We start from the raw sequence: 1,153,433 nt of genomic DNA, 5'->3' as shown, positions 1-1,153,433 counted from the left end.
GGAGGCCACGATACCGGTCCTGTTCAAGGAGCTGGATGACTTCGGGGCGCGAGCAGGCCATACCATAAATTGGCATAAATCGATCCTATACGACCCTCACGGCCGAGAGCGGAGGGAGTGCCTGCCGGAACTTCTCATCCACACCACTGAGGGATTCCAGTATCTGGGGGTCTTCATAACACTAGACGAAACACTCTCCTTCACTAAAAATGTGGCACGCGTCGTGGCGAGTGCTAAACTAGACATGGACCGGTGGAAGCAGCTTCCGCTCACTATACTGGGACGAGCAGCACTATATAAGATGGTCCTGCTACCAAAGTTCCTCTATGCACTGCAGAATGAATACTATCCCCTCCCGCCCGCAACCTTGTCAGCTATACACGGGGATCTGCGAACATTCCTATGGTTGGGGAAACACCCAAGAGTGGCTTTAACCACACTGCAACGCCACCAGTACAACGGTGGGATCTCCCTTCCCAACCTCGAGACATACTATTGGGCAGAACACCTCGCTCCGATAAATGAATGGTTTCACGCAGCAATGGACCACCCCACATACGCGCTCGAACGTTCGAAATGGTCCCACACGAACCTTCTGTACTACCTATACGGTGGTCCAGCTGGGAGACATTTTTTACCGGCCACCAAGATCACGCTGGCGGCGTGGAACAGGGCAATTAAACGCATGGGATGGGACAAACGTCTCACCCGGCAGACCCCGCTATGGCACTGTAGGTGGCTGGGTGAGCTCCACAAACTGACAGGCTTTAAACAGTGGGACACCATCGGCATCTCAACTATTGGGGACGTGATTGCCGGGGGAGAACTGAAAACATTCCGCGCCCTACAGGAGGAATTTAGCTTGCACGATGCTCAGCGCTATAGGTATTCCCAGCTTAGGCACGCCTGGAGGGCGCAGAACATAGATCCGACAGACATCCCAGAATACGCCCCTTTAGAGGGCAGGTTACTACAGGAGCATATTGGGAGGGGCGCGGTGTCCCTAACATACAGAACACTGACCAACAATACACTAGGCACACTACAGGCCCTGCAAAATAGATGGGAGACAGATGTGGGGGACATGGAAGACCTGGACTGGGAGCTGGTCCTCATGCACCCTCGCGAGGTTGCGATTAAGTCCAGACTCCGTCTCATTCAGCTGAAAGTACTCCATAGAGTATACTACGATAGGGTACGACTGTTCAAAATGGGGAAGATCATTGATATGACATGCCTTAGGTGCCACCACCCAGAGGGAACTTTCTACCACACACTCTGGAGCTGTGTAGTCATACAAAGGTACTGGCGGGGTATACTTGGAGAATTGGAAGAGGTCCTGGAAACCACTTTACCACATGACCCCAAGCTAGCACTATTGGGGTTGACGACCGAGGTCGACTTGGCTCGCCCTCTGACCATATTTCTACTACTGGCACTAGTGGTGGCCAAGAGGGACATCGCTAGGCGCTGGGGTGCGGCCGAGCCACCAGAACTAGAGGAGTGGAGGAGGGGGCTCGACCTCTACATGGCGGCGGAGAGAGTAACATACAAGGCTAGAGGGTGCCCAAAGAAGTTCAGGAGAGTATGGACAAAGTGGAGGCTCTACCACGGACTAGAGTGAACTCACAAGCGTTCTAAAGGAGAGCGCAACTACACCTGGGGATAGATGCATACACGCTTTTCAAGGGGGAAGAGTCTGGGCCTGTTAAACAATACCAAGGAGGTGCCCTGAGTTTGGTTCGAGGAGGTTCACTCCATTGAGAAGGGATGGAGGAATTATGGGGTGGGGGTGGGGGGCGGGCTAGCAGGAGCTGTTGTTGGGGGGTTGTTTTTCTCACTGAGTTGCAGTTATAACATGCTTTGGTCTGATTTGCACTGTTCTGAGGGGTGGGGGGGGGGTACTCCGCATAGGCAAATGAAAAGTTGCGGTCCGTACGGATACTGGCTGAATGTTGAAGCCAGCCCGTGTCACTATCTTTGATGTGCTTAATACAACAATAAAAATGTATTTGAAAAACAAAAACAAAAAAAACAATCCGGTCGGGCGCTATTCCGTTTTAATCAATATCCACCAAAGTGTCCTGCTTCGGAATGCGCTCTTTGCACAGCTGGTGCGCGTGTCGAGGTAGGACAAACCTCGTATTCAATCCTTCACCAAAACGCCAAAAATTACCCGCACACTCTCACAGACCTTCGATTTAACGATTTATTTTGTTTGTAGCAGTGCCATTATCCCCCTTCACCAATGCGTTTCACCCGTCAGGGCTTGATCACGGTGTGAGATATCATCAGTCCCTTTTCTGTTTCACAGTTAAATACCTGTTCACCACTGTTGCAATTTAAGATGCATTGTGGGAGAGGTCGTTTATAAAATATATATATATATATAAAAAAAAACGTTTGTGCAAAAAAAAAAAAAAAGAATCCTTATGCATAGTAAAGAAGGCTAGTTTTCAGAGAAAACCACACAGCATTCATTTGGCACGTAACTAGGTAAATGTTCAATGCCAGACCCGTTATGTAGAGCCAGGTAGGACAAATGTAGGTAAAAGGTCGTGCAGCTACCTAGGCCTTTTTTGGGATACCTTGGGGCTCATAACACCTGCTCCTCATCCGATGGCAGATGAGTAACTAATGCTAAAATATGCATGTTGTAAAAGCATAAAATCATTGTTATAAAAACGAAAGTAAAAACATCTAAAAACATGGTGTATGTCAAAACAATGCAAAAGTTAAAAAAGAAGAGCTCTATAAGATCTCTAAATAGTCAATATACTGTAAGACCAACCGAGCACTCCAAAAGCCATGGTACCCAGTGAGAGCAGGAGAGAAGTATAAAACAAAAATTATTTTTTCAAATTCCGATTTGGCTTGTTTAGAAAAAAGGCTGAATTGTTCCCATCACACACAGAGCCAAATGTTTGTGTCCTGTGTGGGAGACACAACATCACTGTCGCTTGCATTCGCAGACGACGTTCCCTGTAACACCTCCTAGATCAGGTCAGTGAAGCAAAGATGTTCATCTGCAGTTCCTGCAGCAGAGGCTGAGGAAACACTTGTGTGCTGGTTGTAGAGCCGGTGTCCGTTCCTAAAAGAGCTGAAGCATCCCATGGAGGCTCTAAGAATGCTGCCATAAAGCTGGGAATACGCTGAGGGCACAGTTACAGGTGGGCCTTTAAGGGGACCAGTAGTACATCAACGTCCAGTGGAACAATAGATGGAAGGGTCGGACATATATCCAACAATCCTTTTTATCCGCAGAATAGTCAGCGGATCGCAGGCAAGATACAGTCAACCCAGAATGATCTGAACTATAGTAGCCAATGCTCACTTAGTTCCCGAAGCTGAGGTGCACTCAGATGGAGTACCGTGTGTTCATGGCAACGTCCCACAAGGAGTGCTTTTTCCATCTCTTTGGAAATTGGACCATCCATTGCGTAGCAGGAAAATTAAAATGAGGATACCCACTACAAGTAGTAGGACCAGTGGAAGCCCTCCAAAAACGCTTCCCAGTACGGAGTGTATTAATGATGGAATTACTCTTTAGATTGTCTGAAAGGTGCTCAATAGTCTGTAACCTATGCTGTTAAATAGGTGTACTATCCGTCTCATATCAGGCATGTTAAAGATACGATGTACCATTTCTCTTAAATGGAGCAGGAAGTTCATTTGAACTGATGCCTGTATCTCAGCCGAAGACCTTGCAAACTGGAAATCAAAAGTCTCTCAGGCTGAGGGTAAGGCCACATCCTTCTGTAACAGCATGTCTTTCAGTCTGCTCGGAGAATCAAACCTTATAAGGGAAATATCTAGTGGGCCATAGGGTCGCCTCCCAAACTTTATAGGTCGGTGGCAACAATACCTGCATACAACAAGTAACCCTGGAACTTACTGTGTCGAGATCTGTGATGCCCGGTACCATCCCACAACAACCTTGATCATTCAACATCAAATAGCTTCCGTTCGAGAGCAGTTTAAACACCGAATGGATCACAGCAGCTGGGGATCCGTTCAAGTGACACAATAGGTTTGCAACCAAAGCATTACAGGCTCCCTGAAGCAAAATATCCTGACAATTAGAGACCCACTTAAAGAACTCTCACAGTCTGAACCGCTGAGAAAAACGTCAGTGTCCCCATTCTTGAACCTAAATCGGTACAGTAATTCCCAAGATTAATGTATGTAGCCCTCTCCGAGCGCTTCACACATGCCAACCTGGTAATACTGTCGACAGTATTGAAATTGGAATGTCATGTCTGGCAGTGTAATATGGTCATGGACTAACCATTCTGTGGAAGGTGACTCAGCCACAGTAAAAAGTAATTGGTCCAATTTTTCAATGTGCAGCATTGTATATTTTGCATCTCTTCGTGCCATTGTCTGTCTTTCTGTTAAATTGTATGCAGAAAACAGAGAGGTACTGTTGATATACTGCCAGGGCACGTGATCAGAGCGCTACGAGTGTAGCGTCTAGCTCAATATTAGAATGGATCGCAATTGTGATTGTCCATGTTGAAGAATAGACAAATCCTGTTCTATTACATCTATTGCGGAAGACACAATGTTGCCCAATGAATAAATCCTCAATGTCAGTGTGGTCATACCTTTGTCGACCACTGCCAAAGCCTTTTTTAGGTTAACCCTATCAATCTCACGCAATCTCTCAGCAGCCTCCTGCTGGGAGATTTTCCATACTTCATTGTAAATAGCTGTAGCGACAGGGTAATTTTATTCTATTCTTAGACTGGTGGTGACTATAATCCACTACCATCTCAGTCCTAGTTGCATTTGCGTTCATTTGTAGGGCTTACCTATGTGCTTTGACAGGGTTTAGTGCCTTTTATCGTTTCCGTGGGCCTATAGGCCCGCAAGCTAGAGAGAAGCCATTTTGTAATTCTGCCTCGACTGTCCGAAGCGCTTGCAGGGTAAAGGTAATGTTTAGAGTTTAGCCTGTTATTCGCTAGTAAGGAACCGGTCAAGACTGGCCCTTATCAAAGGAGTGTGTTTGTCTCCCCGGCTCTAGACGCAATACGCAGGTGGCCACTGTGGAAGGCGAAGGGAGCCGAGGACTGGTACAGGAATTTGGTGGGAGTCGGCCTAATACCGGAATTTTCCATAGAGAAAGAGAGCTCTATATTATCAAGGAGCGAGCAGTAAGATGGAGAGAAAGTAACGTGTGGAGTGGACAGAAGAAGTTGGTCCGAAGGCTGGTGCAGAGAGACTGATACCATCAGCTAATTGAAATCCTGAAACGAGGAAGGAAGGTGATCAAGGGTCCCGTAGTGACATCATATAGGAGTGGCAGACACTGATGGGCCGTTTCACAGAACTAACTTAAGACAAAATCCTAAACGTACTACTTTTGGTATTTACAGAAGGCATTTAGTAGTAGTAAAGTTAGGATTTTTTCTTATGGTTGACTTAAGATAAACTTAGGCCAACTTAAGACAGACTTAAGACAGACTTAAGACAAACTTAAGACAAAATCCTAACTTAAGTCTGTCTTAAGTCTGCCATAAATCTGTCTTAAGTTTGTCTTAAGTCAAACTTAAGACAAAATCTTAACTTTACTACTACTAATGCCTTCTGTGAATACCAAAAGTAGTAAGTTTAGGATTTTGTCTTAAGTTAGTTCTGTGAATCGGGCCCTGAGTTCAGAAGAGGGTTCGAGTATTTCGGAACCATGGCAGCGTAGACGGACGAGGCGTAGCGGTGCAGACCTGCATTCGTGAGCCATAGAGGGAGAGCAGAGTCCCGAGCATATTGAAGACAAAGCGAGAGAGAGAGGGATCAGCTCCGCTGCTGAGATGGAAAGACACACGTCTAAGGTGAGGCGTTCTGAGTTAGTGTAGAATACATCTAATCATTTATTTTGCCCCCTTTTAGGTTATAGGTAGCAACTAAGCCAAATCATGTTTCTTTTGCTCATTCTGTCATGTTTAATTGTAGAATAAAGACTTAATGATAAATATCTTTGAATGTTGTTTTTATGAATGCGATTGACCTTTCCTTTTAACCAGGTGCTGACATACAGAAGGATGGGATATGCCCTTCTGAAAAGGTAACTGATGATGGGGGGAGAGTGTGAATTTCATTTGGAAAATAACTTTTAAAGGTGAACCCCCATTAGTGTAGATCGTCGGGTGACGTTAAAGGTAACAGTCGGGAGACTATAAAGAATTGTCGGGTGACGTTAAAGATAACAGTCGGGAGACTATAAAGAATCGTCGGGTGACGTTAAAGAATATAAGAGGAGGTAATTATAGGATAAGGCATGGAATCCATTAGATGTTAGTGGTATCTTTGATTGTACAGGCTTGTAAATAGCTTCTTTTCACCTTCTCAGGTGAGTATTCTAGATATCATGTAAATAGTGGCCTGAGAAGAGTGTGGTTACGTGACGACTGGGTTAGTTACGGTTGGTAGTCTGCTTGGTCTGAGAATCCGGTCATTACAATAGCGTAAAGGAAGTGCTCCTGACGAGGCTTCTGGGTACCTAACCAAAAATCCCTAAGATGCATTTAATCTAAGGACAAGTGTTGTTTCACTTGGTAGAGTGTTGAGGTTTCCAGCCACTCTAGGCATAAATTCCCAAAACTGTAGGACGTCATTACCCCGGAGTGTTCTCGCTATTCAGTATCGGCCACATAGTGTGGTTTGATCAGATCAATTGAGACAAATCTCTTTTCTTTCTTTCTTATCGGCAAGGGGTGGTAGAAGTACGGTCTGCTAGTACGCCGGACACACGCTTGACCCCGTCTTCTCCTCCAGCAAGGACGTCTCCTTCAGCCACTCCACCGGACTCCACTGGACAGACCACAGCTGCGTCCACTTCAGCTTCAGAAGGACCACGACCCACCACCACCCGCAACAGGTTCCCCGAAGGAGCTGGAACAAGATCACCTCCGACCAGCTCTCCACATCCCTGAACCTGAATCCTCCCGCCAGCTCAACGGACCCCAACCAGGCAGCCAACAACCTCACACAGTGGATCACCAACTTCACTGACGACCTCGCACCCCTATAAAACCATCCCAGCAGACCCGGCAGCAAGAGGGCCTCCTGGTTCAACGACGATCTCAAGAACTCCAAGAAGAACTGCCGCACCCTCGAGAAAGCCTGGCGCAAAGACCCGACTACAGACAACATGACGGCCCTCAAGCAGGCCACCCGCAAACACCACCAGCTGATCCACGCCACCAAGAAAACAGCATTCAAGGAACGACTAGACAACAACGCACACAACAGCAAAGAACTCTTCAACATCGTCAAAGAGCTCTCGAACCCCAGCGCCGGAACCAACGAAATCACCCCCTCGCAAGAACTCTGCTACTCACTCGCCTCGTTCTTCCACAACAAGATCGCCGACATACACAACAGCTTCGGAACACAGACCACGCACCCAACCACCGAACCGACGCCACCCACCACCACCACCCTCCGCGCCTGGACCCCGGTCAGCACCGAAGACACCATCCACACGAACACCATCCACTCCGGATCACCAACCGACCCATGCCCCCACCACGTCTTCACAAGGCCGTCTCCGTCATCGCACCCCAACTCCGAGACGTCATCAACTGCTCCTTCAACACCGCAACCTTCCCGGAGAGCTGGAAGCATGCCGAACTCAGCGCCCTCCTGAAGAAACCATCAGCAGACCCCACCAACCTCAAGAACTACCGCCCCATCTCGCTCCTCCCGTTTCCTGCCAAAGTCATCGAGCAGACCGTCAACAGACAGCTTGCCGCCTTCCTCGAGACGAACGGATCCCTCGACCCCCTCGCAGTCCGGCTTCCAAGCCAACCACAGCACCGAGACCGCCCTCATCGCAGCCACTGACGACATCCGAGCCCTGCTCGACAACGGGGAAACAGCCGCCCTCATCCTCCTGGACCTCTCAGCTGCGTTCGACACTGTCTGCCACCGCACCCTACTACAACGCCTCAGCAACACCGGAATCCAAGAGAGAGCTCTGGAGTGGATCACCTCGTTCCTCGCCGGAAGAACCCAGAGAGTCCGCCTCCCCCCGTTCAGATCCGAGGCCACCGAAGTCATCTGCGGAGTACCACAAGGATCAGCACTCAGCCCCACCCTCTTCAACATCTACATGAGCCCCCTCGCGGCCATCGCACGCCAACACAACCTCAACATCATCTCCTACGCCGACGACATTCAGCTGATCCTCTCCCTCACCAACGACCCAGCCACCGCCAGAACCAACCTACACAAAGGGATGAAAGAAGTAGCCGAGTGGATGAAGAACAGCCGCCTGAAACTCAACTCAGACAAGACGGAAGTCCTCATCCTGGGAACATCTTCCTCCGCCTGGGACGACTCCTGGTGGCCCCCTGCCCTGGGCAGCGCACCCAAACCAACGGACCACGCACGCAACCTAGGCTTCATCCTGGACTCCTCCCTCTCGATGACCAGACAAGTCAACGCAGTCTCGTCCTCGTGCTTCAACATCCTACGCATGCTCCGGAAGATCTTCCGATGGATCCCCACCGAAACCAGGAAGACGGTCACCCAGGCACTCGTCACCAGCCGACTGGACTACGGAAACACCCTCTACACCGGTACCACAGCCAAACTGCAGAAGAGACTCCAACGCATCCAGAACGCCTCTGCACGACTCATCCTGGACATCCCCCGTCACAGCCACATCTCCAGACACCTGAGAGACCTGCACTGGCTCCCTGTCAACAAGAGAATCACGTTCCGACTCCTCACCCACGCACACAAGGCCCTCCACGACGTGGGCCCCAGGTACCTCAACAACCGCCTGACCTTCTACACTCCTACCCACCAGCTTCGTTCGACCAGCCACGCCCTCGCAGCCGTTCCCCGCATCTGAAGGACGACCTTGGGAGGAAGATCCTTCTCCTACCTGGCAGCCAAGACGTGGAACCCTCTCCCCATCCACCTCCGTCAGACCCAAGACCACCTCTCCTTCAGGAAGCAACTCAAGACCTGGCTGTTTGAGCAGCAGCAGACCCCCCCCCCTCCTAAAGCGCCTTGAGACCCTCCGGGTGAGTAGCGCGCTATATAAATTTCTTGATTGATTGATTGATATGTCTCACTTCAGGACAAAGCCCTTGGTCTGCTTCGTAAGACCTGGCCACCAATAACGCTGTTTCAGTAGTGAAACTATTGCAGTAATACTTGCATGTCCTGAACCTAGACCCTCGTGTGCAGCTAGAAGTCAACCTAATCTGCGATCTACATTTGGTATTCCTCTAACCCCCACTCATAGACTTTGAACGTACAGAATATTTTGTGCATCTAACTTGTAGGAGTACTTGAGTGGAAAACCTTTTGGAAAGCTGAGCTGTTGGTACGCTTCGCATTCACAGCTATCATCTGTCTGTTTATTCTCGTACTAGAATGAGTGATTGCATCAACGGCAGCAGTTCTCACGGTCGCCTTGGCGGTTTCATCCGTGTTAGACCTGACACCCTTGGCGTGGTTTTTCCCCCATCTTTTTGCCTCTGACTCATGTATTTTTGATGCTGTGCTGGATTTCGTTTTTGCTGGTTCAGATGTTTTGGACACTCTGCCACTGCTGATCAGTGCCAGAGTGTACGTGCTCCCTCTGTAAATTGCCTTATTGATTAAATATACCTGATTGGCATATTTGCATCACCATGAAGTCCCTAGTAAAGTGCACTATGTGTGCCAGGGCTGGTGATGACAGATGCTACTAGTGGGCCTGCAGCGCAGATTGCGCCACCCACATGAGTAGCCCTAAAAAGGTGACTCAGGCCTGCCAGCGCAGGGCCTGTGTGCAGTCAGTGGACTGCCCTGTCCCCCTGGCCAGTGTCTCCACTGGCTGGGCCTAACCCTTCCCTGTCTGTGCACATCAGTCACCCCTATGGAAGGCTCAAGGTACCCCCCTGGGCAGGGTGCAGTGTATGGATAAGGTAGAGCATGTACTAGTGCAGGTCACATGCTCTGGCAGTGGGCAGCAGCCATTTTGTGCGCTCACCGCTGTAAGGCTATCTTGCTCCATAGAATAACATGGGGGAGGCTGGTCCCAATGGATGCCAGCCTATCTCCTCAGAGGAACAAGATGGGACATAACTGAAAGATATCCCTGAACTCAGAATTTAATAACACATCTTTTAGTGAAGGTTGTTCTTAAATCCTGTGTTTGAGAATAGTACTTGTAGAAAGTGGCTGTTCTCTTGTCTAAACCTTTCTGTGTGCCTGGGTCTGTTTGTGGAATGCCTGTCTGGTCTGAGGGTGACAGGGGCTGCAGAGCCCCCGGAGGGAGGGGGTCGGAGTCAACCCGTGGATGAAAGGCCACATCTGCTGCCGGGGAGGCGGGAGGAGATAGCGCCTGGTAGTGAAGGGCTGTGCCTGCCTGACCACCATGCTGGCTCCCCCTCCTGCCGGCCAACTGTCACCTCTGACCCTGAAGCTGTCAGGAAGAAGAAAACCAGAAACACCCAGCGCTCCGCAACCCCCAGAACTGGTTTAGACCGGGCTCAGGGCCCCCTTGCACAAGAGACTTCAAAGGACTTCAAAGACTTTTAGGAGTATAAGGGAAGGATCCCTGACTACAGAAGATTAGATTCTAAGATTCTGCAATCAAGAAGGAACCTCTGCTGGAAGAAGGACTGCTGCAGGACTGAAGGAAGATTGCCTTGCTGTGTGCTCTAAGGGCTGACCTGATCTGCTGTCTAACTGGAAGCTGAGGAGGAGAAAGGGACTTTGCTGTGTGCTGTGACCCTGCCTGCTTGAAACAGCCAAGACTTTGCTGTGTGCTGTGTCTGCAATTTGAATCTCCAAGGGCCTGAGAAGAGCTGGCCTCCTGTTTGGAACCCAGGGTTAAAGGTTCCTAAAGCTTTGCCAACTTGCCGTGAAGATCGCGCTGTGTCTGACTCTCAGCGCGTGTTTGTTTAACTGCTGGCCGGGGGAGACGATCGATGTGCTCATCGGCACATGTTTAAGGGTGACCGGAGGATCGTGGTACCACCCTGCGGCGAAAATCATCTCCAGCGAACTGGTGGCCTTTTTGGGAGGTCTAGACACGACCTGTTGCCCTAAAGTGCTCGCCGCCTTGTCATCGCCGCTGCCCGGGGCCAGCAATACACCAAGAAGTTTGCCGTTCTTTGCCGGGACCGCGGCGACGGAGATCGAAGCCGCCGCCCTCCCATTGGCTAAGGAGATCGAGCCCCCTTGCTAACGCCGCGACGGGATTGGCCCGTGCGCCGTAGCGTCATCGCCGAAGCTGTGCAGGGATTGGCCGCCCAGGATTCATCATCACAGCCTAGCCCCGGGAGCCGCACTGCCGTTGGCTGACTCCCGGGTACTGAAGGAGGCTCGACCGAAGGGCCGCAACCGGATTGGCCCGCAGCCTTGGAGCCACCGAGAGCCGTGATCGGAGCAACCCCCAGCGAGGAGCCGACAGCCGAGTGAGCCGTCCGACCCGTCCTCGCCGAGGGAGTTCAGGAGAGTCCCGCATCCCTGGCCGGTCGTCCCCCGAGGTGTGCTGCCCCCGCTGCTCGTTGGATTGTCGAGAGCAGGCGGGAGAGCAGAGGGGACCGGCCGGGGCAAGGAGCGAAGTGTGCTCAGGTGGGCGCCGGGCGCCTGAGGCCATCAGGTGCACGAGAGAGTGCCGAACGAGGGAAAAGGAGTCCCCCCTGCATTCCGGTGAGGCGCGCTTGTAGCGCGAAGGGCCCCTGGCGTTAGGGGCTGATTCTTTTGGCCAATTTAACAGCTGGCATTGTTTTTACAGCTCGTTTTTTGAGCTAATATAAAGCAACTCACTATTACTCGTTTTTAATATTGAGGGACGAGAGACTTGAGACTATCTTTTATTAAGAGACTTCCTACATAAATGCAACCATTAAGATTAAGTGCAACCTTTACCTGAAGAAGTGATTATCGTGTATTACTGTTTTTTTACTGCCTGCAACTAGATAAAGTTATATTTTTATAAAATATACTTACCTGTGTGGTCTCAGTTTGTGGTGGATGGGGGATTATTGTTGTGTTAAGTGCAAATATTATAAACATTGCCTTTGATTAGCCTAGACTGCTCGTGCCATGCTACCTAGAGGGTGAGCAGGGGTTATCTCAGAGGGTTATTCCTTCACCCTGACTAGAAGCAAGGGTCCCTATTTGGTCTAAGGTACTTACCTCTGCCAACTAGAGACCCCCAGATCTAACATTGTTGGACAGCGGTGCGGATTTTGAACTAATAATTGCACTTGACCTGCAGTGATTTCTTGTACATCACTAGTCTAGTTTAGCAGAACAGGTTGCGCAAGATTTTTTTCTTTTTGGTGAAACCTTTTAGTTGAAAAGGTTAGGAAGCATCATGTCTCAGAAAGCGCTAAGCGTGAATGGAGAAGTGGAAGTGGAATTTGAAAGCCAGGAGTTGTTCACCTATAACAAGGAGCAACTGAAAAAATTCTGCAAACAGCTTGGATGCCCAGCGAAGGGCGGCGCAAACAAGGAAGAGCTACAGAAAGCTCTGAGGGCCTGGTGGGAGGCCAAACATGGTGATCCAGAAGCTACTATGGGAGAGGGAGGCACACAGGAGAATGCTTTTTTGTCCAGTGAATTGCCAGTGAGGACGCCAGGGTCTAGGACTGGCAGCAACCACTCCGGTAGGATTATTTCTCCAGAGGAGGTGGAGGAGAATCAGAGAGCTAGGGCCCATGAGATTGAGCTTTTTAAGCTCAAAGCACAAGCAGAGGCGGAGGAGAGAAGAAACGCTCTCGCTTTGGAGGAGAAGAAACTCCAATTGGCTCATGAGTTGAGCATGAGGGAGCAGGACATTAAAGCCAAAAAGGAGGAGTCCAGTTCTAATGGTGGCAGCGCACAACCAGTACAGGTGGGTAAGGTATACATACCAAAGGATCTGGTACAGAATTATCAGAGGGGTGAGGATATTTATGCGTGGTTCAGAGCGTATGAACTTGCCTTAACGATGAATGAAGTGCCTAAAAAGAATTGGGGGGCAGGATTGTGGAAGCATTTTGAGGCCTCTGGGAGGGATGTTTTGGCACCCTTAGAAGCAGCAGGTACTTTATCCTACCCCGCTATGAAGGAGGCTTTGTGCCTCAGGTATGGGCTCACTTCAGAACAGTACCGCCAGAAGTTTAGGAACTTCAAGAAGCTTGATTCAAGTACTTGGGTGGAGTGTGTGAGTATGTACACGCGTGCACTGGAAGGTTGGATAAAGGGCAGCAAAGTTACTGATTATGTGGGGTTGTGTCACTTGATTAGTTGGGAGCACTTAAGTAGTTTATGTGTTCCAGAGCTGCGCCAGCATCTTTTGGATAGCAAGTTAACTGACCCCAGCGAGCTTGCTAAAGAGGCGAACCGCTGGACTAGCACCCGGGTCCACAAGGGGGTGGTAAGTACCCCAGCAGAAGAGTGGGGGGGACACGGGTAATCAAAAGGAGTCTTTTAAAGGGCCCGAAAATGGTTCCCAGGAGAAGGTGTCTCAACCCCCCAAGCCTAAGAAGTCCCTGCCCCATAAGGGCACGCAGGACAAAAGGGCCCCGCTTACTTGCTATGCCTGTAGGGAGGTGGGGCACATTGCCCCCAAATGTCCAAAGAAGAAATCAGCACCCACTGGTGCTCCCGCTCCGGCGTTAGCCAGTGTAGCTTTGGGAGGGGATTTGATTTCTAGTGGGGAGAAGGGGTTAGCATTGATGACCCTTGTCTCTCTAGGAGACCAAGAGATGGCCCAGGAAACTTTGCTGCCCCAAAACACTAAGAAATACGGGCAGAAGGTGACCATCAATGGACAGGAAATAGAGGCTCTGAGAGACACAGGGGCCAGCGTGACATCTGTCAGGTGTCGGTGGGTGTCTGAAGAGCAAATTGTTCCCAAGGTACTCCGGCCTGTGGTGGCCTCTGACAGTTCAGTGCGCTACTGCAAGTTGGCAAATGTTCCATTTGAATGGGGAGGGGTCTCTGGTATTTTGGAAATTGTTGTAAGTGATGCCTTGCCTGTAGATTGTCTATTAGGTAATGACCTGGAGAGCTCCCCATGGAAAGAGGTGGAGCACAGGACTCACTTGGAGATGTTGGGTTTGCCTGCGTGGATCTGTGTGTCCACCCGTGCAATGACAGCCAGAGAGGGCGGTCTAGCAGAATTTGAGCCCTCCAGCAGCCCCTGGGCTAGCCCAGTGGTCTTAGTGCCTAAGAAAGCTGCTACCCCCGGTGGCACCCCAGAACTTCGGTTCTGCGTGGACTACCGTGGGCTCAATGCGGTCACCAAGACTGACGCGCACCCCATCCCCAGAGCTGATGAGCTGGTGGATCGGTTGGGAGCTGCCCAGTACCTGAGCACTTTTGATTTGACTTCAGGGTACTGGCAGATTGCCTTAACTGAGGGGGCAAAGGAGAGTTCAGCATTTTCAACGCCAGAGGGGCACTTTCAGTTCCGTGTCATGCCCTTTGGGTTGAAAAATGCCCCTGCCACATTTCAGAGATTGGTCAACCAGGTACTGGCGGGGCTGGAGCAATTCAGCGCAGCCTACCTGGATGACATTGCTGTGTGCAGCTCCACTTGGGAGGAACACCTGCAACACCTCACTGAAGTGTTGAAGGCTCTGCAGAAGGCAGGCCTCACTATCAAGGCCAGTAAATGCCAGATAGGGCAGGGATCTGTGGTGTACTTGGGACACCAGGTAGGGGGCGGCCAGGTGGCGCCCCTACAGGCAAAGATTGATACCATTCTGGCTAGGGAGCCCCCCAAGACCCAGACTGAGGTGAGAGCCTTTTTAGGTCTCACCGGGTATTACAGACGGTTTGTCAAAGGTTATGGCACCATTGTGGCCCCTTTGACAGAGCTGACATCTCGAAATCAGCCCAGGAAGGTGAATTGGACTGAGGCCTGTCAAACTGCTTTTGACACCCTCAAAGCTGCCATGTGCACAGCACCAGTGCTTAAGGCACCTGACTTTTCCAGTGAGTTCATTGTGCAAACTGACGCTTCAGAGCAAGGCGTGGGAGCAGTACTCTCACAGATCAATGATGAGGGCGGAAACCAACCAGTGGCTTTCATTAGCCGGAGGCTAATCCCCAGGGAACAGAAATGGAGTGCCATTGAAAGAGAAGCTTTCGCTGTGGTCTGGGCTCTGAAGAAGCTGAGGCCCTACCTGTTTGGGACTCACTTCCGTGTTCAGACCGACCACAGGCCCCTCAGATGGTTAATGCAGATGAGGGGTGAGAATCCAAAACTGTTGAGGTGGTCCATTTCCCTCCAGGGGATGAACTTTACGGTGGAGCACCGCCCTGGTACAGAACACGCCAATGCTGACGGTCTGTCCAGATTCTTCCGCCTTAGTGATGAGGACTCCCAAGAGGTTGGGTAGTTCTCCCCACTTTCAGCTGGAGGGGACACGTGTTAGACCTGACACCCTTGGCGTGGTTTTTCCCCCATCTTTTTGCCTCCGACTCATGTATTTTTGATGCTGTGCTGGATTTCGTTTTTGCTGGTTTAGATGTTTTGGACACTCTGCCACTGCTGATCAGTGCCAGAGTGTACGTGCTCCCTCTGTAAATTGCCTTATTGATTAAATATACCTGATTGGCATATTTGCATCACCATGAAGTCCCTAGTAAAGTGCACTATGTGTGCCAGGGCTGGTGATGACAGATGCTACTAGTGGGCCTGCAGCGCAGATTGCGCCACCCACATGAGTAGCCCTAAAAAGGTGACTCAGGCCTGCCAGCGCAGGGCCTATGTGCAGTCAGTGGACTGCCCTGTCCCCCTGGCCAGTGTCTCCACTGGCTGGGCCTAACCCTTCCCTGTCTGTGCACATCAGTCACCCCTATGGAAGGCTCAAGGTACCCCCCTGGGCAGGGTGCAGTGTATGGATAAGGTAGAGCATGTACTAGTGCAGGTCACATGCTCTGGCAGTGGGCAGCAGCCATTTTGTGCGCTCACCGCTGTAAGGCTATCTTGCTCCATAGAATAACATGGGGGAGGCTGGTCCCAATGGATACCAGCCTATCTCCTCAGAGGAACAAGATGGGACATAAGTGAAAGATATCCCTGAACTCAGAATTTAATAACACATCTTTTAGTGAAGGTTGTTCTTAAATCCTGTGTTTGAGAATAGTACTTTTAGAAAGTGGCTGTTCTCTTGTCTAAACCTTTCTGTGTGCCTGGGTCTGTTTGTGGAATGCCTGTCTGGTCTGAGGGTGACAGGGGCTGCAGAGCCCCCGGAGGTAGGGGGTCGGAGTCAACCCGTGGATGAAAGGCCACATCTGCTGCCGGGGAGGCGGGAGGAGATAGCGCCTGGTAGTGAAGGGCTGTGCCTGCCTGACCACCATGCTGGCTCCCCCTCCTGCCGGCCAACTGTCACCTCTGACCCTGAAGCTGTCAGGAAGAAGAAAACCAGAAACACCCAGCGCTCCGCAACCCCCAGAACTGGTTTAGACCCGGCTCAGGGCCCCCTTGCACAAGAGACTTCAAAGGACTTCAAAGACTTTTAGGAGTATAAGGGAAGGATCCCTGACTACAGAAGATTAGATTCTAAGATTCTGCAATCAAGAAGGAACCTCTGCTGGAAGAAGGACTGCTGCAGGACTGAAGGAAGATTGCCTTGCTGTGTGCTCTAAGGGCTGACCTGGTCTGCTGTCTAACTGGAAGCTGAGGAGGAGAAAGGGACTTTGCTGTGTGCTGTGACCCTGCCTGCTTGAAACTGCCAAGACTTTGCTGTGTGCTGTGTCTGCAATTTGAATCTCCAAGGGCCTGAGAAGAGCTGGCCTCCTGTTTGGAACCCAGGGTTAAAGGTTCCTAAAGCTTTGCCAACTTGCCGTGAAGATCGCGCTGTGTCTGACTCTCAGCGCGTGTTTGTTTAACTGCTGGCCGGGGGAGACGATCGATGTGCTCATCGGCACATGTTTAAGGGTGACCGGAGGATCGTGGTACCACCCTGCGGCGAAAATCATCTCCAGCGAACTGGTGGCCTTTGTGGGAGGTCTAGACACGACCTGTTGCCCTAAAGTGCTCGCCGCCTTGTCATCGCCGCTGCCCGGGGCCAGCAATACACCAAGAAGTTTGCCGTTCTTTGCCGGGACCGCGGCGACGGAGATCGAAGCCTCCGCGCTCCCATTGGCTAAGGAGATCGAGCCCCCTTGCTAACGCCGTGACGGGATTGGCCCGTGCGCCGTAGCGTCATCGCCGAAGCTGTGCAGGGATTGGCCGCCCAGGATTCATCATCACAGCCTAGCCCCGGGAGCCGCACTGCCGTTGGCTGACTCCCGGGTACTGAAGGAGGCTCGACCGAAGGGCCGCGACCGGATTGGCCCGCATCCTTGGAGCCACCGAGAGCCGTGACCGGAGCAACCCCCAGCGAGGAGCCGACAGCCGAGTGAGCGTCCGACCCGTCCTCGCCGAGGGAGTTCAGGAGAGTCCCGCATCCCTGGCCGGTCGTCCCCCGAGGTGTGCTGCCCCGCCGATCGTTGGATTGTCGAGAGCAGGCGGGAGAGCAGAGGGGACCGGCCGGGGCAAGGAGCGAAGTGTGCTCTGGTGGGCGCCGGGCGCCTGAGGCCATCAGGTGCACGAGAGAGTGCCGAACGAGGGAAAAGGAGTCCCCCCAGCATTCCGGTGAGGCGCGCTTGTAGCGCGAAGGGCCCCTGGCGTTAGGGGCTGATTCTTTTGGCCAATTTAACAGCTGGCATTGTTTTTACAGCTCGTTTTTCGAGCTAATATAAAGCAACTCACTATTACTCGTTTTTAATATTGAGGGACGAGAGACTTGAGACTATCTTTTATTAAGAGACTTCCTACATAAATGCAACCATTAAGATTAAGTGCAACCTTTACCTGAAGAAGTGATTATCGTGTATTACTGTTTTTTTACTGCCTGCAACTAGATAAAGTTATATTTTTATAAAATATACTTACCTGTGTGGTCTCAGTTTGTGGTGGATGGGGGATTATTGTTGTGTTAAGTGCAAATATTATACACATTGCCTTTGATTAGCCTAGACTGCTCGTGCCATGCTACCTAGAGGGTGAGCAGGGTTATCTCAGAGGGTTATTCCTTCACCCTGACTAGAAGCAAGGGTCCCTATTTGGTCTAAGGTACTTACCTCTGCCAACTAGAGACCCCCAGATCTAACAATCAGCAAGTAAATTCCCTTCAATGTGCACGCCAACATGCTGGTGACTCATTGTATGAATTTACATGAGCCTGTGGAAAGCCTTTCTATAGCTCTACCACCTGTTCCCAAAGCAACTTGTGCTTTAGTGTGCAACCTTTGGAATCTCTAAAACCTTTCTGGCCCCAGTAGTGAATATATTCATTGTATGACTGGACACAGTAAAACAACTCGCACACAATAACTGTGGGTAATTTCTGATCCATATTTGTTTTGGTGGCAATATCAAGGCTTTTAGTTCTGCCAGCTGTGCTGTGAAATCTCCTAGATACTGCATCTGCATATTGCTAGGAAGGATCTTGCTATCCTTTGTAGTTCTCTTTACAATCGCACATACCGCGCTGCATTGCTGTTTACTTCCTACGGCAGGCTGTACTGATCCGTCAGTGTAAATGATCTATTCATACTGACCTAGAGGAAAAATGTCATTCTGGAGAGGATATTCTTGTTCACACTGCAGGAATGCTTGTGTTTTGAATGTAGAATCAATCGTATTTGTAGTCTACATCGGTTGCAGGGAGCGAATTAGCCCAGTGTATCCATCGTGGACGCAGTGCTTTCGCGTGTGGAACTCTTGCTTTCGTAACAGCCTCTAAGGTTTGTACTGGAGTTAGGACAATTATTAGTTTCCCCTGATATAATGCTCTTTCTCTCAATACAGCAGTCTTTACAGCTGTCAGAATTTTTTCTGTGGATGCAAAACGCATTTCAGCATTTGTGTAAAAAGGAGATTGGTATGTAATGGGTACTGTTTTGCCTTCATTGAAGGTTAGGTAAGTGTATCCTGATTGACCTGCGACTACATGGATTGCCAAATTTGCAGTATTTACGTTTGTATGTAAGTGTTCCGCAGCTATCATGTCAGCTTGTAAGGAACAGAGAATTTCTGTGTGTTCCTGTGTCCAATGTCGGACTGAAAAATCAGGTCTAATTAAATTGTTGAATGATTTTACCTTTTCTACATAATCCAAAATGTATGCTCTACCAAAATTTAGGAATCCTAGAATGGATTGCAAATTTTTTAGATTCTTTGGAGGTTGGAGCAGCCCCCATTTTTCTAATTAATTAACTGTTAGGCTTTTTCCTGCACTTGAGAGCTCATATCCCAAAAAAAGAACATTGAGGTGGGCAATTTTGGATTTTTTAACGTTGCATTTGTAGCCCTGTGCAGCGAACCCCAGAATTATCGTGTTCACCCTGTTCAAGTGATCCAATAATGAATCATCCATCAGATAAATATCATCTACATATAACAATGCCTCCTCATCACAGTTTTGAAGTAACTCTGATACTCTTGCTCAGAACAACCCAGGGCTATTCGTGTACCCTAGGGGCAGTCTACAGAATTGGCGTTGAAAGCATAGGTCCGTAAATGCTGTCAAATATCGCTTTCAGGTGCTATATTTTGGCAAAAGAATCCATTTGAGGTATCCAATGTTGTTTTGTATTTTGTCCACACAATGTTATTCATTAATGCGGCACTGTGTGCATTTTGTACTGTGAATGTTTTTATGTATGTGTTCAAATGTTTGTAGTCTAAAACTAAATGGTATGAATTTTCAGGTTTCATTACGAGAAACAAAGGATTATTCATGCGGGAGGTGCAATTTTCAATAGCACTTTGAAATTCAAGTTCATATTCATATTTATTTATTTGTTTGATTAATTAAAATCTTACAAAAAGGCAGATAAAACTTTACCAAATTTAAAATTATAAAACAATTGGATTTTCAATCAGTTTTCAGAAGTTAGATATATATTATACACATTAAAAAGGAAAAAGAGCTGCATTGTATAAAGTCCATATTCACGTAGTCTGTTGTTTGGTCAATCAAAAACATCCAATTTCATCTGTACTGCACGAAGGAATTTAACAAGCGCAGATGCATCGGTAAATCTTCTGGGTTAAGACTTGCGATCAGTGCCTGTCTACATGTCCTTACACTACGCATGTTAAACATTCTTTTAATTGTAGTTTTTCTTTCAATTTCCAGATCCGGGCAAAGACACAATAGGTGTAAGATGTTTTCTTCTCCTAGGTTACAAAGCCTGCATATGTTATTTCCTTGTGATCTCTTCCATGGTGGTAAGTGGCATGTGCCTGGGTAGAAGCTAAATCTGGCATTAATAAAAAAAAATTCTTAGACCATGCAGTTTCTAGATAGGTTTGAACCTTTTTTTTCTTATATCCAGAGACAATTGACCATGCGTGGCTACGTTTGACCAGAGTATCTTTATCCATAATCATGGAGAGGTAGTTAGTGAGTTTGTTTATTGTTTTTTTTAAGCTCTCCGACGTAATTGTGGTTTCCCAGATTGGTGTTATACCAAATTCTGCAATAGCGCTGTTTAAGCAGGAGCTGACATTTGTGTTTGTTTTGTTGTTCACTTCCTGCCACAATAAGCGGGACATTTCATTATCCTTGTCGTTTTTTATTCTGTTCCATACTTTTAGTATTTGCCCTTTCCTTGCGTAGCATTGATTGTTTAGCCCAAACACGAGTCTCACCTGAGCTTGTGAGGCATTCTTCGGGAGAGAGAATAAGGATCTGTACGTTTTAGCTACAGCTATATTAATAATCTCAGCATCTTGACCATTGAGTGCCTCGCTACCATAGGTTAGAGCAGGCAATAATTTTGCGGCAATTATTTTTAATAAAGGGTGATAGGACAAATCTCCCTTTGATTTCTGAATGATTTTAAATGCCCCTACTAGGGAGTTTGCCTTTCTTATAACGTCCGTTTTTTGTGTCTGAAAGTTGGCTTTGTCATTAAAAGTAACTCCCAAGTATTTATAATCTGCTACTTGCTCCAATTTTTTTCCGTTTAATAACCACTTATGTTTGGATTTAAAATGGAAATTTTTTGAGATGACCATTACTTTGGTCTTAGCTTCATTTATTTGCATGCCATTTTCCTGTGAATACCTAAAAATCCCATCGATTAATCGTTGCATGCTGACTTTAGTTTTGCTTAAAAGTACAACATCGTCGGTATATAATAGGTTAGATATCAGATTATTTGCTAGCCTTGGGGAATGTGCATTGATTTCATTTAGGTCTGTAGAAAGATCTGCTAAGAATAAGTTAAAAAGTAAAGGGGCCAGAACGCACCCTTGTTTTAGGCCACTCGATGTCGGGATTTTTTTGGTTAGTGTATTTCCCTCACCTAACATTACCTTTACCCAAGTTTCTGTGTGTCAATTGTAAGAGATTATGCGGAATTCCTTGTTTGTTAAGCTTTTCCCAAAGAAGTTCTCTGTCAACACAGTCAAAAGCTGACTTAAAGTCTACGAAACACAGATATAGCAGTTCTTTAGATGTAATTGCTTTATCTATTAGTATTGATAGTATTAAAATATTTCTTAGATGTACCGAGTCTCTTAATAAAGCCTGTTTGATTCGCAGGCAGTACCTGTTTCTCTTTTGCCCATTCCGTTAAGTTCTTCAGTAGGAGTCCGGCAAACAACTTTGCATCGGTGTCCTGCAATGTAATTAGGCGATAGTTTTCCAGTAGTTGCCAATTCCCTTTATTAAGGATTGGTGTTATTAGTGATCCTTTCCATGATTTAGGGATTTGGCCGCTCTCCGCTACTTCTCTAAAAACATTTGTATGATAAGTGGACCAGAAATCAGGTGCTTCCTTATATAGTGCAAATGGGATACAGTTGGGACCAGGGGCCCCATCCTTCTGTCTTTTAATTATCCCAGCCACTTGAGTTTCAGTTATTATGAAATCACAGTCGCCTTCTTGATCAGCTTTTATATACATCGGATTGATTGCAGGTTGTTTAGATGCTGTGGATTTGGAATCTAGATTTTTTTAAGGAACGTCACCCATTCTTCTTCCGATATACTGGATCCTATAGCAACCTTATTTGGTCTAGCTAGTCCATTAATTAATCTCCAGAATTCCTGCGAGTTGGTTAGAGTGCTTGCATAATAGATTTTTGTCAAAAGGTCTTGTTTGTCTTTATTTTTTTCATTCCAGATTAGTTTCGTTAAGGTGCTATTTATAGTTTTTAATGATGCCAGTATTTCCTCGTTATGTGGGGTCTTGGTTAGCTGTTTCCTCAGCCTGTTTCTCATGGCTCTAGTTTTCCTTACAGCATATGGGAGATAGATCTTAGTTTCTTTTATCTTCGGAAATTTATTTGTTTTCTTTTGTTTACCTGTTATTTTGTTTTTAATTGTATGTCACCACTTTCTGTGTAAATTCAGCCCATCTATCTAGGGCAGTGCACTTTGTGTGTTCATCAAAGCATTCCACAGCTAGATTTTTTGCCATTGCAATAGTCTCCTCCATATTTTCAGGTTTCCAAGTAAGTTTCTTGTAATTTGTGGTACTGATCTGGCCTTGTAATATCGAGTACTTTTCAGATTCTGCGCAAAATAACTTTATCTTTATGATTTGCTGGCTGTGATCGCTGTTCAAAACTTTTTTTAGATAGTAGGAAGTCACTCTGCTGAAAGTACACAATGATGTAAATGTGTAGTCAATACATGATTTGCCATTAGTTGAATGAAAAGAGCTAGCGGGTGGAGAGTCCGTTGTGAATCTCCCATTTAGTACCCCGAAACCGAGTGCTTCCAAGTTCTTTACCAAGTTTATCCCTATTCTATTTTGTTTATTAGATGTTCTAGGTTCCATTATTTGGTCCGGGATTTCCCACTGTTGGTTTTGAATTTGGACGAAGTCATCCCGCACAAAGGATGTCAGCAAGTTTGTGTTGTAATCACCTGATACGATATAGTCTGCTAACGGCTCTTCCAAGATTAGTTCTAGAAGTAAATTGTTTATGGCGGCAGTCATCTCTTTCTTTAATTTCTGTTTCGGTGGTATGTAGATGTTGACTAATATCAGGATTTTATACGACCCCCTTCTGCGAGTTTTGTATCGTAATTTTACTGCTAGTAGATTTGGATTATTCGTCTGTATTTGCTCATGTTTTGCGTCTAATACCAATGGAATGTATATTGCTAGGCCTCCGCACGTGCGGCCAAACTTCTTGTATTTAATTGCTGGTACAAAATACCCCTTGTAATTTTTTAACATAGGCGGATCTATTGCCCATGTTTCCTGCAATAATATAAGTTGGTTTTGGTCCGAGAGACCTTCTATTTTGGCGTTTTTTAACTTACTATTAATCCCATTGATGTTCCATGAGCATATTTTCATTATAGAGGTTGCTATGCTCTGTTCTTGTAATGGTATTAGTAGCGAGTCGTGTCAATGTTCCTTGTTACCATGCAAGGCTGCTGTAATCCATTTTTCATTTACCTCATTAGTATTGTCTTTCTTTGGACTAATCGGACGTTTTTTATCTTCGGTGATTGTTTTGCCAAGAGGATTTTTTAGAATATAAAATACACTCTCGATTCTTTCAGACTGTAATTTTTTTGTTTGACGTTCTTCGTGTAGAAGTGGGATTGGATAGACCTTTGGAAGTGGATGACTGATTTGTATACCCCATTCAAGAAAGGTATCATGCTCTTTTAAGATTAGGTCCGCTAACGATCCTGTGGTGAGTGTTAGTAGCGTTAGCGGAAGGCTTCCTTCAGGGTTTGGCTGAAAGCCCACACATGAAATGTCTTTTGTGGTTATCATTTCAAGCGCTGTTATCGATTTCAGCAGTCGGAGGATATTTCCTCTATTTAGTATGTCGTGTGGACCTTTTGATTCATAAAGTGGCGTGAGGACGAGTTGTGCGGACCTGTTTTTTTCGCCTTTGGTGGCTCCATTTCTTCTGTAATCCATATAAGTGATCTGCCTGTTCTGACCTCTTCTTTCAATTACCAATTTATTTTGGATATTTGGGTATATTAACCCCTTCGGTGCTCATGACGGAGCGGTTCCGTCATGAGCGTCGGTTGAGCTGTGCTCATGACGGAACCGTTCCGCCATGACCACGCCCGTTTCTATTAGGGCCCAGCACCGGAGGGGGAAACGCGGTCACACGGAAAAGGTTAAATCCTCTGTTGTTTCTTTTTCCTTCCAAGGTTTTGGTTGTAATCTCTTTTTCCCCATTTCGTTCGTTGCCTCCAGGTCAGCGTTTTGGTTACAGTTCCTCAGGATGCTTACCAGATGTTTTTTATCTCCTTCTCTTTGCTTTATTGGAGTTATTTGATTGTGTTGGTCCTTCTCGTTTGGTGAGGATATTCCGGGTTCCGATGCAGTACCTGCCAACTTTTCTTTGATCATACCGTTTGTTGGGTCACTTCAGATATTGGAATAAATAGGCTCCTTTATTATACATCCGTTTCCATTATTTATTCGCTTTACTCCATCATCCTGAGCTATGTTTTGATTATTTTCCTCGGAGTTATCAGCTAGTGTACTGTTGCTAACTTGCACCGGATTATGATTATTACTGGAAACTATTGGTTTTAAGAAGATATCGTAGTATTTGTTATCTCCCTCAGTAGTTTTTGAGTCTTTTGTTGGGTTTTTCCCGTTGGTGTTATATTTTATTTTTGTATTCGTTCCATTGGTATTACCATCTGTTAGTTTTGTTTGTGTAGGTTTTGTTTCTGCTTCATTCCTAGTTGGCACTGGGTCTGATTTAGTGTGTATTGTTGTTCCTATTTCTTTGTTAGATGTGACCAATTCAGTATTCAATTGAAAAGTGTTTTCCTTTAGTGCCTTGTTTCTCGCTTTACGCAGCTTTTTTCTCTGTCTTTTCGTTGGTTCAAAGGCTACCATATCCTCTTCCTTTTCTCCTTCTCTATTCAATTCATATAAAGAGTTCAGCAGTTTTTTGTCATCTCCCCTAGTATTTATTTCTTGATTTTTATTCAGATTTATGATCCCATTTGATATGTTAGCAGTACACAGTTTTTGTCGCACTTGTTCTTGTTTATCTACAGGTATAATTTCACTAATGTTAGTTTAAAGACCGTCCTCCCTACATGTGTCCTTTTTTCTAATGCAGACACTTTCTTTAACGTCCTCCAGGATTGTTTTCATGACCTCCGGTATAGTTACCAGCTTATTGATAATTGGGGTACATGAGCACTCGATGTAATTTGGCGCTGATGTCTTTTGAGCTTTTATTATTAGATTATTTAGTTCTGCTAATTTGGTCTCAATTCCGGCAACTGCGTTGGCCATAAATCCCAAAATATCTGTTTGAATATCCATTTTGTTTGATTGTGCTGATAGTGCCTCAAGAGTCAATATTGAGGTTTGGTAGTGTATATCCCATATTGTTCCTGCGTCCAGTTTTTCTTGTTTTTTTGTTTTTTTGATCCCATCGGTTTCTTTGAGATCCGACGTATTATTGATATTTTTGTGATTATTTTGTCTCCCTGGAAGTTCTATGTCAATGGGATTTTTGGTTATAGATACAAAGTCATCTATAGGTACTAGTAAGTCGTTACTACCTATTATGTTGTTAGTGTTGGGAGGTATTTGTAATTGATTAAGATTCGACTCTTGTAACTGATCTTTAGATCCCAAGTTTTGTATTATATTGTTTTCTCTGCCAGCTTTTATTTGTGAGGTGAGACCGTGTTCCAGTTTCATTAGTTCAATGCCTGCTTGTTGTTTACCTTGTTCATACTCAATTTTTTCCTTCTCGCAGTTCTCTTGGTGTCCCGGTGGTAAAGCTAGATGGTATTCCTCTAATATATTATCCTGTTGTTTTCTAATGATCACTTTGGCCTCTATTGGGATAGGTGCCCCTTCGTTAACAACATTCTTGGTGATATCAGGGTCGTTAGGTTTCTTTGATCTTTCCTCTGTGTGTTCATTATATATAGAGAATTGTCCTTCGCTTTGCCCATTCCCAGTATTTAGTGGTTGGTTTAAGATATAGTCACTGGCCCCAACTTCATCAAATGGGTCCAAGTTCTCTTTAGATATATTTGATGGTTTGATAGGGGACTGTAGCATATTTGGTTCTGGATCTAGTTGTATTGACATAAGTGCCATTGCTGGGTCCTTCATAAAATCAAATTTCTGTGGGATTTTTGTAGACCTTTCAAACATCCTCGCTATAGGTGAAATTAGCGTCTGAGTCGTCCCCCTTAGGTCTGCTTTAGCTCTAGATTTCTTGAGTACCTTCGGCGCTTGGTTTTTCCGGATACGTTTCTTTGGGCTACCCACAGATCTTTCTTTGCCTGATCGCATTTCTAATTGATACCTCACTTTTGTCAATCAGTGTAACGTATGTTGTACTGTATGTGGTCAGGGTACCTGTGGAAGATAGTACTAATCTCCTGCTTCCTACTCCCCTTCTTTCTTCCTTGTCTCGTGCACTCAGTCTCCACAACCGACCAACGGGTTCTGTAGCTTCTTCCTCTCTTGTTATAACTCTTGTTATAACTCTGGGTGTATCGATCTGCCTCCTCGGCCTGGTTGTGTAACAACCCAGTAAATGTTGCGAAAGTTCGGCGTCCTTCCGTAGCTTCGCAGTCCCGTAATCCCACTGGTGACCGTTCTACCTCCCCAGCCCGTCTGCTCGCTGCCGTACGCCCCGCCTCAACCACCAGAGAAGTACCACCAAACTGTAAGGGCACTGGCAACCTCTAGCGCAACACAACACAGCTAGGTGGCGGGACGCAATGGCAGTAGGCAGGTACTAACAGCAGCAAGGAGCAGCTGCTGTCGGGGGAAGAGAGTGATGCTAGCAGTGGGTGGGTCAGCAGCCCTTGGAGGTCTAGAGTTCAGGGCAACATCACGACTCCCAAAACAAGGTTTAAGATGGTTGAGGTAACTGTTAGTGGTTTGTGTTTAATTAGCAGCAGTACGCCACAGAAGCCCGGTATTCTTACTCCTACTCTTACTCTTACAGCGCAGAACTTGCTGATTTTGGAGCAATCCCTACTAAAAACAGTTCACAAAGGGCACCAAAACACCCACGGATTTTTCGTTTTTTTTTTTTGATGTTCAGTGCTCAAATGGGGTGTGGCACTTGGGTGCTCAAAGCAGGGTCGCTGACCCTTCCACCAGAGGTAGTGGTGTCGCGGTGGCTTCGCTTATCGCCCCGCCCGTCTGCTTGTGAGTATTTATCCCTGGGCCACCTCTCACTTTTCACCTCTTTCTCTTTGCCTTCCCTTTCCGAGCTGTGGTATCTCTAAGCTCGGCCCCCACTCTCCTTGTACCGGTCCCGGTCCCTGCTCCTCATCCGCTGCGGGTCCGGTCCGGGTCGGTCAGATCGGGACAGGTCAGGTCTGGTCAGGCGAGGTGAGGTGCCGCCGCCGTAGCTCGCCCTCTTGCTGCTGCTCAGCGTGGCGTCTTTGGCGTTTTCGGCGTTTTGGCGTTTTCGATTACGGCTCTCTGCTGCCACCATGTGTTTGGGATCCAGTCAACAGCAACACAAGTTGATCTAACATCTCCCTGAATTGCTTCTTTGCGTCATGTTTTATTGGGTACTGCCTCTGTGAAGTTGGAGTAGTTTTTAGTGGGATTTCATGGTGAGGTGACTCAGCATCCCACTGTACACTATTCCGTATAATGCAGGAGCTAGTGCTACCACCCACTCCTGCGCGTATGAATGTTTAAGTGATTCTGGAACGATGACGGAGAAGGCTGGTAATATTATGGCCTCTCCTTTTGGTCAGTCCATAACAAATTCAGGTGTACCATTTTTTTCAGCCAAAAGGATATTTCATCCAAAAGTCAGGTTCTCCCAAAAGAGACCTTTCATTTTCCTGGGTATGTCCCCCTCCATTTGGAGTGTTATTTCATACTACTGATGTGGGACACTTAACCTTGTATCAGGTGTTTCCACCGTGATATGCTCATTCAACGCTGCTGTCACCAGAAATTCCATCAGGTTCTGGCGAGCTATTGTTACTTCTGCTGCGCTGTCTAGCATTGTCTGAGCCTATTCTCCGTTCAATAGTTGAGTCCTCAGTAGCCTGGACATTTCTTATTTTAAGGCCAGCTACCGTCCTCTTTTTAAATTGAGATTTAGATTTTGGTTTAACTTCTTTGATAATGTAGTCTGAAGTGTGTTTTGTGTTACTTGGCTTGACTCGCTCTTCTAATCTGCATTCTAACCGTCCTTCCCTCTTTGAGTTTTTTTATGAACCCTGAACGGACCGAGAGGAACTTGTATCACTATCCTGATACCTGTCAGGTTTTTTAATATTTTCACAGTTTAAGTTATTATTTTTGATCAGATCAGAGGGCCTCTGTTGAGGAGACCCACCCTGTGATTGTGATGCATTCTGCTTGTTTTTTGATAGTTAATTATCCCATTTCTTTTTAGAAGGATTGGGTGCTAGCTTTGAGTTATCATTTTCAGGATTACCCATTAATTATGGTTTCACAGGTCTAGCACCCACATTATCTCTACCCAGTGAAGCATAGGTATCTTCAACAATTTTAGGTAATTCTCGCTCCTATTGTGCAGGAATGCATTCCCTCAGGCCAAGGCGTATAGCCATCGCTGCTGCCTTCCCTTTTATGTTGGCTAACATAATTGTTGATACCTGGGCAAAATTGCCTATCAATTTCATCCTCAAGTCCAGGGCAGGTTCTGCTCTGTACTCGTTCTGCATTTGTTTTAGTATTTCTTGTATGACTGCTATTGAGGGGGTACCATGAGTCTGGGTATGAACGACAGCAAAAACTGTACCCCAAGTGGTACAATTCCCAATGGGAGATATTCCCATTGGTAAGTAAATTGTCAGATGTTCTGTGTTTGTCTTGCGGGCCTGTGTGTAGAAAAACTGTCTCAAGATGTGCTATTTTCTGTGCTATCCAAAACAGCATTTGCTCACGTTTAGTGGACATTCTTCCCATAATCATGTTCAGCGTTTGTGGGGTGATTTTTGTTGCGCTCCCTTGTAGTTGATCAGCTTGAGTGACCCTTGTAGGTTGAATTGAAAGTATTCTCATTACGAACTTTGTAAGATTTCTGTATAGCTTTATTATTTCTTTGTAAAGTGGACGTAAGTTTGCTGCTGGCAATGTATCAATCTCTGGATGCGGTGTGTATGCAGCCAGGACTGGCCAAGTCGCTCCGTCCCCGCTGAGCGGACTGAGTCTCACTTTTCCTGTGGTATGGGGGAGGGCACCTTTAAACCAATGTATATGTTCTTGGTAAGTTAACAGGACTTCTATGGCCTTGTATGGAGAGTATTTATCTGGTATTTCATCGGGAATGTAACTATGAAATACATGTGTGCGTGCATCTGCAGGCGGGAAATTTAACCTAAGAATAGAACACCTCTGTCCTGTATGCCTCTTGTATGCCTGGGAGCAAGACCACTGACTCATTGTCAGTGAAATTACTCCCCTTCCCTCTCCAGCACCACCATTAATTGAGGCCTGCCCCTGCACTTGTACTCCCGTGTGTACTGGTGTTCGAGGCCCTCCTCCACCCGCAGGATCACCAGCGCCTCACCCCTGGTGGTCCAGTGCACCCTGTTCTCCTTTGACTCATTCCGCTGTCCTGTCCGTTTTCACTCGTTTTTCACCTTTTTTTCAAATTGTTTCTGCACTTTTCTGCTTTCTGTGCTTTACCTGCTCTCTGCCTTATTTCACTCTTTTTCTCCTTTTTTGCCCCTCTTTCTCCTCCTTTCCCACCCGTTTTTCCCAGCTGCTCCTGCCACCGCGGCCCCTCCCCCCAGCACTGCCAGCGCAACCAATCCTGCTCCCCTCCCCGCTACCTAGCCCTCAACGACCCCTACTTAATGGCGGCCACTGCGGGGACAGGCTAGCAAGACCTCTGACTCATTGTCAGTGAAATTGCTCCCCCTCCCTCGCCATTAAGTGAGGCCTTCCCCTGCACTCTCGTGTGTGCTGGTATTCGAGGCCCTCCTCCACCCGCAGGATCACCTGCAGCTAATCCCTGGTGGTCCAGTGGACCCCTGTTCTCCATTGCCTCGATCTGCTCTCCTTTCCATTTTTTCACTCGTTTTTGCTTCTCCATCTGTCTTTTTCTGTTCTGCACTTTTTCTGCCTACTCTGATTTCTCCACCCATTTCCTTATTTCCCTTAGCCTCCCTTGTGGTCCAGTGGACCTCTGTTCTCCTTTGTCTCCCTCCGCTGTCCGGTCTGTTTTTCACTCGTTTCTCACCCTTTTTCAAATCGTTTCTGCACTTTTCTGCTTTCTGTGCTTTCCTTGCTCTCTGCCTTATTTCACTCTTTTTCTCCTTTTTTCCCCTCTTACTCCTCCTTTCTTGCCCGTTTTTTCCCGCCGCAGCTGCCTCCGCGGCCCTCCCCCCAGCATGACCAGCGCGATCAATCCTGCTCCCCTCCCCGCCTCCCAGCTTGTCGTAAATTTACAGCAAAGGGTTAGCATTTAGCTGAAGCCATCCTGTATTTAGAAGTTATCTTATCCGCTTTGTGAAAGCCATTTTTGTATTTCTGGCAGCCATTTTGTTTGCCATGTGCTCACCATGTGCTCTGTCCTCCCTCACTGTTACCTGCTCTTGTAGTCTGCCTAGAGACAAACTATAATTAGCATCTTCCACTTTCGCACATGCCCAGAAGGGCCTAGCTAGTAGAATGCCCCTGCTTCTCTAGTATAACTGTCATGCTATTTTTGCTGCTGTATGGAGAAGTAACTCTCCTCCCACTTTGTTGAGCAAGCAGATCTTGTATACCCATATTAGTCATTTTGCATGCTTACATGAGCCAGGACTGCCCCTTGGTCTTATGCTGAGTATGTAACCCTAAGCATATATAAAGCCTCTGTTTTCTGTACTCCTCAGACTGCCTCATTCAGTTGCTAAGGCTTCTGTGTGACGTAGTCTCACTCATTTGAGGTTAATAAAGATGCTCTTTTATATTTCAGCTTCTGTGCCAATTTCTTCTTTGTTGGTTTAAAAGGACCAAGTATCAGTGGGACCCCTATGAAGGGTAATTGATTTCTTCAAGCTGTCCAGCCCTCCCCGACACCTACTTAATGGCGGCAGCGGGCGTGCCGTTGGCGTGCCAAAGGCAAGTCCATCTGCACCCGACCGCGACCAGCGCCAAGAACCCGCACCACCAACGCTACGACCCGGCGACACTCCACGCCCTCAACCCAGGCAGTAACAACTGCAAGCTAGCGCCACCGGCCAACACCCATGGACCCTTCAGCTGTCACCGCTGCCGGCACACCTGCAGCACCGCCAAGACTACGGACCCAGCGCAACCAACCCGCAAGAACACACCCGAACCGAAGACCTGCAATGCATCCTCCTCAACGTCTGATCCCTCCACAAACACGCCACAGAAATCTGGGATCTCCTCGACAGCACCACCCCAGACGTAGCATTCTTCACCGAAACCTGGACCAACACCTCCTCGGGACCAGACATTGCCATTGCCATCCCCCCAAGGATATAAGATCTACTGGAAGAACCGCCCGGTAGGAGAATCGCTATCGTCCACAAATCCACTCTCCACCTGAGCACACTCCCCAACGAGCCCACAGACCTGATGGAACACCTTCACTTCAAGATACTGGTCAGCCTCACCACCACCCTCCGAGGAACCCTCATCTACCGACCCCCTGGACCCCGTGGACCTTTTGCCGAATCCATCACGGACATCATCTCCCCGCTGGCCATCGCATCCACCACCTACACCCTGCTGGGAGACCTCAACTTCCACCTCGACAACCAACTGGACCCCAGCACCACATCCCTCTTGGACAACCTCCTCAACATTGGACTCAGCCAGATCATGACCGGACCCAGGCACTGAGCAGGACACAACCTCGACCCCCTCTTCACAACAGGAAACGTCATCACCTTCAGCCACCAGCCACACCACCAAACTCCTATGGACCGACCATCTATGCGTCCTCTTCAACTTCAGAACACCCACCATCCACGTCACCAGCACCTGCTCCCAAGAGGAAATTGACCCAGACTCACCGACGGCCAGCTAACCTCATCACTCAGCAACTCCACCCTACCGTCGCTGAAAACGATGACCCCCAAAGCCGCAGACCGAACCCTGCACAGATGGATCACCGAAAAGTCCCCCTAAAGAAAAACAACAACACCCACGCCAAGAAAGCTAGATGGTTTACCACCGAAGTTCGAGAGTCCAGACGCACTTGCCGCCGCCTCGAAAAGGACTGGAGGAACACCAAGTCCACAGGAGCCCACAACAACTTCAGAGCAGCCACGAAAGTCCACCACCAACTCATCAGAAAAACGAGGAAAAAAACAATAGAAGACAGAATCTCCACCCATGCACTCAACAGCAAAGAACTCTTCAACATCATCAAGGAGTTCGCCCAACCTACCAGCGAGTCCACTGACATCCCACCCTCACAAGACTTCTGTGACAAACTCAGCACCTTTTTCCACCACAAAATCAAGAGCATCTACGACAACTTCGATGAAGACAACCAACACACTGAACCACCACCAACCACCCCGACATCATGAAGCCAGCGATCAACAACTGGACAGCCCTCACCACTGAAGAATCACTGAAGACGATTAATTCAATCCACTCCGGGGCCCCCAAGAACCTCTGCCCCCACCAAATTTTCAACAGAGCCACCGACACCATCGCACCCATGCTCTGCCACACCATCACTGCTCCCTGACAACCGCATCATTCCCCGACGACTGGAAACACGTTGAGATCAACCCCCTCCTCAAGAAACTGCGGCGGACCCCACTGACCTCAAAAACTACAGACCCATCTTCCTGCTCCCCTTCCCAGAGAAAGTAATTGAGAAAGCCATAAACAGCCAACTCGCCACGTTCATCGAAGAGCACAACATCCTCGACTCCTCCCCATCCAGCTTCAGAAAAAAAACAGAGCCCGGAAACCGCCCTCCTTGCCGTAACAGATGACATCCACACCCTACTGGATAAAGGAGAAACAGCGCCCTCATCCTCCACGACTTCTCAGCGGCGTTCAACACAGTCTCTCACCGCACCCTAATACGCAGAATCCATGACGCAGGGTTTCAAGACAAGGCCCTCAACTGGATCCACTCCTTCCTCTCTGGCAGAACGCAGAGGGTCAGACTCCCCCCTTTCTTCTCGGACCCTACACCATCCACTTGCGGAGTCCCCCAGGGGTCATCCCTCAGCCCTACACTCTTCAACGTCTACATGGCTCCGCTCGCCCCCATCGTCAGAACCCACGGACTCAACATTGTGTCATATGCAGACGACACCCAACTCATCCTCTCCCTATCCAGCGAACCCAACACCGCCAGACATAATTTTCGAGAAGGCATGGAAGGCGTCGCCAAATGGATGAAAAACAGCGGCCTTCAACTAAACACGAACAAAACAGAAGTACTCACCATAGGCCTACCACCCAATGCCTGGAAGGACACCTGGTGGCGCCCGCCCTCGGAAGCCCGCCCACCCCCACGGACCACGCAAGCAACCTGGGAATCATCCTGGACTCTGAACTCAAAATGGACTGCCAGATCAATGCTGTCTTGTTCTCCTGCTTCCACACCCTCCGCCTCCTATGCAAGACCTTCAAATGGATCCCCCGCGAACACAGAAAGAACGTCACCAACAGACTCAACTACGGCAACACACTCTACGCCGGAATAAACAAAAACCTCACACGCAAGCTACAGAACATCCAGAATGCCGCCGCAAGACTAGTCCTCAACCTGCAAAGAGACTGCCACATCTCCCAGCAGCTGCGCACACTCCACTGCCTCCACATCAAAGCTAGAGTCACCTTCAAGATGCTCACCCACGTTCACAAGGCCCTCCACGACACCGGACCAGCATACCTGAACAGCCGACTCAAATTCTACGCACCCCAAAGGACCCTGCGATCAGCCCAGCTCTCCTACGCCATGGTCCCCTGCACCTGAAAGACCAGATCAGGCGACTGCTCCTTCTTCTTCCTCGTAGCCAGAGCCTGGAACGCCCTCCCTCTCGACAACAGGCAGACAACATCTCTCCCCATCTTCACACGAAACCTCAAAGCCTGGCTCTTCGACAGACTCCCTCATTGATGGACCGGAACCTGTCACACCCCCCCCCCCCATCCAGCGCCTTGAGACCCTCACGGGTGAGTAGTAGCGCTTAACAAACTCATGATTGATTGATTGAATGATTTATGCCTCTTGTGCATAAATCACGAAGGTAAAGGCCCCACCTAATTATGATAGACCATTATCTGCTCATTTTTAAGTAAGTGCATTTCTGCAATTTTCTGAAATGTTTTGAGCACTTTCCTGCTCATCTTTCTCCCCATTAGCACCACTCATACCAACGCCTGCATTCTGAAACATTATGGGAGGATGTATTTTAGAGAAATAGATAAGGTTTTGCACAATCTGGGGAACTATAATTCTTCTATCTTGAATAAATCTACAGCCAATACATAGGTTATACCTTCTCAGCTGTGACTCCCCACTCCAGACGTCTCTGGTTATATGCGAGTAGAGGTCTCTGAGAAAGAGCGACTAAAAATGTGACTGTTAAATAAGAACCAAAACAAGGTTGGCAGTGCCATGTTGTGTAGTTCCTACAAATCTAGTTAGTATCTGCATGTTTAGACAACTTAAACTAAGGGATTGGTGCCCAGACTGATTCCAGACACCCCCAAAGATATGTTAGCCTTTAGAGCAGCTAGTTCACAGTGCCACCATAACCCCTCTAACCTTACCAAAGTTCAAATAGTTTCTGGCAACTATCGAACATGACAACCTTTGAGCTTTCAGGGATTGTGGAAACAGTACAGTACTTTTCGCTCCGTCACTCATGCTCACTTCTCAGAGAGGTACACAGAACAAGCATTGAAAATGCAATAGGTCTCGCAATAACGCGAGTCTGAACTATTAGCATTGTAAATGATTATGCCCTTTATTTTTGTGTTCTGGTTTTTGGAACATAAATAAAAGGCTTTGCCATTTACAAGGCCTATAGCTTAAATTTGAGTTAAAACGAGACCTATTGCATTGCAATGGTGGTGGTGCTGCTGAGTTTTCTCTGAATCTGCACCCACAATCTGCACCCGTGTGTGAGTGGCGTTGCGTGTGTGAGTGGCGTTGCGTGTGTGAGTGGCGTTGCGTGTGTGAGTGGCGTTGCGTGCGCGAGTGGCGTTGCGTGCGCGAGTGGCGTTGCGTGTGCGAGTGGCGTTGCGTGTGCGAGTGGCGTTGCGTGTGCGAGTGGCGTTGCGTGTGCGAGTGACGTTGCGTGTGTGTGTGGCGTTGCGTGTGTCAGTGGCTTTGCGCGTGTCAGTGGCGTTGCGCGTGTCAGTGGCGTTGCGCGTGTCAGTGGCGTTGCGCGTGTCAGTGGCGTTGCGCGTGTCAGTGGCGTTGCGCGTGTGAGTGGCGTTGCGCGTGTGAGTGGCGTTGCGCGTGTGAGTGGCGTTGCGCGCGTGAGTGGCGTTGCGCGCGTGAGTGGCGTTGCGCGCGTGAGTGGCGTTGCGCGCGTGAGTGGCGTTGCGCGCGTGAGTGGCGTTGCGTGGGTGAGTGGCGTTGCGTGGGTGAGTGGCGTTGCGTGGGTGAGTGGCGTTGCGTGGGTGAGTGGCGTTGCGTGGGTGAGTGGCGTTGCGTGGGTGAGTGGCGTTGCGTGGATGAGTGGGGTTGCGTGGGTGAGTGGGGTTGCGTGGGTGAGTGGGGTTGCGTGTGTGAGTGGTGTTGCTTGGGTGAGTGGCGTTGCGTGGGTGAGTGTGGTGTTGCGTGGATGATAGTGGGCTTGCGTGGGTGTGAGTGGCGTTGCGTGTCTGTAAGTGTTGCTGTGTGGGTGAAAGTGGCACAGAGCCTTTGATGTGGCCTGGCGCAGGAGAAATGCTGCTGCTGCTAATTAAATACAAGAGCGGCCGGGAAGCGGCCGGGAAACACAAGTACGGCCGGCCACATAATTAGGGGAGGAGAAGCCGCACAGCACACGCTGGGAGAAGCCCTTTGATGTGCTGTGCGGCCGCGATGCGCGCTCTGTGCTGGGGGAGGGCCATTAGCCTGAACTCGCGGCAGGTCTGTGGCCAGAGAGTGGGCAAGAGAGAGCGAAGGCGTAAAGGCAGGAGCGTGTACGGGGCAGCGTGAAGGGCTGACTGCACACTGAAGCAGAAGCACACAGGCATACCGCCGTGTGTAGACAGAGCAATCAAATGCGCTCATAAGGTTCACGTACTGGGACAGACCCTATTCTTCAAAGTGGGTATGAGTCTTGGTGGCACAACATCCAGTGATTCTGGACAAATAAATCACGTAACCTCTCCGTACATAAGAATTAATGTGTCCTTGTGCAGAGCAACTGATTCCTCAGAGTAAAGCGCTCTGATACCTTCGGGTTGGGTTTGTGCTCTATTAAAGTGCACAATTAAAAAAAAAAAAATGGAGACTGAGTTTAAACAGAAGAACTCGTAAGGAGTGGGGGAGGCAAAGATAATGGATGTGGCGTAATGGCTGGAGCCGACGTCTGTGAAGCTGGGGAACCGGGTTCAAGTCTCAAAATACACAGCTGCCAGTGAATGAACATGGGTGGCACCACAATACCCTAGCACAGCAGAGCATGCTGGAGGAGCGCCCACCGAGTGCTGGCAATACAAGTGGTGGTGCTGGTAAATTTCAGAAAAGCAGTGAGGCCTTCGCAATGGAGTGCGATGGGTGGAAGCAAGGGATCATGGAATGAAAGAAGGGAACTGGAAAGGTGAGGAAGGAAGGAAGACAGGAGATGCCCTTTCATGGACCTGATGGTGGCTGAGGTGTGGGTGCCAGCTCGAGAGGTAGAGATTCCACATGGCACTGCTGTCTGTGTGCCAAGCCTGACTATGTTTGCCGTGAGTGGGTACAAGGCAAAGATGGAAGGATAGAAGCGCGGATGGGAGTAAGTGAAGAAGAAAAAGAGGTGGCGAAGCAGGAAGTGGGATAAACGTGCTGGGAGGAGAGATGGGGGGAGGGGTCTAGAGGCCTCGGAGCACGAGTGTGAGGGCTGGGGAGGGGGAGCACAGGGAGAGGGGAGAAAGCCTTTGATGCAGCAGGGGGCGGAGCGGATACCTTTAAAGAGCTACTGGCGGCACATGAAGTGTGAAGCAGTGGGGGGGGGAAGCTCTTGGAGGCAGGAGCAAATGGTAAGGGGAGGAGAAATGCAGCTGGAAGGCTCGGGCAAGCTCGTGCACGAGGACGTGCACTTGATGAAAACGCCGCTTAGTTTAGCTCTTGGTTTCACCCCAATAGGGCTCGCCTATTATATCCCTGCGGGATATTAATAGGCGAGCCCTAATAAACGATGGGGACGTTTTCAATAAGCATTTATTGAACCAGCGTCATTCTAGTATAAAATGCAACAACCATTAGACAGAAACAGATGTATATGATTACGAGTACCAACAGAGTAAATAAAAGGTAGAATTCTTCCATGGTGCCAAAACAGTGAATATATGCAGGCATATAGATACATGGCAGTAATCAAGCATACTCCTAAAATGCAAACCCCAGCTAAGTGTACCTAGCTTGTATCTAGGTGTAAAGCCAAGAATCCACTAGGAAAGAGCCAACCCCAGTACCTGATGTCCGACCACTGTGCGCTGGAGTTTCTTTAAAAAAAAAAACCCATTATTTATGGGTTTTATACATATACATCCAGTGCACTGGGATATCGTCATATGGGTAACCATCCTGTGCGGTACAAGGTACATGGTACATGGTGGATATTATTCGGATGGCGCCCCTTTGCTGGTTATACAGTAACGATAGGTTAGAAATAGTATGGGAAAAGAGTGGAGAGGGAATAAATAAAGAGAGAGAGATAGAGAATATCCTGTAGGACCTGCAAATTTAGCGTGTGTAGTGGCTGAGGCAACTATTTCTCTTTTTGGTTGATAGTTCATTCAATTGTTAAGGTGTTTAAGGTGGGTCGAAGGGGGGTAAGTTCTTGTCCAGAGGCTCCTGGAGGAGGCTTTCCACGCTGAGTATCTTATCGCTAAGGAGTCGGGTCCTCTTAGGTAAGTGATCCAGCTGAGCCAACCGCTGTATGATGCTTTAGAGGTGTCCTTCCAGTTTGTGAGTACCAACTTGACTGCAGCGGTTAGGAGAAGGTCCAAAATCTTTCTCCCTCTGTGGGGAGTTCCGTTCGAATGAAAGCCGTTGTGATCGAAGCAAAGTCTCTTTTTATTTTACAGTGGAGCGCCTTGTCGCCTTGTCTATAAAGTCAAATATCCTCCCCCAAAACCCGTTGAGTGTAGGGCACAGAAAAATGAGGTGTTCCAGGTCACCTTTGGCTACGTTGCAATTCCAGCATGTGGGGCTGTCTGAGTCCTAGTTTATGTAGCCGGTCTGGGGTCCAGAATGTTTTATGTAAGAGCCACAGCTTGGTCTGTGCAAGGACTGGGGTGAACTTATTTCGTGTGGCGGATGACCATAGAGTGATCCACCCCCGGTCATCCAGTGGGGGGTCTATGCTGCAGTTCCAATACTTTTCCGTCTTTTCGTTGATACTTGTTTTTTGTGTGCTGAGGGTTTTGTATAGGCGTGAGACCTGGTGTCCCAGTTTGTTTATGCTAGTTACGTATTGGAAGATTGATGGCTTGGTATTTGTTATTTTGGATTTTGACATAGCTGTTTTAATCTTTAGGAATCTGTAGAGGTCTGAGTCGTCGAGTTGGTGGGAGGCTTTTAGGTTGGCGAATGTCAGCGGTGCGGATTCCGCTTCCAGCTGATAGGGGTGTGTGATGCCCTTTCCTATCCAGTTCTCGAAGTAGAGCTTTTTCCCCTTGTATTTTATGGCGCTATTTGCCCATAGGGATTCAGCTTTGGAACCTTTAATACTGACCTCCATTTTTTTGTCTAGCTTCAGTAGCGCTATCTTAGTATTTTTCAATATTGTGTTGTTCACAAGGGGGTGTGTGTTGGCCGTGAGGAGAGCTAGTGGGTTGAGATTTTTTGATATTGCCTTCTCTAGCTGTAGCCAAACTGGTGCGTATTCTGTCGGCTGCTCTAACCAATGTGTGCCCTGTTTGGCAAGAAACGCAAGTTGAAAGGTTCTGAAGTCCGCTATGTTTACCCTTCCCTGACTTTTGGGCCTTCTCAGTTTCTTCAAACTTATCCTAGCTTTTTTGTCTCACCAGAGAAATCTGTTGCACATTTTGTTTAGTTTGCGGTCGAAATCATCCGAGAGGAAGAGTGGGAGCATGCTTGTGAGGTAGTTTACTAGGGGGTGATCATCACTTTTATTGTTTCGATTCTCCCCCACCAGGTCATGAACTTGTGATGTGATGTGATGTGGTTTTTATAAAGCGCAGGCTGCACTCCAAGGAGCATCTTTGCGCTGTAGAAGAGATTCAAGAAACGCCTGGTAAGTAAGGTGGGGAAGGGAAGAAGTATCTAGACTAGGTTTTTACATTGTTCTTCAGAAAGGGTGAAGATCCAAGTTTTGAGGGCCTTTCTGAAAATTGCTTCTGTGGGGATTTGACGGAGATGAATGGGGAGAGAGTTCCAGGCTTTGGAGCCTAGTACCGCCAGGGATTTTCCTCCTTTAGTCTTGAGTCTGAATTTGGGAATGGTGAGAAGATTGGACCCTTGAGATCTGAGGCATCGTGTGGGGCTGTAGTGTTTGAACATTTTTAGTATGTAGTTGGGTCCCTTTCCATTGAAAGCCCTGAAAGTGATCAGTAGGATTTTAAAGAGCACCCTTTTGTAGATGGGCAACCAGTGTAGGATGTTCATTGCTGCTGTGGCCGAGGTTCTCTTTTTCCATCCTAACACTAATCTGGCTGCATCATGCTGTACCATCTGTAATTTGTGCAGACTTCTCTATTGGTCCCTGCATATAGACTGTTACAATAGTCGATGCGGGAGGTCATGAGGGCTACTGCGACCGTTTTCCTTGCGGAGATGGGAATTAGGTCGAAAAATTTCCTGAGCCCTTTTATAATTCCGAAGCAGATCCCTGCTACGGCTGTGGCTTGCTGTTTGAAGCTCAGGGAGGGGTCGAATTTGATCCCTAGGTTGCGGACTGATGAGGCAGTACTTGGGGGGGCCATGGCGTCCTCTGGCCATCAAGATGTGGGGTTGAAGGTATTTCCTTTGCCGAAAGGTAGAATTTCAGTTTTTCCAGTATTGCACTTAAGATGGTTTAAGTTCATCCAATTGAACGTGGCAGTAAGGCAGTTTTGGAGCTTTGTTTCGGTTTCACAGGTGTCATTCTCCATAACCAGAATGAGCTGTGTATCATCTGCGTATGCAATGGTATCTATCCCAAAAGATGAGATGAGGGTGATTAGTGGGGCCATATATATATTGAAAAGTGTCGGGCTCAGACATGAGCCTTGGGGGACTCCAGAGCCTACTAACTTTTCTTCTGACCTGTACTGTCCTAAGACCACCACTTGTCTCCTATTCGCAAGGAAGCTTTTTATCCAGCTCAGTACTGTTCCGGCAATTCCTGCCGCGGCTAGACGGTCCAACAGAATGGTATGGGACACCGTGTCAAACGCCGCGGACAGGTCTAACAGAACTAGGACTGCTTTCTTTCCCTGATCTAGTGCTGCACGGAGGGTTTCAGAGGAGAAGATTAGGGCTGATTCGGTCGAATGTTGGGATCTGAAACCTGCTTGGTTGGGGTGCCAGATGTTGTTGGCTTCCAAAAAAGCGGTAAGTTGTTTATTGACTACCTTCTCCGTAAGTTTGCAGAAAGCCGGAAGTAGGGAAATGGGACGAAGATTTGTGAGAGTAGTAGGGTCCGGTAGTGATTTCTTTTGCAAGGGTTTGACTGCTGCGAGTTTCCATTCTTCGGGGACCAGACCGTGGTTGAGTGAGGAATTTATGATGCTATTAATGAATGGGTTGGCAATCTCTATGAGTGTGTGGAGAACCAACGGGGGCAGGGGTCGAAGGGGGAGCCTGATTTAATTTTGAGGATTTCTATCTGAGATTCTTCTTGGCTGACAGGTTGGAAAGAGGTCAGGGTATGTGTTTTTACGCTGGAATTGTTTGCCGTGCTCTCCTCATGGTTATGGGGTTGCGGAAAGTCTTTGGTCAGCGTTAAGATTTTACCCTCAAAGAAGTCTGCAATGGTGTTGCAGAGGGCCTGAGAGGGGGGGATGTCTTTTTGCATGGTTTTAGGGTTGGTAAAGGTGTTTACAATGTTGAAAATGTCTTTTTGTTTGTTATTACTTTTATTAATGGCTTCAGTATAGTATTCCCTTTTGGCTGTTTTAATCAGACCATGATATTGGCGACGGGCGATTTTATACATGTCTTGGTCAAGATCTGTATAGTTAAGCCGCCACCTCCGTTCGAGCGCCCTAACCTTCCTTTGTTCCTCTTTTAAGGTGGGGGAGAACCAGGGGGCGGTGGGTCTCTGTTTTCTCCTAGTCCTCAGGCAGGGAGGGACAGACTCCTGGTCCTTAATGAGTTTGTTGATCCATTCCCTAAAGGCCTGGCTGTCTTTGTCAGGCGCTCCTGACGGAGTCGGTCTAGCTTTGGCTGCTCTTGTCAGGAAGTCCTATTGCCCAGTCAGATCTTTCCAACAGGGTACTACCATGGTAGGTCCTGGGAAATTGTTAGCTTTTTTGGTCCGAGAGTTGAATGTCACTGGGAATTCGAACGGGATATAGCTATGGTCTGTCCAGGTTAATGTTTGTGGAGTGTCTACCTTAAGTGCTTCGATATTGGAGCAGATACAATCAAGTATATGTCCCGCCTTGTGTGTGAAGGAGGTGGTAAGAATTTTTAGGCCAAGGACGTTCATATTATCAGTGAAGCAGATTGTGGCCTGATCTGAGTGGGCGTCTATGTTTATGTTGGCGTCTCCCAGGATGGTAAAATTGGCTGATTTGAGGGCTAAGTTGCCTATAGCTTCACCAATGCTGTTCGTGAAGTCTGTGTGTGTACCAGGTGGTCGGTATATTAATGCCCCTGAGAAAGTGAAGGAGTCATGTATTTTTAGCGCAAAGCCAACATTTTCTGCCCCTTTGATGCCTGGTATGGTGAAAGTTTGGCAGTTCAGGGTATCACGGTAGGCAATAGCAATATCTCCACCCCTCTGAATTGGTCTATCCTCTCTAGAGATTAGGTATCCTAGGGGGAGGGAGTTTGTTATATCAGAGTTACTATTAGATGTCAACCAAGTTTCCGTCATAAAGAGGCAGTCTAGCTTCTTTTCCATTATTAAATCAAAGACATGTGCGGCGTGCTTTCCCATGGACCTAACGTTAATCAATCCGCAGCGTATGTTCCTTACTTGTATTGGTGGCTGATTTCTAGCTTGGTTGTTGGGGCCAAGGCTGTGCCTGCAGAGTCTACAACTCCAGGATCCTATCCAGGTTGTCATGTCAAGTGGTTGAGTGCAGGACGATGGGTCTGGTTTTAGCATCAGTAGGGCTTCTCTTGTATAGCTAAGTTTTTGAACAGGGGGGATGGCACTAGGCACGGGCGAGGCGCAGACGGGCTTGACTTTGGCGCGCCGCGCCCGCTGGCGCGTCCGCTGCACGTCTGGGGGGGACACATTGTTAAGTGAAAGGGGAGGGGGCGTGGCCTACGTCCATGGGCGTGGCCTGTGATCTGGACGAGAATGGCGGCAAAGAACTCCGATCCGCGGCAGCCCTTACATCGGCTGCGCGGGGAATTCTGATCCGGTGAGGTGGGGGGGGGGGGGGGAGTGCTCAGGGGAAAGTGCAAACAATTCAATACAAAGTTTAGTTTAAAAGCAGTTTTTTAAAAACAGTTTCAAAATAGACAAACGAGCTCCCGGCTTTCTCGCCTCAGGAGTGTTTTGATCTCTAATGCGGGCTTGTCATCAGCGCACTTTAAAAGGGTTCGAGGAGGGGGCGTGGCCTACGTCCGTGGGCGTGGCCTGTGATCTGGACGAGAATGGCGGCAAAGAACTCCGACCCGCGGCAGCCCTTACATCGGCTGCGCGGGGAATTATGATCCGGTGAGGTGGGGGGGGAGTGCTCAGGGGAAAGTGCAAACAATTCAATACAAAGTTTAGTTTAAAAGCAGTTTTTTAAAAATAATTTCAAAATAGACGAACGAGCTCCCGGCTTTCTCGCCTCAGGAGTGTTTTTGATCTCTAATGCGGGCTTGTCATCAGCGCGCTTTAAAAGGGTTCGAGGAGGGGGCGTGGCCTACGTCCGTGGGCATGGCCTGTGATCTGGACGAGAATGGCGGCAAAGAACTCCGACCCGCGGCAGCCCTTACATCGGCTGCGCGGGGAATTCTGATCCGGTGAGGTGGGGGGGAGTGCTCAGGGGAAAGTGCAAACAATTCAATACAAAGTTTAGTTTAAAAGCAGTTTTTTTAAAAACAATTTCAAAATAGACGAACGAGCTCCCGGCTTTCTCGCCTCAGGAGTGTTTTGATCTCTAATGCAGGCTTGTCATCAGCGCGCTTTAAAAGGGTTTGAGGAGGGGGCGTGGCCTACGTCCATGGGCGTGGCCTGTGATCTGGACGAGAATGCCGGCAAAGAACTCCGACCCGCGGCAGCCCTTACATCGGCTGCGTGGGGAATTCTGATCCGGTGAGGTGGGGGGGGGGGGGGAGTGCTCAGGGGAAAGTGCAAACAATTCAATACAAAGTTTAGTTTAAAAGCAGTTTTTTAAAAACAGTTTCAAAATAGACAAACGAGCTCCCGGCTTTCTCGCCTCTGGAGTGTTTTGAACTTGGGTGACCAGGCCTCTAATTGTTTCTTAATTTTGTCCAGTATGAGTGTCTCATTGTGTCTTAGGGTGGAGATCGGGTCTGTGCTGAAGTAGATATCCAGGTATTTGATGTGGCCTGTCTGCCACGTGATTCCTGAGGATCCCAGAACCTCTTTGGTTGTGTGGATGTTTAGTGGCTTACATTCTGACTTGTCGTTGTTGAGTTGGTACCCTGATAACTCAGCATAGTCGCTGATTGTGGACATGAGTGCTTCTATCGATGTCTTTGGGTGTTGTGTCATTATTAGTATATCGTCCACGTATGCTACTACTTTTACTGTAGTTTGGCCGATGCTCACCCCCTTTATTTTCTCATTTAGTTTTATATCTTGGATTAGGGGTTCTAGGGCTAAGAGGAAGAGCGCAGGCGACAGCATGCAGCCCTGTCTCGTTCCTTGTTGAAGTATAAACGGTTCCGAGAGTGCCCCGTTTATTGTGATGCTCGCTGTTGGTGATTGATACAGGGCCATTGCCATTTTAACGTATCCTTCTCCTAGGTTAAATATTGTAGCGGGAATTCCGTTCTCCTACAGAACTGTGCATAGAGATTTGGAACCTCAGTGAATTAGGGTGACCCAAAACTCACCTCAGTACCCAAAATCCCCTTACCGAGCTAGCTACAGTGTCTCATTGGTCATAACAAACTCCCAATGTTTAGACAAACCAGAACATGAACATAGAATACCTCAGGTATCGTGGAACACATGAACACTCTTTCGCTATTCAATCATTTCAAACCAGAACGTGGAGTAAAAGAGGACACGTGCATATTTGAAATATTTATTTACTAATGCAGGGTTCTCAAACGCAGTATCTTATATAATACAAGCAAACATATTATAAGAAACAAAGTTATCAGCATAGTTACTAGTCCATAGAAAGCAAACGGTGACAGCATACTAAAATGCTGAAATGAATAGGAATTAACAACACCTATTTCTCACCCTCCCTAATTAGCATAGTATATTATATCTATGAAGGTCTCTTTGGGTTTTAGCAGGGCGGGCCCATACCTCAAGATCTCAGTGTTAGAGGATCACATCATCTTCCACCAGCTCTCTTCAAACTAAGCACCATCAAGTGTGTTTCGTGTGCTCTAAGCAAAGCAATATAAAATGCGCGTAAAGCCAGATTTTGGCAGCAGCTGCATTCATGTTATGTCTAGGAAGGTGCGAAGATCAGACGTCACAACAACACTGTGTCGTTATCCTTGGAGGCTTCAGCACTCACTGTACAGACATATTTTACCAAGCAAAGCTGATATCGGAGCAATAACATATTATTCTCATGTAAATCACAACGCTCTTCTAGGTTGAAAGCTAAAATAACAATTATGTGTCGTGTGCAAAAGCAGCAAAAGGAAAAATGGCGTTTAAACATTTAATAAGCTCATGCTAACTTAACACGGTATATAGGTAAGCAGTAACTATATGACAATATATGCATGCATTGTTCTAGGAATGCCCATGAGACTTTATCGAAGGCTTTCTCCGTGCCAGTGCAATAGTAACCGCTTGGAGTGGACTCTGCGAAGCTTGTTCTAACACGTGGCATAGAGGGCGTGTGTTGTCACTGGACATTCTGCCTTTCATGAAGCCCACTTGGGTGTTACTTATACGTTCGGGCAGTACCTTGTTCAGTCTAGCTGCCAGAATCTTTTGCATAGATTTTGCAGTCAACATTGATAAGGGAGATTGGTCTGTAATTTTTCGGGAGTTGAGGGTCTTTATCTTCCTTAGGTATTACTGTTATAGTCACTCCTGTCATGGATGCTGGTATTTTCCCTGTGGTCGCTGTGTGGTTAAAGACTCTTCCCATGAGTGGGGCCAGTTGAGGGAGGAAGGATTTGTAAAAGTCTGCTGTGTATCCGTCCGGGCCGGGGGTTTTGTTCTTTTTTAGGGACCTGACTGCTATTTCTTTCTCTGCCCCGTTGATCTCTAATCCCAGGTTAATGCTGTCCGAGCTATCAAGTCTCGGTAGGCTTAGTCTTTCTAGATACTTTTTGCATACTTCTTTGTCTAGCTTCTTGTTGTTCTTGTATAGGTCTGAGTAGAATTGTCTAAAGGTTCTAAGGATTTCTTTGTGTTTAGTGTAAGTTTTGTTGTCCGCTTCGGTGATTGATGTTATTGACCTCTGGTTGTTTTTATATTTCAGGTATGATAATAGGAGTTTCCCTGCTCTCTTGGCCTCGCACAAGTTTAGGGCTTTACATCTGTTGAACCAGAGGCTGGCCCTCTCACTGATGATTTTGTTATACTCGTATTTGCTGGTCGTTAACTTGTGGAGGGTCGTGTCTCTTTGGTTATCTTTTAGGAGCTCGAGCTCTAGATTTTTGATTTCTGCCTCCAGTTCTCTTAGTCTGTTTGCCTTTTTGTGTAGTCTAGCTGATATGTTTATTAGTTTCCCTCTGATTGTGGCTTTTAGGGCGTCCCACAATGTGTCTACACTAACTTCGCCGTTATCATTATTGATTATGTACTCGGTTAGGGCATCTACTACTTCCTTTTTGTGGGCAGGGTCTGTGGTACTGTTGCTTCTGAATCACCATCTTCGAGGGAGCGCCTCATTATGAGAGCATGCCAGTTTCAGAGTGATTGCTGAATGGTCCGAGACTAGTCTCGGTTCTATTGAAGCCTCCTCTATCATGTGTGTAGGCGCCCCTGAGATTAGGATGTAGTCTATTCTTGTGTGCGATTTGTGTGGGTTTGAATAGAAGGCGTAGCCCCTTGTGGTCGGATGTAGCAGTCTCCATGCGTCTTTGAGATTATGTTTCGTGCACATGTTACGGAGTGCTGCATGGGATTTGTTGGGGTGGTATTGGCATAGGGATTGTCTGTCTATCAGGCGGTCTACTGGCATGTTGAAGTCCCCTGCTACTATTATTAGTTCATTCTGTGGTACTTTGGCTAGGGCGTCTGCTATTTCCTTCCAGAAGAGGATATCATCTGAGTTGGGGCCGTACAAATGAGCCACGTGAATTTGGTCGCTTCCTCTTGTGATGTTAGTCAGCAGTAGCCTGCCCTCTTTGTCGTGTGTGTGTGAGTTTATCGACAGTTTGGAGTTTTTGGAGATCAGCGTCATGACGCCCCCTCTCTTTTTAGTTGCAGGAGAGCATACTGATTGTGCTATCCACTTCGCCCTGACTAGTTTGTAGCTTTCTTCATTGAGTTTTGTTTCCTGTAGCAGGACAATGTCGCTCTTGGATTTAGCCAGGTATTCTTCTATCTTCCTGCGCTTGATGGGGTGGTTCTGGCCCTTAACGTTTAGTGAGGTTATTTTGAGGTCTGTTGTAAGTGAAATGAGCCTATTGCTAGCCATTGTCTAGGAGGTGAACTGGCTGATTTCTGTGCCCCACCCACAAAGAGGTATAGCCCTGCGTAGTCGCCTGGTTCAGGATATGCACGAGTTCTAAGTAAAGTAAGGAAAGTACAGAGATAAGTTTAGAAAAAGATCTACCATTCCTCCCTCCTCCCATGTCCCTACCCTCCCCCTCCCCCCACCTTTCCCCCATCCGCTCCCTCCACCTTTCCCATACCCGCTCCCTCCCGTTCCCTCCCCCCGCCCCCAACAACTAGAATGTGAAAGGTGCAACGGCAGGATCGCCATTATGCCTCCCGGAGCTTAGTCTGCTAAAAGTCATACAGCAGCTTTTCAGTCTATTGCTTCAACAATGGTTTATCGCATTAAGACGTTATACATTTGCTGATGGCTGACCGCCTCCCGTAGAGAGGAGCAGCCTTAGATGTAAAGCAGTTACGCAGGAGTCTGTATTATTGTTTGGTAAAGGATACTCTCTGGGTTTTGTAGCTTGTCCAGTTGACGCCTTGAGCAGATGTTATGATTGTCTGTCCATTTGATAATGCCCTGGTAATTTGGTTGTTTTGCTCGGTTGTTGTGCTTGATTGGCGGCTGTTGATTGTTCATTGTTGACGTCAGCTGGAATCTTCCCTTTCTTTTGAGGTAGTTTGGTTCCTCTAGAGGATTACTTTGTCACCTTGAGGTAGTTTAAGTTGTATATCTTGAGGTAGATTAGGTAGTGTTCCGTTAATTCTTCAGTCAGTGTTTAGTTCAGGGGAAGTGCCTCTTTTGGCCGTGCCATGTGTTGCAGTGTCCATGTCTTGTGTTGGTGGTCCTTTCAGGTTCTGGTGCAACTCCTGTGGATCCGTGAAGAAGTGGGTTTCCCCCCTGTCTGTTATTTTAAATTTAGCGGGCGCGACAATGGTTAATTGGTTGTCTCTATTTTTGAGCAGCTGGCGTTGTATGAGAAATCCTTTCCTTGTGTCCACTGTAGTCTTCGAGTAGTCCTGTATTAGCATGATTGTGTGACCTTTCCAGCTGATTTGGTGGTTCTTTCTGGCAAAGTTGAAGATGTCCTCCGTGTGTTGAGATCTCAGGGGTCTGCAGATAATTGGTCTAGTGAATTGCGCTGTGGGCTGTCTTGAAGTTGGGACTCTGAAGGCTTTGTCCAGTTCAAATTGGCGGGCGAACTTTAGGTTTGTAATCTTCGGGATGAGGTCCTCCAGGAAGTTGGCACACGATCCCACTGCCTCTTCTGGTCCTTCCGGAATTCCCAGTATCCGAATATTACCTCTTCGGCTCTTATCTTCCATCTCCGCTGCTGTTCTTTGTAGGGCGTCCGTTTTCGTGCTGAGGGTCTCCACTTCTTTTTTAGTGTTTAGAGTTATATCTTCAGTATCGCTGATGCGTTGTTCCTCATTTGCCAGTATGATATTTACTGTGTTTGAGTCTTCCCTTACTGCAGCTTGTTCGAACTGTATTGATTCAGTGGTGAGTTTCGTCGACTTGGCGAGGTTGTGTACTTCTGCCAGTTTCTTCAGGATAGAATAGAGTGTGTTGTTTATGTCCGGCTTCTGTTTGATTGGGGAGTCCGTTATCTGCGGGTCACCCTTGCTTTTCTTCTGTAGCTGTGCTTGCAGTCTAGATTCTCTGTCCGTCATTCTTCCTTTTGTAGTTGCCCTGTTTGTTAGGGGTCTGGCTACCTTTTTCCTGCATAGGTTTGGCTTAGTTTGTGCGGAAATAGCTGAATATTCCGTATAAGTTGTCGCTTGGGTGCTGAGTTTTGTTCACTGCTGGTCTGCCGCAAGCAACTGCTTCTCGTTTAGACTTGTTAGCACCCAGTGTTGCTGTGCTCAAGATACGCTTGTTGGTAGCGCGGGGTGCCGAGGAGCTTTTTGGGGTGCTGCGGGGCTAAACTCCGGTCTCTCGACTGCCCCCCTCCCCAGATGGTCAGCTCACCTTTACTTTGTCTCTGCAGGTGCTCCTAGATGTTTACAACCCTCTTTTGGATAGCTTGCTTGTTGGTGTGTTCGAAGGGGGGTGTCACTCTCACTCCCACACATGCAAAATATTACTGTAAAATCTTTGCAAAAATTCTCTAAATCATATGGTGGACGTGCCATTGACCAATCGCTAAAAGTCCTTAATCCAAAGTGAATACCCACCTTATTATATGCCTCTGTTGTCTTCACTGATAAAGCTATTATTGATCTGGATAAAACCTATATCAATGACTCCATTAAACAGGATTTGTAGGGTGCACATTCCCCCATGAGGGTATCCAAGCACTAGGTTCAGGCTGCTCGGTGGCTTCTGTCAAAAAGCTAGGTCTTGAGTCCCCTTCCGATTTCCTAGAGGGAAGGTGAGGTCTGAAGGTGGATGGGGAAGCTGTTCCAGGACTGTGTAGTGAGGGGAACATCCTTTACAACGCAACTTTTTCAACGCAGTACCTTTACCACGCAGGTATTACAACGCAAGTCGTTACAACGACTTGCGCTGGAGGGCGCTGTAGGATAGGGAATAGTTTAATTTACTATCCAAAACCTTCCCTACTATCCACGAGGACTGGAGTTGGAATAGTAAATTAAACTATTCCACCATCCAGCGCCCCCAACGCAAGTCGTTGTAATGACTTGCTTTGTAAAACCTGCGTGGTAAAGGCATGCGTTGTGAAAGCATGCGTTGTAACAACATACATCCGTGTAGTGAGGTAGGAGAAGGAACGATCTCCACTGTTGCTGTGGTGGATGCAGGGTGTGTGAACGAGGAAGATCGAGGTGGAGTGCAGGGGTCTTGCGGGTAGGTAGAAGCTCAGACGCTAGTTGATGTATGCTGGTCCTTTTTGTGGAGGGCTCTGTATGCGTCTGTCAGAATCTTGAAATTGGGGCGGGGGTTCAGGTTGGGGGGGCTACCAGGAGTTGTCTCATGGTGAGGCCAAGTTCCCCAAAATCAGGACTTCCGTCTTGTCTGTGTTGAGTGTAAGGCAGTTGTCTTGCATGCAGTTGGCGACGCTGGTCATGCAGAGGTGGAAATTGGCCTTGGTGGTGTAGGGGTCTTCGGATAGCAAAAGAATGAGTTGGGTGTTGTCCGCGTAGGAGATAATGTTCAGTCCATGCTTTTTGACAATGTTGGCCAGGGGAGTCACGTAGGTTTTTTTAAAAGGGTGGGGCTAATGGATGAGCCTTGAGGGATGCTCAATTTGAAAATCCATTTTTGCTCATTGAGGAACAGATACCTCGTCACATCCTTCACATGTTGGGGCACAAAAGGCTGCTCTAAAACTGTCCAACTCATTTCATCTGCTCTGTGTTTCATCTGTTACATGCTTTCTATTCGGGAATGATGCTCACTTATACTGATGTGCACTGTTTACATTTGTGCTCCACGTGGGCAGCTCAGTGATTGAAGTGTTCTGTGAATTTGTGTAACACCTCGCGCACCTTCAATTTCCTCGGGTGTGCGCATGCGCAACGAGACCATACTATCGTGCTCAGGTCCTCCGCACCGCCTGTAACCTTTGGAGCTCCGTGCAAGCACCTTTGTGGCATTATACAGAATTTCTCTGATATAACTTTGACGGGCACTTTAAAGCTGCCTTGGTTATTGATTGGCACTTTTTGGAAACTCCTCACGGAGCATTCTCGGACATTAGAGAGATGCACATTCGCGTTTCTACTTTCGATTAGCGCCCTTTTAGGTCCGCTACCTTAGCTACACTAGCGGTACTAGGCCAACCTACGCAGTCACTTTCTACTTTGCACATGCGCTGTTTTGGGCTTAAATACAGTGCTCTCTCCGGTCCGCCACTTTTGCAATACTGGGATTGAATTTAAACGGAAGCAGTACGTGCACACACAGCATGGTCCTAACCTATTTTCTGAATTGGTAAAGACATTTCTATTGGTTAGGACTGCTATTGGGGTCCAACAGTATTTTAGTGATTCCGTTGGTCCGTTTCACTTCCTCCCAGACCCAGCCATTTCCGATTTGATACATACATTTCTATTGGTTAGGACTGCAGCTTCCTCTGCGGTCCTGCAGTAATGTAGCGATTCCATTGGTCCGTGTGACATATATCAACTTCCTCCCTGATCCCGTCGGTACCTCCCCTCGGCTCAGGATCAGTCCAGGGGTACCAACGGACAGGTGAGGAAGCAACGCCAGCCAAGCTCCATTTCCAGCACTTACAGCGAAGCGCTTTCTCTACTTCAGATTCAGCAGAGCGTATAGGCTGTCAGTACACAGGCTGCTGGGTTACGATTAAGATGCTGGGTTTGATTTGATGAAACTAAGTTCTTTTCAACCAGTTCTGAAGAGCCAATTTCACTGTATTTATAGTGATATATTGTTAGACTTAGATCATTTTTACCATCTGTGCCTCAATCTCACGGCGGCCCCTGCGGGCGCTGTCTCTTAAATGCTCCCAAAAAATGCCTAGGTTTTTTAACAATTCTTGCCAGTGAAACGTAAGTATGGACACGACCTAATCAGGCATCCACTCTTTTTATTTCACAATTAGAGCGGGGCCTCCATCCCTGAGCAGTGGCCAGGAGAGGCGAGGCTTTCTCCCAAGCATATTTGGGTGAGTAGAAAAGAAATATAAACAAGTTTCTATCAATTTGAAGAATGACCCTTAGGCAAAAAGAAATATGTGGCGCAAAAATAATTTAAAAAAATGTGTCTGTGTTCTACCTATTTGTTGTCTTTTTGTGTATCTTCCCTTCTAGGAAAGAATCCTCAAATAATTTATGAAACAGGCATCCCCCATATGGAAAACCCATTACGGTAGGATGTTTGGTATCATCTATATGTGTTAACTTTCTCTTTTCACTGAAGCTTATGATAAGCTTTATTGCAGTAGTGTTCCAGCGGTCCTGATTAAAGCCGGGTAGATTTAACTTCCCTACAATGGCTGAAACATGTTGACCAAATACCATCCTTAACAGACAGGTATAATTTCAAACTGTCTTACACTCATTTTAATATTGACACCATTATCTTTCCCCAATAAAATTTTCCTTATGTCATGGTAGCCAATTTTACACCTCACTTTTGATTTCTTTGTACACAATTTTCTCACTGCAATTGACATCCCACACCATTACAAATATATTTGTCTTTTGGTATGATCCTTCACTGGTGGTTCCTTTGGTTTGGAGAAGCACACAATACCAACAGGTGTGTGACTCCTTAACCGGACCATCTTTGGTTTTATCCCAGATGATGATGCTCTGCCATATGGGTGGGCTGATGGGATTCATTTCCTTTTTGTTAAATACACTCTAAAGGTAGACACAGAGCTCTTTCTGCATTTTTTCTTCGCCTACATTAGTTGCATAGACCATTGACAGTCTCCTTGGTGATGCACCATCTCCTTTCCAGTTGTCTACAATTGCGTTTCAAGAATCTTAGTTCTGGGATGTTACCAGCTGGTTTGTTTGGGAGAGTCTGTTGGATTTGGAGGGTTTGCAGGGGGCGTCTGTTGGCGCAGTTGAAGATACAAGTGGTGAAGTATTTGATGGCTTGTTCGACATTTAAGGAGGTGTCGGGGAAGGGGTTGAGGGCATCAGTTTGATAGAGCGAGCGGGACAACTAGTTCAGTTTACCATACTCACCTGGGCCCATAAACATTCACACTTTGAACTAGCGGTCCTGCCTGCTGTTACTAACTATTCACCTATCAGTACTTTGAGTCCTTTTAGGACTTATACCTGTAAACCATGACTTACCTTTCCTTGTCACCTTTGCTACAAGTCCTAGGGATCGAAGAGAGAGTTAGCATAAACAGGTAATATTTAAACACATTTACTTTTCCTGTATTAACCACAGACTCTGGGAAAGTTTTAAAAGCTTTATCTATAAAAGATTTTCTGAGTCAAAATGAAAAAGGCCACAATACCGTGACCATACATTTTACAAGCAGGAATATAATCAGTAGGACATAAAGATTGTAAGAAATCACAGTAACACCTTTAAACATCGGTACCTGGGAAGGGTGAGAAAGGGACATAGCACAAGGACATACCACATGGATTATATTTACCTAAAAAGGTGCAAAGACCAATCCTGGTCACGGGCTGGAGCAAAAGACCAGGGCCAGGCTCCCGACTAACCAGGTGCCCACGGGACAAGACAGGTGCAGATCAGGACAGGTGACCTCCGCTAAGTGCAACGCCAGCGTCACACCCCTCTCTCTCAGCAAGCCAATTAGTACCCTGACTGGCTAATCGATAATTTCCCCCAACACCTCGTTTCTTCTGATAGAGTGCTTCGCCAGCACCTCTGCTCTCGATCTCCTATAGCATGCTTTGGGTCAGTGACAGGTCAGCTATTCAGACAAGTCAGACAATTTCTCTATCTAAACCTACCTTAGTTATACCATTTCGAGGGCAATGTACCACCCCTAAATGTTGCAAATCTATGTGTTCCCCTTCAGTGATTGATCAAAAAGAAGAGGAGAGGTCATCACACCATACTGAGATGAGATCCTTTCAATTGACTTGTGTTGATCAAGTCTACACCCACAATTTATTTTCCCATGACTTTATCCTCCGCAACAATATCGGCATACAAATTATATACATTGTATTTGTTTGAGTCTTCTTGCTTCCTCTTTGGAGGTCAGTAGAGCAGGTTCCCAGGAACATCGGTGTTGGCAGCCATTCAATGCCAATGACTGCATGACTTTCAGGGATTTGTTGCACAGGCTCAGCTTATTCAATATGGAGTTTTCGTCTCATTTAAGGCCCATAATACGAGCTAGTAACAAAGTCAAAGAAAGACACATTAGAATACAAAAATAAATGAATGCACTGTATACCACCTATCTCTACTCTAACCCCATTACTTTATTTTAACTTTTGCATTAATAGTTAAGCAGAACGAACAAGCTTAGTACAAGCAGCAGCATAAGCGTTAGTATGTGAGGTTTGAAGCGGCCATTTCTGGCACTAGTGCGCAGAAGCGAAGATTTCCCACCAAGCAGAGACACGTCACACTGCGTATAGGTGACGGACGAATGCGCAGTGTAGTTCCCGCGTTTTCGGCGGCCATATTAAGACACTCAGTTTAATGTTAGTAAAAGCTCATAGGAAAGCTTCCCCATGATACCAAAAATGCTTGAAATGCAAATATTAGTAAACAAAACAAGTTGATTAATTAATTATAGGTTATTTAGAGAGGGCTGAATCCAAGCAAGTTTCTGCATATGTGAAACCTTGCTCCATCAATCCCCTCTTTGATGATATTTTATATCATTACAAATTAAGGAACCAGATGCCAACTTTAACACTCTGCCAGTTCAATTCCTTCAATTACTTTGGGAGTTCCTTTTCCACTCTCATTCTAGAAAACTTTCATTCTCTTATATATGTCCCCTTTTAGTTTTTCCATTTGAATTTCATCTAATTTTCTCTTCTTCTTTTTCTCAGTCACTGTATACCGTTTTCTATTTCTGCAGCATTTGCACCAAATCATTGTCACCAAAATTATTAGTGATATTCCCATTATTGGCATCAGTACTTTACCTATAATACTTCTACCTACATTAGAAATCCAATTACCAACAGAAGAGAGACCACCAGTTAGTCTCTTCCATGCACTATCAACATCCAGTGGTTTCAGTTCATTTTCCAATTGAGTATTATTTCTGACATACCTTCAAATGTCAACACTTTTATCAGGTAGGTAAGTGCATGTCAGGTTTTAGGTGTTTAGTGATGGACTACGTCTCCCAGAATGCCTGCTGTGTAGTCCTTCCTCTTTCTTTCCCTATCCGCTATGCTCCTGCTTTCTATATCTATCCCTCTCAGTAAGCCCTCGGTGCTTGTCACCTGTGGTGTTGCCCTTCTCTAGTGCCTTATCGGATTTGGAACCTTGCAAATCAGAGTGCTGTTCCACTCTTAAAAAACACAATTGTATGGAGGGTCAAGGGGAATATTTAAAGACCTGTCTGCTAGCTCCCCTGGTCAGATACGAAACAACAAAAGAGCAGACCAGGTCTGAGGGTAGTGTGTCACTATATCAATGACTCTGAAACGATAAGATGCATATGTATATCAATGTTGTTGGAAGTTATTGAACACAAAAGGCTAGGAAAAGTCCCATCAGACCACCCTGCTGGTGGAGTTTACGTCACGTGGGACTTGCTGATCAATCCTTACCACACCTAGCCGTATTGTGCTGTAGTGGAAGAGGATGTCAGCGATCCAGCCATGATGTTTGCCATGAAGTGGACTGAATAAGGTGCAGTGCTCAAAAAAATGTGATAAATTAAAATTGGCTACACTGGCCCAGAAAGAACGTACATACTGAAGTCAGTGTGTCAATGGTTAAAAGCACGCCTGGTAGAAAAATTTAACTACCCTATGGCGTTGTGCAAATCGGTCGACATGTTTCAGCCTAAGGGGCAATTCCCCAGCTTTCTTCAGGATCTCAGGTATATAATCGCTACTGCCACTATAACCACAAGTGATGTGTTAAACTAAAAAGATTTTTTAAATAAGTTTACTAATAGACAGGACAGATACATATCTACCAGGAACTAGAACGCTTGGATGTCCACTGGCGGAGGAGAAGCATATCTTCTTCCTATCAACAAACAAACTTTTTTTTTGTTGTACAACAACTTTAAATAACACAAATACAACTGCCTGGATACAGAGTAACCGCATAGAAAAACACTTGCATGAATTAATTTACATTCTGCATGTATAGGCTCAAGCATACTAGCTTTATCACACAGAGGCATTTCCTCTCGGTGATACTCACCCAGCCTTGTGTGGGTGAAGACCTCACCTCACCCGGCAACCGCTCGGGAGTATGAGGCCCCGCTCTACAGTGTAGAAAAAAGGATAAAGTAAGTACATAACTCTACAGTGTCCAAGCCAATTGCTCTACACAAATAACCCAACAAAACGTGTGCTAGGTACCCAACTGCCAGACACAAGCCCACACACATCCACCCTAATGGCACATTAGAAATCGCACATGCTGCGAGATACGTCATGTCACATAACCCAATGTAGACACATAAGAGTGTCCCTAAACATTTTATAGATGGTTTATGGATTCCTCAATAGAAAAAAGGGTTACTATAAACCTCTCTTATGGAATTAACATGAGGAGCTAATGGTAGTCCTAAGGGGACCAGCTGGACTGCCCACATGTAAGGGCTCCTATGCTGACAAAAAATTATAGAGGAGAAAACAGAGTCCTCTCTTACTGCACAGTGGCATCAGAAATAGGGACCGTTCATTCTCTTATATATGTCCTCTTTTAGTTTTTCCATTTGAATTTCATCTAATTTTCTTTTCTTCTTTTTCTCAGTCACTGTATACCGTTTTCTATTTCTGCAGCATTTGCACCAAATCATTGTCACCAAAATTATTAGTGATATTCCCATTATTGGCATCAGTACTTTACCTATAATACTTCTACCTACCAATTACCAACAGAAGAGAGACCACCAGTTAGTCTCTTCCATGCACTATCAACATCCAGTGGTTTCAGTTCATTTTCCAAATGAGTAATATTTCTGACATACCTTCAAATGTCAACACTTTTATCAGGTAGGTAAGTGCATGTCACGTTTTAGGTGTTTAGTGATGGACTACGTCTCCCAGAATGCCTGCTGTGTAGTCCTTCCTCTTTCTTTCCCTATCCGCTATGCTCCTGCTTTCTATATCTATCCCTCTCAGTAAGCCCTCGGTGCTTGTCACCTGTGGTGTTGCCCTTCTCTAGTGCCTTATCAGATTTGGAACCTTGCAAATCAGAGTGCTGTTCCACTCTGCCTAGGATTTAATCTCTTCATCTGCAGCCACGCTGTGAGAGCCGAGGGAGAAGCTCTCTGGTACAGCGTTTGCAATGCTTATTGACCCTTGACCCTATCTGGAGCCGAGTTGGAAGAGCAGAGAGTAGAGTTCTCTGCGAACGGGAAGGAACGGACTTGAACTTGACATTGGATTGTATAAACATACAGAAATACCGGACACATGTTAGCAGAGCTTTGTTTCTTGGCAATTATTTTGGGAATCAACATTTTGCTGCACGTTTTGGCTTAGCTCATCTGGTGAGAGGCTCGGATTAATGCCTAGTGAATCGGTACAGAAGCAAGAAGTATTGACTCCAAGCGATATTCTGGGATTTCGAGACCCGTGCAGCTGAGCAGAAAGAGACTGCATTCATGAAGCTAAGTAGCTTTTCACTCATATGACATTTCACCATTATAGCTAAACAACTTTTAGCTTTCCATAACCCTGGTTCTTGAATAGCTCCTGTTTCTTTTGCATTTACTTTATGTTTACCTTTTTGTGCCCTTTTCTACTGGAATGCTTGAGGCAGCTTTACTAAGTAAGTGATTACACACACACATATGTATATATAACCAGTATTGTGGTCAGGAGGGGAGTGCATTTATGTGTGTTTCTTGTGTCTCTCTGCAGGAATCAGAACACAGATCTAACGGATGGTGTCTCTCCTGTCGCCGCGCTCTGTAGATGGTTTCTGGCTGCCAGTCCTTTATGTTTTATTTCTCCACTTTTCCCCTTCCCTGGGGGAGGTCCTCATAGGGAGTATTCATGTCTATGACTCCCTTGAGGCGCCGTTCCTAGGGAGGAGAGAAATTAGCAACTACATCGCTCCTGCTGTACCTGATGTTCAAGGTTAGTCAATCTGCCTTACTTTGTGACATAGTGACAAGCCCACGTACTAATACGGCCTGAGCGATGGATACCAATACTGTCCTGACATCTGTGTTAGACGCTCTTACAGCTTTAAGGGTGGAAGTAGACGCAGTCAGAGGGGAGAATCACGAAATGACAAACAAAATGAGTACCCTTAGGCGTGAGGTTGCTGGGATAGCTCGGTCCAGTCCCACCAGTTCTAGAGGAGCCCATTATATCAGGGAAGCTACATTACCACCCCCAGTGCAGACTCATTCTCCCTTAACTCAAGAAGTGCAAAGTCCCTCCACCATTCAGGTTATTCAACCAGTGCAATTACCATTGGCTCCACCAGAAAGGTTCTTAGGGGATCCTAAGAAATTTGGTACATTTGTGGGACAGTGCAAGCTGCACTTCATGTGCAAACCCACTGTCTTTCCCGACGATCATTCTAAGACGGCATTTATGTTATCATATTTAGGAGGTAACGCAGCAAGTTGGTCATACCCCCTGATCGATAGAAATTATCCGGTACTAACTAATTTTGACGAGTTTTGTGAGGAAATGCTCAAATTATTGACTGCAAGGCTCACATGCTTTCCCTAGATAGGGAACTTATCACGCTCAAACAGGGATCACAAGACCTTTTGTCCTACATAACTAATTTCAACCGTCTTGTTGTTGAAACTGATTGGCCATCCGAAAAGAGTCTCCTTGTTCTACCAAGGATTGAGAGGAGAGTTAAAGGACGTTCTGGCCCAGGTGGTGAATATGCCTTCTTCTTGTGAAGAGCTAATAGATCTTACAGTACAGTTGGATCACAGACTGCAGGAACGCAAAGGCGACAAACATCGATATGAGATGCGGTTTCCGATATCTAAACCGAGAGCAGTGTTGGAGGGTGCCTCATCGTCTGACACTACCGAACCTATGCAGATCGGAGGAGTAAGGGGTCCTTTAAGTCCTGAGGAACGAACCCGAAGACGCAATCAGAAACTCTGCATGTACTGCGGGAAGTTTGGGCATTTCATCAAAGACTGCAAATCGAAAACCAAAAGTGCACGAAACATTCCAGCAGTTGATTATTCCTCCAGTGCTTCGGGAAACGAGAATGCTCAAACAAGCCAGAGACCCCTTGTTTGAGCCAAAACGTGGAGAAAGAGGTCTATCACGCAGTAGCAAACACGATGCAACGTCTGTGCCCCATATGAACTTGTGTGTCACCATAAAATGGCCAAGAGAAACACCCGTGATGGTACACGCAATGCTGGATTACGAAGCTACGGGCAATTTCATAGACCTCCAATACGCTAAAAGACTGAGAGTTCCGTGCATTCAGAAGGAAACGCCTGAAGCCGTGAAAGCAGTAGATGGTTCAGACCTGACATCGGGGCCGGTATGTTATCATACCCGCCAATTGGTCGTGCAAGTAGGACAAAACCATTACGAGCACATTACCTTTGATTTAATCAATGCTCCTCAGTTTAAGCTGATCTTGGGGATGCCGTGGTTAACGCAACACGATCCTGTTGTTAAATGGGCAGCTCGTACGATCACGCTCAGCTCGGACTACTGTGCTGATCATTGTACCCTTCAATGCATACATGAGGAAATCCGGATGGAAACCCCTGCAAGCACTCTAGCAAGCGGAGTGAGAACATTGAGTGTCAACGCTGTCACTACGTTACCAGAGGTCAATAGAAGGTACCAGGATGTCTTCAGTGAGAAAGAAGCCAGCAAGTTACCCCCACACAGGGAATACGACTGTGTAATCGAGTTGGAACCAGGAGCTAGTATTCCCTGTAGCAGGATTTACGCCCTGTAGATGGTTTCTGGCTGCAGGTCCTCATAGGGAGTATTCATGTCTATGACTCCCTTGAGGCGCCGTTCCTAGGGAGGAGAGAAATTAGCAACTACATCGCTCCTGCTGTACCTGATGTTCAAGGTTAGTCAATCTGCCTTACTTTGTGACAGTGCAACTTTCAACATTCTACAGACTCCGCCCTCTTTTGCTAATAGGATGTCAAGAGCAAGTCGTTTTTGTAAAACCATTGATCTGATCGCAACTAATTTGGTATTGATCAATAAGAATCCTCCAGCAGTGTCAATCAATAAGCGATCCACCACTGTAGACAATTTACAGATTCTTTGAGTATTCAGAACCTCTCCCACTGAAGGGATCAATGCACAAAATATATCACCTACAATTTCTGCAAAACTAGCTCTTTATATCGTGTTAGTTCATTTACATGTTCTTTGCTTCCAGTGATTCTTTTTACATGGTATACCTTTGGGAATACTATTCCGAAATAGCAACTCCCAAACCAATGATCAGGCAGCTTAAAGTAAGCTTTGTTCCCACAAATATAATAGACTCCAGGAAATACTGGCTCAGTTCCACCTTTTAGTCCCCATCCCCCAATTATGAGGAAATTGTGTTCACATTCACTGTGTACTCAGTTTTCTTTCTATGGAGACAGATTTTCCCCTTCTTTTCAATGTCCAAAGACATAGCAGCATGAGGTTTGCCAGTTGCCATTAATTCCATTTGGGTATCCGGGGTTTCGTTTCAGTGGCTTTTCTATGGAAGTCCTGCCTCCTTTTCTCTACTTAATTTAAAAGTATCTTTTCTTCTTCATGTAAATTACATGCTAAATTGTCTTTGTGTGCATTAGCTATATCTATTTATTTCATTGTTAGGAAAAATTCTCCATAGAGCTGGGCTTCTTTAGCACTAAGGACAGGATTCATTTTTCTATGTATAGGAATTTCAGGGAAAATTACATCTATGTTAGAATAGTAATACTGTAATTTTCCAGTTTTATAAAACAAGCTAGTTAATATGCTACAGGGAATACCCTAGGTCAGGGGTAAATGGTGGTAGGCTACTGAAGTAGGTAATTTCATACAAACATAACAATCACTAATTTGCATAGTCCCTACAAAATGTACTAATAGACTAGCGAATACATTCATATCCGTTTCATTTCTGTTTCTAACGTGATGTAATTCTATCTCATCTTGTGCTTCTAAGTCTACTCTATCTTGTTTGTGGTGCTCTATCTTTCCGTGTATACTAGTGTCATTCTGTTTAGCAGCCATAAAGTAAGGTATTGCTATTGTCAGTCCTAGCCATACTACAAGTAATATAAACACACTACACATACATATCCTACAGCATGTCTTTATACAACTTCTTTTCGAGTTTCCAGTAACTCTTTTAGCAGCCATTTTAACTAAGGAGGCGTAACCCCTCTTTGAGAATTTTACACAGAATACACCTGTGATTTTATCTCAAGTTGGCCACAATATTTTGAACAGCAATCAATTCTTCATCACTTTCATCACTGATTTCCAAATTCTCGAAATCTTCAATGATGACGTAAGTCCATTCAGGGCCTTTAAATGTATTGTTCAGCTTTTTCAGGCGTGAACTTCTTCTTTGATTGCTTGTAGATGGTTCAGTTGGACTGGTTACTTCGTCTACCTGTTCAGTTTCTTCATCTATTGTCACTAGGCGATATTTCAATCTTTTAACAAAACCAGGCCATTTATCGCCTTTTCTGAGTCTTTTAGCTGGCACTGTGCTTTGTTTCTTCAAATGTTTTTTTGTTTTCTTTAAGTTGTGGCACAACTTGATTTTCATCAACCTCAGGTATCCTCTCTAACTGACCTTGTCCAGGGCTTATTATGGTTGACGGTTCTTCGTGGATCGATTCTTCTAGAGTAATCTGACCTGATTCAGGATATGACTTTGTTGGGCCTGGAGTTTTTTCTTCGTCCTGCACCCGTTTTGCTAATCCTGTCTGGTTCTGCACAGGTCTTGCAGATTCTTGATTGTCTATCGCCTGTGCGTTCTGTCAAGTACCTATCTGTCCCTCCTCAGACAATGGAGTTCTGGTAGGGGTTTCGTTGGTCTGAGTTTATTGCTCTTTCCTTATCTGGTCCTCCTCACGATTACAATTAGCTTGTATTTCTGTAATCTGAGTACGTTCTTCTATACCTATCTCGTCCTCACTATCAATCGGACTATCTAAATATCTTTGGCTTCTTCTTCTCACTATTATTTCAGGTATGTCAACCACTGGGATCCATTCATCCGTACTGGTGCTCGGTTGTTCTTCGTCAACTACTTCAGAATCAACTTCATGAGACCCTTCAGCTGCACAACCTTCAGCCTCAACTTCGTCAGGTTCTGTTACCCTTTTGGCATGACTTGCGTGGGTCCAGATGGGGATTCCCTTGCTCTTTACAGCTGTGGTGGTGACTAGTATCACTTGATGTGGCTCTCCCCACCTTGGTGCTAGGCAAGATTCCTGGGTGTGATTTTTTTATCGCTACCCAATCTCCAGGGTTCAAATCGTGTGCTGGAGTTGATTGTCTGGCTTCAGCGTCTTCCCCAACCTTGTGAGAGATAGAACGCACTTGGTCAGCCAACTCTTTGCAGTACTCCAACACTAAATCATCAGATATAGTTAACAGCTGATGTCCTGGCACACATGCTTGTCTCATTGCCCTTCCCATGAGTATTTCATGGGGACTTAAGCCTGTTTTCTTGTCTGGAATGCTTCTGATCCCCATCAGGACAAGAAGTAAAGCACCAAGCCATTCTAATTGGGTAGATTCACACATCTTTGTGCCATTCAATTGTTCTACCACTCCAGCGGTATGCACAGTGCAATTTTTTCTCAATTTTAAATGCTTCACAGATCAGAGCAATAATTTCATTATTAAAATGTCTTCCTCGGTCTGACTTAATAGTTACTGGAAAACCGAATTGAGGAATGAGCTCTCTCAAAAGGAGTTTGCCTACAGTTAAGCTGTCATTCCTGTGGATAGGGTATGCTTCCACTCATTTTGAAAATAGGCAGACAATACTTTAATCCTCGACAAGCAGGTAACTGAATGAAGTCAAATTGGAGTCTGATGAATGGGCCTTCTGCTTTCCCAATTTTCCCAGGACACACTACAGTTTTCTTACCAAGGTTTAATCGCTGACATGTTAGGCATCTCTGGCAAATACCCTCTGCTATGTTCCTGAACTTCACATTGAACCAGTCCCGTCTGAATAACCTCACCAGTGCATCTCTCCCTATGTGTCTTTCCCCATGGTACATTCTGCCCATTGGTGCAAGCATACAGTCAGGTAGTACTGGTCTCCCATCTAGGTAGACTATTATGCCATCTTCAGGTCTAATCTGACATCCTATTTTCTGCCAGTCTTCCCTTTCTTTGGGCTCTGCTTCACCTTGTAAATTTTTTACTTCTTCCCATGTATTCACACCTCTCAATAGCATAAGTTGGCAGCTGTTTCCACATGCTTCGATTTTCTTGTTTTCTGCCATTTAAATTTGGCACAGTGTTGGGCCACTTGGTCAGCATAACGATTACCGACTGTCACTTTGTCATGTCCAGATTGGTCAGCAGGGCCTTTGACCACGGCCAATTCTTTGGGCAATTGAATTGCTTCAAGTAATTCTTTTACAAACTGTCCGTTTTTAATAGGGGTTCCTGAAGAAGTCATGAACTCCCTTTGCATCCATAACTAGCCAAAGTCATGCACACCACCGGAACCATACTGGCTATCAGTGTAAATGGTTACTCTCCAATCTTTTCCAATTTTGCAAGCTTTTATAAAAGCAATCAATTCGGCTACTTATGCAGCCTTGACTCCAGGTAAATATGATGCTTCGACTATATTGGATAATGTGCACACAGCATAGACAGTGCTTAGTCCTCCTTCCTCATGGCGCATACACGAGCTCTCTACAAATAACAAAATAACTCATGCTCTGGGTCTTTTAAAGGTTCTTCCTGTATGTCTGCGCGTGGTTTAGTACTGAATTCAGTTAAGTCGATACAGTCATGTTCGACTTCCTCTCTCACTTCCTCAAAGTGAGAATCGGGCAATAAGGTTTCTGGATTTAGAACAGTGCACCTCACTATTGTCACGTTTTCTGAACCAATGATAATTCTTTCATATTTAGTCATCCGACTAGGAGTTAAATGCGGAGTACGTGTTGTGGTTCACAGGGTCACGACTGAATGTGGAACATATACTATTACAGGATGTCCCATAATGATGGATTCACTTTGCTTAAGACTCATGCACGTTGTAGCTACCGCTTTCAAGCAACCTGGCAGTGCTGATGCCACTGGGTCCAATGTTGCGGAGAAATATGCCACAGGTCGTCGCATTAACCCATGAGTCTGGGTTAAGACTGAATGTCTCCTGTGCCACAAAATAGTGCAAATTCTTTTGAATAGTCAAGCATCCCTAATGCTGGAGCTTCACACAAACTGTTACGCAATTTTAAAAAGGCAGTCATGCTTTCACCATCCCATTCGACTGGGTGTTTTGCTCGTTTCTTAGTCATTTGAATCAATGGCTTTGCAAGTACTGCAAATCCCACAATCCACTGCCTGCAGTAACCTACAACTCCGAGAAACTTACTGATTTCTTTCTGAGTTTGGGGTAATTTCATGTTTTGAATTATTTTGATTCTTTCAGATGTCACTCTTCTGACCCCTCTTTCTATCTGGTGTCCCAGAAACTTGACTGAGGTTATACAATATTGCAATTTCTCTGGGGACAGTTTATGTCCACCCTTTGCTAAATGGATCAACAATGCATTGGAATCAATCACACAGTCATTTCTTGTTCTTGATGCCAATAATAGGTCATCGATCTACTGCACCAGAACAGATTGTTCGGGCAGCACCAGTGATTCAAGACACCTTTTCAGAATTTGATTAAAAATGGATGGGCTTTCCGTGTACCCCTAAGGAACACGATTCCAAACACAAACCTGCTTGTCAAATTTGAACGAAAATAAAAACTTGCTATCTGGATGCAGCGGGATGGAAAAGAAGGAATGGCATAAATCAATTACATTGAGCCATCCTGCTCCCCAGGGTATTTGATACAGAATTACAGCTGGATTTGGTACTACTGGGCAACGTGGGATGACAATTTTATTAACCTTTCGGATGTCTTGGAACACCCTGTACTTTCCATTTGGTTTCTTTATGCCAATTATAGGTGAATTGCAAGGACTGCTCATTATTTCTTCTAGAATGCCTTGTTCAACCAAACTCCCTTTTATGGGATCGACATCTGCCATTAGGCCTACTTCTTTACCTGCAAAATCCCATACATCAGGATTCAGAAACGTTTTTAGTTCTCCTGCTAAATCTTCTAGGCACATCTTTTTAACTTCTGTTTCTTGTCTGGCTAGCATAATTGTATACACCCCGTCTTCATCTGGAGTCTGAATTTCAACACCATTTGGTGTACAAAAAATTGTGCAGTTCATTTTGCATAGTAGATTCCTTTCTAGCAAGTTTACACGCCTAAAATTGCACACTACGAATTTGTGCATTTCTCGGAAGTTACCAATACAGTTCTGTGACAGGTGTCCTAATTTGTTTATTAGAAACGCCCACTACTTGGATCGCTTCTCCCGAGAGGAGTAGGTTTGGGATGTCTGCTGATCTTACAGTAGAACGGGTAGCACCAGTGTCCAACAAAAAGGTAACATCATTTCCCTCCACTTTCCCTTCAATGTAAGGACCAGACTGATCTACTGGTAAGGATGCGCCAAGTACGCAATCCTCTTCCCCCCCTCTCAGGCATCGTCAGTACGTATCGTCTTCAAAACATGTATCCTGTAAAAGAAACTGTGGTGTTACCGTATTTTCCTTGCCACTTCCTTCCCGAAATCCGGTTTCCACACTGTATTTGGTTTGACTCACAAAATCTGGCATAGGGGTTTGAGGCAACTGATTCTGTATTACCTGTTGCGGCTGTCTCATTGACACCTCATTCTCCGTCTATGGATTTAAATTTTGATTTTGGACATTATTATTGTGTATTAATTTACACTTGTTTCTCCATGCCCCAATTTTCCGCACCCATGACAAGGAAACTTTTTCTTCGCCTCTTCTTTACTCACTTTCCCTCTTGGTTTGCCCCCACTTCCTTCACCTTGGCCTTCCCCTCTTTTCTGATTATTTGCCTGCTGACTTAATTGAAGCTCTTGTTGTTCTGCCATTTTTACTTGAGCCCACATTACCTTTTCTTTCAAATTCTTTTGTTTATTATCAATTTCATCCTCACAGTATTTTGCATACTTGAGCATTTTGTCGACAGGCTTTGCTTGCCAACACAGTTTATGCTCTTTAATTGTTTGGGAGATTTCAGGTTTTAATCCAGACACAAAAAGATAAATAAAAAGTGTCATGTCCTTATTATCAATGTTTTCTAAACCACTGTACTGTTTAAATACCTGCAAAAGGCGTTCATAATATGCATGTTCAGATTCATCTTCATTTTGGGTGATTCTGTCCAATCAGTGTCTTTTGGAGGAATCTTTCCCTTTAAATAAGTTATTACCTGATTGTACTTCTTCATGACATCGTCTGATGGTGCTCCTGTTTTAGAATCTCTAGGGTATTCATCATTTGGCCAATCTACTGTAATTTTACACTCGGTCCACAAATCAGCTGGAGCAACCATGTCAAATAAACCATCTAAATCTTTTAACAGCACTTTCAACACTTTCACACACCTTTTAACTTGTCGGTACCATTCTACAGGTTTTTCTCTGAGCTTTGGGAAATCATTAGTAAATGATAAAATATACTGTCGGGACCATGGGACATGTACATAACCTCCTCCGGGTACTTTCTCATCGGACACAACCTTTCAACTTTTTCAGTTTCTTTTAGTAGGTATTCAGAAGTGGTTTTATTTGCCTGTGCCTCTTCCTTCTTCTTTGTCCATCTAGCTTTCCATTTGTCTAAATCTCCCCATGTTTGCAACAACGACAAAAATTCCTTTATTTGCAACTTTCTTCCTGACACATTCATATTCTCCAAATCTTTGTCAGAAAATTCAGCTCTATATGGTTTCTGTAATACCTTTGCTTTTCCAATGTAAATTCCCATTTCCAAAGCCAAATTCATTAACTTTTCATGGTATATTTTTGTATTGCGAGTAATACTTGTGCATATAAACAATAATTCATCTTCATCAAATGAGTTTAGTCTGTCCAATCCCACATTTCCTTCTACCATTTCTTCTAATTCCACCCTCAATTTGACTGTGACTTTGGCTTCTCTATATTTCAGGTCCATCTATCTAGTTCTTCTGGACTTACTACAGTTGCATGTCTCGTTCCTGAGGATGTCTCAATCTGTGCCTCTTTTGAACATCGGGGTGTAATTTTTCTGATTGAGTCACTTACTGGTTCTCGTATAGGTAAATCCATTAGGGAAATTGACTCGCATTCACTTGCTTGATCATCTTTTCTTGACTACTATGGGTGTAGTCAGAACAGGAGCTTTAGGATTAGTTTGCTTATCTATATCTATACTCATATTATAAAGAGAGAGCCCTAGCCTTTGAGGCGGGTAATCTCAGTAACCACAGCACCAATCACAACACCCAATACAGCATTGGAAAGGGCAGTTGCAGCAGAAGGACATAGGCAATACAGATGGCCACCATATACATTTGAAAGTAAAAGAACCTTGCCAGCAAAGTAGTCCCTTCTGGGCGTGGGCGGGGCACGGCATGACGACAAAAAAAAGCGTTCCTTAAACGTGTGCATTGTGCTGGGGGCGTGACAAAGGCTGGGGGCGTGACAAACGACAATGGGCGCGGCAATTGCGCGGGAGCACGGGGCAAAACAAACGACAATGGGCGAGGCAATTGCAGAATTGCACGGGAGCGAGGGGCGTGGCCAATGTGTGCAGAAATGCACGGGAGCAAGAGCGTTCAATGGGCGTCTGAGTTCAGCTAGAGGCGCGCCAATTGCGCGGGAGCAAGGGCCGAGACAAACGACAATGGGCGCGGGAATTGCAGAATTGCACGGGAGCAAGGGCCGTGGCCAATGGGCACGGCAATCGGCCGCCAACAATCTTGCCACATTCCTAAAGTATGATGCCAATCGCGCACCTGGGCGTATGCGTTCAATGGGCGTCTGCGTTCAGCTGGAGGCGTGGTAAGTAACCGTTCGCTCTACTCACTTGTGGGCCTGCACGTTGTTCTGGGGGCGTGTCACACATACTGGGGCCGAATTCAGTGTGTGCCTTGTGCTGGGTGCGTGTCAAACAGACTGGGGCCGAATGCAGTCGGTGCTTTACTAAATTGCCGTTACGTTCCTGCCTTCACGCCATGTGGGTCCTAAAAAAATAATAATACCGGGAAATAACTTTCAAGGGTCACATAATTCGCATTGTAATACGATCGCCGCTGAAGCCGGGCCTCAAGCGGGGGCACACGCCACTGAGCGTGCCTACGGGGACAATAACTGCAGCGACTCCTGCGCGCTGTCACTCAACTGTCTGCATAAACAAATTTATACACGGCGCACAACATCAACCAGGGCTGGAGCCGGCCTCAATCGGCGGCTGACACGACTAAGCGGCCCTGCTGGCACACTAATCTTGAAACTGACTGCACTTTCCCACACGCGCAGCGTCTCTAGCGCGACCTGTCACCCACTCAACTCTTCATACCCGCACAACGTCGGGACGGGCTGCTAGTCTCCATATAAAGGAACTACCGTCCTATTGTTATGGGTATTGTCAGGGCTTCAGGACCTGTATTTAATTGGGAAATTTTCTGAATTAATTCACTAAGCTGTTTATTTAAAGCTTCCTTTTCTCTTACTTGAAGTACCTTTTCTAATGTGGCTTCATGTATAACCTGCGGAACTAAAGGTGGTTGTAAAAACAGAGCACTAGGAGTAACTCTATGGGTTTCTTCTTGGTACTAGCATAGATTGTCTCCATCTTTTCATTTGCTTATCTCTTGTTTCTTTCGGAAATCTAGGATAAAATTTACTCCAATTACTGTCACTTTTGGACCTGTCTCGCTCAAACGCCTCTGTCTCCCACTCTTCTAGAGCTTCATATTGCATTACGATTTCTTAAGTTATACAAAATTCTACCATTAAAGGTGCCATGTTCTGGAAATGCAAAAATACCATCTTTCTTAGTGTATTCTATACAATTTTCCATCCACAAAAATGTGTGGTAGCCCCTTTCTACCATCATGTATGATGCGGGCGTATTAGGTGGTGGAATAATAATTCCTTCTCTGGTTTTAATAACTTTGTCCTTTTTGAAATAATTATTTATTCTGTTGAAAAACATCTTCCTTTTTCTCCGTACATGATATAAGGTCTTCCTCTAATCTGTTGTTCTTTAGCGAATCCTAAATATTTTCTATCAAGATGATTTTCTATAAATGCTGGATCTAAATGCCACATATACTGCTATTTAATTTGCACGAAATGTCAATTAGTTCAATTAATTTGGTTTGTTTACTTTGCAGAAATACCTCTCCAATACCAGCGCGTCTTATATTAATGACCAATGCGGTTTAAACTTACAAGCAGCATTAACCAATGATTGCGCTGCTTTTCTGTGACGTGAATCTCACTCTCTGCACTCACCCCTCCTTTACAATTTTCCCACGGCTACACACCCGCTGTTTCTACAAATCCCAGCGTGGCTCTCTAAGACATCAGTGCAGCACCCGCGACTGACTCCCTCCTTGGCAAGGTAATACGATAATTCAATTTCTTTCAAAATTCAATTATACATTTCATTAATTGACAACATGAAAACATTTGCTACTGTGCCTGATTGACTAGAAGGAAAATATCATTTATTTCACAACGAGTAAACCTTTTTCCGCCTACTCTTCATGCACTGCGAGTAAAACAACCTTCAGTTTACTCTTCACTTAAGCAAAAAGAACCTGCTACTCCTTCAGAATTACCCTTTCTAGGTGATATAAGACCAAAGTTTTACCAGCAAACTCCTTTGCTACCAATCACTCTCACTTTTATACTAGGAAATTAAACCCTAACTAGTGCTTCAAGTTTCACCTAACTTTACGCACCTATTCCTCAAGGCAAGTAACCTCACAGCAGTGTGGCTTCTATCTTACCTCCCGCTTACCTTATCCCGGGATATTCCAGACAATATTTAACAACACGAGTGGATTTTGGTTAGTTCATAAATCAATAAAAATCGATAATCAACAAACAATACACAACTAACTACCTATTTTTAACTAATCCCTAACCATCAATCTGCTACTAGAAAAGTATACTGATAGAGCGCGCGGGACAACTAGTTCAGTTTACCATACTCACCTGGGCCCATAAACATTCACACTTTGAACTAGCAGTCCTGCCTGGTGTTACTAACTATTCACCTATCAGTACTTTGAGTCCTTTTAGGACTTATACCTGTAAATCATGACTTACCAATCCTTGTCACCTTTACTACAAGTCATAGGGATCGAAGAGGGAGTTAGCATAAACAGGTAATATTTAAACACATTTACTTTTCCTGTAATAACCACAGACTCGGGGAAAGTTTTAAAAGCTTTATTTATGAAAGATTTTCTAAGTCAAAATGAAAAAGGCCACAATACCGTGACCATAAATTTTACAAGCAGGAATATAATCAGTAGGACATAAAGTTTGTAAGAAATCACAGTAACACCTTCAAACATCGGTACCTGGGAAGGATGAGAAAGGGAAATAGCTCAAGGACATACCACATGGATTATATTGACCTAATATGGTGCAATACCAATTCTGGTCACGGGCTGGGGCAAAAGACCAGGGCCAGGCTCCCAGCTAATCAGGTGCCCACGGGACAAGACGGGTGAAGATCAGGACAGGTAACCTCCGCTAAGTGCAACGCCAGCGTCACATCCCTCTCTCTCTCAGCAAGCCAATTAGTACCCTGACCAGGTAATCGATAATTTCCCCCAACACCTCGATTCTTCTGAGAGTGCTCCGCCAGCACCTCTGCTCTCGATCTCCTATAGCATGGGTTGGGTCAGTGACAGGTCAGCTATTCTGACAAGTCAGACAATTTCTCTATCTAAACCTACCTTAGTTATACCATTTTGAGGGCAATGTACCACCCCTAAATGTTGCAAATCTATGTGTTCCCCTTCAGTGATTGGTCAGAAAGACGAGGAGAGGTCATCACACCATACAAGGATGAGATCATTTCAATTGACTTGTATTGATCAAGTCTCCACCCACAATTTATTTTCCCATGACTTTATTCCGCCCAACAATATCAGCATACACATTATATGCATTGTATTTGTTGGAGTCTTCTTGCTTCCTCTTTAGAGGTCAGTAGAGCAGGTTCCCAGGAACATCATGGGTAAGGAGGGTGTTGGCAGCAATTCAATGCCAATGACTGCATGACTTTCAGAGTTTTGTTGCGCAGGCGCGGCTTATTCAATATGAAGTTTTCGTCTCATTTAAGGCCCATATTACGAGCTAGTAAAGTTAAAGAAAGACACATTAGAATACAAAAATAAATGAATGCACCCTATACCACATATCTCTACTCTAACCCCTTTCCTTTATTTTAACGTTTGCATTAATAGTTAAGCAGAACGAACAAGCTTAGTACAAGCAGCAGCATAAGCTTTAGCATGTGAGGTTTGAAGTGGCCATTTCTGGCACTATTGCGCAGAAGCAAAGATTTCTCACCAAGCAGAGACACGTCACACTACGTAGAGGTGGCAGACGCATGCAGAGTGAAGTTCCCATGTTTTCGGCAGCCATATTAAGACACTCTGGTTAATGTTAGTAAAAGCAAATAGGTAACCTTCCTCTAGATACTAAAAATATTGTGAAATGCAAATATTAGTAAACAAAACAAGTTGATTAATTAATTATAAGTTATTTCGAGAGGGCTGAATACAAGCAAGTTTCTGCATATGGGCAACCTTGCTCCATCAAGTTCATTGGCTCTCAGATACTCTGTTCCAGCTGTGGTGTGAGGTGCTGACTGGTCTGGTGGCATGGCTAAAGGGATGCTGTGCAGGTGAAGTGGACGATTGCGTGGTCTGTCCAGGTGAGCTCAGTAGTGTGGATGTATTGGATTCTGTTGCTGGTGGTGAAGATAAGATCTAGCGTGTGCCCTGCTATCTGCGTGGGGTTGGTGACTATGTGAGTGAGGCCGATGTTTATGCTGTCCGGAAAGTTGACAGTGTTGGAGTCACTGGGCTGATGAGGTGGAAGCTGAGGTCTCAGAGGAAAATGTGGTGTTCAGTGTTGATGGCTGGGGGTATGAATTCAGGAATGGCGTTGTAGATGTCCGGGCGGGGTACTGCAGGGGAGGGTGCCTCTGATGGTAGTCTTAGAACTGAATTGTAGGAGCACTCCGAGTTTAACTGGTTTTCCAATCTCGTACACTGGTGCTGTGATTGTGAAGGGTTGTCAATCCTGGCACTTAAGTAGTTATGGTGAAAATTGAATTTCCACCCAATCACGCACTGTTCACTTGGCGCTACTGCGCTTTCTGTGGTTTATTCTTTTTTAATCCAATTGAAACCACTCCTGTGTTTATTTTCATGAATTTCCCTTTTATTTGATTAGTATCCTCTTTTGTTGATAAATTGTCAATTCATTTTACAACAAACATATAACTTTTTACTTGCAAACACAGATTCGCAGTACATATTTACATTGCAATTATTCATTTTTGTTCGGCACTTGTATTACATTTCATTTAATCAACTTTTCTTGAATGAGCCCAATGCATTTCGGCACTTGTGTGTGCCTTCATCAGGGGCAATCTCTGATTGTACTGGCTGTGTCCCTTTTATTATGTTGTATCTCGTGATAACTTTTACTCCTCTGTTGACAAACACAAATAAAAATACTCCAGTACTCTCACGTGTTGCTCCAGTGAAAATGCCTTGGTTCTCTTGTCTTGCTCTTTATCTTCTTTGTCTGTGCCAACTGCTTATGCCGTGATGTACAAATTCCGACCGACAGCTACCTTGTAGACAAACAAGGTAGCTGTCGGTCGGAATTTGTACATCACGGCATAAGCAGTTGGCACAGACAAAGAAGATAAAGAGCAAGACAAGAGAACCAAGGCATTTTCACTGGAGCAACACGTGAGAGTACTGGAGTATTTTTATTTGTGTTTGTCAACAGAGGAGTAAAAGTTATCACGAGATACAACATAATAAAAGGGACACAGCCAGTACAATCAGAGATTGCCCCTGATGAAGGCACACACAAGTGCCGAAATGCATTGGGCTCATTCAAGAAAAGTTGATTAAATGAAATGTAATACAAGTGCCGAACAAAAATGAATAATTGCAATGTAAATATGTACTGCGAATCTGTGTTTGCAAGTAAAAAGTTATATGTTTGTTGTAAAATGAATTGACAATTTATCAACAAAAGAGGATACTAATCAAATAAAAGGGAAATTCATGAAAATAAACACAGGAGTGGTTTCAATTGGATTAAAAAAGAATAAACCACAGAAAGCGCAGTAGCGCCAAGTGAACAGTGCGTGATCTGATGGTAGTCTTGCCATCTATTCTGAGATGGAAGTTGAGGTGTTGCATGAACGTGGTGTTGTCGTCCGCAGTGGTGGTGCAGTGGATAGATTCCTTGTGGAAGATGGCGATTCCACTTCCATGTTTGTTGATGCGGTCCCGGTGAATAATCTTGCAGCTGAGGGCTTTGGCCATGTCAGGTGCAGAGGCAGTATTGAGCAGGTCTTGGTGAGGAAGACGACGTCAGGTTTGAGGATGGTGATGGTGTCTCATATCTCGGTTGAGTGTTTGCAATGTGATTGGGCGATGAGCAGAAGGCAATGGAGTTGTGCGCAGTCAGATTGGGTGAGGTGGTGGCGAAGGGATACGTGGTTGTGTCAGAGCAGCAAAACTGGCAGAGACGGCAGGCTAAGGGTCCTGTTGTAGAGCGTGGAGAGGTGTGGCAGTAGTTCTTGTTGCGGGTTCTGTAGTTCAGGGCTGTGAGCTCAGTCACGGAGTAGATGCGCGCGGTAGGCAATCCAGGGTTCCTGGTGCTGGCCACCGTCCAGGTGCAGACGGGCCCAGTTGGGCTTGCATTTCGGAACGCAGGCAGAGCACCTGCTACTTGCCTCCATTAAGTAAGTCCTGGGAGGGGTATTGGGGAGGCGAGCAATGGGAAGTAGGAGGCAGGCGGTGGGAATATCACAGAGTGGGCAAAAGAATGGCAATGGCTGACAAGGACTAACCAGAACAGGGCAGGAGCAGCCCTAGCAGCAGTGGGGTCGGAGGCAAACAGAGGGAGGAGGCATACAGAGGGAGGATGCCTACGTAGGGAGCAGGTGTACGGAAAGGGTTCAGATAGCAACTGAAATTAAGTACATTGACATCTCACAGTTAACTTCAGCTTGAAGTATCATTACCATTGTTGTTCTCTTTTCATACCAGTGCCACGTTAAACTTTGACTCTGATTGTATCTCTGCCAAAGAAAACTCATCAAAACAATCAATATTCACAGAATTAACTCAATCTTAAAGTTATGTTACCAACTTCATTGTCGCGACTGTCAACAAAACTATTACTAATAACTTACCTCTATTAATGCTACTTGTGAACATTTCTCACCCCAAATGCAAGATTTTAATAAGGAATACTCTGAAGATAAACATTGCAATGAATGAACTCAGTATTACAAACATGTGAATTACATAACAGATTTCTACTGCAGCACTAAACCGGTCTACTTAACATCATCCCTCAGAACTACATATAAAACATTACTAAAGATTATACAAAATTACTTTAGATTCTGCTTGATGTACATCCCAGTATCTCAGCTTTTCATCAACAGACTGCAGTTTTATTTGAAAACAAATTACGTTTTTAGGTATTACTTGTTTGCATCTCTCAAAATGTGTGTTTAAATATTTGTGTGCCTGCAAGTTGTTTTTATTATATGTACACCTATTTAACACTACTTTTCTCATCCTGTCATTCATTATTGTAAAAGAAATGAATTTTTTTCCATGCAGTAAAGTTTTTAGATACTATTAATACTCCCGGATTTTAATCGGACAATGATTGAATATTTTTTTACACGATCCCTCATAGTTGGTAAGTGAAAAGGTGATCGGGGTGACGTACGCATAGGAAAATACAGCCAAACCAAATTGGAGAATGATTGTAGCCATTGGAGTCATGTATATATTAAGAAGAGTTGGACTTAATGCTGACCCCTGTGGTACTCCCTAGTTATGTTTGGTTGGTTTCAATATATATATAGGGTAATAGACATATCGTCTGAGATCTATTATCAAAAAACTCCCTATCCATGACAGTGCACAACCCTCAACACTAATCTCTGCCAAACATTGGATCACAATGGAGTGAGATATAGTGTCAAAGGCTGCAGAATGATGTAGAAGAATCAAGGCAGCCATCCCCCATATTGTTTAAAATGTGATTTAGATCTTCAGACACTGCCACAAGAATAGTCTTGGTGTTATGAGCCGCTTTGAATACAAGCTAGGTAACATCCAAGAGATTGTTAAGTTAAAAGTATTGCAACACTTGCCGATTAATGTGGTGTTCCAGCATTTTACCTGGAGCTGGCAATAAGCAAATAGGTTGATAACTTGTCGATAATTTGGGATCTTTATTTGTTTGTTTTAAGATTGCCGTGACCACGGCCTACTTCCAGCTACGTTGGAATAAGTGCTGAATTGATGAGTTCTGTAACTGGCAAAACAGGGGTTCGATAGAGCCTCGCTAAATTGAGGAAATAGGACATGGGTCCACGGGGGACCCCCATTTAGCGTTGGAGATTTCTTTAGGCATGTCTGTGAGCATGATGGGGGCAATGTTTGAGAGCATAAGAGTCATCTTAGTATAATAGCTGTAGTCACCATTTTAGAACCGTCTTCCTCTATCGAGGGAAATTAACTTTGAATCAAGCTGATTTTAGCCAAGAAAAATTATGATAAATTAGCACAGATAGTCTGAGAATGGAAAATATTCTGGACCGGAGCTTTTATGTGTCATAGGCTTGACTACACTCAAAATCTCTTTCGATGAGTTCTTAGCAGACAATCTACTGACTGTAGAACATTACTTTGGTACTATTCATCTTCTTGTGATAGTTTTTAAGGGCAATCAGGTAATGGATTATTTCCTGAGGTCTCTCTTCTTTCCTCCATTTACTTTTTTACTGCCTGCATGTCCTTTAATATTACACAGCTTGTCGGTAAACCAAGGACTGTCCAATTGCGTGAAGTCCTGGGTCTAGATCTAAATGTAGCTCAAGTGTCAAGTGTAGAAGTAATCCATTGCTGATACAAAGTGGAATATTCCTTGACACACCCTGACAACGGGGATCTACTAGCAATTACAGATAACTGTGAATGCTGATTCCACAACGCTGGTGCTTAAGTCTGCAGACCATTGCACAAGCTGGGCTTGTGCCATATTTTCAGCTGGGATCATGAAGAACACAATAAAATGATCAGCCCATATTTGGCGAAATGTTACCACACGTCAGTTTGTCTATTAGGGAGAACCAATATTATGACAGGTGCAATAGGGTACAAGCTTTGGGGAGCTATCACAGGTTAACTCTATATAGAAGGATAGGTCTTTGTTAAAGTTCTTTTTCTTCTCTGGGCCATAATGACTTGTTTGATATCACGGAGCGGATAAGGAAAATGGATCTAAAATGGACACGGAATACTTTTTTACCCTTAGGCAGGCCAACAGAGGGGTCGGGGATTATTGAAACCCTCTGCCGCCACCTGTATACCATTAAACATGGTGTGTATGACGGGACCTTATCTTTCTTGGGTAACTATATGTAAGCATCCCTTTTTGTTGACACGGTTCAGGTTGAATCAAGGTCACTGGTTGTGCGCCATCCACAAGGGTTGGTAAGAAGGAACTAAATTAAGACCTTGTGGTCACAACCTTGTGTCTCACCAAGACAAGCTTCTTTTTGTTATGTTCTGTGTATTTTATGCCAATCCCAGAAGAACGTTTATCGTACCACTTCTTAAAAATAGACATATTAGCCAAGTGCGTCTTCCTTTGATTATTTTACAATTGTTGAATGGTGATTTTGTTCCTCTGTCATCCGTTTTTTTATCTGCTGTTGTGAAAATTAGAGACTTAATTGATGAATGAATTTTTGTATTGATGTTTTATACTGTATGATTTTATGAGGATTTTATATTAATTCCGAAATGAAGCCAAAAGAATTGATATGAATAATATGTCATATTAGAGTCCATTGGGAGTCTGGCATTAAATTGTACTTCTATAGCTCACTAGAAGACATCATTTTCTGCACTGGGCATTATAAAGTCGCACAAGTGGTGTATGTAACTACGACAGGCTAACTGTGTTGATGCAGCACCCCAGTCCTGTCACAACAGCACACTTTCACGTTGGGGCACATGCATCAAAGGTAGCAATTGCAAGTCCTTAATAGCGATTATTAAGGAAGCGCTATTAAGGAGTCGCAATTACCTATGCATGTAGCTTTCACAAAAAATATTGTGATTCCTGCATATTCCTTAATAACGAATTGCAAATTGCAATTCGCTTTTAAGGAATGGCTTCCCATTCATTGCTATGGGCCTAGAGGCCCACTTTCTCAAGTGCAGCTATCTTTTCGTGGTTGGTCGGAGAGCTGTCACCTGCTGATGGGTAACCCTTGGTCTAAGAGTCTCCTGGAAGATAAGGGGTTTTCTTCATCCTGTTATTGCTTTTAGCCAGGGGTCGAAGTGGGAGGGATCGGAGGGGCACGAAGTCAGCCACGACCCGTGCAGGCAAGAGCGGTGGGGTGATGGGGCCGGGTGGGGATTTTGACAGACGGCGAGGGAAAATGAATTATTTATTTAATTTTCCATCGTCATCATCCGTTGAAATCTCCCCACACCCGGCCCCACCTCTCTTACCTGCAAGGGCCGCAGCTGCAGGAAGTGCCCATACTTTTTTTTAATTTAAGGAATAGTTCCCCTACTTTCTGTGAAAAGATAACCGTACCAGGACGGTTAATTCCAAGAGTTGAAATGTGTCAGCTGAAATGTAAGGCAGGGAGACTTCTTTGCTGTGAAACTGAAAGCTGGCAGATAGCTAAACAAGTCATCTTGCCAGGGTGCTTGCTTACCTGAAAGACATGTAAAAGTGCACAATGGGTCAATCTGCAAATGTAAAGGGAGCTCGGAAGCTATTAGCTTTAAATAATAGAATCACTTGACGCTTCCTGGTGACACAGAGGTATTTATTCTTTTTGAGTGGTATTGAAAAGGAACTACCAGCTGAGCTGTGAAGTGTGTCCTTACAGGGGCGTAACAGGCCCAAGTTTCAACGAAGGGGCTTCTGGGGCCTGTGTTACGCTCCTTGCTATTCTCCAGTGCTCCAATCAGGATTCAGTTTTGTGGTTCCCTGGTTACAGACACAGACCTATGCAGTGCATTAATGAATATAGGTTTCATAGAGTAAGATAGTGCATTTCCCACTGATTAACTTAACTTGCATTTATTTTACATTTAAGCTGTGTGTTATTTTATATGTACATACCTGAAGGGGAAAGACCAAAAAAAAACTACAGAATATTTTTTTAGTTGCTATGCCTTTGACCTCTCATTCATACTGCACAGCATCAGAGTTCTCAGTTACTTTTTAGGTCTCGACTGAGACGCTGTCTCTTCGAGACATTTAGTAAGTGGCTTTTAAAAGTGCCACCAGAGGCTTTTGCAGGCCTACAGCTTGCGTTCATGAGCTCGTGCACAGCTGCCATATGTGTTTTAATTGCTGTAATCAGGCTCCTCTGCTTGCACTACCCCCCTGCCTTTTCCACCTCCCTCCTGGTCAGCTTCATTTGTGTCTCCTAGCGCTGTGAATCATGCTCCTCTGCTCGCACTCTCCCTCCCTTCTGCCCCTCCTCTTTGTCAGTTTCATTTGTTTATTCTATCACTGTGAATGCTCCTGCTTCCACCATGTTGTAAATTTTACAGGAGTGTAACCCATAGACCAGTTCAGGACTGGGTATGTAAGGTGCATTAAGAAACAATGTCCTGATTGGTAAGGATGTATAGACAGTTAATTACGCATGCAAACAGCATTACTTGCAAAGAAACGAAGGAAAAACCACAATAATTCGGGAAAAGATAGTTAATCATCTTTATATTTTCACATAAGTTATGGTCGTAGAAAATACAGTTAGAGGCAGCACTGCATAAAATGAATTAAAGACAACCATAGAACACTTGGTGCTTGAAAGTGAATATGGTGAAGGTAGCGGCGCAAGTGAAACAAGTGAACAGCAAGGACGGCGCACTGTGACAAAGTGCAAATTATTTACAGTGAGTGGCTCTAGAGTAGGTGACAACGTGATATCACAATACATGAGATTTTTCAATTAATTAATCAGCCGTTGTATCAGCACATCTGCAGAAATCAGCGTGCATTAGCAAACAGTCCATTGCAATAGTCCAATGATGACATTACCAGTGTGCTGACCTATGTTTTTCCTGCACTTTCTGGTAAGTAGGGAATTATTTTCTTAATCAGTCTGAGCTTATAGAAAGCTGTTGACACGACTTGGTTAGCATGGGAAACAAAATTCAGATTATTATCGAACATGATTCCCAGGTTCCTGACTCTCGAGACCGGGTTGGGCAAAGATCCCAGTGAGGGTGGCCACCAGGAACTTGACCAGGCAGGGGATAGTTTTCCAAAAATAACAACCTCCGTCTTCTCGGAGTTCAATTTGAGGCAGTTGCTAGCCATCCAGACTTTGATGGTCAGCATGCCTTCTTGAAAGCGGTCAGCTACCTTCTCTCCGTCATTGTTTATTGCCAACACCAGCTGTGTGTCGTCTGCGTAAGAAGTAAGGCTCATCCCGTACGCTTTTATAACTCTGGCCAAGTCCGACACATAGATGTTAAAAAATGTCGGACTTAGGGATGAGCATTGAGGAACTCCACACGGTAAGGCTAACTCAGCCGACTGAAAGGGTCCCAAGGTGACTGCCTGTGTTCTATCCGACAGAAAGGAGGCAAGAAGATTTTTTGCTCTAAATTGAATGCCCATAGCTGAGACACGGTCGATCAGGATGGAATGGTCGACTGTGTCAAAAGCCGCTGATAAATCCAGCAGTATGAGCACTGCTGTGCCTCCCTGGTCTTTGATGAGTCTTATATCTTCGGTCGCTTTAATGACGGCAGTTTCGGTGCCGTGAAGCTTGCGGAACCCAAACTGCGTGTCATCCAGCAGATGATATTCCTCGATAAATTCGGAGAGTTGTTTGTTCATCGCTCTCTCTGCCACCTTGGCCAGAAAAGGTAGGCTGGCTATGGGTCTATAGTTTTTCAGTTCCTCCGAATCCAGATGATGACACCACCAGCCATCAGTGCACTCTTTCACCGGGTACACACACCACCAGCAGTCAGTGCACGCTTTCACCGGGCCACACACTAGCAGCCGTCGGTGCATGCTTCCACCAGGCACACACACCAGCTGTCAGTATACGCTTTCATCAGGCGCACACACACACACACACAAACGACCAGCCGTCAGTGAACGCTTCCACCTGGCACACACACCACCAGCCGTCAGTGCATGCCACCAGGCATACACACCACCAGCTGTCAGTGCACGCTTCCACCAGGCACAAACACCACCAGCCATCAGTGCACTCTTTCACCAGGCACACACACCACCAGCAGTCAGTGCACGCTTTCACCGGGCACACACACCACCAGCCGTCAGCGCACGCTTTCACCAGGCACACATACCACCAGCCGTCAGTGCATGCTATCACTGGGCACACACACCACCAGCCGCCAGTGCACGCTTTCATCGGGCACACACATCACCAGCCGTCAGTGCACGCTTCCACCAGGCATACACACACCCAGCTGTCAGTGCACGCTTCTACCAGGCACACACACCACCAGCCATCAGTGCACACTTTCACCAGGCACACACACTACCAGCCGTCACACACTACCAGCCGTTGGTGCATGCTTCCACCAGGCACACACCACCAGCCGTCAGTGCACGCTTTCACCAGGCGCACACACACCAACAGCCGTCAGTGCACGCTATTCACCGGGCACACACACACACCACCAGCCGTCAGTGCATGCTTCCACCAGGCACACACACCACCAGCCGTCGGTGCACACTTTCACCAGGCACACGCACTACCAGCCGTCACACACTACCAGCCATCACACACTACCAGCCGTCACACACTACCAGCCGTCGGCGCATGCGTCTACCAGGCACACACCACCAGCCGTCAGTGCCCGCTTTCACCAGGCACACACACACCATCAGCCATCAGTGCACGCTTCCACCAGGCACACACACTACCAGCCGTCGCACATTACCAGCCGTCGGTGCATGCTACCACCAGGCACACACAGACCACCAGCCGTCAGTGCACGCTATTCACCGGGCACACACACCACCAGCCGTCAGTGCATGCTTCCACCAGGCACACACACCACCAGCCGTCAGTGCACACTTTCACCAGACACACACACTACCAGCCGTCACACACTACCAGCTGTCACACACTACCAGCCGTCGGCGCATGCGTCTACCAGGCACACACCATCAGCCATCAGTGCACGCTTCCACCAGGCACACACACTACCAGCCGTCACACATTACCAGCCGTCAGTGCATGCTTCCACCAGGCACAAACACCACCAGCCATCAGTGCACTCTTTCACCAGGCACACACACCACCAGCAGTCAGTACACGCTTTCACCGGGCACACACACCACCAGCCGTCAGTGCACGCTTTCACCAGGCACACACACACCACCAGCCGTCAGTGCACGCTATTCACCAGGCACACACACCACCAGCCGTCAGTGCATGCTTCCACCAGGCACACACACCACCAGCCGTCAGTGCACACTTTCACCAGGCACATACACTACCAGCCATCACACACTACCAGCCGTCACACACTACCAGCCGTCGGCGCATGCGTCTACCAGGCACACACCACCAGCCGTCAGTGCCCGCTTTCACCAGGTACACACACGCCATCAGTGCACACTTCCACCAGGCACACACACTACCAGCCGTCACACATTACCAGCCGTCAGTGCATGCTTCCACCAGGCATACACACCACCAGCCGTCTGTGCACGCTTCCACCAGGCACAAACACCACCAGCCATCAGTGCACTCTTACACCAGGCACACACACCACCAGCAGTCAGTGCACGCTTTCACCGGGCACACACACCACCAGCCGTCAGTGCACACTTTCACCAGGCACACATACCACCAGCCGTCAGTGCATGCTATCACCGGGCACACACACCACCAGCCGCCAGTGCACGCTTTCACCGGGCACACACACCACCAGCCGTCAGTGCACGCTTCCACCAGGCACACACACCACCAGCTGTCAGTGCACGCTTCTACCAGGCACACACACCACCAGCCGTCAGTGCACACTTTCACCAGGCACACACACTACCAGCCGTCACACACTACCAGCCGTCTGTGCATGCTTCCACCAGGCACACACCACCAGCCGGAAGTGCACGCTTTCACCAGGCACACACACCATCAGCCGTCAGTGCACACTTTCACCAGGCACACACACTACCAGCCGTCACACACTACCAGCCGTCACACACTACCAGCCGTCGGCGCATGCGTCTACCAGGCACACACCACCAGCCGTCAGTGCCCGCTTTCACCAGGCACACACACACACCATCAGCCATCAGTGCACGCTTCCACCAGGCACACACACTACCAGCCGTCACACATTACCAGCCGTCGGTGCATGCTACCACCAGGCACACACACACCACTAGCCGTCAGTGCACGCTTTCACCAGGCCACACACTAGCAGCCGTCGGTGCATGCTTCCGCCAGGCACACACCACTAGCCGTCAGTGCACGCTTTCACCAGGCACACACACCACCAGCCGTCAGTGCACGCTTCCACCAGGCACACACACCACCAGCAGTTAGTGCACACTTCCACCAGGCACACACACCACTAGCCATCAATGCACGCTTCCACCAGGCACACACACTACCAGCCGTCAGTGCACGCTTCCACCTGGCACACACACCACCAGCCGTCAGTGCACACTTCCACCAGGCACACACACCACCAGCCGTCCGTGCACGCTTCCACCAGGCACAAACACCACCAGCCATCAGTGCAATCTTTCACCGGGCACACACACCACCAGCAGTCAGTGCACGCTTTCACCGAGCACACACACCACCAGCCGTCCACGCACGCTTCCACCAGGCACACACACCACCAGCCGTCCCTGCACGCTTCCAGCAGGCACACACACCACCAGCAAGTAGTGCACACTTCCACCAGGCACACACACCACTAGCCATCAGTGCACGCTTCCACCAGGCACACACACTACCAGCCGTCAGTGCACGCTTTCACCAGGCACACACACTACCAGCCGTCAGTGCAAGCTTCCACCAGGCACACACTCCACCAGCCATCAGTGCACGTTTCCACCAGGCACACACACCACCAGCTGTCAGTGCACGCTTCCACCAGGCACACACACCACCAGCAGTCAGTGCAGGCTTTCACCGGGCACACACACCACCAGCCATCAGTGCACGCTTTCACTGGGTACACACACCACCAGCCGTCCGTGCACGCTATCACTGGGCACACACCACCAGCCATCAGTGCACGCTTCCACCAGGCACAGACACCACCAGCCGTCACATACTACCAGCCGTCGGTGCACGCTTCCACCAGGCACACACACCACCAGCCGTCAGTGCACGCTTCCACCAGGCACACACACCACCAGCCGTCCGTGCACGCTTCCACCAGGCACACACACCACCAGCCGTCAGTGCACACTTTCACCAGGCACACACACTACCAGCCGTCACACACTACCAGCCGTCACACACTACCAGCTGTCACACACTACCAGCTGTCACACACTACCAGCTGTCGGTGCACGCTTCCACCAGGCACACACACCACCAGCCGTCAGTGCATGTTTTCACCAGGCACACACACCACCAGCTATCAGTGCAGCAGGCAGGCTCTTCACAGAGTTTCTTGTTAAATATGTGTTCGATGCCTGGGAGGGAGTGGGTCGAGTTTCCTTAAACCATGCTGAGTATGCAGGTGCAGTGCTTGAACTCCTGTGTGAGTGAGTCATGCTGCCGGGGGCTCACTAACTTCACACTTGTAAATTGATCCTGCACCAGGCTTTTTCTCATTTGCAAAGATCGGCGCACAGCTAGGCAGCCAACACACCCTCGGAAATGACTGCTTCCTACAACCAGAATGGAAACAACATTCGGAGCAATGAAAACAAGTTCATTTGATGCAAAGAACTGTTAACAAAAACCATGTCCAGCTATTGTAGATCTGGCAACTTAAACAAAACAGCAACAAAAAAGTAACAAGCATTGGCATAGCCAATAGGTCTCACTTTTTGGACCCTATACGTATTTCGTTATGCAGCAGAATATCCTCGGTGCAACAACACCAACTGTTGCATGGCTAAACACTTATAAAGTCCCAAATGCGAGAATTATTGGCTATGCCAATGCTTGTTTCTAATACACTTCGACCGCTGCTTTTAGCAGACGTTAATTTAATAACAAAGTATGTTTGGAACAGGCGGCTGTTTGGGAATTAAAGTGAAAAAACACCATACCCGAAAGCCGTGACGCAGTAGTTTAGGATTGAAAAATGTGCTTCTCACTGGCAGCGGCACGGGCGGTACTGCGGAAACCAGGGAAGCCAAACGGAATTGTGAAGTAAAGCTCTTACTCGGTGATCATGCCAGGCCGATGCTAGTGCAAATAAGAATGGTAAATGGATTTGCAATAGAAGAGCACTCATCTTACACCGCTGCACAGTAGAGATATATAAATGGTGGGACATTAAATATCTCAACAGCTATTGGGAGTTTGAAGTCGGGTGAATCCCTTGAGGACAAAGATTGTTTCTCAGTCCAAATCATGAAAATACTAGTGTCATCCAGTTTGAAGAAACCGTGAGAAGAAAACACGGCGGGCTGAAAACGAAACATGTACATTACAATTAAAAATGCACAAAATGTGGGGCGTGGCCAGCCAGGCAACATGGCGGGCACAACTTGCTAGAGCTCCGCTAGCGAGGCCCTAATTTATCCTGTCCTGCCCCGGGAAGTGTGCAGTGAGTGTCGGCGACAAGCGGAGTGGTTGCGGGATCGCCTGAGGATCCCTCCGGTGCCGCAGGAGCCGTGCGGCGAGACGAGGGAGCCGAGAAATAACCACGGGCAAGGAGAGGCGGGAGACCGGGGAGAAGGCGCGAGACCCAGCCGGAGCCCGGAGGGACTGAGGCCCGCCCCCGATGGTGCAGGTGGCGACTGGCAGAGACCGGGGGCACGGACAATAGCCGAGACGGCACAGCCGGAGCCCGGGTGAGAGGCGCCTTGTCTGATGCGCCGAGCTGACGCTGGTGAGTGGCGGAGTCCTGCGGCGCTTCTGCGGGAACCTGGAGGGAGAGCCGCCATCTTGAGGCTGCGCGAGCCGGACTGCTGTGGAGCCCGGAGCCCTGCGCTGAGCTGTGCGGCACCCGCTCCTTAGTGCCTACGGGGAGCGGAGCTGGGGAGCAGCGGGCGGCAAACGCTGGGGCCCTTGGACGGAGCTGGTAGGCGGCGCCTCGCTGTCAAGGCTGTGTAACGGCAGGTTGAGCCGTGAGAGTTGGAGGCGGCTGGTGAGAAGTGCAGCCGGCGCTGCCTGGTGAGACTCAGGTGCCGGTGCTGTGTGGGCGCTGCTTGGGGGGCTCCGCACTGTGAGATCCGCCCGGAGACACGTGCCCCCCCTTCCCCCTCGGTGAGGTCCGCCCTACTCTTCACCTGCAACGTGCATACCATCGGGTTGCGAGCGCTAACGGGCGGAGGAGCCTGCCTGGCCTGCTGCACCGGACATAAATACCTCAGTGTGGCCACATCTGCAGCGCAGTGGGTGGAACCCCTGCTGCTGGACCAGCACCCACCGGACCTGCCTAGCTACATAAGCCCGGACCCTTCTGGAGACTGTAGGCAGACTGTAGGCAGAGGCCCTGGGGAAGAGCAGGTGCGGCAAACCGCGAACGACGCGTGCGGGCACTTGCGTATGCCCGGGAGTACGACTACAGAGTACCCTGCAGCTGGCTAATACCGAGGCGGACCTCGCTACCTGGGAATAACGCTCAACTGAGGCGACTGACAGCGAGTGGTCAGGCGAGTGGATGCCCACAGCGCAGCAGCTTATCATGGGCAGACTCAAAGACAAGGCGCAACTGCGCCAGCAGGAGGCAGCTGTGCCCGATGAGACGCAAGAACGAAGGAGGACAACCCTGGACTCAGCGGCTGCACTGGCGGCAAAGATGGACACCGTTTTGGCAGCGGTGGAGCGCATTGGCACGACCTTAGAGCAAACTAAGTCGTCACTGGAGGGCAGGATAGATAAGGTGATGTCGGACTTCACCCTGCTGCACGCGGACCACCGTAAGCTGGCGGAGACCGTCACAGAACAGCGCCAGACTATACAGGAGATGCAACCGGTGGTGCGTAATCATACTGCGGCATTGCAGGACCTGATAGATAGGGTCCACGAACTAGAGGACCGCGCCGAGGACGCGGAATGGCGCTCCCGGCGCAACAACATCAGAGTGGTGGGCCTGCCGGAAGGAGAGGAAAGGACAACGCCGGAGAGGTACACGGAGGAGTGGCTGAGATCAATCTTGCCCACAGGAGTGCTGTCCCCGCAGTTTGTGGTGGAGAGGGCACACAGGGTGCCCGCACAGGCCCGGAGGGCGGGAGCTCGACCCCGCCCGTTCCTTTTCAAGCTACTCAATTACAGGGACCGAGATGCGGTACTCCGAGAAACCCGAAAGATGAGCGACCTCCAGGTTGGCAACAGTCGTGTAATGCTCTTCCCGGACTACACCGCGGCCACCCAGAAGAGGAGAGGGTCCTACATGGCAGTGAAGAGGCAACTCAGAGACCTGGAACTCCCCTATTCACTGCTCTTCCCATCACGGCTGTGTGTGGTTGCGAAAGAGGGCACGCGCTTCTTCGACACCCCGGAGGAAGTCTGGGACTGGCTGGAGGAGTCCGGGCACTGGTCGGGGACGCGGCCGGCGGCCCCAGAAGGCGGCGGATGGCAGGTGCAGCGCTCTAGCAGACAGCGTAGAAAGAGGGGAGCCGGACGAGGAGCGAGCCTGGGAAAGGCGGCACCCAGCCCGGAGAAAATAAGGCAGGAGAGGCAGGAGGCACTGGAGGCGGTTGTGACATTGGGAGCGGGGATAGGACATGGCAGACCGGAACATGGACAGCGAGATGGTGCCACCGCCAGCGGACCCTCCTCCCCATCCACGATAATGTCGGACGATGCTCTACAGGCGATAGTGACGCCCCAGACGGCGGACTACATAGTGTGATACCTGAGAGCCTCATGCTAGATTTAATGCGAACTGGTGACCTGTGTGTGTTCCACTGTATCCTTTGACCTTCTATTCAGCACGTCACTGGGCGACGCTGCTGTCCTGGGGCGGCTCACACATGCTGACACTGTACTCAAATATGCTGACACACTGCGAACACACAGACGCGCTTCCCGCTAGGCCACGCGCCATTACACGCCCTCGCGGGCTGGCGCCTGGGAGGACTCACACGCGCCGATACACTCTACTGTTGGGGCCCACTGACCACACCTCAGCAGGGACGGGCCATGCGGAGGGAGTCATAGATAACACTACTGGCTGCGCTTTCCCCCAAGCGCACACATACTGCGCACACACTACCATAGGTACTAGTTTGGTTGACCAGTCTGGACGCGCTCTCCGTTGGGGGTACGCCCATAAAGTTATGAAGTTGGTTTCAGTTCATATGTTCCAGATGCAGCATTCAGCGCCACCTGACAGAGGGCCCTGCCCCAGACCCCACAAGATAGGCACCCGGCTCCCCTGGGTGAGAGCACCACACCATCGATCATGGCATGCACTAACGTCATGACTTGGAATATCCGAGGCATGCACACCCCGTCGAAGCGTTACTCTGTTTTTGCGTACATGCAGCACCACCACACAGGGATTGCACTCCTTCAAGAAACACACATGTCCAGAGTGGAGTTAGAGCGGCTTCGAAGGCGATGGAGGGGACAACTTTATGCCACGACCTACTCAGCGCATGTGCGAGGCACCCTGATCTGGGTGAGGGCGGGTATCCCCTTCACACACATAGACACGCAGATAGACGGGGAAGGGCGATATACGCTTGTGCGGGGGAACCTCAATGGGCAAGAAATGTTACTGGGCTCCATTTACGCCCCTAACACGGAGCAACCTGCCTTCCTAGCGTCTTTAAATCCTTCAGCAGTATGCAGGCTTGTCTTGGTTACTCGGGGGCGACTACAACATGGTGCTGGACACACACCTGGACCGCTCTTACCCGCCACTGCGCGCAGCGGCAGCGACCTCACTGGCGCAGACATTTAGAGACTGGCTGACTCATTGGGGCATCCAAGACCTCTGGCGTACACAGCATCCCAAGGATAAAATATATTCCTTTTACTCGCCGGTACACAGCCTGCACGTTAGACTAGATAGGATAGTGGGCTCCCAATCACTGCTCCCGCTCATAGCCAAATCAGATTACTTAGGCAGGACGCACTCCGACCACAACCCCCTGCTATTCCAAGTTAGTTGGATGGCCGATAGACCCCCGGTGCCCACCTGGCGACTACAGGCGGCAGCGCTGGAAGATGCGGAGTTCCGGTCCTCCCTGGGCAGCGCCATTCTCTCCTATTTTGAGGAAAACGGGGGCACAGCGGGTGACACTATGATGGAGTGGGATGCCCATAAGGCAACCATACGGGGACACTGTATAGGGACCACGTGGAACATCCGGGCACAGGTGTCTGCGTCCCTGACCCGCATTGAATCTGAACTACAGCAGTACGAAAATGAGGGGGAGGGTGCAGGCAGACATGCGCCTAAGTTAGCGGAACTGCGAGGCGAACACGCAATCCTAATGGAACGACTGCGGTGTCACAATTATGCAGCGCACACGGCCCGGACACATGCGAAGGCAGACAGGGCGGGTCGCTTGCTAGCCTGGCTGATACAGGCCACGGAACGCAGGACGCCGATTGGCGCCATTCGCTTGGATGACGGTACTGTGCTACACACACAGCGCGAAATACACCAGGCGTTTACTGAGCACTACAGGGACCTTTATAAAACCCGTGGCACCGGCCGGGCCCATGCGGTGGCTGACTTCTTAGGGTCGGTCGCATTGCCCAAGGTAAGCGACGCGCAGAGGGAGGAACTCGGAACCCCACTTACGCTGGAGGAAGTTGGGGACGCAATTCAAGCGTTGGCGACCGGGAAAACGCCGGGGCCGGACGGCCTGCCGGCTGAGTGTTACAAGGCGAACAGAGAAATCCTGTCACCACTACTGCTCCAGATGTATCAGGAGGCGATAGCTGAGGGCCGACTCCCGTCCTCGTTGAGGGAAGCGTTTTTAGTGTCCCCACCCAAGCCTGATAGAGACCCGCTGTCTATGGGCTCCTATCGCCCACTGGCGATGCTCAACACGGACTATAAAATACTGGCCAAGATGCTTGCTGAGCGATTGGCGCCACTAGTCCCGCATCTAGTCCACCCGGACCAGAACGGTTTCGTGCCGGAGAGGTCCACTTCCCTGAACGTTAGGAGATATTTTCGAGTGGCGGCGGAGGCGACAATGGTGTGGCCGAGAGCGGGGTGCTTAATGCTGGACCTGGAAAAGGCCTTCGATAGCCTCGAGTGGGGGTACCTTCGAGCGGTGCTGGAGGAGTACGAGCTGGGCGGTGACTTCTTGGAGATGGTTGGGCTTCTATACAGGAACCCTGTGGTCTGCGTTCGACTGGGGCCATATGTCTCGGAGGAGGTGGCGATAGGCAGAGGCACCCGACAAGGGTGCCCCCTGTCGCCGCTGCTCTTTGCGCTGGCCATTGAGCCGCTGGCGGCGGCCATGAGGCAACAGCTGACTGCTGGGATCCCACTGGGCGATGGCGTGCACCAGGTGTCCCTGTATGCGGATGACCTCTTGGTCTTTGTCAGGGATGTGAATGATATGCCGGACCAACTAGCCCCACTGCTAAGCCGTTTGCCGACCTTTCGGGGCTCAGAGTCAATGCGGGTAAATCCTGCCTCTACGCCTTCAATGCTGAGGCGCGAGAGCCCGAGTACAGCCTGCATGCCACGAGAGTGCAATGGTGAGCGGATACGTTTAAGTATCTGGGGATCCAGATATACCGGCGGCCGGCGGACCTGATGGACGGGAATCTAGGCAGAGCAGTTACAGCGCTCAGGGCGCAGATGAGTTTCTGGTCCACGCTCCCCCTGTCGACCACGGGCAGGGTCGCTTTGACCAAAATGGTGATGCTTCCCCGCCTCCTGTACTACTTCACGAATCTGCCGCTGTTTGTGCCTGCGGCCTTCTTTTCCAGGCTCAATGGGATCCAGCGTGACTTTGTGTGGGGCGCGTCCAGACACCGACTGGCCCTGGGGAAGCTATTTCTCCCCACAGACAAAAGCGGCCTAGCTGCCCCCTGCTTTGAACATTAAAATCTGGCAGCGCAGCTCCAGTGGGTTGCACGCTGGTTGGCGGACAGGGGAAGGGAGGACACTGCCACAAGGGAGCCGCCTTATGCCTTGGAAAGCATCACTGCACTGTTTCACCCCCTGGCGGACAAGCCCAAACCTGCCCCGCTCCTGCTAGGGGTGGCATACAAGTGCTTCCGTAGGGCACTCTACCTCACGAGGAAAGTGCTGCCATACGCGCCTGCAGTCCCACTGGAGGGCTCTCCGGGGGGCGAAGGCGTCCTCACGCATCGCATGCTCGAGCAGTGGCAGGCGGCGGAGGTGCAGACGCTGGGCGACCTATATCAGGATGGTGTCCTGCTCCCCTTTGAGTCGCTGGTTGTGGAGGCTGGTCTCCCCCCTGGGGGATTCCTGATGCATAGATCGCTCACAGCCCGAATGGCGGCGAGATGGGGCGACATAACGGAGGAACCGGCGCAGCACCTGGTGATACAGTACCTCCATGTCATGGGTAGGGGCAGACACCTCATCAAATGGTTTGCTGCGTCCCTGCGTTTACACACAGAGCTGGACCTGGATCCCCTTCTCGGGAAGTGGGAGCGGGACATGGGGAGGCCGCTGGCGGACAAAGAATGGGAGCGGATACTTAAAAGCCCGGTGCGCATACCCAGGAACTTGCGCTTCCGCCAGATCCAGGTCTATATCGTCCACAGGGCCTACCTCACTCCGGCTTTAATTAACAAATACTTTCATAGGATGGACGCGTCTTGCCCCCGCTGCGGCGAGCTCGCTGCGAACCTCCTTCACCTACTGTGGCACTGCCCGCGGCTCAGCGATTATTGGACGGAGGTGCACGCCCGGCTAGTACAATGCACAGGCCGCGAGATCCCTTGCAACTGGCCGGAGTTCCTCTTACACCATTTTACACGGTCTCCAGTTACCAAGGTGTTGTCCCGTTTCCTGGACCTGGGGATGGTCACGGCGGTGAGACTCCTGACAAAGCGGTGGAAGGCAGGGGACCCACCCAGTGTGCAAGCGTGGACCCTCTCCCTACTCTCGTGGGGCCGCGCGGAGTGGACCGCTATCAGGAGGGAAGAAACGGTAGGACTCCGCAAAGAGCCCATGGCGGAGCGCTGGGAAGGCATGCTCAAGACACTGCAGGCAATAGGGACTGGTGCGGTGGAGGAAGGGACTGGAGAGGCAGAGGAAGGGACTGGAGACAGAAGGTGTAATGGCTGACCAGGATAGGGGGCACACAGAAGCCGCCGCTAGCGGCAGCAGCGACACTAGCAAGACTGGCAACAGCGCGCAGGTGGGAGCCCATGACCAGAACGCGGCGCGGGGGCCATAGGCAGTGGGAATACATGAGCGCCAGGAGCCGAGGACCATGGAGTGGGGGGTGCGGGTAGCCAACTGGACAGGATGGGAGAAGAGAAATGTATTTACTGTCTGTCAAGGGGGGAAGGGGAAATGAGGGATTGATTTGTATTGTACCCAAAGGACGCTGCTGCATCTAGTTATTACTGTTTATTGCAAATGTTTTGGTTGCAACTGAGTTACGTTTACACGAAATGGCACCCCGAGCGGAGAGGAGACGCAAAGACTTACACGAATTATGGCCATGCACGAAGGCCCGAGACCCAGTCGCCTGATGCTTATGTCATAATGCAGCGGTGTCTGAATAGAGAATGGTGATGTCGGGGTACTGATAGCGGAACACTGGGATAAAACGTTTAATGTGCATGATGCGTACAATCTGTTGTTCTTGAAATGGAATAGATAAAAATGCCAATAAAAAAAGAGTTGACAAAAAAAAAATCACAAAATGTACCAACAGCAGGCTGAAAAGTAAACAGCCTAATTGGAAATAGAAAGAAGCAAAACGGATCAACAAGATAAATGATTAGAAAAACACAAACATGATGACAAAAGGCATTACTGATTTCTTATTACAGATGAACATTTGTGTTTTCTAGTTTATCACAGCACTGTTTTTCAGCCACTTATTTGTTTGAATTGCTATGGAGCAGGCTGAGTGCCCCTTTTTGCCACGACTGGCGCCACCTTGACATAAGTTCAAGGACACCCAGGAGCATTGCTTAATTTCTAAAATAACAAGTGCCTCAGACCAGACCTTTCCTCAGATGCCCGCAGCCGAATGCTGGAGTTGCAAGATACCAAGGCTGAATAGTCTTGATTCCACCGCGTGCCTCTTTCATAAACCACGCTAGACTCCCTGTCTTTTCTCACATTCCAGCAAGTTCCTTTTTTCATCCCTGCTTTCTCCCTTTGTCACTGTCTTCCTCCCTCTTTCCCCCTTTTTGGGTTTCGCCTGCCGAAGGCTGCGCTCTGCGCAGCTCTTCAGCGCAGGTGAAATCCTATGTCGTCAATAAGGACTCCTGGAACGTCCCCCGGCTCTCATTGGTTAGCTCCATAAATGGAGGCTAGCCATTGAGTGCCGGATCTGTCCATCAAGGCTGGACCAGATTCGGGGGCGTTCCGGAGATTTTTTCCCAGGGCGGAGTTACGTTTTTTCCCGTTCCCTCCCCTTTCACTGAAAGTGAATTCAGATGCGCTGTCCATTCCCGCCCCCTCCGTGTGCCTTTCCGCCGCCCTTGCTGTCCTGTGCACGTTTCCCGCCGTCCGTGTCCTCTCCCGCCCCCTCCCGCCGTCCGTGTCCTCTCCCGCCCCCCTCCCGCCGTTCGTGTCCTCTCCCGCCCCCCTCCCGCCGTTCGTGTCCTCTCCCGCCCCCTCCCGCCGTCCGTGTCCTCTCACGCCACCAGCGAGTGCCCACCTCGCGATTTCTGCCCGCCTGCCTGCCTAGCGAGGGCCGCCGCGCTGCCCGCGGCGACCCGGAAGTACCTGGCCGGCCGGCCAATCCCTTCGCGGCCGGCCGGAAGTCCCGCACCCGCAGCCCGGGGGAGGGAAAGGGAAGCCTTGCTGTTTGCCGCTTCCCCCTGCCTGGGGGAAGCCTTTGTCGGTGTTGCCGGTCTCCCATGCCTGGAGGGAGACCGGAGAGGAGCCTGACGAGGGTGGAGCGGAGGGGGCGCGGGGCACATTGTGGTGCCCGCCCCCACCGCAAATCCGTACCGGCAGCAAGGAGGAGGGCAGCAGCGATCAGGTAAGGATCAGCCTGGGCCTGCCTTTAGTCACGGCGCTTCCTCGAGCACTCCGCTGCCCCTGGCCACGAGCACAGCGTGGAGTTGCTGTGGCGTGGCGCGCCGCTGACTGACTGCCTGCCAGAGCGGGGCGTGTGAGTCCGGGAGGGATTTGAACCCTGCGGTGCAGAGCGGAGACAGCATGGCTGGAGTCTGAGGTGCCTTGTGTGGAAGAGGGTCCCCTACCCCAGCATCAGATAACGTCAGGAGGGCTTCTCGCCGCTGCAGGGCTGTCGTAGGGAGCATAACCTGGTTGGGGAATCCGGAGAGCAAGGGATAGTTCCGGCCGACAGGCGGCGTCCTGTCCAGCGCGGGAGGGTGCGCCACCATGGCACCCTGGCGCCCACCGCCGCAGCGTGCCCTGCTCTGGCTCACCTTTGGGATCCTGTGCTGCGCGCCCAGACCGGTAAGGGGGCAGCTGATGGCGGGTGGTGGCCCGGGGCACTACTGTCAGGAGGTGCTTGTTTGGCGACTCTGAACTGCCTCTCCAGTGGCATCCGGGATGTACAATGTGTTGTGGGTGACTTTGAGCAAGATGTAAGGGGGGCAGAGTGGCATGTCGTGATCGTGCCCTCAGAGGTTGTCATTAAGACAGGCTCGCATCATGTGCAGAATGTAACCCTGGGTTTGGCATCATGGCCACCTGGCAGAGTTCAGAGGTGTTTAAAGGAGAGGATGGAATGTACCAAGTGCTTTCATGAGTTGTCATTAAGTTAAGATGGCATGCCCAAAGTAGGCATGGGTGTGAATGAGGGCACCATGGCATGTCCTGGGTATTCCTCTGAGGTAGGCATTACGTGCTGAATGTGTCTTTCCAGTTGCCATAAGGTAGGAAGCCACATGCTGAGTGTTACTCTGAGGTTGGCATTAACGAGGAATGGCATACGAAGAGTGTTTTCTGGGTTTGACATGAGAGTAGGCTGGCATGGGCTGAATGTCTGCGTGGCTGGCATAAGGGGCATGTGCTGATGGTGTCTTTGCGGTTGGTGTTAAGATTGTGTCACTTGGAATAGCCACAGGACCGGCTGGTATGTGATGAAGGTGACTCTGGGGCTGGCATCATGACACCGTGGCATTTGTTTAGCGTGACTTGGCATCAAAACAGGATGAAGTGAACTTTTGGAGTTGGCATAAGGGAAACCAGGCCTCTGCTGAGGATCCTTAAGGAGTTGGAATGGGCTGAGCATGTCATTGTGGTTGGCAGCTCCATGGAACAGTGTGCATTAAAATGCGTACATGGTACCTAGCATGGCATTAGAACAAAATGTCACCAAATGTTATGGTTCTGATGCTCACATCGCTGTGTTTGGCATGGAACAGACTTGGGTGTGCAACATGTTGCCCTGAGTTTCACGTCATGACATCATGTGGCGCATTATGGACTTTTAGGGAGCATTTTAACTAGGCAAGGAGGAAATGTGCCAGGTGTGTCACAGGTGTGAGCTACGTATTAAAGGTAATGTCGAGTCCTTCTCTGACGCTGGTACAAAGGTGGGATGACGAACTGAGTCAATCAGTCAAATAACTTTATTCGCATTTAGTAAATGCATAAAAGTACAAGTAGTTATCACAGTACGAATTGATCAAGGAATAATTCAAAACAGTTAAAAATTAATTGTATACATTTTTCCTTTTAAAAGATATCAACATTTATATGCATCCACATTACTGGAGCTAGCAGCTATACATTTATGAGAGGAATATTTGCAGTAATCAATTTATGATGGTAACACCCTCACGTGTGGTTTGTTCAGAATAGCCATGCACTGGAAACATGGCTGTGCTTGCTTCCCTGCCCCCTGGCTGTGCTTTCTTCCCTGCCCCCTGGCTGTGCTTTCTTCCCTGCCCCCTGGCTGTGCTTTCTTCCCTGCCCCCTGGCTGTGCTTTCTTCCCTGTCCCCTGGCTGTGCTTTCTTCCCTGTCCCCTGGCTGTGCTTTCTTCCCTGCCCCCTGGCTGTGCTTTCTCCCCTGCCCCCTGGCTGTGCCTGCTGCCCCGCCCCCTGGCTGTGCTTGCTGCCCCGCCCCCTGGCTGTGCTTGCTTCCCCGCCCCCTGGCTCTGCTTGCTCTCCTGAGTGTGTGTGTGTGACTCTGGGTGGGTGTGTGTGGCTCTCGGTGGGTGTGTGTGGCTCTCGGTGGGTTGCTCCCCCGCCCCCTGGTTCCCCTTACCCTGGTTCCCATTCCCCTGGTTCCCCTTCCCCTGGTTCCCCTTCCCCTGGTTGTGCTTGCTTCCCTGCCACCTGGTTGTGCTTGCTTCCCTGCCACCTGGCTGTGCTTGCTTCCCTGCCACCTGGCTGTGCTTGCTTCCCTGCCCCCTCGCTGTGCTTGCTTCCCTGCCCCCTCGCTGTGCTTGCTTCCCTGCCCCCTCGCTGTGCTTGCTCTCCTGAGTGTGGGTGAGTGTGGCTCTGGGTGGGTGTGTGTGTGTGTGGCTCTGGGTGGGTGTGTGTGTGTGTGTGTGTGGCTCTGGGTGTGTGTGTGTGTGTGGCTGGCTCTGGGTGTGTGTGTGTGTGGCTGGCTCTGGGTGTGTGTGTGTGGCTCTGGGTGTGTGTGTCTGGCTGTCTCTGGGTGTGTGTGGCTCTGGGTGTGTGTGTGTGGTAGTAATTGCTGTCTGCTGAGCTCGTCCGTAGGGTACAATAGGTCTCACATTTGCGAGAGATTAAGCTAATGGCAATGTAAATGACAATGCCATTTATTTATTTGTTTTCAAAACCAACACATAAATACAAATGTTGTCATTTACAATGCCAAAAGCTCTAACTTTTCCAAAGGCGAAACCATTGCATTGTAAATGCTTGTTATCCGTTCCCTCTGTCTTGTTCTGTGTCACAATATAACAGCGGAAAAATAAGTTCCAGTCTCCAAAACCAGAAGTGCCGGTATGTCCTACCTGCAACCACTGGTTCAAATTAAGTACTGTCAAGGCAGAGGAGTAACGCAGGCCCTTAAGCCACTGCAGTGCAGGGGGGGACACGCAGTGCAGGGGGGGGCACTCAGCCCTAGGACATATCCGGGGCAATATAGAAAAGTCAGTCGCCAGGGGGGTGGGGGGAAGGGATGCACATCACTTTGCATTACGCCACAGTGCCCAGGGGGTCCACCCCCCCACTTTGAAGCTCACTGCAATAATCTACTTGTTCAAATCGTCCTCTGCTAGAATAGAGCCAACAACAATAATACCTTTTCAAAGGCATGCTCGGCTATGGAATAGGACACAATGGTGGGTGGGCAGTTATTCATGTTGTATCTGCACATTCATAGAATACACAATACCTCCCTGATCTCTCTCCTTGGGCTGAACCGGTGCTTCCTAAAGGGATGGGGGCACTAAAGCGTTTGGGGGCCCCTTGCGCCGCAGGGGCATGCGTTATGTCCCTGAATCAACCCTTCTGACTCCTTGATGCTTTTTCTTTGGCCCTCCGACTAGATATATTCCCTGACTGTCTTTTTTTAACTTATTTTTATTTAAACATTCGTCACTGTCAATATATAGCATTACAAAAGGTAATGAATGGTTGATAGTACATACTTGTCATCATAATTCGCATTTCTTCGACATATGGATGTTTAAAACAGTAAACCATTCCAGCAGGTTCCCGACTCAAGACACCCCCAGTCAACCACCCCTTCCTGCTTTAGCAATCAGCAATCCATTACCCCTGTACACTTCCCACTATTTTTCCCATTTCTTGAGGCAGCCCCAGCTCTCATATATTCTCTTTTCAGCAGCGCAGCACAGACCCATTCAACTTTTGAAATCACTTTATCTGCCCTATTCCCTATGAATGCTCCAATGTATCAATCTCATTCATCTTCCACAATCACTTGTAGTTGACATTAATTATTACTTTTTTTAAACAATAAAATGTAATTATTAATTTTGTAAAATTTGTTAAGACTAAAATTCTACATATATGCCGGAGAAACGATAGAGACAATGGTCAGGAACAAAAGAAGTTTGATGGGAAGAAAGGTAATCAGAAAAATCAAGCCACCAAGTCTTCGAGGAAAGCTTGGTCACACAGCAATATATGTAAGAACATGGTGCAATGGAATAATACAAGTCCGAGTACTACACTCTAGGAATACAATATTTCGGCACTGCTGAGCTGAAGACTTCCTCCACCAAGAAAGGGAGACATGTATATGCAGACTGAAGATAAAGGACAGCGAAGAGAAAGACGATCAGATTTGCAGAAAGGTGAGAAGGGTAATGAAAGCAAGCACAGAGAGAAGGTGGAAAGATATTGGAAAGATGGTGGAGGAGGATGAAGACTAAGGTGAGAGAAAGGAAATGTGTAAGGAGAAAGTCAATGCTGAGAAGGGAAATAGAGTGAGTAGAGAAGTGCACAGAGAAAAATACGAGGGTGAGGAGAGAGAAGGGGGTAAGGGCAAGTGTGAAAAGTATTGTGAAGAAATAAAAAGCACAGAGAAGAATGAGAAGAGAAAACAAGCACTTGCAATGCAATAGGTCTCGCATTTTTGAGAGTTTAAGTTATTGGCATTGTAAATGACAATGCCTTTTATTTATATTTTTTGCTAATCAACACATAAAATAAAAGGCATTGTCATCTACAATGCCAATAGCTCAAACTTGTAAATGCGAGACGTATTCCAAGAAGCGGCCGCCATTATCCAGGGGTGCTCGGAAAGTAGGAGCACACATGGTGTGCTGAATGTTGCATGAAACCATGTCCTGCCTGCAGCAGGAGAAACTCGTTCAAGAAAAAAGGGCTTACAGACAACAACAAAAAAAACTACCATGTAACAAGCAAAGTAAAAGGGCCAGTCCTCATGGGAGGTTACAAATGAAGACAAGGCGGCACTAAGTAAGGACTAGCAAGCCTATTAACGAATCAGAAGCCAGCATTTACGAAGGGCAATGACACAAGCCAATGACAAATATGGGTGGAGAGTGGGTGAGGCTTCTTTTGCATACTCGAATACAGCATGCCGCAGCGCATGTGCTGGCCGGGATTCACCTAAAAAGAATAGAGCGTGGTAAAGTAAGCAAGAGAGGATGAGGCTAAAAAGGAGAAAGTAATAGTCGTGGAAAGATGGACCTCGGGTATATATTTTTTTGTGTCAGATCTGTTTATGAAAGATTAGAAAGACAACAATCATCACCATACAGAGCATAAGGCAGTTTGATGTTACTGTGACTCGTATATTAGAATTGGCATAAACATTTGACAGATGCACGAATCTCAAGGCATGGATACATCTAAGCCTCAGCACATGGAGGAGTACATCATTTGTACTCAGCGACAGTTGTGGGTGAGGCCTAGCAGGTAACAACATATCACAGAGAGCAGGCGAAGGGGTCAAAAGAGACGGTGGGGGGGCCCCTGGAGACAGTCAGACAAGTCTCATGTGAGGGCTAAGGGGAGGGACGTTTTTAGCTGGACGTGCAGGGTGGAGACCCAGTCTGTGGGGTGCCCCGGGCATATGGCAGGGTTGCATCTTCAAAGAGTTTGAGAGCCCCAAGTCGGGGGGCCTAGCAGGAGTGTTCTAGTTGAAAGAAATGATCAATCAGTGGCTGCCAGATGTGCGTGAACTTGGTTTTGGTTTATGTAATCCGGGATGTCAAGAGCTCCATTGCCATGATGTACCAGAGATGCAGAAACCCTGCAAAGATGGTGGGGGGGAGGGCTTCTTTCAGTGGAGGGCAATGGTCTGTTTAGCTGCCCCAGCATGTGTGCTATGAGTAGAATGGGTCATGGCTGCAAGCTGTTGAAGACGGATGTTCAATAAGTTCACTGTGGGTGAGCTTGGCAGTGTAAAGCCTACAATGTCTTTGATGTGACTCAGGACTTCCTTACAGACTACAGACATGGTCAGCAATGGGCAGGACCACCAGATATAGAGAAGATCACCCACCGCTGATGAACAGCGCCAGCAGAGGGGTGAGACGGCCAGGATCACTTTTTGTAGACGCGCTGGAGTGTAATACCAGCGCGTCATGAGCTTGTAAGCGGATTCGCACTGGGGAATGCTTCTGTAAATTTTGTGAATGTTGCACCAAAGTTGTTCTTAACTTTCTGGTGGGACCTTCACTTGTTCTGGAACATTTAGAAGATGAGACGTTGGACACTTTAACAAATTGTATTTACAAAATAAAGACAATTCACTTATTTCATAACCTTTATTGAAAAAGCAGTTTTGCCGTATTTTTAATCTTACAACATACAATGGAAAGAATAACACCATCGTCTAAACCACAAATTTTGTCTGTGCATCATTCATAAAAAAAGAACTTACTGAAGTTTTATTCAAACTGGAGTAAAAACCTTAAAACTGAAGGGAATAAACTGCCAGATTCATCAAGCTTAATTGCGCTCGCAATGGGCCAGATTCTGAGAATCTGGCCCTTTGCGAGTGCAATTTTTGCATTTGGGATTCATCATCCCAAATGCAAAATTCGCTAATAAAGAATTCGCACATTTGCGAGGAATTGCATTTAAGGAATCTCTATTTGAGATTCCTTAAATGCAATTCATGAACCATTTTAAAATACCGAAATCGCTATTTTGGGCCGCTATTTACCGCGAGGTCAAACCTCGTGGTAAATAGCGGAAACTTAGAAAAATGCATTTAAATGCATTTTTCTAAGTTGAATGTTACACACACACATGTCCTTTGGACATGTGTGTGCGCAACACCAATGTCGATTACATTTCAGGGGTGCTACAGGGTGTCCTTTGGACACCCCTGGCACCCTTGAAATCGCTATCTTATTTGCGATTAGCAAATTGCTATTCGCAAATAAGGAATAACTCCCCATTCATTCCTATGAGCCTTTAGGCCCACAGGAATGAATGGGGAGTTATTCCTTATTTGCGATTAGCAATTTGCTAGTCGCAAATAAGGAATGTGTAGGAATCGCATTTCTTTATGCAATTTCTACATGAATCCCGTTTTGCAAGTCCTTAATAGCGATTCCTTATGAATCGCTATTAGGGGCTCGCAAAACGGGAGAATGATGAATCAGGCTGTAAGTAACATTAAGGCAACTGAAGTCAAAGTCACAAAATAGTGCTGCATTGAAATATCTGGAGGCAACTTACTCTGGACTCCTTGTAAAGATTGGATAAAGGAAACATGCATGGTAACACATCTGTGATGATATATTGTTTAGATCAGGTACCGATTCAATTATACACTGTAAGACATCACCAATTGTATCACTGACTGTGCTATGCATTAAATCATTGATTTTGTCAACTATTATGACATTATCCACAGGATGCACCCTTAAACGTTACACATTTTACAGCTTTTAAATGTATTAATCGTACAGGATATTTGAGAAAAAACCTTCAAAGCACGATGTATTTTTCGTTTTACATGAGAATTCTGTCTAGGGAAACCATTCAAAAAAATTTAAGTTCTCTATAATCAGAGATTGAGGAAACAAATAACTGTCTGGTCCTGAAATACCAGAAAGTATGCATTGGGTAGACCCCATGACTAGGACTGATGAATGAGTGAGGATGGATAAAAGAGTGTGATTATGGTATGAGGGATGGATGGAGACATGAGTGTAAAAAAGGACATACAAATGAGGGTGAGGATGGATTGAGAAAGGAGTGTGATGATTTCTGAAAACAGTATGAGGAGAATGGATAAACGAGCATTGGAATGGATCAATAAATGGGTACAAGGTTGGATGGACAAGTAAGTATAAAACTAAATGGATGACTGTGAAGATGGACAGACAGATGACTACAAGGATAAATGGATGTGTGTAAAGATGGATGGTCAAATGAGTGAGAGGATGAATGGATAAACGAGTGTAATGATCGACAAATAAATGAGTGTTAGGACAGACTGCCAAGTGAGTGGAGAAAAAAATGGATGAACATGAGGATGGAAGGACGCAGGGCCGGCGCTAGGCATGGGCAGTGTGGGCAGCTGCCCAGGGCCACGCGCGCGGCTGAAAGACAGGGGGCCCCACAGCTTCACTGTGAAAGGCCACACTTTCACAGATTGCCCACCTTCTCCTCCAGGGCCCCCTCCCCACACAATACACATGCAAAGCAGCATGAGTCGACCTTGCTGATCAGAGCCTGCTGGCATTCCTGGGGATGCATAGGTGGGGGGGGGGGGCACAGCAGTGGGGCCAGCAATTATGGCTCACAGTGTCAGATGAGGGGCAGCACCTCTGTTAAGTACCGGCCATTCCCGTTCTGCATTTTGTGCCAGGTGACAGAAGGCCCCTTTGTTTCCCGGACCAGCCGGACACAGGTAGGGAGGTGGGTGAGGGGAGGAGGGAGCAGCCAGATCAACTGGCTTTTGTTAACTTAATGTATGTAGAACTGCCAGTGCTAGGGCAGTGTGTTACGAAATGCCTCACTGCTTCAAAGGCCCAGGGGAGTGGGCCCCCTTTCCCTGGGCCTCGAAGCACTATAGAAAGCTGCAAGGTTCAGGTGTGGGGGCCCCCTTCCCTCGGCCTTGTAGCCACTACTCCCTCTTTCCTTTCCTTTATTTGTTCTCCAGTGAAATGAATCCAAAAAATAAAAACACTTTTGCTGGAAAGGTTGTCTTTTTTCTGACATTTTTCACTTCCAACATGCAGCCTTGGGATGGAGAGAAATAAAAGGTTCAAAATGTAAAAAATAACTAAAGCAAGAACGAGTGGGTCGAAAAGGGGCCAGATTAATTTTATTCACACCCAAAACACATTAGTGCCACTTTACAGAGTTTGCCAGTAAAGGGCTACTTTTGTTTTCTTGTCTTTCTCTGAACAGCATTGTTTTCCCCGGGTATGGAAGTGCACCATTCCTGGATGTACTGCAATACCTGTTTGATGGGGGGGGGGGGTTGGAAAACAAAATGCATGCCGAGACTCTGTATTCACGAATGTGGTCTTTTTAAACTATATTGCTTACGTTTTGTAAGGATATAAGCAATGGACATTGAAACTGGCCCCTTCCGGCCCTGTAGTCATGGCCTTAACTTTTCATGCAAAAGCACTCATTCATTGATTTCTGAATAATAAGTGCAAGAGCGTTAAGGTAACCATGTTGTTCCTGTTTAACTTTTCACATGCTTTTAATTAATCTTACATTCTTTATGAGTGTTTGCTTTTTCAAGGATGTTGTCACTTTTTTTAGGAAGCATATTCCTCTTGTGTAGTGCATAATTTGAATTGCCTCCAGGTTTTTATAGTGGGGCTCAATTGGGTTGTAGTTGAAGGCAGTGCGAGTTTCTCCCAGTGGGGCAGTATGGTGTTCAGTGGGGGAGAGGATGCGGCACTATGGTCAGAGCTGCTGAATTTGGAACTGGGGAACCAGGTTCAGCCTTCATGACAAGTCCACCAGACCACTCTCCTAAGAGAGCACATTTCCATGCTAGACCTTAGAAGGCCCCGAAAGAACTTAGAAGAATGGTGTCCGAGCACCAGGAGGTGGACCATAGCTGTGGCAAGTGTGGGTTAACCTTGAAGGCCTGTCCACTACAACCCCTATTGAAGCTCAACTTGAGTCTTTTGTGCAGGCCTTTGAAGCAGCACACCCTAGTGACTCTGTCATTGAAGTCACAGGACCCTTGAGCAGGAAGGCTCTAGGGCGGTTCGACCTATGAGTTCGCACTGAGTGCTGACTTCGGGTGGGGGCGTCATGTTTGCGAATATATTATGTTTATAAAAACACTTGTTGCTTCCTTCCTGGCCTCCAGAAATTTTGGCAACAATAAAAATGTCATGAATACTCCGGTGATTAATGTTCTTCCTAGAGAGAGATGGAGTTTTGTCAAGTGGAAGTTTTGACTTCTTTAAAGGTAGCGCCGAGGGTTAATGTGCCTGCTGCAAAGAACATGTACCATGCAGATCACTAAGTCCACATAATTTAAATAGGCCAATGGGTTACTGCTTTTGTCAGAGAGATCCTATTGTTACTTGCAGTTTATAAGTCAAAATCCTAACGTAGAACAATGAGCTATTAACTGTCATCTAAGCTGCATGCAAACTGCAAGGTATAAATTACACTGTTATGGTTGTTTCCCCAGTCTTTGATTATCCCAATGTTGCAAAAAGGGTTCATTTGAACAGAAATCATTTCTGGTTATTAAATAGGACCCCCAACCATGGTATTACTTCTAAATTGATTGTCTCATGTAATGTGTGAAATAAAGTTCTCTGACACCCTACACTGGCATCAGTGGTGCTGTAAATCAAATTAAATGCATCTGAGCGAGAATGTGGTTATGGAGACTTGAGAGGAACTGTCAAAGGGTGGTAGTGAGGGAATCCGTGGCAGAGCGAGCCATTGGGGGGCCATTGTCGCACAGGGCTCCACCAGCGCTAAAGGCGGCCACTTCTACTTCCTACAGTTCTAACACCAAATCAAAAACGTTGATTTGAAAACCCCTTGAATCTGAAGTGTACCTTCAAGTCAATGTATGATTTAGCAGTGGGCATGGTTGTTTCAAGTCTTTTTTTATTGATGTACAATCTTTATTTGTTTGCAATGGTGTCTTGTAATTTTGTACTATGTGTTGTGTTTTTGCACTTAACATAATTCTGGCGAGTAAAGAGCCCACTCACAAAAAAGATTGTCCTACGTCTCTTAGCATGTGTATGTGTGTATGTGGGATACTGGTGGGAGGATTTATGTTAAAACAAATTACGAAGTATTAATGTCATCCTAAGGTAGCACAATAATGGCACAGAAAGATAAGGGAGCCTTTTCAAATTTGCAATTATATCCATGGTGTGAGCGATTTTCTCTTGTGTCATTTTATATTTTGAATGATCCCGTCCCTCATTATCTCAACAGGATCTCCCCCCTTTATGAGGCAGAACTGGAAATTGAATCATGCACTCATCTGGAAACAATCAGTTAACGAAGAATAAATAATATACATTTTTGTGAGACCTTCACCTAGCTTTCCATTCAATGTGACAAATGTAATCCATTTGATACAGTTTTAAAATATATAGACTTATTTTATTTGTATATTTATCTTTTTGTCCTTGTTACTGATATCCACGTTAGGTCTCTTCGGGGATGCCAAACAAGATCAATTGTCCTGCGATGTCAATTTCTGTGATGTCACTTCTTGTGATGTTACCAACGGCGGCTCCTCCACTAGGGCGGAGGAGCGTCGCCCTACTGCTTTTTCACAGTGCGAGAAGCAGAAACACAAAATTCTAAAACTACCATTTTATGTTTCTGCTTGTTTCACTGCGAGAAAGCAGAAGTATTTGGTTGGGGGTAGGAGGGCGGGTCTGCTTTAGGGCAGGAGAGGAGTGCCTTGCCCACTGCTAAGGGCGCTGACTGTTTGGTCGGCCCTCCGGGACCGACCAAACCAGTCATGGGCACTCTGGCCTTTCTCCATGTAGGCTGCAATGCCCCCTACATGGAGAAAATGGCCTCCCCATAGGCGCCTGGCTGGTCGGCGTACCAACCAATCACAATGCTGCCATTGCAGCCTTGTGAGTGGCTTAGGGGAGGGAGGCTGCCTGCTTCCTGTTCCTGCCAGAGGCAGGAAAGCAGGAGAGTAGGTCAGGAGCAAAGCCGACGCGAGACCTGGGAAGGTACGTTAATTTTATTTTTTTAATTACCCCTCTGCGCGCGCACCCCTATGAGACCCCCCCACCCACGCATCATGCAGGCCGCGACTGGATGTTACATGCAAATTAGAGGGGCCTCACATCTTCCCTTTCGCCCGGGGCCCCAGAAGTTCTAGGACCGGCCCTGGAAGGACGGATTAGGATAAATGAATGAGTGTGAGGATGGAAGGACAGATGAGTATGAGGATAAATGGATGAGGGCGAAGACAGAAGGACAAATGAGTATGAGGATAAATAGATGAGCACGAGGATGGAACGACAGGTGAGTGTTAGGATAAATGGATGAGCGTGAGGATGGAAGGACATATTAGTTTGAGGATAAATGAATGAGCGTAAGGATGGAAGCACAGATGAGTGTGAGGATAAATGAATGGACAAGAGGATGGAGGCAAATGAGCGTGAGGGTAAATGAATAAACAAGAGGATGGAGGCAGATGAGTATGAGGATGAATGAGCGCGAGGATAGAAACACAGATGAGTGTGACAATAAATGGATGAGCGCGAGGATAGGGCTGCTTGGATGGATGCCTGACGCTTATTCAATGGCAAATTTGCAGACTAGTGCGACAGCATAATAAGCCATACATATAAGATTATGAACATCAATATATATTGCAAAATTGTTTGAATTGCAGTGTCCATTTTCTTTATGGGAAGAAATGTCACAGATTTGCGCACTGACCTGTCTCCTGCTATTAACAACTGGCGTCCAGAAAGTCACTGAGAAGTCACACTCCATGTTTTTGTGTCGGCAATCTTCCCCCCATTCAGTAAACTGCTCGGCAAGGCCTTCCTCATCCCCAAACCCTAGCCACAAATTGATTTAATTTTCAACAGTCAGTACCTCAGCTACAACATTATCAGCATGTTTGCAGCATAAACAGAATATTTTTTATTTTCCCAGTGTGATTAATTCTGCAGGTCCCTCCACTTTTTAGGCCTCGCATAGGCAGCGCATGCGTTGCCTCTCCGAGGCATCAAGTAATCAGTATTACTAGTGAAACGCCACCCATTGATGTTTCTCTTTGTTTTGTTGCTTGCCATTGGTGAAATCTGGCACTATCTTGCTCATTGTTGGCGAGTGGTCGGATACATCACCTCCGTTTTCTTCCATTTCTGCAGGAAGCAGCATTGACCAACTACAGTTAACTTAAGCTGCAGGGTGGTATCTTTTAACCCCTTCCGTGCTGCCGTCGGAGCACTACCTCCCCAGTGCTGCCGTCGGCCAATGGCTGACGCGGCCCCGCCCGTTTTGCGGAAGTGCCGCACTGCCGCAAAATCGCGGCAGCGGTAAATGGGTTAGTGTAGGGACTACTTTGTTGTTTTCTTTTGCCATGGCGCCTGGTTTGCGCATACGTTTAATATGCACGACCTCTTTTCTATGTGTTGTCAGTCCCCACCACCACCCGCCCCTCACTCCTTGTTCTTTAAGTCATCTCCTGGTAGCTCGCCAGTCTTTTTTTAATGCACAGGTAAAACGCTCGAACCCTGATCACGTACCAGGTGCGGGCTTCACTGTAGCTTAATTGAATTAAGCAATCATGGTCCTTGAAGTATATTGCAATTTTATGACTGCTTGAGCAGTATCTGAGCTTGCTCACCCGCCCGCCCACACATAGTGAGGGGGCAGCTGCAGGAGCCGGGGATTGTGAGAAGGGAAGGGACGAGCCTTTGTACTTCTAGTGCTTACACGTACCTGCCAGAGCCTGGAAAAGCACGCGAGCAAGGGCTTGCAGTATAATGGATGGTGTCTGTCCTGATGTATAAATAATGTAAACATTTTCTATTAGGTCAGTGGGTGTTTGCAAAGCGCTGCATTTGCCATTTGGCTTCTTGGCGCTGTATGCAGACGTTATTTAAATATGTAATATAACATTTCATCCTGGTGTGGAGCCAAAGATTCACTTTTGCTCATGTCGGGCGGGAGTACTTTGTTTAGTTTGCATTTATTTTAACCATGTGATGTTATGCCGAAATAACTCATTGATGGGCCGACCGCTTTATAGACTGACTTGATTGTAACAGCCCTATATTAAACATAACGTACAGTACAGAAATATGAGTGTGTTTTGCCCATGACTGTATTTCAGACAGCACATTGTACCGGGAGAAACAGAAAGCCAAGCTCTAGAATTGCTCCATTACTTGTCCTGCTATTTATGTGGTTAAGAGGGGTAAGTGTCAGAGAAGATTTGAATGGCACACATTTCCTCCTTACTGTAGAGACAGCACTCTAATGCATTTTAATGAAGAAGAGCCCTCAGAGGCCTAATTGAGACTTGATAATAAGCACGAAGTAGGACTGAAGAAAAGGACAATCTCTGTTTGGGGATAAAAATGGAGTTATAGCCCTTCAAAATGAATAGAAAACACAGTGAATTGATCTAAGGCACACTAGTTACAGACACTTACAGATAGATTATGCTGATTTTCTCGCATTGCTTGTCAATTACAAATAGGCAATAGTGGTATATTGAGTAGAATATATTTGAAGTCTGCTAACTAAAATTAGTGTTATGAGCAATGTTCCCTCTAATAATTTTCCTCTATGTGCGGCAATAAAGGTACTCCGTGCACTGAAGACAAGCAACAAAGTAGCTTCTAGCTTGAATCAAAATCAAAAGGTACCAAAACCGTGACTACCTGTATTGTTGCAAAGTGGAAGACACTTCGAAAAGGTTAACTGGGGAGAGGATGTAGCCTTACGGCTAGAGCGATCTACCTTGAAGCTGGGGAACCGGGTTCGAGTCTCGACAATGACGCTTAACATCCTGTGATTCTGGGCAAATCACTTAGTCTCCCTGTGCCTAACAAAATGAATGTGTCCATCTGTTTTGTCTTTTGTTGTTTTTTTTTTATTTTTTCAAAAACCTTTATTGAACAAATTTGCACAGCAGGGTTACAAGATTGTACTTCATCAAGACATTATATATGAGCAGAGGGACCCCAAACATGTGGGGAGGCCCCATTCAATATTATGCAACAGAGATTACCACAGACGCGTAAAACATGTTGTTGATACAGAGAAGAAAATGCGGAGACAGCACTGGGGGGGTGGGCGGCGAGTGTAAGCCAAGGGGAGAGGCCCATCAAATGGGGGAGAGAAGATAGGGAAGCAAAGGGGGGAGCAAGTGGGGAGACAGCACCTCACTGGCCATCACCGGCGGCTGCCGCGGGCGGATCGCCGGTGGGGGAGCATGGGAGAGGTCGCAGGATGCTGAGAGTTACGACTTGAGAGGTAAGATACAAGTGGACCCCATATGTCAATTAGGCGGGATTTGGCCGGCTTTAGGTCCCAGAATTCGGACAGGAGTGTCTGACAAGAAGCATCCTCAAGCCAAGTGTCAACCTTAGGTATAGATCTGCGAACCCAGCACAGTCTCAAGTTCATTCCATCTGTCAAGGGGTTCCGCAGGGTTCTGCGTTGAGCCCGACGTTGTTTAATCTGTATGTTCAACCCCTCGCGGCTGTGGCAAGGGAATGGGGCCTAACGTTAGTTTCGTACGCTGACGATACTCAGCTGATTGTTACCCTGGCTGAAGGTCCCTCGGCCACGAGGTTCCGAGATGGTATGACCGCTGTTGCCCAATGGATGGCTGAAAACTGCCTTCAATTAAATGCCACTAAAACTGAGGTGATGTTGGCAGGAAAAAACACCTCTCTTTGGAACGAACTTTGGTGGCCAGCCTCCTTAGGCATTATGCCTTCCACCAAGCCAGTGGTCAAGAACTTGGGAGTGTGGCTGGATGCAGATCTTAATTTCCAGTGCCACACGAAGAAGGTGGCAGCGACTTGTGTGGGCCTGTTGAGGGGCCTTCGCCCTATTTTGAAGTTTTTCTCAGCGCCTGTTCGGCAGCTTATTATCCAAGCGACAATTCTATCGCGCTTGGACTATGCCAGCGCGTTATTCTTGGGTGCAGTGGTGTAACGAAACTTGAGGGGGCCCCCCAGCAAAGTACATGGAGGGGGCCCCCCATGCTCTGGACCCAGTCAGGAGCTCTCAGGCCAGGGCTGGACTGGGAACCCCAAACAGCCCTGGCATATTTTGGCAGACCAGTCCCTCTATGCTCTATGGTACGTAGCAAGCCAGCTGTACTCTTGCAAGTGGGCTTGGGGGGGAGGGGGGCCGGTTGAGTGGTTTTCTCCCCAGTAATATTTTTAGTTATGGCAAAAGCTGTGCATTATACAACATATTTTTCATTGTATATTCAAATGTATTAAGTTTTTAAACATAGTAAATGATGACCTTACAGTGCATTGGGATACCCAGTCATACCCACGTTCTTACAGAGAACATAGAAGATAGACCAGAGAAGCACCACTAAATCTGTATGACTTACTTTTGCACGTTTTCCATCAAAGGTCACTGCTTTGAGAGTCTCTCAGGAAACACTGAAGTAGATGAAGCAATCGGGCTCACCACTACCACAATAAATGCGATTGCGCATTTTCCACCGGCTGACGTCCAAACACACGCTATTGCGCAGGGACGCTCTGAGACTTATTAAGTGGAACTGGTACCCTGGCTGTTGGCCGAGCAACCTTTTATAATTAAATTGTGAAGGCCCGCACGCCTCACAAAATTACATTAGACTCAATTATAACTCCTGCCATAGTAAATGTAAAAAGGCGCAGAATATTACGGTCAAGACTACAATGTATAATTCTATTGTCCTAAAGATGATGCCTTGTATTTAATAGTGGCATCGAAACGTCGTCGACACCAATACACCTTATGCACTAAGATTGAGCTGTATTAGAGTGTGCAATGGTGTTTATAAGTTAATCTATGTCTGTGTAAACTGAGTACAAGTATACAGACCCATTTTGGCTTGCCTTTTGGCCAATCCTTTTCGTTGTTTTGTCTTGTGTTTTGTGGGTCACGGCTGTGCCCACTTGTTATTGACTGTTTCTTAAACGCTACTAATTGAAAACTATTATGAAAATAAATTCTTGTCCGGCTGGACAAAAGACATACTTTCTATCTAGTGTATGATTATCTCCCCTTGTTTATTCTTTTAGAATAGGGACCACTGTTCTCTATAACACAGTAGAAAATACAGGGGCATCCAAGGTAGGTCCATGAGAGCCAGGGCCTTGCCAAATATTTAGGATATCCAAATAGAAGACATCCACATAAAATTATTCTAAATTGCATTTGTTTACATAGCACATGGATAGCTGAATATCTTGCATGGATCCGGTTCTCCTAGACCTATGTTGAACACCCCTGAGCGACTCAGTGTTTGCATTTCTTTCTGAGGAGGCACTGAAAGAAAAAGTAGCAAGAGTAGCTGTGTTTTTCAAGTGGCTGCTGAATTTTAACAAGTGTTGATTTCAGAGCTGACAGTTCTAAAAGCAAATCGGCTACAGTGCCAAATGACCAACCATGGACAGAGGCACAGATAACTTGGGCTAAAAAGAAGATGCGTGGACATTTGAAAAACCGGTTTGCACCAGGGGAGTGCAACCTAAGTCGATAAAAAACTAATTAGTGGAAGTGGCAGCCTACACAAAAGTTAGTGGAAAGTGCTGGAGGCGCTATTCTGCCTGAAGATACACTCTTTTTGTGTAATCTAAGTATATTTATTCATTTCAGAGTCAAAGAGGGGAGCGGGGATCTATCTTGAAGGACATGCCTACGTTTTGTTTGTTTTTTTATTTCATCAAAACAATGTACACGGTTTTGGTAAAAAAAGAATTGTTCCTTTACTGATATGACGACCTTGAGATTTCTCAAGTTGAAAGGAGATTGTCTCCTGCACTGTAAGGACTGCTTTAAATTGCTTTTGTTTGGGTTTTTTATTTGAAGTGTGTGCACTACTGGGCAGTCTGATGAAGGCGACAGAAGTGCGGAAGCAGAGGCCTCTACCCCAGGTTCATCCTCCACCTTAGCTATAGAAAATGCAGTTAGATGATCCAGCCTGTGCCAGAGCAGTGAAAGGATGTAGCGGACAGGCTCTCACCACTACAGGCACCCATCAGTTGCTGAAGTAGCAAATACACCCAACTCATACAGTGCATGTTATACTCATTGAATAGTGGTTTCATCTGAATCTGTATTCAGCTTAATGTTATGGCCTATCACACAGTAATGTTACTCAAAAAGTAAAACATACTAAGACGACTTTCTTAAAACTGTCGCCCTTTGCTGCAAATCTCTTTTTATGATCCTGAAAGGCATGAAGTCCTTCTGGAAGAAGATCGCATGCCAACTGCTGGGACAAAATAAGACGCCAGCCGACTTTGTGTGGCCTCCGACAAACAATGATGTACATATTAGCATGTTTAATTTATATTTCAAGGAGGAAACTGCAGGTGATTAGGCTGCATATGAGTTCTCTCCTGTCCTTAAAAGTGTGCTTATAATGCTTAATCGGTCTAACTCGGAGCGGATGCACGCTAAAGTCCTCCATATAAATAACAGGGACTGCTGACCATTTGCTGTTATGATGACACATGGCCCAGTCATCGTGGTGCTCACCCTTGCCTTGCTGTGTGTGCCCATTCTCTAAGCCCGACTCAAGAACTTCTACTGAGGCAGTCTACTAAAAACATTTCATCCTGCAAATCCAACAAGCGCAATGATCTGTTTCAGGATCAGACTGGCGCTCCGCTCTGCTACAGGTTGTGCCATGTGCTAACGCGTGAGTGAGCGCAGAGCGACGTTGTCTTTCTTTTATTTCTGTGATGACTGATTTGGAAATAAAAGAAGGACAACGGCGTTTAGTTTAACCCCAGTGCTGCTACTTCTAAAGCTGCCACTTAGGCCACGCCAAACACCTTGGATGGGTTGGGTGGCCTGATGTAATATAGATCCCCAATAAGAAAATCGCCCCCGTAACAAAACCGGTTCCAGGAAACCCTAGGTACTGCCAGTCTGGGCCTTTCTCAGGGCAGGGGCCCACTGCACGTGCACAGTGCCAGAGGGGCCCCTTGGGGCTCAGGACCTCCCGCTCTGTAGGGGCTGTGGGGGCTATTCTTATGCCACTGCCTTTATCACGGTGACAGTTAACTGGTACACTCATTTATTTCGCAACGCTCCAAACACCAATTAGACGAGCCAAGGAACTAATACAAGGGAATAGAGTGGAGGGGGAAAAAAAATTAACAACAAAGGGAACATAATGAAAGATGTATTGCAGAGCATGAGTTAGAATCATAGTTAGACCAAACACATTCATAAAGAGGAGGCTGCTGTAGGAGGTGGAAACTGCCAAGAGAGAGTGACCGTTATGGATGAGAAACCATACAGGAGGAAAGAAGCAGCAAGAAAATAAGAGTGGTCAAATAGCGAGAGACAGTAGGCCATAATGGGTGTATAAGAGGAAAGAGACTGAAAGAGGATGCAAGATGATACGGTCAAGGAAAAAGAGTAAGAAAAGGAGATCGAGATGTACAGTCATAACAAAAAGTGGGTATAGACAGTTAGTGATGGAGGAGCACTCTTAAATAATGTGTATGAGAGAGTAAGTGAAAGAGTTAGGGATGAAGAGAGAGAAAGACTACTGAGAAAGTCAGGACATTTGGAAAAGAGATATAGGAATGAGTTAGAGAAACAGGTTAGAGAGGTATGGTTGGAAAGGAGGGACATTTATGGGAAAGAGAAGAAAATAAGAAAGGAAAAAAACTGAGAAAGGAACAAAAGAGCTTGATAGAGAATGGGGATAAGGAGGGTCAAGAGTGACCACCTCTGAGCAGATGCTGTCTAGAGGGTAAGATTACCTGAAATGAGGGTCATTTACAGTGCATGATGGGGACTATATGGAAGAATGAGGCACAGAAGAACAGTACATCATAGTAGAAGCTAGACAGAGGGGAGGAAAGAAAGCAGGATGAAAACTACACGTTAGGAGATAGCGGAGATCAAGCAACCCACAGAATAAAAAGTGAGGCAACCAACAGGGAAAAAGAGGGATGTTGTGTTGGGTGTAGAGATGTGCAAGGTGATGGGAAGACACTAGGAATAAGTACATTGAATGCAGCGTGACTGGTATTTTAAATGTTTACTTTATTTTGAGTAGCAGAGCTCTGAGAGCTTTTACACAAATTTTCAGTGCTTTCCTACAACTTGAAAAGAATATATTTTATGGAAGTGCAGTGCCCTCATTTTAGTGCAGTTTGAAAAATAGAAAAGCTGTCCCATCTTTCTCACCCAGCTTGCAATAATGATTGATGAAAAACATACATGTAAAAGGAGCAATGTCCACTATTTAGAGGATCATTGGGATAGAGCTGCAGGCCAGGGCTCTGAGCTATGGGGGCCACCCTGCTACAATACCTAGAGACTAGACACTAGACAGTCTGAGCCGACAGCGCCACTGCCAGAGTTACCGGATCTGAACCTAACTTGGTTCTCGTCTCCATCCTCAGACCAGAACAACATGTGCAATCCACATCTGCGGTAAATGTAATTCTGCTTGAGGTTGGAAATCCTAATGCAGGTGCATTTACTTGATCAGATCTCACTTTGGGGGAAAGGGGCAGCAGTACTACCTCTCAAAAGCAAGACCAAGCAATGCAAGGAGTCACTTAAACCCAGATTCCATCTGCTGTCAGGCATTGTTAAAAAAGTTGCCTTTGTTCAGTACTTGCATGGGCACCAGTGGGGGCTTCTGGGGTTTTGTTAAGTCTGGTGTGACCAGGTGGTGAGGCATAATGAATGCTATGGTATGGGCCCAATACCCCCAGGGCCTGCTAATTACTCCATGCCTCCCTCACTTACATCAAGGTAGAAATAAAAGGGCTGTTGGTGGACTCACCTGTTTGTGGGACACCAGCTAGTCCAGCGCTGGTCTCATTGCTTCTTTAATCCCCAGGAATCACAGTCCTTCAGCAGCTGAAGGATGCCAACATGGCCGGGAGAAGGCTGCTGCAGGACGCATGAGACCTTGTTGCTCTTTGCTGCTTGCCACCTCTGTAGTCTGACTCTGACTGAGAATGGACTCTTACTGAGGGTACAGGCTGGATGTGGGAGGGTCCACAGTGAAACACTGAATCCTGCTTTAGTCATCCATCCAGGCCTTCTGCAAAAGCCCATCACCCACTCCTGCAATTAAAAAACCCTGGCCTGGCTTCCTGTAAAATCAGTGGCTTCCTAAAATGTAACAATAAAGTGTTACTTAAATTTCTACAGGGCAGTGTCAACTTATTGCACTGTCTCTGCACAAAGAACAGGGTAAGTTGCTGTCTGCTGAATATCAGGACAAGCAAGGAGCGTGGCCGAGGGGTCCCAGGGGCCTCCTGCACCATGGGGGAGAGGGGGCGTTAAGCACCTTTGTGTGCACATACATTCACACACAGAGTTCTATCATCTGTCTCTACCTCACAGCATTTCTTCTTCCTTTGAACATCCTTTTGACTGTCTCCTGGTTGCTACTCTGTTGACTGTTTCTTTCCGCACTCCAGCACTCTGATTCACAGAAAAATCCTGGGGTGCCTTCCCTTCCAGTCCTCTGTACACAAGCAAGAAACAAAAGCTATTCATTGCAACTGTTTCTTTTTGTGTGCAAGATCTTCAGAACTCTGCTACCTGCCCAAAGAAAGGCTGCAGCTAAACAGAACTGGTGTGCAGTGCTCAGGCCTGTTCTTCAGCACTCACTTCAGTGTGGGGCCGAGGGGGCCCCAGGCCCCTTCAAGTGTAGGGAAGCCTGGGGGCTCCCATGCACCGCTTATGCCCCTGCTTCCAATGCCTCCCAACCAAGGCCATCTTAGGCATTTTGGGGTCCTAAGCCAAACTTATTTGGGGGCCCCCTGTGCTGAACAGCTTTGAATTTATCTTCCAGTTTCAGCTCTTTCTTGCCCTCTTTGGCCGGGTCACTGACAGTGCACAGGCTCACACCCAAATTTTCAACATTGCAATATAGCAGCAGCTTAGTAATAGTACTGCAAATATTATCTGGCACCCTTCAGTGTTGCATGAAACATAAACACAACATCTGCAAAATGCCTATAATAGACTCTCACTCTTCACACACATTAAAAATAAATTTAAGAAAAACGATATTAAAAAAAATATGTGTAAGAATTAGTCAAGGTCATCAAGTCAAGATTCTCTGCAGAACAGATCTTGTTCTATCAGGGGGCCCCCCTGAAAGGCAGGACCCGGGGCCAGAGCCCCCTTTGCAAATGCCTTGAAATGTCTCTGCTGCCAGCAGATCATATTTCTGGGGCTGCATACTTTCATGTCAGCTCTGTGCTGCCTCAGAGGAGCAGCGGTGAATGTTGTCTCTGGGGCCCCCACCCTTGTTCCATGCCTGGCTTGTGGCTCTGACTGAAGAGAAACAATGTCAGTTGATACTTTCTTTCTCTTCAGTCAGCGCGAGGGGCTCAGAGCAGGCTGCTGCACCTGCTTTAGAGGGAGAGAGGCTTGCTTCAGCGCAAGCCTCTCTCACAGCTCTCACTGAAGAGCTGAGGGGGCCCCCTTCATTTACTGAAGAGAATGGGGCCCCCCGCACCGCAGGGGCTGCGGGGGCGTTTGTTACGCCCCTGCTTGGGTGCTAACAAAGCTGAGATTCTGCGTCTTCAGCGAGTACAGAACTCAGCAGCCCGAGCTCTTGTCGGGCTGCCTCGCAGATGCTCTGTTAGAGCCACCATCAGAGCCTTACACTGGTTACCGATTCAAGCTAGAATCCAGTTTAAGACGCTCTGTTTAGCGTTTAAAATCTTGAAAGGTACCAGTCCGGAGTTACTTCGCCCACTCTTAACCCCGTACACTCCTCAGCGTAATTTGCGCTCCTTAGGGCAACATCTGGTAAATATACCTAAGTTCAGACTCTGCCGCGTCGGAGGTCGCTCCTTTCGACTACTGGCGGCCAAATTGTGGAATTCCCTGCCTGTTTCTATTCGTGGAATCAATGAGCTTTTCCCTTTTCGGAAAGCCATTAAGACTTTTCTTTTTCCTTCAACTTAGGTTGCCTTTCTTGTAGTTTCCTTTTCTGGTATCATGTTACGGTTAGCGCCGGGACGCCCCTTAGCTGGGGCAGCTGTGCGCTCAAACAAACTATTAACATAACATAACATGAAGACTCTACGTCTCGCAAGAACAAGAAGCATCGCTGTCAGGCGGCGTGTAGCATCTGGGCAGAATTTCATGAAGCCTAGAAGGCAAAGCAGAGGGTCAGGCTGGACCGGCGACGAGGTGATCTCAGAGATAGCGGCACACACCCCACACCAGTATGCGGAGATCTGAGGGCACAGCCAAGCTAGGTGGGAGAAGTCTGCCGCAGGAGCGGAACATCGCAGGCATCTGTCGCTGGGGATAAGTCCCATTTTGTGCAGCTGAGCAGGAGTTCGGTAAAGCCTATGCAACTACTTAAAGTGAATAAGGCGCAGGCGGTAATTTGGGGATAGTTGTTTGATCTGATTGCAACAATAAAGCCAGTCCTCTTGAGAGAGTTCAATACCTAGGTCCTCGCATCAGGCCACTCGCGCCCAGTCTGTGGAGATGGGCGATGCCAACAGTGCAAGGGCGTTAATCTTGGTGACCAGCTTTCGGGGGGAGAGGGATGTGTAAAGGAAGTTAAGAGTGGCCATCGAGGAAGGAGGCTGAGGGAACGAGGGGTGGAGCTCGGTGCAAATAGCAGTTAGTTGATAGTAGAGCAGAGTGTTCGACATTGTGGAGAACCCCAGGCGGGTTAATGTGTCCATCTGTAACAAAACTGGTGCTCATGTAAAGCGCTCTGATACCTGATAACCTCGGGTCTAGTTTGTGCTATATAAATCTCTTTAAAAAATAAAGAAAAAACTGCCCACCTTTCTGTTGCTAATTGTTGTATTTCTGTGAAAGTAGCACTAATGAGGTGCAACATTTGCCCAGACACGGGGGGCGCTAGAGGGCGCACAAGCGAAATGGCTGCTTAGACAAGTAGCTCCCGCTCCTTGGTCATTTATCCGTTAAAAATCCTATGCCACAGGGTGAGAAATCATTGGTTTCACCCCTCATCTGGTGCTAGAGGGTGCCCCCTGCACTCGACCCGAATCTGAGGCCACTGTGTGGTCTGAATCCGACGGCGGCGCCGTCTGAACTTTCACCGTCAATCCGCGCGGTGACCGAGTGCAGAGGCGCCCGGCTGCAGAGGACTACGCGACCCCGCGGCTGGCCACGAGGAGTTAGGCCAGACTCGCGAATGCCTGCTCGGAGCGTGGACAGCCTCTACTTGTGACCTTGCGGACGGCGTGTGGTCCCATTATCCTATCGTCCGCCTCGCCCCTAGCTAGGGGGCTGACTCGGGACCCCGCTGACCGGTGGTGGGACATTGAAGAGAGCGGAAGAGCTTGGAGCGGCGTGGCGGCCCCTGAGGCAGTGGCGGACCATCGGACTCGAGCGGTGCCACCCGCGGAGCGGCGCGACCTGTGAGGTACCTGGGCTGGGAGGGGAGGCCGCTTCGGCGATCCCTGTGGTCGGCGGGGGAGCCAGGAGCAGCCGTGACTGCCGATCCTCCAGACTGCGTGTGGGCCTTCTGCCGGCCGGCTCTCCCGCGCGCTCCCCACATTGCGCTGAGGGAGGCTCTGTCCCCCGGGGGCCTCGTGACCTGCTCTGCCCCACCGTGGGGATCAGGGGAGCCTGACTGCATCCTGTTCTTGTGCTGTGGTGAGGGCTATAACTTTGCTCTGCTCACAGTGGGCGCTGCCTCACACCCTTGCCTAGTGCTGGCGGCCTTTGCATCTACCCTCCCGGTCTGGGATTCACTTTGAGGCTTGCTTCTTCCACAGGGTGCCGGTCCCAACATCACTGCTGCTGCTGGGCCTCGTGCACCACCCCCACCGCAGTAACCACTGGCGCGGCAGTTGTCGGGTGAACTGTAGTGTCCTTGAGCTGTGCACGCCGTGCCATAGGAGACCCTCGGCTGACACATACTGCGTGGCACTGTCGCTGTCCATTTACACAACTGCTCTTTGAGATTGTGTCATCTCCCCCTCGGCGGACATCTGGCTGCAAGAAAACGTTTGTGCGTACGGTGGCGGAGAGGTCGTGTCCAGCCACCAACATGGTGCGACCAGAAAATCGTCAGTCGAAACGGAGCTTCGATGGCCCTAAAAAGGGTGCAAAATCAGTACCTGCCGACCCTGGGACCAGTGACACGTCCTCGAAAGCCGCTACTGTGTCTACTAAAGATCTTGACCTCCATAGCCTATTCCAGGAGATGAGACAGGGGTTTGCCACTGTGGTGGAAAAGGTCGACGGTGTCACTGCCCGGCTAGATGCCTTGGTTCATAAGGTAGACCGTCACGAGGAGCGGCTGACAGCTACGGAGCAACGCATATCCGATAATGACGACATCACTTCGACTCACACCACACAACTGGCCAGGATGGACAATCTGCTTAGAGTCATAGCGGCCAAGAACGAGGACTTGGAAGCCTGCAGCCGACGCAACAACATACGCGTCACGGGCATTCCGGAGTCCACGGACACGGGCAGGATGGAGCTCTATGTCGAAAACCTATTGAAAGGCTCGATCGGAGAGGACGCCTTCTCTCCTCAGTTCATCATCGAGAGAGCACGCCGATCATTGGCAACTGTTCCCAAGCCCGGACTGCCGCCTAGGCCGATCATTGCTAAATTGTTAAATTATCGAGATCGTGAGGACGCGCTCAGAGCGGCCCGCTCTATACAGACCCTACAATACAATGGCGTCAGCTGCTCCATATATCCGGACTTCACACCCCTGGTGCAGGAGGAGCGGCGTAAGTTCATCCCTGTGAAAAAGAAGCTGCGAGAGTCTCAACTGGACTATGCCCTGTTCTACCCGGCAAAGCTGCGGATCACACATCAGGGGAAGCAACGATTCTTTACAAACCCTCAAAAAGTTGAAGATTTCCTGAAATCGATCCACACAGCTCGTAGGGAGGAACGCAGAGAAGCGGCGGACCTGGAGGACGGAAGCCTGTCTCCAGCAGCGGGCGGCCATTGAACACTTGTTTCTATTGAACTCTTTGGTCTACCTGAACTATTGTACACTGACCCTTGCTCTGATTGCACGGACACAGAGACGACCACACATGATGGACCTCGCGCTGCCTCATCACTCCTGTGGTAATGTACTCCAAGGACCACTCTCCTGACCCCGGCTTCCACCATGGGCGGTACAGAATCGGAGGCCGTGGACGGGGGACGTGGGTGTGCGTCCTTTATGATGTTTCCCTGCAGGGTGTTCCCCATGCAAATCTTTTTGTTGTTGATGTTGTTGCAGAAGTTGGGGGGAGGGGGGAGGAGGGAGGGGAAAGGTGGCTACTGGCATGATTGGGATGCTGGGGTGGGAGGGGGGTTGGTTGGGTTCCGAAAGAGGTTTCTATCGCTTGAAATGTTTGTTCGCTTATTGCATTGGCATGACTATTTATATCGGCCACCTGGCGTAGGCTCTGACTTGTCGCGCAGGTTAGGACTGGTACGACTGCTATTCATCTATCTATGGCTGCCTTAAATACTGACGCGCAATTGAACTGTTTGTCTTGGAATGTTAGAGGTCTCAATGATGCCAGGAAGTGTCGCAGTGTCATCGCTTATCTCAATAGACACCATGTCCAAGTAGCTATGTTGCAGGAAACCCACCTGCCGCCACGAGGGGCAAGCACATTTGCGAGTAAGTGGGCTGGGGCCCGCACCTTCTCCTCATACTCCACCTATGCAAGAGGAGTTGCCATCCTTTTAGCACGTAACGTGCCGTTTCATAAGTGCGGTGAACTAGTGGATGGCGAGGGACGCTATGCTTTGTTGTGGGGCAGACTGGGTCGAGACACCTTTACATTTGTTGTCAGCTATGCCCCTAACGTAGATACACTCGCTTTCTTTACCACCTTATGGGGACGGATCATGGATGTGGGTTCGCGCCACGTTGTCTGGGGTGGAGATTTCAACCTAGCGTTGGTACCACATTTGGATAGAGCGGATGGGGTGAGCAACTATAAGCCCAGAGCGCGCGAGGCACTAGAGAGAGTGATCAAGGAGGGCGCGCTGATAGACATTTGGCGGCACTTACATCCTCATAGGAGGGCAGGCACACACTTTACCTCACACACGGGCACATGGGCACAACTGGACTATTTTCTCCTTACCAGAGGGATTACCGCAGAAGTGCTAAAGGCGACACACTTGCCAAGAACCTACTCTGACCACAGTCCTGTATTAATACACCTTCGCGTACCGGGGTGGGATAGCCCCAGACCACACTGGGGACTCCGGCCTGAGGTCCTGCTAGATAGTGTGTTCCGAACTGAGTTGGGTGAAGAGATAACTGCCTTTTTCCCCAGGAATAAGGGTTCAGTGGACTCTGTCGACCACATTTGGGAGGCCTTCAAGGTGACCGTTAGAGGATATTGCATCTCTAAGAGCTTTGGAGTCCTGCGAGATATCAAAAACACGATTTACAAACTAGGGAGGGAGCTGCACACACTGGAACTCCGTATGGTGGAGAACGATAGCCCTGACATACACGCTGCTTTTAGAACAACATTGACACAATATGAGGAGGAGACGGCTAGGGAAGCTAAGTTTCGTGGAAAACACTGGCAGGCCAGAAAGTACTGCGAGGGGGATAGGCCTGGTAAAGTCCTTGCTACACTCACACGAACCTCACGGGAGCGCAACACCATACTTGAAATCACTGACACGCACGGGTCCACGGTCAGGGACTCGGACGAGCTACTTACTGCCTTTACATCTCACTATCACACACTTTATACTTCTGACAATATGCCCGATACATCTTATGCTACCTATTTGAGAGATGTGGCGCTCTGCTGGCTCAGTGATGGGGATAGGGCGTTCCTGGCAGCTCCCTTTGAGCTGGATGAAATCCGCGACGCCATTATGTCCCCTAAAGAACGGCAAGGCCCCCGGCCTCGATGGCATCCCTGCTGAATTTTATAAGGCATACATAGACATTATGGCCCCTGTCCTCCGAGAGGTTTACGAAGAGTCGCTGTGCGATGACTTCCTCCCTGGCTCCATGCGGGAAGTGGTTATTACTTCCCTCTTGAAACCCGACAAAGATCCCCGCTCTTGCAATTCTTATCGCCCGCTCTCCCTCCTAAATTGCGACGTCAAAATACTCGCTAAGGTCCTGGCTACCCGCCTCTCATTACTCATGACGCGGATTGTATTGCCCGATCAATCTGGGTTTGTGGCTGGTCGCTCCACCTCCCATAACCTCCGTACTCTTTTCTCCCTACTCCGCACTGTACATCCCGACATGCCGGTAGCAGCTGTTTTTCTCGATGCTTCCAAGGCATTCGACTCGGTCGAATGGCCTTACTTATTCTCTGTATTAACTAGCATGGGGTTCCCGAACCTCTTCATATCCTGGGTGCGCTTACTCTACACTAGACCCACGGCGAGAGTGCTGATCAATGGCCGCCTATCGCAGCCGATCGACATTACAAGAGGTACGCGCCAGGGATGTCCCTTATCTCCCCGCTTATTTGCTATAGCCATTGAACCTCTTGCCTGTCGCCTACGTTAACTACACCGTGAGGGGGCGATACAATGCTTGCAGCGGCAAATAGATGTGTCCCTTTACGCGGATGACATCACACTTTATGTTAAGCACCCTGAGGTGAACCTTAACCCCCTACTCCGAGAATTTATTGTCTTCGGCGGAATGTCGGGTGTACACATTAATTGGTCCAAGTCGCAATTTTTCCCATTAACGGAGGCGGTTTCAGATTTCCCCCTTGACTATCCACTGGAGTGGTGTCGGACTGAGCTGCGATACCTGGGGATACAAATTTCCCGAGATAGGAGTGAAACTCTACGATCCAATTACGGAGTGGCGATCACCAAATTGGCCTCCACAGTTGATCGTTGGATCACCCTGCCGCTTTCCATGGCCGGTAGAGCGTCCCTTATAAAAATGGTGATTCTTCCCCGCTTCCTATATCTTTTCCATAATATCCCCTATTATCCAGGGGCTTTCTTTTTTAAGACCTTGAGGTCGGAACTGCGCCGGCTGTTCTGGGGGGGGGGTAAGAACCCACGGTTGAAATGGTCCACGCTCACTCTACTATATGAAAAGGGAGGCTTTGATGACCCTGACTTCGAGGCTTACTATCAATGCGCACAGGCACATTTTGCATACCACTGGCTGGCCCCTACCCCTTTCATGCCTCACATCGCGGTGGAAGATTGGTTTGTACATCCTATTCCGCTCAGTGGGTTGTTTCACTGCCCGGAGTCGTCCATACCTACATTGAACACCTCGGTATCGTGTACGCTTGACGCATGGCGGCGTATCGCCAAAACTTGTCCTGCCACCTGCCGTATTCACCCAAATTACCGCTGACTTTTCATCCTGACCTTGCCCTGCTACAGGAACAGGGTTTTCGCACTCTTTGTGCGAAGGTGCGAATTACTTGCTGGGGTGACCTATTCTCGAAAGGCCGTTTCAAATCCTCAGAGCTGTTTTTTGCATCCCATAGCCGTACTCCACTTGACGCTTTCTACTATATGCGCCTACGCGCAGGGATGAAGGACATCTTACCTGATTTCCCAGTGAACGCGATATACTGCTTCCACTCCATTTCCTACTCTGCTCGCAAGATGGGACACATTTGGTCTCTGGCCTGTATCGTCAACTCAGGGCTGAGGCTCCCATGCCTGCGTCTGGTGCCCGAGAGCATTGGAGTGCTGAGCTGCCTGCTGAACTAACTGATGAGCAATGGCAATATTGCTGTACCCTCACGTCTCGTATCTCAGCAAGCAGCAGACTGAAAATCATACATTACAAATTCCTCCAACGGATATATTACACGCCTGTACAGAAACATAGATTCGGACTGGCGGACAATGATCGATGTGGGTGTTGCCGCGCCGAGCACGCGGACTTCCTACACTTGGCATGGGGATGTCCCCAGGTGCTGCAGTACTGGCAACAAGTAACGGACGCCCTCACGACAATGACGAAGGGCGCTGTGCCCATGGATCCCCTGCTGGCACTCCTTGGGCATACTCCGCACATTCCTAAGTCTTGTCGGAAATTTGTCGATACTGCATTGCTCTTTGCTAAAAGACGGGTGGCATGCCGTTGGGGCCGTGGTAGAGCGCCTAAATTTAAGGATTGGCTAGCGGATCTGACCTATTGTCAGGAACAGTACACTACCTTCGCTGAACTATTACCAGTCATGAGTCGGCCTAGGGATATCTGGGACCCCCTGGTGGGCTACTTACTTGCACAAATAGATGATGATGGTGCCCCTGAGGGGAGCCAGATTAGTACTTAGCGGTTCCACGGGAAGTCCAGGCCTAATCATGAGACTCGTTCATACACATTCATAACCCCTCTGTGCCGATGGGTGGCATCTCCCTGCTCCCCGGTTGTCGACTCCCGCCTTACCTGGTACATTCCATGTGTTGCCTACAGCCACTGACCTCCCCAACGGTGCTGCCTGTTCCCGTTGCTCTATCTCGGACACTTCCGTGCTACTTATGACATATGCTCCCTCCTTACATCTTCCCTGGCATTTCGTGACACCTTGCATGTTGTTCTATATAACGCTGATTCTATACTGCCAGATCTCTTGTTCTATGACTGCTGAGATACGTATAACATTGCCTATTTATATTGCCCTACTGGTTCATGCCTTCATATCCGAACATGTCTGCAATGCCTTTTAATTCGTTTGAATGTTGGGAAGTTTTATCAACCTTAACCATTAGTACCTGAAAACACTGTTCTGCTGCACAATATCCTCAAGTACCTAGCAATACCGGCTGTGTTGCTGCTATCACTTGATCTTATACTACGCTACCGGGCCTCCGGGATGCCGGTCAACAGGCTGTGTTCTAGTTCTTTGGTACGCTGCCAGCCTCCGGGTTGTAGGCACATGAAGCTGTGTACTGTCTGTTTTTCTATGCAATAAAGCAGATTTGAACTAAAAAAAAAAAAACATTTGCCCAGACAGTGTTAGCATGTTTGAAAATGCCATATTATTGTAGTATTACTATCACAAAATATGCCACATAACACTGCATAATTTGCATTTCCTTGCCACATAATTGGTCCTCCCCTGCTGCATAATTCCTGGGGCTCTAACTACGGTGCAAGGTACAGGTGGGTGAGCCTACCAATTAACAGGGACAACTAAGCCGAGGGTCAGCCCCATCTCTTAAGAGCCCATGCGCAATCCGAGCTTTGAAAATATGTGATTTCAAAATTCAAACAATAAATTGTGGAATCATTTCACCTTAGTTGAGGCCTCTAGAATTATTTGATTCTGTGGCAGTGGCTATTTTCTCATAATTATGGATTTGCTGTACTTGCCACATAATCCATCGTCTGCTGCCTAATCTGCAGATTTTGTCAAAAAATGTGTTTCTTGGTCATACGGATTAAAGGTTACTAAAAATGTGGCCACGTGTTTGCAGGTAGTGGAAAGTCTTTAGCAACTGTTAACTGGTCATCTTTCAGATTTTTCTGCATTTGGTTGCTAAAGTAATGAGGTGAGATCCGTGCATGTGTAAGTATGGCAAAACAATGAAGTAATACAATCAAAAATGTAAGGGGGGGTTCCGGGTTTCTGTTCCTAGCTATCATCTACAGCCTTGGCATGATACTTTCGATTGCGCACCTGTACCTAGTTTACTGTTTGAACTACAGAGTAGACATGACGGTCTGTCTCGCTCGCCTTCTGTAACTATTGCCTTTCCATTGTATTGCTATGCCTGTTTTTGCTCTTAAAATCAATAAAACACATTTGAAATTAAAATTAAAAAATGTACTGCATTATGCCACGTGATTTGCCGTTTCTTGCCGCTCTATTTAGTCAACCCTGCTGCATAATTTGGTGCTACCTTGCAGCATAATGCTACTGTCCCTGACCTTAGTACATCAGATTGTGTGCCGAAGGATTTATTAAAAATGTATTTTAAACTGAACTGAAAAACATCCTGAATTTTATTTTTTGCAGTTTTATGTAGCAAACACGACCAGAAAGTATTGGAGTGCTTTACCTGAGCATCAGACTGGAACATGTTTCCCAGTTCCAAAGTCAGCAGCTCTGGCAGTAAATTACACAATCACCCTCTCTTTGCCATATAAAACACAATCACACATGTTTATTTCACACTGCCTCATAAAACACTCTGAACTGAAATGAAAGAAACCGCTCCTTTCATCACTGATGCAGTTGCTGGGACTCTTGGTGCGCCTACCAAGATAAGGAAAGTTTTCACACCTCCCTTTAATCTGTATCAAGTCTAGGAACGAAGAGCGTGCTCCCTGAGAGAGTTTGAGCGCTCAGAGTAAACAGGCTGCACGCCGCACGCGGGCAGCGTACAGAGAACATAGGTTATGACGCCCCAATATAGGCCTACGTAGCTGCACGACCTTTAACTTACATTTGTCCTACCTTGCTCTACATAGCGGCTCTGGAGCTTACCATTTACCTAGTTATGTGCCAAATATGTTGTGTGGTCTCTTCGAATCATTTCCTACTCCCCCGCCTGCAGGATTAACATCTTATTTATATTAATTCTGTACAAAAGTCACCGCTATCCTCATCCTTGGATGACAGGCCCACAGTACCATTACACATCTAGGTAGAATCCGGAGAGGAGATCGAAGCGACCCCAGAAAACAGGCGTGAGAGAGATGGAAATCCTAAGATGGCGACCGGCACCAGTAGTGAACAAAGACCACACACGCCCCGAAAGTAAGGAGTGCCGTACTGCACAATATCGGGCAACTACGCCAAGGGGGTGGATACGGGCTCTCCTCACCGATTCGGCACTACCACCCAAGATGGCACTTCGGCCTTACGGGCATGTTTATGAGAGCGGGGTGGGAGCAGAGACGGGACCGAGACGAGTGAGCCTAAGCATCCCCCAACTACAGAGGCGACGGCTCCCCTGTCCCATCCCCCACCGCAATAACACGCGGAAGCGAGCCAAGTGCCGTGGGCGAAAAGACAGACACACCAGGTGGACACTCTACACAATCCCAGAAAAGAGACGGGAAACCTACGATGGCGACCTACACCAGAAGTAAACAAGTGCCGCACAAGTAAAGAGTGCTGTACGGCACAATCTCAAGCAGCCACACCGGGAGTAGATATGAGCACAGACGGGTGTAGCAATCACTACGTTCTCCTCATTGACTCGATACTACCACCTTCAGAGCTACGAGCACGCTCATGAGAGAGGGACGGGGTGAGAGCAGAGTCAGACAGAAGCGAACAGAGTGCCGCATCTCAGACAAAACGAACTGTAATGCGGATTAGGGAGACACCAAACCCCACCGCTGACAAGAACATCGCAAGAACGATAACACGGGGAGCGCTGGTCTCAGGGTCACTGGAGACCACTACCAGTTACCGCCTACCAGCCATCTTCGGGGGAAACACAAGATGGCGCCCTCCTACAAAAACAACAACGAAAGTTCGTGCAGCCAAACAGCCACCATCAAACAGCAACCGCTGCTTGCGCACATCAACGTTTAATACCTGCTTAGGCGAAACGTGAACTGGAACTTTGCGGCAATCCAACTGGGGCGCAGAATTACCACACGGCGCATCAAGACATGCAGCCCACCACAACACAAGCCGCATTGAGGGCACAACTGTGCTGACATCACCCAAGAGCATTTGCATTTGTCACCCCGAGTGGGACGGTTATGCTCAGACGTGAGTCCCATGCTCTCCATGCCACTGGAATTAAGCTATCCTGGCTGAAGACGGCTGATAGCCAGAAACCGGTCCTAAGATGCTTGATTCCGGTCCAGGAAAGACATGGCTTGCCAGTTCCGTCTGGACTGTTTCCATGAGGCACAGTGTCAAGGCTGATTTACATATGGCCATGTCTGAGCTGGGGTCGTGTGGTGAGCAAAAAAACAATGGATTTAGACCCAGATCTCTGTACTTGGGTGAATGTATGACAATGTTCTGCATTCTGTCCATCAACTGTTGTTTTTGCATTTTTCACCCCGAGTGGGACTGGTATGCTCAGACGTGAGTCCCGTGCTCTCCACGCCACTGGAGTCAAGCTATCCTGGTTGAAGACGGCTGATAGCCAGAAACCGGTCCTAGGATGCTTGATTCCGGTCCAGGGAAGACATGGCTTGGCAGTTCGGGCTGGACTGTTCCCATGAGGCACAGGGTCAAGGCTGATTTGCATATGGCCATGTCTGAACTGGGGTGGTGTGGTGAGCAAAAAAACAATGGATTTAGGCCCAAATCTCTGTACTAGGGTGAATGTATGACATTGTTCTGCATTCTGTCCATCAACTGTTGTTTTTGCATTAGTTGTAATTATGAGCTGCTGAGTGCATGCCCAAAATATGTTTCAGCAATTCTATATTTAGTGGTAAGGAGGAAATAGGGTAGCCACCACTCCTTCTTTTATCAGGAAATACTGAGAACAATATATACAGTATTCCTAAGCACCCCAATTCAAAATGTCCAGTGATATGTTTATTTTTATATCTGCAGCACAATGTAGTCGATGTTATCTTTTTTTCTTATTTTCTTGTCTTTATTCGGTTCCAAAAAATTTCTCCCAAGAAAAGTACAGTCTTCATACACAGATAAATGCACAAAGATGTAGCCAACACGTGTACGGTCGTCATGCACAAAAACTGTGAAATACTGGTCGGCCATCTGACCAATACTTTTCCACATCTTAGGAGTGCAGCTTTGCCCTCACTAAGTGTTGCACTCCTGGGGCTGTTAAATGACTTGAGGGGCACACCCAGTTGACCGTACATTGGTGGGCAGAGGGACTTAGATTGCCAAACGTGAGATTGCACGCAGATGGAACTCTTCAGAACCTTCTACAAAAACAGACTGGTGGGCAGCCATGGACTGTTGTGCAGAACTGGAGGAGTCTTTCTACGAGGCATAATGTTGTCCTCAAAAACAGACCAAGATCTGGGGGAAATGGTGGGGATAGTGGACAGATAATTTGTTTTTTTTTATGCTCTAATGATATTAGATTTTTCTTTTCCCAAAGCTTGCAGTGAATCGTTATTAGAAAAAAAAAATCTGACAAGTCAGTATTTGATGGTCTTTTGCAGGGATCAGCAATCATGGAATGACCATTGGTGACCTGAGGAATTATTTCACCCACTCTGACAGAGGTGATTAGAAACCTTGGACTTAAGTTTGGCATCCAACTACCTTTTAAGGTTCATATCAACAAGGTTACAGCGTCATGTTTTGGCATGATCAAAATGCTAAAAAAGATCATCAGCTTTCTTCCGTAATAACCAGGAAATGGTTATCCGTGCTGTGGTGGAGGCTAAATTAGATTATGCCAATGCATTTCATCATGGTTTACCTGCCGGTCTGATATGAAACTGCAGACTCCGAATGTAGCAGTTATACTCTTCCTTAATTTGCCAAAACGGGAGTCCATTGTTACAAATTTAAACGGTCTTCATTGGCTGCCAGTCAATAATTGTATCCAATTCAAATCTGTATCTCTTATTCGTAGAGCTGTACGTAACTCTGACGCCGCCAATCTACATAACCTCCTTAGGTACTATTCGCCAGCTAGGTATGTAAGATCCTCCTCCACTGCCCATCTTCTTCTCCCTGACAGGTTTCAGCTGTTCAGAGAGGAGGTCGTTTGATTGTGGTGTTAGGTGCTAAGCTGTGGAATTAACTTCCTCAAGCATTAAGAGATAACCTCAAACCACCTCAAATTTCGGAAAGGGCCAACAACATGTGTTTTTTCATGGTGTCTCCTTTGCTGGTTAGTAACTGACTGCATTGGTGGTATTATCAATGTCCTGAGCACATAAAAGCTCTGAATATTAGCCGCACTTTATAAATACATTTAAATTTATACTTACTTCTTTAGTATCTGCTATTGCTGGTTCTCCATCTGTGGAAAAGTAAATTTTGCCATGTTGTATGTGCCTACGTGTTCCCCATATTTTGTTATATGTGCATGATCGATATGTATGTATTCCCCTCTGATCAATTAAAGACGCAATTACAGTTGTGTCCATCTCTAGTATGCCAGTTTTCAGTCTTCGTGAAAGCAACGAATATTAGGCCTATGTAAACCTACGTTGCCACATTTTACAGTGTGCACGTTAATTCATTGAATTGTCCCCGTTTCTAGGCCTCAAAAGGGCCCGGACTCAGATTCAGCTCCTGTCTCCTGAACCCTCTTCGAGGAGCGATACAGCCCCCACCTGCATCCCTGACCCTTCACTTACTTCATGCCTCGCAGTGCCCGGCCCGGCCTGGCTCTGCTTCCCAGTCTGCCAAGAGTATGTTATGTTTCTAGTTATCAGTCCAGCCCTCCTTCTCTGCATTCCTAAGCTACTGAATCGCATCAATAGTTTCCGTCATGGTCTAGCCTTTATGTCTCCATGTAAGAGAAATACTGTATTAATATTCATAGAATATTCCTAGCACACGCACTACATATAGAATTATGCATGCACCAGTCTTAATGTCTGTTAGCCTTTACCCTGATAACTTTTGGATTCTATCAACATGTACTCTAAACACCAGATACTAGATATGCCTGGGTACATGTCGCTCTGACACTCCAGACTTTAGTCTCCTCTTCTGGCACAGAAGTCATAGCCCCCAGTTCTCCCTGGTAACACGTCATTGCCCGTTTGCGCGCACCACTAGGTTAGAGGTCCCAGCTGCTCAGGTAGCCCCCTCCATGTTTCCGCCCCGTTTATGACATATTCTGTTACGTTTGCATCACATGTCTATGTATACGCCCTGTACACGCCTTCTTGTTACTTCATTTAGTCCTTATCTTTCGCGACTGTTACGAACTACGCCTACTGCTACGCCTACTGTATTGAATGTAATGTATTTTGTTTAACTATAAATATTGTGCACTGTTATTAAAAGTTACCCTTATTCCCTTATGCTCCCAGATCCTGCCCCCGGCAGCTGCCATCCTATTCCCATGCAGGCTGTCCTGTTCCTGTCCTTTATGCCTATTAAAGCCTGTAAACTCCAGCTACCTCGAATCTTGACTCTTATTTATTGAGCTATCTGTTTATATGAGTATCCCGAAAAATAGAACCGGTAATTAATTATTTATTTACCACATAATGGCGCCCGAATAGGGACTTGCCCTTTCCCCACGCGCCGGAGAAGCCACGCCGGCCCCCTGATCCTCTGCAGCCGTGACGGAACCATACCGTGCACGTGCAGATATTTCTGCTTCAAGTATCCCTCAGGCCCACGGAGGAGACGGAGGTTGCGGTCCAGCGTCCAGACGAGGCGGTGGAGGAACGCGGCGAGTCCCGACCAGAGCCCAAGCCGAGAGTCCAAGGTCCGAGGTATCCAGAGGCCCACCTGTAACTGAAGTCCGAAGTCCGTCCGTCCGTCGTCGTAGCAGTCCAGTCCAGTCCGAGGCCTTCCGTTCTTGCTGCCCGGTGAGTACCGTTGCTGGGGTAGTATCTAGACAGGGTCAAGTAATTTGTCTCTGGTCCGTGGGTTTGGGTACACAGATCCAACACGAAGTGTTCACCTAGGTGGACGCGGGTCCTGACGTGTCTCTTTATGGGACCGGTAAGTTTCGTACTGTTTTAGCAGTGCATCTAGTCATTCTAGTAAGTTTCTGTTCCAGTAAGTTCTGTTCTCGAGAAAATTCATGTATTCTGTCCGAACTGTTATTATAAATGTTGTTTTCATGTGTTTTCAATGTCGTGGTATGAGTGATTCGTTTTTCAGTTATTACTGTGATTATCGTGTATTGTATTGTGTCCAGACTCCAGCCTAAATTATGCCTCTGTTCTCGAAATTACGTCAGTTAAAAACTAGGAAAGGTCTGCTCGAGGAAGCAGTTCCTGTCCCGCCTAGGGACAGTCCAGGTCATTTTATGTATCATAAACATGGCATAAGTGCCATATTATATCTAGACTTATGGGTGGAGTACACCAAGGAATTAGAAGAGAAATATAGATGGCCCATGTCAGGTACATGGGATGCCGAGTGCATCATGCGAGTAGAAGAAGCATTATGGAAAAAGAAAGCCAGACAGTCCCAGAAAGATGCCATCGAGTTATGGCGCAAAGAATCTCATAAAAGAACCGAAAAAGAAATCAGAAAATCAGAATTAAGTAGGGAATCCTTAGAAAGAGCCCAAGAAAGGGAATTAATCGAAATAGGTAAACGAGTTAAAGCCGAACAGTCAGACAGACAGAGAAATGCCCTTATTAAGGGTATGTATCCTCTTCTTGCCGAGGGCTTGCCAAAAGCAACCCCGGAAGCACCATGTAATTTTCCGCCACCATTAGTTCCGATTAAGTTACGTCACAAACCGACCGCAGCTGATATTTTTCTCTCGTCCTATTTGGACGACACAGTCCCAGAATATGCAAATCCTGTTCCGCCAGCTCCCGTAAATAATGTAATTCCAGTCCCTCCAGCCACCGGGGCACCCGTTACAGCACCTGTTACGGTACCCCCGGTCCAGCCTACAGTACACGTACCCGCTACATCAGTTACTCTGCCAGCCCGTACGATACCCGTCGACGATTCCAGTTTAGGAGCCGCGGGGGGGGGAAGTGCTCCTTGTACCCCGCCGCAACACAAACGTCCGTCATTTCTCGAGTTACATGAACGTGCGTTACAGCGTACGCCCAGACCCCAGTCCGTTGCAGATATCAAACGAGCTCTTACAGAATGCCGTTATGATCCAGTCCCAGGCGATGATGGTATGGTCCTGTATTCATTGCGTGTAAGACGGGTGACCGAATATTTGGACACCCTACCGAATATGAAAGAAGATCTAGACAGAATATATCGTTTCATCCGTACAGGAGTAGATCCAGAAAGTATTGGCGAAGCCATGTCTCAAAGGAAAGCTGAGACTCAGCTCATGCTTTTAAAGTTTCTAATTAATTGTTTAATAAGGGAACAAGATTATCCAACTAAAGATCCGACCGAAATGAAAGTCCTGACAAGGTGGAGTGATCATATAGCCGAGGGAAGACACAAGACACTAGCTAGTATAGAGAGTATGTACAAGAAAATTCGTAAGGAAATAATAAGGTTACACGAGAAACGCAAAGCAGCACAAGTAAGCGAGAAAGAAGACGACTCTCCTACCGAAGAGGTAGACGACGAGAATCCCACCAGAATAGCGTATGTAGGTAAAACTAGACTTCCCGACCGACATTCACGCCTAGAACACAAGAAAGTTTTTCTTCCTCCAGCACCAGAACAAGGTTCTCTTGAACAAGTATTTCAAGCTACCGATCACATTCTGAAATCACGAATCGGTTATAGTGAACTTAGTACCATGCATGAACAAGAACTAGCCCGATCAGCAGTCCGATGGACTACTGATTCTACCACTTTTCCAGACGAAATAGTGGCACAAATGTTTCTGAAACTGCCCCCAGCCGAGCAGCGACTGGTGGGTATGTATATGATCCAGCACCTCATTACACTGTATGAGGGACAGCATTCTGATCCAGGTCCGTTACATGACGTTCTGAACGAGTTACTCCAGTACAGATGGAGAGGTTTAGGTACCGATTTAATTAGTATCATTCTAGAACAGCGCCACAAATATAGAACGTTTCTGAATCCGCATTTTGTTCATGTCTCACCTCCAGAAAGTAAATCATTTTACATAGATAGACAGCATCCGTTACGAGAAGTACATCCAGTTAGGACAGCGGGTGGTGAAATGCAACGAGTATTTGTTTACACCCCTATCACAAAGATGGAACTCTTAGAGATGAAGAAATTAATTCCCTGTCACGACAAAGATCCAGCAGGGTTCCACCGAGAATTAAAAGACATGCTCCGTATGGGAGAATACACGTATCCAGATATCATTAAAATGCTAAAGGTCCTGTTGCCCGCAGGGGTATATGAAAAACTCAAGGAAAAAGAATGGGAGGTGGAGAGAAAAAGATTGATTGGACAGCTCTAGAAGCTGAAGATAATATACGAGTACCAGGTACCGGTCTTGGGGACAAATGTAAAGAATTGCCCGAGTTATTGATACAAGTTTTGCCAAGGTTACTAGCCACGAAAAAGGAAGATTGGGATGCAATCTCAGCATGTAAACAGAAACAGGATGAAGACACTAGTGATTTTTATTCTAGATTTGAGAAATGTTTTATTATTAACAGTGGTTTGAAGACAAGTAGTGAGTCGTACCCTCATCTTTTTGTTACTAAACTAGTCAAGAATTCAAGTCCACAAGTTAAAAATCGAGTATTGAAAGTCGAAAGTAGTTGGCAAGCTAATACCCCGTCACAAATGCTTCAGATGCTCCAGTATCACCAGAACAGAATCAGGGAAGAGCAAGAACACAAAAGGAGACGTATGAAAGACACGAAAATGAAAGTATTAGTTGCACAATCTGTTCCACAAGACAGTCAGAAGAGGGGTCCGAATCAAGCCAGTCATCCTGCAGCTCCCGTTAAAGGGACTTGCAATTATTGTAAACAGCCAGGTCATTTTATAAACGAGTGTGCAGTTCTGAAACACAATATAGCTACTGGTAAGACTAAAGAAAGACCACGTCCGCCTAGACAAGAACACGTTTCACAGACTTCTCAGTCACCCCAGAATGCATAACAGACAGTTCCAGCACCGCAGCCTATTGCTGCAACACAGCATGTTACACAGCAAATGTACCAGTACGCACAGTCAGAGTATCCAGAGTATCAACAGTATTCATGAAACAGCCTAGAGAGGGAGGTAGGCTTGCCTCTCATCGAGATACCTGTAGATCAAGAGGGCCCCTATGTACACAGTCAAGTATTAGGGAAAGACAGAAAGTTTCTGATTGATACAGGGGCAAGTAGGACTACTATCAGTCATGACGAGGTTCCAGGGGCTCCGCTCTCAGGCTCTAAAAATGTTTCCCTTGGATTTTCAGGAAAGCCTATTATTAATGAAATTTCGAAGCCAGTTTCCCTAGAAGTTGGTCCATTGTCCCGAACTACTGATTTGTTACTTACGAAATCATGTCCAGAAAATGTGTTAGGCATTAAAACACTGAAGGAATTAGGTGCAGTAATTTGCTGCTCCCCAGAAGGAGTTCGTTTGTTTCTCAGAGACTTTAAAGGTCACTATGTATTGCGTGATTTTGATCCAAGATTACTGAATGTACCGCAGCATTTATGGGCGCAAGGTCCAACTGATGTAGGATGTATGCACATCACACCCCATCGTGTGACTCTCAAACAAGGTATAGTTTTGCCACGAATCAGACAGTACAGATTGCCACCTGAGGCTGTAGCAGCCTTATCCAAAATTATTGACGAACTTATTGCTCAAGGAGTGGTTGTAGAAACTGACTCCAATGTATGTAATTCCCCTATCATTCCAGTCCTGAAACGTACTGATCCAAATGCACCTCCAGTATATCGATTAGTGATTGACCTTCGAGAACTTAATAAATGTATCATACCCCAGTATCCAGTAGTCCCGGATATTTCTTCCCTATTAACAGCCATTGATTCTGAAGCTACATTTTTTACTGTCATCGACCTCAAGAACGCATTTTTCAGTGTCCCCATTCATCCAGACAGCCAGTACCTTTTTGGTTTTTGTTTAAATGGAAGGAGCTATACATTCACACGAGCTCCTCAAGGTTTCACAGAAAGTCCTAGTATTTACAGTCAAGCACTCAAGAGACAACTAGACAATATTCACATGCCAACTGACACTGCCCTGCTCCAGTATGTCGATGATCTACTGATCACAGCCCGTTCTGAACGTGACTGCGAGCGAGCGTCACTTACCGTCCTGTATTTCCTGGCCGAGCAGGGGCACAAGGTGTCCCCTTCCAAATTACAATTCTGTGTCCAGCAAGTGATCTACTTAGGCCACTTACTGTCCAAGTGGGGTAGGCAGTTGACACCAGACCGTATCCAGTTAATAGCGAGTCTTCCACAGCCCAAGACACAGAAGGAGGTACGAGCTTTTATTGGCCTCACTTCTTATTGCAGACAATGGATTCCTCAGTATGCATTTCTAGCCAAGCCACTGATACAGTTAACGACACAGGAGGCAGCCGTATCGACTGTCCTCCCTTGGACCCAGGAACATACACTTGTTTTCAATGAATTAAAGAAAGCCTTATGCCAAGCACCTGTTCTAGCTACACCGAACTACAGTAAGCCTTTTACACTTTTTGTCACAGAACGTGATGGTACTGCATTATCTGTTCTCACACAAGATCAAGCAGGACAGTACAAGCCCTGTGCTTATTTTTCGAGCACATTAGATCCAGTAGCCCAGGCTCTGCCTGCGTGCCTCAAGTCAGTTGCAGCCACAGCTCTAGCTATCAGACAGAGTGATTCCATAGTATTAGGACACTCCCTGACAGTACAAGTTCCACATTCCGTGGAAGTTCTTTTAAATCGTACACAGACTCAGCACTTGACAATTGCACGTTTAACAGGTTATGAACTGACACTGTTCCAGCCACACATAGAAATCAGACGCTGCAACATTCTAAATCCTGCTACACTGTTACCGTCAGTTACTTCAAATCCTGCCACACATGACTGTGTGGAAGTTGTTAACACTATGACTAAGCCAAGACAAGACCTGACAGACATTGAATTACCTAATCCAGACCTGACACTTTATGTGGATGGTTCATGTATGAGAACAAGTACAGGAGATCTAGTAGCCGCGTATGCAGTGACTACTGAAACTGAAGTTATTGAAACACACCGTATTGACACCCTGTCTGCTCAAGCAGCAGAGCTAGTTGCTCTGACCCAAGCCTGCATACGTGCCAAGAACCTGAAAGTAAACATATATACAGATTCACGTTATGCATTCGGAGTCGTACACGACTTCGGAGTGCTCTGGCAGGAGAGAGGTTTCATGACTTCTCATGGAACCAAGATTCAGCATGGTCTCCTCATTCAAGCTCTGTTAGAGGCAATACATTTACCGACAGCTATCGCTATTATGAAGTGCAAGGCACATACGAAAGTTACTGACATCATTTCCCAAGGTAACGATCTAGCAGATCGAACAGCCAAGCTTACAGCTCAGACTCCAGACATTCCAGTTAACACGACACAGACACTCACTCCAGATCAGACTACTTGTATGACAGTTAAGGACCCTACACAAGATGTCATAGACATACAGTTACATGCTACTCCCGAAGAAATCAAGAAATGGTCTGAACAAGGAGGGGTCCAGACAGATCAGGGATGGTTGACGAAGGGAAAAGCCACATGGTTTCTCCCCGACTCTATGGTTCAAGTCATTATCAATACCGCACATAGTCCAGCACATCTAGGAGAAAAAGCTATGTTAGACAGTATCCAGAACCTTTGGTTCAACAAGCATTTACGAGCTGCAGCCAAGCAGAAAGTCCGTACTTGTATGATATGTTGTCAGTTCAATCCAGGTAAAAGTGTCCCGGTGGAACAAGGTGGATTCCAACCTCCTGACCACCCTTTTGAAGTCCTCCAGATGGATTATATTCAGATGGAGCGATGTCGAGGTTTCAAGTATGTCCTCGTAGTTGTATGCGCTTTGTCCAGGTGGACAGAAGCATATCCAGTTCCAGATTACACAGCCGCGACCACTGCTAAGCAATTGGTTTGTGAATTCTTTCCCCGCTATGGACTCCCTAGGGTCGTGTATTCTGATAACGGCCAGCCATTCTCATCTGAGCTCATGAAACATGTTTCCCTTCTGTTAGGGTACCAGTGGAAGTTCCATTGTGTGCGCCATCCTGAAGCAGCCGGTCTCGTAGAGAGACATAATCAGACCCTGAAAATCCGTATTGCCAAGATATGCAAAGAGAAAGGTGTAGACTGGCTAGTTGCCCTGCCAGTTGCCCTATTCTATATGCGGATGGTTGCACATTCCAGATCAGGTCTGTCCCCGTACGAGGTCGTATTCGGCCGCCCCCCAAACATGTGGGGTACACCTAGACCCCGCAGTATTACAGATGTTTCCAGTAATATGCTGACAGATTACCTAGCTTCCTTGATGTCTGCCCTACACTCTTGTCGTTCACAGGTTGCCGCCGCATTTCCAGACAACACCGAGGTGAAACCGCATGAAGTCATTCCAGGCAACCTAGTATTGGTCAGGAACTTTGATCGTTCAAGTCCGCTGGAACCCCGTTGGAAGGAGCCTCGTCTAGTTTTGTTAACTACAAGGACCGCCGTGAAGTTGGAGGGCAGGAAGGGATGGGTCCACCTGTCCCACGTCAAAAAATTCCATGGACTTCGTGAAAAATCTTTTACTAAGGACTGTTCCATTACTAAAGACTGCCTAAAACCAGACTCCGAACTTGATTCCGAACTTAAAGTTCCCCAGTTAGAGAAAACTCCGCAACAGGAGTATAAAGAGAAACTCCGGTCTAGTAAAATAAGTCAGCCAGTTTAATTGTCTAAGTCCCTCTCGGGTGAAACGGTTAGACAGGTTTCTGACATGTATGAGATAGACCCCCATAGTGAGAGAGTTAGTCAAAACTCTATACGATGTATCGTTTTTCTAAGTTTTATATTGTTTCTAAGTCTTATGGTTACTTGCACAAGTTATGCATTACATTTATGTTTTCCAAGTTCTCATGTAAACAAGTTTTCTAATGCTACAGTAGAGCACACATTTAGTGATCTGCCTCCTCACGAGCTATCCTATCGTCTTGCTATGCGCAATAATACATTTATCAGAATGTTACACTATTCACACCAGACCAGCAATGCTACTAATTGTTGGGTGTGTGGTCGACTCCCCCCTTTCCAGACACCGAAGGGTGTTCTGCCACTCTTTCCTTATCCGTTTTCACATAATGGTTCGTGTGGAGCATGGTCCACTTTAACGTCATCCTCCAATGATATGTCTCTTCTGAATAGAACATGTTTTCCAGACAAGCAAGGTCTCCCCCATAGAACAGGGTTAGATCTAGAAAATGAAGTATATGATTTGGGTAATTATTCTTCGAATTTCATGGTCCTGAATGTTCAGTCTGATACTACTCCAGATTTACCTGCTATTTCAGTACTACCAGCCAAAGGCGAATTATGTGTCAGAAAGAATGGTTCCGCACATGTAGGACATAGTGATTGTACTACTACTGTCAAGTATAATGACAGTGGGAAATCTATTTTCAAAGCCTCACGTCATTCTTATTTTGTTTGTGGTCAGACCGCATATGTTCGTCTGCCCCTCGATTGGGATGGAACATGTTACATTGCCTTCCTACTGCCACCAGTTTTTCTAGCCCCATCTGATTATCACAGAAACACACATCTAGTACACGTCAGACCTAGAAGGGAGATCGAGTCCCCAATTGTCGATCAAACTGAAACTACTCTAGAACAGTATCAAGACTTTAATAAAGGTTTCTTCTTCTTTATAGGACCTGTCCAGAATAGTAAGTTAATACGTAGGTTAACCAGAACCCTTGAAGCAGTAGTGAATGAGACTACTTCTGCTCTAGGTAACTTAACTGAAGAGCAATCTGCTATGAGATTTGTCGTGCTCCAAAATCGTCTCGTTCTTGACGTCATACTGGCCGATAGAGGAGGAGCATGTAGAGTCATCGGATCTAGTTGCTGCATTTTCATTCCTAATAACGCGCCGTCTGTTTATTCAGCTATAACCAGACTTCATAAAATTGCCCATCAGTTACACCAGAATCCAGGCACCTGGACATGGTCCGGTTGGCTCTGGAGTATTATATCTGCCTGGGGATGGAAAGTACTGTCATTCCTAGGTATTGCAGTAATGATCATATTCAGTAGCTGCCTCTGTATACAATGTGGCCCTGCGATTTGCGGCATTTGTGCTACCTCTTGTTTTCCTAGTCCTAAGTCCCGTTCCAAGACAATTCGAGATGAGCAAATGATGCTATATGAAATGATAGATGGTATCATGAATATTGATGTTTCCTGATGGAAACGTAGGGCACAAGGAGGGAATGTGGAAAAGTAAATTTTGCCATGTTGTATGTGCCTACGTGTTCCCCATATTTTGTTATATGTGCATGATCGATATGTATGTATTCCCCTCTGATCAATTAAAGACGCAATTACAGTTGTGTCCATCTCTAGTATGCCAGTTTTCAGTCTTCGTGAAAGCAACGAATATTAGGCCTATGTAAACCTACGTTGCCACATTTTACAGTGTGCACGTTAATTCATTGAATTGTCCCCGTTTCTAGGCCTCAAAAGGGCCCGGACTCAGATTCAGCTCCTGTCTCCTGAACCCTCTTCGAGGAGCGATACAGCCCCCACCTGCATCCCTGACCCTTCACTTACTTCATGCCTCGCAGTGCCCGGCCCGGCCTGGCTCTGCTTCCCAGTCTGCCAAGAGTATGTTATGTTTCTAGTTATCAGTCCAGCCCTCCTTCTCTGCATTCCTAAGCTACTGAATCGCATCAATAGTTTCCGTCATGGTCTAGCCTTTATGTCTCCATGTAAGAGAAATACTGTATTAATATTCATAGAATATTCCTAGCACACGCACTACATATAGAATTATGCATGCACCAGTCTTAATGTCTGTTAGCCTTTACCCTGATAACTTTTGGATTCTATCAACATGTACTCTAAACACCAGATACTAGATATGCCTGGGTACATGTCGCTCTGACACTCCAGACTTTAGTCTCCTCTTCTGGCACAGAAGTCATAGCCCCCAGTTCTCCCTGGTAACACGTCATTGCCCGTTTGCGCGCACCACTAGGTTAGAGGTCCCAGCTGCTCAGGTAGCCCCCTCCATGTTTCCGCCCCGTTTATGACATATTCTGTTACGTTTGCATCACATGTCTATGTATACGCCCTGTACACGCCTTCTTGTTACTTCATTTAGTCCTTATCTTTCGCGACTGTTACGAACCACGCCTACTGCTACGCCTACTGTATTGAATGTAATGTATTTTGTTTAACTATAAATATTGTGCACTGTTATTAAACGTTACCCTTATTCCCTTATGCTCCCAGATCCTGCCCCCAGCAGCTGCCATCCTATTCCCATGCAGGCTGTCCTGTTCCTGTCCTTTATGCCTATTAAAGCCTGTAAACTCCAGCTACCTCGAATCTTGACTCTTATTTATTGAGCTATCTGTTTATATGAGTATCCCGAAAAATAGAACCGGTAATTAATTATTTATTTACCACACATCCCCAAGGAATGAGGAACCCCTATACATTGTTTAGAAGCTATTCGGAGAAACTAGTTGAGGAAGTTGTTGACATTCACTCAGTTGGACTGCAGTATCAGGGAAGTAGAGTGAGAATTGGAAGCAGCACTTTCTTGCAATCCCTTGAGTACTTAAGTCAGTACTTTTTACTGACCATAAGAACAAGCATTCTGATAAATTGGGGGAGGTGTGGAGCAAGCTATCACTGCAGAACTGTAAATTGCAGGAGTATGTATTCACTGCTGAGCATGTTTTAAATTAAATAATTTGTCAGCTGAGTAGTGTGCACATTGTGAAACATGGTAGTAAAGAACAGGTTGATGAGATTGAAATGGTGGTGGTATGACTGACTGAAGGTGAAGAAAACGTGGATGCTATGGTAAACCGTCAATGGTTGCAAGCTACAGTAATAGCAGAACATGCCAGATTTGTTTATTGTGAAATGATGGCCAAAGAGAACCTTTAAACCTGACTATTCGGCCAGTTTAGAAAGCCAAAGATGAGTTGACTATTAAAGACAAGATTGTCTAAGAGGAGTTCTGCATCTACACACTCCCCCCCCCCCCCCCCAAGTCTTAGGTCCTCATATGTATATTTTGGTCATACGGTTCATGTGACTATGAGTGGTACATGGAAAAAATATGGTGTGTACTGATGGGCTGCCATGGACCATGGTGGATAGCTGTATCTAAAAGTGTCAAATGTGTATGGCAGCAGCTAAAACCATACGGCTCAAGCATATTCACTGAGTTCCTTGACATTGCCAGAAGCACTTTGGCAAAAAGTAATTATTATTTTTTTAGGTCCCATGAACTCAATACCTTTCAACAAACGTTTTGCAATAGAAATGATGTAATCATTGTATATATATATATATAATTCACTGAAAAAACCATAGGTTATAGACCATATATAGTTAGGAATTAGCATTTAAAAAACCTTATTTTACTCACACAAAACCATTGAAATTCCATATATAGTTAGTTGCACTAACTATATATCGCGCACCCGCAATCCACTGCTGATGATGTCACATATTACATCATTCATGACATGGTCAGTGACATCACTGATGACATCACTGATGACATCTCAAATGACATCACGGATGACATCACTGATGACATCTCATTTGACATCAATGACCACATCACTGATGATATCATTCATGTGACAATACAATGCATCTCCTCACATTTTAATATAACCTCTGTTACACTCAGTGTTAAATACAGAGTATAATTTTTGAAACCATTGACACACCAATACTAGTTACTACATACGCACTCACTGATTCCTACGTCTACACACACATTCACTCATTCACCCATACAATCATTCATACATACAATCAATCATCTTTACAACACTATCATATGCACTCATACACCTATACAGACACTCACACTCTGCCACTCATCCATGGAGTTACTCACACACCTAGTCAGTCCTGTAAAGAATCAATCACACTTCCATTTTCTAATCTATACAGTTAAACATAGAGCACCTTACGTTTTCAACCATATACTAACACATACTTAGTCTCTTATACAATCATTGATACAAGTACACATTGATCTGCACAGAGTCACACACCTCCCAGCCAGCCACACACACACTCAGTCTCCCATGCAAATACTTGGGCAATCAATCAATAACCCATATAGTTACTCATATAGCTACTGATCAACACATGCAGCAGTTTACAGAACAACAGACATAATGATGCACAAATTAAGACAGTTTAGTCACTAACCCATGCACTCAGTGAGACACATTTAATCACTCACTCATACATTCAGTCATGCACCTACTAAATCCTTCGTCCAGACACTTATACTTCCACTCATTCTTCAATATGTATGACATATTTTAACTTTACAGAAACACACAGTCACTGGATGATGTCATCAGTGATGTCACTGACCATGTCATGAATGATGTAATATGTGACATCATCAGCAGTGGATTGCGGGTGCGCGATATATAGTTAGTGCAACTAACTATATATGGAATTTCAATGGTTTTGTGTGAGTAAAATAAGGTTTTTTAAATGCTAATTCCTAACTATATATGGTCTATAACCTATGGTTTTTTTCATGCGTTAGCGCACCCGGAAGTGTCCCGGGGCGCGGACCGAGGCGCGAAGCGCAGCGACCCGGAAGCTAACCGGGGCGCGTTCCGCAGCGCGTAACATGAGCGTGAGAGGTCATGTGACTTGTTAATAAAACTTTTCATTGGTTCATTTCACTTTTGGTTTCATAATGATGTAAGGCTAGGTCAGGTGACCTAAAAATAACACTTTTCATTGGTTGAGAAGTATTGTTTTTCCCAGATGATGAAAACCCCTCCTTCTTTCCTCACTCTGACTTTCATCATTGTGAGAGGAAGACCTTTACTACTATATGAGAAATGGCTTCATTGGTAGCTTCAGCTGGTGCACCCCCACCACCACCTCCTCATGGGAAGAGAGGACCACCTCCCCAGGTCATGACCAACACTGAGGAGGAAGAGGAAGAAATGGATGAGGAGGGAGAAGAACCACAGTTCTTAGAAGAGGTGCCCCGGGTTTCCAGAAAGAAAGCCAGTTTCATCTGGCAGTTTTATTCGATCCCTCGTGGCCAAAAAAAAGTCAATGCGAGGTATGTCACCTGCCTCATATGCAAAGAACAATTATCCAGAGGGACGGACAAGAAATATAGTTACGGAAATCACACAATGCACAGGCACATGACAAGGAAGCATCCACTCAATTACAGCCGGGCGGAAATAAGGGATTTGCAGGACAATCCAAGATCAACTCCTGTGGCCAGACCAAGAATACCAATTTCATTAACACCAGAAGAGGCACGGGAAACTGTGCCAAATATACAAGAAAATTTTGGCCACATGATACACTCTTGTATGCACTGTCGTGCGTTGTTAGCATGTGGCAACATGAGCATAAATGCTATAAACCTGGCGTATGAACACCATAATTGCCCTAACCGCCCCCAGTAATTTTTTTTTGCTCCTGTTGAGCCCTTTTCAACGCCTGTTTTTTGTTGTTTCCCCCCCCCCCAAAAAAACCCAAAAAAATATAAAATCGTTCAAAAAATACAAAAAAAACAAAAAATGTTCAAAAAATAAAAAAAAAATATAAAACAACAAAAATATAAAAAAAAAAGTTCTTTTCAGAACTACCTTCCCTTTCAAAAAAAATTGCTAGAATGTTTAGCACTCTGGCAAGCTCTATTTCTTTTGGTTCGCTCCCCGGTTAGCTTCCCGGTACGCGGACCGGGAGCTAACCCAAAAATTTTTTTTTTTTTAAAAAGAGTAAGTATAAGGAAAGTAAACAGAGAGTGATGTTAAAAGAAAGACAGCTATAGGGAGTAAAGAAGACATACTGTTTAATAGATCTATTTACCGAAGAAAAGACGGAAGAGGGTATAATTGTGAAAAACAAAATAGATAACGAAGTGAAAGAAAAAAAAAGAGAGTATAACATTAACAAAGAAGAGTTTCTTGGAGAATGTGAGTGAATGTTCAAAATAAGATTAAAACATGAGGAATAACAGAGAGAAAAAATAGAAAACAGAAAACAAAAAATAACAGAAAAAGATTAATTGAAACAGCAAAGAAATGTAAGTAACATAGAGCCATATCATCAACATAGGCAATAAAAGTTTTGCAGCTTTTATTGGCAGAAATGTGTCGCTAAAGCTGCTTTTGCGGCAGAAAACTGCCGCTAAAACCACTTTTGCACCAGTTTTCTGCCAATAAAAAGAGCAATAATTTTATTGGCTGTGTTCATAATATGCCCCTTAGTGTGCTTCAACTACACAGAGAAAGCATTATGAACAAGTAGTGATAGAGTGATCAGTCAAAGACACTAAGAGTAATAGAGACGGAGTGAGTGAACAAGAGTGAGGAACTATGAGAAGAGAGGGACTGAGAAAAAGAGTGGAAGGAGTTGAGTAAGTAGGTAATAGAGAAAGGAATGAGGGAAGTAGCAAAGGCAGGAAACTGAGGGTTAAAGAAATGAAGCAGTGGAACTAATAGTAGGTGAATGTGATAGAAATCGAAAAGAGTACAAATCATTTACCTTATAATTGTCGTTAAATTACTCACTTTTTGTTTTTATACTTTCAATCTGTGAAAGAGAGAACAAACATTTCAAAAATATTAAAACATGTATTTAAAAAATACAAAAGACAAGGGAAAAGATTGAAGGACAAACAGTTTTTCAACAACTTTGACACTTACAGAAGCTTCTGCTTCTCCAGGCCCCCTACACAGTCCTAAAGATATACATTTTAAACTAACAGTATCTTGATGCAGATGAAGTGAGGCCTATCTTAAAACATGGTGCATCTTTTGCATTGCTGTTGTCTCAGAAAAGTGTCGCAAGACACTAAAATTTTAAATAATTGCTTCAGGATGCCAATAAGATGTGTCCTATCCAGAGGTTTGTTTGAGGTGAGGCCTACTCAGGGTTGCAGATGAAATTTCGAGTTGTTGAAGAGAATAGAGGACATAATACATGTGAAGGTCTACCAATGAAGTGAGTCATGTCCACTGCACTCTTGAACAAAGTCCAAACCTCCTATGTTTCCCTGGACAGACCTAAACTTGATCTGCACAATGTGATTCGTAATGATAGGAAACACAGGTGATGTAATTGAAATACGTGCAATTTATTTTGCTCATTTCACAATCACATCACTTGTGTTTCCTTTGCTTAGGTATCTCATTGTGCAGATGTAGTCTAGCATATGAAAGAATACGCAGAAGTGCAGCACTGCATGCAACAACTTTGACACTTACAGAAGCCTCACCTTCTCCATGCCTCCTACACAGTTCTACATATACATCATAAATGCAAACAGTACAGAATTAATTATACATGTTAAATGGTTTATTTTTGCTGTTCTCAGAATGTATCAAAATTCACTAAAAACAGTGACTTGAAGGTATTCATCATATAACAGCGGGGAAAAAAAAACACAATCAAAATGATTGTGTTTAAAAAACCCATACAACATAAGAAATCAGAATTCAGAACTCCTTAAAGTTAACTTACTTTCCATGACGTCAAAGGATGTCCTATGAACAGCTTACACTCTTTTGTGCTGTTATTACTTTCAGCCCGCCACTTTCTGAAAGAAAATCTCCATCGTTTTTAAAAACATGTTACATGCAATAAATGACTTCTTGCTCTCTACCACAAGTTTCCACAAGGCCAAATCTTGTCAGACCCATTTATAACTCTTGGATTTCTTGTAAGCCAATCCCGTCATTTGGCATTTTCTTCAACTTTCTGAATTAAAATGTTGAAGATCATTTTCACAATCCTGGAATAGTAATATCTTCCCCTTCTTGCTCAGTCATGTTCTACATTTCCTATGACACTGATACTGCTTACTATGAAGCAGACTTACACTAACTCTATGACTACTACAATTATTTAATTCTCTACATCACTTTCAATCACAAAGCAATGTAAAACAGTAGACAGCGTTGCAGACTTACATTCCCTCTACTCTATGTTTTGATTGGCTGCTTCAATTAGCTTATAAAAAGAAATCGTTTTTCTGAACTCATTCAAAGTGCACTTATTTCTCCATGACGTCCAGTCTTATGGTTAGAAGTTATGTCTCTGAACTACACTTATCCTCAAGGCCAAATTGTGTAGGAGCCATTAGAACTTCTTGAAATTCCACAGAGCACATCCCGAGATTATTTCCCTAAAATTTTGGTTTCAAAAACACCAGGTAAGAGTTTTTAAGGTCATACGGCAATTTTTTTTTGAAAATTAAAACAGAATCGTTGCAGAATGACCAGCCATTTCTAGACTTTAAATAAGCTGTGTAATGTCCTGATGTTATTGAAGGGCCGTCATGATATATAATTGCTGCAGTTACAAAAGTCCTTCCTGATATTGACAACTGCGAAGCTACAAAATTTTTAATTAAAGTTGTCAATTTTGTTCCATCAGGCCTACATCGTTGGAACATTAAAATGACATACTGGCCATATGTTCGTATAAATAATGTGGACATCATTTCAGATTTACATTGGCTACACTCCATGTTGTGATCAGCTGCTTTTACTAGCTTATTAAAGGAGACTGATTTACTGTCTGGCAAAGTTAAATATATAAATCTTTCTGAGTCTATACTAGTAGTACTTGATACCATACAGTTCTCGCAGTCATGCTGCCATTGATAAGAAAGCCCAAACAGCTGATCTACATCTACACCTTCAGCATGCAATACATCAAGCATATACATTAAAAACTCCTGACAATCTTGCTGAATATTTTGAGAGAATTGTGTTTGGCCTGAACATCTGTCTAACAGATTTCGAATTTCAGACACACTTTCTATGTTTCTTCTATCAGTGCTACATTTCTCTAACACAGAATTTAACAAACTGCTAAATCTTTGATCAGAATTGACCACAATCTCTTCTTTTACATTTTCTAGAGAAAACAAAACATTAACCAGTACATTAGCATAGCAGTTGACACCAGAACTGTTTTCAAATTGAAAACCAACAACATCTTCAACAGAATCCTTTTTGTTTCTGCTTGTAATTTTAGGTTCATCGACTTTTCGTCTTTTTGCTACAACCTCCCCAGTATTGGTCACATTTCTTCGTTTCCGGCCTACCACACGTTTCTCAAACAAAGGATACTGAAGCAAATGTGGCGCATACTCTCTTCTTAACCTATTGTATTCCTTAACACAATCTAGATCCGCAGAAATGTTTGTGACATCACACTCAATCAAGTACAATCCCGATAAAGTTCTAACTCGTGACAATGCCACATATGCCATACCCTCCTTGAACACAGAACTGCCAATATTCACCAATGCACAGTCTACACTTAAACCTTGCGATTTATGGATTGTCACCGCATATGCCAAGCAAACAGGAAACTGCTTACGGCGAACATATAAGTCTTTTACAAGCAAAAATCTAGCAGAGCAACGACCAATTAGCTGTACTTCCTCAATGCCATCAAATTTAATTTTTAAAAATTCAATTCCATCTCTATTTCTGTATTTCACAAAATCAACAACATTACCCATTGATCCATTTACCAGACCTCTTTCAACATGTAAATTCCTTCTTAAAATTATACGGCAGTTTAAGCACACATTCAGAGTCTTTTCAAAACCTGCAGTTTTAGATATACTCTTCTCTAATGAATCCAATTTTGTTTTCAGATTCTCAGACAAAATAATTGTTGATCCCATATGCTCTACTCTGTCAATAGCTTCCAGTTTCACAATCTCTTGCTTTTCTAAATGCAACATTTTGTTGTTAAATTTGGCACATTCTGCAAGAGTTGGCATCAAACATATTCCAGATTTCTTCTCAGTAATTTTCTGAAAAATATTCTCAGGCACAACATCTTGTTCTGGATATAAATTTGACAGTAATCGTGCATGTAAAGCTTCTTTCCCATGCTCGGTCACTTTTCCAATTCTAACATCTTGTAGAATAGTCTTGTAAACTTCATCCTTCGCCTGACGCATATTTTCATGCAGTTCAGCATAATTGAAGTTTAACCATATATTGACGTTGCCAATGCTGCCTAGGCACTTCCTGGTATCTTCATGCGTGAGCATTTTGAACACAGGTTGCCCTTTCACTGGTGTCAGCTGCAGAAGATCTCCGAAAACAATGATGTGTTTGCCACCAAATAACACATCATACTCTGTTTTGAGAACTTCTTGCATTCTCAAATGCACAAAGGCAAGCATGACATTGGAAACCATGCTTACTTCGTCAATGATAAGAAGTTTCATTTTCCTCAAGATTCTTGAAACTTCAAAACAAGCATCTCCAGATAGCTTGTGATATTGTAATTTGTTGTCATGCTCCACTGGCAGCATCAGTAAACGATGTAAAGTAATCCCTTTAATATTATGTGCTGCCAGTCCAGTTGGAGCAGTGACAACACAAGACAGCGATGACTCTGTCCTTTCCTGCAAATAGCATGAAATTGCTTTAATGAGGAAACTTTTTCCAGTTCCCGCTTCTCCACTCACGTACAGTCGGACAGGCTTCAACGACGTACATGAGCACTCTTTCTTATCATGACTTAATCCATGATCAATTTGCATGGTAACTTCGTCATATATTTTCCTCTGCTCAACGTTGAGTTGTCTTTCCAACTCTTCTAAGTTAACCGCATCCTCTTGAGCATGTGCCATGGCTCTTTCCACTTCATTCATAGCAGTGGCAGCTTCATTTTCAATAACAGGTCCTCCTAGTGGATCCTGACTCAATGAAGCAGAACTCTGACTGTCCTGAGAACTGTCTCTGGCAATCTCGGCTGCAATCATTGCTTCCTGCTCAATTTCCGCATTCAACATTTCTACATATTTGGGAAAAGCAGGACATTCTATGGTCTCCTTGGCGGCATTGAAAGAGTCTTCGTAACAGAGAAAATCTCCAAGCAGTTCCTCTTCTGCACGCCAAGGCTTGAAAAGTTGCAAAAGTGCTAAATAGAAAAACTCCTTTTTTTCAGGAGATTCGCCACTCAATTTTCGATGGTTTACCAAGTGGCATTTTCTTTGCTTGACCAGACATCCCTCACTTCCTATTACAGCATACACTCCTTTCTCAGTATCTTCTTTGATGTTCCTCTTGAATATGTAATTTTGAAGAACCTCATACAGACAAACATTCTCGAGGTGAATGCTTCGATTTGGATAATATGTATCCAACATGTTGGTCTTCAAAATGTCGGTACTGTTTGGCTCCTTTTCCGCCAAATACTCAATTTCCCGGACAGGTTTGAGAACTCGATTACGCGTTGCAGCAAGACCAAGACTCGCCCAAACGATACTCCTGGACTTGGCATAGAGACTTGCTGAAGACAACCGGTCAGAACATTCGTACGCTCCGATTTCTCGATGCGACAACATCTTCAGACTGAAACTGTACAACTTCTTGCTGAGGCTCTTTTCATGGGAAATGTCCTCCCACATATCCTTCAATTCTGTCTTCTCTTTTTTGGTGATGTAAGACGTCACATACCGAGCCACAGCCATACAGTTATCAGCCACAAACTGTATATCCATGTTAGCATTCCACATGGACAAAATCACCGGGTTGTAGTCATTGATGTACTTGGACTCTTCGTTCCTCTTCAAATTGTATGTGTTTTTAGGTGATTTCTTCATGACATTGTGTCGCAGCAAAGACATCAAACTGTTTACTCTTCCTTTAGAAATCACCGGTCGTGGAAAGCCGAAACGACATTTGGTGTAGAACTTGTCCTTGTTTCGGAATTTACGACGGCAGTACTTTCCACATCGATGACTTTGGAAACGCAGAACTTTTTCTCTTAGGCTTTTCTTCTCCTTTGCGTTTGGAACAACACACGTAGAATACTGTTGGATGAAACTCATCACTGAGTCTTCTGGATCCGTTCCAAATTTAGGTGCATCCTTGATCCACAGCAACATATGTATATGAGGAGCACCTCTTGCTTGGTACTCCTTTCTCCAGAAGAAATCCAACACCTCTCCAAGAGGTGGATTCTTCTTATTCATGATGAAAGACATCATAGCTTCAAATCTATGATTGAAGTACCTACATACATTGACTGGATCCAAAGAGCACAGTTCTCCGGGTGTCTTGAATTCGATGTTATCTACGTTAGCATTTGCCTCTCGTAGAAATTCAAGTAAGTCTTCCCAGCCATACTCGGCACAGCTCAGAGTGAGGAACCATGTGGGAGTACCTAAGTTCCTCAGCATACATTTTAAATCACCATGACGACGGTACCAGTACTCATTAGTACCACGCTGACACGCCATGAGATTAATCAGGTGAGAATCCAAAATACTGTCTTGGACATTGACTTTATCCATAAAGTCACTTGCCGAGATGTTTTGCATGTGTATACCACTTTTCAAGATGTGGTTCACTGCATATGACAGTCCAGACAGATCGCTTTCAAACAGGAGATGAAACAAATAAGGAATGCATTGTCGAAACCTAGCATCTCCTGCATACAATCGCAAAGTCCGGTATTCAGAAGCAGGAATTTGATGAGGTCGCTCATCATATCTTCCTCCCTGACCTGTTGGAAAAAGCTGTGGGAAACACCGAGCTTCCAAACTTTCCTCCCAAACACTAATGGGACTCCCTTTGGCTTGTTTCATTTGAAACAACTCAATAGCATTCCCCATGACTTCCTTGGAATGCAAAGGATGAACACTATAATGTTCATATATTTCTTCACTAGTAGAGGGTTCTACTTTCTCAATTTGACCAGCACACAAATCGCTATCCTCTTCCTCACTTACTTCCTCTTCTGCAACATATACATTCTTATAGTATTTATTATTTTTTTTCAAATACAATGTTGCCTTTTTAACTTTCCTAACATCTACTAAATCTTGCCATATTTTCTTATTCTTTGTCGGAACCCCATTAACTAAGATAACCAGAGGTTCCTCTTCCACTTTTTCTACTCCAATTGTGTTAATGTTTTTCTTCAAATCTAGAGGCAAATAAACAACTCTTCCCTTTAATCCTCTCTGTAAATCTGATGGAGGCAATTTCCCTGTCTTTGGCTCCATTCTTACAATAGCCTGAAAGGGATGGATACTTTGAATCAAAATAGATTCATAAGTATTTAAATCCTTCAATTCAGAAGGAATCTCAACCAATTCCAGATTATTATGAACTGCTCTAGCAGGCATCTGGTTTTGATTTAATTTGCAACAACAATAAGTACACACACGTTGATCGAATCCCAAATCAAAACAATTTTCTACCATCAAGTATGTTGCAAAATCCTTCCATTCACTATTATTTTCCCTTTCACTTTTTGCATATAAATCCACTAACTTAGTCTGATTCTTATAATAAGTGCGTCGACAACACACACAAGTGAAATTAGGCCTCTCACTTGATTTCACCTGAAACGTCGCAATTTCCCTCTGGAAATTATCTGTACTGGAAACCTGTACACTATCTTCCACATTACCCTCTTCTTCTGGGTCAATTTCAACATTCTCCTCTTTACTTCCAAAGTAACAAAACTCAATTTCTTCACATATGTTCTTCACATCTATTTCAGAACCATGCAAAAGAGCAGCGCATAATTGTTTAAGCATAATTGCTGGACTCTTAGCATAATACAACATTCTAACTAATTTCCTCACTTTATTATGATGCACTGCTAGCATTCTGAAATGATGAAAAACACTCTGGCATACTCTCCTGGAAAGACAAGCCAGTGAATGACCATGCAAACCTGTCACTTCTCTCACTCTGCAAGGATCTAATTCTTGCAACAACCTTATTTTCTGCTTCAAACTTTTCTTATTAAATGACCGTACAAAATCACAAAGCAAATTGATGGAATCCTGTCGCACACTACAAATACTACTACACTTCCAGGTGTACACAGGACCCTTAGCACGTCTTCCTAAAACCTCATTACCTAACACCTCTTCTGTCTCTGTTGTCACAAGTTTTTCTTTTTCAACTGGACAACCATCTTTCACTTCATAAGCACGACCACTGGTGTCAACTGCATGCACCAAATCATTATCCTGGAAATAACTCTCCTCATTAAAAAATGCCTCACAGCTTGAACTATGCATCCATTCTCCAGAAAAAACTTCACAAAAATTACTACGATTAACTATTCTCTTCCATCTACTATTTCTTTTGAAATCATAAATTGCCTTGTTTAGCTTCCTAATTCTATTGATTATCAAAATAAATAACTTACGTTTAATTTCAAATGCCTGATCAATAACTTTCTCAACTTTTTTTTTCTCTTATAAAAAACCAGTTTCTGTTGACCTTTCTTAATATTTTTTAACAAATTGCCAATTATCCTGTTGCGGAACATTCGTTTACGAATGTCCCTAAACTGTTGTTTCCTTCTACTATCATGCACAGAGTTATCTCTTGCTCTAGCAGTAACATTTTTGATTGGCCATTCCTTTCCATTTCAATTGCTTCTCTTTTTATGGACTGAAACATTTTCTGTAGTAATATTTTTTTTACTACACATATTTCTTATGAAATATTTTGTGCTCTTACCCGGTGCTTTCTTCGTGACTTGACAAATCTTTTTGTTAGAGGACTGCTGCTTATTTTGTTTCACCTGCTGTCTTTGACGTTTTGCTGCCTTTCTCTGTCTTTCTATTGTTGGCATGGTGAAATCTTGAAATGATCTGCAGTTGAATCTGTGGTAAAATATAATAAAAAATTTTATTAACCATTATTACCAAACAGTAAATCAATAACAGTGATCAAAAACTTAACACACTACTTGACATTTTAAATAGAAGATTTTTTAGTCCTTGGCAAATTTACAATACAGAAATTGCAGAAAAGAAATGACATTTATATTTATGTTACCTGTGCTATTTTATATGTGAATCTGATCTAATTTTATGAGCATATTTTAATATTTTATTGAAGACACTACACATAACCTGTTTTTGAAGGTGTCTTTATTTTTAAATTAAACGGTTTACATTTTTACTTTTTATTAATTATAAATTTTAAAAATAAATGTTTATATTTCCATAGGCTCAAGCAGGTCAGCTTCCCACCCTATGTCATATAATTCGGACAAATCTGCATCCTCATCACGCTCTTCTTCATCCTCAGGATTTAAATCATCCAATGGATCAACATCCACTGATGTTTCAATTACAAGTTCAATGATGAGGTCAAAATCAACTGATTGCAGATTGTCGCTCATGTTGATGTTGTCTTTATCTTTAAAGAAAGATAACAACAATGAGATGTTGCAGAGTAAGAGACAAATCTCAGAGATTATAATAGTAAAATTGTTTAACAAGAGTAATATTTTGCAGCTATTATTTAGCCATGTCCAGCAATGCTGATCAGGTGAAGACTATGTCTAATTTTTCAGTGAACAGGACTCATCTCTTCTTAACCTTGGATAAGCCTCACCGACTCTGTGTGTCCTGCACATACTTAAATGTAAAGGGGCAGATTTATGTTAAATGGCACATCCCCAGGCATGCACCAGTTAACGTGCACCGCTGCTCTGCCACCCATGGTGTGCCGTATTTACAATCAGATAGGAGAAAGCTGCGTCAAAACCCTGCGCCTGCTTTAAGCAGGCATAGGTCTTGACGCAACATTGTGGAGATGGGGCACCCCTGAGCCTTGCTTGAGCTGCATCGCACTTGCGATACAACTCCAGCAATCACTACCTTTACAGCACAGATACATCACGCATCTGTGCCATTTTTGCCCCATGATGCCCCGCATTGTAAATGCAGCACACCATGGGTGGCGGAACAGCGGCGCAGGATGACTGACACATCCCTGGTGATGCACCAGTCATCATAAATCTATCCCTAAGCTTCTTATCTTGTTACAGATGAACCGCCATATGTACCATCAAACTATTTTGCATTTCCTAAATAGCGAATTTTAAGGAATAAATAGCAATTCTTTACCATTCCTAATTTGTATGGGCTAGGAGGCTCATAGGAATGAAGGTTTAATTTGCGATTAGCAATTTGCTCATCACAAATTAGGAATTTTTCCAAGGGTGCAGGGGTGTCTCAAGAACACCCTGCTGCACCCCTGAAAAAAGAAATTTGGGGGCATATGGCACTGTTGGCGTCATATGGGACCTTTTGTTTTTTTGAAAAAAAGCTTTTTGAAAAGAATTCACAAATTACCACCAACTAGAAGTTGGTGGTAGTTTCCAAATCCTTAATGTCATTTTTTTACATATTTTTTGTTTGATACATTGCATTTAAGTAATCGCAAAATTTACAAATCCTTCAGTGCAATCGCAAAATAAGGAGTAGCAAATTTTGCTATTCCTTATTTTGCATCAAACTTGTTTGATACATACCATTTGTCTAATTAGCATTCGCAAAGGCCGAAATTCGCAGAATTTTGATCTTTGCGAATGCTAATTAGCTTGATACATATGGCCCCAAGTGAGGCCTGTCTTGCAACATGGTCCATCTTTTGCATCACTGCTGCATCGGTTTCATGTGGTACGTTTTTTTTACACCATGACATATCTGCCTAAATGCATCAATTTGTAATTTTGTCGCCTCATAGCAAATCTTTTGCACCGCCGCTGCATCATAAAAGTGACGCACAGTGGCGCAAAAGAGGCATACACCTATCATAAATCTGTCCCTAGCCTTTTAAATGATTAATCCAGGATGACGATAAGGTGTGGCCTATCCAGAGGTTTGTTTAAGGTGAGGCCTACTCAGGATTGCAGATTAAAGTTACGCTTGATGAAGAATACAGAAGAGATAATACATGTAAAGGCCTACCAATGAAGTAAGTGATTTGCACTTTATTTTGCCAGTCATCATAAATGTATCCCTAAGCTTCTTATCTTGTTACAGATGAACCACCATATGTACCATCAAACTATTTTGCATTTCCTAAATAGCGAATTTTAAGGAATAAATAGCAATTCTTTACCATTCCTAATTTGCAATGAGCAAATTGCTAATTGCAAATTACCCATTCATTTCCATGGGCTAGGAGGCTCATAGGAATGAAGGTTGCAATTTGCGATTAGCAATTACCTCATCACAAAATAGGAATTTTTTCAAGGGTGCAGGGGTATCTCAAGAACACCCTGCTGCACCCCTGAAAAAGAAATTTGGGGGCATATGGCACACATACATGCCCTAAGGACATGTATTGGCGTCATATGGCACCTTTTGTTTTTTGGAAAAAAATGCTTTTTGAAAAGAATTCGCAAATTACCACAAACTAGAAGTTGGTGGTAGTTTCCAAATCCTTAATGTCATTTTTTACATATTTTTTGTTTGATACATTGCATTTAAGGAATCGCAAAATTTGCAAATCCTTCAGTGCAATCGCAAAATAAGGAATAGCAAATTTTGAATTAAGGACATTTTAAGTCATTTCCACATGTGCAGTGTTTTCAAATTATGATTTGAAAATCGTTTTTGGGGAAAAGTAATGGTTTGCAAATTTATGACAAGGACATAATGGTGTATGCTTCTCTATAAGGCATTTCAGTGTCTCTGATGTCATTTTTCCCATATTACATTATAAGACCTTTCCCCATGGAGCACATTCCTTGTAAATATGCTCCCACCTGTGCATGGTGAATTTAGATTTTGACTGTTTGAGTCACATAGCCATGTTAAAAGTGACCCAAAAAAATTGCAAACGCTTTAAAAAAACACATTCATGTGTCTTAAGGACATTTTAAGTCATTTCCCCATGGACAGTGTTTTGTAAGTGGCGCAAAAGAGGCATACACCTATCATAAATCTGTCCCTAGCATTTTAAATGATTAATTCAGGATGACGATAAGATGTGGCCTATCCAGAGGTTTGTTTAAGGTGAGGCCTACTCAGGATTGCAGATTAAAGTTACGCTTGATGAAGAATACAGAGGACATAATACATGTAAAGCTCTACCAATGAAGTAAGTGATGTCCACTTCATTGCGCCAGTCATCATAAATGTATCCCTAAGCTTCTTATCTTGTTAGACATCAACCGCCATATGTATCATATAACTATTTTGCATTTCCAAAATAGCGAATTTTAAGGAATAAATAGCGATTCTTTACCATTCCAAATTTGCGATGAGCAAATTGCTAATTGCAAATTACCCATTCATTTCCATGCGCCAGGATGCCCATATGAAAGAAGGTGCAATTTGCGATTAGCAATTAGCTCATCGCAAATTAGGAATTTTTCCAAAGGTGCAGGGGTGTCTCAATAACACCCTGCTGCACCCCTGAAAAAGAAATTTGGGGGCATATGGCGCACATAAATTTTAACAACATTCCTTTACCTCAAAAACGATTTTCAATTCATAATTTGAAAACACTGCCCACAGGGAAATTACTTAAAATGTCCTTAAGACACATGAAAGTGTTTTTTTATTGCCTTTCCAGCATGGTTGGGTCACTTTTAACATGGCTATGTAACACAAACATTTAAAATCTAAATTTGCCATGCACAGGTGGGAGCATATTTACAAGCAATTTGCGCCACAGAGAAAGGTCTTACATTAAAATGGGAAAAATAACATCAGGGACAGTCAATTGCCTTATAAAGAAGCATACACCATTATGTCCTTGTCATAAATTTAAAAACAATTCCTTTTCCCCAAAAACGATTTTCAAATCATAATTTCAAAACACTGCACATGGGAAAATTACTTAAAATGTCCTTAAGACACATAAAAGCGTTTTTTAATTGCCTTTGCAGCATGTTTGTATCACTTTTAACATGGCTATGTGACACAAACATTCAAAATCTAAATTTTCCATGCACAGGTGGGAGCATATTTACAAGCAATTTGCGCCACATAATTCATAATTTTCTCCTTAAAGCACACTATTCTCTATCTAAATTAAAGAAATATTTTCTCACCTTAGCAAATACTTTGAGTTTGAAAACAGTCTCAGAAACACACCAATTTGTCTTCAGCAGAGCAAAAGGTATGCACTCCAGAGTCTGCAGCTATCAAAAGCACAGAAATGCTGTAATTCTTCACACATATCTCTCATGTCACCCAATCAAAACTCTTCCCTCACTTTTTTTCAAATGAAAACCCTTCCCCCCTCTGCCCTTTCTGCCTTCTTTGCATAGCAACCACCTCTTGGAAGACCTCTGGTGTTTGCAAGTTCACACAACAATGTTGCAATTGAACTCTGAACTCTCAGTGCACCTGCATATCCAGTGCATTCTTTCATTTAATGATTTTTTATTGACCATTCAAAATACATCTTTCAAATAACTCATCCGTGCACCCTAACTTTCTGTTTTCAGCAATCAAAATCCACCAATCACTGTTACTGCTTCATGAACACAGAAACTCCACAGTTTTTTTCATTTTAAACTCTCATTTTTTCAACTGCCATTTCATTGCCACACTTCATCTGACTGCAGGAGAACCTTCTCTCACCATGTTTTCTGTCTGGATTGTTGGACATAGTTATATTCACTGGGCTCAAAGGTACGCTGAAAACAGGAATTTACCTAACCTCAATTTACAAGATGTGGAAATTAAGTGGTTTGGCCACAGAGGATTAAAATGTCACCAGTTGATACCATTGGTGAAAACCTTTATGCATTTGCCCAAACCTGACCTGTTAATTGTGCACTGTGGAGGTAATGATTTGGGCACTTTGACTGGGGTAGGTCTGGAAATGCTTTTAAAGGACACCTTTGAGCAATTGATGGCACTTTTTCCTCAGACTGCCTTGGTATATTCAAATATATGCCAAAGACAGAAATGGAGGTGGTCAAACCAATTTTGTCCACAAATTGAGAAGTCGAGGAAGCATGTAAACAAATCTGTTTCAGCTTACATGAGAGACCATGGAATGGGCTCCATGTACAACAATAACTTGCGTTACTACATGCAAGATATCTACAGAGGAGATGGAGTTCACTTCTCAGATGAGGGCAACAGAATTTTCACTCTGAATTTAAGACTGTGCATTGGTACCTACTTATAAGTACCTAAATGTACCATAAACCCAAAAGCTCTTCTCAGAGCTACCCTACATCTGATCACTCACAATTATTATTTTACTCTAACTTTTTTCACTAATTTTCAACAAAGTACGCTCCCCGGGGCGCTACCCGGTACGCGAACCGGGAGCTAACCTCGCGAAATTTTTTTAAAAAATGTTTTTTTTTCGCACATATAAGCCTCCTCAGCCACCCTCACAAAACCTAGGGGGTCAAGATAAGTCTACCGTGCCCCCTTCTACCCATTCTGAACATTATTTGCCCTCCATCTTGTATCTTAATTCGACCGAAACACAAAATGGTGGACTCCCGTAACGCTTAAGGTTCGCGAACCGGGGCGCTCAACGGTTCGCGTACCGGGTCGCTCCCTGGGAAGCGCACCATCAAAAAAGGTGGGAAAGTAGTTCACAGAAAAGCCACTGGAGACAATTTCACCAAATATAGATTAGCTCATACTACATACCAACCCCTACCATTTTCACAAATTTGATTGGAATTCCATTTAGCCATTTAGCCTGTAGACCTCTCTAAATACCGTGAGGTAAATTACTTCACAAAACACATCTGAAGTGTTGGAATTGACAACCAATTAATATGTTACTTTCATTTTCTACTTTTTTTACCTGACATTTCATTGGTTATATACCTGAATATATATAAAGGAAGAGAAGAAAACACAGCCATTTTGACTACTACTTCTTGGTGTACATTTCAATAGGATTTTCACTAATTCCTTCAACTTCTTTCTAAAGGTAAGTTTTTATTTTTAAAACTGAAGTATATTGTGCACTATAAGTTAATATGGTAAACTTTTTCTGATAGTTATATACTATCCCTCTGTAGTAGTTATAGATTTAGATAGACTTCTCTGTTATAGTTATGGATGGAGTTAGGCTTCTCTTGTATAATTATGAATTTACTTACGTTAAATCACATACACTTTTTTATATTCCTACTTCCACTCTGATACTATACACTGCCCAAAGATAAATTCACTGATAAAAACTGCCTATCTAAAATTAATCCCAACAGTGCCCTATCTCTACTAATATATATTTTTTTAATCTAAATTTCAGGCAAAATGGAAGGCGAACAGAAAGTTGAATTTCAAATTGTCCTGCAAGAGAGCAGCCAAGAAATCATTGATGAAAATGATATTGAATTTTTCGATGAAACTTTAGACAAAGAACTACTGCAATGTGTACAAGCAGTAGATAACCTCCTTGAAAATGAGGACATTTTACACCCTCAGAGACTACAATGTATATTCAATGATAATTATGAAATTTCTGACAATGAAATGTTAGAAAGTTTAATAAATTATGAAACACAATCACAATAAAAAAAATGCTTAAAAAATAAAGAAAATAAAAAATAATCAACAAAACCAACAATCAATTAACATACAGCATTTGAAAAGTCTATCATTCATTTTTCATTGTAGTAAGCTGCCTAGAACGCTTCCCGGTTCGCGGACCGGGCGCTACCCACGCAAAAAAACAAAAAAAAAATTATTATTTTTTTGCCCCGCGGGGCCCTTTTAAAGCCTCCACATTAAACCTAGGGGGTCAGGGAGGATCTACTATGCCCCCTTATGGTTATTTCCCCCTTTGTTTTGGCCTCCTCTTGTCTCTCAATCCTACCGAGAGACAAGATGGCGGCCGCTCCGGACTGTTTAGAATGTTGACAGACACCGGAGAGCCAATCAGCTTCGCTACGCGAAGTTCCGGTACGCGCCCCGGTCCGCGAACCGGGGCGCTGCCCGGTCCGCTGTTACAGATATATATCTTTTTTAAACGTTAATTTCTCAAAATCCACTGGAGCACATATATTGAGACCTACAAAAGGCACATCGGGCTACCAGTCCCTACAATGTTGCCAAGTTTCGTGCAAATCCATTCAGCCGTTCGGCCTAAAAGTGAGGCCAACCGCCCTATGGAAAACTCAATGTTAAAAACACGTTTTGGGACCCCCCTTTTTTCTTGGCCCCCCCTTGACGAAACCCCCCCAAATTTTCAAGGGCTGCTCAGAAACAAAATGTTCCATTTTCCAGAAAATTTCAGCCAATTCCGTCCACAAACGCAAAAGTTATTAGACATAGAATTTTCAAAAATCCCATAGGGAAAAAATCCTAACTATATATACCTACTGGCGACCGCCAGTAGGTAATATATATATATATATATATATATATATTTAACCAACACATTTGTTAATGAGGCTTTGATAACTTGATTATGGGCATACCACACAGCCCATCATAATTCCATGGGTAAGACTATTGGAATTACTGAGGTTGGCCATGTCAAACTTTTGTTCTCATTAGTGCAGAGTATGGGACAAGTGAGAACATCGTAGAAGCTCAAGTGATTGGGGGAGCCTCCCCAGTTTTTCACTTTTATTGGAACTCACCTGCTGGTACTCGTGAACTCATATAATGGGACACTGCTATCCAGTCCCAGTGCATGTGTTCTGTTCCGTAAAACATGTTGCACTTCACATAAAAGCAAATTACCACATTTACCTTTCCTATAATGCCGTATTATATATATTGCTGAAATACACCTATGGCATGGAAATTTAAATGCCATTCATGGACTGCAGCACCTATTGCACCATTCCCTACAGTCACCGTGAAAACATGGCCCAGGTATCCCTTGTGTAGCCTGTTCGCAGCATCTTGAACCTTGCTGCACAGACCTTTTATTATTGCCTTTTTTCACAGGTGAGAAACTTGAATTTAAATTTAAAATAAGTCTTCCCTAAGCATATGTCGCTGCTTACAAGGTAGGGTACAACATATTTAAGAGTGAAACATGTGTGACATTATAAATGGCATGTTCCCCCAGAGACTATATCCAAAATGACATTGTCACTGATCAGGATGTAGCTGACACATAGGAAAAGTCCAAGTATACATGATATACTTTAATCTGTAACTTTTGACCTGTACCAGCTGTGGACTCCATTCCAAACTTGTTTTTATATGTAATAAAAATCCAATTGAATGGTAAAGTCAATTATTAAATATATGGGAAATGTAACTTTCAGAATGTTACTTTGCCTGCAGCTGCTGGAGACTCATTTTCATTAACTCTCCAACAACTGTCCAGCCAGTACTTGGCCTGAATTTGTTGTGAAAGAGGTGTGAAACTGCTCCCAGAGCGGAGACAGTGGCTTGGGATTGGGGAGATATTTTCTTCATCTGGCAAGGAGGTCAGTTGGGGTGGGTGGGTGCAGGAACTTAATTTACTTCAAAGGGACCTTCTCTGTAATAAGTAAAGGCTAGATTACACCTGGAAAGGCCTGAGCATTTTCCCCGCTAGTTAGGCTGGCACCAACCCCTGTGGGAGGGGGGGTTGCCCCCCAGAATCAGTTTTAAGTGCCACAAAAGAAGGGACTGTTCATTACCCGGGCCACACCTCTAGGTCCCGCAGGAGACACATTCAATATGAAGTCCTTCTGAAGAATCTTACTAAGAGGACTACAACTTGATTAAAAATTTGCACAAGCCACCAAGATTGAAACTGAATTGGTGTTTTTTTTCTTTTTTCTTTCCCCTCCTCTGTGATTTACTCTGAAGTGACTCCAACCTTCAAGGTGGTTTCCCTTCACAAAATATTGTGTGGACTATCTATTTATCTATTTATGTTAGTGTTTTATAGAGCGTGAACTTGACCCGTGAGGGTATCAGAGCGCTTTACATGATATACTGAGGTGAACAAACAAAGTCTAAAGTGCAAAAATATACAAAACTATACAAAAAAGTTGGCGAGGGGCAGGGGTGTTGAGAACATAGGGGAAAAAGGGGGATACAAATGTATGTTTACAATCATAGATAAAGTCAGTAAAAACAAAGTCCCCACATACTCTCTTCAGGGAGAGTTGGTGATCTGCAGAAGAGGCAATAGTCTTAGATTCATCAGGCACAGTGTGGTGTTGAGGGCAGGCATTAGATGAGGAATTTACCCATGAGGAAGGTTTTGGCCTCCTTGAAACATGCTAGAGAAGTGATTCTCTTCTGATGCAGGGTGGGAAAGAGTTCCAAATTCTTGGGGCTGCCCAGGTGAACGCCCTATTGTAGGTTCTTTTTTCTGAAAAAAGGCAGGTTGGAGTAAGAGGTTTCTAGCGGCCCAGGAGTTCCTGCTTCCTCCAGATACCACTAGTTTCTGTGCCAGATAAGCAGGGGAGTTTGAGTATAGAGCCTTCTGAATTCTGGCCTCTAGAGGGAGCCAGTTCATCGCTTTCATATGTGGAGAGATGTGGTCGAATTTTCTGGTGCCGGTGGGTAGTCTGGCGGCCGCGTTGAGGCAAGCTTTTATAGGTGCTAGGGAGATCTTGGGTAGACCAGTAAGGGTGGAACATCCATATTCCAGTCTAGAGATGACTTGTGCTTGAACTGCCATTTTTAAGTCAGGAGCATCGATGAAAGGTTTCAGCTTCCATAGGTAGCTCGGTTGGAATCTAGCTGCTTTAGCCATCGAGTTAATGTGGTCTTGCATGTTCAGGTTACAGTCGAGGATTATGCCCAGGGATTTGGCAGAGTCCACAATGGTCGGCGGGCAGTTTAGGGCTGTGATGGCCTTGATCCACATCTGAATCTCTGGGTTGGCTTTTGAAGGGGAGATTAGAAGAAATTCAGTTTTCTTTGCGTCGAGTTTGAGTTGGTTAGCGGCTAGCCATTGGACAGTCAGTACTCTTTTTCTCCCAGTTAAGCCTCATCATTGGAGATTTCATGGACATTGTTGCATGCTTTAAAATCATACCTACCCTCTAACGCTCACCCTTTTGTGAGAGTGGTTAGCTGCATTTGGAATGTGTTGTCTGTTCGTCCTGAGGAAGACCTGCCGTGATGCTCACCTAATTGCACATAGTCCAGGGTCTAAACGTCAATGTTCATTTCAGTCTATGTCCATCAGATGTCCCGGCCCTAAGAACTAAAAAGCTTATATAGGGGTCACCAGAGACCATGTGTTAAATATTTGGAAAGGACAGACTTCCTTTCAGCTGTTTTGTATATTGTGCACATATTTGTATGTCTTTTACCACATGTGTATAATTCCCCTCAGTCACATATGTCACCTTGTTGCACTTTATTCACTTTATATTCATGTTACTGATGTCATTTGGTGATAATTTAATTCAACAGCCTTACAAGACTCAGAGTAAAACTATTTTTTATATGAAAAATAAATTTAATCTATGTGTGTTCCATCCTGGAGTCTATAAAGAAATGTACTTGACTAAGTTGTGCATGATTAATACTGCACATGTTCAAAGCACGTGTTCTACCCGACAGAACCGAGTGTAGATTATGTTATACATGCCAAGGTTCTGAGGGACACAGGGTTACCCCACTGACTGTATTACACACGTCTAGGTGGGCACACAGCCTTTGCTCAAGGAGAAAAAGGTTCCCTATTTTGTATTTTGAGGGGATGGGACATTGGGGATTGTTTGTAGTAAGGTAAACAAGAACGTCTGAAAAAATGGGTAGTGTTGCCACCGGGAACTGTTATCTCATTGGTGAGGAAGTGCCCAGGCGGCTGGTGAACCAAACAAAGCTGGACCCTCACCAAGCCTTCCTCAGAACATTTTCTGGACCTGCTGAAAAACAGAAGAGGACTGGACCTGCGGTCTTTGACCTAGGAGGAGCTCTGAAGGACTGGATTTACTCCCAACTTTTTCCCAGGGCAACGAAGTGGACTCCAGTGGTCAGTTGGCTGATCTCTTGTGTGGCTACAGGGACCAAATGCTACAGAAGGTCTTTTCTCAACAATTTACAATTGCCCAGTATAAACTGGAACTTGTACATGGACTTACTTTTTGGCCTCTTCTTGGCACCCTAAGAGTCTCTAAGTGTCACCCACACCCCGGGTACCTGGTGGATGGGGGAAGGGGGTTAGAAGTGTACTGCTATGGTTACTTGGGCAACAAGATATGTTTGGAAACTTTTGCTCCAGAGCTCCTGGACCAAGACGACCTACAACAAACAGTACCAGCTGGCGGTTTGACAGAGTTGGATTGAATTTCAAATTTGTTTCGGTAGGAAGGGACTATCTTTTGTGTGATGTCCCCCCAGACCTTTGCCCTATCTGTTTTGCTGGCTTTACAATTCTGTGCACTTACCTGCTAACAAGTAGTGAAGTGCCTGCCCTCAGCATACTCCTGATTGGTATATTTAATTTGCCTGTAGGTCCCTAGTATATTGTGTAAATAGTGCACCCAGAGCCTTTAAGTTAAATACCACTTGTGGCCTGATGCACCTACTGTGCCATCCACTATAGTGGCAGTGCAAACATGACTTCAGGCATACCCTGTGTAGCCTGACTGGTGCAGTGTAAACCTGCTGTGTGATTTGTGAAAGTAACCATTTTTGACGAGGAGAGAATAGGATGCCAAGACAATTCTCGTGGATCCCCGGTATAGTTGCTGAAGGACCCTGCTTTTGTCCTACCAGTCTTCTGTCTCTGGGTATCTTGTAGTTACTGTGCCTTTTCAAACTAGGTTTTAGAGTTCGATGTGTGAGAACATTAGGATTACCATAGTATACTCCCCCAAATATATACTCAGCCATCAGAGCCCAAGTTGAGTGTGACTGAAGACTTCAACCATATTGGATTTGACCCAACACATTATATTGTGGGTCTGTTTGCAGTAAAGCAAACATAAACTATGGCAAAAGTAGGGAATTCAGGACCGGGAACTTTTACGAAACTTTTTATGAAGAGGCCAGAAATCACCCTCCACTCACTAGCTCATGCCAGGCATAAACATGGTAGCTCCAGGCACCCTCTTAAGCACACTCTCTGGACTTGCTGGAGATTAGAATAGTACTCAGGGTCTGTGACCTGAGAAGGAGCCATGGAGGACCGGACAAAGACGTGGATTCCAAGGGTCTGTTGGCTGAACTCCATTTTGGGTACAGATAGACAACACGATGCAAGAGAACTTTTGCTGGAAGTTCCCAACTGACAAGTGGCAACTGGGCCTGGACTGGACCTTGCTGCTGACCTCTTGGTTACACCCTGTGAGTCTTTCTAAGTGCCTCCCCTGAGGTCGCAGGGGGCTCTAGAAGTATACTCCTGTGGTGGATTGTGCCTTACAACACTACCTCGGAAGGTCGAATATTTGATCAGGACAAGCCTGATGGCTGTGTACGACCTGTGCTCTATCACAGTCACCTCAAATTGTGCTTAGGTCTACTGTTTCCATTTACTATCATTGACACTTTAGAATTCTTGCCACTATTCTTACTTAAAATTTTAAAAAATCATTCCACCGCTTTCCCTTATTGGATTTTTAGGTCTCGTCTGAGCCAGAGCATTCGCTGCACTGGAGACATTTTGTAAGTGGGTTTTTGAAAGTCCTACCACACGCTTTTCCTGGCCTCAAGCTTGCGGTTGTGGAGGAGTGTGGCTCAATGGTTAGAGCGGCAGACCCTGATGCAGAGTTCTGGCCAGGGTCCAGGGTTCGATTCCCGCCTCGGCAGGGTCTCGGGCTCAATTTCCTCGGACCTGTTAATTCTAGCCTCGTGCCTATTCTAGTCACGGGCCCCACTCTGCAACTCTGGGCAATAGCTTGCTTAGCCTCCACACCAGCCCCAACAGCGCTAAGGATGCCTGGCTTCACCCTGGGGGTGCCCAGGAGTGGACACTTCACAGGGAAAGCCAGGAGGGGTTCCACAGCGGTATGAGTATCAGCGCCAGGAAACCGCATAGGCGACACCGCAAGGTGACCGTCTGGTGACAGTGCGCTCTATAAGTACCATGACATTTACATTTACATTACACTTTAGAATTCTTGCCACTATTCTTACTTAAAATTTTAAAAAATCATTCCACCGCTTTCCCTTATTGGATTTTTAGGTCTCGTCTGAGCCAGAGCATTCGCTGCACTGGAGAGACATTTTGTAAGTGGGTTTTTGAAAGTCCTACCACACGCTTTTACTGGCCTCAAGCTTGCGTGTGCACGCTCGCAGCCACCATCTGGGTTTTTGTCATGGCTCATTTCTCGCAGCACCCTTTCCTTCCGCTTGCTCTCCCAAGCGCCTCGCTCTGCCCCTCCCCACCACAGAGCGCTTCCCCGCGATCACTTTTGCTTGCTCGCAATCATTTTCGCTTTTACGGCCGCGCTACTTTCATGGCCGCATGGCCAATGCTGGTTATTAAGTGCCTCTCGGTGAGTGTGCCAACTGTTGCTACCTCTCTCACCCTCACAAACGTGCAGTCTCATAGCCCCCTTTACTCCCTTCATACTCACAGCCGCATAATGTGCTTTCCTTGCCACACAATATCCTTTTTTAGTCTCATGCACCTCACAAATCATGTCACCAACATCATCTCATACGTCCTCCGTTTTGCAATCTACACTGACATCTCTCTGAGTCACAGTCTCGCACACCTAGTCTCATTCAGCGTAACAGCCATAAGGCACCCAGTCTCTTATGTCCTCATACAATCACAAACCCACTTTAATACTCTTTCAAAGTCACACTCAATTACAGACTCGATGCCACACCCCTCGGTCTCCCAATCTAAAATGCTTTCACAAATTTTCACTTCCTCTCAACCAATCTCTGTCTCTCACACCCAATCGCACACCCGGTCTCACTCTTTTGCACACCCTATCTGATTTTCTACCTCCCACTCATTATCTCATAGGCTTTCACATAACCAATCTCTGGGTTATAGGTTCGCAATATAATACACTTGCACATTCACAGTCAATTTCTTTTACATACCCAGACTCTACCTATTTCTCTCAACCAGTCTCATACTTTGTCACACCCACTCGTATCCTCTCTCATACACCCACTCACATGCTTTCTCCTTCATGGAATCTCATACACCAAATGTCAGTTTCACACCGCTAATCTCATACTTTAGTACACACCAGTCTCCTCCTATCTGACAAATCACTTTTGCTTGGATCACCAACCTCATACACTTCCCAGAAACTTAGACCATCACATATTCTGTTATGTAAACCATCTCATACTCGATTTATTGCTTGTCAACTGTTTTATATTCTGTCACCCTACCATACTCTGTCACACAGAGAACCTGAGAGTCAGAAGACATTCTCACACAGTTGTACCATCGTACATGTGCCAGACAGTTTTACTCTCACTGTCTGACTGAAGGTCTAACACGGTCTTATGCTCTCTTTACACATTAGACCTATTGTAATGCAATAGGTCTCGCAGTTACATGAGTTAAAGCTATTGGCATTGTAAATGACAATGCCTTTTATTTATGTTTTTAAAACTAAAACAAATATAAAAGGCATTGTTATTTGCAATGTCAATTGCTCAAAGTTGCGTAAATGTGAGACCTATTGCATTGCAAATGCTTGTCATAAATTGTGTGTCATTTTGTTTAGTACATTTCGCTCTATTTTTCTGATTCATTTTGGGATTTCTACTGTGTTGCATTATAACTTTATTACTGTTTTGCCATAGGTTAAGCCTGTTTGCTATATGCCACAACTACCAGGGGGGTTGTGTGCAACATGCAACACTGTCCCCAACTTGCAGTTGGCTCTCCAGAAAGCAAAAGCTGAGCAGGAGGAGAAGAGAGTGTGAAGCTGAGTCTAGATCCCCTGGAAAAGAGGAAAGAAAGAGAGAGTGACAAGAGGAATGGGCACAGGAAGAGAAATTGAAGGAAAGGGAAGAGAAGCTTAGAGAGTGGGAAGAGAAACAAAGAACGCAGAAGGGAAAAGGAAGTGAGCTGGAGAGGTAAAAGATAGCACTTGCGAGAGAGAAGCTTAGGATGGCAGCACTGACAGCTCCGTCTGACATAAGTGGCTCTACCTCAGGCCAGATTGTGGCCAGACACCTTGTACACATGTATGTGGAAGGGGAGGATATATTGGAATGGTTTGTGAACTTTTTTTTTTTTTGGAAAACCTTTATTTACGTAAAAGTGTACACCGCTATTCAGCCGAACATCCCGGGGGCACGGCAGCACGTTAAAGACATAATATCATGGCACACACCGATCATATCTCCGGATAGGTGAGGTTTAATTTTACTTTTAAATCAGGATGAAATCAAGAACGTAAAAAGCTCCAATATAAAGTAAAGAAATATGGGGATCAGGTGCCGAACCGTAAGATATAGTTATACAATGGGCAGGCCAAACAAGAAAATCCTACATAGTTAAGACGATCACAATTAAGACATTGGCACCGCGTCAAATGAGTCAGGATACACATGCATACAATCACTATGAGCACCAATTAGGCGCCCGCCCATTGATACCAATAATGCAACAGCAATTGAGGCACAGATAACGACAGATCAATGAAAACTCGGGGATTAACCCATTAAACTGATCCCAGAGAAAGGAGAAAGTGAAAGGAAAGCCAAAAGAGCGAAGAGAAAAAGGCCATAGAAACAAAAAAAAGGAAAAACAATAAAACCCCTCCCCCGACCCCCCACCCTGCACCCCTGCAGATGGCTACGGCCTACCCCCCTAGCAGCGTGCCTGTCGCCCAGTATCTGAAACCCGAAATATAGAAGAGAGAAGAAATATAAAAGAGAAAGAAACATTGAGGGGTCCCCAGTGCAGGCCCCCGGCCCCCCCCCCACCGCCGCGTAGCATTTCAAATACCCCAACGTTGTTACCAAAATGTCAAAGGCACCAACCTAAACAGGATAGCAGTCGTCACTCCAGCTCCACAAGTCACATAGCTAAGATGAAAGTCCCCCCGTGCAGCAACCAAAAGAAACAGATTACCATTACTCAACCCAGACCCACCCGGCCACAATATAGACATATCCCAGTCCGTTTGGTGCAGGGTCAGACAATCAAAGTACCAAAAGTGATGCAAGCAGGTAAGCCCGGAGGAAGGCAGGGAATCTTGCAGTACACCAGGACACGACACACTCGAAAGCCGTCCACAGCCCACTTGGCCAGTTCCGGATCAGGAGAACAAAGTCCGGTTCAAAAAGATTAGTCATTTCGCTGCGTCTGGAGTGCATGACAATATCAGCCACCGGAGAAAGAGCATGAGACGAGACTCCACGAACCGCACATCCGATGGATACTCCGATACTCCATGTACCCATGGAACCAGGTGTCAGTGTGACGATCCGTTTTGGAACGAACAGGGAGATCCCCAAGTACAAACTCTCGCTTCTCAGCCACAATTAAAGTCACATCAACACTCCACAGCAGTGTCTCTCCAAAAACTGTAGAGGGGATCACACAAGCGAAGTCTCCCAGAGATAATACCGGCATCGGGCTTTCTCTCCATTCCACATGTACCAGGGTTTGAGCACCATAGCAATCCAATCCGGATTTTGTCCTCCCAGCACACAGGGGGGCATCCGATCCTCACCCTCTGATCTTCAGCGCGCGCCACCATCGCCACGGACAGGTACGGCTCAGTGAAGGCGACAGTACAAACTGGGACTCCCAGCATGAGTGCCGCATGGGCGCACACCAGAGCAGCCAGCCCGTGATACAGAAAAGAGCATAATACCAACGCCGCCATGTTGCACACAGTGTGGGTGTCATCTCCATTTCCCCACAGAAGGTCACATGCTTGCCCCCTGGATCTCAAAAGCGCCGTCAAAAACGTTGTGTATCAACCGGCTCCGATCACCTGGAGTGCGGGACACAATCAGCTGCACGCGGGTCACACAAAGCTCTGTTAGGGAGACAAAGAGCGGCGGCGTGTTTTCCCGTTCCACAAATCAGCAATCGGGGGGTGGGGGGACATGACCGGCATAGAGGGATGGCATATTTCAGATTCACCAGGCTCAACAGATCGAGTGCTGGGTGCATATTCAGAGGTGGGCGGACCTCCATAGCGGTTGACCGGCACCTTCCGGGTCAGTGTGGCCGTTGTTGTTCCATTCGCGGCCAGCAGCCGCATCACGCAGGGTCCCGGCTCCGGGAGGACATATCTTCGTCTTCAGGGCTCGGAGATCAGTCAGAGTCACACACGGAGGGGCAGTTCCCTCTCCGACATTCGGGAGCCTAGTAGCAGCGCAGAATAGACAGCGGGATCCGGCAGTAGGGGAAGAAGGTCGACGGAACCGGGAGCCCGGGCGACCATCTTGGTCGCCGGTCTGGCTCCGCCTGGTTTGTGAACTTTGAGTTCGCTACTGAGCGGAACGCTACAAGGATGACTGTCAGGTGAAAGACCATATACCAGCTGCACCTGTGATAGCAAGCATGCTATACATGGGTGGAGGGACCTGAGAGTGTCTATAGACCCAGATACTCTGAAGCACACTCCTCCTACCACAATGGGGTTCATGCAGGAAGTTAGTTTAAATGAGAGGAAAGTGCCTGCCCTGTGAGGTACTGGAGCACTGGAGCCTTTCCCACTATTATTGAGAGGAATTACCTTAAGCCTCAGGAGAGTTTCCCTGGAGAGGGCATGGAATACCTGCTTACCCGAGTTGAGCATGGTCTCAACAGCAAGGTGACCATGATTAATGTTGGGGTAAGGGAAAAGCAAGGTGTTGGTTGTCTTTTATAAATGATCAGATTGCCCCTGGCTTTGTGCAGAGACCAGAAACATTTATGGCTTGGACCACGTCAGCTGGGTTGACCAGAGCACAGACTGCATATCAGTTTCAAGATGAGACTGGGACCAGTCCTGATTTGCAGGGACCAGGACAAGGGCAGACTCCAGCACGACATGGGCCATTTATTTATTTTATTTATTTATTTGAAAGGTTTTATATAGCGCTGGCTAGACCCGGAGGTATCAGAGCGCTTTACATGAGTATCAGACCATAGTTGCAGGTTACATCGTTCCAAAGGTTACACAGTTATTAGAGCACAGCTACATAGTTACATGTTAGGTCGAGACAAGCAATAAGGACAATATACGTAAGGGAAAAAGCAGGCAAGGGGAGAATTCAGGGGAGAGGGGGTAGGAGCAAGGGAAGTAGACAGCGAATGAAGGAGGGAAAGGGGAGGGTGAGAGACACAGCATGAGCGAAGAGGGGTAGGGTGACAGGTGCACAAACCGGTAGATGAGTAATAGCTGCGTCCAAAGTCCAGTAAGCTGTGATCACAGGGGAAATAGTATCTTTCCCCCAACTCCATTGCGAAAGGCTCCCTTTACGCAGTGGACTCGCTTAGAGGGGTCTGTGAGACTCCAAGGCCTACCTACTGGATCCTTCTCCAAAAAGGGGAGAGGGAGTGCTTTGGCAAGGGGCGCCATACCATACCTCAACTGTGAGTGGCTCCCTTGGCACTGTGGACTCTCTCAGTGGGATCACTGAGACTCCAGAGTATAAGTAATTGAATCTTTCCCCAACAAGGGGAGAAGGAGTGCTTAGTTAAAGGGCACAAGGGACAGGGGGCTAGGCGGTGTAGCAGGCAAGGGGAGAAGGGGATAGGGGCAGAGGAAGTAGACAAAGAATGAAAGAGGGAAAGCGGTAGGGGAGGGTGAGAGAGAGCATGAAAGGGGGAGGGTGAAGGGGGCACAAACCGGTAAACGGGTAAAAACCTTGTCCAAGGTCCGGTAAGCTGTGATCCCAGGGGAAGTGGTATCCTTCCCACATCTTCGCTGCGTGAAGCTACCTTTACGCAGTGGACTCTCTCAGAGGGGCTCTGAGACTCCAAGGCCTACCTACTGGATCCTTCCCCAACAAGGGGAGAAGGAGTGCTTTAGTAAGGGGCGTATACCATGCCTCAGCTGTGTATGGTTCCCTTGACACTGTGGACTCTCTCAGAGGGGTCACTGAGACTCCAGAGTAAGAATATTGGATCTTTCCTCAACAAAGGGAGAAGGAGTTATTAGTCAAAGTGGAGAAGTGTGGCTCACTGGTTAGAGGAGGTAGACCCTGATGCAGAGGTCAGACCCGGGACCAGGGTTCAATTCCTGACGCGGCAGGGTCTTGAGCTCAAAATGTCCACGGACTCGATAATTCTCGCCTCGGTGCCTACTCGAATCATGGGTTCACACTCTGCAACTCTGGGCAATAGCTTGCTTAATCTCCACTACGGCCTCACCGCGATGGGATGCCTGGTCTTCACCTTGGGGATGCCCAGTAGGGGTTATCTCGCAGGGAAAGCCAGGACGGGTTCCCAAAGCAAGCGCTAAGAGACCTGTCGGTGATTTGGCGCTATATAAATTGAAATTAACATAACATAACAAAGGGCAACAAGGGACAGGGGAGGCGGGTCGGAACTGGCAAGTCAACAGAGGGGGAACAAACGGCAAAAGAAAATCACATTAATTACAGAAGGAAAACACATGCAGTGGAGGTCATTACTTCTGCTCCAGAGGGAGTGCAGGATGAGGCTCCCAAAGCAGACCAGGTGCTGGATTTTGGTTGTTTTCAGAGCTGCAGAGATTATCTGCTGAAGGGCCTACCTGGGATGATTTTGGCAATGGACAGAATGAGTGCACTACATTTGTGGAACTTCGGAAAGAAGCCCAGGAAGAGATCTGCAAAGGAATGGTTGGGAATCCATATGTTGCCTGGTAGGATGGCCTACTCTGTAGTGAGCTGTTGAATCCTGAGCCAGGATCTAACAGAAGGCTAGTCGTTCTGTTAGTGCACAGGGAATTCCTGGTGTCATTGGTCCATGAGGTGCACTTGGCAGGACACTTGGGCATTAGAAAAACCCAGGACAGGTTTGACTCTCTGTTCTACTGATCAGGGATGTGCAGAGGTACTGAGAGATTCTGTAGAACCTGTCCCGCTTGACAGGTGTATTGCAAGTCGGGAAGGAAGCACAAAGCCACCACTTTTGCCTCTACCAGTTGAAGGTATTGTATTGATTTTTGTATAAAGCGCACATATCACCCCAACAGGGGTACTTTGGCACTATAGCAACTCCAAAGTTGTAAAAGCCCTGAATAGAAGAGTGTCAAAAAACGAAAACAAAAAGAGCCAGGTCTTCAGAGATTTTTTAAACTGTTTAAAATCAGTACATGCTCGCAATTGCAAAGGAAGCTGATTCCAGTGCTGAGGGGATAAGTGTGAGAATGAGCGCCCATCATACCTGGTGGTACGAATACACAGAGTAACTGGTAAGAGTTTCCCACTTGATCTTAAACACAGAGAGGGGGAATATCACTGTATTTTACCCTGCAGATAGGGCTGCCCACTTCCATACAGAGCCTTATGAATCAAGCAGAGGAGTTTGAACACTGCCCATTTCCTTTTTTCATCTGTAGCCAGTGAAGGGTTCTGAGAATGGGTACTGAGGGCAAGCAAGGCAGAAGATGACTAATTTGTCATGATGTGGTGTTTTGAACCACCTGGAGTTTGGAAAAAAGTCCTTCATTCATGGCAACCATTAAAGCATTCCCATAGTCCAGGCGACTAATTGTGAGTGCCTGGACTAGGGATTTCCTAGTCTGCAACAGTAGCCACTGGCAGACCCTCCTGAGAAGGCACATGATTCCAAAGCAGGCTCCCACAATCGCATTCACATGTTCTCTCAGAGAGGTTTTTTTTCAACCAGAATTCCCAAGTTTCTTACTGGCACTAGCGATAAAAGCCTGGCCCAAACCCTGCGGCCACTAGTCCTCCGACTACACAGAGTGGGCATTTCCGAAGAGCATAATCTCAGTTTTGCTTGTGTTTAGCTGGAGACAGTTTGACTGCATCCAATAGGGAATCTTATCAATACAATTACAGAATCTTTCTTTGGTAGAGTCCGGATTAGGTCTCGTTGTGATGACCAGTTGGGTGTCAGCTGCATAAGAGATGACCTCAAACCCAAATGACTTTATCACTTGGGCCAATGGGGTCACATAAATATAGTGTTCCATTTGAGAGGGTGGGAAAAGACCCCCCACTCAGTCAGTCAATATGTATATACTGGTTGTGATGGGTCATAACACCATGTATCCCGAGGCAGTACCTTTGAGGAGGGTGACTGCACAGGTGATAGCAAATGCTGTCCTAGGGCTCTTTTTCTAGGGCCAGATTTCTCAGGATAGTTATTTGTAACCAGGAAACCAATTTTATCGTCTCTTATATGTGGCAGTAAGCTGGTGTTACATACAACTTCTCCACAGCATACCATCCACAAACCAATGATTTTGTGAAACGGTTTAACAAAACCGTGAGAGCATGATGGGAACTCTTCCAGAGAACCTCGGGAGGAAGTGAGTTTTTCTCCTGCCATGTCTCTTGTTTGTTTCCAAAGAGGGCAAGGTTCAGACCTTTTGAGCATCTGTATGGACACCCGGTGCGGATTCCACTCATCTTAGTGAGAGGAGTGGGAATGAACCTGTGTCTCCACTGAAGGATGTGGTGGGTTATGTGATTGACCTCAGGAACTTGGTGCTGCAATACATGAGGCAGGCAAAGTAAAATCATCAGACCCGCCAAGCGCTGATGTAGTTGTGGTGCAACCAGAAAGCTATGCTAACCGGGTATCAGGAAACTCAAGAGGTTTTGGTGCTATTTTTCCCAGGGCTTTGGGGGATAAATGGTGCGGGCTATTAAAAGGTAGTTGGGAGGATTTCTGAGGTTAACTACTTGGTGGACACGGGTGCCACGAGGGCCCCAAGATGGTGTTCCATGTTAACAGGCTGGAGCCTTGCCTTCAGAGAAATTACACGTTGAAATCATGTCTACGGCGGAGGATGGTGAGGAAGGCAGCGAGTCTCTTTCTAACCTAGTACATAGTGACATAATGGATGGCACTACAGAAGTGGTTCAGTTACTCTCCCCCACCCCAAGTTGTTGCATGAGCAGCAGAGAGAATGTAGACAGGTGATGGGACAGTTCCAACCTCTTATTGCTGACTCCAGGTTTGACACCTGTCTATGTACATGATGAAGACACAAGAGAAAGACGGCCAGTGATGCATTAAGGCAGAAGTTGCCACGATGTTGAACTTGGAGGTCATTGACAGATCTTGAAGTCCATAATCTAGTCCTGTGGTGCTAGTACCAAACCAAGAGTCTACTAACCTTTGCTTCTGTGTAAGCTATTGAGTCCTCATGGGGTAACCAATGCCCATCCAATCCCAAGAGCAGAAGAGCTTGTGTATATGTTAGGTGCTGCAAGGTACTTTGAATTGACCAGGGATCGCCTTAGCACCAGGTGCCCAGGAAAAGACTGCATTCTCTATCCCAGAAGAGTGGTATCAGCTTAAAGTAATGTCCTTTCGGTTGAACAGTGCTCCGTCCATTTTTTAGCACTTAGTGAACCATGTTCTAGCTGTGCTGGAGCAGTTCTTTGTGGCATGCCTAGATGATATTACAGTATATAGCAAAACATGACCGGACCTCCTGCGAGAACTAGGATAGGTGTTGGCTAATATACAGGAGGCAAAACTGGCCATTAAGGCAACTAAGTATCAGGTGGGACAATCCTTTGTAGTCTACCTTGGGCATGAGATGGGTAAAGTCAAGATTATCTTGTTGGATGCCAAGATTCAGCTTATGTTGGAGTGGGAAGTGCCTACTATCTAGACTGAAGTGAAGACCATTTTAGGATTCACTGGCGAACTACGAAAGTATATTTGCACCGTTGAGTGCTTTGAACTCCAAGAAGCAGCCCAGAAAGGTTATCTGTACTGACGAGCATGGTTCCCACTAACCTGCGCGCCTGAGCGGGCGCGCACACCTTCCCTCTGCACAGACACCTACAATGAGGGCGCACTTCAAAGGATTCCACGCATTCAGAAAATACATCACTGGATCCTCTGAAGTGTGGCTCATGGTGATGCTGCTGCGCTTCCAAATGCATTTCTAAAGACGTGTTTTTCGTCTTTAGAAATGCTAATGGAGACTTTAAATGCCTGCACGCTGTCATTAAACAGCAGGAGAGTATTTAGAGAGCTTTCTTTGCAGCCAGGGGCGTAACAAAGGCCTCCTGCAGCCCCCACAGTGCGGGTGGGCGAGCTCCAGGGGCCCCCTAAGCGCACTGTACACTTACAGACAGGGTCCGTCTGAACTCTGGGATCTAGTGATGTTAATGTTAACTCATCGCTCAATGCGCTAAAAAAGTAGTTTTCCAGAGCAGCAGCTGGTGAATGTGGGCGGGTGATTGGGAGCACTCATCTGCCATGGCAGGAAGGTGAGAAAGGTGTTGATGGGGCAGTGCAGGCTCTGGGACACTCTCTCCCTGCCTGCTACATTATCACAGACTCCTCTTGCACCACTAAACTGGAAGACTGTTATTTATAGGGCTAAGAATCGGCAGAAGCTGGAGGTTCACGCAATATAGATCACAGGTTAATATTCGATAATGATAATAGTAACAGTTTGATGTAAATTGCAGTGACAGTGAAATCACTAGTATGGTGGGGGATATACTACTGGCGACTTCTCCTCTGCGTTTTTCTTTTCCTAATTAGAAGATATTGTTGTCCATAATCGCTCGGGTGCAAACCAGAGCCCGTGGAATTATTTCTGATGTGGTCTCAGAGCATAAGCCTTAGCGAGGTCTGAGCCAGCTGTACCCCTTGTCCTGGTAGGTGACGTTTCTCCTGTGCATTGTTGTACACCATTTTGTTTGGACCAGATTCCTTTATTTGCACCTCAGCCTCTCTGCCAAATGGGATCCTGTGATGCCTTGCGCTAGAGTCACACTTCCATAGGCGCATAGAGCTTAGCTTACTTCTATCACCTGGGTATTTAAATTCCTCCTCTCTCCTCCCTTCCACACCTGGTGACCTCCCTCACTGGGGTCTCTTGCCTGTCTTTTCTCTCTTAGAGTAAAGGTCCCTGAGAGGACTGGATAGCAGCAGGTACTTGATGGACACATCACATATCCTTGCATTGCCACGGAGTGCCCCACTTTGCTCATTGCCATCAGCAAGGCAGACCATATATTAAAAGGTGCATGCACCAGCCGCGGGCGCAGAGGTCTGAGGGGCCCACTGACCAGATTATTGCTGTGTTTTTCATTTAGACGAGCGTCCAAGGGACCCGTTTACACCTTTGCACCAGGGCCCACTTGCCACACATTTATCCATGGTGGGGCCGGGTCCAGTAGCAGCTGCCAGATATCGCAGGTGTGCAAGCTACTAAAAGTAAGCCATTATTGTTTGTGACAGTTGCCTAGGCCACTGAATAGCGCGGGGACACACTGGCTAGTGTAACCAGGTGCTGTATAAACTCAGAATAGATATAGCCATGGGGACGGTATCATGATTGCTCCATCAGCCAACTTTGATCTGTGTGGCGGGCCACCTGCTCCCGCCTCAGGAAGCTGGAGCCAGGCCCGCCTAAAGTCACTTGTCAGTCAAGACACTAGGTAGCAATTGGGCTCTGACCCGGACTCCTCTGACGTCAGGGATATTGGGGTTGGTGTATTTGTAACTTTGTAACATTATAGCACACCACTCTGTACAGCTGAACTAAGCTATAGCTCAGCCAAAGAGCACCCTTAGTTTGCCGGCAGCAGCGCACACCGAGCGCTGCCACTGCAACTTGTATGGCGCTTTCTAATTATAGCAGCGCTCTCAGCTTTACAGCTGAGGCGCTATAATGCATGACTTTGCATTTCAGTGCGGTGATGCGGGACACCACACTGAAATGCGTTAGTCTAAAGCCTGATGCGTGGTACTTGACGGAGCTGCCACCTTCTTTTGTTTTCTCCTATTGTGTCTGCTGTGGCGTCTCACATGCTTGTCTGAGGCCTTATCAGTCGGTATGCCGGTTGGTCTCTGTTCAGTAGCCTCTGGTATTTTTGCTGGCCATTCACCTCTGCAGTGACTTGTTAAACGCTCTTCACCAGCATGCTGCACCTTACATCACTGCCTCCGACCAGTCCACCTCCTGATTTCTCCAGTTCTTCTCTTTTTGTGCACTGTGTGGAGTCACTGGCTTCACATGTGCTTTTACTGTTTGTAAGATGCTTCCATCCAGTACAGCACCTTCAGCTGTTATTGTTAGTCAGTTAGATGTGCAGTGACTCCTTAAATGCTCCCTACTGCATGCTGCCATTCACATTCGTGTCTCCCACCTCAAACTGCTCAATATGTTAGTTTTTCATTCCACTTCTCGAAACTGCCAGGAGCTCTGCAGTATGTGCCGTTGATAATTAGGCAGCGATTACACACACAGCAGCAGGGCTAGTTCTGGGGTTTTAGGGGCCCCAGACAGATTAGGAACAAGTGAGTGCCCTTTTCATATCTTTTATTAGTGAATCAGGTTATTGCCAACTGTATACACATGACAAAGCAAAAGTTGAACAAATAGGGAAAACGTTTTAGGCTTAGCAGAGAGTACACTCTAAGTGGCCACTGAAAATACTTTCCCAGGCACTAAGTACTTAAAAGGTCATTAGGCATTTTGGGGCATTTGTTGAATGATTTTGTAATATTACTTATCTGATTATAAAACAAATGTCAGTACTTTGGAACGTAAGGCAGAAAGCAAGGACTGGCAGTGGACTTCCCAAACAATAGGCCTTTGCCTTTGCCCACAAACCGGTTCACCAAGTTCTCCCACTCACCTCCATTAGAAACGTTGCAAATCAACATTTTTCAAACAATCATAACCTTTTGTAAAGTATCTTTATTTGAATCAATCTATCACTCAGCATTTTTAGTGTGCAGCGCTGTCACCCCTAAGGATATATGGGTGCTGGGATGCAAGGCCCCCATCAAAAAGCCAAGTTTAGAGTTTGTATCTGAACTCCGCCAGGGAAGGTGTCCTGGGGGGAAGGAGGGACGCTGCACAGCAAGAGGAGGAAACGGCAGGAAGAGGGCAAGAGACAAGCAGAAAAAAGCAAAACAGAGAGCAAGAAGTAAGCATAAAAGGCAAACAGAGGGTGAGAAATGAGCAGAGAAGGCAGAAACAGAGGTCAAGAAGTGTACAGAAAAGGCAAAAAGAGGGCAAGAAACGAGCAGAAAAGACAAAAAGAGGGCAAGAAACAAGCAGAGAAGGCACAAACAGAGGTCAAGAATTGAGCAGGAAAGGCAAAAAGAAGGCAAGAAATGAGCAGAGAAGGCACAAACCGAGGGCAAGAAACAAGCAGAAAAGGCAAAAAGAGGGCAAGATACTAGCAGTGAAGTCAGAAGCAGAGCAAGAAAAGGGCAGAAAAGGCAAAAAGAGGGCAAGAAATGAGCAGAGAAGGCACAAACAGAGGGCAAGAAATTAACTGCTTTGTTTAACTTTATTATTGCACAGATATGTCTGCCATTTTTAGCCAATAGCATGTTGTATTTTTTCTACTTTTATTCTTTCAATTTATCTTTCAAATGTGTATGTGCTGTATTGTGGTTGTGTAAGTTGATGAATGCAAGAATGAATAAGTGATTTATGGATTCACAAGTGCAAGGATGATTGACAGGGTGCATGTGTTTCAGTGCTTAAACCAATCAGTGACCAAGAAATCCCTTTAAATTAAAAGCAAGGCTAATTGACAGTGCCAATGCGTGTTATTTACCTATAAGTGGTAGTGGATCGACTTTCCTTGTTGCACATCTTATCACTCAGTTGCACACACAGGCAATAAAAGAGTGCACACCAACATTCTATTGCCGCACATAAGAAAGAAAAATTAGAAGGAACATTGCTGAGGAGTATCAAAAGGCATTTGAAGAACTGAAGAAGGAACTATTCATTGCACCTGTGATTGAAGGCACCTGACTACAATCAGCCTTTCATTGTACAAATGGATGCCTTTGACAAGGGTGTTAGATCTGTGGTAGCTCAACTTGATGACACGGGTAGAGAGTCCCGTAGCCTTTATTAGTAGGTTACTACCCAGGAAACTGATCTCGGCGGCTATAGAAAAAGAGAGCTTTACCATAGTGTGGGCCTTGCACAAGTTCCACTCTTGTTTTTTGCACTAGATTTGAGGTGCCATTGGATCATACGCTATTGGGGTGGTTGATGGCTATGAAGGTAGATAATCTTAAGTTGTTGAGATGGTCTGTTTCTCTGTAAGCAGGGTTGGATTTTGCAGTGGAGCAAAGAGCTGGACTAAGCCACAGGAATGCTGATCAGCGTTCCTGACAGTTTTGCCAATCCAATGACCCAACCTCTCCGTGTTAGGAGTTGGTTCAGGGTGTAATCTGATCTGAAATGGGCATCTGTAGGGACAGAAAAGTCCCTCCCATCGTGATGGACGTGCATCCTTACCTGAATGGCCCAGCTGCAATGATAAATGGATCTCTAGTGCTGATTTTTAGTCGTGGACAAACACGGAACTTGAGTGTGCAACATGCCCTAGGCCTGTCTCTCAGATTGCAGTCATGTTGGACCTGGAGGGGTTCCCAAAGTGTGACCCTCATAAGTGGTAAAGCACTACTGTCCTTACCAGAGAGTTAAGTAGCACAAGTGCGGTGGTGCCAGCATTCCATGTATTCTCCAAGTTTAATTAAACACATCAGCAGAGTGAAACGGCTTGGTGTAGTCTCTCTGTGAACTTTGGCCATGCCCTTCTCTTGTAATTGGCTCCTTGTAATGCCCCTCTTAATATCTTCCTGTTCTATGGTCACTTTGTTGTCTTTGTCCTGCCTTTTGGCTGCTTGTTTCTGCCATGGCAACTGACCCAGTTACATGGATCAGTTCACTTTGCACCACATTTGGTGCACAACTTTTTGTTTTATTTCAGCGTGCTACACCGCCTACTGCCCGGTGCTACCTTCCATGCTGTTGTCGGCACCCCCGCCAGTGTGCATCTGTGAAATTAATGAGACAAAGCGCCACCCACTCTGCGATTCTGTACATGTTTTGTAGTTTTATATAAGCGCAAACTCGACCGAAGGTATCGGAGCGCTTTACTAGGGTGACCAACCGTCCGTAAATTTCACGGACAGTCCGTAATTTGGACCTCATGTCTGTTGTCTGTGAGGATCCCTTTTACGGACGCCTTTTGTCTGTAATTTTGGGCTTTGCAGGTAGCTGAGCTGTTCCCCTGCGAGAGGCCTCAGCTCCCTGATGGGGCCGCCTCGCACTCCTCTGAGTGCAAGAGAAGCCCCGCCCATTGTCACTCGAATGGCGCTGATTGCCACATGCAGAATGACAATGGGCCAGTTGGAGTGTTACAGATTGTGGTGAGCCGCCTCCTGCGCAGTAGCGGCCGCCGGCAACATTAACAGATGGTGAAGGGCACTCCCAAAAATCTCACCAGAAGTATGCTGCTGGCCACAGGGTCCGGAGTCCGTCTCTCTCTTCTTTTGGCACATGTTGAAAGCTAACACGATATTATACATTTGAAAATGAACGGAGGGTGTAATGTGTTTCAAATAAAAGTTCAATTATTTTAAGCCGGGTTTATCACACAGAATTGTCTAAAATAAAAAAAAGCTGAGCAGCGAAGGCTCCTGCAGGGCTGTTTATCGGTGAGTCGATTTCCCAAGAGGCATGCTAGTCTCTTCTCTCCAGCCTCCTCGCTCAAATCAGAGAGGCGAACACTCCGCAACTGGCTGTGGAAAAAAGGCAAGACCCACCCTCTTCTTTCCTGGTAAGGTGAGGAAGCATGCCCCACTCCACTGTAACTTTTGGGATTCATAGCCCTTGCACAAGAATCCACAGACACCCTGGATGTGTTTCATTTATATCTGAATTTTTACGCATGTTTGTGCACTTCGGTTTATTCAACATAACAGGATGCAATCGTTTTTCAGCGAACGCGTGTAAAAGTGTTAGGTGACCTAATCTCATGCTGCTGTATCAGCCTTCCATCTTCACTAGATCGATAAAATTATGATAATTTGTGTAAGGAGTCTACCAATACATATAAGGTATACAGCGCAAACTAAACTTTCAGAATGAATGTACACTTTACAAGCGCACTTTGTCATTTATGTTTTTTTTTCAGTGAATGGTGTACTGAGGTCGTCCAAGTTCACACATGCACCCCATTATGCACATTTCACAGCGCTTGACACCTGCCAAATGTACATTTCTTATTGTCTTACAGGCTAGATGGGTGAAAGGGTAAATGGTTGGATGGATGAGTAAATAGATGGATGGGTGGAAGAGTGGATGGATGAGTGAAAGGATGCTTGGATGAAATGATAAACGGTTGGATGGATGAGTGAATGGATGGATGAAGGGATGGATGAGTGAAAGGATGGAAGAATAGACGATGGATAGGTTTTCAAATAGTTGAAAAGGTTTGGATATGGATGGGCACACAGATGGAAGGACAGAATGAATGGTGAAAGACTGAATGATGGATGAAAGAATGAATAGATAACAGAATGTAAATTTGAAATGGTGGTTATCAGGGGTTAGATGGAAGGATGAATGGCTAGATCATTGGACAAGAGAGCTCTTCTGGGGAGGGTTGTGATGACTTACTTTGCTTTCTTGGTGCCATAAGAGCTTTAGTTCAAAGTGGGAGGTGTTTACTTTTTCTGGCTACTCCCTTGCCTACGTGTTAATATTCTATATTCGCTGTGTGCTTACGTGTGGGATCTATACATCATTCATATGACATTTTGAGTGACACCCAACTTCTACTTGAATGTCACACTAGTAATTGTAAATTTTTGCATGCTTTGTTTTAGGTGTAAGATTTTAGGGAGCGCCTCATAGTGTCATGAGCTGATTTGAGTTGTATATTATGTTTGTAGCATATGTATAGTTTATCTACAGTACCTTCTTTAAGAAAGCTCAAGGGAAAAGCACCTTTGTGACTTCTGTCAGCTAGTGCACCTCTCTGCTGAAACACCCATAATAAGGTGACTGGATAAGGTGACCACTACTCTACGATACCTGACGCGCTGCAATTATTTCTAGAGCGCTTTCGCTGTGCTTGCGTTATATTTTTAAAACTACCTACGTTTTGTATCTTTGTTGCATTTTCTTTCGTACCCTTGTTTTTAATCGCCGCGCCCCCCCCTGGCCCTCACTTGCATTTTAAAACCTCCAAAACAGCACCGCTACTTTGCGGGTCCGGGCTCCCGGGGTCTGGAACTTTGGCCGCCATTTTGGGAGGACGCTCTGCACATTGTGGGTGAGCGCTCTAGCGCTGCAACGCCGACAACACGCCTACTTAAGGCGAGGAGCTGCTGCCGGTCAGCCTGGATAAGGTGACCACTACTCTACGATACCTGACGCGCTGCAATTATTTCTAGAGCGCTTTCGCTGTGCTTGCGTTATATTTTTAAAACTACCTACGTTTTGTATCTTTGTTGCATTTTCATTCGTACCCTTGTTTTTAATCGCCGCGCCCCCCCCTGGCCCTCACTTGCATTTTAAAACCTCCAAAACAGCACCGCTACTTTGCGGGTCCGGGCTCCCGGGGTCTGGAACTTTGGCCGCCATTTTGGGAGGACGCTCTGCACATTGTGGGTGAGCGCTCTAGCGCTGCAATGCCGACAACACGCCTATTTAATGCTCGACCCCTCGCGCAGCGGATTAGCGCAGTGGGTGCGCCTTCGCTGTGTCTGAGTCGTGCCAGAGTCCTGCCCGTCTGCGCCCGTCAGCGCTAAGGCAGGGCTAGGGCAGGACACTCTGGACACTTCCACTATGCTTTCTGGTGACTTTCTAATCGGTCTCCGCCATAAGGTAAGCTCTTGCGCTCATGACGCGCTCGACCCCCTTTGTGGGCCTTTCCAGTGTCCTACGTGCTCTTTTGAGCTCCCGTTGCCCCTCCCTATCACCGACTTACAGCCCTCACAAACGGCCCTCAGTGGAGCTGACCTCCCTGCTGTTATTCACCGTCAGACAACACTTAAAATACTCCATGTTAATGTCAGATAATTGGTCTGTCACCATTTAGATGTTTTTACAATACTCACAGACGAAAAACCTGACATTTTCTTTTTGACGGAAACATGGCTTCACGACGATGCCACAGCAGCTATGAATCTTGCGCTACCTGAGGAGTACGTTATGTACACTCTGAATCGTAACTCAAGAGGTGGCGGGATCGCGGCTGTGATTAAGGCATGCTACCCATGTTCATGGAAAGCCATTGTTATAGCTGGCTGTGAAAGCGCCCATTTTGCAATTTCCATAAACCCTCATCTTACCATCTCCGGACTTCTCATTTATAGACCCCCTGGCCCTGACGCCACCTTTCGGCTTGCCCTCCCTGAGGTAGTCTCCTCTCTGGCCCTCAGATCGGCTAACTTTAGTATAGTAGGTGACCTCAATTTCCACTTGGATACTCCCCTTTCCTCTGCTGTTAGTGGTTTCCTCGCAGACCTTGAGGCATTACAACTACATCAGCTTATCAACCATTAGACTCACGTGGGTGGACATATTCTAGATCCCTTTCTGACGAATCTCCATAATGCTATCACGTTTCCACCCAAACCCATGGCCTGGACAGATCATCACCTGATCGAAGTTCGGCTTATTTCGAATGTTTCTCCTTTTAAGAGCTCCACTCCGGCGGTCTTTAAGCGCCCCTGGAGGAAATTGAGACTGGCCGACTTCCATCAGCTTCTGTCACTACATCCACCGGAACCCCCTAAAGATGCCTCTTTGGGATATGACCATTTCTGCGAGTGGTTGACCGAAGCCCTGGACACCTTAATCCCAGCGGGATGGAGTAAAGTCCGGTCTGGCCCCTCTAGCCCGTGGTATGATGATTCCCTCAGGCTTCTTAAGACTGCATGTAAACGGGCTGAAAGAGCCTGGCGTAAGGCATACGATCCCGACCTCAAGCAGATTTATCTGGCTAGTATTAAGTTCTACCATCGAGCCATTTGCAAAACCCGAGCTACATTTTACTCCTTGGAGTTTAAGAACAGCCCTAACCCTATAAAACTTATCTTTAAGGTTTGTAAAGATCCTACTAGCAAGAAAACTGCGATAATGGAAAAACGCTCCCTGACTCATTGTGAAGAGCTAGCGGCCTTCTTTGTGGAGAAAGTCGAGGCGATCTACCGAACATTCCCCCCTCAAACTGTGCCTGCTAATAACCTAGGATGCACTCCTGTGACCTCTAGGTCTATTTCGTCATTACCTAAGCCATCTCAGGAAGAGATTAAATCTCTTGTTACGAAAGTCAAATCGGGCTCGCCTGCGGATCCACTAAGACCTATACAATTTAAAGAATCCGCTGAGGTTTGCTTTCCCCCTTTGTATGATCTTATTAGGTTATCTTTTGAGTCCGGGACTGTTCCCAGTAAATGGAAGCAGGCTACGGTCATTCCAATTTTAAAGAAGCCCACCCTGGACCCATCAAAACCTGAACACTACCGACCCATCTCTCTCCTCCCATGGGTATCCAAACTTGCGGAGGCCCACGCCAACAAAATCTTGTCTTGCCATCTTCAAAATTCAGGCATCCTAGATCCATCTCAGAATGGTTTCCGCGCAGGCCACAGCACGGAGACTGCCCTGTTGGCGATGGTGGAGCACTTGCGGAGGATGTTGGACTCAGGACAGACGGCGGCACTGATCCTTTTGGATCTTAGTGCCGCTTTCGACACTGTCTCGCACTCCATCCTTCTTCAACGTCTGAGAGAGGCCGGTGTGGAGAATACAGCATTTGAATGGTTTCGCTCATTTCTATCAGGGCGTACCTTCAAAGTATCCACCCCTCCATTTGAATCTGCCCCCCGCAACATTTCCCAAGGGGTCCCGCAAGGTTCGGCACTCAGCCCGACCCTTTTTAACCTGTATGTGCAGCCGCTAGCTGCTGTCGCCATGAGATGGGGTCTAACTATGGTGTCGTACGCTGACGACACCCAGCTAGCGGTTGCACTAAATGGGGACTCTGCGGTCGATGCCCCTAAATTCCAGACTGCCCTAAAGGAGGTGGCAAGTTGGATGACGGACAACTGTCTCCAACTTAATGCAGCGAAGACAGAGGTCTTAGTTCTGGGCAAACAGGTTCATCTCTGGGGAGACCGTTGGTGGCCACCGGAGCTAGGCCAAGCCCCCATTCCTGTGACAGAGGCAAAGAACCTTGGGGTCTGGCTTGATTCCAACTTGTCTTTTATCCCTCATACTAAAAGAGTTGCTGGTACCTGTTTTGGTGTTCTTCAGAGCCTTAGACCCATTTTAAAAATTTTTGATGCCCCTACCAGGCAACTCATCGTCCAAGCTACGGTGCTCTCTAGATTGGATTACGCCAGTTCGCTTCTTTTGGGCGTTAACCAAGCTGAACTTACACGCCTCCAGCGTGTGCAAAACGCGGCTGCCAGAATGCTGGTAGGCCTGCCTAAATTCTGTTCTGCCAGGTGTACCATCTATGACCTACATTGGCTGCCCGTTGGGCAGAGGATCAAGTTTAAAGCCTTGTGCCTGGTATTTAAGATCTTAAAGGCTTCATCTCCTCCCATTCTTGCACAGGCGATTTCCTACTGCATTCCTTCTAGGTTTTACGCTCGACGGGTCAATTTCTGGCCTGTGTTCCTCGCTTCAGGAAAGCCAGAGTTGGTGGCCGCTCCTTTGGTGTCCTGGCAGCGTGTCTCTGGAACACTTTACCCGTTGATATCTGTGCCATACCGGATCTACTGCCTTTCAGAAGAGCTGTCAAAACTTTTTTGTTCCCACTAGTCTAATCTGTTCCTTTAGCTCTGTCTGGTATCTCCATTTGGTTGTGATACTCTGTCCAACATAGCGCCGGGACGCCACTTTGCTGTGGCAGCTGTGCGCTTTACAAATTATTATAACATAACATAACATGACATAATGCGTTCCCTATAGTGGGTTCATCACAGCAATCCTCCCTTTAGTCCACCTATGCTTGCCGCGTTACATCTCACAATGGCACTCAGATATGAGATGCTAGTAACAAGGTCTATCCAAGCAGATCTTCCTGAGCACTTCCCTCACCATACATGTCTGTTCAAGACTATTAGTTTTAAACAAAATATCAAACTGGACAACCCAGTGCAGTAACCATATAAATATATTATTATCATATGAAATACTACAAAAAGACATGCACAGTTGCTCAAAGCTGCACGTATACAGAAAAACAATTGTCTCAACCTAATCTAAAACTTATTTTGACTTGTACTTAAGTGGTTGTCCATTTACTTACTTTTATACTATCGCACCACTTCCTCTGATATGTCTGTAAAACTTACCTTTTGTCCTGAAGTTTTGTCCTGAATTATGACCTACTGTCCTGAATTTTTGACCTACTGTCCTGAATTTTTACACTCACCGTCCTGAATTTGCACCCATTTCAGTTGGTCACCCTACGCTTTACACGAGCACCAGTTGTGTTACAGACTGACACTTATTTTTAGGCATGGGAGATTAAGTGATTTGCCCAAAATCACAGGATGTTCGAGCCTCCCTCCATACTCAAACCTGGTTCCCCAGCTTCATAGGCAGCCGTACTAGCAATTAAGCCACAACCTCTACATTTATTGTCAATCATCCATTTGATCTACTAGGGTACGCGGAAGAAGCCCCAGTCTCTAGTTTCAGGTAAGTGCGCGTCTCGACTCTCATGTGTGGGGTTTGCTGTAATTGCGTCTGATGATGACCCTTTCTTCCTAATGAGCGTGGCCCAGTCGTCAGATTTGGTATTTTAGGAGGCCCCCGAACTTCCTCTCGGCACTCTATAGCTGACGAGGTGTGGATGCTGTTAGTATGCGTTTACAATGCGCACCTTGCATTCCTGGGGCACGTCCCCTCTTTCAATCTTCTCCCCTTCGTTGTATCTTTCTTAATTCTTTACGGATTTGCACTTCCTGCTTTAAAGAATCCTAAAACTAAGTGAGGTGCACGAACCAGCATTGGACCTTTTTACTTAGCGGGCCGCTGCTGCACCTTCCGTGACCCGCGTACCTATAAGTGAACATTATTGCAATGTCCCAGCAGGCCCTCTGTACTTTCCCTGCGTATGGTCTAGTTCTAGGGCTCCCCAGTAGTTATTGACATCCTGCGAACAGGGCACCACTAGGCATTCTCCCAAGGAATGCTATATTTCACTTTGGTTTGTGTCAGTAACTCCTCAGACCTAACAAGCAGGGCCTTACAGGCTGACAAAAAATGGCGAGGGGGAAGGCGGTTTCTAAAATGTGCGGCCTTATGTAATTAAGGGGGTGACTTGAACAGGTAAAGTAAACCTCTGAGTTCCATTGTGTGACACTCAACCATAGGTTGGTGCGTCTATGAGCTTTCTATTTACTGACTGTTAATTATTGTTAGCTCTTTAAGATGAAGTACTATACAAGAGTAACATGCGAAATTTAAAAAAAAAAAACATACTGTAAATAGCTAACACTCATAAGGTCCCAAAGGCAAGACCTGTTAGCTATGCCAATGATTGTTTACCTGTGTCACTGGACTGAGGCCTACCAGGGCTGATAAGGGAATCATATTTATGTCTGAGGGCCTTGTAACCTTTGATAGGCATATATCAGTGAGGCTGACATCCAGGTGTGATTCCCTAGTCACTCCCAGGGCATGTGTTGTGGGGCTATCAAGAGTGGAGTCACCCCTGCTGTCACAGACTGCTTCCTAGACAAAGGACAGGACCGAGGAGTTGACCCTTAAAAGTGTGGCACCCCAAATCACAAACTCCAAAGACTAAGCCACTTACCACATCTGTGTTTGAAAACAAATTATGAAAAGAGGAGCTTGAGCCGCCCAAAATTGTGAAACTGAAGCTGTGCATCAGCGTGGAGAAGCTCAGCATGACTTTTGCCTGTTGTGACCAGGACTCGGGACTGAGGTCTACTAGTCTCACTGCTGAGTAAAAGGACATCACCCAGGAGAATCAAGAGCACTTGCCCTGGAACCTGTAGCACCAGCATCTGTGGACCCTGTGAGGAGAAGAGTGCCTGGAAGGAGCGAGGTCCAGTGGGGATCCTGTTGGAAGCGAGGAATAAGTATCAGTGGGGATTCTGTTGAGTGGGTCCTTAAAGAAGATTGTGAGATGTGGCTCCGCATGGAGGACTGTTGCACTGATCAGGCAGATAGCCTGAGTGCTGCTGTTTGCAATGCCTGTAGGCCATCTGGGGCCCATGATGAAGGTAAGGGTCGTCACCCTGGTGCTGCACTATGACCAAAAGAAGTCTGTCACCCCATACAGTGTTGTGACCTGAAGGGGCAGTCGCCCCTTGTGTGATGTTTGCGACCCTTGTATGCCAGGTGGGGGCCGCAGTTAAGATAAGCACTGCTGCCCTGGTGTATTGCTGTGATAAGAAGCAAGCCATCGCCCTGTGCAGTGTTTTGACCAAGAGGGGCCATTGCCCTGAGTGAGCTGTTTGCTAGGTGTGGGCCGTGGTGAAACAACTGGACCTTTGCCCTTGAGAAGCATGTGACAGTGAAGCATAGTGGGTTACGACTCATGGAAGCAGAGCATCAATTAAATCATCCAAACCCAGAAGACAAGATAGCCCACTGAACTCAGGAAGAGTTACCACACGATCAATGTGTTGTGGACACTTGCCACCTTACACGCTCATCCAGACCCTTGCTTTCTGCTGGCTGCTAATGTGTGCCCAGGCCTGCCAAACCGTAGCTTTGGCGAGTGTGGGAAAAACTGATTGCCAGGCCACCAACCCTCTGGGAGAACCTGCTCTGACTGAAAGAACCATGGTGCTGAGACACTTTACATTTTAAGAAGCCATCATGATACTTGTAAAATGTGTACATCCTAACAAAGCCTAACACATGAATGGGAAATAATGATAGTCTTTAACGGGGAAGTGGGACTCGGGGACTTGCCCAGACAATGCTAGAGTGCCGGACTTATGAAGACTCTGAGTATATGTTGTGTGTCGTATTTCACTTTATGTTCATATATAAATACTACTTTTCTCATAAAAGCAAGTACCTAGCTGAACATTCGTTTATTGGATTTGCTGTGTGTGTTTTTGAGATGTGAGTTTGTGTACACCTTGCATCTAACTACCCCACGATAAGTATTGGACTGCTCGGCCCGAGCTATCATTAAAAGTCAAGTACTGAAGGGTAGGTACTTGGCGAAGTTACATTTAGTCCATAGTAGGTTGGACTGGGACATCAGGACTAAAAGGCAACAACCACGACTGATGGGTCCAGTAGCTCCTCTTGCTCTGTGGCCCCCTGATAGGGATTCTGACAGTCCCCATGCAATCGAACCTGACTCAAGATGGCAGAGAGCCCCATTTGGCTGGCATCAGCTGTCACAGTAGAATTCAGGGACTCATCAAAAGATTATAGGGAGGGGACATTCTGCAATTCATTTTTCAGTTCCTGCATACTTCTACTGCAATCCTCGTTCCATACAAAATCTGCATTCATTTTGATTAGTGATTGCATTGTTTCCACTTTTTCTGTGTACGTTTTTATCCTCCTTGTTAGCGCGTTGTGGTAACTTTTGTGTGGCTGAAACCAAACTTGGCTTAAGGACAACTCCTTTTTCACTGATGATGGGTTCTTAAGCATGCATTTGTCTTTTTTGAGGGTCACATTGTTCTGTTCTTAGGACTATTTTGAAGTGGTCCTCTTGTCTGGTGATATATATTAGCAGATTGTCTTGCAAGGCACGGACACCTTCTACACTTTCATATGGTTTGCTCATTTTTTTCTGAAACACAGCAGAGGCAGAATGGAGGCCAAAGGTCACGCTGTAAAATCTGAATGCCATATATATAGTGTGATGAATGCTGTGAGATCTCGTGGCTGTGTTTGTAGCACACCTTGATGGTACGCAGAAGTGAAGTCTGGCATTGAGAAAATCTTTGCATCAACCAGGGTAGCCACCATTTCATGACTGAGCGGTAATGGTTTACTTTCCATGACCACCTTATGGTTCAATTGGTGCAGGTCAATGCACAGTCTAATCTCTCTGCTTTTTTGTTCAACTACAACCACTGTAGACAGGCCTGAAGAAGCAGAAACAGGCTCAATTACCATACTTCAGATTGTCAATTGTCCAATACCTCTTTGACTTCCTTGCGAACAGAGAGAGGGATATTGCACGCTTTTTGCTCTATGGGTATTACTTGGACTTTTAGTTTTATGCAATTCTGGAATCCTTTAAATTGATCCAGACCCAGTCCTATAAAACACCACCAATGATAATCTCATTAACATTAACACCTTGGCTGCTAAGGCAATTCCCGCTGGGTGCTGATCACCTTGGATTCCCATTGTTCATGACAAGGTCAGCTCGTCATTAGCACAGCTCCAGTGTACTGCATGACGAGCTGACCTTGTCATGAGCATGGAAGAGGTTAAACACAAATGGTGCCTTGCAAGGGTTAATTAGCATAGGTAGAATCTGGTGATATTTCCATCCTAAGATATTGACTGCATGATTGATAACATAAAGTTAGGCAGAAGCTGACCTCCCTTCAAAGTCTAGACCTGCTTCAAAGACTCCTTAAAGACTAATTGAGTGCCCCCCATGAGCACATAATACAAAACAACTTTGTCATAGACTCTCTTTATAGGATAAACTGTTGTAGTCTTCTTTAAAGATAATGGTAATTCATGAACCAATATGTACAAGGACCTCCACGTTAGAATTATTGACTTGTACTGTACATAAGGGTTGGCAGTTTTCATTACATTTGCCAAGGATAGCAATCAGTAGGACAAGGTCCTCTATAGGATCATTAATGTCCAAGGCTCCATCATCCTCTTCCTGAACCGTGAAGGCCCACTAGGGGCGGATGTTCACCTTGCATACCTTTAAGAAGTGATCCTTTTTTTGCCACATTTATGCCAGTCTTTTCCTAGAGGTGGACAGTTTCAGTTTCTGTTCGATGCCAGATGTTTCCAGGACTCACAATAGCATTCACTCTTGTGGGGCTCATCAAGCTTGTACCTATTTGTATACAGTTTGTTCTTTGTCATTGTACAAGGTCTGCTGCAACCACACCTCGCAACCCCTTTGGACAGACCACCACTGCGTACACTTCACCTTCAACATCAAGACACACCTGCCCATGTCGCGCCCATCAAGAAGACACTGGGGTAAAGTCACAGAAGAATTACTCCACTCCCCCCTCATCCACGACCCTGCTTCTGCCACGACAGATGCTAACTCCACAGCCAAGGAGCTTCACCGCCGGATCACCAGCTGCGCAGACAAGCTCGCACCCCTCTGCAAACTCGACAGACAGTGCCCTCTGAAGGTCCCCTGGTTTACCGCCAACCTCCAAGAAGCCAGACGCTCCTGCAGGTGCCTCGAAAAACGATGGAGAAACTGCAAAACCACGGAAGACCAGGCCTCCTACAAGAACGCCATGACAGAATACCACTAACGCATAAGAGCCACCAAGAGGACCTTCATCCAGAACAAAATCCTCACCAATTCCAGCAACCCAAAGGAACTCTTCAACATCATTCAGCAATTCACCAAACCACCCAGTGAATCCACAGACGTCACACCCTCACAGCAGGGGCGTAACACAGGCCCCTGCAGTGCGGGGGGATCCCCAAGCTCCAGGGGGGCCCCTCAGCACAGCACTCTGGCTGCAGAGCTCCTGATTGGCCCGGAGGGGGCCTTTCCATGTGCCTTACAGGGAGGTCCCCTCGAGTTTCGGTACGCCAGTGCCTCACAGGACCTATGCGACAAGCTCAGCACCAACTTCCACAAAAAGAACAAGACCCTCTACGATAACTTCAGCGTGTAAACCCTCGAAATCGCTCCCCCGCAAGAACGACCTGCCCACCATCGCCACCTGGACCCCAGTCACCACCGAAGAGACCACCATGACCATGAGGAGCCCCCACTCAGGAGCCCCCACGAACCTGTATCCGCTGCACATCTTCCACAGAGCCACCGCCACCATAGCACCTGAGCTACGCCACACCATCAACACCACCTTCAAAACCGGCATCTTTCCCACCAACTGGAGATGGGCGGAGGTCTGCCCCATCTCAAGAAACCCTCCACCGACCCGACGGACCTGAAGAACTACCGCCCCATCTCTCTCCTCCCTTTTCCAGCCAATGTCACTAGGAAAATCATCAACGCCAAGCATAGCACCTTCATCAAAGAAAACGTCATCCTCGACTCTTCCCAGTCCGGATTCTGCAGAAACCACAGCACCGAGACTGCCCTCCTTGCCGCCACAGACGACATCCGCGCGCTCCTCGACCAGGGCCACACCGCAGCTCTCATCCTACTAGACCTCTCCGCAGCTTTCGATATCGTCTCCCACCACACTCTCGCTGCCAGTCTATATGATGCTGGAATAAGAGGACCTGCCCTCGACTGGATCCACTAATTTCTTGCTGGCAGAACTCAAAGGATCAGACCTCCTATCCCCCTTCCTCTCTGAACCCACCAAGATCAACTGCAGAGTACCCCTGGGATCATCGCTCAGCCCCACGTTCTTGAATATCTACATTGCCCCGCTCGCCACCATCCTCAGACAGCACGGACTCAGCATAGTATCCGACGCAGACGACACCCAGCTCATCCTCCCTCTCACGAAGGACCCTGAAGCAAGTAGACTCATCTTCCAGGAAGGAATGAAGGACGTGGCAGCCTGGATGAGCAGCATCAGCCTAAAAAGCTCAACTCGGAAAAGACCGAGGTCCTCGTACTCGGATCATCGCCCGCGGCTTGGAACAATTGGCAGCCACCCGCCCTCAGAAACCCACCCACACCCACGGACCACGACCGAAACCTCAGCATCATCCTCGACTCTTTCCTCGCTATGACTCGCCAGATCAACGCCGTCCCCGTCGCCTCCACCTATTTCAACTCCCTCATCATCCTCCACAAGACCTTCAAGTGGATCCCTCCCGAAGCCAGAAAGACCGTCACCCACGCACTCAAAAGCAGCAGACTGGACTATGAGAACGCCATCTACGCTGGAATCAACAAATCCCTGCTACACAGACTCCAGACCATCCAGTACAGCGTGGGCAGACTCATCCTCGGCACCCCCCCCCCCCCCGACAAGAGCACGTGACCCAACACCTACAAGACCTCCACTGGCTCCCTGTCGAGAAGAGAGTAACGTTCAAGCTACTCACCCACGCCTTCAAATCACTCCACAGCATCGGACTCAACTACCTCAATGACAGAGTCTGCTTCCACGTACCCAAAAGAAACCTCCGCTCAGCCGATCTCGCCCTGACAGAAACCCCGCGCATCTGCAGATCCAGAGTGGGTGGAAGAGCCTTCTACGTCGCTGACAAGGCCTGGAACAAACTCCCAGTCGACATCAGACACTCCCCCACCCTGCACACCTTCAGAAGGAGCCTAAAGACCTGGCTCTTCGGCTAATCCCGGAGCTGCACCCCCACTCCTCCCCCACCCCCTCAACCACCACCTCAGCGCCTTGAGACCCTCACGGGTGAGTAGTACGTTTTAAAATTCCCTGATTGATTGATTAATTGTAGTGTCATTTCAGGCCCATACTAGGTTATCTTCATTAGACTGTAGTTCTGTTTTAAAATGTTTAATCCCTTTTGCTGAGCATTCAACGCTTTTGGTTGAGGTAATGACTTTGTACAAGCTGTGGTTTTTACAGCGTAGCAGTCCTTCTTGTGCTTTGGTGCAAGTTATATGCATTAGTACCTGCTCACGTATTATTTTATCAGCATCTCAGAATGCCCATGTAGATGCCAACATGTGTAGTGTTTCAGCGTAAGCTTTTATTGATTCTCCAGGCGCTTGATACTGGTAATAAAAGTTATGATGCAACATAATCATTCCCCCCATTTTCTGTTTTGCCTCAGTGTACAGATCCCATATCGCTTTTCACTCTGGTTTCTCCACTGGTATTATTTTGTCAAATAGGCACCTGCCCTAAGCTCTTAGATAAGTTGTATAACAGTGCTTGTTTCCTTTAGCCACTATATTCTGTTCCAATCAATGGCTACCAAGTGCATTTTGAAACTCCTGTTCCATTGACGGCACACTCTTGGTGCCCGGGACATGTCAAGAAAAGTATTTGGCATCATAATTGCATTCATAACTCCTGCTTTGGGTGCGAGGAATGGCAGTGTTCAACACAACAGAGAGGGAAGCATACCTTTTGCCTTAAATTCCACTCATGTCGGGGTTGAAGAGCCCTTGATTCAGTGAAAGCAGATTTTTTTTTAGAGAATATGCTACAGCAAGAATGGGCACGAGGGTGAACTCTGACTCACACTCAAGTATGCGGAAGTGCAATTCCATTAGCATTTGAGGATAGGCAGTGAGAGGTTAATACAAGAAGGGATGACAGCACAATTCATCACAAGTTAATTCCTCTTCAGGTTGGGGCCTCACGAAAATAATGCAGCGGAAGCAGGCAGAAATACGTCACAGGAAGGCGCCTGCTGATATTGAGTAGGCAAATGAAGAAGGCAGATGGGTGGCAGTGTAGTCTGGAAGAGTATAACAAGTTAGGAAAATTAACAATAGCAAACATACATTAAACAACTTAACTAAGTGGGTGCAAAAAGGGTAAGTCCACAATTAGATATTTTAGAAAAATATATCTTTATTCTATTCTTTTGATGGTTTTTGAGTTCATTTTTTTTGGGAAGAATTACAAAATTTTCAGAATGTCTGATGCATTTTAACATATTATTTACATTTACTAATTAAATTTATGATTCAAAACACAGAGAGCGGATGCATATGATGATGGCTAGCGGCAGAATAGTATAACCCCACCTCAGGGGTGTGGTGTTGACTGAATGTGCAGTGCACAAAGAAGGGAAGACACTGATGTTCACAGAAAAGACCCTAGACGAAGGAGGATGGGGGAATAAAATGGTACAGGTGGCAAGGACTGGAGGCACATTAGGAAGAATGATAAGGCAGTGCAGTGTGCAGCGAGGGGGAGATAGTAATGCCGCTGTAGCTTACCTATGATGAACGCAACGTACAGGGAAAGTCACAATGTCTAGACACAACATCATCCTGTCACACTAGCTGCCAAATAAGCTATCTAGTGAAGACAGAAACTGTGAGACAGGCGCACAAACTCTTTATTCTTCAGAGCCAGACGCCTCTTTATCAGGGGTTCCACTTGGCAGTTTTTTTTTTTTTTTTTTTTACCAGCACCGCTGATATTTTAATATCAGTTTCCACAAAAATTTGGAAATCCACCTAATTGCAGCATGATTCCCCTTATCAGTACATACTTATAACAGTAATTATATAAAGAAATCACTTTAAAATATGTTGTAGAGCTGCCTTTATGACTGCTTACTGATAAATAAAGTAAGCAAACACAGAAAGGCCATATTAAAAATGAAAACATATGATTTTATTCAAAGTTCCATATAAGTATCATGTTCGTGCCTCTGCAAAAGCTTGGAATGCGATCAAACAGCTAGTATTTTTTTCTCTGGGAAAGGTGGCTAACCTACTCCTCACAGAATGAAAAACTGTTCCCTGCTAACCACCACATTAGCCCAATGTTCCGAACACTATCTCCGGTGTTGCTGAATACGCACAGAGACACAAGGAAAGCAGAGCTGGGGAAGTGGGAAGGAAGGACACAAAGGTCGAAGTAGGGAGGATCTGTTGGGCATGAATGAATGAATGAATGAATGAATGAAGATTTATAGAGCGCATAGTCACCCGGAAGCATCCCAGCGCTAAACCAGATAAAGGGACCAAAGCAAAAAACAAAGAGGTAGCGTGGATCATTAAGGAAAAAGGTGGGTTTTCAGGAGTTTCCGAAACCGCAGATGGCATGATTCAGCACGCAGTTTCAAGGGAAGGGAATTCCACAGTTTAGCTGCATTTACCGAGAATCGTCGTCATGACATGCCCATACTTTATAAATTAACTAAAACAGTTCCTCTACTTTTTGTAAAAAGACAACCACCTCAGGATGATTTATTCCAACAGCTGAGATGTGTCAACTTTAGTGGATGGGAGGGAGTCTCCTGTGCTGTGAACCAAGGGAGAGACAGACAGCTAAACGAGAAATAAGTCTTCTTGCCAGAGTGCCTACTGCCTTGAGAAATATAAATATGTGAATATGGTTAACCTGCAAAAGTAAAGCCTGTTTGCAAGCGGGTATTGGCTTTAATTGATCGACACAAATGAAGCTTCATGATAACAAAAATATATTATTTTTTAAAAACATATTGTACAGGTCAAGTCAAGTCAAAAGTGCTTTATTCGAGTTATTACTCATAAAAGCATAATATACACAAGAATTTTAAAAACAAATTAAATTTACAATCCAGCACATTGACGCAACACTATAGGTTACATATAAAAATTCAATCGGTTAAAAGGATTAAAACATTTGATAAAAATAATTTTCAAGATGTGAAACGCTGGAGTCTAAAAGCAATTATACAAATGCAAAAAATCAATTAATCAAGACAGAGAATAGTTAGTTAACTAGCAGTCTCTATCTTGATACAAGGTCGTTGATAAATAAAAAGCAGTAATGTCAAATTCATGAGGACCAATTTGTCACACAGAGAATAGTTATTTAACTAGCAGTCTCTGTCTAAATTGTCGGGCAGAGAATAGTTATTTAACTAGCAGTCTCTGCCTGAGCATCCATGCCCAACCCAGATATTTTGCTGTAGCTATCAGGATCCAAGAAACTTGAGTCGTACAAATAATTCGCATAGCTACAGAACTACTTGATGTCCCAAGGTTCCTGCACATAGGAGCTAACCATACTCGTCTTGGAATAACATATGATCCGCATGAAAACAGAAAGTGACCCAGAGACTCATCCCCCAACCCACAAGCTGGGCAGGTGCTATTTCCACCTGAACCCATGCTATTTCCACCTGTACAGGTGTTACCAGTATACATGCCAACACTTGAGGACAGAAAAGTGGGAGATCTTGATAAACAAATCAGAGAAGTTAATTTTTCACATTCATTTCTAGTAATGAAACAGGCAATTTTAGACAAGAGACAGCTAAAATAAAGACGGTTTTGGCTTAAAAAATAGGGAGTCTCCCACCCGAGTCTGGGCTGTCGGTGAGTATGGTTACCAGCTAAGCTGTGGAGTGTGTGGTTTAAACAGACACTTAGAAAAGTTTTGCACCAGGTATTCTGCAGCCCTTTGGTCACAATAGACATCTGTTGAGATCCTGTGAACCAATAGAGGTTTTATAACATAGATACATACATGGAAACATTTTAGAAGAGGAAAGTGAGAGATTTAAAAAAAAGTATCTGGAGAATGTACCTCCCTATTGACGTCTGTTGAAACAGAGGCAATGTCAGGCAGGAAACAGCCAAAATTAAGTTATTTTTGGCTTAAAATCGGGAGTCTCCCTTCTGAATCGTGTCTATTGTCATGTATGAGGATAGTGCATTTCTCATTGATTATTTTTAGTTGCATTTATGTTTCATTTAAGGTGTGCATTATTATAGATGCAGTTATCTGAAAGCGAAAGACCAATAAAATAGCTGCAGAACATTTCCTTTTTTTCTAGCCATGCCTTTGAATCGGTTCCCACGCTCCATGACTCTGCATACATTGCGTTCAGGCCCAGGGTATATTTTATTTTATTTAGTGCAGTTTTATATAAGGCAAACTTTACCCAAAGGTGTCAGAGCGCTTTACAAAAGCACCAGGTAAGTTACAAAAGGTACACAAGATAGGCTAAACTCACAAATAAGTTACATATATACAGTTACCAAGGTACAAAAGATAGGTTGAGCACGCTAAAAAGTTACATATATGCATTTACAAAGCTAACAAGTTGCATATTTATATTGTATAAAAAAAAAATGTGTCAGCGTTAGGTTAAAGCAAGAGTCAAATACATTTACAAAGTTGATCTCATGTGAATGCCAGGTGGCCGTAAGGGACAAGAAATGGGTTGAATTATTCCAGGAAGTGCGTTCGTCGGAGGAGAGTTTTAAGACCAGTTTTAAAGGTCCGGAAATAGGTGGTAGTTCGGAGGGTTGAAGGACGTGAGTTCCAGATTCTGGCTGTATTACCAGCGAAAGATTGAGCCATAAATCTCTTCGTTTTGAAGGTAGGAGGTTCGAGCATTAAGTTTTCCTGGGTGACAGTCCCACGCTTTTTTGATGGACTATGACGACACTGTACATTACCAAATCCGAGAGTGATAAATAGCGATAGGCGATCAAAATGATTTTGTGCTAGCACTAGGCGTTTGAAAAACGACCGGGAAGAAAGAACGGGTGGAACGGGCGCGTTTGAATGCTGTGTTTATGTTCCAATGCGGTGGGCGGGGCTTTGTTTTGGGTCTTTTGGCAGCAAGAGTTGTCATCTCGTCTCCCAGCATGCTTCGAGCGATGTAAAGATGGCGGCGCCCATAACACGGATGCGGTCGTGCGCTGCCTGGTTTCTTCCACCGACTGGACGGCGATGGTACTCCTCGGGCTCGTTTCTATATTCTGCCGCGGAACGTGGCTTGTTCCGGGATGTGTTCCCAGCGGAGGGGGGCGCAGAAGTACTTCAGAAGCTAATGGACTCTAGTCCACAGACCGTGTACTGCGGGTTCGACCCCACTGCCCCCTCCTTGCATGTTGGTCACTTGCTTCCGTTGCTCGGGTTGATACACTTTCGGCGCGCCGGACACCACTGCATCGCTGTCATCGGAGGGTCCACCGCCCTGGTGGGGGATCCCAGCGGCCGTTCCCACGAGAGGGAGCCCCTGAGTCCGGAGGCAGTAGAGGACAATGTGAGGGGGATCCGGGAGAATCTGCAACAAGTCATGGGACACCACGAGGAATGCCTTGCCGGCACGAGGGCAAGCACTGGTGGAACCTTCACTATCCTCAATAATGCCACTTGGTACCGGCGTCGCGGCGCCGTGGAGTTTCTGTCCTCAGTGGGTCGTCATCTTCGCATGGGCACTCTTCTGAGCAGACAGAGTGTGCAGAGCCGTCTTCGCAGCCCCGAGGGCATGAGCCTGGCCGAGTTCAGTTACCAACTCTTCCAAGCGTACGATTTTCTCTATCTTCATCAGCAGCACGGTTGCAGAATCCAGTTAGGTGGCAACGATCAGCTGGGAAACCTTATGACTGGCCACGATCTCATTCACAAGTAATACAGCGTTTACCCTTTGGTCTTTTATTACGATTGTACTTACCCTTCTTAAATGCCATACGTTTATTATCTAGTAATGCATATATGCCAACCTTTTAGAAGAGGAATGAGGGAGATGCTAATTGCCCCCATTGTCTTCTATTGAAGTAGAGGCAGTTTCAGGTGGGAGACGGCCAAAATTAAGCCCGCCTAAATTGAGTCTATTGGCATGTATGAGAATTGGATATCACCGCGGGGGCCTTTTTTACACCACTGGCTGGACCGGTTACTGGCAGTGCATAATCGCAGCCCCTACCATCTATCTGCATGCAGGAATCGGGAGGCGGGAAATTAGCCTTGTAATCAATAGTCTCCCATCCGAATCAGGAGGGTTGGCATATATGGTAATACCAATGCCCATCCATTTACCTTTGATCTCCAATCTATCTGTACTTAATGCAGTGCAAGTTTATTCATTGAAAGTGCTGGCACTGGATGAGAACCTGCCTGAAACCGGTTTCATTGCCAATTAATATTACTGATGCAGTGTGGTGACACTGGAACACGTTCATTGTAGCTCATGCACATTTGTCGTGCTTTACTGTGCAAAGTGGTACAAAAGGGGGTGGTGATGGACGGAGCATCTGAACCAATCAAACACTCACACCCAGTCAACAGATCTGGTTTAATCCATCACCGTTCTTTAGCCCACTCTGCCACCCCAGTTCAGACATGGCTATATGCAACTCAGTCGTACCCTGTGCCTCATGGGAACAGTCCAGCCCGAACTGCCAAGCCATGCCTTCCCTGGACCGGAAACAAGCTTCCGAGGACCGGTTTCTGGCATTTCAGCCGTCTTCGCCCTAAGTGTGGCAGGGTATACTCAGACGTGAGTCCCTTGTTCACTTGGCCACTGGATTCAAGATAGCCTGGCTGATGAGGATTATGAATCCGAAACCGGTCCCAGGATGCTTGTTTCCGGTCCAGGGAAGACATGGCTTGGCAGTTCGGGCTGGACTGTTCCCATAAGGCACAGGGTCAGACTGATTTGCATATAGCCATGTCTGAACTGGGGTGGCTGAGTGAACTAAAGAATGGTGATGGATTAAACCCAGATCAGTTGACTGGGGGTGAGTGTTTGATTTGTTCAAACGCTCCGTCCATCATCCCCTTCTGTATCGCTTTGTTCGCCCTAAGTGTGGCAGGGTATACTCCGACGTGAGTCCCTTGTTCACTTGGCCACTGGATTCAAGATAGCCTGGCTGATGAGGATTATGAATCCGAAACCGGTCCCAGGATGCTTGTTTCCGGTCCAGGGAAGACATGGCTTGGCAGTTCGGGCTGGACTGTTCCCATAAGGCACAGGGTCAGACTGATTTGCATATAGCCATGTCTGAACTGGGGTGGCTGAGTGAACTAAAGAATGGTGATGGATTAAACCCAGATCAGTTGACTGGGGGTGAGTGTTTGATTTGTTCAAACGCTCCGTCCATCATCCCCTTTTGTATCGCTGGGGTGAATGTATGACATTGTTCTGCATTCTGTCCATCGACTGTTTTTTTTGCATCTGTGCAGCTTAGCAGCAAGTTAGCAAGGGTCCAAGGGCTACTATTTTTTTAGGTATTCGCTAGACCGCACATGCGCTGTCTCGAAAAGACATGTTGTTTACAATTCAGAGGGCTTCAGCCCGACCTATAGGCTTACGATTTGCTTGCTCCATCGTCACACTCCTATTCTTTGTCCACCCACTACTCCTGTTTTAGGAGCGACTTTTTTTTTTGTGTTCGAGCATTCCACACAAGTGTGCCGCTTTCCCCCTCCCACCACGCCCATCCCAACCTTAGCCAGGTCGCTCTCACAACAGAATGCTCTTTTATCTGGGTTTATAAGTGCAGGAGATAACCCATCGCCCAGATTGTTTACATGTAAGTGTGTATGCATTAATGTTGGAACAGTGTGCAATTGCATGCCAGTTATGATTAGAACCAAACGTTCTGTTTCTTGCACTGAATCATTATGTTTGAGCACTCCACACAAGTGCTCAACTTTTCAATTGCTCTGGCCTCCGTCTCCTATTGCCACCTTCCCCGTCCCACCCACCCCCAGCCAAATCGCCCTTGCATCTGAACGCTGCTCTATCCGGGTTTATACGTGCAGGAGATACTCCAGCATTCCAGCATGGAACAATGTGTGAGTGCAAGCCAGTTAGGATTCGAACCAAATGTTCTATTTCTCGTGCTTAAAACTCCTAAGAAATTAATATTGCTTTCATGTTATTTTTTAAATACAGAGTCTGGATAAGAATTGCAAGACTCAAAGTCTACCAAGAGTTCAAGCTGTTTTCTCGTTTTTATTGTGTAAAAGACCGCCAAAGAATATTGTTGTTGCCTCCTCCTCATAGGCTATTGTTTCCATGATTTAAAAAAATCATCGTATTCTTTTCGCATGGCTCCGAGTAGTGATAAATATAGGAGCTAGAAGTTCAGCATATTCCTTACGTAGCTTAAATAAATATAATTGTTTCAGCAGCACGCTTCTCCCTAGGTGCAGACTACTGCTGTACCGTATGGCTCAAACAATTTGTGTTATATTAATAGTATAATGTACAAAGCTTTTAACACTAATAATGTCATATCACAGAAAAAAAAGAAAAAAAGCGAACATGAACATTTTCAGTTATAGGCATTAGTTAAAACAAGTCTGACACACCTGCGAATGAAAATACAGGCCATAAAATGCTTTCTCTAAGAAAGATGGATCCTGTTTCATGTTTCTTTAAAACAAATAATAGGTGGAAATCTTTTTCATTTGTAAACCTGCAACATAACTATCACTGACATGAAACAGCTAGGGTTCACCTCAGCAGTTTCCTGCATGTGGAGCTCCCTTACAAAACAACATTAGTTATTTTTTTCTTGAAATATGTTAGTGTTCTTACAGCTGCCTTAACGTCCTCTGTACTAAATTGAAAATAAACAAAAATAAAGGGGCAGACCCAGAAAACGAGGATAAATCATGACTTTCCTGCTTAAATTGTGTGCTTCTGGGCTACATAACTAAAATACATTAATATTGACAAGTCCAAAAGCTCTTGCATCGCTGAGACCTGTTGGCTTTGCCAGTGCTTGTTTCCAGTGCAGCAGGGCAGGTAATGCCTGACTACACCATCACTTATACCTTTTAGTCCAAGTTGCATTTCAGACTTGATTGTGGCTAGAAGTACAACACAACACCGCGCAGCTTGAAACTCACATTTTGGATGCTATACTTGGTCACCCAACAAAGATGCACTCAGCGTGCTACTTCTGATTGCGCGGGATTACCAGCTCAGTTTACCTTACTCACCTGGGCCCATAAACATTTACACATTGAACTGGTAATCCAGCTTAACTTCCTGCCTATCAGAATTTATATTCACTTTACGACTTATACCTGTACACCATGACTTACCAAATCCTTGTCACTTGTGCTCTGAGTTCTAAATCTAAGGATCAGATAGTTAGAATAATAGGTAGAGAGTAACATTTACCTTCAAAATATCCAGAGACTCAAGAAAGCTTTAAACACTTTATCTGTGCACTATTTTGTGAGTCAGGTGCCACAGTAGTGAAATTAGGGACTTTGCAAGTACGAAAACAATTATTAAAACATAAATCTTGCAGGACTTTAAGAAAATGCCTTTAGACATTGGTACCTGAGAAGGGTGAAAAAGGGAAACGGTAAAAGGACATACCACATAGATTATATTTACCTAGAATGGTGCGAGAACAAACCCTGGCCATGGGCTGGGACAAGAAAAAGGGCTCCCGACTAATCAGGTGCCGACAGGACAGGTGCCGGACAGGACAGGCAACCTCCGCTAAGTGCAACGCCAGCGTCACACCCCTCTCTATGGCTACTCTCGGACCCTGACTGGGTAGATCGTTTCTTGTCCCTCGGTAAACTCTTTATTCTTCTGTCAGAGTGCTAGACTAGCACTCTGCTCTCGATTCTCCTTCAGCATACGTTGGGTCAGTGACCGGACTGTGACAAGTTGAACAATCTAACTGACTAAGCCTACTTTAGTTATACCATTTCAGTGTGTGTACCACCCCCTTAATGTTGCAAATTATATGGGTTTCCTTCATTTGATTGGTCAGAAAGACGAGGAGAGGTCATCACCCCATACTAGTAAGAGATCATTACCATTCAATATAGTTGATCAATGTTCCCGCCCATAATTTACTTTACCATGATTTTATTCCACCCAGCTATATTAGTTTCAATTTCCTATACAATGTATTCAAAATCGTTCAATTTCTTCCATTCCTGGGGTCACAGGTTCAGGTTCCCAGGAACATTGCGAATAAGTCCGGATTTTGGCTGCTTGTCAATGTCAGCAGCTTCAAGGTTTTCTGTGATAATCTGCGCAGAAGCAGCCCTTTCAAAATGGAGTTTGCGACACCCTACAGGCCCAAATACGAGCTATCAATGAAGTTAAAGAGAGACACATTAGAATACGAAAATAAATGAATGCACTGTATACCACTTATTTCAACTCTAACCCCATTACTTTAATTTAACTATATCATTAATAGTTAAGCAGAACATACAGGTTTTAGTTCGAGCAGTACCATGTGCATTAGAATGTGAAGCATGAAGCGGTCATCTTGGCACTAGTGTGCAGCTGCAAAGAGTTTCCACAAAAAGCAAAGATACGTCACACTACGTAGATGTAGCAGACGCTTGCGCAAAAGATTCCCGCGTTTTCGACAGCCATGTTAGGACACTCGGGACCGAGTCGAACCGGGTACCTGGCAACGAGGGAGGGTCGCCCCACCTGCACCGCCAGCCGTCCGATGCAAGGTGGCCCGAACCATGCCGGCGGGCTGGCTATCACCCCACTCCATCCTCGCCTGGGAGGGAGGCGCCGGACGGGAAGTGCCAGGTGGCTCCCCATCCCGCACACCTCCCACCGAGAGGAGCTGGGGTCCCCTCGCAGGCCCTCAGCCCCTTCTCTTCCAGGCCGCCCAGCCGCTCGAGAAGGGCTGCTCCTCGATCGCTCCGAACCCGGTCGGCCCGGGACTCGGCACAAGAGGGCCCAGCCGGCGCCAGGGCCTTTTCGAGGAAGGGGTGGTACCAGCCAAGGGATGCACTGCCATTCGGTTTCCCCCCCACCGCTGGGGGGGGTCATGCCGGGTGAGCTTGGGTTCCGTCTCGGAGAAGGACAGGGAATGGGGGCCGTCCCTGGTCCCTCGCGCGTCGGTCAGGCCTTCCCGACCATCAGTCGGGATGTTCCGGTCCTTACCCGAGTGCCCCATGCGGCCGCGGACCGCCCTGCCTGCTGGGTCGAGCCAGGGCCGGGCCCTGTGCCTACGGTGCGTGCTTGCAGGAGGCGACTGAGGGCTCCAGGCTGGCGCCGTCGGTCGCTTGGGCCGCTCTGCCATTAATGATCCTTCCGCAGGTTCACCTACGGAACCTTGTCATGACTTTTACTTCCTCCTAGATAGTCAAGTTTGATCGTCTTCTCGGCGCTCCGCCAGGGCCATTGCCGACCCCGGCAGGGCCGATCAGAGGACCTCACTAATCCATCCAATCGGTAGTAGCAACAGGCAGTGTGTACAAAGGGAAGGGACTTAAGCAGCGCATGCTTATGACCCGTACTTACTGGTAATTCCACGTTCATGGGAAATAATTGCAATCCCAATCACGAATGGGGTTCAGCGGGTTACCCATAGGCGAATGGTAGACACAAGCTGATCCGTTCAGTGTAGCGCTCGTGCAGCCCCGGACATCTAAGGGCATCACAGACCCGTTATTGCTCTATCTCGTGTGGCTGAACTCCACTTGTCCCTCTAAGAAGTTGGACGCCGACCAGGCCGGGTGAGGTTTCCCGTGTTGAGTCAAATTAAGCCGCATGCTCCATTCCTGGTGGTGCCCTTCCATCAATTCCTTTAAGTTTCAGCTTTTCAACCATACATCCCCCGGAACCCAAAGACTTTGGTTTCCCGGAAGCTGCTCAGCCGGTCATGGGGATAACGCCGCCGGATCGCTAGTCGGCATCGTTTATGGGCAGAACTATGACGGTATCTGATCGTCTTTGAACCTCCGACTTTCGTTCTTAATTAATTAAAACATTCTTGGCAAGTGCTTTCGCTTTGGTTCATCTTGTGCCGGTCCAAGAATTTCACCTCTCGCGGCACAATACGAATGCCCATGGCCATCCCTCTTAATCCTGGCTCCAGTTCTGAAAACCAACAAAATAGGACCAGAGTCCTATTCCATTGTTCCTAGCTGAAGTATTCAGGCGACCGGCCTGCTTTGAACACTAATTTTTTCAAAGTAAATGCTTCGGACCCCCAGGACACTCAGTCAAGAGCATCAGGGGGCACAGAGAGGCAGGGGCTGGGACAAGCGGTAGCTCGCCTCGCGGCGGACCGCCAGCTCGATCCCAAGATCCAACTAAGAGCTTTTTAACTGCAGCAACTTTAATATACGCTATTGGAGCTGGAATTACTGCGGCTGCTGGCACTAGACTTGCCCTCCAATGGATCCTCGTTAAAGGATTTAAAGTGTACTCATTCCAATTACAGGGCCTCGAAAGAGTCCTGTACTGTTTTTTTCATCACTACCTCCCCGAGTCGGGAGTGGGTAATTTGCGTGCCTGCTGCCTTCCTTGAATGTAGTAGCCGTTTCTCAGGCTCCCTCTCCGGAAACAAACCCTGATTCCCCGTTACCAGAGGTCACCATGGTAGGCACAGAAAGTACCATAGAAAGTTGATGGGGCAGCATCCGAATGTATCGTCGCCGTCACGGGGACGTGCGATCGACCTGAGGTTTTCTAGAGTCACCAAAGCTACCGGGCGAGCCCGGATTGGGCTTGGTTTGATAAATGCACGCATTCCGGGAGGTAAGCGCTCGTCAGCATGTATTAGCTCTAGAATTACCACAGTTATCCAAGTAACAGATGGAGCGATCAAAGGAAGTATAACTGATTTAATGAGCCATTCGCAGTTTCACTGTACCGGCCGTGTGTACTTACACGTGCATGGCTTAATCTTTGAGACAAGTATATGTTACTGGCAGGATCAACCAGGTAGCCGCACCTGCTGACTGGGTGGGTTCTCCCTGACCGGCAACCTTCATGCACCCCTCCCTCTGGGAGCCTGATGGGGGAAGGTGCCCACCTGCCTGGGCAGGAGGGCTCGCTGGTGGGGTGGAGAGGTGCTATCGCATGGGCCCAGCCTTCTCTCCCTGGAGGAAGAGGCGGGCCGAGACGCAGCCTGAGTGAGACGCGGGGGTGCCGAGGCCTGGCGGCGGCGGCGCCCCTCGGAACAGTCGTTCCGAGCTGCTGTGGAAATGAGCTGGGAGAAAAGGGGTAACAGCATGTCGCACAGGCCCTACAAACCTGCTGGGCAGCAGCATCTGAGGGCCTGGCGCCACCCGACCCCTTCCGCTCGGGTCAGACCACTGGGGGTCTCGAGCTGCGGGGGTCACTCGGCCTTCACTCTGCTTGGTAGGGTGAAGGGCCAGGCGGCAGGCCCTCGAGTCGGACGGTCCATGCAGGGAGGAAGCTCCTTGCTTGAAACAACAGCTGAGGCTGGCCTAGCAATCAATCCCTAAATGGACCGAGAGTGCCCAATTGATCAGAGTATGGCTGGGGCATCCCCTGGCAAGCCACCCTGTGCAGGGGGTATGCTGGCTTAGCGTCCTTGCCAGCTCCCGGGGCAAGCAGACTCGGAGAAAAAGGACCATCGGGAACGGGGTTGAGAGGCAGGTGCGTACCCGGGCCCCTGGGGCGGGCCGGGTGCTGCCTTCCCCCATCTCCGCATCGCCGGACCTCACGGAGGTCTGACTAAGCAAACTCGGAGAAAAAGGACCATCGGGAAGGGGCTAAGTGGCAGATGCCTACCCTGGCACGGGCGGGCAGGCCCGGGTTCTGCCTTCCCCTGATTCAGAATCGCCAGACTTCACAGACAGACCCTCTCCCTAGTAATCTGGAGGAAAATGACCCCCCTTTCTAGTAATCCGTGCACACGAGGTGACAGAGGGGATCCAAGGCCCAAAAGTACCCGACCTCCTGGAGCTCTCACTGGGATCGGGGAGGCAAATGAGCCGTCATCGGGACTTCCAGGGAAGCCCAGCCATCTGGTCACCCCACAGGAAAGCATTGCGTGCGACCAGATGGCCGAAGGGAAAGGTGTGACCAGATGGCCGGGCACGAAGGGGAAGCCATCTGGTCGCTCTGTGCCCCAGCGAAAGAGTGAGCAGGTGCCAGGGCACGGGGGAACGGAGGCCCAGGGCCCCAGCCATGGAGGCTGCGAGGGGGACCCGACGGGTCCTCCGACCCAGGGCCCGCGGACACTTTGACAAGCAGGGGAGGCCTGCACGGGACCGATGGACCCTTGTCCTGGGCCCTTGGTGGAGCAGCAGGTTGGGGGACGGGGCCCAGGGCTGGAGCACCCGACCCGGGGCCCGGCGGGGCCCCTGGACCCAACCAGGGCTCCCAGGCCCAGAGGCACAGGGGTAGCCTTTCCAGGCCTGCCGTACACTACCCTGGGTACCCTGCCACGCAACAGGACCGAGGACAGAGCCCGGGGTGCGGGGGCCGCCCTCCCCGGGGCCCTCAGGTGCCCCGGACGAAGCTCCTGAACCCAGCCAAGCAAGGGGAGGCTCCCCAGTCACCACAGAACCCGTCCCGGGCCTTTGGCAGAGCGGCAGGCCAGGGGACTGGGCCCAGGGCCAGAGCTCCTGACCTGGGGCCTGACGGTGCCCCTGGACCCCCCCGGGGCTCCCAGGCCCAGAGGCGCAGGGGAAGCCTCACCGGACACCATCCCAGACACCCTGCCACGCAGCAGGACCAAGGACAGAGCCTGGGGTGAGGAGGCCACCCTCTCCGGGGCCATCAGGGGCCCCAGCCGGAACTCCTGAACACAGCCAAGCAAGGAGAGGCTCCCTGGGCACCACGGAACCCCGTTCCGGGCCCTTGGCAGAGCAGCAGGCTGGGGGACGGGGCTCAGGGCTGGAGCGCCCGACCCAAAGCCCCTGGACCCACCAGGATTCCCAGGCTGAGAGGCACAGGAGAAGCCTCCATGGGCCCACAGGACACCATCCCGGGCAGAGCCCTGTGTGGGGAGGCCACCCTGACCAGGGCCCCTGAGAGCCCCTGAACCCAGCCAAGCAGGGGGAGGTTCCCCAGGCACAACGGAACCCTATCAGGGGCCTTTGGTGGGACGCGGCACGGGGGAGGGGGCCCAGGGCTGGAACACCCGACCAGGGGCCTGGCATTGCCCATGGACCCAGCCGAAACTCCCAGAGGCGCAAGCGAAGCCTCCCGGGCCCGTAGAACCCCGTCCCGGGCACCTTGCCACGCAGCAGGATCGAGGACAGAGCCCGGGGTAGGTAGGCCGCCCTCCTCGGGGCCCCTGCGAGTGCCTGAACCTAGCCAAGCAGGGGGAGGTTCCCCGTGCCCACAGGATCCAATCCGCGGCAGCCTGCCACGTGGCTGGCGACCTCCTGGAGCCCTGGCTGGGTTTGGGGAGGCAAATGAGCCCTCATCGGGACTTCCTGGGCAGCCCGGCCATTTGGTTGCCCCATTGGAAAGCATTGCGTACGACCAGATGGCCGAGAGGAAAGGTGCGACCCGATGGCCGGGGACCCAAAGGACTCCCATCTGCTCGCGCGAGCCATAGCGGTAGGGCTCCCGTCTGCCAGGGACCCATGGAGCCCATCCCAGGCACTTTGCCACGCTGTAGGCCGGAGCCCCCGGACAGAGGAGAGGTGTTGTCCGAGCATAGCCCATCTGGTTACCGGCAAAGAGATGCCAGCCTGGGAGGGGTACCCCGGCATACCCTTCCCCTAGTAATCCGGAGGATATCTACCCCCCTTTCTGGTAACCTTTGCGCACCGAGTAACGGAGGGGACCCTGGGCGCAGATGCGCCTGACCTCCTGGAGCCCAGGCTAGGATTGGGGAGGCAAATGAGCCCTCATCTGGACTACCAGGGCCGCCCGGCCATCTGGTCGCCCCATTGGAAAGCATTGCGTGCAAGCAGATGGCTGGGGGGAAAGGTACGACCAGATGGCTGGGACCGAAAGGACTCTTGTCAGCCTGTGCCGAGCCATGCGGTAGGGCTCCCGCCTGCCCGTGCAGGGCATCGGGGCTCTGCTTCCGGGAGAAGGGGGGGCTTGGGGACACCGGCTGGGCCTCAGGCACAGGAAGGACTGCCAGAGCTCTCGGCTCCGGACATACTCGGGACCCATGTAGCCCGTCCCGGGCACTTTGCCGTGACATGGGCCGGAGGAGGGAGCCCCCCGGGACGGAGGGGAGGTGTTTTCCGGGCATAGCCCATCTGTTCACCGGCAAAGAGCCTCCAGCCCGGGAGGGGCGTCCCGGCATACCCTGCTCCTAGTAATCCGGAGGAAGGCTACCCCTCATTCTGGGAACCCGTGCACACCGAGAGACTCGGGGGACCCTAGCCCCGGACATGCCCGACATCCTGGAGCCCTGGCTGGGATCAGGGAGACCAATGAGCCCCCATCGGGACTTCCAGGGCGTCCCGGCCATCTCGTCGCCCCATTGGAAAGCATGGCGTGTGACCAGATGGCCGAGGGGGGAAAGGTGCTACCAGATGGTTGGGACCAAAAGGACGCCCATCTACCCGCCCGAGCCTTCGCCATAGGGCTCCCGCCTGCCCTTGCAGGGCTCCGGGGATGCGCTTACCATTAGCTCAGAGACCCCGGCTGGGCCTCAGGCAAGGGGAGGCCCACAGGTGCTCGGGCCCGGGGAGGACTGCCTGGCACCGATGGAGCCCTTTCCGGGCACTTTGCCACCTCGCGGGCTGGTCGGAGGGAGCCCAGGAGGGTGGGGAGGTGTCTTCCGGGTCCAGCCCCTCTGGTCCTAGCTGGGAACTGCCAGCCCGGGAGGGGTGTCCCAGCATACCCTGCCCCTAGTAATCCAGAGGAAAGCTACCCCTCTTTCTGGGAACCCGTGCGCATCGAGAAACTCGGTCGACACTAGATCCGGACACGCCCGACCTCCTGGAGCCTTGGCTGGGATCAGGGAGGATCAGGGAGGCGAATGAGTCCCCATCGGGACTTTCAGGGCGACCCGGCCTTTTGGTCACCCCATTGGAAAGCTTTGCGTGCGGCCAGATTGCCGAAGGTAAAGGTGCGACCAGATGGCTGGGACCGAAAGTGCTCCCATCTGCCTGCGAAAGCCTTCACGATAGAAATCCCGCCTGTCCACGCAGGGCTCGGTGGCTCCGCGTCCAGGGGGCCTCGGGGACCCCGGCTGGGTCTCCGGCACGGGGATGACCACCGGAGCTCTCGGGCCCAGACTCCTGGTGGAGGACTGCCCGGAACCCATTATCCGCATTATACGCACGGCGCAAACAGCTCTCAGTGGCTCTTCTAGCAGAGTACCTTAGGAATATTCTCCTACCCCCTACCGCCTCCCTCCTCCCTCTTCCCCAGACTCACTGATCAGACGAGTGACCAACATGATGCCCCCATCAAATTAGATGAATTAAATGCAGCACTGGTAACAATGCACCCAGGAAAGCCCCCAGCCCTAACGGATACCCTATGGATTTTCTTCGTTCACACATGACCACATTGGGTCCGCACCTGTTGGAGGTCATACAGGATGCGCTTGAAAAGCACATATTGCCACAGGATTGGCGTCAAGCAGAGATTGTCCTCTTCCTAAAACCAGGCTGCCCACCAGAAGACCCCCACCTCATATCGCCCCATTTCTCTGAGCAATTTTGTACCCATGCTTCTGGGCAAGGTCCTAGCTGATCGTTTATGGGCCAGTATACAAGATCTGGTCCACTTAGATCGATCTGGCTTTATGCCACAGCAGGCCACCCACCACCACATTCGTTGGGTCCATAATGCCTTGGCTTTGGCCCAGAGCTGAGGCGCCCTGCAGCCATACTACTTGCCGATATCGACAAGGCATTGACTCCCTTAGTTGGGAGTATTTCTTTCAACTTGCAGTCAATATAGGCCCGCGTTTCCTAGCATATACTCGCTTGCTGTATACAAAACCAACGGCCTCAGTACACATCGCAGGGCATTGTTCGGCCCCCTTTTCCATCTGCCCCGGCACGAGACAGGGCTGCCCCTTGTCCCCCCTTTTATTTGCCCTAGCGATCGACCTCTGGCGGTGTGGGTATGCAGAGATCCAGTGCTCCGGGGATTCGAGTGGCCTCGGTCGCTACCTGATCGCATTGCACAATATGCGGAAGACGTCCTCTTCTTTGACGGACCCATGGATTTCGGGGACACGGATCCTACAGATCCTCTGAGTTTTTGGTCGGCCTCAGGGCTTCATACCAACCCTTCCAAATCTGTATTGTTCTCGGTATACGGTAACCAGGGTAAAGGTACATGGGCGGCCCAATTGACGCATGCGATGGAGGGATTTAAATATTTGGCTATTTTCATGTCTCAATGTCCAAAATCTCATGGACACATAACATAAATCCACTCCTAGCTAGCCTCCGAGACGAGAAAACTATATGGTCATCCCTTCCCCTCTCGCTATATGGGCGCTCAGCGATTTTTAAAATGGTCTCTTTCCCTAGAATATTATATTGACTACAGAATTTCCCATACCATATACCGCGGTCATGGTTTGCACAAATCAACGTCATTCATAATAAGTTCCTGTGGAATGGAGCGGCAGTCCGGGTGGCACTACAAACCTATCCACAATCAACGTACTGTGGTGACATTGCGGCGGCCGACGTTTGCGCTTATGCTGCCTCTCATTTATTAATCATTAACAAATGGTGGTACAGTACACCAATGGATCTGGCTTTCGCACTGGAACATGCAGCGATGGAGGGTGTCCCCCTACTCCAGTTATTATACAGTACCCAGAATCTAGACTTCCTTCCTCATGCTAGCAGAACAGTGGTTCGGCTCTGGAGGTATACTGTCAGGCAGATGGCGTGGCGCGGGCGCCTGACCCAGGCAACTCCCTAATGGCATGGCACCCATCTGCGCCAGGTGGCGACTTTAATGGGATTTTGCATAATCACCCTTGGAGTCGTTATTAAGGGCACCATGTTGAAGTCCTTCCAGCAGTTGCAGGCGGAATTCCAAATTACATAAGACACAATTTTATAAGTATCTTCAATTACGTCATGCTCTTACTCTCGGGATTCTTACCCTGGACACCCTCCCAGTGTTCCACCCCCTGGAGGGCCGCCTTCTAATGTGAGATCTAGGATCACATAAAATTAGACAGATATACCATGCCTTGACAGCACATGCCAGAGCGACACTACACAAGACCAGAGGGGTGTGGCAGGCAGATATACCGGACATAACTGATGATGACAGGGCCAAGGCTGTGGCTAGTCCTGGTGGCGCATCCGTGTCCTCTCGATACCGCCTCATCCAATTTAACTATATACACCGAATGTATTATACTCGACTCCGCCTCTGGAAGATGGGGGTTGTCCAATCCCCCCAATGTTTACGCTGCAGAAGGGAGGAGGGAAAGTTAATGCATACGGTCAGAGATTGTACTGTAATACAGCCGTTCTGGCGTAAAGTCTTGATGTGCCTGGGTAGGGTACTATCCTGGGATCTCCCATACGACCCCAAACCATTTTTTATTGCACAGCACTGATGGGATGGGGGGGAATTGATACAAACAACACCTGCTCTTTCTGGCCCTCACTATTGCAAAGCGCGATATCGCTCAGTTATGAAAGGGGACTTCCCCCCTCTGACGTTAGGGAAATGGCGAATAGAGCTAGAAAGATGTATGGGCGCAGAGATTGCGGTCTTCCAGGCGTGAGGCTGTCCTCTGAAACACAGAAAAATATGGTCCTTTTGGGCAACATACCGAGGTATAGCTCTCCCCTCTCCCCTCCCCAGTCCCCCTGATGTACGAGTCTCCCCATATGTCCTTGACCACAACACGTCACACTCCATACCTTCTCACCGCCGATGCAGGTATTCAAACATACCCATTAGAATACACGGGTAATGGGATTGTTTGCGCAAAGTTCTTGTTGTTATATATGCAAACTGTTACTACTTATATATACAGACCTGGCACTCTTGCTTTATTCTTTGTTTTAATATGTATATGCAGGGCTGATGCCCAGATGATACCTTACAAAATCAATAAAATGTGTTTAGAAAAAACAAAAAAACTTAAAAGCCAGTTATTGCTTTGAGCGATACAAAAGGGGATGATGGACGGAGCGTTTGAGCAAATCAAACACTCACCCCCAGTCAACTGATCTGGGTTTAATCCATCACCATTCTTTAGCTCACTCGGCCACCCCAGTTCAGACATGGCTATATGCAAATCAGTCTGACCCTGTGCCTCATGGGAACAGTCCAGCCCGAACTGCCAAGCCATGTCTTCCCTGGACCGGAAACAAGCATCCTGGGACCGGTTTCGGATTCATAATCCTCATCAGCCAGGCTATCTTGAATCCAGTGGCCAAGTGAGCAAGGGACTCACGTCTGAGCATACCTTGCCACACTTAGGGCGAACAAAGCGATACAAAAGGGGATGATGGACTTTGCTTTGAATCATTTCCAGTCTTCGGTGAAAGAGTTTTATAAGAAAATACATTAAAGAACTGATATGTCTGTTAACATCTGAGTTAAAAAAATAAGAGTATGGCTTCACAAATTGTCCTACATTCAGTTTCAATAAATCTCAGACAGAGCAGTTTTCTTCTCAGATGAAGTAAAGGTGCACATATACATATTACGTATGTAGATTCATCATATAAATGACTTAAGCGATATTTCAATCGTGAACCCTGTCAAGAACCTACATACTGATAAATTGAGAGCTAAAATGGTCTACAGTGTAAAAAATATTTGTTTTGTAAGATCAATTAGCTTAAAGGTAATACTATTGTCTCTGTGTATCGCCTCCTGAATATAGTCATGACATTTATATTCCAAGTAACTCTTTAAATGCCAATCATAGGCCTGTGTTTTAAATGTATTTTTTTTAAATGAATAATCTACGGGCAGACAATGACCGATTCACTATGACCTCTAGTGATGGAAGTTGATGATCTCTAAATATCATGTTGATAGAATTTTCGATTGGCTGGGAAGAGATGCTATTTGAAGAAAATACTTCCCTGGAGATTAATTATTTTAGGCTTTCATGATCAGAACAAGCACAGGAGTAGTTGATTAAGTGGTATGTTAATAAAATAATGGGCAGTCTGAACCCACCCTAACCCAAATCAAGCCAAACCTGCTACCTACACTCTGTACCCAGAGACCGTGATTTCATAAATTAAAGTTTGGTATTTTTATTAGAGTGGACAGAGCTGTGCATCCTTATAGCCCGGAATATTTGCTAAAGACCATCTTAATAGCAAATGTAACTTCCCTGTTTCTATGTTTAATGTTAGAGAAGTGCAGATCCCAACTTTCTCTGTTCTTGATTTGGAAGTCCAAGGAAGGATAGCTGGTAACATGTTCTAAATTTGTAGCCTCCATTTTCAATGTAAATCTTTTTTTTTTTTTTTTTTTTTTTTTACAGGCAAAGCCTTTAAACAAGAACACTGCAAACAATAAACACTCATGTTCTGTAGTTCCTGTGCAATGACAGTAAATTTTTACTACAAATGGCACGTAAATATGCCAACGATGTGTAATTTCAGGTATTTTACGTAACAAGAGGAACATGAAATTCCCAAAATTATATGCGTTACGCAGGCATAATTTATATTTTACCCTGACATATGCTGGACAAAGATTTTTAGCAGATTACTTTTAGAGATGATATTTTGATCCAGAGAGAAACTTGGCAATAACATTTTTGTAATCGGTCTTAAGATTGTGGCATAGTTAGTTTTTGCCACCCTTTTTACTAGAATTCCCAGAATTGTGTTGTTAATTGATCAGTGACTTTTTATTCAATTAATCCGTAATATATTAGTTGATTTTACATTTATCTCTATTTAAGACATCATGTGGTCCTTTAATAGAGTGCTACGGGTTGAAGTCCATTTTTGTGCTAATACGATCACCAGATTCACACATGTTGAAGAGGTTTGTTTAGTACATTTTGATATTTTCCTGCCCTTGCACATTATGAATTGTTAGCTTGATCACAAGATCAATTTAGAAGTGCTAAGTGTATGCCGAAACTATAATGTATCTGAACAATTTATTTTCCAGTTCCTGATGTTTTTTAATGTCTGTACGTTTTGGTGTAGTACGGTATTGTAATTCCTATTTTTCTTTACAGAGTTACTGGGCAAGATGTATTTGGTGTCACCCTGCCTCTTATTACCAGCTCTGCTGGAGATAAACTGGGAAAGACAGCAGGCAATGCTGTGTGGCTGACCCGAGAAAAAACGTCACCTTTTGAATTCTATCAGTTCTTTGTCCGACAGCTTGACAGCAACGTGGAAAGGCAAGTTATGTTTTGTAAGCATTTTGAAGGCATTTATACTTAATAAATGAAGTATTTATTTTAGAGTTTCTTCTGTGCCTAAAGTAAATTTTGATTTACTGAGTGTTGCACACCTAAGTTCAACTAGGTTGCCCAATTAACACCAGAAGCAACCATCATTCCACAATTTCCGACACATGAAGGATCTGCCACCACTTAAAACTGCAAATGGAACTAAGTACCATGGAAATCCTTCCAGAACTGGAGATTTTTCATTGTACTGCATTCATAGAGTAAAGTTTGGGGTATGGGTGACAGCGGTAACAATAGCACCAGAGGAGTGCCGCCAGCTGATGATAGGCAGTAAAATGAGGTTTGAGGTGACAGTCAATGTTGTGTGTAGGAACCCCAACGTTTGAAGAGCACAGCCATTATAGCATTTGCTTTGTTGTCCTCCTTCTATGTGTAAGTCCTTTCGTATGAAGTCAGAGCCTTATCTTTTAGGAAAAAGATGCAGAAATTCTATTACAAACTTAACCTGTGTTTCTAGGTCTCTTTTTCTTTCCAGTTTTGTTTATATTCTGTTTTAGGATTGCTTAAGAAACTTCCAAGGCTGCCTGGGTTTACTGGTCTCAGATGGTGACAATTGGTGCCTTATACCAGTGATGTCCTGTGGCTTAACATTACTGTTGTGCCAAAAACGGAGCACCACATACACTCCCTTAGCACTTGACCTTCAGGGTAGTGATGTTGAGTAGCTCAAAGTTTTCTCATGCGAGTGGTGTGATGTTCCAATTCAATAAACTAATACAGATCAATAACTCAGTGCAAACTCACTGCTTAGTCTTTAAAAATGAAAACATACTTAAATCACACAGCACAATGCTGTACGTAATAGTGTCAGAAGCAACAAGTTAAATTGGGGGTCAGGTCTCTGGTGAGTTAAAGAGGTGGGCACATTGTTCCAACACCTCTCTCCACTTCATTTCTTGCTGCTCTCCATCTGTTTGTGTAGGAATCAGTTCAAAGACCAATTGAATCCCATCTACTGAGCCATCTTCTGTGCAGCAGTTTTGGGAGGGGATCACTCTCCTCCTCAACATCTTTTGCTATTGCTAAGATCTCAACAGTGTAGTGTGTCATTCTGTAGTGCTTCATCCTGTTCACATGGAGCACCCTGTGTTTCCGGAGAAGAATCTAAATCAGTTGTGTAGTTGACATGAGAAATGTTTCTTACTACCTTTTTGAGGCCAGTCCATTTGCATTCGGCAGATCGAAAACATGTTGGATTGACCACCAAAAACTCCTGACCCTCTAGACACCCAGTACCTGCATTGCCTACTGGTTGTACCACTCCTTCACCAGCTCTTGATTACTCAGAAGGTTCTTATTTGCAGTAATCTTCAGTTGACCCAACAGCTTCCTAAGGCACAGTTCAGCACAACGTGTTTAAGGTCAGAGGGGTAACTTTGCTGGTCTCTATGACTTAGGTTTATGGACCACTCACAGTATGCCCAAACAGAAGCTCAGTGGGACCAAGTCCTCCCCTCTTCTTTGGGATTTTCTGTAGGCAGACAAGATGCGTAGGAGGATAAGATCCAATTTCCTCCTAAGGTTCTCAAGGTCAGCGAGTAGAGCTGCTACTGTAGGACATACGGTGCCTTTGAAATGGAGATTAAGATCTCCAACAACAGAAAAGATGGAATAATGCAGAACCATAGACGGTGGGGCATCAGCCAATGGTGCAATGAAACTAGAAGCTGGACCCGGCGAACAGCAAATCAGAATCCCTGAGCTTGAGAAATTGCTAGAACAAGACAGAGTAAACCATGTCTCCTCACTGCCACCTATAGTTAATTCTGTGAAAGTACATGATGGGGATTGTTTACAAATAATTGCAATGCCCCCAGCTCGTTGGGCTTTCCTATCCAACCTCACTACCGCATACACACAGTCTTGCTCTGGGTCTTGAACCATGTCACAGTGCTTTCTGTGCCATATAGGGGACCTATCTTCGACCCAGTAATGTCTTTGCTGAATTTCTTTATCGGTGTCTTTAAAAAAAATCAAATTGATAACTCGCGTATATTCCAGGATTCAAGCATACATGTTGCGCAGCGGTCAGGTGCCTTAGCCAGTCTGTACTATATATGTGATTTGAAACAAAGAGGAGTCTCGTCCCCCTTGTCCGGTCATGTTTCTTGCCCCGACTGCTACTCCTTACAAGTTTTTGTGCTTTTGTGACATTATTGAAGCAATTTTCTTCCGAAATGTAACCTATCTGTCCATTGTATGTTATTTTTTTTTTGTTAAACATTTTTTATTGCAGGGTTATGTACAATATACAGTGCCGTATGTAGGATCTCATAATACAGAGTCGCTGTTCTCCCACCGCATTCCAGATGTTTCGTACACAGCCATTCAGCCCACATCCTGGAGGCAGGGCGGCGTAACTCTGTTATACGTTGCTATCTTGACTGGGCCGTCCGCTGTAGTCAACATAGAAGGTCCTCCACCCTCTGCTTTTATTTTTTTTTTGTGTTTCGTGACTCACTGCTGGTCTATGTAGGATGTACATTTTCCACTGCGGGGTCCCCCTGTGCTTATTCCCCCACCCCTCCCCCCCCCCGGTGTCTGCGTCTGTGCTCGGTGCAAGCATGTGTGCCTATACTGTGGGATTTCGGAGCTTCCGTGGTTTACTGTGTGTGTGCGTCCTGCGGTGGTGCTGGGGCTATGACCGTCGCTGCTGGAGTTGCCATGCCCTCTATTTCCTCCTCCCCCTCCTCCTCCACTGCCCTATCCCTCAGTGCCTGTACTAGTATTTCCCATGCCATTGCTGCATCCTGCGCCTTCTCGTCTGAGCTACGGCGGGCCAGTTGGTATCGTATCGTGCTCTCCGCTGTCGCCCATTTCAAGAATTCATTTATCCATCGCCTATGTGTTGGCCCCACCTTCGACTTCCACCCCTTGGTCAGCTCTCTCTTCGCTATGAGTAGGCCCATGTCTATGAATTTACTTGATAGTCTGTTTTTGCGCGTATGAGGGAACCAATGTAAAATGGTGACCGCACTGTCATACTGGAGTTCCCTTCCCGCTACTGCATTCAGGGTGTCCCCTATTTCCCTCCAATACTCTTGTAAGCAGGGGCAACTCCTTAGCATGTGTACTAGGTCTGCCCTTATTTGGTTACATCTGGGGCATGCTGCGTCTTCCACGTGAAAGTACGTTGCTATTTTACTCGGGGTGAGGTAAGCCCTGTGGAGGATATAGAGGTGTATCAGTTGGAAACGCGCGTTCCTGGTGCTCTTCCTGGCTCTTCGCACCAGCTGGGACCATGTCGTGTCCGGGATTTCTAATTGTAGGTCTGCCTCCCATTTATTCTTTAGTGGTGTAAGTGGTTGTAGGGTTTCCGTGTGCATTCTGCGATAGAGACATGTAACTGCTTTAAACGTTCCTGCAGCCATCATTGTGTATTGGCAAGCTAGTGTCGTCGCGGGTTCTACCAGGCCCTCCCCCCAGTGCGCTTGTATGGCTCTCACCACCGCCGCGTGTAGTAAGTAGTCACCCCTCGGGAGGTCATACCGCTCCTGCAAGGCCTGGTATGGGGATAATTCCCCGTCCTCATATAGATCCCCTATCATCTGTAACCCCGCCTCTTCCCAGAGACGTAGCCTCGACCAGTCCCCGCCATGCGGGAGTGCCGTCACCATGCCCAGCGGGATTTCGGGTGCATACGGGTGACCGGGTCCAGCTCGCTTTTGCGAGCGGTTCCAACATAATCGAAGGGTTCGCTCCTCCTGGGACAGTCCCCTTAGCAGTAATCTTTGTTGCAGGGTTATATACGCCAGGACGTGGTGAGGGGTGCCATTCTCCCTCTCCTGCTCCGGGCCGCGGTACACTCTCGCTATTTCTTGTGTGAAGAATTGCAGTTGAGCTGCCAAGTAGTAGAGCTCAAAATCGGGGACAGCCAGGCCACCCTCATCCTTAGGGCGGGTTAGCGTCGCCAGTGCAATCCTGCGTCTACCCGTTCCCCATAAAAAGGACACCAACATCGATCTCAATTGTTGGAATAGCGCTCCGGGTATCCATACGGGGAGGGTCCGAAAGAAATATAAGAGTCGCGGCAGGGCCACCATTTTTAGAAGTGCAACCCGGCCCGCCATTGAAAAGGGCAGGGTGGCCCAGAAGGACATACTACCCCGCAATGCGCGAATGCAGCGACCTACGTTACCGTCTAGGAGGTCCGCCGGTTCATGGTATATGTGCACCCCCAGGTAACTCAGGCAGTGGGGTTCCCATCTAAGGGTCGGGTGAGGTGATGGGCACACCTCCCCCCTCCGTAGCGGGAAGAGACAGGTTTTTGTCCAATTGACCCGCAGTCCTGATATTTCGCCAAAGCGCGCCAGTAGTCTCTCTGCGCCCTCCACAGCTTCCTCCGCATTGTCTAAGAAGAGGAGGAGGTCGTCTGCATATAAGGAAATGTAATGATGGGCCCCTCCGAAGACTAACCCGGTGTAATGTTCGCCCCTTCTAGCCATAGCTGCAAGAGGTTCCACCGCAAGTGCAAACAGCAGGGGGGAAAGTGCACACCCCTGTCTGGTTCCCCGAGTCACCTCGTATTGGTCTGACACCAAGGGTCCGACCCTCACTCTAGTTTTCGCTGAAGAGTAGAGCACCTTCGTCCACTTTATGTATCCCTCACCTAGGCCAAACCCCTGCATCACCCTGTACAGGTAGTTCCATTCTAGGCTGTCGAAGGCCTTCTCTAAGTCGACCGCCAATACTAGGGGGGCTCTCGCATCTGGCGGTGGGTCATCCACTAGCCTGAGTAGCCTACGGATGTTGTGTGTCGTGTTTCTTGTGGGTATAAAACCTGATTTGTCTTTATGTACTAGGTCTTGCATATGGGTTAACAGTCTGGCGGCCAGCATCGTGCTTAAGATTTTGTAGTCAGTCGTCAACATGGATAACGGCCTATAGGATGCAGGGTCTGTACTCTCCCTTCGTGGTTTTAATAAAGGGATCATTATGGCTTCGCGCATTGAACGGGGAAGCCTGCCCTCTTCCCTGGCTTCCTTATAGATCACTTGAAGTCTCGGGGCCAGTTGATCTAGGTATCTCCCGTAGAATTCAATGGGCAGCCCATCCATTCCTGGTGTTTTGTTACGAGCCATTCGCTTTATAGCTCCTCTTATTTCGGCCAAGTCTATTGGGCCACCCAGGGTGTCAGCCTGTTCTTGCTCTAGTTGCGGGAGCTGCAAATCGCTCAGGAAAGCGTCCATTGCTTCAGTTTGGTTCCCTAGCTCAGTGCTATACAACCTCTCGTAATATGACCTGAAACAGTCCAATATTTCTGATTGTGTGGTGTGGGTGCGACCACCATTCCCCTGTAAGGCCAGTATCGGTTGGCTGCTCCTATTGGGGTTTGCTAGCCAGGCCAAGAGTGGTCCAGTTTTGTCCCCTTCAGCCAGAGTCTTCGTCAAGTATGTCTTATAATCAAAGCTGCGAAGGCGCTCCACCTCTACTGCCACTGCCTCCCGCGCCTCGCTTACCTTCCCCTGCAATTCAGGGTGGTTAGGGCGTTCTAGTTCCACTTCCCTCAGTGTACGCTCAGCCTTGTCTAAATCTCCCACCAATGACTTGCGGACTCCTGCAAATTTCCCTATGCTGTGTCCCCTCACTACTATTTTAAATGCGTCCCATTCTATAGCTCTACCCTCGTTCTCCTCAAAATATTAGGTGATCCGATCTCCCAGCCCTACGCGGAAGGGCGGGTCATCCAATGTGTCCGGCCGTAGACGCCATGTTGGGATTTTCGAGGGCTCAGTCATCCAATCTAGCGTCAGGAGTAATGGATTATGGTCAGATATTGTGCGTGCTAAATATTCAGTCCGGGCCACCGCTGCGAGTACCGTTGGAGAGCAAAGGAAGGTATCAAGGCGAACGTGCAGGTCGTGTAGGCTAGAGTAGAACGAGTAATCCCGCTCTGTTGGGTGTTGTGTGCGCCAGCTGTCTGTTAGGTCCCATTTTCCCTGCCATTCTGTTCTGCACTTCGCCAACCGGTGTACTGGGGAAGCGTGTAGTGGTGGGTGTGATCTATCTAGCGTAGTATCTTCTATGGAGTTGAAGTCTCCTCCCATCAATACAGGACCTGTAAAGTAGCTGGCTAGCACCCTTAAAAGCCTTGCAAAATATGTTGCTTGATCCACGTTCGGCGCGTAGATGCTACTGAGCACTATGTGTCGGCCTCTAAGTAGTCCTTCGACCGCTACATACCTCCCTTCCAGGTCTTCTATGTGCCTAGTTACCTGGAGAGGGACACCCGCTCTCACCCAAATTAACACTCCCCTAGCAAAAGCAGAGTACGTGGTATAGAATAGGTGGCCCCTCCATCTACGCTGGAGCGCTATTCCTTCCTTCTTGGTTAAATGGGTCTCTTGCAGGAATGCTATATGCACTCCCCTACGGACTAAGTAAGAGTGGATTTTGTGTCTCCTCGCCATCGTATTTAAGCCCCGCACATTCCAGGACACACATTTTAATGATCCTACATTAGCCATTGTCCCATTGTGTGTGACGTAGATCTCCAGTAAGTTGCAACCGGACCACAGACTCGACCCCATCCCTACCCATCCCCAACAGTCTTCCCCCCCCCTCCCCAAACTACTCCTAGAGACACCCCAACCACTCCAGGCCCCCCCTCCCCCAGAACAGGACCTAACTGCAAAAGAGTCGCTCCCATCCAAACTATCGAGCAAACGTGCTCTCAAATCTTCTAATTCGTAGTCAATACTACGGGGGCCTTATGGGCCCTGGGGTGCGTTCGCTAACCCCTGGAACCTTCAAAAGCCGTCCCCATTCCCCCGCCCCGCAATATGCATCATGACTCGCAACATTTCAGTCTTACGGCGGCCTGCTCCAGAGTTCACTGTAGTCGCTCTAGCCGTCTTCACCCCTGCCAGGTATCATGTCGAGGATTCAGCTCCCGATGATTTCCCCTGACGTCTGTGGTGTGACCTTCGGGCCCCTGTCCCTGCCCAGCTCTGATAGTTCAGTGTCCGAGCCCGTGCCCTGGCCCTCCGATCCCGATTCCTTCTCCGAATGGATCAGCGCAGAACCCGAAACTTCTTTTACCGCCTGCAGCGCTGATCTACGTTCGTCCGCTGTTTGGGAGTCCGTCGGCCTTTTGGATCCCTGTCCGCACCCTCGGTGACGTCGTGATCGCCTGACCGATTGTTCCTGGCGCTCCTCCTCAGCCCTGAACCGAGCACCATCCGTGCCTGCTTTGTAGGTATCCCACCAGGTCCATGCCTCTGCTGCCGTTGGGAAGAACAGGGCATTCTCGTCTATTATCACACGGAGTCGGGCCGGGAACAGCAGCGAGTAGTGTATGCCTTCCGTGCGCAGTTCTTTTTTGTTAGAAAGGAAGGAGGCGCGCATTTTTTGGGTCTCGAATGTGTAGTCCGGGAACAGCGTGACTTTACTGTTGTCCACTTGAAAGGGACCTGCATCCCTGGCCCGCTGCAACAGCCAGTCCCTGTCCATGTAGTGAAGCAGTTTGATGACCACTGGGCGAGGCGGGAGACCCGGTTTCGGGGGTCTTGATGGCACTCGGTGCGCCCGCTCCAGAGTGAAGAAGGGAGAAAGACCCTCTGGGGCCACCACCGACTTTAGCCATTCGTGCAAGTAGCCCACCATGTCCGTACCCTCCGTTTTTTCGGGAAGGCCCACGAGGCGCACGTTGTTCCGTCGGCTGCGATTTTCAGCGTCCTCTGCTCTCCTTTCCAGGGTTTGAATACGGTCCAGTGCCTCCGTGAGCTTCCCGTCCATCGACTTCTGTGCTGGCACGATGTCCTTTAGGGTGGCCTCCGTTTCCTTGACTCTGTCTGTCAATTTCGCGTGGTCAGCCCGCAGGAGCCCCAGCCCAGCTGACACCTGCGCAATGTCGTGGTGTAAGGCATCTTTCGTGGCAGCTATAGCCTCCAGCATCCTGTCCTGCATTTGTTGCAGTTCCGTTGTGGACTGCGTGGCGTCTTCAGGCGTCTCCGTGGCAGGGTTCCCGTCCCCTTTAGCGCCTCTGGGCTTTCCCATTTTGCTCCCGTGCTGTCGAGCTGGGCTCCCGGGGATAGTCAGGGGTTAGCGGCGCTTTCCGCAATGGGCCGTCCGCCGAGTGCCAGCCAGGGGTCTCCTTCTCCTTATCCTCCGGTGGTGCCCGCTAATCGAGGGCCGTCTGTTTGTGGTGCCTCGCCCAGTGCGAAATGCCCTGTCCTCGTATCCCAATGTCACCCCTGGGACCGCTGCAGCGAGACCAACCGGGGCCCCCCGTTTAGAGCTGTTCGCTAGTAGGCAGGCGTAGAGCCCTCTTCAAGCTGGCCTCTCCCCGGGGTGCTTGTGCAGTGCAGTACGGCGGACGAGGTAGGTCCCCGGCCGCACTCGTGGAGGTCACTATTCTTCCCCAGACAAGCCGCTTCCTTGGGTCCTACTCCAGCCGCCTTCGGGTTGTTACTGGTACCAGTCGCAGAGCGCTTAGTGACTGGGATTGCGCGTGGTGAGCTTCACTACTCTTCCGGGGCCAGACACAGTGGAAACTCGCAGCTTAGGCATGCAATCGGGGCCCCCAGCCGCCCTCCAATCCACGTATGGGCACCAGGCCCCAAAGCCGGGGAGTCGCTTGCAACCCCCTGGCGGGGGAGGGCCTCCGCAGGGTCGCCCTCACATAGGGCGCCGCGTCGGCTGCCTCGGATTAGGGAGGCCGGCGGCGCGCCGGTTGGCCCCAGTGCGTGTCCCAGTCCCCTCCAGCTCCGTCTCCACTGGTGGGCCAACGATGGGGTCGGAGCCGCAGTCACCGACAAGGTAGGCCCCCAAGCCGGGGCGCCGATTACAGATCCCCGCAGGGGCGGAGTACTGCCACCGCCGCCCGCCCACAGCGTGTCTTGCCACCCGCCCAGCAGTCGGGCCGGTGGGTTGTTGATGGACAGCCACCGCCCGTCGGGATAGCAGGCCCCAAAGCCGGGGTGTAGATTTTCGGCTTCCTGGGTGGGGCGGAGCCTCGCTGGGTCGTCTTACAGTCAGCGCTCCTCACCGGTCGCACCGCTGGCAGGGTCCGGCAGCGCGTCTGTTGACTCCGGTCTCCACAGCGGCGACTCGCCGCTCCACCTCCGCAGCTCAGCCAGGCGCCGGGGACGGAGCCCTCGCTGCAGCTCGGCGTTCGTCTACCCGAATGCCGCCATCTTGCGTCCTGGCGGTCCGGGCACTCCACAGCGTCTGGCGCCTGGTATGGGAGACCCACCGGCTCGTCACTTGAACCGGAGCAGGCACGAGCGTTGCACTCGGGATCCACCCGGTTTACGCGGGGATCCCGGGTCTTAAGTAGGATTATTGACGGATCTCCGGGCGGAGGGTCGGGAGCCTCGCTAGGCTGCGACCGTCTTCATAGGCTGCTACCTGTCCATTGTATGTTATAACTATAAAGTAATAGATTATTCACTTTCTGAAATTGCTAGAAATTGGATTTTTGGTAGACTAGGGCATGTGCCAAAGCCAGGCGGAAACCACCTCTCTATTCAGGATAAGGAAGTTACACTCCTAAAATAACCCCTACTCACCCCCTTCGTAGCATGGCACGAGCAGTCAGGCTTATCTTAGAGCCAGTGTGTAAAGCATTTGCACCTAACCAACAGTAATACAGTGTAAGCCCTACATAAGGACACCACACCAGTTTAGAAAAATATCCAATATTTTTATATACTTAAGACCAGACCAAAAACAATAAAAATCCACAGTACAGTACTTAAAAATCTTTGGTTATCAAAATATGCTTGAAAAACAGTTCCTTGATGTTGATAGCTCCAGACGGAGCTATCACGGCATTGTGAGTAAAAAATCCAAACAGTTCTGGCTGACCACGGTGTTGCGGGCCAGCTACTGTGTCGGGAAGACGCGCAAACAGTACCTTTTAGAAATGCAGGGCCTCGGCGACCTCTCGTTGAGCTTCCGAAAGCACGGCGTCCGCATGCGTCTGTTCCGGATGTTGATGTAGGAGTCCGCACCCGGAACTAACCCTTGCGGGAGCACCCTCCCTGCAGATCCTTTCTCGCTACTCGGCCCTGATGGATGTTTATCGTCCAATTTTGGCATCAAACTATACGTGTCCTCACGCGGATTTGAACGGACCGTGGTGACTCTTTCACACTGCTTCGGCACCCCGCAACAGAAGTGGACCCAGGGCACTTAGGTCTTATTCTCAAGGCACATCACCGTACAATTTCTGGTGATGCTGGATAGTTCACCGTGACGTTTTTGACTACCACGGAACCTGGTCTCGAGCGGGGCCGGGTCGGAATTATCACCGGCTAAGCGACCTGTCACCCAGCATTCCCTCGCTACAGCCCTGAGGAGTCGCGCAAGCACTGTTACAGCTTGGCGACGAAACACGTGTCGGCTGGACATCCTTCTAATAAAAGAGGAACCTTATTACCCATCGTTCTTCTTTCTTCAACTGTGAAACTGGAACTTTACATGTCCATTGTGACAATTGTCTATACTCCATTGAACTAGTGTGCAACAGGTTCTGTGTTTTGTTGATGTAGGAGTCGTCGGGGCCCACAAAGTCACACACATTGCAGATCGAACTCCTCTCTGTTGAAGTCAGGAGCGCTGGCATCGGGTGCTGCGGTGCAATGTGCAGCGTGCAGTGTCCTCAGGTTGCGGTGCGAGCAGCGGCTTGGTGGCGGTGTCAGATGGCATCGTTGGTGATACCAGGGTCGTGATGCGAAGTGAATGTGGTGCTCGTCGCGGTGCGGGCAGGTTGCGGTGCTGGCAGGTCGCGGTGCAAGCAGCATCGTCGTCATTGCTGAAGCGCTGTCGTTGGCTGACAAACTGGAGTCGGTAAGCTAAGGCTGCGGTGTGGGATGACAAGCCCTCTGAGAAACTCACAAAAGTAGATTGCAGAACGTTCAGTCCAGTCCTTTCACTGACCAAGACCGAAACAGCCACTGCAAGCCAACACATCAAAGCACACAGCAAAGTAGTAGTTCCTCCTCACAGCTTCTCCAGCGCTTCTTCTTGGCTGTCTTCTTGGTCCAAAAGAGTTCCAAAGTTGAAGGGTTTGGGCCCCAGTATTTATATCCCAAAATCCTTTGATCTCTTAGGCAGAGAGTGTCTATGCCCAGCCAGAACCAGTTCTGCCTTCTCTGGTGTGACTTCCTGGCAGGAGGTGGAAATGGCATGTCAGAGGCAGAACAGGCCCTTTGAGGTGCAAGGAAATCTCCTTCCCCAATTGCAGCTCAGGTCTATTCAGCCCTTTACTGACTCACCTAGACTATCTGGAGCTACTCCTGCTCCCCAGCCTTCTGTCATCCAAAACCCAGAGAGGCAATCCACATTCCAGCAGAGGCACACAGGATGACTTAGCAAGAATAGACCTACTTTCTAAAAGTGGTATTTTCAAGCACAGAATGTAAAAATCACCTTCACTAAAGATGCATCTTTAAATTCTGAGTTCAGGCATACTAAACTTTATTTTCCTACCTAATTCCCCGGGCCCGTTATGTTTATAAGATGTTATAAACAAACTCCCCATTCTGTCCTATGGGGAACAGGTAGCCTTGCAATAGCGAAAAGCAAAATTGGCTGTAATTCACTATCAGGACATGGCACGCTCACACCAGGGCATGTCCTACCTTTAACTTACAAAGCAGCCTGCCTACAGGGCTACCTTGGGCCTACCTTAGGGGTGGCTAACATGTAAGTAAAGGCAAGGTGAGGGACTGACAAGTGTGTGCGCTGGCCAAGTCGACATGGCAGTTACAAACTGCGCGCAGACTCCGCATTGGCGGGTCTGAGTTACCTTTTCAGGGCTACTCACGTGGGTGGCTCAATCAGTGCTGCAGGCCTGCTAGTAGCATTTGATTCACAGACCCTGGCACACTCAGTGCACTTTACTAGGGATTAACCAGTAAATCAAATATCCAATCATGGAAACCCCAGTCCATAACACAATTTACCACAGGAGCACTTGTACTTTACCACTGATCAGCAGTGAGAAAAGTGCGCAGAAACACTACGCCAGCAAAAACAGTCAAAACCGAGAGGTCAGAAAGCAAAAACTCGGGGAAAACACGCCAAAAGATGCCAAGTCTGACAGAAATCCTATTGCGTTTGATATATATTTTTTATCTAATAAAATGTTCTCTTCAACTAAGGGCCTTATTTAAATGTGGGTGACAATGGGGCGTCTGCCAAAAATTAGGAGGTGCGCTGTTCGCTCACCTTTTATTGCTTGGCTTACTTGAAAGTGGGGATACCACTGAGTTTACAATATCGTAACCTCATCCGATTCCCCTATTATAAACAACTTCCCCACCGTCCCCCTGCCACAGGACTGCCGGTAACATGACTTGGGAAGACTCGCTCAATTTGAGAAGAGGCTTCTGACATTGCTTTCTCCTCCAGAGGTGCTGCGGAAAAGTCCCAGCACATCGGTTACATTTCCTTCTCCCAAAAAGCAAGCCTCCTGCTTCAAGGTTTGTTCTGAAAAATACCGGTCTGCGATGCTTCCGGGTCATAACATGAAAAGGCTTGCTGACATGGACTAGTTTTTCCTGGAGTGCTTATGCTATGTTTATCTGCAAAATTTAAAGTTTAGTAAGGCCGTAAGTCTGTAAAAATCAGCCATTCCGACAGCAGAACACATCTTTTTTGGGGGCATATTGATGTTGAAACGGCCTACAAATGGAGAACAAAGAGCGGCAACTTGAATTTAAGCTTGCGCAAACCTGTTCCCCCTTGCATTAGTGTTAATTCAAGAGGATCATATTAGGACCTGTTATATTTGTTTTTCTCATGATAACATTAAATCTTCTTTATCTTTAAAAGTCTTCCCAACACATTTAGACAATTATTTGCAATCTAAGATGTATGCCAGACAGCGGGGATGGGGAGGGGTAAAGTTGTAGGTTGTGGGGTGCTGGTAGTTGGGCTAATTTGTTGCAGAAATGTACAAAAGAACTGGACACGGTAGACAGACTCTATAGAACGATGATACCATAGGACCCACATTGATGAGGCTAAAGTGTTCGCTATGAAACTAATCTGAAGCTGTGAAATGTAAACAACCCAATAATACTTGCGTCTACGATTATATGACAACATTTAGTGTATGACTGAGAATGTATGTGTCTTGTCACAAATTTGTTAAATGTTAATAAAGATATGTATATTTTTTTTAAATTGCAATCTAGAAAATCTTCTGATTGCGTCTGATAAAAGTGTATATTCATCAGAGAAATGTCTGGTGCCTGACAGCACAAGTAAAAACGAAACATAAGTGCGCAACTATTCTTTAATGAATGCCCAAAGCTATTTTTTTCTAGCTCTAGGCTACATGATGACTGTCTCTAATAGAGCTGTTTTGCGTGTGGTAGATTTTGATCTGATCTTCTGAACTACATATCTACTACAAAGGAGTGAAAATGAGCCATGAACTTCAAAGAACTTTCAACAACACAAAGAGGGTGTGTGTTTATTTTTTCAGTGATTGCATTGTGCAGTTTTCAGAGATGAAAGTCATGCTCTATGAAAGTTGGGTACCTCACAAACCTTTTCTATAGTAATTGGATAATATTTCATGAAATGTTTCTGTTCCCTTTGCACATGCATTCATTTAGAGTTTCAGTCCAATGTTCGTATGATTCTGCCAATTTACTCCTTCCAAAGATTGTGCAGAACACCCACTTAACCCCTTCCATGCTCATGACGGAACGGTTCCGTCATGAGCGTCGGTTGAGCTGTGCTCATGACGGAACCGTTCCGTCATGACCACACTCGTTTTTAAGAACGTTCAGCACAGCGCGAAAATTCGCGCCGCGCTGAACGGGTTAAGATACGTTTCCAAGCAATCTGACAAATGTCTATACTGCTATTTGTTTATATTAATTTTTATTGTAGAGATATGCCCATAACAAATGCATGATCTGATAATATAGTTACCCTTTCGCAGGGTCGGACTTAGTCATAAAATAGGCCAAGGCATCAGAATAAAAGTTGCCCCCTTAGTGAATAAAATAATTTCACAAGCATTGGCATAGCCAATAGGTCTCACCTTTGGGACATTATAAGTGTTTAACCATGCAGGACATCATTCTGGTTGCTGTATCGCCAGGGATTGAAGAGCTATATAAATCTCATGGTGCAAGGCAGAATAGAAATAACACCATTGAACAACTTTTTATTTACGGATTCTAGAGATCCGTGAAGAGAGAAACGTGTAGTAAGGCTTGTAAAATCGTTTTGCTGGACGCAGCCTTTCATTCATCCAAGGCGGAATAAGGGAGTACCTGGCACCAATCATTCAAGTGTCAGGACTGCGCGTTCAATTCTTTTCTTCCGTTTACAATTCTTATATAGACGTACTAAGGCAACACTCCCAGTACAAACAAAACACCTAGGCGAAAGTTTCTATTCATTGTGCTGTCTGGACAAGCTGCAAGACCAGAGCTTGTTACTAGATCACCCTGTGTCCTGGTACTAGCCATGGGAGCTCAAAGGTGCAGTACCATGGATAGAGGTTCCTGTAGAGCCAATGTCAGCACAGGGTGAGCTATGGTGCACTACCACAGGCCATCACTAGAGGTTCCTGGATAGGAATATACAGCACTGTGCGAACTAGGGTGCACTAACACAGGCCCTAAAATAAAGGTTCCTGAATAGGAATATACAGCGCTGGGCGAACTATGGTGCACTACCACAAGACATTTATTAGAGGCTCCTGGATAGTAATATACAGTGCTGGATGCACTGTGACTCTACCACAGGCCGTTACTAGAGGTCCTTGGAGTGCCTGGCTTCAGCTCTCTGAGTCGGCGGTGAAAAACCATAGCTTTCTACTAGAAGAGAAGCCTGTACACAGATAACCGTGGGTGGTCCTCAGCTCACGTACATGTCTCAGCAGTACATGTTTGGTTATTTTAAATGGGTAGCTTTGCTGCACATTTTCGGGACACAAAATGGCAGATTTTGCTAATGGGCACCACTGCCTCCCCCCGCCCCAGCCTTTTTCAATTCCTTTCCTCCTCTCTCTGAAGAACTTTTCCTGTCTCTCCTTCCCAAAATTAAATCCGGTTCCCCTTTTGACATATGTCCGGCACACATCTTACGGCAGGTTTTCTCTGTCTGTACTTTGCCTCCTCTTGGCTTCCTTAATGACTCACTGGCTCAAGGGGTTGTCACTCCATCACTAAAATCCGCTTCCATCGTCCCCATCTTAAAAAAGCCAGGAGCCGACCCCTCCGTGATGGCCAATTATCGCCCCATTTCCCTTCTACCCTTTCTGGCGAAGGTGCTTGAGCGACATGTTACATCTGCGCTCAGCTCCTTTGTCGAGGAGAATGGGAGGCTGGCTCCGTGTCAGGCTGGGTTTCGGCCCAAGCACTCGACAGAGTCAGTGGTGGTGTCAGTACTAGACACCCTCAGAGAGGGTATGGACGTAGGCAAATCTCAGGCGCTGGTCCTCCTTGATCTGTCTGCCGCTTTTGACACGGTGGATCATTCCATCTTGCTTTCCCGTGTCAGGGCGGCGGGCATAGGAGGCTCAGCCCTTATTTGGCTCTCGTCCTTTCTGAGGGACCGGACCCAGGCGGTTCATCTTGGGGAGTTTTCAGCTACCCCCTGCCAGGTCCAGTGCGGTGTTCCCCAGGGTTCTTCTCTCTCTCCCTTACTGTTCAATCTTTATATCTCGCCTCTTATCTTTGCCCTACAGCAGCTGGAGGTCACGGTATATAACTATGCCGATGACCTCCAGCTCATCTTCAACCTGTCCTCTTCCCCTGACTCCATCTCTAACTTCCAATCTATTCTATCTTTCATCAGGGACTGGATGAACTTCAACCACCTGAAGCTCAATCCCGATAAGACGGAACTTGTGGTGACGGGTGGTTGCTCCAGTCCCTGGAATTCTCTATTTTGGCCCCCCTCCTTTGGCTCTCCTCCTACCCCAGTTCCCTCTGTTAAGACTCTTGGCATCAAGCTAAATGACAAACTCACTATGCACTCCCAGATTGGTTCGGTGGTTTCTTCCTGCTTTCTTACTCTCCGCACTATCCGCTCTATCTCTCGCTTCTTTTCTTTCTCTGCACTTAAACTAATTATGTCCGCACTGGTCCTGTCCCGCCTGGACTACGGGAACATCCTGTTCAATGGCATCCCTCAGTACAGCCTGCGTAAACTGCAACTGGTGCAGAACCAGGCGGCCCGCCTTGCCTTCGGTCTCCCCAAATTTCATCATACCTCTCCCCTCTTGAAGACCCTCCACTGGCTCCCCGTGCGGGAACGCGCCTTGTTCAAATTAGGCTGCATGGCGTTTCAGGCCAGGACGGGCCTGGCCCCTCTCTTCATATCTTCAGCCATCAAAGCTTATGTCCCTGGTAGAGACCTCCGCTCCTCGGCACAACTTCTTCTAGCAGTCCCTCGCTACCGGAAAAAAAAACAGGGCGGCTCGAAATTCTCCACTCTTGCCCCCATGTTCTGGAATTCTCTCCCCTTCCACCTTAGGTCCCTCACCCAGTATTCCAGCTTCCGCAAAGCTTTGAAGACTTTTTTATTCACTCAGGCTCATCTTTCTTAAGCTCCGCTCGCCTTTTCAGTCTATGTCTTAGCGACTGATTTTGCCCAGCTTGGCTGCCTGCTATCTTAGCGCCAAGAAACCGCCCAGGTGTATGTTGCGCTTGATAAATATTTTAAACTTAAACTTATTGCGCTCCAATCCTCCTTTTAGATGAGTACACTAGTCTCTACTGAAACAGGGGCTCAAGCATGTTATCAGAAGACGGGGGTTCTGCTTTCATTTACAACAAGCAACGGAGAGGGAGGTGCGGAAAGTATGTCCACAATAACAGTGGAAAGAGGGGGCGGGAATGAAGATATGACAAAATGCAAGCACCAACGGATGCCAAGGCTAAGCATCACTTTTAAAAAAACAAGATTCGCTTATCGAGCCAATACTGTGGTCTTTTTTTCCCACAGGAAGATTAAGACACTTCTGTCAATGAGGGGCGGGACTTGGAAAGCGTCCCAGATAGTGAGGAAGGAAGCCTACAAATAGCATGGGGATATTTAAGCTGTTATAAAAAGCAAGCAGTGATGTGCAGGAGGTGGTGGGGGCAGGGGAGGGCAGAGGGAGATGAAGTGAACTATGGATATAAATAAAAATAAGTAACTGTAGGGAAGGAGGGCAACAACAGCAAAAAGCGTTCGGACTAACAAGAAAAAAGTAGTATAACGGATGCTAAAATGGGACAAGTGTAGGACTGCAAGTAATGGGGGCCTTCTCCATCGGTGGAAACAAACCATGAAAAGGAGGGACAAATAGGAAAGCATAAGCACTTGAAAGCAAGGATTTTTAAAGTACACTGGAAAAAAACTAATGAAAAGCAATGATCGGGCGGTATGTACAACATGTCTCGACCTAAAAAGTGACCAATGTATGCTCATTGGGCAGTTTTGAAATTATAAAGACAGTTCTAAGTGGTTTACAGGGTGTATGGAAGACCTCATGGATTTAATGTTGCTGCAGGCAAGGTTGTTCTTAATATCAGGGAAATCAACTGTTAAAAGTGGCCCAGACTACCAGAAAATAGGCACACAAGCAGTCAGAAAACCTGCTCACACACTGACCTGTCCGAGCACACCTTTGGGCACTGGCTGATTGCCCGATAGGTCAGTCCGACCTTGCCCTTTTGCGTATTTAAACTAATAAAATTGATGATGTTGGCAAAAAATAGACTTTGACATGACTTCTGTGTTAAGAAGCAGAAATGAAGACTGGAATTGGGCAAAATTTCCAACCTAGGAAGGGTGACATAGCCTATAGAAAAAAAAACATTTACCATATGCATGTTTGTTCTCTTCGTTCAAGAGTAGCTTATACAAATAACTAAATGTCCTATTACAAACCCATACATTGAAATATTTGATCTGAACTGCGTCATGACCAGTCCTTGCCAAGCTACTGACCGACGAAGAGCAGGTTTGCTTGGAGTAGGAGCCTATTTAGGATAATTGTAACAGGAAGGACAGTGCTTGTTCTCTGTTATGGATCAAAATTCAAAAAGCTCAGACTTTTCTGGTATTTTTGCACCCAACGGATTTTCAGGTTATAGCGATGCATACACTGTATTGACTAGTGCCTCAACAAGAAGCATACCTAACCAGCTGTGTGTACTTTGTTTTAAAAGAAAAATATAAAAGTTGTTGACGTATAAAGTTATCTTCCTCCTAAAGATTTCTGAAACTGTTCACGTTTCTTCCTCTTCCGGAGATCAAGCACATTATGGAAATGCATGCTAAAGAACCAGAAAAACGCCTCCCCCATAAACGGCTGGCTGCGGAAGTGACCAAGCTGGTTCATGGCAGAGAAGGTCTCGAATCTGCTAAGAGGTAGGCTCTGTTTACCACCGGGCAAATATGTGGGGAGCGACTGTTATTAAGAAATAGATTGCAGATTCTATTTATTGATTTCTATGATAAAGCAGCTAGTACCATCAATGGTAATAGAGTATGCATAAAATAATTCTTAAGACATTCATAAGCTTAAGTTAAGAATGGGAACCTGTGATGTAATCAATGTAACACAAGAAGTATTTACTAATTTTGGAAAACAAAGATTGTCTTGCAGAGTTCAGTCCGTCCAGATTTATTAATGTATGCCTTTATCTTGTGAAGTATTAAAAATTCAAGTGACATCCAACCTTTTAGCATTTCTTAGAAGAAAATAAAAGGTAAACTTTGCCCTAACAAAATTAAGATATTTTCTCGAATTACACTATATAAGGTAATATATCGGTAATGTCGTATTAAGTAGGAAGTGATCTGGTTTCAATTGCCTACTGGCTGTAATTGGGGCATTTACCACCTTTACATACTGTAAATATGTGAATACCTTTTAAAAAGTTTTTGTTGCAATCCATCGATCATATAAGCCTTGAATCCATCATCTAGGTTGTATTGAACAGTTTTTTTAAAAAATGCAGCTAATTATGTCCCTGAAACTCCCCCAAAAGAGGCTTCCAGTGAGCCATGTCTCTCTAAGAAACATCTGTCTCCTTGCTCCTGTATGTTAACTTTCATGCTCGTGTCATTTTTGGTGTATTCAGCTTTTTCAGTCACATTAAATCGGAGGTATGTCACGGTTTTGTTTTTCAGGTGTACCAATGCCCTTTACCACAGCAGCATAGAGGCACTAGAGGTGATGTCTGATGAGGAACTCCAAGAACTCTTCACAGAAGCGCCATTTGCAGAATTCTTGTTTGAACCAGGAACACGGGTACTAGATATGTGCCGAAAAGTAAATGCCATTCCAGAAGGAGCAAGAGGGTAGGTTATCTGGGGTGAATAGGAAGATATGTAAGCCTTTAGTCTATAATGGTGCACTGGAATTTAATGTAAAACAAAGCTACATGTTAATATGATTTTTTTTCTCCCCTACTCTCCTTCTGCAGTCCTAATCACAAGATTTAAGGTACGAGCAGAAAAGGCAAAACAAAGGGCAGAAAAACTAGCTGAAAAGGCAAAACATAGTAGAAAAATGAGCTGAAAAGGAAAAACAGAGTAGAAAAACAAGCAGTGAAGACAAAAAAGGATGGCTGAAAAATGAGCTGAAAAGACAAAGCAGGGCAGAAAAGCGAGCAGAAAAACGAGTGCAAAAGCAAACCAGAAAAGACCATGTCATGAGTGATGTAATATGTGAGGTCATAAGCAGTGCATTGCAGGGGCTTAAGTTATAGTTAGCCCAGATAATTAACTGCTGAATTTCACACATGTGAACAAGGCTGTGGGACAGCCGAAACGCGTTACGTGAAGCTCAGTAAGCTTGAGTACTTGAAGCATATGTCGGTATGCGCTTCGCCTACGCACGCACCACTTTCCACAGGTATGTTGGTCCTGCAGAAGCAATGTTGTACGATATATGTGTTGTGTGTGTGTGTATATCTATGGCCGCACAGGATCCGTGCACCCTGCCGAGCAAGAGTTGTATGCTAATTGGCTGTCAACACTCCAAATCAGGAAGTGTTGTCAGCCATCTTGTGCCTCGGTAGAACCGAGGCACAAGAAACCTTTGAAAAAAATTTGAAAAACGTGAAAAGGGGGCAGCGTAGAAACACCCTGAACCCCTAGGCCTGCCCAGGGGGTCCCACAAGGCCCCCAAAAATTGTTTTTATAAAACAAAAATCAGCAAAATCCGCGCAGGGTGCGCGGATCCTGCCGATAAAAAAAAATTAAAAAATGAAGCGCGGTCTCCCGCACTTTGATGCTAATTAGCCCGGGGGGGGGGGGGGGGCAAGTCCCGGGGGCATTTGGAAAATAAAGTTTTGGGGTAGGCCCAATTCCCCCCCCCCCCCCTGGGAACAGCCACCCCCGGAGCAAAGTATGAATAATTGTGGGGGGACATGGCCGCCCGGGGACCGCCACCATGGGGATTGGGGACCCCCCCACGGTACCCAAAGGAGAGGGCCAGCCCTGGGGGATGGGGTCCCTGGGGCTACAAGTGGCCCGGGAGAGGGCCCACGCGGCCCCCCTCCCCAACAGTTTAAAAAAAAAAAAAAAAGGAAAAGGCCACACACTCCAGCTCACTGACATCCGTCTGCGTCAGTCTGTGGAGATCTGGAGAGAGCTACCTCTGGTCATTTTTTGACTGACCTTTTTTCGCCTTTTGTTTAAGTGTTCTCTTTTTTTTTTTTTTTACAAATCTCCTGGTGTGGCAGGGATGTCCACTAGGAGGGCTTGCTTCAAGCCTTGCAGCGCCTGTCATTGACTGATGTTGGTGAGGGACCCGAACCTTGGTTGCCTTTGGTGCCTGCAGTGCAACCACGACACGAAGATCTGCACTGATTGCCACACCATGCACTCCAAGACCTTGAAAGAGCGGTCCCTCAAGCTCCTTGACACTCATGCGATAGCGTGATGGTCTCAATCGTCAAGAGGAAGCCTCAAGATCGGTTGCAGGGCCCAAGATCCTGGTCACACTTGAAGTCGTCCGAGCATTCGAGTAAGTCCCACAAGAAAAAGTAGATCAAGCAGTCTAAGAAGTCTCCGACTTCGCCTTTCCGTCACGGTCTTTAGACAATACGAGGAAGCATAGTAATTCGATGCCTGGCTCCACAGTTGAGCCTGTACCCGTGCTGGCTTTGTGCCTCCCTGGGTGCCGGAGCTACCTCAGCCCAACTCTGAGAGTTTTATGAGGCCATGCACCTCATATTTGGGTTGCCCCTCCCCACCGGCATGCTATCAAGAGGGGCCATTACTGGTTCCCCACGGCAGGATCTGATATTTCCGATGGCTTCATACTATTTTAGATATACACCCACTTAAAGCCTTTCTCCATAAAGACAAATTCATGATGCTCAAACTAACCCAGGTCTTCTCTCCACTGGACCCTGGAGACTGGGTTGAGGTGTGGATATGCATGTCCTTATTTTCACATCAACGTCATGCAGGCCCAAATATATTTCCTGTGGTTCCTGGTGGCCAGAAAGTTGTCAGTGCTTCTCTTCGGGCTCACTAGCTCCCCTCGAAAGTGATGGTACTGGTCGCAGCACAACTACAGAGGTACCAGTATCCCCCTACCTTGATAACTGGCTGTTAAAGGTCGGCTTGCCTCAGGCAGTCGTCCACTCCCTCCTGGTGACTGCAAACTTCCTAACATTGTTGAGGTTCACTATCAATGAGCTGAAGTCACACCTGACTCCTTTGCGGACGCTCCACTCCATCACATCCATTCTGGATACGAAAGTCCAGGACATTTGGGCTATGATCCCAATGTTTAGTGCCTAGCGGATCAGGAACGACAATTACACCTTGAGGTGGCAGAGGCAGTCTTCCTGCAGCAGTAAAAGAAACCTGGTTCAATGTTATTTATTCCCCCGACGAGAAGGCACAGCTTTAGCATTTCTGAACCTGCAGTTTCCAAAGCAACTTGTTGTCGGAGACACTTTCCATCTAGAGTGTAGCGCAGGACTCCTGAATGCTTTTCCGCCCCTCCCTCCCCTCTCCTGAGTTCTGAAGAAGATCAGGAACAAATGGGCCCAAGTCATCCTGGTGGCACAAGAGTGGGCCAGGAGAGTGTGTTAAATAAAAATCCTGGGCATCACCATTTGTCTTTGTAACAAGCTGCTACTTTGGAGGATCTTCAATCACAGCATCAGGGCGTAGTGTTGCACATGGGTCTGCACACTTTGCATCTCTATGCTTAGAGATTGGGTAGTGACAGTTGATCTTCTTTGACCTGCACCCTGGGGTCGTTAATTTCATCTTGGGGGTGAGGTGTCCCTCCACTAAATCCGTGTATGCCAGTCGTTGGGAGAAATTTGTGGAATGGACCCAGACAAACTTGCCTACAAATGGTAAATTTGTCTGAAGTTTTGGTGTTTGTTCTGTCCTTAGTCCAGCTAGGATTCGCCTTCATCAGTGCTAAGGGCTACTCGTCAACTCTTTTGGCCTTCTTTCAGTCACTAGTTGTGATGAGATTTTTTGAAAAGTTTGCAATATTTGTTTCCACCAAAACTCTGTGTGATGCCCCAGTGGAATTTGACTTAGTCCTCACATTCTTGATGTGCACCCTCTTTGAGCTGTTAAGACATCTGACCTTAAAGACAGTCTTTCTCATTGTCATAATGTCGACTAGACTTGTGAGCGAGCTTCAGGCTCTCTGTGTAAATCCATCTTATGCCACCTTCTTCCCCGATAAGTTGGTTTTGAGGACCAGAGCTTCCTATTTACCGAAAGTGGTTACTTCTTTTCATGTCAGTTAAATAGTCAACCTTCCTGTGTTCTCTCCAAATAGGAAGACAGTCTCCATTATTTGGATCCTAAAAGCTCATTGAGTTTCTTCATTGATAGTACTAAGAACCACCCACCCTTTGTAGGGTTTTCTGGAGCAAACAAGGGTAAAGCAGAGCAAAAATGGACCATCTCCTAATAGGTTGTTTCCTTCATAAAGATCTGCTACGCACTGGAAAAAAAACCTAACCCCCGGAAGGCTTAAGGGCTCGTTCCACCAAGACCAAAGCTGCCACCACACAGAGTGCATGTCCTGGACATTTGTCAGTCAGCCACTTACACTTTTGTACACACATTCACAAAGCACGCAACAGTCTGATCTTTTAAGCGGGGCATTTTGCCCACTCGGTCCTGCAGAACATTTTGTACTAAGCTAGTTCACAGTCCCACCTACTGGGGAGATATTGTTGTTCTATCCATTCACAAGGTGAGGAATCTGTGGTTCGAAGTATCCATCAGAAAAACAAGTTAATTACCTTCTACAACCATCTTTCTGGTAGATCCTCTATCTTTAAACAAAGTTCGGTATTGCACTCACTGGTTCAAAATTGTCTATTCAAGTTGATCAAGTTTTCTATATGTCATCGGTGCATAGGTAGGTACCCTACTGAGCGTTTAGGGTATATGATATAACACTGGACATGCGTGTTCTGTGACTACAGGACACCCTCCTACTTTGCACTCCTAGCGAGGGGAGAGAGGCAACAAGACGCATCGGGTAAGAGCAGCGCTTCGAAATATGAAACCTACAAATGCGCAATGCACCTGTATTATGACACGGAGAATTGAAGTTCATACCGGTTTATTTACTTATTAATTCACAGAGTGCGAACGACCATGAAAATGAAGGCTTATTAAATAAATCCCCTGAAGAAGAGCATTATGCTTGAAATGCATTGGGATGACAAATGAACATGTAAACTTGTATGAATGAAATACAATCCTGATAAAAAAGAAAACTCGCTACAAAAGAATGTTTAAATAAACTTTATGATCTGACATTCACACGATTGGAGTAATCATGTCTAAAAAATAAAAAATAAAAAGGAGTGCAAAGTAGGAGGGTGTCCTGTAGTCACAGAACACGCATGTCCAGATCCTCTATCTTACCACAGATTAGTCACCGACCATCTCACCTCCCAGTTCTGTGAACTGGATTCTCCTACATCTCTAAGGTACCATTATAGAGATATGCACACTGATCATACCAATTTGCCAATGGACGCAGTCTGCTCCCTCGGACGCTCTTAAATGTGGCTCTGCTATTATCTTCCGGAGCTGAACAACGTTTTTGCGGAGCTACACAACACCACATAGAGGCTCACAGGATAACTGCTCTGAAACTTTCCGTCTCCAGTCTGATACCGGGAGATTATTTACAAGGTGAGGAATAACATAAAATAACGTGTATTTGTAAGGTCAGGAATTTGTAAGGTGAGGAATCTGTAGTTAGAATGCCCATCATAAAGATTGTTACTTAAGGTAAGTAACTTATTCAATAGGCATATTCATGTTATTGCTGTGTCTATTTTTCTTTAGAATTCTGAACTTTTCGATGGGCAAAAATTTTGAGCATGCAAATTTAACGGATAACAATGCTATAAAATTGTAGACACAAGTAAACCTCACAAGATGACATCAAGAGGTAAAATGTTCTAGAGCACTGTGTATCAGTGATGTAGCCCGTGGGCTTTCCTCAGATATGTATCATTGCACATTTGGTCACCACAATTCAATTCCTCAGTCTTTTTTTCCAGTTTTTTCAGTTGCGTTATGAACATTCGGTTACTCTGAATGCACCCAAGGTTCCCAAACGTGCTTGAGTGAACAGTTGGTCTCTTAGGAGTGAGAGTAAAATTCCTGTACCTACCTACCTACCTGAAACCTAGTTTAGTGACTGCTCATAATAGAGCAGATTAGTGACCTTTGGCTTGGAGGAGTACAGGCTTCTCGGCTTGTTTGCTGCTATGAGCCTTCTTAACGGTCCCTGTCCCCAGTAGCTGCTGTAGTGCTACTCATTGCTTGTTGGCACCAAAGAAAGAGTTTCTTTGCAGGCTATATGCCCGTATTCGCAAGGTTGTTTGAAAGGCTACACTCCCCTAATGGAGGGCATCCACTGACTGGCTGGACTACAGTACCATACAGTGGATTAGCTTCTCCAAGTGCCACAGGAGAGGCTCCAAATTCCATTGTACTGCCCCACATTTCGCTACAAATGGTTCTCGCAACTTTTCAAACATCCGTACTGTTGATCCCTGGAACCCCTACTTTATTTCCAAAACTGTCTGTGTCGATGTTGGGTCTTACTACTTAAACAAATATGTGGGGCTGTGTTGAGTGAAGCAAGTAGTGGTTATTCAAATCTCTCAACCTGATTTTTATTTTCTCTAATCTAGATTATAAACATCAGAAAGAGATTAAAAATAAAACAACAGTTAATAGCTATAAAAAAATCACAATTTTTTAACATCCTCTAGAGACAAAGTGTGACAAATTTTAATGTAGAGAATCCTGGAAAGTATTTAATCAAAACACATTTTCTTAGGGCACCTTTGAATTGTTTGTGCATGTTTCCCTACCTACATATCGGACATTAATTTCTAAAAAGCATCCCAGCTTTACAAGAAATGTAAAGCTTGCAGACCTTGCTCATGACAGTGGTTTTCCTACAGAATATATTTTATTGATGTATATTAGCAAACATGGACAGTGAATTGCACATGTTGCTGTCTACCTCTCAACTAGGTTTTGCCGTGATAACATGCTAATTGGTACACATGTTTGTATGTCCCTGGAGCTGTGGTGGCTTTTACCTATACCAGATAACAATTTTCTTGTTAATGAGGCATCTGAATTTAAGAGATTTGTAGGAAGGTTTGCTAAAATTTAGTGCAGGAACCAAAGATGCGATGCAGCATTGTGCTCTGAGGTGCGAACATCTCCATATATACTTAGACAAGGCCCTGCTTCTCTCTTCCTCTGCATTGCCCTTTTAAGCTGCTTAGCACCACACATACTTTTTTGCACCATAATCCAAAGGTGTGCATGTGATGTCTAGAATAGGGTTTGAACCAAAAGTGTACCATTCCATTACAAACAGCTAGTCTAAGTCAGACTTTAAAACGTTTTAACACAGTGTATGTCTACTGTACAGTGCAGCCCACATCACGTGTGTGAGGAAATAAAAAAAAAAATCTACAAGTTAACCGCTATCTTTAGGAGGTTCTATTTCTGGGCACAAAACCCTGTCTACAATTTTAAGTAGATGGGGCATTGCATAAAAAAACATGACTGGTAGTTCGGGAAGGATGTATCACCCATGGTACAAACCACATCTTTGTGTCATTTTTAGGCTACTTTCAGAGCAAAAAAAAAGTTTTGCAATGTAAAGTACCAAACAAGGTAAATCATGCATCACATTTGGTGACTTTGCACCTGCACAAAATGTAGATAAATCCGCCCCTTGGAATATTATTACTGCGCTCTGCAACTTAGACTGATCACCAAATGCTTGTCACATACAGATCAGTGTTGAGTTCTTTTGCTCACTTCTGCCATCACTGGTTTGCTGGTAGCCTATATTGTTTCATAATAGAAATTGCAGAAAAGCGTATACATAGTGGTATTGATATTATTTCTGCTTATGGGCAGATGTGAAGGTGTGACTTCCACTTAGCTATCTCACCTTCAGTATAGACTTGAGCTAAGGCTGAGATTGGTCATCTTGCATTACACACTCATTTATCCAGTAAGAATGATTGATATCCTGCCTCGTCTACTGTTGTAGTACTAGATAAACATGCTAGTGTGAATTTGTTCTGCAAACGTGAACCTGATCACAGCAATGCGCTTCACTGTTACCTCACTTATCAGAAGCTTATTTTTAAGTTCAGTATCTGAATTTTTTTCACATAGAATAAAGTGAGTTCTGTCCTTGTAATGACGTAAGCCGCCCTCTCCAGTCTAGTTTTATATTACCCAATATTCTTGAGTAAGGCAGATTGAAATGTGCTTTGACAATCAACAGCAGAATAGTAATTCTTGCTTTGTTTGGCTGGAAAAATGGTATTGATTCCGTCCAGATGTGCTAATAATTTTTATTTCAATGCTTCTAAAAGTGCCTCCAAGAATATTATGTATGCTGCCTAATTTTCTATTAAAGATTTTTTTCTTTACCTGCTTTACTCTAGGTATGAGATTATTACAAATGGAGGAGTTAATATAAATCACAGAAGAGTAACAAATCCAGAAGAAGTTCTTGTTGCTGGACAGCATATCCTTAAAAATGGACTTTCGCTGCTGAGGATTGGAAAGAGAAACTTTTATATTGTTAAATGGCTTCAGTTGGCAGATAGTGAAAGTATATTGAATTAATAAATGGATTTGGACTCTTCAAACTGTCACAAAGAAAAGTTTTGTTCCAGTCGTCAATAAATAGCATGACTGACGAGATGTGCTTTGCTTCAAAGAATTTCCTGTTACACATGGAGTGAGTTATTCCTCCTACCCACGAGAACAAGGAAATTGATGCCCTGTGAAATATCATTGGATACATTTTGATGCTGTTGTTTTGATTTGTAATCGAGAGAACTGCCTAAAAGAAGGTTGTCCAGAACAATCCTGCTTTCTTTTCTCCTAAATAAAGCATCAGAAATACCACATTACGGTTAACCATTTGGACTCCTGCTGCAACTTGATGGGCTTTAGATTTTAAATATTACACTCCTGCTCCAAATAGGTGGGTCTCACTTGTGACCTGTGGTTCTGAGGTCTGATGTTGAACTGACATAGCAGTTGTTTAGGCCTCATATTTGAACTGTGATTGTGGGATTTAGCAATTACTCCTTGCAAGTTCTGTTGTATTCTGTCCACGCTGCGAGTGGATGGGCTTTATATGTGAAATGGCTATCAGTTATTAAAATGAAAACAAAACAGCGCTTTCAAATACATCACTTTTTTACAGCACAACCGGATAAACCCCATTTTATGTAATTTAATATAAACAACACAATGTGGCAATGCTATATAATTAATTATTTACAAACAGTTTGTTAAATAAATGCTTTAAAAAATGTAGTCCATACCAAAATGGCGTTCGTACTCTCATTCTAAAATATCATTTATTTTAAATGAATTCATTAATAAAATTATACAATTTCATTATTAATGTTTTGATTAAGATAGTTGTATTTAAATCTTAATTTGTTTTAAAGAATGTCATGAATATTGTACAATAACTAATATATTTAATCCAAAAATGTATGTCACATTTATAAATGTATTTTGTTTTAAAAGTCTAATATAGACTTCTTTCTTTCATAAGTAAACATATTAATTCAATTAACATTAATTGTTATATTTCAAATTAATACTACATGGATCACATCCTCTGTTTTGGCAGCATTCTATCGCACAATCTGTTGTTGCTTCCAGAATGACAAAGCAAAGCTGTCTACAGACATTATTTATGTTCACCAGTGCGACCTACTGTATTTTAAGGTAAACCCACTGTTACTTTAAAAATCTAATTTCAGATGTAATAATTTTGCCAGTGAAATTGATTTTAGTATTTTTTTTTTAATAATCATGTTTGTTATCTGGCTGTAGTTGATTAATCTAATGGAAAGGGGAGCGATACAGTCTGTGATGTGGTTGCAGAATTTTGCTTGGGGGAATGGTAGGTGAGGGTTCCCTGAATGTGGCGGCATGGTCCATTCGTATTTTGAAGCGGAGGTGTTCTTGAGGTTAGTGTCGGAGTCTGTGGAGGTGATGCAGTCAATCATGTTTTTGTAGATGATCGTGAGTCCCCTGCCTGGTTAGTGGGTTTGATCCTGCTGTATGATTTTGTGGGTGGGAAGGCTGCAGCGATGTCTGGTTGGAGGCCGGTCAAGGTTGGGTGTGTTGCTGTTGAGGAGGTACAAATACACACCACCGTACAAATACACACCCCTGTAATGTACCCAGGGTGGGGAACTAGAGGCTATGGGGTCTCAAGGTTGAACTGGCCTCCCAACACAATATATGCACACAGATCGAGCTACCCGAGATAATACATCTTTTTTAAAATCTTTTTTTAAATTCTATATATCTCACTGTCCTACTCAATATGGGTTATTGGACACATACAAAAATGTAACTGGTTGTCCTCACACACCACTATTCATGCCTTTGCGTCATCATAGGACAATCCCATGCTCTTCAAAAACACGGTTTGATGGAGAGCGGGACTTCACCCATAGTCATGGAGGCACTTCTAACTGAGAGTGTACCCCTGATTAAAGTATATTAAAAAGCAATGTGGCATCCTAAAAACCTTTTTACTCATTAGACATGACACTTAGTATGCAAGCCAATTGTGGGGATAAGGGGAATTAGTACCCCATCACCACTTTTACCGTCAACATATTTCTGCCATGTGAGTCGTGGCATTCTTCAGGACGGGAAAAATGAGATCCTAATGCAGCAACCATACAGTGGACTTGCCACTAACGAGTGACCTGTGTCCACCTCTCATATATCTGGCTCTTATGTACCTGCAAGTAAATAAACACTCTTAGGATTCCATACAGCGTTAATGAAGGGATACATTATAATTTATACATAAACATAAGCGGTGAATTATGGCACTCCACATGTGAGGTGAAAATGTTTATCTCTCTTAGTTATGAGAGCAACTCACAATCTTACCCCACTGTTAGGTCTTCTAGGTTCCATGGAGAGAGGACTCCGGAGCTCCTGTAGTCACACTCTGAAGGTAGGAGATGGAGGGTCGGTCAGTATAGCTTAACAAAATAGTTTAACAAAAATACGCTACCACTTATGGTAGTTCACACCAGAGGATCCAAAATCCCTCCACACATAGACCCTCTTATTTCATCAAGGTGTGTTCGCCACTGTGAGATTATACAAGTCTGCCCCTTTCTCCCGATGCATGTTGACTGGAGCAAAGGGTGCATTTTTATACCGAATTTTCCTCTCGGGGATTCCGTGGTAACAGGAGGAACAGGAGGATTGCCGGGACATATGGTGGAGTGTGAACCAGCACATCCTCTGATGGGAGCTACCTGGTTCTCCATGTCATCGCCGCAATGTCCTATGTATCTGGGCTGGTACGTAGATGGCTGATGTATCACGGGGGACAGGCTTGTGTCAAAAGACTGCTCCTGGTGTAGAGCGGTCTTTTGCTGGGTTAAAAACTTATTTCCATCCTCTATTTATATATTTATACCAAATTACATTGTTAAATTTGAATCATGGGAGTTGGGGTCTGTAGTACATTGTTAGTATATTGTTGACGTTCTAGTCCTCCTAGAATGTCTAATGTTAGGAATGCTTCTCGTCCTATGCTTCTCTGTTCTGTTCTATGGCAGTTGACTGGTTATTGCTGCTGAGAACAGTCTGTTCTTGTCCTACTATGTATCCTAATAAAGGACTTGTTCAACTACTCTGCACTCGCCTATGTGCATATTTACTACAACTTTTTGGCGACGAGGAGGTGTCCTGAATCCCATGTGTGCCTTTCCCTGCGTACGTTGACAAGAACAGACAAGATCGAGGCTGACATCTCTATCCGCTTCCAGACTTCAGTAAATTTCCGAAAGTGAGACGTATCTTTCGCTTTCATCTTCTTGCCTGCGCAAATGGATTTACTGTAGAAGTTTACCCTGGATGACTGCACTATTATGTCCAGCTATGGAGTTTAGTGTGTGACTTTCTCTTTTAAATGGAAATTGTACCCGTATTACCTTAACCACTGTTACTGGAGAGTTTTATTTGACTAGTTGAGCGCTCTTACATAGTTTAATAAAGTACTTTCTCTGACAAAACTTAACTTACTTGAAAAGTTCGTCAGACCTGTTGAGCGATCAACCGTCGTTCTCTCTCAGACGTTCCTCCCTCACTGCTCTCCGCTCTTTATTTGATGACGCATGAGAATGTTCATGGGAGTTGGTGGAAACCTTGGTGACGTCTTACAAGCCTCCAGTCAACTTCAACAAAGAGTCTGTTAACGCAACTTGTCCCATCCTGCCTCACCTACCCACCTACGTCACAAATGCGCCCTGGATTTGTCCAATCCACACCTTAATTAGTAGTTACGTCACAGGAGAGTCCATTTTGGTTAAGTTTTACTCAGCCTTCAGCAATTTAACCTCGCCGATCGGTTCGATAAGGAATATTTAACCGGTCTTCACGGCGCATTCATATTAATTTTGTTATTCTAGTTTACAGCTACCGACTATCTGTTCAAGTCACTCAACCTTTAAGACTGTCTCAGCGACTCACACGCTACAAGAGTGTCGGACTAACACTGTCCTCGGTAAAGTTTATACGCGATCTACTGTACGTGTGTTCTTACTGTTTAAGTGAATTGAGTTTGGAGTTTCCTCTGCATCAGCGAAACACACGCTGTTCGTGTGTCTCCTTTACAGATTGAGCATCAGCGATACACACGCTGTTAGTGCATCTTACAACCATTGTTTTTCTTCAGCGATACACACGCTGTTTGTTTAATTTAGCGACTTAAAACCTTTACTTTCAGTGACTCATTGGGTATCCTGAATATTCTAGTTGTAAATTAGGATTCATTTGGTATATAGCAATTCTCTATTGTGTATTTACTCACATATCACATTAAGATGTCAGTCCAAAACAATTCACAAAACTGTTCAGTTGTGCCTCCACCTAGCTTTCTAGTTAATCCAGGACAACCCAGTATATCTTGGGAAGATTGGTTTCCTATGTTCGAAAATTACCTGGATGCATTGGATGCACAGGATTTCTCATCTAAACGGAAAAAGGCACTCTTATTAAGTTCATTAGGGAAGGAGGGGCAGCGTGTCTTCAAATTCTTACCATAGGTCCTTCAAGCTGGGTCACAAGCTCCGTTAGATGAATATAAAGAAGCTGTTTCACGCCTTGAAGTTAGGTATTCAAAGGAAGAAAACCTAGTTATGAACAGATACAAATTTTATACCAAGAGCCAAAAAGTTGGCGAGTCAATAGATGACTTTGTTTCAAGACTTCGGGAACTCTCTGTCAAGTGCAAATTTGGGAGTATGACTGATGATCTTATCAGAGACCAGCTTATTGTCCAGTGCTATAACAAAAAAATACAAGAACGTTTGTGGGCTGCAAAGAACCCCAACCTACAAACAGCAATTGAATTAGCCAAAATAGTTGAACTGTCTGAGGGCTGTATGAGGGAATTAGAGAAGAGATCAATCAGTAGTGATGTGAATGAAATAAGTACACATGATTTAGTCGATGGATTTCAGGATTGTGAATTGCAGAATGATGTTGCTGTTGTTAAGAACAAAAAACTCATTAAAAAATGTGTCCCTGTCAAATCTCAAATCCAAAACCCTCCTAGAGTTTACAAACCAAAACTGTGTAATAGGTGTGGTAGCTCTGGTCACTCGTCCGACTCAAAATTTTGTTGTGCTGCTAAGCAAGAATGCCTAAAATGTGGGAAATTAGGACATTATGCGAGGGTTTGTAAGAGCAAAAGTCGCACAACTGTAGCTTGTTGCATAGAGGATAACATGTGTGATGATAATGATAAAATTTTAATTGTGGGATTGGATGGTGGTAATCCTGATGAAGAACTTAAGAGGAAGAATAGACCAAAAGCACTATTTACCATTAATGACAAAATTGTGAGCCTGATGGTCGACTCTGGCTCGCGCTACACTATAATTCCCAACAACCTGTTTGTAGAAGTCTGGGGCACAGGTCCACTCCTTCCAAAAGACATTTCGCCTGGTGGTTATCAAGGAGAGCCTTTAGACATTTTAGGATATTTTGTAGCTCATATCAAATTTTGTGACAGAGATTGAGGGAAAAGTCTATGTCTCTGTTTCTGGTCCGGCTATTTTAGGATGGATCCATCAGTACGATCTTAGCATCATAGTCAATCCCCGAGCTGACCCACAGGTCATGGTTGTTGAAGATTCAGATTTGCATGGTATTTTGTCTGGTGCTTCTAAAGTGTTTGGAGAGAGTCTTGGTCGTCTCAAGGGTTATTCTCACAAAATTATCTTGAAAAGGGATTCCATTCCTGTTCAACATAAAGTTAGGCGTATTCCCATTGTAGTCAGAGATGAGGTCAAACAGTTGATTGATGACATGTTGAAAATGGGTGTAATTGAGTCTGTAGAAGCGTCGCCTTGGATTTCTCCGATTGTCGTCACGAAGAAATCCGATGGCAAGCTTCGTTTCTGTGTGGACCTCAGGTCTCTTAATCAGTGTGTAGTGGCAGATACCTTTCCTTTACCAAACATTACAGAATTGGTTACCACACTTAAGGGAGCTAAGGTTTTCTCAAAATTGGACCTCAGGAGTGCTTATCACCAGATCGATTTGCATAAAGACTCTAAAAGCCTGACTGCTTTTATCACTCCCTGGGGTACCTTTCAATTTACCCGTCTACCATTCGGGCTCAACTCTGCAGCTAGTGTGTTTCAGAGAATGGTTTCAGGTTTGTTTGAGGGTGTTGCGAATGTCGTTTACTTCCAGGACGATATTTTGATATATGCCCAGTCCAAAGAACAGCACAATTCCACTCTCAAGACTGTACTAGACAAATTATCTTCTGCTGGCCTTACTCTTCGCAGAGATAAGTGTTTATTTTCTGTTGACCATGTGGATTACCTAGGCTATACCATCACACCTCTAGGCATTAAACCAAAAAGAGATTTATGTCAAGCAATTCATTCAGCTCCTCCACCCAGAGACAAGGATCAGCTGCGTTCCTTTATGGGACTTATCGAGTACTACTCGAAATTTGTACGTAATTTTTCTGACAAGACTGTGTGTCTGAGATCTTTACTGAAGCGTGGTGTTAGTTTTGTTTGGGACAGTGAACATGAGCAGTGTTTTGATAACACACTCGCACCACAAATTTCTCTTTTTATGTTATCACCTTTTGACGTGAACTTTAAGTCAATTGTTACAGTTGATGCAAGTGCGACTGGTCTTGGGGCTGTGCTTTCACAGTTGAAGGGTGTGTCTGAGTTTACTGTTGCTTTTGCGTCGAGGACTTTGACAGAGGCAGAAAAAAATTATTCGGTCATTGAACGTGAAGCATTGGCTGCTTCCTGGGCAGTGGAATACTTTCGAACCTATCTTTGGGGCATGAAGTTCATTATAAGGACGGCCCATAAACCCCTTATTAAAGTTCTTTCCCCTGGTGGCACTGGTAAGGGGTCAGCTAGACTTATGAAGTTGGCAGCGAAACTTCAAGAATTCCAGCATTCTGTGGAATATATACAAGGTTGGAAAAATACACAGGCTGATTGTCTTTCCAGGTTGTCTCTGGATTGGCGTTCTCTTTACTCTGAGACTTCTCTGAGATTAGATGATATTGCTGTAGCCTCTGTTGAGGATGCTGTTTTTGTGGGGGAGGGTGCGTTTTTAGCAAAAGACTGGGAGAGGGAAATGAAAGCTGATCTTACCCTTCAGGAAGTCATCAAGCTGATTAAATTGGGTTCTAGACGTGAGAGCTCTGTTTCTGTTCCTGCTAGACCTTTTATTAAGGTCTTAGATGATCTTTCGATTATCAATGAAAACATTTTGATGAAGGGTGAGAAGTTCATACCTCCTTTTGGCCTTAGGAATAAATTGTTGGCTTTGGCGCATGAGGGTCACATGGGTCAGACTCTTACACAGCGTCGCATTAAGGATCAATTTTGGTGGCCTGGTGCGGATGCTCAGGTTGTGGAATGGGTAGAGAACTGTGTCTTGTGCAGAGATGGTGAGAAACGGTTAAAAGTGGGACCAAAATCGGTCGAAGCACATTTAGAAAATCCAGGTTTGCCTTGGGATACGATTTCTCTGGATTTCATTGGCCCTATGGGAGAGTTAAATGAAAGAGACAGGTTCGCAATAGTGGTGGTGGATATTTATTCAAAGTAGTTGGTTGTTCAATTTACTAATGACATCACCACGGAAACCACAATTAGGTTCCTAGGAAATCTTTTCAAAGATGAAGGTTTACCTTCTGTCATGATCACTGACAACGGCACACAGCTCATTTCAAAGGATATGCAAAAATTTTTGAAAGGGTGTGGTATATCACATCACCGCACCTCCCTGTACAACCCTCAAGGAAATGCTGTGTGTGAGAGGGCCAATAGGGTTGTTAAGGGAATTATCCAAATGGCATCTTCTAGTGGGGGTATTGTCAGGAAAATGGTTAATGAAATGTTGTGGGCCTATCGCACAACTCCCTTGGCCCATGAGCAGAAATCTCCTTTTCAGTTAATGAGGGGACGCGATCCTGGCCTGAAATTAGTTCCATCTTGGATGAAGGAAGTGGTCACGTTGCAAAACAGACGTTGTGACAGTCTTTCTTCTACTTCTTTCCTTCCTTCCACTACCAACAGTACACCTCCTTTCATTGTGGGTGACTTTGTTAAAGTTAAGAGTGGGAGGGTTCAAAGAGGACTTTCGAAGTTCAAAGGGCCTTTCAAAGTAATGAAAGTTCTCAATCATTGTGTGATACTCAACAATGGGGAGTGTTGGAATTTCAGAAGGGTAGCTCTTTACAAGAGATCTAAAACTGTTTCTTGTGAGAATGAGTCGTCTTCTTCTCTTGGAATCTGTGATTCTTCAAGGGATAATTTTGATTCTTCTTCTCCTACAAGTGGGTATTTATTAGCCACTCAGTCTCGGGTACAATGTATCCCTCAGAGCGATAACAACCTTTCAGGTGCTGGGGATGCTCCGTTTTCTCAAATCCAAGATGTATCTGAAGGTGGTCTGTCTAATGTTCGTCCTCAAAGGGTCCGCAGAGTTCCTGTTTACTTACAGGATTTTGTTTTAGTTTTTTTTTGTTTTATTTTTATTTTTTATTCTATTGTTTTTAAAGAAGGAAAGAAGATGTGTAGTACATTGTTAGTATATTGTTGACGCTCTAGTCCTCCTAGAATGTCTAATGTTAGGAATGATTCTCGTCCTATGCTTCTCTGTTCTGTTCTATGGCAGTTGACTGGTTATTGCTGCTGAGAACAGTCTGTTCTTGTCCTACTCTGTATCCTAATAAAGGACTTGTTCAACTACTCTGCACTCGCCTATGTGCCTATTTACTACAGGGTCCTGTATATTGAGGCCCATAAAGGGACAGCCGGTACATGAGTATAAGAGGGACAAACTTACATAAATGGACTACTTGTGGTATAGTGCGGTTTACTGGACCCAACTAACTCCATGTTAATTTGGTTATATATATAACAATCCGCATTATTCTGCTCCGATCCAACTGGGATCAGTAAGTTCAGAGATATCCGTCACAATGATTGTTGATATATACAGTAATGAGCTATACTCCCCAAGGTTGTTATAAATATAAACAAATGAAAATGGAGATAATTGGGTCCAGTAAACTGCACTATACCACAATACATGTTTTCAATCAAATTTATTTTTTAAAAGGACGGTATTAAAAAGATTTTGTATTTTATTTTTTAAATCGTCTTAAACTATATGCACTTTGTTGTAACCTAGTTACCAGATGGAACAATGGCAAGTCAAAGTTCTGTGTTGTGACTTGGTTTGCTATGCTTACAGGATAGAATGGTGGGGGAGTTCTGGAGAGGCTGTTGGCGTGAGAGGAACTGTGGAGGCTGTACTGCTTATGCTGGTCCATATTAAAAGAAGATTTTGGATTCACCATTGAGTCTATTGTACTTGTTATCACTGGCAACAAGTTCCTGTGAGTGACGGGATATCCACCAGCACCCATTGAACCTGCACCACACCTTGTCTACAGTGGTATCATGAGTATGGCCTGGTTCGCTAGCATGCATCGTTAGAGACATTGTGTACCTTGCAGCGTTTAGTAGCGGAATTGACTTCTAATGTGAGGGAGCCGCGTAATAAGCTTTGTTCTTGGTAGGCCGCTACTCTACTGTACGGCAGATAAGATCTTAGGCCTTCGATTGCGTTAAGCATTTTTAAACTCTACCTTGACATCTGACCATCGCGCCCGAACCTCAAGCGCAGTCATTGTTCAACCATGTACTGGCTTGCGCGTCGCCGAGTTCCCTTGAGCTGCACCTTAAGTCTTGCTCTGACCTGCTTGTCTAGAAGATCCATTTTATTGAAGTCGGGCACAACGCATGACTACAGCGGACGCTGTAGTTGAGGGCGTGGAAATAAATTCCAGCCTATGAGGAAACGTTGCTGCCACAGCCTAATCAGGTTCTAGCTGGTTGTAGTTAAACGAAAACTAGACCGCAAGAATATTTTGGAAAGTTCGTCCAATGCATGCTGCAGTTAGCAGGAATGTATAATTTGTTAGTTGGACATTGTTTTGCAGGAGTTCTTTCCAACGGTTTACAGTGAATATCTGGGAGACCTTACACTGCAACACTGTTCCCTGGAATTATTAGAAATTTTCAAGAGTGCATCTTAAAGTCAACTTAATGCACAAGTTAATTACCTTCGGTAACAATATATATCTGCAAGAATCATTAGTTAGTTATAGATTCCTTACCTTAGAAGTACCCCCAGGCGTCAGACTGGTTCTGGAAAGTTTTTTCATCAGCAGTACCTCTGCGACATCGGAGGGTGGCATCGGTTGGCAGGAGTATACATTTTAACTTGTTTTGTGGTAGTTTTTATTATAATTTATTATATTAACTAAGTATTTTAGGTTGTTGTGTTTACTTGCCTTACAGGATAGAATGTCTCAACCTCCTCAATTTCTATGGAAAACCAGTCTTACCATGGAAGCAATGGAAAAAACATTTTGTCTCTTATTTAATTTCATTGGGGGTTGGGGGGGGGGGAGTAGTTTTCAGGAGCCAGAAAACAAGGGGTTTTCTTGCACACTTTAGGTATTGGGGAACGTAATATTTATGAAAGCCTTGATGAAATTGTGACCAGGCATGCGGAAGGTCTACCTAGAGATGTTTATGAAATGTCTCATGATGTTAGAGCAGCATTCTGTCTCACGCATAAATGTTATTGAAAGTCACAAGTTCTTTTCCAGGGTACAGACAAAAACCGAGAAAGTACGCAACTATGTAGCTTCTCTCAAGAGGTTAGTGTGCACATGTGAATTTGGTAACTTGGCTGAATCACTCATCAGAGACCAACTGGTTCATTGCACTAATGACTCCAGGGTACAATAGAAACTGTTAAACAAACTCCATGTTTAGAGAAGCAATTGATATTGTAGAAGGGACGGAGCATACCTCAGGATGAGAGGTATGCTTCTCACTATGGTTGAGCGTGTAACCAGCTCAGCATCTGGAAAGGAAGTGATGGTCGAACTTAAAAAAAAAATTAAAAAAAACAGGAGGATCACAAGAAAGTTGTTCACTAAGCCCTTCGGGCCAAGGGAAAGATGCAAAACTAAAAAAATGTAAGTGTGGCAGTTTTAGCCATTTATCAAACAGTCCCAATTGTTATGCTCGCAATGTGGTGCGTCGAAGTTGTGGGAAGAGGGGGCACTTCGCTTGTGTGTGCAGAAACAACAGGATCCAGGAGGTGTATGAAGGGGAGGAAGAAAATAATGGTTTTGTCCTGCAAGTATCGGCTCCGTCTGGGGTGTGTATAATATGGGGTGTGAGGTTGATGGAGGTAAGATTAGAATGCCAGAGTGTGTTATTACTATTGGTGGTAAGGAGTTGGTATACTGCTTGCCGACTCCGGTCCCCCTTTTACTCTTATTGGAGACAAGAATTGGGACTGACTATATGTGAAAGATGGTGTGAAGTTGCTTCCTCCTGATATTAATCCAGAGGCTATGGGAGTACAGCTATGGATTTAATTGGGTACACTATTATGAGCAATTGTTTTAAGGGGAGAGAGACACTGGGCAGAGACTACGTGGCTAGGTGTGAAGACAATCTCCTAGACTGGCTAACCAAGAAGGATTATTCTCAACCCAAACTCTAAAGATCAGGGGCCATATTATCAAGAAAGGGCGATACATTATCAGGTTAACACCAGAACTTGGGCTTCTATGGGAATTTACCAGGGCATATTATCAAGCCCATTATCGCTGCTTTAGCGGCAGTTTCCTGCCGATAAAAGCGGCAATAATGTATCGCCCTTTCTTGATAATATGGCCCCAGGTTCTTTAGAGTGGCCATGGAGGAAGACAGTCATCCTGTTGTTCAAGAGTTCAGGGATGTTTTTAGGGATGAGTTAGGCCTCCGCAAAGATTTTAAACACAAGATCTTTCTCAAAGATCATGCAAAACCGGTGGTGCACAAGATGAAGAGGGTGTCTAATTTTATGTTGGAAACCACTCCTGAGGAAATTGACAAATTGTTGTCCATGGGAGTGATAGAGGAGATTGAGTCCTGCGAATAGCTGGCGTCAATTGTTTTGGCCCCAAAGGAAACAACATTTATATGTGTGTGGATTTGAGGGACCTTAATCCAAACATTTGGGTGGGCCGCCAGCCTCTACCCAATATAGCAAAAGCTTTGACCTTTCTTAAAGATGCTTGTGTTTTCAGTGTGATGGATCTCTGTGCTGCATACCATCAGGTACAGTTGCACGAGGAGTCTAAAGCATTAAATTTAGTTGTGACACCATTGAGAGCATTCAGGTTCATGAGACATTCTTTTGGGTTGGCTTTGGCTGCTGCATGTTTTCAAAGACTCATGACAACAATGCTCAAGGGAATTGACTCTCTTCTTCCAAGATGACCTCTTGGTTTATGGAAAGGATACTCAGTCATGATCAGTTACTTTTAGGCAGGTGTTGACAAGACATAGAGATTGTGGTCTCACTGTCAAGAGGGAGAAATGTAAATTTGGGGTCAGATCTTTCTCTTATCTTGGACACACCATTTCGGAGAGTGGGCTTAACGAGTATTATGCTAAATTCATTCCTAATTTTGCAAGTGTAATCCAGCCAATCAGACTGCTTCTTAAGAAAGGAGCCACTTTTAACTGGTCAGATAATTGTGCCAAAGCATTTGAAGTGGTTAAGGGCAACATAGCTAAAATGCCAACACTTGGGCATTTTGAAACTTCCAAGAAAACATACCTAACCACCGATGCAAGCTTAAAGGGGCTTGGAGCTGATCTATCCCAGGTGCTGAATGGGGAGGAGAGACTAGTCGCGTTTGATTCCCATTCCCTGTGGGGGCGGAGAAGAGGTATTCTGTGGTGGAATGTGAAATCTTGGTCTGTGTATGGGTGGTGCACCATTTTAGGTTTTTCTTGTGGGGGGGCTACCATTTGTTTTGAAGACTGATCACAAACCGCTGGTTCAATTGTTAGGTTGTGAGAACATTGACACCACAACGCCTTGCATCAAAAGGTGGGTTGAGAGTGTCATTGACTTCAGTTCCCATGTTGAGTATCTGCCAGTCTCTAGAAATGTACCAGCAGATTGCCTTTCCAGATTACCTGTTGAGAGAGAGGATGAGTTGGATGTGGTTGAACACCAGATCAGTTGGGTCAAGGTGACAGCCATCTGCAAAGTTGAGTGGGAGTTAAAAGCTGAGTGTTATGTAGTCAAGAAGGATGTGATGCAATTTGTGGTGGTAGGATGGTCTGTTCTCAAGTTCATTTCCAAGGAGACCAAACCTTTTTGGGTGGTCAAGAAGGAATTGTGCAGTTTTCAAGGGGAGATGTACTGTGGAGAATGCACAATTCCGCCTTTAGGTTTATGGGAAAAGATTGTCCACTTGACTCATGACGGACATCTTTGAAGTTTAACCTAATCCGGGGTGAGGGAAGGTTATTGGTGGCCGGGTGTAGACAGACAAGTGAAGTGTGGTCAAAGATTGTATCCAGAGTGCAAGTAGTGGAAAAAAACGGACGGTGAGGACAGCTCCCTTATCCGCTGTCGAGGTTCCATCTAAACCCTGGAACAAGTTGGGGTTGGATATAGTGGTCCCGTTTGAGCTATTGCCTATTTCTGAGAGGTTTGTGTTGGTTCTGGTCGACTACACCTCCAAGTAGGTTGCAGCTAGATGTGTGAGTTCTGTCATCACCAAACATGTAGTTGACTTTTTGTGTGAAGTGTTCACTTGTGAGGGTGTGCCGAAGACTATCATCAATGACCATGGGGTTCAATTTGCATCTATTGAAATGGAGTTTCTTGAGGATCTGGCCATTAGCACTACCGGACTGCCTTATATTCTCCCCAGTCCAACGGATTGGTCGAGAGTATGAACCGGTCGGTTAAGGCTTGTATCCAGACCGCTGTGGAGACTGGAGTTCCCTTGAAGATGGTGCTCAGAAATAAGCTCTGGACACACAGGAATATCCCTAACTTGGTTGCTGGAATGTAGCCTTTCCTTTTTTTTTTTTTTAAGGGAAGATTAGCTGGTGGCATGCTGAACCCTCTGTTGTTGGATTTCAAGGAATAGGCTTATAGGATTGATCCTCAGTCTATTAGGCTGCATCAACAGAATTATAAGAGAAAGTTTGATAATAGACATGGAGTGAGGGCCCGTGAGAGGTGTGTGGTGGTTGTTTTTTCTATAAAAAATCAGGATTGGTCCCCTAAAGGCAAAACTCGATTTTGAGGTCCGAGATGCATGATTCAAGTCAAGAGGAATGATTTGGTGGTGGTGGATGATGGTAGTGTGTGGAACATGTCTCACTTATTGAGGAGTAGAATTCGGGATGCACCCAGGGTCGATGGTGGTGCTGCAAATAGTGGGGATGACAATCAGAACAATCTACAACAACTTCATCGACCACCCTCAAGACGCCACAGCGGGCCCCCCCCCCCCCAGGACACCAGCCAGCCCATCATCTCCAACTGGACACCTATCACCAATGACACCGCCACAACCATTAAAGGCATCCACTTGGGGCCCCCCACCGACACCTGCCCCCCCCCACATCTACCACAGAGCCATGGACACCATCGCACCCGAACTACAACACATCATCACCACCACCACTACCTTCAAAACGGGCACCTTCCCAGGCGACTGGAAGCGCGCAGAAGTCAGGCCCCTGCTCAAGAAGCCTATGGCTGACCTCAAAAACTACTGTCCCATCTCGTTTCTGCCCTTCGCATCCAAAATGGCAGAGAAAACAGTCCACAGAGAACTGACACGAATCATCAAAGAGCATGCCATCCTTGACCCGTCCCTATCCGGATTCCGAATCAACCAAAGCACCGAGACCGCCCTACTCGCCGCCACAGACAACATCCGCACCCTCCTGGACCAAGGCCACTCCGCAGCCCTCATCCTCCTTGACCTGTCTGCAGCCTTCGACGCCGTCTCCCACCGCACACTAGTTGCTAGGCTACACAACGCCGGCATACAAGGAACGGCCCTGGACTGAATCCGCTCATTCCTCACCGGAAGAAGCCAAAGAATCGGACTACCATGCTTCCTCTCTGCCCCCACGGGAATCACCTGCGGAGTCCCACAGGGGTCATCACTAAGCCCGACCCTCTTCAACATCTACATGGCCCCTCTCGCAGCCATCATCTGACAACAAGGCCTTAACGTCGTATACTATGTCGACGACACCCAGCTCATCTTCTCCCTCACCAGAGACCCCACCACCGCAAAACGCAACTTCCAGAGAGGAATGCAAGAAGTCGCAATCTGGATGACCAACAGCTGCCTAAAACTCATCGTCAAGAAGACAGAAGTCCTCATCCTTGGAAACACCACGTCAGCATGGGACAACACCTGGTGGCCCACAGCCCTTGAAAGCCCCCCACCCGACGCCAAAAACCTCAGGATCCTACTCGATTCATCACCCACAATGAACCGACAGGTCAACGCCGTCACCTCCAGCTGCTTCAACACCCTCCACATCCTCCGCAAGACCTTTAAATGGATCCCCCCCAAGTCAAGGAAGACAGTCACCCACGCACTCATCACCAGCAGACTTGACTATGGCAACGCACTCTACCCCGGCAAACTCCAAACAATACAGAACACCGCAGCCAGACTTGTCCTCGGCCTCCCCCGGCACAAACACATCATCCAACACCTGTGGAGACTCCTCTGGCTCCCCATGGAGAAGAGTCACCTTCAAAGTCCTCACTCACGCCTACAAATGCCTCCACAACAACGGACCCAAATACCTCAACGACAGAATAAACTTCCACTAACCCAGAAGAAACCTACGATCGTCCAACCTCCCACTGGCTGAAACCCCTTTCATCCACAGAGCCAGAGCAGGCGGAAGATCATTCTCTCACATCGCATCAAAAATCTGGAACGAACTACCGACAGACATCAGACGTGTCCCCTCCCTGAACACCTTCAGAAAGACCCTCAAGACCTGGCTCTTCGGCTGAACGGAGCTGCGCACCCCACCCCCTCAGCGCCTTGAGACCCTCGCGGGTGAGTAGCACGCTTATAATTCCCTGATTGATTGATTGATTGATTTATGGTGGTGATGAGGGTAAAGGGGTGGCTGGCGGTGAGTCTTCTCAAACTGGTATTTGCCACAGCCCCCATGATGTTAGGAGACCCAAACGCCTGGATGAATATGTTTGATGCTTTGTACCTTTGCACATAGCTATTTTTGTTAAGTTGCTTATTGTTTCCTTGGTATGCATGACATCTACCTTTACGGTGGCCATTGATTGTATTCAGGTCATTGTGTATTTTACCCTCAAGTTTTTGTTCTATGCTAGTTCCTGGAGCTTTTTTGTGTTCTTTTATCTTATGGGTGGGGGGGGGGTAAGTTATTTTTATATTATTACATTTTATTTTTAGGTCATCAACGTTTTCTACTATTAATATGTGGCCAGTTCAATATGTTTCTGTTAAGGAAGGAGATGTGTTGAAACTATGGCAAGTCAAAGTTCTGTGTTGTGACTTGGCTTGCCATGGTTACAGGATAGAATGGTGAGGGAGTTCTGGAGAGGCTGGTAGCATGAGAGGAACTGTGCAGGCCGTACTGCTTATGCTGGTGGATATTAAAAGCAGATTTTGGATTCACCATTGCGTCTATTGTACATCTTATTACACTCTAATACATTGTTTTTTACATTTGTCATAAAAAGGTACATTTTGTGATGAAACGTTGCAAAGATACCTTCACCAAGTAAATAATATATTGAACTAGCGTTCTGTGATCGGCAGTAATTTTTTTTTTTTTTACCATGTTATGATTTTATTATAAGTTAAAAAAAAAATAATAATTGTTACCTTAAGTGCCTATTGGAGACCTTCCTCTTCTGCGATTTGCAACGTATTTTATAGAAAACAACTATTTGAATGTGAGAGAAAATTGCCTGAGTGAGTACTATAAAAGACTATTTTTTTTAAATGTATTGAAATGCATGTTGAATTATTTAATAAAATTGATTAAGAATATGACATGTTAAATTTTGTATCTTTTAATTAATGTGTTTTAATGTAGGTTTCTTTTATTTAATTAAAATTATCAGTTAATTTGTTTTTAATTCTTATATTAATCTTTTTAGTAAAGAAGCTCATCATACAGTAAGTAAGTAATCTTTATTGCTTGATTAATTAAAATCTTAGCAGCTCACACAGCAATATAAAAAGTACATATATAGCATAAATTCAGAATTTCATTAAAAATGTGGGGCCAATGTACAAAAAGCGAACGGTTGGTTAGTTAAAAATCCATAAAATATAATTGGGGTAAAAGTGTATAGTTCGAGTGAAGACTGTGGGAGAGTCCCGGTCTGGAGGCAGCACGTGTGTCCGTAGATCTAATGGTCGATTGTTTAATCATGATCTACTAGACTTGTGTCGGTGAACAGTGGGGTCGAGAAGTTACCGACTTGAGAGTCTTATGCAAGGGCGACTATGCTCAGGGTGCAGCGCAAAGTTTTGTTTGTGCAATTTTCATAAAGCGGACAAAACTGCAGGTTAGTCTGGTATTGACCCCATTAAAACATGCCTTCACTGCCTGTCTGCAAGACCGGATATGCATTTCGTTTATGTGCGGTTTTAACAGCTCTCTCCTTTCCCGGTATAGAGACTTGCAAATACACAGAAGATGCAGCATATCTTCTTTGGTTTCGCCGCATAATCTGCATGATGTGGTTGCAAATGAACGTTTCCAGGGGGGCATGTGGGGTTTGACAGGTAAAATGCCCATCCTCAATGTTAAGAAGCCTTCCTAGTGAGCCAGAGAAGCAGGTTCCGAGGTTTGGTTGTGGTGTGCATTTTAGGTAGCTTTGTATCACAAACCAGCTGTGGGCCCTCTTAGTTAAGCCTTCTTTGTCGTTTTCAGGAGAGACAAGCTATGCCGACTTGTTTACCAAGTCTTTAACATTTTTAAATGGAAGTCCTGACTCCCAGACGTTTTCCAAGGCTAACATCCTAATCCCTTACTGAAGGTAGGCCTTGGCGGGGGAGTCATTTTTTCTTGATATTTCCTTCCATAGAAATGAATTCAATGATCCCGCCGCTGCGCTCTTTATTTTATACCAGCTTTTTACGTATGCGGCCTTCCTACTTATTGTCTGATTTGCTATTCCGAATTCAAGTCTTACTTGGGTAGGGGAGGTATATTTTGGAAGCTTGAAGATTAATACAGTATACAAACTGCGAGTTCACTCAGAACACAATGTTACATTTCAGTATATATCTTCCCATGAGAGTGGTCAAGGTATGGAGATCGAAGGAGTCATCTATGGAAATTCCCAAATTCGTGTGAATCTGAGGCTGCCCTCGTTCATCAATTTTGCTATACAGTTTAGTTTTTGTTATACTCGGGTGCATCAAGGCCCCAATGCTGCTCCTCTGTAGTTCTTCCGGGGGGGGGTGGCCATATTTTCTCCCATTTTTTGGGGCACCCCCTAGCTTTATAGATCTGTAATTCTTATATATATATTTAATGTGTATATATATATAAATTAGGAATACTTTATATATTAAATGTTTGTACAATTATTTACATTCATTTACTACATATCCGCTACTCCTATATTCTTTATAACCTATTTCTAAATATATATTTTTTCATTGGTTTTAAATATTTAATATATTTTACTTATATATATATATAATTATTTTATTTAAAATAGAATTCATTTGTTAAAATGTTCAGATTTAAAACTAAATTACTACTCATCCTTTGCCTCTATAATTTGTATACCCACCCCTAATTATTACTTGACATGATGGAAATATGATCATTAATATACTAGTATTTAATTTATAATTTAATTTAGTTTTAGTGTTTTCAAAAAAATTCAATTTAAATTATTACCCACCCTTTTCATTTTTTTAATATTCGAAAAAAACATAACATTCTAAAATAGAATTATTGTATCAATTTAGATTAAATTACAATTAAATTACTTTCTCTACTTCACCCCTATAACTTGTATAACCTGCTCCTAAATAGTTTTTAAAATAACATTAACATTCTAAAATTAATTTATTTTATTAATTAAATATTTAAATCTAATTACAATTATATTATTTCTATCCTTTGCTCCTATAACATTTCTATCCTGTTCTGTGAGCTATGCAAATAACGTAAACAATTCTAAAATAGAATTATTGAATTATGAATTTAAATATTTAAATCATTGCTTCCCATGAAGCATCCAGGTCTCTCGTTGATCTCCCTTGACCCTTAGTAACCAGGGATTACGCTTCATTTTCACACACTGCAGTGGCTTGCTTTAGCCTTCTGCTAGGTGTTGAAACTGAGGGTTTCATTCCACTCCCTAAAGAGACCAACAGAAAATCTCCTTTTAAAAAATATATGTTCATTTCAAATAAATCTCCAGAGCACTTCACACGTCGAGGGTATGCAACAGTACCTCCTCAGGCAAAGAGAGCGAAAACACATGCACGTGCAAAACCAGATCACTAAAATAATGAAACATCAAGGGTACCTTTGGAATAAAAGCATGACTAGGTGTCGCAGGTGAAATCGCCTGACCACTTTGTTCTGAAAATGTTTCAGGAATGGCTATGATCTTAAGAGATAGACTAAAGCTGGATCCCTAGAAACAGGGTCAACACCCTCTTTTCATCACCACTACTCCAAATTCCACCATTGCCTTGAATAGGACTTCAACGTTGATAGATGCCTAGACTGCTTTTGCAACTTAGCTACTAGCCTCTGAGAAGATAGGGGCATAATGAAAACATCCAAGCAGTCTGCACTGCCAACTTAAGCAGGAGAGGAAACCATGTTCGCCTCTTCCATCATGATACAACCAGCAGAATCTCTGTGTAGTTATCCTGAATTTTCCTTAGGGATTTCAACAGTAGGAGAATAGGAGGAAAGGCATGCAAGAGTGTCTTGGGCCAAAGGAAGGAGAGTGCATCTACCTTCCTGACATCCTGGCATGCAGGCCTTGGACAAAATCGTGCTAGAAGTGCATTCCCCTTGGTCAAAAAGAAGTCTATTTCTGGCGACCTAAACCTCTGGACTATCTGTCAAAATGTTGTCAGAGGTAGGGCTAGTTCTACTGAGAAAGGGAATATCCCACTTCCTTGGACTATTAACTGCTGGAGAGATAGCAGACTAGCCTCTGCTCCAGAACAAATCTACGTCAGAGACCACAAAAACTTCACTTACGAGCATCTTTGTTGCCTGTCCTGATCTGCACATAGTGCAACATAATGATGGGGAAAAATATAGTAATGACAAGTTGACTACTTTCAGCTCTCCTAAAGTGGACGAGAACCCTCTGTAAGACGATGACCAACTTCCCTGGACTGGTTTCTTCTCTAGAATTGCCCTCTAACCCAGGCCACTCACTCTAGTTGGGGGAAGCTTTGAAGGACAAATCCATGGTTAAGTTCTATTGGCTTGGCAACCAGTGCAGTGCCTGCTTCACCTCTGAACCCACCAGGATTCTGGCTTTGTATTGATTTGTGTTCACAGTGAATGAACCGACGGCAGAGACACTTTCACCAAATCTGTTCTGGAGTGAGCCACTATGTACTGGAGGTTTTGCATCGGACAGAACATCCATAATCTTTCAGTATTCCACAAACAGCTTCCACTTGTCAAGCAGCTTTAAACGAACAAGAAGAAGAACTCAGCCAGTCCCCTAGGTATGGGAAGTCCAAGATTCCCTCCCTTCCCTTGGTAATAATTTGGTAAAAATGTCAGTCTTAAGGGTCAAACTAGGACATAGAAATGGTGTCTGCCACTATAAAACAAAGACACTTTGGGGAGCCAGATCATTTTGGATGTTCAGGTATGCGTCCAATAGATTTAAGGGGTATATTCCCAAGGAACTATCGCCGCGTTATGGGCACTTTATCACAGCCAAAGTTGTGATAAAACTAACGCCCTATTCACAAGCAGGTGCTAACAGCCCATATCACCAGTTTTCCCACTATATCAGCCGCAAAAGCAGATTTTGGATTCACCATTGCGTCTACACAGATGACCCGGGCAACTATCGCTTATGAGATGCAGAGTAGGCGTTCCCGTGCCAAAAGCAGCGACAATACCACTCCGCAACATTCTCAGCAACCAGCCAGATTGGCGATAAGATCACAAAACACTCGACCTGGTGCAAAGTCGGACTTCAGCCTGCAGTACAAAAGGGAGCCCAGCCCAGAGCTACACCTGAAGGGCAACAGAAGCCATGGAGTCACTGATCATGCAGCCTGGACACGCAAGAGGGCTACAACACCCACCGCCACCCCCAGGACCCCCACTGCCGCAGCGCCCCCCCCCCCCCGGACCAACACTGAGGCAGTGCAGGCAAAGACAGCGACCCCCTGAAAAGGCACCAACCTCACACACCTAACACCAGAGAATGACATTACACACCACAGGCACAAAGGGACAACCAACATCCCACCTCAGAAAAAGCTGCTGGCTGTGCTGCACCTGTTGGCCTGTGGTACCTACCAACCAACAACTGCCAGAGTCGGAGGAGTCTCACAGCCAGCCCTATCAAAGCTCCTCAAACCTGTCCTGAAGGCCATCATCAGCTTGGTACCCCAGTACCTATACTTCCCCCACCCTGCACAGGAACAGCCGGAGACCAAGCAAGGCTTCTATGCCATAGCTCGCTTCCCACACGTTTTGCGTGCAATTGACTGCGCACTTGTTCTGACCCTGCTAACACTGCACACAATACCCGCAATAGAAAGCACATGCATCCCATCAATGTGCAGGCAATAGCGGTCCCCCGGAAAATCTTCACCAATGTCGACGACAGCCTACATCTCCCGACAGTCCATCAGCAACCAGCGCTACCAGGATGGCACTTAAGGAAATGCACTGCTCGTTGGCAATTTCCAAAATGAACAGAACACACACCTCAACTCCACAATCATGCAACACACAACACTGGGAATGCACATGTTACAAACTCCCATACAACGTGCCAAACAATATGCCCACCACAAGACACAACAGCACAACTTACTGTGGGGACCTGGGCCAGCCATGCAAATAAGCCATCAACGGCATGGCACCTCAGCCACACAAAAGCAGATTGTGGGGAGAGGTGGGAACCAGGCATGTGCGAAGGAGGTAAGTGACCAATGAATGAGAATGCACACAATGCCAAGTGTCGCGTGGATTTGATGGCCAGACTGCAGCATGCAGACCACACACATATCCATGTCGACAGACACCGCTGGTGTATGAAGTGTAATTGACAGTGGTCCAAACCATGTCACCCCAGCCACTGGGGAAGCTCACTGAAATGTAGCTTGTTACGTCCCCCCCCCGTAAGTGTGAGCGAAGTGTGCTGGCCCGGCGTGCGCCAGGCCAGCGAAGGGGTGTGAATAAAAAGCACATAGCTCTGGGCGAGGTCCTCTTCAGGAATGCCCAACGTCCCTGCCAGGACGGCGCCCCTCAGCCTGCCACGAGGCCGACGCTGTTGCTGTGAGCGATGTGGCCTGCGATCCTGTGTGCCTGCAGCACCCCAGACCGCTGGTTCCCAAACTCGACTTGCCCGCCCCCGCGCACCCAGGCCTCACTGCTCACCTGACGACACTGGCGTGTGTCGAAGAGGGCCCACCACGTGTCGTTGCAAGCTCTAGGCCTGAGGCCGCGTACCTGGCAACCTGCTACGACCATCAAAGCCTCCGCGAGCAGGGCCCGGAGTACTCCTTTCTCGTTAATGTACTCTACAGGCTAACACAGCGGACTAGTAGGTCACACATTTGGAACTGACTCTTAATTACACTATGGCAGAGAACAAGATTTATGGCAGATTTGATGGCACTATACACCCTTCCATGTGGTGTCACCAAGTCTTAGTAGAGTATCGCAACCACATGTTTCTGTGAGCCCACGCGGACTACTGCCCTCGGCCTGCGCTGCGCCTGAGTAGGTCACACAATTGGAACTGAGCATCGATTTTTTCCAATGGCAGAGTATATATCATTGCAGGCAGGGAGAGGTGTAAGAGGATGACGCATTGCAGTCAGGAGGGAAAAAGGATCATCGTTACGGAGGTGATCGAACTCTACCGACAACTGCCCTGATGTCACTAACTGTGCATCGCGAGCCAACGACACATGGCTGTGGGCCACTGCTGACAGCTGCCTCTGGCCTACACTGCGGTTAAGTTGGTCACTCAGTTGGAACTGAGTCTTGATTTAGCAATGGCCGAGTTCATAACATTGTACCGGCCTCATTGCAGACTGCATCCCCTCTCAGCCCCGGTGCCATGAAGTCTGTTCACCGTCATTCATGGACACTCTCTGTTTGAACTTTGGTGGCGGCTGAGTTTATGGACGGGGTTGGCAATCATCCTCATGTAGAGGTTACCTAAATGGTTGTGAAAATAAGACTTCAGCATTCCACTCCTCCATTTACTGCTTCCGGACGGCTTCTGCCCTCTGCATCCTGCCCTGGAGGACACCCTCCACTTTCCCCGCATTCACATCGGACATCGATGAGGACCCGCTCAGTCCATGTGGCCCTACAGTGCACCACAAGTCACCATCCTGTGGGGGGTGCCTGTGCCGGTCGCTGTGCATCCGGAGCCACTAACTCTGTGATGGTCAAGTCAGGGACCCCTTCTTCTTAGATATTGGATGGCCTCTGAGGCGATGGCCTTGTATATGTGGCCCTGCGCTGTCTGCTGCCTCTGGCCTCAACTGCGGTCCACCAGGGCTTGTACCTCAACTTGAGTCCTGACCGGCCCATACGTCTTATCACCGCAGGAGGCACACACCACCACCGCCAGGACCAACTCCAACTGCCAGTGTCGAAACGGTCGTACTGGCAGACAGACGGAGTTGCTCACACCTGTCGTGGATGCCATCTTCTGCCTGATCCCCTGCTCAGCACTCCAGGTGCCACTAACTCAGTGCATCACGGATCATCATCCATTACTGTTTTGGTTATGTGCTGTGGAGAGCTCAAGCAGCGATGTCACCTCCGGCAGTGTGGGAGACCTGGGACGATGATGAGGAAGATGATGCAGGTGTGACACCCCCCACTGCAGCTTCATCAGGAATTTCCCGAAGGGACACAATCCTAGATTTTGTTCACAAGAGCACGCTTGGCTCTAGTGCCCCAACGTCAGTGCACTGCAACTCACGGACACTTGTTTGCTCATTCTGTGACCTCTGGACTTGCTCCAGCTACCTCCATGATGCTCTGCAGTTGTCTCTGTAATGCTGGTATTTTCTGTTTCTGTATTCATAGTGTTCACTGTTGTATTTGTTGCCAACACCAACAACTCCCTGAGGGCTGGATTACACTCACCCCACACACATCCAGCACAGGCATCACTGTACATGTGACCCTGCCAATAAAGGGACCGTGCGCACGTGCCCGTAGCCATTCCACAAACTATCTGTGTGTGTCCGTGTGGTCATGATGTGTGCATGAGTGCCCCGGGTCTTACATCATTACATTGTGTTGTGTACAGCGGACGCAAAACATGTCATCGCAGGCAGTGCGTTAGAGCTTGGAGATGTAGCTTTGTCGCGAGCCACTCGATACGTAAGAGGGGTGTTCTGGGCCGTCATACGGAGAACCAGCGTGGGTGTGTGGATGGTAATTCCGGGGCTCTGGATGTAGTTCAGTACAGGAAATGTGCAAATGCTTTTGTCTCTGTCGCAGTATGGGCCCCCTTTGTGGGGTGTAGGTGGTCCCTGATGGGACTTCAACACCCCTATGTGATGTAGATCAGCTTCCATGAGCTCTGAGCCCACCCGCACTTGTTCGGACACCTCCTTTTGGCGTTCTGACACCTGGCATTGGAATACGCTGTGTGCCTCGATGAAGTGTTGGCAGCGAGACGTGGTGGCAGGTGCTTCCTGCTGTGTGGTGTGTGCAGGGGCTGGGGTCTCCTCTATGTAGCTTAGCTGCCCTGCTCCTAGGGGTGGGTTGCCTGAGATGTCCATGAGCTGTTGTAGGCCATTGTTGTCGAAGGTGTGCTGGTTGTCTCCAGCATCACTGATGGGTTGTCTGGTCTGCCCTGCTGGAGGTGTTGTTTGTCCCTCTGCAATGTGAAAGGAGATGCATGTTGACATTGTGTTGACATTTATGTTGGCGCATTATTCTTGTTGACATGCAGACTGTGTGACAATGTACATTGTAACTGTTTGGGTGGTGCTGGCAATTTGAGGGGGGACAGTGGACATTTGGACTACGTGACGGATGTGAGGTTGTACATGTGCATATGCATCTCACAGTTTCCTGCTCTGTCCAATGTGATTGGCCTGTTTCTGCGCATGAGCGGACTCAGTTGTGTCTCCTGTTCTGCAGTGTTGGTGTTGCACTTTGTGCCACATTGTCGTGGGATGTGCTGTGATTGCTATGTGTGTGTGCTGCAGTGTGCCACAGGGATCAGGAACATGATGTTGGGTATTTGTGGGTGTGCAGTGTGCTACACATCAGTGTGCATGTGTGCCATGGTGCCCATCTCCCCCTTCCTGCCAGTCTCTGGTCGTTACTCACACCGTTGTTGTTATGTCAGGTCCTCCCAAGATGTGTCCGGACTCTCATCTACTTGCACCGTCTCCACACTGATGACTGCGGCCTCCATTTCCTCCAGCTCCTCCTGTGGCACTAGACTCCCACCTCCTGTCGCCGTTGCTGCCTTCCTGTTGGCAGCGGGTTTGTGCTTGGTTTGGCTTTTGACATCATGCCTGCGCCTCTTGGCCTCCTCGACGCTCCGACTGCATTCACGTTAGTCTAATTGTGGGTCAGTTGATGGTAGTCTTCTGTCACCTCTGTGACGCTGATCTGGTTTTCCTGCAAACTGCACCCCGTCTTCTTCTCCCTCTTCTCCTGGTCCTTCCCCAACCCCGTTGTTCCTTGCTGGTGGTCTGTGGGGCTTGTGGGATTCGCGTTGGCCTCTGATGTGTTGTTTTAGTAGCTTTTATAGTGCATTTTCCCACCAGACACGTGGGATTTGTAGTTCTGCTGCTGGTTTTAGCTGTTTGTATTGCGATTGACCTCATTGCAACTTGTTTTGCGTTCGTGTTTTGCATTTTTGCGGTGTGCCATTGATTTTATCGTGGTCATTTGACGCGTTATCTGGAGACTATCGCATGAAACCGCCGTGTTGTCAATACTTAGTTAACACAGCGTAATTTTCCCGCAATAGACTGCGATGTTTAGTGTTGTGTTAAGTTAGTTTTGCGATGTTTTATCACACGTTCTTGAGAATATCCCCCTAAGGATGCTAAAAATCTTCACATTTCATATGGGGTAGCACCTTCTTAGAGACATAATATTGAATATTTATGTGATAAACCTGTTTGCTCCGTTAATGTCTATGACAGGTGTGAACTCCCTAGATGCCTTTTTTTTGTTTTGACTAAGACCCTTTCCTCTCTTCAGCTACTGGACCCCAGACAATTGCCTTCTTTAGTAGTCAACAGTGAACCCCTTACAAAGGTTTCCCACTTCAGTTGATCTCTGAGTATAGGGGAAGGATGAAGAAAAACAAATGATTAGGATGACTTGAAAGAGAACGTCGATTCTCAAAGGGTTAATGCATAGAGAATCATGATTTTATTAAAGACAAGGAGGCTAGCATTATGCATAGCCCTTTATTAACCACTTCTGGGCAGCACTTTAAAAGCTTTATTAGAACATAAATGAAGTCACAATAACTAGAACTCTAAACATCATATAGGACATCAACATTCCAGGCTCATCCTCTTTTGTTCCTGCCTCTTCCAATACATTTTCTCACTTCTTTTCCTGCCTTCCTCGAACTTTCTTCAAATACATAAATGGTCTAAATCCAAATAAATAAATTATGAGAACAAAAACCGCAAACCAATCAAAGCTTTTCAAATATCTGTAAATAAAAATAATTAACCCCCTTCTCCACTCAAGGGAGGGAGGGTGGGATAATGCTAGCCTCCTTGTTTTTATTAAAATCACGATTCTCTATGCACTAAACCTTTGGGAATCGGCATTTTATGGCTAGACAGGAGGCTAGCATTATGCATGTTTAAAGTTCTTTAAAACTCCTTCTGAAACATGCTCCACTGGTCTGAAATAAAATTCATGAAACACTCTACCATTCAACCAATATGCCGCTTTCAAAATCTCACTCCGACTACCTCCTACTTCATGCACTTTTGAAGCCATAGCACCACACACAGAATGAGCTTTAAACCTCTCTAGACTTACACCAGCCTCACGCATAGCAACTTTCACCCATCTCACAATAGTCGCTGCTGACACCACCTTATACGACTTGACATACGAAATTAACAGTTGATCTGTACCATCACATCTGAATTCACTTACTCTTGCTTCATACTCTCTAACACATTTTTCCACACTTAGCTTAGGATTTCTCAAATGTAGGATACAAATTTTTTGTCTGACATAGTCTTGGTACGTCATTTAATTAAAAAAAAAAACACCTTCCGTATGAAAGAATCTACCTGAAATATCTAATGCTTTAACATTAGAAACCCTCCTGAATGAAATCAAAACACAATAATGTAGCCAATTTCCAAGATAATTGTTTTAACGACAAATACTTGTTATTCTGCTATCTTTCAAACAAATTTGTTAGCAAGCTGACCGCCCATAAAAACTGATACCTTGCACCTGGTGGTTTCTTCAAGCAAATCCTTTTCATAATCCTGCAAATCAACTGTCCTCTACCTACTGATAATCCACCAACCAACGAATGATCAGCAGCCACAGCTGATCTACACCAGTTTATCGTTTTATAACTCAAACCTTTCTTGAATAAACTCGCCCAAAAATTTGCAGTCATCACTCCATGGGCCTCAACAGGATCCAAATCCTTCTTCACGCACCAGCGTAACCACACCTTCCACGCACTTGAATACCTCTTCTTAGGTCCTTTTGGCCAAGACTCAGATAATAATTCTGAAGCCTCTCCTGATAAATTTGCTAATCTCTCAGATCTCCTGAAATGCTCCAAACTAGAAGGTTGAGCACCCCTGACTCCACAAGAGGATGTTCTTTTCCTTCTAGGTTCTCTAGAAGTCCCTTCTCCACCATCAGTAAAAAAGGATCTGCAATTGCCAATTCCATCACTGACGGGTACCAAGCCTGAGTTATCCAGTATGGAGTCATCAAAACTAATCTGCATTTCTGATGCCTCACTTGCATAACTATTCCCTGGATCTTTGCAAATGGGGGAAAAGCAGACTCTTTCATTCTGTAAAAAAAAGTAAATTCTTTGCCATTGAAGAAGAAATCCACAAATCCGGTGTATTCAGGTAACGAGCTCTTTATTTCATATGTAAGCTCAATCGTCTCCCCAGTCAGAGTGTCAGTAAACCGCCCGGCTCCCTGCTAACATCTACCCGCTCCCCTTTCAAATCACAACTCACCACGCGATCCCCTCCAACATCTCTCCACACGCGACAGCCTTCAAAGCACAACACATGGCCTACATATTATTCGTTGTTGACGCCCCCGCATCACGTGCGAGTCAACTACAAACAATAACACAACACACCTCCCTCCTTTTTTTTCATTTTTTATGTGAGTACAAAATCCTTGAATTTGACAGGAGGCCTATGGATTCTTGCACTTTTCAATGAATCAAAAACATTAGAAACATAGGATTCATTCAAAGACGTAACAGGCTCAGATTCCTCTATATTCTTAGTTGTAACATCCAAGAAAATGTTTGAAGAATCATCAAAAGGAATGTTTTTCCCATTACTGAATTTAGATACCCTACTAAAGTTCCAAACACTTCCATCCATTACCCTTACTGCATTCCTGAATACTTCAATCACTTCTATGGGATCAGACCACTTTGCTAACCCCTTGAGTACAAAATTACCTTTTTTTTTTATCGAATCGCACAAAATCTCCCACCTGAACTGAAACTTCCCTACTAGTCTTCCTCAGTAGCAAATCATTTTTCATTTTTATTTTATATGCATCAACTTTCCTACGAATTTCCTTGAAACAACCTCTGCAAAATCAATGCGACTTTTATCTTTGTTTTTCAACCACCATGGTACTAACTGTGTACTAGGTTTACGCCCTCTTAACAACTCAAAAGGTGATAAAAGCGTAACTGCATTAGGAGTTGTTCTATATGACAACAACATGGATTGAATCGCTTTGTTCCAACACAACCCTCCTTTAACTGCTAATTGAATTGCTTCTTCGACCACTCTGTTAAATCTCTCTACCTGACCATTCGCTTCAGGATGGAACACTGCAATCCTCTTATGAGAAATACCACATCTTGAAAAATAGTTATCCATGCGCTTGCTAACAAATTAAGGCCCATTATCCGTTACAACCTCCTGGGGAATACCTTCTCTACAAAAAATGTAATCCATAAATTGTATAATAGCATCAGTGGTAACTTCCTTGACCATTTTAATCTCTGGCCATTTAGAAAAATAGTCCATAAGAACTATTCCAAATGAATATTGTTGTGGTAAAATGCTAAAAGGTCCAATAATGTCAATGCCAAGTTTATTCCAAGGCGAAACAGGTAATTCCACAAGATGTGGGACAGTAAACAAAGCTTTTGCTGATTTATCACTATTCATACACAATTCACATGACCTCACTTGGTGTTCAACATACGAATCAATCCCTGGCCACCAAAAGTTGTCCTTCAACCGTCTTCTAGTAAGTGATATACCAAAATGCCCTTCATGAGCTAAATCAAGAAATTTATTTCTAACTCCAAACGGTGGGATAATTTTATCCCCTCTTAACATAATACCATTCTCCACAGCTAGTTCATCTTTAATTTTATGGTAACTCATCAAACCTCCTTCAAATCTTTTCCCTTCTGGCCAACTACCCAAAATGATTTTTTTTACTTCCTTAAGTTCTAAATCTTTATCCATTTCCTCATTCCACGCTTGTTCCTGTACTACTGAGTTCTCACCAAATACTAAATTCACATCACCTATAACATAAGCCACTTCACATTCATCCTTATCAACATTGTCAGAATCCTTACACGCTAAAGGAAGCCTTGACATGCAATCAGCATGAATATTAGATTTCCCAGGATCATATTCTAAAGAATATTGAAAGTTTTGCAACCTGGACGAAAGTCTAGCTAATCTTGATGAAAGCATACGTCCCCCACCAGGTGACAATATGTGCACTAAAGGCTTATGATCCGACCTAATAACAAATTTAGTTCCCCACAAGAATGGTCTAAAATGTTCGGCCCCCCAAACACACGCCAAAAGTTCCCTTTCAATCACAGAGTAATGACATTCGGACTCTCTTAATGTTCTAGATGCATATGCTACTATCCATTCTTTACCCCATTCCTCTTGAATCAGAACGGCCCCTAAACCACAATCACTTGCATCAACCATCACAATACATTTTTTCCCAATAACAAATGGTTTAAGACAAGGAGCCTTGACAATCATTTCTTTCACAGATTTGAGCGTCGTTGTCATAGAATCTGTCCATACATATTTTGCATTTTTCTTTAAAAGAGACCTATAAGGTTCTATCACACTAGCATAGTTTGGAATGAACTTAGCATAAAACTCTACTAATCCCAAAAAGGCTACTAATTGATCTTTGTTCTGTGGAATCGGTGCTTTGCTGATATTTTCAAAATGTGATGCTTTTGGCTTGATTCCACTTCCACTAATGCAATGGCCCAAATATTCTACTTCCTTCTTCCTGAACCTACATTTATCAGCACGGAGTGTTAAACCTTTGTTCGAAAGGGCATTTAATACTTCCATCAAATTTTTGTCATGTTCATTATTGTCTTTGCCAAAAACCAAAATATCATCTTGGAAAGCCACTGCTCCTGTTAGACCATTTAAAGTTTCATTCATCAACCTTTGGAAGACAGCAGCAGCGCTGGCTAATCCAAAAGGCATCCTACAAAATCTATATAAGCCTTCAGGCGTTACAAAAGCAGTTAAGTCCTTTGAATCTTCATGAAGAACTACTTGGTGATATGCACTCGCAAGATCCAGAGAAGAAAACACTTGTGCATTATCCAACGTCGATACCATCTCATGTAAATTTGGTAGAGGGTGTGAATCCACACAGATAGCATTGTTTAAACTGCGTAGATCAATACATAAATGAAGATCTCCTACAGATTTAATTGAAATCACCACTGGAGAAACCCAGGGAGATGACTCAATAGGTTCTATTATTTTCTTTTCACACATATCGTAGCATTTCCTTCAATTTGATTCTATATGACAATGGAACATTCCTGACTTTATGGAGAACAGGTAAAGCATTTTGATGTACTTTTATGCGATGTTCAAATCCTTTATCGTCTTCCGGCTAGCATCTACGCCTGGGCTGAGTTATTTGTCCTGCTGTTGCCGAGCGATCTGCCCCCGTGCTATCCACTCTAGCGGTAGCCGGGCCTGCAGTCACCCACGGCCTTGCCCACATAACACTGGCGACGAGCGGAGGGGGCCCAACCCTCGCCCGTGCCTTACCGTGGCCACCGGAGCGCTCCGCTCCCTTGCGCGGCTCCGCCCCGCCTCACTGTGCTACCAGTGCCTCCTCGTGGTGTGGCCTGCTACCCCTGCCTGGAGCTAATTGGGGATCTGCTGTGGACCTGCCTGCCACCTCCCGCCACCCAGACCTCACCTGCACTGCCTCCGCTGCTCTCCCGGTGCAGTCTGCTGCCTCCCCGCACATGCTGCCCGGCCGGTGTGCGACGCTGTGCCATTCCCCACGCATCTTGCGTGCGCGGATAAATAAGAGGGTGCTGAACCTCACGCATCTCGCGTGGGATTCAGAATTTGTGCCCCAGGAGCTCCAGAAGCGCACAAGACAGCCTGCGGACGTCGGGCACGCTGCTGGAGGCGCCCACCCGCCCTGCTCAGCAGACAACACCGGCCTGCCGCCACTAGAGTGGCCTAGCGGTTCCACAGACGGCGCAACAGTAGCCACAGAGGCCCTGCTCACCGGCGAAGAGGACAAGGAGAGCGAGAAAAAGGAGAGGACAGACCGCGACGGCAAGACCCAGACAGTAAGAAGTGGGGGCGCAAGAAACCGTCATCTAACCCCCCAATGGGCGCACGCCGATGTCGCGTCCCGCACCACGTGGCCGGCCCAGAGAGACACCACAACAGCCAGAGGCCCTACCTCAGCTGGCAGTCACTAGAGAGCGCTAGAGAGCAGCGGACGTTGAACGCCAGAGCGCCAGCAAATGCCATTCCGAACGGCTCGGTTCGGCAAGCTGCTGTGGAGAGAACGGGTTGCCGGCTGCCAGTTATTATTTATCTACTGGGATTTATCTGCTGGGATAACCCGTTGAAGTCTCAGAGTCCACTGAGAAACCGCTGTAAACTGGAAGCTGGTGAGGTTAACGGAGCACCTTCTCCGCGGCTCCCGAGCGGCTGAGCAAAGCCGCCACCGCCGAGTAACCGCCGAGAGAGGGAAAGTGTGGTTCAGACTCGGCTCCGGAACTAAAGCGGTATCAGCTGTATCAGCTGTATCAGCGCAGCAGTTTCTTGCCGCATTGAGCCAGCCGCCAGCCCCGTGCTGGGCGAAGGGCGAAGGGGCCGCGAGTGGAAAACAACAGCCCCTTGGTGCAGCAGGTGCACTGACTAGGGAGGCAGGGAGTTACTGGAATCAGGGAATCAGGGAATCAGGGAATCAGGGAATCAGGGAATCATCAGGTCACTGTGAGTTGCGTCCAGCATCCAGCATCCAGTTTCCAGCACCTAGAGCATCTGGAGTGTCCCTGAGCGCCCCTCACACCCCCCCTCCTGAGGATCTGGTTTGTTGGAAGTTGGTTGGACTTCAGGGGGCGCCGCTTTAAGCCACACCGAATCGACCAGCGGGTCCACCCGTGTGGGGCGCGGCGTCAAACACATTGCCCAGGATTGCCTGATCTCAATCAGGTGGTCTCGCTTGGTCTCGCTTGGTGGCCGGGGAAGGCTGCGGGATTCTGCGAGCCGACTGCCAGCATTGGGCTTGCAACTAGAGCGGAGCTGCAGCTGCAGTGGAATCCTGGAGGGGAGCTGTGATTAGTGGCGGGGAAGATTGGTGGACGGGAGTGGAGCCAGAGAAGGCCGGAAGGTGCCTCTCAAGATCTGAGTCCCCTGCTGCGACAACCCTGCGACAGCCCTGCAGTTACCCACCAAACTCAATATGAGGTCAGGCAAGAAAAGGGTCCAACTCGAGCGCAAGTCAAAGCCGAAGCCTAAAACTGAAACCAATTCGAAAACAAAGTTGGAGAATCGCACTGAACGTCATTGAAACAGTTAATGAAACAAAAATTGCCCAAGAAGAAAGCTCCCAAGGAGAGCTCAGATGTCTAGCGATCGAGTCTCACCAGTTGCGATTCCTCGTTCTATTCTTCAGCAACCGAAGATCACATCTAAATTCAACTTTTTGAAGGATCCATTTTCTACCATCTTCTCGACCAGCGGTAAAATCCTGGGCCTCCAGGACTCACTTCTTCCCCTATCCCCGGTGGATCCACACATTGATCAATCCTTGGACCAAGCTAGTTACATTTCAACCAACTCTTCTATATTGGTTTGCCAACCTGCATCGAGTTCAGTGACAGCAGGGGAAACAGGGGATTCAGTTGAAGGCTAACCCTCTTACACGGCCACTTGCACACCTTCAGTGCCCCTGCAAGGTGACAGTGGGGCCATGTCTTTCCGTCATCCATCTTCATCTGTCACGGATCTCAATTTTCCATCAGCACTAACAGGTGCATCTCCATGCGGAATCAGTCAGACACAAAGGCATTCTGTGCCCAATTTTACAACCAGCAGTGGCAGGGAGGGTTTTCAATGGCAAGAAGTCCCAAGCAGCGAAGATCCAGGCAATATAATCAACTTGCCGATCACAGACAAAAGCCATCTAGCCCATCAGGACAGCACAATTCCTCACTCACAGCCCCCTGAAGGAGTTGCTAAAGATCAGCTAGGCCAAAGTAAGGAGGATGTGGTAAATTTACCAAACCTTGGGAGCAACGGCCCCGTTAATACTACCTACTTGAGTTCACAAGAATGGGCCGATCTAGTTGCCGCATACATCCCGACTGCGGGCATTAATCCATCTTCGCCAATAGCGGAATCAATTAACAGCATCCAGGCTACTTAACGGGGCCCAATCCGTGAGGGTGTCTACTCAAATTCAACCTCCTTACCGAATTCTTCACTGTCTTCAACTCCTAAAAAAGGGTCAAATGGTACCGGGCCACCATCAAGATCCCAAGCGACTGAAGTATCAAATACGTGCGACATCTTGCTTAACACTATGCAACGAACCGTTGACACTCGGCATTTCCAATCGGACAAAATGGACCTACAGCTGACCTTACTCGACACCTTGGCTGTCTTTGTCGGGCGGATAGATGACAAACTCGGACAACTAAACTCGCTAATCGGCAGAGCTCAGCAGGAGGCAAAGCTGGCATGCAGTTGCGGTCCCATAATTGACAAACTTGCAGCGCTTCCAGAAATTGTATCCTGTTTAATAGAAGGGCTGCCTAAAGAGACAACCGCAAGGTCCCGGTGCACTAATCCGGCCGAAACAGTCGTCCATGCAGCACCAACAGGAGGGTCAACTACATCAAGCACCTCTGAAAAAGTCTTATTGGTGTCACCAGCTGGGTCTCTGGCGCCGGAACCGGCTCACACGTCAACTTGTTCCACTCCTCCTCTAAAGGTCAACAAGCCGCCCCTCAATGCGAAAGGGCGGCGACAATTGAAAAGGAAAGGCCACAAAAAACAAACACTAACAAGCATACCAGAAGTTTATCCACTCTTTCAGCCAAGGAAAAGACATGATCAGCAAGACATGGGTCCTAACACAGCAAGCAACCTTGGAAGAGACCAACCTTCTACAGGCCCCAGACTTTAACCCAATGTAGTACATGCGTCAGTAAGCACAGCAGTCTCCACGTTGGAGGATGGCAGAGTCTCACTTGGAGGGGACATCGGGAAGCAGAACACGATGGACAAGCATGTCCTTAACAAAGTAATAGAGGGGAGCCTCCTCATTCCACTTCGAATATCTGAGCCTGGAGCGATACAGGTAAATCAGACCATGGATCCTGCACGGGATGATCCAACCATGTCCCCCTGTGAAAGATCCCGCCCCCAAGAACTGACGGAACCACAGCTCCCGAGCCTCCAAACTAAGCTCTCTTCTACTATAGCAAGCATCACCGCAGCTTCTTCTGTGCCCGTTTCAATAACCTTCCCCTCTGGAGACAGTTCTATTGGAACATTGCCTCAGTGTTTGGTAGTAGAGCGCTCTACAAAACCCTTCAACTTCAACTTCAGTGTGACTATAACAATTTAAGAACTCAAGGCCCTAACATTCAGTTAACTGCTCTGTTGCATGTTTCGAACAATCCCGACTAGCATCATCATTTTCACTCCTGAGTACCAATCAAAGGGCCGATTCGATATCTTAAACAGAGGGAATCTACTACGATTACTCGGCACCATACCAGGGCTAAAAGACTTATCTTCAGCAGACCTGCTATCTATAGAATTTATAAGAACTGATAGGTTGGATGGGAACGAGGCGACAAAAGCCACATGGATTTCGCCTGAAATCGCTAATAAAATCATCGAAGAGCAGGGTCTCCTTAAAATATGGGGGATTTTCCCCGCGTCCACCATGATACAGGATACCCGTTGCCCTTGCTCGAGAGGCCCAAGCAGCTACCACCCAAAACAACTCCAACGACAAGGTCTGTGCTGAGGGGCGCATTGGGTTGCTCTCCTACAGTAGTTCAGGCAACATCTGCGGAGAATATTTCAAGGCCTACCAACATGAATCGCACGATTGAACATCGGCTCTTCAGAATAAGTAATACAACAATGATTTCCCAATGACAAGGATATCCAACAAAGCCGGAAATGTCCATAGAAGCATCACACCTAGAACTATGCTCGTGGAACATAAACGGGCTTAACAACAAAGTAGCGGACACTGATTTCATACAATACGTGAAAACATTTGACATCATCCTTCTCCAGGAAACATGGCTGGAAGAGCCGGTTCAACTAGAGGGTTATACCTGTTACCATTCTGCAGCAACAAGGAAAAGCAAGTTTGGTCGGTTGTCAGGACGCCTAGCAACCTACCTCAAAATATCAACCGTTTGTAGCGCACGGGCTTTAAGCAAATATTCCTCGGCCACAAATACAGTAGAGATATCACTTAACTTTGGGGGCATAAAGAAATATATCCAGCTGACCAACACTTATATTAACCCAAAAAATAAGAGTCATGAGGGGAAACTTCTAATGGACTACCTACATCACGTTATCACTACTCAAACATCAGCAAACCTAATTCTGTCTGGAGACCTTAATCAATGCATCTTGGGGTCTTCCGCAAACAGTGATATTCAAGCCCAGTCGTACCATTGGAATATACCAACTCAATAATTTAGTAGCCAATGTAAAACATCCAAGCTTGCAAAATCACTATTGGAAGATCTGGAACATATGGGCCTAAGGACTCTAAATGATAGATTTCCTGATGATTCACCATCTGTGGCCTCATTCACCTCAGGCAAAACAACCTCTACTATTGACTACACTTTAGTCTCCCTTTCATTGTTCCATCATATATTGGGCTTCAACTTAGGGGACAAGGGTGATAGCGATCATCGCCCTCAAGAAGTCATCCTAGGAGCCCTTCCTGAGGCCATACTCTCAAATCCAACAGGACTGCAGGACAGTCACACCATAAATCATAAACAAATCAAAACTTTGGTAGCAAATACTGTGGAGGTACTTCAAGCTGCAAAAAGGCAATTGAACAACTCAAACTACCCTTCGGGCAATATAGTAGCAGGTTGGGAAAAATTCACGACTGAGTTTGCAAACAATTATTCAACAACTGTACGGCACTTTCCACCATCTGCATCTGGTATTGCAAGGGAAGATCTCAGGCACCCAGAAACTGGCCATGAAATCCCACAAAAAAATGATTAACAAATCTTTAAGACTGTTGAAGAAAAGCCTGGGTGACGGAATACTTCTAGCGCAGCTTCGTAAGCATCGTGCTGATCTCAAAAAGTTGAAATGGGTAATCAAAAGAACCAATGATGAAGATTTCTGGGCAAAACTCCATTATGCTTCCAAGGATAATAACAGCGCCCAATTTTGGTCTACTATAAACAAAATGTTAAATCCGAGAAGTAAGGGCATAACATCTTATATAACCAAATCGTCTTGGGAATCTTTTCTTGACGAACATTTCAATCTACAGGTCGCAAAAACAAGCGAGCCCCAGGTTCAGCTAGAGAGCCGACCACTTCAAACAGTCTCACCATGTGAAGATGTCAAACTTGAACCTTCTGCGGTCCTAATCAGGAAATTAATCTCCAAAGGCAGGAAAGACGGCGCAGCCGGGCCTAATGGAATTCCGCCGGCCCTCTTTAAACTCAAACCGGAATATTGGGCTAACACGCTGACCCCCCTCTTTATGTCTGTCAATAATTCGGGGCGCTTGCCTGCCTCATGGAGGGGCTCAATCATTTCACCGATTTACAAGGCAGGGGATAGAATACTCCCAAAAAACTACCGCCTGATTGCACTCCAAGACATTGAGGCTAAATATTTTGCGGGCCTTCTATTGACCCAGCTGCGAGAATGGGCAACAAACCATAGCCTAATACCATCTAGCCAAATGGGATTCTGCAGAGACACCGGAACATCAACAAATCTGGTGGTCATTTCATTACTCATCGATAAGGCAAGAGCGACCAAACTGGCTCTCCATCTCTGCTTTGTGGACTTTAAGGCGGCCTTCGATTTTGTTAACAGAGGAATCCTTTGGTGAAAATTGGCCTCCTGGGTGATTCCCTCGTCATTATTAAGTCTCCTGATTGAATTGCACACGAACACGTGGGTCCAGGTAAAGCTTGGAAATGGCTCGCACCTCTCTAGGCGTATTCCAACTACAAAAGGCCTAAAGCAGGGGTGTGTGCTAGCTCCTACCCTCTTCAATCTATTTACAGCTGACCTGCCACCCGCACTAGAGGCTTGCAATTCCCACGCCCCCCGGTTAGGGGGAAAAGCATTGACCAGCATATCCTATGCTGATGACGTGGTCCTGGTCAGCCACACAAAAGTGGGCCTTATTAACACGCTCCATGGGTACGCCGACGACAATCTATTAGAAGCCAACATCAACAAAACCAAAGTGTTGTCCATAACTAGGAACAAAACGTTGCACACTTGGGGCTAGATGTAGGTAATCTGATTTTACCGATTCTTAAATACCGAATTTTACCGATTCGGTATTCAAAAATTGGAAAATGAGATGTAGGGGAAAAATCGGTATTTTTTACCGAATCGGTAAAATTCGGTATCGGAAAATCGGAAATTACCGAATCGGTATTTACCAAATCGGTATTCCCAATGCATTCCTATGGGCCTTTTGGCCCATAGGAATGCATTGGAAAGTGAAACTAGCAGCAAGCAAAAGTGAAACTTAACACAACAGCCAATCAGGTGCAACCACCCTCCCCCTTCCTAGCAGGAAGTGGCTACACAGGCAGCTGCAAGTAATTAGAAGGTTCTGGAGAGGCAGTTGGAGCAGAGAGACTGGGAGCAGCAGCAGACAGAGTTTGTGTACTTTCAAAATAAAACATGGCAAGCAGCAAGGACACAGAGCAGGCTGAAAGGAAAAGAAAGCTCAAATTCAGCAGCATGGAGCTACAGGTCCTTGTTGAGGAGGTGGTTAAGGTACACCACAGACTTTTTGGGAAGCAGTCCTTAACAGTTCCAGAATCAGCAAAAAGGAAGATTTGGCTGGAAATCCTGGAGAAAGTAAATGCAGTGGGAGTGACCACCAGAGTCACTGAAGATTTAAAAAAGAGGTTCTATGACCTAAGGAGCCTCACAAAAAAGAAATTGGCTGACCACCACAAACAGGCCTCCCAAACAGGTGGTGGAAAGAACACTGCACCCCCCCTCACCGACCTGGAGGAGATGGTAGCCACAACCCTGGAGCATGAAAGTGGACAGTTCGGCGAAAGCTGCATCAAAAAAAGGTAAGATGCATGCAGAGCAATCCCCCCTCACACCCTCATCCATCCTTCACCCCTTGCAGCTAAGTTACCCCATTCCCAGGGTGTCTGTGCCAAACTGTAGCAATGCATCATGGTACACGTAGTCAGTTAATGAAAGAGCATGTCACACAGCACTGTAACCACCAAGTTATTCAACTGAATGCATAAATAATGAAGGGCAGGCAGCATGTACTAAGTGCAATTACATATGTTTAATTGTAGTGGCAGTGAGACATTTGCACCCAGCTGATATGTGCTCATATGTCCACAGGTCACACATCCAGAAGGCAGTCTGAGGAGGCAGAAGGTACCGCACCCGAGAGGGATGACAGTCATGAGCCAGGTCCCAGTGCTTCACAGGACACAGGTGTTCTGAGTGGGCAGGCACCTTCCCAAGAACCTGACGTCAGTGAGGAAATGCCGGCCTCCCTAATACCAACACAGTCCCCACTATTGCTTTCATCACCTGAAATGCCAGCATCCCTGGAGGTAGAAACACCTGCTGCACACCCTAGCAGGAGGCATGTTGTTTCCCCACTGCAGGAAATGGAGACAGCTGCTGGTGAAATGGTGGGTGAAGACTCACACAACTTGGCTGGAGCTGCCATCTCTGTCACACTGCAGCCTAGCACAGAGCCTGTACCAGGTACCACTAGAAGACGCCCAGTACAAGGAAGGAGTGTAGGTGCACGTGGGGAGGGGTCCAGTGTCTTCCAGGGCCTGGAGGGATCCATGGTCAGGATTCAGAGGATGCAGGGCAAGGGCATCATGGCCTGTCAAAGACAAATGCGAAACCTCAACATCAACATGCAGGAAATTGGCAAGGGCCTGAAAGAGCTGGTGGAAGTGAACAGGAGAATGGCAACAGGCATACAGCAACTGTGCACAAAACTGGACTCTGAAATTACTTCAAGGCGCAGGGACAAGCAGCGTGCAGAGAGAACTGAGAAATCCAACAGCCACATCCCTGCTATGCAGACATAGCATGAATAGTCGGGAAGTCCTGACTAATAACAGCAATCAGCTCACTAGGGGCATAGCCAGAATGACCGGTGCGCTGGAGGCTCTACTCAATGCCCAGAGTGCACAAACTGCTGCCATTGATGTGCCGGACACTGAAGGTAGCACCAGTAGGAGCAGCACGGCAAGCCCCCATGTCGTAGAGACAAGGAGGAGCAGCAGGCGACAGGGTGAGGCTACAGGCCAAACGCCCAGTGAACAGGTTGAGCCACAAACACCTGCTAGTGCAAAGCGTGGCCGTAAATGAACAGTTGATAATATGGCCTACTGCCATTGGACATTCTAATCATGGTTCAAAAAGTTAAAGTTGCACATTTGTGCCATTTAAACCTGCCTAGTGACAATATACAACTATGGTGGGTGGATTCAACACCTGTGTGTGTGTGTTTTCTCACTGTGACCATTGCTGTGAAATGCTTACTGTTGCACTTTTGGTCTTTGACATACCTGGAAATATACAAAATTAAACAAAAGCTTGTGCTTTCAATATAGGTTTCAGTGTCATCACTCACTCAGAAATAGTTGCGTGTTATTTCCTCACGTCTGTATCTGCCATCACTTGGTGTTGAGACACCAGCAGGTTGTGTTTCAGGCACAGCAATGTCGTCGTCATGATCCTCATAGTCTGACAACTCCACCTCAGTACCCCTCTTGACAGCGAGATTGTGCAACATAGCACAGGCAGCAATGATCTTACAGCAGGTGATGGGGGTATACTGCCTTGCACCTCCACTCTTGTGCAAGCATCTGAACCTGCTTTTCCAGATGCCAAATGTTCTCTCAACAACATTGCGTGTGCTCTTGTGTGCCCGGTTATATCTCCTTTGGCTGGGTGTTGAGGGGTTGAGGTAGGGGGTGAGTATGAAGGAGCGGAGGGCATATGCACTGTCTCCTAAAAGAAAATGGGTATGATTTATTCACATGCATACTTGTACTGCTTACTGCAATATAGGTCTTATAGGGGTCGCACAACTGTGTCTTACCTAGGAGGTATCCTTCACCAAATTCACCTGCAGTCAGCCGTGCATAGATGCCACTGTTTTGAAATATATAGGAGTCATGGGTACTCCCAGGGAATTTTGCCACAAGGTCAGTAATGGCGAACTTTACATTGCAGATCACCTGCACATTGATGGTGTGGGTGGACTTCCTATTCCTGTAGATGTATTCTGTGGCAGCTGGGGGACAAATAGGAATGTGCGTGCCATCAATGCAGCCAATGATATGGGGGAAACGTGCCATCTGGTAGAAGTCTGATTTTGTTTGGACCAGTTTAGCATGGGTTGCAGGAAATGATATGTAATGCTCCATCCTCTGTAACATTGCGTCAAGGAATTTGTGGAAAAACCTTGACAGGCTGCTCTGGGTCACCCCACCTACCGCAGCAACCACACTCTGATAGCTCCCAGAGGCAAGCAGGTGTAGGCTGCACAGCACCTGCACATGGGGAGGAATAGCGTGTGCCCTTGGGGTAGTGTGCTCCAACAGTGGGTGGAGGTCCCTGATGAGGTCAGTGATGGTGTCTGGGGCCAACCTGTACCTCTGGAGTATCTCTGCCTCTATGAGCATGAACAGGGTTATCCTCTGTCTGTAGACCTGCTCCTCTCTCTGCCATTCCCTCTCCCCTTCCTCCTGTAGCCTTAGCCGTCTTGCAATCACATAAAATGCCGCCATTGTGCAAGAAGAATTGCATTTTGGGTCCATTTTTATAGGTTGCACCTGTTTATCACCTGATTCCAATCCATGGTAAATACAGACTCTTAAATACCGAATTTCAAGCAAATTCGGTATTTCAGAGCTTCCCTACATCTCAATATCCATTTTTACCACTTCTTATTTACCGAATCGGTAATTTACAGATTCGGTAACTTTACCGATTCGGTAAATTTACCGATACGCAAACCTTTGAGATTCGGTAAATTTACCGATTCGGTAAATTTACCGATTCGGTAACTTTACCGATTCGTTTGATTTTCGATCTCCTACATGCCGAAAGCTAAATACCAGTCGTTTCGGCCGTTACCGACCGGTAAAGGCCTTCCTACATCTGGCCCTTGGTCCCTTGGCACAAAAGTAATTTCTAACTGCTCAGAATATAAATACCTTGAGACCATAGTTGATAAAGGTGGCCGCTACCAAAATCAATTAGAAGCCATTAAGAGGAAAGGGATGCTAATAACCATGACACTGAAACAGCTAAAGTCCAACTTGAGTGGTGAGACTCTATTGCCACTGCTTTGAGTGGCGAAAACTAAAATAGAGTCATCAATCACGTATGGCAGTGAGGCCCTAAGAGGTACTGATGCAAAACTTTTAGATATAACTATATCAAAGGCCTACAGACTTTTCTTCCATTTGCCATCCTATACCTCACAAGCTCAGATTCATTTAGAATTTAGTCTGATGAGCCAAATGCTTGCACGTAGAGGGTCATATATAAAGTGTTGGCACAAAATAAAGAATTCACCGGAAAACTCCTTGAATCAACAGCTCTGGCAATACCTGACCAACTCCTCTGGAACACCGGCGAAAAAATACTTAGAGGAGTCCCTTAGTATTACAGGTCTAAAAGAGCTATGGGAGATTCCTCTATCCCATGCACAATTTAAGCACGCAGTGAACAAGAGCTGAAAAAGACATTCTCATATGGAGAACAAAGCCACCTTTTCTCACAGGCGTCATGCCTGGATGACTCTGTGGACATACAAAAGACCGGGGCTCCAAGCATATTTTGGTCTGGGATATGGCTGGAAAACAAAAGAAGCCTTTTTAAAACATAGGTTGGGGATCCTACCTGCCATTCCATATCTACCACCGTGGCTGAGAACGAACTATGGGACTAGATGCCGGCTGTGCGGAATAGGAGTCGAAGACTTAGAACATTTACTATGCACTTGCTCGAGGCTGAACGAGGAGAGAGCAGCTCTGTTAAAAACAGCCTTTAACGAACTAAGTATCCGCTCATGCAGACAAGCAGTCCTTGCTTGTTTTGATCCTGGTCTTCCACCGCTAAATGGGAAGCTAGTGAAATTTCTGATACTAGCAGAACGGAAACTACAATGCCAGGCAGTCGGCTAAAGAGGAAATTTCAGGCTGTGACTAGTTGCTATGAACAATTTGCCACTCACGTTTATTGATTTTAGTAATGTTACTTTTTAACTAAAATTTCTTGCTTTTACATTTTCTCTTTTAATTCTACTTGTGGAGATTGTTTTAATGTATTTTTTGTAATGGTTTTAATTAACCTAAACAATAAAAAGTTACTTACTTACTAAATCTTATACTTTCCTAATTTGTCACTAAACAGTGTGGGAAATTTCTTTTTGATCTCTGACAGTAATGATTCTCCGCTACTTATTAACAGATTAGAATCATCAATAGAATACACAGGAGGATCAGCATTTGGATCTAGTTTAATACCAAGTTGTTCTTGATGTGGCCAACCAAGTAGTGATTCTCCAGCCTTTGTAACATAAATTTTCCCCCGTGTGCTGCGGTTCTTAAAACTCAATTCAGCTATAAAATATCCTTCAAGTTGCAATTTATGACCAGTGTAGGCACTAGGCGCTATATCAGGTTGTATCATTTTCACATTAGGCCAATTAGATTCAACCAAGGTGCAAGGCAGAATAGTATACCATGAACAAGAATCAACAAATACTTTAGTTGAAACTCCATCAATAACGATATCACAAGAGGGACATTTCTTACAACTCATGTTTTTGTTAATACACATTATGGTGTTAACATCATATTCACAGTCACTTGTATCATCTTGTACTTATCCATGAATGAGATTGATTCTCCTAGGGGCTGATCTACATACTCTTGAAAAATGCCTCATTTTACTGCACGTTGTGCATACTTTCTCCAAAGCTGGACATGACTTAGAATTCCCAAAATGATAACCACTGCCACATCCGAAACAATAAGTGCTATACATTCTTGAATCTGGTCTTTGCCAATAGTTCATTCTTGAATCTGGTTTTGCCATCTATTCCCATTTCCTGATTTATATTGATTTTCATTCTTTTGACTTATAATTTTTTTCTGTTTATCTAGATCCTTCTGCTTATCATTCTCCTTATTAACAATATGAACCTCTGACTTATCACTTGATCTAATTTCATCTACGAACTTCTCTGAGTGTTCAATAGCCTTTGCTATTTCAATAGCTGCATTTAGTGACATATCAGTGGTAGTCCATAGCCTTTGTTGTATTTTTTTATTATTAGTGCGCATAAGAATCTGATCCCTTAAGACTTGATCATAATTTATATGTTCAAAGTCACATGTAGCTGCCAATGCTCTTAGTGCAGAAACATAATTGTCAATGGACTCATCACTGTTTTGCTTCCTTGAATAAAATTTAAATCTTTCCATGACCAGATTTATCTTCTTCCCATATCTGATAGCAAGTTGTTTAGACGCAATTTGATATTTATTCAAATTAGAAGTACTACTCAAAGGAGGTAAATTTTTGAATTCCTCAAGAGCAATACCTCCAAGACAATGTTTGAGTAAAGCTAATTTCCTGTCAGCTTCACATTCTTCCCCTTCAAGAACATCCACATAAGCTAAGAACATTGCTTCCCATATTTCAGTTTGAGGATCACCTGGTATAGATAAAAATGAAGGTCGCGGTTGAATTCCAGACATATTTCCTATTTCTGTTTACCAATCTTGTATAAAACAAAAATAGTTTTATAATATATATGCCAATGTATACCAATAAACACTCCTTTCCTTCGTTTACTATAATATATGACACGCTGAAAATGTGTGCGTGTCACAGTAGTTTACTTACAGTTATTCTTGTGGATCGCAGCGCTACCGTTAAAATTGAATGAGAAATAATTACGTTCTATTTCAGAGTAGGTTTGCTTACTTGACGCTAGAAAATGAAATTTAAAAAAAGATATTCCCAGGATATGAGAAGAATGATGATTGGTTCTTGAGAAATGACAGGATTGGGTGAAAATTCTTTGACCACTGAGGTGCAAGGTAAATCAACCAATGAAAATCAATTAAATAATTTTTCCGTGTTGTTTATCCAATTGCGCTTGTAGGATCTGTCCAATAGCGAGGCACAAGATAAACTACTTCCAAAGATATCCAGTGTTAGCAAATCACGAAGAATAATCTTTAAGGAATTGGTTGTAAAACACAAATTAATACAAATCCAACGCAGGAGTGCGTTCCCGATCGTCGCCAGTGGAAAAAAAGTATATTCTTTGCCATTAAAGAAGAAATCCACAAATCCGGTGTATTCAGGTAACGAGCTCCTTATTTCATATGTAAGCTCAATCGTCTCCCCAGTCAGAGTGTCAGTAAACCGCCCGGCTCCCTGCTTACATCTACCCGCTCCCCTTTCAAATCACAACTCACCACGCGATCCCCTCCAACATCTCTCCACACGCGACAGCCTTCAAACCGCCCGGCTCCCTGCTTACATCTACCCGCTCCCCTTTCAAATCACAACTCACCACGCGATCCCCTCCAACATCTCTCCACACGCGACAGCCTTCAAATCACTTCAAAAAGGGGGTGGTGATGGACAGAGTATCTGAGTTAATCAGAACACTCCTACCCAGTCAACAGATCAGGGCTTGATCCATCACCGTTTTTTAGCTCACTGCACCATCCCAGTTCAGAACCTGGCTATATGCAAATTAGTCTGTCCCTGGCCCAGTGCATCATGGGAACAGGGCAGACCAAACTACCAAGCCAATTCTTCACTGGAAAGGAAACAAGCTTCCGGGGACCGGTTTCTGGCATTACAGCCGTCTTCGGCCCGGCTTGCTTGAAACCTGATGGTGCAGTGAGCAAGGGACTCATGTCTGAGCATACCCTTCCACACTTATGGTGGCCAAAATAATTTCAAAAAGGGGGTGGTGATGGACAGAGTATCTGAGTTAATCAGAACACTCCTACCCAGTCAACAGATCAGGGCTTGATCCATCACCGTTTTTTAGCTCACTGCACCATCCCAGTTCAGAACCTGGCTATATGCAAATTAGTCTGTCCCTGGCCCAGTGCATCATGGGAACAGGGCAGACCAAACTACCAAGCCAATTCTTCACTGGAAAGGAAACAAGCTTCCGGGGACCGGTTTCTGGCATTACAGCCGTCTTCGGCCCGGCTTGCTTGAATCCTGATGGTGCAGTGAGCAAGGGACTCATGTCTGAGCATACCCTTCCACACTTATGGTGGCCAAAATAATTTCAAAAAGGGGGTGGTGATGGACAGAGTATCTGAGTTAATCAGAACACTCCTACCCAGTCAACAGATCAGGGCTTGATCCATCACCGTTTTTTAGCTCACTGCACCATCCCAGTTCAGAACCTGGCTATATGCAAATTAGTCTGTCCCTGGCCCAGTGCATCATGGGAACAGGGCAGACCAAACTACCAAGCCAATTCTTCACTGGAAAGGAAACAAGCTTCCGGGGACCGGTTTCTGGCATTACAGCCGTCTTCGGCCTGGCTTGCTTGAATCCTGATGGTGCAGTGAGCAAGGGACTCATGTCTGAGCATACCCTTCCACACTTATGGTGGCCAAAATAATTTCAAAAAGGGGGTGGTGATGGACAGAGTATCTGAGTTAATCAGAACACTCCTACCCAGTCAACAGATCAGGGCTTGATCCATCATCATCAAGACTAATTTGCATACAGCCAGGTTCTGAAACTGGGATGGTGCAATGAGCTAAAAAACGGTGTTGGATCTAGCCCTGATCTCTTGACTGGGTGAGAGTACTCTGCTTAATTCAGAGACTCTGTCCATCACCACCCCTTGTTGTAAATAATTTTGTCCACCCTAAGCGTGGAAGGGTATACTCAGATGTGAGTCCCTTGCTCATTGCACCATCAGGATTCAAGCAAGCCGGGCCGAAGACGCCTGAAATGGCAGAAACCGGTCCCCGGAAGCTTGTTTCCTTCCCAGTGTAAGAATTGGCTTTTGTAGTCTGGTCTGCCCTGTTCCCATGATGCACTGGGCCAGGGACAGACTAATTTGCATACAGCCAGGTTCTGAAACTGGGATGGTGCAATGAGCTAAAAAACGGTGTTGGATCTAGCCCTGATCTCTTGACTGGGTGAGAGTACTCTGCTTAATTCAGAGACTCTGTCCATCACCACCCCTTGTTGTAAATAATTTTGTCCACCCTAAGCGTGGAAGGGTATACTCAGATGTGAGTCCCTTGCTCATTGCACCATCAGGATTCAAGCAAGCCGGGCCGAAGACGCCTGAAATGGCAGAAACCGGTCCCCGGAAGCTTGTTTCCTTCCCAGTGTAAGAATTGGCTTTTGTAGTCTGGTCTGCCCTGTTCCCATGATGCACTGGGCCAGGGACAGACTAATTTGCATACAGCCAGGTTCTGAAACTGGGATGGTGCAATGAGCTAAAAAACGGTGTTGGATCTAGCCCTGATCTCTTGACTGGGTGAGAGTACTCTGCTTAATTCAGAGACTCTGTCCATCACCACCCCTTGTTGTAAATAATTTTGTCCACCCTAAGCGTGGAAGGGTATACTCAGATGTGAGTCCCTTGCTCATTGCACCATCAGGATTCAAGCAAGCCGGGCCGAAGACGCCTGAAATGGCAGAAACCGGTCCCCGGAAGCTTGTTTCCTTCCCAGTGTAAGAATTGGCTTTTGTAGTCTGGTCTGCCCTGTTCCCATGATGCACTGGGCCAGGGACAGACTAATTTGCATACAGCCAGGTTCTGAAACTGGGATGGTGCAATGAGCTAAAAAACGGTGTTGGATCTAGCCCTGATCTCTTGACTGGGTGAGAGTACTCTGCTTAATTCAGAGACTCTGTCCATCACCACCCCTTGTTGTAAATAATTTTGTCCACCCTAAGCGTGGAAGGGTATACTCAGATGTGAGTCCCTTGCTCATTGCACCATCAGGATTCAAGCAAGCCGGGCCGAAGACGCCTGAAATGGCAGAAACCGGTCCCCGGAAGCTTGTTTCCTTCCCAGTGTAAGAATTGGCTTTTGTAGTCTGGTCTGCCCTGTTCCCATGATGCACTGGGCCAGGGACAGACTAATTTGCATACAGCCAGGTTCTGAAACTGGGATGGTGCAATGAGCTAAAAAACGGTGTTGGATCTAGCCCTGATCTCTTGACTGGGTGAGAGTACTCTGCTTAATTCAGAGACTCTGTCCATCACCACCCCTTGTTGTAAATAATTTTGTCCACCCTAAGCGTGGAAGGGTATACTCAGATGTGAGTCCCTTGCTCATTGCACCATCAGGATTCAAGCAAGCTGGGCCGAAGACGCCTGAAATGGCAGAAACCGGTCCCCGGAAGCTTGTTTCCTTCCCAGTGTAAGAATTGGCTTTTGTAGTCTGGTCTGCCCTGTTCCCATGATGCACTGGGCCAGGGACAGACTAATTTGCATACAGCCAGGTTCTGAAACTGGGATGGTGCAATGAGCTAAAAAACGGTGTTGGATCTAGCCCTGATCTCTTGACTGGGTGAGAGTACTCTGCTTAATTCAGAGACTCTGTCCATCACCACCCCTTGTTGTAAATAATTTTGTCCACCCTAAGCGTGGAAGGGTATACTCAGATGTGAGTCCCTTGCTCATTGCACCATCAGGATTCAAGCAAGCCGGGCCGAAGACGCCTGAAATGGCAGAAACCGGTCCCCGGAAGCTTGTTTCCTTCCCAGTGTAAGAATTGGCTTTTGTAGTCTGGTCTGCCCTGTTCCCATGATGCACTGGGCCAGGGACAGACTAATTTGCATACAGCCAGGTTCTGAAACTGGGATGGTGCAATGAGCTAAAAAACAGTGTTGGATCTAGCCCTGATCTCTTGACTGGGTGAGAGTACTCTGCTTAATTCAGAGACTCTGTCCATCACCACCCCTTGTTGTAAATAATTTTGTCCACCCTAAGCGTGGAAGGGTATACTCAGATGTGAGTCCCTTGCTCATTGCACCATCAGGATTCAAGCAAGCCGGGCCGAAGACGCCTGAAATGGCAGAAACCGGTCCCCGGAAGCTTGTTTCCTTCCCAGTGTAAGAATTGGCTTTTGTAGTCTGGTCTGCCCTGTTCCCATGATGCACTGGGCCAGGGACAGACTAATTTGCATACAGCCAGGTTCTGAAACTGGGATGGTGCAATGAGCTAAAAAACGGTGTTGGATCTAGCCCTGATCTCTTGACTGGGTGAGAGTACTCTGCTTAATCCAGAGACTCTGTCCATCACCACCCCTTGTTGTAAATAGCCTTCAAATCACAACACATGGCCTACATATTATTCGTTGTTGACGCACACGCATCACGTGCGCGTCAACTACAAACAATAACATACAACACATTCCCCTCCAATTCAGAGTAAAAGCATCCACTGCAAAGGCTCCTGGATCCGGCCTCCAACTCACATACCTTTCCAACTGATACGTTAAATGAAAAGCAAATAAGTCCACCTCCAAGGGAGGTTTTTGGATTAATAGAGAGGGCATTCCTTTTCTGTCAATCCAAAAACTATTTGATTTAAATTGCTGTATTCCTCTAGATTCTTTAAATTCCAATCTGCTATCCTGGTAAATACTGAGCTGTCACATTCGCCTTCAATTCCATACAAAATTTCTAAAAAACTTTCGCTAACTCTGACAACCTTTTTGATCTGCTCCCTCCTAGTTTGTTTATATAAGTCACCTCAGTTATATTGCCCATCTTCAACAAAATTGATCTTCCTTTCAACTGATCCCTGAAACTTCAAATCGCTAATTCTCCTGCCAAACAATTTATGTGCTCCAATCTTGCACCCCAACCAAGATTGCTTGCATCCGTCTCCAACACAAAATCCAGACCAATTTCAAATATTGCCTGTCCATGCTTCTAAATTCTCTAGCCACCATTCCAATTCCTCTCTTGCTTCCACATCCAAAGTCACCTTGTCTCCATACCAAAACCCTTTGTTCAGAGCTACTTTCTTTACTCTCTGTAAATTTCTGTAATGTAACGGCCCCGGGAACACTGCTTGGATTGAAGAAGATAAACCCTTGCTAATTGTCTTAAAGTTACCAAAACCTTTTTCATTAAGGTCCTTATCTCCCTCTTTATCAAACAAATCTTCCTCTCTGGTAACTCCAGCTTCATTTCCACTGTGTCCACAACAAAACCCAGAAACTCCATTCTTTGTTCCCCTTTCAATTTCGACTTCTCTAGGTACGTTACAAAACCTAACCTTTCTAAAATGCCTTGAACCATTTACACATTTTGTTCTAACCTCCTCAAATCCTGGTTCATTACCAAAATGTCGTCCAAATAGATTATCAAACGGACTCCTCTTTCTCTTAAATAACCTACAACTGGCTCTCCTTTGCCATAGCTATTGAAAAATAAGCATCCTTCAAATCTATCTTTGCTAACCAATCTCCGTCCATGAGAATGTCTCTTAACAGATGGATACCCTCCACCTTGAAATGCTTGTAAACCACAAAAGAGTTCAACTCCCTTAAGTTTATTACTGGTCTCCATCCTTTCTCTTTCTTTTCCACTACAAAAAGGGTACTTCCAACCCCCTTTTCCTCCTTGGATACCATAACCATAGCTTCTTTTCCTAACAACTCCTTTATTTCCTGCTCTATAACCTTCTTTGTTTCTTCCATGAATACTATCTCTCTTGGTTCCTTCTTCTGAACTCTATCACATAACCTAACACCCAGAAATCCTTTGTCTAAAACTCTCACTCTTTTGAAAACCAACTTAATCTTCCTCCTGTATTTTTCAGGATAGAACCAGTTACTTTCTTCATACTCACCTTGATTTCCTGCTTGTGTCCCTGAAAGAGACCCGGTCCTTCCTTGAGCGCCCCTGCTCCTTGCTGCTCTCCCACGTTATCGGTAAAAACTTCCTATAAATGCCATTCCATATACTCTAAAGAGACCTCTTCCTTGAGAGTAACCTCCCTGAAAGTATTGGCCTCTGACAAAACTATGGCCAAAAGATTGACCCGTCTTCCGGCCTTTCCATATAAATTTCCATCTCCAACACTTTTCTCATAGAACTATGGGGCATATTACCAATAACTAGCGATAATTATCGCTGTGTTGGCTTAGCGGGAATATTACTATCGCCGCCCTTCACCTGTTTTTATCGCTGAGAAACCTTGCTATTAGCAAGGTTTATCTCAGGAGCGATAAAAAAAACAGGCGAAATGCGTGAATATCGCTGTCAATACAGCGATATTCAGGCATTACCGTGACAATGCTCTTAGCCATGTTATCCACCTCTCATTGGATAACATGGCTAAGAACTGGTCAGGGCAGGCGTTAGCTTTTGGAGATATTCGCGCTTAGCGTGAATATTTCCAAAACTACGCCTGTGTTGATCATAGGCGATAGCGATTGCAATGACTGTTTTCAGTCGCTGACATTTTGGCACGCCCACTTTGCATGTCATTAGCGATAATTATCGCTGACATGCAAAGTGGGCCCCAAAATGCCCGCTATCGCCTACAAGCTGTCGCTAACTGGTGTTTTAGCGACAGCTTGGTTATAGGGCGATAAAATTATCGCCGCTTCAGCGGGAAAAAGTCCCGCTAAAGCGGCGATAATGGCCCTTGGGAATATGCCCCTATGAGCCTTGTCTAGAGCAGTAAAGGTCTGTACCTGTTTGCTCAGAGACTTCACCAAACCTTCTCCAAATAAGAGTCCCTTAGATTCCTCGCTAGACTCCTTCGCAAAATCTCCCAATTTAGGGCTAATCCTGAAAATAACAGCTTTCCTTCTCTCTGCGATCAAATCTGCATTCGCCTTTCCAGAGAACATAGCCCTTTGGCTCTATCCTCTCAATAAATTTAAAACAATATAGGTTCCATTTAAATATGATTCCTCCACCATATCAAATATTCTTGCAACTGGACCAAGAATGTCCAACAACTTATCTTCACCCTGTTTTAAGGATCTCTCTAACCCTTTTCTCGGGTCACGGCCTAGCTTAAAAAGATATGTGATGAGCTCTGGGTCCAAATTAGGTGTCATGGTTTCCTTCACTTCAACAACCGGGCGAGGACATTCTACTCTCATGAGATTTCTCTCTTCCCTTTCTAATGGTCGCCTAATCCAGTGCTTGATATACTCCGCTATGTGACCCAAGGGCTACCATTGCGAGCTAATTGGATGACGAATCTGAGTTGGATTAAATAACTTTTCACCTAAACGATCCTTAATTTTCTTTTCCGATTTACTGTTTAAATCTGAAAACTCATCCTCATCATCACCTAGTTCTCAAAACACACTCCTCTAAATCATTGTGATTTGACCAGGTCGGCATTTCGCCTTTATCTCTTGCAGGGTTTCCCTGCCTCTCTTTTGTGCCGCTTAGGACACCTGTATTTGACACACATGCTTTAATCCTATTCTCATTTCCTGATTTAATAATTTCATTGTGTTTAGTTTTCTTTAAACATTTCCCTCCTGGTCCCCTTTTTTGTACTCCCTCTTCTTCTTATAGTGTCTTATATTATTCCTCCTCTACCTGCTCTAAACCTCTCTTCTTTTCACTCATAACGTTTTCGACTGCCTCCTTGAATTTTCCTTCCAACTCCTTTTCAATTCATTTCTTAATTAATTCCTCCTGACCTTCCTTCTCCATATTTTCGTTATCTCCCATTTTCGAAATAATCTAATTTTTTTAAACTTTAAACGCAACCAAAATAATTTGTTTCACTTCAGTCAGTTTTAAACTGTCGTTTAACTCTCAGCTGATGCTCTGATGCATGTTGCTAGGCAACCTATTAGTACTCAGTCACACGATTAGTAAACAACCTCTATTTCTCTTCAAGAGACGTATAACCCCCGTTATCCTGAAGGAAAAAACATCTCCGTCACAACAGGAGGCCCTTCACGCGATCCCCTCGTCAATTTAACTTCCCACACGAGCCGTAAATAAGCAGTGCTCATGCCTGCTACTTCTGCCTCACGTACAGGTACGATTGCTTACAAAATCAAACACTTCATCCCAGCATGACGCTCGAGATCGTCGCGCGCAGACCTTCAATACAAATCTGCTTGCGCTATGATCAACCGCACTTGTATCCTTTAAACCTACTTTTTTCCTTAGATTCCAACTTTTTAATCACTTATATAAAAAACATATTTCTCAAATCCTAAAATAAAGTTACCAAACAAAACACCCTCGCATACAACAGAACCCGAAAATTGGGGTTTCTTCACTCTCATACATAAAAATCAATATCTTACTACTAAAATTCACTTACATCTTGTACTCCATAACAAATTAAAAATCACTTATTAAATAATTCATACCAAACACATCATCCTCATTCTAGACAAACACGCAATGAATATACCCATCTGCCCAGAAGCGTCAAACAAAGATGATGAACCTGGAATGTTGATGGCTTATATGGTGTTTAGAGTTCTGGTTATTGTGACTTCATTTATGCTCTAAGAAAGCTTTTAAAGGGCTGCCCAGCAGTGGTTAATAAAAGGTTATACATAATGCTAGCCTCCTGTCTTGCCATAAAATTTGGTACCCCTGTTGAACAATGTCCAGACCCCACTTGTCTGAAATCGAAGATTTACACTTGTCCTGAAACATATTCAACGTGCCCCCTACCGTCAACTTATGATGGCCCCCAGCGTAATCATGATTTCGGGCTTGATAGAGTTAAAAGTATCAGATCCTGCAGCCTAAGCCCTGGATTTTCCGTGAAAGGGCTGACTCATCCTTGCCTAAAGCTTAACCAAAAGCCTTTTTAGAGGCAAAGAAGTTCTCTTTTAATTGCAATTTTGAGGGCATATGCAGATGCTGTGATTGCAAAGCTTGAGGCAGAATATGTCCTCTTCACCACTAACTCAACCTTTTTGTCTCCCGCGTCTGACTGTGATGCTTTCTCAGATATTATTGTGCCCTGGGAGGACAGCCCTTGCCAAGATAGAGAGTGCTGACATTCTACAGACTTCTAACATACTATGGAGTCTCACAGTGTACAACAATATGAGAATAATCAAGACATGCTATGTGGATATTTTAGTGCGCGTAGCTACCGCAAAGCTTCCCAGTGCCAAATGAGTCACTGCTTGCAACTTTGCTTATCTGTTTTATAGACTGGGTGGGGCTAGTGGGATTAGAGCTACGTTTTGAGCTGTTTTCTGAACCATGTCTCGTGTTGGTTTCTTAGCTCAATGGGCATTGAGTTACACATCTTAGGGATTAGATGTGAGAAGGAGCTCACACCCCATCTAGTCCTTTGGATTCCAGGAATCATCAGGATTCGGGCATTGGAGGATCTTAATGTCCTACTGGGAGTCTGTGGTGCCAGGAGAGCATTAACCAGGGATGGCCCTTTGAGGTAGATTGTTCTGTGAGCCAGGCATTGTGCCTTGCCTTGAATTTTATTCTTTCTTCGACTGTGGGTGAGTGAAGGGCAGCAGGAGCATTTTTTCCCCAAGGTGTGTTTGGGGATCTTAAGGATGGTTCTAGCTGCCAAATATCTAGTCTTTTGATGACATATCTACATGAGCCAATGTAAAGGGAATTTCCATAGTCCAGATAGGATAGAATCAGTGCCTGGACCACAATGCGTCTTGACTGAGTCAGTGTTCTGATGATGCCATATCAGGACGCGGTCAGTGTTTTTTTTACTTGAGCCTCCATGGATAGGGAACTATCCAGCCACATACCTAAGCTTTATATGGGGGGAGACGTGGTTGGTGGAGTTCCCAGGCACTCTAGCCAGGAACATCAAATCAGTTGTGTCTCCATTCAATTTCAGCGAACAATTTGGCGTCCGCCTTGCAACCTTTTCTATGCAAGCGGCCAACTACTGGTGTCGTAGTCCTATCCTCGGTCAAAGAGAGACGACTGGTTGTGTGTCATCTGCATAGGAGACTATCGACAGCCCGAATTCCTGGGCAGGGTCCAAGCTTTATTTGGAAAGCTGGCCTGTTCCCGAGGATCATCAAATCAGTTGTGTCTCCATTCAATTTCAGCGAACAATCTGGCGTCCACCTTGCAACCTTTTCTAAGAAAGCGGCCAACTATTGGTGTTGTAGTCCTATCCTCGGTCAAAGGGAGACGACTGGTTGTGTCATCTGCATAAGAGACCATCGACAGCCCGAATTCCTGGGCAGGGTCGGCATATAAATGTTAACCAGTGTGGGGTTCAATGCAGAGCCTCCATTGATAGGGAACTATCCAGCCACATGCCTAAGCTTTATATGGGGGGAGACGTGGTTGGTGGAGTTCCCAGGCACTCTAGCCATCCAAGCTTTAATTGGGAAGCTGGCCTGTTCCCCAGGATCATCAACTCAGTTGTGTCTCTGTTCAATTTCAGCGAACAATTTGGCGTCCACCTTGCAACCTTTTCTAAGCAAGCGGCCAACTATTGGTGTTGTAGTCCTATCCTCAGTCAAAGGGAGACGAGTAGTTGTGTGTCGTCTGCATAAGAGACCATCGACAGCCCGAATTCCTGGGCAGTGTCCGCATATATATGTTAACCAGTGTGGGGTTCAATGCATAGCCTGGTGGAACCCCACTATTTACGGGGAAGACGTCTGAAAAGCATGAGTTCACAAAGTTAAAAAGACCTTTCTTTTCAAAATTAGGTGAGCCAGTTGCGAGATCTGTTTTTTATTCCGGCTTCACTCATCTTGTGAATAAGGGTCTTATGGTCGAACGTATCGAATACTGCGTGGTCGGGACAAGGAGGACGATGGCAGAAGCACCTCCCTTGTCCAGCAGCATTTTCAACTCCTCTCTTATTGCTAGCAGTGCAGTTTCTGTACTGTGTTGTGTTGTGGTCGGAATCCTGTCTGTGAATTTGAGGAGAGTTTTCTTCCTGAAATAGGTAAAGGCTTTGGTTGGCATGTTTTTCCAGTACATCCCAATGGCTGGAAGCAGGGTGATTGGTCTATTGTTCTCGGGGCAAGAGGTGTCAAGATTGTTTTTTTTTTTTTAAACAAAGGTTTGACCACTGCATGTTTTCAGCTTAGGGGAACCTGTCTAATGGTGAGAGACAAATTGAAGAGGGAAGTTCGAGAGGTAAATCGGAACCCTATGGGACATGTGCCTCTCTGGTGAGTTGTTTGAGGTGTTTTTTGTCTATTGTAATTTTCCATAAATAACCAAGATTTTTTTTCTTGAAAGTAGGCTGCTGCTACTGTGCGGTTGTGGAGAGTGATTTTTGATTTTTGGGATTTGACAATTTGAAGGAGTTTCCTGGGGGCATTGGTGGCCTTTTCGATTTGGCTTCATAATATGACGCTTGGTCTTTTTAATTTCTGATGGTAGTGCCTGATTGCAAACTGATAAGAATGTTTTAGGTTTTCTTCATACATTTTTCTCCATTTCCTTTCTAAACGTTTGGACCCTTTTTTAAGGAGGCAAGTTAATCAGTAAACTACGGTGTGGATTCTCCCCTGCCCCCCGTCTTGACAGCTGTAATTGGGATTGTTTTATCAAGTGTTTACAGAATCCACTATTTAACTTTGAAGTTGTCTGCTGTGAGGGTCATCCTCTATGGTCAGTTTGGAGGCAACCAATGTTTCTTTGTTCAGTTTGGACCATGCTTGGTCAAGACTGGATGTGAGCTTGTTGTCTGTAGCGTGTGGGATACCATCCAATGTAAATGAGATCAAGAAGTGATCCATCCACGTCATAGCACATGGTTTTGTGATATGTGATGTTAATGTTGGCATCATTGCTAAACACAGGGTCTAGGAGAGGCCCTTTATCCTGAGTGGGACATTCCGCTCTTTGAATTAATTGGAGTAAACTAAGGTCATGCAGAATTCCAGATGCGATTGGGTTGTTGGCCTTGCCAAAGTGGATGTTGAGATCTCCCAGGAGAATTAGGTTCGTTTTTTTTTATGGCTAGTCTAGGTACTATCTCCAGCAGGGCTTTTGCAAACTTAGAGCACTGTCCAGGGGGGCAATATAGTTGTACTCATGAGAAAGGAGAATGTAGTTGATAGGCTTATTGTAAAGAACAGGTTCTCACAGTCTGGGATGGGTAGGGGGTTGTACATGCACCTGTATTCATATTTTAGTTTAATTGCAAATTCCCCTGCCGATTTTAATAGTGCAATCTTTCCTGCATGTGTAGTATCCAGGGGGGAGCTATCTTGTAGCCATATTTCTGTAAGAAACATGGTATCAAGTTGTTAATTGTCAATTAGCGTTAATAAATCCAAATTGTGGCGTGGCAAAGATCTGCAGTTCATAAGAGCCACCTTCCATTTTTTTGATGCTGGGTGTTTAAGCCCTACCTTCCTCCATACTTCGAAGAGAGAAATTGCAGAGAGGACAATGCCGTTCACCTTTCCCCTGGTTTAGGGTGTGCATAGACTGTGTGGGCCGGAGAGTGTGTGAAAACTTTGCTGAATAGCTTTCCTTTTTTTATTGGGATTTGGGTTTCGTGTCCCCGGGTCAGGCGCATACGGGCTTGCCTTTGGTGCATCTGCTGCGTGCCTGTGCCCCATCCGACATTTAAGGCTGTGGTTGAGACACACTAGAGCGCCGACCTTTCTGGCGACTCTGTGATCCTTTCTATGGAGTGTGCAACATGCTTTAGTTCTACTTATCCCTTAATTCCCACTTCCCCTTCAGCAATGCGTCTCCCAGGGTAGGCATTTTTGACCCAGATTGCACTTCCCTCACTAGTTCAGGGTCATCTGGTTGCTCGAACTGCTGCTTTTTGCTTTCCTCTGCTCCATTGTCTCTGAAAGTGCTGCTGGCAACAGTAGCAGGCTGCTAATGTCTGAAAGAATGTTGCCACTTCTAAATGTGAGCCTCAGGGCGTTATCCCATTAATCACTCGAAATCCTCTGTTCCCTCAAGACTGCTGACATCTTAGAATCAGGCGGTGGTCACACAATTAGAATCTTGTGTTTCCAACTCCTCAGCATGGACAAACAGGGCGGAACACCACTATGAGAATGGACTGCTTATCAGGTGCCGGCCTAAGAGCCCGCCCCAACAATCAATAAACCACTAAAGAAGCTTTCAACATATCTAACATGAAACATTATTCCTTCTTATTTGTGGCTCGTGAGTCCTCTTTGACAGAAAAAAAGACCAGAAGTGGGAAGGGCTTGGCTTTCTTTAGTGAGGCATGCTGGGAGGTGTGGCATAAGGAAGGCCTTTAGGGGCAGGAAGTATTTTTGTCATGGCGAAACTTCCGGCTGTGGGAAACAGCGGCTCCATGAGTAAGGACTACACCCATGAAGACCGACCAGGAAGTATTGGCTCCATGTCATATCACCCCAAGCCATCTAAATACTAACATTTCAACCTTCCTTCTCAATCATCGTATGCTCCTCATGACTCACAGCTTTCCTTCCTGTGTTACTCCTACTTAAGCGTCTCGTATCCTTCTCATCCTCATATTCTGAAAGATAGCTATATCATTCCTCTTCACCCGACCACTGTTTCACAGTCAATTGTTCCTCGTAACCACCCAAACGGTCACTTCGATGGCTTGACCCTCACCCTTCGCTTCAACACACCTCATTGTTCCCACACTTGCCTCAATTTATTCCTTCCTCAACTTGTCACCTCTTGCCTTTTCTACTTCTACAATTACCCATTTAGATTCCTTCTCATGCAGTCGGTATATCTCCTCTAAAATCTTCTATAATTTTTACCCATGTCGCTTTTGTAAACCCACACCCAAAATCACTTGTAAGCTACCCCTATGTAGGAAAAAACACTGGCAAAGCCAATAGGTCTCACTTTTGTCTTTGCAAATACATAACTATTGGCTTTGGCTGCAAAATGTATACAATGCAATGCCTGAGTGGCAAAACAGATGCCGTGCCATGCAGAAAAAGATCTTTTGCATTGCTCTCGCAGTGTGGGAGAGTAGTAAAATCATTACAGACTCAGGGTTTTTGTTTACAAGCCCACGGCTCCGCTGGGGCGTCACTTGTTTTGACGCACCAGTGGGGCAGTGTGCCTGCACATATTTACAAGAGCATGAAAAGCCACCCTGTTTGGCTTTTCATGGCCTTGTAAATAAGATCCACATTACTCTGTGGGAAAGAGGCATTCCAGGGGTGTTGCTGTGGGTTTCCCACGTAACATCCATGGAACCTGAAGCATTCCCACATTTACAAGATTTCATGAACCTGGAAATGTGTCAGATTCTAATCCCAGGGGTGGAACAAGGAGAAATGCCTATATTTCTGCAGCACGCATAGAAGGAGGAAAACACTATCAATTATTTATTTTTTTGCAGGAAGATGTCACTTCCTGCACAAAAACAATCACCCCTACAGTGCAGACACCCTTGCATCATGGCGCAAGGGTGCTTGCGTTGGCCCATGGCAGCCCATTATGCAGTAGTGCAGGGGAAACAGACAGGAATGCACCATATATTGTAGCACATTCCTGCCCTTTTCTTTAGACGCACAGGAGCGCAACAGGAAGGCTTGCTGCGCTACCGGGTGTCAAAATATTGTAAGTGAGGCCCTCAATCTGCGCTTGCCGATATTTAGAATATGAGAAGTATGCAAGTATAGTATCCACTAGAAAGATAGTTAAAAATGGCAATTAACTTTTTAATTTGGTTCTCCGGGTACACCAATGAAAAGCCAAAAATATTTGCTTCTTATCGATACATCTAACTGCAGATTCCTCACCTTGTGAATCCCCCCACCCCCCAACTCATCAGACGGGGCATGGAAGCTCAAAAGCAGTACTCCTGCATGCCAACAGGTTGTGTTGTGATGTTCCGCACCAACATAGTTCCACTTCAGAAGTGATGAGAAGGACCACATATAAGCGAAAGCCATGTGTGCTGATGTCAGTTCATCCCCCCCCCGCACCTACATAATGCGCTACTCCTCATCGTTGCCAAGCTCTTTCACACACAAATCTTTTGTTTTTACTTGTTTGCAAGGGAAATGTCATCTCCTAAAACAACTGTGTTTAAACCACTTCGGAACTGTTGCAAAAAAATGTTTATGACACCTTCCAACAAGGTATGCTGGGGGTCTGAGCACAACTGAAGGGCCTTCACCCAGATGAACCTGAAGGCCAGATGAGATCGAGTGAGGTAAAACTCTGCATTTCCAAACATTAGAAGACTCCAAAACACAGTCAGAAGGAATGTCCTGTTCCCTCTCCCAAAGTCATTCCCACAGCAGATCCTCAACGTGGAGGAGACGAAGAAATGCAAAAAGTCCAAGTGGGAATAAGCCTCTTTCTGTCTCTCCTGAGATGGCATCAGTGTTCCACTCAGTCTTGCTCCTGAAGAGCTAATTAAGAATCTGGTCCCAATGCAAAAATAATTTTATGGGGCCATTAGCGATTAGCAAATCAAGGCCTTTAGGGAGGCCATGCTACATATACTTGGCATGCTTTTGAACCACAAGGATCTAAAGAGGCCGGTAATTGGTGGTCTGCCTTGCAGATTCGCCCATGGCACAGTCTGTGCCTTTTGAGCCAGCTTTGAATTCTGCACTGGATTCTGTGGCGGCTTCCGTTCTTGCGCCACTCTCCCCGACAGTTCCCTTGACATAGTGTTGATGCTGTAAGAGGATCCACCACCTATAACTGGTTCGGACACCAAGCCAGCCTCATCTGGACTATTACTAAGGCCGCGCTCAGATCACAACAGAGCAAAACCAATAGCCAACCCTGCAGATTCGAATACATTACCTTTGTCACACGACAAACCTCATACATTACACCAGCTGTCGGATTTAGATTCTGATAAAAAATGCCTACAATGAAGATGACAAATTTATCCCACAGTATATGGATTATAATTGGTACAAGGACACCTCTCCATACACTGGACTTTTCTCTCCACACAGCTGCCATAGAGGAGAGTGCTCTTTCGCCTTTGGTGTGCAAAGGACTGCAGAGGCCCTTGACCTTAAGCTCCCTTTCATGGAGGTAAAGACTAACATTCTCTTTGAGGTTCTCCAGCTTGGCCAGGCACCTACTGAACCTCACCTGCCATTTAAAAAAACCTTTGAGGATACCCTCTTAGACAACTCCATCTTCTTGGCCCCCAGTCAATAGGCACAGATCAGCGCTATGACTTCCTAACTCAACACCTAATGCTCAAGAGTTTGGTGATACATGCATCCTCCAGCAGAATAAACCTAACACCTTTAATACAACCCTTCCTGACCGCAAATCCATGGAGACCTTTGTCAAGTGCATCTTCTCTTCTGCCAGCTTTGCCTTATGACTTCAGCACCAACTGCCATCTGGCCCACCCGGTGTGTATCACTTACAACGCAACTTTTACATCGTAATGCTGTTACAACGCAGCTATTACAACGCAGGATCCATTACAACGCATGGCATTACAACGCATGGCATTACATCGCAGATGCTATTACAACGCATACCATTACATCGTAAGTATTGGTAAGTATATAATTTATTTTAATTTTATTTAATATTATATAAATGATTTAATTAATATTAATTATAAATAAAAATAAATAAAAATATTTATTTATGTTTTTAAATATTATAAATTAAATTTATTAATTTAAGTAATTTTTTAAATAAATATGAGTATAGGAGTATATGTATAGGTGTACTGAGGTTTTAGGGCAGGGTTTGGGTTTTGGGGTACAGGGGTGTTTTTAGGTTTCAGGTTTGGGTTTTGGGGTACAGGGGTGTTTTTAGGTTTCAGGGTAGGGTTTGGGTTTTGGGGTACAGGGGTGTTTTTAGGTTTCAGGGTAGGGTTTGGTTTTTGGGGTACAGGGGTGTTTTTAGGTTTCAGGGCAGAGTTTGGGTTTTGGGGTACAGGGGTGTTTTTAGGTTTCAGGGCAGGGTTTGGGTTTTGGGGTACAGGGGTGTTTTTAGGTTTCAGGGTAGGGTTTGGTTTTTGGGGTACAGGGGTGTTTTTAGGTTTCAGGGTAGGGTTTGGGTTTTGGGGTACAGGGGTGTTTTTAGGTTTCAGGGCAGGGTTTGGGTTTTGGGGTACAGGGGTGTTTTTAGGTTTCAGGGCAGGGTTTGGGTTTTGGGGTACAGGGGTGTTTTTAGGTTTCAGGGCAGGGTTTGGGTTTTGGGGTACAGGTGTGTTTTTAGGTTTCAGGGTAGGGTTTGGGTTTTGGGGTACAGGGATGTTTTTAGGTTTCAGGGCAGGGTTTGGGTTTTGGGGTACAGGGGTATTTTTAGGTTTCAGGGCAGGGTTTGGGTTTTGGGGTACAGGGGTGTTTTTAGGTTTCAGGGCAGGGTTTGGGTTTTGGGGTACAGGGGTGTTTTTAGGTTTCAGGGCAGGGTTTGGGTTTTGGGGTACAGGGGTGTTTTTAAGTTAAATAAAATTAATTATATTATATTAATTACATTTCTTAATTAAAATAATTAAATTAAATACAATATTTTAAATAATTTATTTTAATTACAATCAAAAAAATATTTAAATTAAATTAATTTAATTATATTAATTAAATAAAATTAATTACATTTTTTATTAAAATTAATTTAAATAAATATTTACTATTATTTTGATTAAAATAATTTAATTAAATTAAAATAATTACATTTTTTTTAAAAAGGTATACTTACCTATACTTACGATGTAATGCCATGCGTTGTAATAGCATCTGCGATGTAATGCCATGCGTTGTAATGGATCCCGCGTTGTAAAAATTGCGATGTAACGGTCTGCGTTGTAAAATAACGCGTTGTAACATCATAGATCCGGCTCACCCGCACCCTTGCCTTGTGGGACATGGTAGGCCAATCCTACCAGCAGTTCTGGAGGAACTACAGGCGTCTTTATCTCAAAACATCTAGGATGTCCAGGATGTAGCAAAATTTGTTACTTGATAGAGCCTTGGCACAATTGATTTGGTCGGTCTATGGACAGGAATGTGGTGCTTTTGTGCCTGCCTGGATGATGCGTATGGGTTTCTCGGCGGCTGTCTCTGCATCTTTAATGGACATACCATTCAATGGTTCTAGCGCCTCTGGTGAGATAGCGGACTCAGCCCTGGAATGCTTTAAAGAAAGCCGAACCACTCCACTTTCCTTGGGATTGTCTGCCAATACCAGGCACTTTCCTCAGAGGTTTTACCCCTTTCAGGAATATGTCAGGGGTTTTCAGTTTCACCAGACCATGGCACAACAAACTTCTCTGCCATTTCTTGGCTGAGGCCATGGCTCCCAGAGACAACAAGGCAGGAAGAACAACATGCAGCACCACCCCCTGCCACTCCAGTGACACTAGCCGCAAAACCACTTTAGTATTTCCTTTTCAACAAACATCCACCCTGTAGGTGGACGGATGAGACATTACCTCCAAGGGTTGCAAGACATCACTTTGGACTCATGGCTCCACCAAATTGTCCAGTGTGGCTATGCCCTCTCATTTCTTTCTCCCCCATTGCACCTTCCACCCAATCAGCGTGCTTGACTGAGGACAGCATGTTCGCAGCAAGAGATGCAGGCCAAAGGAGCCATAGAAGGGTTAGGGCCTCAGAAGAAGGAACTATCCCTCATCCTAGTTGAGATCTCCCCCTTTTAAAAGCTGCCTAATGGAAGGACAAATTCAAGATGCTCACACTGGCCCAGGTCTTGTCTGCCCTGTGGACTGGATGGTAGCGTTTACTCTCCAGGATGTGTATTTCTACATTACCATCCTGCAGGCCCACAGGTGTGATCTGCTGTTCACAATGGGTAGTAGGAGTTTCTGTTTGGAGAGTTCCCTATTGGCCTTACCAGTACCCCTTAGTTGCTCACAAAAGTGATGGCGATATTTGTAGCACATCTTCAGATGTTGGGTGTGCCAGTCTTCCACTACCTCAACAACTGGCTGTTGAAGGCAGACTCGCCACAGACAGTCATAAACAACGGCAAACCTAATATTTTTTTGGTTTACTATCAATATGCTGAAGGTACAACTGACTCCTTCACAGACGCCCCAATTCATCAGAGCCATTCCCTCTCCCCTTAAACCCCCCCTCCCCCTTCCCCCAGCAGAGAGTCCAGGACATTCGGGCTTTCATCCTGATGTTTCAGCCTCTGCCCTGGATCTCAATGAGGATGCTGTTGAGGCTGCTGTAACTATTGGTCCCCTGCATCCTGCTAGTCAACCATGCCAGATGCCACATGCAGGCTCTTCAGTGAGACTTAAAGTCCCAGTGGGCAAGCACCAGGAGAACCTATTAGATTTCAGAGGACACTTCAAAATATCGGCAGTAGATGCTGCTAGACTACGATTGGGTCAGTGGGTGACTCCTCTCTTCATCCCATCCAGAGCTGGTGGTGGCAAAAGATGCAAAACTCCTGGACTGGGAACACCAAGAGGTGAAGATCAGAGGACTCTGGTCTGCAGCAGAAACCTGCCACTAATTTGTTGGAGTTGTCTGGATACCCTCAAGGGGGATTAGCCGTGTTCTACAAATCTTGTTTGATTGAGTTGAGGGTGATTCACTTGGTGTTAAAAGCCTTGGGGAGGGGTTATACAGAGCCTCACTCTGTGAAACAGGCACATGCCATATCTCTGAGTTGCGATCAAGAGGTATTCACAGGTGGGAAGAGTGCTTCCTCCACACTTTCTACCACCCCCAGCAGTAATCCCACATTCAACGAACAAGTCATGGAGATTATCTCCTCCAACCTTGACGACTATTTCAACTAGGTCTTCCAGCGTGACATCAACATTCACTAGAACAATCTCCGTGACCCACTTGTGAACTGCTTCAAATCCTTCCTCCATGACCTCAACCTCGGAAAAGCCTGCAGTAGCCCCTACACATAAGAAAGGAGCCACCTTTTACCTAATCTTTGCTAAAGAGAACACCGTACAAGTTGATCCCATTCTCCAATGAGACTAGACCGACCACCACTGTGTCACCTACCTAAATATTGAGGCAATCACCTCCAAAGTCCAATCAAAGAAAGCCAAATACTGGATCTGTGACACCAGAAACATTAACTCACACACTGTCAACTATCACAAATGAGACCCTGCTCCCACCATTAACAATGCCCAGGACCTCACAGATCACTATTTCAATTCCATGTCCAAATCCATGGACACCATAGTCCCTATGCAATTAAAAATAATCATGTCCAAATGATACAACCTTTGGTTCAACAGTAACCTTAACAAAGAACAGTGACACCTCATACTTGCTGAAAGAGCGTGGATACACATCCCCCTCCTTGGCCTACCCCAAACTCCTACGCCAAAGGTGCGGCGCCTACAACAGGCACATTAGAAACTCCAAAGCAGCCTTCTTTCAAAACCAACTAGACACTGCCTCTAATAGGCCCAAAGAACTGTTTGAAATTATCAGAAACCAATGGAGTGACCTTGCCTCCACCAACAATACAGCAACCCCTGAAGAGAAAACATTGCAAATCACCAAAGGTTTCAAAATGAAAAAGGAGGCAAAGACATCCCAATCACTCTCAATCTACTCCTGCACCAACCCCTCCAGCACCCTTTCACAATGGATAACGAAGCTAGCCCGTATAATCAGCCTATCTCGCCCAAAAATAACACCTCCTGGTCTAGCTTCTCAACGCTCAATGAGATTGGCACTCTCAATTTTTGACCTCCTTGAAATTTTTAAACTACTTCACTGATCCCCCCCCACTCCCCTTCAAACTACTTAATGAGTCCATTCACCTCCTACTCCCGCTATGGGCCAGGATAATCCATGCCTCTTTCACCCAAGCCTCTTCACCCAACTGCCTCAAAACTGTCAGGTTACTCCCAAATAAAAAAATAAAACTACTCCGACCACAACAACTACCACCCCATCTCCACCATTCCTACTCTGGGCAAACTCCTAGAGGAATGTGGACATTTGCATTGCCACAATCGCACTGAACAATTCCTACTCCTCGACCACTGTCAATCTGGCTTCTGTTTGGGTCATACCACCAAAACTGCCACGGTCCATCCACATTGTCGATGATGCCCTGCGCTCACTCGACCAAAATTAATCTTGCCTCCTGATCCTGCTGGATCTCTCTACACTCTTTGTCACCATCAACCATGCTGCCCTACTTGACCTTCTAGAACATAGGATGGGCCTCTCCGGGACCGTGCCAAAGTGGTTCACCTCTTTTTTACATAACAAAGTGCACCGCTTCCTAATCAATCATACTCTTTATGAGCAGTCTCCGCTATCGCTGGGTGTCCCTGAAGGCTCTATCCTCTCCAGATACTGCCCAACCCCTATACAAAGCCCCTTACTGAAGTCCTCAACCTCTCCAACGTCTCCTACCATATGTATATTGATGACATACAACGCTAGGTGAGAATAACCTCCATTGAGGACACCCACACCCTCAATGTCACCCTGACAAAAACGTAATAATGGCTATCTCGTAACCACCTCAGACTCAATGCCCTTAAAAACAAATTCTTACTGATCGCTCCACCCACTACCACCCATAACGTCAATGACTGGCTCCCTCGTTTCTCTGCCTTGAATTGCACTCCACACATCGCCAACTTTGCCAAATACCTAGGTATAACACTACACAAAGACCTCCGCGTGCAAAAAGGAATCAGCGCCATCACTTGAGGAGCTAACCATCAGCTTCAAGTCCTCAGGATACTAAACCCTTTCCTCCCAGCGGCCGACCTGATAACAGCGACTCATGCACTTATTCTCTCAAAACTTGACTACGGTAGCTCTACACTTGTGGGCCTCACAAAAACCTCACCTCCACCTCTGAAGGCTACCCTCAATGCTGCAGCTAGGCTCATTGCGCATAATCAAACAAAAAGTGATCACATCACCCATATACGTCCTGCACTGAATTTGCTCTCCTTCGAGGCCAGGATGCATTACAAAATCGACTGCATGACCCACAAAGCGCTGCACCATGATACCCCTCCTACCTGTCCAGAAACTGAGCCTATCGTGAGGTAATATATCCTCTATAAACACGAGTTCCCTACTTCACAAGCCAAGAAAACAAACTAAAGAAATGAAAACCTACAACCCTTCCTTGTCTGGAATGGCCCCTAACATCTGGAACTCTCTACCCATGGACTTCAGATGCAACCCATCCGCATCCATCTTCCGGAAAGAAGTAAAGATGTTTCCATCCAAGAAATTCCTCTTGCACTAGGATTAGGCCACTGGTACCCATTCCCCACACTCCCCACATAACCTGTGCATCACTACCTCGGGGAAAACTATGCCTCTACTCTCCCCACCCTGTAACTCCCTCCCACCTTCTACCTCAGAACATTGCGTTCACATATTCTACTGTATATTATTTATTAACATCCTTTATATTTTGTTACTTTGTATTGTTATGTATGATTATGTAACCATAGTAACAAAATATAAAGGATGTTAATAAATAATAATTGTTACTGTTACTATGCATTTTTATTTACTCTTTATGTTCCACTTGATATCTGGTTGTGCTTATTCTGTAAAGCGCTCAGACACCTTCGGGTCATGTTCGCACTATATAAAACTCCTCAAATAAAATAAATACATACCGTTTCCCCACTAAAATGTATAGCCTTTGTCATATGATGAGATAATTTCATTAGTTGTTTTGTAGAAAACCTTTCTACTGGAACATTATAATTAGATGTTTTGAGAGTGGTAAATGACTATATAATTAGCAGAAGGTAAGGAGTTACGTTGAAACTTTGATTTAAAAGTTGACAATGCACAAAAGTATGACCCTTTTGAAGAAAATTTTGTAGAACATAGCGTTAACTTTAGGAACATTGCTAATGATGTAAACAATAAGGACTGAAATGCTCTGATGCAGAATAAATGTAGTTACCTTTGTGAATTTGGTATATGCTTAGTTGAAAAATAGATTTTTGTGATGTTTAGGGGTATCAATAAGAAGTGTTAAATGTCATGATTTAATCACTTTTGGAGATTGGAAAGCAACAGAAAATAAACCGATACTTTTGAAAGGAATCGCATCACTTTGAGAAAATATTTTGGTGGTATAAATAAAGCAGATGACCAAGAAGTTAGTAGCTATGGAAACGCATCAGTAGTAACATAGGATACCTGCTTTTGGGACGGAAAAGTCCTCTGCGTGGTAACCAACGTGCGCCCATGCCCTGAGTGCCCAAACTGTACTGACGTCTGGAGGCCTAATGCTGAATTTTGGTGTCATAGGCAAACATGGATCATGCGTGTGCGCCATGACATAGGCCTGTCTCACGGATTGCGATCTTGCTGGACCAGGAGGGGCACCCAATGCACTATCCTCATAGTGGTAGAAGGCTACCTTCTTCACCAGGAGTTATGCAGCACGAGCACAATGGTGGCAGTATATGATTAGTGATCAGTAGGAGTAAGCAGGTCTTTTTGTAACCTGTATCACTGAAGCGACGGCTACAGGCTCCCTCAGTAAAAGTCCCACTGCTGTGAGCTTAACTCACCCTTAGTCTACATCGGTTTGGTGTGCAGTGCTGCTCAGCACATGAGTCGTGTGTATGCGCGCTGGGTGTATGTGTGCTTGAGAAGGATACAATAGAGAGATAATTCAATACTCTGCATGCTGCATGCATGTGCTGGATGCTTGTGTGCCGAGGGGTACAGTACATGAAGGATACAGTGCTTATGGTTAGTACAGCGAGGATAGAGTGCTGTGTGTATTCTGAACCAATACATTGGGTGTATGCATGCCTGTTAATTGTACAAAACATGGAGGGCTTTGGGTTCAAATTAGGGAGACCCAGGTGTGCATGGTGAAATATGGAGAGGAGGCAGAAGAATCCCTACCCCAACCCCACTCCAAGACAGATGTGTGCAATCCTGTAAGCTGGGTGGGACACACACTGAAGAGGGGAGAAGCAGTACATCTCAGAGGGTGCTGTTTGATTAAGGGAGAGGTCACAAGGAAGGGGCCTAGGCACATCTCAGACAGGATTGGGCTGATAAGAAAATGATAAAGGGTAGAGCTGGGCCCTAGGCTAACATTTTGATATCGTGGTGGCTGATATCCAGTTGTGAACTCTAGTCAATCCCATGGGCTGTGTTGAGGGGTATCAGCTTTGGAGTCACTCTTGCTGTGACAGACTGCTTTTAAGAGGGCAGAGGAGTGGCAACTTTAAAAGAAACAGACCATCCACATAAACCTCAAATACTCAGACTCTAAATCACATTTGGTGTTTTGAAATGGAGTATAAGAAAGAGAAAGAAAGAGGAGAGTGTTGGAGGGAGCAATGTCCAGTGGGGAATTCCGTAGAGTGGACTCCAGTGGCAAAGTGTTAGGAAATGGCTAATGCACAGATCAGGTAGCTGCCCATGTGCAGGACAAAGTCAGTAACCCCGGTATGCCAGATGAGGACTGCCGTGAAGTGAGCTGTGGTGAATGCTGTGCTTATCAGGCCAACGCCCTTCTGCGGCAGAGTATTGGAAACCCTATATGCCAAGAGGGGCTGCCGCATGGGAACTTGGATGAATGCAGTGCTGGTCGAGCCAGAGTCTGTGTCTAGGTAAGGATCGGCGACCCTGTATTCCAGGAGGGTCTGATGCATGTGAACCCTCTGCCGGAGGCCTGTGCAGCTAAAGATCGGCCATTTCGTATGCCAGGAGGAGCTACTGCACCTAAACTTTGCTGAAAACTCTGCCTATCGGGCTGGAGCCCATGCAGTTAAGGATCGGCTAACCTGTATGCCACGAGGGGCTGCAGCATGCGAACTGTCTTGGACGCAGTGCCAATTGGACCGGAGTCCATGTGCATCTGACCCTGTATGCCAGGAAGGGCTGCTGGGCGGACACCTCCTGATAGAGTGGGTTGGTACCCGTGTACAGTAGGGAGGTTGTGACCCTGTATGCCTTACGGGGTCACCAGAGTTAACCAGAAGAGTGTACAGAGCCAAAAAATTGTCAGTGGAGTGAGGCTGCTGTGGGACCCTCCTCCTCCACACATCTACCCCTAGATGCGGGGTCAGCACTGGAAACTTTTATTTTATTTATTTAACACCTTGGGTGCTATGGCTTTTCCCCTCATGTGCTGATCAATATAAAAATCCATTGTTCATGACAAGGTCAGCTCGTCATAAGCACACGACCAGTGTACTGCATGACGAGCTGAGCTCGTCATGAGCATGGAAGGGGTTAAGAGGTTTTATATAGCGCTGGCCAGACCCGAAGGTATCGGAGCGCTTTACAGCAGAGAGGATAGGATCATATCAAGGAGATAAAAATAAACAAATGTTCATAAGAGTTCATCAAAAGTTCCATTGTGCTGTGCGTCTGAGGGGCGCCAATGAGGTAGCGAGGTCCAATGTCTTAGGCTAAGTTGAGGTAGGGAGTGGAGGAACGTTGTTGGTTGACTGCAGAGTGGGGGCTAGTGAGTTGCGGATTTCAATGCGGGAAGGCCCGGTTGAGGTAGAGTTCTTTTAGGAGTGATTTGAATTTTGTGAAGGAGGGGGTAGTTCTGATAACAACAGGGTTGGAGTTCAAGATTTTGGGTGCATTTCCTGCAAAGGAACGTGCTGCAGTTTTTTGTTTGCGAGTTTTCATGGGGATGAGTAAGAGGGAGTTGGAGCTACTGAGGTTTCTCGACTGGCCGGCTTTTTTAAGTTTTGAGGCCAGGTATTCTGGTTTCCCTGTGTGCAGGGCTTTATGCGCGAGGCAGGCAGTTCTGAAGTTAGCACGCATTTTCACTGGGAGCCATTTTAGTCCTCTGAGAGGGGGAGATATGTGGTCATATTTTTTGACTCTGGTGACCATTCTGGCAGTAGCATTGAGAGTTCTTTTGAGTGGTGCAAGGTGGGAGAGAGCTGTACCGGAGAGTACTGCATTCCCATAGTCCAGTCTCGACAACACGAGTGATTGGGTGGCTTGTTTGAGGTCCATGGGAGGTATGTCGGGTTTGATTTTATTGAGAAGCTTCGGATTGAGGAAGGCACTCTTTGCGGGGTTCTTAATGTGGTTGTTCATGGTTAGTTTTCGGTCTAGGGTGATTCCAAGTGATTTTACCGAGTTTGCCAGGGTAAGATTACCGTTGAGAGCATCGATTGCTTTCAGCCACTATGATTTGCGGGTTTTCTTCTTTATTGGAGATCTGGAGGATTTCGTTTTTTTCCTGGTTGAATTTAAGGTGGTTAGTTGATATGGTTAGTTGATAACCATTGTTGAATTTCCCTGAGAGTATTGTTGAGTCTTAGAATGTCATTAATGGAGGAGGTTTCCAAGTAGATCTGGGTGTCATCAGCATATAGATGGAAGGGGATGTTGGGTTGTTTTAGAATGGTGGTGAGGGGTTCCATGTATATATTGAAGAGTTGAGGGGAGAGTACTGATCCTTGGGGGACACCTCTGTTGACAAGGAGTAGGTCAGACGTAAAGTATTTGATTTTTATCCTTTAGGAGCGATTGTGAAAGAAGGAGGAGAACCATTGAAGGACCACCTCATCTGCACCTACTCGGTCTTTGAGAGCCTTGATGAGAAGATTGTGATCCACCGTGTCAAAGGCTGCCGACAGGTCTAGGAGGATGAGTAGGCAGCAATGGTCCTTGTCAAGGGACTTGAGGATGTCATCCACGATGTTAAGGATTGCGGTTTCAGTGCTACAGCCTTTTCTGAAGCCTGATTGGTGTTGGTCTAGCAGATTGATATTGTCAATGTGTTGGTTCAGTTGACGGAGAACGCATTTTTCGAGGATTTTGGCTAGGAAGGGTAGATTGGAAACGGGTCTGAAGTTGTTCAGATCGCTGGTGTCTAGGCCTGGCTTCTTCAGAAGTGGTGTGACTTGGCCGACTTTGAGGAAGTCTGGAATGATTCGGTTGTTAAGGAGCTGTTTATGATTTCACACCAAAGTGGTGCAAGGGAGAGTTTCAGCTTTTTGGCCATTTGGGAGGGATTAGGATCGAGGATGTGGGATGAGGGCTTGGAGGAGGAGATTAATTTGAGAATCCCAGCTTCAGGGATGGGGGTCGAAGGATCGACACGTTTTTGAGGGGCGTAAACTCGAGGTAGTTTCGATTGCTGGGGCGTAGTTTTTACCGGCAGGATGGAGATTGATGTCAAGTGATAGTTCAATCTTGATGATTTTGTCGTTAAAGAAGTTGGCGAAGTTGTCAGATAGGTCTTTGGAGGCCTGGATTTGAGTAGTAGAGGACTTGGACGTTTGTTGTTTGATGATGTTAAAGAGTTCTTTTGGCCTGTTTTTCGCATTGTCAAGCGCGGTGCAGAAAAAGTTGTTTTTTTCATTGTTGATATGACTTTTGTACTTTCTTCTTGCTTTTTTGAGTACTTCACAGAAGGTAGATGAGAGATTCTTTCTCCAGAGACGTTTTGTGGCTCTAAGTTGCCTCCTTTCATCGTTGATGTCTTTGTTGAACCGGGATCTGGAGGGGATGTTCCTGGGTTTTTTCAGTTTCAGTGGAGCTAGTTGGTCTAAGATGGAGGACATGGTAGTGTTGTAATGGGATGGGAGTTCTGTGGTTGAGAGGCTGTCAGGGGAGATGGGCAAGAGGGTGCTTATTTTTTCTTCTAAGTCAACTGTGTTGATTTGTGTTAGGTTTCTTGACCATGTAGGGGGGTCTTGGATGGAAGGTTTGCAGATGAATGGTTGAGAGATATGGAATAGGATTAAGTGGTGGTCTGACCAGTCAACCGGAAGGATGTGGCCAATTGTGATTGCGTCGTGTTGGGCGATGATGGCATCTAGGGTTTCCCCCTTGCTATGAGTTTATTTTAAGCAGTGCTGGATAAGGTTGTTGGAATGCAATAGCTCGTTCAAGTTTTGAATTGGAGCACTGTTTTCATCGTTCCAGTGGAGGTTGAGGTCGCCCAGAATTAGGTTGTTGCTATCTCGGAGAGAGCAGTGAGCGATCAGGTCTGATAAGTGTTTCGTGACCGTGACGGAGTTGCCTGGGGATGGTATAGGAGATGGCAGTGTAGAAGCTTGTTGGTACTGGATTTGATGTTGGCAGTTAGGCATTCGCAGGAGTTGTAGTTGAAGGTATCAATTTCAGTCACTGACAGGTTGTTGTTGTGAATGATTGCTAGCCCTCCGCCTTTTTGCTCTTTTCTATCTTTGTTGATGATAGAGAAACCCGGGGGTACGAGCATATGCATGATTGGAGGGGAGGAGTCGTTTAGCCTAGTCTCGGTGATGAAGGCTATATCTATGTCATGGTTAAGGATGGATTCCGCTAGCTCTGTGGCATGTTTAGTGTCTGATATGCAGTTAATGAGCATGCAGTTAGTCTCTTTTTTTGGTTCAGTTGTTAGTGGAGCAGTAGGGATGTTGATGAGAGAGGCTGAGGGTCTAGGAATGGAGTGATCACTTCTGAATCCAGTGATTACCTGAATCGAAGATTGCAGGATGTGAGAGGAGGGGGTGGTGTAGGTGGAGGCCAGCTCGGTAGCTTCATCAGAGGACATGGCTTCCATAGTTCTATATGGTCTCGTGGCATGGATCGAGAGGGGTGATGAGGTCCGGTAAGGACGGGGAGCCTTGGGGAGCCTATGGTGTGTGAGGTTGGGAAAGATGGGAGTAGTGTGAATAATTAGGGGGGCTTATGGAGTGTCGCGAGGTTGCTTAGGATGTCATTCAGGCCCTGCATTAGAATAGCCACTTGGCTTTCAATAAGGGATAGTCGTCGGCCCATCTCTTCTTGAGAGGGGGTGTGTTGATTCTGGGTAGGGTCTACTCGGCGAGGAGAAGAACTGATGGTGTTGTGCTGTCTTCTGGTTGTAGTTGAGTTGTCAGTTTGGGTTCTTGGATAAGGCGCAGGGTGAGGGGGGTCATGTTGTGGTAGTTCTTTTCCTTTGCCGGTGGGTAAGGGAAGGTGATTGTGAGACTTAGAGTGGGTATTGAGGTTGCCCGGACATGTTTGGAGGAGGTTATGCACAGGGGGCTGTAGCAGAGGATGGACTAGAGCAGGAGGGGGCGCCTTGTTCTTGGTGGTAGAGGTGCTGGAGGAGGTTCGAGGTGGAGCATAGGCATTTGTGATGATGGGAGCAAGAATGGGGAGGGTGTTCAGTTGGGGGGGACTGGTTGACCAGGTAGAAGGGGAGCATTGGGAGGGGGGCTGAGCGTGGGTGTTGTTAGTCCGTAGTGATGGGAAAAGGAGGTCAAAAGCCTCAAGGTTGGCATTGTTAGCTTGAATCAGGACTGTGCCGTTGGAGTAAATGGTCACAGAGGTGTTCCCACAACGCGGCAGTTGATTAGGGGTAGAGAAAGAGAGTTTGCAGCTATGGGGAGTATTGGTGGTTTTGGTAATGTGGAGATGTGCTCTAAGGATGGAGTTCCATTTGCCGGGTCTTTCCGTGTGGAAGATGAGGTCCATTTTTACTTGCCCTTTGGCGGAGCAGTGATATATGTCAGCAAATAGTGATTCAGGGTGTTGCCTGATCAGTTTGTGTTTGAGGTTGAGTTTTTTTTCGCTTTTGGAGGGAGGTTGTGGGGGGGGGAGAGACTGATCGAGTCGGAGTTCGGGCCGTGCGGCTTTATGTAGGGTGAGGAGAGGGAGTTAGGGGAGGTTGACGTGGTAGAAGGCATTTTTACCAAAGACGGCAGTGTGGCTAGTTCTTTTCGGACTAGGTGTGTTGTGCTAACACAATGGTAGGGGACGGTGAAGGCGACTAACGGGACTGCTAGCGAGGGTCAGATCTCTTCGATGTGTATTGGGGTAGTAGGCTGCTGACCCTTGGTCGATAGGGGCAAGGAGAGAGTGGGAGCAGTGGGGCTCGAGACAATTTTGTTTCTGGAGGGGAGCGAGTCACTTTCTATTGTCCAGCTGTTGACATTGCGACCAGAGTCTGAGGGAAGAGCCCCCAGGTGGTCAGGTCAGGTCTCTCCCCCTGTCGTGGGAGAGACAGACTTTACTGCAATGAAAGACAGCAAGGAATCTCTGGTCACCGCAGGATCGTGACCTTGTGTGAGGAGCTTGGGGATCAATGAGTGGAGCCTGCCGCAGCCGCATGCAGAAAACTAATCCAGACCAGCCGCTGCACCTCCAACGCTTGCAGAAAGGGCGCGCTCAGGTACTTTTGCTCTACCAAGCCTCCAGGGGTTCTGACACCTGCAGTCACCACTCCTTGATACCTTCCTTTCCGTCTCAAAGAATATGCCCTAAAATCCATACCTCATAAGTATCTGAGGGTTATTTCATACTCTTCTAGGATGTTTTTCTTTACTCACCCACTTTTCACTATAGAAGCATTCCTAAGAGGCTCTATTAGTCAGCTATAACACTTTGAACTCTTCTTGATCTTTTTGGAGTCTCTACTACCTATATTTCTCCACTGTTATGTAACCCTACCCTCTCACCATTTGTCACCTTCAACCAATTAGCCTTTTTCTTCATCCTTACGGCAGACAGTTACGTAAATAAACCTAAATGTGTGATCTCTCTTAAAAAATTATATATTTATATATATATTGTTCATCTGCAGTGTCGTATTCATCAAGGAGATTTAGTTTAACGAGAAAGCCACATGTGTACTTCAAAAAGCCTTATTTCCACCCTCATAAGCTCATCGGGGCAGAGGGCTATACCAAGGAACGTGTTTTTGTGCTGGGCGTTGCTACTATAAAGATTCCATTTTCTTTAGCTCCATTTCATGCAGTCTTAATAGGAGAATGTGAAGGTTCACTGGTCAGCTGTGACTCCCAATACAACTAACAAATTATCATCAATTAACCTCCACCACATGAATACGCCTTTATGGCTGCCTTTGTAGATGCCATCACGTTAGAACACTCTAACCTATATTCCTTGAGGGAGACACCTGGCTAGACAGATTCAACTTGACCATCACAAAATCTCATCCAACCTCTGGGCTCTTGACTACACAAAAATATGAACCTAAACATAAAATAAGGTATGCTTTAGATGCCATTTTTGGAGTTTATTGCCTTTAGTGCAAGCTTCATTGGTATTGTTCTGACCAACTACAAGCTTGCCTTCAGGTACATATCCAATCATGGACAAATGTAAACCTGATCTACACTGCCCTGCCCTTGCATGCCAAGAAACCACATTTTCCTGTCTGGACCTTAGGCTCAAGGGAGTTTGCAACTCTACAATACCTCTGAAGCAAGTGTGGGTCACCCAAACATTTAGAGCAATCAAATGGTTAAAAAATGTTGCTACATTGAATAATACTTTGCCTTGGAACACTGTTGAAAAATCACAACAAACCCAGCAGACAAGCTGTACTTTTTTCAACAGCTAACAGTGTACATAGTTGCCATCACGAAAAAAACAAGCATTAGCAAACCCAATATGTCTTGCCTGAATAATGTAAGTGCCAGCTTACATTATTCAGGCTTTACATGATTGTCTGTAAAGTCTAGCTTAATATTTTTAAATCAAATTACATTTTAAAATTCTGGCGTGAAAGCAAATACATCATATAGTATCTTAAAATGGCACACTGAACTCAATGTTTTTAATATGTATTAATGGCAATGTATATTTTTCAAATACCTTTCACTCAGGAAACTGAGACAGAGTTGGAAGAAAAAGTTACTTACATTTGGTAAGGCCTTATCTATTAAGACTACATCTAGCTACAGATTCCTTACATTTGAATTTCCCAGGCATCAGATTGGATCCGGAAGATTTTTCGTGAGCAGTGCCCCTGTCCGCCGGTAGGTGGCGCTGATCAGCTCCACGTGGGTAGGCAGTGTCGTCCGCACTGTGATGTCTGCAGTACCTACCTAAATGCGCTGACATCAGTTTCTTTTCACAACTTTCCACCTCAGAAGCAAGGAGCCAAGAAGAACACTGACCACTGGTGTAGAAAATTAGGGCCCTGAAAAGGATCAGCCCTGTCCCTAGAAATCTGCCCGCAAATTGGGGAGGATGGGTAGGTCAGTAATGAATCTGCGGCTAGGTATAGTCTCTACCAGATAAGGCGTTACCGTAGGTCAGTAACTTGTTGATCATACAGAGACGTCTAGTCTAGCTGCAGAGTCCTTGCCTTTGAACAGATACCCAAGCAACACTATCCCCGGTCCGATGAAGGCAAACAGTTCTAACCAAGGCTCTCCACACTGCTGAAAGGGACTTTGCACCACATATGGATGAAGACGCCATATGTAATCAGCTAAGCATTGACGACTGTGTTAGTCTGCTCTGGCATTCAGGGAACTTGCCAGGTGTTAAACTACTCGGGATAGGCCCTGCTGTTCCAGCCATGTCCAGACACGCAGATCCTCTTTTCAGAGGGTCCACGACCCCATATCACCCTGTTTGATGCAGTAACACATGACTGTGGTGTTGTCCGTGAAGACCTGCACTAGCCTTCTCTCGATAGAGGGTAGAAAGGCTTTCAATGCCAGTCGGATCGTCTGGAGCTCCAGCAGGTTGATGTGGAGTACAGATTCTGCCGGATACCAGAGTCCTCTGATCTACACCTCTCCCAGATGGTCGCCCCAGCCCAGGAGTGACACATCTGTCCCCACGGTGAGATCTGGTTGGGGAAAACAGAGAGAGGTCTGCCTCTGACCCAATCGTGGTTCATTATCCAGCACTCCTCCTGAGCATGCTAGATTGTGAACTCAATTGCTGATCTCTTTGTAATTCCGGTTTTAGGAAGTGCCGGGCCCCTGATATAGCGGGCGCCATTTCTGGTGTACCGCGTTCTTGCTTTTAATTATTTTATGAGTTATTTAGCACCTTTATTTGTTTTAAACGTTTCCTTTACCAGTAACAACACCCACAGGGGAGCCTGTGGTTGCTGAGCTCCAGTTGGAAAGTCCAATTTGCTTGCCCACTAAGAGGCAGATTTACGTTGCCTGACGCATCTCTGCAAATCGGCAGAGATGCGCCAGGAAAGATACGGCACGCAAGTTCATCCTTGCGCCACCCATGATGCGCCGCATTTACAATGCGGCGCACCATGGCGCAGGAATGAACAGATGCGTGTCGCATCTTGGGCGTAAAGTTGGCACAGTGCTGAAGTTGTGTTGCGTGCGGCACGCAACTCCAGCACTTTTCCAACTTGCCCTATCTTTAACGTGGTGCGTCAAGCCTTAAGCCTGCTTCAAGCAGGCGCAGGGTTTTGACGCATCAGCGTTGGGAAAGTGACTCAGTGAAATCTTGTAGATTTCACTGAGTCACTTTTCAGGGGCGTTCCTGCGACGGAACGCCCCCCCCCCCCGCACCGGAACGCCTACATGAAACCTGACGCAGGTTTCATGTGGCACAGGGCCTTACACTGTGACGCATCTCCATAGATGCGTCACGTTGTAAATGCCTCGTAGGGATGCGCCACGTTTACGCCACCTTGCGTGACGCAACAGCGGCGTATACGTGGCGCAAGGGGCTTGTAAATCTGCCCCTTACTTTTTATTTTTCATGCTTCAGCGCCGAGGCTAGACACAACTGCCTCTCTAAGAGGGTATTTATTCATGACCACTTCGCGTCTGTGCCGTGCCTAAGGCAAGCAGTCTTTGCCTGTCCGTGCCCTTAACAGACCCTGGGCCAGGGCCCCTGGATCTCCTCCCTCGCATCATGGCTTCATTAAATATTCAGGTAAGACTCTTCTCACCTTACGCCTCCCATACTCCCCCCGCTGTGTCTTTGTATGGCCTCTTTGTCCGTTTCGCCAATTCTAACATGCCTCAACTGCAAAAAAATGATTAAAAAAAATTATAACCGGACCTCCTCTACGCCCACTTACCAATGAGTGCTACCAAACAAGGGCAGCCCCCATCTAATAATAATTGAACTAAGCTCCATCTTGCTCTAATCAATTCACGGTCCTTGCACAAACACAAATATGAAATTGCTGACCTCCTGGATAATGAAAACCTAGATGTGATATTCATTACCAAAGGTGGCGGCTTAGCTTTGATATACCGCAGCTGCCTCACTGCTAACTGTACGGCCATTGCTTCCACTGACTATAAAGCACTTTTTAAAAAAAATGAGGTTGCAATAAGCAACTGACCTTTAAAGGCATACTTCTATATCGACCCCTGGCACCAAAACAGACTTTCTTCATAACATTCAGTCACTGATGGAGAACAGCCTCCAGTCCGACAAATTCTCTATTCTTAGCAATTTTAATTTGGACGTCAATGATGACACAGACAAAGACACCGAAGCCCTTGTCGAAATTCCATCCTCACTTGCACTCAGAACTCATTAAGTAACCTACACACTCAGATGGTCACACCCTTGACGGCCTCCAGTATTACTAGATTGACTCTGCCCCGTTTTTTTAAACTGTAAAACAGATTGTTGCTGTTTTAAAAAGTAGTTTTAAAGCCTGCTACTCTTGCTAAATTTGCACTTACCTCAGCCCACCCCCTCCCCGGTCCACCGTGGTCTTCCGTTTGTGTGGAGGGGGCGGGTAGAGAGGTGGCGGAGCTCAGAGACAAGCTTCTGGGTAACCGGCCTCATAAGCCACATGGCAGCACGGACACGCATCGGCTGGACAGATTGACTCTACCCCATTTTTAAACTGTAAACCAGATTGTTGCTGTTTCAAAAAGTTTTTTTAAAGCCTGCTACTCTTACTAAATTTGCACATACCTTCGCCCCACCTTATGCCCGGTCCACCGCAGTCTTCCCTTTGTGTGGAGGGGGCAGGTACAGAGGGGGCAGGTACAGAGGGGGCAGGTACAGAGGAGGAGGAACCAGAGGCGGAGCTCAGAGACGAGATTCCAGGTAACCAGTCTCATAAGCCGCATGGCAGCTCAGAAGAGCCGCTGGCGCGCCAAAGGGGCGCCTAACGCAAGCAAGTCTGCGCCCATCCGCGCCCTTCCAGGACCAGGGGCCAGAACCCCTGTCCCTACACCTATAGGTAATATGGCCTATCCACGCTGCCAACTACTAAGGTTAAGGAACCGCTGTAATGACAAGTGACGCCACTCGGTGGCTCCGTTTAGTGAGGACCCTCGGTGCACTCACTGCACATTTAGCCCACGCCCGCTCTCAGAAAAACCAACGGAGGCCCAGCACTCCCACACATTTAAAATGTTTTCTTCCATGCTCATGACGGCTCCCGGCCGTCATGAGTCACGGTGGGCGTGTGCTGATGACGGCCGGGAGTCGTCATGACCACGCCCGCGATCGGAATGTTCAGCACTGCGGCGGAATTTGCGCCGCAGCGATGAGGTTAAACTGCAGATCCCTACTAAAACACTTGCTTGAGATTAAAAATACTTCTGGAAGAAGAGAATCCAGATTTACTATTTCTAACTGAAACCTGGCTCCATAATGAGCCCGAACCACATCTGGTGCAAACTCTGTCTGCTGGCTATACTATCCAGCGGAAAGACCGCGACAATAGTACATAAGAGCTCCTACAAATGCCAGGTGGAACCCAATATTATTGCGAAAGTCTTTTCTTTACCATCTCGCTATCCGCCATTCACGCCTTTTCCTGAGTTCTCATTTACCCCCGCCCAGGTGGATGTGGGCAATTCCTCAAATCCCTTCCAGATGTAGCAGCCACATTAGTAGGTGCATCTCCCAATATCACTCTTTTGGGAGACTACAATCTGCATTCCAATGACTCCAACAAGGCTGTTGCCTCGGATCTCATTCAGGACCTACTAGCTATTCAACTTCTCCAAAATGTCACAGGCCCTACACATAAGCAAGGTAATACATTAGACCCAGTCTTTACTAACAACACTGAATTGTCGGTGGGCGATCTGACCCCCCTGCCCTTCGTCGGAACACTTCCTGATCCCCATCCATATGAGTCCATCACTCCGACCTCCGTGCATTAAAGTCATTTACAGGAGAGTCCGTCCCTAGGCCAAACTCCCAGTAGACTCCTGGATCTCAGCCCTTGAAAACCCCAAACTTAAAGTCGATCTTAATCTCACCTTAGCCTCGAAAAAATGTACTCTCTGCATTGAGGCCTTACTGGACATGGTTGCCCCGGCTCAACCCAGCCATAAAGTGAGTGAGAAAATGTCACCATGGAATTCCCCCAAGCTGCGATCACTTAAATAGGCTTGCAAACGACTGGAGAGGAAATGGAGAAAAGACTACAATGGCTTCAGTAACCAGTAATATAGGGAATCTATAAAACGCTAACAAACGGAAATAAAAATAGCGCATGCAACCTATTATGAAGGTATTATCAACTCTACTGCCAACACTCCCAGGGAAATGTTTTGCGCCGCAAAGGATCTCCTAGTGCTTCCGAGGTCAGGACTATCCCCGAGGCCTCCCCAGAGCAGTGTAACGAACTAACTGAGGGGCATATTAGCAAGAACCTCGTTAAAAGTATCGCACTTTTAGCGGCAGTAAACTGCTGCTAAAACGGCGATAATAGGCTTGCTAATATGAGTTATAGGATTCTAATAGAAGCCCAGGTTAGATGTGCAGGACATCTAACCTGGGCTTTTATTGGAATTCTATAGCGCATATTAGCAAGCCCATTATTGCTGTTTTAGCGGCAGTTTCACGCCGCTAAAACTGGGATCATTTTAACACGTTCTTGCTAATATGCCCCTGAATTCTTTCAAGAAAAAACTAAACATATATACACTGCATTCCCCAGTTCACCCCGCCCCAGTGACCTCCTACTAAAGGACAAACCCCCAATTAATTCAGAACATGTACTTAAGGAACTCCTAACCTTAAATCTGAATAAGTTGTCAGAAATCTTCTTTCAAACAAAATCAGGCTCCCCTCTTGATCCCGGACCCCCCTTCGAACATCCTACGCAAAGCCGGAAAAGTGATTCTCCCCACCATCTTGGGAATGGTAAACTTGTTCATCTACACTGGATTAGTACCCCCACAATGGAAACATGCCATGGTAAAGGCCTTACTCAAAAAACCGTGCTTAGACCCAGATGACTTCGGCAACTACCGTCCCATCTCGCTGCTTCCAGCGATCGATAGGATCCTTGAAAAGCATAACTCTCGACTCTCTCTGACTTTCTAGAAACCCATGACCTCATGCACTCTACCCAGGCCGGTTTCCATCCTCAACATGGAACTGAAACGGCCCACCTTGCAGTGGTCGAAGAGTCCAAGCAAATTCTTGATCAGGGAGGAGCAGTAGCCATCATCCGCCTTGATCTAAGCTCAGCTTTTGACACAGTCAATTTTAACATCCTACTAGAGACTTAGGAGGCTGGGGAGCTTAGGCGAGGCGGTCACTTGGGTCCAATTTTACCTAGACAGTAAATTTTACCTTTCCAGGTCTTCTCAGGGGATTCGATGTCTGTGAGCCTAGCACCTAGCTGCTCAGTCCCGCAGGGATCCTTGCTAAGCCCCACATTATTTAATGTATCTGATATAATCCTGCTCCACGGGATCAAAATCGTCACCTATGCGGACAACATGCAGCTGGTAATTTCCCTCTATGGTCCCCGAACTTTCCCTCAGACTTTGAAACCTGTCTGGAGATAGTGGCCTCCTGGATGGAGCACTCGTGCCTCAAACTTAACAGAGGAAAAACAGAACTAATGCTCCTGGGCAACACCTCTAGCATGGATCTTAAACAGACATGGTCCACCTGCTGGCACTGCTCCAACCCCCAAGACTAGGATCAAAAGCCTGGCATTTGGTTTTATAACTCTCTTAAGTTTGACCACCAAGCAGTGAGAGTGACAGGGGTCTGCTTTGGCACCCTTAGACTACTTCGGAAGGTTTTCCCTCTCCTTTTGATGGGTGCAAGGAGGATGCTGATACAGGCCTTGGTCATATTGCGTCTGGACTATGGCAACTCTTTGCACTTAGGAGCACCTAAAGCAACGATAAGGAAGCTCCAAGTCACGCAGAATTGCGCTGCTAGGCTGTTGCTTGGGGTCCCAAAAACTGTCAGCCAAGCCAGCCCTGAAGTCCCTACACTGGCTACCTATTCTGGAAAGAATAAAGTTCAAGGCCATGTGCATACCCCATAAGACCATGTGGGGAAATGGCCCTGCTATTAACAGCTCCCTCATCACCTTCTACCGTCCCAGAAAATGCCTTCGATCTGCCAATCTTTACTTTGCAGTCATCCCCAAAATCAGGAGGGTAAGAAGCTGATGAAGATCTTTTACCTATAAAGTAGCTAGACTCTGGAACACACTGTCCCTTCACCTTGCTCGGAATCCTGCCATCTCCCCTTTCGAAAACTTCTTAAAACCTGGTTATTTCAACACTCTGCACTATAATCCCATCACGTCCTCTACTGTCTAACCGCTAGAGTGCCTTAGGGTAGCTATGCGCTTTACAAATGCTGAATAATAATAATCCCTAAATTACTGTTAAAACAGTTCTCCCACTCCGCTGATCTGACCACCAAGCTAAAATCTTTGAACTTAACACACCATTTAAAATTTACAATCACTCCAAGATAGTTGAGTCTACCACTCGCAGAGCTTAGAATAAGTTAGGCATTGACACACTACCCAAACTCTTGGCACAGAATTAACTTGTCATCCCTTCTGATGCTGACCCAGCATCTACCTATTATACTGACTGGCTTAATTCCACCTTTCTTAAGTTAGTCCCTCCCAATTCTTCACACTCCAATAGGAAGGAACCGCCTGCTCCCTGGATCTCCGAAACCTTCAGACTGGAGAAACGAGCTTGCAGAAGGCAGGAAAAGTGCTCGCCAAAGCACTACGATGCCCAAGAAAAACAGTCATACAAATTAACATTAGCCAAATATAAAATCTTCTCAAAGAAAAAAGTAATTTCTACAAACATGATTGAAAAGTCATCCAACTCTACCAAGGAACTCTTTCAGGTGGTCACCAAGCTTACCTCTGCCCCAAAAAACAATATGACCACACTTAGCCAACAGTTTTAGAATACACTGGCCTTCATCTTCAAATACAAAGTTGACCAAATCGTTAATAGATTTGATACCTTTCAACCTGAGGCCACCAACGAGCAGAGACCTCAAATAAACCAGGATTACCTTCCTCTCTGAATTTTCTTCCACACCCCTTAAGCAAGTGACCTCCCTCCTGCTTGCAGCAAAATCAGGATCCCCAGAGTACCCTCACCTCCCCCCAGCCCCCAGAGTACTTAAGCTTGTACCGGAACTTGTCTCCACCAATCTTGCAGTTATTTTCAACATGATGTTCTCATTGGATGTGTTCCCAGTCAGATGGAAACAAGCCTCCAACCTTCCGTTAATAAAAAAGCCCAGTCTCTGCTCAAACTATCCTAATAATTACCACCCCATTTCACGTTTTTCCCTCACTGCGAAAATATCAGAAAAAATTATGAGCGCAGAACTTTAAAAGTTTATCCAAGGCACACATCTGATGGACCCTACCCAGTTTGGGTTAAGACCAGAGCACAGCACAGAGACGGCCATCATTAAAGCCACAGAAGAGATAAGAGCTCAATTAAACAGAAGGGATCTCATTCTCCTTGACCTATCCACTGCTTTTGATACGGTGGATCACAAGACTCTGATCCACCGTCTGTCCACTATATGGGTAAATAACAAATTCCTGTCCCTGCTGGCTTCTTTCCTTTCAGACAGCACCCAAACATTGACCTTGGGCCAATTTAAATGCTCACCTTTTACTCTGCCGGCCAGGGTCACACAGCGACCCTTGTTGAGCCCCACCCTTTTCAATATTTACATCTCCGAAATAGCTTCTCTTACTAAAACTTTCAACCTAAATTTTACTTCTTACGCTGATAACACCCAATTGGTAGTCGCAACCCTTGACTAAAGACGCCTCAGGTCCCCTACGTTTCCAAGACGTCATGAGAGCAATTAGTCTCGGATGAGTAAACGCTGCCGAAAACTCAACTCTGGGAAAACAGGGCTACTATTGTTTGTGAATCTCTCCCCTCCTAGTCCCCAGCTTGGTGGCCTGATATCCTCGCCCCACCGTGACCAAAGCTAAAAACCTGTTTGATGACAAACTCACATATGGAGCCAAAGTCTCTTCACTGGTTTGCTCCTCCTTCTACATGCTAAGGATGATCAGGAAAATTCTTCCCTGCAATACACAAGACCAGGAGAAAGTGATCACGGCCTTAGTCCTCTCAAAATTGACATATTGCAATGGCTTCTACATGAATCTGCAAGTTAAACTGGACAGAAGGCTTCAGTTGGTCTAGAACGCTGCAGTCAGAATTATCTTTGACCTCCCAAAATTTCACTCAATCGCCCTTGGAATCCAAATGCTGCATTGGCTTCTGGTCCACAAACGGGTCAGATTTAAGGCCCTCTGCCTGGCTCACAAAGGCCTGCACTTGGCAGGACCTTAATTTGTACGGTACTCCTTCCAGTGGTACATTCCCAACAGACAGAACACTTACAATCCCCAGAGCCAGGAAAGCCAACTGGGGAGGCGGGAGTTTTGTCTCCAGTACAGCCAAGCTTTAGAATAATCTTCCTGCCCACTTCAGAGCCATCCATACTTTCTTGCATTTAGGAAGGAGCTCCAGACATGGCTCTTTAACAAGTAAAATTATACTACTTCTGCATGTTCAATTTCAGCTAGAGCTATGACACCCATGGGTATTTGTGCACTTTATACCTTATTTTAACATAACAGGACATAACTGCAGAACCTTGTGCAGTTCCCTCTGAGATCTGGAACTGGTTGGAGAGTGTCCCTTGATGCTGTTGCCATTGAAACTTCAACTCCCACTGCAAAGCCCGCATTAGCCATATGGGAATGGGTCACAAGCAGGATGCAAGAGGCCATGAGGCCCAACAGCCTCAGGGTCTGCCTCACCAAAATCCAGGATAAGGGCTGAAACATCTGTATCGTAGCCTGAATATCCTGGACTCGCCGCTCGGGAGGATAAGCCTGAAACTATACTGGGTATGGACCAGTTCTGGTTAATGGAGCATCTGAGAGCGAGTTAGGTGTGACTTATGCATGTTGATAGTGAACTCCAGTAAGTGCAGGAGGTTCGCTGTAGTCTGGAGGTGGGAAACAACAGCCTGGGTTGAGCCCGCCTTAATCAACCAGTCATCGAGATAGGAGTAGATTGGCACCCCTAATCAGAATGAGTCATGAAATAACATTTATGAAATGGCTCTAAAATACAGAAGAAAGGTCGAGACCATTACATGACAGAATATATAAACTGTTTAGGTTGTGAACGAGGTCAAATATTGTCTTTTGGAAGTGTTCAAAGAGTTTTTGTTCTCTAAGAATAGTTCTACTTTAAGCAGATTACTTTGTGCCAAAAAGATAAATAAATTCAATTTGGAAAAAGTTAGTTTGAAGTTAGAAGTTTTGTTTTGAAAAGTGAAGGTCGAATTCAGAGTTCATCAGAACGCTGTGTGCTAACTTCAAAAGTCACTCTCGCTGTTGGGGAAACCATCAACTCTTCTAAGTTTGAAAAGAATTTGCCTACTACTGTGGGTGAAAGTTGGACTACCTCGTTAAGCAGATCTATTGTACACAGATGAGAAGCATCGCCGTCAGTCGCATCAGCATTGTTCGCAGTAGATGGTACCTGTGTGCCTGTCAGTCCACGTACCTCACCATCAGCTGGTTGTGCTGGTGAGACCTCCATGAATGCCTTCATGAGGATTGGTAGCCGCTGGGGACAACACAATGCATGAGCCGTTACCGAACAAAGCAAAGCGTCAACATCCATTGGCAGTGCTGATGGAAGTGTTAGACAGATGTCTAGCACGCATTCTTCTCCACATAGCAGGCATCGTAGAACAGGTAAGATGCAATCTTGCCAGATTGGTCTGAATGAAAGACACCATGTGGTATTCAGATCTCTTAAATGAGCCAAGCCCAAAATTTGGATTATGCACTCACGACACTTCATTGCCAGGAGAGTGGTCTCGATGGTAATCTGGGCATCGTCGGAGGATTGGCTTGCCATTTCGAAGCAGAAGTAGCAAAAATAAAATCTCTGCTGCGAGTCCCAAAACAAGAGGCAGTCCGCCAAACACCGAGTGCACGAAGTTTGGAAATATGCTCAGGACTGCTTCAAAGGGTGCTAACATTCCCGAAACAATCATCTTAAATACATGTACAATACCACTGGCATCAGACATGTTTAAGATACGACCTAACATTTCTGCAAAATGTATGTGGCAGTTTGTTGATGATAAGGCATGTATCTCCGCAGAGGACCTTGCAACTTGTACATCATTCGTCTCTTTAGACGAGGTCGGTGGCACAATTGTTTGTAAAAGAATGGCATTCATTCTGCTTAAAGTATCAATTTGAATAGAAGAGATGTTCAGTGAAGGCCATAACGGCGACTCCCCGTCTGTCTTGCTTTTAGGAAACAATACTTGCATACAACAAGTGACCCTGGCTGACACACTTACGAGATAGGCAATTCCTGGCCTCATTAAACCACAGCTGTGATCCTTCAACATAATGTAGCTCCCATTGGAAAGCTGCCTAAAAATTGGATCTATCACTGCTGCCGGAGAACCTTGCAGGTGGCAGGATAAGTTGGTCGAAGTGTAGTTCTGAAAATTCTGGACTCGTGACTAAAACTTCATCATAGCATGACGATTTTTATATCAAAATACTGAGAATGGCTAGTACACTATGTACAAGCATTTTCGTCATATTCCAGTAACGATTTCACCTCGAAATCGTCATTTTCGTCTTGAACCCTTGGCTTCCATTTTGTGTACGGCAGCCATTTTGTGGGTTGCCCTCACATAGGCTTATAATACAGCTAAATTCGATTCCAAAGGACACGTACACCTTAATTGACTTTTCTCTGACCTGAGCAAGCTGAAACCATTGCCCCAGGCCGAACCTGTTTGGTCAGTTCCTCTCCGAATGAGATAGCATCAAGGCACAACATGCCATAAACCCTTTTCATCGCACACACACCCTGCCTAATCTTGCTCACACCTGTCCCTGCTCCTTTCTCTCACTTGCTTCTTGATGAGGAGGTGCCCGTTTTTATTGGGGGTACACCGATATCTGATGAAAATGTTAGGCCTTGCTGGGTAATTTATTGTGGGCTGAACAAATTGGAATGTGGGCTTGTCACCATGACTCTGCTTTTTCTTTGTAGTAAAAATATGTGAATAGTCTACTGTAAATGTAAGAATGTTTGCCTGGAGCTGAATATTTTGTATAAAAAGAGAAGCCTGGCTTTGTAAGATTGAGCAGTCTCCTGAGAATATACATCTCGTGTTGTTGTACTTCTAGGACGCCTGTTACTTGGTTGCAGCCAATAAAATCGATCCTTGACTTCACCTAGAAGACTCTGAGTTTCTGTGGTCTAAATCAGGAAAGTACTCGAGGTCTTTGGGTGTGTACCCTGACACCACTGGGTTACCGGTTCGGTACCGGTTCTGAAAAACCCAGTACCTCAGTTGGCGCCCAACGTGGGGCGATACCAGCGGTACCGGTCCAGCCAGAGGTTCGTGAGGAGCTTCGTGTGAAAATTCTGGAGGAAGGCCAACCACTTCATCGACCCCTGCATGTCGACGTGGTCCGAAAGTCTTTGCTGCGAGGTTCCCCGCATCCCGACGGCTACAAAGGACTGCTGCCCTGGCTATCGCCCTGATTTGGACCCTTGAAGTTTGGTAGAGCGAAACGATAGACGAGTCTTCTGGTGACGTCATCGATATCTCAGTTAAGTATAAGTGGAGCGTCTCCCAGTCCTTAGTTGGTCTTAGTTTGGGTATCCCTTCGGGATCTTTGATTTGGAACTTGCAAGTACCAAAGCCCAAGGACTCGTGTATTCACGAGAATATCGTAATCGATAATCCTTTGAAGTTTGAAGCTAGACTAGTGAGCGAAGATGCCTGGTCTTAGCAGACTTGGAAACTTGTTTTGTTGTGGTAATAATAGGGATTCCCGATTGGAGGACTCGTATCCGGTTCCTCCGATTGGAACTCCAACTTATGAATTATATGTGAAACATGGAGTAGGCCCCATCACATACAATGAAGTGTGGATCAAATACACCAGAAAAGATGGTGTTTTAAAATGGCCCCAATATGGTAGCTTTGACACGGAAATCCTAGATAACCTCGAAGTTAAACTTTTTAAGAAGAAAGCCCGGCCGGCGATGTTTGACTCTTTTCGTCTATGGCGTAAGGAAGCCAAACAGAAGGAAATTAAATTAGCAAAGAAAAATAAGAGAGAAAGGGGTATTTCGATAATGCAAGCTGCTATGCAGTTTAAAGACAATGAAGAAGAACAGATGAGGGAGCACTTGCACAGGCAACGTAAAATGCTAATAGATACATGCTATCCAGCTTTGCCGCCTCTTCAGCAAGATGCAGCAAAAGAGCTTGAAAAAGATCCGTTAATGGCGCATTTGTTAAGTTCGCCACCCCCTTATGCGCAAAATGCTACGGCACCTCCGCAACCTTTAGCTGCGCAACCCGTGGTTGCATTGCCTCCTGCTCCTCTACAGCACCCACCAGCTGTTCTTCAGTTGGCTCCTGCTCCTCCGGTGCAGCCTCCTCAAGGGCCACCGTCTTTAACATCTGCTCCTCCTATACTTCCTACAACTTTAACTACTATAACGACTACCACTCCTGGTACTTCTCCTGACACTGCCTCTGCATCTGCCTTGCCTCACCCTGCTTTTCCGCATGTCTTTTCATCGACTTCTCCTTCTGTTCGTCAGAGAGTGGCTAGTACGGTTACTAGGCCGAACTAACCCGTTTGCAACGGGTTCAGAATGCTGCGGCGAGAGCGATTGTTGGCCTGCCCAGATTTAGTTCGGTGGCAGGTGTTCTTCGCTCTCTACATTGGCTTCCGGTTAGGAAGCGCATTCTCTTTAAGGTCTTGTGTCTTGCCTTTAAGATCTTGAGAGGTATTGGCCCGGAAATCCTGTCGAGCTGTCTTTCTTTTTATGTTCCCACCCGTAGCCTCCGTTCCCAGGGTTTGGCCCTTGCGGCGGTCCCCAGATTCAGGCTCAGTCGCATGGGAGGCCGCTCGTTTAGGGTAATGGCCGCGTCAGCATGGAATTCCCTGCCTGTTGAAATCCGTCTGATGGAGGACCTCTTGACCTTCCGGAGGGCTATAAAAACCTTCTTGTTTTAGCTGTTTTGTTTTTATTCTCCTGTTGTGTTATGTTCTACCTTGTCTCTGCGCCGGGACGCTCCTTGGCTGGAGTATCTGTGCGCACAATAAATCACCCTAACATAACATAACTAGTATTTTATATCCTTTCTTTGGAGCCGCAAGTCCGGCTCCTGTCTCTGAGCATAAACAGTTGCGTAGTCAACAGCCTGATTCTAGGGAGAAAGAAACGTTAAATCATTTGGCACATAGATGGGTGACTGACCCGATGAAATATGATCTAGAATCTGTTATGGATGTCTTCCATCAGTGGGAAGCATCAAGGCAGAGATACGTTTTTGAGAAAATGTGTGCTTTTCTGTGTGAAGATTTAGAGGACAATGATTTGGACTCTAATCCGCCCGAGTTGAGCCATGTACGGTTCGAGTTTTCAAAAGGCGCAATTGTGGGTTCAGATGTTGAGAAAGCCGTTGCGACGTTGTTGTCGCTTAGGACTGAAGGTGTTTCTAAGTCGTTGTTTAAGTCTGATTATTCTGTTAAAAAGAAGGGAAGACAATATCCCATGAGAGAAGTTCCCCCACAATGGAGGGAAGGGGACCTAGCAGCGAACCCACCTATTCAGCCTCATTTCCAGCGTGTGTGGGTACATGTCCCATGGAAGCGAGCTGAAGTTTTGGCCCTTAAACAGACATTGCCTGATCCCCGTAAAAATCCCACAGGGTATTACAAAGAGTTGTCACAGACTGCTGGGTCATGCATCATGAATTTAGCGGATATAGACATGTTGTTTGGGAATGTTGTTCCACAGCCTTTATGGGGAAAGATTCGTCATACAGATCATGATCAGGAGTTGGGTGACTCATGGGCTAATATTGCTGCTGCAGATGCCCTACAAATTGGTGGTGCTAAACCTGAGCCTTTAGTAGCTGAACTTCCTGGTAAAATCATTGATTACATGAAGACTTTAATGCCTGCCATGCGAGTAAATTGGGATAAATTGTCTGCGTGTAAGCAGAAGAAAGATGAAACAGTGTCAGATTTCTTCACCAGGTTTGAAGAAACGTTTGTCAACCACAGTGGTCAAGATATGAGCACAGAAGGTGGTCAGCGATTGTTCGTCGATAAATTCGTGCACAATCTGCTTCCCGAGTTGCGTAAAAAGTTAAAAGATTCAGAGAGTTCTTGGGCAGTTTCCTCTTCAGCACAGATATTGGCTACTGCACAGTACTACGAAAATCGAGACAAAGATGAGAAAGATAGAGCAGAGAAGAAAACTAAAGAGAGTTGAAAACGAAGGTTTTGTTACAGCAAGCATATCCACCACGTGGTGGTCAAAATAGTGGTGCTCAGAGTAACTATCAGAATAATTATCAGCAGCCTCAACAGTATCAGAGGAACTCGCAAAGAGTTGAGTATACTCAGCCACCTGTCCCTGTAGGTCCCAATCAGTGTTCATATTGCAAGGAAGAGGGTCATTTTAAGTATAGTTGCCCTGTCCTGTTACAGCGCGCGAATGGTGTGTCAAACACAAGAGGTAGAGGTGTTCAGCAAGCGCCCAGAGGTAGAGGACGTGGAAATTTCCCCCAGAACGCTCATTCCTTTCCACCTCAAAATTCGATGAATAGGTTCGATCAGCAGAATAACGCATCTGGTAGGACGGCTCAGTACTACGCTGATGATTACTATGCAGAAGATGAGAATATGGACGGTAATGATTGCTAGGACAGCCATAGACAAAGAGAGGGAGTTGTTTCAGTTCCAATAGATCAGAGTGGGCCTTACGTTGAGGTGATTACATCAGGTGTGACAGAGCCTTTTCTGTTGGATACTGGTGCTACAAAGAGTTCTATTATGCACTCCAAACTCCCTGGCGCACCTTTGTCTGGCAAAATTAATGTATTAGTAGGTTTTTCTGGTGTCCCAGTTAGAAACCCGATTTCTGACCCTTTGTCACTTTCTGTTGGACCTTGTGAATTCGAAGCACCCCTTATTCTGACAACAGGTTGTGGTGAAAACTTGTTAGGATTAGATCTGTTAAAAAGATTGTATGCAACTTTGTACTGTTCTCCTTCAGGAGTACAACTTACTTTAGGTAAGAAAGTGGTTTCTCCAATGTATTTGTCAAGGGATAAACTTCCAACAGAATTGTCGTTTCTTCCTGATATTCTTTGGGCTACTGGTCCTAATGATGTGGGTCTTTTAGAAATACCACCATATGTTGTAACATTGAAAGCCAATGTTAAAATGCCACAAATTCCCCAATACAAAATCTCTAGTGAAGGTGAAAAAGCTTTACTAGCGATCATTTACGATTTGATTGAAAAAGATGTGATTGAAGAGACAAGAGGCAACGTTTGCAATAGTCCTGTTCTGCCTGTTTTGAAACAAACTAACCCTTCCCAGCCTCCTGTTTACAGATTTGTGATTGATCTTAGAGAGGTGAATAAAATAGTTGTGCCACAATTTCCAGTTGTTCCTGACATTACTGCCCTATTGACTATGATTCCAGCTTCTGCAACCTGGTTTTCGGTGATTGACTTGAAGAATGCTTTTTTCAGCATCCCGATTGCTGAGGAAAGCAGGGATATTTTTGGCTTCAGTTTAGGAGGACGAAGCTTCCGCTTTAAACGCGCTCCACAGGGCTACTGTGAAAGTCCATCAATATATAGTCAAGCTTTAAAAACACAGCTTGATACAATTGTTTTACCTGATGGCGCTACCCTCATTCAGTATGTAGATGATTTGCTTGTTGCTGCAGATACTGAGGAAATCTGTAAAGAAGCCACGTTGTCATTGTGTGATTTGCACCACAAAGTGTCTCTCTCAAAATTGCAATATTGTCGACAAGAAGTGACCTACTTAGGTCATCTCTTATCGAAGGAGGGAAGGAAACTGACCCCAGAAAGAATTCAGGCAATAGCGAAATTGAGTGTGCCAAGAACACAGAGAGAAGTGCGTGCTTTCTTGGGCATTACATCATATTGCAGGCAATGGATACCAAATTTTTCGTTATTAGCCAAACCTTTGGTGGCATTAACGTGTAAAGATACACCCAATCCCGTTCCTTGGTCTGAAGAGTGTCAGAAAAGTTTTTTTGAATTGCGCACAGCATTATGTTCGGCTCCTGTGTTAGGTACACCCAACTACAGTAAGCCCTTTACATTGTATGTACATGAGAAAGAGGGTTGTGCATTATCAGTGTTGACTCAGTTGTTTGGAGACAAGCAGCGTCCATGCGCATATTTTTCGTCGACTTTGGATCCGGTACCTAAAGCATTGCCGAGTTGTTTAAGAGCAACGGCGGCAGCAGCTGTTTCTATTCGACAGTCTGCTGGTCTAGTGATGAATAACATGTTAGTTGTGATAGTTCCACATGCAGTGGACACGTTGTTAAACAGAACCAAGACACAGCACTTAACTAGTGCTCGATTGTCAGGTTACTAATTAACCTTGTTAGCAAGTCATGTGCACATAAAAAGATGCAACACACTCAACCCAGCTACGTTGTTGCCAATTGTAACAGAGTTAGATGATTCAGAACAGCATGATTGTTTTCTTAGAACAGAAGAAGAAACGAAAGGGAGAGTAGATCTCCAGGATACTCCTCTTGCTGAATGTGATGGTACATTATGGGTGGATGGTTCATGCTTCAAGCTCCCGAATGGTGACACGACTGCAGCATATGCTGTCACGACTTTGCATACAATTGTTGAAGCTGCACGTATTCCACATAATTCAGCTCAAGCAGCAGAATTGATTGCACTTACAAGAGCATGTGTGTTGTCAAAAGGAATGAAAGTGACCATCTACACCGATAGTCAGTATGCGTTTGGAGTGGCTCACAGTTTTGGACGATTGTGGAAGGAACGTGGGTTCCTGACTTCGCATGGAGCTAAGATTCAGCATGGTCAGTTGGTGAATGAGCTTCTTGAATCACTGACCTTGCCTCTGCAAGTGGCGATTGTGAAATGTAGTGCTCACAAGAAGGTGACTGATGATGTTGGTCGTGGAAATGCATTTGCTGACGAAATCGCGAAAGAAACTGCAAGGAATGTGATGAGCCGAATGTATGTTACAGGCCCTGCAAGATGGGTTGGTGATGTTGGAATGTGTGAAGACACGATAGAGAGTGTGAAATCTATTCAAGCTGAAGCTACAGAGAAAGAGTTGAGTGTGTGGAGAGAAAGTACGGGTAAATTGGATGCCAATGGTTGCTGGATTGAATTGTCAGAGCATCAGAGATGGTTGTTACCCGATGCATATGTGCCTGCAGTGGTTACAATGGCTCATGGAATGGCTCATATCAGCGTGAAAGGGATTTGCAAGTTGTTGGCTCCAGTATGGCAAAATACAGGAATTCCTAAGTGTGCCGAGAATGTGGTCAAGAATTGCATGGTGTGTCTGAAACACAATCCTGGTAGGGGAACCCCAACTCCAGCTGGTCATTTTGCACCTCCTACGTATCCGTTCGAGGTTTTGCAGCTAGATTTCATCCACATGGAAAGGTGCAACAATTTAAAATACGTACTCGTTGTTGTTTGTGCCTTTTCAAGATGGGTGGAAGCCTATCCCCTAAAAGACAACACTGCCTTATCCACAGCTAAAGCCCTTGTGAAAGAGTTCTTCCCCAGATTCGGAATGCCTAGAATGGTCTGGAGTGACAATGGGAGTGAATTTGTGGGTCGTGTGATGAAGAGAGTATGTGAAGGGCTAGGCATTCAGCAAAAGTTCCACGCTGCAAATCACCCCCAATCAGCTGGATTAGTAGAATGCTACACCGGCACTTTAAAACTTAAACTGGCCAAAATCCAAGCGAGCTCTGGTTTTAAATGGCCTGACGCTCTCCCTTTAGCACTCCTATCCACCAGAATGACTGTTCATTCACGAGTGGGACTTAGTCCTTATGAAATAGTTTTTGGCCGCCCGGCCAACATATCGGGAGTGCCAAGGCCCACAAAATTTAGTGAAATCGAACACCCTGTTTTGCTTGATTATTTGTACGAATTGACGGCTAAATTGCGTGTTTTACACCAACAGGTCCATGACACCCTGCCTCCGGTCTCTGAAACTCCAGGTCATCAGATCGACCCTGGATCTTGGGTTCTCGTGAAGAATTTCCAGCGAACCAAGAACGACCAGCCAAGGTGGACCGGACCGCACCTCGTTCTTCTTTCCACAAGATCATCTGTTCGAGTGGAGGGGAAGAAAAACTGGATCCACGGGATCCACTGCAAGCAGATCCCTCTGCCTCTGCCATACGACCGGTGGGTCCAGGAGGGTGTCGCCGACTCAGAGACTGAAACCGTGCCACGTTTTCTGCCTTTCAGTGATGCACGCATAAAAGGAACACTTACTGAAAAAGAGAGCGACAACATTTTGCAACCAGCTGTATCACCGTCAGTTCCATTGGACACTACAGAGCCTGAACTCCTTTTCCGAGATCATACCATACCTGGAAAGCAAAGATACAATTTGAGGCCGAGACCTATGGACAAATAAACAAATTTTTCCTTTTTCGCTATTTTTGAAAGCGCAGCTCTCCCATCTGAGAAACTTGCTTATTTTTGTTTTTCGAACCGCCATCCGGGTTCCGCTACTAGGGCCGCGATTGCCCAAAGTCTTTGGGGTGCAGCTGACGACGTTAGGTCGACAGTTCTGGTTGGTCTAAGGGAGTTGCCCTAGACTGAGAGAAGCATTCCTTAGCAGAAACAACCTCCCATCGCGGGCAGCACTTTAGAGAGGATGGAGTTTTTCGAGATGGAGAGACCTGCCAAAACAATGAACTTTAAAAACCGAATATGTAAAATGATGACAAAGAAAAGCTTTTTGATATTGTGCATTTTCATGTTATTCAGTGTGATGATATTTTTTATAGGATATGTTTTATTCTCTTTTCGAGTAACATTTGCACCTACTACATCGCCTGTACCTCCTCCTTCCACTGTTTCCTCACATTCTTTTCAACCCCTTCCTGAACATGAATCCGCTAGGAGATTAGAGTTTATTAATAACTCCTTTGTTCAGCTCTTGCACCAACACCAACTTGTAATGAACACAACTAACTGTTGGGTGTGTGGTCTTATGCCTCACACAACGGATAAAAGGTATCCCTTATCTGGTCCTGCCTTTCAGCCACAATGGTTCTGTGTGGGCATACAGAACAATGTTCATATATGCACATGAAATCTACTCCCTACGTTCTGTAACAGACAATCCTAAAAATAGTGCTCTAGTTAAGGGTATAGTAGATATGATAAAGGAAGACATTTCTTATGAGACTATCCCGAGAGATGAGACACTAGTATACATAGGATGGAACGTAACCAGATATGGAGCTACTCTGAGTGAGAAACAGCAAGCTAAGAGATCTTCCCCGATTTGGATTGTACCCCATCAGGGTCACCTGTGTCTGCAAGGTAATGGCAAGAATCCCAGAGCTCAGTTAGGGAAGAGTATCTGCACTAAAACGTATGTTTTTGTAGCCCAGACGTCCCCTTCGTTTTTAGCAGCTAAGGGTACCTATTTCATCTGCCATGATAGAGCCTATACATGGTTGCCCCCTGACTTTTCGGGCACATGTTTTGTTTCGTTCCTGCTGCCTCCCACCTACACAGCAGCGGCAGATTACCACAAGACAAGGATAGTTAGAGGTGCCTTCAGCGAAGGAGACACTGCAGGACAAGAATTTGGGGACTTCGTAAAGGGTTTTCTGCCGTTCTGGGGACCGATGGCTAACAGCAGGAACATAAGGCAATTGACAAGGGTGGTTGAGTCCACCGTAATTGAAACTGCTAGTGCCCTTAGTAATTTGACTGCTGAGCTCCAGTCGGATCGTCTTATGACCCTTCAGAACAGGGTCGCATTAGATGTCATACTTGCAGACCGAGGTGGGGTATGTAGATTGATCCAATCGAGTTGCTGTGTTTTCATTCCAGATAACGCTCCAACAGTGTACCAGGCCATCTCCAAACTACATAAGATTTCCGAATCTATTCATGTGGATAAAGGAGATTGGTCGTTAATGGGATGGTTCTGGGAACTGATATCCGCCTGGGGATGGAAAATTCTGATGGTTATTGGGATGGTCTTAGCCATTCTTTTCCTGTTCTGTCTGTGCGTGCAGTGTGCTCCTGCAATATGTGGCCTCTGTGCTACGTCATGTGTAAGGAAACCTGTATCAAGAGACGAGCTGAGTACTAGAATGATGTTACAGCAACATCTCAATGACTTTAGGAATATAGACCTGGACTCAGATTAGCATGAGGATAGGTTAATTGCCTATGTAAGGGCAAAAGGAGGGTTTGTAGTTCTGAAAATTCTGGACTCGTGAATAAAACTTCATCATAGCATGAAGATTTTTATATCAAAATACAGAGAATGGCTAGTACACTATGTACAAGCATTTTCGTCATATTCCAGTAACGATTTCACCTCGAAATCGTCATTTTCGTCTTGAACCCTTGGCTTGTTATGTTATGTTATGTTATGTTATGTTAAGGCCGTACTTTTAGAGCGCACGGCTACCCCAAGGGGTGTCCCGGCGCTTTGGCAAAGAGACCTGAAACCTAAAAACACAGGGGCAGCAACACCACAGTCGCAGTGATTACGCGGAAAAGAGCATGGTCTTCAGCTCTTTCCTAAAAGCCAAGAGACTCTTAGCTTTGCGGAGGGAGAGAGGGAGCTCGTTCCAAAGGTGAGCTGCCATAAATTGAAAGGACCGTCCTCCCATCCGAACTCGCTTGGCAGTAGGCACCTCCACTTTAGCCAAATCGGCTGACCGCAACATCCTCCGCGGCACATAGAAAGCGATCCGCTTCCTGATATAGTTAGGACCGACAGTATGAAGGGCTTTGAAGGCCAGCGTGAGGATTTTAAACCTAATTCTTTTGGAAATAGGTAGCCAATGCAACCTGTCTAGAAGCAGTTGGGCGCTGGCTCTCCTAGGCAGGCCAAATATAGCTCTGGCCGCCGAGTTTTGGACAATTTGTAGTCTGGCCAGGAGATACCTGGGCAGACCAGCAAAAAGCGCATTAGCGTAATCTAACCTAGATCCCACTAGCGCCTGCACTACTGTCTTTCGATATTGTAGGGAGAGCAAAGGGAGAAACTCCCTCAGCATCTTGAGGATGCCGAAGCATTTCCCGGATATCCCCAAAATGTGGGGACGGAAGGAGAGGGCATCATCAAATACCACTCCAAGATTTTTCACTTGGGAAGATGATTTCTCAGGGGGGAACATATCCTGGGGCCACCAGGACTTCCAACCCGGGTCAGGGGCACAGCCAAAGAAAAGCAACTCAGACTTATCCGAGTTGCACTTCAGGCTGTGCCGCTGAAACCACGCAAAGACTGCACTCAGACAGTCTTTGATCCTGTCGCCGTCAAAAGCCTCTCCTTTGCTGCATGTAAACAGGAGCTGGGTGTCATCAGCGTATGAGATGACCCGGGCCCCATAAGCCTCCGCTACCACCGCCAGAGGAGCCATATAGATGTTAAAAATGGTGGGGCTCAGAATGGAACCTTGGGGAACCCCAACCTCTAGCGATGGAATTTCAGCGGAGAACGGAGGAGCCCAGATCACCTGTCGGCGGCCCGATAAAAAGGATTGAAACCAATCCAACACCGTCCCCCGCAGTCCGATCTCCCTGAGTCTTGAAAGGAGACCAGCATGAGGGACGGTGTCAAAAGCCGCCGACAAATCCAGCATGACTAACATAGCCTTTCCCCCTAGATCAAGCGTCTCCCTGATGGCGTCGGTCACCTCCACGAGGGCAGTCTCCGTGCTATAATTAGCACGGAAACCGGATTGAGAGTCATGGAGAATGTTGTTATTCTCAATGAAGGTGGTAAGTGTGTACTGAACATGCTTCTCAACCACCTTCGCCAGAGCAGGGAGGAGGGAGATCGGTCTATAGTTAGCCAGCAGCAAAGGATCTAACTGAGGCTTTTTGATCAGCGGCAGAATAAGTGCGTGTTTCCAATCCCTAGGCACCACTCCGGAGCTCAAAGACAAGTTGAGCAGGGGGTTCAGCAAGCTGTTTACTGCCGGTGCCACCCTGGCCAAGCACCTTGCTGGACATGCATCTAGGGGTGAGCCAGATTGAAGCTGGGACAGTAGCTCCAGCGATGTTGCACAGGATAACTGCGGAAAGACCGATAGTGTGGGCTCAAGTTCTGCCTCTAAAGATGGTACCGGCCCGTTGCTGGCAAAATCGTCGGCAACCCCGGAAGAGTCCACGGGAGGAAAGGAATCCTGAATAGTTTTAATCTTTGTGACAAAAAAGTCAGCAAGCTGCCTAATCCACCCTTCGGTATGAGAGTGTGAGAGGGCACCTGCAGCAGGATCCACAAACTCCTTAACAATTCTAAAGAGTTCCCTACTTGTATTATCTGCTCGATCTATCTTGTGCTCAAGATATTCCTTTTTGGCTTCGGCAATATCTTTGTGGCAATGTTTTATAGCATCACGATACTTTAATTTCTCCCCTGGATCGTATTTACGACGCCAGAGTATTTCCGCCTTTTTACAATCTTGGCGCGTTGTACGTAGTGTGGAGGTAAACCAAGGAGCGGAATCATGACAGGGAGCAGTTCTAGTTGACTTCACTGGGGCTAGCTCCTCGAATCTTGTTTGCAGCCATTTCTGAGCCAAAGTCAGATCAGTATCTAAGTTCCCTGTAAGTTTGCATGGGTGTTGACAGAGAGCAGCCGATAGCATATCTGCTGTCACTAAATGGAATGCTCTAGATTGACGAGTCACCTCCTTCTGTGTTCTTTGCCTGGGCCTAGTCTCAGATGAGATAACAAACTTTATTAAAAAATGGTCAGACCAAAGGACTGGGAGCGGCGAGGACACTTCGATCGGCACCGTAAAAAAAATTAAATCTAACGTGTGTCCTTTAACGTGGGTAGGGCTATCAATAAAAGGGGTGAGCCCCAGCAATGCAGTAATGTCCCGCAACTTCGACGCATTGGCGTCTGATATTGAGTCCATATGTAAATTTAAATCACCCAGCAACATACAATGTGCTGAACGCATGCAGGGAACGGAGAGAGCCGCCTGCATGTCTTCAATAAAAGAACCAATGGGACCAGGTGGTCTATATACAAGAATCCCTGTGCACGTTTGAGAGGCCGAGAAACTAAGTGTAAAGCCTAAAGCTTCACATCCTGCAATGTTCTCCATGGGAAAAGAGGAACAACCCAAGGCCTTGTCCACTATCAAGGCCACTCCTCCTCCCCTACCCCCAATTCTGTCTTTCCTTAAGATGGTATAATTGGATGGAAGGGCACAGGCAACATCCGGTTCAGAGCCTGTCCCCAACCATGTCTCAGTTAGGAATAGACATGATATATCGGAGTCTGCAAGCAAATTCCAGATGTCCGTTGAGTGACAAGCCAGGGACCTGGTATTCAGTAGAGCACAATGATAGTGCTGGGTGGTAGATGGAAGAACAGGAATTGGCGAAGCCGTTGGGCGCCAACCACAAGCAGGACAGCCTTTACCCAGAAGGCGACCTCCGGGGAAAAGACATTTGCAACCCAAAGGATGAGCGCGCAAGGATATCAAAACATCCGCGCTGTAGGAAAACACCCCGTAGGGTCAAAAGCGGCACATACCTTAGGGCCAATGGTGTGCCCCTGCTAGATATGAGACGTAGGCCAGAGTCCCGCCTTGCACGCCTCCGAGACGCAGGCGCAGGGAAGGCGCAACGGCTGCGCGTTACCGCTGCGCTCCTCAAGCGAGCTTTAAATAGCGTCGTCTCGGCGTCCCAGGTGACCTGGACGCTCCAAGATGGCGCTCGCGCTACTTCCCCAAACTAAAATGGCACTCACACCCACAGCCTCCCAGTAACCCGGACCCGCCAAACAGCGGTGATCTTTCACAGATTATGTGCAGGTAAGGGCCAACGCGCACTTCAGAGCAGGGGAGAAGGTAGTTTTAAAAATAAAATTATATCCACAAAAAACGGGGATTTTAAAATTAATTTAAGGCAAAGCGAGCGCGCGACCAGTGCGATCTGCAGCGAGGCGCTGATGTAATTCTCGGCCGCAGGAACCAATGTAGGCTCACCTCGTGTCCAGGCTCGCCCTAAATAGCATCGTCTCGGCGTCCCAGGTGACCTGGACGCTCCAAGATGGCGCTCGCGCTACTTTCCCAAACTAAAATGGCGCTCACACCCACAGCCTCCCAGTAACCCGGACCCGCCAAACAGCGGTGATCTTTCACAGATTATGTGCAGGTAAGGGCCAACGCGCACTTCAGAGCAGGGGAGAAGGTAGTTTTAAAAATAAAATTATATCCACAAAAAACGGGGATTTTAAAATTAATTTAAGGCAAAGCGAGCGCGCGACCAGCGCGATCTGCAGCGAGGCGCCGATGTAATTCTCGGCCGCAGGAACCATTTTGTGTACGGCAGCCATTTTGTGGGTTGCCCTCACATAGGCTTATAATACAGCTAAATTCGATTCCAAAGGACGCGTACACCTTAATTGACTTTTCTCTGACCTGAGCAAGCTGAAACCATTGCCCCAGGCCGAACCTGTTTAGTCAGTTCCTCTCCCAGTGGCCGAATGAGATAGCATCAAGGCACAACATGCCATAAACCCTTTTCATCGCACACACACCCTGCCTAATCTTGCTCACACCTGTCCCTGCTCCTTTCTCTCACTTGCTTTATGATGAGGAGGTGCCCGTTTTTATTGGGGGTACACCGATATCTGATGAAAATGTTGGGCCTTGCCAGGTAATTTATTGTGGGCTGAACAAATTGGAATGTGGGCTTGTCACCATGACTCTGCTTTTTCTTTGTAGTAAAAATATGTGAATAGTCTACTGTAAATGTAAGAATGTTTGCCTGGAGCTGAATATTTTGTATAAAAAGAGAAGCCTGGCTTTGTAAGATTGAGCAGTCTCCTGAGAATATACATCCCGTGTTGTTGTACTTTTAGGACGCCTGTTACTTGGTTGCAGCCAATAAAATCGATCCTTGACTTCACCTAGAAGACTGAGTTTCTGTGGTCTAAATCAGGAAAGTACTCGAGGTCTTTGGGTGTGTACCCTGACACCACTGGGTTACCGGTTCGGTACCGGTTCTGAAAAAACCAGTACCTCAGTAGAACCATCACAGGCTCCATGTAAATTAATAGCCTGACATAAAAGTATACAGCTTAGTGCGCTGTTACATTGTGTGCCACTAAGAAATACTTCTTTTTCCCCACTCCAACATTTGTGTGTGTATGGTAAATCCCAGGTTGACTTAATGTATTCTTTACCCAACCTTTCATATAGGCCTGCTGGTATGTGTTTCAAGCAATACTGAAACTGGAAAATCGTCACTGGCAACATAATGGTGCCATGTATTATCCATTCTATGGATGGTTTCTCAGAAACAGTTTTTTTTTTTAAATTTGGGCCTTGAGATACACAGCTTGACTCGCCTACAACCCGGGGGCCGGCAGCGTCTACCAAAATAATGCATTCACTCTTAACACAGCTTGGTAGCCGACAACCTGGGGGTTCGGCAGCGTGTCTACTTGGTAAGCATGACAGTGTCACAATATTAAACGTTAGAGTAAGTCAGCAGGTCAGGATCAGGGGAATGTTCACACCAAGAGACATATGTCACTGCTGTTCATCAGCCACTTCAACTTTTCAGAAAAAAGAACCCCCAACTTCCCCCCCCCCCCCCATTACTTGGTTTCTCAGAAACAGTTAATGGTAATCTTTCCAGTTTTTCTATGCTCAGCACCGTATAGTCTGCTTCCCTTTGTGCCAAAGAGATTTGTTTATCTGTAAGGTTAAATCCAGTAAACAATGACGTGGTGTTGATTAGACGCCAAGGCACATAGCCTGAACAAAGATTTTGTAACGTCCAGCCTAGCAGCATTATAGAACGCAATTGAGACTGTCCATGTTGTAACATGAGCAAGTCCTGTTCCATTATGTCTATGGCAGAGGATACTATGCTGTCCAAAGAATAAATTCTGGATGACAGAGTTGTTAATCCATTATCAACTACAGAGAGAGCTTTCTCTAAATTAATACGATCAATTTCTCGTATTTGTTCTGCAGTTTCCATTTGCGTGACTTTCCATGCTTCATTATAAGCAACGTAAATACCGGCGTATATGAAACTTTTATGACGCGGTTTATGAGGCCCTAATAAGAAGTCCCTCAAATCAACGCCATCTTTAAGTAAAGTTAAGTGTTGTTTAACCTCTGAAAGTGTAGATTGTTGTAGCTATTCGAGGCATAGTTTTCCTACACTCTAAGTTGTTACTATCCCTGGATGTTGTCTCTGGACATATCTTGAGTCTGGCCTAGTTACTGTAAACCCTTGTGTCTTGTTCAGGAATCTATCTTGACAGTTATTCGTGTCTTTATGCCAGATTAACCATTTCCAATCAGGATCAGTTCTGTTTTTTAGTAAAATAGTTTTTACGTCGACCCCTCCGTCTGAAGTGATTTTACTATCAGTTGTAGGTACAGGTATGGATGGTTTGTTTAAATCTTTTATCTTGGCTAGTCCAAGACAGGATGTTTGTTGAACAGTGTCATTCAAAAACATTATTTGTTCAGGAATAATGCAGGCTCGGAATAAGGCTTCTATTCCCGGCACTTGCCAGTTTTTTGAACCCCAGACAGTTTTTGTTTCTATGTAGGCTCTTCAAAAGTCGAATCCTAATGAGGACAACTGGGCATAAAAGGCTGCAGAATAAATTTGCTTTGTATTTGTCAACATACTTTTCATTCCTGTCTTATTAGCATTTTTAAAGTAAAATGTTTCCGGATTTGTGGTATTAAAACCTGAGAAGTATGGAAATTTGTTATAGAATGTTTTTGAGCTACCTTTTGGTGGCGTGGCCCAATGTTCCCATTGATTGAAAGTATAAACATTTCTAGGGTTTGCAGATTTCTGCAAGCAATGATGACCAAACTGATTATAACAATACATTTGTGCATAATCTGATGAAGTATTTATGTTCTGTACATTTTGCAGACATTTCTAAATCTGACATCATGTTATTAACAGTCTCAAAGTCCCAATCATCAGAAAATGTGCTGGGTGAAACAAAGTCACTCAGGGAAACCTTGAATTGATGTGGAATCTGCAGCAGCTCGGCTGGACCATGAGTCATAATCAGTTCTGTCCCATGCTATACCACCTGGTATTGGAACGGCTGTGATGTTTACTGATGACACGTCTCTTTGTTCACGATGAGATGATTTGTGTGGTTTCAGGAGCAAGTTGATATTCTTACTTGCTGTGTCCATTTTACTATATTTTCCATCTATCAGCTTTCCCAAAGTTAAAACAAGAAAGAGCCAAAGTAGGAGAAAAAGTACACCTAACACAATCCAAAATTCAACCCATGGTGAAACCAGATAAGTCTTTTCTAGTTGCTGAAAAAGTGCTGTTATTTTGTCTTTAAAGGTTTTGCTTGCTGGCATTGTTTTGGGCTCACTGGGATCCTCAGAAAATGTGTCAAAGTTGATGAAATAGCCAGAGGCAGTTCTGTCAATTGTTGGTATTGCATCCGGATTACTTGAAATCGCTGGAGCTACTGGACCTCTTGCCATATTAGTATAGTCCGAGGCTACATCATTGTAAACAGGAGTGTCTTGACGAACTGTTATTTGGGTTTCAAGAGGCACAAGTTCCATTGCTTTGTTGCATAGTCCTTCTTTTCTTACTGCAGATTCTTCAAAGGTGATGAGTCTCTCAGTTTGAACCTCTCGGATAGTAGCCAGATTTGGTCTTCTGCTACATCTTTGGAGTCTACTGGGACTACTACTTATTATCGGCCACATGGTGTGGTTTTACCAGGTCAATTGATACGAACCGGTTCTCTTTTCTTCCAGCAAGGGTCGGCAGTAACACTGTTCTTGAGCCAATGATTGCTAGCACAGGTACTTGTTTTCTGTATGAAGGCCCAAATTCCTTCTTGTCCGCGATCTTTTCTCTGACTAGATCCCCAATCTTTGGAATCCAGACAGGCCTTGCTGGGACAGGTGGTTTTTCTTCAGTGGTCGTTGGCTTCTGTAATGTGTTGCTTAGACTTCTTCTTGTTGTTAAGTCCTGCAAAACAGCCAAATGGTCTTTGATACCAAAGGGTTTTTGTTCTACCACTGAAGTATGCAGATCGAGGTCTTCGACAATCATTCTAGTACCAAAAAGGATTTCAGATGGAGTGATTCCACCCAGAGAATTTCTTGACAGATTGTTAAGACTAGATGTTTGACCCACTCGAAACCCAAGCCTAATACCCTAGCTGTTATAGATTGCTTTAAGTCCCGTTTTTTTCTTTCCACTACCGAATTTCCCTCAGGATGGAATGGATTTGAGTACCGCAATGCAATGCCCAGATTGGCCATGGCCTCCTTGTAAGCTCGAGAGCTAAACTCAGGACCCTGGTCAGAATGTAGCGTGCCGATTGCGTATGTGCCGATAAAGGCTCGCAAATCTTTTATAACAGTTTGGGCGTCAGCCAAGCGCTGAGGCCACATCCAAATGAATCTTGAGCACGAATCCACTGCGACCATGATATATTTATAGTTGCCATGCCTCTGTAAGGGACCACACTGGTCCAGATAAACACATACTAATGGTTTATCTGAAATTAGAAGGGGCGTCTGCGCCAGGCGTTTCACAGTCAAAACCTTCATTTTTTGGCAGATTTCACATTCCAAAACATAGTTTCTGGTCTATTTACTCATCCACAGCCACCAGTATCTTTGTTTTAATAATGACACTGTGGCAGAAACACCTGTATGTGCAGAGGTAAGCCCTTCATGTGCTAACATTAGTCCTATTCCATGTTTGGAATTACTCTATCCCCCACTCCAGGGATTTGAGCAAAAGGAACATTATTTACATCAGTTATATAGGAGTACTTGAGTAGAAAGCCTTAGGTAGCGTTTTACTGCTGTCTTTATTGGAAGCGGCGACAGCCTGCATTATTTCGCCGTCTATTTTTGTTTTTGAACGAGTGATTGCAGCTACAGAAGCCATTTGCACAGCTGCCTTTGCGGCTTCATCAGCCGATGAATTCCCTTCAACATGAATGCCATCACACTGATGATTCAGTGTATGGATCACGTGAGTCTTTTGTAGTTCTTTCTGTAACTGAACTACTTGATCCCAGAGAAAATTATGCTTGATTGTGCCACCTTTTGCATCTTTGAAACCGTTTTGAACCCAGTTCTGCAAGTATTCATTGTAAGATTGGACGCAGTAATACGAATCGCACACTATGAGTGTGGGGAATTCGTGATCGGTATTTTCAAGCACCATCTTGAAAGCCTGTAGTTCAGCTCGCTGAGCTGTACAGTCTCTGAGAGATTGAGTTTTTGTGACCATAGGTCGGAATTTACCATCGCGCCAGCGACCTTTAACAATCGTGCAAGTAGCACTATAAGCTTGTGTACCCCCAATTGCGGGCTGTGCTGATCCGTCTGTATATATAATACATTCGTACTGTTCTAGAGGGAGAATTTCAGTCGGCAGAGGACATTCTTGTTCGTATTGTAAAAATTCTTGAGTTTTCAAGTATGGGTCAAAAACGTATTCAACGTCTGTTGCAGCAAGAGAGTTAACCCATTGTATCCATCTTGGATGTAAAGCCTTTGCATTCGGAATGCTTGCTTTTGACACTGCCTCAAAGGAAGGTATAGGAGTAACAACTTTTATGCAAGAGCTCTCTCTTTTGCTACTGCAGTTTGAACCGGTCAGAATTTTTTCTGTTGAAGTGAATTTCATTTCAGCTTGTGTGTACAATTGTGATTTATAAGCAATTGGTACTTTTTCCCCCTCATTAAAGGTGAAGTATGTGAATCCGCATCTTCCTACGATGATTTGGATTACAAGGTTGCGTACGTTTACACATGTCTGTAAATGTGTTGTTGCTAACATGTCTGTTTGCACTGAACGCAAAATTTTCGTGTGTTTTTGAGTCCAAATTGTTGTTTTAAAATCAGGTTTGATTAATTCGTAGAGGTTTAACTCTTTCTGCATAGTTTAGAATTTAAGTTCTTCTGAAATTCAGGAAACCTAGAATTGACTACGTTTTTCAGAGTTTTTGGGGGTTGGAGCAGCGCACACTTCTCTAAAAAGTTTGCTGCCAGGCTTTTGCCTTCACTTGAAAGTTCGTATCCTAAGAATAGGATGTTGAGGTGGGCAATTCTTGATTTTTTAAAGTTGAATTTGTACCCTTAAGATGCGAAACCAAGTATTATGGTGTTCACCCTGTTCAAGTGCCTGTCCAAGTCATCTTCTGTAAGATAGATGTCATCGATATAAGATAATGCTTCATCATCATACGTTTGTAGTAACTGTTACTCTGGTTGAAAATAACCCTGGACTATTCTTGAATCCCTGGGGGAGACGACAGAAATGACGCTGTGTCCCCATATTTGAGAAAGCGATCAAGTACCTGTTTTCAGGTGCACTATTTTGACAGAAGAAAACGTTTGAAATATCTAATGTAGTTTGATATATTTTATGCGCACAATGTTATTTATCAGTGCTGCACTGAGTGCATTTTGTACTGCAAATGTTTTGCAACAAGAGTTTACATTTCTGTTGTCCAAAACTAGACAATATGTATTGTCTGGTTTGGAGACAGGAAACAAAGGATTGTTCATGGATGAGGTGCATGTTTCAATCACCCCTTGGTATTCAAGTTGATCTAAGATCTCCCTAACCTGCTTTTTAGCTTCTTTCTTAACTGGATACTGCTTCTGAGCAGTTGGTTGATTTTTTAACTGGATTTTATGGTGAGGAGAATCCTCATCCCATCCTACATGATTTTTATATAATGCTAGAGCCTGGGCTACAGCCCATTTTCTGGCATAAGTATATTTTTTATGAATCGGAATATGATTGGAGAAAGCTGGCTTAATGATCTCTTCACCATGTGGGCACTCCCTGACAAACTTTGGTGGCCAGTCTTTTTCAGCTAGAAGAATTTCATAACCCTTGGAGAGCTTTTCCCAAAAGAGTGCTCTTATTTTCCTAGTTATGTCCCCCTCCATCCGGAGTATTACTTCATATAACTTATAGGGTACACTAACCCTGGTGTCGGCAGTTTCAACTTGAATATACTCATTCAAGTCCCCTGTCTCCAGATGATCCTTCAGGATTTTGCGAGCTATGGTGACTTCTGCTGTGCTGTCCAGCATTGTCTGGGCCCACTACCCGTTCTTGAGTTGTGTCCTCAAGATCCTCGGCATGTATGATTTTGAGACCTGCTACCTTCTTTTTGGTGAACTGGGTTTTCTTATTTTTTGGAATGGGTTGATCGTCTTTGGACTTCACGCGTTCTTACTTGTGACCATCCTCTTCTTTCCGATTTCTGTGAGGAACTCTGAAAGGTACTAGAGGAACGTGCATCAGTATCTTGATATCCATCAGGTTTTCTCAAATTATCCCTATTCCTGAGGTTATACCTCTTTTCAGAGGGCTCCCTTTGAGGAGACCGCCCTCTGGATTGAGAACGCTTCTCTTAAGGAAGTGTCTGTCTAGTATTTTCCCACTTCTTTTTAGGAGTAGTGAGAGTGTTTTTAATAAAAACCTTTTCAGGATTTTCTGTTAGTTGGGGCTTTACTGGTTTTCCACTCAAACTATCTCTACCTAGTTCTTCATAGGATTTTTCAATTATTCTTGCTAGTTCATATGGTTGCTCAGTTACATCAAGTTCTTTTAATTTTTGGCGGATAGCCACGGATGCTGCTTCACCTTTAATATTAGCTAATATTATAGCTGAAACCGGTTTGAAATCTTTGAGTAATTTCATACCTAGATTCAAAGCAGGCTCTGGCCCGTATTAATTTTGAATCCGTTTCAGGACGTCTGGTATTACCGCCATAGACAGTACAACATGAGTTTTTGTGTAGATTGCAGCAAAGACTGTACCCCAAGTGTCGCAGTCCTCCAGATGTGATGTGATCCCCATTGGTAAATAGATTGCTAAAATTCTGTGTTTCTCATGAGGTGTACTGTCATGAAATACAAACTCAATTTGAGTTATTTTTTTAGCTAACCAGAATGGAATTTGTTCCCGTTTTGCGGGTAATTTACCAATGACTGATTGTATGGTCTGTGGTGTGATTTTATTTGTGTTCCCCTGATGAGGGGTTTGCTGTGGAATCCTGATAGCAGGTTGGACTGTTAAGAGTCCACATGACATATTGAACCAATTGTCTATGTATTTTGATTAATTGTTTTAGTTGAACTAATAGTTCTTCACTTGACATTTCTTCAATGTCAGGGTGTGGTGTATAGCTGGCTAGTACCGGCCATGTTGCTCCTGGTCTACCTAGAGGACCGAGCATGGTAATGTGATTTTGATGTTGTAGGGCGCCTTTAAACCAGAGCTGATGCTCTTGGTAAGTTAGTGGAATTTCAATGTCCTCAAAAGGAATGTATTCCGTTGGAGATTCCTCTACTTTGTAGACGTGGAACACGTGTTACTGGATTTGCTTCAGGGAAGACAATCCATGAAAAAAATACCTCTGTCTGACAATATTCATGTGCCTCTATGACAAAAATTACCCTACCACCTCTTGATGATAGGCCATTTGTTATTAACTTTATAGTGATAGTTTTCCTTAAGTTTTCCGGGATGATTATAGCATCGGGTCCTTTTGTTGGAAACCTGTAACGTCTAAACCCGGTCTGGCTGCAGCTGCAGCTCCACCGGTCTCATTTTCAGTCATTTTGTTGACTGAAAGTTTGCAGAGCAAGTTTCAAGGAAACAAAGATAAGGTGCACAATATTTTGGAACACTGTATCCTTCAACTTTGAATCAAACCAAAAACTAATACATAGGCTTTTTGTCCTACTCAGTTATGGCGGATATTTTATCCTTTTACCCACTCCAGACGTCTATAGGAGTATTTTCCAGGAAAAAGAGGTCTCTGTGAAAAGCACGACTGAGTTCCTCTAGTATCTAGCGTTAAATTAGTGCCTTACCAAACGTTGGGCGCCATGTAGTGTAGTTCCTATATTCCCAATAAGCTCTGCGCATTGGAATAATATATCCTATAGATATGACGTAAGACTTAGGTCGACTAGGTCTCTATTGAATATATTCGACTTAATTGTGAGTGCCAGCTAGCTCAGAGGTCACTAGAAACTTTCTCGAATAAACAAGAAGGGATTAGTTTCTGACAACCGCATAAACATGACAACTTTGTTTCCCCAAGATAAAACGTATCTTCAGAGCCGTGGAAACAATAGATAGATATTTTACTCAGTCAATCGTGCATGCTTCGTTTCATCAGAGGTGCAGAGAAATAGAGAGACGGGCGTTTTCAATAAAAGTATTTATTGAACAGTCTTCTTTGTCATGCAGAAGAAATGAACTGCTACAATCGTAATACTGGCTCTAAAGTATAATGCGTACAGCAAGAAGAGTATTATAAAATAATACTGTAAAAGCATGGCATGGTTTCTAAGCCATAAAATACATACATAAATAAATAAAGACTAAAAGTACTCAACTGGTGCTTCTAAAATACACCTAACCCGATGTACCTAACCTAAGTCTAGTACGAGGGAAGAAGTGCATAGGTTTCGTTTCTTTGCCAAGAATCTATCCAATATTTCTCTTAGGGTCTAACCAGCTCCGTACCTTGGGTTAGAATGAAGGAAGTCTGGTATCTCTGTATCCGGACTCGATTTCCCAACAACCCGCAAGGGGAGCTTGGAAACAATGGAGCTGAATTCTCAGCGAGAGAAAGGCAGCCTCTCTTGTCAGTGCGTCAGCTGGAGGGTCTGCTTCCTTCGGTACTTGCTGTAGCGAGATGCGTCGAGCAAGTAGATAGTCGACCTGCTCCAACCCACCGTGTGTTTGCTAGGGCAAGTGTAGGCATATTTATACCTTCAAAGTGCCTGGATTGACGTACGGTCGGACATAATAACGTCACCAAAGAACGGTAGTTCTTTGAAAACGCCATGATTTCTAGAACAAATCAATATTCAAGAAAGGGGATGTCCCTGACTGCTGAAGCCGAGTTTTCAAAGAAATAGTTGTGGCTTTTTGGAACTAGTGGAAGTAGCCATGCCGTATTTGGACTGGATGGGTTATGTCTAAATATGGGTATTATTTTTATGCCTATATAAGGGTAATGTGAATTATACCTATATAAGGGTAGGAATTGGTAGAATTACACTAGTGTCCTAAAATGCTATACAGCAGTGGAGCTTTCTTAGGCCTTGTGATATAGACTGGAATTTGGGTATATCCACAAAGCTCCTTGCGGGGAGCCCTGTGGCACTCCGCAAGGAAGCATGAACCGTTCTGGACATATTGTTCAAATACGATTTAATCAGGCTAAGTGCAGTATTCCTGACACCCGCCTCTTGGAGCCTTTTTATGAGGATGTCATGTTTCACGGTGTCAAAAGCCGCCGAAAGAAAGAATGCACCATGGGATGTTGAGGCTTGGACCACCAAGCTCTTCGGAGTAGGGTGCTGGATGAGGAATTTTGGTCACACGGAGCAAGGCAGTAGTGGTGGGCAATCGTCCTTTTCATAGGATCCACTGTTGGATTTGGACCAAGTCCTCAAAAGGATGTCAGAGAGGGCGTCATTGAACAGGTGTAGTGGCTCGGATGTTAAGATTCCCGGTTGCAGCACCTCTGGCAAGATATTAGTCTTGACTGCCACAGAGTGCAACGGAATATCAAGAACCTCAAACCCCCCACCCCCTCCACACCACCATTGCATACAAGGCTCTCTCCTCTGTAATCACGGTAGGGTAAGAAAACATACCAGTATCTGGAGAGGTATCCAGTCCACTGGCTTCACCCAGTTCGTCACACAAGTCCATGCTAGGGGCTTCATATGGCTGGTCAGGGCCGGCCCTAAATCAGATTTACCCGGGTTGCTGGTAAATCTGGTGTTCGTGGGATTGGGGATATCGTTATGGTGTGAAGGCAGGAGGTGTGCGGAATATGGGAGGAGGGTTGATGGGATGCTAACAATTATGCTGATGTACAATAAGGGCTAATTACAAAGTCTTTAACAGGACCTGATTGAGACCAAGTAGGATGGATGAGATGCTGATGCATGACATTACGTCAGCCTTGTCCCTGCTGTGCCCCTCTGAATATTTGGTGCCCCTGCCTGGGCCGAGCTCGCCCATGCCCAAGGCCGGTGCAGGGGCTGGTATTCTCCAGGGTCCACCGACCCCTCCCATTCTTCCCCGAGGCCTAACCCAAGGGAACAGGGCTCAGGCTCTAATCTAGGAGACAAGGCTCCTGTTGGCGTCAGGCAATGCCCATCCAGTTCCGTATCGGAGATCACAATGGGGAAGGCGGCACCGCCGGTAGTGCCTGGTTTGTCGGCATCAGTACTGGCATTGGAGAAGATCAAGCTGGTATGACCTGCGCTGGTCCAGATACAGGAATGGAAACATGGGGATCCACTAGAGCTGGTGTGGAAGCCGTCGGTACAGAATCAAATGGAGTCCCCAACCCAGAGGGGCCCCAAGACGCGCCTAAGCGCTCAGGCCCTCCAAATATGAGGCGAATAGCCTCATAGAACTCTTTTAGTTGGGCAGAGGACGCTCCAGCTCCCAGAAACTCGGGGAGGTGGGGAGTCAGCGCAGGCTCTACCACAGAGCTGGCCTTGGATTTGACCGCTCCTCCCTCATCTCTTCAGCCAACAGATGAGGAGACGTCGAAGATATCTTGGACTTCTTAGTCTTGTGCCTAAACTTGTGTACGAGGACTTGGAATTGGACAACGACCTCAGACTAAGCAAGCGCTCCCATGATCTTCCTCTCGACCGGGGACCTCTTTTTACACAAACTCTCATGCCGGGCAACCATGAGCTTTAGGGACTGCTCCCTCAAACCCTTTGGATTCGTGACTCTGCAATCGGAGCACGACTTCAGGTCATGGTTACGCTCCAAACACCATAGGTAGACAAGGTGTGGGTCCGTCAATGACACTGGCTGATGACAGCCACCACAGGGCTTGTATTCTGTCTTCCTAGATGACATCTCCTACACACCAGGAGGAAAATCTTCAAAAACACTCAACAAAACATATTTAAAAAAATCTAGTTAAACAGTGACTGAGCGGTAGCTCTTCTCCTGATCAGAGCTGGCACGCGTATATAGGTGCCGTGGACATCACGTCCAGGGCAGATGATGCACACAGAGCCGGTGTACGCCTACCTACCGGGGTGCAGTGGTTCTGCTCACGAATGCAAGTCAGCCAATCAAGAGGATCATAGCAAGGCTATTGAATAAGACAAGACATGAATAAGAAGCAATGATTACGACAATAAACCCAACAAATGGTAAACAATGGGCTGGTTGTAAGCCCACTACAAGTTCACAATAGGTCTTCTGCAACCAGAAAGATTGTGCTGCCTGGTAGGCAAGAGTAGTATATATGAATATACAATAGGGATATTCGAGTCAGTCCTGGCTTTTGAATGAACCACACTTTGCATGCGGGGACTTTTTACGTACTAATTACAACATAAACAGCAAAAAAAAGTTCATTTGGTAATAGACTTTCTGGTTAAAGATGATATGTGCATTTTGTGGTTGGTTAGGCAATGTTCGGATGGCTTCAAATGCAAGGAAAAATGTACACATAAAAAACGTTTAATAGGTTCTAGTGCCACACTATGCAGGGAGGCCCAACTTCATGGATGACACAAAGCAGGAGATATATGGCCCAAATGAAACGTAATGAGCTTATCATGGGAAAATATCAGGAATGCCCGTAATACTATGCGCCTCACTCCTGCTTTTACAAGATAACAATTATTTCATGAAGTTTCAAGGGGAAGAAGGTACCTGCTAGCGATAGCAGCTACATGTTACCTCTATCCACGTTGCTCAGAGGGGGGTAACAAGTAAGGAAGTAGGTGGGGCCAGATCGACCTTATCGCCTGCATTCCTGGCTGCAAGCCCAAGCACGGATGGACGTGGTTTCAAGATATGCGTTAGAGGTGACATGAACATAAAAAAAAGGGGGCAATCATTAGTCCTACGCAAAGTTCATCACTCTCCATATGGTTGCGTTAGAAGGGAGGGCAGCTTTCGCACAGACCCTAGCACATCTTTCAGTAACGGTCTAGTGTTTCAATAAACAACTAAATTGTAAGCTGAGTAACATAATTAGTCTCATTCTGGGTTACTTTATTGAAATATAATAAATAAATGGGAAGAAGACAAGTATACACTACTCCCATTGTGGCTATATAAACGTATCTTTGGGCAATGTATGAAAATGGTTGGCATTGAGCAAGGGAGCGAGCTTTATAAAACTATATGGACAACAGGAGGGAAGGAAAGTACAACATAGAAGAGAAAAGGATGGTAATAAAATGAAAAGCACTATGACAAGGCCAAGTAATAGTGCTTTTTTTGTTATGGCGGGTGGGGGGAGAGATGAGGCAACAAGGAGAAGGGTGGGAGAGGAAGAAGCAATGGGAAAATAAAAAATAAAATAGTAGCTAAAGTCCAGACAGCAGCTGGTGGACAGTGGAAGAACACTAATAAAAGTAAATCGATCAGTACTGGATTGCTGCACAAACTATTGAACAGGAAGTGATGAAGTGACCTCGGGAAGCACTGGCAAATTAGGAGGCAGCAAATAAGAGTACTGCACATGCGCTGTTGCAAGCTAAAACCTACAGAGGAGTTGACACACTTTCTGTCTTACAGAGTCTGCCTGTCTTTCGAAGGAACTGTTTAGAATCATCGGTTACTCCGTGATCTGGAGTGGGAATCTGCGTTCCACACCCAGGATTACTGCAAAACTGATAACAAACAGATCGCATTATATTTCAAAAGCCTCTGAGTAAGACTGAGTGCAACACGATAGGAGAGAACAACTGGAGCATAAGCTGAGCCTTCACAGCTAATACTACCTTGAAAAAGACTCCGGTCTGCGAGTCTACACAGGGCAACCCATAGGTCGGCTGTACCTATAATGAACATCTATGTTACTGCGAACAACCACTACAAACTATCTCTAAATAAGAAGGCACAATAAGTGAACTACCACACAAAGCAATTGTATCAGTGTGCAACCCTCTAGTTTAGAACCTTTCTAGATTGTAAAAAGACGCCACTCTAAAGAATAGGGAGGTGGGAGGGCAGTGAGTAATCTGCAGTCATATAGAGTAACCGCCAGGAAGAGCATTAGCAAAGGAAAGTAACTTGTTCTTCTAATGGATACTTCTAACGGCACATTTCTCACCTTTGGGATATATATAAAAGCAGTACCTCTTAAGGTAGAAGACCTATAGAGTGCCATCTGTCGAATGTGTTTGACTGCCACACTGGGAGAAAATGCCTGACGCTGCCTCCCAAAGAATGTTTGTGTGCTACTAAAGGCAAACTAAAGTAGCTTCAAGGCAGGTGCTGCTGGAATTGGAAGCTGAGAAAGTCAGCTTGATCCACAGCAAGACTGGGGTGACTGTTGCGTAGCCTGCCATTGTATATTCGCCAACTATGTGGAGTAGCCTCAGGAGGGATGAAACTGATGAGGAAATTGCCAAGTAGGGGTAGAAAGGCCCAAGGACTGTGCTATGGCTCAGCTTTCCTTAAAGCATTTGAGGACAGAATCAGCCTTCTCACCATATAGCCGGGACCCATTAAAAGGCATATCCATAAGGGATGCTTGCAGGTTCCTAGAAAGTCAAGCGGATCACATCCATGCACGGGGACGGAACACACTAAGCAATCAACAGTTATCCAGGCCAGGCCTAATTACATATTTTTCTGAATCCTGTAATGGAAGGGATGGCTAGCCCGGGGTACAAATCATCAGGAAGGACATTTACCTTGACATCAACACAATGCAACTGTAGGTCCAGGACCTCAATTGCAAGTGTAATCACTACAGAAAATGTAGAACTCTTGACTTGGGGATCCAAGGAGCAAAATCAACCCTGTATCAGGTAAAGTATCAAGGCCACTAATTTTTCCTAAAACTTAATTTACCGCCGCGTCTCTCTTCCTCGTAGCTCAGCACCACCGGAACGATCAGGAAGCACACTCAGCCTCCCTAATCCAATCACAACACTGCAATGCAGTGTGGTAATTGGAAAGCATCCAGGCTCCCCTAAGCCAATCACAACGCTGCAAAGCAGGGTTGTGGTTGGTCGGCGCTCAGCCAGGGAATGGGAGCATGGGCATGTTTTCTTCACCCAGTCTGTAATGAAGCCTGTGTGGAGAACATGGTAACTGCACATAAATGTTTGGCCGGCCCTAGGCAGCCGGCCAAACATTCATGTTCACTTGCAAAGTGTTCTTGAAACTCCCCCTGCTTCTGTGTCAGAACAGCCCACCCCTTCTATAGCGCTGCAGCAGCAGCAGGACAAAATAAAATGATAATAACCTTTATTTTTCCATTATTTTGCTGCTGCACAGCAGTGAGGCGAAGCTCCTCCGCCTTAGCGGAGGAGCCGCCACGGTGTGCAGGTCTTGGAGCTAAAATAGAAGTTGGCACTGGAGTCTGTGCAGAACCCAAAGTGGCTTAGACAGCACGGAGGAAGGATCTGCTAGCAGTAACCCAACTGGAGACCCTTGCATATGCATGGAGCCATTAAGCACTATAGAGGGAGACAAAAGAATGCTAAAGATACGCAGTGCGGCCTCCTTAAAGTCCATGATCTGCTGTGATGTTGCAGATGGCCCAGGACACACGAGTTGCAGCAAAACTAGTTGTGGAATCACTTCAGTCGAGGATCTGGTGCAAGACGGACTGCCACCTTGGCGCCCTCCTGACGTCTCTTCGGACAGAGTGTTAGGATGGATTTGAGTCCTGCTTCGACTTATACGTCACGTAACCGACAAACCTGAAACAGACCTGTTGTGGGAATGTGGTCCCACCCTCGACTCGAAGTATAACTTATGTAAGACCTGCAACTTCTTCTGATGTTTGGAAATATACAAATTCGCTTCATGATCCCAATTGCCATGGGCACATTCTACACACAACTTAGAGTTTTGCCCTGAGCCCAAACACCAGTGGCACACCTGATGTGGGTCCATCACTGCTATCTTTTTCCGACAGTCACGGCTCAGTTTGAATCCTGTAGTCTTGGTGGGAATATCACTCCCTTGCTCACAAAAAGACTCTTGGTAAGAAAGGAAGTGGCACCAATGTGAATGAGTGGTGCTTATATGCAACACTACTCGGACCCTTCTAGGGTGGAATGAGGCTATGCAGAGTCGCACAGCACCACGTAGAGGTAAGCAGGAGCACTACTCTGCAAGTTTCGAGATCCAGTTTGGCAGCTGGGGAATAGTCTAAAGGTGAGAAATCTGTGGCTAGGTGTAGGAACTGGGTTTGCCAGATCCCCTGGGGGTAGCATGGGCCGAACCGGTAGGCACCCGAAGCTTATGTGTAAAGTGACTGCATAGCACACGCATCCACTGAAACAATAAGTGCACGCAGAGACTGAGACCACACCAGTATGTTTGATTCAAATAAATAAGTTTTATCTAAGATCAAGATCAGGGCAATCAAAGATCACAGTAGCAATAGTCATAAATACATAAATAAATAAATATTAAATAGTAAATAACTGTAGGTCTGGCATCAGCCTTGCTCCTAGTCAGCACCTGCAAGAAATTCCTTAGGGAGACATTCGAATACCGTTTCATTTAGCAAAAAAATAACGTCTCCTCCTGTAGAACAATTAGTCAGCATTTCCTCAACCCTGCATTAGGCAAACGCTAACATTCTATTAGGCAAAAGCTAACATTCAATTAGGCAAAAGCTAACATTCTATTAGGCAAAAGCACGCCTTTCATTTGGTAAAAATAGACATGTCAGTAAAGATCCTGCAACATTTCATTATAAGCGAACAGGCACTCATTAGGTAGGCAGAACCTCTCATTAAAAGCAGACCAGTTAATTAGCAGAAGTAAAGCATTTTAGGTAGCCAGGTCAAACGTGTAGAGTTAAATGAGCCTTTAATTTGATCCCAGGCAGGGGTTAACTTATCTAGTCCCGGCTCCAGGGGCATATCAAAGTTTTTGCCCAGTTCAAACGGTTCAGGGGCTAATCGGGGGCCAACGGGGCCCAACTTCAGCTTCCCCAGGGGAGGGGCGAACCCAGGGCCTCCTTCGGCCTTCCGCCCTCCTCCCCGGGGGTTTACCTTTCAACTTCAGGCCTCCTCTAGGCTCCTTGCGGCGGCACAGCTTGTTGAGGGAGGGCCTGTACTCCTTCTGTAGCCCTCCGGTGGGTCTTGCAAGGCGGGGCCGGACGCGGGGTGCAGCCGGGCTTTACGGGCCCCCACGCCGATTATTCCGCCTGCCCCGAGGGTGCAGCAAGTGGGGCTGTCGCTACTTCTGGGCCCCTCCGCAATGAACTGGGGGCCGGACCGGAGCTTCTTCGGGAACAGGCCAATCAGAGGCCGGGATGGCAGGGGTTCGGCCCGACGGCCAATCACAGCTGAAATCGGGGGCGCGGCCTATGACGCGGCCGGACGCCCCCGTCACGTGGTGCGGGTGAAGGCGGCTTCGGGCCTCACAAGGCCTAGCGCGGCCTACCTTGGATTCCGGCGGCCCTTTCCTGACACTGGGGGCCGACGCGTAGGCACACACAGCAGCCGGGCCCAAGCCGGGAGAAGCGCCATGGTCGCGTTAGCGATGGCGAGGCCCCGATGATGACAGCGGCACCCCTCTCGCGGGGTGCCGGGCCGCAATGGTGAGTTCTTGTCAGGGGGGCCCCCGGGGACACCAGCGCTTCCCGGCACAGCGGTCCACAGCACTTTGAGGCAGACAGCAGGTCAACAGGCTACGGCACTTGGGGAAGGCTTCCTCAATAGCGCTTCTCAGGACACAGCGCTCAGGGGCAGCAGCGCTGTAGCAGGCACAGGTGACAGGAATCCAGCGCTTCTTCAAGGGCACAGACGGAAGCGCTGGAGAGGCAGTACAATTCGAGGCGGCCAGTCAGGCAGTCGAATTAATGAGGCCCCTCAGGATTCCACGTGAGGAGAAAAGCGCCTCAGGGCACAGCAATTCAGGCCAATCAGTCAGGGGGAGTTAGGCAGAATAGCGCGGGGACCCAGGTATGGCAGAAAGGGGCGCAGAGTGGACACAGCCCTATACCTGATCGATCCCCAGTAGTCCTTGCAGTGAGGTTTGTTCTTGGCGCTTGGCGGTTCCTGCGCCCTTGACAGATGCAGTCTCTTGGTTTCTTGAGGAGAGGGGGGGGAGAGTGGGGGGGGGGGTGGTGAGTTGAAGGCTTTCCTCAGCAGGTCACTTCAGATGGTCCCTGGGTTCCCCTCCCGCCGGGCCAGATCAGTGGGCTAGTTCAGTGTTCCTCACACAGCTTGGTGGGCAGCACCTAAACCCTGTCACCCCCAGTGGTATGGGTTCCTGACTAGGCTCTACCGCCTAAGTCTCTTGCGTAGGCTCCCCCAGGTCAGTGATGCCCCAACTGACTAGAAAGTTTCCATCCCTTTTCTTTTATAGCGTCAGTTGGCAGTGGCAGTTGATGTCCACTCCCCTATTCTGGAAGGTTCCAGGAGCTTCCTCACTCTAGCTATGGGCAGGCTGGCAGGCTGGTATTGTAACAATGTTTAAGGGTTCCAGCCAGCTCCTGGCTACTAGAGTGCGCCTATAACGACCACGCTGCAGTAGCAGGGGTCAGTGGCAGCCATGTTAGGGGAAGAGAGCAACAGCACCTTAGCATTGATAAGCAATGGGAAGGTGCCCAGAGACCTAAGGCCAACAAAAAGTAGGTGGGAAAAATGAGGCAAAAGCAAACAAAATGGGGAAGACCACCCTAAGGCTGACAGGTCTAACATGCAGTAGGGAGAGCTACCCAACCTCTAGGGAGTTCTCGTCACTAAGGCGGAAAAACCGGGAGAGACCGTCGGCATTGGCGTGGTCAACTCCGGGCCGATGTTCCACCCGAAAGTCCATCCCCTGTAGGGAAATGGACCACCTTAGCAACTTGGGGTTTTCGCCTCTCATCTGCATGAGCCAGCGAAGGGGTCGGTGATCGGTTTGAATCAGGAAGTGAGAGCCAAACAGGTATGGCCTCAACTTCTTCAAGGCCCAGACCACAGCGAAGGCTTCTCGCTCGATGGTACTCCATCGCCGTTCCCGAGGGAGGAGTCTTCTGGATGTGAAGGCCACAGGTTGGTCTTGGCCATCGTTGTTGAGTTCTGAAAGCACAGCGCCTATGCCGTGCTCAGAGGCGTCCGTCTGCACGATGAATTCCTTCGAGAAGTCAGGTGTTGCAAGCACCGGAGCGGTGCACATCGCGTGCTTCAATGTCTCGAATGCCTCTTGGCAAGCAGCCGTCCGAGTCACTTTTTGTGGCTGCTTCCTGGACGTCAACTCAGTCAAGGGGGCTATGATGGTATCATATCCCTTGACGAATCGGCGGTAATAGCTAGTGAGGCCGAGGAAAGCTCGGACCTCAGTCTGGGTTTTGGGGGGCTCCCAGGCCTAGATGGTCTCAGTTTTGGCCTGGAGGGTGTGCACCTTACCCCCGCCCACCAGGTGTCCCAGGTAGACAACAGATCCCTGTCCAATCTGGCACTTGCTAGCCTTGATGGTCCGGCCAGCACGTTGCAAAGCCTGCAGCACCTCCTGGAGATGCTGCAGATGGTCCTCCCAGGTGCTACTGAAGACAGCTAGGTCATCCAGGTACGCCGCTGAGAAGGACTCCAGGCCAGACAGCACCTGGTTCACCAACCGCTGGAAAGTGGCCGAAGCATTCCTAAGTCCAAAGGGCATCACTCTAAATTGAAAGTGGCCCTCGGGGGTGGAGAACGCTGTTTTCTCCTTGGCTCCATCGGCCATGGCAATCTGCCAGTACCCTGATGTTAGATCAATGGTGCTTAGGTACCGGGCTGCTCCCAGCCGGTCAATCAGCTCATATGCCCGTGGGATCGGGTGAGCGTCTATCTTGGTGACAGAGTTCAATCCCCGATAGTCCACACAGAACCGAAGTTCTGGGGTGGTGCCCGGTAGGGCCGCTTTCGGCACCAACACAACCAGACTAGCCCAAGGGCTGCTGGAATGTTCGATCACCCCCCAGCTCCAGCATTTTGGCCACCTAACCCTGGATGCTGTTCTTGACTTTATCGGACAGCCGGTAAGACTTGGTTTTTACAGGCGGACTGTCCCCTGTGTCCACATCATGGGTACACAGATGTGTAATTCCAGGCGTGAGGGAGAACAACGAGGCGTACTGCTCCAACACCTGGCGGCAGTCCCTCTGTTGCTCTGGGGTCAAGGATGGGGAGAGGACAACTCCCTCCACTGAACCATCCTTCTCCTGGGCCGCCAGAAGGTCAGGAAGAGGCTCACTCTCTTCCTCCTCGCTCCCATCCGTCACCATGAGGAGAGCAAGCTCAGATCGCTCATGGTGAGGCTTCAGGCGGTTGACGTGGAGCACCCGATGGGGGCTGACGGGGGTCTTCAAGTCAACGACATAGGTAGACTGGCCTCAACGCCCCACAATTTCGTACGGACCAGTCCACCGGTCCTGGAGGGCACTAAGCTCCCCAGGCTCCATGACCCACACCTTCTGTCCAGCGTCCAACTCCACCGTCCGAGCATTGCGGTCATACCACTCCTTCATGAGGGCTTGGCTAACCTCCAAGTTGTCTGAGGCTTCCTTCCACAGCTTGGCCATCTGGCTGCGGAATGCCAGCATGTAGCTGAGGACATCACGGGGAAGCTTCTTTGAAGTCTTCTCCCACCCCTCCTTGACAAGGCCGAGGGGCCCCCTAACGGGATGGCCATAGAGCAGCTCAAAGGGGCTGAACCCGACTCCCTTCTGTGGCACCTCGCGGTACAAAAACAGCAGGCAAAGGAGGAGGATGTCCCATTTCCGCCTCAAGTCCTCTGGCAGGCTCCGGATCATCCCCTTCAAGGTCTTGTTGTAGCGCTCTACGAGCCCGTTAGTCTGGGGGTGGTAAGGAGTGGAGAACCGGTAGGTCACTCCGCACTCCTTCCACATGGCCTGCATGTAGGCCGACATGATGTTCGTGCCCCTATCTGACACCATGACCTTGGGGAATCCCACTCGGGTAAATATCCTCATCAGGGCCCGCGCCACCACAGGTGCAGTGACGGTCCTCAGAGGGATAGCCTCCGGGTACCGAGTGGCATGGTCCACTAGCACCAAGATGAACCGGTGTCCTGCAGAGGTCGGAGGGTCCAACGGCCCAACGATGTCGATACCGACCCGCTCAAAAGGGGTCCCGACCACTGGGAGCGGTTCCAAAGGGACCTTCACTTTAGTCCCAGTCTTGCCACTTGCCTGGCAAGTCTTGCAGGTCTTGCAGTAGGTGTCCGAGGCAACCCTCATCCTGGGCCAATAAAAATGCGAGACCAACCGCGCAGAGGTTTTGTCCTGGCCCAGGTGTCCAGCCAAAGGAATTTTATGCGCCAGTTCCAATAGGAAGGCCCGGTAGCATTCCGGGACCACCAAGGCCCTCGAGGATCCATGCACCGGAACCTTAGGCTCACTGTAGAGGAGGCCATCCTCCCAATAAACGTGAAAACTGCCGGTAACCTGATCAGTCACTTGGGCTTCGGCCTGTCGCCGCATGCCTTCAAGCATAGGGCACTCCTTCTGCGCCCGACAAAATTCCTCCCTGGTAGGCCCTCCTTCCACATGCCACTCGGCAAGGGTCGGCAAGTCCCCCACGGGAACAACATCCACCTCCACGGACTCCGGGGATACCTCCACAGGCTCCCCATCCATCACACAGGGTGTGTCTTCCACAACATTCTCAGGACCAGCATTGGTTAGGGCCGTGGTCTCAGGCTCCAACCCGGGTTGAGTTCCTTGCCGGGCAGCCATGGACAGCGTGACCACGCAAGTCCATCGGGTTAACCCCAGCATCTCAGTGTGGGCCTTAAACTCCACTTCCTTCCAGGCGGTATGTTCCTGGTCGTTTCCTAGCAGACAGTCCACAGGCAAGGAAGGGCTTATCGCAACTCTCAACGGGCCTTTCACTCCTCCCCACTCAAAGGGAACCTGAGCCACAGGATAGTAACTCAGAGTGCCTTCAGCCAACACGGCCGGATGGAATACATCAGGTACTACTTGCTCAGGGGACACCAGCCGCCTCACTACGGTGGTCATGCTGGCACCTGTGTCCCTCAGAGCCTCCACCTCCTCCCTGTTAACCTTCACCCTCTGCTGGTACTTAGCAGTGTTCGATGGTAAGTACGTCACTGGGACCAACTCTCTGTCCCCGAGTGAAACCAGGGTCAGGCCTGTCCACTCCTCTTCCCTATCTAGGGGCAGCTCCACCCCAAGCGCTACACTAGCCACCCCGGGACTCTTGCCACCTGTGGGGGCTGGGGGTCGTTTGTGACACTGGGCATCTCCCTTGTAGTGTCCAACCTCCCCGCATTCATAGCACCGGACAATTTTTGGCTGCTGACTCTTGTCAGGGTAAGTGGGCTTTGGGGAACTGGAATGAGGTGGGGTACCTACTCTCTCCCAAACTGTCTAGTTTGTGGGCCTCGTGAGAACTCCTTTTTATCTCCCCCCTCTTTCTTCTGGGGGACGCCCTGTCCGCCTTTCGGACCATCTCCCCCGGGGCCCTTGTGAGACACCCGGGTGCTAACCCAAGTATCCGCCTCCTCCGCAAGCTCATGGGGATCAGTTAGCTTGCGGTCCACCAGATGTTGGCGCAGCTCCGGAAAACATTTATCCAAGAGGTGCTCTCTCAAAAATAAATTGTACAGGCCCTCATAATCATGCACCTCGCTGCCACGCACCCAACCATCCAGAGCCTTACGGGCATAATCAAAGTAATCCACCCAATTCTGCGTGGACAGCTTATGGCTGCCACGGAACTTTTGGCGATACCTTTCGGGGTTGAGGCCAAACTTTTTAATGAGCGCCTCCTTCATGGGGGAATACCTGAACTGGTCCGCCTTATCCAAGTACAGGAGGGTGTCCCTGACATTGGGAGGGATATACCGATATAGGCCACCTCCCCAGTGTTTCTCGGGCACCCCATGGGCTGTCAAGGCCACTTCATACGCCTCCAACCACTTGGCGAGGTCATCCCCCCCGAGTGTAGCTCGCTATCACCTCCTTGGGTAACCAAAACCTAGGCTCGTGTTGAGCCCCTGGTACGCTGCCACCATTGGGACTTGCTGGCGCACTCAATTGCAATGCTCTCAGCTCCAACTCCTTGAGCTGAAGCTCGTGCGCCAACTTCCTTTCTTCCAATGCAAACTCTTTATCTTTCCCTTTCTCTCTCCCTCTCGTGCTCTAGCTTGACAAGCTCCCACTTCCATTGCCTCTCCTCCCTCCTGGTACTCCTGCGACGACGTACTCTTTCTAGACCCACTACTACTTGCCCTGGAACGTCTTCCTGGCAACACATTTTCAGATACCTCATCATCAAGTAGGTCTAGCTCTACTGGAGCACCCGCCTCCTCTTGTGTGACCTGCCCCTCCAGTTCCCCATCCCCTCTCCGCTCTGGGTGGGCCCTTACCCATGCCCTCAAAGCGGTACGGAGCTCCTCCTTTGCGGCTCTCCGCCCAACCGGCACCCCCATCCCCTGACAAAATTCCCTTAGCTGCACCACTGTGTACTCTTTTAGGTCGGCTAACTGGAACTCCATTTTGCCAGGTGGGGACCCAGATACAATAAAGGAAAGATACTAGGACGTAGGTAGCAGGATTAGGTCAAAACAGGTCTCTATACACACAGGCTAGACAGTGGGGGTTAATTGTGTAGGCATGCATGCACGATAGGTGTCTAGTCTAATTGCAGTGCACTCCGTCTCACTGGAGCGTGCTGTACAGTCACAGGTCCTGATCCTACCGCTCGCCACCAAATGTAGGAACTGGGTTTGCCAGATCCCCTGCGGGTAGCATGGGCCGAGCCGGTAGGCACCCGAAGCTTATGTGTAAAGTGACTGCATAGCACACGCATCCACTGAAACAATAAGTGCACGCAGAGACTGAGACCACACCAGTATGTTTAATTCAAATAAATAAGTTTTATCTAAGATCAAAATCAGGGCAATCAAAGATCACAGTAGCAATAGTCATAAATACATAAATAAATAAATATTAAATAGTAAATAACTGTAGGTCTGGCATCAGCCTTGCTCCTAGTCAGCACCTACAAGAAATTCCTTAGGGAGACATTCGAATACCATTTCATTTAGCAAAAAAATAACGTCTCCTCCTGTAGAACAATTAGTCAGCATTTCCTCAATCCTGCATTAGGCAAAAGCTAACATTCTATTAGGCAAAAGCTAACATTCTATTAGGCAAAAGCACGCCTTTCAATTGGTAAAAATAGACATGTCAGTAAAGATCCTGCAACATCTCATTATAAGCGAATAGGCACTCATTAGGTAGGCAGAACCTCTCATTAAATGCAGACCAGTTAATTAGTAGAAGTAAAGCATTTTAGGTAGCCAGGTCAAACATGTGTAGAGTTAAATGAGCCTTTAATTTGATCCCAGGCAGGGGTTAACTTAACTGGCCCGGCTCCAGGGGCATATCAAAGTTTTAGCCCAGTTCAAACGGTTCAGGGGCTAATCGGGGGCCAACGGGGCCCAACTTCAGCTTCCCCAGGGGAGGGGCGAACCCAGGGCCTCCTTCGGCCTTCCGCCCTCCTCTCTGCGGGTTTACCTTTCAACTTCAGGCCTCCTCTAGGCCCCTTGCGGCGGCACAGCTTGTTGAGGGAAGACCTGTACTCCTTCTGGAGCCCTCCGGTGGGTCTTGCAAGGCGGGGCCGGACGCGGGGCGCAGCCGGGCTTCACGAGCCCCCACGCTGATTATTCCGCCGGCCCGAGGGTGCAGCAAGAAGCAAGGGGGGCTGTCGCTCCTTCTGGCCCCTCCGCAATGAACTGGGGCTTCTTCGGGAACAGGCCAATCAGAGGCCAGGATGGCAGGGGTTCGGCCCGACTGCCAATCACAGCTGAATTCGGGGGCGCGCCCTATGACGCGGCCGGGCGCCTCAGTCACGTGGTGCGGGTGAAGGCGGCTCCGGGCCTCACAAGGCCTATCGCGGCCTACCTTGGATTCCGGCGGCCCTTTCCTGACACTGGGGGCCGCCGCGTAGGCACACACAGCAGCCGGGCCCACGCCGGGAGAAGCGCCAAGGTCGCGATGGCGAGGCCCCGATGATGACAGCGGCACCTCTCTCGCAGGGTGCCGGGCCGCAATTTGTGAGTTCTTGTCAGGGGGGGCCCCCTGGGTCAACAACGCTTCCCGGCACAGCCGGTCCACAAATCACAGCGCTTAGAGGCAGACAGCAGGTCAACAGGCTATGGCGCTTGGGAAATCTTCCTCAATAGCGCTTCTCAGGACACAGTGCTAAGGGGCAGCAACGCTGTAGCAGGCACAGGTGACAGGGATCCAGCGCTTCTTTAAGGGCACAGAGGGAAGCGCTGGAGAGGCAGTACAATTCGAGGCGGCCAGTCAGGCAGTCGAATTAATGAGGCCCCTCAGGATTCCACGTGAGGAGAAAAGCGCCTCAGGGCCCAGCAATTGAGGCCAATCAGTCAGGGGGAGTTAGGCAGAATAGCGCAGGGACCCAGGTATGGCAGAAAGGGGCGCAGAGTGGACACAGCCCTATACCTGATTGATCCCCAGTAGTCCTTGCAGTGAGGTTTGTTCTTGGCTCTTGACAGATTCAGTCTCTTGGTTTCTTGAGGAGAGGGGGGTGGTGAGTTGAAGGCTTTCCTCAGCAGGTCACTTCAGATGGTCCCTGGGTTCCCCTCCCGCCGGGCCAGATCAGTGGGCTAGTTCAATGTTCCTCACACAGCTTGTTGGGCAGCGCCTAAACCCGGTCACCTCCAGTGGTATAGGTTACTGACTAGGCCCTACCGCCTAAGTCTCCTGCGTAGGTTACCCCAGGTCAGTGATGCCCCAACTGACTAGAAAGTTTCCCTCCCTTTCCTTTTATAGCGTCAGTTGGCAGTGGCAGTTGGTGTCCACTCCCCTATTCTGGAAGGTTCCAGGAGCTTCCTCACTCTAGCTATGGGCAGGCTGGTATTGCAACAATGTTTAAGGGTTCCAGCCAGCTCCTGGCTACTAGAGTGCGCCTATAACAACCACGCTGCAGTAGCAGAGTCAGTGCAGCCATGTTAGGGGAAGAGAGCACCTGCACCTTAGCATTGATAGGTTTCTGGGCACCTTCCCATTGCTTAAGGCCAACAAAAAGTAGGTGGGAAAAATGAGGCAAAGGCGAAAAAATGGGGAAGACCACCCTAACTAAGGCTGACAGGTCTAACACTAGGGTTATCAGAAGTAACCCACTCATCATATTCAGTTGCTGTGTGACCATCTTTGTTCACTGTGGTGCATTTGCTGGCAACCCCTTTTGTCTTTATTTCACCTTTGCTATACCAGGGGTTCCCATCAAACTGATCCAAGGTCCACTTGAGATAAAGCCTGCATCCACCTTCTGCTGGGCTGAATTGTACTTATAGAGAACGTCTAAGTCTTAAAAAGACCTAAAAAACAACTTCTACTTGGCCAACCCTCCACCTTTATGATAGCAAAGTACTTCATTCCAGACCCACTGAAACACTTAGAAGATTGTAGATTATAATTTATTATTTATTTATTTAATTTATTTATTTAAGCCATTTCTAAAGCGCGCTGCAACCCTACGGGCATCCTGGCGCTATGAAAGTGCAACTAAGAATGAGCATCATGGGGCAGGATGGGGGAAGTGAGCAATTTACTCTTGGGGCAGTTAGACTTTGGGGAAGAGCCATGTCTTTACCTTTTTACGGAAAGGCATCAGTTCACTTGTTTTCCTTATTGCAATAGGGAGGCTGTTCCAAAGATGGGCTGCCGCTATACTAAAGGCTCTACCACCGTGAGTAGCTTTCCTGATCCTAGGAATGCCAATGAGATTAGTGGATGAGGAGCGGAGGGTCCGTGTGGGCTCATACCATTTGAATTTGTTTTGTAGAGGTTTAGGACCCAGCCCATGTGCTGCCTTAAAGACAGTACAAAGAGATTTCAAAAGGATCCTCTGATGCACGGGCAGCCAGTGTAGCTCAGCCAGTGCTAGGGTGGTGGAGGATCGTCGTCCTCGAGAGAGTGCCATTTTCGCTGCCGCCGCCTGGATGCTCTGAAGTCTAGAGATCAAATATGCCGGAGATTCCAGTAGTAGAGCGTTACAGTAATCCAGGCGGCTAAGAATAGTGCTCCTGACTACGGTAGCTCTGGTCTGTGCTGGAAGTAAAGGCAGCAGCTTTCGAAGGCCCCGCATTAGGGCGAAGCAGCTGCTCACCTGTTTGTTGACGTTGGTCTCCAGACTCAGGTTGTCATTAAAGCTGACCCCCAAATTCCGCACTGTTTTTACTGGTATCAGTGGCTCACCTGAATCTAGAGGCCAAAAGTCAACAGGCAGGTTTCTGGCGATTCTTCCCACTTTGCATTGCATTATCTCAGTTTTGCCACTGTTGAACTGTAGTGAATTACTTTTTAGCCAAGTTGCCATTTCCAACATGCAGGTGTGGAGTGTCTCAAGTGATTCTGCATGGGCACCATCAAGAGAAATTATCAGCTGTGTGTCATCCGCATAGTTGATCACGCTGATGCCGTGAGCCTTGATGATGCCCATCAGGGGTTGCATGTAGACATTAAAAAGGATCGGACTGATCGCAGACCCCTGTGGGACCCCATGTGGAACTATAGCAAACTCAGACTGGTATGGAGGGAGCGCCACTGCCTGCCATCTATCTGTCAGGTAAGAGCGAAGCCAGTCGAGCGCCGCTCCCTCTACTCCAAAAGTTTACAGCCTAGTCAGCAGGATGTCGTGACTCACCGTGTCGAACGCGGCGGACAGGTCCAGCAAGATTAGAATTGCTGATTCTCCCCTGTCCGCCCTCATTCGCAGGTTGTCCAGGACCATCAGCAAAGCTGACTCGGTCCCATGGGCTGGTCTAAACCCAAATTGCTCCTCTTCAAGGATGTGGTTAGTTTCCAGGAAGAGGGACAACGACCTACTGACCAGCCGTTCCATGATCTTAATTGGATACGGCAGGAGCGAGATGGGTCGGTAATTCTTGTGGCAACTGGGGTCCAAATTCGATTTTTTCAGCAGGGTGTGACAACCGCCCGTTTCCATTCTCTCGGTACAATACCTGTACCGAGGGATTGAATGCATAATTGACGGAGTACAGGAAAGAATTCAGCCCCAAACTCCTTTACTACTTTGTGGGGTAGAGGATCCAATGGGGATCCAGATGTTATGTTAAGGGCTATTTGCGCAAACTCTTGTTCTGCGGGAGTCTCAAATTTGTCCAGAATAGCCTTTGGCATTAGGTGTCCATCCATTCCTTCTCTCTTCTTCCCGTTCTCCATACTGCTCTTGTGCTGTGCTAGGGAAGTGGGGGCATCCTTCATACTCTCTATTAGCATGGTAATTTTTTCCTGAAAGAAGGAGGCCAAACCATCACATAATTCCTGTGAGGGTTTGATATTGCTATTGGCGCACTCAGGGTGGGACAGATTTTTTACTATCTTAAAGATGTCGCGTGACTTATTAGAGCTTTTTAGGATAATGGCTGCAAAGTGTTCTGCTTTGGCTATGGCAATCTCTTTCTTGTACTTAGTTATTGTTAGCCTCCAGAGTAGTCTATTCTGTTCTGTGTAATCTTTTCTCCAGTGCCTTTCCGCCCTTTTACAGACGTTTTTCAGGTCTTTCAGTGTTTCCGTATACCAGGGCGCGGAAGGGTTACCTCTTTTCCTGATTACTTTCAGCGGAGCCATATGATCAAGTTTCCTGGTTACATGATCACATAGTGAGCGATAATTCGCAGTAATATCGTTCTCTGGAGCAAACAGGGTCCCTAGTTGAAAGAGGTCAATCTCCTTTTCCTCTTTTCTTTTTAATAGTCCTTTCCAGTCACGGCTAATAAAGGTTCTGACCTGTATGTTTGCCGGTCCTATGTTAACCAGAGTGTGAATATTAAATGTTATAAGATGGTGATCTGACCATCCCACTGGTTGGATTATTCCCATGTCTATAAGTTCTTCTTCAGCGAAGATTAGGTCTAGAATGTTTCCTTCCCAATGTGTGGGAGTTGTTACCCATTGTTTTAGCCCTAGGTTAGCACAGGATTGTGTGATGTTGTAGAAGGCTGTATCTAATTTACCATTGGTCCATAGATTAAAATCTCCCAGTACTAGTACTCTGCTATGGGTGAGTGTCAAGTTGTTAATGACAGTGATCAGTTCCTGCTGTTGCATAACATTAATGGACCCTGGTGGCCTGTAGCAGATTAGGCCAGTAAGGCAGTGACCTGAATCATGTTTAATCGTTATCCCAAGAAATTCAGCACATGAGACCTTATCTATGTCCAACATAGCGATGTTCAAATCTTCCCTGAAGATGATTCCCGTTCCTCCCCCTCGTTCCTTAGGCCTGGGGTTATGGAGAATCTTATACCCCACTGGGCATGCCGGACCCAGCTCTGACTCTAGTCCGGCCACCGTCCCTGTTTCAGTTAGAAACAGGATATCTAGGTTGCTGGATTCGATCAGCAGCTGTATCTCGGTGGCATGTTTAGGGAGGGACCTAACATTTAGTAACCCACTTCTCAACTCTCCCTTGGGTCTGTGTCCTTGTTCTGTATGCGATGTCTTGCCTGGCAGAACGTGGCTGTTAACTGAGGCCTGGTCAGATTTAGATAATAGGTCGAGTGAGAGGGGATTTATATGCGGCAGACAAGTTAGACAGTTTGGGCAGAGATTCTTATCCTTAGATGTTATATTGGGTGCTAGTCGTGGGCAGGTTGCCTTACCGGCCAATGGATCAAGCATTATCAGCGTCTCCCTACTATATCTATGAATCACCCTATCCAGTGTGAAATGGGCAGGGGGGTGGCCCTGAGCCCGGGTCGAGATCCTCCTTTAGGCTCATTTTAGCACCATGAGACTTGCATCCTAATGAACAATATTAGAATTATGAAATAGCTATAAACTGGGTAATTCCCTCCCCCCCCCATTTTTCACCTATTACATTTAGTGCTTTGTAGTGAATACAGATTTACTATTTTACACTACCCGTTGTTTCCCTCAAAAACGTTAACTGCATTCTACCTTTGATAAGCAAAATCTGGTCTAGGATGCTGTAGGAGCTCCGCTAAAGCACCTTACCCTTTTCTATCATGCAAGGCAGTTTTACACAAACCGTAGTGTGATTTACTGCATTCCAACTTTCAAAGTCCAAACGCTCAGAATTCAAGTCTAAACTGACAAAGGGAGTAAGGTGCTCTGGCACGGTGCAGCATAAGACTGGCTTGCTTGGTGGTAGCATTGATTATTTTTTTAAACATGTTTTTATTGACATTTTATATCTTTTATACACAACATACGCTTATATTTTTTGCATCATGTTTGTTACATACTTGTTATACATTTCTGTGCCAGCTGTTTACGTGTGCAGTGGTATAGTTAGGACTGCTTGTGTCTAATGTGCGGATTGTGCCTGTATGCGCTTCTGCTTGTGTTGTAGTATGGTCTATAGTAATTTGCAATGTGCATCCTTCCTATAGTCTCCGGTCTGAGAACTACTGGTGTGCTTTCATAACTGCTAACTTTTGGGTCTAACTGGGATTGACTGTGGGGGTGTGTGGGTTGTGCTCAGGCAGGAGCATTCGACTTGTGGGCTATTATGATGTTGGTGATATATGTTTAGGTGTGTGGGGGTTGCAACAGCTTCTACTGGTCTTTCCGGAGTCCCTGGTGTTTGTGTAAGCTGTAGTGAGATGTTCCTGGTGTGAAACTAACTGGTCCCTCCGTGTGTTCCTACGGACGTATTCTGGGTCGCTCGAGTTATCTGGGATGCCATGGGTGATTAGTCGCGTGTTGTCTGAATTGCTGTAGGAGTTGTGCCCATTCCATGGATATGCAATGTTTACGTGTCCCTCTCACTTTTTCACTTCTAATCGTGTCCTCCACTGCTGCGCCCATTTATTCACTGTTCCTACTCAGGCTGCCAAAGGGGGTCACGCCGGGGCCCGCCAGTACATGGCTATTCCTCTCTTAGCCATGAGTGTTGACAGTGACATGAAGCGTGTCTGTACCTTGTGTGCCTTCTGCCGCTGGAATACTCCCAATGCGCAAGCCTCCTATGTGTTCATGTCTGGTAGGCCCGTGGTTTCCTGCAATGCCTCGTGTACAAAGCTCCAGTAGGATTGCAGTGTGGGGCAACTGTAAAACATATGTTGAAAATCCGCCTGGGGAGGGGGGGGAGGGGAAACAGGAACTGCGTGTCTGGGTATTATCGTTGGAGACACTCTGGTGTTAAATATGCCCTATGTAGGATGTAAAATTGTATGTTTTTAACGTGTGCATTTCTGGATACTTTTTTGGGGTATTCGATTGCTTGTTCCCACTCTTTATCATGCAATGGTCGTCCTATTTCCTCTTCCCATGTCTGTCGCAGTGGGTCCAGTGATTTGACTATGAGGTCTGGGACGGCTTTGTAGAGTCAGGTGATTAAGTGTCTACATGCATCTATGTGAAGAATTGTATGTATTACTGGATGTGTCGCAGGTTCCCCTTCGGTTAGATTCCAGAGTGGGCGGCAGCTGGTGATGATTTGTCTACGTAGCAGGAATTGCCCTGGGGGAAGGTCATATTCCTCTATTAATTGGTTGCACATACATAATTGTCCATCCTCGAATAGGGATTCAACCTCGATCAGCGAATGATCTGTCCACACCGAAAGGTCTGGGCTGTGTAATATCTCTAGCTTCTGGGCAGTCCTATCAGTGGGAGCAGTGGAGAGTAGAGGGGCTTCCCTGCATCTATGCAATGTATCCTCAGCATACATGTTTGGGCTATCGACACCTGTAGTAAGTAAGTTCGCACGGGTCTAGTGCCGGGTAATAATAGACGACGGATTGCTGGCAAATATATATGCCCCATCTTAGTTGTGGTTTCCCTTAGGTAACACTCTGCCATCCGAAGTGAGAGGCACTGCAACTGTGTGGCCAAGAAGTATGCCTTGAAGGATGGGGCCCACAGTCCCCCGAGGTCGGGCAGTAATTGTAATTTGGATATAGTCACCCTATGTCAGCCTGTGCCCCAAATTAGGGAGATAAGTAATGAGTCTAATTCCTGAAAAAAGGAAAGAGGAGGGATGACCGGGAGGTTAGCAAAGTGATATAATAATCTGGGTACTATGATCGTTTTGGCCAAGGCCACTCGTCCAATTGAGGTCAGGGGAAGCGTCTTCCAAAATTCCACTGCCGCCCTTATACCTGCTAGCACCTTACGATGTTTTCCCTCATATATGTCATATGGGGAGTGGTATAGTCGGACTCCCAATTATCGGGGGCCATTGTCACTCCAGGCAATGCTGTGGTCTCCTATTGTGATGGTCCGGGGGCGAGGCCCGAGCTCAGCGGAAGAATCCTGGATTTGTCCCAGTTTACTTTAAGTTCCAAAGCCTCTGCAAATTCAGTTAGTGTTGGCTAGATTGTAGTGGGGTCTGTGGTAATGTTGCGTACGTACAATAATCAATCGTCTGCATACAACAAAATGCAGTGGATAGTGCCCTCTATTGGGATACCCCAGTTTTCTCTCTCCTGACCTGGGCTAATGGCTCCAATGCGAGAGCAAACAGTAGCGGGGAGAGGGGACACCCCACCACGTGTTGGTGGCAGGATTGATTTGCTTGATTGGAGACAGGCGGGAGTCTGCAGAATAGACTGGGAAAATAAATCAACCACTAAATCTTATAGCGTGGTGAGGCAGTATCGATCCAGTTCTATGAGAAATGAAAAACAGGGCACAAAGGACTGAAGTCATTAGATAGTTCTATTATTCACTGTACGAAACGTTCACAATGACATGAAAAGCTACGGTGGAACCAATAGTGGAGAAAATGTGCAGGAGTCTGTGAACAATTCCAGAACCACACTTTCTGCCTATGCTACGAAACTTAGGTTATCAATATTCTGTTGTAGGAAGTGAATGAGGCTTGCACAAATGGAAAAGGCAACTTTGGGTAAAGGAGCCCGGTCTGATCGAACCAATGTTAAACCATGGCGAGTTAAAGGAAGCCCATTTTTACAAAGTAGCATTTATTGGCGTAAACTAAGTGCACCTGTTTTATTTACAACATTGAGCATTTCACATACATATGGCATCAGTGCATGGTATCTAAATTTGTCATCTGTGCTGGGCACATCTACATAACCAGCAGGAACAGGTAATAGTTTCTCTTTTAATACAAAGGGGCAACACAACAAACAGAAACACACTAAATGAATGAGTAAAGAGGTAAGCGTTCAGCTAAACGTGCAGTGATAGTGCTATACGGTAAATATATAGGCTTTGTCAAATATTTACACAGACTTCCCACAGGATGAAATCTTGTCAACTTGTGTCATTGTGGAAATGTCTATGCACGATCTGTGGAGAGTGGACTTAAATGTGGGGTCTTAGGAATGCTCATTTTAGGAACATACACTTGATTGTTTGGATACGGTATCAATCCTGTTTAGAACCATAAAAAATACCAAACTCTGCTCTCAAAGACTTACACTTAGAGTGTAAAATGTGCTCTGCGCTCTTCTTTTCTATCATTAAAGCCAATGCTCTAAAAAGAAGTAACTGTTGCTCCACGTAAAGCCAAGCATGGTAAACAAGTGTTGCAAGTAAGAACTTCTGCAGCAAGTTAAGCAATCTCCCTTTAAGATACATACCTAGACGGGACGACCTTTTTGGAAGATAAAAAGCAATGAACTAAAGTCTGAATTTAGCCCTGTACCTGAACTGGACAAATATTACTTTAAAAAAGATGCAAGACATACAAGTTAACTAATGGATTAGTGTGGGGCAAGTATGTGTTTAGGCACTTTCAGAGTCTTTGAGTACTGAAAATAGAAGACAATTCAGCGAGGAATACATGTCCATGAGGATGCAGTCCTACCAAACGGAGATGAAGGTCAGAACCTTAGTCACAAGAACAATGCAGAGAGGACTATAATATACATACAATATAAGGTAATTGTCTGAATCTACAGTGGATAAGACGTTTAAAACTTCATCCTAAATGCAGTCGATTGTCCTTCGAATATTTGTAAAGAGATGAATAGATGTTAAGGGCAAATCCACTACTACACGAATAAGAAAGGAATATACTCTGCTGCCAGAAGAACTTGAGCCCTGGCTCTCTCTCAAACAGACTTGCTGCTACAGCTTTAGGTTGTTCAACTATCGGACGTCTGCCAGTATACATGGAAATGTGGAAACAAATTATTGGGACCTTTACTTGCTACACATGGTCTTAAGGAAACGAAAACACCAAGCAGTCCGGATTTAGATCGAAGGTGTCCAGTTTCAGACGAGGGTAAAGTGGAGAGAACGTTAGATCCAGGACCCAAAGTAGATTTGGGAATTCTTTGGGGAGCTCTTGCAGGCCAATGCTAAGGTTTGTTTGTTGGAAGACGTGGAGAGGTAGGCAAAGGTATCATTGTATTAGTCTGTGTCGTGAGAAGATTGAGAACTCTGCTGCAAGGCTGGCCTGTCACTCTTAAGGTGTACAGAATGTAAAAGAAGGCTGATTATCTTTCAAAAAAGATAGAAAATGATCCATCCCCGAGTAATGAGGAAGAACATAGATGAAAGAGTGGAGATTAAAATTGCCAAGCCTTAACACCAAAATCCATGTGTGACTAAGAAGGCACAATAGCAAAAAGATGTTTGTTATACAGTGCATAGATTATTGTACCAAAGGAAGTATAGCTGGCTTCAGAAACAATCAATAAACTGATATTCCCGCATTAACAAGATGGTAAGCGAGAAATGTAGGTAGGAATACATTGGGGACTAGTATAGGTTTGTGGTAGAGCAGGTGCAAAATGGTATGTTTATTGGTTTTAAGGACCTAGATCAAATGGAATGGAGGTATAACAGGTCAGAACCTTTCTGCACCCCAGAGAAGCACCATCACATAGGAGATCCAGCACTCATTTGTAGAAAAAACAGTCCCATTCTTGTGACCCACAAGAACAAACAAAGCTGCAACTATGACTTGTGTAAAATGAGTTTGGAGATCTGCTATTTTAGTCCCTATAAAAGAAATAATAACACAGGTGAACGGATCTGGGAGCCATGAAGGTTCAGGAGCGGTGATCCCTAGTCCTAAATAGTAAAGTTGCATATCACCATCTGTGAGAAACCCTACCCCTCACATTTTCATCAGTGCTCTTCAGAAGACGCCGACAATCTGCTGAGCTTTGAAACCTCAGTCTGGAAAGATGTTTATCTGTAATTGCCCAGTGATCATCTTCAACCCATTGACTCGGACTACTTAGTTACGTGCTACAAGGCACTGGCATAGCGGTCCTAATACTGTTGCCAGAAATTGAGCAGAATAAGTCCCTAATCCACGTGGTTACTTGTTTTCGGAAACACAGACCATGTGGGAGTTATTTCCCAAGACACCACGGTAGAAGAAAATGTTCTACCATGCACATTCGAAAGACAATAAATGAAAGAAAACTGTAGGTCAAATCAAATCTATGGAGAAGAACATTGTCAAAACCGTCCAGTACCAAGAAAGGAGGTTACTTGGTTTTGCATAACTTATTGATGCATTTCTGGCCGATGATTTAGGGTATAGGTCCTCAACAAGAGGAAACATGAGCATTGCCAGTTTGTACTAACAGAATGTGCAACCCATTTTAACAATTTCTAGGGCTGCTGCTCGTGTGCCACTTTGGCAAAAACATTTAGGAAGTCTAATATTGACAATTAAAGGGCAATACATTAAATTGCCTTGCCCTGCGAACTAAACATGACCTTTGCAACACGCTTCTCACTCTTACCCTGCCATATAACAAATAGATCTGCAGCTGGCAAAATGGGTATTTTCAACAAGTTATTCCTAATCAATCACTTTACCAACTGAAATGTGATGAAATGACGGTGTGTCCTCGGGGTGGGAGTACATTAACTTATATTTAATATTTTTCAGGTTGTAGGTAGCCAGTGTTTTCTTCTGACTATTTTTAACCTGTCCACTGTTTCTGAACCCACACATTCTTACAAACAAGCCGAACAGCTGATGCCGTGCACCTAAAGTAAATACGCCACACTGCACACTTACAGATGTGAAAATACAACGTTTTCCTGGCTTTTATTATGGCATCAAAAATGAACATTATGAGAATAGCACTTGGCATGTCCATGCTGACTGATACTCAGCTATGATGGCACATGGCCAGGTTCTCAACAACTGGATAGAATATTTTTTGGTCAGGTCATGGTCAACGGGGCTTTCGTTAGCCACAACGGAAAACTGGAAGGTGTACACCACGAAGAACATCTGAAGGTTGATGACGTGGATGCAATAGGGCTTGTTTACCTAAGTACAGCAGAGTATTCAGAAAGACCTTAGAGTGAGCAGATTACCACAGTACACAGCTAAGAGTTCATAAATAACATTCTACCAAATATGCAAAGAATGGCATTTTGTGTCGCAATTGACACATGTTCAAGTCGTAAAAGTCTCTGCTCCGTACTAGAAGGCATGCAGTTTTCTCCTTCACCACAGATGGGTTTCTCGAATTTCAGCAATAATTTGTCCAGCTCTTTGCAGTGCCTGTGTAGGGAAATAAAAGAAAAAGACTGCATAAAAATGTATCACAGCCATGGCAGTTTGATTACAAAGGGTTAGTGTAACTGCCCCTTCCTTTTGAAAACGGTAGGATTACATGCTAAAACGGGCTGGATTGTGTACCCCGGTGTCTGAGGTTCCAGTTTAAAAGTCTACACTGCTTTACACATCAGTTACAACTCAGGGTCTCATTCCAAGATGCAGGGCGAATGGGTGGTCAACATCTGCTCCCGGTAAATACTAAAACCGCAGAGCACTGCATTTTCAGATGTGGAAATGCCATGCACTCAGAGTTCTGCATGTTGCAACGAGGCAGCACATGTAGGATCGATGTTTTAGGCACATCTTGACACATATTATGCCTTTTTCCATAAAGTTTTACGAGACAATCACCCCCTCCCCACTCACACTCCCCCTACAAAATGTGTCCAGGGACAACAGTGGATGTGAAATAACAACTGTTCATGACAAATCAGGTTACCAATGGTGAGAATAGGATGCAAAAAGAAAGTATTTTTGGTCATCATAAGAACCAACACAAACACATATGGGCTAACTAGGGTATTTCAAGTGCACACCTTTTTGTTTCCATTTCGCATATTTTTGAATAATTACTTTGAGCATCACAAATCAGATTAGTTATTAAAAACAGGTGCAGAGCTACCACAATACCCCAGAGTTCTCAATTAAGCTCCAAAGCAGAAAAACAAACGCTAGCCAGCACACCTCATATTACAGTATTTATTAGACAAAACCAATTGCAAAGGGATGTTTCAAATATACAAGTTTAAAAAGGCTGCCTTGTTTCAGTTCATGTTTTTTTCAGACTTCTCCAGCCAACCTGTGTTACGTCAAACAGAACACACCAACAAAAGTGCGGGAAATTTGCTGTCAGCGTGATGGAGCCAGAAAGAGGTGGTTACTGAACCTTCCATGAAGAGGATGTACAGATTCAGTGCGATTCTGAAGATTATACATTCCTTGCATAAAGCACCTTTGCATGAATAGAGAGATTACCCTGAAGTATTCCATAAGAGTGGATATGCCCTGATTAAGTCCTAGGTAGATTGTCCCATCCGACCAAACACGGCTTTGCTGTGGGAGGCTGAAGAAAACAAACCTTCAAAAACTGTGAAAGAGTGCACTCACTTTAAACTTGTACATACAAGACTAGTTCTATGAACTTGACTTTGTACACTAAATACTGTAATAATGGCAGGTGTGCAAGCTAGATTTTATTCTGCTGTTTAGGATCATAAGAACCAATGTTAACTGACTTGTTTGTCTCTGGTAAGACAAACAATCAAGTAGATGGAGATGGGGCTTTGAGTGAACAATTTTATTTGTAGGTATTTCACTTTAGCACATGGTTTTCAAATCTTACAAAGGAAAATATGCAACAGGAGTTAGCTCAAATGATTTCCCCAAAATATACAAGCTGTATGGTAAGCCTCGCTAATACAGTAAGACTGGCACACGCGTCTTACGACACTAACGTATGTTTGGATTCCTAACATCACTGTACCTTCAGCATGTCGGCTGCCTCCTTCCTTCGCTGAGCCATGTCCTCAGATTCAGTCAAGAGGTCTTCGAGTAACAACGATTTGTACAGCTGACCAACGAGTTCGCTCTGCAGAGTATCTTTCACATGGTTGACAAGAAAATGCATAACAGCCTTAGGGACACTGAAGGGAAGAAAAAAAATCAGGACTACGATTATCATAAAAAAAGTGTGCAATAAAATCCAGCTAAAATATCTTCCGTGCAATAACCATCAAGTTAAAAATAAAATAGCACAAACTGATCAAATAAAAGCTTTTCTCCGGACTTTCGGTCAGCAATTCTGGATTTTGAGATAGCTTGTGTCACTAATGGCAATGCTGTGTTGGCTGGGCTTGTCAAAGCTTAATGCAGCCGGAAATTCCATTAGCAGTGCATTGGATAAGAACGCAAGGAAGTCCACTATTTCTGGGAACACACAGAATATCCCACCTGCTCATATGTAATATTTCATTGGTATAGGGTGTAGTGCAGTTTGCACTGTGCTCATGTTATCAGATGTTCTTTCTACGAAAACATGGCCCACATTTAGGACTAGTCTTCCAGCCGAGCCATTGTTATTTTTTCAAACGAATTAAAGATTTTTCAAATCAAAACTAAGGTTTACTTAGATCACATAGACCCACAATACTCGCACTCATTTACAGATTGAAGGAATACATATCTAAATCACTGGTATACTACCAGAAGGTTTGCAGAGTCACTGATCAAGAGTCTTTTACCAATATTTATCAGCTATGGTTTTAATAATTTATTCACCAGTGCCTGACAGTGGAGATTTAGGATAAACCAAATGTACGATTGTTTTCAAGTTAATCAAGTACTACGCTTGTGTACACTATGTCCATAGAGGTTCCTGGTGCCGTTTACAGATGGTGTTGAAGATTACTTACCCTGAATTTTTAGAGTAAAGGTAAAAAATAAAATGGGCATGCTAAATGCAAGTACATTTCTCTACCAAACGAATAAATGGTGGTTACTCCAGTATTGGAACTTTCATAGATTCACATGCTGGAATCATTCCCCCGTCGTCGAGATGGGAGTCCCCGGTATCTTTAAAAGTAATGTAATAGTAGACATAGAACATAGGGCCTAAGTCAACGTTATTTAGTAACATATCCATGTCCATATTAAAAAAAGGACCAAACTTAGTAAACAGCCAATCAGATGATACCCCCCTGTAGAACTAGCCTGAGTGAAGCTCCAGTCCCTCAGACTTTCTACCACACCTTGTGCAAGGGTGTCTCCACTGAGCTCTGCTCTGTTTTTTTCCTCACAGCGTTTGAAAGAAAATATCTTCAGGTTTTTTTCCATTTCGCAGATATACAATCCAGTCATGTACATCTGTGGTTAGGTGAAGTAAACTGATGCCCACAATGTCAGACACCTAAAAAAGGCCTCTTCAGACCCTGTGGCACCTGCAGGAACACAAGACTGCACATAGACGACCCTCACACGGATGGTTTTATCCTGACCACAAACCTATGGATTGTAAGGTGTGCCGCAGGTTTTAAACTAATACTTTGAAAGATAGGGAACGGAATCTTGTGGCTGCAGAGGCTTACGAACAGAGATGCATTGGGCTCTGATGAGGAGAGTGATGCCTTGTCAAGATCCTCCTCAAATCGCCTCAAGGAAGACATTTAGAAGACCCTGCAGGTCCATCTTCTCAGCCACTGAAAAAGGCACCGAAACATTTATGAGAGAGCTCTCAAACATAGAGTTCCTCCTAAGCCACATGCGCAGCTGCAGCAGGATACAAAACCAATATCTGACAAAAAATCCTTTAAAAAAAACAGCTTCAGAACCTTCTTCTCCTCCGAAGCTTAAACACACATTTAAGAAGCCTACCTCGGTTCTGCCGATGGAAAGCTAGTCGACGACATCCCCGATGACAAGATCTTCTTCAGGTACTGTTTCAGTGGCATCGACGGCGCCCACAGTTACCACTGTTACGGTATTACTGGCGACGATTTGCTCATCAACAGGTCAGGCTACTTTATAGTCTACGGTGCAGATCACTCCATCTTCTAAAACGTCGTCGAAAAACCATCTCTCGATGACGGCCATTCCGTCGATTACAAACCTCTCGCCGACGACAGGACTCTTGACAATGACCTAGTCTTTGTCGACGGTGCAAGCCTCGTCGAGAGCGGTAGCAGTGTATACAATTGTCATCGACTGCAGCCACATGGTCATCGCCGTCGAAATTATGGCTATTCCGTTGATGGAACATGCATATCCGACTGTAAAGAAGCCCACGACAACAGGCTCATCGACGAAACCAACAGCAAAGAGAAAAAATAATTTCCCCAAAAAATATAAAGCACACCACCCTAACTCCAGCTTTAACTTCACCCAGTCAAGCACAACCACTTTTACCCTCCCACCTTTTGAATGATGATGATGATGATGACTCTGAGGATGATAGCCTCTTTGGTGCTGTGCAAAGACTATCAGAGATTAATGTTAAATATCACAAGGTTTCAGATGGATAAGACTATAATGACCAACAAGGTTATTATTCACACCAGCATCACCAGTAGCAGTATCAGCAGGATATGGTGTGTCTTCCTTCTAATCTCGTAACAGACCTGCAATCCATGCTAACAGATTATAGAAAGAGATTTCCGGCAGCTTCGCCTTGCCATCAAGCTAGTCCTCTGCCTCCTGATGTACAGGTTCATTCTCCTACCCCACCACAGCAAGAGTCTACAGCTATTCATTCCTCTCCTCTGGAAGCGATTTGGCAACAGCTGTCCTTTTTTTGAAAAAGAAAAGGAAGAAGGTGAGATTCAACAGGATAAGAGGGATGCTTACAATATTCCCCCGCCAGCATCACCATCACCTGCCGCAAACTGATTCACCTCCAGAAGATATAGGGGTTTCCATAACTGATTGGAAAAGAGCGGCCAGACGCTTTGAAGTACCAGTGCCTGCACACCAGCAAGACTTCTTCCTTTATGATTTTAAGAAGCCTTACAGGAAGTCAGTAAGATCTATGACGAATCATCGATTACATTTGGGACCAGGGCTTAAAGATCATGCAAAATCCAGCTACAGTGCCACCAGTGTTACCAAGGCTGGATAAAAAATATAAAGCCCCGGATGACGTGCCTGCTTGCCTCACAGGTTACCCCAACCCAGATCTGGTTATTTTGCAAGCAGCGCAGCGAAGATCCAAGAATTCCTTTTCTCCCCTTTCAGCGCACACGGACAAGGAAGGTAGAAAGCTCGACAACATAGGAAAACGCTTCTCTACTAGGTTAGCACTAACGGTCAGAGCTTCAAATTCCCTGGCATTATTGGCCCGTTTCAATAGACAGATGTGGTCAGATATTGCTGCATATGTTGGTAGTGTTCCATGAGATGTCAAAGAAGAAGAAAGAACATTTTTGTTAGAAGGTGAACGCTCCGCCTCAGAAATAATAGACGGCGCAATGAACATTGACTCCACCGGTTTACACCAACTGTCCGGGGCAATTTTAAGACGTCAAGCGTGGCTGAAGCACACATCTTTTAGGCCTGAAGTACAAATCAAAATATTGGGCCTGCCTTATAACGGGGAAGAATTGTTTGGAAATCACGTTAATGAGGCTTTACAAACAATTAAAAAAGCACCGGAAACAGCTAAGTCTCTGGAGACTTTACAGTACATGAAAATGCCTTTTCGTAGCACTCGAGGCAAAAGGCATCCATCTTAAAGGGAAGGATACCAACAGTTTTGATACTTATGCTTCCTCCACCCAGCAATACAGACCACAATTTACTCAGCACCAAACACCTATGGCTGCCTAGAATATATCCTCTTTCAGAGGAAAAACAGGATGGCAGGGCAAGGACACCAGTCGCCGTCAATGACTTTTCCGTGCTGCTAGCTACCACCTCGCCAACTCCATCCAGAGTAGGTGGGAACATGTCCCATTATTTTCAAAAGTGGAAGAAAATAACCACAGATCAATGGTTCTTAGACCTAATCCAATTTGGCTATTCTCTGGAATTTGGTGTGGTGTGGCTCACTGGTTAGAGACGGCAGACCCGGAAGCAGAGGACGGCCCGGGACCAGGGTTCAATTCCCGACGCGGCAGGGTCGTGGACCAGGGTCCGCGGACTCGATAATTCTCGCCTCGGTGCCTACTCTAACCAGGGATCACACTCGGCAACTCTGGGCATTAGCTTGCCTCATCTCCACAACGGCCCCCCACATACGCCGGGGATGCCTGGTTTCACCTTGGAGATACCCAGTAGGGACAATCTCACAGGGAAAGCCAGGACGGGTTCCCCAGTGGTCTACAGCGCAGAGATACTCCTTCGGGAGTCGATTCTAGCGCTTTAGAAACCCACAATTAATAATTAATTTTGTAAAAACCGCTATTATACCTCTTATTCAAAAACACCTACATCTTTTAAAGCTGGAGGTTTCCGCTATGTAGCAGAAGGGAGCTATAGAGACCGATAAATCGACTTAAGAAGCCTGAACAAATTCCTCAAGAAACAGTAATTCTGCATGATCACCATCCAGGATGTGTTACATCTCCTCAATGGAAACGATAACATATCATCCCTGGATCTCCAGGAAGCATATTTCCATATACCCATACACCTGAAAAACAAGAATTTCATGGTGGCCAGCAGGCACCATCAGTTTTGAGTATTGCCTTTCAGGCTCAAATCGGCCCCTCGCATGTTTCCGAAGTGCCTAGCGCCGCCAGTTGCAGCATACCTCAAGCAGCAGCAGCATCAAATGTTTCTTTAGCTCGACGACTGGCTAATCAAGGCCCCTACTTATAGGGCCACAAGAGCATCCACCAAAGCCTGTCTGCAGCTTTTCGTGCAACTAGGTCTAACTTCGAATCTAGAAAAGCCAGTCCTTCATCTCCCGGCGGCTAACCTTCCTAGGTGCAATTGTGGACCCAATTCAAAACAAGGCATGCCCCACGATAGACAACCGAGATTAATAACCATGGCGAAACGCAAACAAAAAAGGTTTCTTTTGGTACTCCTTTACAAATTTCTCCTGGGCATGTCGTTCTCCTGTAGTCACCTCATCCCTCACCGTCGTCTGCACATGCGCCCTCACCAGGAAGCATTAAACATGCAGTGGGTGTAGGTCCAGGGAACATTCAACTACATAATTCAAGTCTCTCCTCCCATGTTTGCATCACTAACCTGGTGGACACAACCTCTTCAGCTGTGGCAAGGCTTACCTTTCCTGCCCCAAGCCGCACTTCTGGTAATAACAACAGATGCCTTCTTGAGCGGCTGGGTAGTTTTCCTATGATCTCATCGGGATCTTCACATCCATCTCCTTGAACTAAGAGCAGTATTCCTGGCGGTACTGAAGAAGATAAAGGCAGAACCCTGCAAGATCATACTAATAGCGCCAGTGTGGCCTCGCAAAAATTGTTACACAGAGCTTTCCCGGTTCTCAGTACAACCTCCGATCCACCTCAAACTGATTTGACGATGAGCCAGGGACAAGTACCACACCCAGATTCCAGTTCTTTGATATTATTCGCCTGGCTCCTGAATCTCAAGTTTCAACACTTGAAGATTCCACAGGAATGCAGAGAGGTGCTTGCTAGGGCATGAGCAGATAGTACCAACAAGACTTACTCCTTCAAGTGGAAAAGGTTCTGCATTTGGTGCACATCAACTAACTTGCACCCTCTTCATTCATCACCAGAAGAAATTTAGCCATATCTCCTGCATTTGGCACGTCACGGCTTGGCTAACGATTCAATAAAGGTTCACTTAGTAGCTATTCCCACTTTTGAAGATCATGCAATGTTCCATCTTTATGGTCCAGCAGACCGGTGAAACAGTTCCTCAAAGGATTGTTCAGAACGTTCCCGCCAGTGCGAGCCCCTCCTCCTACATGGCAGTGCTGGCACAATTAATGAAGCATCCATTCAAACCTATCCGTAAAGCGTATACAAAGTGTAGGGTCTGCTTTCATGGTCACCCCCACTTTTTCCAGGTGTCATTATGTTTTACTGACTAGTCTGACTGGGATTCTGCTAATCAGGACACCAGTCTCTGGGCTTCTTCTCTAAATTGGACATGGTGAGTATTTAGGTACACTCCAGATTGGCTACTGGTGTAACCTTGTAAGTCCCTAGTATATGGTACTAAAGTACCCAGGGCATAGGTACACCAGGGGTCTCCCATTGGCTGCAGCATGTATTACGCAACCCACGTGAAACCACTCAAAGTGTGACTACATGTCTGTCATTGCAACCTGAGTGAGCTGGTGCTAGCACCACGTATGACAGATGTAGGTTTCCCTATATCTGAGGTCACTACAATTAAAACCTATAAGTCACCCCTAAAGCAGGCCTTTCAATCCTGAAGACAGCGTGCAGGGTCCTAAGTGTGAGGGTGCTCCTGCATGACTAAGGCTCCCCTACAACCTTCGGAGTCCATTCTCCTGGGTAGTAAGCGTAACAGCCATTACGACATATAGAGGGGCTGTGCGTCATTATGCAATAACCATCTCTAAAAAGACTGTAATGAACCCAGTCATGTTTGGTATCAAACATGTTGGAATCATACTCCCACTTCATACAGAGTGTGAGAGATATGATTTCATGCACTGTAAAGCTCTTCTGTGAGGCCCTCAGTGCTCCCAGTACCAGTCTTCCAGAACCTGACAACAAGCTAGGGCTGCTGCCGGCCACCGTCACGTTTCTGCCTTCCTGCTGCTGACATACCACTTCAACTTCAACTGTCTGGACACTCTGGACTTCGCTTTGGGAACTGAGATTGCACCGGGGAAGATTCCTGCTGCTCCTGGTCTTGTCGTCCTGCTGGTCTTCTGCAACGTCTGTGTCTGTGATCCTTCCAGGTTCTTCACCAGGCCTGTGGACATCCAAGACACCCGAAGGAATCTCCCTTGGAGTGAAGAAGTCACTCCCCTGCAGCTGCAGGCACCGCCGATGAGTGGTCTGCGGATCCTGGGCTCCCACGGACTCCGAAAGACTCAGCAACACAGGTGGTGGGTCTGCAACTCCCTCAAGGCCTGCTCTGTCTTCATACAGAGTTTGAGGCCAGTGTCCCTCGTCTGAACTGCTGGAACAGAACCCCTATGCACAGCTAAGACTTGCCATTGCCAAGGCTTGTTGGCTCTCTCCTCCAGAGATATTCGGGCTCCAAGAAGCTCCAACCGCCAGATCTTCGCCCGCAGCACGCTGTGCTTTCTACTTTGGTGAGCTGATGAGGTCCTCCTGCGACTCCTCTGCCTTTGGCCCGTGGGTCCTTCTGAGGGTCTTCTTTGGCTTCAGTGGGCTCCCCTGCTTGTTGGGGGCCTGCTCTGACTCACTTGGGCCTTGCTGGTCCGGACACTGCACCTTTTTCATCTATTACTTTGGTTGCCGCTACCAAGGCGTGTTGGTGCCCCTGCCCTACACTGCCCCCCCCTCCCCCTCCATGGCCCTCGACATCGGACGTGGGACAGCTCGTGAAGAGCTTCTGGTCTTCTCCAGCATTGTCTGGTCTGCATAGCTACAACTTCAAGGCACCCTCAATCTCACCTGAATCTCTGACATCGGTGGTCATTCATGTTCTGTGCCTCCTGGTCACTCCTGAGTGGCACAGACTCTGTTCCTTCTGCTTGCAGGCACCTCTCATCTTGAATCCACCTTTGGGTTCCACCGGACTTCATCTTCTCCAATGGCATCTTTCCTGTTTTCATCCATTGCGGACTACAACGGTTTTCAACGTCACTTGACACCTATGCATCCGGCTTCCCTGGTGTAGGTATTCTTGTTCCTGGGGTACCCATGGGTGGGGTGACTCTCCAACCTTCCATCTTCCTCAGGGTTTACTTCTGGTTAGCTGAGAAGGGTCCTTTCCCTTTAAAACTGCAACCACGACTTACCCATTGACTTGTGTTGATAACAAGGTTGTATACATGCTCTGCACACGGCCTCTGTGGGGTTCCTGAGCACTTATCTCAGATGGTTACTTGGGTCCCCAACACTTCTACATCTTCTGGATCCATTCTTACTTTGAGTCGTGGTTCGCATTCCACTGTTTTAGTATATGGTTTGTTCTCCCCCTGTAGACCACTGTGTATTTGTCCAACTTACGTGCTCTATTTCCTAAGTATTGCGTTTCTATCACCAGGTAGGAGATAGTAAAATTGTGTAAGTGAGTGTTTTTAATAAAATACCTATTTTTATAACTACACTGTGGGATATATTTTCACTTAATCTAAATAATAAGATTAAGTACTGGTAAAACAAGCTGCTTTACACTCCTCTTGGACTAAGCCTGAAGGCTGCTCTCCACAGCTACCACTCAGCGAACTTTCTAAGGTTGTCCAAGACCACTAAAATCCCCATAAGGGTTGTCAGGATTAGTGCAGGGTGCAACACTTGCAGACGTGAGCTCCATATACTAAGCCAGCCTCTCACAACTCCCACTCCCCCCCCCTGCCACAGTGGAAGAGGCAAATAATCTAGCGGTCAAATCTGACACCATCTTCTCTTCTGCCCACCAGCTCTAGCAGAAACAGGTATGGTAGCTACTTGCCACTATGACAACTATTAAATAAACACACTCTTTGGATGACGTCATCAATCATATAATTTGAGATGTAATATGTGAAGTCATAAGGAGTGCATAGTTGGGGATTAAGTTATACTTAGCTATGCTAATTATAACCGATGAGTTTCAGTATTTTTATTAGTTCACCAAAATTTATGTTGTTTATGACCTATTCATCTAACTATTAAGTTACTTTTACCATTGGTTCTTTCAGTGAATTTCTCAGATTTTGTTTCAAAACAAAAACAGATCTTTTTATCACACTTAATGATAACGTTATTTTAACCTTTGTTTTTTTTCCAGAGAATTTCTAGTTTCTTTTTTAATGTACAGTAATATTTTATTACCATAAGTGAAATCAGCCCCCCGCCACGCACAGCCAAGGTTGGCAACAGTCATAAACCCCCCATACAGTTTGCCAACCCTGCACGGCCTTTGGCCCTGCTCAGCAGGAGGATGGCAACTGTAACTCAATTGAGGCCTTGGGGACCCATCCCCCAAGCAGTGTTTGGGGATGGCCCTCTTCCCGAGCCATATTAGGCCCTGAGGAGCACCTCCCCTGGACTGTTTTTTTTTCTGTTTAAAGGCCAGGGCCGTATTTTATTTTTCCAAAGGGGAGGGGGGGCTACACGGCCTCTCTCCCCAAGCTTCATTAGGCTCTGGGGACCCCATACAGGTCTGGGACTTTTCAAAAGGTAGAGGAAGATGCATGCCCCCATTCCTGAGCCCTCATGAGGCCCCAGGCTACCCATCCCCCAAAGCTGTATGTACATACATATATACACATAGATATACACATACATATGAGCACACATACAAGCACATATATATGAGCACACATACAAGCACATATATATACGCACACATACATGCACATATATATGCGCACACATACATACACATATATATGCGCACACATACATACACATATATATGCGCACACATACATACACATATATATGCGCACACATACATGCACATATATATGCGCACACATACATGCACATATATATGCGCACACATACATACACATATATAGGCGCACACATACATACACATTTATTTGCGCACACATACATATATATATACGCACACATACAAATATATGCTCACACACATATATATGCGCAAACATATATGCGCACACATATATATGCGCACACATACATATATATATGCGCACACATATATGCGCACACATACATATATATGCGCACACATACACATATATAAGCAGACATACATACTAATAAGCAGACAAATACACATATATGCAGACATACATACACATATATGCAGACATACATGCACATATATGCAGACATACATACACATATGCACACATATACGCACACATATATATATGTGCACACATACATATATACGCACATACATTCATATATATGCGCACACATACATACATATATATGCGCACACATACATACATATATATTCGCACACATACATGAGCACACACATACACATATATACATACGCACACATACATACACATATGTGCACACATACATACACATATATATATGTGCACACATACATATATATTCACACACAATATATACGCACACATACATATATATGAGCACACATACATATATACACACACATACATATATACACACATACATACATATATATACGCACACATACATATATATGTGCACACATACATATATATGCGCACACACATATATATGCGCACACATACATATATATGCGCACACATACATATATACGTGCACACATACATAATTATATGCGCACACATACATACATATATATAGGTTTTGAAACACCTGCTTTTATATTCAAACATGTTGTCCCGCCCTTTCTTGCAGGATGTCTCTCGCCTTGCACACCGCAAGGCATTCTGGTTACTGCAGTCCAAGAACCGTAAAAATAGCCCAAGTGGGTGCTGTTGGGGGCCACATTGAATAATAAAATCCATGTGGGTCCATGCAGAAGAGGGCGCAGCACCCGCAGCTTTACGTATCCTCCTGTAATTGAGTGCTGATGTCCCAATGCGAGCCTGGATTATCCGACTTCACAGGTCTGCAAACTGCAGCGAGGCAATCCCGCGACTTGGACCAAGCAGCTATACATCAAATCACCAAAGTTGCCCTTTAGTGGGAGAGCCCTCACACCAGCATGTTCTCCTAATGCAGGATCAGCCACAGGAACCAGGCCTTTACTTCAACCATGGCCAGAGGCTCGACGCGTTTCAAAATTTCTTTCTTTTTCAAGAGCCAATCAGAGTGTATATATATGCACGCACATATATATCTTTGTCAATACCTCTGTTTTCTGCATACCTTGGGCTTCAGAAAATATAGCTGTGTCCCACAATCCACACTCTAAGCATCTTGAAGGGAGGTCTGGATGCACTCAGAAGTTGTCTGTATGTGAAATGGGCAGTTTGAATAGTAAGATTTTTCTAAAATGGTGTATAAGATGCAGTTTTGAAGAAAGAAGAGAAATAATTGGCTGTTTGAAAACATTATAGACTGAAAAGTAGGGTGCATGTTTCTGTGTTTTAAAAGCATGTTTCTTATTGGTTAATAAAAACAGTTTGAAATGAACATTAGATAGGATAAGCTGATATTTTGAAAAGTCAAACACACTTACTATTTGGATTTGCCATGTTGTGTACTGAACGTGTGACCTGTGTGTTCAGTTGAGTGTTCCATGAACTGTTACTATGATAACAGGTATTAAACAGAATGGGGGGGGGGGTAGGGTTGTAAATTATATCAATTGGAAAGGGTTGAAATGTGTAACCAATAGAAATGTGTTCGTTTTTTAATTAATGCTGGAAGTAATGTGATTTGATATTTACATGTGTATGTGTGCAGAATGAGAGGGATATTTTGCCATTTTTTTGGTTTTGCTAAGAGCAGTGCACTACAGACATTCTGTATAAGAAAATCTGGTGTGTGATTCAGATACTTCTTAATCTACTAATCAATTTGAAAGGTGAGTTATTAGTTTGTGAAGTGTTGTATGTGGTGCCTTTGTTTTTAATTAGAGTACTGTGTTTCTCCTGCTAAATTCAAGGGAATAGTCTTGGTTGTCTAGAATCACACTGTGAGTCTGTGTGTACTTGTGCAACTATTGTGGCACAAGCATGTGGCTACTTCATGTCTTTACTGAGACAAACGTGCTTAAAAAGCTATCCTGTTGTCAAATTTCAGTACTATTAGAACCGAGTGATTAGTTTTGCATTTGCAGAATGAGTCAGGCATTCACACTAGCAGTGCAGTAGTGAAATGTATAGAATGTATGCAGTCACCTAACCCCTTCCAGAGTAGTGAGTTTCTTCTACTAAACTCCAGGGAATAGTCTTGCTTGTCTAGAATCACACTGAGTCTGTGTCCACTTCTGCAACCACTGTGACAGAAGCATGTGGTTACTTCATGTCTTTGCAGATACAGAAGTGCTTAAAAAGCTTTTCTGTTGTCAAATTCAGTAGTATTTGAGCCCAGTGATTAGTTATGCATTCGCAGAATGAGTCAGGCATTCACAGTAGAGTGGAGTAGTGAAAGCTGTAGAATGTATGCAATCACCTTACCCCTTCCAGACTAGTGAGTTTCTCCTGCTAAAGTCCAGGGAATAGTCTTGCTTGTCTAGAATCACACTGAGTCTGTGTCCATTTCTGCAACCATTGTGACAGAAGCATGTCGTAACTTCATGTCTTTGCAGACACATGTACTTAAAAAGCTGTCTTGATATGAAATTTCAGTAGTATTCGAACCCAGTGATTGCTCATGTACTCACAGAATGAGTCAGGCATTCACAGTAGAGTGCAGTAGTGAAATGTGTAGAATGAATGCAGCCACCTTACCCCTTCCAGACTAGTGTGTTTCTCCTGCTAAAGACCAGGGAATAGTTTTGCTTGTCTAGAATCACACTGAGTCTGTGTGCACTTGTGCAATCATTGTGGCAGATGCATGTGGTTATGTCATGTCTTTGCAGACACATAAGTGCTTAAAAAGCTGCCCTGCTGTCAAATTTCAGTAGTATTAGAACCCAGTGATTGCTTATGCATTCGCAGAATGAGTCAGGCATTCAGACTAGAGTGCAGTAGTGAAATGTGTAGAATGTATTCAGTCACCTTACCCCTTCCAGACCAGTGTGTTTCTCCTGTTAAAGTCCAGGGAATAGTTTTGCTTGTCTAGAATCACACTGAGTCTGTGTCCACTTCAGCAACCATTGTGACAGAAGCATGTGGTTACTTCATGGCTTTGTAGACACATAAGTGCTTAAAAAGCTGTCCTGTTGTGATATTTTAGTAGTATTAGAACCCAGTGATTGCTAATGCATTCGCAGAATGAGTCAGGCATTCACACTAGAGGTGCAGTAGTGAAATGTATAGAATGTATGCAGTCACCTTATCCATTCCAGAGTAGTGAGTTTCTCCTGCTACAGTCCAGAGAATAGTCTTTCTTGTCTAGTATCACACTGTGAGTCTGTGTGTATTTGTGCAACTATTGTGGCAGAAGCATGTGGTTACTTCATGTCTGTGCAGACACATAAGTGCTTAAAAAGCTGTTCTGTTGTCTAATTTCAGTAGCATTTGAAACCAGTGATTATTTATGCATTCGCAGATTGAGTCAGGCATTCACAGCAGAGTGCAGTAGTGAAATGTGCAGAATGTATGCAATCACCTTACCCCTTCCAGACTAGTGAGTTTCTCCTGCTAAAGTCCAGGGAATAGTCTTCATTGTCTAGAATCACACTGAGTCTGTGTCCACTTCTGCAACCATTGTGACAGAAGTATGTGGTTACTTCATGTCTTTACACACACACATAAGTGCTTAAAAAGCTGTTCTGTACTGTCAAATTTCAGTAGTATTTGAAACCAGTGATTATTTATGCTTTCGCAGAATGAGTCAGGCATTCAGAGTAGAGTGCGGTAGTGAAATGTCTAGAATGTATGCAGCCACCTTAACCCCTTCCAGACTAGTGTGTTTCTCCTGCTAAAGTCCAGGGAATAGTTGTGCCTGTCTAGAATCACACTGTGAGTGTGTGTCCACTTCTGCAACCATTGTGACAGAAGCATGTGGTTATTTCATCTCTTTCCTGACACATAACTGCCCTTGCGCTCCTCTAGTGAGCCATTCAGCACCATGTACTAATCCATTCATTCTGCCAAAACCCAACCACTTATAAATTCACCCAGGCACTCTCTTTGCAGTACTCTAATCATTCAGTCAGTACCCAAGTACTCATGAAGTGAGCCAGGCCTTAGCACATGGACTGCTTCAAATACCTATCCACTATGCATGCAGTTCTCTAACCACCTACACATTTGTTTTTCACACATTCAATTTCCCAGTCAGTGTCCATACACTACAGCAAACACCCTGCCTCTCCCTTTGCACTCCTCTAGTAACCCATTCAGCACCATGTACTAATCCATTCACTGCGCCAAAACCTATCCACTTATAAATTCCCCCATGCAGTTTCTTTGCAGTATTCTAATCATTCACTCAGTACTCAAGTACTCATGCAATGACTCAGGCCTTGGCACATAGACTGCTTCAAACACTTATCTAGTATGTATGCAGAACTCTAATCACCTAAACATTTGTTTTTCACACCTTCAATTCCCCAGTCAGTGTCCATACACTACAGCAAACACCTTGCAACTCCCTTTGCACTCCTCTAGTGATCCATTCAGCACCATGTACTAATCCATTCACTGCGCCAAAACCTATCCACTTATAAATTCCCCCATGCAGTTTCTTTGCAGTATTCTAATCATTCACTCAGTACTCAAGTACTCATGCAATGACTCAGGCCTTGGCACATAGACTGCTTCAAACACTTATCTAGTATGTATGCAGAACTCTAATCACCTACACATTTGTTTTTCACACCTTCAATTCCCCAGTCAGTGTCCATACACTACAGCAAACACCTTGCAACTCCCTTTGCACTCCTCTAGTGATCCATTCAGTACCATGTACTAATCCATTCATTGCGGCAAAACCTAACCACTTATAAATCCACCCAGGCAGTTTCCTTGCAGTATTCTAATCATTCACTCAGTACCCAAGTACTCATGCAATGTCCTAGGGCTTAACACAAACACTGGTAAAACACTTGTCCATTACACATGCAGACCTGTAACCACCTACACGCAATCTATACACCTTCAATTACAAGTTCAATTAGTGATTACAAAAGAAAGTGGTTAAATGGTTTTTATATACAATGTGTTTGTATAGTAATAGAAAAGTATAATTTATAAATATATTAAAATACATTCATTTATATTTATTTTTTCACAGATATTGTTCATCATTAAAATAAACTTATCATGCCTGAGAAATCAAGAAAGAGAAAAGGTTGGATGACCAACATCATGTGGGGAAAAACAATAAGTGTTCCGGTAAGAGGACCAAACAATTTATCAAAAAACTTTCAAAGTCTACAAACAATGTGGACATTGATGAAAGTTCAAAGAATGCTTCAACAACTAAAAAATATAACAATGAAAGAAATGTACATAAAGGGAAATCACATTCAAAGACAATATGTATGATAAAATGGGAACAAGTCAATATGCAGAAATTAGAAAAAAAAGTTTTACTATAGAGTTGTTTCTAATTTGATAAAAGATGTGAAAAAATACAAAAAAGAGCAGTGTTTTATAAAAAGAAGGAAGTAGAAATTATTGTAGAAAAGGCTTTTGAATTAAAAAGGAAATTATTCATTTTAGTTTTAAACAGAATTCGATCACTAGATAAACCAATCCATTTTAGGAAGGTCAAAAATAAGAGGAAAAGAGTAATTAACTGAACTAATTTTTGTGATTTATTTTGGCTGAATGGAAACACAGTTCAAGTTCAGAGCCTTTCTTTAATGAAGAGAGTTACTTTCAGACCAATAATTTATTGCATGCAGTTGATACCAATGGTTGAGCTTATGAGGTTAGAAATGGTTGTCCAATTGACAAAGAGAAGATGGTTCCCAGAAATGCAGAACTAAGTTCACCCCCACGGTGAACTTGGTGTCTAATAATCATGAGAGCGAAGCCTTGATACCCACTAAATACTGGTCCTCCTTCATCCCCATCCAGGAAGAAGAGATAGTTAAACTAATCTCCAATGCTAAACCCTCTTCACACGCCCTCGATCAGCTTCCCATGCACCTGATCAAAGACCTGAAGCTTGTCCTAGCCCCAGTATGGTGCAAGATTATTAATAGTTCTCTGAGCTCTGGAAGCGTTCCAGATTGCCTCAAAGTAGGCCAAGTCACTCCTCTGTTGAAAAAGCAGGGGTTAGACACCGAGGACTTGAATAACTTCAGACCCGTCTCTAATCTACCCCTCCTTTTCAAAATCTTGGAAAGATGTGTACTCCCTCAGCTGACCCAACACCTCGATAATATCAATCTCCTTGACCCTCATCAATCCGGACTCAGAAAAGGCTGTAGCACCGAAACAGCAATCCTCAATGTCATTGATGACATCCTCATATCATTGGATTCGGACAACTGCTGTCTTCTCATCCTTCTGGACCAATCGGCCGCGTTCGATACAGTTGACCATAAATTGCTCATCAAAGTTCTGCAAGAGAGGGCTGGCCTTCAGGAGACAGTCCTTAATGGTTCTCCTGCTTTCTCCACAACGGTTCACAAAAAAAAAAAATCAAAATTAAAAACTTTTGAGTCCGATCTCCACCCCGTCATCAGAGGTTTCCCCCAAGGATCAGTACTTTCCCCGCAGCTCTTCAACATTTGCATGGAACCCCTCACCTCTCTACTCAGGAAATCCAACATCCCCTATCACTTATATGCTGATGATACGCAACTTTATCTGGAAACCACTTCCATTGATGACATCCAAAGACTTAATAATACGCTCAAAGAGGTGCAACTCTGGCTCACAAACAATCACCTGAAACTCAACCAAGAGAAAACGGAAGTGCTTCTTATCTCCAACAAAAACGACAAGCCCCAAATTGAAGAATGGCTCACAGCAATTGATGCCCTCAACGGCAACCTCGCCCTGGCGGAATCAGTAAAATCCCTTGGCATCACCCTAGATCCGAAACTGGACATGAAAAATCATAATTCACGATCTGCCAAAAGCACCTTTCTCAACCTGAAACTACTTTACAAAATCAAACCCTTCCTTCCCCCAAGGGCCTTCAACAAGCAACCCAAGCGCTGGTACTCTCTAGAATTGACTATGGGATTGCAAACCTTACCGGGACAGCAGCAGTACACCTTGCCCCCCTGAATACAACTTTCAACCCAGCAGTGAGGATGGTCACCGGAACCAGGAAATTCGAACACATCACTGCCGCCACCAAAGAACTTAAATGGCTCCCTATTGAGCTGAGAGCCAGCTTAAGAAAAGCCTGCCTCACTCACAAAGCCCTGCACACAGGCAAACCTGAATACTTAGCCGCCAAACTCAAAAGGGCTGGCCAGTCCAGAAGCCTTTAGGAGCTCCAACACCATGCTACTCATCCCGCTGAAATCACGGAAGAAAAAAACCTCATCCAAATCATTCGCTGTAAACGCCCCACAAATCTGGAACTCCATTCCCCCTCACATCAGGACGACCCCTTAGTTTCCAAAATTCAAGATCTTACTCAAAGCCCTCTTCCTCGAACTATCTCAAAGTATCAGATACCAGACGTCACTGCCCCGAACCAAGTAACCCTTCTGAACAGTGAATCCGCTCAGACTCGTTCGATTTATTCCCCCCCTCCCCCACCCCCTTTCCTCCCCGCTCCCTTCTATGTGCGTTTGTTATCCATCCCCTACCCTCTTGTTATTTCAATTATATGTACCGCTCTCTGCTCTTAAATGTACATGTGCGACCTCAAGTGCGAAGCAGTGGTCGACCGTCGAATGGCCCTCCTTAAACCCCCCTTGTTCTGGGGGTACAACTTGGTTCAGCTCTGACCACTCCTTTAGTTTTTCTAGGATCAATTTGGCAAATACTTTTTCGCCTATATCCAACAAATTAATTAACCTATAATTTTTGGGTGAGTTAAGGTCCCCTTTTTTATGGATAGGCCTTATTATTGAGCCTCTCCAGGTTTCTGGAATTTGGCCTGAGGTAAGTATCCCTTGGAACATATTTGAAAAGAACAGAGCCCACCAATCTGTCCTCTTTTTTTATCACCACCGCAGGAAGATAGTCAGGGCCAGCTGCCTGTGTCAAATTTAAGTTAGACACAATTTTTTTGACATTACCAATAGAAAAATGAACCTCCATTTCTTTACTCACTCCACCCCATACTATAGAATTTAAACTTTCCGTTTCATTCCAGACCCCATAAATTTCCCCCAAATATTTTACCCACTCATTTTCAGGGATCACACATTTCAGGGTGCCTCTTTCTTTATTTGTACTTTCTTGCACCAATCTCCAAAACCCTTTCAAATCTTTAGATTCTATAGCGGTCAGCAATTTGGCCCAGCACCTCTCTCTAAAACATCGGTTTTTGTTCATTACCAGCATTTTATAGCACCTCCTTTGCTTCCGGAGATTATCCCACAGTTCTACACTGTATTTTAACCTTAATCTTCGTTCCTGTTGCCTAATTACGCTTTTGGCCTTCCAACAATCCTCGTCAAACCATCCCCTCCCTTTCTTATACCCTGGGTTTCTTTCTTTAATTGTAACCCCCAGGCAATCCACTAATACCCTAATTGAGTTCTCAAACCAGCAGATCTCATATACAATTGGTATATCTTCTACCAACAGCGTCTGTTGAGCAGCTACTAATTTTTCCAGATATTCCTCCGTAATCCTAGTTATGAGTCGTCTAGGATACTCGACTTGCACCGGCAACACTGTCTCCCTATGTTGTTTCTTTTGCTCACATATTTCCAGCCTTAACGGGAAATGATCACTTCCTTCTTTATCTGTCACCTCAAATTTTTTGATTAAACTCAAAATTCCAGGCTTGTATACAAACATAATCAATTGGGCAGGGTTGCAGCCTGACTTAAAGGTTCGCTTTGCAGGTCTATCTACATCAAATCTCCCATTTGCACAGATCAGCCCAAAAGCCCCCAACATTTGACAAAAAGCAGAGTCCTGTACTGACATTGTCACCCTTGGAAATATTGCGTTTTCAATTTTGAAATAATTCAATTGATCCCGACACCATTGATCGGTAATTGCAGGTTTTAACTTGTGATTAAAATCACCCAGCACTAGCATTACGTCTCTTGGATAGGTCTCGATCATAGATGACAGATTTTCATTCAGTTTATCCATCTCTTCCCTGTACGGCCTCGCTTCCCCCTTTTGAATGTACACATTTACAATAATAATACCATCAAACCGGGGGTCAGGGTTCAGCAATAACACTCTACATCCTATAACCCATTTACATTTTGCATTCAACAAAACCACTTTTTTAGCAATTTTTGTTGATACCAATGTCGCTTGCCCCCCTGAAGGACTGCCAAAATGTTTTCTTACCGCTACCTTTGTCTGCTGAGCAAACCCTACACTTACTTGGGTATCGTCACACAGCCAGGTCTCTTGCAGGCACACAATTTCACATGTATCAATGATATTTTTGAAATTCGCCTGCTTTTTAATTCTTTTAAACCCAGACACATTCCAAGATAACACTGAAAGGATGTGCAAGGACCCAGATACCTAGTCAATTTCATTTAGACTCCTGTTCATATCATAATCAGGTAGTGCCAAGGATCTATATCTATTTCCAGCTAAAATTGCATCTTCGCCTGGCTCCTGCATCCTCTTTCCTATCGTAATTTCTATGTTATCCTTTTCTTCCCAGCAAGCCCCCATCATTCTGATCTGCCTTTGTACCAGACCTGCGTGGTTTATTAAGAATGGTCTCTCCTGTGTAGTTGGTCCTTGCATTTCTAATTATTTAACCAGCTACCTTCTTTCTGTAACTCAGGTTCCACTCTGATTAATGCCGACTTTACCAGTTCGGAATACAACAGAACCGTAGTAACTTCAGTACCCTTATTATTTACAGAGAACCCCACTTCTTTGAGGTCTGCTGTAGAAATGCTACACAAACTTTTACAATTTGCAAGACAGAAGAGCAGTTGGGATCTATTCAGCGGGTTTAATTTTCTCACCTTTTTTCCCCCTTTCCCCGGTCACTTGCCTTAAAAAATAGCCACAAGTCTTAGTCTCCATTTGCCTCTAGCGCTCGGGAAATCCTTAGTGGGTCCCTTTTGCTTATGTTTCTTTCGTGGGACATACCAGTCTCAACCTGCTCTTTGCTGATGGTAATGCTTTTGTCAACTTGCGGTCTCAATGCCTTCCTTTTAGCCATTATTCCCTGGTCTTGTGCAGCTCTTTCCTTACCTGGCCCTTTCTTGTTCTTGGACTTTCTATTATCTTTTTTGCTTGTGCCACCCACTTCGTGCACATCAGAGGCTGTTCTTTTACCTCGCTTATTTTCCGTTGGCTGTGCTGATCTTACTTACACTTTTTCTCCCTTTTGTTTTTTCACACAAGCTTCATTTATTGACCTCTGCTGACTAGAAGATTGGGTTTTTCTCTTACCCTCCCACACTCGTGGACGAGGGATGCGTAGTTTAAACCCCCTCCTCTCACTCCTTTTTATTATTATCATAGGGTATCTCGACACGTACACGTTAGGTTCAGTCTTCTCTAATGGTATATTGGGCGGCTGACTTCCCCCCTCACTAAGGTCCTCTCCAACCGGCCTAATCATAGAAGGCATCAGCTCTTTAATTTGTTTTAGCTCCCCTATCATAATATTAAACTGTACCCTTTGGGCCATTATGGATTCATTATTTAGTACTGCTACCTCTAGTAAACCTTGCAAAGTATTTTGTAGTATCATCATTGCACCCAACATTGAAACACTAGAAGTCCACGCAACCTCAATATTGGACGCTGATGGGCTGATTGAGTCAGATGTTTTTTCCTGATGGGTTTCCGTTCCATCCTTTGCCCTCTCATCTCGAATTTCTTTTGTCGGGCAAAAGATACTTAAAGGCTCCTCTTCCTCTAGCCCCCGTTCCTCTGTCTCTGCCTCCCTCCCTATCTCATGAACCCTGAGCGAGGTATATAGTCTCGGAGTTAGTCTTGGGGAGGAGGGCAGTCTTGATTCCAACAACACTCCAGAGAGATTCAGATCGAACAGCACCTGTGAGTCGTGTCCTGGGATTGCTGAGTTGTCTGTGATTGAGCATATTGTCTTTGCTGAGGCTGGGGAATTTGTATCCGCAATTAATCCCCCATCCTTCGAGCTCATTCCTTTATAATATTTCCCCACAAAATCCTTAATTGATTTTATAGCTGAGGAACTGCCCTTTGATCTCTCGAGGCGGGGCTGCTGCTGAGTAGTATCCGAGGGTGTTTGTTCCTTCGGTGTTTTTTTTTAATGTGTATCTATCTTGCCATGTGTACCTTTCGTCCCGCCCTTAACCAACTCAATGCCCCTTTCTTCCATAACCAATTATTCCGTTATGCTGAGCTCCAGGTTTTGGTTCTTCTTTTTCTGAATGGCTGCTCTTGTTCTCCCGGGTGCCATCACCTTCAGTGCCCTAACCAGCTTATAGGCGACCTTATACTCCTTTAGTACTTTAGTACACTCCTTTAGTACTTTAGTACACAAGTAAGTCCAGCACTCGTAAAACCATACAGTGAGCAGTTCAGGTAAAAAAAAAAAAACGTACAACAAACTTTTCCAAAACCTCTTTCACTTACCTCTGCTGCCTTGAGTTGTGGTACATCAGGCTTGCCGTGTTAATTGACCTCTTTGTTAAACTCTGCTTCACTGCGTAGGGTTAACCTTTCTTTGACCAATTCTAGCCCAATCTGACCAATCAGGGTACACCTTCCCCTCTGGGGTTGCGATGGGCTGCTGGCAATTCCAGGCGATTTAAGGCGCAGTACTGGCACCACTTATGCACCTATATTTGCCTTTATCTAGGCACTCGCTTCATGCTTCCGTGCCTCATTCTTCTTAGTTTTCCCACTGTAGCCGCTCGTAAATCACAGCTCCTCCAAATCCTTGTCTCCCAGCAAGTACACCGCGAGACTACGGAACAGCCAGAAGTGACGTGCCTCCTCACGTAACATAGCATCAAATGTTGCACGGCAGCCCGGAAAACCACAGCCTCAATCAAACGCAGCAGAGAGCAGTACGCACACCCGCAGCAGAGAGCAGTACGCACACTTGTGAGCAGAAACTGCAACTTACTCCCGTAAAAGAACAACCAGTATTTAAAACACTTGTGCATGAAGAAACCAGAAAGTCTTTGGGAAGTGTTGGAAATGTTAATATTTGGTCATATTTTGAATACAAAGAACTCCTTACAAATATGCGACAGGCAAATGATGTTGATTATGGAACTATTCCTCAAGATATAAGAATTGGAGTACTGACAGAACTTGGCAAACAAGCTTTGTGAAGTCGACTACTTTCGAATTTGTTTACAAATGAAAATATAGTTCCTGAGAAAATATATATGAAAATTGCAGAAAATAAATCTATAATCTGCTTAATGCCAACACTGCGCGAGTGTTCTACATTCAATGAAGAACTTAAAAGCTGGAAAATGTAGAAATAATACAAATGGAAGCCATTGATAAAATAGAGCATGAAGGAATCACTATTATTTTGACAGAAAAATTGAAAACAAAATTGAATTATTTAGAAAAATCGATATCTAAAACTGTTGGTTTAGAAAAAAATTCATACGTATGTATAAACTATCGGGTAATTTTAAGGCGTAAATTAGATGTAGAATAAGGTTTAGGAAATGGAGCAAGGGGTACAGTTGCTGGATTTGTTAATTATCAAAATAAAGATGGAATAGGATTTTTAAAAATCAAATTTGATCAAATTGAAGAAGTAAAACAAATTGGTCTTTGTTCTGTTCGTTTTTTGCTTGTTAAAGATTTATATGTCCGTAGAAAACAGTTTCCATTTTCTCTGGCATATGCGGTAACTATTCATAAATCTCAAGTATTAAGTGTAGACAGTGCTTTGGTGAACATTGGAAGTACCGTATTTAAAGAGGGTATGGCATATGTTGCTTTGTCCCGAGTCAGAACTTCATCTGGTTTGTTTTTAATTGATTTTGATGAGACAAACATTACTGCAGATGCAAACTGTGTAAAAGAGTATAAAAGGTTAAGAAGAGCGTATGCTCACAATTTAGGTGAATATCCTGTGTTTGAAAAGCATGTAGTAAGTAAAAAAAGAAGATATGAGAATATCTGTAGTGAGGTTATAGGAAAGGAAAAAATCAAGATAATGTTGAGATTTCAAGCAAAAAGAAAAAGTACACTATTGAAGAAATTGTTGGTTATCAGTTAGAAAATAGTTCAGGTATCAACTGCTATACTAATGTAGTGGCCAAAGTTGTTTTTTTTCTTTAAAGTTTGCAACAGCAAATTATGGAGAACCGTGAAAAAAATGTTGTTCCTTGTTGCATTGTATTTATGAAAAATTGAGAACTGATCAAAGTAAAATGCAAAGCGTTTCTGATATTCGTAATCTTTTGGAAAAATGTTCTGGTTCTACACAATTTACACAGCATATCAACAAGACGCTCAGGAATTTCTAATGTATATGCTTGCCGTATTGGAAAATGAAGGAATAGTAATTGAAAATCTTTTGGCCTTGGTTATAAATGGGAACATCAATGTGAAAATTGTATGTTAACATGTAGCACTAACATAGATACTGAAAGATTTATATATTTGAATTTACCAGACTGTAAAACAGTGTCTTTCAACAAACTAGTTAAAGCAGCAAATCAAAACATGGAGTGTAGCCAATGAAGATCAGAAATGTTATCAACATTATTTTTACGAAGATATGGACAATATATAATTTTAATGATACGTTGTACAGCTGATGGAAGAAAATTGGAAACTTTAATTAGACATTTTGTAGCAAGTCAAGTATTAATATCAGGAAGAACTTTTGTAGCAGTAGTAATTTTTTTCCAGGATGGTCCTTCAACAACATCTGGACATTACACGGTCTATTTAAAATGCAGTCAAGAATGGACATATTGTAATGATGCTCAATTGGTTTTAAAACAACGTTTACCTAGCGAATTACCAAATTCGTATCTAATATTTTTAAAGCCAAAGTTTTAAGAAGATAGTTCAGGTTATGAGGAATATGTTAAAACGTATTAATTCAATTACTATTGGACAATTTCAGTATAAAGGATTTCAGGAATACCATTTGGCCTAGAGTAAAGGTATACATTTAAATTAAGGACTTTTTCTTGGATATTCTTACAGCATATATTATTAAAGAACATCATTTAAAGTATATGAAAATGATAAAGAATTGTTCATTTAATTATTAAGTCAGTTCTTTGAAATTGAAGAAAGAAAGTTTTCTTAGAAGAAAGCATTTAATATATATGAGATTTGTATTATATAGTATGTTATTGAGGATGTTGTTTTTATGGAATGTTGAGAAATAGTTGAGTATATTATAAATAACGTTTTACATACATTTGTTTTAACAATCTTATTAATTGTTTTTTTTTTGCCCGCTGTTATGTGATGAGAAACATTGAAATCACTGTTTGTAGTAAACTTCAATATATTCCGACAACAGCAAAAAAGGCAAATAAAATATTTTATATAATGTTCAAATTATGTGGTGTTATAAAAAATATAATATTATATAACTGATTTTTTTCTTTTCTTTCAAAGATCCTAATTAAAATACCTGAAAAAAATGTTTACCATTTTTTTAAATCGACTACTCTCCAAGTATTGAAATTCACAATGGGCTATTTTTGCACACTGGTGAAGAAAGTGGGAAAGGATCCCATGTGACCCGAAAAAAAAATATGTGATTGGTTCATAACATTTTCCATTGTACCTATTGAAGGACTGCAAGCATTTCAATTGTTGTACTTTTAAGCATCTTTGGAGAGATATATCTGTGCTTATCTCCTGTCACTGTCATGCAATTTTTCAATCAATCAACTAGCAATATGTTTTTATTGTAACAGTCTGCCAATACCTAATCACTTATGGGGTAGATTTAGAAGCATCCTGTACCAACAATATGTCACTTTTTGTAACAGTGATGGCGCCAGACGCTCCTTCATATTTACAAGGAGAGGAAAAGGCACTCTGTGTAGCTTTTCGTCTCCATATAAATACGTCATCATACACACCACTTTGCGTTCAAGGGGTGTTCCTTTTCCCCCCCTTGTATTCCTCATATACCATTATGGGCGTTCTAGATGGGAAGTCCCAACTTCTCTCCTCTGATCGAGATGTTCCGGCTCCGGTGTTTGAGACCCGTGGAGAGAGGGAAGGGGTGTAACCCTCTAACAGCTACTTCTTCTTAATCCACTCCATTTCACACTACCATGGTGACCCTGTGTTACTTTGAAGGAAAAAAAACAACAGTGCCCAGGTGAAATCATTGGAATACCGTCATCTGACCTGCCAAGCCACAAGGGCCGCCCAGACCTTACCATAGCTTGTGCTATCACATGCTATATCGGATTCACTTGTGAAAATGATATGTTTCAGACAAGGGGTGTTCCATAGGTGTTGCTGTGGGTGTTTGCACACAACACTCATAGAACAAGACACATATCCAGATTTATCATAAATCATAGTTTTGGAGATGTGTGTGAATGCTGCAACAGCTTCCAGTTGGTGTAGCAAGGCACAACAAGGAGAATTATTTTCATTTCTCCTAATATTTTCTCTTTCAATATATGCTGCATTGCTGCATTGCACAGCGTAACACTGAAGGAGAAAAATGCCTTCACTGATTGTTTTTGTGCAGGAAGGTGTGTCTTCCTGCACAAAAACAAACTCCGCATGACACAGACATCCTTGCACCATGGTGCAAGGGTGCCTGTGTCACCGCATGGCTGCAGTTTAAGCAGCAGTGCAGAGGGAAGCATAGACTTGAAACATATTTATGTACATATGTTGCATCCCTGTGCTTCAGAAGTACCACAGCACACTGCGGCTAAAGAGCTAACAGTGTCATGCTGCAGCACTATGCATACATTCAACCAAACTTTCACACACTATCATTCAAATATAGCTCTTTCTTTAACCAGAGAAGTTAGTTCTGAAAATAACTTATTTTTTGTTTTTTTTTTGTAGTTTTTTGAACGATTTTTGTAAAAAAAAGTGTTTCAAAAGAAAAAAACGATTAAAAAAACTGTCCAGAAAAAAAAAAAGTCTAACAGGGATGGTTTCAATGCACTGTACAGACTAGGTCCACAGAATGCTCTCCATAGCAGAGAAGCTGGTTGCATTTGATGCAAATTCTGGACGTATGTCCGGACTTGCTGGTGATGAGAAAGTACCAGAAGTACTACGCACTGCAGGTGGAGGGTTGTCTTGTAGTCTCCTGCACTCCTCCCGAGCCAGATTCACAGGGTGCAGAGTCTTGAGATGTTCGTACATACTGGCAGTACCGCAGGAATACTTATTGGCACTGCCTCTTGATAGAACCCTTTCACAAATTTTACAGGTGACTTTCGTGGTATTCACCTTTTTTTGGTCTTCTGGTAATGTAAAAAAACTTCCACACCCCCGATGTAGGTCTCTGAGGACATGGAGGTTCAGCAACAAATTCTTCCTCTGAAGAATGGTCAGATTCTTGTGGTGGCTACTGTCTTGAAGCCATTGTGTCCTGAAATTTGGAAAATCGCACAAAAGAAATGATGCAAAAAAAGTTCTTCTCAGCTGAGAGATGTGTCTTCGAAGAAGCTCTAAGAAAAATTATTGAAATGGGTGGGGTCCTTCAATAGTTACAATGGGAAATGTTATGAACCAATCAAATCTTTTTTTTTTTCAGTTCACATGGGGTCCGCTCACCGTGCGCACATGCAGCACGCACCCAACGCGACTTCGCCAAATTGCATTTAAAAGTAATATAAGTTTATTAAAAGTACAAATATATTATTTTTATGATTAGCTTAGATGTCTTGCCCTAATATGTATATTAAAAACATATATATATATATATATATATATATATATATATATATATATATATATATATATATATATATATATATATATATGAAGTAATTGCCTCCTCTCAAAGAAAGAAGCAGGAGCCTCAACGGGGATTCAAATGGCGAAGCTCTTTATTACAAATCAATGGCGGATGCATTTCGGCCGGTGTGGCCTCTTCAGCGCCTGCGGTAGTAAACACGGAAGTCCTCACGCTCTGCAGTTAAATTGCACCACGCCGCACTGGATAGGTGTAAATGTTAGCTCCGCCCCTCTGCAACAAAATCCTCAGGTGATAATGTGTAGGGTCCGAGAAGATCTGCGGACTCCAGTTACCAGGATGCACTAGTGGCTCCCAGGTGAGTAGTGCTGGGGGACGGTATTGGAGAAATCCAAAGAAATAGCTGTAGGAGGGGTGCTCTGCAAAGCGTTCTTGCCCGCAAAATGGAACAGAGAGTCTCACCTTACGTCCCCTGGACCCCATCAACCATTAGTCAGCGCACGATAATAGCGTGAGCAGGAGGTGCATACAACCCGCCCAGGCTGAGAAAATGTCTCGCTGTGTCGCTGCAGATGCTCGGACTGCCGGCGAGTCTGGAGATATTCAATAAAATGAAGAAACACGCAATGCCGAAGCAGACTCCAGAATCTCCAGGCCACTTGTGATGGGGGGGCTTCTGAACCGCGCCTCTGGAAAGCGTGCAGTTAATATGAAGTAATCGCCTCCTCTCAAAGAAAGAAGCAGGAGCCTCAACGGGGATTCAAATGGCGAAGCTCTTTATTACAAATCAATGGCGGATGCATTTCGGCCGGTGTGGCCTCTTCAGCGCCTGCGGTAGTAAACACGGAAGTCCTCACGCTCTGCAGTTAAATTGCACCACGCCGCACTGGATAGGTGTAAATGTTAGCTCCGCCCCTCTGCAACAAAATCCTCAGGTGATAATGTGTAGGGTCCGAGAAGATCTGCGGACTACAGTTACCAGGATGCACTAGTGGCTCCCACGTGAGTAGTGCTGGGGGACGGTATTGGAGAAATCCAAAGAAATAGCTGTAGGAGGGGTGCTCTGCAAAGCGTTCTTGCCCGCAAAATGGAACAGAGAGTCTCACCTTAGGTCCCCTGGACCCCATCAACCATTGGTCCGAGCACGATAATAGCGTGAGCAGGAGGTGCATACAACCCGCCCAGGCTGAGAAAATGTCTCGCTGTGTCGCTGCAGATGCTCGGACTGCCGGCGAGTCTGGAGATATCCAATAAAATGAAGAAACACGCAATGCCGAAGCAGACTCCAGAATCTCCAGGCCACTTGTGATGGGGGGCTTCTGAACCGCGCCTCTGGAAAGCGCGCAGTTAATATGAAGTAATCGCCTCCTCTCAAAGAAAGAAGCAGGAGCCTCAACGGGGATTCAAATGGCGAAGCTCTTCATTACAAATCAATGGCGGATGCATTTCGGCCGGTGTGGCCTCTTCAGCGCCTGCGGTAGTAAACACGGAAGTCCTCACGCTCTGTATATATATGATTTTAGACATTTAAATTTTTTTGCAGGAATCTCGCACCCACTTCGAACATTTAAATGACCGCGCGAGCGGCGCGTAAAGTAATGCACATGTGTCGCGAATGCGCCTGGAGTCGCATACTGGTCGCAAAGCGATTGTGCACGAAAATATGCACCTGTCGCACACCCTACGCGGATCCTTCTCAACATTCCTAAAATGGCGGCTAGGTTCCGCTCAGTGATCGAGAAAGCTTTGGGTGCGCGACTCCCCCCAAAAATTTGAAATAAAAAATAAAGAAAATAATATAAATATATGAAAATAAAATAATATTTGAGTTTCAATATTTTTTCCTTTATATTAAAAATATATAATGTAATTTAAAAATAAAATATGTAAAAATAAATAGTTAAAAAATGTAAAAAAATAAATATAACTATTACATTTAAAAATTGTCATTTAAAAAAACCTTTGAAATTCACTGAAAAAACCATAGGTTTCAGTGCTGCTTTAGTTAGCTGAACATTTCACTTGTACAATAACCATTGAAATTCCTCCGTTATGGTTAGTTCTACTAACTATAATTCGCACGCCCACAATCCACTGCTGATGATGTGACATATTACATCATTCATGACATGGTCAGTGACATCCCTGATGATGTCTCAAATGACATCACTGATGACATCATCCACGTGGCAATCTGATACACCTTATCACACAGTAGTATAACCTTTAATCACTCAGTATAAAATACAAAGTACCATTTTTGAAACCATTGACATTGACACACCAGCACACATCCTACTCACTTATACAGTCATCCTACTCACTTATGTAAACTATTGATCACACTTACATTTACGCAGCTACACACTTATACAAACACTACTTCATTTATTTATACAGATAGTAACTCATACTTAGTGTCTTATAAAATCATAATTACAAGTATACAGTCATTTACACAATCACACACTGTTATGTATAGTTTTTTATAAACAACTACTGTCACATACACTGCCTTTTATGTTTTCTTCTTCGTTGTACATGTATCACTAAGAGATATATTTGCTCATCAACACAGTAGATAGTAATCAACTGATGCAGCAGTTTACACAACTGACAGAGTGAGACAGATATTCACACAGTTTAGTCACTATCTAATATATTTAGTAAGACACTATAAATTAGTCACTTAACCAGTCAATCACACTGCTATTAAATCCTCCACCTAGATATTTATATATCCACTCAGTCATTATATATATATCAATAATACATATTTAAATATCGAACCAAACCATATTAACTGGCTGATGTCATCAGTGACGTCATTTGAGATGTCATCAGTGATGTCACTGACCATGTCATGAATGATGTAATATGTATCATCAGCAGTGGATTGTGGGCGCGCGAGTTATAGTTAGTACAACTAACTATAACGGAGGAATTTCAATGGTTTTGTACGAGTGAAATGTCCACTATAACAGCCCTGAAATCTAGGGTTTTTATCAGTGAATATATATATATATATATATATATATATATATATATACACACACACACACACACACACACACATGCATACATATATATATGCGCACGCATACATACATATATATGCGCACACACACATGCACACACATACATACATATATGCATGCGCATACATACATATATATATATATGCACGCGCATACATATATATGCACGCGCATACATATGCACATGCATATATATGCAGATATACATATGCACACGCATACATACATATGCACACGCATACATACATATGCACACGCATACATACATATGCACACGCATACATACATATATATATATATATATATATTCACTGAAAAAAGCATAGGTTTTAGGGAAAGTTATAGTTAGTTGGACATTTCACTCGTACAAAACCGGAGAAATTCCCCTGTTATAGTTAGTTCAGCTAACTATAACTCGCGCCATACATACAGATAGATAGATATATACACACAGATAAATAGATATATACACACTCGGGCCATACATACATACATACATACATACATACATACATACATACATACATACATACATACATACATACATACATACATACATACATACATACATACATATATATATATATATATATATCCCTAAAACCTATTTCATTGAATTTCTAAGGTTTTTTAAATGCTAATTTCTAACTATAACATGCCTGAAACCTATGGTTTTTTAAGTGAATTTCAAAGGTTTTTTAAATGCTACTTTCTAACTATACCTACAGAGGAAGGACGTGAAGAAAGAAGAAAAAACCCACAGAAAGAAGCAAAAGAAATGCAGAAAGAGGCAACAGAAGTCCACAAATAAGAAGAAGATTGCAGGAAGAAGCAAGACGTGCAGGAAGAAGCAACAGAGGAGCAGAAAGAGGCCTTGTTGCAAAATCATCCTGTGCCCACAACTTTTACAGACGGGTACTGGTAGTAACTGACTGACTAACCAGGCCTAGAGCCAGTGCTGTGCTAAAAGACACTTAGAATACAGTGAAAACACCTACATACACTAGGGAACACTATGCGTTGGGGTAACCCTGTGATTAGCAGGGGGATTAAAACTACCTCTAAATCGGAGGTGCAGAAATATGCTACTTTAACTAGTAGTCGTGTTTGCAGAGTGGTGGAGAAAGGGTGCTGGGCGCCCAACCAACGCTCAGGAATTCCGCTGCGTAGGACTTACAGGAGGTACCAGAAGGGATTCTTGGCCCCCAAACTCCCTCAAGACTAAATTGGACTTCATCCCCCATCCCGTAGCCTGCCACGAGGCACGTTTGCAGAGTGGTAGAGAAACGGGGCCATGGCCTCGAAGACGTCTCAGCAATCCCACTGTGTGGGACTTACTGGAGGAAACAATTTATTTTATTTCATTTATAGGGCGCACAGCTACCCAACAAAGGGTTTCCCGGCGCAAACAAGAGGGGTGGTTGGCCCCCCAAGGACATCCTTGGGGGCCAACCACCCAAACTATTACCTCCAGTCAGTCCCACACAGCAGCAATATAATTACTCTTACCGGCCACACCCACTTTGCCCACCACTCTACAAACGTGCTCCCTGGCACACTCTTGGATGGGGATTGAAGTCCCCTTCACTGCTTGGGGTCCTTTACGGGCCAACTAGCCTACCTTTTACCACCAGTAAGCCCCACGCAGTGGGATTTGTGAGAGGTAGACAAAGGCCATGCCCCCTTTCTGCACCGCTCTGGGTCCAACTAGCCCACCAGGTACCTCCAGTAAGCACCACAGAGCTGCGTTGCAGAGCGGTGTAAAAAGGGGCATGGCCTGGCCCACCTCTCTGCAACGCAGCGCAGTGGCGCTTACTGGAGGTACCTGGTGGGCTAGTTGGCCCCCAGGAACCCTCAGGATTAAAGAGGAATTAATTCCCCAACTTAAAACGTGCCACAGGGCGTGTTTGCACACATGTCACCTCAGGCCCTGCCCCCTTCCTTCACCACTGTGCAAACGCGGCCCATGGCGCGTTTTAAGTTGGGGGATTAAGTCCCCTTAAATCCTGAAGTTCCCTGGGGTACAACTAGCCCAACAAGTAACTCCAGTAAGCACCACAGAGCTGTGTTGCAGAGAGGTGTAAAAAGGGGCGTGGCCGGGATCCCCTCTCTGCAACGCAGTGCAGTGGCGCTTACTGGAAGCACCTGGTGGGCTAGTTGCCCCCCAGGTTCCTCAGGATTGAAGGGGAATTATTTCCCCAACTTAAAACATGCCACAGGGATCGTTTGCAGAGTGTTGCTGGGAGGGGGCGGGGCCTCCGGCACAATCGTGTTTATTATTTTTTTTTTTAAGAAGGAGGGCTGTGTGGCCCCCCTTCCTTACCTATTTTATGGGCCCTGGGGACCCCATCCCTCAGGGTCTTAACCCTATGTTTTTTTTTAAATAAAAGGGGGCCAGGTGGCCGCCCCCCCCGAGGCCATATTCGGCGCCAGGGACCCCATCCCCCGGGGCATGGCCAGTTGTTTTTTTAATCATTTATTTGGAGGGGGGCTGCGTGGCTCCCGCCCTGCCATAGCAAACTGCAGTGTCCCGGTGGTGGGCACCCCGGGACACTGCAGGAACTGGCCATGGGTCCATGAAGGGCTCCAGGAGGCGGCCCCCCACACAACCAATGCACAGCCCCAGGAGGTGGTGGTCCCTGGGCCTCGGGAGTCCATAACAGACACCCTTATTTGCATTATAGTGCCCCGGGAAGGTGGCGGTGCCCAGGGCACGTGGGGGGCTCTAGCCCACCCACGCAGGTATATATATTTTTAAATAAAGAAGCCCCAGGGGTGGCGGTCCCCGGGGGCTGCGGGGGGACAGTCTGCCCCCCACAAATAATTATTGAAAGCCCCAGGGGTGGTGGTGGTCCCCAGGTAGCTATAGATATTAGGAGCATGAATTAATTGGCAATACTTATTCTTTTATAGCTTGGAACAAATAAAACTCCAAACTAGTGGAATTCCACAATTAAATAAAGGGAACAATAGAGAAGAATTAATAAAATTGTGGAATAAATTAAAGGTAAGAAGGCTGTAATTACCCAATCAAACAGCAAGGAAAGGGTAGACAGTAAGGAAAGGGGAGATAAAATATTGAATTTGTGACTCCCTTATAAATCATTATGTTTCCAGACTTAAAAGAGGAAGTCTATGGTTTCTACAAGAAAAATACGTCCTCCCCACATTCCCTTGAAGGCCATCTGTGGTAAGGAGAAGGGACACTAAGGGTATACTTATGTACGAAATAGAAAAAATGGGAAGTAGAGAATAAGAATAATGAAATAATGTCTTTTTTAAACCGAAAAATACAGCTTTTTTGGAGATACCTAAGAACAGGTTATAATATTAACAACCACAATGTAAAGGGCAGAGTTAATTGATTTTTCCTCCAGCAGGGCTTGACTTACCAGCAAGCCTCTAAGGTTTTTATCCACACAGATTATTGGAGGTCTTTTCAAGACCCAATAGGTATGAGACAATTTCTTATAACAGTTTCAAAAGCTAAATTGTTTTAGCATATGCAGGGATATGAGCAAAGGTTTTTGACGGGTTACTAAATAATAGGGGATTAATAAGGATACATTTAATTATTTAACAATGGTCAATGTATGAAATGAATAAATAGGATGTTCATGATAAATACTTAAAGAACAGTGATATTAGATAAAATTGTGAAAAAAACAACCCAGTACCATGTCTAACTGATTGTTATTATACACCTTTTTGTTTAGATGTGCTTTTAAATTGAACATCAATGTCCTGAAGAAGGTCCAGATATTGTAGATCACCGAAACGCCGCGTCGACAATTTGTTCATTAATACATTTTGTGTTTTAAGTGTAATAATTTGTGCATATAAGCTTAGTGATTTTTGAATTTTTAGCAAAAATGTTTTTATAAATAATGTGACCATGTGTTTTTAACCACATTAATTGACTCTAGAAATGTATCAGCAATTCAACAGTTAATAATAAATAATATATTTTGAATGATGACATTGGGTTGTGTGCAACTTAACCTTTGTATATAAGACTTCATCCAAGTAGTTTTGTAAATTTGGTAACCTGAGCAAATACTCATTTCACACTAGTCCACCTGTCCCCACACACACACATGCACACAAATACAGACACACACACCTATATATGCGCACATTCACGCACACACATACATACGCACACATACGCACACACAGACATATACACCCACATATATATGCACACACACACACATATAGATACACATATACACCCACACATACACATATGTATATATATATATATATATATATATATATATATATATATAGGGACCTGAACTAACTAGAACTTACGACTATTTAAAAATCACTCATCTAATCATGCCAACAATTTACTTTCTTCCCAATGTGCACAAAGACACAGTAGATCCCCTGGGCAGACCAATAGCTCAATATGTGCACTATTGGAAAATACATCAAGATTTATTGACCTATTTCTCTTCCCATATGTAAAGAATCTTATCTGCGGGACACGCAGTATTTTTTAAATAGAATAAATGAGTTACCCCGGAAATCAAACTCTCATATGGCTACAGTGGATGTGGTCTCGTTATACACCTAGATTCAACATTCAGATGAGATTGAAGCATGTGAATATTTTTTACAGGCTTGCTCCATCTCTCTGCGAGAACACTCCAATATGTTGCTGGATATGATCAATTTCTGTCTTCATCATAATGTTTTTTTATTTAACAATAAAACATTTTTACAAGCAACAGCCATGGGTACATCACTCGCAACCACATACGTGAATCTTTTTATGGGTCGTAGGGAAGCAGAAATTGCCTGGAGTGAACAGAACAAAATGAATATGGAGAGAATGATTATGTGGGTCCATTTTATAGATGGACTTTGTTTAATAAGGGAAGGTGAAAAAACGGACTGAGAATGATTTTTCTAAATTTTTTTATCAGAAATACTTGAACTTGAAATTCACTTTTGATATTCGGGACAAGGATGATTTTTTAGATATCAAATTTTATATAGGAAAGAGAAAATTTGTCCCAAACTGTATAGAAAACCCACGAGTACAAACAGCATACCATATGCTAATAGTGGACATCCCTACCACTGCAATGGAGTGTCCCTTATGGAGAGTTCCTAAGGGTAAGACATGGAAATGCTTGAAAGATTGCAGACGAGAGGATATCCAGTGATGGACCTGAATGGTGCCCTAAATAGAGCTGAATCGAAAAAACTTGAAATTTTACTAATAACTAAACGCAAAGATGAGAGATGTAAGAATGAAAGACAGACCAGCAGGTACATTGCAGATTACACAGATTACAATACATCCAGTGGAAAAGTAAGAAACCTGTTAAGGGACAGTTGTAAAATGTTTGCAACTGGATGAGGATTTGAAAGGTACTTCCCAGATCACTAAATATCACTTACAGAAAAGCTCCCTCTCTAGGAGATCTCCTTAAGCGCAGCTACATGAAACCAGTCTGCGAGCAGGGCAAAATGAGTAACTGGCTCTTGAATTAAAAGGAAGGCTTTTTCAAATGTACTAAATGTAAAGCTTGCAAATATGGTCAGAATATAACAGACTGATACTGTAAATGGGAAAAAAAACAAAATACAGGCGAGAATTACATGTGAAATGGAATCAGTAGTGTATGTCCTGGAGTGCATCTGTTGAATGAAATACGTGGGTAGTAGCATCATCAAATTAAAGCTCTGTATTTTGCAACATCTGGGAGCCATAAAAAAACTAGAACTTACAATATGCTGTGGCAAACATGTTTGGGAAATACATGATGGAAGATTGGAAAATATAAAGTACTATGGCATAAAACATGTTATGCAACGACCTTGAGGAGGCAATCGGGAATTGGAACTTCACCAAGAAGAATCAAAAAAATACTATTGATGGGTACTGAAATTCCCTATGGACTAAACACAGATGCAGAGTTATATATTCAACTTTAAAGAAGGAATAAAAGGACAGAAAAACCATACAATCTAGCCTTGCTCTTCCACTTATTTGGTGCAGGTACAAAAGAGAAGTAAAGGAAGAGTAGAGATTTTTTTTTAGATTTTCACTCTAATAAGGAGATTGAGTAAAAATATGGAAAATGAGGAGGCAATGTGTGAAGGGACAAGCTGCAAATAGGAATTTACATTTATGAAAATAGATGACCTTAATACCTCTTTTTCCTCATTGCACTTTATGAAAAATGATAAACGAACAACAGTAGGAATGGGAGTTATTTGTGAATAGTGGTAGAGCTGACTTTGAACAGGAATGTTCTCAGACATTTATTATTAATCCTCTATATTTAACTCTGTTGTAGGTTCTCTTAACCATAGGACTTCGCCCCCCCCTTCTATCTTCTTTTTTATGTCTCCCCCATCTTTTTTAGATTTTTAAATATAGTAGTGTATGCAACTTTCGCACAGATGAGAGAAAAATACTGTTTACGAGTAAGCACTTTATTGGCAAAAATATCTAATATGTTACTTGAATTTAGTACTGTATGAAACTTTTTTTACACATGTTGAGTGTACTGTTTACAACTAGTGGGCACTTTATAATTGGCTCTCTGTTCAAGTAAAAACAAATAAGGATCTTATACTGAGGGGTGACATATTTCTCTTCCCATATGTAAAGAATCTTATCTGTGGGACTCGCAGTATTTTTTAAATAGAATAAATGAGTTACCCCGGAAATCAAACTATCATATGGCTACAGTGGATGTGGTCTCGTTATACACCTAGATTCAACATTCAGATGAGATTGAAGCATGTGAATATTTTTTACAGGCTTGCTCCATCTCTCTGCGAGAACACTCCAATATGTTGCTGGATATGATCAATTTCTGTCTTCATCATAATGTTTTTTTATTTAACAATAAAACATTTTTACAAGCAACAGCACATCACTCGCAACCACATACGTGAATCTTTTTATGGGTCGTAGGGAAGCAGAAATTGCCTGGAGTGAACAGAACAAAATGAATATGGAGAGAATGATTATGTGGGTCCATTTTATAGATGGACTTTGTTTAATAAGGGAAGGTGAAAAAACGGACTTAGAATGATTTTTCGAAATTTTTTAATCAGAAATACTTGAACTTGAAATTCACTTTTGATATTCGGGACAAGGATGATTTTTTTAGATATCAAATTTTATATAGGAAAGAGAAAATTTGTCCCAAACTGTATAGAAAACCCACGAGTACAAACAGCATACCATATGCTAATAGTGGACATCCCTACCACTGCAATGGAGTGTCCCTTATGGAGAGTTCCTAAGGGTAAGACATGGAAATGCTTGAAAGATTGCAGACGAGAGGATATCCAGTGATGGACCTGAATGGTGCCCTAAATAGAGCTGAATCGAAAAAACTTGAAATTTTACTAATAACTAAACGCAAAGATGAGAGATGTAAGAATGAAAGACAGACCAGCAGGTACATTGCAGATTACACAGATTACAATACATCCAGTGGAAAAGTAAGAAACCTGTTAAGGGACAGTTGTAAAATGTTTGCAACTGGATGAGGATTTGAAAGGTACTTCCCAGATCACTAAATATCACTTACAGAAAAGCTCCCTCTCTAGGAGATCTCCTTAAGCGCAGCTACATGAAACCAGTCTGCGAGCAGGGCAAAATGAGTAACTGGCTCTTGAATTAAAAGGAAGGCTTTTTCAAATGTACTAAATGTAAAGCTTGCAAATATGGTCAGAATATATCAGACTGACACTGTAAATGGGAAAAAAACCAAAATACAGGCAAGAATTACATGTGAAATGGAATCAGTAGTGTATGTCCTGGAGTGCATCTGTTGAATGAAATACGTGGGTAGTAGCATCATCAAATTAAAGCTCTGTATTTTGCAACATCTGGGAGCCATAAAAAAGCTAGAACTTACAATATGCTGTGCAAACATGTTTGGGAAATACATGATGGAAGATTGGAAAATATAAAGTACTATGGCATAAAACATGTTATGCAACGGCCTTGAGGAGGCAATCGGGAATTGGAACTTCACCAAGAAGAATCAAAAAAATACTATTGATGGGTACTGAAATTCCCTATGGACTAAACACAGATGCGGAGTTATATATTCAACTTTAAAGAAGGAATAAAAGGACAAAAAAACCATACAATCTATCCTTGCTCTTCCACTTATTTGGTGCAGGTACAAAAGAGAAGTAAAGGAAGAGTAGAGAATTTTTTTTAGATTTTCACTCTAATAAGGAGATTGAGTAAAAATATGGAAAATGAGGAGGCAATGTGTGAAGGGACAAGCTGCAAATAGGAATTTACATTTATGAAAATAGATGACCTTAATACCTCTTTTTCCTCATTGCACTTTATGAAAAATGATAAACGAACAACAGTAGGAATGGGAGTTATTTGTGAATAGTGGTAGAACTGACTTTAAACAGGAATGTTCTCAGACATTTATTATTAATCCTCTATATTTAACTCTGTTGTAGGTTCTCGTAACCATAGGACTTTGCCCCCCCTTCTATCTTCTTTTTTATGTCTCCCCCATCTTATTTAGATTTTTAAATATAGTAGTGTATGCAACTTTCGCACAGATGAGAGAAAAATACTGTTTACGAGTAAGCACTTTATTGGCAAAAATATCTAATATGTTACTTGAATTTAGTACTGTATGAAACTTTTTTTTACACATTTTGAGTGTACTGTTTACAACTATTGGGCACTTTATAATTGGCTTTCTGTTCAAGTAAAAACAAATAAGGATCTTATACTGAGGGGTGGCTTTGTCTGCATGTGGATAGAGGATCTTTACATAAAATAGAGCAGGGATTGGAAGAGGTAAAGAAAAGCAAAAAAAAGCAAAGGAAGTAAATAAAAGTCTAACTAACTAGAGAGAAAAGAGGGCAAATGGGGAAACAAGAAGCATTAAAAGGTCAATAAGAGTATATTGATCCAAATAATCCCTTTCAATTAGGGAAAATGCACTAGATTGCATTTCGAACTGCCAGGAAATCAGGTACCATTAAGAAGCTGACTTGCAGGTCATATACACTGTAACCTGCTTGCATTTCCCACTGAGATCCTGCATCTGTCATTTACTCGCAACTGGCCTCCTCCTAGCACCTTACTAGAAAACTGTGTTCTCTTGCATAATTTGTGTTGTATTACGTAGGTGGGGTTATCCAACTACCTTTCCGTCTTCATAAAGCTAAAGTACTGGGACGGACAGCTGTTACTAAGTTCTATTATGTGAGTGAAGGGTTTGGAATCTCTACATCCACATTATCTCCCTTGGACTACGCACCTCACTACCTTGCAGGCCCGGTTCTAGCGGGTGGGCCGGGTGGGCCCGGCCCATCCAAAGATGAGCCTGGCCCACCCAAACAGGAGCCTTGGCCCTCGCAGTGAGGGCTTGAAGGCAGGCGTGCAACGCACAGGTCGTGTGTGTCAGCCCGGGGAGACAGCTTCCCGGGCGCACACAGACAGTTTAAGATTATAGCAGCCGCACCAAAGTACTTAACAGGTCTTTAAAAGACCATTAACATGTTAATTAGGCTTTGTTTACTTTTTTCACCCCTTCATCTCTGCATGGTGAAAGGGGACAAATCCTTTCTTTGACAACGGTAACCTTTGGTAACCTTTGCCTACTGTCCTGCTGCATTGATATTTCTTTTTCTATGCAGCGCAGCGGAAAGTGGTCTGTTTATTCCTAGTCACCCCCTGACCCCTGCAGCTGCTTATCACGTAAGGCTGTGACACAAAATATGACTAATGGAGTAGGTAAGAGAATGTGTTACAAAAAAAAATTCTTTTTAAAATCTGCATAGGCCCAGCAGGACACATACTTCGTATGTGCTTCATTTAAACAGTTTTTATCATTTCATCATAGCCGATGCTGGTCAACAATAAAACAATACAAAATGGCAATGCCCAGATAAAGTTGGTGATTAATGATCCTGCTTTAGAGCAATCGTTTGTCTGTTAGTATTTTTTAGATGCAGACGCACTGTATTTTATGTGGATAGCTCAGTGGGTTACTGCCTTTGTCACAGAGATCCTTGTGTTACTTCAGAAGTTACAATCCTAACAAAAGGCAGTGAACGACGAACTGCCACCAAAGAGCTGCAAACAAACATGAATGGTATAATTAGAACTTCGCTTTTTTTGTTTTGTGATATAGTTAGAACTTCCCTAGTCTTTTCATTATTCTAATGTTGCTAAAATGAGTATGTTTGGGCAGATAAACATTTTTATCAGTAAAGCTGACCCCCATGGAATACTCTTTAAATCCTAAGGTTGTGTTTCCCCAGACCAAACCCTCTTAAAATATACTACACCAGAATGGATGACCTATGATTCCTACACCTTGTAATCCTCATTGGCTTATGTGACATTCCCTGTAGACTGATTTACATACTTGCATGATTCATTGTCTCTGTAAGTGTGTGCGTGATGTAAAGTACTGACACACACTACATTCATATGAGCAGCGTTATACAACAAATTAAATGCATATGAGAGAGGGGATACGTAAACATGAGGGGCGCTGGTGGAGGGTGCCAGTGAGGTAATCCGAGGAGGAGGTAGTGGGAGGGACTATGGAGCGATGAGGGGCACTGTTGGAGGATGACAGTGAGGGAATCCGAGGAAGAGGTCATGGGGTGGAGGGGGAAGCTAGGGAGAGATGAGGGGCACTGGTAGAGGGTGGTAGTGAGGGAGTCTAAGGAGGAGGTCATGAGGGGGATGGGCTACAGAGAGATGAGGGGCGCTGGTGGAGGGTGGCAGTGAGGGAATCCGAAGAGGAGGTCATGGGGTGGAGGAAACTAGGGAGAGATGAGGGGCACCGGTGGATGGTGGTATTGAGGGAGTCTGATGAGGAGGTCATGAGGGGGAGGGGCTACAGAGAGACGAGGGGCACTGGGGGAGGGTGGCAGTGAGGGAATCCGAGGAGGAGGTCATAAAGGGGAGGGGCTATGGGGAGATGTGGGGCACTTGTGGCGTGTGGCAGTGAGGGAATCCGAGGAAGAGGTCAACAGGGGGGCATGGACGGATGAGGTACACTGTTGGAAGGTGGTAGTAAAGGTATTTATGGAGAAAGAGGTTTTTGGTGCAGCGCCAAAAAAGACTTTTGCATCAGCGCTGAAGCCGGCCCTGTCATGGCCTTTCTGTTTTTGTTTATTTAATTAGCAGTCGGGCCATAATGGCCACTGTGGAACATACTTTAAAGTGCTTGCTAATTATATTTATTGCTCTATTCAATGTTTTAAGTATGAAGGTGATTTTACTAATGTTTTTACCGGGAGATGGTGCCTGACATGGGGCGGGGCCCAAGGTCATCTTTGAGATAAGGTGCACTGGAGAGGAATAGTAGCTAATCAAGCTTGTAAGGGAGTGCGTTGAAGAGTCCGTGGTCAGGTGGAGGTAGTAATGAAGAGGGATTCTCCCTGAAGGCTGCTACAGAGGGAGCCAGAGAAGTGTCACTTGCCTGATACTCCCACCTCAGAAACCTCCTCATCCCATCAAAGGAACATTACATAGAAAACAAGCATTTGCAATGCAATAGGTCTCGTTTTAACGCAAATTTAAGCTATAGGCCTTGTAAATGACAAAGCCTTTTATTTATGTTCTAAAAACCAGAACGCAAAAATAAAGGGCATTATCATTTACAATGCTAATAGTTCAGACTCGCGTAATTGCAAGACCTATTGCATTTCCAATGCTTGTTATATCATTCGCTGTATGCATCTCCATCCACAATCTACAAATATCTTCACCACCCAAAGTGGTGTCAACTCAAATGATGCAGTCCTCTCGCATTTTTTTGCAGCCTTCTCGGATAGAAATATTTGTGAATGTTCATCAATAAAACAGGAAATATCCAGTAATTATTAAGGAACACTAAACAGTGCCTACAGGAAGAGACATGTTCACCTCCTATGGGTCTTCTGGTAACCATCAGTGACGTAAAAAGTAATAGGCGGTACTCCTACGGTTTAACAGATGCAGCATTCCGTCTGCTAAGAGGAAATGTTTTCAAACGTGATGTTATGCTGGAAAGGACAGTGCGCCTGTGTGCCCATAAACAGCATGGCCTTGACCTAAGTGAATCAATGAAGAGGCAATCGCACAATGAAGTTATTCACTAGTATGTTCAACAAATGAAGCAAAGCTACCATCTCACGAATGAAAAATATTGGTGTAAAAGGCAGCAGTGCTGTTAAGTCACTTGACAAACAGTGCAACTTCTGTGAACACGTGTTAAAAGTTGATGCATAGATTACTTACAACAGACTCCTCTACACGCAAAACGTGTGAGTCCAACTAGTCACCGAGTACTGTAGAAATACAAATGTTGATCAGACAACAGATTTCGCCATGGGATTTTAGGAGTGGGAACGAGGGAGAACCGAGTGACCCAAACAATAAAAACATTCATATTAAAAGGAAAGCAAACATGCTTTTTGCCGCACTGCAGCTACCGGTATGGACTGTCACGACAATGTCTCTTTGTTCGCACTTTAAGAAAAGAGCCCCAATGAAAACAAGCTCTTAGCATTGCTGTGGAGAGCGGGGGGGGGGGGGAGGAGAAAGTGAAAGCGGGCATGGCGTGTTGTGCGCGTGAGAGGCACGGCATGGGGCGGCAAAGCAATTTCAAAGAGTGGGAGGGAAGGAGCGAGCATATGGGGATGAGGAGTGAGTGAGGGGGAGAAGAAGCATTTGATGTGGTGATGTTGTGTGCGAGGCATCTGTAAAGTAAAGTAATCTGTAAAGTATACCCTAACAAACATGAAGCGCAGTGTCCAGCAGCCACCGGCCGGCCACAGGGGAAGGAGGGAGATGAACGGGTGGGAGTGTAGACGCTTTACAAAAGAAGCTGCTAATTAAATACAAGAGCGGCCGGGAAGCGGCCAGGAAACACAAGTACGGCCGGCCACATAATTAGGGGAGGAGAAGCCGCACAGCACACGCTGGGCGAAGCCCTTTGATGTGCTGTGCGGCCGCGATGCGCGCTCTGTGCTGGGGGAGGGCCATTAGGAACAGGAACAGATGGCCATGAAATGTGTATGGGCCAAATGCGCGTGCCTGTACGTGCACTCGAAGAAAACGCCACGGACAAAAGTGGTGGTTTGACTATCCGATGGAGCACATGAATTCTCCCCCTTTACCATTGCTTCGCAATGGAAAAGGACGAGACCTAAAAACACTTTTTGTGAGTGATAACATTAAAAAGAGAATTGGAAAAGAGTGAGTTTTACTGGGCCTTGTAAGACTAAGAAGAGGTAAAGGAGGGCCCTGAAGCAGGCCTGCCTAAACATATATGCGACAAATCGAGCCCGCAGTGGCCCACCCAAATGCGTCCATGGCCCACCCAATTAAAAATTCCTGGAGCCGGGCCTGCTACCTTGAAAGTCAAATGCTGAAAGAAGGCACTGTGTGCTCAGTTTTAAGTAACCAAAGTAGTTCAGCTCTGGGGATATAAGGGACAAAAGGCCTTAACCCACTCAATTGAGCCCCAGTAACTCTTGCATTCCCTTGGAGCCCCAAAATGGTTTTGTCATAGTGGTCCACTGACTAGATTTGGTCGGTGGTAGCAATAGCTTAGCATTTGCAAAAAAAAATAACAAAACTTCCTCACCTGTCTTGAATGTTCTTTCTGACAATAAGGAAGTAAGATTTAATTAACCGCTCAATCACTTCACAGTCTCGTTGCTCACGGGCAGAGAGTTTACGTGCAACAGGAACAGGCTAAATTAAGAAATAAAAACAATATTAATCAAAAAAGAACAAAAAATCCTAGCCTTTCAACTCAACACAAGATAGAGGTTAATCATCGTCTATATATTTGCTAAGCCTTATTTAACCAATCAAATACATTTTGTGAAGATTACATTTTTCAAAATGAATTTCCAGTTTGTTCCAATTTATCCAGCGCTTAAATAAGACTGGTGCAGTATGGTTCTCTTTCACACCGTATGAAATCTCTGCAAACGAAGGAACATTTAGTGTGCTATTTAACTTGACATTCCAGGTTTCTATTGGAGCTTCCAAATGTCCCAAACTTATTTAAAAAAACTGATCATCCTTAATGTACCAAAATGTTTAGGAAAGAAAAAAAGGGTAGGTCAAGGGAGAGAGAAGAAGAAATTACCTAAATTGGGGATGAAACCTTGTCTAGAATGAGTGATGGCGACAGAAACACAAAGAATGACCATTCTTGATCAGAATGGTACTTGCCCTCCTCATTCTACTTGACCTCTCATCAGCTTTCGACACGGTCAAACACGATAACTTAGTCGACTTGTTGAATATCAGAATGGGTCTTTCAGGGACAGTCCTGAAGTGATTTACCTCCTTTCTTCATACCTGGACTCAGAAATTCAAGATTAACAACACTATGTCCACACCCGTTCCAGTGACACTAGGTGTCCCACAAGGATCCTCCCTATCCCCAACTCTGTTCAATCTAGTCATGGAACCACTCACCGCACTGCTTCAAGCATCTAATGTGCAATTTCACATGTATGCAGACGATACCCAACTCTACCTTAAACTACAAAACCCTGAAGACATCAAACTACTCAACTCAACGCTAAAGAACACACAGACATGGCTGTCCGAGAACCATCTCAAACTTAATGCTCTAAAAACAGAATTCCTCCTAATAGCACCTCCCTCCAAAATCCCCATAGCTCAGGATTGGCTTAAACATCTCACTGCATTCAACGTTCAACCTATCATTGTGGACTCAGCAAAATCTTTTTCCAAATCAATACCTTGAGGAAGCTGAAACCTTTCCTTCCAGCCAACGGCTTTAGGACCGCAGTCCAAGCCCTAATTATCCCTCGGCTGTTTTGACGGTCAGCAGCATGCAGGACAGTTGTGCAAAGGATTGAAGGGAGCACAAATCAGAAATGTGAGACCAAATTAAGGTCCCCACAGTGGCATAATGAAAGGGGCAGGAGAGAACATAGGCACAACCTTTGAGAAATAAATGTACAGTGGGAGATTCAAATGAAGAGGATTGGTCCAGCAGTCGCAAAATAGCATAAAGATACTCTTTCAGAGTGTCCAGAGCAGAGCTCTGCTGGACAATGGTCAAAATAAAAAGTCCAATATCAGAAAGGGAGGAAGAAAGAGGGTCAATAAACGTTTGTGTACAATTTAATACAAACCTTTTCCATTGGCAGGTGTATACCGTCTTAGTGAAGGGACTCCTGGCTGCTAGAATAACATCACAGACTTCGGGAGGAAGGTCGAAAGCTATCAACTGCCAATACCCAAGCTCCACGCAAGAAGGAGAAGAGTTGACACGTTCTGGTGAAGGACCCTCCCCTGAAACTGCGATCGAAGCTCCGCCCAAAGGGGCAGCCTCATAGGAGGATAAATGCTCATGTGCAGAAGCTTGAGATACCAGACACTCGTGCCCAGTTCGGTGCCACACGGATGACTTGGGCCCGGTTATTGCCGATCTTCTTGAGAAGTCTGGTTAGGAGTGGTGTAGGAGGCTGGCTCAGTATATGTTGCACACTTGTTTGAGTAAAGCACCTTGCACTAGCCCAGACAACCCTTCTTGTGATTTTAGTGGTCTTCGGCAACCATGGAAAGCTCTCTAAATGGTGGCTGTGGAGAGTAGCCGTCCGGCTCATTTTGGAGGAGTGTTAAGCAGCTTGTTTTGCCAGATCTAATCATGTGGTGTAGGTTAAACGAAAAAGAACTACACAGTGTTATAAAAATATGTCCATTTATTACACAACACTGACTGACCAATTGGTGTATCTCCTAACCAGAGATATCAACATGAATACACAATAATACTTTAACTGCAAATAGGTAAATAAGCACAATATTCAGTGGTCTCCAGGTGAGACCAAACCATATATGAAAAAAGTGGAATGTGAACTGCACTTGGACCAGGAGACTCAGAAGAGCTGGAAACACAAGAAACCACTCAAGAAAAGTACCCATGAACCCCACAGAGGCTGTGTGCAGAGTGGAAACACAACTGCTTATTCAATAGAAGTCCACAGTAAAGTTATGGTTGCAGTTTTGAGGAAGAGGAACCCTTCTCAGTGGACCCTGAAGAGATCCTGAGGAGGGCAAGAGGTGGGAGTCTCACCACACCTGTGGATACCCCAGGAACCAGGATACCTACACCAGTGAATCTGGGTGAATATGTGCGAAGTGACGCTGCAAACCACCATAGGCCACAATGGAGGACTTCAGTAAACAGGTCGCTGGCGAAGTCTGAGCAAGAGTAAGGTGGAATCCAAGGGTGGATTCTTGAATTGAACGGCAAGCAAACAGAGGGGACAGAGTCTACGCCACTCTGAGGTGACCAGGAGGCACGGAAGAGCAATGCACATCGCTGATGGAACATGCAGGAGTGAGGACCGTGATCGTCGTTGCATCTGTGAGGACCACATGACGCTGAAGAAGACCAGGAGCCTGCTCGAGCTGTCCCACGTTGAAAGTTGTGGGAAGACAAAAACCAGGGGGTCGGTGTCCGGCAGAAGCACCAACAATCCTTGGCAGCTGCAACAGGCGTGGAAAGAGATGAAGGAGCAATGTTGAGATCAGCAGGCTCCAATGGACTCACCACAAGCAGGAGAGCAGGCCCCAAGCAAGCGGGGGATCCCACTGAAGGAGGAGAAGGCCCTGTGGAGAACCCACAGGCCAAGGGCACAGGAGTCGCAAGAGGACCTCGAGCAGCTCACTGCAATTTAGAGGATGCGGTGAGGATGCTGATCTTGGCAGGAACAGATGCGGGAGCTTTTTGTAGCCTGAAGATCTCTGGAGTGCAGAGTCAACAAGCTTTGGCAATGGCAAGCTGACGCTGTGAACAGGGGTTCTGACCCAGCAGTTCCGACGATGGATACTGGCCTCAAACTTGAGGCCCACAGGTCTGTTAAAGATCCCGGAAGAAGCACAGACACAGATGATGACGAAGACTTGCAGAACAGCGAGACCAGGAGCAGTAGGAGTCTTCCTTGATGTAGTCTCGGTTCCAGGCGAACTCCAAGTGTCCAGATGGTCAAAGAGTGATGTGGTTTAAGGCTTGAGTCTTGTTTCACAATAAATCTGAAGAGCCACCCACAGGTAAGCCCTTAACTACTCTAGGAAAAGGGTTGACAGACTCAGGGGTCCCTCCCAGAGGAGGGGATCGAAAGAGGAGGGGATCGAAAGAGGGGAGGCTGCGCCCATGTTCTTTTGTCCAGTTTTGCTCCAGAGAGGGAGCCAGTGGCTCCCTGAGCTGGCTCAACCCGTAGGATACAAGGAGGGCACCAAATGTGCCCTTCAAAGCAGTCTGGTTGTGCTGGCAAGAGTCCAGCCCAACACACCTCCCTGTCACAGGAAACCTTGTGTTTACCTCCCCCTGCTTGAGCTCAGCCCAGCAGCAGGAGGAAAGAATCGTGTTTGTGGTCGGCAGCAGCACTAGCCTGCCTGTTTGGGAGTACTGGGGGTTACCCGTAGGAGCCTCCCAGTGCATGGAATCATACTTCCAACACCAGTAACAATGTTGGGGTATGATTACAACATGTTTGATACCAAACATGCACAGGTTCAGCATAGCCACAATATAGTTAGCCATTGTGTAAAGACGGATGGCCACTATATGTTTCAAAATGGCTGACCACACTTACAAAGCCTGGAGAATCGACTCTGGGGTTTGTAGGGGAGTCCTGCTCATACAGAGGCACCCACACACTTATAACCCGGACAGGACTGACTTAGAGGGACTTATTGGTTTTAATTGGTTTTAAGTGTTGTGACCTAAGATAGAAGAAAAAGTATATCTGTCGTAAGTGGCGCTAGCACCAGATTACACAGGCTGCAATGGCAGGCCTGTAGTCACAGTTTGAGTGGTCTCTTAAGGGTGCTACATACATTCTGCAGCTCATGGGAGACCCCTGCTGTACCTATGCTCTGGGTGCCTCAGTACCATATACTAGGGACTTATAGGGGTACACCAGTAGCCAATAGTGGAGGCACTTAAGTACTTGCCATGTCAAATTTAGGGAGGAAGCACAGTGACTGAAGTCCTGATTAGCAGGATCCCACTTAGACTTGTAAAAATAAAAACATACTGATCCCAGAAGAAAGTGGGGGTAACCATGAAAACAGATCCTACTTTCCTACAAGTGGTATGGGCAGAAAGGTGTAAAGGAGGCCTGAGCTCCACCGAAGATGAAGTGTCTCAGAGTGAGAGCTGCTTGGAAACTCAAGCGCACAAAACTGCGGACATTGTGCATTCTTGGCAGATGAGAACAGATCTAACCAAGCTCTCCCCATTGTTCCAAGAGACCTTGTGCCACATCTGGGTGGAGATGCCATTTGTGATCTGCTGTGGCTGAATTTGTTGACCCTGGCATTGAGGGATCTTGCCAGGTGTTGAACCACCAGGGAAATGCCCTGCCGCTCCAGCCATGTGCAGAGATGCAAGGCCTCTTGACAAAGGGTCCACAGCCTCACCTAGCCTTGTTTTTGCAGTACCACATGGTAGTGGTGTTCTGCATGAACACTTGTACTAGCCTTGCTTTGATGGAGAGCAGAAAGGCTTTTAATGCCAGTCGGATCGCTTGGGGCTCCAACAGGTTGATGTGGAGTTTGGATCCCACCGAAGACTCGAGTCCTCGGACTTCCTTCTCTCGCAGGTGGCCATCACATCTCAAGAATGACGCATCTGTCACTACTGTGAAATCTGGTTCGGGAATGAAGAAGGATTAACCTCCGACCCAACAGCGGTCTGTTAGTCAGCACTGCAGGTCCTTTGCAGTTCCATCTGAGTCGGCGAGATTTCCCTGATTCTGCAGCCACTAGAACTTCAAGTCCCACTACAGAGCCCATACATGCCATCTGGTGTGTGTCACTAGCAGGATACAGGAGACCATGGGGCCCAGCAGCCTCAGTCAGTCTCACCAAAATCCTGGATAGAGGCTGAAATATCAGAATCATAGCCTCAATATCCTAGACTCGCTGCTCAGAAGGATAAGCCAAAAACTGCACTGTGTCCAGAACAGCTCAGATGAAAGGAAGCATCTGAGAGGGAGTTAGGTGTGACTTTGGAATGTTGATAGTGAACCCCAGCAAATGCAGGAGGTCCAACATAGCTTGGAGGTGGGAGATGACAGCCTGGGGCAAACCCGCCGTCAGCAGACTACGTTGAGATCGAGGAAGACTGACACCCCTGATCTGCGCAGATGAGCTACGACTACCGCCATCACCATGGTGAACACCAAGGGGCCGCTGGTAAAACAAAAGCGAGCCGGTTGAAAAGAAAATGCTCGTGGCCTACCGTAAACCGCAGGTAACACCGAAGGGCAGGCAGGACGGGAATGTGAAAATAGGCCTCCTGCAAGTCCAGCACTACCATACAGTCACCTGGGTTCACAGCAGACATGTCCTGAGTCAATATGAGCATCCTGAATTTCTCCTTTTTAAGGGTGTAGTTGAGGGCTTGGAGATCTAGGGCAGGACTAATGCCCTTTTTTTAAGACCAGGAAGTAGCAGGAATAGCACCCAAAGACTACTTCTGACACAGGAACCCTCTCTATGGCTGCCTTGGCCAACAGAGCCATTACTTCCTCCGGGAGCTGTCACAATGATCTTCTGTCAGCCAGTCGTACGATGGTAACTTGGAGGTAGGGGTAGTCTCGAAGGGGGAATGAGTAGCCCCTTCGGACAATGTGTAGAACCCACCTGTCCGAGGTTATGGACTGCCAGTGGTGGAGGTGATGTGGATCCTGCCACCAACTGGATGCCTATGATCTACAAGGGCAAGATTAGGAAGGTTTGGAGGCTGCAGCTACCAGGGTGGTGGTGACTGGGCCAGACCGCTGGTTACCTGACCCACACGGCCAGTAGGAACCACACCCTCGTTCACGCAGAGGCTGGAAAGCTTGCACGGTTCGGTGGCTGGGATACGGTTGGAGCTGTTGAAAGCCACTTCCATGGCCGCGAAAGGCAGAATTGGGACGTGCAGCAGGCGAGAGGAACTTGGTCGCAGCCCACAAGAGTCTGCCTCATCTATGAAGTGATGGGTGCCATTAAAGGGCATGTCCATGGGGGAAGCTTGGCCATCCCCTAAAAATCCAGATGTTTTCAGCCAGGTGTGCAATCTGAGGGCCACAGTCAAGGACACAGCCCTGCCTAACAAGTCGATTGTGTCTAATTCACAGTGTACAGTGTACTTTGCTGCATCCCTCCAATCTATAACTGCTTGAGAGGTAACGGCCCGGGCCTCCTCAGGGACTTGTGGCAGTTGCACAACCATTTCCAAAAGCATGTGAGAATAACAGCTCAATAAGCATGCAGTGTTCACTGACCGCAATGAAAGGCTGGTGAAAGAAAAAAAGTTCTTTCCCAAGCTGGTTAGCTTCCATGTCCAGTGGAGCGGCAGGGAACGTGCCATGGGAAGTAGAGACTTGGAGCACCAAGCTCTATGGGGTAGGGTGCATTTGGGTCCTCTGGGGTAGGGTGCATTTGGGTCCTCTGGGGTTAGGCGGTGGCAGCGGGTAATCATCCTGTTTAAAGGAGTCCCTGTTCTGGGTTTGGACAAGGTCCCCAGAAGGAGGTCATTGAGGGCTTCACTGAACAGGTGTAAAGGTTCAGACTGGGAGAGACTCCTGGTTGCAACACCTCTGCAACAGCCTCACGGGTGAGTAGCGCGATTACAATTCCCCTGATTGACTGCCACTGAGGGCAACTGAAGGTCAAGGATCTTAGCTGCCCTATGCACCACCATTCCATATGTAGCTCTCTCCTCCATAGCAGGGGATGGCAGGGGCGGGGGGACGATGACATGCCAGTATCTGGAGATGTGTCCAGTCCACGGGCATCACCCAGTTATTCACACTAGTCCATATCCTGTTCATACTGGTATTCTAAAGGGCCCAGTGACCCCTCCCATTCCTCCTCAAGGCCTTGCTCTTCAGAGTAGAGTTCAGGCTCAGACCTAGGACGTGGGGGTCCTGTCGGCACCGGAGTTGACACAGCTCTGTGTCATCGGGGATCAGAATGGTGCTGGCACTGGGAGTGTCCGGCCTGGGAAGATGGCAGTGGCATGACTGGTGCTAGTCTGGATCCATTGGGGCCTATCGGAACCAATGTCAGAGCTGTTGGCATGGAACCAGATGGCCCCCCCCCACACACACACACGGCCGAAAGCATATACCTGTTTAAACCTAAGAACTGACCTCATGAATACCAAGGAAGGCAGCAAGTGAATCTAAGAAAGATACTGAGGCAACCATTGCTGTAGAAGCTCAGAACAACACCTAAATGGGGGTCTGGTTTGACACTAATCTCCCACTATCTTAGCAGATCACGGCTGTAATAATATTCAGCTCCATAAGGTAAGAAGCAACCTTGCACTAATCCAGAATAAACACCCGAAATAACTTGAGGATCAAGATACTATCCTGACTAGACTACTGCAACATTGTCTGTACACAGTCAAGGGAAAGATTCACAAATTCCAGAGGATCCAGACCCAAGCTGCCAGCCTATTCTTGAACGTGAAGAGCTCCAATGGCTCAGACTGGGCCAAAGAGTCCATTTTAAAAGACTTTGCACTACTGAAAGAGCCAACAAAGTGAAAGAACCAGACTATCTGCATGGCTGGTGTCCCAGAAAATTATTTATGTAACCTAAATGAATGGGCAAACAAATGAATGACCTTGGCCAATGACGTTTCTCTGTACTCTCTCCTGGAAGAGCTGCCAACTGAGCTACATTTAAGGAGAGGTCTGAAGAGAGTGCTTTTCAACACCTTTCGAGCAGAAACAGACTGATGCGAAGTGACAAGAAGACAATATGCAGACATACACAAAATAAGTAAGTAGAGCCAAATTTCTTAGCTTACTCTCTGGAGTGCTAAATCATGTCTTGGCAGCAACGACAACACTCTCCTGGAGTCCCAGATTTCATTGATCTTTTCTGTTGCAACACCTTATTACAGTAAACCAGTTTAGTTCACTTGATATTAGCTTCTCCACATTCTTTCCATTTGCTACATATCTAATCAATCTGAGTACTCAAGTGACAAAAGAGCTATACCATTAGTCAACTCCCTGCCACCCTTTCCCTGAGTCAACCGGTCAGTAGATCTTGTGTGAGGTGCTGGGTCCATGTGTGTTATCAGCCTCCAGTCATGTGCGCAGGGTGATGCCATCTTCGTGAAATAGTCGCTAGTGTCATGATGATTGTCAATTATGAGTTTGTTGTCTGTTATTGACGTGTTGATGTCAGGAGGGTTTCCCTTTATGCAGCTTCCCCTTCATCCTCTGAGGGCCCTAGTTTCGGGTATTCTAGGCTCTGAACTAGGGTCTCCCAGGCTCTAGCTAGCACTCTGCCGGCCACACGCTTCACCCCATCTTCTCCGCTAGTTTCCACGTCTCCTTCAGCCACTCCACCGAACTCCATTGGACCGACCATCGCTGCATCCACTTCACCTTCCGGAAACCCACCACGCACCACCGCACCCAATAGATCCCTCACCGCTGCTGGAGCAAAGTCACCGAAGACGAGCTAACAACCACCCTCGCCCAAAGCCCACCCACCGACCCCACCGATCTCGACACTGCAACCTCAGACAGTGGATCGACGACTGCGCCAACACCCTCGCCCAATCAAGAAACCCTCCAACAAACACACCAACAAGAAAACCAGCTGGTTCACCGAGGACCTCCAGGCCTCCAAGCAAACTTGCAGGAAACAAGAGAAGAAATGGCACCATGAACGGACACCGGACAACTACACAGCCCACAAGAATGCCATGCGCCAACACTATCACCTCATCAGATCCGCCAAAAGGGCCTCCTTCAAAGACCGCCTAGATGACAACGCACACAGCAGAAAAGAGCTCTTCAACATCGTGAAGGAACTCTCCAACCCCCAGCTCCAACATCAACGACATCCCATTCTTCGCAAGACCTGTGCGACTCCCTTGCCACCTTCTTCCATCGCAAGATCGCAGACATCCACGACCGCTTCAACGTCATGACCGCCCCGACAGCCACGGAGATCCCAGTCCCCATGGCCACCATCCGCACCGATCCCCTGCTCTCCTGGACCAACATAAGCAACGACGACACCCTCAAAATCATGAACACTATCCACTCCGGATCTCCGTCAGAACCATGTCCACACCGCATCTTCAACAAAGCCAGCACCACCATCGCACCCCATCTCCGGAAAGCCATCAACATCTCCTTCGAGACAGCGACCTTCCCGGAGGGCTGGAAGCATGCCGAGATCAACGCCTTACATAAAAAACGCAAGGCTGACCCTAAGTACCTCAAGAACTTCCGAAACTGCCCTCATCGCTGCCACGGACAACATCAGGGCCCTGCTGGACAACGGCGAAACCACGGCTCTCAACCTCCTGGACCTGTCCGCTGCCTTCAACACTGTCTGCCACTGTACCCTACGCACAAGCCTCCACGATGCAGGGATCTGAGACAAGGCTCTGGACTGGACCACCTCCTTCCTCTCCGACAGAACTCAGAGCGTCCGCCTCCCCCTTTCCGCTCCGAAGCCACAGAAATCATCTGCGGCGTACCCCAGGGCTCATCCCTCAGCCCGACATTGTTCAACATCTACATGGCACCGCTGGCCCACGTCGCCGACTACAGGACCTCAACATCTTCTCCTACACTCATCAACAAAAAAACAGGGTGAACTTGCTATTATGATCAGCACATCACTATTGCATTTTTCCCGTAGTGGTAATTTTTCCAGTAACACAAAAATACTCAATTTAGGAGTGCCCAACTGATCGGATGCTTATTCACCCTTAAGCAATTTTCGTCACGATAATCTACCCACAGAGGATGTGGTAGAGTTTCATGAACCATAAGTAGAAACAATTCAACCAGTGCACATCCCTACTAGTTACTTTTCTCCAATTGGATTGCAATTCAATCACTTCAGTAGTTCAATTTGCTTCAGGTCCACACAAATATTCAGGTAGTACACAGTCCATTAGTGCTTTAAAGTTCTTATTTATTGATTATTTTCTTGCCACATCGTCACAGCCGACGCGCGTTTCGCCCTCCGCGGGCTTTTTCAAGGCAAATAAAACAGTATGGTGAGTGGCGGTTTTTCGTATCAATCAATAAAAGACGTAAAATTCTTACTCATTGGTCCTTAAAGCCTTAAATCGTGAATATGATAATTGTGCCTCATAGTATTAGTGCTTCTAACTCCATTCGTCACTCAGTTGTATGTGCATTAAACGAAGATTAGAGGAGCCATGATAAGTTCCGTCGCGATTGCGAGACCGGTCACGTCCCCGCAAGGCGTTTCTCTTCCGCGTTAATTTTGCAGGAAGTGCACTGACGACACCCAGCTGATCCTATCCCTCACCAAGGACCCCCTCACGGCCAAAACCAGCCTCCACGAAGGAATGAAAGCGGCCGCCGAGTGGATGAAGAACAGCCACCTGAAGCTAAACTCGGACAAGACAGAAGTCCTCATCCTCGGCCTCACCCTCTCGGCCTGGGACGACTCCTGGTGGCCAACCGCACTGGGAACAGCACCAACACCGATCGACAACGCACGCAACCTTTGGTTCATCCTCGACTCTACTCTCTCCATGACAAAGCAGGTCAACGCTGCCTTGTCCTCCTGGTTCAACACCCTCCGGATGCTCCGCAAGATCTACAGGTGGATCCCCACCGAAACAAGAAGAACGGTCACCTGGGCCCTCGTCAGCAGTAGGTTGGACTACGGAAAAGCCCTCTAGGCAGGAGCCTTGGCTAAACACCTGAAACGACTACAACGCATTCAGAATGCCTCTGCACGCCTGGTCCTCAACGTCCCTCGCCGCAGCCACATCACACCCCACCTGAGAGACCTGCACTGGCTCCCCGTCAACAAGAGGATCACCTTCAAGCTCCTCACCCACGCACACAAGGCATTCCACGACACCAAACCAGCATACCTCAACAGACCACTCACCTTCCACACCCCCAACCGCCAGCTCCCTTCCGCCGACCTCTCCCTCACCACCGTCCCCCGGATCCGAAGAGCGACCTCCGGCGGCAAATCGTTCTCCCACCTCGCCAAGGTCTGGAACACCCTCCCCATCCTCCTACGGCAGACCCAGGACCTGCTAACCTTCAGAAGACTACTCAAGACCTGGCTAATCGAGCAGTAGCAGCATCCCCTCCCCCAGCGCCTTGAGGCCCCCAAGGGTGATTAGTGCGCTTTACAAATGTTCTGAGTGATTGATAGGACTCTTTTAGCTTCTCGCCTCAGTATGAGTCCCGCCCATTTCAGGAGTTCATTGGGCCAGGTTGATAACCTAGGTCCTCCTTTCGTCTTCCAGGTCTTGAAATTTGCTAGTAACTCTAGGTTTTGCCAAATGGGGAAACCAGCCTAAGAGGCAACGAGCCGGTGTGCATGTCAACTCCTTATCTATAACCTTGCTCAATGTCTGTACTACTTGCTTCCAGAATTCCAGCAGCTGAGGGCAGTTCCAGAACATATGTAGAATGTGGGCCTGGAGCATGCCGCAGCGTGGGCAAGCAGCGTCCTCCACCTGGAAATATCTGCTTATGTGTTCGTGGGTCAAGTATGCTTTATGTAGGACATAGGAGTTTCGCACCTTGAAGTGTGCGTTTCTGGATAATTTCGGTGTCCCAGCTAGTATATTGTCCCAGTTTTTGGTCGGGATGGGTGTGCCCAAATCTCCCTCCCACTGGGGATGTAGCTTCTCCAGCGGTCGTAGTCCATTTGCGCGTAGACCTGCAGAGGTCACCTACCTGTCACCCCAGCTTCCATCCATGCTCCAGGTCCTGGCTCTTCCCTCCGTGTGGGAGGGCCCTCGGCATGTCTGGGGGGAATGTCTGATGAGTATGGGATCCGCACTCCCATTCACTGTTGTCCTCGGCTCCAACATTTGGTTTATCCTTTAAGTTCTTGAGGGTCTTCCCCTGTGGATCTGCTCACCCTGATAAACACCCGCAGTAAGTCAGTCAGTGATACTGTAGTCTGTCTGGGAGCATCCCTCTGCCGTCGTTCTAAGGCTATACCGCGCACTAGCCATTGTAATTGAGCTGCTATGTAGTAAGTTTCAAAGTTTGGGCCGCTAGACCGCCCTCAGACACGGGTATCTGCAGTAGTGCGAGGGCCACTCTACGGCTGCCAGGGCCACAAATAAAGGTCCGGATCTGGGCATCGAGGTCTCTAAAGAATATCGTCGGGATCCAAATCGGGAGTGCATTAAAGTAATACAATAGGCAGTGAAGTGCTATCATTTTGAGGAGTGCAATCCTACCAGCCACTGGTAGCGGTAGAGTTCGCCAAAAGTCTATAGCCGTACGCAAGCTATGATAAACCCTTTCTATATTGCCCTCATAAAGGTCTGACCAATCATGGTAAATGTGGACCCCAAGGTATGGTAAGCATCTAGGTTCCCATTGTAGGCGTGCCAGGTCCATCGGAGGCCGGTCAGTTTGCGCCACTGGGAAAAGTCAGGATTTTTGCCAGTTCTGCCTCAGTCCAGACATGGAGCCAAACCTGTCCATCAGGTCACAGGCTCCCGTCAAGTTCTCGTCCCTCCCACCTCCCCAAGAATAGCAACAGATCATCAGCATATAATGCTATATGATGGTAGTCCTGTTTGTTTTTCAGACCCTTGTATGAGCGCCCCATTCTGGCTGCTATACAAGTGGCTCCCTGGCTAAGGCAAACAATAGGGGGGGAAGTGAGCACCCCTGTCTGGTACCACGTCCTATCGACCACCTCTGCAACACTGTTCTTCCTTTGTGTACTCTGGCAATAAGTCTAGTGTATAACAGTCAGGTCCAATTGATAAATCCCACCACTAGCCCCATACTTCTCATTACCTCGTACAGGTAGGGCCATTCCAAGCTGTCAAAAGCTTTCTCTATGTCTAAGGCAAAGAACGTGGCGTGTTCCTGGCTGTGCTGCGTGTCGGGATGAACAGAGCTTGGTCCTTGTGCCCTAATGTCGTCATGAGGGGCAAGAGGCGGGTGGCAAGGATCCAACTTAAGATCTTGTAGTTGATGTTAAGTGTTGATAACGGTCAGTAAGCGTCTAATCCTGTGGGGCTCTATTTGGTTTTAAGATGGGAACTATAACTATAATGGTTTCCTTTGTAGTGACTCTCCTTGAGCCTCTTGCCATGATAGAAAGCAGGACTGCAGAAGTTCATCCTGGATCGGCAATTAGAAATCTAGGCAATCACCTATTAGCACAAAAAAAGCAAGGTCTTTAACTTTTTCCAAAACTTCACTAATGTGGTCTCCCAAAATATGAAACGTAGGATTGAATTCCAGAGCTGAACATTTGATGCACCTAGGGCACAGCCACTATTTTTTTTAAAATAAACTTTCTGAATGAAAAGCTAAAGCATATTGATGTGAGCAATTTGGCACGTGTTACAATTTTTGTGAGTAGAAAACCAATGTAACCTCTGAAGAAGAGTTGTCAAATTTCTTTAGCCTTTGCAATAGTTTGGTGGAAGCAATCAGAATGGAGAAATAAGTTGAGTCTTAACATACCCAGGCAGGCTAACTTATGAAAGTCAAGTTCTGAACTCAATAAATCAGTGCTAGTTAGAATGTTTTGGGTAACATAAAAACAAGTCAACACTCATAGAATCCTTAGATAAAAGAAAAAGTTTTAAGTGAGAGGCATCTTATCAATTGAAGATAAGCCCCTGATCAAATACAATGTCAAGATCACACACCTGGTCAATGGGACAAGTGCAGTATCCTGGGAAATGGGCCAATAAGTGGGATCCCATTTGCTGTGACTGTTTGAAAGACCAATCACTATTGTTAACTGATTTAACTTCAGGAGGTTCCCCGACTTCCAAGAATGCCCCTCCTGCAAGACTTAAGAGATGTTCAGAGAGCGGTTCTGAGCATGATCTGAAAATAATTTGTGTCTCGCGTACATATACAATTTGATATTGTACCCACACAGCAGAAATGCTAATGTACGTATAAATTAAAAAGTATTAGGGACTCCTAGGGACCTTCCCTAGTGTGAGGAATTCTGAAATTACCTAACTGCACTCATGTGTCTTTCAGTAAAGAGCCAACTCATTTCAAGACATTGTCTTGCCCAGCATCATTTCCCAAGCGTTTATCGAGAAGTGGATGGTTGACTGTGTTGAACGGAGCAGAGAGTTCTAAAAGAACTGCTGCCCAGACATCACCCACAGTCATGCCAACAGCATGTTTAACTAGAGACCTCCATCATAAAGGGAAGCCACTCAAACCAGCAGGGGTGGCTCCTCCACTAGGGCGGAGGAGAGTCGCAGAAATATAATATGGTAATAACTTTCCGTTATTACCATTTTTTGTTTGGTTGTGGGTGGGTGGGGTTGCTCTGAGAGCAGGGGAGGAGTGGTGTGTCTGCCAACTCCAGAGTGCAAAAAGACTGTTTGGTCAGCGCCTTGGGGCCACCCAAACCAGTCAAACGCACTCTGCCCTTCTCCATGCAGGCTGCAATGCAGCCTACATGGAGAATAAGGCCTCTCCATAAGAGGCTGTATGGGCGGCATCCCAACCAATCTCAGCGCTGTTTGCAGCTTTGGGATTAGCTTAGGGGAGGGAGCATGGCTTCCGGCTTCCTGGAGAGCAGAGAAGACGCAGGACCTGGCCGGCGGGAAGTTAAGTTTAATTATATATATATTTTTAAATTAAATGACCCCCTTACTGTTCAGCCCCCCTCCCTGCGCAGCCCCCCTACCCACGCAGCACATCCCCTTACACAGTTTCCCAACAGCGAGTCATGCCAGCAGCGACTGCAATCCAGCGTTACACTGTATTGAAACTGTATCAAATACTCAGCTTTTTATCACATCTTCCTCTTTGCTGCCTATGGTGGCTACCCTTCCTAGAGGGCCCTTCATCATGTATGAAGGGCAGGTTCTCTGCTCTGAATGTTCCACAGGCAGCCGTACCTGTGAAACCACAAACTTCCCTAACTATACCACCTAATATCACACAGTTCAAGAGATAGATGCCTACGCCCTCCAAGGCGCTTAAGGAGTTATACTGCAACATCAAATCCATGGCCAAACATTCCACTGAAATATGGAATCTCATTACTACTCTATCCCATACCATGTGTTTCTTTAAGGAGACCTAGCTGAATTCTGCAGCTTTCCCTTGCATTCCTCTGGCCATTCCAGAGAACTACTTCATGATTAAACTAGATAGAGGGATCAGACCTGGAGGCAGGGTGGTGGTCGTCTTTATAGTGGAAACTATCAACACCCTATTTGCAGACAGGGTGGAACTATGCATATTTAAAATCACATTCTCCTCTACCATCTGTTGGAAAGGGGCGCTTATATACCACCCACAGGGGCAAAAATAGATTTCTGCCATGCCCTCATGGACTATATTGCACAACACGTCCTATCGTCGAATAATTTCCTGTTCCTGGGTGATTTTAACTCTCATGGGGGATACTTGGAGTACACCAGCGTAGCCCAACTACTAAAAGAAATAGAAATGTTGGGGCTCCTTCAGAACGAGACAGGACCCGCACACCTAGCAGGTCACGCATTAGACCTTATGTTTTCCAACTACAAGAAGTTAGTAGTGAAGCTCCACTACCCTTAACATGGACAGACCACTACCTAATTAAGCTACATATTCCCAGTGACAAAGAGACTAGGATGCCTAGCTCAGGTTTTTGTAGAATGAGGAGGAACTGGAAGGAAATCACTCCTATTGTGGACATACTCTTGTCCTCCCCATACACACCTACATTAATAAAGCTTAAGGAAGACTGACTCAGGTCCTTGACAAAATCGCTCCACTTAGACAAGCATATTTGATCTCATCCTAAAGCCACACTCCTTGGTACTCTGATGAACTGCGCCTGGAAAGAAAAATCTGAGTGCAAACATCTAGAACGCAGATGCCGCATGACATTTTCTTCAAAGAAATTTACATGATGTCGCTTAAAAGCTACCATAAACATAATAAAGTAGCCCTAAAAAGTACACTATAGAAAAAATTTATCTAATAGGGAACTCTACCAAAGAGCTTTTTAAAACACTGATCGAATTTGTGAAGCTGCGTGCTTGCAATCCTTCTATCCCAGCTTCCCAACCATAGTGAGATTCTCTGGCAAAAGTCTTCGAAGGTAAGATCACTGCCATCTATGACCGCTTTCGTACAGCCCAGAGTCAACCAGACACAACTATAGACTTTACTTTGACTTCCCTTAATAAAACCTCTGCATTAGTGAAATTTGAGCCTTGCTCACTGAAGCAGGTTCAAACGATGCTGGATTTGCTCCCTGCACCACATATGTGCCCCCACCCCACTACACCTCCTGAACCCTCTGCAATGCACCTGCCGTTATTGACCTTTTCAATCTTTCTCTAGATTCGGCCTCTCTTACAGATGAGTGAAAGTCTGCTCAAGTAACTCTTATACTAAAAAAATCTAATGCCAACCCTGATATTCCTTCCAATTTCCATCCCATCTCTACTTCCTCTATTAGGAAAGTGCCTTGAATCCCACAAATAAACCAGCCACATATCTGGAAGAGCACAAGACCGTAGAACCCTCACAATTGGGTTTTAGAGCAATGCACAGCATGGAAACTGAACTAGTGGTGGTCACAGATACCATTAGACTCTCATTGAATGCAGGTATTCTGGTAATGCTGGTTCTGCTGGATCTGTCGGCAGCGTTCAACATGGTCACACATTCCATTCTAATATGCAGACTGCACGATGCGGGTATAGAAGGCAGAGCACTACAATGGCTCAGGGATTTTCTTAACAATCGCACGCAAACCATAACGTTAGACACTTTCAGTTCTCGCTCTATGCGGGTAAACAGAGGAGTCACAGAGTTCCTCACGGAGCCTGGCATTATTCAATGTCTCTATGGCCCCTCTAGCACAGATTGTCAGATTCAGTGGGTTGGAGACCGTGTCCTATGCTGATGACACCCAACTAGTCATCTCATTTGGGCATGCTCCTGATATGGCTAAAACAAGGTTTTTAGATTGCATGAGGAAACAAATCGCTGATTGGATGGCTAACAACTGTCTCCAATGAAATGGCAAAAAAACAGAGAATGCCGTTTGCCACGGCTCAGGAGTCTTGGTCATCAGACTAGTGGGTGGTCGGATTCGCCCCCCCCCCCCTTGCCCTAAATAGGTAGTAAAAGAGTGTCAAGCTAGATCAGGCATTTTCTATGAAGGACCAAATCAGCACTACATGCCTCACCTGTTTTTCCACTCTGTGCCTACTTAGAAAAACTTTACAGTTGCTCCCTGCTTTATCTAGAAAAACCCTGGTTCAGGCACTGATCACTAGCTGCCTGAACTACTGAACTACTGAACTATAGGAATGCAGCAAATAAGTCATTGTTTTCCAAGGCTGTGCAGAATACAGCAGCTCGCCCAATCTGCAACCTCCCCCCATCCTCTTCTCCCATTATGAAAGCCCTTCACTGGCTCACCATGAGAAAACAAGCAATTTTTAAACTGTTGCCTAAAGCACAAGGCATTAATCACATGGCTTGTGCTTCAGACTTAGGTTATACCAGCCCATGCATTTGCTTAGATTCTTGAACCAAGCTCTTCTAAAAATTCATTGCATTCCATTTGGTGGCAGATCCTTCTCTCACCTTGCACCCACTCCATTAGAACAAACCTCCTTTGCAAATTAGAATGTGCCAGGATCTCTCTACATTTTACAAACTTCTAAAAACATGGCAATTCTAATGGGTCTACCTACACTTGCCATTTTCTGGTTGCTAGGGCCGAGATACATCTCCGGTTGTGAGTCGGTAAGTGCTATATTAAATGCCTTCAACATAACATTTGAGGTTAATACCGCTATAGATATTCCTACAGGTCCTGAATCCGGCCTGCGCTGCAACTAAAAGACAGCTGCTGCACAGTTGCTGCATGACCCTTTTTACCTGCAACTAAACTGTAAGGTACCAGTAATACTGACTAAGTTAATTAGATCATATATTTTTAGCAAAGGTTTCAGAATAATTTGTTTGAAATTCGATGGGACCATGCCTACACTTGGAGAACAGTTGAATAACTCAATTTGAACAGGTGCCACTGTTTTTAGTTGAACACCGTTATTTTCCTGGACAAACCTGGAAAAAGAAACTTGATCCAATCAATGTAATAACATCTCCAACTGGCAAAAGTTGAAACTCTAAACTTTGCAAAGTACTCAGGAATTTCCCAAATTATCTGCAGTTAATTCGGGTACAAATGTGAGCTCAGCTCTTATAACGCAGGGGAAAAAGACTGGAATCTGAATAACGCATTTTAAGTAAACTACAGTCCCTTAGTTACCGATAGCCTTGTCAATGCTGCAGCAATCATGACAGCAGTTTTTTCTGATAGCTTCATTTCAATCGCAGCCATAAGTTCTAGGAACTTGTGTGTTGAAAAGTGGATTATTAATAGTTGTAAATATGCATCTACCACTGGCAATAAGGCCACTAACACGGCCTAAGGCTCAGTAGAGGTTTCATTAAATTATTCCCATGCTCAACCTTCGGTAGCTTGGCTGCGAGCAGGCAAGCTTAACTCAAGAGACCGGTATGTAAAACATTTAAAACACTAATCCAGTAAATTATTAAGACACAATAAAAATTCAACACCACTTTATACAAATATGAAATATTGTTATCTTTAAAATGACACCAAAACGACAAAGATCCAATAGAGGGAACCGGAGATATGATTTTTTAAAGAATAAACACTTTCTAACACTTAGTCTCATTATGAAGCGTTTATCCAAAGTCGCTCCTAACTTCTGGAACTTTTTCCTGAAGTTTCTTTTGAGGGTCCAAAGGGTCCAGAAGACAGTCCAAGGGTCTGGAAGCTCCAAGATGTTTTTTGACAGTTTGGGACCACAACTCCAATAACGCACCTGACCAACATCTTTAAAAGCCCAATGGATGCACTCCAGGCAGGGGACTCTTGGTAGAGTGAAGCAGGTGAAGTCGGTTAACCTGTAGCTTGCAAGGCGCTCACTCTTTATTCCTCCTGAAGCAAGGTACATCTAAAAAGGCTGTACTTCCAAATAATGCAACAGGCGCAGCCAGTCAGAATGCAGGGCCTGATGGTGCAAATAAAGTTTCCAGCCCAGCAATCCTTCTTCTCTTAGTTTCTAGCAGCCGAGCAGAGAGGCTCTGCCCATTCAGATACTTATTCTGTGTTCTCTGGGGTCAAGCAGAAAGGCACTCCTGTCCAATGAGGTGCTGGGCAACACCACCCAACATGACCACTTCCTCCAAAGTGGGGCATAATGGTGTCCCAGAAAGCACTATTCTTCCAAAATTTTATATGGCTGAAGTCTCAGCAGAGGCACAAGAGCTAGCTAAACCGACCTCTAGTATGGCTCATTTCTATAGCTTCCACCTCCCCCTCAACATCTACAAATTCCTTCTTTAAGGCTGCCATCTGACTGGGTCATAGGGGATGTGGGAAGAAGGACCTGGCAGTTCCTGCCTGTCCTATCTTTTCTTTGAAGCCCTATAGTTTACAACCCCTCCCGCCTGCCCCCCTGCTCAGCAGAGCTCTTTCCAACAGATCAGCCTCTCTGGGGTGAGACACTTTCACTTCATCAAAGCAGCCTGGCTAATCTGGTTATCTCTGACCAATCTGGGCAGGAAACTGAAAGGCTAAATTTTGGCTTAAAGACAAGAAAGTCTTATAACTTATTTTCTATATTCTTTAAGATACATTCAACAATAGTTTATTGTTGGATTTATTAATACAATTCTCCTAAGTCCTTGAACGGTATTTTTCGTGAGTCCTAGCGGTAGTTGAGTTTATAAACTATTGCAATGTTAACCTATGTGGCTGGGAATCTACAATGGGGCAAAATGAAATATCCAATTTCTTCAACACCAGAGCATATTAAACATATTTTATAAGGATCCTGCTTATAGCTGCATTCCCCCCCCACCCAAGACACATAGGAAAGACGAAGGTTTCTGAATATAAAAAAAAAATTGTAGATCCTCACTCCACAGTGCTCCTAGCACAAAAGTCTGTTTTGGGATGCACGCAAGGTCAAGCAGAGAGGGTAAATGGGTGATTGTAGGCTGCCATATTAACAAGCATTGGCATAGCCAATAGGTCTCGCCTTTGGGACCTTATGAGTGAACTACTGTTCACAAGTAGGCAGTACCGCTTGTGAAAAGCACAGCGCTCTAAAAAACAAAATAACATATGCAAAAGCGGGGGCCCCCTGAGGCATAGGAGAACCCAAGATCCAGACTTTGCTGGAAACTTAGAGCCCCTTGTGACATGCCTCTGGTGAGCCAGGGGTAAGTGACGCATGCTACAAACATGGGCTAGGATTGGCTGAAACATGCTGCAGGTGGTGGGTCAGGTACAGGGGGTGACTGGCTCTGACAAAGCAACACGTTGGTGGTTGTAGGGGGCAGTTGGCAGCTAGAAACTTGTGCATTGTGGGATTTGGAGTCCTGGTTTACTTCAATTCGACCAACACGTATGAAACTAAACGGGGCATCATTTGATTCAAAGTTAGGATATACCTGTACAATAGATGGTATGTACATATCTGGGTCGATCTTAGTTTTGCCCTATGTGTTATGGCCCGTAATAAAATCAATATGGGAATATTAGGGTCTGACTTTAGCAAAAGATGGCTCCAGAGCTGAGACACTCTGCAGGTGGTAAGAAGGGCAGGTGTATGAGATGGCGGCAGAGATAAAAGGACGTGTGATACAAGTCATTACAGCACTGCTTTAGTGGAATGAAGAAATATAAAGCTATTGCCTAGGGTTAGATGTATTTCAGTATTAATTGAGATATTTATAACTCTTATATCGGAGGAAAGGCAACCGATCCTCTTCTGTTTAGAACTGCTGGGAATGGAGAGGTAGAGAGAAGTGCTGCGGGTTCGTGTCGCGGAGTAGCTGCTTTCTGCTGAGCAGTGATAGTGCGTGCCACCTGTTGCATAATATATATCATGTGTAAAGCACTCTATATTTTCAAAACATTTTCTCTTTCATTCGTGTATGTCGCGGGGTTTTGTGTCACTATATTGTCAGACATCACATGGCAGCAATTTCTGCTTGTAGGACTCCTAACAGTTGCTCATCTCTTAGAGTGTGGAAGTATCTACTTTTCTCACTAATTCCCCCACTTCTTATTTGGTACGTGCCACCGGTGGGTCAAGATTTAGGGTACACTGTCCCGGGTGCTCTGGAGGCAGCTGGGCTCAGACTCTAGGTGGGTCCTGCAGATTCTGCTGAAGTCTGCAGTCCCTGGCGAAGACCAGCATGCGTGCCTTCCGTTGCGGTCTAATGCAACAGACCGCCTGTGTTTCATTCCTGCAGCATCCGAGGCCCCAGGGCTTTGGGAAGAATAGGGGAGGGAACACAGCCAAGAAAGCATCCTCCCCCTTTACCAGTGGGACCAGAGTGCCTTTGAGAGCTACAGAGAACCATATGTGCCCAATGCAGGCAGATCAAACCTATCTGTGCAGTGCATGAGCCCCGGGAGAACTTTTCGGTGCACAGTGGAAGCGCAGCAGAAGAAGCGTTACAGAGTGCAAAGCATAGGGTTCAAAGGGGGCATTTCTCTGCACCATGCAGGAGCTGCAGAGAAGCGGTGCAGTGCAATACATATGCACAGAGGGGGCACACATACAGTCCCAGAGCTAGAGAGAGGTGCTTGTGTATAGAGTGGAGTGGTGTGGCTCACTAGTTAGAGGCGGCAGACCCGGAAGCAGAGAATGGCCCGGGACCAGGGTTCAATTCCCGACGCGGCAGGGTCGTGGACCAGGGTCAGCGGACTCGATAATTCTCGCCTCGGTGCCTACTCTAACCAGGGATCACACTCGGCAACTCTGGGCATTAGCTTGCCTCATCTCTACAACGGCCCCCCACATTCGCCGGGGATGCCTGGTTTCACCTTGGAGATACCCAGTAGGTACCACATCACAGGGATAGCCAGGACGGGTTCCCCAGCGGTCTACAGCGCCACGACGCCTCAGGGCAGCAGTGCGCTATACAAGACACATACATTTACATACATTTAGAGTAGGAACTACAGCTATAGCTTTTTGAAAGTACAGTGCTGGAGCCTTGTGGAAAACATTTGTGTACACCTCAGGAGCCGCAGAGAGAGCACTTCGGTGTGTACATCCTGTGCAAGAAGTGGAGAGAGAAACTTGTCTCCTTGCATGGAGTACAAGAAGCTACAGAGCGAATACTTCTATGTACAATGCAGTAGGTGCAGAGAGCATTTTTGTACACACGGTGCACGAGCTGCAGATGGTGGACGAGCTGCAGAGGGAGTGTTTGTGCATTGGTTGGATTAGAGAGCATTTCTGCGAGGATGGTGCGGGTGCTCTAAGGAGACCATGCATACATATACACACAGGTAAGAACAGGGGACACTTGTCTGCATGTTAAAGGGCACAAACTACTTCTGCACATCAATGGGAGCAATTGGACGGATTGCAGAAGGTAGGAAGTTCCTGGGGGGAGAGTTGGACAGGAACACACTCACAGTTGCCACCTATCAATGAGATACCGGACATGAGAATGTGTGTCTAACTGAATGCCAGAGGGGCGGAGCAGTGTAGGCATTGCCATATAAACCAGCACAAGCGCGCGGCAGGAGGGGTGGGGGGGGGGGGACCTGCGAGATTCCCTTACGGGAGCGTGCAGCAAGGCGCGATGATTGCGACGCCCACCATATGGCGCTGCACGCTCCCGCAAGGGAATCGCCCCCAAAGCTGTGCCGATGGCTAAAGGTCTCTCTCCTATGTAGCGCATGCACGCTGCGCAGGCGAGACCTATAAAGGGAGGGTACTGACGTTATGTTCTGTGTATGGGGGTAACTTGGATGACCCACATATTATTAATGACTTATCTAATGAATTAACTCACCGGCCTTTGCCAATAATGGAATGTGGGGATCTGAATATTAGTCTGCCCAGCGGTTGGGATAGGGGCAAATCTAAGAAGTATATGGGCTGGAAACCGACAGTTTTTCGTGCCTTAGAAAGCATCTGTGAGGTACATGGGCTGATGGATGTCTGAAGTAGGAAGAGACCTCTAGAACAGGGATTTACTTATTATTCAACCCGCATTGGCTTGCATGCCCGCTTAGATTTATTTAAAATCTCAAATAGACTATTGCGAACTGTAGAATTGAACGATATCCACGTTTTTTGTCAATTCACAATCAATTAGTGCTGGAAATTATGGGGGGGTGGATGAAACTAAAACTAAGTGGAGCTTTGAGCGGGCCTTATAATCAAACGCAGACTATTGCAGCTATTTATATGAGCAAGTGGACCACAATATTTTTTAAGGAAAATTGTGGTAGTCAAGCAATAGTGGTAGTCTCGCACTGAGGTTCTCGCTGAATAGAGGGAAGGAAAAAAACTCATTCAGCGTAAACGAGATAAGTTAGCTGCCGCTGAGGAGGACCTGGTTAGAATAGGTCAACAGGGAGGGGGGTAGGGGAGGCTCAACTAGGGGTCACTTTAGCTTGGACAGCATTTAATCAGATTTTTGAAGATAGAGCTGCAGAACAAATGGCAGCCTGTGGGAAGAAGTAAATGAATGTAGTGAGCAAGCCTGGCATTATCTGGCTGTAAGAGCGAGACAGAAAAGCTCAGCGAATGAAGTAAGGGAAATATGTGATCCCACTTTTGGGGTAGTCTCCGAGCCCAGGAAGATCAGAGAGGCTTATTATCAACAGCTGTATACTGAGAGGAGAACAGCCAGCTCAGATCAGATAGCCGATTTCCTGATAAGAGAACAGCTAAGGAAATTGTCCTCAGAAGGTAGAGAATCCCTGGAAGGGAAAATATGTTGGTAGGAGATCTATACGACATTAGCTTGTATGGCTACAGGTAAGGTCGCAGGGCCCGATTCGATCTGAGTGGAATTTTATAAAAAAGTTTGTGCCCCAATTGAAAGAACATCTGATGGATATTTTCTAACCACATTTAAAGAAGATCTCCCCTTACAGGTTCATTGTCTACCGCGAAAATGGTTGTTTTCTTAAAAAATAACAAACCAGCGACCAATCTTAGCTCGTACAGACCAATAACTCTAATGAATGGGAATGCAAAGGTTTTTTCCAAGATTTTAGCTGCACGGTTGGCACAGGTAATGCTGCAGATAGTGTCCAACCGACAACATGTCTTTACTGTGGGGCGTGATACGACAGATCATATTAGAAGAGTGATCACACTGTTCGATGCAGTACAAGTGTCAGGGGACCCTATGGCTCTGGTCTTACTGAAAAAGCCTTTGATAGGGTCTCCTGGCACTTTCTCTGGCAGACGATGCAGATCATGCGCATTGGGCCAGAGTTTGTAAAAGTGGTTATGGCCCTATACTACAAACCAGGAGCTAATAATTTAGTCCCCGGGGATCTGCCGGAAAATATAGAGATCACACATGGGGCACGGCAAGGGTGTCCCTGCTCCCCCTTGTTGTTTGCACTGTATATAGACTCTCGGATAGTGAAATTAGCGCTACATTTATCAATTCCAACAGTGGTAGTACAAGGGTATGAGAATAAAATCTTAACATATGCAGATGATCTAGCCGTGGTAACTTCTAAACCTGAAATGGTCCTTAAAACTATCGAAAGGGAAGTACTACTTTTTGGGGAGGGGTCTGGATACTCGTTGAATAACGATAACACCCAAATGGTGATAAATGTTAAGTTAGTAATGGTGGTAAAAAGAGTGGTAAAAAAATATGTTTATTTGGGTATTAGTATCAACGCGGAGGTAGACGAAATTGTTACAGATAAACAGGACCCTCTTATAGAAAAGATGAAAAAAGATCTAGGAAGATTACATAATTTACATCTTACAATTGTGAGGAGGTGTAATTTATTCACAATGATTTTCTTCCCTAAAATACTTGATTTGTCAATAAAGGTCAATCCAGTTAGAATTCTCGAACCACTGGTTGAAGACGCTTGAAGAAGTGTACTTATGGGCCTACTCCGACATTTACATTCCTATGTAGGAATCATTTTTAGAGGTTTTCAGTTGTATTTCCTTTCTTTATTATATATTATGTTTATATATATATATTTATATATATTTAGCATTATTGCTATTTTATTTACTGTGGGACTCCCACTTCGACGACGGGGAATATTCAAGCATGTGAATCTATGAAAGACACCAATACTGGAGAACCACCTGTTTACAGGTAAGTAACAATTGTTCATTTCAATGCCCTTCTAGGTTTGGAGTAGGCCCATAAGTACACTTCTTCAAGCGTCTTCAACCAGTCGTTCGAGAATTCTCAACGTGGCATGAGAGAGCCCTGATTGAGCGAGGCTCAAGAAGAATGGAAGAAGCTGCTCAGGAGTGGAATGGATGGGATGGATATTGGCTGTGGCGCACCAATGACACAATCGCTCCCACTTGAGTTTGTAAGTTTTGATGGTAGACGGAGCCCTGGCATGAGCTAGGATGTCTCTGCATTCCTGGGATATGTTCAAGTCAGCGAACTCAAGGTGCTCAGGTTCCATGCCCACAATTGTAGCGTGGAGGGGTCCGGATGGCACACTTGGCCCCTGTCCATCGTTAGGAGGTCTGGACAGGGACGCAGAGGAATGGGCTCGCACTGGGACAGCAGAAGCAGTTCCGAAAACCATGCCTGCGCCAACGTGGTGCGATCAACAGGATGTGGCAGGGCTGCCTCCGCATTTTCCACAGTACCCGCGGTATTAATGGGAGTGGCGGAAAAGCGTAAGCGAATAGATCGCACCAGACAATCAAAAGGGCATTCCCGCAGGACCCGGGGTGGGGATGCCAACTTGCATAAGACGGGCATTTCCGATTTTCCGGTGTTGCAAAGAGGTCTAGATCTGGGTGACCCCACTGGCGAAACACAAGATCTAGAGTCAGTTGGTGCAGTTCCCATTCGTGTGTCGAGGAAGTGGACCTGCTCAGAGAATCCGCCAGGAGGTTGGACACGCCCGGAAGGTGGACAGCTGTCAAGGTGATGTGATGGCGGAGCGCCCAATCCCAGATCGACTGGGCCAAGCGGGACAAATGTGGAGACTTGGTCCCTCCCTGTTTGTTCACGTAGTGCATACTGGTGGTATTGTCCGTCTGGATTAGCACTGACTCCCCGTGAAAAACCGGGAGGAAGGACTTGAGCGCTAGAAAGATCGCCATCAATTCTAGCCTGTTGATATGCCACGTGCGTTGCATCGGCGTCCACTTGCCTTTGATGGATAAGCCCTGGAGATGAGCGCCCCACCCCTCCAGGGAGGCTTCCGTCAGCGTAAGATCTGGAGCATGAACGAGGAAGGACACTCCCCTTTTCAGATTCGAAGGCTGCGCCCACCAAAGCAGGCTCCTTCTCATGCGAGCTGTGACGGCAACTAGGTCGTTGAAGGACCCGGAGACCTGACGGGTGTGCAACCTGCAATTTGGGATCAGTGCGATACAAGATGAAGCCATTCCCAAGAAGGATTTTAACATTTCCGAACAGAAACGGACTGTTTTCCTCGAATGAGGGGGACCAGACGAAGGATCTTCTGACGTCGCTCGTTCGAGGTGAACGCTTTTGAGAGCTGCGTGTCTAGGATCGCTCCCTGAAAGGTTCTGGTTTGCAGAGGCGCAAACTGTGACTTTTCGACGTTGATGGTCAACCCCAGAGACTGCTGGCAAAGACGAGTGTCCTGACCCAGCTGATGGTGGCATTGAGATTTGAGCAGGCAATCGTCTAGATATGGAAAGATTTGCACTCCTTGTAGACGCAGGTGAGCCACCACAGGGGCCAGTACCTTCGTGAACACACGAGGAGCTGATCGCAGTCGGAAGGGCAGAACTTTGAATTGAAAATGCATTGGTCCCACCTTGAAACGCAGGTACTGGCGATGGTGTTGGATTATTGGGACATGAAAGTATGCGTCTAGAAGGTCTATGGTGGTCATGAAATCCTCGCTGGATAGAAGACGCAGGATTTCCAGTAACGTCAGCATGCGGAACAATTGTGACTTTAGGAACTGGTTGAGAGCCCTCAAATCCAGAATGGGTCGCCAATCTCCGGTCTTCTTGAGTATGAGGAAGAATCGAGAGTAAAAACCCTGTCCTCTTTGATGTTTTGGGACCACTTCGACTGCACCTTTTAAAACAAGAAGACGGACCTGATGGTAAAGCTCCTCGAGGTGTGGAGGAGGCGGGCCACGAGGTGGCGTGCAAGGAGGAATCTCTAGAAACTCCAGGGAATGACCCCGTTTGACAATGTCCAAAACCCAGCGGTCCGAGGTGATCGAGGACCACTGAGAATAAAACAGAGAGATTCGTCCTCCAACACTTTGAGGGTGACAAAAGTCATTGGCGTTTTGTATTGGATCCACGATAGGAAGACTTTCCTCTGTATGGTTTGGAGGGCTGTTGACGAGACTGCTGATTGGGCGTGTAACGTTGGCCGCTCTGATTGTAGGAGCGGTATTGTTGGCCACCTCGAACGATGGAAGAAGTGCCGCGTCCGCGCGCACCTCGAAAGGACTGCTTCCGAAACTGTAACGTGCCCAAAGACTTTGCCGTATCGGTGTCTTTCTTGATGGACTCCAGGGCGTCATCGATATGGGATCCGAATAGCGATTCCCCATCATAAGGCATGTCCAGTATTTTGGATTGGACTTCCTGCCGGAAGGAGGTGGACTTCAGCCAGCCTTGTCATCGGAGTGCAGCCGCACTTGCAAGCAGACGGAAACCTGTGTTAGCAATATCGATTGCACAGTCGATAATTTCTTCCGATGCCCTCTGACCATCGCGAAGAATCTGTTGGGCGTCAGCCTTGGAAGCATCAGGTGTGAGTGCCATGAAATCTGCAATGTCTGACCACATCTGCCGGTCATAACGTCCTAAGATGGCTAAGGCATTGGCTGCCCGGACAGATGTTGAAGCCATCGTTGAGAACTTGCGGCCAATAGCATCTAAGCGTCGACCCTCTATATCCGGAGGGGCTGTGATTTGGGACGCTGGATTCCGTGCTCTACGCTGTGCGGCCTGAGTTACCACAGAGTCCGGCTTGGGGTGAGAAGTCAGTCAAGCTGGAGAACCAGTTGGGGCCTTGTACTTTTTCTCAAGGCGCGGTATTTGAGCAGGTAAGGAGTTAGGAGCATTCATGAGTTTAATTCCCTCCTTCCAAACGAAATCGATGATAGGGATAGTGTGAACCTGCTTATAAGGTTTATCTTTAAAATCATAAAGAAAACAGTCCTCCTCGCGTTGTGATCGTGGTAATTTGAAACGCTGAGCCGCTTTATCCATTAAAAGGTGGAAGCTGGCGATATATCTACAGGTGGGGATTCACCCGAGTTACCAGGCTGAGGAGAGGGCGTCTGTGCCCGATAATCATCCCATTCAGCCATATCCTGGTCGCCTGCATCGCCATCCGAGTTGTCAGGGATCTCTCCGTCCTCACGTTCTGGGACCGCCCGCCTCATCATCCGCAACCTGCGGGTAAACAGTGGTATGGATTCGAATTGACGTCTGAACTTGAGACGAAGTTGTAGGTGGTAAAACAGGCGGCAAAGAAGGTGGAGGTAGTGACACAGGAGCAGGAGATTGCACAGGTGCGGTCTGCGGTGTTGCTGGAAAACGGCATTTGTAATCGTCCAGCATATGTTGGAGATTAGAGATCAAGGTTAAGGGAATGGTAGCCATAGGAACATGGACCAACTGCTCTCCTTGCTGAGACTCTTGGTCTCCGCCATCGTCGTCAGAATCAGAGTCTTGACATTTAATTATTAAATCAGAGGGACTATGTGCCGCCCCAAAAGTGTCCCCTTCATGCTCCGAGTCCGTGTCATGCTCAGATGTAGTTGCAAACATCGGAGAAGGTGGTTGTGGCTCTGGATCAGAGATCTGTTGGCAGGGAACCGCAGTGCGACGATGAGAAGGTTCAGAAGTCTTCAATGGCACTAACGGCAAAGAGGCAAACAAAATCGGTGCCGCCGTCGACGGTGCCGTCGTCGTTAACGCCGACAAGACTGACTTGGCTGTCGACGAAGGTAATTTTGAAGTAGTCTTCGTCGACGGGCGATCCACTGAATACGAATTCGTCGACGGGACCGTCGTCGACGGGGCCGTCGTCGAAGCAGATAGAATCTCCGTAGACGGAGTCTTCGTCGACTGGGCTTTGGTCGACGGTGTCTTCGTCGACGAGACCTTGGTCGACGGTGTCTTCGCCGACGAGAGCTTGGCCGACGGTGTCTTCCTCGACGAGAGCTTGGTCGACAGTCGTCGACGACGACGATCTCTTCGGGTCTGCCGTCGACGAGGAGATGGGAATCGTCGACGGAACAGGTGTAGACGACAACAAAACCCTCGTCGACGTGTAGGCTGTCGACGATACCGTCGTCGACGACGAGAAGGCTGAAGTGGTAGATGGAAGATGCATACAATGCTGTTCTCGTCGTCGGAACGCTCGTAGACGCTCCCGTCGACGGCGGAACCTTAAGAGGCGTGGAAACACCTCGAGAAGCTGCAGAAGACGCCTGAGAGCCAGGTCTCGTGGGCGTAGAAGTGGTAGGAGTGGCAGAAGACATCACAGGAGCCAGAGTCAAGGCCAATTCCTTTTTGAGGAAAGGAGATGGAAACTCCTGAACACTACCACGCTTAGAGGCTGCTGAGGAAAGACCAGATTGCAAACTTTCTGCATCAGACAGTGCAGAATCCTTGTCCTTAAGACGTTGCAGCCAAAGGAGAAGACAGCCTTCTCGGTCTTTAAGAGTCTTAGTAGAAAAGGTTCTACAGAACTTGCAGCTGGCAGCCTCATGATCAGGGTATAAACAGTAGATACACTTCTGGTGGGGGTCCTTTTCAAAAAGGCGCAGCTTCCCACAAGAAGAGCAAGGTCTGAATAAAGACTTCTTACTTGACATGTGGAGATAAACACTGGAAACTAGATGAGTAGAGTTGAAAACTGAGCAGAGCTCAGGGAGACTCCCTTCACACGACGTGCGGTAGAAAATCTGAGGGCTTGAGCTTCTGAGGAGAAGGTTCTAGAGGGTGCTGGCGCCTGATTGGCTGTAATTTGGACTAACATAATGACACTGTGTTACAAATGATTTTTCTCTTTACCTTGCATTCCTATGTAGGAATCATTTTTAGAGGTTTTCAGTTGTATTTCCTTTCTTTATTATATATTATGTTTATATATATTTATATACATTTAGCATTATTGCTATTTTATTTACCGTGGGACTCCCACTTCGACGACGGTGAATATTCAAGCATTTGAATCTATGAAAGACACCCCTAATACTGGAGAAACCTCTTGCTCCCAATAGGAAAAAAAAAAAAAAAAAAGAAGGTGGGCACTGCCAAACCTTAAAATTTATTATTGGCCTACTATGTTGCAATATAGCTCTATATTACTTAGACAACAGCACATCAATTAGCCTCTAGAGGAAATACCTTCAACATATGAGCCATTGATTGGTAATGAAGCCTGGGGTTGCTTTTGGAGACAACTAGATTATAGTTATTACAAGAAAGTTAGATTCAAGTGTATTTTGGGTGCCTATAAAGTCTGGGCCAAGTACAGAAATTGTTGAAAATAGGTAGAATGAACTTTTATACACCATTGCTGACTAATGAAAATCTGCCCTTAATTTTTGGGGATCAGTGCATTCAAAGATGATCGCTATTAGGTATTAACAGTGTAGGGGCTTTTTATTCCGCCACTGGGATTGTCTCATTTGAGGAGTTATACAAGTTTGGTACCAACCACAAAGACTTTTTTTTAAATATCTGCAATTAGAGACTATCTGCAGCGTAAGGGGGGGGGTGGCTTGGCGGGCTTTGGTAGAATTGAGCTGGTTGAGAAATTAACAACACAGGGGGGGGGGGACGCAGAACCAGGAAATTATGTCATATTCTGAATTCAGAGATGCAAGATGACCTAGAAAAGTTCTAATGTAAAATGGCAAGAGAAAGTGTTGATCTCGGATTCAGTGTTTTATAAAGCTCTCAATTTCTTGCAATCCATTTTTATGTCAGCTTATTTGCAAGCTCAATTCTTCAAGACCTGCTTTATGTTATACTACACAGCGCTAGGACAGCAAAGTGGGGCAGGGTAGTGGTATGATCTGTCCTCGCTGTTCCTTATTCTGTGTGGAAATCACCTGTTTTCTTGAATACAAACGAGAGATAAAAGTCGCCTTGACTCCAAGCCTTATTTTATTGGGAGTTCAAAATGAGGGACGGATAGCAAAGGCAGAAAATTATTTGGCAGTTGCAATTTGTTTTTTTAAAGATTAACTATAGCATTGGGCTGGCTAGATCTGAATGCTCCGTTGTTCCAGTGGTTGAGCCGGATATTGGCTCGCCCCACCCTGGAGAAGGCTATTTATGCTAGGAAAGCCAGACAAGCAAAGAATGGGGAAGTACAATTTGGGCACCCCTAAGTGGTTGGGTAAACAACTAGATATGCAAAGGGTTCTCTGGGGGATTTGTTTTTACTAGTTGGGAGTGGGGAAACCAGGAGGCCAGGCTACAGTCTTCTCTATGTGTTTTTTTTCCAAAATACCTAATTTTAGCTAGAACGGATAACAAGACAATTATGAATTTGTATATTCCTATAAGGATTGTTCCATTGTTTGTATAATTTGTGGACAAACTGAATATAAAGGGGTAGGAGGACCTCAGGTTGAGGGGACAGGGGGTGTTATTTGTGTGGTATTATTGGTGAGATGTTATTTAACGTCATTGTTTATTCTTGCACAATGCACTTTAAAGTAGGAAAGAGGGGTAAATTGGCCACCCAACTGTGCATTTCCGACTCTTTGTTGTGGTATAATAGAAAATATGGTATTTATGGTTTATGGATGGGGTTTCTATGCTCTTCATGTACAGTGGTTAATTCTGAGCGTATGGGGCAGAGGAGGGGGCGGGCCCAGGGTGTTTGTATCTATAGAAAATGTGCAATAAAAGATTTTTGTTTAAAAAGGAACTGATATGCTTGACTTCTCTGGAGTGTCTTACAGAGAACAGCCTTTGTCTCACTGGTAGCAATATTTGAAACTGTTAGAAGCCTTTCTGACAACAGGGGAATCCTGCTACATAATCAGGTGCAGAGTCAACAGGTGGTGCTGCTGGAAAATCCAGTGATTTAGCCACATAACCATTCTCACTGAGGGTTTCTTGGCGATGAGTGCCTTGTATCATCCTGGTCATCATCAGATATGAAAAGTGTATAGGTTGGTATTGTAAATATGATAGTCCTTAGTGACCAGATGATGAGTAGATGTAATCATAGATTTATTGTTAAGATAATTACATCAGTTAATTACAGGAAGATGGTAAATCCATATAACGCCCCACCAGGAGCAACCTCTGTCCTGTTCAGCCTGCCACCAACTGACACTCCACAGCTCCTTAAGTACCCAACATTCCATGACCACATCATACTTCCAGCATTCTAGATATTTTCAGGCATACCAACACTCACACTGGCTGAGCAGTAAATTAGGGAACCATAGAGAAGGGAAATGCAGCAATAGATTATAACACATCCCCTTCCCTAAGGAAACCAAACACAATGAAGGATAAATAAAGATGCATGAAAATACATTGAACAAATGATTCAAGTACATATAACAAAGATGAAAATGTAAGCCAACTCAAAAGCCAATGAAATCACACACCTTGAAACACAATAAAAGAGATCCCAGAAAGCATTAAACTTAGACAGTATAATAATCAATCCAACATAACACAGATAAAACCCGAAAAACACAAAAAAACTCATATCCAGGTAAAACCTAGAATTGCTTCAACACAAACATGTAATAAGTAAGAAGCAGAGAAAACTCACAAGAAAGTGTTAACTGCAAATTAACCAAGTTAGCACTTAAAGAAAGTACAGGAAAAACCATTCACCCACAAACCAAACAGTGAGCGTACATGCAGATAGTACTTAAAGAAAGTACAGAAAAAAAAAACATACATTCACCAACCAAACGGTGAGCAACACTTAAAGAAAGTGCAGGAAAAACCATTCATTCACCAACCAAACGGTGAGCAACACTTAAAGAAAGTGTAGGAAAAACCATTCATTCACCAACCAAACGGTGAGCAACACTTAAAGAAGTGCAGGAAAACCATTCATTCACTAACCAAACGGTGAGCAACACTTAAAGAAAGTGCAGGAAAAACCATTCACTCACCAACCAAACAGTGAGCGTACACGTAAAGAAACTCCAAGTGGGAGTGTTATCCCATACGCAGTCCAAATCACATGAACATTCTTTCACCCAAACTAAAGGTGAAGTAGATTGGCAACAAAAAGTCAACCAAATAACACATTAAATGTGAATCGTAACACACAAAATGTAAATCTAGGAAAAACCAGTAATGAGTACTACACCCCAAACTTAGGGCAACCCATAACGGAAAACCACGCCAGACCAAGTACACACCAACCCAAGTATGCAAGTAAGAACAATAAACACAATACATACTCTCCTTCTCTCTTCCTTACAAATTTAAAACAAACAGAAAGATCCTGCGACAACTGCAATATGCCTCCATTACAATATTGTAACACCCAGTTGTAAATAGGGACAAAGCAACAGTAACAAAACAAATTAAAACAAAAAACGTGGTCACCGTAGTCTAGGATCGATGAGCGATACCTCACCCGAAATTCTTGTAGGCTCTCAACCAAAGTCCATGTGCAGTCTATGTGGTACAAGCCATAACCAGTGTTATCAGATGCACGCAAAAGCGCAAAAAGTACCACAGTCCAAGTCTTGACGACAACGTTCAGTATACATTCCTCATTTGAGTGACTTCTGATGACCAGCGAGGGTGTCCTCAGCCAAAATCCCCGAGCATAGAGTCAGTGGCTCCAATCAGCCCACAAGGTAAAAGCCCAAGAAATCCATTGTCGTGTAGCGGTACTAAGAAGGACACGAAAATCCTACCATCCATTGTCACAATCAAGCACTGTATCCCAAGACAAATACAAGTGATGAGAAGTCGGATAGACATCGTGAATGAAGTAGGAACACCAAATGACTCGATGTCCAGAGGACAGTTAATCTTAAACGTCGCGATCTTCAGCGAATTTAAAGGATCTTTCCCAAAGTGCCAAGATGGCCGCTAGTGTGCCGTTTAGCGTCGTTTTCCAAAGGAAATAGGTCTCGTTTTTTTACCCATGAATCCCCATCACCAACACGCTGATGAATTCTAAATGCGTCATCAGTTGGACTCTAACAGGGGAACCGAGAGGAGCTCCACTGACCAACCGTCACCGACTCGACAAACGGTGAGTTGGCAAGCATTGAAAGATACGCTGGCTCGATTTAAAAATGTAATGTCTCTTCCACTGCCAGGACGCGTTGCGAGCGCAGACCTCAATCTCTCCACCGTCAAATGAACTCTGTGCGAGACGACGCTCAGCCCCCAGCCTTGCTTTCACAACCTACACACGTTTACAACACGAAGTGTAAACTCACCAGGTGCCGCCTCTTGTCGTCAGTCTGCTTCACTCGTGAACATCACGAAGTGAAAACTCACCCCCTGTTGCCTCAGGTCCCAAGTCAGATTTAACGGGCAGCAGGACAGCAGACCAAATAAAACCAGTAATAGGACAGTCAGCATGTGATCAATATTGAAGAAAATACAGGTGACAAGCAAGGCTGATAAATCCAAGTCTGGTGTTCATAGGAATGCCAACAACTTTAAACGCTCTGGACTGCAGGCTGTTCTGTTGACTAAGAACACTGGTGGGGCTTGCCAGAGCGTCGTTTTGATAATCTTCTTTCTTTAATATTCTTGTTGTTTCTCAAGTCTTTAGTTTCATGGTAATCCAGGGTAATTCAGGGTAATGTAGGGTAATCCTTCACCAACACGTAGTTCTTTTGACCTCGTCGCCAGTATTGTAAATATGATAGTCCTTAGTGACCAGATGATGAGTAGATGTAATCATAGATTTATTGTTAAGATAATTACATCAGTTAATTACAGGAAGATGGTAAATCCATATAACGCCCCACCAGGAGCAACCTCTGTCCTGCTCAGCCTGCCACCAACTGACACTCCACAGCTCCTTAAGTACCCAACATTCCATGACCACATCATACTTCCAGCATTCTAGATATTTTCAGGCATACCAACACTCACACTGGCTGAGCAGTAAATTAGGGAACCATAGAGAAGGGAAATGCAGCAATAGATTATAACAGTTGGTTTAAGAGTCTAAACACAACATGACTTTTTTAGCTGGAGATACTACTGAGCAACTGGTTGAGGAAGAGAAAGCATCCTTTTAGGAGTTTTGACTTGGTGTACCTTGTGGTTGGTATTTATCTGGTAAGCTTTTGTAATATATGCCATTTTTAGTCCTATACCAAGGCTGTTGGGATTCAAATTGTTTTTCCATTAGGAAAGTGATGGTCTGCAGGTTTCATAACCCTTGAGCGATTGTCATTGAGATGGCTGTCACTTCAACGAAAGCTTCATAACACCTTTGTTAATAGGGTTCAGCGTGTATCTCATCAAAAAGCTTTGTGAATGAAAACTCCTGATTGTCACCATATTCATGACATAATCTGCAATTAACAAGGGAGAAATGAGGGGTCAAAAAGCCTTTCTTCTTCTGAACCATCAGTGTCCAGCAATCTGCAAAGTGAATGTTCCGATATATACTGAATGAGAAGGTGTGTGTTCTGATTTGAATTGTTAGTATAAATCATTTCCCTTAGTTACCTGTTTCCTGCTGCTCATCCAGTATGAATGTGATGTAGAGGAATGCTGGAGTGCTTGGTGATGTAATGGAATGCTTGGTTGCCTGGTGTGGTTGAGAGAGAGTTGGAGTGTGTTGGCTGAGCAGCAAGGATCCTGCTCCTGGTGGGGTTAAACTTCATATCTACTATTTACCATTTGAATATCCTGTAACTAAGACTTAATAAACCTTATTCAAGTAACTTACTCTATGGCTACTTGGATTTTCTTCCATTATAACAGTGGCGATGATTTAGAAGAAGGAAACGTGTGTGAACTGAAGAAATTACTGAAGAAATCTAAAGGAAACTTAAAGGGAACTACTCAAGAAACTGTGCACTACAGAAAAAAACAACACCGTGCAGCTCCACTAGTGTCATTCCCATCAGACTGCCAGGGCGTGGATCTGTTATTTACATAGAATGGTAATGGAGGCATTATGAATTTGTAGCATTCCATGAGAACCGGCAGCAGCGTTCAATTGAAGTGAACTGGCAGCATTTATGCCAACTGGTAACATTGATTTGGATCAAAGTTTTGAGTGAACGGATATATGGACGTTATATTGTGTGGATTTTTACAAGAAACTCAGCAGGTGTGGGACATCGGTACTGGCACCTATAGAGACCTTTAGAGGCTTAAAGCTAGTGCAAAGTAAGCTGTGTCACAAAAGCTTGCATCGCTGTGCTAACAGGCCCTGATAACTGGCACTGCATGTGTAATTTTACTGTATGTTACATTTATGTGCATGCTGGAACCTTACTGTGGGAGCGGAGTTTTAATGGGCTGCAAGGCATTACTTCTACCTGGAGTGTGTATCCATGGAGATCCTGCGAGGGCTGCCGTACATCCTGTGAAGCCATGGGTGGTGAAAGCTGTCATCACCTTTATCAGATGTAATGCATGTGCTAGAGCATGCATGGGAATGATGCTTTCCCTAGTCGTCACTGCTCTTCCTCAAGACAAATCATTCTGGCACACACTGTGACTCGCGACGCGAAGCAGGAAAGAGCATTAAGCGTCTCGGAGCAACAGACCTGGGTGCTGGAGCATGTGCAGACGAAGTCCGGCCCCTCCCTATTTTGGATGACTCTGAGATCTCTTCATGCCATGTTGACAGGTCAAGAGAGAAGATACAACGTGATCAAAGGAAGCTAGAGCGTGAATTGCGTATATTGACAGTCTCTGCTTTCCGCCCGTATCGTTGTGAGGTTCAGTAACACACTGGAAATGTGTGCGCGGACGTCACTTAGAGCAACACCTGAGCTGCCCGGAATAAGGAACTTACATTTTTTAGGAAGTGGTAACCTTAAGAGTTATAACAACAAAGGGAAAAGGAAAATTCTGTAGCTCAGCCCCCAGTCTCTGTGTTCTCCTCCATTACCTGAGACAATTGTTGGAAAATGAGTGTTCCTAGTAGGCAGAAACATGCTCTGGGTCAGTGGACACAGTGAACTTCCCGATCTTGATTGAAGGCATTATCCAGCCTTGAGAGGCATATGTGGCTTTGGGTAAAGCTGGTGAATTTATATTTCGTGAGGTATTATCTTGATAATTGGATTATGTTTGTGCCTACTAACCTGCTAAGTTTTGTTAATGTCAGTATCATTTTGAGAGCTGCCTATGTGCATATTGCAGGTTATGCTGAAGTTGCTGCATGAGTTGCTTTTAGTTGAGCCACATTCAATTCTATTCTCAAAGTACTATTCTTGTTTTTTTTAGTTTGTCTAGGCAAGTCTGGTTTTGCTTACATGTTTACAAATGTTCAGTATTACTCTGAGTTTTTTTTAGTTGCTATTCTTACTTTTCTGGTGGTGTATAGATGTTATTCGCAGAATGGTGTTATGATTGTAGAGAAGTGTGTTCTGACGTAGCATCGTGGACCTGTGTTAGAATGTTTTAATGATATTTTTATGAGTGTGTTATTTATACTATGCTAATTTATTATTATTATTGTATTATCTATGTGTACTATGCCATAATTGTTTTGGGGTCCAAGTTTTTACCTTTGTAGTATGAAGTATGTAGCATGTGTGATGCGTTGTAGGGTTGTGAACCCTAGTGTTCTTTGCCCGAGACGTAGGGTCCTGTCAGGTGTGCAAAAAATGTGCGTGTTGTAGGGTCATGTACCCTAGTACTGTGTTATACGGTTGTGTACCATAATGCTGTGTTGTAGGGTTGTGTACGCTAGTGTTGTGTTGTAGGGCTGTGTACCCTAGTGCTGGGTTTTAGGTTTGTGTACTTTGAGATGCATTGCCCTGAGACTTTTTGCCCAGTCAGGCGTACAAATTGTGTGTGCATTGCAGGGTCGTTTACCCTAGTTAGTGCGAATGTTGTAGTTTAATTTTCAGTTGTGTGGCAGAAGAGGTTGAGTGAGGGTGTTGCACCACTGTGGTGTCTTTAGGGTGGTACAACACTAGGGTCTTAATTCTCAGTGGTGTCCTTAGGGTGTTACACCACTGAGGTGTCCTTAATTCTCCAAGTCCTGAATAGTACTACTTTGGTGTAATTTTAATGTATTTTATGTCGTAGGACTGTTTCGTTTTTCTTTCCAGCTTTGTTTTTTTTAATTTGCAATGAATTAGTTTTAACCTGTGTTCCTTATCTTTTGCTTATGATATTGGAGGATGTGTATTTCCATTGTACATTGTTTCATATTGTAAATGTTTTCCCTAAGAAACTGAGATATGTTGTGACTTGAATTGTTACTATACATCCTTTCCCTTAGTTCCCTGCTGCTCAAGCAGTATGAATGTGATGTAGTGGAATGATGGAGGGCTTTGTGATGTGATGGAATGGTTGAGAGAGAGACAGATGAAGTGTGTGGCCTGAGCAGCAAGGATGCTGCTTCAGGTGGGCTTAAACTTCCTATCTACTATTTACCATCTTAATATCCTGTAACTAAGACTTAATAAACCTTATGTATGCAACTTACTCTACGGCTACTTGGATGTTATTCCATTACAACAGAGTGATGTGTAACAAGTTCTGTGATACACCAGTCTACGAGATAAACATTATTAGGGATGTGATAGGCTCCTCGGCCAGAGACTAAATTCGAGATTGTACTATCAACACAAGTGTCATCAACAGTTGTATTGTTGACGTAGCTGTCTGTGACCAGTGTCTCATCGACGGTGAAGGCAAAAAATGTACTCAACGAAGGTGTCCTCAACAAATGTCCCATCATCGATGTCATCGGCGATAGTCTGAGTTGACATCAAGGAGGACTTCTCGCTGGCTTTTTCTTTTTAATGATTTTGCCAATAATATTGCTGTGGATGGCGATGTTGACGGAGTAGTAGACTCCACTGTCAACAAATACATTTTTATCGGCACTGTGGTCCTAAATACTAGTAAAAAGAAATAGGATGGTGAAAATGGTCTGCTCTGGAGATGGAGCTCTTGATTGAGAATGTAGCTCTCTTGGAGAAGACCGCTCTAGTTGAAGCTTAGGCTTCTTCTGAAGCTGAGGTGCCGCAGGAGATACATTGATTTGCTTGTAATTCTTCACAGCTTATTTTGATGTAAAGGGAACCTCTAATCTTAGAACTGCTACAGAGACTTTGTTTTTTAAGTGAGAACTCTCATGGCTCGTTGTTTAGGTCTTTGAAGACAAGCTTGATTCATCATCTGCAAAATTTTCTGCATATCTTGCAGTCTTTTTGGTTACCACCAGAGAGCTGGGAACTCTTTTCCAGGATAGTCTTGGGTCTGCAGTGAGGTGGAAGACCTAAATAACTTTATAACTTACATGATCCGGTAAAAGAAAGGGGGAGGCAGTGCCGTCTATTACCAAGTCAGGCAGCTGCCATCACCGAGCTGAACTACATGACAGGTTGAGCAGGTTGCAAGAGTAACGTGGCACCTTAAGAAAATAGATGTGTTTATTATTTCTTGCAACAAGGCTTTTTGCTCACCAAATTGGCAGTCCTCTTCGAAGGACGACTCTGGAGCAGAAAGGGCCCTTGTCCAACCCAGTAAATTGGGACTCGGTTAAAGGACCGCTCGCGAAATGGAGTGAGAAGCGCTCACTCTCTCAGTGAAACGTACTAATGCCACCATGTTCGGAAGGAGAAACCGGCAAAATCTCCAAGTTCAATTGCTGACCGAATATCCCTACCTCTGTCATGGAGTTGGAATGGTCTATAGATACTGTTTGCTGAAGGTTTGACGCATAGAAGGTCTACAGCAAAAAGGTGATTAATGCCTCTTTACTGTCCTTTGACAAGTGACCCTACCAGGAACAAGATAACGGGCATCAGAGAAAAGAGGGCGACACAAAACAGTACCTTCTCCCTTTTAGCAGAAGGTGGGGGTACTATTATACACTATGGCTTGTGAGGGAGACCTTGGTTTGGGACTGTCCTTGGATATGGTGCCTTGGTTCGTCATCAACAGCAGAGGTGCTCATTTGTCTGCAGATTCATCTTTTTTACTCCTCTTCTTGAAAATTAAATCAAATTTTTAATGCAGTATATTGTCTTCCTTTCTCTGCATATCTATACAACTCTTCCTTTGTTCCAATATTCACTCACACAGGAGTAGTTGTGCACCAGGCTGATGTTTATTACAAAAGGTATGCAGAACGGAAGGCTTTGTTACCCCAGCAGGGATAGGAAGCTCTATTTAAAAGCACACTGTTTGAAACCCTAAGAATAAGACAGAGGCTGCCTTACCCGATGGAGAAGAGAAAACAATACCCACAAGTAAGGGGACCAGCAGTGTAGAATCACTGAGCATGAGAAACACACTCTAGTCCATACTGGATTGAGAACTAGAGGTGGTCAACACTCAGCCAAGACAAGAGGTTAAGGCCAAATATGGATATACATGCATGTGCTGAAGCACCTGTGGACTTCAGGTAATAGCATTATAGCAGAACATGGGTTACAAATAGTGAAACCAGAGCTGTATCAAATTCATATTCTTGTACAAAGTGTTAAGAAGATACTATTGCTTTCTAAAATGATTTTTGAGAATAACTTTTTCTTTGAATATAGGTAGTTTATCCAACTATTAAAATAAATTATTACAACACACTCCCTCTGTGAAAGATCATTCCTTGGGGCTGGAATGAACAAAATCACAAGAGCTTTATAACAACCTATATAGTGCTCAACATTTTTAATTAGGATGGGAATAGGTAAATCCATACATCAACCCCTTAACAGAATATGAAAAGCATATTCCCTTTGATAATGGCTCTTTATGCTTTTAAGATGGTTGTGTGCAATAACCTAGGCAAATGGCCTGCAAATGCAAATACTTGATTTATTGAACATGCAACAAAACTACATACCACATCCAATAGATTTACAGCATGGCCTCTCTGAGGGCTAGCAGGAATCAGAGGCATCTTTGGCTTTTCCTCAGTGTCTTCTCCTTTTGATGCTTTCAACATTCCTCGCCAGTTACCCGTTCCTGAATCTTGAGTCATATCACCAGTACCACCTCCAGAAGCAGCCTACGCAGAAAGCACAAATTCATACACCCTCAAATAAGGTAATTAATCATTCTTAACACATTCCCATGCCCATCTGAGGCGATCTCACAGTAGTCTTTCATAGTGTGATGGAGTGGAAAAACAGGACGTGTAAGACATCCAGAAGCAGCCTACGCAGAAAGAACAGTTTTGTACACTCTGAAATAAAGTACAGTGTAATAGGGTTGTGTACCCTAGTGCTGCGTTATAGGGTCATGTACCCTAGTGCAGTGTTGTAGGGTTGTGTAGCCTAGTGTAGTGTTGTAGGGTTGTGTACCCTAGTGCTTGACTGAAGTGGTGAACAAATTACATTGGAAGTGACAGTTGTCCTTTGAACCACTGAAATTTCTACTGACTTGGAACCTTTGAAAGTCAGTTGTCTGTAACCCGGCTCAAATCTCTTGAGTATGAGTGTTTTGCATACCCAAACAAGTAATACAAATCAGTGTAGAAATTCCATGCTCAAAGTTGTAATTTCTGTATACTTATCTTGGTTAATATATACCTTCTACTTTTGCATGTATGACAGTCTCTCACTAACCAGCACCTAAATTGGTGGTAAGACTGGAGAGCAGTCAGTCACATATCCCCAGAAAGGCTTCATGTCAAAACCCTACCTACAGCTGATACTTAACATGCCGAAAACGTGGGGGCTACACTTATAATGGAAAAAAAGAAAATACAGCAAGGCCCACACAAATTGTATTGGTTACATATTGCTTGGTAAAACTTGGTAGTACGGCTACCATCTCTGAGAGAAGTGTAGAATTGGATGTAAAAGTCAATTAAACATCAACATGTCCCCTAAAAGCCTGCAAGAACTGAAGAATAGTCTGTAACAAACCAAGATCACCAGTAAAAGGTCAATGCGGATGCAAAAGGGTCAGCTAAATGGCAGCATTTTCTCTAATTTTAAGTAGGACTGTTGCCAGACATTCAGTCCACTGACTGAAAGATTGGTAATGCTGGGTACAGTTAATCATATGCCAAGATCACCTTGGAAAACTGGATGAGCTAGGGCATAATCAATCATATGGCAGTTTTAGATCCAAAAGGGCTACAGACTTGCCAAAAAGTAATACATATACAAACCACCGTCATACATAGGACTGACTCTACTTCATAGTACTTTCTTTAGATAATGAAAATTAGGGACACACTCATCATGTCAACAAGCATTGGCAAAGCCAATAGGTCTTGCATTAGAGACAAATTGGCTTTGCAATAGTTTTAGTCATGCCGTCCAGCATCCATGATGCTGTAGAACATGGCTTCCAAGCAGGAAAAAAACACTACGCTGCCAGCTAAACCAGGTTGTAGGCGTATGCACCCAGGATGTGCATGCCTACAAAATAACACAAGCATTTATTTTTTGTTTTGTTTACTGATCCGAGCTGGATTAGTAATAAATAAATCAAGTAGATGAGTGGAAACAATGCAGGTGGGAAACTAACACAGAGTGGTTGGAATCACAGGGGGAAGGGAAGCAACTCAGGGCAAGCAAAAAACACAGGGGTGCATCGTAAGGAGCAACACAGAGGGTAGTGGTAAGGGAAGGTTAACAGGGATCAAAGTGCAGGAAAAAAAATCAATCAATCATACAGTACATGTATAGCGTGGCTTGTCACCCTTGGTGCTGGGCTGGGGGTTCAGTCGAAGAGCCAGGACTTCAGTACCTTTCTAAAGTCGGTCAACGAGGGTAATGTTCGGAGGTGTGGTGAAGTGGGAGAAGGAGCATCCTCCCGCTGCAGCAGCGGCAGATGCGTGGTGTCTGGGTGAGGTGAGTGAAGGTTTTTGGGTGACTGGTGGAAATTGAGGTGGTGGTTCATGTATGAAGGTCTTTAGTGGTGGAGGGCTTTGTAGGCATGGGTCAGAAGCTTGAAATGGCATCTTTTCTGGATCGGGAGGACTCTCAGGCGTTTGGTTATGTAGGTCCTTTTGGGCAGGTTGAGGATCAGTCTGGCTGCTATGTTCTGGATTGTCTGGAATCTTCTAATTAGTTCGCTGGTGGTGCCTGCATAGTGTGTTGTCGTAGTCCGGGCAGCAGTTGATCAGGGCCTCCGTCACGGTTTTCCTCGTGCGGATGGGGAGCCATTTGAAGATTCTGTGGAGCATGCGGAGCGTGTGGAAGTAGGCTGAGAAGACAGCATTGACCTGTAGTTCCATGGAGAGTTCACTGTCAAAGACAATGCTGAGGTTGCGAGCATGGTCGTTCGGAGTGGGTCTAAGTTCTAATGGCCACCAGGCGTTGTTCCAAAGGGAGGAGTGGCTGCTGAAAATCAGCACTTCAGTTTTGTCTGTGTTGAGCTTCAAGCAGTTGTCCTTCATCCAGGCCAAAATATTCTTCATGCAGTAGCGGAAGTTGGTCTTCGTCGTGCTTGGGGTCTGCTGAGAGCGAGAGGATGAGCTGGGTGTCGTCAGCGTGGGAAATGATGATATTGTGGATTCAGACGATGTCTGCTAGCGATGTCATGTAGATCTTGAAGAGGTTTGAACTGAGGGATCAACTTTGTGAGATTCCGCAGATGGTGAGCTTCAGCTGTGAGGTGAAGGGAAGGAGACAAATTCTCTAGGTGCATCCTGTGAGGAAAGAGGTCATCCATCTAAGAGCGTAATCTTTGTTTCCGATCTGTTGCAGTCGATTGATGAGTGTGTGGTGGGAGTCTGTGTTGAAGGCTGTGGAGAGGTCGAGAAGAATCAGGGCAGCGGAATCTCCTCTGTCGAGTAGGGTGCGGATGTCGTCTCGATGCTGTGGTTGGCTCTGAATCCGGATTTGGAGTGGTCTAGCAGGTTGTTTCTTTCCAGGTGTTCAGTGAGTTGGACGTTGAAGGTCTTCTCCATGCGTTTGGTGGGAAATGGGAGTAGCGAGAAAGAGTGGTAGTTTTGGAGGGCTCTGGGGTCTGCTTTTTATTTTTTTAAATTTCTTTATTAGGTTTGTATCTCCATTAAATCAAGCAAGGTACAAACATAGAGCTTAACCGCCCCTGCTGAGGTGGTCCATACATCAGCAATATTGCAATACAAGCGACCTAGCAATGATGATGTTGATGGCGACTCCTTTGTCCACAATGTTCCCAGTTTCAGTGTTGCATAACTATAACAGAACTATAAGAAGATTAACCCCCTATACCCCCGTCCCACCCCCCCAAAGCCCGTCCCACCCACCTCCCCCCTTCTGCTGCCGGGTCCGTAGAGATATAAGAAAAAGTTTTATAAGGACTAATGCATCTAATCCCTATGGTGGGTCGCCGTGTGTCTCATTTTCCTGTTCTGGGGTCTCTCCCTGCCCAGAGGGCGCTAACTCTGAACTGTCCTGCGTCACCCGGGTGTCCCATCCTGCCAAATCCCAAAGCATTGCCCCCCAAGCCTGTAGAACCTCCGGTAGTTTGCCATCCCTCCTGGTGTTTCGCATGTGCCCCTCCTCTGCCAGTGCCCACTCCTGCAGATCCCCCCTCCATTTCGTCAGTGTCGGGCCCTGTTGGGACATCCAATGGATTGCGATGTGTCGCCGGGCTATGACTAGGCCTAACACCAAAAATCGCCTGCTTACTTTCCGCTTGGGATCCCGTGGGATCAAGCCCAGGAGACAAGTACGCGGGTCCAGGTCTATTAACCACCCCGTCACTTTTGTCAGGTCCTCCAGGACCGACCCCCAATACGTCCAAAGAATAGGGCACGCCCACACCATATGTACAAAATCCACCTGTGCACTACGACATCTCGGGCAATGTGAGTCTCTGGTGTTATCTACGGTCTGGAGCTGCTTGGGTGAGAGATAGGTCATATGTATAATGTTGTATTGAATTTGTTTGAAGCGGTTACTCGCCGACACCTTCTGCACACTCTCGTGAATTTTCTCCCACTCTCGCGGGGTAATCTCCTGCGGACACACCTGCTGCCATTTATGTTCTATCGTCAGGGGACCTTACTTTTTATTTTCCCTTAAAGCCCTGTAGAGGTGAGTCACCAACTTCCGCCCCCCTGCCATCACTATCATGGTAACCATTGTGCGGGAGTGCACCGGAGCCTCCAGAAACGAGGGCCATAGTAGCCGCGCTGTCGCCACTATTTTGGCATATTGGAGAAATTGCCCCGGTCCCAGCTCGAAGGAGGTCGTAGCCTCCTGATAAGAGATTAATTTATCGTCCGGATAAAGGTCTGCCAGCATCAGGCAGCCCCCCTCCTTCCACTTGTCTGTCGACATGATCTGTTCTATCCTGGCAAAGGGTGGCAGTAGCCAGAGGTCCATGTCAGTGCCGAACGGCCTGTCTTGAATTAGGCGTCGTACCACTCGGTTCCATATTGTGTGCACCAGCCGCACTGGAGGGGGGCCGCGATTCCATTGCCCCCCTACCTGCCAAAGTAGCGCTCCCAGCTGCTTGCTTCCATACGTACCTGCCAGCAGGGACATCTCCCAAGAGGGGTCCGTATCCAGCCAAGCGACAGCATGTTGCAGTTGTGTCGCAAAATAGTAAAGTTCAAGGTCTGGGACTTCTAACCCCCCCCGCCCCACCTCCGTTTCAGAACCTCTAGACTCACCCTACACCGCCTCCCGTTCCACAGTAAAAGGACCAGCAGGGAATCCAATTCCCGAAAGACTTGGTGCGGCAGTTCATAAAAAGACCCTTGCATTGTGTACAGACAGCGTGGGAGGACCACCATTTTTATTAGGGCGATCTTCCCCATCAGTGAGAGCTTAAGGGTGTTCCAGAAGGCGATGCTCCCCTGCAGGCCCCGGATTACCCTCCCCATATTATGCTGGAAGAAGATTGCCGCATTCCGTCCAATCCATATCCCCAGATAGCGAAGCGGGTCGTCTTCCCATGGGAGACCCATCTACGGGCGTCGAACCCCTTCCCAGTCGGTCTGTTGTCCAATAGCGTAAAGCTGTGATTTAGTTTTATTCACAGCAAGCCCGGAAGCTTCCGTAAACTGCGACAGTGCGGCCATCAGGGTTAGCAATGACTGTGTCGGCCGATTCAAGTAATCCAACGCATCATCAGCGTATAGGGACACTACGTACTCCATGTCCCCCACTTGTATGCCCTGACACTTCAGCACCGTGCGGAGATGACACGCAGCGGTTCCATTGCCAGGGCAAAGAATAAGGAGGAAAGCAGACACCCCTGGCGCGTCCCCCTCGTTATAGGTATTATATCTGACACGCATTGCCCCGTGCAAACCCTAGCTACTGGCTGAGTATAAAGCAGTTTTTTCCACCGAATAAACCCCTCCCCTAACCCCATTTTCAGCAGTACCTTCCAGAGGTAAGCCCAACGGATCAAATCAAATGTTTGTCTAATGTCAAGGAATACTAGGGTGTTCTGCTGAGCTCATCCCCCCCAAAGCCTGCATTACGTGGGCTAGGCAAAGGATATTCCGCATTGTGTTCCTGCCTGGAATAAAACCAGACTGGTCCTCGTGGACCAGCCGTCAGATAGGGGAGGAGTCGACTTGCCAACACCTGACTAACAATCTTCAGATCCACGTTCACCATGGATATGGGCCTATACGAACCAGGAAGAAAGGGATCCTTACCCGGCTTGGGAATCATAACTATCATTGCCGCCCTCATGGAATCTGGGAGCGAGCCGCGGTCATGAGCCTCCGTCATCATTTCCAGGAGTTTCGGGACGAGGACCCCCTTGTAGTCTTTATATAGTTCGGCTGCTAATCCGTCCATCCCGGGGGACTTTGCTGACTTCAAGTGGGCTATCGCCGCTCGTACTTCTTCCTCCCGTAGGGGGCTATCAAGTCCTCCTGACTGTCTTCGTCGACACAGGGCAGTTGCAACCCCTCAAGATATATTTCTACGCCCTGTGGGCCCGTGGGGGGTTGAGGTTCAGAGTATGTTTTACATAAATGGGACCGAAAGACGTGATTTATCTCCTGCTGGGTGTATACCATCTGGCCCATATCCTTCTTCAGTGGCAGAATCGGGTGGTGTTGAGTTTCTGCCCAAATCAAACGCGCCAGTAACCGTCTGGCCTTGTCCCCTTCTGTGTACCATCTCCGCCTGCTGGCAGTTCTATTAAATTTGCCAAGCGAGGCCCACGTGTCCCCCAGCTGCTGGCGCGTGGCAGTCCATTCAGGCCGCCTCTCAGTAGGGAAAGTCGTTTTCCAGCGCCGCCAGACGTTACTCACACCGGCGGAGATCACGCTCCAACACCTTCTTTACCCCCATCTCCATGGATAAACAGATCCCTCGAACCACCACCTTCATTGCGTCCCATTCAGTCACCCTTGAGCTAGCTGAACCCCAGTTAACCACCAGATAGGCCTCGAGCCCCTGTAGGATAGCATCTTTGTAGGTCGGGTCGCCCAAAGCCTCCGTGTTGAGCCTCCAGAGTGGGACCCTAGGCCGTGGTCTGCTCAACGAATACGTAAGCAGGAGCGGGGAGTGGTCGGACAGGTATCGAGCCAATATTGGATCTCCGGTACTCGGTGCACTGCCGTTCCCTGGAGAAAAAAATAGTCCAGTCTGCTATGGGTATTGGCAGCAGGCGTGTGGCACAAATACACCCGACGAGCGGGGTTGCGGTGTCTCCATGCATCCAGTCAGCCATAACTCTGGAGCATCTGGCCCATCGCTTCTCTCGTCCTAGGTTTGGCCTCTAATTTTGAGGGGTGCCTATCTAATTCTCCATCTAGGGCACAATTAAAGTCTCCTGCAATAAGGAGCTCCGTTTCTGAGTCCAGGTCTAACTGCCCCAGCACTCGACCTAGAAACTCCCCATCATCACTGTTTGGAGCGTAAATATTTACCAGGCATACACTATGCCCATCTAATGTCCCCACTACCATCACAAACCTCCCCTCCGGATTCTGTTTAGTATGCACGGCCTTGAAGGGGACACCCGGCGCCACCCAAATCAGTGCGCCCCTGGCGAACTCCGAGTAAGATGTTGCAAAAACCTGCCCCTGCCATCTACGCTGGACATACTTGAGACAGTCTCCCCATAGGTGTGTCTCTTGAAGCAAGGCTATGCTTAACCCATTGAGCCGGAGGTAGGTGGCCAGTATGATTCACTTAGTCATGTTATTGAGCCCCCTTACATTCCATGTTATCAGCTTATATCGTAGTGAATCACCCATCATGAATTAACAATCCGTGATATCCCAGCACCCAACTATCACATAAGGGACCTCCCACAGCTTTGCAATGCAATCCACCAAAAAGCAGACACCTTACGTGCCCCATAAAGTACCTACATTTAGACCCGGCAGCGACCCCCACACAACCAGAACAAGAAACCTTTACCCCCCACCCCCCTCCCACAGGTGGTAGCCCTGCATTATCCTAACCCGTTCCTGGTCAGAGGACTCAGTACCCCGCCCCAAAGAACCACCAACCCCTTAGACCCCCCCCCCCAACTTGTAATCAATGAATGGAAAAAACAAAAAAGATACGTTCAAGAGTCCAAGGAAATCCCTCTCCCCCCTGAGTCGATGTTCAGTTGACTGACTGGTACCGTGCAGCCCGGCCCGACCAATGGTCTAGCCCGGCCTCTACAGCCAGCCAGGTAGTACCAAAAATTGCTCAATAGTGTACCCTTCTGAAAGCAACAGGTTTTGATCCCCCCACCTTTTCAGTCCCCCGAGTCTCCGGGCGAACGGCCCCTTTTACAAGTCCATCGGGCCTGAACAGTGCCCCCTGGGTCCAAAAAAAAAATATAGAAGTACTCACAGTGTCCATGACCCCATTTTTTGTTCTCTTACCACCGGGTCGACCAGTCATTTGCCCCTCGAGGTCTCAACCACTGGGCTGGGGGCACCTCCCGATTCCGATTGCGTTTCCTGTACCAAGCATAATGGGGAGAACTGGTTCTGAGTCGGGATCGCCTCCAGTTCTACCCGGAGAGTGCCGTCCGGACCCACCATGATACGTCCTCCCTCTGTAAGATCCTGGTCTCTCGAGTGCTGATCCCCCTCTTCACGTCGTTGGTTCAGCCGCCACCCAGTCCGTTGCCGCCGCTCCTGCCAATCCTGTGCCTGGTCGTGGTCCGCCAGGCCAAGCGAGTCCATCCAGCCATCAGCGTCCGATGGGTTATCAAATGTGTCCTCTTGCCGTGTTGTACTCGGAGCCTGGCCGGGAAGAGCAAGCTGTATTTAATGTTCTGGCTCCGCATCCGTCTCTTCACCCCTAGAAAATCGTTCCGGAGATCTTGCACCCTCAAATCTAGGCGGGCCTGTTTTGCGGACGTGTTGCAGGATCGTGTCCCGGTCTCTAAAATGGAAGAGTCGGGTTATTATGGCCCTAGGTGGGGACCCCAACTTCAAGTGCGGCCCTAGAGTCCTGTGGGCCCTCTCCACCGCAAACATTTTGGAGAGTCGTAGGGACGGGAAAACCTTGCCAATCCAGTCCTCAAGGAATAGGTCCGCCGCTGGCCCTGCAGCCCGTTCCGGAAATCCAAGAAAGCGAAGATTATTCCTTCTGGACCATCCTTCCGCATCTTCTGCCCATTCCTTCAGGCGGGCAGTGTGATCCCGAGGAGCTGTGACCGTCTCCTTCAGCTGACAGACCTCAGATTGCACTGTGCTCAGGTCTCCCTCCGTGGTGGTAACCCTGTCCGCCACCTTTCTGAGGTCCAGGCGCAGATGGTTGATACCAGTGAAAGAATTTGTTCCCTTGAGAATAATTTCAACAAAAGCTAAAACATAGCCTCAAAAGTACATACTGTCTATGAAAACTCATATAATCACAAAAGTGAAAGGAATAACATATTTATTATTAGTCTCAAATTAAAATTAAAAACAAATCATTTACATATCTATACAAATTGTAGTACTTAATTGAATTATAAAAGAAAATGGGGAAACAATAACACCATGTATTGTGACCTGCACAATAAGAAAGACAAAGATTTGTAAAACACACAATTTGTAAAATACAATTGGTACATTTAAAACTGCCAGTTATTCACACCTATGTTTTACCACTTTAAATTTTTAGATATAAACATTGATGGTGGAGGCTTAAATTGTACTGAACAATAGCGTCGACGCGTTTCGGTGGTTTGGAGTGAATGGAGTCCACCTTTATCAAGACATTCTTTTGTTGTCTGTCGAAATGAAGGGTCTGTACAATTTCCCTATTAATTTGTATCCTAAGAGATGATGCGGTTCTCTGTGAGGCGACGAATTTGCGTACTTGTTGTTCAGATGTTTCTATTTAGAAGGGTTTTCAGTGACAGTCCTTCTGTTTGAAGTGCTTGGCGGACGTCTCATAGATTTTTATGAGAGGAACAAGGATAGAAGTCCTAGCAAAAATCCGCTGCTGCAGATGCTCGTCGTTAGTCTCACCAAATGTGGGTATCTTGCAGTAGGCTGGAGTGCTGCTCTTTATATAGGTAGAGGTGTGCCTGAATTAGGAAGGCTTTCAATTCGACCTCTATTGAGCTACTGTTATTTTATGATTATTGTAACCGCCACTGCAGTCGGGACCAGGTAGCCTCCGATAGCGAAACGCTCCCGCTGATGATGGGGATTCCGTATACAATACCAGATGGTTGATATCCATCGCCATCCCGTCCATTTTTGTTTCTAGCGCCACTCTGGAGTCACGGATCGCTGTCAAGATATCGGCTTTGTCTCGGGCTGCTGCATCCTGGTGGGTCTCCATCACCCGGTCCATTCTGGGGCGTTCCGCCGACGTTGGGCCTGGGACCGTGTACTGCACGATTTTATTTGTCTGGGGCCGGTCCTTCCCCATACTTGTCACTGCTGCCCAAGGGTGCTTTGCAGGGGGGCGCTGTTGTCTAGGGAAACCGCGGTCGGGAACGCCTCGTGTGTCGCGGCCAGGCCCCTGTGTTAGTTACGCCACTCTCGTCAGTTCAGGTCGCCTGTCGTCGCTGATGCAGTCTGGGCCTACTCTTGCGCCACCCCTGGGCCCCGTCAGGCAAAGCCGCACCACCACACACCTGCCGCACGGGGTACTTCAGCCAGGCCACCCTCGGCACGGGTATCTGCGCGGTCCCCCGCGTCGCTGTCACGGTATTATCACCAACGTATATGCTGCCCTCCACTCAGCAGGAACCTCACTCCTAGGCCTCAGAGTCCCGTCCACGGGACAACCATGTGCCGGTGGTACACCGCGGCGCCCCGTCACTGCGTCGGGGATCACTGTAGTAACTGCGTCAAACCCAGGCACACTGTTTCACTGCCGGGGGGGTCCACCGGGCCGCCCACCGGGCCGCCCGCCAGGCCCCTCCAGGGCCAGTCTAGTAAACGGGCCTCTACACTGCCTCCAGGCACCGGTATCCGGGGCGCAAGCTGGCCGCACCGCACCAGCTCTGCGTGGGCGCAGACCCCCAGTCTCCAGGGGCTCGTCCCAAGGGCCCGTTCACATCCCCACCTCGGCAACAGAGGCCCGGTCAGGCCCACCAGCAATCCTCCTTTCCCCCTAAGCTCCACCGGGCCCAGTGTTCGTCTGGAGTGGGGATGGGAGGGGGGGGGGCAGTCCCTAGGCAGTCCAGCCCCCGCAGGCACTACACAGTTATCGGGCCGCTTCGACACCTTCAGGCAGTTGCAGCCGGGGTGCGAACAGGCCGCACGTCACCGGCCTCACGTAGACTCCAGCACCGGGGCCCTCCACGTACAGTCAGCCGACCGCTCACCGTCACTGCCTAGTGTCCGCGCTTCCCTGCCGGGGTCCGCACCCCGTCTCGCCTCCCGGTACGGGAGCTTCACCAATCTCCAGGGCCCCCACAGGCGCAGCGGCGTGTCTCACTGTCACTGCACCTCGGCGGCCGCCATTTCAGGCTCCGGCGGGCAAAGGTACGAGCTCAACTCCGACACCGCGGAGGTGAGGCCCCCCCAGCTCAGGATCAATTTTTGAGGCACCACTACGCCAGGATTATGAAGGATTCTTTAACATTGGGGCAGGAGCTAAACGGAATCACATCTAGCTGGCCATCTTGCTAAGCCACCCTGTGGAGGGTTTCTTGAGGGAATGGAAGGGGTTCTGTCCTCTGAGTGTTTACAGGCATTGGAAAAGGTGGCTGTGGCGATGGAGCCACTAAGGATGGGGGTCAGCTGGATATGATCTAGTCGCTTCTGAGGTTGAAGAGTTGATGGGGGCACAGGTCAGTCGGTGCACCTAAGTAGATGGAGTTCATTAAGGCAGTAGTGTTCTTGTGCTGAGTTGTTCCCATGTGGTGAGTGGGTGGTTGGAGGCTGTCTTTGTGGGAGTGGGGAGGTCGATGGGTTGGGGAATCGAAGTTTCTGTATATGGTGGCTATCTTGCTATGGAAGTGGTCTGAAATGGACGGTGAGCAACCTGGATGGAGGTGGATGTGAACAAACAAAGGGTGTACAATGAAGTTAAAGTGCACAGGTGTCTCGCTCTTCTTCAGAGCACCTGGACAAGACTTCAAAATACCAAGACAAAGCGTGAACACTCTTCAAAATAGAACTCTACACACTTTAGAATACCAAAATACAATGTGAACAAAGTTCAACACTCATTAGCCAAGTAAATGGTAATATTTATTGCAGCAAGTTCCCATATATCAAATGGCAATATAACACAAGAATAAATGTATAGAAAAGGAACTGTATCTACACATGAATATGTTATTAGAACTTGAAATACTTCACCGGCTGTCTATTAAGCATCATCCTTGCCAGCACGACTCGGGAACCCGTTGACCGTCTCAGGCCGGGTGAGAGGTCTCAACCGGGCACAAAAGCCCTGGGCAGCGCGTCCTCTCCCAGGAGAATTCCTGTCACAGTGCCAAGAGGTCTCAGTCTTCATACTCTTTACTAATACAGAGAGAGAATTCTAGAAGCTCTCCCTCCCTTCATCTGTGCAGTAGGTGCTGACTACACTCTCTGCGTCTAGGTCACTTAGCGGAAATGGAAAGGCTCCCATGAGAGCGGAGGCAGAATTCTTCACTTTCTCATCCTTGGACCCTGTATACATCCCAAACTGTTTGTTCTAGCAGCTTCTCTCTCGTACGGTGAGAAACAAACAATCTGTAACCTGGGCTCGCCTGCGTTCATAGCTGAAAGGCAGGGTCAGACAGACAAGATGAAACCGTGCTCACAAAATTTAGTTAGGGTAAAATGGAGTCAAACGTCAATACACGATCTCACAATGTAGAACTGCCTGTAGCACTACAACCTGTGAGCGACAAAGAGCAAAGCTGTATAGAAGTGAAAGCGTACATAAAAAGCACTATGCAGAGAGAAGCCGGGCCTCCCTTCCTTCTGAGACCAATAAAAGGAGCTTCATTTTGTTTGGCCAAAAAGACATTTGAATCGTTCCCAAGGATTGAAAGCAAGCTCCGAGCAACAAGCTATTAACATAGTGCACAACTGTCAGCTACGCATATGAAAAGCTGTTGCAATTTTAGTGGCCATTTCAAAAGAAAACGCGCTGTCTGTAAATGTCAGTGTGCTACCATACCAGTGCTACATGCCACATTCTTACCACTCTCCTGCTAAATTGGCATGGCTCATTTACTACACTTCGTTTTGTGCAATGCTTGGATTTTTCACAAACCCTTCAACTTCAGTGATGTAATGTTGACGGCAGCACGCCCACTCTGAAAATTGTATCCGCACCACTGGTAGCAGCAGAGCTTAGAGCTAGGACAGGGCCGCTCAAAGCAGGGTGCATGTGTTGAAGAAATATATGAAATCTGAAAGGCCCAAACACCAACCGGCCGTTCATCCTTCTGAGGGTGACAAAAGTGCCATGTAGGTTGCTAATATCATACATTTGAAACAAATGTATGACGTTACAACGAATTCCGTTGCAACGCATGCCTTTACCACGCATGCGTTACAACGGAATTCGTTTTCCACGCATAACCTTTACCTCGAATACTTGCGTGGTGACGTCATACGTCGTTAAGAGGAAACAGAATTTTTTTCCCCGATTTCTCTTAAACGACGCTGATTATCTTCATATCCTGACGTGACTTCTGGTGAGTTTTTTTTTGGGGGGGGGGGGGGAGACCCCCCCAAGCCCCCCAATTTTTTACTTTTTACCTTTACCAAGTATGCCTTTACTACAAATCTCGTAGTAAAGGTATGCGTGGTAATGGCTTTAGTGGTAACCACGCATGCGTTGTACTGCATGCGTGGTTAAGGATTTCGTGGAAACGGCTTCGTTGTAGTGGCCGTTTCCCATTTGAAACGCTTTAAAGCCCTAGGACTGACCGCAAAAGGCTATTAACGTAACCTACCTACCTAGGCACTAAAAAAGTCTACCTGCCACCACTCGACAGCACGATTCGTACACACACATTAAGAATGCCTGTGATGCCTGCACCCTGCCGCAGGCTCCTTCTCCAGGAGCACGTTCTGCGCACGGCTCACACGCTCTTCCTCAACAGGTCACAAGTTCCAACTCGGCCTCTCATTCTTCCCATGCTGATAAAATGGAGCTCCATTTAGAATGGTAATAGCAATCTTCTGAATTGCTACCAAACTCTAAAACTAACCACGAGCTTTTCACAAAAGGCATTTCGTGGGGTTTATTTTAGGATATAAATATTATTTTGAAAGACCAGACTCCGTTTGAAATGCCTCAGCTCGCCATGAAAATTTATGTATTTTCTGTGGTTTAATACTGGCAATTCAGAAAAATCAGCAGAATGGCTTGGAGCTAGGATACGGAGGATAGGATCATTTTACATCTGTTGAGGACGTGTAAAATGTAAAAGGCACATGCAGCGAACTGGACCACCATCCTTCCAAAGCCGATAAAAAAGCAGCTCCATGTCGGTTGCTAATGGCAGACATTTGAAGCGCTACTAAACATTAGAACTGATAAGAAGGTGGCATTGGAAAAAAAGACCTTGGTGGCTGCATCTTCTTTCAGACTCCTCCGGCAGTACATTCCATGCCTAGCTCAAAAGTTGTTTCACTAGTGGTCATAAGCACCAACCCACAATTTCATCCTTTCAGGGAGGATTTAAAAGGAGTTCCATTTAGTTTCCTAACACTCGTCTGAAACTCTACCAAGCCCCATGGCAGACAGTGAGGTCTGCGCAGTAGGAATATGTTGTGGTTAGGTTATTTTAGAGTATAAAAGGTTGCTTCAAAAGGTCTGATTCTGAGAGAAATCCCTCACCTCTTCATATTCTGTAAAGAATTTCATCAGTTGCACAAATGTGTCAAGTGTAAGGGGGCATAAGCCCTGGCCGGAATCTCCTCCCTTTAAAGCTAATAAAAAGGAAGATCCATTTAGGCTGCTTTTCAGAGTAGTGCAAGCAACAAGAGGGGAGACTGGGTGGGGAGTCCACTTTCTCATCACTCTCTTCAGCGCAAGTCCTGAGCTTATTTGGGTTCCCCCCTTGATCCGTGCCCTCCGAAAATCTTACATCTAGCACATGTGCATCTTACAGACAACTTTAATGAGATGCTCAGCACAGGGTATTTCCCCACAAAGTGGTAGCTAGCCTCTATCGTTCCTCTCCTTAAAAAGCCTAATCTTGATACCAAAGACCTGAACAACTATCGCTCTATTTCGTGTCTTCCATTCCCTGCAAAAACTGTTGGAAAAGATATTAACTCTGAACTAACAACTTTCCCAAGGCCTCTTGGACCCCCCACTCAGGTCAGTTTCAAAAGTCACCATAGCACCGAGATGACCTTGATTTCCGCATCAAAACAAATCTGACTTGATGCAGGAGGTAATGCTGCCTTGATTTTATTAGACCTCTCTGCAGCATTCAATACGGTTAACCATGGTATCCTCCTAGATCATCTTGCCTCAGTTGGAATTAGGGGGAACAGCCCTTACCCTTCTCAAATCCTTTCTGAAAGATCAAGACTAGTTTGGCGCTCTTGATAAATATAACTCACCCTCTTTTACTCTGCTTTGTGGTGCCCCTTAGGGCTCTTCGTTAAGCCCTAACCCACGGGTACTCATAGTACGGCCTGCGGGCCGGCAGTGGCCCGGCAAGTCTTCCGTGGCGGCCCGTGGACCATGAGACATCGTACCCGTGTTTTCAAAGAGTGTCTGCAAACACTCTGCTGCTCTGTGGGGGCCGGGCGATTCATTCCAGCGAGGCCAGAGTGGAGCTGCAGGGGCACTAAGAGGAGGTGAAATACAGCAAAGCCCCATTCACCTGCAAATGGTCTTTTTAAAGACCTGTGAAGTGCTCGGGTGGGGGCTGTGTGTCTGTGCGCGCTGGTTGAAGCTGGCTGGGGAAGCTGTCTCAGCCCGGTGACACACAGGCAGGGTGAGATGACAGAGGGTGACAGAGGGAGGTAGAGGGACAGAGGGAGGTAGAGGGACAGAGGGAGGGAGACAGAGACAGAGGGAGAGGGAGACCGAGAAATGGAGACAGAGAAAGGGAGACAGATGGAGGAGGGCAACAAAGTGAGGGAGACGGAGTAAGGAACACGGAGTGAGGGATGGGAGTGAGGGATGGGAGTGAGGGAAGGGGAGTGAAGGAAGGGGAGTGAGGGAAGTGGAGTGAGGGAAGGGAGTGAGGGAGGGGGTGAGGGAGGGAGTGAGGGAAGGGGAGGGAGTAAGGGGAGTGAGGGAAGGCAGTGAGTGAGGGGAGGGTAGTGAGGGAAGGCAGTGAGTGAGGGGAGGGGAGTGAGGCGAGGGGAGTGGGGAAAGGTGAGTGGGGAAAGGTGAGTGGGGGAAGGTGAGTGGGGGAAGGTGAGTGGGGGAAGGTGAGTGGGGGAAGGTGAGTGGGGGAAGGTGAGTGGGGGAAGGTGAGTGGGGGAAGGTGAGTGGGGGAAGGTGAGTGGGGGAAGGTGAGTGGGGGAAGGTGAGTGGGGGAAGGTGAGTGGGGGAAGGTGAGTGGGGGAAGGGGAGTGGGGGAAGGGAAGAGAGTGAGGGAAGGGGAGCGAGTGAGTGAGGGAAGGGGAGCGAGTGAGTGAGGGAAGGGGAGCGAGTGAGTGAGGGAAGGGGAGCGAGTGAGTGAGGGAAGGGGAGCGAGTGAGTGAGGGAAGGGGAGCGAGTGAGTGAGGGAAGGGGAGCGAGTGAGTGAGGGAAGGGGAGCGAGTGAGTGAGGGAAGGGGAGCGAGTTAGGGAAGGGGAGCAAGCGAGTTAGGGAAGGGGAGCAAGCGAGTTAGGGAAGGGGAGCAAGCGAGTTAGGGAAGGGGAGCAAGCGAGTTAGGGAAGGGGAGCAAGCGAGTTAGGGAAGGGGAGCAAGCGAGTTAGGGAAGGGGAGCAAGCGAGTTAGGGAAGGGGAGCAAGCGAGTTAGGGAAGGGGAGCAAGCGAGTTAGGGAAGGGGAGCAAGCGAGTTAGGGAAGGGGAGCAAGCGAGTTAGGGAAGGGGAGCAAGCGAGTTAGGGAAGGGGAGCAAGCGAGTTAGGGAAGGGGAGCAAGCGAGTTAGGGAAGGGGAGCAAGCGAGTTAGGGAAGGGGAGCAAGCGAGTTAGGGAAGGGGAGCAAGCGAGTGAGGGAAGGGGAGCGAGTGAGTGAGGGAAGGGGAGCGAGTGAGTGAGGGAAGGGGAGCGAGTGAGTGAGGGAAGGGGAGCGAGTGAGGGAAGGGGAGTGAGGGAAGGAGAGTGAGTGAGGGAAGGAGAGTGAGTGAGGGAAGGAGAGTGAGTGAGGGAAGGAGAGTGAGTGAGGGAAGGGGAGTGAGTGAGGGAAGGGGAGCGAGTGAGTGAGGTAAGGGGAGTGAGTGAGTGAGGTAAGGGGAGTGAGTGAGGGAAGGGGAGTGAGTGAGGGAAGGGGAGTGAGTGAGGGAAGGGGAGTGAGTGAGGGAAGGAGAGTGAGTGAGGGAAGGGGAGTGAGTGAGGGAAGGGGAGTGAGTGAGGGAAGGGGAGTGAGTGAGGGAAGGGGAGTGAGTGAGGGAAGGGGAGTGAGTGAGGGAAGGGGAGTGAGTGAGTGAGGGAAGGGGAGTGAGTGAGTGAGGGGAGTGAGTGAGTGAGGGGAGTGAGTGAGTGAGGGGAGTGAGTGAGTGAGGGAAGGGGAGTGAGGGAACAGGAGTGAGGGAACGGGAGTGAGGGAACGGGAGTGAGTGAGGGAGTGAGACAGTCAGAGGGAGTGAGACAGAGGGAAACCGGGGAGGGAAATAGAGGGAGGGAGGGAGGGAGATAGAGGGAGGGAGGGAGATAGAGGGAGGGAGGGAGGCAGGCAGAGAGAGGGAGGGAGGCAGGCAGAGAGAGAGAGGGAGGGAGGCAGGCAGAGAGAGAGAGAGAGAGTGAGCGATAGAGGGAGGGAGATACAGAGAGAGATGTGTATGCCGGGTCTGGTAGCTCAGTGGATGAAGGCGCCTGCTGCAGGGACCTGTGTTCAACCTCATGGTCACATTTTATTTTTGTTGCTCTAGCCCCGCGCCCTCCCCCACTGACCCCGCTCCCACCGGTGTGGCCCTCGGACACAAACCACACTGTAAATTTGGCCCCCAGAGAGAGTTTGTGAGTACCCATGCCCTAACCTCTTTAATATCTATGCAACACCATTCGCCAAACTGATCAGGTCCTTCGGATATTCGGTGGTGTGAACCAAACAATGCACCCTGCAGTACAACATTTCATTTTGTCAAGGATAAAACGGGGCATGACTGAATAGCAACATTACTTTATTGTGAGTGTCTTTGGAGAACCTGCAGATTGAAATAGATAAATAAGCTGCGAATTTGCGGTACTCGCGGTCAGGTAGGAGTGGAGATGGGCGCATTAGCTGAAGGCAAGGGCAGATCGGAGGAGCCGGTGGAGCCAGTGGTCTACGAGGTGAGCAGCATTCATTATGCACTGTCGGGCAGTGTCCCTGACGTGCGGAAAAGGGCCGCCTAGGGGTGTGACCTGCGCTCAAGGGGCCTGCCTCCTCTTACGGACTACCACACAAGTTGCCTCCAGCCTCAAAGCTTGGCTGGGCAGCCAATGGCATGCTGGCATTTTTTGCTGGATTCATGCTGCCATGGCCTGTCACCCCATCTGCCCTGCTTTAGGGCACATTCGCAGCTTATAGCTTGCAACAAGCATTGTATTGTGCCAGCTGCCTCCTCCCTGCCTGCATCCAGTATCTACAACTGCTCCCCTGGTGCTCCAGAAATCTCGTTCCCATTGGCTCAAATCCCTCGTTTTGCCCCCCCAATGGATTCATTAGGGGCTGCCACCAGTTCTTCAAATACTTTCCAAATATTTTTCTTAACTATAACTTATGTAACGGTTAGTATGAGCAGAAGGAACAGAAGCTGTGAAGGCTGGGCAGAACACATCAGTGTGGGAACATAGGCTGATGAGTGGCACACATTCTATTAAAACGTCACACCCCCAGAGATACGTGCTGTGCCTGTACACCCCCCCCCCCCCGCCCCACCACCAGCTCTCTCTTCTCCCATTTTCACTGACGTTCAGTTAAAACTACAAAACTAGGGCGTTTGTGCAAGGCGTGGGGAGAAGGTGGCAACAAAAGAACCGAGACCAGAAACAGAGGGAAGAGCTGATCCTCTGTTATCCAATGTTAGCTCAGTCAACTCTATGTGTATCAAGGGAACACAGCCGTGCCTGAAGCTACAAACAAGAATCAATCAATCAATCAATCATGGGCATTTGTATAGCGCGCTACTCACCCGGGAGGGTCTCCAGGCGCTGGGGGGAGGGGTCCTTTACTGCTCGAAGTGCCAAGTCTTGAGGAGCTTCCTGAAGGAGAGATGATCCTGGGTCAGCCGGAGGTGGAACGGGAGGGAGTTCCATTTCTTGGCTGCCAGGTAGGAGAAGGATCTTCCCCCGGCGGTGGCTTTGCGGATGCGTGGTACACCGGCGAGGGCGAGGCTGGACGATCGTAGCTGGTGGGTGGGCGCGTAGAAGGTCAGGCGGTTGTTGAGGTATTTGGGGCCCAGGTCGTGAAGGGCTTTGTGTGCGTGGGTGAGGAGTCTGAACGTGATCCTCTTGCTGACGGGGAGCCAGTGCAGGTCTCTCAGGTGGCCGGAGATGTGGCTGTGTCGGGGGATGTCCAGGATGAGTCGTGCCGAGGCATTCTGGATGTGCTGGAGTCTTTTCTGAAGTTTGGCTGTGGTTCCGGCGTAGAGGGTGTTTCCGTAGTCCAGCCGGCTGGTGATGAGTGCCTGGGTGATCGTCTTCCTGGTTTCGGTGGGGATCCAACGCGCATGGTGTTGAAGCATGATGATGAGACGGCGTTGACTTGTCTGGTCATCGAGAGGGACGAGTCCAGGATGAAACCTAGGTTGCGTGCGTGGTCCGTTGGTTTGGGAGTGGTGCCCAGGGCAAGGGGCCACCAGGAGTCGTCCCAGGCGGAGGGCGATGAACCCAGGATGAGGATTTCTGTCTTGTCTGAGTTCAGTTTCAGGCGGCTGTTCTTCATCCATTCGGCGACGTCTTTCATCCCTTTGTGTAGGCTGGTTCTGGGGGTGGCGGGGTCGTTGGTGAGGGAAAGGATCAGCTGGGTGTCCTCGGCGTAGGAGAGGATGTTGAGGTTGTGTTTGCGTGCGATGGCTGCGAGAGGGCTCATGTAGACTTTGAAGAGGGTTGGGCTGAGTGATGATCCTTGTGGTACGCCGCAGATGACTTCGGTGGTCTCGGATCTGAACGGGGGGAGGCGGACTCTCTGGGTTCTTCCGGCGAGGAACAAGATGATCCACTCCAGTGCCTTCTCTTGGATTCCGATGTTGTTGAGGCGCTGTACTAGGGTGCGGTGGCAGACAGTGTCGAAAGCTGCAGAGAGGTCCAGGAGGATGAGGGCCGCTGTTTCCCCGTTGTCGAGCAGGGATCTGATGTCGTCAGAGGCTGCGATGAGGGCGGTCTTGGTGCTGTGGTTGGCTCGGAAACCGGACTGCGACGGGTCAAGTGATCCGTTCGTCTCGATGACTTTGGCAGGAAAAGGGAGGAGCGAGATGGGGCGGTAATTCTTGAGGTCGGTGGGGTTCGCTGTTGGTTTCTTCAGGAGGGCGCTGAGCTCGGCATGCTTCCAGATCTCCGGGAAGGTGGCGGTGTTGAAGGAGGTGTTGATGATGTCCCGGAATTGGGGTGCGATGGAGTCGGCCTTGTTGAAGACGTGGTGGGGGCAGGGGTCGGTTGGTGATCCAGAGTGGATGGTGTTCATCGTGCGGGTGGTGCTTCGGTGCTGACCGGGGTCCAGGCGCAGATGGTGGTGGTGGGGGGCGTTGGTTCGGTGGTTGGGTGCGTGGTTGGTGTGCGGAAGCTGTTGTGTATATCGGCGATCTTGCGGTGGAAGAACGAGGCGAGTGAGTCGCAGAGGTCTTGTGAGGGAGTGATGTCGTTTCCGGCGCTGGGGTTGGAGAACTCTTTGACGATGCTGAAGAGTTCCTTGCTGTTGTGGGCGTTGTTGTCCAGCCGTTCTTTGAATGCTGTCTTCTTGGTGGTGCGGATCAGCTGGTGGTGTTTGCGGGTGGCGTGCTTGAGGGCCGTCATGTTGTCTGTGGTCTGGTTGTGGCGCCAGGTTTTCTCGAGGGTGCGGCAGTTCTTCTTGGAGATCTTGAGTTCGTCGGTGAACCAGGGGGCTTTCTTGCTGCCGGGTCTGCTGGGAGGGTTCTTCAGTGGTGCGAGGTCATCTGCGCAGTTGGTGAGCCACTGTGCGAGGTTGTTGGCTGCTTCGTTGGGGTCCGTTGTGTTGGCAGGAGGGTTCTGGCGGAGGGAGGTGGCGAGCTGCTCGGCGGTGATCTTGCTCCAGCTCCTGCGAGGAATCTGTTGCGGGTGGTGGTGGGCCGTGGTTCTTCTGAAGCTGAAGTGGATGCAGCTGTGGTCAGTCCAATGGAGTCCGGTGGAGTGGCTGAAGGAGATGTGTTTGCTGGAGGAGAAGACGGGGTCAAGCGTATGGCCGGCGTGGAGGGTGGGGGTGTTCACCAGTTGCTTGAGTCCGAGGTTAGCGAGGTTGTCCAGCAGGGTGGTGATGTTGCTGTCCTTGTTGTTCTCCAGGTGGAAGTTGAGGTCCCCTAGGAGGATGCAGTCAGCGGAGGGGAGGGCGTGCGGGCTGATGAAGTCAGCGATGTCTTCGCTGAATTGGGTGCGTGGTCCCGGGGGTCTGTAGATGAGGGTGCCTCTGAGGGTGGTCTTGGGGTCGATGTGTATCTGGAAGTGGAGGTGTTCGGCGGCAGTGAAGGTGTCATCGGGGTTGGTCGTGATGCGGATGGTGTTCTTGTGTACGATGGCGATGCCTCCTCCAGTCTGGTTGACGCAGTCCTTGCGGGTGATCTTGTATCTGTCCGGGTTGGCTATGGCGATGTCAGGCCCTGAGGAGGCATTCATCCAGGTATCCGTGAGGAAGGCGACGTCTGGTGACGTTGTGTCGAGGAGGTTCCAGAGTTCGACGGCGTGTCTGTGGACGGAGCGGGTGTTAAGCAGGATGCACTTGAGATGGTTGCTGCTGGTGCTCGGCTTGTTGGGTGCGGTGCAGGTCCGGAGGCAGGTGAATTTGCAGGTTTGGCAGGTGAAGGGTCGGGGTGGCTCCGTAGCATGCGGGGGTTCGGCCGGCGATGAGTGCGTTGAGGGTGGTGGCGTCGTAGGTCAGTCGTGTGGTCTGGCGTCGACGGGGGCCAGGGGTCCTGGCGCTGGGCGCGGTCCAGGCGCGGACGGGCGCAGACGGGTTTGCCTGTGGCGCACAATCGGCGCGCCCGCTGCTCGTGACCGCTGCGCGTACGCGCGGGCTCAATATGAGGCCAAGTGGGAGGGAGGAGCAGCTGGGAGGCGGGAGCGGGGCGGCCAATGGGGTATGCCGGGGAGAAGGGGGCGGGGCTGCGAGGGAGTGGCGGCGGGAAGAGGAGGGGGCTCGGCCGGGTTACAGAGCTAACGGGCACAAGCTAGGTAAACAATAGACAGCAGGAGAGTACGGCAGGAAATACAAAAGAGGGCAGCAGTAGAACGAACGGGCACAAGTTAGAAGACAAATTAGACAAAATAGAAGAAGGAGAGTACAGCAGGAGACACGAGAGAGGGCAACAACAAGAGCACCAGGAATCACGAAGGCAGCAGTAGCGAGGCAAGCGGCAGCGAGGGGGTTAGAGAGCCGTGCGGCGTGGGGGGTGTCCTGAGGTCAGGTCACACTCGCCTGCGCCGCGCGAGCTCCATATGAGGCCAAGTGGGAGGGAGGAGCAGCTGGGAGGCGGGAGCGGGGCGGCCAATGGGGTATGCCGGGGAGAAGGGGCCAAGAAACTGTATAGTAAATGTTGCGCTTTATAAATGTCTTTCACATCACATCACATCACAAGGGGGCGGGGCTGGGGCGGCCAATGGGGTATGCCGGGGAGAAGGGGGCGGGGCTGCGAGGGAGCCGCGGCGGGAAGCGGGGGGCTCGGCCGGGTTACAGAGCTAACGGGCACAAGCTAGGTAAACAATAGACAGCAGGAGAGTACGGCAGGAAATACAAAAGAGGGCAGCAGCAGAGCGAATGGGCACAAGTTAAAAGACAAAGTAGACAAAATAGAAGAAGGAGAGGACGGCAGGAGACACGAGAGAGGGCAACAACAAGAGCACCAGGAATCACGAAGGCAGCAGTAGCGAGGGGGTTAGAGAGCCGTGCGGCGTGGGCGGTGTCCTGAGGTCAGAATCACACAGGCTTAGGCAGGTGAAGTGAAATTTCTCTTATTCTCACGACTCCGTGTATACAGACAGTTGGAAACTATTGCATACAATCTTCCTCGCGGAGTGCAAGAGAACTATAGCATTTAAAAAAGAAGCACTATCAAGCAACAAAAAAATGCTGACCCGGAGCTCAAATAAGAAAGCCCCGTTGACGGTGCATCACAAACTGGCAAGGCAAACCTAGAAGGGCCAAAGGAAAGCCACGCAATAGGGAAGGACCTTCACACTTCATCAAACAATACTTTATTACATGACATTGGCAATGTACAGAGCATTCGATATTGTGCAACCAGCTAGAAATCACTGATCATGTCCGGCGCAATCCCATACTGGCGACAACAAGACCCTCACCATGCATAGCTTCCCCTTCTGCCTCTGGTACGGTCAATTCCTCTATGGACGACACAGGGAGTACTCCAGGCTTAGCGGGACGCCTGGCATTAGACCGCCAGTCCACATGGGAAAGGTACGACACAGACATTATCAAATTATCTTAACCATAGATTTGTAGGCCCGCTAGGCCTTTAAACAAAGTGGCTATACTTCAGTTCTCCACGATGACTATCAATTCCACACAGATGGGACAGCAAGGCTACACCATAGAGACCATAGCACAAGTTCATTATCTGTTTAAGAGCACAGGAGACAAGAAGGCAGGGCCTGATGAGCCCTCGGTTTATTCAACGCAATCCCATCTATCCCTGCCAGGCTCTCAGTTCCATCAAAGGAGGTCACTTAGCTCTCCATTCACTGACAAGAGATAGATGGAGACACTGATGACACGTCATAAGAAGCATCAGATGAGCCCACATCTCGAAGTGAAAACAATCCAATAAAATGTATAAAGCATACAGCTGCATCCAAGGAGGCGTCCCAGCGCTAGCGGCAGAAAGAAAGGAAAATGCTACTTACCAGTATGCATCTGTTCTTGGCATGTAGAGCTGCAGAGTTGCACACTGTGCATAGATCGCCAGCTAGTGTTGGGTCCGGATGTTTTCAGTTTGTTGTTGTCCTGAAAAGTTCTTTGGAAGTCACGAGATAGGTGACTCCTCCTTAGGACCACATTGCGCATGGGCATCGGCTCCATCCCCAGATTGTTTTTCGCCATTAGGGAAATGATGGAGCTTTGCAAGAAAAGGAAGGATGCCTATGTTATTTGTATCTAATTAAGATAATACTGGAACAGACAAGGGTAGCCGGGGAGGCGGGTGGGCGTGTGCAACTCTGCAGCTCTACATGCCAAGAACAGATGCATACTGGTAAGTAGCATTTTCCGTTCGAGGCATATGAGCTGCAGATTGCACACTGTGCATAGATTGTATAGAAGTACCCACTCTTAGCGGCGACCACCCCTATCTGTTGCAGTAGTTTGGAATAATGTTTTGAGAACAGCCTGGCCCACATTAGCTTGTTTTGTTTGCACATCTACACAATAGTGTTTTGTGAATGTGTGCGGTGTAGACCATGTAGCTGCTCTGCAGATGTCATCTAGGGGAATGTTCCCTAAAAATGCCATTGAAGCCCCTATTTTTCTTGTAGAGTGGGCATTAGGAGGAACAGATAACGTACGTTTAGCTTTGTGGTAACAAATCTGTATGCATTTGACAATCCATCTAGCTATCCCAGATTTTGAAATGGGATTACCCTTGTGTGGTGGTAAGAAAGACACAGAGTTGTTTTGTCTTACGAAAAGGTTGTGTCCTTTCTATGTAGTATAGCAAAGCTCTTTTGACATCTAATGTGTGAAGCGCTCTTTCTGCTACTGACTGTGGTTGCGACAAGAAAATGGGCAGTTCCACAGATTGATTGAGATGGAATGGAGAAATGACTTTGGGCAGGAATTTTGGATTAGTACGTAGAACTACCTCATTTTGATGCATTTGCAAGAAGGGTTGGTGAATGGTTAGAGTTTGTAGTTCACTAACTCTCCGCAGAGAAGTAATAGCTACCAGGAAAACAACTTTCCATTTTAAAAATTGTAATTCATATCTGTGCAAGGGTTCGAAGGGAGGTCCAATTAACCGTGTGAGAACAACCTTTAAATTCCACACAGGTGAAGGTGGTACTCTGGGAGGAATTATTCTTTTAAGGCCTTCCATAAAGGCTTTAATGGCAGGCACTCTGAACAGAGATAGATGTTGTCTGTTTTGCAGATATGCTGCTATTGCAGCAAGATGTAGTCTAATAGACGTATAGGCTAAGTTACATCTTTGGAGATGCAGTAAGTATCCTATGATGTGTTGAATAGACACATCTAGGGGATCAATATTGTTGTTGTGACAATATATAACAAATCGTTTCCACTTGGCTGCGTAACATGCCCTAGTGGTTGGACGTCTAGCTTCTTTAATGACATTCATGCAGTCAGGAGGAAGGTTCAGATATCCAAATTCTAGGACTTCAGGAGCCAGATCGCAAGGTTGAGCTGAGCTGGGTCCGGGTGTCTGATCTCTCCACGGTTCTGTGTTAAGAGGTGTGGAGACAGGTGCAGTTTTTGGTGCAGAACTACAGACAGTTGTAGCAGTGTGGTGTACCACGGTTGTCTGGCTCACGTTGGAGCAACTAGGATGAGGGTCAGAGAATGCTGCTGTAGTTTGCGTACTACTAGTGGCATGAGTAGTAGAGGTGGAAAAGCGTACGCAAATCTGTTTGACCAAATCATCTATATCGCATTGCCTTTTGACAGTGGGTGTGGCTATCTGGCAGCGAAGCTTGGGCATTTTGCGTTTGTGGGTGGCAAATAGGTCTATTTGAGGTTGTCCCCACATCTGAAAGAATGGCTGAAGAACTTGTATATGAAGTTCCCACTCGTGGGTCTGTTGTGTTTGCCGAATTAACAGATCCGCTATAGTATTTTGTACTCCCGGAACATGCTGGGCTAGGAGGAATATGTTTTGAGGTATAGCCCACCTCCATATGTCCTGTGCTAGTTGAGAGAGTTGCAGGGAGTGTGTGCCTCCCTGCTTCTGTATGAAGAACATTGCTGTCATGTTGTCTGTGCGGACTAACACAGCTTTGTTTGATACTTTCTTCTGGAAAGCTTTTAGTGCTAGGAATATCGCTAGTAACTCCAGATGATTGATGTGGAGTAATTTTTGTTGCGGTGTCCACCTGCCTTGCATGCTGTGTTGCAGTAGATGGGCTCCCCAGCCGGAGAGCGATACTTCCGCAGTCAAGATTATCTGAGGAACTGGCTCTAGGAACGGTCATCCCTTGGAAAGGTTTTTGGTGTTCCACCATTGCCGAGAGCGATGAGTCCGACCGTCTACCAACACTAGGTCTGTTAAGTGACCTTGAGCCTGGTTCCATTCACGTGATAAGCACTTTTGTAGCGGACGCATTTGAAGTCTTGCATGGGGTACTATGAAGATGCAAGAGGCCATCATCCCTATGAGTTGCATGAACACTCGTGCTGGGAGGGAGTGTTGTAGCTGAAACTTTGTTAGAAGAGTTTGCATGCTGGCTATCCTTGCAGGAGTGGGATAAGCTAGCGCTGTTGAGGTGTTTATTGTGGCACCGAGGTACTGTTGTACTTTGGATGGCTGTAGATGAGACTTGATATGGTTTATTGTGAACCCCAAGTTGTGGAGCAGTTGGATGGTGGCATGCGTGTGTTTCACGCATTGATTGTGTAAGCTGGCATTTACGAGCCAGTCGTCGAGGTACGGGAAGACATGGATGTGCTGTCTCCGTAGATGCGCTGCCACTACTGCTAAGAACTAGGTGAATAGTCTTGGTGCTGTTGTGACTTCAAATGGGAGTACTTTGAATTGGTAGTTCTGCCCGTCTATTACAAATCTGGGACACTTCCTGTGAGCCTTGTGAATGGGAATGTGGAAGTATGCGTCCTTGAGATCTAGAGTAGCCAAGAAGTTGTTTTGCAGCAGGAGTGGAAGGACTTGTTGGAGTGTGACCATGTAAAAATGGTCTGACTGTATGTATATGTTTAGCGGTCTGAGGTCTAAATTAGGCCTTAGAGAGCCGTCCTTCTTTGGGTGATAGAGCAGGGCCAATGGGAGGGCTGTGCCTGAGTCACACCTCTGATGGCTTTTCATTTTTCATTCATATATCCCTATAGTGGATAAATTCTATACACTGCCCAACAGTTTGTCATGCCTGATGGATGACTTCTGGAATACCAAACTGCCAAAAGCGGAGGTTATATGCATGGATAAAGCCCACCGGAAGCAACTGAGGGTACCAACGTGAAGTTAATATGGATCAAGCACACCAAGAGCAAACCAAAGATAAAAGATCCTCGGTAGTGGCGACACAAGAGTCCTTAGACCTCTCAAACTCAAATATTAAGTCTCCAGTGCTAACTGTAGGCCAATTGACCAGCTCCTCGCCTCATCATCCAAGTTCAGTATCGCACAAGCCCCTCACAAAAAGGGAAAATACTGAAGAAAAAAAGGAAAAGAAAAGATTGAAGAAAAAAAGGAAATATGTTTCTGGGGTCTGGCAGGGGGCACACTCCAGGGAAACTAAGTTTTTCTTATATTCCACAAGTCACAGCCTACAATATTTAATATCACGAAGAACACCAACCAGTTCGAATTCTTGGAGACTGACTTGCCAACCTCTCAAGAATCCTTGCAGGAGACAGAGTATGGGCCACTCATGCAGAAAAGGTAGGACAATCGAGGAGACGAGCAGCTATTGCCAACCGATTTTGGCAAATTGGATGCAGCAGCTCAAGACCGGAAGATGCCAAAGCTCCCTGAACCTATGGGATTCTAATCTGGTTTTTCGAATCCCATTAGAGACAGACAACAACTGTTAGTCCCCTTGACTCCGCCTTCGCTTCCTTTAGAAAATCATTCCCCTATCCAGTTCGCAAATAGTCATGGGAGACTAAAAACTCTGCGACTTGACGAGCCTGCTGGGAACCCAAGTGTTTGTTCCATTGTGCAAAAGGTGCTCTTTACTCCTCTATACACCTCAAGAGGTAGAAATTGCATCTTGAATAGGGGGAATATCTTATTACTCCTGCAACATATTCTGAACTTGAGTCAGCTACAGAGTGAGTATATAATAAGAGTCCAATTTGATATCTAATCTTTGCCTCAAACACTGAATCCACATAGTTTCTTGGAAATCACAATTAACGGCGAGCCGAGAACCGAGTGAAATACCTTTTTGCTTAATGGGGCATTGAAATAAACAAAGAGCTTTAAAAGTACCCTCACATCTTGAACAACAACAAGTTGACAGGCAACCAGAGTTGCACCTCCAGCACTCTTTTCTTGGGGAGATAAATCTTTTTATTCAAATCGGTGCAAAACGCCAAATAAGTTAGGTCGTACATTGACACATATAAAAAAACATTAGCATTACAGTTTACATTATCAAGAAGCATTTCCCCATGCCTCACCCGTTGCATGGGTAAAGTGAAGTTACATCCAGAGTAGTCCAAACATGTTACATCATTATAAAAGAAAAGTAATCATGCAGTAAGTCCAGTAACACATTGAGGCATTTAAGTACAACATTGGTGTCTCAGCATTTGCCATTAAGCAGTACCACCTCCCACACCCGCTGCATGAACATTAGGTAAGTCAATTCGCACGGTATTGGACGCCGGCCCCTCCCTCACATTTAAACTGATCTAGTCACAGATAACCCTATCTGCATTCCAGCATCCTCAAACTTTAGTCCATTTCTCGGAGTATCCCTGACCTTCGTACACCACCTTCTCTGTTAGCATACACCAGTCCATATCTTTTTCCAGTCCAACAACTGTGGCACTTGTTTTGCCCCCCATAAGCATGCATGTTCCATTTGGCCACCATATTGTTTCCATACAATTCCAGTCTGTCTCTCCCCAAACATTGAGCAGACACCATTTAGCAGAGATCAATACTCTGGGTACATAGGTAACCCACACAGCGTATTACTGAGTTCCAAAAACATTGTATTAGTGGGCAGTCCCACAGTGTATGATATAAGGTACCAGGTTGTCCACATCCTCTTCTACAGCTTTCATCAACTGCCCTACCCATTCTGAACATGGTGTGTTGTGTGTAGGAACAAAGCAAAATTATTTGGAGGAGACAAAACCCTGCTCGAATAGCTACCTCTTTGGGGGACGCTAAGATTTCCATCCACTCCTCATTCTCTAGGCTTGCTAGGTTATGTGTCCACCTATCTCATAGGTATGTCAAAGTGTCATGGTGCCGTTAATCAATTTACTGTATGTCAATGATATGAACTAGTCTAGTAGTCTGTCTTCCAATTGAGAAGATTCAGGGAGTTCCATCCCCTTTGGGAGGACTGCTCCAAGTGCATGTTGTATTTTGCAGATATTGGTTGGGCTCAGAGGGGGCCAGTTCGTATTCATGCCGCAAGTCTGCGATAGGGATAACATTCCGTGGAGTCAATAGGTTGCCAACCCATGAGAAACCAATAGGGTTCCATTTGCCAAAACCCGCTTTTGCTTTTAAGAAGCCCAATGTTATCCCAGAGGAGAAACATTTGCGTAATTTTGCTGTTCCAGCCCAGTGCCTTCGCTGCCACATGCCAAAGGAGGACCACCACAACTGCTGGGTTGTGTGTTTTTTTTAATGTCAGCTACTAATGTAGAGCTCATGAAGATGTCCCCGTGGCTGCATTCGCAGTCTGTCCAATTGGTACGTGGGCTCATCTGGAGGCTGAAAAACCCATCAGTTGACAGTAGTCAGCTGTGCCACCCAATAATATTTCGGTTTATCAGGGAGGGTATCCACCTGGCTCAGCATGCCATGTAGGGCATTGCACGTTTAAAGAGGTACATCTGTGAGGCATAAAACCAGATTGGTGTGGTTGGACCAGTGTCGTAATTGTTATTATGAAGCGTGAAGCCAAGACTTTTTTTATTTATTTCATATTTTATAGAGCGCGAACCAGACCCGTGAGGGTATCAGAGTGCTTTACAGTAGTAACAGGTGGGATACAAGGACATAGAGGGGAAGAGAGCCAAAGGGATAGGGACAGGTAGATACAATATATTGATAAAACAAACAATCATAATACCCGGATACAATTTGGGGTAAGAACGAGTCGATACATTAAGCTAGAGAAAGCAGTCTCAACACCCGGGAGGTTTATTTAGAAGTGCCAGGTGGGTATCATAAGGAGAAAAGCCCAGGGATAGTGCTGTAGCGATTGGTGAAGCCAGGTAACGGAGGTGATTGTAACGTGAGCGTTAGAAGAGGAATTTGCCCATTAGGGACCTTTTGGCCTCCTTTTTGAAGTATGCTAGAGACTATATTCTTCTCATGGCGGGTGAGAGTGAGTTCCATATTCTTGGGGCAGCCCCTGAGAAGGCCCGATTTCACGTTCTTTTTTTCCTGAAGCGTGCGGGTTGGAGCAAAAGGTTTCTGGCGGGCTGGGAGTTTCTGGCTCCTCCGGATAGCATGAGTTTCTGTGCGAGAAAAGCAGGGGACTTGGAGTAAAGAGCCTTTTGGGTGATGCAAGCCAGCTTAAATTGGATTCTGGCCTCAAGAGGAAGCCAGTTCAGAGCTTTAAGGTGGGGCAAGATATGGTCGAACTACTTCGAGCCAGTTAGAAGTCTGGCGGCGGCGTTGAGGCAGGTTTTCAAGGGTGCCAGAGAGATCTTGGGTAGGCCTGCGAGGGTGGAGCAACCCTATTCTAGCCTAGAGATGACTAGAGCCTGAATTGCTGATTTTAGATCTGGGGTGTCGAGTGGGCAAGGATTTAACCTCCGCATTGAGGAGCGATATTGGTTGGCATGAGAAGCATTAACAGAGCGTTTGGCTGTTTGGTGGATAACTACAATGGAATCCAGCATTGGGTATCTGGGAAGAGCACGGAGCGGACGACTATCCTTATACACACGAAGAAGGTAGGGAGCACTTTTTAAAGCCGTCAATTTACCTAAATCAATTGGCAAGTAATTGGGATCGAGGGCTTTACCGGAGTGTAGGTCATAGATTGTCTTTATAATTTTGTCCTCCGCTATTTCCTCATCAAGCCTGCAGTAGGTGAGAGGTAATGGAAATGTATGATGGGCAGGAGTTCTTTATATTCATGCGCCATGGCAGAATCAGCTGGTAAATAGAGGCAAGCATAATCATTAGCAAAGGCGTTCGCGATGTCCTGCCTGCTCTCGATAGCAGCCCCGTCTGCAGCTTTAATTTCTATTAACCACCGGTCTGCCTGGTCTCGCCTATCTAACCATGCCAATAGCTTTCCTGCTTTGCTGCCCTCCTCATACAGTCTATGTTGTGTGGCGCTGTTACTTGCTTTAGCTGCATCTATGGTCGCACCTCTATATTCCTGTTGCTTAATTTGGAGGGCATAGTTAATATCCACACTCAGTCAGTCAAGTAAAGTACTCTCTGACTCCCTAATGTTGTTTTCAAATTGTTCAAGTTTAGTTTTTTGTGTCCTAGTAGTAAAGAGAGGCGTTGCCACTTAATGACATTTTTGTAAGCCTCCCATAATGTCTGGGTAGAGTGAACAGAGTTTTTGTTGTCAGAGAAATATTGTTCTGTCATCATTAGAAGACTCTCGCTGATATGGGGAACTTTAAGCTACCAGGAGTTCAGTGTTATGTTACAAGGAGTCGAGTCTCTGTGTAGTGCAAATTCCACTCACACTGGGGAGTGGTCTGATCTCTCTCATGGAAGTAGGCTCCTGAGAAATATTATATTTGATAATTGAGGATGACAAAATAATCAATAGTGAGAGGCTGCCATATGCTCCCAGATGAAACATGTACTGTCGGGACATTGGGTTAAGTACTCACCATATGCCAGTCAGGCCCATGGCGGTAAGGAACTCTGCTGGGGGTTGCAGAAAAAGTTCACCAGTCTGTGGGGCCATCGGTCTCGTCGGTCACATATCGTTGCATTAAAATCGTCCCCTATAAATAATTTACCCTCCGGCATTTGGAGGAGTGGGGTACTCCAGTCTGTGTGTCAGGTCCTGCAGGCGGGGTGGGACATAAAACAAACATATGTAGAGGCTAGTCCCCTCCCAGTTCCGGGTAAGAGCCACGTATCTACCATGGGCATCAGGCCAGATCTGTTGAACTATTAGTGGGAGTGACTTCTTTACCAAAACGCCCACTCACCTGTAGCCAGTGGTATATCCGGCATTGGCAACTAATTTGTAACTTCAACGATCTAGGGAACAATAGGTTGTCCCCCCAAAAATGGGTCTCCTGGAGGAGGATGATATCAGATGCCTGAAGCTTAATATATTGCAGGGTGAATGTCCGTTTGATTTTGTCCCCCAGGCCATTGACATTCCAGCATAGTAGTTTTATTATTTATGTGTCTGGACAGGTATCCTTGGGTATGTGGCGATCTGGGGCATCTCCACCATTCTCAAGGGAGCCAATGGTGCACTAGATCAAACTCTGTGAAACAATGTGCATATTTTGGTAGACAACACTAAATGCGATGAGGACAGCCGTTGAGTACTGTATCCTCAGCCAATACCAGAGAGGGGCTGAATCGCATCTACGCGATCAGCTAGGTATGACAACTGTACCTACCATGAGCTATATCTCTAACAGCGGAAAGCCAAATGCAATACCATTTCACCGCCACTGCCTTACAATTATCTCGTGGAATGTTGCCGGTCTAAGGAGGATACTTACCAACCAAGCACATATGGAAATTCTTTGAAGGGGGCGATATACTTTACCCACAAGAAGCTTGGGAGATAACACCTGTACAAATAGCAGGATTATCTGGATTACATAATGCAGTTCTTGACACAAGCAAGTGTGGTCGCCTCTCGCCACCCTAAAATCACCTTTGTCATCCAAATACCTTTACCCACCCTAAAAAATCCCTTGCCATCCACATACCCCTACCCACCCTTAACCCTAAAAACACCCTTGCCGCTCAAATATCACTACGCACCCTTAACCCTAAAAATCCCCTTGGTACCTAAATAACCCTACCCACCCTAAACCCTAAAAATCCACTTTCCACCCAAATACTCTTATCCACCCTAAACCCCCAAAATACCATTGCCACTCATATACCCTCTCCTACCCTAAACTTACTCTTGCCACCCCGATACCCCTGCCCATGCTACACCAGAAACCCACCCCTGCCACCCATATACCCCATCCCACCCTAAACACGCCCCTGCCACCGAAATACCCGTACCCACCCCATAACCATTAAAACGCCCCTGCTGAAAACATACACACACACACACACACACACACACAAATATACACACACACACACACACACCCACCCACCCACCGGTCACCAGTAGTTATTTATAGTTTGAACTTAGTTTTATAGGAAAAGCATTTTTTGTTTTGACAACCTTAGCGCCATTTGCCAAATCTTCAAAACTAGTACAGACCAGAGTTCAGCCGCTGTCTGGAAAGTTTCAGGCTGATTTGTCAAGTGGGGGCTGAGATAAACACCAAATTTGGTAGAAAACTAGATCTTGGTCCAGAATGAGTGCTGTTTCTGATTCGGTATAAATCTGTTCAGTAGTTAGAAATATTAAAAGAAAAACATATTTGTATATCTTGGGGAGCAAATCCATGGCAGCACTTTGCAAATCCATGAGCCAACAGCAAGGCAGTGATTTGTGGCCGCAAAATGAGTTGAAAATGGCTGCCGCCTTTTTATAAAACAAGGAATGGTCACTGGAAGTGAAAATAGATCAAGAAGTCATAGAAGGGGTGAGAGTAGAGGTACCCGATCCCATGGATACAATATAGGAGTCTATGAGGGACCCTGATGGGCAGGAATATGCCCAGATTTTTTTTTTTTCATGTGCGAGGATTCGAGAAACTACTGCGACGTTCAGCACAGTCCCCCTTGTACCAACACGGCAGATTCACAAATTAAAATACATTGAAATTACTTTAGCGTTACTTTTAAATTACATTGATTGCTCGGGGTGATATGCCTAGATATCACACCGTGGAGCCAACAATACAAAGGTAAGTAAGACACTTTTGGGTTTAAAGCAAAGCTACTTTGGTTCCCATACAAAAGTCAGTTCAACACAGAACATTTTAGGAAAAAATGAATAACATGGGTTCCTATGGGAGGAAAGAATGTTATTAGTTAGCAGGTAAGTAAACGACCTGCAGGAATAGCTTTTGGGGGGTAGGGCCAAGGTTTCTAATGGCCAAGTTGGCACTCCAAGTACACCACCAGCACTACTAGGGCAGCAGAGTGCAGGGGCCCAATATTAGTCAAAGGGGTTAGGGGGGCCTTCGGTCAGGGGCTGCTTATGAGTAGGCCACTTGGTTGTGGGACCAAAGCTCCTGGGTGTGGGCTTCACAGGAGGGGTCAACAATCAGCACAGGAGCTGTATCTCTAGAGGCACAGAGGCGGTCTGATGCAGAGTGCCAAGAAGACAGCAGGAGCCCTGTGGATTCCAATGGAGATCACCGCTTTGGAAGAAAATCTGCAGGTTCGGGCAAGGAGATTTCCTGAGGGCGACAACCGGCCATATGAGTGTCGGTATTATGTTGGCCCGTGTAACTAGAGTACTAGCTTCAGCTGAAGGTGCAAAAAGATGAGTTTAGTTTAGCTAGGGTGAATGTGATACCAGCAGATTTCCTTACCGTGTGTTTTATCTGAAGACTGGACTTGCCAGGATCTGAAAACCATACAACTAGAAAGTTAGCTTGTTGTCTGCGAGATGGTTAGACTTCTTAACCTCTATCAGAGCTTTGCTATATTTGTATACCTCCCAAAGGTCGTTACTCCACCTGGAGTTTGGTCTAACTATGCAAGATCTCAAATGCTAAGTGTCCCTTCTTAAATATTAGTATTCGTTACAGCAAGCCAGACAGGGCATTCTGAAGAGTGCCTTGCAAGAGGTGTCTCCAAGTCAGACAATCCTTGGTCACAGTATTTAAATCAGGTGACCATAGACTTAAAATTGGAGGCCGACACTTTATCCTCCGTTTTAATACCGTTTTCAGGTGTAAAATTAATCCTGAAGAAACAGGACTGGTCTCTATCGAGACAAGCACACCTTATCTGGGTCCAGGCTTACAGTCAAATCGCTAAATCTTATGAAGGAAAGGGAATGCAATCCTATTTGAAAGCTGCACTCAGCAGGGGAATGAGACTCAAAATTCTCAGTGCAAGACTGGTGGTCTTACCAAGCAAAGAATTCCGCACCAGTTGGGGATCGGTTTATAGGATCGGATCTTGTAGATTTTGCAACTACAAGACCTACACTATGCTTCATGTACTTTGCTACTGCCTGGCATTTCTTCAGGTATGACACACTTCATTGAAGCCCTTCTTTTTAAAATCTGGGAATTCAACCTGCAATGATGCTTGGAACTTTTGTCTGACAATTGATATTCCGATGAACTTGGCCTGCTTTGGCAAATTTATGGATTTAATTTCCATAACTCGGTGAGCGCAGGCCGCAGGAACATCTTGATCAAGGGCGCACTAAGTATTGTATACTTCAATGATTTTACTTACTTTTTAACAACACTTGCTTGCACTATGTGAAAATCTGGGCATTCCATTATGCTTTATTAAGGTATTGACTGCCTTGTGCAACGAGACGGTTTGTTGGTTATTTTACTATTCTTTTATCCATACGTACCAATTTTAACTAATCGACACGTTAATGATTGTCATGGTCTCTGGTACACCAGTATTAATGGCCAAGTTTAGTTTTTTAAAGTGCTCAATTTTAGTGAACAAGTGTTGCAACATCTTCGGAGACACAGGCCCAGGTACACACTGTAAAAAAAGACAATTAGGATCGGAGAAAGAAACTGCTTTTACATATGAGAATACAGCCACTCTTCCGCATGGATATAACTCGTTATTCTTTGGTAACGTGGGAATAGCAGCAGTTATGTAGGGACATTTTTTCATCCATCGGAATGGTGTGGGCCTCCTGAAATGGCGCAGAGGCCATGCATGAGTCACTCGGACTTTTTGGAAAAGGGTAGTTGCAGTGGAGTTATTCTTTCAGAGTCTCCTTTTCACATTTCTATTGAGAAAAAAATGCTTTAAATAGAGTATTGGGTCAAAAGAACTCCCTAAGCTTGAAAGATTGAAGACCTTCAAAAAAGAGTAGTAGGTAGAAGTCGGAACAATTTGGTTAGAACTTGGCAAATTCACTGCGACTGTGCCCGGCTATGTAGTGCTTGAGGCCCTCATTTTTTAAGGGATCCAGAGGGAGGTAGATACATTTTTCCTGGGACTCTGGCTACAAGTGCGAGGACATAAGCTACTTTGCAGCTGAACAGCCAGAAACCAGACGCCAGAGGTCCTCGGACATCAGCAGTTTCGGCTCAACACATTAGCTGCATAGATGGACCATGAACTGTACCCTTCTTGGTGATAGTCCAAGAGCAAGAAGGCACAGGGATAAAACTCAATATAGCTACTTTAGCATCAGCCATGATGGTTTTGCCGCTGGCCTGATGAAGCAGAACCCAGACTAGAACATCATCTTCTCTTCATGTCTGCAGTCCAACAATCTCCTTGTCCATAAGATGATACAAAACTTTTCACTTCAGGGTAGCTACCACAACCTCGATAGACTGAGCTCAGGGATTCCATGACACAAAGACTTGACTGCCCTTGTCGTCCTGGTACTTCTTTTACGAAGACGTTAATATCACAGGCTCAGAGAAAGGATTGTTCCAAAACATCTGAGCTTTATTTTTTTATTTTTTTTTTTTAAAACCTTTATTTGCAATAGACAAATAGAAACAAAGATGCGCCTACAACCCTCTGGGCTGGCCGATGCAGCATCTCAAGACAACGGTAAGGTACACAGCTCATCAGCCGACAACCAGGGGTCCGGCAGCCATAGTGCATGACATCGATCAATCACAAAACGACAGGATATAAAAAGGTTTCATTTTTCAAAACAACTAAACAAACGAAGAAGAAAAAGACAAGGCTATGCCCGAATTGTTCCGTCTGTGTCGTGAGATGCGAGGCGAGTCAGACCTAAAACAACAGGGAAAGACAGGAGAATCTACAGAGGATAAAAGAAAAAGGGAGGGGGGGAGAGGGGGGACCCAGCGCCAGCGGTATAACAAAAACACAGCACGAGAAAGAGCCGAAACACACAGCTAAGGGGAACAAGGAGTATCAGGGGGATCAGTGAAAGGGGGGTCGCAGACATCCCCACGGAACGAGTTCCATTGGCCCCATATCCTACCCCATTTTTTGGGCCTACCACGGGAGACATACACAATCTTTTCCTTGAACATGCACCAGTCCATACTATCTTCCCACCCGGAGACCGATGGAGCCCTCTGAGATCCCCACAATTGTGCAATGTCCCTCTTTGCAACCATGGTCCCCAGCGTCACCCATTGAGTCTGAGCAACATTGCAATCAGTCGGCTCCCATACATTCAAAAGACAACGCCGGGCTTCAGGCAGCAACTGAACTTGCGTAACTTCACTCATCACCGCATACACTCCATTCCAAAAAGATACAACCTCCGGACACTCCCATATAATATGGAGGAAGGTAGCAAGCATACCACAGCCCCGCCGACACAATCCATCCTCTGAAAAACCCATATGCATCAGTCGGGGACCCGTGACATAGACCCGGTGTAGAATTTTCAGCTGAACGAGTCGCAGACGCGCCGGAATCGTAACCTCCTTAGGAGAGGATATCGCTGTCTGCCAATCCTCATCATCCAGCTCCAGTCCGTCATCAGTCCAGGAAGTACGCAGATGAAGCAGAAAATCCGACCGAGTATTAATAAGCTTCTTATATATAAGAGAGATAGTGCTGTCCGGCACATGTCCGTCCAGCACCCTGTCTTCCAGGGGGGAGCTCTCCGGGATGGCAGACCCATCTGGAAAAACCGACCCAATGGCATGACGAACCTGAAGGTACCGGAAAAACTCCGAATCAGACAAACCATATTCCTGTTGCAATTCAGCAAAGGACTTAACCCTGTCCTTAACCCAGAGGTCATCCAACTTACTGATCCCGATGAGGTCCCATCTATCAAACCCTTTTGAGGTCCACAACTCACCCAGCCTCTCCGCGGCAAATAGAGGGGTCGCTCTGGTCAGCCTATCTGTCCAACCGGTAGCCACGGTCGCGCTGCCCCATACCCGCACCGCCACTCCAGTGGGTCCTGTCAAGTTCTTCCTAGCACCCCGAGAATAGAGCGCCCTGTAATAATTTCCCCCGGGCAAGAGCCACCGGTCCATTTCGTAAGCAGGGTTCGGAACTGGACTATACATAGCATGATTCACAGCACTCAGTTGAGATGCCCAATAATACCGTCGTATATCAGGTAACGCAATGCCCCCATCGTACCAGGGTAACGTGAGCTTAGTCAACGCAATACGAGGCCGGCCAGCCCATACCAGCTTCCTTTGGAGGCCCTCAATTTCGCGGAAATAGCTAGCCGGCACTAGGTCAAGTGTATTTTGCACAGCATATAAGAACCGGGGAAGAGACATCATTTTAAACAGGGCCGCCCGTCCCAGGGGGGATAAGGGCAGATTACACCAAGCCGCAACGTCCGACCGAAGTCGGGCGAGTGGAGGCAACAGATTCCGATCATAGCGCAACACAGGGTCAAGCGAAATATAAATACCCAAATACTTAAAACCGTCGGTGCGGACCGGGATCGGGCATACTCGGGGCAAAGAGAGAGGGTCACAGGTAAGCGGGAAAATACAGGATTTGGACCAATTGATAACCAACCCGGAGTTACGTCCAAAGGAACGCAGGACATCAAAGAGGACTCCCAATGACTTACGGGGGGACGTCAAATACAACAAAATGTCGTCGGCATATAATGAGACACGGTCTTCAAAATCAGGGGACCACCGAATACCCTTCAAGGAGGGCTCCCACCGGAGCCAGGCGGCCAGCGGCTCGAGCGCGAGGGCGAACAAGAGCGGTGACAAAGGACAGCCCTGCCTCGTGCCCCGCCCAAGAGTGAAGGGCCGTGAAGCTCTACCATTCACCACCACATGCGCCAACGGTTGCTCATACAGGAGTTTAACCCATGCAATAAATTTCGGGCCAAAACCGAACTTGGCGAGAGTAGCCCACAAATATGGCCACTCAACCGTATCAAAAGCCATCGAAGCATCAAGAGAAACCAAGATGGCTGGCTCACCAAGAGATCCCGCCCTCGCTATGACGCCATGTAGTCGACGAAGATTGAGTGCAGTATTACGCTGGGGGATAAAACCGGACTGATCAGGATGAACCAGTCCGCTAATCACCGTGGCTAGTCGGTTTGCCAGTAGTTTCGCCAATATCTTGGGTTCCGCATTCAAAAGCGAAATCGGGCGATACGAGGAACAGCACTCACGGGGTTTGCCGTCTTTATGAATGAACACAATAGAAGCTAGCCTCTGGTCTCTAGGAAGACAGCCGAGGTCACGCGACGCCGCAAACATACGCAGCAGATACGGCGCCATTTTATCCGGGCATAGCTTATACAGCTCGACCGGTATGCCGTTAGGGCCCGTAGCTTTTCCTGAACGAAGAGAGCGAATAGCGAGCGCGACCTCGTCGATGGAGAAATCAGCCTCCATTAAAAGCCCGTCCGATTCCGCGAGACTGGGCAGCTCAAGATCACGAAGTAGCAAGCGCGAGTCCTCCTCCGGCAAGCCCGAAACCGGCGCATACACAACCCGAAAGTGCTGGGCAAACACCTCAACTATCTCAACCGGGTCCACGACTCGCACTCCATCAAGTCTCTCCACCACAGGCACCACACGATTCAGTCTGTCTCGCTTATCCAGCCATGCGATCAACTTCCCCGCTTTGTCACCCACGTCGTACAGACGCCCCTGTTGCATACGATGCAGTGCCTCAGCCGAGGTAGTGACCAAGGCTCTGTAATCAGCTTTCTTAAGAGCCAAAACATGCAGCGATTCAGGCGTAACCTCAGCTCCCAACTGCTCCTCCAACTCAGTAATCTCAGACTCCAATCTCACCACCTCTTCTTGTGTGCGCCGCTTCTTGTCAGCAATTAGGGATAAAGTCTGACCACGGATAACAGTTTTATAGGCCTCCCATAAGAAGACCGGGGAAGACACCGATCCCTCATTTTCAGCAAAATAAAAATTCATGCATTTGACCACCTCTGCTCTGATCTTAGGGTCCTGAAAATGCCATGGATTTATCGGGGCAATTCGGCCCCCATTCCCCAAACAGATATCCAATTGGAGCCATATCGGGGAGTGGTCTGAGATCCCTCTAGCCAAGTGTTTAATTTCACGCACAGAGAGCAACTGCACCACCGGTACGAGGAAATAGTCAAGTCTCGAGAGACTGCCATGAGCCCCCGAATGGAAAGTGTACTGAAGCCGGCCAGGGTGCAGCTGCCTCCAGCAGTCGGCCAAACCAAAGGCATCCAAGAATTTCCCCAACCACAACTGCGAGGCAGGGAGGAGCCTGGGGGGGCTACGATCACTCTCTCCATTCACCACAGAGTTAAAGTCCCCACCCAACACCAGTAAGCCATCGGGCAAACCAAGGACAACCTCACCCAAGTCGGTGAATGTGGTAGATTGCAGCCCAGGCGGAACATAAATAGACATTATGGAAATCAATTTCCCCTCCCATCTCCCCGTAATGCCAGCATAGCGGCCCCTGTCATCCAGCACCGTGCTATCTATCTCCAGGGGAAGGGAATTCCTGACCAGGATACCAACCCCTCTTGATCCCGAAGTAAAGCCGGAATGTGCCACCAATCGATAGCCTCTTCTATCCAATGCATGACAAGTATTGCCCACCAAATGGGTCTCCTGAAGCAAGACCACATCTGGGGTGTGTCTCTTCAAATATTGTAGCACAACCCCACGTTTTATCCTGTCCCCAAGACCGTTAACATTCCAGCTCAACACCCTGAGTCCCCTACCCCCCATCCCAGAAGAAGACCGACCGCCCCACCCATCCCGAAACAGACACATGAAAGCAATTGTAAAGCAAAGCACAGCCTCGAAACCAACAAAAAGAAAAGAACCCCCCCACCACCCCCAAGGAACCCATCAAATGCAAACCCCCCTCCCTGCACCCCTGCGGTAGACCTAATAGCCACCCCAACTTGCAGTGTGCCTGTCGCCCCATTGAACTAATCTACAGAAAGAGAGAAAAAGTCCCCAGAGGAGGAAGATCCCCGAACCCCCCCCACCCCCGGGCATTCGCACAATGCTTGAAACAAGGTCTCTAAGCCGCTGCAGTGGATGATGGCTCGCCGATGTAGACTCACTGCTCCTGGCCCTCCACGCCTCCCTCAGCGCCTCTCGAGTCCTCCGGGCCCTCATGATGCGTCGACAAAGTGTCTAACCATTCACTAACCACCTCAGGGCGGTCAAAGAAGAATGCACGATCAGCATGTTCGATTCTCAGGCGGGCCGGGAAGAGCATAGCATATTTCAGTCCCAGGTCCCTGAGTCGTCTCTTCACACCCGTGAAGCCCATCCTCTGTTTCTGAACTGCCTGAGTAAAGTCAGGGTAAAAGCTAATTGAAACGTTCTCAAATTTAGTGGGCCCGTTGGTGCGCGAAGCTTGCAGGATAGCGTCCTGATCACGAAAGTTGAAAAGTCTAGCAATTATGGGCCGCGGAGCGGCTCCCGACTTTGGCTTGCCACCCGGAACACGGTGGGCGCGCTCCACAGCGAAGAATTTACTGAGGCCTTTCGGCACTAGGTGCTTCAACACGAGGTCCTCCACCAGGATATCAACAGGCATGTCAGCAGAAGTCTCCGGGACACCCACAATGCGGACGTTATTGCGCCTGGCCCGGCCCTCGAAATCTTCCAACCGATTGGCAAACAGGTCACAAGTAGTCCTAAGATGGCGGACCGTGGTCTGAAGGTCCGAGACATCCGTGGTCAAACTAGCAGTCTTGAGATCGAGAGATTTGACACGCTCATTCGTTTTCCCAAGGTCCGCTCTGATGAGGGTGACATCAATCGCCACCGTATCAATCTTAGCCGCTAGAGTTTCATATTGCTGACCCATGGCGAATTGAACACTCGCAATAGCGCCCATAACATCCTTCAACGTTGGCTCCTCGTCATCAGGAGCACCGTCCCCAGCTTCTTCCAGGGCACCACTCAATCCGCCCGGGGAGCCCCGTGGTCGAGTAAATCGATCAATGGTCTGAGATTGGGTGCCCCCCCCTCGGGACGAGCCTCTATTGCCGCGCCTCTCAACAACTGTTCTGCCCGTCATGTCGTGGAAGGAGCACCAACGGGAATTGCAGAATCAAGGCAAAGCGAACTCCGTTGTGGCAGGCTCTGAACTGCGAGTGGATAAGGGCACAGCATAAGCAGCAGGCTGGCAGCGATAGCAGAATCGGAACTCGGATCTGGAAGTGAGCGTTCACAACAAAGAGAAGAAACTAAACCGAAAGTACACCAGGGGCAGCGGGCGTGGCTTATCAGCCGTTGTTGTTCGATTGCCACCAGGGTACCTCGGGGACTCAAGCCCCCGGCTGGCATACGATATAGGCCTCAAAGTTCAAAGCGCAGCAGGTCCAGTATCCGATGGCCAAATCGATTTCTGAAAAGAACGCTGGCATCAGCAGGGCTTCAATAATGAGCACCCATCGTCAAAATCAGGATCTTGCACAGGATAGTCGCGGGAGGCGGAAGGGGTATCGGGAGCCCTTAGCTCACGCGTCCATCTTGGAATCGCGCGAAGCTCCTCCCCCATCTGAGCTTTATTGACTACCAGGAGCTCTATGGCCATGGCTGATCTTGTGGCAGGTGTGGTGCTGGAGAGCAGTGAGGCCCCCAGGCATAAAAGCCCCATCTTCTGGTGAGCATTTTTGTTGCACTGGACATCACACCCAGATTTGGCCCAGACCGCATTACAGACAGGTTGTATGTATTTTCTCTTGGTTTGTCTATTATGGTCTCAGTATCAGAGTCCAGGTCTGTGTCTGGCTCTCTAAGGTGTGCCATTTTGGGGGAGGGAGCTCAGAAAGCAGACTCACATAAATCACCACCTGGTGCAACTGTCCATAAAGGGCTGAGGGATGGCTGCACTTGGAGAAATGACTAACAGGACCTGGAACACATGAACAAATAACCAAACTGGGTTTCAAATCTGTAATTTTAGGCACATTTTATCTAAGACAGCAGCAGATCAAAAGTGGAGACTTCCACTCGCTCATAAGTATCTCATGGGTGTTAAAGACACTTATATGGGTCACACATCACTTGCTTCTGAAGTCACCATGCTGCCACATGGCATCCAATTAGCAAGGCTGAACATTTTATTGTATCCTATCTGGCAGAGGGAGATATGTTTTACACTAGAACTGTGGGAAGAAATATCTATTAGAAACATCTTAGTAAAGTTCAATCACATTTCCATTTGCTTATGGTGACTTCACTGTGTAGATTGCACATGCAGAAAACAGTATGTAATAATAATGCTAACTGACATGCGTGTCCTTAGAATTCCCCGTCAGGTGCTGGAAATCTTAACTGCAGTTCTCTTTTAGGTCATGGGTGCTCATGCAACAAAATAAAAGCTGCGAAAAACAAGACAACACATGCACCGACTAAACACTGAAAATAAAAATGAAGGGTAAAAACATTCACATTGGACTACGTTCCCTGCAGACCTGCACCACACATAGGAAAAGGACATGCAGAGCTTGTATCAAGCGGCAGGACAGACCTTGCCATCAGACTCGGCAGAAGCAGCAGTAGTAGTAGTAGTAGTAGTAGTAGAAGAAGGCTCCTGGGAGGTAGGTACCAAAGCCCCTGGTGCTTTAGAAGACTAAAAAAGCAAAAGATGCATACAATGTCAAGAGAGGATTCCGCATACTAGACGCAATACATCTAAGAATCTCCCTGCTCTGGCTGATATTATGAGCACAAAGTATTTAATTATACAAAAATACAAATTACCCATTGTTGGCTTCTTCAGTTCGAATGAGGTATATGAGCAGAAAAAATATGAAGCATTACCACCCAAAAATGGTTTTAGAATAAAAGGGTAAAAAGGTGAATACATTCCTTACTGCCACTTGTATTCAAGAGGAGAAACTGTGACATGTTTAAATAGCTCACAAATATAAGAGGCCAAAGTGCTAGATAGAGAGTGCTTTCCAAATGTAGAATCCTTGAAAAATATTGACGGGTGGCTTCAGGTTGGCCTGGAAATAGAGCGAATAATGGAAACAAATGTATGAGTGAAGCGCCAACAAAGTAGGACACATGTGTAATGTGTGATGGAAAAGATCTTCCAGCCATTAGCTAGATAACCACAATTACCAACTCTTGATCTGATGTCTAATATTTTCCACACACCTGTTCTGACCTGTATTAGTTACGATTCATTCTAATATAACAAAGATAACCTGCAGAAGTGGTGATTGCCTGAAAGTGTGATGTACCAATAAAATGAGAATATATTACCTGTTCACAACTTTGACTTATGGAGAGACTGACCCTCAAGTACAGGGGTGCAAACATATTGACGGACTGGAGCTGTGATATTAGATGGATGGTGCACTCAGGTACTTGACATCGGAGGAATGATTTAACGATTGAATAATCCAACATTTAATGAGAATTATTACCAATATCAAACAAAGATCGCAGATGAATGTATTCCAGTTGAATAGGGCAGTAACACACGGATTCTGGTGCTGTCCGTGGCATTTTTTCATTACTGGATAAATAGGATACGTATCAGCAGGTTTAAACTGCTGATATTCCCAACAAAACTCATAATTCAGATACTTAAAGTAACATGAGATACAGAACATGCATATGAAAATCTATCCGCATATTCGTAATGACCTCCGAAATGACAAGTGGGTGATGAGCAGGTGCGGAGGCTCAAGAAAGTCCCATGTGCTGTGGGAATAAATCTGGGAATGTGTTTTTCGGAAATATGTCAGGAGGCTGGTGTACGTAAGAGACAAACATCGGGGATATATTGAGATGGAACAATGGGCAGACAAAGGCAAACAAGAATGTTGACATACTGGAAAACTACAGAATGATGTTCTTAGGAACTAGTGCTCACGTGCCTACAGGCTAGCTTACTGAGTGAACAGAGAAGAGAAGAGATAGACACACATATTAATGGAATTGAGCTTAGGAAATACATAGTTAATTTACTGAGTGACCAGATACAACAAGTGGCTTCTATGGAGATAACAGTGTAAAATATGCTGGACGAATGCAAAGAGAAGCAAGCAGCTTTGCATAATGGAGTTCGGACATAGTATAGGTCCTATGTCAAGGTAACAGACCTCACCCACCCACACACGTACATACTGGCACAACTAAAGGATAGAGGGTGGCATGGACTGAAAAAAGATGGGCCTACACGTTAAAACAAAAAGTTATCCCAAACACGTATACAGATACATTGAAGAAGTGATTTCAGGCCAGCCCATGCCAAGGGCAAGTCAAGGAAGAAATGAAGATTGGATTTTGACAAGTTAACGCAGGGCCAGGGGAAGGAGGGGGGATGATAAATTAATCTCAAGCACCAGAAAGTTAACCTTAAAGCTGTAGAAAAAAAAATGAAAATCAGAGTAGACACACAAGAGGTAAGGGAACTATTGTAGAAAAACATAGAATGCTACGGGTGAGCAAGGGAGCGTGTAAAGTTCACCAGTCTTGGAAATAAAGACTTCAAAATACTTTACTACGGAGAAACAGAGGTCTGATAAAGGCAAACAAGTATTGGGACAAAGGAGCTCAAAGAGGTATATGCACACAACAATAGTTTTTCAAAATGGTTATACGTTTTTTGAGGTGCTTGCTTATAGCAAAATCCCTGGCCAGAGGGAAATGTTCTGAACACTAAGATGTATTACTGCTCTGCTTTTCAACGTCATCGGACAATATCCAATTTGGGTGTCAGCTTAGGTTTATTACATTTAAAAACTGGGATTGCCACCTGACTTTGAAAAATAGCATGCAAAACTATTATTGCAAATGCATCGTGGATTTTGCTCGCATTTATACCAAAAGTGCAAGGAACACAAACTTTAATCATTCATATAACAGCTTGATGGAATACAGAAATGATAATGTATTTAAATGAATGGCGTTACACACTATACACAACCATGAAACAAGAACAGTAATGTATAGCACGTAACACCATTTGCATAGGTTTGAGATTTGGGGAACCTGAATCTGTTACTTTATTAAGGCCAGTTGATCCAGCCATTTAATTAACTGGATGAATGGCACCTTTTCTGCATGTGTCCTGCTTACTCAGACTTTAGTTTGTTGAATAATAAAAAAAAGTAAAGAGATGCGTCTCTGAGGAATTCTGTAAAGATTAGGAAGAAGGACCACACAATACATTTATTGGTAAATTACATTTCCATTTCCATTTCAACCATTAACGTGGACTAGAATAGCAGGCTGAGAACAACCAAACGGATACTAGCAAGGGGAAACTCACCTTTGCCTAAAGATCAGCTCTCGTTTCACTAGTAAATAGAACCTTGATAGCAACAACAGAATAAAGAAATAAAGCTATTTGACATGATGGAGAAGACAGCTCCACCATTAGCTAAATAACCAATTGTACCAACTTTTGATCTGATGTCTATTACTCCACATATCAGGACTGACCTGTGTTGTTTAAGTTCTATTCTACCTCAGGTTCCATTCTACCATCAGACTAAATTGCTCTACATGGCCCGAGGTCAGGAGGAGACACAAAATGTGCCACAGATAATATCTGTATTTTAGGAAACAGTGGTCCCATGCAAATGAATTTACGAGAACAATAAATATAGACACAATAGATTCTATATTGATATGACTTGTCCAGCCGGACAGAGGTCTCAATGTTTTACTTCAGGAGGAATAAAGAAGGAATTTCCTTCGACAATTCCACGTGGTGGGGCACAAGCCTGTACCCTACTTAAGCACATACAGATTAGTACATTTGAAGAAACAGTGAACAAGAACAGGGCTTTTAGGCAAAAGCTTCAAGGTTCTGAAATAACAATTAGAACAGATAATTCAAGATGCACCTTTACATCTACATGATACATGGTATAAATAATGTATAAGGTACATAAAAGGTCGACGGTGTTTCGATCCCACTATTTAACGCGTCGGTTTCAGAGGGTACCGGTTCAGTCGGTTTTCAATCCCTCAAGGCAATGCGACAGATAATATCTGACTTCTCATCACATAATGACGAGAACCACCAGGCAAATTGCACCACGCACATTTAACTATTACTTATACACGACTCTGCAGACTGCAGCTCAATCCACTTCAAATAAAACAAAATGGTGATGGCTTTGCTACACTTTATGAGTCACAATATATCACACCCAACACAACTTATTCACAGAACAAATAAGCTTACGGTTCCAGCTAACTGGATCCAGAACTTTTTACAGCTATTGTTCCACAGCACTGACAGGTGGTGCCACAGGACCTTACCACCTCTGTGACGGTACATATTATATATAAGCCACCATTTACAAAGGACAGTGACGGGAGCCAATAAAAAAATGGGCGGAAAGTGGGCAGAACTTCATGCGCATACACTGAATACAGCAAACCAGCAAACACAAGAATGCAGAACAATGTGTGTTTTAATATATGTATATTGCAATTTCAGTAATGTACATGCACAGTCCGAGTTGTATTGCACACACTGGTGTTTTAAATATGAAGACCCGACACTTGCTATTATACCGGAGGTCCTCATTGGTAATAAGCATCAAAACGTGCAGTCACAGGATTAAATGCACTTGCGTCATGGTATTGCATCCAATGTTCAAATCATGATGCTTAGATAAACAAACTGTTCACATATTGCAGTTAGAAAAAATGAAAGCAGTTGTATATAGTTTTCTATATCCATGCATCAGATGTTTTGAATAGAGTTTAATTAGGGCAATCAATATGGCGCTCAACTTGTGTGAGGAAGGCCGGTGCCTTGGCCAAAACGCATCACAATGGCTGTTTTAAATGGATTAAACTTGCAATTTTATATTTGATGCTGGGCAGCGTCAGAGCCTGTTTTATTCTGAACGGGTTTTGGAGGGGATAATATATATATATATATATATATATAAATATAAATATATATATATATATATATATATATATATATATATATATATATATATATATATATATATAACACAAACCTCCTTAACAAAAAAGAGCAGAGGCCACTTGTAGGGGACGACAGGAGAACACCTTTATTCACCAATAGCAGAGGCGAATGCATTTCGGCCTTCGTCAGCGCCCAAAATCAACAGGTGACTGTTCCCACATCCACTTAAAATGTGTCCTGCCCCATGTTCATTGGTGGCTCCACCCCTCGATGATTCTGCTCACCAACTGGAGCCCACAACAACGATGTAGACTCCAAGTCCCAGAGTGCACTCTTACTTCAGGTAGGTGATGCGTGGGGAAGTATAATGTCTCGTTAATAGTTGGAGCCATTGTGTGATGTAGATTACGTCAGATTCCTGTCGTGCAAGAAGAACTCGGGCACTCTCCTTGGTCCCCAACCGCACCAACCTGCAGGTACGGTGAATGCAGCGGGGGCAGAAACGGCAATCCTTTTCCGCCCAGCGTGAGGCCAAATGACCTCCTCACCGCTGAAACTCTCTCCGCGCCTTGCTGGTGGGCCTGGGTAGATTATATATATATATATACGTATATATATATATACACATACATATACATATATATATACACATACATATACATATATATATATATATACATACATATACATATACATACATATATATATACGTATATATATATATATATATACATATATACATATATATATATATATATGTATATATATACATATATACATATATATATATATATATATGTATATATACATATGTATATATATATACATATGTATATATATATACATATATATATATATATACATATATACATATATATACATACGTATATATATATATATGTATATATATATATATACACGGATATATATATATATATATATATACATATATATACATATATATATATGTATATATATACATATATACATGTATATATATACATATATACATATATATATATATATGTATATATATACATATATATATATATACATATATACATATATATATATATATATATATACGTATATATATATATATATATATGTATATATGTATATATGTATATATATGTATGTATATATATATATATATATATATATATATGTATATATGTATATATATGTATGTATATATATATATATATATATATATGTATGTATATATATATATATATATATATGTATGTATGTATGTATGTATATATATATATATGTATATATGTATATATATATTCACAGAAAAAACCATAGGTTATAGACCATATATAGTTAGGAATTAGCATTTACAAAACCTTGAAAATTCACTGAAAAAACCATAGGTTATAGACCATATATAGTTAGGAATTAGCATTTAGAAAACCTTATTTTACTCACACAAAACCATTGAAATTCCATATATAGTTAGTTGCACTAACTATATATCGCGCACCCGCAATCCACTGCTGATGATGTCACATATTACATCATTCATGACATGGTCAGTGACATCACTGATGACATCACTGATGACATCTCAAATGACATCACTGATGACATCATGACACACCAATACCAGTTACTACATAAGCACTCACTGATTCCTACGTCTACACACACATTCACTCATTCACCCATACAATCACTCATACATACAGTCACTTATTATTACAACACTATCATATGCACTCATACACCTATGCAGACAGTCACACACTGCCACTCATCCATGGAGTTACTCACACACCAAGCCAGTCCTGTAAAGAATCAATCACACTTCCATTTCTTTATCTATACAGTTAAACACAGAACACCATACTTCAGTGACATCACTGATGACATCACTAATGACATCTGAAATGACATCACTGATGACATCTCAAATGACATCACTGATGACATCATGACACACCAATACCAGTTACTACATACACACTCACTGATTCGTACGTCTACACACACATTCACTCATTCACCCATACAATTACTCATACATACAGTCACTTATTATTACAACACTATCATATGCACTCATACACCTAGTCAGTCCTGTGAAGAATCAATCACACTTCGATTTCCTCATCTATAGTTAAACACAGAACACCATACTTTTCACACATATACTAACACATACTTACTCTCTTATACAATCACTGATACAAGTACACATTGATATGCACAGTCACACACCTCCCAGCCAGCCACACACACACTCAGTCTTCCATACATCCAGTCATTCTTCAATATGTAAAACGTATTTAAACTTTACAAAAACACACAGACACTAGATGATGTCATCAGTGATGTCATTTGAGATGTCATCAGTGATGTCATCAGTGATGTCACTGACCATGTCATGAATGATGTAATATGTGACATCATCAGCAGTGGATTGCGGGTGCGCGATATATAGTTAGTGCAACTAACTATATATGGAATTTCAATGGTTTTGTGTGAGTAAAATAAGGTTTTCTAAATGCTAATTCCTAACTATATATGGTCTATAACCTATGGTTTTTTCAGTGAATTTTCAAGGTTTTGTAAATGCTAATTCCTAACTATATATGGTCTATAACCTATGGTTTTTTCTGTGAATTTCATTGGTTTTTTAACAGCTAATATCTGTAGCTGTAAAATTTATTCTTCTTTAAATCCAAAAATATATTTTATATGTTTATGAATAATTTTTTTTTTAAATATTTTTTTTTCTTCGTTCCCGCTTCGCGAATCGGGAAGCTTCCCGTTAGCTGACCTTGATGCCGCGAAATAGACCGCGAGCCGGTAAACGTTTCTTTACCGCAAGTGCCGCGTTAGAAAACAACATCGTGACGCCTCCCGTCCGCATGACGTTTCACGTTGTCGCGTGATACGTCATATGACGTGCTACGTTAGCGAACTGGTACGCGAAGCGAGTCGCAAAGCGCAGGTTTCTGGAAGCAAACCGGGAGGCCCTGCAAAGCGCTTAACGTAAACACAGCAAGTCATGTGACTTGGTAATAACACTTTTCATTGGTTCATTTCACTTTTGGTTTCCTAATGATGTAAGACTAGGTCATATAATCTAAAATGAACACTTTTGATTGGTTGAGAACTCTTGTTTTTCCCAAATGATGAAAATCCCTCCTTCTTTCCTCACTCTGACTTTCATCATTGTGAGAGAAAGACCCTTTGTGATCACTGAGCAATGGCTTCTTTAGTAGCTTCAGCTGGTGCTTCCCCACCACCTCCACCACATCCAAGGAAGAGTGGACCACCTGCTCAAGTTATAATTCAACAAGAAGAAGAAGAAGAGGAACAGGAGGACGAGCACGAAGAGAGGCAGTTTTTGCCTGAGCAGCCCAGGACGTCTCACCGGAAAGAAAACTTCATTTGGCAATTTTTTAAAATTCCCAAAGGTCAGAAAAAAGTAAATGCAAGATACGTAACTTGCCTTATATGTCAAGATAGACTGTCCAGAGGGACCGACAAAAAATACAGTTTCGGAAACTACACAATGCATCGCCATATGACTAGGTGGCATCCTAACAACTACAGTGCTGCACAGTTTCGGAACGACCTAGATAATCTCCCTATTATGGCCAGAAGATCTGTTGTACCGGAAGTAACGGGACCAGAGGGCAGGGAGATGGTGCCAAATATACAAATGAGATTTGGTGAAGTAAAACACACCTGCGTATTTTGCGATGGATTCATTTCCTACGGAGAAAGAAGCATCACTCTGATCAACAGAGCTATTGACTATCATATGCAAGTTTGTCCGAAACGCCCAAAATAATAAATACTTCTTTTTTTTGTTTTGTTGCTCCTGTTGAGCCCTTTACAATGAATCGTTTTCATTGCCCCCTCCAAGAAAAACCCCAAAAAATATAAAACTGTTCCGAAAAATTCAAAAACAGTAAAAAAATGTTCAGAAAAATAAAAATAAAAAGTTCTTTTCAGAACTACCTCCCCGTTATTAAAAAATTGGTACAATATTTGGAACTGTGCCAACCTCTATTTCTCTTAGTTCGCTTCCTAGTTCGCTCGCCGGTACGCGAACTGGAAGCGAACCAAAAACAGTAAGTATAAGGGAGGGAAACACACACTTATGTTAAAATAAAGACAGCTATAGGGGAGTAAACTAGAGATACTATTACCCGTAATCCACTGCTGATGATGTCACATATTACATCATTCATGACATGCTCAGTGACATCATCAGCAGAGGATTGCGGGTTTTTTGACAACATGCCTTATCCACGGTTTAATAACGCTGCCTTTTGCTTTATATAAGTTTTCAAATTGTATGAAATATATACCAATAGGTCGTTATGAACCTTTAGGTAGTGCTTTTCTTCATGAGGTCTGGTCGCTTCCATACACATACAGATGTTTCAAAGATGATCAAGAAGTTTATCTGAATGGAGAGGAATGCACTGAGACGCCAGATCATTCACTAATGTGTAGGCACATACAGTTACACGGTTCATGCAACAAACACCGACCAAATATGGCTTGCGTGTTGCAAGGCACGCCAGTTCCTGCTATCATCCCCACGTTCAAGTTGTTGGAAAATGGTAGTTATTTGATGCTCAATAATGAAGATTGTTCTGAGTTAATTAAAAGTATTCCTTTTATCGTAACAGTAAGTGAACGGGTTATTTGCTGCAGAAATGTTCTATTTCCTCCCACACATGAACATAGGGAGTTTTCAATCTGGCCACAAATACCAACCTTGGGACACGTTTCAACGGCATGGCAAGAATAAGAGCTCTTTTGTCTCAGAGAGAGGTGGCCTTGAGTTCGGCCCGTGAAACTTTCGTACTTCACATAGCGAACACCCGTACAGAGGTGCACACCCTTTTCAATTAAGATTTGCCTTTCAATTTCAGCAACATGTTTCCGACTATCTTTAACGCATCCTCCACAAAGTCCCTGACACACTTTTTTAAAGTTGTTACCAGTGGTCTCGTGACTTCATTTGAGAAAATCTTTGGAGTCATCCCTGCTTCCTTTCATTGTATTTTCTGCACTCTGGTTCGTGGATTGGCATTTTTACTTGCATTACCAGCGGACGCTCTTGTGCTTTTTTACATTTTTAAATATGGATGTCCCTCCTATGCAACCTCCGACCCTGCAGCTGCTGACACTGTTCCGCAATCGCATGCTAGAATATTATGGCACAATGCCGTTGGCGATATTAAGCACGGCATATGGATTATCTTTTCGGTTCTCCTACTTCACCTGTGTCCAGCCTGTATTTCACTGCCTGACCTGTGATTTCGATTGGGCCATTGATTTGTGTCTCTGCGGACCGGTTTCTCCTGACGTCGACTTTAATCAGCTGATGACTCCTATCATTACTCACGAGTTGGATTGTCCTGGCGAAAGGATTATGGCTGTGACATTGATGCATGGACTACTTGGTCCCTGGAATTTACTGGCGGCAGCACAGTCTTTCTTGGAAGAGAGCTTTCTTGAAAACCCACCGAGCTGTCCTCTGATGGTGATAGAGGATCCGGTGCTGGGAGAGCACGTATGTTCTTTTCCGCTTTTAAATTGGATGGCTGAACTGTTTTCGGATGAAGACGGTGACTTCCTATTGGAGGCTGTTGCAGCTTATTTTGCATACACAGTTATGTCATAGACCTTTTTCATGTTTGATATGCTGAGTACTAGCATTTCATTGACAATTCATTGACTTATTTGTCAAGTTTTTATTATTTACCTTGCCTATTGGCTTAAGACTCGATAAAGTACTTGGCTGTTTTATTTTTCTTTAGCATTAAATTTTCCTAGTTTTTAATGCTTTACCTTGCGGACCGTCCACATATAAACTTGCAATCTGCTCTCATGAGATGGCACTTCTATTATCTTATTCAGTTCGTTTCCGGATCATGAGGAGGTGTCATCTAGGTCCTGGATATCTTTACACCGTGTTAAGTTAGCATGGGCTCATTACCGGTTTAAACGCCATTTTTCCTTTTTTGCAACTTCTGCACACGACACTTAGTTGTTGCTTTCGCTTTCCACCTAGTAGTTCATCGTGGTTTACATGAGAATAATATGTTATTGGTCTACTATCTGCTTTACTTGTTAAACTATATCTGTACAGCGAGTGCTAAAGTTTCAAGAACAACACGATACAGAATTGTTATGAGGTCTGATCTCCACGACTTCATACTCATAACATAAGTGCAACTTCTGCCAATTCTGGGCATGAGGCGGGTTTTATATTGCTTTGCCGAACACACATACACAACAGTTGATGCGGTTCACATGAAGAGAGAGCTGGTGTATGGTGATGTGATTCCTTCAAATCTAAGACACTAAAGTATGGGCACGCCCTAAACCAACACAAAGAGACCTTCTTAGCAAATAATATAATATGTGTATTAGGGAGGGTGAGATATAAGCAGCCGCGGGCCGTGGAGGGAGTTACGATGGGGCAGGGAGGCGGGGAGGGGGAGAAGCAGGGTGGAGCCCTCTCTACCTTGCCCCTCCCCCTCCCCGCCTCCCTGCCCCACCGTAACTCCCTCCACGGCCCGCGGCTGCTTATAAGTGTTGCTAACTCTTATTCATTTACAGCATGTTAACATACTGTCACCATTCGCTTTTTATGTACTAGTAACTATGCTGGTAATTTTGCTACTGATAATATGTGTACTTGTATTCTCCACCCTGCTTCTCCCCCTCCCCGCCTCCCTGCCTCACCGTAACTCCCTCCACGGCCCGCGGCTGCTTATAAGTGTTGCTAACTCTTATTCATTTACAGCATGTTAACATACTATCACCATTCACTTTTTATGTACTAGTAACTATGCTGGTAATTTTGCTACTGATAATATGTGTACTTTTATTATCTAAGGTACTACGCCTGAGAAGACGGCATTAGTAAATAAACATTTCAAATACACATCTGTTCTTCTTAACTCCATGTTCTGGTTTCTAAGAAATCTATAACGACCGACTGTTCATGAGTTCCACGTATCCTGAGGTACTATAAGTTCATATTCTGGATTGTCTAAACATTGAGAGTTTGTTATATCCAATGTGACACTGTACCTAGCTTGCTAAGGAGTTTTTGATTACTAACGTGAGTTTTGGGACACCCTAATTCGCCGAGGTTCCAATCCTCTGTCCACAGTTCTGTGTGACAACAGAAACCCTGCGACAGGGGCACCCCCGACCCTTGCTGGAGCTTCATCACACTTGCGATACAACTCCAGCAATGCATTCGCCGAGGTTCCAATCCTCTGTCCACAGTTCTGTGTGAGAACAGAAACCCTGCGACAGGGGCACCCCCGACCCTTGCTGGAGCTTCATCACACTTGCGATACAACTCCAGCAATGCGCAACCTTTACGGCACAGATACATCACGCATCTGTGCTGTTTTTGCCCCATGATGCGCCGCATTGTAAATGCAGCACACCATAGGTGACGGAACAGCGGCACAGAATGACTAACACATCCCTGGTGATGCGCCAGTCATCATAAATGTATCCCTATGCTTCTTATCTTGTTAGAGATGAACCGCCATATATATCATCAAAGTTTTTTGCATTTCCTAAATAGCGAACTTTAAGGAATAAATAGCGATTCTTTACCATTCCTAGTTTGCGATGAGCTATTTGCTAATTAGCCGAATGTAGCCCAATGAAGCCCAATGTAGCCCAATGTAGCCCAAAGATGGCCGCCAGACACACAAAAAAACAAATGTAGCCCAAATATCAGCCAGATGTAGCCCAACTATAGCCCAGTGACAGAATGACCAATCAGCTTCGCAAACCTCCGTTACGCGAAGCGGAGCGCTGTTACAGATATATATCTTTTTTTGAACGTTAATTTCTCAAAATCCACTGGAGCACATATATTGAGACCTAGCAAAGGCACATCGGGCTACCAGTCCCTAATATTTTGCCAAGTTTCGTGCAAATCCATTCAGCCGTTCAATTATTATTATTATTATTATTTTTTGCCCCGCGGGGCCCTTTTAAAACCTCCACATCAAACCTAGGGGGTCAGCGAGGATCTACTATGCCCCCTTATAGTTATTTCCCCCTTTGTTTTGACCTCCTCTTGTCTCTCGATCCTACCGAGAGACAAGATGGCGGCCGCTACGGACTGTTTGGAATGTTGACAGACGCCGGAGAACCAATCAGCTTCGCTTCACAAAGCTCCGTTGCGCGAAAAGTCCGCGAACCAGAGCGCTGCCCGGTCCGCTGTTACAGATATATATCTTTTTTTAAACGTTAATTTCTCAAAATCCACTGGAGCACATATATTGAGACCTACAAAAGGCACATCGGGCTACCAGTCCCTACAATTTTGCCAAGTTTCGTGCAAATCCATTCAGCCGTTCGGGCTAAAAGTGAGGCCAACCGCCCTATGGAAAACTCAATGTTAAAAACACGTTTTGGGACCCCCCTTTTTTCTCGGCCCCCACTGGACGAACCCCCCCCAAATTTTCAAGGGCTGCTCAGAAACAAAATGTGCCATTTTCCTGAAAATTTCAGCCAATTCCGTCCACAAACGCCAAAGTTATTAGACATAGAATTTTCAAAAAACCCATAGAGAAAAAATCCTAACTATATATACCTACTGGCGACCGCCAGTAGGTAATATGTATATATGTATATATATATATATATATATATATATGTATATATATATATGTATATATGTATATATATATATATTCACTGAAAAAACCATAGGTTATAGACCATATATAGTTAGGAATTAGCATTTACAAAACCTTGAAAATTCACTGAAAAAAACATAGGTTATAGACCATATATAGTTAGGAATTCGCATTTACAAAACCTTATTTTACTCACACAAAACCATTGAAATTCCATATATAGTTAGTTGCACTAACTATATATCGCGCACCCGCAATCCACTGCTGATGATGTCACATATTACATCATTCATGACATGGTCAGTGACATCACTGATGACATCTCAAATGACATCACTGATGACATCTCAAATGACATCACTGATGACATCACTGATGACATCTCATTTGACATTACTGATCACATCACTGATGATATCATTCATGTGATAATACGATGAACCTCTTCAGACTCTAATATAACCTTAGATACAATCAGTGTAAACAGACACTCACAGACTGTCACTCATCCATGGAGTTACTCACACACCTAGTCAGTCATGCAAAGAATCAATCACACCTCCATTTCCTCAACTATACAGTTATACAAACTTTACTTATTCAAACATATACTAACACATATTTACTCTCTCATACAATCCCTGATACAAGTTCACAATGATCCATACAGCCACTCACACATTCACTGGCTCTTATGCACAGTTATTTATATATGTCAACTCTCACATGTACTGTGTTTTACATATGTACTTACTTTGACATGTAGCACTGAGATATCCATTCACTCACCAATACACTCATTCACACAGTCAACCGCCCATACAGCTGTTTCCACATGCACTTTTGAAACCATACATCTAGTGAATCAACTGCTCACACATCTATGCACAGAGTCATACACCTCCCAGCCACCCACACACACACACACTCAGTCTCCCATACAAATACTTGGGCAACCAATCAATAACCCATATAGTTACTCATATAGCTACTTATCAACACATGCAACAGTTTACAGAACAACAGACATAATGATGCACAAATTAAGACAGTTTAGTCACTAACCCATGCACTCAGTGAGACACATTTAATCACTCGCTCATACAGTCAGTCATGCACCTACTAAATCCTTCATCCAGACACTTATACATCCACTCATTCTTCAATATGTAAGACATATTTTAACTTTACAGAAACATACAGTCACTGGATGTTGTCATCAGTGATGTCATCAGTGATGTCATTTGAGATGTCATCAGTGATGTCATCAGTGATGTCACTGACCATGTCATGAATGATGTAATATGTGACATCATCAGCAGTGGATTGCGGGTGCGCGATATATAGTTAGTGCAACTAACTATATATGGAATTTCAATGGTTTTGTGTGAGTAAAATAAGGTTTTGTAAATGCGAATTCCTAACTATATATGGTCTATAACCTATGTTTTTTTCAGTGAATTTTCAAGGTTTTGTAAATGCTAATTCCTAACTATATATGGTCTATAACCTATGGTTTTTTCAGTGAATTTTCAAGGTTTTGTAAATGCTAATTCCTAACTATATATGGTCTATAACCTATGGTTTTTTCAGTGAATATATATATATACATACATATATAAACATATATCATCTGTATATCTATATAAATACAAACATAAATGCATGCATACATATACTTATATGCATACAGATGCATGTTATTTACATGAAAGTTGAAAAAACACTAATAAAAGCAAAGCTAAAAAGCCACCTCATTACAAACAGAATGGCTTTAACTTAAACGAGGGCGAGATCTATTGCATTTTCAATGCTTGTTTACTTTGGTTCCATCAAGAAGGCATTCAGATGCGTCACACATTTGCCATAAATTCTGAATGTTAGCACTCTAGTTGCACATTAGATCACTGTAGTAAAGCTACTGCTCACCAGGGACGTCTGCTGCTGGTATTCAAAGTGCATGTTTCAGTCTGCATGTCAGATTTTTTTTAATGAAATTGAAGAGGGTTTGAGAAGTCACTCAAAATGTGCCCTAATTTTTCTTTCTGCAGCACTAATCATAATTCATATGGCAAAATATACCCCCTCATTTTGTTCCTTTTTAAATTAAATGTTTTAAGAGTTACCACTTTATTCCAATCAAGATGGCTTCAGGTGTGCCATACCTTTGTAATAAGTAGGACTGTTAGCGCTCTAGTTGTTCTTTAGAACACTCTGGGACATTCTGTCATTGGGCTATACTTGGGCTACATCTGGGTGATATTTGGGCTACATTTGGGCTCTTTTGTCTCTGGTGGCCATTTTGGGAGACTGCATGTCAGAATGTTTTAATGAAATAGAAAAGGATTTGAGAAGTCACTCAAAATGTGCCCTAATTTTTCATTCTGCAGCACTAATCATACTTTCTATGGCAAAATATACCCCCTCATGTTGTTTCTTTTTAAATTAAATGTTTTAAGAGTTACCACTTTATTCCAATCAAGATGGCTTCAGGTGTGCCATACCTTTGTAATAAGTAGGACTGTTAGCGCTCTAGTTGTTCTTTAGAACACTCTGGGACATTCTGTCATTGGGCTATACTTGGGCTACATCTGGGTGATATTTGGGCTACATTTGGGCTCTTTTGTCTCTGGTGGCCATTTTGGGAGACTGCATGTCAGAATGTTTTAATGAAATAGAAAAGGATTTGAGAAGTCACTCAAAATGTGCCCTAATTTTTCATTCTGCAGCACTAATCATACTTTCTATGGCAAAATATACCCCCTCATGTTGTTTCTTTTTAAATTAAATGTTTTAAGAGTTACCACTTTATTCCAATCAAGATGGCTTCAGGTGTGCCATACCTTTGTAATAAGTAGGACTGTTAGCGCTCTAGTTGTTCTTTAGAACATTCTAGGAGGCTGCAGTAGAACACAAAGGAATCAACTGACAGTCTCTGTCCTTGTTGGATGTACATGTTTTACTGAGAATGTCAGACTTCATTTTCACATGACTGAGAAAGATAATGTGAATTTACAGAAAATATGCTTTCAGTTTAGCTTATAGATCCCCTTCCAAACCACTGTGTGAAAATCATGAGATATTAGTTTTCTTTCAAACAATATTCATGATATCACAGCAGAAGGTTTTTTCACATGGTAAAATCACCTTAGAACCCACCACAATTCCTCAAACGAGTATGGTACCATCAACAAATGATTTATAATGTAACTAAAGTCCTAAAACCCTCTATTAACTACAATGCTTTTTAATGAGGTGCTATCATGTATATTGGTCCCAAGATGGCTGCCAACACTTCTTGATGAAGTGCTGACAGCCAATCAGATCAGATGTGTGGTTAGGCTCCGCCCAGATATATATCTTTTTTTTAACCTAAATTACTCAAAATCCACTGGAGCACATATATTGAGACCTAGCAAAGGCACATCGGGCTAACAGTCCCTACAATTTTGCCAAGTTTCGTGCAAATCCATTCAGCCGTTCGAGCTAAAAGTGAGGCCAACCGCCCTATGGAAATTTACATGGGAAAAACGTGTTTTGGGACCCCCCTTTTTTCTCGGCCCCCCCCTTGATGAAACCCCCCCAAATTGTCAGGGGCTGCTCAGAAACAAAATGTTCCATTTTCCTGAAAATGTCAGCCAATTCCGTCCACAAACGCCAAAGTTATTAGCCATAGAATTTTCAAAAATCCCATAGAGAAAAAATCCTAACTATATATACCTACTGGCGACCGCCAGTAGGTAATGTATGTATATATATATATATATATATATATATATATATATATATATATATATATATACACACACACACACACATATATATACACATATATAGTTTTTTAAATGCTAATTCCTAACTATATCGTGAGTGAAACCTATGGTTTTTTCAGTGAATATATATATATATATATATATATATATATATATATTTCCACACTTGTACTCCTGCTGCCACGCCACGCCATCAATCCTCGGCTGACCAACTAGCAAGAACACGGAAGACCCAGAGTGCTAGTGAGTTTTTTTATTTAACAGCACACCACGGCAGGATAACGTTTCGCCCTACACAGAGGGCTTGGTATATATATATATATGCACTGGAAAACTAAACACCCACTTCCCTTACAAAGAAGTGGAAAGTTTGCATGTCTGCAGCCTTTCTTATTTTTCACCTTATTCATCTTCCGCTCAATCAACACATCATCCACACATACACACACCTACTTGCTGCCTTTCTTGCCTGGGGTTATCAATTATTCTTCTTTAATTCAAATTCAAAGTGCAGGCCCTTTATTCAGCCTTCTTGGTAACTACTACCCGTGAATGGCAGTGGGTAATTTGCACACTTGCGTCCTTTCTTGCATCCTTTCTACTGCACACTGTGTATATTTTGTGCACTAGCTTGCTTCCTTAGATGTGGTACTCGTTTCTCTTGCTCCCACTGCGGAATCCAATGCCCTATCTGTGTAATGAGCTGGAAATCCAAAGATCCACTTCACTGACAAGGCAGTGGGTAGTTTGCGTGTCTCCAGCCTTTCTTATTTTTCACCTTTTTCATCTTCCACTCAAACACATCATCCACACATACACACAACTACTTGCTGCATTCCTTAGCTGTGATGATCAACTACTCTTCTATTTCATATTCCTATTCAAAGTGCAGGCCTTTATCAAGCCTTTTTAGGTCTCGCCCGCCGATGCGCTTGCGCATTCGAGCTGGCGAGAGATATAGGGGCTTATCCAGAGTTTAACCAAAGTGGCGATTTGATGCAGTGCACGTGCGCTTTTAGGTCAATGCGCAAGCGCAATGAGTTAAAATGCGCGTGCACAGCATCAAATCGCCAGCCATATGTTGCCCAGCTTGGTGCCGCCAGCAGCTCTTCCCGCTCCGCTCCCCTGCTGCATCAAAGGCTTTCACGGCCGGCCGTGCTTTCAGTTTCACGGGCGCCAGGCCGCGTCTCCTTTTCTTTTAACTTTCAGAGTTATTCTTGCCACAAGAATCTTGATCTTATATCTTGATACAAGATTTTACACAAACTGCTATTGAAGTACCAACTCTAGACCCTCCCGGAATCCTAAAACACATAAAAATGGCTGCTATTTTTTTCCTAGAAGGATGGCAATCCTACTGAGATGTTCCTGAGATTTATCAACACCCGGGGATAGGGTTGAAATGAAATGAATGAATGAAATGAAATGAAAAGAATAGAATCTTGTATCGCGCTACTAAGCCCGAAGGCATCAAGGCGCCTACCAGCAAAACCATAGGAACAAAAGAAGACAGTAACTACGGGTACGCCTTTACAAACAACCATGTTTTCAGTGCTTTCCGAAAAAGCAAAATGGAAGACTGAGATTTAATTTCACAAGGAAGGGTATTCCATAACCTAGGGGAAATTGAAGAAAAATCCCTACCGCCCTATTTATTCCTACGGAAGCGAGGTACAGCCAGCAGGTTCTTTGAGGAGGAGCGTAAGTCTCTGCCCGATACATAGGGTAGCTGCAGTTTCTTAACACCCTCCGCCCCCTTACCAGAGAGTGCACTATAGGTCAGGCAAAGCGTTTTGAAGATGATCAATAGGAAGCCAGTGTAAGGCCTTTCTGGCTGCTGTTGCTGACGCCAGTCTGGGAGCGTCCAGAACGAATTTCGCTGCCGCATTTTGGGCAGTCTGAAGACGCTGTATCAGGCTCTTATTCATGCCGGTGTATAAGGCGTTACAATAATCAAGTTGCGAAGCGACAAGTGCTACCACCACTTGCTTCCGCGCCTGAGGAGACAGGTAATGTTTTATTTTTCGGAGTATTTTAATAATACCCCAGCAGGTAGCAACAGTTCTATTAACTTGCAGAGTCATGGAGAGGGCGGGCTCAATCATTACTCCCAAGTTCCGTGCCGACTCCGTAGGAATAGGACAGGTCCCCTGCGAGGGTGGCCACCATTCAGGTGACCAGATGTTATTGTTTGGACCGAACACCAAGATCTCAGTCTTCTCACCGTTCAACTTTAGTGAATTGTAAATCATCCACTGGGACACTGCTTCCATGCAGTTCCTAAAGTTGAACGGTGAAGAGTTACCCAGATGGGAGAGGGAAACCAAGATCTGTGTGTCGTCAGCATAAGAGACTACCTCCATCCCAAAAGATCTAACCAGCCTGGCAAGCGGGGTCACGTAGATGTTAAACAGGGTCGGACTTAATGCCGACCCCTGTGGGACCCCACATTGCACAGGAAGGGATGGAGATAGGAACTCTCCCAGCTTAACCCTTTGTTCCCTCTGGTCCAAAAAGGAGGCCAACAGACTCAGAGCCGCCCCTTCCACCCCTATCTCCCTCAGGCGAGATGTTAAAACCGAAGGCGATAGGGTATCAAAGGCGGCTGTCAGGTCCAAGAGGACCAGGACGGTGGTATGTCCCTGGTCTACCTCCATACGGATGTTATTCAGAACGACCGTAAGGGCTGACTCAGAACTGTGATGCCTCCTGAAGCCATGTTGAGATTGATCTAAGAGATCCGAGGAGTCAAGAAAAGCCGCCAGATGTTGATTTAGGCGAGTCTCCATCATCTTTGCTGTAGCTGGAAGCAAACAAATGGGGCGATAATTCTTAAGCACGTCGGGATCTTGTGTTGGCTTCTTTAGCAGGGGCCTGACCACCGCACTCTTCCATTGAGAAGGAAAAGTGCCCTCTCTCATAGCCCTATTCATGATGTCCAGCAATAAGGGCAGTAAGGAGTCTCTGCACTCCTTCAGGACTTTAAGGGGACATGGGTCCAGTGGGGACCACGACCGTATCTTATTTAAGAGCAGGTAAAGCTCCTGATGGGATAGAGGCGGAAACTCGGGCAAAGTCACAGAGGTGGTAGATAACGCCTCCTTCGAGGGCGGAGAAGAGGGGACGGGCGGAGGAGGGGTGACTGATCTGTGTAATTCAAGATTCGAAAAGATGTCCGCGATCTTCGAGTGGAAGAATCCTGCGATTTTATCACAGAATTCCTGGGTGCTTACTACAGGATCCGGCATCTGTAACGTACAAAGCGAGTCCACTATTTTGAAAAGATCCCTGGGAGAGGAAAGAGCCATTGTCAGGTTAGCAAAATACTCTTGCTTCACTCTGATGATCTCTATGTTGTACTCCTTAAGGAGTTTCTTGTGTTTATCCCTCTCCTTCATATTCCAATATGCCCCCAGTCTGCGATAACTGCTGTCCCCTAAACCATCAGGATTTAGGCTGCTGCCCTATATAAATGGTAGCACTGCCTGAGTTCTGTACACCTCTCGTTGCTGGATTAATTTGACGCCATGCAGTGCCTCCCTTGCCCCCGTACCTCTTCTTCCTGACTCTCACCGGCCGGCTCTGCTCATCTTGGGAGAGGTCAGGCGCTCTTCAAAAGTCACGTAATGTTTCGGTCATGTGATGCTATCACCTGACAGTTTCCGGACTCGCACGTTTCTTAGTGAGCAGCCCTCTTCCTGATATTGTGCCGTGAGCCGTTCCTTCGATCACGTGAGCTCGGCGGTGCAAAGAGGCGCCCTTCTTAAGAGCAGAGACAACGAAGGCAAATTTTCACGACAGCTCACGATAATGCATAAATAATTGTAAAATTTGAACTCAGGCTTTTTGAAGTGTACTTTGCCAAAGAGTTTCAGAACTTTACTTTTTTGCTAACAAATAGTTCCAGACTATTATTAATCTACAAAGAAATGGGGTTGACTTTAAATGTAGTGTTTTTTTTATTTGTTTTAATCTTAAATGAATAAAATAATAAAACATATGATGTTCAGCCCAAATCAGCAGGAGACGGTCGCTTTGTTTACATTCTCGCTGTGGACAGCCAGCTGATCCCCAGGCTGATGACGACAGAAAATCCCACAGCATTGTAAAGAGTTCAGTTTCAACACAGTGTTACACTGCCGGCTAGTGGTTAACTATTTTTTTTCCTAGAAAGATGACAATCCTACTGAGATGTTCCTGAGATTTATCAACACCCGGGGATAGGGTTGCCCCCAGTCTGCGATAACTGCTGTCCCCTAAACCATCAGGATTTAGGCTGCAGATTAGTGGTTAACAAGAATAACACGATTTTTAGGTCTCACACTGAACATAATCTTCACAAAAGTTATTTACAAAAGTTTAAGCTATTGACATTACAAATTAAATAAATTATTTAAGTATTAATTATTTAAAAAAATTAAAAGCCATTGTTATTTGTAATATCAATACATCTATGTCACGTAAATACAAAACATGTTGCATTACAAATGCTATACGTGTCACATTTGCGAAAGTTATAACTATTGGCATTGTAAATGACAAAGCTATTAACTTAGCTATTTTAAAAAACAACACATAAATTAAAAAAAAGTAATTTATAAGACCAATAGCTCAAACTTTCCTAATGCGAGACCTATTGCATTTCCAATGCTTGTTATTGTAACAACTACCTCGGCCGAAGGCACAGTGAAATTTGCACACTAGCTTTCTTGGCTGGGGTTATCAATTATTCTTCAATTTCATATTCTGATTCAAACTCAAAGCCCTTTATCGAGCCATTTTGTTGTAATTACTGTTGCAGGGATTCTGCTCCTACACAGAAATGTGCATAAAGACTTAGGACCTCAGTGAATTACGGTGTTCCAAAACCCACCTTAGTACCCAAAACCCCTAACAGATTAACAATCAGTGACTCATTGGTTCGTCGTCCTATAGCAAAAACACCAATGAGTAATCAACCCAGAACATGAGACTTAGATTACCTCAAGTAAGGTGGATAACAAGAGCACTCTTTCGTTATAGTCTTACACCAGTCCAAAACAAGGAGTAAATAAAGACACGCGCAAGTTTGAAATGTTTATTTCTAACGCCGTAATCTCATGCGCAGTACCTTAGATAATACAAGAAAACATTATCAAAAACAAGGTTGTCAGCATTGTTACTATTCCATAAAATACAAAGGGAGAAAGCATCTTATAATGCTAAAGGGAAACAGATTTAAAATATACCTAGATTTCACCCTCCCTACCTAGTAGGTTAGTTTATAACTACAGAAGGTCTCATAGGATTACATGGACGGACCCATACCTCTGGTACTCGGCAGTAGTGGATCACATTGAGTTCTGCACAAACTGTCAGGATATGAATGTTCTCCAACTGTGTGTAATCATGCCTGAATAGTGCATTATTAAACGCGCCAGTATCAGAGGTGGCCACAGCTGCATATGTGTTATGGCTCGAACGTGCAAGGATCATTCCGAATAACAGACACAGTGTCCAAGATAACCTTGATGTTCCATGCTCTCACTATACACACTAAACTAGTGAGGCAGTCTACCAATGTAGCATAACAAATTATTCTCACGTAAAGCAAAATACTCAGTCTGCTCTAAATAATATCGAAAGTGCATGTCATGTGCAGAGCAGGAAAGCAAAAATGGCGTTTAAGCTTCTAATAAACTCATGCTAACTTAACACGGTGTGAGTGCAAGGCTCAGCCCCACGGCACCCTTCCTTGATCGAAGCACGTGATATAAACGTGGGCGAACTACGAACGCAGAGTCCAAGCCTGAAAGGCAGAGTCGAGTTCAAATTTGCCAAAAAAATTATTAGCCGTTTCATAGAAAGCAGTAACTAAATAATAAAGAATAGGTAGAAAAATCATAGACTCTTATTCCAACAGCGTATAAGCACAGTATGTAGCAACAGCCTCCAAGAGGAAGTCATTGTTCTCACCTGAAAACATTTCAGCCATCCAATTCAATAGTGGGAATGAACATACATGTTCCTCAATGACCGGAGCCTATATCACCATCGGAGGAAAACTCGGGTCATCTTCAATGTAACTGCGTGCCAAGAAGTCATGCGCCGCTGCAAAAACATTCCAACGACCCATTATTCCACGTATCGCTGCTAAGGCCATAATCCCGCCACCAGAACAGAGCAAGTCATGAACCACTAAGGGGGGCTCATCAGCTGGTCATAATCCGCGTTGGGAGACACCGTACTGCAGAGACACAAATCCAGGGCCCAGGCGAAATCGCAGCTCAGGCAATGAAAGACAGGTTGAACGCACGTGAAAAAGGAAAATCGAAACGATAATCCATAAGCTGCACTCAATGTAGCCAGAGGCAGCGCTCCGTAATAACTTAGCATTCGGTTGCAACAGCCCAGAAATATTGTCGTGTGCTGCAGGATGTGCATCCTTATTTAAGTAAACAAATTAATAATAGCACACCGGCAACTAATGAGAGTATTAAGGGGAATCCACCAAATATGCTGGAAAAAAATCGAATGGAAAAATGCTGAGAAGACACCAAATATAGTTTGAAAAGAAGTCAAAAGGCCACTGCTTAGAACTTTAAAAAAGTAAGGTAACTCCGTAGTCAAAGATGCATTAAAGATAGTCTGAATTAACTCCCCAAAATGCAGGGGCACGTCTGTATTTAATAAAGCATGCACTTCTGTGCGGGTGTTTGCTACATGAAGGACAAATGTTTTTCTAGCAAATGTAAGAGCAACCTCTTTTTGAGACAATAGCGCTCTTATACGGCTCATTTGGTTGACTCCGCTTTCAAGGTCGGAATCGACGGACAGATAGAAACATCCAGCTTCCCATACAGAGGAGTAAACACAACTTTTTTAATAGCAAACCACACGCTCAGTTACCGTAATCATGTAAGCGATGCCTGCTAACATTGCACAACAATCTGCATTATTTCAAAGTAAATAACTCCTGTTTGCCAGTAAACTCAACGTTGTTCTGATAGCACGTGTCGGAGTGCCTTTCAAAACTCAGGCCAAATTAGGCGCATCTTGATTACAAGAGCCATGTAATTGTATGTGTCTACAAATTAAGGAGTGATCTGGTGCTATTGTGCTATCCACGCCATTTAGATAAACTTATTTTCCCTCCCTCAGGCACCTATATGTAAATGGTAATAACCAAGCTTCATGGAGATAAGCGCTGCCTAAAGATGCAAATCTGCCTATAGCATAGTTTTTTTATGCAAACCTCAAACTTAAGAAGGCTAAAAGTTAACATTATGATACCTTGGATAAGCCACACAGCTGAATCGAATCTCCAATGAGTGACCACTTGCAACCATTCTCATAGCGCGCCCTGTGCTCTGATTTGACAGTGAGAGTGATCAAACCATAGTTTGTACTGCTATTCATTCTCAGCATACGCTACGAATACGCTTTCACGTTACGCTTCGCATTGAAGCTTCCGTGTGACGTCATGTACGGCACCCCGTACGCGAAAGAGGGAAATGTTTTTAATTATTTAAAAACATATATTTATGTATTTAATTAACATACTAAAAGAATACATTATATAGGGTAGTTAGTAAAATAATTTTTTTAAACTCTGAACAATCGTATATTACTTTTAAAAGCAATTACACAAATCACGGAGGAACGTCATGCGTACTCGCATCGTAAGAGCACCGTAAGCACAGTGTAAGCGTACGCAAAGCCATGTGACTTTAAAAGAAGAGATTTGATTGGTTCATAACACTTCCTATTCCAACTATTGAAAGTTCCGTCCCATTTTAATCATTCTACGTTGACTTTCTAAGAAGAAGCATCTCATCTGAGAATCTTGTTAAATAGAAGGAAGATTACCATAATAACAGCAATGGACTCATCTTCCAGCCATTCTTCAGAGGAATATTTCATTCCTGAAGAACCTCCAGAGCAGAGGAAAGAAGCTCTAATTTGGCAGTTTTTTTTACTTTATCCAGAAGGGCAAAAAAAAAGGTTAATGCTCCAAAAGTAACCTGTAAAATTTGCCAAACAACTCTTTCAAGGGGTGATCCATCTTAAAAATACTCATTTGGCACAGCAAATATGGTGCGACATGTGAAGAACTTGCACCCCAACAAATTTGCTCGAGCTGCAACATGGAGGTTGCGAGACAGCCCACCTACTACTGCACCAAGCACATCAACTGCTGCAGCAGCATTTTCAGCAAGCAAGCCCCCCATTTTAGAAACAAAATTTTCCCCCGTGATTTGGACCCCCGGGAGCTAATTAAGAATAAAACTGACTTCTAGTTTTTTTTTTCCCTTTTCCACCGCGTACGAGTACCATACGCGTACCCCGCGTTTGTTTTTATAAAAAAAAAAAACATTGGACCTAAAGATCCATGTAGGACCCCCCGGAGCAGGCCTAGAGGGTCAACATGTTTCTAACTTTTCATTATTTTTCAACTTTCTTTTACAGTTTTCTTGTGACTCGGTGCTACCGAGTCACAAGATGGCTGCCAACACTTCCTGGTTTGGAGTGTTAACAGACAGTTGACATCCAATCAGCATGCAGCTCGTGCTCGTAATTGTATAGATTTACGTACGCGTGCGGTACTTCGTCACTAGATATCGCTATGATTTTACTTTTGATTTTCTCAGGAACTACTGAACGAATTTACACCATTTAACAAAAAGCACAATCTGCGAACCGAACTCTACCTCTCTGCCAAATTTGGTGTAAATCTGTTCAGCTGTTCGGGCTGTAGCCCTGGCTAAAGGTCCCTATGGTAAATTACATGTGGAAAACACGTTTTGGAACCCCCCCCTTATTTCTCGGCTCCCAGTTAACGAATCACCCCCAAACTTTCAGGGAAGGAGCGGAAAGGAGCAGGCCATGTTCTTGGAGAAATTCGCAAAGATTCGTCCACCAGCGCCAAAGTTATTCCAAATAGAATGTTGTGGATTTCCTATGGAAAGTAGGTCCTAACTATAACTACTTACTGGCGAGTCTTCTATGTCGTATGACAGATTGGCCTAGTCCCTACGACAGATTGACATTGACAGAATGCAATTTTTTAATTTTTTTATTTATTTATTTAAATTTGTATACCAGCGCACAGCTACCCCCAAGGGTTACCAGGCGCCAACAAAGAACAGCAGAGGAAGGAGAGCCCTATTGGCTGAAAAGCCATGTTTTAAGGGATCTACGGAAAGACAGAAGGTCAGGTTGTATGCGGAGGGACAGTGGAAGGACATTCCACAGAGTGGGGCCAAGATAAGAGAAGGAGCCATTCGAGAAACTTTCGGAACTCAGAATTTCTCTTGAGTGGAGGATCTGAGAGTTCGGGAGGGAACATAGGGGCAGGCAAGTTGTTGCACATAGCCAGGGGACTTAGCATGCTTGATGCGGAACATGTAAGTAAGGGCCTTAAACTTGACCAGTTTCTCCACTGAAAGCGGGTGGAGATCAACCAGCAACCTGGACGTTGAGGCAGTTTTGGGTGCTCGGCAAAGCAGTCTAGCGGCAGAATTTTGTACTCGCTCCAGTTTACGTGTTATCTCTTTGTTTATTTATTTATTTTATTTTGAAAGTTTTATATAGCGCGAACAAGATCTTTGCAGATAACAGAGCGCTTTACATATGCAAGGGAGGGTGGGTACACGAGGGAGCATAAAATACAGATAGGAGGGAGTAATAACAATCGGGTAAGATCGGTAATACAGGTAAAAAACAACTGTGCAAATGGATCAATCATGAGTATATATCGACACAGAGTCTTAAAAGATCAGGGGTGGCAGTTCAGGTGTATTTAGCCATGAGGATAGCTTTAACTTCTTTCTTAAAGAGAAAAGTGGAGGGGATGAGCCTGGTTTCAGGAGGGAGTGAGTTCCAGATCCTAGGCGCCATTCCTGAGAAGGAGCGTTTGTAGGTTCTTTCCTTCAGAAATCTTCGAGGTTTCAGCAGAAGATTCTTTGTGCTTCTGGTGGATCTCGAGCCGCCTGAGATTGTCAGCTTCTGAGTGAGGTAGCTGGGTACGTTCAGGTGTAAGGCCTTGTGAGTCAAGCAGGCAATTTTCAGATGTATTCTGGCTTCAAAAGGTAGCCAGTTCAGGGATTTGAAGTCAGGGGAGATATGTGAATGTTTTTTTGATCCCGTGATGAGTCTCGCTGCCGCGTTTAGTGAGGCTCTCAGGGGTGCAGTTGTAGTTAGGGGGAGGCCGCAGAGGGCGATGCTGCCCTAGTCTATGCGAGGGATGATTAGCGCTTGTACTGCAGTTTGGAAGTCTTTGGCTGAATAGAGAATATTCCCGTAGTCCAGCCTAGAGGTCACCAAGGCTTGGACCACGGTACGCTGGGCATGGGAAGGAAGCATCCACACAATCTTCCTCAACCATTTCAGAATGGTGAAGCAGGTGATGGCAACCTTGGTAGCCTGCTGCCGCATAGAAAGGGAATCGTCCATATTGAAACTAAGGTTGAGCACCTGAGTGGAGGGCTGTGGAAGCGTACCCATTTCTGGTGGCCAATGTTGAGGGCCCCAGAGACCTCTGTTTTATCGCCATTACGTTTTTAAAAATTGGCGTTCATCCAAGCCATAACTTTGCTGAGGCCAGATCTAAGTGCCGAAGGCTAGGAGATTTTGTCAGCTGAGAGAGAGAAGAGGATCTGGGTGTCATCAGAGTATGAAAAAAGCGACAACCTCGATTCCTCCACTAAAGCTGCCAGTGGTCTGATATAAATGTTGTACAGTAGGGGACTGAGAGTTGAACCCTGGGGAACCCCATAGGGCAAGAGATGAGGTTTGGATTTAGAGGTAGATGAGAAGACCTGAAAGGTGCGATCGGCGTGGAACAAGCTAACCCAGCTCAAGGCTGTCCCAGTAACACCAGAGAGTCGGAGGGCATTTATGAGTCCGGTATCAGAGACCGTATCAAAGGGCGCACTCAGGTCAAGCATTACCAAGGCCATGGTATTGCCCGCGTCGATGTTGTGTCGGAGCACTTCTGTAACCCCAAGCAGAGTGGACTCGGTAGAATAACCGGTCCTGAAGCTAGATTGTGTGGGATGCAGCAGCCCATTTGTCTCAATAAACTTGGACAAATGCCCATTAATGTGTCTCTCAAGAATCTTTGAGAGAGCGGGAAGAAGAGAGATTGGACAAAAGTTAGAAAGAAGGGCAGGATCAGCAAAGTCGTTAGGGATGTATTAAGCAATTGAAGAACTTGGTTAAGAGAGGGTGGGTCAATTTGCCGCAAGACTGCAATGGGCAGTAGATCACAGTGGGATCCCAATTTAATATGACTAAGATGATGTGTGAGTGCTACCATGTCCAAGAGTGGCCAAGAGTCGAGGGTGGTCACATTTGTCAAGTCAGTGTGATTTTTGGGTGCCAAGACCAGACAATCGGAAGGCACAGTGGGTAAAGGAGAGGAAGCAGGGGCAGTGCTAACCAGCGTAGAATAAATGGTTTTGACTTTATTGACAAAGAATTGTGCAAGATCCTCGCATTGTATTGAATTAAGGTTGGGAGGAGGTTGTAAAGTGGTTGGGCCAGATAAATCCTTGACCATATTAAACAAGGTTTTAGAACAGTTGTTAGCCTATAAAATAGATGTGGAAACATAGTTGGCACGTGCAGCCCTACAAAGGGAGTGATAGGCCCATTTGCTAGTAAGATATGCAAGTTTGGTATCGGATGCACAATTGTGACTGTGCAAAATCTTTTTTAGGATCTCAAATGTTCATTTCAGAGAACAAGGAGGAGGCATAGTGCTGAGGAGTATGCAGTTAGATAGAGCATCCACCACACTACTGAAGGTACCTAACTTGTTCTTTTGATGGATACTTCCAAATGCAGATTGATCACCTGCTGAATAGATACCACAGCTGTACCTCTCAAAAGGTGGAGGGACAGACACCACAAAGTTCTGCAGGACTGTGTGGCCAAAATGGCCCTGCCTGAGGACTTGATTATCAAGACAGTAGTAACTGTTGAAGGTGTGTACAGATGCCCATGTAGCAAGTCCAACACCAGAATTCCCTTTGCCAATAGCACTGCGGTAGGCATGGCTCTGCCGCTATTTTGATTGTATTTTTGTATGTAATCTGGTAACTCTATACTTTCTTCATGAGACTATTTTATATTGTATTTTGTATGTCTATTGACCTCCTGCATCTTTTCCTCCATACATTGTTTTTCTTTATGTTGTAACCATTTACATCTTTTTTATCAATCGTTTTTGTTTAATCTTTAGTCATTTGCACGTTTAGTCACACTCTGTCTGTAAAGCGCTCTGATATCTGTAAGGATCTTGTTCGCGCTCTATAAAACGTTCAAAATAAATAAAAATAAATAATCTGGTGTAAGGGAGTGTTTGCAAGGGTGGAGAGATGTTTGGTGGTCGGGAAAGAGTTCCAGGCAGTAAGCCAACTCTACAATGGACAAAACTCATTGGTCTGAGGTGATGTTTCGCTACTGCGGAAGGAATCCCTGCAGTCATCCCTTGACAGGTGTTGTTTGATCGAGGAGAAGGGAGAGGACATCACTGCTTGGCGGTGGGGTTCCTTTTGCTGCTTCACCTCTACCCCAGCCCTTGTAATAGTTTCCACTATAGGCGCTCTTGTGTAACACCAAGGGCTTGTAGTTTGTGATGCTGCCTCTGGTAGGAGATGGAGGTCTCTGTAGAGGTGGTCTCAGCGCCACCACAGAATGGTGAGGGATGAAAAGTCATACAAGGCGATGGAGACTGGAGAGCTCCCATTGCTTTGGCAGTGTCCAAATCTTTCTTGATTTTTTTGGGCATCTGATCAACTTGAGGACCAAAGAGGTGTTCCGTATCAAACGGCATGGTGAGCAGATGTTGCTGGGCTTCGGCTTGAAGCCAGAGACACAGAACAAAGCATGCCCGTGGATAAAGACACAGGAATGTATGCCTCTGCAGCGGTGTCTGCCGCATCAAGAACACACCAGATGGTGGTGTTGGAGATCATTTGCCCTTCCTCTACGATCTCCTGTGCCTGATGTTTGTGTTGGTCAGGGAGATGCTGGATTAGGTCTCCCATTCCATCCCACTCGGCACGGTCATATCTAGTAACTACACAAAACAGGGTTAACCTATGTTATTGTGATCTCTTCACACTTGCGGTGTCCTAATATATCTCAAGGAAGTGAAGGATCTGCACTCAGGAGAATTCGTGTGATCCTAGCATCTCTTGGATATTTTTGTACGATCCTGACCCACAGGTACCAACTGTGGCGTGGTTGATCGTCGAATTCTCACCCGCTACACCTAGTGCGAGTAGGTGGACTAAACACAGATTGCAAGCGGAGCTCTTTTTCAAAGAATGAGGGATTAGAAATGAATTAAAATTGCCTCCCGGATCCTGGATCATATATAGGTCCTTTGGCAGCGATTAAAATAGTGCAGTTTTGTGGGTATCGGTACAAAGAGATCACGATAATAGAGGTTAACAATTTTTTGTGTAGTTACTTGTAATAGTCTGGGAGGCTGAGGGTTGCGCGTTACATAGCCTTCTCACTCCCCCTTCTGATCATATGCACGGTCATATCTAGACAACAACCCCACAGAGTTAGCGATGCGCCTAGGAGTTGCAGATTGTGAGGCAACACTTTTCCCTGAAGTAGGGATCTTCTTACTCTTTGTTGGGTAGAGGGGCATCCCCAGCACCCTGAGCATTTGCCAGTTTACAGATGGTGGGCATCATCAATGAGACTGGCAGGAGCTGGCCTCTAATGTAGATCGGATCAGAGGGTGAGGGCTTGCATTTTTTGTCAATCCCCGGGGTGACAACCCTAGACTTGACTGGGTCTTTTAAGACCTCCGGTCGTGTAGTTCCTATGGAAAATATACAGTATCTGCGAGTTTAGACAACAAACTGTAAGATTGGTGTCAGACGAACTCTGATCACCCCCACCAGGTATGTTGGCCCTTTTTGTACTAACTAGCTCACAGTGCCACTAGAATCTCCTCTTACCAAGGAGAGAATAGTTCTTGGCAACCATCGAACATGACAACCCTGATCCCTCAGGACCGTGAAAACAATATACTGCTTTTCGCTCAGTCTCTCGTGCTTGTTTAGCCGGTCTAAGAGATACACAGAATAAACAGGCTGGGCGTTTTTTAATAAGCATTTATTGAACAGTTGTTATTCTGGTGTAGAATAGATGTGCAGCAATAACCTTTAGACAGTATAAGATATAAATGATTAGCAGTACTATAAAGGTAAATGGATGGTATAGCGCTACCATCTTATTAAAATCATGAATACATTCCAGTATATAAAACACATGATAAAAGATGCGTACTCCTACGAAGCCTCCTGAACTAGATGTACCTAAATGTACCTAGCATGGGTGTAGGTGTTAAGCCAAGAATTCCTCTAGGATTTAGTCAACTCCATTACCTGAAATGTGAGACTGGGACCCCGTCCTGGTCTTCAAGCTGAACACCCTGCGAGGGAGGTTAGACCATTGCGAGCTGGAGTGTCTGCATGCAGGAACCTCAGTATCTCTGGTCAGTGTGTCGGCCGGGAAATATCGGTCTCCTCTGTCTATCTTAGCAAGATGTGATACATAAATACCCATAGGTCTCCCCAGGGGTCCTACCTTCTTGTATTACTGTGTCAGCCTAAGGATGACGTCGGGCATGAACTTTAGATATAGATTTTATACAGGAGATGGTACTCCTGCTGTGCTTCCAAGAATCCTCATGCATAATGTATGAGATTTCGTACTAGAGAAAACCCACGTTCTGAATGCAGTGTAATATCTGGGTAAATGGTCAGTCCCCGTTAACCGTGACAAGTGTAATGTAGGGAGAGAATATAGGTGAAAGGTAATGAGTCGACTGAGGCCTATATGAAATATAACACTCCTGTGTTGGCGAGAGCATCCCCTTAAGCATGGGTAAAAACTGTGTTGCACGCTCTGTGTAGGAGAGCATTTCCACCAGGTTCCCTCCTCTTCTGGAATTGTGTGAAGGTCCAACTTATTGAAGGTGGCCGCTCTGTGGATTACCTCCTGATAAAAGGTGGTATCATCAGGAGGGGGAAGGATTGGCAAGATAAAGGTTGGAGGTCGCTGTCACTTGTAGGAACAACGCCATATCCGTCCCATGGATCATTCCTGGGTACCGGGTCATGGGGAGCATCATAAGGACCTGAGGGCTCCTCGCTCCATACGAAGAATGTGTACAGCCCTCAAAGGAAGGAAACAGGGGCCACTGTGGTGATGGAGGAGGAGGTGGAAGAGCAGGTCTAGTTGCTCTTCAAAGGTCCGCTTCCTCTTGCAAAGGAGTGTCTAGTACACCTTTTGTGGAGGCTTTGCAGTGATTTTTCCCATCTGGGGATGAATGACCAGTCTTCACTGAGAGTCGAGCTCCTCCTGAAAGTGTTGAAGAATCAGCAGCTCATCAATCAAGGTGAGGGAGGTAGAAGTATGGATCCATTCAGCTTCCAGGCTATCTAATCAAAGATCAATCGGAGAATGGATCACTTGAAACTACAGCACCAGGGTTTTTTGGTTATTGGTGACCTTCTTAAAAAACCCTCATACACGCACGTAAGCGGTGTGGTGGTATATCTTGATTCTCCACTCTTATTCAATTGAGTCCAGTAGTACCTCTAAAGTCTTAGAAATCACTTCCTTCAGGTGTTAAAGAGAAGGTTTCTCTGTTGCCAGCTATACAGGACTTCCCTGCTTGTGCTGTCTCTGCCCCCTTTTGGGGGCAGAGACAGCTGGCAACGGAGAAACTGTCTCTTTAACCCAGGCTGGGAACAGTGGGGCTGAAACATGTCGGCCAACCTTTATGTATAGAGGATCTAGTAACGCGATCTGAATCTACACAAAAAAAAAAAAAAATTCTTGAATCATTTTTGTTTAATAATTTAAAAAAATGTGTTTGTAACGATCCAAGGATTTTTAAACTCACAATTATTTTTTAAGAACACTATTTGTGGAGACTGCTACATATCCAGTGGTTATCTCTGGGTGGAGATTGCATACAACTAGAAAAACCGTATGATGAAGCACCCATGCTACGTAAATTGATGGAGAATCAAGATATACCACCACACCACTTACGTGCATGTATGAGGGTTTTTTTAAGAATGTCACCTATAACCAAAAAACCCTGTTGCTGTAGTTTCAAGTGAGCCATTCTCCGATTGATCTTTGAAGAATCAGCAGCTCCAGATCCTCAGAGTCTGCTGCCGATGTCCAACAAGGTGGCAGGCTGTTTCTGCTCTGAGGTAGTCTTCGACCAGGAGGGGTGATGAGTGAGTGGGTGGTAAGAATTAGCCCTAAGTGTTGTCTTCTGACCCTGGGCCTGGGTTGAGGGTCAAGGACCTCAGAGTCTGAGGGGGAATCGGCTTCTGTTTTGAAAGAAACAACTTGTGCAGCCTTGGCCGCTCCTGCTTTCTCTTAATCAACGTTTTCCCTAAAATTTCAGGGGTATCATCGTCTCAGTGATGTACCATGGCGCATCAAGCACGCTGACAATCACAATGGTTCCAGATAGCCTTTTTTGTAACACAAGGTGAGGCAAGAGGAGCATGAGGCCTCGTTATGCTCCAGCGACAGACAGAGGTTGCAAACTACGTGTTGATCTGCCCGTGAGTACATGGAACGGCACAATGGATAGTAGCAAAATGGTGTGATTTTTCCATCATAGTTGTTGCATTCTGGAGCAGGGCACACAATAAAATAGGCCTGAGATGAGCATAAGCCCCGAGTGTGGCATCGATGAACCCAAAGACGCACATCTGATGGAGGGACGACGACGAAGGTGATGGAAACTTGACACAGAGAACGATTGTCTGAGGCTACTGGGTAAGGAGGAATTGAGATGCCTAGACGAAGGATGACACGCTGTGTCAACTCATTGAAGCACATTCCACCCCAATGGCGGAAGAAAACAATGAAACTATGAAGTCAATGTCATGTGTATTACAAGTCATAGGAGTAGTGACTACACCTTGTGACTCAAAAGACTTCTTGGAAGAGCAACAAGTTGTACACATCCAAGATCAACACTAGATGGCAGGAATATGCAGAGCATGTGTCTACAGCTACACGCCACAAACACATTTCACAAATAAATAGATCACTTAACTTCATTAATATAACCCCAAATCCATAACCCAGGATCTTCACCTACCTTAACCTAGTCAAAGAGCTCAAAAACTTTAGGATTTAGGTATGTCTTTCGCGAAAGATGCCACTGCTCAGCTAACCATATATTTCCTCACTACATCACACATGCAACACCCTCACCTTGGGGTTTGCCAGACACAACCAGGTTTCTAACCTCAATACCTTTGTCTGATCCTTCCATCCTTTTCTCTTTTACCTTATACTGTGTTTTACCGTCAGACTGTAAAGATATTCCATTACCTGTCTGAAACGATATCAACTTACCCACCAATATAGACCTATTATAAATCATACCTACGTGTTTATTCAATTGTTTACACTTTACGAAAATCCATAAATTCTTATTAAATGAAACAAACTAAGCCCGTTGTCAGACCCTTTAACCAACTTAAATTCAGCATCCAAGTAACTGTCCAAAAAAATCTGTAAGTGAGATGACTCTACTATTCCAAAAACCATACCACTTGTGTATTGGGCAGTAGAAGTAAATGCTCTAAGCTTTGCGTAAGCTCCAACACAACCTTTCAAAAGTCCTCAGCCTTCCAGAAGATTATGTGATGAGCCTAATTTGTTCCGGAGGGTTATTGAGCAATCTGGTGCTCCCTCGGGTTGAGGGTTTCCAAAATTCTGCTGAGAAATAAGCGACTGGCTTTCCAGTCAACCTGTGCCAGGCAAGAGACTCAAATGCTAGGCACTGGCACTACAGCTGTATTCAGACGTCTGGAGTGCAGTGGACCTGCTAGGTAGTCGAAGAGTTCCTCCTGACTTCTCCAAGTGAGCGCTTCACCAAGAAGGAGGTTCTGCTTCACAATCCCAGCAACACTGGTGTGCCAGCATATCTCTGTAGGTGATATGGCAGTCCTAGTTCAAGTCTCAATCATGTCCTTCAGCGAACGCATGACTGACTTGGCTCTACAAGAGGTGTTCATGGCAGAGATGCAAGCAAGACCCGGGAAAGCTGAGTGTTGCCTCATTTGTAAAACACCTAATAATATTTCCGTTATTCCAACCTATTAGATTCTATTATGTTTGCAAACATTAGGGCAACATAGCCAATAAGAATCCTTTTTTAATTTTTCTCAAATGTTCCCAGTGTAAAATCTAATCGTATAGACATTAACACACTCATGATCAACGGCTGCTTAGTTTTTGGGTTACAACTTTAAAATGCCTCAGGCATTACAAACTAAAGCTGAAAATTAAACTTAGCCCAACAAAATCTGTACATTCAGTGTACTTTCAATTAGCTGTTTTTTACTTTTATTGGTCGAGTACGCTAAAGCAGAAAAAAACTTTTTTTTGTGAAACAATAACTTAATCCCCCACGTCATCATGTCTAATCTCCGTCAAATCTGTCACTATGAAGCACGCCTCCTGTACTTTATCTTTCTAAACCTTAGTGTGGATTGCTTAAGGGACAGAAGTGCAGAAAAACAAAGCAAACATGCAGTTTCAGCTGTAATGTGGTCAAGCTAAACAGAGGCACAAATGACATATTTCACATCTTACTTCATAAGTAACAGTAGCAGGAATTGTGCAGTTTTGAAAACAAATCAAATTTGGATTACAATTAAGTACGATTCATAACAATAAGCCATGGATATGGTTAATGCACCTCATTTCAGAGTTTGTTCTCCATTTGTTTAGAAGAACTTTACCTAGCTTTGTTTCCAGCCACACTAACCCTCCCCTCTTGAGATTAAAAACTATAACTAACATAGCTGTATTATGACTGTAACAATGGCATTACAGAAAACCATAGGATCTGCAAGACAAATTGAAAGGCCTCCTACTTTTTTTTGCTAGGATCGAACTATGAACTGATGGCCCTTCTTGCTACCTTTAAAATCTGCTAAGAAGAAGTAAGTGTCCAAAAGCAGGGCCTTTTCTTGTATGGCTCTGAGCCAGAGGCCAACATTAAACCTTTAGGTGGTAGGAATTGATTTAGTTTTTATAGATGCATAATACACCAGAGCTCCAGTTGGTGTTCCAATACCCACTACATAATCCACTTTGATTCAGTAGGGACAGTTCAATGACGTGTAGTGTGTAGGTAGTTTGACAAGTGTTTTCTTTTTACGAAAGCAACAAACAGAACACGTGAGAAGGAAACTGAGCATTAACACACCATGTAAGATCAAAAGATCCAGGGTACCCTCAACATATTAGAATAACACTTCTGCCTCAGAAATATATCAAAACTATTTTGATGGTAGAGAGGGTGATCCATCAGGAAATTCAGATTGCCTGTAGTTTGATAATGTCCTGTGAAGCTATTTGGGACTCAGGAGAAATCAGGTTTGACAAAAAGGGTTTATGATAATAGCAGCAAGGAATTCAAGTGTCACTGATGCTACAGTATACAAGAATTATATGTGCATCTTTCAGAATCATCATTGAATTCACGTACACATCAATGAGATCATGTACACAATCGTACCCAAAATCTCGACAGCGGTTTCCTTTCACAGAGGTGTTTCGATGTTAAAACATGTGAAAAGTTAAGGATTTCATCGCTGGTGGCAGGACAAAGCGGACAATTAGCTTTTTGTTTCTGTCCAGGTAATTGTAGTACTTGCACAGTGGGTTTTGTTTTTAATTTAGTTTTACTAAACCTTAAACTTAAAAGTCCAAGCAACATGGAAACAAAGATACCCTTTAAATATTTCTCACACATTTAAGATTAAGAAAACCAATTATAGTCAAGACTCGCTTGTGAAGTTATTCTTTTCTCCTGTGTGAGAAAAAAAAAGCCTTAAAGGAAATCACACACAGGCTGGGCCAGCAGGGTAATGTACTGTAAGCAGAAGCTTCAACGACCACAGCAATACAGCTGCCAGTAAACTGATGAAGAGGGGAATCCTCTCTTGTGATTCCCTCGTTCTTGTGAAAAAAGTGAAATGGAGGACAAGGGTGTTGCTTATTGAGAGGATTCTGTGTGCTATTCAGCCAACACATTCAATCTGAACAAATGCATGGCATTTACTTTATGGGACATGTGTTCCTTATATTTAAGGCTAAATTAAAAAGCTGATTACAGTAGATGAATGGTCTGTTACCTCCACTTCTCACAGGAAAATCTTTTGTGGGATCAACGACAATGGTGACGTTTTTTCACTATTAATATAGGGACAAACATTCACTAGTTTTGCCATTTGTTTCTGGTAAGGGCACATTTCAAGAACGTATTAATCTTGGCAACTTCTGCGTCGTACATTCTTGCTTTAATGCTATGCGTTGTGGCTTTTTTCTCGTATTATTCATGATAATGTGTGCATATTAATATAAAAACATCCTTTGCGTGGTCACATTCTAGCCATTTGACTCTAATAGCGAACTTAAAGAAATAGAGGTAAATTATACTATTGAAAAGGACAGCGACTTTTAAAAGACGGATGTTTGTGGTTTAGTTTTCAATGATGAGTAATTTTTTTAGGTCAAGCCTACCACATAGCACAAGCTGTCTGGTTACGAAACATACTGTGAGCCTGGTGGGCTTACAGCCAGACCATTAATTACCATTAGTTGGCTTTGTCACTCATTTGCTTGTTTCTTATTCGTCGTTGCTTGACTTCCTCAACTTATGCTTGCCTTTCCTCGTCTCATAGCCTCCTTACAATCATTTTGATTTGTCCTTCGTCAGAGAGAGTCAATAGGATGTGTAGCCTCTCCCTCATGTGCTGCTTCACCACTTCAACAGCCCCCACCACACAGGACATCAGAGGAGTCCACAGCAGTAGTACCCTCACTGCCACACCTTATATGGAGCTTGCCCAAGTCCATGGCCAAGGAGTCAATTTCTGTTCCATTCCCACACATCTTCCATAAAGCTGGGAGTGTGTCAAAACCAATGCCAGTCATCTCAGTATCTGGGTGCTCTTGCGCTATAAAGGAGAGGTTCACAACCATTTTCAGAAAATAGTTGCTGAGCCCTTAGAATATACCTTGGAACGTTCAAGAAAATTACTTTTTAATATGAATAAAAAAGTAACATGTTACAACTGGAGGGAGAGTTAGACTAATAACTAAAAATGTACTTAATGGTTGCAGCTAGAGTAGAATGGGTTGTGGGTATGCAGAGTATTGTCGGTGTGCAGTTGTCCTGCTTAGTTATTGGTAATACAGAGAAGGCTGTTCTATGAGATTTAATGTGCAAAGGCTATAGTTTCAATGATGATCAACAGAGGACATCACTTGGAATCCTAGTGTTCACTTACAGTCAATGTGATTGCCCTGGAATTTAGGGACCCGAGATAAAGCATCTAAGCAGAGCCGGGTTGTCTTAGGTGGCACAGGTGAGCTTCCACCTTTCTGAATTGTGTAATTTGTTTATTACTCGAATCTGCTTTAATTGGTTTTCAAAGGTTGTACAAAGTTTGAAGGTGGATACATAAAATTACACCATTGTGAAAGATTTAATTCAAACATCCATATTCATCCTGGTCTAGATCATTAATAAAGTAAATACAGCAACTGCAATAAGAATGTTAGCAGCATTTATATTTAATTAAAGAAAAGGAGTGACAGAACTATAATATGTACACAAATATCACTGCTCCGTTGAGTAAAATGAAAATGTGCTGCAATCATCAGAATCACAACCTTGTGGTCAATTTAGAAAAAATAAACCAGACAATAAAAGTACAGAACTTAAAGTTTAATAGTAATTCTGAAGTTTTGCAGAATACTTTAGGCGTAGCAATTGTTAACACAATTCCCACACTAGAAAAAGCGGACGGTCGTCTTAAATTGCTGTTACTACCTGAAACACTGTCAGTAATAAGTAGAAGAGCAAAATAGACCACACTCATGTAGAAGGATTTCAAAATGAGTTCACCTCCCACATGAAATAAAATCCTTTCAACTACCAAGGTTAAATGCAGTGATTTTGCTACAATATCTTTTAAAACCCCAGGAGAGTGCAGATTAATTAATGCATCAAAGACTACATACGCAGCGCTCCATCAGCAACTGCACAATAAAAGAAAACTTCTACATTCTGAAGGCACACTTGTTTGTTGTGCTGCTAAAAAAATGGAGATCCACTGATTCACATACTATAATATGAAAGAAAGAAGAGAAGGAAGTAGAAAATAGTCAGATTATTCATTAAAAAAGCACATAATTGCTCTGTATTCTATTCGAACCTCACTTTTACTATGGGAGTCACTGACATGGAACGTTGCTATTCACACTGGATCTCCCATCTAACTTGCGGAAAATGTTTGAAGTATCACCCCCAGCACCCATCACATTTTAAGACACAAATATCAATTCTCACCTTATCCCGTGAAACAGACTGAGGGAAGTCTCTAGATTGCCTGTTACGCCTCTGCTCCTTTAAAGAAATCAGAACATTGCAAGATTATTTGGATTTGAACGGCATGGAATCAAGCCAACATATATTTGGAAGTCTTTGTCAGGAAGAGGAAAATAGACTGGGCACAAAATAGTTTTGAAGGGAACGTTTACAACCGCGCCTGCAGCACAAACACATTTTTTCTGGCAGCTAGCCAAACACTGCTGTGAACTGGGGAATCCATTCAGATCTATTAAATGACACTAAATGTTAATTCCTCTAATTCCTTCTAGCAGTCATAAATCAATTAAAGCTATAAACAAATACACGTGTTATGATTACAAGAGCCAAGGAAAACAATGTCCAGAAAAATTAATGGCACAGTAAATAAGTAGGCAACGCAGCATCTAAATTCTGAAGAAGTTTATAAAAATACACAATATAATACAGAAAAAAAGGGAACAAAGACATAAACGCCTCAAAAACAATACTTAGTTTAAAAGACAATCCTAAATCTTGACCCTATTGTTTCACACCCAGCATCATATGAGAGCCTACAGTCCTCCCTCGTTATGCCATAAGAAATGTCTTGATCAAGCCTCTTAAATGAAAGTTAAAAAAGGTTGCAGCTTGTTGGACTGTATTGTAAATTCTTCTATATAGCACTTTATACCTTTGCTGAGGCACTGAAGAGCTTGGCATATGGGTTGCACAATATGCAGTACAAGTGAAAAGAATCGAAAATTGATGCCATCCGTGAGTATTAAAACTGTGTCTTAACTTGTTTTATTTGCAGCGTCCATGCAAGTATTTGAAGAAAAGGGTGGTGAGGGAGAAGATACTTTGGGATAGGCAGCCGCTATACTTTCCCATTACTCATCCCTCCAACCAATCGGTATTCACTCTTTTATTCTCCAAGATGGTCCAACCCACCCCTGCTTTCTCTTTCCATCCTTGCTGCCAGTGCAACCTCTTGTCCCTCTGGGTCCTGGTCTCACAATGGAAGGTAACTACTAACTACACCTTCCTCCCCTTCACAGTTTTCACTTTGGCTGGTACAGCTACAACGGAAACAAATACTCCTTGCTGCACTTCCACACTCACTCCAGCATGGAACCATCCCGCTTTTGTGAAAACTAAGACTTGGGCTAAGGAACATGGTATCTTTCCACAGTTCCTACTGTACGTTGAAGGGAAAGTCTCTCCTTCATAGTCCTTTTTCACTCATGGCATTATGAGTAAAGTGGTAAATACAAATTTGGTAGTAAATGGTGTTTACACTGGATTTCGGATTCTGAGTTGAGGGCACATTACGCATTAACCATTGGTCTTTTCCGAGCCATTGCCTGTGTAAACAGGCTTGCGAAGGGCAAAATGTGTGGATTTTGCGGCTGGTAACTACAGGAGACCCCTCTTTCTGACATGTGACATTGTGTACCTCATGATAGTGCATCTAAAAACACAAAGATACTATTTACTTGGAAGGACCAAATCTTGTAAAATATTACACAACATAATAAAAAATTAAGCTTAGTTCTAACGTACAACTGAAGGTGGTAACAATGTAAAAGTTTGACTGTTATAGTACTAGGAAAAAACATAATTTAGGTCAGCTCAAACTGCCTGGAAAAACTAAAACAAAAAAGTGAAAGCATTAAAAAATGTATGTGTCACTAGGAAACAAATCAGCCACCATGGAAGGCTGTTTGCTAGGTGCCTTCAACTCGATTATTTATTTAGCGGTGGTAAGTCAAGTGATTGACCAATCAAAATGCTCAAAGGGGTAAAGAAGCGGACATGTAGATTTGTGTATATGGAAAGAGAAGATCAAGGGGATCTGCTTTCTGTTTGGCTACAAAATGGTAGCAAATAGGACATAATCGTATTAAATAAGATTATGAATAGATATACACTGCTTTCTTTGAGAGACGTATTTAAAACACCACTTCTTAAATATATCTGGGGAAAATACCTGAACGTGTTAGCCCTCCACAGAGCTTTAATTAAACAAAAATTGCCACATTTCTCTTGCTTCAAGTAAATGACTGAGACCTCATGCTGTTATAATGGAGACACAAACTCCAGGACTTCCCTGGGCAATTACTACACCTATATCACTTCAAAAATCAAGACAACTCTTGGTAGAAACAATTGCTGCTAGCACATCACTGATGTTCAATATGCTATTTTGAGGCTAAGCAGGCATTGTATACTTCAAAAATGCAGCATACGTAAAGAATGGCTCCAAGTGGTAGCACCTGACCCAGACGCCATCAATGAGAATAATATAAATGAAAAGTTAAAGAGAAGAAAATACTTGAAATGTGAAAGCAGGATTCAACAGTAGCTATTAAACTTTATATTATAAATGGTCCTACACCTAACAGAAATGCTGCTATTACTAGAAGGATCAATATGGGGGGGGATAACATCTGTGAAGAAACCTGGACTGGCAACTTCAAAATTGCTTTGCATCAAGTAAACTCTATAAGCGACAAAAAACAAGTTACTTACCTGTACACTGTGGTTCTACAGTGTTGATATATTTATAGATTCACATGCTAGAATCTTCCAGGTCGTCATGGTGGGAGTCCCATGGTAACAGTAGAAATAGTAGTACTGAATACATTACATAGACCTCCATAGAGAGACAATTCAATTGATCACTCTATCAACCTCAATTTATAACATCCAAAGTTCAGCCAATCACAGTAGAGACCTCAGAGTAACCCTCTCCACAAAGCCACCACATGTTAGATTTCGAGCAGAAGAATGCAAATATATGGCCATTACGCCAGCCAGACGTATCAGTGAGATTAAAGCTTTTCCTTCAAAATAACCATTTCTTCAATTTTTAGCAGACATGGTTATTCTGCGTACGAATCCTTATTTCATACCTAAAGTATCATCATCTTATCACCTCAAAAAGCCTATAATTCTGCCTACATTTTTTCCAAATCAGACCACGATGGCAGAAAAATCTCTCCATTCTCTGGACATCAACCGCTGTTTGAAATTTTACCTGCAAAGGACAAAATCCTTTCGTAACTCTTCTCAGCTGCTGGTTTCTTACTCTGCACCCAGGAAGGGACTCACCCTAACTAGGGCCAGTAATGCTCGCTGGGTCACTTCAGCTATTGTTTTCTGCCATGAGAAGGCTGGACATCTATTGCCTGCAAGGAATGCAGTCCCATTCCACAGGAAAGGTTGCAACTTCTTCAGCCCTGTTTGCAGGGGCTTCTCTCCCTGACATTTGCACGGCAGCAACGTGGGCGAGAATGCACAAGTTCACAAAGCATTACTGCATAGATGGTTGGCGGAAGGCAGATATAGCCATGTGACAAGCGGCTCTTAGAGAGCCCCGCCTTAGCTAGGTGTAAGAGATGTGGTAACACTTGCTCTGGTGTGGATGAAAGAGGATGTAGCAAATGAGCGCTACAAGGGGCGCTAGAGGGCGCCAAGCAAGATGGCTGCACATTCGTTAGAATCTTGCAGCTCGGAGCATAATCCGCTCAATATCCTGCTCATAATCTGCTCCAAACCGCTGGACACATCGCTGCCAGGCAAGTGGAGTCCACCCGCAACCCATCTCGGAAGAAAACTTCACCGGAGCTGGTCCACAGACTCGACGAGCCCACTTTGCAGAATCCAGCCCGAGAGGCCTAAGATGACCGCCACCCTCATCGCCTAGCTCTGCCACCACTGTTGCGGGACCGGAGGCTCGATCCGCGAGAGACCTGCCATCACACAGCCACTTGCTTTGACCAGCGCCTCAATGGGCGGGCTGAGTCATGGTGACGATTGCGCCAGAGCTGCTGCCTGAAGACCCAACACGGCGGTCCTGACCGAGCAAGACCGCTATCAGCCTGCTGTACCCTTGAGGGCCCGCACTCCACTCAGCCGCACACCTTTGCTGTCTGCGGGGCCCATCCCAGCAGCTGCAAGACACTAAACCAGCTAGCCAGGTGAACACGCCTGAAGCTGAGACCGCCCTCCGTCACCGCAGGCGAACTAGACCGGAGTGACTCCGTCCTGATATTCCCGACGAGCAGACGCATGGAACTCCAACACCGACTGATCCTGGCCGGTTACGGTTTTGCTTGCCAACCACATTGGTTCCTCCTAAATTCGCTTAGGACCATGGATTATTTTATCCTGGAGTGACTATGTAAAGATTTAACTCATTTGACAGACAAGGCGTTGACTATACGCAATATAAAACTAAATTTAAGCGTTCTAGTAATCTGATATTATGGCACCAATTTATTCGGTTGGTTGGACCATTTTCTTCACTCAACAAATGTGAGGAGCTCTCTGTCTGCTCTATAAAATAGACACGCTGATGGGAGTATACCCTATCCCTGGTTTCCCCCTTTCCCTGGACCATTCATCTTTTGCTTAACATACAGACTTACTGTGTCCTTTTGTAGGAACAAAATGTGCCGGCTGTTTTTGATCGTCCTGATCGTGTTTTAATCCAGTATGAAAATAAAAGAAGATTTATGAAGAATATATTCGTGGACACAGATTTAAAAATTCTTTGTCTGGGTTTTCTGGTGGTGCACGTTTGCTTTTATTTAAATTGTGATATTCCTGTATTGGAATTGTATTGTGACAGTGGGTGTTTTACAGTGTGCACACAAATTACTGGGTAGTTCCAGAGTATACACATAGAACATAGGAATAGCGGGTCAGGTGCTGTAGCATATAGGGTTCCACTGTCTAGCTTTATTTCTTTTAAACTAAGCCGGAGTGACGTCTGCGCCTCGGCTGCTGCTGGGGACTCAACGTGCCGGCCCTGAACTGTCGGGCCTACACCAGCCAGCAGTACCCTCGAGGGCCTACGCCTCTCTAGGCCGCGAGCCTCCGCTGCCTGCGGCACCCACCCCAACGACTGCGAGCTCCAGGACCAGCATACCTGGTGAGTGAGCCTGTGGTGCGAACCACATTCTGTCTTGCCCAGAGTCCGCTTCTCCAACGCCGGCGCCACTCACCGGGCCCGCACCACTTCCCTCCACAGACCTCCGCAGCAGCTCCCTCGCCTACTTGGGGCCATTACCTTGCTCCCTGGGACTTCCGGTGGCCGCCCTGCTACGCCACCACTCTCTGGCCTACTCCTCTACGTTGCGCTGACATCCCGCCAAGCCGGCTGTGCCCGACCCCCTGGGAGTTAACCTGCCTGTGGCCCCGAGCTGCCACCATCCAGTCAGCGCTACCTGTCTGCCACCTTCCTCCACTTGCCTCTTCGGCCTGCAGTGGTGCCCACGTGGCCGACGCCTCACTCAGCAGGGCTGTTTATACTCCCCACCCCCGACCTCCCAAGCCATCACCCACATACCTCACTAACCGCCGATTTGTACAAATTGCTGAGTCCTAGCTACCGCTGAACCTCACGCTCATCCAATTGGCGGCCTGCCACCACCTGCGGTACCTATAACCTTTACCCTCCATGCGGACATCTCTCCAGGCCTCCTGAACCCCATATAGACTGCCTCAATCATCCTGTCACACGGATCCACTCGAGGTGGCCCGCCGAGTCCCTCCTGCTGCGGAGATCACAGGCTCATCACACAAAGACACTACAGGCAGACCCACCACCTGCTTCCCTCCGGCTTACAGATGCCACCATGGGAAAAACAGACGGAAAGCAACCCAAGCTCGTCTTTAAGGCCCGCAAATCCACAAGAACGTAAGCAGATATAGATGAAGAGCAACCCAGAACCCCTGCTCCTGATCAAACCACCTCCACGGAGGACCTGAATGAACTCCTCCTTGTGATGCAATCCAGCTTGACCTCCATAGAGACCAAAATGAACACTATGAACGCACGCATGGACACCCTCGCGCACAAAATTGAGCGGCATGAAGAACTAATTAAAGAAATGGAGCGCCGCGTCTCTGGTCTAGAAGATACCTCCACCACGACCATGGACAAAACGCTTGACATGGAGAAAGTCTGAAAGGTCATAGCCGCAAAAACCAAGGACCTAGAATCTCGCTTGAGACCAACAACCTGAGGATCCGAGGGGTGCCGGAATCAACAGCCACGGGTAAAATGGAAGATTACATGGAGCGAATGCTCACTGCGCTCTTCGGAAGAGAGGCCTTCTCGGTGGTCTTTATTGTTGAGAAAACGCATCGATCACTGGCCAGTCGCCCCGCACCCGGTGCCCCTCCTCGCCCCATCATTGCGAGATTACTCTATTATAGGGATCGTGATGTTGCGCTACAGCTTGCCAGGGAACAAGGACAAGTGCTCTTCGAAGGCATGGAAATTTTGCTATACCCGGACTTTACCATGGCCGTCCAGGAGGCGCACAGAAAGTTCCTCCCGGCCCAAAAAAAGCTTCAACAAATGAACATTGCCTACGCCATGCTCTTTACGGCATGTCTCAAAGTCACACACTGTCATATAGTTACTGCTCATCTATATACCGTGTTAAGTTAGCATGAGCTTATTAAATGTTTAAATGCCATTTTTCCTTTTGCTGCTTCTGCACACGACACATAATTGTTGATTTAGCTTTCAGCCTAGAAGAGCGTTGTGATTTACATGAGAATAATATGTTATTGCTCTGATATCAGCTTTGCTTGGTAAACTATGTCTGTACAGTGAGTGCTGAAGCTTCAAGGATAACTCGACACAGAATTGTTGTGAGGTCTGATCTCCGCACCTTCATAGACATAACATAAGTGCAGCTCCTGCCAAATTCTGGCTCTAGGCGCGTTTTATATTGCTTTGCTTGGAGCACACATACACACTTGATGCGGTTCGCATGCAGAGAGCTGGTGGAAGCTGATGTGATCTCTTCACACTAGGATCTTGAGGTATGGGGCCGCCCTGCTAAAACCCAAAGAGACCTTCTTAGATATTAATATAATATGCTAGTTAGGGAGGGTGAGAATTAGGTGTTGTTAACCCTTATTCATTACAGTATTTTACCATGCTGTCACCTTTTGCTTTCTATGGACTAGTAACTATGCTGATAACTTTGCTTCTGATAATATGTTTCCGTGTATTATCTAAGATACTGCGTTTGAGAAGACGGCATTAGTAAATAAATATTTCAAATGTGCACGTGTCCTCATTTACTCCAAGTTCTGATTTGAAATGATTGTATAACGAAAGAGTGCTCATGTGTTCGACGTGACCTGAGGTATTGTAAGTTCATGTTCTGGTTTGTCTAAACATTGGGAGTTTGTTATGACTAATGAGACACTGTAGCTAGCCTGGTAAGGGGATTTTAGGTACTGAGGTGAGTTTTGGGCCACCCTAATTTACCGAGGTTCCGAATCTCTATGCACAGTTCTGTAGGAGAACGGAATTCCCGCTACAACACCAGGGGAAGCAACACTGCTTTACTAATCCCCAACATGTCTATGACTTTATAAAATCCCTACCCAAGCAGCCCACGGACCACGCTTCTTCCTCCAATCACTCCACCGACGCTGGCGGCACATCAGACTTGGAATGACGGTCACATCCTCCCCTGGGATCTCTGGCGCGACCTCCAACTGGTAACGTTCATTGCCGCTGACCTTCTCAGATCATTGTCTGAAGCACAGCGCCCTTTGCTATGGGCTGTCGAACAGTCCCTGTTGGGCCCCTCCTGAGGACGCCATAGTCGCCTCTCTACCTGGAGCCATCACTGCAGAACTTTTGGCAGGATGAGACTCCCCACTATTACCCCCGAGCACCCTGGTCGTCGTGAGGTCTCTCTGGTCCGCCCTCTGGGAGACCCCCACACTGCTCTGGTTCAGTTATATCACCGTCTCCCTGCCACCCTCCCCGTTGGGAGCCTGGAACACAAGACATTGGGGATGGGAGAGAGGGGAACACTCCACAGCAGGATTGGGCTGCTATTGTGTGTGGTGGGAGGGGGAATGTTTTGTTTATTGTCACTTATCACTGAGTTGACGAACATAGACACAACCCGCACAGCTGACCCGCTTGACACATTTTTAACGTCCATTACAACACTCCCGACATACGACCCACAGGGTCGATACAGGATCTTATGGGGTAGACTAGCTGCTCAATCTAGAACGCTCATCCCTTGCTATGGGCCGAACAGTGTTGACCCAGAGTTTTTCCGTGTCCTCTGGGGCAGGATTCTGGACACTGGCTCGACACACGTGGTATGGGGAGGTGATTTTAATGTTACCCTCGACCCATCACTGGATCGCTTACACCCACAACCTCACCATTACTCCAACGCACACCGTACCCTTAATCACATCATCACTGACCACGGCCTCGTCGATGCCTGGCGCAGCCTCTACCCATGCGACGGAGAAGGCTCCTGCTTTTCTACTGCCCACTCCTCCTGGTCACGGATCGACAGCTGACTTATCTCTAGAGGACTAACCCCGTGGCTGTCTCGGGCTTCTAACCTCCCACACACCTACTCAGACCACGCACCAGAACTCCTCACTCTCACTCCCCCATGAAGAATCACCATACCTGTCCTGATGGTTGCCCACAAATGCACTCTTGGATCCTGTATTCAGGTCTGAACTCGAACAAGAAATTACAGACTTCTTCCCTCACAACGAGCACTCAGTCACGCAGTACTCCATGGTATGGGAGGCCTTCAAGGTCACTGTGTGTGGAATATGCATCACCAAAAGTGGGGGGATACGGAGGGATATTCGTTCCACACTACACCAGCTGGAGACAGAACTTAAGAGCACCAAAACACAGATGAAGACCACACCCATCCCAAAGTTAAAATCGTGCTTGAGAGACGTACTCACTGATTATCAAGAGACAACCAACAGGAAGTACAAGTTCAGAGGGAAATATCACCAGGCCGGCCACTATGGGGAGGGAGAGAGGCCAGGTAAAGCTCTTGCAGCCCTTATCCGCCCACCCAGGTTTTCCAACACCATCCTCGAAATAACCGATGAGGACGGCCATTTGCACAGGAACAATTCGGACACCTTTAAACGCTTTTACAAAGCCCTGTACACCTCACACAGGACACAACCAGTCGACTTCGCCCCTTTCTTCCAAGACACTGCGATAGCCTGGTTTGGGGACTCACAACGAGAATTTCTCCTTGCAGATTTTGAGGATGACGAGATTACTGTCGCTATTATGCAGCTGCAGTCTGGCCGGGTACCTGGCCCTGATGGCCTTACAGCGGAATTTTACAAAACCTTCCGCACTCTACTAATCTCCGTTCTGCAACAGGTCTATGAGGAGGCTCGCGAGATGGGAATACTTCCCCAGACAATGCGAGAGGCGCTCATAATATCCTTACTGAAGCCAGAAAAACCGGCTGCACAATGCGACTCATATATGCCCCTCTCCCTCATAAATGTAGACGCAAAAACTGCTCGCAAAACTGATCGCAAACCGTATTACTCCCCACATGACCACCCTTGTCCTCCCTGACCAGTCGAGGTTTGTGCCCAATAGAGGTACCGCTCATAATCTTCGTACCCTATTTGCTATCCTGCAGGACATCGACCCCGACGCGAATGCGGTGGCTGTCTTCCTTGATGCCACCAAAGCATTTGATTCCCTGGAATGGGACTATCTAGCACTTGTACTTCGCCACATGGGCTTCCCTGTTCCATTTCTGTTATGGATCCACTTAATATACACAGGCCTACAGGCCAGCACACTGGTCACCAGCACCAGATCCTCCACCTTCACATTAGCCAGGCACCAGGCAGGGGTGACCTTTGTCCCTGCCTCCTTTTTGCCCTGGCAATTGAACCCCTACACTACCGCAAGCACGCCCTTATTTATCCTGAGAGGCAAATACTAATTTCCCTACATGCGATGACCTCACCCTCTACCTTCCCAAATCCAGGAGACAGCCTCAACCCCATTTTAAGACTACTCATACACTTTGGACACCTCTCAGGGGTCAACTAAAACTGGGGGAAATCTCCAGGTATGTTCAAATTCAATGAAGTGAGGAGCCACGCTGATAAGAGAAGAGATTTGCGGATGAAGCACTTGCCCCTTGTCCATGTAAAGAAGGTCCTCCTTTGGAGGAAGGAGAATCGGAGTGCACTATGATAGGCGAAGAAGCTCTGTGTACCAAAATTGCCTTGCCCACCCGGAAGTGATAAGATTTATGCAGCAGGGTTCCCGTTTTATCTTTTCGAGAATGAGAGGAAACGGGGGAAGTCATGCTTGCGTAAAAGGTGCACGTTTGGTTTAGGTACGTAGTGAATAGATCTAACGTTGGAAAGCCCCAAGACTGGAAGACCATCTGCAACATCTGGTTGTTGAGCTCCCATTCATGGCACTGTTTTGACACCTTGCTGAGAGAGTCGGCCCACTGATTGTGGATTCCTGGCACGTGCTCCACTCTGAGTGAAATTTGGTTGAGAAGCCATTCCAAAATCTCTTGCGCTTGAATAGAGAGAACCTGAGATCTCGTGCCACCCTGTTTCTAGAGATAAAACATGGTGGTAGTGTTGTCCATTCAGACCAGAACTGGAGATCCCCGAATCCGAGGCAAGAATGAATGCTTTGAGGCCCAAGAACACCGCTCTTAAATCTAGAAGGTTTATGTGGCATTTCGATTCCTGTTTGGACCATTTTCCGTGCACTTAAAGCTCTTGGAGGTGAGCCCCCCAACCCTCCATGGACGCATCCGACGTCATAACAAATGGAGGAGTTGAGTGAATGAAAGACAGGCTCTGTGTCAAGTTTTTCTTGATCTACCACCAAGACATTGCAGCTTTCATAGCTGTCTGAATCATGTCGTTGAATGAGTCCTTGGACTGAACCCATTGAGTGTACAGTTACTCCTGGCAGTGGGCGCATCCGAAGGCGGTAATCGGGAATTAGTTGAATGCATGAGTACATCATCCCCAGCATAGATTTGTACTTTCCGACAGAAACTGACCATTTTGACGCTAGAAGGCATATCATTCCCTGGAGACACAAGATCCTTTCGAGAGTTGGAAAAGCTTTGCCGAGATTCGTATCGATGCGAGCTCCTAGGAAAGTCAGAGAACTGGAAGGAATTAGAGGACTTTTCCAGATTGAGGCAGAGACCCAGAGATTGGAAGAGACTCTGTCAAGTTTGAGTAGAGTTCTTGGCTGCCTGAAACAAAGTAGCTTTTCTTAACCAATTGTCCAGGTAGGGGAATACTTGGTGACCGGAGCGTCTCAGAAAGGCAGCTATCGGCACCATGCATTTGGTGAAGACTCTGGGAGCCGACTTCAAACCGAAGGGAAGCACTCTGGACTGATAATGGCACCCCGCCACTTCAAACCTGAGATATTTTCTATGCTTGGGGTGAATGGGGGTGTGAAAAAAAGCATTGAGAAGATTGAGAGATGACAGACTGGAAACTACGTTGTTGCAGAGTTGCCAGGGATTTAGCCATGTCTGTGTCCTTCTTTATAGATTGAAGAGCTTCATCTATATGATTTCCGAATAGACATTCACCGTCAAAAGGCATATCTAGCACCTTAGCCTGAACCTCAGGACGGAAGCTAATTGTCTTCAGCCACCTCCTGTCGCCTCAACACAGCTGCTCCTGCCATTTGCCGGAATGAAGTCGAAGAGATATCCGTTGCAATCTCTATCATCTCAGCGGAAGCTCTTTCCCCTTCCGATAAGATATCCCTTGCTTCTTTCTTCTTATCTTCAGGAAGATGATCAAGGAGAAAAGAGATATCCGACCACATCTGTCGGTCGTACCTGCCCAGAATGGTAGTAGCATTGAAGTGGCTGCCAGGGCGGCAAACCTCTTACCTATGTTGTCCAGCCAACGTCCTTCTTTATCCGGAGGTGCAGAACATTGCGATGCCAGATTTTTAGCTCTTCTTTGAGCAGCCTACCTGATTAACGAATCCGGTCCAGGATGACCGACGAGTTACTTTTTATCTAGTTTCGGGATTACCACGGGAATAGAAGCTGGTGTCCGCATCAGTTTTAGACCCTCCTGGCATAAGTAATCCACTATGGCAATTGCCCCAATGGATCGTTGAGTGCCTGGTTTAAAGTCATATAAGAAACACTCAGTTTGTTTAACTGGCATGGGTAGATCAAAACACCTCGAGGCACGTTCTAAAAGTTCATTAAAACTCCTGATGTCAGTAGGGGGGGAGTCTGCAGGAGAAGGAGGAGGAGATGACGGTGTGGGAACTACATAATCATTTCTAACAAAAGGAGGGACAGGGAGGGCTTTTTAACGGGGTCCAGTGTACGTGCCCTGACTACAATCTAACAAAAGAGAGTACACGGTTCCCCAGAGAGGAAAAAACTCTAACGACAGTTGAAAACAAAGTGGGTGAAGGCACAAAGGAGGGGAATCCTCGTTGTTGGAACTAGAGTCCTCACACACCCAGCAAGCTAGGTGTCATGCTTCATCATATGGGCTTGCTCCTCGTTGGGTCGGCGGTGCAATTCCCGACGGGCACCCATAAAGGGGCTCTTTAGCGGAGATCTTTTGTTCCTGCCGTATGGTGCCGTGGGTGTGAGCGCCCTAGGGGAGGAAGTGAAGGGTGTAGATGTGTAAAAGTGGTTAAAAAAGGTTGGGTTGTCCACACCAAACTTTAACAAAATGGTGACCCACCTCACTAAAATCAATGAGAGCGGCTGCTTTCTGACTTAAGGGTCCAGGGAAGCAGTGGCCTACTCTATATAGTAATGGTCCACATGTTTCATGCAATAGCGTTCAAAATGATACAGAGAGACCGCCCCAGTACAATCCCATGAATAACCCCCCTTTTTTAGGCAGAGGCTGGGGCAAAGGAAGAGGGCGAAGAAGAGGAGTACAGAAAGGGCTACATTGGGAAGACCAAACACCACAATCAGTCGAGACCAGGAGCATGAGAGGAGGAAGGAGGACTTAGTTGTCAACCTCTCCAATATGACTCTCACGACTACTAAGTCAGTACTGGAAAAAGGCCTGGGATTTGTCCCCACCCCTATTCCAGACAAGTTTAATGAGATGTGTGAATTGAAACAATTCTTCAGGAAGGTGCGCCTTAAGGCATTCTTCCAGGATGAAATGCCATGTGAACAGTAACACAGGGCTCCACAACCCTTCGACATTCACACCGAGCAACAATATGGTTCCTCTAGAAATACTGACGTTTGAAAATGCAGTACTTAAGGACTTGACTAACATCTCTAGACCCGACCAATTCCATAATCTAACCAAGGCTGAAAGAGAGGCAGCCAAAATTCTAGCAGACGACCAAGCCATTACTATTAGGCAAGCAGATAGGGGGGAGCTATTGTGATCCAGAACACCGACGATTACCATAGAGAGTGCAGATGCCAATTGGGTAATACTAGTCACTACACCCCCCTGACGGTGGACCCCACGCGTAGACTTGCTGCAGCAATAGCAACCCTGGTTTTTGAAGCAGAGACAAACAAGTGGATCAGTCATAAAGAGGCAGCTTTACTCTTGACTAAGGATCCCAAAAGTAAATTTTTCTACAGCCTCCCGAAGATACATAAAAACACCTCCCCTGTTCCAGGGAGACCAATCGTGTCCGGGATAGGGTCCCTACTCGAACCCCTCTCCAAGTTTTGTGATTTTTTCTTCCAACCACGGGTGAAGAAAATACCCTCCTACATCCAGGACACCACAGACGTTCTACGACTAATAGACAACATCGAAGGGAGAACTGGGGTGGACTTACTGGTGACCCTAGATGTGGAAGCGCTATATACGAACATCCCTCAGCGCTCCTCTCTAGAGGCCATCAAGTCCAACCTCTTAGCTGAAGACTGTCGTTAGAGTTTTTTCCTCTCTGGGGAACCGTGTACTCTCTTTTGTTAAACTACATAATCATCCCATTTGTCAGGGGTGTGAACATTAGTGTGTATCTGTCCTTCCTCTATCTGTTATTGGTCCACATTCTGTGGTTCATCGAGGATAACGATAGGAGGCAAAACCTTTTCCCTCGTGGGTCTAGGAGTCATCTGTTCTGCGTGTTCCACCGGCGGCTGCTGAGGCGGTGGAGGATAAAGTGTCTATAGTAGTCATTTAGCATGTGACGTAAGTCCGTTACCAATGACACTGGAACGCTAATGGATGGTTCCGTAAAATGGTGAGGATCCTCTTCCTCATAGGGATATCGCTATTGGAAAGTTTCTGCGTGCTGAACGCTAGCAGAGTCAGTGAAGGAGTACTCTCCTGCAAAGTATGAGGATGGATTAACGTACTCTATGTCCTCATCACCATCATAACCTTGACATTTGACTTTTAGCTGGAAAGGACTATATGCAGGGCTAAACGTGCTGTCATCCTCAGACTCCTGGAAGTCAAGCAAACATGTAGGTGGTAATGGAGATATTTTTTAAAAGTCCTGAACTTTAGAAAGTCCCATATTGAATTTTTCTCCTGTCGAGATTACCGTTAAATGTGAGGACGCCGAGACCATGACGTCGGTGGATAGGAAGACAACGTCGTCGATGGAGTGGTCGTAGACGGAGAAATTCTCATCTATGAAGGTCTTGTCGTGGGAGATGGTCTCGTCGACGAGGACGCCGTCATCAGGGTTAACTCCGGGCCTGTCGATGCAGTGGCCGTCGACGTAGTGACTGTCCACGTTGTCGCAGTAGAAGGCGTAGACGGCAAAGGAATTACCTCAGGTCTCACAGGAATAGCTCTCTGCGACGACGCCATCGACGGACGAGAAGAAAGATCTCTTGCAGGTGTTAAAGAAGCAGAAACTGGAGCAGGAAATGTTTGTAGAGTTAATTCAGTTGCTTTCTGTGGCATTTCTCTTCAGCTCTTTCCTGCTTCCTGTGAGTTTGATCACTTGGAGTCCCCTTGGTGAGAAGAGGAGCTACCTTATTTTCTTTTCCTCGAGGAAGAGTGGGGCTTTTCCTCAGTCAGAGCCAGATTCAGAAACTGCCTTTTTCTTTTGGAGCCAAAGGAGCAAACTCCCTTCCCTATCCTTGAGGGTTTTGTCCGAGAAGGTGCAGCAGTATTTGCATTCCCTGGGTCAAGGCAGAGGCAATAGAGACATTGCTTGTGAGGATCTTCTGATAAAAGTCTGGATTTGTCACAAGACTTACAGGTCCTAAACAATCCTTTTTTGTCTGGCATTATGAAAGTCACAGAAAGAAATACCTTGAGCTGAAAGCCAAACGTTGAAAAAGCCAACTGTCACTAAGCAGAGCTCAGAGAGACTCCCAATCATACGACGTGTGGTAAGAAATCTGAGGTGTGGTGGCTCTGTGGAGAGGGTTACTCTGAGGTCTCTGCGGTGATTGGCTGAACTTTAGATGTTATAAAATGAGGTTGATTGAGTGCTCAATTAAAATTCTCTCTATGGAGGTCTATGTAATGTATTCAGTACTACTATTTCTACTGTTACTGTGGGACTCCCATCATGACGACGGAGAAGATTCAAGCATGTGAATCTATAAAAGATATAATACTGGAGAAACTGTAAAACTGAAACCGTGAGCCATCTTCCTCTCAAACTGAACCAAATGGAATGCTCTTATCATCAGAAACATTTACAAAGTAATCTTGGAGGCAAAATAAAGTTGGCTATTGAAGAACTTCCAAAGGGAAAAGCTTAGTGACGTAAAATGATCTCTCCAATGCCTCCAACCCCCTTGAGGTTTTCAAAATCTCTGTAGTATGGTGGACCAACATTTTCGCTGTAATCTTTCAAAAGATCTGGTCCACAATAACATGTTCTGCATCCTGTCTGAACAGCATCTTTATTCTCTTAAAAACAAGAGACCTAAAGGTGACCCAAAATCATATAGACCTATCAACCTTATTGACAATGGCTGCAAAGCATACACAAAAGTACTGCTCAAGGCAATAGAAAACTAGTCAGAAAATAAAACTATTCTAAATCCAATTCCAGTGGCTTCAGGCAGGGTCTTTCAAACTGTTGCCCAAGTCCTCACATTTTTACATAACATCCACAGCTATAGTACATTAAAGAAACTGGTACACTCTGCATTGCATTCCTGGCCTGGTTATGGAGTAACTGAGTGTTAGGCCTTGATCCAGTCCTACTCTCACTTATAAAAATGCTGTTCTCCAACACACCTTCATATGTACAGTTCAATCAAGACAGCCGTTTGCACAGAAAAGTAACCATTGAGTACTGGGTCAAACAGGGCTACCTTCAGGCCTTGTTGCTGTTCTCCCTCTACAATAATGACCTTTATGATCAAGTACTGAAAGGGTCCCAAAAGGTCCCAGGGACAGAGTAACCAGCTTCTGTATGCAGATAACTCCATCGTGATTACTCACACACCAGAACACTTCAGACCCTACTATTTACAATGCAAAAATACTGCAAGAAAAACTGAAGACCAACCTCAACAGAGACAATGGTCTTCAGGAAAAATTAAAGAATGACGACATCATTCACAATAGGAGAAACAAGGTTAAAAAAAAGGTTCCTCCCTAGGATTGATCATAACTAACACCCTAAAATGGTCCACACAAGCACAAAGGTCAATAGAACAATAATAGGGGTTGTCAAGTGTCATCCAGAGATTTGCTCATCTCCATGGTCATTACCTCTCGCAACACATCACCTGTGTTGTATGAGCTAAGGAAGGAAGCCAAATTGTGCATGGAGCAGAAATACAGGGCCTGGATAAATGCATGGGCTAAACACACATGTAAGTGGGGACATTCTGAAAATCCTTCCCTGACCTGCATGCAGGATTCACCACAATTGCTGTGGAATGTGACAGCTTCAACGTCATTCTACACAAATGCCAAATGGTGCCTATCAAATAGGGACTAAGAGGACTGAAAAGAAATAGGAACAACTTGGTAGACAAAGCATGGAGAGAACATTTAGCCATGCAGAAGAGATCCAACTATGCTGTGGTCTGAGAGAAGGAAGCAAAACAACTTGACCTCATTCTGTCACCCGACACCCCAAGTATGGGTATCTTGAAGAAAAAGGGAACACAAATGTATTGACAATCTCCCTAAAACTCCATCTAGGAAGACAAAAATAAAGCATTGGTGAACTCCAAACCAGCTTGTCACTCTAATCTGTTCATCATTTCCCAACACCCCCCACCACACCAAACATCTCTGACAAAAATGAGAGGAGAATTTTCACTATTGCAAGAAGTGGTGGCCTCTTGCTAATGTCTAAGCTAAAGAATGGGAATTGTGAAGCCTCTGATTAACATTCCTGCAGTCAAATAAACATTTTAGTTCACTGCTTATTGAACTGTCCACAATCCAAATTGAAAAACATGATTGTGTATATCAAATTTAGAGAATGGAACCTCTTCTACCAACTCTACAAGCTGTGTAAGGCAACAGTAAGAATCTAGGACCATACAAAACTTGGGATAGCAGGACAAGAATTCAAACTCAAGCACAAAGGCTGAAATGATCAATAGATCAGTATAAAACTGAAGATGCAGGATTCCGAAGAAATCCTGAAATTGACATTTTTAGACCGACCATTGCTTTTCTCTTTCTTCTGTATTTTATTTCTGTTTTTTAGGAACACAAAGAAACTTCAAAATGATCCCCTTAATTTTACTGTTCCCTTTTCCCTTTCACTCCTTAAAAAAAAAAAAAAATTAATTATCCTAAATTGAGGTGCGAAAGCCAGTATAGTAAAAAGCACTTTAATAGATCAATTCTCATCTCAAATTGATTTAAGCATTTTAAAACAAAGACTTTTGTGGCTGCATCTGCATTCCCTTTGAATCATATCAAAGCTTAATAGAAAATTATTCCTTAAACATACCACAAAGCAGAGCTACCAAACGAATAAACTTGTCTTACCTCAATATTGTTGTTCATCAGGCAACAGGCATCAGCAAAATCTGGGTGCTTGGTATTTATGTAGGCCAGCTCAATTGCCACCAAATTATGGACCTAAAGAAGGGATGATAAGGGTGACTGAAATCAATACAACAGTGTAGGTTCAGATGATAAACAAGAGGTCCCTATGTAGCACCCTTGGTTAATTACCGGATCGCCGGGTAGCGATAACCCACTAGCACTTAGGGGAATCTTTGAGAGACCTAGATTGGGGAACAATGGCTAAGATATGGACTTAATGGAGCTTACTTCAATTCTAAACACAAAATAAGTCAAAAGCAATTAACTGAAACAATCACCTAAATGTATGTTTTTATTATACTTTACAGCATTTTTAGAAACATTGAAGCATCTGTGTGATTTCACTTAAATCTTGTTATTTAAGCGGCTTTATCTGTTCACTCAAAGAAAGGTTGTCTGGATCCAATGAGCCATCAAAATATTTTACATTAATTTGTACTATCATGATGTATTTGATTTGTCTAGGAAACATTTTATCTGTTTTCAAAGGATAACAGAAAAGGGAAACCCACTGCATTTTTTGAGAGGCTGTGCTGTTGCTGGCTCTCTAACGGATACCAGCTTTTCAGTTGTGTTGTGTCTAAGACATTTTCAGTTTCCTTCTTTTCTGATGGGGGTGAGATACAATTTTATGTAGTTTTTAGTGAATCTGTCACCAGTACATGGAATACGACACATGGACTAGATTTAATCATCAATATTTTTCAGCTCAATATCACGTTAGGGCATTTGTGGGATTTTTCCTCTGGATTTAAATGCTGGAGCTAGCTCATCGAAGGAGCTAATTAATCTTGCAATGGCCATTATGGCTTTGTTTATTCATAAAGCCAGGCTACATTGTCCACATTCTCTGCTTCTTTTCCAGAGCTGCAGAGAAAACATCATAAATAAGCCCAAAAGAATGTAACATACATCAGTGTACAAACCAAGATGGTAAAGCAAAGGGTAAGCCAGTATAATACAAACCTGATTTTGTGGTTATGAGCCAACTGCAACACTCAAAAAATGAAGCTAAATATAGTCACAAAATTAAACCAAATTCTATAGTTTTGATGCATGCATTTTAGGTACAGATTTTCACCGCCAGCTCTGCTGACAGTACCGCTGCATGAAAAGATTGATATTTATAAACTGGGAGGACAGACACAACAAAATCAGACCACATCTAAAATGGTGCACTTGGAGAGCAACATTTTGCACTACTTTCAGTTACATCATTGCCGTCTATGATAGTTAAAGGAACAGGGCAAGGGATCAGTTGGTCTAATGTGCAACTTAAATCTAAAAAAGTATCCTTTAGCAAGGTGACTTGAGGTGCTCATGCACATATTTAGGAGGCAGTAAGAAGACAGTTATCCATACATTTTTGCAAGGCAAACAAAAATAACGATAAGCATTTCGTATGAGAAAAGATACTCTACACCGAATAGGTGACAGATCTGCAGTTCAGAACAGGGATGCGGTTTCATATTTTTGCCTCCACATATGGGGATACGTTTGGGATGTTATTGCATACATCCATTGCAACTTTTATTTACGACATAGATTACATATGTGGTGCAACCAGTTTTCATGGTTTCATGCCTCATTTAGCTGTTCTTACAGCTGTGGTATCAACTGTCAGCTAATCCTCAACAAGCCTTGAGGCTGCATACTGTCAAAAAATAATTCAACCCTTGTAGCTTAAGCTAACTAATTGAAAAACTTTCGTTAAGACAGTAAATCTTTGAGTTACTAAATAAAATGACTATAAAAAAAAACCTATTCTAAAGCCTTAAGAAAATCCAAAATCTCTTACCATTTCATTTGTTACTGGTAATCTTTTCCGTAGAAGACAGGTTACTACTTCAACAATGGCATCATGCAATTTAGGAAACCTCAGAAGCTCCTAGTTAAAGAAATACAATAAGAACAATAACTGGCATATCTAAATGGCAACTGCATGGTCTGCAGGTAAACAACAGCTCCTAAACTGTTTATATTCATAACAGTGTTTTCAACTATGATAACATATATGAAAGTAGTGCATTACAGTGAAGTGCAGTTTTACAGCCAGAATGAGTTTTTTCGAAGCCTAATGTTTTTCAAAAGCATTTATTCTATGTGCATGTATAACCAGAATATTCCTGAAGCATTTGGACGTATCAAGTGATGTTTTAATCTATCAAGGTGGAATGGTAGCGCATTATGGTACTCTCCATTCAGTAGGCTTAACCACATAAGTCTTTATCGATTACTGAGGACAGATGGAACAAGGCAGGATAATAAACAGAGCATAAATGCAGGTCTTCCTAAATTGGTATCTTTTATATTTGCAGATGCTTTTGAATCATTCCCCATTGCCAGGCTTGAAGTCCTCAGAACAATAATAATAAAAAATAATATTTAGCAATGTTTACTCATGCAATAGCCCATAAAACATATGCAATTAAAAGCGAGTCAAACCAATGTGAATACAATAGTTAAAAGCTATCAAGAATTGTCACAGTATAGTCATAATAGAAAAAAAAATAATTTGAATTTGCAATAACAGTGCTTCCTCTTGTTCCCGATTACCAAACTTTAAAAAACACACGGTGTACATATTTATGACACAAGTCTACAAAAAAAAAAAAGAACATCAAGTAGTGTGTGCACTGAAAAATATAAGACATCAAGTGCACACAAACATTTACCTTATTTCTCTTTTACAAAATGCAAAAAACCCTTTGAGGAACAGACACAGAAGATTGCCAGCCGCCATATCAATACTTCAATTTTTAATCGTGGGATGAAATCAATTTAAATATTTTGATCTCAACTTGCAACCAAAACAAGCTGCAGTTAACGGACTGAAGATTTAACAGTACCTATAAACGAATGCTGGGATGTTACTTAAGCATCCCATTTCCTTTTCATTTAAGAGATTTACTGCCATACAATCAATCCCGCAAGGAAGAATAGTGTCATGCTGAAATTCAACAACTCTACAGCTACATACTTATAAGATAATTAGTCTTGGTTAGAGACACTATTACAATTTCGCCCTTATCTAACGCTCTAACCGATGAAGATGATACGTCCTTCACAAGATAATCCCAAGAATATTTAATGTTACATAATTAAAGACTGATGTTGTATAAATCAATCAAACAGAATTTAACATTTACGTAAATGTTAGGTGAAAAGTATTTTTGCAGGTGTGTTTCAGAACAAGAGCCTTTACCAAGGCAGTAACAGATAAAATGAAAAATTGCTTCAAAATTGTCCATGATTAAGAACATTTTTACGTCAATAATTACAAATCATATGTTATAGGATTATCATCTCTAAATACAAATAAAAACTTAAATCTCAGTACTCTTTCACAATAGGCAGTTACAACCCTCTGTGATAAGATATTAAGTGTCTACTAAAACCACAATGTCACAATTAATGTTTAATGTCTACTATGGTAATTTTTATATCATTATATTTTGAGTATATTTGTATGTGGAATCAAGTTGCATGCACATGTGCATTCCGAGTCATTAGCATACCGGTCAGGTTAGTTGCGGTGCCTGCGAATGCAGGGAAGTGACTCCTTCACTTCAAATGAGATTCCTTCAGGTGTCTTTGATGCCCACAGGCCTAGGAGGGTTCCTGTATAGTGCAAAGGCACAGACGATGCAGCAAACTGGAAGGGAAACTAAGTTGGGCCTAAATGAAGTCCAGAGTGCCCAGACGGTAGAAGAGGTGGTGTCTGATTTGAATCTGGTCTCACGACGATTCTAGGGACCCACCCACAGGTACGCCCTTAAGTAACCTTAGGAAAGGATTGGCATGATTCAGGGGATCCTACCAGGGGAGGGTCTGGACATAAATGTAAATGTAAATGTAGTATACTTGTAAAGCACACAGCTGCCCCAGCAACGGGGCGTCCCGGCGCTGTATAACTCTGGGGAACCCGTCCTGGCTTTTCCCTGTGGGATGGTCCCTTGCTGGGAATCCCCAAGGTGGAGCCAGGCATCCCCGGAATTGGTGGGGCCGTTGTGGAGATTAGGCAAGCTAATGCCCAGAGTTGCCGAGTGGAACCCCTGATTAGAGTAAGCACCGAAGCGAGAATTATCGAGTCCGCTGACCAAGGTCCACGACCCTGCCGCGTCGGGAATTGAACCCTGGTCCCAGGCTGACTTCTGCTCTCAGGCCTGCCGCCTCTAACCAGTGAGCCACACTACTCCACATGGGGAGGTTACTCCCATGTCCTTTGTCCTGTTTTGAACTGGACTATGCACCGGGACACCAAATGTGCCCCTCATGCAGACGGAGTCGCGCTGGCAAGCACACCCACCCTGCCTCAATACACTAAATCCTGTCTGGGAGGATGTCACACCTCCCTGTGACTGGATGCCTATTGTTCTGCCTTCCCCTGCTCCAAAGCTTGACTCAGCAGGAGGAGGGCAGAATCATGTTTCTGGTCGACAGCAACCATTTTGTGCTGTCCAGGTGTGGAAGACTGGTAACGGGGACATGAAGAGCCTAACAGAGAGCTCTTCCAGTGCTTGGAATCACACCTCCCACACCGTTTATGGCGTGGGGGTATAATTCCAACATGCTTGATACTAAACATGATAGGATTCGTTCCAGCCAGTTTCGAGATTGTCATCGGATAATTATGCGTTGCCCCTCTATATGGTATATGGCTGCTTCGCTTACAACCCGGGAGAATAGATCCGTAGGCTGTGGTGGTGTCCTGCTCATGCAGGGGCACCGTCACACTTAGAACCAAAGGGCAGTACTTGGAACAGGTAATGCTGACACTTACATTAACCGGCGGGAATGGCAATGAGCAAGGTGTATTGGGATGTGAAAGCAGCTATCCGTCAGGTCGAGGGCTGTGTTAAAGTCCCCTTATTGCAGTAGAGAAATTACATCCTGGAGTGTCACTATGTGGAAGTGCTCGGATAGGATGAATTTGTTAATGGGTTTGAGGTAGAGTCTGAGGGACCCATACTTCTTGGGGATGAGAATGTTCAGGGAGTACACTCCCTTGCCGTAGTGGTGGAGCAGCACAGGCTATGACCCCCTTGTGAATAAGTGACTACGTCCTCCTGTAGGAAGTGCTGGTGTTCCTGTAAAAGAGGGTGTCTGCAAAGTGGCATGTTTGGTGGGGATGCTGTGAGTTCTCTGCAGCATCTCTGCTGGATGATGAAAAGAACCCACTGATCGGAGCGGATCTCCCGCAAAAAGGTGAAAAACCACTGCCATTTTCCCCCTACAAGTTTAATGTGATCAGGGGAAAAGGAGGGGGGAGTCGCTGCTTAACAAAAGTGGCAGCTTTAGCCACGGCCCCTGTATTTCTGCCTCTGGAGTTATTGGCCTTATAACCTGCCCTGGAGTACCAAGAGATGGTGCCTGGTGGTGCTGTTGCCTCTGGTAGGAGGTAGGGGCCTCAGGGGAGGTAACCTTGGAGTTCCCTCTATAGAAACCGTCAAAAGGAAACTTGTGGAGAAGGCATTTGGTGAGCTTCCATTGTCTTGAGTTTGAGTTTAAAACATTTATAGAGCGCACGTACACCTGGCGGTTTCATGGCGCTATGAAGTACTGAGCCCTAGAGAATAAGGAAGTCGGGGAAGATGAGGAAGGGTGGATTATGAAGGGAAGGCTTGTGAAAAAAGAAAGGTTTTTAGGGCCTTTCGGAAGTGGGAGTATTGAGTGGAAGATCTGAGGTGGGAGGGAAGAGAGTTCCAAAAGGCGGGGGCAAGTGTGGAGAATTTCGTGCCCCCCCACTTTTTGCGCCTGAAGCGTGGGACTACCAGCAAGTGTTGGGAAGATGAGCGTAATTCCCTGGCAGGGGCGTATGCCTTGATTTCCGCAGTAATGAAGGCGGGAGCCGTGCCAGCCTGGGCTTGAAAGGTGATACATCCCATCTTGAACTGGGCTCGTTCTCGAATAGGGAGCCAGTGCAGGGACTTTAGGAGAGGCGTAGCGTGATGGAATTTGGCCAAGTTGTAAACCAGGCGGGCCGCCTGGTTTTGGACCAGCTGTAAACGTCGCGTACTATAAGCGGGCATACCGCAATATAGAGCATTTCCATAGTCCAAGCGGGAGACCACCATCGTTAGGACAATGAGTTTTAGGGCAGAGAACGAAAAAAAACTGGAAACTTTACGGATGGTGCGAAGTGAGAGGAAGGAAGAGGACACCACCGAACTGACCTGGGAGTGCAGGGTGAGTTGTTTATTCAGCTTGATCCCTAACGTTTTCACGGAGGAAGAAGGGGAGGGAAGGGGACCTAGTGAGTAACTGCCATTTATTATTTATTCCAGCATCTCATTAACCTGAGGCCTAAAGAGGTGCCCCCCCCCCCCCCACTGAAAGGCAGGTTGAGGATATTCTGCTGTATCTCTGGTTTAATATCAGAGACACATCCAGGAGTGACTTCTAATCAGGACACTTGCGTTAATGCCTTGCACTGAGGTTTCAGCTCCATTTAGGGCACACCAGATGGTTGTATTGGAAATGCGCTTCCCCACTTTTTAAACCCATCTGGCATCTGGGAGAGGAGAAGGACCTCCTCTAACTCATCCCATCTCATCTTCAGAGCAGTTCCATGGAGAGATTCACCAATGGTTCGCAGATTTCATGGCAGTGTGATTGCCTGCAGAGTCAATCTTTCTGCTCTCTTAATCTGGCAGAGCAGCGTCACCAGTGCCCTGTGCATTTGCGCACTTTCATGTCATATGAACCACCAGAGAGTCTGGCTGAAGCTGGTCCTAGATGTAGGGTGGGTGAGGCTTTGTACTTTTTTTTTTAATCAACCATTGGGGTCACTACACTATGTTTTACTGGCTTCTGAAGCCTTTTTCAACATGCCTTTGAGTATTAGGAGATATTGCTCTAACGTTTGGGTATAGGTCCTCATCCTCTTCAGTTCTATGTAAAACTCTACCAGAAGGCAGCGCTGCTGAGGACCTTGTGATACAAGTTAGTATAATCTTGAGGAGATGGCTTTGCAGAGTAGAGGTCGGGGTCCATATCCGCAGGTGGGTTTATGGTATAATAATCCCATGAATCATCACTGACTGCTGGGTCAAATGTCTCCTCATATGGATCAAGGGGATACCAGGGGCTCTCTCCCCTACAAGGAGCGTGGTGATTACTCTGGGGATTATGTTTGAGGAGTGGGTGGTAATGAGATGGTGCTGAACTAGTGTCCCTGTCATGATGCTTCCTTAACTTTAGTGGAGTAGAAGGTTCTCAATCAAGTTTGTAGTGATGAAGGTCCACGCAGGAAGTAGTAACTCAGTGAGATTTATTCAAGCAGGTAACAAGTAGTATAACAGGTAGTTGAGTTGTGAAGGAGAGCCCCACCAGGAGCAGCCTGTCTGATGCTCCGCCCATGACCAACTGTCACTTCACCTCTCTGTGTCCAAACATTCTGAGGCTCATCAAGGCACCAACATTCTATTGAGTACAGAGCACAGGCACTGGCTGAGCAGGAAAGGTAAAACACTTAACATTACAAATGCAGGATACTACAAAGTTCCTCCTCAAAAGCCAGTTTCCATTTGCAGGAAAAATGTCTTGCTCCTTCAGAGGTGACTTGATGATAATTCTCCCTTTCTGAGGGTGGATGGTGAAGCGTTTTCGCGCACCCCTGGACCCGAAGCAGGATGGGTTGCTATTGGTCCTCCAACCCTACCGATGAAGGGGCTTGGAGGCGGAACTCTTTGACGCCGAAGATGGTGTTTGGACTTCGAGTGGCCTTTCGGTGCTGAAGGAGTCTTGGACACCAAGCCAAGTTTCAATGCCGGCTTTGAAGGCAATGTCAGCGCTGATGGCGGGTCCGGACCGGCTGCTTCAGTGCCAGGGTTTGGATTAGACTCAGTTCTGAGAACTTCGTGCTCAATACCGGACCCCCTGCAGGGCAGTGCTTGGCCTATGTTAGGGTGGTCATGTTGTACTGACACTCAATGGCTTCTCTTGGATGAGTTGGTGCTCCTTTGCCTCTGAGTCAGAGTGAAAGCCCAGTTTCTGGCTGAAGCAAAGACCTGGTGGGCATGGTCCTGAGCTGTGACTCCACCTCTACGTCCATAAGAGGTCAGGGGTGCAGTCTTCCTGGCTGTGGTATGCAGAGCTAGGCGCCGATCTCATTAGTACAAGTGTCTTTTCTGAACGGGAGACTAAGAAGGTGGCGCACACTGCCTCGCCATGCTCCAGTAACACGAATTACAGACCAAATGGTGTTTTGCCCAGGGGAATTTCCAATGGCACTGTGGACTGTGCCGGAAAGTGGTTCTTTCTATCATGAAGTCTTCATTCTTCATCAGAAACGCAGAGGAAAAATCCCCGTGAAGGGGCAAGTACCCCATGGGGGATCGGGGTGATGTAAGGAACTTGAACTTTAAGGTCGACTGAGATTACAGTGATTGAAGCAGAAACATAGTTTATTCATGCAAATTGGGTGGAAGAACAAAGAAGTACAGTCGACTAACAGCACAGACCTAAAAAAACGCACTTCAAAACCAAGAGCCGGTGCCCATGTGCATTACCAGTAAACGGTGTAGTCACCATACCTCGTGATTCGAAGACTTCCTTGAAGAAAAATAAGTTGCACACATCCAAGCCCAACACTAGATGGCAGGAGTATGCACAGCATGTGTAGTTACAGCTACACATGCCACAAACACATTTTTAGGTCTCTGCTGGGGGTGCGCACATGCGCAGTCTCGCTGGCGAGATTTAATGATTTAGAAGGAGTTTCAGTATCTGGTTTAAGTCCCGCCCCTCTTCCCCATTGTCAGCCATTGGGAAAGAGCTTTTAAATGACGTTTGTCTTTTTGAGCCGTCCCACTTGGACTGGCTCGCCTGCTTTCTGTTGGTCGTAAAAGATTTCTTATCTTCATGGGGCCCTGTATTCATGGTCCCATAAAGACAAAAAACCTTTAGCAACGCACAAAAGTGAAAGCGGACCTTGCTTGTTTTATTAGCAGCTGCTTGGTTTTGCCAGGTCAGTGTTGCGCGCACTGCACCGGAGGTAGCAAATCACTTAGTCTACCAGTGGTTAAAAACATAAACGTGACACTGCGATATAATTTGGTGTGCGCTATAGAACATTTTTTTTTCTATAATTGTTTTCGCGTAGTACGTGCATTTCACCCAAAAAGAGCAGGGATGCGGGAGCTTTAGATGGTCGTGACTGTACTTCGTTCGCCGTTTCATCAGTACAATTATTTTCCAACTATTTTTTGCCATTTATAGCGGAGAGGGTTATTATACTTGTGAGCTTATAACCTATTCTTTTGAAAAACGATAACCTGTTCAACTGGCCATTCAAAATATTGAGTACCCCGCGCGTGCTGCATGCTGCGGAATTTTCCAGGAAGGGGACCCCTCATCTACGGCAGTACTAATGAGGAGCTCGGAGAAGCTGCGCCAACTCCCCCACACCTGCTGCCTCTGAATAAGTCACTTCTCCCTGCACAGGTCCTCGGACAGGGCAGCAGATGCACCCCAGTGCTCAGGGTCACACGTAGGGTGTCTCTTGATGCTGCAGCGCTATACAGAAAGTGCTGTTTGCCCTCCTCTTCTCCTCAGGCGCCCTCCCCAGCTCCGTTGTCTAAGATGCCCCTGGCTGCCAGGTTCAGCCCTGTCAGCGGCTCCTCTTCAGGAAATGACGTGGTGGCTCAGGAGCCGGTTGCCAGGAGACGGAGGGACACAGTTCAGCTCTGCATAGGTGAAGCGAACAGTGCCTGGGGCCTGCAGCATGTGCTGGGGGTGCCCGGGGGCTTTATCTAGGGCCTGGCGACCGGAGTGCTCCGAGGGTCTGTGAACAGGGCAGCTTCTTTCAGTCTAGGAGAAATAAGCATTGGGTTTATGGGGTCACTCACCCAAGTAAGGCTTTGAATAGGTAAACACAGTTAAATTTCTGAAATTACTTAGTTTGGCCAAAATTCAAATGTCCTGTCGAATCCTAAAGCTGAATGAAGTTCATACAAAATCCCAATATTTTATTTATCGCGCCTTTGCTGAATTCCTTTCATAAATCGATCTGAGTAGAAAGTGTGACATGGGCGCTAGTGAAAGGAAACGGGCCATCGGGATGCTGTCGGCATTAATTTTTTTTAAAACAGCAGTAATTAGGGTTTGCGGGCCCATCAGGCCTCTTGGCGTGGGGGCACTGCACCTCTTGCACCAGTGGAAGCAGCGCCACTGTTCTTAGGGATGGACATTTAAGTGTTGTATCTGCAGAGTCTGGAAGGAGGTGTGCTGCCAGGTTAAACTTAATGGTTCTCTTCATGTACGAGTCTCAGAACGAGAAGTGTTAGGTGACACCTGAGCCTCTTGCCTTCAGCTCTTTATAGCAGGTGCATTAACCATTTGCGCCGCCTTACCAGTTAACGTGAATACTTACCGCAAATGTCAGCGACGCCAGGGGGGCAGCCAACTCAGTCGTGTGTATCTTCGTGCATTGTGGGACTTGCAGTTCTGCATCCTGCACAAATGCATAACTACAAATGCAAGCATGCACTGGGAGAGCCGCTCCGCCCTGACACAACACCTCGAGAACTCAGTGTGATAAGTGTTGCAGGAATTATATCGGTTTACCAGTGTCCACTACTCCGCTGTAGGGAGCTGCGTTTAACATCAAGGTCAATAAGGTATGTATTTACAGTGCTACGAAATGACAAAAGACATGAAGCACTACTGGTTTATATTTTCTTATAGTGCATCGGGGGCCAGAAGCATCAACTATTCTTATTCCTGGTTTCAACAAGGTCAGTAAAGCATGTATTTACAGTGCTACGAAACGACAAAAGACATGTAGCACTACTGGTTTATATTTTCTTATAGTGTATCGGGCGCCAGAAGCATCCACTATTCTTATTCCGTGTTTCAAAAAGGAGAAAAGGGCAAAAAACATACTCCCTGGTCAACCTGCTGCGTTTATAAACAACTATTGGGAATGCGGACAGACGGAATCCTGATGGTACCCCCATGGCGGCCCTTGCTCTGTCTGTGACAACAGATTGTGAAAGGCTCGGAAGCCCCTCAACCCCATGTCACCTGCATCTAACATATTTTTCACCTCCGGCACTTTCTTAAATTCGGGTACCCCTCCCTGACATTCAAGCCGTCTCTAAATGGCTCCTGTCCAAATTATGCCATTTTCCCAGCATTCAGTTCGCTATCTCCTCTCTACTGGGCATCAGTATTCTTACATCTAATCTGATCCTTTTGGAATGGAAAGCAATACAAATGAAATTCATGCAAAAGTTAAATCATTAAAACACTATAATTGTGGGGCGCCTCTAGCAAAATAGAGGTGTTCAGATAGTGCAGTAGGTTGAAAAACTTGCTAGGAAAATCCGTGCCGGGTCTTTAAAGCTCTGTCATTCTCTCGGTGCCTTCACCTTCATCCTCACAATATCGATAGGGGAAGTGCTGTTCAGTTCATATAAGCATCTGATATCATGTGGCGGTGACGAGTGTGAAGACGGCGGTGGAAAGCGACGAGCTAAATTGTTTTCAACGTATCCGCATCCTCGCAATGTGTAATCTTGGGCTAATCAGTTTGTCAACTCCCTCCTATCCCAGTAACTTTGGTAGCGTCAAGAAGCAGGATACATTATAGTGCTGGGAACTATATATGTACAATTGCAAATTAGCATACAGTGAATCTATATTCGGGTAAACTCTGGTCGGTATAAAAAAAAGTTCCTATTTTTATAATAAAAAAAAAAAAGGCCCGTCGGTAATAAAAGGGATCCCATCGCCTAAATGTTTATTTCCCGCAGAGAGCTGTCAGCGGGGGTGATTTGCTCCCTAAGTGGAAGGGACCTCTGCTGGAGGAATTACCATTCCGTGCAGCTGGCATCCCTGCACGGGAGGGGCGGGAGCAGCGCATGCTTGTCATGGTTTGAGTGGTCTGCCATTTATTGAAGTATTATCCTTCTACCTGTGTTTGGCACTCTTTTGTAACATGCACACGTCACTTTTCTCTTGTAGCACACTGTTTGCTACTTCTTACATTTTGCCTGCTTTAGATACTTGCACAAGTGCCACCATTGCCTACGTAACGTTTGTTCTTGTGTTTGAGTGTCTGCCATTTATTGCAGTATTTATACCCCTACTTGTACTTTGTATGCTTTTGTAACTTGCACACGTCACTTTTTTCCTCCTGTAATGCACCATTTGCTATCTCTTGTATTTTGTTTGCTCACAATTGACACTTTTACCTCATATAACTTAATGTTTGCTTTTGTAATTTGTTCACTTGTAATTTTTTCCTCATGTATCATTAACTTTCCAATTGTGAAGCGCTCTGACACCTTCGGGTAAAGTCTGCGCTATATAAAAACGCATAAAATAAAATACAAAATAAAATAAAATAAATACCCCAGAAACAAGCGGATGACACGAAGTAAGTCATTCAAGACTGGTGTCTACAGCTTCAGGGACGGGGGTGAGTAGCACGGCTCTGAACACTAAGGGAGGTAGGGGATAATAGCAGGGAGGGGCTCGGGGCCGCACGGAGAACAGCAGAGTGGAGAAAAATCACGTTGGGGTGGGAGTGACGGCATCAGGAAAAGAGGGGAAGAGAAGGGGCAGGGTGTGAAGAAGAGTGAGCGTGGCCATGCGCGCCAGGGTGGGGGAAGGTGAAGAGGGGTGAGGGGAAGGGGAAGAGGGGTGAGGGGAAGGAGATGGAACCGGAGGAGAGAAATGGTTGGGTGAAGGAGAGATGGGACAGGTTGCAAAACGGTCTGAGATGGAAGAGAATAGACACAGAAAGCAGGGGAAGAGAGGAGTGCTCGAACAGTAAGATGACATGAGTGGTGATGGAGAGGACATAGTGATGGAAGGGGGTGGGGTGAAGAACAAATTAATTGTATTGTATTGTATTGTAATTGCATTTATATAGCGCTTACTACCCCCGACGAGGCGTCAAAGCGCTGTTTTGGCAAGTAGCACGCTACTCCGGGGCCCTTAGAGGATTAGTGTTGAATTAGTATAGTGAAACATGCAAGTACATTTTAAGTGGTGGATAGGTTAGTCAGTTAATTGGATTTGGAATGATAGCAGAAGGATAGAGGAGGACAAAGGTTTGTATTTATATAGCGCTTGTTGACACAGGCTATGCAGGAAGCCTATAAAGCATTAGTGGTGAATTAATATGGTGAAATATGAAGTAATTTCAGTGGTGGATATTAGTCAGTAACTTGGAGTGAGAAGGATAGCAGAGGGATAAAAGGGGAAGAAAGATTTGCATTCATATAGCACTTGTTACCCCTGATGGGTGTTAAAGTGCTTTTCTGGCGAGTAGCACGCCACTCCGGAACCCATAAAAGATTACTGTTGAAAATAAGTATAGTAAAAAAATATGAAGTAATTTGAGTAGTGGATATGTAATTCAGTTATTTGGGTAGTATATTAGTATAGTTTAATTTGAGAAGTGAACATGTTAGTCTGTTAATTTCGATTGAAAAGGATAGTGGAGGGATAAAAGAGTGAAGGATTATTCTTTTAGGTCTTAGCAGTAGGAGGAGGGTTTTGGATGAGTAAAAAGGAGTTTTGGAGGGGAGGACTCAGAAGGAAGAGTTTAGAAAAGTTTGTTTTAGGGGGTCGGTATAGTAAAAGAGGTGTCAGATGATGCGAGGAGTGGAAGAGTAGGAGAGAGTCTAGAAAGGGTAATTTTCATAGTAGTGGTATGGGGTTTGGGATAAATGAGAGAGTGGATGTAGAGGATATATTGATAGATGTATAGGATGAGAGATAGGGTAGTGCATTGGCAGGAGTAGTAGAAGTTTGAGATGAGTCAGAAGGTTGGGCTAGAAGATATATTGAGCGAAGTATAGGCTGAGAAATAGGGTAGTGCATTGGAAATGCCAAATTAGAAGAAAGTGAGAAATATATAGATCCATAATTATATTGAAAGTATATAGATACATAAAGGAGGTAAGTATATGTAGATTAAAGACATTAATAGAGGCACAGGATGAGAAATAGGGTAGTGCATTGGATATGCTTTTTCAGGAGAAAAGTAACAGACACACAGATCCAAGTACATGGAAGGTACGTAGATGCACAATGGAAGTATGTACATGTAGACCAAAGATGATTTTTATTTATTTATTATTATTTTTTTCTCTCAACAGTATAATTATTTTACATGTTTATACAAAGTAATACACAAAGATAGGTACATATCTATAGTGAAAAAAATGCTTTTATACCAAGGGATATGCTGTAAATTTCTGTTTGCGTATGGTGCTTATGTGGGAAGAGCCAACTCTTGAGTAGTTTTCTGAAGATAAGGTGATTGTCGGTGGACATTATGTTGGGGGGTAAAGAGTTCCATAGTTTGGCTGCTTGAACAGAGAAGGATGTGCCACCCATGGTTTTTTTCTTGTATGGTTGGATTTTGAGGCGAGATGCTCATTTAGAGCGGAGGTTTCTTTGTTGAATGTGTTTGGTGATTTTATTCCTGATGAAGAGTGGTCTCATTCCATGTATTGCTTTGTGGGTGATACAAAGCAGCTTGAACGTGGATCTTCTGGCAACCGGTAACCAATGCAGGGCTTTCAAAGGAGGGGAGATGTGGTCTCGCGGTTTGATATGCAAGAGTAGTCTGGCAGCCGAGTTCTTAATCCGTTGTAGTCTTTTCATGGTTGTTAAAGGTGATCCGTGGTAGAGGCTATTAAAGTAATCTAGTTTGGACAGAACAAGGGAGATGGTAGCTTGGACATTGTGTGGAAATCCCAAATGAGGGGAAATTTGTTGCAGCCTTTTTATAGTAGCAAAGCTTGATCTTGCTAGTTTATCTACTTGGGCATTCATCGACAGCTTGGAGTCCTGGTCATTGCGAGGTTTCTTACTTCCTTCGATACTTTCGGCAGTGATCCCAGTTCATCAGGTCATGCGGCAAGCGTGTTGTAACGTTTCCAATCGCCACACGTGAGTATTTCAGTTTTTGAAGCATTCAATTTGAGATGGCTCCAGGTCATCACCTGATCCACGGCCCTGAGACAGCTGAAAATTGGTGATTTTCCAATGTCTTTGGAGCATTCCAGTTGAAGGAGTATTTGCGGGTCATCTGCATAGATATAGCACGTAAGGTGAAATTTATTGATCAGTACTGGTAATGACTTCATGTAGATGTTGAAAAGCATGGGCGAGATGATAGAACCTTGAGGGACCCCTGCTTTTGTGGAATACGGTTTGGACGAGAAAGGTAGAGTATGGATGACATTAGTTCTGTTTCGAAGGTAGGACGGGATCCAGTCTAGAGCAGTTCCCTCTATGCCGGCTTCATAGAGTCTTTGTTTCAGAGTGTCATGGTCAACCGAGGTCCAAGAGGAGTAGTGCAGCAACCCCGTTGCAGTCAACTGTATTCTTTAGGTCAACCCAGATGGCCATTCCCGGACGGAATCCTGTTTGGAAGTCTGAAAGTATGTCATTCTCTTCAATGAATTGTGACATCTGGGAGAACGCTGCTCTTCCTATCAGTTTGCCCAGGAACGGTCCAGTTGTAATGGGTCTGTAGTTGTCTGGGTTCAGCAGGTCCAAGTTTGTTTTCTTCAGTGAAGGGCGTATGTATGACTTTTTGAGTTTCTCTGGAAATATTCCAGTAGTTAAGGAATCGTTGATGATTCTTCTTACTGGAGTGGCAGCAGAGATTGTTAAAAGAATAGTCTTGAACGTTTGTGGCCGACAGGGGTCAGAAGGGCTGCCGGCAGGCCTGCTTGCTTTGACCAGGTCCATAAATTCATCGTGTGAGATGTGTTGGAAGGAACGGAGAGGCTTGATTAGAGCATTCTTGGATTGTTGTTTTGTGCAAGGGTTAGTGCTGGTGCTTTGTTTCTGTTTTAAGTACGTTTCCAACGTGTCTGCTTTGTCTGTGAAATCTTGAGTAACCGGATGAGTTCCTTCTAGGCAATTTGGGTTGCGAAATTCATTGAGTATTTTATAGAATTCTTTATTTGCACATTTTGCGTTTTGAATTCTGCCTGAATAGTACCTTTTCTTAGCTTTTTTGGTAGCAGACTTGTATAATCTTAATTTTCTGTAGGTGAAGTTTGTCTTGTTTGGCGTTTGTTTTGAGCCAGGTACGTTGCAGCTTTCTAATTTGGTTTATGTCTCTTATTTCTATGTTTCTCCAAGGCGCTTTTTAGGTCTCGCCTGTCGATGCGCATGCGCATCGAGCTTGCGAGACTATGGGGGCTTAAACAGTCTTTAACCAACTTGCAAGGAATCGTGGCGATTCCTTGCAGTGCCCGTGAAAAAGCGCGTGCACATGCCCCCAGCCGCCTGCCTTGCATGTATTTTCCCTCAGCCTCCCTCCCGTGGGCAGCTTGGCCTCGGGTATTCACCCCAGCGCGACTTCTCCTCCCCCCTAATTACATACCTGCTGTTTACTTCTTTCACGGCCACTCTCTCGCACATCAAAGGCTGCTCACACACACCATATGCTTTCACGGCCACTCTCTCGCACATCAAAGGCTGCTCACACACACCATATGCCAGCTCCCCTCCCCCACGCCTCGCAACAGACTTCATTGGAATGCGCTCCATGCATTCTCCCCTCCCTTTCAGCCTCTTTCACAGCTCCAAGCCGGACCCTCCTTTCTCACCTCCTCTTTCTTTATTTACAGGGAGAACTTGTATTTTTCCCCGAGGCAACCAGTTCTGACACTGCCCGTCCCAGCACACACCAACTTAGAGCTTGACTTGTACTGACGCTGTCACCCCAGCAGACATGCAATCTGCATCAAGCATCCATATGCATCAAACATCCACAAGCAACAGACATCCACAAGCATCACAAGCAGCAGACATCCACAAACATCAGACATCCACAAGCATCACAAGCAGCAGACATCCACAAGCGTCAGGCATCCACAAGTGTCAGGCATCCACAAGCGTCAGACATCCACAAGCATCACAAGCAGCAGACATCCACAAGCAACAGACATCCACAAGCATCAGACATCCACAAGCATCACAAGCAGCAGACATCCACAAGCATCAGACATCCACAAGCATCACAAGCATCAGACATCCACAAGCATCAGACATCCACAAGCATCAGACATCCACAAGCATCAGACATCCACAAGCATCAGACATCCACAAGCATCAGACATCCACAAGCATCAGACATCCACAAGCAACAGACATCCACAAGCATCAGACATCCACAAGCATCAGACATCCACAAGCATCAGACATCCACAAGCATCAGACATCCACAAGCATCAGACATGCTTAGCATCAGACATCCACAAGCATCAGACATGCTTAGCATCAGACATCCACAAGCATCAGACATCCACAAGCATCAGACATCCACAAGCATCAGACATCCACAAGCATCAGACATCCACAAGCAACAGACATCCACAAGCAACAGACATCCACAAGCATCAGACATCCACAAGCATCACAAGCATCAGACATCCACAAGCATCACAAGCATCAGACATCCACAAGCATCAGACATCCACAAGCATCAGACATCCACAAGCATCAGACATCCACAAGCATCAGACATCCACAAGCATCAGACATCCACAAGCATCAGACATGCTTAGCATCAGACATCCACAAGCATCAGACATCCACAAGCATCAGACATGCTTAGCATCAGACATCCACAAGCAACAGACATCCACAAGCATCAGACATCCACAAGCATCAGACATCCACAAGCATCAGACATCCACAAGCATCAGACATCCACAAGCATCAGACATCCACAAGCATCAGACATCCACAAGCATCACAAGCATCAGACATCCACAAGCATCAGACATCCACAAGCATCACAAGCATCAGACATCCACAAGCATCAGACATCCACAAGCATCACAAGCATCAGACATCCACAAGCATCAGACATCCACAAGCATCAGACATCCACAAGCATCAGACATCCACAAGCATCAGACATCCACAAGCATCACAAGCAGCAGACATCCACAAGCATCAGGCATCCACAAGCGGCAGGCATCCACAAGCGTCAGACATCCACAAGCATCACAAGCATCAGACATCCACAAGCATCACAAGCATCAGACATCCACAAGCATCAGACATCCACAAGCATCAGACATCCACAAGCATCAGACATCCACAAGCATCAGACATCCACAAGCATCAGACATCCACAAGCATCAGACATCCACAAGCATCAGACATCCACAAGCAACAGACATCCACAAGCAACAGACATCCACAAGCAACAGACATCCACAAGCAACAGACATCCACAAGCAACAGACATCCACAAGCATCAGACATCCACAAGCATCAGACATCCACAAGCATCAGACATCCACAAGCATCAGACATCCACAAGCAACAGACATCCACAAGCAACAGACATCCACAAGCATCACAAGCATCAGACATCCACAAGCATTACAAGCATCAGACATCCACAAGCATCAGACATCCACAAGCATCAGACATCCACAAGCATCACAAGCATCAGACATCCACAAGCATCAGACATCCACAAGCATCACAAGCATCAGACATCCACAAGCATCAGACATCCACAAGCATCAGACATCTACAAGCATCAGACATCCACAAGCATCACAAGCAGCAGACATCCACAAGCATCAGGCATCCACAAGCGGCAGGCATCCACAAGCGTCAGAAATCCACAAGCATCACAAGCATCAGACATCCACAAGCATCAGACATCCACAAGCATCAGACATCCACAAGCATCAGACATCCACAAGCATCAGACATCCACAGCATCAGACATCCACAAGCATCAGACATGCTTAGCATCAGACATCCACAAGCAACAGACATCCACAAGCAACAGACATCCACAAGCAACAGACATCCACAAGCATCAGACATCCACAAGCATCAGACATCCACAAGCATCAGACATCCACAAGCATCAGACATCCACAAGCATCAGACATCCACAAGCATGAGACATCCACAAGCATCAGACATCCACAAGCATCAGACATCCACAAGCATCAGACATCCACAAGCATCAGACATCCACAAGCAACAGACATCCACAAGCAACAGACATCCACAAGCATCACAAGCATCAGACATCCACAAGCATTACAAGCATCAGACATCCACAAGCATCAGACATCCACAAGCATCAGACATCCACAAGCATCACAAGCATCAGACATCCACAAGCATCACAAGCATCAGACATCCACAAGCATCAGACATCCACAAGCATCAGACATCCACAAGCATCACAAGCATCAGACATCCACAAGCATCAGACATCTACAAGCATCAGACATCCACAAGCATCACAAGCAGCAGACATCCACAAGCATCAGGCATCCACAAGCGGCAGGCATCCACAAGCGTCAGAAATCCACAAGCATCACAAGCATCAGACATCCACAAGCATCCACAAGCATGAGACATCCACAAGCATCAGACATCCACAAGCATCAGACATCCACAAGCATCAGACATCCACAAGCATCAGACATCCACAAGCATCACAAGCATCAGACATCCACAAGCATCAGACATCCACAAGCATCAGACATCCACAAGCATCAGACATCCACAAGCATCAGACATCCACAAGCATCAGACATCCACAAGCATCAGACATCCACAAGCATCAGACATCCACAAGCATCAGACATCCACAAGCATCAGACATCCACAAGCATCAGACATCCACAAGCATCAGACATCCACAAGCATCAGACATCCACAAGCATCAGACATGCTTAGCATCAGACATCCACAAGCAACAGACATCCACAAGCAACAGACATCCACAAGCAACAGACATCCACAAGCATCAGACATCCACAAGCATCACAAGCATCAGACATCCACAAGCATCAGACATCCACAAGCATCAGACATCCACAAGCATCAGACATCCACAAGCATCAGACATCCACAAGCATCAGACATCCACAAGCATCAGACATCCACAAGCATCAGACATCCACAAGCATCAGACATCCACAAGCAACAGACATCCACAAGCAACAGACATCCACAAGCAACAGACATCCACAAGCAACAGACATCCACAAGCATCAGACATCCACAAGCATCAGACATCCACAAGCATCACAAGCATCAGACATCCACAAGCATCAGACATCCACAAGCATCAGACATCCACAAGCATCACAAGCATCAGACATCCACAAGCATCAGACATCCACAAGCATCAGACATCCACAAGCATCAGACATCCACAAGCATCAGACATCCACAAGCATCACAAGCAGCAGACATCCACAAGCATCAGACATCCACAAGCATCACAAGCAGCAGACATCCACAAGCATCAGGCATCCACAAGCGTCAGACATCCACAAGCATCACAAGCATCAGACATCCACAAGCATCAGACATCCACAAGCATGAGACATCCACAAGCATGAGACATCCACAAGCATGAGACATCCACAAGCATCAGACATCCACAAGCATCAGACATCCACAAGCATCAGACATCCACAAGCAGCAGACATCCACAAGCAGCAGACATCCACAAGCAGCAGACATCCACAAGCATCAGACATCCACAAGCATCAGACATCCACAAGCATCAGACATCCACAAGCATCAGACATCCACAAGCATCAGACATGCTTAGCATCAGACATGCTTAGCAACAGACATCCACAAGCAACAGACATCCACAAGCATCAGACATCCACAAGCATCAGACATCCACAAGCATCAGACATCCACAAGCATCAGACATCCACAGCATCAGACATCCACAAGCATCAGACATGCTTAGCATCAGACATCCACAAGCATCAGACATCCACAAGCATCAGACATCCACAAGCAACAGACATCCACAAGCATCAGACATCCACAAGCATCAGACATCCACAAGCATCAGACATCCACAAGCAGCAGACATCCACAAGCATCAGACATCCACAAGCAGCAGACATCCACAAGCATCAGACATCCACAAGCATCAGACATCCACAAGCATCAGACATGCTTAGCATCAGACATGCTTAGCATCAGACATCCACAAGCATCACACATGCTTAGCATCAGACATGCTTAGCATCAGACATGCTTAGCATCAGACATCCACAAGCAACAGACATCCACAAGCAACAGACATCCACAAGCATCAGACATCCACAAGCATCAGACATCCACAAGCATCAGACATCCACAGCATCAGACATCCACAGCATCAGACATGCTTAGCATCAGACATCCACAAGCAACAGACATCCACAAGCATCAGACATCCACAAGCATCAGACATCCACAAGCATCAGACATCCACAAGCATCAGACATCCACAAGCAACAGACATCCACATCCACAAGCATCAGACATCCACAAGCATCAGACATCCACAAGCATCAGACATCCACAAGCATCAGACATGCTTAGCATCAGACATCCACAAGCAACAGACATCCACAAGCAACAGACATCCACAAGCATCAGACATCCACAAGCATCAGACATCCACAAGCATCAGACATCCACAAGCATCAGACATCCACAAGCATCAGACATCCACAGCATCAGACATGCTTAGCATCAGACATCCACAAGCATCAGACATCCACAAGCAACAGACATCCACAAGCATCAGACATCCACAAGCATCAGACATCCACAAGCATCAGACATCCACAAGCATCACAAGCATCAGACATCCACAAGCATCAGACATCCACAAGCATCAGACATCCACAAGCAACAGACATCCACAAGCAACAGACATCCACAAGCAACAGACATCCACAAGTATCACACATCCACAAGCATCACAAGCATCAGACATCCACAAGCGCATCACAAGCATCAGACATCCACAAGCATCAGACATCCACAAACATCAGACATCCACAAGCATCAGACATCCACAAGCATCACAAGCATCAGACATCCACAAGCATCAGACATCCACAAGCATCAGACATCCACAAGCATCAGACATCCACAAGCATCAGACATCCACAAGCATCAGACATCCACAAGCATCACAAGCATCAGACATCCACAAGCATCAGACATCCACAAGCATCAGACATCCACAAGCATCAGACATCCACAAGCATCAGACATCCACAAGCAACAGACATCCACAAGCAACAGACATCCACAAGCATCACACATCCACAAGCATCACACATCCACAAGCATCAGACATCCACAAGCATCACAAGCATCAGACATCCACAAGCATCAGACATCCACAAGCATCACAAGCATCAGACATCCACAAGCATCAGGCATCCACAAGCGTCAGACATCCACAAGCATCACAAGCATCAGACATCCACAAGCATCAGACATCCACAAGCATGAGACTTCCACAAGCATGAGACATCCACAAGCATGAGACATCCACAAGCATGAGACATCCACAAGCATCAGACATCCACAAGCAGCAGACATCCACAAGCAGCAGACATCCACAAGCAGCAGACATCCACAAGCAGCAGACATCCACAAGCATCAGACATCCACAAGCATCAGACATCCACAAGCATCAGACATCCACAAGCATCAGACATCCACAAGCATCAGACATCCACAAGCATCAGACATCCACAAGCAACAGACATCCACAAGCATCACACATCCACAAGCATCACACATCCACAAGCATCACACATCCACAAGCATCAGACATCCACAAGCATCACAAGCATCAGACATCCACAAGCATCAGACATCCACAAGCATCACAAGCATCAGACATCCACAAGCATCAGGCATCCACAAGCGTCAGACATCCACAAGCATCACAAGCATCAGACATCCACAAGCATCAGACATCCACAAGCATCAGACATCCACAAGCATCACAAGCATCAGACATCCACAAGCATCAGACATCCACAAGCATGAGACATCCACAAGCATGAGACATCCACAAGCATGAGACATCCACAAGCATCAGACATCCACAAGCATCAGACATCCACAAGCATCACAAGCATCAGACATCCACAAGCATCAGACATCCACAAGCATCAGACATCCACAAGCATCAGACATCCACAAGCATCAGACATCCACAAGCATCAGACATCCACAAGCAACAGACATCCACAAGCAACAGACATCCACAAGCAACAGACATCTACAAGCATCACACATCCACAAGCATCACAAGCATCAGACATCCACAAGCATCACAAGCATCAGAAATCCACAAGCATCAGACATCCACAAGCATCACAAGCATCAGACATCCACAAGCATCAGACATCCACAAGCATCACAAGCATCAGACATCCACAAGCATCAGACATCCACAAGCATCAGACATCCACAAGCATCACAAGCAGCAGACACCCACAAGCATCAGGCATTCACAAGCGGCAGGCATCCACAAGCGTCAGACATCCACAAGCATCACAAGCAGCAGACATCCACAAGCATCAGACATCCACAAGCAGCAGACATCCACAAGCATCAGACATCCACAAGCATCAGACATCCACAAGCATGAGACATCCACAAGCATCAGACATCCACAAGCATCAGACATCCACAAGCATCAGACATCCACAAGCAACAGACATCCACAAGCATCAGACATCCACAAGCATCACAAGCATCAGACATCCACAAGCATCAGACATCCACAAGCATCAGACATCCACAAGCATCAGACACCCACAAGCATCAGACATCCACAAGCATCAGACATCCACAAGCATCAGACATCCACAAGCATCAGACATCCACAGCATCAGACATCCACAAGCATCAGACATCCACAAGCAACAGACATCCACAAGCATCAGACATCCACAAGCATCACAAGCATCAGACATCCACAAGCATCACAAGCATCAGACATCCACAAGCGCATCACAAGCATCAGACATCCACAGCATCAGACATCCACAAGCATCAGACATGCTTAGCATCAGACATCCACAAGCAACAGACATCCACAAGCATCAGACATCCACAAGCAACAGACATCCACAAGCATCAGACATCCACAAGCAACAGACATCCACAAGCAACAGACATCCACAAGCATCAGACATCCACAAGCATCAGACATCCACAAGCATCAGACATCCACAAGCATCAGACATCCACAAGCATCAGACATCCACAAGCATCAGACATCCACAAGCATCAGACATGCTTAGCATCAGACATCCACAAGCAACAGACATCCACAAGCAACAGACATCCACAAGCATCAGACATCCACAAGCATCACAAGCATCAGACATCCACAAGCATCACAAGCATCAGACATCCACAAGCATCAGACATCCACAAGCATCAGACATCCACAAGCATCAGACATCCACAAGCATCAGACATCCACAAGCAACAGACATCCACAAGCAACAGACATCCACAAGCATCAGACATCCACAAGCATCAGACATCCACAAGCATCAGACATCCACAAGCATCAGACATCCACAAGCATCAGACATCCACAAGCATCAGACATCCACAAGCATCAGACATCCACAAGCATCACAAGCAGCAGACATCCACAAGCATCAGGCATCCACAAGCGTCAGACATCCACAAGCATCACAAGCATCAGACATCCACAAGCATGAGACATCCACAAGCATGAGACATCCACAAGCATCAGACATCCACAAGCATCAGACATCCACAAGCATCAGACATCCACAAGCATCAGACATCCACAAGCAGCAGACATCCACAAGCAGCAGACATCCACAAGCAGCAGACATCCACAAGCAGCAGACATCCACAAGCAGCAGACATCCACAAGCAGCAGACATCCACAAGCAGCAGACATCCACAAGCAGCAGACATCCACAAGCATCAGACATCCACAAGCATCAGACATCCACAAGCATCAGACATCCACAAGCATCAGACATCCACAAGCATCAGACATCCACAAGCATCAGACATCCACAAGCATCAGACATCCACAAGCATCAGACATCCACAAGCATCAGACATGCTTAGCATCAGACATGCTTAGCAACAGACATCCACAAGCATCAGACATCCACAAGCATCAGACATCCACAAGCATCAGACATCCACAAGCATCAGACATCCACAGCATCAAACATGCTTAGCATCAGACATCCACAAGCAACAGACATCCACAAGCAACAGACATCCACAAGCAACAGACATCCACAAGCATCAGACATCCACAAGCATCAGACATCCACAAGCATCAGACATCCACAAGCATCAGACATCCACAAGCATCAGACATCCACAAGCATCAGACATCCACAAGCATCAGACATCCACAAGCATCAGACATGCTTAGCATCAGACATCCACAAGCATCAGCCATGCTTAGCATCAGACATGCTTAGCATCAGACATCCACAAGCAACAGACATCCACAAGCAACAGACATCCACAAGCATCAGACATCCACAAGCATCAGACATCCACAGCATCAGACATCCACAGCATCAGACATGCTTAGCATCAGACATCCACAAGCATCAGACATCCACAAGCATCAGACATCCACAAGCATCACAAGCATCAGACATCCACAAGCATCAGACATCCACAAGCATCAGACATCCACAAGCATCAGACATTCACAAGCAACAGACATCCACAAGCAGCAGACATCCACAAGCAGCAGACATCCACAAGCAGCAGACATCCACAAGCAGCAGACATCCACAAGCATCAGACATCCACAAGCATCAGACATCCACAAGCATCAGACATCCACAAGCATCAGACATCCACAAGCATCACAAGCATCAGACATCCACAAGCATCAGACATCCACAAGCATCAGACATCCACAAGCATCAGACATCCACAAGCATCAGACATCCACAAGCATCAGACATGCTTAGCATCAGACATCCACAAGCAACAGACATCCACAAGCAACAGACATCCACAAGCATCAGACATCCACAAGCATCACAAGCATCAGACATCCACAAGCATCACAAGCATCAGACATCCACAAGCATCAGACATCCACAAGCATCAGACATCCACAAGCATCAGACATCCACAAGCATCAGACATCCACAAGCAACAGACATCCACAAGCAACAGACATCCACAAGCAACAGACATCCACAAGCATCAGACATCCACAAGCATCACAAGCATCAGACATCCACAAGCATCAGACATCCACAAGCATCAGACATCCACAAGCATCAGACATCCACAAGCATCACAAGCAGCAGACATCCACAAGCATCAGGCATCCACAAGCGTCAGACATCCACAAGCATCACAAGCATCAGACATCCACAAGCATCAGACATCCACAAGCATGAGACATCCACAAGCATGAGACATCCACAAGCATCAGACATCCACAAGCATCAGACATCCACAAGCATCAGACATCCACAAGCATCAGACATCCACAAGCATCACAAGCAGCAGACATCCACAAGCATCAGGCATCCACAAGCGTCAGACATCCACAAGCATCAGACATCCACAAGCATCAGACATCCACAAGCATCACAAGCATCAGACATCCACAAGCATCAGACATCCACAAGCATCAGACATCCACAAGCATCACAAGCATCAGACATCCACAAGCATCAGACATCCACAAGCATCAGACATCCACAAGCATCAGACATCCACAAGCAACAGACATCCACAAGCAACAGACATCCACAAGCATCACACATCCACAAGCATCACACATCCACAAGCATCACACATCCACAAGCATCAGACATCCACAAGCATCACAAGCATCAGACATCCACAAGCATCAGACATCCACAAGCATCACAAGCATCAGACATCCACAAGCATCACAAGCATCAGACATCCACAAGCATCAGACATCCACAAGCATCACAAGCATCAGACATCCACAAGCATCAGACATCCACAAGCATCACAAGCATCAGACATCCACAAGCATCAGACATCCACAAGCATCAGACATCCACAAGCATCAGACATCCACAAGCAACAGACATCCACAAGCAACAGACATCCACAAGCATCAGACATCCACAAGCATCACACATCCACAAGCATCACAAGCATCAGACATCCACAAGCATCACAAGCATCAGACATCCACAAGCATCAGACATCCACAAGCATCAGACATCCACAAGCATCACAAGCATCAGACATCCACAAGCATCAGACATCCACAAGCATCAGACATCCACAAGCATCACAAGCATCAGACATCCACAAGCATCAGAATCCACAAGCATCAGACATCCACAAGCATCAGACATCCACAAGCATCAGACATCCACAAGCATCACAAGCAGCAGACACCCACAAGCATCAGGCATTCACAAGCGGCAGGCATCCACAAGCGTCAGACATCCACAAGCATCACAAGCAGCAGACATCCACAAGCATCAGACATCCACAAGCAACAGACATCCACAAGCATCAGACATCCACAAGCATCAGACATCCACAAGCATCAGACATCCACAAGCATCAGACATCCACAAGCAACAGACATCCACAAGCATCAGACATCCACAAGCATCAGACATCCACAAGCATCAGACATGCTTAGCATCAGACATCCACAAGCATCAGACATGCTTAGCATCAGACATGCTAGCATCAGACATGCTAGCATCAGACATGCTAGCATCAGACATGCTAGCATCAGACATCCACAAGCAACAGACATCCACAAGCAACAGACATCCACAAGCAACAGACATCCACAAGCATCACACATCCACAAGCATCACAAGCATCAGACATCCACAAGCATCACAAGCATCAGACATCCACAAGCATCAGACATCCACAAGCATCAGACATCCACAAGCATCAGACATCCACAAGCATCAGACATCCACAAGCATCAGACATCCACAAGCATCAGACATCCACAAGCATCAGACATGCTTAGCATCAGACATCCACAAGCATCAGACATCCACAAGCATCAGACATCCACAAGCATCACAAGCATCAGACATCCACAAGCATCAGAATCCACAAGCATCAGACATCCACAAGCATCAGACATCCACAAGCATCACACATCCACAAGCATCACAAGCATCAGACATCCACAAGCATCAGACATCCACAAGCAACAGACATCCACAAGCAACAGACATCCACAAGCAACAGACATCCACAAGCAAAAGACATCCACAAGCATCAGACATCCACAAGCATCAGACATCCACAAGCATCAGACATCCACAAGCATCAGACATCCACAAGCATCAGACATCCACAAGCATCAGACATCCACAAGCATCAGACATCCACAAGCATCAGACATCCACAAGCATCAGACATCCACAAGCAACAGACATCCACAAGCAACAGACATCCACAAGCAACAGACATCCACAAGCATCACAAGCAGCAGACATCCACAAGCAACAGACATCCACAGCATCAGACATCCACAAGCATCAGACATGCTTAGCATCAGACATCCACAAGCAACAGACATCCACAAGCAACAGACATCCACAAGCAACAGACATCCACAAGCATCAGACATCCACAAGCATCAGACATCCACAAGCATCAGACATCCACAAGCATCACAAGCATCAGACATCCACAAGCATCAGACATCCACAAGCATCAGACATCCACAAGCATCAGACATCCACAAGCATCAGACATCCACAAGCAACAGACATCCACAAGCAACAGACATCCACAAGCATCACAAGCATCAGACATCCACAAGCATCAGACATCCACAAGCATCAGACATCCACAAGCATCAGACATCCACAAGCATCACAAGCAGCAGACATCCACAAGCAGCAGACATCCACAAGCATCAGGCATCCACAAGCGTCAGGCATCCACAAGCGTCAGACATCCACAAGCATCACAAGCATCAGACATCCACAAGCATCAGACATCCACAAGCATCAGACATCCACAAGCATCACAAGCATCAGACATCCACAAGCATCAGACATCCACAAGCATCACAAGCAGCAGACATCCACAAGCATCAGGCATCCACAAGCGGCAGGCATCCACAAGCGTCAGACATCCACAAGCATCAGACATCCACAAGCATCAGACATCCACAAGCATCAGACATCCACAAGCATCAGACATCCACAAGCATCAGACATCCACAAGCATCAGACATGCTTAGCATCAGACATCCACAAGCATCAGACATGCTTAGCATCAGACATCCACAAGCAACAGACATCCACAAGCAACAGACATCCACAAGCATCAGACATCCACAAGCATCACAAGCATCAGACATCCACAAGCATCAGACATCCACAAGCATCAGACATCCACAAGCATCAGACATCCACAAGTAACAGACATCCACAAGCAACAGACATCCACAAGCAACAGACATCCACAAGCAACAGACATCCACAAGCATCACAAGCATCAGACATCCACAAGCATCAGACATCCACAAGCATCAGACATCCACAAGCATCACAAGCAGCAGACATCCACAAGCATCAGGCATCCACAAGCGTCAGGCATCCACAAGCGTCAGACATCCACAAGCATCACAAGCATCAGACATCCACAAGCATCAGACATCCACAAGCATCACAAGCATCAGACATCCACAAGCATCACAAGCATCAGACATCCACAAGCATCACAAGCATCAGACATCCACAAGCATCAGACATCCACAAGCATCACAAGCAGCAGACATCCACAAGCATCAGGCATCCACAAGCGGCAGGCATCCACAAGCGTCAGACATCCACAAGCATCACAAGCAGCAGACATCCACAAGCATCAGGCATCCACAAGCGGCAGGCATCCACAAGCGTCAGACATCCACAAGCATCACAAGCATCAGACATCCACAAGCATCAGACATCCACAAGCATCAGACATCCACAAGCATCAGACATCCACAAGCATCAGACATCCACAAGCATCAGACATGCTTAGCATCAGACATCCACAAGCATCAGACATGCTTAGCATCAGACATCCACAAGCAACAGACATCCACAAGCAACAGACATCCACAAGCAACAGACATCCACAAGCATCAGACATCCACAAGCATCACAAGCATCAGACATCCACAAGCATCACAAGCATCAGACATCCACAAGCATCAGACATCCACAAGCATCAGACATCCACAAGCATCAGACATCCACAAGCATCAGACATCCACAAGCATCAGACATCCACAAGCATCAGACATCCACAAGTAACAGACATCCACAAGCATCACAAGCATCACACATCCACAAGCATCACAAGCATCAGACATCCACAAGCATCACAAGCATCAGACATCCACAAGCATCAGACATCCACAAGCATCAGACATCCACAAGCATCAGACATCCACAAGCATCAGACATCCACAAGCATCAGACATCCACAAGCATCAGACATCCACAAGCATCAGACATCCACAAGCATCAGACATCCACAAGCAACAGACATCCACAAGCAACAGACATCCACACTCACCCTCACTCACCCTCACCCTCACTCACCCTCACTCACCATCAACCGCTCACCCTCACTCACCCTTACCCTCACTCACCTTCACCCTCACTCACCCTTACCCTCACTCACCCTTACCCTCACTCACCCTCAACACCTCACCCTCACTCACCCTCAACTCCTCACCCTCAACCCCTCACTCACTCTCACTCACCCTCAACACCTCACCCTCACTCACCGTCACCCTCAACTCCTCACCCTCACTCACCCTCAACGCCTCACCGTCACTCACCCTCACCCTCACTCACCCTCAACACCTCACCCTCACTCACCCTCACCCTCAACACCTCACCCTCACTCACCTTCACCCTCACCCTCAACACCTCACCCTCACTCACCCTCAACACCTCACCCTCACCCTCATCACCCTCACCCTCACTCACCCTCAACTCCTCACCCTCACTCACCCTCACCCTCACCCTCATCCCCACCCTCACTCACCCTCACCCTCACTCACCCTCACCCTCACTCACCCTCAACACCTCACCCTCACTCACCCTCAACACCTCACCCTCACCCTCACCCTCTCCCCTGCTGCACTCTCCTGCTCTCTAGAGATGTGGCATAACGACCAGAGCTGCCATATAAGTCACGTAAATACAAAACATGTTGCATTCCAAATGCTATAGGTGTCACATTCGCGAAAGTTATAACTATTGGCATTGTAAATGACAAAGCCATCAATTTAGCAATTTTAACAACCAAAAAAAAATAATATGTCATTTACTAGACCAATAACTACAACTTTTCTAATGCGAGACCTATTGCATTCCAACCCCACTCATCCACGCAACGCCACTCACACACGCAACGCCACTCACACATGCAACGCCACTCACACACGCAACGCCACTCACACACGCAACGCCACTCTCACACGCAACGCCACTCACACACGCAACGCCACTCACACACGCAACGCCACTCACACACGCCACTCACACACGCAACGCCACTCACACACGCAACGCCACTCACACACGCCACTCATCCACGCAACGCCACTCATCCACGCAACGCCACTCATCCACGCAACGCCACTCATCCACGCAAGGCCACTCATCCACGCAAGGCCACTCATCCACGCAAGGCCACTCATCCACGCAAGGCCACTCATCCACGCAAGGCCACTCATCCATTTGCAAAACAAAAAAGGTCAAAGTCTTCTATTGCGAGACCTATTGTATTTTCAATCCTTGTTTTCTTTTGTTCTGTTGTGTGGTTTTGAGTGGTATCAGGATGTCAAAAGCTTCCTGTAGCCACTCATATAGATTTTGAACAGAATTTATGGTTTCCAGATTTGTACTGGATGTTAGTTGTGTTTCCAAGTGTTCCAAATCGAGTTTGTTCCACGGCCGATAGGTGGATGGATGTAAGGTAGTTATAGGTGAGTCGCTTAGCCTTGTTTTATGTTGAAGGCAAGCAAGTAGTGGTGGTGGTCTGACCATGTGACTGGAGTCATAGTTTGAAAGGTAACTAGTTCAGTTTTAGCAAAAATGACATCTAAGATATGTCCAGCGGTGTGTGTCGGATTGTGGACAATCTGATGCAGGTTCAATGCGCCTAGGCCAGTGATTATAGTTTTTGGATGGGTCATATTGGGTTTATCAAACCAAATGTTAAGGTCACCCAGAAAGCATAGGTTGGAGTGTATTGTTATCAGGTTTGAAACTGTGTCTAGAAGTGCGTCTGGAAATGTTGCCTTGCTAGGTGGAGGTCTGTTAAGGAGCAAGAAGTTACAGGAGTAAGACGGGGTAGGATTACATCTTGTTAGAAGAGCCTCACAATTCTTTATGGAGATGTTGTCAATTTTAGTGATATGTATTGTTTGGCTGAATACAACAGCTAGACCACCTCCTTCTTTGGCTATACGATTTTGGGTGATTATTTGATAGCCTAGAGGAATGGCTTCATGAAGGACTGGAGCCATATCTTCTCCCAACCATGATTCGGTTATGAATAGTATGTCTGGTTCTGCATTGGTGAGAAGGTCGTAGATGTGATGCTTGTTTTTAGAGCGGGATGGAGCACTTATTAGCTGACAGTTTAGTGAGTGGCCTTTGGTGATAGTGGGACTTTGTTTGGTAGAAGAGTGATCAGTATTGTGTGGGTTTGTAGCAGGTGTATTTTTAGTGCAGGTTTTAGCTGTTTTAGCATAGCAATCGTGTAGCTGTTCTGTATCGTGTTCCTCCAGCATGCTAAGAAGGTATTTTGATGGGTCTGCATGTGTATGTGTTGGAGATGGTGTTTGAGAGTGAGTTGGAGTGCTGTATTGCTTTTGTGGTGTAACATTGTTGTGAAGTAGACATGGGGAAGCAAAGTTGTGAGGTGTGGCAAGTTGCTTATATTTTTTGCGTGTGTGTAAGGCGGAAGGTGTACGAGTCAGGGGATGTGGTGCAGCATGTGGGTCATGTAGTAATGTTCTAAATTGTCCAATGGATGAGAGGCGATTAGAAGAGAGGTGCTGTATTGCTGTATCTGTGTTAGGTGTGGTGTAAGAGTGAAAGCTTGGCATTGGAGTTTGTTCCTTTGTGTGGTTTGAAAGATGGGTATATGTTTGTAATTTGTGATGGTAAGTATTATGAGGTGTTGCGCTTTAAAGATCTTGTTGTGCAGGTGTGTGTGATATGTTTTGCTTTTGAGTAGTGAAAAAGGGTGCTGATGTATATGTTTCATGCAATGGATTTGTAGTATTGTTTGTGAGAGGAGGTTGTGACGTAGAGGGGGTGTTGATGTGTTCATGAGTAGAGTGTATGTTGTGTGTAGGAGGGAATGAAGTAGAGGTGAGAGTGTTTATCTTAGACTGGTTTGTTGCAAGAGTTACAAAGTGTGGTGGTGTGCAGTGTGTGTGTTAGTGTTATTTTGGTAGAAGGGAGAGGAGGGTGTTTGTTGGACAACTGATGGAAGGATGATTATATGTTTGTTAGTGATAAAAGGTGGTCTGTTAGGTGTAATTACAGCAGGGAGAGTGTGTCTGAATGGGATGTAGTTATGTATGGTGTTGATTGGCGTTGTGTTAGTGATGAGTGTATTGGTTAGTGGTATAGGATAGAGTTGTGTACTGTTTGTACGTGATGGTGGATATGTGTGGTAGTTGGGATAGTAGGGTGTGTAGATGTGGTTTGGTTGGGTTTGTAGTGCATGCTGGTACATTAATCTGTGCATAGTGTTGTGCATGGTGTACATTTGGTGTGAGTGCGTTGCTCTGTTTGTGGGTGTGGATGGTGTGGGTTGGGTATTGCTAAATGTGAAAAAGGGCAGCATTTCTGGCGCTAATCCTGACCAGTCTCGAACAGGCTCAAACAGGCAACTGCCCTTGTCCTCTCTGCCCTTCACAGGCTCAAACAGGCAAATGCCCTTGTCCTCTCTGCCCTTCACAGGCTCAAACAGTCAACTGCCCTTGTCCTCTCTGCCCTTAGCCTCGACGCCCGGGCTGAGACACCCTAAGCCGGGCCTTTTTTATAGCCCTAGTAATCAGGTGACCCCTTCAGCCAATGGGAACCCTAGCCCTAACACTATCCAATCACAACACTAGCCCTAAAATCTAGAACCAATAGGAGACCAGGACCTTACAACCAATCTTAGCCCTAGTCCAAGCACCAAATCAGTTCAAAAATACTGATCTCTACGTCCAATAAAGGCCCTAGCCTTACCAGTAGTCCCAACCCAAGTCCATGCAGCCAATAGTACAGGTAGCCCTAGTCCCTACTTCCAATAGAAAGCCTAACCCTACTCTAAGTCCCACACCTAGTCCAGCAACCAATCGCACCAGAAGCCCTAATCGCTACTTCCAATTAAAGATCTAACCCTAGCCCTAGTCCCACCATACTCCCAACAACCAATAACATATGAAGCCCTAGTTCCTACTTCCAATAGAAATCCTAACCCTAGCCCTAACCCTACAATGATTGATTCACAGACCCAGAAACCAATCAGAACCCTCAAATACCCTACCAACGAGGACATTAACACTAATCCAATAGAAACACCAGATACAACCACCAATCAGTGTAGACATGTACCAACCATTAGCAGACCATAGAAGGTCCCTGCGACCTCAGACAAGGTTTGCTGGTCAGGGAGTTCGAAGCTGCTTCTCCTGTTCAGAATCTCCTAGGAGACAGACAGGCTCAATCCACACTTTGGACTTCGGCAGGTAAGGGCCTCACTAACTTGAAATCTAACAATACTGTTTGAATAAAACTTTACTCCCTCTGCTGGCCAAAAAACGAAGTGCACAGGCCCTAGAATATACAGTTTAAACAGCTCACAGAAGCACCCTCTGATGTAGAAAATCCCTGTTGCTGGGGGGGAGATGGTGGGGGGGAAGCAGGGGGGTTGGTCTAACTGGCTGGTGAACACAAAATGGTGGCTGGGAGTGCACTGTTTTAACATACAGGTCTTAGCACAGAGCAAAGGAGAAATTTGGAGGGAAAACAGAATTGTCACCAAGGAATGAGAGGGACAAACTACAGAGGTTGGACTGCAAATCCCACAATTCAACATGCTAAATGGAGGCAATCATGAGCAGGGAAAACCACAAGTTTAAAACACAACACGGGTGATCAAATATGCAATTACAGGCAGGCTAAAACTACAATTTTTAACTGTAACAACCACAGGCAAAGTCAGTAAAAACAGAAAGTGATAATCGTTTTTTAAACAACTTTTTGTCTTGGGAAGAGACTGCACTAGTCTGTCTCCTTAACACTTCCTGGACTCTGCTCACTTCAATCTGGTCATTGATAACAATGGGGTAGACCCAAAAGATCAATAGGACCTGGGTAACTGTATATATATATGAAAAAAGTGGTCCTAGATACACAATTTAAACGCAATTAATGATATGAATATTATTTCTTCACAGTCAAAAAAACAACAAAATCAGACTAAATCTGAACATACAAACACAAGGAGATGTATTATTGGCTTAATTCAGCTCAAAAAACAGAAGAACCCAACACAACAATGTATACGACAATTTCTACTGCAATTTATTTACAAATTCATAAAATTTCAGCAAGGAAAAAAGGAAAGGAAACAAAGTTGGTGCTCAAGTGAAGGAAAAAGAATTACAAAGTAATTTAGTGCAACAGAGAATTTATATGTACATTGCACATGTAAAGCCTACCCATTTACAATCTATATACAATAATATACAAGGGGACAGGAAGGGGCAGGTGTAGGCTTAAGGGGGTAACTGGGGGGATCGTCGACGTTTCGACCCTGGCGCAATAAGGGAAGGTCACGACCTCTGCTGCGGGTCTTCTTCAGGACGGTAGTAGGGAAGGGGGGGACAGGGAAGCACCTGTAACGGTAAGTGTAAATATTTTAACCATTTATAATAGATATTCTAATCAGAAGGGATTAATTAAAAGAAGTGTTGGGTACATTACCAAATAAAATTAGAAGGTGTCGCAATTCCAGATCAGTTGGGCGATGCACCTATCAAAGGTAAAGACAAACCGGAAAACTGTTAGCCCATCTCCAAAGGCACAGTCCTCTCAAGTTTGTCAAGAAAGAGGTGTTCCACACTTTATGACTCACCTCAAGAAGAGAATTATCTGCTCAGGGTGAAGAATCACTCCAAGACTAGTTGGTACACGATGGGCAGTTGAGATCAATCATGCCTAGTCCCATCCACGGTGAGCATGGTACTGATGTTCAAGGGAATTAATTTAATTTCAAGCGTATCTGTATAGAAAGAATAGGGTATCAAGCCCATGTTATAATTTGCCCATTCAGTCAATAAGCAAATTGATCAGAATTACGTGTAACATGTAGATGGATCTGTGTTACACAATTCAGAGTCCACCGATATTTCTAACCAGTAACATAGGTCAAGGTCCACCATTACTGCTGGACGCCATTGCATGGTATTATATCACCCGTCTCACTCAGAATGCTAAACTACGGCATGTACTAGTCAGCCCACTGTTATGTGCAAGTTCAAACTTTTTTGAAATGGTCAGCAAGAACTAGTCAGCCCACTGCTATATGCAAGTTTGAACTTTTTTTTAAAAAGGGAGGAGTGGTACCAGTGAAACGCTAGGCGTGCCGTTATTCCAAAACACATTGGATGAAGGCGTGTTCGCAATCCCAATATACATGCCGCTATTGTCTGTTACATTTAAGTGACAGCATTGTCCCTTAACAATACTACATGCCGCTGGGGTCAATTACCTTTAATTGTCAGCGTTGTCCCTCAACGTGCAGGATCTCAGAGCGATCAGACTGCAGTTAACCAGGTAGTACGAAAAGTATTCCGGTAGCTTCCGCGATCGGCTGGAACCACGTGGTCTATGACCACCAATGACGATTAAGTAGGCCGGTAACCACAAAGGAGGGACTCAAGTTTGATAGAAATCAAGGGAGGACTCTGTGTCGTTAATACAAGTGAGGCAATGTCGTTATTACAAAGGGGGCGGAAGCAAAATTAATGGAACCCAGGGAAACACTCTGTGCATAAATGCGAGTGAACCTATGGCATTATTACAATGGGGGCGCTGGGGCTGCCATGTTGGTCGTGGAGTTAGGCACAATTTCCAAAAGCCACAATAATTCGACATTTTTCTCAATTATCAATTAATACTTAATACACCATTGTGACAAAAATACATTTTGTAATTATCTAAAAGCAAAAAACATTACTGTACATAAAACACACAAAATACACAGTCACAAAAAACAATAAATATCAAATACATTTACATGGGAATATCGTGTTATAGCTGTTGTTAACACCATTTACCAATGAATTACATTTCCAGTTAGCAAAAAGGCAGGACGGGGACTCATAGAACAAATAGCCAGGGGTGATCAGACTGAACAAGAGTCAGGCTGTTGATAATAATGCCATTTGTCTCATTACTTCCTCCTGTTCGTTCAAACCCCTATTCACAGTATCAAAAAAATGCATCCACCTGCATTCACGGATACTGATTGATTGTGCCAGATTCCCTCCCCTTGGATTAGGATTCACCTTCTCAATTACAGCGTGGCAGAGGCCGCCCCTGGGGTCGCTCCAGGGGACGTGGCAGAACCAATTGGAATCAGGGCAGGGGACAAACGAATTGGAACCAGGGACGGACGCGTTCCGGAAAACAGGTCCATTTCCAACAGGAATCACATGGCGAAATTCAAACTCGCAAACAACATTACAGGTGGTAAAGTCCAATGCCCAACCCAGCCCTATAATCAATCTTTCAAGTCATGTATTGACCATTGATGAACAAAAAATCCTCGAGAAGGGTTTATCTTTTGTCCCCACCAGTTTGCCAAACAGTTTCAATTTAAAATTGGAGCTACACCAGTTCTTCCGGAAAGTTCGTTTGAAACAATTTTTCAACAAAATACCACAACAACCGGTATTTAGTAACACAGGTCTGAGACCACCGTCTACTTTTACACCACCCGCCCATATGATGCCACACAATGTACTAACATACGAACAAATGGTGATGGGTGATATAAATAAACTATTGAAGGATAAGAAATATGTGAAATATAATGTTTCCAAACAGGAAAGGACTGCGCTCCAAGAATTGAAACTAAACCAAGACATAGTGATCAAGCCCGCCGATAAAGGCGGGGCAATTGTCATTCAGAATAGGGATGATTATATAAAAGAAATCTGCAATCAACTATCGGTGACTGAAAACTATATGAAACTATCAACTAATCCCACCAAAGACATTGCCATAGCCATTAAGAAAGTTACAGACAATGCTCTCGGTGAGGGATTTATTTCTAAACAGGAACATGAATACTTGAATAATACACATCCCCGTGTACCCACGATCTACACCTTGCCCAAGGTACACAAGAGGCTCCATAATCCACCTGGGAGACCTATTGTGTCGGGGTGTGGCTCAATTCTTGAGCCACTGTGTAAATTCATAGATATCTTCATCAAACCTATTGCAGGGAACACAGCCTGTTATCTTAGGGATACAATGCAGGTGATAAAGTTGGTAGATGAGAAAGCATTCAATCCCAGTGAAGAACTATTGGTAACTATGGATATCACCTCCCTATATACCAATATTCCACAACATGCAGCACTGGAGGTGATAAGAACTGTATTGGATGACAGGGCTAGGCCACACCGAGTCCCCACCAAATTCATAGTAGACCTATTAGAGATCGCTATGAAACGTAATTTCTTTTTCTTTGATGGAGATTACTTCATGCAGATAAATGGCGTAGCCATGGGTGCTAGCTTTGCCCCAAACTTGGCAGTGATCTTCATGGACCATTATGAACATAATTGGGTCCTCTGTGACAATAATCCACATAGAGGTAATATCAGTCTATGGCGTCGTTACATAGACGATGTCCTGCTTATATGGAAGGGCACGAAGAATAACCTTCTTATTTTTCAAAATTGGTTGAACGGGAGAGATGCTAACATCCAGTTCACTATGGAGTGTAGCAACCAAGCAATCAACTTTTTGGACATTACCATTAAGGAGGAACATGGTGTGTTGCATACCACCCTGTTTCGAAAACCTACAGAGAGAAATACTCTGCTGAGATATTCCAGCCATCATCCCCGCAATCTCAGGGACAATCTCCCATATGGACAGTTCCTGAGATTGCGGAGAAACTGCAGTTGCAAAGTGGACTATTTTGCAGAGTCTACCACCTTGATGACTCGATTGGTGGAGAGGGGCTACCCGAGGAGCCTGGTGAAAAAGGCTCGCAAAAGAGCATGGTTCTGTCAGAGAGAGGTATTGTTAGAACCTAAAATAAGGAAGGAGAGTACAGAGAATAGAATGATATGTGTTACTACATTTAACACCAAAAGCACGGAGATCAAAAGAATCATTAACAGCCATTGGCATCTAGTAGCAGAGGAGACAGGTCTACCAGACCCCCCAATGCATGCCTTCCGTAAAGGAAAGAGCGTCAGAGACTCTATTGTGCATTCCATGTTGCAAAAGAAACATGTAGAGAGTCAGACCACATTATGGAATTTTCCTACCGTGGTGGGTCATTTTAAATGTGGGTCTTGTAAAGCCTGTGACATGGCCTTGGAAGTCAAAGAATGCACACACAATGATTACACTCACATCCTGCAAAATCACACCAATTGTAACACCATGGGGGTGATATATGCCATCTTTTGCCCCTGTGGGTTTATGTACATAGGGCAAACTATCCAAAAGGTGAAAACCCGCATCCTGCAGCATTGCAGCAGGATCCGGTGTAAAGTACAGGGGGCACCCTTGGTTGATCATTTTGTCAGATTCAATCACACACCCGAAAGTCTTAGATGGTGTGTAATTGAGAAGGTGAATCCTAATCCAAGGGGAGGGAATCTGGCACAATCAATCAGTATCCGTGAATGCAGGTGGATGCATTTTTTTGATACTGTGAATAGGGGTTTGAACGAACAGGAGGAAGTAATGAGACAAATGGCATTATTATCAACAGCCTGACTCTTGTTCAGTCTGATCACCCCTGGCTATTTGTTCTATGAGTCCCCGTCCTGCCTTTTTGCTAACTGGAAATGTAATTCATTGGTAAATGGTGTTAACAACAGCTATAACACGATATTCCCATGTAAATGTATTTGATATTTATTGTTTTTTGTGACTGTGTATTTTGTGTGTTTTATGTACAGTAATGTTTTTTGCTTTTAGATAATTACAAAATGTATTTTTGTCACAATGGTGTATTAAGTATTAATTGATAATTGAGAAAAATGTCGAATTATTGTGGCTTTTGGAAATTGTGCCTAACTCCACGACCAACATGGCAGCCCCAGCGCCCCCATTGTAATAATGCCATAGGTTCACTCGCATTTATGCACAGAGTGTTTCCCTGGGTTCCATTAATTTTGCTTCCGCCCCCTTTGTAATAACGACATTGCCTCACTTGTATTAACGACACAGAGTCCTCCCTTGATTTCTATCAAACTTGAGTCCCTCCTTTGTGGTTACCGGCCTACTTAATCGTCATTGGTGGTCATAGACCACGTGGTTCCAGCCGATCGCGGAAGCTACCGGAATACTTTTCGTACTACCTGGTTAACTGCAGTCTGATCGCTCTGAGATCCTGCACGTTGAGGGACAACGCTGACAATTAAAGGTAATTGACCCCAGCGGCATGTAGTATTGTTAAGGGACAATGCTGTCACTTAAATGTAACAGACAATAGCGGCATGTATATTGGGATTGCGAACACGCCTTCATCCAATGTGTTTTGGAATAACGGCACGCCTAGCGTTTCACTGGTACCACTCCTCCCCTTTTTAAAAAAAAGTTCAAACTTGCATATAGCAGTGGGCTGACTAGTTCTTGCTGACCATTTCAAAAAAGTTTGAACTTGCACATAACAGTGGGCTGACTAGTACATGCCGTAGTTTAGCATTCTGAGTGAGACGGGTGATATAATACCATGCAATGGCGTCCAGCAGTAATGGTGGACCTTGACCTATGTTACTGGTTAGAAATATCGGTGGACTCTGAATTGTGTAACACAGATCCATCTACATGTTACACGTAATTCTGATCAATTTGCTTATTGACTGAATGGGCAAATTATAACATGGGCTTGATACCCTATTCTTTCTATACAGATACGCTTGAAATTAAATTAATTCCCTTGAACATCAGTACCATGCTCACCGTGGATGGGACTAGGCATGATTGATCTCAACTGCCCATCGTGTACCAACTAGTCTTGGAGTGATTCTTCACCCTGAGCAGATAATTCTCTTCTTGAGGTGAGTCATAAAGTGTGGAACACCTCTTTCTTGACAAACTTGAGAGGACTGTGCCTTTGGAGATGGGCTAACAGTTTTCCGGTTTGTCTTTACCTTTGATAGGTGCATCGCCCAACTGATCTGGAATTGCGACACCTTCTAATTTTATTTGGTAATGTACCCAACACTTCTTTTAATTAATCCCTTCTGATTAGAATATCTATTATAAATGGTTAAAATATTTACACTTACCGTTACAGGTGCTTCCCTGTCCCCCCCTTCCCTACTACCGTCCTGAAGAAGACCCGCAGCAGAGGTCGTGACCTTCCCTTATTGCGCCAGGGTCGAAACGTCGACGATCCCCCCAGTTACCCCCTTAAGCCTACACCTGCCCCTTCCTGTCCCCTTGTATATTATTGTATATAGATTGTAAATGGGTAGGCTTTACATGTGCAATGTACATATAAATTCTCTGTTGCACTAAATTACTTTGTAATTCTTTTTCCTTCACTTGAGCACCAACTTTGTTTCCTTTCCTTTTTTCCTTGCTGAAATTTTATGAATTTGTAAATAAATTGCAGTAGAAATTGTCGTATACATTGTTGTGTTGGGTTCTTCTGTTTTTTGAGCTGAATTAAGCCAATAATACATCTCCTTGTGTTTGTATGTTCAGATTTAGTCTGATTTTGTTTTTCACTTCAATCTGGGGCACATGTAGGCTGCAACTCACAAGATGGAGGATAATGATTTGGGGTGCACCAAGCAAGGCCTTAAGGGGCCTGGGCAGGTGTGAGAGGAGGGCTCAGACTTGCCTGGTAGCTGAATAGCCAATGGTCTGCTGGCCTGGGGGTGGGGGCAGGGTAGCTGCTTCTCATGGTCAGAATCTCCTAGGAGACAGACAGGCTCAATCCACACTTTGGAATTCAGCAGGTAAGGGCCTCACTAACTTGAAATCTAACAATACTGTTTGAATACAACTTTACTCCCTTTGGTGGCCAAAAAATGAAGTGCACAGGCCCTAGTAAATACAGTTTAAACAGCTCACAGAAGCACCATCTGATGTAGAAAATCCCTGTTGCTGTGGGGTGGGGGGGGGGCAGGGGGGCTGGTCTCACTGGCTGGTGAACACAAAATGGTGGCTGGGAGTGCACTGTTTTAACATACAGGTCTTAGCAGAGAGCAAAGGAGACATTTGGAGGGAAAACAGAATTGTCACCAAGGAATGAGAGGGACAAACAACAGAGGTTGGACTGCAAATCCCACAATTCAACACGCTAAATGGAGGCAATCATGAGCAGGGAAAACCACAAGTTTAAAACACAGCACGGGAGATCAAATATGAAATTACAGGCAGGCTAAAACTACAATTTGTAACTGTAACAACCACAGGCAGCGACAGTAAAAACAGAAAGTGAAAATAGTTTTTTAAACAACTTTTTGTCTTGGGAAGAGACAGAACTAGTCGGTCGCCTTAGAACTTCCTGGACTCTGCTCACTGCAATCTGGGGCATAGGTAGGCTGAAACTCACAAGATGGAGGAGAATGATTTGGGGTGCACCCAGCAAGGCCTTAAGGGACATGGGCAGGTGTGAGAGGAGGGCTCAGACTTGCCTGGTAGCTGAATAGCCAATGTTCTGCTGGCCTTTGATTAAGGTACACCCATTTGCTTTGCTAATGGTATTGTATAGCAAAGCCAATGGCTTTAACTTAATAAAAGGCGAGACCTATTGCATTTTTAATGCTTGTTTGATTTATACATCCATGTTTTACTTCTGTGTTTTTTGCTTTAATCTACAAAAAGTTAAAATAAAACTGTTGTGAGGCAAGAGACTTGAGTCAAATTCTATTACAATATTATATCACTCTTACCAAGATAGCTACCATTATCAAACTAAAATATCCAAGATTTGTCTCTGATCTGAAACACACCTCCCTAAACTTGTACCCTGTGTCCAGATGGTTTTACCTCCAACTTTTTTTGCACACAGTTCATTTTAGCCTCAAACTACAAAATAATCTCTTCCATCACTAATACTAATTTAGCCCTCCTTAAAGAAACAAATACTCAAGAGAAGGAAGTAATCTTCAGAGTACTCTGCGCAACTTAGTTCAGAGATCAAATTCTTAAGGGCTGCTTAATGAGGTTAGCAACAAAAAAAAAAACAGCTCAAATTGGCAAATGCATGCCTTGCCAAGAAAACGTTCGATGCTAAAGGTTTTCTCACTCAAACGTCGCCATAAACATTGCCAAACAAAAAACGAAATCTCCTTTGTACGGGACTTCGATACATTGTTCAAAAATAAAAAATAAATTTGTCTTGGATACTAAAATCACAAACACTGAACACCCTCTCAACCTTCCGTCTAACCAGCTGTCTTCCCCTGTAACAAAATCTGCTGATACCTGAAGTATTTTTAAGGAGCTCTCTCTCTCTCTGATAGTTAATTAAAACCCTTTCTAAAACAAAAACCTTCAATTGCACAATCACACTCCACCTTAGTAGTCGAGGCCCTCAAGACACATCTAACCCCCTACTAGAGCGGACACTTAATTGTCAACTTGTTGCTAGCCTATCTTTTAAGCTAAACTTTAGTAAAGATGTGGTGAAGCCCAATCTAAACAGTTCCCTGGAGATAATAATACTATTTAAATCTCTATAGACTGGATTAAAATCTGGCTGCAGAACAGGTTGTCATGCTTTAAATTATCAATGACACCCATAACATTCTAGACGAGGGCGACTTCCGCATGCTAGTTCTTAATTTGTTGGTGCCTGTAGGGACGGAAAAGTCCTCTGTATGGTAAATATGTGTACCGCTCTGAGTGCCCAACTGTACTGGAGTATGGGTCACTAACACTTAACTTATTTTTTTCATTGGCAAACACAGATCATGCAGGTGCGCCATGATATAAGCCTGTCTCGCGGATTAGTCTGGTTGGACCGAGAGGGGCACCCAAAGAGTCACTCTTGAGTACAGCCTAATAAGTGAGCATTCCCTAGATGTGGCCATCTGTGAATGGGGAATAAACTCACATGTTACACGAAGAAGGACGGGACAGGGATGTTCCTTGAGGTCGAGGCTGACAACTACTACAGCCTCGACCTCAAGGGGATTGGACTATTGCTTTTGAATGTCTTACTATTTTGCTGTGTAGAGTTAGAAATAGAGTACTACTTTTTCTTATGACAGCAAGTTTTTGGCTGGACACCGATTTATTGTTTGAACTATTTGCACTTTGATTTAGGAGTTGTGTTCACTGACTCGACCTACATCCCCCTCCCTGAAAAAGGGAGCCTTGACTGCTAAACCACAGCTACCACTAAGAGTTAAGTGCAAAAGGGGTACTTGGCCCTGTTGAACAGGGTCCATAGTAGGTCAGGTTATCAAGAGTAAAAGGTCTCAGCCACTGCAGTTGGGCCCAGTAACTCCTGTGTGCCCCTCTGAAAGGGGTTCTGACTGCACTATTTGATACCAACAACTAGCGCTTAACTTGTAAAACAATAAGTCAGTGCCCAAAGATTTGCTCAGAAGCCAGCGGCAGGCACTATGAATATCAGGGGTGCTGATTACTAAGGCCATTGTATCTTGATTCCACTTCATGCCTCTTTCATTCACTACCAAAGACTCCCTACCCCATCATCTCACTGTTGCAAGATTTCTCATCCCTCCTGTTTCTCTTTGTTTTTTTGTCTTTCCTTTTATCTTTCCTTTTCCCACCCCTTTGAGTTTTTCCTCTCTTGCCCTGAAAATCTGGTAAATGAAATTTTTAAATGTGTTACCTGTAACTCCAGTTCTCACGCGTTGATATTTTTAATATATTTACTGCTTGAGTCATTCCCTTTAGTCAGGCTGGGAAACCCCGGTAATCTTAAATTAGCAGTAAACCGTGTTAAAATGGTCATAAGCCTCAACAACAGGATTTGTTTAGTAGCATACTCACTTCATTTAAAACAATCCGAACGTCAGCCAATGAAGTGGAAGTGGTAGCTCTCCTACTTCCCCAAGAGGTCAAAATAACGCAGATGTCATGGCACAAAGTGTGAGTATATAATAAATGAATGTCTGACCAGGGAGGAGGGAGGGTCGCAGATGAATATATATAAAAAAATGAAAAACTATGGAGAAATAGCAACCAATTTCTTCTCTAGCATTGGCTTTTTCATATACTCACATGCTCAAATCAGAATAGTAAGCACTACATAACGATTATAAATTATAACAAAGCAACAAGCAGGCTCGCCTTCACTGAAACAGGTTACCGAGGAATGCCTGTCCCACTGCAGAATAGGTTTCTGTATTCACATCCAGGCATTAGTGCTTTGTGAACGTGCCTGTCGTTTTATGGGTACAATTGGTGACCCTGCCCCCTGAGGAAGGCAGAAACTGGAGCACTAAGTAAATATACAAGGTGCCGATTTGAGGCTGACTAGGAGCTGCTTGAATTGGGAGTGCTGCCCCACCAATGAAAAGCAGAGGTATTTCCTGTGCTCTGGTTTATAAGTATGTACACATATGCATTGTGAAGATCCAGTGAGATTAGATAATCTACATGGATTATCAGACGGACTTCTTGGAGTGTAATCGAGAAGTAGTAAGATGTTATGTCACATCTCGCGTTCATAACAGCCTGATATTACTAGTGCATTAGCAGCTTTAATAGATGAAGCTGCCATCAAACGAATCCAGAGGCCCAAATTGTTTATATATCATTAGTCTCTATCTGGAGGCGCTGATGAAGATGTGATTGAGTTCTTTGATCTGCGTTGTGCCCCTGACATTATGACAGAGTCTGATTTCAGATGACGGTAAGAAAGACAGGGGCCTAATCTGGGGCCCTGTTCTTTTTCTCCAGTCACGGTTCCATTGCTGGAACCATAATCAGCATTTTAATCAATATTAGGCCTTCTGATCAGACAAAGTCCAATATGTGTCTAGATCTATGGTCTTTTGTGGTTGCTCTTTAAAATCATAAAGAAAGCAATGCTTTTCAGCCGAACCCATTGGTAAATTGAACTTATTAGCAGCTCTCTCCATTAGAGAATGAAACTGGACTATGTCACCTGGCGGCAAATCTGTTTGGGTTGGCGAGTTGTCACCTTCCTAGGGTATGTATGATACAGCCATCCCATTCCTCATTACCTTTGCCATCTCCCTGTAGAATTTCGCAGTGGTCTTCATCTAAATTAGAAAACACATAATCAAAGAAGTTTTCCTCACCCCTTGACCTCAAGAGTCGTAAAGACAAGAGGTCGGTTGACATCTCTGGGAGGTGTGTCCTACGGAGGTGGAGGAAGAGTTGTGGGTGGCAGAGGCAGGTTAGGTAAAGCAGGTGTAGAGGGCAGTACAGATGTAGACTGTCATGCAAGTTGCTGAGGAAGTAATCTTCATCCATCATTAGCTACAAATTTGATAAAAATGCAACAGGTACCTTTGACACCTCTGGCTCTCTACCATAACAAGGAGGACCATAGGAGCAAGGATGGTCAGGTATGAAGGTCTGTTGCAGATACTCGTACTCCTGGTAAGTTTGTTCTTTATCTAGGGCCTCCTCAAATCAGGAATGCAATTCACATCCAGTTTCTGTAGGTAGTATATAAGGGGTATTGGTTGCTGAAATCTGTCTAGTTCCAAATCCAGTATCAGGGTGGGCAAACTTGCGGTCACCTTAATGTGTTAAAAGGTAGCTGTAAGAAAGCCCATCGTCAACGGTATTTTTTATGGTATCATCAGTGGCGAAAGGAGGGACACCTGTGCAGCAGTAATCCAAAGTAGCACGGTCTTCAACAATGCCTGCCTCAGGTCATCGTTGAGGCTTGTTCAGGCAAGGACAAAGGCTTTTTCTTCATCACCAATGAGGATAATCTAACAGTCAAAGACGAGGATGACAGAACAGGTAGGTCATCATAACAAATGGATTTCTGTAGTTTTCTGTTCAGGTTGGTGTTCTTTCTTTCTGCAAGGTTTCACAGAGGAGCCACCAGGTTCCTCTGAGGTGGTGGTTGCAGCGCACCTTAGATGATAATTCCAGCTCTGGAAAGTCAGGTCTCCTTTTTTGCACTGCCTTTCTGGAAGTAATTGCTGGAGCACTTTCATGGAATCACCCCCAGATGAGGGGCATTCTCCTTAGAACAAGGGCATTTCTTCCTCTCCAAGAAGTACAGTGCCAAACTAATTTTCCTGTCCTTCAGAATCTTAGAAGGAAAAATCCTACATATGTCACAGCGTGAAGCCTTGTGAGCTGGACAAAGGCAATACATTGATTATTTATGTGGCTCATAAGTATATATCTGTTTCTGTTCACGGGTAGAACAGGATTTGGTAAAAAAGGTTTAGTCTGTCAGCCATGATGGCAGTTGATGACAAGGGAGAGGTCTCCCTGGCTCAGGAAAAGGTTTCATCCTAAAAACAACTTGCAGTACTCTGAAAGCCGAAGGAAGGGCTGGTTCAATCATAGAGTAGACAGAAAAAGTATTAGAATAAGGTAGTTTAGAAGGTTACATCAGAGCTCTCAAGGAGACTGCCTCACAAACAATGAGAGGCAGAAAGTGATGGTTGCCTCCCTCTAGAGAGAGTAGGAGAGCAAGGACACACAACTTATTGGCTAAAGTTTGGATCGTTTCCATTGAGGTGGATGTGCTTCTAAATAAACGCTGCTGAGGCCTAAGCCATTTTAACACCATTTACTGCTATTTAAGATTTCCAGGGACTCCCAGCCCGATGACTGGGAGGGATTTTAGCGTTCAAACATCCAATGCTGGAGAAGTGCAGATTCCCAAAAATTAACTCCGATGAGCATCACCTTCAATGACCACTCAAATCAAGCACTACTGTCGACCTTGAAATCCTTCATGCCACTCTGCACTCTTAAAAACACAGGAGGTTACGGTTCTCAAATGGTTTCTGTATTCAATCGCTCAACACATTATTATGCAGAACTATCATTATTCTACTCTTCTCTAAGGAGCACTCCACTCTAGCCCATTAACTTATACTTTTAACCTCCTGGTCATCATCTGCACTCCGTTGACATAGCTCACTTTCAATATACAGATATCAAACTACTTTATTTAAAGGCCTCTTCTCAAAGTATCATATGTCTTGAGACTCCACCCTTTCTAACATTCAGCTTTGAAAGACTTATAATCACATGAAACTTAACCGTCTAAAACTTAAATTATTCTCATTTGTCCTTCTCACTTGTCTAATCCTATACAAAGTTGGCTTAACAGCTTTCTTCTCCATGAATGTGCACCTGTGATAATTGAATGCATCTAATCACTGATGATTCTGCCTTGATTTAAAACTCAATTAACAGGCCACATTACCAATATGACCCATAATGCTCATGAGAAACAGGCCACATTACCAATATGGCCCATAATGCTCATGAGCAGTCACAATTATGGATATGTCTCCTTCCTTTTATTCCAGAACGTGATTTTTAACTGTGGTTCAATCTTTGGTTCTCTACAGATTGGACTAATGGAATTCCATACTCATTTGTTTAACTAAAAGCCACCCGCTCCAATGAAAGCTGCCTTCTATGCTACAGCTCATCTGTAGGCTCATTTGGCTGCAACTGCTTCAATCAATTTACTCCTAATTTAATTCCCCTCCTATTTACCTTCCCTAGCACCTGATCAAATCTGGGTGCATGTAGGCGTCTAGTGTAAATCTTACATTTTGCTTCTCACAATCACTCTCGCAAACTCAAAATCTCAGACGGGCATCGCCCAAAGCCACACATTCTCATCCTGGACCCCCTCCTTTCACAAAATATTCCCAGATTCAATCCTTCTCTAATTGTGCCACCAATTCTAGAACTCCATACCACTTTCCTTCTCCACATTAATACTCCTATTGTTGCTTCAAATCTGAACTTCAGAAACACTATTTTAAAACACTTCTCCACTCCAACACACCATAATCTGCCACGGGCTTCCTGTACAATTTGATATCCTCATCTTTCTTTGTTCACTCAACCGCATTACAGCTATTGTGAGCAAAGTTCCATTTGTTCATTCTGTCACTTGTGTTCTGTTTGAATATTATTGTTCCAGATGTAACGAACAAGTTACTTACCTTCGGTAACGCTTTTTCTAGTAGATACAGTATCTGCCTGTGGATTCCTCATCTTGTGAATATCCCCCATGCGTCAGCAACGTTCGGAAAATTATTTGTAGCACGCCGGCGTGGACGACGACATAGGTGCACAGCAACGCGCGCGACTCCGTCTGACGTCACCGACTCCATATTAGGCCCACGTCGGCGTGATGACGTCAGTTCTGCCCTTTTTTCCGTGCCTTCGAGGCATCCGGATGGACCAATGACAATAGATATATACGGATACATTGTACACAGACATACATTTCAAAATTACACACCCATAGTGTGCAGCCAAGGTAAGAAAACCTATTTCAAACATATATATAAATATACAAAAATGTACATAAACAGGTAAAGCAGAGTGGGTCAGTGAGGAATCCACAGGCAGATACTGTATTTACCAGAAAAAGCGTTACCGAAGGTAAGTAACTTGTTCTTCTGATAGATACATCTGCCAGTGGATTCCTCACCTTGTGAATAGAGTCCCACAGCAGTCCCCGAACCCGGAGGAGGGTGTCTACTCTGCTATACCAGGAAATCTTGGAGGACAGAGCGCGCAAAGTGGCCGTCCCTCCTCACCTCGGTATCCAAGCAGTAATGCTTCGCGAAAGTGTGGAGGGAGGCCCAAGTCGCGGCCCTGCAAATGTCCTCAACAGGTACACCTCTAGACAATGCAGAAGTAGCAGACTTTGCCCTGGTAGAGTGAGCTCTTATACCCTCAGGAGGGTCCTTACCCGCCAGAGAGTAGCAGATCTTGATGCACATAATTATCCACCTGGAAAGTGTGCGCTTGTGCACCGCTCCACCCTTCCGGCAGCCAGCAAAACCAACAACCAGCTGGTCATCCATTCGAAAGTCTCTTGTTCTATCAAGATAAAAAGACACCGCCCTCTTAGGGTCCAGACGGTGCAGTCTCTCTTCCTCCTTGGAAGGGTGAGGGGGAGGATAAAAGGAAGGAAGGATGGGTATTAGATTGACCTAGATGGAAGGGAGATACCACCTTAGGCAGAAAAGCAGCCCTGGTCCTAAGAACCATTCGATCAGCATGAATGGTCAAGAATGGGGGCTTGGAACTAAGAGCTTGAAGCTCACTTACCCTCCTTGCCGAGGTGATCGCAACTAGGAAGACTGTCTTAAAAGACAAAAGCCTCATGGGACACTTGTGTAAGGGTTCGAAGGGAGAACCCATCAAGAATGTTAAGACAAGATTTAAATCCCATTGAGGCACGATAAATGGAGAAGGAGGAAACTTATTAGTGAGGCCCCTCAGAAACCTCAAAACCACTGGAGATTTAAAAAGAGACGGCTGATCCGGCAAACAGAGAAATGCCGACAACGCCGAAAGGTAACCTTTGACTGTGGCAACAGCAAATCCTTGCTGCGCCAAAGAAAGAGCAAACTGTAAAATATCGGACACGCGAGCCCTCAAAGGATCAATAGACTTCTCCCCACACCAAACAACAAATTTAGACCACCTATACGAATAGATGGACTTGGTGGAGTCACGCCTGGCCGAAAGAATGACATCCACCACATCGTGTGGGAGAGAATAGGTTGCCCCGTTCAATCTCCAGGCATGAAGGTGTAATGTCTGGAGGTGGGGGTGTAGAACCTGCCCCTCCATCTGAGAGAGGAGATCTGCCCTGAAAGGGAGACGGAGCGGCGGGTGAGAGGAGAGGTGGAGAAGATCCGTGTACCACACCCTTCTTGGCCAATTCGGGGCGACCAATATGACTTGGGCCCGGTCCTGGCGAATCTTCCTCAGAACCCGAGGAATCAAGGGTATGGGAGGAAACGCGTAAAGGAGTTGACCTTCCCAACTCAACTGAAACGCGTCCCCCAAAGCTCCTTGCATCGGATACTGGAGGCTGCAGAATGACAGGCAGTGAGCATTCTCGCGAGTGGCGAACAGGTCCACCCGAGGAGTCCCCCTCATCTCAAAGATGTCGAGATCAACCTCTGGATGGAACCTCCACTCGTGGCCGGCTGAGTACTGCCGACTGAGAATGTCTGCACGTACGTTCAGAACTCCGGCCAGATGATTTGCCATCAGACAAATCTGGTGGTCCTGAACCCAGGACCAGAGACGCAGAGCCTCTCTGCAGAGACACTGCGACCCTACTCCTCCCTGCTTGTTGACATACCACATTGCGGTCGTGTTGTCCGTCAGGACTTGAACCGACTGACCGCGAAGGGAAGGGAGGAAGGCCTTGAGCGCCAGACGTATCGCCCGCAACTCTAGAAGGTTGATGTGAAGCAACCTTTCCTCTGGAGACCAAAGACCTTTGACCTCCAGATCCCCCAGATGAGCACCCCACCCTAGAGTGGATGCATCCGTTATCACTGTGGCCACCGATGGAGGTATTTGAAAAGGCATTCCTTGTGACAGATTGCCTTCCACGCTCCACCAAGACAGATCCGCTGCAGTTTCTCTGGAGATCATCACTGACTCCCTGAGATCTCCATTGTGCTGATATCACTGCCTGCGGAGGCACCACTGGAGTGCCCTCATGTGCCAGCGTGCATGGTTGACCAACAGAATGCAGGAAGCCATCAGATCGAGCAGACGAAGGACCCTCAGGACTGGAACAACCGCTCCGTTGTAGAATAAAGGAATCAATTCCTGTATGTTGCGAATCCTTTGAGGAGGAGGGAATGCACGACACACAGTAGTGTCCAGTACCGCACCTATGAACAGGTTGCGCTGGGAGGGCACCAGGTGAGATTTGGGTACATTTATCGAAAAACCCAACTTGTGCAACAACGGAGTTGTCTCTGGCAGATGATGGAGCACCTTCTCCGGCGACTCCGCTTTGATCAGCCAGTCGTCCAGATACGGGAATACAGATATCCCCGACCTCCTGAGATGTGCTGCCACCATTGCCATCACCTTGGTGAAAACTCGAGGCGCAGTAGTAAGACCAAACGGAAGGACCGCAAACTGGTAGTGTTTCGACCCCACCGTAAAACGGAGATACTTTCTGAGCGACTTCAGGATGGGGATGTGGAAATAAGCATCCTGCAAGTCGATCGACACCATCCAGTCTTCTTCCAACAGCGCTTGAATAACCTGCGCAAGAGTGAGCATCTTGAACTTTTCCTGTTTCAGATACAAGTTCAAGATCCTGAGATCCAGGATTGGACGAAGTCTGCCATCCTTTTTGGGGATCAGGAAATACCGGGAGTAGCACCCCTGACCCCTCTCCTGCTCCGGAACCACCTCTATCGCACCCTTTCTGAACAGTGCCAGGACTTCTTCCTGCAGGAGAAAAAGGTGGTCCTCTGAACAATAACCTTGGCAAAGAGGGTAACTGGGAGGGAACTCCTGAAAAGGCAAAGCATACCCGTCTGCTGAAAACTCAGAAGATTTTAGCCAAGAGGCTCTTCTGGTGGCCACTGAAGAACCCATTATCCTAGCCACAGAGTCCGCCGTGTCCATGCCACTCTGAATAACCTAGCGGGCTGCTGCCTGAGTGTCAGAGACAACCTCATTGAAGTTCTTTCTATCTTCCTCCGGAAGCTTAGATGACAATTGCTTAACCGAATCCATTAAGGCATGTACATATCTGCCCAGTAGGCAAGTAGCATTCGTAGACTTCAGAGCCATGCTACCGGAGGAGAAAACCTTTTTAGCAGTTTGATCCAATTTCTTTGAGTCTTTATCTCAAGGTACCTGGGGAAAAGAGCCTGTTGACCTGTTCGAACAAGCGGCTTGCACCACCAGACTTTCCGGCGAAGGATGGGAAGTCAAGAACTCAGGGTCACCTGGTGCCACCCTATATCGTCTCGCCACTGACCTGGACACCGCAGGAGCAGACAAAGGCTTATTCCAGACTTCCAACATTGGTTCAGTCAGAGCCTCAGTGAATGGCAGAGTGGGCTCAACAACTGAAGAAGGCGAATGCAAAACCTCCCTGAGGATATTAGATTTGAACTCCACTGTAGGCAAAGTCAAATTTAGCAGCTCAGCAGCCTTTTTAATAACCACATGGTATGGCGCCACATCCCTAGAGGGTGCATCAGAAACTGCAGGCAACCCCCATTCTGGATAAAGTTCTAGGCTGCTAGCACTATGGAGATCCACAAATAAATCCCCCTCCTGAAGTTCCCCTTCCTCCACCCCAGGGTCCTCATATTCCTTCTCCTCCAGGAGACGCTGGGTTCTACGCCTCGCCCACTCCAGACGAATCGAAGTTGTCGGATCCGGTAATGACTCCGACGGAGTCGGAGCCGGCGTCGAACGAGGAACCGGAACAGCTGGAGGATGGGAAGCCGGAACCGGCGTCGAGCTCCGATCCAAATCCCGAGGTCGCTCCGGAGCTGGCGAAGCCGTGTGCGGAGTCGATGACCTCGGCGGCGCCGTACCGAGCCAAGGTGGATATGGCGTCGGCATAAACGGCGCCGGAGCATAAGCATGAGGGACACCCAAGTTAAACAATAATGGACCCGCAGGTGCTCCAGAGGGGTACATTGCCCTCGCATAGACACAAAACATGGCATTAAGGAAATGCGAGGGGTCCTGACCAGGAAAGGGAGGGTACGAACCCAATGACTGCTCCGAAGGAGGCTGCTCCGGATTCGGCTCCTCTTGACCCTCTGGGTTATCCACCGGAGTCGATGCCCGAGGAATCTCCACGTCTTCTTCATGCTCCGAAGACTGACACTCCAGCTCCGGATCCGGAGAATTCTCTCGAGATCGTAAAGGCAAGGCACCACCTTCAGGCTCACAAACAGGAGAAGAAGACACAAAATCCCTTTGATGTCTTCGAGAAGAAGACTTCCTCTTCGAGTCCGATGACCCAGAATGATGCCTTGAACTATGCTTCTTCCTCTTGTGTTTTTTCTTCGAGGAACCCGAAGCATGTCCCGAAGCCGACCTCGACGTCGAGTCCGACCTGGCCCTCGACCTCGATCTTGACTTCGGCCTCGAGCGTCTAGACCTTGACCTCGAAGATCTCTTAGCTTCTTTACCTTTCACCTTTGCCAGCAGAAGTTTTGCCTCCCGTTCTCGCAAAGCCTTAGGGTTCATCTTAAAGCAGGATCGACAGCCTTTAACATCATGATCAGAACCCAGACACCACAAACAATCGTCGTGTGGATCTGTAATAGACATCATCCGGGCACACGAGCCGCACTGCTTAAACCCCGTCTTCTTCGACGACATCTTCGACGAAGAACAGAAACACAGTAACCCACAAATAGTAACAAAGTCACTATCTGAATCACAGAAGATCCCAGAAACCGCTAGTGTCGACGATGCGGAAAAAAGGGAACTGACGTCATCACGCCGACGTGGGCCTAATATGGAGTCGGTGACGTCAGACTGAGTCGCGCACGATGCCGTGCTCCTATGACGTCATACAGCGTGCTACAAAGAATTTTCCGAACGTTGCTGACGCATGGGGGATATTCACAAGGTGAGGAATCCACTGGCAGATGTATCTATCAGAAATCTTTGTTGGCTGTCTGTTTGTAAAGTGTACAACGTCCCTCGAGCCTGAACGCTATGCCAAAAAAACAAATAAATAAAACGTGTGCTCATAGGAAACACAAATACTGAAGAACTCTAGTTAGAGCTAAGCTACTCTTTCCACTACTGTGTCGGATCTTTTGTATATTTGCATGCGTTTCCATTATATTTACCAAAAGTACGAGCAACCAGGCAGACTGGAGTAAAGGTATCCCAATTGCAAACACTGCCCAAAAGAACAGCTCTTACATTTCTTCTAGAATTGTTATTCAGGTAGCAGTGCCTGGTGAAAGAGTACAGCATTTTTCACACACTTGCCTCAGAAACTTAATAGTGGCAAACTGCATTGAGCACCATACACACAGTCATTGCTGATGTCTGGCCCATTAACCTAGATACAATTATTGTTAGTTCCTACAGAAATGATTATTCATGTACAGAAGGAAACTTACTTCTTGATTCTTACCAAAACAAAAAGAACATATTAGACTGCACCCTACACCTGGAAATAGCTATCAGATGGTTATAAGAGAAGTGTATCTTACATGAATCCACCAACACCTGGTTAGAAACTCTAACGTGGACCAACGTTGCTAGAAAAAGGCACCAATACAGAGAACAGTCTTGTCAAGACTCCATGTGCAAAACTGCTTCAGCTTTCATGTAAATGCTCTATTCGGAGTGCTCTGCTCTCTTAAGATCTTGGCACAGAACAATGAAAGATATGCAATGACTTATGCAATAGTACTTGAACTCATTTTGACAATCACATTATGAATTTCTATTACATTGAGAGTCTGATCTACTCCAAACTCATATTGAAGTTGGAGGCTATTATTATCAAGTAAAATACCCACAGAGACTAATAATTCTTTCCTTAAATTAGGAAGGTACACAGGACTAATAATATTTACTCCATTTACAGTCAAGTATACATTGCTTCAATCCAGGAGTTTAAGAAACCAGGAAGCTAAACGAAGACCTATTACCATATTATGCTGTGATTAGACATCCTGTGTTTTGAGATACTTTTGTGAGGCTCAACAGGAGAAACTGAATATTAGCTGAGAATGGAATGTACTGCTTGTGCACTAGGCTTTAGCTTATGTAACTAGGATTTTCAACTTGCAGATAGGAAAACAAAAGGAATCTGAACTAAGAAGAGGGCACAATCTTGTGGAAGAGGAAAGAAACAGACAATCATCAGGCTTGGAGTAAGGAATCACACACAATTAATTTTGCTACTTCCATGCGATACGGCCTTATCTACAAGAGGGGGACACCCTGCCGTAATGGTCTCCTCTGGAAGACCGGCTTTTGGCAGACCCCATGACGAGCAAGGGAATCTCACTGATCTACAGGAAGTTACTTAATAACTATCCAGACATACTGCTACACTTACGTGAGAGATGGTCAAAGGACCTGGGTGGCATTGATGAGGAATTGATGATGCCTTACAAAGCCCAAGGGAAATCGCTATCATGGCCAGATTATGTCTGATCCAATTGAGAATCCTGCATAGATCCTACTATTACAGGACACTCCTGTTCAGAGTACCCACACTGCTCTCGGGGTTGTGGCCAGGCAGCTACATTTTTCCATATTCTATGGGCATGCCCTCAGATTCAGACATTTTGGTCACAGATCACTAAGGTAATGACCCATGTTACATCGAGTACAGTCCCGTTGAGTGCGAAGGAGTTACTGCTTAACATATCAGGGGAACAACCCAGGTCTAGATACCAAAACATCTGGGTGAAACTATTGACCGGAATGACCAAGCAAAATATAGCCAAGGCATGGGAAAAGAGAGAGCCCACGACTAGAGGGGACTAGATATAAGATTTGGATTGGTGTCAGAGAACTGAACAGGTGGTGTAACAGTGTAGAGGCTGCCCGAAAAAATGGGAAGGGATTTGGGGGGCTGGGTTCACAACGATGCAGGTTTCTGGGCTATTTGAATCCTCGGTGCGAGAGGCAATTGATCTATCAAAACACATCGAGAAATGTTATACACTTGATTGTCTTAAGAATACCACCTTGCTATGTACTGTATTCAAAATACATTTCCTACCCGCATGTGATGCAAATGTTAATAAAAAGATGGTTAAAAAAAAATGAATCTGTGCTACTTGCAATGAAAAATCTCCTATTCCCCCTGGTGACTAAATTGCTGTTTCTGTTTAGCAGGAGGCGAAGCACCCACCACCTTTCTTCAACTTCTACAGAGTTACTCCAGGTGGTTGCTCCAGCAGCACCCTTTAACACTCACATTGTCTGTCACCACCCTGCCGCACGCTCACTGCCATTTGGCTCTCCAAGAGTAGTGAGCACAGTGGCGGGTGCAGCACTCACAGTGGGAACAATAACACGCACCAGCTCAAACTCTTCCACAGGTTTGGGCATATACTTTGGTTTAAACTCGGTATAGGTTTTTACAGTTTTAGGTTACAGCATTACAGAGGGGTTTGGCAGTCACGAGCAAGGCAGCGGACTGCATTTTCTGACCACTAGGACTATGATTCGCAACAGCATAGTAATATTGTGAGTGTAGAGAGGAGGATCACACGTTTATTCAAATTTTCATTCCCGATTAAATAAGTTAAAAATTAAAGGTTAAAAATAAACATGTCTGACTCCCCAACTCGTTGACCTTTAACCTCCTTGACCATTGTAAGAAGGTACAAACAGGCTGGGGACCACAAATGGCAGACAGATGGTGGCCGAAGAACAGGAGGAGAAGTAAAAAAGGCAAAACAATTGAAACCGCTTTACTGGTGAGATTGTCGACGACGCCGTCGTAGACTAGGTCGTCGAAGGAACCACCATCGTTGACGAGGATGTCGATGAAAAGGTTGTAGTTGTCATAGTCAGTGTTGCCATCGACGATGAGGTCGACGATGGTACAGCAATCATCGTCACCGAAAGCGGCGTCAACGGAACAGTCGTCAAGTCCGCCATGGGCAATGGAGATTTTTTTTCAACGATGAGGTTTTTTTTTTTGTCAATGGTGATCCTGAAATTAACGCTGTCGGTGGTACAAGCTTCTTTGAGATAGATATCTTCATGGATTGTATAGAAGAATATTTATCTTCCTTATGGCTTTTCTCCTCAGTAGGAAATGGAAGCTTTCCATTTTGTGAGGTACCTTCCTCTTCATGACAAGACTTTTTTAATGTCTTTTTCTTGGAAACTTCAGGAGATTCAAGAGATCTCGCTCTCTCTCCTTTTAGGAGATTCCTTTGAAGCCAGGGAGGTAGAGCTCTCCTTATCCTCAGAGCAAACATCAGATTTTGACTTCAGGTTTTGTAGCCAAATCAATAAACTACCCTCCCTATCCTTGAGGGTTTTTGTAGAGAAGGTGGTTCTACAGATTTTTCAGTCATTTACCTTGTGTTGAGGGCAAAGGCAGTAGATGCAGCTCTTATGTGGATCCTCAGCATGCAGCCTCTTTTCCCCACATGATTCACGCGACCTGAAGAGACCTTTCTTTGGATATTCAGACATATTTTATGAGAATACTGCTAGATAACTGGAGAAAACAGAGAAAACTGAGCAGAGCTCAGGGAGACTCCCTTTCACACGACGTGCGGTAGAAAATCTGAGGAACCTAGCCTCTCTTGAGATTGTTCTAGAGGGTGTCGCTGCCTGATTGGCTGTTGGTTGGATATGGTTATTTTTACAAAAGAAGGTGGCTAGGCTATTGCACTGACTTTTCATTGCATGGTAGCCTATGGTAATTTTATCTACTACTTTTATATGTATACCGTGGGACACCCACTACGACAACGGGGATGATTCAAGCATGTGAATCTATGAAAGATCCAATACTGGAGAAAGTTAAAAAAAGAACACGACATATGTTTGCTTATGGATTAAAACACGATTTTTAAAAAAATCGAACTTATTTAATAATAACTGAAGAAATAAATGTCTAAACTATTGAATCCTAAGGGACTGAGACACTTGATGCAGATTGGGAGAATTTATTTATTTCTCCCATGTGACAATTGTTCAAAAGATCTCTATAGCACAAGGGAGGGGTAGCTTGATCAACAGAAATCAAACTTAGTCAGAGTCAATTAATGTTAATATCTGAGAAGGTTGTGCAAGTGTGAAAAAGGGTTCATTTTGTGAAAAATGAAGGCCATTATAGAAGTGAGCCTTTTATGTGAAAGGCTAAGAACTCTGCAACTATATGTTCTTGATGAAGAAGTTGATTACTTTCAGTAACTTTCTTTCTAGTTTATACTCCACCTAACTAAAAATTCGTCATCTCTTGAATTTTCTCAGGTCACCAGATTTGAAATGGAAACTTGAAATAGTCCTCCTCTGCCGACAATCAGTGCCACAGCTCTGAGTCTGCTCCAGGATATGACATGAGAGACTCATATTGGGTAGTACCCAGGCACAGACGTAAGTTACTAGTCTTCCTCGCAGTACTTTGCTTAAATAAAGATGGGTTTCAACAATCCAAGGTGGGTCTGGTGATGCACCTCTCAACATTGCAGAAGTGGTGAGGTGGGGAGGAGAAGCAGGAATATTTATTTACTGGATAAGGCCCAAAAACAGCATCAAGCACTTCTGCTCATTTATTTGGGGCAGCGGGTGACACAGGAGAATCTCAGCCCAAACAGATCATGGCAGGATCAGAGCAGTCACTGAAGGCAGGCATGAGGCAGTCACATACCATAACATACAACCAAATAGCAGCCTGGCAATGCCACAGTGAAGGGGAGGAAATTTAACATGTTGATTGTCCTGGAAATGGGTGGAAAAGCAGATCACATGAAGGGTTGAGTCTGAAAAATCATGCCAGTACCGGACAGCTAGTGGGGCCAAGGGTCAAGCCAACCAAAGTTGGGTCTCCTCATACCTTCCTGAAAAGTGGTGCCAGAGCCACAGAAAGGTAAGTCACAGTGACATAATAGGACGTAATTTCTTTATTGCATGATTAATAAAAATCTTTGCAATTGATCTAAAAATACAGAATTGAGGACTTTTTGCAAAGCGGATAAAAGAAATAGAAAGATTAAAGGATACAGGCTAGTTCAGTACAAAACTTTAATATAAAAAGCATTTCGAAATTTGCAATGTTAATAAATATGAAAAAGGAATGTATATATGTACAAAAGCAGTTCAGAGTTTATCAAGTTCATTCACTAGCATCTGGATTTAGCGCTGGGTTTGCTAATTTCATAAAGCGACCCCGTCTACAGGCTAATTGGATGTCTTCTCCCTTAAAGCTGGTCAACAAGGCTTGTCTGCGAGTTCGCAAATGTCTTTGGTTCCAAAGCTGTGTTAATTGACTCCTTCGAACACTATCTAAAGCTTTGCAGCTACATAGCAAGTGCAGAACGTCCTCCTTTGGATCATCGGAGAGTCTGCACTTAGTATTAGAATCCAAGCGTCTCCACAGGGGGATATGTTCTTTGATGGAATTACCCCCATCCGCAACTGCAGAAAGGCTTCCTTCGCCATCCTTGAGAAGCCAGTGCCCAAGTATACCTGTGGTAGGGGCCTGGTGTAGCTCTGGATCACGAACCACCCGCGAGTCCTCTTGGTTAGTGCTGCTTTATCTTCTTCCAAGGATTTTATTTTCACAGTTTTATTAACGAGGCACTTAAAGCATTTGTGTGAACAGCTCGAATCCCATAGGTCTTTTAGCACAAGGGTGTTTATAGCTGCTTGGAGATAGACCATTGCGGGGGAGTCCATATTTTTTTCCAGCTCTTTCCAAAGGTAAGTGCTCAGAGTGTCCATCTTGGCACTCATTACTTTGTGCCAGCATTTTATGTAAGCACCCTTGCGTGCTATTTGTTGTTTCTGTAAGCCGAACTCAAGCCTTAACTGTGCTGGCGAGGTGTACTGGGGGAGACTGAAAAGTATTCGCATGGTTTTGCATACCACTTTGTCTAAGGTGACCTCATCTCTCCCTCTCATACATTCACTGCCATAGGTTATCGATGGCAACAGTCTTGCTTGTAGTATGTCTAGGAGGGGGATTAAATTTGGGCCCGCTATTTTGTTTTTAATGCTTTTTAGTGTGATGGCCAGTGAAATCCGTCTGTTCTTAATTGCCGTTTTTTGTTGCTTAAATGAGCCTTTTGTCTCGAAGATTATACCCAAGTATTTATATTCTTTGACTGTTTCCATCTTTTGGTCGTGCAGAAACCATTGTGGGGGTTGTTTTTTAGATTTTTGATTTAATATCATCACCTTTGATTTTTCTGAATTTATACTTAGCCCATTTTTTTCGGAAACATTGCTTGTTGCATTAATGAGGTGTTGGAGGCCTACGGGAGTTTGGCTTAATAATATTAACAGTAAGTTGGACAAAGTGAAGCCACCTAGCTTTGGGGCGTGATGATTGCAGTTGTCAAGGTCTTAGGAGAGGTTGGACAAATAGAGATTAAACAGGGTCGGTGCGAGAACGCACCCCTGCTTCAACCCTTATGTAGTCGGTATTTCTCTTGATAGACAATTGCCTGCCCCCAGTTTTATTTGAATCCAGGTTTCTGTATGCAATAAAATCAGTAGATTCAACAATTTGGGGTCAACATCCCAACTTGAGAGCTTAGCCCAGAGTTTTCCTCTATCTATGCTATCAAATGCAGCTGAATAGTCAATGTAGCACACTTATAATGTTTTTTTATGTTTAATTGTGGCGTCTATTAACAAGAAAAGGGCTAGAATGTTTGTCGTGACCAGCCTGACGCTCTCAGTAGCGGTCGCTCCCCACGCTCCTTTGGTATCATTGGGCTGCGCTCTTTGCTCTGATCTGCTCATTTAAAAACTGCTGACTGCTGTTGGTCATAGCGCTGTACTGCGATAAGCATTGTCGAGCATTAGAAATAATTATAGTGCTTTAGCTGACTTAAGCACTGTTGTATTCATTTGTGCAGTCCCAGTTGTAGCGCTCGCTGTGTAGCTTTGACTGGAAATTGCGTTGCTTGTTTTGTGCATCGATATTGTAGCGCTTTCATCACAGATTGTATAAGTTATTTAATTTGTCTTTGTGCCCCAGCCTGCTTCTAGTTTCACTTTTGCTGCCATTTTGTTGTTTATTGTGCCTTCGGAGCCCGTCCTCTACACCCCGCCCCTACCTCCCAGCTGATCCTCCCTCCCACTGACTACATAGCCTTGCCCCCGTCCTGAGAAGCGCTGTGACCAGCCTGACGCTCTCAGTAGCGGTCGCTCCCCACGCTCCCTGCTCTCCTTTGGTATCGTTGGGCTGCGCTCTTTGCTCTGATCTGCTCATTTAAAAACTGCTGACTGCTGTCCGTCATAGCGCTGTACTGCGATAAGCATTGTCGAGCATTAGAAATAATTATAGAGCTTTAGCTGACTTAAGCACTGTTGTATTCATTTGTGCAGTCCCAGTTGTAGCGCTCGCTGTGTAGCTTTGACTGGAAATTGCGTTGCTTGTTTTGTGCATCGATATTGTAGCGCTTTCATCACAGATTGTATAAGTTATTTAATTTGTCTTTGTGCCCCAGTCTGCTTCTAGTTTCACTTTTGCTGCCATTTTGTTGTTTGTTGTGCCTTCGGAGCCCGTCCTCTACACCCCGCCCCCACCTCCCAGCTGATCCTCCCTCGCCCCTCCCCCTCCCACTATCCACATATGACAGATGCCTTTCCGCGCAGCGTTCACGTGCAGCGGTCGCGCCGAAGGTGCGCCAAAGGTAAGCCCGTCTACGTCCGTCCGCGCCTGAACCGCGCCCAGTGCCAGACCCCCTGCCCCCCGTAAGACCCACTCCGCCCGCTTAACGTACGACGCCGCAACCCTCTCAGCACTTAACCCCGGCCGTCTCCCAGACTGCTACCAAGCCGCCCCAGGACACACCCATGGACCCTTCACCTGCCACTCCTGCAAGTTCGACTGCATCAGGACCCACACCAAATCCACAAACTCCAAACAGAGCTCAGACACTAACCACCTAAAGTGCATCCTGCTCAACACCCGCTCGGTCCACAGACACGCCATTGAACTCTGGGACCTACTCGACACTGCATCGCCGGACATCGCCTTCCTTACAGAAACCTGGATGAACACCTCATCAGCGCCCGGCATCGCCATAGCCATCCCGGACGCGTACAAGATCATCCGAAAAGACCGCACCAACCAAACAGGAGGAGGCATCGCCATCGTCCATAAGAACACCATCCGAATCACAACCAGCACCGACGATAACCTCGCCACAACAAAATCGCCGACATACATAACAGCTTTGAAAACCAGTCCGAAGAACAATCCACTCCACCCACCTCCGAACCAATACAGAACTCTCACAACCTTTGCGCCTGGAACCCAATCACTACTGAAGACACCATCCACCTGATGAACTCCATCCACTCAGGATCGCCAACCGACCCATGTCCTCACCACATTTTCAACAAAGCAGACTCCATCATCGCACCCTATCTCCGCGATGTCATCAACTGCTCCTTCAAATCCGCTACCTTCCCAGAAAACTGGAAACATGCCGAACTCAGCGCCCTTTTGAAGAAACCCACAGCAGACCCCTCTGAACTTAAGAACTACCGCCCCATCTCACTCCTCCCATTCCCTGCCAAAATCATTGAGAAAGCCGTCAATAGTCAGCTCGCCGCCTTCCTGGAATCCAACAATTCCCTTGACTCATCACAGTCCGGATTCCGAGCCAAACACAGCACCGAAACGGCCCTCATCGCTGCTACAGACGACATCCTAACGCTACTGGACAACGGAGAAACAGTTGCCCTCATCCTACTTGACCTCTCCGCCGCCTTCGACACAGTCTGTCATAGCACCTTCATACAACGCCTCAGCAACGTCGGAATACAAGGAAAAGCTCTGGACTGGATAATCTCGTTCATCGCCGGGAGAACCCAAAGAGTCCACCTCACTCATTCAATTCAGAGGCCACCGAAGTCATCTGCAGAGTACCACAAGGTTCATCTCTCAGTCCCACCCTCTTCAACGTTTACATGAGTCCCCTCGCATCCATCGCGCGACAACACAACCTCAACATCATCTCCTATGCAGACGACACCCAGCTGATCCTCTACCTCACCAAAGACCCTAACACTGCCAAAACGAACCTACACGAAGGAATGAAAGAAGTAGCCGAATGGATGAAGAACAGCCGTTTAAAACTAAACTCGGACAAAACGGAAGTCCTCGTCCTAGGATCATCCCCCACTGCCTGGGACGACTCATGGTGGCCACCGGCCCTGGGCATCGCACCCAAACCAACGGACCACGCACGTAACCTGGGCTTCATCCTGGACTCCTCCCTCTCGATGACCAGACAAGTCAACGCCGTATCATCATCGTGCTTCAACATCCTACGTATGCTCAAAAAAATCTTCCATTGGATCCCCACCGAAACAAGAAAGACTATCACCCACGCACTGGTCACTAGCCGACTGGACTATGGAAACACCCTCTACGCCGGAACCACAGCCAAACTACAGAAAAAACTCCAACGCATCCAAAACGTCTCAGCCAGACTCATATTGGACATCCCCCGTCAAGCTCACATTACCGGTCACCTGAAAGACCTTCACTGGCTCCCCGTCAACAAGAGAATAACGTTCCGTCTCCTCACCCACGCACACAAGGCCCTCTACGACCCGAATGCCTCAACACACGACTGTCCTTCTACACACCCACCCGCCAACTGCGATCATCCAATCAAGCCCTCGCCGCAGTTCCGCGCATCCATAGATCCACCATGGGAGGAAGATCCTTCTCCTACTTAGTGGCCAAAACCTGGAATTCTCTCCCCACTCACCTCCGCCTTACACAGAACCACCTTTCCTTCAGAAAGTAGCTAAAAACCTGGCTATTCGATAAGTAATGCACACACCCTCCCCCAAGCGCCTTGAGACCCTCTGGGTGAGTAGTGCGCTATACAAATTTCTGAACTTGAACTTGTCGTTGTCCCTTCATTTTTTTGGAATCCAGTCTGATTAATGGGGATTAATTTTTTCTTTGACGCCCAAGCAGTTAGCTCTTCTAGTAGAAGCCCCGAAAAATATTTGGCATCTATGTCTATAAGGGCAATGAACCTGTAGTTCTTGGCATCACTCCTGTTGCCTTTTTTTGTAAATCGGGGCGATGATTGATCCCTTCCAAGAGGTCGGGATTTGTTTTGCCATCCAGATTTCTAAAAAGAGCGGGAGCAGTTGCTCGGCCCAGTAATTTGGTTCTTGTTTGTAGAGGATGGGGGGAATTTCGTTTGGGCCTGAGGCTCCCTCTTTCCGGCCTTTCGCAATTCGTCCCTTCAACTGTAATATAGAACATGGGAAGTTGGACTCCTCAAATGGAGGCTTTGGGGCCTTCGTGCTCTCCTCCCGGATCTCTAGGTTTTGATAAGATTTGTCGGATTTTTTCATTGTTAAACTGGTTGGTTAGATATTTTACCCAGATCTCCTCCGTAATGTAGGAGTTCACTCCGGGGGCGTTAGGATTCTCTATTTTGTTAACATTGTTCCAGAATCTCGCGCTGTTGTTATTTCTAGAGTCGTAAAGCAGTTTCGCCCATGTTTTTTCTGTGGAGTCCTGTTTTATTCGCCACAGGGTTTTGTTCTTTTTGATCTTTACTGACCTCAATTTGGTCAGTAAGTTGTTGTCACTCCCGTCTTTCCGCAGCTCGCGAAGTGTTCTGTTGATTGCAGTTTTTATTAGCGTTAATTTACAGGTTTGGGGTGTCTTAGGATGAATTTTTAGGTTACTTATCGGCAAGCGAGTAATTTTTTTTGGCTTGTTGGTGCATAGATTTCTTGTGAGGAGTTGTTCTTGGTGTTAGCTAAGCCAAAGGTTTTCAAAAAGGTCTCCCAGGCAAATATATTATTGTCATACAGTGGTGTAACACTTTCCCAGCACATCTTGGCATCTTTCGCAAGTTTTTCTGGATCACTAGTTTTGCATTTAATTCTTTTACAATTTGCCGAGGTCGTTCATTTTTGCACATTAGTTGGAAATTTTAGTGCTGTCCCATGTGCCCTCAGTGTCAATTCCTGCGGGAGGTGATCGCTGCAATCAGATGTGCCGATTTTAAAATCGTGTACTAATGTGAAAAGTGAATAAGATAAAAAGGTGTAATCAATCGCTGAGCTGGAGTTCGAGTTGTGGAAAGTTGCTCGTCCGTTTATCGAAATCAGGCCCAGATTTGTTAGATCCTCTAGTAGGCTTTTCAATAGATTTGTTTGTTTGCCCCATGGGCACCCTTCCAATGGAGGGATCCCCCTTACATGCAAGTGATCTTCTGTTGGATGATTCTTTCCTTTGGTCTTTGAAAGGAACATATTAAAGTCTCCCGATACAATAAGGTTCGGAGTTTCAACTTCCGTTATTAATTTAGTCAGTTCAAACACCAGGGACTTTGCGCCGTTTTTTTTCCCTTTTGGGTGCAGATAGGTATTGACCAGGATTAACTCTTGTCTGTTTGTTCCCGGGGTTAATATTTCCAGCTGGACTGCAGTAATTTCATTTTCCATTCCAGATGTATTTTTATTCAGCAGTTCTTTTGCTGTATTTATTGTTTTTATCGAGGTGTATGTAGTTAGGCCTCCTTTCTGGTGTCAGAATTTTGAGGTTCTCCTGGCTGGAGATGGTATGTTTTGAAGCCCTGAAGGTGGAACGGCTCTGCCAACCAGGTTTCTTGTAATAGATTTAGGTCATGCTGCTGGAAGTATAACAATAGGTCTTTATTGGTAGTTTTTGAACCTAGCCCGTTTATATTCCAGGAACACAGTTTTAGCGGCGGCTTTGTTTTTGGGCCATTTCTAATTCGATCTTCGGACTGTCATGGCCCGGTCTGCCTGATATTGATTGTTTTTGCTACCCAATCCCATTCTTGCTTTGGATCTGGGTCTCCTTTGTTTCTAAGCAAAGGGGGATCTCTGGCCTTTCGTTCGGCTGAACTTCCGCGGGCTCCTCTCAATATGGATTTTTTGGTTGCATCAGGGCAACCTTTGTTCTGGGTTGAGTTAACGTATTCTTGAAAATTGCAGAGTAATGGTTCGGGGTAGCCGGGGTTGTGATACGGTTTTATAAGAATCCCTCATGCTTTTAGTTGCCTTTCCTCTTAAGATTTTTCCCGCCAGTTCTCCGGAAATCCAGGTCGTTTTTGTTATTTCCTGCTCAGATAGATGTTTGTAAGTGATAAATTCTACAACCTCTAAATCTTGGGTATTTAATCTTCCTAGGTTTGTAATTGAGTTCAGAACTCGAAGGATGTTGCTTCTGTTTAGAATGTCCTCTCGGCCCTTAGATCTGTACTCTGGGATGAATAGTTTTGATTTGTAATCGACGTGGTTGGCGTTCTCCAGAGGTTGTTCAGGTTTTGTTTCCAATTCAGTACTTTGGAATGTTCTGGGAGCTTGAGGAGCTTGCCCTCTCTGGTTCTGTGGTTCCGTATTGACAATTGAGTTGTGGGTGTCGTAAATGATGTTGGCCAGAGATTGTTCAGGTTTTATTTCATGGTCTGTTCTTTGAAGTATTCCAGGGGATTGAGGGGCTCGCCCTCTCCAGTTCAGTGATTCCTTGTCGAACTTTACCTCAGGTTCTTTTATCCTTATGGTTGGGGTCATGGTGATGGCTAGTTCCCAGAGGTCTGAGCCTCCTGTTTTTTGTGAGGCCATATTTTCAGCAGTTTTTGGTCCCACTTTTTGGGAACCTAAGGAATTTGTTGCACTGTTATTTATTGTCCCTGGATATTCTTGTTTTGTCACTTCTGCCTCTGATACCGTAATTTTGTCAGCTTCTGAGTGTTTGGTCTGTGAGGATGATATTTCTGGTCCCAATAGAGCAAGGTCGTTAGGGGGACTCAGCCTAACTTTTGAATTTGGTTCATCGTGAGTATTTCCTTGTTCCATCTCTGGATCTGACACCATTTTATTTGCTTGTTGGAAGTAGGATTTTATGGTGCATATTTTATTTCTCCCTTTTCTCTTTATTTTCCGCCTTTGTTTTGCTGTTTGTTTTCTGCCAAGCCATCGGTCTCCGGCTTCTGGGTTATCTGGCGGCTCACTAGGATTGCACTGCTGCTCTTGTTCTTGTTGGAGCGAGTGTGAGGATCCCGCTTGTTCTAATCTCAAGCTTTTGTTCCGATGTGAAGTTTATCCGTCATGGACACCCTCTTGGTGTATGCTAAGTTCGTACGTTTCCTTAGATCTGGCTTTTAAGTTGTTTGACTCCGTGGTGGATTTGAGATGATTCGCAGCCTCTGTTTTTAGCTTTGAGGCATAGTCTGCATTTTTTCTTTCTTCGCTTCCAACTACCATTGCTTCTCTTTGGAAGTTATTTGCAGACTTTATATCTGTTAGGAGATCGCTCATTACAGCCGGCAGAGTGGCTAGTTTGTCGATGATTGAATAACATGTGCAGCTTGGAGGGTTGATTGTAGTTTTTGATTGGGCTCTTTTAATCAACTCGTTCAGATCTAATAACTTGTTGTCGATGTTAATGACATGTGTGGTTAGGCGGGTTAGAAGGGTTAATTGGATATCCATCTTATCCGAATGGTATTCCATGGCTTTTGTCGAGAGATTCATGGTGTTTAGAAGTGAGGCCCATAGACTGCTCTCTTCTGTAGTTAGAGCCTTTGGCGATTCATGTATCTTGCTTTATATGTCTTGCGGTGACGTAACACACTTTCCCACCCATAGAAATGCCATAAATACTTTGTTAGCAGGGGGCTCCTCCTGTGTTCCCAGCAACGTGCGCGCCAGTGCGCACGCCCATGTCTGTTTCTTCGAGCGCGCAGTGCTGCCTGTGGAGCGCGCACCCACAACACATCCCGGGAGATCATTCGCGCCGCCGTTTTTATAACACGAGCGGCGTGAAAAATGACAATGTTCTGGTTGTTGTGGCTCCTGCACTTGCTGTATTTCCTCCTTAATGGAGCACGGCTGCGAGGTGATTGTAGGCCATTGAGGAAATATTTGTTAACTGCAGCACCGTAATGCGCTGCAATTAACATAAATATTTCCACAATGGCCTACAATCACACCGCAGCCGTGCTCCATTAAGAGAAGAAATGCAGCAAGCCCAAAGCGCCTCGAGTATCTCTTGCAGTGCCCCCTGTACCTCATGCACTGGCACACCTGCAGGGCTCTCACAGGGCTTCACAGCCCACAGCATCTACAGAGCTCCGACATGGATTATTTTCCTGGACCTCAGCGCCGAGCTGTTCACAGCACTCTCTCAAACGGATTTGCAAAAACAAGTTTCAGCGGGAATTGGAGCATGCAAGGCCGTTTCTCGTACTCTCTCCCTTCTGTAAATCGCAGGGCCATTAGCGCACAAGAGCGCTACCTAGCATGGCCCTGCTATTGACCTGTGACCTGCCTCCAGGTCCCTGTAATTGAGCAGGTGTGCAACACCCATAGGACTAAAAGGGCTTTACCCCCACCCCCCGCCCACACCCCTCCTCCTTCCGTCCTGTACTCAGACTGGGCTGCGGTAGCTTGAGCTACTGTGGACTGGGCTTGGACGTAATCTTCACACCCGAGTTTTTCACAAGTATTTAACAGGCCATTAACATCCCTTTGGGTGTTGTTAAGGAGGCTTTGTCTGTTTTGTTCACTGGTTTCTGTAGCCCCTGGGTCTTCCCACTAAAACATGTATATGAGATGACGCAAAAACACTTGCAAATATAAAACAAAAAGAAACACAGTACATTGAATATCAACATGTACAGCATGCCATTCTATTGCTCAAAGGCAAACTCTCTGTTCCCTAATGAGCTAATGGCATAAAGTTTGCCTTGCTGTCAAAGAAAGAAAGAAGTAACTTTCAAACATTTATCTTTCAGTAATATTAACCACAGTCTAATAGTCAAGTCAAAGACGTGGTAAAGGAGTCCATGGTAGAGAGAAGGCCATTATGTGATGATGTCAGGCGGTTCCTGATCCAGCGGCCTTTTTTACAGGCACTGTCTTAGGAAATGTTGCAGAGATGTCCCGGGGATGCTAGGAGCAGAGTTTGGGTATTTTATGTTTCCCTTCTTTGCCGTAGACATCCTGATCTTGCACAGCCAAGTACAGTGGCTTGCAACATTCCAAGGTTGCAAGAGCGTACTGCGGTACAGAATTCGGTTACCAGAAGGAGAACTTTAATACCACACCTAACTTTCCACTGGCTCTTCTGACTTCATGGATTTCTTCCTCGGGTAGTCATGTTTTGTTTGAACCACTGAAATCTAGGTACACTTTATGGCGTAGTCGTAGCAGAACCTGCTGACAGAAGGGGACCTTTGTAACACAATAATCATTTTTAGAATGTAACCTGTCTAAACCATCTATTTAAAATCACTGTGCAAAATTCAAAGGAAACTTGAAGAAAAAGAATCGAATAATCAGATGCTTATTGTCATACTTTGTGTTTTAACAGAAAGTCAACTACCTACACCACAAAGCTATTTTGTTGCAAAATGTATATATCCTTAAAATGTGATACCTAAACGTCACGTCTTGTGCTGCTAAGCAAGCTGCCTAGCGGAGCTTGTTGAGGGCCCCCATTGTGGCCCACTTGTCACCCTGTGCTTCCTGTGTCTGCTCTCTAGAGATGGAGAGGGCTCCAAGGCACTGAGTCTATGCACAGCCATCGGCAGCATGCTGGTAAGCTCCATGCATCGCTACAGAGGAGAGGTAACCTGGCCAGAGGGCCTCCGTTGCTGTCACATGTGAGCTAGGGCAATGGGATGCCTTCATGACAAGATGGAGGCCTGCCTTCCTGGGCCTGCTGGTAACCCATGGCCTGCACCAGGACCTCATCACCTGCTTAACACACAAGAGACTTGCTATGGTGGCTTTCACACACAGGGACCTGTCCAACCTGTTCATGGGTCTGAAGATCTTCCAGATCCCCAGCTCAACTTCAACCGCCTGGTGAATGGTGGCAGCGTACTGATTACCGGTTCTCTGTAGTCCTATTAGTGGACCTGCCATGGAGCCTGTGCATTGCTGGCGCTGTGACTTGCTGTAAGTATTTAAATTCCTAACTGGCCCTTGTGCGCTGCAAGGGCCCTGATCACGAGGTGCCGAAGCTGCAGGATGAGTGCACATAAAAGGGGCATCAGCGGGGAGTGGGCACACCTGCACAATGTTACTTGTCCTCGGGGTGGCATCCAAGGTCACCCCCATTATGTGTGTTCATTGCGGCCCTAGTGGCTGATGCTGGGTGAGAGTTGGTCAGAGCACCATGGGGCAAGGAACCCACCTTCCCTGCACCCAGGATGCTGATACTGAGCCAACCATGAGCATAGGAAGTGTGGGGGACGCAGTAGATATATCCCTTCCAGATTTTGGATTGGGGGGACGAGGGAGGGACGATGGGACAAAATAATTTCTCCCTCTCCCCTCTGTGATTCGTAGGGCCATTAGCTCCCGAAAGCACTACCTATAAGGGCCCTGAACTAGACCTATGAACTGTCTCCAGTTGCCTGTGATTTATCAGGTTCCATATTTGAATCCCAGTTAGATGGCTCAGTGGATTGAACTCTGCGGCAGAACTACTCTCCTTACATTGCTTGGTTGGTGAATGCACCCACTAGAAAGACATCTAATGTGAAAGTTATGCTTCTGGTCCCAGTGAGACAGCCTGTCAGGTTAATGCACCTGCTGCAGATATCTGTGGGTTGTACATTCCCGCACTCGCTTCTTAAGTACTCTGGGTTATGCAATTCAGATGAGGGAATTAAGGTATGTGCACAGTGTAACCGTGAGCTTAAAGGGCAGTAGGCAGACTACATTGAATCGAACCTTTACAACCGGAAGCCAAAATCTGGAAGTTAAGCCTAATTAATAGTCGTTCCCTTCCAAAACATAAAATAGAAATACCGCTTCTGATGGAAGAGGGAGATTTTGATGTTTTGTTTATTATGGAATGTTGGCTTAACGATAGTTCAGTTCTGGATATTTTGATGGCCCTTCCCTCTGGGTTTCAAATACTCAGATCGTATAGGAAGGGTAGACGGGCGGCATAGCTATTATACTAAAGGACAAACTAAAATGCACCATTGCTACCCTCCAAATATCAGATTGGGAAAGCTTTCAATGCGCCATCTCATTCTCTCCTTCATATACTTTTTCGGTCCAGCCCTGCCTGCCCCATCAAACAGGCCACCTCACTTCCAATACCTAGGTTATTTATCTGCACAATCAAGCAGGAACCCCAGTGTCAGAACCCCTGTTGCTGCACCCACACACGCAGTTAGGTTCTTGGCGCACATTGCCGTGGCTGGAGCGCACAGAGACCTCACACTGCCGCACACAGAGGAAAAAAATTAGGGGGAACATTGGGCTCCTCCATGTATCCACCATTTTTCCCACTCTTCTGTTGTCAGGAAGGATGAGTTAGTTCCAGCTGTACCCGGGGACCGAACCTGCGGTTTGTTGATGGAATTGTTTTCTGGGGATGTGGTTTTAATTTGATTCCAGATGCCGTTTGTTTTGGTTGCTGTGAATTTATCTGTAGATGAGTGTTGAGACCATCCATCTCCTTTTTCCAGTTCATCAGTATCGTTGCATCCCTCCTGTATTCCTATGGGGAGATGGAAGATTGGGAGGGGAGCTGCGCCGTTTGCGGCTGTTGATGCGGAGTCTCGAGTTGTAATTGAGCCAAGATGGCTGGATTGGATTAGGATGTTTGGTTCCAAAGACACTCCAGTGGCCCCAAGGGGTGATTGTTGAATGGAATGGAGTGGTTTGAGTGGTTTTGAGTTAAGGGGTGCTTTGGGTACTTGTTATGGCCCGTCTCTTTAATTTTTTCATCATGCTCGTCTGCTCTTAATTGGGTTTCTTCTTTGCTGCATTCTAAGCTTTCTTTTTGCCACCTGAGTTTATTCCCATCTTTTTCGTTATCTTGGTCACTGTTTACATCTGTCATAGGTTTGGACGTTGGGTCAAGGTGGAGTTTTATTGATTTGTCGTTGTTCAGGGAGCTCGCCAAAGCCGATGCGGAGTCTAAATTATCTAGATTTGTTATGGGAATTTTTTCCAGGCGCAAAGGGGAGGGAAGACCCTTCTGTGTGGTGCTCATGTGATTCAGCACTGCCCCGGCGTCTTTTATGAAGGCAAATCTAGAGTAAATTTTGGGTTGGAAGAGAAGTTTTTGTGATTTGGTCTGGACGAACACCGGACCCTCTACTTCTGATTCCCCTTCTGTGACAAATTTAACTAAGGTATCTTCCTCTGTTTTGCTGAGTGCATCGGTTCTCATTGATTTCTCCTGGCAGTCGGTGGGCAACTTGAGGATCTTATTTTTCTTTTTCCGGTTGCTAATTACTGTTAAAATGCTCCGCCTTTCTTTGCCCGATCTCATGTCAGGTTCCCTGCCTAGGATAACTATCTATCTGTGACTCTCTCCCTGAGATCAAAAACGGGCTGTTATACCTGTTGTTCCTGATCGGTATCGTAAGGCTCCTGCTTTCTCACCCCTTAATTGGTCTCCCTTTTGGCGCTTTGGACTTTGTAACACAGCCTGGTAATTTCAAATGAATCCAGGCAGGTCCTGGTGCCAGGTAACTTTGTTCGAATTAATAGCCCACATTCTCCTTGTTTTTTGGACGCTTTAGACACTTTATCTCCTTGTTTAGTGTGTGTTTCCTGATTTTCTTGATTTTATTTAACCACCTCCTCTACCAGGGGTAGCCACGTGTCTTTCCTTGTCCTGTCTGCTGCGGCCCACTATGTATGGCACCCCCTAGCCACCAGAGCGACCAAAATCAGCCGAGAGCAGCCAGAAGAAGCAGCCAGTGCGAGATGGAGGCGCAGGCGCAGGCAGAACAGGTCAGTGTGGGTGTATAGATGAATGGGAAAGGCTGGATGCTGTGGTCTGATGGCGGCAATGAGGCAGGCAGGGGGCCGATTTAATTAGATCCTCTGTGGTTTTACACCCAGGCAGACACTGGTGGGCACACAAAACACTGCAAACACTGCTGCTGACAGTGGCGGCTGTCAGTCACTGTCCCAAGCATGACCGGCTGAAGTTTATACAGTTTATTCAGCGCCCGCCGCAGTTGCGAGATAGCAGGGACCCCCCCGGCCCCCCCCCCCCCCCCCCCCCGATGGAGAGGGGGGTACAAGACCAGGACAGGACCAGTTGCGGTAAGGGCTCCCCCTGCTACGAGCGCTGCAGCGGCTCACCTCCAACTCCGTTCGCCACCGCGTTCGCTCTCCCCTTCTGTGGGCTCCCCGCCTGCTGCGTTCTGCTGCTCTCCCGCCGAGCAAGCACTTCCCTCGGCTACTTGCTTGCGGCGGCGATAACGATCGCGGTTTGGGGGCTTAGGGTTATAGTGTAGTTATGGCGGTAGCGAGTGAGAGTAGCAGTCGATAGAGGTGGTGCTAAGGTGGTGTGGGGGGGGGCAGCTCAGCTCTGCACTGGCTCCGCTCTGCTTTCTACCGCTCTGCTTTCTACCGCTCTGCGGCTCTCTCGCGATTCCTCCGACTCCTCTGACTCTCGGCTCCACCTCTGACTCTCGGCTCACCAGTGACCACTGAAATCCTGTGACATAAGGAACACTAGAAAGCAGCAGCCCTTCCTATCATTCTTAGTTTGCAATGTAAGTTGGAAGATTAATAACTGAACACATACTTTACTTGCAAGACTTTTCAGAACATAAGGCAAGTAGTCATCTATAGGATGGCCATCCTACAATTCAAATGTCTATCAAGACTGTGCATAAAACCATGGTTTTAAATTAGAAATAAATATTTAGAGTGAGGCTTTATATATCTATTTTATTTACTGTATTAAATGTGACCTTCTTTTAGTATCATCCTTCAGGATTTTTTTCAAATGTGTTCTACAACAGATATAACACGTAACACAAAAAATAAGTAATGCGGTGCTACGATAAAATGTTTGGTGTTGACTCAATAGTACTCAAAGGAAAGACTGGATCAACTTCTTACCTTCGCTGTGTTGCCTGAAGCCAATTATGAAGCCTTCTTGGGTTCGAGGTATAAAAGATCTCAATACAACGGAGTATATTTGTATACTTTATTAACAACTATGTGACTGGGAAGATATAAAGTTAACATTTACTAATTAACAAGAAATTATGCCAGACAAGGGACACACCTAGAACTGAAGTCCTCCACAGCAGCAAAACTATCTTCACAATACAAGTCATGGTGCTTGCTGTATTCTCAGACAGGTCAATGATGTCAAGAAAAGATGCAGGTCCACTAGCATTCATCATAAAGTGACAGAAATAAACAACATACGGCTCCAGTACCCAGTACCCAGAAAAAGGTCAAATGAAAACTGGTAGAGGTCCTCATCAGTATTTGATTGAGCCGCTTGGCTGTGGAGAAAATGGTAACTTCTGACAACGTAATGTTATGAGCAAGTATTTCAATTGGCACATAATCAGAGTGCACCAATGGTTTAAAATGTAATTGCCAATGAAAAGTTTACCCTTCACATGCTAGGCGTTTGGATAAGATATAATGTGAAAAGCAGGTATCAAACCACAAAGTTTTGATTGTGCCCGCCCCCAACTCTTGATGAATCCTCCACAAATTGTAAAACATAACTTGCGTAAGAGGCTCCTTAAAAACACGCTAAAGCCCTCGAGTTAGGAAGACAGTGTGTGAAAAAGGACTGGAAATAGCTGGTGACATTCATGCATTGTGTGGTTGTAACAGTTGTTTTCCGAACATTGTGAGGACTATAGAACATGTCTATGAAGTTCAAACCAAGACAGAATGGCTAACATTTACAACCAGAGATCCTAAAGTGGACTTCAAATAATAACCAATAAAAAAAGAAAGAAAGTATCATTAGATTATCTAGTTCTGCCAGGTACCTGTGTGCTGTAATTGCTGCAGTGCTGTATTATTCTCTGCATCTCCTCATGTACTAACTCCACACAGCGTAAACTGGGCTCCTCCAAACGTTTCACTTGCCTCTTCACCAGAAGCTCAAAGGAAATTTCAGGCACAAACAAGGCTGGTCGAGGACCCTAACCAGACAGGAGAGAACCAAAATGAATATAGATGCACGCCATTATAGCAATTATGATCAGCTATAGACAAACCAAAATCCAAGCAAAGCCCCACACTTCAACACTGCAGTTTGAAAACTTGGGTCACGTTTTTCCAATTATTGGTAGTGTTGGGGTGTCTGAGCCACTAATGCCTGCTAATGGGAATTGTTAATGAATTCCAGAACTCTATGCTGCTCTGTTGTCAGTGCTTATTCATTGTAAATCTCAGTGGTGTTTAGACAGTGCTTTTCCAAACATTCTGAATTCAGTGCTCATCAGTATTTATTGAGCTGCCTAACCTGCAAAAGTTTTTTTCAGCGTTTAAAGACCTTTTTTGTTGCAATGATTGTTATTAAGCACATATTTAATTGAAAGGAGAAGTAATGCAGGGCATGCAGTGTCTTCCCATTGGAAGTGTGACCAATGGACTTATGTTAGACTGTTTTAAGCATAGAAAGTGTTGTTTTTCACTTTCATCCACACTTGCATTATCCTCTCTTGCATCTCATTACCTCTCTAGCTCACAATTTCAGGGCATTTTCTGGTTTACAGGACTAATAATGGATTTAAAAAAGTAAGAGCACTCTATGCAAATGTTATACTAAACATATTCTAGGGAACAGTTGGGAGTCATTCGCCTACTTCTTACTGAATATTATGAGATTTAACAGGCATCAACCCTGCCAACTGCATAGGAGCTGGTGAAACCTTAACAATTTTGAATAACTCCATATCAATTGTAGCTTTGCATTCTTAGGCACTTTAACCTGGTGCATTAGGCATGCTAGCCACTGCTTTTCTGTACTCTCTGTCTGACTACATTAGGGAGGTATTGCTGTTGTTGGGACATTCATAGTTGTCAAATGTCTCACTTCAAGTAATTCTTGACCTTTTAACAGACACCACATTTTATACTGAGCCTTGAAATTGAAGCAGTAAATTGCAGTTGGGTAAACAGCAAGGACTTTGCTGGAAGTTTCCCCGTAACAATGAGACACCATGAATCTATGAATTTTGTAGGTGTAGGAAGCAGGCTCTGTATATACGATACCAAAGTAAGGCATAGTGTGCACAGAGTTCAGTGGATTCCTAGAGGCTAAATTAGATAATCCCTAACATCACTCTTTGTGGTAGTGTGGTCGAGCAAATGGGCTTATCAGAGGGTGTGTTAAGCATTTATTGCATTCACTCAGGCAAGAACTGATGGCACACACTCAGACTGAATCCAGACCAATTAGGTAAGTATAAAAAAAGGTGTACTTATGTTTTATTTCTAGAACCTAGCAGAACTTAGCGCAGGTAGGTAAAATATACTTTCAAATGCAGTACACAGAAATACAATTGTGGCTGGATTCGGAATCGTTACAGGTTTGTATTGTTTGAATTAAAAACTGTTCAGAACACTTTGAAAATACTTTGGATTACTTTTGTATTATCTTTTAGTTACTTCAGCTACTTGGCGTGGTCTTCCTAGATATCACACTATGGGCTGTACAACACAAAGGTAAGTAAACAATTTACCATTCAAAGTAAAGTTACTTTTCTTTCATACAAGAAAAACAGGTTGACAGACGTTTTCAGAGGAAAAGCCACAACATGGGTTCCTTTGGAGAAGCAAGTAGCATTGACCACCCTGATGCGGCCGCGGTAAGAGGGGGGGGGCTGGCAGTTCCAGATTTCGAGTGGTACTACTTGGCAGCGCAGTTGCAGTGGCTCACACAGGCGGTTTATAAGTAGGAGGGTTACCCAATCATAGTCACTGGGACCTGGGTTGAATAGTTACAAAGAAGAGGGGGTCCCAGTGTGGACAAAAACAACAATTGACACAATTTGCAAAATTCAATGAATTAATCAAAAAACAAACGTTGGATCCACAGAGTTTTATTCACTGAGGGATCAAATGTAATGAATACAAAGGCAATTAAATAGCTGTATTAAAGGTTATACAGTGCCCCGGGAGGGAGGAAGGAAGTGATAAAAGTGAGGATAAGGTAGTGGCGGGATTGTGTGACAGTAAAATCAAACATTTGAAATTGCGTAAAGCTGTGATTCGTCTAACAGCAAATGCCAAAACGGCTAATAGTAACCAGAATTATTGGTAGGCATATTCCACATGGTATATTAGATATACATAGTTCAGGCGTGGAATTGCCACAGGAAGAACAACAGTCGACGTTTCGACCCTCTTATCAATGCAGGGGAGGTTGAGATCCTTGCTGTGGGGTCTTCATCAGGACCAAGGGATTGGGGCAGGTAACCACACGGTTAGCAGTACTTCAAGGGGTCAGAAATTGATTGCGGCGTCGTCAGAGTATGGCGGCACCGATCGTTGAGCGAGACACTCGCTCGGTGCTATTTATGTAAGGGACGTCACGGGGATTGAATCCGAAGTTAATTAGGATTGAACTAATCACGGTGCTCGGTACGGGAGAGTGTCACTGCTTCAATTTCAAGGCTCAGTATAAAATGTGGTGTCTGTTAAAAGGTCAAGAATTACTTGAAGTGAGACATTTGACAACTATGAATGTCCCAACAACAGCAATACCTCCCTAATGTAGTCAGACAGAGAGTACAGAAAAGCAGTGGCTAGCATGCCTAATGCACCAGGTTAAAGTGCCTAAGAATGCAAAGCTACAATTGATATGGACGTCGACTGTTCTTCCTGTGGCAATTCCACGCCTGAACTATGTATATCTAATATACCATGTGGAATATGCCTACCAATAATTCTGGTTACTATTAGCCGTTTTGGCATTTGCTGTTAGACGAATCACAGCTTTACGCAATTTCAAATGTTTGATTTTACTGTCACACAATCCCGCCACTACCTTATCCTCACTTTTATCACTTCCTTCCTCCCTCCCGGGGCACTGTATAACCTTTAATACAGCTATTTAATTGCCTTTGTATTCATTACATTTGATCCCTCAGTGAATAAAACTCTGTGGATCCAACGTTTGATTAATTCACACAGGCGGTGGCGCACGAGTTTAGAGGCCCAGACGGACCTCAGGGCAGAGTTATTCCCCGCCACATGCTGTCCTTTATAGTGCTCCAGCAAAAACTTAGGCTGGATCAACTCACTCTCAAAGAGCGCACCATCCGACAATGTTGGCTGCGCAGCCAGAAACGAGCGGGAATCTCCGTCCCATATGCGCCGGAGATTCCTCTGGGCATGTGCACTGCTATTCCGCATGGCGGGGATTGGTCAGCACTGGCCGGCTGGGAATAGTGTGGAGTCCACATAATAAGGGACATATAGGGACGGCGCCCCTTTGTCATTCCAAGATCTGCAGAGTGCCTTTGATCTGCCAAGGGGAGACTTTTTGCTACATGCCGCACTAGTGTCGGGAATCCAGAAACAGTGGAAGATGGGCCTGGTGGAGCCCCCCACATCGTTGGGCTGTCAATATGTCACGATGGCTGCTGGCAAATTCAAGGCTGTCACCTGTTTATACAGGAGACTGGTGCTGGAGGACCTACCGCCTCTGGATAGGCTAAAGGGTCACTGGGAGGAGGACCTCGGCCAGTTGATACCTGAAACGGCTTGGCCACAGCTAGTGCGGAGGGCCTGGAAAGGCACGCGCAATGCCCGGTTTCAATTAGTTCAATATTTCACGCTGCACAGAGCTTACCTAACGCCGGTTAAAATTCAACAAGCTTTTGGGGGGACTCACTCGATGTGTCCCCGATGTAATACGGAGGGTGCTGATTTTGGTCATATGTTTTGGTCTTGCGCGGGGCTGGGTTCGTATTGGACGGAAGTGGTGGCATGTCTGAACCAGGTAACAGAGCGTCAGATTGAAGTGGGAATGGGGGCTTGGCTTCTGCTTTGGTTCCCACATACAACCGCCACGAAAATTACTAGCAAATTCTTCGATCTAGGGCTGATCATGGCAAAGAGGGAGCTCACTATGCATTGGAAGTCGAGAGTGGGACCCAGCTTTCAGAGATGGCGGGCGAGTTTCCAGCAATGGGCGAGCAGTGAAGGGATGCTCCGACTACAATTAGCCAGACGCACTTCTACTGACAAGGCGCTAGAAGCGGCAAGGGCCTGGGGCGCTTTGGTAGTAGAACTTCAATCTACAGCAGAGGCGGATGGGGAGGATGCGCCAGCGAGTCAGGGACTAGTGACGGGGGCGGGGAACGCCGGAGAGCACACTGGGGACGGGACCACCTAGAACCATGCAGACATGCGACGGTTGCCGCGCATTAGGCTGAGACGAGATGCGGACCCGGCGCAGGGGCACGAAGCACACCTGAACGATTAGCTGGAACCACCGGATTTCCGAATTGGACATAGTTGCACATAACCTTAGCAGGGAGTTAGGTACCAGAGCACAAGGGGTTTATGCCATCTTATTGGGGGGTTAGAGGGGGGCACACTGACATGGAGGGGTGGGGGTAGAGGGGGAGGTGGGTGGGGAGTTAGGCGAGAGATACTGGATATTGAGTGCTGCTGATTTGCATTCTGAGGATAGGACCATCGAAGTGATGGCCCTGATTGAATTGTACGACTGTTGGTAAGATGACTGAAGGAAAAATGTAATAAAAATGTTTAAAAAATGGGTTCCTTTGGAGAAAAAGAATGTTATCGGTTTGCAGGTAAGTAAACGAACTACAAAGCTGGGTGTCTTGGGTTAGAACCAGGTTCCCAAAGTTCAGGAGGCAGTCAAGTTGCACCACCAGCGGCACTAGGGCGCCCGGGTGCAGAGTGCAGGGGCCCAATGTTAGCGAACGGGGGTATGGGGCAGTCAGTTAGGGGCTGCCTATGAGAAGGCCACTTGGTTGTGGGAGCAAAGTTCCTGGGGTTAAGATCAGCTCTGCAGGGGCCAACAATCAGCACAGGAGCTGCACGACCAGCAGCACAGATGCAGACAGATGCAGAGTGACCAGAAGACGTCTGGAGCAGTTGTTTTCAATGGAGATCTTCCATCTGGAAATGCTGCAGGCTCAGTCAAGGAGGTTTCCTGAGGACGACCACAAGCAAGAGAGGTAGAGTCTTTAGTCGGAGCAAATCTGCTGCTCATGGGAGACCAAGTTTGTTCGGTGAAGGGGAGGCAGGTCCTCTGGGTTCTGGATGGCTGATGGACACGCTGGGGTTTTGCTGGGAGCAAGCTGAAGTCGGGACAGGCCGGAAGGGCTGGGGCCAAAGCAGTTGTCATACTCTTCTTTCTCTTTCAGCACAGCTCTTTGGACCATCATCTTGAAAAGAGCGATCCTGCCCCTGAGATTCAGTGGCAACGTATGCCATCGAAGGAGGTCAGCACGAACCCGCTTCACCAGAGGGCTGATGTTGAGAGACCATGCGAGCTCAGCGAGGTGCGTCAGCCAGATCCCCAAGTAATGACTGCCGCCGGAGAGGGATCGAGGACTGCCAATCGAAACACTCTCTCGACAGATGAAGAGGGACCAGAACCAACTTGGCCGCATTCAATCTGAGACCAGAGACCCGCTTGTAGAGGTGGAGGGCCCTGAGCAAGCTGGGTCCGACAGAAAGATCAGGACGTCGTCAGCATAGAGGGCAATCTTATCTTCCCCCAGACCAGGCCATTGCCACCCGGTGAGGAGTGGGTCCGCAAGGATGAGAGAAGCAAAGGGCGCCATCGCTAACGCAAAAAGGAGGGGCGAGAGGGGGCAACCTTGCCTCGTGCCTCTCCCAATGGGGAAGGGGCGCGAAAGGGCTCCATTAACCATCACCTGGGCCCGCGGCTTGCAGTAAAGGGTCTTGGCCAGATTGCGAAATGGGGGCTCAAAGTCCATCTTCGCCTCCTGATACCACCAGTCCACGGAATCAAATGCTTTCTCGAAATCCACGAGTAGCAATGCGAGATAGGGAGTCAGTTGTTGTTGGTGCACCAGAGCAAGGTAGAGCAGTCTGAGTACATTTTATATACAATCCCACACTGGCATCAGTGTGGTTTTAATGTGCTGAGAAGTTTGCTACCAAACTTACCAGGTTTCAGTAAAGCCATTATGGAGCTGTAGAGTTCGTAATGACCAACTCCCAGACCATCACCCTTTATGGCTTTTCTACACTTACAATGCCCAAGAATGGACTTGAACATTGTAGGGGTACAGCGCTCATGCAACTGTACCCTCACATGTGGTCTAGTGCACCCTGCTAGAGGGGTGACTTACCTAGGCCACAGGCAGTGGGTCGGAGGCCGGGCACACAGGCATGTGTGCCATGTCGACTTCACTTTTCTCTGCAACAAAACACGCAGCCTGCAATGGCAGTGTGTGGGTGTTGAGGTGCAGGGTCCCTACGGGAGGCACAATAGGTGCTGCAGCCCTTAGAGGCCTTCTTTGGTCACAGTGCCCTTGGTACTTTTTACAAGGGGCTTACCAGTGGCCAGGGATGTGTCAATTGTGGGTACAAAGGTACAGTTCTGGGAAGGAACACAGGAGCTGGGGCCTTGTTAGCAGGATCCCAGCACACACACAGTTAAGTTGGCATCAGGTATCTGGCAAAAAGTTAGGGGGTAACCATGCAAAAAGGGGCACTACCCTACAGTTGGTATTTGGAAAGCCTTGTGTGATGTTTTCACCACTATCCCATGTGTATGGTAACAGCACTCTTTTTACAGGAACCAGTCACTACACCTTGCACTGAATATGTAAAGCCTGGGGTGTTAGGCAGGTGTTGTGCTATCAATCACTTGTTAAACAGGGGCGGATGTAACAAAGGGTTTTACCCCTTCTGTGTCTGGGGGTAAATCCGATAGTACACATTGGGCAGTAATTTCAACTATCAATGAAAACAATTAAGCACTAACAAATGATCAAATATGATTTTAATATTCCCAGATTCTCTACAGTGTATAATATATTTCGACCAGACCTAAAATGTGTATCTAAAACCTGCACTTTTAATACAAGCACACAAAAATGAGGCAACAAAAGTATGAAGAAAGAAAAATTTAGCGACACCCCTAAACAACGAAACTCCAGTCTTTCTTGCTGCTACGCTGCAAAATACATTTACATTGTGTTGGCCCCTTCAAAAAGAAATAAAATTAATCAATTGCCAACTTTACTTTATTTGAAAGGCATTTTAGCTTATGGCTGAGAGTTATCGCGAGCACAACAGCATTTTCTAAGAGGGAAAAAAAATACCATTCTTAAAAGAGGACATCGCAGCAACACGAAATACAAGAAACTATTAATCTAGCAATGGACTGCTGGGAAGAAGCCATACCGGTTCGGAGCTGACGTTATTTAACAATCAGTTGGTTCATTGTACAATATCTTTTTTTTTAAGACAAGTAACATTTTAGTACTCTTCTAACATCCAATGAATGTAAGGGTCTTTCTGCTGGAGAAATTGGAATGTTAGAAAACCACTGGCAAAGAAATAGATTTATGTGGAAAGATGATATGAACTTGGGTAAAAAAGTAGGATGTTTTCTTAGAACTACTCTATTCCCATGCAGTGCTTAATTTGGGGCTATGACAGTCTGCCACATGGTGGCGCTGTCATGCCAATTTATGTATGAACACAACAACTGCGGTTTATTTGTTCAATTTACATTAACAATGACTAATACCTAACTCCCAAGCCATTCTTCTGGCTTTAGGGGCCTGGAATAGTCCGACAAGTCACACTTGTAGGAGTGTGAAGGTTAGTAGCTGTGTAAGAAAAACAGGAGTAAACCCATAGACCGTGTTGGGATGGGTATGTAGTATAAACAGAAACAATTCCCAACAGGTATCAATAGAAGTCAGTTAAACAATGTATGCAATCAGCATTACATCAACAAGAAACAAGGAGTCTCGAAAAAGTTTTTAGAAGCTTATTATTCACCAATTATAAGAAGGGTCTTTCACATGGCAATACAGTTAAACAGCACTGTACAGAGCAAATCATGTGACAACCCGAGGGCACTTGGTGAGTAGTGATATATACAGTAGGTGAAAGTGCAAGTGCTAAGGTGAACAGCGTGAACGACGCATAGTGACAAAGAAATATACAGTGATGGCTCCACAAGGTCAAGTTGCAGTCACTTAAAACATGATTAAATAAATTTACAGGAGCACAAAACGTAAAATGCGCCATATAATTATGCTGTGATGTCGACGGCGTTTCGATCCCCGTGAGTCGGGATCGTCATCAGGACAGGGTTGTCGATGCGGGCAGTGTTTGTCACGCAAAACGGGGTTGCGTGAGTTGCTAGAATCCGGGCTGTGTCTCCGGAATCGGCGGCTGATCGTAAATTAGTCAATCCGATCAGCGAGGAGGCGCCTGAAGGAAGCAGGGCAGTGGAGGGCGATTAGGGCTCTCGAGGTTCGGACGGCTCGCAATGAATGCAGGAGCTACGTGACCCTTCTTATAATTGGTGAATAATAAGCTTCTAAAAGGTTAGTAGCTGTGCATGTACTGTCATTGGCAGCTGTCATGGGTTATGTAAGGTCCAAGCTGCAGTGGCATACAGACGAGAGCCCCAGCACTTATTTTTTTACAAATTAAGCACTGTACCCATGGAAAACAGTGTAGGGCTCAACTGCTGAAAGAGCTTGGATGCCACCAACTCTTCACAGAAGTAATGGCTATTAAAAAGCTACCTTCCATGAAATGTGCTGCAACTGAGCCTTATTAATTGGCTCAAATGGAGGAGCCATCAATTTTCATAAAATCAAATTAGCTTTCCAACAGGGAGGTGGTGGAGTAATCAAAGGATAGGTTTTCTTCAATCCTGCCAGGAAATCTTGAAGAAAACGTACTGGAATGGTAAAGGAAGATTGTTGTTTTGGTCTTTTTCTGTATGTTGTAATAAAAGCCAGATGAACTTTACCAGAAAAATGTTCTTTTTGGGGGTCTTGACGGACAGGCGAAGCATCTCTGGATATCACTACTGTCTATGCCATTCTAGTGCTATTAAGAGTATTGTCACGTTGTTGTGTTATAGCAATATCAATACAGTTAGTTTTAGTGGGGATCAGATGAAAATTGTAAACAACATTTCCTGACTAACTTATTAAAAGGGCAGAGATCTTGCTTCCCATGCTCACGAAATGTAATCTGGGCACTTTGCTTTAGCTTCTGTTGCATAGAAGCCTATTTATGGGAAGCCCTAGTCATGGAAGGTATATAATATGACATCTTCTAATTCCCACTTGCGAGTTCTTGAAAAGACAAGCTTAGAAAGTTGGGTTAACAATTTTGCATTCTGTGTAGGTGAACTGCTTGAATTGACAACTCTACCACTTGCAACCAATGCCAAATCGATTTGGATTCCCTTGATAGAACTCGGGAACTGTTTTGTAGAGGTAGCACATTATTGTGTTATTTTCTGTACTAAGATTATGCTCTTCTTCATTGATGATGAGAAGACTGTGATGGCTAGATGGACTGCCTTCATTTCAAAACTTTTATGTGGTATAGGAGTTTTTCCGACCACAGACCCAGACTGTTCAGATCCGGAAAGGGAGCTTCTAACTTGTCAGGCACTCAGGCATCTGCGGCAACCATTTGGCGAGCCCCGATGGAAAGGCATTCATTTCAAAAGATTCTTTTTGCAACACCACAATTTCAGGGAGTGTTTCACCTGTCCTTCCATTGTGACCCTTTATCATCTAGGCACTGTAGTAAAGGTCTCAAGTCGAGATGTGCATTGGGGATTAGATAAGTGCATGAGGCAATAGACCCCCAGCAGACAAGAATCTGACGAGCTGCTGGAAAGGGTATGAGTAGCAAATGATGGCATTTCTGTAAAATGATAGACACGCTCTCCTCAGAAGGATACAAATCTTGTTTTTGTGGGTTTAGAGCTGAATCTACAAAAATAGATTATCTGTACTGCTGACATTGATTTTTCTCAATTGATGTATACCCCTGGCATTGTAACCGATTTGGTGTTGCATTGAAATACAATTGTGTCTTACACAGTTTGTGCCTTTACCAACCAGTCGTCCAAATAGGAGTAAATGTATATTATTTTCTTTCTGAGGTGAGCAGCGATTACTGCATTTTAAAAAAAGTGATTGGGGATGATTTCTGCTCAAATGGTAGAACCGTGAACTGATAATGGGTCTTGCTTTGGAAACAAAGAAAGGAGAGCAGAGCACTGAAGACAGATAGGCCGCAACTCACAATGGGCCATGATTACAAAGCATTTTTTATGTTGCAAATCAACAGATTCGCAAAATCAGGCCGTTAGAGATCGGAAAAATGCTTTTTCAGATGTTAAAAAACAAAATGTGATTCAAAAGTGGCCAGGGAAAGGGGTGTCTTTTAGGTGTCTTTTCCAAATACTGAATCGGTATGGTATGTATTACTGTTTCGCAACCAAATTCCAGTCGCAAAACAGTAATACTTTTCCAGCATTTTAAAAGTGGTAGTAACCCATTCATAATGTTTCTCCAAAAAAATTAAGAGCAAGGGGTGGTCTAACGGACCACTGCTGACTCTTAACAAATGAAGAAAAAAAAAGTATTTTTTTTCTTTTTAAAAGCATTACTTTAAAAAAAAATGGGTCACAAAAATGTTTTTATTGCTTTACTTAAAAGCAATCACAGACATGGTGGTCTGTTCATCCCAGCAGACCACCATATTGTGATGGCAGAGAATTCTAGTGGGTAGCAAATTGCGAACTACCACATTAATATCCACAATGTAGGTCTATTTGCAACCCACTAGGAATAGCTAATGAAACTCACATGAATTTCCTACATTAGGGATAACTATTTTCAAACTGCGGATACAGGATATCAGAATTTGGAAATTGCTGTGTCTAATCTTCATACATTCGGCCCAACAGCTGGAAAAAGTGGCTAGAGTAGCTTTCTGTATTTCAATAGAAAAACGGCATTTACTCTGCCAGAAACACAAGTTCCTTTCCTTCGGTAATGATATATCTGTAACAAACATTCATTAGTTATAGATTCCTTACCTTAGAGTTATCCCCAGGCGTCAGACTGGATCCGGAAAGTTTATTCACCAGCAGTACCTCTGCACGCGGAAGGTGGCGTCGGTCGGCTCCGAGTCCTCCGTCATTGTCGCTGGCATGGCGTTGCGGCAGCTACTTAGACGCCACCCTCGCGCGCTGACGTCAGCTCTGTACACGACTTTCAATGCCAGAAACGCAGCGCCATGCAAGACACTGACCATTTGTGCACAAAACTAGGGCCCTGAAAGGATGTCCTTAACCATAGAAATCAGTTCACAGAATGGGGAGGATGGGTGGGTGGTAAGGAATCTATAACTAACTAATGTTTCTTACAGATATATTGTTACCGTAGGTAAGTAACTTGTGCATCTGAAAGAAACATGTTAGTTATAGATTCCTTACCTTAGAATATATACCCCAGCAATACCAACCCCAGTGGTGGGTCTGCGAACCAAGATCACACCAGAAAGTCCTGGAGAACAGAAAGGCCAAAGAAGCCGTCTCTCCGGACTTGGCTGTCCAGACAGTAGTGTTTCATAAACGTGTGCAGTGATGTCCACGTGGCTGCCTGACAGATGTCATTTAGAGGCACTCCCCTTCCTAAGGCAGTAGTGGCTGCAGTCGCCCTGGTGGAATGGGCGCATAGCCTGACTGGAGGCTCCTTTTTAGCCAGAGAGTAACATACCTGAATACACAGCACGACCCATCGAGAAATGGAGCGTTTGTGTACAGCCCGACCCTTCTTTGCACCCACGTAGCCAACAAAAAGTTGATCATCCACCAGGAACTGCTTTGTGCGATCCAGATAGAAGGAGAGCACACGTTTTGGGTCCAGACGGTGGAGCCGCTCTTCTTCCTTTGACGGATGTGGAGGCGGAAAGAAGGTGGGCAAAGTAATGGTCTGCCCGCTGTGGAAGGCAGTGACCACCTTAGGAAGAATAGACGGACAGGTCCGGAGAACCACCTTGTCCGGATGAATAGACAAGAAAGGAGGTTGTGAGGAAATAGCCTGGTGCTCACTCACCCTTCTAGCAGAAGTGATGGCTACCAGGAAAGCAGTCTTATGGGTTAAGAGACGTAAAGGGCAGTTATGAAGCAACTCAAAGGGAGCGCACATTAAGTAAGTCAGTACAAGATTCAAGTCCCACTGAGGCATAACGAAAGGAATTGGAGGAAAGAGATGCGTTAAGCCTTTCAAGAAACAGTTAACTACCGGGGACTTGAAAAGAGAAGGCTGATCTGGCAGCAGAAGGAATGCAGAGATGGCAGAAAGGCAGCCCTTGATATTGCCCAGAGCAGAAGAAGGAACAAGAGTACTTCAGAGAGAGGGGCAGAAAGGGATACACAGCCTTTGCTGTGCACCATGCCACAAATTTGTTCCACCTGCAGGCGTAAACAGATTTTGTGGAGGGACGCCTGGCTGCCAAGATGACCTCATAGACTACGGGAGGCAGGTCGAAAAAAGTCAACTGCTGCCGCTCAATCTCCACACAAGGAGGTGGAGACTGGACAGATTCGGATGGCAGGCCATCCCCTGCTGCTGCGACAGAAGATCCTCCCAAAGAGGCAGTCTGATCAGAGGATCAATGGCCATGTTGAGCAGCTCGGGATACCAGTCTGTTTGTGCCCAATCCGGAGCCACAAGAATGACTTGGGCCCGGTCGCGCCTGATCTTCTTCAGCACACTGGGCAGAAGTGGTATAGGCAGAAAGGCGATCATCTTGTCCACGGGAGCCCCCGTGTTGGGCCTGGACCAGGTGCCGAGCAGGACGTCATAAACGGAAGCAGGGACTCCGAAGAGCTCGCCGCCGGTTGAAGCACCTCAGTCAACACCACAACATATGACGCTCCCTCCTCCATAGCCATGGTAGGAGGAGACAACATGCCAAGGTCAGGTGAAGAGTCAAGACCACTGGCATCTCCCAGTTCCTCTCTCCAGTCCTCCTCATTGTCCTCTGGGTGCCACTGTGGTTGAAAAGGGGCCCCAGTTGTGAACAGGGGCATGAAAACCCACCGACGCCAGTCTGGCACCATGTCCACGTCAGGAAGGAGGCTGGGGTCAACGCAGGCCGGGGGGAGGACCTGTGTCGGGCACGATAGTGGTGCTGCTGGAAGCGGCGTCGGTGGAGGTGTTATAAGGTCAACCAACGCCGATCCGGACCCAGGCCTGGATCCAAGGGGGTCCTGAGGCGCAAGGGCCGGAGCTGCCGGCAGCGAATACCTAGGCACCCGGCGGGGTCTGTCAGCCCAACGATGGCAAGCATTGCCTCGTAGAACGTAGCTCCAGGTCCCGGAGAGGGAGGGAAGCCGGGAGTCGACCCTTCAGCTCCGCGTGCGGAGCTGCTGGAGTAGCACCACCCGAGCGCCTCGTCAAGTTGGCTGACCGACGAGGAGAAGGCGAAGAGCGACGATTCTTTTTCGACTTCTTCTTACGCTTCAACGTACCCGACCAAGAGTGCGAAGACTTCAATGACTTCGAGCCGGACTGATGGTGGCTCCGTAACTGGTCCCTCTGCCTCCCTCTCGACCGGGACCTAGAACGGCGCCGAGCCAACTGCCGTCCTTCAAGCAGCTTTCAGGACCGCTCCCGCAAAGGCTTTGGCATCAACAACTGACAGTCAGAGCACGACTTGGGGTCGTGGTCGTGTTCCAGGAAAAAGGGGACCACACGGTGCGGATCCGTCACTGACATCATTCGGGTACAGGAACCGCAGGCCTTAAAACCGGGCATCCCTCGTGCACCTGTTCAGAGTCGGCGACTCCAAACAAGATGTTGACAAAAGTTGAGAAAAATTTGTCAAAAAATGACTGAGGTACCGCTCTTCCCGGATCTGCACTGGCTGGTGCAGAAAAAGAAAGACTGGACGTCAGCGCGCGAGGGTAGCATCTAAGGAGCTGCGGCGACGTCATACCGGCGACCGCGACGCCAGACGCGGAGCCGACCGACGCCACCTTCCGACGTACAGAGGTACTGCTGAAGAAAAACTTTCCGGATCCAGTCTGACTCCTGAGGGTAATTCTAAGGTAAGGAATATATAATGAATGTGTTTCTTTCACATAGCCAGCTTAATCTAATCTGATGGCTGCAGTAGATAATTGAAACTTTCCTCAGTCACGCATAGAAAAAGAGAAGTACAAAATTAAAAAAGAAAGCCTTACTGCTAGCAACAAACTACTTGGTTGTGAAACTAAGGCAAACAAATACATAAATAACTATGTAGTAGAGTGCTTTACTTCCTTTGCCATGGTACAGATCTATACACATCAGAGGGATTTTCTGTTAAATGCAAGGGTTCAGGGTCTTTAAATTTGACCAACTGAAAGTTTAAATGAAAGCCTAACAGTCTAGGACAATGAGTGACAAGGAGGCAAGGAGGTGATGTTCATGTGTGCTCAAATGTTAATGGATATAGCCATCTGAATTTCCACTTTGGGAGGGGAAGGACGGGGGTCCATTCATATGTACACAACATTATTTTGTCCTGTTTCCATCCACATAATTCCTCAACTTATCAGAAGAGCTTAAAGGTGACCAGTAAAGGGAGCACTGCCCTGGAAATCTGACTCCAGGCTTCACTATTGGCAATCCTGTAGTTTTTCTCCACTCGACTGAAAGGAGTCTGTTGTAGCACAACCTCACATATTCTTGGCCTGATTCCAAGCTCTTGTTTCTGAGTAAAGGGTACAGAAAAGAATTTCATCATGCCTATGTCAACTGATAGGCTTGCAGCCTCTTCTGCAACATTAAGCTTAGATGGATGGCCAAATATAATGAGCGGTTCAAGGATATCAAGGATAGACTGAAGGGCAAGGTATTTTCAAGAAGATGAGTTTGACAGAGACTATGTATGTACGTATGTAGACTCAAATAGCAAAGACTTAGCAACAAAAGGAGCACTGTGTAAACATGAAGTGAGAATACAATGCAACCAGAGAGGATGAAGGGGAGATGAGATGCAATGAGAGAGAAGGCAGGGTTACACGGGTGGGCAGCACTGGCGTAACGAAAATTGAGGGGGCCTCCCTGCAAGGTATGTAGAGGGCCCCCCTCCGGGCTCAATTAGGAGCTCTCCAGACAGAGTGCAGTGCCGAGGGTGCCCCCTGGAGCTTCGGGCCCCCCCACACCACGTGGGCTGCGGGGGCCTGTGCTACGCCCCTGGTGGGCAGGCTGCAGGTCAAGCAGTAGCAGGTGAACAATGTGAAGACAACTGAGGGGTGAGCAGGTACTGTAATATGGAAGGTAGATGGAGTTCCACACCCTTGGAGCAAAGGAGGAGAAAGTCTAGCATCTGGTATTTTTATTTGTGGAATCCTGTCTGGCTGTGCAGGTATGCATCTATCTTGCAAAGAGCCAAGCCATCTTGAACATGATCCTTGATTAGGTTATGCGTAGGTCTTAAAAGGTGATGTGGGCATGCAGATTGATCAATTGTGGTTCTGAGAGTTGGAGCTATCTGGTCCAATTTCCAAAGGCCTTTGCTGAGACAGGAACCTGCATAGCAGACACTCTTCAGGTGGTTCTGGGGGATGTAGGCAAATACAGTCGCCATTAAAAGTGAGTTAGGCCCAGCGTCTCATCAAGTCTTCTGAAGTCATCATCTGGGAAGACCAGCTTAACTCTGCAGTGGAGGGTATATTGGTGCCAGGCACTCATGGTCTTCTACACAGTGCACACCCTGATTCCATGAAGAAATAGCAAGTTTGGAAGGAGAACTCCAAGAAGATATTTTTTATTTTTAGTAGGGCTGCGAAAAAAAAAAAAAAAGGAATAGAAGACCTCCTTGTGTGCTCCACCTAACGAAAAGCATTTATTTCCCTTGTATCAGCAGAAGTATACAAATATGGGAAAGACATTCCCACTTTAACAGATTGCTTGAAGCACACAAAGAGGTGGAATCCGTCTCTCCAACTATTTCCATCAAATGATTTGTTCACCAAGACTTTATTTGCTGTCTCTCCTTGTTTGCTCTCCTTATCAACAAATACCATTAGATTAGAAATCCTTCCCGCTTTTCCAAGACAGATTTTTTTTAATCAAAATATTTTTATTAAAAGTCATTTGTCTTTATTTCATTGTTCATTTTTCAGTGAGTTAATAATCCAACAATGTTATTTTGGTGCCAGTTGAAGAACGCAACATAAACTTTCTTGGGTCTAGTGTTTTTAGAGAAGTGGGGAAATATTTTCTGAAAACTAAGGAGTCACATTCTTAGTCCTTTCCAACATTTAGAGCACAAGATGTCTTGCCAAATGTGCAATCAAGCAGCTATCTAGATAACTTATGTGATCCTGATCAGACCTTTTTAAGTCAAATGACCCATTATTTTGATGACTTGCACCAAATAGACTAATATACCATAATCTTGCATATGCTATTGCAACTGCTCCAACCTTAAAGAAACTGCAGATATTATGGCAGGACCGGAGGCTTCAGATTTAGCTTTTCTTTCTCTGTTTAGTTTGCTCCAGCAGCTTACCAAAGTTACATAACGGTAAGAAAAACTACATTTCCCATGATGCAAGGGGACAATGTGATAGAAAACAAGTCCAACAGCCATGACCAATCCTGTGCCAGAAACAACAACTTCCTTCGTGGGACGCTCTATACTCCTCTTTCATCGCTGCTCCGGCAGCGTTCTGTTAAGTGGTTTTGATTCTATTACAGGACCGGAGGCTTCGGATTATGCTTCTCTTTCTTATATTTGCCACTCACAGCAGCCAATGAAAAACGTTTTGTATGCAATAAAAAATACATTTCCCATGATGCTTGTACATACATCACATCCTGTATAGCCCCATAAGAGCTGCTGCATCCTGTGTCTCCTCTTTCTTTGCTGCTCACGCAGCCAGTTAAGTGCTCTCTAATTTATGATATGATTAATGTCTTGGTTGACTGACGGATTTCTTTGAGGTTACTGCCAGTGGTTTTGCGCTCATTGCGCACTGTATTACATGCCTTGCGTTTAGTTCGCTTGATGTTGCAATTCTTTGCGCTTATATCGCGCTATGTTTCATGCTTGTGGCGTGATTGTGGTTTGTGGGAGCTGGAAGCGCACGTGTTACGTGCAGCCATGGTGCTTAACGAACGGCACTCCCTAAGCTCAAGACTGCTTGCTGGCAGCGCTCTGGATATACCACAGTATCGATGTTGTCCTCAAATTGCAAAGGGTCCTAGGGGTATGTGTTGGTGATTTACGCTGCATTTCCATGCTTTTCTTGCGTTAGCGCTCGCGGGCGCCATGGGTTGTTTTTACCGCCTTGGAGGGCGGAGCGGCTCCCGCTGGGAGCAGCGTACTCCTGGACGCTTTTATTTGTTAAATGGCCTGCGGGCATTACCGCGTTCTTGCAGGGGCTGTGTGCGGCGCCCTGATGTGGCGCCTCCTCCTGCAGCGGAGTCTGTCACTTTACCGCTGCATCTCCGCAGAGCTTCAGGGCTCGCCTCGATAAAGGCAGGCGCGCGTCGCCTCCTTGCCACGTCCTGGGACTGTGGGTACGGTGATGTTTCCTCTACGCGGGGGGGCCCCCCTTTTGAAAGGCGCTCTGTGCTCCCGCTGATCAGCACATGCCGCGCTTCCCTGCCGGGGTCTTCAGGTTTGATCAGCTTCGTGTGGATCGGTCTACACGTGGCCTCGGGGCAAGGCTGCTGCCTTTGATTTCCATGGTGCAGGGTTCGATCCCGGGTGCCCCGAGTCATGTCCGTTTTTTCTATAATGTTATAATTTGTGTTTTCTCACGATTCCAGTTTACTATTCTCCTGGGATATGTTTCACTGTTTATACTGGACGGCAGTATGCGCTTGGCAGTTTTTTGGTAGCGCTGATGCAACTTTCAATGGCTCCTGCGGGAGTGGTGAGGTCGCTCTGCTTATGCCGGCGAGATTAATCCTCATGAGGGGCCTAGACTGCCGCAAACTGAATCAAACACTCCTCCTGGAGCTGGAATTCGGCGCTAGAGTGCGCCATGATGTATTAGGTGAATGTGTTTGTGTCTTGATTTGTTGCTCCTGGATTACATTCCAACGGTGCTCTTTTACACGTTGCGTAAGTTTCCGGTCACTTCCATGGGGTTGTTTGAATTATTGCGCGGTCACGCGCTTTCTCCGCCAAAGGCTTTCCCTAGTAGCCGAGTGCGGTTATGGAGTCATAACGCTCCGGTGTGCGTAACCCATTTGGGCACAATTTTGGGCTTACTTTGGGCACTTTGGCCTACGCACGTCGCAGGCGTCCCTTGTTTGTTTGTTTGAGGTCTCAGTGCCTCCTGCTTACCTGGGCAGATTCCTGGTAGCCGCCAGGCTTTAACAATTGGCTGGCCCTCGGAGTGCGCACACGCTCCTTGTATTTTCCGAAGACTCCCGACGCCCTCTGGGCTGGTATAATGACTACAGCTTTGCTGAGGAGCCGATGCATTATTCATTTCTCTGTTTTAGTGTGCACAGGGTTGGCTCCCCCTCGACTCCTCCATTGCACTGTGCCTTGCACTTCATATATATAGAACACAGATGTCCCTTGAGGATGATGTTGGAATATATGTATGTATATATATATATTCTATATTGGAGGATGACAACTACTGATAGGAGCGCGAGAGCCTCCTGAACGGATTATGTTGACACCCAGGTTCTTCCCGTTCTTGTGTGGTCAACAGGGCCTCATGTATGACGTTACCTACCTCGGGGTGACAGGGCTTGATTGACGCCCATTTTGTTCTGCTACCACAATACCTTCAGCATGCGTTCGTTTTTGTCTATTTACTTATTATTTTTACGTTGTTAGTTATTGTCTTTATTTCTTTTCCATAGTGTTTCCGCAGTTCCTGGCATTTGGCGTTCAGGAGAGAGTCTGGTTCTCTCCTTCCCGGCAAGGGCAGTTGTTCCGATGGTGGTACTAATGGTTGATGCGAGGGATAGGCTATCCCTCCTCAGTTCCCTCTTACCGTCCGAGTGCCGTGTTGTGCTCTCTCAGGTTCATTGGTTACTTAGAGGTATGGTTGATCTATCGTGGCAGGCCTTGGCCTCACAGTTCCAGACATCGGCGGATTGATGTGTTGGGATTGCTCGGTTATAACCTTCATGCATTTGGGCCTTTAATTTAGGTTCCGAGTTTATCTCACTCCTATGCGACTCAGTGGCTTTATCCCCACTTTACAATGCGAGGATGAATTTCCGATGGTATTAGTACGAGAGTTTCCCTTTGGGTGGATGCCTCGGTAGTGGTGTGTTGGGCACCGTCATGCAGTCAGTTTTTCCGACCCCTACAGTTATTCGGGCTCTTTGTCGTGCACGCCTCTGGTGGCTTACTGTTCAGCATGCACAATGTCTCGACTGCGAGTACGATCAGCGGATATGGGCATATAGGTCATCTTCATAGTGGACTAATTCCAGGACTCAGGTCGTCTTGCCGACGATTTTCATATTCAGATTGTTGTGGTATAACTCCTTAGCCTACATGGCAGTAAAGGTTGGTTCCATCTGGTTTCCTGGTATTTCTGATGACTGGTCGCATCTTTCGTGCAAGGAGGACTCCATTTTGGAATCCCAATGCCCCTGGGTCGGCGGAGGACGGCTCGTTCTCCCGCCTTTTTCTTGCAGTTTTTCTCCTTTTTCTAATGTAGTGACACTCAGGTAAATCAAGGCAGATGCCTTATGGTTCACCAGAGAGCTACGGCCCGCAGATTCATCGTTGCCATTTAGTAGGCGGGTCCGGGTTGACACATGGCAATGTGGTACGAACAGTTTTCCCTAGGTGTATGTATTCCGACTTTGCTTTATTGCGGTCAAGTTTCCGGTATCTACATTACTTTCTTGGTTCTCGAACGCGTTCTTTTCGTATTTCTGGGACCTTTCATTCCCTGCAGACGTTTCGGCGATAGAGGGTCGCTTGTGGATATGTCCGCCATTGGCGGCTTTGTGAGGACTGATTTCTTCTGGTGGATTACTTTCCAAATATGTACGGGGACTTCAGTAACGTTCTCCTTATAACGTCCATTTGGCCGTTTTCCTGCGGCTCTTCTCGGTTCAGGGCAGGTTGCTGACCTTGCGTCGGGTTTCTTTCCAATTCTTTTGGTGGCCTGCGTTTACAAACGGGACGTTTACTATTGTCAGGCTGTGTTACGAAGTATTCCACCTTCGGGGGTTCCTATGGCGAGGCAAGCCCGCGTTTTACAGGTATAGTATGTACTATTAATTGCCCTGTCGGCGAGGTCTGACATGCATGTGGTCAGGGCCTTGTCACACGACTTTGCACTTTATGGGTGTTTCTTCCGATGCCTCATGGCTTACAACGATGGTTCTCGGAATTACCATCTGATATGATTTTTCGACTATATGTTCATATGATTGTTGATGATTGTTATCATTTTCTATGTGAGTACGAGGCTATTACAGCCGATGGTTGAGGGCCTTTGGCCGGAATGGGTGTTAGACCAATGGTGATACGCAGTTTGCTCAAGTACAATACTTATCATTCTTGTTTGGATAATTCTCATTGTTGTGCAAGTTTTAACTTTTCTGATGGAGTTTCTCAGACTCTATTTAAACTGTATTATGTACCGGTGGGAGATTTAAGACTGTAGTTGTGTTACTAAGCGTTAAACTAGCATAATCCGAAGCCTCCGGTCCTGTAATAGAATCAAAAATTAGCTAGCATTCGCGCCAAGAATTTTCAATTCTATTAAGGACACGGAGGCGAGGATTATCCCACCCGGTTTATTACAGTATTGGTAATAATTACCCACCCGAATGTACTTGATATTCTGTATCAGCAGAAGTTACGGGTTTTTCCTGTCTCATTCCTTTCAGCTTCGAGTAAAGAAGAAGGAGCAGGTGTTCTTCTGGCTTAAAAGACGTGATTCGTCCAGTTGACGATGGTTCGCCATGTTGAAGGATGTTTCTTGAGATTCATATCCGTGAAAAGGACTGGATTTATTAATGTTTGTTCTCCATGTTGAAGGATGTTTATTGTGACTCATATTCCGTAAAATGGACTGGATTTATTAATGTGTGGACTGTATATGTTCGAGCAAAGAAAGAGGAGGAGACACAGGATGCAGCAGCTCTTATGGGGCTATACAGGATGTGATGTATGTACAAGCATCATGGGAAATGTAGTTTTTATTGCATACAAAACGTTTTTCATTGGCTGCTGTGAGTGGCAAATATAAGAAAGAGAAGCATAATCCTCGCCTCCGTGTCCTTAATAGAATTGAAAATTCTTGGCGCGAATGCTAGCTAATTTTTGATTCTCTCTTCATATTTTATGTAAACGGGCACTTTTCGGTGTCACCGTTCAATTTTGCTTGTGCGCGCATTGTGTGGAAGGCAGGCTTTGATTTTAACCTGCAGTTCTGGTTTTCTTTTCAGGTTCACAGCTACGGGACCGTCTCTCGCTCCTTCGCGGCCGCACTTGCTTACAGAGGTTCTCAGCATGGTGCGGCCCTCCCGCCGCTAGGGGTCCGCGCGCCCGTCACTTCGCGCACTTGTAGCGCATACCCCCCTCAACCCCCGCATAGCCAGCAAGTTGTTTCTTCCACTAGCGCTCGGAGAGGAGACTTGCTCGGCTGCGCCTATCGCTTCATGCTGGGGAAGTTCAGTATTATCTAGTTTAGCACCGCTAGCGCTTGGGCATTAGATTTTGTGAGAGCCCTGCCTAGAGCAACTCACTCTCAAAGCGGGTAAGACACTCATTTGCATATTGGGACTGGCCCAGCCAGTCATACCCTCATTATTAGTAGGGAGCAGTGGTCCCAGGGCTTAATTTCCATAAATTGCTACAGGCAATCTTTTATTAAAGGGTTCTCATTCCCTACCATTACCCCTATTTTGTGCTTAATTGTGCAGTGACCTGCTATGGAAAGTTATGATGAATATTATTAGGAGGAAGGGGAGGAGATCACCTATATGCCCATCGATGATCACTTCTGTCAGGTGATGGACTCCTCTATCCTCAAAGCGGTGTATCAAGTGGTTGCGCCCATGGAGAGGAAAATTGAACGACGTCAGGTTCAATGCCAACAACCCCTCCTTCGAGGGAAGATTTGACGGGGTCTAAGAACCCCCTACCTCCGGGTGAGCCCTCCACTAGCGTCCTAGAAGCAAAACGGAAGCGTCCTGAAGAGGACGGTGTGGATTTAGATGCTTTTGCACGCCTTAAAAAAGCGTTTATGGATGCCCAGCAGAGATCTGGCAGGACCCTCTGGTCTCCTGGTTGCTTCGCCTGAGGGTGATCCAGATGAGTCCCACCAGACGTCTGATGGGATGGCGAATCGAGTAGGCCCTGGCTCCCAGCAAAAGGGGATCAGTTAGCCCTTCTCGAGATAACTAGTGACATGCTTAATCCCGATGACCTCCTTCATTCTAGGTCCGCGGACTGGGTTCCAGCCCCTAAATTTGCTGCCTACATGGCGGCCTGGTTACGTAAACCGTTAGACAAGGAGGTGAGGAGTTGCCTGAAGGCAAAATGCACAAGAGCGGCGCTAGAGGGCAAAGTTTTATTTATTTATTTATGCATTTTTATATAGCGCGCACTTTACCCGAAGGCGTCAGAGCGCTTCACAATAGGACCAGAAATGAAACAGAATGAGAAACATTACACAAGAACAGATTACAAAAGCATACGTTACGTTACATAAGGTAATAGTGACAATTGTGAGCAAACAAAATACACCAGGTAGTAAAAATTGTGAGCAACCAAAAATACATGAGGTAGTAAAAAGTGCACAAGAGGAAAAAGTGACAAGTGTGCAGTTACAAGAGAAAACAAAGTATAATTTGCGGTATAATACTGCAATAGGTGCTAGACACTCAGGCACAAAAACAAGCGTTACGTGGGTAAAGGTGGCACTTGTGCAAGTATCAAAGGTAACAACATGTGAGAGGTAGCAAACCGTGTGATACAAGGGCAAAGTGGTGTGAGCATGTTACAAAAGGGCACCAAACACAAGTACATGGAAAATACTGCAAAAAGGCAGACACTCCAACCACAATAACACACTGGGAAGGCACTTCCATGGTCATGGAAAGTAGAAATTTTCAGTAGTGGGAAGTCTTCCTCCAATAACATGAGGACGTGAATTACTTTTGGAGGTGTCTCTGGAGGAGGAGAACTTTGAGGTCCCTTTTTAAGGCCTGGGAGGAGGCGGTGGTCCGGAGCTGAGGCGGAAAAGAGTTCCAGATTCTCACTGCGTTGCCAGAAAAGGATTGGGACATTGTTCTCTCCTTCTTGAAAGTGGGAGGTTCAAGCAGTAGATTGGGGCTCACACTGGAATTGTGTAATTGAATAAAGTGGCGGTCACACTGGAATTGGACCCCAAGATGGCCACTTTCTTGGCTAAATTCATTTGTGACCCCAAAAAAGGCATTGATCGCTCGTGGAGAGCGTGCCAAGATAAGCTTTTAGACACAGCAGGTCCCTTGGCAAAGATCCTGGACATGGTCGAGGATGCCAAGGCCTCGGGTACTCTCATCTCCCCTGATATTCTATCTAAATGGGCCCAGTGGGCGGTTATTTATCTGGGGGAACACCAATTCAGCAATTTCTACAGAGAGGCACAGGTCTTTACTTAATAATATAGACCCCCAAGTTTGGAGATCTGGCCACCTCAGAGGCTGGCCCAGTGGCAGAGGGCAATCTCTTCGGAGAGGAGATCACTTTGTGAAAGAGTTGGGCAAGTCTGTAAATACATTCAACTCTTTAGAAAAGGCCCAAACATCTATTAAGTGGATCTTCACCCAGAGTGTTTTGGGCGCAGCCAGTCGCGGTAGGGGGACCTCGACCGGCCTCCTTCAAGTAATTGAAGCCGTGGAGAGGAAAATTGCAAGATCCAGAGAAATATGGAACCTTCTACCCTACCAGAACCTATCCACGCCGTAGAGATGGCAGATGCAGAGGAAATGGTTCCTACAACAACCAGCAAGGTGAGACTTGAGTACTTGGGGGATGTAGAGATTGGAGGCAGACTGCAGTTTTTTTTTCACAATTGGTCTTCTCTCACCTCAGACGCCTGGTTCTTACAGATGGTTGCAGGGTTCCACAGAGTTTTTCGAGTTGCCAACTCAAACGTTCAGCCCGCAACCCCTGTATTTTTAAGACCAGGCGGATTGGACTAGGAGGTTTCGGAACTGTTGCGCAAGGGAGTGATCTTCTTTTCGACCTTGCATCCTCGTGGTTTTCTCAGCAACACTTTTGTCGTGGTGAAACGGGCCGGGGGTTTCTGCCCGGTTATAAACCTCAAGGAATTCAACAAGTGGCTTGTTTACCGCCACTTAAAAATGGAGGGATTCACCTCCTTCGGGACCTCCTACAGTCACAGGACCGGATGGTGCGGCTGGACTTGAGGGACGCATATTTAAGGGTGCCAATATTTCCCCCTCACAGACGTTTCCTGCAGTTCCAATGGAAATTACAGGTCTTCAAATTCACCTCACTTCCTTTCGGTCTGTCCTCCGTTCCTTGGTGTTTCACCGAGGTAATGAAGCCAGTGGTGGAGCGCCTCCGAGCAGAAGGCGTACATCTCATAATTTATTTGGACGATATACTCCTTCTGAATCTATGCCCCTCTCGCTTGCTCACCCAGCTGCAACAGGCAGTGACGCTTCTGGAGTGACTGGGGTTTGTGATCAACGAGTCTAAGTCGGTCTTCGTTCCTTCTCAGAAGATGCAATTCTTGGGCTTCATGATAGACTCAGTCAAGCCACTCTATCCCTTCCGTATTTTAAACTCTCCAAGATCAGACACAAACTGAAATGGACGATGGCGAAACCCACAATATCCTTACGGCACCTAGCCAGGGTGGTGGGGCTTCTGTCTTCTTCCATACAGGCCATCTTTCCGGGTCCCCTTCACTACAGGGCCCTTCAGCGCCTCAAGGCATTTCATTTGAGCACGGGCCTTACTTATTCACAGTTTGTACCCCTCTCAGAGGCCAGCACCGAACTTCAGTGGCGGATTTCACACATGGAGGCCTGGAACGGTGGACCATTTTCTGATCTCAACCAGTCCTGGTGATCGAATCAGATGCCAGCGGTTCTGGTCGGGGCACCCTCTGCGGAGAAGTTTCTACCGGCGGAAAATGGTCCTCCTCCGAACAAGATCTTCAAATCAACTGCCTAGAATTAATGGCAGGTTTTGTCGTGGTGAAATGTTGGACCAAGAACTAGGTTCAATGCTGCATATTGCTCCAGATGAACAACATGGCCGCGATACACTACATCAACCGTCTAGGAGGCACAAGGTCCAGAGTTTTATCGGACCTTGCACGAGAGCTCTGGGATTACTGTCGGTCCAACCAGGTCTCTCTCAGCAGAGCATCTTCCAGGTGCATCGAATCTGGTAGCGGATTAGAGCTCCCGCCATTGGAAGGACACCAGTCTCTGGAAACTTCATCCCGCAGTCTTCCTTGAATTCCAGGCTCGTTGGGGCCCCTTCTCAATAAACCTCTTTGCCTCTGGAGAGGTACTACAGTTGGTGTCCGGATACGGAAGCTCTGGCATTGGATACCTTCCTTCAGGATTGGAGCGAAGAGCAGGGGTACGCTTTCCCGCCCTTCGCGATGATAATGCATCTGTCAACCAAGGTGAGGAGACAGCAGGCGGATCTGGTAGTGATCACCCAGATTTGGAGATCGCAAGCCTGGTTTCCGGTTCTGATGGAACTTTCCTGGGATTTCCACTCCGTCTACCCCTAGGTTCTGCTCTCCTCAGGGGAATCCACATGAAATCCTTGCCACGGGTGGACTTCGTCTGATGGCCTGGCGGTTTACCGGCAACGCTGGCAGGTGCCAGGCCTTTCAGCAGATGCGGACTCTCTTCTCACCGAATCTTGGGCAGAGAGCACCAACAAACGATACAGTTGCGCTTGGTCCCGTTGGAGGAGTTGGTGTCTTCAACAGGTGGATCCGATGGGGGCAAATGTTGTTTACGTCCCTTCTTTCTTAGCCAAGTTGGCAAAGAAAGGTTTGGCCTACCGGTCAATTAATGCCTTTCGTTCTGCAATCTCGGCCACTGTCCAGTAGATGTCTGCCCTCATGGGGAATGCTTTTAAGGGGTATAAGGTTATCTGTGCCCCCTGTACCTCGTTATTAGGTTCTCTGGGAGGTAAATAAGGTTCTGGACTTGTTTAAATCCTGGAAGCCTAAAAAGTACTTATCTAGAAAGCAAATGTCAGCTAAACTCACAAATCTTTTGTGTCTCATATCATGCCGCAGGATTTCTGATGTACGAGCCCTGGATATTACGGGCAGAGTTTTTACTCCTGACGGAGTTACTTTTCATATTTTTTAGACAAACGAAAACTAATTAAAGGTTAGTGTTCTATCCTGCCTTTCCTGAAGTCCCAAAATTATGTGCGGTCAGGGCACTCAAGGCCTATGAGGGGGCAACTATCGATATACGTCCAGAGGGCGTTAATCAACTTTTTATAGCCCTCACTAAACCACATGAGGCGGTCTCATCCCCCACAATTGCGAGATGGTTCCTTTGGGCTATGCAGCAGGCAGGTATAGATACTTCCCGTTTTGGAGCTCATTCTGTGCGAAGTGCAATGTGGCTTTTTTTCCTAGGGGCGCAGCTGGAGGACATCCTCAATGCCACAGCTTGGTCCTCTGACCCCACCTTCAAAAGGTTTTATTTTAAACTTGTGGTTTCCCTGGTCTCTTTGGTGGTGGATAAGCTTTAAACTTGCCTAATCTGAAGCCTCCGGTCCTGCCCTAGAATACAACATTTCCTAGCTATTGTAAAGGAAAGTTTTGATTCTATTAAGGACGCGGAGACGAGGATTAGCCCACCCTTGCAGTAGCACCCTCTCAGAAGACCTCTGTATCTGTGGTGAGTAAAGCGTTTTCAATTTAGATGATTCCATATGCCTTTGATTGGTGTTTAATCTTTCTGGATTATGATTGCCAATGTTTCTTTTGAAATTGTTTGTGAAAGGTTACTTCTCTAAAATTTACAACTATCCTTCTTTAATCTAGGATCGGATGCTGGCAAAAAAGATTAACCGAAGAAGTGCTTGATGTGGTCACAGGAAAAAAGAGGAGTATAGAGCGTCCCATGAAGGAAGTTGCTGGTGTTGTTGTGAATCTATCTAGGACCCTAATTAGATATCCCCGATTCATGCCCTTATGTGGTTATAACAAAACATACCCTTATAAAGGCATAAGAATCATGTTCATATTTAGCCATAGCCAATGCAGTCCAAATACGGCAAGGCTACTCCCATAGACTCCTAGAAAGTACAACGCGTTCTTTAAACAAACCAAGCCTCCAGCAGCCAGGGAATTCCCCCTGCTTTTGTTTTGATTTGCACAAGAACTCCTGGAGTCCAGAAAGAACTGGGCACCTTTCAGGTATAAATATACCAACACTTGCCTTAAGCAAACACACGGTGGTTTGGAGCAGAGCGGCTATCTACTTGTCCGACGCTCAGCTGATGCGAGTGCTGAAGGAAGCCGACCCTCCCATTTGACGCACTGAGAGAGACGCTGTCTTTTCTCCTGCCGAGAAATCCAGCTCCGGTGTTTCCAGTCACCCTTGCGGGTTGCTGGGAGATCGAGTCCTGAGAGAGAGAGATACAAGACCTCCTTCATTCTATAACCAAGGTACGGGGCTGATTAAATCCTTAAGAGAATTCTTGATTCAGATTCTTGGCAAAAAAACAACTTAACTTAAACTGCAACTTACTTACTCCTTCCCACGTATTAGGCTTAGGTCAGGTACACCGGGGTAGGCGTATATTAGACGCACCAGTTGAGTACGTTAGTCAATGTTTTTATGTATGTATATATTTTATCCGTTTTAAAGTATCATATGGCTAAGAAACCATATCAATGCTTTTACAGTATTATTTCATAATACTACTTTTACTGTACGCACTTTACTTCATGATAAGTATTGCAATTGTGGCAATTCATTTCTCTTGCATGAGAAAGAAGACTGCTCAATAAATAACAACTTTTATTGAAAACGCCTGTCTCTCTATTTCTCTGCACTCCTGGTGAAATTAAGCATGCACGATTGACTGAGTGAAATAGCTGTCTATTGTTTTCACACGACTCTGGAGATATACTCTTTATTCTGAGGGAGCAAAGTTGTCATGTTTATGCGGTTGTCAGAAGTAATCCCTTCTTGTCTATTCAGGGAAGTTAACACCTCCTTGTTTACTCGAGAAAGTTTCTAGTGACCTCTGAGCTAGCTGGCAAACCTAATTAAGTCTAACATATTCAGTAGAGACCTAGATTACCTCAGTTCTACGTCTAAACTGCGGTTTATATTATTCCAATGCGCAGAGCTTTATGGGAATATAGGAACTACACTACATGGCACCCAACGTTTGGTAAGGCGATAATCTAACGCATGACTCTAGGGTAACTCAGTCGTGCTTTTCACACAGACCCCTTTTTCCGTAAATATTCCAAAAGACGTCTGGAGTGGGTAAAAGGTTAAATATCCGCCGGAACTTAGTAGGAAGAGATTCCTATGTATTAGTTTTTGGTTTAGTCAACGTTGAAGGATACACTGTTCCAAAATATTGTGCACCTAATCTTTGTTTCCCCTGAAACTTGCTCTGCAACAAAACTTTCTGTCAGTAAAATGGGAGAAAGTGAAGACGAAAGAGAGAGAGCTAGAATAGCAGCTCAACTCCTAGTGGATGACACAAGCCTCCGAGAAGAAGATCCCGAATGCTATAATCATTCCGGTAAATGTAAGAAGAACTATAACTCTTAAACTTATAGAAAATGCACTATCACCAAGGTATAGTCATATTTGTGGTAGAGGCCCATGAATATCGGCAGACGGTATTCTATTCATGGAAAAATTTTCCAGCAGCACACGCTGTGACACAAGATTTCCACTATTACAAAATAGAGGAACCTCCGGATGAATACGCTTCTTTCGAGGACGTTGAAATTCCACTAACATACCAAGAGCACCTGCTCTGGTTTAATGGCGCCCTAAAACATCAAAATGACATCACCAGGCTCGGTCCACTAGGTAGACCAGGAGCCACATGGCCGGTTCTAGCCAGCTACACACCACATCCTGACATTGAAAAGATGTCAAGTGAAGAACTTTTAGTTAAACTAAAAGAATTAACAAAGGCATACAGAGAATTAGTTCAATTGGCAATGGACGATATAACATACCTCCAAAAATTGAAAGAAACAGATATAGCAGAACAACCTTTTGAACTTGCCAGAATCATAGAAAAATCCTATGAAGAACTAGGTAGAGATAGTTTGGGTGGGAAACCACTAAAACCCCAACTAACTGAAAATCCTGAAAAAACATTTATTAAAAATAACCTCAATACTTCAAAAAAGAGTTGGGAGGGTAATAAACAATCCACTCCCAGAGAAAAATGGTTTCAGTCCAGAGGAAGGTCTCCTCAACGAACAGATAGATCTCCAGAACGAGGAGGCAAGTCTCCCCAGAGGGAGCCCTCCGAGAAAAGATACAACCTTAGAGATAGGGATAAATTGAGGAAACCAGACAGATATCAAGATATTGATACACGTCCCTCTCGATCTTTTCAGACTTCCTCACAGAAATCGGAAAGAAGAGGACGGTCAGAACACAAAGAAGAGCACGTCAAGTCCAAAGACAAGGAACTTGCTCATCAAAGTAAAAAATTACAATTTCCAAAGAAGAAGGTAGCTAGTATTAAAATAAAACATGCCGAGGATTCGGAGAACACAACTGAAAAACCGAGAGTGGCCCCAGACAATGCTAGACAGCGCAGCAGGAGTAACCATAGCTCGCAAGATCCTGATGAATCTTCTGGAGACAGTGGACACGAATGAATACTTTCAAGTGGAAACTGCAGACACCAGAGTTAGCAAACCCCATAAATTATATGAAATAACATTACGTATAGAGGGGGACAAGACTAGGAAAGTAAGGGGTCTCTTTTGGGATAACCTTTCCAAAGGCTGTGACATCCTGTTAGCTGAGAAAGACTGGCCACCAGAGTTTGTCAGGGAGTGCCCTCATGGCGAAGAAATGATTATGCCTGCCTTCTCAAATCATATTCCAATTCATAAAAAATACACATTGGCTAGAAAATGGGCAGTGGCCCAAGCTCCTGCATTATATAAAAATCATGTAGGATGGGATGAGGATTCTCCTCACCATAAAATCCAGTTAAAAAAATCAACCAACTGCACAAAGGCAGTATCCTGTTAAGCAAGAAGCTAAAAAACAAGTCAGGGAGATCTTAGATCAACTTGAATATCAGGGGGTGATTGAAACATGCACCTCACAAATGAACAATCCTTTGTTTCCTGCCTTCAAGCCAGACGATTCATATCGTCTAGTTTTGGACTACAGACACCTAAACTCCTGCTGCAAAACATTTGCAGTACAAAACTCAGACAGTGCAGCACTAATGAATAACATTGTGCGCAAAAAATATAAAACAACATTAGATATCTCAAATGGCTTCTTTTGTCAAAACATTGCACCTGAAAGCAGGTATTTGACCGCTTTCTCAACAATGGGAGCACAAAAACCATTCTGTCGACTCCCACAGGGATTCAAGAATAGCCAGGATTATTCTCAGCAAGGGTAACAGAGTTACTACAAATTTATGATGATGAGGCATTATCATATGTCGATGACATCTATCTTACAGACGACGACCTGGAGACAGACTTGAAAAGAGTGAACACCATAATACTTGGGTTCGCAGCTGAAGGGTATCAATTCAACTTTAAGAAGTCACAAATTGCCCCATCTAACTGTCCTGTTTTTAGGATATGAATTATCAAGTGAAGGCAAAAGCCTAGCAGTCAATTTCTTAGAGAAATGTGCAGTACTCCAAGCTCCAAAAACGCTGAAGAACTTACAATCAATACTAGGTTTCCTGAATTTCGGAAGACCATACATTCTAAATTATGCAGAGAGTGTTAAACCTCTCTATGAATTAATAAAACCTGATTTCAAACCAATTAATTGGACTCAGAAACACACAGAAATTTTAAGATCATTACAAACAGACATGTTAACTAAAACAAAACTGCAAACGCGCAAATGAACGCAACCTTGTAATCCGAGTCATCCCAGGAAGATGCGGATTCACGTACCTGACCTCTGAGGGAGAAACGGTACCAATAGCTTATAAATCACACTTGTACACACAAGCTGAAATGAAATTCAGTTCTACTGAAAACATTCTGACTGCGGTTCAAACTGCTGTAGTAAAAGAAAGAGCCCTCGCACAAGGTAAACAAATAATAATCGTTAGACCAGTACCTGCCCTAGAAGCAGTAACAAGAGCAAGCATTCCAAATGCTAAAGCTCTACATCCGAGATGGATACAATGGGTTAATTCTCTTGCTGCATCAGACGTAATATACGAATCTGATCCTAATTTAAAAACACAAGAATTTCTCCAATATGAATATGAATGTCCACTGCCGACCGAAATCCTTCCTCTAGAACATTACAGCTGTATAAGATATACAGACGGTTCAGCACAACCCGCAGTTGGGGATAAACAAGCATACAGTGCTGCGTGCGCGATTGTTAAAGGTCGTTGGCACGAAGGAAAATTTAGACCACTGGTCACTAAAACTCAATCTCTAGGAGATTGTACAGCTCAGCGAGCTGAACTACTGGCTTTTAAGATGGAGCTTGTAAATAACGATCGTGAATTCCCCAGACTAATAGTGTGCGATTTATATTACTGCGTTCAGTCTTACAATGAATACTTGCAGAACTGGGTTCAAAACGGCTTCAAAGATGCAAAAGGTGGCACAATCAAGCATAAAACGCTTTTGGAACAAGTAGTTCTTTTACAGAAAGAACTACAAAAGACTCACGTGAAGGGCTCGCTTCTGCACATGCTGGTGTTTCCGCCACAGTATCATTATTAAAACAGAGATATTGGTGGCCACGCATGAGGAAACAGACTAGAAACTATGTTCTAGAATGTGAAATATGCCAAAGAATGAAAGTATCAACAGTGAAACGACCAGCACAGACGTCCATTCTAATCTCAGATAAACCACTAGCATGTGTCTACCTGGGCCACTGTGGTCCCTTACAAAGGGATGGCAACTATAAATATGTCATGGTCGCAGTGGATTCCTGCACGAGATTCATTTGGATGTGGCCCCAGCGCTCGGCTGACGCCAGAACGGTTATAGAAGATTTGAGAGTCTTTATCAGCACATACGCAATTGGCATGCTACATTCTGACCAGGGTCCTGCGGTTCAGCTCTCGAGCTTACAAAGAGGCCATGACTAGCATGGGCATTGCATTGCTGTACTCTTCTCCATTCCATCCTGAGGGAAATGCGGTATTGGAAAGAAAAAAACGTGACATAAAGCAATCTATAACAGCGAGGGTATTAGGTTCGGGTGATGGGTGGGTCAAACATCTAACAAGTGTCCAACGTAGTCTTAACAATCTGCCAAGAAATTCTCTAAAAGGTATCACTCCTTACGAACTATTGTTCGGCACTAGAATAAAAATCCAGGACTTAGATTGTCAGACTTCAGTGGTGAAAGAAAAATCCTTTGATATCAAAGATCGTTTGGCTGTTTTACAGGACTTAAATGAAACAAGAAGAAGTCTAAGTAACAAAGTTAAAGCCAACAGCCACTGAAGAGAAACCACCTGTCCCAGCAAGACCAGTCTGGATTCCAAAGATTAGGGATCTAGTCAGAGAAAAGATCGCGGTGAAGAAGGAATTTGGGCCTTCTTACAGAAAAGCAGTACCTGTCTTAGCTGTCAGCGGAACAAGATCAGTAGTACTACCGCCCCTTGCTGGTAAAAAAGAGAACAGAGTTGTATCCATCGACCTGGTAAAACCACAATCATGTGGCCAATAATAAGTAGTAGGCCCAGTGGACTCCCAAGAAATAGCAGAAGACCAAATCTTGCTACAATCCAAGAGGTTCAAACTGAGAGACTAATCACATTTGATAAACCTGCAGTGAATAAAAAAAGGACTATGCAACAAAGCCATGGAACTTGTGCCTCTTGAAACCCAAATTGCAACAGTTCGTCAAGAAATACCAGTCTACAACGATGTAGCCTCAGACTATGCTAATGAAACAAAGAAAAATGCAAAGACTAATGAGAATCCGGAAGCAATAGAAACAATTGACAGAACTGCATCTGGCTACTTCATCAATTTCGATTACTTTTCTGATGACCCAAGTGAGCATGAAGAAAAGCCAGCAACAAAAACTTTCGAAGAAAAAATGAATAACCTCTTTCATCAACTAAAAGAAACATATCTGATTTCACCATGGATTGAATTTTGGATTGTGTTGGGTGTACTTTTCCTCCTACTTTGGCTCATCATGATTTTATGTTTGGGTAGATTTGTTGATGGAAAATATAGTACAATGGACACAGCATGTCAGAACATCAACTTGGTCCTAAAGCCTCACACATCCTCTCACATCGAGAAAAGAGAACTGTCATCAGTGAACATCACAGCCAATCCTATACCCGGTGGGGTAGTATGGGACAAAATGGATTACGAAATCTATGGCCCGATTGAGCTCTTGAAATATCCACACCAGTTCAAGGTTTCATTAAGTGACTTTGTAACACCAAGTACTTTCTCTGATGATTGGGACTTTGAAAATATTAATAATATGATGTCAGATTTAGTAATGTCAGCAAAATTTACAGAACATGATTATTTACAGGGTTCATCGAACTATGAAGAAATGTAGTATTTTAACCACTATGGTCATCACTATCTGCATAAATCTGCTCAACCTAGAAATGTTTTAACTTATAATCAATGGGAACATTGTCCAACACCGCCAAAAGGCAGCTCGAAAACATTTTATGAGAAATTCACATACTTCTCAGGGTTTAACAACAGTGATCCAGAAACGTTTTATTTTAAAATGTTAAATAAGACAGGAATGAAAACAATGTTGACAAATACTAAATTGATTTATTCTGAAAAATGTTATGATAAAATGTCTACATTTGGTTTTGAATTTTGGAAAAACAACATTGAAACAAAAACCATCTGGGGTTCAAAAGACTGGCAGGTACAAGGTCTAGAAGCATTATTTAGAGCCTGCATGATCCCAGAACAGATAATATTCCTGAATGACACCATTCAACAGACAACCTGTCTTGGTTTAGCCAAGATAAAAGACTTAAACAAACCGTCTATTCCGAAGCCCATACCTGATAGTAATAGCACTACAGATGTGGAGATAGACGTATCCCATATTTTACACCAAAACAGAACAAATCCTGATTGGAAAAAATGGTTGATCTGGCCCACAGACACAAATAACTGTCAAGATAGATTCCTGAACAAAACACAGGGGTTCAAACAGACCAGGCCAGACCCAAGATATTCCCAGAGACAACATCCAGGGATAGTTACAACATATAGTGTAGGAAAACTATGCCTTGAGTGGCTACAGAAATCCACACTGCCAGAAATTAAGCAACACTTGACTTTACTTAAAGAAGGTAATGACTTGCGAGATTTCATACTGGGACCTCGCAAACAGCGTCAAAAACGTTTCATATACGCCGTATATACGCTGCTTACAACGAAGCTTGGAAAGTGACACAAATTGAAACTGCAGAAAAAATACGGGAAATTGATCGTATAAATTTGGAAAAATCCCTTTCTGTAGTGGACAATAGGTTAACAACTCTGTCCTCCAGAATTTATTCACTGGACAGCATTGTATCATCTGCTATTGATATAATAGAGCAGGACTTGCTAATGTTACAACATGGTCAGTCCCAATTACGTTCTATTGTAGAGCTAGGCTGGACGTTGCAAAACCTGCGTTCAGGCTACGTGCCATGGCGTCTAATCAACACAACGTCATAATTTTCTATCTTTAACCTTACTGGTAAACAAATCAGTTTGGCACAAAAAGGAGCAGACTATACGATTCTGAGCATTGAAAAACTTGAGAGATTACCATTGACAATGTCAGAGAGACGTGTCATTGAATCGATAATACATGTTACGATTACAATCCCAATAACAACTTTCCAGTTTAAATATTGCCAAAAGTATATACCAGCAGGCCTGTATGAAAGGTTGGGTAAAGGATACATCAAATCATCCTGGAAATTACCTTATACACATAAATGTTATAGTGAAGGGAAAAAAAGAGGTATTTCTTAGTGGTAACAATTGTAAAAAATCACTAAGCGGTACACTTCTGTGTCAAGGTATTAACTTGCATGGAGTCTGCGAAGGTTAATCAAATAACCTTTCATGTCACCTGCATGGCACTCCTTCAACACAGATAGAGCCTTTTTTCAGACAGCTTTCCAACGGCAGCTACGTTCTAATAAGTGACCACAGCTGTTGTGGCATGGTGCCAGGAAAAGCCTATCTCGTAACCGTTACTTCCAGGTTCATTTGCTGTATGCAAGTATTGTATCCTAACGGCAATCCAGACATGGAGGCGGCAATATGGCCTTCTTTGAATATCTCTTCTATTCGAATTGATACTTTAAGCAGAATGAAGTCTATTCTTTTACAGACAACTGTGCCTTTAACCTCGTCCCAAGAGACATATGATCTGCAAGTTGCAAGGACAGCGGCAGAGATACATACCGTATTATCAACAAATTGCCCCGTACATTTCGTAGAAATGTTAGGTCAAATTTTAAACATGTCTGATACCAGTGGCATCGCACATGTATTTAAGACACTTTTTTCGGGACTGTTAGCACCCTTTGAAACAGTTCTGGGCATCTTCCCGAATTTTGTGCATTCTGTATTTGGCGGACTGCCTCTTCTTTTGGGACTCGTAGCAGGAATTTTATTTTTGTTCCTTCTGCTTCGATATGGCAAGCCAAGCAACAGACAAAATGGAAGAAACGATGCTGGCCATACGTTACAGAGAACGGATCACTAAAGTCCTCGACTTTGCCCGGCTAAGAGATCTGAGTACTACCTGGTTTTTTTCATTCAGACCAATCTGGCAGGATTGCATCTTACCTGTGCTTCTATGTCTGCTATGCGGAGAAGAATGCGTGTTGGACGTCTGTCTTACACTACCATCAGCAGTACCTATGGATATCGATACTTTGCTTGGTTCGGTAACGGCTCATGCAACGTGTTGTCCCCAGCGGCTACCTATTCTGATGACGGCATTCGTTGAGACTTCACCATTACGATTAGGTGGCGGTGAAGTACGAGATGAAAGCAGCACCACACAGGTACAACCTTCTGTGAGCATTGCTGATCCAGACATCGATGATAGCAATGATGCTCACATTTGCACAATTTCAGCTTTTTCGAACTTGGTCGAACTTTCACCTACTGTTGTAGACCAATTTTTCGCAAGCCTGTCTGATCTGATGTTCTCTCCCAACAACGAGAATAACTTTTAAAAACAAACGAGCACACAGCGTTCCCGGAACTCTGATTTCGGCCTTTAGTTTTTTGATAAACAACACTACTGAAAACAATTTGAACTATTTTTTCTCCTGACAACGAAATTATTTTTCCATTTCCAAAAATATTTACTTTTTTTTGGCACATGGTATTCTGCTAAAAGTAGAATTATTCTTAGAGAACAGAGCTTCTACTCTTAGAGACACTAGAGACAATATTTTGACTTAGCCTCTAGCACATGTACAGTATTGTATAAATATGTGATGAAATGGTCTCGACCTTCTCTTCTGTATTAAGAGCCATTTCACAAATGTAATTTTCGCAATTCAGCCGATATTTTTATATGCATTATCTGAATGATACCACTGCTTGTACAGTATAATACTCATTTTCGTGTATATACATACACCATTTCAAATGCAATCTGTGTATTTTGGGGTGGGTTGGAAAACACACATGCATCGTTATATGTTTAGTATTGCTTAGTATTTAGTAATTATGGACATTAATACGTGGAGTGGGTTTTGTGAATCTATCTAGGACCCTAATTAGACATCCCCGATTCATGCCCTTATGTGGTTATAACAAAACATACCCTTATAAAGGCATAAGAATCATGTCCATATTTAGCCATAGCAAATGCAGACCAAATACGGCAAGGCTACTCCCATAGACTCCTAGAAAGTGCAACGCGTTCTTTAAACAAACCAAGCCTCCAGCAGCCCGGGAATTCCCCCTGCTTTCGTTTTGATTTGCACAAGAACTCCTGGAGACCAGAAAGAACTGTTAGTTCTTAGTGACGTCTTATGTCCAACCTTACGTCAAACTCGGCACCTTTCAGGTATAAATATACCAACACTTGCCTTAAGCAAACACACGGTGGTTTGGAGCAGAGCGGCTATGTACTTGCCCGACGGCCAGCTGATGCGAGTGCTGAAGAAAGCCGACCCTCCCATTTGACGCACTGAGAGAGACGCTGTCTTTTCTCCTGCCGAGAAATCCAGCTCTGGTGTTTCCAGTCACGCTTGCGGGTTGCTGGGAGATCGAGTCCTGAGAGAGAGATAGAAGACCTCCTTCATTCTATAACAAAGGTACTGGGCTGATTAAATCCGTAAGAGAATTCTTGATTCAGATTCTTGGCAAAAAACCAACTTAACTTAAACTGCAACTTAATTACTCCTTCCCACGTATTAGGCTTAGGTCAGGTACACCGGGGTAGGCGTATATTAGAAGCACCAGTTGAGTACGTTAGTCAATGTTTTCATGCATGTATATATTTTATCCGTTTTCAAGTATTTTATGGCTAAGAAACCATATCAATGCTTTTACAGTATTATTTCATAATACTACTTTTACTGTACGCACTTTACTTCATAAGTATTGCAATTGTCTCTTGCATGAGAAAGAAGACTGCTCAATAAATAACAACTTTTATTGAAAACGCCCGTCTCTCTATTTCTCTGCACTCCTGGTGAAATTCAGCATGCACGATTGACTGAGTGAAATAGCTGTCTATTGTTTTCACACGACTCTGGAGATATACTCTTTATTCTGAGGGAGCAAAGTTGTCATGTTTATGCGGTTGTCAGAAGCTAATCCCTTCTTGTCTATTCAGGGAAGTTAACACCTCCTTGTTTACTCGAGAAAGTTTCTAGTGACCTCTGAGCTAGCTGGCAAACCTAATTAAGTCTAACATAGTCAGTAGAGACCTAGATGACCTCAGTCCTACGTCTAAACTGCTGTTTATGTTATTCCAATGAGCAGAGCCTATTGGGAATATAGGAACTACACTACAGTGTTCTGGCACAGGATTGGCTCATGGCTGTTGGACTTTTTTTCTATCACATTGTCCCCTTGGATCATGGGAAAAGTAGTTTTTCTTAGTGTTATGTAACTTTGGTAAGCTGCTGGAGCAAAATAAACGGAGAAAGAAATGCAGATTGTCTAAAACCGCACTGAGCTCAAATATGTGAAGGACCAAATCACACTGATGCAGCCAGTATAGGGATATAAAATAGTGTGCAGCATGTTAACTTGTAAATATCTGACTACCATTTTAGAATTACAGTTAAAGGACAAACACATCTACTAATATTATTAGGTTTGACAGTTTTCATGGTGGCCAATATTAACTAATGTGAACAATCTTGAAACAGAAATATACACTTCACAGCTGTAGCTTCCTATCTGCTACCTGTTGCATTAATGATATTAACGTGTGTGTGTTAAGAGTTGATCCTCAGAGAAGGAGCAAAGTACCTTTAAAACAGCTAAGGCAGAGGTAACGATTGATCTATTAACCTACAGAAACCAAGTTGTTTAAAAGTTCGTCTTTGTGGGACCATCAAAGTAGATAAAACCAACCTCTATAGCAGAGAGAGACATGAGTGTCTACTATTTTAAGTATATTTGGCCCCATTCCATGTGCTGCATCCAGTTTCGCAGCTGTCAGCCATATTTGTGAAACTCTAGCATCTCTAGCATCACTAAACATCACTCAACATCTGAATTACTTTGATAACATGTATGTTTCCCAACATTTCTATGACCTGGATTCTTCACTTGTCCAAAATAATGTCTCATTTCAGTCTGCTTGGACAGACAGTGCTAATTAGGAACTCTGACTTCATGTTTCTTTCCTAGAGTCTTGCCTGTGTGGTACAAAATTTACAGACTTGAAGGTTAGTTTCCAGACGCTTAAATGTCTTTTCATCTATGGTAGTCATAGGGCTAGAACCAGGGAAGAGTTTATTTTTGCTATGAATGGGTGGCCTCCAATTTCACTGGTCACTAAAGATTTGTTTAATGGAAGAAGAACTGGTTTTCCGATATTGAAAATTAAAGTATTTATGGTGAACTTTGTAATTCCAATTTCATCAGTCGGTAGACCAGTTCAGTGAAAATTAACTTACTATCGTAAGCTTTGCTCTTATTTTGGTGCACTATGCATTGCTCAATAGTTATACCTTACATTCACCACTGGTAGAGGAGCTTTCAAATGCTGTGTAGAGTGGGCAACATTCGTCTGCCATAGGTAAGCTGCCCTTCCGCCAGCAAAAGTTGTGCAGAACCATCTTTGCCTCTTGTGCTCCTCTTAACTGCAAGCAATGAGTTAGGTCACATTTGATAAAACTACTTGTAGTCAATCAGATGACTATTGTAAAGTATGAGAATTTAGCGTGATGTACTGGTTTTTGGATCAAATCTGCATATTCTTCGGATTATATGCTACTTGCAGTTAAAACAATTTTTTATTATTAATGTTGTTCTCATAATCATAAAACCTGCCACAGAAATTTCAAAACACAGGTATCAAGAGTAATGTTCATGAAGGAAGGAGTGTCACTTTTTGTTACAGCTAAGTTGATGGCAGTTTTCTTCTTGATTGATTGCAGTAAAATTGCTAAGCATTTAGCAAACTAAAAGGATCCAGGAGCTTCAAGTAACCTATGAAAAAAATACAATTTAAAATACCAATACACCCTTAAATAGGATAGTAGTTACAAAAGTACTGAAACGGAAAAAGTGCAAATTAGTAAGTAATACTGTTTGGTCAGTAAAATTTGACTTGCAGTTGAAGTGAAACAGTGATACAAGACAAGTGCAGCCACAACATCTCATTTGGTCAAATGCGTTTTGCTTAAATACAACATTAACAAGCATCAAGTGAAGATTTCATTGTTCAAAATTCCAGAAGACATTATGGACCTGCAAGCACTTCGACTCAAAATTATAATGTTCTTTTGTTTTAGAATCGGTCATAATTACTTCAAATCCCCCACAGCATCACAATCAACAGCTGAACAGAAAGCAATCACTATTTCATACTCACTGTGGCATTTCTGATAGCAGTGAGAACATCAATAGTGGTAAGCCCACCCAAAGGGTCGACAGACTCTAATGTTCGGCCAAAGGTCTCATGGAAAATATAGCAGATTCGAGCTCCGCCACATCTGCAAAGTGCAAAACAATTCATTTCTTTTTACCCTTTCAGTACTAACAGCTTTGCAATATTGAAGTGAGTAATAATACAGTGAGGATAAAACGCATCAAATGATGGTAGGGGAAAGCATACAAGAGGGAGTTACAAGCAAAGGCAGATTGGCAGGGGTATATCGGGGAGGGCGGACTACAGGTCAAGCAGCAGGGGAAGACTTGAAAATTAATGAAGAGCTAGTTACTACTCTTCAAATATCAGGTACAAGAGTCCGTAATCCATGTTCTAAATTCCTGCAAATTTTGCCCAAGAAGTTGAATCTACTTCTACAATCATGAATTGATTCATCAAGTATGTTGGACAGACCCCGCTATAGATGAAAATACAAGATCGATGTAAGTTATTCATGATAACAGACAATCTCCAATGCCAAATCAATGGCACAGCAAAGACCGTAAGCTTTCAACGCAGATTGCTATGGCGTATCAGGCACTTTATTCCTGAGAAAAATCGGAAGCCCCTCATTCAAGCCCTTGTTCTCTCTGTAACCGATTATAATAACTCACTAATGAAAGGAATACCAGGAAGCTTTCCAGACCCCTCACCCCTCCACTCCTCCCCCCAACTGAAAGAGTGTATTTTATGTGGCAGCTTAGTTTGTCCCCGAATGCAAAAAATGTGACCAAATTTCTTTAATTGCTTCATTAGCTTCCCACTGAAGCTACATTACAACACAAAATGGCATATAATCACTCGCAAAGCACTGCACTCAGTTACACCCACATATCTAGTAGAAAAGCCAAAAGAAATTCTCTAGTGGCTTGTGCAACTCAAGACTTCCTTTTCCACAGGCCACCAGCCTTCAAGAAAAAGAGAACTATGCCTCATTCGTTATCAGGGAGTGCATTAAAACTTTGGAACTCACTTCCGCTTACTCTGTGTACAACTTCCTGTCCTGCAAAGTTTCTAAATGAACTAAAAGTCCTTCTGTTTCTAAGGTATTTTTCAGGAGTGGCTTAAGCTATCAGTCTCCAATTTTCTGCTGTGAATATTTACATCATATGCACAGACATTTTGTCCCTTCCTCCTGCTGGACCAGATACTCTCTACTTTGCCTATACCTACTACATGTCTTCTCCTCTCTACCTTGTATTCCCTCCTTGGAGTCTCCTCTCTCTGCCTGCTATAAGTTTGCATAGATAGACCTTTAGCCACAGACGCATCCCTGTCCCTAATTTATTTACATAGCACTACATTTTTCTTTCTCGTCTCGCAGTATTATTGCGGCGTACTGTTACATGTTCTTGCTTTGGGAGATATTGCACTATGGATGTTTGTATACATTTTTGTCACATTACCTTCATAACTTCGCCTTACTGCGTATCTTAACAAACATGTCCAACAATGGTACTGTATAGTATATGTAAAATGCTCCAACTCTCTTTGGCCAGGCATGCACTATTTAAAACTGCATGTATATAAATACCTAGTTATATATTCTGTAATCAACGTGCAAGGCTAGATATAAGAGCTGGTCTAAATGTCTGGGATTGGACAATTGTAGTAGTTCCTTGGCTATTGGGTTTGTGCTGGAGACTACAAAGAATTAGGTTTAGATTAACTGTGTTTTCACTTTTAAAATAACATTTTGGTTCACATGAATTTCAGTTACTTAGCAGTGAAGGGACAAACCCAATATCCAGGAGAACCTGGGTATCAACATAAAAACAATAACAATGGCCCGCCTGATCACTGATACTCCCAAATTCGCATCAGTAGCTCAGGATTTGGTGACTCTACACTGGCTGCCAGTCCGTAAGAGAATTGTCTTAAAGCTCTATGCATGGTCTTTAAAGCACTACACGATACGGGCCCCAGATATATGAAACTGCTCTTCCGCAGGCATAAACCAGCACGAACCCTGAGATCAGGGGAACTGGCCCTGGTCACTGTCCCCAGAATTAAAAGAGCTCGCTGGGGAGGCAGGAGCTTCTCCCTTGGGGCAGCAGAGGCCTGGAACAAACTTCCACTCTCGCTCAGACAATCTCAGGACCTGATGGCCTTTAGGAGAGAGCTTAAGACCTGGCTCTTTACCCACTAAGCCCATCCACTCAGACCAGCACTAGCAGCCAGCGCCAGGACACCTCCGGGTAACAGAGCGCTCTACAAATGTGATAATAAATAAATAAATAATAAATTTATTCAGATGCCACTTCATTTACCAAATATGTTGGTTACAATCATGTGACACAGGTTCATTCAACCCCAAGAGTCACGTAGTAGCTAAATGTACCTGAAGGAACCACTGTTTTTGTCTTTATGTATTTCAATTAAGCAAGTACGTACCACATATTTAAATAAATGATTTTATACTACCGCTACAAAGGTCTGGCAGAAGAAGTACGTTCAGCACTGAGCATTGTTTCTATGTCAAAATCTTTCACATTTATTTAAACACATCTTTAATATGCAGCACCAGGTGACCTACATGCAAAATATCCTATTTAAAATACATCAAGATCTAGATTCACTGTGCCCCCACCTTCCTAGGGAGTTTAATTTGAAAAATGAGCGCTGGTGCCCAAAGCAGTGCCTAGAAGTGCCTGGCTTATGCTATTAAACTTCAATGCACTGAATACCAAGGCTGTGTAGTGCTGAACCAATGTCAGCCCTCTTTAATCCACTACTTGACGGTTCCTACCATTTTATCTCACTCTTGCAGGTTCCTTTTTAGGTCTCGCCTAGCGATGAAGCGATGCTGCTCGCTAAGCGACATCTATTGTCGCCGGCTTGCATAGCGAAGCGGGACAGGAGAGGTGCACGAGCTTGTAAACACATTGGAGACATGCGCTGTGAACGTGCTCTTTTGGAGCAATGAGCTGTTAGTGTGTACGGCGGCATTAGCAGCATCTCTTCTCGCGCTCCCCGCGCTTTCCCTTTCACGAGCAAGGGCGCCTGGACAGCCCATGTGCACACTCACGGCGTCTTGCGCCGATCGTTGGAGTTGCCTGCTCTCACTCACGTACGCTCCGCTCTCATGGCTGAGACCTCTGCTTCAAGCCCAGAAGGCGGCAGGCAGAGAAGCGAGCAGATACCGGGAGCACATGGGACAGCATCGGCCCTCCACCCTCTCGTCCCGCCAGCTCTCGCACGCGCTCCCTGCGCACACCCCCTCATCCATAATTGATGCCTGCTTTGGGCAGATGCTTCGGGCCGGGGACTAGAGCCTCTGCTAAATTTATGGAGCAGAGAGGGAGCAGGCTGGTGGATCAGGTATTTCACTTTCTTTTCCGCTTGGCGCTGGCGTTGCATCACACGGAGGGCACTACGGGTGTTAATCTGTCCCGTGCCAGGTGAGCCTCTCACAGGCACCATAAAACATATGTCCCTCGTGCGGCCACCACAAAGCTGCAGTTGGAATCCAGGCGTGGGTGGTACATGGAAAGGCACTGAATGCAGGGCACTGGTATCTGGTTGGCATCTTGCCACAGGACCAAGGGAAGCCTCACCATGAAGTAGCCCTTGACTGGCGCCAAGTTGACGGGAAGGATCTTAATTGGTCCATTGTTACTACCCACTATGAACCCGCGCATTTTACGGTTTGAATGTTCATACTCCCACCAGGATAAGATGTTAGGGGCAGCGACACCCGGCTCAACGGTGTCGCAGGAAATGATGGACTCTTTCCCCCTCAATGGACGCTGAAACTCCCAAACTGCTATGTTTCCATATTCAAAGAGGGCGGCTAGGAGAATCGAGCCCACATTGAGAATCTGGTTGTTGTGGGTTTTTTTTGTGGTAGTGCAGAGTCCCGACCACTCCATATACTTTGGCGTCTGCATGCGTTGCCGCCGCTGCATCTCTGCTTCGGAGAGGTGACACTTGCACTGCTTGAAGTTGGCTTCGTGGAGCTCGTTTCAATAGAGCTCGGTTTGGTCCACCAGAGGCATCCACTGTCCTTAGATCCACTTCACCATCCTTAGAAACACTCCAGCATCTTTAAATGGAACTGTCTCCAAAAGTATGTTTTGGCAGCTAAGGGGGTAGGGGCTGGGGGGTCACAATAGATTCATCACGTTGCACCCAGTGGACAGGTATAGCGAGGGTCCAGTTTGACCATCAAAAAGTTAGAGTTCAAAAATGGAGAGGGCCACTGGAATTATGCGATCCTGTGTTTGCTGCTTCTGCTTTATTTTGCATAATTATCCCTCATCTGGCGCATAATCTGTAGATAAATTGTTTCTAACTCAAAAGGATAACAGCGTACTGAAAACTTGGCGATATATGTTCACACTCTTTGGAAGACCCTTTATAGACGTTAGCTGGTCATCTTTCAGTTGCTTATTTATATATTTGGTTGTTAGACTGGTACTAATGAGGTGACATTTTTGCCCAGACAGTATTTCCATGTGTAACACGCATTTGCAATACAATATGTCTCACATTTGCGAGAGTTTAACGTATTGGCATTGTAAATGACAATGCCTTTAATTTAGGTTTTAAAAACCAACACATAAATAAAAAGCATTGCCATTTACAATGCCAATAGCTCAAACTCTAACAACTGCGAGACCTATTGCATTGCAAATGCTTGTTCCCTTAGTGATGGTTTTGTTCTTCTTTCTCTTCTTCCTTTTTTCCCCCTTTGTGTGTTATTCCCTCTCTTGCTCTCTGGAAATGTCTGATAAGGAAAATAAGTGATGGTCCTCAAAAATAAATGCCTGTGGCCTCCACTGGCAACCACTGCCTCAAATTAAGCACTGCCTTCCTCCTACCTTGAGATAACCAACAGTTCATGAGAGGTAACAAAATGAGATAGCAGCTGAAACCTTTCAAAATAACCGTAACAGTTCACATGCAAAGCAAAGATTAATTCTTGGTGTGCCCTCAGGGTGCTAATGCTTATCATTTAATAGACACCCATTTTAATCTGAGAACAGGCAACCGCCTGGCCACATCCTCTCAAATTCTCACACATGATTGGAGGGAAGGCACAGAATCACAAATAAATCAAAGCCATCCATAAAACATGGGGGGAAGACGGCAGGATCAAAGCAGACCTATAAAAGCAATTAGAACAATGCTTACAGCTCTGAAGTTTCAATATATTTAGCAGTCCCTTCAATTGTGTTGCAATATTCAGTTGCAAATTTGGTGATAAGCTGCAATAAGGTTGCACTCTGGTCTTCCACGGGCTCCCCATAGCTGTTCAGCAGAGTCTGGTATTGAGCAGCTAAAACATTTATTCTAGTCTTTAACTCAGGCAAGCAATCCCGAATATGATGCATTAATAACCTAGAGAGAAAAAGTGCACAAGTTATACAATGAAATGAAGAAAAACACTAGACCAGTTGAATTGTCCTTAAAATGGAAGAAACACTCAAACATTTTAATTGTGAGCACCTGAAAACAAACATGAAACTGAAAATAGATGCAATACCTTTTACAGGGGCAGAAAGCTTAAGTCAAGGAACAAACTCAAGAAAAAATAAAATGTTTCTTGTATGGATTGAAGAATTATTTAGAAAAGCATTACTAACTTTTAGATTGTCACCCAATAAAAGTACACTGATCTACAAAGTATAGTACTACCAATATATAGCTTATGGAGTGCTTTGGCTAAAAGCAGCTACTCGAATTTTTTCCTTTTTAATTTCTGCATTTTTTTATTTTCAGAAAGAATATCAATCGATACAGAATTTAAGTGCAACACAACAATCTACCTAAAACTGAAAGTGAGCATTTTAGAACAGATATTCTGAAGCATTGCAATAGAAAATAAAACACCTTATGATTGCTAGTTAGCAAACACTAAATAATATCCATCCCTTATCTATAACGAGTACCAGAGTTCAGAGTTGTGTAGCAGTAAGCTATTATCCAAGCTTTTTTAATTGGTGTAACTTGAAGTTTGCTTGTTGGTATGTGGCAGATTTTATTTGTAGAGTTCCTAAGTTCCTTGACGTATGTGTAATCCAAGGTCGTAAGCTTAGAACATTGTGAGAAATGAGAGGGAGAGTGAGACAATGATGAAGAGATGGGCAAAGACTACAAAAAAAAGTAGATAAACCTGACCCCCTGTTGTCACTGCGAGCGAAGTGGGAGGAGGACATTGGTACCCTAGAGGATGATGATTGGCAGGACGTCCTGCAGAGCCTGCGTGAGATAGCGATACGGGCCGGTTTCGTCTGGTCCAACTCAAAATTTTACACCGGGTCTACTACCCGCGCACTCACTTATTCTCATGGGGCAGGACTCAATCTCCTTTGTGCGTGAGAGGTTGCCATGAAGAGGGTACTTTTTTCCATATCCTTTGGGACTGTCCGAGAGTGGCACCCTTTTGGTTAAGGTGGCTCGTACCATGGAGATGGTAGTGGGGTCGCCAGTTCCGGTGGAGCCAAGATGGCTTTTATTAATGATTGAAGGGCCGACTGACTGGTCAAGGTACAAGGAGATCTGGCTGGCCTTGGCAGCCGGGGTGGCGAAAAGAAATATTGGCCGGGGTTGGGGGGCGCAGGAGGCCCCACAATGGGACCAGTGGCGGCGGGATTTGGATTGGTGCCAGAGGGCGGAGGAGACGATTTACAAGGCCAGGTGGTGTGTGAAGAAGTGGAGGAAGGTCTGGGGCACCTGGCAGAAATACCGAGGATGTGGGGGGTGGGGGCAGGTGGGGTGTGAGGCGGGTGGTGGTCTGTGGAAATGTTTTGACCTGCCCAATGTATCTACCATAGATCGCTATCTCCTGCTAAATGTACGCTGCTATGTATTTTCTGTACATGTGAGCAAAGTTAATAAAAAGAATTTACAAAAACAAAAAAAAAAGGTAGATAAAGACAAGAAAATAACTTTGCTAATGTAAAGTCACATCTCCGTTTATAAAGCAGAGAAGAGGAGGGATAAGGCACTGTTAGGTGGAGATAATAGGGAACAGATTGTGAATAGATCTGTTTCTGGTGCAGAGATTGCTTCCTATCTAATGGGGTGGCATCTATGGCGGTTTAAACTTTTTTATCTACCCATACGGAGAATTTCAAGATGGTTTGCTATTTTTGATCATGCTTGAACACTCTAAGGAGATAGTATTTGCAGCTCGAGTGTAACATAGCTAAGCCCATCATGTGTGGATCAAGATTTTTCTTTTTTTAATTACATAGCATTTTGGACCCCAGCACAATCATTACATCAAGAAGATGTAAGGGCCAGATGTACGAACAGTTATAAGTTCAGTAATCAGTCGCCAACTGGTTTTGACTGCTAAAGAAAGTTTTTTCTAGTGTATGAAAGTGTATTGTTTGCTTTTTTTGTGAAGCAACACAACACAGAATTGCTAATTTGTGACTCTAAATACTGAATCACTATTGCGGGTTTCCTAATGGCAATTTAGTATTTCTCTGCATGAAGCATTCACAAATTGTGACTTGTCGCAGAACGTGTATGTGCAATTTACCACTAAAAGCAATCAGATGGTAATCAGGTGCAATCTATACAAATAGTCCCAAAATGAATCGTGCCTTTCTCAATGGCTGCTTTGAATGCGTTCGAGGGGAAGATGAGAATTTTGGCTCCTCTGTAGAGTAGAGGACGACTCACAACAGGATTTTTAGGATTAGGATCATCTTTTTTGATAAACGGGTGATCAATAACAAATATAGACTTAGTAATCACATTATAAATCAGATAGTATTGCTTATCTAAAACCACTACTATAAAGAGAGAAGTAATGAAATCCTACTGATTGTCCAAGAACTCTGTTCCCTACACCTGATGTAAAGTCCTTAAAGACTGTAGAGACTGAGTTTTCTCTATTTTTGCATAATCATTGACATGACTGCCTTAGATGCAGATGTCGTCTGTTCTTATCGTTCCAAGAAACTGTGAAAGTGTCAAGTCATGCAAACAAATACATCGATAGACACCTGACGTGTATACTTTGAATATGTGGAAGGTGATTGGCATACTTTGAATATGGGGAAGGTGGTTGCTAATCTTAAACCATCAATTACATTCTGTAATAGCCTCCGGTTCTCCTTAATGGGAAAGAACGCCTTAAACAAGATGATGGTACTGCCTTGGTTCCTTTATGCATTGCAGGAACAATGTACAAGTGACCTCGGAGTGTCTTTAAGGGCAAACACCTGGTGGACTTATTGTGGGCTGGGAAAAGGTGAAGCGTGGAGCTTTCCACACCGAGGTTAAATCGAGACAGAAGTGGCATTGAAGTACCACACCTTCAGATGAATTATCTTGCATTTCACTTAAGCATGTCTGCCGAAGAGTCCAAATGGGAGAAAACCCTAAAGAGGAGGGGAAGAGGTGGGGGGGCAGTCTTATGGGCCCTACTGCTGCAGGGTAACGGCACACCCGGAACAATGCCACACGTACGGAGACTGGTGTGCAGGCTCTGGGAGCTGGCAGAGTGGGTAGTGAACCGCAGAGCGCCATATGCACCGGAGCTGGAGATATGGAAAATCCAGCCTTTTTTTTGCAGACTGAACGAAGATGCATGGCTATGGCCTGCCAGCGGAATGGGTGTCTCACCTGGGGGACTTATAGCCATTGGGCTGATTTATCAGGAGACGACGAACACTTTTGGGCTGGGCACAAGCAAATTCCTTCAATATTTCAAACAAAAGCAAAGTTGCACCACCTAACAGAAAAACAAGACAAGACACACAGCAAATTATCAGATCCATGTCATAACAGTCTTCTTCAAGTTGTTCTTTTATTCAAAATCATATTAAAAACCAGTCATTTTGAAAAAGAACAGCCGACGCGTTTCGTCCAGACAGATGGACTTCTTCAGGGCTGTAAATGTAACACATACATATACATATATAAATACAAGCATTTACAATGCAATAGGTCTCGCATTGACGCGAGTTTGAGCTATTGGCATTGCAAATAACAATGCCTTTTATTTTTCTTTTCTTTTTAAAAACATAAATAAAAGGCATTGTAATTTACAATGCCAATAGCTTAAACCCGCGTCACTGCGAGACCTATTGCATTGCAAATGCTTGTTTAACTTTGCATAGGTGCTATAATATAAAGCAGGCAGTCTAGTAGTGCGTACTGGAAGGGCAAACTTCCAGGACAAACCCTGTGAGACCCAAGGCCCAACCTTACATTATAGTCTGGGAAGGCAGGGTGTACGCCCTTGAGAGCGCAGCAAGAGAGAGGCTGCTCCAGGAAGCGTGCGCACCATGCGCTATAGTCTGCGACTTCCAGAAGGTGGAGGCTGCCGGCTGACACTCTGCGTGCACACCACTGGGGCGGGGTAGGGGTCAGGGGCTCCTGGCTGCACTGAACGTGCACACCACAGGGGGGGGGGAGGCCTTCGGTCTGCCAATGAGGATGCACACCACTGGGATGAGGAGGGGGGGCACAAGGCTGTGTGCACACCAGCGCACTGCTGGGGCGAGGGGGGGTGTGAGGCGGGTTCACAGGTGCGTGCACACAACTGGGTGGGGGCAGAGGCTCCGGGTTGCACTGAACGTGCACACCACTGGGGGGAGGAAGGGACAGAGGCCTGCGACTAAGCGTGCACACCGCGGGGGGGGGGGCAGGGGCTACAGGCTGCCACTGAGCATGCACGCTGCAGAGGCTGCAGGCTACCACTGAGGGGGCAGAGGACTGCGGGCAGCACGGAGCGTGCACACCACTGGAGTAGAGGGGACAGAGGGCTGCGGGCTGTCACGGCATTGCACGTGCACACCACAGGGGAAGGAGGGCTGCAGGCTGGCACTGAGGGTGCAGTTTGCTGGGGGCAGAAGGTTGCAGGTAGCACTGAAAGTGCACACAGCTGGGGGCAGTGGGCTGCAGCCTGGCACTGAAGGTGCACACTGCTGGGTGTGGGGGGCGGAGAGGGTTGCAGGCTGCCAATGAGCTTCCACGCTGCTGTGGGATAGAGGGCTGCAGGCTGGCACCGAACGTGCATGCCGGTGGGGGAAGAGCGTTGCAGACTGGCACTGAACATGCACACTGCTGGGGGAGCGGGATGGTGGGGGAGCGGGGAGGGTGGAGGAGCAGAGGGTTGCAGGCAAGATTCTACCTTTGAGAGCATACCACACTGGATTCCGAGGTGAAGTGGGGGATGGAAGTGGGAGGGGGTCAGGGGTGTAAACGGTATAACATCAGAGGTGGCCGGGTCGACAAGTTAATAGAGGGAGCCAGAGCCAAGCGTTGAAAAGCCGGGCTTGGCTCAGAGAGTCTGCGCACCAAATGAACATTGAAAATATTTGGCATGTAAATAACGCAAACTATGTCATGTAAATAAAGGCCAGAAGTAAATCGCTTCGTGGACTTTTAGGCGCTTCACTGTAATGAAAAATAGAGGTCTATTTTCAAGTCCCCTGTCCCCCTCCCCCTCCGATTGTAACCTATCTGTGCAAGTATGAACAAGGTAATATTTGGATACTGTAGTAAGTTGCAATTAATTTACGTGCAGGTAAAGTGCTGCTGGTGCCTTTCACCGCCGGGAGTCAGTGTGGGTAAGTGTCTGTTACTCAATTACAGCCCCGTTCCCTAAGTAGGACGAAGTGCGCCAAGGAAGTCCTCTGAAAAGCGAGAGTAAATGCCGTGCCGCAAAGCGCGTGCGGCCTGGCAGAGTCGGATTCCGACACGCGCCTCTTGCCTGTTTATCAGCGCCGCGCGCTGGTATGCAGACTCCCCTGCATTCCAGAGAAGCGCGCGACGCGATCCGGACTACAATGCAATGCCGTGCAGACAAGACCTGGCCGCGCGCACAACGTTATCCTATGGGGAAACGCTGCGCGCAGCCAGGTCTTGTCTCCCTTCGTCGGTCTCAGACTGCTGAGACGACGGCTATAGATCTCGCTTGCGAGAACGCGCTTTCAGCGCGTTCGTCGTAGGCGAGACCTAATAAAAAACTACAAAAATACTCAAACAAGAACATTTACACAATTAAAATATATACTGCACAATACAAACATTAAGACAGGACTACTATGTACATACATTTTATCACATTAAATAATCACACATGCTAACACACGGTTTAAGTTCACTCAATATAATGTAGTACATATTACATACCTCTCAGCCAAACACCTACATACAATATTCTCCTCTAGAACTGCAGGAAGCACATGTTGCTGGTACACAGCGGCAGACTTCTTTCACATTGTGTGGAGCTTCTTACAGATTGTTTGTTACTGGGATGAGTTACTGAGGCACTTATAGTGCCACGGGATGGGTGATAGCCAGGGACCTGAAATGATGCTTGCTGGGGTTGGTACCTGCTATGACAAATAGGTAGCTTAGTAGGACATTTGCAATCCTTGGACTGACTTTGGCCAAACGATGTAGAGCTAATAGATCACTTGGGAGGAGATGTCCTTTGCAACAGTTTATCATTCAAGATACTGCCAGAAGATCTTGATAGAGATGATCAGACTGCTGTGATGCCTCCTTATCGGATTCTGCTCTGAAAGCTGAAACTGACCCAAGTCCGGGTGGAGAGGCGCTGATGTGGTGCGTGTTTATCTTTTGAAGGAACTATCTCCCAGATGCTGATAACTAAATCCTTTTGCAGTTAACAGGTATGCAGTGCGTTGATTCTCTCTAAGAAACTCTAGATGCAAGTTAAGGGAAACAGCCTTTACAACATGGACTGAGCCACGTGCGCAGTTTCCCCGCAAGCGTAACAATGCTTGACTGAACTATGCATACGCGTGGTTAAGGGAGGTAGCAGTCTAGTGTACAGATGGGGGGAGAGGAACAGGATGTGTCTGAACAGGAAGCTCAGGACGCGGACAGCTAAGTGGGACTGGATCCCGGTTTGGGTTTTTTTAGAAGCAGAGGTTGGTTTTAGGGCTTAGGAAGGGGGTCTGGGGGTAGTCTTTTTAAAGGGGGGCAAGGCTTTAGGGCTCAGGGTCGAGGGGTAGTTTTTAGGGGTGGGGTTGGTTTTAGGTTTGAGTATTCTTTTTAAAGGAGGGCAGGGTTTTAGGGGACCAGGGTGGGTCGGATTTTGGGTGTGTGCAGTTTTTATGGATGGGGTCGGTTTTAGGGCTCTGGGGTCATTTTTTTAATGGGGGACAGGGCCTCCGTGCAGAGGAACGAGTAGGTGCAGTTTTAAGGGCAGGGCAAGTTTTAGGGCTCAGGGCAGTGAGTCTGGTGTCATTTTTAGTAGGGGGTAGGGTATTAGGCCTCAGGATGGGCGGGAATTGGTAGTTTTAAGGATGAGATGTTTTTAGGTCTCGGGGAGGGTTGCAGAGGTAGGGGGGGTAGGATTTTAGAGCTTAGGGAGGGGGGTTGGGGTAGTGGTAATTTACCACACATATCACTTTAGCAAACATGCTGTAACAACGAAATTCGTTGTAAAGGCACTGTGGTAAAGGAATGTGTGGTAAAGGAATGCATGGTTAAGACGTATTTGTTGTTGAGACCACGTTGAAGCGGTATGCGTGGTTCAGCCTTGTGTGGTCATACAATCGCTTTACGCTTCTCCATGCTCTCGTAGTGTAGTGCACGGAAGGAGGTTTTAGCGCATTAGGTTGCTATATGATATTTCTATTATGGTAGAAATGCAATTTTATAGTCGTTATTTGCAAAATGCATTTGTCACGTTTTAATGATATTCTGTGTGGTTATTTTAGATGTACTAAGCAACAGGAGTATACTGTTGAAATAAGCACTTTCAAGCATAAAGCGTCTTATGTTTAGTGCAGCTATTGTGTGAGATATTGTAAAGAACTAAATTGGGCTTTCAAATTACCAGTGCATCCCTGCAGGATCATTAGCCAACATCTGCAAAGCAGCTACCTGGTCTACCCCTCATACCTTCACTAAACATTACTGTGTGGATGTTCTGGCCAGACTGCAAGCTAGATTTGCCCAGGCTGGCCTGTGTACACTTCTCTAGTCCACTGCAACATCCTTTGGATAGGACTGATTTACAGTCGATGCACAACATGTGCAACTACAGCTACACTTGCCATGAATGGAAAAGTTCATGAGGGTTAGCATGACTATTGACATATTGGGAGAGACAAGTTATTTTTCAAAGGCCAACCATATTGGTGATCCAGACATTATTTCTAGGCAGCAACCATTATCTTGTTGTGATGGGATTGTAGTACTGTAAAGAAGAAATTCAGCAGGCCCATTGTTTTTCTCCCCTTCTGCTCTTAAACAGTTTTTCGTGAAATACCTTTCTAACCTTTTAACCTTCTAATCAGTATGACATTTGTGAACCACTTACGAACTATTTTTATTTTCATCCATTGTAATTTGCAAAGTGTGGGAAGCAAGTGCAACCATTGTAGTTTTCACAGTGTGGTCAACTCATCCCCTTTAAACTTTCGTCCAATATCTGTGATGCTTTTTCCAGGAAAGATTTTAGAGATATATGCGAGCATGCAGATACCAGGATTAGTGGAACAGTACAAGATTTCAGACCAAGTCTAATTAGGTTTTCACCTTAGCTATGAAACTGATACCACAATAGTTTCCTTCCTTGATGACTTGCAGAAGAGGTCTTCCTGGTGGCTTTGGTGCTGCTTGATCTGTCTGCTACCTTCAACACGGTATCTTGACATCCTGTTGTCACGTCTGGCTGAGGAGGACATTTGAGGTACATATTTTCCTTTTCTCTTGTTGCAGATCCATTCAGGAGGGCAGATGTAAAGCTCTTTATCGACCTCATACGCAAAGTATCAATGTGTTCCGGAGGGTCCATTTTAAACCTCACCCTTTTTAACATTTTCATCCGCCTGCTTGCGAAGCTCATCAGATTTTCATATGGTGAAATTAATAATTTATGCAGATGGCGCTCAACTGCTTATTTCTACTACTATAGTGCCCAACCCCCTTGTCTATTATGAATGTATGCTGGTGGTTACATCTTGGCTGTCTCTTATTTCTCTTAAAATTAATGCAGACAAGACAGGAGCCCTGTTTTGCACAAATAATAGTCTTTCCCCATGTCCTCCCTTCAAACTTTCAGCCTATCTCTTTGTGCTCCTCTCCTTGCCCGGATGAGGAAGGTAGCAACTTGGGTTTCCATCTGAATGATGAGCATTTCCTCAGTAGACAGGTTAATCAGCTATCTGCCACCTTCTTCTCATTTTTAGGAGTTCACTTGTTGTTCCGTCGACTATCCTAAGTCGTCTGGACGTTTGCCTGTTTTGGGGTTCTCCAGCGGGACTTCTAAACAGGTGAAAGCGAATTCAAAATTCCACCCGAAAACTTGCCTTTGCCTCAGCTGCATCAGAACCGCTACATTGGCTGCCACTGCGTAAAAGGATCAGTTTTAAGACTTTATGCTGCGTACATACTATCGGGCAAGACCATGCTAACTTTAGCAGACGTTTTTCCACTTCAATACAGAGGATTATATTGAAATCACTCTGTATTGTGCATAAGGCACTACACAACAATGGACCAAAACCAAACTAATAAAATACACTCTTAGCAGACATCTTCGATCGGCCACAGGCAATTATTTCCACGAACTCAGATTAAAACAAGCATTTACAATGCAACGGTCTCGGCATTGCAAAAGTTAGAGCTAATAGCATTGTAAATTAACGCGAGTTTAAGGTCTTGACATTGTAAATGACAAGGTCATTTATTTATGTTTTACAAACAAAAATATAAATAAAAGTCATTGTCATTTACAATGCCAATAGCTTAAAGTCGCGTAATGTGTATGGCTAACTACAGTAGCCTCCTGACGAGTGCCCTTTCACTTAATTAACGCTTACTTACAGGTAATATTTCTTGCTGTGTGGGATTAGATGATGGGAGACATCCCTCAGAAAACGGAACTCTTCAGATTAGGGAAAATTAGCGCACCACCTTGACCTAAAATACTAGCTTCCAAGGGTAATGGCGGAAACTAGTATAGCAGGAGTGTCCAACATAGGTCCAGGAGGGCCAGATTCACACCGGATTTATAAGATAGCCATGGTTTAAGTAGGTGAGTTTCACTGGGTTACACTATATGTACATTTATTTTACATGGATACCCTGAACTTCTGGCAAAGAGGAGGCCTTTGTGGACCTTCACTGGGCACCAAGGGGCTAGTGGAAAGGATTATGGAAAAAGGCAAAGCAGGGGAAACAAAGATCGCCCTCTCTTCACACCTATTACTCTGAGTAAGTCAAAGAGCATCAAAGATAGGGGGGCAGGTGGAGGTGACGGAAGCCTGACTGAGAAAATAGTTATTGGTAAGAAAACCAATAATGCTACCCTTTCTTCAAGAAAAGCACAGGAACTGCACTTAAAGATTTTCAAAGGGTATTTTAAAGTTACCCTCATTTTTATTTGATTCAAAGTGTTTATTGAAATACCTCCACGCATAACCACACATTCCAAAAATACTGAATGCCACCTTTCTGCTCTCCTCACCCATCACAATGCACCCTTGTCCATACACGGTCTAGCTAGTATCTACTGTGTGGGTCTGGGGTACGCAGGAGGGGAAAGGTCACAATGCGAGGGGATGTGGGTTCGAGTCCCCAGTGGGAGCGAAAGCACAGAGCAGGCTGTTACCTGCAGCGCGCAGGCCGCCCTCAGCAGCCGAAGAATGTGTTTAAATGTTTGTGGTGGGGAAGGATTCCTTCTGTGAGGGAGAACGCACTTGAAAGACACAGAAAAGTTCCTACAAAGTCGTATCTGGGCTTCGGGAAAGTTTGCTGCGACTTTTGAAATCGCTTTCGCCTCGACCACTGGCTACCTTCCTCACCTCGCCCATGAGAACTGTTTATATGAGGTTAAATCTGAAACGGGTTCGCTGTCTGAGATCAGATGCAGGCCTGGCCGTTCCAAAACTCAGGGTTAAGAAGAGGGTACAAACAAATAAAGTTATTATATATATATATATATGCTTCCGCGATGTCTCCGGAAGTCAGGCAAAGTCGCCTGTGACGGGGGCGGGGCTGCGTCTGCACCGGAAAAGAAGGCAGGCGGAGTGAAAGCGCCTCGCGACGCCAGAAGGAGAGCGAAGTCCCTCTAAATTGACCTGGTAAGTTGAAAACGGCGGGGGCTCAGTGCACTCGTGTGTGTATGCATGTGTGCGACGGCGGGGGAGAGGGGGGTGCACTCGTGTGTGTGTGCGCGCGTGTGTGTGTGTATGTGTGGGGGGGTGGGTGTCTCTGTATGTATGTGCGTGCGTGGGCGCTTGTGTGCGTGTCTGTGTGTGTATGCGCATGCATGTGTGGTGTTTTGAGCTTCCTAGGAGACAGCGCCTGGCCACAGCGCTCGTTCGCGTGCGCGTGTCAGTTTGAAATCGCCTCCAAGGCGATGCGCGCGGCCAGGATTGTCTCCTGGGAAGCTCACATGCCGACAAAAGGTTCTCGGCGGAGACGCGCTTCGCGCGGCTAGCCGAGACCTAAAAAGGCTGACAAGGAGGGTGTGCTTTCACTGAGAAAGCAGCCAAGATCTGGAATAAACTACCAGCTCCATTAAGATCTCACTTTGACCTGTTAAAATTCAGAAGATCTTTGAAAACCTAGCTCTTTCCTCATTAATAGCCTATTTTAGCATCAGATCCTCATCAGTAGATTTCCCTACATAATGGTCTAGCTAGCGCCAGGATACCATTTTGGCCAGAGTCGGAAACAGAGCGGCCATGCTTTTGGGTATTCTTCACGGGCTATCATACCTGCAGACCTAAAATGTGGCCACTTTCTCTCAATATCCATGTGTTTTATTGATCCGTTTGAGGTACTAGACCACCGGACACATGCCAGGCTCTTTCCTTTTAAGAGGCTCATGACTCCATTGGATATCCTACTCTGCGGCCATCCTCAAAAGCCCTGATGAAGTTCAAACAACATTTGGAACTAAACACGTTGGCTGAATGATGCTATTTTGAATTGATTGAATAAAGCTGATGACAAAAATTAATATTTTGCCGGCTTCATTATCTTCATAACAATGGACAAGCAAATTGTTACTGGTGCACCATTCCGAACATCTTTTATTTCAGCTGGTAATTGTGTCAGATTTTTGCATGATGGACCAGGAGGCAGATCTTTCTCGGTGCATTATTTACCTACAGCACATTTTCCACTGAAATGGCCCAAACGGTCCAACTAACATGCAGTTTTGCTGATACAACTGTGGCAATTGAAACATTTTAATCATTTATTCAGATTAGTGCCCAGCCAAATAAAATCTGTCTCTATCACAAAAAATTAGAAAATAAAGTGCTTTCTTAACTACGGAAATGCATTTTGAAATATTTGTAAAGTCCATTTATAAGTTCTTTAAATGTTGCGAGTTAAAAAATAAAACTGGCATCCTAAAGGCGTCTAATGCACACTCATTATACAGCATGATTGTAAGACAGTTCACTTTAGAAAATCCTCTTGCTGTGTAGTCCGAAAAAGAAAAGTAAACTGCAACCTCCAGTATAAAATAAGCTGCAAATTTTAAGAAGACCTAAGTTGAAATATGACCTGTGCTTTTAAACACACAGCAAATTTGACCAGATAAAAAACAAGATGCAAAGCCATCTTTATTGCTCATTGACTCTGAGTGAACTGAAAACCTTTTCTATATCAGCACTCCAGTACAGGCCAGTAGTCCCTAAAAATAGACCGCCCTGATAAAATCTGACTCGCCATAGTGAGTGGGCGAGTAGATTTCTCAGGGCCTGTATAGGTTTGAAAAATTGCTGCAATCTAAGTTAAATTGGGTGGGAAAATTCTGTGCATTAGATCGCTTTTGGCTTTTAGTGAAAGTGCTAGCATCCCCTCTACCCTATTAAACTCGCACATGTTTCTGCATTTCTTTTCAGTTAAGCATGCGTTTGCTCTTCTACTAAGGATCTTGTTTTAGTCATGCTATATACTATTTAATCTTTGTAATGAATTACTTTATTGTGCTTATACAGATGTTCTAAAAATGTAATTTTGGTCTCCAATTGAGAAAATACATATTAGGCTTAAATCTTGCCATCTTATATTTCCACCCCTTCAGGTCGTTTTGATGGAGTCCCATGAAATTTAGTGGTGGAGGAGAGGCTGACCAGGTTCCTTTTGGTTTTTTAGTGTAATGAAAAGGTCTGTGCTTTTTTAATTTTAACATGCATAGCATAACAAGGGTACCCCAATCTTTGAACCTGTGGTTTACAATAGTTTTGAGAGAGACAATAGTTCATACAAGGCCAATAGGTCCTTAAAAAAGGCTTATTTTTAAATGTGATTGTTAATCATATCCAGTAGAGGTGTTTTCTGCCAGACTGTATAGCAGTTGAAAGGGACAAAATGAGTTTATTTTCAAAAAGATAAAATGATAGAAAACAGTTTCATTTATTTGACAATATAGGTTGTTTGGGTTTATAGATCCAGTGCTCACAAAGAAGTGAAAAAGAGCGTGCTGTGGTGAGGGAAGAAATATAAAAACATACATCGCATTGACAACATAGGTAAAACTCCTTTGTACAAATCATTAGGAATAAAAGGAGTTTTTGTTGTAAGGAGGTTGACGGCGTTTCGATCTCAAGAGATTGAGATCTTCATCAGGACAAAAGATGTGAGCAATTGGTATTTATGGTGTGTCCGCCGGAGGCTGAGTGAATCAGTGCGGGTGGGGCAATGTAAAAGGTCGAGGCAGAAAAAGCGAGAAGCCACGTAACAAAGGGAGACAGAGGAATGAGCCCAATGAATTAAGGGTAGGGAAGAACAAGGCCAGTGCCGTCGTGGCAATTATATGCACGGTCGGAATGGCCGCGAGGAGATAGAGGAGCAGCCGTTCTGTCTTAGTCAGGTAGCCGTAGTGCACAAGGTCTGTGTGGCTGCTTAGTCTGGGAGATCCTCAGAGATTGTAGGAACCACAGCAAAGTCAGTGCCGACGAGATGATTAGAAATACCGCTGAGTAGGTATGTGAACAGTACAGGTCACCGCCCTGCCTGGGCCCGGTGCTAGTACTCGAGTACCAGTCTTCTCAAGGTCATTCCGACCGCGCATATAATTGCCACTACTGTATAATTGCCACAGTTCTATTCTTGAGCTTAACCTTTCTTAACACTGCATATCAACCTCATCCCACTCTATATAAGAAAACATAAAGGACGTATATCAGAGCATTGAACAAAGACCGTAAAATGGGCTCATATTTCTATGATGATCAGGGTGTTACATTACTCCAGGACCTGTAGAACAAAAAACATTTTTAAGCTGGATTTACACTGAGTCATGAGACTCATTATTTTATGATTCTCTACAGCACTGATGTATTGCTAGATGTATTAGTTAATGTTTCTTTTGACATCATGACTGTTGGCAAGGAAGATTTCCAGCTCTGCAGGTTCTTAGAAGAGGTTGGGTTTACCCTGGTAAGTTATATTGTATTTGGACAGGCCAACCAAGGAAAAAGGCAGCACTTATGTATTTCAAGTCATTAGACCAACAAAACCTTTTCTGATGCCCTGTTTCTCAGGCTTACTCTTGTGATATGCTGATTTTGACTCCTTCACATATGATCTGCTAGACTTCCTACAAGTTGTAAAATCAGCTCAGTGTGCCAGAAACAGTCTGAAAATCATAGGGTGTGTTTTTCGGTTTTGTGACAGGATCTGCGTGTAGGTTCAATTTGAAACTCCCTTGAGAATGATGTGGCTAGAGTGTGTGGTATCTAGCCCTCAAGGAATATAACCCAGGAGGTTAAAGACTATTAAAATTGCCCCAACCGGGGCAGAGGTCTTAATTTGCTAGCACCCTTTGCAGTATTGTTTTTAGTGTTTGTGCGTTATAATTTTTCCTTGATTTCATGTCACAGCCTTTCAATCTGCTCACATCATCAGTTACAAAAGATAGTGCCTTGAAGTTTTCAAATTGCAGCCATTCTGATTTGCATCATGTTTATATTGCTTGTTTTCATGCTCTGGGCACGATTACGAGGAGCAAGGATAAGTTACTTACCTGTAATCCTAGTTAGTCAGAAGACAAGATTACATCCTCCGGGATGTAGATGTTGATCCACGGTGAGAGTTATGAGAGCCTGAGGGAGATGACGATAGGCTCATTGGAGGAGAGACCTCTCCTGAAGGGCACCTAGAGTGAGATCTGGAGCGACTCTGTGGTGCCTGGTGTCTTGATAGAGACAACAATCAAAAAAAGAGTGTCTATGGAGGCTGAGACGCCCTTGGGAGCACAACAAACAACCACACTGGGATGTTGAAGAAGGCCCTCACTCACCACCTGGTGATGACATGCTTCATCATCGGGCCCCACCAAAGAGACCGAGTGTCTCTTTGGTGTGCTGCAACGCCAGATTTACTGCGGAGCGGGATGGTGAGTAAAGGGCGTGTTGAGTGCAAATGTGACTAGTGAGTGGTGGGTGTATTAAAATGGTCTGTAGTGTATCTGAGGTCTTGATGGAGACACCTGCCTTGAAGGAGACCTCCTCTTCTTAGAAGGTGGGCTCGAGCGTACGGGAGAATGTCCCTTTGACTTAGAAAGCCTCTCCGATGCCAAAGCCGCTTCTTTTCTCGGCTTTGGAGATCTCTGCTTCGACGTCGGCCAGAGGTGGTCCGGTGACTGAGTTGTCAATCTCGACGTCGTTCTCACAGGCGTCTTCTGCCTCGACGTTGAGGTATGCTGGGTCAACGTCTGCCTCAACGCTGAAAGTGGTGTCTGGTGTCTCGATGCCGAAGACTGGTAAACCGTCCTTGGTGGCGACCTGTGAGACTACGTCGAACGCCGTTGAGACGCCAACGGAGCAACCTGCTTCAACGTCGAAAGCCGGTGATGAGGCGTCGACGGAGCTCTGTGTTTCGACTTCAATCGCCGGTGCAACGACGTAGCCCTGTGCCTTGACATCGATCGCCGGTGTGACGATGGAGCGCTGTGCCTCGACGTCGATGGCTGTGGCGTTGGCGGAGTTATCTGCCTCGACGTCGAGTGCCCACCTGGCGACGACGGAGACCTGCCTCTCGACGTTGAACGCCGCCTGGTTGACGTCAACGGAGGGACCTGAATTCTCGACATCGAAGTCTTCGCCGTCGAAGGATGATGCGCCGTCTTCGATGCTGTTTTCGTTGTCGCAGGCAGCCTCGACGTCGATCCCGATGCAGAACAGGTCGGGACTTCTCTCGACGTCGACCGGGTTCTCCTCTTCGGCTGCCTGTTAGGAGACATACCTCTTTCAGAGAGGCCATAAATACGATTTCTCTCTCTGTCTTTGAGTGTTCTCCATGACAAGTTTTTGCAGTGATGACAGCTGTCTGAAGAATGTGTCTCAGGGAGACAGAGGATACACACAGGGTGTGTATCAGTCCTGCCCTTCTTCTTGCCACAGGAACGGCAAGGATCGAAAAGGGAAAGCATTTTGACAAAAATAAACCTTTTTAATAACCAAATAGGCAGCAGCAGCACTCTAAAGTCCAAAGACGTCGAGTGAAAGTGAAAAACCTGAAGAATATCAAGATATTTTTGACAGAAAGTCAAAAAAGGTCGGAGCTGAAAAATCAGGGTCCTGACTGAAGGAGCCAGAAAGGACAACTGACCTAACTGTCACCCCTGAGGCATGATGGGAAGCCAGGGGTCATGGCTGCCTTAAAGGCACGGTGCCAGTTTTTTGTTGAAAATGATTTCATTTTCTATGCTATTGTTTTACAATGCAGCCTGTAGGCTAACAATGTCTAGTTTATTTGCAGTTTTCATGATATATTAGTGTTTTGCTCATTCAAACACAGAGTTCAAGTACTATTTGACCAAATGTGTTTTTTTATGCTTGCAAATACAGTCTCTATATGGGTAAAATTATATTGTTTAGCCTCCTTTTTGGGGCTGCATTGGTGTGAGAAAAAAATGATATATGTGCATACATATATGTGGAGATAGATATATGCGATTTCCATATATAATTGTATATTATTTCCGGGGTCCCCGCACATGGGCGGGAATATTCAGTGCTTATGACTATTGATAAGGATCCGCGGGAAGAGAACCCCCTTTTTCCATAATTGTGTATAAGTTGGCCCCTGAATCTGCCCTGGCCTTAATGGAAGTAAGGAATAGGCAGATTTAGTTTTAGTTTAGTACTCTTGTGACCTATCTTCAATTCTTTACATTCTTTGTCCTTGAATTATGCCATTTTTTGGTTTGTTAAACACAGGATTTTGGTCAGGTTAGGATCACATTCAAGTGTTCAATGGAGCACAAAAATAACACCATGAATAAAAGTCAGTCACCATGAGTATGATGTGCCTTCAAGTTCCACAGTACGACTGCTGAGGGTTAAGAACTATAGTTGTTAAGCAGGTGACATGTAAAACGTGTTTTAAGGCTGAGAACTTGGGTGTGCAGCAAGGGGTTATATAGTGCTTCGTGGCATGTGGGTGGCTAAATCTGTGCACACTTTGCGCTAATTGAGTGCACACTCAATGAACAATATGTTCTTTATTTAGCTAGAGAATGTAACAGTAATTTGCAGGCTCTTCCTTAAGACCCCCTGACAGTCTCTCAATATTTCTTTACTTACATGACTATGAATAGCGCATGGAAATACAGAGAACAAACGGCGCACCTTTGAATACAGAGATCACCAGCACTAATTGTTTGTGCTAGCACCATTTAATTGTGCCATTTAATATATCAGTACTCTTCAGATCGCATCGGAATCAAGTACAGGACTCCGTAGATCCCTTCAGGTCTCTTTAGGTCTAATTAGATCTCTTTATTGTGGGCGATACAATAAGGTGAAACCAGCTTAAATTTCAAACGCACATATCTCTTTAGTGCCAGTAAAGCAAACTGTGAATTCAATTTGATAAAACCAGTTGGCTGAGTCTTGTACTTCTAAGAGCTCTACAGCCTCTCATCACTCTTTATGATTGCACTTAAAGCTCCAACTGAATTTCAAGAACTCTTCAGATTTGATAGTTTTGCTCCTGCGGGTCTCACCATGCTGAAAGCCTCCCAACTGGTATCTTCTTTGATGTGAGGGATCCCATCATTGCTCCAGAGTCGCCAACTTAGCACATGAAACAACTTTGGGTCGGAAAGGTTGCTCCAGCATCTCCATCCCTCAGTTCTGCACACTTATAGCACTCAACCTGCCTGGATTAGATTGTCTGCTGCCACAGTTTCAGCCACCTACAATGATGCAGTTTTAGTTTAAGCAGTTCCTCTCAGGTAAATCTTCTCTGTGGTATTAGCTATTGTTGCCACCTTGAAACTCCAGAGCCTGGCAGGACGTTACATACCTTAGAGAATTCTGTACCCCTGGGTTTTCTGTACAACTTGGGGGCTGGTGGCAGAGGTGCATGAATCCAGGTGGAAGTTGCAGTAGAAGAAACCTTTTTAGAGCATGACGGGCAAGATCTAGATTAATAAGCGGAAGGGCAGCTGACCGTTGCCATTTTCCTCAGGACCAGCAACGCCACCTAGTAGAGTTTACTTCTAAAGTTAAAATTAAATCTGAGATGTTCTGTAGTGATCCCTATAAACTAATCAACAGTTGAAAAGACACTTGTATTGCATCACACTTTGCCCTAATCCTATGGAACAATAGTTATGGCTTCAATCAAGTCACTACTACATTGTACACTGGGCACAGAGCATGAAGTTGTTAGGTGTCCCTATGAATGGAAATTAACTCACTCTTTTGGCGTTCAGCATCTATCGCTCCGCTGTATAGTTAAATGCATTGGAGGTGCATTTTCTCTTTACAATTTGTACAACCAAGTGAAACATACAGACACTGAATCGGATACAGGTTTTCTTGGGTGCAACATATTGAAAAATTACTCAAACTATTCTTTGCCTTTCATCTGGTGGGGATATGCAATGCTCCTCAGAAATGTAAAGTACTGGAAATTGATCACCCTGTCCCACAACCTGCTACAGGTACAACAGTAACTTTTATTGGCAACTTCTGAATACTTAAATCATGTGAAGAGCTTCTACTGGTCGAGTGTCGGAACTCTTACAACTGTCCTAGGACAACTGATTATTCTGTTAATCCACATTTCATGAGGATCAATTAAGCAGTGAAACGTTACTAGCTAAAACTCTAGTATGCACACAGCTCAGTCATTTAATTTGATATTTTACTGAAATCATCACAACTGATATATTGAAATATACTAACTACAGCCATCTACGTACAATCTTAGTTATAGACCTAAAAAGAATACTACTAACTTATCGGCCCAAGAAAAGTAGTTAATTTTTAGTAGTTTTGAATAGTACAAACCAGACCCTCAGGGGAGTCCGAACACGTTGCAATTAAGAATAATAAATAAATTATATAGGTTGAAGGTCCAAACAGTTGGGTAAATATCTATCTATTTATCTATCTATCTAACTCCTTCCAAAGTTGATACATAATCCACATATTAACACTCGAAGAAGCCAGGACTCTTAATTCATCAACATGTTTAATTTCAATTAAGGCAGCATAAAAACACTCAACACGTTTCGGAGCCTCCGCTCCTTGGTCACGGGTCATTGATGTTTACTACAACATTCCTTTAAATCATGCGATTTATCACCACCGTCAAAGTAGGACTATGTGGAGTCCTCAATAACACAGCTGACACCTGTTTCGTCACGGACGAGACTTTTTCAAGGCTTTAGATAAGTTTTGTAATTCCTTCCAATGGCGAATCACATACGAAACATATTTATATCCAAGAGGAAATATAATAGTGTATTCACGTAATTAGAGATGCTGGTCTTCAATAATCCAATCTATGCAGTCTTATTTTCTCCGAACCAAGTTATGTCAAAGTTGTTGGCACAATGTAGTTTGTACCGCTATAGACAATTTTAAAGTAATGTGAGCCGCATGTTAGTCCAAGTCGCAGTATTTCTTCACGTTTGGGACCATGTTAAATCCCTGAGTTACGGTCGTTCACGTCCTATTGCATTTAAACGGTATAAAACATTGAAAAAGTCACATCTGTGATGAAACAAATGTCGGCTGTCTTTTCTTCACCGAACACCGCTGTTACAATTGGACTGAGAATGATACTTCTTTAACCAATATTTTAAAGAGGAATGTACTAAATTAGAAAAATTGATTCCTTTCTTTCAAGAACCTTGTAATAAATGTAATGAGTCATTGTTAAATTGCCAGACAATTAGGAATTGTATTTACTATGTCTTTAACTGAAGACTTTTTTTCTTTCTGTTGTCCTAACCTGTGAAAAGTATTAAAAGAAATTTCTGAATGACTAAACAATGCCGAAAATAGACACTGTACGTAATTGTTGAGAGCCGGGGTACATTTCCTTTAATTACTATGTCACAAAGGTCCCTTACTTTGTGCAACCACATCTTAGGTGGTAGGGTGTGTCATTACCCTCAGTGGCACCATCACTGTCTAAAGTTCTATGTACTTGGTGTTTTCTCTCATTTAGTATGCCCATCAAATAGTTCACTCTCGATGTGAGACATCTCGTTCCACTACCACCTTTTGTTAGTTGTATCATTTTATAAATTGTAACTTCCCTAAATTACCAGCATTCTATATGTTACCAAAACTGCATAAAAACAAAACAAATCTTCCAGGTAGACCAATAGTCTCTTCAAGAGGCAGTATGTATGCAAACACTTCAAAGTACATTGACAAGTTCTTAAGACCGCATGTGCAGCCTTTACCATCTTATGTACAGGATACAGGTGATTCTTTATGCCTAATTCATGATATTGTGTGGGGAAAAAGACTTTCTGTTAATATGTTTAGAAGTTAATAGTTTATACACATGTATACCACAGGAATAGGGGGTGATTGCCTGCAGACACTTTTTGAGAGCAGGTTCAGTATCCTATTTGTTACACAGTGAAATGATTTTGGGCATGATTTACACATGCTTAACTAACAATTATTTCATCTTTGACACAACAATATACAGATAAACCCAGGGGACTGCGAAGGGTACTTGTTTCGCCCCCAGTTTTGCAGGTTTGTACCTAGGCTGGTTGGGGGAACAAGTAGTAAGTAACATCGGACTGTTTGAAGACCAAGCAGTCGTCTGGGTGAGGTAAATGGATGATATATTTTGCATCTGGAATGGAACAAGGGCAAGGCGGATATATTTGTGGATATACTGAATGACAATAGTTTAAATTTAAAGTTTACTAGCCTAATACATAGGCTAATATACCGTATGGTGAGTTATTAAGAGCACGAAGAAATTGTATCTCAGAGGAAGGATTTAACACAGATACAGAAATAAAAAACATGTTAAAATAAAAAAAGAGGTTATTTGTCAAAATTGATCCATAAGTAAGTAAGTAAATGTTTATTGTTTAGTTAATTAAAACCTTAACAATATATAAAAAACCTTATGTATATACAAAACAGATTAAAATCGGAGTACACACTATATTCATTTCATCATTTCATTGCTGCTTGCCATACATGAAATTATTAAAATTCAGTAGCCAAAAGTTTGTCCATTTTTCTTTGCCCGATTTCAGACCCTTTTAACAAAGCTTTGAAAAGACTTTAAGTAATTTGATCAGTCTACCATTCAGTTGAGGGTCCGATGGATTTAGGCATGCAGTTATGGCTGCTCTGCATGACCTAATGCCTCTCACATTAAAGCTTTGTTTGAGGAGAATGGCTCGCTCGTTGTAAAGTTTATTACATGTACAAATTACATGGATGAAGTCTTCTTTGTAATAATCACACAACCGGCATGACTTAGGACCTGTATGCACCCAGGTTGGCTGATCTGCCAAAGATGGTAATTTTCCAAAACGTAATGCCATTAGTTATTTTTTTACGTCGAGTGAAAATGTCAGATTCAAGTATGATGCTGGTGCAAGAGACTTACTGTTGTTTATAACCATCCAAGCATGAGACTTTAACCTAAAGATTTTTTTATCAATTACTGCTGAATGGGTTTTAGCTGCTTTATTTGTTACTTGTTTAAAAGACTGATCCGGCAGATTGTTATTCCATAAGTCATTTGTACATGTTACTGAAAGAGATTTACTTAAGTATTGGTTAAAAGGCGAGTTTCTGTCCTCGTCTACTTCGGACCATAGGGCTTCATTAATTTGTGATGTGGCTGCTTTTTGTTTCAGCCGATACCATGTTTTTATTGTAGCGTACATTCTCCCTATGTCTTCGTTTATTAAGCCGAATTCGAGACGGACCTGAGCCGGCGAAGCCGACCTTTGTATCTTAAATACTTTTTTATAAATGGATGCTGTAAGTTGATTTAAGACCTCTCCGCCTTCTCCATAAAAAGCTGCACTGGCGTATGTTATTGTAGGAAGGATTTTAGCTGTCATTACTGCGAGCAGTGGTTTATACGATGGGCCCTTCAACTTTTTTGCCAGTTGACTGAAGGCGAATCTGAGGGCACTAGTTCTCAGCGTCATGTACTTTTTTTGTTCTGTATGGTTTTGTGAGTTGTCAATATAGAATCCCAGGTACTTATATTTTTTTACTTCCTCCAGTTGGTTGCCGTTGAGCCAGATTGTCTGCTTACGTCTCGGCTGACTGCCAATCACCATAGTTTTTGTCTTTGTTGTGTTTATTTCAAGTTTGTTTGATGAGATGTAATCGGACATTTCATTTAAAACTCTTTGGAGACCGATCTTTGTTTGACTCATTAATACCACATCATCGGCATATGAGAGGTGAGTAAGTATCAATTTACCTAATTTAGTCGGGCGGGAATTAGTACAGTCTAGCCTCTGTGACAGGTCGGACATGAACAGGTTAAAAAGATGAGGGGCCAGAACACACCCTTGCTTGAGGCCTCCGGTCGTTATCAGCTTCCTTGATAGTCTGGACCCATCACCTATCTTAATTCTCAACCATGTGTTGGAGTAGAATAGCAGTATACCTTTTAGTAGCCTTTCAGGTATGTCCCATGCTCGCAACTTTTTCCACAGGAGGCGACGATCAACACTATCAAAGGCTGCCTTTAGGTCTATAAAGCAGAGGTAAAGATGTTGTTTCCTCTGCTTACACTTATTAGCTATTAGAGCTAGAGCTAGGATGTTCGTTATCGTCCCTATTCCTTGCCTGAAGTCTGTCTGGTTGACCGGGATAAGATTGAGGTTATCGGACCAATCCTTCAGGTCTTCTCGAACTAGTGTGACATAATATTTGGCCTCGACGTCCAGGAGGGCTATTAACCTATAATTTGATGGATTAGTTCTCTCTCCTCCTTTGGATATAGGTGTCAATATCGAGCCTGATTGCCCCAGTACGATGTATCATGCTTAAAAATAGCTTGAGGGATTCCATTAGGGCCAGGAGCGCCATCACTTCTACCTTTCTTAATTATGCGTATCACTCCTTCACTTGACATAGATGAATGGCTTGTCGCTGTTGTCGGGGAATGATTGCCATATTTCCCCTGTGGCTTCCCCTTTTCCTCAATTGGCATAGACCCTGGGTCTTTTTTTCCTCTAATGTGAGGTGTAGTGGCTTCTCCTGAGCTATTTGGTTCAGAGACCCCCTTGGATGTATCTTTTCCCTCGGCCTGGGTCAGCATATTTCCTTCTGACGTAACGAAGTCTATGAACTTTGAGGTTAGAAATTCAGCCCACTCGTGTTCTTGAATATTTGATGATAGGGCTATCACTGGCCTATGTAATTTATTTATGATTTCCCAGAACTTGTTTGAATTCGTTTTCTTGGCACAACAAAGCAGTTCAGCCCAAAATGTATCATTGCGCATTCGTTTTTCCTCCCATAGCTCTTTTTTATAATTTTTCCTTAGCTGTCGTGCCCTGTCCCAGGCTACTTGGTCGGGTGCTGTTCTTTTTAAGTTCCTAATAGCTTTTTTGAATTTGCATTTCAGAGCTCGCAGCCCAGCCGTTGTGTTGTTATTCGGTGCTTTTTTTTTACCATGGATTTTTGTCTCGGGTTGTCCAGTCGGCATTAGTGATGTAAGGTCCGCCGTAAACTTTACCCATGCTTCAATTTTATTCTGGACCTCCACTTTACTAGCCATTATCTTTGTTTTTATCTTAGACTGTAATGTATCAATTGTATCGTTTGACCATTTTAGCCTGATGCTTGGCGATATTTAGCCTGAAGTGTATATGCTGATACGAGTGGTCACTCCTGGTTGTGTACTCTATTGAAAAATGGGAAAGGAATGGCATCAATGATACTGAAATTGCTATATAATCCAGTCTTGATCTAGTGTTTCCACCATGAAATGTCTGATTCGGTGGGAAGTCATCTATTGTTCTGCCATTTAGTACTCTCAACCCAAGAAACTCTAGAGCATTTACAAGTCCTTGACCTACGTGGTCCACTATAGGTCTCAATGGCTGATATTGCTGTGGGACATTCCAGTATATATTGTCAGATACTAGCATATCGTCTTCGTCCGGGGTGTAAATTAAGTTGGAATTAAAGTAAGTATTAAATCCCATAGGGGATAGGTACTCCTTATATCTGAAATAGTTGCGATCAATTGAGCATTGTGGTCTGATTTTTTCCTTAATAGGGGATGTGCATATGTATTAATCAGCGGGACGGTTTTTGTTCTATTCACTGACCCAAACGTTAGTTTGATCATTTGGATATTAGGTCCTGCTGAAACCAACTGTTCGGAATTGATTTTTAGTTCTGTAGAAATGTAGACTGCCAGTCCCCATTTCGGCCTTTCGTATATTTTGGTTTTAATTGCTGGGGCTGTATAATGTATATAATCTTCCAGTGCCCAAGTCTCCTGCAGTGCTACTATGTCATATTTGTCCCAATTAGTTGGTTGACACCCATTTTCTAACCATTTTTTTGCCCCTGCTATATTCCATGATAGTATTTGTATACTTCTTGGGTCTTGTACGGCTGATGTCTTATCCAAAGGTCAATGACCTGAATTTGAATGTAGCGCTCCTGGCAGCCATTGCCAGTTGTCCTGGACCACGTCCTTTCCTGTTCCCCCATCGTTCTGTATGTCTCGATTCAGTGCAATCGGGAGATTGCTGCCTTTTGCTCCTTTGAGAACTGTGTATTTATTCGGCTTGATTTCTCTTAGAACTTTGGCCATGGCTCTTGTTGTAGTTGGAGTTAATAAACGGGCCAGGATAACATGGTATCGTTGGTCTTGACAGTTCTATTCCCCAAGCTTCAAATTGAGACTTAGCGTTCATCAAGTGCTGGACGTCGTCTTCAGTGCGCCATGTTGTCAGTGTTTGTTCCTTATTTTTTTTACTTCTCTCTGCTATAAATTCTACTACCGATAAGTTGGACGAGGTCAGATGTTTTAAAGCTGTAATATTAGCTGTTAATATCAAAATATTCCCCCTATTCAGTATGTTGTGTGGCCCTTTTGAGTCATATTCTGGTGTTAACAGTAATTGCTGTTTCGGTAACAGGTTAAAATAATCAGTCTGTAACCTAGGATGTTCATTCTTATTGTCAACTGTGATTTGTTTTTTGTCATCTTTTATTTCAACTTTTAGGTTTAAGTATTCGGTCTCGTTTCCCAACAGAGTGTTTAGAACCAGTTTGTCTACCGAGACAGTGTTCTCCTGAAGGCTTCCTGCGTTGTTGTTAGATACTAGATCCAGATCTTGATTCCCTCGGGTGAACTCACTTATTTGTTTCAATTGGGGTGTATTTTGAATTTTCACCATTGGGTTAACTTCCCCCCAAACCAAGAACATAGGCCTCAGGGTTAACCATTGTCAATTCTTTCGACAATAGGTTGTATTTTTTAGACTGTCTTGGTTTAACTTGTTTTCTGTATTCCATATTTGGCTCTCGCCATTCGTCCTCCCGTGATTCCGTGGGACATTATTTTTTGTCCCCTCTTTGGTTGTTCACCAGCTTAATCTCCAGAGTTTTTTGTACAAGGACGTTGTGATCTATTGGAATTCTTGTAGTTGGTCCTAGCTGTTTGTGGCTTGTCACCTCTTCCTTATTGGGATCTGCGCTTTGCCTACTTTTGACCTATGGTTCTATGGTATCCTTTACCTGCATACATGCACACACATATATACACACGTACGCACACACATACATACACACACACACACACACACACAAGAAAAGGCAGCGGACAGCAACAATATATGTAATATTGCTCAAATGGCGAAATATAATACAAAGTTCCGAAAGTGAGGTGGCGCTGAAACAATAGGGCTGTGAGATCTTTCTTGAAGCCATTATGAATGGGTTTAGTTTTGATGGAGGGGGGATATGATGTTCTACACTCTGGAGCCGCTTCCAGATAACGATTGTCTTCTCGATAGCTGGTGTCTGCAGGAAGTGTGTGTCAGCACTTAGTAGCAAGCATACGTACCTAGAGATGGTATGTTTCATTGAAAGACAGGGGGAAATATCTGTATGAATAGATTTGTGTACCATGCATGCTAGCTTAAGTAGGAAACTTGTTTAGTTGGGGTGATATGGTCACATCTTTTTGCATCAGCAAGTAGGTGGGCTGCAGAGTTGATTTCTGCTTTTAAACAAGAAAGGTAGGTAGTGTAGTCCAGTCTGGACACCAGCAGGGTTTAAACCAGAATCTTGCAGTAGTGTTCAGGTAGAATGAAATTTTTGAAAAACAACAGTGGTCCCAAACAAAAGCAATAGCACGAGAATAAAATATAGACAGAGTCAATCTATATTTTCAGGACAGACATGTCCAGCCGGACAGGGGTCTTCCAGAGATTTTACTCAGGATTTATGTATTGAAGTCACATAGAAAATACCATCCAACAATCAACCAGAGTGGACAACAAGCCTGTGTCCAGTACTAACAGAGCGAGTACAAGTGGTGATGTAGACAGCAGAGAAGGGCTTTGTAAGGCAAAACAACGTTACTCTATAAACAGTACAATTGTACAGAGTATAACATACATGCACTAGACATTTCTGTAGTAATCACAATTAAGTTCAAGTGCATAAAAGGTCGACGGCGTTTCGGACCCCTATAAAGTATCAGGGACCATCATCAGGACAAATACAATGAAAAGCCTTAGGTTAATTAAGCCTCTAAATGCCTAAAAGGGGGGAGAGAAAGGAGATATTCAAAACATATACATGGACAACACAATCTGTAACATGGTGACATGAGTGAGACCAGTGAGTAGCGAGGTACCGGTCAATTGAGTCACGTGGACTATAGTGCTGGTGAGGTGCACTAATAGCTGTGATCCGGATGATGGAGACTTAATAATGGCAGTGAAAGTGTCTAGTGGGCCCAAGGGCCGTAGAAATGCCGCAGTGACTAATTCATAACAGGCTCGCAGTATTGGCCTGACAACGAGTGAAAGTGATTTGGAGCAAGACGCGTGAGCGTGAAGAATCGTGAAGGAGCTACCGGCGCATTTGGTGTTCAAAAAGCAGCCGTAATTGCAGTCAAAATTGAAGAGACTAATATAGACGGGTGAAGGCGATTTCCAGATGTAAGGAGTGTCATCGTGAGGAGGCGTGGAGGGGCAACCGGCGCGGATTGTGTTAAAAGGTAGCAGCAAGGCTTACCGAGTCGCCTCATTAGATAGAGGCTGGCTCCTCAGGCAGACGATACACACGCGAGAGCCCTGCAAGGGTGAAAGGGTCAGTAATAAGCAAGGCGCGGTGCTTAAAAGTAAAGAGCCACGGAGGCTCTGTCTAGGAGCACAACCACTCACCAGAATCGGGTCGCGGCGGCCGCGGACAATGTGGATTCCGTCGGCTGGCCAGGATACCTAATAGAGAGGGGGACGCATCAGTACTATGCGGAAAATTAACCACGGTGCGGAAGGGAGGATGGAGGGATACACTTACCGGGTTAGTCGGCTTGAATGATTTCCTGGCGTCCACCACGCAAGGCATCCAGTGTCTAATATACTTGCACCGGATTGGTCCAAGGATTGGGCATAAAAATAAACGATGGACACACATGGGTGCCATCTTAGGGCAGTGGTAGGATTGGGCATAAAAATAAAAGACGGACACACATGGGTGCCATCTTAGGGCAGTGGTAGTGAAGAAAGCAGTGATACGAAGTGAAAGCATGCTTAAGGAGACAGGCGCGTTTAAGAGGTTATTCGTGTTGTGAAGGGAACAGTACAACTGACATACATTTAATGCATTTTAACAGCAGAATGACACCAGCATCCAGTTCATAATGATTACTTCAGAGAGGCACATAATTATTGTTGTACAGGCACAATCATAAATTGAAGTATTAAGAGCACGGTCTGATCACAGACCAGGAGTATCAGATAAGGGCAGTCCATTCATCTTGGACGTTGAGCCCCGAGTTCAGACTATCAGTCTTTAAAATCCATTTCAGTTCCTCTCTGTTCAGATCACCACCCCTGGGTGAGATGATGATTTGTGCAATAACAGTCCAGTGGATGTCATTCTCGGAGTGTCCTTTCCCCACAAAATGTTCCACCAAAGGGGCGTTGGGTGTTTTGCACCTGATGCGGCTTCGGTGTTGGGAAATCCTCAGTTTGACCTTCTGCTTGGTTTGACCCACGTATATCAAGTTGCATGGGCAGATGATGGCATACACAACATTCTGACTGTTACAATTGGTAAATGTTTTACGGGTATTTCTTGCATTGTTAAACACAAATTCTTTGCCATCAATTGAAAACTCACATACAACGCAGGACCCGCAACGGGCGTGCCCAAGAAGTGGAGGTAATTGCCAGTGGTCATGAAGGGTTACATTTCTACTGGATGGTAACGCAGCCCTAACCAATTGGTCCTTGAGATTTTTGTTTTTCTTGAAGGCAAACAAAGGAGTGTCCCAATTCAATACCCCTGAGTTTAAAATGTGCCAGTTCTTTTTGACACATTGTCTCACCCTGCTGGAGACCGGGGAATATGTAGTTACACACACCAATTTCTCAGTGGTCTTTTTGGGTTTTGGTTCCAGGAGGGTTTCCCGTGGGCAGTACCAGGCTCTCTTCATAGAATTCTTGATGAGGCGCCTGGGGTATCCTCTAAACCGCAGTTTACTCGATAGTATGTCAGCTTCACAGAAATAGTCTTCCTTTTTGTAACAGTTCCTTCTCAGTCTCAGGAACTGAGAGTATGGCAGACTGTCCCTCAGAGCCCTGGGGTGACAGCTGTCATATCGTAGCAGTGTGTTTCTCTCCGTAGGTTTACGGAAGAGGGAGGTGTACAAAGTGCCCTCATGATGTTGAATATTTAAGTCAAGGAAAGAAATGTTGCTTTGGTTGTGAGCAATTGTAAAGGTGAGACCATTGCAATTATGGTTCAGCCAGTGTAGGAACCCATCTAGTTCAGGGATAGTGCCAGCCCAGATCAAAAAAATGTCGTCTATGTATCTCTTCCAATTTTTTACACCTTGATGAAAGGGATTCGAGGGACACAGGATGGTATTGGTCTCTAGCCAATCCATGTAAAGAATCGCCAGCGTGGAAGCAAAGACAGCTCCCATAGATGTCCCACGTACTTGTTGGTAGTACTGTGAGTCATACATAAAGAAGTTTTGAGTGAGGCAGATTTCTAAGAGTTGGATGATAAATATCGTCGGAACTCTATGGGGGCTGGGTCGGGTGTTGAGAATGCTCTCCATCACCAACAAGGAGTCCCTCTGTGGTATATTGGTGTATAAAGACTCGACGTCTAGTGTACATAGAGTCTCAGTGTTGGGGTCAAAAGCATGGTTTTCTATGATATTTATCATATGCATACTATCCCTAATATAACACTGGGTTGTTGATACAAAGTCTCTTAGGAAATAGTTGACATAGAGGCCCAGTGGTTCAAGAACCGAACCACAGCCCGAGACGATGGGTCTACCGGGGGGATTATCCAATCTTTTGTGGATCTTCGGCAAGGTGTATATCACCGGTATTCTGGGGTTGGAAGTGTTGAGAAAATTAAACTCATGTTGGCTGATAATGCCCTTTGACATCGCATCAGTCGTCAACTGCCTGATGAGAGTCTGTAGTTCCTTTGTGGGATTGCAGGGTAGCCTGCAATAATGATCAGTATTGGAAACCTGACGCAATAGTTCATCTTTATAATTCCCAATGTCTTGTAGGACAATCCCACCACCCTTATCAGCAGGTTTGACTACGAGCTGGTTGTTATTCTTCAGGGTTGAAATGGCATTCTTCTCTTCAATAGTGATATTAAAAGGTATGAAGAGATGGGATTTCTCTAACTCAGAGATCTCTTTTAGGATAACCTTCTCAAATGTAACAATCTCTCTCGGTATCATGCTGGCTGCCGGAGAGAAGGTCGAAGGTGGTCTAAAGGGTGTGACAGTGGTTTTAGGCTCAGAGGGATTGAGTTCGAAATAAGAACGTAGTCTTAACTTACGAAAAAAGATCATCAATTCAGATTGTAGGTCCAAGAAATTGGGGTATTTAGCAGGGACAAAAGATAATCCTCTTTGGAGGAGTGACGACTCACATTCAGTGAGTACGTGGTTTGAAATATTAAAGATGGGTATCAGGTTGTGGGCACAATCAGGAGTTACCATTGGTAAAACTTGTGTCTCGTCTGGCGTTCCCCAGGGGGATTCTGCCATCTCTGTTGTTGTTTCACTTTGCCTCTCTTTTGGGGTTCTGGGTTGCCTCTGGATAAAAAATGAGGGGTTGCGTTGATTGCCACTCCTTCCTTCACCTGTATCCGAATTGTCAGATGAATCAGCTGACGAGTCTGTGAATCCAACCACTGTGTTCCTTTTATTAAAACGTCCCCAAGGTCTAGGGGTCTGCTGGTGTGGATTAAAGTTGCGGTTAAGATAGAAATCCTTTTGCAAATAGGGATAGGTGCGCTCCAAGGAAAAGAATTTAATGTCCTTCTTTACCTTGTTAGATTTTTTATTCTGTTCTATCCGGTGAAATTCGGCAACTGTTTTATCAATTTTCTCCAAAAGGGACTTTGTATCAACAATAGTTTTGTCGTCTATGATTTGTTTCTCCAAATCCTTAATAATATCGTCTAGTTTTTTCAATTCCTCAATAGCGGTGTCAATCCCAAGAACTAACCAGTGGCGAGAACAGGTAGTACCAATCCCGCTAAACCCTGTGATGTATTTGGGGTTGTCAGTGAACACACCTGGGATGTTTCTCACCTGTAAGCCAAGGGGTATAGTGTTAGACTTGAGATACTGCGTCAGCATGAGCATCATCAGTTCTAGGCGTGCATGTTTTTTCTTGTATTTGCCGAAGATCCACAAAAGATTGGATAATCCCCCCGGTAGACCCATCGTCTCGGGCTGTGGTTCGGTTCTTGAACCACTGGGCCTCTATGTCAACTATTTCCTAAGAGACTTTGTATCAACAACCCAGTGTTATATTAGGGATAGTATGCATATGATAAATATCATAGAAAACCATGCTTTTGACCCCAACACTGAGACTCTATGTACACTAGACGTCGAGTCTTTATACACCAATATACCACAGAGGGACTCCTTGTTGGTGATGGAGAGCATTCTCAACACCCGACCCAGCCCCCATAGAGTTCCGACGATATTTATCATCCAACTCTTAGAAATCTGCCTCACTCAAAACTTCTTTATGTATGACTCACAGTACTACCAACAAGTACGTGGGACATCTATGGGAGCTGTCTTTGCTTCCACGCTGGCGATTCTTTACATGGATTGGCTAGAGACCAATACCATCCTGTGTCCCTCGAATCCCTTTCATCAAGGTGTAAAAAATTGGAAGAGATACATAGACGACATTTTTTTGATCTGGGCTGGCACTATCCCTGAACTAGATGGGTTCCTACACTGGCTGAACCATAATTGCAATGGTCTCACCTTTACAATTGCTCACAACCAAAGCAGCATTTCTTTCCTTGACTTAAATATTCAACATCATGAGGGCACTTTGTACACCTCCCTCTTCCGTAAACCTACGGAGAGAAACACACTGCTACGATATGACAGCTGTCACCCCAGGGCTCTGAGGGACAGTCTGCCATACTCTCAGTTCCTGAGACTGAGAAGGAACTGTTACAAAAAGGAAGACTATTTCTGTGAAGCTGACATACTATCGAGTAAACTGCGGTTTAGAGGATACCCCAGGCGCCTCATCAAGAATTCTATGAAGAGAGCCTGGTACTGCCCACGGGAAACCCTCCTGGAACCAAAACCCAAAAAGACCACTGAGAAATTGGTGTGTGTAACTACATATTCCCCGGTCTCCAGCAGGGTGAGACAATGTGTCAAAAAGAACTGGCACATTTTAAACTCAGGGGTATTGAATTGGGACACTCCTTTGTTTGCCTTCAAGAAAAACAAAAATCTCAAGGACCAATTGGTTAGGGCTGCGTTACCATCCAGTAGAAATGTAACCCTTCATGACCACTGGCAATTACCTCCACTTCTTGGGCACGCCCGTTGCGGGTCCTGCGTTGTATGTGAGTTTTCAATTGATGGCAAAGAATTTGTGTTTAACAATGCAAGAAATACCCGTAAAACATTTACCAATTGTAACAGTCAGAATGTTGTGTATGCCATCATCTGCCCATGCAACTTGATATACGTGGGTCAAACCAAGCAGAAGGTCAAACTGAGGATTTCCCAACACCGAAGCCGCATCAGGTGCAAAACACCCAACGCCCCTTTGGTGGAACATTTTGTGGGGAAAGGACACTCCGAGAATGACATCCACTGGACTGTTATTGCACAAATCATCATCTCACCCAGGGGTGGTGATCTGACACGCCTCTTGAACAGAGAGGAACTGAAATGGATTTTAAAGACTGATAGTCTGAACTCGGGGCTCAACGTCCAAGATGAATGGACTGCCCTTATCTGATACTCCTGGTCTGTGATCAGACCGTGCTCTTAATACTTCAATTTATGATTGTGCCTGTACAACAATAATTATGTGCCTCTCTGAAGTAATCATTATGAACTGGATGCTGGTGTCATTCTGCTGTTAAAATGCATAAAAATGTATGTCAGTTGTACTGTTCCCTTCACAACACGAATAACCTCTTAAACGCGCCTGTCTCCTTAAGCATGCTTTCACTTCGTATCACTGCTTTCTTCACTACCACTGCCCTAAGATGGCACCCATGTGTGTCCGTCTTTTATTTTTATGCCCAATCCTACCACTGCCCTAAGATGGCACCCATGTGTGTCCATCGTTTATTTTTATGCCCAATCCTTGGACCAATCCGGTGCAAGTATATTAGACACTGGATGCCTTGCGTGGTGGACGCCAGGAAATCATTCAAGCCGACTAACCCGGTAAGTGTATCCCTCCATCCTCCCTTCCGCACCGTGGTTAATTTTCCGCATAGTACTGATGCGTCCCCCTCTCTATTAGGTATCCTGGCCAGCCGACGGAATCCACATTGTCCGCGGCCGCCGCGACCCGATTCTGGTGAGTGGTTGTGCTCCTAGACAGAGCCTCCGTGGCTCTTTACTTTTAAGCACCGCGCCTTGCTTATTACTGACCCTTTCACCCTTGCAGGGCTCTCGCGTGTGTATCGTCTGCCTGAGGAGCCAGCCTCTATCTAATGAGGCGACTCGGTAAGCCTTGCTGCTACCTTTTAACACAATCCGCGCCGGTTGCCCCTCCACGCCTCCTCACGATGACACTCCTTACGCATCTGGAAATCGCCTTCACCCGTCTATATTAGTCTCTTCAATTTTGACTGCAATTACGGCTGCTTTTTGAACACCAAATGCGCCGGTAGCTCCTTCACGATTCTTCACGCTCACGCGTCTTGCTCCAAATCACTTTCACTCGTTGTCAGGCCAATACTGCGAGCCTGTTATGAATTAGTCACTGCGGCATTTCTACGGCCCTTGGGCCCACTAGACACTTTCACTGCCATTATTAAGTCTCCATCATCCGGATCACAGCTATTAGTGCACCTCACCAGCACTATAGTCCACGTGACTCAATTGACCGGTACCTCGCTACTCACTGGTCTCACTCATGTCACCATGTTACAGATTGTGTTGTCCATGTATATGTTTTGAATATCTCCTTTCTCTCCCCCTTTTAGGCATTTAGAGGCTTAATTAACCTAAGGCTTTTCATTGTATTTGTCCTGATGATGGTCCCTGATACTTTATAGGGGTCCGAAACGCCGTCGACCTTTTATGCACTTGAACTTAATTGTGATTACTACAGAAATGTCTAGTGCATGTATGTTATACTCTGTACAATTGTACTGTTTATAGAGTAACGTTGTTTTGCCTTACAAAGCCCTTCTCTGCTGTCTACATCACCACTTGTACTCGCTCTGTTAGTACTGGACACAGGCTTGTTGTCCACTCTGGTTGATTGTTGGATGGTATTTTCTATGTGACTTCAATACATAAATCCTGAGTAAAATCTCTGGAAGACCCCTGTCCGGCTGGACATGTCTGTCCTGAAAATATAGATTGAGTCTGTCTATATTTTATTCTCGTGCTATTGCTTTTGTTTGGGACCACTGTTGTTTTTCAAAAGTATGCTCCCCATGGTCCCTGCAGACTAAATTTGGGGTCCCTTGTTGTTATTAAATTCAGGTAGAATGAAAGACGTCATTCTCCTGAGGAGGCCAATTTGGTATTGTGCATTTTTTTTTTGCATGGGTGCAAATGTGGGCCTGAAGGTTCAGGTTTTTGATAAATATGAAGCCCAAGGATTTAGGACTGGTATGAAATTTAGTGGGAGTGTGGTGTTGAGCCGATCTTTGACTGCAGAGGAACATTTTGGGGTTGAGAGTAAGAGAAACCCCCTTTTGAGGTGATTAATTTTCAGGTGGTAAAATGACATCCAGTTTGAGGGTTTTTAGGATGTTTGATAGGCTGTCAATGTCCTCTGAGGAGGTAGCTTTTGAGTGTCATCCGTGTAGCGTTGGAAAGATATGTTGGAGTGCCTAGGAAGGAACAGAGTAGCTCAAATGAAGTTTCCAGTATTATTTCAGTCATTAGATGGTCTCGAAGCAGAATTGAATTAGATCCCATCTCACCTGGCTCCAGGAAGATGGAAAAAAGCACAGATCAGGATTATGGGAGGGCCATGAAGCATCAATGGAAAGTTTGAACTGGATCTCATGTTTTTGCATAGTCCTATGCTTACTGAACCACAGATCATCCTTTCTAGACACGTTTTGAAATTCAGACTGTTGCATCATTCTCTGGATAGGGCATGAATATTCACAACTGCAGGTGTGCAAAGAGCAGAGTTAATCTGCAACTCTTGCATCTGAAAAGAGCTGCATAGCAGCACTGCCCTCACAACACCAATGCCTACATACATGTTTAGTCTTAATTAATTGATTGCTTTCATCCAATCTCTGTTAATTGTGCTTGGCCTGATTTCTATTCCATTTTGTTGTCAGGACTTTATTCTTCAGACATGAGGTCTCTGTTAATGCCCCACTATAGAAGATGCATTAGAAGGAAAATGCTACTTACCAGTATGCATCTGTTCGTGGCATGTAGAGCTGTAGATTCGTATACTTGTGCATAGATCGCCATCTGGTGTTGGGTTTGGATGTTTGCACTTTGTTTTTGTCTTGGAAGAAGTCTTTTGTAGTCACGAGGTAGGTGACTCCTCCTTAGGACGACAGTGCGCATGGGCATCGACTCCATCTCCAGATTGTTTTGCCATGGAGGGTTATGATGGAGTTAGTAAGAAATAGAAAAGGATGTCCATGTGTAATATATCTAAGTAGGATAGTACTGGAACAGATGGAGGTATCCAGGGAGGCGGTGGGCGTATACAAATCTACAGCTCTACATGCCAAGAACAGATGCTTACTGGTTAAGTAGCATTTTCCGTCCGAGGCATATGAGCTGTAGATCCTATACTTGTACATAGACTATTCAGCAATTACCTCCTTAGCGGTGGATTCCTGTATATGTTGCAGTGGTTTGAAAAAGTGTTCTCAATACAGCCTGGCCTACACTAACTTGTTGTTTTGCTTGCACGTCTACAAAATAGTGTTTTGTGAACGTGTGTGGTGTAGACCAAAATGCTGCTTTGCAGAGGTCATGTAGGGGAATGTTCCCTAAGAATGCGATAGATGACCCTAGTTTACATGCAGAGCGAGCCCTAGGGGGAATGGTTAAGGCGCGTTTGGCTTTAGCATAGCATATTTGGATGCATTCAACAATACACCTTGCAATCCCTGTGTTTGAGATAGGATTGCCTTTATGAGGTGGGGAGAAAGCCACAAAAAGTTGTTTAGTCTTTCTAAAGGATTTTGTTCTTTTAATGTAGTAAAGTATCGCTCTTTTTTCGTCTAGCGTGTGAAGAGCCCGTTCTGCTACAGAGTCTGGTAGAGGGAAAAACACTGGTAGTTCTACAGACTGGTTAAGGTGGAAAGCAGAGACGACTTTAGGTAGAAATTTTGGGTTTGTCCTAAGAACCACTTTGTTATGATGGATTTGGAGAAATGGTTCTTGTTTGGTTAATGCCTGGAGTTCACTGATTCTTCTGAGAGAGGTGATCGCAACCAGGAAAGCTACTTTCCAGGTGAGAAATTGTAATTCGCATTTATGCATTGGTTCAAATGGGGAACCCATGAGCCTGGTAAGTACCACATTTGGGGTATAGACTGGAGAGGGTGAAACTCTAGGTGGAATTATTCTTTTAAGTCCTTTCATAAATTCCTTGATAGCTAGTACCCTAAGCAAAGACAAATGTTGCCAGCTTTGAAGATAGGCCGCTATTGCCGCAAGATGTAGTCTAAGGGATATATACGCTAGGTTACATTGTTGTAGATGCAAAAGGTAACAGATGATGTCTTGAATAGAAGCATCTAGTGGGTTGATTTTGATAGCTGTACAGTAAATTACAAATCTTTTCCACTTTGCGGCATAGCAAGCTCTAGTGGTAGGACGTCTAGCCTCTTTAATGATGTTAATGCAGTCTGGAGGGAGATTAAGGTAGCCAAACTCTAATCAGGTGCCAGATCGCAAGGTTGAGTGGACTAGGATCTGTATGCCTTATCTCTCCATGGTTCGGAGTTAGAAGCTTGGGTGAGAGGCGTAGCTTTTGATGAGGAACTCCTGATAGTTCCAAGAGTGTTGTGAACCATGGCTGTCGGGCCCATGTTGGAGCAATCAGGATCATTGTGAGGGAGTGCTGTTTGAGTTTCCGAACCACTAACGGAATGAGTGGGAGAGGCGGAAAAGGGTAAGCATATTTTGCCTTACCCGTTCATCCAGAGCATTGCCTTTGGACAATGGATGTGGATACCTGGATGGGAAGCTTGGATATTTTGGTGTGTGGCGAGCAGGTATATTTCTGGGTGGCCCCACATTTGAAAGAATGGAAGCAGAACTTGAGGATGAAGTTCCCATTCGTGGATCTGCTGTTTTTGTCGACTGAATAGATCTGCAATTGGATCGTGTACTCCTGGGAGGTGTTCTGCAAGGAGATATACATTTTGAGGAATGGACCATGTCCATATTCTTTGAGCTTAGTGTGAAAGCTGGAGAGAGTATGTCCCCCCCACCCCAGTATCTGTCATGTTATCTGTATGGACTAGAACAGCTTTGCTTGGGGAGGTGGAGTTGAAACAATTTTAACACTAGGAAAATTGCCAACAATTCCAGGTAATTTATGTGGAATGGTTTTTGTTGTGGGTTCCATATGCCCTGAATGGAATGGGTTTGAAGATGAGCTCCCCAGCCGGTGAGCGGGGAGTCTGTTAGCACTATCTGTGGAACGGAGTCGAGGAACGGCCGCCCTTTGGAAAGGTTTTGTGTGTTCCACGACTGCAGAGAGCGATGGGTGCGGTTGTCTACCAACACCAGATCGGTTAGCTGACCTTGAGCGTGGTTCCACTGATATGCCAAACACTCCTGTAAGAGACGCATTTGGAGTCTTGCATAAGAGACAATGAGAATGCAAGAGGCCATCATCCCGATTAACTACATGAACACTTGCGCTGATAGTGAGTGTTGAGGCCGAACATTTTCTATTAAAGCTTGTATGGCACTGATCCTGACTGGGATATGGTATGCTATAGCTTTTGAAGTGTCTATTGTAGCCCCTAGATATTGTTGTATGCTGGACAGTTTGAAGTGCGATTTGGTGAGGTTTACTGTGAATCCCAAGTCGTGTAGCAGTTGGATTGTTTTGTGTGTGTGTGTGTTGCACACAGCTGCTGTGTGACTTGGCTTGTATGAGCCAGCTGTCCAAATAAGGGAAAACATGAATGTGCTGTCTTCTGAAGTGGGCTGCAACTACTCTGAGGCACTTGGTGAAGACTCTAGGTGCTGTAGTTACTCCGAATAGGAGGACCGTTGACCAACTACCATGAACCCGAGATATTTCCTGTGAGCGGGGTGGATAGAAATATGAAAGTAGGCGTCCTTTAAATCCAGAATGGGGAGAAAGTCGACCATTTGAAGTAGTGGGAGCACCTGTTGGAGTTGGACCATCTGGAAGTGATCCGATTGAATGTAGAGGTTTAGCGGTCTGAGGTCCAATATGGGTCTGAGAGAGCCGTCCTTTTTTGGAATTAGGAAATAGAGGAAGTATACCCCTATGCCTTGGTGAGGCAAGGGGATTGGTTATATTGCATGTTTATGTAATAGAGAGAAAACCTCTTGTTTGAGAAGTGTTAGATTTTCCGTGGACATTGAACGGTGTCTGGGCGGAATGTTTGGAGGGGTAGAGGCAAGTACCAGGCAGTAACCATACTGGATAATTTGTCTTACCCAGTGACCTGTTGTGGTTGAATTCCAGACAGGTAGAAACTGTGATAAGTCCCATGACAGGAGTGGGATGATCGGGGGGAAGTGCAGGGAAGTTACTGTTTGGTGGTAGGGGAGGTGCAGTTATTGTCGTCACAACCTCTTCCCTTACCATTGTTGCCTCTGTAGCCTCCGCAAAAGTATCCTTTGGAGGACGTTTGAGTGGGGCTTTTATAGGACAAAGAGGGATGTTCTGAGCCAATGGTTTTAGTGCCAGCTCTGTGAAGGAGTGGCGAAAAGAGCCTCTAGGGAAAGGGAATTGTAAGGCCCCCATGGACTTCGCAGTTTCCGTATCTTTTTTCATTTTTTCTGATATGTCAACTGAGGGTCCGAAAAGATGCTCTTGATAAAAGGGCTGATTTTTAATACCAGATTGCGCCTCCTGTTTGAATCCGGAGACCTGTAGCCAAGTGTGGCTGCGCAACACCGTAGTGTTAATGGCGTGGGATGCGGTATCAGCCACGTCGAGTGCACATTTAATTGAGAAGTTTGTGATCAATTTCCCCTCTTGGATAAGGTTGTTGGCCTTTTGTTTGTACTGGTCAGGAAGGTGTTGCATGACCTTTTCAAGCTCGTCATAGTAAGCCTGTCATATCTGGCCAATAAAGTTTGGGCACTGGCAATCCGCCAATGATTTGCAGCCTGTGACGCAATACGTTTACCAGATGCGTCTATTAATTTTGACTCCTTATCAGGAGTGGGGGTGTAGCCTGAGTTTGCCCTCTTGCGTGCATTAGACACCACAAGAGAATCCAATGGGATTTGACCTTTAATGTAAATTGGGTCATTGAGAGCTGCCTTATACTTTTTATTTATCCTGGTGTTGAGAATCCAGACTCTGACAGGGTCCTTAAAAACGTCTGGGGCATGTTTGAGCATGCCTTTTAACATTGGCAGGGTGTGTGTGTGGACTTTCACGAGGGTGCAAAGGTTTCAAGTAAAAAGAATTCCTCTAAGGGATCAGAATGTAATTGTACCCCGTGGTATTGGGCAGGACGACTGATTAGTTGCCTGAACCCAATATTGTCATCTGGTGGTGATGGCCTAGATGGATAGAGGTCCGGGTCATTGTGTGGGTCGGGATCTGTGTTGTAGTCACCCCAAATGTCTATGTCATGTGGAATGGTATGTGCATCATCATCCCCATGTGGCTCCATATTCCCTCCCCTGTCAGTAGGATCATCCTCAGTGTTTGATATTTGAGGTGAAAAAGTAAGTTGTGGGGAGTGTGGTGGAGAAATTAGAAGATTTGGATCAACTGGAGGAGGAGAAGGAGGTGGGGAGGTGTTAGTACTCATCTCCTTTCATTTCAAGGGGTTTTCAGATTCCACTGAAGTGTCCAGTTTCCTCTTTTTTGGAGGCTTGGCAAAGACTTTGCCAGTCTCTGGGTTAATAAAAAGAGGTTTTTGTTTTGGATCCGAAAAATCAGGTACAGGTGGGTGTGAGAAAGTGCCATCTTTCTTGCCTTGATAGGCCCCCACTTTTTCTGAACTGCTGATGTGCTTTGACAGAGTGTGCCCTGTGTTCCTGCCAACCTGGTACACAGGGCCTGTGTTCCTTCCCTAAAACTGTGTTGAAACTAAAACCAATTGGCATCTCTGGCCACCTATCAGCTCCTAGTAAATGGTACCCTAGGTACCCAGGGCATGGTGACCAGAGAAGACTCCTGAGGACTGCAGCACTTCTTGTGCCACCCTCAGGGGCCCTGTACCCTGACACCCACACACTGCCTTTGCAGGCTGAGTGTCGAAGTAAAGAACAAAACAAAGAGTCGGCCTGGCACACATCCCTGTGCCATGCCCACAGAACCCACTGCCCTGGCATACTTCAGTTACCCCTCTAGCTGGGTGCCCTATGCCAGAGGTGTGGGCACAGGTGCATGAGCCCCGTGCCCCTACAGTACTCAGGGTCATTCCTGGGCACTGTAAGTGCAGTGATGCCATTAGGAGTATATGGTGCAGGGAGGTTGTCATTACGAACTCCACAGCACCATAATGGCTACACTGAAGACTGACAAGTTTGGTACCAAACTTCTCAGCACATTAAACCCGCACTGATGCCAGTGTGGGATTTAATGTAAAATGCACCAGAGGGCATCTTCGAGATACCCCCTGAAATCCTAACCTACAATCCATGTCTGGGCTAGCAGGCTGCCACACAACAGGCATGTTGCTGGACCCCTGGGTGGAGAGCCCCCCGCTCTCTTGGGCCTGCAACAATGCACATCCTGGGTGAGGTGCTAGGTCTCCTCCCCCAGGATGGGCAGGGGCAAGCTTCAAAGGCAAGCCGCTTCTGTGAGCTTCTCCAGACCATTTGCTGTACCCAGCAACTGGTCCCCACCAGTTCCGACCCCCCACTCTGGCGGGAAGACTGGCGGGAGAAATTACGTCAGGAAGGGGGGGTGTGCCAGCCTATGCCAAACCCCACCCCTCAGGTGGGGGAGACTAGGTGAGGCGCGACCCCGGGCTCTGGCCATCTTGAAGATAGGGAGCCCTGCCCAATCACAGCTAGGCTCCAGCCCCCCTCCCACAGAAGAGGAGCAGGCTAGGTGGCCAGGACAGGGACCTATTGGTCCCTGCCCATGCCCTACCTGTAACGCCCCTAAATTCGGTATTTAGGGGCTCCCTGAACCTTCCTTCCTCAGATCCAGATTACGAAACAAGAAAGAAGATCAAGGAACATGAAGACCTGCAGCTGCTAAAAAGAGGAAGACAGCAACTGATTTCGCCCCAGCCCTACTGGCCTGTCGGCCCTCGAACCCGCTCCTGGTAAACCCCGGCATCTCCAGTGGTCAGCAACCTCAAAAACCCCAGAAGACCTGACTGCTCTTGACTCTGACTACCTGGGTCTCCCACGAGCAGTGGTACTGCTCAAAGCAAGTAACAAGCCCTGGCATTAGCGCGGAACAGCGAACCCTGCACCCGCCAAGCCTGGCCTATGCCGGAGTGAATCAAGACCCCGAGGATGTCCCCACGGCGATTCTGACCTGGAATCCAGTGCCCAAGGACCCTCCTCGACGACCCAGACGACGCCTGCAGCCTCAGGACATAGGACCCCCTCTGACCGCGACCAAATGGGGGTATGATTTCCCGGCCTCAAAAGACACCCTTGCACCCGGCGCCCCAAGGCCCCCTGTGCCCAACTCCTGGGTGCCTACCTATCCTCCAAGATCTCAACTTACCCCTCGAAGTGTTGGTCGCTCCAGAAGATCCACCGTCCCTGAGCCTGCAGCCTTTGTTCCCTTATCAAGATCCTCATTGAATAACATTGAGCGCCCGACGGCTCAAAAGCACTCTGCACCCTGCCGCCCGAGTGCCCCTGGGAGTGCAACCTTTGTCCTATCCTACTTCCCCATTTGCCCTGAGAAAGTGACTAGGAGCCCAGCTCCCACAGCCGCGTGGCCTGCTAGCCAGCAGCCACCAACCGAAGGACCCCTGCCTCTCATTGGATAATATTGGGCCTAACTACCTCTGCACCTGGCCGCCCCTGTGCTGCTGAGGGTGTACCAACTGTACTTACCTGACCCTGGGGGACCCCTAAGTCTATCTCCGGAACCTTAACTTCACCAGTCGAGTACTCACCTGAAAACTGATGACACACTTTCCTGCCATAGGATAACATTGACTGGATTGACTCGAAATTTCTTCTGTGAAGTTTTGAAACTTTAAAATATTCATCTAAAATCAGCCGAATAACGAATTTTGAATTACTCACCTGGGATCAGAAGAGAAGCCAGTACCGTACCTTGTAGCCCAGTAGTGAACCGCAAAAGTAATTACAACCGTGTTTGCTAGTAATCTAAATATCTGCCATAGAAAACCATTGACTGTTTTTCTGTGAAAATTCTTTTAAGTGTGAAGTTTTGAAATGTTAAACTATTCATCTAAAATCAGCCGAATATTGAAATCCGAAGTACTCACCTGTAATCAGGAGAGAAGACAGTGCTGTATCTTTTAGCCCAGTACTGAACCGCAAAAGTAATCCCTAGCGTGTTTACTAGTAACTTGTATTTTCTCCATAGGAATCCATCGTCTGCTTCTCTATGAAATTTCTTCTGTCTACTTTTGAAAACTAGAAATATTCTTTAAAAATCATACGAAATACTGAAACGTAATTACTTACCTGTTTTAAGTTGAGACCCCAGTGCTGGCCCCAGGAGCCCAGTACTGGATTACAAAAGTAACGAGATCGTACTTTACCTGCAACCTGAATTTTCTCCCATTGGATAACATTGCCAGGTTTCTGTTGAAAAGTTTCGAAGTGTGAACTTTAAAAATAGCTTTTTATTCCTGAAAAATAACTACAATACCTAAAACGTTTTTGCTAAACTGTTTTCAGCTTAGACCCCAGGACTGAACCTAGGAGCCAGTCCTGGAATTACCAAAGTATTTTACAAAGTAATCAACTGTGTTTATATAAGGAAATTCATTGAGCTCAATGCTAAATTGTGTGTAGAATTGTGTTGCCTACTGCAACCCCTGTACCTATTGTATTTACAAAATTGATTGCCTTTCTGCAAAGTACTCATCTGAGACCTCTCATATGGAGAACAGTACATTTTGATACCTGTTGTTTCTAGAAATAAAACAACTATATCTCTTGATATAAAAACAATTGTCCTGGAGTTCAGTCTTTGAGCGTGCGAAACCTTTTGCTGACTGAGTGTGTGCAACAAATGCTTTACACTGTCCACTGGTACTGCCTTACTGCTTGACCAAGCTACCACTTTAGAGAGTAAGGTCACACCTGGCTTTAACCTCGGTTAAACCTCAGGGGTTTGTGGATTCTATACACACTGTACCTTATTCTGGTCCAGTGTATATAGAGCCACTTTCTCACAGTGGGTAAAATTTATTTTTTGGGTGACCAAAATTATGGGTTAGAATGTTCTTTGGACCGTGTTTCTGAGGCTTTCGGTGGGGTTTTGGACTCCTTGGGTTTTGTTACGGGAGTTTGTGAGTACGAGACTTTTTTCGCCTCCAAAGATTTTTTCGGTTCCGAATGTTTGTCCTTTGTATGTTTAGACGCCGAGGACTTCGGCGAAGAGGCTGTCTTTGGTGCCGACAAAGAAGGGCGTGGCATATCTTTGGTCTTGTGCTTCGATGCCGTAGGTAACTTTTCGGAAGCAAAAACAACAGGTGATGGACAGAAATCAGAACAATGTCATACATTCACCCCAGTACAGAGATCTGGGCCTAAATCCATCGTTTTTTTGCCCACCATGCCTTTCCAGTTTGAACCAAAGGTAACTTTTCAGCACCAGAATGGGGTGGGCTCAAGCGAGAGCCAGAAGGTTTATCTTTAGGTTTCATAGCCGGGCCCGAGGGCGTGGTCGTCTGAGACATGTTGCCGGTGTTGACCCGAGCCAGAGGGTGGTACTGGAGCCGTAGGTTTGTTTTTTGGGAGAGGGGTTTCCATACTCACGGCTGGGGTGTCTCCTCTTCGACATCGGCCTCGGAGACGGAGATGTCTTCTTCATCACCTTCTTGCTCCGGCTGAACATTGGGACCTGCGCCGAAGATGTCCGGAATCGAGTTGCTTCCGCGAGACATTTCGTGAAGTCGAGCCCGACTATCACGGATGGTTTTCTTTGACCTGAAAGATGAACAGGCCTAGTAGTTCTTGTCTTCATGCTCCAGGGAGAGGCAGAGGTTACAAACCTCGTGCAAGACCGTGTGTGGGAACTTAGCACCACACCCGGGGAAAGAAGTCCTTTCTATTGACTCAAGGCATGGTGAGCGCGGATAGGCCCAACGGCCTGCATCGATGGTCGAGGAGTTTGTTTTTAAAGATGCATGTCGAAAGGGAAACACAATCTAGATAATACCGTCGAGTGTAGAGGAACTGTACGTCGAAGAGGGGGTTCAAAACTGGCACCGACCCGGAGCGCAGCAAATCACACACCGAACCCGATGGCGGAAAAAAACGAGATGGAGTCGATGCCCATGTGCAGTATCGTCGTAAGGAGGAATCACCTACCTCGTGGCTACAAAAGACTTCCTCCAAGACAAAAACTAAGTGCAAACATCTGAGCCCAACAACAGGTGGTTATCTATGCACAAGTATACGATCTACAGCTCATATGCCTCGAACATACAATAACAATTAAAAGGAATGTGGCACGGTACTCGCCACACACAGCTGCGGATTTAAAAGAACATGACAATCCATTAAAGTCCGTAAACAGCCACAGCTGTTACATTTTCAGAAATCCAAGTCTGTAAGCCTCAACGGTCCAAATGTCAGTGTGTGGGGGTCCTTAGCAGACCTGGGAATCTCACACCGAAACTAATTGGAAAGTTCTGTCATTGAATTGTCACAACACTTAACCTGAACCTATATTGATTAGAGGCATATTAATTGTTGTTTTTAAAAAAGTCAAAGTGTAATTTGAAAATTGAAAAAAGAAGTTATGTTACAGAAAATAGTCTTGGTACGCCAGGTAACATGGAGCTCTCCACGATTAAATACAGGCTAAAGCTGAAGGTAGAAATAATTTCTCATCCACAAAACTTCCCATCCCCTCAAAATATTCCTAGACCAAAAGGTGCCATACATATGAACATGTATCATAATTTTACTGCATTACAGTACAATGCTATATGTATACCTAAATATAACTACCTGCTGTATTAATTTACTGTTATTTACGTATTACTGGCTTAACGTTTAAACTTTGGAGTTATTGCACACAAAACTGCTCTACTTTCCATTTTAACTTTCTTCATTTCTTTAGCTATATTTTATTGAAAGGTATGTGTAAATTAATTGTAGAAACGAATTGAGGACACTTTGGGAGTGTACAGCATAGAAATTGAAGATTTTCCATAATTTATGGTTAGGTTGTGTTTTGTTTTATTGTATTGTACTTCTCTTCTGTTTATTTGTTATTAAAGTGTTTACAAATTATGTGGTGCGGTTTAAAAAAATAAATATTAAACTGTAAATGCCCCCGTCCCTTCCAAACGATTAAGGATGGTCCAGGAAGTCCCTATAAGTTGATCAAGCACTAATATCCATTTATAGTTCAATTGCAATTAGGAACACATAAGAGCCACTAGAGTGAAGTTTCCTTTGTGTAAAAAAGTGCTGTTATCTGCAGAGCATGTCACATACCCAACTCTCATCATCTAGTAATAATTAAGCTTAGATACTTGTATCATATAGGAATCAAGGTGTATACATGTGATGAGCTTGGTGGAAGATGTTTCCCAACTGGCATCACACATGAACTACTAATGATACACTGACTTTTAGATCAGAATAATAAAAGGGGGGATGTAAGGTAGGAGGTACACTCAAGAGTGCATTCACTTGAGTAATAATGGCAGGGTGTGACATTTACATAAACTTTGACGGTTCACTGAAAGCATTTTTATATAATGGCCCATGACAATGAAACCCTTATCTTGATTCAAAAATAGATCAAAGAACAGGTTAAACAGCCTACTAGTCCTAGACGACCTATCTCTACAGATTCAGAACCCTCTTCCTCAACACGTGATTAATTTAAGACCTTAATCACTTCCAGAAGGTAATAATGCCACTTGTTTCTAAAGATATTATCTCTAAACCCCACATTACAATCTAAGTCACTCTTTATTCATACTGATGTGATACACTAAAACGTATTGACAACAGTTACCTGTTAAGAGTCCTAGCAAGATACTTGGTTCCATTGCGAGTTGCTAGTGAGGGATATTTCTTTTGAAGAAAAGCATATTCATCCCGGATGGAGTCAGCTACAATTTTCTTATTATTGATGTCAAGCTGGCTCCTGAAAAATAAATGCCATTAAACACATACACAATATGTCATATGTGGGCCACTAAAATTTGTGGTTTTTAATCTCATACGGAAAATATAACATAGGCACAAATTTGGCTTTTATCTTTGGTTTAATGCTTGTACCATTTCTAATCCAATTGCACATGCAATGTAATCACTACTATTCTTCCTGAAATACAAATTGAAAGGTTTCAGCATGACAGATAAGTGAATCTTATTTTGTCCCAAATGCACAACCGCAACAAATAGATCGGCCTGGTGCAGAAATTCAATGTAAACTTGTAATGAAAACAAGATATTCAAATCAAGAAAATCTCTGTGGTGAAGAAAGGAAAATTAACTGGGCAGCTGTAACCCAGAATACCTAAACACTACTAACACAAATGTATTACTTCTTCATTTTGAAAGGTAATGCTATGCACAGTGTTATCGGTCATTTCCTTAAATCACTGGAAAATCTGTACAATTTTGCAAAAAGTAGTCTTCAACTCACTTAAAATAATTAAATAATTTGTTTCACAATTACTACAGCGAAGTGATTCTTACTTGATAAAGAGAAGAACCTTAGTCCAGATATAGGCAAGTTTATACGCTTTGGCTTCATCATAATATCAGAAAGCTAACAATCACTTCCTATTACAGCCAAAGCCCATGTACAAGATGGGACATGTACACTAGTGTCACATTTGAGTTTAATTGTCCATCCAATTTTAATACATACAAATAGCCACATTAGTCAGTTGATGGGCAGGTAAACAGTTTATTTCTAAACGGTCTTCTTACAAAATAGATCATATATATCGTAAAAGTGCTCAATGATCCTGCAGATGTACGGGACTGTTTAGTGATAATGAAGTACTCATGACGGAGAACAGATGTAATAACACTTAGTTCCACTGCTACAATATTTCAAAATCCATGTGCTTTTTGGTAAAAAAAGATCAGTCACCCTGTTTTGTCTTTCAGACGTGTCTATAGAATTTCTAAGCACGTAACACAAGCTTTGCTTCACATTATTGTACTGCTGTCAACATGTTCATATTAATGTGGACATATGTCCTCAAGTATGTAACCAGACTTGTTAAAACAAAAACTGTCAGCAGTCAGTTACTGTCACTGTAAATTTAATAAATACAAACATTAATATTTATTCAAAACAATAGGTCCTAAGAAAATGCAAAGACAAAATGGTGAGAGAAAAATCACAAAGAGGTTTCTATAGATAGGGAAAATGTTACATTGGAGGCATTTGTTCATAGCCTGTAGCACTGTAAATTCACATGCTCGGCATTTTCCTGCAATCTAGTGTTGGGCTCTGACGCTGCAAGTTGTTTTTGTTTAAATAAGTCTTTTCGAGTCACAAGATACCCTGCAACCCACCCCCTCTAGTTGGCAATGTACATATTTATTTATAGAGTTTTATATAGCGTGAACGTGACCTTTGGGGATCAGAGCGCTTCACAGTTACATGAGGTACATTTGGAATACAGCGGGTATAGCAGCATTAATATATATAATATTCCGGTACATGTCTTTCTTAGCCGTTTCAGCAATAACAATTTTAGGAACTGTTTAATGAACAAGGTGTATAGGCACAGACTCCATTGTTAGTTGGTTTTTCACACACTAAGTGAACGTAGGAATGACGTGGAGAAAAGGTAGAAAATGGTGACCATGTGAATGGAGTTTCAGAGTAGGAAATGTTAATATTACAAACATGGGCAAAACAACAAAAAAAGACTCAAGAGAATGGTGGGCGCATTTGTACATACAGCTCTACAAGCCTAGAACATAATTTTACAAAGTAACACTTTTCGTTCATCGCATGTGCTGCTGTAGCTACACATGCTCTGCACAGACTATAAAGCAATACTCCCAAAAGCGGTGCCTAGTCAGTGGATGATTCAGATGTCTAAAATAAAGTTCTTAAACTTGGCAAATCTTAGTATGCAGATGACAGTGCTTAATTTGAGCCGTTGGTTGCAGGTGAGGCTTCCTTTTCTCCAGCCACCCAGCGCAAGAGAGAAAAACAGAAATGGAAGAAGGAAGGTAGCGAAAGATTCGAAGACAGTGACAAAGGAAGAAAGTGGGGATAAAAAAACAAACCTGCATGCATGAGATGAAGATGCAGGAAGTGTTTGGTGGTGGAAGAAAGAGGCAGGTGGTGGAATCCAAGCTACACATCCTTGGTATGAACAAGCCTGTCATTCATCTGCATGGCACTGGGCTTTTGAGAAAACTTTGGTAGCACATATTTTATAAACTAACCACTCACTTATGTGCAAAAATATCTACCCAGTAGTACTTAGTATAGGTGTTAATAGAGTCTGGCCGGGGGGAGTGAGGAGTACTCTTTTGGCAGGTAGCATGTTTGGATACACATACGTATCCATCTAGCTAGACCAGCTTTTGATATTGGTTGTCCTCTATCACGTTTAGCAAAAGCGACAAATCTGTTGATTGAAATGACTTAGTTCAGCCAATGTTGTACATTAGGGCTCTTTTAATGTATATTGTGTTATGGGCACTTTCCACAACCGAGTTGGGTGAAGAAAGAAGACAGGTTGCTAAATTATTTAGTTGAGGTGGAAAGGAGAGAGAACCTTAGGAAGGAACTTAGGGTCAGTTCTAAGTACAACCCTATCTGCATTAACCTGGAGGAAGAGTTCTTGAATAGTGCGGGCATGTAACTTACTTATACAACGGAGAGAGTTAATAGCTACGAGAAAAGCTACTTTCGAGGATGGTAACTGCAAAGGAGATTAGAGCAATGGCTCAAAAGAGGGACCCACAATATTTGAGATTACAATATTGTGATTCTAAAGAGGGTAATGTGGAACTCTGGGTGGGATAACCTGTTTATGGCCTTCCATAACGGCTTTATAGTCAGGGATTCTAAAAAAGGGAGACTGTTCCCTCTTTTGCACGTATGGAGTCATATGGGTGAGGTGTAGGCATATGGAGGTGTACACTAACCCTGACTTTTGTAGGTGAAGCAATTAACAGACAATGTCATGGACCTCTGGTTTAAGAGGACCCAGATGTTTGGAGTTACAGTAGTGAACAAACCTTTTCCAATTTGCAGCATAGCATGCTCTAATGGCAACTATGCAGGCTTCCTTTTGGATACACATTCACTCGTGTGGGAGGCTTAGAGTTCAAATATACGGCTTCAGGCTCCAAACAGCTAAATGGAGCTGCCTGTGGTCGTTGCATCTGATCTTGCCATGTTGCTGTATGAGAAGTGCCAGTCTGTAGGGGTGCTTTTCTTGGGGAGGAATAGACATCGCAAGGAGAGTTGAGAACCATAGTTGCCTGCCTCGTTTAGGAGCCACAGGTATGAGAGTGCAGCTTCCTTACCATGTACGGAATAAGTGTGAGAGGAAGAACATTTGGGCAAATATCCCTGACCAATTCGAGCATTGCCCATGGACTGTGCGTGTGGAAACCTGGAGGCAAAGCTTTTAGCATTTTGCGTTTTCATGAGTGGCGTATAGGTCTACTGGGGAAACCCCCAGCATAGGAAGTAAGGAAGTAGGACTTGAGGGTGAAGATCCCAATTGTCGACTTGTTAAGAAGTCCAGGTGAGCAGGTCAACAAAGTTGTTGTCCACTCCCAGTAAGTATTCTGTACATACAGTGGTGAATCACCCAACGCGAAATCTTTTGTACCAAAGCTGAATGCTGCGGTGAATTGCCCTGTTTCTACAGTTAGTACATGGTAGTCATGTTGTCTGTATGTACATTACCTTGCCCTGAACATTTTGGAAGAAGGCCTTCGGGGTTGGTGTTCCACCACTGAAAGCAGCGAGGAGTACTGGCTGGCCCTTACCAACTCTAGAACCTGTAGTGTACCCTCCGCTTGTGACCACTGTTCCAAAAGGCATTCCTGCAATGGCACATATGTAGTCTGCCATGGGGAACTATGGTGATGCAGGCGGTTATAATCCCTAGTAAGCACATCACTGTTCTGACTGGAAGACGATTTGGCTGGAAATGAGGGATAGCTAGCACTCTTTGAAAGCTGGGATAAGCCTTGTCAGTGATAGTATTGAGAATTGACTCTAGAAAGGGTTGAATTTATAGGGGCTGAAGGTGGGATTTGATGGTTTTTACTGTAAATCCCAAACTGTGGCAGAGGGAGATGATAGCTGGAGTGTCTGTCTGCTGCCAGCCCACGGTTTTGATGTACCTTCTAGATATGAAAAAACATGTGTGTTTCCTTCCCTCATTCTTGGGTGGGCATCGACTAATGCTGCGCATTTTGTAAACACCCTTTGGACAGTGATAACCCAGAAGGTTAGCACCTTGACTTGGTTGTGTTGTCCATTTATCATCAAGCAAAGGTATCGCATAAGAGCGGGATGGACGAGTATATGAAAATTGGTGTCTTTCTAATTTAGAGCAGCCATTAAATTGCCTTGCTGCAGCATGGGTATACACTTATGTAGGGTTGACAGATGGAAATGCTCAAATAGAAATATGTGTCGAGTATTGGTCTAAGGGAGATGCCCTTTGTAGGGACTACAAACTACATGAAATAAACCCCTCTTCCTTGATATTTTAAGGGTGCTGACTCTATGGCCCCCTTGAGCAGGAGCATATGTAGCTCTTCGTAGAGGAGGCATGCTGTTTGGAGCTTAGAGTGGGTGGATGGGATGGAATGTTTGGAGGGGTTGAAAGGAGCTCAATGCAATATCCATGTTGGATTATGCTTAAAACTCAACAATCTTAGGTCATTTCTTCTCAGTGAGGAAAAAATTAGTTGCAATATACCCTTCAGAGGTGTGATGTGATTTGGGGGAGATGCATGGCAATTAATGTTTTTGAGGTGGGGGCTCCCTAAGTGCAAGGGCTTCTACCCTCCCCGTTAGACTTATTGTCCAGAATATTCCACGTGTGTATTCCCTGCCTGCTTGTTGATATTAAGATTCCCGCAGGCCTTGGTAGGACTGAGGCTGTTCTGAAGAAGTGGTCTTTGCTGTGCCTTTATGCTGCTGCCTATTAAAGGAACCCGTGATGGATGGCATCCTAAGGGCCCCAGAACTCCTAGCTATCTGCATATTTTAATTTCTTCCAACATTTGGTCTACTTGTGGGCCAAAGAGGTGGTCACCTTTAAAGGGGAGATTAAGGAGATTTTTGCACCTCTGGTTTAAACTGGGGATACGGAGCCATGAGTGCTTGCGTCGTATTAGCAGCATTCTATTGTAGTGCGAAAGGAAACCCATGGAGTTAGCGATCAACTAATGTGTAGCAGCCCCCACCGCTGCAGCATCAAATATTTTGCTCTCCTTATACAGTCGGGAAGCATCCTCTGGCTTGTGCAGCAGCCCTTTTACAGGCAGTGTGTACGACAAGAGACTATGGAGGAGCATGTCCCATGATTTAAGTAGAATCCAAGGGAGATGGTTTGTACTTTTTCTGCACTCTTGGAGTAAACTCCGGAGTACTGACAGGCGCTTTAAAGGTTTCTGTGGCAGACGTAATCATCCCCTTTAGCATCGGAAGAAACTGCATAAGGCGTTCAGAATAAGCGTTTCGACCAAGGAAGTCTTAAACAAGGATGGTGTGCTTGTCCCCCTTGCAGTAAGATGTAGCTCTCTGTGTGACCCAATGATATGTGACTGTGTTGTCTGCGGAGATGCCCTCAAGTGGAACTGGATTTAGGTCTTCATCCCCTCGAAGGTCTACGTCGTAATTTACCCACAGGTCTTCTGCAGGTGGAGGACAGAATGGTGCTTTGTAGTCATCAGGTTGGGGGCGTATAGGAGCTGGTGCTGCTTATATACAAGAAAGATTGTGATGACTTTGGTTGAGAATGTGAAGGAGTGAGGACAGTGGGGGTGAAGGCAGATCGAGTGGAGGTGTGAAGGATGAAGAGTTATGTAAGAAGAGGTATAGTTGTTGTGTCCCTGAACCTCTTGAATTGTGGTGGAGTCTCCGCAGCAATATCTGGCAAGGGTTCCTTCTCAAAAGTGAGCTTCTTCTTTGCTAGAGACTGAAGTCTTCAGATTTTTGGAAGTGATCTTACCAGTCTGGAGGTGGATGATAATGCACTTTTGCCTTTCATCTACTTCTTCCTGCAGTCTCTCCATGATTGGTTTCTGGGAGTCATCAGAGCCAGCCAGTGTTTCTAGTACCAACTGCTTAATGGTTTCGGACTGAATATCATGTTGATGCCATGATTTGGCTTTTCTGCACCGGAGGGCCCACAGGAGTTGAGGCTCTTGGCTGTGTCCTGTTTCTGCTTCAATGCCTTACCCTGGTGCTGGTGGCAATCTGAAGGCTGAGAAGGCACAGAGAGGCAGAGTTGTGAATCCTCGACTGAATATCTGTGGCCAGTGAGGGGAAGTGTTCCATTTTTATGTGTCCTTTTATGAGGCTTATGCGGTCAGGATTTAGACATTCTCCTGGTCCTCAGCGCTAACCGTTAACTTGGTTTGAGGGCAGGTGGTGGTGCAGGGGACTTTTCTCCTCCTGCTCTCCCTTCTCTTAGGTGCTAGAAGCAATAACCTTTGGGCTAGGCTGGTGTACAGGCATTTCTTCTTAATCAATACCCGAGCAGATCCGCTTTCCTGAAAATATCAAATGTGATGTCTGTACACTGCATGGTTCTGTATATTCACCATTGGTCTCTACACTGACGGAGAGATTTCTTGCAGGGGAAGACCAACCAGAAGCTACACTTGGTATCCTTGTCATCTGGAGACACACATTACACACCAGTCGCAGGATACTCAAAGGATATTTTGCGTCACATTGAGAGCATTTTTGATGGGTGTACATTCCATCAGTCTCCACAGCACTTTATTCTCCAGAGTCGACAGAAGGAAGGAAAGGGGCGTTGGTGTCCTGTGTGTTAGGGACTGAGTCTTCTACGGTCTCAAAGGTATTGACGAGTAGTAAGGCGGCTGGATGGAGGTGGAGAGGTAGGCCTTCTCAACCATGGGAAGGAAAGGTTTGCCACAGGGGGATGGATCAAAGCATGTGGAGTCCAGAAGCCTTGTTGGCAAGTGCCCAAACCTGATGGCGGGGGAAAAAAATCTAATAATTGAGATGGTGCCCATGTGTATTGCCAACTAAGAAAAGAGTCACAGGCTGTGTCTGAGTTTGAAGTACTGAGTTAAGTAAGAAAGTGTGACTACAAGAAGACACCACCCGCATAACCGCATGACCCATGGATAAAAAAAAAAAGAAGAGGAAAATCCTCTGGAAAAAGATCAAGACAGGTGAGAGCATTAGGCCTCGCGAGTGTGCATGCACGAGAGAGAGCAGGGATACACAGAATTCAGCCCTGATGAAGGCCCCAGACCGGATCGTGCACTTAGGGTGGGCTGAAACATGTTGCCAAAAAGGGTACAATTGAACAACTATGTTCAATAGAACCCACGATTTTATTCATACCCCAGGTACCCTAAAAATAGAGAAGCACCTTTGGGTATACCTAGAGGTGTTTTTAATCAACTACTCTTCTGGATTCTTGCATATCCACCTTGACTTTATCTAAGAACTCCCATTTAATCTATGGTTGACTCCGCCCTGGTGGTATCATCTTACCAGAGTGTGGATAGTTTCCGATGATGAAGCATGTCAAGATAAGTGAGTAGGAGTCTACTCCAATATCTTTTGATATCCCCGCATCTGTGGATGCTGCAGAGGTGAATACCAACTTCTTAAAAAAGGAGGGAATCCCTTTCCCTCCCTAAAGATAAAAAAGTGTTTTTGCTTGAAAAATTATTTTGACTAATCAGTTGCTTGTGTGTGAGAGTAAGAGTCACAGGCTACCTCTTAACTCAAAAAGACATCTTCAAACAAAAACAAAGTACAAAGTCTGAGCCCAAAACTAGATGGCAGGAGTATTCAAAGCAAGTGCTATCAACATAGTTTTGCTTAGTTTGTGTTTTTGTTAAATTATTTTGACTGTTCTATGTTTATTTATGTCTCTCTGGAACATACCAATTATCTCTAAAGAGTAGCAGCTTTGTGCTCACCTGTTCACCACTCCTATGATACCAAGTTTGACTGGAATTACTCTGCCCATAAGCACATCCATAGCATCTGTACCGGCGTCCATTAAGTCGAGCTTAGTGATGACAGCTAGGGTTCTGCGGCCTGGCATTGAAACAGGAAAAAAAATCTCTCTCAGGCAAAAATATAACAAAGCAGACCACGTCAAAAGAAAATGTACCCTTTTCACAATATATAAATATATATATATATATATATATATATATATATATATATATATATATATATATTATCCACCAAAAAAGAATTATTGTCCGCATTTAATGCGGACAATAATTCTTTTTTGGTGGATAATTTGCATTGGGGGAACGTTCATCCCCACTGTCCAGCACCAGCCGTGCTAAGAGTGCACTTACGAGTGAACGATTCGGTGGGGGGAAAAAAAATAATAATAATAATATATATATATATATATATATATATATATATATATATATATATATATATTATACACAAGATATTTTCAGCACAAAGATGAAAGTGGGGCACAACTAAGCAAAATAAAGAAACCGAACATACAGATAGAACAGATTAAATCCTGTAATCCGCAATATCGACTAAAATCTTACTGAAAAAGCTACACATATTTAATCTTACCAAAGGCATAGATGTATAATAAACCATTTTAAATCATAATCAACTACTAATAAAACATGCATAATTTAACAAGATCAATAACAGGGGTGCAGGATTTTGGGCGGAGGATGCCTGGTCTATTATATGTACTATTCGTTTTGTGTTGGCACTACAGCTTCTTTCTGGGATAATTCCAGTCTTATCCGGATCTAAAAGGGCCTGCATATATGTGTTGAGGAACCTAGCAATTATGCCCGTAAAACGTTTGACATCGATGTTCAATAGAGAAATGGGACTATATGTTGATCCAAATTTGGGATCTTTTCCCGGCTTTGGGAATCATCATTATCACCGCCTAGCACATGGTATCGGTATGTTTAGAACTACCCAAAGAAGTTTTAGAGGCATGTGAGCAGAGGGACAAGAGGAGTTATAGGGTTCTATAGTAGGCTGAAGTAAACTCAGCTAGCCCTAGAGCCTTGCCTAATTGAAGCTTAGAGATACATGCAATTACCTTCTCCACATATGTATCTGATGCAAGCGAGGCGGCACTCCAAGGAGGATATGCGGGAAATTCAAAATGTTTTGGTAATGGTAGTGGAAAATTAAAAAGTTTGTCTCTTCTGAATTTGTCTCCTCTGCCAAGTAAAGATCTACGCAAAAGTATTCAAATGCCTGTGCTACATCTCTTTACGCGTGGGCCTCTCCTCCACCCAGAGGGTAATCTGTGCAAAACTGCAATTATGTATTGTCACGTAACTTGGATGCCTATAATTGCCCAGTTTTACTGCTCCCTCTGCATAATATCTTTGTTTAGTGCGGAGATGGCAATATTCCCCTCGGTCAAAATCCAGGACTCTGAGCTGTGTTCTGGTCAGTGTTAGCTGTTGCAAAACTTTATGCACTCCGCTACACTTGTGGTCACAGCTAGATCACGCATCTAGCCCTCCATCTCAGACTTTTTCCATCCAGGTCTTAAGTCAGGCAGATATGGACCTTAAGGAACTTCTGAGCACTGCCTTTCAGTGTTTCCCATAAAAGGGGGGTTAATTAGGGTGATATCAGTGTCAAAAGCTGACATGTACTATTGAATTATCTCTCTTGCCACTGTCTAGGTGGAGTTGTGTCGTAGAAGATTATTGCTGAGCCTCCAATACTGATTCCCAGATGGGAGCCAAGCAATTTTGAAAGTAATCAGGATGGGGGAAGAGGACTGACAGGGCTGAGACTGCAGTCTCAGCTCGAGTAATGGTGGACAGAATTTAGAGAGTAGATAAATAGCAGTCCAGCCTTGTGTATGCCTGGTGGGAGGCAGAATAAAATTAGTAATCTCTGGTTGAGGTTTTCACAGATTGCCAGAGAGCTGTCAGGCCCATATTGGACAGTCATCTCAGTTACTCAGATGAGTGCCCCGGTCCAGCCCCTTCTTTAAGCTGATCTGTCACATACTGGGTCAGGGAAGTAATTGAATCCCGCCCCCCCATCCCCCCCTACATGATTAGGATGTCCCTGTCTGGACAGGATACAACCAGAGAAAGGGCTTTAAGTATAAATTCTTCTTGGTGTTCATTAGGCTCATATAGGGTAGCTATAGTGTGCGTACTGCCATTTAAAGATAGTTGTAGGGATAATAGTATCCTATCTCAGCCATGTTGTGGAGCACCTGCTCCTTAAATGTATTAGCTAGCACGATGGTCACTCCTGCTTTTTTTAAAGAGTCCCCAAGAAAAAAATATTGTCTGATGAATGAATAGGATCACCTCCATTTCTTCTTAAAGAGGGGAGTCTCTTGGAGAAAACGTGTCGCATTCAGTCACACAGCATTAACAGTATAGCCAAGCGTTTGGCAGGCACATTGAGTTCCCTTACATTCAGACTCAGCACTTTAATAATGGAGTATTGGCATGTGGTGTGCACTGTAACAGGGTTGCACACTGGAAAAGATGTGGAGGTTTAGTAAATGAGCCCTTGATTAAACCCAATACTACTTGGGAGTTTGCAAACTGTAATAAACGGGGGTGGGGGGAGAAACAACTGTTTGAACTGCCCCTCCTCTCCCACCCTAAAGGGAGCAAAACATGTAAATGTGAAAGGGTTTGTTAGAATGCGCATTACTATCATGCCTGTCCTATGTAAAGGGTGATTCCTTAGGACCAACCAGACTAGGGTATATAAATTATTTGGAAAGATATCAATCACGGCATGGTTAAGGGGTGTGTTTTTAGTTGTGAAAGTAGTGTCTCCTTTCAGGGGAGGGTCCAAATGATAATGTCGCTTTAGGGTGGTCATATGGTCAAACTGGGCTCAGGTTTGGAATCCTGGCCTTGGAGTCCGGGTTCGTGGTTGTCTTTCGCTCCAGCTCTCATCTGTTGAGGGCTTATGGAATGTTTTCCTGTTGGAGCGTCTGGGTCCATTTCCCAGATCGTTTACGCTGGGCTTCGCAAGTTTCTTTGGTAATTGGTAGGGCATCCTTCCAGGCCCAATATGGTGTAGACTTAATCCATGGTGTCGATTGAGTGTGTTTCATTATTCCATGCAAATGAGACGAAAGGGATGGCTTCAATTATATTTGATCACTTTAACCTGTAGAAACGTGGTGGCTGGCATCCGCAACCACCTATTCTGGAGTGTAATGGGGAATAAGTTCCGATATGGCTATAACTTTGCACCCACAATTGTGATAAAGATGGAGTTTCCCACTATACTCATGAAAATCTCTTTCTGTTGATAATGGTGAGCAAATGTAGGAATGTCTTACGAGGCGATAGGGAAGCCGGATCTGGAGGTCCAAACCAGTGTGTTCGGTCCAGAATAATGTCATTTTCCACCAGGTCCTTGAGTATTTGTCTAAAGAGAAGCATTACATAGCCTTCAATGTCACTCTTCTCTGAGTTACGTAGGAAACCTTTGATTCGGATGTTGGAGCGATGCAACTGGTTCTCTAAATCTTCAAAGTTTCCCTTCTTTTAGGCAAACAGTGCACCGCCCACCCAGGTATCAATTTGTCAAAAAGGTGTGTCTGCAAAACATGATAAGAAACTTCCCAAGTTTGAAAAATCGTTTAAAAAACCTTCAATTGTAAAGCCAAATCTGGAGCTTGGACTTCAGAAGATAAAAACAAAAAGCTTTTTACAGTGATGGAAAGCGAATGAAAGTAACTAGTATAATACCTAGCTACCCATTTGCAGTTTGTGATACACATTGTTTATCAAGGAATTTTCTGTTTACCGAGATAAAAAACAAAGATCTGAACCCTGCAGTCAATCATCATTCATTGCTACTCACCATCTGGGTCTACCTCTCTAGCAATCTTAAGTGCTTCAGATGTGGCCATGTCCGTGTTGGCAGCGGTGACAGCGAGAATGATAGAGTTTGGATTACTAATGAACTGAAATATGAGCTCTCTGATTTGAAGTTCAATGTCCTTGGGTTGGTCACCAACAGGAACCTAAGGATAGGGGAACAATATGAAACACCCGATTACACATTAGCCATAAGAAATCAAGTTACTTACCTGTAACTTTAGTTCTCCAGTATTGGAAGCTTTCATAGATTCACATGCCTGAATCATTCCCCGTCGTCGAGACGGGAGTCTCCGGTATATAAAAAAGCAGTGCTTAGTAGTAAAGCAAACTGAAAAGAGGCCTAGGCCCATTTCCCTTTTGCAACCCATAGCCTTTGTCATGTAAAAAAGGCCCAAACTTTCCTCTGAACCAATCAGAGCTCCTCACCCTCTAGAACCCTTCTGAGAGAACCTTCTGCCCCTCAGATTTTTCGTGCACTTGTGTATATAACACACTCTTTGTGCTAAATCCGAGGTGAGCCTCTCAGGGGAGGAGGGTGGGTGGATGTGAATCTATGAAAGCTTCCAATACTGGAGAACTAAAGTTACAGGTAAGTAACTTGTTTTCTTACTCCAGTATTGGAACTTTCATAGATTCACATGCCTGAATCAGAATAGCGAGCAGTGAAAAACTAAGCACATTTCTCAGATACATTTCATAATCATGCAATACAATTTGAAAATGAAGCATAACCTCATAAATGTATATACGTATAGAAAATGTGACTTTGCAAACAAGAGAAATTACGGATGGAGGGATGTAAAAAAAAGGCTCATCGTTACTGGATGATATTCCGCAGTACCGCCTCTCCCACCGCCGCATCCGATTCTGCGGCTGCCTCCAAGCAGTAGTGCCTGGTGAAGGTGTGCGTAGATGCCCAGGTCGCTGCTCTGCAGATCTCCTGGATTGGCACTCCTCCAAACAGTGCAGTAGATGTGGCCACCGCCCTCGTGGAATGGGCACGAACTTGTGCATTCAAAGGCTTTCCAGCAGCTTGATGACAGTAGACAATAGCACTGGAAATCCATCTGGCAATTCCCCTCTTTGACAGCGGGAAACCTTTCCTGGGTGCGCTGAAAGCGACGAATAACTGAGAAGACTTGTGAAACGCCTTAGTTTCTTTCAAGTAAAATTTCATACATCTCTGAACGTCCAGTGAGTGCTATACTCGTTCTGCTGCTGTTAACGGATGAGGAAAGAAACGTTTCAACACCAACAGTTCGTTCAAATGAAAATCAGTTGGCACCTTCGGAATGAACTTCGGGTTTGTCCTGAGAATCATTCTATCCTCCTGAAACTGTAAGAAAGGCTCCTGAATCGTGAGCGCTTGTAGTTCACCTACTCTTCTCGCTGAAGTCAATGCAATGAGAAGAGCCACCTTCCAGGACAAGAACTTCAGGTCTGCTCTGTGTATCGGTTCAAACTGTGGTTTCATCAATTGAGAGAGTACAATATTCAGATTCCATAGTGGTGGTGGAGGCTTTACTAGAGGAAAGACCCTGAATATCCCCTTCATAAATTGCTTGATAATCCTTGATGACCATAAGGATGGGCCTGACGATGACCTCCTGCAGCGGGATAACGCAGCCAAATGCACCTTGATGGAAGCGTTTGCTAATCCTGACTTTGCCAATAGCAGAATGTAAGGTATAATTTGATGAGGTGCAGCAGTAAGAGGGTGAAAGTTATGCCTCTTACACCACAGACAAAACCTCTTCCATTTCATCCTGTAGGTTTTGTTGATACTCTCCGCTCTGGCCTTGGACAGGATCTCCCTACATTCGTGTGAGATGTTCAGATGGCTAAACTCACAGTGTTCAGGAGAAAGGCTGCTAATCGCAAGGATTTCGGGTCCGGATGGAGCACCTGCCCCTTGGACATTGTCAGAAGCGATGGAATTGGACGCAACCGAATTGGACGGTCCTCCGACAGCAGCAGCAGTTCCGTGAACCAGTGTTGTCTGGGCCACCACGGGGCTACTAGGATCAGTCTGCACGGCTCTTTCTTGATCTTCACCAGTACGCGGGGAGAAGAGAAATTGGAGGAAAACCGTAGGCAAAGGTGCCGGACCATGCCATGGAAAACGCATCCCCCAAGATCCCTTCTGGGGAAGCCAGCTTGCGAAGTACTGGCATTTTCTGTTTTCCCTTGTAGTGAAGAGGTCCACTATCGGTGTTCCCCATCTTCGAAAGACGCTGTCCAGGATGCCCTGGTCTAGCTCCCATTCGTGGCAGGACGATTGAAGAGCCCTTTCCCATATCTCCTGGGCTTCCTGAGACAGGGAGAGATCTCGTTCCCCCTTGCTTGTTCACATAATGCAATGCCGTAGTGTTGTCTGTTCTTACCAACACCGGCGAACCTCTTATCCTTGGCAGAAAAGCCAGTAATGCCAAGCGGATCGCTCTGAGCTCCAGCAGATTTATGTGTAATTGCTGCTCGTGCACCTTCCAACGACCGCTGACTTTAAGGTCCTGAAGGAAAGCTCCCCAACCTTCTAAAGACGCATCCGTCGTTACCACTACAGGAGCCGCTCTTGCCAGAAACGTCAGTCCTTGAAACACATTTCCTTTTTGTGTCCATCACTTTGCTGCCTGTACCATCACTGGTGTCACCCATATTGTATCGTCGAAGGATCCCTCCGCTTGACGCCATTGGAGATCGATCTGCTCTTGCCATGGTCTCATCCTTAGCCTGCAGCAAGGTACCAGGGGAATACAAGATGACATCGTGCCCAGCAAGGATTTGTACCCGCGGACTGAAAGAGACTTTCTTTTTACAAAGTCTTGGAAGAGGGACACAATCCTCAGTTGCCTTTCTTCGGAGGGAATCGCTTTGTTGCATTCCGTGTCCAATATTGCCCCCAGAAATGTGATCACTTTCGCTGGGTGGAGGTTTGACTTTCCCTCGTGGAGAGTCAATCCTAGATTGGCGAACAAGTCTATGCAGGCCTGTGTTGACGCTCTGGCCTGTACCTTTGATGGTGCCTTGACTAACCAGTCGTCGAGGTAAGGAAATATTTGATGTTTTTGCTTCCTCAACACAGCTGCCACTGGAGCCAGGCATTTCGTGAAAACTCTCGGTGCTGACTTCAAGCCGAATGGCAGTACCCTGAATTGGTAATGTCTTCCGGCTACTAAGAACCGAAGGTACTGTCTGTGTGCAGGATGGATCGGCACGTGGAAATACGCGTCTTGTAGGTCCAATGCGGTCATATGATCTCCTGGGTTTAATAACGGAAGGATGTCCTGCAGAGACACCATCCTGAAAGATTGTTTCTTGAGATAGGTCTTTAAGGATCTGAGATCCAGAATGGGGTGCCACTGGAGCTTGTTTTTCTTGTCAAGAAAAAAACGGGAGTAAAACCCCTTGTTTTCCTGCGCTTTCGGTACCGGTTCTATTGCTCCCTTTCGGAGCATTGTCCGAATCTCCTGCCGGAGTTGATGCAGATGGTTGGCTCTCTGGTGTATCGGTGGCGTACAAAGGGGGCGTTTGAAGAAATTTTAGGGTATGACCGAATTGAACTATTTTGAGAACCCATTGGTCCGTTGTTATTTTCCGCCAATTGTGAAGACAGTGAGCAATCTTTCCACCCAGGGGAGCATCTGACAGAGCCGGAAGATGGAGGTTGTCATTGTCGACGGGTGTTGTCCTTTCCCTGGCCACCCTGTCCTCTCGGAGTTGATTTTGTATATCCTCTTGATTGAAGCTGGCTGTACTGTTGACGGTAAGGCTGCGATGAGGACGGATAAGAAGAATATCTCCCCTGTTGGTATCCTCCTCTATACGAGGACTGGCCTCTACCCCTGGAGCCACGAAAAGTGGTTTTTCTGTATTGCAGTGTCCCCAGAGCCTTTGCCGTATCCGTATCCTTCTTGATACTCTGCAGAGTATCATCAATATGCTTCCCAAATAAATCTTCTCCATTGAAAGGGAGGTCTAAAATCTTGTTTTGCACCTCCGGCCTAAACGCTGTTGCTCGCAGCCATCCTTGTCTGCGCCGGACCGCCGCTCCTCCCAAGGATCTAAACACCGTGGTCGCTATATCCATAGCGCAGTCTATGACTTCGGCCGAAGTCCTCTCTCCTTCCATGAGAATCTTCTTCGCCTCCTGCTTCTCTGATTCCGGCACCTGGTTAATGTATGGAGACAGGTCACACCACATCTGCCTGTCGTACCTTCCCAAGATAGCGAGGGCATTAGCTGCTCTCACTAGCAGAGCCGACATTAAGGAAAACCTTTTTCCCGCATTATCCAACCTTCTGCCCTCTTTGTCTGGAGGTGTTGCAATCGGAGCAGATGGGTTCCTGGATTTCTGTTGGGCCGCCTGAGTAATAAAAGAATCCGGTTTGGGATGACCCAAAAGGCAAGCTGGAGCATCAATAGGTGCCTTATACTTTTTATCTAGCCTGGCCAGAACCGGCGTTACCGTAGCTGGCGTCTCCATGACCTTTAATCCTTCCTTCCAAATATGAGACACTATAGGCAGTGATCGCACAGATTTCCGATAAGAGTCCTTGAAGTCGTATACAAAACATTCCATCTTCTCCTCTGTCATGGTCAGTGCAAATCTCTTAGTGGCTCTTTCCATCAAATTATGAAATCCACCAATGTCCTCCGGTGGAGAATCTACTGGTCTCGGCGTAGGAATTGAAGGTGAGGGGGTGATATAGTCATGCCATTCTACACTTGTGTCCGCAATTTCCCCATCCTCATGATCGTCATCCGAGGTATCGTGATGGGACATCGGCGGTGGAGACCTAGTAGTAGGCTCAGTCAAAATCTCTCTCCTACGAACCGGTGTCCCTGGTACCGACTGTGGACGTGGAATAACCTCTGGGGCCTGTTGAGCGACTGGAGTCGCTGGGTATCTCCTCCTATAATCCTCTAACATGCCCTGGAGGTCCCGCAACAAAGAGGATGGCACACTTGTCATCTCCTCACGTTGCTGTTGGCGATATCGGTGCTGTTCCTGGGGTTGTTCCTGATAACCCCCATATTCTTCCTCAGAATCCTCCTCCTGGTACTTGACCTGCAATTGCGAAGGGCTACTCGCAATTCCATACTCGTCATCTTCCTCTTCCGAATCTTCCTCTTCCAGCAGGTGAGATGGCAGCAATGGAGAGACCTTGCTCGGAGATGTAACCTCTGGTGTTATAGGTTTTTTCCAAGGCACCAACCTTTTTTCTGGTGTTTTTTCCCCTCATCGACGAGCCCGTCAACGAGATTCCCATCGCCGTCGTCGACGCCACAGTTGACGTTTTAGTCACCATCGACGCTGTCCTCGTCGACGCTGCCGTCGACACTGCCGTCGTCAACACTGTCCTCGTCGACGCTGCAGTCGTTGGAGCCGCCGTCGTCGACGCCGCCGTTGACGCGGTCGTTGACGCTCTCATCGACGGTAAAATCGTCGACGATATCGCCGTTGCCGGTGAAATCGTCGACGCTGTTTTCTCACCAGCTTTAACACCATCTTTCTTCGTCGACGACGGAGGTGTTTTTGTTGTCGTCGATTATCCCTTTTTCGTCGACAGTCCCGTCGGCGGTGCTGAAACAGTACCTTTCTCCTCAGAAGGCGTAGAAGAAGTCCGTTTGATGGTAACCTTGATTTTCTGAGGTGATTATGGTGGATCTGAGGCGGATTTCACTAGTTTCACCTCACAAGCAGAACCCTTCTTCCCCTTAGCTGTAACTGAAGGGGATTTTGAGGGACTGCGCCCTGAAGACCCTGGAGTGGTCTTTTTTGGGGCCTTCTCAGGTCTTTCTCCTGAGGAATGTGTCTGAGGAGATCTACTTCTCTTCTGAGATCTTAGACGCCACAGATTCCTCTTCACTCTCACTTGAGAGGATCTCCTTCCTGGCTTTAACCTTCTGAAGCCAGATCAGCAGCCTTCCCTCACAATCTCTCAAGGTTTTATTCGAAAAGGTACGACATACCTTACAATCTGCTGCCTTATGGTCTGGATAGAGGCAGTAGATGCAGTCCTTGTGAGGGTCATCTGTATAAAGCCTCTTCTTAGAGCAGGTGGAACAAGCTCTAAATAATCCTTTCTTCTCCTTCTCAGACATGGTAGATGAAAAACCTCAAATCTAAGTCAAAATACTGTAAAAGTTAAGAGTTTGAGCAGAGCTCAAAGGAGACTCCCTAGCACAACGTGCGGTAGAAAAATCTGAGGGGCAGAAGGTTCTCTCAGGAGGGTTCTAGAGGGTGTGGAGCTCTGATTGGTTCAGGGAAAAGTTTGGGCCTTTTTTACATAACAAAGGCTATGGGTTGCAAAAGGGAAATGGGCCTAGAGCGCTTTTCAGTTTGCTCTACTACTAAGCACTGCTTTTTTATATACCGGAGACTCCCGTCTCGACAACGGGGAATGATTCAGGCATGTGAATCTATGAAAGTTCCAATACTGGAGTAAGTACAGATCAAGTAGCATTACTGGATACAAAATGTATCCACTATAGCAGCACACTTTACTTGGATGATTTTCTGGCCTTCACCAATCCAGTAAAAAAATTACTTAACTTATGGGAATAAGTGTTTTTATTGAAAGGGAACATATGATGGTGTAAAATTTATTGTTTTCAGTCAACTCAATAAAGTTACCAGTACAGTGACTATTAACACTGAGGCCATGATTACGCAGTCCTTCTTAATTCCAAAGGAGCAGATGCCTTTAGTTACTGGCACCATCGGAATTACGAGATACGCAGAAACACTGCGGATCCATCAAGATTTAAATGCAGCCAGAATCTCTGGCTGAAACTCCGGGGAAATTTCAAGTGGAATAATACCCAGTGTCATTGATTCCTCTAGTTATTCTTTATGAGGGTCATCCCAGGCTCCCATTCGTAATCCCTGCTCGCTCCGTTCCCTGGAGTTACTGGAAGGGATACTAGTGCTCTCAGAATGAGGCTATTGTTCTGTAGGTCATAATCTTGTGATTACTTTAACCTAGTTTCTGGGCCAGAAATGTTCTTAAAGCTGTTCAATACGAAGCTTTGTGAGATAGATCTTGTGCATGAATCAAGTCATAGATGGAGTAGTTTCTGACCTGTAACTCCAGTTCTGTAGTAGGGGTATCTCTTTTATAGTCATAATCTAGTGAATAGTCCCGCCCATGTGCGTGGACCCCGGAGCAATCAAAAATAATCTCTGAAAGTGTCGAAAAAATGCAGACCTCCACAGACACTTAAGAGAGAATTAAAGACAGATAATGCAGCCTATAAAAGGCTACACTGTCCAGTACTTCAACTAGAAATTCCACCAAAAAAATCCACAAAACAGCAAAGCCTGTACAGATTTTCCTTGCTTCAGCAGCAAAAACCCTCTGGAATGATAGAGAGGAGGATCTGAACAGACAAGCCCCATAGGCTGCCATTATGTGGCTCAGAACAGGATACTGCGCCTTTAAGAGAACTTTCCAGAACTTCACAGTATCCCAGAATGCACCGCAGGTCCCTTTTAGCTTCAGTTCTTTTTGAAGGCGTATCACGCCAGACCTGTAGCATTCCTTACATGAATACCTCTCTCCACCGGGGAGGAGGGCGGGCGCTTATGACTATAACAGAGATACCCCTACTACAGAACTGGAGTTACAGGACACAAACTACTCCTTCTGTAGTAGGGGATCTCTGTGTATAGTCATAATCTAGTGAATAGAATGGCAAGCCCACCCCACACCAAAGAGGCGGTGGAGAAACGAGAAATAACACCACTTTGTGCGAACAGATTTCGCAGCGAAGCCTGTCCAACCTGAGCGTCTGCTCTGGCATCAGTGTCCAGGCAGTAATGCTTAGCAAAGGAATGAACCGACTTACAAGTGGCCGCCTTACAGATTTCTGCAATTGGATCATTACGGAGCAAAGCAGTCGTGGCAGCTTTGCCCCTGGTGGAATTAGCCTTAGGTTTACCCCCTAAGGTCTTATTAGCTTTTTGGTAACACAATTGTATGCAGGACACAATCCACCTCGAGATGGACTGCTTAGAGGTAGCAAGACCTGTCCTGACTGATCCATAATTGATAAACAATTGGTCCGACCTACGAATATCTTTGGTTTTATCCAGATAAAATTTCAACACCCTCCGCACATCCAGGGAATGTAAAGACCGTTCCGCTGGAGATGAAGGATTCTGAAAAAACATAGGCAAAGTTATAGTCTGGTTGACATGAAAATCAGAAATAACCTTGGGAAACTTAGGGTGAGTACGCATAACAACCTTAGCAGCATGAAATACAGTATAAGGTTCTTGGCAACACAACGCCTGAATTTCACTCACCCTGCGGGCCGATGTAATGGCCACGAGGAACGCGCCTTCCAGGACAGGTGCTGCAACAAAGCCTTATGAATAGGTTCAAAAGGCTCCTTCATCAACCTGGACAGCACCACATTCAGTTCCCATGAAGGCGAAGGAAGCCTGACAGGAGGAAACACTTTCTTCAAGCCTTCCAAAAAGTCTTTGATCACAGGAATCTGGAAAAAGGAAGTCTGTGAAGGGCATTTCCTGTAGGCAGTCAAAGCAGCCAGATGGACCTTAATGGAATGAACATTAAGGCCAGAATGCGCCAGATGTAGAAGGTATGGAAGGATGACATCTTCCTTACACGTCGTTGGGTCATAGTTCTTGGAGTTGCACCAGATACAAAACCTCTTCCACTTGTAAGCATAAGAAGTCCTAGTGGAAGGTCGCTTAGCCTCCTTCAGTATGTCCATGCAATCTTCTGGGAGATTAAGATGGCCATATTGCACTATCTCAGGAGCCATGCCGCCAAACTCAAAGACGAGAGGTTGGGGTGCAACATCAGCCCCCCGAACTTCGTGAGAAGGTCCGGCCTGCACGGCAAATTCATGTGAGGAAGGAGAGACCGGTGAAGCAGGTCAGTGAACCACCACTGCCTGGGCCATTCCGGGGCAATCAGTATCATCCGCGCCCTGGACTGTGACAGCTTGATGAGAACCGTCGGAATCAGGGGAATGGGTGGAAAAGCGTACAGAAAGCTGTTCGACCAGTTGATCCATAACGCATTCCCCAGCGTCCCCGGCTGGTAGTACCTGAAGGCGAAGTCTCGGCATTTGCTGTTTTCTGCGGTGGCGAACAGATCTATGTCTGGAGTTCCCCACCTTGCGAAGACTTCTCCTAGTACTTCGTCGTTTATGACCCATTCGTGGTTTTCCTGAATCAGTCTGCTCAGTGTGTCTGCCTGAACATTCTGCACACCTGGCAGATGGGTGGCCGTTATCATCAGTCCTCGGGCCAGAAGCCAGTGCCAGATCGCCTGCGCCTCCTGCAACAGGGTGCGTGATCTCGAGCCCCCCTGCTTGTTGAGGTAATACATCGTGGTCGTATTGTCCGTCTGTACAAGCAGAGAGTTGGTCTGGAAGGACGGATGAAAGGCCTTCAGTGCCAAGTGAACAGCCCTGAGTTCCAGGAAATTGATGTGGTACGTGGACTCCGTCGGGGACCACGTCCCTTGAATCTGTAAGTCTCCGGAGTGCGCTCCCCAGCCCTGGAGAGACGCATCCGTCACGATAGTCTGAGTGGGAATGTCCTTGTGGAAGGGAACCCCTCTGAGGAGATTCTCCGCTGAACACCACCACTTCAGAGACTGAAGAGCATGCAGAGACAGTCGTATCTTGTAGTCCCAAGATCCTCTCCTCTGGTCCCACTGATCCTCCAAGCACTCCTGCAGCGGTCTCATGTGCAGCCGCGCATGTGGCGTCAGGAAGATGCAAGAGGCCATCGATCCCAGTAGAGAAGACACCGTCCTCACTGTTGTAGAAGGAGTGGCCAGAAGAGCCTGAGCCTTCCGACGAAGCGATAATCGTCGCTCCTCCGAAGGAGATACGCTTGCTGACCTCGTATCGATGGTGGCCCCCAAGTACTGAATGCACTGGACCGGAGTCGGGACAGACTTGGACATGTTGTTGTGCAACCCCAGCTTGTTCAAGAGAACGCACGTCTTCTGGAAGTGCGCTTGAGCTTCCGAGAAAGAGGAGGCCTTGATCAACCAATCGTCCAGGTACGGGTAGACAAACACCTTGTTCTTCCTCAGGTGTGCCGCTACCACTGTCATGCACTTCGAGAAAGTCCTGGGCGCAGACTTCAGCCCGAACGGAAGTACTGTGTACTGATAGTGATTGGTGCCGACTTCAAACTTCCTGTGTTTGTGTGCAATGGGCACATGGAAGTACGCATCATGTAGGTCTATTGCACATAGCCAGTCTCCCTGTTGCAACTGAGGATAAATCTGATGCAACGACAGCATGCGAAACTTCTCTCTGCGAATCCATTTGTTCGCCTGTCGCAAGTCCAGAATGGGCCTGAACTCGTTCTTGTCCTTCTTGCGGACCAGAAAGAACCAGGAGTACAGACCTCTTCCTGTTTGAGACAGAGGTACGTCTTCTATCGCCCTTTTCCTTAACAGGATATGCTCTCCGCCTGGAGCTCGCGCAGTTGATGCTGCGAGCTGACCGGAGGAATCGATGGAGGAGGGCTGATGAACCGAAGACTGTATCCATTGCAAACAATATTCAGCACCCACTTGTCCTGAGTAATTTTTCTCCACTCTGCCAGAAAAAATTGAACGCTTCCCCCCACCGGAGCGGGTAACGGATGAAGGGGAAGTAACCGCTCAGGGTCGAGACCCGGCTGGGCCTTTGTTAGCTGTAGAGGACTGTTGTCCACCTCTACCGTTCTGGCGCTTTTGGAAGGGTCTCCGGAACTGCTGCTGTTGTTGCTGCTGCTGTCCCGAAGACTGGCCTCGTCCTTTCCCCTGGGCACCGAACCGTCTCTGGAACGGGCGGTAGGACTTCTTTTCTTCGGGCTTTTCCAAGCCCACAGCCGTCAGGGTCTCCGCCTTCATGCGGGCCATCTCATCATCGGCATGTTTTCTGAACAGAGTTTCTCCGGAAAAGGGCAGATTGGCCACCCCCGCTGCTGGGCCTCCGGCTTGAGTGACGTGAGCCTGAGCCAAGCATGGCGACGCTGGTTGATCCCGTGACAGTAACCATGGGCTGCCAACAGTGAAATATCCGCCGCCGCGCTGATAACCTGGTTTGAAACCAGCATCCCTTCCTTAAGTATTTCGAGGAAGTCCTCCTTCTTGTCACGTGGCAGAAGGTCCGTGAACTGTTCCAGGGAGTCCTACAGGGCACGGCTGTACCGCCCCAGCAAAGCAGAGTCGCTGGCGGCTTTCATGGACGTGGAAGAGGTTCCACAAGCCTTCCGCCCAGCCGAATCAATCCATCGGCTTTCCTTATCAGGCGGCACGGTGGAGGACGGGGAGGTAGAGTGTAACTTCCTGGCCGCCGTCACTATAACTGAGTCGGGCACTGGGTCCATCCTTAGGAAGGCTGGGTCCGAATCCGGTGCTCTATACTTCTTCAGAAGTCGGGAGGGAGCGGCCTTCACCACCGCAGGCGTAAGAAACAGCTCCTCCGCAGGTTCGACCAGTCCTGGTACCAATGGCAGCAGAGGGCGAGACAGATGCTTCTTGTGCAGTGTCTCGAATATCACGGACGTCGTAGGTGTAGGAGCCGTCACCGTGATGCCCAATTTCGTAGCCCCCCTCAGGAGAACCTCCTGGAACGTGCTGATGTTGTCCACCGGAGACACCCTTGTCCCCGGGAAATCCGACAAGGTCGGCGAATAGGATCGAGTCCTGGAGGAGTCAGTGCGTGACCTGGACCCTCGCCTCCTATGGCGGCGCCTAGACCCAGTGGAGGATCTGCGCCGACTCTTAGATCTACCTCTCCGTCCGGAGCGCGATCTTGACTTCCTAGGCCTCGGGCGATCTGCCGGAGCCACCGGCGTAGGCGTCTGAGGTTTGGCCGGGGCCTGCGGCTTAGGAGTCCCCTTGGGAGGTGTCGGAAACCTGGGCAACGAAAACGACCTTGGAGGAACCGGAGGAGGCTTCTCGGTTTGCGGAAGCGGAGGTAAAGGCGGAGGGGTAGGAACCCTCGGAGGGGGACCCCTCGGCAAGGGCGGAGGAGGCGTAACCTGCGAAGGCGTATACACCTCGGAATACACCGATCCCGGTGATCCACCACCAGCCTGTGGCGTCGGAGAGCCTCCCATGGCGTCAGGCCTCTTCTCCCGCTTCTTCGACGTCAAAGAACGGTGACCAGACGGTGAGCGTCGGCACCTCGACGTCGAGCGTCTCTACGTCGCCCGTCGTCCATGCCTCGACGTCGATTTAGTACGCCTCGACGTCGATCTCTCGCGTCTCGACGACGACCTCTTGTTCCTCGACGGCGACCTCTTGCGCCTCGACGGCGACCTTTTCCGCCTCGGCGTCGACCGCCTCGACGGCGGCCTCGACGGCGATCTCTTACTCGACGGCGATCTCTTCCGTCTCGACGTCGGACTACTCCTCGATGACGAGGATCCCCTCGACGACGATGTTCTCCTCCTCTTCGCCGACGGCGAACGGCGGTGTCGCTTCGACGGCGAGCGCCGACGCCGGGCCCTTCGACGTCGAACACTCGACGTCGAGACCGACGAGGATGACGACGAAATCTTCACTGGAGACGTCGACGGCGGTCTGTGCACATCTCTCGACGTCGAGCGCCGACGGCGCTTCGCCCCAGAGCCCTGGGGGGACGGGGAACAGACCACAGTCATTCCTCCCGATGTCGTGGTCTCTGCAATCGACCCAGATGGAGAGTGGGCACGTTTGCTGGTCTTCCTGCCCCTGGGGAGCCCCCCAGAGGCCTCAGCATGGGTAGAAGGAGCCCCTCCAGACCCACCTTGTGCCTTCAGCCTTCTTTCCTCGAGTCCCTGAAGCCTGATCTTCTTTCTTTCCTTCTGGGTCCTTCCAGAGAAGCCCTGACAAATCTCACACTCCTCAGGAACATGGGAAGAGGGAAGGCAGAGGATACACACCTCATGTGAATCCGATTTGGCCTTCTTCCTGGAACACTCCGGGCATTTGTCAAATAATGCAGGCATATTTGACATAAAAAAGGAGCAAAACCCAAGAAGAACAGCACTAAAGTACTTAGAAGCACTCAAAACGAAATAATTAGTGAAAAATCACCAATAAACCCTTGAAAAGGGAGAGCTCAATGCTAGAGGGTCCTGCTTGCATGAGCCGGAAAAAAGAACTGAAAGTAAAAGGGACCTGCAGTGCATTCTGGGATACTGTGAAGTTCTGGAAAGTTCTCTTAAAGGCACAGTATCCTGTTCTGAGCCACATAATGGCAGCCTATGGGGCTTGTCTGTCCAGATCCTCCTCTCTATCATTCCAGAGGGTTTTTGCTGCTGAAGCAAGGAAAATCTGTACAGGCTTTGCTGAGTTGTGGATTTTTTGGGTGGAATTTCTAGTTGAAGTACTGGACAGTGTAGCCTTTTATAGGCTGCATTATCTGTCTTTAATTCTCTCTTAAGTGTCTGTGCAGGTCTGCATTTTTTCGACACTTTAAGAGATTATTTTTGATTGCTCCGGGGTCCACGCACATGGGCGGGACTATTCACTAGATTATGACTATACACAGAGATCCCCTACTACAGAAATGGCCTTGCATGTGTTCTCTCTACAGAAAATTAGCATCTCAGTGCGATAGTTTTGACAGATGGCCAGTGTTAGAATAGGAGACATTACAGCCTAGGAGATAATGTGACCAAAAATCGGTAACTGTATCATACATCTATCATGTGAGTAAACTTCGCCGCAAGAGTAAAATAAAATAAAGTATGTAGGAACAGCAACACCAGCGAATGAAGGAGTCTTAATAAAAAGGTGTCTGAAGAAGTAGTGACCAAATAGTGGCCTGCATAGTGCCTGCAAAATAAATGTAGATTCACCTAGTTAACCCAATTGGTCGGTACATTTTCACAACAGGAAGACGCATGGAGAACACAAAGTATGCCACCCATCATCTGGTGGAATGAAATCTGGTAGGCCATTCAACAGAGACATTTTCCCTGCTGGCAACTAGAGGTACTGATTACTCTCTGTCGATGTCAGAGACCAAATACATTACAAAGAGCAGATCACATGACAGCATGCCATTTGTTCGGTTTTATTAAATCTGATAGTGTGAGATAAAATGATTGTATAGTTCCATAGGTGGAAGAGAGCTGGCACCACATAGGAGAAAATAATCTGCCCTATATATTTCAATTTGTGGGCTCGTCTAGAGTCCCCAGTTTTATCAAGAGTGCACGGTTTTGAGCTCACTGGACCACGGTCAAAACATTTAAATTCTCACCACAGTTTGAATACAAATATATAGTTTTATTTTCATTTTTTTCATTTTTTAACATATATAGCTGGTATCAAACACATATAAAACCATTTTATTTAGTATATATATATACAATTCATTCATGAGATCAAAAATAGACAATTTAACATATACATCCCTTAACGCACCCTCTCTTCATTCATCCAACTTCACAACCATAAGGAACATTCAAACCAATCACTCAGTGCACATAATACACAAGCCTCAACACCCATCGCACAAAAAATATACTCTGAGGTAGTTCTAAAGAGATAGTTAATAGAACAGATGGTTCGCAGGAACGCCAGAACCGCCGCCGTCACTGTGTTGGACTATCCCGAGAATATCTGCCACGGAGCACTGCGAAAACTACCCTTGAGGAAGATGCCGGCTGGCTGTTAAATACCGAGCAACACTGATGAAACTTTCAGAAACCGCTCCTGTAGAAAAAGAGGCGGAATTTGGTGTCCTGTTCGTGTTTGAATAACAACGAGGAAACCTTAGTCTAATGACCACCGTGGAAAGCATATGATCCCCTCAGTCAATTGCTATAAGGAAAATATCCGAGTACATCTCGCTGTGGATTCAGGTCATGCATCCCCATGCCGTGGAGAATTATTGACCACGTTTATTGAGTTGTTTTATGCTCCCTTTTCTTGCTCCTCCCTGCATACATGCCCTGACGAAGGTGCCGCCGCAGAAAGGGCTGGGCACCGAAACGTGCATCGGCGTTGTTGACCATCTGTTCTATTAACTATCTCTTTAGAACTACCTCAGAGTATATTTTTTGTGCGATGGGTGTTGAGGCTTGTGTATTATGTGCACTGAGTGATTGGTTTGAATGTTCCTTATGGTTGTGAAGTTGGATGAATGAAGAGAGGGTGCGTTAAGGGATGTATATGTTAAATTGTCTATTTTTGATCTCATGAATGAATTGTATATATATACTAAATAAAATGGTTTTATATGTGTTTGATACCAGCTATATATGTTAAAAATTGAAAAAAATTAAAATAAACTATATATTTGTATTCAAACTGTGGTGAGAATTTAAATGTTTTGACCGTGGTCCAGTGAGCTCAAAACCGTGCACTCTTGATAAAACTGGGGACTCTAGACGAGCCCACAAATTGAAATATATAGGGCAGATTATTTTCTCCTATGTGGTCTTAATTTCCTCCCCTGCTAATCTGCCCTACATCCTCTTCAGTGGGCCCCTGTTTGTTTTTGGAAGAGAGCTGGCAGTCTGAAAACAGACTGGGAGAAAAATTTGGGTGAAAGTAGGAAAACACCCTTGCACCAAAGGATGGGTGCATCCAGTTATACCCCCTTCTGATAAAAAAAACCAGTGTATAGTCTGGAAGTGCATGGCGCACAAAGCCTACTAATGTGTCTTGGGGACATAATGGCAATTAGGAAACTCTGCTTCTTAGGACACCATCAACTCATATGGCTCTTGCATTTGAAAGGAGAGCACGTTCCTGAGATTGCAACCGGTCTGGATTTTTGGTTGGGTGTTCGGAGGGGGGGGGGATCAAGGTGTAATGGTACTGTATTTAATGACCACGGTAATGGCAGAAAAGGACTACGCTGGTTATAATAAAAAAATATATAACATATAGAGCACTCAATACTACAGTTTTACTAGCTTGAACCACTGTAAATAACAGGTAAGACTGTATCCCAAGAAAATGATACTTGACCAACTTTGGAAGGATGGAAGGTTGAGTTGGCCTTATCTGTATTTAAAACTCATGACTTGCACATCAAACCAGCTGTTAGCAGCACATAGTCAACTAACTAAGCCATCTTGTCAGTTATCTATGTGGGCCGACTGACCAGCAAATAGGTTGCAACTTGAAGTGATGAATCAATAAGGTGCTTGGTAAAGGTCTAGTAGCAGAACAAATCAACATTTTCTTATTCAGCCTGTCATGTGCTTTGCATTTGTCTGCTTTTGAGCCCATCATTTTATTCACTTATTCATAATAAATGCATGGTTCTCTCTTTATATCATTGCTTATGTTTGTTACATAGTGTGATGCTTTCATATAGGTTAATGCTGCATCAATGGCTTATAAGTTATGTATTCAACAAAGTCTTTTTTAAAGTATAATACTTTGATAAATGTGTGGGAAAAATTCATATTCGCATTTACTATGGTGCTTCTCTCTCATAATGATGCTGAGAAATCATATACGTACATAGGTATCTCAACAGAGAATCATCAGGGTTCAGAGAGAGCATCAGAGCTGTAAAGAATCTGCTTGAAGAACATGAACTGGTGCCATCCATTAATTTGTCAAGCACAGCATAACAAGACAAAGAAAGAATGCATGCATGATTGCTGCAGACTGAGGAAGCTTGAAAAGCTATGAATTAAAGGTATGTGAGTAATAAGACCATATAGGAAACGTATTTGTGTGTTACTTTTGGTACTAATAAAAATATGGGTTATAAAAAAAGGCATTCTGATACAGATTGGTTCCATCAAGGATTTGGCCTAATGATCACCAACTAATATGTCACCATTTTTTCTATGTACTTGTTTCACCCTTATTTTTATTTCAGGAAGAACACTCATTCCTATAACCCGCACAAGACAAAGACTTTTATATTTAATAAAGCCTATTAAAAAATACATAGCATGGATTTCTTGTGTGTGTGCATCTTTATGGTGAAATTGGATCCAGAACTCACTAATAAATATAATCCTACAGTTTATGACAGGATTGATCGTCATCCAATATTGGTTCTAACTAGTTTGAGGGAGGCGAGTGGATCACAACTTGTCGATCCTGCTTGTGTTGGTAGCTGGTTCCTACCTGAGCTTGAGATTATATATATCTAGTTTATTAAGGAGAGCAATTGTAGGAGGAGTGAATAACTGTCCCATGATAAACCTCACCCTCTTCTCACCGTCTGCACATCTTGCCTCAGTTGTAGACAAATTACGTCCTTCTGAAGAAGGTGGAGGATGCCCACAAGCTAGATCTGCTGAGCCACCAGAGCAGAAAATAAAATAAAAAGTACTCACCAGTAACTACAGTTATCTAGGACTGGAGTGGATAATATTACAGCATACAGTTCTGTTTTCATATTCCATTGTATGCTTGGGATGAGCAGTATCAAGGGAAAATGTGCCAGAAATTTTCCCTGACAAGGGAATCGAAAACTCTTCGCCCATGGGAGCTGGGATACCACCACCTACCTGTGTAGTTTTGCCATTTGGCATTCTCCAGCGTGGCAAAAAGATCGATCAGTGGTTTGCCTCAACTTTGGAAACTGGGGTCTAGTTGTTTGGAGTCTAGTAACCAGATGTGGCAGCCTAAGTACTTTCTGCTCATGGCATCTGCTTCTTTTACAATGCCAGCACAGAATGCGTTTCGCCGTTAGATTAATGTTGAGGTAGAACCCAGTGCCACAGCTGCTGAGCATCTTTTGACAACTGTCTGAGTCTTAAATCATACCTGCTTCCAAATGTAGAGTTTTCATGTTTTCTGTCCTTATCTTGACATCATGGTTTGTTATCAGAAGCAGGAACTCCTTTATTGCAAGATTGCCGCCTCTCAACTCCAGCAAGTTTATGTGTAGCCCTTGCTCCTGAAGGGACCATAGCCTTTATTTAATCATCTGTTGGCACATAAAATTGTGTTCTGACTTAGTAAAGGTCCTATCCTGCATAGATATTTCTTTGATCTTTCACCAAACCAAGGCTTACTTCCTTTCTTTGGTTATATGCATGTAATCATCCCAGTGACTAGCCACTTATGTCCAGAACTTTTTAAAAGGGCCTCAAACCGAACTGAAATTGTGGTTCAAGGCGAATACAAGATGACAGTATACAACAAAAAGACGTTAAACTTCCCAACTGTGACCCAATCCTGTGCACTTTTTCTTGAATTAAGTGTTTCACGCTTCCCCTCTTTCTTGTAATAGGTATGCTTTTAGTCGATCTGTGTCGATGCTGCGCCTAAGAGCAAGAGCTGCTGTTCAGGCAGTAGGATTGCCTTTTTGATCCTGAGTTTGAAACCCAACTGTTTCAGAAGGGTCTTCAAAGTCTGATGCAATGAAGCCTTGACAAGACAGTTGTTGTTAAGGAATCCTCTCAACACATTGGCGACGTAGATAATTGGCCACCAGAGGGTGGTATTAAAAAAATATTTACAGTGATGTTGACCATCTACCATAAAGCGAAGGTATTTTCAATGCTTTGAACATTTTTTCTTTAAAGGTTTGTTCATTGCACTTCGATCTAGGCATTCTTGGTTTCTCTCATGATGCAGTACTAGCTCTTTGCCACTTTGCGCAATATCTTGCTTGTTTCAGGACATAAGGCCTCCAAATAATGGTTCTGCTCTTTGCTTGAAGGCAATGTTGGTGGCATCGAAGTGAACTATACTGAATGAAGATGCTGTACTATATCCAATACACAGAAGTCTGATGTAATCTTTTTCTATGTGCCAGTGTCTTTCTACACACTGGCATAGACAGTGATAAAGCGAGGGCCACTTAAAATCAGGTATGCCAGCTTCTTTTTTGACCCTTGTTGGATGTTCGCCCTCTTTGTTTACCTTGATGTCTACCTTCTATTTTGAGTCTCCCATACTGAGTGGTGAACTGGATTGAATATGAATAGTTCCCTTGTCTATAAGGACGACAATTCACTTAGTTGAAATGATCTATAACTATATAATGGTCTTCTGTAACATGACTATGACTACCTTCTCTGTAGTACTCCAAGAGATCTGGCTCTTTCAGTGTAGGACTTAATGGCCTGCAAGGCCTCAGCGACACGCTTGCCGAACAAATGCTGTCCATTAAATAGCAGTTCCAACAATATTGATAATACTAAAAAAAATTGTGAACAGCCAGAAAATACTTTCCTTACACAGTGTCTGGATCCATCTGCCTGAAACCAGTGTCGGAGTCATCTAATGATGCATCTATGAAGGCCGATGAAGTCACCTCACCTTCTAGTGATACATGCTTAGCTTAATTCAGGCAGTCATCAGGTAGTTTCCCCAATGAAAAGAGCCATATCACTTAACAGAGATGTATCATAATGTGACAGCATGTCACTTGTGTTTATAATTTTAATACCTGCTGCCGCAAACACTTTCACTCTTTAAAATCGTGTCACGTCTCTTGCCATCTTTGTCTGTTTGAATCATACATGGCATGATCTCAATCGAAGGCTGAAAAAAGAAGTAATGGCAATTAACACAATGTGAACCGGAGATGTCCACAAACTGAGCCATGATTGACAGAAAAAACGAAAAAACGACAGCTTCATGGAAGACTCACCAGCGAAATTACGGGGTGCTCCTAAGGTGCAAGCCTGATATCCCAGTAGTGGAGACACTCTGGTGAATGCTGATAAGACTCACGAGGTAAGGAATATAGATCCTTAAAGAATGGTAACCCGCAGTTTAGACACAGATCACTGATACAAGCTGCCAATCTCAATTGTGTTAATTGCCATTACTTCTTTTTTCAGCCTTCTATTGGTATTGCCCCATCTGCCCCTTGAGCAAGTGCCCATCACCCAAAGGTTGGGTGATGTTTAAGGCGTTTTTCACATGTCTGCAAATATTTATCCACGTTCACTGTTCCTTTGTTACAATTCTGGTTTCATCCTCCACAGATGAGTATTTGCTTTCAGCCAGGTATTTCATATATTACTCCTCGGTGTATCTGTCGAGTGCACACCATTTGGGTTTCTTTGCTTTTGCTGTTTTTGCGTTGGTTTCAGCACCTCACCCATTTGCATGATGTTCCTGTTGGTTCTGAACGACAAGCACTTTGTTTTTCAACACATGGGTGATCAATTTTCCTTGTCCTACGGGCATAATGAATGTGTATAATCATTGCGCAATACACTTGGCCTTCACCACGCTTCCAGCTTTAATCCTATGGTATCCTCATGTTGTAGTTCGCTACAAGAGCTTATCAAATTACCATGTTATTGTGTTTTTTGTGATTTCCATTTTTCCTTTTACACGTTGCCCCTGACGAAGGGACGCCATTGTCCCGAAATGCATCGGGCTGTTTTGAACTATCTGTTCATACATTACTATTAATTTATTTGTTATGACAGACTGTTTTGTCATGTACTTATGCATATTGCTCATGATGTAATGAAGACATGGCTTTGGGTTGTGTGTTATTTATGTAACTCTATTGATTGATGTAACATAGCACATTATGTGCTAATTTCTCCCCCAAATTTTTTGCATATATAAAAGAATACTACAAGTTTTGTACAATTGTTGGAGTTGTATTATCATTGGTTAAACAGTTGAATATTATTGGAGGGTCCCCACGGACCATTTTTTGAACAGTGCACAGTGTTTATTGTCGTGTTTGGCAGTATCTACATTGCTTTGATGTCACACTTGACAGACAGCAAGTGTCTCACTGATGCACCTTTGTATTAACATTGAGTAAAGCATGGTTAACACCACTATTTATGTTAGATGGGTGTGCGCTCCCACACCCAATTATTTTCTCTCACAGTGATCTCAAGCGTGCCACAGCCGAAATGAAAGTCAGTTTGGATATGGTTCCAAAGCATGCTGCAGCAGTCTTGGGTACCTAATAATTTTTGTTCAGTCTTGTGATTAGAGTAGAGCCTGTTGCAGGAAAGGCCCTCTTACCCTATGTAATCCAGGACTGGACTACTTCAGAATGACCTCTTGTTCTAGTCTTTAAAAGTTAAACAGAAAAGATTTTATTTAAATAGTTGCCAAGGGCAAATGCAATTTCTGCGCTATGCACATGAGGAGAGGAGTCTCTTGTAGACAGTTCTGGACTTAGCTATTCTATGGTGACAGTCTTCCAACTCAGGATCTTGAAGATCTTAATATGAACTGTCACAATCTAACTGTCTGTCATCTTCACTCTCATCACCTGTTTACAGTGGTGTGTCAAGGCCAGTGTCTCTAACTGGGTGCATAACTTAGGTCACAAGATCCTCCTGAAAGATTCCTCTGGGATGTGTTATAGTTTGAAGCTGATAGGTTGACATCGGACGCGGAGTCAGGCTGGATGGTGGCACCCAAGGAGGAGATTGCAACTGTGCTGGAGGTATGCTCATCTTTTTCAAAGAATGTCAAATACCCATTTGTACGTGTGCCATTTGTGAACCTGAAATTTGCTGCATTTCCAATTCTAGAGGATTTCACTAATAGGATGGCTCCGGACAGCAACATAGTTCCTTTACTCGTCACAAGAGCTATTCAAGCCATGAAAGTCAAGAACACTGGGCCCTTCAACTTGAGAGGATACCTCAGACAGCATGTTGTCATCAGAATAAACATCCTCTCTCGTCTGTTTACTGATTACTAAATCAGTTACTGTATGAGATACTTAAGAGGAATCATCTACTAGTCGGTGGTTCTGGATTTATTAGTGTAGGTCAGTGATTCCCAAACTGTGCGCCGTGGCTCCCTGGGGAGCCGCCATACCTAGTCAGGGGAGCCGCACAAAGCACGTTAATGCATTTAATGTTGAAGGGTCTGTTGGCTTCAGTTAAACTTATTGGATTTAAACGCATGATGTTGATGATTTGTAAGTGACATGCCTAAAGTTGTAAATGTAGTGCTTAATTGATGGCATGTCAAGGGAGAGGACCTCCATATCTCACTGGATCCCAACGTTCCAACACTCCCAAAGTAAGCGGAAGATGCCTGATTTATTTTGTTAGACTCGTTAGTAGTTTCGTTTTTTCCAAATGCATTTTACACCAATGCAAGTTATCAGGAGAGTACAGTTGTCCACAGGTTCTTCCAGTATATATTTCTTTAACTAGACACACATTTCAAGACAGGCCTGCTCTCTCCTTGAGCAAAGGGAATGAAAACACCATAAATCTGAGGAATTTCATTGGCTTGCATTGATCTGTAGCCAATTTTAGGGAGGCGACAGAAAAAATAAAGCTGTATGTGGTTAAAAAATCGTGAGTCACCCTGCTGAGACAGGTGTGTTGGCATGTATGACATGGGTAGAAATGGAAGTGCATGCAAATATTCTTCAAGTGCATAAACACTTTGGCAATGGGACCTACATGCATAAGGGTGATATTTAACACTAAGTCAGATAAAAAGGCATGGGCAAAGAAGAGTAACTAGGATTATTTTATTAGAGGCCCCACTTTAGTAATACAAAACACCCTGCGTATATGATTATTATACCTTAATCCGCTTCATCTGAATTATTTTCCGGGAGAAAAATGCAAGTACTCTGGAGGCAGGGCTTGCATCCTCCCCACCCTCCAAAAAAAGAAAAAGTGGGGAGCCACGGGCACTGGCCAGTGGGTCAAGGGAGCCGCGGGTCAAAAAAGTTTAGAAACCACTGGTGTAGTAGGTGATTATAACTGCAGGAGTGATAGTATTGGGGCAATGGACATCAGAGGAAAAGTTGGGGTTACATTTGTGATGTGAACGGCAGAGGCTGTTATTGGGAGAGATGATGGGGCTGCAATTGTTATCACAAGAACTGCCTCTGAAGACACAGCTGTTGAGCAAACAGGCACAGTTGATGAGGTCTTTGACAACAGAGGTAGTTTCACATACAGCAGAAATGTTTCCGTCATGGTCTGTGCTTGTTTCGTTGTCAATAGTGATTTCTTTGTCAGTAGGGTCTTCATTGAAGGGAGAATATAAATCATCGATTTCGGTGACAAAGGAATTGCAATCACTGGTAACAACTTTGCTGACGGCAGATGCTAGTTCCTCAACCAAGCATTATGATTGTACACTGTGGAGATTTATTAGTGAACCATGAGATTTTTGATGATGGAGTGACCGTTGTCAACAGTGGAGTTCCTGAAGATAATAGCCATGGTAAAGTGGGCAATGCGCTGGTCAATAGAGACTTTATCAATGGCTTCACAGATGGTGGTGTGTGAACCATTCCCATAGTTGGTGGAGTAACAGTATGTGTCCGATGATTTTAGTTTTCTATGATGGTGAACCATCTGGTGAAGTTCGTGCTGTCTAGAGACCAGACAGCACTTCAAAGCAGACACATTGGGCCTTTAGATGGGAGTTTTAACGGAGCTCAGAGATAGTATATGTGACTGAACCTTTTGATGCTAGTGTCTTCAACTTGAGTTTTTTGGTTATGAGTGTGTTTTCCCAGATGATGATTCTAAAGACACTTAAACGCACCAGCTGACCTTCCCCGTTTTTAAGGGTCTTGTTGCTGAAGGTATTCCAAATGTCACAAGTTTCAGACTCGTTGTCAAGTTTGTGGATGTAGGATATATATTTTATGTGTGTGGGCGGAGGGAGGGTAGGAGTCGTTGGTATAAGCCTTCCTGGCCCATCACACCTTCCATGGCTTGAATAGTTCTTGAATGTGAGCATCCAGCCATGGGGCCTGTAAAAAAAACAAATGCAAAATACACCTCAAGCAAAAGCCACTCTCTGTACCTCGAGATTCTTTGTAGAGATACGAGTGAACGGGTCATTAAATGAATGAAAGCTAATCCAATCGCAGAGAATTCCCTGTTGCCTGATACCAAGCAGTGGAAAATCGAACAGTTGAAGCCAAGAGGAAGGTTGTAACCCTAGGCGTCTCCACTTAACTGGATTGATTTCAAATCATAAAATGAGGTGAAAGGGCTACGTGTAGTCTATGAATGCTTTTCAACATCAAATGCTGTATTGTGATACTGCTATGCTAACATTAACTACTGAGGGCTCCCAGCATAAAGTCATATAATAATTCAAGAATATGAATCTATTAGAGATCCATAAATCAATCTTGTTCCTTGCTGAGGGGAAGCATAGGAAAATATTTACATCCAGTCCAGCATGTGCCAGTCTCATAAGGATCCTTTACTTGTGTCCATCCTGGGCACAAAGATGTAGCATGTTTTACTTTAAGTATATTTTAAAGGTATCAGTTCCTGGTCACCTGCCAGACATCAAACAAAGAGCAAAATGTTTGAATTAAAATTTGAGGGATTAGTGCATACACCTGCTGAAATGGTCTGCCTTGAGTTCAGGCCTTTACGAAGTCCGAACACGAAGAATGTGCTTTAGAAGATGTAGAACTCCCATAGTTTAGTGTCAAACACTAATTCTAGAGAAACATTTCCAAACCTGCTTGCCGATGTAAAAACAGTCAGAGTAGTAATTAGTGCTCATCAGCACACCCTTTAAGACAGTGGAAAGTCTCAAATTCAGGAAGATAACTTTTTGCTCAACGTTTGAGCAAAAGGATGAATTTAATTTGTTGTACAGGTCAATGATGATTAGATCACTTCAGTTTGACCCCCGTAGATGAACTCAAGAGTAGCTGGAAGTGACTGCAGGTTGTGACTGGGTGACTGCAGCAGTTGAGTAGAGATGGACACAATGTATGAAATGTGTAGCATAACTTTCAAACACCGACAGTGAAGTAGCATGCATTCACCAGCCATGAAGTGGTGGGGGTACGGTATTCCCACAAGTGCGCCATTGTCACCTCCAACCCTCTGCTATGATCTGGATTTTTTAACTGAAACAAATCCCCTTGAACTAATAGTAAAAAAAAATGCATGGGAAAAAGGAAAGGCTCGCTGAAGCTCTAGTGATGAATGAGGCCCTAGCCATAAAAAACTGGAAAGTACTTAATGGCGGAAATGCTGTTTGGGATTAGGCAGATAGCAATTCGAATGAACAGAACATTTGATACTGAGGGGGTGAAATAATTTATTCCCAATACAGCCACGATTAATTACTTAGTTCTGGGTCTCTTGCTTAACCCCTAAGGCTTTAGCAACAAGGGTTGTTGCCCGTCCAGATCAGTTTTTAATGTCTTGTAGATGTGTCAATTCAATTCAATTCAAAAGACCTTTATTCGAATTTCATAAAATCCATAAAAGTACAACAATAAAAACAGACAGTACCATTTCATAAATAAATCCATTTGCAGAGATCATAATCAAACATATTGTTGCTGCTCTCATAAATCAGATTTTCAGGGATTTTCCATCATTTTGCGTGCACGAGATATCAGTCTCAAAAAAGTGCTTGTGCGAAAAATTAGTTCATCTGTGTCCAATAAAAGCAACATAGAATAAGACTCCCCTAAAGAGAGAGGTCTTCTTTTTCTAAAATATGGGGTTAAAAACCGGTTAATATACTTTAAGTAAAATTTAAAGAAAAATAGGAAGTGCAAATCATTCTGTGTACTTATACCATCGCACGGACATGGGTTATAATGTGCAGTACGACAATAACCCAAAGAGAAACCCAATAAAAATTTCACAGAACCCGCCCTAAGGCGGACTAACAATAATCTTTCCCAGTTGGTCATGGGGAGAGTGAGGTAGAGCAGAAGTGGTTGTCTACACAATTCATTCCCCATGTATGTCGCAACAGTGGGTTTGAGTGTTTCCCTTCCCATTCTTTCTGAACTGTACAATGCATATAAAGCTTGTTTGACCTTGTTCTTATCTTTAGGCTCAATCCTAAGTGGATCAGAGAAACAATCTCCCCTACCCACGGCATGCAGAGTCTTAAAAACTCCCGCGAGCCAGGGGATAGCTAAGCCCTGTTCACATTTAAGACAGTCTTTTATAATATCCTGTGTTAGGGCAGCTGAATTGTTCCTCCAGATCCTAATCCAGAATAGAGCTGGTCTAGTACTAATAAAATCACATGTATAAGGGAGATTTAATTCCTTATGACAAATGAACTCAGAGGATGAGACGGGGGTGCCCAGCATCCTTCTACAGAACCGGTTTTTTTCTCGTTGCATGCTGGGACTTGTCCCTAGACCCCAAACCTCTGCCCCATATGTTGCTACAGGTACACACTGTAGCCTAAATTTTTTTTAAATAGCTCTGGTGGCGCCTATTTTCTTTGGGCGTGGCAAGCTCAAAATAGAATTGGTGGCTTTCGAGAACTTGCCCATGGCGTGGGCCAAATGCCCATTCCATGAGCCGTTCGCAGCGAAAACCAAACCTAGATATGGGAATGTGTTCACAGATTCTAATTTATCTGTATATATATATAGATATATAGATATATATATATATATATATATATCTATCTATATATCTATATCTATATCTATATCTATATCTATCTATATATCTATATCTATATATCTATATATATAGTGTTGAGCTTCCGCTTCCCAGGCCCGCATGCCATGATAAAAGATCTTTTAAAATGGACATGCAGATCTAAACCCTCCATATATTAAACAAAAGTTTTAATAAGTAACGCAGGGCATTAGGTGTGCGGCTCATAAGAACCGCATCGTCTGCGTATAATAAAACTGGTAGTAGTTGTTCCTGGATAGTTGGCACATCTGTGGTCACTTGTTTTAGGGATCTGGCTAGGCCATTGATATAAATGATAAAAAACAGGGGTGCTAAAACGCACCCCTGTCTTACCCCCTACCTATTTAATAGGTCCAGATACTTCCCCGCCTGTCCAGATCCTGACCTGTGCCTTAAGGTCAGTGTGGAGATAGGCCAGGAAATTAACAAGAGCTTTGTCCAGTCCATAGTCCAAAAGAATGGACCATAGTTTGGATCTGTTGACTAGATCGAAGGCGGATGAAAGATCCATGAATGCAAGGTAAATAGGGGACGATCGAGCAATGTTATACTTATCGATTATTAGCTTCAAATTCAAACATTGCTCCACCGTGCCCACCCTGCTCCTGAATCCCATCTGACAGGGGTCCAATATGTCACTATCTTCTGACCACTCCAAAATCCTGTTATGAAGGACTCGCCCCAGGATTTTTAAAGTGTTATCCAAAAGTGAAATAGGACGATAATTGACAGGGTCTGATCTATCGCCCTTTTTGAAAATTGGAACTATGGTGCTCATGGACCAGGTATCGGGCATGGGCACAGAGGGCAGACTATTAAAAACATTAAGAAGAATGGTGCCCATAAATCCGGACTAAACTTAATAACATCTATAGGGAGTCCATCAGGACCCGGAGCCTTGTTGCCAAGGCTCTGACTGATGGCTACTTCTATCTCATGGAGACCAAACTGTAGGCAGCACAGTTGACCAGGAACAAAACTAGTTGTTACCTCACTTGGTGAAGCATATATTGTTGAGAAGTGGGCCTCCCAAACAGTGCTAGTTATATTACAACTAATTAAATTTAATTGTTTGCCCATATCTCGTATTTTCCTGACGGCAATCCAGAAGGGGCCACTGCTCTTCCGATTAGCGCTTCCAACCCGTGACTCCCACTGCTCCGTCAGTAATGCAGCTTTACGTTCAGCAATTTTAAGTTTGTAATGTTTCCTAGCTGCCTGTACCTCTGCTGTGCACCTAGGCTTGTTAGTTAGTGCCTTACGCAATGCCCTGTTTGCAGATGAACAGGCGGGGTCAAACCACCTCGGGTCTTTCTCTTTCTTTGGCAGTGGGACCGATAAACAGGTTTTTATAACGAAGCATAGTTTGCCAAAGTCCGCGATTATCCTAAGTGGATTCCCATTAGAGGATAAACAGGAAGAAATTAGGTGGGGATGTTCCTTTTTCACATTTTCTAGTATATCCCACTATCAACTCCCCTCCATTTTAATCGCAGGCCATCTCCCGAGGGTGTAATGTCCCTAGCGCCATTTAAGTTAGCATATACTGGGCTAGGCCCTAGTTGCAAAGTAACTATAAGAGGATTATGGTCTCCAAATGATGTTTCCAATACTGTGGACTTTGTTATGCGGTCTATTAGGTGGGGGGACATAAAAATAAAATCAATGGATGAGGAGCAATCTCTACCTCTAAACGTAGGGGCATGATAAGTGTTGGAGGTATGTCCTACATCAAAGGCATTACCGAGAATGTGCTCAGTTAACATATTTTCTAATTCAATACCCCTTCGTTCTGCTTGGTTTAAGTTTTTTCCCTCAGACTGATAGTTATTTGAGATTGTCGCATTAAAATCCCCCCCAATGAGGATCCCTGTCTTCTCCTCTATATCTGAATTTCATTTCAGATTCCGTAGAATCTTAGAGAGCGCTACAAAATTTTTGTTAGGTACCGAGTTAAAATCATTATTATAAAAATGTATTAAATAAATCCGGGTCTTTCTTTTGAATTCAAGGACCTGTATATTCGAATTCCCTACTGATAGATCTCTAATAGTACCACCAGCGAAAATTTTAATCCCGATGAATAATCCACCCACTGCACGTCCAAAGTCAGGCTTCGGTGCAGTCGCACTGAAACAATGGTAGCCTTCTATATGCAAATTTCCTGTAGCCCATGTCTCCTGGAATATAACAATATCTTTGTCATCCAACAGCTGCACCCATTGCGGGTCTGACAATCTTGGTTCTAACCCAGCAACGTTCCAGCTGATGATTGACAAATCAGGATGAAATAAAGAGCTGGCTAGCTTGCTCCTGACACCTTTATCTGTGCTCATCTTCGCTTTAAACAGGGTTGGAATTGCAACTTCATTTGTAACTGTGGTTGGGGGAATCTGATCGTATACTGTTATTTCCTGAACAGTTTTAGCTTTAGTGGCCATTGGGTATACCTCATTTTCATTGTTTACCTCCTCAGATGTAATATAGCTTTCCCCGTTCCCCAGTCAATCCTGATCTTCTAAATCTGAGAAGGCTTGTTCAAACCGGTTATGAGTTGGAATATTGTATGTATACCTTAGCTCATTCTGGGGCATGTATTGATTTTGATTGAACCTTAAATTAGGTCTCTCTCTTGGGTTGTAGGGTGGCGGGATAGGGAGGCATGGGTAAGGCATCGGTTGAGCTGGGTATGTCACCTGATGACACGGTAAGGGACTAGTCCTAAAATTAAGATTAGGGTCCTGATAACACGATGGGGAATTATTCCTAATATTCCCAATATTGTAATTTGGGTCCTGATGACACGATGTGGAATTATTCCTCATGTTAAAATTTGGGTCCATTAGGTGCCTATAAAAATAGCCCAAAGGAAGCAGAGTAGTATTAAATTCCCAGTGTGAGGGAGGTGGGGCACTAGCAAGGGTATTCTGGGCCCAGTAGGGGGATCTAAAATTTATGATTATGCAATCCCCCTCAAACTTTTTTCTCAGCGGGCCCACCCACCCCACTCTTTGGGTCTGGATGATCTCATTCGATACTCCCAGTGGGAAGTTGCAGTTTCCAGATAGCCAATGGAGGGTTCTATTTTTAAGGCTTCCGGGGTTTTCCTCTTGGTCCTTCCTTAATTTGGGGACACTGACTAATACTGCAATATAAGCCCCACATTCTGGAGGTAGACTAATGCGGGCTGGGATCTGTCTCGCATTAGTTGCCGAGATTGGGCCCATCTTGACTGCTGGAGGGTTTTGAGCATCTTTGTTGGATTGTCCGGCGGGTGCCCCTTTATTTTTATCAGCAGTCAGGATGGTACCTTCTAGGCTTACTGCCTTTATTGCACTAGGATTTGGAGCCCGTTTGGCTGGGGCTTGGGCATTTGCAGAGTTTTTACTCATGCTTGGTTTCGGTGTTAGTTGGGGGGCTTTGTTATGGGCATCTGTTTTTGTATTTGTGTTGGCTGCGTTGTTTCCGTTGTTTTTGGCCTTAATTCCACTAGTTGTACCCAAATTAGTTTTATTTGTTGGGTTGTGCCCTGTGCTCAGTTTTACTACACATTCGTCTATCACTCTCAGCCTATTTTCAATAGTTGTAATTTGTAGGCTGATGGGCCCTAATAAAGTAGAGAACAAAGTCTCCATCCTACCCCAGAAACCTTCGTTCCCCGATACTTCGCTTGCCTCTATCGTTTGAGTATATGTCTCATTAGATTGTCCCTTCCCCTTATCCCCTCTCTGCCCTACAGATCCAAGGGCCCTCCTCCGTTGCTTACGCCCACCCTTGTAGATGTGTCAATGAGGCCTCCAGCCATCAGTAATTTTTGTTCAACTATCTCTTTTTCCAGATTAAGTATACATTTATACTCCAAGCAGGAGTGAGGAACACATACCAAAATGTTTGAGAACATGGGGTTTATGAGGAACGAATATCTCACTATGAGGGAGTTAAGTATAAAATGAATGGTCGACTAGATATCTGTGACATTTTATGGGTCGCCTTCCAATCATCCCCGTATACTGATTTTATGGCCTAAGACTGGTCTGCCTAGGTTTGTACTCATAGACTCAAAGAGAAATATTAGAAATTACTACCGTAAATGTTCAAAATAGGCAACATATTCAGTGATATTACACTCCAGTACACCTACACTCAATCTTCCTCGAGGCTTCTACCTCTTGCGAGAGATGTGGGATGCAAGATGGTACCTTTAAACACATATGGTGGACATGAACAAAATTCACACTTTTCTGAAAATAGGTCTTGAGTCATATTAAAAACAAGCTACGGTTCTGCGCTGGCAAGTAATTGACATCCTACGACCCACTGCAAGAGGAGGGGATGCTCAAAAAATCCTGAACAGAATGGAATGCAAGTGGATGTTCTATTGTTGTTCCATTGAGAAAGGACTAAATACACTTGAGGAAAGGAACGTTATTCTATGAACACTAACAATACTCAGACTCTGTTCCATCAGTGCCTGCACGCTGTAAAAGAACTAGAATATGATTGCGCACTCTGTTCTTTACCCGCAAATTTTTCTCCCAATTTGTTATCCTTCTTGTTTACCATACAGTAATTGACTATGCATGCTCCCAAATACACTTCGTAAAATATTACCATGTTTCTGTTAATTGTGTGTATGTCCTATATAGAATTGAAACATGGTGCCATATCTGTACCACATAGTAGAGATCACTAGGTACTTCACAACTCAAGGGGCTCCTAAATCATCCTGATCCCGACGAGTCACCTTGCCTAACACATCACCATGTTTTGTGAACTAGGTGTATGAAAATACGGTAATTAAATTGAATCCATGATCGCCTATCTGGCTTCTCTGTAGAGATGGACAGGCACTTCATAGCCCGAAGCGCCCACCACATCATGGCGCCCAGCGAGCAACTCAAGCAACACACGCAGTGACATCGCAGCACCAGCCATAACTCTCCCTCGCCTCCTCAGGCAGGGACTCTGATTTACTCAGCCGATGGAACCGGGTGATTCCGGTCCTCCCCACCGAGCTTACGAATCAACTTCAAGTAAGTCTACTACCCTGCGTGAGCGCCGTCCTGTCATAGCTGGACATGCGCTAGACTTTTAATTTCAGCCCCTGCTTGCCCCAATCTATGTCTATACCACGCCCGGACAGATCTTCTGACGCCCGACCGCACAGCCAAATCACCCCCGTCCTATGCCCCGTGCGAGCCGCCCTAAGTAAGTGGCAAAAGGACTGCAGCGCCTCCACCAGTATCATACCGCCTTTTCGGATTTATCATTAATATCCGTTTCTCCCATAGATCACGCACATGGAGGCTATTGCGAACCATAAGAGCATTCGCTACGTGCAAACCCTTGATTCCTTCACCACGCTAACGTTTAAATCCTCCAGCGATCGTTCCTGACGCTCAGGAACCCCAAACGCTGTTACTATCAACTTGGTAAGCCACTGTACAGCCCGGGCATTTCAGTTTCACCCTCAACAGGCACTCCTCCACCCACAGGAATCACATCTCCCGGGCTGAGGTACTGACTTAAGTCTCGCACTATAGATGCCTTTACTGCTATCACCACTAGCTGCCCCACACTCAACCTGCGCAACTTTCCTACTGTGCATTAATCCACCGTGATCAGAGCTAGTAATTATGGGAAGAACAGTGTCCCTCCACTGCCTCTCTGGAATAACTGCTAATGTTTATAAAAGCCTCACCTATCACGCGTCAATATACTACTGTGCATGATATTTCCATGAGTTCAAGTAGTACTTATGGGAAGAACAGTATACCTCCACTGTCTCTCTGGAATCAAATTGCTCATTTTAATTTTGGTGTGACTATCCTCACATATGCGCTAGTACTAATATCCCACGTACTTTTGTGCCTCACTGATCCCTCTTAATTAGGTATGCTCAGTGCAATGAACGTATGTTTATATATTCCCATGGACCAAGGTTCTAAAATACACGTTTTCCTCCCCTAGATTATCATTGCTCACAGGCTCACGTCCTGATGATGTTCTCAGTAACTTAACATCGAAACGCCGTTGACCTTTCCAACAGAAACTCCATTACGGCTTGCATTTATTTGTGGAGTTTTGAAATGTATGATTGTTGTTCAATGCGATGTAATTTTAAAATGTCACCTACACACCTTCACTTCACACACCTCTAAAGCCCTTTGTGAGCACTAGAAACACTACGTAAAATATATGATTGTTAATTTACGGAGATAATAAATGTGTTGTCATATATAACCAAACCTTGGTTCCATGTATACCAAATAAGGAGTAGTTTCTGTCCTGTAACTCCAGTTCTGTAGTAGGGGTATCTCTGTTATAGTCATAATCTAGTGAATAGTCCCGCCCATGTGCGAGGACCCCGGCAATCAAAAATAATCTCTTAAGTTGTCAAAAAAATTGCAGAACTGCAAAGACACTTAAGAGAAAATTTAAAGACAAATAATGCAGCCTATATTCACAGGCTACACTGTCCAGTACTTCAACTAGAAATTCCACCAAAAATCCACAAACAGCAAAGCCTGTCCAGATTTCCCTTGCTTTTACTGCAAAACCCCTCAGAATGATAGAGAGGAAGGCCTGGACAGACAAGCCCCATAGGCTGCCATTATGTGGTTTAAATAGGATACTGTGCCTTTAAGAGAATCTTCCAGAACTTTCTCCCAGTATCCCAGAATGCATAGCAGGTCCAACTTACTTTCAGTTCTTTTTGAAGGCGTAACACGCCCAGACCTGTCGCATTCCGTAAAGGAACATTTTCTCTCTCTCTCTCCACCGGGGAGGCGGGAGGGCGCTTATGACTATAACAGAGATACCCCTACTACAGAACTGGAGTTACAGGACAGAAACTACTCCTTCTGTAGTAGGGGATCTCTGTGTATAGTCATAATCTAGTGAATAGAATGGCAAGCCCATCCCCACACCAAAGCGGCGGTGGATAAGAGAGAATTAACACCACTATTGTGCGAACAGATTTCGCAGCGAAGCCTGTCCAACTTGAGCATCTGCCCTGGCATCAGTGTCCAGGCAGTAATGCTTAGCAAAGGTATGAACCGACTTCCAAGTGGCCGCCTTGCATATTTCTGCAATCGGAACATTACGGAGCAAGGCTGTCGTGGCAGCTTTGCCCCTGGTGGAATGAGCCTTAGGCTTACCCCCTAAGGTCTTATTAGCTTTTTGGTAACATAGCTGTATGCAGGACACAATCCACCTAGAGATAGACTGCTTAGAGGTCGCAAGACCCGTCCTGACTGATCCATAATTGACAAACAATTGGTCAGACCTACGAATATCTTTGGTCTTATCAAGATAAAATTTCAACACCCTCCTAACATCCAGGGAATGTAAGGACCTCTCCGCTGGAGATGAAGGATTCTGAAAAAACGTAGGCAAAGTTATGGTCTGGTTAACATGAAAATCAGAAATAACCTTGGGAAGAAATTTAGGGTGAGTACGCATAACAACCTTAGCAGCATGAAATACAGTATAAGGTTCTTGGCAACACAGCGCCTGAATTTCACTCACCCTGCGGGCCGATGTAATGGCCACGAGGAACGCCGCCTTCCAGGACAGGTGCTGCAACGAAGCCTTATGAATAGGTTCAAAAGGCTCCTTCATCAATCTGGACAGCACCACGTTCAATTCCCATGAAGGCGAAGGAAGCCTGACAGGAGGGAACACTTTCTTCAAGCCTTCCAAAAAATCTTTGATCACAGGGATCTGGAAGAAGGAAGTCTGTGAAGGGCATTTCCTGTAGGCAGTCAAAGCAGCAAGATGAACCTTAATAGAGTGGACATTAAGGCCAGACTGCGCCAACTGTAGAAGATAAGGAAGGATGACATCTTCCTTACAAGTCGTCGGATCATAGTTCTTAGACTGACACCAGATACAAAATCTCTTCCACTTGTAAGCATAGGAAGTCCTAGTGGAAGGTCTCTTAGACTCCTTCAGTATGTCCATACAATCTGCAGGAAGATTCAGATGACCATACTGTACTAACTCAGGAGCCATGCTGCCAAACTCAACGACGAGAGGTTGGGGTGCAACATCAGCCCCCCGAACTTCGTGAGAAGGTCCGGCCTGCACGGCAGCCGAATATGAGGAAGTAGAGACCGATGAAGCAGGTCCGTGAACCACCACTGTCTGGGCCATTCCGGGGCAAGCAGTATCAACCGAGCCCTGGACTGGGACAACTTGATGAGAACCGTCGGAATCAGGGGAATGGGTGGAAAAGCGTACAGAAAGCTGTTCGACCAGTCGATCCATAACGCGTTCCCCAGCGTCCCTGGCTGGTAGTACCTGGAGGCGAAGTCTCGGCATTTGCTGTTTTCGGCGGTGGCGAACAGATCTACGTCTGGAGTTCCCCACCTTGCGAAGACTTCTCCTAGTACTTCGTCGTATATGACCCATTCGTGGTTTTCCTGAATCAGTCTGCTCAGTGCGTCTGCCTGAACATTCTGCACACCTGGCAGATGGGTAGCCGTTATCGTCAGTCCCCGAGCCAGAAGCCAGCGCCAGATCGCCTGTGCCTCCTGCGACAGGGTGCGTGACCTCGATCCTCCCTGCTTGTTGAGGTAATACATTGTGGTCGTATTGTCCGTCTGCACAAGTAGAGAGTCGGTCCGGAAGGACGGATGAAAAGCCTTCAGTGCCAAGTGAACAGCTCTGAGTTCCAGGAAATTGATGTGGTACGTGGACTCCATCGGTGACCACGTCCCTTGAATCTGTAGGTCTCCGGAATGCGCTCCCCAGCCCTGGAGAGAAGCATCCGTCACGACAACCTGAATGGGAATGTCCTTGTGGAAGGGAACCCCTCTGAGGAGATTCTCCGCTGAGCACCACCACTTCAGAGACTGAAGAGCATGTAGAGACAGTCGTATCTTGTCGTCCCAAGATCCTCTCCTCTGGTCCCACTGATCTTCCAAGCACTCCTGCAGCGGTCTCATGTGCAGCCGCGCATGTGGCGTCAGGAAGATGCAAGAGGCCATCGATCCCAGTAGAGAAGACACCGTCCTCACTGTCGTGGATGGAGCGGCCATGAGAGCCTGAGCCTTCCGAAGCAGTGATAATCGTCGCTCCTCCGAAGGAGACACGCTTGCTGACAGCGTATCGATGGAGGCTCCCAAGTACTGAATGCACTGGACTGGAGTCGGAACCGACTTGGTCATGTTGATGTGCAACCCCAGCCTGTTCAATAGAACGCACGTCTTCTGGAAGTGTGCTTGCGCTTCCGTGAAGGAGGAGGCCTTGATCAACCAGTCGTCCAGGTACGGGTAGACAAACACCTTGTTCTTCCTTAGGTGTGCTGTTACCACAGCCATGCACTTTGAGAATGTTCTCGGCGCAGACTTCAGTCCGAAGGGCAGTACTGTGTATTGATAGTGATTGGCGCCGACGTGGAACCGCAGGAACTTCCTGTGTTTGTGTGCAATGGGCACATGGAAGTAAGCATCCTGGAGGTCGATGGCACACAGCCAGTCTCCCCGTTGCAGCTGAGGATAAATCTGATGCAACGACAGCATGCAAAACTTTTCTCTGCGAATCCACTTGTTTGCTTGTCGCAAATCCAGAATGGGCCTGAACTCGTTCTTGTCCTTTTTTCGAACCAGAAAGAACGGGGAGTACAGACCTCTTCCTCTTTGAGACAGAGGTACGACTTCGATCGCCCTTTTCCTTAACAGGATATCGGCCTCCGCCTGGAGCTCTCGCAGCTGATACTGTGAGCCGGCCGGAGGAATCGATGGGGGAGGGCTGATGAACCGAAGACTGTATCCATTGCAAACAATATTCAGCACCCACTTGTCCTGAGTAATTTTTCTCCACTCTGCCAGAAAAGATTGAATGCTTCCCCCCACCGGAGCGGGTAACAGTTGACGGGGAAGTAAGTGTTCAGGGCCTAGACCCGGCCTGGCCCTTAGTCGCTGGTGCAGACTGATGGCCTCCTCTGCCCTTCTGGCGTTTCTGGAATGGTCTTCTGAACTGCTGCTGTTGTTGGTGCTGCTGTTGTCCAGAAGATTGGCCACGCCCTCTGCCTTGACAACCGAACCGCCGTTGGAACGGGCGGTACGTCTTCTTGGTCTCCTTGGGCTTCTCCAAGCCCACCGCCGTGAGCGTTTCAGCTTCCGCCTTCATGCGGGCCATCTCATCGTCCGCGTGCTTCCCGAACAGGGTTTCGCCAGAGAATGGCAGATTAGCAACCCTCTGCTGAGCGTCCGGTTTCAAAGACGTAAGGCGGAGCCATGCATGTCGTCGCTGGTTTATTCCGTGGCAGAAACCATGCGCAGCCAGAAGAGAAGAGTCAGCTGCAGCGCTGATGATTTGGTTCGACACCAACATCCCTTCGTTAAGCACCTCCTGGAAGTCTTCCCGCTTGTCCCGCGGAAGAAGTTCCACAAATTGTTGAAGCGATTCCCAGAGGGCTCTGTCATACCGACCCAACAAGGCAGTGGCACTAGCTGCCTTCATTGAGGTCGCGGAGGTCCCACAAACTCTTCTACCAGAGGAATCCAACCACCTTGATTCCTTGTCTGGCGGAACTGTGGAGGAAGGCGTGGTGGCATGTTGTTTGCGCGCCGCTGTCACAATCACCGAGTCTGGAGGAGGCTCCAGCCTCAGAAAGGACGGGTCCGAGTCAGGAGCCCGGTATTTCTTCTGTAGCCTGGAAGGTGCTGCCTTAGTCACTGCTGGCGTGAGGAAGAGGTCCAGGGCCGGTTCTTCCAGGCACTGCACCAGTGGTAGTAACGGCCGAGACAAATGCTTCTGGTGGAGCGTCTCGAAGATGACTGAAGTCTTCGGAGTGGGCACCGTCAGAGTAATGCCCAATTTCGCCGCACCCCGTAGCAGCACGTCCTGGAAGGACACCAGATCGTCGACCGGTGAAACCCTCGTGTCCGGTGAATCCGACAAGGTCAGGGAGTAGTCCCTGGTCCCAGATGACCTGGTCCGTGACCGAGACCTGCGTCTCCTGTGGCGCCGTCTAGATCGGGTCGAAGACCTGTGACGCGAACGGTCCCTTCTCCCGGAGCGGGAGCGCGATCTCCCATCGCGTGGGCGCGCCACCGGTTTCCGCGGAGGAGTCTTCCGCGGCCTCTCCTGGGGTTTCGGGGTAGGCGTACCCTTAGGAGGTGTCGGAAGCAGAGGCAGGGACACCGACCTCGGTGGTCTATGAGGAGGGATAGGCGGCAGAGGCTGCCCCGCCGGAGAAGGCGGAGGCATGGAGGGGAGCGGCGGCTTAGCCGGAGGAGCCTCCTTCGGTAGAGGAGGAGGGGTCACAGGCCTGGTAGGCGTATATACCACCGAGTACCTCGTGCCCGATGACTTCTTGGAGGAAGGGGCCTTTGATCCAGACCCTCCAGAGCGTGAACGACGCCTCTTACGTCCTCCATCAGATCCAGCGTGACTTTTGGCGACAGAATCCCTCCTGCGCCTCTTAGAGGAAGTTGAGATCCTAGGCGACGCCGATCTCTTCCTGCTCGACGTCGAGCGTCGTTTTTCAGGCGTGGAACGGCGATCCCTTGACTCTGGCGTCGAACGCCGTCTCCTCGACGTCGAGTGTCTCTTCCTCGACGTCGATCGTCGCCCCCTCGACGACGAGCGGTCAGATCTCGACGGCGAGCGTCGACCCTTCTTCCTTGATGACCGCTTCCTCGCGGTCCTCGACGCCGAGGAGCCCCTCGACGTCGAACTGGTCGACGGCGACCGGCGGTGTCGCCTCGACGGCGAGCGCCGGTGTCTGCGTCGACGGCGATGCCTCGACGTCGACGACGCCATCGGCGGTGACTTCGACGGCGGCCTGGCCAGGCCTCTCGACGTCGATCTTCCACGCTGTCTCGACCCGGAGCCCCGGGGAGAAGGGGAACACACCGTCGTCATCCCTCTCGACGTCATCGTCGATGCTATCGACGTCGACGGAGACCGGGACCTTTTGCTGGTCTTCCTGCCTCTGGGGAGCCCCCCAGAGGCCTCAGCAGGGGCAGAGGGAGCCTTCCCAGCCTGCCCAGACCCACCTGCAGCCGCCTCTCTTCTAGGCCTTGGAGCCTAATCTTCTGTCTTTCCCTCAGGGTCCTTGCAGAAAAGGCCTGGCAGATGTCACAATCCTCAGGGACATGTTCAGCAGGGAGGCAAATAATGCAGACGTCGTGTGGATCAGTCTTGGCCTTCTTCCTTCCACATGCTGGGCACTTGTTGAACAAAGCAGGCATTTTAGATCCCTAAAAGCCTGAACAAACACACACAGAAGTGAAAGGCAACACCAAGAATCAAATGAGAACACTTTAAAAACCAAAAAGTGTCAAAAAAATCCAATAAACCCTTGACAAAGGGGGAGCTCAATGCACAGGGTCCTGTAAGCAGGAGCCGGAAAAAAGAACTGAAAGTAAGTTGGACCTGCTATGCATTCTGGGATACTGGGAGAAAGTTCTGGAAGATTCTCTTAAAGGCACAGTATCCTATTTAAACCACATAATGGCAGCCTATGGGGCTTGTCTGTCCAGGCCTTTCTCTCTATCATTCTGAGGGGTTTTGCAGTAAAAGCAAGGGAAATCTGGACAGGCTTTGCTGTTTGTGGATTTTTGGTGGAATTTCTAGTTGAAGTACTGGACAGTGTAGCCTGTGAATATAGGCTGCATTATTTGTCTTTAAATTTTCTCTTAAGTGTCTTTGCAGTTCTGCAATTTTTTTGACAACTTAAGAGATTATTTTTGATTGCCGGGGTCCTCGCACATGGGCGGGACTATTCACTAGATTATGACTATACACAGAGATCCCCTACTACAGAACCTAGTCTTCCTAGGACTCCTCACGAAACCGCTTACCTCATTTAATCTATTGTAAAATTACTTTAGCCCAGGCTACCAGAGGACCCCCCTGGGCCTCTACCAAGACCATTGTTTACACAAGTAAGGTTCCCTTTCCCAGCAGACTACTGTAAACTTAAATTAGGCCTCTCACCACCCATACATGGACTCACCCATGCATATTGGGACTTAATCCGTCATATGACTGGTGCCGCCCAACAATTGATTACCCTGTCCTGGACTTTCACTGCCCGCCCCCTATTTCTTCCTGCTTCGCTAGGCTATGGCACACGATGGAACTGGATTACTTACCACATAAGCTGTCCCTTACAGATATGAAATACATGTTACTATGGCAACCCGTCCTGGACTACTTCCCACGGCTGGAACACATTTGCCTTCAACCCAAGATGCGTGCACTTCAACTTTTTGGCTGATTTTCAGACCTTGTGACAGGTCCCACTTCCTGCTCTCCACTTCCGCATTGATGAGATTCCAGTCACTGCCCCCCATCACTACACTATAGTCTCTCTTCCCTGGTATCTCTCCTTCTCCTTATAAGCAGCAGATCTTTTCTACCATCCCTGTTCTTTGCTTGGTTTGCTATAACCATAGAGTGGGGTCAGTATCGTTCTAGATCACGCATGACTCCGCTTCTAGCAAAACAATTGTATAGTCCAAACCAGATGTCTTAGTCTATCATCAACATGCATGTCATAGAGCAATCAAGTTTAATAATTTTTGGTTTTTTTCAAATAGATTATGTGACTTCCCCAGAGGATATGTTATGCTTTGCGTTGATCTAGCCTGCATAATCCATTTGGATTATATTGACTCCCTCTTCTTGATTTCCAGTTCTTGCTATTTTCTTTGTTTTAATACGTGACCGGTACATGTACTTGTTTTTCTTTAAATCACAAACAGGCACTATAGGGGTTATTTTGCAGTGGGGCTCCCACACTGCAAATTATAGGAGATATCCCTAACTGTTGCTGGGATGCAGGACTAGCAGCAATTGACCTGTCAAGTATCCATGTGGTTACCAAAAATGCTACCAAACCCGGGTCAGAATTGCAGTGCAATAAACAGTTGGTCAAATTAGTAGCAATTTTATCAAAACAAAAGACATAAATAACAGCATTTACAATACCAATCTTGTCAAGTCTGCAGTGAATGCAATTTATTTTCAAAGCAATATTCACGTTACTTTAAGAAACACAGTTGCTCTTGCATCTAAAATCAATTCAAGTATTTTTGAAAACAAGGTGCTTTGGTGTTGGAAGAGGAAGGGTCAAGGTATGGGGGAACAAAGTGGGGGAGTGAGGGTGGCAGAGAGGGGAACGGTGATGTGACATATATACATCAAATTTTCATGGTGAGACCAATGCGGCCTAGAACAGGTCAATAGTTCCAATTAGGACACATATAATTCCAGTTGTCAAGGCTTTTGCAAATGTAGTAGTCAACGTTTCGACCCCTGGGATGTTCAAAGATAATTCAAGCCTTATATTGGGGTCTTCATCAGGACTGTGTGAACAGGGAGCACCTAATCAGGCCTCCAGCACGTTACATCCGGATGGGCAGTCAAAGAGAGTGGGCTCAACAGAGTTCGGAGTTCTGAGAACAATGCAGCCAACCGTGCATGCACAAGCATTAGTATTCAAACTGTGGGTCTGATGATCCCTCGCAGTTACAGGATAAATCTCGAGTTTAATCATCCGGCTTCAACCTTCAAGGAGAGGTGGCCATTAGGTTTACTCAGCTTGAAAAAGGGAAAGAAAGATTGGTAACATCCATGTAGGTAGGATACCCCACTTGGTTATAAAACAAAGAAAAGGGGTTGAAGCATATTAAAGCTATGCAGGAAGTGTGGAAAACCCTGTGGGACTGCACCAGAAATGGGAAGTTAAGGTGTCTTAAAGCATAGCTTAACGACCAGAGAGAAATCTGCTGGAGGCAAACTGCTCTAGTAGGCAGTGCAAATATCTAGAAAGCAAGACAACAAGGGAGATCCTGGAATGGTGCAGGGCTCCAACCATCAAATAAAGCCAATGCAGTCTTGCTCCCAGGTCTGAATACTAATTCAAACAGTTCCAGATCATGGTTGGCATTGCCTTAATTGTTCTGCAAACATTAACAAAGATTTTACTCAGTGGAATGTGATCAGTAACTAAGGAATTTTTATCAGATTAACACAATTTTGTCCAGAAAATCAGTTACCCCAAACTCTCTGGAGAGGACAGAGAAGAGGCAAGCAGTAGGGAATACAGAGCAGATTGAACAACTTGAAAGGTTTCCAGTGTGTTTAGAGGCAATAGAATGGGCTGCATTAGACACCCAGATACCACTGTCTTAATCTACAAACTGACACCCGGTGCACCAATGTCTTACCTTTGTGAGGCCAGGTAGATCCACAAGGGTCAAGTTGACAACATTTGGAGAGAAAACCTTGAGGTGAATGGGTTCAGAACTGATGCCCTAAGGAAAAAAGCCAAATATATCATTGGGCCATCTTCTGGAACAGCAATTCAGCAAAGGTCCACGAGGGCCAGACAATTCCACATTCTCAGGATTTCTGGTAGATGATACATTTTAGTACAGGCAGACTTAAAGGAACTCTGTACCATGGTCTGCGATTATCCTGAAAATAAGACCTGGATCAAACTCTGCAGGATATGTGGACAACCCACACATAACCAAGGCCAATTTTATCACAAAAAACTGTACATTTCATCATCAAGCTTTATTGGGTTAAAAAACCATGAAAGCTTAAATACACAAACAATTGTATACACTTTATCTCTAGAGAAAATTTACTGAATCAATAAATACAGTATTTAATAACCGTTTAAAAAAATTCAGAGGAAACATTTTTAAAACCAGTAAATACAAAAATAAGACATTCTAAGGTAATTCATGTACAAAATGTCAGTCGCCCAAACTCTACACAACAACCAAACCCAAGAGTAAATTGTGAAAATGTAACCATTATAAAGAGGAATACTCAAAACTCCATAAGATCACACAGACAGCTATTTAAAAACTCTACATTAAAACCATCATTAAAAACTTACATCCCCACCAGTTTCCCCAATCTAACAGCCGTAGAGGTAAAATTATAATCCATCATATAGATACATTCTGATTATAATAGCTGTTAATAGGGCAGAGAAGGCCTACACCTTCTGATATTCAACGACCTCAGCAATTGAACTTTTTTTGCTCTCCTAGGTAGAACATACAATTACAACAACAAAAAGTGTGGTCTGAACCGAGCACATGTCATAAAGATAGATTCATGATATACCTTGCTGGGATATGAAGCCAGAATATAGGCTATATTAAATCTGAACCTTGGGTTGAAATGGAAAGAGAAGGCAAGGTTCCATAAAATTTGAGGTCAATAATGGTATATAGGCGGACACTCTTTTCTCCCAATCTCTCTGCTTTCTCCACGCCATCTGCTTGCAGTCAGAAAATCTTGCTTTGGCTGATTTTTAGTGATGGAATTGATACTTTGTGGGGAAAAAAAAAGTCAGATCTCCCTAACAAGACAAACTGTTCTCTTTAGCTTGTAAGGGAGCGATGTCACAATATCCCCATGCCCCAGTGTCTTATGTAGTAGTAGTAGAACACTGACTGAAAAGAAAAAAAAAAATGACTAACAGCCTGATTCATCAAGCTTAATTGCGCTTCTGAGAATCTGGCCCTTTGCGAGTGCAATTTTTGCATTTGGGATTCATCATCCCAAATGCAAAATTCGCTATTAAAGAATTCGCATATTTGCGAGGAATTGCATTTAAGGAATCTCTATTTGAGATTCCTTAAATGCAATTCATGAACCATTTTAAAATACCGAAATCGCTATTTTGGGCCGCTATTTACCGCGAGGTCAAACCTCGTGGTAAATAGCGAAAACTTAGAAAAATGCATTTAAATGCATTTTTCTAAGTTGCATGTTACACACACACATGTCCTTTTGGACATGTGTGTGCGCAACACCAATGTAGATTACATTTCAGGGGTGCTACAGGGTGTCCTTTGGACACCCCTGGCACCCTTGAAATCGCTATCTTATTTGCGATTAGCAAATTGCTAATCGCAAATAAGGAATAACTCCCCATGCATTCCTATGAGCCTTTAGGCCCATAGGAATGCATGGGGAGTTATTCCTTATTTGCGATTAGAAATTTGTTAATCGCAAATAAGGAATGTGTAGGAATAGCATTTCTTTATGCAATTTCTACATGAATCCCGTTTTGCAAGTCCTTAATAGCGATTCCTTATGAATCGCTATTAGGGGCTCGCAAAACGGGAGAATGATGTATCAGGCTGTTAGAACCCAGCTTCTCAGCAAACCTAAATGGAGCCTCCGGGATTTCATCAAACTGGGCCTTTCTGATCTTAATTAAATGAGACCAAGTGCCTTTATGATCGAATAGAATCTTCAAAAAAGGAAAAGTTGAAACACACAAAAGTGTTTCACTATTGATATAATATGGCCTGGATTAGAATGTGTATGTCCTATGACCATAGAATGCAACTTGGCAGTGCTCGTCATCACTCCCAGTTCACTCCTAAATCTATCAAGCAGCTTCTGTAACCCCACACGGTTCTCGACATCAGAACACAATCACCTGCATAACAATGTTAAAAAAAAGATCCAAGTCACTAACTGGACAGTACACACCCTTGTCTAACACCACAGTTAATTTTAACGGTATCTGTACATTCCCATTAGCGCATACCTTATACAACCTATCATTTCATCATGCTTCTGGGCCAAAATATGAACCAAAGTAGCATCAAGCCCTATGTCTAACATTTTGCTCCAGAGTTCCCTTCTGTTCACCCAGTCAAAAGCAGAGGTGGGATCCATAAAGGCTAAATGCAGCAGCCCTTCTTAGTCAGTGTTATTTGCTTATAATTAAGAAAAGATTTGAACTTTGTTCAATGTTGCCCAGGCCTTATCTAAATCCATATTGGAATGGAGAAAATCTGCCAATATCGGTCACCCAAACCTCCAGTCGATCAACAGAATCCTGCCCAAAATGTTTCTTGTCGAATCAAGTAATGAAATAGGGTGATTACCTAGACGGTCTCCTCTATCCCCCTTCTTAAAGATTACGTTTGACCATGATTTGGGTGATCCTACAGTCCCTGCACTCCTTGAAACATTAACAATAAGTAGTGCCCATAGATCAATATTATCAAGAAAAGGAGCAGTTAGTAATCCATGAGGGCTGGAGACCTTGTTTTTTACACTCTGTTTGATTGCTAATCTAAACTCTTCTAGGGTGATGGGTAGCATATCAGTACGAAGCCCTGGGGACTGACCACTGCAATATTACAACTATCAGGTTCAATTTGACTATTGTATACCCAGTTAAAATGTTCCACTCCTTTATGAGGCGGAGTAACAATTTCCAAGGGATCATTATAAAATTGAGTGCAAAATGTTAACTGTTTTCCAGAATAAGACAAGGTCACTGTTTATGCTACCTTTGTGAAAAGTCTCCCAAGCTTCTTGCCTTATTGACATTTTCCTATTCAGAATTGCAGGCTTATAGTTCGGTCTGCAGGATCTCACCACTTCCCTCTCTCTGGGTTCCTGTTCCAGTGCAAAAATAAGGTTTTTATGGGCCTTCAAAATGCTTTATCAAACCCTTTTTGTGGTCTGTACTTTCTAGCCATTTGTCAGATGTCAAGAGCCTTTTAATAGTTTGACATATCCCATTAAATGCCCCCCAACATTCGCTTGGGGTCCAACTCAATATCCAGACAAACCTATAGCTGTTCCCCATTTCTCACTACAAGGTCTTCTAACAAAGTCCCTGTGTACACAGAGGTTCAATGGCAAAGGATTCCTTTATTTTTTTTTCATACTATTGGGATGGTAGTGAGCGGACAATGATGTTTCCTTGCCCTGATGTAAAGAGATTGCCAGGGGATTATGATCACTCCTGCCATTCCCCTATATTGAAAATTCAAAAGACATTCTTATTTACGCAAGGGGAGAGCTATGAAATAAATTAGGCTACCTTGACCTCTGCTGGTATAAGTGCTGTGTCCTTGTGTGGGGATGGCGATGAGAACAATTACACAGAAAAGAAAATGCTTACTCAGAATAGAATTAAAGATATCACCACATAAAATTTGCTCAAAATGAGAATAATCTTCACGTTCATATCTTGGTCCCCGTCATACAGAATTACTAAGATGTAAACGCAACTCACAATTAAAGCCTCCTCTCACCAGATAACAAAAGAGTTGTTATCAAACTCCTTGAAACCTTTCTAAAGGTCTTAACAAGGGAACGCGCTAACTCTGTGCTGCTAATAGTAAATTTGTTAAGATAAAAATTCACCATGATATGCATTTCCTTGGTCTTATGACGAAGGGTTAGAATTTGAAAGTGTGGGGAATCCAGACAAATTTTATCAACCCTACTATCTAGAGTGGTAGAAGTCAATGTTAACAAACCACCTCTATGATGGCCCCCCTCTCGAATGAGCAGCTGTTGTATTTATAGACAAAAACCCATCTATATAAACTGCTTCACAGCCCCATGTCTCTTGAAAGCAAATTATTTGAAAATATTTAACTAAATCATACCAATCAACATGATCTACCTTGTTCCAAAGATCAGCCACATTCAAGAACAAACATTTAAAATTAAATTTAAGTGCATAAAATTGCGAATCAGCATCTATAATTAACTCAGAATGTGTATTCCCATTTGTTATCACAGCAGGTTTTACATTATTAGCAATCGTCTCCTCGACTATTAAAGCGGTAGGATGTGAGCTACTGGGGGGAAAAGATGGCGGACTGAAGACGCCACCGCTGTGCAGCAGAATCTGAAGCTCCCTCAATCACTCGCACTGAGACTGCCGTGTAACAGCTAACTTGTGTTCCCCGGCGCTAATATTGAAAGGCAAGGAAGGAATAATTGCTGAACCGAGATAAGAGTTTTCCTGCGTGCTGCTTCTTACCGAACCGGCCGATGATACAGCTTCTGCTGCTGCGGGGCTGGACAGGGCGGGACGCTCCGCATCCGGACACTTCGTGCTGGGCTCGGCGGCTGCTCCTTTCTTGGCTCGGCTGCTCGGGTCTTGGATCTTTCGTTTTGCACCCTGCCATCGCGGCCGGAACGCCGCGGCTGCACCCTAACCCTGAGCTCACTTCTGCAGCTGAGAGAATGGCTCCAAAGAATCTCCCGAGGTCTCGTGCAGCGAAAGGGACACCAATAGTGGAGGACGGTCCTGGACACGGTCAGGGGACTGTCAAAATTGTGGCTCATGAAGTGAGTGGGAACGCGATTGTGCCGGTGCCGGTTACGGGGAATGGAGCTGCAATACATCCATCAACGGGTAAGCAGCAAATTATCCGCCCCTCTCTTTTCCCTGCTATTGCTAAAACACCAGCTGGCAAAACTAAACTTGCCTTGGTCCCTGTAATATCTATCGGCTCCAACGGGAATAATACTGCTTTAACTTCGAAAGCCCAGTTAAAAGCTGTTACCTCTGGAGCTGTTGGGGGAGCTAATTGGCAAAAAGACATGGTGATAACTAACCCTGACTCTAGTGGTGGTTACAAAGGGGAGCTACGGAGTGGCGCGGCTGCGAGCACTATACCCGCTGCACCTACAGTTGCTGAGCAGGAGAGGGGTGGCAGGGAGTACGAGCACGAGCTGAGCAGCATCGAGAAGGATGAGATACTGTGCAACAAAATCCCCCAGGGGCCATGTAATATCAATCTGGAGCTGAATGGCAGCACCCGGGATATACACGAGGCAAGCATGGATGTCGCTAACAGTATTATGGAGCACGTTATTGGGAGTGGAGAGAGAACTGAAGAGCTTTCCAATGATGAGTATGAGGAAGTGGATGACGAGGAAGAAGATGTGATAACTGGGTCCCCCGCCGATACGGTAAAGCAGTTATGCAGGAAGAAAGGAAGGGGGAAGGCCAAAGGCAAAGTCAAGAATAAAAAAAATATTAACCCTTCTACCCTGTCAACGGCCATTTCGTTTTCATACACGAGAGGGAAACCCATCTTGAATGAGAGCCCATTACGTAAGTGGATCCGGGCAAAAGGGGGGTCAAAACTATTGCACTTCGATTATCAGGCTCCAGCCCAACTGAGGCAGTTCTTCCTGCCGGAGAGGCGAGCGACAAAGTACCTTTCCCAGACATCCCTCTTGCGGTTAGAGACTCAATTCGAGCTGAAAGAGGACATTCACAAGTAGGAGCAAATCTTGCTACTTATGGGGGAGAGAAGGTGAATAGTACTGACGATACTTTAGCTACCACCGCAAATACATCCACTAATGCTTTAAGTGTTGAAGCAATCGGAAATCTTACAAGGGGAGAGCATACACCCTCAAGCTCACCTACTGACGCTTCCCCCAGTAATGACAAGATGGCAGGCTCTGCACAAACTGAGAGCTCATCTTTGGCTCTAATACTCTATACTTTGAAGGAGCAGCGACAGGAAGCTCAGCAATACTTCTTGCAATTAAAAGAGGACAATAATAAAATGCAAAATTGCTTATCAGAGCTGACTAGCAAGATGGGCGGCATCACTCAAGAAGTTGAGGAACTGCAACAGAGGGTTGGGCTGGTGGAAGAGCTTTCTGCAGGTACAGAGACACAATCTACCCGCCACGATGCTGAGATCAGAGAGCTGCAAAACAAACTTGCTGAGATGGAAAATAGACAACGGAGGCAGAACCTCAGACTTTTTGGGATCCCGGAGGGATCAGAGGGCTCGGACCCTCGTGCTTATATTGTCAAACTATTCCAACGTGATTTTCCTGACCTGGCCGATTGGGATTGGGACTCGCAATTGCAAAGAGTTCACAGATTGCCATTAGTAAATAGAAACAAAGGAAGTACATTTCCTCGCCCTTTCTTGATCTTTTTTGGGAACTTTCTACTTAGACAGGCAGTCTCCATCAAAGCTAGACCCAATTCCCCGGTGGTTACAGAAGATGTAACATTTATTGTTAGATCAGATCTTTATAAGAGTACAATGGAGAAACGTTGGAAGCTACGACAGCTTATTGATCCTTTCAAGTCAACTGGGGCTCAGGTATTTCTCCAGGAGCCTGCTCGTCTCAAAGTCATCAAAGCTGGTCATACTTACTACCTCACTGAGGTTAAAGAAGCTGAGATGGTACTATCTAAAATTAGTACTGCATAAATAATATTTATAGCTAGAAAAATAGAAAATGGATTTTGGGTTGGGGGCATGTTAATGGTTTGAGCATATATAAATTGGCGATTCTAGCTTCATAAATTCGAGGTTGAGGGATCTTTAAGACAGCTGCACCTTTAGTTGGCTGCCTTTCCAGCGGCAGCAGGGGCTAGGAAGGGGTTCCCCCGTTAGGTACTAAGGGATGGGGGGTAGGACTGAGTGTGGTGGAGGGTTTTGGGGTTGTGGGGTTGGGGCGGGGGGCAAAAAGGGGGAAAAAGACAAGACAAGCGTTAGGGTGTTTAATTTTTTAGATTGCAGATTGCAGACTGGTTATAATGTTGGTCTCACAGAGCTGGGCAGAATGGTTAGATCTTTTAAACATCTACAATGTTTCAAATTAGATGTTTAGCATGGAACGTTTCTGGTTTGAATAATAAAAATAAAAGGAGTCTGGTGTATGAGGAGCTGAAAATGTACAACCCTCATTTGGTCATGTTGTCGGAAACACATCTGTTACAAAGATAAGAAATTACTGGGGCAATTGGGCTATGAGTTGGTGGTATGCACTACACTAAACGCTCCTATTCGGGGGGTGGCGATTCTGAAGAACAGACAATTGCGTGGGGTAGTAATTAAAACTGCTTCGGATAATGGAGGTAGATGGGCTATTGCCCAAATGGAGGTGGAACATTGTAAATTTGTTTTTTGCGCTATTTATGGGTCTAACACTGATGAACCACGCATATTTGATTGGCTGAACATTGAATTACTTGCTTGGGAGGGGGAACTGATATTGATGGGGGATTTTAACTGTGTTTTGAATTACGATCAGGATGTAACTAAGAAAGGCTTATTCCGACGTATGCGTAAGACCAGGGCTGCAATTTTGGAATTAGCTCGGATACATAATGTTAAAGACGTATGGAGGAATTTACATCCTGGCCTTCCTGGCTATACGTATTATTCTCCACCTCACAAATTGTGCTCAAGAATCGATATGGCCTGGGCTTCGGACAAAGTCACTGAATCAGGTTACATGGAGATCTGCCCAAGAGTAACGTCTGATCATAACCCTATATTTTTCTCATTTAGCATAGTTCAAAAGACACTGGAATCTAGATCCTTCACGTTCCCTAGATATTTATTAGTTGATCTTGCATTCATAGAAAGACATAAGGCGCACATTAAAGAATATATTGATCTAAATATTGATACTGCCCCACTACTCTCGGTTTGGGATGCTTGTAAGGCCTCTATCAGGGGAGTTGTACAACAATATATATTTAAACAAAACGCAGAGCGCAAGAGTGAGATCAAGATAGCTACATCGAATATTTCGCTATTAGAAAAACAACTTGCTGACTCACTCAGAACCGGGGGGCTAAGTACGCAACATATTGCTGAACTAGAAATGAAGTTAATTACTTTATGTTCGGCACTAAAAAGATCGTTTAGGGAGAGAGCTAGTCTCAAAATAAATAAGTACAAACTATCTCAGTATGAGTGTGGGGGAAAAGTTGGGAAGGTCCTGGCCTATAAAGTTGCGGACGATCATGCAACCACATTAATTAAATCAATCAAGGGCCCCAATGATACTCTATATACCCAACCCGCGCAAATATTGGAACAGTTTGTTTCATACTATGGAAAGTTGTATACCCCTGAGAGCTGTCCCAGCGAGGCCCATATACAAAGGTATATCAATAAGAATCTGCCTGTACGGGAGTACTTAGATCAGGAATGTATCGATCGTTTGGAGGAAGAGGTTACACTAACGGAACTGCGCCTAGCTATCAATTCTCTTCCTTCTAATAAGGCAGCAGGTGAGGATACTCTTCCTATAGAACTTTATAAAATTTGTGCGGACAAACTTTTACCACTTCTTTGCTTAGTTATTAATCAAATTGGTGATACGGGTGTCGCCCCTTATTCATGGAAGACAGCCAAAATTATGTTTTTCTTAAAAAAGAAAAAAACACCCAAGGACTGTGGGTCGTATAGACCCATTTCCTTGATTAACGCGGACGCAAAAGCTTACTCTAAACTGCTTGCAACACGATTGGCTCATTTTATGCCAAGGCTTGTCAATGATCAACAACATGGCTTTGTGGTAGGGAGGGATACCACTACTCACGTCAACATGGCTATAACTTCTTTCGATGTGGCGGCTGCTAATCTCACCCCACTCGGCATGGTACTCTTAGACGCAGAGAAGGCGTTTGACCGAGTGGGGTGGGATTATCTGTGGGGGGTTCTGAAGCAGTTTGGCCTGACGGGTCGTTATCTGAGGAATATACAGGCTCTTTATAGGCACCCTAACGCCAAAATAAGCTATGCTGGGATATTGTCATCTAACTTTTCAATCTCAAGGGGAACTCGGCAGGGGTGCCCGTTGTCACCCCTGCTTTTTGCTCTTTCCATGGAGCCATTCATTAATGCTCTTCAAATGCAAACCAAAATTGAACCTTTTCGGCACCATGATAAAACTCTTAAAATCACAGCATATGCTGATGACTTAGCGATTTATACGACAAATGTGGCGCATGCTTTGGTAGGGATAACTGACGAATCTAATAATTTTGGTCTTATTTCTGGATACAAACTAAATTTAAACAAAACCCAAGTTATTATGAACTATCAATCTAACCCTCCAGTGCAGGGTTTATGTCAGGCCGCGATTTATTTAGGAGTAAAGATATCTGCTAAGATTAGTGAGATAAATGCACTTATTTATGATACTTTACTCAAAGAAGTGGTTGTCCTTCTGAATAAATGGCATAACATCCCTCTTACTCTCCTAGGGCGAATTAATCTAATTAAAGATGAACATTTTGCCGAAATTTCTTTATCTTTTTAGGTCTATTCCTTTCCGCGTTTATAATTTGTTTTTCAAAAAACTAGATGGCATTTTCAGCAGTTTTATAAGGGGCTATAGAAAGCCTCGAAAATTGATGCTGCTATTGAAACTCCCACTTGATAAGGGTGGTCTTAATTTCCCTGATTTTAGAGCCTATTTTTTGGTGTCTTTCTTGGGCCGACTCCGCAGTCTGTATGCTGTAAACAACCAATTTTTCTTTCATCAATTTATGCTTGGTAGAGACGCGAAACAATTCTTGGCAAGAGTACAAGACCCAAATTATTTTAAACGTGTTAAATTTAAGACGGCGAAGGATGCAGTATGTATCTGGAACCTGATATTGATTAATTGTAGTACTTCCTTTTTTCATACTGATCTGCCACTATGGGATAACCCAGGTATTTTTAGTGACAAAGCGGGGCGAGACTGGGCCATTTATGGTATTAAGACACTAGGAGATCTATATGGCACAGCGGGCTTCTTACACTTCGAAACCCTGAAACTTTTGTACAAACTACCCGAATTTATGTTCTATAAATATATTCAAATAAGGGATTTTCTCATTCGTAATATGAGTCTGAATGAAGTGACTGGATCAGAAATTTGGACATGTTTTTACTCGGACAATAGGAAATCACTAATTAGTGTGGGTTATAGGTGTCTTAGTCAATATAAAATAGAAGATTGTCCTAAAATGGCCCTAACATGGTCCACCAGATTAGGATTTAATGTAACAGTCCAGAATATTTCTGCGGCATTAGTTAACACCAATAAAGGGGTTCAATCTTCTAGCTTAAAGCTCCAATCTTACAAAACTATATGTCACTTATATCACACTCCACAAAGAATTTTCAAATGGTCACAAAACAGTTTAGTTAGCGATCGTACTAAATGCCCTAAATGTGGTCTGGTGGCAGCAGACCTCATACATATGATTTATTCTTGGCCATCATTATCTAACTTTTTGTGAAATTTATTTTGCTATTGACTGTGGTTGTTCGGGGGGGGGATGATCTCCCTTTTCTTTCTTGTGGTAAATAAATAAATAATACCTCTCTTTTTGAATGCATAAATGAATAACAGATAGCTCAATAAAATAAGAGTCAAGATTCGAGGTAGTAGGAGTTTGCAGGTTTATTACAGCATAAAGGACAGGAACAGGACAACCTGCACAGGAATAGGATGGCAGCGCTGCCGGGGGCAGAATCGAGACAAGGAGCGCCTTTTCAATAACAGTGCACGATCATATATACATAACGCAAACACATAGCATTACATTGCAATAGGCGTAGCAGTGGGTGTGGTCAATAGCAGTCGCGAAAGATAAGGGTGAAAGTAGGTGTAACAGAGGCGTATACATAGACATGTGATGCAAACGTAACAGAATATGTCATGAATGGGGCGGAAACATGGAGGGGGCTACCTAAGGAGCCGGGACCTTTGACCTAATGGTGCGCGCAAACTGGCGATGACGTGTTACTAGGAGAAGCTGGGGGCTTCGAACTCTGTGCTAGGAGCAGAGACTGGAGTCTGGAGAGTCAGGGCGACATGTACCTAAGCAGTATCTAGTATCTGATGTTTAGAGAACATGTTGATATGAACTAAGAGTCAGGAGGGGAGAGGCTAACGGACTCTAAGACTGGAGCATGCATTATTCTATATGTAGTGCGTGATGAAGAATATTAAATGACCATTAAAATGCAGTATTTCTCTAACGTGGAGACGTAAAGGCTAGACAATGACGGAAACTATTGATGCAGTTCAGTAGCTTTAGGAATGCAGAGAAGGAGGACTGAACTGATAACTGGAATCATAACATACTCTTGGCAGACTCAGAGGCAGAGCCAGGCTGAGCCGGGCACTGCGAGGCAGGAAGTAAGTGAAGGGTCGAGGATACAGGTGGGGGCTGTATCGCTCTTCAGCGAGGCTTCAGGAGACAGGAGACAGGAGCTGAATCTGGTGTCCAGGCCCTTCTGAGGCCTAGAAACGGGGACTTTACAATGGAATAACGTGCACACTGAGAAACGTGGCAACGTAGCTTTACATAGGCCTGATATTCGTAGTATTCACGAGAACTGAAAACTGGCATACTAGAGGTGGACACAACTGTAATTGCGTCTTTAATCGAACATAGGGAATACATATGCATATTAATCATGCACAGATAACATATGATGGATGACGCGTAGGGACACAGAACATGGCAAAATTTACTTTTCCACATTCCCTCCTTGTCACTACGTTTCCATCAGGAAACATCAATATTCATGATACCATCTATCATTTCATACAGTATCATTTGCTCGTCTCGAATTATCCTGGAACGGGATTTAGAACGGGGCTTGGGACTAGGAATACAAGAGGTAGCACAAATGCCGCAAATCGCAGGGCCACATTGTATACAGAGGCAGCAGCTGAATATGATCGCTACTGCAATACCTAGAAAGGACAAGACTTTCCATCCCCAGGCGGAAACTATGTTCCAGAACCAACCGGACCACGTCCAGGTGCCTGGATCTTGGTGTAACAGATGGGCAATTTTATGGAGTCTGGTTATAGCTGAATAAACAGACGGCGCGTTATTTGGAATGAAAATGCAGCAACTAGATCCGATGACTCTACAGGCCCCGCCCCTATCGGCCAGTATGACGTCAAGGACGAGACGATTCTGTAAAACGACAAATCTCATAGCAGATTGCTCTTCAGTTAAGTTACCTAGAGCAGAGGCAGTCTCATTGACTACAGCTTCAAGGGTTCTGGTTAACCTACGGATTAGCTTACTGTTCTGGATAGGTCCTATAAAGAAGAAGAAACCTCTATTGAAATCTGTATACTGTTCTAGAGCAGTTTCAGTATAATCGACAATGGGGGACTCGATCTCCCTTTTATGTCTAATGTGTACTAGATGTGTTTTTCTATGATAATCAGATGGGGCTAGGAAAACTGGTGGCAGTAAGAAGGCAATGTAACAGGTTCCCTCCCAATCGAGGGGCAGACGAACATATGCAGTTTGACCACAAATAAAATAAGAATGGCGTGAAGCTTTGAAAATAGATTTCCCACTGTCACTATATTTGACAATAGTAGTACAATCGCTATGTCCTACATGTACGGAACCATTATTTCTAACACATAATTCGCCTTTGACTGGTAGTACTGAAATAGCAGGTAAGTCTGGAGTGGAATCAGACTGAACATTCAGGACCATGAAATTAGAAGAATAATTACCTAAGTTGTAAACTTCGTTTTCTAGATCTAACCCTGTTCTGTGGGGAAGACCTTGCTTGTCTGGGAAACATGTACTGTTAAGAAAAGACATATCTGTTGAGGATGACGTTAACGTGGACCATGCTCCACACGAACCATTATGTGAAAATGGATAAGGAAAAAGTGGCAGAACTCCCTTCGGTGTCTGGAAAGGGGGGAGTCGACCACACACCCAACAATTAGTGGCATTGCTGGTCTGGTGTGAATAATGTAACATGCGGATGAAAGAGTTATTACGCATAGCGAGGCGGTAAGAGAGTTCATGAGGAGGCAGATCACTAAACGTGTGCTCTACTGTAGCATTAGAAGACTCATTTATATGAGAAACTGGAAAATACAGGTAAAATGCATAACTGGTGCAGGAAATCATAATACTGAGAAATAATATGAAACATAGAAAAACGATACATCGGATTGAGTTTTGACTAACTCTCTCACTATGGGGGTCTATTTTATACATGTCAGAAACAGTCTAACCGTTTCACCTAGGGGAGGACTTAGACAATCAAACTGGCTGACTTATTTTACTAGACCTTAACTTGTTTATATTCCTGTTGCGGAGTTTTCTCTAACAGGGAAGGGTTCGTAGCAATGTCTTTTGCGGGACAGTCCTTAAGAATAGTACTTTGGCAGTCCTTTGAATCCTGGGAAATGTTCTTTAAGACTGGCTTCAATCCATAAAACTTCTTTATATGCGAAAGATGCACCCAGCCTTTGCGTCCCTCCAACTTCACGGCTGTACGGGTGGCCAGGAGTGTTAGGGGTGCTACCGGTCGTCTCACATAATTCCTGAAGTAATTCTGTAAATAGTGTAAATGTTCTGAGAATTCTTGAAGAGTCCATTAAGGGCTAGGAATATTTTAATCAAAAAGGTTTTGAAAGTGTAATCAGATCTACAATTTAGCTCAATGTAAAATAAGGAGATGTTAAGTTTTACATTTGACAATGCTTGTTTATTAATGTAAATATTGAGCAACTGTTTAGACTGTGCGCTTTATGGAGAGAGGCGCGCGTCTGCTCATGCGTTTAGTGACATCTAAAACGAGCTCGCGCAAAGGCTCGTGGCAGAGTCTATAAAAGGGTTTCCCTGCCAACGGTTGACGCTTCGTCTCATGTTGCCGTTTTGACGAGCGCAACTGTTTTCGAGATGGTGTCGTCGTCGTTGGACTAAATCTAGTCAAACCCTGTCCCTCTGGTCAAGACTTCCTTTCTGTCATCTTTCCCTTTTGAGCGTAAAAGCATTTCTTAGTTTAAACGGGAAGCTCTGAAAGCCCCGCTGTTTCCCGACCCTGATCGAGATTAAATGCCCCGTTCCTGTTTCCTGTCAGCCGGGAACCCGCGTTGACTTTTCCTCGTCGGCTGTCGGCCGAGTTTCTTCCGAAGGTCTGGACTCCTCGCCTCATCGGTCTGACAGTAAGATTTATTTAAGCAATTACCGTAGCGCTGAAATAGACTGCTTCGCGCTAAGGAAGGCATCCGTCTTCAGAGAGCCCAGTGATCTTTAAAGGCTGCTTAGTTCAAAAGCTATCGGCGCAAGACAAAAAGCAAGCATTGGCTAAAGCAAGCATTCTGAAAGGTTTAAAGAACTTCAATGCGGCGCTTTGGACAGTAGGACATCGCGCTTCCAGAGTAACAACTGTTTAAAAGAATTCAATGCCTGATTAGTTTAGAGGAAAAGACTCATAGTTTAAAGAAACAAGACTTGGCAAAGGCAAAGGTTTTTTGTTAAGGAAAAGATTCTTCTGAATAGAGAATCAGAACTGTTTGCGAACTGGTGTAAATTCTTGAATCGAATTATAACCTGACAGTAATTGGGAAAACTTTAAATCTCAAATGTATTAGGAGTAGGATGTTGTTTTTACTGTCTTCCCAATACAGGTTCTCCAGTTTAGATCAAAGCTGAAGCTGTAAGGTATGAATACGTTTGCAAGTTATAAGTTCTTCACTAAAACTTATTAACTAACTAACCAATTGATAAGAGGTGTTAAACTGATTTAATATTTTATTCCTGAAGTCAAGAGATTGAGTCAGTGCAAGACCAGCTTCAAAAGAGTGTGAACAAGGGCCTACAAAGTTAATGGTCAGTAATTGTGAATGTTAAACATACTTTAGTGATTTAAGAAGTCAAGCTGATGAGTAAAATGTTGGTAAATATTGTTCTGCAGAGTTGCAAAGGTTTCTGAGTTTTCATCAAAAGAAGGAGCCTAGGCCTGGAACACTCCCTAGAGAGACTACAACGGAAGCTCTTGTTTCTTTACGTGTTGTGAGTCTTCTCTGTCCACTTCCCCTTTCCCTGAGGGAGAAGTTAACTCAGTCAGCGTTGTTGACTCCTGATTGAGTTGGTTGATCCTTGAGGGAGTTGGGAGTTTGCAGCTTAAGAGGAAACGTCAGAAGTGTCTCTCAAGACTTTCCAACAGTAGACGAAGCCAAAATATATATATATTAAAAATCGTTTCCTCTTAGGCTTGTAAACTCATCCCCATGGATACTTCTCAGTTGTCGCAATTGGTTCAGAAATTGAGTGCTGAAATGGAAAATCTCCGTTTGGAGAATCTATCACTGCGTCAGGAGTTAGATGAAACTAGAGCTAGTTTTTCAGCTTGGAGAGATCCAACTAAGGAGAGAAAACCAGTTTTAGCACCAACTAGATTTGGTTCTGATGTTCATTTGTCACATTCTTCAGGTGAACAGTCTGGGACTCAACCAGTTCAAGTCACTGTAGTTACCCCATCTCCTGTCCCATTAGCAAATCCTGAAAGATTTACCGGAGATTGTATTAGATTTGCCACTTTTCTTAGTCAATGTCAGCTACATTTTATGTGTAAGCCTCAAATTTTTTCTTCTGATACGGCTAAGGTAGCTTTTATAATTTCCTATCTTGGGGGGGTTGCAGCAAATTGGGCAATGCCTTTGGTGGATAGTAATGATCCCTTGCTTCATAATTTGCAAAATTTTAAACTAGCCATGTCTAAATTATTTGCGAAGCATAACTTGGTTCAAGCTTCGGATAATGAATTGTTGAATCTTCGTCAAGGATCTAAGGATCTGATTTCCTACATGACCACCTTTAATAGACTTTTGACTGAGACACATTGGCCCGAGGAGAAAAGAATTTCTTTATTTTATAGAGGTCTTAAGGATGACTTGAAAGATTCTCTAGCTCATATTGTTAATCTGCCTGAGGATTTTAAGGAGTTTCAGGATTTAGTGGTTAAGCTTGAACATAGGTTAGGTGAACGTAGAAATGAGAAAACAAGAAGCGATTTTAGAAGTTCACATTTTAAAATTGAGAAAAAAGAGCCTGATATTAAGAATTCATTAGTTTAATCTGTTCAGTTGGGAGGGTTCAAGGGACCATTAACCCCGGAGGAGAAGGAACGTAGACGTAAGGGGAACTTATGTTTATATTGTGGCAAACCTGGACACTTTGCTAAAGATTGTTCTGTTAAACCTACCAAGAAAAAGGTCTTGGTGATTGAGACTCCTTCACTAGATCAGTCGGAAAACTAGGTTTCTCGAAGAAAGTGGAGATCGTTTCTTCGAGAAATTTTTCCGCTAAGGTCTCTCAATTTGTTACCAATGTAACTACCCTCATTCCTAAGCATTTTACTATCCGGATGGTTTTTATTTTAACCTCTCTTCAGAGACATAGTATTCCGGTGCTTCTAGATTCTGGTGCCACTGGGAATTTTTTTGATATTGAATTTGCACATAAATTAAATTTAAAATTTATCACTAAGGAGGAACCAGAACCTGTAAGAGCTGTGGATGGTTCTGTTCTATCTTCTGGTATGATTCGACATAACACAGAACCATTGACCTTAGTGGCAGACAACGGGCATACTGAAAGAGTGATTTTTGATCTCATTGATGCCCCGACCTTTGGAGTAATTTTAGGTATTCCTTGGTTGGAAACACATAATCCAAAAATAGATTGGGTTAAAAGAACTGTAACTCTAGAGTCATCTTTTTGTAAATTACATTGTTATCAAGAGACCAGGGATCCTGTAATGCCTCTTTTTTGTGCTGCCATGAATCCTGAGATCAATAGACTCCCAAATGAGTATAAAAGTTTTTCTAAGGTTTTTGATCCTGTTGAAGCAACTAAATTACCACCGCATAGGATTTATGATTGCAGGATAGATTTAGTACCTGGTGCTATTCTACCCTGCAGTAGAATTTACGCTTTAACTGAACCAGAAAATGAGTACTTGAAAAAGTATCTAGATGAACTCTTAGAATTGGGTTTTATCCGTCACTCCACTTCGCCAGTCTCGTCTCCTCTTTTCTTTGTTGCTAAAAAGACTGGTGATTGGAGGGCCTGTATTGACTATAGAGCGGTAAACAAAGCAACAATTAAAAATAGATATCCTTTACCTTTGATACCTGTGCTCTTAAATCAAATTAAAGGTTCCAGTATTTATACCAAATTGGACCTAAGGGGGGCATATCATTTGATTAGAGTCAAAGAAGGTGATGAGTGGAAAACCGCTTTTCGTACGAAATTTGGTCTTTATGAATACACTGTCATGCCTTTTGGTCTGTGCAACGCCCCTGCGGCTTTTCAGTATTTCATCAATGAAGTCTTGCATGATCTCTTGGATGTATGTTGCATAGTTTATATAGATGACATTTTAATTTATTCTAAGAATATGGAAGAACATGTACAACATGTTCAATCTGTTTTGCAGAGATTGAGAGATCATTCGCTTTTTGCGAAATTGGAAAAATGTGTCTTTAATGCCTCTGAAGTAGAGTTTCTGGGCTATTGTTTATCACCCGAGGGAATTCATATGGATCCTAAGAAGGTTGAAGCAATCTTAACCTGGCCAACTCCTGCTTCTATTAAAGACATACAAAGAATACTTGGATTTGCAAATTTCTATAGGCGATTCATCTCGGAATTTTCTGAAATTGTTACCCCTATTACTCAGTTATTAAAAAAGGGGAAAGTTTTCTCTTGGACTGAGGAGGCTGATCAAGCTTTTTCTTTATTGAAAAGGGCTTTTACTTCTGCGCCAATATTGGTTCATCCGGATCCAGATAGGCCGTTTTTTGTGGAAGCAGACGCTTCGCAGACAGCTATTGGTGGTGTGTTGCTTCAAAAGGATTCAAATTCTGGTCACTTACATCCCATCGCTTTTTTTTCTAGGAAGTTGATATTGGCTGAGCAGAATTATACAATTGCAGAAAGAGAACTGTTAGCAATCAAGGATGTGTTTCAGGAATGGAGACATCATCTTTTGGGGGCTAAACATACTGTCACTGTATATTCTGACCATAAAAATTTACAATTCTATTCTACTGTTAAAGCTTTTACTCCTAGACAGATGAGATGGTTGCAATTTTTTAGTGAATTTGATTTTTTGATTATGTATCGGCCTGGTAATAAGCAATTGCTATCTGATACACTTTCACGATTGGTTTGTGAAAAAGAATCCAGTTCTGTTAAAGAACCGCCTAGTATTTTGCCTACGGAAAAAATTTGTGCTGAGGTCCATTCCGAAACCTTTTTGAATTCCATTAAGGAGGAGTTGAAATCCTTTAATGTTCATGATTGGCTGTCCAAGAAGGGGAATTCTATCAGAGAGGGTCTTTTCTATCACTACCATAAATTGTTCGTTCCCACAAAAGAGTTACAAGATCAGGTTATACATTGGAATCATGATTTGGCAATGGCTGCACATCCGGGTATTAATAAAACCTTGGAGTTATGTCAACGTCATTTTTGGTGGGAAAAGATGATTCCTATAATTCAGAATTTTGTTAAAACTTGTCCAGTCTGTTCACGACAAAAAGCCTTACATGCAGCTCCTATGGGTTTATTACATCCTATGTCTATACCTCCTCAACCTTGGCATACTATTAGTTTAGATTTTATTACTGATCTCCCAAAATCTAATGGTTACACAGCAGTTCTTGTAGTGGTAGACTTGTTATCTAAAATGGGACATTTTATTCCTTTACACAAGATTCCTACTGCAGTAGAATTCAGTACTGTGTTTTTAGCTAATATTGTCAAACTTCATGGTCTTCCATCAAAGATTATTTCAGATAGGGGTCCTCAATTTATATCTAAATTTTGGTCACAACTTAGTAAACAGTTAGGAATTGAGTTAGCATTGTCTTCTTCTTTTCATCCTCAGACTGATGGTCAAACTGAAAAGGTTAATCAACATTTAGAACAGGAGCTAAGATGTTTGTTATCTACTTCCTCTAGTCCTTGGGATGAAGTTTTACCTTGGGCAGAATTTTCTTATAATAACACCACTCATTCGGCCTTGGGTTGTTCTCCTTTTTATTTTCTCATGGGTCTACATCCTAGGTCTCTTCCCATTCTTTTACCTGAGGAGCAACAATCCATGCCAGCAGTCACTGACAGATTGACCTTTTTGATGGGTGTTCAGGAGAAAGCTAGGAAGCTTTGGATGAAAAGTAAGATGACTATGAAAAGAACAGCTGATTCTCATCGTAAACCTTCTCCTGAATACCAGGAAGGTCAGTTTGTTTGGTTATCTACTAGAAACATTCAGTTAGAGGGTCCTAGGAAGTTGAAACCTAGATTTATTGGACCTTTTCAGATTAAGAAAATTCTGAATCCAGTATCTGTGAAATTGATTCTGCCTGCTGAATATGACATCCACCCTGTATTTCATGTATCCCTTTTGAAACCTTTTGAGCCTGGTACTCGATTGGATAATCCACCTCCACCTGTGGTTATTGGAGATCATATTGAATATGAGGTCAAATCTATCCTTGATTCTAAAAGGGTGCGGGGTGCCTTGTTTTATTTGGTTGACTGGAAGGGTTATGATCCCTCTGAGAGATCTTGGGAGCCTGAAAGGAATGTTCATGCTCCCAGGCTTGTTAGATCTTTTCATGCCTTACATCCTGATAAACCTAGACCTGTGAGACGACCTTTGGGGGGAGGAACTGTTAGGGGTGCTACCGGTCGTCTCACATAATTCCTGAAGTAATTCTGTAAATAGTGTAAATGTTCTGAGAATTCTTGAAGAGTCCATTAAGGGCTAGGAATATTTTAATCAAAAAGGTTTTGAAAGTGTAATCAGATCTACAATTTAGCTCAATGTAAAATAAGGAGATGTTAAGTTTTACATTTGACAATGCTTGTTTATTAATGTAAATATTGAGCAACTGTTTAGACTGTGCGCTTTATGGAGAGAGGCGCGCGTCTGCTCATGCGTTTAGTGACATCTAAAACGAGCTCGCGCAAAGGCTCGTGGCAGAGTCTATAAAAGGGTTTCCCTGCCAACGGTTGACGCTTCGTCTCATGTTGCCGTTTTGACGAGCGCAACTGTTTTCGAGATGGTGTCGTCGTCGTTGGACTAAATCTAGTCAAACCCTGTCCCTCTGGTCAAGACTTCCTTTCTGTCATCTTTCCCTTTTGAGCGTAAAAGCATTTCTTAGTTTAAACGGGAAGCTCTGAAAGCCCCGCTGTTTCCCGACCCTGATCGAGATTGAATGCCCCGTTCCTGTTTCCTGTCAGCCGGGAACCCGCGTTGACTTTTCCTCGTCGGCTGTCGGCCGAGTTTCTTCCGAAGGTCTGGACTCCTCGCCTCATCGGTCTGACAGTAAGATTTATTTAAGCAATTACCTTAGCGCTGAAATAGACTGCTTCGCGCTAAGGAAGGCATCCGTCTTCAGAGAGCCCAGTGATCTTTAAAGGCTGCTTAGTTCAAAAGCTATCGGCGCAAGACAAAAAGCAAGCATTGGCTAAAGCAAGCATTCTGAAAGGTTTAAAGAACTTCAATGCGGCGCTTTGGACAGTAGGACATCGCGCTTCCAGAGTAACAACTGTTTAAAAGAATTCAATGCCTGATTAGTTTAGAGGAAAAGACTCATAGTTTAAAGAAACAAGACTTGGCAAAGGCAAAGGTTTTTTGTTAAGGAAAAGATTCTTCTGAATAGAGAATCAGAACTGTTTGCGAACTGGTGTAAATTCTTGAATCGAATTATAACCTGACAGTAATTGGGAAAACTTTAAATCTCAAATGTATTAGGAGTAGGATGTTGTTTTTACTGTCTTCCCAATACAGGTTCTCCAGTTTAGATCAAAGCTGAAGCTGTAAGGTATGAATACGTTTGCAAGTTATAAGTTCTTCACTAAAACTTATTAACTAACTAACCAATTGATAAGAGGTGTTAAACTGATTTAATATTTTATTCCTGAAGTCAAGAGATTGAGTCAGTGCAAGACCAGCTTCAAAAGAGTGTGAACAAGGGCCTACAAAGTTAATGGTCAGTAATTGTGAATGTTAAACATACTTTAGTGATTTAAGAAGTCAAGCTGATGAGTAAAATGTTGGTAAATATTGTTCTGCAGAGTTGCAAAGGTTTCTGAGTTTTCATCAAAAGAAGGAGCCTAGGCCTGGAACACTCCCTAGAGATACTACAACGGAAGCTCTTGTTTCTTTACGTGTTGTGAGTCTTCTCTGTCCACTTCCCCTTTCCCTGAGGGAGAAGTTAACTCAGTCAGCGTTGTTGACTCCTGATTGAGTTGGTTGATCCTTGAGGGAGTTGGGAGTTTGCAGCTTAAGAGGAAACGTCAGAAGTGTCTCTCAAGACTTTCCAACAAGGAGGACCTGTCGGGGCTCCTTCCAGCGAGGCTCCAGTGGACTTGAGCGGTCGAAATTACGCACTAGGACCATGGATCCTGGAACGATTTCATGCGGTGCCACCTCGGTATTGTCTGGAAATGCGGCGGCAACCTGTGAACGACAAGAGTTGAGGGCAGACATCAAGGAAGCTAGGTAATCTGTCAGCATATTACTTGAAACATCGGTAATACTTCGGGGTCTAGGTGTACCCCACATGTTAGGGGGGCGGCCGAATACGACCTCATACGGGGACAGACCTGATCTGGAATGTGCGACCATGCGCATGTAGAACAGAGCAACTGGCAGAGCTACTAGCCAGTCTACACCTTTCTCTTGACAAACTTTTGCGATACGGATTTTCAAAGTCTGATTATGTCTCTCTACGAGACCGGCTGCTTCAGGATGGCGTACACAATGGAACTTCCACTGGTATCCTAACAATAGGGAAACGTGCTTCATGAGTTCAGATGAGAATGGCTGGCCGTTGTCAGAATATACGACTCTAGGGAGTCCGTAACGGGGGAAGAATTCACGAACCAACTGCTTGGCAGTGGTCGCGGCTGTGTAATCTGGGACTGGATATGCTTCTGTCCACCTGGACAAAGCGCATACAACTACAAGGACATACTTGAAACCTCGACATCGCTCCATCTGAATGTAATCCATCTGGAGGACTTCAAAAGGGTGGTCAGGGGGCTGGAATCCACCTTGTTCCACCGGGACACTTTTACCTGGATTAAACTGGCAACATATCATACAGGTACGGACTTTCTGCTTGGCTGCAGCTCGTAAATGCTTGTTGAACCAAATATTCTGGATACTGTCTAACATAGCTTTTTCTCCTAAATGTGCTGGACTATGTGCGGTATTAATAATGACTTGAACCATAGAGTCGGGGAGAAACCATGTGGCTCTACCCTTTGTTACCCATCCCTGACCTGTCTGGACCCCTCCTTGTTCAGACCATTTCTTGATTTCATCGGGAGTAGCATGTAACTGGATATCTATGACATCTTGAGTAGGGTCTTTAACTGTCATACATGTAGTCGGATCTGGAATGTGTGTCGGTGTCTTATTTACTGGAATGTCTGGTGTCTGAGCTGTAAGCTTGGCTGTACGATCTGCTAGATCATTACCCTGGGAAATAATGTCAGTAACTTTCGTATGTGCTTTGCATTTCATGATAGCAATGGATGTCGGTAAATGTATGGCATCTAACAGAGCCTGAATGAGGAGACCATGCTGAATCTTGGTTCCATGAGAAGTCATGAAACCTCTCTCTTGCCAGAGCACTCCGAAGTCGTGTACAACTCCAAATGCGTAACGTGAATCGGTGTAAATATTAACTTTCAAGTTCTTGGCGTGTATGCAGGCTTGTGTCAGAGCAACTAGCTCTGCTGCTTGAGCAGACAGGGTGTCAATACGGTGGGTTTCAATAACTTCAGTGTCAGTAGTCACTGCATACGCGGCCACTAGTTCTCCTGTACTTGTTCTCATACATGAACCATCCACATAAAGTGTCAGGTCGGGATCTGGAAATGGAATATCTGTCAAATCTTGTCTTGGCTTTGTCATGATGTTAACTATTTCCACACAGTCGTGTGTGGCAGAATTCGAAGTAACTGATGGTAATAGTGTAGCAGGATTTAAAACGTTGCAGCGTCTGATTTCTATGTGTGGCTGGAACAGTGTCAATTCATAACCTGTTAAACGCGCAATTGTCAAGTGCTGAGTCTGTGTTCGGTTTAAAAGAACTTCCACGGAGTGTGGAACCTGTACTGTCAGGGAATGTCCTAAGACTATGGAATCACTTTGTCTGATAGCTAGTGCTGTGGCTGCAACTGACTTGAGGCACGCAGGCAGAGCCTGGGCTACAGGATCTAATGTGCTCGAAAAATAAGCACAGGGCTTGTATTGTCCTGCTTGATCTTGTGTGAGAACAGATAATGCTGTACCTTCGCGTTCTGTGACGAAAAGTGTAAAAGACTTACTGTAGTTCGGTGTAGCTAGAACTGGAGCTTGACATAGGGCTTTCTTTAACTCATTGAAACTAAGTGTATGTTCAGATGTCCAAGGGAGGACAGTCGATACGGCTGCCTCCTGTGTCGTTAACTGTATCAGTGGCTTGGCTAGAAATGCATACTGAGGAATCCATTGTCTGCAATAAGAAGTAAGGCCGATAAAAGCACGTACCTCCTTCTGGGTCTTGGGCTGAGGAAGACTCGCTATTAACTGGATACGGTCTGGTGTCAACTGCCTACCCCTCTTGGACAGTAAGTGTCCTAAGTAGACCACTTGCTGGACACAGAATTGAAGCTTCGAAGGGGACACCTTGTGTCCCATCTCGGCAAGGAAATACAAGACTGTAAGTGATGCTCGCTCGCAAGCACATTCAGAACGGGCTGTGATCAGTAGATCATCGACATACTGGAGCAGGGCAGTGTCAGTTGGCATGTGAATGTTGTCTAGTTGTCTCTTGAGTGCTTGACTGTAAATACTAGGACTTTCTGTGAAACCTTGAGGAGCTCGTGTGAACATATAGCTCCTTCCATTTAAACAAAATCCGAAAAGGAACTGGCTGTCTGGATGAATGGGGACACTGAAAAATGCGTTCTTGAGGTCTATGACTGTAAAAAATGAGGCTTCGGAATCAATGGCTGTCAACAGGGAAGAGATATCTGGGACAACTGGATACTGCGGAATAATACATTTATTAAGTTCTCGGAGATCAATCACTAATCGATATACTGGGGGTGCATTTGGATCAGTACGTTTCATGACTGGAATGATCGGAGAATTACATACATTGGAGTCAGTTTCTACAACTACTCCTTGAGCCATGAGCTCGTCAATAATTTTGGATAAGGCTGCTACCGCCTCAGGTGGCAATCTGTACTGTCTGATTCGTGGCAGGACTACACCTGGCTTGAGAGTCACACGATGGGGTGTGATTTGCATAAAGCCAACATCAGTTGGACCTTGCGCCCATAGATGCTGCGGAACATTGGGCAATCTGGGATCAAAATCTCGTAATACATAGTGACCCTTGAAGTCACGTAGGAACAATCGTATTCCCTCTGGGGAACAGCATATAACTGCACCTAACTCTTTCAGTGTTTTAATGCCTAACAGATTTTCTGGACATGACTTAGTAAGTAACAGATCAGTAGTGCGGGACAATGGACCTACTTCTAGAGTAACTGGCTTTGAAATTTCATTTACGATAGGTTTTCCTGAAAATCCAAGGGAAACATTTCTTGAGCCTGAGAGCGGAGCCCCTGGAACTTCGGCGTGACTGATGGTGGTCCTACTTGCCCCTGTATCAATCAGAAACTTTCTGTCTTTCCCTAGTACTTGACTATGAACATAGGGACCTTCTTGATCTACAGGTATCTCGATGAGAGGCAAGCCTACCTCCCTCTCTAGGCTGTTTCATGAATATGGCTGATACTCTGGATACTCAGACTGTGCATACTGGTACATCTGCTGTGTAACATGCTGCGTTGCAGCGATAGGCTGCGGTGCTGTAACTGTCTGTGGTGCATTCTGTGGCTGAGGAGTCTGTGAAACTTGTTCTTGTCTAGGCGGACGTGGTCTTTCTTTAGTCTTACCGGTAGCTATGTTGTGTTTCAGAACTGCACACTCGTTTATAACATGACCTGGCTGTTTACAATAATTGCAGTTTCCTTTAACGGGAGCTGCAGGATGGCTGGCTTGATTCGGACCCCTTTTCTGACTGTCTTGAGGAATGGATTGTGCAACTAGTACTTTCATTTTCGTGTCTTTCATACGTTTCCTTTCGTGTTCTTGTTCTTCTCTGATTCTATTCTGGTGATATTGAAGCATCTGTAACATTTGGGACGGGGTATTAGCTTGCCAGGTACTTTCGACTTTCAAAACTCGGTTTTTAATTTGCGGACTTGAATTCTCGACTAATTTAGTAACAAAAAGATGAGGGTATGACTCACTACTTGTCTTGAGGCCACTGTTTATGGTAAAACATTTCTCAAATCTGGAATAATAATCACTAATATCTTCGTCTTGTTTCTGTTTACAGGCTGAGATTGCATCCCAGTCTTCTTTTCTAGTTGTCAATAATCTGGGTAAAACTTGTATTAACAATTCTGGTAATTCTTTACATTTATCTCCAAGACCGGTACCTGGTACTCGTGCCTTGTCTTCAGCTTCTAGAACTGCCCAATCGATCTTTTTCTCTCCCACCTCCCATTCTTTTTCTTTGAGTTTCTCATATACCCCTGCGGGCAACAAGACTTTTAACATTTTAATGATATCTGGATACGTGTATTCTCCCATACGGAGCATGTCTTTTAATTCTCGGTGGAACCCTGCTGGATCTTTATCATGACAGGGAATTAATTTTTTCATCTCTAAGAGTTCCATCTTTGTGATCGGGGTGTAAACAAACACTCGTTGCATTTCACCACCGTCTGTCTTAACTGGATGTACTTCTCTCAACGGATTCTGTCTGTCTATGTAAAAGGGTTTACTTTCTGGGGGTGAGACATGAACAAAATGCAGGTTCAAAAACGTTCTGTATTTGTGGCGCTGTTCTAGAATGACACTAATCAAATCGGTACTTAAACCTTTCCATTTATACTGGAGTAACTCGTTCAGGACATCGTGTAACGGACCTGGATCAGAATGTTGACCCTCATACAATGTAATGAGGTGCTGGATCATGTACATACCCGCCAGTCGTTGCTCGGCTGGGGGCATTTTTAGAAACATTTGTGCCACTATTTCGTCTGGAAAAGTGGTAGAATCAGTAATCCATCGGACTGCTGATCGGACTAGTTCTTGTTCATGCATAGAACTTAACTCACTATAACCGATTCGTGATTTCAGAATGTGATCGGTAGCTTGAAATACTTGTTCTAGAGAACCTTGTTCTGGTGCTGGATGGTGAAAAATTGACTTGTGTTCTAGGCGCAAATGGCGATCTGGAAATCTAGATTTTCCTACATACGCTATTCTGTCGGGATTCTCGTCCTCTACCTCTTCAGTATCAGAGTTACTTTCTTTCTCGCTTACTTGTGCTGCTTTACGTTGTTCGTGTATCCTTATTATTTCCTTACGAATCTTCTTATACATACTCTCTATACTACTGATGGTTCTGTGCTTACCCTCGGCTATATTATCACTCCACTTTGTCAGGGTTCTCATTTCGGCTTGATCTTTGGTCGGATAATCTTGTTCTCGTATTAGACAATTAATCAGAAACTTTAATAGCATGAGCTGGACTTCAGCTTTTCTTTGGCACATGACATCACTAATACTTTCTGGATCATTCCCGGTACAGATGAAACGATATATTCTGTCTAGATCTTCTTTCATATCTGGTAGGGTGACTAGATACTCGGTCACCTTTCTTACGCGTAATGAATATAAAACCATACTATCCTCGCCTGGGACTGGATCATAGCCACATTCATTAAGGGCTTTTCTTATTTCTGCAACAGACTGATGCCTGGGCGTACGCTGTGATGCTTGTGCATGTAATTCGGCTAACGTTAAACGCTTGTGTGGCGGCGGGGTTTGAGGAGGACCTCCCCCCGCGGCCCCTAAACTAGAGTCGTCTACTGATGCTCTTCGTCCTGGCAGAGTGGGAAATGGAAATGCAGGCTGGACTTGTATAGCGGGCTGGACCGGGGGTACCGTAACAGGTACTCCGGTGTCTGGAGGAGCGGGAAGTGCCTGATTTACAGGGACTGGCGGAGCAGGAACAGGATTTGCATATTCTGGGACTGTGTCGTCCAAATAGGACGAAATGAAAATATCAGCTGCGGTCGGTTTGTGACGTAGCTTGGTCGGAACTAATGGTGGCGGGAAATTACTGGATGCCTCCGGGGTCGCTTGTGGCAAGCCCTTGGCAAGAAGAGGATACATACCCTTAATAAGAGCATGCCTCTGTCTGTCTGACTGTTCGGTTTTGACTCGTTCACCAATCTCGATTAGTTCCCTTTCCTGGGCTCGTTCCAAGGATTCTCTACTTAATTCTGACTTTCTGATTTCTTTTTCGGTTCTTCTATGAGATTCTTTGCGCCATAACTCGATGGCATCTTTCTGTGACTGTCTGGCTTTCTTTTTCCATAATGCTTCTTCTACTCTCATGATGCACTCGGCATCCCATGTACCCGATACGGGCCATCTATACTTTTCTTCTAACTGTTTGGTATACTCTACCCATAAATCTAGATATAGTATGGCACTTATGCCATGCTTCTGATACATAAAATGACCTGGACTGTCCCTAGGAGGGACAGCAACTGCTGCTTCTAGCAGACTTTTACTGGTTTTTAACTGACTCAGTTTTGAAAAGAGTGGCATGACTGAACTATAATCTGGACACAATACAATACACAATGAACACGAGAATCACTTCGCACTCATACCACGACATTAAAATACATTCAGAATAACAGTTCGAACAGAATACTACCTGGAATACGGAAAACAGAATACATGAATTTTCTCGAGAACAGAACTGACTGGAACAGAAACTAGATGCACTGCTGAAACAGTACGAAACTTACCGGTCTCATACAGAGACACGTCAGGACCCGCATCCACCGAAGTGGACACTTCGTTTGTGGGTCTGTGTACCACCAACCCACGGACCAGAGTCAATTAGATTGACCCTGTCTAGATACTACCCCAGCAACGGTACTCACCGGGCAGCAAGAACGGAAGGCCTCGGACTGGACTGGACTGCTTCGATGCCGGACGGACGAACTTCGGACTTCTGTTACGGGTGGGCCTCCGGATACCTCGGACCTTGGACTCTCGGCTTGGGCTCTGGTCGGGACTCGCCGCGTTCCTCCACCGCCTCGTCTGGATGCTGGACCGCCTCCTCCGTGGGCCTGAGGGATACTTGAAGCAGAAATATCTGCACGTGCACGGTATGGTTCCGTCACGGCTGCAGAGGGTCAGGGGGCCGGCGTGGCTTCACCGGCGCGTGGGGAAAGGGCAGGTCCCTGTTCGGGCGCCATTATGTGGTAAATAAATAAATAATACCTCTCTTTTTGAATGCATAAATGAATAACAGATAGCTCAATAAAATAAGAGTCAAGATTCGAGGTAGTAGGAGTTTGCAGGTTTATTACAGCATAAAGGACAGGAACAGGACAACCTGCACAGGAATAGGATGGCAGCGCTGCCGGGGGCAGAATCGGGACAAGGAGCGCCTTTTCAATAACAGTGCACGATCATATATACATAACGCAAACACATAGCATTACATTGCAATAGGCGTAGCAGTGGGTGTGGTCAATAGCAGTCGCGAAAGATAAGGGTGAAAGTAGGTGTAACAGAGGCGTATACATAGACCTGTGATGCAAACGTAACAGAATATGTCATGAATGGGGCGGAAACATGGAGGGGGCTACCTAAGGAGCCGGGACCTCTGACCTAATGGTGCGCGCAAACTGGCGATGACGTGTTACTAGGAGAAGCTGGGGGCTTCGAACTCTGTGCTAGGAGCAGAGACTGGAGTCTGGAGAGTCAGGGCGACATGTACCTAAGCAGTATCTAGTATCTGATGTTTAGAGAACATGTTGATATGAACTAAGAGTCAGGAGGGGAGAGGCTAACGGACTCTAAGACTGGAGCATGCATTATTCTATATGTAGTGCGTGATGAAGAATATTAAATGACCATTAAAATGCAGTATTTCTCTAACGTGGAGACGTAAAGGCTAGACAATGACGGAAACTATTGATGCAGTTCAGTAGCTTTAGGAATGCAGAGAAGGAGGACTGAACTGATAACTGGAATCATAACATACTCTTGGCAGACTCAGAGGCAGAGCCAGGCTGAGCCGGGCACTGCGAGGCAGGAAGTAAGTGAAGGGTCGAGGATACAGGTGGGGGCTGTATCGCTCTTCAGCGAGGCTTCAGGAGACAGGAGACAGGAGCTGAATCTGGTGTCCAGGCCCTTCTGAGGCCTAGAAACGGGGACTTTACAATGGAATAACGTGCACACTGAGAAACGTGGCAACGTAGCTTTACATAGGCCTGATATTCGTAGTATTCACGAGAACTGAAAACTGGCATACTAGAGGTGGACACAACTGTAATTGCGTCTTTAATCGAACATAGGGAATACATATGCATATTAATCATGCACAGATAACATATGATGGATGACGCGTAGGGACACAGAACATGGCAAAATTTACTTTTCCACATTCTTAGGGGGGCTTTAACTGCGGCTAAACAAGTTAACTGGAAATGTAAAGTGACTGCATTCTGTATACTGTATATGTCTGTATTTTTTTTACTTTGCAAATTAAGATTGTTTTTGCCTTGGCTTGTCTGTCAATAAAAAATTCTTTAAAAAAAAAAAAAAAGACTACCAAAAGAGTTGGCTCTCGTGTCTCACAGATTGGTGGAGCTGTCAGTGTTTCAATATTGGCAGAGGGCCTTAAAGACCGCAAGGCCGGACACCCCTTTCCAGATAGTGACCATCCACTATCAGCTGCCTTAGGATCCATACACCGGGTAGAATGAAGGGGCAGTATCATATCCAACTGTCAATCTACCTGTTCCAGGGGTGTAAAGCAGTTGCTTGTTGGAATTACAAATTATTTTTGTGCAAATACCCGAGGAAGGCGACAATTAGAGGGTCCCATAATAACTGGTCAGTCAAAGTGCCCCAATGGAAATACCTTGAAACACCTATGAAATGGGTGGTCAAGGGACAGTCTGCCCAGCAGTGGCCCTACAGTATGGTATCGGCATTCCTTCAAATTATAACACAATCTCCCAATTCCTCTTTTTGGGTATTTACTATCCAGGAGAACCTTCACACATTAATTACATTACTAAGGGGGCGTGGCTTGGAGGCCGATGGAGCTGGCAGTGTGAGCGCCGAGCTCCGCGTCGGCCCTCACAAAATCCTGCAGTAAAGAGCCCTAACTGCCTACCATCGGCGCCGGGACTCATGGATTGTGGAGTTCCCGGCCCAGGGAGCTGTCCGGTGGTCCCAGGGTGAACGTTGAAGGCTCCTGGAGCCCTGGATGTCCCGTGTTTGCATCGGGGGAGGCGGCACAAAATGGCAGTGATACGAGGAGGAGAGCCCGGGTCCTCGGGGATTGAATGGTGAAGCCTCGGTCTGCCCGACACTACAGCTGACAAGACCTAGGAGGAGCGCCGCCCGGGAGCGCAAAACAGAGGCGCCTGTCCTGAGCGCGCTTGAGGTGCGGCCCTACCCCAGCCATTCGGAGGTGAGCGGCCAGCCGAGTGCGGGAATGGTGGTTTCCGAGCGGGGGGGCGCCCTGCGATCCGAAGGTCCGGACTCGGGTCCCCCGCGGTCAGCGGTGGCCAGCGACTACGGGGGGTGATGGACGGGAGCCCCTGGAGGGAACTCCTGAGCAGTTCCGTGACGGCACTGGCGGTGGCGAGACAAAATGGCGGCGAGTTAGGTAGCAGCGCCCGAGCCTTGGGGAATCGTGCTGCGGGGCTAGTGCCTGCGGAGCGCTGACGCTACTGGGGCCCCAGAGGAGCGGCACCTGGGCGAGCGTGGCGGATTGACTGAGGGCGACGGCCCCGGGGGTCGGACATTGGGCCCCCCTGCAATCAGCGGTGGTCAACGGCATCGGAGTTTGACGGAGCCCCCCCTTCCCTCCCCCTGATTACCTACGGAGCCCAGTTGCAGGCGGCTGTGGATCAGCTGCCGGGGGACCGATACAGGAAGGGTGCCGGATATCATAAAGGCACCTATCGAGAGTGGAGCCCCGGTGATCTGGAATATGCTGGCCGAAGTCCACGACGCATTGCGGAAAGACGTTGTGCGTGGGGGGCCTGGCGAGTGGGGCTCTGGTTGTCTGAGCACAGGCGGCTGCTGGGCTGAAGGAGAAGGGGCATCCCTTGGCAAGAAATACGTGGCTCGGTGGGGACTGGGCTGCATAGGATGCCGGGAGAGGCGTGCGTGCTGAGAGGGGCTGCGGACTGTGAGGTGGGGCAGCCTTGAAGCCCAGGGAACGAAGAACTGGGGCTGTGCCCCCTGTTCATGTGGTTGGAGTAGGAGCTTGGAGCACTGGATCATAGAGAGCGAAACCTGTACCTGAACACCCTCAAAAAGTGAATAGGGAAGGGCTGTTCCCACGCTGCACTACTGGGTGACTGAGAGTGGCCCTTTCTGGCAGGCGGCGTACCCGGACTCTGGTGGACCACGGAAGACGAGGGTGTGAGCCGGAGACCCAGAGCGTCGGAAGCGTGCATACCCCCAATCCACTATTGTCTTACACCAGGGGCCATGGGGAAGCCATGGGGGAAGCAGGGCGGAACGGCCCGACAATCGGAGGGCGAGCAGCAGGCCCAGGGCGACCTGGAGGGAGCAGAGGAGGCCCAGGATCCGCAATTACAACGACAGCTTGATCATATCCTCGCTGCGATAGCGGAATCCCGTACAGCCTTACAACAGGACATTGCGCAAGTAGCGACGGGGCTGGGGCTACTGAAGGCAGACCACTCCAAGCTGGTGGACAGGGTGAAACAAGTGGAAGGGGCATTCAAGGAGGTAGAACCGGCCCAAAGGTATTGGAGAGCACGATGGTGGACGTTCTGGACCGGATTCAAGCGCTAGAGAAACGGGTGGAGGATGCCGAAAGCCGTAATCGGAGAAATAACATTCACGTGGTGGGTTGCCGGAGAAAGTGGAAGGGTCGGACATCATGCAGTTTCTGGAGCAGTGGTTGCGGACAGTGGTGGCACCCGAGGGCTTATCTTCCTTTTTCACGCTGGAGCGAGCACATAGTGTGCCTGCCAAGCCCCCGTTGCCGGGACGTCCCCCTCGCCCGGTTGTGCCTAGGCTCCTGCACTACAAAGACAGGGATCTGCTACTACACAGAGCGCGGACGGAAGGGCCCTTTGAGGTGGATAACAGCAGAGTGAATATATTTCCGGATTATACCTTGGAGATCCATCGCCGTCGTACGTCATTCCCGTCAGTGAAGAGGGAGCTGCGATCGGAAGGCATCCAGTATTCACTATTGTTTGCCGCGAAGTTGAAAATCATGCTTGATGTTAGCACTCTTTTTCATGATACACCAGAGGACGCATGGGCGTGGCTGGAAACGTATAGAGCCGGTGCGGACCGAATGGAGGAGCGAATAAAGGAACTCGCGAAGGGGCTGCCGCAGCGTAAATCGCAGCGCCTTCGCCGTAAAAGACCAAAGGTGCAGAACCCGTCTCAAGCTCAAACTGATCTGGGTAAACAAGATGCGCTGAAGGCAGTGTCCGTGATCTCTAGCAGTCGAGTTATGCAGTCACCGGAGGGAACGGACTCGAAAGGTGAAAAATCACGATCGGACACGGAGACGTTGGAAGTGTTCGGTTGCCGTTGGTCACCCCGGCCACAGCAGATGGACTCATGGATGAGTGACAGCTCGTATGTATGGATGTTGGAATCGGAGTGTGGTAGTGGGGGGTTGCAAATGGTTCTTGTATGAAGGGGTGATGACATGCTGGCGCTGAGAGGCGATCAGGGAGGGGTTGCTGGGTGGCGACCCAGGAGCAGGGGAAAGTTCACAGATTGTGATGCATTGTTATTTAGCAGTCAGGCGCGCAGGTGGAGCAGAGGGTGGGAAATTATAAGGGGGGTCTCAGCGGAGTTCACAAGCGGGAGCGTGCGGGCGCCCGTCGGCACCAGACCCCCCCTCTAGCCCTTAAGGCGAGCCTGCGGTGGTGGGGTTGGGGGGGGGGGGGAGGAATTGGGGATGGGATTTGGTTCTGGGGGTCACCGGTGTGATAAAAGCTGTCAATGGAGAGAGGAAGGAATCGAAATGTGATAATGGGGACAATACCTGATTTAAAATGTATCACCTGGAATGTACGGGGTCTGCACACGATGACGTATTTGATTAGGAGGGGGTACACAGCGTTGCTCCAGGAAACGCACCTCACGAAGGCGGAAGGCCTAGCGCTGCAGCGTAGATGGAGGGGCCAAGTTTTTAACACGACCTATTTGGCATTTGCGAGAGGGACAGTGAAAATTATTTTTTTTACAATTACTAAGGAACTAAGGAACGTTTTAAAACTAAATAAGTCTTTTGATTTTGACAACCAATGTACAACTTTGCTCTTCAGTTGAGAATTATTTTCGACTTGTTCATTGTTTAAAACCGGAACATTCTATCACGTATGGGGTGGCATCTGGAGGCAACTGCAAGACTTTGTTAGCTGGTCTAAATCCTTTCCCAGTTGATCATCTATAAATGTCCCATCATAGCCAGTAGTCGAGCATCGTCTGTTACTTCCATTATGCCTAGATAATAAACTGATGCTTGTGTGAGGTGTATTGTTACACTGAGAGCAGAGGTTCATCAGATCTCTATGCATCTTATCACCCAAATGACCATTGACCAACTCAACATTAGTTCCAACATGGGATGAAACGCCACATGAAGGTCTGTTTAAATATGAGGGATTTACGAGTTCAGGGCCTTTATCTGCCACCTCGATTGCTCTTTGTATTGTTAAAGTTTTCAAAAACATGTCTATACTCTTAAGAATTACTAATATCGGATCAAAAGATTTGGCCAGAGCCGTCAAGAGTTTATAAACATACTCTGCAGTGAATCAACTCCTTGAGTATCCTTCTCATAGCCGCTCAAAGAAACCCCTTTTGGAGGCTTTCTTTCGCATATATTGGTTGACCGCGCATTACCTTTTACCTTTTTTGGAGGAGGAAGTCTTGAACTAAAAAAACACTTTCAATCTGGGAAGTAATAGAGTTAGTCATGGAATTGCCATTACAAATGCATGGATTAAATTATGATCTAATGACTTCACTGGTCATGTTATGTCGAGAGGTAGCAGGGCCAGCCATGGAATCAGAGGCAGAGTTTGTTAAAAGTGCTTTTTTGTGGCCCCCAGATTCTTCGATGCACTCAATCTCACTATGAAGCATGCCAATGGCAGTTGCCAGGAAGTTTCTAATAGAAGCAGATAATGGGGGCTCCTTGGAGGATAAAACTGAATGTTTCCTTATCCCCATTAGAACTTACCTACAGAGGCTACAGACATCTAGCAATATCGCGGGATGGAATTCCAGTTGAGTAAAGGGACCAAGAGGGTTAGCCCAGCCCAGCCTTGTCTGGATGTGCGCCTGGGAGAGTCCCGGGAAGAAAGCGGGCTATTTCAAGCACCCGGCCAGTGCTGCATAGCTTCCCCTGCCTCCTCTCAACTGAGCTTTCTATGGTGTGTAGGGTGTCTCCATACGGCGTCTCCTTGGGTCAAGAACAAAGCACCCTAGTGCTGCATTGCTCTCCCTACCTCGTCTTAGAAGGGCTTTCTGGGGCATGTAGTCAGTCCCTCATGCTGCGTCTCCTTTGGCCAAGAACACAGCGTCCTTTGTACATTTATATTCAAATCATATAATGCACTAAACTCAACTTTTGATTTTCTGTTTGGGAAAGATTAAGCGAAAGTACTTCCGTACGGTTTTAAATGTAATCCAGCAATAAACGTTAGCAATTTAACTAGAGCACCACTATGCAATGATTAGATATGTAGGGCAAATGCTTTATGATGCACACTTTCTCTCATACCTCTCGCATACCTCTCCGACACTGGCACACACACCGTCAGAGAAGAGATTGCCATGACACAACCATAACACGTCAGTCACTTCATAAATCACAACCAACAAATCCAACATAGAACATATTACAATCACACATTCTGGCAGCCAAACACAAAAGCCCACCACCTATACTTGCTGAAGTACTACTTAATTAGATCAGGGAAAGGTGCACGCCACAAATGATGGACAACATAACATAGAAAGTGGCAAGAGAATAAAGTAAGCAAGGTGATGTAATGTGCCGATTTCCCAGCATACTAACGTGTACAAGCAATCAAATTAGTATGCGCCTTCATCATGAATGTTACTATGCAACTCCTACTACCTTCATTGAGACATAGCTTTTCTAACTGTACATTTATTTTCCACACGGCGCATTTTCACATGCACCATTCATTAGTCCACCCCAGAGTGATTCTAAACATGTTTGTTCCTCAATCGCTAGTCATGTCCTTAAGCATGAAAAGGATCTCCAGGGAGATCTCTCATTTTGCTCATCCCCTTGAACGCTCCTCCGCGAGTACAAGGGTTCTCACGTGGTCTGTGTATTCAAGAGGTCAGTTCTCTCACCCACACATCCACAATCCCACACATTCAATAAGGATTCCTATTCTCCTACGGCCTTGTAAACAGAGCTAATAAAAGAAGCACCAGTGCTTAGGAATGGTCCTAGCACAGAGCTCTTTGGTTCATAAGCAAAAGTGTGAGTTTGACACAACGGTCTTAACTCCGGTTAATGAGGACAAAGATCATGTGTAGATCATGGAAAATAACAGCATAACAATGTAGTTGTGACAAGAGTAAATCGACAGACGCGCTTTTTCAAAGCAAATTAACCAAGATGGATTGACCCAAGGAACAAAAGTCTCCATCATCCAGGGTTGTGTGCCTCGAAATATTAGGTGCGGAATCACCCGGTCCAGAGTGTACACATCCCTCTTTCACAAAGTCAGCATCTGCTAGCACCTCAAAAAGAGTCATTGCAGCACTACCCTCATCCTTCGTTATTTAATCTCCAAATGTATATTTTTTTTAGCTGCCAGACATTTTGTTTATACAGACTGTAGTGCATTGGATTTTAATCTGCTTTTTGCAGTCTGACGAACGTTTATGGTTTGTTAGCACGAGTTTAAAAAAAACAAGCCAATCTGCCTCACTTCGCCAATGTGCTCCGCTCACTGCTTTTGACTTTGCCAATGCCAGAGCAATTTTAAAACCATCAGGCCTAGGCAAAATCAAAAGAAGTGGCCAGCCATCTTGGAATTGTGTTTTCTTTAATGTGGTATTTGTATAGCACTCTTTTTAGGTCTCGCCTGTCGATGCGCATGCGCATCGAGCTTGCGAGACTATGGGGGCTTAAACAGTCTTTAACCAACTTGCAAGGAATCGTGGCGATTCCTTGCAGTGCCCGTGAAATTCAAGCTCAATGCGCATGCGCATTGAGCTTAAAAGCGTGTGCACATGCCCCCAGCCGCCTGCCTTGCATGTATTTTCCCTCAGGCGCACTCCTCCCACACCCCAGCTCCGCCCCCTCCCCTGCCTGCCGTGTCGCATTTCTTCAGTTCCCTCAGCCGCACTCCAGGCCCCTGCTGCTTTCACACCCTCTCCCCGCTCCGCCCCCTCCCCTGCCCGCCGTGTCGCATTTCTCCTCCCCCCTCCCCTTCTCTGCCTTCCCTCCGTCTTGTCTCTTTTGGTCTTATTCTTGTTTTAACTTTTTTTTCATCTTGGTTTGCCTTTCTTCACTTTCTACTGCAGTAACACACTCAGTTTGTCCCTTCACGCGACAGCATCTCTCAAATTGCAGTAAGTCTACAGCGGGTTCTTTTTGATGCTCTACTTCGTTGCAGTTTGTATTTTAAATTTGCACACTTTTGATGCGGCCGCTGCTTTCACTTTCGCGTGCACAGGGACGAGTCCTCTTCACATCCACCCCCTACAAGTGGTGCCTCCCGCTCACGTGCTGCTGGGTGGCTCTTGTTTACCCCACACTACCCAACCCCCCATCTTCGGGCCACTGCACTGTCTCGCCCGCCAGATTTGCATTTTGCCTAGCACCCTCGCCTTCAGTTCTCGTTGACAGTAAATAATAAAGCGTTTCCGCTATGCCGGCTCTGCAGTGCAGGGCCATGAACCATGTATGATAACATCACCCAAAGTCGCCATTCACATACCGTCTATACTACCGACTTTCAAAGGCCCTCATGCTTGTCTGGCTCCTCCCTAAGTAAAGCAATCCAGAAGTACAACTCTGAATCAAAGACTCTCTGCCTCATCACCATTTGCCAGCATGCGGAGACTTCAAAGACTTCAAGCTGTGGCCATAATCAGGCCCCCTGCTTGCCATAACCCCTCCCTTTTCCCCCTCCCTCCTGGACAGCCTCGCTCTCCCAAGCACCTCGCTTAGGCACATACATACACCACTCACGTGCTCCCCACCCCCCTCATCCCCCCATCACTTTCACGTCCGTCCGTCTCCCTAGATATAACACAATTACACGCAAAACTGAAAATGTACAGCTCAGCTGTTGATCTCCCAACTCAATGCCGTATGTGCGACATCAAAGAGTTTAAATACCTATATTCCAAGTGCTACTGTTAATGCAGGTTAAGTGAAACTACTAGTTGTTTTGAAACTGGCATAATAAACTCATGTTTTAAAAATATTAAAATCTGTGCCAATTGATTGTAGTTTGCACTCGCCACAGGCAGCACACTCACACACGCAACGCCACTCACACACGCAACTCATCTACGCAACCCCACTCACACACGCAACGCCACTCACACACGCAACGCCACTCACACACGCAACGCCACTCACACACGCAACGCCACTCACACACGAAACGCCACTCACACACGAAACGCCACTCATCCACGCAACGCCACTCATCCACGCAACGCCACTCATCCACGCAACGCCACTCATCCACGCAACGCCACTCACCCACGCAACGCCACTCACCCACGCAACGCCACTCACCCACGCAACGCCACTCACACACGCAACGCCACTCACACACGCAACGCCACTCACACACGCAACGCCACTCACACACGCAACGCCACTCACACACGCAACGCCACTCACACACGCAACGCCACTCACACACGCAACGCCACTCACACACGCAACGCCACTCACACACGCAACGCCACTCACGCAACGCCACTCACGCAACGCCACTCACGCAACGCCACTCACCCACGCAACGCCACTCACCCACGCAACGCCACTCATCCACGCAACGCCACTAATCCACGCAACGCCACTCATCCACGCAACGCCACTCATCCACGCAACGCCACTCATCCACGCAACGCCACTCATCCACGCAACGCCACTCATCCACGCAACGCCACTCATCCACGCAACGCCACTCATCCACGCAACGCCACTCATCCACGCAACGCCACTCATCCACGCAACGCCACTCATCCACGCAACGCCACTCATCCACGCAACGCCACTCATCCACGCAACGCCACTCATCCATTTGCAAAACGAAAAAGGTCAAACTCTTCTATTGCGAGACCTATTGCATTTTCAATGCTTGTTTCTTTTAGCTAGGTCTTCACTATACAAATGCCACCTATATAATACATCTAAGCAGGATGACACATTGCATGTAGAGACAATGCGGGAGGAATACTGGAAGTCCCAAAAATAAAATTAGGCCATCTAGGAACGCCATCTCAGAAGCCATCCTGGAACTATAAAAATAATACAAGAGCGCCACATTGTATGTTTTATACTTTCAACGCGGCTACCGAAAGAGATGGAACAGGGCGTGCTCTTCAACGGAGTGCTCAATCACAAATCGGTTGCATTTGCTTGTAGCATGTAGTGCTGCAGATTCACTTGCTTAGCAAACTCCTGCCATCTAGTGTTGGACTCGGATGTTTGAAAGCTGCTTTTATTCACAGACATATTTTGAGTCAAGAGCTGAGGTGTGGCGCCTCCTCATAGTGCACGTTGCGCATGGGCACAGACTCCAAGTTAGATAGTTTTTCGTACACCGAGTGAGAGAGTATATATGAAGTGTAAATGCAAGTAAGGTGCATGAAGCGCAATATGTAGTGAAAAAATAAAGCAAGAGATTTGTCTGGGGAGATAGCGGGCACATGTTAATTTACAGCACTACACACTATTAACAGATACTTACAGGGCGAGTAGCATTTTCTATTCGTACCAAGAATGGCTGTTGATGCACGTGCTTCGCATAGAGAGTAAAGCAGTGGCCCCCCAGAAGCAGAGGCTAACTGTGGATGCTGACGATGTCTGCAATTGGATCCCTAACAATATCTGGCCTACCAACCCTTGCTGATGGGCAAAGGTGTACTTTATAAAGGTGTGTGGGGGTGATCACATGGCTGTCTTGCAAATATCCGTTTATGGGATGTTTCTTAGGTAGGCCATGGTTGCTCCTTTTTTGCGAGAGGAGAGTACCCTCAGTGAAGCAAGTAGAACCCTCTTTGCTTTGTGACAGCAGTTCTAAATTCATTTTTTTTTAGATTGAGGTTTCAGAAGTAAACAAACAGCATCCAGTACAGTTCCCAAATGCAGTGGTTTTGCAACATGCATTAACAGTAGCATAGAAACAATATCAACACACAGTCCACAGGAGACTGGGAAGGATTATACAACTCACGAAGATTCTGTTAGTATACCATGGACATTATTAGTCCGCGCTTATATCGCAGGTACAAACTACTCAGTGCAGCATGATATCTTGTGCAGTAGGAATGTTTGAAGCAGTCCCCGTACATCCCACCACCATACGTGCAGTCTTCAAGTATCAGCCACTGTAATAAGATCATCAAACTTATCACAGGAAACTGGCTTACCTATCTCTCCCATCACACATTGTCTGGTATGTGCACAGTGGACACCAAATGTCGTTTGGGCTGGAGCCAGCTAGCATCAGTGACCAGTATTCTTCAAGATGCTCATGGCAATAAATCATGTACTGCAGACTGTTCAATCTCGGGCTAGTGAGCCAACCTCGGAGGATTGCTACCCTCCCCTTCGCCAGTAACAACAACATAACTGAGATTGCGAATATCAGCTGGAACGTTCCTGACATATCCCAACAAGGCCATTAAGGACGACCTCGGCACCGTGTCACAAACGACCTTATCCATGCAATCGTGCACGGAGGCCCAGAAGGCTGCCATTTCGTCACATCGCTACACCTGGTGTAAAACGTCAGCGTCACGTATACCATATGCCTGCCCTGGAGATGGGATGACCTCTGAGGCTTTGCAAAGGAGACAAAGAGCCAATTTGATTTACAGAATGGCTTCACCTCATTAACATAGCACATGAGAACTCAATTTTTCATAAACTTTATTCGACAATTAAGTCATAAAAGTAAAACATAAAATCACATTTCCCAATGAATTAAAAATGTCATTAAGAAAAGTTGTACAATAAATATTTTTTTTTAAAAAGAATTAAACTCCAAAAGACAATTGCCGAATATCACAGCTAAAAACACATCCTTAAAATTTATAAAACTCATCATTTGTGTGGGTCAGATGCTATATTACAAGGCTCATATCCCAGCTACATCCCAAACATTTACAGTGCAAATAAGCAGGTTAAATAATATTCTCAATTCATTTTCATAGTACTCTTGCCCGAATAATCCATACCCATTTTAAGAATGTTGCCACTGCTATGGCAATTGGGGGATTGGGGTCTGTACACAAGATTCTTAACGCCTCCTCAACTCTGCGGGTACCGATTAGTTTACATATCAGTTTAATCCACATCTCTCTAGGGGCCACATAGATGGGACAAAAAAAAAAAAAAGGAGGTGACTTATCGTCTCTTGTTCTTCCCTGCACCTAGGGCATTTATCATGATAGTTTTCGCCTACCCATTTAGCTGTGAATGACCTTGTTGGAAGGGAGCCTACTCTGAATTGAAAGTAGAGTTTACGGTCGAACTGCTTTTCGATGGCATCCCAATACGGTTCCAGCTTAGGGTAGACCTTGAATTCCAAGAAGCGACCTGTGAGGTGCAGAGATAGGCCCTTCGTTCTTGTATTTAATGTAACCATCTCCCAATATTTTATCTTCAAAACTTTTTTAGAGGGAAAAAGAGCATTTACCGGGTCATCCCAAAGTTCCCTCATTCCCAGGCTAATTAGCAGAGACCTTATAGCCTTTAGCCAATGTATTTTTTATGAGGAATCTTTCGCTATTATTTCTTTTAGGCCCTCTGTATAATGCTGAAGCTCTTCTGTGGTCCATATCCTACGCCAGTAAAAAAGCGGGTGTAGGAAAGCAAGATCTTGGACAGATTTTTTCCTAAGGTCCCACATTAAAGGTAACAGCGGGGTACTTGTCGGGACACTAGTCGCTTTTCTTAGAAATTCATTTTCTGCTAGTGTCAGACTCCCTAGTTTTTCAAAACCCCATAGTTCAGCTCCGTAAAGAGCCGAACTTAGTACCTTCATGCCATATATTTCTAACAGTGGGCTAATGGGTTTTGATTCAGAAGACTTAAACCTTTTAAGAAGGATGCCTGCCTGATGGCGATGCTTAAGGACTGCTAGATCTAATTGGCTAGTCCATCCCAGATCTTTCTGAAGGGTAACCCCCAGGTAGGTAAAAGCTTCAACCTGCTCAAGCGGGGAGTTTTTCATGTATATCCTCCCTCTATAGGGTTTGGCACACCCAGTAAATTTACGGTCAGTAAGGACCATATACTTGGTTTTGGCTATATTTATTTCCAAACCCCGTTCTAAGCAAAAGTCCTCAAAACGCTTAAGGGCATGCTGAAGGCCACTGGGAGTTTTAGAAATTATTAAGGTGTCGTCCGCGGACATGAGGATCGGGACTCGCTCACCACACATCACAGGGGCATCAGTCGGGACCAAGGAGAGAAAACTCGCTACCCCGTTCACGAAAAGAGAGAACAGGCTCGGCGCCATGACGCAACCTTGCCTCACTCCCCGCTCAACAGGGAAGGGTTCCGTAACATCTCCCTGGCACCCCCACCGTACCCGAGCAAACGTACCCTCATGTAACCGGACGACCAAACACAGCAACTCAGGGGGCATCCATAGTTCCTCCAGCACTTGCCACAGTTTGTTGCGGGGCACCAAGTCAAAAGCCGCCCTTAAATCTACAAAAACGGCATAAAGAGTACCTTTGTAAAAAACCACAGTGCGCCAAAATAAAATAATGAATCGAAAGACCTGGTCTATGGTGCTGGTCTTGGGGCGAAACCCAGCCTGGAGGTGACTCAAGATGTTATCATCATCCATCCACGTCTGGATTTTTCCCAAGACCAGCCGTCCCATGATTTTTTGGACAGAGTCGATCAGGCTGATGGGCCTATAATTGCCTGCTAGCGACTTGTCCCCTTTTTTAAATACCGGAACTATTTCCGCACGTTTCCATGATTGTGGGACTTCCATCCCTGGGCAATGGCATTTGCCAAATGCATAATGTACAACCGCCATCTTCCCTTGTTGTGTAAAAAACAGGTCGGCGGGGACACAATCCATTCCAGGTGTACGGCCCGCGGTCACCAGATCTAATGCTCTGTCCACATCTCCTACCATGAATACTGCTTCATTATAGAAAACGTGGACACGCGTTTCCTCGGTACAACCTGCTTCATTAGCGGCGTATTGTGGTTTAAAATAATCAACCCATGCACTTTGGGCAACATTATTTTGGGGGATCTCATGTTGTCCATCCCTATCCCATTTAAAAAGGTCCCAACAAGCTTTTGGGTTCTTAGCTTTACAAGCTTCTTTGAGGTCCTGCCATCAGCACTCTTCCCATGCTTTTTTAGCAGTAAACTGTTTGTGCCTATAGTTGGCTCTTGCCGCCTTTACTTTACTTGGGTCCTTTGTTTTTAATGCATTGGATAACTCCCCCATGGCTTCACGACAGGAGCCGTCATACCAACTCTCGGCTCTACGAATTTGCACGCTTTTGCCTTGACGAGACTTACAGAAGTAGCTTTTTAGACTAATAAAGTAAATATCATGGGCATCCATAAAAACTCTATACGGGAGTCCATGACTAGATTCTACCTCCATAGTCGCCAGGACACCTTCCAAGCCAGCCTCAATTTCTGTAATGATGTCCTGATGTTCTACCACCTGGCACCACTTTAGGCGGCGCTCATCATTAGTTAGAACTAAGTTCGACTCAATGGGTCCCCTAGACATTTCGTCCACCTTCTTTAAACCCAAATTTAACAACGCGGTGATGGGATTATGATCACTCTCAATTCGGTCCACTATCTCCATATCAAGAAGGGTGTACCACAACTTGAGAGGAACAAGTAGTTAATCTATATGACTTGCTCTATTACCATTATCAAACATTGTCTTGCCCATTCTATCCGATGGTGTACGGCCAATAGCTGCCCTCAACTGATGCCCCATACAGAGGCCCTTCAATTGAATTGCAGCCTCTGTCCATTTTCTTATGGGATTAGTGTCAAGCTGGGGAACTCCCCATCTACTATCCTCTTCATCTGTTAGGTGCATATCGTCAGGGCCCCACGGCTCAAATGTGGCATTAAAATCACCTGCTATTATTGGCAATACATTGCCTGAAGCATTGTATCCAAGGCTACTACCACCTCGGATATCTTACCTCCAGGGAGACCCCTAGCATAGACATTAAAGATGTCTATTTTCAAGTTCGAAGGGAAGCAAAGCCTAACGGTAAGAATATCGCAGTTTGACCTGGGTAGTAAGTGGCTATGACAGTTAAGACTCTGCCTGACCAAATAACTAAGCCCCCCATAGGGCGACATGGGTGTTTTTTAACAGCGGGGACATACAAATTTAAATAGCCCTCTTTAAACACAGGATCTATCGCCCAAGTCTCCTGGAGCAGACAAATGTCAAATTTATCGATAAATTCCATCCAGGCGGGTGAGTTAAGTTTAGTCCCCACACCCGCCACATTCCATGAAATGAACGTTGTTTGACATACCACCCCAGCATGACCACAAACTAATTCTCCTGAATCTGGAGAACTCTCGGGTGCTTGGTATTCCTCACTCTGCATGGAGATTGATCCCACTCCTGATGCCTCATCTATGTTTCCAGTACCTGTCATGCTAGAACTGCAGGCACCTTTCTCTATGTGTCTGCAATCATGGGCAGTCACTTCAACTACCCTCTTATCACACCCATCCTCACCTGTGTCTGAAGACACAACACTTAATACGGGGTTTTGGGGCACATAGCATCAGTCCCAATCACCCAACCCCGACAAAGCCTCAAACCTATTAAACAGCCTTATATTACCCAAAGGACATGCATTAGTTGGCTCTCCCAGTGTAAAAATGTCCCTTCGAATGGGTAACCTAGGGCCATAGAAATATGATAGGGGGAGAGTTTGTATCTCGGGGGACCGATCAGATCGTGGCCAGCTACAAATGTAATTAACACTTCTCCAGTCTTTGAAGTTAATAATGATACAGTCCCCTTCAGTCGACTTAGGGCTCCTTCCCAACCAGTTCACTCTCCTAGCGAACAGAATTTCTGTAAGAATGTTCGGTGGTAATGGACGATACTTGTTGAGCCAGAAGACACACTTATTTTTCAGCTCCCCATAGGTTTCTCGCTTGCCCTGGGCTACTTGAGGTACTCCCACTAGTACTACCACGTATGGTGCTGATTCTGGTGGGAGATCAATAATAGGTAAGGTAGCCACAGTACTTGTTACAGACCCAAATGATGGATTTGACAAGGTTGCTGCTGGTCTATTCTCTGCAACATGAGGCACTCGCTCCGTCCCCACTATGTTCCCAATGCCTGGCAGTGTAGATGGTGGTGGTGCCAAAGAAGGCACCATATTGGCTGCCTCAGACACTCTGGCCCCCACACTGATTGCCCCAGAAGTGGAAGAATCCAATGGATTTTGAGCTATTGGTGATTTTCGTTGAGAGTTTAGAACACTACACCGTGTTCCAACCTGCTTCTGGACTGTTAATAACGAGAGTTCCAAACACACCAGTCTATTTTCAATAGACTCCAACCGATCATAAATTGGGTTGCATAGCTTCTTAATGGTTTCCTCCAGTTTTTTCCAAAATGGTTGACCCAGATCAAAATGTGACTCATTCCTCACAGGTACCTGTGACCCTCCATGCCCTTCATTAATAGGTGGTACAGTCTGAGTTTGGCTACCAGGTGACATTACTACTGCGACCTCCTTTGGAGCAATTTTTTTGGCACACTTTGCTTTCTTTCCCCCAGCTTGGATCGGTGGGCCGGGACGTTTTCTTTTCGCTAACATCCCCCCTTCTAGCTGTACCGGGCCTGATTTTAAGTTACAGGCTGAGCGAGTTTTGATGTTAGGTGAGGGAACTCTTCGCGCACCAGGATGGGGGAGCAAACACATAGATGAACACATGCTTAGCTCGTCAGTGAGATCTAGGTGGGGAGAAGAAATAAATCTCCACCACCCCGAGGGAGGGAGTGATCCCTGGATATCATCCTGCCGAGGCAACGGTGATCTTGCTGTTGCCAGATTCCCCAAAGATGATCGCTTATCAAACAGGGTATCCAAGGATAGTCTTTTTTCCGTAAGTTCAATATCCTTGGCAAGGGCTGACGATACCCTAATCAAAAAATTATCAAGTGTTCCCATTAGAGAACCTCCTGTAGACTTTCTGCCATTAAGGGCTGCTTCTGGTGAAGTCGCCATACTCTCTATTATGAGGTTACTACTCCTCCTGTCCGAATGGACCACACAAACAATGGTATAACTTGACACTAACCTTGCGCCTTAAGTTCTTACAGGAGATGTTGGTGGGGTGGCCCGTCCCGTCCTTGTTCGGTCTTAAACGGGCCCGCCTTTGGCCCGGGCTTTGCCCGCGCGCGACTCGCGGGGCGAGAGGCGTTCCTCGTATTTCAAGCGCCTCTGGGCGCTGCAATAGCATCACTCGTGCGCCGTGGCCGCCGGGGCACCTGGGGATTGTGGTCCCTGCCCTGGCCGCGGCGCTATCAACAGGAGAGAGCCGTTCCCCTCACGGCAATACTGGGACAGCACAGGAGTCGTGTGCAGGACGGGTGGCACTAGGATGGGCAGACAATGGTCCAGAATTCTCGCACGCTCTACACTGCCCACTCTGCTCCCGGACGGCTTCACTCTGGGAATTAGCGTGGACGCGAGTTATGAGGACCTTTGTCAGCGAATTTTATCTTCCCTTGACTCCTTGGCTCCAATGCGTACCATCAGAGCTAGGACTCACCTTGTGATGCCTTGGTATTCTGAAGAACTCCGGCAGCTTAAGTTGCAGTGTAAACAAGCTGAGAGGGCATGGAGGAAACAGTACTTAGAACCGCAACGTATCCTCTTCAAGCAGGCATTGGCAAACTACAAAGTTCAGATCAAGCAGGCTAAGTGTCGGTTTTTAGAGGATTCGTTTAAGGCGGCTGCGAACAAATTACAGGCTCTTTTCAGAATCGTGAAGGATTTAGCCCATCCAGCCTGCACCAAAAATGTTATCCCGGCCTCTCAGGCCCTCTGTGACTCGTTGGCACAAGCCTTTGAGGACAAAATTGCCTCTATCTTAAATAATCTTGCCCCGTCCACTGATAAGATGGCGGATAACTCCTCCTTGAGCGGATTCAGCAAAGAGAGTGCTATATCTACAGGGCTGAACAATTTCCCACTACCATCCTTCGAGGAATTCTGCGCTCTGGCTGATGGGGTGTCCTCTGGATGCCCATCCGATCCGCTCCCACCGAAGTTCTGGAAACTGTTTCGAGCTGAGATATTTCCCCCACTCTTCTCGATCTGTTGCCAGTCCTTGTGCTCCGCTCGAGTGCCCGACTGCTGGAAATTGGCAGTGGTTTCCCCACTGCTGAAAAAAGAAAGTTTGGATCCTGTGTGTCCAAACAACTATAGGCCGATCTCCATGTTGCCTTTTCCAATCAAAATTCTGGAGAAACTGGCCACAAAGCATCTCTCTAATTTTTTTTGAGTCCACCGGGTGCTTGGATGTGGTCCAGTTTGGCTTCAGACCAGCACATGGGACGGAGTCGGCACTGGTGACTGTTCTCGATGACCTTCGGACGCGGGCCGACCAGGGTCAAGCAGCCTTTCTAGTGCTGCTTGACATGTCGGCCGCGTTCGATACGGTCAGCCATGCAATCTTGATTAGGAGACTGACGGAGGTTGGAGTGTCTGGGCTGGCCCTACAGTGGCTCGTATCGTATCTCGATCACAGGTACCAGGTGGTATCCCTGCCTCCGTTCAAATCTGTCATCAGGAGGGTGGGGCAGGGTGCACCACAGGGGTCGTCCATTAGTCCCATCTTATTTAATCTCTACCTCCGTCCCCTGATCTCGTTGATAACATCTTTCGGCATAACAGTCACCAATTACGCAGATGACACCCAGCTTGTCTTCTCGTTTGAAGGCAAGAAGGCGGTATCCCAGGAGGTTTTCCACCGATGCATGAGCACCACGGCAGCATGGCTAGGCAACAACTCCCTGCAATTTAACAGCATGAAAACCGAGGTGCTACATTGCTCGACGGACCGCACCCCTAGGCCTCTCCCATTGGATTTCTGGCCCCCTGATTTCCAAGGGACTGATTCTTCTGCCGAATCAGTGCGGAACCTGAGTGTGATGTTCAGCTCCAGTCTGCAATTAGATGTAGCAGTGAACAAAATGGTAGCCATTTGCATGGCACTGCTCTGCTCGCTGCGTAAGATTCTACCCTTGCTCCCTCCACAGGCCAGGCCAGAAGTAGTGCGGAGCATTATTTTAAGTCGCCTCGATTATTGCAACGCACTGCTTCTGGGGGCGCCTGCCACCTTACTGGGGAAACTGCAGCGAGTGCAGAACTTTGCCGCGAAATCGGCGCTTTCGCGCCGTCGTCTGGACTCCTCTGCTGAGGCTCTCAGGGATCTCCATTGCCTGCCAATCTCGCAGCAAATTGATTTTAAAGCCCTGTGCTTGGTATTCAAGGCTCTTCATGCTCAAGGTCCACTTCCACTGCAGAATCTCTTCTCCTGGTATACCCCGAGCAGACCACTTCGATCAGCCTCAGCCTATCTGGTGGTAGTGCCTAAGATCCGACGCTCCCGGATGGGAGGTCGGGCTTTCAGGTTTACCGCAGCAAGACTGTGGAACTCTCTTCCTTTGGACCTGAGGGGTATGGCAGATCTCCTTTCCTTCAAGAAAAACTTAAAGACCCACTTATTCCCCAGGCTGCTGTAATAGAGTTTTCGGATGCTGGTAACATCTTGTATGTCATGTTTAAGCGCCAGGATGCCCGTCGGGTGACAGCTAATGCGCTATATAAGATTACCTATACATACATAAATACATACAACAACAGCCGTTCCCCTCACGGCTAGAAGAAAGTTCGTGGCGTCCTCTGTCCGCAATTTTAATGAATGCTCCCACTGAGCGCTCCTCGTATTTCAAGCGCCTCCGGGCGCTGCAATAGCGTCACTCGTGCGCCGTGGCCGCCGGGGCACCTGGGGATTGTGGTCCCTGCCCTGGCCGCGGCGCTACCAACAGGAGAGAGCGGTTCCCCTCACGGCGATACTGGGACAGCACAGGAGTCGTGTGCAACAACAGCCGTTCCCCTCACGGCAAGAAGAAAGTTCGTGGCGTCCTCTGTCCGCAATTTTAATGAATGATCCTACACACTATTAACAGATACTTACAGGGCGAGTAGCATTTTCTATTCGTACCAAGAATGGCTGTTGATGCACGTGCTTCGCATAGAGAGTAAAGCAGTGGCCCCCCAGAAGCAGAGGCTAATTGTGGATGCTGACGATGTCTGCAATTGGATCCCTAACAATATCTGGCCTACCAACCCTTGCTGATGGGCAAAGGTGTACTTTATAAAGGTGTGTGGGGGTGATCACATGGCTGTCTTGCAAATATCCATTTATGGGATGTTTCTTAGGTAGGCCATGGTTGCTCCTTTTTTGCGAGAGGAGAGTACCCTCAGTGAAGCAAGTAGAACCCTCTTTGCTTTGTGACAGCAGTTCTAAATTAATTTTTTTTTAGATTGAGGTTTCAGAAGTAAACAAACAGCATCCAGTACAGTTCCCAAATGCAGCGGTTTTGCAACATGCATTAACAGTAGCAGAGAAACAATATCAACACAGAGTCCACAGGAGACTGGGAAGGTGTAGCAAATAACATTCTTGAATCCAGTAAGTATAAATCAGTATGATTTATTGTAGATTAATCCAAGTTAGGTTAACAATCAAATGATCAATAGATTTAATAATAAAAACCCCACCAGGAGCAGTTCTTCTCTCGCTCAGCCTGTCTGCCATCAACTGCCTCTACTCAGAGCAGTCAGGTACCAAACATTCTAAGGTGTCATCATACATTCTACCAGATACAGTGGCTAGGCAATGGGGAAATCCAAGTAAGGGAAATGCAAGATATAAACAAGATGTAACACATCCCCCTTCCTTATAAAACAATAAACTGAAGTTAAGAAAATATATATACAAATAAAAAATAAAGAAAAACACAACGCAATATGAAAAGGGCACATTACATTGTATTCTTAATTATAAGACAATTGCATTCTGAAATATAACAATTGCATTTTTTGCATATATATACAATTGCATTCTCAAATATAATTGTATTCTCAAATATAGAGACCCCATCCCCCTTCCTTGGGAAAATTAAACAGATGTTCATATAATCTTCGACAACCTCCATATCCAATATAAATACTATATGAACTCCTCTAAACATTAGAGCACTTGCGTGGTTCATATCAGCCAATAGAGTAACTTTCGGCCCTTCACACAAAATAAATACAATATGAACTCCTCTAAACATTAGAGCACTTGCGTGGTTCATATCTGCCAATAGAGTAACTTGCGGCTCTTCGCAACATCAAACAATTGAACCCCTCAGAGTCCAAAACCAGAAAATTGAGCAACCTACGGCTCTTCACAACATTAAACAATAGAAAAGGATGGAGCGCCTCAAAAATGAGCACCGAAGTGGCTCCCCCAAAAGTACATATCCAAAATGGAGCGCCTCAAACATGAGCACCGAAGTGGCTCCCGCAAAAATACACATGTACACACCCATGACCATGTAATTAGATGTGACTGCAATAAACATGCAATCCACAACGGATTAAAGTAAAACAAATTGGGCACCTCAAACTACGTTGGGCATAAAAATGGCTCACTCCATCGAATAATTAACACACCAGAAATCTGAATAGAAATTACAGAGCACTTCAACATACGTTGAGCATAAACATGGCTCCCATATTAAGAACGATACTATCTCACTGTAGTATAACTAAACACCTTGCAAAATTAAAACGATACTATCTCACTGTAGTGTAACTAAACACCTCTACCATTAAGAAACTATCAGTTCCAGAACACACATGCAAAATACACATATGCAAAATAAACACATGCAACTCATATGTGAAACAATACATAGCAATAAAATGATGTGCAGACCTTCCCAAAGAATACATATACGTAAATACACCACCACCCTCTGAAAACAAGTTACAATAAAAAATTTAATTTTCCAGTAAAGATGAACATACTCTCCGGTGAGCGATTTCTCACCCGAATGGGCTTCATATAAATAAGCAGAAAGACTCGCAGTTCCAGAAATCGCTGAAATTTCTTCTTCTTAGAAAACAGTTTAGATGTTATGATAGTAATTCAGAGGGACAGGAAGTCACAGCTGAAAACTCAATAAGCATCACCCGTGCAACTTTCTTCACAGATGACAATAGTCCATCACGTCATTTAAAATTGTACAAAATGACTCCAAAGCCGAAGAAAAAAAAAAAACATGCGTGTGAACAGTGAATGAAGTCTACCACACAGTAAAGATCAACTATAGGCAACAAAACGTCATTCAAATACCTTCGGTCTTCACAAGTTATCGAAGCAGAAAATATCCATCGGTTTAAGGACAACGTGAAATACAATTGCCGATGACACAATGACGCTACGTTGCGTCGCGTACGACTCATTGCGCACGCATCCTTGATGACATCAGCGGCTCCCATGGATAGATTGAAGACGAAAAGTTAAGCGTTGTCAAGGAGATGACCACGCTCAGACATCGTTGTGAGCGCATGAACCATTGCACGCATAAGCTGACGTTTTTCTTTATTTTTGAATTCGCTTAAAGAGTTGAAATGTAAAATGTTGAAATGTGTTGAAAACTGCGGCTTCGAAACACAGAAAGAGTTGCATTATTCAAAATAAAACTGTATAAACTTTGCTGATGTTCTCGCAGACACCACACTCTGTGCTTTATACAGCAATACCAGCATTTCTCCTCCAGGGGCCATGGCAAAACTAACTGTTCCTTTCCGACTGCTCACCCTCTTGAAGCGTCGAATACCAAAGAATGTTGCACAGCAGAAGGCAGAAGAGTGTCTCTCTCCAAACATGACAGACATCTTCTTATGCAAATAGTTGGCACTTAAAACAGGTCTTCTTTAATCCAAAAGGAAACCGTGGGTGACACTTTCTTTAAAACACAGAAGGCATAACTTAGTAGTTCACTCCAAGTTCTCTTCCGATTCAGGTCAAATTAATGCAGTTATAATTCCTTCAGATTCAAGCCAAATCACGCAGTCAGAATTCAAACACCCTGGGATAGCAGGCTGTCCATATGGCTGGGGACACTGGTGGGGCTAAGCAGGGCGTTTCTGTAAATTTACCTTTTCTTTTCCGGCTTAAGTAGTTCCTTGGTTGCAGTAGTATTTCATTAAAAGAGTCCTTTTTCCACGCATAGGTTCTGTTCTGTACCTCGTCGCCAATTTGTAGCAAATAAAATTCTTGGATCCAGTAAGTATAAATAAGTATGATTTATTGTAGATTAATCCAAGTTAAGTTAACAATTAAATGATCAATAGATGTAATAATAAAAACCCCACCAGGAGCAGTTCTTCTCTCGCTCAGCCTGTCTGCCATCAACTGCCTCTACTCAGAGCAGTCAGGTACCAAACATTCTAAGGTGTCATCATACATTCTACCAGATACAGTGGCTAGGCAATGGGGAAATCCAAGTAAGGGAAATGCAAGATATAAACAAGATGTAACAGAAGGATTATACAACTCACGAAGATTCTGTTAGTATACCATGGGCATTATTAGTCCGCGCTTATATCGCAGGTACAAACTACTCAGTGCAGCATGATATCTTGTGCAGTAGGAATGTTTGAAGCAGTCCCCGTACATTCCACCATACGTGCAGTCTTCAAGTATCAGCCACTGTAATAAGATCATCAAACTTATCACAGGAAACTGGCTTACCTATCTCTCCCATCACACATTGTCTGGTATGTGCACAGTGGACACCACATGTCGTTTGGGCTGGAGCCAGCTAGCATCAGTGACCAGTATTCTTCAAGATGCTCATGGCAATAAATCATGTACTGCAGACTGTTCAATCTCGGGCTAGTGAGCCAACCTCGGAGGATTGCTACCCTCCCCTTCGCCAGTAACAACAACATAACTGAGATTGCGAATCAGCTGGAACGTTCCTGACATATCCCAACAAGGCCATTAAGGACGACCTCGGCACCGTGTCACAAACCACCTTATCCATGCAATCGTGCACGGAGGCCCAGAAGGCTGCCATTTCGTCACATCGCTACACCAGGTGTAAAAAGTCAGCGTCACGTATACCATAAGCCTGCCCTGGAGATGGGATGACCTCTGAGGCTTTGCAAAGGAGACAAAGAGCCAATTTGATTTACAGAATGGCTTCACCTCTTTAACATAGCACATGAGAACTCACTTGTCATCCAAGGTGTGCAATGGTCTTTCTACAATGGAACCTGGTTGAGAAAAAAAGACTGAGTGCTCTACGGCCTGGTTATGATGGAAGGGCGACACAACCTTAGGGAGGAACATAGGATTGCCTCTAAGGTAAGGGGAGTACCTGCAGATCGCTAATACACATAGGCAATGTAATGCCATTAAGAAGGTTATCTTCCAGAAGAGGAACTGAAGGGGGCATAAATGCATAGGTTTAAAGACTGGTCTCATGACCCTAGGGAGGACTACATTGAGATTCTACACAGGAGAATGGCGTAGGACTCTCTTGTGGCCCTCCATGAAGGCCTTGACAACATGAATGCTGAAGAGGGGTGAGTGATCCCTGTTCTGCATGTAGGCTGGGACAGCGGCTATGTGTAGGAGAACTATGTGTAGGAAAATAGAAGTGTAGGAGAATATAATTGTAAGCAAGGCCTGTTTTCTGCAAGTGTGAGAGGTAGTCAATGATATCCTGAAAGATAGACCATGGTGGGGCCAAGTTTTTGAGTATGCAGTGTTAAACAATGTTTTCATTTTGCTTTGTAACAGACCCTTTATGTGGGCTGATGTCCATCCTTAAGGAAGCCCATACATTCTTGAGGAACATTGAGATTCTATAATGTAAAGATTTCAGGTGCCAATTTGCAAAGTTAAGGTCCGAGATCAGGGTGGCAGAACCAGCCTAGCATCTGGGTGTTAAAGGGCAGTCTGAGTGTGAGTCTCCAACATCTCTGGGAGGGTGAAGTACCAGGACTGTCTGGCCAAGCTTGGCACCATTAGTGTTGGTGATCTAGCTGGATTTTCTCACCACGAAGGGAAGCAGCAGGTGAGGTGGAAAATCGTATGCAAATATGCCTGATCAAAGCAAGCATTACCTGTAGACTGTGGAATTAGATACTTGCCAGCGAAGGCATTTTCCATTTTCTGGAGTGGGGAACAGGTTTATCTACGGAGTGTCCCAATGCCAGAAGAGCAACTGGAGGACCTGGGGCACAGTTCATACTCTTGGACTGGTTGATGCGTCCACAAAGTTGCCATCTTTCCCCAGGTGATGCTCCGCCAAGAGGTGAATGTTGTGGCAGAGTGCCAAATGCAACTTCCCCTGGGCTAAGTGGGAAAGCTGAGGGGAAGTGTGTGCTGCCCTACTTGTGAAGGTAGCACATGCTCGTCATACTGTCTACCCTAATGAGAACTACCATGTCAAGAATGAAGGGGTAATTAAATGGTTAGAAGCCCTAAGTAATTTATGTGGCAAGCTTGTTGTAGAGACAGATATACTCCCTGAACTGTGTTATGTAGATTTGCATCCCAACTTGTGATAGACATCCGTGGAAAGGTCTCGGTGTTCCATCACTGCAGAGAGGGGTGCACTTTGGCCTGTACCACCACTAAACATTCCCAGTGATCCTTCACTTGAGAAAATTGAGTGGCAAGGCACTCTTGGAGGGGGCGCATGTGTAGCCTTGCATGAGGGACGATGGCGAGCAGGAGCCCATCATTCCTAGAAGGCGCATGACAGTCTGTACCATGAGCTGAAGATTTGGCCAAAAAAGAGGAAGTAGGTGGTGAAAGACTAGAACTCTTCATTGGATGGGGTATAACTGCCTGTGACTACATTCAGTATCAACCCTAGGACGGGTTGAATTTGAAGTGGTAGTAAATGGGACTCTACATTTATGCTGAAGCCAAGGCCATGGAGCAGACCCTGCATTTTGAGTGTGTGCTAGACACCGGCTGATCTAGAGCAGAAGCACGCTGCAATCAAGGTAAGGAAAGACATTAAAGCCCTCCCTTCGTAAATGTGTAGCCACCACTACCAGGCACTTTGTAAATATCCTTGTAGTCGCAGTAACGCCGAAAGGAAGTACTTTGAAGTAGCAGCATTGTCCACTTACCATACATAAACTCATGGTAAGCTAGGATGCTGTAGTGGTGGTTAAGGGGGTAAAGGGGGTGGAATTGGAATGCTCCAACACTGGATAATGGTCTAGATCAGGATCACCGGGTCTTTCCAGGGATCATCATCAGTGGGGCCTCCGCATGGTCACTGATCATAAGGTTCAATAACCAGAGGTATGCTCCCAGCCCTGAGCTTGTCTTTATGCAAGAACCAATCTTCATAAACCGTTTAATGGCCTCTATGTGCTCATCTTCGGATTCCCTTGATCACAGTCACTGGGCTAGGTGATGGCGGTATGTCCAGGGAGACCACACAAGCCAGCCTCCTCCTGTTAATTGGCACCAAGACGGGATATTCCTAACCAAAAATGTCCAGGAGGCCCGAGATGTCTTGCTGCTGCATCCTCCTATTTACCTAACGCACAAGTTACTTACCTTAAGTAACGATATATCTGTAAGAAACATTAGTAGTGATAGATTCCTTAACTTAGAATTACCCTCAGGCATCAGACTGGATCCGGAAAGTTTTTAGTCAGCAGTACCCCTGCAAGTCAGTAGGCGTTGTCATGCGGCTCCGCGTGAGTCGTTGGCACCGGGATGACGCCGTTGGAGCTACTTAGATGCGCCCACGCGTGCTGACGTCAGTTCTGTACACGACTTTTCGCACTAGGAACGCACAGCCATGCAAGAAACTGACCACTGGTGCCATGAAACTAGGGCCCTGAAAGGGATAACCGTAAACCTAGAAAACGGTTCGCAGAAGGAGGAGGATGGGTGGGGCGGTAAGAAATCTATCACTACCAATGTTTCTTACAGATATATCGTTCCCGAAGGCAAGTAACTTGTGCATCTGAAAGAAAGACATAGTGATAGATTCATTACCTTAGATTAGATACCCCAGCAATACCAGCCCCTCTGCGAACCAAGATCACACCAGAAAGTCCTGGAGAATAGAACGGCCAAAGAAGCAGTCCCTCTGGACTTGGCTGTCCAGGCAGTAGTGCTTGGTAAACGTGTGCAGCAAGGCCCACATAGCTGCCTCACAGATGTCATGAAAGGGAACTCCCCGTCCTAGAGCAGTAGTGGCCGCCGTCACCCCTGGTAGAGTGGGTGCGCAACGCCACCGGAGGCTCCTTTTTAGCCAAGGAGTAACAAGCCTTTATGCGCAGAACTACCCACCGAGAGATGGTCTGCTTGTGCACAGCCCGACCTTTCTTGGCGCCCACATAGCCAACAAAGAGCTGGTCATCCACCCGGAACTGTCGTGCGCGGTCCAGATAGAAAGAGAGCGCACGTTTTGGGTCCAGACAGTGGAGCCTCTCTTTCTCTTTTGAGGGATGCGGAGGCAGAAAGAAGGTGGGCAAAGTGATGGTCTGCCCGATGTGAAAGGCAGTGACAACCTTTGACAGAAAAGAAGGAGGAGTCCTTAAAACAACTATGTCTGGATGGGCAGAGAGAAAAGGAGGCTTAGAAGAGAGAGCCTGGAGCAAACTCCCCCTTCTGGCAGAGGTGATGGCAACCAGGAAAGCGTTCTTTAGAGTGAGCAGACGAAGAGGGCAATTGTGAAGTGGCTCAAAGGGAGCACACATCAGAAAAGTAAGAACGAGATTCAAGTCCCACTGAGGCATCACAAAAGGAACAGGAGGAAACATGTGTGTGATGCCTTTCAAGAATCTATTTACAACAGGGGACTTGAAAAGGGATGGCTGATCTGGAAGACTTAGAAAGGCGGAAATGGCCGAGAGATAGCCCTTGATAGTGCCCAGAGCAGAGCCCTGCTGGGCCAAAGGCGCTCGACCTCGGACCTGGGGATCTGGGTTCGAGTCTCGGTAAGCTCTGATACCTGATTCGGTTCGGGTCTAGTTCGCGCTATATAAAACTCTACCAAAAAAAAAAAAAAAGAGAGAAAAAAAAGAAGAACCTCTGAAAGAGAGGTAAAAAGGGGATCCACAGCCTTTGCTGGGCACCATGCCACAAACTTATTCCACCTGCAGGCGTATACCGTCTTAGTGGAGGGACGCCTGGCTGTCAAGATAACACTACAGACTTCGGGAGGCAGGTCAAAAGACGTCAACTGCCGTCACTCAATCTCCACGCAAGGAGGTGAAGACTGGACAGGTTCGGGTGGAAGACAGTCCCATGCTGCTGTGACAGATTATCCTCCAGAAGAGGCAGACGGTTCGGAAGATCGATGCTCATACTGAGTAGCTCGGGATACCATACTCTTCGAGCCCAGTCGGAAGCAACAAGGATAACTTGATTCCGGTTGCGCCTGATCTTCTTCAGCACTCTGGGCAGAAGTGGTATAGGCGTAAAGGCGTACAACAGACCGCAATTCCACTCGCGTCAAAAAGCGTCGCCGAGTGCTGCCTTGAAAATTCCAACACGCAGAAGTAATTACATTGCACGTTCTCTTCTGTGGCGAATGGATCTAACCAAGACTCTCCCCATTGCTGAAAGAGACCTTGCGCCACGTCCTAGTTCAGACGCCATTCGTGATCCATCATGCACCTGCAGCTGAGTTCGTCCGCCCTGGCGTTCAGAGAGCCCGCCAGGTGTTGAACCACCAGGGACATGCCCTGATGTTCCAGCCAAGCCCAGAGGCGCAGAGCCTCTTGGCAAAGGGTACACAACCCCACCCCGCCCTGTTTGTCGCGGTACCACATGGTGGTGGTGTTGTCGGTTAACACCTGCCCTACTCTCCCCATGACAGAAGGAAGGAATGCCTTCAGTGCAAGTCGGATCGCCCGGAGCTCCAGAAGGTTGATGTGGAGCTTGGACTCCGCTGGAGACCAGAGGCCTCTGATCTCCGCCTCCCCCATGTGGCCACCCCATCCCAGAAGGGACACGTCCGTCACAACTGTATATTCTGGTTGGGGAAGGGAGAGGGATCTGCCGTTAACCCAATCGCGATTTGTGAGCCACCATTGCAATTGCCTTGCAGTGCCCTCCGAGATCTGGACGTGATCGGACAGGTTGCCCTGGTGCTCTGCCCACTGGAACTTCAGGTCCCACTGCAGAGCCCGCATATGCCATCTGGCATGATCCACCAGCAGGATGCAGGAGGCCATCAGGCCCAGTAGTCGGAGCGTCATCTTGACCAAAACCCAGGACAGAGGCTGAAAGATCGGAATCATAGCCTGAACGTCCCGGACTCGCTGCTCGGGAGGATAAACCCAAAACTGCGCAGAGTCCAGAACCGCTCCGATGAAAAGGAGCTTCTGTGAGGGAATCAGGTGCGACTTCGGCACATTGATGGAGAACCCCAGCAAATGCAGGATGTCGGCTGTAGTCTGGAGGTGGGAGACAACTGCCTGGGGCGAGCCCGTCTTCAACAGCCAGTCGTCCAGATAGGGGAAGACTGAAACCCCCGATCTGTGCAGATGAGCTGCAACCCCCACCATCACTTTCGTGTACACCCGAGGGGTGCTGGTAAGGCCAAAGGGGAGCTGGGTGAACTGAAAATGCTCGTAGCCTATCGTGAATCGCAGGTAGCGCCTGTGGGCAGGCAGGACGGAAATATGGAAATAGGCGTCCTGCAAGTCCAATGCCACCATCCAGTCTTGCAGGTCTAGGGCAGACAAGACCTGAGCAAGTGTGAGCATCTTGAACTTCTCCTTCCGGAGGAAGCGATTGACGTTACGAAGGTCTAAGATCGGACAAGTGGGTGCGGGAAGGGCCTGCGTCCTACGTGATGTTGCGCCAGTGGTGGAGATTATTGTCTATTCATCCACCTACTGGCGTCTGATAGGAGGGCTTCGAAGTGGATGCTGCGGGGGTGAAAGTGGACTGACCCGCCCGCTGGCCCCCTGAACCGCCTCGGCGGTTCCCACGTCCGCAACCACACTGAAGTTGTTGCTACTGTTGTGGTGGTCTGTGGCTCTACAAACGCTTCGTGAGCCCCTTCCGTGGCCATTAAAGGAACGAAAAGCAGAAGGCGGAGGAGGCCGCGCGGCCAACAGGCCCAGGGACTTGGCCGTAGCCCGGAAGTCCTTGAAGCGCTCCAACGCACTATCTGCCTTATGACCAAAAAGGCGAATGCCATCAAAGGGCATGTCCATCAGAGTGTTCTGGACATCCCTGAGAAGCCAGTTGTCCTCAACCAGGCGTGGCGCCAAAGCGCCACCGTCGTGGAAATCGAACTGCCCAGTGAGTTGGCGGTGTCCAGCCCACAACATATGGTGAACTTTGCTGCGTCTCTCCTGGCCGCAATCACCTGGGAAAGAACTACCTGGGCCTCCTCCGGGCAGTTATGCAGCACCTGCGCAACCGTGTCCCACAGAGAGTGGGTATGACGGCCCAAGAGGCATGCGGTGTTCACTGACCGAAGCCCTAAGCTGGCAGATGAAAACAGTTTCTTATTAAACTGATCCAGCTTCTTGGAATCCCTATCCAGAGATGCAGTAGGGAACGCACTCTGGGATATAGAGGCTTGGACAACCTAGCTCTCCGGGGTGGGGTGTTGCGCAAGGAAGAGGGGGTCGCCCGGAGCCGGGCAATGGCGTCAGGCCACGTTCCTATCCACAGGAGCCCCTGTGTTAAGCCTGGACCAGGTGCCCAAAACAACGTCAGATAGTGCTTCATTAAAGAGCAGCAAGGGCTCCGAAGAGGTAGCCGTCGGTTGGAGCACTTCTGTCAGGAGGTTAGTCATGACGGCCACCGTAGGGAGGTGGAGAGCCTCAGCCACCCTACGCAACACCACTGCGTAACTGGCTCCCTCCTCCGTAGCCATGGTAGGAGGAGACAGCATCCCAAGGTCAGGTGAGGGGTCAAGACCACTGGCCTTCACCAAATCCTCTGCCCAGACCTGATCATAAGCACAGTCCTGTGCTAGAGGGTTCTCAGACTCCTCCCAGTCCTCCCTTTCTTCCGTAGTCTGTGGAACAGGCTCAAAATAAGGAGGAGGGACATAGGGCACAAAAGGGCTCACCGGCATCTGTATCGGCACCGTGTTAGGGTCGGGGCTGTACCTGGGGAGGATGTCGTTCCGAGGAGCGGGCAACGTCTGAAGCGGTGCCGGGGAGATCGGCGCCGGTGGATGTGTCACTATGTCAACCGGCGTCGATCGGGACCCGATCCTTGGAGGGCCTGCGGCGCCGGGGCCAGAGCCGCCGGAGATGGCAAAGCAGGGCCCCCAGTCGGGCCCACAGGCACACTGGCGGGGCCAGACGGCCCAAAGAGTCGGGCCATGGCAGCAAGAAACTCTTGCACCTGGTCAGGCGTCGCACCCGCACCCGGGAAGGGGGGTAGACTGGGGGCGACGTCGCAGGCACCGCCCGCACCCTCAGCCGTGTGATGGGCGAGGGGAAGTCGAAGAGCGATGATGCTTCTTCGACTTCTTCTTGGAATGCTTCGACTTACTTGACCCAGAGTGCAAAGACTTAGATCCAGAAGAATGATGGTAAAGACTCCGCGACCGGTCCCTCGACCTCCCACGGGACCGGGACCTCGAGCAGCGCGGAGCTGACTGCCGGACTTCAAGCAACTTTCGGGACCACTCCCGCAAAGACTTCGGCGCCATGGACAAGCGGTCAGGGCACGACTTAGGGTTGTGGTCACGCCCCAGGTAGAGACACATGCGGTGCGGATCCGTTACCGACATCATGTGGTGACAGTTTTACAGTTCTTGAACCCTGGGATCCCTACGACACCAGTCGAGTCGATGGACTCGAAAAGATTAGGTAAAAGGCCTAAAAAAACTCAGTCAAAAAGTGACTGGGGGTACTTGCTCTTCCTGAATCTGCGCTCGCTGGCGCGGAAAAAGAAAGAACTGATGTCAGCGCACGTGGGCGCGTCTAAGTCGCTCCTTAGTCATCACGGCGCCAATGACGCACGCGGAGCCGCGCGACGACGCCTACCGCGTGCTGGGGTACTACTGACGAAAAACTTTCCGGATCCAGTCTGACGCCTGGGGGAAATTCTAAGGTAAGGAATCGATCACTACGTGTTTCTTTAAGATAGTGCTGTCTTCTGTACCAAAAGGTCTTCTGGGAACGAAAGGCACGACAGACAGGAGTCATTGCAGGGTCGGGGGACAGGCACAGACTGCACAACTTGTGGTGGTCTACCCAAGGATATATAGAGTAGCTGCAAGCCAGTTCTCAATGGGTTCCATCACCTATGCAGTATTGTCTCGCAACGGAGGACTGGCGGCAGAGGCAGTGCTAATCCCTCAATGCCCTGGGACATTGACAAAAGGTTTCGGTGCTGCTGAAGGTAGCACACATTGGGGAGACGAAGATGCAAACCTCAGTCGAAACCGACACAATTGGATAGAAGAGTAACTCGACAGTCCTCACAAAAACTGTGTTCCAGACTTTGAAGCCCACACAGCGGAAAAAATCTAACATGGAGTCACTGCCCTTGCACAATGTAAGCTTTAAGGAGGTGTCAAACCACATCTCATGACTCGAAAGACTTCTCCAAGCAAAAACAACTTGCAAATGTCAGAGTCCAACACATGATGGCAGAAGTATGTAAGCATGTTTACCTACAGCCACACATGCTATGAACAAATAACTGAACTCACAAAAGGTAACCAGAAGGTGTACTTACACTACTCACCAGAAAATCAAAGTGAGAGGAGGGGGTGGGACAGACACACACGTTAAGACGAGAACCCTCACTAATCCTGAGGTGACATGCTTCATCATTGGGTTCCATCTTGCACACTGGGACCGCTAGGGGTACCAAGTGTGTAGCGGTCCCAGTGTGGGCTACAACTCCCCAGCAGGAGAGGAGCGTGAGGTGTTTTATGTCGTCCTATGTAGGGCAGAGTGGAGGGTAAGAGTGCAAGAAAAATATTTGAAATGTGAGTTAAAACTATCTCCTGGTTGACAGGTTCAGTCCTTTTTTAGTTTCCCCAGTTGACAGATAAAAAATAAGCTCAGTGAGAATAGGGATATGGATGTTCCCTATTAGGATCAGGTCAACATGTTTCTGCCTTGATAGACCGAAAAGGTTCTTGACATTCCTCCGGACTGTCAACTATGTCACGCTTCTTGAGAAGTATGAAGAAACTATATATTAATCAAGAAAGTTACCATACTTTTACTGGTATGGAAATAGTCAGTGGTACCCGCTTGTAGTCCTGTCCACATTCAATTTGAGACTACTAGTCAACATCCACCTTCTAAGTCCTTTAGTAGCAGGTCTCAGGACTCTTGTCCTCCCGTCTCCTGCAGCATGCACCAAAGGCTGAAGCCTTTGCTGCATGCTGCAGGAGACAGGAGAACAAGAGTGACATCGTTGACGGTCCTCTCTCTGGAATGCCAAGAACCTTTTATATAAATGTATGTTCAACCAAATCTAAAACCTAGACCAGTGAAACATACATACATATGATTTTTATCTACATACATGGAGTACTGCCAAAAAGATCGTATTAACAATACACTGATGCCAATTTGCACAAGCTATATTTGCGACATAAATAGATAAGTAGCACTTGCACTTTATCTGTTGCGCAATTTGCACGTTAATTAAATGATAGCACATATAAGAACAGTGACTTGACCCGCATACACCAGATAGACAAAAGGCTGAATGGGTATTTATACCGACATAAAGAAGGTTGACCTACACAATTAAGCTAAGCTAAACTAAATGCCCCATTTGGGTCCGAATTTGTCATTCGCTAGTAAACAATTTTCCACCGACAGCACACACATTACCGGACTTGTACTGAGGCTCTAGTATCTAGACAGAAAAAAAGCCACGAAAGCTCGCCCGCAAGAAAAACTAAAAGAATGATAAAACCAAGAATTAATGTGTCAACCTGTATATCAATTTTACACTCAGGGATTTGGGTGATGTAGCACAAAGCACTTTAAACACACTAAGCACTTTAGTTAAAAATATGTGCGGACATACGCACGGACATAATTAGGCAGTAATACACCAAGGGACACAATGTGATCAATAAAGTTATAGGATTGTATTTTAAGCAAGGCTAAAAGGGTATCAACCGAAATGAAACTAGAGTTTTGCTACTATAAAATTGTGAATTATTAAGGCTTTGGCTTTACCAAACTTTATCAATTTTACCTTCGTGAATATACATGCCGATACTAATGTATTATCAAACTTGTAACAGTAACTTTACTATGTCTATAGGGCAATTTGCACAGGTCAATGATGTCACGCTTGCACCAATCACTTTAAATACACCATAATGCTGAACTTTGTCATCTGATCAAGGCTCCCGCGAGAGCTGAAACCCGTAATGCCGTCTTGCACTGAATAAAGGATTATAAATGCATTATACCATGGTCCGGATCCGTTGTTTGAAAGATTCAAGCAATATACGGTGATGTATTGATATTAGAAGCCGACGTGGTCTCTTTCATTCTCTCGAGCGGACCCCATTTCCAGAAAGGAACAACGCAAGGAGAGACGAGATCTTTGGGGCATACTGGAAGTACTGCACGAAATCCGGGAGGAATTATGCCGTTGTGACCTCCGACACCGAGAGACTTCGCAAAAACCAAAGTTCCACGGAACAGATTAAATTGGAGGATTTTGACGGACCGTGAACACACTGAGGTATGTGATACTGGCAGAAAAGGGGAGGAGAGGTGTGCAGGTTACTAGTCATACGTCCTAATTAAAGAGACAGGCGACTTTGTAAACTGAAGGATAATAATATTACTGTGCAAAATGTCGGCTGACATAGTTCGCGAAAGAGAAGCTGCACCAATAGAAATGTTTTAGGACTACATAAGTGACAATTACCACCAGGAATGTTGACACAGGCGCGAACAATAAAACGGAACCACTAAAAGAAAAATATAAAAAAACTTGAAAAAAAGATGCGGGCAAAGCAAATGGTGGGAGTCCCGCTCATTACAGAGATATCTGGATGTTGATCGGATACAGCTTGGTCTCCGGATACTCATTGCTCAAAGTTACGAATCTCCCAACCCAGCAATTATGCGAGAATGGGCTCAATGCAATCTCGATTCCTCAAAGAGACTAGTTACTATACTGGTGAAATATGCAGACATTGATTTGGCGACCCTACTGGAAGAAATAGCAAAAATCAATGAAGAATTAGAAACTCTGGGGCAAGCTGACGAACAAACCAAATTCCGCAAAGAAATGATGAGTAGACTCAAGAAGGAGGAAGATAGAATCAAAGAGAGAAAAGCATATAAATTCCACCGTGACAAGACTGATTACGATCCCCTTCGCCAAAAAATATGAGGCAATGAGAGCTACAAAAAAACAACAAAATTGTAGGACTGAGGTTGGGAGCAGCTAAGGGTGGGGAACCAACCTCAAGTATCTCTCAACCTGACCTCAACTCAGCCCCAGACAGTGAAACGGAACATGACACAAGAAAGAACCAACCTGGACAGTGAAACATACATACATATGATTTTTATCTACATACATGGAGTACTGCCAAAAAGATCGTACATACATTCAATGAAGAGCTGGGTTTTTAGGTCTCGCCTGTCGATGCGCATGCGCATCGAGCAAGCGAGACTATAGGGGCTCATCCAGACTTTATCTAACTTGCAAGGAATCGTGGCGATTCCTTGCAGTGCCCGTGACTTTTAAGCTCAATGCGCATGTGCATTGAGCTTAAAAGCGCGTGCACAGCCGCCCGCATTCCTCCGACACCTTTGAAGTGAAGCTTAGCTTCACTTCAAAGGCCCGGCTTGTTCACACCCACATGCCGCTCTGCCCCGCTCCGCCCCCTCCCCTGAGTCATCCTGCCTGCCCCTTCCCGCCGTGTCGCATTTCTCCTCCCCCCTCCCCTCTCTTCCCTCCGTCTTGTTCTTCTTGCTCACTTGTCACTCTTTGCCCCTTACTTCTATCCCTTCCTTTCGATTCCCTCTCTGAACCTCCTTCTATGCCCATCTCCTGTTCCTTTCTTTTCTCCAACATTTGCCACGTCTGCTTTCCTCGTCTCCCCACACGTTTGCCTCCCTTTACCTCTGTTTCCTTAGCTCCTCGTTTCTCCCGCCTACTCTCACATCTTTCTCTTTTCTTTCTACCCTCTCGCCCCCACTTCTCTTCGTGCTCATCTGTTCTCCACACATTTCTCTCACTTAATTCTTCCTGCCTCAACTCTCCGCTCCGCCCCCTCCCCTTCCCGCCGTGTCGCATTTCTCCTCCCCCCTCCCCTCTCTTCCCTCCGTCTTGTTTGTTGTTGTTTGTTGAAGCAAACCCTTGCATTCACCCTTCGGGAGTTCATCCATTTGCGAGACTGCGATAGGCACATTTATTATTTTGTTTCCCATTCACCACAGTTTTTATTTTTTTAATAGGCACTGGTAGAAAGGGAGACTCGAACCGGTCCGTAGTCCACATCAATGCGGTACGGACAAAGATAATGACCGTGAATTGTGACCGTGAATTGTGACCTCCGCTTCGGCATTATAATTTAGCTTCCCCTCTCCTGCTTCGCATTACCAGCCCTCCCCACCCTCTGAGCACAAACAGTGCCTTTCTTAAGCAAGTGTCAATACTTCCTTATTCCTCCTCCCGCAGCCATTCCCATGTCTGCCCGACCCCTCCCTCACTCCCTACACCCCTCCTGCACAGGTCCAGCGGGCGCCTACAAAGTAGGAGCTCCACAGCGGCATTTGTATTTTTAAAAAGCAGCAGCTTGTGTAAAAGCATTTCCATTCGGGCTTCGCAGCTGTAGCATTTGTATTTTCAAAAGAGTAGCGTGTGTACGCATTTGCAGTTTGTAAATGCTCGGTCACTACAGGTAAATAAATATTGAAGTGCGTGGAATTTAGTATGTGAACTGCCAGAGCCGCAAAGAAATGCTTTCACATTCTTCCTGAATCAACTTGTAGGTGTCACCAGAATTGGCACTCAGTGTCGGCCTCGTGATATGGTGAATAGGCAACAAGAGACTTGAGCAAAGCTGTCCTTCTTAAGGAGGCGATGTTAACCAAGAGGACGGTAGCTGGACATGAGGTAAATACAACACTGGAATTAAGGGGCAAACCAATTGCCTACCTAGGTATTCAGTCTTCCACCCCTGCATTCTTGAATCTTCTTTTCACTGACTCTTCCTTATGTTCTTAACCCTTTCAGAGTTACTGGACTGTTTGGAAAACGTTTAATTTCCTTTAAATCTACTCCAGTGTTGCAACCATCTTCTTAGCGGTGAACAAACAGTAGCTTGATCGCTTTAATCGTGAATTGTTTTATGCTCTGAAACTATCCAAGGAGCTAAATTGGTTCCCTGTAAAGAGCTTGCAGTTTCTGCTTACATTTCACATGCTTCACTTGGTCTTGTTTTTTGTTGGAATGCGGCGGAAATGACTTAATTGCCGTTAGTTTAACCCCAAGGTGCATTGGCAGGGCTGTTTCAGCCGTCTTCCTCCTGTTGGCTCTTTCCCCCACAACTGTGTTTTTATGGCCCGCTCACCTGTGTGCCTCTCTGCTCTGTGTACGTCCCCCTAATGACGGACCTGGCATGCTGTCCCGCTGCTATGTATTCTTTCTGCTTTGCCACACTTTTCACACGCAACGGCTATTTTCTCACATGAGCGCCTGCCGAGCTGTGCGTCTTTGCTAAGTTGCTTTTTCCCATAAATGAGCCAGGAGTCGATGTTTTATGGCTGTGTTTGCTAGTCCATCCTTCCTTCAGTGAACCCTCAGACTGGGAATGTAATGTTACCAGGTCAGTGTCAAACACAGTACACCAGCAGATCAAGACTTTCTATTTAGATAGCTGTGCACTCTTGCACTTTTGGGTTCTAATCGTATTTTAAGAGCTGCATTTCAGAGCTTTTAGAAATGTTTATGGCTTTTTTTTTTTGAAATTCTTTAGCATTGGCTACAGGAAACAAAAATGCTAAAGATTTACAAAAAAAACCCATAAACAATTCTAAAAGCACTAACTCTAATGCTGCGAGACCTATTGCATTTTCAATGCTTGTTTATGTTACGACAGGCGGCAGACCTTCCCCCCCAAGACCCCAAAAAACCAATTATGGACAAACAAGAACCGCAAACGAGGACAAAGAAGGAAGGCCAACAGAAACAGGCTGAAATCAAGGAAAGCGGGGAGGATGGAGGAAGGGCAAATAAATGTGGTGAGTGACACAGATCAAACAATCATAAACCTGGCCGACATAGCATTGAATGACAATGACAAAAGAATAAATACTTAGTCTGGGCCTCTCCTTTGCCCATCGAGAGATTTTAATTATCCTAAAACCAGATTGGATATCTTTAAAGGTGTTAGGAAGCTGAAGTTAAAGAAATTTCATACATTGAACAATAAAGCGGACAGCCCTACCATAAGTGAAGAGCTGGAAATAACATGACATCCCACCAACCCAATCTGAGGATCATTCTGTCAAGAGATGCAAGACCTGTGGCTGAATAATGAATTATCCATTGATGACTCGAACACTGAACCCCAGACAATGGAATCTACTAGTATACAAACTAGAGCAAATGAGGGGATAAAGACTAAATTTTACGACGAAAAACAAAAGATGGAAATACAACAAACAAAATCAAGATTATGACTCACTCATTAAACGTTTAAAGGAAAACAACAGCATCATTATTCGTAACTCGGACAAAGGTGGAAATATTGTCCTGATGGTCAAAGAAGACTATACAAATGAAGCTTACAAACAGCTAAGGGACAATTCCTTTTATTCCAAAAGCAATATTACTGAAGTCAAATCAATGTATTCAACCTACCATTCGAAATCACTGACATGTAAAAACAAGGAAATAATAACTTCTCAAGAATATACATTTTTTTAAATGAGCATCCGGTGGTACCCACAATCTATTTTATCCCTAAGATCCACAAAGATAAACAAAAACCACCAGGCAGGCCAATAATATCAGCTAGTAACAGCCTACTTGAGCACACATCTCAATATTTTGACTTTTTTTCTTCAAGATGCGGTGAAAACCCTGCCTTCATATGTGCGTGACACAAGGAACTTCGAGAAAACTCGAAGATTTCCCATGAAAACCGGTATATCTGTTCATAGCACTGGATGTGTGTTCACTATATACCAGCATTCAACATCCAGATGGACTGAGGGCATCAAGATTTTACTTGGAGAAAAGAGATGAAATGACGACCACACAAAGGGACATGATAATGGACATGGTAGATTTTTGTTTACAAAACAAATATCTTTATGTTCAATAATCTAATGTATCGACAAACCAGAGGTATAGCTATGGAGGCCAGCTTCTCCCCCAGCTAAGCATGTTTGCACATGGGCTGGTGGGAGGAGCTGGTCCTCAATACCGACAGACAATGACAAAAAACGTCAAAATGTGGTTGCGATTTATCGACGACTTGGTTGTGATTTGGGAGGGTGATGTAAATGACGTCAATGATTTTGTTACAGCTCTGAACATTAATGATTTAAACTTACAATTTTCAGCGAACATAAGTGCTACTGAAGTGACCTTTTTAGACCTGATTTATATGGCTTATAACAAAATTTTATCAAAGCTATTCCACAAAGAGACCGCGGAAAACTTGACGTTACACACGAGTAGTTCCCATGCCAGACATTTGATAAATAGCATCCCTATGGGGAGATGCTTCGTCTGAGGCAGATCAATAGTAACAATAAGTATCTAAGGGAAGAGCACGCAAAATACAAGCTACATATGAGACATAAATAGATGAGTAGCACTTGCACTTTATCTGTTACGCAATTTGCACGTGAATTAAATGATAGCACAAATAAGAACAGTGACTTGACCCGCATACACCATATAGACAAAAGGCTGCATGGGTATTTATACCGACATAAAGAAGTTTGACCTACACAATTAAGCTAAGCTAAATTAAATGCCCCATTTGGGTCAGAATTTGTCATTCGCTAGTAAAAAAATTTCCACCGACAGCACACACTTTACCGGACTTGTACTGGGGCTCCGGAGTCTTCTAGACAGAAATAAAGCCACGAAAGCTTGCCCGCAAGAAAAACTAAAAGAATGATGAGACCAAGAATTAATGTGTAAACCTGTATATCAATTTTACACTCAGGGAATTGGGTGATGTAGCACAAAGCACTTTGAACACACTAAGCACTGTAGTTAAAAATATGTGCGGATATACGCAAGGACAGAAATTAGACAGTAATACACCAAGGGACACAATGTGATCAATAAAGTTATAGGATTGTATTTTAAGCAAGGCTAAAAGGGTATCAACCGAAATGAAACTAGAGTTTTGCTACTATAAAATTGTGAATTATTAAGGCTTTGCTTTTACCAAATGTTATCAATTTTACCTTTGTGAATATACATGGCGATACCAATGTATTATCAAACTTGTAACAGTAACTTTTTCATGCATATATCGCAATTTGCACAGGTCAAAGATGTCAGGCTTGCACCAATCACTTTAAATACACCAATGAGAACGCTGAACTTTGTCATGTGATCAAGGCCCCCGTGAGAACTGAAACGCGTTATGCTGTCTTGCACTTAATAAAGGATTATAAATGCACTATACCGTGGTCCGGATCCGCTGTTTGAATAATTAAAGCGATATACTGTGATGTATTGACATGATTATATATAGACACAAACCACCACCATCATGAACGAGGTTGGTCTGCGATATGAGAAACATTCATTTGCGAATAAATTGCCGCACTACGTGGAGTGCCGTCTCTGGAGAATTTCTTTTGAGCGGTCTTGGAGGTTTTTTATAGACAGACAGACAAACAGACACATGGCTAAAAATGCCAACGTTGCATTGTATTTCTCATTTAAAATAATACATGTCTATTCAAACATTTCTGTGACATAGAAACAAGTACTCTTCACTTGTTTCAACATAGCATTTATTTTCAAGGAAAAAGGCAAAGTAAAAGCAGGCAGTTAGCCCAGAGGCTGTATATAGAAAACACAACAGATTAAAACAGGTGCTGTGCCTTTAAGACCTCCAGGCTCCCATCATGCTCCACAGGTGACAGTTAGGTCAGGTATTTTTTTACAGCGTGTTACACTGTGTAGTGATCACAAAGAGACAAAGTCCACTTATAGATGGTATTCATACTGGGAGGTGGGGGGGTTGCTTATGACTTTGAGGAGTATACCCATGGAAGAGAACAAGGATTACAGGTAAGTAACTTATCCTTCTCGTCCAGGGGATACTCATCAATAGACATAAGCACTGAATAGAGTAGCAAGCCCATCCCTTGAATCCTGCGGACGAACACCGGTATAACTAGCACACTCTGAACAACAGGTTAACCAAACAAATTCCTCAAGGAAGCTTGCCCAAACTAAGCATCCGCCTGAGTATCAGAATCTAGGCAGTAGTAGCGGGCAAAGGTATGCACCGATCAACATGAAGCAGCCTTACATTCCTCTTGAATATACACATTTCTGAGAAGGGCCGTAGTGGAGGCCTGTCCTCTAGTGGAGTGAGACTTTGGTCTGCAAGGGAGTTGCTTGTAAGCTAACTGGTAAGATAAGGTAATACAGGACACTGTCCATCTGGAGATGGATTGCTTAGAAGAAAGGAGACCAGTGTGCATCGGATCATAATTCACAAAGAGACGATCCGACTTTCTTATGCTCTTAGTTTTATACAAATAGAATTTTAGAACCCTTTTTAGGGCAAGAGAATGAAACTACCTATCAGGAAGGATGGTAGGGTTCGGAAAAATGGTGGGGAGAGTAATTGATTTATTAATATGAAAATCCAAGAAAACCTTCGGTAGAAAACTAGGGTGGGTTCTCAGGACCACTTTGTTAGCATGGGAAATGAGTTTGGCTCTTTAAAACATTGGGCCTGGATCTCACTCACACAGCGAGCAGAGGTAATTGGCACTAAGAAAGCGGCCTTCCACGTCAGATACTGCAATGATGCTCTGTGAATGGGCTTGAAGCGAGGACCCATTGATTTAGAAAGGACTACATTAAGTTCCCAGGAGGGAGAAGGAGACTTAATCGGAGGGTAGACCTTTTTGAGCCCTTCCAGGAAGTCCTTAGCTACTGGCATCTGGAAGAAAGCAACTTGTGTGGGGGACTTTCTATAAGCTGTAATTTACGCCAAGTGTGCTTTAATAGAAGTAAACTGTAGACCTGATTTAGCCAAGTACAAAAGTTATAGGAGAATAGCCGGTGCCTGGCCAAGAATGGGATTATGGCTATTGGCTGTACACCACAGGTAAAAGCGCTTTAATTTGAAAGCGTATGACTTCCTCGTAGATGGTCTCCTCGCCGCCTTCAGAATATACATGGAGTCTGGCGAGAGACCTAGATGTCTGTATTGGAGGAACTCAGGAGCCATGCCGTTAATGTCAGCGATGGAAGGTTGGGGTGGAACACCTTCCATCCGAATCTGGTTAGCCGATCCTGTGTGGTGTCTTGGAAAGGTCTTGGAAAGGTGAAGAAGGTCCGGATACCACCACTGGTTAGGCCACACTGGTGCAATCATCAGTCTATCAAAAGCGAATTCCCGTGGGAGCCTGGTTGAGGGTACCTGGATGCGAAGGTGCAGTATTTTGCGATTGTTACATCTGCAAAGAGATCTATGTTTGGAGAACCCAATCTTTGAAAAATGTCTTGTGCTACCATGTCGTTTAGCACCCAGTTGTGCGCTTCGACGGAGTTGCGACTTAGTGCATCCGCATGCATGTTGAGAGCACCTGGGAGGTGAATCGCCGATATGGTCAGCTTTCAAATCATTTGGTAAACAAAGGAACATTGTTCACAAGGAACTCATTTGAACTGACAATATAAGTTTATGCAAGACTGTTGTAACTTGCTCGAATGAATCATAAAAAGGCACAACCAAAGAATACAGGATGTGATCTTTCAAGTGATTCGGTCAATATTTAAAACATAGAAAACACACACGACAATATATCTCAATCTGGCTCACTTCAGCCAAAGTGAGCGTGATATATTTCATAATCACAGTAATCAAAAACGTACTACAAAGTGAATAAAGAGAAGGACACTTTTCAAAGTATATATATTATGTACATATTACAGTGATTTTAGTGAACCCCAGTGGAGTGAGGAGTGTTTATAAGGTGACTTGGAAAAAGGAGAGGGTTATTAGAAGTAAAAAGAGGAGCTTGACGTTTGGAATACAGTAGATATATTTATGGTATTTTTAGGCTCTCTCTTTATGAAGTGGACAACGTTTCGACCCTCTCTCAATACGGGGTTTCTTCAGGACAGGAGTGCTGGGGTCTAATAGAAAAAACATGGTGTAAAACTAGTGGTACTGCAAGACTATATACAACCTATAATGGGGGCAATGGTGAGCAGCCGCTTACCATTATTTGGAAATGAATGGAAAAGGTGAGGGACTTTAGGAAGAGGGTATCATTCAAATCAGTTAAGCCTCCTGTGACGGAGATCTTGATCTGGTTCCTCCCTGTTTGTTCAGGTATTGTCCGTCTGAAGCAAAAGGGAGTGTGCCTTTTTGGAAGGAAAGAACGATTTGAGCGCCAGGTGTACAGAGGAGTGAGAACTCGGACTTCGGTCCTAGGATCACACTCTCCCCAGCTGCTCCACTGTGCTCTGCGTTGCCTGGCAGCCCCACCGTTGCAGGGTTCAAGACTACCCTGATCTGATCCTTTTTCACTCAGTCGCGCTGTGCCCTTTAATTTCCTAAGTTCTTTATACTGTGCCTACTGTTGGTTACTTTCTTGTATTGTGCCTCACTGTTAGTTTTCTTTTTTCCCCACGCTCCCCTTCCCCCGTTTGCCCCATGCTCCTGCCGCCGCATTGAGCCACGAACCCTCCCCCTGACCACCCTGCTTCCGCCTCCCTGCTGCACGTTCCTCCCCCCTCCCCAACATAATGGCGGGGATGGCACACTGAAGGCGCGCCTAAGGCAAGCCCATCTGCGCCCGTCCGTGTCCCGACCGCGTCAAGCGCCAGGAACCCTGGATCTCCAGGACCAAGACTATACGACTCCGCAGCACTCCACACACTCAACCCCGGAAGATACTCCGACTGCAAAAGATCCTCGCCCGTCACAATCATTGGACAGTTCTCGTGTAGACTCTGCCGCAGATCCTTCACCGTCGACAAAACCACTCCAATCGCCGAAAGCCTGCATGATGCACGCACCACCGAAAGCCTAATGTGCATTCTCCTCAATGTGCCCTCCCTCCACCGACACGCCGTAGAGATCTGGGACTTTATCGACACCCTCTCGCCTGAAGTCGCCTTCTTTACAGAAACTTGGAACAACGCCACCTCCGGCCCAGACATCGCCATTGCCATCCCCGACGGCTACAAGATCAAGAGAAAGGACCAGCCCCACTGCCAGGAGGAGGATTCGCCATCGCACACAAGAACCCCCTCAGACTCTCCACATCCAGCACGAGTGACCCCCCCACTCCAACACTTCCAGATCCAGATCAGCCCCAGGGCCACGCTACGCGGCACCCTCATCTACAGACCGCCGGGACCTCACAACCAGTACGCAACTACCATCGCCAAACTCGCCGCACCCCACGCCATCACCTCCAAGGACTATATCCTACTCGGGGACCTGCATTTCCACCTCGACAACCGCGATGACCCCAACTACACCACTCTGCTCGACAACCTCACCAACCTCAGAACAGACTGAAGCAGCTGGTCAATACACCCATGCACAAAGCTGGACACACCCTCGACCATATCTTTGCGGGTGGGACAAACATCCACTTCAGCCACACCACCCAGCCCCTCTGGACGGACCACCACTGCGTCCACTTCACCTTCAACACCACCACCGCACCCAAGCCTCCCCTGCGCATGCTAGGAAGGAACTGGAGTAAGGTCTCTGAGGAACTCCTCAACACCACCCTCCTCCAAAACCCCCCAGCACCTTGACCGACACCAACTCCACAGCCAGGGAATTCCACCGCTAGATCTCCTGCTGCGCCAACAAACTCGCACCCCTCCACCGCCCCGCTAAACAACGCCCCATGAAGGCCGCCTGGTTCACCACAGAACTACAAGAAGACAAGACACTCCTGTAGACGCCTAGAGAAAACCTGGCGAAACCAGAAAACCACTGAAGCACGGAACACTCATAGGAACGCCCTAAAGGATTACCACGAGCACATAAAAGACACCAAACAGACTTTCATAAGAGACAAAGTCCAGACCAACGCCAAGGAACTGTTCAAAGTCTTGCAGTGTGCAAAACCCACACCGTAGCCACAGACATCACACCTTCCCAAGGACTCTGCGACAAGCTCAGATCCTACTTCCATCTGAAGATCAAGGTCCTCTTGACAACTTTAATGAACAGACGCCGGACACCACCACCCCTTCCCTCGCCGCCATCATAGAACACATCACTGCGACCATGAAGAATACCCACTCAGGAGCCCCAACGGACCCCTGCCCACCGCATATATCCCACAGGGCCGCCGCTGCTATCGCACCCGAACTAGGCAGGACCATCAACGACTCCTTCAGTTCCAGCATCTTCCCAGGCGACTGAAAGCAGACGGAGATTAAACCCCTCCTCAAGAAACCAACGACCGACCCAACGGATCTGAAAAACTACCAGCCCATCTCTCTCCTCCCCTTCGCTGCCAAAGTCACAGAGAGACTCGTAAACACCCAACTGACCGCCTCCCAGTCTGGATTCCGCAGCAACCACAGCACCAAGACCTCCATCCTCGCCGCAACAGACGTCATCCGCATGCTACTCGACCAGGGACACACCGCAGCCCTCATCCTTCTGGACCTTTCCGCAGCCTTCGACACCATCTCACATCACACACTGGCAGCCAGACTTCACGACGCGGGATAAAAGGAACCGCCCTAGACTGGATACAATCCTTCCTCTCCGGCCAAACCCAGAGGATCAGACTCCCTCCCTTCCTTCCTCTCCGAACCCACCAATATCATCTGTGGAGTACCCCAAGGATCATCGCTCAGCCCCACACTCTTCAACATCTACATGGACCCCCCTAGCCACCATCGTCAGACAGCATGGGCGCAGCACTGTATCCTACGCCGACGACACCCAGCTCAACCTCTCATTTACAAAGAGGCCTGAATACAACAGACTGTTTCCAGGAAAGAATGAAGAATGTGGCAGCCTGGATGAAAGACAGCTGTTTGAGGCTCAACTCTGAGAAGACCTAGGTCCTCATCCTCGGACCCTGCACCTCCGCCTGGGACAACACATGGTGGCCCGCCACCCTCAGGAGCCCACCCACCCCCACAGACCACGCACGAAACATCGGCATCATCCTCAACTCCTCCCTCTCCAAGAACTGCCAGATCAACGCTGTCGCCTCCACCAGTTTCAACTGCCTCCGAAGATCTTCAATTGGATCTCCCTCGACTGCAGAAGAACCGTCACCCACGCACTCATAACCAGCAGACTCTATACGCCAATATCAACAGAACCCTTCTACACAAACTCCAAACCATCAGAACGCCGCAGCCAGACACCTTATCACGAACACATGACCCAACACCTAGGAGACCTCCACTGGCTCCCCGTCGAGAAGAGGGTCACCTACAAACTCCTCACCCTTGCCTACACATCACTCAACAACATTGGACCCAGACACCTCAACAAGAGATTATCCTTCCACGCACCCAAGAGGAACCTCCGACCCGCCGACCTCTCCCTGGCAGAGGTCCCCGGCATCCGCAGAAACAGAACAGGCGGGAGAGCCTTCTCCCACATCACAGCCCAGACCTGCAACGAGCTCCCCGTGAACATCAGACGCTCCCCGACCCTGCACACATTCAGGAAGGACCTCAAGACTTGGCTCTTCAACTGATCCGGAGCTGCCCCTCACCCCCAGCGCCTTGAGGCCCTCACGGGTGAGTAGCGCGTTATATAAAACCCTGATTAATTGAATGATTGAGCTCTTAGGTCCAACATAATGATGTGGTAAAAATTTTCCGTTTCCAACCACATCCCCTGAACCTGTAGAGGGCCATGTGGGCTCCCCATCCTTGGAGGGACATGTCTGTGACAAGTGATTGTTTGGGGAGTTTGTGGTGGAACGGGACGCCTTTAAAAAAAATGATGACTCTGCATTCACCATCTCAGGAAGTCTTTGACTGTCTGAGGCAGAATTATGGGTCCTCCCTGCGGTCTGAGACAACTGATCCTCTAATGCCTGCTGGAATGGTTTCATTTGCAGTCTGGCATTGGGAACGATCAAGATGCAGGAGGCCATCAATCCCCGCAGAGAGGATACATCTTTGGCTGTGGGACGAGGTGTGCAACTAATGTGCGACATTTGCTGTTGATTGAGGATAACCTCTCATCCGAAGGACACACTCTTGCATTTGCGGAGTCTAGAGTTGCGCCTAGGTAATGAATTATCCGAGTTGGATTGACAATAGACTTCTTGTAGTTGACGCACAGAACCAACTGATTTAACACCCAAATGCAGGTTTGTAGGTGTTCTTGCAGAAGACTGGGAGATGCACTCTTGAGCAGCCAGTCGTCTAGATCTGGATAGACGAACAGTTTTTGCTTTCGTAGAAAAGCCACCAACACCGCCATGCATTTTGAGAACTTGCGAGGTCCGACTTGAGTCCAAAAGGAAGGACTTTGAACTAGAAATGCTCTCACGCTACCTGAAACTGTAGAAATTTCCAGTGTTTTCGGGAAATCAGGATATGAAAGTAAGCGTCCTGAAGATCTATGCAGCACATCCAGTCTCCTTTATGGAGCTGAGGAACAATTTAATGTAGTGCCAACATCCTGAATTTTTCATTGAGAATAAACGTCTTTAACAGCCTGAGACAGACTATAGCCCTATACTCCCTGGTTGAGCCTTTCTTTAGAACCAGGAAGTAAAGGGAGTAAATCTCCTGCCGATTTTGGAGCCAGGGAACTTTTTAGATGGCCTGTTTTTGCAACCGGATGGATACCTCCGCCTGAAGGAGCCTTTGCTGATGGACTGATTATCTCCGAGGAGGGACTTTCGGTGGAAGAGACTTGAATCAGATTGAGTATCCATTCCACACATTATCAAGCACACAACTGTCCTTTGGGCTTTTGTGCCACTCGTCCAGATGAGTCATGATACTTCTCCCCCCCCCCATTTAAGTGGGGAACAGAGCTGAGGGAAGCAAGCTCTCACTGTTTGGCCTGCTGCTTAGCAGATCGAGTTGATTGCCTGGAGGCCCCTCCCCTCCGTCCATGGTGTTGTTGCGACGACAAGTGAGGGGTTTGAACCCTCTGTTGAAATTGGTGCTGCTCATAAGGACGGTGTGGGTGTCTGAAATCCCTCAGTTTCTCCAGGCCCATTGCCTTCAGAGTGTCGAGCTCGGACTTCATTCTGGACAGCTTGTCGTCGGTAGGAGTGCCTAAGCGTGAAGTTCATTTGAAGGGCAGAGTCAGAATCCTGTGTTGGGCCTCAGGTTTCAGGGCGTGAGTCTCAGCCAAGAGGAGCACCTTGCGCAGATGCCAGGTGAATAGCCATGAACCGGCAGATACGATGCATCGGCTAGTGCATTTATGACCTGGTACGCTCCAAGTTCCCCTTCCTGTAGGATCCCCTGGAAATCCTGCCAATCTTCTTTTGGCAGTTTGTCAGTGAAACGTCAGAGGGAATCCCATAGTAATCGGTCATATCTGCCCAGGAGTGCACTGGCGCTAACAACATTCATATAGGATGCAGAGATGCTACACATCCTCTTCCTAAGAGAGAGTACATTAAATTGCAGTCTTTGTTAGGTGGGACTGTGGAGGAGGACACCCCTGTGTGCGCTTTTCTTGATGTTGCCACTATGACTGGGTCCGGTGGAGGGTTGAACTTCAGAAAAAGTGGATCCTGGTCTGGGGCTCTATACTTTGTGATAATGTGCGCTGATGCTGATCCTATTGAAGGAGGAGTGAGAAATATCTGAAGAGCGGTTCCAGTAGTCCAAGTTTCCAAGGGAAGTAAAGGACTAGTGGACAACCTGTGATGGAGGGTTTCAAAGATGACTGAAGCCGAGGTGGTTGTAGACCGCATCTTGATGTTTATCTTTGCAGCCCCCCTACATAGAACCTCATTGAACGTGATGATATCATCCACTGGAGACGCTCTGGCAGGAGGGGTGGCAGACAAAGTAGGGCACAAGTCTTCCACCGAGGTTCTGGATGTGTCTGTAGACCAGGATCCGTGTCTACGCTCTCAATGCCTTGACGATTGGGAGTAGTAAGATCAAGTAGGAGACCGCCTAAGAGGTGTTCATGACCGATGTCTCCTTGGAGAAGGAGATTGTTGTCATAGTGGAAATCCCAGAGGGGACCTTGTGGCAGGTGGAGGTGGACGCACCCCTCTAGCGGATGTTCGAGAGGAGGAATATGTTTGGGAGTAGTACGAACCTGGACTGCGCCTTGGCGCTCTCTACGCTTTCACACTTCTCAGCTACCTCAGTAAAAGACCAATCAGCGGTGTAGATGGACAGAATGCAGAACAATGTCATACATTGACCCCAGTACAGAGATCTGGGCCTAAATCCATCGTTTTTTTTGCTCACCATGCCATTCCAGTTTGGACCCAGCCATATGCAAATCAGTCTTGACCCTGCGCCCAATGGGAACAGTCAAGACCGAAGTGCCAGGCTGGGTCCTCCCTGGACTAGAAACAAGCATCCTAGGACCGGTTTCGGGCTTTCAGCACTCATCAGCCAGGATAGCTTGACTCTAAACTGGGGTGGTATGGTGAGCAAAAGAATGATGGATTTAACCCAGATCTCTTGACTGGGGGTGAATATTTTGATTTGTTCTGCATTCCGTCCATCAATTGTGTGTCTTATATATATGTATATATCAATCCAACGAAAAAGCCCCTCCTGGACTCCACGAGACCCATGGAGGGTGGCGCGCACGCCAGCAGAGCCACCGGCAAATTCAATCGTTGCAACAATCTACAAGTATCGCGTGCTCTCAGAAATAAGCAGACATAAACCATAAAAGTGTCCAAAGTTTACTGCACAACGCGTTTCACCTCGAAAGGCTTTATCACGTGAGAGGAACAAACTGTGATACATGTCATAAGTAGTGCTCGACACAGAAAAAAGTAACAACCAAAAGAGGACTGTAAGTTGATATTGGTGGCCATGTTGTAACATTGGTATTGTAAACGTAACTAATTACGGGTTATTGCCATACAGCACACAATGTATACAGACTTGTATACAATTATATACACGGTAAACTATTGCTCACGCTTACCGCGTGATCTGTCTCAACGGTTGTCTGTCAATAAAGTTGCATTGACGACACTCTCTAATGTAACTTACTTCAACCCCACTATTGTCAAAATTGAGACAAAGTGCAATGGTGCGTGCACAGAATAACATTGTACCTTCTCCCTCCAAACTCAATACAAATATGAAATATAAAATATATGTATATATCCGAAGATAATTATATATGTATTGGCAAGTGCCAAACCGCACAGTATCAAGAAACAGTATACATGGCCGATAGTGCGCATGGGCATAGGCTCCATCCTTAGATTGTTTTTCGCCATGATGGGAAATGATGGCTTTAGTAGAAATAAAGAAGAGATGTCCATGCGTTTACATCCAATTAAGATCAAAACTGGAACAAATACAGGTCCTGGGGAGGTGGGAGGGCATGTAGGAATCTGCACCTCTAGATGCCAAGAACAGATGCATACTGGTAAGTAGCATTTTCCGTTCGAGGAATATGAGCTGCAGATCCTACACTTTGCATCGATTGTGCAGCAGTGTCTCACCTAGCGGTGTCACCTGTATTTGTTGCAGTCATTTGAAAGAGAGTATTGAGGACAGCTTGGCCTACTGCAGCTTGCTGCTTAGCTTGCACATCAACACAATAGTGTTTAGTGAAGGTGTGTATTGTAGACCATGTTGTTGCCTTGCAGATGTCTTCTAGGGGAATGTTCCCTAAAAAAGCCATGGAGGCTCCTAGTTTGCGTGTGAAGTGCGCTCTAGGAGGAACTGTTAATGTGCGTTTTGCCTTGTGATAACATATTTGTATGCATTTAACAATCCACCTTGCAATTCCCGATTTAGAAATGGGGTTGCCTTTATGTGGTGGAGAGAACGCTACAAATAGTTGCTTTGTTTTGCAAAAGGATTTGGTCCTAACAATGTAATAGAGAAGAGCTCTTTTTACATCTAGTGTGTGTAGAGCTCTCTCTGCTACAGAGTCTGGGTTTTGAAAAAACACGGGTAACTCTGCTGATTGGTTTAGATGAAAAGGAGTAATTACTTTAGGAAGGAACCACCTTGTTACGGTGTAATTGTAAAAATGGTTCTTGTATTGGTAAAGCTTGAATCTCACTAACTTTCCTAAGAGGTAAGAGCAAAAAGGAAAGCGGTTTTCCATGTGAGAAATTGCAGTTCACATTTATGTAAAGGTTGAAAAGGGGGCCCCATGAGCCTGGTAAAAACAATGTTTAGGTTCCACACTGGAGATGGTGGTAACCTAGGAGGAATGATTCTTTTTAATCCTTCCATAAAAGCTTTGATTGCAGGGACTCTAAATAATGACATGTGTTGTCCGTTTTGTAGATAAGCTGCAATGGCTGCAAGATGTAAACTTATAGATGGATATGCCAGATTACATCTTTGTAAATGCAGAAAGTAACATAATATTTTGGATGGAAGCATCTAAAGGATTAAATGGCAAAGCTCTTCCATTTAGCAGGATAGCAGGCTCTAGAAGAAGGTCTTCAGGCTTCTTTAATGATATTCATACAGTCTGGTGGCAGGTTAAGGTAACCAAACTCTAAGACTCCAGGAGCCACATCACGAGATTCATTTGACTTGGATCTGGATGCCTGATGTCTCCATGGTTCTGCGTTAGCATGGATGGTGTAAGAGACAGTCTTTGGTGTGGAACTAGAGAGAGTTCTAGGAGTGTGGTGAGTCACGGTTGGCGTGCCCATGTGGGAGCTACTAAATTTGGGAGACTGTTGTCTGAGCTTGCATACTACTAGTGGTATTAGTGGGATTGGTGGAAAAGCCCCCACTTGTGAAAGAATGGTTGAAGAACTTGTAGATGTAGTTCCCATTCGTGAATCTGTTGTGTATTTCGACTTAACAGATCGGCTATCTGATTGTGAACTCCTGGAAGGTGTTCTGCAAGCAGATATATCTTTTGTGGAATGGCCCATCTCCAAATGTTTTTTGCAAGCTGGGACAGCTGCAGGGAATGTGTGCCTCCTTGTTTTTGTATGTAGTACATGGCTGTCATGTTGTCCGTCCGGATTAAGACAGCTTTGTTCTGTATGTGCACTTGGAAGGACTTCAGGGCTAGGAAAATCGCCAGCAACTCTAGGTGATTGATGTGAAACACCTTTTGTTGAGCTGTCCATCTTCCCTGAGTTGTGTGGTGGAGCAGATGTGCTCCCCATCCTGTCAGGGATGTATCTGTTGTCAGTACTATCTGTGGAACAGGCTCGAGGAACGGCCGCCCTCTGGACAAGTTTTTGGTGTTCCACCACTGCAGAGAGCGATGTGTGCGTCTGTCCACCAACACCAGGTCTGTAAGTTGTCCTTGAGCCTGATTCCACTGATGTGCTAGGCATTCCTGCAATGGGCGCATTTGCAGTCTTGCATGTGGTACAATAAAAATGTAAGATGCCATTATGCCTATTAGTTGAATGAACACTCTGGCTGGGAGAGTGTGTTGGTTTTAAAACTTTGTGACTAAGGCTTGAATGCTCTGTATTCTGGCTGGACTGGGATAAGCTAGAGCTGTATTGGTGTTATGGTAGCCCCTAGGTATTGATGTATATGAGAGGGCTGAAGATGTGACTTTGTAAAGTTGATTGCAAACAACAAGTTGTGAATTGTTTGAATTGTTTGAGATGTGTGTAGTACACACTGCTTGACTGACTTGGCTTTTATGAGCCAATCATCCAAGTATGGGAAGACGTGGATCTGTTGTCTTCTGAGATGTGCTGCTACTACTGCTAGGCACTTTGTAAACACTCGTGGTGCAGTTGTGACCCCGAATGGAAGGACTTTGAATAGTGTTGTCCTTGTAGTACAAATCTCAGATACTTCCTGTGAGAAGGATGTATGGGAATGTGGAAGTAGGGGTCTTTGAGGTCTAGTGTGGTGAGGAAATCGCCTTGTTGCAGCAGTGGGAGCACTGGGAGCACTTGTAAAGTGATCATGTGAAAATGATCTGACTGTATATACACATTGAGAGGCCTTTGGTCTAGAATTGGTCTTAATGTCCCGTTCTTCTTGGGTATTAGGAAATAGCGTGAGTAAACCCCTGTTCCTTGATGTTGCAATGGAACTTACTCTATTGCGTCTTGTTGGAGCAGCATTAGATGTTCTGTGGACATTGGACGCAGTCTGGGTGGTATACGTGGAGGGGTAGCTGTAAGCTCTAGGCAGTAACCATACTGGATAATTTGTCTTATCTACTTGTCTGTTGTAATGGAATTCCAGACAGGTAGGAACTGTGCTAATCTCCCCCCTACAGGAGTAGAATGCTGTTGGGGGAGCGGAAGGAAGTCACTGTTTAGTGGTGGAGGAGGTTTGAATGTTATTACCTCGACCTCTTCCCTTGTTGTTGTTGCCTCTGGATCCTCCTCTAAAGAATCCTCTATTGGAGGATGTTTGTGTATTTGTCTTAAAGGAAGCTGAATTGTCTGCTCCAGCTTGTTTGGAGCCTCCTCTGTAGAAGGAGCAACGAAAGGAGGCTCGTGCTTGGGTGGACTGCAGAGCTCCCATTGACTTCGCTGTGTCAGTGTCTTTCTTCATTTTTTCAAGTGCTGTGTCTACCTCTGGACCAAACAATTGTTGTTGGTTGAATGGTTTATTTAAGATAGTAGTTTGCATTTCTTGCTTAAATCCTGAAATGCTTAGCCACGCGTGACGTCCAAGGAGGACACTGGTGTTTATTGCTCTGGATGCAGCGTCTGCTACATAAGTGCGCATTTAATAGAGGCATTTGATATAAGGTTACCCTCTTGTATGAGGTCATTTGCTTGTGCATTATATTGGTCAGGTAGATGTTGTAAGAGCTTCTCTAACTGATCATAGTGAGCCCTGTCGTATCTTGTGAGGAGGGCCTGTGTGTTAGCGATGCGCCATGGATTGCTAGCTTGGGCAGCTATTCCTTTCCCTGAAGCGTCTATGATCTTTGATTCTTTATGAGGAGGTGGTGCTTCGCCTGATGTTTGGGAATTTGCTTTTTTTCTAGCGTTTGAAACTACTAGGGAGTCTAAGGGTAGCTGTCCTTTAATGTAGGCAGGGTCCCCAGGAGCTGGTCTGTACTTTTTCTCTATCCTTGGGTTTATGATTCTAGTTCGTACAGGATCTTTAAACACTTCTGGTGCGTGCTTAATGACTCCTTTAATCACTGGCAGTATTTGACAGATTTTTGGAAGTGTTCAAAAGTGTCTAGAAAAAATATTCCTCTGCCTCATCTGAATGCATGGTGATATTGTGATAGATGGCAGCCCTAATAATTAAGTGTCCAAACCAAATATTGTCTTCTGGAGGAGAAGGTTTAGATGGATATGTATGTGGGTCAGGAATAGCTGGTACAACCTGTGCGTTTGGATACTCCCAGTCTAATGAAACTGTTGGGTAGGGAAAAGGGTCATCTGGGTCTTTCCCTCCCCCCATGCTATACTCATCATCATCGACATCCTTAGGAGGTGTATTTGGTGGAGAATGAGGAGGAGAATTTTGAGGTGAAATGCTTAAAGGAAGAGGAGAAGAAGGAGATATAGGAGAAGAAGGGTGCATAGGACATGTGGCAGAATCCTTCTTCTTGACAGGCACTGGAGGTGTAGGTGCTGTATCTGACTTCCTCTTCCTGTGTGGTGTAGTGGAAACATGTCCTGTTTCTGGATCAATGTAGATCCTTTTTTGTAAAGGATCTGGTTGGAAAAGCTCTCTTCTTGAGGCACAGCCTTAGGCGCCGATTTTTTCGGTTCCAAACCTGTTTGTGGCTTATCTTTAGCCTTAGGAGCTGATGTTGAGTCCTTTGGCGTAGATTTCGGCACTGAAGATATTGTTTTTGGAGCCGAAGCATGTTTCGTGGACTTAGAAGCATCGGAAGCAGGCTTTGTCTGTTTCGGCATTGAGGGTATCGGCTTCGCAGTGGAAGCTGTTTTAGGGGCATTGGAAACAGGCTTCGTTGCTTTCGGAGCAGCTTTGTCTCTCGGAGTCAACAGTTTCGGAGTGTCTTTCGGAACTGGGACTTCTTTTTGTTTCGGTGCCGAGGGAGCAGGTGGTATCGGCACATGCGGTTTGCTCGGTATGGAGCTACAGGAAGGCTTTTTTTTTTTTGCAGAGTTTTATATAGCGCGAACTAGACCCGAACCGAATCAGGTATCAGAGCGCTTAACATAGCACCAGTTACGTTACATGAGGACACACTTTCATTTTAGGCACGGGGAGATTAAGTGATTTGCCCAGAATCACAGGAGGTTTTTGGCGTCGTTACCGAGACTCGAACCCAGATCCGAGGTCGAGCGCCTTAGCCGTTAGGCCAACCCATCTCCCCTCTTCATTATTTTCTTCGGAGACGGGCTCGATGGTGGGGCTTTCAAAGTGTTTTTTTGGTCTCGACTAGGCCCAGCAGGCGGAGTGTTGACCTTTGCCTTCGATTTCGGTGTTTGGGCTGGGGTAGGGACAGTGGTACTCACGCGTTGACCCGAAGGTATGGAGTCATCGGAATCATCTGCCTCAGATACGATCTGGACATCATCGGAATCTTCCTATGGGACGCATGGACCTTTGTCGAAAATGTCCACCAGTTCCGGAGCTGATCTCTGCATATCGTGTCGACAGGCCCTCCGATCTCGAATAGTCTTTTTCGATCGAAAGGATGCACAGGCTGTGCAACTGGATTCGTCGTGTTCTGGCGATAAGCACAGGTTACAGACCTTGTGATGGTCACTGTGTGGAAATTTTGCTCCACACTCGTGGCATCTTTTGAATGGCGTCCTTTCCATGAGGTGTAGGCCTCACGGCGTGGGTAGGCCCAACGGCCCGCGTAGATTACCGGAATAGAGCTGATGAAGTCGAGCCGATGTTTATCGATATTGAAAGTTGTTTGTTGAAGTTTGAAGAAAATTTTTCGCGTCGAAGTACTTGTTCGAACCGGAGCGGAAAAGTTTCATCCAAACCCAGTGGCGGAAAAAACAACCTAAAGATTGAGCTGATGCCCATGCGCACTATCATCCAAGGGAGGAGTCACCTATCTCATGACTACAAAGACTTCTTCCAAGACGACAACAACATGCAATCATCTGAACCCAACACCAGGTGGCGATTGAAAGTGTAGGATCTGCAGCTCATATGCCTCGAACATATATTTTAGTATATGCTTCGGGGTCTCTGCGCAAAGGCGGGACCAATCAGTGCTTATGACTATTGATGAGTATACCCTGGAAATGAAAGGAGCATATTTCAGATTGCAAACTGGACATTTCTGCCCAGGTCAATGCTGTCGACACATCCTGCTTCCACATCAGAAGGGTGCAGAAGAAGATAAACAAGTGGCTACCTAACAACAATAGAAAGACCATCACCCAAGCCCTATTCACCAAGAGACTAGACTACAGGAACACCCTATATACAAGAAGACCCTATATGCAGGACCGCCAACCAACTCACAAAACAACTTCAGACCATCCAGACTAGTCCTCAATCTACCACGCCAAGCTCATGTCACACCACACTTCAGGGAACTTCACTGGCTCCCAATACACAAACACACACATTTCAAGCTCATCACACGTGCATGTAAAGCATATCACAGCAATGGCTCAGCCTACCAGAACAGCTGTATGCAGTTCCACCAAACCATAACAAGAGCTCATACTATCTCACACATCGCTCCTAATGCATAACACAACCTCTCAGACCACTATAGAGCCTCCTCTTCGCTTTTTGAATTCCAGAAAAAGGTGAAGACCTAGCTTTTTGAATACTCCCATTAGGCTTGCCTAAAACACTTGCAAAGCGCCTGAGATTCAGCAGCAAATGAAATCAGAAAAATCACTTAAAATCCAGGGTTTAAAGTAGGGGGAAAGGATCCCGCCTCTTTGCCCAAGTGAATAGCATGCGGTTTATCCATGTAGGAAATTCTCCACAATTTTCATGTCAAAACATGATCATAAACAACTGTAAAGGTTTCATGGTACAAGTCTCAATAAGAGCAAACTCCCAAAAACGTATACTAAATTACAGGTACTATTGACATATTCAGAAATCAATGGTGTCCTTCCTCTGAAATACCTTGAAATTCTCTTCTCTAGAGCAATTAATCAGCCGCCAAACTAGCCAAATAAAGAGGAATACACAAAGTTAAGTCTCTCGTGGGTAAATATTCATACTACGCTAATCACGCAGGGGTAGAATAGGGATGAGTAAGATGATAGTACGCTACCATCCTATGCATTGCGCAGTATCATCGTGAAAGTGAGCTATAAAAATACACACAACAGGACATGGCAGTTGTGAAGATGTCTTCACTTGGTTTCCATTTGTGCTCTAGTTGCTTGCAGTGGCGTTTTACCAGTCTATTTTTCTCTGGGTACCCGTTAGCCTGTGGTCGGGCTCTTCCTGTTGGGTTGAGCTTGAGGGGAGCCAGGGTGTTGGGCCATGCAGTGAAATCGCTGTTTAGCTCCTTGATTGCATTCTCCAAGTTGCTGGTGTGCTCTGTGCTGCTTTTCAAGCTGTGGCGGGTGGTTGCAATGATGGTAGGCCTGGGATAGATATGCTAAAACTGACAAGGATGAGCTATTTCCATGTCATTGTTGCAAGTTTGTTGACTGAAGCAGCCGATTAAAGGATAAAATTGGATCCAATAGGTGTCCGGTGGTAGGTGGGTATGGTAATGTGCTAGATGAGGCAAAGGTTTCTGAGGTTTTTTCGAGAATGGTCATAGTGCTTGGTTCGGTGTTGTCTTCGAGGTGAAAGTCAATGTCTCAGAGGTGTATGAAGGTGCTAGAGTTGATGATGAGGGATGGAACGAAGTCTTAGACATTGCTGGTGAAATTGGTGTGTGGTACGGGTGCTCTATATAAGAGGTTCGCCCAGGGAGAAGTTGGCCATGCATCTTGATCGTTAAGTGTTCCATGAGCCTGTTGGGGCGTCCATGTAAGTAGTGCAGCTTATGGTGTGTTTGAATATGAACTGTGAATCGGCCGCAGAGCTTATGCTGGCGGTCTTGCCTGGTGATCTTGTAGCTGGTGAGGATGGCTGTAGTAATGTCTGGTGTAGAGGTTGGGTTTAGCCATGTTTCTCTGAGGAACAGCAGGTCTCAAGTGTGCTCATGCAGTAGGCCCTGCATCTCCATGGCATGCTTTGTGAGCGAGCGGATGTTGAGGAGGATAGATGTGAATGTGGTGTGTTATGTGGGTGTGAGTTAGTTTGTGGGACTGTGTGGATGGTTTGTGTGAGAGCGTGGGGTGCTGTTAGTGCGGGAGCGGCGGGTGTAGAGTGAGGAACAGGGTTCCTGGTACTTGGTGCAGTCCAGGCTCTGATGGGATTGCCTTTGGCATCCCAGGGAAATGTCCCCCCCTCCTTGTGTCTGTCATTATGTAGGTCCTGGGAGGCAGAAGGAACATAGGGCAGTGAAGCAATCAATCAATCGGATTTGTAGAGCACAACTACATCACCTGTGAGGGTCTCGAGGTGCTGGGAGAGTGATCTGCTGGTTCTCCTATTGGTTGAACATCCAGGTCTTGTGGTTCTTCCTGAACTGCTGAGCAGATTAATGATGGGAAATTAAGTCCTACTGCTTAGCTTCTTCTTTTAAAGAAGGTTTTGAGGGAAAACAGTAACGTCACCTCCTGTGTAGATGAATGATGGGATAGGTAGCACAGCTACTTGCAGAGGGTCTTCCTCAGATATACGTACCTTGGTCTTCTTGGAAAAATAGGTTTATCTACAGGCATGACTGCATCAGTGTGAGTGGGGAATAGGGTATATATTGAACCTGGAAAGCCATAAGGTGCTTCGCCTTCCAAAAAGAGGAACAGAAGGAAAAAAGCACTGTGCCTGGACTATTTTGTGGAACTGGGGTCTCCAACACTTTTAGAAACGGTTACCTCTCTAACGCCTCATTATAGTACCCAGCCAAGCTCTGTATAGTGTGAGGGGGGGAAGGTCAACTTTTTACAGAGCACAAAGGGACCTGTTTGTTCACATAAATTTCCAAAAAACTGGAACAGGTTCTGATCCACAATTTGACAGAAGAAAGGGAACAGTGAAAATATGCTGCATGCCTGTGTAATCTGTACCAACGTGCAAAGCTCCAATTTAACAACTTTGGAAATAATTTACGATCTAACTATTGTGTAGCATGGTTCCTGCAGGGCTGAGATAGACAAGGACTAGGGTGTAAGAATAGCTTCTTTTCCAGTCTTGTATTCAGCATAATTACACTTTCTAACAAAACATTCACTAATTTCAATGAGGTACTAGATTGTTTTCAGGAATGAAAAGTGTTGGGCTATCCCAAAAACCAACAATGACCATGCTCTCACAGAATTTTTGCTCAGTGTTTTAGTTAGACGAAAAATCATATGCAAAGATATATTAAGCCCAGAAGGTTACATAGAACATCCTAAAACCAGACAAAAATTGATTTCTAAAAGATAAACAGATAAACTCATTGTATAGGCTACAAGAGTAACCTGCTGCATGATTAAATGAAGCTGCAAAGTTAATTTATCAACATAATTCACTAAAAGCTAAAAAAAAAAAAAAAAAACAGTTGATCAGATCTCCTGGGAATGTACGAGTTCCACAATGAGAGAATTAGGGTTTTAGCGTGGCTCCAAAATGTAGAAAAATTGCAATCTTTTTAAGCATTACCATGAGGCAGTCACTTTTGTTAATTCTATGAAACTCCATGACCCTAATGCAATCTCTAAAGAAGAACCACACAAAGATGTCATTGGTCTCCCCTCTTGGTAGCCTGAGATCCAGATCCAGAACAATTGAAAGTTTACACCCAATCTGCCCAACTTTGGGGACAGAAAGCCAACTAGAAGCCAAGAATCAAAAGAAAATACGTAAAACAATAAATGGGAGTGACAGGGATGAGAGGGCTGGCATTAGACTGTAACCCCAATCCTAAAGCCCCCAGAAGTCTTTCTGGTTCTTGTGCAAGTATAGAGGTTTACACCCGATCTGCCCTCCTGCAGGGTAACTTTGCCCACTAGACCTCAGGGTTTATTATACAAAAGTGAAAATGGAAATAAATAGAAAAGAGTCAAAGTGCATCAATACCCATAAAGCCCAACAGCCTTACCCTCTCCCCCCAATACTCCACAGTGGGCAGTCTAAGGGTTTATAGCCCTAATCTGCCATCCCGCTGTGGCCAGAGAACCCACTAGACACCATGGGTAGTTATAAAAAAACAACATTTTTTTATTTTTATTTTTAAATGAAAAAAAAAAGGGTGGGGGAAATCAACCCAAGCTGGCATGGGGCCATAGCCCCACCTCTACAGCTCCAACAGTTTTTCTGCACATGGGGGGGCAGATTAAGGGGAGGGTCACTCAGTGGTAGGGATGAAATAAGTTACTTACCTGTAACTGTAGTTCTCCAGTACTGGAAGCTTTCATAGATTCACATGCTTGAATCATTCCCTGTCGTCATTATGGGAGTCCCTGGTACTTTAAATAGTAATAAAAGTAGAATGATAGGTATATACCAGAAAAGGCAGAGGCCTCACAGTTTATTAACCTATCATAGTCCTTATTAAAAAAAGAGACCAAAGTGTTGCCTTCGCCAATCAGCATCGACCACCCTCTAATACACCTCAGAACCTCAGATTCTCGAGCACAAGGGCTAGCGTTCATATAGAGATACAGAGGAAGGTGAGCTGTCCCCGCGGGGAGGAGTGTGGGTCGCCTGTGAGTTTATGAAAGCTTCCAATACTGGAGAACTACAGTTACAGGTAAGAAACTTATTTCTTACTGCAGTATTGGAGCTTTCATAGATTCATATGCTTGAATCAGAGTAGCTACCAGTTAAGTAGCACATTTAAAATGGCCTTGAACAACTTAACAGGACGATGTGATAGCAGATCTTTAAATAAACATCAAGCAAAATGTTAATCACAATCATAGGAATAACAATTAGGAATTAAATTCCTTTAACCATTAAACAGTGCAAATAATCTATGATACAAAAATGTGAGACAGCAATGAAGGGCAGAGGTTATACAGGGATGGCTCACCTTACCAAAATAGATTGCAAAGCACTGCTTATCCCACCACTGTGTCATGTAGGACTGTTGAATCCAAACAGTAGTACCTTGTAAATATATGTCCATTCTTCCACGTTAATGTACGGCAAATTTCAGGAAGTGACACTCTGCAAACAATGCTGAAGACGCAGACACAGCCCTCGTAAAAGTGAGCTTAGACTCTTGAGGATATTGGTCTGCCAGGTTTGCGATGGCCAAATAACATTGCACTGGATATACATCTAGAAATACTCTGCTTAGAAAGCGGGAAACCTTTCTTGGAGCGCTGCATGCGACAAATAATTGAGAAGTCTTGCGAAAGGGTTTTGTTTTTTGCAGATAGAACTTAAATCAATGCCTGACGTCTAGCGAATGAAGGGCCCTCTCCGCAGCAGTCGATGGATTTGGGAAGAAATTCTTTAGTATCACCGGGTTATTCGAATGGGAGCTTGAAGGAACCTATGGTATAAATTTTGGATTTTTGCGGAGGAGAAGACCCTCAGACTTGAATTGTAACAAGCATTTGCAATGCAATAGGTCTCGCATTAGGAAAGTTTGAGCTATAGTTATTGTAAATGACAATTTTTGTATTTAATTGTTGGTTTTGAAAATAGCGAAATTAATAGCTTTGTCATTTACAATGCCAATAGTTATAACTTTCGCAAATGTGACACCTATAGCATTTGTAATGCAATATGTGTTGTATTTACGTGACTTAGATGTATTGATATTACAAATAACAATGGCTTTTAATTTTTTTTCATAATGAATACTTAAATAAAAGTTATTGTAATTTTTAACAGCAATAGCTTAAACTTTTGTAAATAACTTTAGTGAAGATTATGCTCATTGTATTTTATTGTGACGAAAATCCAAGAACAGAAATGAATTATTAACATCTTTTTGTGACATTTGTAATAAAGCTTGAAACATTGAGAGAACATATTTGAACCAGTTGTTGTTGAATGGTTGCACACATTGATGAGGTGGTGGCGCTGAGTGATGTTGTGGTGGCGACGAGTGATGCGGTGGCGTTCAGTGATGCTGTGGTAGCGCATAGTGATGTTGTGGTGCCACTGAGTGATGCTGTGGTGGTCCTGAGTGATGCGGTGGTGATGCGATAGATAGAGTGAGTGAGTGCGATAGATGGAGTGAGTGCGATAGATGGAGTGAGTGCGATAGATGGAGTGAGTGCGATAGATGGAGTGAGTGCGATAGATGGAGTGAGTGCGATAGATGGAGTGAGTGCGATAGATGGAGTGAGTGCGATAGATGGAGTGAGTGCGATAGATGGAGTGAGTGCGATAGATGGAGTGAGTGCGATAGATGGAGTGAGTGCGATAGATGGAGTGAGTGCGATAGATGGAGTGAGTGCGATAGATGGAGTGAGTGCGATAGATGGAGTGAGTGCGATAGATGGAGTGAGTGCGATAGATGGAGTGAGTGCGATAGATGGAGTGAGTGCGATAGATGGAGTGAGTGCGATAGATGGAGTGAGTGCGATAGATAGAGTGAGTGCGATAGATGGAGTGAATGTGATAGAGTGAGTGCGATAGATAGATAGAAGGAGGGTGATAGATAGAGGGAGGGAGGGCGATAGATAGATAGAGTGATGGCGATAGATAAAGTGAGTGCGATAGATAGACAGAGTGAGGGCGATAGATAGAGTGAGACGAAGGGATAAAGAAGAAAATGCAATGACAAGGTGAACGAAGGAGAGAGGGGAGCATGTAAATGGGTCTAAAGGGACGTTAGTAAGAGAGACAGAGAACAACAGAAGTGAGTGGAAGGCAGAATGTTGAGAGGAGGAGAGAAAATAGAGAAATATGAGGTGTTAGTGGGAGAAGAAGGGTGGGGACAGCAAGGCAGAAAGAAAGAAAGAGGAATAAAAATGGAGCACGAGGAGGCTGGAGAGAAGTTGTAAAAGGGAATAACAAGCTGCAAGTTTCCAAACATTAGAAAGAACACAAAGCAACCAGTCACATTTTGTTTAACAGTGGTAGTAGCGCTGGACAATTTTTTAACTGCGTGTACTTGAAGGTTTGCGCTTATAAATTGGCTTGACCTAAAAAGAGGAGGAGGATGTAAAAACGCGGAGAGCGGGGAAGAAATGGAGGTAAATGAGGAATAGGAGGAGAAGGGAAAGCAAAGAGACATTGCCAACCTCGGACTCAAGCAGCTGGTGACCACCCCCACCCACCTCGCCGGACACACACTCGACGCTGTCTTCTCATCCAGCAAGGACATCACCTTCAGCCACGCCACCGGACTCCACTGGACGGACCACAGCTGCGTCCACTTCAGCTTCAGAAGGACCACGATCCACCACCACCAGCAACAGGTCGCCCGAAAAAACTGGAACAAGATCACGGCAGACCAGCTCGCCGCTTCCCTGAGCCAGCACCCTCCCGCCAGCTCAGCGAACCCCAGCCAGGCCGCCGACAACCTCACGAAGTGGATCACCAACTGCGCAGACGACCTCGCTCCACTGAGGACCCCGCCTAGCAGACCCGGCAGCAAGAAGGCCCCATGGTTCACCGACGAACTCAAGAGCTCCAAGAAGAACTGCCGAGCCCTCGAGAAAGCCTGGAGAAGGGAGCCAACACCGGACAACATGACCACCCTCAAGCTCGCCACCCGGAAGCACCATCAACTGATCCACGCAACCAAGAAAACAGCATTCAAGGACCGGCTGGACAACAACGCACACAACTGCAAGGAACTCTTCAACATCGTGAAAGAGCTCTTCAACCCCATTGCCGGAAACGACATCACCCCTTCGCAAGACCTCTGCAACTCCCTCGCCTCCTACTTCCACAACAAGATCGCTGACATACACAACAGCTTCAGCCCACAAACAACGCTCCCTACGACCGCACCAACGCCCCCCACCAACACCCTCAGCGCCTGGACCCAGATCAACACAGAAGACACCATCTGCACGATGAACTCTATCCACTCTGGATCTCCGACCGACCCCTGCCCCCACCACGTCTTCAACAAGGCCGACGCGGTCATCGCACCCCACCTGCGGGACATCATCAACACCTCCTTCGACACAGCCACCTTCCCTGTGAGCTGGAAGCACGCCAAACTCAGCGCTCTACTAAAGAAACCAACAGCGGACCCCACCGAACTCAAGAATTACCGCCCCATCTTGCTCCTCCCGTTCCCAGCCAAAGTCATCGAGAAGACCGTCAACAAGCAGCTGGCCGCATTCCTCGAGACGAATGGATCCCTCGACCCCTCACAGTCTGGCTTCCGAGCCAACCACAGCACCGAGACCGCCCTCATCGCTGCCACCGATGACATCCGAGCCCTGCTGGACAACGGTGAAACAGCGGCCCTCATCCTCCTAGACCTCTCTGCGGGGTTCGACACTGTTTGCCACCGCACCCTAGTGCAGCGCCTCAGGAACGTCGGAATCCGAGAGAAAGCACTGGAGTGGATCATCTCCTTCCTCGCTGGAAGGACACAGAGAGTCCGCCTACCACCGTTCAGATCTGCAGCCACGGAAGTCATCTGCGGCGTTCCTCAGGGCTCCTCGCTCAGCCCCACCCTCTTCAACGTCTACATGAGCCCCCTGGCGGCCATCGCACGCCAGCACAACCTCAACATCATCTCCTACGCCGACGACACCCAGCTGATCCTCTCCCTGACCAACGACCCCGCACCCGCCAGAACCAACCTCCACGAAGGGATGAAAGACGTAGCCGAGTGGATGACGACCAGCCGCTTGAAACTGAACTCAGACAAGACGGAAGTCCTCATCCTGGGCTCCTCGCCCACCGCCTGGGACGACTCCTGGTGGCCCCCCGCCCTGGGCACCGCACCCAAACCGACAGACCAAGCACGCAACCTGGGCTTCATCCTGGACTCCTCCCTCTCCATGACCAGACAAGTCAGCGCCGTCTCCGCGTCCTGTTTCAACATCCTGCGCATGCTACGGAAGATCTTCAGGTGGATCCCCACCGAGACCAGGAAGACGGTCACCCAGGCCCTCGTCACCAGCCGACTAGACTACGGTAACGCCCTCTACGCCGGAACCACCGCCAAGCTCCAGAAGAGACTCCAGCGGATCCAGAACGCCTCAGCCAGACTCATCCTCGACATCCCCCGACGCAGCCACATCTCCGGACACCTGAGAGACCTGCACTGGCTCCCCGTCAACAAGAGAATCACCTTCCGTCTCCTCACCCATGCACACAAAGCCATACACAACCAAGGCCCAAGCTACCTCAACAACCGCCTCAACTTCTACGCTCCCAAACGCCACCTCCGATCGACCAACCACGCCCTCGCCGCCGTCCCCCGCATCCGAAGAGCGACAACAGGAGGAAGGTCCTTCTCCTACCTGGCCGCCAAGACCTGGAACACCCTCCCTACCGACCTCCGCCTGACCCAAGACCACCTCTCCTTCAGGAAGAAGCTCAAGACCTGGCTGTTCGAGCAGTAGCGGCACCCCCCCCCCCCCCCAAGCGCCTTGAGACCCTCCGGGTGAGTAGTGCGCTCTATAAATGCCTTGATTGATTGATTGATTGATGAAGTGATATGTAGAAAGATGGAGCAATACAAGTGATAGTTGAGAAAGCAGGGCAGTGAGAAGAAGGGGAGAAGGGAGATTAGTGCAGAGATTATTGTTAAACTGTGACATGGAGGCAAAAGCAGTTAATAAAAAGAGCGCATTACAGGCCACAAACCGCTTTAAATGACTCTGCGTATTGCTAGGCAGGAGAGGTGTGTGGGGAACGAGAAAGGGTGGCGGGGGTGTGAGGGAGAGGGCAGGGGAAGGAGCGGGGGAGAGAGGAAGGGAAATGTATTGGTACGGAGGAGGGTGAAAATGGGGGAGGGGAAGAGAAGGCCGAGAAGAGAGGAAGTGGCGAGAGAGGGTCAGAAAATGAAGGTGCACAAAAGGCTGTGACTGTGTAACCCCACGCCCCTCGCCGTCCTCCCCACCAGCACTGAATCAAAGGCATTAGGGTAAATAACAGAGGCGGCGGGCCAGCGCTAAACTGCCAGGGGCTGCGCGCTCCCTGGGGCAGCTGAATAAAGCAATTAGCAGGTCCCCTGGAAGCCGCGCGGCTGATCATAGTCATGTGCATGCCTCAATATCGTTATCAGGTCAGAATGTCAGCAATGATGCTGATGTACATTGTGTGAGTACAGCCTATAAGGCGTTAAGGTTTCATTTCATTTTAACCTCATGCCAAAAATGATTTTTCTGCGAGGTGCACTTTTTTTCAATCGAAGAGACTGCCCTTTAAAACAAGAAGGCATTGCACTAGGGGCAGGCCCGGGAAGAAAGACGGTACTTCTTGTACACGTTTCTGTGAACCGCAATAAACAAACAAGTAAATACACCGAAGCACTACATTTCAGTGATCGCGATCACAAAAACAAACAAGAACAAGGGATGAGGGTGCTTGCACACTCTGCAAGTTCAAGAAAAGGAAACTTAAAAGAGGACTTCTGTATGTTGCTGTAAATCTGGGGTAAAAACTGCACGGGTCAAAAAGTACATTCAAGATATTAAGTAAATATACAATACAATATTAAGTAAATGATGCCTTCGACTCGAGTACCGATGAGGGAGCACTGCAAATGACAATACAAATGCATGTCTCTTGTCGGATCAATACAAGTACAATCACTACTAGCTAGGCTCTTTCTTTCTGAACTTGAATGCGAGAAAAAAGTGTAGCTAAAAGACCACTTAGTAATGCAGGAAACTTTAAAAAACGAGGCATGTGGCATAGAAGGATGCTGGTAAAAAAAACAAGCCCTCGGCATTGCGCGCTGGGGAAAATTCACGCTTGAATGCCTGAAGTCGGAAGTGTGAAGCTCTCGGCATTGCTGTGGCGGGTCTGAAGCGCGTGCACGGGCACATGAACTACATGTAATCCGAATCCGCGCTTGGTTCAAAGAGTTTGTTTCAGCTACAATAGATCGACCTCTGCAATGCGCAAGCGCATTGGCAGAGGTCGACCAAAAAATGGTTATTCTATAACAAAAGCCTGCTTTTCACTTACTCTTCTGGCGGATGTCAATGCAAGAAGTAAAGCGAACTTCCACAATAGGAACTTGATCTCTGCCCTGTGAATCGGCGCGAAAGGAGGCATCATCAATTGTGAAAGACCGTATTTAACTGTCATGCTGGAGGTGGAGGCCTTACAGGAGGACAGACACGAAACAAACCTTTGAGGAATTCCTTGATTATCCTGGAAAACCATAAAGACGGAGAGGAAAGTGTCCTTCTGTAGAGGGAAATGGATGTTACATGGACCTTTATAGAACTATGTATCAAGCCTGATTGCGCCAATTGTAGGAAGTATGGCAAGAGTTGTTCTGGAGAGTAGGCAAACAGATGTATTCCTGCTTGGCAGCACCAGATACAGAAATGCTTCCACTTGACGCAATATGTTTTATTGGTACTATCCGCTCTGGCCAAGATAGCTCTACAGTTGTCAGAAATGTTCAAAAGCTGGAGCTCGTAGAACTCCGGAGAAATGCTGATAAGGGGAGGTGTCGGGGATCCGGATGTAGGATCTTTCCCTGGTTCATCATTAGGAGGTTGGAATATACTGGTAGTAGGGTGTGCGGAACCTGCAAGAGGAGGAGCAGTTCTGTGTACCAGTGTTGACGTGGCCATGTTGGAACAATGATAATCAGCTTGCAGGGCTCGTTCTGACTCGGACTGGGAGGAAAAGAGTAGGCAAAGATGCCAGACCTCGCAATCGAAAAGGCATTCCCCCGTGATCCCTGTTGGAGATGCCAGCTTGCATAGTACCTGCGTTTGCAGTTCTGGAGGGTTGCGAATAGATCTTGCGCTGGGGTGCCCCAGCGGCTGAAGATGTTGTGCAGGGTCTGTTGATGTAGTTCCCACTAGCAGCACGATGTTGTGAGCCTGCTGAGTGTATCCGCGGTAGTGTTTTGTGTTCCGGGAACAAGTTATGCTCGCAGGCATATTTTGTGAGTCATAGCCCATTTCCATAACCTCTGTGCCATTCTGGAAAGTTCCAAGGAACAAGGGTTTAGGCTCCAATCAGCAAGTCTGAGCCCTATTTGAACAAGAAACAACAAAGTGTCAATGCTGATATACAATTCACACAAATTTTTTTATATACCGGCGCATTGACTTGAAACAATGTCACCATACACCTCTTTTTCCGTATGAATTAATCAGAATTTATTTAGGAATTCACATATATAAATCGGAACTAAAGAATTTTTTCATTTTAACATTTTTGAAACACCAAACTAGCTTTTCCCAAAGCAAACAAAATTAGTACATCCTTAAAATTCCACCAAACGTCAGGCGTTCGTCAGCGGTTACTGCCAAACTACCCGGCGGCCCGTGAAGACTCATTCAACAAAATCAGGCTATTGTTGAAGTATACAGCAACTGAGGCGCATATAAATAAAACGCTGTTGGTCTTCCACGGTCCGTTAAAATAATACAAAAAAAGGACTCACACCTGTTACACTTCCAAGAGGCAACGGCTCTCGGTCGCGGACCGACCGCCGAAATTAATGCCCGTTACATAGGCTGGTTGAAAATAGTGAAGCAGAGATCGGTGGATCTAGCTAAAGGAACTAAGCTTTCTGGTCCTGAGGAGAACCCCGGAATCTAGGGGGTTCGAAACGCGTCGACCTTGTGGTAGCCAAATCAAGTGTACAAAGCATTGTTATAGAAATTCTTGTAATTTGGTCTTGGTTGGCCCATTTGTCATTTGGTTTTTGTTGCGGTTTAAATATGAATGGTTGAAAGTTGGGTTGTGTGTTGGATTGGTGGAATGTTTGTTGAGCGGAAGTAGGAGGTCTTGAGAAGAATGGTTGAGAGTGCGAAAGTGGTATGGTGTTAAAGAGAATTTGGTGGAATTTTAAGGATGTACTAATTTTGTTTGCTTTGGGAGAAGGTAATTTGGTGTTTCAAAAGTTTTAAAATGAAAAAATTATTTGGTTCTGATTTATATATGTGAATCCCTAAATAAATTCTGATTAATTCATACGGAAAAAGAGGTGTATAGTGACATTGTTTCAACTCAGTGCGCCGGTATATAAAAAGGAGTGTGAATTATATATCAGCATTGGCACTTTGTTGTTTCTTATTCTGGAAAGTTGGCGAGATCGCGTGCCACCCTGTTTCTTTATGTAATGCATCGTTGTGGTATGGTCTGTTTGGACAAGCACCGATGAACCTTGTATTCTGGAAAGAAAGGCTTGAAAGGCTAAATGGAATGCTTTTAATTCCAGCATATTTATGTGTGATTGCATTGGAGTCCGATAGCACTTGGCGCATACTTGTAGCTCTTGGAGGTAAGCTCCCCAGCCCTCCAGGGATGCATACATGGTGATTACAAAGGGTGCCAGCGTGTACTTGAGAGACAGCCTGACTGACAGATGGCCTTTAGTATTCGTGGGGTTACGTTGACAATGTCGAACGAGCCTTTGGATTGTGTCCACTGTTTGTCCAGCTCCTCTTGGATAGGTCTCATTTTGAGGCGGCAAAATGGGATCAGAGGTATGCATGAAGACATGAATCCCAAGAGTGACTTGTATAATCGGACTGAAAGAGACTTTCTTCTTTTTATGGATGCCGCTAGCATGAGAAGAAGTTGTTGCCGTTCTTCTGCAGGATATGCTTTTAAGCACCTGGTGTCTGGCTTTGCTGCTAGAGAGACAATCTTTTGTAATGGGATCGGTTTTGACTTTTCCGACCTGAGAGTGAGACCCAGTCGACGGAAAAGATCTGTGCTGGCTTGAGCTGATGCTTGCGCTGCTGACTCGGAAGCTGCCTTTATCAACCAGTCGTCCAAATACGGGAAGATCGGATGCTGGCTTTGCCTGAGGAATGCTGCGACTGGCGCAAGGCACTTTGTGAAAATCCTCGGTGCTGATGCGATTCCAAACGGGAGCACTTTGAACTGAAAATGATGTCCAGCAACCAAAGACCTCAGATATTTCTTGTGCTATGGATGAATGGGTATGTGGAAATATGTGTCTTGGAGGTCCAATGAGGTCATGTAATTGGATTGGTTTAAAAGTCTCAGAACCTCCTACAGGGAAATCATCCGAAAGGTTTGCTTTTTCAGGCAACGATTGAGGCTTCTGAGATTGAGACTTGGACACCACTGCCTTAACTTTCTTCTGATTAAGAAACCGGAGTAGAAGCCTTTGCCCATCTGGGAGACTGGGATCTTCTCTATCGCACCATTGGAGAGCATTATTTTGACCTCTTGTTGAAGAGCTATGAGACGTTTTTTGTGAAAAGGCTGTGGTGGGTTGTAGGTGATTTTTGGTAAATTCCAGTGTGTGTCCAAATTGTATCAGGCGTAGATTCCACTTGTTTGTTGTAATGGTTCCCCTGCACGGTTGAAGGTTTTTGATGGGAAAGAACGAGGAGTGTCTCACGAAGGGGTTGGAGCCAGAGCCTGTACGATATCATTGTCTACGGCCCCCATCCTTGCCTGCTCGTGCTGACTTTCCTATGTTCGCTCTAACATAGGATGTCTGCGGAGGCTGTTTTTGCTGGAATTGGGACCGATGAGGCTGGTGACTGGATGAGTACGCAGGTTATCTGTATTGCGGATAGCCTCCCCTATAGGATTGTTTCCTTTTCCCTCAGGAAACACGTAAAGGAGGTTTACGAAATTGGAGCGTCCCCAAAGATTTGGCCGTATCCTTGTCCGCCTTGATCGTTTTGAGGGCTTCTTCCACTGGACTCCCAAAGAGATCCTCTCCATCGTATGGGAGGTCCAAGATTTTAATTTGAACCTCAGGGCAGAATGCGGTGTCTTGAAGGCAATCCGGTCTTCTGAGAACCGCTACTCCTGCCACCTACCTGAAACTTGTGATGGCAACATCCATGGCGGAATCTATTATTTCATTGGATGCTCTTTCTCCATCTTGCAATATCTTTTTTGCCTGTTCTTTAGCGTCCTCTGGGAGTTGGTCCATATAGGGAGCAATGTCAGACCACATCTGGCGATCATAGCCCCCTAAGATCACCAGAGAATTTTCCACTCTCACATTCAATGCCAACTTTGATGAAAAACGCTTTCCAATTGAATCTCGACGTCTGCCATCTTTATCAGCAGCCGCCGAAAGGGGTGCGGCCGGATTTTTTGAGCGGCGTTGAGCTGCCTGCCGAACCACTGAATCCGGCTTTGGATGTCCTGTAAGGCACGCTGGGGCATTGTCTGTGGCTTTGTATTTTTTGTCAAGGCGCGGAAGCACCATTGGTATAGATGCTGGGGTCTTCACTCCGCATATCCTCTTCCCAGAATGAATCAATCGGTATGGCTCCGACAGATTTAATGTAGGTTCCTTAAAATCGTAAAGGAATCAGTCAGATTGCTTTGAAGGAAGTGGTAAAGCAAATGTTTTTGCTGCACATTCTAGAAGATTATGAAAGCCTCCTATATCCTCTTGTGGAGAGTCTACTGGAGGAGGTATTGGTGATGCAGGCAGTGTAATTATCCCGTTCGGCGCCCGTGTCGCAAAGTTCTCCCTCCTCACGTTCTTCGTCCGAAGAAACTGTTTCCTGGAGAGGAACAGACCGAGGGGTATTTGGGAGTGAGTCTGGTGGGGGTGGATTTCTGCAATTGTGACCCCACTGGAGACAGACAGCAACAGGTACTGAAGGTGGGAAATGGCAGCGATAGTCCTCATGTATAATTTGAAGATCTGAAATTAAGGCAGGAGGCACATTCACAGTCTCCTGTTGATAGCACTAACGACCTGGCTAGGGTTGTGCGTTGGAAACTTGACCATAGCAGTCTAGTACCTGCTCCTCATCGGGCTGATACTTGACATGCAAATCTGATGGACTATATGCAGGTCCCAAGGAGTCTTCTTCCGAATCTTCTTCTTCTGAATGAGGAGTGGGTAAAAGAGGCGTAATTTTACTTGGTGACATATGTTCTGGGGTAATATCTATCTCCCTTAGTAAGACCATAGATATTGGTAATGGTGATTTAGCTCCTGGCCTTGATGTCGATGATATAGGAGCCTTCGTCGACGAGATAGTCTCCGTCGACAGCTGCGTCGACGCGGACAGCAACGGTGTGCCCTCCTCCTACAGCCTCTTATTCCTCGTCGACGCCTTCGTCAACCGCGTCTGCATCCGAGTCTGATCCGGCAGCCGTGTCTGCGTCGGCAATCTCGTCGACGGCAACTTCTACATTGGCGGCTTTAATTTCAGTGATAGTGAGGAGATCCTTGTCAACGATGCTAGATAGTTGGTGAAATCGGTGCTTGAATAGACGACAGTGGATGTCGTCGACACGGACAGGGCTGTGGAGAAGGATGTCCACGTTGACGTCCCTGAGCTGCATCTCCTTGTTGTCAATGACAAAACCCTCTTGAGCGGCACACAACTTATAAATGGCTCTGAAGAAGGTTTCTTAAAAGGCAGTTTTAGGCCTGGAGGTGGAGTTTTTGGCTCGGGTACAAACTTATAAGGCTGTTCTTTCCTTTACTGTGCCCTGAGGAGACATCCTGAGAGGACTATTTGGCAATTTTGAGTGGGGTTCCTTGACAGAGCACGATGAATCCCTCTAATTTTTTGGAGCAAAGTAAGAAGCCTTCCCTCACGGTCTCTGAGAGTCTTATTCGAGAAGGTGTGACATATCTTGCAGTCAGACGTCTTATGAGAAGGATATAAACAAAAAATGCACTCTTTGTGAGGGACTTCCACATACAGGGTCTTCAGACAAGTGGCAAACTCTTTAAAGAGAGTCTTTTTTGCCTTTTCTGACATGACTCAGTCAGATTTGTTGAAAACAACAGATTTAAGGAGAAGATATATACCTGATTGATACAATATATCAAATAAAGTCACTTCCCTGAAAGTTGAAGTCCAGAAAATATTCTTGAAGATTAGAAAAGCTAAGCAGAGCTCAGAGTTGACTCTCTAGAACAAAGTGTGGTCGAAAATCTGAGGTTCTAAACTTCTCCCAGGGGTGTTCTAGAGGGTGGTTGATGCTGATTGGCTAAGCCAAAACTTCGGGCACTTTTTGAGTAAGGACTATGATAGGTTAATTTACTGTGAGGCTTAGGCCTTTTCTAGTCTATACCTATTAGTCTACTTTTATTACTATTTAAAGTACCGGGGACTCCCATCATGACAACGGGGAATGATTCAAGCATGCTATGAAAGCTCCGATACTGGAGTAAAGCTTATTTTTCCTTTAAATGAGGTGGGGCCCAACCAGTCCTGGCACTGGGCCATGCCACCTATCTCTAAAGCCCTAACAGACTTTCCAAATCCCTCCCCTATAAACCCTTACATTGCATCTGTTGCCCCCACCCTCGACCCAAATATTGTAGCCATGCCCCAAGCAAGCAAGGGGAAATAATTAGGCATACTTGTAAGATATTGGTGAGCAGTCAGAGGGTTAACCCTTACCATTGTGCCTCCCATGGGTGGCAGAAAGATAGGCTGGAGCATCAAGATGGGGGCTGCAGTGCAGTGCCGGGACAGGCAAGCCCTAATACCGTTCTGTCTCTTTAGTTTTGTCCTAATAGTCTAGAGGGTTTTATCAGTGACCTTCACAAGCCCACTGGGACTGGAACCCCAATCTGCCCTCCTAGTAGAACTGAATCCCACCGGACAACCAGATCACAAAAGTGAGAAAAGGAATGGAAAGGGAAGAAAGACCAGGTTTTCTCTGGAGTATTTCTGGACCCAGAAGAAGCCAAAATGGAGGGTGGGAATCACCCCTCTCTGCCAGTCCACATGTCAAAACGACAACTAAAGAAATGGCAATTACATCTCACTTACCATGGGTGGTGTTTGCTCTACTAGCTAACCCAGCAACTAGCAAACTCTATCAAGCCTCACCATATCTATATGCTAGAGTCGCTCATAGTGCACCTAACAACGGGCACTGATTTGAATTACAATGTTTAGGTTATATTTACCTTCCATTAATTGTTGATAAAACAATTGACTAATGAATTTATGAGGTTCAATGGCTGCAACGTTTACTGCATAATTATTGATTTGCCACACAAAGAACTTGCTGCTCCAATGAAGGAAAATAATACTGCTAAAGCACTTGCTACATAATTGGCCTTTTTTTCCCCACACAATTTAGATAACCATGACACAATTTAGTCCGTTTTTGTCGCATAATTCTAGCAAGCCCCAAACATAAAAAATCTCAGAAGGGTGGCTCAGGCTGCCATTATGATAAAACTCATATCACAGGTGCCTGTAAATTAGGAGTATCATACCACTCATTTTTCACACTAAATCCACCCGTTTATGTAGTATAATACAATATAATGTAATCCTTTGAGTAGATCATCACCTCCTTACCACTCTATAAATTATGTGTACTTCAAATAGTGAACTTTGGACTACTTCTAAGAAAACGCAGGCTAAAGTTTATCCCAACCACTGTACCCACCAATACATGGAATTCTTACCTTGTTATTTCCCGATATCCTCTCGGTTTCAGTTTCGATTTCTTGCCGGATTTCATCAAAATCAGCGTAGACCTAAAGAAGAAAACACACAGTAAAAATCACACCGATGTTTTACAGAACAATACCAAAAGACCAATGAGTGTGATTAACAAAGCATCCTACAACCATAAAGTGGACAAACCCTGGTGCAACAAACATTGACAAAGCCAATTCATCAAAGCTTTTGGATCCTATTGGCTTTGTCAATGGTTTTTGATACGCTGTCCAACATCCCCGAAGCCACACAGTATGGCTAAAGAAAAAAGAAAATAACAAAAGGTGTTATGATGCTGTGATGCATCATTCTGTAGGCAGGCATGCACACACCTACAAAATGAAACAAGCATCTTGTTATTTTGTTTTTTTTAACTTATCCTGTGGCTTGGTAAATGAAAGAAAAAAGATAAATAGCGCAAAAGCATTTTTTTCTGTTATGCGTGGGTGGGGAGGTGCTACACATAAGGCACAGGTGGGAGGAAGTGTTACAAAGGATTCGAGTAGCAGGAAGAAATAAGGAGTGCGTGGTTGAGAAAAGCAACATGAAGAATACTGTCTGAGAGAAGCAACATGGAGTAGGCGGGAGAAACAACAGGTAAGAGACCAATGTTAAGTAGGCAGGGGAGAAACACACAGGCGAGAAAGTATCCCGGGAGAGGGAAATACATGAGTGAGCGCAACGTGGAGGGCCAGGGGAGAAGCACACGGGCGACAGAGTGCAACAGAGTGAGGCAGGGGGACAGAAATGCAGACAGGAGTCAGGTGGAAAATGCATGCACTCTCATGGAGTGTTTTTCTTTTTTTTTTAAATCTTTTTATTGCAAGCATGCTCACCACAGAAGGACTTACATCAAGGCATGTTGAATCGTAAAGTACAAACATGATATATGACTAACAAAGGACAGAACTGCAACCAGAAAAACAAGCAGATCTACAAGGGCGCTTTTATGGCCGATCAGTAATATCAAACCCCTCCACCCACCCGTCTCCAACCAAACATCTCCCACCTCCGAAGCAAAGGCTCACTCACCCACACCTGATATACCCTATCAGAACTCTCTAAGTGCCTGCCATGCTCCCCAGACCTTTACCCATTTCTTCAGGCAGCCCCGACTTTGATGGACTATTTTGTCTGCTCTCATGCACCAGTCTAAGTCTGTTTCCCAATCATGAAGTCTAGAAGGATTCATCTACACTAATGCTTGCGCTATATTTCGTTTGGCCACCCCCACCACCAAAGTCAACCAAATCTTTTCATATTTGGGCCATGTCATGGAGTGCTTATCTCAAAAGAAAAAAAGAAGGACTTGAAAAGCAAGCACTGCAAAGACATAAGTAATGCATCCATGCTCTAAGGTAGGGAAAACACAAGAAGAATAAAGAAAGCCCACACAATCTAAATGATAAGAAAGTTGATGATAGTGAAAAGTCAACAAGTGGTAACCAATGGGCGGGCTATCTGTCCACTGCAAGCAGACATTAGGTATTTTTGCCATCAGACAGTTATGCTGTATGGGGCGTGAGACCTAAAAAGCATTAAGTAATAGGACAGCTAGGATGGAGTACCCTTGCAACAGAGTGGCTGATAAAGATTATTATAGAGTCCACACCAAACTATTGACCAATTAGGTCTGCAATACTCTTTGTTTCGGTGTAAAGTATATATTTGCTACAGAGCAGACTCACCTTGTTTTTGGTGTGGAGGAATTTACCCCATTCTTCAGCTTCAACCCCTGAAAATGCATGAAGATGGAGTAAGATTAAAAACAAATTACAAATAACATCTTTTAGAAAGGCAGCAATTGGTACAATGCAAATATTGTTCTTAAAATCCGGTTGAATGTCTAACTGAATTAAGGGGTCACATAATTAGATAGGTGTAGATGGTAGAAAGAGACTCACCCCCAGTAAGTGCTTGGATGAAAGCATCGTTTTTGAAGAAAAACAAGTTATGTTCATTTGTATGTAATAACTAGGACGGAAATTGCCTACTTGCCTTAATCTGTACAATTTATTTTCAATTCTTCCATCTCCCTTTCCCGCCCTAGATACAAATACTCCCAGCCCGGCGTGGTCCGACTACAAAAAGAATTATACTTATTTTTACATCTGGATCAGGGTATGACGATTATATTCTACATTTTTTGTGACGGAAAAGATAATATTCATTGTTTATTGACACATAGAACGCATGCATTCTGCAAGGTTAAGGGAGCTCCTAGTACTGAAATAGCCTACTAGCCTTAATCTGTACACTGTATTTTCAATTCTTCCATCTCCCTTTCCCTCCCTAGTTACAAACACTCCCAGTCCGGCGTGGTCTGACTACAAAAATAATCATACTTATTTCTTCATCTGGATCAGGGTATGACGATTATATTCTACATTTTTTGCGACTAAAAATATTATATTCACTGTGTATTGACACACAGTACGCATGCAAGGTATGGGGAGCTCCGTATAAAAAAACAAATGATAATAATAAAGGGTGTCAACGATATGACCAGCAAGGTGTCCGACTTCTGAGGCGGCTCAGCCTCAACACAGCATCCTGTTATGTATAGGAGCTTGATGACAACTTTCATTAAAAGCTCGAGCTGACCTTTGGAGGCCTTCAGTGCTCAATCCACCCCCATGTCCTGTCTCATCGGCTAGGAATTTGTGATTCAAAATCGACAATACATTGTCGTGAAAAACCCAGATAGGACATATTTCCTCTACGTGCTTCTGGAAACTAAAAGCACTGCGAAAATTCCTCCACCTCCTACCTATGGAGTGTGGAAAAACTATTGCCACGCACTGGTGACATCCCAATTAGAATATGCCAACAGTCTATATCTGGGTCTACCAGCCTACCTATTCGGAAAGCTGCAAACAATACAGAACGCAGCTGCAAGGCTCATAAGAAATATCCCCCTAAGACATCACATCTCACCACATCTACGTAGCCTTCATTGGTTACCGGGAAGAAAACAAACAGAATGCAAGGCACTCACCCTTGCTTACAGAGCAATAAACGGCACCGGTCACCACTACCTAAGAAAAAGAATCCACAAATCATACCATACAAGAAATCTAAGGTCCAATCACCAAGAACTTCTTGTTACCCCTCGCTTTGCCAAGGCCAGACTGGGCGGACGCTCATGCTCTGTCAAAACATCCATCCTCTGGAATTCCCTACCCCTACGAATCAGAAAGGCCCCATCAGAGCCTAGCTTTCGTAAGCTACTGAAAACATGGCTCTTTAGTCTCCCATAGACTCTCGCGGGCCCCACAGTGCTGATCACTTAACCCATCTTCTTCGCTTAGCGCCGGGACACTCCCGTTGGGGGTAGCCGAACGCTCTATAAGATAAATAATAATAATAATAATAAAAAGCTGTGATGTTGGCATGTAGCTTCATTTCCCATTTGGTGCTGAGCCTTTTTTTCCAGACTGCGACTTTTTGACTGGGTGCTCTCACAGCAACTTGTTAGTGCACATTAGCACCATCAAGGTGGTCAGTAATCCATGTAATGATGTGAAAAGAACTTATTTCTGACCAATCTGCCATAGGTGTGGGGTTTTGCTTGTTAAATCTGTACCTGGAGGCAGAGATGCCACAGAACATCTGTGCAGAAAACTAACATTTTCCAATGGGTGAAGGGATATGTCAGTTGCATTGGGACCCTCCTGCCTTTTCAGCCTGCACCGACTGCCTGTTACCTGGCTGATACTTGGCTCCAACAAGTGGCAATTCCCCTTTAAAGTCAGGGCTGCAAAAAAGCATGATGTCTGCATTACAACTGAACTGTGCGCACTTGGGAGACTATTGCTTTCAATGAACAGGTTCAACTGAAGACCTAACGATGTGATCAGATTCCTCCCAATAGCCTTTTCACTGATGTAGGTAAGCTTCCAGGTGATTTCTGATATCGGCTGGTGTTGAGCCAACTAGCCTGCAACTATTTTTTAATACCGAGTGCTTAGATTGTGCAATGAAAATGAAAGAGCAACTTGCAAAATTGTAGCCAAACAAGGAAATGGTCTAGAGCAGACTGGGTGAAATCCTGTATGCTGTACTTCGCTTTGTCAAACAAGCCACTCATACGTGGAATGGATCAGAAGTGCAAAGCCAATACGTCTTAGGGGTGCAAGCTATGGAAAGCAAAAAAATAAAGCAAGGAGTGGTCGAGGGCAAAAAGAAAGAAAAAGCATTATACAGGGAAGAGGGCAAGGAAACACAAACCCTCAACAGTTCAAAGGAAAAATGTAGGTTCTCTGAAAGCAAGCATCAGTAGTGGAATGATACAAGTCAACCAAGCAGAATACTGTGAAAAATAAATGCTCCTGGAAGGACAAATACAAGAAAGAGGCGGAAAGTGAACAAACAAAGAATACACAAGTTAGACGGACCACAAAACCAGCCAATCATGTGCAAGGGCTGACTCAAAACCCACTCTAAGAATACTGCAAAAAGAACAGATCAACTGACAGCAAACGCTGTCTGTAGTCGAGACTTTGCACTCATTCTTGCATTCACCCTCTGATACATACACACCCATATGCAACATAAATTAAAAGAATACAAGTAGAAAAAGAAAACATGCTGTTGTCTAAACAATGCAGGCACATGCTCGCAATAATGAAACTAAAGATAGCAGCGCATGTCCGTCTAACAGTGGTATTGTTCATGGCCTATAATGGTTATAAAGTTCCAGCACGATGGCCATGTTTAGAACCAACTGGTTGGTAATCTTAGAATGGTAAAATAATATTATTCTAGGGACAACAGCATTCCATACTGGTTGCCTGGTTTAGAGGAAATAGCCACGCGGATGCAGCTGAAATAATCGGCAAACAAGCAACCCGTTAGCATTGCCTAGCCCTAAACAGCTACTGTATCCCAAGAAAGAGGAGAAAATTGAAAACTAAAGGACTTGCCAACTAGCCTGAAACTGATGTACGTTAATTTTCAGGTGGATGTGCACATGGTTTGAAACTGCTGTCATGTTTTCAAGATGGCTCGAGAACAGCGACATCAGTGTACAGGGCAGTGAAACAGGTAACTTGGCATCCTAATAAGGGGAAGTGTGACGGCTGGTGAGGAAGCTGCAGCTAGATGGACGATCCTTCAGAAAGATCTTTATAGAAGGTAAGTAATTTTTTCTTCAGATGGATACTTCTACCTGCATATTCCTCACCTTTGATTAGATTCCCAAGCATTATTCCTAAAAATGGAGGGCCTGAAGAAAATAATACATGCAATCCTGCAGGATAGAACAACTGAAATACCCACCCTTCAGCATCTATGTTGCAGCGCTGCAAATGTTTGCTACCAGCACTCCTCTAACTAAAGCTGCCCTAGACTATTTTGTTCTGTAAGAGTGAGTCCAAATTCTCTGGGGCTGTTCCTTCTTCGTCAGAGCACAACAGATCTTAATATACAAGATAGTCTGGCAAGAGACCCGCCTAGCCATTCTTACAGCCCGTTTACCCGACAAGGAGCTGGTCATCAGATCTAATATCCTAGGTGACTGATGTAGAACTTTACCACAAGTCTGGCATCCTATCATTGCAGCCTCTCCTCCTCTTTGGTGGGGTGAATGAATGCTTGGGAAGGTAATCAACTATCCCAAGTGAAAAGGGCACATAATCTTAGGAAGAAAAGCAGCTTTAGTTCACAGAACTAGGTTGCCAGGGAAGAAGCAAGGAAAAGGAGGACGTACACTTAAAGCTTGGAGCTCAATAACTCAGTGAGCTGACGTTATAGTCAACAGAAGAAACATTTTAATAGTAAAAGTCTCAACTGGCAACTATGTACGGGCCCAAAACTAATCCCCATTAAGAACATCAAAACAAGATTTAAGTCCCACTGCGGCATGATAAATTAAACCGTTGAATAGATGTTTGTCAATCCTTTAAAAAGTCTAGGCACTCTCTGCATCTTGAGCAAGAACAATTAGTTTGAAAGACATACAAAGGCTGACAGATTACCTTGGACCATGGTTATTGCGGTGCCACAGTATATCGACCAAAGATGCTTTCAAGGTTTCTAAGCCATTGCCACTACACCACGATACAAACTGGTTTCATATCCCTGAACACACCTACTTAGTTGAGGAGCGACAGCTGAAAGGCTCATATTGACCACCTCAGACGGTAGTTGACGGCCTGCTCAAATTCCACGCATGAATGTGTAGAGTCTGGAGATTAGGGTGCATGCCCTGCACCCCATACTCCCAAACGGACAAGAGATCCACTCTGGGCAGAAAACAAAAAACAGAACACAGGCAGAGGTGCCATAGGTCGGCATACCACACCCGTTTTGGCCAGTCTGGGGTGATTACAATCACTTGGACTCAGCCCTACCCAACCTGCCTCATATATAAGGAATTAAGGGTTCCACAGGAAATGCTTATTGGAGCAGAAGGTCCCACTTCACCTGAAAAACGTCCCCCATGGCTCACAGTGAAGGCTGTTGGGGTCACAGAACATCGAGCAGTGGGCATTCTCATGAATGGTATAAAGGTTCACCTGAGGCAAGCCCCACTGGGGAAAAATCTTGAACAACCTACGGATTAAGATTGCACTCATGATCTGTGAGACGCCACCAGCTGAAGCTGTCCCTCAGTTGGTGTAACAATGACCAGAGTTTCTGCGCTTTCCGACAGAGAACAGGCAGCCCTACTCCACTCCGTTTGCTGATGTACCACATCGAAATTGCATTGCCAGTCAAGATCTGGACCGAATGACTGCAAAGGGATAGGAGGACGGCCTTGAGCACTAACCGAATTACCCAATGTTCTAGCAGATGTGATATATTCAAGGTGAAGAACCTGCAGATAGAACTTGCCATCAGAAACAAATATTTGCTTAGAGATAATGAAGAAGAGAGATTGTTGCAGTGTCTTGATTATTTGAGCCAAAAAGATGAAAGAAGATCTTCCTCTGACTAAGCAGATCACAGTCTTTGGTCTGGAAGATTTAGGGCCCTTGACTCTACCTAGTTTGAGTGGCCCACATGTTTCGAATTTCCATAATTTCCATAATTTTCACATACAAAGAAAAACAAAAACAAACAAAACGTATATATGCACTGGAATTCAAGGCTATTGTCAAGACAGTGAGCATTCAACTCTGCTCCTCTATTCCAATCACTTGGTTTTCTTAAGACTACAGTAATATAATAAAGAGTGGTTTTAGTGTGCTGAATATGGTAACCAGAAGGTGCCCAACCCTAAACACAGTTGATCACTTTAAGCAAGCCCTAAAATCACTCAAACAGCTTCCACTGGGTCAAGAATCACATTTAAAACTCACTGCATCCCACCAAAGTCCTTCATGGGAAAAGGACCAGGTTACCTCTTAGATCTAGCCCCTCATTCCCTCCACACCAAAAACCTGTCAATTGGCTTAGTCTGACTTGATTACAAATGACCCTTCAAAACATAAAAGCAAGTTGTCAGATCACTGGGGTTAGAGGACCCCAGACAGTGGAACAATAATAACTCCATATCTAGGCTGAACCTCAATAACTGGGGTGCTTAATTTGACTTCCTACTACACACTTCACCACAACAAGAATAATTAAGGATTGGCAAATCATGTATCAGTCCTTGCATCTAGCTGGATTCTAAATCCCGCCAGGTATTCCTTTGTTCTTCCTTGTGTAGTCAGCGCACCGTGAAGTGGATAATGGCATTGTCTGGTGAAGTACGAAACTCCATAATAAAAGCCAGAAACTACTATCAATTCCCTAAGAAAAGGATTTAATTCTTTTTGTTCATGAACATTTGGGTTCGACAAACGAGAAGGCACTGAGCAAGTTTAATCTGAATCCTGGTTCATGAAATAACTGCAGACCAGTTGGTAAAAACGCCCCCTTCAGCTACATTCTATGAACCTTATCTGGGTCAAGAAAACCCTCAACATCAGCCATGGTCTGAACAGCATCAGAGAGGCTAGGAACTCCAGTATATCCTGTGCTGCACTTGGTAGGACTCCATCACGCCAACAGCTGTGCACTGGAGGGGGGTGTGCAGACCTGCAGAGTGAATGAAAAGGGCGTGGCGGAACTTTGGATGTGTATCACAAAAAAGCAAAACGCACTTCAACATTGCAGTTTCTGGCCAAGCTGCAGGTTACAGACCAGTTTCCAATGTCTGCACCTCTCACTACATACACAACCTATTATGGGAGCACTTCCACGATGAGTGTACGGCAGAATATCCAGGTCAAAAATATTGCTGGGTCAAAATTTAAAAGTTAAGTGCATATAAGTATGGATTTACAACTCATAATTCCACATCTGCACACTCTGAAGATGAAGATATATATATATATATATATTCACTGAAAAACCATATATAGTTAGGAATTAGCATTTACAAAACCTTGAAAATTCACTGAAAATACCATAGGTTATAGACCATATATAGTTAGGAATTAGCATTTAAAAAACCTTATTTTACTCACACAAAACCATTGAAATTCCATATATAGTTAGTTGCACTAACTATATATCGCGCACCCGCAATCCACTGCTGATGATGTCACATATTACATCATTCATGACATGGTCAGTGACATCACTGATGACATCACTGATGACAACATCCAGTGATTATGTGTTTCTGTAAAGTTTAAATATGTTTTACATATTGAAGAATGAGTGGATGTATAAGTGTCTGAATGAAGGTTTTAGTAGGTGCGTGATTGACTGTATGAGTGAGTGATTAAATGCGTCTTACTGAATGCACGGGTTAGTGACTAAACTGTCTGAAAGTGTGCATCAGTATGTCTGTTGTTGTGCAAGCTGCTGCATGTGTTGATCAGTAGCTATATAAGTAGCTATATGGGTTATTGATTGGTTGCACAAGTATTTGTATGGGAGACTGAGTGTGTGTATGGCTGGCTGGGAGGTGTGTGACTCTGTGCAGATCAATGTGTACTTGTATCAGTGATTCTATAAGAGAGTAACTATGTGTTAGTATATGTTTCAAAAATGTAAGGTGTTCTGTGTTTAACTGTATAGATGAGAAAATGGAAGTGTGATTGATTCTTTTCAGGACTGACTAGGTGTGTGAGTAACTCCATGGATGAGTGGCAGAGTGTGAGTGTCTGTATAGGTGTATGAGTGCATATGATAGTGTTGTAAAGATGAGTGATTGTATGTATGAATGATTGTATGAGTGAATGTGTGTGTAGACATAGGAATCAGTGAGTGCGTATGTAGTAACTAGTATTGGTGTGTCAATGGTTTCAAAAATGATACTCTCTATTTAACACTGGGTGTAACGGAGGTTATATTAGAGTGTGAGGAGATGCATTGTATTATCACATGAATGATATCATCAGTGATGTGATCATTGATGTCAAGTGAGATGTCATCAGTGATGTCATTTGAGATGTCATCAGTGATGTCATCAGTGATGTCACTGACCATGTCATGAATGATGTAATATGTGACATCATCAGCAGTGGATTGCGGGTGCGCGATATATAGTTAGTGCAACTAACTATATATGGAATTTCAATGGTTTTGTGTGAGTAAAATAAGGTTTTTTAAATGCTAATTCCTAACTATATATGGTCTATAACCTATGGTATTTTCAGTGAATTTTCAAGGTTTTGTAAATGCTAATTCCTAACTATATATGGTCTATAACCTATGGTTTTTTCAGTGAATTTCATTGGTTTTTTAACAGCTAATATCTGTAGCTGTAAAATGTATTCTTCTTTAAATCCAAAAATATATTTTATATGTTTATGAATAATTTTTTTTAAATATTTTTTTTCTTCGTTCCCGCTTCGCGAATCGGGAAGCTTCCCGTTAGCTGACCTTGATGCCGCGAAATAGACCGCGAGCCGATAAACGTTTCTTTACCGCAACTGCCGCGTTAGAAAACAACATCGTGACGCCTCCCGTCCGCATGACGTTTCGCGTTGTCGCGTGATACGTCATATGACGTGCTACGTTAGCGAACTGGTACGCTTACCGAGTCGCAAAGCGCAGGTTTCTGGAAGCAAACCGGGAGGCCCTGCAAAGCGCGTAACGTAAACACAGCAGGTCATGTGACTTGGTAATAACACTTTTCATTGGTTCATTTCACTTTTGGTTTCCTAATGATGTAAGACTAGGTCATATAATCTAAAATGAACACTTTTCATTGGTTGAGAACTATTGTTTTTCCCAAATGATGAAAATCCCTCCTTCTTTCCTCACTCTGACTTTCATCATTGTGAGAGAAAGACCCTTTGTTACCAGTGAGCAATGGCTTCTTTAGTAGCTTCAGCTGGTGCTTCCCCACCACCTCCACCACATCCAAGGAAGAGTGGACCACCTGCTAAAGTTATAATTCACAACAAGGGGTGGTGAGGGACAGAGTCTCTGAATTAAGCAGAATACTCTCACCCAGTCAAAAGATCAGGGCTAGATCCAACACCGTTTTTTAGCTCATTGCACCATCCCAGTTTCAGAACCTGGCTGTATGCAAATTAGTCTGTTCCTGTCCCAGTGCATGATGGGAACAGGGCAAACCAAACTACAAAAGCCAATTCTTACACTGGGAAGGAAACAAGCTTCCGGGGACCGGTTTCTGGCATTACAGCCGTCTTCGGCCCGGCTTGCTTGAATCCTGATGGTGCAATGAGCAAGGGACTCATGTCTGAGTATACCCTTCCACGCTTAGGGTGGACAAAAATATTTACAACAAGGGGTGGTGAGGGACAGAGTCTCTGAATTAAGCAGAATACTCTCACCCAGTCAAAAGATCAGGGCTAGATCCAACACCGTTTTTTAGCTCATTGCACCATCCCAGTTTCAGAACCTGGCTGTATGCAAATTAGTCTGTTCCTGTCCCAGTGCATGATGGGAACAGGGCAAACCAAACTACAAAAGCCAATTCTTACACTGGGAAGGAAACAAGCTTCCGGGGACCGGTTTCTGGCATTACAGCCGTCTTCGGCCCGGCTTGCTTGAATCCTGATGGTGCAATGAGCAAGGGACTCATGTCTGAGTATACCCTTCCACCCTTAGCGTGGAAGGGTATACTCAGATGTGAGTCCCTTGCTCATTGCACCATCAGGATTCAAGCAAGCCGGGCCGAAGACGGCTGAAATGCCAGAAACCGGTCCCCGGAAGCTTGTTTCCTTCCCAGTGTAAGAATTGGCTTTTGTAGTCTGGTCTGCCCTGTTCCCATGATGCACTGGGCCAGGGACAGACTAATTTGCATACAGCCAGGTTCTGAAACTGGGATGGTGCAATGAGCTAAAAAACGGTGTTGGATCTAGCCCTGATCTCTTGACTGGGTGAGAGTACTCTGCTTAATTCAGAGACTCTGTCCATCACCACCCCTTGTTGTAAATTATTTTGTCCACCCTTAGCGTGGAAGGGTATACTCAGATGTGAGTCCCTTGCTCATTGCACCATCAGGATTCAAGCAAGCCGGGCCGAAGACGGCTGAAATGCCAGAAACCGGTCCCCGGAAGCTTGTTTCCTTCCCAGTGTAAGAATTGGCTTTTGTAGTCTGGTCTGCCCTGTTCCCATGATGCACTGGGCCAGGGACAGACTAATTTGCATACAGCCAGGTTCTGAAACTGGGATGGTGCAATGAGCTAAAAAACGGTGTTGGATCTAGCCCTGATCTCTTGACTGGGTGAGAGTACTCTGCTTAATTCAGAGACTCTGTCCATCACCACCCCTTGTTGTAAATTATTTTGTCCACCCTTAGCGTGGAAGGGTATACTCAGATGTGAGTCCCTTGCTCATTGCACCATCAGGATTCAAGCAAGCCGGGCCGAAGACGGCTGAAATGCCAGAAACCGGTCCCCGGAAGCTTGTTTCCTTCCCAGTGTAAGAATTGGCTTTTGTAGTCTGGTCTGCCCTGTTCCCATGATGCACTGGGCCAGGGACAGACTAATTTGCATACAGCCAGGTTCTGAAACTGGGATGGTGCAATGAGCTAAAAAACGGTGTTGGATCTAGCCCTGATCTCTTGACTGGGTGAGAGTACTCTGCTTAATTCAGAGACTCTGTCCATCACCACCCCTTGTTGTAAATTATTTTGTCCACCCTTAGCATGGAAGGGTATACTCAGATGTGAGTCCCTTGCTCATTGCACCATCAGGATTCAAGCAAGCCGGGCCGAAGACGGCTGAAATGCCAGAAACCGGTCCCCGGAAGCTTGTTTCCTTCCCAGTGTAAGAATTGGCTTTTGTAGTCTGGTCTGCCCTGTTCCCATGATGCACTGGGCCAGGGACAGACTAATTTGCATACAGCCAGGTTCTGAAACTGGGATGGTGCAACGAGCTAAAAAACAGTGTTGGATCTAGCCCTGATCTCTTGACTGGGTGAGAGTACTCTGCTTAATTCAGAGACTCTGTCCATCACCACCCCTTGTTGTAAATTATTTTGTCCACCCTTAGCGTGGAAGGGTATACTCAGATGTGAGTCCCTTGCTCATTGCACCATCAGGATTCAAGCAAGCCGGGCCGAAGACGGCTGAAATGCCAGAAACCGGTCCCCGGAAGCTTGTTTCCTTCCCAGTGTAAGAATTGGCTTTTGTAGTCTGGTCTGCCCTGTTCCCATGATGCACTGGGCCAGGGACAGACTAATTTGCATACAGCCAGGTTCTGAAACTGGGATGGTGCAATGAGCTAAAAAACGGTGTTGGATCTAGCCCTGATCTCTTGACTGGGTGAGAGTACTCTGCTTAATTCAGAGACTCTGTCCATCACCACCCCTTGTTGTAAATTATTTTGTCCACCCTTAGCGTGGAAGGGTATACTCAGATGTGAGTCCCTTGCTCATTGCACCATCAGGATTCAAGCAAGCCGGGCCGAAGACGGCTGAAATGCCAGAAACCGGTCCCCGGAAGCTTGTTTCCTTCCCAGTGTAAGAATTGGCTTTTGTAGTCTGGTCTGCCCTGTTCCCATGATGCACTGGGCCAGGGACAGACTAATTTGCATACAGCCAGGTTCTGAAACTGGGATGGTGCAATGAGCTAAAATACGGTGTTGGATCTAGCCCTGATCTCTTGACTGGGTGAGAGTACTCTGCTTAATTCAGAGACTCTGTCCATCACCACCCCTTGTTGTAAATTATTTTGTCCACCCTTAGCGTGGAAGGGTATACTCAGATGTGATTCCTTTGCTCATTGCACCATCAGGATTCAAGCAAGCCGGGCCGAAGACGGCTGAAATGCCAGAAACCGGTCCCCGGAAGCTTGTTTCCTTCCCAGTGTAAGAATTGGCTTTTGTAGTCTGGTCTGCCCTGTTCCCATGATGCACTGGGCCAGGGACAGACTAATTTGCATACAGCCAGGTTCTGAAACTGGGATGGTGCAATGAGCTAAAAAACGGTGTTGGATCTAGCCCTGATCTCTTGACTGGGTGAGAGTACTCTGCTTAATTCAGAGACTCTGTCCATCACCACCCCTTGTTGTAAATTAAAGTTATAATTCAGCAAGAAGAGGAAGAAGAGGAACAGGATGACGAGCACGAAGAGAGGCACTTTTTGCCTGAGGAGGCCAGGACGTCTCACCGGAAAGAAAACTTCATTTGGCAATTTTTTAAAATTCCCAAAGGTCAGAAAAAAGTAAATGCAAGATACGTAACTTGCCTTATATGTCAAGATAGACTGTCCAGAGGGACCGACAAAAAATACAGTTTCGGAAACTTCACAATCCATCGCCATATGACTAGGTGGCATCCTAACAACTACAGTGCTGCACAGTTTCGTAACGACCTAGATAATCTCCCTATTATGGCCAGAAGATCTAATTGCTCATACTACATACCAATCCCTACCATTTTCACAAATTTGATTGGAATTCCATTTAGTCATTTAGCCTGTAGACCTCTCTAAATACCCTGAGGTAAATTACTTCACAAAACACATCTGAAGTGTTGGAATTGACAACCAATGAAAATGTTACTTTCATTTTCTACTTTTTTTACCTGACATTTCATTGGTTATATACCTGAATATATATAAAGGAAGAGAAGAAAACACAGCCATTTTGACTACTACTTCTTGCTGTACATTTCAATAGTATTTTCACTAATTCCTTCAACTTCTTTCTAAAGGTAAGTTTTTATTTTTAAAACTGAAGTATATTGTGCACTATAAGTTAATATGGTAAACTTTTTCTGATAGATATATACTATCCCTCTGTAGTAGTTATAGATTTAGAGAGACTTCTCTGTTATAGTTATGGATGGAGTTAGGCTTCTCTTGTATAATTATGAATTTACTTACGTTAAATCACATACACTTTTTTATATTCCTACTTCCACTCTGATACTATACACTGCCCAAAGATAAATTCACTGATAAAAAATGCCTATCTAAAATTATTCCCAACATTGCCCTATCTCTACTAATATATATTTTTTTAATCCAAATTTCAGGCAAAATGGAAGGCGAAAACCAAGTTTCTTTTGAAATGGACCTGCAAGAGAGCAGCCAAGAATTGATTGATACAATTGATCAAATTGACATTGAATTTTTCGATGAAACTTGGGACAATGAACTACTGCAATGTGTACAAGCAGTAGATAACCTCCTTGCAAATGAGGACATTTTACACCCTCAGAGACTACAATGTATATTCCATGATAATTATGAAATTTCTGACAATGAAATGTTAGAAAGTTTAATAAATTATGAAACACAATCACATTAAAAAAAATGCTTAAAAAATAAAGAAAATAAAAAATCATCAACAAAAACAACAATCAATTAACATACAGCATTTGAAAAGTCTATCATTCATTTTTCATTGCAGTACGCTGCCCAGAACGCTTCCCGGTTCGCGGACCGGGCGCTCCCCACGCAAAAAAAACAAAAAATTTTTTTTGTTTTTTTTGCCCCGCGGGGCCCTTTTAAAACCTCCACATTAAACCTAGGGGGTCAGGGAGGATCTAGTATGCCTCCTTATGGTCATTTTCGCCTTTGTTTTGGCCTCCTCTTGTCTCTCAATCCTACCGAGAGACAAGATGGCGGCCGCTCCGGACTGTTTAGAATGTTGACAGACACCGGAGAGCCAATCAGCTTAGCTACGAGAAGTTCCGGTACGCTTAAGGTCCGCGGACCGGAGCGCTGCCCGGAGCGCCCTTACAGATATATATCTTTTTTTAAACGTTAATTTCTCAAAATCCACTGGAGCACATATATTGAGACCTAGAAAAGGCACATCGGGCTACCAGTCCCTACAATTTTGCCAAGTTTCATGGAAATCCATTCAGCCGTTCGGGCTAAAAGTGAGGCCAACCGCCCTATGGAAAACTCAATGTTAAAAACACGTTTTGGGACCCCCCTTTTTTCTCGGCCCCCCCTTGACGAAACCCCCCCAAATTTCCAAGGGCTGCTCAGAAACAAAATGTTCCATTTTCCAGAAAATTTCAGCCAATTCCGTCCACAAACGCCAAAGTTATTAGACATAGAATTTTCAAAAATCCCATAGGGAAAAAATCCTAACTATATATACCTACTGGCGACCGCCAGTAGGTAATATATATATATAGATAGATATATATATATATATATATCAAGTTACATATTTATGAAATTAAGTATGGTAAATCAATACTTCCTTGATATACTTTCCTTCACAATATTTTGGTCAACAGTATTGACGCCTTAATATTTTGGTTCAGTTATCTTTTTAAATCGATATTCTGGGGTAATGCCTCCAGGATGTGTGACCAGCAAATACTGCAACAAAATTGTGCCCTCCACTGTTTTCAGTTGCTATCAATTGTTACACATTAAAAAAGCAGGAAGCCTCCCGGGCTACCTGCAGAGGCACTGTAGGGAGCCCAGCTTGTAACGAAAGAGCATACAGCATGGGGACTATTGCTAGTTTTGAGCCACAGTCGTCAACCTTGTTCTGGATTCATCTATTTTCACTTGCATGGATGTCTAGCAAATGACTGTGCTGGTATTCTCAGACCAATCAAATCTATAACATACATGGCATGTTCTACCTGTAAATGGTCATTAAGAACTAGTACTGGGGTGGGGCTTCAACGACTCCTGGATGCCTTTGAATCTTTTATGGCCTCACTTGACCTGAAAATAAACGCAAAAAAATCACAGGTTATGCTTATGGGTAGGGCCTCTAGGAGACCCTTCCATAAAATTTTCCTTTGTGGGCAGGAAAAGCTAGCACGTGTTTCCTCCTTTCCCTACCTGGGTCTCACCTTTGATGACAATGGTAGCTGGGGCCCCCAAGTTATAAATAGAGCATCAATGTTGGCTAGGACATCTGCTGCCCTCCAGGGGTTTTCTAAAAAACTGGGGGGTAGGCCATTTGCAGCTATCAGCAAAATATATAAAGCTAAATGCATTTCAGTTGCATCATATGGTGGCTCAGTGTGGGGTTATAGGGGTATGGAACCCATACAGACAATGGAAAATAAATTTTTCCGATCTGTTTTGGGCGTCCCCCAGTCAACCCCGACCTATTCAGTTCACATGGAATTGGGGGAAGGCTACATTTCAGATCTCATTAGAACAGCTCCTTTAGTTGCTTGGATGAGGTTGTGGCTGAACCCAGAAATTCCTCTTAATCATACCATACTGAGGGACTGTATGAAACTAGATAACGCACATAGGATTAGGTGGTTGATGTACATCAAGGAAAACTTTTTGAAGCTAGGGAGGCCTGAATTTTATTCTGCTACTGATTCTCTAACGCTAAAAGATATAGTTTACATTAAAGCTGGAATGAAGGAGCTCCTAACCTTGGAGAGGGAAGAAATTGAGTTGAAGAAACCCTGTGTCAGGGCCAGTATATTGTTGGCTATACCCAATGGTCCTGACAATTATCTTAATGTGGTGACCCATCCTTACCACAGGTTTATCTTAACTCGTTTTCGATTTAATTTGATTCATTTTAGCTTGGGGTTTTATCCTGTTTGGAGCAGCCCTGAAAAGGCACCACCATGTTCTTGTGATCATTTTTCTGAGCAAAGTACCATGCATTTTATAATGTTTTGTAGCCACTATAATGAAGCTCGGAAAATGTTTCTTGTACCTATACTCAAGGAGGCAGGATTTATTTTGGTCAGACCTGCTCTTATTTACTTACAAATGCTACAAACTCCCAGGATCATGTTTTATGTGGCTAGTTTCCTGGTGAGAGCTATTAGAAGCAGGAATATTAGACTTAAAAATGTGCCTACTTGCCCTTGTAGTACAGATTAACATTTTAGCCAGTATGTTGACCTTTCGGGTCAGCATTCTTAGAACCGAAGTAACATGGTCAGTAGTTGCCTGTTTTAACTATTTTTCATGGGACACCCTTAGCATATTTTCTAATATTTCTTAGTATTTTTGCACTTTTGCACTTTTGCACTTTAGCACTATGCACTTTCTACCAGCTAGGCTGATGTTAATATGTAATATTGTGTATGTTGGTCTCATTAATTCGTCGCTGGTTCTTTTTAAACTTGTCATTTTTAAACTGCTTCTTAAATGTTTTTAATGTATGTGTTATTGTTTTATACATTTGTCATTGTCTTTGTATGATATTAAGTTATCGCAATAAAGTATTTGACTGACTGGTTAATATTCAATACAATGATGAAATGGTAAACATACAAATATCAGAAGACAGAAAAAGATGCCCAACTTATATGTGAAGCAGTAAAATTGAACAAGTGAAGCCAAAAGAAAACAAAAATGTAGATAACATACTAAGAAGAAACCAAGCTAGGGAGATAAGTGCACGGGAGATGCTTGCGTATGGTAGGTACACAGGCTCACAGACATGCAGAAATTACGTAGCAAGAAGGAAGAAAAGGCAAGTGGAAAACTGAACCTTTAGAAAGGTGCCTTGAGTTTTTCCACAGGGCTGGGTCTGTATTCAAAGAAAAACAGTACAAAGAAAACAATTAGACTATTCCACTCTCTCTATATGATTCAGAGTTGGAGTCATCACTTGCCTTTAAGAAGATAGCCCACCCACCACAAAGTTGCAAGTAGTGTACTAAAGTTGAATGTGTACAATTAGCTTACGTTTAACAAGATGGCAAGAGAACAACCGTTACCTACCTAGAAACGCAGATACTCCCACAAGGCACTGGGTAACTTGAGCCAAATTAAAAGATTGAATTTAGACCTATAAAGAGTTTGGTCTCTTTATATAGGACATGTCACAAAATCTTTTTTATTATTATTATTATTTTTATTGTTTTTTGTTAGAAAATAGCCCAACAAGAGGCTACACAAAATAGCGCATCAATGATATAAATTTGCATATGGATCTCTATCAATACAAAGTAGAACAGTAACAGGTAATGGTACAGTTGCTAAGCCTATCCATCATAATCAGTGATACATAACAAGGAATTCGGTCTTGTTGCCCCCCTTCTCCCCTGTTCACCAGTGCTTTGTCACCCAGCATGTAGACATGGATGTCCTGCCATGTCACAGAATGTTTCCCTAGTGCTGCCACCAGACAGCTCAGCCAGCACGCACATAAGTTAGCTTTCTGGAGCCAAATGTTCACATTTTGAAATGGAATGGAAGAACAATAGTTACTTACCTGTAATCTGTGGATCTCCAGTATTGGTATCTTTCATAGATTCACATGCCTGCATCATTGTCAGTCGTCGGAGTGGGAGTCCCACGGTACATACAAATAGCAGTAAATATGCATAACATAGGTATATCATGAGTACATTGCAACCAGGAAGTAAAATAGCTAGAAGTTAATATGAAACATTTTTCCACTTGCATGGCTCATCCAAGTCATTATATATAGTCCAAACTACAGCCAATCAGGCGACAGCATCCTCCAGCATATTCGGCTCAGGCTCTCAGATTTTATAGCACAAGTGTGATCTAGAGAGACAAAAAAAGAACATAGAAGAGCCTCCGAGGGAGGTGGGTTGCATGATTACAGGTAAGTAACTATTGTTCTTCTCCAGTATTGGGGTATCTTTCATAGTTTCACATGTAAATGTAAATGTAAATGTAAATGTATTTCGATTTATATAGCGCACTAATCACCCAGGGGTCTCAAGGCGCTTGCTTAGGGAACCCGTCCTGGTATTCCCCTGTGAGATACACCGGCAGGGTATTCACAAGGTGAAAGCCAGGCATCCCGCCACGAGGGGCCGTAGTGGAGATTAAGCAAGCTATTGCCCAGAGTCGCAGAGTGTGACCCCGTGAGTCGAGTAGGCACCGGAGCGAGAATTGTCGAGTCCGTGGAATTTTTGAGCCCGAGACCCGCCGAGTCGGGGAATTGAACCTTGGTCCACGGCTGATCTCAGCTTCCGGGTTTGCCGCCTCTAACCACTGAGCCACGCTTCTCCACCCTCCTGCCTGAATAAGAGTAGAGCGCAGTAAATCCATAAAAATACTCGTGAGATTCTGATCACGATATAAACATATGCACATCAGAGGCAAAATGTAATCATAGAGATAGATATATATATCTAGATCTATAGAATTATAGATCTATAGATCTATATCTATAACACAATATCTCCCCTCACGGAAAGATGGAGCCGCACACGCCACGATGAAGGCATTGATTTATTCACCAGCAGTGCAGGCAGTCCTGACGCGTTTCGGTCATCCTTTGACCTTTTTTGAAGGTAAGCATTGGCAAACAGGACATCCGGCTAGCGCTTACATAGTTGATTGCACTTTTATCATGTTTTTTTGCCCCTTGGTGGACACCACAATGGGTTTAAGGTGCTGGTGCATGCTGGTACTTGTGGTCGTTTAGCCGGTAACAGTTCAAACCCTCCAGTGGATGTTGCCAGTATTTTTGCTGCTATCAATTGGGGCTTTTCATTAACAAATGATTTGAAGCCTTTTACCTGCAACGTTGCTCCTCTGGCAGTCCTATTTTGAGGCTGCTAGGATCCAAGCCGGAATAGTATCCGGCAGCAGCCCATTAACCTTTGTCGTTCTCACGAGACACACAAGTTGGTTCAGTTTCGGGTAATGACGGCGCTCATACATTTGTCCACAAACAATCATATAAGATATGTACGTAAGAAAATACCAAAGAGGAGGAGGAAAGAACAGAGGCTCACCTTATTTAAAAAGATTACAGAGAACTGCTTGTCCCACAGACGTGTCTGCATTGCTGGCAGCCTCCAGACAGTAGTGCTTAGTAAACGTGTGCCTGATGGACCACGTAGCAGCTCTGCAGATTTGATGAAGAGGCACACCAGCAAAAAGAGCAGTAGAGGAAGAGATTGCTCTAGTAGAGTGCGCTCTCGGAGTTGCTTGTAATGGTCTGCCTGCATGCTGATGGCATAAACAAATTGCAGCAGAAATACAATGAGCAATGGATTGTTTGGATATTGGGTGTCCTGTACGCATCCTTCCATAAGCTATAAATAGCTGATCAGATTTTCGAATTGAGAATGTCCTCTGTAACTAGAATTTGAGATGCCTCTTAACATCAAGAGTATGTAAAGCCCTTTCCGCAGGGGATAGAGGATTAGGAAAGAAAGCCTTTAAAATGACCTGTTCGTTGAGATGGAAGTCAGAAGGTACTTTAGGCATAAAAGTGGAGTTAGTGCGTAGTACTACCGAATCCCTGGTGAATTGAAGGAAAGGCGGTTCAATAGTGAAGGCTTGAATGTCGCTGACCCGCCTAGCAGATGTGAGAGCTAACAGCAGAGACACTTTCCATGAAAGAAACTTCAAATCTACCTTATGAATAGGTTTAAAAGGATGGCGCATTAGTTGTGAGAGCACAACGTTAAGATGCCAGGATGGAGGTGGATGGTGGATGGGAGGAAACATGGGAAAATCCTTTGAAGAACTGCTGAATGATCCTAGAGGAGTAAAGAGAGTTGGAACCATCCTGTTGGAATCTGGAGATAGCCGCTAAGAATACTTTAAGAGTAGAATGTGAAAGGCCTAATCTTGCCAAATGCAAAAAGAAAGGCAAAATTTGTTCTGATTTAGCATGGATTGAATGAATGTTGGCGGCTTGACACCATAGGCAAAATTGTTTCCATTTGAGCCTGTATGTCTTTATTGTGGAAGGCGCTCTAGCATTTGCCAAGACTTCCCTACAGTCAGAAGGAATGTCTATGTGAGTGTCACCTTAGGGGTGTACAAGAAGAAAGGAAGTGAGGGTCTATGGGTTTTTATTGCAGACACAGAGTCAGCGTCTAACATAAGGCACAGGTAAACAACAATGGCTAGGCGGCATGTCCATGGAATGGAAGGAACGTCTTCACAGCGCGTCTCCGTCGTCTGCTTCTTTATCGCTCTCGCCAGCCCCAAAATAAAAGAAAGACAGGTGGCTGTTAGCTCACAGCTTATGGTCAAAAAGATATCGTCAGGGAGGGGAGTGAGGGCAACACGCGTGAGGGGAGAACAGGCTACCGTCACCAAGGAAGCAAACCAACCGCAAAGAGTGTACGTGAGTGCTTAGGAGTCCCCGTGCCCCTTCCGACCTCCCTCCTCCCGCTGCTGCCCCTTCCCGACACGTTTAAAGGGAAACAGGGTACGCAAACATTCACGTACCTGGGGTAGCCACGCGTCTTCCTGCGCGTGGCTGGGCGGTGCGTAGGAACGGTGGCCTCCTGGCTTCTCCGGTGTCCTCACGCAGTCTTCGTCCGCCTGGTCAGAAATCCGACTGCTCGTGCTTGCGCTGCCTTCCTCCTCCGCCGCTCCTCGCTCTCGACCTCCTTCCGTCGTCCGGGTATCTTGGTGGGTGATTCCCCTACGGGGCTTCGGTGCCGGTGAGCTCCGCACCATCCACACCTCGGCGTCTTCCGGCTCTCCCCTTTCAGGCCCTGATCCGCTCTCGGATTGGCGGGACGGCCTCCACGTCATCGGAGGAGGGAATTCCTCCTCGCAGGGCTCCCAGTCGTTAAAGGGCCCGCGTCCTTCCTGTAATCGAGATGCAGAGTCCGTTACGGGGCAGGACTGGACCCCGTGACACATCCTCCCCCCAGACTTTTCCCGTTCGGGGGAAAGGGGATAGCGGGATAGGAAGTCCGCATTGGTGTGCTTGGCCCCCTTCCTATGCAGGACCTCGAAATCAAAGGGCTGGAGAGCAAGGAACCATCTGAGAATGCGGTCATTCCGGCCTTTATTCTGGTGGAGCCAAGTCAAAGGGGCGTGGTCCGTGACCAGTGTGAATCTACGGCCCTCTAGGTAGTACCTCAGTTTCTCTATGCTCCACTTAACAGCAAGGCACTCTTTCTCTATTGTGGGGTATGCTAACTCACGAGGGAAGAGTTTCCTGCTTAGGTACAGGATGGGTTTCTCCCGACCTTCCTCATCCAACTGCGACAGGACAGCCCCGATACCAACTCCAGATGCATCGGTCTGCAAGAGGAAGGGTTTGACAACATCTGGGGTGGTCAGGACAGGGGCTGATGATAGGACATTCTTTAGGTCTTGGAAGGCTGCTCTAACTTGGGGAGAAGGGCTCCTAAACTGTACCGAACTGGCTGTCTTCTTCAGTAAATCCGTTAGAGGAGCTGACATTGAGGCGAAGTGAGGAATGAACCGTCGGTAGTAACCGACAAGGCCTAGGAAAGCCCGTAGATCTCTTCGGGATGTAGGAAACGGTTGTGCTTGTATGGCCTTTACCTTCTCCTCTTGAGGGTACAGCTGTCCGTTCCCCAAGACATAACCAAGATACTTGACCCTGGTAAAGGCTATGCGGGATTTCTTTGCATTTATGTGTAGTCCTGATTTCTCGAGGGCCGACAGCACCTGGTCTAGATGTTTAAGATGTGTCTCCCAATCAGGGCTATGTACCACTATATCATCCAAATAAGCAGCCGCAAATTTGGTATGTGGGGCAAGGACGGTGTCCACGAGACGTTGAAACGTCGCAGGGGCGCCGTGTAACCCAAACGGCAACACCGTGAAGTGGAACAACCCTTCTGGTGTGGTGAATGCCGTCTTTTCTTGATCTTGTGGAGAGAGAGGGACCTGCCAATAGCCTTTGGTGAGGTCGATCGTTGTTATGAATTGAGCCTCACCAAGGCGTTCAATTAACTCATCAACCCTAGGTAGGGGGTACCCGTCTTGTTTGGACACTCTATTGACGGCCCGGAAGTCAATGCAAAAACGGGTACTGCCGTCGGGTTTAGGGACTAATACCACCGGGGAAGACCAGTTGCTGGTGGACGGGACTATGATGCCGGCTTCTAACATCTTTTCGACCTCGGTCTTGAGCAGCAACCGTCGGGCCTCTGGCACTCTGTAAGGCTTTTGTTTTACTACCACACCTTCTGGAGTGGGTATGTGATGTGTAGCTAATGTCGTTCTCCCGGGTTGGTCAGAGAATATCGTCTGGTGTCCAGAGAGGACATCCGTCAATTCCTGGCTCTGTACCTTGGTAAGTTCAGGGTTTATCACCAGCTGATCAGAGGTATTCGGGGCCGTCCGGACTAGGGACACCGAGGGGGGTGTCCGAGGGGGAGGCCCCAACCACTTCTTAAGGATATTGATGTGGTAAATCTGGGTTCGATTAGGGGACAACTTCAGGGCATATGTGGTTCTCCCTATCTTCCGGATGACGAGAAAAGGCCCTTGCCATTCTTTCCGGAGTTTGTGGGTGGAGGTAGGGAGGAGAACAAGAGCCCAATCTCCAACTGACAATTCTCTCCACTTCTTTCCCCTGTCATAAAAGGTCTTCTGTTTGCTTTGGGCTTTTTCTAGCGTGTCAAAGGACAGGGTACGTAATTTGTGTAACCTGGTCCGTAACTGTTGTGCATAATCCAATAGGTCTTGGGCATCCTGGGCACCGTCTTTTTCCCAGCTCTCTTTTGTTATTTCTAACAGAGTGCGGGGCTTTCGCCCGAAAAGAAGTTCAAAGGGTGAGGCCCCCATGCTGCTTTGATGCTGGCTCCGTAGGACGAACAAGACCAAGGGTAGTAATTGGTCCCATTGCTTCCCGTCTCCGGTTAACAGCTTTCTTAGGGTGGTCTTGATCATGCCGTTATAACGTTCGACCAACCCATCAGTCTGGGGGTGATACACTGAGGTACGAAGATGTTTCAGGTGTAACAAAGAACAGACCTGCTTCATGAGGCGAGAGACAAAAGGGGTCCCCTGATCGGTTATGATGTCTTTGGGGAACCCCATTCGGGAAAACAATTCAATAAGTTTTTGGGATATGGCTTTTGTCGTAGCAGCCCGCAAAGGGAAGGCCTCAGGATACCTGGTGGCGTAGTCTACGATAACCATGACATACTGGTATCCCCGAGTGGACTTAGGAAGAGGGCCGATGATGTCTACCCCTATTCGCTCAAAAGGTTTTCCTATGATGGGAAGAGGGACAAGGGGAACCCTGGGTGGCACATAAGGATTGCGCTTTTGGCAAATACTGCATTCCTGGCAGTATTTTTTTACTTGGGCGTAAATCCCTGGCCAATAGAAATGTTGGGTAATGGATTGTGTGGTTTTCTCCGCCCCAGAGTGACCAGCAAGGAGATGTGCATGGGCAAAAAACATGACTTGGTCGCGAAATGAGGTGGGCACTATCAAATGGGAAGTGGCCTGTGCGTCTGCTTTTCGGTACAAGAGTCCCTCCTTTTCTAGGAAACAGGGATATGGGAGCGGGTCTCGTCCCTGGTTGTCCTGGGCGTTTTTCCATGCTGAGGCCAAGGAGGCATCGTTTAGTTGGGCCGCACGGAAGTTTCTATCAGTGGCCCAGGGTTCTTCTACTAGGAGACCGCTTTTGCTTTCTGGATCCATATTACTCTTACTTAGGACTTCAGACATAAGGGTGGTGAACCATTTGTTGTCAGTACCTATTATGAGGGCTTCAGGTAATTTCGGGAGTACTCCTACTTCGCACTGTACTTGAGTGCCCTTTTCGGTGACGATGGTCACGCGAGCTAAAGGATACGTCCGTATGTCCCCATGTACACACTTGATCCTAACTGAGCGATTCAGCATCGTGGATGAGTCAGAAAGGGAGTCGGCTCTAACCACTGAATGACGACACCCTGAGTCCAATAACGCTCTTATTCTCTTGTGATCCAGTTGAACACTTACGTAGAAGGCTGGGCCGGTTTCCTGTGCATACATGATGGCACGCGGCATGTATCCAACCTCCATGGGTTCCTCGTCCTTTTCTTTCTTTTTGCGACAGAACCGGGCGATATGCCCCCACTCTCCGCATTCATAGCACTGAGGAGCAGTCAGAAGGGGGATGTCTACTCTCACAGGCCGGGCTTTGATGAAGGGCTCTGGTGGGTTCTTGTTTGGTTTTCTGTCTAATTTTACGGGAAGTTTGTTGCTGATGAGTTTTTCTGGTTCTCGAACCATAGGACGGCTTTGAGCACGTGCATAGGAATTGGCCATTTCGACGGCATGTTCCAACGTGAGTCCGGCATGCTGCCTGAGCCATCTTTGAGTCCCAAAGGGTAGGGCTTCTATAAATTGTTCCAAATAGATCTTATTCATCACCTCAACTAAATTTCCCTCTTGAGGCTTCAACCAACGATCAGCTGCGTCTTTTATCTTGTAAAAGAGGGTTTTTGGGACATCAGTAGGTTGCCCCCTTTCTTGGCGGAACCGTATCCTATGGCTCTCATCATCAACCCCAAGCCTTTCTAGGACGATCTGTTTGACATGTCCATATGTAGCTGTCCCGTCTTTGTTGGCCAGCTGGTAAGCAGCCTGTGCTTCCCCTGTTAGCAGGGGGGCCAAATAGAAAGGCCACCGTTCCCCGGGCCATGCGCTAGCTCGGGCAGCTCGTTCAAAGTTAAAAAAAAACGAGATAGGGTCGTCACCGGCCACATGTTTCTGCAGGGGAACAACAGCTCCGGGGGTGCAGCAGTTCGGTGTTGGCCCAACGTGGCTAGGAGCTGTGTCTGACCCTCTGCTAGCTTTGTTAACTGTTCTGCCTGTTGCTGAATAGCTGCTGTAAATGTGGCACGGTCACTGTCTGCCTGCTCAGTAGATTGTCCAATAGCCCACTCCATTTTGGTCTGCCCTTCTCTCATCTAGGTTATTAAGGCCTCCATCTTATCAGAAGGATGCTCCTATCTGGCTCGCCACTTGTCACCTTAGGGGTGTACAAGAAGAAACTGAGCCCAAAAGGAAGTGAGGGTCTATGGGTTTTTATTGCAGACACAGAGTCAGCGTCTAACATAAGGCACAGGTAAACAACAATGGCTAGGCGGCATATCCATGGAATGGAAGGAACGTCTTCACAGCGCGTCTCCGTCGTCTGCTTCTTTATCGTTCTCGCCAGCCCCAAAATAAAAGAAAGACAGGTGGCTGTTAGCTCACAGCTTATGGTCAAAAAGATATCGTCAGGGAGGGGAGTGAGGGCAACACGCGTGAGGGGAGAACAGGCTACCGTCACCAAGGAAGCAAACCAACCGCAAAGAGTGTACGTGAGTGCTTAGGAGTCCCCGTGCCCCTTCCGACCTCCCTCCTCCCGCTGCTGCCCCTTCCCGACACGTTTAAAGGGAAACAGGGTACGCAAACGTTCACGTACCTGGGGTAGCCACGCGTCTTCCTGCGCGTGGCTGGGCGGTGCGTAGGAACGGTGGCCTCCTGGCTTCTCCGGTGTCCTCACGCAGTCTTCGTCCGCCTGGTCAGAAATCCGACTGCTCGTGCTTGCGCTGCCTTCCTCCTCCGCCGCTCCTCGCTCTCGACCTCCTTCCGTCGTCCGGGTATCTTGGTGGGTGATTCCCCTACGGGGCTTCGGTGCCGGTGAGCTCCGCACCATCCACACCTCGGCGTCTTCCGGCTCTCCCCTTTCAGGCCCTGATCCGCTCTCTGATTGGCGGGACGGCCTCCACGTCATCGGAGGAGGGAATTCCTCCTCGCAGGGCTCCCAGTCGTTAAAGGGCCCGCGTCCTTCCTGTAATCGAGATGCAGAGTCCGTTACGGGGCAGGACTGGACCCCGTGACAGTGAGCGAATTCAAAGTGCTCAGGAGCCAGGCCACTAAGTGCAGAAATGCAGTATCTGGGTGGCAGATCGGCACTTTCTGAATGGATAGAAGGTTCAGTATTGATCGCAACTGTATGGGATTGCATTCGGAGAGAAGGAGGAGTTCGGTGAGCCAGAACTGGCGAGGCCACCTGGGAGCTATGAGTATTAGGCGGCAAGGCTCCTTCATTTTCCGGAGAACCCTGGGAACGATCGGTATTGGTGGAAAAGTGTAAGCATAGATCCGCGACCAGTTAATCAAAAACGCATTCCCGCACGATCCCTTGCGGGGAAGCCAACTTGTGAAGAATGGGCATTTGTGATTCAGACTGGTCGCGAACAAGTCCAGATCGGGTCGACCCCACTTCTGAAAAATACGATCCAAAGTTGGTTGATGGAGCTCCCACTCGTGATTGGAAATTGTCGATCTGCTGTGGGAATCCATGAGATCATTGGAAACTCCTGGGACAAGGACTGCTGTCAGATTTATCCGATGTCTGATCACCAAATCCCAAATCCGCTGGGCTTGCTGAGACAGTAAAGCGGATCTTGTCCCGCCTGATTTGTTCAAGTAGTGCATACTTCTCGTATTGTCCATCCAGATCAACACTGATGCTCCGAGAATGATGGTGCGAAAAGATTTTAGGGCTAGGAAGATTACTAGCAACTCAAGAGGTTGATATGCGAAGTTTTTTGTTGCGCATTCCATTTGCCGCTGACTGAGTCCTTGCAGGTGTGCTCCCCATCCTTCAAGGGAGGCATCCGTGGTGATGACGAAGCTTGGAGCTTCTACTAGGAATGAGCAGCCTGCTGTTACGTTTTTCTTTCAAGTCCACCAGCGTAGAGCTTCCCTTATCCGAGGATTGATGTGGAAGAGATCGTTGAAGGATCCTGAAACCTGCAACCACTGTTTGTTGAGCTCCTCTTGCAGCGGTCTCATCTTGAGACGGCAGTTGGGGACCAGGGGAATGCAGGATGAAAGCATCCCCAGAAGAGACTAACTGCCGGACTGAAACGCACCTTTTTGATCGCAGTAGCTGGGCGAGTTTGCAAAGTTTCAGTTGCCTTTCATTTGAGAAAAAGGCTCGTGTCCGCAGAGTGTCAATGGTGGCTCTCAAGAACGTCCTTCTTTGCGATGAGACAAGGCGAGACTTGTCAAAATTGATGGAGAGGCCCAGAGAATGGGAAAAGAAACAGACATCTCGGAATGTGGGCGTTGGCGGTTGTGAAAGAATTCACCTTGATAAGGCAGTCGTCAAAATAAGGAAAAATTTGAATTCCCTTCAGTCGAAGGTGTGCAGCCACCAGTGCTAAAGACCCGGGGCGCGGAACGTAGTCTGAAAGGAAGACCCTTGAACTTGAAGTCCCTACCAGCCACTCAACCTCAAGAACTTTCTGTGTCTGGGTAAAATTGGTACATGAAAATAGGCGTCTTGGAGGTAGAGGGTGGTCATGTGATCCCCGCTGTGAGGAGTTGAAGGATTTCTTGAAGAGTCAGCATCCGGAAGGATAATTTGTTGAGATATTTTTTGAGGGAGCAAAGACCTAGAATGGGACGCCATTCTCCCGATTTCTTCTTTAACAGAAAAAATCTGGAATAAAAAGCGGTTCCTCTTTGCAATCTAGGAACTACTTCCATCGCTCCTTTTCGTAACATCATATTTATTTGGGAAAAAAGCTCTGAGAGGTGGTCCTTTGGGAGAATTCGGAGGAAGTTTTACAAACTCTAGAACATGACCTCTGGCTACAATGTCCATGACCCATTTGTCTGTTATATTCGACCATTTTGAGTAGAACAGGAGATTCTTCCTCCAACTTTTAAAGAGCAGGTGGCAGTTGTTACTGCTTCTTGGACGGATCACGTCCGTGGTAAATAGACTTCCTTCTGTTTTGTGAGTAGGAGGTAGACTGTTGCTGCGTGAAGGATTGTTGGCGTTGGTTACTCTGATAGGATTGATATTGTCTTTGCTGATTATAGCCTCCTCGAATAGAGATGGATCCGAGGCCTCTAGCACCACAAAAAGGCGGTTTTCGATACTGAAGAATTCCGAGAGATCTTGCTGTATCGGTATCCTTTTTAATGGCCTGTAGGGTCTCGTCAACATGCTGACCAAAAAGAGACTTGTCGTCAAAAGGCATATCAATTATTTTAGCCTGAACCTCTTGGTGAAATGATGTTGATTTTAACCAGCCCTGTCGCCACAGGACTGTGGCACCTGTCAGTTGTCGAAAACCTGTAGACGCAACATCCACAGACGAATCAATAATCTCAGCTGAGATTCGTTCCCCTTCCTGAAGGATCTTAAGCGCCTCTGACTTAGAGGGCTCAGGCAACATGTAGATGTAGGGAGAAATGTCCTACCACATCTGTCTATCATATCGTCCTAAGATGGCCAGTGAGTTGGCTGCACGGACGGTCGTTGCTGCCATGGTCGAAACCTTCTTTCCAACAGCGTCCAGACGTCTCCTACCCCGATCAGGAGGAGCGGATATCAGACAGGAGGGATTCCGCGCTCGTTGGGCGATAACAGAATCTGCATTTGGCTGACCTATCAGACATGCAGGCGAAATGTCCGGTGCTTTGTATTTCTTCTCAAGGCGGGGGAGGACCGCAGGAATAGAAGCAGGAGCTTTCATAACTTTTAGTCCTTCCTGCCAAATGAAATTAATAATTGGGATAGTCCTTATTTGTTTCCTCGGTTGCTCTTTAAAATCGTAAAGGAAACAATCATCCTTTTTTGTTTCCATAGGAAGAAGAAATCGTTGTGTAGCCCTTTCCATGAGAAGATGAAAACCGCCAATGTCAACAGGAGGAGAGTCAGCAGGAGCAGGAATGGAAGGAGACGAAGTTTGTATCTGGTAGTCATCCCATTCCGTAAGGAGAGATCGGTCATCCAATTCTCCTTCCTCTCTATCGTCGTCAGAGGTGGGAGCGTCCTGTGAGTGATGCGAAGGTACCGGAGAATGTGGCCTGGGTGACCTCAAAGCTGATAAAGATTGAGGAACAGGTGTGGGCGGTATAGAAGAAGCCGATTCAGATGGAGGGAAACAGCGATAATAATCGTCCAACATGTACTGCAGATTATTTAGAAGAGCCAAAGGCGTTTGGGCCATAGGGATTGGATCTGGAGCTGAAGGAACCGTCTCCGGGCAAAAATCATCATCTTGATCCACATCTTGATACTTAATGAGGAGCTCAGAAGGGCTCCTGGCAGTACAAAACCTATCACTCATCTGATTCTTCATCATCCTCTCAAGAATCCAACAATTGTTCAGGTAATATAAGAGGAACTTTAGCAGGGGAGATGGTAATTGGAGAAAGGACCTCCAAGGAAGATCCACGCCTTTGTAGCAAAGAAGGCGCTGCTGTTGATGGAGGCAACTGCATAGACAGTGTCATAGACGATGCATTAGATGTTGCAGGTGTAGACGAAGACCAAAGAGCCGTACATGAAGACAGTTGTAGCGTCGACGAGTCAGCCGTGGACGAGGCGGGCGTCGATAGAGTCATCGTTGACGAGACAGACCTAGTCGACGAGACACACTCTTAATCTTCGTCAAAGAAACGTCGACAGTAGATTTTACCTCTTTCGTCGACAGAACTGGTCTTACGGAGAAGGAGACCAGTGTCAACGGCGAAGATGCCGACGACATTATCATCTGTGGCTTCGGCGACGAGAAAGTAGCAGCCACGGCGACGGAAGGCTGTCGACAAAGGAGTCGTCGTCAAGCTTGTCGACGAGGGACCCCGTTTCGGAGGTAAATCTTTGTCAGAAACCTGTTTTGAAGCTTGAGACTTCGCAGTCTTTCTCGGGTGCGTAGAAGGCATAGTTTTACTCTTAGAGGGTAGAAGAGTCTTTTTTGAAGTAGAAGGCAGCTCAGCACTCTTGGAGGTGTGCTGTTTTTTCGACACCTTAGCCCCAGGGGAAGATAAGTCTGTGTCAGCAGTCCTCTTCCTAGAGGAAGTAGTCTGAACAGAGGCAATTCTCCCAACTTCAGACAAGGGGTTCTGTAGCCACAGAAGTAGACTCCCCTCTCTGTCCCTCAGAGTCTTTTGTGGGAAAGCTCTGCAGATCTTGCAGTCTCTCACCTGTTGGTCAGGATACAACAGTAAATGCACTTCTTGTGGGGATCTTCTGAAAACAGCCGAAGCTTCCCACAAGATTCACAAGGTCAAAAGAGAGATTTCTTTTAAGAGGACATCATAAAATGAAGAATTTCCAAAGAAAACTGAGAAGTACTGAGCAGAGCTCAGGGAGACTCCCTTCACACAATGTGCGGTAGAAAATCTGAGAGCCTGAGCCTCTGAGGAGAAAATTCTGGAGGCTGCTGTCGCCTGATTGGCTATAGTTTGGACTATATATAATGACTTGGAAGAGTCATGCAAGTGGAAATAAAATTCCCATTAACTTCTAGCTATTTTATTTCCTGGTTGCAATCTACCTATGATATACCTATGTTATGCATATTTATTGGAATTTTTAAGTACCGTGGGACTCATACTCCGACGACGGGGAATGATTCAGGCATGTGAATCTATGACAGATACCCCAATACTGGAGAAACGTAAACTGCTGTCTTGACTTAGTGCAATGGTCACCAAGACAACACAAAAGCCAGGATTCACCAGGTAACATTCTTAACAAACACAGAAAGAGGCAAGTCGGGCAGAAGCAAACTACAGTCGGTTTGAAGGTACTAATAACATGCGCATTACTGTTCACCCGTTGTTTATTTAGCGTGTAAACATTCCATGTCAGTAGGACATCTATAACTATCGTTGTCAGATCAGAGTCCGGTTTATTTTGTAAGTAGGATTGCTTCTTCATGGATTAGCGTGTGTGTTTCTTCATGGATTAGCGTGTGTGTGTGTTTCTTCATGGATTAGCGTGTGTGTGTGTTTCTTCATGGATTAGCGTGTGTGTGTGTTTCTTCATGGATTAGCGTGTGTGTGTCTTCATGGATTAGCGTGTGTGTGTCTTCATGGATTAGCGTGTGTGTTTCTTCATGGATTAGCGTGTGTGTTTCTTCATGGATTAGCGTGTGTGTTTCTTCATGGATTAGCGTGTGTGTTTCTTCATGGATTAGCGTGTGTGTGTGTGTTTCTCTTCATGGATTAGCGTGTGTGTGTGTGTTTTTCTTCATGGATTAGCGTGTGTGTGTGTGTGTTTCTCTTCATGGATTAGCGCGTGTGTGTGTGTTTCTCTTCATGGATTAGCGCGTGTGTGTGTGTGTTTTTCTTCATGGATTAGCGCGTGTGTGTGTGTGTTTTTCTTCATGGATTAGCGTGTGTGTGTTTTTCTTCATGGATTAGCGTGTGTGTGTTTTTCTTCATGGATTAGCGTGTGTGTGTTTTTCTTCATGGATTAGCGTGTGTGTGTTTTTCTTCATGGATTAGCGTGTGTGTGTTTTTCTTCATGGATTAGCGTGTGTGTGTTTTTCTTCATGGATTAGCGTGTGTGTGTTTTTCTTCATGGATTAGCGTGTGAGTGAGTGAGTGAGTGAGTGAGTGAGTGTGTGTGTGTGTGTGTGTGTGTGTGTGTGTGTGTGTGTGTGTGTGTGTGTGTGTGTGTAGATGTGTGAATGAATGTGACGCTACTCCAATGTTGAACGAAGGTAAGGATGTATGAGCAAGTTAATGAATGCAGGATAAATTGGTAAGAGTTCATGGATCTATGGATGCATGGCTTGATGAAAGGGAGAGGGATTGGCCCTGCTTACTCTGGTCTCCATGGGTGCTCTTGTGCTTCGCCCTTGCTTAACAAATATCCCATTATCACTCCTGTAGTTCTCGCCTTACGACTGTGTGATCACCTCTTCCAATTCCCTGTGTTGCCTCACCCTTGCTAGCACACCTGTTAAGCAACAAGCAGATACAACCTCGGTCCTTCCTCCCACCTCTCTTCTGCTCTCCATCTTTTTCCTGAAACCTTCCAAGACCTCTATTCTAGTCTTTCCTCCCTCTTTCCCCCTCCTCATTTTCTTATGTGCTCAATGATTGTAGTTTATTTATTCACTGCTCTTTTGCCAGAACACATTTCTCAAATGTTTTACATTTCAATGTATTACACAGTGCTAGTGTCTTCATTTAGGCACTGCTAATGTTTTAAAGTAAAGGGCCCTCATACTATTCAGTATGTCAGAGCTGTATAAAACCGTCAAAATGGAAATAGATAAATGGATGCAAACAGGCTATATCCATTTTATCGACTGAAACCTCAAATAGCGATGAGGTGAAAAAAGCTTTAAAAAATACACCAAAGCCAAAAATCCTGCCGTACAGGCATATTGGCTTTGCCAGTGGGTTTAGTGAAGCATTACATCATCCCTGATGCTGTGCAGCATGGTAAAGAAGGAAACGAAAGGCTATCACGCAGCCACCCAAGTCATTTCATAGGTGCGCATACCACGCACAAGTGCCCCTACAAAATGACAAACACTTATTTTTATTTTCTGATCCAAACTAGATGGACAAATAAACAGACAAAAAAAAAACACAGGAGAGCAGAAGCAACAGGGGAGGGGTAGAAGCAACATAGGATGCCAGGGGAAGCATTGCAGGGGATGGGGTGAAGCAAAAATGGGAGGCTGGGGGAGCAACATCAAGGACGCGAGTGGGGGGAAGCAACATCGAGGGCATGGGTGGGGTAAAGCAACAGAGAGGTACAGTGGGAGTAAACAACAAAGAGCAGTGGGTGAAAGCAACATAGAGAGTTCGGTGGGGGGGAAAAGAAAAACACGGGGGCACAGGTTAGGGGGAAAGCAAAACACGCGCCACAAGTGGAGGGAAAGCAAAACACAGGGGGACAGGTGGGGGGGAAGCAAAACACTGGGGCACAGGTGGGGGGGAAAGCAAAACACTGGGGCACGGTTGGGGGGAAGCAACACCAAGGGCACAGGCTGGGGAATGCAACACCAGGGGCACAGGCGGGGGCAAGCAACACCAGGGGCACAGGCGGGGGGAAAGCAAAACCCAGGGCACAGGCGGGGGGAAAGCAAAACCCAGGGCACAGGCGGGGGGAAAGCAACACAGAGGTCACAGGCGGAGGGAAAGAAACACCAAGGGCACAGGCGAGGGGAGAGCAACACCGATGGCACAGGCAGGGGGAAAGCAACACCGGGGGTCCAGGCGGGGGGAAAGCAACACCGGGGGCCCAGGCGGGGGGAAAGCAACACCGAGGGCCCAGGCAGGGAGAAAGCAACACCGAGGGCACCGGCAGGGGGAAGCAACACCGAAGGCACCGGCGGGGGGAAAGCAATACCGAAGGCACCGGCAGGGGGGAAAGCAACACCGAGGGCACCGGCGGGGGGGAAAGCAACACCGAGGGCACCGGCGGGGGGAAAGCAACACCGAGGGCACCGGCGGGGGGAAAGCAACACCGAGGGCACCGGCGGGGGGAAAGCAACACCGAGGGCACCGGCGGGGGGAAAGCAACACCGAGGGCACCGGCGGGGGGAAAGCAACACCGAGGGCACCGGCGGGGGGAAAGCAACACCGAGGGCACCGGCGGGGGGAAAGCAACACCGAGGGCACCGGCGGGGGGAAAGCAACACCGAGGGCACCGGCAGGGGGGAAAGCAACACCGAGGGCACCGGCGGGGGGGAAAGCAACACCGAGGGCACCGGCGGGGGGGAAAGCAACACAGAGGGCACCGGCGGGGGGGAAAGCAACACCGAGGGCACCGGCGGGGGGGAAAGCAACACCGAGGGCACCGGCGGGGGGGAAAGCAACACCGAGGGCACCGGCGGGGGGGAAAGCAACACCGAGGGCACCGGCGGGGGGGAAAGCAACACCGAGGGCACCGGCGGGGGGGAAAGCAACACCGAGGGCACCGGCGGGGGGGGGGGGGAGCAACACCGAGGGCACCGGCGGGGGGGAAATCAACACCGAGGGCACCGGCGGGGGGGAAATCAACACCGAGGGCACCGGCGGGGGGGAAATCAACACCGAGGGCACCGGCGGGGGGAAATCAACACCGAGGGCACCGGCGAGGGGAAATCAACACCGAGGGCACCGGCGGGGGGAAATCAACACCGAGGGCACCGGCGGGGGGAAAGCAACACCGAGGGCACCGGCGTGGGGAAAGCAACACCGAGGGCACCGGCGTGGGGAAAGCAACACCGAGGGCACCGGCGGGGGGAAAGCAACACCGAGGGCACCGGCGGGGGGAAAGCAACACCGAGGGCACCGGCGGGGGGAAAGCAACACCGAGGGCACCGGCGGGGGAAAAGCAACACCGAGGGCACCGGCGGGGGAAAAGCAACACCGAGGGCACCGGCGGGGGAAAAGCAACACCGAGGGCACCGGCGGGGGAAAAGCAACACCGAGGGCACCGGCGGGGGGGAAGCAACACCGAGGGCACCGGCGGTGGGAAAGCAACACCGAGGGTACCGGCGGGGGGAAAGCAACCCGGAGGGCACAGGCGGGGGGAAAGCAGCACCGAGGGCACAGGTGGAGGGATAGCAGCACAGAGGGCACAGGCGGAGGAAAGCAACACCGTGGGCACAGGCGGGGGGAAGCTCAACACCAAGGGCATGAGAGTAGAGCGAGAGAGAGCAACATGGAGTGCAAAGGGAACAAAATGAAGAGAGAGTAACGTAGAACTGGTGGGGGAAACAGAGGAAGCACAGGTCAAGAAAGCAATGTGGAAGGAGAAGTACACTAAGGCGAGTGCATAATGGAGGGGCGGGGAGGAGCATATAGGCAAGACATAGCAACACAGAGTGTCGGGAGAAGAAAAGCACGCTAGTGAGGCCGCTGGAAAACCCATATCTGTGGAGAGCTTAACACAAAAGAAAGAGTAGTTCCATAAAAGGGAAGAAGGGAAGGACCCAATTAAATTGACAATGCTCTAGGGGAGGGACGGACCATATGGACAAGGCAAGCCACAAACAGAAAGCTAAAAGAGTCACAGTAAAGTGAACCAATGGAGGGCAGGTGCAAGTCTACGTTCTTGGTAATCCCACATTATGTATTTCGCAATGAGTTAGACTTAATGACGCTTACCTAGATTATTCACGTGCAAGCATACAGGGAAAAAGAGTACATTCGGGAAATGCTACATATAACACAGTGACAAATAGCACAGTGAAGTAAAGTTTCATAGGATACAGAGAGAAAGAGCTGATCAGCAAAAACAAAAAAGCAACACCCCTCCACCCACTTCAATGCTTTTTGATCACTGTGATATGCTACACAATAGAGTAAGTTACACCATGCCACAGAATGGCATATAATCAGCATTGCAAGCAACGGTTAGGGGATCCTGAAGGCTGCGAGGCAGGAAAGTTCATGGAAGGCAGAAAACAAAAGAAGAAATAAAGATGGCCGGTAATGAGAGAGCAAGGTGTAGTGCGAAAACAGTGCAGAAAGAAAGGTGAGCGCAGTGAAGGCTGACAACATGGAGCACTGGAGCTGTAGGACAGGCTGAAGGGAGGCAGCAGTGAAGGGTGTGGAGGCAGCAGAGAAGGGAGTTGGGGCAACAGCAAAGGGTGCAGAGAAAGAAGAACCAGTGAGACTTCGGGGTGGGTGAATGGCTGCATAAGCTGAAAGACCGAGCCTGGGAGTGGCAGACCTGCACGGCATGAGTTTTTTGCCTGAGGGCGATGCAATCTGGTGGCATCAGGACCCATGGTGTAGCAGTGCCTGAATTCGTTGACAAGGCCCAACTGCAAGACCCCGGAGTAAACTCACTTTAGCTGTATTTCTATTTGTTGCTATTTTTGAAGTATTCATGACAAACTATTCAAAAGCCAATGCTGTCTACAGCTAGGCCTCAAAGTACTATACTAAAGAAGTAATTACATTCAGTAAAACCGCTTATAACAAAACCAAAAAACATTTATATGTGAAGCTTCGAAAAATCATAGGTCAAACTGCATTATATCAAACTGTAATAAGAACATGAATTTCAAGATATGCTATACTACTAAAGATGGTATTTGTTCATCGATACAGTACTCTTAATTTGTTGGCATTTTACAAGGGCAAATTGTTTTTTCGATGTTATGAGATGGTTGAATTCAAAGTTCCCCCAAAAAATAAATTCGTAAGCAAAAAGGTCATGATGGTTCACATTTCTGGGCCCTCCCATATGTAACTGGTACTGTTAAGGCAAGAGAACGTACAACTAGAAGCTCTCACCTTAACCGCGCTCTATGCTTCATTTTAAAAAGAGCATACGATACAGCCATTAAAGCAGGAAATTACTTCACAATACCTATCCTTTGACTTCCGCAGCAAAGGAGGGAGGTACATGAGCCCGCCCAAGAAGGGAAAGTGCCGCTTATGGACTCTATGGAAAAGGGAACCACTGCAAAAAAAAATTCCACTCCCAGCCCTGTAAAGCGCTCTGATACCCTCGGGTCCAGCCAGCGCTATATAAAACCGTTAAATATACTGCTGCTTACTTTTATACACTGCTATTGTGCTGTAGAGTATTTTCTTCAGAATTACAATCAATATTGTAGGCAATGCAGATTATTGGATTGTATTTTAACATCAGTATAACGATGGGTTCACTAAAGCACAAGTTACTTACCTTCGGTAACGATATATCTGTAAGAAACAGTAGTTAGTGTTAGATTCCTTACCTTAGAATATCCCCAGGCATCAGACTGGATCAGGAAAGTTTTGCATAGCAGTACCCCTGCGCCTCGATAGGCGTCGTTTGCGGATCCGCGTCCGTCGTCGGCGTCATGGTCGCCGGGATGACGTTGTCGGAGTACTTAGATGCCGCCCTCGGGCGCTGACGTCAGTTCTTGTACATAGCTTTAGGTGCCAGGAATGCAGAGCCATGCCAGAGACCAACACTGGTGCCATAAAACTAGGGCCCTCGAAGGGAAATACCTTAACCCTAGATATCGGTCCGCAGAACGGGGAGGATGGGTGGGGCGGTAAGGTATCTAACACTAACTACTGTTTCTTACAGATATATCGTTACTGAAGGGAAGTAACTTGTGCATCTGAAAGAAACAGGTTAGTGTTAGATTCCTTACCTTAGAATAGATACCCCAGCAATACCAACCCCGGTGGTATTACACCAGAAAGTCCTGGAGAACGGAACGGTCGAAAAAGCCATCTCTCCGGACTTGGCTGTCCAGACAGTAGTGTCTAGCAAACGTGTGCAGCGAGGCCCACGTAGCTGCCTGACAGATGTCCTGCAAGGGGACTCCCCGACCCAGGGAAGTAGTAGCCCCCGTGGCCCCAGTGGAATGCCCAACAGGGGGCTCCTTTTTAGCCAAGGAGTAACAGACCTTGATGCACAACACGACCCACTGAGAGATGGTCCCTTTGTGCACCGCCTGTCCCTTCTTCGCACCCACGTAACCAACAAAGAGCTGGTCATCCACCCGGAACTGGTGTGTGCAATCAATGGTAGAAGGAGAGCGCACGTTTTGGTTCCAGACGGTGGAGCCTCTCCTCCTCTTTCGAGGGATGAGGAGGCGGAAAGAAGGTGGGCAAGGTGATGGACTGCCCGATGCGAAAGGCCGTAACCACCTTGGGCAGGAAAGAAGGAAACGTTCTTAAAACAACCTAAAGGAAAGGAGGCTTAGAAGATAGAGCCTGGAGCTCACTCACTCTCCTGGCAACCAGGAATGCCGTCTTGAGAGTCAGAAGACGAAGAGGGCAATTGTGAAGTGGCTCGAAAGGAGCGCACATCAGATAGGTTAGAACAAGGGCCATGTCCCACTGAGGCATCACGAAAGGAACAGGAGGAAACATGTGTGTGATGCCCTTCAAGAATCTATTTACAACAGAGGACTTGAAAAGAGAGGGCTGATCATGAACCCTCAAGAATGCAGAAATGGCAGAGAGGTAGCCCTTAAGAGTGCTCAGTGCAGAGCCCTGCTGGGCAAGAGAAAGAAGTTAGAGGAGAACCTCTGAAAGGGGGGCAGAGAGAGGATCCACAGCCTTTGCTGTGCACCATGCCACAAATGTGCTCCACCTGCAGGCGTATACTGATTTTGTGGAGGGACGCGTGGCTGCCAGAATCCCATTACAGACTTCAGGAGGCAAGTCAAATGGCCTCAACTGCCGCCGCTCAATCTCCATGCATGGAGGTGGAGGCTGGACAGGTTCGGGTGGAGGACCGTCCCCTGCTGCTGCGACAGAAGGTCCTCCTGAAGAGGCAGACGAATCGGTGGATCGACTGACATGCTGAGTAGTTTGGGATACCAGTATCTTCGTGCCCAGTCCGGAGCCACAAGGATGACTTTGGCCCAGTCTCGTCTGATCTTCTTCAGCACTCTGGGCAGAAGTGGTATAGGCGAAAAGGCGTACAACAAACCACAGCTCCACTCGCAACGAAAAGTGTCGCCGAGCGAGTGCCGCCTTGGAAATTCCAACGCGCAGAACTGATGATATTGCGCTTTCTCTTCGGTGACGAATAGATCTAACCAAGGCTCTCCCCACTGCTGAAAGAGACCTTGCGCCACGTCAGAGTTCAGATGCAATTCGTGATCCATCATGCACCGGCGGCTGAGTTTGTCCGCCCTGGCGTTCAGGGAACCTGCCAGGTGTTGAACCACCAGGGTGACGCCCTGGTGTTCCAGCCATGTCCAGGGGCGCAGAGTCTCTTAACAAGGGGTCCACGACCCCTCCCCAACCTGTTTGTTGGAGTACCACATGGCGGTGGTGCTGTCCGTGAACACCTGCACTACACTTCCGCGGACAGAGGGAAGGAATGCTTTCAGTGCAAGTCGGATCGCCCGCAGCTCCAGAAGGTTGATGTGGAGCCGGGACTCCGCCGGAGACCAGAGGCCTCTGATATCCCTCTCTCCATGTGGCCGCCCCATCCCAGGAGGGACGCATCTGTCACTACTATGTACTCCGGTTGGGAAAGGGAGAGAGATCTGCCACTGAACCAATCGCGGTACATGAGCCACCACTGCAACTGTTTCACAGTGCCCTCCGAGATCCGTACGCAATCGGACAGGTTGCCCTGATGCTGTGCCCACTGGAACTTCAGGTCCCACTGCGGAGCCCACATCCGCCACCGAGCGTGATGCACCAGAAGGATGCAGGAGGCCATCAGCCCCAGGAGCCGCAGCGTCAACCTGACCAAGACTCGGGATAAAGGCTGAAAGACAGGAATCAGAGCCGGAATATCCCGAACCCGCTGTTCGGGGGGAAAAACCCGAAACTGCGCTGAGTCCAGAACCGCTCTGATGAAAAGGAGCTTCTGCGAGGGGCACATGTGTGACTACGGCACATTGATGGAGAACCCCAGCGAGTGCAGCACGTCAGCCGTAGTCTGGAGGTGGGAGAGGACTGCTTGGGGCAAGCCCGCCTTCAACAACCAGTCCTCGAAATAGAGGAAGACTGAAACCCTAATCTGCGCAGATGAGCTGCGACCACGGCCATCACTTTTGTGAACACCCGTGGGGTGCTGGTAAGGCCGAAGGTGAGCACGGTAAACAAAGTGCTCGTGGCCTACCGTGAACCGCATGTAACGCCGGTGGGCCTGCAGGACGGGGATGTGGAAATGTGCGTCCTGCAAGTCCAATGCTACCATCCAGTCTTCTGGGCCCAGGGCAGCTAGGACCTGAGCCAAAGTCAGCATCTTGAACTTCTTGGGTACCAGAAAGTAGTGGGAATAGCAACCACGTCCTACTTCTGGCCCATGAACGCGCTCGACGGCTCCCTTGGCCAAGAGGGCCGTAACTTCCTCCTGCAGAAGTTGCCAGTGATCCCCCGACATGCAGTGGTACTGCGGTGGCATGGCTGGAGGGGTCGCCTCAAAGGGGAGGGAGTAGCCCCTTTGGACGATTTGCAGCACCCACCTGTCCGATGTGATGGAGCGCCAGTGGAGGAGGTGATGGCGAACTCTGCCACCCCACTGGCGTCGAATGGGCCTGAAAACTCTGACTAGGATGATTTTGGTGAAGAATTGGCTTGGTAGTTTGGTCTGCCCTGTTCCCATGATGCACTGGGCCAGGGACAGACTAATTTGCATATAGCCAGGTTCTGAGCTGGGATGGGGCAGTGAGCTAAATAACGGTGATGGATCAAGCCCTGATCTTTGGACTGGGTAAGAGTGGTCTGCTTAATTCAGACACTCTGTTCATCACCACCCCCTTTTCTGAATCGTTTTTGGCCACTATAGGTGTGGCAGGGTATACTCAGACATGAGTCCCTTGCTCACTGCTCCATCAGGATTCAAGCAAGCCGGGCCGACGAGGCTGAAATGCCAGAAACCGGTCCCCGGTAGCTTGTATCCTTTCTGGTGAAGAATTGGCTTGGTAGTTTGGTCTGCCCTGTTCCCATGATGCACTGGGCCAGGGACAGACTAATTTGCATATAGCCAGGTTCTGAGCTGGGATGGGGCAGTGAGCTAAATAACGGTGATGGATCAAGCCCTGATCTTTGGACTGGGTAAGAGTGGTCTGCTTAATTCAGACACTCTGTTCATCACCACCCCCTTTTCTGAATCGTTTTTGGCCACTATAGGTGTGGCAGGGTATACTCAGACATGAGTCCCTTGCTCACTGCTCCATCAGGATTCAAGCAAGCCGGGCCGACGAGGCTGAAATGCCAGAAACCGGTCCCCGGTAGCTTGTCTCCTTTCTGGTGAAGAATTGGCTTGGTAGTTTGGTCTGCCCTGTTCCCATGATGCACTGGGCCAGGGACAGACTAATTTGCATATAGCCAGGTTCTGAGCTGGGATGGGGCAGTGAGCTAAATAACGGTGATGGATCAAGCCCTGATCTTTGGACTGGGTAAGAGTGGTCTGCTTAATTCAGACACTCTGTTCATCACCACCCCCTTTTCTGAATCGTAGGATGATTTTGAGGCAGATGCTGCGGGGTCGGGTGTGGACTGGCCTTGCCTGTGTCCTCCGACACAGCCACAGCGGTTACCACATCCGCGACCGCGTTGAGGTGGGTTCCGCAGCCTGTGACTAGCTGGACGTGAGGGGGTGCCCCTTCCTTGGCCACGAAAGGCGGAAGTCTGCTGGCGTTGGCCGAGGCCCAAGGACTTGACCGTAGACCTGGATTCCTTAAAACGTTCCACCACGCTGTCCGCCTTGTCGCCAAAAAGGCGACGGCCATCAAAGGGCATGTCCATAAGGAATGCATGGACATTGCCCGAAAAGTTGGCGGACCTCAGCCAGGCATGGCGGCGAACCGCCACCGTCATTGCAATCGCACTGCCTAGCGAGTCCGTGGTATCCAGCCCACATCGAATAGAATATCGTGCTGCGTCCCTACCACCCGTGAGGTCCTGGATTAGCTTTGCCTGGACCTCCACCGGGCACTGCGGCAACACTTCCGCAACCGTATCCCAACAAAAGGCAGGTGATGTTGACAGACCGCAACCCCAAACTCAGTGAGGAGAACAGCTTCTTACCAAACTGGTAATACCTTTTGGATTCCCGATCCGGAGGGGTAGTCAGGAATGCGGTCTGGGAAGGTGAGGCCTGGATCACCAGGCTCTCAGGGGTGGGGTGAACGGACAGGAAACTGGGGTCGCCCGGAGCCGGGCGGTGGCGTCGGGCCACGTTCCGATCCACAGGGTGGCCTATGGAGGGCTCGGACCAGGTGCCCAACAGAACGTCAGTGAGGGCCTCATTGAACTGCAGGAAAGGCTCCGAGGAGCTTGCCTGCGGTTTGAGGACCTCAGTGAGGAGGTTAGTCCTCACGGCCGCTACCAGGAGCTCAAGAGTCAAGGCCTTAACTGCCCGAGTCAACACAACGCTTTATGCAGCCCCCTCCTCCGTAGCCATGGAAGGAGGAGAGACAAAACCAGTGTCGGGCGAGGTGTCCAGACCACTGGCCTCCCCAAGTTCGACCGCCCAGTCCTGACTCAACTGGCACTGCAGTGCCAGAGGGTCCTCAGACCCCTCCCAATCCCCCTCATCCTCCATCTCCTGAAAGTCAGGAAGAAATTATGGAGCCGGATCGTCGGTGAGGGGCTCACCTATCGGCGCCGGTCCGACGCCGGATCCGGGGCGGGCGGGGATCGGGGACGACGCCACCCGAGCACGGCGCCGGGGCGACACCCTTGGTGATGACGCCGGCAGAGGGGTCGTAAAGTCGACCTGCGTCGACACGGATCCAGGCCTGGATCCTGAGGAGCCGTGTGGCGTCGGGAGCCGACTGCACCGAAGCACCCGACGGCGCCGGGGTCGAAGCCACCGGCCCGCTTGGGCTCCCTGACGGGTCCGCGAGGCCCGAAGGCACCTCGACGGGACCAGACGGAGGGAAGCGCGACCTCATGGCCATGAGAAAGGCGCTGATCTCCTCCGGCGTCGCGTTCAGCCCAGGGACCGGCGGGTGTGGAGCTGGACGCGGCGCCACGTGGGTGGTGTTGCCGGAACCCATGTCAAGCGAGCGTGGGGGGAAGGGGGAGTCAGAAGAGCGATGTCGCCTCTTCGACTTCCTGTGCCTCGACTTACCTGAGGACTTTGAACCAGACGAGAGGTGTCGACTCGCCAAGCAATGATGACTGTGACCCCGCGACCGGTCCCTCGACCTCACCGGGACCTCGAGCAGCGGGGGGCCGACTGCGGGATCTCGAGTCGCTTACGGGACCGCTCCCGCCTAGCTTTCGACGTCAAGGCCCGTCAGTCGGGGCACGACTTGTCATCATGGTCGGCCTCGAGGCAAAAAAGGCACCGACAGTGGGGGTAGGTAACAGACATCAGTCGGTTACAGTCGTCACAGGGCTTGAACCCGGGCATCCCTACCGGCACCGGAGTCGATAACGACTCGAGAAGATCCAAAATAGATCGAAAAAAGTTAGTCAAAAAGTGACTAAGGACTACTGCTTTTCCCGGATCTGCGCTTGCTGGCGTGGAAAAAAGAAGAACAAGAACTGACGCCAGAACGCGAGGGTGGCGTCTAAGTACTCCGACGGCGTCATCCCGGCGACCACGATGCCGACGACGGACGCGGAGCCGCAGACGACGCCTACCGACGCGCAGGGGTACTGCTACGCAAAACTTTCCGGATCCAGTCTGACGTCTGAGGATATTCTAAGGTAAGGAATCTAACACGAACCTGTTTCTTTCAGATAGACTGAACATCTTTGTAACGTGGTTACATTATGTGTCAAGCCAGCAATGAAGCACTACATTGGCAGCTGCTCTGGAGCCAGATGACCAAAGCACGTTTCTGGCTACAAACACTCCAATTCGAGGTATGTGACCAAAAGACTGCCATTAGTAAAATACTTTAAAAATGTTAGGAGTCTGTAACTTTTTAACAACTTCTAAAATAGGTATAGAAATAGATAAGGGGCATGGAAGGGGGGTGTTTTAGGCATCCATATCAGTTCTTTCTATCTACATGTAACAATGGGTTAGGACCGAAATAGAGGTTGAAAGATACTGAAAAGTTAATGACCGCCAAGTGGGGTAGAAACCCATTCGCAAAAGGGAAGAGGTCTTGCGGGGACATCACCCTCTTTAGAGAATGTAAAAAAAAATGTGTTTAGGATTAGGCAGCGGGCCACGGGACAACTGCAAAATCTCAAACACACTCTAAAAACAAAAAGAAAACTTTATTTTAAATGCAGCCCAGTTTCCTTTGGGAAGCAAGGGCAGCACTGAAAGAAAAAAGCAGCGGCGGCTCTTCGGCTAAGGTGGAGGAGTGTTGCCCTACTGCTCGCAGAGCATAAAAAAAGAAAAGAAAATTATAATAGCCTTATTACACTTTTATTTTTCTTTGCTACAAGGATCGGTTGGGACTGGCGGGGCTGGGGTCACAGGGGGAGGATTGGTTTGCACATTCCAAGTGCGCATAACTGCTTGGCTGACCGTCTTGGCACACCCAAACAGTCATGCACACTTTGCATGTTCCTCACCAGGCTGTAATGAACAGCCTGGCGAGGAACATGCAAAGGCCCCCCATTCCAAGTCTGAGCACCAAACCACAGCACTCAGACCAATCCCTACGCTGCGTTGCAGTGTTGTGATTAGCAATGGAAAGACTCGCTGCTTGCTGGTTCAGATGTCGCCTAAGAGTGAAGAAGGAAAATGACGACAGTTTTAAAGGTATGTTGTTTTTGTTGTTGTTTTTTTAACATATATTCCCCCCCACTTTCCTCACCACCCCTGTTCCCTGCCAACCACCACTGGAAAAAAGTTGACTTTATTTAAATGTAATCACAGACATGGTGGTCTGCTGAGAGCAAGCCATCCTCTCAGTGATTGATTCCAACCGTAGGCAGACACAATTTGCCATCTATGTCATTAATATTCATGAGGTAGGTGGATTGTGACACTACAGTTCAGATTTTTAAGAACCGACCTATCAATACGAAAGTTTGAAAGTACATGTAGGTATTACAAAACCCAGAGGGTTTAAATTAGAGCACATGGTTGCATTCTGGTAGGAGAACCTGAATCTTATATGTTGAAAAAAGAGAATTAGGAAGCTTCGATCCTTTAAGGAACCGTCACAAAGGGAAAGAACATTTAAATATAAACCGGAGAATGAATGAGGAGAGGATGTTGTGAAGAGGTAGGGCCTTTAAGAAAGGAAGCCAAAGAGCCTTTAAGAAAGGAAGCCAAAGAAACCCTACCAGCATTGATATACGTGCATCAAAAAAAGAATCAAAATCTAAAAAAACAAAATAATTAAATAATTAAACAAAACTATAAGGACTTTTTAGGACAAATCCTTCAAGAGTGAATGGGACCAGAAGAAAAAAAGTAGGCAACAAGTTGGCATATGTATTACTAGCTTTGCCAATTCTCTTGCGTATTAGGAAACAAGAGCAGAAAAACGCTTCTGAACAATAAATGCTACTGAAAAAGGGGTATTTTTTTCCGCGGCACACATTTTTCAGATACCTTTGTTAGTATATACTCCTCCGTGCTCGGGCTACTTGCCCTCTCATGCCCACATTGTTGCAAATGTATCTTTGTGATGACCTGAAAAACTGAAAGTAGGTAAAATAACCAACATAATAAGGGTCACAATGAGATAGGATTACACTTCTCAAAAGTAACGACCCCCAAAGCTTTTTGTGGCTAAAAAAGGACCTTCGGTCTTGGGATGGAATGATCAAGCTGATCTTAAGATCATTCTCAATCCCAACAGTGAAGACCCTGTTATGTCTATTGAGGATGTCAACATGTACAATAAAACCCTTGTCAATGACTACCCTGATGTGTTCACAGGTAAGGTGGGTTTACTAAACAGTTTCGAGCATAAAATTGAGTTAAAAGAAAATGCTTCCCCATGTGTTCACTAGGTTAGACATCTACCCGTTTCAGTCAGAGATGAAGTTCACGCTGAACTCAACAGACTGGTCTCTGATGGTATAAGTGAAAAGGTTGAATCCGCAGAGTCGATTTCTCCCTTGGTGGTGGTTAAACGCCCCAACGGAAAAATAAGACTCTGCATTGACCTCAGAGATCTCAATAAAAATATCATTGTGGATCAATACCCCTTGCCCCGCATAAATGAAATTTTCAATGCAACGAAAGATATGAATGTATTCTCAATTTTGGATTTGAAATCTGCATACCATCAGGTACCTTTACATGTGGATAGCAGAAAATATACAACGTTTATAACACCATTTGGTTGTTATCGTTTCACAAGAGTACCGTTTGGGTTGGCCTCCGCTGCAGCGCTATTTCAAAGAGTTAGGACATCCCTCTTTGAAGGCACTGTTGGGGTAAGGTTCTTCCAGGACGATATCCTTGTTATGGGTGGCAATCAAATGGAACATGATGCACGCTTAAGGCAGGTGTTTGAAATTTAGAAAATTCATGGTTTGACTGTGGAATTAGATAAATGTAAATTTTCGCAGAATAAAGTTATTTATCTGGGTCACACCATCAGTCACGAAGGCATTAAACCCAAGCAAGGATTGGTTGATGCCATTCTTAAAGCTACCCCCCCCCCCCACCAACAAGGATGATGTCAGAGCTTTTCTTGGTTTAATCGAGTTTTATTCTAAATTCATTTGCAATTTTTCTGAAAAAACGTACAGTATAAGACAATTGCTAAAATGCAAAGTCAAGTTTGAGTGGTCCACAGTGTGTCAAGAGGCTTTTGAGCGCATCAAAATGGATATTGCTAATGCCCCCTTCCTGAAAGGTTTCGACCAAAATGCTCAGATTTATATCACAACAGACGCCAGCAACAAGGGTCTTCGTGCTGTCCTGTCACAAAAACATTCTGAGAACCATGAATGGGTTGTGGCCTTTGCTTCGCGTTCACTTACTCCAGCGGAGGAAAGATATTCTGTAATCGAGCGTGAAATGCTTGCTTGTGCGTGGGCTCTAAACTATTACAGAGTGTACATATGGGGGTATAACATTCATTTGCGCACAGACCACAAACCATTAATTAAAATTCTGTCTGCTTCAGGTCTAAAAAATGCCTCCCCCAGACTCAGTAAGATGTCAGTCAAGTTACTAGACTACAATTACTCTGTGGAATAATGGCCTGGGGTTAAAAACAAAGTTGCTGATTTTTTAAGCAGGTTTCCCTTACCCAATGAAGGGACAACAGAGGAGCAACTTGATCTTGAGAAAGTTGCTTTACTATTCAACACGGATATGGATGGCATCACAAGTTCTGAATGGAAAGAAAATATGCTAAAAGACTCAAATCTACAAATGATTTGCAGATACATCAAGAACGGTTGGCCTGAGAAAAGACTTCTGGATGAAGTAATGAGAACTTTCTGGGAGATAGTGTAGAAATAAATGTTCTATACAGAATTGGCAAAGCTGTTCCTCCCAACACACTCAGAAGCAACATTTTAAGTTTATGCCACATTGGTCATCTGGGTATCTCCAAAACCAAGCAGAGAGTCAGAAACAGCTACTGGTGGCCCGGTATTGACAAACAGATTGAGGTCATGATAAGAGACTGCATAAGTTGCAATGATTCAGATAAGAGCCTCAAAACTGCTAAGGTTCCTCTATCCCCACTACCATCTCCAAGCATGCCATGGGAAAGTATTGGTCTGGACATTACCGGTCCCATTGAAGGTCACGATGGGGAAATCAAGTACATCCTGGTTGCGATTGATCACTTTTCCAAATGTCCTATTATTGAGATTGTTCACAGTGTTGAAAGCTCTGTCGTCATTTCATTTCTTGACAAACTCTTCTTATGCGAAGGCCTTCCCAAGCATGTGCTAACCGATAATGGGCCTCAATTCACCTCTGATGCCTTCAAATTGTTCCTGGAAAGAAATTGCATCACCCATCACACCACTTCGCTTTATCACCCAGAGGGTAATGGTTTAGTGGAACGGTTCAACCGTGTTTTAAAAGGAAACATACAATTATCCAGGAACAACAACCTTAAGTGGGAAGAAGAAATTTTCAAACTCGTTTGGGCATACCGAATCACTCCTTGTACCAGTACCTCCAAATCTCCATTTGAACTCATGCGGAGTAGACAACCCTTAAGCAGAGATTTAGGATGGATGTCCGCTTCCAAGCAGGTGGAGTGGTCACCTGAAACCATAAGGAGCAACATCGAGAAGGCAAAGATGTGTTTTAAAGAATAGTATGATACTAAACACGGTGTCAAAGACAATTCATTCAAGATCGGCGATCTTGTCAAAGTTAGGTTAGAAAGGAAAGTGAAGAAGAGAGAAAGCAGATTCACCACTCCCCTTCATATCAGAAAACTGTATAATAACGCTGCCAAACTTAGTGACGGTAAAGTATGGTATATGAACAGGTTTGCCAAATACCACTCAGTGGGAAAAGAGACATATCAATCCAAAAGAGACAGAAATGAATGGTCAGGTCAAGGTCAGACTGATGGTGGTGGCAAAGATTTGTGGGTTGATTATGATGAACCAGAAAAGGGACACAGTTCAAAGTTTTCTGACTATAATGCATGTACTAGAAATGATGGTGTTCAGAATAGTGGTCTTTCACCCGTGGCCGAGGCCACTGATTGCAGCACACCAGACCAGAGTGACATAGTCAGTTTGCACGCTCTCTCGCATGATCAGAGTGATGTGGGTGACTCTCATTCTGATACTGAAGTTGCGCATGACAATCGGGGTGTAAGTGGTAGGTTTGGTAGAACCATCAGCGATCCACATTCAGATTCTGAAGCTGTGTCAGAAACCCAAAGTCGCATGGGAAGGTTTGGTAGGATCATCCACAAACCCAAACGTTTAGATGATTTTGTATGTGACTAACCGCCTCTTGTTAAACATTTTAGAGAGGAAGATGTGTTGTATCTAAGCATGATGTCACGAGCCTTCACTGGCGCGTGACATCACGAGTCTCCTTGCTCTCCTGCGCGAGAGAACCTTTGTTGTTCCACTCACCCCATTGGTTGCCCCCACGTTCTACATTCTATTCCCCAGGTTCCCTGGTGACTCCAACGGTTCCAACGGGCATTAGATCCGGGAGACTTCACCACACTGAAGTACTGGGGCTGTTTTAAGGAAATAAATCTTATTTACCCACCATACCGCGTCATCTTCGTTTCTACACCTCTGATTCACTCATTTTATGAAGGAGTCATGTGGGGTGTTTTAAATGAGATACCAACTGTACCTCGCGTTACATTTCGGCACGTTCATATATGTTGCTTGTCACGGCTTAAGGGGACAAATTTAAAAAAAACTTATCAGGCTTCTCTAAAGTTGATTTAATAATTTTAAACAGCAGGGTTCTTACAATCCCCTTCTAACAGCTAATGCAACCTAGAAATGAATGATTTCGGAGAACAAAACATCTTTTTTAAGTTGTACCATTTCCATAATTATTATTAACCATTACGCTGAAAGTAGAAGTGCGCGGCAAAAAATGTCAAACAAAATTGAAGAACCCAAGAAAAAGCCATTTGACGAAATAAAAAAATTAGAATTCCGATAACAAATTCAGAATGCAGGCTATAAAAGATGCAGGATGCGGTGTCTTGTGTACGCGCCTCAGAGAAGACACAGGTGGGATCTGTAGTCGCCATTTCACAAACAACAGAGTGCAGCACGCTGGTTAGGAGACAAAATAAATACCGCTTTTTTGCACGCTGGCCTCTTGGAAAGGAATATTAACCGTGACAAAATGAGCTATGCTCCAGTGCCAATTAAATAATTTATAAATCCCGGTTTTCCGCAGAGCTCCCTCACCTACATTACAAAGAGCAATGAAGCACTGCATTAGTTGTGCGATCCTGCCCAGACAGCTGGGGCTCCATTAGACAGCCTCAAGCACATACATGAGGCACTAGGGAAGGCTGATGACCGTAGTCCAGAACATGCCTCGCTGTGGATGACGTGTCAGCAACAGGTACCGTCTGCAGCCTCACCAGCAAGCATTTGGAATCAAATAGGTCTCGCACTTGCGAAAGTTGGAGCTATTGACGATGTCAATGACCATGTGCATCACTTATGTGTTTATTTGGGGTTTTTTGCAGCAGAGTTATTATTTACAGAAAATAAGTGCAGGTTGTCCTGTGGCGTTTATGTATTGATATTGTACACTAAATATGGAACGACTGTGTGTGCTATATTGTGCCAAAAAAGTATTTATTTGCACTAAATGTTAACCAATCTGCACCACTCCTATTTATTAGGCTACTAAAACACAAAGGCTAAGAAATGTTGTGGAAAATGACTAAAATCGGTATACATAAGCGGCGTTCATTTATGTTCACCATAGCCACTGTTGAGCGTAAAGTGAAAATCATGAAACATTGGCCACACCATCTTGTCCCTTTTTAGGCCCCTTTGTGCGCGTAAGTGGCAGCCATTTTGAAAACCATGGTCTCCCTGCCCAGCGCCGCTAGCCAGCGCGTCTCTCCCTCTGACCTCGCAAGCATCCCCCGCGCGCTGATAGCCCCCGCTCTCTCATGCCTGAACCATAAAACTCCCCTCCAGCGCGACTCTGCCTCGGAAATGCATTCCGCTCCCGGCAAACACCTCCCCATCCTTTGATGAACCCCCTTTTCCTCTGTGCCCAATCGTCCTGCCCGTTCCCAGGGCGCCACCTGGCCCATTCGGACACCATTTATTGGCCCCCTTACAGTAAGCAGCTGCCCAGATTCAAAGGATCTCTGACTGATCAAAGCCCCCCCCCACCCCATGAGATCCGATCAGACACACATTCCGGGAATCGACGGAATGTCCTGGTGTGCGATAGTCATCACCTACTGTGACCGGGGTGGGGACTTCTACTGTAAATGTGTGTGGGAACAGGCCCAAAGTGAGGATTCCGAGGATGTCTTTCCGTACATCAAAGTATTGACAAGAATGTGTTTCATGTAATAAAGCAATAAACCTGTGTATAAGAGGCCAGGCCTCAAGGATGCGTTTAGAGCACCTCGAGAAGATACCCTGTTGTCTGATTTGACGTGTTCTGCTCCGTCGGAATAAACTCCTGTTTCCTGCCTTCTGTCTCCAGCGCCTGCCTCTTTATTTGATAACCGTGAGTTGGGCGAGAGGCGGCTAGCGCCGGGCAAACCTTGAAAAGGGGTAATCGACCTGATCTGCCTGACCCTTTTTCCACAATTGGCGTCCCAAACGTGGGGCCCATCAGCGACACGTGGATCCAGTGGGAGAGGTCCTGACGACGGAGTGAACGACTGCAACGATCGGGAAGTGCACCTGCCCGATAGACCCTCGTCTGGCAGCCGATCATCTGAACTTCACCGGTTCCGAGCAGACCTCTCTCGAGTGATCTACGGTCCTGACTGGGAACCATCAGGAGTGCCACGACAGAAGATAGAGGACGATCGGCCGCTGGATTCGGAAGAGAGAAAACTGTCCATGCGGTCCGGGTAAGGTCGTGTAACACGACAAACTGTGAAATATTTGATTGATTGATTGATTGGAAAATACTAGTATTACTCTCCGAATTGTTGGTTCTCTTGGAGATTCTCTGTCTGCAAACGGAGAGGAATAGAAAGTATTCTCTCTTCCTTTGCAGGTAGTGAAGGGTAGGTAACGCAGGCCTTTGCCCCCGTTGTAATCCGTCGTGCCTATCTTTCTCCCCCACTGATTGATTGTTTGCCCAAACATTGTTTGTTCGAGAATTGTTCTCTCGAGAATTCTCTGTCTACAAACGGGGAAGGATAAAAGTATTCTGTCCTCCTTTGCAGATAGTGAAGAATAGGTAACGCAGGCCTTTGCCCCCGTTGTAACCCGTCGTGCCTATTTCTTTCTCGCCACTGATTGTTTGATTGAACGGACATTGATTGTTCGATATTGGTTCTTTGGAGGTATTCTCTGCTTACAAATAACGTGGAATAGAGATATTCTGTATAGTCTTTGTAAGCAGTGAAAAGATAGGTAGCGCAGGCTTTTGCCCCCGTTGTAACCCGTCGCGCCTATTTTATTCCTCATTTGATTGATTGTTTGTCCGAACATTGACTGTTTGGAATTGGTTCTCTCTTTGGGTATTCCCTATTTGCGAATACTGTAGAATAGAAATATTCTGTCTAGTCTTCGCAAAGCAGTGAAGGATAGGTAGTGCAGACTTTTGTCCCCATTGTAACCCGTCATGCCTCTCTTCTCCCCATTGTTCAGTAGTTGGTTCAGCTCGGACCGTTTATTAGAGGTAGATCATCCGGCTCCACCGGAGGACACCCCTAATAAAAAGGACATGTATATAAAAATACGGATTAGCCGCTGTATCATGCTAGCAAACTATAACAAAAATCGTTAGGGAAAACAAAAGGAATCGAGCAAAATCAGTAGGCCACTGATGGGATCTTTTTTGACCCCGCTAAAATAGAAACATTAGGAACAACCCCTCATGAGAAATATGAAACTAGTGAGAAGAACCGAGCTCGACGCAATGATGGCTGCAAGACAGCTCGGATCCATCGCCCGCCCCGCCCAAATAACGACAAACCCTATGCAAATATTATAAATATATACAACACTCCAGCAAAGTAACATGTTAAAACTTTTTATTAAACAACTATTTAAAACTTTTTATTAAACAACCATTTAAAACTTTTTATTAAACAACTATTTACATGGCAGCCGGCTGCAACAACAAACCCAAAATGCATTTGCCGTCTGCTTGACGCTGTTCCTGATTGGGCTACTTTGAGCTACTTTTTAGTGCGCTTTGGGCTATAAAAAAGTCTACAAAAGCCGTCAGCCGGCGAGGTAGCGTCGGTGGCGGCCCGTTGTGCGAATAGGCCGGAGGCTACCCAACGCGCCAAGACCTGTCCCCGGACCATCCAGAGGTGATGTCCAGCAAGTTGTGAGCGGGGGATGCCTTGCTGATGGCTCCCCCCTTTTCGTTGCCTGGTCCAGCCATCCTATAATGCTGCGCCAAGAGATGGCGTGGGGTGCCCTGGGGGGAGGCGACGCGAACGGGCCTCCCCCACCTCCCCAGGGGGAGGTTCCTCAGCTGCAGCAGGGCGACCCTTAGCGTTTTCACTCGCCGGTCAGCTGCAGCAGGGCGACCCTTAGCGTTTCACTCGCCTGTCAGCTGCAGCAGGGAGACCCTTAGCGTTTCACTCGCCGGTCAGCTGCAGCAGGACAACCATTAGCGTTTCACCTGCCGGACGGCTGCACCAGGACTGCCATTGGCGTTCCACTCGGCTGGATGGCCGGGGGACCCGCTCCGGTGGCCGGGGTGAAGAGCGGCTGCTGCTGCGGAACGCTCAAAATGGCGGCCGGCTCCCTGGATTTGGGCCTGGTCCACTAGAACGGCTCTGGACTACTCTGGAACTCGAATGCTTGCCTGCTCGGGCATGAGCCACACTCTTGAAGACATTGTCCAAGCTTTAAAGATTCTACGAGAGTCGTTGGCCCTCGACTCTCGCGGGCTTCCGGTGGGGGCAACCGCCACTGTTGCTCGACTATCCCCTATGGATATGCCACTGCCCCGGGTGACCACCGCCTTATCCCCATCTGGTGCCGTGAGAGAGGCTGATTCAGCGCATCGGTGGAGGGATACGCCTGCTGTCCCGCTCCCCGGAGTGGCCGCGACGTTGCCGCGAGAGGATGGTGCTCTCATGATGACGCCAGCTTTTGTCTGAATTACCAAGAGACACTCGATCAGCTCCGGTGGGACCTCAGCGTGACCCGGTAGGGAAGATTTTTGCCTCCCCCCCCCCTTTGAGTCACGGTTCATGCAGCCTGTTCTTTCTGTTGGCGCGAACGAACTTTTTTGAACTACCGAAAGGGATTCTGGTCCAGCCGCTAGTCATTGGAGGCATTTGAACTATACTCTGGACCCGCCTGGCCTCGACCGAAATGGCGCCAGTGTGGGCGGGACTTGCAACTCCTTATGACGATTCTAGTTACTTAGCCCTGATGTTATGGGGGATGTATGCGGTCTTTGTGCACGTGGCGGGTGGGGAAGTGTACTGACTGAGCATGCGGACAACCCTATTGATGTCGGGTTTATTTACTATTAATTATTGTATTATTTAAGCTCCGAAGTAAATGTTACTCATGATACTCGCCCATGGTATACGTATGAACGATTTTATTGTAACTGATCCTGTTTTACTTTCAATTATAAAATCAACCTTCACTGATCCTGCAACCGTTTGTCACGTTTAGTGTTTCCAATTAAATGGCTCGCTCGTTACGTACTCCTGTACTACAGTGTAATATCTCTTTACCTCATGTGTTTCCCGTCTGCCCCGTGGCCGGCCTGTATGGTTGGAGGCCCGTATTTGAATACTGACATTTTTACAATCAAGGTTTTAAAAGAAAAACTATATGGAACTAGCATCGTAACAGTCATTTAGATTGATAGGGTTGTTTTTTAAAATACCATGCTCTGCGAACAGGAACGACCCTATACCACCGTAAACCTTTTCTTTCCCTCGAATGAAAACATGAATCCGTCACCCCCCCCACCTTATACTAAATACCCCTGGCCTTTGACCCTCTCCTACACGCGGTCTGTACTACCGCCCTCGGGCGATCTATGTAATGAACAGACTACCCTTGGTTATCTTTGCCGCACTACCAGCTCCTCTGGGCTTCAATGCCGAGACATAAGGGACTGCATCCCAGAGAGATGAGTCGAGTATGTGGTAGGTAAAAACATTTTCGTGTTTATGCGCGCTGATGTGCTTTGAACGCTGCACCCCCCCCCTTCTTTTTCTTTTTGCAGGTTACATCGGAATTTCAGCTGAAGTATGGAGAAGACCTAAAACCGCACCGTGTTCCACGCAAGGAAAATAGGCTAGCTCTGTGAGACGGTACATTATATGTAGGAGCTATCTCTGGGAGCATGAAAAATTGTATGGTATGAATGTGCGCATGGGCCCTGATTTGTACGGTATGAATGCGTATGTGTGGCGCACGTCTGGGTCGATAAAAGAATGCTTTTTGTATGACGGAGGTGTTGATCGAGCGGTTAATGGAATAAGAAAAATAAGCCCGAACATGGTACCTGCATGTGAAGGGCGAAAAGGAATATAGCACTTACCTTACCCAGGAACGCCTCTCTCCCTCTCTGGAGCTAGCTAGTGAATGGGAGAGTGGCCTACACCAGAAACTTGAAGGGTTATTGTAGTACCTCGGACCCGAACCGATATCCCAAATGTACACCCAAAATAATGCGCACCGGTGAGTCAATTTACGTGCTGACTAAATAAGAGAAGTCAAGAGTACCCCGGGTTGGGGTTCATCCCAAATCCCCCTCAGCCCAGAAATTAGGGATATTGTTATGTTTTAGATTTACCCCTTCTTCTTCCATCCTCGTAGGAAAATCAGAATTGTACCATTACACGTCCGACTGACACCCCTCCTTTACCTCAGCTTGGATCATCATTTGCTAGATGTTGGAAGGCCCCGCCGTGAGTATAAGCACGACTGGACTAGTGTCCGACCAACTAAGAGGGAGTAAGTATTTTCAAAAACGAGGTTACCAACAAAAATTGTCCACTATTAGGAAGGAAGGAGAATAAAGAGCTCGACCCCCAAATGAATTAAATGGAATACTGAGAATGCGCAACACGCATGAAAAAGTCCTTTTGCCCAAAATAGCTCTGTGTTTTGTCTTAGGTTTTCGCACTTGATGTATGTACTGTCGCACCCTATCCGGTATTTGTGTGTACGTAAACTGTGAATTTATGTTTTCTCTCAGCTTGTGTTTTATACGTGAAACCAACCCGTATTGTTCTATATATGTGTGCACTGAATAACCTATTATCATACACGTTTTTCTCTCTCTCTCTATGTTGTACGTGTACTAATGGCCTGTTTGGTGCACACGACGCTCTCTCTCTCCGAGGGCTCCCTTGCTCCCTTTTGAATAAACGACGACACTGTGCCTCGCCGGCACAGGTATAATTGGCTTTAGACACGGCAGTGTTTGAACAAATCGACAGAAACAAAACAATCGTATTTTGCCATGTTACTACCTCTCCTTTCTGTAAAATGATGGAACTTAATTGGCTGAGAAAGAAAGGACAGGTAAAACGACTAATGTCCCCTAATCTGACCCTTCAAAAGGGAACTTTATGTCAGTGGCTTTTGTTTTTAGTGCTCTAGTAACTCCACCCTCATTCTTTCGGATTACCACCGCCCATTGCACTTAAGTAGAATGTCCGAAACGTCCCAGTTTTCCAGAATGGTCCCAGTTCTGTAACTAGCCATCCCAGAAAATCTTAAAGACTGTAGCTGATGACCTTGTTTTTAAAGATAAATAGTTCAAAAACTGATAAAAGTTAGCCGTTGCTGAAAGAAAAAAAAAATGCTTAACGTATATCCTTCCCTGGAAAAGGTAGCTGTAAGCCCATGATAATAAGCACTTCACACTTTTTATGAACTAGCAAACCTTGAAGAAAGATATAGCTCAACAGGATTAGTTTTAGAAAAACACAAGTCTCTACTGGAGGAGCCGGTTTGAATCCGATGCGAATATGACAGGAATAGACACCAGACAGACATGATGTTTGAAAATAGAAAGATACTTGCAGACCTGCACCACAGCCACGATGCATGAGTTAACAGCATACACAGATGTAAGGGTTACTAAGCATCCACCCTACCGTGACCAATAAACGTTTCCCCGACTACTTGGGGTTGGGAGAGAAATTAAAGTGTGTAAACATTTTCCCCTGCCAGTTCTTTAAGACTTGTTTTTTTGTACTCATTTAAAGATAACGTGCGGTCGTCGGAGGAGAGGGGCCGGATGTGACGCACAGCCTGGCTGCAGATCGGGGAATATCTATGACCTCGACCAAGGTGGAGCCACAGAGCAAAGAGTTGCGGGACAAGGCACCATTCTCAACGTGGAAAGTGAAGGAAAGAATGGCTGTCCGGTAGCCCCTGCATCGTTGATGAGCTCGTGCCGAAAGTCCCAGCCCATTGTGCCCGATCGATGGGCCCACTTGCTTGAAATTTCTGCCCTCCTTGGTCCGTTTCAGATCTGATCCCACTCCACCCTCTCTTCCCTCGGCCTCCCAAAGCACGCCCCCATCGCCCCTTTTTTCCATACGGAGTTTTTCTTTGAACTTGACTTGAAGAAGAAGCACAGCACAAAGATAGAGTAGGGTTTGTCACGAAAGAAGAACGGAATGCGGGTACCCCGCCTAAGGTACCTATGATAGATTAGTTAGGGAACAGGACAACCAGGACTGTGGTCCGAGAGCAAAGAGTGGCCACACCCTGCAACGCGAAATCTGAATTAGAGCTGGACGCATAGCTCCACCGCCGGTGCTCAACAGTGCCAACGAAAGAAGAAGAACAATGAGAGCCTACCAGGGATGGCTCGCTGTAATAGGACACTGGAAAGACGAACCCTTTTTGAACATTGCCACCCCTTGACTGACACTTGTATTAATTTGAATTCCTCTCCCAACCACTTGTATTGATTATCACCCAATTGAGCTTTCGAAACCTTACATCGGTCACTTTCAACTGTACATGGATAACTAAGAAAGCGTTAATTCTGTATCATGATGATTGTAGAACACCAGTTATGCACATGAGCATACTGTCTAGTTTTGATCCCCATGGAGTCCAGACCTCAAGTGATAATAGCCCTTATTCTGCCAGAACATTTTTGTATGACATCATGTTTGTATTCGAACGAATTTCCTACATCGTCTAAATAATGTCCCCGTCTCCAAGGTCTAACGTATGACACAGCTAATGTAATTTTGTATGCACTGCCTCCTCGCCTATCGCATTGACTACATGTGGTTATGTACGATTCTGTCAACATTGATAGCAGGATTATTTCCATCTGCCCGTAATGCATATGGGCTACCAAAGACCTCAATAGACAGCCCAGCCACATACTCCCCTTATTAGTATAACTAAATGTCAGCCTGTACGTCCTTACCTCAGACATGAACAGAAATGAACTAACTTATGATAAAAACTGGGGACTGTGGAAAATGACTAAAATCGGTATACATAAGCGGCGTTCATTTATGTTCACCATAGCCACTGTTGAGCGTAAAGTGAAAATCATGAAACATTGGCCACACCATCTTGTCCCTTTTTAGGCCCCTTCGTGCGCGTAAGTGGCAGCCATTTTGAAAACCATGGTCTCCCTGCCCAGCGCCGCTAGCCAGCGCGTCTCTCCCTCTGACCTCGCAAGCATCCCCCGCGCGCTGATAGCCCCGCTCTCTCATGCCTGAACCATAAAACTCCCCTCCAGCGCGACTCTGCCTCGGAAATGCATTCCGCTCCCGGCCAACACCTCCCCATCCTTTGATGAACCCCCTTTTCCTCTGTGCCCAATCGTCCTGCCCGTTCCCAGGGTGCCACCTGGCCCTGCGGACACCATTTATTGGCCCCCTTACAGTAAGCAGCTGCCCCGATTCAAAGGATCTCTGACTGATCAAAGCCCCCCCACCCCATGAGATCCGATCAGATACACATTCCGGGAATCGACGGAATGTCCTGGTGTGCGATAGTCATCACCTACTGTGACCGGGGTGGGGACTTCTACTGTAAATGTGTGTGGGAACAGGCCCAAAGTGAGGATTCCGAGGATGTCTTTCCGTACATCAAAGTATTGACAAGAATGTGTTTCATGTAATAAAGCAATAAACCTGTGTATAAGAGGCCAGGCCTCAAGGATGCGTTTAGAGCACCTCGAGAAGATACCCTGTTGTCTGAGTTGACGTGTTCTGCTCCGTCGGAATAAACTCCTGTTTCCTGCCTTCTGTCTCCAGCGCCTGCCTCTTTATTTGGTAACCGTGAGTTGGGCGAGAGGCGGCTAGCGCCGGGCAAACCTTGAAAAGGGGTAATCGACCTGATCTGCCTGACCCTTTTTCCACAATGTTTTAGCTAATATTTTTGGGACGAATCGTAAATTGTGGCCACTGCGCGCTGCAGTAAGCATGGCATTGTTGCACCATTGTCAATAACACTTATTTATTCGCCTTACCTTTAAAAATGGGCATAGTTTAAAGTCTGGAGAGGTTGCAGCTGAAGTCCTGATGGGGCAGATACTCATTCGACTGCTGCTTGGTGCCGCCTTTAGGAGCCATTACGATAGGGACAAGCTAAGGAGAGCTTTAGGGAGAGAAAGTGACCTGCTTGGTCTTCCGTGAGATGCAGGCAACGCAAGTAGGCAACGTAGGCACTGGAGCAGGAGGTGGAAACGCAAGCCAAAGTGTCAAACAACAGGGAAGCTAATTATCCCAGCTACAGTTGGAAGACACATCCCCAGCTGTACTCAACAAGCATTGAAAATGCAATAGGTCTCGCCTTTGATTAAGCTAAAACCATTTGGTTTGGTAATGTAATGTAATGTATGTATACTTGTAAAGCGCACTATCACCTTTCAGGCATCCTGGCGCTGTATACAGCTGTGGAACCCTTCCTGGCTTTCCCTGTGAGATGCCTCCTAATGGGCACCCCCAAGGTGAAGCCAGGCATCCTAGCGCTTTCGGGGCCGTTGTGGAGATTGAGCAAGCTACTGCCCAGAGTTGCAGAGTGGGACCCAAGATTAGAGTAGGCACCGAGACGAGAATTATCGAGTCCGTGGACATTGAGCCCAAGACCCTGCCGCGTCGGGAATTGAACCCTGGTCCCGGGCCAGACCTCTGCCTCAGGGTCTGCCGCTCTAATCGGTGAGCCACACTTCTCGATGGTATTGTATAGCAAAGCAAATGGCTTTAACTTAATGAAAGGCGAGACCTATTGCATTTTTAATGCTTGTTCTATTCGTTTAACTCTCCCATGTCCTGTCCCCTTACAATCCTTGCCAAACATCCCCTCTACCTGCACCTGCGACTATCTTTAGGCCGAACAACCTTAATCTGCTCTTTAAAGCCTTGACATGGTGGTGGACGTGCTGGCAGACGTGCTGGCAGACGTGCTGGCAGACGTGCTGGCAGACGTGCTGGCAGACGTGCTGGCAGACGTGCTGGCAGACGTGCTGGCAGACGTGCTGGCAGACGTGCTGGCAGACGTGCTGGCAGACGTGCTGGCAGACGTGCTGGCAGACGTGCTGGCAGACGTGCTGGCAGACGTGCTGGCAGACGTGCTGGTAGACGTGCTGGTAGACGTGCTGGTAGACGTGCTGGTAGACGTGGACATGGTTGTGGAGATGGATGTGGTGGTGGACGTGGTGGTGGTGGAAATAGCGGTGGTGGTGGACGTAGCGGTGGTGGTGGACGTAGCGGTGGTGGTGGACGTAGCGGTGGTGGTGGACGTAGCGGTGGTGGTGGACGTAGCGGTGGTGGTGGACGTAGCGGTGGTGGTGGACGTAGCGGTGGTGGTGGACGTGGCGGTGGTGGTGGACGAGGCGGTGGTGGTGGACGAGGCGGTGGTGGTGGACGTGGTGGTGGTGGTGGACGTGGTGGTGGTGGACGAGGCGGTGGTGGTGGACGAGGCGGTGGTGGTGGACGTGGTGGTGGTGGTGGACGTGGTGGTGGTGGACGTGGTGGTGGTGGACGTGGTGGTGGTGGTGGACGTGGTGGTGGTGGACGTGGTGGACATGGTGGACGTAGCGGTGGTGGTGGACGTAGCGGTGGTGGTGGTGGACGTAGCGGTGGTGGTGGACGTGGTGGTGGACATGGTGGTGGACGTGGACGTGGATGTGGTGGACGTGGTGGTGGACGTGGACGTGGTGGTGGACGTGGACATGGACGTGGTGGTGGACGTGGACATGGACGTGGTGGTGGACGTGGTGGTGGTGGACGTGGTGGTGGTGGACGTGGTGGTGGTGGACGTGGTGGTGGTGAACGTGGTGGTGGTGAACGTGGTGGTGGTGAACGTGGTGGTGGTGAACGTGGTGGTGGTGGACGTGGTGGTGGTGGACGTGGTGGTGGTGGACGTGGACGTGGTGGTGGTGGACGTGGTGGTGGTGGACGTGCTGGTGGACGTGGACGTGCTGGTGGACGTGGACGTGCTGGTGGACGTGGACGTGCTGGTGGACGTGGACGTGCTGGTGGACGTGGACGTGCTGGTGGACGTGGACGTGCTGGTGGACGTGGACGTGCTGGTGGACGTGGACGTGCTGGTGGACGTGGACGTGCTGGTGGAGGACGTGGACGTGCTGGTGGAGGACGTGCTGGTGGAGGACGTGCTGGTGGAGGGCGTGCTGGTGGAGGGCGTGCTGGTGGAGGGCGTGCTGGTGGAGGACGTGCTGGTGGAGGACGTGCTGGTGGAGGACGTGCTGGTGGAGGACGTGCTGGTGGAGGACGTGAGTGTGGAGGACGTGAGTGTGGAGGACGTGGTGGTGGAGGACGTGGTGGAAGGGGTGGTGGTGCTGGATGTGGTGGTGGTGCTGGACGTGGTGGTGGTGCTGGACGTGGTGGTGGTGCTGGACGTGGTGGTGGTGTTGGACGTGGTGGTGGTGCTGGACGTGGTGGTGGTGCTGGACGTGGTGGTGGTGCTGGACGTGGTGGTGGTGCTGGACGTGGTGGTGGTGCTGGACGTGGTGGTGGTGCTGGACGTGGTGGTGGTGCTGGACGTGGTGGTGGTGCTGGACGTGGTGGTGGTGCTGGACGTGGTGGTGGTGCTGGACGTGGTGGTGGTGCTGGACGTGGTGGTGGTGCTGGACGTGGTGGTGGTGCTGGACGTGGTGGTGGTGCTGGACGTGGTGGTGGTGCTGGACGTGGTGGTGGTGCTGGACGTGGTGGTGGTGCTGGACGTGGTGGTGGTGCTGGACGTGGTGGTGGTGCTGGACGTGGTGGTGGTGCTGGACGTGGTGGTGGTGCTGGACGTGGTGGTGGTGCTGGACGTGGTGGTGGTGCTGGACGTGGTGGTGGTGCTGGACGTGGTGGTGGTGCTGGACGTGGTGGTGGTGCTGGACGTGGTGGTGGTGCTGGACGTGGTGGTGGTGCTGGACGTGGTAGTGGTGCTGGACGTGGTAGTGGTGCTGGACGTGGTAGTGGTGGATGTGGATGTGGATGTGGTGGACGTGGTGGTGGACGTGGTGGTGGACGTGGATGTGGTGGACTTGGTGGTGGTGGCGGAGGACGTGGTGTTGGTGGAGGACGTGGTGGTGGTGGAGGACCTGGTGGTGGTGGAGGACCTGGTGGTGGTGGAGGACCTGGTGGTGGTGGAGGACCTGGTGGTGGTGGAGGACCTGGTGGTGGTGGACGTGGTGGATTTAGTGGTGGAGGTTTACTTGGTGGTTTACGTGGTGGTGGACGAGGTGGAGGTGGTAGACGTGGGGGCAGTGGTCATGGTGGATGTGGAGGAGGATGTGGAGGAGGATGTGGTGGTGGATGTGGTGGTGGTGCATGTGGTGGTGGGGGACTTGGTGGTGGTGGGGGACTTGGTGGTGGTGGGGGACTTGGTGGAGGTGGGGGACTTGTTGGTGGTGGGGGACTTGTTGGTGGTGGGGGACTTGGTGGTGGTGGGGGACTTGGTGGTGGTGGGGGGGGGCGTGGTGGTGGGGGGGGGCTTGGTGGTGGTGGGGGAGTTGGTGGTGGTGGGGGAGTTGGTGGTGGTGGGGGAGTTGGTGGGGGGGGGCGTGGTGGTGGGGGGGGGCTTGGTGGTGGTGGGGGAGTTGGTGGTGGTGGGGGAGTTGGTGGTGGTGGGGGAGTTGGTGGTGGTGGGGGAGTTGGTGGTGGTGGGGGACTTGGTGGTGGTGGGGGACTTGGTGGTGGTGGGGGGGACTTGGTGGTGGTGGGGGGGACTTGGTGGTGGTGGGGGGGACTTGGTGGTGGTGGGGGGGACTTGGTGGTGGTGGGGGGGACTTGGTGGTGGTGGGGGGGACTTGGTGGTGGTGGGGGGGACTTGGTGGTGGTGGGGGGGACTTGGTGGTGGTGGTGGTGGGGGGGACTTGGTGGTGGTTGATGTGGTGGTGGTTGATGTGGTGGTGGTTTATGTGGTGGTGGTTGATGTGGTAGTGGTGGTGGTTGATGTGGTAGTGGTGGTGGTTGATGTGGTGGTGGTGGTTGATGTGGTGGTGGTGGTTGATGTGGTGGTGGTGATTGATGTGGTGGTGATTGATGTGGTGGTGGTGATTGATGTGGTGGTGGTGATTGATGTGGTGGTGGTGATTGATGTGGTGGTGGTGATTGATGTGGTGGTGGTGATTGATGTGGTGGTGGACGTGATGGTGGTGCTGGACTCGGTGGTGGACATGGTGGTGGATGTGTAGGATGTGGTGGTGGTGCTGGACGTGATGGTGGTGCTGGACGTGGTGTTGGTGCTGGTGCTGGTCGTGGTGGTGGATGTGGACGTTGTGATGGATGTGGATGTGGACGTGGTGGTGGATGTGGACGTGGTGGTGGATGTGGACGTGGTGGTGGATGTGGACGTGGTGGTGGATGTGGACGTGGTGGTGGATGTGGACGTGGACGTGGTGGTGGATGTGGACGTGGTGGTGGATGTGGACGTGGTGGTGGATGTGGACGTGGTGGTGGTGGACGTCGTGGACGTGGAGGACGTGGTGGTGGTGGTGGAGGACATGGTGGTGGTTCTGGACGTGGTGGTGGTGCTGGACGTGGTGGTGGAGGATTTGGTGGGGCGGGATTTGGTGGTGCGGGACGTGGTGGTGGTGGATGTGGTGGTGGTGGTGGTGGATGTGGTGGTGGTGCTGGATTCGGTGGTGGACGTGGTGGTGGATGTGTAGGATGTGGACGTGGTGGTGGACATGGTGGTGGTGGACGGCTAAACAATTATAAGGTCCCAAAGTCGAGAACTATTGGCTATGCCAATTATGGTTATTCCTTTATACCTTTCGACCACCGCCCTCCATACCCAGGAACCCCTTGACTCCCACTCCCCCTGCCCCTCCTTCACTTCCTCCATCGGCCCTGAATTCCTTCCTCCCATTCATGCTGCGGTTTTTTTCACCGTTTTTTATTCCTACAGCTCTCTTCGTCTCTTCACTTTCTTTCGTTCTCATGCCCCACGCCTTCAAATTTCCTGCTTTCTTTTACCTCCTTCACTTCAATCTAATGTGCCATTCCATCCTTTTCCACACCTCCTTCCTTCCTCCTTCATTTCCTTTCCCTTTCTCCTCCCCTCCTTTACTTGCTCCCACCCTCCCTTCTTGCCCCACCCCGCCTTCCTTCATTTTATTTTGCATTATGTTTATTCAACTCAGTGTATGGTTCTAATAACAGTCCTGATTAAAGTGCTGTGTTTTTATGCGTTTTCACTCAAATACCGTTCATCATATATTTGCTCACAGCCTCTTGAAATATTTTCTGTTATTTTCTGCAACATTGCCCCTTTATCATTCTTTAACGCAGAAGAAAAGATTAAAAGTTAGCTATCATATTAAAAAATAAAGCATTTTTTAAATTTTGCACTTTAGGCTTTGTGATGTGCGTTTAACGCAGCGTGCGTGAAGTATAAAATCACAAAATAGGAGCCATCTGCTATTCAATATTTTCCTTCCACAGCGATTAAATATTTTTCCACAATCAATGATATTTGGTTCTCCAAAAAGCGAAACAAATTCGAAGCAATTCCTTTGACACGAGGATGGTTTTCTGGAAGAGAGAACATGTTTGTCACGATTTTCAATAGGAAATCTTTGCCACATTGTTTCCTATGCTTGCTCGCCTGCACTTTCCCCTTTCACCCTCTGTAATTCACAAAAAGAAATTTTTTTTTTGGGTCCATGATTTTGAGTTTTTAAGTGTATGTTATTTTAGGAGCACGATAACCGGCATATTTCGAAATAATTTGGATGAAACACTCTTTGAAAAGAATCCCATTACATTTTTGCCTTGGTCACATTCTCAGCTGCCTTTAAAGCTCTCAATGCCTCTTAGTAACACCCATGTTCTTTATTAAGTTTTGTTCAAACCACTGTTAAACAAGGATAAAAAATGTCTACCAATCCAAACAGAACAAGCGCGGCCCTTCATGTGAGAAACAGAAGATGCGCACGCTGGGACTACCTTTACTGGCGGCGAGAAAAAAAGTCCATAGTGTATCACACCACTAGTAAAGGATCCAATCCCTGCGTGCACATCTTTTCTCTTGTTTGTCTCCCCGCGTGCACGCTGGAATTGTATTGATTCCAAAAGGTCTGCATGGCAGAGCAGCGCATGCTCTGCTTTTCGCCAGGCCGAGACCTAAACAGGACTCTTAGATCAAGTTGGGCGAGCCGTGCCGCGGTTGCTGCTGTTAAAGCAACGCACGCCGGGCTGCTGAGATTAAAACATCAGATTATGTGTGACTGAAAAAAATACATAAAATAAAGTGTGGCAGGCCTCACTGCTTGTAAAAAAAAAAATATTACGGTGTGTGCAGTTGCAAGATCAAGTTGGGCGAGCAGCACATAAGAAAAGAAATGCACGTATGCCATTGAAAAAAAAACAATCTAAAGTGTGGCATGCCACGCTAGTTAAAAAAAAAGGTTGCAGGAGAGAGTCTAACAGACTGTAATTAAAACATCCTGAGTAACAACACATGTAACAGGAGCAGTCCTAATGGGATATCACAATAGGAAACAAGCATTTGCAATGCAATAGGTCTCGCAATTGCGAGATTTTGACCTATTGGCATTGTAAATGACAACGCCTTTTATTTATGGGTTTAAAAACCTGCAATTGTATGAGTTTTAGACACAGCAAGAAGGTAAGTGTGAGTTCTGGACACAGCTGGAAGTTAGGTGGGAGTTGTAGACAGCTGGAAGGTAAGTGGGAGTTGTAGACAGCTGGAAGGTAAGTGTGAGTTGTAGACACACAGAATACACATGTGTTAGAGGGCACTACAGGACAGCGACAGTACCTTCCTTCATGTACAGGTGTCCCCCTTACAGCACTAGTAATATACTCGTACCTAGGACTATAGACTCACCCCCCCAGTCTTACTCCCAACCCAATGTCCGTCCTTCCCGCTGCTCATCTCCTCAGCCCCCCAAACACAAGTGCGGAGTATCCCCTAGTCAAAGCCGGATATCACAGAGGTGCCAGTTTTTTAGCCAGAAGCACCTTACATATCAATTTAAACAAGGAAAACTACGATTTCCAGAAAGCAACGCTCTGTCGGATGAGCAGTCCGATGGTGCTCGACGCAGGTTGTTCCCTTGGGCCCCTGGCCACTAAAAGGGGCAGGTCAGATGCGAGGGAGGTGGGGGCAAGTGTATGGAGGTGGGATCATGTGGCAGGGAGGAGGGGGAAGGCTATGGGAGGAGGGGACAGGTGTGTGAGAGGGGGGAGAAGGTGTACGGGAGGAGGGGGCATGTGTAAGGCAGGTTTCTACTGAAGAGTCCATGGTGATTATAAAATCTGGTACCAATGGCAGAAACGTGAGGCCTTGAGGGAGATGCAATATCTGAGACCACCACATTAGAGCTCCTATCACCCTTTATGGTTATGAAATCCTCACGACGCAGGTGATTGAATCCAAGGGAGTTGCAGCTCCTCCTGTAATGGCCTCATCTTGAGGCGTGCCAGTGGAACTAGGTTGATTGCGGAAGAAATAATTCCCAGAAGTAACTTGAATATCCTCTCTGAAAAGTACTTTTTTCTTGAGATTTTTTATCCAATTGAGATACTTTTTAAATTCTTTTTATTTTAGTTTTCAAACATACAAACGCCTTCTACATATATCTCACAATACAATATCTTATTGGTCCATATGTCCAGCACAATATCTTACAATATAATACGAAGATGGTACATGTGCAGTTTAACAGCAATATCACATCAGTGGTATAACCGCATATGGGCTTCACCCCCTCCCCCCGCCCATTTTCACACCGTCTGAAGTACACAATTTTTCATGGAATGTGAATGATCGAGGCCATCCAAGAGTTGATATATATCCCTACCACACCACCAAACCCGAACAACAATAACATGTATGTGGCAGTGAACCAGGTGGCTGCTAAGTCTGTAGATCCAGAGACTACGCCCCTTGCCCTCCATCCGCATGTAATACCAAATCTTCATGACCCCATGTCTGTGGCAACCGAATCTCCGTTACCCAATTCAGCAGTCGCTCTAGTGATTAGATAGCATGTGAGGGGTGCCCAAATGCCATTCGGCCTAGAAGCCACCGGTAGTAATTCCGCATATGGGGCAAGTCCTGCTTGACAGGTAATTAAATCATCCATCCATGTCTTAAATTTAGGCGCCCGGCCCCTCCCCCATCTGCAGGCCACCCTTCGTTTTGCCATGAGAAGTGCCATAGCCACAAACCGCCTGTGTTCTGCCTTTACCGGAGTAACAAACCCCAACAATGCCAGTAAAGGGTCCGGTTCCAGTGTCTCATCTATCATTTGCTGTAACGCCTCAAAAACCTTGTTCCAATACTCCCGAATGCTCGGACAGTCCCACGCCAGATGCAAAAAATCCGCCCCAGGGGCACAACATCTGTCACAACGATCGTCCTCCCTCAGTTTAAATTTGTGCATCTTAGCAGGTGTATAATATAATCTATGGAGGAACTTCTAGTGTATGATGCGGAGTCTGCTGCTCGCTGAAACCCTCTCAGTGTGCAGGCAGCAGGTCTCTCATTGTGAATCGGTCAGCTGTCGCTCTAATTCTGCGTCCCATTTCACCCGCACCGGAGCTGCAGGTCTCTTTTTGAGCATGCACCATGTTGTAGATCAGTGAAACGAGTCGCGTGGGTTTGGGCCTTTCCAGCATTGAATGCGACGGGTTCAGCCGTACTGGCTTGGCCGGAAACGTTAGGGTGATTGCTTTTACCCCCTGTCTTGGTCTGATATATAGAAACACATCTAACGGCGTCTGCATCTCTCCCGCACACATATGTGCTAGAGCACGGAACTCACTCTCATGATACATATCCCCCCAAGTAACCAATCCATATTGGTCCCTGAATTTCCTAAACACCTCCTCTTGCAGCAATGGGATGTCCGGGTGATAAGTGAGGGGTCCAATTGAGATACTTTCTTCTGTTTTTCCTGAGGGAGGAATGCCTTGTTATGGATTGTATCCTGAAAACTGCATCGTTTGACTAGGGGTAGTTGAAGATTGTTGATGATTTACTTCAAGACCCAGCATGTGAAAGAGCAACAGGCAGGCTTTGGTAGCTCTGGTAGCTTGTGTTGAAGTTGCAGCTTTTAGCAATGAGGCGCCTAGGTAGAGGAATAACTGATGACCTTATATCCTGAGAGCGGCTGCTACCGGGGACAAACACTTGGTGAATATGCGTGAGACTGATTTGAGGCCGAATGGGAGGACTCGGAATTGGCAATGTGTACCAGCTACCGTGGAGAGGAGATATTTGAGGTGTTTGAGATGAATGGGGATATGAAAGTACCGGTATGCATCTTCCAGGGCTAGAGAAGTGATAAAGTGTTCACTGTTTAAAAGGTAGAGATGCCAGAAAGCGTAATCATTCGAAAAGATTGTTGCAGAGGAATTAGTTTAGGTTTCTGAGGTCCAGAATGGGTCTCCATTCCCCGGTTTACTTGCTCATGAGGAAGAAACTGGAACAGAATCCCTTTACTTTCTGAGGAACTGGAACCTTCTCTATTGATCCCTTGGCAAGCATTAGGATGGAGCGTTTGGTGGTCTTATTGTAAACTCCAAGGTATGGCCAATCTCATCTGGTGGGGACTGAGGTTCGGGATTTTCACCTTCTTCTCTGACGTCATCAGTTGACAATGGATCATCCCTCAGTGGTAGAGCAGTGCGAGAAACCAGCATTATCCTAATAGTGACGGGTGGAGGAACTGGTGGAGTTTGTGGCGAAGCAGGTTGTGGTGGAATAACAGGTTGTTCTGCAGGATGATCAGGAAAACATTTTCTATAATCCATAAGCATAACCTGGAGGTCCTGAAACAAAGATCTTTGCATTGGTACTTGGTCCAGTCTGAGCAGAGGATCAGAATAATACTCTTCAGATGGATTATGAGGAGGAGGACAATAGCCCTGATAATAAGGACCTTCGTCTTCAAAGTAGTCTTCTTCCTGGTACTTGACCTGGAGCTCTAACAGCCTATGCGCTGTTCCAGAGCGACCATCATTATTATCTGACTACGCTATGTCCAGTAGCTGATTTGGAGGCAGAGGTGACACATTGCTTGGTGAAATAACCTCCGGCTGCAAAGAGGTCTTTGATAGTTTAGTAATTCTAATTCTCGTTGACGACATAATCATCAGCGCAATGTATCTTTACTGCTTTGCTATTGTTGTGGACATTGTGCCTTTCGTAGACGGGGATGGAATAATGGTCGACAGAACCACTGCCGATTGAGTCATGGTCAACAGAACCACTTAGTCGGTGAAGGGGCCATAGTCGACTGTTGTATCGCCGACAGTCATTGATGAGGTCTCCGTGGATGCTGCAATCCTCGCTGACGGGATGGAAGCATCTATGGCCGCTGTCGCCATTGTCTTTGCCGTCAATAGTTTCGACGGCGACACAGTAGTCACCGTAGTTGTCGAGGATCTTTGTGTCAGTGGTGGTGGTGCCATCGAGGGGGTTGTGAGAGGATTTAAGCCTTTAGGGAATATTTTAAGCAACTTTCTGTTCTCCTCAGGAGTCCTAGCCTGGGATCGTGATATTCTGCGAGATCTAGAAGCGGCATCACTAACCTCCTCAGAAGATTTCTGAGTTTTTGATTTTTGGAGCCATAAGAGAAGTAGTCCCTCCCTGTCACTCAAGGTTTTGGAGGAAAAGGTCAGACACATTTTACATCCCTTAACCTTATGTTGAGGGTAGAGGCAATGAAGACAAGCCTTGTGGGTGTCATCCACATGTAGTCTTTTCTTTTCACAGGTCTTGCAGGGTCGGCAATGGCCTTTATTGTCAGCCATTGTAGAAGTAGAATAGTTCTGAATAATCTGCTTGTAGAAAACACTGAGCTCACAGAGACTCCCATCACACCAGACATGCAGTAAAAATGAGGGATTCAGACTCTCTTGGGAAGGTTCTAGAAGTTGCTAACGTCTGATTGCTTATAGTTCAAGCTATGCCCTTTTTCAAAAAAGGACATAGAAATGCTATTAAACTTATGGGCTATTTTAATTTTAGAATATGATAGTTATACACACTGCGTCACTATGGTACCATGGGACTCATACTAAGACGACAGGGAATGATTCAAGCATGTGGTTCTATGAAAGATCCAATACTGGATAAATATGAAAACAACCCCTGAATGCAATGCGCTGATGGCTAAAACCCAAGAGCTGGCTGAAAATGCTTGACATGAAAGTGGACCACTTGGCATCGCAAACATATTTAACAGTAAACACTGCTGTTACGTTCGGTTATCCCTTCAAAATGTTCAATGAAGTACATGATTCCCAACATGCTATTGGCAGACGGTCATCGTAAAAGTGTCACAGATTGATCATTTAACAAAAAAATTAGGGCTAGAAGAGATTGGGGTTTATTTGGATGTGTCCCCCTCGACGCCTACTGCCAGTCAGAACACCAATAACAAAAGAGTTATGGGTTGTCCATCACAGCGTGGCTCACATGAAATCTTTTCTTTCACTAAAATCAGGGTTTTTTTCAGCATCAGGTCACTCACACCTAAGGGATCCTCATGGTTTGGAAGGAAACCTCTGGTTAAAACAAACCCGATTTGACTAAACTTTTTCAACTGGTTTTGAACCGAATTACATCAATGTGGCTAACAAAGTACATTAGTTTTCTGCCCTCGTGAAGATTTGCATTGCTGGGGCGCACACAAAGAGTATTCAGCCTTTCTGCAAATGGCAACATCCACGAGCAGGTATGAACATTTTTCATATAAAACCGGTTTTCAGTTACCGGCAGAAGTGGAATACAAACAATTCCTAGGAGAACGGGTGGGTAAGTAGTTCCTTTCTGTAAATAATTCTTCAACTCACAAATTAAAAATAAAATTATTGTATGCATCTTGACAAAACAGGTCTGATTTGGATTAACCAATCAGGATTTTAGTGAATCAAACAAAAGAGTAACAGAAATGTAAAGGTTTGCAAGCAATCTTATGCCCACAACCTAATTTCCAGTCGCCAGAGGCACAGTTAGGTATCAGAAAATAACGATGCTCGATCCACTGCTGGAATAATTCTTCAAAGCGCAGAAGAATTGTGGCCTCAGGTCCTAATATTCTACAGAGCAGTTTGCTCCTGATAATCTGCCGAAAAGAAACTGGGTTTCTGATTGAAATTCAAGAGCCCAAGATAAACCACTCCATGAGCAAATAAGCTCCCCTTAAACAACATGCATCTATGGCTGCATTTTAATAGGTCCAGTTTATACCAAACATACGACACTTCTAAGATAATAGAAGCCCACATTACATTTGTATTATCTTTTAGGTAGTGCGTGGGAATGTTTTTATTCATTAGGAACAACTAATGCAGTGCCAACAGACAAAAATGCTGAGGGAGATCAAAACGAAGCGACTGTCCGGGAATATTTGTAAACTGGAAGAGATGTTTTTGAGTTATTTACTTCAGTAGGTTTGGAGATGCAACATCAACAAACAATTTGACTGAAATCTAACGTTCAACGAACTGAGTAAATGCATGTAGAATATAGCAGAACAGCCACGAACCATTCCACAGAATAGATGCTGTGACAAAATATGGCTTTTTAGCAGCTAGGAGCAACTAGACACTGTAGATGAAGGAAGTGGGTGCAGAGTTTCCTGAGGGCTGCATTAGAGGTGTAGGGCACAATGGTGGCACTAGGCTGAATTATACCAAGATTACACTTTTGGGGGACAGGAAGCACTGGTAAAAATTTGAGACCGGAATAAGCACCAGGGTTGTGGTTGTAAATATTACTGAAAAATAGCAATGTACATAAGGCTGGCTCAGAACTAGAGGAAGTCAATCAATCAATCAGTGGATCGTGTAGAGCGTGGCTTATCACCCTGGGGGATCTCCAGGCGACGGGGACTAGTTCGAGCCTCGGTCGGAGAGCGATGGTGGTCGAATAACCAAGTCTTGAGTTGCTTCCTGAAGTCCTTCAGAGAGGGGGAGGTGCACAGGTGGAGGGTGAAATTGTTCCAGGACTTGGCAGCGAGGTAGGAGAAGGAACAATCTCCACAGCAGCTACAACAGATGCGGGTGAAAGACAAGGTTGGAGAATTGGAGCTCTCTGGTTCGTTGGTGGAGTGTCAGGAGGTGGTTGATGTAGACTGGTCCGGATTTATACCGGGCCTTGTGGACGTGCGTGAGGAGTTTGAATAGGCATCTTACCTGGATGGAGAGGCGGTGGAGAGCTTGGAGGCGTGGGGTGACGCTGGTTCTTGTGGGGAGGTCAAGAATGACTCTTGCCGCCAAGTTCTGGGCGGTTTAGAGGCAGTTTAGGCGCTGTTTGGTGGTTCCGGCATGGAGTGTATTGCCGTAGTCGAGGCAAATATAGATGAGGGTTTGGGTGACAGTCTTCCTGGTTGAGACAGAGATGCATGCGGAGGGTGTGGAAGCAGGCACAGGAGACGGCGTTGATCTGTTGCTTCATGGACAGATGGGTGTCCAGGATGATTCCATGGTTGCATGCATGGTCAGAGTGGGTGGGTGCGGGCCGAGTGCCACCAGGTGTTGGGTTAGGGCTAGGGAATGGTCCAAAAGAGGATGACCTCTGTTTTGTCTGAGTTGAGTCGCAGGCAGTTAATCTTCATCCAAGTGCCGATATCGGTCATGGTATTTTGGAGATTCGCTCTTGTGGTTTCGGCATCTTCTGTGAGGGATTGGACTAGCTGAGCTGGGTGTCGTCAGTGTAAGAGACGATGGGGAGCCAATGGGTTCAGGCAATGTCTGCCAGTGGCATCATATAGGTGTGGAAGAGGGTTGGGCTGAGGGAGGAGCCTTGTGGGATGCCGCATATGATGTCTTTCGGTGCAGAGAAGAAAGGTGGTAGGTGGATCCTCTGTGTTTGGCCGGAGAGGAAGGAGGTGATCTAGCGGAGTACATTGCCCTGGATGCCGATTGAGTGCAGTCTGGTCACAGGGGTGTGGTGGGGGAGGTAGCACTGAGTCAGCAACTGCTGCCTGCCATTTGGGATGAGGACAAGGTATTGGTTGACCGGGACAATTGGAGAAGCGTGGCTCAGTGGTTAGAGGCGGCAGACCCGGAAGCTGAGATTGGCCGTGGACCAGGGTTCGATTCCCCGCCTCGGCGGGACTCGGGCTCAAAAATTCCACAGACTCGACAATTCTCGCTCCGGTGCCTACTCGACTCACGGGGTCACACTCTGCGACTCTGGGCAATAGCTTGCTTAATCTCCACTACGGCCCCTCGCGGTGGGATGCCTGGCTTTCACCTTGTGGATACCCTGCCGGGGTATCTCACAGGGGAATACCAGGACGGGTTCCCTAAGCAAGCGCCTTGATGCCTTCGGGTGATACGTGCGCTATATAAGTCGCAATACATTTACATTTACATTTACAATTCAGTGGTTCTTTTTCTTAGACATGCTGGTCTATTGATGCCATTTACAACAAGGGGTGGTGAGGGACAGAGTCTCTGAATTAAGCAGAATACTCTCACCCAGTCAAGAGATCAGGGCTAGATCCAACACCGTTTTTTAGCTCATTGCACCATCCCAATTTCAGAACCTGGCTGTATGCAAATTAGTCTGTTCCTGTCCCAGTGCATGATGGGAACAGGGCAAACCAAACTACAAAAGCCAATTCTTACACTGGGAAGGAAACAAGCTTCCGGGGACCGGTTTCTGGCATTACAGCCGTCTTCGGCCCGGCTTGCTTGAATCCTGATGGTGCAATGAGCAAGGGACTCATGTCTGAGTATACCCTTCCACGCTTAGGGTGGACAAAATTATTTACAACAAGGGGTGGTGAGGGACAGAGTCTCTGAATTAAGCAGAATACTCTCACCCAGTCAAGAGATCAGGGCTAGATCCAACACCGTTTTTTAGCTCATTGCACCATCCCAGTTTCAGAACCTGGCTGTATGCAAATTAGTCTGTTCCTGTCCCAGTGCATGATGGGAACAGGGCAAACCAAACTACAAAAGCCAATTCTTACACTGGGAAGGAAACAAGCTTCCGGGGACCGGTTTCTGGCATTACAGCCGTCTTCGGCCCGGCTTGCTTGAATCCTGCTGGTGCAATGAGCAAGGGACTCATGTCTGCTTAATTCAGAGACTCTGTCCATCACCACCCCTTGTTGTAAATAGGTCTATTGATGCCTGCAAACAGACAAGCATTATTATTAAACAGAGCTCTTCCAGGGCAGGGTGAAGCAGCTACGGGAGAACATTGGGTCATTCCTTAAGTTCTGCAGATTACAAAGATTTACATGGCTGGTTTAATAGCACATAGGCAGCGAGACTAAATAAACATCAGAAGGATATCCTCTTGATGGGTCCATGATTAACAAATAACTTGTTTTTTCTAATGTGCTTAGTTTTCTCCAAGTAAAATCACAGCACTCTCCAACCATCTAAGCGTAGTGTTCTTTTTGCGTGGGGAGAATGGTAAGGAAAAATATCAGGAAGAGTAATGGTTTGATTGATGTGGAAATCAGACACTACTTTGTGGAGTGGAGAGTCCTTAATACAAACCTATTATAATGGGGAAAAATAATCTGTTCTCCTGACAAAGCCTGTAATTCACGGATTCCTCTGGAAGATGTAATTGCAATCAGGAAAACAGTGTTCCATGAAATATGCTGCAATTCAACTCCATGTATGGGTTCGAATGGTGAACCCATTAATCTAGACAGTACAAAGTTGGGTTCCCAAGGTGGAAATGATCTCTTTATTGGTGGACAGGATTCCTTGAGTCTTTCTAGAAAATGTTTAACTATTAGAATTTTGAAGAAAGACATCTGTTAGATGGGACTTCCTGTAGGCTGTTATAGCAGACAATTCAACAATTATGGAGGAGATATGTAATTGTGGTTTTGTTAGAAAAGGTAAGTAGGGTAGAATCACTTCTTCCTGACATGTGATAAGGTTATGGTCTTTGTCAATGCACCAAATACAGGATTTCTTCCATTTTAAATATAAACACGATCTTGCAGAGAGGTGCTTAGCTACTTTTAGAATTTCCTAAAATTTCTGAGTAAGTTTCAAATGTCCATACTGTGCCTTCAGGAGCCATGCTACGACATTTAAGGATTATAGGCTTGGTGTTGGATTTGGCACTGAAGTCTGGTTAGGAGATATGGCCTGCACAGCAACCTCCTGTGTTGGGGGAGTGACAATTCCAGAGGATCTTGGTACCACCACTGTCTCTGCCAATCTGGTACTAGTGACGTCTTTACAGTCTACCTGCGCTGCTTGAAAAACATCAACAGTATCAGTGGGATTCGAGGAAAAGCATAGATAAATGTTATTGACCACTGCATCAAGAGTGCATTGCCCATTAAATTGCATTCTGGAGCCCACGACACAAAGCCTCAGCATTATCTGTTTTTGCAGTAGCTGACAGGTCTATTGATGGTGTGCCCCATTCCCTGAAAATATGTTTGAGCCACTTCGTCATTTAGGACTCATTTGTGGTTTTCCTCGTGGTGCCTGCGGAGGAAATCTGCTTCCTGATTCAGAGTTTGCAGATTGTGTATGGCAGTCAGTGTGATTCCTCTAACAAGACCCCCAATGCCATATCGATTGTACTTGCAGTTAAAACTGTCGTGACATTGTTCCCCTGGATTGTTCATATAGTGCATGGAAGTGGTGTCAGTATGAATCCTGATGTTCATCGATGTTACGGAACAAAATTAATGCTTTTAAGGTCAGATGCACAGCTTCCAGTTAAAAAAAAAACTGATAATGGTACATTCTTGGTTTCTAAAGGCCTTGAATTGTCAGATGGTTTAAATGGGCTCTCCATTCTGACAACAATGCAATGTACCATGATCAGTCTTGGAATCTTCTTTCAAAAATGACTACCTTTCAAAAGATTTTTCCTCTTGCATGACCAGGTTAGTGATCGTAAGGCTGATGTTAGTTGACGAATGCCCTCCCAACTGTCTCTCTTGGGACCATTGGACTGAGAGGCATTCATGAACAGGCAGACATTCAGGACTCTGTATATGGAGAATGCTGTGGATCCTCGGAGTAATGCAATCTGATGAGCCAACAGTTTAGGAGTACTTCTTAGAGGACGACTTTTTCTAGAATCGAGGATACTCCCCTCCGAAGGGCACACACTTTCGACTTTCGTTTTTTGTCTCTATTTTGCCTCCCAAGTATGTGAGACACATTGATTTGTAAGCCTTGCTTACTTAGCAGATTTGCTGTAATTTAGTTTGGAAAGTTCTGTTCTCCTTTTGGTTGAGTACTTGCCAATATAAGTTAGTCATCAAGATATGGGTAAACAAATATTTTTCTTTTTCTTAGATGGGCTGCAACTACTGCCATGTATTTTGGGAAACTTCGGGGAGTTCACTTTACCTAGAATGGAAGGACAGTGCGGCGAGTGCTTGCCATTATAAATTAGTCGTCAAGATATGGGTAAACAAATATTTTTATTAGATGGGCTGCAACTACTGCCATGTATTTCGGGAAACTTTGGGGAGCTCACTTTACCCAGAATGGACAGTGCAGTGGTAATAATTTTTCTGCCACTATGAATGTTGGGAATTGCCTGTGATTAATTGAGACCGGAATGTGAAAATAGGAGTCTTGGAAATCTACTGAGCATAGATAATTAAAAAAAATTATGTGTGGAAATATTTAGTGCAGTGAAAGTTTCCTGAACTTTTCCTCGAGGACAAATGTTGACCAACTGTTGGTCTACAGTCAGTTTGAATTGTGGTGCCTGATATTTCTTTAGTACCAAGAAGTATCCCGATTTCACACCGTTATGCAGAATCGATGGGGCATTTTCTATTGCATGTTCGGACAGTAGTATGCTTGACTCCTTTCTTAATGCTCAAGTTCAAGAATTATTGAAGGCTTCGGTGAGTTCGGCATTTTTTCTCATTCAACATAGATCGCAAGGTGATCAACGCTGATTTTGTTAGTTTCAACAGCATTGGTGTGAGCGTTGCCAACAAGCATGGGTCTTTCATCGTTGGTGAAAGTAATGCTGGCGATACAGGTCTTATCCCCGTTGCTGGAGATTGTCATTCACGGTGTGACTGTTGTTGATCAAGGTCAATGCTTTGATGGAGATGAAGGTTTTCTCAACACAGACCTTGAGTGTATTGTCGCTGAGCGGTGCCAATGAGGACAACGAGCAGATGGAAAGTTATCCAGTAGATGGAAAGTTATTCTCAGACTGAACAAGCCGACACAGATGCTGTTGACGTCAAAGTCTGACATAGTTTTTCTAGGACAGTGAGAATGGCACTTTATTTCCCCTCCCTGAATCTCCTCCTATGGGAGTCCTTGTCGGGTGGAGGAAGACTTGTCAAAACAGGCTGGAGGCTGATCTTTGTAGCCTTTTTATTTTCTTCTTTCTTCCTATGCTTTCAAAATTTCAAGAATGCCTCACAACCTGATGCCCTCTTCGTATTTGTAAGTTTTTTTAAATATTCTTTTGCACATTTCACACCGTGGTGAGGGAAGGCAGAGTACACAAACCTTGTTAGCATCACTAACTGCCTAGATCCTCTCACAGAAGAGAAACTCAGAAGAGGGAGGGTATTTGGACAAAATGATCTTGTCAGAATGAGCTCTACACTGGTGCATTTGAAGGCAGATGTAAATGGATGTTGAGTGGAACTGTAATAAATTTTACCAGATAGGAAAAATGAAGATTTTTGAGGTGAGAAATACTTAAAGGTGTTAAGAGATCCTTCTCTCATGAGCCGGAAAACAAAAATAGCTGAGAGTCAATAGCCCGTACAACGCATAGTGGGAGGAGGTGCCTCCCAGGTTCATAAAGAAAAAGGTTCCTTTTTCTCTATTGCAATATCAGCCTATCTGGCTGCATACTACCCCTCATGTACACATTGTTAATAGGAAGTCTTGCATTTGGGATGCTACAATTCAGACATATATAATCTATATAATAACTTTGTATGCACATTCAGGGGAAAAAATTCTGACATATCAAAGTTTTTTTTCTCTCCACATTATGTGTCCAAGGGAACATGAATCAGTACATATGGCCCTGGGTGCTGTATTTCATGAGGAGGCATCTCTTAGATGTAAAGGTAATCCAGTAAATAGGACTTAGTTCTTCCAGCTCCACACTTTAAAACCTAGATTACCTCTCCTCTAAAGAAAAATAAAGACATTGAAATGCAGTCATTCATTTGCGATTGAACAACTGCAATGCACTGCACTGTGGATTACCCAAGTCTTTGACAGCAAAACTTCAATGCAGAAATAAGCAGATATCAGATGTGCATAAAACACAATTAACTTCCTGTGACTCCGTGACCATACCTTAGAACGTATTACTTTTAAATTCCTAACACAACAAGCCCAGGCCTTTTTTTCCAGATATGATCAACCCCAAACTACCAACTTGCGACTTACGTAGCCAAGAGAAAGCTTTGAGGGTCCTGAAATTCAAGCCCTCTGAGCGGGGAGGTTACTTCCCGTGCAGAGACTCATTTTATGAAATTCTCTACCTGTAGAAATCACTCTCAGATGAACTGACAGCATCAGCACCAAGTGGCCTCCACAGTAGTGACAGTAGTGTGCCATTTAGACAAAAACAAGCAGTTCTTAAAAGTTATGGGGGGGGGGGGTACCAATGTTAGATTGCCAAAATTCACACTCAGTGTTTCTGATTGCACATTTACAGTCCTCTCTCTGGTTATTATCTTTTGCAATATACTTTTAACTTCTTCATCTTTAAGTTGCAGGCTTTTTTGTTTCAAGATTTTAAACTTGGCTGTAAACAAACCTCACATTCACGTTTGTGTCCCTGCACTCGTTTATGGGAGGCCAGTGTTAAGAGAGATTTGTGGTACCCAATAGTGAAGTTTCAGACCAAAGTCACAAATTTGGTATGTATATTGATACTGCCTGGCTGACAAATTAGGTTAAATCTGCAGTCATTTTCAGAACTATTGGCATGGAAGGATTAATGCCAAATAGAATTCCCTAGTGGCCCAACCAAATCATCAGTGAGTTTTCCAAATTGTTTACTGAAATGTTTTTCGCAATATCAACCTTTTGAGTTGGCAAAATCAGTCATCTGTAGGTCATAGCAGTCATTTAGAGTAGCCAACTCCATGAGAGCATGTAAGTGTCCAAGAAGAAACACCTATTGAACTAAAACAAGTTAACTATTAAAAAAAATACTGTCTCGAAAGTAAGCTTTGCATGCCAGTGGGTGGTATAGAGGGGTACAATTAATGAGGCACTTCTTAGATATGCTCATAGTCATGGCGAATAGCTCGAACGTATTTGAGATATCTTAAGGCTGTAATTAGAACAGGTTAGATGGCCCACAGCACACATTTTGCCATTCTCATTTGGCTGAAAGAGCCGGGCTCTGGGGATTTCTCTCAGATAATAATGCTGTAATTACGGACAGCCAACTCTACTGAGAAATGCTTTTGAACACTGACAACATTCCCAGAAAACAAACATTCCAAAATCTTAGCTTTTTGAAATCTTGTGCCTCCAAATGCATAACTGTCCTACAATTACGTCCAAGCGCTCTTCAGGGACTAATGGGTGAGGCATAACACTTTAATCTGGATTGAGGCAGGTAATGTTGTAATAAATTAGAAATTACTTTTCCAAGAGTTCCAGGGTGCAGTACCTGTACAGGTTAAGGGCTTGGGTGGAGGACACCTATGAAGAAACCCTACAATTTGTAGCTAGCACAACGTACCTAACAAAAGAATCTATTGTCAAATGAATGAATTAAAGCTTTAAACGCCTAGGGCTACTGGCCTAATGCATTGGTTTATAATACAGAGTAGCCTGGTCTACCCTAATAACATGCTGATATTTATCTGAAGTGACTGTTTTAATACTAATTTGATATGAAACAATTTTTTTCCCTTTCAGTGTAATGTCTTCCTATGCAATTTCTTAGTCAGTTTTTTGTAGGGAGGGTGTTGAAACATTTTTGGGGGACAAGTAGATAACCCGTGTGCAGGAACCTGTCTAGTCAAGAGTAACAGATTATTAAAGAATATTCGAACCAAATGTTGAGGGGATGAATTTAGAGGAGTATGGTTGCAATGTTCAAAGCCTCTTTTTCATGTGTGAAAAAGCATTGAACTGCAAATATCCTTAAATGTCACATTTCTTCGTCATTTATTTTACACTTAAATGTTAATGTCTCATCTCAATACAGGTCGAGGGAATGAGATCCATTACTTGAGGAATGTAACAGGATTACTTTAGGAGGATGGTGCAGATTGAAACAGAAGACCACTGTAGGAGTAAAATGGAGATACTACACTACAATGTGTCAATGTGAGATACTGTACAGACTATAACTATTAGCATTTAGATTGTTGCACACAACTCATCAATAAATACCGTTCCAGTAGGAGGTTGTGAAACAGTTTAGATCAGCCACGCCTCCGTTTCAAAAAAGCAAGATTATACCAGGACTGCGATTTTCCATGTATGCAAAACTGTTCAATGGGCATTAAGGAGTGAACTTCAATCTTTGCCCAAAAATAAGAACCAAGTAAATGTAATTTTGTTGCCGAAGATCCTTCAGTAGCAACACCTATTGCAAAATGTTTATTTTACTCCCTACGATTATTGTAAAGGGCACTGTCGCTGACCTCTACTTAGGAGATATTTAACTGACGATTAAAAACAATATATGAATAAAGGAAAACTGCAAGTAAACATAAATGAAATAAATGGAAACAAACGTAAATCTACTATTATGAAATGCTGACCTAGAGATTTTGTGCTAAAGCACACCTAATCTCAGCGAATCTAGGTTGCTTGAGCCAGTCATTATACCCTTTCTGGCCAATCAGTGAGATAAACATAGCCAACCTGGCACAACAGGACTCAACCCATTAGCCTCAGTTTTTGTTTTCAGCTACACTTTCAGGGCACTCAAGGCTTTCACTATGCTGAAAGCTTAGTTTTCCTTCTAAACACTATTTCAGGAATATTTGGGGAAAATGTCATTTTAGCCAAAAATTCTAGGACTTGAGTTAAGATTGAAAATTAGGAGTCTAGGCAGAGGCACTATGAACCATGGTGTAAAGCCAGACCTGTATAGTAAGCATATTTTCTCCCACCACTACCAGATTTTCTAAGTATGGGCCACATTGCAAACCTCTGTTTTCAACGTAAACTAGCAAGCCTGTGATTGGGAGATATGCTGCAGTGGGTAATCTCAAGTGCCATAGGTTCTAAACGTACACTTTAAACCTGTTAATGACATTAAAGTTAAACATTAGATTTGGTTTTCCATGTGCATTTTAAGAAATTTGTCAGGCATCAGTTCAACTGAGACTAGCTGCCATTATAAGACGTTTGACACCAGTAATCTCTCATTATATTTCCCCATGTTAGTATCCTTCTTGCAGACGTATTTCTGGACTCTTCCAATCAGATATCCTCTTTTTGGAAGCAGTTTAATTTTTCTTTATAGAGGAGACAAAGCGTGGGTATTGCCTCTTAAAGATTTAACCTGCTCTTAAGCTCTGCCCTGCTTCCTTAGGATCAGGTGACACCGACAACTAAATACAAAATAGAACTGCTTCTAGGGAAAGGCTTGGCGGAAGACAGACCACAAGGGAAAGGGAACAGCTGACTGACCAGGTATTTTTTTTTTTAAGCTGTAATTTAAACATGTTTATGACTGCTTGCCCCAACTGTCAACACAAGGCGTTATTTTACTGCGTTAAAGGGACTGGCACGAAATAACTTGTTTTTTACCGCAATCTCCGTTATAAAGTCTCTACATATTCGCCAGTGCTTGCTTATGTTGTCAGCCTGCATGGTGAAAGCCTGCATCCATTGCAATAACTGTACAACACTTGGGGCGTGGCTACGTCGAGCCGCGGAATGGCCGCCTTATGAAGGGGCTCCGAAGACCAGGCTCCTTTATCCTTGATTATCACAGTTTGAATGGGAAATCTGCCACTACAAAACACAGCACCTCGCCACAAACCTAATCATCTGTGTGAAGTCTGGTGATTGTAGCTTGCATGGAAGCAGAGTTACACAACCAGACTGGATGCGGCCTTCACTGAGGGTAACATGGCCGCCGTGTGACACAAGACAGCAAAACGGACCGACGAGCTCCTGGGACCCCAGGTATACCAGACGACTGGAGCGGCAACTGTGAGAGCGGGGAACTCTATGCATTGGATGACAGCTGGAGACACGACCATACGCGACCCCCGCGACCTGTAGTGCATCGGAAGCCTGGTGCCTGCAACGTGGAAAGAGGCGCATACGGAGTCTTGGGGCCGTGTTCCTGAGCCTGGGGGCAGGAGGCGGACCGTCTTGCTGTACGCCGAGGCTCGCCAGATCCCGGTACCCGAGTGTCGAATTGGGCTGACTGACCTTGAGGAGGGAGAGACTAGCCACTGGTGAGGTAAGGCGAGTGTGGGCAGTGGGGCACTCCGACACCGTAGGTTTCAGCTCTCTCTGGTTCCTCTACCGCGGGGACCGTGTTGTGGTGGTCAGCGCGACTGGGCCCGTGCCACGATTACCGCGGACAGAACCGGCTCAGTGGGAGGCAACAGTGCAGATTGGGGCGCCTGGGTGAACGCGCGCGGTTGTAAGCCCCTGGCTGCCTGGTCTTGCACCCTGCGTTCAAAGAATAGATGCTGGGGGCTAGACTTGGGGCTGCGGGTATCACTTAGTGGTGGCCTAGGTTAAGCAAAGGCCCTCACGCGCGTCAGTAGATCCTCTCCTCCCGCCGGAGCGGTATTCGCCCTGCTGAGCACACACATGGGTCCCACATCAGACCAAAAGAGCTGCAGGCTGGTGAAGCAGATACGGAGGGCTGCGCCACAGATCCTATATAACTCCATCGTGACTGTGCTGTTACCCCACATCGGCCCCACGTGGTGCGAGCCTAAGGAACCTTGAACTGGGACCACAATTGCCGCTCGCTCCCAGCCTGCCTTGGGGAACCGAGTACTTGACACTGGTCTCCACCTACTCACAGCTGGATTGCGGATTATCTCCCGGGTTAGAAAATCCAGCAAATAATCTTGCGACACACACCTAGGGTCCATATTAACTTTTACAGGACACAAACTTGAGCAGTGAATACAGCGACCTGCGCTATATGCACGCAAGGAAAAACATTGCACTAGTGCTGCTGTCCTGCATTAGCCCTATATCAGCTATGCCTTTCATTGCTAAGTAATGCGTATGCGACGGAAGTCCCAATGGGGAAGACGGACCCCAAACAGCCAAAGCTCCCCTTTGAACACAAACGCCTGACTAGGACAAACGATGCAGGCGAGGATCAGGACAATGCCCAGGGCTCTGGAGATCACGCAGAGCAACAGGAGGAAGACATCCGCACGATCTTGCTGGACGAGCGTTCCAGTATCAAAACAGTGGACAACAAGATCGACCATCTTGCTTCAAGTCTCGATACAGTGAAGAAACGTCTAGATACACATGAAGGCAGGTTAGACATCTTGGAGAATAGGCTGTCCGACACCTAAGATTCTACTACAGAATCTAGAGCGCAAATCCTGGGTATGGAAAAAGTGTTAGTTGTAATAAAAGCAAAAAATGAAGATTTGGAAGCACGCTCTAGACGCAACAACCTATGGATTATTGGGCTGCAGGAATCGACTGCCATTTTGAAAATGGAACCCTAGATAGAAGATCTACTGCGTGACTTATTTGGGGCTGTACTCTCGCAAGTTATGATTATTGAGAGGGCGCACCGCTCATTGGGCCCTAGACCCCCACCAGGAGCTGCGCCACGCACAATTATCGTACGCCTCTTGAACTATAGGGACGAGATGCCATTCTTAGAGCAGCCAGGGATAAAAGTCCTGTAACCCATCAAGGCAACACCCTTCCCTTCCGTCCGTCCCACCACCCCCCCCCCCACCCCCACCCCCCCGACTACACGCCTGCTGTTCAGGCAGCACAGAGGGAGTTAATACCAGCGAAACGTGTCTCATATGCAATGTTGTATCCTGCCAAGCTTAAAATCACATACGACGGAAAGGCACAATTCTTTACTGACGCTAAATCAGCCCTAAAATATGCTAAACATATAGGTTGGTGCAGGGAAATCGCCCTCGCCTTCTTCACAACTAGCAGCTTCAGAGCAGAACCTAACTGACAATGATTAGTATCTTAATCAAATGGCCTTGCATTATGTCACACAAATAGGTTTATGCTCGCACTCATCACTATAAGGTTGTTTGCTGGCTCGCTTACAGTGGAGTTGGGTTTGTGGCTTGTGGTTCTATAGAAAAGCAAGTTTTAAAAAAAAGTTAAATGCCTGATCACCCTGCCTCAGGTTATCGGCGACTTCCCTAACCCACCAGGGAGATCTCCCTTGTGTTTCTGTTTTACTCAAATGGTTTGAGGGGATGGGGCAGATATACGTCATAACCCGATTGGGAGGTTGATGTGGGTGGGGGTGGGGTAGGGGGAACACGGTATACTCAGGCACATGGTCCTTCGCTGCACAGCATATGCTTGATGTGCGAAGTGCATTGGTGTTTCCTAATGTTTATGTTACCTTTTTATTCTCACTAAATGTATAGAACGGCAAGATAATTTGTTTTCCGATATACGATGTTCTATTGCAAGCTTATGTTAGACGCACAATTCCTATACAATTTACCTATTAAGAAATGATTGAGACCAAATTTCTCACTTGGAATATCCACAGGCTTAACGATTTTAAGAAAGCACGACTAATCCACACATACTTGAGTAGACATCGCACAGATGTCTGTTTTCTCCAAGAAACTCATCTGAAATAGGACTCTGACCCTAAATTGAACAACAGATATTGGGGGGGAAATACACTCGGCCTCTTATTCTAATTATGCTAGTGATGTCTCAATACAGATTAGACGCGGCCTTGGCTGGTCAACCACACATATACAGACAAATCCTGAGGGACGGTATATTATTCAAATGGGTTCCCTTATACAAGTTTATTTTATTTGCATTGTTTGTTAAAACCATTGCAATACAAAAATATTTCATTACTGAACAATTTTAGTTCTAAAAGCATTAACATTCTGTTAAAAAGACTGTACTATAAATATTCATATGTTACAAGTCCAGTTTTTAGGCGCATTATGACCAGAAGTGTATGTCACATTTGTTTGGCCACGATAGTTACTTGGTGTATTAGTTTGTTTATACATGCAAAAATGAATTTAAAGAGTTAGATTTCAGCCAATGATTTGATTTCCGGCATTTTCTTTTCACATGCTGTCAACAATTTTACCAAGGCACAGTTTAGTTGAGGATCACTTGGTCAGCCTGCCTCCTAGTTCAAATTCCACGCTGGTTGAATTTAACTTTTAATAATTGTTTCCGTTCTTGTGAGAGTTGTTTGCAGGAGCATAATAGGTGCAGCAGATATTCCGTTGCTGACCCGCATAGGCGGCACCTAGGGTCCACCTTCTCCTTCAGCCAGGGTGGGAAATGCTGAGTGCAAGGTAGCAGGCCAAGTCTAAACTTCATAAAACTTCATAAAACTAATTTTTGTATACTTGGCATAACCCATGTTTAAGTACTTCTGGGCTGCTTGCTTACAGTAGGTATTCAGAGTCATCCAACCGTGAGACCTTTCTGCGAGTGAGGCTTTGTTCTCCAGCCACATGTTTGACTGATTTCCAAACTACTTTCTTAAGTACACCGGTACTAGTGGGTGTTTCCCACAGTTGGTTCAGTCCCAATTTATGTAATCCATCTTTGAGGTATCTCGCTGCGGGTGAGGTAGTGTATCGGTTTATCTCTTTCCATAACTGTGCATTCAGTGACCCTGAAGCGGCTTTTCGTATTTAATCCCACGCTATAATGTATGCCCCATGTCTCGCAATAGATTGCTTCTGTATGCCAAATTCGAGCCTAATTTGCGAGGGGGAGGTGTATTTAGGTAGCCCAAATATAATCCTATACGTGCTTGTTACTGTGGAGTCCAGTAGTTTGGCATCTCTTCTTTTCTGGGCTTCACTTCCGTAAGTAATTGTTAGCAATAACTTTGCACGGATCACCTCAGCTATGGGTAGAATCGACGGACCAGTTAGTTTGGAGTTCAGAGTTTTTAGGGAGATTGCTAGGGTGATGCCTTTATGCCTGATGCTGTTTCTCTGCGCAAGAAATTGACCTCCTTTATCTATCTTTACGCCCAGGTATTTATATTCCGTGGTGCTCTCTATTCGGGTGTTACCCCAGAACCATACGGAAGGTTTTCCCTTTTTTTTGCTGACTGTAATGGTTTTAGTTTTATCGAGATTTATCGTTAGACCGTTGGGTACCCTTATGATAACTAAGGTTACTTTAGTAGCATTATATGGCCCAAATGTGGACGACCCACAATTCTTTCTCACTGTATGGGCTAAGATGGCGGCATTGGGTGGAGATATGATCATTTGGGGAGGGGATTTCAATGTTACTCTTAACTCTGAACAGGACAGAGTTGGGGCAGCTGTAGGGCACGCAGCTATGGGTCTGGCAAAACCCTTGCTAATGCACTTAGGCAGCGCACCTCTCCGGCCTTTATAGCCAAACTACTGGACGAAGATGCATCCCTATGAGAGGTAAAGAGGACAGAGACAGAGAGACACAGAGAGACACAGAGAGACACAGAGAGACACAGAGAGACACAGAGAGACACAGAGAGACACAGAGAGACACACACAGAGACACACACAGAGACACACACAGAGACACACAGAGACACACAGAGACACACACACACACAGAGACACAGAGACACAGAGACACACACACACACACACACACACCCCCTAATACTATTTCTCACTCTATACAGCAACGGAGAGTGCACCCCACCCTGACCTAGAGGAACACATCGAATCAATTGAACTACTCTGGCTGAGTGACGCCCTTAGAGAAAACCTGGATGAACCTTTTGCAATCGAAGACATCTCACAGGTTATTAACGGCTTACCTGGTGAGAGAGTGCAAGGGTTAGATGGCCTGACCACCACTTTTTATAAAACGTATGAGGAGGAGCTAGCACCACGGCTGTTAGATGAATATCAGGAGTCACTAGAAAGGGGAATCCTCCCGCCGACCATGGCGACGCCGCAATTATCTCCCTTCTAAAGCCAGACAAGGCACCCAACCTATGAGACTCATATAGACCCCTGTCGTTGATTAATGTAGATGCAAAGATACTAGCCAAACTAATAGCGAATAGATTACAACGGCTGTTGCACTCATTGCCAGGCCGGACCAGTCGGGTTTCATCCTGGGGAGGTCAACTGCCCAAAATTCGCACACCTTTTTCGCTGCAGTGCACCAGATTGACGCCAAACTGCCTGCTGCTGCGTTGTTTCTTGATGCAACTAAGGCGTTTGACTCCTTGGAGACGCCTTTTAGGTCTCGCCTCTCAATGCGCATGCGCATTGAGCAGAGCGAGACTATAGGGGCTTAAACAGCGTTTAACCAAGCACACGATTCAACTGGCGATTCCTTGCAGTGCATGTGCTTTTTAGGTCATTGCGCAAGCGCAAGCCCTAAAAAGCGCGTGCACTTGCCACCAGCCGCCTGCCTTGCATTACCACATCAAAGGCAGCCCAGCCTCCCTCCCGCAGCCCCTGCTGCTTCACACCCTCATCGCCGCCTGCCGGATCAAAGGCTTTCACGGCCGGCCGTGCTTTCAGTTTCACGGCCCTCCTTATTTAACTTGTTCTTCTAATCCTGCTTTCCTCTCCAGCGTATCCGGTGCCTAAGCTTGGCTCCCCAGTATGATCTACTGCTCTGCTAGGCCGTGTGGCCACTTTTCTTTTCGTGATTGCACTTCTGTCAACACCGGGATCTTCTTGACTCATCTGTTCTACTTCATTCTGCGATTGTATTTCTTCAAAGTGCATTGCCCTTTCAAAAGCTAAATGAGGTGGAGATGTGGCCACTGATGGGACAAACCAATGCGTTCTTAATCCTATTTTATTAGTCTTGGGTGGATTCAGAATATTTCAGGTCCATCTTTTTGTCACATGAATGTGACTTCCGTTTTATGACTGTCACCCGAGGCCGCTTACTGATCCCAGAGTGCCTAATTGGCTTCCTCAATTCTGGTTGGGTGATCTGTCCGCAGATGAAACGGACTACTTTGCTTTCTCCTGAAGGCACGTCTTTCTCGGGAGCACAGAAAATGGAGCTTTACCTCTGCCTGGCAAATGTCAGTTTAGCACCTTTGGTGTAGGTTGCAGTACTGCGGAAGAGCGGTGCTAAAACCAAGGGAAGTTCTTTTAACCGTGTTATCTAACAGCAGACGTGTACCTCATTCTGCCATTCTGACTCCTCACTCCCACCATTATGCAATACTTCAGACTGCACTGTGTGGGTCCCTCTTATTTCTGCAGAGTTTATTTAGATTTAATAAACTGTACTTCTTTTTGGACTGTTTTGCCCATATTATGCTGACTGTTCATTTGTAACTTTATTTTGTTTTTCCGCTGTGAGCAGTATTTGTTTTTTGATTATTTTGTTAGTTTGAACAAACTGTCCTTGTTCTGCATCGGCGAGTTCCTTCCACAATTAATCTGCCAGTACTGAATAAGCGTCTACTGTTCCCTTCTGCCGACCTGTGCTTTAGAGTCACATTGTTCGAATGAAAACTCCGAACTAATAAACAGTGTTAACCTAGCACTGAAACCTGTGTGGGTGGTGCAGCTGAAACCAGCTGCTTGGGCGCGTTTGAAGTCTGGTGTGTGGCATGCAGTTCTCGGGAGGGTCGCTGATATGACTACTGTGGTTGTGGAAAGTTGTTGCTGCGCCCAGCCAAACGTTCGTCCAGTAATATTGCTCAGTTTGCCGATGGCGTGCATTCGTGATCTTTTCTGAGTTGTTTTTTGGTGCAGATTACCAACAATTGTACGTGAGGTCTTGTGTCTGGTGGATATTATAAACTCAGACACCCTCACACACCCTCATCCTCACTTCCCCTCACACCCCCTCCCTCTCACACACACCCTCACACCCCCTCACCCTCACACACCCCCTCACCCCCTCCCTCTCACACACACCCTCACACCCCCTCACCCTCACACCCCCTCACCCTCACCTCACCCCTTCACCCTCACACACCCTCACCCTCACATCCCCTCACCCTAACACCCCCTCACACCCCCTCAACCCCTCAACCTCACACCCCCTCTCATCCTCACACCCCCTCTCATCCTCACACCCCCTCTCATCCTCACACCCCCTCTCATCCTCACACCCCCTCACACGCCCTCACCCTCACACGCCCTCACCCCCCCTCACCCTCACACCCACCCTCACTCACCCTCACAACCCCTCATACCCCCTCACTCACCCTCACTCACCCTCACCAGCATAGCATAACAAAACAAAGCATAGATTAACAATACGCAGCATAGCATAACAATAAAAAAGTATAGGATAGCAAAACATAGCATAACAAAACAAAGCATAGGATAACAAAACAAAGCATAGGATAGCAAAACAAAACATAGCATAACAAAACAAAACATAGCATAGCAAAACACAACAAAGCATAGCATAACAAAACACAACAAAACATAGCAGAACGAAACATAGCATAACATAAAAAAACATAGCATAACGTAACAAAACACAACAAAACATAGCGTAGCATAACAAAACAAAGCATAGGATAGCAAAACTTAACATAGCATATCATAATAAAACAAAGCATAGGATAGCAAAACAAAGCATAGCATAGCACAACAAAACATAGCACAGCATAACAAAACATAGCATAACATAACAAAACAGCATAACAAAACACAACAAAACATAGCTTAACAAAACACAACTAAACATAGCATAGCAAAACATATAATAGCATAGCATAGCAAAACATATAATAGCATAGCAAAGCATAGCATACCAAACACAACAAACCATAGCATAACAAAACATAACATAGCAAAACAAAGCATCGCATAATACAGCACAAAATAGCATAAAAAAGCATAGAATAGCAAAACATAGCATAACAAAACATAGCATGGCATAACAAAACACAGCATAGCATAGCATAACAAATCAAAAGCATAGGATAGCAAAACATTGCATAGCATACCAAAACAAAACATAGGAAAGCAAAACAAAACAGCATAGCATACAGCATCACTCAGCACCACCACAGCATCACTCAGGGGCACCACAACATCACTCAGCGCCACCACAGCATCAATCTGTGCAACCATTCAACAACTGGTTCAAATATGTTCTCTCAATGTTTCAAGCTTTATTACAAATGTAACAAAAAAATGTTAATATTTCACTTCTGTTCTTGGATTTTCGTCACAATAAAATACACTGAACATAATCTTAACAAAAGTTATTTACAAAAGTTTAAGCTATTGCCATTAGAAATTACAATAACTTTCATTTAAGTATTAATTAATTAAAAACATTAAAAGACATTTGTTATTTGTAATATCAATACATGTAAGTCACGTAAATACAACACATTGCATTACAAACGCTATAGGTGTCACATTTGTGAAAGTTATAACTATTGGCATTGTAAATGACAAAGCTATTAATTTAGCTATTTTCAAAACCAACACAAATAAAAAAAATTGTCATTTACAAGACAAATAGCTCAAACTTTCCTAATGCGAGACCTATTGCATTTCCAATGCTTGTTTTATTTACTGTCCTACCTACATAGGGATTTAGTCCCAATTTCATTAAACTGATGTTCGCAACTAGATCTGCAGAGCAAATGGCCTCATATCTGAACCATTCGACCTGTGGAATAAGGCAAGGATGCCGCTCTCGCCACTGCTGTTCGCAGTGGCAATGGAGCCCTTAGCGGCCAGAATCCGTCAGCACCAGACCACGCGGGGTTTAGTCTTCACAGATAGGAGTCTTATAATATCCATGTATGCAGACGACATAACATAATATATTCGCAAACCAGATGAAAACCTTCACCCTGTACTGAAGGAAGTTCTTCGTTATGGTGGGATGTCTGGCATACAGATAAACTGGTCAAAATCCTCTATTTTACCCCTTGGAAACTAACTTAGAATTCACTCTTAAATGGGCCGAAAGTGCGGTTAAGTATCTTGGGGTGTGGCTGAGCAGAGACTTGCAGGGAATATGGTGAATGAACTTCGGAAACCTACTAAATTGGCTGGAACAAACGGCAACATTCTGGGCTGCCCTGCCTCTGTCACTGGCTGGCAGAATTGCTATCACTAAGATGCTAGTTCTGTCTAAATTGTTATACCTTTTCGTTAATATCCCCATACTTCTAATCAAAGCCTTTTTTAATTCCCTGGGTCCTACTGTGATTGCCTTAGTGAAGGCTGGTAAACAACCCCGCATGAGCTAGGAACTGCTAACACGTCCGCTATCCCGGGGTGGACTGGGTGTACCAAACTTTGAACTCTATGCGCAGGCCCAATTCCTCCATTTCTGGATATATCCCATCCCATTTCAACCGCACGTGGCCATCAAAACGGATGTAGTTGATCCCACCCCCATGCATTCAGCTGTTTATATACCATACTGTAGATCGGTAAACGAAATTAACACTGTTGAAACTGAGCTGGGCCTGAGAAGGTTTAAGGAAACGTGTTGGGACTCCACTGCTTTAGGCGCTCTCCACATCAGTAGCACATCACCCACATTTTCCCTTTCTCAATGACAGAGGCTCCAAAGAACGGGCACCAAAAATGTGAATTTCCACATTAGGAGACCTATACCTGCAAGATACCTTTTTAGATCAGCCACAGCAACAGGCAGACTCTCAGTTACCTATCCGGGACTTATTCTTATATTTTCAGCTCCGAGCAACTTGCAAGATAATGCAAGTTCACCTGCCTCCGAACCTGCCCCGCACCCGCCAAGACAAACACCAGCAGCAACCACCTCAAGTGCATCCTGATCAACACCCGCTCCGTCCACAGACACGCCGTGGAACTCTGGAACCTCCTCGACGCTACATCACCGGACGTCGCCTTCCTCACGGAAACCTGGATGAACGCCTCCTCTGCACCCGACATCGCCATCGCCATCCCGGACGGGTACAAGATCATCAGGAGGGACCGCATCAACCAGACCGGAGGTGGCATCGCCATCGTCCACAGGAACACCATCCGCATCACGACCGACGCCAACGACTCCCTCACCGCAGCCGAACATCTCCACTTCCAGATTCACACCGACCCTAAGACGACCCTCAGAGGCACCCTCGTCTACAGACCCCTGGGACCACGCACACAATTCAGCAAAGACATCACAGACTTCATCAGCCCGCACGCCCTCCCCTCCACCGACTACATCCTCCTCGGGGACCTCAACTTCCACCTGGAGAACAACAAGGACCGCAACACCACCGCCTTGCTGGAAAACCTCGCCAACCTCGGACTCAAGCAACTGGTCAACACCCCCACCCACTACGCCAGCCACACGCTTGATCCCGTCTTCTCTTCCAGCAAGTACATCACCTTCAGCCACGCCACCGGACTCCACTGGACCGACCACAGCTGCATCCACTTCAGCTTCAAAAGATCCACGACCCACCACCACCCGCAACAGGTACCTCACAGGAATTGGAGCAAGATCACCGCAGACCAGCTCACCACCTCCCTCAGCCAGAGCCCACCCGCCAACACAACGGACCCCAACGAAGCAGCCCGCAACTTCACACAGTGGCTGACCGCCTGCGCCGACGACCTCGCGCCACTAAAGAACCCTCCCAGCAGACCCAGAAGCAAGAAGGCATCCTGGTTCACCGACGACCTCAAGGACTCCAAGAAGACCTGCCGCACCCTCGAGAAAGCCTGGCTCCTCGACCGGACCACCGACAACATGACCGCCCTCAAACACGCTACCCGCAAGCACCACCAGCTCATCCGCACCACCAAGAAGAAATCCCTGAAGGAACGACTGGACAACAACGCCCACGACAGCAAAGAGCTCTTCACTATCGTCAAGGAGTTCTCCAACCCCAGCACCGGCACCAACGACATCACTCCGTTACAAGACCTCTGCGACTCTCTCGCCTCGTTCTTCCACCGCAAGATCGCCGACATCCACAACAGCTTCGGCGCCCCACCCACGCACCCAACCGTCGAACCAACGCCCCCCACCGCCACCCTTCGCACCTGGACCACGGTGACCACCGAAGACACAGCCCGCACGATGAACACCATCCACTCCGGATCACCGACCGACCCCTGCCCACACCACGTCTTCAACAAGGCCGACTCCACCATCGCACCCCAACTCCGGAACATCATCAACGCCTCCTTCAACACCGCCACCTTCCCGGAGAGCAGGAAGCACGCCGAGATCAGTGCCCTCCTGAAGAAACCTACAGCGGACCCCACCGATCTCAAAAACTTCCGCCCCATCTCGCTCCTCCCTTTTCCTGCTAAAGTCATCGAGAAGATCGTCAACAGACAGCTGACCACCTTCCTCGAGACGAACGGATCCCTCGACTCCTCGCAGTCCGGCTTCAGAGCCAACCACAGCACCGAGACCGCCCTCATCGCAGCCACCGACGACATCCAGACCCTGCTCGACAAGGGGGAAACAGTGGCCCTCATCCTCCTGGACCTCTCCGCTGCGTTCGACACGGTCTGCCACCGCACCCTAGTCCAGCGCCTCAGCAACATCGGTATCCAAGAGAAGGCACTGGAGTGGATCATCTCGTTCCTCGCCGGAAGAACACAAAGAGTCCGCCTCCCCCCGTTTCGCTCCGAGGCCACCGAAGTCATCTGCGGCGTCCCGCAAGGATCTTCAATCAATCATACCATTTGTATAGCGCACTACTCACCCGGGAGGGTCTCAAGGCGCTTGGGGGGAGGGGTATGCTACTGCTCGAACAGCCAGGTCTTGAGTTGTTTCCTGAAGGCGAGATGGTCCTGGGTCAACATCTACATGAAACCTCTCGCAGCCATCGCACGCCAGCACAACCTCAACATCATCTCTTACGCCGACGACACCCAGCTGATCCTCTCCCCCACCAGAGACCCCGACACCGCCAGAACCTGCCTACACGAAGGGATGAAAGACGTCGCCGAGTGGATGAAGGACAGCCGCCTGAAACTGAACTCGGACAAGACGGAAGTCCTCATCCTGGGATCTTCGCCCTCCGCCTGGGACGACTCCTGGTGGCCCCCAGCCCTGGGCACCGCACCCAAGCCAACCGACCACGCACGCAACCTGGGCTTCATCCTGGACCCCTCCCTCTCGATGACCAGACAAGTCAACGCCGTCTCCTCATAGTGCTTCAACACCCTGCGTATGCTTCGCAAGATCTTCCGCTGGATCCCGACCGAGACCAGGAAGACTGTCACCCAGGCACTCGTCACCAGCCGACTGGACTACGGAAACGCCCTCTACGCCGGAACCACAGCCAAGCTACAGAAAAGACTCCTGCAAAAACAACAAGTGATGGACTGAATGTGGATCAATGTCACACACTCCCCCAGTCAAAAGATCTGGGCCCAAATCCATCGTTTTTTTGCACTCCACACCACCCTGGGTTAGACAATGGCGATATGCAAATCAGCTCTGACCCTGTTGCCCCATGGGAACAGTCCAGTCCGAACTACAAAAGCCATGTCCTTCCCAGAACGGAATCAAGCATCCGAGGACCGGACCGGTTTCGAGGTAACACCTCTCTTCAGCCCGGCTAGCTTGACTCCAAGTGGTGTGGAGTGCCTGGGACCCACGTCTGGGCATCCCCAGCGCACTTAGGGCGGCAATTGCAAAAACAACAAGTGATGGACTGAATGTGGATCAATGTCACACACTCCCCCAGTCAAAATATCTGGGCCCAAATCCATCGTTTTTTTGCACTCCACACCACCACAGAAAAGACTCCAGCGCATCCAGAACGCCTCCGCCCGACTCATCCTGGATGTCCCCCGACGCAGCCACATCTCCAGCCACCTGAGGAACCTGCACTGGCTCCCCGTCGACAAGAGGATCACGTTCCGGCTCCTCACCCACGCACACAAGTCTCTCCACGACCTGGGCCCCAAGTACCTCAACGACCGCCTGACCTTCTACACGCCCACCCGCCAGCTACGGTCCACCAGCCTCGCCCTCGCAGCCGTACCACGCATCCGAAGAGCCACCGCCGGAGGAAGATCCTTCTCTTACCTGGCTGCCAAGACTTGGAACTCCCTCCTCATCCACCTTCGGCTGACCCAGGACCATCTCGCCTTCAGGAAACAACTCAAGACCTGGCTGTTCGAGCAGCAGCATACCCCTCCCCCCAAGCGCCTTGAGACCCTCCCGGGTGAGTAGTGCGCTATACAAATGGCATGATTGATTGATTGATTGCATTCTTCGTTCCCGGCCCCCCCAGATACCATGAAACCTCTACAACACCTACTAGCTACACCATCATCACATAGATTAATCACTAGACTATATAACCACACCCAAACACAGACCCAATGGGATGCCCCGAAGGCACTCACACAATGGAGAGCTGACCTGGAAGAACTCCCCACAGATGAGCAATGGTAGTTTTGCTGCTCACAGCCGAGATATTTATCTCCGAACTATAAATTAAGACTCATTCACTTCAAGTTCCTACATAGGATGTATCGCACTCCCATGCAACTACACAAACTAGGTTTGCGCTGCTGGAAATGCAAACGTGAAGCAGCTGCCTTTCTACATATAGCGTGGAGTTGCTTACTAATAGCTGAATATTGGCAAGGTATCTACGACACCGTACAAGCTGCTACTGGAGTGTTGTTGGAATGTACTCCCATGGTGGCACTGTTGGGTTATGTGGAGGTAATTCCACCTGAGAAGCGATGCTTAGTAACAATGATGGTACTACTTGCGAAACGTAGGCTGGCCGTCCACTGGGGTGCCCCCAAACCCCCCAGGATTACTGATTGGGTGAAAGATATTACTTACTGCCAGGAGCACCTTGCAGCATTCTGGGACCTTATATGCCCACCCCATCTCGCCCGCAGGACATATGGGAACCTTTCAACACCTGGCTCAGAGGACGAGATGTTGCCCTCCCTGAAGTTTCGCATCAAGCATCTGCGGCCTCCCCATTACGATCGACCCAATATTCGCCTTAACACTTGCCACTTTGCACGTCTGGCATATGGTTCTGCCTGATCGGTGGTGCGAGAGACAGTTAGTCATGGTTACCCTCCCATTCCCCATGTCAGGAGTATACATTAATATATTTGTTTAGCCTATCACGGATACCTTCATGTCTCAGTCATTACAACTATGGAAAACAGGATATTGTAGAATATTACTGTTGAACTTCCTTGTTTTATTTTGCCTCTTCTTTTCCTCCAAAAAGGTGCAGGACGCAATAGAGAAATGTACTTGATCTTCATTTGACATTGTTATATCATGGCTTCTCCGATGATGAACTTTGGAGAATACCGTGCAGTGCTACCATATACTTGTGTTTCTGTACATGTATGCCTGAACAAAATTTTAATAAAAAAAAAATCAAAAAAATAAAAGAAACTGTAGAACACTTCAGAACTATAGTTCAAAAGCATGGTCTTCTCTGTGAAGGCTAACCAGCTTTACCACTAAACAAGCTTCAAAGTGCTATTTTGTTACATTCGCAGGATATTTTCAAATTCAGAAGCCACATCAGCAGTGTTTCATTTAATTCAGTTGCCCCAATGACGTCACATCTGTCCTGGCTGCCAGTGGATGTGTGCATGTTTTAATTACTTCTGCGTGGACCACGGTGTTGCATCAAATAGCAATATGGTTAAGAAATAGTGAGCGTGCCCAGGCATTCTGGGCTAAAGTGAAGAAAAGGTAGTTTTAATAATGTATTCTGTGCACTGAGGAGGAATCAGCAGCAATAGGAGTGCAGTTTGCACCAAATAAAGCTACATGTGTGAAGCACAGCCTCGTCCCTTTAGAGAACGTTGTAGCGCTGTGAGGCTTGAATACAAATAACTTCTTAGCCCTTATGAGTCATGTTACAGCAAGCAGAGGATCTTTTCAAAGAAATGGGATTCAATAGGTACAGGACAAAAGGCCACTTGGAGGCTCAGCTAGTACGGCTACAGGAGGGGGCACTCCTTTCTCTTCGAGTATCCTGGAATGCATATACATCACACAGGGTCAGCCTCAATGTCTCTATGATCCAGATCCAACTCGAAAGACCCAACACATACGCTCAAGAGCATCATGACAGTCGTAAGTATCCCTACATACCATTATCATCTGTGACCGGTTTCCGTCGATCCTCTGGAGAGACATGCACCAGCTGCAGGACGAGAGGTCTCCGGGTTACGATTCCAGTGCCCCTGGGAAGCAAGTCTCTGCCAACAAGGCTTTCCAACACCGAGCTCTTTCCACTGCTCTGAAAACACAAATGAGGTCATCTTAAGCTACTCCTTCTCAGTCCAGAAATAACATACAATGACAAACGGTAATATTAGAATGGACTTGGCATGGCTTTAGATATACCAAAGAAAGAACTCAGTTAGCAAGAAACCCTGGAAAGATGTTCGGTATCCTAAATGCCCAGGCACCAATTGACCAGTGCCAGTCAAAACTGAGAACATTTACTTAGTGCTGACAAAATACAAATAAACAACTGAAAGTAATAGCACTACATAACAATAAATATATGAATCAGTGACCGGTTTTCCTAGTGATATTCGTTCACATCATTACAAAACAGTGCTCCTAAATCCGCCTGCACTTCTTGCATCTGCCACGTTCCTCAGGTGGGACTTCATCTCCCAAGCACACACAGCACCTATTTCAGTGGAGGCAGGGACAACAGACTCTGCGCTATAACAGTGATTGGTGCATACCGTGGAGCAGAATGCACCCATACACATGCTCGGGCGAAGAGCGGGGCTTTCTGCGCATGTACGCAGCTGGACATGGCTGGACTGGACTGGACATGGCTGGGCTGGACTGGGCTGGGCTGGACTAGACTGGGCTGGGCTGGGCTGCCACCTCCCTCCCCCTGGTCCCTTCGTAGCATCTTCTTTGTGGTAAGTTGCAGTGGCGACCAGCAGGGATCGGGGACAGGGAGAGGAGGTAAAAATAACAAGCATTGGAAATGCAATAGGTCTCGCAGCATTAGAGTTAGTGCTTTTAGAATTGTTTATGGGTTTTTTTGTAAATCTTTAGCATTTTTGTTTCCTGTAGCCAATGCTAAAGAATTAAAAAAAAAAAACCATAAAAATTTTTCTAAAAGCTCTAACTCAAATGCTCCGAGACCTATTCCACTGTGTGAGGGTGAGGGGTTGAGGGTGAGTGAGGGTGAGTGAGGGTGGGTGAGGGTGAGTGAGGGTGAGGGGTTGAGGGTGAGTGAGAGTGAGGGTGAGGGTGAGTGAGGGTGAGTAAGGGTGAGGGTGAGTGAGGGTGAGTGTGAGTGAGGGTGAGTGAGGGTGAGTGAGGGTTTGGGTGAGTGAGGGTGAGTAAGGGTGAGGGTGAGGGTGAGTGAGGGTGAGTGTGAGTGAGGGTGAGTGAGGGTGAGTGAGGGTGAGGGTGAGTGAGGGTGAGGGGTTGATGTTGAGGGTGAGGGGTTGAGGGTGAGTGAGGGTGAGTGAGGGGTTGAGGGTGAGTGAGGGTGAGTGAGGGTGAGGGTGAGTGAGGGTGAGGGGTTGAGGGTGAGTGAGGGGTTGAGGGTGAGTGAGGGTGAGGGGTTGAGGGTGAGTGAGGGTGAGGGGTTGAGGGTGAGTGAGGGTGAGGGGTTGAGGGTGAGTGAGGGTGAGTGAGGGTGATGGGTTGAGGGTGAGTGAGGGTGTGTGAGGGTGAGGGGGTATTGGTGAGAGGGTGAGGGGGGGTGAGGGTGAGTGGGTGTGTGAGGGTGTGTGAGGGTGAGTGGGTGTGTGAGGGTGAGTGAAGGGGTGTGAGGGTGGGTGAGGGTGGGTGAGGGTGGGTGAGAGGGTGGGTGTGTCTGCTCACAAAACCAGAGCTTTCAACACAACTATCTTTTGTGTGCAAGAGGGACACATCTTGCAAGGCAGGCACAGAGAATTTCGGAACTGGCTGCATATTTGAAATGCATCAGTTCAGTGTGCAGCTACTAGAACTCACCAATGAGATTGTGCTTTTATCTTGCTTGTCATAGCCACAGGCTTTCTGCTGCAAATTTTAATGAAAAAATTGCACCGAAGAGCCTCACATATAAAAGTGGACTACACAAAGTTTTTAGTATGGTCTCCAGTTTTACCCCCATATTCTCCGCAGTGAAGAGGTTTAGAATTCCACTGTAACTACGATAATTGGCCGCATTTAATCAAAAACTGTTTGTGCAGACAAGGAATGCTTTCCACTTTTACCTCTGTGTAGTCTCTTTCAAGTGAAGGGAGTATTATCTAACCTAGGTGTGGCTCAGGGGATTCCCGTGCAGAAGGCAGATCGAGGACAAGCCAAGCGTCTGCAATGAATGAAGGCTCTCTCAGGAGCCAACACACGGTCATTGCTTTTGTGACCCCCATCTCTCCTTCAGCAAGATCACTAGCCCGTACAGAGAGTGACAGTGCAGACTGGCACTCTGTGAAACTCTCCCTGCTCTTTGGTGCATGAGACCTGGGCAAAAGTTGACCGAGCGCAAACTTCACAGCAATGTAAAGAGCTGGTAAGGGAAGGTGTCGGGAAGCAGAAAGCAGTGAAAGTTCGCTAAATCTGAAGGAAAGAAAAGCGTGCAGAACAGAAGGGCTGCGGAGGAGGGGTGGCAGCTGCTCCTGCACTGCACACTTGAGGAGGAGTATTCACCAACGCACTCAAAGCACAAGACGAGAGGGAGTCTGTATATGTGTGTTAGATATTTACCCTGAACACAGCGGCATAAAAAACGGTGACCTACCTGTAGAGGCACAAGATTTCCATATACAAAACAAGCATTGGCGCCGCGCAGCTTTAAAAGTGACGCCGTGCTGAAATAAAACAAGAAAGGAAACAAGACGGAGGGAAGAGAGGGGAGGGGGGAGGAGAAATGCGACACGGCGGGAAGGGGAGGGGGCGGAGCGGGTACAATAAACAAGACGGAGGAATCAAAAACTGTTTGTGCAGACAAGGAATGCTTTCCACTTTTACCTCTGTGTAGTCTCTTTCAAGTGAAGGGAGTATTATCTAACCTAGGTGTGGCTCAGGGGATTCCCGTGCAGAAGGCAGAAACAAGCATTGGCAAGAAAGAGAAAATGCGAGAGACATGGAGGGAGAGTGGGAGGGAAAGAGAAGACGGAAGAGCAACAAGCTCTCGGCATTGCGTGGCGGGGGTGGGGGGCAGGGGAGCGGGGCACGTCGAGTCGCAACAAAAAAAAGTCAGCAGCTGCGAAATGAACTGGAGACAGGGCTGACACCATTAAGCTGCCACCAGCACGCTCGCCTTACTGAATTGCAGAAGTTATCTTTGGCGTGGATAGCGTGTAAAGCTTAAGAATTATACCGCTAAAACGTTAGGTTTTGCGCAGCAACAGTAGTAAAGGAGCCTTGAGCTACGGAAAGAGTGAGTAGGTCTTCAGCCATGACTTGCACACTGGAAGGTTTATGGAAACAAGCATTGGCGAGAAAGAGAAAATGCGAGAGACATGGAGGGAGAGTGGGAGGGAAAGAGAAGACGGAAGAGCAACAAGCTCTCGGCATTGCGTGGTGGGGGGGGCAGGGGAGCGGGGCACGTCGAGTCGCAACAAAAAAAAAGTCAGCAGCTGCGAAATGAACTGGAGACAGGGCTGACACCATTAAGCCGCCACCAGCACGCTCTCCTTACTGAATTGCAGAAGTTATCTCTGGCGTGGATAGCGTGAATAGCCTGTAAATCTTAAAAATGATAACGCTAAAACGTCCGGTTTTGCGCAGCAACAGTAGTAAAGGAGCCTTGAGCTACGGAAAGAGTGAGTAGGTCTTCAGCCATGACTCGCACACTGGAAGGTTTACGGAAACAAGCATTGGCGAGAAAGAGAAAATGCGAGAGACATGGAGGGAGGGTGGGAGGGAAAGAGAAGACGGAAGATAAACAAGCTCTCGGCGTGGCGGAGGGGGGGGGCGGGTGAGCAAGGGAGCGGGGCACGTCGAGTCGCAACAAAAAAAAAGACCACGATAGATGCAACAGAACAACAACAAGACGGAGGGAAGAGAGGGGAGGGGGGAGGAGAAATGCGACAAGGCGGGAAGGGGCAGGCAGGATGACTCAGGGGAGGGGGCGGAGCGGGGCAGAGCGGCATGTGGGTGTGAAGAAGCCGGGCCTTTGAAGTGAAGCTAAGCTTCACTTCAAAGGTGTCGGAGGAATGCGGGCGGCTGTGCACGCGCTTTTAAGCTCAATGCACATGCGCATTGAGCTTAAAAGTCACGGGCACTGCAAGGAATCGCCACGATTCCTTGCAAGTTAGATAAAGTCTGGATGAGCCCCTATAGTCTCGCTTGCTCGATGCGCATGCGCATCGACAGGCGAGACCTAAAAACGTACCTGATTGCCAGGTCTCTCCAACTGGAACAGGGAAGCAGGAAGCACCAGGCTCCCAGGCTCCCCTGGGCAAATCACAATGCTGCAATGCAGCGTTGTGATTGGTCTGAGCACCATCGATCAGCAAGGGAATTCCGGCCAGGGCATGTTCTCAATGCAGGTTGGCGAGCAGCCCCGCCCGCCCGTTAAGCTGCTTCAGCAGGGAAACAAAGTGATAATACCAACCAGTTATTATTATTTTATGTTTTCTTTATTTCACTGCTGCAAACAGTGGGACGACTCTCCTCCGCCTTCACGGAGGAGCTGCCACTGGTAAGTTGATTGTTTATCATCACTGTCTGGCTGGATACTCGGATATACTATCATGTGGGGAAAAGACAAGCATTTACAATGCAATAGGTCTCGCAGCATTAAAGTTTGAGTTATTGGCATTGTGTATGACAATGCGTTGCATACATTTTCCGAAAAATCTGAATTGGTGTATAAAGATGATTTGCAAACTGTAATATGTTGCTCAATAATAAGGAGAGTTGGGAATAATTATGCTATGCTATCTTTTGCTATCCTGTGCTTTTTTATTATGCTGTGCTGTGTTTTGTTATGCTATGCTGGTGAGGGTGGGTGAGGGTGAGTGAGGGTGAGTGAGGGTGGGTGAGGGTGATTGAGTGAGGGTGAGCGAGGGTGAGCGAGGGTGAGCGAGGGTGAGCGAGGGTGAGCGAGGGTGAGCGAGGGTGAGCGAGGGTGAGCGAGGGTGAGAGAGGGTGAGAGAGGGTGAGAGAGGGTGAGAGAGGGTGAGAGAGGGTGAGAGAGGGTGAGAGAGGGTGAGAGAGGGTGAGAGAGGGTGAGAGAGGGTGAGAGAGGGTGTGTGGGGGTGTGTGGGGGGTGTGGGGGTGAGGGTGTGTGAGGGTGTGAGGGTGTGGTGGTGTGTGGGGTGTGAGGGTGTGGGGGGTGTGAGGGTGTAGGGGGTGAGGGGGTGTGAGGGTGAGGGGGTGTGAGGGGGTGTGTGAGGGTGTGTGAGGGTGAGGGCGTGTGAGGGTGTAAGGGTGATTGAGGGTGTGTACGTTTGAGAGGGTGTGAGGGGGATGAGGGGGGTTTGAGGGTGAGGGTGTTTGAGGGTGAGGAGGTGTGAGTTTGAAGAGTGAAGCATTGTGCAGCGTGCACATAGTAAGTGTGTGTGCAGGCAGTGTATGTGTTTGGAAATAGCACTGCACTTTTAGTAATTTTTGAACAATTTACGCTAGAAAATTCTTTTATTTTGTTAAAATTGCAGAATATTCAGCAGATGGTTGATTATGTGGCAAATGCAGCAAGTCTATGATTATGCGAAAATTGCAGCAGACACACAATCGTATCTTTTCATTGGGCCTGGCTATTACTAATGCGCTCCATTTACAAAAATAGGTTTTTTCTCAAGTCCAAGCCCTCTCCTCAATTGATATTTTGAGTGAAAGTAAAGGTCAAATGGCGTGTGCCGTCACTTCCTCTACCCCTCACATTTTGGTGAATTAACGTCTCTGCTACGCACCCCCTCCCCCAAGTATTATTTGCTTTGAAGTGTCTGCAGCGAGTGCTCAAGTCGCAGTGGCAGAGGTTGCTGGGGTAGTTGAGATGTGCAGTTGCTGGAGTGGCTGGAGGAGGAAGAACCTGTAGTGATCAGCACAAATTGTTGGATAGGGTAATGAGGAGAGGGTGTGGCCTAATGGCCAGAGCTGCCGACTTTGGAGCTGGGGAGCTACGTTCATAGCATCCTGTGATTCTGGGCCAATCACTTAACTCCCTGATCATACAAACAATGAATGTGTCTTTGTATAACATAACTGGTGCGCATGCAAAACACTCCAATACCCTCGGGTCGAATTCGCGCTAAATAAATCTGCAATAAGAAAACAAAATGGGGACTCTGCTGTTTGGAGCTGTGTTGTTAGTGTTTTGGGGCGGCAGCTGCCTTTCTGGTTCTATATAAGCACATAGCTGCCAAGATTTCAAATTACTATGTGTGACATTTTCGTAATTTCAGTGTAATTATGAGTGACATTTCAAGGAGTATGAGTGACACTTTCTCGCGAGCAAAACAAAGCAATGAAGATGAGGGAAACATAAATATGAAGAATTGCTCCCATTTGAGCAACGAGAAACTGAAAGAATATCTTAAATCTGCTGCCAAACACCAGAAACGGAAGGGCACTAACCTAGTGCCCAGTTTACTTATGCTCACGAGCATGACGCGCTAAAAGCAAATTAAATAAGGATTGGAGAAGGTACTAGTGACACTTATTCCTCTGTAGCAAGCAGCACGTGGCTGGATAGACAATAAACCAATCAAACACTGCAGTAAGTGTGTTTAATTCTTATATCACCCTGACCAGCATAGCTGCCAAGTTTTTAGACTGCTTGCTTATGTGTGACATTTTGGTGGTTTCAGTGTGCATATAAGTGGCATTCACTACCTATCGAGTGACACTTTTTTGCAATTAAATCTAAGCAGTAACTAGTATTTTTGTGCTTTTCTATGAATTTCGCTTATTATGCATGGAAACCTTGCAATACAAACAACTCCTCAACGTGTCCCAGATGACAAGTACATGAAGATGTAACAAAGACAAGCATGTGCCCCTACATTTGCTGTACGTGAAATAACCTTCTTTTACACTGCCCCTAAATTACATAATTTCATCACTAGAAAAACCCAGAAGTTCCTCCGACTTTCCAATAACTAAGGGTTCTGCTGAAAACAAAACTCCCCACCCAACCTAATGGCTGAGAGGCGCAAGAGCGGATCTCAGCTGCTACTATTACTTAAAGATTAAAAACCATCTGAAGTTTGGTAAAGCTCCTCAATCGATCCTAATGGCACATACAAAATTCCACTACCAACACACTATCAACCATGACCAATATTTTAGCGTCCTGGTTGTACTAAAGTTTAACAAATTCACCCCCAATCAGTATTTTTCCTTTATCAGATTATACCTTCTATGCTAAATTAAAGAAAGCACTAATAAGCTTTTTAGGGCTGCATTAATGAGTTCTGACTATATTCAAAATACATAGAAAGGCAATGTTAGTATGATTAGAGAGAGTTTGATGTTAAGTTATATTTAAGTATGTCAGGCCCGCTGCAAAATCTTAAAACGTGAACAAATGGTCGGTGTTTTGCGCTGGGAAGGGTGACAGTACCTTCGTGTGGCCGGACAATGTAACTGTGGAACCAGTAACATAATGGCCGCCCCTGTGCACGCAGCGGTGTGAGCGGGCAGGGTCCTTGCAACCGGTGGACAAGGCCGTGATATGCTAAAAGCCAACACAACGCCGGAGGCCTGCGCCGGTGGGGGCATGAGGTGTAATTACTTCAATGAGCCCAGGGGTGTGCCCAGAGCAGTGACAGATCTCCTGGGCAGATCAAAGGGGCCAAAAGGCCGGACAGCAACAGGCAGGTGAGAAGGGCCCCCGACACAAAGCGCATCTTCCATTTCCCACGGAAGAATTTTTCTCTCTCTCACACTAACGACCGCATAGAACTTCCCGCTGACACACCATCTCCTTTCTTAGTCTCTAAATGGGCCTGACCATCCGCCTCAAGAGGCAATGAACAGGGACATTACTGATGATTGCGGAGCAGCTCGAGACACCAGACAAGCGGGCGGAGAGTCACCTTTTGCTGTTTGCTATTTATGTGGCGTTTGCGGCTCTGTTAGTGATTTTGTCTTGCACGGAAGTTAAGACGTAAGCAAAAACGAAACCGTGGGCAAAAACTAAACTTGCCGTGGGGCGGGACTTCCGTCTTCGGAAGTGGCTGGCCAGAAAAGCAGTGCTGACGCGGGGCTCCCATGCCCGAGGGAGAGCCCCGCGGAGGATGCATTAGTCCGTAGTGGCGGTAAGTGGGGCTTGGAGGGAGGGGGGTGCGCATGTGTGTATGGTGCGCTGGTGTGTGTGTGTGGGTATGTGTGCGACGGCGGGGGTGTCTGTATGCGTTGGTGCATGTGCTTGTGTGTAGGTGCGCTCGTGTGTGTGCGCATGCGTGCAGGGGGAGGCGTGGCTGTGTGGTACAGCTTTCCAGGAGAGGAGACAGGAGCTGGGCACAGCGAGCGCGTTCACGTGCGCGTGGCCCGCTCAATTCCGAGCGCGCGGCCAGCTCCTGTCCCCTCTACTGGAAAGCAGACTCGCTGACAATAGGGTCTCTGGCGAGACCGCGCTTCGCGGGGTTGACGCCACGAGCCCTAAAAATGTATCACCCAAAGACAAAAGGCACGACCGCCTCGCCACCAATTACTTCCTAAGTTAATAATTATCTTCTGCAATGGCCGCCATTTCAACAGAGATTGAATTGTTGGAAACCCGCATTGATGCGGTTCAGAAATTAAAGACTGTCTCCATGAGTCCCTCTACACCTGCACCATCGTGGTACATTACCACTGCTCCATTCAACCCTACGTAAGAGTCCTTGCATGCTACCTCAGGCTTACCTGCTCCGGTTTCCATGGTACATCCTTGTGTAGTAGTAGACACCGGGGTGATGATATAAGCGCTTGTACAGCCGAGCCTCCGCTCCGGCTTGCTAATAAATCCCCTCCCCATAAGAGAACAAGCATTTTCAATGCAATAGGTCTCGCATTTACTTGAGTTTGAGCTATTGGCATTGTAAATGACGATGCCTTTTATTTATATTTTGGTTTTTAAAACCGATAAATAAAAGGCATTGTCATTTACAATGCCAATCAATAGCTTAAACTGGCAAAAATGCTAGACCTAATGCATTGCAAATGCTTGTTAAACTGAGCAATTGTTTTGTCTTTGCTTCAGGGAGAAGGGAAGATAAAAACAGTGTGTGCGCACCAGAGAAAGACAGAGAGAGAGAAGTAACGTTGTGGAGATGAAAATGAAAGAGGGCCAAGGAAAAGTGGCAAGGGAGAAAACAGAATAGAAAACAAGGAGTGGTACATGCAGGTGGTCATTTGAACGAGTCCTATGTGGAAGTTACCGAAGTTGGCCTGTCTTCAGAAGCAGGAACAGGAGGATTGTGGAATGTTGTAGAGCACTGTTGTGTGCTGAGAGACACTCTTGCTTTTAGAGATCCTCTATGATTCCTTTAAAGTGTGCTACCGTGTAAGAGGTGTTAAAAGAGTTATGCGTAATGTTAGCCTCTGAGTCTTTAATTTAACCTACATTCCCCTAACATATATGTGAAGGACCGTCCGTCAATCCCTCCTTCTGTATGGCTGAGACCTGCAAATACGGCATGGTTGGACCTCGGACATCTTGCATCTCTATGGCCTTGGATTGGCTGCATCTCTATGGCCCGTTCCTGGGGAAGGACAGTCAGGTTGGGTCCTCAGTCTGTTCCCTGGCATCCTTCTGCCACAACCTGTCCACAGGACCCTGCGTCCTCCTCGTGCTACATCAGAGCTGGAAGCCCCGCCCACGCCCTGTTGCACAGCCAAGTCCGTCACTCTCTATTACTCCGCACTGTCATACTGGAGGTATCAGCATCTCGCCCCTCCCCCCACATGCCATATGGACCCCTCTGTATTATTCACAGCCTCTGACAACAAATAACAGGTGTCCTTACTGAGAAAATGATGACGCAGCTGAATAAATACATAAAAATGATGGCTAAAGTATGAACTTGTAAAGGAAATAGTTGCAAAGGTAAGCTTATCTAGATATAAATATAAAATCTCAGAAGTTGCATATAACAGATCTATTCTATTTGGAGGGTAGTGAGTTCGGAGGAAGTCACAGTCTAAAGCAATGTTCAAAAGTAAGGCGCAGAGCGCTAGATATGAAGTAAAATAAAATTCCAGGACAAACTAGCATGTGCAGGAGTAAGTCGTAGCATTGCTCAGTGGAGGAAGTGCCTGCCAAACACATCTGTGTGCAGTCTATAGGAGAAAGGGGAAGCAGACTCAACGTTTCATCCTCCGATATTGATCAATAATTAGCGTTCAGCCATAAATGAGACACCTACATTTAAGTGTGTGCTATATGTACGAATGGTAGTAATATATACCGGGTCCTTAGCGAGGGGCGTCTTGAAGTGCCCGCACCAGCTACCAGGCCCTATACCGGACAAGACCCAGCTCAGCCGGGCACACGCCGCGGAGTCCAGCACAGCACACAATGTCCATACAGGCATTGCTTAGGGGGGGGGGGGGGGGGGGGGGGCATAGCACACAGCCCGAGTCCAGCACAGCACACAAAACCCTGCAAACACTGAGGGGAAGTCCAGCACAGCACTGAAGGCCCCCCTAGGGGGGAGGAGGGGGAGTTCAGCACAACACACACAGCCCGTGCAGACACAGTGGAGGTGTGGGGTGTCCAGCACAGCACACAAAGCCATAAAAGCGATGCGGGGGAGCAGCACACAGCCCGTGTAGACACAGCAGAAGTAGAGGAGGGGGGTGGGGGTTGGTCCAGCACAGCACACACAGCCTACGCAGACAGTGATGGGGAAAATGCCTGCACACAGAGCCTGGAGGTACTGCGGGGAGAGACGTACACAGCACACAGCCCATGCAGGCACCGCGGGGGGCGTCCAGCACATCAACACAGCCCATGCAGATACAGATGGGAAAAAGGCCTGCACAGCATGCACAGCTCGTTTAGGTACCGCTGGGGTGGCAGACACAGCACACGCAGCCGGTATACGCACTACAGAGAGAGACCTGCACAGCACACACATTCCGTGCATGAACTCTGTTAAGAGACCTGCACAGCACACACTGCGGGGTGAGATTGGCATAGCACACACAGACATCTCCGGGTCACTCATTAGGGGAAAGAATTCTTCTATACTAATCCACAACAGGTGGAGGACTACTTGAAGCGTGTCACTAAATGCCCTAATGCAGACATCACTGAGATAAAAAGAGGAGGACAATTCAGTGGACAGACCAATATCCTTGATTTGTCATATATTGCTGTTGGGCAGTAAGTCTGTGGCTATCCACCATGAACAAAGCAAAAAACACCTGATGTGAACTTTCCAAACGACACCGGACCACAACTTCTGACTAAGCGATGCAGCGGACGAAGATGAATGAGGCATGGTCAAGTGTTTCATCTGGGCACCACCCCACTCAACATGGCGGAGTGGGAGGCTGTCACCCTCCCACCCCCCGCCCCGATGAATATTCCCAAGGCAAGATCTTCTCTACATGCTGTGGCTTGAGGTGTTTTTTCTTCCCCTATGCAGGCACTATGTAGGCCTTACCGCTATGCCACTCTCACTGCATCTATGAGCCCTCTGCCTCTTCAGCCGCAACAGAGCAAATGGGGGTAGGGCAATACTTCTTTCCCCGTCGCCCATGTGCCATGTAGAATGTTCCTTCTGTTCTCCTATAGGGGACTCACTTGCTGCTTGATTGCATGGCCGGTCCCGGTCACTTACTGCCCCTTCTGCAGAGCTCTGCTCAAGCTCTCACTGATGACTTGCATACGGCTCTCAGGTGTCTACAGCAGCTTTCCCTGTGCGGGATGGCACTGTGGGCCGCCAGGTGCCTTTGCCTCTGCCCACGGCCTAAGGTCTTCAGCTGGGCGCCACCCCTCCTCAACCCGCTCTTCTGAGGGCCACACCATGCCAGCTATGTCGTGGCCTGTGCTGGTCGGGCGCCACCTCACTGGGATGTCATCTCGGTGGGGAGAGGTTCTAGCCGTCTCTACCACAGCACTTTCCTTTGTCCGCCGCAGCAGTAGAGTTTCGGAGCAGCAGTATTTCCCCCTAGCCTCACCGCTACGATTCAGCGGGCAACCAGGCCTCCAACGGGACCGTCTCTGTTTTCCTCCTCTCTGGTTGGGGGGGTTGTGTCATCATCTGAAGGGCTGAATTTCACGGACTGCTGTGGATTACTGCGTATGTTGAGGGTGCGTGGATTGCAGCGGCTGATCGCGGTTCACGGCTTCCACTCCCGCTCTTGCTCCCGCGAATGCCTGCCAACAACAACAAGATTCAAACGCTGAAAATAAAAACAAGTTGTCCCTTATTATCATGGCAGAATAGTATGATCCTGATCTGTTTAGCGGCCGACATGGAGTTAACTAGTTAATGACAAGCAACAGTTTCCAACCAGCAACACGGAAGACAGCGAAACCGAAAGCAGCCCGGGCTGAGAGTGAGAGGGCGGGGGCTGCCCGCGCATGCGCGCTCCGAGCCCCGGCGCCAAAGCGGAGTGCGGCATCTGAAGGCCCGGGTGAAGACCAGCGCTGCGGAGGGAGCTCGAGACTGACCCACTGGCTGACGAGAGAGACAGGGACACGGAACACGCTGAAAGAGCCCGGAGAGTGGGGGGGGGGGGAGATGTGTGCGTGTGTGTGTGTGTGTGTGTGTGTGTGTGTGTGTGTGTGTGTGTGCGTCTGTCTGTGTGTGTGTTGCGTGTGCCTGCCTGCGTGTACATGTGTTGTGAACAGCCTGCCAGAATCGGAGCGCGTGTTCATGCGCGTGACCTGATCCGATTCCGGCAGGCTGCGTGCGTGTGCCAGTCTCTTGTCTCCTCTTGGTAGTCCTTGAAAGCTGAAACGACTGAAACGATCACAATAGACTCACTTTGCCACAGCAGGCGCAAGACCTAAAAAGGACAGATGGTAAAGCAAAAAGGGGAGTAGCTAGAGAAACTAAAAAACTTCAAAACTCTGTGCTTTAACCAACTTCACTAGACACAAATGGGTGTTAGGACATGGATTTTAGTTTGATTATTCACAGGGTGTGTAAACCTTTATTTAAGAATGTGGAATTTATTTTGAACAAATCTTCAACAAGAGATATTACAACTCAAACGACTAAATGATAAAGTTCAAACTCTGAGGGATATCAACAACCATGTTCTCATCAGATTGCTCATGCTGTTCCCCCGCTTCCCCAGGCTCTTCCAACTCCTATGCCGGCACCTATTGATTTAAGTCCACCCCCTTTGTCTCGACTAAATGGGCTGCCGATTCAAGCCAAATGTGTCCGCGAAGTAATGCACGACTGTTGGTTCTCAAATGGGGAATTCCAAAAGCGGACTTCTCTAAAGGCTTCTGATCATCGACAACTGCTCCTAATTTCACGCCATAGGTTATTATCCTTACTGGTGTACCTCCAATAGGGGATAACCACAAGGAGATGTGGCCATTCCACATTAACCAGTTTCCTGGCAATATCTGCAACGTTCAGGATGGAAAACTATTCCCTTCTGCACTGGGAGATTTTACAGAAGAGTTAGTGGCATGCATAGGGAAATCGTTAAGAGGAACAAACATCCCCAGAAGTAGAATTACCATTTGGGGCTGATGTAGGAAGCCTTTTGCAAGTCAAACGTTTTAATTAAGATTGGATAGGGGCAAATCGGTAATTAAACAAAAGTGGAGCCGAGGTATCGTATGCATGTCATTAATTAAACTTCCCCCACACCAGATTTAGAAATGGTTCATTAGCACCGTCAGTGCTAGACTCCGCTGTTGTGCCTTCTGTTTTAAGCGATCACAATCTCTTAACCATTTTTGTAACTTGTTCCAACACCCTCAGTGTCATGCCAAAACCTGTCCCCTCGGAGACTTCACAATACGAGCAAAATAAAGGCTTGCATTTGAAATGGAGAAATACAGACTGGAAAAAACTTTTTACTGATATGGTTACTTCTGAGAGAGAGAAGGTGATGTGTTGCTGAGTCTGGTGAACCAGAAGCGATACTAGGTAGTTGTAACTACGTTTGTAACTCTCTACACAATCAGATGTCTGCTAAAATTAATACCATTGAGCCTCTCCTGCATAGATGGTTCAACCCAACTGGTTCCGTTGCTTTAAGGAACTTGAAGAGGGTAACCAATGCCGCTCCTAGGAATGTGGAGGAAACTAGATTTGCAAGGAGAGCTAATAATGAAGCCCTCGAATCTAGGAAGAAGGAAATTAGCTAGTCGGCTTGGGAAGACGTGCAGTTAGCTGCTTAATCCAAAGATGGTAAGGCTTTCTGGAAGGTGATAAACCACCCATATTTTTCAGCCAATGAAAACTCGAAAATCACTTGCCACGTTTCTTCTGAAGAGTGGTAGTCTCATTTTTAGGTCGAACCTCACGCAGCGTGCATGCGCTGCTCTATGGGAGGCTTCTTGTGAGCCCTCCACACTGTTCCTAAACTTCTCCGTGGGAGTTAGTTAACTCCCACATATTCAATTGGCCTTTGCGTGTGGCTTTCAGTACTGAAAGCATGCAAATGGCCAAAGGCAGCATTATGTCCCGCCTATTCTTTTAACGTGCACTCCCCTGGCTTAGGGGGCTCTGGAGCGAGCAGTGGAACGCATTGTGCCAGTATAATACCTTCCTTATCGTGATCTTGCCTCGTGTTCCTAAGTAAACCAACACGCTCACAAGCTCGCTTTCGCGTTTGTTTCAACTTTGTTTTTCAGCCTATTTAATGTGCGTGCACCACTCCTGTGAGTGTTATTTTTTTTTCATGTTCCAGTAGCACCTTTCGAATTCGCCTCCTTTGAGACGTTGCCAATTGCATACTTGAAAATATTTTAGCAAAGCAAGCAACATGGGACTGCATTTACCATAATGCCAGGGGTAAACCTTGCTGGGAGGTGAAGCGGTGTGCTCCCACCACTGTTGCCATTTAAAAGCACTCCTGTGAGTTATTGAGCTGACGAGCTCGTGGAAGAAGCACCAGCGAGAGGTACCAGACCTGATGTGATGTTTGGCAGCTTACTCCGCAAACCCCAAATTTTAAGCCTAGAATCTAAATTTGCCTAGGTTAGGGACGATACGTTTCAATTCTATTAAGGACACGGATGCTTTTCCTTCTTCGCTTTAATAAACAATATTTTTTCCAGCAGCCTTCAAAAAAGTCAAACAACATCTTTATCCCAAACAAGGGAAAACGATCTTTCAGCAAAATTATTAACAGTTCTGCATTAAACTACAACTCCCATGAGTCCGTGAGTCCCTTCCGATATCAGTCCTTCCTTAGTGTCCGCCAATGATCGAAAGGCCCTTCACAGCAGTTGTCCCTCCTCTTTCTTTGCGCGTACGCATCAGAAAATCACTGGTCTTGCTTGGAACCATCATTCCCTGAAACAAAACATATCCCATAAGAATTGCACACTGTACCATCAATCATGACAAAACCCAGAAGATGCATGAAACCAGCAATACGCATGTCATGCAAAGAATCAAGAACCTTACTTACTGCCATATGGGTGGGTTCGTACCAGCTGTGGTCCGGGAGGGATAATCCTCGCCTCCATGTCCTTAATAGAATTGAAATTTACTGTCACTAACCTAGGCAAATTCCAATTCTATGTCAGGACCAGAGGCTCCGATTATGCTAGTTCGAAGCATACTTACCACCAAATGCGCCACATCCACCACCGGTTTGAAATAAAACCGCTTAAAGGTGGAATCTAAAGACCAGTCCGCGGCTTGCAACAGATCCTCCAAGCAAGCTCCCAGGGAAAACGCCTTTGAGGCCATAGTCTCCCCTTAGCGGAGTGAGCACCAAACTGTTTAGTGTCTATACCCGCCTCTTGCATGACCCAACGCACACACCTAGCAATGGTGGGGGATGAGACTGCTTGGTCAATCAATCAATCAAGCATTTGTATAGCGCGCTACTCACCCGGAGGGTCTCAAGGCGCTTGGGGGAGGGGGGTCCGCTACTGCTCGAACAGCCAGGTCTTGAGTTGCTTCCTGAAGGCGAGGTGGTCTTGGGTCCGGCGGAGGTGGATGGGGAGGGAGTTCCACGTCTTGGCAGCCAGGTAGGAGAAGGATCTTCCTCCCATTGTGGCTCTTCGGATGCGGGGGACGGCGGCAAGGGCGTGGCTGGTCGATCGGAGGTGGTGGGTGGGAGTGTAGAAGGTCAGGCGGTCGTTGAGGTATCTTGGGCCTTGGTTGTGGAGAGCTTTGTGTGCGTGGGTGAGGAGTCGGAACGTGATTCTCTTGCTGACGGGGAGCCAGTGCAGGTTTCTCAGGTGTACTGAGATGTGGCTGTATCGGGGGATGGAGAGAAATATTTCTCTAGTTATAAGCTTAAGTGCTCTAATCTGCACAATATGCCCCAACCTGTTAGTGGATAATGCATATCCTTTTAGAAGACCCCTCACTCACCAACCTAGTTGGTGACATGCTTCATCATCGGGGTCCCACCCCATAGGCCGAGTGCCTATAGGGTGTGCTGCGACACCTGACTACAGTGGAGCTGGTTAGTATTTTTCTTTTATGTGTTCATACCTATCAAAGCGTGTATTAAAAAGGGCCAACACTACTCACTGCAAGTATTTTATTCTTGAGTGCTTGAACCCTTGTTAATATAAAGTGTGGCACCTGTGCCTAATTAGGTAGGCTATGGTGTCATAAGTAGTATTGAAATTATAAAAATAGCAAAAGTGTGCTATGTGAATGTGAATGTTACAAAACTATTGGTTAAAAAGGTCTACATGTTTCAACCCATAAATCCATTCAAGGGTTTTCGTCAGGACCGTGGTGTTTTGAACTGGGTGGTCCGCACTCGCTAAGGAGCGTCCTGCCCTAGTTCAAATAAGAGACCGCAAATTACGTTCTCATGTAAAATAGTGCGTTTTTCCTTAATTGGGAAAAAAACCTGTAGGGAAACAGGAAAACAAAAGACAGGGAGGGGTCACATACTAGGGTAGACAGAACAAATGTACAACATTTAACACATATGTTATTGACTGTTACCCCAATCGTATGATCAATGTACGGGGTCATGCCAGCATATACGATCAAAAGTAGGATCTGTCTATTGCGGTCGTGCAATAGTACTACAGTGATAATTGCCGGACTGTGCCTTTCGGCAAAGGACCAGAGCCAAATGGGGAGGTGTCGGACTGATTTTGGCGTCTGGCAATATCGTGCGAAAAAGCAGGGGGGCCGGTATATAAGAGAGTGATCTATATCGTGCATCGATGTGAACGGCTACAAAAGCTTGTTTGTGAGCAGTCGTGTCATTGCTGCCATCATTTATGAAAGCAACTTGTTTAGTTATTTGCTTACGCTTAGACGCGGCACTACCGCTTCATGGGCACCAGCGTTTCCAAGACGGCAAGAGTCCGTCTCCTGTAAAGTAAGAACATATGCCAAGTGTCAGCCATAAACAGCCCGATTTGCGGCATTTTGGTACAGGCTGTGGGAACTCGCGGTAAATCATTTCCGCATTCCGGTCGGCCCGCGTGTACTTACTTGCAACTTCTGATCGTCACACCGAAAACCTACTTGGTTCCCGCTAGACGTGCCCCGAGGAATGACCGGGGTGTTTGTGCGCTGCTGGTAAAGTAAACTGGTTGCATTTCCTTGTTGGGCGTGGCTACGTCACGTGAACTTGACACGTGATTCAGTGATAGCCAATCTAATTGCTTGGATAGAAAGGGTAGAAGGACTCCTCTTTCGCCAGCATCGATTGTTTACATTGCCATGGTGATCGTGCTTGCCTTATGTTTCAGCATAAGAGGGGCGTTGTGATGTTGGATCGCAATGAACGTAGGGAATTTTTGGGAACACAGAGGGCAGTAAAAGGAATTTTACGGGTTTAGTCTACACTATTTGCCCATGTGTCTGGGCAAATTAGCTGTTCGGTGTATAGGTCTTATGAATAATAATACTAAGGACCCCACTCATTTCATTACGCTATTCCAAGGTATATTGTCATTCAGACCGGATTTGTGAGTCGAAAGTCTGTAAACCCACCTCTGTTCTTTTTCGAATAGACGTTGGGTCAGGTTTATACCAGGTTTGACTTGTTCAATAATTGTCCATTGAAGGTCATCTGGAGTGTGACCTACGGACAGAAAGTGTTCAGTAAGTTTTGTGTTAGTCTTTTTGCATCTAATGGTGCTTCTGTGCTCTCCAATACGTAGCTTGATCTTCCTGCCCGTCATTCCTACGTAATGTAGGTTACAGGGACATGTTAGTCTATAGATGACGTTTTCACTGTTGCAATTTGTCTGCCCTCTGATTGTCCAGATTTTGTTCGGTTCCAGGTGTAAGGTTTTTGTGTTCTTGGTGTATGGGCAAACGCTGCAACTTCCACATTTATAGTGGCCTGTCACCTTTGGTAAACCCCATAAGTTTGTTTGTGTATCTTTTTCTAGAGGCACCTTTAGAGGTCTTGTATTGACAACTGCATCTTTTATGCTTCGTGCCCTTTTAAATGAAAAAAGGGTTTTTTTCCATCTTAAATTTCCTGTATTCAGAATGTTCCAATGTTTTTTTATTATTCTTGACACATCATTGGATATGGTGTTATACGTAGTAACACAGGTCAAGGGGATTTCATCCGATGTTTTGGTGGATTGTTCCAAAAGAGCTGCACGTGGTTGATTCCGTGCTCGCTTTTGGCTTTTTGGGAGAATTCTGTTTGGATATCCTCGGTTGTGTAGTTTTCGAGTGAGATCCTGGGCTTGTTTTTTATAGTCTTCCAACTCACTACAGTTCCTACGGATCCTTAAATATTGCCCATAAGGTAGATTTTCACGTAAGGGTCTGGGGTGGAAGCTTTCAAATCGTAATAGATTATTCTTTGATGTTGGCTTATAATGGGTAACAGTGGTCAGTTTGCCTTCTTTCTTTGTAATTGTTACGTCTAAAAAGACCAATGTGTCAATGTTTTTTTCATAAGTGAACCTCAAATGGTCATCACAAGTATTTATCCAGTTGAAGAAGGAGGTCAGAGCTTACTCGGTACCTTTCCATATGGTCAGCACATCATCGATGTATCTACGCCATAAAAGAATATTGGAACTATAGGGGTTTGTATCACTGAGAATGTACTTTTCTTCAAAATCATATACATACAATCCCGCTATGCTCGGCGCAAAAGAGCTGCCCATGGATGTACCTCCCGTCTGCAAGAATATCTGGTCTTCGAACTCAAAGTAATTTCTTTTTAGTGCCAGTGTGGCACATTCTAGAACAAATTGTCTAGGAGTTCTAGAAGTCCAATCTTCTTTTGCTAGTGCTCGTTCTAGCACTTCCAGTGTGGCATCCTGGGGGATGCTGGTATACAAACTCTCTATATCGAAACTCACCAGGATGGTGTCATTGTCCACGGTGAGTTGGTCTAGAATTTGTAATAGGCTTTTTGTGTCTTGGAGGTATGTGCTAGTTTTTTGCACCATAGCTTTGAAAAACACATCGCAAAATTGTGAGAGTGGTTCCAGAACCGAACCAAGTCCAGAAACAATTGGCCTGCCTGGCGGTGGTATCCTGTTTTTGTGTATTTTCGGGAGTGTGTAAAAATAGGGAATTTTCCCTTCACTTTTACAGAGGAAATCCGCCTCTTGTTTTGATATGAAACCCTCAGTTTCACCGTACTCTACTAGTGATGTTATCTCACTTTTCAGGTCTTCTGTTGGGTCCATTGGTAATCTGCGGTAGCTGTTATGATCTGCTAAAAGTCGGAGACATTCATTTTGGTAGGCTGTGCGATCTTGCACAACGATGCCTCCGCCTTTGTCTGCCGGCTTAATGATAATGGTATCGCAGTTTGGCAAATTGTCAAGGGCGATCCTCTCTCGTTTAGTCAGGTTCAAGAATGGTTTCTTTGGATTTGTATTCTCAACTTCATTGAACACGGCTTGTTCGAAAGTGGAAATTTCCACGGGAATTAGATGTGGTGGTGGGGTAAAGGTGGATTTGTTCCTCAATCCCGTTTCATTTGTGTCCAGATTTTCCTCTGCGTTAGTTCTTTTTTCAAAGAAAGCTTTTAATCTTAATTTTCTGAAAAATAATGAGAGTTCACAGTGAAGTCTAAATTTATCTAGATTCGCTGTAGGTACAAATCCTAAACCCTTATTTAGGACGGATTCTTCATCTGTGCTCAGCGGTCTAGTGGCAAGGTTTGTTATCAAGTTCTCCGATTGCTCGGCCCTGCTTGTTGAGGTTTGGGCTTGCTCTGGTTCGTACTCGGATCTTCCGGTGCCAAGTGTACCTGTCCTCCCTGATTCCGTTTTTTTCGTTTTCCCCGTCCTCTTCCGCCCCGGTATAAAAAAGGCGGTGTGTAGGGGTTGGGTTGAAAGAATGGTTGCTGGAAAGGTGGCTGCCATCCATACATTGGCATATTATGAGGGTGGTAGTAAGGGTCAGGTGGCCCCTGCATTGGCACTGGATTAAAAGGTGGCCAATTTCCTTGCCCTCTACCACGTCCTCTCCCTCTCTGTTTAGTATTTCCTCCGCTTGAATTCGCACTGGAGTTAGATGTGTTGCTTGATGCATTGCTGGAGGCGTCTGAGTTGTCTTCTCCTTTAGATGGTGGTACGAACTCTGGATCAGAGTAGGGGTATGCCTTGGTCATGGAGAATTTTTTCAAATCTTTCTGGAACTTCTGCACTTTCTGCTGTGTCAGATTATCTTTATACTCTGTCATTTCTTTATTCAGCTCATCAAGCTTCTTCTTGAAACCTGTAATGGTAGCTTTCATACTGCCTTCTGTCATCTGGATCTCCACCTGGATTTTCTCTGAGAGTCTTAGGGCTGTTTTCAGGATCAATACTATCCAGTCATGCGTGCAGTGCCAAGCTATGGCTGCCCAGTCTTTCCGAAAAAGTTCATCTTCGAGGAAGATGCGAGGTGCATTTGAAACTAGTAGCCATTTTGGTGCCATGTTGTTGCTCAAATATTCTTTTAAAATTGGCCCGTGTAGAATGGTCCTAATTCTGTTCCTCTTGAGTACTGTTAGATTTTCCCAGTCTTTAGTTGTGGAAATGCTTTGTGCTATGTTTGCATCTGCAAACACAGATAGGTCACTCATTATCTCCTCTATCTCAGCAGAGGTGTAGAAGAGGCCCTGGTTCTCGGCCATATTAACAATGGGTTTGGCCGGTATGGTGCAATGATATCTAATGTGTTTAGACTCTCGCAGCTGCACGCTGCCTAAATCTTAATAACAAAAGGGAGAGTGAGGGAAATATACAGGCACTATGTGAGGTGTCTTTTGTTTTCCTGTTTCCCTACAGGTTTTTTTCCCAATTAAGGAAAAACGCACTATTTTACATGAGAACGTAATTTGCGGTCTCTTATTTGAACTAGGGCAGGACGCTCCTTAGCGAGTGCGGACCACCCAGTTCAAAACACCACGGTCCTGACGAAAACCCTTGAATGGATTTATGGGTTGAAACATGTAGACCTTTTTAACCAATAGTTTTGTAACATTCACATTCACATAGCACACTTTTGCTATTTTTATAATTTCAATACTACTTATGACACCATAGCCTACCTAATTAGGCACAGGTGCCACACTTTATATTAACAAGGGTTCAAGCACTCAAGAATAAAATACTTGCAGTGAGTAGTGTTGGCCCTTTTTAATACACGCTTTGATAGGTATGAACACATAAAAGAAAAATACTAACCAGCTCCACTGTAGTCAGGTGTCGCAGCACACCCTATAGGCACTCGGCCTATGGGGTGGGACCCCGATGATGAAGCATGTCACCAACTAGGTTGGTGAGTGAGGGGTCTTCTAAAAGGATATGCATTATCCAGTAACAGGTTGGGGCATATTGTGCAGATTAGAGCACTTAAGCTTATAACTAGAGAAATATTTCTCTCTCTTCGAGGGGTTACTCCTCTATTGTTTTTGTAAATTGTATTGGGGGACCAGGAGTTCCCACCTCACATAGTGCCTGTATATTTCCCTCACTCTCCCTTTTGTTATTAAAATGTATCGGGGGATGTCCAGGATGAGGCGTGCTGAGGCGTTCTGAATGCGCTGGAGTCTTTTCTGGAGTTTATTTATTTATTTTATTTATGGGCTTATATAGCGCTATGAATAAACTCCCAGAGGAGTATCTCCGCGCTGTAACTGCCGGTACAGAACTGAAAAAAGGAGCAAAAAGTTAAAAGTACTGTGAGCAAGGAGACAATTAAAATGAACCAAACAGAAAAGTTTTAAAATATTTTCTGAATTGACGGTGGTCATTACATTGCCTTAGTGACAACGGGAGTGAGTTCCACAGCTTGGGACCCACAACAGATAAAGCTCTACCACCCAACCTGGTTTTAGTAATCTTAGGAACATTTAATAACAATTGGTCGCTGGATCTGAGGGCACGGATGGGGACATAAGGAACAAATTTGTTCGCCAAGTACTCAGGTCCCAATTGATTGAGGCCTTTGTGGATAGTGCAACAAGTCTTAAACTTCACTCGTTGACGTATTGGCAACCAGTGAAGTTGATGAAGTAACGGTCTAGACGGAGATCTGGGGGGTGCGTTTAGCACCAACCTGGCTGCTGTATTTTGCACCACCTGCAAACGGTCCAAAACCTCCTCACTTGCACCTGCCAGGAGCCCGTTACAATAGTCAAGCCGACTGATGATCAGAGCCTGAACAAGGGTTTTCCTATGGGAGTCAGGGAGGAAAGGGAAGATTTTACGAAGGAGGCCAATCACATGAAAGCAAGATCCTACAGTGATGTTAACGTTTTGCTTCATGGTTAGATCCGGTTCCAGTCTGACTCCCAGGTTCTTGACTATTGTTTTTGGCTCAGGGACTGGCCCCAAATCAGAAGGCCACCATTCAGGGGACCATTGAATCCTGGCTTCACCAAAGAGCATCAACTCTGTCTTTCCAACGTTGCATTGCAAAAAGTTGGAAGACATCCACCTTGCAACTGCCTTCATCCCATCGGAAAAAGATTGTAAAATTTCCGGGGTAAGATGTTTAAAAGGGAAGAGCAGCTGCGTATCGTCTGCGTAGGACACTGGACAGAAACCAAAAGCTCTAGTAACACCTGCCAAGGGGGCCACATAGGTGTTAAATAGCGTTGGGCTCAAACATGAGCCCTGCGGAACCCCCTTGGAAATGCTAACTTCCTCCGATTTAAAGTCACCCATGGTGACAGATTGGGTGCGATTGGAGAGAAAGCTTCTGATCCAGTCCAGTGACCTTCCGCCGATTCCACTCGCAGACAGTCGTTCGATCAAGATGGTGTGGGAAATCGTATCGAACGCTGCCGATAAATCCAGTAGCACCAGGACAACAGAATAACCTCTGTCCTGGTACAACCATAGATCGTCTGTTATCGACAGTAAAGCCGTTTCAGTACTGAATTTAGGTCTGAAACCTGACTGCGAGGGATCGAGACTACCAGAGTGTTCTAGGTAGGTAGATAGGTGCTTATTGGTGTGCTTTTCGATGATTTTCCCTAAGAATGGTAAAAGGGAAATGGGCCTCAAGTTGGACATGTTAGACCAAGGAATGGATGTATTCTTCCTAATAGGTCTAACTAGGGCTTTTTTCCAGGACAATGGGACCACTCCAGATACAAGTGATAGGTTTACCAGTCTTTGCACCTCAGGACCTAATATACTCCCCAGCAGACCCATAAGTCTAGCTGGTAGTAAGTCTGCCGGGCTTCCACTTTTAATATCAGAAAACAGTTTCTGAACTTCTAACAATGATATTTCAGGGAATTAGTTAAAGACACAAGTATTGATAGAAGCTATCAGGGTAGAGGTCTGAGTATCTCGGCTAGTTAAGTCAGGGCCCAGTGCCTTTATTTTATTATAAATGGCATCAATTTTCTCTGAGAAGAAACAGGAAATACTGTCACAGAGGTGTTGTGACGCCATGTCAGCACTTTCACAGGCTGTTGGTTTTATGAACGTGTTGACAATTTGATATAAAACTTTAGAATCATTGCCAGCAGCATCTAACTGAGCAGTAACATGGTTTTTCCGTGCTGACCGTAAGGCTTTATGATAGATGTTAAGATTGATTCTAAAATAGTTTTTATCTTCCTCCCTGGCAGATTTTCTCCATGTTTTCTCAGACTTTCTAGCCAAGCGTTTAAGACTGCGTAATTCCTCTGAATACCAGACTTCCTGTTTCCTAGCAGATCTAGGTTTAAAAGTTTTTATCGGGGCAATGTGCTGTATTGCAGCATCAACTGCATGCTCCCAATTTAAAAGGGCAATGTTAATATCATCTGAGACGCCAATTGAAGATGAGAAATATTTATGTGCAAAATTAACATTGGTAACTTTATGCCACTGCCTACGTTTAGATTGAATATGAATACAGGGAGTGGGACGGGGGTCATTCATCAGCATGGAAAACTCAAGCACAAAATGATCAGTCCAAGGATATTGCTTGGGAGCACCACATTTTATACCAGGAAAATTAGATATTATCATATCCAAGGTATGTCCTGCTTGGTGCGTTGGTCCACTATTACATTGTTGTAATCCTAAAAAGGATATATCAGTGAGGAAGGACCGAGTCTCACTATTAACCTTATCCTCACTGTGGATATTAAAATCTCCAAGTAGCAGGAATTCTTTGTCGTGGCACACATGAGGAGCCAGTGCTTCCACTAATTCCTTGGACATATTTTTTAAAGGGCCTGGAGGCCGATAAACCAAGGCTCCTTTCCTACTATGTTTGGGAGAGGAGCCGATCCTAAAAGTCAGCATTTCAAAAGTCGAATTAAAATGCTGATCAATGACCGATAAGGAAATCTCCTGTTTAAAAACAATTGCAATACCCCCACCAGTTTTTATTGGTCGATCTAACCTGACAATTTTATAACCCTCCGGTATACCAAGGGTAATAGCGGGGGTAGAATGGGGCTTAAGCCAGGTCTCCGTTAAAAAACAGAGATCTGGTTTATAAGTGGAGATAAGATCCCAAACCTCGAAAGAATGCTTGACTAGTGATCTTACATTGCACAGTAAAATATTTAAAATTTTTCCTCCCTGAGTAGAAACCACAGAGAGGTTACTAGGGCGCTGCCAAGGGTGATGTTTTTCTGTTGAGAATTGTGTCTGGCACGACCTACATGAAAATGGCCCTTCAGGAAGACAATAAAACGGTAACTTACAATGAGATGTTAACAGGTTGTATCGTAAGTGCCGTAAGGACTGCGAGGAATAGACCCGCCTAGGTAATTTAATCTCCGCCAGAGGTTCCTCCATAGCCCCTAGCCACGTCCTGTCGCGGACGGGCGCAGACGGGCTTCTCTCTGGCGCGTCTCAGGCGCTTCGCTGCGCGCCAGCTGTGACGAGGGGGCTAAATACCCCTAAAGGTGCAGCAACTAGAGCGCTGACCGCTCTGAGAACACGGAAGTGGCCTGGCTCTGCCTGACCCGCCCTCCGCTCAAACGGCACTGGTTGCCGCGTCGGACCGGGGCGGGCAGGACGGAAGATCGAGCCCAGGCTAGGTAAGTAAGTGTTACTATCAGGAAAACACAGTAGCGAGTAGCGCTTTCAGCAGGATTTTATTTTTTATTTTTTTATTTGGACATTTTTAAAGCGCCTGGTGACGCCAGAAGGCGTGTCCCCGCGCTATGGTAAGTGAGCAGTTGCCATCCCCCCCTACCCAGGTGCTATCTGCTAAAAAGGTGAGTTTTTAATTTTTTCCTGAACAGGGCCTCAGATGGCTCAAGACGGAGGTCTAGGGGCAGGGCATTCCAGCACTTGGGCGCAAGGTACCTGAAGGACCTCCCTCCCATCCGTGCCTTCCTAACTCTGGGCACCACAAGTAGTCCCGTCCGAGAGGACCGTAGATCACGGGTGGGCTCATAGTGAGACACCAGACTCTGAAGTGGCCCAGGGGCTTTGCCACTCAAAATGCGATGGCACGTGGAGAGGGCCTTAAACTCAACTCTCTTCTCCATTGGAAGCCAGTGGAGAACTTGGAGAGCGGGCCTAGAGGGAGACCTTCTCGGGAGTCTTAGCACGAGCCTGGCTGCAGCATTTTGGAGCACCTGAAGGCGCCCCATGACCTTGCCTGAAGCCCCCAGATAGAGCAGGTTACCATAGTCCAGGCGCGAGGTGACCAGGGCGTGCACCAGCGTCCTACGAGCCGAGAGGGGGAGCAGATCTAAAACCTTCCTCAGAGTTCTCAAGACACCGAAACACACCCCCGTCACCCGGCCAACCTGCGGGCCAAAGGCAAGGTCATTATCAAGCCACATGCCAAGATTCTTGGCCTCCAGGCTAGGTGTGGGGGCCTCACCCAGACAGGATGGCCACCACGCAGGCGACCACGCAGAAGGCCCGCCCCCCAATTTTACAATTGTATTACAATAAAATACGGAGCTATTAAAATGAAGGATAAATTCAGCGTGCTGTAGTAATTCACAGAACTGAACTGTATCAATCACAGTGCAATTAAAACATGTGCTGCATCAATCATTACTGGATACCTGGCCGTCAGCGGGTCGGGGAGACACTCTCACCGTCCTCCCTACCGCCTGTGGTTCCGGCGTAGAGGGAGTTGCCGTATTCCAGTCGGCTGGTGACGAGGGCCTGGGTGACCGTCTTCCTGGTTTCAGTGGGGATCCACCGGAAGATCTTACGTAGCATGCATAGGATGCTGAAGCATGACGAGGAGACGGCGTTGACTTGTCTGGCCATGGAGAGGGAGGAGTCCAGGATGAAGCCCAGGTTGCGTGCGTGGTCTGTTGGTTTGGGTGCGCTGCCCAGGGCAGGGGGCCACCAGGAGTCGTCCCAGGCGGAGGGCGAAGATCCCAGGACGAGGACTTCCGTCTTATCTGAGTTCAGTTTCAGACGGCTGTTCATCATCCACTCAGCTACGTCTTTAATCCCTTCGTTTAGGTTGGTTCTGGCGGTGGCGGGGTCGTTGGTGAGGGAGAGGATCAGCTGGGTGTCGTCGGCGTAGGAGATGATGTTGAGGTTGTGTTGGCGTGCGATGGCCGCAAGGGGGCTCATGTAGACGTTGAAGAGGGTGGGGCTGAGTGATGATCCTTGTGGTACGCCGCAGATGACTTTGGTGGCCTCTGATCTGAACAGGGGGAGGCGGAGACTCTGTGTCCTTCCGGCGAGGAAGGAGATGATCCATTCCAGTGCCTTCTCCTGGATTCCGATGTTGTTGAGGCGCTGCACTAGGGTGCGGTGGCAGACCGTGTCGAACGCCGCGGCGAGGTCCAGGAGGATGAGGGCCGCTGGTTCCCCGTTGTCGAGCAGGGTTCTGATGTCGTCGGTGGCTGCGATGAGGGCGGTCTCGGTGCTGTGGTTGGCCCGGAAGCTGGACTGCGAGTGGTCGAGGGATCCATTCGTCTCGAGGTAGGCGGCCAGCTGTTTGTTGACGGTCTTCTCGATGACTTTGGCAGGAAAAGGAAGAAGCGAGATGGGGCGGTAGTTTTTGAGGTCGGTGGGGTCTGCTGATGGTTTCTTCAGTAGGGCGCTGTGTTCGGCGTGCTTCCAGCTTTCTGGGAAGGTGGCGGTGTCGAAGGAGGCGTTGATGATGTCCCGTAGATGGGGTGCGATGACGGAGTCGGCCTTGTTGAAGACGTGGTGAGGGCAGGGGTCGGTAGGTGATCCGGAGTGGATGGAGTTCATCGTGCGGATGGTGTCTTCGGTGTTGACCGGGGTCCAGGCGCGGTGGGTGGTGGTGGTGGGGGGCGTTGGTACGGTCGTAGGGTGCGTTGGCTGTGTGCAGAAACTGTTGTGTATGTCTGCGATCTTGCTGTGGAAGAACGAGGCGAGCGAGTTACAGAGGTCTTGCGAGGGAGTGATGTCGTTTCCGGCGCTGGGGTTCGAGAGCTCTTTGACGATGTTGAAGAGTTCCTTGCTGTTGTGGGCGTTGTTGTCCAGTCGTTCCTTGAATGCGGTTTTCTTGGTGGCGTGGATCAGTTGGTGATGTTTTCTAGTGGAGAGCTTGAGGGTGGTCATGTTGTCTGTAGTTGGGTCTCTACGCCAGGCTTTCTCTAGGGCCCGGCAGTTCTTCTTGGAGCTCTTGAGTTCGTCGGTGAACCAGGATGCTCTCTTGGTGTCGGGTCTGGCAGGGGGTGGGGGGGTCTTCAGTGGAGCGAGGTCATCTGCGCAGTTGCTGATCCACCTCGTGAGGTTGTTGGCGGCTTGGTTGGGGTTTGCCGAGCTGGCGGGAGGGTTCTGGCTCAGGGATGTGGCGAGCTGGTCGGCTGTGATCTTGTTCCAGCTTCTGCGGGGGACCTGTTGCGGATGGTGGTGGAGCGTGTTTCTTCTGAAGCTGAAGTGGACGCAGCTGTGGTCTGTCCAGTGGAGTCCGGTGGCGTGGCTGAAGGAGATGCCCTTGCTGGAGGAGAAGATGGGGTCAAGCGTGTGGCCGGCGTAGTGGGTGGGGGTGGTCACCAGTTGCTTGAGTCCGAGGTTGGCGAGGTTGTCTAGCAGGGTGGTGGTGTTGCGGTCGTTGTTGTTCTCCAGATGGAAGTTGTGGTCCCCGAGGAGGATGTAGTCAACGGAGGGGAGGGCGTGCGGGCTGATGAAGTTGGCGATGTCTTCGCTGAATTGTGTGCGTGGTCCCGGGGGTCTGTAGATGAGGGTGCCTCTGAGGGTGGTCTTTGGGTCGGTGTGGATCTGGAAGTGCAGGTGTTCGGCGGCTGTGAGGGTGTCGTCGGAGTAGGTCGTGATGCGGATGGTGTTCTTGTGGACAATGGCGATGCCTCCTCCAGTCTGGTTGACGCGGTCCCTCCGGGTGATCTTGTATCCGTCCGGGATGGCGATGTCGGGTGCTGAGGAGGCGTTCATCCAGGTTTCCGTGAGGAAGGCGACGTCTGGAGATGTGGTGTCGAGGAGGTTCCAGAGTTCCACGGCGTGTCTGTGGACGGAGCGAGTGTTGAGCAGGATGCACTTGAGGTGGTTGCTGCTGGTGTTCATCTTGGCGGGTGCATTGCAGGTCCGGATGCATGAGAACTTGCAGGATTGGCAGGTGAAGGGTCCGTGGGTGCGTCTTGGGGTGGCTCGGTAGCAGCCGGGGATTCGGCCGGTGTTGAGTGCGTTGAGGGAGGCGGCGTCGTAGGTCCGGCGGGTGAGCTGGCATCTGCGGGGGCCAGGGGGTCTGGCGCTGGGCGCGGTACGGGCGCAGACGGGCTTGCCTTTGGCATAAATGGAGAGTGGAGGGGGCGGAGCGAGGGAGGAGCAGCTGGGAGGCGACTAGGAGGGGAGAGGGAACAGATGAGAAAAGGGGGGCGGGGCCACTGGGAGCAGCGGCAGGGAGCGGGGAGAAAGCGGTAGACTAGGCTGCAGAGCAAGCGCAAGGAATACAAGTACAGGGGCACAGGGGCGAGCGAAGTACGTTACAGAGCACAAGAACGTTACAGAGAACAACACAGAAATGGGCACAGGCGGCAGAACGAGCCTGGAGTTGGGAGTACAGGCACAGAGCGGGATACAGGCGAAATAGGCACAAGGCGGCACAAGCAGAAGTGAGAACAGCAATCTACAACTTACAACCAAGGCACCTGAGTCCAGGGGTAGCGGCGATCAGGCGGCACGAGCAGGGGGACCGGCGCACTCAGGAGGAGTCACGCGGCGGGAGGAGCGACCGGCCCCGACGAGGTCTGGTCAGGTCACTGTTGCTGTTTCCGTAATGCAATAAGAAGTTCTCGCTCGCCCGGAGTGCGCAACTCAGAGGTTAAGTCCTCGTAAGCTTTCAGGCAATGCACAACACGTTAGTTTGGGTACATCCAAAAAGGCCGGGTGAGAATTTGTACTCAAAGCAGATTTTGTTCGGAAGCCAATCGTAAATGCCTCTCCGTCCGGGGAAAACACCTGCGCAGAAATGTCCCTGCATCAAGAAACTAGACATATAGGCATGGCTAACTTAGCCGAGAGTTCCTTCAAGGAAAGATATTTATTCGGTTGCCAGGATAAGAATAAATTGAGAACCACATTGACATCCCACAAGACCGAATACCGCGGCTCTGTGGCCAAGGACAAACGAATACCCCTCAAGAGCCGACAAACGAAAGGGTGCTTGCCCTCAGGGGAACCATCCACCGGACAGTGGGCCGCTGAAATAGCTGAACGCATAGCATTAATGGTTCGGTACGCAGGCCCGTGCGTAGCCAATTCCGCCAACAAATTCAGAATGGGAACGACGCCTGCGACCACGGGATCCAAGCCCTGTTGAAGACACTAACGTAGCCACTTTGTCCAGGCAGAACAATAGCACTTGGAGGTGCTTGAGGCCCAGGCCTTTGATAAAAGGGTCTCAGCCAATTCCGAAAGGCCTGGGAGCGATCAGCGTCGCCTGAAAGCCGGCAAGCCATGAGGTGGAGAGAACCCTGGGCGATCAGGCGATGCAGCTCCCCGTCCGGATTCAGAAGATGATGAGGAAATCGGGGAGTGGGATTGGAAAATCCAAAGAAAGTTCCAGAAGAACTGGAAACCACACTTGGTACCTCCAAACCGGTGTCACCACCACACCTCCACCTTCTGACGGTGAACCTGGGCCGCCAATCTCAGGATCATGGAGAACGGAAGGAATGCATAACTCCGTCCCTTCCCCCACTCCCACAGAAAGGAGTCTGTTGCTTGCGCAAGAGGGTCCGGCCTCCAACTGCAAAACCTCGGAAGCTGATGGTCAAGCCAGGACGCAAAGAGATCCACTGAGAAAGGTCCCCCGAGGCTGTCCAACCACTGGAAAACCTGATTGTCCAGCTTCCATAGGCTGGAATCCGTTAGGTGTCGGGAATGCCAGTCCGCTACCTGATTGGCCTGGCCCGGAAGGTACTCCGCTGTCACCGATATGTAGTGCTCCAGGCAAAAGCCCCAAAACTCCTTCGCCAAGTTAGCCAGAGTTTGAGACCGAGGGCCTCACAGGCGGTTGATGTGACGCACCGCCGAGATATTGTCCATCTTCAAAAGGAGGCAGGCGCGAACTCTAACCCTGGTCCAGCACCGGACAGCAAAGGACCCTGCAAGAAGCTCCAAACAATTGATGTGAAGTGCTTGCTCCTCTAACGACCAAGTGCCTCCAGTAGAGAAAAGGGAGTAGGAACCGACCCCGAAGGGTCTAAATGGGCATATGCCAAATTAGCGCACTCTACTATGATGCGGTTCGACAGACGCTCTTCCATAGGCCCCACAACATCATTCACACACCTAAAGATAGACTCATCCACCACCTCAAAGAAGAGGTCATCCAGAGGCAGGTACTGAACCTGCTCCTACTCATAGAACTCTATGTGGTTCATTTTGGCGTGGGGAAGTAGGACCCCCTACAAACACCAAGCGCAAGGCGGTAAACACAGTACTGGCCCAAAAGGAGCGTATAGATATTGGTTACAGAGCCCCCTAAAGGCTTTCAAGATGAAAAACCTTCCTCTGGGGATGGAACCCGCGAGTAAGGCTGTGGGAGACCTAAAAGACCGAAAGGAGTTTCAACGCGGTGCAACACACCGCAATTAGAAGCAGCAGAACACCTCGAGCGCAGGCCCTCAGCTGTCTGACTGGGCTCAACCACCACCCAGCATGTGCAACCAGCTCCTAGAAACGCTGTCTCTACGAAAAACTGCCCGCAGGCAATCACTGCGGCAGCGCCGCTATACGAACTTCCACCGGGGCGTAACAATTGTAAAAATGTGGGAATATGGACCTCCGAGGGGACGTTCAGGTGTGGCAGTGGGGGGACAAGGCTCACAGGTCCGTTCGTCTCGCTGCACGTCTCCTCATCTGAAGAGATGCGCTGCGAGACAAACAAGACACTGGAGCTCCCCCCTGGCGGTCAAAATGGTGATGCAAGCAATTGGAAATGGTCGCGAAAGGAGCGAGAACACTCCTGCGGTCGAAGGGAATCTAAAGTAAAACCCACAAGGATTCCCCAACAACGAGTCCGGGTCCCGCTTTCAATTAAAACGGGTCCCATGGTAGAAAACAACAAATTATGCACAATCTGGCAAACAAACGCCACAAGAGGAAAAGGGGACTTATCTGGGCTGCGAAGCAGCGAAGAACAAGGAGGGACAACTGCTGTGAAGGGTCTTTCTATCATTGGCGGACACTAAGGAAGGACTGATATCGGAAAGGACTCACGGGAGTTGTAGTTTATAGCAAAATTGTTATTCATTTTGCTGAAAGATCGTTTTCCCTTGTTTGGGATAAAGATGTTGTTTGACTTTTTTGAAGGCTGCTGGAAAAAATATTCTTTAATAAAGCGAAGAAGGAAAAGCATAATCGGAACCTCCGTTCCGGACATAGAATCTCTACTGATGACGGTTAAAGAACCAGAAGTATTTTTCTAGCTATCAGCACTATTTGCGCCAACTCTGGCGAAACACTCGTAAATATTTTAGAAAAGCAAGCAACATGAGACTGCATTTACCATAATGCCAGGGGCGAACCTTGCTGGGAGGTGAAGCAGTGTGCTCCCACCACTGTTCCTGTTTAAAAGCACTCCGGTGAGTCACTGAGCTGACGAGCTCGTGGAAGAAGCACACGCGCGCCAGTGAGAGGTACCAGACCTGATGTGATGTTTGGCAGTTTATTCAGCAAACCCCAAATTTGAAGCCTAGAAGCTCTACTGATGACGGTTAAAGAACCAGAAACACGTGTCCAGAGATCAGCACTATCTGCGCCAACTCTGGCGAAACACTCGTAAATACTTTAGCAAAGCAAGCAACATGAGACTGCAGTTACCATAATGCCAGGGGCGAACCTTGCTGGGAGGTGAAGCAGTGTGCTCCCACCACTGTTCCTGCATACTTGATTGTGCTGTGATTCGGTCTTTGCTGGCGCTCCCACGGCTGTGTATAAACTCGTCATTTCCCTTCACCAGTCATGTTTTCCCCCCACAGTGACTTGGCAGGCAGACATTTAGAAGTTCTCCTCCTGTTCCATAAACCAGGCTTCACCACGGTCTGAAACGTCTCTAATTGGTTTCAGCAAGCAGCTTTTTGTAGTAAGATGGGGACGACCTTTTTGAAAATCTGGCTTCACCTGCAGTCCTGGCACTTTCTGGGTTGGCTTGCCTAGCAAGAACCTTACTTATTGATTTCATTTGCTCATTCTTGTAACGAATCTACCCAGATCCAAATGTTCTTTTACGTAATTACTAGTGAGAAAACTGAAACCAAGCAGGGAAATGCGCACTGTTTCTTCATATAACCCGGTTATGTCAGTGCAGACACTTTGTGGGTGTGAGTGGTCACCTTTTCTCCATACAAATTACTGTATATATTACTGACAGTGTTCCGAATGCAGTATCTTTCAACAAGGTTATTGTCAAATTAAAAATATCACTGACAAGTTGACTTCTTAAGATCTAATATTTATATTTCAAAGTACCTCTTAGACTGCAAGGGCAGGTTATGGTATACGCTGCTGCAGTGCTGCTTTTTAATGGACAGGGGTGCTCCATAGGCTCCTTTGGAGTGGACACATGGTAAGCCTGAATCGGAAATCAGTGAAAGATGTGCGAACATAAGATGCACACCTTTCATTACATACCTGTGTGCTTTTAGACTTGCTTTCTGTGCAGCGCAATGTCTGTTTTTCTCTGTGATTTAGAAAGGACAGCAATACTAACGTTGCCTTCCTGTACTTCAGTCCTAGACAAAATATAGAAGTGTTGTTGGGCAACATTTTGAAGAGGGGCTGGCACATAAATAGCGGTTTTATCAACTATGTTAAAACGTCAAAATCACTAGACCGTTTCACATAATTAACAATATTTTCCATTAATCTCATAATACAATGCATAATTTCACTGTTTTGCCACAATTGGCCGACCCTGTCGTTAAAGTTTGATCTCCAGCTTCTACATAATTGCTGTGGCCCTTATTTTGTGGTACAAAATCTATACATGCCAAGCTTCCAATGTATTTCACTTAGGTCGTTTATCTGACTCAAAGGAGACTATTTGAAATTCGAAAAAAAGCCAGAAACTCTTAATTTCCAGAAGGATAATCCGTGTTCACCATATCTAACTTTTTGCTGTAGGCTTGGTTATCCTAATACAAAATGCCCAGCCCTCCCTTCACAGAGCTTTTTGAATAAACAGGCAGTGCTAAAAAAACGGGAAATGCATTTTTTAATCGAGGTTTATTCATTTTATTTATTTAAAAAACAATGCCTTTAAGTTATCTTACAAGGTCCCAAAGGCTAGACCTATTGGCTATGCCAATGCTTGTTCTGAGTTTTTTAACCCTTCAGGCTCCACCCCCTCAAATATCCCTTCCACTTTTGTGCCAGACTAATTTCCTGTCGCTCTCTATGGATATACCTGATGATGAAGCTGCTTCTATTTTAATTAGTTCCCCTGGGAAAGACCAGATGGGGTGCAATAGACGTCAACCCTTTTGGGTCCCTCTATTGGCCAATGTGTTTAACACGTGCTTTCAGACGTATGTACCATGCTCTTGGAATGAACCCACCATCGTCCCGGTCTTTAAGAAGGGTGACGGGAAATCCTTCAAATTAGTTATCGACCGATTTCTTTGTTGGATTCCTCTGACAAAATTCTGGGTAGGGTGATCATCCAGAAATTGGAGGATTGGACAGATGACAGGAAGGTCATGTTGTAAGTAGAGTATGGTTTTTGACGGGGGTGGGGAAGGTGGAACAGTCCCTCAACCTACTCTTGATTTGAATGAATGAAAGAATATTTGTATAGCGCCTATACTACCCGGAGGCCTTGTAGCGCTTAGAATCAGGAGTGGCCATTTCAATTTCGCAAAGACTACCGATCAAATAGGTAGGTCTTCAGATGTTTGCAGAAAGCAGTCATGCTGCGGATCTCTCTTACTGGCTGGGGAAGATCATTCCACAACTTGGCCGCTGAATATGAGAAGGAGCGTCCTCCCCACCTTGCTTTCTTGATCTTCTTGGTGATTGCTAAAACTTCATTACTAGAGCGAAGGGACCTAGATGGTAGGTAAATTGGTAGTATAGGATGAAGAATATAAGGGCCTGTTTTCCATATAGCTTTGTGGGCTATGCCCAGTGCCTTGAACTGAACTCTGGCACCCATAGGCAGCCAGTGAAGTCGACGAAGGGCTGGTTTTGCCGATTGTCTCCTAGGGACCTGAAGGAGCAATCTTGCTGCGCTGTTTTGTACAACTTGTTGTTTGTTCATAGTGGACAATGGAGCTCCCAAGTACAGGGAGTTCCCGTAATCCAGACGGGAAAGAATAAGCGCCTGGATCATGATGGAGGAGGGGAAGAATTTTACGTATCATACTCAACAGGCCATAACAAGTTGATGATAAAACAGTGGCTTGATGATTGAAGTTAAGTTTATCATCAAGCCACACACCCAGACTCTTTATATGTGGCTTAGGCGGTGGAGCTGGGCCTAGACATGCAGGCCATGAGGGAATAAGTGGGGCGGGGGAGGAGTTGCCTAGTAGCATAATCTCCGTTTTTTCTCCGTTAAGCCGGAGGTAGGAGTCCTTCATCCATCCGGCCACTGCTTCAAGGCAGGGTGCCAGCCTATCAGACGATCTTCCATCTTGGCCCAGAGATACCACTAACTGGGTATCGTCTGCATAGCTGGCGATTTTAATGCCGAATGGATGGATAACGGCTGCCAACGGCTTCAAATATACGTTGAAGAGCGATGGGCTTAGAGCCGAACCTTGTGGGACCCCACATTCCAGAGATTGGGTGGACGAGATCACGTCTCCCTCAAAGACTTGAAACTGGCGATTGCTGAGGAAGGAGGTGAGCCAATTCAGGGCAGCGCCCGACACACCGTTCATTCTGAGACAGTTGATCAAGATGGAATGGTTGACCGTGTCGAACGCTGCACTGAGGTCCAACAGAATGATCGGCCTTTCCTCCTTCGTCCACCAATCTCCTTGCCTCCTCGGTCACTAACAGTAGTGCCGTCTCTGTTCCATGGTTAGGGTGAAAGCCAGTTTGGGTGTCGTCCAACAGTCTGTTGGATTCCACGTGGTTAGTGAGAATATTATTTACGTGTTTTTCCAGTCATTTACTGAGCCATGGCATGAGGGAAATTGGACGATAATTAGATAATATAGAAGGGTCCAAACTAGGCTTTTTAATCAATCCTTTTACCATTGCGCATTTCCACCGGAGGGGAACTGTCCCTGTTGATATGGAGAGATTTAGTATCCCCATTATGGTGGTTTGGACAGTCTTGATTACTGCCATTATCGGTTTGGGCGGAGCCACGTCCGTCGGAGAGCCCGAGACGTCTTTCCTGGTAATTATATCGAGTGTTTCTTAATTCAGAGGATCTAAATGGTCAAGCACGGGTACACCAGTTAAATCTGTAGTATTGTAGCCCTCTATGTCAGCTTGATTAGAGGGAAAAGTATTATATATCGGCTCTATTTTTTCTTTAAAGAATACTGCTAATTGGTTGCAGCGTTCAAGAGCTCCTTCACTAAAAGGGAGAGTTTGTGACGGGGTAATCAGTGTTTTGGCTATTCGGAAGATCTCTTTAGGGGAGTTCGCCGCAGTTCCTATTTTATCCTCATAGTATTTTGCGTGGGTATCTTTTATCTCATTTTTATATCTCCTGATAGCCTGTCTGTAGGTATCTTTTGTATCTTGTAGGGGATTTAATCTCCAAATCCTTTCCAGTTTACGGCAAGCTTGTTTTAATACTCTCAGTTGAGGGCTATACCAGGGAGCTGCGTTTTTCCTACTACATTTCTGTATGATGACTTTAGGGAGGGTAGAATCCAATGTCTCTTGGATCCAAGCGTTAAAGTTGGTATTTGCCTCTTCAATATTGGCTCCTGGTGTTGGCTTGGTGGCTTTAAGGGATGCCTGCCATTTATCCAGGGGTAGCTTACCCCATTTCCGGTCCCATGTTATGTTAGAGGTGTGTGCCCCCCGCGTGGTTTTTGTAACCCAAAATAGGGGAATTAGGAAGTGGTCGGTCCATGGTATGGGGATGGGGTCTCCTGAAGTAAGATTCTGTACGTTACTAAATATAGGGTCAAGAAGGTGGCCTTTTTCGTGTGTTGGTAGGAGGCACTTCAAGTCAAGACCCAAGGCTTGAAGACCTGATAATAGATTACTAGTGGTGGAAAGAGAGGTATCAACTAAATGTATATTGAAATCACCTAGCGTGGTATAATTGGCCATGGCTACCACTTGTTCTGAGGCTAAGTCAATGAGTTTAGGAATAAATTCATTTAGCGCCTCAGGAGGACGATAGATTAAAGTGCCTGATAAGCAGTCAGTGGGGGACAGTTCTAAAGAGAAGGGGAGATTTTCTCCTTCTTTAAACGCTGAAGGTAGGAGACGGCAACTGTAAGTGTCCTTATAGATTATTGCTAAACATCCGCCACGCCCTATGCTGCGATCTGTTCTGCAGATGTTATACCCTATTGGGAGAGCGCAAACAATATCTGGTTCGTTCCCTGTTTGAAGCCACGTTTCAGTCAGAAATATGGCGTCCAGTTTGTGTTCTTCAATTAGAAGGGCTATTTCCATACAGTGTTTTGGCAGGGATCTGCAGTTTAAAAGAGCCATATTATATTGTATAGTGGATGCAAAGTCTCTGTCTAGATGGTCGTGCCTTTTAAAATGCCTATGACAGTGTCGGCATAGCAATGGAGGTTTAGCAGGATCCAATGAGTGTTGACAGTTCGCCTTCTCAGTTGGTCGTAACCTGTATAAAGTAGTATTGCTATATGTCAGGGGAGTTTTGTTAAGGGGACCAGGCGTAGTGGCACCTTGCCCCGTTCGGCCGCGGACGGGCGCAGACTGGCAGGACTTTGGCACGACTGTGCCGGAGACATGATCGTCCCATTTATGTGCAGCTAGAGCGCGTCACATCGCTAGCCCACACCCAATATGGCCGCTGTTTTTTTGGATCACCTCCCGAGACCGGCTCTCAGCGTCGGTACTCGGCTGAGAGTGGCCAGGAAGCGAGGGGGGGGGGGGAGAGATCTCTGCGAGGTCTCAGCAGTGTGTCCTGGTTAAAAAAGCGTATTAAATCAAGCAGAAGTCAACTAACACAAATGAATTTAAAATTCTGCAAAGGTGAAAGGAATAGAGAGACCTCCCGGCTTCCGCCTCAAGAGGGTGAGAAAAGCGCACTTCTAAGTGAAGTACGTAAGGGACAGGGGCAGCGCTTTGCTTCTGACTTTTACGGACTTGTCCAGAGCTTTTGATTTGGTGGACAGGGCAGGTTGTGGACCTTGATCTGCGATGCGTAATGCTGGGGTTTAGGTATTATTGAACTTTTAAAGAGAATGCACTGGGGCACTTTGGCTCAGGTCTGTTACGGTCCAACTGGTGAATGCACATCCAATTTGAAAGTTACTACAGTGATTAGATAGGGTGAATCCTAGCCCCCTTTTTATTCCTTATTTATATTAATTCCTTGGAGTGTTCTTTACAGATGAATGGAAGGGATGTGCCTCGAATAGGAGACAGGCTAGTAGTGCCTGTGCTCAAACACGCTGATGACACAGTGCTGTTACCACATACAGCAAAGGGGTTGCAACTTTTACGGAATGCCTTTAATGATTTTATGAACAACTAGAGTCTGATGGTCAACTATATCAAATCTTTTATTATGACATGTGGGCCTAGGAATAGCCGTTCACAAAGTTTGTACTTTACAATACACCCATTATGAAAGTTCCAAATTTGAATGGATGCAAATTTTAATAGAGATAAGTTACTGTCTCAGCGCAGCCTCAAAATGGGTAATTCAGTTGATGCAATCTTTTTGTTTGCCAGGAAACTAAAATAGAAACCTTCAAGGGCTCTAATTGCCCTATGTAGAGCAAAATGCGTTTCCACTTACGACGTGGGGGTATGACAATCCAAGTAGTTTAAAAATCAGTGGAAAATAGATTTCTTTCTAGGCTATTGGCTGTCACGAAGCACTGCCAAATATATTACCCTTACAAAGTTCAATCTGTCTTACATTAAGAATGCTGTCAAACTAGCCACCCTTTTATGATGGGTAAAGGTTTGGAAATCGCCAATACTACATTTTCCCACTACGTTCTTTCGGATTGCATCACTTTAGACCATGCTCTTAACATTCCCTGGTTAGCGTACATTAAAAAAGTGTTTACTGACTTGGGCGTGCCACAGTATTTTCACTCGCCTACTGTGTTAAACAGGAATTCGAAGGCTCTGTTTCAGTCCCTTTTTCTAAGTAAATATAATTTAATCCAGTCAAACAAATGTTTTGGGCACAGTGGACAATCACATGGAGATGGTCACCTCAGCATGTCCCGTATTTTACCTAGACTGGATCCCAAATACAGAGCTTTGTTTCAGGCTGAATCTTGGTTGCTCACACTCTACAGGGAAGCTGGTTTCCATCTCTTTGCTGCTGTCCGTGTAATGGCACTAGCCAGCAATCCAGTCTGCATTTCATGTTTGTGTTTTTTTTTTTATTGGTATTTTCACAACAACAAACATATGACATTCACACTTTAGACACTAATGCATATGTTATTGCAAGGAGCCCAGTCCCTGAGGTTAGTCTGCTTATGGTACAAGTGCCTGCGTTTCCCTGCCCCTCTGCCTTGCAAAATTTAACATATAACATGTAAGTCTTGGCGGTTGTTCTAGGATTCATCGGTGTCACATTTAACACAAAACAAATAGGGCCTGCCACTTATTCTTGGGTTGGCCAGCTTGTGTGTGCGGTTAAGATTGCTGTTTGTCTAATCTCATTGTTACTACACCTACCCCGATTTGTCCTAGTCGGCATATTGGGGAGTACCGTCCGTTATTCGGGGATCATGGGGGTTCGTATGGGTCTAGGAAGTTGTCCAAGGTTGCCCACATCTCCCTGTTGGGGGTTTTCCATGGTGAGTTTCTTAGTGCTGTGTTGTCGGCTCCTCGAAGGTAGGTCACCCAGTTCATCCACCCCTTGAATGTGGCTTTGGTTGTGTCTTTCCATTTGGCGAGCACTGTTTTGGCCGCTGTCGTTAGAAGGAAGTCTAGAAGGTTTCTGTCTTGTTGTGTATTTATGTCCGCCGTTATGATTGCAGTGGTAGGTGTGGCAAACTCTTCTTTTAGCGTACAGCCAAGGGCCTCATTTATGAATGTGAAGACTTTTTTCCAGAATTGTATAACCTTCACACAGTGAAAGATAAGGTGCGCTAGGTCGCCCCTCTCTGTGTCGCAGTTCCAGCAACTGTTGTTTTCCCTCAGTCCTAGCGATGCGAGGCGCGCTGGCGTCCAGTATGTCTTATGCAGTAGCCAGAATTTTGTTTGCGCTATCACTGGGGAGATCATGCTTTTGGACGGGGACGCCCAGAGGGTGTGTAATTCTTGCTCGGTGAGTGTGGTGTCTAGCTGTGCTTCCCAGTAGCTTGCTGTCTTGGTGTTAAGGTTTGAGGAGTTAGGTCGGAGGAGTTTGTATGAGCGGGACACTTGGTGGCCCACTTTGTTTAGATTCTCCATATATTGAAAAATCGAGGGATTGTGCTTTGCTATTTTTGATTTTGCTAGGGCCGTTTTGATTTTGAGGAAATTGTAGAGTTCTATGTCCGGTAGATTATGACGTGATTTTATGTTGTCAAAAGTGCGTGGGTTTCCCTCGTCTTCCAGATGGGCTGGGTATGAGAACCCTTGTCTTTTCCATGATTCTATATCCAGGGGTTTCCCCCCTATATTTAAACCTGGGGTTTGACCATAAGGATTCCCAATGCGAGTTTTTGATGCTGTGTTCGAGTTTTCGGTCTAACTTAAGTAGCGCGCATCTTGTGTTTTAGGTCTCGCCTGTCGATGCGCATGCGCATCGAGCAAGCGAGACTATAGGGGCTCATCTACTCTTTATCTAACTTGCAAGGAATCGTGGCGATTCCTTGCAGTGCCCGTGACTTTTAAGCTCAATGCGCATGTGCATTGAGCTTAAAAGCGCGTGCACAGCCGCCCGCATTCCTCCGACACCTTTGAAGTGAAGCTTAGCTTCACTTCAAAGGCCCGGCTTCTTCACACCCACATGCCGCTCTGCCCCGCTCCGCCCCCTCCCCTGAGTCATCCTGCCTGCCCCTTCCCGCCGTGTCGCATTTCTCCTCCCCCCTCCCCTCTCCCCTCTCTTCCCTCCGTCTTGTTTTCTTTGATGCTGGTATTTCCATATCTGGCAGCTTCCTGCCCTCACCCCACGCACGCTGTTTATTTATTTATATTTAATATGCAGGAGATCTCAGTTTATTTAATTTATAATTAATGATGCCGCCCACGCTGAGGCTCGAACCCTGTTCTCCTTCTCCAAAGTCGGCATCGTTATATGTTGAGCCACCTCTTCGCACCGTTTGTTTGTGCTGACTTTCTTGCTCTGCCGCTGCTGGCAGCGGCATTGCGCTTGGAGGGAACATGTAATTGACCCGTCTCGCTTCTTTTCATTTGAATTTTTTTTACATTGTCTCCTTCCTTCCGCCCCTCGCAGTTTGTTTTCCTTGCACCGTCCCTTCTTACAGTCCCTTTAACCATTTTGGTGTTGCTCAGCCCCAACTAGCATGTTATTGTCAAGCCTCCAAATATGCAGCACAAACACGACGTACAAAGAGATTAACGTGTTGCCTGGAGCACATTTCGGGAATAACATTAAATGAAAGCCCAAACCCGCTTTACCGCAACTTGCTTTCACTTGTTGTCTTTGTTTCCAGTGCTATTTTAGAGCTTTGTGCAAACTACACTCTCGTTATTTTGCTGGTAATAACTTTGAGGGAATAGCGTATTTTTGTTTTTTAAATAGCATGCACGAAAACAGTATAATTTCAATTTGCACCACTTATTTCCCATGTTTGTGTCAATGTAAAAATCGACCCTGCACACCCAGCACCAGGGCCGTGTGCCTCAATGATGCAGTACACGCACCAGTAACTGAAATATGACGAAAGACTGAAAGGAGTAGCTACAAGCTGTGCTCTAGTTCTGCTCTCCAAAAAATCAGCAAAGAAACAAGCAATTAAGAACATTTCATTGAAGAAACCATTGAGCAGGAAACAGAAGGAAATCCTACAGAAAGAATCCTAGAGAAAGAAGCTTGAGGTATGTAAACACTTTTATTATGCAAAGGACGTCAATTTCAGGATGCTCAGATGCTCTCATTGGAGTGAAGCGATGGCTTACGTTGAATGAAGAAGCAGCTCTGAGCACTTCAAGAACAGCTGTAGTTTACCACAAGGCACAGAGGCTCTGGCAAGCTTGCATAATGTGGCGGTAGTCCACATCTCGTCATCTAGTGCCCCTCCCTCTGACCACATTATAACACGTTTGTGCCGAGTTGGCTCTATGGTTTATGCAGGAATGAAAAGAAACAAGTAAAATGCATCAGAGATGAGAAAATAAAAAACAGCGAATCTTTCGTACTAAAAAGATGTATGTGAAATAGTTACGAATCTGTTAAAATATGAGCGACAATCCTCAAGTCATCCACAACTTACACTGGTGCTGTTCACTGAAGGGTTCACACTCTGCTTATTCAATTGTTGGCCTCTTGCTGAGATGGTGAATAAAAAGCTATTTAGTGTTCATTTGTATTAGAGCATGAATTACAAGATCAGCGAGTAGTAGTGAGACCACCCAACAATTCTCCATCAGTTGGCAAGTAAGGGGCCATTCTAAAATGGCAACACCCAGATCCTGGACTGCCTAACTCTCGGCCCACCCATAGTATAGTCTGGTAAAGATGATGCTCACGAGTGCCTGTGCAGCAACAAAAAATATCAAAAATGCATAATCTCGCCGGCGCTGAACTATGGATCGATAATTATTTGTCAAATACATTTTTAAAACATAAATGTTCCTCTAAGGCACATGGCAGATGCTATCTGTAGCCTTGAAAGTCCATAGGCCCTGAGAAGTGAAAGGTGATTGGTGAGGGCAAGTTGTGCTAAGACATACTCCTAAGCTTGTGTGCTCACCCTCACCCTCAAACCTTCACCCTCAACCCCTCACTCACCCTCACTCTCACTCACCCTCACTCAGCCTCAACTACTCTCACTCACCCTCAACCCCTCACCCTAACTCACCCTCACCCTCACTCACCCTCAACACCTCACTCACCCTCAACACCTCACTCACCCTCACCCTCACTCACCCTCACCCTCACTCACCCTCAACACCTCACCCTCAACCTCAACCCCTCACCCTCAACCTCAACCCCTCACCCTCACTCACCCTCACTCTCACTCACCCTCAACCCCTCACCCTCACTCACCCTCACTCACCCTCACTCACCCTCACTCTCACTCACCCTCAACCCCTCACCCTCACTCACCCTCAACCCCTCACCCTCACTCACCCTCACCCACTCTCACCCTCACCCTCACTCATCCTCAACCCCTCACCCTCACACAGTGCAATAGGTCTCAGACCATTTCAGTTAGAGCTTTAAGAAATGTTTATGGCTTTTTTTATTTGTAATTCTTTAGCATTGGCTACAGGAAACAAAAATGCTAAACATTTACAAAAAAAACCCATAAACAATTCTAAAAGCACTAACTCTAATGGTGCGAGACCTATTGCATTTCCAATGCTTGTTGAGTATGTGGCTATTCTTTTGTGCCTGTTTGTTGGTTGTGAGGAGAGTCATTGGGTCGGCGTTATTTAGGATGGCCTTTTCAATAGTGAGCCAGGTTGTGGTGTATTTCTGGTTTGGAAGGATCCAGTACATCCCCTGTCTTGCTATGAAGGCCGTCTGGAAAGTTCTGAAGTCTGCCCACCTAGTCTCTTCTCTAGTTTTAGCTTTTGCAGGCTTATCCTAGGCTTCTTGTCTTGCCATAGGAACTTGTTTATCATTTGTTCTACCTTGCGGTGGGAAACGTCTGTAAGTGTGAGGGGAGCATTCCCGCCAGGTAGTTGATCTCTGGAGTGATCATCATCTTTATAGAGTCTACTCTTCCCCACCAGGTAATGAATTTGGGCGACCAGGACTCCAGAAGTCCCTTAATCTTTCCTAGTGTTAATTTCTCGTTTTGCTCTAGAGTGGTCTTCAGGTTCCTCCCGAATTGGATGCCTAGGTATTTGACGTCGCCTATTACCTCCCTGGTTGTGTGTATGTTGAGAGGCATGCATTCTGATTTGTCACTATTTAGTTTGTACCCGGAGTGGGTAGAATACCTCCCTATGGAGGCCATAAGGGCTGTGATAGAGGTAGCTGGATCTTCTGTTATTAAGAGTATGTCGTCCGCATATGCTGCAATTTTGGCTGTGGTCTTGTTGATGGTGACCCCCTGTATACTCCTATTGGCTAAGATATCCCTAATCAAGGGCTCGAGTGCTAGTAGGAACAGTGCTGGGGATAGGGGGCAACCTTGTCTTGTACCTCGTTGGAGATTGAATTGTTGTGAAATTGACCCATTTATAGCTATCTGTGCTTTGGGGGTTTAATATAGTGCCATCACTTTCCGCATGAAGCTCTCTCCCAGATTATACGCTTGCATGCTCTGTCCTAGGAAGTGCCAGGATACTTTATCAAAGGCTTTCTCTGCGTCTAGCATGATTGCTACCGCCGGTTTAGCAGAATTGGAGGATTGTTCGAGAACGTGGCATAGGAGTCTTGTATTATCATGGGACATACGTGTTTTCAGAAAGCCTACTTGTGTGTTATTAATCAATTGCGGGAGCACGTTGTTTATTCTTGTGGCTAGGATTGTGGCATAAATCTTGCAGTCTGTGTTGATAAGCGATATTGGTCTGTAGTTTTGGGGCCGTTGTGCATCTTTGCCTTCCTTGGGTATGACTATTATGTTAGCCTCCTTCATGGAGTCCATTACATCCCCCACCCTCTCGCAGTGGTTAAAGACTTTTTTCATGATTGGCGTTTGGTGAGTTTGGAAGGTTTTGTAGAAGGAGGTTCTGTAGCCATCACGTCCTGGAGCTTTATTGTCTTTAAGCGATTTGACTGCCCTTTTTATTTAGTTCATTTTTACTTCTTGTCCTTAGCGACAGGGCTTCCTTGTTTGAAATCCTGGGCAGGTTAAGCCTACCCAGGTATGGGTTGCAATCCTCCTGGTCTAGGTTTTCGTCTCTCTTATAGAGGTTTTGGTAGAAATCCCTGAACGTGCGTAGGATGTCTTTGTGGTGGTTGTGCGTTTTGTTGTTTGAGTCTGTGATGTGTTGTCTCTGTTTATTCTTGAGGTATGATGTTAGGATTTTTCCTGCCTTGTTTGCCTCGCATAGGTTAATTTGTTTGAATTTTTTTATACACGGACCTGCTCTTTCGCTCAGGATTTTGTTAAATTCGTATTTTATTCCTGTAAGATCGTTTAGGACGTTAGCGTTCATCGTGTCTCACATGTGTGTTGTTTCTAGTCGCTTGATGTCACTTTCTAATTGGTCTAGGTGTGCTTTAGCTTCCCTATCACGGCTGGCTTTAATGTCTATTAGTGTCCCTCTAACTGTCGCTTTGAGCGCATCCCACAGGGCTTTAGAGTCTATGTCCATTGTGTCGTATGTGATGTAGACCTTGATGGCTTGTTCTATTCTAGTTTTGTCTTCTTGTCTGGCCATGAATACGTTGTTGAACCGCCAAATATGCGAGGGGGGTTCGTTATGGCGACCTGCTAGATGTAGGGTGATGCATGAGTGGTCGGAAACTGTTCTTGCTGCTATTTCAGTGTGCTCTATGAGGTGTATGTGCGAGCCGGAGATGAGGATATAGTCTATTCTGCTGTAGGAGTTGTGTGGGTTAGAGTAGAAGGTGTAGTCTCTGGTATCTGGATGTTGCAGTCTCCATGGGTCTTTCAGGTTGAACCTATTGCATATGTTCATTAGAGTGATGTGTGAGGAAGGGGGCATGGTGTGGGACGTCGATTGTCTGTCTTGGGTATAGTCTAGTGCCATGTTGAAATCTCCAGCCAGTACAGTAATGTCATTTGGGGGGTTTGCCTCCATTTTCTTCGCAATTCCCTCCCAGTATCTTGTGTCGTCCGTATTAGGCGCGTATATGTTGGCTACTAGTATAGATTCGTCGCCTCTTCTCAGGCCTGTTATTAGCAGTCTCCCTTCCTCGTCATGTTGCTGGTTTTCAAAGGCTAGCTTTGATTTTCTATTTATTAGCGTGATGACTCCTCGTTTCTTACCGATTGCAGGTGAACAGGCTACCAGTCCTATCCATCTTTCCCTGAGATTGGCCGCATTCTCCAAGGAGAGTTTGGTTTCTTGTAGGAGTATAACGTCCCCTTTGGTCTTTGCTAGGTAGTCAAGTATCTTCTCTCTCGATTGAGTGGTTTAGGCCCTTTACGTTTAGGGAGACTATCTTCAGGTCTGTTAGGAGGGCTGTGTTATTGTGCGACGTAACTGTGTTGTTTTTATGTGTCATGGTTTACCTTTTATGGACCTTGTCGTATTTCTCGTTTTCCCCCCTTGTCTGATTTCTCTAATTGGGGCGCGTGCCTGGGCTGGTGGCAGCGGAACTTGGAAACCTTGGGTAAAGTGGTGTGTTTTGAGTTAGTTGGTTGAAGTAGCAGTATGGCACAAAGCGGCCTAACTTACATGGACAAAACAAAACAGACGTACAGAACAGACCAGACAAACTCCCTCCCCCCTATCACCCTCCCCTCCCTCCCTCCCTCCCTCCCTCCCTCTCTGAGCCAATGTACTGTAGACGTGTGACTGCAAGATCCCTCCCTCCCGCCCCACCCTCTCCCCGGGATGTGTTAGTCCGCTATGGTGGTTCTACTGACATCTTAGGTTACGTTTCTATCTGTACACTCATACATATCTACTGCTAGGTGGCCTTTATCCCCCGCCCGGTTTGTTATCTATATAAAAGGATATATATGGGATATATAAAAGTCTTTTTGCCGCTCTTGATTGAGTTTCTTCCCATCGTTCGCTGGGTTAATGCTCTGTTCTTTGTTGAGCTGCAGATCTGGCGTTCCCGATCATGGCTTATTCACTTTGCTAGTGTTCATTGAGGTAGCCGTTGTTTTCTTGAGGTATATAGGTTGGTCATTATTGTTCCTTGATTTCGCTTTCCTGTTTCCATATTGTTCCTGAGTGGTCACAGCATTACTTATTTTCTCCCCTTCCATCTGTCCCCTAATCTGCAGCTAGATCAGTTGATGCACTCCTCTTGCCTGACGGCGTTGTCGTTTCCATCTCTTGCTGTGTTGGGCCAAGAAGGTATCTTGATAGCTCGGTCGGGTCCTCGAAGATGTGTGTTCTCCCTCTATTGCTTATTCTAAATTTGGTGGTGCCCACGAAGGAGAACATGAGGTTTTCTTTTCTTAATTTGTCTCCCTGGGCCAAAAATCCCTTCCTTATGTCTACTGTCGTTTTCGAGTAGTCTTGCGTTAGGATTATTTTGTGGCCGTTCCATTGAAGGTGTGAATTTTTCCTTGCTATACCAAAAATGGCTTCAGTGTGATGTGATCGTAGTTGTTTGCAGATTATGGGTCTGGGGCCCGATCTGATTGTGAGTTTGAAGGCCGGCACTCTGTATGCCTTGTCTAGCTCGAAGGGACAATCGAATTTGATGTTCGTGAGCTTGGGTATAAGTTCCTGTATTAGAGACACGCATGAGCCCACTTTTTCTTCCACTCCCTCCGGCACACCTAGAATCCTTATGTTCCCTATTCTGCTGCTGTCCTCAAACTCCGCTGCCTGGCTGTTGTTGTCTTCGTTAGAGTGACGATCGCCTTGTTTGTGCGGGTTCCCTCGTCTTCAATGTCACTCACCCGCTGCTCTACCACTGTGATCCTGTTATTTGCTGCATGGATGTCCGTTCTAACTGCAGCCAGCTCAAGTTTGATTGCGTCCGTGGTTTGCTTTGTTGTTTTGGCTAGGTCATGGACTTCGGCCAATTTCTTCAGTATACTGTCTAGTGTGATGTTGATGTCCGGTTTGTGTTTGATCGGGGACTCTGTAAGCCCTTCTGGCTTGGTTTTCTTTGATTGTTGTGAGATTTTGCTTTTGTTACCCAAGCCTAGCCCCCGCTTTGTTTGGAGCAGCTCGAACCTTCTACTCCTGTTCTTGGGTTTCTGTTGATATGCGGGTTCTTGAGGATATCTTTGTTGTGGCCCACAGTCGCTGTGTTTGTTTTAATTAGTTTTGTCTTTTGGTCTCAAGACCCACCTTTTGGGCCTCTGTGTTAGGTCAGTCTCTCTTGAGGTGTTGGTTTTTTCGTGTGTTATGGTGCTGCGGGACTTGTTTTTTCCCCGCCACTCTCTCTTATATTGTGCCTCTGCGCTGGTCCTGCTGGTGTAGACGCAGTGCGGTTCCTCTGGTGTCCTTCCCTTCGCCTGGTCTGCAGGGGATTATTGCAGCACGGATGGTGCAGGTCTCAGGCTCCAAGGGCCACTGGGGTGGGACGCAGTTGGATTATCTGGGGATATTGAGGCGTTGTGGTTTTGCCGCATTTACCCCCGCTGGTCTCCCCGGATGCCGCTCCGCACCGCACCCCTCTCAAGACGGCTGCCCCCTATCGCACCTTCAGTTTGTTTTCTGTTGCGCTATTGCCGAGGCGGGATGGGGGCTCTACGGGCGTCCCCGGTCTGTCGGTGTCAGGGTAGCTCACGGGGTGGGGGAGGGCGGGAAGTTTGCACTGACCTCGTCATCTGGAGACCCCTTTCTTTTTCACCGCTATCCTGTTCTATCTCTCGTGCGGGTCCTTCATTTTGGGTGTTTCCATTACATCTGGGCATTCACCTCCAAACTTTCGCTTTTCAGTGCCTTTGCTGTTCCCGTGATTGCTGTCGGCTAGGCCTTTCTGTTCGCTGGACGCTCCAGTTCTTATTGCGCTAGTTCATACTTCGTTAAGCGCGCTGGAACCACGCTATGACTCGCTTTTTATCCCGGGGGGTAGCGGAGCTCCGGACTCAGGCAACTCTCCGCATTGCTGTCCAAGCCACGTCCTCCTGTGTAGTTTTTATTCTGCTCCTAGGAGCAAATTTGTATGCCCCATTTTACGCGCCCGTAACTGTAGTTCTGCTAAAGAGAGTCTGACATTTTTGCAGCATCTACCATCTGTCTTTGTATGTCATGCAGCCATTTGTTTTATATGCTCTTCTAGTAGGATTAAGAAATATATGCGTCTTTGACATGTTTTTCTGAATGTTTTATGCATTGTAATTTAGCACTGTTTTTTAATAGTTGTGTAGATTTTATGGCCCTATGGCACAATAAAGTTATTTGAACTTGAACAGTGCTCCTCATCAACTCACAATTTTTGGTTTCTCTGCAAATATGATATTTATGGCGACATACTGATTTTTAAATAGTGGTATGTTTTTTAATTTTAAACGTTCCATATCGTTGATAAATAACATCCAATTCAAAAATAAACAAGCATTTACAATGCAACGGTTTTGCCTTTGGAAAAGTTAGAGCTATTGGCAATGTAAATGACAATGCCATTTATTTATCTTTTTTCAAAACCAACACATAAATACAAATTTTGTCATTTACAATGCCAATAGCTCAAACTTTTCCAAAGGCGAAACCGTTGCATTGTAAATGCTTGTTTCTCCATGTTGTGCCTCATAATGTAAACATAAACTCTTGCAAATTAAAAATATACATAAGAACGGAAAGACACGCTGCCTTTCACATGTCCATAGTTGTAAAAAGAAGTGAACTAAGAAGAGTACTTGACACATAGATTCATAGCCTCAATCGAGAATTGTGCACATCAAAGTGACAATGTGGAAAGGAAGCAGGTTGCCTAGCTGGCTCTTTAGTCTGCAGATATCTTATCATGTGCTATAACAGTCTCCACAGTAAAGGGGCCCTAAACATTGAATGACCGTATGTTATAGTGAAACCAACACTAAATTGATGAGTTTCTAAAAAGTAGGGTATAAAAATTAAAGCACTTATCGGAAACACATTCATATCACCAGCGAGTCACGTCTTGGATAACTTCCCTAAAAGTATTGCCATTTGTCCTCAAGGCATCCCTTGTTGACATAGGTAGGTAATCTTGCAAATGAATTCCCAAATATGCTTTTATCCTTAATGAAGGACTTAAAATGACATTTATTTATACCCTTCTTTTTAGGAACACATCCATTTTTGCACATGTACAACATTATTGTATGCAAGCACAATTTTCCCATTTAGAATTAAAGTGAATAGAACAGCATTGGCAAATCAGTTTGAAAAGAAAATGTTTGTCTTCTGAGCAGAGCTGGGAGAATCCAAAGTAGAAAACATCAATTTAAGTGTCACTTTAACATATGGTAATGTTTATATTCTTTTTTACAGATTAAAAACATTATTAGCAGTTGTTTGCTTTATATCCTAGTTCTGACAGCATTTAATTTCCTCTAGCCTCTCAAAAATATAAACTCATACCATGGATGTTATGTGTCTGTGGGCTATTAATTATAAGTTATTTTGATAGTGCCTAGAAGTGATATCAACTTTGAAGTCCAAGCATTTATTCCAGATTACATTTCATTTTATAACCTTGTGATTTAAGGAGGACTGCAATACAATTTGGAGGCTCAAAACACAATTCACCAACAAATACCGTTCCAAGTATTTAAATCGATTATATACTATCCCACTCTACATGATTCCACTACAGTTCATACCATTTAATTACTATGCACTTAATTCCACAGCAACCCATGCAACTTATTTCCACTGCACAACTCCACACCACACATCATGCAATTCCACAACATCAAATACCAACACAACCCATCTCTACATCACACTTCAACAATCCCTATCATCTCCCCGACACACACACACACACACACACACACACACACACACAACAGACTTTCTCACCTCTCCCTCACACTACCACCTTTCATTTCACAATTCCATTGCCCCATCACATCCCTTCTTACACTCAATGTCTCATCTCTAAACTGCGTGCTCACACATGCGATCTTCCTGTACATCCTGGTCCTGGGTACAGGTCCACCCAAAACCTCCCCGCCCAGGTGCCCTTCCCAGGAGATCTCCCACACCTTGAACACACACTCTACTCCTCTTCTTTCTGTGTCTTCTGCGTACACAAGTGCAGCCTCTTTATGATTCTATAACATTCTCTCCTCCTCTTTCTCTTCCCCAAACACTGTTTCGGCTAATCTATCTGGGGGCCATTCACCACTTAATGCATAAACTAGGTTTCCTCTCAATTTTCCCGTCTATTCTTTACAGCTCTCACCATCTTTTCACCACACAATTCCACTACGCAAATACACTACAATCCCACCTCACACAATTCAACAACTAATAATTCCAATTAAAACCACACAATTCCACTACAAACAACAGGCATACACTCAACTACAAACAACAAACATAAGTAAAAATATATAAATAATTTACAACGCCAATAGCTCTAACATTCAGAAATGCGAGACTGATTGCATTACAAATGCTTGTTATGTTGGATGTAAAAACTGAGTTAACTACAAAGTGTCACACATAGGCCAGGATATGTCGCTCACTGGCAGAGTGAAAATATGAAAATGTCACACATAAGCAAACTCGAAACGTGGCAGCTATACCTAAGCATCAGACACTGAAATGCCATATATGAGCACACTGAAATCAAGACAACGTGGCAGCTGTGCACATCATGCCAGTAATGAGAACGCCTCTGATAGGAAGTCTGGCAGACGTGCTGGAAGTATAGTAATCGACTAACACCATTCACGGTACCAAACTGCACTCCAGTCGAGAAAGAGACTGACAACACTTTCGACATTTGCATCTTTAAGGGTTCTATGGACAAAATCCCTCACCCGGTATTGTCTTTCTCGATGTCCTTGCTGACCAGCTTCATTTTGGCTCCGCTGAAATATTCCTTCTATCCAAATGGACTGGTGTTTTTCACTAAGATAACCACATGGCCACCACTAACACGGACCGCACGTACATTCAGCACAATGTCCGTTGTCCGTAAAGACAGCACTTCCGGGTCGCATAATAGCCAATGCCATGCCTGATCGTGTTCTGGAAATCGGAGGGGCTGGTAATATGTACGGTGACCTGGGATTGGAACGCTGGCGACACTTCGTCCAATCCTAGTACGCTGCACAATATATGGAAGCGCTCATTGGTTCTTCATGCCGCACGTGCTTCTATGGTATGTAAACATTGCCTTAGAACCGCCTTCTGTCTGCTGACTGGCAAAATGGGTGGGGGGCACAACTGGCTGGTGATCTAAATTGAGCTAATTACGGACTGATAATACATGTAAGCAGGGCTGTTTCCGCGTAGGGGCTGCAGCGGGAGGAGGGGCACATGTGTACACGAAGGAGGATGTGGTTTCAGATTTATGTTTTGCGAGGGAGGGCTATATCGCAGTCCGGAGAGGGGGCTTGCAAAAGAGCAGAGTCTGTCATGTGGTTTCCGGGGAGATGTAAAGGTGCGGGGAGAGTATGAGGTTACGTTAACATACAAATATTAAAACTGGGCACTGTGGTAGGCATCGCGGCGCCCAAGCACATTCATTAAATAAACAAGAAACCACGAAACATTTAAAAACAAGTCAGGTCCCGGGCCGGCCAGCCAATCAGAGCGCGGCCCGGGAATGACGTCACGGGGGTGTCCCGGGCCGGCAGCCAATGGCAGCGCGGCCCGGGACAAAGGGGCGGGGCTTAAAAAAAGCACCAGAAACGCCCCCGAATCGCGTTTTCAGGAGAAAGCGCGATTGACAGCCTCTGCCTCCCAATGGCTAGCCTCCATTTATGGAGCTAGCCAATGATAGGCAGAGGCGGGTCATCACCCCAGATAGAAATCAAGAGGTTTTGCTAGCGCATGCGTACTTCGTACGCATGGCTAAGGCAAAACCTAAAAAACAAAAATAAATAATATGTCATAGACTGACAATGCCAGTTTCGTTAAAACAAGAAAAAAAGTTGAAATAAATACTAAACATTGGAGTTCCCAAATTGGCATAACAGTAGGGATCCAAACAAATCATGTTGTCAAAGAACATGACATGTCCTACCAAAGCACAGGTCGTGCAGCAACACCCACGTTTATCAATTTTAAACAATAGTTGAATAGGAGCATGAGAAACTCACATTCTATTTTTATTTCCCTGCACTGCAAACACATCTCAAATTGTGGAATTATTCAACTTAAATCAGAGGGAAATACATTTAAACATATTATTCGTGTTTGAAGTACTGGTTTATCAAGGTTATTTGCATGTTAATCCTTTTTTTTTTACAGTTGTACCCAACATGGATATTTGCAAAGTAGGTGGACCTGTGGCTATTAAAGAATACCAAGTTCCGGTCAATGTTCTGTAATGATTCTTCTACTATCTATAAACAAAAAGGGTGGGTGAATGAGTGGGTGAGTGAGTGAGTGAGTGAGTGAGTGAGTGAGTGAGTGAGTGAGTGAGTGAGTGAGTGAGTGAGTGAGTGAGTGAGTGAGTGAGTGAGTGAGTGAGTGAGTGAGTGAGTGAGTGAGTGAGTGAGTGTGTGTGTGTATGTGTGTGTATGTGTGTGTATGTGTGTGTATGTGTGTATGTGTGTGTATGTGTGTGTATGTGTGTGTATGTGTGTGTGTATGTGTGTGTGTATGTGTGTGTATGTGTGTGTATGTGTGTGTATGTGTGTGTATGTGTGTGTATGTGTGTGTATGTGTGTGTATGTGTGTGTATGTGTGTGTATGTGTGTGTATGTGTGTGTATGTGTGTGTATATGTGTGTATATGTGTGTATATGTGTGTGTGTGTGTAGGGAGAGAGCGGGAAAACTCAGCGTTTCTCATCTGAAATATCCAGTTCACAGACCAAACGTCTCCTCTGCAACCCTATCAACCATCACACTGACTGGTGAAGTGAGAAAATCACCTCAGTATTCTCACAAAGCACGCAAACGGATGAGGAATCAATGTGAAGCCTCCAGGCTTTTTAAAATAGTATGATTAGTAGCAAAGCTGGAGGGGAAAATATGATCTAGGTCCCCCGCCACGGCGGTTTCAATCAATCAATCAGAGAATTTGTAAAGCGCACTACGTACCCGCGAGGGTCTCAAGGCGCTTGGGGGAGGGGGGGAGGCTGCTGCTAGTGGTCGAAGAGCCAGGTCTTGAGTAGTCTCCTGAAGGTCAGCGGGTCTTCAGTTTGTCATAGGAGGAGGGGGAGGGAGTTCCAGGTTTTGGCGGCACGGGGTGGGAGAAGGACCTGCCCCCGGAAGTGGTTCTGTGGATGAGTGGGATGGCGGCCAGAGACAGGTCGGCGGAGCGGAGTTTCCTGTTGGGTACGTAGAATAAGTCGGTTGTTGAGGTAGGCAGGGCCGGTGTTGTGAAGTGCCAAGTGTGCGTGGGTCAGGAGTTTAAAGCTGATTTTCTTGTCTACGGGGAGCCAGTGCAGGATTCTCAGGTGGGGGAGATGTGGTCTTGGCGCGGTACGTCGAGGATCAGGCGTGCAGAGGCGTTCTGGATTCTTGGAAGTCTGTTGATGAGATTGGACGGGGCTCCGGCGTAGAGGGCGTTGCCGTAGTTGAGTCTGCTGCTGATAAGAGCGTGGGTGGCGGTTTTACGTGTGTCTATCGGGATACATCTGTAGATCTTGCGGAGCATGCGGAGGATGTGGAAGCAGGTGGAGGATACTGCGTTGACTTGGTTGGTCATGCTGAGCTTCGGGTCGAGGATGACTCCAAGGTTGCGTGCGTGGTTGGTAGGTGTGGGGGGGTGCCCAGAGATGCAGGCCACCAGGAGTCGTTCCATGCTGAGGGGTTGGGCCCGAGGATGAGGATCTCTGTCTTGTCCGTGTTCAGTTTGAGCCGGCTTTCTTGCATCCAGTCGGCGACGGCCTTCAAACCACCGTGGAGGTTGGCTTTGGAGGTGAGGGGATCCTTGGTGAGGGAGAGGATCAGCTGCAAGTCGTCAGCGTAGGAGATTATGTTGAGGTTGTGTAGTCTGGCAATGTGTGCGAGTCGTGCCATGTAGATGTTGAAAAGCATCGGGCTGAGGGAAGATCCTTGTGGGACCCCGCAGATGGTCCTGGTGATTCCGGAGTGGTACGGGGAGGCGGATCCTTTGGGTTCTGTCGGAGAGGAAGGAGGTGATCCAGCCCAGGGCCTTGTCGCGGATCCCTGCGTCGTGGAGGCATGTGCGTAGTGTGTGATGGCAAACGGTGTCGAAGGCGGCGGAGAGGTCCAGGAGGATGAGGGCTGCTGTCTCACCGTTGTCGAGTATGAGTCAGATGTCGTCTGTGGCGGCGATGAGGGTGGTCTCGGTGCTGTGGTTCCTGCGGAAGCCTGACTGGGAGGGGTCGAGGATGCTGTTGTCTTACAGGTGTCGGGTAAGTTGGGTGTGGACGATCTTCTCGATGACCTTAGCTGGGAACGGAAGCAGGGAGATGGGCTGGAAGATCTTGAGGTAGCTCGGGTCTGCCTTGGTTTTTTTTCAGCAGGGCGTTGATCTCGGCGTGCTTCCAGCTCTCAGGGAAGATTGCCGCCTCGAAGGAGAGGTTGATGATGTTACGCAGGTACGGTGCGATGGAGCTGGCGGCTTTGTTGACGACGTGGTGGGGGAGAGGGTCTGATGGGGCGCCTGAGTGGATGGTGCTCATAGTCTTGTAAGTGTCCTCGGTGTTCACATTGGTCCACGTAGTGAGGTGGTCGTGTTCGATGGGGTTCGGTGGGTCCGGTGAGGTTAGCAGGGATGGTCCGAGGAATGAGGCTGTCGTGTCTGTAGATGATCTTGTTGTGGAAGAAGGCAGCGAGGGCGTTGCACAGGGTTTGAGACGGCGGGATGTCGTTGGTGCAGCATCTGGGGTTTGAGAGCTCCTTCACGATGTTGAAGAGCTCCTTGCTGTTGTGTGCGTTGTTGTCGAGGCGGTCTTTGAAGGAGGCCTTCGTGGTAGTCCTGATGAGGTTGTGGTGGTTGCGGATGGCGTCTTTGTGGGCTGCGCGGCTGTTGGGTACCTCTCCTTGTGCCAGATGTTTTCCAGTTTCCGACAGGTGCGCTTGGAGGCTAGGCGTTCCGGGGTGAACCAGCTGGCTCTCTGGCTGGTGTCCCTGTTGGTGCGCTGTCTTATAGGGGCCAGGGTGTTGGCGCAGTTTTCCATCAGAGTCTGAGGGTGCGGGCCCCCTCCACGGGGTCGGTGGGGTTAGTCGGTGGGTTCAGTTCGAGGTGTGTCTGTAGGAGTTCCTTGGTGACCTTGCCCCAGCGACGTTTGGGGATCTGTAGGGTGGGGTGACATGTGACGGGTTTCTGAAAGGTGAAATGGACGCAGTGGTGGTCGGTCCAGGTGAGTTCGGAGGTGTGGCTGAAGGCAACGTGGGGGCATAGAGCGTGTGGCCTGCGATATGGGTAGGTACTGTGACGATCTATGTCAGTCTGAGGGTGGTGAGGTTGTCGATCAGGGTGGAGGAGTTGCTGTCGTTTTCCAGGTGGTAGTTCAGGTCGCCGAGGAGGATGTAGTCGGTGGAGGTCAGTGCGTGCGTGCTGATGAAGTCGGCGATGGAGTTGCAGAATTGGGGACGGGGTCCAGGTGGTCTGTAGACGAGGGTGCCTCTTAGGGTGGTCTTGGGGTCCGTGTGGATCTGGAAGTGCATGTGTTCGGCGGTGTTGAGGGTGTCGGCGGTGTTTGTGGAGACCCTGATGGTGTTCTTGTGGATGATGGCGATTCCTCCTCCGACTCCGTTGATGCGGTCTCTGCGGGTGATCTTGTATCCGTCGAGGATGGCCACTGCGATGTCTGGGGAGGAGGCTTTGTTCATCCAGGTCTCGGTCAGGAAGGCGATGTCTGGCGATGTGGTGTCGAGTAGGTCCCAAAGCTCGACTGCGTGTTTGTGTGCGGAGCGGGTGTTGAGCAGGATGCATCAGAGCTGGTTGGGTTCCGTCGCGGCGGGTATCTCGGCGTCTTTGGCGCAGGAGATGCTCCGCAAGTGAAGGGGCCGTGGGTGCGTTTAGGGGCGGCCTTGTGGCAGCTGAGTGGTCGTCCGTGGTTGAGTGCGATGAGGGTGTTGGCATCGTACCGGATGCGGGCTTCGTGGGTGGTGCAAGGTCCAGGGGTTCTGGCGCAGGGCGCGGTCCAGGCGCGGACTGGCTTGCCTTTGGCGTGCCGCTCAGCAGCCGGCATTATATGGCGATGAGGGGAGGGAGGCTCAGCTGGGAGGCGGGAGGTGAGGGACTGGACAGCGAATGGGCGCTGGGGGGGCAGGGCCGCAGGGGAGTCAGCGGCGGGCAACTGTCAGAGTGCACAAGGAAAACACGACTCCTGCAAATGGAAGACTAGTCACATCAATTTGAAGAATGAGCTACCTATGTCCTGACCAGACTTGCAGAGCCAGTTGTAATCTCATTCTAGATACTGAGCCGTTTAGACTGGCATTTATTGTGAATACCATGGGGCTTCAAGGCGAGATCCATCGCCGCTGTCAAATATTCAGACAAGCCCGGAGCCTGTGCACACCAAATGAACTTTAACATCAAGGTCATATGCAAGGAATCCACAGACAACAAACCACAAGGCTGAGAAACATAGTGGAGCATCTTGGACCAAGGTATCATTTCTGTGAAAGCTGCCAGCACCCCTTGTACCTGGAACTACTTTTGTGATCTAGAGATCCTCAGGTAAGACAATGGGGTTCAACATGTGGCACAGTGATCGACTGAAGGAAACGCCGAAGTGAGAGCAAATTACCCTCCTCTTCTTGAAAAAAATAATGTAACTTTCCCAAGATTAAAAGAAAGGCTTAAGTCCAAAAAACTAAATGTACCTGTTAACTGGGTAGTTCATACGGAATCTCTTGTTCAGTGCCAAAAAGTAAGATTCAGTTAAGTATGCACTTACACTTCATTGCTGTGCAATATGTCTAAGCACAGCAACACAAACTCCAATGGATGGGTACATGCAGACATATATCCTATAGTCAACAGACAACAGGAATCCGCCTAGAAGAGTATCTGAAGTAATGCCCAGTAACTATTTCATCCTGAAAGAGCGGTGCTTTAGTACCGTAGACCGTTCGTAGGTCGAGAGCAGAACAAAACTGCCTTTTTACTTGTACATTAGAAAAAAATAGAGAATTACCAGCCTCCCATCCTCCTCTATCCTACAGAGTTAATAGGGTAATGGCTCCTTTTAAGAAAGGAGACCTGACTGTTCAGAAAAGTTTTGTACTCAGAAGTGCAGTGACAAAAAGGAGTGAAGATTTAATAGGAATCCGACACACTTAAAGTCGATTTAATAGAAATGGCAACCAACACGAAGGAACCATTAGTTGCAGACCTTTCAAGGCTGATTACTAAAAGCTTTTGGTGGGAAGGACAAGCGTCAATAAAGAGGATACGTGTGGGCTAAAAAAAAAAAACACTTGCTTGTCTCAAATTATTGGAAATTTTGCAGAGATCAAAACCTCCATTAGCTGCAACTCAAGAAAGTCCACGCCTCGCACGAGCCATTTCAAACGCAACCCTTTTATCTTGGCTGTCGACTGGCCCTTAACCTTTCAAATTCGTAGTTCATTTTGGCTAAGAGTAATAAAAGATCAATACTTAACAAGAAATGTTTAACTGAGCTGAAATACATTTTCTGATTACTCAAACAAATCTAAATATATGTTTCAGTAGTAGGTGCCCTACGAGACAAATTACACAATTAATTTTTAACGAAACCAGCATTCAAATATATTTAAGAAACACGTTCAAATCCCATTAAAAGCTAGTTGGTCCCGAATCCTAAAAGTGAACCAAAGAAAACGCCATTAATGAGGCGATGGAACACTGAAAGGTGGTGCTCAGATACGCCAGGCTTTGGAGTCATTGAGGGGCAGGATGTCAAGTCCAAGGGGGTGCTGTTCTTATGCGTGTCCTGCTGAGCCTGCATGATTTCCATCCAACAAAACATACCTTCGACCTTTGCCTGGCATCTAGCAGCGAGTTTTTTTCCTGCATGGTGGGCAACTACCTATAGATTTTTATATATATCAGATTAAATGACCTAAAAAGAGTAACACCCGCAACAACTTGGCCATGTGCTATGCCTCTGAAAGGCTGGTGAACAGAAACAGGCACCTGCCTGACCCAAGCTACGGAAACGTAAGTGCTGAAAGAAAAATCATTCCCATGCCAACTGGCAAAATGTAGTTGCTAAGAAACCAGGCCTAGTAAGCATCTAAACAAAAACACAACTCAGGCGAGAACTGAGAAAGGACTGGTTAATAAAAACACTCAGCCAGCACATGGACAGGCAGAGGATTAGAGCTCGGGGCTAACAAGGAGAAACAAGAAAATGAAAAATACGGAAAAAAACTGTTTAATAAAAACGTAAACTCCCAAACAACGGCGATAAGTTGTCGCCACTGGAACTATAGAAAAAGTAGATTTGACTCAAGTAACACCATATCGAGTGCTTGCTATTAGTATGACATCACAGTAAAGTAAAACAAGAAAAGAAAACACAACAATTTGATGCATTACGGTCCGGACATTACTCCTGTGATTCCTGTTTGTCAAATTTAAATCAAGGGGGGCAGTGTTGGGGGTTTTAAAGTAAAAATGAAGTCTTCATATTAATTTAGAAGTACATACAACATGGCTATCAGGAGCAATGTCCAGAACTACGGCTCTGCCTCAACTTCTTTTGACCGGGCACCTTCGAGCTGCACTTCGCCACTTCCAGAGATATATTTTATGTCAGCGAAAATTCACATAGAACAGAATAAGCTCTCTCTCAACTCCAATCGGAAGGAGACAATTGATTTGTCGTCTCTTTTTCAATAATGTCTCTTTCGCTTTCTTGGCTTGCTTCTTCCACGCTTGTCACTTTGGCAGACACTATATATAACCTTAAACGCCCAGGCCTCAGCAGGAACTTGGACAGCACTCCAGCCCCTACTATTATGCAAAAATACTTTAGTTTTGAGTGCAGGTGGGGCATGGGGAAGGGGGGAAGCAGGTACCTGCTTCTACACAGCTCACACATGACTGGCAAGCCTCTAGCAAGGCTGCCTTCAACATTTGAGGCACTCCTCAAATGCACCTCACTCGATCTGTTCCTCTGGTGCCACAACACAGCATGAAGATGGATCGGGCTCCCAAGACGCACAGTCAGTCAGTCATCTTGGAACTTCAATAGCTCAAAATCAACTTCAACTAAAAAAAACTGCAGACTAACAATTCTTTTGAGGAGCTGGAGGCAGGATGTAAAGTCCAAGTAGAAGTAAAAGAATGACGCACTTCACAGAAAGAATCAAACACACAACCTCCTTCTTGGAGAAGCGACAGAGTTGAATCGGTGACAAAATGGAACAAAAAGGCTTCAGAAAAACAGAGACGAGTGGCTTTTTCTAGTTTAACAGCTGAAGACTAAGAACTGTAGATATGAAAAGTGGATTTAACTCCGAGTCCATATCCAAACACAGAATCCCCCACCATGTTCCAGGGAAAGCCTGGGCGAAGTACAGCTGGAGAAGAGTGCACCCAAATACAACGCAATGCAATAGGTCTCACATTAGGAAAGTTTGAGCTATTGCTATTGTAAATGACAATTTTTTTATTTATGTTTTGTTTCTGAAAATAGCGAAATTAATAGCTTTGTCATTTACAATGCCAATAGTTATAACTTTCGCAAATGTGACACCTATAGCATTTGTAATGCAATATGTGTTGTATTTACGTGACTTGCAAGTTTTGATATTACAAATAACAATGGCTTTTAATTTTTTTAATAATACTTAAATAAAAGTGATTGTAATTTATAATGGCAATAGCTTAAACTTTTGTAAATAACGTTTGTGAAGATGTTCAGTGTGTTTTATTGTGACAAAAATCCAAGAACAGAAGTGAAATATTAATATCTTTTTGTTACATTTGTAATAAAGCTTGAAACATTGAGAGAAAATATTTGATCCAGTTGTTGTTGAATGGTTGCACAGATTGATGCTGTGGTGGCGCTGAGTGATGTGATGGCGAACAAGTGATGCTGTGGCGTTCAGTGATGCTGTGGTAGTGCATAGTGATATTGTGGTGCCCCTGAGTGATGCTGTGGTGGTGCGGAGTGATGCTGTATGCTATCCTATGTTTTGTTTTGCTATCCTATGTTTTGTTATGCTATGCTATGTTTTGCTATCCTATGCTTTGATTTGTTATGCTATGTTTTGTTATGCTATGCTATGTTTTGTTATGCTATATTTTGCTATGCTTTTTTTTTTGGGCGACGCTTTGAACAAGAACCTAAATGTTATGGACTATGTAATGTAAGGAACCTACTGAAGAAACTGGAACTAAGGAACTTCAAGCTTGAAGGTAGAACTACGCCCTGGTCAGTCCCAACAGTGTCCCTCATCACCAGGACAGCCTGTAGCCTGGGGCGTTTGACCTTCTTGAAATCAAAGAAGTGTATGCACTGATACCAACAAGCTTCCTTGACTGTGTGCACCTGTTTGTTACACAATCTATTTTTCATCTGAATGAAGGCCATCTACAGCGTTTTGAGAATCCCCAGCAACATTGTGTTTTCAAGGATACTGTCAGTGCGTGGATGGCAGCATCAAGAGTTAAAGATTGTTCAAGTGAAACTGCCAGGTACTTGGGAAATTTATTTTGAGATCAGCCGTGTTGTAAGCAATATTGTGCGGATGCTTTACTCAGTTGGTACTGAGGTCCATTGCTGGTATTGTTATGCGACATTTGTACTGGTCGTATGGTGGTGCCATTACTGTTGTGCAGCACTTGAATGGGCCGCGAGACCACCTGCTGAGGTGCATGTGTTCCTTGGGCTGCTGTGGAACGCTGAGAGGCACGTGTCCACTTAACAGATTGTTGCACAATTTCTTGCCGTGGTGCGCATGTCCTTTGGTTGCAGCGTGCATCCATGATGCGACATGTCCTGCGTGAACTGACGCATGCGCTCTGTTGCAAGGTAGAGGCAGTCTGAGAAAGCTGGAGCACCGAAGTGATTGTTTCCCCTTCATTGTACAGTAAAGTGAAACTGATTAGCAAGCACACGCACCTTGCTACTTTGGGATGCTGGTAAGACCAGTTTTGTTTTGTTTCTATTCATACAATTCAAGCCTCATGGAAGTTGAGACTGGTATGCTCTACAGTGGAAAGTTTTGGTCATGCCATTGTGTCTCTTCTGTTGCCGGTGATTGTAAAGGAATGTCGGGTGAAGGATCGCTCACCAGAAGAACTTGAAATATTATATTTTGGGTGACTGCCTATACTTGCCATTCCTAGTTTGCTGAGGGTGTTTTGTTTTTGTTTTTTGTTAAGGTTTTTATTGAGATCGAACAAAGCAGTTGTGTAAAGCAGAACAGATTCATAAATACATGAATCAAAACACAGTAAAAGACAACTGGGGCAGTCATCATATTATTAAAGGATGATATTCAAGAAAAAAAAACAGCATCCTGGGAATAAAAAACCTAAATTTATATAATGAACCCGCTACGGTTATTTTAGCCATTCCCTCACAGAGGCCCAGATCTTATAAGCCTGCTGCCGCTTCCTTCTACCCTTTTGTGTAAAAACCGTGAACTCCAGATTATAAATAGCAAGCAACCTAGCTCTCCAATTACTAAATACAGGTGGATCAGGAGATAGCCATTGTGAGATGATACAGAGATCACGGACATAGCTATAAACAATAAAGCAGTGTCAAAACGAGATTTACTTGACCGTGATCCGGCTTCGGAGCCCATTATCATCATCTCTGGGGACAAGGTGCAAGAGATATTAAGCGTGCCATTAATAAATCGCTCAACATCCAGCATAAAATCATGGAGAGTCGGACACAAGTAGAACATATGTATGGAGTCAGCTGCATGTTGCCCACACCTAGCAGAGAGATCCCCCTTCCTTCCGCCCCATTATGCTATTTTTGCAGGCGTATAATATAGATCAAAAGCAGCCATATAGCTTTGAGTCCATAAACTGCCAGACACCAAGACCTTACTGACTAACTCCATAGTGGGCCTAAGATCGATCCCGGTTTTGCCCAATCTAGCCTCCCACTTCAGATTCTGCACTTCTAGATCATCCGAGAAACTAGTCAGTAAGTGTTGGTATAACGTCCCTATTCGAGCTTTCCCTTGTATTAATTGAAAGATATCCAATTTATCTAGGGTTGAAGGGGTTTCATGGAGACGTTTATGAATAAAACTCCTGATCAGCAGATATTTGAAAAAATCATGGGTATTCAAATTAAACTTATCCTTCAAAAACGAGAAGGAGAGTATTTCCCCAGAGCAAACTAAATCCCCAATGGTATGAATACCTAAGGCCTGCCATCTAAAAGTTGTATAATCTTGGAAAATGGAAGGGAGGAAACGAGCAGCTTTAAATGGAGTATAGATATTAACATTAGGAATACCCAATATCCGCCGTATTTTCTACCAGATATGGAACATAGCAATGATGACCTTAAACTTAGTCTTCTTGTAGTAGCTGGGCTCCAACACTTGAGTCAATATACCCTTAGCCGCCGTGCCAAGGCCAATCTCAAAAATAGTAGGCCTGTTACATAAGTGAACCTCAGCTCTTGACCCCAAAAGTGGTAAACCCAGAGATTGCACAAAGGTGGCCCAGAAATATATTAAAAAATTAGGTACAGCCCAACCACCCCGATCAAGAGGGAGACACAACCATTTAGCGGCTCTACGGGCACGACGGTACCCCATAGAAACCTAAAACAAATCCCATCAGCCTTCAATAGGCTTTGCTGAGAAATTTCTAAGGGAATTGTCCTAAAGAGGTAGAAAAACTTTGGAAGTACCAACATTTTAAGGACACTGCATCGACCATGTAAAGAAAGATGTAGATGATCCACTCGTTCAAGCTTAGTGTTTACGGCATCTACAACCGGCAATATATTCAGATCCGAGATAGTTTCAACTGCAGCCGAGATCTTAAGTACATTGCTGTACCCACCACAGGGGCTTCAGAGGAAGGCATATTAGATGTTTGAACAACCTGGGTTTTTGCCACATTTAATTTATACCCGGATACTGAGCCAAACTGTTTAGAAGATGACTTAAGAGGCGCAAATGCAGAAGAAACATCTGAGGTTAATACCACACGTACACTGGACCCCTTTAAATATTGTCCGTCCTGGTTCCCCTCTTTTGTTACACACGTTAATACCACAATATCATCAGCGTAAGCCAGGACACCTGTACCTTCGATCCTTATAGGTGATATATCTAAATGACCTTCGATCTTACCAAGGAATGGATCGATATATATACAAGGCAAAGAGCAAGGGTGAACAAGGACACCCTTGCCTTGTGCCTCAGCTAATATTAAAGTACCCTGGCTCCTGGCCTGAAATGCGCAATGCAGCTTTGGGAGAGATGTAAAGAGCCTGTATTGACTGAATGAATTCACTTCAAAGCCCTTCCAGCGGAGCACGGCCCACAGGAACCCCCAGGAGACCCTGTCGAACGCCTTGTCGGTGTCCAACAGGATCAAACCGAGGGGAGAGGCCGTGGTCTGGGCCCAGTCCAATATAGCGATGACACGCCGGACATGATCTGCAGTGTCCCTGCCAGGGATAAACCAGTGCTGGCGCCGGGAGACCAATGGGGTTATTGCCTCTGCCAGTCTAGATGCTAAGATTTTAGAGTAGATTTTCCCTTTTTTTTTTTTAACAGAACTATTGTAGTCTGACACCATGATTCGGGAACAATACCTCACTGTGCTGATCTAAAGATCATCAACAAATCCTGTCGAATCTCCTTGATGAAAGTCTTATAGAACTCAAGAGGCAGAGTGTCCGGGCCGGAGGCCTTCCCAGCAGCTAAGGTTTTAACTGTTAATTCAACCTCCTCCAGTGAGATAGGAGTCAACAATAATTTGTTTTGCTCAGATGAGATCTTGGAGATATCCAACCCAGAGAGAAAGTCCTCGGTCTCTAACTCCACCCGCATACTCCCCGTATCCTCTGTATAATGCTCAGCATAAAATGTTTGGAAGACATCAGTCACTCCCTCCTGAATATCCTGTATCACCCCGTTTTCATCAAGGACTCTGTTGATACGATTCTGGCTGCCTTGCTGTTGCAGCCTCTTGGCAAGTACCCTCCCAGAATTCTCACCAAACTCGAACATCTTTGTACGATATTGGAGATACTTGGTTGCGAGGTCTTGCCCAAAAAACTCCAATAGTTTGAATTTTAATATAGCAACTTTCTGCTGACTTTCTTCTATTGGAATACCGTTCTTATATTCGATATTAAATCTAGTTCAGCGAGCCTAAGCTCCTCAATGCAACTCTTAACCAGCTCTTGCTCCGTGCTCCAACGATAGGAAGAAAAACTCTTGGTCTCGCCGCGAATTGCAGCCTTTAATGCATCCCAGACCACAGACTCAGATGCCGTTCCCCTATTAACATCAAGAAATTCGACTAGCCATTTTCTCATATGGGTCTGATACGACTCATCCATCAAAAGATTTCTTTCAAATGTCCAGACCCGGGGGGGGGTTCTATGCAAACGAGACCAAGGGCATTCCACCAGCAACGGATTATGATCCGATAGGATTCTGGGGGGAATAGAAATAGAGGCTATTGCTGCCAATTGATCGAACAAAAAGAAATAATCTAGTCTTATTGTGAGGGGCAGAGTAATATGTGTACCCATCATACATACTGTTGTGTCGATGCCAGAGGTCAGTCACTGCATGTTCTTGGACTAAGTTCTGTAGGGCCTTGAAAACTCTAGGTTTCCTACCGATATACTTATCATCACCCGCCATGTTAAAATCAGCAGATAAATTAATATTCATATCACCACAAACAAATAAGGGAAACGGCCAGGTAGCTAGTTCTACATTTAGATATTTAAACAATTATGGGTCATCCAGATTTGGACCATAAATATTACACAGTTAGAGGTCTATTGTCAAATAAAATTTCAGCTATGATCCATCTACCCATTCTATCCTTCCGAAACCTGGTGCAGACCCCGACTCCACGCTTCATTAAGATAGCAACACCCCTAATCATAGAGGTCTGCTTAGAACATGCAATTAAGTCATATCCAGGCGGCTTCATACACTCACGTCTACCCCAAGGCAGATGGGTCTCCTGTAAACATAGTATATCCAACTTCATGAGGTGGACAATCTTAGAAAAAAGTGAAAGTTTTTTCGCATCAATGAGACCACAGATGTTCCATGAACTTAAAATGAGATTACCCAGCCCCATCAGAGATAAAGAAACTTAGGACCCACTTTATCCTTCCCAGAGATGTTTGGACTACCAAATACTTAGCACAACCATTAGACCATTTTATAAACACAACTGCCTTAACAAAACAGACCCAACGTGCACATACCCCACACCCACCCTCCCCTCTCGTGACCCTCCCACCCCACTCCTACATAACCCTCCCTCCCCCCACCTACATGCGCCTTAAGCAGCAACAGGACCTTGGTCCTTGTGATGGAATGAGCCGATGGTCGGTTTTCGCCTGGACCACCCCCCCCCCCCTACCCCTCGAAACAAAACCTAGGGGCTAAAGACGATTGCGTTCCCTAAGACAACGAGGAGATTTAAAGAAAAGACATAAGAAAATAATTAGGGGTATCTACCCTCGGGCAATCGCCTCGCCCCCCTCCCACCTCCCATCTACTCCTGGAAACCCTCCCAAAGAAAGTAGTGATTAACTGTGAGGAAGGAAGAAAAAAAAAAAAAAAGGAGGGAAAACTGGCTTTACATGAGATAGCATAGTGGAAGCTAACAACTTCTTAACTAAATAGTAGCCAGAAATTCCTTTGCCTGAATTTCAGAGAGAAAGAATCGAGTCTGACCCTGATGAATAATCTTAAGTTTGGAGGGAAAGAGTAAGAAAGCTTGAGCGCCCTTAGCCTGAAAAGGTGTTATCAGTTGGCGGAGCTGCCACCTCCGCTCAACTGTAGCTGGACAAAAATCGTGCCGAACAAAGAATTCACACTCCTTCCCCAACCTTTTCCGGTCTGGCTAAGTCATAGAGCTTCTCCCTTGCGAGAAAATTATTAAGGGATATCAAGATTGCTCGGGGTTTGACCCCCGAATTGCCCACATTCTATCTCTGCTTGAAAGGAAATCGGTGAGCACGTTGCACCTCCAGCTCCCAGTCCCACTGTTTAACATCAGGGAATGCTTCTGTAAAAAGTTCGACAACGAATTTCCTCACATCTCTTCCTTCGCGACCTTCCGGTATCCCTAAAATTCTGAGGTTATTCCTCCTCGACCTACTTTCTAAATCAGTCAGCTTCCATGCTATTTCATCCTTTTGTGAACTGATAGTATCTGTTATAGCCTTCTGTGTTGCCAGAGCGTCCTCCAGATTAGAAATCCGCTCCTCAGCCTCCCCAATTCTAGCTGCAATGTCAGAACAGGTTTTGGCGACTCTGCAGATTGAGTTCTGGGCTCGGCGACAAGCCCCCTGTGTACAGGCATTCTCCTGGCGAGATTCCTCACGGTGCGCCATCATGGTTTGGTAAATGACTGCAAGAGTGATCTCGCCTGGAGGAAGCTCAGCCTGATCAATCACTGGAAAAGGGTTTTTTCCTAAAGCAGGTCCCACTAGTCCATGTTCCCCCAAATATGAACTTTCCACAAGAGATAATCCAGACAGACCAGAGACTTCTCCTAGATTACCCTGAATTTTTAAACCATTAATTTTACACACTGTGCAGGGTCCACTGGGTGAGATCCCATCTTGAAGAGCTTCATGTAGCCGCCAGTCCCCTGCATCACTCCCATCATCAGTCCACTCCCCATCCTCCTCATCGGCTGAGGAGCCTGTGTGCTCGGTTAGTGAGTAAAATGTATCGCCCCTTCAGATTCTTAGAGGGACTCAGGGCCACCAGTGTCGCCAATAATGGCATTGATAGAGCCTACAGTCTTATTCAGGGAGATGAGATCACCTGGGAGTGAAGAAGCCAGATTTAACACATCTGCTTGTTGCACTACAGCTCCCACAATCCCATTCAAAGGCAGACTAGAACTAGATTGTGGAATTTCAGTCATTGGGTCTTCAACCTGGGAAACCACCCCCAGGCATGCAGCAGTAGCCCCCAGGGCCCCAACGGGAGAGCGTGCGGATCGAGCATTCACCGATTGTGAAGAAACAGGCGAAACCGGGTTATCCTCCGTGCTGTTGAGTGCTTGCAAGGGGTTCTGAGATTGTTGCTTGCCATCCTCGTTGCTGGCTGATACATTAACTTTATTAGCAACATTTTTAAACAGCGCCGGCAGGGTATGTTTTTTCTTACTTTCATTTCCTTGTCGACCGACAACAGCACCAGTTGCCCCTCCAGGGGTTGCTGCCGCACCCCCTCGTGCTATGTGTACCGACGAGAGCTTCTTGACAGCGTCTGTGGAGTCTCCTGTGCTGTTCGTCCGAGCAGTGGCTGCCGCTGAACGAGCCTTTGCTGTCGCTGTTATCCCCACTGCCTTCGGAGGCATCGTACCGCCGGGAGACCCGCGATGAGGTTGATGGAGCGGAGGATTAGTGCGACGTGGAAATGCCGGCCGGTAGAACGCCGGCACACGCCGAATCCTAAACGCGCTTTTGAATATAGTGCTCCGGAGACACAATGAAGCCCTTAGCATTGATTACGGAGGGGCTTTTAGACTATAGCGGCGATGGAGGAATTCAACTAAAAGGCACCAGCTCCAGAACCAGCACCGGCTGTGATGGCGAGTTTGTCCAGGCAAGGGACACCAGCTCACTAGGCCGAGCTCTCGGCCGCCATCTTGCCTAACGCTATGTTTTGCTATGCTATGCTATCTTTTGCTATACTATGCTTTGTTATGCTATGCTATGTTATGATATGCTATGTTTTGTTGTGTTTTATTATGCTATGCTATGTTGTGTTTTGCTATGTTTTGTTATGCTATGTGTTGTGTTATGCTATGTTTTGTTATGCTATGCTATGTTTAGTTTTGCTATCCTATGCTTTGTTTTGTTATGCTATGCTATGTTTTGTTGTGTTATGCTATGCTATGTTTTGCTATGCTTTGGTATGCTATGCTATGTTTTGTTGTATTTTATTATGCTATGCTTTGTTTTGTGGGGGTGGGTGGGTGAGGGTGGGGGTGGGTGGGTGTGGGTGGGTGGGGGTGAGGGGGTGTAGGGGTGGGTGAGGGGGTGAGGGTGTGTGTGAGGGTGTGTGAGGGTGAGAGGGTGTGTGAGGGTGAGAGGGTGTGTGAGGGTGAGAGGGTGTGTGAGGGTGAGAGGGTGTGTGAGGGTGAGAGGGTGTGTGAGGGTGAGAGGGTGTGTGAGGGTGAGAGGGTGTGTGAGGGTGAGAGGGTGTGTGAGGTGAGTGGGAGGGAGGGTGTGTGAGTGGGAGGGAGGGTGTGTGAGGTGAGTGGGAGGGAGGGTGTGTGAGGTGAGTGGGAGGGAGGGGGTGAGTGAGGGTGAGGGTGAGTGAGGGTGAGGGGGGTGGGGTGAGGGGGGTGGGGTGAGGGGGGTGAGGGGGTGTGAGGCTGAGGGGTTGTGGGGCTGTGAGGGGGTGTGAGGGTGAGGGGGTGTGTGCGGGGGTGCGGGGGTGAGGGAGTGTGTGAGGGTGTTGGTGAGGGTGTGTGAGGGTGTGTGTGTGAGGGGTGTGAGGGTGGGTGAGGATGGGTGAGGATGGGTGAGGGGTGTCCAACAAACTGGTCAAAACCTCGAAAGAAGCCCCCAAGGCTTTAAAATCATCTGATGAATTCTCCTCCTTCTTCGCAGATAAAGTCGCAGCCTTAGAAGATGAACTTAGTGCCGCCACATACTCTCTATCCCTTCCTGGCCTTCCTCCCCCTCCTCCTACGATGCCCCCACATTCTTTACCAAAAAAACAAGCACTCTGGACTGACTTCAACCTCTATGACGAAGACTCAGTTTCTAAAATGTTATCGTCCCTAAACCCGAATAACCATTTCAACGACCCGCTCTCCTCCAACTGCCTAGCGGCTGTCGCCCAATCCATTATTCCTAGCTTGACCGCAATAATTAACGCCTCACTCCAGGAGGGTTCCATTCCTGACTCCCTGAAAGTCGGCCAAGTCCTCCCCATTTTGAAAAAAACATCGCTGGATCCAGCCATCCCCGAAAATTTCAGACTCATCTCCAACATCCCCTTCCTAGCCAAAGCGTTGGAGAAGTGTTTACAACAGCAACTCAGTCAGCACATTAACAACTTCCAACTTCTCGATGATTTCCAATCCGGTTTCCGACCTGGGCACAGCACTGAAACGACCATGCTCCACATCGTTGACTATGCCCTCCAAGCCCTGGACCAAGGGAAAACATGCCTTTTAATCCTCCTAGAGCTATCCTCGGCCTTCGACACAGTCAACCACGAAAAACTAATCAAATGCCTCAATCTGAGGATGGGTTTGGACGGCTCTGTTCTAGAATGGTTTAAATCCTTCCTCCAAAACTGATCGCAGCGATCCCTAATTAACAGCAAACTATCTTCTCCCTCGCCGGTCAAGGTCGGAGTCCCTCAAGGATCAACCCTGTCCCCTACCCTCTTCAACCTTTATCTTGAACCACTTACCGAAGTACTACACACAGCGAATATCTCCTACCATATGTATGCTGACAACACTCAGCTCTACATCAAAACCTCCTCTCTTGAGGACATTCTCTCCCTGAACGAGGCCCTGAAATCAACCGTCCACTGGCTCACCCCCAATCAACTTAAACTTAACGCCAAGAAGACAGAATTTCTCCTAATCTACCTTCCAAAAACTAATCCCGAGCTGCAGTTATGGGTCAAGGCAAACGCAGCCTTAGATTGCCCTCCGACCATTGTGGACTCAGCAAAATCCTTGGGAATAACCCTGGACTGCAATTTGAACATGCGAGACCACATCAACTCGATGGCCAAATCAGCCAGATTCCACCTGAGCTACCTCTGGAAACTGAAATCCTTCCTTGACACTACCGACCTAAAAAGCGCAGTCCAAGCGCTAGTAATCTCTAGACTGGAATACGGCTGTTCCACTCTCTCAGGCTTACCCAAGATCTCCGTGGCACTCCTAAAATCCTGCCTTAATGCCGCCGCCAGACTTCGTACAAGCTCAAAACAATTTGACCATATCTCTCCACACCTGAAAGCTTTGAACTGGCTCCCGCTCGAGGCCAGAATCCAACTCATACCGGCTTGCATCACAAACAGCGCTTTATACTCCAACTCCCCTGCCTACCTTGCACAGAAACTTGTGGTATCCGGCCGAAGTAGAAACTCCCGTTCTGTTAAAATCTGGATTGTGGCGTAAACATTATCGGCGCCATCTTGTCACCTACATACCAGACAATTCGCCATCAGTCTACAGAGCCATTGAACACCTCCACAGACTCTCCTCGGAAGTTCATCAGGAACAAGACGGATGGTCACTTGGGAGTTGGTTCTGGAGTGCTGTAAAAGACTGGGGATGGAGGTTGTTCATGATCATACTGATACCAATCGTCGTAATATGTGGACTCTGCCTGGGTATTCAATGCTTGCCACCTCTGTGCTCACTGTTTGCTAACTGTATTTGCCCTAAGACTCCGAACTTCGAAGCTGAACGCATGAAAGCTTTGTATGACATCAAAATACGTAATATAATGGGGATAGACATAAATTGACAAGCTGGCTAGATATGTTGAAAAGGGAGGACTGTTAAAATCTGGATTGTGGCGTAAACATTATCGGCGCCATCTTGTCCTTTTCAAATCCATACGTGCGCGTAAGCAGCAGCCATTTTGATTGCCATGGTCTCTCTGCCCACTGCCAATAGCCTGCGCGTCTCTCTCCCCCTCACTCCCCGGCCTCGCAAGCACCCCCCGCGCCCCGACAGCCCCCGGTCTCTCCTGCTTGGGCCATAAACGCACCTCCAGCGCGACCCTGTCCCCGGGCCACATCCCGTGCTGAACCCCCTCACTCTTTCATCTCATTCATAGAACAGGCCCTTTTGATAACCTCTTCCTCCCCGCCCGATTGTCCGGCCTGATCCCAGGCCATCACCTAGCCCAACAGATACGGTTTATTGCCCCCTCCAGTAAGACCTCGCCTCACATCAAAGGAGCGGGGATTAATCAATGCCTCCACACCCTTAGATCCGACCGATCGCCCGCATTCCTGTCCCCAGCGGAATGTCCAGCTGCGAGATAGCCATCATGCTGAGATTTGGGTGGGGACCCCTACTGTAGATATGTGTGAGAACGGGCCTGAACCGGGGATTCCAGAGATGCCTTTTTCGTACTTCAAAGCAATACCACAGATGTCATAAATGTAATAAAGCCATAAACTTGTGTATAAGAGGCCAGGCCTCAGAGATGCAGTTAGAGCACCTCGAGAAGATACCCTGTTGGCTGATTTGACGTGTTCTGCTCCGTCGGAATAAACTCCTGTTTCCTGCCTTCTGTCTCCAGCGCCTGCCTCTTTGTTTGGTAATATTGAATGGTATGAGAGGCGGCTAACGCCGGGCAAATACTGAAGGGTTCTTGGTCGAATTCGGCCCTACCTTTCTACAATTGGCGCCCAACGTGGGGGCCCATCAGCGACACGTGGATCCAGTGGGAGAGGTCCCGACGACAGTGTGAACAACTGCAACGATCGGGAAGAGCTCCTGCCCGATAGACCCTCGTCTGGCAGCCGATCATCCGAACTTCACCGGTTCTGAGCAGACCTCTCTCGAGTGATCTACGGTCCTGACTGGGAACCATCAGGAGTGCCACGGCAATTACAGAGAATAGAGGACGATCGGGCGCTGGAAGCGGAAGACGAGAAACCGTCCATGCGGTCCGTGTAAGGTCGTGTAACACGACTAATTGCGAATTGATGGTTTGATTGTTTGAAAATACTAGTATTACTCATTTGATTGTTTCTGAGAGATTCTCTGTCTGCAAACAGGGAAGAATAGGAGTATTCTCTCTTTGCAGATAGTGAAGGGTAGGTAACGCAGGCCTTTGCCCCCATTGTAACCCGTCGTGCCTGCTTCCCTCTCCATTTGATTGATTGTTATCCAAGCATTTACTGTTTTGGAATTGGTTCTCTTTGGATCATTCTCTATTTGCAAACAAGCACAGAGTCGCCATACTCTGTTTAGTCTTTGCAGATAGTGAAGGATAGGTAACGCAGGCTTTTGCCCCCATTGTAATCCGTCGAGCCTATTTTTATCCCTCATTTGATTGATTGTCTATCCGAACATTGATCGTTCGGAATTGGTCCTCTTTGGGTTATTCTCTATTCACAAATAAGCACAGGGTCGCAATACTCTGTTTAGTCTTTGCGGATAGTGAAGGATGGGTAGTGCAGACTTTTGTCCCCTTTGTAACCAGTCATGCCTGTCTTCGCCCCGTTCGTTAGTAGTTGGTTCAGCCCGGACCGCTTATTAGAGGTGAACCATCCGGCTCCACTGGAGGGCACCCCTAATAAGGACATGTTTACTAAATATGGACTAGTCGCCGTGGCTTATAGTAAGCTGTGGCATAAATACACGAGAAAGGATCGAGAAAATCAGTGGCCACTGATAGGATCCTTTGATAACGATAAAATAAACGCACTGGGAACAGCCCTTTATAACAATAAGACAACACCCACTATGCTCGATAGCTTCGGCATGTGGCGCAAAGAAACAGAACAGCGGAAAAAGAGAAATGAGGTCAGGTTAGAAAATGAATTACGCAAAGCAGCTCACCTAGCCGCTAACAAATTGAAGGAAGAAATAAAAGAAAGAGAGGAAACCAAGCTAAAACAAGATTCCGAATCATCGGGCCAGTGTCCCGTCAGGACACCCTCTCCACTTTACCCCGAGCTACCTTCGAAACAGCGAACGAACGATGATTTACTACTAGGTCCCCCGATCATCTACAGGCCCCCTCCATATGCCCATTCCCAACCCTTAGCACAGCACCCGCAACCCCCAACGACAGGCGAGAGTAGTGCCGGAGCCTCGGTCCTCACGGCCTCTGCGTCGACCGAACCCCTTGCACTCAGCGCAGCACAAGCAGCAACTTCAGGTGATCCCGAAGCGGGGAGGAAAGACCCCGCGAGATCGAATAGATTAAGTAAGGACGAACGAGCTGGGATCGATAAGATTGTAAAGACACTGGTGGTGCGAAAGGAAAGTGAGGATTATATAACGGATATATACAATACATATGCCAATAGCCACAGACACTTTGTCGTACGCCTTTGTTACCACACCCTTAATGCCTACGAGGACCGATACCAAGGAAAAGGCCCTGAAAACCTAACGACTCTGTATAGGAAAATTGATGTCGGAGATGGAGGCGAGTGTGATGTGGCGAACCTCTTCACGCGTACGCTTGAAGTTTTCGGCCACCTCACGGAACTGAAACCAGAGACTAACACCACGACTCCTGCAGCAGCTGAAGCCAGAGTAGAAAAAATTGACACTATGATGCCCATAAAGGAGGCCGCTCCCTATTGGGTCCCCCCACGAGGACAGGGAACACACGACGATATTAACCACCAAGATGCAAGAGGGAGGGTAGTTTACAACTGGGTTTACCAACCATGGGATCGGCAAGACATCCTGACTTTCCGAAAGTCCTTGCCTGATCTGCGAAAGAACCCCACAGCCTTCTATACAGAATTAGCCACCGCTTTGGGTTCAACGATTATGACCCTAGCGGATATCGATTTGTTTTTCGGGTTATGTCTGCCAGCTGATGTGTGGAAGCAAATCCGGAAAGTCGACCACCTTGAGCTGTTCGGACATACCTGGATACAACTCGGTGATGTAGACAAACAGCGAGAGCCGGGACAGAAACCTATGAAAGCCATTCTAGACCTACCAGATAAGATCGTGCAGAAATTAAAAACCGTAGTCCCAGAAAGGAAGGTGGACTGGTCGGTAGTAACGGCCTGTCGCCAGAAACCCCAGGAAGACGTATCAGAATACTTCTCCCGGTTTGAAACGGTGTTCTCCGATTACAGCGGCCAGGACATGACCACTGCAACCGGACATCACTTGTTTGTCCAGAACTATGTGAAAGGCCTGACACCAGAAGTCTCGCAGAAACTACAGACTAGCGAGAGTAGTTGGGCGGCCTCCAAGCCCGCAGCTATCCTTCAGATGGCTCAATACTATGAGCGACAAAAGAACGAGAACGATCAAGCGACTGAGAAAAAGAAAAAGGACTTGAAAGAGAGGGTAATGATTGCTCAGTTGCAAGGGGTGACTATAGGAAGGGAACAGTATAGAGGGAACTACCAGTCGAATGCTCCTAGAAATCCACCCCCTAGAGACCGCACACCCGCACCCGGCGCTCCACGAACAGACCTCGATGAGAACCAGTGTGCGTTTTGCAAAGGATTTGGCCACTGGAAATCTCAATGTCCAGCGCTGCAAGAAGCACTCAGAAATAAAGCCACGAGAGACGTAGCGGACGGGCCAAGAAATAGAGGACAGGGACGAGGGCACTCAAACAACACCAACAATGGCAGACCTGGCAGACCGAACATGTTTGACCGTCCCCGACAGAATCAGTGCCAACAGTCTGACTGCGACAATGCCCACGACTTTGCATAGGACTGCCAAGGGCAAGGAAGGGATCCAGTCGAGCTCTATGTTGACCAGCAAGGTCCTTATGTCACCGCTAAGGTCCTAGGTACGAAGTCTCCATTTCTGGTAGATACTGGTGCAACACGTAGCGCGTTGTCTAAATGATTGATTCCCAGGGCACCCTTGTCTGGCTCACATGTGACATCAATAGGTTTTGATGGAACGCCCTCCACTAATCCCTTGTACACACCGATCTCTTTTAACTTGGACAATAACACTACTAACACGACGTTTTTGCTCTCCTCCAACACCCCCGACGCTATTATGGGACTTGACTTGTTGAAACATTTTCGAGCTACTATTAGGTGTTCACAAGACGGAGTTAGAGTCATCCTGTACGACAACCCAGCGCTGCTCAGATCTTGTCACACACAACGCTTGTTATCCATCACTGACGCTGACTCGTCCTTACTCGACACCCTACCTCTGTACCTATGGGCAAAGACTGACTCGGACGTAGGACGCATGATGATAAACCCTGTACACATAACCGTTCGACAGGACGCAGTGCTCCCAAAACTCCCACAGTATCGGATATCGCCCGAAGGCGAGAAGGCATTGGTAAAAATCATCCAGTCCCTGGTAGACGCAGGAGTGGTAGAAGAAGTAGTTAGCAATGTTTGCAACAGCCCTATCCTACCCATTGTAAAGAAGCAGGGTGAGGGAGATGAAAAAGCTACCGCTTCATCATCGACCTACGAGAAGTCAACAAAGTAGTCGTACCTCAGTACCCTGTAGTCTCAGACATCACCACCATTCTGACTCTGATTCCTTCCACTGCCACCACCTTCAAGGTAATCGATCTCAAGAACGCATTTTTCTCCATCCCCATCCACTCAGACAGCCGCTACCTTTTCAGCTTCACTTTAAAATCCCGCTCATATAGATTTTGCAGAGCACCCCAGGGCTACACTGAAAGTCCAAGCATCTACAGTCAGGCCCTCAAGAGACAGCTGGATGCAGTCCAGTTGCCAGATGGAGTGGTATTGATACAGTACGTCGATGATATCCTTTTGACGGCCGACACCACTCCACTCGCAGTCACAGCCACCATCCAACTCCTGCACTTCCTCGCGGAAAACGGCCACAAGGTCTCCAAGAAGAAGTTGCAATTCTGCCAACCTCAAGTCACTTACCTAGGCCACCTCTTGTCCAAAGATGGGAGAAAACTCACACCCGATCGAATTCAGGCTATTCTAGAGACCCCTATCCCTAAAACCCCGAAGCAAGTCCGCTCTTTGGTAGGCCTCACCTCCTTCTGTCGACAATGGTTACCAAATTCCAGCCTCATTGTGAAACCACTACTTTTCCTACTGGCTAAAGATGTCCCCTTCCCGCTCCCTTGGACCCCTGAATGCCAATCCTCCTTCAAGGAACTACGAGACGCCCTTTGTTCAGCACCAGTCCTAGGAACCCCTGATTATACAAAACCCTTCTCTCTCTACACTCACGAAAGGGAGGGATGCGCTTTGTCTGTCCTGACTCAGTCCATTGGCCCCAAACAACGACCATGTGCCTATTTCTCTGCCACTCTTGACCCTGTAGCAAGAGCTTTGCCTGCCTGCCTTCGAGCAGTAGCCGCTGCTGCGGTCTCTATCCGACAAAGTGAGGGAATCGTACTCTCGAATTCCCTCACTGTACTAGTGCCTCATGCTGTTGACACCCTCCTGAACCAGACCAAGACACAACACCTGACCAGCGCACGACTGACTGGATACGAACTGACACTGCTCGCACCTCACATCACGTTGAAACGATGCACCACACTGAACCCAGCCACCTTGCTGCCTCTGCCTGAAAACGATCCCAATGTGCCCCCAATACATGACTGTGTGACCCTCACGGACGAACAGACTAGGAGTAGAGTTGACCTCCGAGACACTGCCTTCCCAAACCCTGACGGAGAGCTATGGGTAGACGGCTCTTGCATTAAACTCCCCGACGGCACCACCTCAGCTGCCTATGTAGTTACCACAGCCCGAACTGTAGTTGAAACCGCCCGCATCACGCAACGATCCGCCCAGGCGGCAGAACTGATTGCCCTCACACGAGCATGTATCCTAGCAAAGGGGACGACAGCAAACATTTACACGGACAGCCAGTATGCCTTCGGGGTGGTTCATCATTTTGGGCTCTTATGGAAGGAGAGGGGATTTCTGACATCTCATGGCACACCCATCCTGCACGGAGATCTAGTCTCCGCTCTGACTGAAGCGGTTCTCCTCCCCAAACAGCTTGCCGTAATCAAATGCCAAGCACACAAAAAGGTGACAGACATCATTGGACAGGGAAATGCACTGGCCGACATCACTGCCCGAACCACAGCTGAGAACAGGATGACGACTCGCATGTACGTGACTAGGTCACAAGCAGAAAAATGGACGGACGCTAGGGAAACTATTAGGGACATCCAAATGGCCAGCTCACCACAAGAATTGACTGAATGGGCACGGGTGGGATTAAAGGACGATGAAGGCTGCTGGCGGACAAAAGACGCGAACAAATGGTTGCTACCCAACTCGTACCTGATCCCCATATTGACGATGGCTCATTCCCCTGCACACATAGAATCTGCCCCTATGACCGAACTTGTCTCCCGAGTCTGGCATAACGATAGAATTGCAGACTCAGCCAAACGATTAGTCCAGCAATGTCTAGTCTGCCTGCAACACAACCCTGGGAAAGGAACGGTCGTACCCCAGGGAGGGTTTGGGGTCCCCAACCATCCATTTGAAGTCCTACAGATGGACTATATCCAGTTAGAGAGATGTCAAGGGCTGAAGTATGTACTTGTTGTTGTATGCGCTTTTAGCAAATGGGCGGAAGCCTACCCGACGCGTGACAACACTGCCATTGCCACTGCAAAAGTACTACTGAAAGAGTTCTTCCCTCGCTACGGCCTTTGTCGTATTTTATGGAGTGACAATGGCCCCCATTTCGTAGCCGAGGTTATCCAGCTTATCCTGAAGGGGCTGGGGGTACGACAGAAGTTCAACGCAGTTTTTCACCCCCAATCAGCTGGACTGGTCGAGCGACAACGCCACATTGAAACTAAAACTGGCAAAAATAGTGGCTACCACAGGACTAAAATGGCCAGACGCTCTTCCCCTGGCATTGCTGTCAATGCGTTCCACCCCCACCAAACACCACTTGACCCCTTACGAGGTTGTTTTTGGCCGACCTATGAGTATCTGGTCTGCACCCAAACCGACATCTATTCACGACGTCCCGGACGTCCTAATGTCTGACTATCTGTATAACCTAACTAAAACACTGTCTGTTATTCATCACCAGGTGCTGCAGGCCATCCCCGACGCTTCCAGGGGCCCCGGACATACCATCCAGCCTGGAGATTTCGTCCCGATTCGGAACTTCCAGCGGGAGAAGAGTCTGGAACCCCGCTGGACGGGCCCCTGGCAAATCCTGATCACCACCCGAACAGCTCTTCGAGTGGAGGGGAAGCGAAATTGGCTGCATGCACATCATTGCAAGAAAATCTCTCCAACCCTGACGTCGACCGAAGACGTGACCACCCAAGAAGAACTCCTGAACAAAGACCAACCATCCCTGAGCTGCTACCCTGAGACAGAGACACTCGAATTGGCGGAATTCCCTGATCCCACTGTGCCATCCAGAGAAGGGTATAACCTGCGACGAAAGAAGGGAGCTTCGGCTAAGCAGACCACTGACTAAGTTACAATTCTCAGACTGGTGGCCTAACACTACTAAGGCTGCCAGGAGAAAAGCCCAACGAAGTTTGTGGTTCTGCCCACTACCGAGCACCTTGAAGATGATGGAAGCGCCCAATACGAAGATGATGGAAGCAACCGGACATCCGAAGACCCACTACAGAAACCCGAAAACTGACAGGTTGCACAGCTCAAAGACTATTGCTCTTTTTATCGCTCTTCTCTTTTGCCTCCTCCTCATGACTACCTTCTGGATCGTGGAAGAGAACGCACCGGCTCATAAGACATTTCTAACGACTGCACAGCCTACCACCATGAAAGAACACTACCTGGTCTCTCTTTCACCTCAAATCCAAGAAAGGCGCAAGGAGTTCTGGAACAACTCCTTCGTACAGTTGCTGCACCAACACAACCTTGCTGCCAATGCCACGAATTGCTGGATCTGTGGGTTGATACCACATGCCACCGGACATTCCATCCCCTTCATCCCTTCACCTTTCTCTGTTCATGGTTCCTGCCTTGCTTGGCTGATCCTCTTGCAAGAGAGCTACAGAGACAATGCCACTTCCAGCAGAACTATGTCGCACTTTTATCATGGGGTCTGGCTGAACAAAACCGGAAGAACTGCTGCTCCTTTCTGCCCTCTATCCTCCAATGCTTCTGTTCACATGGACATCCCCGCCAAAGAAAGGGTGGAGATGCAAGTATTCAACAACCCAGCCAGACCCACCTTCTCCTACATCCGGAAACGAACGGCTGCCACCCTGACTGTAGCCCTATCTGTCGTCAATGTCTCGGGCCTTGTATGAATCACAGGCCATGGGACACAACTGGTGGGCCACAGCTCTTGCCGCATCACCAGAACTTTGGACTCAACCGACCCGCCCTCTTTTGTCACCTCTCCAAACATGTACTTCGTCTGCGGTACAAAATCCTACACCTGGCTCCCAAAGGGCTGGGGAGGTACCTGCTACATTGCCTTCATCCTTCCTCCGACCTATGTGGCTCCGGCAAACCAGCACCGACAAAAACGAGCAAAGGACATTGAGCAGGCCGACTCCACTGGAGCACAATTCTTGGATGCAATAAAGGGACTTGTTCCACTTTGGGGTCCGATGGCGAACAGTCGCGCCATTCAGCATTTGTCCCAGGCAGTCGAAACAACGATTAACATTACAGCTGGTATCCTCACAAACAATACAGCCGAGCTTCAAGCGGTCCGTCTGGTGGCTCTTCAAAACCGCCTTGTTCTAGATGTGGTTCTGGCGGACCGTGGAGGAGCATGCCGTATCATCGGGTCCAGCTGTTGTACCTACATACCAGACAATTCGCCATCAGTCTACAGAGCCATTGAACACCTCCACAGACTCTCCTCGGAAGTTCATCAGGAACAAGACGGATGGTCACTTGGGAGTTGGTTCTGGAGTGCTGTAAAAGACTGGGGATGGAGGTTGTTCATGATCATACTGATACCAATCGTCGTAATATGTGGACTCTGCCTGGGTATTCAATGCTTGCCACCTCTGTGCTCACTGTTTGCTAACTGTATTTGCCCTAAGACTCCGAACTTCAAAGCTGAACGCATGAAAGCTTTGTATGACATCAAAATACGTAATATAATGGGGATAGACATAAATTGACAAGCTGGCTAGATATGTTGAAAAGGGAGGACTGTTAAAATCTGGATTGTGGCGTAAACATTATCGGCGCCATCTTGTCCTTTTCAAATCCATACGTGCGCGTAAGCAGCAGCCATTTTGATTGCCATGGTCTCTCTGCCCACTGCCAATAGCCTGCGCGTCTCTCTCCCCCTCACTCCCCGGCCTCGCAAGCACCCCCCGCGCCCCGACAGCCCCCGGTCTCTCCTGCTTGGGCCATAAACGCACCTCCAGCGCGACCCTGTCCCCGGGCCACATCCCGTGCTGAACCCCCTCACTCTTTCATCTCATTCATAGAACAGGCCCTTTTGATAACCTCTTCCTCCCCGCCCGATTGTCCGGCCTGATCCCAGGCCATCACCTAGCCCAACAGATACGGTTTATTGCCCCCTCCAGTAAGACCTCGCCTCACATCAAAGGAGCGGGGATTAATCAATGCCTCCACACCCTTAGATCCGACCGATCGCCCGCATTCCTGTCCCCAGCGGAATGTCCAGCTGCGCGATAGCAATCATGCTGAGATTTGGGTGGGGACCCCTACTGTATATATGTGTGAGAACGGGCCTGAACCGGGGATTCCAGAGATGCCTTTTTCGTACTTCAAAGCAATACCACGGATGTCATAAATGTAATAAAGCCATAAACTTGTGTATAAGAGGCCATGCCTCAGAGATGCGGTTAGAGCACCTCGAGAAGATACCCTGTTGTCTGATTTGACGTGTTCTGCTCCGTCGGAATAAACTCCTGTTTCCTGCCTTCTGTCTCCAGCGCCTGCCTCTTTGTTTGGTAATATTGAATGGTATGAGAGGCGGCTAACGCCGGGCAAATACTGAAGGGTTCTTGGTCGAATTCGGCCCTACCTTTCTACAGTTCCGCCAGAGACCTTTTACTCCAACCTGCACAGTTCCAGAAGAAGAAAAAAAAACAACAACAAAAAAAAAAAAAAACGTATAACCGGGCTTTCTCTGGATCCGCTCCAAGAATATGGAACTCTCCCTTCCGCCCGTCATCAGAAGAATCCCTTCTCTGGCACGCTTCAAAAAGGAGGCCAAAACCTTCCTTATGGGTAAATTCCTCTCCTAAATGCTGCCTCCTGCCGATTTCCAGTCCTTGACCAATACACAGACCTTGACCAAATACGGACTAGCGCCTCCCTTCGTAATACCGACCTACCTCTTCAAGAAATCGGGGGCCTTTTCTGGAGTTAAATATTTGTAAACTGTTTCATACGTGTCCGCTAAACTATTGTGATTCCTTGCCTATTGTACACTGCTATGTTCCCTTGTAAAGTGCTCTGATACCCTAGGGTCAAGTTCGCGCTCTATAAAACAATAAAAATTAAATTAAATAAAAAATAAGAGCTGAAGATCTTGTACACAAGGAAGGTAGAATGGGCATACTCACAGAAGACTGACTAAAGATGGCGAACTTTTTGAACACTAGGGATAGTGGCGGAATGGTCCAAAAGGGAATCAAAGAAGCACTGGCTTCATATGGATCGGGCCATTGCAGGGAGGACAATTTGGGACCTCATATGGAAGATACACAAGACCGGTCACCTCAGGCTCTTAAATTCGTGAAATGTGGACGTGGAATTTTCTCATTTATCTACGTCCTTCACTCCTCACTTTTTTACGAGGTAGTGTCCCTCCACTTCATTTGCCTTCTTTTTTTATAAAATAGTGTTTTTATCAAATGACAGTCATACCCCATCTACTCCTAAAGACGGGCAACAATGGTGCATGTACCAAAAAACACACCTATAGATCTGTTTAATTTTACAAAAATTGTGAAAAAAAATCTAAATGGCACCTCACGTGCGCACCACCAGTCGAGCTTGCTGATTGGTACTCACCAGCTATGCTCACTTTTATCATCATCGGTGACCATTTTGTTAAAACGTATAAGTGTCCCAAAAAAAAGGTGATCAAACAATTCAACAAACACCCTATGTGCTTTGCAACTACCAAACAAACAAGTCCCAGTGGAGTATAAAACTGAAATCAGACGCACAGTTTATAAATTTTATTATTTTCTTGTGCGCTTATTCAGAAATTTAAAACCGGCTGCATATATGCACACCACTTCCTTTCTTAGCCGACATGTTTCATTGCCATTCAATCTTTCAGGCAATTTCGTCAGGGCAGGGTCATTCGTCGCTAGTATCGGACACCAGTGCAATTTTCTTAAAATGACTGTCAAATGACAAAACAACACAATGGCCAGGTTACTACAACACATCTTATCTCTCCACTTTAAAAACACACATCACTGTAGGGCATTTCATTAGCATAAGAGAGCCCAGGTCAGTCGTACCAGCTCGTAGCCGACTGTCAGAAAATTGCACCAGTGTCCAATACTAGCGACGAATGACCCTGCCCTGACGAAATTGTTTGTTAGCGGGTGGGGGGGGAGGGTTTGAGTTATGGGGGACCTTCCAGGTTGGAAGGAACTGTTGTAAACTGTGTCTCAAAAGATAAGCAGGTTGAGAGTACACATATTCTCTTTTATAGCTCGCCTAAGGCCATTAAATTGTTTTAAACTGTCACTGTATTTACATATACCAAACAGAGAAAGGCCTTGGTTTATGTGATGTTTGGAAGCTCAACCTCAACGCAATTTACTATGTTATATTTTGTCAACTGCTGACGCGCTATATTTGAGGTAGCGTATATCATATGCTAATAAAAAGAAGTTTGACAAAAAATCTTTTTTACACCTACGTTACACGAAAATCCAAAGATCACGACTACAATGTCGATCCGCTGGCCCCTTCACCACAGCCTTTCCGCTCTAACGCCATCTCAGACCGATACAGACACTGATACAGACTCCTCACAGGAATCAAGCCAGTGCAAGCGTACTAAGAATCGCAAACACTCTCTTTCCCCAGTTACTCCATCTCCCTTCACTTTTGACCCTTCTAGTATACTCCATCCTAGATCTTCCGAATGGGCCCTGGTGGAATATTTGCAGATGAATCTGCGTAGGAGCTTCGACAAAGAAGTTAGATGCCGACTTAGATGAGAATGTCCCCGCCCAGACCTTCCGAACAAAACGGCCCTCACCCCAGAAATAGACACCTCTATGCAAACCTTTCTCAAAAAATACCGGAAAGATCCCAAAAGGTATAGGTAGGGCGCTGAGTGCCTGTCAAAATAAGTGACACAATGTGTCTGGTCCACTGGGAAAGATTTAGGAATTGGCTCTGCAAGCACAAGAAAAGAAAGCAGCCATCCAACCGGAAGTCCTAGCTGGATGGAATCAAAGAGCAATTTGCCTCCTTGGCAATTTCTTCCGAAAGACCCAAGTCGGGCCTTTTGAGGATTGACCCGCAGCTGGCAGAACTGGCATCAGCCGAGCCAGGTCATCTAGCGGAAGGTCAACTCTTTGGCGGGCGGTTTGTGAACGATATCGCAAAGTTGATAAACACCTTCATATCCCTGGACAAATCTCAATCCTCCCTGAATGGGTGAATACGCTGTGGCTACTGTTCACCCAAACCACATCTTCTTCTACAGAACTCCACTGCATGACACACTGCAGCTGCTCTTCATCCGAACCACATCTTCTTGTACAGACCTCCAAAGCATGACACATTGTGGCTGCTCTTCACCCGAACCACACCTTCTTGCACAAACTTCCACTGCATGAACACACTGCAGCTGCTCTTCACCCGAACCACATCTTCTTGTACAGACCTTCAATGCATGACACACTGCAGCTGCTCTTCAGCCAAACCACACCTTCTTGTACAGCCCTCCCCTGCAAGACACGCTGTGGCTGCTCTTCACCCAAACCACATCTTCTTCTGCAGAACTCCACTGCATGACACACTGCAGCTGCTCTTCACCCGAACCACATCTTCTTGTACAGACCTCCAATGCATGACACACTGCAGCTGCTCTTCAGCCGAACCACACCTTCTTGTACAGACCTCCACTGCATGACACATTGCGACTGCTCTTCCCCCCGAACCACACCTCGTACAGACCTCCCCTGCAAGACACGCTGTGGCTACTGTTCATCAGAACCACACTTCTTGCACAGACCTCCCCTGCAGGACACCTTGCGACTGCTCTTCCGCCCGAACCACACCTCGTACAGACCTCCCCTGCAAGACACGCTGTGGCTGCTGTTCACTGAAACCACACCTTCTTGCACAAACTTCCACTGCATGACACACTGCAGCTGCTCTTCAGCCGAACCATATCTTCTTGTACAGACCTCCAATGCATGACACACTGCAGCTGCTCTTCAGCCGAACCACACCTTCTTGTACAGACCTCCAATGCATGACACACTGCAGCTGCTCTTCAGCCGAACCACACCTTCTTGTACAGACCTCCACTGCATGACACCTTGCGACTGCTCTTCCGCCCGAACCACACCTCGTACAGACCTCCCCTGCAAGACACGCTGTGGCTGCTGTTCACTGAAACCACACCTTCTTGCACAAACTTCCACTGCATGACACACTGCAGCTGCTCTTCAGCCGAACCATATCTTCTTGTACAGACCTCCAATGCATGACACACTGCAGCTGCTCTTCAGCCGAACCACACCTTCTTGTACAGACCTCCAATGCATGACACACTGCAGCTGCTCTTCAGCCGAACCACACCTTCTTGTACAGACCTCCAATGCATGACACACTGCAGCTGCTCTTCAGCCGAACCATACCTTCTTGTACAGACCTCCAATGCATGACACACTGCAGCTGCTCTTCAGCCGAACCATACCTTCTTGTACAGACCTCCAATGCATGACACACTGCAGCTGCTCTTCAGCCGAACCACACCTTCTTGTACAGACCTCCAATGCATGACACACTGCAGCTGCTCTTCAGCCGAACCATACCTTCTTGTACAGACCTCCAATGCATGACACACTGCAGCTGCTCTTCAGCCGAACCACACCTTCTTGTACAGACCTCCAATGAATGACACACTGCAGCTGCTCTTCAGCCGAACCATACCTTCTTGTACAGACCTCCACTGCATGACACACTGCAGCTGCTCTTCACCAGAACCACACCTTCTTGTACAGACCTCCAATGAATGACACACTGGAGCTGCTCTTCAGCCGAACCACACCTTCTTGTACAGACCTCCAATGCATGACACACTGCAGCTGCTCTTCAGCCGAACCACACCTTCTTGTACAGACCTCCAATGAATGACACACTGCAGCTGCTCTTCAGCCGAACCATACCTTCTTGTACAGACCTCCACTGCATGACACACTGCAGCTGCTCTTCACCAGAACCACACCTTCTTGTACAGACCTCCTCTGCATGACACATTGAGGATCCTCTACACCAAAACGACATCTTTGTGTACAGACCTCCACTGCATGACACATTGAGGTTGCTCATTCAGTACTAGAAACACTTGCAAGCTGAAATATGATCCAGCACGACTTGAGAGATGCAGATTTTGTAACACCGGAGCACTGCCAAGAATGCAATCTACTAGCTGCACATTAGAACAGGGGGGGTGCAAACATATGTACCATTTTTCAAAACCCCTCTCTGGAAGCCATTTGCGTTCTCCTTCGCTGGAATATGCTCTTACCTCAAAGACAGAGGGGTACAGTATCACCTCCGCAGGTTATCTGATAATGTTCCAAGCAGTCACTACACCTAGGGCAACTGTGATGATCCACAAAGCCAGAACATGTACGCCTAGCACACTGCACAAAAACACACCAAACATTACAAGGAGGCATTCAAAAAGCATGAATCGCATCTAGTCAACAGCAACGTAAATGGAGGCGTGGCGCACTCAGAACTCTCCTTACCAAAGGTTCAACATACATTATAAAACTGAAGATGTTGACAGACTAAATGTGTTATAAAATAGACACTCGGATTTGCTAACATTCACAACATGAGAAAGTATGAAAAGCCTTTGGAGGGCACTGGCAGCTTGAAACGCCACTGATTTAGAGAGTATCTTCACTACTAGATGCAGTGATGTTGCAAAGGGTCCTATAAAATAAAAAAAGAGAATCTACGAGCAATAGGCTCCTCAGATCCTTGTGTCCCGGTGCCACTGCACCTACTACACTATTGATAGCTATGCCTAAAACTTGCGGCATCAAGAATAAACTTTATAGTACTTGAAAAACACTTAATGTCATCCTAACGCTGCTTCCTGGTTTGGGAACTTGTTTGGCAAGATTACTTAGTCCAAGTGCCTTGCCTATGTGCGGTTGCAGACTACAATTCGTGTGTGGAAGTAAAAGTATGTGTTGAAAGTGATTCCTGTGTGCTGTGCCAGAACCGACACATACTCGGATGACGTCACTGCGTGCTGCAAGTACAAGAGGTGTGAGCATATAGACAGGGGATTGCAAAGTTGTTTAGTTGCTTGATGTGCACAACACAGACAGCGACCATTGCACAGATGAGCTGAGTACCTGACTCTTAGAAGCGTTCCCTGGCTTGCACCCGTTTATATGGATGTCAAAATAACAGTGGCGGACACTCCACAAGGACGAACACCACTGAAGGTGGAATCTACCATTTACAGGAATCCGTTTTTAGAGAGAATAGAAGACACTGAATAGGGTTTATATATACACTGTAGAGGAATGACGTATCCAGAGACTAGACATTACAGTGTTACAAGAGGCAATGAGGCGAGCACGCTTGATAAACTCAGCATTTCAAATATACTAAGGATGTGGCTAAAAAAAAAAAAATTATCAGCATATGTTTAGGAGGTAGATAAAATCAAACGCAACCACATGAAGTTACTGCTCAAAAGTGGGTGATCTCTCTGGTGTGGCTTGCCAGAAGCCTTAACAGAGCCCTCGGTCTTTGGCCACGTAAAACGGTGTTTACCTTTAAAATCTGTATCCTGGTAATAATGGCAACTGTTAAACATCATCTTAAGAAGCTCATTCATCTCATAGACAGCGATTTGCTCCAGGAATTTCAAACATAACAGCCCATTAGCAATACGACTATACCAGATTGGTAGACAAAGCTACTACAATGAATCATCCAGATGTATCGTATTGATCCGTTAATTTAAAGCAACATACACACAGAACTACAGAAATGTCTTTACACCACTCAACAAGCACTGGCAAAGCCAATAGGTCTCAACTTCCCCAGGCATTGGCTCAATCAATATTGTTTTACCTATGCTGCTGTGAAGCATGCCTGAAAGCTTATTAAAAAAAAGAAAATGGTATGCCGATGCCACCACTCGTCGTGTCCAAGCTCTTTTTTTATTGCTGGCAGGATAGACGAACTTAAGATGATGCCATCCAAGCGTGGAAAAAAGTGAATATGAAGACAAAAAAGATCTTTCCTGACAGAAGATAGGTCGTTATTATTCTTTAGAGGAGCAGGCGTTGTCATTTCTACATATATAAGAGCACTCATTCAGAGTTATCAGGAACTGAAAATGCAACTAATTATCGCTGGACCTAGAGGGCAAGTCATTTAATAACGTGACAATACCAAGCAGGTATAAGTCTTCTTGGCATGATATGTAATTTAGGTAGAAGTTTTAGTTTACCAAAATTACTACATTAAGACTGGGGTGGTGGTGTCTGTGGACCAGGGGTCTCCAATGGGTACCTAGGAAGCTACTGGTATCTCACCAGCACCCCTGAGGAAGTACTTGGATGCAACGCTGCGCCCAGTATTGTATTTAGAGGGTCTGTGCATATTAAAGACGGCACTACTCATCTCAAGACTCTTAAAATAGCAACAAGTCAAAACAATGTCAGGACCTCACAAATAGAGTCATTTACACACAGTGTCAGCCTATGCAATCTGCCACATGGCAGTCTGTCTCTAATCTTGTTATGGAACAATGAGATTGGCCATGTAGTAGGCCCTGCTCTACCAGTCACATTATGGGTCTGAACAAAAACACCATAGAAGAAGAGTGCCAGGGGTAGCCTGAGCAGTAACCAGTGCTATCCCACTGAAGTGTGGAACTGAAGGAGCCCAAGAGTTGAGTAGAGAAGGGTATGGATGCAGAGCTGAGACAATTAAAGGTGTAGGTGTGTGTGTGTGTGTGTGTGTGTGTGTGTATCTGAGAGATATATATATATATCTATACAAATATTATAAAGAGAGAGCCCAAACCTTTGAGGCGGGTAATCTCAGGAACCACAGCACCAATCACAACACCCTATACAGCATTGGAAAGGGCAGCTGCATCAGAAGGACATAGGCTATACAGATGCCCACCATATACATTTGAAAAGTAAAAGAACCTTACCAGCATAGTAGTCCCTTGTGGGCGTGGGCGTGGGCATGGGCGGGCGCGGCATGACGACAAAAAAAAAGCGTTCCTTAAATGTGTGCTTTGTGCTGGGGGCGTGTGCTGGGGGCGTGAACAAGGCCAATGGGCAAAGCAATTGCAATTGCGCGGCAGCAAGGGGTGTGGCCAATGGGCGCGACAACCGGCAACAATCGCGCGGCACATCCCCAAAAAAAAGCGTGCCTTGAGGGCGTGTGGAAAACAAACGTGTGCGTTGGGCCGGGAGCGTGGCCAAGGCCAATGGGCGCGGCAATTGCAACGGAGCAAGGGGCGTGGCCAATGGGCGCGGCAATTGCCGGGGCTTAGGCGGGGGTCAGACGCGACTGATCGTGCCTGCGGGGCCAATAACTGCACAGTATCCTGCGCGCTGTCAGCCAGTCAACTCTCTGCATAAAGGACCGTGCCTGTGGGGACACTTACTGCAGCGTCTCCTGCACGCTGTCACACACTCAACTCTCTGCTTAAACAAATTGACACCAGGCGCACAACATCAACCAGGACTGGAGCCGACCTCAGGCAGCGGATGACGCGACTAAGCGCGCCTGCTGGGACACTAACCTTTGAACTGACTGTTATGTTATGTTACACTGCATTTCTAAAGCGCACAGCTACTCAGAGTATCCTGGCGCTGCTACCCTGAGCCCCCACCACTAGCTGAACATTAAGAGCCTCAAGAGAATGGACTCAGAACAAAAGTGTTTTTAGATTCTTTTTAAAGATAACCGGATCAGAAATCCTCCCGAGGGCGAGAGGAAGCTCATTCCAGGCTATGCCAGCCTTGCGAGTGAAAGAGCAGCCACCTAGCCTATGGCGTAAGAAGCGCGGGTTCTGAATAAGGAGTTGGTCCGAAGATCGCAAAGTCCTGGAAGGAATATAGAAAGAAAATCGCTTCTGCAGGTAGAGTGGGCCCAAGCCATACAAAGCCCGATGGACAATGGCCAGCATTTTGAACTTCAAGCGAGCCTCCACTGGGAGCCAGTGAAGGTGGCGGAGATGGACCCACACTCTCTGCCTGGAAGAGAGACCCAGAAGGAGACGAGCAGCCGCATTTTGGACTACCTGTAATTTTTTTATCAGATAGCCTGGGCATCCCACTAAGAGTGCGTTAGAATAATCCAACTGAGAAAGGATCAATGATCAATGCCCGGACTACTGTTTCTTTAGCCTCCACAGGCAGAAGGGGGAGGAATTTACGCAGTTTTAAGTATGCCAAAACAGGTCCCTGTAAGTTTTTTGACATGTGTTGCAAAATTCAAATTTTCCTCAAACCAGACCCCCAAGTTTTTTGCAAGGCCCTTGTCTGATTGGGGAGGTGGAAAGTCCGGAGGCCAAAGTCTGGTTCTAAAGCCCGCAGGGAACACTCCAAACAAGAGCACCTCTGACTTCTCCTCATTGCACTTAAGTTGTGCATTGGCCAACCAGCGAAACACCACGGAAAGACAGCGCTGAGCCGAGTTGACCGAGTCCTCACCCCTTCTCCAGGTAACCAATAACTGCGTGTCATCCGCGTAGGCCATCACCCTGGCCCTCAGTGACTCCGCCAGGTAAACCAGGGGAGTCACAAAGATGTTAAACAAAAGGGGGCTAAGGGAAGAGCCCTGAGGGACACCAGTGGAGAGAGGGGAGGGGGACGAGGCAAACGGGCGGAGCCAGACTTGTTGTGACCTATCCTCCAAAAAGGATTGTAGCCAGCTCCACGCAGTACCTGCAATGCCGATGTCAGTAAGTCGGTCAAGGAGGAGAGAGTGAGGAACCGTGTCGAATGCCGCAGAGAGATCGAGCATCACCAGAGCTCCTCTCCCGCCGGCATCCAAACAGTCCCTAATTGCCTCAGCCACCTCCAGCAGTGCCGACTCCGTGCTATGGGTGGCCCAGAACCCTGATTGCACAGGATGTAGCGCGCCCGACTTCGTCACCTAGTTGGTTAACTGCAAAGTGACCACCTTTTCGCAAACCTTGGCCAAACTAGGCAAAAGAGAGATGGGTCTATAATTTCTGGGAAGCGAGGGGTCCAAGGTGGGTTTCTTAAGTAATGGAAGTAGGAGGGCCTGCTTCCAAGCGAGCGGAATGTATGCCTCGCGAAGCGACTGGTTGAGCAGAATATTGACTCCCGAATTAACCGTGTCGGCTAGATCAGCCAGCAGCCGAGCTGCGCAAGGATCGTTGGGGAAACCAGATTTCAACGCCCCAAGGATTTTGCGAGAGGCCAAGAGGTTTATGGGGCAGAAGGCCGAGAAGGAGTGATCTGGGACCTTCGCCACACTAAGCCCATGCTGGGGCACTTTCCCACACGCACAGCGTCTCCAGTGCGCGCGGTCACCCACTCAACTCTCTGCATCAACGACTTAACACCACAAGCACAACATCAAACAAAACTGGAGCCGGGCCTCAAGCGGGGGGATGACGCGATTCAGCGTGCCTGTGGGGACACGAAATTTACAACTGAATGCACTTTCACACACGCTTACCTACGGAAGTGGAGTACATACACACTAGAAACATCTGCTAATACTTCTTACCCCGAGGTACACACAGTATCTGCACACACATGCCTAACTATTGTGACTCTTCATGCTAAAAATGTTCTCTACCGCGACAAATTTCCCTTGCCTATTACACACATTCTATTTCATTCCCGGACAACGTCGGGACGGGCTGCTAATTACATTATATATATATATATATATATATATATACACACACACACACACACACACACATACACATACACATACACGCCCTGCTGTACATTCTAAGGATATTACAAGTGACAGGAGTCCCATTACCATTTAGACGAGCAAGACTGAATGTAAGGTAATGGAATTCTGAGGTGGAGTCCAATATGCTTATCATGTACGCCAGGGGGTACTTGATCCCATATAATAAATAGTCACACTATTGCCTTTCCCACAAACTATGTAAAACCTTGGTGTGCAACTCCTTCATATGAAGGAGCAAGCATGTTTACAAACATTAAGAATAAAAATAAAACCTTTAGTGCAAAATTAAACTCACTAAAAACCTGCTAGATATTTGTTGCCAACAGATATTAGAAACCATTCAAAACAAGTCAGTTTAAAAAAACTGGGGTTGCTCGGAATGTGTAGAAACAGGCAGAAAGATTCCTGCTTTTGTTCATCCAAGAAGTGCAAAAAATTAACAAACATTCTCTCTACTTGTCATTGTAAGCTATTAAAATAGGGCTGAAGAAAGAAAAGCAACATTCATTTTCTTGCTTTAAACAGCTGCTTTAAATCATGCTCCGGGACCTGACCTGCCTTTCACCTCAGCTGCTGACTCTGGCAACAGCCATTGCGACGTCAGAACTCGACTGTAATAACCTTATAATAGTAGAATTCTGAAATCTTATTTACAATCGGTGCCTTGGTGCATCACAAATTGCGGATTATAAAGAAATGAACCCCTTCACCGTGGGGCTAATTCCCCCGAGGTGCTGGGGGGATGGGGGCCGTGCCCGACGCCGCGGTGCTAGAGATGAGCTCAGCTCGTCACGCTGCACGATGGCGCTGTGCTCATGACGAGCTGAGTTCGTCATGACCACGCCCGTTTCTGTAGAACGCTCAGCACAGCACAGCAGGGGAATAATCCTCGCATGAGAGCGCCGCAGCGCTCATGACGAGTCCAGCTCGTCATGAGCACAGCGCCACCGTGCCTCATGACGAGCTGAGCACGCAAGGTGTCCAAAAGCAGGCTTCTCGTGCTCCCACCAGGATCTATCATGTGGTATTGTCTCTGTGGTTTACTGAGGAGGTACTGAGACAGTGACGAGGGATACACTGTCACTTTCAATTTGCAAGTGTGGGATATCCTGAGCACCATGTAGCCAATAGTATGCATGCATCTGTTGCTCAGTGCAATAGAACAACTCAAAATCCGGAGCATTAAGACCACCTTCAGAGTATGGTTTGGTCAATGTTTCCCATTGAAAACTAGATTGTTTCCCGGCCTAGGCGAGCCAGATCTGAAGAGACCTAAACGTGCGGAAGAATGATTTCTGGAATAATATGGGTATATTGGCAAACAGAAAGAGAAAGCATGGGAGCACTATCATCTTCATAAGCAAAATACACCCCATCAACGATAATGGCAGACTGATCCATTTCTCAATGGACTCAGACAGCTTCTGTATAGCCCTCCCATAGTGCTCGCGGACCACTACCTCAGGATCCGTATGTATCTGCACACCCAAGTAGCACTTAGATCACCCCATTGCATGGACAACAGATCCTATCTTGAATGGGGTGGTATTGGAGGTGAGGGGGAACGCGAGCGATTTACTCCAGTGGATTTGCAAGCCAGAGTGTCTTCCGAAACGCTCTACCTCCTGTAGAATAGGCATTAAATTCTGCGCTGGGTCACGGACATATAATAATGTGTTGTCTGCATATGCAGTAATTATCAGATTATACTGGGGGAACCGCGTTGCCCTTGATAGTCACGCAGGGCGCACGCCAGAGGTTCCGCAGTCAGCGCATTCAACAGGGGGAAAAGGGGGCACCCCTGTCTTGTACCTCTCATGATAGCAATTGGTTCTGAAAGCAACCCATTCACGCGGACGCGTGCTGTAGGTTTCGCGTACAGGACATACACTAATTTTAATTAATACCTCCCCCACCCTTCGCAACACTGCCCTCAAAAAACACAACAACAAAATCAAAAGCTTTTTCGGGATTAAAGGGAAATTGCCGCAACCCGCAGCTCTGGGTCGATACCGGCAAACGTAACGAAAAGCATACACAGATTACTTGTCAGTGAACGGGTGGACACAAATCCAGACGGCTCTGGGGCCACCACTATCGGGAGCGGGCCGATTTACCAAAATTTAAGCAAATATCTTGGTGTCTGTATTAAGCAACAATAGTGGTCTGTAAGATGAGCATTGCTGCAGGGGCTTATCCTTCTTTAGCAGAGTAATCAGCGTGGCCTCACGCATACTGGGGGGCATCATACCATCGGTCGCCATTTCCTCAAATAGGTTGACCAGATGCGGAACTAGCTGATCCTGATAAGCTTTATAGAATGCTACTGTTAACCCATCCGACCCAGGGTCTTTGTGATTGGACATGAATTTCAAAGTTGCGGTTATCTCAGGGGGGTGCCATCAAGTACTCCTGATGGGAGTTTGACAGCAACTTCATTGCTTTGTGAGCTAAATAGTCTTCATCTGATTCTTCTGAGGAGCGTGAGGTATAGAGCTCTGTGCAATATTTACGAAATCTGTCTGTTATCTGTGCAGCGTCATTTAGTACCGTACCGTTATCGTCACACAGCTCCAGCACTTCATTCGACCCTCCAACCGGCCGGGTCAATGCAGCTAAGTAGCGCTGGGTCTTTCCCCCTCCCCATACACTCTCGCAGTAGCGTATTTCCCCAGATGTACGACTTCAGCTTAGGCCTCATCATTGTATTTGTCAATCCTAGCCCTGATCTGGGCCTGCACTGCGAATGAAGGGTCTGTAATAGCTAGCTGCTCTAGGTCCACCAATTCGGTACCAAGTCTTTGTAGTCTCCCTCTGATGGAGCGAAGCTCTCCTGCGCGTTTTGATATGACCACGCCCCGGATATAAAACTTTGAATGTTTCCCACATAGTAGCCATTTTAAGGACACTGCCAAGAATAGTGGAAAAATAATGATCTCTTTCGATACCACCTCCTTAAATACAGCGTACAGCAAGGAACACTGGGGAAAGCGCCAAGTTTGGACCCTGGGCTGGAGGTCATCTATTTTTAGCCTCAGTCTGACTGGGGAGTGATCAGAGTATGAGCGCGGCAGATGCTCAGTCTGTTATGAAGGGTATTAAGTCTCAGGAGGGCAGCCAGTAATCTATACGAGTATGTATGTCGTGCCTCGGCGAATAGTGTGTGTACTCCCTTCCCGAAGGGGTGAGGTAACACCATACATCAACCAAAGCATGAACTTCCACTATTGCAGCAATAGCCCTAGCTGCAGAAGAGGGAGGACGTGCAGGGCCCTTTGAGTCGTCAAGTGCAGTGGATTGCACGCAGTTAAAATCACCCACCCCACCCCTCAGTAGAGTGGGCATTTTCGCATGTGTTGTAAACTTGTTGTGCAAAGACTGGTAGAATTAGGGATTAGCATAATTCGGACCATATACTCCCACCACGCGTATGTCTAGATTGCCCTTGCGCCAGTACACTACAACATACCTTCCTTCAGTATCTAATTCCACTGCTTGTATTTTAATGTTGGCTCCCTGTCAGACCCATATCAGTACTCCATGCGTATGTGTGGTAAACCTGGCTGCAACACAAATACCCTTCATTCTTCTCTGTGACCATAACCCAAAGTCAGGTGCCAAATGAGTTTCCTGCAGCACCGCCACATCTATATGATGCCTGAGCAAATATAAAACCACTGTTACGGATTATTCGCTGATCATTTAACCCTCTGATGTTCCAGGTTAGAAAGTTCATTGTATGGTCCCCCATGTAGTCGTTGAGTCATGCCACCCCACTCATGTTCATAGTACAAACTAATTGTTACAGTGATTGTGTTGCTGCCTAGAGAGAAACATTTGATGTCAGAGCTACTGCTGCAAATGAATGACTGATCTATAATCCCCCTCGCCCCCTCCCACATCACCTCCCCAAACATATGACATGACGACATGTTCCCCCCCCCCTGCAGAACACCTGCAACCCACCCAATAACAAGGTACAGTACACGGGAGGGCGGTGAGTCCCCGACCAACTGTTGCAAACTCAAACATCGCCGCAACCAATATATTAATTAACAAGTCTATCCATGGCTTACCGCTGTTTAGAAAAATCCAAGCATAATATTCGGACATCAGAACAGCTAGACACCAACATCATATTATGCATATAGAAGCTTCCGGCCGCCAAAACTTTAAGACCCAGGCCTCATTTAAACAAAGGCAGACATTCTTATCCCATCTTGAAGTGTGGTGATAGACCTGGTACCATTGGTGTGAGTCTCCCTTCCATTTTGTGCTGTTGTCTCCTCTGTTTTTGCTGGTTACATGCTTTGGGCATTGAGTGCAAGTGCTCCCTATTGTAAATTATTGTAATGGATTAGTGACTCCATGACTGCCTTATTTGATTTACTTGTCAGACCCTAGTATAGTGCATCATGTGTGCCCAGGTCCGGAATATAAAATGCTGCTAGTGGGCTTGCAGCACTGATTGTGCGACCCACAGAAGCAGCTTGTAAAGTGTGTCTCAGGCCTGCCATTGCAAAGCCTGTGAGTACTGCCATGACGACTTGGTAAGTGCACACACTTACCAGTCCTTAAACCTTCCCTTTTCTACATGTTAGCCACCCATAAGGTAGGCCCTAGGCCAGAGTGCATTGCATGTGAAAGGTAAGACATGCACGGATGTGTGTAGCATGCCCTGATAATAATTACAGCCAATTTTGTTTTTCACTATTGCAAGGCTACCTGTCCCCATAGGCCAGAATGGGCAGTTTGATTATAACATCTTATAATCCTAACTGACCCAGGGAACATGGTAGAAAAACGAATGTATTATGCCGGAACTTAGAATGATAAAATACATCTTTTAGTAAAGTTGGTTTTAACATTCTGGGTTTGAAAATACCACTTTTAGAAAGTAACTATTTACTGACCTAACCATCCAGCCTGCCTCTGCTAGGTTGTGTATTGCATGTCTGGTTTGTGAGTGACAGTAGGGCTTGGGCTCCAGCAGTCTGATGAGTCAGGGCTGGGCTGAATAGGACCTTCGCTGCACAGAGAGTGGGGGGGCGGAGATTTCCCTTCACTCCCCTGAGCACTCATAAAATAGAGTGTGGGGGGAGGAGATTTCCTTTCAGCTACCAGGGGCAGGTCTGCTTTCAACAACGCTGTCTCCAACTCCTGCCAGGAAACTGCACAGAACTGGTTCTGGCTAGGTACAGGCACCCTCTGCCCTCCGAGGACAAAGGATTTACTAGTATGAATATTGGGGCCCAGACCCCAAGATTTTAGATCACTTCTGAACATCAAGACGGACCTTTTGCCATGGAGAAGAATCAGAGAATCTGCAGGAGTTGGATTGCCCCAGTGCCAGTGTGTTTGTTTCTGGGGTTGGCCTGCAGTGGTTTCTTTATTGCCAAGGAAAGGAAAAAGACTTTTATTGCAACTTTCATCATCTTGGAAGCAGAATCTCCAAGGGCTTGAACTGTGCTTGCCTCCTGCTGAAGTCTCAGGGATACAAGACTTCACCACCAGCTCCAGCCCTGTATTTCCTTGCTGGGAATTCTGTATGCAGAAGCATGAGTGTTGTGGGGAGCTCGAAGTGCGTGTTGCATCCATAGCTGTTGCCATCGCATCATCGGAGAAGCGTGTCGCCACAGCAAGAGTCGACGTTGCATCACCGGAAAGGCGTGTCTTTGTCGCAGCAGTTTGTCATCACATCCCTGGAGAAGCGTGTCGCCACCGCAAGGGTCACCGTCGTATCACCGGGGAAGCACGTCGCAGGGCCTGCCGCGGTTTAGAAGTTCCAGAGTCGCCGCTCGGCCGTTTGGTGTGCAAGCATCGCCTTCACGTCATTGCATCGCATCAAAGACGCCATCTTGTCACATCGCATCGGATCGTCGCATCGCAGTGCCATCTTGTCGCATCGCAACAGGGATGTACCCCGAGATAGTCGCATCACCTCCTCTCCGGTAAGAAACAGATGAGTCGCCTACTTTGCGCAAGCACTGATAAACCGACGCATCGCCTCCCCCGAAGTAAGGAACCGACGCATCGTTCTCCCTGCGAACCTTTTGTTTATCTTGCGTGACGCATCCTAAGGTACTTTGTGAGAAACGTGTTGTATTTATCATCTAAAGTGGACTGAGTTATTTCTACCATCTTAAAGTCATTTTCTTAATACTGTTTGCGGATTTTTGTTGTTTGTGGTCTTGTGTTAAGTCTATATATAAAGAATACTTCTTTTTTTAAAACCTGTGTTGTGTCCATCTGTAGTGTTTTCACTATATTACTGTATGTGTTCACAAATGCTGTACACACTGCCTCTGAGATAATCCTTTCTACTCGTGCCAAGCTACCACAGGGTTGAGTAGGGATTATTTTAGGAGTGAAGCCCCCTTACCCTGACTAGAAGCAAGGGTCCCTATTTGGACAAAGGTGCAAACCATTGTCAACTAGAGACCCCCAGTTCTAACACGCGGCATCTACACTCTCTACTACTTTTTAGTGTAGGATAGACTGCCAATGATTGCGCAAAAACCTACCACATTTGTTATTAAGGTTTATGTGGTATACCATCAGAGGGGTAGTTCATCAGTCATTTTGATCAAGCGTTCCTGCAGAGTTATTGCCTCCAGAGTAACTTTCTTGCACCTGCTTATTGGCCTGTGCTTTAGTGTAGCCCTTGAGCGCCTGTTGTGCATTGCTAGGGTCCATGTAAACTTTCACTTTGATATCAAAAGTGACCTGTAGGTGGGCCGGAGAGAGCATGGGATAATCGATGTAAGCTTTCTCAGATTACGTTTCATGGGAGCAAAACGTCTGCACGTCTCCTGCACCTGCGGGGTGAAATCTGGATACAATGACAAAATGGAGCCTTCATGATAGAGTGTCCGAAGTGCTCTTGTTCTCCGTAATGCTGCGTCCCTGCATCTGTAATTCACTATACGAGGTATGATTGGACGCAGAGAGGCCCCAGGCGGAGGTCTCTGTGTTAGCGACCAATAGTGTGACAAGGAGGTTCTCCACATACAGCGCCATGTTTGCTGTCGGGGTTAGCTCCGGCAGCCCCACTGTACGCAGATTGTTTCACCTGGAGCGCGGCTCGAGATCCTCGGCTTTAGCCTGCAGAGTCTCCATGAGTTTCCCTATTTGGTTTGCAGAGTTACCAGGGCATTCAAGTCTCTACACCTCAGAGGCCTTGTTATTCTCGGTTCTGGGCTGTAAATGTGGTGCCAACTGACATACAAAACTGGCCAGAAAACTGCCTTTTATGGCGCAAGCAGTTGTCGGCCAAACTGACTATCCTCCTTTGTCTCATCTCCTGCCATAGAGTCTAGGATATCAAAGCTCTCAACGTTGCAGTTAGAGTGTTTAGAACAAAGACATTTTCTAGATGTATTACCTATCCATGTTTTCCTGACAATCCACAGTTGTGTATCGTTGAATGCCTTAAGGCCTATGAGCTGGCAACATAGTCGATAAGACGTGATCCTTCTGGGGAATAGTTGATTGGTCTGCAAAAACCACTTCGTTTGGTGGTCTCTGCCATGTTGGTACATTGGGTTAGATGGTTGCTGGCAGGAGACGATGTACCTGTGTTTGGTGCACATTCAGCAAGGGGAGCTATGGCATCTAAGCCCTTTTCATTAGATTCTCATTAGTCATAACATTATGAGAGTTGTTAATTAGTCATTAGACTACTTTTAAACATTCTTACTATAAACGTATTGTAAATGTTGATTCTGTGGTGGTGGATCAGCTTTCAACAAGGTATAATATGAGCCTCCGGTACTGAAACAGAATGAAATATTTTCAAACATTTACATCAAAATTTTCAATTCTATTAAGGACCTGGATTATCCCACATGCACAATTAATCATCATTGTATGAATTTTCGTTGTTGATGATCTTGTTCCCGTCCTTGATAGTTGAGACATGGTATATGGCAGAGGTTACTCTTGTCTTTTTTCCTCAACAGTTTCAGACCAAAAGCAGAGTTGAGTGTTTCCGGGGCTGGATGGCTGTAGTTTCCAAGTTCCGATGTGGACGACATTCTTGCCGGTGTTTACAAAGTTATTTAGCTGCCTTCTCTTTTTCCAGAGTTAGATCAAGTCCCAAGGGCTACAGGATCAAAGGCAGTGTTGCACTTGTTGAAATGTTCAGGTCCATGGCTAAGCTGCACAAACTTCTGACTTGCAAAGAGTGAGGAGGAGTCCTTGTGGGCTGTTTGTAATATGGGGGAGGGGGGAGTTGGTGGCACCAGGTTAGTTGATCAGGGATGAGGAATTCCTATAGCCTGACACCCAGGACATATTGTTTGGGGTCAAGGGCAACAAGTGTTCATTGTATTGTGTCCTTGGGACAAGTAGGCCTACATCACAAACCCTTTGGCTTCCTGTTTACAGTACCACATTATGGATCAGGGAAGGGCAAATGTCTGCAGTCAGTTAAGGTAATATTTGTGTCCATGTGTTAATGTTGTTCAAACACGCATTTATGGTTCATTAATGCAAATCCTTTATTATTAGGGTGAGCGCTGTAAGTAAATGTTGTAAGCTTGGACTGCAATACTGACAGTGGTCCCAGTATAAAAAAAATGTGTACACACGTTTTCAAAGTTTAGTAATATGAGGCTATGTATTTTGCTCCTAGAAAGCTCTCTGATTAAATTCAAATATCTGTAGAAGCTTGAAAGCAAAATTGAGGAATCTTTGCTTTCAAAATAATAGGACCAAAAAAAAAATGCAAGAAGGAAAAAAACATTTTGCAAAACTATTTTAAAAATTAGGTAACGTTTCTTTGCAGCATCATTTAGTAAAATGTATTGATGTATGCTAGTATTTCCCAAAATATTTATAATGGGGAATCAGTGTAACCAGTTTCAATAAGATAATGAGAAACATAAAAATAAACAAGCATTGGCAAAGCCAGTAGGTCTGAAATTAGTGGTCAGCCTTTTGGTTTTGTCAATGTGTGGCTTATTTTGGCATGGTTTTTGTAAAACCTTATTGGTGTGGGAGCTACCAGGCACTCACCATTATAATAAACATTGGCAAAAGCAAAAAATGTTTTTGGTCTCAAAAAGCACACATTGGCACTGAGCAAAACTATTTTGTGTGCCAATATGCTCCTTGTGACAAAGCAGTTTGTGGTCACTCACAGTGAAGCCAGCCGATAGACACAGGGAGAAAGAATTTTAATAAACACAACCGGTCATGGCTAACGCCAGACTTAACTTGAGTCCCAATTAAAAAAAAAAAATTTTTAAAGGTCTCAAGAGCACCCATGGTGTATATTCTTGCATTAAGTGCAGATATAGAGCTCTGGTGAATTCACAAGAACTTACGAAAGTATGCTAAGAAATAGTACCCCTAGAAAATATTTGTGAACTGCGTTTTAGCATAAGCAAATATGCATGTGTAGACTTGCTCATGCGGAAATTTGAGTGTTTGCAAGTTCATGTGCCCTCCAACCAATTTTTTCCCAACCCTGGAAGAAGTTTTACGTCTACCATTGTCAGGAGTAAATTTCCAATGTTTCTCAATATGGGAAAAGATTAGAGAAGAGTTGGTGAATACCCTTAAAAAAGGCAAGTTAGTAGGTTTGCACAGACTCAAAAGGGTATTCCAACCCTAGAACTATTGCTTACCACTACCTTCAGCCCCAGTATGTAGATCTGCAGAAAGGTGGCATCATAAGGGAATTTCTAGTATTCAAAACCTACTATGGTATGAGCTCTGGCATAATCAGAGAGGCTATATCAGCACTCTTATATAATGAGATTGCTGCCATAATTTGTTGACACGTTACATGGCACAAAAGGGACAAGTGGATTTTGTTACAGGACAAGTAGATTCATGAAGCAACTTGCCCCATGGAAAAGTAAATATTTTATTAGATTCCACACCCCCTGTTGATGGACTTCTGGAAAATGTAGTGTGGATTTTACTGTGCTTTTATAGGCTGCTGTAAATTTTGCAGTAAAGATAGATAGGCATAATCCTCAACTCCATGTCTTTAATAGAAATGAAAATTATTGATGCAAATGCTCGAATAATTTTGTGGTTCAAATCAGTAATGAAAGTAATCTGCACTGTAAAGCACAACAAACACATCGTACGCTTAAACAAGTTATGTGTTCCTCGCTCGATATTAACACACAAGTGAAAACTGGCATTTTTAGATAAGGAAAATTAAACTATTCTGTATGTAGAAACATTTTCATTTGGGCTACTGAAATATTAAAGGGATATTTTAAGAAATCTTGACAAACAAAACATGGTATAAAAACAAACTCTAAAGATAACCAGATTGGAGGAACGGTCAAGAGTAGCTGTGGAAACTCTCAGTCATCACAGGAAGATTAACAGACTGCATGTCAGAAGATCCGATGGAAGCCTTCCAACAGATTTGCTAGGGGCAAAATTTAGAATGAAGGGCAAAAAACAACATATACTGCCACAATGGTATTTCGGTCAGGTGGTTTTCATATCAGATTAAGAGTTACTTTTGCAAAACACTAGTCAACAAAGTAAGCAATGCTTAAGGTAGGATGTGGTTTTCAATGGTTTATATCTGGGTCCTGAAAATCTAAGCAGCAAAAAGTTTAATGTCGTCTCAAACACCTCAAAAGAACCCATTCTCAGACTGTGATTTACTCGATGTGTTTCAAACTGAAGAACCGGTTAGCAATAATACTATGAATGACTGGTAAACGGAGTTAATACACTAAATCATTTTGGTTGCATTCACTGATGCACAATTCTTTGTACCAAGACTAAAAAAAAAAAAAAAAACATTTTTAGCATAAGGTTATTATCAAAATCACAAAAGCATCTGGTCAGCTACAGGCAAATCTATTTCTTTTAAGAAACATCAAGTAGTAAATTAGACATTTAAATGCTACGCCATTGGTTCATTTACTACACCCTTTACTATGGTCTTGCAAGAAAGCTAAATAGACCTCTTGGGTAAAACAAATTTCACCAATACCATTTTAGACCCAGACCATACACACTGTGGCACTGAAGAGCAGTTTCACAGTGCTCAGAGCCATAACACCTTCAAAAAATAGGGTCAAGAAAAAAGCTAAATATCTGGTATGACCAAGCAAACAAGGGGAATTTGCTACACCGGCTCCAACAACCTTTAAAAGGTAGGTTACAGAGACAGTTATGCATGCAATGAAATACAAATTAAGTTATTATCAAGACACAATAGACATAATATGTTTATGTAAATATACAGGTTATTACAACTCTACATAAATGGCAACTTTGAGCATGGCATTCCCATGCTAAAAACCATGGAGTGATTGAACTTACTCAGCACAGTGAAATACAGATCGGTTAAGCCAAAGGACTTGTAAAGAGACCAGCTTCAATAATTTCAGCAGATGAAGGTTGACAGCAGTGGCAAAAACGAGTGCAACTTCTGCACATTATTCGACAGGCAGTATCTTTTAGTAGTGGGGGTAATAAACACGTAGTACCCAGAAGTGGTGAATGTGAGGAACACGGCACCTGAAAGCTCAAACAAGATTATGAATCCTGGGAATTACATAAGATTGAGACTGAAAGCCTACATCCAAATCTATGGGATGGAGTTCCCAAGATGTCTGAAACAGTCTAGGATTCAGCAATATAAACTAATTATATTTTAGGGCAATTTTGGATAAAAAAAAATAATAATTAAAAAAAATAGAAACTTTACAGGCTAAAAGTGGCCAACAGTCTCAATAAGTACTGCTGGAAACGTATCATTTTTTAGGGATTGTTGCTAATGCTGAGGGTAAATTCCAAGTGTGTATGGGGCTTTCCCAGATTTATTCAAGGCGACCTCCTTACTTCTGAGCAGTGTTGAAATGTTAAAGCTTCAAGTTTGTCAAAGTAGTATTGGTTGAAAGGCCCATCAAGAAATTTCCTGGATAATGACGAGCATAAAGAATTAAGGAACAGCTAGGGTGCAACTCGAATTAGAAACAAAAATAGGGGCCGATTCATAGAGCTCTGGAAAAAAATAATTATATTCTATGATCAGATTAAATTCACATTGACTACATAAACTGGAATGGAGTCAAGATGTGGTTATGGACCCGAAACTTACAAACTATTCAGTAACATGGAGCTAGAATTTGGAAGGCGTGCTTGGTATCGCACCTGAGCGTCGCATCAAGAGTACATTTACGCTGAAGGGGTTTCGGTAGAGGAAACTTGCTGTGGTCTCAGACAAGTAACATTCTTATAGAGCAAAATAAATTATCAACAGGTAGTAAACTTAAGACATGTTGTTCTCCATGTTAGGTTTATGAAAAACTCAGACTGTATCAGGCTTGTAAAATCCATTCAGTCTGCTCCTGCTTCTCTTATCACTTTCAGAACTCAAGTTAGCCCATGTAACCCTTGAGTAGATTTTCAAGCCCTGGTTCTGTTTTTTGAATTCTGGAACGTATTCCCCACTCCACCTCCTCCAATTATTAGCTCACGGTTGCAAGTACCAAAACATTAAAAAATAATTGGACGCTTCTCACGCCTAACATCAAGCTACCAAGCAAACACAAGTAGATGATGGGCGGAGCGCTGAAACTTTTCAGACACTCACCCGCAGTCACTGGATTCAAGCTAGCCTGGCTGATGAGGGGTGTCCAGGAAGACATGGCTTGGCAGTTCCGGTTGGACTGTTACCATTAGGCGCAGGGTCAAGACTGATTTGCATATGGCTGGGTCCAAACTGGAATGGCATTGTGAGCAAAAATATGATGGATTTGGGCCCAAATCTCTGTACTGGGGTGAATGTATGACATTGTTCTGCATTCTGTCCATCAATTGTTGTTTTTGCATTTGTCACCCAGAGTGTGACAGGTAAGCCCAGACGTGGGCCCATGCTCTCAATGCCACTGGAGTCAAGCTATTGTGGCTGATGAGGGCTGAAAGCCCGAAACCAGTCCTAGGAGGTTTGTTTCCAGTCCAGGGAAGACCTTGCCTGGCAGTTCGAGCTGGACCGTTTCCGTTAAGCGCAGGGTCAAGACTGATTTGTATATGGATAATCCCAACTGGAATGGCATGTTGAGCAAAAAAACAATGGATTTAGGCCCAGATTTCTGTACTGGGGTGAATGTGTGACACTGTTCTGCATTCTGTACATCAATTGTTGTTTTTTCCTTTAGGAGATGGCATGACGTTTGCACAGTCACTTTAGGGAGGAGGCCAGGAGGAGGGTGTTGGAGCGTGGAGCATGTTTTATTTAATGCTTTTTAAAAGATATTGTTTAAGATCGCGTATCAATTGGGCATGTGTTGATGATGAGGGTTTATCATGGTAGAATATTTGTTTTAGACTGTTTTATGATCTGTGGATGAATCTCTCTCAGGAGGATGATTTGATACAGAAAGAGTATGGACGATATTGTTCCTTTGTAATCATCTTTTTTTAATAAAAAAACATAATAAAAAATTCCAAACTGAGATAGCATGGTGAGAAAAAGAATGATGGGTTGGAGAATTACCCTGAGCTATTGCCAGTAGTTAGACTTATGATTTGATTGATTGATTTGATTTATAGTTTTATAGAGCGCGCGAATGCCCATGGGCGTCTTGGCGCTATGACAATTCAGAAGACTTCGGGATCGACAGGACACGATCTAACTGTCCGAAAAAAGCCATGTTTTCACTGCCTTCCTAAAGGAGAGCAGAGATGCAGTGTTTTTGATGGAGATTGGGAGACGGTTCCAAACCTTGGCTGTTTGAAGTAAAAAGCTTCTCCCTCCCCATCTAGCCAGCCTATATTTAGGGACCTGAATTAATTTGGCCTGGCTTGATCTAAGAATCCTTGAAGGCTCATATAGTTTAAGATGGGTTTTTAAAAACTGAGAGCCAGATCCGTGAAGTGCCTTATAGGCCAAGCAGACCAATTTAAACTGCACTCTTTTGGTGATGGGGAGCCAATGGAGAGATTTTAGTTTGTGGGCAATTGGCTCATGTTTGGGTAGTACGTCCAGCACCAACCTGGCAGCTGCATTCTGCAAGCGTTGTAGCTTTGCTAGAACTTGGACCTGGGCGCCAGCATACAAAGCATTCCCGTAATCTAGCCTTGACAAGGCCAGGGCTGTTACCACCCTTTTCCGGGTGTCTGCTGGAATGTAGGGCAGGAGCTTTCTTATCATTTTCAGTATGTACCAGACTGAAGATGCCAGTTTACTGGCCTGAGCGTCGAATGAGAGTTTGTTGTCTAGGGTCATACCCAGGTTTTTCACCTTGTTTACTGGAGCTGGACATTGGCCAAGACTGTCTGTCAGGCCACCACTCCGGGGACCATATGTTTGGATCTGCCCCTAGCAGCAATACTTCACTTTTGTCCCCATTCAACTTCAGGCAGTTGTTCAGCATCCAATGTTTGACTTGTGTCATACATGACCTGAATTTATCTGCTGTTTCTTTAGCATCCTTGCTGATGGGCACCACTATCTGGGTGTCGTCAGCATAGGAAACTGGAATAAAGCCACATTTCCTTATGATTGCCGCCAGGGGAGCTACATACAGATTAAAAAGGGTAGGGCTTAATGAGGACCCCTGAGGCACCCCGCAAGGCAAACTGAATGATTTCGATCTGGCCTCTCCTAGCTCCACTGAGAAGGTCCTATTGCACAAATAGGAAGCCAATAGAGAGCGAGCTGAGCTATGAACTCTAGCTTCGGCTAGACGGATCAAGAGTGTCTCATGGCTGACCGTATCGAAGGCCGCCGAGAGGTCTAAAAGAACCAAGTCATCCGTCATCCAGAACACTCCTGAGTTCTTCCACCGCCGTTAGCAGCGCAGTTTCTGTCCCATGTCCCTCTCGGAAGCCAAATTGTGAGTGGTCTAATACTTTTCCGTCCGAGAGGAATTGGGCTAGCTGCTTGTTCAGGAGTTTCTCCAGAATTTTTGTGGCGAAGGGTATCCTTGCACTAGGTCGATAGTTGCCAGGTTCTTCGGCGTCTAGATTAGATTTTTTTAAAAGTGGCATCACTGAGGTGGTCTTCCATACATCTGGAAAGATCTCAGACTTTATTATTTGCATAAACAATTTTTCTAGTTGTTTGCTTAGTAATTCAGGAAAAAACTGCATCACCTTAGGCGGCAGGGGTCCAATGGGCTGCCTGATCTGGTGGTCTTCACCACTTGCAGAATCTGTTCTACTGAGGGTGGCACAAATTGAAACCAAGGACCCTGAGGTATCATCGGGGGTTCCTTATTTGGTTCCAAGATTTACTGTGCAGGTATGACTTTGTCTGTTCTTTTGAAGGAGTTATATACTGCTGATACTTTATTGACGAAGAATTCGCCCAGAGTGTTGCAGAATTCGGAAGTCATTGCTACCGTATTGTTGTTATCTATTTTCGTTAGTTTTTTTACTGTGACGAAAAGATCTTTGCTGTCGTTTTTTGTCTCGCTGATTTTTCGTGTAAAGTAGCTACTTTTTTCTGCAATGATTAGTTTTTTATAGACGATCATGGAAGCTTTATAGTCTTCTTTTAGCCTTAAGTCGTATTTAATCCTCCATCTTTTCTCAGCTCTCCTGCAATTTTCCTTTTGTGTCCTAAGCGCTTCCGAGAACCAAGGTTGGGAAGGGGTTTTCCTCTTAAAGGTAACTGTCCTTTGAGGGACTGCAATACTAACTGCAGACTTTATCCAGTCCGTGATTTGATCATTGGCAGTGTTGCTGTCTGGGGCGGGTTCAAAAACAGATGACTGAAGTTTATCTAAGAGTGTCGGGGGTGTTAGTTCTCGACCAGTCCCGGTAAGTGACGCTCGAATAAACGAGCGGGCCTACTTATCTCTTCTTTCACTTCCAAGGTGAAAGTAATCACCTTGTGGTCTGACCAGGGGACCAGCAGAGTTTCCACTCTTGTTATGCCCTTAAGGGAAGTAAAGATCCCATCAAGAGTGTGACCTGCTCTATGAGTGTCTTGCAAGACCCTCTGTTCAAGGGCTAAGTTGGCCAGTGATTTCCTGAAAGTTGATACCGTAGTATCAGAACTTTTTTCTAAATGTAAATTAAAATCCCCCAAGATGGTGTAGTCAGTGCCTTTCAAGCTGGATTCTAAAAACGGACTGAGTAGATGGATCAGTGGTGTTTTGGCTCTGGGTGGCCTGTATATCAGAAGGCCATTAAAGGTGTAGTTATTTGTAACCTTGATTTGAAAGTCTAATATCTCACAGTCTGGATCACTGCCTTTATCTGAGCTCTTGACCCTAAATTTGTCTCTAAATATAATGGTCAGGCCACCCCCTCATTTTTCTTTCCTGTCCACTCTACAGATGGAGAACCCTTCTGGGATAGCAACAGCCAAATCAATGTCCAAGGCCTCATCTGCCCAAGTTTCTGTTATGAATATAAGGTCGAGATTTTGGGTTTCTATTAGCTCTGCCATGTGGATGTTGTGCTTAACTGCGGACATAGCGTTGATTAGTCCGACCTTAGTGATGTTTAGCTTTATCTCTGGTTTATTGGACTGTAGTTTAGACGTGGCCAATCTTTCGCTAGGAGAAAATAAGAAGGTATGGGAACACACTGGGCATAGTTTGGGTTCTAAATGCATTTCTATTATAGAGCAGCAGGCGCTGGTTCTAAGCAAGCATACTGCATAACTGGAGTAGCAAAGCCTCACCTGGCACAGGAAGTTTTGTGCAGGGATTGTGGCCCTGTGCCCGGTCCCGGCGTGGAAGGGCGCAGACGGGCTCGCCCTGGGCAGCGGCGCGCCAGCTGCGCGTGTCCGCTGCGCCTCCGGTCAGACATTGATTCAAATAGTATATGTGTGGCGATCCACTAGAGCGCGTGGCGCCGGAAATGCCACCAGCCCGGAAGTGGGAAGAAGTGCTCTGACCCCCTGGGGCACCCTCCGTTCAAGCCGCACGTGCCGTGCCTAGGGCGAGCAGAGAGTGTGCAAATTAGCAGTAAGTGGTTTTGTGGAAGGTTAGCAATACAGAGAGAAAGCTTTGTTTAAAAACCAGTAAAAACACAGCTAAGCCTAGCCGAGCTGCGTCGTCCCTAACATCAGACTGGCGTAGCTCTAGCAGTAAAAGGTATTGTGCAAAGAAGCAATAAACAGAAAGAAAGCTTTGTTTAAAAACAAGTAAAAAACACAGCCTGAGCCTGGCCGAGCTGCGTCGTCTCTATCAGACTCACGTAGCTCTACCCCAAGCCTTTTATCTATGATGTGCGGCGGTCCACTAGAGCGCGTGGCGCCGGAAATGCCACCAGCCCGGAAGTGGGAAGAAGTGCTCTGACCCCCTGGGGCACCCTCCATTCAAGCGGCACTTACCGTGACGGACCGGGGTGCCTGGGGCGAGCAGAGAGTGTGCAAATTAGCAGTAAGTGATTTTGTGCAAAGTTAGCAATACAGAGAGAAAGCTTTGTTTAAAAACCAGTAAAAACACAGCCTGAGCCTGGCCGAGCCATGTCGTCTCTATCATTATTGCAAGCAGCCTCCCATCACCCTTTTTGTGTTCCATATACTGCACTATGTGGCATGGGTATGCCCAGATATGGGTCCCATTCTCACTGTGTCACTGTAACCAAGATGTACCCAGCAGATGAGACCCTAAATAGGGAGAAACCAGTCCTAGCTTGAATGTGTTCCGGTTCATGGGGGACCTGGCTTGGCAGTTCAGGCTGGACTGTTCCCATGAGGAGCAGGGTTAAGACTGATTTGCATATGGCTCGGCCCAGACCAGTCCTTAATTTGAATCTGTGTTTGCCAGGGCTCCGCAATAGCACTTAATTCTCATCACCAACACTTATGACAGTCCACCACCCAGTGGCACGGATTGTCTATTTCTGAGGCAAGCACCTCAGGAGAGTTTAACAATTAAATATGCATAAAAAATTAATAGTACCAGCACTTCCAGGCAATTTAGACAGCTTTGGGTGGACTGGAATAGTCCAAATTGTTAGCTGTGTGCCTATTACCGTATTGGTACTGACTTTTGACAGTGCTGATTAGGGCAGTGGGTTGTGCTAACTGCAGTGGCATCCTGAAAAGTAAATTCAGCCTGGAACTCACTTTTTATTTTTTACAATTCAAGCACTGGCAAACTGAGGTGGCATGGTAAGCTAAGGAACCATGGGTGGGAGTGCCACACCGAGCTATTGCCAGTGGTTAAACTTAACAGACCGCTAAAGTGACATTTAAGAAAGCAATCAATGAGACATTTAAACAACAAAGCCCCATACGTGAATATACTACATCTAGAGAAAACTGACCAACATGACTATTTTAATAACACGTTATTCCAAATGTTTCAAAGACCATCCTGTGGTTATTTAGACAATTATCTATCAGAATAGGTTTGAGTCATGGAAGGGGCAGCTTAATGAGGCTGGCATTTGCTAAGTAGGCTAGGTTTTCATTCATGATAATGATAAATTAGTTTGTGGGATTAAGTCTGACAGTGGATGAACACTAACACACTAGCAATTAAGACAAATACAATTGTGTCCTTGTGTAAGGTGTTGTTTCCTAGTAAAATTTGTGGTCTATATTTTTGCCCTGGATTGAAATTTCAAACTTCTGACTTGATAATGTGGCCAGTCACCTTCAGTTTACATTCACCGGAAAAACATAAAACAATCACACTTCCATAAATGTTAAGGATAGGAGAATAGGGTAGGATGGAGTCTAGAGCAGTTTAATATTAGTATTGTAGTTAAGTGAAAGCGGACGATAACCAAAATATTCTGCATGATATGTGTGCGGGTGTTGTCGCCACACATGCAGATCGCTTTTACTGCCTGGTAAACAAAATAGTTCACATTATCAGTTTTGAGCGCACGCTCGGTTCTATGTCAGTTTTCCAATATGGTTCATTAGTTACTAGCTACAGTAACTAATGTGATCCACCACTAAATGCGCAGCCTGTCCAACTCAGGCCAATACGTTAACACTGTAATGTGAATTTGAATCACAAATATTTCCACAAGGATATCGACTGCTGGATGCAAAAACCTAAAGAATCAAAGTATTAATTAACTGCTTTCGGGTTAAAATGTTCAAAGAGTTTACTTGAAGACTCAGCATACGAATGCGTTGTGCCCTGTAGAGTCACTTGAGCAATACAAACAAGAAAACCAGCCGCACACTCGGTCACTCATCTCGGCCCCTCCTCTAACCTCCTTTCCCCTCAAGGACCGAACACCTTCGCTATATCGTTCCCACGAACCCTCTCTTTCAAATCTAAAAAACGGTTCAAACAGAACATAATAAGGCAACACCCCGAAACGCTAATTGTTGACATTTACCACTGCACAACTAAAGGTCAGAAGAAAATGGACTTCAATTTCCACACCAACAGACCTGACGTATGGGCCACCATCTTTAATTCATGCCTCCCCGTCTCCAAAACCCCTTCACTGATCACAACCGCAAACTAACAAATCGCCCCCCTGAATCATCTATCCCTGACAGGAGACATCTCCATCACCATTTATAGGAACGGCACCATTCTAATCCAGGCGAAAGAGGAGAACCTAGAGTTCTTCGACTCTCTCTTACCCACACTTAGGATGGCTACCACCCATTACCCACTCAAAACTCCCCCCGCCCAACCTTCCGGCTCCGCTCAAACTCTCATTCTCCAGAACTCGCCACCCCAGCATCCTTCCACTACACTACCTAGTCCCTCCTCCACCCAGCTGCTACCGACAGCCCTAGCCCCCCCCATACCTCACAACTCCCGCCCCCCGCCCATCACACCCAACCTCCCCCCACTCAGCCCCCCTCGCTCCCCCTAAGGACCCTCAACTCACCCCTCCCCAGCCCCGTAACTCCCCTTACTCTCAGTCCTACGCCCTCATTGATCCGCGCCAGCGTCCCCCCCGTCCCTATCCCTCCAGCCTGTCAATCTCTCGTCCTCACCAGACCCAGCTCCCCCTTTCTCCCTAGCCCCGCCCCCCCCATTGCTCCCAATCTCATCCCCAAAGGACCCCAACCCTCCTACTCCCTAGCCCACAAAGTTCCACTAACTCCCAACCTCCCCCCCTCATGATCCTAGACCATTCCCTAGCTCCAGAAGCACCACCCGCTCTCTGCCTCCACCCCTCAATGATCCCAGACCCCTCATCAACTCCATCGCTCAATCCACCCCGCCAATCCCCACTCCACTTGTTCACATTGTTCCCTCTAACGAAGTGAACATGCACCCCCTTTTGGACAGTAATCCACCTCACCCTTTAACCCTCCCACAATTGATATATAGACCTGACAACCCCATTATTCAACCACCTAACCCGCCATCCCTCTCTCCTCTAGCTCTCACTTCCCCCTCCTCTGAAGCTATCTCCCTCCCCCGAAGGGTCCACAACTCCCCACCCTTAACAGCCCTCTCACAACCAAACCCTAATCCAGATCCTGCCACCTCCCATCCTTTTATTCCTCCCACTGGAAACTCGCCCATAAGCCCCTCACACCCAGGACCCAGTTCCACTGATCCTCCCCTCCCCCCTCACTCGAGATAGCGCACCGCCTCGACCTTGTTGAAGCACAGATCTCGACCCTGATCCTAGGACTGAAGGAAACCCTTTCTGCCCTCGGGAATCTCCAGCTACCCCCCTCCCCCTCCGCCCCACTCCACATCCCCCCGCCTCCCCCTAGGAGTGACTATCCCCGTACCGTCCAGGCTCATACTCTCCCTGGTTCCCTGCCTCCTCTCACGAAAGTCCCGACGAAGTCGCGAGCAGTCATTCCCAGCAGAAACTTAACCTCCCTCTCCCCTCTAGAAGTGAGCGCACTTGTCGCTTCATACGAACTCCCCCCGAACCAGCCTGCCCTGGCCCCTCCCGTGATTTCGACCCTCTCCTCCTCGATCCAAGTCATCACTGGAGTAGGTAGGGACCTGCCCACCCGTAGAACCGTCAGACCCCCACTTTTTCTGTCCCCCATTCCCAGAGCCATCCCTGACAATTTGAAAGCAAAAGAAGACCCCCCCACTTGAATTGCATGCTTATCAACAGCCGGTCCGCAGTCAAACATGCAACGGAAATAGCTGAATCCATCCTCTCCCATGACCTGGATGTAGCCTTCATAACTGAAACGTGGCTTAACTCCCTATCCCACCCCCATTATGGATATGCTGGTGCCTCCCGGCTTCTCAATTATCCGCAAAGACAGGCCCATTCACAAAGGTGGCGGCATAGCGATCATCTACAAAAGCAACCTCGCAGTTTCTGAAGCTCCCTCCTACCTGCACAGCTCCTTCGAATGCCTGTCGGTCAACATCAAATCTCACGGTCACAGCTCTCGTCAGTGCCATCTCCTCTACCATCCCCCAGGCAATTCCAACGAATTTAAAGCTCAGTTATCGGATCTGATCACCCAATCCGCACTTAATGGCGACGACAATCTAATTATGGGCGACCTCAACCTAAAATGGAACGACCACAAAAACCCGCTGATTCAATCTCTCAACACCCTTCTACAAGACAACGATTTGGTCCAACATTGCTCAGAAGAAACACATTACAGAGGAGCGACCCTGGATGCCATCATTGCGAACAAAACTCCAGATCATGGTTCTCTACTGACATTAATGAGGAAAGAAGACACCTTAGATCCTTGGAAAGAACTTGGAGAAACAACCTCTCTGCCATGCATCGGGACCAACTGAAGGCAGCCTGCAAAATCTACTATACTCGCATCCAAAGTAAGAAGACTTCCTTCTTCAGTTCTGCATTAGACAATGCCAGAAACCGCCCCAAGGAACTCTTCGACATCATTAGAAACCAAACCTCCATTCCCAAGCTAGCCAACTTAGCTGCCTCCAAAACCCAATGCGACAACTTCGCAAGCTTCTTCAATGAAAAGAAAAAAAAAAAAAAATCGCCAAAAATCGATAGCTCCTTCATCCAGAGCCCTGCAATCATCCACAACCCCCCAGTAACCTCATCTTTCCGCTGGTCTTCTTTCCAGCCGGTCGAGGTTGAAATGATAAGCAATCTTATCGACGCAGCGAAACCCTCCTCTCACTCTCTCGATCTACTTCCCTCGAGACTGACCAAGGACCTGAAGCTCACCCTAGCCCCAATCTGGGGCAAGATCATCAATAGCTCCTTAAGCGAGGGCCTCATCCCTGACTGCCTTAAACTAGGACAAGTCACCCCTCTGCTCAAAAAACCCAGCCTTGATCTCACAGACATGAACAACTTCAGACCGGTCTCGAATCTTCCGTTCCTAGCCAAAATTCTGGAAAGATGTGTGCTGTCACAATTAAACCAACACTTAGAGAATTCTAACCTACTGGATCCTCTCCAATCAGGGTTCAGAAAGGGCTGCAGTACGGAAACCGCTATCCTAAATGTCCTTGATGACTTGCACAAGTCACTCGACTCCAACCAATGTAGCCTCCTCATTCTCCTTGACCTCTCGGCTGCATTTGACACAGTCGATCACTCCCTCCTACTTAATGTCCACCGAGAAAGAGCGGACATCGAAAACACAGTCCTAAAATGGTTCGCCTCCTTTCTTAACAACCGCTCTCAAAGAATAAAGATCAACAGTTTCGAGTCAGACCCCCTCCCCATCAACAGAGGTGTTCCCCAAGGATCAGTACTCTCCCCGCAACTTTTCAACATCTACATGGAACCCCTCACCTCTCTCCTAAGGAACTCTAACATCCCCTTCCACCTGTACGCGGATGACACTCAACTCTACTTGGAAACCACTTCGATCGCTGACATTCACAGACTTAATGCTACACTCATGGAGGTTCAACACTGGCTCTCAGCCAACCACCTCAAACTGAACGAAGAGAAAACGGAAGCTCTCCTAATTTCGAACAAAGATGAAAACCCACAAATAGTGTAATGGCTCAAAGCCTTAAATGCCCTCAATGTCTCTCTTACTCCAACGGACTCAGCTAAATCACTAGGAATCACTCTCGACCCCAAACTGGACATGAAGAAGCACATCTCTAAAACCGCCAAAAGCACGTTCATGAACTTGAAACTTCTCTACAAAATTAAACCCTTCCTCCCCCCCAAAGATCTGAAACATGCCACCCAGGCACTTGTGCTCTCAAGAATTGACTATGGCATTGCTGTACTGACTGGAACAGCCAAGTCACACCTGGGACCCCTCCACTCCACCCTCAACGCTGCCGCAAGAATGATCACAGGAACAAAGAAATTTGACCACATCTCACCGGCACTCAAAGAACTGGAATGGCTCCCGATTGACCAACGAGCCAACTTCCGCACAGCCTGCCTCACACATAAAGCCTTGCATACAGGCAAACCAGAATACCTGGCCTCTAAACTCAAAAGGGCTGGACAATCCAGGAACCTCAGAAGCTCCAACACACTCCTGCTCATCCCGCTGAAATCACAGAAACGCAAGACCTCAAATAAATCCTTTGGGGGGGAACGCTCCCAGGATTTGGAACTCCATCCCCCCACATATCAGAACGACCGCCTCCTTCCCACAATTCAAAACGCTACTCAAAGCCCTCTTCCTTGAACGCTCCGGTGCTTAGCAAGAAGCCCATCTCCCAACAGCAGAAAACTGATATCCTTTGCGGAACTCAGAACTAACTGATTCGCCCCCGAACTCCGTCTCTTATTGCGTTATTATTGTTGTTGTTTTGTAGGTGTACAGGCTATATTTCCCCCCTATCGTCTCAGATTCTTGTATTCTATGCTTATTGCCTTGGTTGCATTTCTCTATTTGCTGTGAAGCGCTCTGATACCCCGGGTCCAGCTAGCGCTATACAAAACTTCAATACAAAAAAAAATAAACAAGAAGCCAATGTTCATAGCATTAAAGCAGACGTGGCCTCTTATTATAAGAAACTGGCAAGACAACACGAAAACAAGCAATGGCAAAACGCAATGCTCTGGATTTTCGTTAGCAAAATCAGTTGTTAGGTGACGGTGGACCCGAATCAGAACTAGGCGGACGGGTTACTCCGTCACAACGGTGAAGGAAATTCCATCTGCCGAAATATAAATCCCATTATTTCCTATGGAATGTATATTCCTGCGGACGGGTTATCCCTCACCCGTCAGCCTGTTCCAAAATCAGGCCCTGTGTTACCCACACTGCCATAGTAATAAAATCACATAATCAAGCAACAACGTGAGATCTACAATAATAAGGACGCTGGGAGTCGGTTCCCTTGTTAAGCTGCACCTTAAATAAAAATAATTCTCGATTTAATAGCACCTTTCTCTCGAACTCGACCGTTAAAATGAATGTGCTGCACAGTACTGTGACAGAGAAATTATACATAGGCATTCCATTTATGTCTCCCTTTATTTACACTTATTTAAATGCCTTCACAGCATTTCGTTTCACTATACCACGTGTACACTTTCAATAGTTAAATTGTGACCAGAGTCCTGTTGAATTTGTGTCCAAGCGGCATTTGCTGTAAATATGCAATGGATGCATGAACATGACTATTTCTACATATGATCGTGTGATTTCTTTTCTACCATTATTTCTGAGCAACCTATGCCCATACCTTGCCCAAACGAAAACAGATAACTTTTCTAGCCCTTTGATTCACCAGAAATGCAGGTACGTTTGTCCCATCAGACCATGTGATCTAAAGGTACAGCGCTCTGACGACCTCTTAGACTTATCGGTAATTAAGAAAAACTTAAAATAAAGTCGGACTATTATCCCTTTCCTAGGTGTTGGCAACACAGGGTTCTGGGGATATATACACAATGCTCATGTGTGGAAGCAGGACAATATATGATCCTCTCAATGGCCTTGGGCTGTCAATCAGCACATGCCACTCAGATACACCGCGGTTCCAACAGATAAGCACTGATTTACAAAACGTAAATTATTACATCACACTTACACCTACGTCATGCATATATCACAAATACAATACAATGCAAACACTCGTCCAAAAGGTAGGAACTGTCGAAAGAGAAAACGGTGAGACAGTTTGCCACTTATGGTTCTCTTTCAAGCTCTTCTCGAAGCATAACTGGAACACATTGCTTTCTACTGTTGTTAAATCGCCGCTATATATAAGAACAAAAGGTAAGCTGTAGGTAATTTTTAAATAAAGGTATCACTAGAACTAACACATAGTTTGTTTGGTTTGCCATTACAACTACAGATTTAAAAGGTATATGCGATTGGTGCTTAGGTCTAAATATCATCCCTTGGCCTCTCCAGCAGTAACTAATAAATATTTGATTATCCTAGTCCCGATAGCCATTCTTTGCAAAGAAGAGTATACATATTTATATAGTAAAGCTGGCCTCACTAAAGTAGCTCATTTTCCTCCAGTGTTTAGGTGTTCGAAACCTGTTTCATATCCATTTCGACTTGCTCTTTGCTTTCAGGATCCCCATGAAGGCACGATTCACAAATCTTGTTTCCATAAGTAGGAGAGACATGATTGGAAATTTAGGAAAGCTTCATAAATCACACGTTCACAGAAAATGTTGGTAGAATAGGGTATTTATGTTTTCTCTCAATCAGCATGAGCCATTACCTGGACAAAGCCAGGAACCCCTCAATATAAAAGGCTTCTTCCCCGCATCAGCTGCCACTTCTTTTCCTCGGCAGCTTGGCCAGTGCCCCTTAATCTAAATTGGCACGCCCTCGAATTGTATTGCCTTTACCAGCACCCCCCAGCAGCAGCATCTTACTAGGCGCTATCCGCAGCGGTTGCTTCACTGACGTCTAAGAGCAAGAAACACTGCTCGACACAGCCAGTTACAAACAGCTCCTGAGGGACGCACGTGATGCCTTGTAGATCTACATATATTTAAACTGCAATGAAAATAATGCCAGCTATATATGTGACTGGATACTGGAGTTTATCGGTTTTAGATGGCACTGGTCAACATTCACCCCCATTATTTTTTCCAACTACCCAAGCAAATGCCAGAATCTCAAAATTCATTGTCCACTAATGGGCTGAGTATAAACTACGTGCAATAAAAATAACTGAATTTTCCACAAGCAATGCTTCGTATTCATTGTGTATTTCTTGTTTACTGAATGATCATTCATGTAGTGTTTACAATTATCAACAAACACCTCAACTCCTCTCACCCGCTCCCTCCCTTCCCAGGAGTTCTCTTGCCTCCCCTGTGCCCTTAAAAACATCCTCTGCTTCGTTCCCTCAACATCCCCTCGCTTCCTGGTCGCTGTGCAGGTCCCTTGCTTCGTGCCCTTGACAGCTGCAACCCTTGCCTTGCAGCTCAAGCACCACCTCAATTATTACCCTCGGGAGCACGAGCAGATATGGATGGGCATGACCTACCAAAATGAAAGAGCAAGCTGTGTCTCTTAGAACAGTGTGTCCATACCCGGCCACCATCACCCACCCCACGGGGCCGCGCGCGCTTACCTGGGTCCCCACCACCACGATCTGTGGCAGCTGGATGACGTCAGACCCCACTGTGTTGAAGACATCCTGCAGTTTGTTGATGACGGGAATCAGCGCCTCCATGACGGCGGCAGGAATGAATGGGGGCTGATAGCGGCGCTGCTCTCCAGCACTCTACCTCTACCGGCTTCTTCTGCCAGAAGCACCCATTGACCCGGCCCAGGAGGCAGTGCGCCGTTGCGGCGCAGCGAAGCCCGACGGGAAATGTAGTACAGCTAGGCTACGTGACTGTCTAAACTCCCTTGAGCGCAGGAGGAGCGAGGAACGGGTTTCACGGGAAGTGTAGTTCCTAATGACAGGCATATAACAACGGACGTCCTGGAAGTGTCAGATTGAGTTTTGATGAAGCACGCGAGTGGTAACTCGGCTCGGTAATGTGCCAATAGCGGAAGCCATGCTTAAATGCGATAGAATGTTAGAAACGTCACGCGGCCATTTGAAATCAAGGTGAAAGTTCATTTTCATGTCAATGTAATTCAAGTTAAACGCTCAGAAGAAACAAAATACACATATTTCGGAACGATTTCTTGTACTGTATGTTGAAATAATTTATTTCATGTTTGTCAGTATTTCTGTTCTTGTACACCGAGCCAAGTCACTGGCGTGAAGGCCAGGAACTTTTTCAAGGCTCAAAATCCTGTTTTTGAAGGAAATACATCTTTATTTCGGGGTGTTAGCCATTATACCACATTTAGTATGTCTGACTTTAGAGAATAAGGAGCTTTTTCTCCACTCGTCCAGCTTTTCATCTTGCCCTTAAGTTCTTTATATGTGAAACCATTGTCACTATTTCATCTCCCAGATCTGCTTTCAGTGCATTAACATTTTCACCGCTTCAGACCTCCAAGAGTTTTCCATAACCCTACTGCTTGTCACACCACGTTGTGTGTTTCTTGGATCCATAGTAGTTCTCTTTTACTCTTTTGTTACTCCCCATATCAGGGCTTTATCAGCATGCCAATGCTCTGCCATATTCCTCCACTTGTCAAAATTCACAAAAGGATCTTCCGTCAAATTGTGCAGTATCACCAGCCTACAGGAGAGGCTCACATGGGTGCTGAGAGCAGGGTAGGGCTCCTGTAGGTTGTTACGATGGTAGTCTCCGCTTCCAATGTTATAGGCTCTCAACCAACAGCCATGGGAAGTAACACCATGGGAGTCCGCTGGTTTTTTCTCACCAGTGGACTCAGGTTCTCATCATTTAATGATGACAACCTGATTCTACTGGTGAGAACCAACCATCATTAAATGATGAGAACCTGAGTCCACTGGTGACAACCAACCAGCGGACACCCATGGTGTTACTTCCGTGAGGTACTCAACATCTTTTCTCAAATTTTTTCTCACATTTCTGGTGTTTTCTTTTTTTGTCACACACTGCACTACACAGTAGGGTGTAGGAATAGGGAACAGAATATTTAAACTGAACAGGGATTCATGACAAGGGACAGTATATGTACTAACTGCCCAGGTAGCACACCAAAGAGTGGGAGCTACAAGAGACATTGAAATCCACACAGAATTGTTCACAAAACAGCATCGGGTTCGAACCAATACCTGCCTGCCCGCCCCCCATCCCCCCCCCCCCCGCACCCCACCGGCCATGTGTTTTGGTGCCCTTTTCTTGGCGCGCTCCCTCTTGGGGTAGAGGAGGAGTTCGAGGCTGCACCCCCTCAGCCCTTTTTTCTCCAGGTGCGCTGACACAGCCAAACCAGATCTTTCGGGTCCCCGGCGGCTGTTATGGCGCCGGCCCATGAGGTCCCCTTTGGAGGCAGCCTCTGCAATAACTCCCGCACTGTGCCCACTCCAAATTACATGCAACCCTTACATTTGCTCTTGCAATGAATTAGCCAACACATGTTGTTATGTTGTGGTCGATATTGGCTGCAGTTTTGATTTGCCTGACATAACGTTAGCTCTTGTAATACTAAGCCCTGCTCATAACTTTATGACCCTGGCCATAAATCGTCATCAAGGACTGTCATACATTAGTATCTTAAATGATTTTCTCATCTTACAGGTCATAAATCATCCTGTGACAGCTCATTATCCTGCCCCGTTACTGGGGTCATAAATTATTCCTGCAGGTTTTGGGGGTCATAAAGTGTTCCGTTGGTTTTCATGCTAATTGTGTGTGGAGGGTAGCCTCTCCCCGGAGTTAGACCCCAACTTGCTACCTTGTTTATCCCTTTTGTGCTCTCCCATACGGTTGGTCTGAGCTGCGAGTGCTGTCTCCGTTTGCTACCTCCCTCTTCCGGCATTCTCACCCTGCCGTAAGACATCCCCAAGTGAGTGTCCCTCTTCTCACACACCGCCCTGTCATTGTGCTCCATAACCAACAACTGTACACCCTTATCGGCCACATCGTAAGAGAGGCTTACGTGTCTCGGCGGCTCCCCCTGTTTCTTCTTCTTTTTTTTCATTTTTTATGTACAGTCGGCCAATGCCTTTGGTCCCCATAGGTTGGCCCAAAACCCTTGCATCCCTTCTTCTGACAGGTGGACCCTGTCTGGTGCATAAAGCTCCGGGCGCCCAGGGTTGATGAGGCCGTGTCTGATGCTTTCCTGGGCCAATGATCCTGCAAAATCTGCTCACCGCGATGTTCAGTTTACTTCTCGAGTTTTTGATTGCCTTATGTGACTGTGCTCCTCGTCAACTTAACCTGATTATCAATTCGGACCATATGATGGTGGTGTTACCAAAACCCCTGGCCGTCTCGGTCAGGTCCACCTGGATGGCACAGAAGAGATCTTTCCTCCCTAACTGTGTGAGGTTGTTCCCCCCAGATGGATAATCAAGATGTTGGCATGCCATGCTGCAGCCGCCTGCATTCCCTCTAGAGTTGATGAAAGCTGGTTCCATTTCATTCCCGGTTGGCCCCACCACCGGAGGCACATGTTGACCTGTCTGCCCCTCTGCTTGTGGCCTCCTGGTAGCTACCGGGTGTGCATTAGGGAGACATATTGTCGTAATTTAGCAGCGATTAGATTAAGCATTAGCAGAAGACATCCTGTATTTAGAGACTATCTTGTCTTTTTATGGAATCCATTTTGTATTTGGCAGCCATTTTAGATGGCCATGTGCTCACCATGTACTCAGTCCTATCTTGCTGTTCTCTGCTCGGTATATTTAGCCTCTTCCTCCTACTTTGCACATGCTCAGTTGTGCTTGCAGCTGCTAATATTCTGTAACTGTCAGGATGTGCTTGCTAGCATTGGCAAAACTGTTAGCTCCTCCTACTTGTCGACTGTGCATTTTCTGTATGACCATCTATGTGTGTAACTCTTCTTATGTGCACTTGTACTGCCCCTTTTTAGCCACTGTGAGGGTATATAAGAGATACTGTGGCCTTCAGTCCTCAGACCATCTCATACAGAGTGCTGCGGCTTCTGTGTGACATGGCCTCACTTGTTGTAATTTAATAAATTTGTTTCTCTTGATTACAGATTCTGTGCCAACTTTTTTCATGCTGCTTTAAAGGATCAGGTGTTAGTGCAAACCCCTGAGATGGGATTTTTGATTTCCATCATTTGGCGCGCCAACTTGGGGCTCATCAGAGCGGTGTCTATCTGCAGGAGCGGTTTTTGGTCAGGAGACAGACATTTACTGAGGAAGACAAGGCAGGATTCTACTAAAGGAGGTACCAATTCTGGGGGTTCTTAGTCTCTGTAGCCCAGTCTACTTCTGATCTTACTGATTTTTAATCCTCCACATGATGGCACCCCTGACTGAGAACATTTCTGGCGTGAATATTTTAAAAGAAAAGACTGTTAGGTCATTCAAAACTTGGCAGATAGAATCTGGACGCTCGTGCTTGGTAAGAACCATTGTATGGTAATTACTGTGAGCTTATGGTAGCCAGTGACTCGCAAGGCAGTTTTAGGATACGCTTGCTGTGGCTTATGGATATGGATATGTATGGATGATCGATCATATTTATGATATGGATTATGTGATATATGCGTTGCAACACATGTAGGCAGGTAATGTGGAGATGTTTCTCCATTTATGGTTATGAGCGGCGCAATGATTAAGTGCCATTTTAGATTATGATAATGCATATTTTGCATTATGTTTGTTTGCATGCCTGTTCCAAACTCACATGTAAAATGTGTAGTTTTATGAGAGGTACCATAGTGAGATATGAATTGAATTAGCCGGCTTCCCCTAGAGGGAAAACTTAAAATAGGTTTTAGGTATGAAAACATATTTCTTCCTTGGTGAAATTTTTCCCCAGGGAATTTAAATATGCCCATAATACATATGAGGATCCTTTGTTCTGTCGAATTTTATGTATGAAGATATGCAGAGCGGTTTTTGGTGTTCTGCCAGCCTGAATTAGTGAATTGAAAGTATTTCTACTTCAGTTTTTAGAATACTGTTGAGAATAGGGTTTCTCCTTGTAAATATGACTTACCACTGGTATTTACACAGGTGGTTTGGATGCAGTCTGTTTTGTTTCTGGCTTTAGTGTTGACCCATGGTTTAAAAGGTGTGTTTAAATGTCTAGCTGGTTTGTGGGTTTTTCCCATTCATGTAACTTTTGCTTGTACATTGCGTCGTCGCTATTTATAAAACATGGCTAAAGCTCGCTGTAATGTGTGTCTTTTCTGTTTTACCCCTTTCTGTTTATGTCTGAACTGAGCTCATATGTATTTTTGTGGTTATTTTTGATGTTTTCAGTCTGTTCAACATACTGTTAGATTAATTAATATTGGATAAAAATTCGATAGAAATTCAGGAGTGACCTATGTGATGTGCTAACATAACTATATGTTGCTCTTTAAAGTTATAGGGTAAGGAATAGCGCATATGTACAACTGTTAAATGTTTAAGGGATGAAACTAAAAATTCTTATTCACTAGGAATATTAAAGGCCTATAGCAGAAAAATGAAATTGTGTGTTTTTGTAGACAACACACTCATAGCGTGTTTACTTAATATACATTGCATTAAGATGCTTACAGGCAAAACAGTTTAGCTGGAGTGAGTTTTTCAGAACTTAAAATATGTATTCTTAAACACGCATTTCAAAGCTTGGAATGTCTGTTTTTAGTAAGGCTGCCTCCAGGAAATTTAACACTGGGTAGGGCCTGCCGTCAAGGGCACAGCTGTTATTTTCGCAGGCCTCGTTTATTTAGCCAGGACTTCTTCCTTAGTTAAACGTGCAACTTTGCATCTCAGAGTGTTATTTTGGAAGCAAGGTTTACAAAAATAAGGTTAATTATTTGTATCACAGACAGACATTTCAATTTCGGTTTTCCTTCTCTTTTAGCATTTTTCTCGTCAGCACATGTCTGGCTCTGTTGCTAAAATCATTGTCCTTTTCAAACAAAAGTGGCGCGAAGTTGTCGTATATTTAAAATTGAGCTTATGTACTTAGGCTTTTGAATAGTTGCTCTAAAAACATAAGCAAGGGGCAGATTTATGATAGGGATGCAGCTTGGTTTTAAATATAGGATTATTACAAAAACGAAATATGGAGAGTAATTTTGAATTATGACATAAAAAAAAATTTGAAAAAAAAATAAGTGCTTTTTAAAATCGTTTTTTGATATTCATAAAGTTCAATACTCATATTGTGACCTCCTAGCATTATAATTTAATTTAAGTTGTGCAGTACTGCATAATGAGGACATTTATGTATGGGACCTTCACTTGGCGCAGGCGTAAGAAGTCATTTTTTTTAAAGATCTATATGAGATATGTCTAAGTCTGATTTCTGCAATCTGTAAAGAACAATCTGAGGATGATTAATATTTAACACAAGTATAGGTTATTTATTTTTAAGTACCTCAAATTGCAAAAACGATATTGAGTTAAATAGACCATTTTAAAAGGCTTTCTTGCCATTTAAACTAGTTTTATAATGCCTTAGGCTTCAGTGAATGCATACATTCAAGTATAATACAAATGCGCACGTTTGCTTTTTCATAGCTTAGTGAGTCAATGTGCCCAGCGCAGAGGCTTATGTTTAATATCAGGGTTGAAAGTTTTGACTTCAGCGGGCCTACTGAGCCATTCATTCATTTAAGGTTGATAAAATGTGTAACATTGCATGGCACAGTGACACACATTTATTCTGAAGCTGGTATGGTGTGTTATGTTCCATAAATTATTCACAGGCTCTGAGAATAAATAAATTGTAGTTCTCTAAAAGAAGTAATATATTTAAAATGTCTTTTTTTAAATAGGGTTGATTATTGCACAGACTTGCAGAGACTTATTGTCTTTGTCAGTTTCACAGGGAGGTTACAAGAAAGCTTGGTGCTCCAGCCAGATTTTGACCTTTAAGTCAGTGTGGTGGGGGCTTAGGAGTATGTGACAACAAATGGTGAAATGATTGCTTGGAAAAGCGTCACGCAAAGGAGCCATTCACGTCGACATTTGAAGAGTGCATTCCTGACACGGCTTTTTATAAACAGCAGGGCCTAAACTGGGGGGTTGGTGTAAGGGACACGCAGAGGCTGTGAAAGAGTTATTGCTTAAGATATTTTGTACATTTACAAAAGCTGGGTGGTTCCACTTGAGATTTTGTGTGTTATGTGAAGTATTGGCTGTATGATGAAACAAAGATGTGTTTTTATGACTTCTTTGAAATGAATTATTTGTGCATTTTCATGTTTTTTGCATTTCTTCCATGAATTTTCCCTGCTTTTCCTGTGTGTCTGACGCGACACAGTAAGTTATATTTGACAGCTGATCTTCCCTGACTGCTTGATCTGCTGTCAAAGGGGTGAGGATGGATTAAAAGAAGGTGTTATTTAGGTATAAGTCTGACAAAATTAAAATGGGCCCGAATGTTTTTTTTTTTTATGTTATTGGAGTGTTTATTGTGCAGAAAGTGCATGAAATGGTGTTGCATGCTATTGTGTTTTTTCTGTGCTTAGGTATACAGCAAAGTATATCTGATGGCTTGGCATGACATGTCCTATATTATGTATGTTTGTGATCCATGTTGGTGCTTTTGTAAGTTTTGCTGTGTTGTGAAGGGATGACATGACGATGTATATCCTTTGAGCAACAGTGGTTAAAACTTGTTAAGTGGTAAAACTTGCTGATACTAAATTATGATATATGATATTGTTATATTGTGAGCAAGAACAGACAGCACTTCACCAAGTGCATGCCTATGTGGTTATAATATATACAGCAAAGTGTGTCACCTTTACTCACGTTACTGCTCTTTTCCCTTAAGGAAAAGGCAGCCTCACATTTATATTTCCTTGATTGGACCTAAGGAAGCAATTATAGATCTGTGACTCTTATGCAAGGTGACCTAATTTCTATATAGTATTAGTTAAATGATGTTCTGTCTTAAAAGGAAACCAGGTTTCATTTTCCCCGAGAAAGGAAGGAATGGGATCACTAGCTGAGATTACCGTAGATGGTGTAGTGGCCAGCGGTAGAGTTATAATATGTGTACTATTTTTGACTTTTTTGTATCACCCATGCTCTTGGCATTATGTCACAAACTTGACTATCACCCAAGTACTTTTTGTCCTTCCTATAGATTTTTCTTTTGCTGCTTCTCCCCTGATTGATGTCACATTGTGCCTAGTATTTGGGGGTTTTAGCTGTGTTCTAGTCCTATTTTCTTTTTTGTTTTTCTTTCACCATTTAGAGGTTTACATTTCCAGACTACAGTGATGTATCAGGTTCCTCTATAATATGTGTAATTCCCTTTTGTATGACCAAACTGGTTTTCAAAATTTTTCTTTAGGCCTACTCGGATGTTTTCTAGTCTGACTGTTAGGGTAGTGATAGATTATAGTAAGATCAGTTGTCCACCTCAATAGGAGATACTTTCACGTGTATTTAGTATGACAAATTCAAATGCCTATTCTAATTTGGTTTTTAGTTCTTTTCCCTGCTGCTTTAATTTTTGGTGGGATCAGATGTGTCCTAATCATAGAAATACCAGGACTCTAGTTCTTGTCTGTTGTTTCTACATTGCTATTAGCTTTTGTATTGTATAGTCCACCTGACGCACAATTAGTCTACATGTCCCTGATAATCTGTATTATGTGATTTCTCTTTTTGAGGTGTTCTAGATAAGGAATTTAGGAACACCTACACTTAATAATTGAGGACAGTGTGTTTACCCCCTTAGACAATGTCACTATGTGTAAAAACATCCACTCAAACAGAATTTTCTATGTAGCTGTCTACCTTTAGATGGTAGAGGGTATGCTCTCACATGGAAACATAATTGAAGAGGCTAGAGGTGCTGTTTTACCTACTACCTTTTGTCTTTGTACTCTATGACAATATTTTGTTTTAGATCACTATAGTCCCATGGTGTATGGCCACTCCTTTGAAGATTGCAGGCCACCTGCTTGCAAATCCCCTGCAATGAATTGTTTTTTGTATACTTGCCAATAGGTCCAGCCTGTGTTTTTCTTTACTCTCACATAGATAGATGGAAGTGGTTCTTGGGTGCCTTGCTAATATATGGGGCATCCCAAGACTAGGAAGTATTTTCTAACACTCTGTTGATAGACTGTTTCTGTGCCTTGTCTAAAGACAATTTGTTCTGTCCACCAATAGATATTTGCTGCTGTATAAACCACTACCAGAGGGGCCCGGACATCAGATTCAGCCTGGGGAGTCAGCGTCAGCACCAGTGCAGCTTGAAGCCAAAGTGAAGGTAACCAGCACAGGCATTGCTGGCAACTAGGACCTCAGTGAAGGCGGAAGCCCTGTGATTAAGTGTGTACCCCTGCCACTGTTTTGAGCGAAAGACGGGGTCACAAATCAGAAAGGAGAAATCGTGGATCATGCCCAGCTGAGAGTCACAGACCGACCAGAATGGCAAGTAGGTTTTGCTTGAGGTGACCCCTTCTGAAATAAGGGTTGCTTCAGAGATCCTAGAATAAGGCCTCTGATTTCTGGTCCTAAAGTGAATACAAGTTTGCACCTTTGTTTGTTGGTCAAGAGATACCTGGGTACACTGGATGCAAATGTGTAGCCCCAACGAATGAGCAGTGCGCCAGCAGAGCAATATAGGAGATAGGGAAGGACTTGAGATTAGGGTTCAAGTGCTGTGTCTCTGGTGCCTGTTAGATTGAAGTGAAGAGAAGTGGTGCACTGTTTGAGACACTGGACAGGATCGCTAAGAGCATTTGCCTGTTGGGTGACTGCCCTATCCTGAAAGAAGAGACTTTTTTCCTTGAAACTGGACTGTGATTCTTGAGTTGCGAGTTGTGCAGCTCCACCGTGGAAACAACAAGAGCCTGCCTGTGAGGCTCAAACGGACACAGGGAGAAGACTCCCCCTCTGGTTGGTTGTACAACGGCTTCAATTTCCCCAAGGACTTCCTCTTTTTGTCAATAATGTATCCCTTTTAGTTGTCCCATTTTTGAAGAGCAGCCCTTTGCAGCTCTTGGTCCTAATTCCTATGGCCCTGTGTGGTCCTCCTGGTCCCAGATATGCTTGATGTTCTAGCCCTCATAAAAGGAAAATGTAACAGTCAATTGGAAAATGTTTTTATTAGATATGAGCTGTTAGCTATTCTGAAATTTAAAATGAATAGTCACTGAAATGCATAGGAGCCCTGAAAATGTCTACTAGATGATTTTAGGATTTGCTTTAGCTTAGGCCAAGAAAAATGATAATTCTGTTTATAATAGTGGCCATTGCTTTCTCCTACTGTCTGTATGTTTATTATGATCCAATGCCCGTTTTTCTTGGATTTCTGCTGATACCCTTAGTGAAATGTTTAGACTGGAAAATGCTCCCCTAGGAATAAATTAGGATATTGATAAATTGTGAAATTGAATGTACAAATATTTTCTATGTTCTTACTGGATCATGGGAATGTCTTCAGCTAATGCTGAAAGGGTCGTCTGTCGTAATTTAGCAGCGATTAGATTAAGCATTAGCAGAAGACATCCTGTATTTAGAGACTATCTTGTCTTTTTATGGAATCCATTTTGTATTTGGCAGCCATTTTAGATGGCCATGTGCTCACCATGTACTCAGTCCTATCTTGCTGTTCTCTGCTCTGTATATTTAGCCTCTTCCTCCTACTTTGCACATGCTCAGTTGTGCTTGCAGCTGCTAATATTCTGTAACTGTCAGGATGTGCTTGCTAGCATTGGCAAAACTGTTAGCTCCTCCTACTTGTCGACTGTGCATTTTCTGTATGACCATCTATGTGTGTAACTCTTCTTATGTGCACTTGTACTGCCCCTTTTTAGCCACTGTGAGGGTATATAAGAGATACTGTGGCCTTCAGTCCTCAGACCATCTCATACAGAGTGCTGCGGCTTCTGTGTGACATGGCCTCACTTGTTGTAATTTAATAAATATGTTTCTCTTGATTACAGATTCTGTGCCAACTTTTTTCATGCTGCTTTAAAGGATCAGGTGTTAGTGCAAACCCCTGAGATGGGATTTTTGATTTCCATCAATATGAGTGGCATACCAGCCGAGGGCACCTCCCTGCTGAAGCAGCAATCACATTGTCAAGTGGCACATTGCACACATGCCCTCCCTTTTAAAAAAATAATAAAATAACTGGGGCCTTACATATGTCCTCTAGGCGTTAGACCACCACCTGCCCACAGCCTCTGAGAGGTGTATCGCCATGTAGGCCAAGATGCCGCATACTGCACAGTACCTGGGGTCGCTGATGCCAGTCAGTCAAACCACTTTATTTGATTAATTAAAATCATAAAAGTACAATACACAATATAATAAAATCGTAATCAATAAGACATATGAGAGATATTAAAAAATAATTAATATGACAGGATCAATTATATAATACATCAAAGCTTAAAAACTCAATTAAGAAAAATTTCATAGAAGAATAAAACAAGAGTTTTCATACAAAGTTTAGCATTGGATACCTTCTTTTCCTTTCACGAACCACTGCAACTAGAAAACTGGCAATATTGAAGATATCCCATGTATCATTAAGCAGTTGAAGATAAAATAACGCCGGTCTAACCTGTGAAAAGCCCTTTCCCCTCAACAGAGGTACTAAAAAGCTCCGACGAATTTCATTGTAATAGTCACAGAACATTAGAAAATGCAGTGTATCCTGTGATGAGAAATTATCACAGGGACATGGACATATGTCATCTGGTTTACATCAGCCCGGCAGATTACGCAGCGAAAAGTGAATTAGGTTAAAACGAAACCTGATTAAAAGCCAGCAATGGAAAGGCTTGGTAACTCTTCTCAAGTGTGGCTCAATTAGTGGAGAAGTTTTTATCAAAAGATGAGCACTGACTGAGGGTTTCTTTAACTCCTTCTCTTCGCGTTCCATCATCAATAAATTCAGAAGTTGAGTTTTAACCTATTTCACATCCTCTTTTTTAATCCCATCCGGAGCGTTAAAGAGTTCTGGGCGCCCCAGTTTGAAGAACATCAGCTTAACATAGTGCAACCACGGGATACTACTGGCTTTATCCAGAGTAACACGGTCCAGAATAATCTGATGATTCAGGGTTAGATCTGGGTTAATCCAGTCTTAAGCCAGCATACCAGTGGGGCCAACCTCAACAAATCTGACACGCATCCAAGCTCCAGTTCTTGGTGAATAGCAAAGGTTGAGGTTGATTGAGGTACTGACAAAAGGGTACGTAAAAATCTGTTTTCGACTGTCTGCACCCCTTCTACATGTTTATAGCCCCAGATGGCAGAGCCATACATAGCAACAGCCAGGCATTTAGATCTGTAAATGTTGAGCATGGCTTTCAGGGGCTGAGCCCCAAGGCGCTGTGCAAACCCTTGTACAGCGGCCGTTGATCTAACCATTGCACCTTTTTTAACTTTCTGTTGGGGGACCCAGGTACCTCTATCATCAAATAAGACCCCCAGATAAGTAAAAGAGGACACCCTGGACACCTCTGCTCTATTACAGTAAAAGGATTTTGCTTTTTTATTTCTTTGGCCCATTGACATGACGTGAGATTTCGTTATATTCACTATTAAATCCAAGGACTTCATATAGGCCCCAAAGGCATCCAGTCACCTCTGGAGTCCTTTAGCTGTACGGGCTAATAATACAGCGTCGTCTACGTATAGGAGAACCGGAATACTCCTTTCTCCTACTCGCAGAATATCCAAGCTTGTCTGGTCTAGGGTCTTATCTAGATTATTAATATAAATGGTAAAAAGTAGTGGCGCCAATATACACCTTTGACAGACACCTCTACCGGATTTAAAGTGCCTGGGTGACCCTGACTGTCGCTGAGAGATCCCGGTGTACATCAGCCAAGAAATGGATTAGGCAGGAGTCAATGCCCATATCAAGCAGAATAGTCCACAGCTTCGATCTGTTAACCAGATCGAACGCTGAAGAAAGGTCCATAAAGGCCATCTACAACATGCCTTCTTTGGCTATGGTATGTTTGCCTATTATTAGATGTAAGTTAAGGCACTGGTCCATAGTACTTCTACCTTGTCTAAAACCATATTATAGGTTGTATAAAACCTCATTATCATTCACTCATTCCGCGACTTTAGCTAAAATCACTTTGCCTAAAAATTTAATGGCAGAGTCAATTAAAGATATCGGTCTGTAACACAGAGGATCCCCTCTCTGACCCTTTTTAAAAGATCGTGGATAAAGACCATGAAGCAGGAAACCCCTGTGCACTTGATACATTAAAAACATTAGTTAATATCTTGGCCCAGAATTTTGGGTTACATTTATACAAATCAGCAGGGACAGAATCAGGGTCAGGTGCTTTATTACTAGACATCTCTATTATCGCCCTTTCTACATCCTCCTCCTCATAAACCACAGGAGGTAAAATCCTTTTAACTTCCATGCTAATGGGGGAGTCCACGGTGACTTTAGATCCATACATTGCTTCAAAATGTGAGAGCCACTGGGCCTCTGTAATATTGCATTCCAGAGAGCTATTCTCTATACCGGAAAAAAGGGTTTATTAACAATGGCCCAGAATCTTGAGCTATCCTTTAAGACTTCAACAGATAAGAGTGCATTCCTGGCCTCCTCTTTGATCTAATTTTTCCGCATAGAAACAGCGGTCTTATACTGTTTCCTTAACATGGTTATCTGCTCCTTATCTCAAGGTGTATTTTGCAGGGCTTGGGCCAAGTTGCGATGGGCCCTTGAACAGTTGTTGTCAAACCAACTTTCACGCATAGTTCGTCTCGGTGTTGTTGTCCTTTTCCGATCAGATGCTCCCTGAATACAAATGCCTTCAAAAGCTCTAAGGACCTCAACCCCTGGGGTGGTATTATCAAAACGTATTACAATATAATCTTTGGCCTTCTCACAGAGATTCAAAAGGCAGAGTTCCGGAATTACATTAGCCCATTTAAGCCTTCTCCCCTGATCACTTGTTACCACGAAACGAATTCCCGCTTTCTTTCCCGTTTTTCCCAAGAGACCACAATCTTTATCTAGCACTAGTATTACTGGATTGTGGTCACTGAAAGGCGACAGCCTGGCATTGTAAATCACTACCTGAGCTAACATGAGGGGGGAGATAAATATGTAGTCAATAACAGTGTCCCTCTCCCTAGCTTTAAAAGTGGGGATCTGATCAATTGGATCATTAAAGCTGGGTTCAAAAAGATCTGCACCAGCCAGAAGGTCCTCCAAGGCTTCCCCCTTTTGTGTGTGCTCAACGTGGGGTGTCGCAGAATGAGCTGGCCCTAAGTGGTCATCGCCATAACAGTTCAATTCACAAATATGAGTGTTAAAATCGCCCATAAGTACGATGTAATAAAAAGTGGTTTGCTTCAACCTATACTCTTTCAGAAAACATTTCAAGTAACATAAATGTTGATTTATAAAATCACTTTCTCCAGAGTTATAAAAGTTGACAAATAATATTTTGGGGAAGGTAGGGGTTAACAATTCAACTATCAAGCAATTATGGGAGCCCGCCTTCAGCCACTTTAGGGACCCTATCAATTTTAGCGAGAAAAGCATTAGGAGGCCCCCCCTTTGCTCTACCTGCCGAAGCAGAGCGTGCGGGGGAACAATACGATTTATACCCATCCAGCCAAAAATTATCTGCCTTATACCACGTCTCCTGGAGACCGATTATGTCATATTGTTTAGAGAAACCCAGCCAGCTAGAATCATCTCTTTTATTTCTAAGCAATATTCCAGCTGATGATCTTACATTTAGGAGCTGAATCTACATCTATAACCTGACCGTTTTGGCTGTCTCCGTGGGAGCACTCATGGGGCGCCTCCAGTCAGTCATTCACATCTAGCTTGGACAGTAGGAGAAATCTATTTCTTAAAGCTAAACCACCTCCTTCATACGCAGTCGGCAAGGATAATGATTATGGGACTGCTACCGGTCTCCAGCTAGGCCTATCTGAACGGGCCTCCAGTTCTCTAGTTCGAGAGGGACAATCACCGCTCTGGTAATACATCATTGGGCATACCTCACTTCGGAATCTACCTAATGCTTTTATTCCTCTTAATGGAGGGTAAAAGAAGCCCAGGGGCATAGCTCTGATGCCCCCTCCTCCCCAACACAGAACTGTCCCAAAACAACCGGCCAGCTATATCCCGTTTATCGAAGTTAACAATGATACAATCACCTTCAACCTGTTTGGGGCAGTTTCCAACCCACCCCACACGTCTAACCATTATAATATGAGATGAAACATCCAAATTGCCTTTACATTGTTGGTCACACCAGTATTTGGTTTTCCGTAGCAAAGCCGGGGTGGATTCATTGTCACGGTCTCCAAATGGAGGTACCCCTATATGAACAGCTACCACAGGAGTGGCTTCTGGGGGAAGATTAAGTCTACAGCTATTCGGTCTAGTGTTCCTCTCTTGTATACCTTGACTCCCACTAGTAGCCAAGGTCATACCATTAGATGGAAAGCTTAAAGGTCTCTGACCATCATGGCTGGAGATTCTCCCCCCGCTCGAGTCCCCTGGACTACCCCTGTCCTATTCAGGGGGCTAGGTTTTGTCCTATCCAAGGATTGCAATTGTGATTGAGTACCAGGACGATCCTCCTCTATATAAAACTTATGCTCTATTTGGACCTGAGGTATTGTAGTAAAATTAGAGGGTGTCACATGGGATTTTCGAGTCCCTTAAAAAAGAATCAATACGCTCACATTTCTTCAAAATACTCGCAACACGAGTATTAAATGTGTCAGTTATGTCTTTAGCAATGCTTGTAAGAATAGATTCCATCCACGAGCTAAATATATCCTCCACCAGTTTCCTCAATATTAAATAAGTGTTCTTATCCACAAAATCCTCCTGTGTAGAATTGCTCTTTTTTGGTCCTTTGTCACGTTTATTTACTTTTCTGGTGATCCTCTTTCTCCCTAGCGGCCCCATAATCGCCCCTTTTGTTGCCCTGTTCAAGTCTGACAGATTTTCTTCAATTGCACCAACCGTGCCCCTAGTTGGAGCAACATCATGTATTGATTCTCCGCTCACTACTTTCAGACTTTTTATCAGCACAGTTGGCTCCAGAGGTAGAGGAATTCTAGGGGTGTCCTCAATTACAATATTCCCCTCCGCAGAGTCTTGACTCATACCCAGTCCTAGTTCTTTTTCGGCATCAGCTATTTCCTTATTTAAGGCTCCTACCGCCGAGGTTAGAAATGAAATAGTAGACGCAGACTTCCTTCTGATTTTTGCTTTTAGCCACCCTAATCCTAGCTGCAGAGTTGTTTCCGCTTACCCATAGCTGTTGTTGAGGATTTTGATGTTAGGGGGTGGCCCAGCCCAGCCCAGCCTCTTCCTGTCTCGGACGGGCGCAGACGGGCCCGCTTCGCCCGGGCATGCCAGCTCGCGTCCCGTACTGCGGGAGCCCTGTGATGCTTTTAAAGCACCTCCGGTCGCGTGGTGCGGGCATTGGCAGCTGCGTCGGCCACTAAGGAGCCTGGGACCTGTAGTCCAGTCCCGCTCCTCCCGACCCCAGCAGTGGCGGCAAAACGTCCAAGTTTCAGGTCGCTGATTCAATCCAGCCGTACCAGTGCCCCTCTACCCGCCTGATCTATTTTTAACATTCTCAGCAGCATCTCTATGTAGGATACGCCTTTCTTGACGTCGGCTGCCTGCAGGCAGCTTACCACCAGCCACTCCTTGTAGGGGCCACTAGTTTGCTGACCCTGAATGCCCTGAAGAATGCTGTTGCGAAGGTCGCCCTGAACAGTGTTACTTCAAATGTGTCTTGGGCCGGCCAAACGGTCCTGCACACTTTGCATGTTCTCCACTGGGCTGTAATACACAGCCTGAGTGGAGAACATGCACAGGGTCCCAGTCCCCGTCTGAGCGCCAAAGCACGTGCTCAGACCAATCACAATGCTACATTGCAGCGTCGTGATTGGCTTAGGTGTGCTTCCTACTTTTAGGACTCACCAGGAAGAGAATCAACAGAGGAGGCTGTGAGGAGGTCAGTGTTTTTTTGTTGTTCTCCCCACAACCCCACCCATGCCCCGCCAGCCTCCACTGTCTAAGAGGTCTCTGAATATATAATTTACAACATGTTGGAATGCAGTAAGAGCGTTGCGCAAACCAAAGGGCATAAAAAAGTAGTCAAAGTGGACATAACAAGCTTTCACAAATCCCACTCCCATATTAGCACAAGATTATTAGCTTCTCTGAGATCCAGTTTCTGAAAATCTTAGCTGACGTTATTAGTTTGAGGACTATGGAAATGAGGGGGAGATAATATTGATTACAGATTGTGATGGCGTTGACTTCTCTATAATTGATACAAAGTCTGTATTTCCCATTGGCCTTGTCAACGAACATTGGTGCTCCTGCCAATGAAGTTGAATGATAGATAAGCGCTTTATAAAGACTTTTATGGAGATTTTTTTGCAAATATCGGAGCAGAATTATATCTTCTTTGACAATCAGTGGGTAGATGGAATCATGTGGAATGGGTTCTCCAGGAATTAGATCGGTTTTCCAATGTTCAGCACAAATGATGATGGTATGTTCATTTTCCTGTGTGTCTGAATCTGAAGACTCAGTCAAGTAGGATCAGTGACAATTAGAAAGGTGAGTGCATAAATCAAATCAAAACATGTCTTGTCGATGTGGCCTGTTTGTGTGGCCATTAATATCAGTAGATTTTTCCATGCACACTGCTCCTGAAGTACATTTTTTCTTTCACAGATTTCTTTTGAGGTGGAATTTGAATCTCTTAGAAAAGAAAAGAGCGGCTGACTAAGGTTATGCACACAGTATTTCAAAGTATGAGATGTAAGTCCAAAAGTTGTGCTCAAGACATCCAGAGTATGCCACACCAATACTCTCTTGCAAAGCAGATCCCAAAGTTCATGTTTCATCCCTGACGAAGTTCAATGTGAACGAAACACGTTGGCTGAGGAGTCTGTTTTAATGGGAAACAAATTTAATAAAAGGAATTTGTTTGAATCAAGATCTGGAGCTTTCGAGTACTCCTTTTGGTGCACCATCCTTTTTCACATGGAATTTGAATCTCTGCCTGGAACTTATTATCAGTTTAGCTTCTGGAGGCGCATGCACTGTGAAGGGTCCCTGAAAGGTGACATTGAGTACTTGCAAGGAATAATAAGCAGTGTTTGTCGGACACTTCAGTAATCAAACATCTCCTGAATCCGTCTTTCAGGGAGGAGCCAATATGTTTCTCAGCAGCTGTGGACAAGCTTTCACAAAATGTCCATTCTTCCCATAACAAAGGCAAAGACCTGCCTTTTTTCTGTTATTTCCCTTTTGGGAAAGTGGCTTGCGTTTCTCTTCAACCTGCATAGGTTCTTCTGACAGTACCATTGAATTGCTATTATCTGTTGTTTTCAGAGTCCATATTCGCCAGTCGCAACTTCTGCGTTCAGCAAAGTGGGGCTTATGTTGGGCTTCTACCTGCTATATTAACTCGATTAACATTGCAGATATGATAGGTTGATTCACCTGTAAACATAGCACGTCCTTTAACTTCTCTCACAGTCCCTGATGAAAGCTGGCCACAGATTCATCTGTCCATACAGCTTCAGCTGCCAATTGTTGGTATGGACTGATACAGTTAAAAAGATCTTGAATTCTCTGCTGCCTTGTTTAAAAGGCCAGCCTGAGCAGATTGGGTGGTATGTCTTTTGTCAAAATATACTTTAAATTAAGTGATTAATAGGGTCAGTTAGTCAGGAAAGACTTTTGTTTTAAAATAAGGGGTGTTGCCCAAATAATACATCCTTATTTAGATACAATAATGCAAAGTGATATTGGAGGTATCCCCAAGAAATATAAGTGGCATTAAATCCGGTATGTGTAAAGCGCAAACTACTCACCCCTAAGGGTCTCAAGGCGCTGGGGGCCGTCGGGGAGATTAAGGGCCAGATGTAGGTAGCTAAATACCGGTCTGTAACGGCCGAAAATTGGTGAATTTCCCGTTACCGACCGGTATTTAGCCCTTCCCAATGTAAGAGGCTGTAAATAAAGATACGGTAATTTACCGATTCCTTATTTTAAGGAATCGGTAAAATACTGATTCCTTATTTTAAGGAATCAGTAAATTACCGAATCCTTAAAACCTATGTAGGTAGCACTTAAGCGAGTGCATTTTTGCTTTAAGGATTTGTTATTTACCACCAACTACAAGTTGGTGGTAAATACCGAATACCTTTAAAAAAGCAATTATTTGCTTTTTTCAAAGTGCTGTGTGGCAGACATACATGCCCTTTGGGCCCTTTGGGCATGTATGTGCACCACATGTGCACACATGCACGATTCAGGGGTGCAAGAGGGTGTCAATGTGACACCCTGCCACCCTTGAAATACTCCCGTTATTACCGATTCGGTAATACCGAATATGTAATAGTAAATGGCTTCCCATTCATTCCTATGGGCCTCCAGGCCCATAGGAATGAATGGGAAGGTATTCCTTATTACCGAATCGGTATTACCGATTCGGTAATAAGGAATATTACAGAATATGTAAATTTTACCGATTTTTTACCTACATATTTCCCCATTCCTAAATACCGAATCGGTAAAATTCGGTATTTAAGAATCGGTAAATTGAGATTACCTACATTGGGCCCTAAGTGAGCTATTGCTCAGAGTCACATGGTGCTGAGCTGAGCTGAGCTGCCGCCGGCGCCGGGCAAAGAACCATGAGCCCTGCGCTTCCCAGTCAGCTGCTCTGGCCGCTGTGCCACACCTCTCCCCTTGCATTATAAAACTATGAAACTTGCACAAATTCCCACTAAATGTCTCTGGAGATGCCAAAACCAAACTGGTGTGGGTCGAAAGATTCTTTTCCATCGCTGTACCTCCACTACTACCTAATATTCACAGTGATGTTATCAATCTGCTTCAAAGGTGGAACATGGTTAGATGACTCTGTGTGAGTAAATGAAGCCAGTTCAACAAAATCACGATTATAAGCAGCCTCTAGCTCTTCTTGAATTTATATTCTGTCCCGTACCTTAGCTCGAATGGGGTTTCAGACAGATCGATTTACAGGTCTGGCAAACAGTCACGTTCTGAAGGTGCAGACCCACTAAAAGTTACTGCTGTGCCAGAATACGGATACTGGCAAGAAAAGGTATGCTCACGGTCAGTGATAGTAATTTTGGGGAAAAAGTGGAAGGCAGTAGGACAGAAACACCAGACTTGAGCTTGTTCTCTGCAGCACAATCATTGTAGTAGCGACACACATAACCTTGTTGTTGTGGAGATGGGGTATAATGATACTGGTTGGAAAACAGAGGATGATAGGTGAGTATACTTGATCAGCAGAGTTGGAAATGTGACATTCAATAGGTTTACAATGCTTATATGGTTCAGCACTGGGCGTTGCTACGATGAACCATGCATGGGTCAACCTGAAATCGAACTGTGCACCCCAGCATGCTGCTGCAAACACAAAGGACGGAACAGCAGTACAACCGAGGAGGCAAGACACACCAACAAAAGGAGGTAAGGCAAAAGGGAACTAGTGGGGAACAAACAGAGAAACAAAGGGAATCATGAGGGAATAAACCAGTAAAGGAGAAGGACAGATACAAGTGTGAAAACTCCCCGGGTGCGTAAAACTAGGAGAAGTGGAAGATCGTTTGTGTACCTTAAGGCCAGGCCCTGGAAATCGCTTCCATTAGGTCTTTGGTTAGCTTCATAGGAATCCATTTTCAGGAAAAAATTAGAAGACGCTTCTTTTTAACTCTGCCATCTAAATCTCTTTGATTTATCGGTCGCTCTACAAACTAGTTTGTACTGTATTGTAATAAACTGGCTTGAAATGTGAGCAAAGTGCATCGATTTTTTGGTTTTTACCAAATTTTATAGACAAATCAGTTCTTCTACTTTATGCCACAGTTGTGCCTGTAGCCAAGTTTAGATCAATATTTGCGTTGTTGTTGTTACACTCCCTCTGTCCCGAGGTGGCATGGGCACCCCAGACTTCAAGTTATATGCGCTAAGTGCCCAGGCTAGCTTTCTTCACTTCTGGTTACACCCCATGCCTTTCCAACCACATGTCGCGGTGGCGGTCGATCTCGCTGCTACTTGGGCGCTACTTACCCTCCCAAACCCCGGCGCGGAGAGATTGACACAGTGGAGAACCTGCGCTGGGCTCTGGGATGTTGTCCGCAAGCACTCTGGTACCAGCACACTCTCTGCTCATGCCATGCCCCTCGCCAATAACCCAGCATTCCCTCGCTTGCAGACTACCGGCATGGCCAAGCGTGTTGCGCGAATGGCCGACCACTATACCGATAATACCTTTTGCACCATCAAAGCAAACTCTGGCGCCGTAGGCTCAATGGACATGCTGCTATATTATCAAATTAGAGCGTCCTGTCGAGAAACCAACGCCACATTCACTCAAACCCCTCCTGCGCTCACTGCCCTTGACTTGGTCTATGGTTCCAGTTCCTCCGCGCAAAATGGTTACCAGACTTTATGGTCTCACGCTCACTGCATCCCCTGTCACAAACGATCGCACCTGCATAGTCTGGAGAGAGGACCTGGCCACAGACCTCACCCAGGAGGGCAATGCCCCGTCTAGTCCATTGCCCAGCTCGCCCAACAGAACAGCCTTGCCCGACACGCAGACAGTGCGGTTACTCAGCCACAAACGTCATTGTTGTCCCCACGACACTACGCACTAACTCCTTCACACACTTTGGCTCCGTAGAATGTTTCATTTCAGCTCAGCGCTAAGTCTCTTCGTGCTATGTTGTGCACTGAGTTGTGTCATCATGCCCACGTCCGATGTGTATGTAACAGGTGGTTAAATGTGGCTTTGCAAGTGCCTCACTGATAGTTTGTAACGCAACCTGTGGTTTAATCTTTAATAAAGGTTTTCAAAAGCGAACAAAAATAATAATAATAGTTGCGTTGTTACTGCAATATTAATAAAAATGATTACATTTCTCATCTTCCAGCAGCAGAATGTTCCTACAATAATGCAGCTCACAGTGCTGAAACACTATCAGTCTTATTCTGTATGTGCGGTTTCCATCCAAAAATTTTGCAGAGGCCGCCGCATCCACCCGCAGGGTGGGGGAGGCTCAAGGGCCGGCGCCATAACCCACGCGGTGCCAACAGGGGGATGGAACTGGTCCTGGGCGCCCCGAAGCGGCCAGGACCAGCGGAAACGGGGTGCGCACCAGCCACCCCGACAGGAAGTGACCTTGTGACCTGGGCGCCCATGGGGGGCGACCAATGGCCAACCTTGCTACCTTTGAACCCCCCCAATCAAAGGGGGTTTCACCTGAAGCCCTTAGGGGGCTCAAGGGGATTTAAGCATCGCCGCTCCCCGCCAGAAGCACAACGTCTTCGAAGGAGCTGGGAGAGCGGCGCGACAACGACATCGTTTGAAGAGGACCGACTGCGGCAGGAGGCGGCGAAGGACGGCCGAAGCAGAAGGGCGACCCCACAGAGCGGCGCGCCGGTCAAGTTCTCCACCCAGCTCCCCGGGAACCCGAGGCCGAGTGATCCGAAGCGACGGAAAAGGACGACGAGCTCGGCGGCCGTGCCGAGCTCCAGCGCGGTAAGCAGGTGTCCAGTTCGGAGCGCGCATTGAGCCGTTTCACCAGGCGAACAGCACACACGTGCAAGGAAGTTCAGAGGCGGGTCCGGAATTCCTTCCGACCCAGCGGCGCAGGCCAGCCCGCAGAAACCAGACCTAGGCCCTATCGACAACATGGCGGAAGAGCAGCCAGGAGACATGGCGGAAGTGTTGAAGAAAATCCGCGAGATATCGGCGGTACACGGCGACGAATGGCTCCAGCCCCATTTGGCCAAAGGAAAGGAGAATAGGCCGGACGGCCAGGCGGAGGAGGAAGCAGGCCCGTCAGCACCCAAGAAGCCTAAGACCACGCCGAGAAAGAAGACCTCCAAGAGGAATCCCCCAAAGAAAGTGCGCCAGAAGCCCCCGCCGCCGAGGTCAGACGACAACAAGCAGGGGGAGACGAACGGCAGAGCAGTTAACGGTGAGCATATTAGTACCATTGTGAAAGAATGTTTGAAATCTCTCGCTCCGACGTTCCTGAACGGCGCGGCGCAGGGGGCGGCGGGGCCCAGGGAACAACGCACTGACGAGACAGGGGGCTTAACGTGGCATATGATTGATCCAGGGTGGGCCCGGCAGTCAAGGGTGCAGGAGCAAGTGGGCTTGTCCCCGCAGGGTGATCAGGTTTCCCCATTACCCGGGTGGGGGTACAATACGGGGTCCGGGAGCCCGGGGTCGGGGGGGCTAGGCAGCGACCTGTACGCCAGACCATCCCCCGGCCCTGCCTCCTTGACGACGAAAGCCACGGGGCTCGCGTGCCTTATTCCTCTTGCAGTAAAAGAGAGGATATGGCGCAAGGAATTCATAGATATATTCTCGCTCCTAGAAATACAGCTGGAGGGCCTCGACCTGACCACATGCGACAGGAGAGAGGACGAAAAAAGGGAGAGGCGCGGCGCTAGAAAGGAGCGGAACTTCGAGAATTGGCTAGACGCGTTCAGGATCATGGCGTGTATCATAGTAGAGAGGTTCCCCCATTGCGCAGCTGACCTATGGTTATATGAGGCTAACATACACTCAGCACAGAGGCAATTCCCCGGGGACGCATGGTTGGAATACGATAAGGGTTTCAGATTAAAGATGCAGAGGCACCCAGAGATGGAGTGGAATGAGGAAGATGTTTCAGGTTTTATTCATAAAATGCTCGCGGCCAAAGACGTGAGAGCCTGGACGGGGAAATACGACCAGTCCTTTCGGAGTTCGTCCCATAAGGGGAAGAACAGAAATTACCAGAAACATTCCTCCGGGCGGTCCAGCTCCCCCCCCGCGGCCAAGGCAATATGCTGGAGATACGATGCGGGGGACTGTTCATGGGGCTCCTCGTGCAAATTCCAACATGCATGCTCAAGCTGCGGGGGGAGACACGCTGCAGCGGCGTGCAAAGGCTCCAAGCGGGAATCAAAGAGCGAAAAGAGAGAGAAACACAAGAAGCACTAGCCCGAAGGCTAGTGGGGGCGGGACACTAGTGGACATTCAACAGTGCCAGCTGGCTAGGTCCCCCATTAATACACAACAGCTGCGCAGTTTAGCAAACAGGTATCCAAACAAAACAGACGCCAGGACGCTGGTTGAAGGTTTTGAAGAAGGCTTCACTATCCCATTTCGAGGCCCACTGCCATTAACGGGAGCGAATAACTTACAGTCAGCGAGGCAGAATCCCCGGGTGGTGAGCGCGAAGATAGAAAAGGAGAGGAGCCTGGGTAGAATCGAGGGCCCCCTCCCTCAGGAACTGCGTGAAGGAATAGTCATCTCCCCACTAGGAGTGGTTCCAAAAAAGGAAAAGGGCCAATTCAGGTTAATACACCACTTGTCATACCCCGAGGGGGGGTCCGTAAACGATGGCATCGACCCGGAAGCATGCTCTGTGGGTTACGCGTCAGTGGATGACGCGATCACACTAGTCAAAGCGTCAGGAAAGGGGGCCCTCATGGCCAAGGCTGACATCGAATCTGCCTTTCGCTTATTACCGGTGCATCCGACCAGCTTCCACCTGCTGGGCTTCCAATGGGAAGGGGACATGTACGTCGACAAAGCCATGCCCATGGGATGTGCCATATCCTGTGCCTACTTTGAGCAATTCGCTACCTTTCTGGAATGGGCCCTTCACGACGGGCACCAAGGGGGCGGGAAGCTGCACTACCTGGACGATTTCCTGTTCACAGGACCAGCGGAATCTACGATGTGCGCCAGTACACTGGCGGCGTTCGAGGACCTGACCGAAACACTCGGTGTCCCCCTAGCGAAAGAGAAGACGACAGGCCCAACGACAAGACTGACGTTCTTGGGCATTGAGCTTGACTCCACGGCGGGGACCGCCAGGCTCCCCCCGGAGAAAGTGCAGGAATTCAGGGAAGAAATAGCCAAACTACGGGGCCGGCGCAAAGCCACCCTCAGGGATATCCAAGGGGTGATAGGCAGGCTGAACTTTGCAGCGAGGGTCATCCCTCCCGCCAGGGTCTTTTCCAGGCGCCTCACCGCGCTAACGGCTGGCGTCAACCACAAACACCACCGCATCCGGCTTAGCACGGGTGTAAGGCAGGATCTACAGGTATGGGACGACTTCCTGCAGGATTTCAATGGCGTGCTGATCTGGAAAAAGGGTTGGGTGACAGCGGATCAGCTATCACTATACACAGATGCAGCCGGGAGCCTTGGGTTCGGGGCGGTACTGGGGAACAGATGGTGTGCCAGCCAGTGGCCAGACAGGTGGCATGCGCAAGGGCTCACAAAAAACATCACGTTCCTCGAACTATTCCCAATAGTAGTGGCACTGACGGTATGGAAAGAGGAGATAAGGAACCTGAAGCTCACCTTATGGTCAGATAACATGGGGGTAGTGCAGGCCATTAACAGAGGCGCAGCAAGATGCCCGGGCATGTTGAGGCTAATGCGAGAGTTGGTTAAATTGCAGCTCGAGGGGAACCTGGAGCTGAAGGCGCGGCACGTGCCGGGGACAGAGAACACGGTCGCAGATGCGCTATCCCGGTCCCAGATGACACGGTTCAAACAGCTTCTACCCGGTGCGGAGGAGGTGATGACCCCCTTTCCACCATACCTGTGGGACCTGGGGGGGTTGACTTGTCCAGATTAATAGGGCACTCGCTCACCTCTGAGGCACACAGGAGATACAAGAAATACGCGGCCACAGTAATGAGAATCGGGGGCATAGAGTTGCTGGAAGACAAAGCAAAGGTGCGCACGGCGGTGGAGAAATTCGTGCAATGGGCATTCGACGCTAAGAAAACAAGGTCTTGGGCACAGGCGCACCTGGCCGCCATTGCCTACTTTGCCAGGCTCCACACAGGCGAGGACCCCACGGCAACTGTCTACCTGAAAGCAGCCCTGAAAGGCTGGCGAAAAATTGAGGGGACCAGGAAGGACGGCAGGCGCCCCATTGATTACGACAAGCTGGGTCAGTTACTTAGCGCCCTAACCAGCATCATTGCAGACAGGTATGAGCGGCTACTCTTCGGGGCCGCGTTCACCACGGCTTTCTTTGGGGCATTTCGGGTAAGCGAAATAGTGGCCCCCAACAGGTCAGGCCCGGCTCAGCGTTGCTTGCAGGCAAAGGACATCAAGCCGATGGTAAAAGCTGTGGAGCTCACGCTTAGGCAATCCAAAACTGATAGGGCCCGGAAAGGGACGACGATACGCCTGCATTGTATTCCAGAGGTGGGGCGCTGCGCAGTGTGCTGGCTGTTTCGATACATGGCGGCTCGCCCGGCGGGGGAGGGCCCCCTCTTCGTACATCAAGATGGAAGGAACTTGAGCAGGTTCCAGTTCACGGCCATAATGCGTCAGGGCCTCAGTAAGGCGGGGCTCCAGGCAACATCATTTGCCCCGCACTCCTTCAGGATCGGGGCGGCGACCTCGGCATCGCAGTATGGCATGCCAGAGGACAGGATCCAGGCCGTGGGCAGATGGCGCTCCAGGGCTTACAAGTCTTACATACGCCCGCATCTCATATAAAAAAAAAAAAAAAAAAAAAAAAGAATGGGGGGAGGGGTAGTGGGGGGGGGGGGAGCAGCCGCCTTGGGATGCCGCACGGCAGGGTTCCTTTGCCCTCCCTCGTCCACACCCGGTGCGCAGAAAGCCACCTTAATGGAGCATTTTCTCTCGACAGGGGGACGCCCACAGCTGGTCTGGGTCGTGGGGCATTCATTCGTATCCAGGATGGAGGCCTGGTGGAGGCGAGTGGGCCACAAGGAAAGCAGACCCAAGGCGACATACATCCGCTGGATCGGCCGGCCCGGCATGAGATGGGAGCAGTTGCTACCGACCCTGGACGGCCTCATGGCAGACTCAGCGTGGCTGCCAGATGTGCTGATCATACATCTAGGAGGGAACGACCTAACGCGGTTGGGCCGCAAGGCGGTGGGCCAAGCCATCCAGAAGGACATCACCAAAGCGGCGGCATGGCTGGGGACCACGACAGTGGTTTGGTCGGAGATGATCAGCAGGAGGCACTGGAGGGGTGCCGACTCCAACAAAGCGGTGGATAACGCAAGGCGCAAGTTAAATATCGCCATGCACAAGTTTTGCTCAACCAACGGCCTGGAATCAATCCGGCACGGCCTCATCCACCCAGGCCGCCCAGAACTATATGGACAAGATGGGGTACATCTGTCCGACAAGGGAATGGAGGTGTTCTGGGGCAACTTGTGGGGCGCAATGACGCTCGCGGGTTGTCGTTAAAAAGGAGAAAAAAGGGGGAATGTGGGTAGCCACGAACCAAGGGGCAAAAGGGGGGAGCCGCAGAAAGACGTGAGCCTCCCTGCGGCGTGGCGGAAATCCTACAATCGTTGGCTAACCAAACACACCGGTGGGCGGTGTGTAGGAGGAGGGCCACTCACTTTTCAATGCCGCACGGCAGGGTGACGTGGCCGCACAAAGGAGGGGAGGAAAAGACGGAGACGGCACTCGCGGCCCAGACCCGGCCGGACGGCAGGGCGCAAATGGTAGCGAGCTGGGGACCTAACTCCAGGCAAAGAAGCTCCCCTCCATGACACCCAAAAGGGGTGTGGCCAACCAACTACTGGAACACCAATAAAACTGATTAAGAACTGGTTGTACACAAGTGCCATTTACGAACTGATGAGTGCACGAGAGACAGACACCTGTATCAGAGGAAGGTGTCATAAACTGTAATGTGATGTGCATGATTGATGGTTAGAGTTCGCAAATGAAGATTGTACAACCAGTATGTTATTAATATTGTTATTAATAATCTTTATTGATATTAATAAATCTGCGGCCAACAATGACCACCACTAAGAGCTGAGATTGTTGGCTGACATTATTGACTAGGACTGATGGGGGAATACAGAGAATGTATGCAGTATGTCCACCAGCAAGTAAGTATAGACGGGTGACCCACTGAGTAGGCACATGCGAGGGTTATTGCAGAGGCCGCCGCATCCACCCGCAGGGTGGGGGAGGCTCAAGGGCCGGCGCCATAACCCACGCGGTGCCAACAGGGGGATGGAACTGGTCCTGGGCGCCCCGAAGGGGCCAGGACCAGCGGAAACGGGGTGCGCACCAGCCACCCCGACAGGAAGTGACCTTGTGACCTGGGCGCCCATGGGGGGCGACCAATGGCCAACCTTGCTACCTTTGAACCCCCCAATCAAAGGGGGTTTCACCTGAAGCCCTTAGGGGGCTCAAGGGGATTTAAGCATCGCCGCTCCCCGCCAGAAGCACAACGTCTTCGAAGGAGCTGGGAGAGCGGCGCGACAACGACATCGTTTGAAGCCCACCCACCCACACCTGAGGAACAGCAGAGTCGCAGTGCTGGACAGTGGGGAAGGCGTTGGCGGAAATCCTACAATCGTTGGCTAACCAAACACACCGGTGGGCGGTGTGTAGGAGGAGGGCCACTCACTTTTCAATGCCGCACGGCAGGGTGACGTGGCCGCACAAAGGAGGGGAGGAAAAGACGGAGACGGCACTCGCGGCCCAGACCCGGCCGGACGGCAGGGCGCAAATGGTAGCGAGCTGGGGACCTAACTCCAGGCAAAGAAGCTCCCCTCCATGACACCCAAAAGGGGTGTGGCCAACCAACTACTGGAACACCAATAAAACTGATTAAGAACTGGTTGTACACAAGTGCCATTTACGAACTGATGAGTGCACGAGAGACAGACACCTGTATCAGAGGAAGGTGTCATAAACTGTAATGTGATGTGCATGATTGATGGTTAGAGTTCGCAAATGAAGATTGTACAACCAGTATGTTATTAATATTGTTATTAATAATCTTTATTGATATTAATAAATCTGCGGCCAACAATGACCACCACTAAGAGCTGAGATTGTTGGCTGACATTATTGACTAGGACTGATGGGGGAATACAGAGAATGTATGCAGTATGTCCACCAGCAAGTAAGTATAGACGGGTGACCCACTGAGTAGGCACATGCGAGGGTTATTTCTATCTCCTCCTCAAGTTGGTCCTTTAATTCCCACTGCCACAGAAGGCTTGAGTCAATTGAAGAGGCATCATCAACTTGTTTCAGACAGCTTGCATCATTCTGAACTTGTTATGAAGTAGATTGACAAATCCAGATCAAATTCTGCCATGTCGATCATTATTTTTTGAGCAATTTAGAATTACTCAGCATGTTAATCCTATTTTCATTGCTGCTACCTCGTACTTTGAAGATCCCTCTCATCTTTTACCTTTCTCGGCAAAAAACATATGTCCTTATCATATACTTCCATCTGAACGTCCACCAGTAATGGTACAAGACCACCTAAATATGAGGTTCAAGAGAATTGTAATTCTCAAAAGTTCTGAGGGAAACTTCAGTTTCTGACCTGGTGAAAAGACTAACTCTGAGTGAGAGTTCCTGGGAAGAGGCTTCTTCGTTTTATGCCCCTCTGTTGGTCCATTGCTTTATTACAAAAACAATATGTGTAACCAATAGGGTAACCCAGTATCCCTCAGAACGTGCGCATGTACAAAACAAACAACAACCGGTTCTGTCGGGTCAAACAAATTACTTAGTTGTATTGAAAACTGTTTAGAAAACAATCATTTAAGTACACAAGAAGCTTAAACACACAAAAAGACAATTGATCCTCTTCTTAAAGACAGAATGATATTTTACTTCATATTTCAAAAACCCTAAAAAGATTTAGCAGGCCTTCTAATCATCAGACTTGGTTTGGTGCCTCTAAACCCACAGAGACTTTGAGGGGTGTCCTATAGGTACTAGATGGCATAAAGTGGAGGTGCTTCCAGAGCCGGCGCAAGGTATGGGCAGCGTAGGCAGCTGCCCAGGGCCCCGCGTCTGCTCGCACCCATGGGGCCTTGCACCTTTAAAGACTCCAGAGTTTCGAGACCCAGGGGGCCCCCTAAGAGTTTACATTTTTTCTTTTCTTTTATCAATTTCCCCTGCTGGCCTCTCTCTGTGGGCCTATGGCTGTATCTTCATGTTGATGACAGCAATCAGACAATTTAACCAAATTTTCCCTACTACGGCTGACCACGGGTTCAGCACCTCAATCCCGATGTTGCAATTAATGAGAGTCCTGTGCAATCCACCTCCGAGACCCGCCGCAATTAGGTCTCACTGGAATCCAGACAGCTAGATTGAAAATCATGGAGGGAGCACCAATAATGAAGTCACATTCTGTTAAGTATAGTCTTTTCAATCTCTTTTATTCTTCTTTAGTAAAACAGATGACAGGACAGCAGCCAATGCGTTTCGTTCCTTTAAAAGGAACTTCACCAGGGCTAAATGTTAAAGGCGAAAAGATCCAATTATATCAGGTTTTTAAAAGGTCCGAAAGTATATAAAATAGAAGGTCCCACAAGGGATGAAGTAGTGATAGACTCCAGCCAAAGTAATCTGGAAGATCTTCCTCGCAGCAACGGCAGGTATGCCCGGCAGTCACAAAACGTAAGCTTACAGGACAGGTAAGAAACACAAGCCACAATTCACAAAGGTTTATTCCGAGTTATTGCACCCGGCTCAAAGCTTCTGCACAAATTGAGTGAACCCCTTGGAATTTTTGCAGCAGAAGTGGGAAAACTGTGTGACCAAAGGGTGCGGTGAAGGGAGGAACGTGCACAAAATATCACAGAAAAGGTTTTCTCAGGTTATTGTAAATGTAAATGTAAATGTAGTAGTACTTGTATAGCGCACGAATCGACCCATGAGGGTATCTCGGCGCTTGTACGCATACCGCTATGGAACCCTTCCTGGCTTTTCCCTGTGATGTGCCCACTCCTGGGCACCTCCAAGGTGAAGCCAGGCATCCTAGCATTGTTGGGGCCGTTGTGGAGATTAAGCAAGCTATTGCCAAGAGTTGCAGAGTGGGACCCATAATTGGAATAGGCACCGAGGCGCGAATTATCAGGTCCGAGGAAATTGAGCCCAAGACACGCCGAGGCGGGAATTGAACCCTGGTCCCGGGCTAGACCTCTGCATCAGGGTCTGCCGCTCTAACCATTGAGCCACACTTCTCCACTCTATTCCACCCTCAATGCCTTAGGAGCAAACTCTGGCATGAGGCCATGCACGAACATCACATCCCCCCGGGGTATTTGATTTGGATTCTTACATTGGTACTGTGAATAAGGGCACAGGATGTCTAAACTAAGCCCAATGTCTACTTTGTAAGGTATACCTAAGTACTCCCATTTGACTCATGCTTGACATATGTCATCGTGCACATACATCACAGTAACATATTCGTGATTTTTTTAGTGGCACAATGCCACGCATTTTAATTTGCACAATGTGAAAACAGGACACATTTGTGGGATTTTTCGACCTCGTTAAACAGCTTTTTCCTGATCCTGAATGTACATTGGATAAGTGCAGAAATTCCTTCCTCTGTGTTGTGACGGTAGCTACTTGCAATTGTAGCTAAGGGAGTAGAATGTCTCAAGTAGGACACCGTTTCAGATCGCCCCCATCTGAAGGTGCAGGCAGAGGAGCAGAATCGTCATGTAAAAGTGGATGGAGCAGGGTTTAAAGTGTACTGGGTCACTCGAGTGTTTGACCCGGTAGGAAATTAAAATTGATATTGAAAAAGGGCCCTATATTTATGTCCTTTACTTTGCCTGCAAAAACATTGACCCAGTGTCTGCACAATGAATGAAAGTTCGTAAAAGCAGGAGTCCCGGTGGGAAAATTATACTTTCATTTACATCATGAATAATTTGAACATAGAAAGTGGGACAGTATTCAAGAAGAACGTTAAAAAAAGCTCAGGCATAACAATGCGTGGGCAAAATACAAACAACACAAGCATATAGGAAGCACCATTGCACATATCTACAATGATTAGTTGAATGAATCAGTGTCAAGTTGCTCCCCTTGACACTGAATCATTCAACTAATCATTGTAAACATGTGCAGTGGTGCTTCCTATATGCTTGTGGCCTAATTGTTGATTGTATTTTGGCCACGCACTGTTATGCCTGAGTATTTTGAAGCGTTCTTCTTGAAACTGTCCCACTTTCTGTATATATCTTGTCATATTTGCTGCGCTTCAAAGACGGGGTTAAATGCCAGGTTATATCTTCTGAAAAATTGCTGCTTATTTATTTTACATGGTAGTTGATGTTTTTAAACTCCTCTCATTTTGGAGTGAAAGAGTTTCTTCTAATTCTGAAGAGTGATGAAAACAAAGGTTTTAATAGGCTCAAAATAAATTAAGATATTTTATCAGGTAATGCACAAATTATAAATATTCACTAAAACCCAATTTCCACACATTATTATTTGTTTGCAATTTAGTTTTATCTGTTTACTGTATGTCTGTGCTAATTACTGTTCATTTCAGTGGAAAATGTGCAGTCTCTAATGACGGTGCCCTAGCACACAATGCTTTAGTTACATTAAAAGAATGTTAGGTGGGATATCCTTCAAGAAATCTATAGCTCACGTGTAGTGATTGAACAAAGCCTGGGGGCCATCACAACGGACATCAGCCTACTCAAGGATTGCCAATGCAAGTTAGCTGATAGAGTCAAACAGAATGAGATGGCTATTGCAATCTTATCACAGGGCAGGCAGATCACTCCTCACAGCTCAACCACTTGCGCTGATAGGTGGAACAACTCCAGGATCGCGCAGATGATGTGAAAGGGAGGAAATGCTGAAATAATGTCAGCATTGTGGGAGTTCTCGATGGTGCAGAGGGCCCCAATGCCACTCAATTCATCAATCAATGTCTCCAGACTGTGGGGGTATCAATTGGGCTATCAGAACTGTTTGTGGTAAACCGGGCGCACAGGGTCCCCTCTAAATGGCCTATTACGGGGGCTCTGCACAACCCATGGTGGCTAAAATTCTTCATTTCAGGGACTGGGACACGATACTACCTGCTAAATGTGAAAAGGGGCCTATCCTGTAGGCCTATACACTCATCAGATCGCGCCTCACCCCATACCGTGTCGAGTCGTGCGGCACGGGTTGGCAGCACGGGACCATCCGCCCGAACAGTGCAACTTCCCCTGCCCTTTACTAACAGTGCGTACCCTGTGGTGGGAGGCCTGTAGGGCGATCCTTTTGTCTTGAATGTGCCATCCTAATGTGCCGAAGACCGGGAACAATAGAATGTATTTCTGCCTTGGCTGGGCTGTGATCATGTTGCAGCCTGGAGTGGGTTTCCTGTTGACTCCCACCTGCTACTAACGGGCCCCAGTGCAGGTGAGCAGCACGTCTCGGGGCATGGACATGGGGACTCAGCTCCCCATTGGTAATAATGTTGTCATGACATGCCCTGGTTAGATGGGTCCCCTTTTAACCAGTTTGATTTTCTGCATATAACTTACCACAGTGCCCAATCACTTGGAGCCTTCTGTTTGGGAGTGGTGTTGCACACTACAGAGGGTCTGGACATTGTTTGAAATCCAGTCTGGAGCTGGACGGAAGTAGGGCCTCTAAGAGGGCTTGTGTCATTTACTCCCACTGAGTAACAGTCTGTTGACCACACTGGAGCCCCTTAGCAACTGGGAGTTGATATATGTGGTGCTATATACTTGTTGTAGCAGACTACAGTGAGAGTGATAGAGCGCGCAGGTCACCCAACCAACAATTTTACCATATACGTATCGGGCCCATAATACTTCAATTTATCTTATACATTAATCAGGTGACCTTACACTCTACTATCAGTAACCCTAGTTCCTTTCCTATTTATTCCTAGTGTACCCGACTTACCATTCCACCATTAGGGGTACCTAATGACCACAACGGATCAGGGAGCTAGCTGTGGAGAAAGATGCAAAACAAAAATACCAACATATACTCTTTTATATTTTCATTAATAACCACAGACTACTGGGAAGTTTTAAAGGTTTTATCTAACTTTCAGATTCGGAAAGCATCAATTTTACAACCAAAAGGCAATCAATAATCAAAATAATGAAAAACACATAACCATACAAGAAGTAAATTAAGCTGATCATTTGTGGGTTTATGGGAAAGTAAGAACAAGAAACATGCTAGTCAGGAAGTTCAGAGTTTAGATTTAAATGACGTGATTCTGGAATACTATACACCTATAGGGAAGGTAAAAATGGAACACGCTATAATTCTAAGAGCACCAATTCAGTTGGCGAAGAGGGAGAAATTATAAACCACATCTATATTTCATAAAAGGTCTGTAGAAAGGTACTTAAAGGGAGGGTAACATAGGAACATGCTAGAAAAACAGTAATAACGTATGAGCTTTTCATTCAGTAGTTTTGCGAAAGCATGGAAAATCAACTATGCGCAAAGGTATGTCTTTATTAAAGCAAAAGACAGAAAAATAGAAGGTGCAGTATAGAGTTTCAGCACTATATATTTACCTAGAATGGTGTGAAGACCAACCCTGGCCACGGATCAGTCAAGGACAGGAAAAACCCCAAGGAAGGACAGTCATCAATGGGACAGCAGGTGCAGAATGGACACCCCAGGACAGGACAGGAAACCCAGATTAGGATCAGGACAGGACCACCAAGGCACGACCAGCACCCGCAGATTGGATGAAACGCCTGCGCTCCACCCTCTCTACAGTTAACAGTCAGAACCCCGATTAGGTTAGCGAACTCCCCAGCAAAGTGCTCCGCCAGCACTTAAGGTTTTCTTAGCAAAACCTCTAGAGTCTATGGATATTTCGGACAGAGTGCTCCGCAGCCCTCTGTATCAGTCACCTATTGAGTGCGTTGGGTCAGTGACAGGTCAGCTATTCGGACAAGTCGGACAAATTCTCTAGCTAAACCTAGGCTAGTTATACTGTTTTCGGGTCAGTGTACCACCCCCCAAATGTTGCAAGTGTCAGAATCCCCAATTTCGATTGGTCCCCACGTAGGATAGGTCCACACACCAATAACATTTAATTTCTACAAGCCTGTTTTTGGATATTCTGGGACCGCCTATTGATTTTGGGGTTCCCATGACCTATTCTACAGAATACAATGGAAAGAAATACATTTGTTTCAATTGTAGAACATCTCAGCTTCTTCGGCTGGGTGAAGGTGCATCTTCCCAGGCACGTTTTGGCTGAGACCTCAGGTTGGCATGAATTCAATGCCACCGGCAGAAGACAGGCATGCGCAGTGGTGTACTTCAATATGGATTCCTGCGTGTCTCGCAGACCCTCAAGAACCCGGTACATGCAAAGTAAGCGAAAACAAATTAAAACACAGAAAATAAATGAATACACTGTATACCATGAATAGCTACTCTATACCCCTTTACTTAAAATTATACTATGGCGTTAAAGTTTAGTGCAACAGACAATGACATGAAAGCATCAGTGCAAGCTTCACCATGTGAGGACACAGGCAGCCATCTTAAAAGCCAGAGCGCAAGCGCAAAGGTTCCCACCAGAACTGCAAGTACGTCACGTCACGTGAGTGTGACTAACGCATGCGCAGAAAGAAAACCCGCCAAGCAGCGGCCATTTTTAGGAACAAGAGTTATTGAATTAGTACACATATGCAAGCATCACTAGGACACCCCAATGTCAGAATAAAGGGAAATTAGTATGACAAACAGGTTGAATTAAGTTTGTTAAATGTTATTTCGAGGTTCATGAATCCAAGCAAGTCGCGTAATATGCGAATCCTTGCTCCATCAATCCCCTCTTTGATGATATTTACTATCATCACAAAACCAATGGAATCAGATGCCAACTTTTTCTTTCACACTTTGTTCATTTCAATTTCTTCTAACATTCGATTCAACTTCTCTTTAACTTCTTTGTTAGGGTGAGAATTTTTCACCCTTTTATAAATCTGATTATTCAGTTCTTCTAATTCCAGTTTCACACCTCTTTTATTCACAGTATATTTCTTTTGGTGTTTGCCACATTTGCAACAGACAAATATAAGGAATATAATAAAGCCTATTATGGCAATTGGCATCAGTACCTTAAACAACAAACCTCTACCTAACTGTGCAAACCAATGACCTACAGCAGAGAGACCATCAGTAAGTCTTTTCCAGGCACTGTCAACCTCCAGTGGTTTAAGTTCTTTTTCCAAATTTGTAATGTTCCTTACATACCTTTGGATTCCTACACTTTTGTCAGGTATGTCAGTGCAACAATGTTGCGCTTTCAACATTCTGCAGACTCCGCCCTCTTTCGCTAATAAGGTATCAAGGGCAAGTCGGTTCTGTAAAACCATTGATCTGATCGCAACCATTTCGGTATTGACCATCAGGAACCCTCCAGCAGTGTCGGTAGATAACCGATCTACTACTGTAGACAATTTGCAAATTTAGTTTGAGTTCAGAACCACTCCCACTGCAGGTATTATTGCACTAAAAATATCTCCTACAATCTCGCCAGCAGTTTCTCTTCTATTGCGTACTACTTTGTTAGTTTCTTCATTGCTTACAGTGATTTTTCCCACATGGTATATCTTTGGGAAGACAATACCAAAATAGCAACTCCCGTACCAATGGTCTGGCAATTTGAAGTAAGCCTTGTTCCCACAAATAAAATAAATCCCGGGAAACACAGGCTCTGTCCCATCTTTGAAACCCCAACCCCCAATTACCTTGTAATTATGTTCACATTCACTGGAACCGATGAAAACATTGTTATAATAACTAGTCATTTCCCTTTTAAGACAGAGCTTCCCCTTCTTTTCGAAATCAAGGAGCATAGCAGCAGTAGCTCCACCATTTGAGGTGCTCCCTATACTTTCTGCCCATTTAGGAATTTTATGGTTCCTATCTTTGGCTTTCTTTTGGAAACTCTCTCTTCTTTTTTCTACCATGTCCAGAAATTCTTTTTCCTTTTCATGTAAAGAACAGGTCAGGTTATTTTTTTTTTCACAACAAATTATGGTCAGGTTATTTTTATGTGCATCATCTATATTAATTTTCCCTACAGTTAGAAAATAATCACTCATGTATTTAGCTACATCTCTAGTCGTCTGTACAGGGTTTAGGTTTCTTCGAACAGGAAGTTCAGAAAATGTCACGTCATAGTTCGAATAGTAATACTGTAAAGGTCCTCTTTTGTAAAATAAGCTAGTCAGTACACTACAGGAAATTCCATACGTTAAGGGCAAGTGATGATAAGTCACGCCTTCAGCTACAGAAGTAGGTAGCTTCATGCAGACATAGCAGTCGTCTATTTCCATAGTTTCTACATAATGCAATAACAGGTTTGCGAAAACGTTTAAATGAGTCTTGTTCTTAATCTTGTTAAAGTGTAATGCTTCCTCATCTGGTGCTTCTAAATTTAACTGTCTCCGTTTCAGGCTCAGTGGTTTGTCCAATGTATCTACTCTGTGTGGTGTAATCCTAGTGTGTGTTTCTACAGTGTCGTCAGGTAAGTTATTATTCGGGTACAGGCTTGGATTTTTACTCATCAGAGAAGGAAGGGTTACAGTCAGTCCTATCCAAAGGATCAGTACTATAGCTACACTACATAAACATACTAGGCAGCATGTTTTACAACAACTACGTCTAGGTCTTCCATTCACATTTGAATCAGACATTTCTGCTTAACAGAAGTTTTCCAACCCCTCTTTGTAACTTTGCACAGATAGCTTACACTGAGCAACTTCAGGTTGGTTCGTCTTCTTCGGCAGACTGATCAGCTGTCTGTTCTTCGTCACTTTCGTCAGTTATATCAAGATCCTCAAATTCCTCCAACACCAAGTATGTCCATTCAGGATCTCGATACTTTTCGTTCAGTCTTTTTATGCGGTCACTTCTTCGTTTGGAGTTTCCTCCAGTTTGCTCTGCTATACGGGTACTTTGCCTTCTTTGCTCAAGTTTTTCTTCTACTGTTTTTAGTCTCAGTCTTTTAATGAACCTTGGTTCAGTATTTTTCTTGAGTCTTTTAACTGGCACTGTCGTTTGGCTTTCTTCTAAGGTTCTTTTATTTTCATTCGGTTGTGGCACTTCTGTTTCTTCTCTCTCCCTTCCTGTCTGACTAGTCCCAGGTCTTGTATCTGTTTCTTCTGCCTGGTTACTAAGCTGGCCTTGTTCAGGTGTAGACTGGATTTGACTTTTGGGCGTTTCAATTTCCGTGTCCTGAACACATTCGTCAAGTTCTATCTGATCCTGTTCAAGCACTTCGAACCTTTGATTTTCTTCTGCTTGAACTTTCGCCCTAATTTCTGTCTGTCCCTTTTCAACTTCAGGAGTTCTTGGAGGTGTGTCGATCACCTGTTCTGTCCCTATTTGCTTTTCTTCTCCTTCAGATTTGACATGGATTTCGATAATCTGATTGTCTTTTTCTATTCCTGTCTCATCCTCACTATTCCACTCTCTGTCTGCGTAGGTTTGACTCCTTGTTCTGATTGGGTCATCAGTCAGGTCGATTATGGGTATCCACTCATCTCGCCTGGTGCTCGGTTGTTCTTCATCAGCTACTTCGGAACCCACGTCTGGAGACTCCTCAGCTGGGCAACCTTCAGCGTCAGTCTTCTTTTTGTCTCTTATTACCTTCTTGGTGTGGCTGGCATGGATCCACTTTGGAACGCCGGCACACTTCACCGCTGTCGTGGTCACCAGTATCACTTGGCGTTGCTTTCCCCACTTCGGTGCAAGGCAATTTGACCGAGTCTGTTTCTTGAGTACAACCCAGTCGCCTGGAACCAATTTATGGACTGGAGTTGTTGGACTGGCGACGGCGTCTTCCCCAATCTGGCGAGAGATAGAACGCACTTGGTCCCCCAGTTGCTTGCAGTACTCAAGTACCAAATCATCAGAAATGCTTATCAGTTTATATCCTGGTACCCATGCTTGTCTCATCACTCTTCCCATTAGGATCTCATGGGGACTCAGGCCTGTATTTCGGTCTGGAATACTTCGGATTCCCATCAGAACAAGAGGTAAAGCCTCTATCGAATTCATGCCAGTAGATTCACACATCTTCCCTAATCTCGACTTGATAGTGCCATTTACTTGTTCCACCACTCCAGAAGCCTCTGGACGGTATGCACAGTGCAGCTTTTGGGTAATGTTGAATGCTTTACAGAGCTGATCAATTACTTCATTCTGGAAATGCCCGCCTCTATCTGATTCAATTGTGACCGGAACACCGTACCTAGGTATTAGTTCTCGTAGTAACAACTTAGCTACAGTGATGGCGTCATTCTTTTTGGCTGGGTAAGCTTCCACCCATTTTGAAAACAGGCAGACAATGACGAGGACATATCTCATTCCTTTACAAAGGGGCAACTGAATGAAGTCAATCTGCAATCTTACAAAGGGACCTCCTGACTTCCCAATTTTTCCCATTTCAACTACTGTTCTCTTCCCAGCGTTGAACTGCTGACATGTCAAACACCTCTGGCAGAGTGACTCTGCTACCTTCCTGAATTTCGGGTTGTACCATGTCTGTTGGAAAACACGAATCGTGGCATCCCTACCAATGTGTGTATCTCCATGTATCAGTCTAGCCATAGAAGCAAGCAAGCGTCTAGGCAACACAGGCATACTGTCAGGGCCCACAATGATACCATCCTCGTTTCTCTGTCGACAACCAAGCTTTCTCCATTTTTCCTTTTCCTTTTGTGGTGCAGCATACTGCCAATCTCTCAATTCCTCCCATGTAGGCACATCCTCAAACACCATAAGTTGGCAGCTGTTTCCATATCCCCCCAATCTGATATTAACAGACATTCGATGTCTGGCACAATGTTGGGCCACTTCGTCAGCATATCGATTTCCTACTGTCACATGGTCAGTGCCAGATTTGTGAGCAGCACACTTGACCACTGCCAATTCTTTTGGTAACTGGATTGCGTCCAGTAATTCTTGTACAACTTTTCCATTTCTGATAGGAGTACCTGAAGACGTCAGAAACTCCCTTTGCAGCCACAACTGGCCAAAGTCATGCACAACCCCATAACCGTACTGACTGTCAGTATATACGGTTATTCTTTTGTTTTTCCCAATTTTACAGGCTCTGGCCAATGCAACCAATTCGGCTACTTGTGCAGACTTTACTCCAAATAGACAGGATGCTTCTATAGTGCGTGATACCGTGACTACAGCATAAGCAGCACTTAGGCCTACAAGTTCGTGTCTCAGACATGAGCCATCTACAAACAGCTCGCAATCTTCTACAGGCAGGGGCATTTCTTTGATATCTGGGCGTGGTTTAGTACTGAACTCAGTTAGGTCAATGCAGTCATGCTCGACCTCTCCCTTTGCTTCTGCAATCAGTGACTCAGGCAACAAGGTTGCTGGGTTCAATATGTTACACCGAGTAATGACTACATTTGCAGCGCCTACTAGGATCCTTTCATACTTAGTCAGCCGACTAGGTGTGAGATACTGGGTCTTTGTTCTGGTCAGTAGGATTACAACTGCATGTGGAACATACACAGTTACCGGATGTCCCATAACAATGGACTCGCTTTGCTCACGACTCGTGCAGGTTGCAGCTACAGCTTTCAGACATCCGGGTAATCCAGCAGCCACTGGATCTAAAGTAGCAGAAAAATATGCCACTGGACGTCTAGTCAAACCATGGGCTTGGGTTAGGACTGACAGTGCGCAATTGTCTCGTGTATCACAAAACAGTGAGAATTCTTTAGAATAATCAGGCATGCCTAAAGCAGGGGCTGTACACAGACATTCTCGTAATTTAGTAAATGCTGTCAGGCTCTCCTCATCCCACTCCACTGGGTCCTTTGCTCCTTTCTTTGTCATTTTGATCAAAGGTTTAGCTAGGACTACAAATCCCACAATCCACTGCCTGCAGTAACCTACCACTCCAAGGAACATTCTGACTTCTTTTCCGAGTATTGGGTAACTGCATGTTTCGAATTATTCTAATTCTTTCTGATGTAACTTTCCTGATACCTTTCTCTATCTGGTGCCCCAGATATTTTACTGATTTGGTACAGAACTGTAGTTTGTCAGGTGATACTTTATGTCCTCCTTCACCTAGATGGTTCAGTAGGGCAATGGTGTCAAAAACACAGTCTTTCTGACTCTTAGACGCCACCAAGAGGTCGTCTATATATTGCACCAAAACTGAGTTTCCAGGTAAGACTAAAGATTCAAGGCACTTTTTCAGAATCTGATTAAATATTGAGGGGCTTTCTGTGTACCCCTGAGGGACGCGATTCCAAACGAACACGTGACTGTCGAAAGCAAATGAGAAAAGAAATTTGCTGTCTGGATGCAATGGGATTGAAAAGAATGCATGACATAGAATCACTGCTGGGTTCGGAACAATAGGACAGCAAGGAACAACGATTTTGTTTACCTTTCTCGGGTCCTGTACTACCCTATACTTGCCACTAGGTTTCTTTATTCCAATTATGGGAGAATTACATGGGCTACTCATCACTTCTTGTATGATGTTGGCTTCTAGCAATCTTTTTATTTCAATGGCAACTCCTGCTCTCACTTCTGCACTCATTTTGTACGGTTTTGTATTAGGGTACACTGCATTTTCTTTCATAGCTATTTTGATTGGGTCAACGTTTGCCATCAAGCCTACATCCTTTCCAGTAAAGTCCCATACTTCGGGTTTCACTGTCTGTTGGAGTTCTCCAGGTAAGTCTTGTATAGTCAGTGGTTTAATTTCTGAGTCAGGTCTGATTAACATTAACTTGTATATTCCATATTCGTCTGGGGTTTGAATTTCGACGCCCTTTGGTGTGCAAAAGATGGTACAGTTCATTTTACACAACAAATCACGTCCTAATAAGTTTACAGGACTGGTGTCACAAACTACAAATCTATGCATTTCTTTGAAGTTCCCTATTACAATCTCCATGGGCTCAGTAACTGGGGTACTAATCAATTGATTAGATACACCCACTACTTGGATTGCTTCTCCCGAGAGGGGTAGGTTTGGAACGTCTGCTGTTCTCACAGTAGAACGGATAGCACCAGTGTCCAACAGAAAGGTGACATCATTACCTTCAACCTTTCCTTCAATGTATGGCCCTGACTGGTCTACCGGCAAGGAGGCGCCAAGTACGCACTCCTCGTCCTCCCCCCTCAGGCCCCGTCAGTATTGGTCGTCACAGAAGAAAGTATCATTCAACAGAAATTGTGAAGTTGCTGCATTTCTATCCTCCTATCCTCCCCAGATTTCTATGTCTTCACCCTGCGGTGTCTTTCCTTTATAATTTGGTTTAGGTGCACGAGGCAACTGACTCGCCTTTACCTGTTGCTGAGTCTTTCTTGGTCTTTCATTCTGCGTCTGTGGATTTAAATCAGGGGTTTGAGGGTTATTATGCTGTGCGTATGGACACTCGTCTCTCCAGTGCCCTATTTCTCCGCACTGGTGACAGGGGAACTTCTTTTTGGCTTCTTCTCGACTCATTTTTACTCTAGGCTTTCCTCCACCCCCTGAACCTTGAATTTGGGAATTTATTTCATTTTACCCAATTGCTTTTCCTGCTGCTCCGCTAGTTTTACTTGTGCCCACATGACCTTTTCTTTCAGAGCCTTTCGCTTATCAGCCATCTCGCCTTCACAGTACTTTGCATACCGTAAGACCTCATCAATCTTCTTTGACTGCCAACAGATTTTATTGTCTTTGATCCACTGACAAATTTCAGGTCCTAAACCGTTTACAAACCTGTAAATGAAGTGGGTCATATCCTTCATCTCGATGTTATCTATACCGCTGTATGTTTTAAACACCTGTAACAGTCTTTCATAAAAGGAATGCACAGTCTCATCTCTTTCCTGTGTAGTTCTATCTATTCTGGTCCAATCAGTTTCCTTTGCAGGCACCTTTCCCTTTAAGTGTAACATCACTTGCTGGTATTTTTTCATTACCTCATCAGAAGGGGCTCCTGAAACAGGATCCCTCGCGTATTCCTCACTAGGCCAACCAATGGCAATTTTGCAATCTGTCCACAAATCTACGGGAACAACTATGTCGAAAAACCCATCCAGGTCTTTCCATAGGCATTTTTGCACTTTTACAAACCTTTCTACCTGTCTGTACCACTCCACGGGCTTCTCTCGTAATTTTGGAAAGTCATTCGTAAAAGACACAATATCCTGTCTGGACCATGGAACGTGCACATACTTCCCACCGGGCACTTCTCGCATGGGGTATAACTGTTCTAGCTTGTCTGCTTCTTTTAAAACAAACTCAGAAGTCGTCTGTTTGGACCTAACCTCTTCCTTTTTTTAGCCCACCTGGCTTTCCATTTTTCTACATCTCCCCATTTTTGCAACACGGTCAACAATTCTTTAATCTGAACCTTCTTTCCTGACACATTCATATTCTCTAGATCTTTATCTGAGAAATCTGCTCTGTAGGGTTTTTGCAACGGCTTTGATTTGGAAATATCTATTCCCATACTAGCTGCAGTGTCTGTCAATTTCTCATGGAGCACTCGGGTATTACGGGTAAGACTCTTGCAGATAAACAGCAGCTCTTCCTCAGAAAAAGTATTTAATCTGTCTAACCCCACATTTCCAGCCGTCAGTTCTTCCATTTCAATTCTTAATTTATAAATATACAATGGTTTTGTCTGAGGAGTTTGTTTCTCTAATTCTCGACTCCATCTCTCAATCTCTTCAGGAGTTACCAATGTGACACTCTTGGTACCCGAAGTCGATTCCATTTGAATCTCTCTCGTATTGAAAAGATGATGTCTCTTCTGCAGACTCCTCCCTGAGCTCCTAATTGGTAAATCCATTAAAGAAGCTTCAGATTCACACTCACTCGTCTGATCATCTACAATTAAGGGCTCTTTTCGTGGCTGCACTATAGTCGGGGTAATGATCGGAGCCTTCGGGCTCCCTTGTCTATCCCCATATAAAGGAACAACTGGTCCAATAGTTACTGGGATTGTCAAGGCTTCGGGGCTTGTATTTAACTGGGAGAGTTTCTGAATTATTTCGGTTCTTTGTTTTGCCAGAGCCTCTCGCTCCTTTTCCTGCAGCATTCTTTCCAGGCTTATTTCAGGTACTATTTGCGGACTTAATGTTGGGGCAGTTGGATGCGTCATACTTGGTCCTTCACCATATTTGGGTTTTGGGAACAGGCTCCCTGTGTTTAAGGATCTTGGTCCTTCCTCCAATGGCGGTCTTGGACAAAAGTCTCTTTCACCTGAATATCTTGATTCTCCACTAAATGGTGGTCTTAGACAGGTCTCTCTGGCACCTATGGGTCCTAGGCCTTCAATATAAGGAGGTATTTGACAGCTGTCTCTTACGTTTACAGATCTATTCCCTTCCTCATATGGGGTTCTTTGAGAAGTATCCCCTACACTAGAGGATCTGGATCCTTCATTATAAGGAGGCGGATTCTTCATAAACATGTCATCCAATAATTCATCATCTGAATCCCCACTGGACACCCAATGCTTGCATTTTTCTGTCTTTTTCTCTCCCGCAGGACCACCCATTGCCATCATTGGCAACAGTCCTTCTACAATCATATTCTGTCTCCACTGTTTCATCTTTTTATCTCGGGTCTCTTGCTTTAATCTCGGATAAAATTTTGTTAGCCCTTTATCCAATCGGGGCTTGTCTCTCTCAAAAGCCTCGATCTCCCATTCCTCTAATGCTTCGTACTGCGTTAATCTGGGTCTGGGATGCAAATCATTAATTCGGGTTCTCAAATTAAATAAAATCCTGCCATTAAATGTTCCTTCTAACGGGAAAGCCAAAATCCCGTCATCTTTCGTGTACTCCACCCAATTTTCCAACCATACACATGAGTGGTATCCTTTATCAAACATCATAAAAGATGCGGGCGTATTAGGTGGCGGTATGACTACACCTTCTCTAGTTTTGATCGGCTTGTCTTTTTTGAAATAATTCTTCACTTTATTTACAAGGGACAATTTTCTCTTGTTCCCGTACTAATGCTAGTGTTATGCCCTTTCCACTGATCGTTTTCAAACCCTAAATGTCGTGGATCAGGTCTAGTATTCGGTCTATACGTGTGCCACATACGATTTCTGCGAGTGACTTTGTTTATAAATCACTCCCAATCCAAATGCGTCTTATATTTTCGTGCAACCAATCAAGTGCACAGGTTCAAATATTCTCGGCCAATGGGTGCGCGGCCTTTCGCGAGACAGATTCTCACACTTCGGCACTCACCCCTCCTTTACAATTCCAGCTCCGCTACACACCCGCTGTTTCGACAAATACCAGCGCGGCACAGAGTGACGTCAGAGCAGCTCCGCAACTGACTCCCTCCCTCACAAGGTAACGGAAACTTAATTTCTCTCTTAAAGTGCAAGTGCTTTTTAGTTATTTAACAACGAAAACACATTCGCCACTGTACTCGAGTGTCTGGACAGGAAAGATTTGTTTCACTGCAAGTAAACTCCTTCTGTCTACTTTTCAAATACTACGAGTAGATCTCTTCTGCCTACCCTTCACTCAAGCATTAGGGAACCTGCTACTTCTTTGACTCATCCACCTCTTTTCGGGATATATACTAAGTCTAAAGTTTCACTAGCGAACCCCTTTGCTATCACCCAGGCTTCGATGAACCTGCTACTCCTTCCGGTGTGACCCTTACTAGGTTATATCACAATAGAAGTTTTGCCAGCGAACTCGTTGCTATCATTTATACAAGTATTCATACAGAAACCCTAATTAGCGCTTCCGGTTCTGCCTAACCATGCACTAATTTTCCTCGAGCCACTGACCTCAGAGCAAAGTGGATTCTCTTCACCACTCGCTATTCAATTCCCCGGGGATTCCAGACAAACACTAAACAATTACTAACGAGTGGGTTATTACATTTATCAATACAATAGTAAGAAAAACAACTTAAAACATTTCATAATTTTTAAAGCAAAAACATTTCACGTGATCGATCAATTCCAGAAGTAAAATATTCACAATTTAGCAGCAAAATCTTTATAGCAGCATCCGACCTACCTAGCTACCTTAACTAGTCCTATCTTACTTTAACTAGTCCCTAACCATAGCTCTGCTACCAGAAAATTACTGATAGAGCGCGCAGGTCACCCAACCAACAATTTTACCATATACGTATCGGGCCCATAATACTTCAATTTATCTTATACATTAGTCAGGTGACCTTACACTCTACTATCAGTAACCCTACTCCTTTCCTATTTATTCCTAGTGTACCAGACTTACCATTCCACCGTTACGGGTACCTAATGACCACAACGGATCAGGGAGCTAGCTGTGGAGAAAGATGCAAAACAAAAATACCAACATATACTCTTTTATGTTTTCATTAATAACCACAGACTACTGGGAAGTTTTAAAGGTTCTATCTAACTTTCAGATTCGGAAAGCATCAAGTTTACAACCAAAAGGCAATCAATAATCAAAATAATGAAAAACACATAACCATACAAGAAGTAAATTAAGCTGATCATTTGTGGGTTTATGGGAAAGTAAGAACAAGAAACATGCTAGTCAGGAAGTTCAGAGTTTAGATTTAAATGACGTGATTCTGGAATACTATACACCTATAGGGAAGGTAAAAATGGAACACGCTATAATTCTAAGAGCACCAATTCAGTTGGCGAAGAGGGAGAAATTATAAACTACATCTATATTTCATAAAAGGTCTGTAGAAAGGTACTTAAAGGGAGGGTAACATAGGAACAAGCTAGAAAAACAGTAATAACGTATGAGTTTTTCATTCAGTAGTTTTGCGAAAGCATGGAAAATCAACTATGCGCAAAGGTATGTCTTTATTAAAGCAAAAGACAGAAAAATAGAAGGTGCAGTATAGAGTTTCAGCACTATATATTTACCTAGAATGGTGTGAAGACCAACCCTGGCCACAGATCAGTCAAGGACAGGAAAAACCCCAAGGAAGGACAGTCATCAATGGGACAGCAGGTGCAGAATGGACACCCCAGGACAGGACAGGAAACCCAGATTAGGATCAGGACAGGACCACCAAGGCACGACCAGCACCCGCAGATTGGACGAAACGCCTGCGCTCCACCCTCTCTACAGTTAACAGTCAGAACCCCGATTAGGTTAGCGAACTCCCCAGCAAAGTGCTCCACCAGCACTTAAGGTTTTCTTAGCAAAACCTCTAGAGTCTATGGATATTTCGGACAGAGTGCTCCGCAGCCCTCTGTATAAGTCACCTATTGAGTGCGTTGGGTCAGTGACAGGTCAGCTATTCGGACAAGTCGGACAAATTCTCTAGCTAAACCTAGGCTAGTTATACTGTTTTCGGGTCAGTGTACCACCCCCCAAATGTTGCAAGTGTCAGAATCCCCAATTTCGATTGGTCCCCACGTAGGATAGGTCCACACACCAATCACATTTAATTTCTACAAGCCTGTTTTTGCATATTCTGGGACCGCCTATTGATTTTGGGGTTCCCATGACCTATTCTACAGAATACAATGGAAAGAAATACATTTGTTTCAATTGTAGAACATCTCAGCTTCTTCGGCTGGGTGAAGGTGCATCTTCCAGGCACGTTTTGGCTGAGACCTCAGGTTGGCATGAATTCAATGCCACCGGCAGAAGACAGGCATGCGCAGTGGTGTACTTCAATATGGATTCCTGCGTGTCTCGCAGACCCTCAAGAACCCGGTACATGCAAAGTAAGCGAAAACAAATTAAAACACAGAAAATAAATGAATACACTGTATACCATGAATAGCTACTCTATACCCCTTTACTTAAAATTATACTATGGCGTTAAAGTTTAGTGCAACAGACAATGACATGAAAGCATCAGTGCAAGCTTCACCATGTGAGGACACAGGCAGCCATCTTAAAAGCCAGAGCGCAAGCGCAAAGGTTCCCACCAGAACTGCAAGTACGTCACGTCACGTGTGTGTGACTAACGCATGTGCAGAAAGAAAACCCGCCAACCAGCGGCCATTTTTAGGAACAAGAGTTATTGAATTAGTACACATATGCAAGCGTCACTAGGACACCCCAATGTCAGAATAAAGGGAAATTAGTATGACAAACAGGTTGAATTAAGTTTGTTAAATGTTATTTCGAGGTTCATGAATCCAA

At 45.8% G+C, this 1,153,433-nt stretch overlaps 2 protein-coding genes and 1 pseudogene across 7 annotated transcripts; 1 reads left to right on the top strand and 2 right to left on the bottom strand.

The window, feature by feature from the left end:
• Positions 1-198,346: 198,346 nt before the first annotated feature.
• On the top strand, positions 198,347-243,489 carry YARS2 (tyrosyl-tRNA synthetase 2). Its single transcript, XM_078673808.1, has 5 exons — positions 198,347-199,128; positions 215,346-215,513; positions 233,769-233,924; positions 234,690-234,860; positions 242,513-243,489. The coding sequence occupies exons 1-5, from the start codon at positions 198,383-198,385 to the stop codon at positions 242,694-242,696; spliced, it is 1,425 nt and encodes a 474-aa protein (XP_078529934.1). The 5' UTR covers positions 198,347-198,382; the 3' UTR covers positions 242,697-243,489.
• LOC144781575 (18S ribosomal RNA) lies at positions 204,537-206,188 on the bottom strand (annotated as a pseudogene).
• Positions 243,490-376,527: 133,038 nt separating the features above from the next.
• Positions 376,528-1,123,725, bottom strand: DNM1L (dynamin 1 like). 6 transcript variants are annotated; one of them, XM_078673803.1, is made up of 20 exons: positions 1,106,008-1,106,229; positions 988,062-988,209; positions 908,564-908,602; positions 892,440-892,486; positions 890,718-890,789; positions 787,276-787,362; positions 745,742-745,904; positions 741,844-741,964; positions 733,709-733,840; positions 687,592-687,798; positions 682,399-682,519; positions 642,148-642,303; positions 568,423-568,512; positions 566,565-566,657; positions 548,808-548,864; positions 509,560-509,661; positions 466,278-466,442; positions 424,847-424,956; positions 381,612-381,771; positions 376,528-380,071 (listed from the first exon to the last, which is right to left on the bottom strand). In XM_078673803.1, the coding sequence occupies exons 1-20, from the start codon at positions 1,106,107-1,106,109 to the stop codon at positions 380,015-380,017; spliced, it is 2,229 nt and encodes a 742-aa protein (XP_078529929.1). In that variant the 5' UTR covers positions 1,106,110-1,106,229; the 3' UTR covers positions 376,528-380,014. The 6 variants fall into 6 exon arrangements, 5 of the variants coding, with proteins under 5 accessions (XP_078529929.1, XP_078529930.1, XP_078529931.1 ...); XM_078673804.1 differs by lacking the exon at positions 908,564-908,602 and having other exon boundaries at positions 1,106,008-1,106,252; XM_078673805.1 differs by lacking the exon at positions 509,560-509,661 and having other exon boundaries at positions 1,106,008-1,106,228.
• Positions 1,123,726-1,153,433: the final 29,708 nt, after the last annotated feature.

The sequence above is a fragment of the Lissotriton helveticus genome, chromosome 1_1 (genome assembly GCF_964261635.1).
Source record: "Lissotriton helveticus chromosome 1_1, aLisHel1.1, whole genome shotgun sequence".
NCBI lineage: Eukaryota > Metazoa > Chordata > Amphibia > Caudata > Salamandridae > Lissotriton > Lissotriton helveticus.
The sequence above is the reverse complement of the archived record's forward strand: the minus strand, read 5'-3'. Positions and strand labels throughout refer to the sequence as shown.

Coding starts and splice junctions, on each gene's coding strand:
- YARS2 (XM_078673808.1), top strand. CDS start 198,383: ATGGCGGCGCCCATAACACGGATGCGGTCGTGCGCTGCCTGGTTTCTT. Junction 199,129..215,345: donor GGCCACGATCTCATTCACAA/GTAATACAGCGT, acceptor TTTTCTTTACAG/AGTTACTGGGCAAGATGTAT. Junction 233,925..234,689: donor GGTCTCGAATCTGCTAAGAG/GTAGGCTCTGTT, acceptor TTTGTTTTTCAG/GTGTACCAATGCCCTTTACC.
- DNM1L (XM_078673803.1), bottom strand. CDS start 1,106,109: ATGGAGGCGCTGATTCCCGTCATCAACAAACTGCAGGATGTCTTCAAC. Junction 908,603..988,061: donor ACCGGTCACAGATGATAATG/GTATGTAGGGAT, acceptor CTTTGAATACAG/ACCCAGCCCTGTGGAAAAAC. Junction 424,957..466,277: donor CTGTAAATCTATTGGATGTG/GTATGTAGTTTT, acceptor TTCTTAATTTAG/CCTGTTCCTGTTGCACGTAA.